At 43.1% G+C, this 1,153,433-nt stretch overlaps 2 protein-coding genes across 3 annotated transcripts in view; one reads left to right on the forward strand and one right to left on the reverse strand.

Moving 5' to 3' along the window:
• Positions 1-337,596: 337,596 nt before the first annotated feature.
• Positions 337,597-893,987, forward strand: LOC132807012 (KH domain-containing, RNA-binding, signal transduction-associated protein 2-like). 2 transcript variants are annotated; one of them, XM_060821296.1, is made up of 9 exons: positions 337,597-337,847; positions 545,476-545,600; positions 619,604-619,720; positions 684,572-684,718; positions 725,346-725,473; positions 728,744-728,930; positions 815,781-815,863; positions 865,838-865,896; positions 893,402-893,987. In XM_060821296.1, exons 1-9 carry the CDS (start codon positions 337,757-337,759, stop codon positions 893,494-893,496), a joined length of 1,032 nt encoding a protein of 343 aa, XP_060677279.1. In that variant the 5' UTR covers positions 337,597-337,756; the 3' UTR covers positions 893,497-893,987. The 2 variants fall into 2 exon arrangements, with proteins under 2 accessions (XP_060677279.1, XP_060677288.1); XM_060821305.1 differs by lacking the exon at positions 893,402-893,987 and adding an exon at positions 883,001-883,083.
• Positions 893,988-1,149,869: 255,882 nt separating this feature from the next.
• Positions 1,149,870-1,153,433, reverse strand: part of prim2 (DNA primase subunit 2) — a 198,450-nt gene continuing 194,886 nt past the window's right edge. Inside the window, exon 13 of the mRNA XM_060821319.1 lies at positions 1,149,870-1,153,019. Coding sequence (XP_060677302.1) covers positions 1,152,783-1,153,019 — 237 coding nt within the window. The 3' untranslated portion in view covers positions 1,149,870-1,152,782. The remainder of the gene's footprint in view (positions 1,153,020-1,153,433) is intronic.

Below are 1,153,433 nucleotides of genomic sequence, written 5' to 3' on the forward strand. Positions count from 1 at the left end.
GAAGTCACCCAATCTTGTATAGAGATAAAGAGAGCTCAGTTCTAGACCATGATGGGATCATGATGATCTCATTCCTGGCTTCTGATAATCTTAATAATTATGCTTAACTAACCAATTTAACTTGGGTAGCCATTGTTATAATGTAGTAAACTAAAGACTTATTGTTAAACCAAATGGCTGTTCTTGTTAAGATTCATTTGTGGCTCATCCTCTACCACTATTAACCGACCAGTAAAAGATCCTTTAGTCCAGTGTAGAAAGGAGGATTCAACACAGTGGAGTCATTTAGGGACCAGTGAGCAGAGGTTGGGGTACCTCTTCATAATCGGCAAAAGGGAGGACTGCAGATGCTGGAAACCAGAGTTTAGATCGGAGTTGTGCTGGAAAAGCACAGCAGGTCAGGCAAAGGCTCTTCATCAGGAATAGAGGCAGGAAGCCTCCAGGGTGGAGAGATAAATGGGGGTAGGGCTGGGGAGAAGGTAGCAAAAAGTACAATAGGTGAATGGGGTGGGGATGGAGGTGATAGGTCAGAGGGGAGGGTAAAGCCGATAGGTGGGACGGAAGACTGGCAGGTAGGGCAGGTCATGAGGACAGTGCTGAGCTGGAAGGTTGGATCTGGGGTAAGGTGGGGGGAGGGGAAATGAGGAAACTGGTGAAATCCACATTGATGCTCTGGGGTTGAAGTGTTCTGAGGCAGAAGATGAAGGGTTCTTCCTCCAGGCATCAAGTGGTGAGGGAGCGGCGGTGGAGGAGGCCCAGGACCAGCATATCCTCGGCAAAGTGGGAGGGGGAGTTGAAATGTTGGGCCACGGGATGGTGGAGTTGATTGGTGCGGGTGTCCCGGAGATTTTTCCTGAAGCGCTCTGCGAGGAGGCTTCCAGACTCCCCAATGTAGAGGAGACCGCATTGGGAGCAATGGATGCAATAAATGACATTGGTGGATGTGCAGGTGAAACTTTGATGGATTTGGAAGGCTCCTTTGAGGCCTTGGATGGTGGTGAGGGAGGAGGTGTGGGTGCAAGTTTTGCAATTCCTGCAGTGGCAGGGGAAGGTGTCAGGACCGAAGGGTGGTTTGTTGGGTGGCGTGAAGGTACCACTCTGATCTAAACTCTGCCTCTTTATAATGCCATTTTGATTTGAGTTTGATAAATTTCCATTTCAGTTTGATATGTTTCTTTTGACTGTTTGATTTGTTTTTGTTACTCGCCCACTAAGGACTGACTAAGCTGATTAACGTTTTGTTTAGAAGAGTAGAAAGGAGGATTAGTTGCAGCATTCCACTCCAATCACAAACTTACACAGGTTATTGCTGCAAACATATGAAATGGTGATCAGTGGTAAGGTTGTTGTTTAAATACCTCCGATTAACAATGGTGAAAACTAGTTTTAAGGAGTTAGTTTACCACTTTAAGAACATTACAACTTTAAGATCACTCAGCTGGTTAGCAAAAGCAAATGCTTAAACAGGGAAGCAATCTGCAGAATTTAACAAATGACAAGACATAAGCAAGACTCCAGGCTAAAACTTTCACCTCGGAGGTGGTAAAAGGTGCAGGAGAGAAACAGTGACCTAATTGGATACTTAAAAACTAGTCACACTTGGAGGTCATAGAATCTTAGAGGCAAAGGATCTGTAGATGCTGTTCAGGTTCAAGGTTTGCCTGGGTACCAACTGTTTCAGAGCTCTGGGAATATTACTAATGATCCCTTCAAATAAGGGGAAGATCTCTAAATTGATGGTGCAAAGGGCCAGGATTGGAAAGAAGGTGTTTTAGATCACAAAAGGTAAGAAAGCATCCTCAAGATGGAATACATAGACTTACAAAGCAAAAGAGCATTGCAGCACTAGAGAGCGACTATTTCGGAACATGGGAACATAGGAACATAGCAACATTGAAATATGATTTGGAGGTGCTGGTGTTGGACTGGGGTGTACAAAGTTAAAAATAACATAGCACCAACTTATAGTAAAACAGGTTTATTTGGAAGCACGAGCATTTGGAGCGCTGTTCCTTCATCAGGTGGTTGTGCCACAATTACCTGATGAAGGAGCAGTGCTTCAAAATCTCATGCTTCCAAATAAACCTGTTGGACTATAACCTGGTATTGTGTGATTTTTAACCTTGGAACAGGAATGGGCCATCAGTTTCATTCTATCATTCAATGAAATTCTCTCAGATCTGTAACCTAACTCCATATAGTTATCCTTAGCCCATATCTCTTAACACCTTTGCTTAACAAAAATAAAATGTCAGATTTAAAACTAACAATTGATCTAGCATCAATTGCTGTTTGAGGAAAAGAATTCCAATCATTTACCTTCCTTTGTGTGTAGAGGTGCTTCCTAATATCTATCTTGAATGGTCTGGCCCTAATTTTTAGGTTATGTTCTCTAGTTCTTGAATCCCCAACCAGTGGAAACAGTTTTTCTTTATCTACCCCATCTTTTCACATTAATGTCCTGAAGACAGCAATCAGATCATCCTTTAACATTGTAGAAAGAACAAGTCTAATTCGTAAAATCTCTCCTCAAAACTTAACCCCTGAGGTCTAGGTCTAGTTTAGATAATGATATCTAGAAGAGAATAGGAAGAGACAGAGTGAACAATCATTTTTTAAAAATCAGCAAATAGCAACAAGGGCAGGGACTGTAAAACCAAACTTAATGGCTCTTTGCTCACATGCTTGTAGTATACAGAACAAACTTCATGAATTAATGGCACAAATATAAATTAATGGGTATGATCCTGCAGCTATCTTTACCAAAGCTGAAGACTAAATACTTAGGGGTATGAAAGGACAGGCATGAAGAAAAAAGTGGTAGAGTAGTTACTTTAGTGTGAGATTGAATAAGTAGAAATAGAAAATTATCTTGGATTGGTAGAGGTACAATTTGGAGATAAGAAGTTACAAGGGTAAATAGACAATGGTGGGAATAGTCCACAGGGCCCCTAACAGTCACTGTTTGATAGGATAGTGATTAAGCCAATAGATAATGAGGACATACTAAAAATGCATGCATTGGTTTTGGGGGTGTGATGGCCTAATTGAACTATTGCTAGACTATTCATCCAGAGACCCTGCTAAAGTTTTGAGGAACTGGGTTCAAAACTTGCCATGGCAGATAGTAGAATTTGAATTCAATAAATGTTTGGAAACAGGAGTCTAATGATGACCATGCAACTAAGGTGGCCCAGTGGCTCAATGGTTAGCACTGCTCTTTCACAGTGTTTGATTTGTGTTTGATTTCAGCTGCAAGTGACTGAAGGAGTACTTCCAAATAAACCTATTGGACTATAACCTGGTGTTGTGTGATTTTTAACTTTGTCATCCCAATCCAACCCTGGCACCTCCACATCATGTCTGTGTGGAGCTTGCAACTTCTCCCCATGTCTACATGGGTTTCCTCCAGGTGCTCTTGTTTCCTCCCATAGTCCAAAGATATGCAGGTTAGGTGGATTAGCCCTGCTAAATTGCCCAAAGTGTCCAGGGATATGTAGGTTAGGTGGATTAGCCATGGGAAATGAAGGGTTACAGATTTCAGAGGTGGAGGGTGGTGGGTCGGGGTAGGATGCTCTTCAGTGGGTCGATGTGGATGCAATGGGTCAAATGGCTGTCTTCTACACTGTAGGAATTGTATGAACTATGAAATATCATCAATTACCAGGAAAAAAACATTTGGCTCACTAATCTTCTTTCGGGAAGGAAAATGCTATCCCTACCTGATCTGGTCTGTAGCAATGTAGTTAACACTTAACTGCCCTCTGGCAATTAACACTGTCCTGGCCAGTGACATTCACATTCTGTGAATGAATAAAAATAAAGTGACTTTAATCTTCATATAGATTGGGAAAATCAAGCTGGGAGATGTAATTATGAGGTCTATTTGGGCCAGTTTCCCAAAGACAATATGTTATAGGTCCAACAAGAGATCAAGATATTTTGGATTTTGTAATGATGCAGGTTTTACAAAAGTCTCAGACTAAAAGATCCCCTAGGAAACAGAGACTATATTGTTGTAGAATTTAGAATTCAGCTTGAGAGGGAAAAACTTAAGGTTGAACAACTGTGCTAACCTTAAATAAAGGTAAATATAAAGGAATGAGAGTAGAGTTGGCTTAAGTAGATTAAGAAAGGAGTTTAGCAGAAAAGACAATTGAGGAACAATGTTAAACGTTTAAAAGAATTGTTCATGGCTTATAACAAAGGCGTATCTCTGTGAGGAGGAAGGATTGTAAGAATGGAATAAATCAGGCATGGTTAATCAAGGAAGTTAATGATAATTGATGTGAGATTGACGATCATGGACCTGTCACAAAAAACTGAAGCAAACTCTACTATCAGGTAATCAGAGCATTGAATAAAGTGCTCATGTGGCAGACAACTGATGAAAAATAACCAACAAGGATAGAAATATATTGCATGTACATAACACCTTCAATGTTGTAAAATACCTGAAGGCATTTCACCAGAATGATGATTAAACTGTGCCAGGGAGTTATAGAGCAGGTTACCAACAGCGTGTTCAAGATTGTAATTGTTGAAGGAATGTCCTAGAGGAGAAAACTGAGGTAAAGGGGTGGACAAGTTTAGGGAAAGAGTATCCTGGCAACTAATGGCACAGCCACCAATATGGAAATGGAAAGGGGGCAGACTTAATTGCAGATATCTAGTTGGGTTGTGGGATTAAAGGTTTCAGGGCCAAGGAACAATTTGGAAATGAAGATGGCAGTTTTAAAATGGTCAATGTAAGTTAGCAAACACAGGAATGATCAGACAAGTAGGCATAGAATCAGAGAATCCCTACGGTGTGGAAACAGGTCCTTTGGCCCAACATGTCCACATCAGCCCTCCAAACAGTAAATCACCCAGACCCATTCTCCTACCCTATATTTACATCTAACTAATGCACGTAACCTACACATCCCTGAACACTATGGGCAAATAGCATGGCCAATTCACCCAACCTGCACAACTTTGGACTGTGGAGGAGAAACTAGAGCACCCAGAGGAAACCCATACGGTCATGGGGAGAACGTGCAAACTCCATGCAGACAGTTGACCCAGGCTGGAATCAAACCCGGGTTCTTGGTGCTGTGAGGAGCATGCCAACATTGAGCCACCATGCCGCTTAAAAGAAATGCAATGACAAACACATACCCTGCAACTGTGAACCCATGACATTGCAAATCCCAGCAAAGTGCAGTGTGGGGATTGTACCCATGATCTTGGTGTTAATAGCACCATACTCTAATCATCTGAGCTAACCAAACTACACACCCAACTTGTAAACTAATTTATTTTCAGTATTAAGCATTACAAAATCAGTAAAAGAATGACTTTTTCACTATAATACCCGAAGCATAAAGTATTGTCTTCCTTCTATATTTGATCATATGATTGGATTGACTCAAGTGTGGTGATAGTGTCCCTTTATCAATGTTATTCTGCCCTTGGTTTTTTTCAAGAGGGGTCATAAAGACAGAAGTTTTGATATGTCCGGCAGTATCTATTTGATAGACTTTAAAAACACTTCTACAATGACAGGGGAGTGGCTAGTTCTCCCAGTTGAGGCTTTGTTTCTGCTTTGATTTGGTTTTAGCAAGCAGTGTTTGAAGCTGCTGGTCAAAGAAAGCTGCTGGGGAAAAGGTTTCCCTGATTCAACAGAGATTTTCTGACTGACTCCATCTCACTGACATCTCTCCTTTCTAAGAACCTGTGTTTGAACTTGACATTTTAGCAAGAGGTGTGTTATAGGAAGTTGCAGGAAATCAAAACCGCTCTTTGTTAAGTTGCACTTTCATGTTGGTTGGGGTTTTAAATAGTTATATTATTCTGTTTTCTTTTGTTTATGTGTATCTAAACTGTGTTGTTTAAAATCAAATGGTTTGAACAGCTGTGACAGTCCTGGAATATTCACTTTACATCTGCTTAAAACAACTAGAAAAGTTAGGTTCTGGGCTACCTTCTTAAAATGTTTGAGGGGGTCCAGCCTGACCCATGACACAAGTTAATAACCAAACTGGGTTGCACTGATTAGCCACTGCTCACACCCATGCACCTCACCTTACAGCTGGCCAGTGAGCAATGATTTGATATCTGAGATACCTATTGTCTTTTTAATATCTACAATGCATTCGTTCCAAATGAGGAATATTGTCTGATATTTTCACCAGACACATATTTTCTTCTGTCACCTCAGTGTTCCCCAAAGGTTGTTCGCTTTGGGACACCCTGGTCCATTCCTCCTCCACTCCCAACACACAACACCTAACACACAGCACCTTTCCAGACAATTCCCATTTACTTCTTCCCTCACTCACTCTCCAAGGCCCCAGACACACCTTACAGGCGAAGCAGTGATTTTCCTGCACATCACTCAATCTATTCACTTGGTGCATTCATGATTCACAATATGGTCTCTCTACTGGGAGACAAAACGTAAACTGAGTAACTGCTTTGAAAGTACTTACATACTGTCTGCAAATATAACCCTGAACATCCTGTTGCCTGCCATTTGAACATACCACCCTGTTCCCTGGCCAACATCTCTATCTCAGTATTGCTGCAATGCTCCAGTGAAGCTTAGCACAAGCTGGAAGAACAACACTTCATTTTCCACTTGGGAACCTTGTAGCTTTCAGGACTCAATATCCAGTTCAATAATTTTAGGGTCTGAGCACTTTCCCCCATATCCTTTACCCAGCCCCACACCCCAGACCCTGTCACCACATGGGCTGCTTTAAGCACAGCTAACCCATTCTCACCTACTTATGGTTCCCATTATCAACCTTTTTTTCTCCCTCTCCTTGCCATCCTGTTGTCTGCCCTACTGCCCCTATCTCTTTTGGAGCCCTATGTCCACTTTACTCCTTCACCTCCCCCAACACCCTTCCAACCTCCACCTCTTATATTCAGCATAAATACCACCTCTTCCCAGCTACCATCAGCCCTGAAGCAAGGTCACTGGACCTGAAGCACCGACTCAGCTTTCTCTCCACAGATGCCACTAGACACTGTCAAGCTTCTCCAGCAATCTCTACTCCTGTTCAAGAAATAGCTGTGTGGTTTGTAAAATCAATGAAAGCAAAATTGAGGGTGGGTTTGGATTCTACCTCTGCCGTATAAAAAGACAAATGCACTAAGCATGTGGGACCACCACCGCCTGCAAGTTGCCCTCTGAGACACATGCCATGCTTTTGGAAATATATTGTCATTCCTTCACGGTCACTGGGGCAAACTCCTGGAGCCTAAGTGTGGCGGGAGTACTTAGGAATGCAGCACTTCCAGAAGGCAGTTCAGTGCAACTTTCTCTGGGAAAATTAGTACTGGACAATAAATGTTGGCCCAACCAGCAACACCTACATCCTATGAATGAAACCTAAAATGGTCATTAATGGCATTACAAGCTTCCATCTAGATTTGTCTTATTTACTTGATGACTTATTGTGCAACAGGCTGATAAGGAAAAGGAGCAGTCAAAAAAGGTTAAGAGATTGAGGAGGCTGCAGCTTCTTTCCCCCAAAGAGGAAAATCCAGTGGGTGACCTCGTTTAAAATGAGGAAGGTGTTCTACAGGATTTTGTTTGTTTGGTTTTGATGAGATTGAATCCTTGTAAATTGATTGACGAGAAAGCAAAGTTAAGAAATGTCTTTAAAGACTGTGATCGGGTTTAGACTTCTAAGAAGCGTGATTTATTATACATTGTAGATGTTTTCTAATCAACCTGTTCACAGATGTTATTGCACACCTCAGGAGCAAGTGGGTCTTGACCTTGGGGCTCCTGGCTCAGAGGTGGGGACACTACTGCTATACTACAGGACTACTCCTATCATTGATTATACATTCAACTGGACAAGGCATTAGTGAGACTGCACCTGGAGTATTGCGTACAGTTTTGGCCATGTGCTGTAAAAACTAATTTTTTTCTGACATCTAGTCCAATCTGAAAGTTTTTTTCTAGCTTGGCTCACTCTGTGCTATTTATGCATAGTGATGTGCAGCACCACAACTTCTTCAAGAAGAAAATAGAGAAAGAATTCCCCCTTTTGAGGAATTCCAGAACTAGAATATCAAAACCCACTTCCTCCACCCACAGTCTATCACTTTGAAATTCTCTGCATCAAATATCTTCTGTCATGTGTTTACCTATTCCACCAGTCTGTAAATCCACCTGAATTCTTTCACTAGCCTCCACACAGTTCATAACATTTTCAATTTTGGTGCTGCAGCTTTTGCAATCTTTCTGTACTTAAAGAATACTAACTTTTCTATTCTTCCTGTTTAAGTGCATTGCCTCACATTTCCCCACTTTCAATTCCATCCACAGTGTACCAAGTTATTATCAAATCATTTAACGCAACCACATCCCTCTGCAAACTCTCCATGTCATCCTCACCACTTGTCTTCCTTACTAGTTTTAAGTCATCTACAAACTTAGCAATTGTACATTTACTTCTGTCAAAGTCATTAATATATATTATAAGTAACTGTGGTTTTAGTACTGGTCATTGTAGCACTCTACTAGTTACAGGTTACCATCCTGAATATGCCTCCCTTGTCCCCACTATCTGTTTACTATTGTAGCCAGTCCTCAATGCATGAGCTCCTGTCATATTAATAGGGTTGGAAGAACATAAAGGATAGAGGCAGGGATAGATCATGTGGCCCCTTGAGCCTGCTCTAGTGAGATTATAGCCAATCTAATTGAGGTTTTAACTCCAGTTTCCTGAATGACCTATGATTCCATTAAAATCTATCTTACTCAGCCTTGATAACCCAGCCTCGATTGGCCTCTGGTGTGGTAAGATAAATTTTTATCACTGGTCATCATGGTATAAACTATCTGGGAAAAATCTAGAGGGCCTGAATGATCTAGTGTGGTTAAAAAAAATATTTACAAGGTGGCCCAGACATGATGAACACCTTGCATAACAGCACATTAATAAGTAACATGAATATGATAGATATCATTGTGTTGATGATTGGGAAGACCTGAATGGTAGGCCAAGCTCCTTTGAGATCTCTAAGCTGTTCTTCCACTCAGTCCATTTGGCATCACCATAGTGCATAATACTTTAGGCACATATCAACGTTAATTCTTCAGGATTTTTATCCCTCAATAACATTCCCTCAATATTTTCCACACTATAAGTGTTTATACATTTGTTTATATAATTATATTTATCACCTCCATGTCTCTGGCTTCACAAATTCAAACAGTATGGTGATTTTACTATCTTCCCAGAAAGCATTTTCTTCGGACTTGACCGATTGATAGCTCTCTATGTTAAAGGTGGTTGATGTTGATTCTGGTTGTGTGCATCTGGAAGTGCCTTTAAACTGTAAGACTTTTATGCCTTAGATTTCCTTCACTATCTTCCCCATGGAACAGGCAGTGGTACACATATAATATTGAGAGGATGTTTCGTCTCATGTTGATGACTGTCATCTCCCTAATAACAACCATGATTCCATTGCCAATTGACAGAAAAGCCCATCTGATTCACTAATGTCCTTTATGGAAGGAACCTGCCAACCTTAGTTGGTCTGGCCTACATGTGACTCCAGACCCACAGCAATGTGGTTGACTCTTAACTGCCCTCTGGGCAATTGGAGGTGGGTAATAAATACTACATTTCCAACCATCCCCTCATCCCGTGAATGAACAAAACAACATTCCGTCATGGAGGAAGACTTCTGCTGAAACAAGCAATTTATTTTATGAAGTATTCCGGATCTCTGGACAAGCTAATATCTTTTTGACCATTTCCTTTATATTTGAACATTGATCCTGTCCACCCCTCTTACCCACTCCAACCTCTCACCCTTGCAACGTACAGCCTTCCACCCCCTCCGCTCCAACCCCAACCTCACTATTAAGCCGGCAGACAAGGGAGGCGCGGTGTGTTGGGGTAGTTGTACTAGTGGGGTGGGCACACTAGATCTAGGGAGGGAAAAAACTATAACTGTAACAAGTGCTTCTAATACCGGGCCTGAAATGGTTAAACTATCATGATTACTGAACTGGAAACTGCTGGCCTGGCCTCCTAATCTGATCAGAGGCTAGCTGATAGACAGCCTGTTAATTGTACCTCTGGAATTTGTAACCGGTAGACATTGCTCATTGGATTAGTTGAGCTGTCGATTGAACCATCGAAACTACTCACTTAAATGGTAATGAACTATTGTTTCTGGTAAACCACTAATTAAATAAGCAGGACCAGTGGCCCCACAATGTCTACGGGACTGGTTGCTCCGAGGCAAACGGACAGACAGTTCAAACCATCCAACCAGAGAGCGGAACGCTTTGCCCGGGAACGAGTAGCCAACAGGAAGGTCAGACGTGGACACCTGACCTGTAGCACTGGCCAGTGAGGGGTATAACTGGGGCGAAGTTGAGCAGAGGGGCAGAATGCTTTCTCCAACGAATTGCATGCTGTAGAATTCGTTGTATAGTTTGCCAGTCGTGATTCTGTAAAATAAACGGTGCTCTGCTCCTAACTAAAGAAGCTGGTGCGGTCTCTCCTTCCAAAGAACTCATGAAGACCGGAATACCAAGATTCCGGCCTAACATCTGGTGAGCCTGACGCGGGAAGGGAAAGAGACCACGGCAAGTTGGCCACGTTGGCGGATCAGGGGGCAGACAACCTTCGGCCGAAACCTTCTAAGGTGAGGAAGCGCCTGTTAAACCTAAGGCTTCCAGTAGTTAAATTTCTTTAGTTAGTTTCTTGTCTGCTCTCTGACCCTCACCAACCCAAAAAACTGATCAGTTTGGCAGCAGCATCACAGAATCCTGACTGGTAAGCTACCACTAACCTTTTAACTAGTACCGGTTCGATTTCGCGTTGCTTTCGGAGCTGAGCACGCCCCTGTTGTTTAATTTGCGTGGCTTTCGGAGCTGAGCGTGCCCCTTGTTGCCAGTTTGATTCGCGTTGCTTTCGGAGCTGAGCACGCCCCTTGTTGCCAGTTTGATTCGCGTTGCTTTCGGAGCTGAGCGCGCCCCTTGTTGCCAGTTTGATTCGCGTGGCTTTCGGAGCTGAGCGCGCCCCTTGTTGCCTTTTAATCGCGTGACTTTCGGAGCCGAGCGCGTCCCTGAGATTAACTATTGCAGCGCTGACCGTACTTGACTGCTTGGATCCACGTTACAAAGCACTTAAGACCGACGAATCTTGCTATACACACTTGCTGCTAGCATCTACCAAACCCCGGGGTGACAGAGGTCGGATCTCATCTTCTGAACAGGGTTATCCGCACAGGCGTCTGCCTTAGACCGGTTGTTAAGAGCAGAGATCTGCCACGCGAAGGTCAGGCTTTGAAAGATGCTCTGTTTTTATCACGGTTCCCATCAGGGGAGATCTGACATGGGGGACCTGATCTCGGACCGCCGAGGCTGTAATGCCTCGGAGCATGTTACTAAGACAGAGGGCAGGGGACTGCGACAGGCTGAGACGGGGATGCAGAGACACCGACAGTATGCGTGGCTTGGCATGTATGCGGGTGACAACCAGTATGGGGCCGGCCCAGTGAGAGAGAAAGAGTGAGTGCTGTGACTTTGACGGAAGTGGCGAATGGAGTGTTGCAGGAACACTTACTCCCAGGTCTGGACCTGCTAGACCGCGTCGGCAGCGAGGCATCGGGGTGCAGCGGACCTGCACCGGCAGCCTCTGAGAGAGAGAGCATGGAAAGCTGTCCAGCGAACAGGCGCAGATCTGCAGCTCTGCGAGTATGTGAATTTTGTTCCCTGGATTTAACGGGCTGGGATTTATCTCTGTGGACCCACATTGATTTTTAGGGTTAATGACTTCTGTCCTCCCAACTTTGTGTACTGCCCCACTATCATTTTTAATTACTCTTTACTTGAAAAGGTAGAGATGCCTACAGAAAGGTGACAGAGTAAGGGATGGTGGAGCATTTAATTGTCGGACCATTACGGTTGTGCCGTCACAAGACGGTAAATCCCGGGGTGTCCCGGGGTCAGCTTGGTTCTGGCAGGTCAACTTACTTTAGGCGGGTTTGCTCAGTTTTGGCGCGAATGCTCAGTTAGGGCGGGGTCCGTTTAGTTTTGGCGCGAATGCTCACTCTTGGCGGGATTGCTCGCTCTGGGAGGGGCTACTCGTTTTCAGGGGTCTGCGACCCTAACATCGGAGAGACACTCAGGCGCGATTGTCCTGGTCCATGGGATAATCCGATGGGAAGGTCTTCTTAAATTATCATGATGATGACATGAATCATGCTTCTAACTACATCTTATTCGACAGGTTGTACCCTTTTTACTTTTAAATAGAAAATACCGACCAACAACATGCACAGTGCAGCATTACCATACGGTGGCACAGTGGCCACTACTACTCGCCCCCTTGAAAGTGGTTTTCATGCGATCGCTGTTTGCCCGGCATTACCGAAGCCGGCATTAGGCTCTGACATCCCCCAGCCCACTTGTTTTTGCCTATTCCTTCTTTTTTCCCGGTGGCCGCAGATCTCAGGTCTCCAACCGGGACCTGCGACTCAGCAGACAGTAAAGGGTTTGGCCTAGCTCATTCATCTTTTTCCTCGCGACCAGTCACTCATCTTTTGTCCGCCGACATGGGTGCTTAAGCCATTTTTTCCACTTTCATGCTCAGATTCTTTAATGACGAGATGGGGGCACTCATTCATCTTTCCGCCTATGTCCTCCAATTTTTACTGACCTATCTTACACACCCATTTCATCCTTTCTCTCAGATCCACAGATTTCCCTTACACTAAAGTGTTATGCGCGCTCATTCATCTTCTCATTACAATCACATGCGCGCTCTTTTCGTCTTTTTACGAGTATATGCGCACTTATTTCGTACTATTATTCGTCCTCCTCCTAAAGGCTGGGGCTAGGGAGGGTAGTGCCATTGCTGCAACAGACACTGCCAGTTCCAGTCCCCAAACGGTTATTCACAGCCATGCGGGGTGCAGCTAGCAACAGCAGGGCTGCCTGTCTGAAGCTACATTCTTTGATAATTAGATCCTGGAGCCTGTAACTGCCACCCAGTATCAAATTGTCCCATTGAAATCTCATTCCGACTTCTTTTGCCACATGTAGTGCCCCATCCTACACCCCCACTCACCCTTTATTTCCACGCAATACTCTCCGTCGGATCTGAGGTCGTTTCTATCGTCATTTTCTGTCTTTCACTCATCTTGTTGATCCGTTGAATTCAACTGGTGTCCGCAGACCTGAGATTCCGCTGGTCTCCGAGTCTCATCCCCTTTTTTGAGGTCTTATACTCCCTGAGGTTTTCTACCAGGTCACAGTAACTCATCTTCTGGCCTCCTCTCTCCATCCAAAGCATTTCACTCACTGTGCTCCTGCTGCTGTACTCTGCATCTCATCCCCTTTTTCCCAGTATTACGCTCCTTGAGGTTTGCTACCAGGATTCGTTACATGACCTCCGAAGAATAAACGGGGCCACAGTCACTTTAAATCTGAAGGTTCCGGACCCCGCTGTTGCACTGCAGGCGCTCACGCCTGCCTGTCATTTTTTCTCTGTCACAGACCAGGCCGGCGTTTTCTTTTGCCTTTCCGCTGCACCTACAGTGTCCGGAGCGTTTTTGCCTTCACCTGTGCTTGAAAGCGCCATACATACAATCGCCTCCCACAGGGGTAGAGAGCTTTGGCCTCATCCTTATCATTCCCCTACTGTCCGCGGCCCCTGTTGCTGCCCCGCAGAGTTCACAAGCCCCGACGGGGGTACACCCCCTCGCAGCATAAAACGACACTCTAATAGTCACGGGAGCCCACCTCCAGGGCGAACTTGTGCAGGGGGGTGTAAGCTCACCTCCCCGCCTGACACTACCTCCTCAGAGGACGAGGGTGAGATCCTGCAGGGTTTGTGCAGTTATTCTTTACACTTTCTTTCATGGGCCTACAATAGACCCTTTTTACCGGGCTTGGGATGTCACCCAGCCCGGACGGCTTACCCGGGGATACTCACGGGCAGCCAAACGGCAGCATTAACGGTGAGTCGCGCAGATTTGTGGTGAAATTGTGGGGGTCAGATTCGGTACAATTGGTTGCCCCTGAACTGGGAAGGGACTTGTGTTCTGCGCGCCCTCAGTATTCCACTCTTCGTCTCTGCACATAGGAGCTGACATCCTCTGCGGATGAGGACACTCTATTCATACCCTTCTTACGGGAGTATTCAATGGGATGTTACATGCATCTCAACTTACGTATTTTTTACTCTTATTCATTTGAATTACCCTTCATTCTCTGGCTTTTATCACGTTAAATAAGCTACAAGGATACCAGAAGCTTCCCTGAGAAGATCATGTTACACATCCATAAATATCACAGTCAAAAAAGGGGGACAAGTCCCCTCAGGCAAACAGTCCAATTTCGTCCCACCGCAAATCTCCTAATTGCCCAGAGTTTTACATTACTCACCAGGGTCCCCGTGACAAAGGCCCCCTCTCCATAATCATCATCATCCCTTATACTGAACGGGCTGAAAACACATGGGGCAACGCATGTGAGAGTTGCCCAAGGCAGTAAGTCCGTTCACAACCGCTGGTGGGCCCCTGACTGCGGTAACATATGGAAAACTTGGGTGCAGGGTCTGAAGGGAGGATGACAATAACTGGCACCATTTCCCCCATTGCCCCAGGTCAGGGAGGCCAAACGTTGCCCTGAATTCAATTCAGGAGACTGAGCCCGACAAGGACGTGGGAAATGAGGGGACTTAACAGAGCCCTGCTTTGCCCTAAGTCTCTGCGTAATGATAGGGTCGTGGTCCGTCAACACCGAATGGGGTCTGTTCTGTGATATCTTTGCTAGTATTTTGGGAATGCTTTTGGCTCTCTAACTTCTTCACTGACCCTTGTCCTGAGTGATCCACCTTGTTCACCATGGATTCCGCTGCGAGCAGGCGGGTAGTCGTAAAAGTAAGATTGTGCTCGTGGTTGATGTTTTACGTGCATTTTGTCTAAATTTGTCTTCAACCTTTGCCCTGGGGAACCCACCTAGGGCAATGAGTTCGAATCCCCTCTTGACATCACCTCCCAGCTGGACGAGGGGGAGATTATTGCGGGTCGTGAGGAAGGGTGTAGCCCGCTAAAGGGGGCCGTTGCTACTAGGCCAACCGTCCAAGCGCCTCTCCTCGCCACTAGTGTGGGGGAGGAGAATTAGGTCCCCTGGTCACATAGCGACTTTTGAGAGAGAAACCTGCCATGAGATAGTTTAGGACCACGGACAGACGAGACGGCCTCGTTTGACTTTTTCTGAACTCTTATACGGCGGTCCCCACCAGACAGCTTCCCCACCACCCTCTCTCTGGACGCATGGGGGACCCTCAGGCTAAAACACGGGCAGGACGTACATGAATATCTGGGAAGAGCAGGGAACAATTCGCCCTTTTTTGCTGATGTTACCCATGCTTTCGAAGTTGCCTTTGTGTTTTTAAATTACCTCTCAACAATAGTTACGAACAGCTCGGGGTTCTCCCCTACGTGCGAGTTATGCTGCGCGCCCTGGGAAATTGGGGGCCCCCTGCGCCATGTCTTTTCGTAACCACACAGTGGAAATCTAGCTGCTCTATTGTCCTGTTGATTTCATGTGCATGACGACGTTTTTGCGCCTGCAGCTGCTAGTGCAGATGCACGGCAAACTATAACCGAGATTCGTACTATCTTGCATTTTCATCATTGTCCCTGAATTTATCTGCCCTGTATAGTGCTATTTCCCAATTGGCCGCAGCCTTTCCCTACTGAATGTCTTCCACAGCCTGCGCACGTTTGCTTTTTACCTTTTTCTGATTAAGAAATGCTGCTACTTGGTATCTTTTTTGGCGTGACTGCTTTTCCGCAGTTACCTCTCCCAATACTGAATCAGTGGGGTGGTTGCATTTTTCCGCTTTTTTCTGACTCTTTAAAAATAAGACGAACAATTCCTCTACAGGATGGTCTATTTCCCCCTGTTTCAATTGCCTTTTGTGGCAGCCAGTGGTCAGGGACCTTTCTTCTCTCTGATTGGAGTTCACAAATTGCCCTGCACTCCTTTGTACAAGGTACTATTTCTTCCTTTTATACGGAACCACTCCTTTTACCTCACACTGGGATCACTCTATTCTTTAGGTGACAGCTTCGTATAGGTCCTTGGGCTGTGAGAAAGGTTAGGAGTTAGGCCTACCTTCACTTTTTTTCTCTCTCTCTCATTGTCTTGATTGATATCTGGTTTTTCCAGTTCTGTTGCACAACTGGGTGGGGGGCAATCTTAGTGAATGCATTGGACATTTCGCACTGGCCCCCTCTTTCTTTTACTAGATGACTAAAGACTTCACATCCAGGAGTACTGGCATGGTGATGTCCGTTGAGTCTAATAGCAAGGAGCTTTTCGAGATCAGCTCACCCAATGGCTCCGCCTTCACAGGAATGTGCTAATGGCGGTTGTTAAATACAATGCTTTCATTTCCCATACTAGTAGGATGTTTTCTGGCTGATTTCACCAAATGTCACCCTGGGGATGGCAGGACACCTTTCACCACATTTCTGCAGCTCCATCTCCCTGGTTTAAATGTAATGTGGTATCATTACTTTTCAACCGAACCCCCATACGCTGGGCTCTGCACTCCTCAACAGATGCCTGCGCCGCCACCAACTCTGAGTACACGACAGCCTGCGTGTGATCTCCTACAAACGGGGAGGGACATATGGAATACATGCTGTAAGGTGACTTCCACTCATGAACCGTGTAGCCGGTTTTCCGTGCGGCCGGTTGCACTATGTGACTCACGCCTCCCGATGGGAAGCCAGGCGAGTGGGGATCTGGCGGTTATTCTCTCCAATGATGCACTACCACCTCTGAATGGGCTACGGGTGCAGGCGTACTAAATACTATCTCTCCGGTGCATGTCAGCGGTCTCAATGTCTTTCTTTCGAGTTCATCCGATCGTGTCGCCCACGGTGGTGCGCTACGGTTCTGCTCTTGATGCTACTCAGTACTAGCTTTTCTCCTTTATAAACAATGAATGTGGTCTGGTTGTCCAAAGAGTCCCTACTTATTTTGCCCATTTGACCTGGGGATAGGTGAATTGATCCTTTCATACAGTGGGGGGTTGAGATGTACTGTGTGCCCGGGACTCGCAACACTGCTGTTCACACAAGCGATTTTTACATAATCTCCAGTACTCCCGGTTGGCTTCAGCTGGTCTCGAGGGCCACTGAACACACTATTGAGCCAGTTGCCACTGCCAGTGTCCGTTCTTGACGGCGGTGCAACGGATGTCGGTATCTACAATTCAATGCAGTACGACTGGTTAGCCAATGACGGGTACGATCCCTCGGGCGAGGGACAACCTAAGACAGGCACAGTCGCGCATTGACATCGGAACTGGTGGCCCACGTTCGTCATGAGTTAATAAGATCTCTGGCCTCTGTCTTCCGTGTCAGACGTCTGGACTGAGCTGCTGGCCTGTGGAGCATTCTGATCTGCGGGAACACCGGCGCACAGTACGCTTTCTCACTGGGTTTCCGCTCGCTAGCAGCTACCTAACTGCTGCTAGTGTTCTAATTCACAATTCACAGAACATGTTTACACTTGGGTGCTCTTTGGACTACAGACTTGCGCTCTGCAGACACCTTACTTATTTCAATTCCTCCACTCCAAATCGCTTGCGACTGTTATGTCCTCGCGTACAGTGCTCTGTTTGTCTTTTTGCCATGTTTTTTGCCATGCTTGATTAATTCTGTGCTTTTGTCCTGTCCGCAGAAGCCTGCTGGAGTTGTTTTATCTATTAACTTAGATTTGCATGTAGTTTTAATTATCTATTTGTAAATTGTGTTGCGGTGTGTTACGTAGGGCACCCTTCATCCCAAACATGACTGTCTCCCTAGAACCGGTGATTCTAGTCAAGACAACGTGCTCGGGTACGACAAAGGGACGTCTGTGGGGGCGTCTGCCGGCACACCAGATCCCGGTCGCCTCGTGGTGTTGCGTTTCTTACGGCATGGGGTGGTGTGGCCTCAGTAGAGGCCAAGGGAGGGAATGTTGGGGTAGTTGTACTAGTGGGGTGGGCACACTAGATCTAGGGAGGGAAAAAACTATAACTGTAACAAGTGCTTCTAATACCGGGCCTGAAATGGTTAAACTATCATGATTACTGAACTGGAAACTGCTGGCCTGGCCTCCTAATCTGATCAGAGGCTAGCTGATAGACAGCCTGTTAATTGTACCTCTGGAATTTGTAACCGGTAGACATTGCTCATTGGATTAGTTGAGCTGTCGATTGAACCATCGAGACTACTCACTTAAATGGTAATGAACTATTGTTTCTGGTAAACCACTAATTAAATAAGCAGGACCAGTGGCCTCACAATGTCTACGGGACTGGTCGCTCCGAGGCAAACGGACAGACAGTTCAAACCATCCAACCAGAGAGCGGAACGCTTTGCCCGGGAACGAGTAGCCAACAGGAAGGTCAGACGTGGACACCTGACCTGGAGCACTGGCCAGCGAGGGGTATAACTGGGGCGAAGTTGAGCAGAGGGGCAGAACGCCTTCTCCAACGAATTGCATGCTGTAGAATTCATTGTATAGTTTGCCAGTCGTGATTCTGTAAAATAAACGGTGCTCTGCTCCTAACTAAAGAAGCTGGTGCGGTCTCTCCTTCCAAAGAACTCGCGAAGACCGGAATCCCGAGATTCCGGCCTAACAGGTGGTAGTTTGGCTCACCAATCTTTACCTTGCTGAGGCTAAACGCCAGCTCGCGGACACCTCCTCCTACTGCCCCCTTGACCATGACCCCACCTCCCACCACTAAATCATCATCTCCCAGACCATCCATAACCTCATCAAATCAGGGGATCTCCCATCCACCGCCTCCAACCTCACAGTCCCACAACCCCGCACCGCACGTTTCTACCTCCTGCCCAAAATCCACAAACCTGACTGCCCTGGCTGACCCATTGTCTCAGCCTGCTCCTGCCCCACCGAACTCATCTCTGCACACGGTCCTGTCCCCCTTAGTCCAAGAACTCCCCACCTACTTTCAGGACACACCCACGCCCTCCACCTCCTCCATGAGTTTTGCTTCCCCGGCCCCCAATGCCTTATCTTCACCATGGATATCCAGTACCTATACACCTCCATCCTCCATCACGAAGGCCTCAAAGCCCTCTGCTTCTTCCTTTCCCACTGACCCAACCAGTACCCTTCCACTGACACCCTCCTTTGACTGACTGAACTGGTCCTCACTCTGATCAACTTCTCTTTCCAATCCTCCCACTTCCTCCAAACCAAAGGAGTAGCCATGGGCACCCGCATGGGCCCCAGCTATGCCTGCCTCTTCATCGGATATGTGGAACAGTCCATCTTCCGCAGCTATACTGGCACCACCCCCCACTTTTTCCTCCGCTACATCGATGACCGTATCGGCGCTATCTCGTGCTCCCATGAGGAGGTTGAACAGTTCATCCACTTTACTAACACCTTCCACCCCAACCTCAAATTTACCTGGACCGTCTCAGACTCCTCCCTCCCCTTCCTAGACCTCTCCATTTCCATCTCGGGCATCCGAATCAACACAGACATTCACTATAAACCGACCGACTCCCACAGCTACCTAGATTACACCTCCTCCCACCCTGCCCCCTGTAAAAACATCATCCCGTATTCCCACTTCTGCTCCCAGGAGGACCAATTCCAATACCGAACAATCCAGATGGCCTCCTTCTTCAAAGACTGCAATTTCCCCTCAGACGTTGTTGACGATGCTCTCCACCGCATCTCCCCCACTTCCCACTCCTCTGCCCTTGAGCCCCGCCCCTCCAATCGCCACCAGGACAGAACCTCACTCGTTCTCACCTACCACCCCACCAACCTCCAGATACATTGTATCATCCTTCGTCATTTCCGCCACCTCTAAACAGATCCCACCACCAAGAATATATTTACTTCCCCTCCCCTATCAGTGTTCCGGAAAGACCACTCCCTCTGCAACTCCCTCGTCAGGTCCACACCCCCCACCAACCCAACCTCCACTCCCGGCACCTTCCCCTGCAATCGCAAGAAATGCAAAACTTGCACCCATTCTCCCCCCTCACTTCCCTCCAAGGCCCCAAGGGATCCTTCCATATCCGTCACAAATTCACCTGCACCTCCCCACACATCATTTACTGCATCCGCTGCACCCGATGTGGCATCCTCTACATTGGGGAGACAGGCCACCTACTTGCGGAACGTTTCAGAGAACACCTCTGGGACACCTGCACCAACCAACCCAAGCACCCCGTGGCTGAACACTTTAGCTCCCCCTCCCACTCTGCCAAAGACATGCAGCTCCTTGGCCTCCTCCATCGCCAGACCATGGCAACACGATGGCTGGAGGAAGAGCGCCTCATCTTCTGCTTAGGAATCCTCCAACCACAACGGATGAATACAGATTTCTCCAGCTTCGTCATTACCCCTCATCCCACGTTTTCTTGGTCCCAACCCTCAGACTCAGCATCACCTTCTTGACCTGCAATCTTCTTCCCAACCTCTCCGCCCCCACCCCCTCTCCGGCCTATCACCCTCACCTTAACCTCCTTCCACCTATCGCATTCCCAACGCCCCTCCTCCAAGTCCCTCCTCCCTACCTTTCATCTTAGCCTGCTTGGCACACCCTCCTCATTCCTGAAGAAGGGCTTATGCCCGAAACATCGGTTCTCCTGCTCCTTGGATGCTGCCTGACCTGCTGCGCTTTTCCAGCAACACACTTTTCAGCTCTGATCTCCAGCATCTGCAGTCCTCACTTTCTCCTATCCCTTTTCAATGGTGGCTTCCATGGAATCGTATGCACACATCTTCAATCTGGATTTTTAATTAATCTACTGGGAAATCTGTTCTGAAATAGGTAGACTCTTGCCTACAATTTGTTCATCAGGATGGATTCTTTCATTCACTCTCAGTGGTCACATTACTGGTGAAACTAATATATTCACCTCCTCAGTTATGCAATTTGAGTATTTAATCTTATTAACATAACCCTTGTCACTGGAATGGAAGATTCTACCTGGCAGGATAAGATATTAATATTCTCTGTTTGAAGTTGCATCTTCTAAATCACTTCAGCACTTAAATCTGTCTTGCTATTTGTTCACCAAACTCTGTTGCACTCAGAGTTATATTGAAGATAGCTTTGGGAGAAAGTGAGGACTGCAGATCAGAGTCAAAAAGTGTGGCGCTGGAAAAGCACAGCAGGTCAGGCAGCACCCGAGGAGCAGGAGAATTGACATTTTGGACATAATGATAAGATAGACCAGCTCAGTAGACAGGAAATGTCCATCGTACATGACAGTTGAGGAAGATTCACTGATGCCAAAGAATGACGGAAGTTGGCGTGGACTGTGTGGTTCTCAGTAGGTTGTGAATTCAGCTTCCTGCGGTGCAGCTGGACTGATTGAGGACTCTGCCTAGGTCTCCCTCTACCTTGTCAGGGCCATTTGCCAGTAAAAGAAGACAATTTCATGACCAGCACTGCCACGTGAATTGAAAGCCTTGCCACCTTATGAGGACTCATGAATTGATTTTAATTCTAGCAGGTGGCAGTTTACACTATGCCAGTCACATCTGTCAACCTTTCTAACCAATAAATATTGGACAGACCCCAAGGAATCAGAATGGTCGCCTCCCTCCTTGCCCATGTCCCAGCTTGAGGTTAGTTTACAATCTGCCAAAAAGCATCCCAAGCTCTTTCCTAACAGTTAAGAAGACAAAGGAATGCACAAGGCATTATCCCAAACTATGGAACACCATTCTAAATGATACATATTATTCCAGGGATCATTTATGTGTAATCATATTAATACGATAGTCATTGCCACAGAGATTATGATGAAGATCGTTTAACTCCTAAATTATTCTCTCACCAAGTCTGTAGTATGTCATCAAAGTGAGTAGTCCTTAAAACATTCTTTAGCCATAGCCCTTTCAGACTCTGACACCATTACGTAAAATCTGGGATGGTAAATTCCAAATATTAATGATCAACTAAGAGAAGAAGCATCTTCTTGTCTCAGTCCTCAATAGGAGACCCCTTACTTTGGCCCTTCGTTCAAGAATCCTTCTCAAGCAGAAACATTCCCTCAGGATCGACCCTATCAAACGATCTTGGAAATTTTCTATGTTTCAATAAGATCACCTCATTCTTCTGATCTCAGATGATGACCTTTATACCTTTTGCTTTGTTATGTCTTATCTGATTATTGCACTTTTTGTGAGAGCATTAAGTCAAACTACCATCAAGGCGATATTTTCTAACTGCTCAGGACTATACAGGATGATCAGTTTGTTTTGTCTGAATGGATAAGAATCTTACAAGACAGACGAGGCCCTTCAGCCTGTCATGTCTGAACTGCCAAAAATACACTCCTGTCTAATCTAGTTCCACTTGCCAGCACTAGGCCCATGGCCTTGAATGTTATGATACTTCAGTTGCTCATCCAAGTACCTTGTAAAGATTGTGAGGTTTCCTGCCTCAGCTACCCTCCTTGGACATGTATTCCATTCCCCCACCACCCTCTACACAAAAATGTTCTTTCTCAAATCCTGCTCTAAACTTTCTGCTTTTCACTTTAAAATTATGCCCCCTTGTTATTGACCCCTTGATTAAGAGGAGCAGTTGCTTTCTATTCATTTTGTCGCTGCCCCTCAGACCTCTCTGCCCCAAAGAAAATAACCTGAGCTTATCTTCATAGCTGAAATGCTTCATCCCAGGCAACATTCTGGTGAATTTCCTTTGCACCCAGTCCAGTGTAACCACACTGAAAGAAAATAATGTTTGCTTTTTAAACAGCCTGACATATAAGGAGAAAAGAAGTGCATTTATATCGTGCCTTTCATGTTCTCAAGAAATTTCAAAGATCTTACAGTCATGAAATACTTTGGAACTGTCTTCACTGTAGTTTCGTGTATAATTTGTGGAAGTTGGTGAGATTGGAAGGCTGGTTTGCAATGCAGAGTGATGTGAACGATGCAGGTTCATTTCCTGAAAGTCTACCCTTCTCAACCCAGAGTTGTGGTGATTCTCAAGTTAAACTCACCACCAGTTGACTCTCTAGAATAAGAGAACAGCCTCTGGGCCTACTAATTTGTCCACAGCAAGATTCTGCAAAGAGCAGGGTGATAATGATCTGGTGCATCTGTTACCTTTAGTAAATGCTGAAGAGAAAACATTTTTATTTTGTGCATAAACCCAAATCATAAACCCAAATCATAGGACTCATAGGACATTATTAGCCTTGCCATGTTAGCCACTGCTCATTCCCAATTTCCACCTTCTTTATTGTAGGGTCTTACTTCTGTACCATTGTGCCAGCCAGTGGGCATGAGGTTGCTGGTGCTTCACCCAAGTAAGCATCTGTTATCGACATGGGATCTTTGGCAGTCTATGACAGCTGCGCTATTTTACCAGTCACTTAAATCTGCAGCAATCTCTGTGCCCCATGGGGCAGCTCCAATTCACAGTGACGGGAGATTAAAACAGCAGGAGATTGCTGAGTTGATGTTCAGAGCTGAGAGTGTGAGCTCTGTTTGTCAATAGAACAAGGCAGCTTCAGAGCTCAGGTGACAGCTGCAGCTCTTGTGTTTCTGAATTCGAAGGGGGTGAGTACAAGGTTCATATTAGAAGATGCAAAATCTACCATGACACTGCAGTACACTCCTGACAAACAGCTGCACAATCAGAGATTTGAACAGAGTGGGGGGAGTGGGAAGAGTATCATAATTCTACGGCACTATCTCAAAAACGAACAGGGAGTTCTCCCTGGTACCCTGCACAGTAGTTATCCCTCAAACAACATCACGAAACAATCTGGTCACCTTTAAATTTTTGGGAATTTGATATGTGTGAACATGTTCTCCTGTATTGCAAAGGTAAAAGGACTTCATTCATCATGTGCCAGTTGTAAAGTTGATGTCACTGTAGTCTCCGTATTAGAATGACACCGAGAAAGTGAAGGAAAAACATTTTCTGCATTCCTTTCTCAGGTTTGGAGGTGTCACAACAGTGTCATCATTTTGAGGTGGATGTGTATGCTCTCCCCCACCCCGAAAGCCAGGTGAATACAAATTGATTAGGTAGCGAAACATCCAGGGTGAAAACTGAGGATACTGAAATAGACAAATTAAAATTGGAGTAGCTAGGATTTGAATTAGAATTCCAAGAGAGAAAAAAGAAAAAGATTTCCAAGAATGATAATAAGAGAGGGACAGAGACAGGAACAGAAAAAGAGTGAATTCCAGGAGAGGGGAAACAGAAAGGAAAAAGGAGTTTAAGTTGAGACAACTCAAGTTGAGAAGGGCGAACTCTCTTTGAACAGGTGACAAAGTTGATTGATGGGGGAAGAGATGTAAATGTCATATACATGGACTTCAGTAAGGCATTGGAAAAGGTTCCCTATGATAGACTGATGGAGAAGGTGAAGTCGCATGGGGTCCAAGGTGTTCTAGTTAGATGGATAGAGAACTAGTTCAGCAACAGGAAACAGAGAGTAATAGTGGAAAGGAGTTTCTCAAAATGGAGACTGTGACCAGTGGTGTTCCACAGGGATCCATGCTGGGACCACTGTTGTTTGTGATATACCTAAATGATTTGGAGGAAGGTATAGGTGGTCTGATTAGCAAATTTGCAGATGACACTAAGATTGGTGGAGTAGCAGATAGTGAAGGGGGTTATAAGAAAATACAGCACAATATAGGTAGATTGGAGAGTTGGCAGAGAAATGGCAGATGGAGTTCAATCCAGGCAAATATGAGGTGATGCATTGGGAAGGTACAATTCAACTATACAGTAAATGGAAAAGCCCTGGGGAAAATTGATGTACAGAGAGATCTGGGTGTTCAAGTCCATTGTTCCCTGAAGGTGGCAACGCAGGTCAGTAGAGTGGTCAAGAAGGCATATGGCATGCTTTCCTCCATCGGAAGGGGTATTGAGTACAAGAGTTGCCAGGTCATGTTACAGTTGTATAGGGCTTTGATTCGGCCACATTTGGAAAACTGCATACAGTCCTGGTCACCACATTGCCAAAGGATGCGGATGCTTTGGAAAGAATGCAAAGGAGGTTCACCAGGATAGTGCCTGGTATGGGGGACACTAGCTATGAGGAGAGGTTGAGTAGATTAGGATTATTTTCATTGGAAAGAAGGAGATTGAGGGGGGACCTGATTGAGGCCTATATAATCATGGGAAGTGTAGACAGGGTGGATAGCAAGAAGCTTTTTCCCAGAGTGGAGGACTCAATTACTAGCGGTCACTTGTTCAAAGTGAGAGGCGAAAAGTTTAGGAGAGATATGCGTGGAAAGTTCTTTACACAGAGGGTGGTGGGTACCTGGAATATGTTGTCAACGAAGGTGGTAGGGGTGGGAATGATAACGTCATTTAAGATGTATTGAGACAGATACATGAAGGGGAAGGAGCAAAGGGATACAGATCCTTAGAAAATAGGTGGCAGGTTTAGAAAGAGGGTCTGGATTGCACAGGCTTGAAGGACCAACAGGCCTGTTCCTGTGCTGTAATGTTCTTTGCTGAAAATGCAATACATTGACAGCAAAAATGTTTCACACAGACCCCCAAAAGGTGAGAACTGTAGCAGTGATGTAGCAGCTGAAAATGTGTTGCTGGTTAAAGCACAGCAGGTCAGGCAGCATCCAAGGAACAGGAAATTCGACATTTCGGGCCAGAGCTCGAATTTCCTGTTCCTTGGATGCTGCCTGACCTGCTGCGTTTTAACCAGCAACACATTTTCAGCTCTGATCTCCAGCATCTGCAGATCTCACTTTTTACTGTAAAGTTCTTTGTTTGCTTTGTTCTAACCCCATCAAAGACAGCGCTGGTGAGAGAACTACACTAAATACTGAACTAAGAGCTGAAATATTCAAGTTTACCCATTTAATACATTTAGTTTGAGAAGGAGGTGGACAACTTTTTCATTTTTTTGAGCACTTAACAGAGCAGGTAAAGTCACCCATCCACCAATGGACATTCCTGTTGTAGAAAAGACTGATGGACAAGGCTCATAAAGTTTATTCCCTCTTGCCTGTGGAAACTGAAACTGACTATGAGACAGCAAACGGGGCTGTTTTAAATGTCAGCAGCATCTAATCAAAAATTTGATAGCCTCAGGAAAAATAGAGGGGGAAGTTATCAGGGGAAATAGATTTAAGGCAGGAGATTTATTGGGAATTCAAGGTGAAACATTTTCATCCAGAAGGTGGAATTCACTGCCTGAAAAGTCATAGGCCTTTAAGTAGCATTGAGATGATCACTTGAAATACTATATAACTTAAAAAGCTAACTTACAGGACTGCAACACACTTGTGACAAGCTAGAGAGAAAAAGGCAGCCAGCAGAGAAAGCAAAACTGTCCCTAATTGTTAAAAGATGAGATACAGGTCAGAAACCACCCAAAGTGCTTCACTGTGCAATGACGGGACATGTAAATGAAATTTCTTAGTTCTGGCATCCAGCAGAAACTCAGGCTGTTAGATTGGTGGCTGTAGCATTAAAGATTGTCACCTCAGGCCTGACTGTTGACCAAACTAGCTATCATGAGTTTGTGTTTAAAGGTATAGAACATAGAACATTACAGCGCAGTACAGACCCTTTGGCCCTCGATGTTTTACCAACCTGTGAAACCAATCTGAAACCCGTCTAACCTACACTATTCCATTAACCTCCATATGTTTATCCAATGACCATTTAAATGCCCTTAAAGTTGGCGAGTCTACTACTGTTGCAGGCAGGGCATTCCACACCCTACTCTGAGTAGCCTGGTTCATTACCCAGTACCAAATCCAACTGGCCTGGTCTCTTGTTGGCCTATTTACATACTGGGTCAGGAAACCCTCCTGCACACATTGGACAAAAACTGACTGATTTAAAGTATTCAAATTACAGTGTTTCCATTTAATATTTGGAAAATTGAAGTCCCCATAACAACAACCCTGTTAACTTTCATTCCTATCCAGAATCATCTTTGGTAGGGGTAGGGAATGGTGGTAGGGGTGGGAATGATAACGTCATTTAAGATGTATCAAGACAGATACATAAAGGGGAAAGAGCAAAGGGATCCAGATCCTTGGAAAATAGGTGGCAGCTTTAGAAAGAGGGTCTGGATTGCACAGGCTTGAAGGACCAACAGGCCTGTTCCTGTGCTGTAATGTTCTTTGTTCACTTTGTTCTAACCCCATCAAAGACAGCGCTGGTGAGAGAACTACATTAAATACTGAACTAAGAGCTGAAATATTCAAGTTTACCTATTTAATACATTTAGTTTGAGAAGGAGGTGGACAACTTTTTCATTTTTTCGAACACTCAACAGAGCAGGTAAAGACACCAGAATCTGGTGACTATTGATTGTTATAAACGATCCGAGAGAAGCATAAACATTCCCTGCGATATTCGTTGCTCACAGACCTTGCAAGTGTGGAAAATTATTATTTTTTCCCTAAGGTAAAGGTGAATTAAATATTCTAGCATGCAGATAAAAGAAATCAAGGGAAAGTGCATTGAGGTGCCACTGCTTTAAGTTTACTAACAGAGTGAACTAGCTATGGACCTCAATACCGATAACTAGACTTAACTAGAAAGAATGTGTTCATAACTATACCCCACTGTTCCACAAGTTGTCACAAAATGGATAAAAGAGATCGCCAAAATTACCAATTTGCCTGATTGACTGCTGTTCAGGTGAAAAACAATTCACCCCGGCTTCCAACAATAACAAAAAAATGACTCCATTCATTGTAACATACAACTTTAATTGAGAGCTGAAAATGTGTTGCTGGAAAAGCGCAGCAGGTCAGGCAGCATCCAAGGAACAGGAGACTTGACGTTTCGGGCATAAGCCCTTCTTCAGGCCTATGCCCGAAACGTCGAATCTCCTGTTCCTTGAATGCTGCCTGACCTGCTGCGCTTTTCCAGCAACACATTTTCAGCTCTGATCTCCAGCATCTGCAGACCTCACTTTCTTCTCGAAAACTTTAATTGAGAGCAGAGAAAGGAACGGATTACAGTTGTTCTGCTATAATACTTATGTCTTCAATGCGAATTGGCTGTAACACGATTGAAGAATTGAGACCATTATTTGTTGAACGCAAACTTTCCTCACCGGTATTGGCTATAACACAATTCCGATCCATTTGGTTTAAACAGTGCTGCTATTACACAATTTTCTTATAACACAGAAATGGAACTATCATGTTATATCGGGACAGATTACACTAAGTTTAAACCATACCTGTTCAAAACCTCAAATATGAACACACGCAATCATGATTAAGACAGACAAATGGTTTAACACATACGTCATGAGTGAAAAAAGAATTTAGTCAGGGTAAATCAAATTCTGAAGATCAAAAATTCAGACCACAAGGCAGAAAGCTATTTTCACAAAAGGGAAATGGAAGGGAATGTAATCCCCAGTAGCCACCATCAGGATATACTAGTAAGTTAAACATGTCTTGAATCATGTGTTCAATGATAAGAAATTTGGGAAAATCTGATGAGAAGTCAACCAAGGTCTATTCAACCTTGGGAGCAACAAGTCTCATTTTCCAACAGGGTTCTGGATATCTGAGTCAAGATTCTCAATCGTGAGAGGTAAGAAGCCTAATGTCAGGGATTGTCACTCATTATCATCCTCATTAATACTTATTTTATGCATTAATAAGTAGGTTTCAATTCTCCCAGCCACCAACTGAAACAGGACTGAAAATTCATGACATGAAAGTCTGAGCCAATATCAGATGAGAGGGATGCCATGGGATACGGTGCAGTGGTTAATGAGGTGAGTTTGGGATGATCACACAAGAACATCCACTAGGCATTACAGAAAGAAATCCTCCATTACAACAAAAATGACACTGCCAAAATCTATTACTCATATACGTTCACTCATTGGGAGATCAAAAGAACAGAACTAAATCTCAAAACTTAACCAGTCTAATCAGATTGATATAAAGTTAAATGAACTTGGGTTATTTCTTCATTTGACATTTATTTCAAATCTGCTATTATACTTTTTTCACCAAGCTGAATTGGTCCTGAATAACTTTTCCTTCTTGTCTGCATATTCTCGCAAGTAGACTCCTTGAGTACTTGAGTCTATATTCCTTTGCTGGTTGTGGGTTATCCTTGACTATTTGAAACATAATTGTTATCCCATCGTAGCTAATTTCAATAGATTTGCTTGCTTTTGCATAAGTCTAGGAGGTTGGGTAAAATCTTCTAATGGTTACTATCTGTGCTGGTTGTTCAGCACCTGTTTGTTTCTGGAACAGTCTTTCTATGACTGGCTTGTTTTTGGACAAAGTCACCAAGTCACTGCTGTGTGTGTATATCAGAGGTCCATGCAGGAAAAGTAATTATAGGGAATGTTACTGTTGACCTGTTCACTGTCCACTATAACTTCATCACCCAAGGCCAAGATGTGCACTCATGCTCATGAGTGAAGGCTCTTAATTATGAATGTGCACACTTTTTATATTAACATACATATATGTGACAGTCTTGTTTGTCACATATCTTCAACTTTGAGAGTTAGAACATAGAACATAGAACATAGAACAATACAGCACAGAACAGGCCCTTCGGCCCACGATGTTGTGCCGAACATCTATCCTAGATTAAGCACCCATCCATGTACCTATCCAATTGCCGCTTAAAGGTCATCATCTGGACCATGTAGTATAATCTCTTTTGGCTATAACTTCTATTTCTTCACCCATGGTAACAAGGTCTGATCATACAGAGACCCTCACCCTGTATCAAGATTAAAATTAATAAGATGGCCATCATATTAGCAGGTGCTGTCAAATGCAAGTTGGTTGATCATTAATTGTTCGTTGATAATCACCTATTCTTGAGAAACATTTTTGTATGTTATACTGTGAAGACAGATACTCAATAATATTTGAGAGATTCTGCTGTTTTTTGTTTCCGCTTATTATTTCCCTAATCTCATCCTCCAGGGAACAAATGTTCACTTTAGCTACGCTTTCCTTTCTATATATTAATAGAAGCTTCTACTATGTGTTTTTATATTACTTACTGGTTTTCTCTGCTACTGTAATTTCTCCCTATAATTTATCTTTGTGACAAACAGGCTGATAGCATTCTGCTTTTTTTTCTAATTTCTAGAACTGGGGAGTTACATTTACTATTATCGCATCAGATGAGACCTTTCCAGAATCTAAAGAAAACGAATGTATGCACTGTCTCAGCAGCCACTTCATTAATGACAGCAGATGAAGTCCATCAGGGTCTGGGGATTTGTCAACTTTCAGTTTGAATAATATCCTCAGTAACCTTTGCCTGGTGATTGTAATTATTGTAAGTCCCTTTCTTTCTCTATATTCTGATTCATAATTATTTATGTGATATTCTTTATAACCACTATATCAAGGACAGATGCAAAATTCCTGTTTGATTCATCGACCATTGTCCATTATCAATTTCCCCAGACTTTTGCTCAGGAGGACCAATACTCACTTTAGTTATTCTTTTCCTTTTTAAGTACATGTAGAAGTTCTTACGATGTGGTTTTTAAAATATTTTTAGCTAGATAGCATTTTCACTCTATTTTCTCCTTTTAATGTTAAACATCTTTTGGTAACGGTAGGTTAGCTTTCAGAGCAAGAGGATTTTAGTACAGAAGCAATTGTACAGGACTTTGCTGAGATTACACCTGGAATATTGTGTGTAGTTTTGATCTCCTTATCTGAAGAAGTTTTTTTTTTATTCATTCCTAGGATGTTGTGTTTTATTTCCCATCCCTAGTTGCCCTTGAGAAGGTGGTGTTGAGCTGCCTTCTTAAACTGCTGTAGTCCATGTGCTGTAGCTGAACCCAAAATGCCTTTAGGCATTCCAACATTTTACAACAGTGACAGCGAAAGAACAGCAATAAATTTCCCAGTCAGGATGGTAAGTGGTTTGGAGGGGAACTTGCAGTGGTGATGGTCCCATGTATCGTATGCCCTTATCCTTCTAGATTGGAAGTGAATGAGGATTTGGAAGGTGCTATCTAAAGATTTTGGTAAATTTCTGCAGTGCATCTTGCAAATAATACACACTGTTGCTACTGAGCATCAGTGGTGGAAGGAGTGGATGTGATGTTAGTAAAATGGGTTGCTTTCTCCTGGATGGTTAGAGACAAACAAACTGCAGGTGCTGGAATCCAAAGTGAACAGGCAGGAGGTGGGAAGAATACAGCAAGACAGGCAGCATCGGGAGATGGAGAAGCTGACATTTCAGGACTGGGGATGGGTTTGGGGGAGCTGCAGATAATGGGGGTGGCAGAGGCAAGATGGTGAAGTGGGGACAGGTGAAGACAGAGGATATGATCTGGTTGGTCAATGGGAGGAATGAATTCAGTAGGTGGTTGGGAGGAGTAGAAGGGATGGGGAGGGGCTGGGAAGGGAATCGGGGGATGGGAAGAGAGGTTATTTGAAATTGGAGGACTCAATGTTGAGTCCTCCGGGCTGTAGGCTGCCCAGGCTGAAGATGAGATGTTGTTCCTCCAGTTTGCGGTTGGGTTCATTGTGGCAATGCAGGAGACCAAGAATGGTCATGTCGGAAAGAGAGTGAAAAGGGGAATTAAAATGGGTGGTGACTGAGAGGTCGGCACCTGCAGGTGGTTGCTGAAATGCTTGGCAAACTGTTCCCTAAATTTACATTTGGTCTCTCGATGTAGAGAAGACCACATCAAGAGCACCTGATGCAGCAAACTAGGTTGGAAAAGAGGCAGGTGAACCTTTGCCTCACCTGGAAGGATTGTTTGGGGCCCTCGATAGAGGTGCGGGGTGTGGTGTACAGGCAGCTTTTGCATCTTTTCCAGTTGAAGGGGAATATACTGGTTGGGTGGCTGTTTGGGAGAGTGGTGCAAACCAAGGACTGTTGAAATGAATGGTCCTTGCAGAAGGCAGAGAGGGTTGGGGAGGGGAAGATGTTCTTGGTTGTGGGGTCTGGTTGGAGTTGGTGGAAGTGTTGGATGTGGAGACTGGTGGTGTGGTAGGTGAGGACAAGGGGGGAAAGCTAAAGGTACAGCTATATAATTCCTGATGGCTGGAATATTCATTCACTTATCAGCTGAAATATCGGATTCTTACTGTTAATCAGACTTTGAGAGAGATTGAGTCTAGAGGCAGGCTCTGTCTTTATTGCATTTGGAAGGGTGTGTGGTTTCGAGCAATGGAACAGGAAATGAAGGTGTTGCAAGGGAGGTCTGTATGGATGACAAATGAAGGAAAAGCACATTGTTCAAAATAGGTGGACATCTGGGATGCTTGGGAGTGGAATGTCTCCTCGACTGAGCAGATCAATCAGGTGGTCCTCTGACATGCCCAAATCACCCATCACCCTTCCTTACCGAACCATGCACCACACCTCATTGCACCCATTTACAGAACAAGGTGGTTAATGATCAGGAGCAGACGATTGAAGTGGAACTAGAAGATAAGAATGGAATCTCTATATAATTAATACCTTTACAGAGACTGTTCCCAGGCTGCTGACAGTTCAATTTTAATTGGCACAATATGTTATTTTTTTGATCAGGACAGCCAGTTAACAGCCAGATCTTGGCCTTTGCAGTTATCTGCTAAATCACACACTGGTTTTTTGATGATCAATATAAAAACCTCTAGTTCTAAAGAATAGTTACGTCTCAAAATATTAGGTCATTTTCTCTCTCCAAAGATACTGCCTTATCTGCTGTATTTTTCCAGCATTTTCTGCATTTATTACAGAATTCCAGGATCTGCAGTATTTTATTTTTATTATAAGAAGCATCTTTGCAGCTGACTATTTCATTTGGAAGCCCCAGTCATGTGACTGAAACTGCTAGTTTTTAGCAGTTTTAATAATGCAGCATTGTCTTCTTTCCTTTGCCTGTGTTTTTTTTTCACATCATAACAGAAAACAGCAAAAACAGTTTCAGGCTTAACCAAAAACCCTGCCTCTAGACTCAATTTCTCTCGAAGTCTGATTAACAGTAAGAATCCGATATTTCAGCTGATAAGTGAATGAATATTCCAGCCATCAGGAATTATATAGCTGTGCCTTTAGCTTTCCATGTGTCCAGGACAGTCACTAGCTGGACTTTAATTCATGTGCATTAATTCACTTTTTTTATTAAACATAACTCGTTGCTGTAACTTATTTTTCTACTTTTCTTTTTATTTGTCTTTATATACCTGTGTGTGTGCATCCATGCTTGCGTGCATGTGTTGTATTGTAAATTATCCCTGGGTTAACCACATGAATAACCTTTTGATTTTTGTTTTACCTCTGAAGACAGTTTGTCGAGGGCTATTTAACAATCAAGTCTCATAATCAGGTGTTTTTCACACTCCAGCCTATTATGACAGGGGAAAGGAAATGAATTAGAAAGTAAATTAGAAACTACCTTTGATACAGACAGAAAAGAAAAAAAAATATAAAAAATCATTCACATATCCCTCTTGTCCATGAAGAAGTGTCCGCCACAGTGGGTAGCTGAGTATTCTTCCATTTTTGAATGTGATCATGATAAATGATTTGGATTTTGGAATACTGAGTAAAGTATCAAAATCTGCCACTGATACCCAACTGAGAGGTGAGGCAAGCTGCAGCCATGATACCAATCAATTATGAGTGGATATAATTACATTAGCAGAATGGGCAGATAAGTGACAGATAGAACTTAAGATAGAGAGATGTGTGGTGATACATTTTGACAGAAAGGATAGGGAAAGACAAGTAGACTTAATGGCACCATTCTAAAGAGTGTACAGTGGCAGAGTGACCAAAAAGTTCATGTGTATTGATCTTTGAATGTGACAGGAATTAGTAAAGCACATGGAATCCTGGGTTGAATGTTGATATGCTGAATGGTGATAAAGCTCGGTTAGGTCACAGCTCAAACACAGTGTCCAGTTTGGTCACTAGGAGGATGTGAAAATTCTTAAAATGCAAAGGGGACTTACCAGAATGGCTCAAGGAATGGGGACTTCAGCTATAAGGTTAGGTTGAAGAAATAAAAAGAGAATGTGTTGAAGACAGTCAGCAGGTCTGGCAACATTTGTGGAGAGAGAAACAAACTTAACATTTTGAGTCTGATATGACTTTTCTTTGGAATTTAAGACCAGTTAAAAGAGAAATTGTTGAAAGTGAGATTCACCAGGCAGAGGAGGACAGTGGTGAATGGAGACTGTTCAGGCCTCTTTTCAAGGAAGAAGAGGAGAGCCTTTAGATCATCCTGATGGGGATAGATATCCAAAAGGGCTTTTGCCCAAAACGTCGATTTCGCTGTTCCTTGGATGCTGCCTGAACTGCTATGCTCTTCCAGCACCACTAATCCAGAATCTGGTTTCCAGTATCTGCAGTTATTGTTTTTACCATGTAGAAAGATTGCACATGCCTGGTGGAGAAGAGATGGTAGGACCAGAAAATTGGAAATTGTGGAATTAAATGAATCATCAGAAGAGTCCCAAATGTAAGTGGGAAGAGGCTGAACATTGGAGAAAAAAGTAGAATCAAGACAGGAAGAAATAAGATATAAAAGGGACCTAAGGGGCAATGTTTTCACTCAGAGGGTGATGCATGTTTGGAATGAACTGGCAGAGGAAATGGTGAAGGCTGGTACAATTGCAACATTTAAAAGGCATCTGAATAGGTACATGAATAGGAAGAGTTTAGAGGGATATCAACCAAGTGCTGGCAAATAGGATTAGATTAGTTCATGATAGCTGGTCGGCATGGATCGAAGGATCTGTTTCCATGCTGTACGTCTCTATGACTTTATGACTCTAAGTTCCGTGCAGCAGGAACAGGTTGAAACAATGGATCCATGGGCCATTCTGTTTGTGGATTTTGGGAAGGGATTAAAAGCACATAGTGTAAAGTTGAGAGACTATGAGGTGGGAAATTGTGGAGAGAAGATCTCCAGACGAGATGAGGTCCATGACCATCTTGGAAACAACAGCTTGATGTTCATTGGTAGGGTCATGGTCCAAGGAAGAAAGGAGAAAGTGTCTGAGAGTTGGCATTCAACCCCTGCCAGGTAAAAGTCTGCATGCCAGGCAACAAGTGCATCACCCTTATTAGAAGATTTGATAATAAGGCCAAGGTTAGATATGAGAGAATGGAATGCAGTAAATTCAGAGGGAGACAGATTAGAGTGGGTGAGGGGAGCAGGGAAATGAAGACAGCTGATATCTCATCAGCAGTTTTTGAGGAAGAGATCAAGTGCAACTAAAAGACCAGAGGGAGGCGTCCAGGTGGAGGCCAAGTATTGGAAACAGGTGAAGGTATCTGTCTACTGGGGAGATGACTACTGTCCAAAGAAATGGACATGGAGCCGAAGATGATGAAAAAAGAATTCAATGTCATGTCATGCCTGAAGTTCATTGAGGTGGAGGTGCACAGGGTAAAGGGAAACAACTAAGTCCATTACTGAGCAAAGATCATTCAGCATCAGAGAGGGAAGTTCAGAGATCATGGTGAATATGCGACAAGATTGGAAGTAGGCGAAGGAGTGGAGTCAGAGGGATGGGGATGGGATAAGGGATCCAGAGGGGCATTAGTACCCTTGAGTGTTTGGGACTTGCATTCCTTAACACCTAAAAGAAATTGAAATGAGATTAAGAATGAAATGGAGCTGCGGTCCAGGACAGCATCAAGATAGTGTGAGATGGTGCTGATGATAAAGAGGTTGAGAGAATGCATGTGGCAATGCATGGCATTGAATGTGGATCTCACATGTGGTGGGAGCTCTTGTTTGTGGAGATTTGTATGCCTCAGAAATCCCTAAGATCTTGGGTGGGTTCAAAACTTGAAGGATGTAACTTCATTTGGAGTCTGTGCGGAGTAAGGTAATTCTGAAGGCAGTCACAGAAGAAGGAGATGTGGCTTTGAAAGCATGTTTTAGCAAATACTCTATCAAACCCTAGGAGGGTGACAAAAAGCCATAAAGATGCCAAAAGATTGAAACTGAAATCCTGTTGGAGAGAAGAGCAAAATGTCTTCAAGGTGCTAAAACCTCAAAGGGAAGTGGCAGTGAATTAAGCTTTCAAACAAAAGCAAAATACTGTGCAAATAGGAAATCTGAAACAAAAAGCAGAAATAACTGGAAAAACTCAGCAGGTCTGGCTGCTTCTATAGAGAGAAAAACAGCGTTAACATTTTGAGTCTGGTATGACTCTGCTTTGGATTGAAGATTATAAGCTTTTTCTCATTTTGAAAGGGATGTGGTGAGGAGTTTAGATAGATGTATACAAAATTAATATGGGTTCCACATAAGATAGGTAAAGAGAAACCGCTCCTAACAGCTGATGGTAAGAAAGTTGAGGATATAAGTTTTGAGACAGGAGGTAGGAGAATAAACTTCTTTACATAGAATCTATGAGAGTAAGAGAAATAAAGACAATAAATGATTTCAGAAGGGATTTTTTTTAAACATTCAATCAAGGTAAACTAGGGGGCAGAACAAGGAAATAATACTGACTAAGTTGCTCTGAGGAGAGTATAGGCTTGATGGGCTGACTGGTCTCCAATGATGACTCTGTGAGAATGGCATAGCTCCGAATGAGATCATTCATCCCAATATTTATCTTTTAGTTCCTTGGTAGAGTTTTCGTGAACCCCATCTATTTCACCACAGTTTTGTAACTGCTGATATTCTCTTCGAGTAGAATTGAGAATACAGGTTGCATAAAATTTATATTCCCTTGAATTTAGAACATTGAGTCATAATCTAATCTTAGCAAACAAGAAAGCTAAGACTCAGTAAAGAAGTCAAGATGTGTTGGAATGAATTAAGTTTTTCAGTGCTTTGAGTTTCATACTTTAACTAATGTTCCTACTTTATTAGCTTTAGTTGTCAAATTTTAGTTTGGTTTTTAGTGTAATGTAAGTTTTATTTAAAATTGTATTTTAGGCTCCATTAGTGAAATTCTCATTTACCTTCTATTTTAGTTTCTAATTACATTTAAAAAGGAGCCAGAATGATACTGGATCTGATTTGTCATCCAGCCATGTTCATGCTTCGAGCATCTTTAAGTGGGGTATTAGGAGGACATGCTTTTTTTCTTGACACTGGTATTCATTTCAATTTTCAGGGAAAAAGAGAAACTACCTTCACAGAATTTATTCAAAGGCCTGACTGATGGAACAAATCATAGGATTGAGAGCCATCAGTGAAAGATTTAAATGGGTGCTATTGCCAATCTCAAAAGGATGAAGTTAGAGGTTTTATTTGGTGCCTCTTCTACAATTCCCTTCAAGTAAATACCTGACAAGTTCAGACTCAGATTCAATTCGTATAATGAATTTTGGGACAGGCCAATTTTTTTCATTTCTCTTTTGGAAGGATATGAATCTTTTATTTGGAGCCTTCCAAGATTATGAGGTGATTCAATATGAATCAATTATGATGAAAGGATTTAACAGGCTGGAAGAAGGAAACTTCTGGACAGAGAGTTCTCAATATGAGGCCATAACCTAAAAATTAGAGTTAAGTTATTCAGGGAGGCGTCAAGAAGTATTTCTTCAAGCAAAGAGGAGTATAAAAATCAAGTTTTCTCATCCAAAAAGTTGTTGAAATCAAGGGCTCCATCAAAAAACTTCAAGCCAAAATTGATACATCCTTAATGGACAAAGCCGTTAACATTTGCAAATCCAAGACTACTAGCTATCAGAAATGCATGTGTAGTGGTACCAACAATAGACTAGAAGCTTTGGTTAATGGTTTGGGTAGAGGGTTCAAATCCTATGAGGATAGCTGATGGGAATTGATTTCAATTAATATACCGAGAACAAACTAATCACAGTCGGATGACCTCATGAGACTGGCTCTGATTATTCTTTTTGTTAAAATCCAACATTTTACAGGGATATTTGCCATTCTTAATTGGACTGGCCTACACATTAGAGCAGCCACACAGCAATGTGGTTGACTGTTAACTATAATGGCCTAATTACCGACTCAGATTAGAAGCAATTTGTGACTGGTAACAAATGCCTTTGTCAGCAACACCCAGTTCATGAAATAAAGATATTTCAACAGTGATCACAATTCTAGAGTACTCAATTAGCTGGAACATGTTTTTGGCATCATGAAAGTTTCTCTGTAACTTTCTTCCTTTTGCGTTTTCTTTTGGTTAATTCCAATCAGTAGTACTGAGCATGCACTGGTTGATGAAAATGCCAATTTTCAGCATTACTATTAGAAAGTGACTATCCTCCTTAGTTAATCCACTAAGACTATACCACAAATTCCCTGTCGAGCTTCTGATTGACAGTTCATAACTAGCCTCCACTCAATCCTTGCCTCTGGTGCTAATACTCCTATGTCTGAGTTAGAAAACTGAATTTAAATCATGTTGCTAGTGCTGAACACAATCTTCAGTCTATCTCCTCAGCTTTCTCCTCCTTATCAAGGTCTCTGGTTGCTGTGATGCTTCAAGATGGTTGGTGATTTTCAGTGCACTTCTATGCATGGAAAATCCATTTTACCATTTATTCTCACTATTTGGGACACTTATGAGAAGGTTATTTCTAGAAGGCATGTGTGGGTTACTACTTCATGAAACCTCTTGGTCCCAAATACCTTGAGTATGCTTCCAGCAGCTTGATAAGTGGGATAAGTTTTCAAATTAATTAGATACACAAGGTGGAGGATTGTTAGAGGTCAGCAGGTCTATGGACAAATTGCTGATTTAATGGGAAGCTAACTTACGATACTTCACCACGTTACAATGACTAAAAGCCTTCAGGATTGATTCATTGCCTCGTTCTGTTGAGATTGTCAGCAGACTGCTTGATCGATCTGTCTGGCATAAGGTGTGGAAACTGTTAATGAGCAGCGATGTATACTCAATCCTTCCTATTTAGCTCAGAAGTTGGTTTTATTCTCAGTGCCTGTGATGTGAGGTTGATGAAGGGATCCAGGGATTGGAAGACATGTATTATATTCCTCTGATGATAACTCCTAATAATAGCACATCAAACATTTAACTCACTTCTAGTTTGCAACTAAACACTTCATACATTCAATTTCTTCTCTCAAATGTGAAATTATATATGTAAGATATAAAGTGGGTATTAATGACATCGCAGATTGTTTTACAAAGGTTTACTTACATTTATATAGTGTTTTGCACAACCACAAAATGTCGCAAAGCACATTACAGCCAATGAATCTCTTTCAAAGTGCAGTCACTGTTGCAATATGAGAACTATCTCAGGGCGGCATGATGGCTCAGTGGTTAGCACTGCTGCCTGACAGGACCAGGGACCCAGGTTCAATTCCAGCCTTGGGCGGCTGTCTGTGTGGAGTTTGCACATTCTCCTCGTGTCTACATGGGTTTCCTCTGAGTGCTCCAGTTTCCTCCCACAGTCACAAAGACGTGCCAGTCAGGTGAATTGGCCATTCTAAATTGCCCATAGTGTAGGGTGCATTAGTTAGAGGGAAATGGATCTGATTGGGTTACTCTTCGGAGGGTCAGTGTGGACTTGTTGGGCCGAAGGGCCTGTTTCCACACTATAGGGAATCTAATCAAATGTCAGCCAATCTCAGGCAGTAATCGTTATGATAAATGACCAAATTTTCTGTCTTTGTGATACTGATTGATGAATAAATATTTGTCAGAACACCACTGGGAGGTCACACTGTCTGCTTCAAAATTAGGCCAAGGCATTTTTTAATGGTCAGGCAGGATCTCAGATTAATGTCTGTCCACCTCAGGCCCCTTAAACAAAATAGAGTGGAGCATACATTAACATTTTCGTGAAAACAGTTATTGGGAAAAAGATGAAACTGTGCCAATCATACTATTGTAAAAGATGTATCTGTTCCATCAGTCTTGAATTGCACTAAGATCATTTTTACTTGTACCTTCACTGACAATGTGACCTAGATTGGATGTCAAAGTATTGGCAATTTAAAACATTGCATCAATCTGTGGAAAGTCTAATTCTAACTCAGCCTAGACAAACTGTCACTTCTGAGTGACTGCTAACAAGTTCATCAAATTTGTGGTTTCAGCGGATATTCTGACAATACATAGACCCGATCTCTCACAAAGCTCAACATAGGAAATCTTGAACTAAATTACACAACTGTGGTGGTCTTATCCCATCGCTTACAATTTGGTTATAAGCCAGGATGAGGCCATTTGTTTCCATTTACACACACCAGCTCTTTGAAGGAGCAATTCAGTGACTCCTATTCCCCTACATTTCCCCCTTTGTCCTTGAAATGCTATTTTCTTCAAATATTCATTCAACCCCCTGTTGAAAGTTCCTGTTGAATCTGCATTCACTCTCCTTTCTGGCAGCATTTTCCAGAAGAAAATAATCCTGTCTGTTCAAGTACCTTCTCCTCATTCCATCTCTATCTACCTGGCAGTGGGAAATCAAATAGGGGCCTCTTGCATGTTTGCTGGAAATCAGAAGTGGACCTGCACATTGTATTTGCAGCAGCTAAGTGTCTCAATATTAAGGTTTTCAATGAAGTGAAATTTCATCTGCTTTTCAATTCAGTATGAACACCTCCTATTGTGGTACATAATGCTGTTATAACAGCAGAGGTTGATATCTGTGTGGAGTAACATGGAATTGCCAGTCATATTGATCAGTTGTTATTACAATTTCTAGGTTTGAATGCTCCTTAAATTGTCAATGAGAAGACAGTGAAAAAATTAGTTCCATTTGCTCTCATTGAAAAGTGAGGAAATTAAAATACCACACCTCCCATATTGCAACTAGACAACATTGAATGGACTCCATTTGTGGTGTAAGACATCCCAAGATCATGAAAGTGTTTATAAATGCAAGTTTTCTTCCATATGGAAGCCAGTTTGACTTGCTGCAGTGATGATTTGCAATGGAAATACATTTGGAGCTATATCAATCTTATATACATAACTTGTCAGATCAGACTAAGTTCTGACCTCCATTAATAAAAAGGAAACTGAGACATGGGTCACCATGCTGACAGTACAACTGTGAAGATATATTTAGATTAGATTAGACTTACAGTGTGGAAACAGGCCCTTCGGCCCAACAAGTCCACACCGACCCGCCGAAGCGCAACCCACCCATACCCCCACATTTACCCCTTACCTAACACTACGGGCAATTTAGCATAGCCAATTCACCTGACCCGCACATCTTTGGACTGTGGAAGGAAACTGGAGCACCCGGAGGAAACCCACGCAGACACGGGGAGAACGTGCAAACTCCACACAGTCAGTCGCCTGAGTCGGGAATTGAACCCGGGTCTCAGGCGCTGTGAAGCAGCAGTGCTAACCACTGTGCCACCATGCCGCCCAAAGAAGGCACAAAATACTGGGGTTCTTTTATCTAGAATCGGGATGGATGAGTGGTGACCTGATTAAGATTTTTAAGACCATGTAAGAGGTTGATAGGGTAGTTAATTGCAGAATCATATAATCCTTTACAGTGTGTGGAAGCAGGTCATTTGGCCCATCAGGTCTACATCCAACTTCCAAAGAGCATCCCACCCAGACCCACACCACTACCCTACACTTCTCATGGCTAATCCACCTAGCCTGCACAGCCCTGGACACTATGGACAATTTAGCATGGCCAAGCCACCTAATCCGAATTTCTTTGGGTTATGAGAAGAAACAAGAGCACCTGGATGAAACCCATGCCTGAGAGTGCAACTCAACCTGGGTCCCTGGGGCTGTGAGGCAGCAGTGTTAACCACTGAGCCATAGTGCCACCCACAAAATAAAGATATAAAAATATGCTTCCTCAAGGGCTAGATTTTCATCTTCTGATAGAAATAGGAATAATTAAGAAGATAATCTAGACTCTAACTTTTTCTTATGGTAAGGCATCAAATATATGTGTAAGGCATTGTGTTCCAGGTGCAATTTGATTGGTCAAACTATTGACTTTAAGCAAAACTCACTTTATTTTTACACGAAGGTAAAATACAGACAAAATAAAAAGAAAGAATCGGCTTAACTGTAACTCTATAAAATTGCTTAACAAAATTATATATTCATTAACTATTTTTAATTAAATATTCCAATGTAGTAAAGTCCCAAAATGACATAAATTTGATAAAGTAAATTGTCTCATGTGTAATTTTAGCAGCAGGAAGCGACGCCCAGTTTTTATCTGTAACAGAGAGGAATAAGAATTCCACATCTAGCTATGAGACCCCAACAACTACTACTGTTAGCTGAAACTAAAATCAACTTCTGATTCTGTGCGAGCTTGACCCCACCCATTCAAGCTGCTTCTATTCTTCCAACCTCTAAAAGAAACAAAGCTTCACAAGCTGTTTACTGGCTTTGCAGCAGGCTGCTTGGTACCTCTGTCTCAGCCTTTCTTCATTAAAAAAAACAGACAAAATAGCCTCGTAAAGTCCTAGTATCATCACAATAACCTTAGGAAACTTGAAATCTTTGACACTTTTGATTGAAGCCATAAATTTTCTTTTCCCTTCCAGGACTTAATTCTATGTGATCTTCTTTGATTTTAGGAAGGCCAAGGGTTGTGACCTCACATGCATGTCTCTCTCCTGAAGTCATGCTTGCTGTGTGTGGTTGGGTTTCTTCAAGCATTGAGTGATCTCAAGTGCATTAAGGATAGCCACTGTTCTGGTCTAACTAGATGACTGTTGTTAATTTTTACAGAATGAAATTTATTGCTGGGACATTTGTGCATTGAGCAGTTGGAGATGTTCATGGTGGGAGTGAGTATGTATTGCTCATTGAAGATAGATTCACTATGACGCATGACTAACTCTGTGAAATTATTGATTTTATTGCAGCAATGTTCTTTGGTGCATGGGTTAACGCTTGGGGAATTGACATTCCCGGCTATTTGTAGCTATTGTACATGGGTTTGAAAGGATTCAATACTAAGGGATGCCATACGCACCACATTATGATGATGTCATAAAGATGTACAACACGGAAACAGACCCTTTGGTCCAAACTGTCCATGCAAAACATAATCTAAATTAACCTAATCTAATTTGACTGCATTTGGTCCATGTCCCTTTAAACCCTTCCTATTCATAAACCCATCCAGAAGCCTTTAAAGTTCTAAATGTGCCACATCCTCTTGCAGCTCATCCCATATACACACCACCTTCTGCATATAAAAGTTGGCCCTTACATCCCTTTTAAATCTTCCTGGCTGGAAGAACAAGAAGTTAAAAAATTACTTACAGCTCAGAGCGAGTGACCCTAGCAAAGTGAGCAGGCACCATGAGGCATGGTTACAGACTCAGAAATAAAGATCCATAAAAGGAATATTAATATAAAGCTACAGACCTAGGGACATTGTGAAGCCAATAATTAAAGCAATAATGTTGGGCAAATTAAAAGCTTAAAAATACCTGATCTAATAGGGAATAAAAGTTTAGGAGACTTGATTCAAGCCACAAAAAAGGTAAACGTTTCTTCAGGCCATGTTAAAACTGAGCATAATTTATTTATTTACAGGAATGTCTGTAAAAATGTGATTAACACAGAAATTGTTCATGAAGGATGTCAACAGTGATAATTATTCAGCAAAACCATTAGCAAGTGGGAATTATTTGTTAAGCAGTGAGATTGATAAAGTGAAATCAGTGAAAAGGAGAAAATCCTTCTTTTTTAGCCTTGGTGTGAATCCTCATTTTAGGCACACAAAATGGGAAAACATTTCAGTACAGTGACAAAGAGCAGCAGACGCACTACTACTATGAAATGTAATTATTTTAAAAAGGGACGATATACCACAATGACGCACGGTAAATAATATTACCAGGAAGACTTAATTTCAAAGATGGGTCAAGTCGAATACAGATCAGAAATCTTGGAGAAAACTGTTAGAAGGATTTGGACAAATTACATCTTCAGTCTATTGTCACAAGACTGCCTTTATTGAAGCTTGTACCAGTGTAGCATAGGAAAGGCCTCAGAGTTAAATTCCAAGACACTCTGCTGTTTATGACTCAAAAAGGCATATTTATACATTTTTGCTATAACACTGGTATAAAATAAATGATATGTCAGTAATTTACTGCAAAAACAAGATACAGTTTCTTTTTTTTAAAGGTGCTGAGACCTCTGCTTTCAGCAGGACTTCCTCTTCCGTGTTATCTTCAGGTTTACCAGTCCTCACCATCTGCTCCTAGCACCCAAGTTTTTCTTTATGATTAATGCGTGACTAACCAAATCGATTCCCATGACTTCTGAACCTTATGCAACTATTAACTGTTTCCTCTAATGGATATGCAGTAAAACTACATGAACTACACTATTTCCTTATGTGGAGCTGTTTGTCTAAAGTTCTTGCTGTCTCTCCCAAACAATGCTTGAGAACTTTCTGCATACCACATTATTCCAACTTTGTATCCATCTATTCTTCTTCAAAACAATTTCTGAGGTACTGCGTATCTTCAAAATTAAACATTACATCAGCAGCTCAATAAGTAAATACACAAATATAGTCATTGACGTTGAAGCTCTACATGTGCTAAGGGGAGATGAAACAACCATAGCTAGCAAGGGATATAAGGGATAACATAAAACCAAAAGAGAAAGCATACAATGTATTAAAGATTAGTGGGAGAATTGGTAAGCTTCTAAAAACCAGCAGAGATAGCTTTAGAAAAAGCAATAACAGTTTGAAAATGAAATATGAGTGTAAGCTAGCTCACAATATAAAAGAAAATTACAAGAGTTTTTTTTTAGATATGCAAAAGGTAGCAGAGAGGCAAGCGTAGACATTGGACCACTGAAGAATGAGGCTGGAGAAGTAGTACGGGGAAACAAAAAAACGACGGAGTAAGTGAGTACTTTTGAAAGGTATATTCAAAGAGTTAAGCATCTTGGAGAATTCATATATGATTTTATTAATAATCTATACAGATTTATGGTAAATATGATTAAGATGACTTCAAGTATTTATTGGTGTAACATTGGTGTAGGAATTGATGGTGTCTGTTTGTTAGTCATAGCATACTCCAAAGAAGACCTGACCCTTGAGAAAATCACTCAGATTGTGAGTGAAGCAGATATACAGAAGCAACACAAATCAATCTTACAGGGAGAAGACGACCAACTTTGGCACAGGAGAAAGGCAGATTCCATTCAATTCTTAAAGTACAAAACCGAAAATGACCTACAGTAAAAACAGGAGCAATTAATACACACTCCAGACTCAAAGAATCATTATCAATGCTGTGGAGGAAAGAACTCTCAGGGGCACAGTGATGAAAAGTGACCACTTTATCGGTCACACAAGAGGTTAGTTTCAGAAAATGTAGAAGAAAAAACTAAAAATCAAAAACAAACTATTCAATAATAATGTTAATGAAGTAGAACAATCTGCAATAGAAGAAAACTATTTGTAAAGAAAATAGGTGATCAAGAAAATCGATACTTATGTCAATAGTCATCTTACAAGTTTCAGTTAGACCCTGGGTGGAGTATCACTATATTAGCAGATAGTGAGTCACAGTTAAGAAAGCATTGTGTACAGCAAACAGTGCATCTACATAGTCCAGGAGGCTTAGCCCTTAACAAAGAAAAATATACCAAAGCAAAAACTTATTCATAATGAAGCATTCTAATTTTGACTAGGAAAGTATGTCTGGGCCTCAATCTTCCAATAATGGCAGAAGGAGCAAGGGTACATAAACTTAAGGAACAATTTGTGGTCAAGGAACAGCTGGTGGTTCAGTGATTAGTACTACTGCTTCACAGCGCCAGGGACCCAGGTTCAATTCCAGCCTTGGGCAACTGTCTGTGTGGAATTTGCACGTTCTTCAGGTGCTGCAGTTTCCTCCCACAGTTCAAAGATGTGCAGGTTAGGTGAACTTACCATGCTATAGGGATTAGGTGCATTACTCAGGGGAAATCTAGAGGAAGAAGTTAATGGGATTGAGTCTGGGTGGGTTACTCTTCAGGGGGGTTGGTTTGGGCTGAGTGGCCTGTTACTACATTTTAGGGATTCTATCGTTTCTTTGATTATAACTAATCAAAGGACAACCAATAGAAAATGTCATCAGGCTCCATAAAGTCATGGTGGAGCTTAAATAAAAATCAGCATACATTGAGAATAGTTATTTTGGAAAAGAAATTTGTTTCATTCTGTTAACAAAATGGGTATCTATGAGTCTACTAGAAGTAGCACTAAATGTTTTGTCCTGTTATCAAGACTCAGTAGTACCCAGACTGCAATAGGCAGGAAGGATTGCAAAGAAAAGCAACCAATGAGATTGCCAGTGAGCCTCAGTTGAACTATTTCCAAATCTATAATGTAATCCTGATATAATTCGGAGTGTAACACAGCTTGCTGAAGAAATGCTATGACAGATTAGCTTATGTTAGTGACTCGGAAGAGGCAAGTTCAAGCAGGATGTTAGACTTCCTTATCTTCATAGGAAAAATCCTCAGTAACAGACAGAATTCATCACAAACCAGAAGCAATCCTCAAATAACTGAATGAGAGAGTACAAACCAATCAAAAAGTTGAAGTAAAATGTTTATGTGCTTTAATACAAATCTACAATGGCATTGTGAATAAAGCTCTGCTGATACAGATTGAAGATGTGATACATGCAAATCTATGGAAACTACCACTGTGATGGGACTACCAATATCTAACCATTGATGAGGTTGCACGGAAGTAATTGTCTGTTTCAGGGATTCAGGATACTCTACAAAAAATTGCATGTTGCAGTAAGTAAGACATCTTCCTTTTAAAGGGACCTATAGTAATCGGACAGTCAAGAAGAGAATCAAAGAGAATTTTCTTCTACTCAGCAAGTTACTAGTCTTCCATGTCAAAAGAGAACACATTCTGAGAGATTATTGAAACTTGCAGGTTGCTGGTAAAGCCAGAGATGTAGGGGAAGGTGGAGTAGTGCTGAATATAATTATATACACAAAGGTGTAATGTTAATCATTAAAGGAAAGCATGAGGGTTGGGGTTGTACAAGGATATCAGAGTCTGAAAGAGTTCATACTGGGGCATGCCATAAGTATCATCCACAAGGATGAAGCCATGTAGAGTTATGGCAGAACAGCTTCAGATATTAAAAGAGTGAGAGTCAATGTGTGGTCTTCTCAAAGTGTCTGCAGCAATGTCTCTCATATCAATACAATCTATAAATAGTTGCAATAAACTATGTTATATGAACTACAACAGACTCTTCTAGTTGGACCACGAAATGGTTTTCGTTTACCACACCAGACCAAGCAGACCCTATCATTTCTTCACTTAAACAGGATAGTGGCAGTAACCCACATCGTAAGCAGAGGCTCAGACAGAGTACTGGGCTGGCACAACTATACAACAGCTTCCATTTTCTTTGAAAAGTGCTCTTTGAGAGCCATCTGACCCTCACAGGAATGCAGAATCTCTCCTCCTGCCCACTCTATCACACAGATCTTCAATGCTTTATTCATGAACCTAGGAGCCTTCTAATTCTTCTTTGGTATCCCATCTGTTCAGCTTCTACATGCAGCCATTGCAGTACAGGCATCCATATGCAGCTTCCTTGCAATGAATGTGGCTTCCCCTCAAGAGAGAAAAAGCTGCCTTTTACAGAGTTGCAAGCTCACTGGAACATGTCTTAGCCTCACATGGTGCTGAGATCAGCCAGAATGAACACTTCAATTACATAAATACAGAGGCAGAGGGAAGCCTCCTTGTGGCTACTTCAGTAGGAATGGATGTGGGCAGGTGGCAAATCACACATCACATTTCCGAAAATAGGAGAAATCAACTTAACATCCAATTATTCTATTAGTTGGACCACTTCACAAAGCAGTAATACAGCCTTTGGCTTGAGAAAATGAGACGATTACATCATAATGAACAAGAACCATGTTATAATCAAGTCACACAATCTCATTACGTCCAGTCGTAATTTTTATGAAACGAAAATGAGGAACCTTCTTGTTCAGATTTTCAGCAAATTTTAAAAATAGGAGAACAGAGTCACTTTCCAGTTCTCATTAATGTGAACTGCTTTTAGGCTACACTAATCCACTTTTCAAAGTGACTGCCAAAAACGTCCAACATAAAAATTTAACTTTCAAGGCAATTCCCCATTCTGCAGATGTTTTGTTATCTATTATTTAATAATTTTCTGTAAGGTATATACTGTAGCTCAGTGGGTCGCAGTCTCAATATGGAGTCTGGAAGCTGTGGTTTTAAATTTCACTCAGTGCAGCATGGAGAACCCGTCTGCTTTCTTGTATGGTTGTAGAAGGTCCCAGTACTTGCATTTTGAAGAAGATCAGGAGATTTCTCCCTGACATCCTAGTTATTATTAATGCTTCAACCAACATCACAAAATCATTTATTTCGTCATTTTTCACACTGTAATTTGTGACAGTTTAATGTAAACGGGGCTGGCACATTAGTAGTATATTGGTCAATATTTCATTGGTTGTGAAGGTTTTGGGAAGTCCTGAGACAAAGCAAGGTGTGTTCTCCTTACTCCTTCTCCCCTAATAGTGTGTGGTAGTGCAGAGGGGGAGGTCTGCCAAGTATATGTTCACTGGAGACTTGATGTCTATTGCTTTTTTTTGACATGCAATGTGATCCAGTTCTTTCTCTGCTGCCATAACATAAGGAAAATTACTTCACTAGAATACTGGATCTAATATTGGCGAATCTGCTTCGGAGGAGCTCGATGTGAAAATGATGAACCACAATGAAATGAAACAAAGTCACATTGTTTGCATGAAATATACACACCATTTTGTCAAAGGTTTTATTGCATAAGGGTTAATTCCCAGCACTTATACTTCAGTGGATCTTTGATTTGACAATACCTCTCCCCTCAAAGTATTCCTTGCCCCTCGCAAACAGCAAGTTCAGAAAGTACTGTTCAATTTATTGATGTCAGTCTGAGACAAATACCAGGAAAGTGAAAATCCTGAAATGATTGTGAGGTGTAATCTGTAAATAATAGCTGCAATATCAACACACTAAACAGTAGGGAGAAGATTGGGAACTCAGTAAGAGGAGTACTCCTCATGTTCTCTGTAATGTAACAGCAACACTCAAAATCAGCTCAAATGGATAAAGGCAGGAGAGTATTAGGATAGAAAATTGAACTGACAGCTTGGGCCATTATTGGTTCAGAGGGATTGAATGTGGTTGAAATATTTTAGGTCTAGTATATATATTAGTGGGAAAAAAATCATGAATTCGTTTTGTAGATTCCAATTACCTTCTTTTAACCAACGTGATTAATGTATTGTCATGCATCATCTGTACTTGCCATATGGAAGATAATTCTCTTTTGCTTACACAGTTCATTACATTTCCCTTTCTTCACAAACAGCTAAATTCCCGGCGCATATCCTTTGCTGCAATGGGTTAGTCACGCACATCACTTCCAGACATTAATACATTTGCTGCACTAAAGCAGCCATAAATGAATGAAAAGGTGCATTTACTTAAAGAGACAGTGTGCACTGAGATTGAAGCAGACTCAATGCTCAATTTTTACATTAACACAGAAAATGTGCAACAGCTGGCAATGAGCTTGCATTAGGAAATTCATGCATCCACCATTAGCCAAATACATATAAAGGAAAGGAAAAAAAAAGCACATTTGGAGTGAAATGCATTGACTTGCTTAAATTTTTAACTTCAGTAGAGAGAGAGTTCTATCGCAACAATTCCCAATTCCAATTATACTGCTATCAGTGCCTGAGCATTCGGTTTTCAAAGTGCTTTGGCTTCCTGAGCCAACTGGACCACTCTTCATTACTTAATTGGATTTTTTTTATTTGTCAGTCAGACTGTCTCTTACTGTCCCTGCTCTCTGCCTGCTATTATGTTATTACGAAAGAAATAAAACATTTTTTTTATCAGAATGAACATTGAGAGCACCACACTTTACCACACTTGTGTCATATGACAAATGATAATATATGAATACACCAGTCCATGAGTCACACGGAGATATACAGGAGTTGGAAAGGAAAAGTGCTAATAACTAATAAAATCCAAAACGACGGTGTAAATGTAGAGAATCACAATCAAGTCTTGGACAAGCCAGGAAAGCTGGGATCAAAGTAAATGCAGAAAAACATATTGCAAATGTGACAGAATGCCAGTTCTTCAGAATAGTTTACACACATGTCAGAGTCAAGTTGATAAAGGCCTTAACTATCTCTGAGATGAAATGCCTGACAGACAAGGACAAAATGAGAATTTTCCTTCGCTCGATCTGTGAGTTTATACTTGCATCCTACATCAGAGCACACAGAAAACCTATGAAAGAAAATGTTTTAACAGTAGTCAGAGCCTCAGCAAGGAGTCATAATACTCTCAAAGTATGAAAAGGAGACAAATCTGTTACACTACCGTAGAAAGAAATCTGTCAGTAGAAAAGGTGCCTGTGGAATCTCATCTGAAAGAACTTCTAGAATGGCCTTCTAGACTCTCTGCTTAGCCTGTAGGTTCTAAGGAAAACATAGAATTTGCCAACATGGAAGTGTCCATTAGGATTGTAAGCAACAATGAGGAAACAATTGAAGAAGGTGACCCTATGTTCTGAAGAAGGGTTACTGACTTGACAGCTTAGCTCTGATTTCTCTCTACAGATGCTGTCAGACCTGCTGAGTTTTTCCAATAATTTCTGTTTTTGTTTCTGATTTCCAGCGTCTGCAGTTCTTTCGGTTTTAACGAAGACATAACTCTTGTATTCCCAAGAACACTTGTTACTATTCTTTGCAAAATGCTTCCTAAGATATGCAGTCAGGAAAAGTGGGATTTTAATATATTCATAACATCCATTGAATTGTTTCATGGTGCTGTGTTAGGAGAAATTTTCTAGGCTGAGGCAAGCTCATGCTATTGTTGTGGATTGTACCACAGATATGACTGAAACATAGCAGATTGTGTTACAATATATAATGGGTTGAGTTGATCTGCCACTGTACTGTCAACTTTACTGATTAGTTTAAAAGTGCTTTGATGCCACATATTAAAGCTTCAATCCATCTATGTTCAAAGTAAGATTTAGCACCTTTATTGTACAGGTGTAACATATGGTTTTCTCAATACTTCTGTAAACTAATCTAAAATGCTGTATGGAAAAGTGAGATGTGATTGGTGAGAGGTTAAGGCATTGGACTAAGAGTCTACATGCATGGGTTTGAATCTCATTTTCATCACTGCTTCAGTAAATGCTTGCTGTGGGCAGGTTTATCCAATACATACCCAAATTTATCCCGAATAATTTATGAGGAAGCATGGTAGTTAACATGCAGTGCCAGGGACTTGGTTTTGACTCCAACCTTGGGTTGCATGTTCTCTCCATGTCAGTAAGGATTACCTTTGGGTGCTCCCGTTTCCTCCCACAATCCAGAGATGTTCAGGTTAGGTAGATTCACCATGCTAAATTGCCCCGTAGTGTTCAGGGATGTACAGGTTAAGTGAATTGGCATGGCAAATGCAGAGGATGTGTGGTTCTGGGATGGATGGTCTGCAGAGGGTCAGTATGGACTCGATGAGCTGAATGGCCTTTTTCTGCATTGTAGGGATTCTATGATTCTAACCTGACTGAGATATATTTGTGTTTGGATTGAATGCAATCTTGTACAAGTATCCTTGCTAGTCTGTTTTAGTAATGTGACTCCTTCTATGAAGCATAAATACAGACATCTTAAGGTCACTTTAATAAAACCCTAGTGCTGAACACTTCTGTGAAACTGAGGTGGCTGTTGCACAGCTATAAAAGAAAACTGCTGACAGAGAGATACAGTTGAGCTGTGAGCTGCCATTAAAAGGAAGTAAAATAGAATCAAAAGAATAAGCCACAATGAAAACATTGGTGAAGAGGAAATGGTTTGAGATTTTTCCCATCACCTCTTGTTGAAATGAAAGGGCAGCTAAAGCAAACGTTTTCTTTCCCCCCATGTTTAATGACTAAATTTTGAAATCGCAAAAGATTTATTGAGCAAACTGGAATAGTTACTATTAGCAATGTTTTTATCATTGTTGGGGAAAAGACTGTTTCAAAACATATTCTATCTTAAAACTCACGGAGATGCAAACAAAAATGATTTGGTAGAAATATTCAAAGCTTTGATGATATGCTGTGAACCTCCTGTAAATGTTACATACTAAACGTTAGCAACCACATTGAAAGAGATTTTTAATAAATATATAACAGTATAAAATCAGCTTACAGAAACCTGTGAATTTGTGCAGCTAAAAGACAATATAATTGAATTAGAATTGTATTAGTTATAAAAGATCCTGCAATGAGAGCCCATCTATTAAGAGGAGAAGCCTACCCTCAGTGGAATGATTGACTTGAGAATAGAAATGCTGAGGGTGTGAATCAGCAGCTAATACAGAATTATGGGAGTACAGACCAGGTTTTACATTATGCTGATATATATTCCAGTCACTAAGGTCAGAAAAAGGATGGGATGCATGTATCGCAAAGGACATCATGCAGAGGGGATGAAGACATGTCCAGCACAGGGAAGCAATGTTCTCACTGTAGGACCGAAACAATGTTTGCCAAAGAGGAAGCACAACAAACAGCTACAGAAAGCCACTGGAGAGACATTGGCTGAAGAGTAATACACATCACTCTATACCATAAAAACAGGTTGGTTCAGTCAGGTTGATAGGTGAAAAATGATTAACAATTTTTAGAATGAGGCCTGCAGAAGAAGAGTATCAGGTCAACATTATTTATCAGAAAAACACTTTTGCATCATGGAACCCTCATAAACCTGTCAAGTGACACAACATGACAATCCAAAATTGATGTTCTTGTAAGAAATGCTATATGATAGCACCATACTTTTACATTTTTAATTTGTTTTTCACAGGATGAGGGTATTTCTGGCTAGACTGGCATTTGTTGTCCAGCCCAAAGAACAGTTAAGAGTCAACCCTGTTGTTGTGGGTCTGGAGTCACATGTATGCCAGACCAGGTAAGAACAGGCTGGAAGAACACAGTAAGCCAGGCAGTATCAGGAGGTGGAGAAGTCGCCGTTTCAGGTGTAACCTCCTGATGCTGCCTGTTCCTCCAGCCTCTTACCTGTTTTCTTTGGATTCCAGCATCTGCAGAATTTTTTTTTGTCTCTCCAACCAGGTAAGGATGGTAGTTTCCTTCCTAAATGATATTATTGAAGCAGATTTTTTTTTCCAACAATCAATAATGGTTACATGGTCATTAGTAGACTCTTAGCTCCAAATATTTTTTATTGAATTTAAATTCCTTCATTTGCTATGGTGGGATTTGAACCCAGTTCCCAAGAACATTAACCGAGTGTCTGGATTAATAGTTCAGCAATAATACCATTAGGCCCTTGTCTCCCCTCCAGATAACAGGCTGATCTCTGAGCCATTGCTACATCATGAATCTGGAGTTCCAGATCACAGATGGAAAAATTAAATTCCACTCATCTCGACTGGAGCAGAGTCTAAAGCTTAAATGGTCACCCTTAACATGCCAAAATAGTTCTGTAACATATCACAACTTACATTGACTGTGGAACAGAGGAGTATGCCAATGTGTCTAGAGGTTAGAATGCCAACCAGACTCATATCATCTCAAAATAGATAAAAATGCAAGACCAATTCAGCATTTGCTGAGGAAAATTGCAGCTGACTTCAATGTCAGCGTAAAAGACAAGATAGCAGAGCTGGAGAAGAAAGTTGTAACCAAGAAAGTAACGATTCCTACAAGTTGTATTAGCAGCATGATAGCAGTAAAACAACCCAAGAGTATTCATCAACATAAAGGACCTAAATAATGTCCTGAAGAGATCTCACCACTCCATATTATAGAAGGATTTTTTTTCCCCACAACTTTCAAAACTATTTACCAGTCTATTATGAAGGATGAATACTGGGAAGTGAAGCAGGATAAAAGCAGCAGCTTTCTAAGCACATTCTGGATGCCTTTTGGGAGATACAGATAGTTATACATACCATTTAGCGTTTCCACTGCTCCAGAGAAGTATCAATCCAAACAACCTGAAACAGTAAGTGATCTTATGCAGCAGAGACTTTAATGGGTAATCTGCTATTTTATGGGCACATAACCACAATGGAAGAAGCCTTGCTGATCATGATCAAAATCTAGTGCAACTACTTGATAAAGTGAACCTTACACTGAACAAGAAAAAAATTACTGTTAAAGATACAATTAAAGTCAAAGACATATGCAATGCATTGACAGCAAAATGTTTCACACAGACCCCCAAAAGGTGAGAACTGTAGCAGTGATGTAGCAGCTGAAAATGTGTTGCTGGTTAAAGCACAGCAGGTCAGGCAGCATCCAAGGAACAGGATGGCCCGAAACATCGAAGTTCCTGTTCCTTGGATGCTGCCTGACCTGCTGTGCTTTAGCCAGCAACACATTTTCAGCTCTGATCTCCAGCATCTGCATACCTCACATTTTACTCAGTGATGTAGCAATCAACATTTAAAACAATGCAACAATTTGTTGCATTCATTGACTATTTGGCAAAATTCTTGTTCAGTTTGTCAGTGGAGTGTGAACTGTTATGCCAACTCATGGACAAAGACGCATTGGGGCATGGAACAAGAACCAACATTCACTGAAATCAAGCAATTAGTGACAGAAGTGCTTGTAGTAAAATAATACAGCATCAAGGATATAGTCACCTTGCAGTGCAATGCAAATGAGACAACACCTGAAGCAACCCTGATATAGAAAGGATACTGTTTGCAAGAACATCAAAAGCACTAACATAAACAGAAAGATGATATGCCCAGATCAAGAAACAATGCCTGGCCATTTTCTCTGCTTGTGAACATTTTAATCAATACCTACTTGGAAGAAACAAAGTGACAGTTGAGTCTGATCATAAGCCACTTCAAATCATTTTACTCAAGCTGCTACTATTTGCTCCAAAGCATCTGCAAAGAACATTGCTCCAGTTATGCAGACAGCATCTGAATGTGACATACCAGCAAGGGAGGCAGATTGATATTGCAGACATGCTGTCAAGAGCAGTACTCCCAATTAAGCAAGAGGAAGATGCTACATCAGAGTGTGAAATTTGCCAGATTCAACATGAAGCAGCAGCTTGCCATTGTCTGGAAGTCATCAACCAAGCAGACATTAAGTGTCTTGCTCACATCAAGCAAACTAACATGATGCAACTCTCTAACATTTGCAAAAACTGACAATGAATAGATGGCCTGAAAACGAATGAAGGAAAACCTGTTTGCTATAAAAGCAGATTAACATACAGAGATGAATGGACAGCTCAAGGTGATATATTGTGTAAAGGAAATGGAGTAATTATCCCTAAAGAGTTAGAGGAGAGATAGAATCATAGAATCCCTACAGCATGGAAGCAGGCCATTTGGTCCGTCAGGTAAACACTGACCCTCTGAAGAGCATCCCACCTAGATTCACCCCTTACTCCTTATTTTCCATGGCTAATTCACCTAGCCCTCACATCCCTGGTCACTATGGGCAATTTAGTATGATCATCCATCTTACCCGCATCTTTGGATTGTGGGAGGAAACGCATGCAGACACAGGGAGAATGTGCAAACTCTACACAGATAGTCGCCCAAGGCTGGAATTGAACCCAGATCCCTGGTGCTGTAAGGCATCAGTGCTAACCACTGAGCATGTATATTTTGAATTACAAAAATTACCCAATATGCATGATTGTTCTCATGCCTGAACAGTCAATCTCTGCATTTGCGTTGTCTTAAATTGTGCTGATCTGTTAATGTAGTACGTGTAAGTTGTTCTGGCTATTCATCTGGGTGTTCCTCAATGAGAGTTATCCCTCTACAATTTGTAATTGCCATTGTATCTGATATTGTTCCATTTCTATCTTGGGCTGCTGTTGCCTTCTGAGTCTGAGGACAATACAAGTGGTGGGTTCACCATTTGCAATTGCTTCTGCAATTGGGCAGATGTGCCTTGGTTACAATGGTGTATCTAGTCATTCACTTCCATCAGGTATAATCAAGGTGACAATGTCTTCACATAGATCCCAGGTTGCCACTCAGACTGGCTTTTGTGAGAGCATTGAAGACTTTTACTCTGACTGCCTCTCCAATATCATCTTTTGCAATGGTTTATTAGTCTTATCAAATCAAAATTTGGCTTTTTTCTGTTTCACCTTATCTTGTTACTTAAATCTGTGACTATATCTGGCTTCAGCCTTATTTTTTTGCCTTTGGAAGAGTGGTTTGGATCCAATGTGAAATTCAGTTTTGTACTGGACTACTTCTTACATCTGGATTATGTGTTTCTCCATTCGAGGATTGCCATATATGAATCTGAGTGGGATTTGACCTTTATTTTATTATTGCTTTGGTTATTTTCATTGCTCTTCCACCTTTCCTTTGGACTGGGGAGAGTGTGGAGTTGATTTGTGGTGTTTCCTTTCCCAATCCTTTATGAAGTGACAGAATTCTTCACTCATGAACTGAGGGCTATTGACACTCATCACAATGTTAGGAATGCTCTAACAAATAAAATATATTTTTAGGCATTCGACAATCTCAGTGTTAGTCAATGAAATCAACTGGCTCATCCTTCCAGTCATCAGAATAGTATCCTGAAGAGATAATCAGTTCTCAGATGTGTGAAGAGATCCTGTCTGTCCTGGATGTCATGTATCATCAGGGGATCTGTGGCTTAATAGCTTGGCAATCATTAGAAACACTGCACTGGCTGTTGTAGCCCTTGGCTGTGTTGCTCATCACATCTCTTGCCTTCCTCAGACTTAACACAATCGCTTGGTGGCTTGCACGGATGTGATTTAATGGATCGGTGGCACAGTGGCTCAGTGGTTAGCGCTGCTGCTGCACAGTGCTAGGGAGACTGTCCATTTGGAGTTAGTACGTTCTCCCAGTGTCTGCATGTTTCTTCTGGGTGCTCCAGTTTCCTCCCATAGTCCAAGGATGCACATGTTAGGCATATTGGTCATGCTAAATTGCCTGTATTGCAGGCTAGGTGGATTAGCTGTGGGAAGGGTATGGGGATGGGTCTGGATGGGATGCTGTTTGGTGTAGACCCATTGGGCCAAATGGCCTGTTTCCACACTACAGGGGTTCTATGATTATGAAAGGAATGGAATCTGTACAATAAATGCCTTTGATTCACAAGTGTTTAAAACAACTAAAAATGCATGAACAGGATCTGAATGGGACTCAGATATTAATGCACAAATGAAACTTAAGGGAATGAGGTATCCCCTCACTAGTGAATTGCCATAAGTTGGTGGAGAATTTGCGCTGTTCTGCTGTGAATATCACTCAAATGGTGTGACACAAGGTCCATCCTGTCATTGTTTTGGGCAAAGTCAGAAGTCACATGACACCAGGTTTTAGACCGACAGTTTTACTTAAAATCATAAGCTTTTGGAGCACTGTTCCTTTGTCAGGTGAAAGGATTCTAGGTAATCCAAGATGGAGGATGGGAAAAATATTATGGCTGGAAAAGCTACTCCTGCTTTGAGGTTTTATCAGTGTTGGAGCTGATTTCCTCAAAGTCTAGGGGCAGTAATTACTGTTTTACAAGCTTTTGCATTACTTTGGAACTTTAGGGAAAAAAAAATCAAAGCAAGGACACTTTAAAAAAGGAAGAGAGACAAAGGCAGTGACCAGGTGAGAAATGAAATTAACGAGCAGTAAACCAACATTGCTGAATGCCTTTGCTATTTAGAAACAAGCATCTCTGAATTTGGAGTTCATTCCAAGAAAAATAAACAGTGAAATTCACAGCTGACTTTGGAGAAACCTGTGTGGTGGATCTCAGTGTATGGGAACTGAGAGGCGACCTTAGTTTTATAAAATCATGCGAAGCAGGGTAGGGTGACTAGCTAAGGTCTTTTCCCCAGTGTGGGGAACTCTACAACTAGACAGCATAGATTTAAGACAAGAGGGGAAAAATTTAAAAGGAACCAAAGGGGCAATGTTTTCACACAAAGGGTGGTGCATGAATGGAATGAGCTGCCAGAGGAAGTGGTGGAGGCTGGTACAGTTACACCATTTAAAATACATCTGTATGGGTATATGTACAGGAAGGGTTTAGAGGGATATGGACCAAATGTTGGTAAATGGGACTAGATTAATTTAAAGCATCTGTTCGGCATGAACAAGCTGGACTGAAGGGTCTGTTTCCATGCTGTACATCTCAATGACTCTATGACTCTAAATGATCTCACCTGACGAAGGAGCAGCACTCTGAAAGCTTATGATTTCAAATAAACCTGCTGGACTATAACCTGGTGTTATGTGATTTTTCAATTTGGCCAACCCAGTCCAAATCTGGCACCTTTACATCTTGTTTTGTGCAGTCACAGGCATTAGAATCACTGCAATAAAAACTCAACCTCTACCTGACCTCATAATTATCAGTTTTTGCTCATTTTATGGCAAGTATCCTGTTTAATGGAAAGGTAAACACCACACTGATTTCATTGGTGAATTTAAGATTGATGTTTATTCCTTTTCTCTCACTTAACCCTTGTGTTCTCACAAAGGTCAAATGATATTATTCAATCAAGGTTAAATTGCTTTGATCACATCATACATTGTGTGCAATTTCTCAGCAGGTATAGCTGTAGTCAAAAATTAATCAGTAATGTCATTATTTCATCCATATTTCAACAGCAGCTCACCCTCACACCATCTCCGCATCATTAATTACCAACAGAAGTTGGAGCAGAAATTTTTAATCTTAAATATTGAAGGAGAAAAGAGGAATAATTTAAAACAGGATCAGAACGCTTATTCTGTCAATAGCCTAAACTTTCCTGGAGAAAGTTGTTGTATTAGGCAGTTTGTATTAGAAAGGGTTAACTGGCAATGTGAGATAAGTTCCGCTGAACAAGATGTTTGGACTTCCAAGGTGGAACTAACCAATGTTTTCAACCAATGTTTTCAACCAATGTTCAGCTCCAGTTATTCTGGTGATAATTCCATGTAATTACACAATAATGCACATTTAATTTTAAGTCCCAGGCTACAAGAGAAAAATTACAAACCATAAATCCAGAATGATGTGGTCCATATTGATTACCCAAATAATATTGTCTTCTATTGAACAGTAAAAATTATTATGTTTAAGAAAAATTTCAAGACTGAGATGCAAAAGAATTTAAATCATTATATTTAGTGAACATGCATCATTAAAATCTTTGGGAAAAAGGACACCAACTAAGAAGTTGTTAAATTAACAATATAACTTGACTAATCAGAATGAAAAAGTTGAAGGTAGAAGAAGCTTTTGTTAAAAATTACTGTTTTGTTAAAAAAAAAGCTAATTTTTGTTGTAACCAAAAATAGTCAAAAGCAGCAAATGCCATTCTTTTTTCATTTTGAAGACATAAACCTCACAGGGCAGAACGAGAAAAAGGTACAAACCACTCATGTTCTTTAAAAAGATGCAAATTGCCCTAAAGAGAAGTGGTCAATAATGTAAATAGCAAGTTTTGTTCCTTCCATATTTGAAAAGGTGAAGATACAGAATGTCTTTGCAGTGGTTCAAACAGGGTCAGCTGGGTGGACCTCATAAAATATGAGTTCCCTGTTTGAGGCTGTGAATCTGGTCCAATCAGGAAGTCCTGCCTGGCAGACATAAACAGGTGTGTCAGAGGTTCTGTTCACTCTGAGAGCTAGCCCTGAGGAAGCCAGACCAGTGTCAAGCATTGTGCACATGTAAGTAAAGGATGGCTTGGTGACAGGATGCTGGCCTCTGTGGAGCTATTTCGGACTTCATTTTAAAGCAGTTCAAAAATATTCAAATACTTGAAAATGTTTTTTAAGAAAATAGGACACTGGTTCTGAAATATTTGGATTTTTTTAAACTTTAATCCACAGAACCTATAGGGAAAATTCTGAAAAGTAAAATGATTGATATTAGAACACATTAACAAAACAACAAAACACCTTAGTTACACACTTTATTAGCAATTTAAATTGTGTCCAATTTTTTTTTAAATCACACTTAAAACTTGATGAAGAAGATTCAATATTTAATGCATGTTGAAACATTAAATGAAACAAGCAGCTACATCTACAAAAACATCTTAAAACCATTCAACAGTTTAAGGTCAATCATTTAAATGGGTGAAGTGGCAGCAGTTATGTATAATGTCAATGGAGAAAACTATTACACCTCCCTACAGCTATAAAATCACACACATTTCTGAAAAAGAAATAAACTGAACTATCTGAAAAAGACAATTCATAAGAATTAGAATTTCTCTAGGATTACCTAAGAAACCAAGACATGATCAAGTGAACACCTTTCTTTATTCTGTAGATCCCATAGCAAACCATATTTTAAGACAATAGAATGTAAGCAAAGTGATGGATAACTGACATTATTATATGAGCATTTGAGAATTATTTTACATAACAAACCAATTGTGTAATAGAAACAGGAAAAATTAATAGAAGACCACACCTCAGGGGAGGATCTGTTGACAAATTTATTGATGTCCTTAATTCATTGTCAGAATTTTGTGATTATGGTGATTTATAATTCAAACTAGCTTGAAACAGAATAGTCGTCTGCATGTTCGTTACACATCTTTCAGATGCCTTACAATCAAAGGGGAACCAATACGATAGAAGCTGGAATTTGAAAAGAGAACTATGGGAATAAAAAAACTAACCTAACACAAGAAGATCGTGAGACCTCGTCAAAATTCAAAGGTGCTGACACATCAAAGCAGTGTGTGTGTGCACGCGCACACACACATTGTCCTGCTTTATCATACTAATGCATTTTTTAAATAAAACTGGATCATTTCCAATGTATCAAAAACAATACAGAACATGTGCAATATTAATAATGTTTATTTCCACAAAGAAGTTAAAACCTTAAAACATGCATCTTTTGAAGTAAATGTAGAACACTTAAGATTTAGAAGTCAGTCCGATCAGTGTCAGCAGCAGCAACAGAGTGAAGGAGAGTGGACCTGGGGTCAACAGTGGCAGCAGGATAAAAAAATCTGAGCAGCAGGTTAGACTGAGGTCAGTGCACGCAGCTACAGAGCAATAGAGAATGAACACAGGGTGAATAGCGGCAATAGGTTAAATATCCGAGGAGCAGGGTCAGTCAGAGAGAATGTGGAACCGAATTTAGGAGCGGAACAACAAAGGTGATGAAGGATGAAGGAGCAGCGCTCTGAAAGCTAGTACTTCCAAATAAACCTGTTGAACTATAACCTGGTGTTGTGTGATTTTTAACTTTGTCCACCCCAGTCCAACACCGGCACCTCCTCCTCATTTGCCCACTCACTCCACTTTTCTACATCATGCCCATGTCATTACCTTGTTTCCACCTTCCTACCCAGCTCTGTGTCATCTGAAAACTTGAAGATTTGTGTTTAGTTAACTCATCTAAATTATTAATATATATTGTGAATAATGGGTCGACATACTGATACCTGCAATACGGCACTACTCACTGTCTGTCATTCAGAAAAATGCTGGTTTATTCCTACTGCTTGTTTTCTGTCTGCCAACCAGTTCTCTATCCATGTCAGTACACTACCCACCCCCCCACCCCCATCTCAAATCCTTTAATCTAACATGCCAATCTATGTGGAACCTTATCAAAAGTCTTCTGAAAGGCTAAATCACAGCCACTGACTCCCCCTTATGAATTCTACTAGTTATAGTCTCAAAATCTTCCAGTAGATTTGTCAAGCATAATTTTCCTTTCATAAATCCTTGTTCACTCTGCCCAATCCTGTCACTGTTTTCCAAGTGCAGACAATTAGCCACAGCCCACAAGGATCTGTTAGCATCTCCCTCTATTACAGAGCAACAAAGGGCTACATGGCCTGTTGTACATTTCCAACTGAAGAGATAAAAGTAATTGGCAAAAGGTTAAAACAAATCCTTCTTCTCAATAAATAGGTTTCTGAGGATCAAGGAGAAGTAATAAAAGTGAGAGTGCAAGAATGGGTCTGAATTTAATAGATGAGACTTGGTAACAACAGTAGCATGGATGAATTAATCACACAACTGAAACATGGAGGAATAAATCAAGCGGATGAGACAATCAGAGAGAAAGGTGGGCAGAGAAAGGAATAAATAATATGAATTAGAAGTACCCTTAAATGGAATTAATTAAACAGACTTTATAAGTGGAAGTTTGTAAACTTAAACTTTTGGAAACAAGAAGTTAATGAGGCCTATCTTAAAATGAAATGTATATGATTGTAGAAGTGTGAGCTAGCACTCCATGTGGGATGGGATTGCTCATCCAGTCTGATTTAATTAATAACCAGCTGGGATAAGTATTTGTAAGCAGCAGGAGCCACATTTCCAGTGCAGAGGGCAAGTTAAAATCCTCAAACAGAAGAAATTCTCACGCTCCCATTGGAAATGTCAGCTTTGATTCTTGCTTGCTTTAGAAAGGATTGAAAAACGCCATTTTCTCAAGCTACCTTTGAAGCAAGCTGTCTGTTAATTGCAAGTGTCTGATTCAATATCATGTCCCAACCCAAAAGAAAAGCTGCTGGTTTCAGACAGATGCAAAGCGTCAGCGCAAAAAGAACAATGACTATTGGAACACAGACAGATAGACAACAAATAATGAAAAAGCACATGCAGTTCCTCTTTCACCATTGCTGACAGTCACACATTGCAACAAGAATATGTTGGCAAATTGTAGTAATCAATCTCTATCAATGAGTCTACAGCAGACCCAGACAGGAAATGAGGAAAGTCCCCAGCGGTGGGGAGCTTTTTGACCCAAGAGTACAACATGTCTAACTTGGAAGGTACTCATCTGAACCATCAATTATCTTAAAACTCCAAGGTGTAATGCTACTGCCCATACCTTCCAGGAGACTATCTTACATGTTCAGGTGAATTTAGCTTGAAGGCAACTTTATATCAGCTGAAAGTAGATTTTGTTGTCCATTCTTCCTAGAAACCTATTTATCCCATCTTCCATTTTATCGTTAGTGCTAAGGTCTAGAATCTTGTAATTGACACTTGCTCTGAAAATACATTCAGCACACTCACAACCAGCACTCTCTTAAACATAAGGAACTTTTAGCTGGGGATGCACATCATTTCCTTTTTTTTCCCATTCGTCTGTCAGCTGGGATAGAAAAAAAAACTAAACAGATGTCAGCCCAAGTTCTGTACCATGACTATCAGCTTGATTTTAAACTAGACCATTCAGATTTCAAGATGATAATTTGACAGGATGTGAATGGGAGCAATGGAAGTCAGACATTAGGATGGTGTCTCCATTTACTACAATGCTACATGCATGTATAACCAATCTGTACACCAGTCCTTTAGTCTCCAGGAATTAATAATTAATCTTTGCGACACAGGAGGAAAATCATTAGAGTGTTTTTTCTTTCATTTTCTATGAGAGCTTTCATTGATTCATTTGAAAAATGATGGCTTTGTGTATCTTTGGGCTCCCATAAGTTAAATGTAATCTCACTTATGACTCAAAATGCTGGAGTTTCATAAAGTTACTCAGCACATGACTCCAGTAAAAAGTGAAACCCATGATATACTGTTGAATAATGATTCGTTTCTATTTCTTCATGAATATTAAAAAAGTCCCCCTTGATTTAAAAAAACTCTGCTGTATCAATGCAACTGTTTCAATTGCTACTTTCTTTTTCTATCCGAAAGAAGATTAACAATCAACTTTTACACATAAACTGAACAACCTGAAAAACTCACTTATTTTCTCTTGTTCTCTTTTTATGATAGTGTGTGGTCTCAAATATAAATGTATAGTATCAGCAGAATATGCATACCTTGAACTATTTGAAAATCGCTTCTCAATACAGAAGATGTTGGCAACAGAATCAAAAATGTTTCATATGCAAATTTACAATTTACATGAGCCAATTTGTGTGTAAATCATACTGGCCTTGAACACCAGTCAGAGAAAACTTGACATCGAGCCAATGGCCTTTCTCTCTCTTTCTCTGAAATTCCTCTCATCAGAGGAATTTAGGCAGCACGGTGGCTCAGTGGTTAGCACTGCTGCCTCACAGCGCCAGGTTCAATTCCTTCCTCAGGTGACTCTCTGTGTGGAGTTTGCACATTCTCCCCGTGTCTGCGTGGGTTTCTTCCGAGTGCTCCGGTTTCCTCCCACAATCCAAAAAAAAATGTGCAGGTTAGGTGAATTGGCCATGCTAAATTGCCCATAGTGTTAGGTGAAGGGGTAAATGTAGGAGTATAGGTCTGGGTGGTATACGCTTCGGCAGGTCGGTGTGGACTTGTTGGGCCGAAGGGCCTGTTTCCACACTGTAAGTAATCTAACCTAAACATGATGTCCCAACCCCTATACTCAAAGACTCTGTGGGTTGAGGTTTCTTAAGGAAAATTTTGAATCTATACCAACTTCCCCAGAGAAAGAGAATGCAACCAGTCATAACTGATCAAGGAGATAATGTGCAAACTCCACAAAGACAATTGTCCGTGGCAGGAGTCAAACCCAAGTCCCTGTGAGGCAGCAGTGCTAACCACTGAGCCACCATACCAACCGTGGGCAACTGTGTAGAGTTTGCACATTCTCCTCCTGTCTACATGGATTTCCTCCGAAAGCTACAGTTTCCTCCCACAGTACGAAGACGTGCAGTTTAGGTGAATCGGCCATACTGAATTGCCCATAGTGTCCAAGGATGTGGAGACTAAGTGGATTAGCCAAGAGAAATGCGAGGTTACAAGGATAGGGTAGGGGGGAGGGATGCTCTTCAGATGGTTGGTGTGGACTTGATGGGCCAAATGTCCTGCTTCTATGCTGAAGGGATTCAATTAAATTTACTTTTGGGACTGATTCTAAAAGTATTCGAAAGGGAAAAGGAGAGGTGGCACAGTGACTAGCTCTGCTGCTTCACAGCACCAGGGGCCTGGGTTCAATACACCTATTTGTACTCCTGACTACAGAGTCACCTTCATTACTACTCACCTACACTTCAACTTTCTTGCTGTACAATCGTGCCAGTTGTGGTAGCACTGACCTGTCTACTGCTTTCCCCAGAGAGGCCATCTCCCCAACAGTATCTAAAACAATATACCTGATCAAGGTAGAAACTGCAATGCCAAACGCTTGTATGAAAAATTACTATGGCTACAGACTAACATTTGGGACAATTTGTGAATAATGCTTTTTCTCAGAATTTAACTGTTACTTGGTCAAAGTATTTTTTTAAAATAACAACCTGTAGAGATTTGTTTATTCTCCAGGCTTGTAGCAGGTTGTGTGGGCGTTGCTTTTGTCAAAAAGGATAGCTAGATATAGTACACATTATATCCTGCTGTTAATAGTTTTTGCACTGTTGCTTGAATAAGACTTATTTTGCAATAAACCAGTTCTAAATTTCTTAATTTAAGGAACCTGGCAGACTTGTTTCTGATACTCAGCTATATATTGGCTAATATATGTTGCATAAATCTTATTGATAATATTTCCTTTTTAAAAATAGCCAGTGGAGGAGTGGGACAAGGAAGGGAATCTATCTTATCTCTGTCATAATACTTTTCTAACAATATTGCTGTGGTATGGCATAAGCAGTAGCATGTAGTTCCCCCATTTCATGGGTTTGGTGTTGCTCGCCATCAGTAGTGAGTCAATTCACTGCAGAGGTGATATTGTGCATGTTGAAAGAACTGTGCTTAATGTTGTTAATGTTGTGTCATGTGCTAGTATTGTCTCTTTGGTTTGTAATGTTGCTGGTTTTGTTGATGATCCAGTTTTGGTGTAGCTTGGACTCTGCTCCATCTCACTTGCTAACTGAATATGGTTTCAGTGATAAGTCTCAGCTTCACCAACAACTTCTGCTGTGATTCAGGTCTTTGTGTTTGAATTCTGTTCATGCAGGGTTCTCCCTTGCAAAGCTCAGGTCATGATATGGCTTGCACTTTGAGGTGCTGATCCTCTTCTACCTGTGCATCAGTGTGTTGTTCTCGTACTTTCTCCTGGTCACTTAAAGGGTGTATTTCTTTTTTTTAATTCAACAATCCTGCAGAGGATTGTATGTCAATTTTGAGAAGTGTGGATTAAACAAGAAGGCGAGGTTTGTTGCTTTCTTTGTTGCTTGGCATTTCATGTGGGTTCTCCTGACTTTCTGGACATGTCCTTCTATAAATCCATATCTCCGAGGTTAATGTGATGATGTGGTAATGATATTAAACCCACACTGTTATTAACCATTACAAACTAATTAACTAATTAATAAAGAAGACACTTATATCTCCATCATGCCTCGTGGATGGTGGACAGTGTTTGGGGAGTCAGAAAGTGAGCAACTTACCGGAGTATTCATAGCTTTTGATCTGCTCTTTTGGTCACTCTATTTATATGGCAAATCTAGTTGAGTTTCTGGTCAATGGTAACCCCAAGGATGTTGAAGTGGGGAATTTAGTGATGGTAACACCATTGAATGTAATGGGATGGTGGTTAGATTGTCTCTTATTAGATATAGTCATTGCCTGGCATTTGAGTGGCATGAATGTTATTTGCCACATGTCAACCCAAGCCTGGATATTGTCCAGATCTTGTTGCATTTGAACATGGACTGCTTCATTATCTGAGGAGACATGAGCTGCTGAACATTGTGCATTTATTGGCAAAAATCCCCACATCTGACCTTATGATAGAGGTCATATTATGATCATTGATGAAGAAGCTGAAGATGTTTGGGTCTAGGACACTACCTTGAGGAGCTCCTGCTGAGCTAAGATGACTGACCTCCAACAACTATGACCACCTTCTTATGTATCAGCTATGTCTCCAAACCAGATTGGCCTCTCCCAATTGCTATTGATTCCAGTTTTGCTAGGGCTCCTTGTTGCCACATTCGGTTGAATGTAGCCTTGATATCAAGGGCTGTCGCTCTCACCTCTGTCATTACAAAAAAACTTTCACCATAATATTATGGGAAAATTAAAACCCAACAGAAAAGAATGATCAGAGTGTATCTGGAATGAGGAACTGGAGTGACAAGGACAACCTGGGCTTGTTGCCATTATTCTCCTCAGAGGAGGCAAAATTGAGGGCTGATTTCATGTTGAGGTGATCATATTGCAAGGGGTCATTTGAATCAGAAGAAAGTGTTTGCATTGGTACGTGGGTTAGTAGCCAGAGGAAACACATGAAACTTAGCTAAAACAATAGAGATCAGAAGAGAAGATTTTTTAAAAAACTTAGTTGCTTCTTATGCTCTAGAATGGACTGGTATCATACAGTCAGTAGAGGGTTCAGAAAAGGTTTTGCCAGAATATTCATGGGACTGGAGGGTTTTAATTATAAGCATAGGCTGGATAGGCTAGAACTTCTACATTGGAGAGTAGGAGGTTGAGGGGTGACTTTATATGGTTTATAAATTCATGAGGGACCCTGAGAAGATGAATAGCAAAGGTCTTTTCTGTAGAGTGGGAGTAGTTCAAAAATTAGGAAGCATATTTTTAAGATGAAAGGAGAAAGATTTAAAAGGGACCTGACGGGCAACCTTTTTCACATAGAGGATGTTTCATATGTAGAATAAACTGCCCAATAAAGTGGTAGATGCAAGTACAGTTACAACATTTAAGAGACATTTGAATAGGAAAGTTTAAAGGGATGTGGGCCAAGTGCAGGTGAATGGGATGAAATTAGTTTGGGAAACTTGGGGATCAAGTTGCACGAAAGGGTCTGTTTCCTTAACTGTATAACTCTGTGACTCTACTGCCATGTACAGACCTTGGAGATTCATGCAACACTAGGAATAGCTAGAGGGGACATTGACCGTGTCACACAAGGCACTGTTATGTCTTTTAACTAACTGCTTGACAAAGGAGATCATAGAACATAGAACATAGAAAAATACAGCGCAGTACAGGCTCTTTGGCCCTCGATGTTGCGCCGACCCAAGCCCACCTAACCTACACTAGCCCACTATCCTCCATATGGCTATCCAATGCCCGTTTAAATGCCCATAAAGAGGGAGAGTCCACCACTGCTACTGGCAGGGCATTCCATGAACTCACGACTAGCTGAGTAAAGACTCTACCCCTAACATCTGTCCTATACCTACCTCCCCTTAATTTAAAGCTCTGCCCCCTCATAATAACTGACTCCAGTTATCAGTTTAAAGGAATGTCACAGAGTAGAGAAGTTTAGAGAATGAATTCCAGAACATTGAGCCTTGGTAGCTATAGGCACAGCCACCAGTGGTAGATGAAACTCAGGGATGTGTTGGTAAACCAGGAGCAAGTGTAGGTCAGGAAGAGAGATCATGAATGAATGAGATGCAGTTCAAATCAAGACTTAGGCAGCAGAATTTTGGACAACATCATGTTTTAACAAAGACATGAAGGAAGATTTCAACAGCTGAAGAGCTAAGGCAGAGTGGGGTGTTGTCACAGAGGTAGAGGGAGGTGATCTTCGTGATGTTAGGGACATGTGGTCAGAAGTTCATCTTGTGGTCAAACCAATGTTGCAAACAGTCTGGCTTAAACTTAGCAACCAGGGAAAAGACTAGTCTCCGAATCTCGGAACTGGAGTTCATGGTGGAGTGGTGGTACTTATCCACATAAAACCCAGGGATCTTTCAGTAGTAACACAGGAACAAGGTTTGGCCTTCCAGCCCCTCAAGTCTGTTCTGCCAATCCATAGGATCACAGTCCATCTATATTCTACTTCTATCAATCCCCTTTGATTCTTTGACTGATACCCTTGCTCAACAAATATCTATCCATCCAGTTGTGAAATTTCCAAATGACTCCCAGCATCAACAATTGTTTTAGGGTTGGACAGAGAATTCCAGACTTCTCCTACTGTCGAGATGATAGTGTGCTTCCTATCACCATCAGTGAAGGGCCCAGTTCTAATTTTCATGTTATTAAGTTTGTGTTGACTAGCTTAACATGGAGGAATAGTTCCTCACTATCTACCCTATTGAATCATCAAGCGTAAGCAACATCTTCTCAGAGTTTAGCCTCAGTACTACTCTAGTGAATCTGTATTTCACTTCCAAGATCATTTTACACAAACTGGTTATCACATGCAGGAGTCTGAATCTGAGCCGGTCTAACCCAACCAAATTATTCATGTAAGGAGAGCCGTACAGAGTAGTGATAAGTGGATAGGAATCACATGAAAGCGTGGGCAACTTTGTTTTACCCCCTACCTGACACTGAATTCAATGATGGCTAACATTAGGCATGACATATAAGTAGTGTTACATCCTATTCCTTCAGTATCACCAAAGTGAGAATTAGGTTGAAATTACAAAACCCCAACACACAACCCCTCCCCAATTACATTTCAATGAAGTTGAAGCAAATGAACTTCTAGCTAAAATATTAGAATGCTTCAATTTCTTTGGCTTTTGAATCACCTGCCTGAAGAAGAAGAGCAAGACTGGGGATAAGAAGTTGGAGAGGCTAAGGGTGATAATTTGCTAGTGATGTCCCAATGAGCACTGGGTATGGCTCATAAAGTCAAAGTTGGATGAGCATGTGCATCTCCAAAAATTTGGAGGAGAAGAGCTGATGAGAATTTTAAAATCTCAGTATTTGAGAGACTGGGATAAACAGTGTGTCAAAAGTTCAAAAGTTGAAATAGCTGCGCAGAATATTCCAACAATGTGCAAATGATACCAAAGAAAAAGGTGATGAGAATTTCAATTCAATATTGATTTCATCACCTTTGATTTTTTAACATTGCAGAGTGGAGGATGGAGCTGTAATTTTCCATGGGGACCATTAAGGCTTTGCCATTCCTCAAATTAGCTTTAAAATGTCACAAATTCTATAGGTGAGTCTGGGGCTTGCCACACATTTTGATTTATTGAAGTGAATTGTATAAACTTTTATGGAAATGTCACACAACCAACAGTAGCTAAATAGATTGCAACAATGGAGAGCTGGAACCTGGATATGAAATTCAAACTGTACATGCTTCAAAGGTCAAATGCTTCACTCACCAAGAACACACCACACCCCAATGGTGACATTTGAACCTTCACAGTAACAGACATATCTGTTGACAGATGAGGGAAGAAAAAAAAGCATTCAACAGAACATTAGGCTTTATGAGCTGTGAAGGAAAAGGAAAAGACCAGAATTTCTGTTGAAAATAACTGAGAAGATCTCTCGTACTTTTCTGCTGTAATGCAGTAGTCAATAAAATTTGTTTGTGCCCACTTTGGTTTTTATAAAAGTGGGTGAGCAAGGTCTTAAGAACAAAATCCAGAGTCTCCAGAGTCTTCCCTGTCTCCCATGTCCACTGTCCTCAGTAACTGTGATATTTGGAGCCCTAGATGTTGCTGACAGCCTGAAATATTGATTGAATTATTAAACTGGAAAGATAGATTTGAACTAACCTGGAATTGGAGGGGCATTGGGAGAGAATTCCACAAAACCAAAAGTCATGCAATCTTAAAATATTTTCCTACAGTTGGGCATAAACTATAAAAACTGTATCGAAAATATTAACAGCGGTTTTATTTTAATTCTGAAGTTTTCTACATGAATTGCTAGCTCAGGAAGGAGTGAAGCCTGTGATGTCACATAAGAGGCACTTCTTGGGCTGTCAAGTAGGGCTTGATTGATGGTGTTAGATAACACCAGGCAACAGTTGCAATAGCTGCCTTGAAGCCTTCTCAGGGTGTTCCAGGTCCAACAATGGAATTATGTAACAAGAGCTACTTGATTAGATTAGATTAGTGGAAGCAGGCCCTTCAGCCCAACAAGTCCACACCGATCCTCCGAAAAGCAACCCACCCAGACCCATTCCCCTACATTTACCCCTTCAACTAACACTACAGGCAATTTAGCATGGGCAACTAAAACTACAGGCAATTCATCTAACCTGCACATTTTTGGACTGTGGGAGGAAGCCAGAGCACCTGGAGGAAACCCATGCAGACATGGAGAGAATGTGCAAACTCCACACAGACAGTTGCCCGAGGTGGGAGTTGAACCCGGCTCTCAGGTGCTGTGAGGGAGCAGTGCTAACCACTGTGCCACCGTGCCGTTACTTCTTCATCTAAAAAAGTGATGAGAACATAGAACTTGTGAGCAGTTGAAGTGAATGACATGGATTTGTTTAAGGGAAAGTATACAGGAGAAAAGGGTACAGAGGGCCATGCAGATACTGTAAGATGAAGGGGATAGAAGTATGAGTGAGTCGTTCAGGCTGAATGGGTAGGTTTTACACTGCAACTAAATCAATGTAAAATTTCTCATGCTTGTGTTAGTGATGTAAGGTGATACCAGAGACCGAACTGTTTTTCTCTCTCTTGCTGTTAATCACAATTATATGATAATGGAAGTGACAGCCACTCATCTCTCATGTGAAACCAGTACTTTACCTGATGCTTCTCAATCATTCTGAAGATTAATGCTATTAATAAAAATGCAACCATCAGCTCATTGGATGTCACAATATTGGAATCATGTACTTCAAGCAGATAAGCCACTATTTGCTATTTTTGCTTGTTAATTCAGAATGAATGAAAACCAGATTATTCCACATGATACCTGTTTCCACACTGTAAGTAATCTAATCTAATTAATCTAATCTAATCATACATTTTCTCACTTGTCTTGGCTTTGTTCCTTTATTGTATTTACAACTCTGGCACTTTTGTACCAAGTCAAGCCTCATTTTGATTGAAGAGCTACAATGTTAAATATTGGAACTGGCTTTGGCAAATGCTGCACTTTTCCTACTGAACATTAATACTCAGGCAATACAGACAGCTGGAAAGCTGGCCATTCAACTTCTTTTGATGCCTGGGAAAGATTGCCAAACAAGTCATCCAGTCCAACCACTCCATGCTGGTATAGTCCATTCTATGATCTGACCACTGACACTGCAGGCTCTGCATGTCATGCTGAGTCTATTATATGATTCCTTATCCAAGGCCTTTTGACAATAATAATACATTTCATTGACCACAGTATTCTAAAGTATTTTCACAAAAATATTCAATAAAGGTAGATAACAATGTGAAATTTTGAAATTCTGATTTTCTAATAACTAAATATTCTCAGTTTTTTAAATTGTACTAGAGAGAGGTCATCTCCATTCTCTAAAATAGTCACTTTTCATCTCATTTTAAATGGTTTAAATGTCCCATTGTCCAGCAAATTCTATGAGCCACGTAAGGTTGAGTCCAGAAACTGTCAATACAACCTACAACAATATTCATTGCCCAGAATTTTGTTTGGTGAGTCTGAAAGCTAACGGATGTCTGCAGCATGTTATTTTCTTCAGAAAGCAAAAACAAATGGCACAGCGGTAAAGTGACAGTACTTTCATTAAGCTTTTTCCCTTTTCACATGGCAGCCTTTTTATGTACAAATGCATTCAGGGAAATGCACCATTATAGTGGCAAGGATCATCTCTGAAAGTGTTATGTCAATACAGGAGACCATGGGCTTATATGCTTTCACTCATTATTTGGAGTACTAACGGTTTGCTTTATCACAATTCCTATGACAACAGGATTCACATTATAACCATGCCATGGACATGTGTTCTGATGACGAACCAGAACTCTCTGTCAGCAATGAATCAGTAAAGTCTTTGGTTAGCTGTGGCTGATGAAAGTTCTGTCACTTTAGATATGAGGCTGATCTGATACCCATAAAAGAAATGTTTGTACTTTCAATGGTAGTTTGCATCTTGGGGAAGTCTGCCATCACAGCAAATCCTTAGGATCATTTCATCCATTGTCTCTGGCCAACGACAGTGTGTGCAGAAACCTAAATGACCAAATTTAAGCAGCAGTGCAACGCAAAATGAGAGATGCTGCTCGTATCTCCAGCATGAATCTGAAAGATATCAAACACGTAAATATTCAAAGTGCTCTCAACCTTCCCAGCCACTGTCACCCTGCTTTGAAGTTGCGGTTGCATAATGTCCCAACGTGATCGACGGCCTCCTTACTGAAGCATAGATATGTCAAATATGATGGCTTGATGATTTTCAGGTAAGGAAATTGATCCTTAAACATCTTCAGCCACTTTCTGTACTTTGTTCTTCTCCCTTTCCCAACAGCTTGTCCTTTTGTGGTTGCCCTCTGCTGTTTCTCCCAGCCATACTGTAATCCAAGGAGAGCACCGATTCTCCAAACTATGTGTGGGAAAAATTGGTTTTTGCACTCATCTTGAAGCCAGTGCAAACAGACTCAGCACAGGATCACAGAATGTTTACAATGCAAAAGGAGGTCTGAATTGATCATTTTAATTTAGAGCCAATCTCGTATCTTTTCCCTGTAACCCTGCACATTTTCTCAATTCAAATAAGCATCTAATACACTCTTGAGTCAGTTGAATCTGACTCAACCACACTTCCAAGCATTGCATTCCATACAATTATGATTTTGAAAACTTTTATCATTCTTTTAGTCTTGTCCTCTCCAAGGAAAACTATCCCAACTTCTGCAATCTTGCTTCATAACTGAAGTACCTCATCTCTAGAATCACCCTCATAAACTTCTTTATACTCTCTCTAATGTGTTCACATCCTCCCTACAATATGTCTCCCAGAACTGTACACTGTATTCCAGATGAAGTCTAACCAGTGCCTTATATATGTTCTTTATAACCTGTCTGTTTTTGTGCTCTCTGCTCATATTTATGAAGCCAAGAATGCTGTATGCTTTATTTTTAGCTCTAAGTACCTGTCCTGCCATGATTAATATTTTAATTACTCTTTCATGCAGGTTTCTCTGTTTTTGCTGTCACTTTAGAATAGTACCCTTTCTGTTATACTATCTTTCCATGTTCTCTGTGCCAAAATGCATCACCTGCCTGCATTGAACTTCATCTCCTACCTATCTGCTCAGTCCACCAACATGACAATGTCCTTTTGAAAATTGAAATAGTCCTCCTCACAGTTTGCAATTCCCCCAAGTTTTGTGTCATCCTCAACTTTGAAACTGTCACCTGCACATCATGATTTACATCTTTTTCATATATCAGGAAACAGAATTCTGACTCCTAAAGAACTCCTCTACAAACACTCCTGCTGCTCTGAAATGCCCATTAACCTTTACTGTCTATTTTCTATCACTCAGTCAAGTTTGGATTCATGATGCTACTGTTGCTTTAGCTGTAACTTTCCACAGAAGTCTATTGTGTGGCCTTGCATAAACACCTTTGGATGTTCATGAACATCGCATCAACAGACTTCCCCATATCAACCCTATCTGTTGTATTGTCAAATAACTCCAGAAAGTTAGTTAGACATGATTTTCCTTAATTAATCTATACTAACTCTTATGACTCAAACCACATTTTTTTCCATTTGACTATAATTTCTGTCCTGAATAATTGTTTCTAGAAGTTTTGCTACCACAGAAGCTAAATTGACTGGTTTATGATGGCTGGGATAATCCTTACAGTTTTTTTGAGGAAGGGCATACTGTTTGCATGACTCCTGAATTTAGGGGAGATTAAAAAAATGATAGCCTGCGTTTTACTATTTTTACTCTCAGTTCCTTCAATATATTTGGATGTACCTCATCTGGTCTCAGTGCCTGATTTATTTTAAATACTGACAATCTAATCAATACTTCCTTCTTATTCACCTTAAGCCATTCTAATGACTGGGTTTTCTCCTCTGTCACAAAGGCCTAGGTATATCTGCCTTGTAGGTAAAGACAGATACAAAGCATTCATTTAACACGTCAGCCATGTCCTGTCTCCATATGTAAATCCCTATTTAGGTTCCTAATCAGCACTACTATTCCTTTACCACTATTTTACTATGGATTAACTGATAGCAGAAAGCTAGACTATGTTGGCTGCCAACCCTTCTTCATAATCCCTCTTTGCTTCTTGCCTTTGCTTTTCTATCTCTTTCTGTACCTTCTCCACTCAGCTTATTTCTCAAGTGTCTTTATTACCTTCCACTTGTCATTGGCACACATTTTCTTCTTTAATTTAATTTTCATCTCTTTTGGTATCAGGAAACTCTAGATTTGTTTGTCTGACCTTTCCCTTTTGAGGGAATATATGCAGCTCTTTGAAGATAGCCCATTGCTACTACTTTTTCCACCAAATTTTGATTCCAGTGTCTGTCCTGCTCAGTTCCACTCTTGGTTGGAAAATGGGAAGCCTTCAGGAATGAGATAACGAGAATCCAGGAAAAGTATATTCCTGTTGGAGTGAAAGGAAAGGCTGGTAGGTATAGGGAATCCTGAGTGACTAAAGAAATTGAGGGTTTGGTTAAGAAAAAGAAGGAAGCATGTGTAAGGTATAGGCAGCATAGATTGAGTGAATCCTTAGAAGAGTATGAAGGCAGTAGGAGTATACTTAAGAGGGAAGTCAGGAGGGCAAAAAGGGGACATGATATAGCTTTGGCAAATATAATTAAAGAAAATACAAAGGGTTTTTATAAATGCATTAAGGACAAAAGGGTAACTAAGGAGAGAGTAGGGCCCCTCAAAGATCAGCAAGGCAGCTTTTGTGTGGAGCCACAGAAAATGGCAGAGATATTAAACGAGTATTTTGCATCAGTATTTACTGTGGAAAGGATATGGAAGACATAGAATGTAGGGAAATAGATAGTGACACTTTGCAAAATGTCCATATTACTGAGGAGGAAATGCTGGATGTCTTGAAACACATAAAAGTGGATAAATCCCCAAGACCTGATCAGGTGTAACCGAGAGCTCTGTGGGAAGCTAGCAAAGTGATTACTGGGCCCCTTGCTGAGATATTTGTATCATCAATAGTCACAGGTGAGGTGCCGGAAGACTGGAGTTTGGCAAATGTGGTGCCACTGTTTAAAAAGGGCGGTAAAGACAAGCCAGGGAACTACAGACCGGTGAGCCTGACCTCAGTGGTGGGCAAGTTGTTGGAGGGAATCCTAAGGGACAGGATGTACATGTATTTGGAAAGGCAAGGACTGATTATGGATAGTCAACATGGCTTTGTGCATGGGAAATCATGTCTCACAAAATTGATTGCGTTTTTTGAAGAAGTAACAAAGTGGATTGATGAGGGCAGAGCAGTAGATGAGATATATATGGACTTCAGTAAGGCTTTCAATAAAGATCCCCATTGCAGATTGGTTAGCCAGGTTAGATCTCACAGAATACAGGGATAACTAGCCATTTGGATACAGAATTGGCTCAAAGGTAGAAAATAGAAGGTGGTGGTGGTGGAGGGTTGTTTTTCAGACTGGAGGCCTGTGACAGGTGGAGTGCCACAAGGATCAGTGCTGGGTCCACTACTTTTTTTCATTTACAAAAATGAGTTGGATGCGAACATAAGAGGTATGGTTAGTAAGTTTACAGATGACACCAAAACTGGAGGTGTCATGGACAGCAAAGACGGTTATCTTAGATTACAACAGAATCTTGACTAGATGGACCAATAGGCTGAGAAGTGGCAGATGGAGTTTAATTCAGATAAATGCAAGCTGTTGCATTTTGGGAAAGAAACTCTTAGCAGGACTTATACACTTAATGGTAAGGTCCTAGGGAGTGTTGCTGAACAAAGAGACCTTGGAGTGCAGATTCAAAGCTCCTTGAAAGTGGAGTCGCAGGTAGATAAGATAATGAAGAAGGCGTTTGGTATGCTTTCCTTTATTGATCAGAGTATTGAGTACAGGAGTTGGGAGGTCACGTTGCGGCTGTACAGGACATTGGTTAGGCCACTGTTGGAATATTGCGTGCAATTCTGGTCTCCTTCCTATCAGAACGATGTTGTGAAACTTGAAAGGGTTCAGAAAAGATTTACAAGGATGTTGCCAGGGTTGGAGTATCTGAACTACAGGGAGAGGCTGAACAGACTGGGGCTGTTTACCCTGGAGCGTTGGAGGCTGAAGGGTGACCTTATACAGGTTTACAAAATTATGAGGGTCATGGACGGCACGGTGGCACAGTGGTTAGCACTGCTGCCTCACAGCGCCTGAGACCTGGGTTCAATTCCCGACTCAGGCAACTGACTGTGTGGAGTTTGCACGTTCTCCCCGTGTCTGCGTGGGTTTCCTCCGGGTGATCCGGTTTCCTCCCACAGTCCAAAGATGTGCGGGTCAGGTGAATTGGCCATGCTAAATTGCCCATAATGTTAGGTAAGGGGTAAATGTAGGGGTATGGGTGGGTTGCGCTTTGGCGGGTCGGTGTGGACTTGTTGGGCCGAAGGGCTTGTTTCCACACTGTAAGTAATCTAATCTAATGGATAGGATAAATAGGCAAAGTCTTTTCCCTGGGGTGTCCAGAACTAGAGGGCATAGGTTTAGGGTAAGAGGGGGAAAGATATAAAAGAGACCTACCGGGCAACTTTTTCACACAGAAAAAGTAGTAGATGTATAGTATGAGCTGCCAGATGAAGTGGTGGAGGCTGGTACAACTGCAACATTAAAAAGGCATTTGGATGGGTATATGAATATGAAAGGTTTGGAGGGATTTGGGCGGGTGCTGGTAGGTGGGACTAGATTGGGTTGGGATATCTGGTCAGCATGGACAGGTTGGACTCTGTTAAAACCAGTAATTTTCTGAAAGTCTATTCACCTTTATTTTAATTTGTACCCTAAAATGGCTTGCTCCTTGCTCTTTTTTAGATATGGAATCCCTACAGTGTGGAAATAGACCTTTCAGCCCAACACGTTCACACCAACCCTCTGAAGAGTAACCCACCCAGAGCCATTCCCCTACATTTACCCCAGACTAATACACCTAGCCTGCACATCCCTGAACAATATGGGCAATTTGGCATGGCCAATTCACCTCACCCACACATCTTTTGGATTGTGGGAGGAAACCCATGCAGACGTGGAGAGAATGTACAAACTCCACACAGTCACCCGAGGCAAGACTCGAACCCGGGTCCCTGTGACACTGTGAGCCACTGTGCCACCCAATCTAAAAGTTTAACTTCAAACTTCAATGCTTTTAACTTTCAGGTTTGTCGTCTACGTGAATAGTTCAATATAATTGATGGCATATCAACTTGATAACATCACGCTGACTTGACTTGGGCCGTTTGAAACTGCTGTTATTAAATAGGAAAGCCCTGCCTGGGGAATTGTAAAGTCTTTATGAGCATCTTTCTTCAAGTTCAATGGTGAGCTCTGTTGCTTTGATGCTGTTCTCAAGATCCCAATCTAATAGTTCATGTAATGGTAAAACAAAATCAACTCATGCAAGTTTCTAATTCATACATAAAGATTACTGAGAAATGGAAAATAATCTCTCTGCTGCTTGGACTCCCACAGGGAGAGTTCATTTGAGTAATGATTTAAGAAGATTTCATAGTGTGCCAAAAATGTGGTTTTTAAACAAAAATTAAACAAGGAAATGAGGAGAGAAGTCTATTTTCATAGCAGTCAGTTATCATAAGGGAGAAACTATGATGGAACTGATGAAATGTTTGATGATCCTTTGGTTATCTTCAGCTGCGTTCTGGCCTTCCACTTCAGAAGGTAATCAAGAAGGAGAAGAGGAAACAAAATGAAGCTGTTAAAATGAACACAGAATTTCAGCGCAGAAATAGGTCTATACTCATGTTTATGCTCTGCATCAACCTCCTCCCACTCCCCTCTATTAAGCCCTATCTATATAACCCGCTATTCTATGAGTCCCTCGTGCATTTATCTAGATGCATCAATGTTATTTGCATCAACAACACCTGAGGTAGCAAGTTTCACAATGGCATCTCTCTGGGCATTAAAGGTGTTCCTAAATGCCTGACTCGATTCATTAGTGACTATCTCACATTTATGAGTCCCAGTTTTCGTTCCTCCCACCAATAAATGGAAACATTGGATCATGCTATGCTAAGCAAAAGAAAATCTCAAATCCTCAGATACCTTAAAGCCTAACTGGGAAATTACTCCAGTCTTTTAGACCATTGTATCAACTAACAATTGAGCAAATCTCTGTCCTGAATGGTTTCTATCCTTAGCTAGCTTCAGAAATAAAATGGAAGACATGAGAGATATGACAAGTGGGAGATCTCAAGTTGTTCAAACTGAACATGTTTCTTCAAAATCCTGCAATAAATGAAAATCTTGACCATTCCTCACTGAGCTATCAAAACCTTCCCTCTAGTATCTTTTAGCTCATTAATAGGGTCTGGAATAATCAAAAGTTTTGCAAGAAAAACCTAGGTACTACAAATCATCAGATTAATCTTGATGGTGGGCAAGCTTTTAAAAACTGTTCATTTGAGGCAAAATAATTGACCGAGTGAGGTTTAGTTAAGTAAAAGACTAATGTAGTTATTTTAAAGACAATTATGTTTAACTAACTTGCTGGGGTTTTCTGTTGAGGTTGCTCTGCTGAACTGGTGTATATGAACTTTAAAAGGCATTTGAAAAAATTCTGCACAACAATCTTGGAGCTCATGGAATAAAAGGGACAATAGCAGTGTAGGTGACACGAGACAGAGAACACTGATGAACAGTTCCTGTTCCTTCTAATGTCAAATTAATTATCCAGAATTGAGTGCATGAGACATAATTTCAAAATTTGCAAATTGCACGAAATTCGGAGGCATTATGGGAGACATTCAAGATGGCAGCAGTCTGGAAAACTGCTGAGTTGGACTCTATACCATACCCCAGGGAAGATTGGGATTCTTCTCCTCCCCCTCCCCCCACCCCTCATTAGCCACCTCTGAGAAAAAAATTCAATATAAAGCAGGCAGGACACCTAGGACGTTTTAAATTTGGATTTGGAGGTTGAGGAGTTGAGATGAAGGTGACTAAAGGAAAAGAAGCTAGGGGAGTGCAGCAGGTAGGGCATTCCCCTACTGTGTTGGGCACACCCGCAACCGTTGCTTCAACTCCTGTGGTGGCACTTTTGAGCTCGGTAGAGCAGCAGCACCTACTCACGGAGTTTGCAAACTCTTGTGAAAAAATCGAAACAGCGCTGGATCCTATTACTGCTATGCTGACAAAGCATGAGGTGGAGATTCAGGCATTGTAGAAGCAGTCGAGCAAAGGACCGCAGTGTTGGAGACCGTGACGGAGAACTCCGAGGGGCGGATCCGAACTTTGGAAGACCAAGTTCAAGCCTTGCTGGAACAGGTTGATGACCTCGAAAATCGCAGGTTCAGGTCTGATTGCAACTTCAGCACTATAAAAAGAAGCAGTTAGTAATAGAAACCTCCAGAAGACTGGGAAGAGATCTACAGCCTCTGGTGTATAAAGATTCGAAAATAATGTTTTTCCAGGACTTTTCTGGGGCCATAATTAATAAGAGCAAGTCTTTTGATGACATTAAGAAAACAATTAAGAGACTCCAATATTCTCTGAGATACCTGACAATACTGCATTTTAATTATGGGGGATCTGTCCATAACTTTGACTTGCTGGAAAAAGCAAAATAATTTGTGAACTCTCTGAAATAATTGACCTGGGCGGAGGGGGAAAGAAGAAAAGATATTTGCAGACTTTGGCATAATTTTTTAAAACTTCTCTTTCTTTGTTCTAAATTTGGTTTATTGTAATATTGTATCCGATTGGTAATTATCTGTTATTTTACTGCTCTTTTCTTTCTGGGTAAGAGGTGCTTTGGTGTAAAGATGTATGGGATTGAGATGGAGGGGGCATGGTGGAGGGCATCCATTGTTAACTTTTATGAGTATAAATAACATGGGATTTTTTCCTTTGCCTGATTTTGGGGTGTGGCCTTAACTGGAAGGTGCCAGGATGACTGTAAGTTTGGGAGTGAATGTCCTCTACGGGCATGGGGAACTATCTCTAGTGATCAGTGGTTTATGTGTTTATTTGTTTAAGTTAGGAATAGTGATTGGTCGTTTAGTTTTAGTAGCATTTGTAGGAATAGTTTTTAGATTTTGTAAAGTCTGTGTTTTTTCCACTCGCTGCACATTGAATGGGCTTCTTCCACTTGGGCGTCCACGGACTATAGTGTGTTGTCATGACTAGCGATTTGTTCACAGATGGTGCACCTAGAACATAAAGGGGAGACATTCCTCCTTTAAAAGGAAAAAAAGTGCTCTCAATCTTAACAAGGAAAAGGTTGACATTGTTCCACTCTGCTGCAAGAGACACGTTTAACCGACAAGGACCATCTGAAGTTACAGCAGGGGGATCCAATAGGGTATTCTTCTCCTCCTTCAACTCTAAAAGCAGAGGAACCTTCCATTTCAAGTGACATATCAAATCCAGGATGGTTCATCATTCTCAAGGCTCTGGTACAACTAGAAAGAGACAGAGAAGGGAACAGCAGTGGTTGCTTGAGGCCCAACTGAAAGTAGCTGAGTTGGCATATTATAACAGGCCATCTGTGGTTAAGTTACAGCAGGTCACAGCTCCCCAGGCTGCTCTGGACTCAGTGCTCACACAGGCAGTGAAGAGAGGAGTCTCCTTTGCAAAGCAAAGGCTGTTTGAATATGGGGATAAGCCAGGTAGATAGGCAGAGCAGGCCTCCCTTTTCAATGCACCTCTGACAATACAAGAGGTGCAAGGGGCAGTACGGCAGCTCTAAAGTGGCAAGGCACCCGATCCAGATGGGTTCCTGAGTGAATTTTACAAGGAGTTTGTACATATGTGAGCTGAACCACTTCTGGACCTGTATAGTCATTCGTATAGCCAGGACTACCTTCTGCCCTCTCTTAGGGAGGCCAATATCTCCCTTATTTTAAAGAAAGGGAAAGACCCCGAGGACTGCACCTTGTACAGACTTATCTTGTTGTAAACTTTAAAATTTTATCAAAGGTGCTGGTTATTATTATGAAAGAGGACCAGACTGGTTTTATCAAGGGTCACAGCTCTTCCAACAATATCAGGAGGGTGTTGAATATAATGCAAGTATGTCAGCAAAGATTGTTTCCGGCCTTGGTGGTCTCCCTGGATGCAGAAAAGGCATTTGATCGGGTGGAGTGTCTATATGTCTTTGATGTTCTCAACTACTTAGGTCTTGGGGGTGGGGGGGGGGGGCTTTGCTAGGTGGGTGGCAGTGTTATAGAGAGACCCCAAGGCAGCAGTTATCATGAGTGGTGTCAAATTGAATAATTTTTAATGTGGGGAGAGGCAGCTGACAGGGATGTCCTCTCTCGCTGCTGCTGCTGGTAATTGAACCATTGGCAGAGGCCATCCAGAAGGACACTGAAATAGTGTTACCAAAGGTCAGAGTTGTGGAGCACAAAATTACTTTTTTTATGCAGATGATGTCCTTCTGTTTCTGGAAAAGTCTGTGTCCTGGCTAATACTAAAAAAAAAATAAATTTATTCGCAGTTGTTTTTTGATATTGGATAAATCTTACAAAGTCAGGAATTATGCCCGTGGAGGATTGGTAGAAATGCCAGAGCTGGAGGGTGCAACACAGTCTCCTTTTCAGTGGTCGCAGAAAGGTTTTCTCTACTTGGGAATTTTTATTACCCCTATCTTCCGTCAGCTGTACAGAGCTAACTTTGTACAATTGTTTGATAGAGTAAAGCAGGAATTGCAGCAGTGGGAGGGGCTAGGCTGTATAGCCCTGATCAAAATGAATGTTCTTCCTCAGCTATTATACCCTATGAGGATGCTCCCATTGTTACTGCTCAGACAGGTGCTGTGAAGGTTTACCGGCTGGCTTGGATCCTTTATCTGGTGCCACAAATTAAATTTACCAAGCTGCAACTTCTGCAGGATATGGGTGGGGTGGGGATCTCCCAGATCTGAAAGATACCAAATAGATGCCCTGTTGTCATATGTGGGTGACTGGGTGTGTAAGGACTCAAGGTTGATATGGCTTGATGTAGAGGCCTTGTAGGCAAGGTGTCCCCTCATTAATTTACTGTTTATGGACAAGATGAGATCCATGGCTGAGCATCGTGAGAGCCCAATTATCTTAAATACAAAAGCATGGAGAATAATACAGCAGGTTGAGGGCAATTTGCTTATGACCTTGCCATTCACCCCATTAATGGGAGTCCCAGGATTTAGGCCGGGATCAATGGACTCCGGCTTTAAAGCATGGGAGGGTAAGGAAATCTCTTGTTTGGAGAACTATTCAAGGGAGGGGATTTGATGTCTTTCAACCAACTTTGTCAGAAATACGGGATTCCTAATTAGGGACCTTTTCGATACTTTCAGGTTAGGGATTATATACAGAAGAAGACCACGCTCTTGGCTCAGCTCTGCAAGTCGGACATGGAGAGAAGAGTGCTCCGATGTGGTGGGGGGGTGGGCTCTCTCGGTCAGTACCATATACCATTTACAGCAAGGGCCTTGGGGAATATAGAGAGACTCCATGGGATCTGGAATCAGGAGCTAGAGGAAGAACTTTCATCAAAAATGTGGGAGAAGATATGGGAGAATGTGAAGAAAATTTCAATGTGCAATAAAGCACAAGCAATGCAATTGAAGCTCCTTTACAGGGCCCATATGGCACCAGAGAGGTTAGCAAAGTTTAAGAAAGGATCTTCTCCAGGATGTCCCAAATGTAAAATTAGCACAGGCCCCCTTACACATTGCTCTTGGGCCTGCTACTAGGTTCGTGGCTACTGGGGTGCCGTAGTGAATGAGCTGGAGAAGATCCTGGGAACTTAAGTTAAGATGGACCCGGAATCCCTTCTTTTGGGACTGCTGAATTTGTACTGTCTGGGTGAACATGGGAAGAAGTTGTTTAACATTCTTACACATTGTGCAAGGAAGAACATTCTAATGAACTGGATATCAAAAAAATTATTCACAGTTGTTTTGTGATATAGGATAAATTTTACAAAGTCAGGAGTCATGCCTGTGTAGGATTGGTAGAAGTGCCAGGTCTTGCGGGGTGATGCGAGACTTGTGATGGAGTACACCCACCAAAATTATCTGACAAGTGTGATGCATCATGGAACAGAACAATTTTATAAGATAAGGTGGATCTTTTTAAGTTACATAATCAGCAGTACTGATTAGGGTCATTATATAGCCATGAGGGTCGTCTATGGTGGTCCGGGGACCCTGGAGAGGGGGAGGAAACCTAGTAAAATACAAGTATAATAACTTGCTTGGTGCTTCGGTGGGGATGTGGCAAGTGGAGTAATGTAATGTAATTTAATTCTATTTTATTTAATTCAAGTTTATTTTAATTTGCGTTAAGTAAAGTAACTATGAGACAATTGTATCCCATAGGTTAGTAGGTTGTTTATTGTTAACATTACTGTAGCACGGTGGCACAGTGGTTAGCACTGCTGCCTCACAGCGCCAGGGACCTGGGTTCAATTCCCGCCTCAGGTGACTGACTGTGTGGAGTTTGCACATTCTCCCCGTGTCTGCGTGGGTTTCCTCCGGGTGCTCCGGTTTCCTCCCACAGTCCAAAGATGTGCGGATCAGGTGAATCGGCCATGCTAAATTGCCCGTAGTGTTAGGTAAGGGGTATATGTAGGGGTATGGGTGGGTTGCGCTTCGGCGGGTCGGTGTGGACTTGTTGGGCCGAAGGGCCTGTTTCCACACTGTAAGTAATCTAATAATAGTGTGACATCATTTCTATTTTTCTGTATTTTTGTTTTTTAATGTTTTTCTTTCATTTTGTAATAGGGTAAAAAATGTTTTCAATAAATATATTAATGTATATACATTTTAAAAAGGCATTATGAATTGTGGGGAAGGTAGTGCAAATCTTATAAAGGACATAGCGATGTTGGTGGAATGGGCAGACTGCTGGTAAACAAAATTAAAACAGAAAATGATTCAACACCCTACAAAGTCAGTCAACCTGGCTAACAAAGGAAATAAAGAATTGTATAAAATGCAAAGACTTTTAAAATACCAGAAAAGGAATCAAACCTGAGCATTGTCAAGATTTTAGAATATAGTCATGGAAAATTTTTAAAAACTTATAAAGGGAGAATGGAACATGTTTCTTAACTAACAAAAATATACAAATGCACTGTAAAAGCTTCTAGGAGTGCATTACAAAGAAAATGTTTGACTAAGACATATGTGGGCCTGCTGCAAGCAAATGAGGAGAATTCGTAATGGAAAATAGAGAAATGGCGGAGAAATTAAATAATTCCCTGTACCCATCTTCACTGAGGAATATATAGGAAATCTCCCAGAATTATATTTCTAACTTACAAGGGAGGTTGGGAGGAATTGAACGAACTTAATGGGACTGAAAGATGTTAAGTTCCTAGGACCTAATATTGTTCATTCTAGAGAAGTAGGTTGTGGATGCATCTGTGATCATCTTCTAATGTTCTTCAGATAATGGAATGATATCTGTGTATTGAAAAGTAATAGTTGTAACTCCACTATTAAAGAAGGGAGTGGGAGAGAAAACAAAGAGCTAGAGGCTTGTTACCGTTACATCAGTAATACAGAAATATTAGAATCCATTATAAAGGATGAGTTAAATAGATACCAAAATAGTAATGATTTGACTGGGGGCAGTCAACAGCGATCTGTGAATAAGAAATTGTGTTTGATTAACCTGTTTGAAGTTTTGAAAGGATGTTACAAGCAGAATTGATAAAGTAAAGTCAATGGGCATAGTATACTTGAACCTTCAGAAGACTTTCGATAAAGTTTGCTTTTTTAGCAAAATTAAGACAAGAGGTAATGTAGTGGCATTGACGAACAGAAAACGGTGAGCAGGAATAAATGGGGCATTCCTACATTGACAGGCTGTGACTAGTGGGACACTGCAAAGAGCAATACTTTGCCCCTAGCTGTTTCCAAGATCTCTTAATGGTTTGAAGGCAGTAACCAAATGTAATATTTACAAATTCATTGATGTCACAAGACTAGGTAGGAATGTGTGATGTAAGGATGATGTAAAGCAGGTTCAAATTGATTTGGGCAGACTTAATGAGTGAGCAAGAAATAGCAGATGGAATGTTATGTGGAAAATGTGAAGCCAGCTACTTTGGTGGAAGGAGCAGATGTGCAGAGTGTTTTGTAAATGGCAAGAAGCTAGAAAGTTAGATGTACAAAGGGACTTGTATATCCTCACCAATAAATCACTGAAGACTAACATACAGATACATATGTCAGCTTTTATTGCAAAAGAATTTGATATACAGGCATAGTGAAATTTTTCTTTGGTTAGACTGCACCTAGAGTATTGTCTGCAATTTTAGTCTTCTTAACTCAGAAAGGACATTATTGCCATAGAGGGAGAGCAAAAAAACATTCACCAGACTTGTTGTCAGGACCGCAGGACTGACATGTGAAGAGAAATTAAGCAAACTGGGTTTATGTTCTCTGGAGTTTCTCAAGGTGGAAGGTGATTTTATTGAAGTATACAAAATACAAATAAAAGGATAGAAAGGGTACATGCAGGTTAAATATTTCTCATGGTCCAGAAGTGTAGAATCAGGGGAGGATAATTTCAAATGTAGAGAAAATGCAGAAAAAAAGTATTTACGCTTGAGCAGATGAATTGTTTTACTCAGACATTTGTGAGTCTTTGGAATTCCTGACCTCAGAGGACTGTGAAAGCTCCATCTTTGTGTGTACTTTAATTTGTAGATTGATATATTTCCAAATACCAATAATGTAAAGGCAGATGGGACAAAAATTAAGTGGATGAACACCCATGATTATATTGAATGGTGCACTAAACTTGATGGATTGAATGGATTACTCTTGATTCTATGTACCTAAATGTTAGGTGATTCATTTTATGAGGAAAAGCATGGAGAGACAATACAGATTGCATCCAGGATTAAGGAACTTCAGTTACATGGATAGATTGGGAAAGCTAGGGTTGTGCTCGTTAGGGAAGAGATATCTGAGAATAGATTTGACCAAGGTGTTCAAAATCATGATGGGTCCAGACAGATTTGTTGGGAAAAACTCTTCCCACTTTTGGAGGCCAAAGAAATGAGGGCAGTGACTGAGGTGATGAACAGAAAAAGCAACGTTGGGCTGAAGAAGCATTATTTTCCATTTAGCAAGTGATTGGGATTTGGAACGTGCTACTTGAGAGTGTGATGCAGGCAGGGTCAATCAAGACTTCAAAAAGGAAATTGCATCATTCTTTGAAAAGAAACATTTGTCGGATTAAGGGAAAAAGGCAAGAGTGTAAATTGCGCTTGCAGAGAACCAGCATGGACACAATAGGTGTAATGGCCTCTTCTGTGCTGTAACCATTCTGCGATTTGAGCTGTTTAGAGAAATTCCAGGGGCCTTAATGACACAAAATCTAACAATGAATGATCAAATCATCATCAGTTTGGAGATAGTTATTTTGCTATCAACCCATGTAAGCTCCACACAGCCCCAAAATATAAATACACTAGAAATCACACAGGACTTTTTGCAGCAGGTTCTCCTGCCTGACTGCCAGCCAGCCTGTCAACTCATCTGGATATTGGGCAAAACAACAGAAAAAAAAGAAATATCTTTCAGGCCTGCTGTTAAATTTAGAAGGACCCATCTATATTCTTATCCCTGTTCATGCTGTCTCCCACACTTGCCAACACCTTTCCTGTAAATATTGAAGTCTATGAATAAGTACAAATGTAATGTATTGCATTTCTAACCTCCCCCAGTAACCTGAGCTGCCTGGATGATATGCAAGCACAAAGAGTGGGTCTGGCTGCCTCTGTCATTCAATGTAAAACCACAAGCTAAAGCCAAAACGAAAAGAAACTGCATACACCAGTTGACTTTCAGGAAAGTGAGAACGACATTCCCCCCAGCTCAAAAACTCTGCATTATTCTTGAGCTAACCAAAAGATATTTTCAACAATAAATTGCATTTGATGGAGTAATGCGAATGAAGGATGGTTGTGCCTCCAGCAATTGAAGCAATTTCAAAACTGCAGGAGGGAAAAAAAAACACGAGACACTAAGGACTGCACATAATCAGTTATATCCCTGCTTAATTCTGTCTGCGGTGCTGTGCAGAAGGTTCATATATCAGAAACAAAGCAGTGGAGATAGTCGAAGTGAACATGATAGAGTGAGGATAATAAAGATATATAGGAGTAAAATAATGGAAGACCACCACCACCTCCCCACCTCCCCTCCCCTCCCCCACCCCGACAAAGGTCACGATGGAGGATAGTGGGGATGGTATGTTTGGATGGAGATTAAATATTTCAGGAATGGGAAATCCAATATTAAGTCAGCAGATTTCACCAGGACAGGTTAGGGTCTGGGAAGAGGGGAGTGGAGGTTCACTGGTTGACGTTTTGATTCAAAAAGCCTTTTCTTCAGAGGCAAAACAGAAATTTTAAGGTGTTAATGAGGTAATTTTCCTGAGGATTTTGCAGTGATTGTAATTAAATCTCAGATTTTGGGACTCCCATCAGCCAAAGCAAGATGTGACATGTGGGCCACAAGAAGTAAGGGGATTTTCCAGCACTGCTTGTCGTTTAGGAGGAGCAGAAGGCATTCTCACCATCTTCTTTAGACTAGCCTTCCCAAGAAGTCCCTTCCTCACCACCCTGGGCTTGATGTATCTGTCACCTCCAGCCCCTATGTAGCCTATTTACATATGACCACTCAACAGAAAACTTCTCCCGCTCCCATGATTTTATTCCCCCATGGTGTTTTTCTGTTTGAGTTTTCTTCCACATGACATCTTTTCCACCAGGTTCCCCGTATCCGCCATTCCTCCATTCCAAAAGGCCATATGACCATAAAACCATAAGACATAGGATAAGAAGTAGGCCATCCAGCCCTTTGAGTCTGCTCTGCCAATCAACATGGCTGATCTGATAATCCTCAACTCCTCTTTCTTGCCTTTTCCCCACAACCCTTGATTCCCTCACTGATTATAAATTGATCTATCTCCACCTTAATTATATTTAATGTCCCAGCTTCAACAGCCCTCTACAGTAAAGAATTTCACGGATGCATTATCCTCTAAGAGACAACATTCCTCCTAATCTATCTCTCTTAAATATAAGACCTCTTACTCAGAAATTAAGTGTCCTAGATACTTCCCATTTGAAGAACAACCTTATCCCATCAAGGGGCCGAACAATGTTATATGTTTCAATAACATCACCTTTTATTCTTCTATATTGCAACAAGTACAAGCCCTACCTATTCAACCTCTCCCCATGGAGAGGTTGACAACCATAGTATCAGTGTTCCTTGGTAATCCCTCTGCCACATGATCTTTGTTCTGGATCAGTGGTACTGGAAGAGCACAGCAATTCAGGCAGCATCCAACGAGCAGCGAAATCAACGTTTCGGGCAAAAGCCTTTACCACATGATCTTTGTCCCTACGACATCTCCACCATCGATATCACTTTCTCCCTAAGTTTTCTCTCTCTTGCAGCCTCTCTCTACTCCCATCTTGGTAACTTCTCACACTCTGCAAATTGTTTCTCCTGCAATCATTCCTTTCCAACTTCTTCACTCACACTGCCATTCTCCTGCCCTATGATGTAGCAGATTCCCAAGATGCCAAGCTGTCCAATGAAAAGTGAAAAAAAAATGCATTACTGCCATACAAATTGGACTAGGAGAGGCATCACAGAAGGATCTCTATCAACCTTCATGCCAGTTTGAAGAGCTATCCATAGAGTCTAAATTCCCTGATCTTTTTCCCTTTTGCTGCATAAAACTCCCCTGCCATATTTATCCAGTTGGCTTTTAGGAGTTACAAAACAACTGCTTCCGTCACTTCAGTACGTTAGTGGAGATGATGGTGTTGTGGCAATGCTGTAGGTAATGCTGTAGAGACATAGGAACAAATTGATTCCACAGCAGGCAATGGGTATAAATTTAATCAACGTAGACTTGGAATTAGTGTCTGAAATGGGATCAAGGAACCATTGCTTTGAAAACCTATATGGTTCACTGATGTACCTTTCGGGAGGGAATTTGTGATTTTGTCTGGCTAACATGTGACTCCACATCCACAGAAAAATGGTTGACTTGTATTTGGCCTCTGAAATGCCACTCAGCTCAAGGACAATTGTGGGTAGGGAACAAATGATGGGCTTGTCACCAATGCAACAACCTGTTAAAGATTAAAGGGGGAAAAAATACATTCCAGATTCACGACAACTTCCTGCATTAATAAAAACCTCTCATTTTCCCCTTTGACTCTTTTGCCAATTATCTTAAGTCTGTGTGATCTAACTTTATTTGTGTTATCCTGGATACAATATTTTTAAGGTATGGTTTTAAAATTGTCCCAGCAGATTGTTTTAGCATCAATAATGTTGAAGGAATGCAGCATGCACTTATAATGTAAATGCACTGAAGTACACACATAAAAAAAGTCAGAGATTGTTGATTGCAGTGAGAACACTGATAAATTAATCTGAGATCAATCTCAAAACAGTTTATGTTTGAATGTCGGTGATGCATTTGTAAAATAACACCACCACAGATAGCCCTTTAAGATCTTTCCCTGAGACAAGCAGAGGCTGAGGATAAAATATGTGGTCTGCACCCAAAATTTAAATGTTCACAGCTTTATTAATACTATCATTCTAAGTCAGCCTAAGATAGCTCTAAATCAGCAGTAAAGAGCAAGGGTCAGTGAAGTCTGATAGTAACATTGATCAGGACCTGATGAATTTTTAATCGGAAAGAGTTAAGACATTCTGTCAGTCCAATGATGAACCAAGGTCTTTCCGGACAGGTTACCTTTAATAATCTGTTCCTATAGTAGAATTATTTCCTGCTCTGGGATTTCCCTGGCTCCTAAATTTTTAACTCTTTCTCGAATCACACAGCATGTTCTCACTATAATACAATTGGAAGAATAACCTGTGGTAAATATCTGTTTATAACATGTAGGGAGCAATCTGTGTGTAGATATTCCTAACCAACCTGTTTAAACTGTGACAGTACACCACTGGAGTAGGTGACACTTGAACCCAGGGACGAGAGTGTGGTGCTGGAAAAGCACAGCAGTTCAGGCAGCATCCGAGAAGCAGGAGAATCACGTTTTGGGCAAGAGCCCTCCCAGGTATTCTGGATCAGAGGTATGGGCATTACTATTGCATCACAAGACTACCTTTCTGAAATGCTGCAACCAGATATTAAATGGGTACTGTGCTAACATGACATGCCTGTTAAATAAGTCTTGTTTTGGCATGAAATTTTGGTCTTAAGTGTTGATTACATAATTTAAAATTTCCTGGAAATGTCAAAATGCAGATTATGATATAACTCACATGTCGCAGTATACTGGGGTTCAACACACTGGGGTTCAACACACTGCCTTCATGGTTGATGTGTATTGGATGACCAGCAGACAAGGCAAGTTGTCTGATATGTTTCAGAAACTGGGGTTGTCGGGGTGGGTTGGGTTGTGCACAAATTCTCATGATGTGGCAATGGAGGAAATCCTGTCCCTGCTATGGAAAAGCAATCCATCTCATCCACTGTCTCCTCATTCTCTCCTGCAGTAGATGTTGCTGCTCCACTCACTTCATGCCTTCTTCCCATTGCTCAGCCAGACAGACGGGGAGCTCCAGAAAGATGCTGATAATCAAACTCTACCTTTTCTCTGGGTAAATCCTAACAGATATCCAATGTAGTCACGGGACAGAACTCTCACTTTCATTAGATTGAAGTCCTCAGTCTTTGTGAAATGAGTGCTGCTCAAGTGTTGACAAAGTGATCGAGGAAGTCCCCTTAGAGCTGTGCTTCAGAAGATTCTCTATACTTCAACCAACATGACACAGAGGGTAGACCTTTATGTAATGTTTGAACATGGACACAACTTATTGCTTCTAGGAGAGGTGATTAGTTGACGTGCTAACCACCAGAATACTGAGAGCTTCCTTAATGAACAACAGCAGAATGTTAAATGGCAGTCAGCCTCTGGAGGCTGGCTCCTAGTGCAGGCTCCAACACCTTTATCAGGGAGCCTGTAGCATGATAGATATGGATAAGTTAATAAGATATCAACCAAGGAGTAGCAGTGGTATCAGGAGTAATGCGCCAGATATTGAAGAAAGGATGCAGCAGTCTGTACTAGTAAGAAATGTACACACAGGTAACAGCATTGTGTGCAACAGTGTCAGTGGAAGACACATAGCAGAGTCAGATAGCAGTCACTCATTGGTGAGGGAAAACCATCACAGGCCACAAACTCCCACAAGTGACAAAGTTTGCTATCTCTCATTTGGGGTAGAACCTCAAGCCACAAGCCTCATGGAGCAATGCAAACAAAACTTTGTGCTACATGGGGGCTTCAGTTTGGCCACCTTGGAGGACCTTGACCCCTTTAACATCCACACAAAATTATGACCTCATAATCAGACAGCCCTAAGAAAGGCCATCATACTTGTGCTAGATAATCAGTAGAGTGATCCAAACAAATCCTTTTGTCCTTTCCCCATAACCCTGCAAGGTTAACTTTTTTCAATATTCATCTATTTAACTTTTGCAAGTTCCCATTGGAAGTGTTCCCCTCAAACTTTTCAGATAGATTAATTACGAAAACTGGGAAGCATGGGCAGGTTGGGTCAAAGGGCCTATTTCCATGCTGTAAATCTCTGTGACTCTATGACAGTCCCTTACCAATCACAACAATGCACAGTCAACTGATTCCATTCTGCTCATATTTACCCCTGTTTGCTTACATCTGTGCTTTTTAGGCTCATTTTGGCCCTCCTGCCGGTAGAAAATCCTCTCCCATATCTTAGCTTCTAAAACTCCAAATAATGCCATTAAATCTGCTCAACTTTTGCTGCTCTAAAGAGAACAAACCCAGATTCTCTAGACACTGAAAAATGTAGAAAAAATATATATGGAGCAGATATATAAGCGGGAAGTTAAAATGTCAACATGTGAAGACGTTTACCATAAGCTTCTGAATATATTACATACTTCCTCCAAAAACGTATTTCAACACTTGGATGCATATTATATGTGGTGCCAAATCAAATCTGCAGCTGTGCAAAGACGCCATTTTGCGAAACAGTGTGGAAAAGGCCTGTTTTAATGCATGTATCCATGTCTGTTGGAGATCCTCTAAAGATGCCACTTTAAATTGCTCTGTTATTGAAACTAAACACACTCAAGCAATCTGATTGGTTGGAGAAGCCCAGCAGGTCTGGCAGCACCTTTTCAGTAAGGGTCACTATACTCAAAATATTACCTCTGTTTTCTCTCTACACATGCTACAAGACCTGCTGAATTTTTCCAACGTATTTTGTGATTGGTTTGATAGATGTTGAATGTTGAATGTTCATTCATCTAATCCTGCAAATAAACTGATGGGCTTCAAATCTAACAGTGCTCAGCCAAGAGGCCAAGAACAACCTTGCACATGTTAGCCTGTGCAAATGATTCCAATGACAAGTGCATATTATACTTGGTAACAAGGCAAATTTAAGTCTTCACTCATGAAAGTAAGAGATTGTAATATATTTGGATATATATTCTATACTTATTCACTTTATTGTTAACCACCCATATTATGTGAGTGGTTAAGTAAGAGGACTGAAGGGTCCATTTACTCCTTTAAAATTAATAAACTAAATGGAATAGGGCACAAGTGTATTTTGAACCACAGATGTATAAATCAGAAAGGAGAGCAATCCAAATTTACAAAGGGCATGAATTTTTGGATTTCGTCTCCAGAACGATAGCAAGAGATAAGCAGGTAGCCCCAGTTATCAAAACGTAGAGCGTTCCCAGGAAGCCTTTTGTAAGCCAAAAATGGTGTAAAGCGAAGGTGCATGATTTATATGGAAAAAAGTACCACTGTTTTTCATAAAAGCGTAAATCCTCTTCAGACTTGCAAATACAGGTACTAATGTAGGTCTTTTGTAAAAGTGAAATTGTGTAAAACGAACATTTAAAAAGCACAGGATACCTATAGATCAAAGCAGAGAAGTAATGTTGAATTGAAATATGACCCTGGTTACACCGCACTTTGGAATACGATATGAAATTCTGATCTCCATTTTAAAGAAGGGATGTATAAAGACAGGTGAATCGGAAGGATGTTGTGAAACTTGAAAGGGTTCAGAAAAGTTTTACAAGATTGTTATCAGGGTTGGAGGATTTGAGCTATAGGGAGAAATTGAATAGGCTAGAGCTGTTTTCCCTAGAGTGCCGGAGGCTGAGCAGTGACCTTACAGAGGTTCATAAAATCACGAGGGGCATGGATAGCATAAATAGACAAAGTCTTTTCCCTGGAGCGGGGGAGTCCAGAACTAGAGGGCATAGGTTTAGGGTGAGAGGGGAAAAGGGCAACTTTTTCGTGCGTGTATGGAATGAGCTGCCAGAGGAAGTGGTGGAGGCTAGTACAATTACAACATTTAAAAGGCATCTGGATGGGTATATGAATAGGAAGGGTTTGGAGGGATATGGGTCATAAACTGGCAAGTGGTACTAGATTAGGTTGGGATATCTGGTCAGCATGGACAAGTTGGGCTGAGGGGTCTGTTTCCATGCTGTACATCTGTATGACTCACTCTAATTGTAAGGATGCACCTACTGGGAAAGGTTAAGCGTGTTGCGGTTCTTTCTTCTGAATAAAAAGGTTGGCTAGCTTTCTCAGAAAGGTCTCTAAAATTGTGAAGCAATTCAATGGGTTGGATGTGCAGAAACAATTCATCAGTAAGACCAGCAAAAGATGATAAAAGTTTAAGACGGCCACTAACAAATAATTTGTCAAGATTGCTTTAACAGGGAGTGATAAGAATGAAGAACATTTTTAATTAACCCATTCATGTGATGTAGCATCAGTGGCTGGACCAGCATTTGATTCCCATCTCTAAATGCCCTGGTGAAGGTGGTGATGAGCTGCCTTTTTCAATCACTGCACTCTTGGGTCTGAGCACATTTACAGTGCTGTTAGGAAAGAAGTTCCAGTTCCAGTCACAGCAAACGACAATGTAGTTCTAAGTCAGAGTGGTGCATAACTTGGAAGGGAGCTTGTAAACAGTGGTGTTTGCAGGTCTGTGCTGCCCTTGTCTTTCTAGGGGGCAGGTGTCACAGGTTTGAAAGGTACTGTTTGAACGGGTTTACTATCATACATAGAGTGATATAAGTAAATAGTGCCAGTGAGTTTAAGAAGAAGCTTGACATGTAACTGAGGGAGGTGGACGATTTAAAAGCATTTAGGAGATGCTTTATTAATTGGCTTTGTTGGACTGATTTGAGGAGCAAGGCTGGGAGAAAGGTTACTGTATTGGAAGGGGACACGTTGAGCATAACCAACTTGTATCATTTGGGCCAAATGGCCTGTTAATGTGCTATTAATAATTCTATGTAATAATTTTACAGATGTTGCTCTCATGACAAAATAATTCTCCACAAAGGTATTAGGTATTAGGTTTTGTGAATGCTGTTCCTCCTAACTGTGAAGTACATAAGAAATTCCTGAGGTAAGGAAATAGGATGTCTTTGAATCTGATGGATGGGACCATGTGACCCAACTTACTCATTGCACCAATATTATGTTTTGCAGTTCTACTGTTTGTTTAATTGCAACACATTTCATTGCATAGCTCAGAAATGTGCATTAATATTGCCACACTTTAGCAATTGTACTATTTTTGCACTTCATCTCCTATAATGTGACCCTAATGAGTTTTCTGCTTTGGGAAATAGAGAAAGTAGTGTGTCCCATTAATGGGGAAGAAATGAAAAGCACTACACTCGCATTGCTGTTTTTAAAGATTACTGACTCATTTGATTGCATGTGGGCTGGGATCAGCACCAGAGGGAACATATAACAGCATCAGGTAAATGGGTGCATATGCTGCTCCAGCTCAGGAGATTGGTCTTCTGCACTGGTGCTCTGCTTTGCAAACTGCAAAATTAATAGCCCTCAAGCAAAATGGCATCCAGGAAATTCCTCTTCATTGTCACAGAGTAGTAGATGAGTGCAAAAGAGTACCAACAAAGCCAGTTAATAAAGTATCTCTTAATTGCTTTTAAATAGAGTTAGAAAGTTCCTGTTTGTAGCAACCGGACCTGAGGCCATTACAGATAGAAAATGATCAAACAATCGAAAGGGCATTCTGAGTTCATAGAAATGTTATCCATGGAAGGTAGCCCATCAAAGATGAATATAATAGGTTGTGAGATCACATCGGTATCCAGCAGTAACACTAATAACCTTAGGGAACAAGAAAAGAACTTGGAAGACCTTCTCTAATGTGACTAAACAGATTTGGGAAGAGTCCATGAATAGTTCAAAATGAGTGTCCTATTTCTTGTTCTGTGTTTGCTGCTAAGTCACTCAGCATACACTGAGGCCCCTGAACAGAAATGAAACAGAATGTCCTGCTTATTTAATTGTGCGCAATATTTCTTGTTCAGGAAGTTCCAAAATGGAAATGGACATCGATTACAATCAGCAGGAAATTAGCCATAGTCCAAAGGGACTGCAGGCATCTATCCCTATTAAAAAAGACAACTAGTTTTATATCTTGGGAAGTACCATTCCACACAGAGGCAATTTATATGACGACCACAGCCAGAGCAGGAAATGAACCCATACTGCTAGTTGTAATCTGCAATATAAGCTGGCTACCTAACCATTTGAACACTTAAATTAAGTGTTTCTGCTAGTGCTCCACTAAGTATTCTCCCTTGGGTTAAAAATGTGACCTTGATCCAAAAACTTTCATGGGTCCTGATGAGTTGAAACTGAAGATTATAGCCCAGTATTTGAGGATTTTGCTTCACTTGCACAAGTATAGCCAAACCTACCACCACATCCCCACATCCATGAGGCAGTAAAACTGTAATTCCTTTTCTGCCTTATTCTTCTCCATGAAACAAAATTACAAAAAAGGGCTTCTGATTGATTCATAGGATCAAGTTTTATTTCACATCTAAAACCAGTAGAAAAGGCAGTAGTATCAGACATAGCTAATAGGTTTTGTTCCAGAATAAGTTATGAAACAGATTTATTCCTGCTTTGAATTATTTACAGAAGTCAGCATTCAGTTGTAATGAGATCCTGAGTGGTTAAATTTGGAATCATTTACATTTACCTACCACCCTCAATGTAATAAAACATTCAGTGGGCACTCAGCCGAACTTTAACAAGCAAAACCTGACACCGAGCCATGAAAGATTATTTCAGACATGTGACCCAAAACATGGTCAAAATGGTAGCTTAGCTGAAGCATCTCTAAGGAGGGAAGGTATGTAGAGAAGATAGGACAGAACATGATGTGGCTTAGGAAATGGGCAGCAGGATGTTGGGTGAGCAGGAGATGATGCAGGTTATGGGCAGTGGGGGGATGGGTGAATGATGCATGGTACAAGTTACTATATGGAGAATCGGGTGATGGATTAGGTATGAGTTACTGTTTATGCAGTGAGGTGATGATTGAACAGGACATGAAATGGGTTACTTTATTGATAACAGTGGTTTGATGCACTGAAGTTTATACAAAAGATGTGAGATGGCGGCATATGAGTGATGGGCATTGATGTCAACCAGGAAAGCAATTTGGTAATTAAGTCAAGATATAACCCAAGGTATGGACAAGGGGTTCTGCAGCAGGCAAGCAGAGACAGGGCGCAGGTGAGCAATAAAATGGCGGTGGAAATAGATGGTTTTTAAAACTTCAGAAAATATTGGTTCGGAAACTTATCTTAAAGTGATATAAAATGCCAATGTTGCAAACAGTTTGATTCAAACTTACAAACAACTCACAAATTGTTAATAAAACCAGTGCATCAGAACAGACCATTTGAATTAATCCTGCAGATGATATAAACAAGCAATCCTGTTCGTCAGCAGAAAGAAAAACTAAATACAAACTAACAAGTTGTTGTGGTTCTGTTCGCTGAGTTGGGAATTTGTGTTGCAGACGTTTCGTCCCCTATCTAGGTGACATCCTCAGTGCTTGGGAGCCTCCTGTGAAGCGCTTCTGTGATGTTTCTTCCGGCATTTATAGTTTCTGGCATTCCTCCAGCACCACTATAAATGCCGGAGGAAACATCACAGAAGTGTTTCACAGGAGGCTCCCAAGCACTGAGGATGTCACCTAGACAGGGGACGAAACGTCTGCAACACAAATTCCCAGCTCAGCGAACAGAACCACAACAACGAGTACCCGAGCTACAAATCTTCTCACAAACTTTGAATCAACTAACAAGGTTTAATTCATTTCTACATTAGGTGGAAAGACAGGCATTTGTCTAACAATTATATTCAGGACTGTTTTAGTATCCAGTTTTTCTTTGGGTAATGTTTAACAACCATCCCAATAGAAAGCAAGACATTGTATTTCTGTAACTCTTGTTCTAACCTTCATACATCCAAAAGCTTTATAGTCAGGAAAACCCTTTGGAAGTTGTGTTACTGGTATAATGGTGAAAATGTTGTACATGGTAAGATCCCACAAACAGCAATGTGACAGTGAACAATTGATGCACTTTAGCAAACAAACTCTGCACCTGAATGGCGAGTAAAAAGTGAGGTCTGCAGATGCTGGAGATCAGAGCTGAAAATGTGTTGCTGGTTAAAGCACAGCAGGTCAGGCAGCATCCAAGGAACAGGAAATTCGACGTTTTGGGCCAGAGCCCTTCATCAGGAAAGGGCTACTACTACTCGAAGACCTGAATGGCGAGGCCTGACAGCGTCTGAGCTTTAGAATGAACTTTCACAGAACTGTGGACAATTGAAATCCAGAACCTCAGTGTCCCTAGGGTAAGTGAACAATGCCACTGAGAGGCTGGGAGAGAAGACAGCCAAGCCAAGGGGAGAGGAGTCTACAAGGCATTGAGTCATGATGATTCAGGAGGTAGCAGCAGCAGAGCAAACAAGGGGAGGCAAGGGGCAGAGCATTGCAAGACATTTTCTATTCATCCCTGATGTGAGCATCGCAGTTTTTATCCATCACTAAATGCCAATCAAACTGAATGACTTGCTTAGCCAATAAGAGTCAACCAGATTACTGTGGGTCTGGAGTCACACAAGTTCAGCTGGAGTAGGGTTTGCAGATTTCTTTTCCTATAGGCAGTTGTTTCAAAAGATTATATTCCAGAAATATTAATGAATATAAACTGTGCATGGTGGGATTTAAACGCACGTTCACTAAGCGCTATCCTGGACTACTAGATTACTAACTTAGTGTCACTACTACAACACCATCATCATCCACTGTACTAGAACTGACTATGGCACTTCAGATGATCCCACCCTACCCAACTAAGTTATATGTTCTGGTCATCTTAAGAACAAACTGCCCTGACATTACAGAATCTAATTCCAAAGCATTATGATTATTTTTAGTATTCTTCAGAACTTTATGTCGCTTCCTGTAGTTCTGTTTAAGCAGCAATTATTGGAGATAATGAATTTAAATTAATTAATTGCTCGGAACAGCAGAATTCGCTGTTTTAAGATTCTATTTGTGTCACCTTGAACTAAAACTGGCCACTGCATGAATTAATTCAGACTCATTAGCTCCTCCAAGTCTACCAAAAAGGTCTAGATAAAACCGTAATCTTGAAAGAAAGGACCCAGTCAAAAGCGCACAACATGTTGAATTTTAGGTGTGATCTGACGGTGAAAGAGCTCTCTTCTCTAGGTTAAACAAGTTGCCCTTGGAGTGCAGTTCCTCATTTCCTACATGAAATGTAAAGACTATTCAAGGGCATAAGTTTTGTTCTAGCTATACAAAAGTAGTTAGCCCATGTGGGGAGTGTTTTAAACAGTTCTAAACACTCTATCTTACAGATACATTGGCTTTGAAGGGAGTGCAGAGCAGATTCTTAAGAATCCCATCAGGTCTCCAAGGGTTAGGTTATAAGTAGACTTTGTATTAACCAGCATTGTGCTCCCTGGAACATAAACGGTAAAGAGTTATTTGTTCTAACTTCTGATTTTGAAAGTATTTCATAGAGTCAAGGGAAACTGTGTTGGAAGGTCCAGGACAAGGGGACATAAGGTGGAAATCAGAACTAGGTCCTTCAGGAGACACATTAGGACCAACTCTCAGTGCAACAGATGGCGGCAGTGTAGAAATCTCCCTCATAAAAACAACGGATGGCACATTCATTCTCAATGTAAATGATAGATGAACAAGTTTCAGCTACACATTGGCAATGGAGCCATGTTAGTTGAATGTCGTTAGGTCACAAGTCAGTTGTAATCTCATTGAATATCCCAAACAAATTTATTCCCACAAAGAAAGGGATTAGAATCCCTAAAACTGGGACCTCTTAGATGCCTAGGAGTGCAGAGACTTGGATGAGCAAAAGGTTAAGTCTATGGGAGATGTCAATATTCCAATACATCCTCATTCATTCATGGGATATAGGCTTCACTGCTTAGACCAACAGTTATTGCCCATTCCTAATTGCCCTTGAGAAGGTGTTGGTGGGCTACCTACTTGAATTGCTGCAGTCAATCTTTGGTTGATAGACCCACCATACAGTTAGGGAGAGAGTTCAAGATTTTGACCTGGGGACACGAAAGGAATGGTAATATATTTCCAACTCAGGACTGTGAATGGCTTGGAGATGCAAGTGGTGATGTTCCCATATATCTGCTGCCCTTGTCCCACGTAGTAGTGGACATGCATCTAAAAGTTGTTGTCTAAGAACCTTGGTAAATTTCTTCAGTGCATTTTGTAGATGGTACACACTGCTACCACTGAGCACCAGTGGTAAAGGGAGTGAATGTGGCTGTAGAGCCAATCAGGCAGGCTGCTTTGTCCTGGATAGTTATAGAGTCATAGAGCTATACAGCACAGAAACAGACCCTTCTGTCCAACGTGTCCATGCCGACCAGATATCTGAAATTAATCTAGTCTTATTTGCCAGCACTTGGCCCATATCCCTTCCTATTCATATACCCATCGAGGTGCCTTTTAAATGTTGTGTTATACCAGCCTCCATCACTTCCTCCGGCAGCTCATTCCATACACGCACCATCATCTACTGAAAAAGTTGCCCCTTAGGTCCCTTTTAAATTTTCCCCCTCTTGCCCTAATTATGGTGTGTTATTGGAGTTGCATCCATCCAGGCAAGTGGGGGGTATTCCATCACACCCTTGACTTTGTGTTGAAGATGGTAGACATTTCCAGAAAGCCTATAGCTGCAGAGAACGTGCATGGGTGAAATCAAGAAAGCGAACATAGGCATGAAGATATATTCAGACGTAAAATCAATGAATACCAATAAATGTCTAATAAACTCAGAAATTGTAAAAGAGCTGTGAGAGAAAAGAATGGACTCAATTGGAAATCAAACAGATAACTTGTATGCAACGATAGTAGACGTAATGGTGTTTAATTAGTAATTAGGTCAAGATTTTCCAGATTTTGCCTGTGCTGAGTCAGCAGGAGCATTGGTGGTTTCAGAAGCTGTAGACAGCTGGAATAGGTCCTCCGGCACCTGAGGGCTAGCAGCCCACCATTTGAGAGTGTGGGTCATTAACAAGCTATATCTCTACAAGGAACAATTTCTAATAAGTGTGCATTACAATGACTTGCCTGGATAAGGATTTGAAAGGTTACAACAACCAGAGGGACAGAGAGGAAAACTGAGTCACTGATCTCGCTCCATGTCAGGTAAGCTGCTCCTTTGCTGAAAGACCTTGTGCTGGGTGTCTTTCAGCTGGAGCTGATAAGTTAGATAAAACCTTAGGTTAGGCTACAGCCAGAAAAATGTGTGTGGGTCTGACTGAATTGTGATAAAACAAGAGATGATCCAGGGGAGATTTATGAGAATGTGAAACTGGAGAATATGATAAAAGATTAAACAGTTTCGAATTGTTTTCTCTGGAGTGCAGGAGGCTGAGTGGATACTGAGTTCAGATGCATAAAATGAAGACCCTCGGCAGAATGGAGAGGAAGAACATACATCCCTCAGCAGAGAGGTCAATAAGCAAGGATCATAAATTTAAAATAATTAAAATAATGGGAACTTCAGATAAATTTTTATTTCATTCAGAGTTGTCAGAACTGCACTCCCTGAAAGGATGGTAGAAGCAGAATCTTTCATGATATTTGAACAATGCCTGGAAATAACCTTGTGTTGCTGTAACCTGCAGGACTCAAGATCAAGAATCAGAATATGGGATTAGGCAGGCTAGATATTTTACACGCTGTTCAGATATGATGGGCTGAATGGTTTCCTTATGTGTCATACAATTCTATGACTTTATGGCCTATTCCTGTTCCAGTCAGGAGCCCATAGAACCTCTTTGCCACGAAAACTGAGATGATTCATTTAGCTTCCTCTGTCACATAACTCCCATTCCCATGCCAACTTGGCTAAGCTCAATCTGCAAGCCCTGTGTTCTCGCAAGGAACTTATATCTTTCTCTGGTTTTTCACTGACTTCACGGTCTCTCCAAACTCAAAACAGTGTTTGAAACACAGCTCTCCTCCTATTCTTCTATTCCCACTAAATTGCGAAACAATCATCTTCAATTCCTTTCCCCAGTGTTCACCAATGTTGACATGTTTCTTTCTTTGCAAGTCGTGCCCCATGCCTTTCAAATCTGCCAGCATCACACTGCTGTCCATCCTTCACATCTCTCCTATGGCCCATTTTCAACCATCACTTCCTCTTCAAAGTCCCTAACTGTGTTGCTGCCACTCAAATCTGTGTCACTTGTTGCTGCATCTCCATATTTGAATCCTCTTGAGTCTGATATCGGAGCCTGTGACAATGTCACAGGAATCTTTATGACTGTGGCCATGTTAAACTATCCTTCCTTGTTCTCCTGACCTGTATCCCTGACAATTACATGCAAACAACTTCCCTAGTTCACAACCCAGTAAATGTACCTTGCTCTTGGTGTTAATTCACTGAAGACTGTGCCGCAATGCAGCAGAGAGCAGGATCTTCCAGGAGCTAATTTACAAAAAAAAAATCAGAGGCCAAATCATTCCATGTGCTAAAATAGGCATGTGATACATTTACTTTTGTCTGTGATACGTTGACTGCTGTTGTCACATTTCGAGATGTGTGATACACTTATTGGTCCCAAAACATTTCTAGATGTGTGAGATCTTGCTGTCGAAGAAGTAACACTTTTGCTCCGTGAGATGCGGAACAGCCTCAGGATTTTCTCAACATGCCTTCATAATTAATTAAAATCGAACTGCTATCAGAATAATGACTGCCACTTCAACAGCAGTACACAAGCTTTTCATCAAACCCTTCATCCTAAGAGTTTGAAATTCTTGCCTCCACTGTGCCAGAACTTTATTTTTAAAAGGCACTCCTTTTATGATTTGTTGCACAGAAAAAAAATGAGTGTCTTTACGAGTTGCATTACCTGAGAAAAAGATGACATGGTTAGAAGTGGATTGACAAGTGAACGTATCAGCTGGGGAGGATTTCCAAATGAAATCCTTGTTTCCGCACAGAAAATGTTTCAAATGCCTTTTTTAACTTGTGAAATTAATTCTCAGTGTTTCACATAATAAGTCCAGCTGAACTCTCTAAAGGGCCCTGTTTAATTATTAAATTAGGTTGACAAAGGAAGTTTTTTGTTGCTCCCATCTTGATAGATGTTTCAAAGGATGCAAAGATGAAGATGCTGCCTCAGACTATCACAAGCAACACAGAAAATGCACCAAAACATGCCATCTTAAAATTCAGATTACTGTCCAGCTTCATTCTAAACAGTGCAAAAGTGGGAAAAGAAAATCTAACTGGAAATTGCAATTTCAGTTCTTTGAAGAGTTGAGTTCAAGCGAACTGATTGGAAATTTCAAGCTTATTTTCCAGCTCAGTTTACAGGAGGAAGAATTTGCAGCACATTGTCATTTTCCAAACAATTACAAGTCCCTAGGAGACTAACAGTGCTCACAACTTTATGAGTAATTGAGCATTCTTAATCATTTTATCGGTTCTCATTACTTCTGGCAGATATCGATAGAGAGTGCAGACAATTAGAATAGCAGCAAAATGTGGACGAGCTTAGAAACCAATTGTCAGAATCTACTTTCACAAAAACTATTTAGCAATGTCACACGTTCTGTGTGAGCCAAGAAAGGCTCAAGCTATGGAAGAAGTTGGAAAGTACTAATGAGTTTCTTGTGGTGCTGCTATAGTTGCTAACACTTTTAAAAAAAAAACTCAGGGAATTATTAATTGTGAAAAAAAAGATTCCAATGAAAAATAGGGTGGTTTGGTTGATGGCCAAGAATCATTCAGTCTGGCTGTGTATTTTCCAATTGGCATAGATAAAGCAGGGCACCTTGGAGATGGATGTGTCAAGTGGATAATGTCCAGATCTGGGGTCAAAGTAGGGGAGGGAGAAGAGTGGCTGTGCACTGAAATCTTTAGGGATATATCCAACCAGCGAATCCCTAATGTGGCTTAGTGGGTGGTACTTTTGCCTCTGAATTTGGAGGTTACAAGTTCCAATCTCACTCCAGATCTTTGTGAATAGCAGTTTAGCCTGATATCCTGCTGCTGTATTGAGGGAATGCTATCCTGACCGGGGTATTCATCTTTCAGATGAGATATTAAACTGAAGCATCTGCCTACTCTCTCAGGTAGGAAAAAAAAAGTGAATAAGAGCAATAAGTTCTTCCCAATGTTCTCACCAATATATCTCTCAATTAATGTGCTGGTTTATCCAGTTGTTAGCACATGACAGGTCTGGGAGTTAAGAGGAGGAGTGGGAGATGACGGTAAGGGCTTTAAGGTCTAACAGTCATGGTTACAATGAAGCTCCAGTAATGGAGATGGGCTTTGTATCATGCCAACGTTGCCAACTACTCACTTCCATTGTCCCCTTAAAGTCTGCTTCAAGAGATGAACACTCAACTTCACTTTGCTCTGGCCTCCCCAGGATTAAAGTGTGGCAAGCAGGGACCTCTTTGAGAGGTACAAATTCATGATTTAGGGAACTTTCCCGACTCACTTCCAGTCTCCTTCACAGAAATCCGTTGCAATATATTAACTGACAGAAGTGAAATATTCTTACAGCCATCAGAAATAGTGTAAATTATAAGGCTCATTTACTATTTGTGACACTGTCTGCCTAACACTTCGGTGAGTTACATTTTTCATTCCTATCCATTGCCAATGGAAAAGGTAGAACTTGCTAGTCGATTGTACTAGGAGAAAGTGAGGACTGCAGATCAGAGCCGAGAGTATAGTGCTGGAAAAGCACAGCAGGTCAGGCAGCATCCAAGGAACAGGAAAATCGACTTTTCATGCATAAACCCGTCAGCAGGAAAGGCAGAGGAGAGGACTTAGGGGATACAGTGAGAGTGGGGCTCACTGAGATCTTTGTAGAGAGAAGAGGAGAACTTCAAGGTAGGCATCCTTGGAAGAGGCTTCGCAGTAAGGTTGAAATCTTAAGGAGAAAGTGAGGACTGCAGATGTTGGAGATCAGAGTTGAGAGTGTAGTGCTGGAAAAGCACAGTCGGTCAGGCAGCATCCGAGGAGCAGGAGAATCAATGTTTCAGGCATTAGCCCTTCATCAGCATTTCTGATGAAGAGCTAATGCCCGAAACATTGATTCTCCTGCTCTTTGGATGTTGCCTGGCCTGCTGTGCTTTCCCAGCACTACACTGTCGACCAGGAGGTGATACTTAATACCTTGCCCTCTGCAATCTACATCCTTGCTCCCCATTTATGCTATAGTTGACTCTGTCAAAAATGTCTAGTAAGAAGTGACAGCAATGCAGGTAACAGTGAGGAAGGGCAGTAGCAAGGATAGACCATAGCCCATAGAAAGCAAGAGAGGCAGTAGGTTGTTTAGCACTTTAAAATTGCTCCACTATTCAATATGATTATGGTTGATCATCCAACTTCATACCCTGATTCTGCCTACTTCTCATACCCTTTGATCCTTTTAAACCTCAAAGCTTTATCTAAATCCTTCCCAAAGTATTCAGTGTCCTGGCCTCACCTGCTTTCTGTGGTCAAGAATTCCATAAACCCACCACACTCTGGGTGAAGGCATTTCTCCTCACCTCAATTCTAAATGGCTTGTCCTGTATCCTTAAACTGTGACTCTCATTCTGGACTCCCAGTCATTGAGATTATTCTTTCTGCATTTACCTTGTCTAGTCCTGTTAAAATTTTATATGTTCCTGTAAGATCCCCTGCATCCCTAGCCAAATTCTTCTAAACTCCAGTAAATATAGTTCTACCTGATTCAAATAAGAATCGCTTGAGAAGATACAACAGCCAGGGAAGCAAACCATCTGAAATAAGATCCAGGCATTGTGATGTGGGAAGATTTTTGTTGTCTTGTTTCTAATGCCCGATAACTCTGTGTTGATTGCTCACTGTTGTTCGCAGCAAGTCTTGCAAATGCCTTTCGTTGGCTGCAAGCCTGAACACGGGTTACAAACTAAAACAAACCAGATAATATCAACCTTCAGCTCCTCAAACATTTTGGCTGGACCACGTGCTGGAAGCCATTCTAAATTGGATCTGGAAAGACACTCAAAATGACAGAACATGGCAGAAATCCACGATTTTCCATCGCTGCCCTGGAGTCTTTGGTGTAGAGCGTAGAAAAAGCCTGAGGATGCGATCTGTCCACACTAGAGCAGGAGGTCCCAAAGGCAAACAGGAGTAGATTTTTCTGGCAGTCAATGGTTCCAGGTCCAAAAGACATGGACCCAGAAATTTAACAATCTCACAGAAAAAGTAAATAGACAATGTGTGCAGGAGTAGGCCATTCTGCCCTTTGAGCCTGCATCACCATTCAATATGATCGTGGCTGATCATCCTTAATCAGTATCCTGTTCCTGCCTTATCTCCATAACCCTTGATTCCACAATCCTTGAGAGCTCTACCAAACTCTTTCTTAAATGAAACTGGACCTCCACTGTCCTCTGGGGCAGAGCATTCCACACAGCCACCACTCTCTGGGTGAAGAAGTTTCTCCTCATCTCTGTCCTAAATGGTCTTCCCCATATTTGTAAGCTGTGTCCTCTGGTTCGGCACTCATCCATCAGCAGAAACATGTTTCCTGCCTCCAGAGTGTCCAATCCTTTAATAATCTTATATGTCTCAATCAGATCCCCTCTCTGTCTTCTAAACTCAAGGGTATACAAGCCCAGTCACTCCAGTCTTTCAGTGTAAGGTAATCCTGCCATTCCAGGAATTGACCTCGTGAACCTACGCTGCACTCCCTCAATAGTCAGAATGTCTTTCCTCAAATTTGGCGACCAGAACAGCACACAGTACTCCAGGTGTGGTCTCACCAGGGCCCTGTACAGCTGCAGAAGAACCTCTTTGCTTCTATACTCAATCCCTCTTGGTATGAAGCCAACATGCTATTAGCCTTCTTCACTACCTGCTGTACCTGCATGCTTGCCTTCATTGACTGGTGTACAAGAACACCCAGATCACTCTGTACTGCCCCTTTACCTAAATTGATTCCATTGAGGTAGTAATCTGCCTTCCTGTTCTTGCCACCAAAGTGGATAACCATACATTTATCCACATTAAACTGCATTTGCCATGCATCTGACCACTCACCTAACTTGTCCAGGTCACCCTGTAACCTCCTAACATCCTTATCACATTTCACCCTGCCACCCAGCTTAGTATCATCAGCAAATTTGCTAATATTATTACTAATACCATCTTCTATATAATTAACATATATTGTAAAAAGCTGCAGTCCCAGTACTGATCCCTGCGGTACCCCACTGGTCACTGCCTGCCATTCCGAAATGGAGCTGTTTATCACTACTCTTTGTTTCCTATCAGCCAACCAACTTTCAATCCAAGTTAGTACTTTGCCCCCAATACCATGCGCCCTAATTTTGCTCACTAACCTCCTATGTGGGACTTTATCAAAAGCTTTCTGAAAGTCCAGGTACACTACATCTACTGGATCTCCCTCGATCATCTTCAGAGTTACATCCTCAAAGAATTCCAGAAGATTAGTCAAGCATGATTTCCCCTTCATAAATCTGTGCTGACTCTGACCTATCCTGTTACTATTATCCAGATGTGTCGTAATTTCATCCTTTATAATAGACTCCAGCATCTTTCCCACCACTGAGGTCAGACTAACTGGTCTATAATTTCCTGCTTTCTCTCTCCCACCTTTCTTGAAAAGTGGTATAACATTAGCCACCCTCCAATCCGCAGGAACTGATCCTGAATCAATCGAACTCTGATATTATTAGAACTCTGAAATATTAGTGAATACACCTTAATATGCCATATCTCATTAAGGGACCCTATTTAACTGCACTATAAGCCTATCTGCAACATACACACTTCAGAATTTCAAGGAAGCAGCTCAACATCACAGGGTGGTTCAGGATGGCCAATAAATGATGGCCCAACCAACTATACCCAGTACCTGTGAAGGAATTAATTAAAAATCGTGTACCACAACCTCAAACACTGCTCAATACACCACACCCCTAATATTCACCTACCAACAATCTCTGCTAACATAACTCACCTCCCACCTAACATCTGCAAATAGGCCTCAGCCTCACACACTGATAGCTATTCAACAGGGACACTTACTCACAAAAGCACTTTCCTTTTTTCTGCAACACATAGGCAAAGGTACTGACATAGTAAAAATGTCACTGAGCCGGTAATCCAGAGGTCCAGACTGGTCACGGTGGTGGCTCAGTGGTTAGCACTACTGCCTCACAGTGGGTTCGATTCCAGCCTCAAGCAACTGTCGATGTGGAGTTTGCACATTCTCCCTGTGTCTGCATGGGTTTCCTTCGGGTGCTCTGGTTTCCTCCCACAGTCCAAAGATGTGCAGATTAGGTGAATTGGCCATGCTAAATTGCCCACAGTGTTCAGAGATGTGTAGGTCAGGTGCATTAGTCTGGGGCAAAGTGTAAAAAGTAATATGGTAGGGGAATGGGTCTGGATGAGATACTCTTCAAAGGATTGGTGTGGCTTTGTTGAACCAAATGGCCTGTTTCCTGTAGGAATGGCCTGTAGGGATTCTATGATGCTCTGGGGTCAGGGATTCAAATTCCAGCATGGTAACTGGTGGAATTTAAATTGAATTAATACATCTGAAATTTAAGATTAACTTGAGGAAGTTGTCACTTTCTTCTGTTCCATACCTGTCTGGCTCACTGTAATTATGGATGGGAAACAAATTTTGGTATTGCCAGCAAAATTCATATCAAAATAAAGGAAAGATAAATTAGTGTGACTGGACTAACATAAAACTACATATACTGATTGTCATATAGGAAACTGTACACACCATCAACAGGGCAGCCATGACCAAAACCATGGACAGTGCCAGGGTTGAATGATTGAAGAGAGCTGCATGAGAGTAGCAAGAGATTTCCGTTTGCTAGGGGATAAGGTCACACACACATCTTGCTGCAGAGGGCTCAGGTGCCCACTTTCCTGGGGCAGTCTACCGTAAAAGGTTCAATGGTCAACACACTGAAATACTTGGCTTATTAAAGAGCTGCCAAAACGTCTGTTGGCAGTGTTAGCGACAATGTAGATATCTGATATCTTTGCCCAAGGCTTTAAGCAGACTTTGTAGCATAGTAGTGTCAAATTATAAGAGATCAGGAGTCTCCTGTAAGCCAGAAGGGGTGATTAACAACCCATTGAATACCCTGGATGTTTCTGAGCTTTCAAAACAAAACCTGATCAGGTTAGACTGCACTGGGTGGGTTGATACTATAATAAGTATCAAAGGGTGCATGTAAACTTATAGAACTGCACAGAAATGTATTAGAATTTATCAAATTAAAATAAAAATCTCTAGGGTGATGACACACACCTGCCCCTGTGGTGCCCCACTAGTCCCAAATATCCTCTATTGTGCCAAAGGACACTACATGCTGCTAGTTGAAGGACACCTGAGTGTAGACATAACCACAGAAGAGGGACATACAGTCTGGCACTACAAACACCTTGATGCTTGGATCTGCTGACAGCCACTTTGGGTTGGTCTCCAATCTTCCCACCCAACCCTTTTGTTTAGCTGTTTCTATGTCATACATCTTCTGTAATCTTATCTCCTCCATCACCTCAATACTGTAATTAAAATAGATTCACTTGAAGGAGGCTCTTCAATAGTAGTATTGGGTGTAGTTCTAGGCCAGAAGATCTTAGGTTCAGGTCTTACCTGCCATGGAGGTCATACCTGAACAGTTTGATTAAAGATACATCAGTTCAGATTTACTTAAATTCAGGATTTGCTAGTAATAAAAGGTAGGTTTGTATATCAATAGGGCCTTTCTCAAAGGACCTTCCATCGCTCTGCACAGTTAATGACATGAGTTTGACAAGAAGTCAAGGTCGTAATGTTGTAACTGGAGAGACTGCCTATGCAGGAATGATTAATGACCCATTATTTAATGTCTGTGGAAAATTTAAACTTCTACACACTGTGGCGATGGGGATGGGATAACAAAGTAGCAATGAAAACTGGTCCATACCTGTCACGTACCTTGGTCTGTATATTTGTTTGTTTTTGCATACTATCAATATGAAGGATAGCCTTAAAATTAAAACCAGCCTGTTCAGGGATGATGTCAGGAAGCACTTCCTCATACAAAGGAGAGTGGAAATCTGAAACTCTACTCCTCTGACGAGCTATTTAAGCTGGAAAGTAATTAAAATATTAAAATGGAGATTAAAAGAAACAAAGAAAAGAGCAAAGAAAATTTACAGCCCAGGAACAGGCCATTCGGCCCTCTAAGCCTGAGCCAATCCAAATCTACTATCTAAACCTATCGCCCAATTCTTAAGCAGCTGCATCCCTCTGCTCCGCACCTAATCATACATCTGTCCAAACGCTTTTCAAATGAATCTACCATGCCTGCCTCTACTATCTCTGCTGGCAATGTGTTTGAGGCACCTACCACCCTCTGGTTAAAGTACTTGCCGTGTGTATCCCCCTTAACCTTTTCATCTCTCACCTTGAAAGCGTGACCTCTCATTAATCCTTCATGCTGGGAAAAAGCTTGTCTCTATCTACCCTGTCTATATCCTTCATGATTTTGTAGACATCAATCAGGTCCCCCCTCAATCTCCTTTTTTCTAATGAAAACAAACCTAGCCTACTCAACCTCTCTTCATAGCTAGCACCTTCCATATCAGGCAACATCCTCGTAAACCTTCTCTGCACCCTCTCCAAAGTGTCCGCATCCTTTTGGTAATATGGAAACCAGAACTGTACACAGTATTCTAAGTGCAGTCGAAACAATGTCTTGTACAATTTTAACATGACCTGCCAGCTCTTATACTCAATACCCCGTCTGTTGAAGACAAGCATGCCTTCTTGACCACTCTATCCACCTGTGCAGCAACATTCAGGGTACAATGGACCTGAACTCCCAGATCTCTCTGCTCATCAACTTTTCCCAAGGCTCTTCCATTTACTGTACAATTCACTCTCGAATTAGATTTCCCAAAATGCATCACCGCACATTTGCCTGGATTGAACTCCATCTGCCACTTCTCCACCCAACTCTCCAGTCTATCTATATTCTCCTGTATTCTTTGACAGTCCCTTATACTTTCTGCTACTCCACCAATCTTTGTGTCATCTACAAACTTGCTGATCAGACCAACAGTGCCCTCTTCCAGATTATTTATGTATATTACAAATAACAGTGGCCCCAACACTGATCCCTTTGGAACACCATTGGTCATCTTTCTCCATTTCGAGAAACTCCCTTCAACTACTACTCTCTGTCTCCTGTTTCGCAACCAGTTCTTTATCCACCTAGCTAGAACACCCTGCACACCATGTGACTTCACCTTCTCTATTAGTTTACACTGGGAAACCTTATCAAATGCCTTACTAAAGTCCATCTACAGTCCTTCCTTCAACTATCAACTTGGTCACTTCCTCAAAGAAGTCTATTGAGTTGGTAAGGCATGATCTCCCCCTCACAAAACCATGTTGCTTTTCACTGATAAGCTCATTCTTTTCCAAATATAAATAGATTTTATCCCTCAGTACCTTCTCCAACAACTTTCCCACCACTGATGTCAGGCTCACTGGTCTGTAGTTACCTGGAATATCCCTACTACTCTTCTTGTACAGGGGGACAACATGAGCAACCTTTCAGTCCTCCGGTACCTCACCTATATTTAAGGATGCCACAAAGATATCTGTCAGCGTCCCAGCTATTTCCTCTCTCGCCTCCCTCAGCAACCTAGGATAGATCCCATCTGGTCCTGGGTATTTGTTCACCTTAATAAACTCTAGCCTACTCAATTTATTCCCTCCTTATGTCAATGTGATCTAGAGTAATCAAACTTCTATCTCTAAGCTCAACATTCATCATGTTCCTCTCCTCAGTGAACACTGATGCAAAGTAATTTTTAGGTTTTCTTGATAGGCAAGGGCATTGAGGGTTATGGAACCAAGGCTGGTAAATTGAGTTAAGATATAACTGAATGATGGAACAAGTTAAAGGCCACCTCCTATTCCTATGTTCCACTGATGTTTGCTGACGTAACATATTAACATAAATACCAAACTTAGTTGCACAATATGAATGATGCAGTGACCATTCGTTAACATAGATTCACCTAAAGTGGATTCAGTACACTGAGAAATGATTGATGACTATCTTAAACAGAATACACGTATGTACTCTATTGCACAAATAAGCCAAATCTTCACTATTTACCAATGTAGTAGCTAATTGCTGCTCAATCAACCTTATAACCAGCTGTAGAGGTCTGTTAGATTCAATTAGAATTACAATCTTTCTAATAGATCACAGTACTGGATCAGAGACAGACTTTGAAAAGTGAGGACTGAAAATTGATGAGTTTCCTCAGAGACTTTGGAAATACAGGTTGAACCAGTTGTAACAGAAGGCATTGGGAATTCTGGGCCAGAGTGAATAAAGATCACCTCCGCTCAGTGCTCATCAAAGCAGCATTTCACATCAGGATGCAGTGTCCTTGCCAATGGGAGAAGCAACAATCTCAATGAGAGAACATTAAGGCAAGAGAGTCTAGCAGGAGGAAGGAGTCAGGCTTCAGATGTACAAGTAGGAATAAAAGATGCAGTAGCAATAAGAGGGGGTTGTGAGGAAACATTGGGAGAGGGTTTCGGGACAAAGAACAAAGAGCAAAGAAAATTACAGCACAGCAACAGGCCCTTTGGCCCTCCAAGTCTGCACCGATCCAGATCCTCGATCTAAACCTATCGCCTATTTTCTGAGGATCTGTATCCCTCCCTGCCCATTCATATACCTGTCTAGATACATATTAAATGATGCTATCATGCCCGCCTCTACCACCTCCGCTGGCAACATGTTCCAGGCACCCACCACCGTCTGTATTTATTTCCCTACAACTTTTCCCCTCTCACCTTGAATTTGTGACCCCTAGTAATTCAGCCCCCACTCTGGGAAAAAGCTTCTTACTATCCACCCTTTCTATACCTCTCATGATTTTATAGACCTCAATCAGGTCCCCCTCAACGTCCATCTTTCTAATGAAAATAATCCTAATCTACTCAACCTCTCTTAATAGCTAGTGCCGTCCATACCAAGCAACATCCTTGAAAAGAGGCCCGAACAATCTCCATCCACCACCATTCTCCTCCGCCTGGCTGAACTTGTTCTCTCTCTCAACAACTTCTCCTTCAACTCACCCCATTTTCTCAAAATCAAAGGTGTAGCAATGGGTACCCACATGGGTCCTAGCTATGCCTGCCTTTTCATGGGGTATGTGGAACATTTCTTGTTCCAGACCTACCCGGGTCCCCTCCCACAATTGCTTTATCTGTACATCGATGACTATTTCGGTGTGGCTCCAGTCTCTCATCCTAACCTGGAAAAATTTATAAACTTCGCTTCCAGTTTCCACCCCTCCATCACCTCCGCCTGGTCTATCTCCGACACTTGCCTTCCTTTCCTTGATGTTTCTGTCTCCATTTCCAGCAATAGTCTCTCCACTAATATCCATTACAAGCCCACTGACTCCCACAGCTACCTGGACTACAGCTCTTCCCACCCAATGTCCTGTAAGGACTCTATCCCTTTCTCTCAGCTCCTTCGCCTCCGCAGCATTTGTTCCGATGAGGCCACTTTCCAAAGTGGTGCTCTTAATTTGTGCTCCTTCTTCTCCAACTATGGCTTCCCAACTACAGTTGTTGACAGGGCTCTCGACAGCGTACAGTCCATCTCCTGCACCACAACCCGCACCCCCTCCCTCCCCTCCCAGAACAAAGATCGGGTCCCTCTTGTTCTCACCGTTCATCCCACCAGCCTTCACATGCAAAGAATAATCCTCCGCCATTTTCGCCAACTCCAACATGACGCCACCACTAAACACATCTTCCCTTCCCTCCCCCTGCCTGCATTCCGCAGAGATCGTTCCACTCCTCCATCACACCTAACACCTCTCCCATCGCACATGGCATCTTCCCATGCAATCGCAGAAGGTGCAATACCTTCCCCTTTATCTCTTCCATGCTCACCATCTAAGGCCCTGGACACTCATTTCAGATTAGGCTGCGTTTCATTTGTACTTCTTTCAATTTGGTCTATTGCATTCATTGCTCCCAATGTGGTCTCCTCTATATCAGAGAGACAAAGTGCTGATTGGGTGATCGCTTTGCTGAGCACCTTCGGTCTGTACGCAATCAGGTCCCAGACCTTCCTGTGGCTTGCTACTTCAACACACAATCCTGCTCCCATGCCCGCATGTCTGTCCTTGACCTGCTGCAATGTTCCAGTGAAGCTCAACGCAAACTGGAGGAACAGCATCTCATCTTCCGACGAGACACGTTACAGCCTGCCGGTCTCAACATTGAATTCAACAACTTCAGATAACTTTATTTCATTAATTTTATTTACCTTTTTTATATATTTTTTCACTGTTCTGAACCTCTTATTTCTTGATTATCTCTCTTTCTCTCGCTCCCCACACTCTCATCACCCTTTTCCTCTCCTCTTCCCCCTTTGCTACCTTTCTCCCCTGTTTTTCATTTTGCCTCTGCTTCACCCCTTCCCCCCATCCCCCACATATTTTGTCACATAGCACTGGCTTCAGCCTTGGTCATTCACAGCTCCTAATCTCCCTGTAATCTCTCTATGCACTGTCATTGTCACCTCTTTATTGCTACCTTTGCTTCTGGAGCCATGACTCACCTTCTCTCAGCCTAGTATAAATACCACCCTATTTCTCCCCTTTTATTAGCTTTGACAAAGAGTCAGTTAGACTCAAAATGTCAGCTCTTTTCTCTCCTTACAGATGCTGCCAGACCTGCTGAGATTTTCCAGCATTTTCTCTTTTGGTTTAACATCCTGGTGAGCCTCCTCTGTACCCTCTCCAAATCATCCACTTCCTTTCAGTAATGTGGTGACCAGAACTGTACACAGTATTCCAAATGTGGCTGAACCAAATTCCAAGAAAACTGTAACATGACCCACCAACTCTTGTACTCAAAACCCGTCCGATGAAGGAAAGCATACCATATGCCTTCTTGACCACTCTATTGATCTGCGTTGCCACTTTCAGGGTACCCTGGACCTGAACACCCAGATCTCTCTGTACCTCAATTTTTCACAGGGCTTTTCCATTTACCCTATAGTTCACTCTAGAATTGGATCTTCTAAAATGCATCACCTGACATTTGCCTGGACTGAACTCCATCTGTCATTTCTCCACCCAACTTGCCAATCTGTCTATATTCTGCTGCATTCTCTGACAGTCCCCTTCATTGCTACTCCACCAATCTTAGTTCATCTGCAAACTTGCTAATCAGACCATTTGTACCTTCCTCCAGACCATTTATGTACATCGCAAACAACGCTGGTCCCAATACTGATCCCTGTGGAACACTACTGGTCACAGTTCTCCATTTTGAGAAACTCCCTTCCACTACTACTCTCTGTCTCCTGTTGCCCAACCAGTTCTCTAACCATCTAGTTAGTACACCCTGGACCCCATGCATCTTCACTTTCTCCAACAGCCTATCATGGGGAACCTTATCAAATGCTTTCCTGAGCTCCATGTACATGACATCTACAGCCCTTCTCTCATCAATCAACTTTGTCACTTCCTCAAAGAATTCTATTAAGTAGACAAGACATGACGTTCCCTGCACAAAACCATGCTGCCTATCACTGAAAATCCCATTTTCTTCTAAATGTAAATAGATCCTCTCAGTATCTTCTCCAGCAGCTTCCCTACCACTGTTGTCAGGCTCACTGGTCTATAATTACTTGGATTATTCTTGCTACCATTCTTAAACAAGGGACAACATTAGCAATTCTCCAGTCCTTCGGCACTTCACCGTGTTCAAGGATGCTGCAAAAATATCTGCTAAGGCTCCAGCTATTTCCTGTCTTACTTCCTTCAGTAACCTGGGATAGATCCCATCTTGACCTGGGGACTTGCTCACCTTAATGCCTTTTAGAATACCCAATACTTCCTCCCTCCTTATGCCGACTTGACCTAGAGTAATCAAACAGCTATCCCTAACTTCAACATCTGTCATGTCCGTCTCCTTGGTGAATACCGACGCAAAGTTCTCATTAAGAATCTCACTTATTTTCTGTGACTCCATGCATAACTTCCCTCCTTTGTCCTTGAATGGATTAACCCTTTCTCTAGTTACCCTCTTGCTCCTTATATACGAATAAAAGGCTTTGGGGTTTTCATTAACTATGTTTGCTAAAGATATTTCATGACTCCTTCTGGTCCTCATTTCAGATTGGTCCTGCTTACCCGATATTCTTCCAAAGCTCTGTCAGTTTTCAGTCATCTAGAACTTATGTATGCTTCCTTCTTCCTCTTACCTAGTCTCACAATTTTACCAATCATCCATGGTACCCCAATGTTGCCATTTCTATCCCTTATTTTCACAAGGACATGTCTGTCCTGCACTCTAATCAACCCCTCTTTAAAAGCCTCCCACTTATTAAATGTGGATTGACCCTCGAACACCTGCTCCCAATCCACATTCCCTAGCTCCTGCCAAATTTTGCTATAGTTGGCCTTACCTCGATTTAGCATTCTTTCTTTAGAACCATTCTTGTCTTTGTCTGTGAGTATTCTAAAACTTATGGAATTGTGAACACTATTCCAAAAGTAATCCCCAACTGAAACTTCAACCACCTGGCTGAGCTCATTCCCCAATGCTAGGTCCAATATGGCCCCTTTCCCAAGTTGGACTATTTACATACTGTTCTATAAAACCCTCCTGGATGTCCCTGACAAATTCTGCTCCATATAATGTCTAACACTAAGTGAATCCCAGTCAATGTTCAGAAAATTAAAATCTTCCATTACCACCACCCTGTTGCTCCTACATCTTTCCATATTCTGTCTACATATTTGTACCTCTATCTCATGCTTGCTATTGGGAGGCCTGTGATATAGTCCCAACATTCTTACTCCGTCTTATCATTTCTGAGCTCTACCCATATTACCTCACTACTCATGTCCTCCATAGTGCTCTCCATCAGCACAGCTGTGATATCCTCTCTGACCTATAATGCAACTTCTCCACCCCTTTTACCTCCCTCTCCATCTTGCCTGAAGTATCTATTTCCTGGAATATTTAGTTGCCAATCTTACCCTTCCATCAATCAAGTCTCAGTAATAGCAATAATATCATACTTCAAGATACCAATCCAAGCCCTAAGTTCATCTGTCTTACCGACTACACTTTCCACATTAAAACAATGCACCTTCGACCACCTTTACATTCATCATCTGCTCCCTATGTACGCTTAACCTTAGTCACATTGACTTAATTATCTAGTTCCTTACAATCTTTAAGTACTAGCTCTTTAGATTAGATTTTAGATTACTTACAGTGTGGAAACAGGCCCTTCGGCCCAACAAGTCCACACCGACCCGCCGAAGCGCAACCCACCCATACCCCTACCCCTACATTTACCCCTTACCTAACACTACGGGAAATTTAGCATGGCCAATTCACCTGGCCCACACATCTTTGGACTGTGGGAGGAAACCGGAGCACCCGGAGGAAACCCAAGCAGACACGGGGAGAACGTGCAAACTCCACACAGTCAGTCGCCTGAGTCGGGAATTGAACCTGGGTCTCAGGCGCTGTGAGGCAGCAGTGCTAACCACTGTGCCACTGTGCCGCCCAGATTTACTATCTACTATGCTCCTCATTTGGTTCCAATCCCCATGACAAGCTCAACGTAGGGAGAGAGGTTGGGATGGGGGCAGGTAAAACTCTATCAAGTGGTAATGGAGCAAACAAGATGGAATTTTAACAGGAATCCACTGAACCAAGAGGCTCAGCTGACAGTCAGAAGAAACACAAAGTAAACAAGCATGCAAAAAGCCTTCTCCAAACCTTGAGAGATTCCACAACCAAAAGAAAATGTAAGATCAGGTTTGAAGGTTGGATGGATTCTGGCCCTTCTGTTCCATCAGAGTGCATGATGGACTTGCAATGTGCCACGTGCAGATGGATGAGAGCCAAAGCTGATGCCTGAAATCAAAAACAGCCCCTCATGGAAAGGCAGTTTTTTTTTACTGGTTTATGAGAATTGGGACTCACGAGCAAGGTCAGCTTTTGTTACCTATCCCTAATTTGCCCTTTAACTGAATGGCTGGCTTAGCCTTTTCAAGAGACAATTAAAGTTAATCACATTGCCTGGTCTGGAGTGATATTTAGGCCAGACCTGGTAAGGATGGAATATTTCCTTCCCTCAAGGGCATTAGTGAATCAGATCAGTTTTTAACAACAACCAATATTGGTTAGCATCACTGAGAATGAATTGCACTTCCAAATTTTATGAATTTAAATTCTACCAGCTGCTGTGTTATGACTTTAACCCATGATCCCAGAGCGAGAACTTCTAGATTACTAGCCCAGTGACATTATTGCTACGCCACCGTCTCCCTTAACATGGATGCTTCTTGTACAACAGTGGTCTAGATAGGATTAGCAAAGGGACTACGTCAGCAAACCAACTAGTTGTGGTGACTCAGTGCCACTGCAATAGTTTGGACAAACCAATGCCTACACAAGACTTTCAACTCTCCTTTTTTAAATCCATCACTTTCTGAAGAACAGAGTTTGTTTTATATCGGCATGAAAACAGTTATTACAGCTAAGCTAATGGATTCATACAGATTCTGAAGGTTGGGGGACAACAAGAATCCTGGTGAAGAAAGATGCGAAGGTGACATGGAAGGCCAGCTCCTAGGACTGACAAGCTGATTGACGAAAATAAGCTGATCAACTTATCGTTTTTAAGTCTTAACATTTTTTTAAGTTTGAATCACTGCCTTCATTTCTAATCTAACCAGAGGAAGCTGAAACCTGATTAAGTTCATCTCAATCTGATAAATTAACATAAAGGTATCCGTCCCCCCATTGTGATCCTTACAGGTGGCATATATAATAAAAATGTAATAGAGTAATGACTTTATCCCCCAAAACCCCAGACCAAAAAATTAACAGTTGCGACTATGAATACACACTAAAGGAAAAATCAGATGGATGTGGCAGGTTATTTGAATCCTCTGCACAAACTCTCAATTTTTGGTTCTCCATACTGTCCACCAGATTTGTTTATAAGGAATCTCCCAGAGAGGATTTGGATGATTTACTCAAGCGCTATAGTTTAGTTATCTTTCCTCCTCCCTCTTTCTCACATCAATCTTCACAACACTAAAAGGCATTTCTTCCCCTTCAAACATTGTGCAAAATAGAGTATCATGGTTGATTTTCAAAAAAGATTTTCTCTGTATTCATAAGTGCCATCAACTTTCTTATTAAATTTCAATCAATATACTGAACACTCACAGACTGTAAACAATATATTTATTCTTCAAATTGCTTTACATTTCTGCTACTTTCATTACCATGGTATCTGCTGAAGATTTGTGTTAATGGATGGTGACAATAGAATTATTAGGCCAATGACAATGTAAAATGGAGCAAACTTCATGATTTCTGCAATTATCTTGCTCTTTGCTCATTGCCATCTGTTACTTTATATGTATTCTATGCAATGTATTGATTTTAGTTCGTTTTGCTTGGAAGGCTAAAAGCATTTGCTTATGCGCCTTAACAAGGCTCCTGCTGTTTAACAATGTCAGAACTGACACTTTGACTACATCAATAAAGGTGATCAGTTATGCAACATCCTGCTGTGCCAATAAACCAAAGTAATTGATGACGACGGCCAAAGGAAATGAGAAAGCAACACTGGCTTTTCATAGAGAACTTGCAGTGTTACCCAATGCTCTGTGTGTTATTGTGGACTGGATATTTTTGAACTCTCTGCCTTGGTAATTACTCTCCAGTGAAGGTCATGACAGCCACTGCACACCTGCAAATTAAATGTTCTTAGCAAGTGAATAAATAGATGCAGAAATTAATATGTCTATGACTCTATGCAATTGCAGACCATGTCTGGGCAAGTAAAATGCTGAGCTGTTCAATGAGTGAATCTCTGCTGCACTGGGGTCCATGGGCAAACTCAACTACAGATACACCTCTGGCTAGCAGAACTCCCATCTTAGAGTCAGATGGTTGTGGGTTTGAGTCCCACATCAGGGCCTTTCACATTAGCTCACAGAATGTTAACATACAGAGGAGCATACCATTAATTTGGGCGGCATGGTGGCGCAGTGGTTAGCACTGCTACCTCACAGTGCCAGAGACCTGGGTTCAATTCCCAACTCAGGAGACTGACTGTGTGGAGTTTGCACATTCTCCCTGTGTCTGCGTGGGTTTCCTCCCACAGTTTAAAGATGTGCAGGTCAGGTGAATTGCCCGTAGTGTTAGGTATAGGGGAATGGGTGGGTTGCGCGTCAATGTGGGCTTGATGGGCTGAAGGGCCTGCTTCCACACTGTAAGTAATCTAATTTTATGGTGTAGCTGTCCTGAAGTATGAGAGGGACAAACTAGCTATATGCGGGTTTGCTCTTTGAGTGAATATTTCCAGGCCAAGAGGTTGAATTCTATTAACCCTCCAGGGCTGGGAGTTGGGGGTGGTGCTAGAAAAAAATAAGCCATTGAAAGATGGGTGTTTGTTGCTGCCATGGCAATCTGCCAATAATACAGAAGAGGGAAGGTGGATGATTGCTCTCTTGCTCAAAGGTCTCTTCCTGCCACTACTGGCATTGACCAGCAGGTCAGGAAGGTGCCTAGCAAAACCTAGTGGCCTTGGTGGGTGATGTCCACAGGGTAGCTCCAAATGGTAATGGCTGTGCTCATCCCAAAACCAAACATCTATCCTTCTTATTGAGGTTGCTTGACTGTTCCTGGCAACACTAGCTCACCCAGATAAGTGGGGTAGGTGGAGTAAGTTCTTGCAGCCTTACAAAAGACCCAAACATGGTTTTAATGTGTTCACCAAGACTGAACTGAGGAAAGGAACCATGATGTAATATGCCCTTATATTGAAGGGCAGGTAATCCAACATGCAGCTGTAAGTCCACAAGCATGTGGTGGCAGGAGCTATGTTGAGGTTCCACGTCTGAAACCTGCTGAAAGGAAAAGTGGTGCTTGAGCGAGGAGGAGGAGAGACGGATGCTCCTGTTTGTCAGCCCTTGGCACAAGCCGTGTTGTCAGCACCAGAGCCTGCAGGTCCAGATGCTGATTCTTGCTGCACCAGCCCAGTGACAGCTGCCAACTGCAGGTGTCCTCGAAGCAGATGGGATAGTGAGCTCTTTGCCAAAATATAAAGACAGCTCTCTGGCAAGAAGAAATGCCAATCCTCAATCCTCAATCCTCAATCCTCAATATATAGCTAATGGTATAGGATGAGTGCACCCAGTCAGGGTATGCAGCTGGTTTATCTTTATGGTATGCTTTTACGTCATTGCGTAGTGTGACAGACTGTGACAGATACAGTTCAAGAGCAATTTGATCATTTAGCTAGGCAGACATTCACTGCCAGTGTTTAGGCCACCCAGGAAAGATAGTGGCATAATGGTAATGGACTAGTAATCAAAAGACCCGTCTAATGGGTTCAAATCCCAACATGGCAGTTGGTGGAATTTAAAATTCAGTTAACAAATCTGGAATGCAATGGTGACTATGAAACTACCATAGAAAAATTGTCACAAAATCCCATCCAGTTCACTAATGGACAACCTGTCCTGGACTTCTCACATGGATGCAACAAGAAGGCACAACAATGCCTCTTCTTCCTCAGGTGGCTCAGGAAACTTGGCTTGACCATAAGGACCCTCACCACTTCTTCATATGCACCAATGAAAGTATACTGTCTGGATGCATAATGACTTGGTATAGCAACTGCTCTGCCCAGGACCATGAGAAACTACAGAATATGACTTCATCATGGAGGCCAACCTTCCATCCATGAACTCTATTTACATGGCTTGCCACTGCAGAAAGACTGCCAACATTATCAAAGACCCTTCACATCTGGTCATTACTGGTTTGATGATTGGACTCTGTACCCTCAAATAGTGCTGATCTTGCTAACGTTGACCTTGCATCCTATGCAACATAACCGGCATGTCTATGTCTAAATCATTTTACAATTTCTGATCTGTACGTCCTTGAATGCTATTATCTGAAAAACAAAGCTTTTCAGTACATGTGACAATAAATTAATCAATCAATCAATACCCTCCAGGGAAGAAAATCTGCCATCCCTATCTGGTCTAACTTACATTTGCCTCTGGTCCCACAGCCATGGTTGACTCTGAAATGGTCTAGCAAGCTGATCTTCCAGTTTCATCAATGAGCTTTCCTCATTCGTCATATGGTCAGAGGTTGGGATGCTGGTTGTACAATGTTCAACAATGACAGAAATCTTCCCATCAACATCAGCAAAACGAAGGAGCTGGTCATTGATCTCAGGAAGTGGAGTGGAGGGCATGCACCTTTCTGCATCAGTGGTGCTAAGGTGGAGATGTTTGGTCGGGTCAAGTTCTGAGATGAACAATGTGTCCTGATACAGCCACGTTGACACTGTGGTCAAGAAAGCACAGCAATGTCTCTATTTCCTCAGGAATTTAAGGATATTTGGCACGTCCATAAATACTCTTACAAATGTTTTAATAGGTGCACCATAGAAAGCATCCTTTCTGGATGCATCACAGCTTGGTATGGCAACTGCTCTTCTCAAGACTGAAAGAACTACAGAGAGTTGTGAACACAGCCCAGTTCATCATGCAAACATCCATTGATTTCATCTATATTTCCTGCTGCATTGGGAAAACAATCAACATAATCAAAGACCCCTCCAACTACAGATTTACTTTTCCCACCCTCGTCCATAGGGCAGAAGATATAAAAGTTTGTATACAGGTATGAACAGATCCAAGAACATTGTTTTTCCCTGCTGGTGTCAGACCTTTGAATTGACCTCTCTGACGTTAATGTTGATCTCTCGTTGCACTTCCGCCATAGCTGTAACATAAAGAACATAGGAACAGGAGTAGGCCATCTGGCCCTTCAAGCCCACTCTGCCATTCAATAAGTTCATGGTTGATCTTTTCATGGCCTCAGCTCCATTTAGCAGCCCTTTCACTATAACCCTCAATTCCTTTACTGTTCAAAAAATTATCTATCTTAGCTTTGAAAGCATTTACTGAGGAAAGCTCAACTGCTTCATTGGCGGGAATTTCATAGATTCACAATCTTCTGGGTGAAGAAGTTCCTTCTCAATTCAGTCCTAAAACTTCTCCCCTTAATTTTGAGGCTATGCCCTCTTGTCCTAGCTTTTCTTGCCAGTGGAAACATTCTCTCTACTTCTATCTTATCCACTCCCTTCATAATTTTATATGTTTCTAAAAGATCCCCCACATTATTCTAAATTCAAATGAATATAATCCCAGTCTACTCAGTCTCTCCTCAAAAGCCAACCCCCTCAAATCCAGAATCAATCTAGTGAACCTCCTCTGCACCCCTTCTAGTGTCAGTGCATCCTTTCTGAAGTAAGGAGACCAAATACTCCAGGTATGACCTCACCAGCACCTTGTACAGCTGCAAAATAACCCCCCTGCTTTTAAACGTAATCCCTTTAGCAATGAAGGACAAATTTCCATTTGCCTTCTTAATTACAATTGCACCGACAGACTTTGTAACACTATATTCTGCATTCTGTTATATAACCCTGATATACTTATTGTTGGGATCCATTATTAAGGTTAGGTAGTGTAAGAAACTTTATTGTTAGGTAGTGCTCACGTAAGGTAGTATTAGCAAGTCTGGAACTTGTTAGCTTCACTAGACAACAGTAAGCCATTATGTTACACTAAGAACACACTGAAAAGCTGATGGCATAGCCTGAAGAGGCCCCAGGGAGGGTGGGAGATAACAGGACATTGGAGCCGTGTCAAAATGCACGTAGCTTAAACTGAGGTAACAGAATGTTATCAGGTGAGAACCAATGACATACCAAAATACTGCATTTTACCAAATAAGGATGTAACTCTGGAATGTAAGAGAACAAAAGGATAGACAAATTAAAATATAGTCAGAACGCGCCTTCTCCAGTGAGCTAGACACCTCACTGTACTGTGTACGATTCTCTCTCATTAAACCTGTTTATACTTTTAATCAGACCCGGTGTCTCTCTCCTCCAAACGAACACGGGGACAGAAGATCTGTCCTAACAGAGATGGTGACACCGATGTGGGGAGGGAGTAGAGACACGCCTGTTGGCAGGGATTGAGAGCTCGCCGGACGGACGGCCACTCCTAATCGGGCTCGGAGACGCCCTTTATACAAAAGATCTCCAGTAGGGGTTTGAATACACTAAATTCTTATTTTGTTTGGTGTCTCACAACTCTTTGCCAACCAAAATTCTGGGCTTGTCAGCCTGAGAGGGAATCGAACCGTTTTGTTTCAATGTTAACGAAAGTCTCTGGGTGAAGGATCGAAAGTCCTAGAGATGAGTAAGTAGAGTGAACCGGTGATCAAGAGTGGTGAGTCATTTTTGGATGCAGCGCTGCGAAGTTTTGGTGAAGAGATAGTTTTGGGGTAAAGTGGATACTTCCCCTGCGTCCCAGACAGTGTTGGGGTAAAGCGGATACTTCCCCTGCGCTGCGGACGGGTTTGGGGTAAAGCGGAATCTTCCCCTGTGCTTTGGACGGGTTTGGGGTAAAGCAGATCCTTCCCCTGTGCTGACGAGTTTGGGTAAAGCGTATGCTTCCCCTTGCGCTGACGAATTTGGGTAAAGCGTATGCTTCCCCCCGCGCTGACGAATTTGGGTAAAGCGTGTGCTTCCCCCCGCGCTGACGAATTTGGGTAAAGCGTATGCTTCCCCCCGCGCTGACGAATTTGGGTAAAGCGTGTACTTCCCCCTGCGCTGACGAACTTGGGTAAAGCGTATGCTTCCCCCCGCGCTGACGAATTTGGGGTAAAGTGTATACTTCCCCTGACCAGAGGACAGTGTTGACTGGAACAGGCTTTGTCAGGAGTCGAATTACAAGGATTTGAGAACCCGATTTCTGGACTGTATTTCAGTAGCCAGCCCATCCCGCAATATAATGGAAGTATTTAATAGGGGCTCACGAACCCCGACGCACATAAGTTGAATTCCTAGAGTAGGGGGGCATTGGGCAAGGAGAGAGAGACAAAGACAGAGGACAGGGGACAGAGACAGACACAGAGTTACGGACAGAGCGACTGTGTGTATGTGTGTGAGAGGGAGTCTGTTTATGAGAAAGATAGAGTCTCTGGGTGTGTAAAAATCTGTGTGTGTATAAGTATTTCTGTGTTTGTAAAAGTCTGTGTGAGAAAAAGAGTTTCTATGTGTGGAAGTCTGTGAAAAAGTTTGTATTGTTGCCCAGAGAGAGAGAGAGAGAGACTTGCAAAAGGCTGCTCAACTAACAGACAGTTTAACACTTTGTGCTCTGGCTTGAATTCATCTGTTTGATAGTGATTGAATTTTTAAGTCTTGTCACCTAGGGCGTAAGTTCCGGGACTGTTTTGGATGTGATTGTTATGGTTATTTAACATGATTTAGATGCATCTGTTTGTTTGGTGATTGAATTCTTGTTTTTGTTTCTAGAGCTTGAGTTCCGGGACTGCTGTTTAAAGTGATTTCTTTTTATGTGAACTTAACATGATTTTTTAAGGCTAATAACTTCTGTTCTTTTATGAGTCATGACTCCATAACTACTTTTCTTACTAACCTCTTTTATTTTTACATAAAAGCAATATATGAAGGACAGTCGAAGTTTCGTTCGACAGTAGGTTGTCGAAAAAACGATAACTTCCATGGTTATTATCTAAGACCTTGGATTCAGCCATTAGAATTTTTAACTTGAATTGACAAATTATTGTAAGACAGCTCTGATTATTTTTACGACCTAAAGTATTGTAATTGAGAAATGATTGGTCAGGAGTACATAAGAAAACTAATTTTGCATCTAAATTAGGGTACTAAATCTGGACGATTACAGTGGATTTCAAAATTGGGAACTGTATGCATTCTACATTTTAAATATTAAACACTGAATAAATGGACGTAAATATATAAATATGTTTACAAGTTAGGAACAGGCCTTAAAGTTAGTCAAGCATGAATTGATAAATTGGTGTTTGAGCATATGGGAAGATAGGAACATTGGAAAATTTCTTAAAAGAAAGAAACAGGGAAGAACATAACGACTTGTCCCCTTCGGGAAGTGTTGATAGGGGACAAGGAGATTGGGTTTGTGTGTGACCCCCTCACCAGTGGGGAGGTCGGAACATTTATAAGGAAATGACGGTCCTGGTTGAGAATCCGATAGGATCGTCAGAACAAGTTAATTTATTTTTGAGGCCCATTCTGTATTTGTGGGCTGAGTTAATGTCTATTTTGAATATACTATTTACTGCGGGAGAAAGGAGACTTATATGGAGATGCTGGATAGGGAAAGATACGGAAGATAGAAGGGTGAAGTGGGATAAAACCATTAAATGAATTGTTAGGAGGGGCACAGAAAGTGTTTGTAAAGAGAGAAAGGACGAGTGACTGGAACAGTACGCGTAAATGATGGTAGCTGCGGTTGATGAGGTAATTAGGAGAAGAATGCAACCAAAAGTGAGCAACCGGAGCAGCGAGTGATAGCATGTAGGGCAGAGAAGAAAGGGGATAGGGAGAGACAAGGAGGAGCATTTGATAGAGAGTTTGAGCATCAGGGGCAGTGACGAAGGTTTCCACAGGCAGGATGCCATTATTATGGAAGGACATTTGATACTGAAACAAGATTGGTGGCTCAGGATTTTGAAGGGAGGCGCACACAGGGAGACAGTGTTAGAGGGGCCACGGAAGAAGGGATAACGGATGGACAGGGGACACCACATGGGAATGAACGCGATGTGGGCAACCCGGTCAACCGGGAGGATGCCATTATGCACCTTATTGAGTTACAGGACCGTGCAAGTGCGGCCGAGAAAGGTGAGTGGGAGAGCAAGGGGGCGGTGGCCCAGACGATTTGTGTGGGGACTTCGCAGCATCGACTATGGAGATCGGCAGGCGGAGAGGTAGTGGCGCCCCGGTCCCTGCTCCCTACACTATTTGCTGAACTCCATGGGCCGACACATGTGGCACTGACTAAGGTCCTCCTGGCAGTGCGGGTTCATTGGTGGGCTCCCAAGCTACGGGAACAATTGGAAAATCTGAGAGCAAAGTGTAAGATTTGCAATGAGCATAACGCTCGCAGAGCTCTTCCTCACCCACTACTTACTTTCCCAACGCCCCTCGGCCCGTGGCAGGAAATCTGCATGGACTTCACTGACATGGGGGCCAAGTGGCGCATGCCAGACCACTACAGGTTCCTCCTGGTGATTGTGGACCGTTTTTCCCGGTGGGTGGAGGCGACGCCAACAAAGAAGGAGGATGGGGAGGTAGTGGCCAACTGGCTGCGAAATGAGTTGATCCCCAGACATGGGGTGCCCAGACTCGTTTGTACCGATAAAGGCACCCACTTTAAGAACGAACACCTAGCCCGTGTGGAGGTGGCGTTGGGAATAAGCCATAGGTTTGGCAGTGTATACCATCCAGAAAGCCAGGGCTTAGTTGAGCGGGCGAATAGGACCCTGAAGGACAAGATAGCGAAGGTCCTGGCGGGGACCTCCATGACTTGGGTACAAGCACTGCCCCTGGCTCTTATGTCCATGCGCCAGGAGAAGTGCGGAGACACCTTCCTTTCCCCTCATGAGATTCTGACCGGTAGACCCATGCCCGGACCTCGCTTATCACCCCGGTGGGAGGACACCTGGGACTTCATGAACCAGGGCATGACCCAGTACATGCAGGTCTTACACGAGATGGTTAAGCTAGTCAGGCAACAGGTGATCGATGCTCGGGAAAAGGAGGCTGGTTCAACGGCACCGCTCTCGGTGGGGGAGGAAGTTTACCTCCGGGACCCAGGCAGGACATCCTGGAGTGAGCAGAGGTGGCAACGGCCATTCCGAGTCACCGAAGTGGCTAACAACACCCTGAGGGTGGACAGGGAGGGGGACAATAACTGGCACCACTTTTCACACTGTTCCAGACCTCCAAAAGGACAATCACTGGCGGAGGGCGCTCCCGGAGAGGAGACGGAGAGTGGTGGTGATGATGTCTGAACCAAGGCGGACTGGTCATCTTCTCATAGGGCTGGGTCTGTGCTTTGCGGTACGACTCTCCGTGCAGGTAACAAAGGATATGCTCTTAGCAGAGAAAGGAGGGGTCTGTGCGATGTTTGGTACAATGTGTTGTACTTCAATGGCAAACAATACGGGCCCAGATGGGAAACTCACTAGAACTTTAAGGAAACTACGTGCTCTGGCCACTGAACTGAAGCTGCAGTCTGGGGTCAGTAATCCTGTTATAGATTGGTTGAGTAAAACATTCGGGAAGTGGGGAAATATGTTGGGGCAGTTGGCCCTGGGCCTGAGCATTTCTGTTGCTATTTTTATTATTTGTGGCTGTTGTTGTATCCCCTGTCTCAGGACCCTTGTGACTCGAACTATCGACCGAGCCCTTACAGGCAAGGATGACCACCTTTCTTCGCCCCCACCTTATCAAGCTGTACAGCAGGAATGCGCAGGCACTTCCTGTGCGACAGTTGGCATGGCCGAATTTGAGATGGAGGGGGACCTCCCACCCCCATGTTACGACTTTTGAGTGCTTATGTCTGTTATGTATTATTTCACTGCTTCTCGTGCCTTAACGATTGTATGCGAACTGGAGAGGCGCATAGAGTAGGGATTTTTTGTGACGCGGAAAGCTTTGTGAAGTTGTATGCTGCTTAGGGACTCCTATCCCCTATAACTATGTCTCCCTAGAGTCAGACAAGCCGGGTTAAGCTAATTGGTCGGTCTTGCAAAGGAGCGACGGAGGGGCGCTCACCGACCATCCGGGTCCTGACTGCTGCGCGCGAACTGCTGTATTTTGTGTGGCCTCTTTTGAGGCCAAGGGAGGGAGTGTTGGGATCCATTATTAAGGTTAGGTAGTGTAAGAAACTTTATTGTTAGGTAGTGCTCACGTAAGGTAGTATTAGCAAGTCTGGAACTTGTTAGCTTCACTAGACAACAGTAAGCCATTATGTTACACTAAGAACACACTGAAAAGCTGATGGCATAGCCTGAAGAGGCCCCAGGGAGGGTGGGAGATAACAGGACATTGGAGCCGTGTCAAAATGCACGTAGCTCAAACTGAGGTAATAGAATGTTATCAGGTGAGAACCAATGACATACCAAAATACTGCATTTTACCAAATAAGGATGTAACTCTGGAATGTGAGAGAACAAAAGGATAGACAAATTAAAATATAGTCAGAACGCGCCTTCTCCAGTGAGCTAGACACCTCACTGTACTGTGTACGATTCTCTCTCATTAAACCTGTTTATACTTTTAATCAGACCCGGTGTCTCTCTCCTCCAAACGAACACGGGGACAGAAGATCTGTCCCAACATTATGTAAAGTATGATTTGTCTGGTTTGCACACAAAACAATATTTCTCACTGTATCTCAGTACATGTGACAATAACAAATCAAATCAGAGACTGTTTGAAGCATACTATCCTCACGTCTGTCTCCTTCATGATCCTTCTTTATTCTACCAATTTCTCGTGGCATCATCACAATTGGCATGCTGACTGCACTCAAACTAAACATTAACCCTTTCAGACACATGAACAGTATCGATCTCATTTTCAGGGAGAGTGCTCCCGATCTCAACAATGCATTGTGGAAAATTATCCACCTCACTCCTTAGCCAATAATTTTAAATTTCAAAATCGCGCCATCAATCCAGTCACCAGAATGAATCATTTTTGTTTTCTACTGTATCAAAAATTTCATTGTGGAAATCTCTAGTAGTTTGTATTTTTTTAATAGGTATTTTTTATTGAAAAACGAAAATTTTTAAAGATGTTTTTTCAAAATTACAAAATTAATACGAACAAGTATAAACACCAATATAAAATTAAATAAATAAGAAAAACGAAAATAAATAAATAATAAGCAAAACGACAAAAAAGAGAAAAACCCAACTAACTACTGATTTATCCTACAAACAACCAAAACATAAAATAGAATATCATACATTACTAGCGATAAGCAACGGAATAATTAAATAACTAAGTAAATGCTCAAAATAGATTTACATCAAATCATAATAAAGTCCGTGTTTATACAGGATTCCTCCTCCTGGGGGTCCCCGGACCAGACAGAACCACTACCACAGCCAGACAAAAGCCCTGGACAATATGACTGAAATATCTGTGTCGATATAGCTCAGAAAGGGCTGCCATATTTTATAGAATAATTCAGTTTTTTGGTACACCATATTTGTGAGGAAGTCAAGGGGGACATATTCCATGATTAACCTGTACCAGATCAAAAGTCTTGGAGGGCCTTCAGCTGCCCAATTCACTAAAATATTTTTCCTTGCTTAAAAGGAGAGAATGGAAAATAGTTTCCTCCCATGCACGTCCAGGAAGGAAAAATCTGAAAAGCCCAAGAGTGGAGACATTGGATCCAATCTAATCTCCGTACCAAGATCTCTGACAAGGCATTTGCTACTCTGTCCCAATACTTGTGGATCTTATGGCATGTCCATAGACAATGCGTGAGAGTACCAACTTCTATTTTGCATTTAGGACACATTGGGGATGCTCCTACCTTAAATTTTGTGACTCGTTCAGGTGCTATATGAGCCCTGTGGAGTATCTGTAATTAAATAGCTTGAGTTCTATTGCAAAGAGAGATCTTTCTGGCATTTTCCCAGATGTCCTCCCACATTTCTAACCCCAATTCTTGGTTCCATATTTTAAATAATCATTCCATGTCTTTCGATACCTCATTATGTAATGAGTGATAAAGAGTACTGACCAAGGGTGGACCCATCGGCCATAGCACTTTTCTCTCCCTATCCGATTTGTAGGGATTGCCTATCAGTGTAATGTTCTTCAGTATATAATCTCGTATTTGGAAATACCAAAAAAGGTTCCTGTTAGGCAGTCCAAACTTCTAGTGCAACTGCTCATAACCTCCCCATATAACAGGTCGCCCAAGTAAGAGATACCTCTGGACTTCCAAGTTGAACATATAGCTTCTGTCAGCCCTGGCTGATATCCCAATGCTCCCACTATAGGAGTAAAAGGGGATGTTTTTTGTAAGTCACCCTCACCTTGTCGCATTATCCTCCAGGCTTTAATTGTATTTAATACAATAGGGTTTTTGTAATAGTCCATAATAGCTCTCATCTTATCCATAAATAAAAGATTGCTGAGGGGACACTTTGCTTGGGAGGTCTCAAGATCTAACCAAATTGTTTGTGGGTCAAAAGAGATATAAGATAATAAAGAGCTCAACTGATATTTTATAAATGGCCTGGAGGAGGGGCTAGAAGGTTGGGTGAGCAAGTTTGTGGATGATACGAAAGTCGGTGGAGTTGTTGACAGTGAGGAAGGATGTGGCAAGTTACAGCGGGATATAGATAAGCTGCAGCGCTGGGCAGAAAGGTGGCAAATGGAGTTCAATGTAGCTAAGTGTGAAGTGATTCACTTTGGAAAGAGTAACAAGAAGATGGAGTACTGGGCTAGTGGTCAGATACTTGGTAGTGTGGATGAGCAGAGGGATCTTGGTGTCCATGTACACAGATCTCTGAAAGTTGCCACCCAGGTAAATAGTGCTGTGAAGAAGGCATATGGCGTACTGGCTTTTATTGGTAGAGGAATTGAGTTCCGGAGTCCTGAGGTAATGTTGCAGTTGTATAAGACTCTGGTGCGGCCGCATCTGGAGTATTGCGTGCAGTTTTGGTCGCCATCCTATAGGAAGGATGTGGAGGCACTGGAACGGGTACAGAGGAGGTTTACCAGGATGTTGCCTGGTATGGTAGGAAGATCGTATGAGGAAAGGCTGAGGCACTTGGGGCTGTTTTCATTGGAGAAAAGAAGGTTTAGGGGTGACTTGATAGAGGTGTACAAGATGATTAGGAGTTTAGATAGAGTTGACCATGAGGACCTTTTTCCACGTATGGAGTCAGCTATTACGAGGGATCATAACTTTAAATTAAGGGGTGGTGGGTATAGGACAGATATTAGGGGTAGATTCTTTACTCAGCGAGTCGTGAGTTCATGGAATACCCTGCCAGTAACAGTGGTGGACTCTCCCTCTTTATGGTCATTTAAGCGGGCATTGGATAGGCATATGGAGGAAAGTGGGCTAGTGTAGGTTAGGTGGGCTTGGATCGGTGCAACATCGAGGGCCGAAGGGCCTGTACTGTGCTGTATTTTTCTATGTTCTATGTTCTATACCTCCTAAGGTCTGAAAAATCCAGTCCTCTCCTTGCCTGTGAAAGCTGCAGTTTTTCTCATTTGATAAGGGGCCGTCTATGATTCCAGATAAAGGAACCAAGCCAGCCGCGGGGCTTACGCAATGCCATTCTTGGTAACATCAGAGGGAGCGTTCTCTTAGGATATAGGAGATGAGGTAGAATATTCATTTTAACTAGGGCTACTCTGCCTAACCAGAATATTGGGAGATCTCCCCAGCGTTGAAGGTCCTGCCTTATTTTCTCTAATAGGTGCACAAAATTGGCTTTATATCACTGACCAAATACTGGAGTGATTAAAAATACCTCAGTATAGAAAAACCCTCCAGTGATCACCGAAAGGAAAAGCAGATCCGTTCGATAAATTGGATATACTGGCGAGGCCACCCAATGGCATGGCCTACGATTTCCTAAAATTGATTTTATAGCCTGAGGACATGCTAAATAGATTGACCACTTAGATTAGACGGGGTATGGATATCAAAGGATCACTTAAGAAAAGGAGAGCATTATCTGCATAGAGAGTAATTTTATGTTTACCCGAACCAACCCTCGGAGCCACTATGTTAGGGTCAGTTCATATAGCTTCCGCTAGTGATTCGATTACTAGCGTGAATAATAATGGTGACAGAGGACATTCCTGATGACAATCCCTACCCACACTGAAGCTATCCAAACCTAAACCATTGGTAATCACAGCTGCTTTGGAGTTGTTGTATAATACTGAGACCCATTTGGAAAATACCTCTCTGACACCAAACCTTTCCAGCGTATAAAAACGATATGGTCATTCTACCCGATCAAATGCCTTCTCTGCATCCAAGGGACAACTAACCCTGGTATTCTTCTCTGTTGACAGGCTTGTATCATGTTTAAGACCCTTCTAATATTATTAGTTGATCTGTGGCACTTAATAAACCCTGTCTGGTCCTCTTTTATAATGTATGGTAAACCCTTTCCAATCTTAATGCTAATATTTTAGAAAGAATTTTAAAATCCACATTTAGCAAGGATATCGGTCTATATGATGAGCAATCTTCTGGGGCCTTTCCTTTTTTAAGAATGAGAGAGATATTTGCTTCTCTCAATAAAGGTAGGAGGCGGCCCTGACTATGTGAATAGTTATACATATTTATGAGTGGCCCAGGCAGTTCCCCTATAAATTCTTTATAAAATTTAACCTAGAATCCATCTGGTCCAGGCGCTTTGCCATCTGAAGCTGTCTAATTGTGTTGAGTACTTCCTGGGTTGTCAGCAGATCAACACCTGCTCTGAGGTTAAGCCCGGAAAGGCCAAGTTGTAAAAAAGGACTCCATCTTCTCCGTTCTATCCTCACAGTCCTGTGATTTATATAGTTCAAACCAGAACTTTCTAAAGGCTGTATTGATCTTTTTCCGATCACAAGTCAAAATATCAGCATTTTCTCTAATGAACGTAACAGTTTAAGGAGCCTTTTTTTCCGAGCAAGGTACGGGAAGTATCTGCCAGGCTTGTCACTATATACATATAATCTCTGCTTTGCAAATAATATTTCCCTCTTTGCTGTTTGGGTAAGTGCTGTATTCAAGGCTGTCCTAAGGGCTGTGATCATTTGTAGTTAGTAATAGAGGGCCTATCAACATACGCTGTCTCAGCTGCCTTCAAGCGAGCCTCATGCAGGCGCTGTTGTTCTCCCTTTTGTCTTTTCTGGGTTGCAGAATACGAGATGATCAAACCTCGTGCATAACCTTAATGGTCTCCCACATCGTCGATGGGGTACTGGCTGTACCTGAATTAATTTCCAAAAAGGTTTTGAATTCCTGAGAAAATTATTTTATAAATTTGCTTTCCTTCAAAAAGAAATATTCCTTACACCAATGTTGGGGGCCTATCCCATCGTCACTCGTCTTGACTTCTATATATACTGCGGCGTGATCAGAAATAGCGATATTATCTATCTTACAAGACAGTATCAAATTCAAAAGTGTCGAGGGAGCAAAGAACATATCAATACTGATTTGGCACTTGTGTAGGTTAGAGTAGAAAGTAAAATCTCCACCCTGGGCAGGTGAAGGCACCTCCACACATCTACAAGCCCTAGCTCCTTTTCAGATCCGCCAGTTGTCCAGATCTATGGGCATATCTCTTAGTGCTCTTAGGTATTCTATCTGTCTCTGGGTCCGTAATACAGTTAAAATCTCCTCCTATAACTATATGGTGGACCCCAAAGACCATCAGCTTACAGAACGCTTCTGTTACAAATTTAAAGGGGTGCACCAAGGGGCAATAAAGATTCAAAATTCCATATTCCTCTCCATATATTAGGGCTTTGATCAGTATATACCATCCAGACTCATCTTTTATCTGGCATAACATTTGGAAAGGAAAATTCTTCCGAATGAGAATGACAACTCCCCTACTTTTTGATCTGAAAGAAGAGAAAAAAGCCTGATCAAATCCATTCTGTTGTAGCTTTAAGTGCTTTTTGTCATGTAGATGTGTCTCCTGTAAGAGAGCTACATTGACCCTTTCTTTTTTGAGACTTGATAATATCTTTTTCCTTTTGATTGATGAATTACTCCCCATGACATTCCAGGTGCACCACCTAAGCGATGGCTATCCATGATCGTCCAGCCAAGTCCAAGACCTCCCCAGGAGGAAGAACCCCACCATAGAAAATGCACAAATGCAAAAATTCTTTAAAACATTTACACCAACACAATTAAAAACTATTCCTAAGTTAAAAAAAACGCAAAACATATTTGAAAGGGGACTTCCCCCTTGCTCCCAAGGAACATGACTACCTGTCAATAACCCCACCATAACCTCACCTAACTAGGGCCCTGCCCTCAGCCCAGGCATTATAGAATGGAGTAGACAAATTCAAGTATTCTGTAAAATCAAAGCTAAAAGTGAGTGACCGCACGCCACCCCCACCCTCCACCCCCAACCCCCTCATACCATCACTTAGGTGTGTTTAGTAAGCATAATACAAAATAAAAATATATAAAACTACAAAGTTACAATCCCAGCAAGTATTAGGTAACTAAGTAAAATGACAAAAGAAGAATACCTCGCTCTAAACAAAGGTTAAACAAAACAAATCCACCTCCCACACAAATTGAATAAGCCATACGACCAAAGAAACCAAAGAGAGTAAAGAACAAGCCCCCAGCCCCTCCCCCCCAACCCCCAGGGAAAGATGATTGAAAAGAGATGAAGAAGGAAAAAAGAGTAAACAAGGGGGGGTGGCAAAATAAAATCATTATCCATATGGTTTAAGTCCCACAGTCTATTTAAGGGAGTCCAATAATTCTTTAGCTTTTTTCGGTGATCCAAAGTTATATACGGATCCTTTGTGGCTGAAGTGCAGCGTTGCCGGATAGAGATTAGATTAGATCAGATTAGATTAGATTACTTACAGCGTGGAAACAGGCCCTTCGGCCCAACAAGTCCACACTGACCCGTTGAAGCACACCCACCCAGACCCATTCCCCTACTTTTACCCCTGTACCTAACACTATGGGCAATTCCCCTAACCTGCACATTTTTGGACTATTGAATGGAGTACTGAATATTTAGGTCTCTCAGACGCTTCTTCGCTTCATCAAATCTCTCCTCTTGCGAACCACGGCTGGAGAGAAGACCTGAAATAACATTATCCTGGAACCCTTATGCATCACGGCCTGGAGATCCTTCCCCAGGACTCTGGAGGCTTCCAGGAGCATTTGTTTTCCTCTATAACATTGGAGTCGGAATAGAACCAGGCGGGGGGGGCTGGTCCGGCCTGGGCCTGTGTATAGCAACCCAGTGGGCCTACTTGACATGCACGTGGCCTGGTCCCGACTCCAACTTTAATAATTGTGGGAGCCATCGCTCCAGAAAGTCTACAAACTGGTCTTTCTCTTCCCATTCGGGAAGGCCCAGCAACCAAATATTTTTTCGACGACCCCGATTATTGAGGTCATCGATGTGCTCCTCTAAGATTTGGATTCGCTGCTCAAGAGCCCAAACCTGACTCGGCAGCAGTCTCTGAGGCCGTGACCCATTGCTCCGCCCCTCTGACGCACTGTTCAAGTTTTTCGATTTCTCGGTCATGCTTCTGCAGCATGACCACGATTGACTCCCACCTGGAGCTGACTCCTCAATGCAGGATCAACAAACTTCAAGAGAAGTTTGTTGATCCTGGAGATCAGACTCGCCTCTGCAGGTAAGTACCCGAAGCAGCTGCGGACGTCTCTGCTGCTGTGGGAGAGGGTGGGGGAGGGGTCCATGCCTGTGCCAACAGTGGGAATTTTTGCCCTCAGTCATTTAAAAAACAACACCAAACTGTCCAGGTTTGATGGAAAATGACTAACTATGCTGGGCAAAAGCTACCTGAAACGACTTACAGGGTGAGGTGAAGGCGGGTGCCCCACTTTGCCCAAGTCTTAGGCAGAGCACTGTAGATTCACACTTGCTGGGTCACTGCCATCTTGAATCCCCCTCTAGCAGTTCATATCTTAACCTTTTCCGTTTCAAGAAAAACAGTTTGAACTTTTCCAAATACCGTTCATAACTAAACTCTGGTAATCCTAGGAGTAACAACCTGGTAAACCTTCTCTATTCCTTCTCCAATGTCATTACTGTATTCAATTCTGCTATAGGAAAGATGTTGTTAGACTTGATCGGGTGCAGAAAAGCTTTGCAAGGATGTTGCCAAGGTTGGAGGGTTTTATCTACAGGGAGAGGCTGAATAGGCTGGGGTTGCTTTCCTTGGAGCGTCGGAGGCTGAGGGGTGACTTCATCGAGGATTCTCAAATCATTTTCTCAGGATAGGGGAGTCCAAAACTCGGGGGCACAGGTTTAAGGTAAGAGTGGAAAGATTTAAAAGGGACCTAAGAGGTATTTTTTTTCATGCAGAGAGTGGTGCATATGTGGAATGAACTGCCACAGGAAGTGGTGGAAGCTGGTATAATTACAACATTTAGAAGGCATCTGGATAGGAAGGGTTTAGAGGGATATGGGCCAGATACTGGAAAATGGGACTAGATTACTTTAGGACATCGATGTGGACAAGTTGGACTAAAGGGTCTTTTTCCACACTGTACAACTCTGTGACTCTATAAAGTATAATGTCCAGAATTGTCCAGAATTCTTCAGCCAATTTGATTCAATCCACATGATACCAAGAATCAGTTGGAGGTACTGGATACTGCAAAAGCTATGACCACAATAAGGGAAGGATATGCACAATGAATTGTAGGTCTCTAAATAGTACTGAGAAACAGAGGGAACTTGATGTACAAGTCCATATACCCTGAAGATGTCAGCACAGATAGACAGGATGGTAAAGAAGAAAAATGGGATGCTTGCCTTCATTAGCTAGACTATAGAATATAGGAGCACGAAGTGTTGTTCCAACTTTATAAAACATTGCTTAGGCCACAGATTCTATGTGCAGTTCTGGTCACCACATTACTGGAAGGACATGATTACACTGGACAGGGTGCAGAGGAGATTTACCAGAATATTTCTGGGGATGAAATGTCTCAGTTATGAGGAGAGACTGGATAGGTTGGATTTGTTTTCCTTGGAGCAGATGAGATTGAAGAGGTGATCTGATTGAGATATACAAAATTATGAGACGCATAGAAGAGTATATTGTGAGAATATTTTCAGACATTTATAAGACCAGAGGGCATAGGTTTAAGGTGATTTGGAGGGGATGCAAGAAAAAAAACTACACAGAGGATGGTAGAAATATGGAACATGGTGCTTGAGAGGATGGTGGAACCAGGTACTCTCACAACATTTTAGAAGTATTCAAATGAGCACTTAAAATGCCAGGGCATAGTAGGCTATGGACCAAGTGCAGATAAATGGGATTAATTTGGTTTGGTGTTTGCTGTTTGGCATCAACATGGTGGGCTGAAGAGTTTGTTTCTATGCAGTATGGCTCTGTAATTCTCTAACAGTCTATCAATAATACAGATTTATGCTCCAGAATTACCCACATCCCTGGCCAAGTTGTGCTAGTACAACTACAATACTGGCATCAATCAAGCATTCTGAGTAGGACAAAGCCACCATAGTCAATTATTGCCATATCAGTGTTTTCTTGATCATCAGCAGAATAGTAGAAGGTATGGCTGACAGTGCTATAAAAAAATACTTGCTCAACAATAATCTGCACATTGTGCTCAGTTGGGGTAGTGCCAGGTCCACTCAAGTCCATGTTTGGCCCAATCATGGACAAATTAGTTGAACACAATTGAGTGAGGTGAGAGTGACTGCCCATGAGCTCAAGACAGCAAGTGTGGCAGCAAAGAGTTAGCAAAACTGGAGTCAATGGCAAGTAGGGGAAATACTTCACTGGTTGAAATTTTATATAGCACAAAGAAAGATGGGTGTGTTAGTTGGAGCTGAAAATTTTCCTCATTCCTGATGAAGGGCTTATGCCCGAAACGTCGAATTTCCTGTTCCTTGGATGCTGCCTAACCTGCTGCACTTTTCCAGCAACACATTTTCAGCTCTGATCTCCAGCATCTGCAGACCTCACTTTCTCCTGTGTTAGTTGGAGGTCAGAAATCTCAATTCCAGGAAGTCTCTGCAGGAGTTCCTCAGGGTAGTGTCCAAGGCCCAACCATCTTCAGTTGCTTCATCAAAGGCCTACCCTCCATCATAAGGTCAGAATTGGGGATGTTCATTGACGTCGCACAATGTTCAGCACAATTTGCAGTTCCCATATTGAATTAGCTAATGATATCCACATCCTGTGAATAAATAAAAATAAATAATTCCTAATTATTGATGCAATATATTGTAATATGATTACTATGTGTTTCCACTAAGTTGGAATAAATAACAGATCATCAACACTGCTGCTTAAGCTTTCCCCAACTCATTGTAAGTGTTGTTTGCCCGATTGTTTATTCAAGCAATGGTGAGGATTCAGTTCCAGATGAGCTGGAGCAATGGTTGTGTACAAATGGAGCTTTGGCTGGCAACTGATCAGTCTGTGATCTAGTGACCAGTATTCAATGTTAAAAGCCTCCTGCTTACCAGCAACAACATGATTGGCTCTCAAGGAGCTGAACAGTTTGGGTTGGTGTGAATGTTTGGGTCAGGTGCCATTAGATATCTGGAAAATCGGGAGTTATCTCTTCTGCCTGCAGTAATACATTTTGGCCGAAGAAAGAAAGTTATTTTTTTCTCTGTTAGCAGTTGTCGCTAACTATGGTTCTTAAATAATAAGTCAGAGTCTTTATAAGCATGAACCAGCCACCCTATATCTTTTTCAAATGAATGTATTTGGAGAAAGAACAGTGATAATGTTCTGACGTGTCAAACAGATCATCTCAATGAATCCTCTGAACATGGATTATTGAACTGCCTTTCTTCCCTCCATCCATGAAACTCAATTTTTCCCTTCCAGGGTCTGTCCATCCACATAGGAGGTGGGGAGATGCTTAGAAACAAGTTAAAATATTAAGTATTAGGGTTGTATAGTTTATAATTATTTATCTTTAGTTATAATCTATTTATTTATAATAAATAGTCATTCTTGTTAAATATAGAAATCTGATCCATGGTTAATATTAACCTGGTACTAAAAGACAGGTACATTGTGGAATTTTGCATACATTTATAACATTTTTCTTTGTGACAAATTTGGGAATAGTTGGGCATGATTTCCAGCATATCACCCCATGTTAGATGTGTAACACTCTCTATGCTCATGTGACACAGAGTCCCTACATCTGAGCTAGAAGGTCCAAACTGGGTCCTAACGTGTACAAACAGGTAGATTCTTTTCTTTTTGAGGATTGTAAATGGGGGTAGATTGTGTGAATTTGTTATTTATGGACACATGGTAGTGATAGTTTACACTGTCATTGCTTTGCAATCATTGTTAGCATAAAGTGACATCATTTCACACTGTACATTCTAATCAATTATGCTTTTCAATAACAGAAATTGGCAGCAGCCTATTAAGATGCAGAGACAAGAATTAATTGATTTAATCTAGGACACAGACACTGCAATCAGCACTAAAGTATGTGTGCAGATCAATATTGGTAACCACACAGTAAGAACTGGTGTTGTAATTGGAAGTATGTCCCTTGGCATGTTAATGTGATGCTTATTTTAGGATGATGCAGTTAATTACTTTTGTTTTGACCAAAGATAAAGTAGCATTGGCAACCACGGCCATTTTATCCCTGGGACATCTAAGAGCATCCAAAGTGGCATTGACCAGGAGAGGAGTCTGAAAGGACAGGTCTCCCCTCAAACAAGGAAGAAGGAAATAACTCCACGGACACCATTAGGCCACAATCTCTGTTCACAATCTCTGTGGAACATCTTAAAACTAGTAACAGCACAGGCTAAGCAAAGGGGAATTTGGGTAAAGCACAGATATCCTCATTTGAATACTGATTTCTGTCAAGCTATTCCTTGATGAACATGGAGTTATAGATTGGTTACAGCAAAAAAGGAAGCCATTTGGCCCATCATGATATGCTGGCTCTCTGGAAGGTCAGCTCACTTACATCCACTTTTCAACATTTTATTGTAGCCATGCATTTTTTCTCTCTTCAGATTGTTACCAAATTCTCCTTTGAAAGCCTTGACTAAACCTGCCTAGACTAAATTCTCAGGCAGTGCATTCTAGACCATAACCATTCACTGTTTGAAAGTATTTTTCCTCATATCACTTTTGCTTCTTTTGCTCATCACCTCATATCTATGTCACCTCTCACTAATAAAACAGTTTCTCCATATCCACTCTATCAGGCACCTTGTTATTTCATACCACCTCGATCAATATCTTCTTACCTTTTCTTCTCTTAGAATATCAGCCCAAGTCTCTTTAATCTATCTGTATAATTGAAATTCCTTTTCCCTGGAAAGAGTCTCATGAATCTTTTCTGCATTCTCTCTCATGCTTTCGGATCTTACCTAAAAAGTGCTACCCAGAGCCAGACACAATACTCCAGCTGAGACCTCATCAGTGTTTATAAAAATGCACCATAGCTATCTTAGTTATTACTCTGATACCCCTATTTATAAAGTCCAGGATTACATCAGCATTATTGACCATTTGCTCAACCTATCCTGTCATCTTCAGTGATTTATATACAAAGAACCCCAGTCCTCTGCTTTGCATTCCCCTTAGAATTGGAGCCTTTATTTTATGTCGACTCTCCTCGTTCTTACAACCAAAATGATCACTTCACACTTCCCTGCATTAAATTTTATGTGCATTGTGTCCATCAATCCTGCCAGTCTATCTATACTCTCATGAACTTCATCAATCTCCAAGTGTTAGGTCATTTGCAATGTTCTTTGAAATTGTGCCCTATGCACCCAAGTTCAGGTCACTAACATGCAAGAAGAAAATCAAGTGTCCTAACCTTTGGGAAACCCCATCTGTTTCTCCAGACTTATAATTTGCCATTTCCGTTTGGTTCCTGTGCCTAAGCCAATTTCCCATGCATCTAACTACTGTCCCTTTTACTCCCTGAGATACAAGTTGACCCATAAGCCTGTTATGCAGCACTATATAAAATGCTTTTTGTAAGTTTATGTACACCACATCATCAGCCTTACATCTGCCTTCTCTTGTTATGTCAATAAAACCCAAACAGGTTCATTAATCATAACTTACCCATAACAAAACCCATACCAGCTTTCCAATGTGAATCTACATTTTTCCAAGTGACTGTCAATTTTGTCCTGAGTTCTTATTTCTATTCTGGCTGAAAGATGGTGGGCAAATAGTGCAGGAAAACATCAATTTTGTCTGTAAAACCTTTGATGCTCTGAAGAGAGATCTGAGAATAGCAATATTATGTATTTAATTGAATGAAATGTCCCAAGGCTTTTCACAGACATGTTGTCAAATTAAGTTTGACACCAGGCAATATAAGGAAATAAGATAAAGAATAAAATGCTGTGGATGCCGACAATGTGACATAAAACAGAAAATCATGGAAATACTCAGTAGGATCAAAGTAATGGCTTCAGGTTAGTTCTGATGAAAGGTCATTGATCTGAAATATTAACTCTGCCTCTCCACAGATGCTGAGAGAAAGTGAGGACTGCAGATGCGGAAGAGTTGAAGTTGAGAAGTGTGGTGCTGGAAAAGCACAGCAGGTCAGGCAGCATCTGAGGAGCAGGAGAATCAACATTTCAGGCATAAGCCCTTCATTCCTGCCTGAAACATCGAAACTCCTGCTCTTCGGCTGCTGCCTGACTTGCTTTACTTTTCCAGCACCACACAATTCGAATCTCCATAAATACTACCAAACACGCAGAACATTTCCAGTTTTAATTAAACAGATCTTAACTTAAATGTGCAAGGCCAGCATTTTTGTCCAACCTTAATTGCCCTTGAACTGAGTGACTTGCTTAGCCATGTTAGAAGGCAGTTTGGAGAGAAGCATTTTGCTGGTGGCCTAAAGTCACACTCAGGCCAGCCAAGATAAAGGTGGCAGGTTTTTTAATGCAGTTCTAATTTCATTCTGCGTGGGATTTGAGCCCACATCTCTTAAACACAGTAGCCTAGGTTACTAATCCAACAGCATTACCATTATATCTAGCCTTACAGAATTGCAAGTCCTTTTATAAGCAGCTTTAGGTACAAGTACCAATCGTGAAATGAGTGGCATTGGAGAAGCAGAGGAGAAGCACAGGATTTAGAGATAAGGATAAGCATCGGTTAAACTAAATTTGTTTTCACTGAAGGAGGATGAGATCACTTATTTCATTACATCATTTCACAAGTCAGAAACAGCACGTGCAACACGTTTGGCTTGCATATTAAATTACGTTTCATTTTTGATTAGATTTTGAACATTGATGTTGTGGATGCAAGTTCAAGTTCAATACATCATAATTGTGGATTTGGTGCCATAGGCAACAATATCACGGGACAGTAATTTGATGTCTATGCTAATATTCCTGGGGTTTGGGTTTAAATCCCACCATGGCAGCTGCTGGAATTTCTATTCAATTAGTACATCTGGAATGTGAAGCTCATCTAAATAACGATGAACATAAAGCAATCATCAAATGTTGTAAAAGTCCTATCTAGTTCACTGATACCCTTTCAGAAAAGAAATCGGTCATCCTTACCCAGTCTGATGCGTGTCTTTGGGCCTGGACAATGTGATTGACTCTTGATAGGCTGAAATATTTTGTGGGTAATACTGGGTCCTGTTACAATAGTGGTGGACATGGACTATCAAATTTTAACTAATATCATCTGATTATCATACTTGAGATCTTTCACAGGGAAAAATAGTTTTTCAAAAGGAAGAAAAGGGACCTAAAATGGCTGAAGGGGTCACCTGACCACAGACTGAGGCAAGGTTTGGGAGAGCCATGTAGAATACATTAAACAGGTTCATTGAATTTACCATTTTTTCTAAAGACCTCAAAACCAGGCAATTAAGTCAGCATCAAGAAATTTGCATTTCCTGTTTAATTTACATCTGTATGATGATCTCACATATTGGGAGATGAAAGGCTCATCTGCCAGTAAACTAGTTTGGAAATTAACAGAGCTGGACTCCAGAGTGCACATGAGCTATATTTCAACAGCTGCATCAGAGCAGAGGGAAAGAAAATGAACTTTCGCTCTTCCTGCCCTACCTCTCTCATCATTTCAATGCCTATGTAAAAGAGAATCAGGAAAACCACTATTCTCTGGGAATTCAAAGGTATCTACAAATTGTGCTACTGCTGAAAATGCAAAATAATCAATAAACACAATTGTCTCATGTTAAGAATCCAACACTTCAATGACTCTAAGGGCTGTTTAACAGAATAATTGCTGTTCTTCCTTTCCAGTACCAGACACTTTCAATTTTAAACTTATTACTAATGTTTATGTGTGTTTGATGTTGCATTTTTATTTTTTTTCTTGACATTACGAACTACAGTAATAAAGTTCCCCTTACATTCTCTGAAGAAAGCCTCATTAATCAGTTCCTACATTTTTGAGTGAGCTTTGTCAATCAAAATATAATATGCAAGGCAAACACTTTGCAACTGCTATTTATGCCTTGTGAAATAAAGTTATGAAATAATTGGTCATATGATTGCAGCATACTAAAATGAAAGTACAAAATAATTGTTGCAACTGTTGAGTGGGGATGTGTGGTAAATAACATGGGTGTCTCTACTCTACCTTACTGGGTCAAAATAATTCGTAGTGCTGCGACAGAGAGGTAAGGATACGTAGAGGCAGAAAAATGGAGTTCCTGCAGAGGCTAGGCTGTCAATATAAAATTACTCACCATTACATTTTCTGATCTGGAAATAGACAATGAAGGCTGCAAGACACAGTTATATTCACAGTTTGAACTGACTTGGAAAGGAAAGATCAACAAGCCGAAAATTCCATGATATATTCCATGCTTTGGTAAGTCCAAGACTATGTTACCCATAAATGTGTACTGATTTTTTTTTAACCTATTAATAATGTACATTTATTTTGTGGTGGTTTATCATGTTATTTCTACTAAGAAATTATCAAATACAGAAATAAAGAGTAAAGGTTTACATAAATTAAATTGATGAGATTATGCTTTACCTGTTGCTTTGAGTGTGACTTACTTCAGGAAAGCAATTGACATTGCACATTGATCTTTGGATGAATTAACCTAACAATAGATAAATATATGTTTGCATTGTTTTATTCCTATTTCATTCAGTCCATATATAAATAAATGTGAATGCAAAGATGTAATTGCCAAATTGGGGAGGGACAGCCTCATGGTATTATTGGTGGACTGTTAATCCAGAGGCTCAGATAATGTTCTGAAGACTCATGTTTGGATCACACCACAGTAGATAGTGGCATTTCAAATCAATAAAAATCTGGAATTAAAAGTTTAATGAGGACCATGAATCAATTGTCGATTGTTAGGAACAAGACCATCTGTTCATTAATGTGCTTTTGGAAAGGAAACTTCCATCCTTCCCTGATCTGGCCTACACACGACTCCAGACCCACTGCAACATGGGTTGACTTCAACTGCCTTCTGGACAATTAGGGATGGGCAATGCTGACCTAACCAGTGATGGCCTCATCTTGTGAATGAATGAAAAAAAGTAAAATTAGTTTTATGTTGCTTGTGTCCTTTCTCATACCTAGTGCTTTTCATTTATCTCCTGTGTGTTCTCTGAGCTACACTAGAACCTGGTCCACAATAGCCAACTTTGAAATAGTCATTTGAAAACATAAAATGCTGGAAATCACAGTGAGTCAGGCAGCATCTATGGAGAGAGAGCAAGCTAACATTTGGAGTCTAGATGACTCTTCATCAGAAGTGCCGTAAAGTGTAGCGGGAGCAGCATTTATGCAATCATGGTGGGGGGGGGGAAGTGGGGGGTGAAGTGCTGGAGGAGAAAGGGTGTTGACAGTTCCACTTAAGTGATTGGAATGTGAGACTGGCAGAACAATGGCGCATCTAGCTGCCGGATTGGAAACGACAGGCAACCCCACTCTCGCTATGAAGGCCAACATATCATTTACCTTCTTCACTACCTGTTGCACCTGCATGTCTGCTTTGAGTGACTGGTGTACGGAGACATCAAGGTCTTGTTGCACCTCCCTATTGTCCAATTTGTTGCCATTCAGATAATAATCTGCCTCACATTGAATAACTTTACATTTATCCATATTATCTTCATCCACCATAAACATCATTTGCCCAAAGTTAAAAATCACACAACACCAGGTTATAGTCAAACAGGTTGATTTGGAAGTACGGAACAACCTCAGTTTTCTAACCATCAATTATACAAATTTTGGATTATCCAAATAAGATCTCAAGGTCCCCTAAAACATTACATCAAAGAGGTGTTACCAACACTGGTGATACTGCTACCTCCTCCAGTCCTCAATAACGAAGCTATCAACAGTTTACGACTTTTCATGAAGTGGTATGAAGCAGCTGGTAAGAGCAGTTTGGGGCTGAGAGGAGTGACAGATATATAATAATACTAATAATATTCACCTCAGTTGCTGTTGTGAGCAGTTGTTGGTGGGTAACAGTCGCCAGAACAATGGCGCTTTATTCACATGTTGCTATAACTGAAGCCGCTGTCACCCGCTCACGCATGCACATCCTCCCTCCCACACTCTGCCCGCGAGCCCTCCAACCGCCTGATAGCAGGAAGTGGGTCGTCAGTGTCATCACATATGGCACTGCGGCTGCCTGGCACTCTCTGATCATCTTTTGATCCTTGCACGATTTAAGGACGCCTTATGTATGAATCCTGCCTTGTGCCTGCTTTTTGTTTTGTTTCCTGACATTAACTATCCTGATGTGTGTGCAGCATGGACCTCTCTCTTCTCAATCTTTCTTTGTCTTCTATCTCTACTTTTGCAGCACAATCAGTTATCTGAACAATCAATTATCCGAACAACATTCTCCCTGCCCATCTCGTTTGGATAATCGAGGTTGTTCTGTACTAGCTATCAGAGCGCTGCTCCTTCGTCAGGTACTGCTGGGTCCAGACCATCAGACACAGAATTTATAGCACAAGATCATAGTGTCATGTAACTGATATGATATATTGAACAAACCTAGATTGTTTTAAGTCTTTCATCTTTTAGAATGGGTTGCAGGTTTCAATTCATTAATATGTAAATCCTAGAACTTCTTTCAAGTCACATTCCTGAGATAACTTAAGGTTTTATAAAAAGAGGTGACATCTCAGCTCAGACAATGCATTAGAGATGTAAGATTAGATTAGATTCCCTATAGTATGGAAACTGGCCCTTTGGCCTAACCAGTCTGCACCTCCGAAGAGTAACCCACCCAGACACATTTCCCTCTAACTAATGCACCTAACACCATGGGCAATTTAGCATGGCCAATTTACCTAACCTGCACATCTTTGGACTGTGGAAGGAAACCTGAGCACCCGGAGGAAACCCACGCCGACAAGGGGAGAATGTGCAAACTCCACACAGTCACCCGAGGCTGGAATCAAACCTGGGACTCTGGTGCTGTGAGGAAGCAGTGCTAATCACTGAGCTACCAAAGGTTAAAGGTTAGAGTCTTGCTGTATTCCAATCTTGAGTCAGACTGGTTCTATTTCCAAAGTAGGGATTTATAAAATGTCACATAGATTGACTACCTGCATTGACTGCAAACAAATTGTCTGCTTTTTGAGCAAAATAGAGTGCATCTGTACATACAATGCTGAGCTGAGATGTCACCTTCTTTCTTATAAAATCTTAAGTTACCGTCGGAAAAGAGGAAAGACTTAACAGCAGTCTAGGTTTGTTCAATATTATTGTATCAGTTGCATAACACTATGACCTTTTGCTATAAAGTCTGTGTCTTATCATCGGGCGCCACTAGCTACCTGATGAAGGAGCAGTGTTCTGAAAGCTAGTACTTCCAAATAAACCCATTGAACAATAACCTGGTGTTGTGTGATTTTTAACTTTGTCCACCCCAGCCCAAGGACCTCCTCATTTGTCCACTTTTCCAATTCACATGTATGTCAGTATCATCATTTTTCGACCTTCCTACCCAGCTCTGTGTCATTTAAAAACTTAAAGATATTATATTTAGTTTGCTCATTTAAATTATTAATACATATTGTGAATAATGGGTCCATATTCTGATACCTGCCATTTCCTCTGGACATCCATCAAAGCAGCTTCGTTATTTGTTATAGGGTGATTGGAGATAGGGGTTTGCCCTCACATGAGAATGCTAGCCTGCATGCAATCCTTACCTCACTTGTATTGTGAAGAGCCAGGATGCCAAGGAGTGATTGCTGTTTTCATTGAATTAGCAGCTACATAGAAACATCAATAAGAGCTTGGTGAGTGTGGAGGATCAACTGTGGTTATCCAACCAGTTATGAAATAGAATGCAGCTGACCACTGCAAACTGACCACCTCTGGCACACACCCAACGCCTCTAAGAGTACTCATGGTTGTAATATAAGGCACGGAGTGGTCAATCTTTGTGAAGGGTAGGTTGTGCCTCATGAACCTTATTGAGTTCTTTGAAATGGTGACCAAACAGGTGGATGAGGGTAAAACAGTTGATGTGGTGTATATGGATTTCAGTAAGGTGTTTGATAAGGTTTGCCACAGTAGGTTATTGCACAAAATACGGAGGCATGGGATTGAGGGTGCTTTAGCAGTTTGGATCAGAAATTGGCTAGCTGAAGGAAGACAGACGCTGGCGGTTGATAGGAGATGTTCATCCTGGAGTTCAATTACTAGTGGTATACCACAAGGATCTGTTTTGGGGCCACTGCAGTCTGTCATTTTTATGAATGACCTGGATGAGTGTGTAGAAAGATGGGTTAGTAAATTTGTGAATGACACTAAGGTCAGTAGAGTTGTAGGTAATACCAAAGGATTTTGCAGGTTACAGAGAGACATAGATAAGCTACTGAGAGGTGGCAAATGGAGTTTAATGCAGAAATGTGTGAGATGTTTGACTTTGGAAGGAGCATCAAGAATAAAGACGATTGGGCTAATGGTAAGATTCTTGGTAGTGTAGATGAGCAGAGAGATCTTGATGTCCATGTACATAGATCCCTGAAATTTACCAGCCAGGTTGATAGGGTTGTTAAGAAGGCCTATGGTGTATTAGCTTTATTGGTAGAGGGATTGAGTTTCGGAACTATGAAGTCGTGCTGCAGTTGTACAAAACTCTAGTGTGGCCGCACTTGGAGTATTGTGTACAGTTCCGGTCACCGTATTATAGGAAGGATGTGGAAGCTTTGGAAAGGGTTCAGAGGAGATTTACTAGGATGTTGCCTGCTATTAAAGGGAAGGTCTTATGAGGAAAGGCTGAGGGACCTGAAGGTGTTTTCATTTGAGAGAAGAAGGTTGAGAGAAAAGGTTGACATATAAGATACTCAGAGGGTTAGATATGGTGGACAGTGAGAGCCTTTTCCTTGAATGATGATGGCTAGCACAAAGGGACATAGCTTTATCTTGAAGGGTGACAGATATAGGACAGATGTCAGAGGTAGTTCCTTTACTCAGAGAGTAATAGGGGTGTGGAACACACTGCCTGCATCTGTAGTAGGCTCACTAAATGTAAAGGCATTTAAATGGTCATTGGATAAATGTTAATGAAATGGAATAGAGTAGAATAGATAGGCTTCAGATTGGTTCCACAGGTCAGCGCAAAGTTGCGGGGTGAAGGGCCTGTACTGAACTGTAATGTTCTATGTTCTATATGCCCAGTGCAGAGTCTGAATGTGACAAAGGGCAATGATGTCAGCTGAAAGATAAAAATTAGCCAGGACAGAAGATAGTCTCCCTGGTCTTTTGAAACAGTGTAGTGTGACCTTTTACATCCAGCTGAGAGAGCAGCTGGGGTCTTAGTTTAAAGTAATATCTCCAACCATGCAGATTCCTTAAGTAACACACTGAACTGTCAGCCTAGATTCAATCTTGTGGACTGCACTTTAGGCCAGTGACCTTCTAATGCAGTGGTGAGAATTTTACCAACTAAGCCAAGCTGACACCTAACATAGATGTTAGTCAGGAACATGAACTCAATTGTACCAAAGGGGACTTTTACAAAATTACATTCTTGCAGAAACTAGCACACTGACTGAAGCTTTTTCTGCAAGAAAGGAAGTCAGAAAGGCTGTACCCTATCCATGACTGAATCAGCAAGTGTCACTGGATTGAAAATATTCTCAACACTGGAGATTGCTCCAGAGGTATGTGTTTTACTGTCCATAATGATTGCATCAAGTTCAGCATCACTATTAGCATTCAGCGCAGCACCGTGACCTAGAGAAAAGCATTCAATTTGTTAAAAGGTCAAACTTACTTAGCCTCAAGCTTCGGGAATTGAAGCTGCGAAAACAATTCCTTCACGGTTTACAGGCTGTCCTGTAACAGCTCCTGTCCTATCGCCCTAAAGAGAGAAGTTTTCAGTTGACAATCTAAATCCTTTAAGTTAAATTATTGCTGACAGTCAGAGCATAAAGAAAATTATTTTTGCTTTTATTATTGTTTTAGGCTTTTCTTTTTGTTTAATGAATAACTTGTTGACATATTTCACCGAGCAGGCCAGTTATTACATAATTCAAATAATATTGACTAACCCTGACAGTGTAAACGCTAAGCTTACCAAGTGTTGGCGTTACATTTAACCATTCCGAGCACATGTTCTTGACTAAAGGTGACAAGACTTTGCTTCATAATTCAAAAAACATGAGAAATCGACTTTACCAGATTTGCTGACTACATTGAGAGATCCCACAAATCAACAGCACTATTGAGCTTTACAGTGCAATGTGGCATCAAATTAATCTATATCGCATCAATAGCTCATGCTGTCTTGATTCTATGTTTTTTTGTGAAGCATGTTCAATCAATTTGGCCCTCTGCTCTGCTTGAGACAACATCAAATGCTTTATTTCATGTCCCGTGATCCACAAAACATTGCAGAAACTTAACAGCAGCTTGTTAATCAATCTAAACTTTAAAATTCCCTCTTTTAGTTCTCCACTTTGGACAGACTTTCTGATCTCTATTTAAATAAATTGCCACTTACTCCCTGGACATTAGGTATAATTGTGATTGAAAAGCAAATTTCAATGGAGTAAAAGAAATGTGTTTATTTTGGGTTGTTTCACAAGGTGCCTCGATTACAAATGACTGCAGTAACAATTTTTATTTGATACAGTCCCGTATCAACAACTCATTGTCAACAATTTGTAAAACAGCTTCAAATAATTATTACTTGAAGACAGTTCACCCTTATCATAGCCAATACATCAAGGATTCTTGACCATCTGTGCTACAGAACAAGTTAAATCAATATGCATTTGTTATTCAGTCACAAACAGAATGGCACATATTTATCTTTGTATTGTTGCTTTGCAGGAGGAATAATCAAACCAAAATGGACATTGAGTCAAACAAGGTGATCAATCTTTTGCCTAAAGAGTTAGATTTGAAGTCTTAGGAAAGGAGGGCAAGGTATGGGGAAAGAGGTTTGGGGGAGAAATTCCAGAGCTTAAGGCCCAGGGAGCTAAAGACAAAGCGAGTAATTGTGAAGTGAAGGTACTTGGGGATATGCAAGATGTCAATACAGAAATCTTGGGAATTACAGAAATCTTGAAGGGTTGTAAGGGTTGTGAGGTTACAGAGGTAAAGGTAAAATCATCATAGTCCTATTGGGCCATAGAGCTTCTTCTTCATTAAAATGAGGCAACTTGTGATGGTTTTACCTGAAGGTCACTACACTGGAGGCAAGGGAAGAAGTTGAGAAAATGAATACAAAAAGCATTGGGCAGAATTGTATGAAGGGCTTGAGAGACGTGAGCAAATTATGCAGCAGAATTGTCAAGCCTACCTCAGCATCAGGAGCTTCTCACTTCATCCTTTATGCATTTGCCAAGTGATGTGGTGAGGTTTTCGTTAGGCAGTTAGCAAGTTGACAACTGAAAGGGCTTATAGGTTGTTAAACACGTTATTAATGCTGCAACTCACCTCATTAATGTTCAGTTTCTGAGCTCACCAAACACATCACAGTAACTTGAGCTGGTGAAGGAGTTGAAAACATGATGTTAGCATCACTTCGCACTGTAAACCAGACATCCAGCCAACTTAACTGATGGACCCCCATTAGTAGCAGTGTCAAAAGTGTGGTGTTGGAAAAGCACAGCAAGTCAGGCAGCATTCGAGGATCAGGAGGATCAACATTTTAGGCAAAAGCCCTTCATCAGCCCATCATTATACCTGAGGGCTTCTCAACCTCTTCCCTTGCCTGATGTGTAGTGACTCCTGATGGCGGGCTTATGCCCAAAACATTGATTCTCCTGCTCCTCAGATGCTGCCTGACCTGCTGCGCTTTTCTAGCACCACCCTCTCAACTTCAATTTCCAGCATCAGCAGTCCTCACTTTCCCCTGGTTAGTTGCAGTGTTGGAGCCATGGAGGAGATTGAATGTAAGGAAGAAGTTATATGCAAACAGAGACACATAAAATAAACATTATTATATTATATACAGTGCGTTGAAAAAAATTTAACAAATTGCTTACCATAAGCAGAAATACCAGGGGTAAATAATGGGCAATGGTGTTATGCTCAGCATTGGGAACAGGAGGCTCATTGCAGATGCAAGGGCCAAATGAAGTCAAGATTAAAGGATAGACTGTCAAGTTCTGTAACTTTTATTTCCCCCACCCCACCCCACACCCTTGTCAGCCAACAGAAGTGTCAATAGATAAGTTGTGGTAAGGATAGAGTTCCACTCTAATAAGAAGCAACTTCTGATGGAGAAGCACTCAAGGTAAAATGTTTCACAATAGCATACCAATTTTGCCAATTTTTGTAGGAGTTCTTCATGTAGATTATTGCTTTAGTTTATATATGCATTGTTAACAACTTGCATAGTTAAAAGTGTTAATTGTGTAAGTAATACATACAGTTAGGGGAACATATTGGATACATAATTGAGTGCACTCTTTTGAAGTGTTTTTTGTGACATTAACCTTGAAGTACCCTTTAAGAGGTTGCCACTTGTTTATTTAATTTTGGTTCTTTTCAAGAGAGCATGAAAAGGTACTTATAACACTGTTAACAGGTTGTAGAGTTAAGAGCAATGCAAGTTTCAGTTGGTGAACGAATCTTAAACTGAGTAACAATTGACTTTTCCTGTCCTCCTTCAATAATTTTCTGTCAGATTTCCTATTGATAAGATCAGAATCCAACTCTGGGCTCCAAAGAAATCAAGGAAGAGGAGAAGCTGCTTCATCTGTCCGCCAGTTCCATGATAATGTAATTGTTAAGGCTGAAAAACACAGGACAGAGTTGTATGATAGAGTTGAGAGACATAGGCAGGTTATGCAGCAGAATTAGAGGGTGGCACGGTGGCACAGTGGTTAGCACTGCTGCCTCACAGCGCCAGAGACCTGGGTTCAATTCCCGCCTCAGGCGACTGACTGTGTGGAGTTTGCACGTTCTCCCCGTGTCTGCGTGGGTTTCCTCCGGGTGCTCCGGTTTCCTCCCACAGTCCAAAGATGTGCGGGTCAGGTGAATTGGCCATGCTAAATTGCCCGTAGTGTTAGGTAAGGGGTAAATGTAGGGGTATGGGTGGGTTGCGCTTCGGCGGGTCGGTATGGACTTGTTGGGCCGAAGGGCCTGTTTCCACACTGTAAGTCATCTAATTGTCAAGGCCTATCTAGGCATCAGAGCATCTCACTCCATCCTTCATGCACTTGCCAAGTGATGGGGTGAGGTTTTCGTTAGGCAGTAGCAAGTTGACAACTAAAAGGACTTATAGCTTGTTAAAAACCTTATTAATGCTGCAACTCACCTCATTAATGTTCAACTTCTGAACCCACCAAACATTTCAAGCTAGCTAGATATCAAGAAATCTCAACCCGGAAGTTCGAACAGGCCATTTCAGCTCACCACTGGCTACAAACTACTTCCATGTGTGTCACTAGGCAACAGCATCTCAGGGCATGATTCACAGACAGGTACTCAGCTCCCAGATTAAACAAGGCTGCATCTGCTGCTCAGTTGCTCTCTTAGCACTTGCTCACTCAGTGCCTACCTGCATGCTGTTGACATTCATGCCTTTCCATGCTGTGCCACATCAGTTCGTATATTTACCACTGCAACCCAGGATAAATATAGTAAATATAACAGGTTAAAAAGGATTGAAATACTCAAAGTATCATTGGAAAAAAAGAGGTGAAAAAAGATTTTCATCTTCACTCACTAGGGCAGATACAAGAATATCAAATTTCAAAATGAAACAATTTACTCTACAGGAGAAAAGCATGTGGGTTGGTTGGCAAACCAATGCTAATTGGCTGAGATGTTATTATAAAACTTAGAGGAATTTGGGGATAATTCAGAATCAGCAAAACGTCTTAACATATTGTTTTTGTTCGCAGAGCATTGGTTTTCTGTGTGTAAATATGTGCCATTCTAAAAATATAAATGAGCCCCAGTACGATTTTGACATGTTATCTCCTACAGCCTTTTTACTTTTCATTGTACTGAACTGAAATTCATACATGGTGTTTCTGAATTGATTTCCCAACTTCTGACTGAGAAGCACAAGTACAACCCACTGAGCCATAGTTGAATCACAGAATACTACTATGAGGAGCTGATGCCTGTGTGGATGTGAATTTTGATCATAGATAAACCTATTTGAGCTTCTTGGGCAGCTGCACACTGTATTGTCAAACAAGGGTATCCACAAATGTGATATATTAGTAATTTCAAAGTCAGACGAGAAATAGGAAAAGTAATAGGAAAATATTATTCTGTTCCATCTGGCTGTTTCCAGAATTAGTGTAAACTATTTTGGCATTGGAAATAAAGGTGGTGGTGAGGTGCCTTCTTAAACGATTGTAGTCTACCTAGTGCAGGGACACTTACAGTATTATTAGGGAAGGACTTCCAGGATTTCGACTCAGTTAGAATGAATGAATGCTGACATAATTCCAATCAGTTATGGGGAAGTGATAGCCTAATGATATTATAACTAGACTATTAGTCTGGAGACATAAATAATATTCTGGAGAACTGCACATTGCACATTTGTTTTAATTGTCTGGGAGTTTGGAGGGCCTAAGGTTCCCCATTACTATATCATGACAATATCTCAGCCAAGTAGAGTTGACTTTCTAAACAACCAGCAACCTTTCTTTTCCAGTAGAATAAATTGTTGTCAGTTTGCAATGTGGTATTCTCATGTTTATCCTGAAAAATAAAGGATGAAAAGCCTTGTCAACATATCTTTCTTTCAGCAATATTTAATAATCCAAGTGCAACAGAAAGAAATCTAGCCAGTAAAATTCATAAATATTGGTGAGTTATGAGGAAATATGTTTTTAAATAAGGTAGGGACTTAGCAACAGCAGAACATTTTGTTTTATAGGGAACTATACAGTCATTTATTCTGGACTTCAATAAAAATTGATAAAATATCTTCACAAGTAAGAAAATAAAAATATCGGAAGCTTACAAGAGGTGACTTAACTTCTGCAACTTGTTTATTTGCCCCCATGTATCACCTTGCTACTGAATTCATTATGCAACATTTCCTTTGACTTCTTTGCCCTCTGGTACATGATACCCTTTAATATTTCACACTATCCTTTCACTTTTAGCTCCAAGGAAGCCTGTTGGAAACATATTATCTTCTCGATGCCTCATTAATTAGCCTGGGCTTCTCGTTTTACACCCTTTTCCTTGTCACTCACTGAATAATGGAATCTTCTTTTCAACCAATCTTTCACTAATGGCTATTTCCATTTTAGTGTGGAGTAAGAATACACACTCAGCTTTTAATACAATTCCCGTTGCTATAAAGATAGGAATGGTCCAAATTCACAGCTAATACTTAAACAATTCTTTTTCTCAGAAGACAGGAATTTAACATTCATGAATTTACTGGTTGAGAAAACAGGAGCAGGACTAGGCCAGTCAGTCTTTGAGCCTTCTCCATCATTCAATATGATCAGGTCAGATCATCCAACTCAGTAACCTATTTCTGCTTTTGCCCCATACCCTTGATCCCGTTAGCCCTAAGAATTAAAGCATAGAAACTGGCCATTATCAATGTATATGTCCAATACAAGCATCCTCTGATTGCTTTCCACTTAGCTCCATCCCTTCTCCTTCATGGATTCATCTACCTTCCCAGTAAAGACAGCTACGCTCATGTTCATAACTGCTCAGTGTGACAGCAGGTTCCAATTCTACACTTTCACATTTTCTGGATAAAGACATTTCCTTTGAATCTCCAATTGGATTGATCATTGTCAATATTTATAAATCCTAGTTTTGTTCCCAAAAGTGGGAAATGTTTTACTAGGTCAACCCTATTAAATGCCTTCATACTTTAAGATGTCTGTCAGATCATCCTACAATTTTCCCTTTTTTAGGACATAACAGGCTGAGCTGTGAGCTGAGCCTTTCCTGATACTCATAATGTTGGACCAGTGAGGGCCAGAATCTCATGACATTAATGGGTATTGAGAAGATCTGTAGCTCAGGTTGAGTTTCTGGATGTAGATTTGCTCGCTGAGCTGGAAGGTTCACTTTCAGATGTTTTGTCACCACAGTAGGCAACATCATCAGTGAGCCTCCGAATGAAGCACTGGTGGCATGGACTGCTTTCTATTTATGTGTTTAGATTTCCTTGGGTTGATGATATCATTTGTGGTGGTGATGTCATTTCCTGTTTTTTTTTGGCATGTGGTAAATTGGATCCTAGTCAATGTCTTTGTTGATCGGTTCCAGTTGGAATGCCTTCCTTCTAGGAATTCTCATGCATGTCTCTGTTTGGCTTGTCCTGGGATGGATGTGTTTTTCCAGCAGAAGTGGTGTCCTTCCTCATCTGTATGTAAGGATACTAATGAGAGAGGGCAATGTCTTTTTATGGCTAGCTAATGTTCATGTATTCTGGTGCCTAATGACATCCATCTCAAAGAATAGGAAATGACATCACCCCAGGAAATGATGTCACCACAGAATGGTGATGAATCATCTGAAAGTGAACCTTCCAGCTCAGTGTGCAAACCTACATCCATCTTATGACATGCTACATGGGCATGGAAGACATGCACTCCACCTCCATGCACATTTGAGTCAGCATGTACCAGCCTCCAAGAATCCTCATGGCACTCATCCTGATCCACTTACAGGAAGCTTCTGCATTTCAATGCTGTACCTTATGTTACACTGCCAACTATCATTGTCATATTGTTGCAAGGATACTATGTACTCAGGGACACACAGCGAGTTCATTGACTGGGCAAGGCTGTATCTCCAGGCACATCACTCACTGTCATAGCACTCACTCACTCTGAGTCTATATGGATGCTCACAGCATCCCTGCCTTGCTTTCCTTGCTTTTTGCTCATATTATTACTGTCTTCCTCCTCCAGGAACAAGAGAGTCATGTATACCTGGAGATGAAAGTAGATGGCACAGCAGAAACTATTAGTGCAGGTGGGGAGGAGTAGGAAGCACAGACAGCATGCAAGGCTAGTGGAATTAGAGTCGAGGTGAGTGAGAGCAAGTGGGAAAGATATTGCATGCAATAGTGAGAGCAGTAAAGTATGATCCTTGATAGCAGAAATATAGTAAGCATGAGGTACCGGAGAGATGGTGAAAGATGGTGACACAGTGATGATATTATGGCTTTAAGATATGTATTTTGTCCTTTTTTATGAAGAAAGGTTGAGGCAGAGGTACCAAGCCATCTGCTCAAAGCCAATTAAGTAAGCAGCTTGTTGCAGCCTTGGAGATTTTTTTTTAATAGTTGGAGCAATAGAAGCAGCCTGAATAGGTGGGGTCAAGCCCTCAAAGAACCCTGATTTTTAGTTTTACTTTCAGCAGTGATTTGGATGAGAACGTACAAGGTGCGATTAGTAAGTTTGCAGATGACACTAAAATAGGAGGTATCATGGACAGTGAGGAAGGTTATCAGAAATTGCAGCAGGACTTTGATCAGCTAGGGAAGTGGACCGAAAAATGTCAAATGGAGTTTAATATAGAAAAGCGTGAGGTCTTGCATTTTGGAAAGTCAAATCAAAGTAGAAGTTTCATGGTGAATGGTAGTGCCTTAAGGAGAGCAGTGGAACAGAGGGACCTTGGAGTTCAGGTGCACAGCTCTCTGTAAGTTGAGTCACAGATAGGGCAGTCAAGAAGGCTATCGGCACACTGGCCTTCATCAGTCAGGGCACTGATTATAGAAGTTGGGAAGTTATCTTGAAGTTATACAGGACATTGGTGAGGTCACACTTGGAGTATTGTATTCAGTTAAGTCACCTTGCTATAAGAAGGATGTTATTAAACTGGAAGAGTGCAGAAGAAATTTACAAGGATGTTGCCAGGACTCAACAGTCTGAGTTAAGCGGAGAGGTTGGACAAGCTAGGACTTTTTTCTTTAGAGTGTGGGAAACTGAGGGGGATTCTTATAGAAGTGTATAAAATCACAAGAGGCATTGATAGGGTGAATGCACTCAGTCTTTTCCCAGGGTTGGGGAATCAAGGACGAGATGGCATCAGTTTAAGGTTAGAGGGGAAAGAATAAAGGGGAACCTGAGGGGCATTTTTTTTACACACAGGGTGGTACACATATGGGATGAGCTGCCAGCAGAAATGATTGAGGTCGGTACAACATTTAAAGGCATTTGGATAAATACATGAATAGGAAAGGTTGAGAAGAATATGGTTCAAGTGCAGGGAAATGGGGTTAAACGTTGATGGACATTTTGGTCAGCATGGAGCAGCTTGGCTGCATACTGTTGGACTTTATGACTGTATGAGCAGTTGCTGGGGCCTTGACACTGAATGTGAAAGCTGTTATTCCTCTCTGTTACAGCTAGAAGCTATGTTCTCTTCCTGTGGCTAGAATTGCATGTGAGACAATCTATTTTACTGAATTAGCCTTTGAAAGGATGTGTTTATGGGATGTTACCATCTTGGAACAGCAATTTAATCATAAATATATGTACTATATTGTTCAGCATTTCGATAGAGTTCAGCTAAGCCAATTCTTTTTATTTTGTCTGTATTTTAATGGCAGTTCAAAAATAAAGTGTGTTTTCCTTAAAGTCAAGTAGTTTGACCAATTGAATTGCATCTGGAATGTAATGCCTTACACTTACCTTCACAATAATAAAAGGTTAGGGTCTAGACGATCTTCATAGCATATTTTATGGGGTTTTGTCTGGTCCATTAAACACACTTACATTTAATCTTCTTCCTATAGTGCTGGGCATTCCTGTAGATGCTGGGACTGGTTTAAATGGATGACAATCTCGAACTAGGCTTGCATGATCTGGTGCTGTAGCCTACATTGTTGATCATGTGTGAAGAGAAATTTCTATCTGTGCACCACCCCATCCAGCAGGGCTTCCAGAAATATGTCCATAAAGCAGATCACTGATTTTCATCCCACTGCTATATCTGGGACAAATGTCAAGAATCATGCTGTGCAGCTCTGGATCTACCTGCTAGCTTGGATGCACAACAGGCTTTTAAATATGGTGCAGTGACACGGATGTCAGTCAATTCTGGGATCTCCGGTGAATGATAAATTGCTCTGGGAATGGTGAATGGCAAGATCGGGTGGAAATAGGGTGAGGTTCTTGCTGCGAGGGTTAAAACAGCAATTAGAGTGATGTGTTTGGTAAATTATGGTATGAAAGCTAGCTTGGCCTCACATGAGAATCACTGCACCAAATCCATGAGACTCACCTTTGGCCAAGAATTGGGAAGATTCTACCCTTGATGTCTTTTTTATATTTCTTAGTTGTTCAGGTCATTTTGTTGTACTTTTATATGATTTTTCATTCAGTTATTTTGCCCCTTGGCTCTTTAGTTGTCCAAAGCTAGGTAAGTGAATATCTTATTCCTCAGGGATATGACTTGGTTCTGTATCACATTCAATTCAGTTTTGAACACCTGCCACTGTCCTCCCAATATTTTATCCATTAAGAGATTAGCTCTGTTCATTATATAACCTCTGGTTCATCAGATTGAGCACACCCTTAAATAAATCATGGAAAATCATGGAGATACCATACAAACTACCTTTCTTTGAATGGGCATGGGGTAATTGTATTTCACAATCACCATGTCCTTTTTCAGAAGCCACTGCACTCAACACCCCCCGTGAAGTCTGTTCTTCATTCCATAGCTGGTGCCCAGTGTTTCCACTGTCACCTGCTTTATTTCAGGTTTTTAGCGTCTGCTGTATTTTGCTGTGATGTTTCAAGAGGACAGACTTATATGCTACCCGAAAGAAATCTAATATTTTGTAATTTCAGTAGTGGTAACAATGAATTTATCATTAATTGTTGTAAAAGCCCATTAACGTCACAAATTCCCTTTGGAAAAAGATGGCACATCCATTGGTGCAGCGGTCCCTCAGTACCACATTAGGTATGTCTGCTTTAGAGCAGAACTTGAACCTATAACCTATTACTCAGCAGTGAGAGAGTTACAACTGACTCCAAGCTGACATCACTTATTATCATTAGCTAATCAACTTCAGTGAATCCAGACTGAGGAAATCAACAAAAAGAATTAGATTGGGTTAAATGGCTTTTCATACATTGTTAATGTAGCAGAAGCTGACAGTCAATCTCTTGGTGATTCAATGATTCATGTTACAGAGAGGAAAAAAAATTCTGATGTCAAAATGTTTCATCCTGTCATCTTGCTGCTGTTCCCTTTCACTACTCACAGCACTTTAATAGATTATTGTCTATTATGAGCTGAAAGCAGAGCTCCAAAAGGTTCCCAAAGTTCCTTTTTTCCACCATGAAACTCCAGCCTTGGATGTCTGCAATCGTGGAGTCTTATAACAGAGTTGTAAAGAACCTGTATAGGATAGCAAACAATAGATACTGCATTGTAGGTCAATCATTGCAGAGACATTAGGTTTCTGTGTAGAACTGACGCAGCCTTGCCCAGTTTGAAAGCGCTCTGCTTTTCTCTCATAAAAGGATTTTCATTATTCTTTTCATTGTGTTTATCTTCATTGTTTATTTGATCCCTGTTTTGTAGCTGACCGTTCCTTTGTTAGTTAATAATCACACAAGATATGGGTATAGTTGGCAAAGTCAATATTTTGATCCATCCTTGATTGCCTTTAAACCGAGGGCAGTTAAGAGTCAACCACATTACTGTGGGTCTGGCGTCACATGTAGGTCAGGCTGGGTAAGGATGCAGTATTCCTTCTGCAAAGGGGATTAATAGGCTTGATGGATTTTTGCAACAATCAGTGAAAGATTTGTTGCTACTATTACTGAGACTGTAGTATATGATTCTGGATTAAATAATTGAATTTGAAATAATGGATTGTGAGATTTGAACTAAGCTCTTTGGAGCATTCACCTGGGGTTTCAGATCATGAGTGGAGTGATATGGTCACAGTAGCATTTCCTCCTCACCCCTCCCACTCTTAGTTTCCAATACAATTTCAATACAAGTTTGCAAACTAGTACCTCAGATTTCAATTAGCACTTGGCAACCTTTTGGTCTCAAGACTCAATGTCACATTAGAACCATTACATTCTCCTCCCTCTCAAACTCCCATTTACTGAGACAGATGCACTGATAATGATTCTGTGAACATTACATCCATTTCTACAAAACCCATCTATTATTTCTTCAACTGTTCCATTGCCATTTCACATTGCTAGCCACCATCACCCCTTTCATTTTTACAGTCTCTCCTACCTTCCACCTAATGACAGACTTTCCCTTTCGTCCTTCCTCCTCTCCCCACATTCTCTGCCTTTCTATTTACTGAAAACCTGCCATGTCAGTTTTTCTTGTTCTGATGAAATGATAACTCTCTTTCTCTGTTTCTACTGATTCTTTCTAAAGGATTTTTTCTTCTCTCTTCATTTCACAATTTCAGCGTCCAAGATTTTTTTTTGTTCTTGGAGAAAGCAAATCCGGCTGCTTTAACCTGCAGGACTACTGGCCAGAAATGCAAAGGGCAACCAGTGTGGAAACTGAACTGGGGCAATCAATGAAATCCTGACGGTCCTCTCGATGGGGGGGTCAGGGGATTTGAAGTGAAACTGAGCTATGCACTGTCCATCACAAAACAACAAAAAGCTAAATTCCAGAAACAATACAGTCCCAGCCTATGGGTAATTGCAAACATTTTGCATTTGGCAGAGCATTATCAAATTTTCCAAGGACCAACCCATAATGTCAATCACATCTCTGGATTTAGGGCGGCACGGTGGTTAGCACTGCTGCCTCACAGCGCCAGAGACCCGGGTTCAATTCCTGACTCAGGCGACTGACTGTGTGGAGTTTGCACATTCTCACCGTATCTGCGTGGGTTTCCTCCGAGTGCTTCGGTTTCCTCCCACAGTGCAAAGATGTGCAGGTCAGGTGAATTGGCCATGCTAAATTGCCCGTAGTGTTAGGTAAATGTCGGGGAATGGGTGGGTTGCGCTTAGGCGGGTCGGTGTGGACTTGTTGGGCCGAAGGGCCTGTTTCCACACTGTAAGTAATCTAAACTCTAATCTGTTGTCAATTTCTGAAAGTTTTTCATTTTTCATTTCTGATTGGCAGATAGCAAGTATTCAGAACAATTTTATGAAGCAATCAATTTTGGAATAATAAATTATACTTATATACTAACTTTAATGCAGTCAAAATTCCAAAAAGGTCCAAATGAAATGGACACCCAGCTTTGTAAGGTGATATAATGACAGATTAGAGAAGTTTCATTTTAAAAAATCATTTCTGAGAAGTACGGTAATTGGGGAGAGAAAGGCAGAGAGGAAATTGCCAGGCTCAGGAAGAACTGAATTGCATACACAGATAGTAATCATGCAGTGTTGTAGATCTGTATTGTGAAAGAGGTCAGAATTGGACATTGTTAAAGAACTGGAGGGGGTTTCCGAGATAAGGAGGGGTGAGGCCATTGATGGATTTGAAAACAAGGTTGAATATTTTAAAATTTATATGTTGCCAGACCAGGAGGCAATGTTGGTGATTGAGCATAGGATGACAAAGTAACTAATGCTTATGCGGGTTAGGGCATAAACAGCTGAACTTTCCATGTGAAGGGACAAGACACAAAATTGATTATATGTTCATAATTCTTATGGCAGGTTTGAATTTGGATTATGTTGCTAAGATATTATTAACATCTTTGTAGGTGGTATTGACAGATATATAGAAGTGAATTGTTACCTTGTGTACTTTCTGAGGAAGCTAGCTTGAAATGGACATGAGGAATGGCTCAGTTTGAGGGTACACTTGATTCTGGAGTCAAAAGGAATTCAGTCCATTCCTGAGCCTGGATACATGGGCATGAACACAGCAGGAACGTGGGAGCAGTTAAGGTGAGTAAGGGTTATAAATACTTACTGCCAGGATGTAGGTCTGAGCTGAGTGGGAGCAGTTGAACTACATTCTGGGAAGGTGAGTAAACTGACATATTTTGACAGTGGTTAAGCCCAAGACACTACAGTTGGACTCAGTTAAACTTAAGACTAAAAATGGCAGGAGATCCCATGCCCTTGTTATGCTCCTCTTGCTCAATGTGGGAGCTCAGGAACATGGCTAATGTCACGACTCCTTCACATGCAGGAAGTGTGTCCAGCTGCAGCTCTTGTTAGACTGCATGACAGCACTGGAGTTATAGATGGACTCATTTTGGAGCATCCAATATGCTGATGATGTCGTGGATAGCACATTTAGTGAAGTGGTCATACCGCAGATTAGGATTGCTGAGAGAGAAAGACAATGGGTGACCAAAAGGCAGAGAAAGAGCAGGAAGTCAGTGCAAGTGTCTCCTGCGGTCATCTCCCTCCAATATAACATTTTGGACACTATTGGGGGATATGGCTCACTAGGGGAAGGCAACAGTAGTCAGGTTCATGACACTGTGGCTGGCTCTGCTATATAGAAGAATGGTAAAAAGAGTTGAAGAATTCTAGTCATTGGGGATTCAATTGTATGGAAAGGAGATAGGCAGTGCTATGGTCGAAAATGAGACTCCCGAATGGTATGTTGCCTCCCAAGTGCCTCGGTCAAGGATGTCGCAGATTGGCTACAGGACATTCTGAATGGGGCAGGGTGAACAGCCGGCTGTCGTGATGCAAATAGACACCAACGATATAGGTAAAAAAAAGGATGAGGTCCTACAAGCAGAATTTAGGGTGTTAGGAGCTAAGTTAAAATGAAGGACCTAAGAGGTAATAATCTCAGGGTTACTACCAGGGCTACGTGCTAGTCAGAGTAGTAATGAAAGAATAGGCAGGATGAGTGAGTGACTTGAGAGATGGTGCAAAAGGGAGGGGTTAAGATTTTTGGGACATGGGGACTCGGGGTGAGACTAATACAAATTGGACAGTCTACACCTAGGCCAGATTGGAACTAATGTTCAAGGGGTCTCTTTTGCTATTACTGTGGGGGAGGGGTTAAACTAATGCGGTGGGGGATGAGAACCAAATGAGGTGGTGAGTGGACAGTAAGAAGGTAGTAACTAAAGCCTGTAAGGAACTAGATAATGAAGTCAGCGTGACTAAGGAGAAGAGAGGGCAGGAAGCAGATGATGAACTCAAAGGGGCTGGTGGACTGAGGTGCATTTGTTTGAATGCGAGAAGCAGATGAACTTAGGGTTTGGATTAGCATCTGCAAGTATGATGTTATTGCTATTACTGAGACTTGGTTGAGGGAAGGGTAAGACTGGCAACTAAATATCAGAATATAGATGCTTCAGGTGGGATAGAGAGGGAGGGAAAAGGGGTAGAGGATTTGCATCACTGTTCAGAGAGGATATCACAGCTGTGCTGCAGGAGGGCACTATGAAGGACTCAAGTTGTGAGGCAATATGGGGCAGAGCTCAGAAATAGGAAGGTTGTGGGAACAATGTTGGGGATGCACTATGGGCCTCCCAACAGCAAGCATGAGATTGAGGTACAAATATGTAGACAGGTTATGGAAAGATGTAGGAACACCAGGGTGGATGTATTGGGGGATTTCAATTTTCCCAACAATGACTGGGATTCACTTAGTTTTAAAGGTTCAGATGGAGCAGAATTTGTAAGGTGCATCTAGGAGGGTTTTATAGAACAGTACGTAAATAGTCCAACTCGGGAAGTGGGCCATACTGGACCTGGTGTTGGGGAATGAGACCAGCCGGGTGGTTGAAGCTTCAATAGGGGATGAGTTTGGGAATAGCGATCACAATTGCGTAAGTTTTAAAATACTCGTGGACAAAGACGAGAGTGGTCCTAAAGAAAGTGTGCTAAATTGGGGGAAGGCTAACTAGAGCAAAATTCAGCAGGAGCTGGGTCGTATGGATTTGGAGGAGCTTTTTGAGGGTAAATCAACATTTGATATGTGGGAAGCTTTTAAAGAGAGGTTGATTAGAGTGCGGGACAGACCTGTCCCTGTGAAAATGAGAGACAGAAATGGCAAGATGAGGGAACAATAGATGACAGGTGAAATTGTGAGACTAGAGTCATAGAGATGTACAACATTGAAACAGACCCTTCAGTCCAACCTGTCCATGCCAACCAGATATCCCCATCCAATCTAGTCCCACCTGCCAGCACCTAGCCCATATCCCTTCCTATTCATATACCCATCCAAATGCTTTTTAAATGGTGCAATTGTACCAGCCTCCATCACTTCCTCTGGCAACTCATTCCATGCACATACCACCCTCTGTGTGAAAAAGTTGCCCGTTTGGTCTCTTTTTTATATCTTTCCCCTCTCACCCTAAACCTATGCCCTCTAGTTCTGGACTCCCCAACCTAGGGAATAACTTTGTCTATTTATCCTATCCATGCCCCTCATAATTTTGTAAACCTCTATAAGGTCACCCCACAACCTCTGATGCTCCAGGGAAAACAACCACTTCAGCCTCCCCCTATAGCTCAAATCCTCCAACCTTGGCAACATCCTTGTAAATCTTTTCTGAACCATTTCAAGTTTCACAACATCTTTCTGATAGGAAGGAGACCAGAATTGCACGCAATATTCCAACAATGGCCTAACCAATGTCCTATACAGCTGCAACATGACCTCGCAACTCCTGTACTCAATACTCTGACCAATAAAAAAAAGCATACCAAACGCCTTCTTCACTATCCTATTTACCCGTGACTCCACTTTCAAGGAGTTATGAACCCGCACTCTAAGCTCTCTTTGTTCAGCAATGCTCCCTAGGACCTTACCATTAAGTGTATAAGTCCTGCTAAGATTTGCTTTCCCAAAATTCAGCACCTCGCATTTATCTGAATTAAACTCCATCTGCCACTTCTCAGCCCATTGGCCCTTCTGGTCAAGATCCTGTTGTAATCTGAGGTAACTTTCTTTGCTGTCCACTACACCTCCAATTTTGGTGTCATCTGCAAACTGACTAACTGTACCTCTTATGCTCACATCCAAATCACTTATGTAAATGACAAAAAGCTGTGGACCCAACACTGATCCTTGTGGCACTCCACTGGTCATAGGCCTCCAGTCTGAAAGACATCCTCTGTCTTCTATCTTTGAACCATTTCTGTATCCAAGTGGCTAGTTCTCCCTGTATTCCGTGAGATCTAACCTTGCTAAATAGTTTCCCAAGGGGAACCTTGTCGAATGCCTTGCTGATGTCCATATAGATCACACCTACCACCCTGCCCTCATCAATCCTCTTCGTAACTTCTTCAAAAAACTCATTCACATTTGTGAGACATGATTTTCCATGCACAAAGTCATATTTACTATCCCCAATCCGTCCTTGCCTTTCCAAATACATGTACATCCTGTCCCTCAAGATTCCCTCCAACAACTTGCCCACCACCGACGTCAGGCTCACAGGCCTATAGTTCCCTATTGTTCTTATCAGCCTTCTTAAACAGTGGCATCACGTTAGCCAATCTCCTGTGACTGTCGATGATACAAATATCTCAGCTAGAGGCCCAGCAATCACTTCTCTCGCTTCCCACAGAGTTCTAGGGTACACCTGATCAGGTCCTGGGGATTTATCCCCCTTTATGCATTTTAAGACATCCAGCACTTCCTTAGAGAAAAAAAGAAGCATACATAAGGTCTAAGCAACTGAAAACAGATGAAGCTTTGGAAGAATATTGGGAAAGTTGGACTCATCTGAAATGAGGAATTGAAAGGACTAAAAAGGGTCATGAAATATCTTCAGCAAACAGGGTTGAGGAAAATCCCAAAACCTTTTATTCATATGTAAGGAGCAAGAGGATAACTAGAGAAAGGGTTGACCCACTCAAGGACAAAGGAGAAAGGTTGTGCATGGAGTCACAGAAAATGGGTGAGATTCTTAATGAGTACTTTGCATCCGTATTCACTGAGGAGAGGGGACATGACAGATGTTGAGGTTAGGGATAGATGTTTGATTACTGTAGGTAAAGTTGGCATAAGGAAGAAGGAAGTGTTGGGCTTTCTAAAAGGCATTAAGGTGGACAAGTCCATAGGTCCGGATGGGATCTATCCAGGTTACTGGGGGAAGCAAGAGAGGAAATAGCTAGAGTCTTAACAGATATTTTTGCAGCATCCTTGAACAAGGGTGAAGTCCCGAAAGACTGGAGAATTGCAAATGTTGTCCCCTTGTTTAAGAAGGGTAGCAGTGATAATCCAGGTAATTATAGACTGGTGAGCCTGACATCAGTGGTAGGGAAGCTGCTGGAGAAGATACTGAGGGATAGGATCTATTTGCATTTGTAAGAAAATGGGCTTATCAGCAGTTTGTTTGCAGTGAAGGTCATGTCTTACCAATTTAATAGATTGCTTTGAGGAAATGACAAAATTGTTTGATGGTGGTAGGGCTGTAGATGTCATATACATGGACTTCAGTAAGGCATTTGATAAGGTTCTCCATGGTGGGCTGATGGAAAAAGTGAAATCACATGGGGTCCAGGGTGTACTAGCTAGATGGTTAGAGAACTGGCTGGGCAACAGGAGACAGAAAGTAGTAATGGAAGGGAGTTTCTCAAAATGGAGAACTGTGACCAGTGGTGTACCACAGTGATCCATGCTGGGACTACTGTTGTTTATGATATACATAAATGATCTGGAGGAAGGTATAGATGGTGTGAATAGCAAGTTTGTAGATGACACTAAGATTGGTGAAGTAGCAGATAATGAAGGGGACTATCAGAAATGCAGTGGAATATAGATAGATTGGAGACTTGGGTGGAGAAATGGCAGATGGGGTTCAATCCCGGAAAATGCAACGTGTTGCAATTTGGAAGATCCAATTCAAGAGCGAACTATAGGGTAAAGGGAAATGCCTGGGGAAAATTAATGTTTCAAGAGATCTAGGTGTTCAGGTCTATTGTACCCTGAAGGTGGCAATGCAGATCAATAGAGTAGTCAAGAAGGCATACAGCGTGCCTTCCTTTATTGGACAGCATACTGAGTACAAGAGTTGGCAGGTCATGTTATCATTGTATAGGACTTTGGTTCAGCCACATTTGGAATACTCTGTACAGTTCTGGTTGCCACATTACCGGAAGGATGTGGATACTTTGGAGAGGGTGCAGAGGAGGTTCACCAGGATGTTGCCTGGTGTTGTAGGATGCTAGTTATGAAGAGAGATTGAGTGGATTAGGATTATTTTCATGAGAAAGACAGATATTGAGGGGGGACCTGATAAAGGTCTGAAAAATCATGAGAGGTATTATTATGCAGTTGGAGGTGTGTGCACTGAACCTTTAAGAGAGAGTGAATGTTGGTTTGCATTGAGACCTTAAAAGCACCTGTCATGTGACTCACTAGCAGTCTCAGAGTGTACTAGAAAATTGAAAATATGTGACATTTGGCTGTTTTGGTTGCTATTTTGACAACAATTTGAATTTAACCAATCAGTTAAATTATGCCACAAGATACTAAAACCCAATCAAATTTGAATTTATTGTTTTTGCCAATCTCGAACCAATGAGATGATCTGATATTTGGGGAATACAGAAGCAGACATTTTGAAATCTAGACAGAGAGTACTTGCCATCTAGAGAGAGATGACCATTCAAAACACTCTCTATCAAAGATATCTTTTTCATATGAAAAACCTTTGCAGTAAAAGACAGATGGTAAAAACAGTGACTGCAGATGCTGGAAGCCAGATTCTGGATTAGTGGTGCTGGAAGAGCACAGCAGTTCAGGCAGCATCCGAGGAGCAGTAAAATCTCTTCCAGCACCACTAATCCAGTAAAAGACAGAAGACAACGCAGGGAAGTCTTCGGCCAGAGGAAGACAGACACTGATGACGACAACCACTGTATGGTATTGAACATAAGTTGATGTAATTTTAATACAGATTTTTATGGAACAGTATATTATGATGAGTTGGAGGCAGGTAACAGGCATTTAAGAGAAAGGAGGTTTAGACTTACTAATAGTTGTTGTTTAATGTTCACTTTTAGAGTTAAAGAATAACTTGAATTTTATTTCTTTAAATAGTGGAATTTGGGAGTTCTCTGCACTCAGATTACGCGGCAAGGTGACCTTTTCTGGGTGTTTGGTTGGATTAACAGAAGAGTTGACCGCCGTGTCATAACAGCATAGACAGGATGGATAGCGAAAAGCTTTTTCACAGAGTAGGGTGTTCAATTACTAGGGGTCACGAGTTCAAGATGAGAGGGGAAAATTTTAAAGGAAATATACATGGAAAGTTCTTTACCCAGAAGGTGGTGGGTACCTGCAATGCATTGCCAGCGGAGATGGTAGAGGTGGGCACGATAGCGTCATTTATGATGTATCAAAACAGATTCATGAATGAACAGGGAGCAGAGGGATACAGATCTTTGGAAAATAGACTGACAGGTTTAGATAGAGGTTCTGGGTCAACAGAGGCTTGATGGGCCAAAGGGCCTGTTCCTGTGCTGTAATTTTCTTTGTTCTTTGTTGCCATTTCTCAGTAAAGTATCCAATGTTCAGAGGTGTTGTGTTTTGGTTAAGGCACTAAACCAAGGCAACACCCACTCTCACAAATGGACATACAAGTTACCAGCACAGTATGTCTGATCTTTGTGGCTATTTGTGGGACATCCCTATGCTCCAGTCAGCTATTGTGTTTCCCCCAAGTGACTGTACTTCAAGCATAGCCCTTTAGATGTAAGGGGCTTTGGAATGTCCCGGGTACTATATAAATGCACAATTTTTCTTCTAAATCAAGAAGGGTTATCAGAATCTGAATATAAATCTGATTAGTCTTTGTTCTTTGCATTCCCCTCCACCTCTGCAGCTTCCCTCCCCCATTCCACTTTACAGGCTGTCATCCAGCGAAAATAAAAGCAAGTTCTTTCATCATCTTATTTCTTTATTTGATCTACAGCTCTTTTATAGCCCACACAAGAGCTCTGGATGCCACATGGTGCTGCTTGGCCTGTTTGTTACATACTTGAGCTGACAGTTAGGATTAATCGTGCTGAAAAAGGACCGAGCAGCCTGCTGTCTTGAGACCACTTTCTCCCACTTTTATGAACCTGCTGTGAACACAATCACACCCACCTCGCTTCCTGACAGCAATGCATAATTCTTCAGGCTCCTTTCTTATTTCTTTGCTGCTCTCATTTGATTCTGAAGAGAAGTTTAGGTCTAAATTTGGATAGATCCTGAAAACTGGTGCTGGGCTCACATTTATGCGATTAACTTGCAGCCGAACGTTCTTTGTGTCCATCTATAGTTACCTTAATTGATCCGGGACTGGATAACACAAACCGTGGGTTAATGGGTTGTAGGGTGGATGTGAAGTGGCTATCGTATCCCATTAAGCAAACCTCAAATGTTTAAGGCTACCTTCCTTCTGATCCAACCTGGTCAATGAAAGTAGACAGGCAGTGTAGCAAGCAATTAGGAAGACAAATGGTATATTGGCTTTCATTGTGAGAGAAGTTGAGTATAGGAATAGGGATGCCTTACTGCATTTGCTGCATAAGGCCACACCTGTGTTGTGTGCAGTTATGGTCTCCTTACATCAGAAAACATCTACTCACCATAGAGGGAATGACGCAGATGTTCACTTGCCTGATATCGAGAATGGCAGGAGTCCCCTATAAGCAGAGATTGTTTTGACTGGGCCTGTATTCACTAGCGTTTAAAAGGATGAGAGGGGTCTGATTGAAACATATAAAATTCTAAAAGGGCTAGAAAGACTAGATATAGAAAGGATGTTTCTCCTGGTTGAGGAGCCGATCACTGGGGGAGGGGGAATTTCTCAGGATGCATGGTAAATCCCTTAGTACTGCAAGGAAGGGAAATCTCTTCATGAAGAAGGTGGTAAACCAATTCATTACTATAGAAGGCTGTGGAGAGCAAGTCACTGAATATATTCAAGAAAGAGATTGATATGTTTTTAGATATGAAAGGCAACAACAGAAATGGGAAAAAGTAGCGATATAGCTTTGAGATATAAGCTCAGCCATGATCATATTGAATGGTAGAGCGGGTCTGAATGGCATACCATTGCTCCTCTTTCCATGTCTACATCTATGAAAGGGTAATGATGGCATAGCAGGGGACAGGGGGCCTCCCAAAGATTATTGGGCAAAGCTTTGGAGGTCTGGATAGAAGACATGGAAAAAGGGAGAAAGAGAGGGGGACATCCTATAAGAGGAGGGCCTCCAGGCACACACTCTCAGTGACAGCAGATAATGGTGGAAGTCTGTATCATGGGTCAGCTCCCAAAGACCTGGATGCAGTTCATTCATACATTCAGAGCATCATCTCATGCTCAGACATTTAGCACCATTGCAAGCCTCCCACCCACTGGTCAGAGCTGACAAACTCTATCTGCTATCCAACTAAATAGATTGTGCCACATTCACCAACGCATAACCCATTCTCTTGTAGAACAAGGCAGCGCATGACCAGCGAGTGCAAGAGCTAATCAGACAGAGAGCTCTACATGTTCTAACCTGCTGTCTACCATACCCCCACCCAATGAAAGAGATAGCATAAGACATTATTGAAGCATCATTTTATTTACCTAGCAACATTGAAATAATTGAAATATCATCCTTCTCACATTCCGTCTGCTCATTCCACAGTGGTAATGGTCTAAGTCTGCACCTCACAGTTTTCCCTTCTTCCTGCTGTGTTGTTTTTCTTTCAAACAATCTGGAGATATGATCTGGCCAGGCCGTGTGGAAACAAACACAAACGAATGCATCATTTCTGAAGAAAAGTCAGAACAGACTCGAAATGTTAACTCTTTTTCTCCCTCCACAGATGCTGCTCACCAGATGAATTTCTCCAGCCTTTTCTGCATTTTATTTCAGATCTCCAGCACCCACAGTATTTTGCTTTATATAAATTCTTGCATTTGTTCCATCCCTCACCTTCAAAATTTGCTCCCTCTACAGTTGACGCCGCAGCACAATGTGTCATCTATAGGATGTTCTGCAGCAAGTCAACAATCCTCCTTTGGTGGCACCTTCCAAATACATGGCCTTTACCATCTAAAAGGACAAGGGCAGTAGTTACATAGGAATGCAACCACTTGCAAGTTTGCCTCCAAGAAATTCACCATCCTAACTTGGAAATATATCAATGTTTCTTCATTATCACTTGGTCAAAATCCTGAACTCCCTTCCTTATAGCACTGTGGGTGTACCTACATCAAATGGACTGCACCACCACTTTGTCCAAGGCAATTAGGGATGGCACAAGAAGTTAATCTTGTCAGCACTGCCTCCATCCAAGGAGAAATTGACAAACAACATGCTTGGTTTATTGCAAAGCCCACTAGAAAGTTTGTGATCATTGTCAAGAAGAAAGTTATGACACATATTCCCATACTTGCCTTTGTCAGCATTCTGCAGAGACTGTTCTCTCCAGGACACCTCATTCTGTAGGGGCGGCACGGTGGTACAGTGGTTAGCACTGCTGCCTCACAGCGCCAGGGACCTGGGTTCAATTCCCACCTCAGGCGACTGACTGTGTGGAGTTTGCACGTTCTCCCCGTGTCTGTGTGGGTTTCCTCCGGGTGCTCCGGTTTCCTCCCACAGTCACAAAGATGTGCGGGTCAGGTGAATTGGCCACGCTAAATTGCCCGTAGTGTTAGGTAGGGGGTAAATGTAGGGGTATGGGTGGGTTGCGCTTCGGCGGGTCGGTGTGGACTTGTTGGGCCGAAGGGCCTGTTTCCACACTGTAAGTAATCTAATCTAAAAAAAAACCTTGGTCTACCCCCATTGCTCCCACCTCCCACATTTCTATGGCAACCTTCCCATGCAATGGCCGAAGGTACAACACCTGACCATCTACGTCCTCTCTCCTCACAATCCAAGGCTCCGTCCGCACTTCCAGGTGAAGTATTGATTTGCCTGAACTTTGTTCAATCTAGTCTTCGCAAAAGCTCCAGTCACCTGAGGAAGATTTCACGCCACCTCCCCAACCCAAATTAAGAGCCATTAGAAACCAACCAACTAACTCAAGAGGAAATGATGACTACTTTAAGTTGTACAGATGGGGGAAATGTCCTGCTACTGAGCAGGTGTTCAGCTGTGTGAAGTTAAAACAGGCCATTAGCTGGAGCATTCAACAGCCAAAATATTCGTGTTGTTCAATCAGCATTGCATAGATTTTAACACCACAATCTACCTTCTCTACATATAAAGGCCATTCACTGTACATTCCACAAACAAATGCATCAATAAAGCATCTACTGCATTTGCCCTCCTGGACCCTGGGGAAACTTTTTTGGATCTCAAAGGACATTTGTGGCACCACTTCCCTCCCTAAATAAAACCAGCTGTTATGATGCCCAATCTTTTGTCCTTTATACTTGTAAGAGAAAGCAAACACTTCTCGGGTAGAGTTTTCTGCTTGGCAGTCTTTTATCTTCAATGTGATTTGCTCAAAATTGGTGGAATGAATGCAAATGATTGGAGAATTTCAATCGCAAATTACATTCAGCATCACTTGGATATCTGCGATCTTTTGTACCAGTCTAAAAAGAAGCATTAGAAGTAGGCCTCATCTGCAAAATTGCCCACATCCCAGGATAAATTAATCGCCATGACACATTTTCATTTATGACAGCCATTTGTGGGCCATTAAAGAGACTTTAAAATTCAGCGGATTCTTCTGAGCACAATGGCACTATTAGCATCATTTTAAAACATTTTGGTTTTTTTCAGGTTGCTAAGTGTTGAGTACTGTAGCTCAATATCAGAGGGAAATTGTTGCATAATTTTAAGCATAAAGTCATTTCCAGGTATTTAAAAGCAGGTTACTCTCACAAACATGATTTATAATGTTTTCCTTTCATGATGAACCCTTTTCAGCTGTATCAGCTTTACCAAGTTACCACTCATTTTTTAAAAAATAATGTTATCTCTTGTAAACAAATCACACTCCAAAATGTTGGCCTGGCTGCAGGAGTTCCTGAATGATTTGCATTTAATGAAATGCAAGTGAATTTGGGCAGAAACACTAGAAAACAAAATACATTTCCAAACAGGCACAATCTTAGGCATAATTTATGCCCAAATTACCCGCTGTGCAAAAAGAAACGCTATCTCCTGCTGTTCATGCACAGTAGACTCTTCTTTTATATTCCAAACATAAAGAATTCCATTGTGGGAAAAAAAATACAATTTTCCATCTCGAATGTTGCATTAAATAATAAATACTGAAGTAGAAGCATAGATACAGCTGAGTTCTGTCTGACTGCCTCTGTTCTGGAGTTATGTCCATTGCCGAGGTATCCTTGGAGATGGAGATTGTGATATCTACTGGTACCGTTCAGCTCCTCCATACCAGTGGCAGTGAAGGATCTGTGATGCATAATCTCTGGACAAATTATATGTTAATTTAGTTTAATCAACTTTGAATTTTTGATTTGTTCTGCATTGCCCCTTTAAGGGGCTGTTACTAGCTACTTTTGTTGATTTAGTTAACTTGACTCTCTTCGTCTCATTTTTTGCTTGGGAACCAACTATCCTGTTATTACATGGGTTGCATTTCACATAACCAACCCATTTTCACCCATTCTCAGGCTGATTGTCACGTTGTATGATTTGCTTTCAGCACAAACTACCTATTCTCTGTTATCCTCAAGGTTCATTGTCACTTATTCAGCTTCTCTTCTGTCCTGGCCTGACCTCCACAATTGCTTTGTTTACCTATCCCTTTTGTAACTTTGATTCTCTGGGCTCGATCTCCAGCTATCTGCTCACCTCTCTCTTCCTCACCATTGCTCAATCCCATTTTCAGCAAAAATACCAGGATTTTCTTGCTGCCAAATGTTCTGATGAACAGTCACTGGATTCAAAACGTTAACTCTGCTTTCTTCCCATTAATGCTGTCAGACCTGGTGAATTTCACCAGCAATTACTGTTGTTGTTTCATATCTTTAATGTCTGTAGTTTTATTTTACAGGAAGTCCCCAGGGTTACAAACATCCCGTACTTACAGACCGACCTCTGGCTTCTCATTTTAAAAAATTATTTCAAAAAATCCGAGTTACGTACAATGTTTTGTCCTAACGAATGGGCGGACTAATTAGCCCATATCTGTTCTAACTTGCACACAAATTCAGTTTACGAATAGCGGAAAAAACAGAACTTGTTCGTAACCTGTATTTATTTGACTATTTTTGTCATTTATTCATGTCAACACTGATTTTCCTTTCTGGGATTCTTATTACAATAAAACATGTGACTTTAGTGTGATTGCTCAGTATGCTACTTCAGTGCTGTCTTCTAGCCATGGGCTTTGTCAGCTAGTTCAGGAATAATTAGAGGAAAAGGAATATGAATAACATTTGGATGGATGGGCTGCTTTTTCCTGAAAAAAAATAAGTTCGTTAGAAACTTATTTTAGAAATGGTTTGTAAGTACAGGACGTTCGTAAGTTGGGCATTCGTAACCCGGGGACTTCCTGTAAAACAAAGAACGACAGGTATTGAAGATATGAAACAACAACAGCAACTATTGGTGAAATTCAGCAGGTCTGGCAGCATTAATGGGAAGAAAGCAGAGTTAATGTTTTGAATCCAGTGACTCTTCATCAGAACTTTTGGTAGCAAGGAACAGAAACACTATTATTGAAGTGCAAATCTGACAAGGGGTTCAGGGAATAAAGTAAAAAAAAATGGCAAAATGTAAATCAAGAGATCTTGTTCATCAATTCTGTCATTTGCTTTGCAAAAACAGAATCTCATCCTTGACCTCCTGTTACTGTTGAGAACATGGTGTTACATTATCTGTTCATTAAACATTTTACAGAAAGTTAGCACTGGAACCTACCAGTGTAAAGACCCCACTTATCAATGTGATTATTCTGAACTCAATACCCTAATGTAAATCTCTCTGACCCAGAAAAGGTACACTTATAACTGTTGAGTCTCAGTGCTGTGTGTAATAATTACACTGGGGTTTAAGGGTAAAGGAAGAAATTATCATCAAGTAATTACTCTGTTAAAATAAATAAATACATTATCCCTTAGCCAAAATTATTAAGCTGCCATTCAGAGTGCTTTTTTCAAAAGTTAGTAAATAACTTATTTGCTGTTCATAATGTTATTATTAAAACCACTAAGTTGAGTAGTAAAAGGAAACAGTTTTGACTATTTTGTTTAATCTGGGGTATCCAAGATTCACATGATATGATTAGATTACTTACAGTATGGAAACAGCCCTTCGGCCCAACAAGTCCTCACCGATCCGCCGAAGCACAATCCACCCATTCCCCTACATTTACCTAACACGACGGGCAATTTAGCATAGCCAATTCACCTGACTTGCACATCTTTGGACTGTAGGAGGAAACCGGAGCACCCGGAGGAAACCCACTCAGACACGGGGAGAATGTGCAAACTCCACACAGTCTGTCACCTGAGTCGGGAATTGAACCCGGAACTCTGGCACTGTGAGGCAGCAGTGCTAACCACTGTACCATCGTGCCGCCCACTTCACTGTAATAACATCGAATGTGAAGATTGTGGTGTTGTATGCAGTTCTGCTTGTATCTGACTGAGAGAAATGGAAATCAAAACAAGCATGATTGAAGAATTATGGCAATCAGATACTTCTGGGTTTCAGAATTTCGTTTGTGATGGTCACTTCATGTTGATTTACTACTTTCACAGCAAGCAATTGCAAACTGCAGAAAGCATATTTTTTATATCTCTGAAATCAATGAGATGTGCGAACACATGTCCTGCTTAGTTATAATGAGGATTGTACCAAGGGGAGAAAATCATTATTTGCAATTCGCTGTTGAGTTCATTATTTCTCATTACAAATGTAAGAGCCCATTTAAGACTTTCTATAGAGTTTTCATTAAGTATTTAATACCTTAGCCTCCCTAAAGATTTTGAGCAATTTTACAATCATTATGTGCAAACTCGAGGTGACATCTCAAATGTTTGATGCACTATAAGCTCCTTGGGTGATATTTCTATTTGCTCTGCAATCATATGTTGGAAAACTTTAATAAATTCAATCTTGGAGTCATTGACAGCTACTTACTCCCCAGGTAAACAGAGACATTATAAAGATGACTGATCTTTCATTCTAACATAACAGGCATCTGATTATTGGCACTTCAGGTGCCTTAAGACTTAAATCACGGTTCTCTACTTGCTAAATAATATAGGAGTACATATTTCTATATAAAAATGTATCACATAAGTGGAAATTATTTTTCCTCAGGATGTAACAGAAACTTCTAGTTTCTTCATTATTTATCCACAATATTCGCACAGCAAGTGCGACCTCATCTTCCTGAATGGCAATTGTAAGCTTTCAGTGTTGTAAGGGCAATGGGTTTGAATTTGATATTCTCCAGCCTTGCCCACTTCGCACCCCATTAAGTCCCTTACCATTTGTCTGAGTTTGGACATAAAATGAACTTTCATCAAGATAATAATGCATCACCATCCAACAAGGTTACAGCTAAATTTCTACATCCACTGCACCTTTCCATACCATCTGCAAATCTCTTACACCCTCAGTACTTGAAAATCTGTTGAGTTCTGCTTTGAAGTCTCTTAACAACTGAACATTTGTAGTTACCTGTGGAAATTTTCAAAGATCCATAATGTTTTGAATGAAGAAATCTCTTCTCATATAAATGCTCTTACTCTAATACTGTCACCATGCATTCTGGGCTCCCTACTCAGCCTTTTTCACTGTATCCTCCCTTGAGGTCCCCTTGAGAGTGTTATCTGTTTCAATTAGGTGACCTCTCATTATTTCCTAAACATTTATGAGTAAGGGGCTAATGCACTTAATCTTTCCTTATCAGACATTGTCCTCATCTCAGGGACCAGTCTAGTGAACTTCGGTGCAATATCTCTATGACAAACATACATACTTGTCATACTTAAATCTGGCAACCCCAGAACTAAAGCTGTGCCCAGTTCTAGATATATCCAGATTTCAGGCCATTCTAGCAGAGATCAGTTCAGGTCAAGCAGGAGCCACACCATATTGTCTCATGTAGGTTAATTTTTTTTTTGGAAAAATAATTCAAATAAAATTGCTGCATGGACGATTATCACCATATTCAGAATTTGAACATGCCAGGTTTGGCTAGCCAGATGTTGAGGTCCTTTCCTCAAGTCCGGAGACCAAAATTGCTTTGTGCTGCAATTATGGTCTCATATGTCATCACAGTATGAATTGCTTACTTTCATATTCCAATCCCTTTATAAGCGCTAGTTTACCGATTGTCTTGCTTGCTGTGACTTCAAATAACCTTGCTGTGATTCATGTACAACAACACTCAGGTTCTAATCTAACATTCACTGATGTGCAAGAAATCCCTGTTTGCAAAATTTGAATCCTTTTGTTCAGGTCTCTCCCTGGACTTGCACGTCCTGAATTCATTAACCTCCCTCAGATGTACAACCATCTCAGGTATTTGCAACTGTTTAAATCCAACCTTCTGCACATTCCAGATTAAGTTCACTTCATTCTCCCTTCTACGGTCAAGACCATAAGCTTCTGAATTCCCTTCTTAAACTTTTACACATCTTTACCTTGCTTTCCGTTACTAAGATGTTCTTTAAAATAACTGAATTGACAAACTTTGCTCCTCTGCCTTGGGCATCTTCTTGTATTAGTCAGAAACTTTGTTTAAATCATTCCAGTGAAAACAATTGGAATCTTATTTCTACTTTTAGTTGTTCACATGATGTAGACATCGTTAGCTCGATCAGCATTTATTGTCCACCAGTCATGACCCTTAGGAAAGGTGGCAATGAGCTCTGTGCGCTTGGAGAGGCCTTTGTTACTGTTCGAAAGCACTTAAAAAGTACAGACACTAAACACATTACGACATGTGAATCACATCATTAAAGAAGTCAGATGATGCAAAAGGAACTGTGATAGACCCAAGTGCTCAGCTTGTTCCAGATCATAAGTACCTCAATACATTATGTTCTCTTTATAGCACAACAAGTTCAATCTCTTCTTTCTTCTCAAATTTTTTTGTGTTGCCTCAGGCCAATCTTGCATTCTGAAAACTCTCATTGTGTTTCTAACAGTCACTTGTTTTTGAGGTGTTTTAAACAATCTGCTTTTAACCTCACAGTTGCTGAAGCCCATCGGCTGATCACTGGGCAGTGGACAGTAGGTAACCAACCATGAAGTGAATGAATTACCAACTCCTGCCCCCAAAGACATTGGGGAATATCTCTTGAGGAAAACAAAGTCCATTTGATGGGAAGCAAGCCAACAACAGGCAGAAGATATCAGCAACACCCATTATAGACAAACCAGGGACAGAAGTGGCAGACTAGTAATCTAGAGCCTAGGTTAAGGTTTGGGTCTTGTGTTCAAATCCCACCATGGCTGGAGTTTAATTTCAATTAATAAAACCTAAGAATAAATTAAATCTAGGATTGAAATTTGTCTTCATTAATAATGTCATGATACTGTTCGAGAAACCTAGCTGGTTCACTAATGTCCTTTACAGAGGGCAATCTGTCCCACATGTGATTCCTAACTGTAACACTTGAGCAATTAAGGAATTGGCAACAAAAGTTGACCCTGTCATTGATGCTTACATCCCAAGATGGAATTAAATAAATTGTCTTTCATGATTACTTTACAACCAATGAAGTATGTTTGTAGTCACCAATGTAATCTAGAAAACACACAGCCCACACAGAAAGCTCCCACAAACATCTTTGAGGCCATAGCATGATAAATACCTGTATTCATGATGGATCCTATTCCTTAACCTCATTCCCTTTATTCCTCTAGTACTGATGATCCATTATTCTTGGTCTTAAACATATTCAATTATTGAACATCAGCAGCTCTCTGGCAAAAAAAAATCAAAAGAATAACAACCCTCTGTCTGAGAAGAAAAGAAAGTTCTTCAGTAAATCCTGAGAATATGACGTCATGACTGTCGACTCTCCAAGCATGGGAAACAGCTACTCAATATTTATCCAGTCAAGCACTTGAAGAATTTTCAATGTGTCAACCACTTCGCATTTTTCTACAATTTAGTGCTTCGTTCAAAAGCTCGCACCTCCAACAGTGCAGTCCCTTGGTACTGCATAATCAAGGGAAGGCCCTTGTGATTTTGTTGACATATGGGAAGGCAACAAGTAGACATCCAGATGTGTTCATGTCATATGCAGCAGAAAATAGCATCCTTTCATGATGTGACCCCTGTTTAGATTAAGTCTCCTGAGAGACATTTTCCTTGGTAACTCTCTCCCGGGTTGCATGAATCTGTAATAGTTTCTATAGAATCCATCTACCAGGCCTGTTGTCAAGGAGAGTCCATCAGCATTCTCAGAGATCCATCCCACACTGGCAGTGCTTTTCTACCAACTCTACCATCGGGGAGAAGGTACAGAAGCCTATACACATGCACAGCCGGTATCGTAACAGTTTCTACCCTCCTGTTTTTAGACTACTGAATGGACTCACAAACTCTTAACATTCGCTTGTTCTTGTGTTTTTGTTTTTGCTGTGGTTTACCTATTATTTACTCAACTATGCTACTTAACTATGCGATCTGCCTGTATTGCTCGCAAGACAAAGCTTTTCACTATGTCTCGGTACATGAGCCAATAAATTCAATTCAATTCAATTCATAGTACAATGCATGACCTGGTTATAAATCTCTTGAGTCTGGTTACCTCATGGACTACCCCCCTACAGTTCTTGGACAGAGTGAGAGTGAGAGTGAGAGAGAGAGAGTAAGAGAGAGAGAGAGAGAGAGTGAGAGAGAGAGAGAATTTGTAAGGAGTGTGAATCTGGTCGATGTGGCGCAGTGTCCAGGGACAAGCTCCTTTCTCAGCGCTACAAAGAAAAACCACTGTAAGCACTGCCAAAGTGTCAGTTTAAAATGAATGATCTGAGCACGCCATGGGAGTTGGGGAATATCATTAAAGAAGCATTCAAACAGTAATTATCAGTGACTGAGAAAAGATCAACAAAGCCTTGTCTGCATTACGGCACTGACCAGACTTCACAAACACCTCAGGACATCCTGAAGTCATGAAATGTGTAAATTAAATGCATGTTGTTTCTTTCTAAGCACCGAATCTTTGCAATGCAGAATCTTAATTTCATCTGAGCTTAATCAAGGGGTCCAAAGGTTTGAAATAGCAGCAATTCAGATCTAACAACCAGACTAAATTGTGGGAAGTAAATCCCATTGAGCTCAGACTGCAGGAATTATGTGCGCCTCTCCAACGGAAATCCCCATTCAAACATTGCTCAAAGGACTCCTTTGGAGGTGTTGCCTCCCATCTTTGACCTTTGCTGAGGCACAGCAATCCACTGGTTAGTGTTTCTGCTTCTGAGTTAAAGGTCATTGGTCCAATATCACAGCAGAGATTTGAGCCTGTGCTATACTGGGAGTTTTGCACTACTAGAGGTCTTCATTTTCTGCAATAACATCCTCCAAAGTGGATGTAAATAAATCTGATAAAGTAGAATAAGGAGATTATACTGGCCAATACTGATTTCTCAACCAACATCACAAAACGGTTGATCTTGTCAATTCCCATTGTTGTTTGTGAGAACTCCGTGTGCACAGATTGGCTGCTGTGTCTGGAATTTACGACTGTGACCACAATTCAAGAAAGTCCTTTGATGGTTAAAAAAGTTGTGAAAAGCACTATGTAAATGCAACACTTTAAAGGTTAAGGACTGAATGGACCTATAATGAGAAAACATGTTTACAGAGCCGACTGAACAAGCAAAAAGTATATGCACCCCCATGGTTCCATTCAGATGCTGAACAATAACCAGAAAATAATCCAGTATAATCTTACTCTCAAACAAAACTCTGCTTCAAACTGCATGGCCAAACTGAACAATTTTTCTTTAACCTCCTCCACAACAGTGTCAGGGACAGTTTATATAATGGAAGATAAACAAGTGAAGTAAGTCTGTCATTACAAAATCAATAATTAGAATATGTAGGATAGTTAAAAAATAACTGTAAGACCTATTGAAGTGAAATTCAACAGAACAATCTACACATACAAGTGAGTCACTGAAAATGACAATGGCAAATCCAGTGCTGTTCACCCCGTGAAGGCCTTACTAACAACTGGGGACTTGTGGCAACAGCCTGATATGGGCATAATCACAAAATCGTACCTTACAGATTCAGACACCATCACCATCCCTGGGTATGTTCTGTTCCATAGGCCCAATAGACTGAGCAGTGGCACAGTGGCATTCACTCAGGGGAGATGGCCTGGGAGTCTTCAGCATTGACCTTGTTCCCCATGAGGTCTAATATGGCATCAGTTCATCTTACTGTTGACCCCTCTCTCCCTTGGCTGTGTGAGTCAGTATTTCTCTATGTTAAACATTAATTGGAAATAACACTGAGGGTGACAAGGGCACAGAATATACTCCGGATTGGGATGGGGGTGGGGGGGGCTGGTTAGTGAGGGAAGAAAATTGTTATGAAGTCAGTGGGAGAGGTGGGAACACATTGGGTCAGAGTCTGTGGAGAAGGTGCAGACAGCAAAGAGGCTTTATAGCTGAGGATTCTGGGTCACATGCCTGGGAGTCGAAGCCTGAGGGGCAGGTGCATGGTGTAGTGAGTAAACAAATTTTTACTCATTCTGAATTAGGGAAAAAGAAGGACAGACATCACAGGAAAGCAGCATGCTAACTGGCTGGCAGGAGGACTACATCTCCGAACCCTCCCTAAATCGCAGTTGTTTTAAAAAGTGTAAAATTATATTGTGTTAAAGTTAAAGTTAGCTAGAAAAAGTAAGGAGGTGTAAGGAAGACTTAGGAAGTTGAAACCAAGGCAGGTAAAGGTAGCTGAGTAGAATTTGTGATCCGTCACATGTGGGGATTTGCAGACCATACCAGCATCCTAGATGACCAACTGCACAAACCTGTGCTCTAGTCTTTGGAGCTCCAGCAGTGGCTGGATACACTGTGACATATCTGTGAGGCAGAGAGGTATGTAGATAGCATGTTTAGAGAGGTGCTTACAATGCAGCTGAAAGGACTTTAGGCGATAAGGGAATAAGTGACACCCAGACAGTCAAAGAGAATCAGGCAGGCAGTGCAGGAATCCCCTCGGGTGCTGCTTACAAATCCGTTTTCTGTTCTGGAGGCTGAGGAAGATAGTGGTTTCTCTAGAGAATGCGGGCAGAGCCAGGATGTTAGCATCATAAGTAGCACAATAGAAGTCGAAGAAGACGATAGCAATAGCAATAGGGAATTCGTTAGGTATACAGACAGGTATTTCTGCAGCCGCAGACAAGACTCCAGTGTGATGTTACATCCCTAGTGCTAGAGCCAGGGACGTCATTGAGTGGCTGCAAGGAATTCTGTAAGGGAGGGTGATAAGACAGAGGTGTGGTACACATTGCTATCAACAACATAGGTAGAATGACGGCTGACGTCTTGCATCAAGAGTTCAGGGAGCTAAGCTGTAAATTAAGGAGTAGGCCCTTGAAGGTTGCTCTCTCAGAATTAGTCCCACTGCCATGGACTAGTGAGGATAGAGCAACTGAATGTGAGACTCGTGTTGGTGTAGGAGGGAGGAGACTACTGAATCTCTGGCAGTGTTTCGGGGGAAGATGGGACCTGTACCATCAAGACACTCTGCATCTGAACCAGAATGAGACCAACATCCTTGTGGGAGGATTTGCTAGTGCTGTTTGGAGGAAAATAAACTAGATCAATGTGGGCCAGGGTCACACTGCATTAATTCAAAAAGGACACAACATACCTTAGAAAAGGAACAAACAGAGAGTGAATTCAGTCATGTGGTGTCTCAAGGGAGTAAGGTGAGGCTGGATGAACTCCACTTTAATGCCATGCGTTTTAGAAGTTAGACAGAGGAATTAAGGGCATGGAATTGTGATGTTGTTGCCATCACAGAGACATCATTGAGGGAGGGACAAGACTGACAAGATAACATTCCGGTGTTCAGGATCTTCAGACAAGACAGGGAGGATGTAAAAGAGGAGGTAGTGTTATATTATTAGTTATGGAGTCAGATATTGCAGTAAGGAAAGATATCTTGATAGGGTCGTCAAATGACAGTAGAACTGCAGGATAAAAGTGGTAGGGGAGGTGGCAGTCACACTGTTAGGAATTTATTACAGGTCTCCAAACAGTCAGCAGGCATATTCAGGAGCTGATATGTAGTCAATTCACTAAGGCGTGTAAAAATTATAATAGGGTAATTAAAATACGGAATTTCAACTACACCAATATTAATTGGGTAATCATAATATAAAAGGTTTAGGGTGCAGATTTCATGAAATACATGCAAGAGAGCTTTTTGTGTCAACATGTATATGGTCCTACAAGAGACAGTGTATTGGACCTAATTCTAAGGAATGAAGCCAGACTGGTGTTCGAGATTGAAGTGGTGAACATTTTGGTTATAGCAACCACAACACTGCACGCCTTAAATTCTTTTTGGAAAGGAGAAAGATGGTCTGCAAAAAAGGGTTTCAGTTCATTAATATGTAGATCCCAGAACTTCTTCAAAGTTACATTCTTGAGATAATTTAAAGATTGTAAAAAAACAAGTGATATCTCAGCTGAGACAATGCATTAAAGGTGTGAGGTTAGAATCTTGAACCAAAACCTACAACCCATTCTAAAAGATGAAAGACGTAACAGCAATCTAGGTTTGTTCAATATATCATTTTAGTTTCATGACACTGTGGTCTTTTGCTATTAGTTCTGTGTCTTATGATCTTGCTCCACAGCTACCCGATGAAGGAGCAGTGTTTCGAGAGTTAGTACTTCCAAATAAACCTATTGAACTATAACCTGGTGTTGTGTCATTTTTAACTTTGTTCATTCCAGTCCAACACCAGCACCTCCACATCATAAATAAAATTTGACAGAGTTGCCACAGTAGCTCAGAACAGCTACCTGAGGTGAAATCTACAGCAGAACTGTGGGAGGTGTTTAAAAGGTAGTTGGGGAGTACATGTTCTCTTTTAGGGTGAAATGTAGGAGCAACAAGCCCACTGAACCATGGATATTTGAGTTAAAAATCGCACAACACCAGGTTATAGTCCAACAGGTTTAATTGGAAGCACACTAACTTTCGGAGTGATGCTTCTTCATCACCTGATGAAGGAGCATCGCTCCAAAAGCTAGTGTGCTTCCAATTAAACCTGTTGGTCTATAACCTAGTGTTGTGTGATTTTTAACTTTGTACACCCCAGTCCAACACCAGCATCTCCAAATCATGGATATTTGAGAATATTTAAGACCAGAAACAAAGGCAGAGACATATTACAGGGAACAATATAATGGAGGCCCTAGATGAATATAGGAAATGTGAGGGAACTCAAGAAAGCAATTAGGACTGCAAAGAGGAGGCATGAGAAAATACTGGAGGACAAGATTAGAGAGAATCCCAAGATATTCTACAAGTATATCAAGGGGAGGAGAATAACCAAGGAAAGAATAGGGCCTTTTAGGGACCAAGGGGGAAATATGGGCATGACGCCAAATGATGTTGGTGGAATGTTTTACATCTGTCTTTACTTGAGAGACAGAGAACGCAAGTGTGAGTTGACGATGGACTATGAAGTGCTTGAGCAGTTTAATATAAGAAGAAAGGAGATTTTGGAGATTTTAACAGATTTAGAAGTGGACAAATCCCCAGTTCAGGTAAGTTATATGGCAGACTGTTGTGGAAGATGAGAGAGCCCTGACCCAAATTTTTAAATCATCTCTGGCCACAGGGGAGGACAGAGGACAGGTATTGTAGTTCAAAGTTACAACAAGAGTGGTAGAGATAAACCAGGGAACCATAGACCATTCAGTCTAACATCAATGGTCAGGAAACTATTGGAGAAAATAATGAAGGAGAAAATTAATCTCCATTTAAAGAGATAAGGTTTGATCAAGTTTGGTTAGAATGGTTTTGTGAGAGAGAGGTCATACTTACAAATTTGGAATTTTTTGAGGAGCTTTTGGATGAGGGCAGGGCTGTTGATGTGGTTAATATGGATTTCAGCAAAGCCTTTGACAAGATCCCAATTGGAAACTGATAAAGAAGATAAACGCTCATGGAATCCAGGGTACCATAGTGAATGGTTACAAAATTGGCTTTGTAACAAGAGACGGAGAGTGTTGATAGAAGGCTGTTTGTGAGATCGGATTGGTGTGTAGTGGTGTACTACAGAGATTAGTGCTGACTCCCTTATTGTTTGTAATATTCATCAAAGATGTAGATGCGAATGTGAGAGGGATGTAATAGGCTTAATGATCTATTTCAGCTCCTTTATCTTATGATCTTATGATAAGTAAGTTTGCAGTTGACACAAAGATTGACTGGGTGGTTAACCGCGAGGAGAAAGATATTAGATTAAAGGAAGATATAAACGGGATGGGTCAGTTGGGCCGTTCACTGGTAGATGAAATTTACCTATGATAAATGTGAGCTAATGAATTTTGGAAGAAGGAATAGGATAAGGGAGCACTCAATGAATGGCAACACAGAAGAATAGAGGGATCTTGCTGTGCTTGTCCACAGATCCTTGAAGGAGAAAGGAAATTTAAATAGGGTGGTGAAGAAGGCTTTTGGGATACTTGTCTTTATAAGTTATGGCACAGATTATAAGAGTAGGGAGGTCGTGCTGGAACTGTACAGAACTTTGGTTAGGCCATAGCTAGGTTACTGTGTGCTGCTCTGCTCAACAGACATAGGAGGTGTATGGAGGAGGAGATTAACCAGGCTGTGAAAGAAAGAACTGCCGATGCTTGGGATAGAGCATTTCAGCTGTGAAGAGAAAGGATCCTCCCGATGATGATACTTGCACCCAATGGTCTCAACTAATGAAGTTATTTTATTTCATCCTGCTGTTCTAAAACTGAGCTATATTTGTGAAGTATTTCTCAATTGGTCATGAGTTGAACCTGGAATTCCACTTTTCCAACAGGTTGCTTTAGAGCTGAGAGATTGAGCTTCCTGCTTTGAGTCTAGTGATGTCTTGTTGCAAGGTCACCAATTGAACAAGATGTTAAATACAGCATGCATCAGTTCCCCTGAATGGATCCTGTAATAGAGACATCATTTCCATCTTTGATCCCAACACAGGCGTAATTGAGGAGATGCTAATGCTTTGATCGGGAATGCCTCCATGTCCTTTTGTATTTTCCTTCCGGGGATAGAGGCTGTTTCTTATAATGTGTCAATGTTAAGTAGCCCACCGCTTGCATTGACTATTCCATACAATTTCTCCTAATGGTTCCTCTCCAGACAGTGGAGTTGTATGTTGCAGTACCAATCCCTGATGGCTTATGGCTAGCATAGAATGCTGCAACCTATCCAACTTTCTATATTGAATCTAAGGCTTACTGAATTAATAGAATTAGCTGATAATCCATTCTTAAAGCTAAATGAGAAGAGGCATTTTCTTGCACAAGTTGTAGATTATTGCATGATAGCAAGGGGTAAACATTACATTGTCTACTTAGGCATCATTACAAACACTGTCAGGAGCCAGGGATGACTCGTCTACCTCTACCAGGACATCAGGCAAGGCCACCTCCTTTTCATTCAAAGATTGTGTGACATCATCAGATTTGGTGAAGTTTAATGCAACTTCAGTAACTTTTTCAGAACCATTATTTAATGCAAGAGGAGTCACAGCCATTCCTCATATTAAATATTCTAGAAGGATAATTCATTCTTCTTGATCATAACAGATCATTCCTCCTTCACATCTTCATCAGAATCTAGGGCCAGAACATAAGGGCTGGTGACACTGGCTGAATTTCAAAATGTAAGTGAACTACCATTAGTCTTTCCTTGAGACAAACGGGGAGTTCTGGCAATGCAGACAAGATTCTAATCCAGACTGGGGGCAAATGTTCACAGGTAAAGGGACAGCTGGAAAATGGGAAGCATTCAGAAATGAGATAACGAGAATCCAGAGAAAGTATATTCCTGATAGGGTGAAAGGAAAGGCTGGTAGGTATAGGGAATGCTGGCTGACTGAAGAATTTGAGAGTCAGGTATAGACAGGGTAGATCAAGTGAATCCTTAGAAGAGTATAAAGGCAATAAGAGTATACTTAAGAGGGAAATCACGAGGGCAAAAAGGGGACATGAGTTGGCTTTGGCAAATATAATTACAGAAAATCCAAAGGGTTTTTACAAATACATTATGAACAAAAAGGTAAGTAGGGAGAGAACAGGTCCCTTCAAAGATCAGCAAGGCGGCCTTTGTGTGGAGCTGCAGAAAATGGGGGAGATACTAAACGAGTAATTTGCATCAGTACTTACTGTGGAAAAGGACATAGAAGATATAGAATGTGGGGAAATAGATGATGACATCTTGAAAAATGTCCATTTTACAGACTAGGCAATGCTGGATGTCTTGAAACGCATAAAGGTGGATAAATCCCCAGGACCTGATCAGGTGTACTCTAGAACTCTGTGGGGAGCTAGGGAAGTGATTGCTGGGCCTCTTGTTGAGATATTTGTATCATCAATAGTCACAGGTAAGGTGCTGGAAGACTGGAGGTTGATTAACGTGGTGCCACTGTTTAAGAAGGGTGGTAAGGACAAGTCAGGGAACTATAGACCAGTGAGCCTGATGTCGGTGGTGGGCAAGTTGTTGGAGGGAGTCCTCAGGGACAGGATGTACGTGTATTTGGAAAGACAGGAACTGATTAGACAAGGTCAACATGGCTTTGTGCATGGGAAATCATGTCTCACAAACTTGATTGAGTTTTTTGAAGAAGTAACAAAGAGGAATGATGAGGGCAGAGTGGTTGACGTGATCTAGATGGACTTCAGTAAGGCATTCGACAAAGTTCCCCTTGGAAGACTGGTTAGCAAGGTTAGATCTCATGGAATAAAGGGAGAACTAGCCATTTGGATACAGAACTGGCTCAAAGGTAGAAGACAGAGTGTGGAGGTGGAGGGTTGTTTTTCAGACTGGAGGCCTGCGACCAGTGGAGTGCCACAAGGATCGGTGCTGGGTCCACCACTTTTCATCATTTATATAAATGATTTGGATGTGAGCACCAAACTTGGAGGTGTAGTGGACAGCGAAGAAGGTTACCTCATTTTACAATGGGATCTTCATCAGATGGGCCAGTGGGCTGAGAAGTGGCAGATGGAGTTTAATTTAGATAAATATGAGGTGCTGCATTTTGGGAAAGCAAATCTTATCAGGACTTATACACTTAATGGTAAAGTCCTGGGGAGTGTTGCTGAACAAAGAGACCTTGGAATGCAGGTTCATAGCTTCTTGAAATTGGAGTTGCAGGTAGATAGAATAGTGAAAAAGGTGTTTTCTATACTTTCCATTATTGGTCAGAGTATTGAGTACAGGTGTTGGGAGGTCATGTTGCGGCTGTATAGGACATTGGTTAGGCCACTGTTGGAATATTGCGTGCAATTCTGGTCTCCTTCCTATCGGAAACATGTTATGAAATGTGAAAGGGTTCAGAAAAAACTTACAAGGCTGTTGCCAAGGTTGGCGGTGTTGAGCTATAGGAAGTTGAATAGGTTAGGGCTGATTTTCCTGGAGTGTCGGAGGCTGAGGGGTGACCTGATAGAGGTTTATAATATCATGAGGGGCATGGATAGGATAAATAGACAAAGCCTTTTCCCTGGTGTTGGGGAGTCTAGAACTAGAGGGCATAGATTAAATTAGATTAGATTACTTACAGTGTGGAAACAGCCCTTCAGCCCAACAAGTCCACACCGACCCGCCGAAGCGCAACCCACCCATACCCCTACATTTACCCCTTACCTAACACTACGGGCAATTTACATGGCCAATTCGCCTGACCCGCACATCTTTGGACTGTGGGAGGAAACCGGAGCACCTGGAGGAAACCCATGCAGACACGGGGAGAACGTGCAAACTCCACACAGTCAGTCGCCTGAGTCGGAAATTGAACCCGGGTCTCAGGTGCTGTGAGACAGCAGTGCTAACCACTGTGCCATCATGCCGCCCACCATGGGCGGCACGGGTGAGAGGGGAAAGATATAAGAGAGACCTAAGGGGCAACCTTTTCACACAGAGGGTGATATGTGTATGGAATGAGCTGCCAGAGGAAGTGGTAGAGGCTCATACAATTGCAACATTTAAAAGGCATCTAGATGGGTATATAAATAGGAGGGGTTTGGAGGGATATGGGCCGGGTGCTGGCAGGTGGGACTAGATTGGGTTAGGATATTTGGTCGGCATGGACGAGTTGGACCGAAGTGTCTGTTTACGTGCTGTACATCTCTATGACTCTGAATCTATGATAATTTGTTAATGGCATTCCTTCAATATTTTTTCAGGCACTGGTCCCTCCCCCCATTGCATCTGCCCCCTACTGTTGCCCCCTCACCCCAATCTCGACAGCATCATACTCAACTTCCCTGTTCTGTGTGTCCACTCCCTTCTCCAATTGGAGACAACCCGCTCTCCCCACAATGCGAGTCCTAGATTCTTGGGATCACTTGTAGTCCCTGTCCTGTCCGATGAAGCTGATCAGTTAAATGAGAGAGGGGTGAACAACTGTGGGAGTGGTTTCAGAGGCCAGAGGCCAATCTGGTCAGAGCATCAACTGAATGAGTTGAGTAAAACAACTAGGAAAATAGAAGGTATGTGCTGCTTGCATGTGCCAATCCAGAACACAACTGGAGTACAATGGACAATATAAAACTGGCGAAAATCTTAAGAAAAGCATGAACAGGAGAAAGTAGAAAAAAATATGAGAAGGGACTGACTAAGGAAAACAAAACAATATGACAAGCAATCATTGGGTGGAATCGGGCAGGATAAGTACCGAGTGAATTGCAGGTTATAAAAGTAGTGTGCCGTCACTGAGGAGCGCTGATCGGAATTGAACTTGGTTGGCCTGTGCATTCAACCTGCTCCTTGTCACAAAGACGGACTACTCCCTGAGGATGTAAAATTACAGCCTTGACACATGCTGCCTCTCTAACAGTGCAGAAAACTAGTTGGCCTTTGAATTACACCACTCAGGCAAGACTGCCTTCAGTAAGTTCAATTTAAAACAGGCAGGAACACAACATGCTCATCTCAGCCTCTGCAGCAGTCTCATTTCCATTGTATGTTGAATTGACTGCAGCTGCAAACTAAGTTAGTACAGCTTGGTAAATAAGACATAAACCTGCTTCCCTAGGATGCCAAGGAACTTGTTATAAATTAATGCTTTAATGGTCTATTCACATTTTGCTCAGTCCGTGTTACATCTTATGTCGCTTGTGCTCTGTCTTTATTAGAACAGCAGGCCTGCCCTCCACAAGTGCTTCTTGGCAGAGATCACAAACCAGGAAGTTCATCAGTAAAGTATTGCATTTCCATCCAATCGGTTGGGATAGATTACTCATTATTTCTTGTACATTGCTGCATAGTTACATATCAAGCAGTAAAGTGCAGTAGTTGTGTGGCATGTTTTACTAGGAGGGAAAGTTTGACAGTCACCTTCTTCTTATAGTCATAGACATAGTCATAGAGATGTACAGCATGGAAACAGACCCTTTGGTCCCACCCCATCCATACCGACCAGATATCCCAACCCAATCTAGTCCCACCTGCCAGCGCCCGGCCCACATCCCTCCAAATCCTTCCTATTCATATACCCATCCAAATGCCTTTTAAATGTTGCAATTGTACCAGCCTCCACCACTTCCTCTGGCAGCTCATTCCCTCTGCATGAAAAAGTTGCCCCTTAGGTTTCTTTTGTATCTTACTCCTCTCACCCTAAACTTATGCCCTCTATTCTGGACCTCCCCGCCACATGGGAAAAGAAAATCTTGCCTATTTATCCTATCCATGCCCCTCAGGCCTCCAGTCTGAAAAACAACCCTCCACCTCCACGCTCTGTCTTCTACCTTTGAGCCAGTTCTGTATCCAAATGGTTAGTTCTCCCTTTATTCCATGAGATCTAACCTTGCTAACCAGTCTCCCGTGGGGAACTTTGTCAAACACCTTACTGAAGTCCATCTAGATCACATCTACCACTCTGCCCTCAAAGATCCTCTTTGTTACTTCTTCAAAAAACTCAATCAAGTTTGTGAGACATGATTTCCCATGCACAAAGCCATGTTGACTATCTCTAATCAGTCCTTGCCTTTCCAAATACACGTACATCCTGTCCCTCAGGATTCCCTCCAACAACTTGCCTACCAGCAACATCAGGCTCACTGGTCTATAGTTCCCTGACTTTACCGCCCTTCTTAAACAGTGGCACCACGTTAATCAACCTTCAGTCTTCCAGCACGTTACCTATGACTATCGATGATACAAATATCTCAACAAGAGGCCCAGCAATTACTTCCCTAGCTCCCCACAGAGTTCTAAGGGTACACCTGATCAGGTCCTAGGAATTTATCCAGTTTTATGTGTTTGAAGACGTCCAGCACTTGCTCCTGTATAATATGGATATTTTTCAAGATGTCACCAACTATTTCCCTACATTCTATACCTTTTGTGTCCTTTTCCACCAATCTTTCTTCCTGCCCAAAACCTGAGGGCTCACCCCCGCCTTTGAACTCTCCCAACCCCTTGAAAATTGAGACCAGGGAGGAACACAGAGTCTGAATAGTCAATAACTGGCCACTTAGGGGCAGCCAAACATGGGAGAAGCAGAGTGGACCTCACCAATCCCACTATAAAATTGCAGAGAGCTGGCGAGGTGGGAGGTTGATGTGAAAACCAGTCCAGGAATTTTACAGACTCCAACCCACACCCTGCTATGTTTCAAATCTGCTGGTGGGGAACATAAAACACTCGACATGGATTCAAAGAAATGATTCAGGATTTGAATAAATTGCTAGGTCTTTCACAGAGCTGAAAATGTGTTGCTGGAAAAGGGCAGCAGGTCAGGCAGCATCCAAGGAGCAGGAGAGTCAATGTTTCGGGCATGAGCCCTTCTTCAGGAATGAAGAAGGGCTCATGCCCAAAACATTGTCTCTCCTGATCCTTGGATGCTGCTTGACCTGCTGCGCTTTTCCAGGAACAAATTTTCAGCTCTGATCTCCAGCATCTGCAGTCCTCACTTTCTCCTAGGTCTTTCACAGAACCAGTATTCCAGTAATGGCCCAAATGGTCTCTTCTTTGCATTAAGTTTCTAAAGACTAATCCAGTGCTGCAGAGTTTTCATCCTAACTTTTGTAGAATTGTTCTCGATCTTTCCTTATACCCGCACCTATCTGAATTACATTTGAGGTATCTTGTATTCTACTGCAAACCATCTCCATTCCGAGCAAAAGCTTCAACGCTGCTTTGAAAACCTCACCCAATGCTTCAGTAAGTGATCTCAAAAAAAAACTGGCTCAGTATTCAGATCTTTAGGCAAGAAAATTCAAGTTTCAAATGGTATGTTATGTGTCTTGTCAGTCGACTACTCCATGAATGGAGATCTTAATAATAAACTGACTGCTGTATTCTTGGTAAACTCAGACTAGCTCTCTTTCACATTTATGTTGACTTGAACTGGGTTTCCATCCTTTCCTTTGCCAACTATAGCCTATACTAATGGTTATAATGAATGAGATGGTAAAAGCTTGTAGAACGAAGAAAAGACAACAGTTCTGACGATTCTAGTGGGAGGAAAGAAGGAAGCACAAAAAAGGGTCAACAATAGGTATGTGTATCAAACTTTAAGTGCCAAGGAAATGTCTTGTCAGACGCTGTCATAAAGGAATCAGTCTAAAGAGTGATAGCAAAGACAACTTAAAGAATTGCTCAGCATAAGAATGAGTAACAACCTTCAGAAAACCATTCACAAGATTTGGATTACCTTGTTGTACAGCACTAAAATGAGGACTTCCAGAAAAAAGGGCATCCTTCGGCTATAAGGTTTTGAAATGTGTGTCTGGAAATGGACTAGGAGGGCAAGGTGAAGATAACACAAGAAACTTGAAAAAAATCCCTATCATTTAATCACAGCTGAAATGTTTCCCAACCCTGTTCTCCTGCCTTCTGCCTGTAACCTTTGACCTCTCATTAATCAAGAACCTATCTATCTATCTCTGTCTTAAATACACTCTGTGATTTGGCCTCTTTCTGTGGCAGAGCCTGCAGATGGAGGTGGAGAAGTCATTAGTGAATACAATCAAGAAAAGGCAACCGAATTGGAATGTTATGTTCTAACATATAAGAATCTGTTAAATAAGGTGACTCAAGTAATAGTGTAGTTAAACCAAGAGGGGAGGAAGAGAATGATGATGGTGAAAAAATTGAAATTGAAAATGGGAGATTCTTACAAGCAAATGAAGAGGAAAGAGCAGGACTGAGAAGCATGGAGAAATAAGCACAGAACATTCTGTGTTTACAGTTAAAAGTCTTGTCTTTTAAGTTAGTGGACTCAACTGCATTTATGGAAACGTGAGCACAAAATCTTTGCTTACACTCCCAGTGCAGTGCTAAAGAAGTGCTACACTGCTCAATAATATTGTCTTTTTGATGAGATTTGGAAATGAATAGTATTTTAGAGAAGACTAGGGTAAACTTTCCCTTCAGTCCTGGCTGAGATTTATCCCGCAGTCAATTAAAACAAATTATTGGGTCACCATACTCTTTTTGGTTTCCTGCATTAGCACTTTTCCTCCATTATAACAGCTCTCGGCACAATGTCAATCAAGCAATATTGGAAATCCTGGTCTGGAAATATTTTGGGACCATGTATAGTCAAGTAGTCTTTTCCTTGTTTATATTAATGGAGGCATTCTGGAAAATGAGATATCATTTTGCTATTTCACAGACCCACCTCTCAGAGGGTGAAGTGGTAATGTCAATGGACTAGTAATTTAGAACATTAAGCTGATGTTCTGGAAATGTTAGTTTGAATCCCATTATGGCAGTTGGTGTAATTTAAATTCAGTAAAAATCTGGGATAACAAGCTATTGTAATGCTAATCATTCTGGTCCAAGATGGTGGTGGAGTAGGGCTCCTGAGCCAGAACTCATCTGATCTAACTGCTTTTCTTTTCCTTTTTATCCTGCCTCTTTTCCCCCACTTACTTGCCTTGTCCCAAGCTTGGGATGGCATCAGCGGCAACGAGAGTGGGGCCCAATGTGGACCTCACGCATTCCCAAGGCAGTCTCGCAGGCTGGGTTTATCACACATTTCAAGTGGGCCCATGGTGCAGATCTGGACTGAGGCCATTGCACAGGAGAGTGAGCCCCTACTTACTTTTCCGGAGCAAGCAAACAACATTGGCAGAGGCAACATCGGCAATGGCAGGTCTAGCGGCAAAAGATGACGCCTGACAATCAATGGCTTTGTTGTTGGTTGGGTCTGCCGTTGATGAAGTGGTGGCAGAAAAGCATCACGGCAACAAAGACATGATTCTGACATTAGTCCAGTGCAGACAAAGTGACGACGAAGGAATGTCAGCCCATCGGCAAAGATGGCACCTGAGGATTGGCGACTTCAATGTTGGTTGGATCCAGTGTAGATAGCAGTGAAGCAGTGGGGGAGGGTTGGTGGTGTAGTATTGTTGATTGTTATGAGCTAGTTCAGGACTGATGGACCCTCTTCAAGCTATATCCTTTTGTTTTTTTTTCCCTTATTCTTAAATTATTCAAAATGGTGCCATTTCAAGGTGACAAATGAATGCTTTTCACTGTATTTTGTTGTATACTTACTGTAAAACACATGTGACAATACAATCAAAATTAAGTCATAAAACCACTGTTGATTGTTGTAAAAATCCATTGGGCTTTTATTACCCTTTTGGGAAGGATATCTGCCTATCCTGACTTGGCCAACACATGACTCCAAAACCAGAGTAATGAGGTTGACCTTTAATTGCCCTCGGGGCAGTAAATGCTGTATGCACCAGTGATACCTACATCCCACCAACAAATAAAAATAATTTGTCTATAGATCAATCAAGTAATCCACTTCCAGCTTTTGGATGGCCCCATTTGCCATCACCACACCGCTATTTAAAGTGAAGCTCTCCAGTGGTCAATATTTCCTCCCTCAATCAACAACACAATTACAGGATACCTGGCTATTCTGGGGGATTTTCCCGTGCTCAAAATGTAATTGCTGCAATTCCCTCTGTTAAACCAGTGAGCTGCTCTTTACAAAGTGGTTTATTGGCTATGAAGTGCCTCGGAATATTCTGAAGTCCTGAACGGAATATTTTACAACAATTTTTCCATTTCTCTCTTATATATTTCCAATGGCCATTTTACTTACGGGTTTATCTGTTAGTCTTAATAATTAGTGAGGCAAGAACAAGCTTATTATTAAGCTGTCACGATTCATTCCTTTCTGTATGCACCAAATACAATATTGTTTTATACAATAATTAACAAATTGGCGCAGCAATTTATTTCTTTTGGAATAATAAGTCTATAAGATATAGGAGCAGAAAAAGGACATTTGGCCGATCTAATTATGGCTGATAGGTTTCCCAACCCCATGACATTCATAGGATCATATAATTGCACAACACACCCTTCTATCCAACTCATTCATGCCAACCAGATATGCTAAATTAATCTAGTCCTATTTGCCAGCATTTGACTCATATCCCTCTAAACTCTTCATATTCATGTACCCATCCAAATGCCTTTTAAATGCTACAATTGAATTAGCCTTCACCAACTCCTTATTTCGCACAAGCATCACCCATCACATGAAAAAGCTGCGCCTTAGGTCCCTTTTATATCTTTCCTCTCTCACCTTAAACCTATCCTCTGTAGTGGGAAAATGACCATAGCTATTCACCCTATCCATGCCCTTCATGATTTTATAACCTCTATAAGGTTGCCCCTCAACCTCCAATGCACTAGGGAAAATAGCCCCAGTCTATTCAGCCTCTCCCTTTAGCTCAAACCCTCCAACCCTGGCAATATCCTTGTAAATCTTCTCTGCACCCTTTCAAATTTAACAACGTCTTTCCTGTGTAACAGGGAGACCAAAATTGAACACAGTAATCCAAAGGTGGCCTAATGAATGTTCTGTACGGCCGCAACATGACATCCCAACTCTTACTCAATGCATCGACCAATAAAAGAAAGTGCACCAAACGCCTTCTTCACTTGCCTATCTGTGACTGCATGTTCAAGGAATTATGAACCTGGACCACAAGGTCTCTTTGTTCAACACCAGTCCCCAGGACCTTACTATTAAGCGTATAAGTCTTGCCCTGATTTGCCTTTCCAAAATACAACACCTCACATTTAGCTAACTCAAATTCCATCTGCCATCCTTCAGTCCATTGGCCTATCTGATCAAGGTCCTGTTGTACTCTGAGATAACCTTCTTTAATGTCCATTACTTACTAACCATACCTCCTATATTTATATCCAAATCATTTATATAATAGAGGACTCAGCACCATTCTTGTGGCATATCACTGGTCATAGGCCTTTATCCTTCTCCCTGTAACCTTTGATCTCCTTAAGAATCATTAACCTAATTACCTCTATCTTAAATACACTCAGTGATGTTGCCTCCACAGTCTTCTGTATCCAGTATTGAGTTCCACAGATTCATCACCCTCAAACTGAAAACAATCCTCCTCATCTCAGCACTAAAGGGTCATTCCTATACTCCGAGGTTGTGCCTTTGGGTCCTAATCTCTCCTACTAGTGGAAATATATTCTCCACATCCTCTATCCAGATCTTTCAAAATTCTGTAAGTTTAAATGAGATTTCCCCTCACCCTCTTCCTTCTAAATTCTATTGAACACAAACACAGAGTTCTCAACCATTCCTCACATGACAAGCCTTGCATTCCTGAGATCACTATTGCCGTGATATCTTCTGGATCTTCTCTAAGATGAGCACATTCTTCCTTAGATATGGGGTGCAAAATCGCTCACAACATTCCAAATATGGTCTGGTAAGAGTCTTATACAATGTCAGCTGTATATCCCTGTTCATGTCTTCTTGCCCTCTTGAAATGAATATTAACATTGCATTTGCCTCCATAATTGCCAACTGAACCTACATATTAACAGTCTGGTCAGCGCAGCAGGTCAGGCAGCATCCAAGGAACAGGAGATTCGACGTTTTTCCTGATGAAGGGCTTATGCCCGAAATGTCGAATCTTCTATTCTTCCTACCAAACTGCCACTAAAACAGTCACCAGCTTTGCTGTATCCAGGCATCACTGATAGAAGTAAAATAAAAATTTAATATCCGTTTCACAACAGTAAAGGTGATAAAACAACATCAGTAAGTCATTAGGTTATGATGCAGTCTCTTGACTCATTAGCGATACTCTCCCATCTGAGAGAAAGGACATGATGGCCCTGATCAAAGGACTTGGGTGCATTCAACTGGCAGGTGCCTTCACTACTGAGCTGTGCCATTGGAGGTGGTGTCCTTCAAATGAGAATTAACATTCAGGCCCTAGCTTCCATCATTATAGATCTCGCAGGGATTCTATTTTGACAAGAAGCAGAAATTCCCAAGTGACCTGGCCAATATTTATCTTGCAACCAATACACAAAAGCAGATTAACTGATTATTTACCTCAGATTTATTTGTATGACTTCTTTTATTCATTTCCAGATGAAGGCATTGCTGGCTGTATTAACATTTATTGCCCATCCCTAGTTTTCCTTGAGAAGGGGGTAATGAGCTGCCTTCTTGCACTACTGCACTCAATATGGTTTAGGTAGATAAAATAATGCTGTAATGTAGGAAGTTCCAGGATTTTGACCCAGTGACAGTGAAGGAACAATGAACGTAATGGTGAGTGGTTTGAAGGGGAACTTGCAAGTGGTGATGTTTCTATGTACTTGTTACCCTTGCCCTTTTAGATAGAAATGATTGTGGACTCGAAAAGTGTTGCTTAAGGATCTTTGGTGAATTTCTGCTGTACACCTTGAGGATGGTATACACTGCTACTACTGAGTGTCAGCGGTGGATGGAGTGAATGTTTGTGAATGTGGTGCCAATCAAGTGGGCTGCTTGGCCCAGAATGGTGTCAAGCTTCTTGAGTGCTGGCTTGCATATTATCTTGTCATATATAGTTCTCACAAAACAACTGCCAGTGTGATGGAATACAGTTTGATTTACTTGGTCACAATAAAACAGAAAATCTCAAGTTATCTATGGTGTGGTATCACTAACCCATAGTTACAAAGTGCAAAATTCTTTGACCGCCATCAGCTGTACCATGGGATGCCAATTACTGCCTTAGTGTGAGTACAACGCAATGACACACTCTATTGCTGTAATGAGCCGACTTTAAAAAAATGAACATAAGTTAAGAAAGTAATTTGATGCAAATGGGATGTAATTAAATTCAAAGAAATGCCATTAAAATGATACATTTAAAATTTTATTAAAAGTACATGAATCAGCGTGGCTTCTAACTATGGGTGAATAGCATTAATACAAATAAAATGCCATCAATGTAATAAAGTTCCACTGATAGATGTCTTCATGAAAACGAAAATACTTAAACTACATCTAATTCAAATGTTAACAATTTTAAAGGTATGAAACAACATAAGTCATCATTACCATGCTTGAAATTCAATACAAATAACATACCTTCCTTACTATAGTTCAAAGATAGCAATGGGCTGACTCCAAATCATCTCATGCTAAAGACTTTAAAACTGATGGCTCCTTGTCTAAGTATGCAATCTATAAAATTATATGGCTCGTTCAAAATAATCAGAAAGCCTGGAGAGGCCCAACTCTCTTTCATTTTTTTTATCTTACTGGTTCTCGTGTGAAATTTTAAACCAGGGTTCCATCTGCCCGCTCAGGTGGTTGTAAAAGGCCAATGTTTTCATAGGCATTTCCTTGTGGGTTATTAGCTTTCACTCTCATTAATTTCCACGGAATTACAGGACCCCTTTGTTTCCCCAGCATCTCTGGGAAACTATTTCTGTCTTCTACTATGGAGTCAGAACAAAGTAGTTATGCATCTTTTTGCCACTTCCTATGGATCAATCTGGTGAACTCTATATAGTATATATATCTCCTTCCTTAGTTAAGGGGTCCAAAATTCAACACAATATTCCAGGCAGTTTCAAAAAGGCTCAACACAAAATAGGATGATTGACAGCAAATATCTTTACTCCCCTACTCAAATTTTCAATTGTAATTAAAATCCCATATACCACTTGCCTTCGTAATTGCTTGTTGCACTTTTATATTTGCTTCAGTGATTTCCAGCATCCGCTCTTCATTCTGTTTTTACTAGACTAATACCTGGAATGGGTGAGTTGGCTCATGAGAAATGATTGAAAAGGATAAGCTTGTATCCATTGAAGTTTAGAAGACTGAGAGATGCCTTGATTGAAACACATATCATCCTGAGAGGTCTTGGTAAGATGAACAGGGAAAGGCAAATCCTTTTCTCGGAGAATCTGGAACTAAGGTTCACTGCTTAACAATGAGGAGTCACCCAGTTAAGACAGGGATGATAATTTTTTTCAGACAGTGAGATGGGAACATTTGGAAATCTCTTCTTCGAAAGGTGTGTGTGCAGAATTCATGAATGTTTTTAAAAGCAATGGTGGATGGATTCTTGATAAGCAAGCTGATGAAATGTTAATGGGGTCGGCAGGAATGTGGAATACTTGAATGAGTTATCATCTTACTGAATGGCAGAGCAGTCTCGAGGACCTAAGTGGCCTGCTCTTGTGCTTGTTTGTGTGGGCATTTTTGCCCATCCCTTGTTGGTGCGCATTTATGACATGTCGAGGGCGTGGAAATGGACACATTCTCAGTTTAGATAATATGTTTTCTTGACATAAGTTGTAATAATGTTAGCTCAGCAGGAGGAAGAGGAGTCAAAAAGAACAAAAAACTTAAAGTCATTGTAAATCCAAACAACAATATATTAAGCAGTGTTAAATTTTCAGTTAAATTATGAGTTTCAAAATGAGAAAACTCTCAGAGTGATGGTCAGTCATGAGAAAAACTCCAAGGAGGCAGACATGTGAACAAAAACCATTAATTTATAATTACTTGTGCCAAATTAAATAAACATGAAGGCAGCTATAATGCTGGGAGGGAATCTGTTGGATGTCTGCAGTGCGTAACTTGTGGACAAATATTCAGTTAAGATTTTAGAAACCCATCCAGTTACAGAGATATTGAATTATTGACCCTAAAATACAAGGACAATATTTATTTTGTTTTAATTGTGCAGCATTTTTTTTTTACACAGAAAGAATATTTTCATGTTGGGAGAGTCAATAACCAGAGGACACTGATTTAGTCATTGGCATAAAGGAAATGCCTGACACATTGAACTGTTATGATCTAGAATGTTCTGCCTGAAAGGATGGTGAAAACTGATGCAATAATAACTTTCAGAAAGGAAGCTTTTCTCATTTTGACAGCTAAAATTGAGGGCTCCTGTCTTTTGTGGCTAAAATGAAGATTTTGCACATTTTTGTGAGCAAAATGGACAATTTCCCACTTTCCCGATTTTGCAGAAAAGATGCCCTCATCCTGCAGCCTTAAAGATGAATTCCAATCACTCAGCAGCTCTCCCTAGACAATTCACACTGTCCATGGCAATTCTATTAATGCCCATTGCCTTACAGTTTTAAAAGTTTCAGTGGCTTCCCCAAAAGAATCAATATTAGATGGCACTGTGTGTAATTAACGCATTTCGTTTTGCAGCAGTTGCACACTTTATTTCTCTTCAATAATAAAATTCAGCAGCTCAGGTGATGTTGAAGGTTATATATGCAATCCCCAACAGAGGAGATTCCTTACTGCATCTATCACATGGGAATTGGAAAGGAATCATTTTCAGGGCAATGGGAAAGGGGGAATTTCATGACAGAAGAGTTTGTATAGGCATGATGGGCCAAATAAACTTGTACTGTGCTAAAATTCTATGAATGCCTTCGAACACCAGCACCCATATTCACTCTAATCCTCACAGCCAAGAAAAACAAAGCCAATATTTTTTGGGGATCTGCATGGAAAATGCATAAGAAATGTGTGATAAGCCATTCTAAGTTCAATGGTGGGGAGATGAGCAGATGTTGTTGGGAAAGCACCCTCCATTAGGGTACATGCACAATCTGGAGAAAAGGGTTTTTCTCAAGGTGTCAGTTTCCTTTTCATTTGTACAATGGCGATGTTGACTGCCCTGTTGTTATGACCAGCCTTTTTATGTCTTTGTCTGACCATTTCTAAAGTAGCAAGGGATAGGAATAAAACAACAGCTGTAACTATGTGGGGTTGGGAAAAGGGTTGCCCACTCTGATTTTGAACATGGTCCTGGAGGAATTGTTACATAAGATCCTATGACCAACTACCTGACCCACGCAGCCATGCTAATGAATGTCCGAGATATCAATAATCTCACGTTACGCTGCCTTTCCTTAAAAAAAGAATGGTAAGCTGACTCCACATAAGTTCTGACGAAGGCTCGCTGGACCCAAAATATTAACTCTGGTTACTCTCTATAAATGCTGCCGAACCTGCTGAGGTTTTATTTCCACCAATTTCTATTTTTGTTTCTGACTCCACATTATCCAATTACATGAATATTCAAAGAAAATGGAAGGCGAACCTCTTAAACTTTAAATGCCAGACCGCTCCTGCTGCGTTGCTAATACTATTTCCCCGGACCCTTGCCACTGCTGCCATTCCAGCTTTGACAGATCAGTATGTTAAAGTGAATGAATGTGTAGAGTTTTAGACAGCTGGGAACTAAGTTACTATGGGAACCAGCACCAGCTGCACAAAAGCACAGCAGGCCCAAACACAATGTATGTTATTGGCAAGATATTACCAGTGAAATTGGACTAATAATTGGGTGGGCAACCAGAAATCAGCTTCACGAAAGCAAACCAATCTAATAACAAACTTAAAAATTAAAGGAAATTCTTACCTTCACACTCCTGTGCAGATTTCTTTCAGCCTTTGGACAGTAACACTGGAAGCTAATGAGCAGAAGATGTTCAGCAAATAGTTGGAAACAAGATACAAAGGGTAGGTAATTCAACACATACTTTGGATGTAATTGAATACATTTACTCACAATCTGTGGGAGTAACAAGATTGACGACTTAATCATTTGTTTCAGGTCTGAAAAATAAAATTGCATATCTTAAAGGATTATTGCAAAAAATCACATTGTTGAACAGACTCATTAACCATTAGTGTAGCCTGTGTCTCTTAATGCTCTGTGAATCTTGTTGCTCCATGAATCCTGGAATTCATTAGATGTTGTGTTTAAAAATAGCTTTAAAAAAAACAACCTGTCACTGGAGGGAGATAATTGTGGTTTATCTGTGTGTGAATGCACATAACCACTTTGGCTTCCAGTTGTCACCAGTTGGCAGATCCTGAATCCATATCTCAGATAGCTTCAGACTTTGCAATTCCAATGCTCATCAAGAGGCAGCCTTCCATTCTTTCATTCTACATGAACTTCAGGTCATCCAAAACTCGTGATTCTGAACTCAGTCCTACTCACCCAGTAGTCCTGTTCTTGTTCACCCATCATAGCTTTCTGTCCACCAATGTCTCTATTTTAAAATGATTGTTCTCATGTCCCAAATCTTCCATAGCCGTGCGCCCTCTTGATCTCTGTAACTTCTTCCAGCTGTACAGCCCTGCATTTGCTGTCCTCCAATTTGTGTCTGTCATGCATTCCTGATGTCTACTCGCCTCACACAGCTGGCCATGCCTTCAGCTGCCTGGTCTCTAAGCTCCTCCCTCATCGTTCTCCTTTTAAGAGACTCCTTAAAACCCAATACTTTGACCAAACCTCTGTCCCAATCACACCTTACAATGATTCATTTTGCTTGATCTTACCCCTGTAAAGTAGATTGTTTTACTATCTGAGAAATTCTATGCAAGAGCAAAATATTCCTGTTATCTTTCTGAGTGTATCTTCCTTTCTCTGAGTCTCTAAATTTACAGAAAAGTTAGCCCAGCTTCACAGGGAAGTAGTATTGAGACAGCAGATTACTCTGAGTGGAGGTCTTTCAGACATAGCCCCTGGCTTTTTTAAGTTGTTCTACATAATACCAGATTCCATTGGAACAGGGCAAGGAATTGACAGCAAGGTTGGGTCCTGCTAGCATCCAAGCAGGAAGTGCTACTGGAAGTGATGGCTAAATCCAGAATTTATCTACTAACCACTGTCCCAATTCTTGCTGATTCTCTTTAGCTATAGTGCAGACGAGTCTCTAAATGGAGAACCATGTGGGTTCCAATCACATTGCAGAATCTTTCATGTGCAATCACATTTGACACTCTGCTGTATTGAGACAGTGCTGCAACTTTCGGACAAAACTGAGACTTCATCTTCCCTCTCTGATGGATTTGTAAAGAATAAAGGCATGATCATGAAGCAGATTTATTCACAGTACCCAAGCCTGCATTTAACACCCAAAGAAAATCATTAGAAAAGACAATCTAATCATTCTCTGTTGTTTGTGAAAGCTTGCTGTGCAGAAATTAGCTGCTCCAACTGTAGCTATATTTCAAAAGCAGTTCTTTGGGCAGAGAGCATTTTGGAGTGTTCTGTTTAAGGTAACAACTGGCACACTTTAGTGGCCACTCAGCCCTTCTACCTGATGTACCATCAGTTTTCCAAATTTGCACCACTCAGGGCTATTCAGCAAAGAGCAATGTTCAGCTGCAAGTGGGTCCCCAATGCTTATGCTATTTAAAGGGGCAGGCACCCAGCTTGCATTTAAGCCCATGTTGTAATTTTTCGCCCATAATGAAATCTCCAGATGTCTTGTGGAGTGTTTTTGGAAATTTGGTGCTGAATTTGACCAAGTTTTATTGCTGCATCCTCACAGGGATGATGGAGGTGTAAGTGACTTATCCACACAAAGGTTCATTAAATACAGCGGGGTATTTGGTAATGCCTCAAAGGCAATACAAGATAGAACAGAGGACACAGAAATTGTTGTTTTACCCTCCAATTTGGACTTGACTGTTTCACTCTCTGAGAAGACAGGAAACTACCCCACAGATTTCCTAACTAGGCATGCTTCCACACTGTATGGATTCTATGATTCTATAACTAAATCAGTATGCATGCTCACCTATGACACCCTGTGTGCCATCCCATCAAGGCCATTTTCTCAGTGCACTGTGGTATTTTAAAATAATCTTTGGTAAATTTGTCCATCATTAACAAGGCCAACATTGATTGCCCTTTGACCTGACAGGCTTTCTCAGCGGGGTGAGAGCCAGTCATGTTGCTGTGGGCCTGGTGTCATACGTAGTCTAGATCAGGCAAGAATGGCACATTTTCTTCCTTGAGGGAGATTAGTGAACCAGATGGGTTTTTCAACAACGATGATGGTTTCACAGTCACCATTACTCAAAACCAAGAATCATTTGTGTTTGGGGAATGGGGATTTTTATATTTTGTCATGAGATTTGGGTACTGCTGACTAGGTCAGCACTTATTACCCATCCCTAATTGCTCTTGAGAAGATGACGGTGTGCTACTCTCTTGAACATATGGATTCATCTGGTGTGAGTCCATGCGCAGTGCTGTTATAAAAGTAGTTCCAGGAGCTTGACCCAGAAACATTGAAGGAACAGTGATATGGTTCCAAGTCAGGATTATGTGTTGCTTATAGCAGAATTACTGATGGGAGAATTTTCCTGCATCTGCTCCTGTTGCTCAACTAGATGGTAGAAGTCACAGATCTGGTGGTAACAAAGAAACACTAGTATGTTCCGTTATGCATCTTGTTAATGGTGCATACTGCTGCCACTGTGCACTGGTAGTGTTGCAAATGATATTTAAGATGGCTGATGTGGTGCTAATCGGGCTGCTTTGTCCTTGATGGTTTTGAGTTCCTTGGATATTGTTGGAACTGCACTCACCAATGCATCTAGGGACTATTGCATCACACCCTTGAACTGTGCTTTGCAGATGATGGATGGAATTTGGGGAGTCAGAAGATGAAATAAACACCACAAAATCCCTAGCCTTAGACCAGCTCTTGCAACCACTGTATTTATATGGCTAGTCCAGTACAGTTTTTAGTCAATGGCAAACCCAAGGAAGCCAATAGTTGAGGAATCAAAGGTGGTGATGTAATTGAATATCAACATGTGATAGTTAGATTGTTGTCGAATGTTATTCCATTTGGTTCTTTGATGCCACACTCCAGTTTGATGTCAAGGGCAGACACTTCTCCCTGATCTCTGAAATTTAGCTCTTCTATCCATAATGAAATTAAAAATGAAATTAGTCGGGAGCTAAGTGGCCCTAGTGGGACAATCTGAGCATCAGTGAGAAGGCTGTTCCTTTGCAAGTATCATTTGATAGCACTGTTGATGGCCCCGTTCAACACTGTGTTGTTTTTTAAGAGTAGACTGATATGGTGCTAATTGGCTGGATTGGATTTTTGTGGACATGACATTTCTAGGGCATGTTTCAATATTGTCCAAAAGATGTCAGTGTTATGGCTGTAATGAATAACTTTGTTAGGGATATGGCTTGATCTAGCGAACAAGCCTCTAGTACTATAATCAGATGATGTCAAGGACTATGGCTTTTGATATATCCAGTACCTTCTGCTATTCTGGATATTATATGGAGTGAATGAAATTGGCTAAAGATTAACCTCAGCTGGAATCCTCAGCTGAGATGCACCATCCACACAGTAATATTGACTGAAGATTGATGTAACTTCTTCAGCCTTGTTTTTGTATTGATGTGATGGGCTTTTGAGAGCCTTCTCCCACAGTTAGTTTGCTTAATTGTCCACCACTGTTCACAGTTGTACATAGGGGAATGAGCCTTTAGGTGCATGGATGACAGACATTTGAATGAGAAGCAGAAATAGAATGCTCAGCCCTTCAAGCCTGCTCGCTATTCAATAAGATCGTGGCTGATCTGATTACCTCAAGTTCTCACCTACCCCCATTAGTCTTTCACCTCTTTGCTAACCAAAAATCTCTCCACCCCTGTCTTAAAAATGTTTGCAAAACTCTGGGTCCACTGCTTTTTAGGACGAGAACAACAAAAACTCATGACAATCATTAGAACAATTTCTCCTCATCTCAGCTCTAAATGGGCAAACCATCATTTTTAAACAGTAACCCAATTCTAGATTACTCCAAAAGAGATAATTTCCTCTCATCGCCACCTTGGCAAGACACCTTAGGACCTCTTATGCTTCAATTAGGTCATTTCTTACTCTTCTAAAGTCAAGCAAATAGAAATCTAACCGATGCAACCTTTCATCTGCAATCTCTTACCAATTAGGTACCATGCTTAGTTTTTTTTTATTCTTCCTAGCAAAATGAGCAAATTCAAATTTCCCCACATTATACTCCATTTGTCAGAACTTTGTCCACTCATGTAAACTATCCCTATCCCTTTGTAGTTTCCTTATGACTTCATTACAACTCACTTTCCTACCTACTTTTGTGTCATCAGCAAATTTAACAAATACACCTTGGCCTTTTCATCAAAGCTATTTACATAAATTGTAAAACATTAAGGCTCTAGCACTTATCACAGTGTCACACCACATCGTGCCAACCAGAAGAATACCTATTCTCCATTTCCTGTTGGCTTGCCAATCTTCTATCCATGCTGTAATATTGCCTCTCCATCTTAGAACCGATGGCTCATTGTAATAATAACACAATGTCATGAAACTTCATCATAATTACAACTGGGAAAGCTATTTCTTCTTCACTCAATGAGATTTCAATATCATGCCAAGGGATGTCTATTGATTTTCAAGTGGCAGTGATCAGCAGCAGAGGAAGATACAAAGGTTGTAGGGATTTACTGTAAACCTATCCCACTGAGACTTCCATAATCAATGGTATTCTGCGTGACCACGACTTCATCCTTCTCAACCTGCCTGAGCTTTTGAACTGGTTGACCACATCTTCCTTCTCTAATGCCTCACCACTCTCAATCAACTGGTTCTATTCTTATTTATCTCAATGTAGCCAGGGAATCACATAGAGTGGCTTCTCTTCCAGATTGCACAGTACTAACTCTAGAGTTCCCAAGGATCAATCCCTAGCATCTTTCCATTTCTTGTGTAAATTATATGATTCAGTAACATTATCTGAAAGCATATTACTAGTTGTTCCAGGTACACTGACAGTATCCAGCTCCATCTCACTATTAACTCTCCCAATTCATCCTCCACTGTCTCTCAATAGCCAGTGCTTGTCTGATATCCCATATTGGGTGAATCAAAGTTTTCTTCAAATTAATTCCTGGGAAGGCTGAAACCATTAATTTCACTTCCAAATACAAACTCTGTTCCCTGTGGATTCCACCCCTTTTCCTGTCAATAGCTTAAAATTAAACTGGGCTGTTTGTAACTTTCATGTCGTATTTGATGTTGAGAGGAGCTGCTGAGTCTATATCTACAGCATAACTAAGATTGCTTTTTTCCAGATCCTTAACATCCTGATTTTGCCTTACCTAAGTTCATCTGCTGATGAAATCCTCATTAATTCCTTGTCACTGCTAGGCTCGATTATTCCAATAGAGATGAAGTCCCAAATTCAGACATTGAGAACCTACTTGAAGTCATCGAAAAGCTCTGCCATTCATCCTTCCCATTCCCAGTCAGCTGTCACCCTTATACTTGCTGACCTACATTGGCTCCTGGCTAAATAATGTCTCTGCTTTTAAATTCTCACACTTGTTCCTAATCACACTATGTCATCACCCTTCCAGTTTTATGTAGCCTCCAGTTCCAATCCAATAACCCTGCAATGTACTTTAGTCTCTCCAGCATTCTCAATTTTAATCATTATATCATTGGTAGACTGCGCTCGGTTCCCTGGATCCTAAGATTTGGAATCTATTCCCTTCACCTCCCCACCTCTCCATATCACTTTCCCCTTTAAATGCTAACTTCTTGGCCAAGATTTTGGACCTAGCTGACTTAGTGTCAGATTTTATGTGAATACACTCATGGCAAGAACCTCAAGATGTTATAAAGCCATAAGACATAAAAGCAGATGTAGGCCATTCAAGCTATTAGTCATTGAGATGTACAGCATGGAAACAGACCCTTCGGTCCAACACGTCCATGCCGACCAGATATCCCAACCCAATCTAGTCCCACCTGCCAGCACCCGGCCCATATCCTTCCAAACCCTTCCTATTCATATACCCATCCAAATGCCTCTTAAATGTTGCAAAAGAACCAGCCTCCACCACATCTCTAGCAGCTCATTCCATACACGTACCACCCTCTGCGTGATAAAGTTGCCCCTTAGGCTCTTTTATATCTTTCCCCTCTCACCCTAAACCTATGCCCTCTAGTTCTGGACTCCCCAACCCCAGGGAAAAGACTTTGCCTCTTTATCCTATCCAAGTCCCTCATAATTTTGTAAACCTCTATATGGTCACCCCTCAGCCTCCGACGTTCCAGGGAAAATAGCCCCAGCCTGTTCAGCCTCTCCTTGTAGCTCAGATCCCCCAACCCTGGCAAAATCCTTGTAAATCTTTCAAGTTTCACAACATCTTTCCGATAGGAAGGAGACCAGAATTGCATGCAATATTCCAACAGTGGCCTAACAATGTCCTGTAGAGCCGCAACATGACCTCCTAACTCCTGTACTCAGTATTGTGACCAATTAAGGAAAGCATACCAATTGCCTTCTTCACTGTCTTATCTACCTGCAACCCCACTTTCAAGGAGCTATGAACATGTAGTCCAAGGTCTCTTTGTTCAACAACACTCCCTAGGACCTTACCATTAAGTGTATAAGTCCTGCTAAGATTTGCTTTCCCAAAATGCAGCACCTCACATTTATTGTTCACCTGCCTCTCATCCAACCTTGTTTACTGCAACGTTGTTCTTGACGTGGTCTTCTCTACATCAGGAAGACCGAACTTAAACATAGGGAACGGTACACCGAGCATCGTAGCCAGGCCAGCATGGATCAGACTGGACCTCCCAGTCACCACCCATTTCAATTCTCCTAACCACTCCCTTTCTGACATGACCACCCTTGGCGTCCTCAATTGCCAAAATGAACTACAGCACAAATTGGAGGAACAACACCTCATCTTCCCCCCACCCCCCCCACCCCACCCCCATCGCTTCACTGCTCCCTGCCTCCAACCGTATTCATTTCTCCCATTGACCAACCAGGTTGTACCCTTTGCCTGTCTTCACCTGTCCCCACTTCACCACTCTGCCCCCACCACCCACTTTATCTTCAGCTCCCCTCACACCCACCCTCAGTCCTGAAGAAGTCTTACATCTGAAACGTTGACTTCGCCACCTTCTGTTTCTGCCTGACTTTCTGTGTTCTTCCAGCCTCCTGCCTGTCTATTTTGAGTTCTCTCTGACATTCATTGATATCATGGTTAATCTGTTAACCCACAACTTCACTTTCCTGCGACTTTCCTTGAATTCTTTCCTAATTAAAGAAATTACTCATTACCAGTCTTAAATGTGCAACTTCCTATTCTGTGATTATGCCCTCAGATCCATGGATTTGTCCATTAAGTGAAACAACCTTTCTGCATTTATTTGTCAAATACTCTCAGAATCTTGTATAGTTCGATGAGATCACCTCACATCCTTCTATTTTATGACTACAGGCCCAATGTGCTCAAGCTCTCCTCACTAGAAAGTCCCTCCGTACTTGGGAACAGCCCTGTGAACCTTCTTTGTCCTGCCTCCAAAGCCAGTACTGGATATCTTTCCTTAGAATAGAGACCCAAGATTGTTCACATTATTCCAGCTGTGGTCTGACTTGTACCTTGCAGCTTTAGTAAAACCTTCCCATTTTATATTTTATTTCCTTTGAAATAAAGAGCTGAAAATGTGTTGCTGGAAAAGCGCAGCATGTCAGGCAACATCCAAGGAGCAGGAGAATCGACATTTCGGGCAAGAGCCCTTCTTCAGGAATGAGGAAAGTGTGCCAAGCTGGCTAAGATAAAAGGTAAGGAGGAGGGACTTGGGGGAGGGGCGTTGGAAGTGCGATAGGTGGAAGGAGGTCAAGGTGAGGGTGATAAGGCGAGGGTGATGGGCCGGAGTGGGGTTGGGGCGGAGAGGTCAAGAAGAAGATTGCAGGTTCGGAAGGTGGTGCTGAGTTTGGGGGTTGGGACTGAGACAAGGTGGGGGGAGAGGAAATGAGGAAACTGGGGAAATCTGAGTTCATTCCTGATGGTTGGAGCATTCCTAGGCGGAAGATGAGGCGCTCTTTCTCCAGCCGTCATGTTGCTATGGTCTGGCGATGGAGGAGTTCAAGGACCTGCATGTCCTTGGTGGAGTGGGAGGGGGAGTTGAAGTGTTGAGCCATGGGGTGGTTGGGTTGGTTGGTCTGGGTGTCCCAGAGGTGTTCTCTGAAGCGTTCCGCAAGTAGGCGGCCTGTCTCCCCAATATAGAGGAGGCCACCTTGGATGCAGCGGATGCAGTAAATGATGTGTGTGGAGGTTAATGTGAATTTGTGGTGGATATGGAAGGATCCCTTGGGGCCTTGGAGGGAAGTAAGGGGGGAGGTGTGGGCACAAGTTTTGCGTTTCTTGCAGTTGCAGGGGAAGGTGCCGGGAGTGGAGGTTGGGTTGGTGGGGGGGTGTGGACCTGACGAGGGAATCACGGAGAGAGTGGTCTTTTCGGAACGCTGATAGGGGAGGGGAGGGAAATATATCCCTGGTGATGGGGTCCGTTTGGAGGTGGAGGAAATGACGATGGATGATACGATGTATATGGAGGTTGGTAGGGTGGTAGGTGAGGACCAGTGGGGTTCTGTCCTGGTGGCGATTGGAAGGGCGGGGCTCAAGGGCAGAGGAGCAGGAAGCAGAGGAGATGCAGTGAAGAGTATCGTCGATCACATCTGGGGAGAAATTGCGGTCCTTGAAGAAGGAGGCCATCTGGGTTGTTCGGTATTGGAACTGGTCCTCCTGGGAGCAGATGCAGCAGAGACGAAGGAATTGGGGATATGGGATGGCATTTTTACAGGGGGCTAGGCGGGAGGAGGTGTAGTCTAGGTAGCTGTGGGAGTCGGTCGGTTTATAGTAAATGTCTGTGTTGATTCGGTCGCACTAGATAGAAATGGAGAGCTCTAGGAAGGGGAGGGAGAAGTCTGAGATGGTACAGGTAAATTTGAGGTCGGGGTGGAAGGTGTTGTAAAGTGGATGAACTGTTCAACCTCCTTGTGGGAGCACAAGGCAGCGCCGATATAGTTATCAATGTAGCGGAGGAAAAGGTGGGATGTGGTGCCAGTGTAGCTGCGGAAGATGGACTGTTCCACATATCCTACGAAGAGGCAGGTATAACTGGGGCCCATGCGGGTACCCATGGATACTCCTTTGGTTTGGAGGAAGTGGGAGGATTGGAAAGAGAAGTTATTCAGAGTGAGGACCAGTTCAGTTGAAGGAGGGTGTCAGTGGAAGGGTACTGGTTGGTACGGCAGGAAAGGAAGAAGCAGAGGGCTTTGAGTCCTTTGTGATGGGGATGGAGGTGTACAGGGACTGGATGTCCATGGTGAAGATAAGGCGTTGGGGACCGGGGAAGTGAAAATTATGAAAGGCGTGGAGGGCATGGGTCGTGTCCCAAATGTAGGTGGGAGTTCTTAGACTAATGGGGACAGGACCGTGTCGAGATCTGTAAAGATGAGTTCGGTGGGGCAGGAGCAGACTGAGACAATGGGTCGGCCGGGGCAGTCAGGTTAGTGGATTTTGGGCAGGAGCTAGAAACAGGCGGTGTGGGGTTGTGGGACTATGAGGCTGGAGGCGGTTGATGGAGATCCCCTGAGGTGATGAGGTTATGGGTGGTCTGGGAGATGATGGTTTGGTGGTGCGAGGTGGGGTCATGGTCAAGGGGGCAGTAGGAGGAGGTGTCCGCGAGCTGGCGTCTAGCCTCAACGGTGTAAAGATCGGTGCACCAAACTACTACCGTGCCTCCCTTGTCTGCCAGTTTGGGGTTGAAACGGAGGGAGTGGAGGGCTGCATGTTCCGAGGTGAGAAGTTGGAGTGGGTGAGAGGGGTGGAGAGGTTGAGGCGGTTAATGTCGCGGCGGCAGTTAGCTATGAAGAGATCGAGGGCAGGTAAGAGGCCAGCACGGGGTGTTCAAGTGGATGGGGTGTGTTGGAGGCAGGAGAAGGGATCGTCAGATGGTGGGTGAGAATCCTGGTTGAAGAAGTAGGCACGGAGGCGAAGACGGTGGAAGAATTGTTCGATGTCTCGTCGTGTGTTGAACTCATTAATCCGAGAGCGTAGGGGAATGAAGGTGATGTCTCTGCCAAGGACTGATCTTTCATCCTCAGAGAGGGGTAGTTCTGGAGGGATGGTGAAAACACGGCAGGGCTGGGAGCTAGTACCTGGTGTGGGACTGGAGCTGGGAGTGGGGGCGGGGTTAGGCGTGGGGGCAGGAATCGGGGCGGGGGCGGAGATCGGGGCGGGGTAGGGTTAGGCATTTTCAGGAATGAGGAAAGTGTGCTAAGCAGGCTAAGATAAAAGGTAGGGAGGACGGACTTGGGGGAGGGGCATTGCATCTGCAATGGCAGCATCTGCAGTCCTCACTTTCTCCTTTGAAATAAAGGTCAACATTCCATTTGTATTCTCTATTCACCACTGAACAGCAATGCTCGTCTTTTGTGATTTGTGGTTGAGCATGAAAGCTTGTTCTTTGACTGTGAAATGCAGTGGAAGTTTATCATTTATAAAGTGGCTTATCCTTCAATTGTTTAAGAAACTGACTAACTTGCTTTGAGCAAAAGATGGTGCTGCGGTGGTCATCAAGGTTAATACTTACAAGAACTTCAATGTGACAAGATCATCCCAGGAACAGGCAGGCGATATATTGAACATACATTATCTTTCATTTCATCTAAGAGGCAGTAGAGTTTGTCAATTTTCTCTCTAAGAAAAGTTGGAATGTGGCTTTGCCAAGGTAATATATTTTTTCCAATAGGGCAGGGAGATATTGATTCTTAGCAGGTGTGCAAATCTGTCCAAATATTGTTTCAGTGTATGCCCATTCTCCTGGCAGGACTCACACTGTCTTCAGCCTGAGGAGGTTGGTTATTACACACTTCTGGAATGGATGGGACTTGAACCCAGGTCTCCTGGCTCAGAGGAAAGGACACTACCACTGCATTCCTGCCACCATGAAGAACCAGAGGCTAGTTGTTTGGAAACAACAAGCCAACTAGCCAACTGTGTGAGGAGAATGTATCAGCAGTCACAGTCAACATTCAAGAGTGTTGGCACTGTCCGGGTCAAAATAACCCATACGACTGGCAATGCAACTAACATTTTCAACATTCACTACTTCTACAGCTGGCAGTCAGTAGCAGCAGAATGCACCATCCAATAGGCATCAGAGATGGAGGAGGAATTAGGAACCCCTAGTTTCAGGTAGGCTTTCTCTAAATATCTGTTCAGGAAGAACCCATGTAATGTTTCAGAGCTGTAGGCAAAACTCAGCCAGCAATCTGAGCTCCAAGCCTGTGACCTTGCTAACTCAGTCAGCTGTCCTGACAGCTGTGGATTGTGTGCTCTCAGAGGTCCATAAACATCACACTGTGCAGCAGACAGATCTACATCCAAAAGTCAAAAGGCCTCAGGCATCTACTGATCATCAAGGAACTTCTAAAGAGTGTTGTGTTCTATTCCAGTCAGTGAACAACATTGTCATGTTATGTGTAATTTACTGGTGGATGCTTAACATTTTAAAGAGATAATTCTAGAAGGTAGTATTTCACTGGCTCTCTGATTGTATTGTTCAATCTGCACAAAATAGGTTGGTGAATATGCTTTAAATGTGGAATAGGAAGTTCCTCCACAATTGTTGCACAAAGTATCAAGCCTGGATTTAGTAATCTACAACTAATTATTTAGTTATTATTGCAAGATTGATGAGCTCACGACCCAGTATCAAGAAAAGCAGCCTGTGCATAGGCTTCTCTTCACTTTTTGACAGCAACAGCTTGCATTCAAATAACAACTTTTACATTGTAAAAATGCCCAACAACATTTGTCAAATCTTTGCCTACTCACAATGTGGCACTGAGCAACTCTTCCATTCACATTTCATTGAAGGGTTGACGTATGACCCAGGTGGCATTTTGGGGTCTTGAGGATATCCCAGTGCTGAATGTGTGGAAAGTCTGATCATGACAGAATGTTAATTAAATCGCTCGCTTCCCAGGAATTTCCACAGATGTTTCTAACTTACAGCTGGAGTGGGAGACTTGAGAAAATTCCAGTGTTCTTCACAGATAGTTAACTAGAAAGCATTGTATATAAGGGAACTAGTCTACTTCTTGGATTACAACTGACAACCTCCCCAAGCACTTATTCCAACCACCTCCAGTCCTCATCTCCCTCCCCAATTCCCTCACTGTTCCCCAAGCCAACAACCCAACAACTAACCTCTCCTGAAGCATTTAACTTATGGCTGTCAATGCCAGAGAAAGGGAATGCATCCCCTTTGCCCCCAGCTGCAACAGTGCTGCAGCTGAGTCCCCAGATGGACACAGTGCTCTTAGAAAAGTTCCACTCAAAGGACTCAGCAGGAATTATGGAGCAGTGTTCAAGTTGGATCAAAGTCTGAGTGAAGCAACAATTTAGCAATGAAGGCCACTCCTCAGAAGGTCTAGGCCGGTGTGACAGCTGAGCAAAACCTTGGCAAAATATGTAGGTTTCAATGAGTGTTTTAAAGAAGGCAGAGAAATAAAGAGGCCTAAGAGTTGAAATGGGAATACCAGAGTTTGCAGACCAGGAAGTTAAAGACATAACTACCAATGGTAGAGTGATAACATTTGCGAATTCTACAGATGACATTGAGTTCAATTTGTCAGTCACAATTTATTGGCTATCCTTTTATTTTAATTGCAGGCTGTGTTCAGTTTGTTTTATTGTTTATCTTCTTTATACTGTATTATATTGTTTTAGATTATGTTGCAATTTTCTAACACCTTTGTTGAATAGATCCAATTAGGATAAAGGTCATTTCATTACACAGAATGAAGCACTCTCTGTCAAATTCAGCCTGATGGAGCTGCTAATCATACTATGCTGTGATCCAATACATAAAAAGGTAAATTTTAGACGTCATTCTAATCTGTTTGGATGGATTAGTTCGCTGATAGAGAACCCACTCAAGCTTCATCCCATTGACTCCAATTTGGAAGAATGCGCAACTGCCAAATGACAATACAGTGGTTACCCCGGAATCCGAACGCCCTATTGTTGGAACAAGTTGGAATCCGAACAATTATTTTGAGAAAATTTTGCCCTAAAATCCGAACACATTTTCAGAATCTGAACACCACGTAGCGTTCAGGTTGCACATTGTTTGTTCAGTTTGTCCTGGGAAGTAGTCGTGAAAGCATCTCTCGTGTGTCCATCACTAGTTTACCTCATGTTTTCACCTTGATTTGTGCTGGTTTTTTTAAATTATCACCCTTGTGCATTCACCATGGCACCCAAGAAGAGCAGTGAAGCAAATAAGTGCATTCACCATTAGCACTCCTCATTAAGGTAAATGAAGTTATTTTCATGTTAGTACATTTATTTCTTGCTTTTATTATTATTACTTGACATTTAGGTCAATTACTCATCTTATTTTGCCTTAACCATGTGTATTTGCAGTTAAAAGTGTCTTGAAAATGCTTTGTTTTCTGGGTCCAGAAACAGATTAATTCACTTTCCATTATTTCTTATGGGGAAAATTGTTTCGGAATCCTAACTTTTCGCAATCTGAACAGCCTCCTGGAACGAATTAGTTGGATTCTGAGGCACCACTGTACATCATATACATCACTCTCCATGCTTCAGATCTTTGGACACCCAGCATGTGAGGTTGGCGTGGGATGGGGTTGGTGGAATTGGTTGCAGGACCTCCTCATGGGTCTGCTCCTGGGAAAGCTGACCATCAACAGCTCCAGGCAGCAGACCATAGAGAGAATTGTTAGTCTTGATTACCTTTCTTTCTTCTGTGGATACATCCCCATTTGAGTGTCCATGGAGCAGGAACACCTCTCTGCTTGTATGCTTCAGGCATTCTGTGATCAATGGGCACCTCAGGGGTTGGAGTGCACTATCTCCCCCAGATCACATTTTAATTTAAATACAGCTACCTTAGTCGAGAAAAAGTTTTTTTTAAAAAAAACAGAGCCTCATTAAGGGATTATCACTCAGTAATTTAGTAAGTTTGTTTTTCAAAAATGTCTGAAAATTTCTCGAAAATAAAAAAGCGTCAGTTTTGACGTTACCTTGTAACATATCTTCAATTGAACATCATCATTAACATGCTGGTCCTGATTCAGGTTTCAACCTTTGAATTCTTTGGATGGATGAAGAGCTTTCTTCATCAGAAGTTAAGTCTCAAATACTTGTGCCCAGATCAGTTGAATCAACTTTCATTTTGATGGGTTTTTCTTGACTTCTCTCTTGCTTTAATAAATTAAAGGGAAGATGTTTTAATAGATTTCACAATTACATAGAAACAAAAAGGGTGTCATAGTTGTAACAGGTAGTAATATGTGCAGAATCTTTTTCTGCAACTTGCAATTTTGGAAGAGTTAATTAAATCAAAAGCTAAGCAGTGGGAGCAGAGTTATTTTTTAATAATGTGATTGCTTTTATTTTAACTGAAAGTCCAAGTTGAAGGCTACAGAACTAAACCAGGGGAAATAGATTTTCTTCATCAAATGTGAATCTCTCACAACCAAAGTCAACAGAACAGAAAAAAAAAAATTGCTTGGTGACAATTCAATCTCTGAGGGGAAGAGTCTAAGGTCATATGGAGAGGAGGCTGTTGGAATGAAGTATCTATATTGTGAGCACAAATCCAGTTTATCCTGATAACAACTACAAGCTACTTAATTTGAGGTATCTACCTTTCTCCAATCCTGCATTCCTGTACATCACCTATATCCCATCTCCCATGGCCATGGTCTACCTCCTCCACTGCCATCATGATTGATGTGTTGCTGGAAAAGTGCAGCAGCTCAGGCAGCATCCAAGGAGCAGGAGAATCGACGTTTAGGGCATAAGCCTTTCAACATCAATTCTCCTGCTTCTTGGATGCTGCCTGACCTGCTGCGCTTTTCCAGCTTTTTCAGCTCTGATCTCCAGCATCTGCAGTCTTCACTTTCTCCTGCCATCATGATTGGACAGCTCTGGTCAAAACATGCCAACACCCCTGACTGGTACCTATACATCTCCCCAAATGTATCTCCCCCAACCCCTAGACTAGCCATTACTGAACCAATGGACTGATCATGACCCACTGCCTGGTTTGGAAACATATGGACCCACTTACCAAGTCCACCCTGACCCGACGTTTGAACATAGCTAATCCCTAGACTGGAATGTGGAGCTAGTATTGACTTACTGAGCTAGGACCTCTGTCTAATTGATAACTACTCCACTAAGATGTACATATACAGATGCCTGTGGTATGCTTGCTGCATTAGTTGCTGGTACGTGGGCACATGTGAGATTGATGTAGCACATTTTTGTACAGCAAAGTGTGCCTCTGAGACTGAGGACCGCTTAACAACAATGCAAGCTGGTTGTGTGACTGCACTAATTGGCATAGCAAAGCATGTATTATGTCAGCTTGCAAGTAGACACTGAATGCAAAAAAAGTAATTGAGCAGCCCTGCGATAGAACCTAATACAGTCTGTGAGCGGGATGCCTCCCTGTGTGCAAAGTGTCCTTCTGCAGTCTTTCAATGCCTGTTGCTGGTGTACCCTACAATGCAAGTCTGTACTTCCAGAGTGTATTGTCAATGCACAATAGAAGTGCCAAGATGGTTATGATGGGTTGGTTGATTCCAGATACCAATGTCTGTAGTGGAGCAATGCATTCAGCTGGTGCCCATGGAACATGTCCTGAGATGTTATTGGGTGATAACCAGTATGGAGATGTTTCGGAACAAGTGGCAATCTCAATCAGCAGGGTAAATAAACTAGCTTCATTGCTGAGTTATATTAATGTCAAGCTTATTTGGTAAGATTGTAAGATGGGAGACAATACAAATGAGGAAAGTTGTGCAGTTAACAAGATGTTTAACAAGTAATACCCCTTGTGAAAAGCATAAATAATGGAGTGAGATGATCTCCATGTGAAGATAGGCCTCACTACACCTGTTGTCCATTTATGCCATCTATCTCACCATAGCCCACTTTACTTAGACCCCTGTGAGATTCCATCCATTGAATCTACTCAGTTTCCACTGGGATATAGTAGGGCAATCCATTCAGGTACTGGCCAATGGCAGGAGGTTCAGGAAAGGACAGTTGAAGATAGGTGCTCACCTAATGTGTGCTCCAGAATTGCAGACAACCATAGACTAGCTGAACATAGTACATAGAACATAGAACAATATAGCGCAGAACAGGCCCTTCGGCGACCTGTGAACTATTCTCAGCTCATCTCCCTACACTATCCCCTCATCATCCATGTGCTTATCCAAGGCTTGTTTAAATCTCCCTAATGTAGCTGAGTTAACTACATTGGCAGGTAGGGCATTCCATGTCCTTCCACTCTCTGAGTAAAGAACCTGCCTCTGACATCTGTCTTAAATCTATCACCGCTCAGTTTGTAGTTCTCCCCCCTTGTAGAAGCTAATGTCATCATCCTAGGAAAAAGACTTTCACTGTCTACCCTATCAAATCCTCTGATCATCTTGTATGTCTCTATCAAATCCCCTCTTAGCCTTCTTCTTTCCAGTGAGAACAGACCCAAGTCTCTCAGCCTTTCCTCATAAGACCTTCCCTCCAGACCAGGCGACATCCTGGTAAATCTCCTCTGCACCTTTTCCAATGCTTCCACATCCTTCCCAAAATATGGTGCCCAGAACAGTATACAATATTCCAAAAGTGGCCGCACTAGTGTTTTATACAGTCGCAGCATGATATTGAGGCTCTGGAACTCAATCCCTCTACCAATGAAACCTAACACACCGTATGTTTTCTTAACAGCACTATCTACCTGGGTGGAAACTTTCAGGGATCTATGTACATGGACTCCAAGATCTCTCTGCACATCCACACTACCAAGAATCTTTCCATTGACCCAGTACTCTGCCTTCCTGTTATTTTTCCCAAAGTACATCACCTCACATTTAGCTGCATTGAACTCCATTTGCCACCGCTCAGCATAATTATGCCATCTATCTCACTGCAGTTTATCCAAGACCCCTGCAACCTGTAACATTCTTCCAAACTGTCCACTACTCTACCAACTTTAGTGTCATCTGCAAATTTAGTAATCCATCCACCTATGCCTGAGTCTAAGTCATTTCTAAAAATGACAAACAGCAGTGGTCCCAAAACAGATTCTTGTGGCAGACCACTAGTAACTGGACTCCAGCCCAAATATTTTCCATCAACCACCACTCACTGCCTTCTTTCAGAAAGCCAGTTTCTAATCCAAACTGCTAAATCACCCTCAATCCCATACCTCAGCATTTTCTCCAACAGCCTACCATGTGGAGCCTTATCAAAGGCTTTACTAAAGTCCATGTATAATACGTCAACTGTCTTACCCTCATCTACATGTTTGGTCACCTTCTTCTGCTTAACAAGAGATGCAATTTCTGTAGTAAACCACAGTTCTCTTACCTTATCACTTCCTCCTTGCCTGACAGGGACGTACCTATCAAGGACATGCAATATCTGTTCCTCAAACCAGTTCCACATTTCCATTGTCTGCATCCCCTGCATTTTGCTACCCCATTCTATGCATCCTGATTCTGGTCTAATTGCATTATAATTACCCTTGCCCCATTGATAACTTTTGACCTGTGCCATCCCTTTCCATATCAAAACTAAATGCAACTGAATTATGGTCACTCTCTCCAAAGTGCTCACCTACAACTAAATCAAACACCTGGCCTGGTTCATTACCAAATACCAAATCCAGTGTGACCTCGGTAAAAACAAGGACTGCAGATGCTGGAAGCCAGAGTCTAAATTATAGTGGTGCTGGAAAAGCATAGCACATCAGGCAGCATCCGAGGAGCAGAAAAATCGATGTTTCGGGCAAAAGTCCTTCATCAGGAATAGTGTGAACTCTCCTGTTGTTGGCCCTTTGACATACTGTGTCAGGTAACCCTCATGTACACATTGGGTAAAAACTGATCCATCTGACTTACTAGATTTATAGCATTTCCAGTCAATGCCGGGGAAGTTCCCCATCATGACCACCCTTTTCCTTTCACTCCTGCCTAGAATAATTTTTTCAATCATCTCTTCCATCTCCCTGGAGCTCAGCAGAGGCCTATAAAAAACTCCAAGCGGCGTGACCTCTCCTTTCCTGTTTCTAACCTCAGCCCACATTATCTTAGTAGATGAGTCCTCGTCCAAAGTTCTTTCAGTCACCATTATACTATCCTTGACTAACAAGGCCACACCTTCGCCCTCTTTTACCACCTTCTCCGTTTTTAATGAAAGATCTAAACCCTGGAACCTGCAACATCCATTCCTCACCCTGCTCTATCCATGTCTCTGAAATGGCCACAACATCAAAGTCCCAGGTACCTATCAGTGCTGCAAGCTCACCTACCTTATTTCGGATATTTCTGGCATTGAAGTAGACACAGTTCAAACCAGTTTGCTGTCTGCCAGCACATTCCTGTGAGCGTGAAATCCTGTCCCTGTCCTCCCTACTCTCATCCTCCTGAGGTCTGCATTACACCTCAGGTTCCCACCCCCTCCCCATCTCACCTCCCCCCACCCACCCCAACCATCAGACAGTCATGGACATGAAAGGAGAAGAATGTTTTTGACCTTGTCAGAATAGGCAGGTGTGCAGGTACAATTCCCACCAAAAAAAATGTGATTGTGGAGTGGAGGAATACATTACCATAAAATGTTTTATTCATTACCCTCACAAGATTAAAAAAAAACATAACTTACAAATAGTTCATGACGTCTCAGGAATTTGCTGGTTTGATAAATTGTCCAAAATCTTGTTCTGAGTTTGTTTCATTTGTTACAAAAAAGGAACAAAAAGTTTCCAATCAATTCTTGGAAATTAATTTCTTTCATGTTTCACATTAAGTGCGGTCACCTCCATTCTGGTTCTCCAGTGAAACTTTCAACATGAAATACAAAGCATGCAGATTAGTCCATTAATACTTATCTGACAATGAAATATAGCATTTTCAGTCAACAAATAGATTAGGCTAGATCAGTGTTCTGGGATACTGCAACGTGTATTGTATTATGAAGATACCAATGTGTTAAAAATCCTGCCCAACCTTCCATAGTTATGGCAATATATATACCGTATCTCTTTAATTAACGTATTTCTGGGTGATTTATTCTAGAAACCTTATTTATTCATAATCTATGTTTCGCCACAGTGGCAGTGAAACAATTAACACCATAAGCTGAATGCATGCTGACCGTCTCATGTCAGCGTTGATCACTTATAACGCAAATATGTCAATGAGCCTTAAGATGACATTTAGCAATATTTTTCAAAAAAAAACCTCTAGGAAATGCCACTCTACACTCAAACCTTGCTGATTAAAAGTACATAGTACTAGCAACAGGTGTAGGCCATTCAGCCCTTCAGGCCTGTTCTAAAATTCGACTTATTCGCTGCTGATTTGACTAAATCTAAGGTAAAAAGTTATGAAGCAATTCTTGTGAGATGAGCATGGGGCATCAAAAACTGCAAAGCCTGCAGTAATCAAAACATAATTGGCTTTGCTGTCTTTCATTAATTTCACACCATTGCTATTTTCAAAAACTGGAGATAGTGAAGAAAAGGGCAGTTCCATTCAAGGAAGATGCGCCCTCTGAAATATGATTCCTCGCAAACAATTTACAAATCCCACCAATTCCTAATGTTTGAGAAGACTGTGCAACATCAAAGAAAACTGTGCCTGAATCTTCAAAGTTCAGCTAGATAAAGTTACCAACTCTCTTAAGATTTTTAAAAACCACACAACACCAGGTTATTGTCCAACAGGTTTAATTGGAAGCACACTAGCTTTCAGAGCGTCGCTTCCAATTAAACCTGTTGGACTATAACCTGGTGTTGTCTGATTTTTAATTTTGTACACCCCAGTCCAACACCGGCATCTCCAAATCAGGTCTCTTAAGATTTGTATCAACCACCTGATGAATCAATGTCTGGTTGACATTATCAGATCAATGTTCAAACGAAACTGGGGTAAAATCTGAGTTTGGTTATCACTTCATCACTGTAGTTTGATGACATTTTCCTTTCACCCTTTACTTGCATAATCGTTTCACTGGCTCAGTACTCTTTTGTAAGCTTCTCGTCAACTTAATGTGTTTCAGCTCTGATAAAAATTTGTAGGAAATGTTGACATTGTTTTTCTCTCTCTCCACAAAAGCTGCCCAATTTTGTAAATGGTTCCAATGTTTCAAATGACCTCTACCTTTGTACTTTCAGATTTCAGCAAAAATATTGCCATTGAACATCAAGTGATGATGGTTAAATAATTATTGACTGGCACTTGCATGACATGAATTGCCACTTATTAAGCCAAACCTGAATATTGCTCAGGTTTTGCTGCAAACTACTTCAATATGAAGTGTAGAAGCTCAGGAAGTGAACAGATTGAAGTTTAAAATTCTAAAACAATATACTAGGGTAGATAAAGAGAAATTATGTCTTCTGGTAGATAATTCAAGAATAGGGGACATAAAATTGAAATTAAAATGAGATCCTTAAGAGAGGAATGAATAAACATTTCTTCACACCAAGAAATTGTGAATTTGTGAGTTCTCTGCTCCAACCTTAAGCAAATGCAACTGACAACTTAAACTTTCTAGATTTGAGATGAGTTGGTTTTTGCTGAGTTAGGGCATCAGAGGAAAGGTGAATAGAACTGAAGGTAGTGGTCAGCCACTATGTCCATTAAATGGGCAAAGGTGTAAGAGGCTGAACACTCGACTCCTGGTTCTTTGGTCATCAAAAGGAATAGCAGAGTACATAATATTGGTTGACAAGGAACAGTTTATTGTTGAATTGCTTTGTTAGATTGTTATTTAATATATGCAAGTCACCAACTAGTCGTAAGGTATAAATGTTACTTTGAAATTTCCATAACTTCAATGAGAATAATTGGTTATGTCAGGTAAATCAGTCATTCTTTTCTTTGCAACTTTCATGCAACTAATGAAATTGCAGGTGAGGTGGTGTTGGAGGAACTTGGCAAACAATTCCAAAGATGTCAATTCTGTCGGCAGCAGTGAAATTTAACCAGCAATGTCAACGCTTAATGTTTCACAGGCAGCTAACAAGCCACTCAATTAAAAGAAAACTCCATTAAGGAACCTGCTAGCTGAATATTTACAGGCAAATACACAGTTGCTAACTGTGATTGGATGTATTCCTGGAGGATTTATAACAGGACTTCCTGCCTTTGGTTCAACTGGTCCACTCCATTGGCCTCTCACTACCTGCACTATTTATTTCCCAACCAATGTCTGAAAATGATCAAAGAAATACACATAAAACATCAATATTTTTCATTCTGCTGTGTTTTGCCTCCTCTGTTGCTCACAGCAGAATCCAGATACTCCTTGGCAACTCCAGAAAATTGATAAATCTGTATGTATAAGATAACAAGTTGCGCCTGAAGGCAAGGTTAGCTCTAATAGTTCAGCAAGTCTTGGGCAGGGTGAAGAGTGAAGTGGGATGTGGTTTCAATGCCAGAAGGGATAGCCTTCGAATCATCAAGGCTGTGTGGAGTAAATGGTTTGATTTCTTTTTCTTGACAAGATGAGGCGGTGGGGGGGTGGGGAATGAATCTTACATTTACATAATGCCTTCTACAAACTCAAGTTTCAAAATGTCCCAGTGCTCTTTGAAGAAATTCAATTTATTTTGAAGTTCATTTATTAATGTGTGAAAAGCAGCAATGTTTAGTGTAATTTCCTTAAGTTTATACTCTATGATTTCTCCAAGTGAATTTTTAATTTTTAACAACGTTCACAAATTGCCCTGCAGCTTTCAAAGTTTTGTATATATGAATTCTCAGGTCTCTCAATTCCTGTGTCTCCTTCAAAATGATGCGATTTCAAAATTATACCCATTTACCCAAGCTCAGGTCATTCATTTATATCAAAATAAAACAATGGTCCCAGTACCAATGCCCAACAGACAACAAGACACTTCTGGACTATCTACCTGCTTCATTCTGAAAACAAAGAACAGTACTTCTACTTTCTGCCTATAAGACAGTGTTCCTATTATCCCACAGGCTACCTTCAAAGTTTGCCAATAAATCGATTACATGATACTTTGTGAATTTTCTCTTGGAAGTTCATATGTTACTGCATCAACTTTGGTCTCCTTACCTGCCCTTTGGTTATGGCATTAAAGAACCCGGTCAAGTTTATCAAGCATAGCTTTCCCTCAGCAATTCTCTACTGAATTTCATTTATTCCCCCAGCTTTTTCCAAACAACAAGGCATTATTTTCCTGAATTATTTTACCAAAGGTCTCCCACCATTAACATTAACTGAACTGCAGCTGCCATCTTTATCACGGTTGACTTTCTTTGAATATTTGCAATCCCCCTGTGCTCTGACTTCTTTCGCATATCTCAGATTGTTTGGAGCATGGTGATCAAAGTCTCTACAATTTCTACCTTACATCGGCAGTAATTTAAGATGCCTCCACTTGGTCAGGGGTGACCTTTCCATTCTGGGCACTGCCAAATGTTTAAGCTAATACTCTTTATCCACTTCTGTCTCATCCATTACAGCAGTGATACAATGTATTTATTCTGTATCTAAGCCATGCCCTCTGTTTATGAAAGATGGTTTGCTGTTTTTCCTTAACTGGATCCACCCTTGTATGACCTACGATACATTATTGTTAAATCCAGCAACTCATCAACTAGAATACTTCATCATTCAATTCAGAACACTGTTATTTTTTATTGAAATTTGAGCAACCCAACTCAGTCAGGTGTTCAAGGATGGGAAATGCATCAGAGTCATAAACTTGAGAAATTAACTTTAACGATGTTATTAGATCAATTGAGCAATTAGATAATTAATTTCCAAATCTGCATAAAGAAGAAGGTGGAGAGTTCGCAATGTAACTAAGCAATTAAAGCCCCATGTATCTCCATCTGCATCCATTCACTTTGCCACTGATGCACAGTAGCAGCAGTGTGTACCATCTACAAGTTGGACTGTAGAAACTTACTGAGCCTCATTTAGCAGCACTGTCCAAACCCATGACCTCTACCACCTAGATGGTAGTAGATAGTTTGTTTGCAACGTGCTGCCTTGGTGAATTTCTGCAGTGCATTTTGTAGATGGTATGCTTTGCTGTTACTGAGCATCAGTGGTAGAGGGAGAGAATGTTGAAGATGGTGGATGGGATGCCTATCAAATAATTTGATCTGCATGGTGTTAAGTTTCTTGAGTGTTGTTGGAACTGCACTCATCCAAGTAAGTGGGGAGTATTCCATCACATTCCTGTTGTGCACCGTGTAGATGGTGAACAGGCTTTGGGAAGTCAAGAATCTCTAGAATTCTTGAGTGCCAATACAAAAACATTCCTCCAAAAATAGCATTGTTCTGATTAACCACATCCACTTTCAGCATCAGTAAGAGTAATTTGAGGTAGTTGCAAAATGATTAATAATATAGGAAACTGTGGACGGGATTAATATGGTGCTCTTACTTTGTCATCTAGTTGCTGTTGGCAATTGTTTAGCTTTACATAGTGTGTTTTCAGAGATAAATTAGTTCTTGGAAACTGAATGGAAAGCAATGTCAGGATATGTGTGAGGACAGTACACATTACAATGCATCCATCAATTAGTTGTTCAGTGTTCTGGAGGAAATGAGCACCTTCAATAAATTAATGCTCGAATAAATGTTTTCATTGTTGCTGCAAGTAAAATCAGTACTTATCCTAACAATAAACAAATATGACAGCATGTTCTGGTTACAATTGGGAATATCACCTTAAACAATACCAGAAAATGCTGCAAAAACCTAACAGGTCCTCTGCAATGCTGCACTATTTAGAGGTATCACCTTGAGCACAAGAGGTTCAAAGAAGATCCTGCAAGCTTCTCGGAGGATGGAAAAGTTCCTGTGAGACTATTCCAAAGAGGTATTCACCCCACGTGTCCTGCACAAAAATCAACCTCAACCAACATATCTTAAAAATGATGAATTTACATGATCCACTATCCCTTCATGTTTGTACAAGGTTGCTGTGTGAAAATGGGAATTCCTGTTATGTAGATGCAGGGACATAGGCAGCATGGTAAACCTGGGAGTGATCGGTGGAAGAGAACCACTGTGAACCTGAGGATGAACGAGGGAGAGGGAGGGGAGTGAACCTGGGGGTGATCGGGGAGAGAGGGCGGGGAGTGGTGATGGGGGTGATCGGGGGGAGAGGGAGAAGAGTGATCGTGGGGGTGACTGGGGGGAGAGGGAGAGGAGTGAACCTGGGGACGATGGGTGGGAGAGGGAGTGGAGTGAACCTGGGGGTGATCGGGAGGGAGAGGGGTGAACTCGGGGGTGATCAATGGGAGAGGGAGTGGAGTGAACCTGAGGGTGATCACGAGGAGAGGGAGAGGGGTGAACCTGGGGGTGATCGGGGGGAGAGGGAGAGGAGTGAACCTGGGGGGATTGGTGGAGAGGGAGAGGAGTGAACCTGGGGGTGATCGCGGGGAGAGGGAGAGGAGTGAACATGGGGGTGATCGGGGGCAGAGGGAGAGGAGTGAACCTGGGGGGATTGGGGGAGAGGGAGAGGAGTTAACCTGGGGGTGATCAGCAGAGAGGGAGAGGAGTGAACCTGGGGGGATCAGGGGAGATGGAGAGGAGTTAACCTGGGAGTGATCGGGGGGAGAGGGAGAGGAGTGAACACGTGGTTGATCACGGGGTGGGGGAGAGGAGTGAACCTGGGGTTGACCCGGGGGGGGGGAGAGGGAGAGGAATGAACATGGGGGTGATCGGGGGGAGAGGGAGAGGAGTGAAACTGGGAGTGACTGGGGGGGGGGGGAGAGGGAGAGGAGAGAACCTTGGGGGTGATCGGGGGAGAGAGGGAGAGGGGTAAACATGGGGGTTGATCAGTGGGAGAGGGAGAGGGGTGAACCCGGTGGTTGATCAGTGGGAGAGGGAGAGGAGTGAACCTGGGAGTGATCGATGTGAGAGGGAGAGGAGTGAATCTGGGGGTGATCGGGAGGAGAGGGAGAGGAGTGAACCTGGGGGTGATTGGGTGGAGAGTGAGAGGAGTGAACCTGGGGGTGATCGGAGGGAGAGGGAGAAGAGTGAACCTGGGGGTGATCTGGGGGAGAGGGAGAGGAGCTGAATCCAGAGGTGTATATCCTTAGATTAGATTAGATTACTTACAGTGTGGAAACAGGCCCTTCGGCCCAACAAGTCCACACCGACCCGCCGAAGCGCAACCCACCCATACACCTTACCTAACACTACGGGCAATTTAGCATAGCCAATTCACCTGACCTGCACATCTTTGGACTGTGGGAGGAAACCGGAGCACCCGGAGGAAACCCACGCTGAGACGGGGAGAATGTGCAAACTCCACACAGTCAGTCGCCTGAGGTGGGAATTGAACCCAGGTCCCTGGCGCTGTGAGGCAGCAGTGCTAACCACTGTGCCACCGTGCTGCCCAATCCTGTGGTGACATCATGACTCACGAAGTGATGTCGGATTGGCAGTTTAGGAAGCAGAGATTGAGTCAGTTGCCACAAGATGGAATGTAACATCTTTGTTATTGTGGCTTGTAGTTATTTTAGGAATAAAAAGCGATAGTAAGAAATCTGTTTTGTTGACTAATCGGTAAGGTTGTGTAATTGATGTCTAGTTTATTGTTTGTAGTTGGTCAGGATTACAATGGCAGGAGACTTCATCCCTGTGGAATACTGAGAAATCAGGAACACTTCCCAGTCAGCTGCAGCTCCTGACCTGCTATATGGAGTGCATGGAGCTGCAGATGGACTCGCTATGGAGCATCTATGAGGCTGAGAATGTCATGCACCACCAGGTTATAGTCTAACAGGTTTATTTGGAAGCACTAGCTTTCGGAGCACTGCTCCTTTATCAGGTGGTTGTCTGACAGCCTGATAAAGGAGCAGTGCTCTGAAAGCTAGTGCTTCCAAATAAACCTGTTACACTATAACCTGATGGTGCATATTCTCAGCCTCATAATGCTCCACATTGAGTGAGGACTACAACCTGGTGTGTGTGATTTTTAACTTTGTACACCCCAGTTCAACACTAGCACCCCCAAATCAAGAATATCATGGATGGTCACACCACCAGTAAGGTTTTACACAGACAGGGAAGAGTTGGGTGACCAATAGGAAAACAAGTAAACGTGGGCAGGCAGTACAGGATTACTCTGTTGCCATTTCCCTCTCAAACAGGTATACCATTCTGGATACTGATAGAGGAATGACCTCACAGGGAAAGCAGCAGCCACAGCCAAATCAGTGGTACCATGACTACCATGGTTGTACAGCAGGGAGGGTCGAAGTGTAGGTGACCAATAATGATAAGAGACTCCATACCCGAGCTCAGATCACTGTCTCTGTGGCCTCAAGCGAGACTCCAGGATGGTGTGTTGCCTCCCTGGTGCCTATTCAAGGTTGTCTCTGAGTTGGCACAGGATATTCTGAATGGAGGGTGAGCAGCCAGACATTTCAATCATATTAGTACCAAAGGCATAGGCAGAAAGAAAAATGAAGTCCTACAAAGTGAATCTTATAAGTTAGGTAGGAAGTCGAAAAGCAGAACCTCTAGAGTTGGAATCTAAGGATTGGGAGCTGAATACCCAAGGATATACAACCTGCCAAAGAGAGAGGCAGATGGGCAGAGGGGGTGGGGTTGCCTTATTAGTAAGAAATGCAATTAAATCAACAATGAGAAATGAAATAGAATCTGTGTGGGTAGAATTAATGAACTGCAACAGCAAGCAGGAGCTGGGGCGCAAGATATACCAGGAAATAGAAAGAGTGTGTAAGAAAGGCAAAGTAATCATGGGGGACTTATATGCAGGTGGACTGGGAAAATCATGACTGGTATTGGATTGCAAGAAAAGGAATTTGTGGAATGTCTATAAGATGGCTTTTGTGGTGAAGCAGCTTGTGGTGAAGCCCACAGAGGAACAGGCAAAACTGGATTGAGTGATGTGCAATGAAGCAGACTTGATAAGGGAGCTTAAAGTGAAGGAACCCTGAGGAGGCAGTGATCATAATATGATTGAATTTGTGCTGCAATTTGAGAGGGCGAAGATAGAATCAGAGATAATGGTGACTACAGAGGCATGAGGGAAGTGGAACTGAATGGGAGAGGAGCCTAGCAGGAAAGACGATAGAACAGCAATGGCAGGTGTTACTGGGAGTAATTCAGGAGACACAACAGAGATTCATCCTGAGGGAAAATGAAGCATGGTACAGAGAGGATGAGGCAACCATGGCTGACTAGGGAAATCAAGGTTAGCATAAAAACAAAAGAGAAAGCAGAGAACGTGGTGAAGGGCAGTGGGAAACCAGAGTATTGGGAACCCTACAAAGACCAACAGAAGACAACATAAAAAGAAATAAGGAGGGGTAAGCTGGCCAATAATATAAAGGAAGATTGTAAGGGTTTCTTTAGATATATAAAGGGCAAAAGAGAGGCAAAAAATGGACATTGGGCCACTGGAAAATTATGCTGGACTGATAGTAGTGGGGAACAAGGAAATGGCTGAGGAACTGAACAATTACTTCATGCCAGTCTTCACAGTGGAAGACACAAGTAATATCCCCAAAATTAAGACAGTTGTTGGGGGGAGGAATGAAGTGGGGGGAGGGACTGCTGAATATGGTAGCCATCATCAAGGCAAAAATGGCCTGAATGTGGAAAAAAGATCTATAAGGCTCTGGTCAGACAACATTTAGAGTGTTCTGTGCAGTTTTGGACCTCATATCTCAGGAAAGATGTACTGACCCTTGAGCAGGTTCAGGGGAAGTTCAAGAGAATGGTCTCAGGAATGAAAAGCTTCACGTATGAGGCATGTTTGAGAACTCTAGGAATATACTCGATGGAGTTTAGAAATGGGAGGGATCCAATTGAATCTTACAGAATACTGAATGGCCTGGATAGATTGAATGTTTGGAAGATGTTTCAATTGATAGGAGAGATTAGGACCTGAGGACAGAGCCTTAGAGTAAATGAAAGACCTTTTAGAATGGTGGTAAGGACAAACTTCTTCAGCCAGAGAGTCACGAATCTATGGAATTCACTTTCACTAATGGTGTGGAGGCCAGATCATTGAGTATATTTAAGATGGAGATAGATCGGTTCTTGAGTATCAAGTGGATCAAGAGTTACAGGGAGAAAGCGGGAGAATAATGTTGAGAAACTTAACAGCTATGATTGAATGGTGGAGCAGACTCAAAGGGATTAATGGCCTAATTTCTGCTCTTATGTCTTATGGTCTAATTATCCCCTGTGCCATGCGCTGGTGAAGCCAGAAATGGGAAAGTAATACAGTTGGATGCATGGCTAAGGAGCTGGTGCAGGGGGGAATGCCCTCAGATATCTGTATCAATGGGACCTCTTCCAGGGCAGAAGTGACCTGGACAAAAAGGACAAGTTACACCTAAACAGGAGGGGCACTGATGTCCTTGCAGGGAAGTTTGCTAGTGCCACTCCAGAGGTTTTAAACTAGAGTGGCACGGGGCTGGGAAAGAGAACAGTAGGTCAGCATGTGGAGTGATCAAGGATAAGATAGCGGTTAAGTCAAATAAGTGTAATGGGAAGAACAGGCAGGATGAGGTTAATTAACACAGTGATGCTGGCTGTTAGTTATGTATATTTTTTAATAGTCAGGAAGATGACATTAGACCCTGGATTAGTATGTGAAATTACAATATTACAAGAACTTGGTTGAGAGAGGGGCAGGACTGGCAGCTCGATGTGATAGAGTGGGATATAAAAGGGCTGCATTACTGATTAAGGAGAAGATATCTTGAAGGACTAAACCAGTGAGATCATAGAGTAGAAGTCAGGAATAAGAAAGATGCAACCACTATGATGGCTTTATACTATAGGCCTCCCAATAGTAAGCAGAAGATAGATGAACAGATATGTAAGTGAATCATTGAAAGAAGCAAAAACAACAGAGTTGTTGTCAAGGGTAACTTTAACTTCTCCGGTATTAATTGGGACACCTTATGTGCTCGCGATTCAATTGGGTCTGAATCTGTTAGGTGTATCCTGGAGGGTTTCTTGAAATAAATATGTAAATAGTCCAACTAGGGAAGGGGCCCTACTCAACTTTGTAATTGGGGCATAAGTCTGGCCAAGTTATCAAAGTTTCAGTAGGGGACCAGCTTGGGAATGTGATCATACATTTGAAGATGGTTATGGATAAGGATAAGGCTGGTCCACTGGTCAACGTATTAAATTGGGGGAAGACTAATGACAATAGTATTAGGCATGAACTGGAGAAAATAAATAGGTTGGACAAACTTGGATTGTTTTCGTTCAAGCATTGGATGCTGAGGGGCAAACTGATAGAAGTATGCAATATTATGAGAGGCATGGATAGAATGTAGAGATGGAGTGTTTGTCCCAGTGTGGAAATGCCAAGCACGAGGCAGGGTAGGTTTAAGGTGAGAGGGAAAAAGGGGATGTGCGTGGAAAGTCTTTTACACAGAGGGTGGCAGGTGCCTTGAACACATTGCCAACTGATGTGGTGCAAGTAGATATGCCAGTAACATTTAAGAGAAGATAGACAGACACATGAACAGGCATGGAATAGAGATTATGGACCATGTGCAGGCAGATAAGAACAGTTCACTTCGGTTAGCATAGATATGGTGGGCCAAAAGGCCTGTTCCTGATGCTGTACTGCTCCATGTTAGATAGCACCGATAGAGAGAGAATAGAGATAATGTTTTAAGTCTAATAGGTCTCTTCTTCAGAACTGAAGGAGGCTGGAAAATGATGGATTGTATGCTGTTGATAAAGGAAGAGGAGGGTCAAAAAGTGTTGTGCTGGAAATGCACGGCAGGTCAGGCAGTATCTAAGGACCAGAAAAGTCAACATTTCAGGCATAAGCCCTTCATCAGGAATGTCAATCACTAGGCACATTCGCTAGCACTTCAGAATGTCCTGCTCCTTAGATGCTGCCTGATCTGCTGTGCTTTCCCAGGACCACACTTTTCTAATTACCAGCATCTTCAGTTATCACTTTCTCCTAAAGGAAGAGGAGGACCAAGTAGAACAGATGGTCATTGAGTCATAGAGATGTACAGCATGGAAACAGATCCTTCGGTCCAACCCGTCCATGCTGACCAGATATCCCAACCTAATCTAGTCCCACGTGCCAGCACCTGGCCCATATCCCTCCAAACCCTTCCTATTCATAACCCAGAGTTGAAATGAAGCGATCGAGGGCAGGTAAGAGGCCAGTACGGGGTGTCCAGGTGAATGGGGTATGTTGGAGGTGAGAGAAGGGGTCATCAGAGGGTGGGCGAGAGTCCTGGTTGAAGAAGTAAGCGCAGAGGCGAAGGCTCGATGTCTAGCCACGTGTCAAACTCATTGATCCGGGAGCGTAGGGGGATGAAGGTGAGGCCTCTGCTGAGGACTGATCATTCATGCTCAGAGAGGGGGAGGTCTGGAGGGATGGTGAAAATACAGTAGGGCTGGGAGCCAGGACCTGGTGTGGGGCTGGAGCTGGGAAAACTTGAAGTGCACTTTCTCCTATTCATATACCCATCCAAGTGCCTCTTAAATGTTGCAATTGTACCAGTTTCCACCACATCCTCTGGCAGCTCATTCCATACACATACCACTTGCTGCATGAAAAGGTTGCCCCTTAGGTCTCTTTCAAATCTTTCCCCTCTCACCCTAAACCCATGCCCTGTAGCTCTGGATCCCCCACCCCAGGGAAAAGACCTTATCTATTTGTCCTATCCATGTACCTCATGACTTTATGAACCTCTATAAGGTCACCCCTCAACCTCTGGCACTCCAGGAAAAACATCCCCAACCTATTTAATCTCTTTCTATAGCTCAAATCCTCTAATCCTGGCGACATCCTTGTAAATATTTTCTGAACTCCTGCAAGTTTCACAACATTTTTCCGATAGGAAGGAGACCAGAATTGCACGCAATATTCCAAAAGTGGCCTAACCAATGTACTGAACAGCCACAACATGACCTCCCAACTCCTATTCTCAATACTCTGACCAATAAAGGAAAGCTTACAAAATGCCTTCTTCACTATCCTCTCTACCTGCGACTCCACTTTCAAGGAGTTATGAACCTGCATTCCAAGGTCTCTTTGTTCAGCCACACTCCCTAAGACCTTAGCATTAAGTGTATAAGTTCTGCTAAGATTTGCTTTCCCAAAATGCAGCAGCTCACATTTATCTAAATTAAACTCTATATGCCACTCATCAGTCCATTGGCCCATTTAATAAATATCGCATTGTAATCTGAGATAACCTTCTTTCCTGTCCACTACACCTCCAATTTGGTGTCATCTGCAAACTTACTAACTGTACCTCTTATGCTCACATCCAAATCATTTATATTAATGACGAAAACAGTGGACCCAGCACCGATCGTTGTGGCACTCCACTGGTCATAGGCCTCCTGTATGAAAAACAGCCCTCCACCCTCCACCTTCTACCTTTGAGCCAGTTCTGTATCCAAATGGCTAGTTTTCTCTGTATTCCATGAGATCTAACCTTGCTAACCAGTCTCCTATGTGGAACTTTGTTGAGCGCCTTACTGAAGTTCATATAGATCATATACACCGCTCAGCCCACATCAATTTTCTTTGCTACTTCTTCAAATGTGAATGTTCCTAGAGCAAAAGACAAAGCGAGAGCTAATGGTCATTGAAAAGTGGCATGGATAAAGAAAAGATGAGAATGGTAGGTGTCATTGGCAGCATATAGATGACAGCCAACTTATGGAAACAATGTATTGGTTGGGGAAGAAAGGGATGGGAAGTGATTGTAAACAAAATGAGAGTTCATGCCCTAAAGTTGTTGAACTCAATATTGACTCCTGAAGGCTGTGAGGTGTCTAAATAGAAATGAGGTGCTGTTCCCCCCCAGCTTGCATCAGGCTTCACTAGAACACTGCAACAGGCCTAGGACAGAAATGTTAGTGTGAGATCAAAATAGCATATTCAAATAGCAAGTGACTGGAGAGTGGTGGTGATTATTATAGAGAAGGTGGAGATGAGAGCAATGAGATCATCTAATCTGCATTTGGTCTCGCATGGCTTGACATGGAACAATTCTACTGTCCTAGGAACCGGATTGATAAACTTTTGTAACCCTTTATGACAAACAGAGGGCATTTGTCTATAAATCAGAATATGTCATGTCCTGGCATTAACCCAATAGTGAAGTAACATTTTGAAAATTGGGTAATATTTTGGATGTCATCCTCTTACAAGATAACTTTGGTGCTTTAATGAAATGTTGCAAAACAGGAAATGATGAATTACTTGCCCATCCCACTGGCTTTTCATTCCTGTTGATTGTAACAGATGGCTACCCCCGATTTTACATCATCAGCAAAAGAAGTGACATTGACGTTCTTTGAGTTTTGGGAATTAAACATTGATTGTAAGGCTGAGATTTACAGGCATTGCATCTGAAATCAGCAGAATTGAAATAAAGCTATGGATGATATGAATTTCACCTTCCGGCACCTCACCCCACTGAGATGTGGATCTGCAGTTGTGAAGAAAGTGATTTTGAAATGAAATCCAATTTTACTTCACATTGGGTGGATCAAATCTCCAGGTAGGCCCTAATGAATAAACATGAAACAGCATGAGAGGCACATCTACTGCACTGGTAGCCAAGGGGACTATTAGCGCTTGTGCTTTAAGTTTGTGCGAGTAATACAAAACTTGTTCAAAGTATATCAATGCAAATATGTCTTTATTTTGATTGTTCCTTCTCTTTTTATTTTGCTATTGTTAAAAAATAAAAAGTTTCAACATCTATCTGTTGCAAGTGCCATACGTATATTCTCCAAACTTTTGTTAATTTGATTCCAATCTGATTTACATTTACACAGTAATTTTCAGAGCTCAGAGAATATAAACAGTGCTTTATAAACATCTGAAACATATCACTGCTGTGTTGTAGGGCAGCAAAGTGGCTCAGTGTTCACACTGATGCCCCGCAACTCCAGAGACACGGGTTCAATTCTCATCTCAGGTGACTGTCTGTGTTGAGTTTGCACATTCACCCTGTGTCTGAGTGGGTTTCTGCCAGGTACTCCGGTTTCCTCCCCAGTCCTAAGAAGTACAAGTTAGGTGGATAAAATTGCCCACATGCTAAATTGCCCATAATGCCCAGGGATGTGCAGGTGAGGATGATGAGCCATGAGAAATGCAGGGTAACAGGGATAGGGTAGGAAGGTGCGTCTGGGTTGGGTGCTCTTCAGCAGATTGGTGTGGACTCAAAGGGCCAAATGGCTTGTTTCCACACTGTAGGGATTCTATGATTGTGGGAAATGTGACAACTAAATTATGCACAGAAAGCTCCCAAGAACAACAATGTAATGATGGTCAGATAAGTTGTAGTTACATTTTGGTTAAAGTAACCACCTACTGGTTAGTAACCTCACATCCAGATGGCTGATTGTGCTATGTCTCTGTTCCTCTGTTCCAGTACCCATGCTGATCTGAATGCTTTTCCTTCATGTCCAGTTTTGGCAATGTTTAAGCTTCCCAAACCTGCTGAGAGACCTCCCTGGTAAGAGCAGCTATCCATGTGATGTCACTTCATCTTGCATCAGTGGCAAATGCTCGTACCAAAGAGTACAGGGTTCAAGCTACATTCCAGGACCTGAGTACAAAAATCAAGACTAATCCTCTGCTGGAGTGCTGAAGGAGAGCTGCACTACTGAAGACATTGTTTTCCCAATGAACTGAGACCTGTCTTCAACTTCTTTGCTGAATATAAAAACAAAACTCATGGTGTTATTTTGAAGAAGAGTAGAGGGACCTTCCCTTGTGTCCTGTTCAGTATTTACCCCTCAACCAACATGAGTAAATAAGCAGGTTATCTTGTCATGGTTGTATTGTTATTTATGGGACTTTGCACATATTTCATCTGTGTGTTTTCTATAACAGCAACTAGACATCAAAAGTACTTCATTTTCATAAAGTAATTTAAGATGACTGATAGTCCAGAAATGTAATTGCAAATATTTTCTTTCTTATGTTCCTCTCCCCCTCCCTTCCATTTCTCTATTGTGCCTTCCTTCACAATCATCTCCTAATTTCCTTCACCATTCTTTGTATTTCTCTATTCTACTTGACACCTCCTCCCTTCCCTTTGCTGCTATTTTTCCCCTTCTCTCTTTCCCTTACTCCCTCCTTCTGACTGACCATTTATCTGTTTGATTAAATCATATAAACTTGGTGGGTAGCAGTAACAAACACAGCTGTCCATAGAACCTGCACTACATAGATGATCTCAGGAGCATCCTATCCACATGCTTCCATTGTTAATCCATCCCTGACATTACCATCCTCCCAAACCTCCCACCTTCAAATCTCCCACAGCCATGTGGCTGCTGGGAAAGACAAAAGCACCGTGAAAAACCCAAGGCTAGTCAGGCTAAGATACACTGAAAAATGCTAAATGTCAATTGACAATCAAAATGAATCTAGGAGATGACATTTACTAATCTATAAAATTGAAGGGAATCTCTAAGTGTGTATCTTGGAATTGTTGGTATTCCATGGTAGAATAGGAAGTTGCGTGGGATTTTGTTTGATTTGAATAAATATTTCTTGACTTTACCAACCTACCTTCATCAGAATGAAAAGCCACGTAATCAATCATAGGCTAATTAAAGGTTAATTAATATTTTAAATAATTCTTGTATCAATGTGTTGACTTCATTTACTTAAACAATCTTGAATTTTTTTTTATTCCTCTCAGTCTCTTCGGGTCTTTGGAAAATGAATCAAAGCTTCACTGGCTATTACAATATAGGATGAAACTTGACCTTACAGATGGAACACACTCTACTGCTTCACCGTGCTACTATAATATTTAGTATTTTGCAAAGTGCACTAATCTGTTTGCTAAAATTGACATAGAAGCCTGGCTCCCAGAAGTCACATAACTGTCCTTGTTGATTCACTACAGCCAAATCAAGTAGAAGACTGATAATTTATCTCAATATCAGTTACAAATAATTTGATGAACCCAGAGGAAAAGAAACCATTAAAAAGAACAATAATAGTTGGAAGTGGTATATTGGTTGGGAGTTCCAATTTGAAGTGTACAAAATGAGTCAGATGAGTATATGTCACTTGCACATTTTACATTTTTTTTACTTCTGGGACAGAACTAATTCTTCTAAAAGATTGAGAGTTCAAGTAGTCTGAGAAAAGCAGGAGATGAGAAGAACACCACAGAGAATTCCAAAATAACTGACTTAGATTTGTAGAACAATTATTGATGGAAGTTAATGCAGCAGTCAGTTTTGCTGCTTGTGTAGTACCATTTTGTCAGAACTTTAAGAAAATATCTCAGAGACACTCTCAGAAAGAAGGAGTCTTTGACCAAGGGAGTACAAGGAGCAAGGCTGTTGGAAATCAATAATGGTTTTCTGTTGAAAGAGTCCCAGAAATTTGTAAATGCCATAACTACAGAACCAGTGAGGAATAAGCAACCACGTATTTCTTGCACAAAGTCTGTGATACCTACTGAATGTGTGTAAGGTAGTGATCTTCAATTGTTTGATTATAATCACCCTCCTGTCATAATCACATTATCACTAGCCAAACTCTTTCCAACCAGTGTTTCTTTTGCCTCAGAATGAGAAACCTTCAAGCAAGTAATTAGCCTAAATGATAACAAACTGAAATTACTTTAGGGCGGCACGGTGGCACAGTGTTAGCACTGCTGCCTCACAGTGCCAGAGACCCGGGTTCAATTCCCGACCCAGGCGACTGTGTGGAGTTTGCACATTCTCCCCGTGTCTGCGTGGGTTTCCTCCGGGTGCTCCGGTTTCCTCCCACAGTCCAAAGATGTGTGGGTCAGGTGAATTGGCCATGCTAAATTGCCCGTAGTGTTAGGTTAGGGATATGGGTGAGTTGCGCTTCGGCGGGTCAGTGTGGACTTGTTGGGCCGAAGGGCCTGTTTCCACACTGTAAGTAATCATCTAATCTACTTACATCTTTGTCTGCCTATTTCATTCATACCTATTTTCAATCTCTATATCTGTATTTTATTGAATAATGTAATCCCTTTTACTTATGTAACTTTCAGTAATTGTTGGTTCAATAAAATTAAGCTTTGATATTATTTAAGTCTAGGCTTACTGCTGGTTACTTGCAGATTGTAAGACTTGAAAAGCTAAAAGGGTTGGAGGGGAGAGTTATAGGAACTATATAAATTGGCAGTTCAAGGACCATTCTGAGAGTGCACCTGTTATGATTATGATGCTGTGGCTGGCTTTATTACTTTTGAATTTTAGCAAGAATATATTTCATAAATAAACAACTGGCTTGGGTAAAAAGAAGAAACATGGAGAAGGCTTTTTGAAGAGATCTTCTCAGTAGTCTGTTGTACATAATAAAAGAATCTCAATGGAATTATGATGAATTAAGTGCTTGTGTTACTTCCGAAAGAGTTTAGTCATTGATCTGAACAGCTTCTCAGCATTTTAAAAAATGCACAGGGGAGGCCAAACACTTACATCCCGGTTTCAAATTTTCCACGGTGCTTTCTTTGAGATATGTACATTCTAACTTTGATATCCATTACAAACCTCTGCTTTCCGGTTTTGGCCACATGTTATAGTTTAGAAACCTTGCGGCACTTTTCAAAACAGCTCAGCTTTTCAGAATAGGGCCAATTTTTATTATTTTTAATAAGACAGTACATTATTGTGTTGACAGTTATAGGGCAATAAATTGCTCACTTCTTCAGGCTCATTTGTAGTTGGAATAATTTGTTCCAAAAATCAATTGCATGGATTTTCAGGGCGATATCACATACATTTATATGGCTAGCCTCTGCAATTAATTATATTGGATTTCAGAGAAAGGTTGTAAGCTACATCACTGGATGTGGCTGGTTATTGATGTTCTAATGGCATTGATTACAACCATTTATCTTTGTTTCATGTACCATGTTCAATGTAAACAAAATCAGGGGAGCTGGATTCATAACTGTAATAATACATTATAGGTTAATACAATTGTAACTGTACTATTTTCTGCTACATTAATGTGGTGAATTTTTAAAAACTCACCCATTACTCTTGTTTTTGTACTTTTTCTCCTTGAGCTCCTACCATTCATGGGGACAGTTGTAACAACCCTCTCTGCAGAATATATGGCACAATGATGCAATACCACAGCAGAAAATATCCTATGCACCATTGGTCCTCAATGTCCAACACGGAGGGTCTGAACTGTTACATAACTGGAAAAATACCGAGAGGATCCTTCTTATACATCAGAATGCACCAACACAGATCTGATCATTGGAAAATTTCTCCCTGAATATTGAGAAATTGCTCTTATTCTGCCTGACCTTTTCCTTTGCAACTCAAATTCTCTCCTTCAATTTCTCATTCCTCTTTCAATCTAAATCCCATGTTTGACTTCACTGAAGCTCCTTGATTTTTTTTAACCTTCATATCCTCAGACTTTTCAAGAGTGACACCAGAACAATGAAGTTGTACATATCGTGAAAGGATGAATTAGCTCAGTTGCATTTAATTGTTCTGAGTTTGATTCTGTGAGTTTGTTTACTGTTGATGCTCAATGCATTTGATTAGTTAAGCCTGGGTATGGATTCAGGGAAAAGTAAATGAATTGGAACAGAAAAAAACAGAACCTGGAGTACACATACGAGATAAACATTTTAAACACTATCAGAAAAACTTGTTATATTTATTGGAATTATATCATCTCTGCATAGATCCAAGAAATAAAATATATAGTTACATGGCACAGAATTGACATTATCTTTGTTTGTAGAATCATAGAATCCCTACAGCATGGAAGCTGACCATTCGACCCATGGAATCTACACTGGCCCTCTGAAAGAGCATCCCATCCAGACCACCATCCAACCCTAAACTGCAACCTCACATTTCCCATGGCTAATCCACCTAGCCTACACTCCAAAATAGTACATGGCCAACTCAACTAATGGGCACATCTTTGGACTGTGGGAGGAAATCACAGCACCTGGAGGAGACGCAAGAAGACAGAGGGAGAACGTGCAAACTCCACACATACATCCACCCGAGGGTGGAACTGAACCCAGCTCCCTGGCCCTACGAGGCAGTAACACAAATCACTGAGCCATCTTGCCACCCCTAAAACATATTATACTCACAGTAACTATTATTGTCTGCTCCATTCTTCCAGCTCTGGCTTGGAATGCCTCTCTGTAGCCACAGGAGAAAGTGAGGTCTGCAGATGCTGGAGATCAGAGCTGAAAATGTGCTGCTGGAAAAGCACAGCAGGTCAGGCAGCATCCAAGGAACACGAAATTCGACGTTTTGGGCATAAGCCCTTCATCAGGACAACCAACTGAACTTGTTTGACTGTTAATCCATTTCAGTATAGGAGACACACAGCAGTCAACACCTGCCTGAGGCATTGCGATAAAGCTAAAAAGATCTTGTTTTGCTAACTCCCGATGGGACAGATCCCTCTCGCCAAGAGCAACCATGTCTTCATCTATGGATGTTTCAACTACAAGGTACAGTGGTAGATGTTAAAGTCCTGGGACTGGGCAATGTGCAAGAAGCTCACCCCTGACTAGAGTCACTTCGTTATGGGCCATTTCTACAAGGTCAAGGGTCAGTGATCTGCTTTGTCTGTTCTATCCTCGGTATAAATTATCTTTCATTTTTGGTAGAACAAGACCAGCAATCAGGTATAAGTCATCAATTTTGAGAAGGTACCGAAAATAGTTCTATAAACTGAATTGAGAATGGGAAGAGCATTCCCAGAATAGGCAGACATATTCAGTTGCTAAATAGCTCAGAATAATGGCAAGTTTTTAAGGGCAGAGTTCTGAAGATTGGTCACTGGACTCAAAAGGTTAACCCTGATTTCTCTCCACAGATGCTGCCAACCTATTGAGATTTTCCAGCAATTACTGGATTTTGTTGCAGATCTCTATTTTATCTCATTGCATCATGGGAAGTGGTTATCACTGGGAAGACCAGCATTTTTTGCCTATCCATTGTTACACTTGAACTGAGTAGCTTCTAGCTCATTGTAGAGTGCAATTAATGGTCTACAAGACCATAAAACATAGGAGCAGAAATCACCATTCAGTTCACAGCTGATCTAATAATCTTAAACACCACTTTCTTGCCTTATCATCATAGCCCTTGATTTTCTTTGTGATTACAAATCTTTTATCTCAGACTTGAATATAGATAATGACCCAATCTCAACATAGAATTCCATGGTTTCACTATCCACTGAGAGAAAAAAATTCTTCCTCATCTCTGTCTTAAATGGGCAACTTCTTCTTCTGAGATTATGCCCTGTGGTCCAACACACTCCCACAAAGGGAAACAACCTTTTCACATCTATTCTGTCCAGTTGCCTAAGAATCTTGTACATTTCAAAACAGTCACTTCTCATTCTCCAAAACTCCAATGAGTACAGGTTGAAACCTACTAAACCTCTCTTCATAACACAGTCACTACATACCTGCGATCAGCCTAATGAACCCTCCCTGGACTGCCTCCAATGCCAGTACATCTTCCCTTAGAAATAGAGGCCAAATTGTTCACAGTATTTTGGGTGTGATTTAATTAGTTCCTTATGTAGTTTTCATGGGAATCCCCAATTTTGTATTCCATTCTCTTTAAAATTAAGGCCAAACTTCCCCAGCCCTGATTCCTGTGGCACTCCACTAGTTAGAGATTGTCATCCTAGAAATGCTCCAAAATCCAATGCTTTGTTTTCTATTTGTTAACCAATCCTCTACTAATATTCTACATCTGATACCACAACCTCTAATCTTATTACATAGCATAATGTGTGGTACCTGATCAAACTTATGAATATCCAAATAAATTACCTCCACTTCTTCCCCTTTATCTACCCAACATGATACTTTCTTAAAGAATTTAAGTAAATTTATTAGGTATGATTTACCCTTTGTGAAGCCATGCTGGCTCTGATTGAACATATTATATATTTCTAAATGTTCATCTATTATATCCTTTATAATAAATTGCAACATTTTCCCAATTTTACAGTAAGCTGTTTTGCTCAGAGTTACATTTTGCTTGTCTGAACCACATTACTGTGGGCCTGGAGTTGCATCTAGGCTAGACCAGGTAAGGACAGCAGATTCCCTTCCCTAAATGTCACGAATGAAACAGATGGGTTTATTCAACAATCAACGGTCACTATTACTGAGATGGTCTTGTTAGTTCAGATTGATTAACTGAATTTAAATTCTACCAGCTGTTGTAGTATAGCACATATCCCCAGGGCATTAGCCTGGACCACTAGATCAGAGACATTACCACTATGCCCTCACATCTCTAATTTTGTATTGTTAACAGACAGAATGAATGATTGAAGGACTAACAAACACCCTTATAGGGCAGCCAGACATGTGCTAATGACAGATGAGTATACTGCAAGGTGGACACCTTCTATATTCACACACTATTTAACAACATTTTCTCCCTGTTTAATTATGAGATTTCTCTTTCTAACTTTAAGGGAAGAATGTGTAAACACTCTGCCAAACCTTTAGGGGAATCTGACTTCAATAATACTATCTTTATTTTTAAAATGAGTTCAAAGAATTGAGCAGAGATGGCAGTTTGAATTGCTCAGGTTCTGGCAATGTCCCGCATTCTGGAAGAATAGACGGACTGCAGTCCATTATGTGTATGCACCCTCTACATGTAACAACACCAACTATGCAACACTGAAACAGGCCGTTAAGCCCAACTGGTCCGTGCTGGTATTTATGCTGCTCAAAAATCTCACCCTATCCCTTATCATCTCACTCCATCAACATACACAGTTATTCCTTTCTCACATCTACTTGGAACTAAAAATGCTGACAAGATGATTCAGAGTGTGATAGTTCCCAATTTCTAATCTTAGGGACAATAAGGGTTGCAACAGCACAGCATAACAATCCAGAATCAATTTTGTATTTTGCCAAAATGCATATGTGATTTTGGGTAAAATTAATATAAAATTTTCTGACACTACCAAGTCACTTAATGCAAATAAAGTCATATTTTCCATTTTCCTCAAATAAAGCAATAATTGCCATATTGTACATATTATGCAATTATTTCCAGAAAAAAAACCAGGCCATTTGATTCTCACTGGTCCATAACTAGTGTTTAGGTCCCATCTGCACCTACTTCCACTATACTCCACATGCCTTTCTCACTCCTACATTCATCAGCTTCTCTTTCAAAAAGATGTTTTTTTTTAATTCAAGCAACAGCTTGTAGTACAAAGACTAATAGTTTACATTAACAATTTTGTGTGCGCAGTCAGTGATCATGTTTTACATGCAGCCATGTAAACATCATATATTGGTGAAAGTTAATAGACAAATCCAGCAGGTAGTAGGGGACAAGAGGTAGGATAAAAAAAGAACAGTTACATTGAGTTTAAATTATATTAAAATTACAAACTATTAAGCATTCCTGCATGACAGGCACTGAGTTACATCTAAATTCCAACAGTGAAGCATTTCATTGAGAACCCAAACTATTTATGCCATCATGAGCAAGAGATGACAAATGGTGATTTAATTTGAGAGTCACCACATTTCAGGCACAGGGAAGGGATTGAAAAAGCAGGACCTTCACAGTGGCTTCAGCTGGTACAGGAATCGAACTCACTTTTGGCATCTCTCTTTATCACAAACAAACCATCCATTCAAATGAATTAATTTCAGTACATTATCACCTTAAATAAATCTACATTAATCACCTCAGGTGTTCCTTAAGTAGCAAATTCAACATCCACTCCTGAGTTCCCTATGGAAACTGAGCAGAGCATAGAGTCATAGAGGTGTACAGCATGGAATCAGGCCCTTCGGTTCAACCCACCCATGCTGACCAGATATCGTATTGTGTTTGTTTCAGATTTCCAGCATCTGCAGTATTTTGCTTTTATTCCCCATGGGATTTATTAGTCACTGCCATGGTCTTGGGTGAAAACACAAGTCCAAAAATGGGAATCCAAACTTTGCAATCAAGATTTCTCAGACATCAGGATACGTTTGAATGATTGAAAGGTGTAGGGCAATGGTCGTGTACTTTTGAAAGATGGCTGCTTTCACACTTGGCAAAAGTGAGGACTGCAGACGCTGGAGCTAGAGTCAAGACTAGAGTGGTACTGGAAATGCACAGGAGGTCAGGCAGCTTCCGAGGAACAGGAAAATCGACGTTTCGGGCAGGAGCCCTTCATCATTCCTGAAACTTCGATTTTCCTGTTCCTCGGATGCATTCATGCTTGCCCAGCAGGACAAATTAACTGGGAAGTGTTGTGAACTGTGGTTATTTTGCCCTCTTAGCTTTGCAATTCAGAGAGCTTTTAGGAAAATAAAAGATGCCTCAGTCTAAATGGTATTCTTCGAAGCCACAGTGAATAGCAGCTCATCCTCAGTAATTCAATGGGCTTCAAACATAATGAGGGCAAACGACAACACCTCACAGAAATTCTGTGGTGTGAAGAGGAGAGACAAGTTTATCCTACACTGATTTGTTCAAGATAGGCATTCAGGCTGTTACATAATGTATCCTGTCCTCCCAGAGAGGAGAGCAGTTCTCCCAGGTGTCCTGGATGATATATGTCCCTCAACAAATATCATAAAATCAGAATACACTGCCATTATCTTGCTGTGGTTTTGGGATCTTGCTGTGCACAAATGGGCTGCTGCTGTGTTCCCTACATTATAACAGTTATTGAATGCTGTTCCTGTTGTTCTGTTGGTGTGTGTTCAGCAAGGTTCAGTGTTTATTGTCTGGGCTAGGGCCATCACACACATGGGGCTGAAGCTTACCAGAGATCAGCTAAACATCATTTTCGTTGTTTTGCTTAGAAGGTTTTGCTCCATGAGGCCCAATGAGTTTTCTAATCTTATCATCCTAATCTCACTTCATTAACTACCTACCATGCCTCTCTAGCACCCTGCTCATCCAAATTCAGTCTGATTCTCTCACATTCCATTGCCTGGATCTTCCAGGATTGGTGGTGCTGTCTCCATGTTTATAAAGCTGTTGTACACCAAGTCAATGCTGCCTAACACAGTTCCATTAACCAGCCCTGGACATTGAATGTAAGGTGAAACTGGCACCCTGCTTTGCAGACAGAGACCTGGAGGTCAGGCTGGGTGGAACGATGCAAAGATGCAGAGCAGGCCAAAACACTAGATGCTGGCAACCAGTTCCATGATTCCCTCATGGGTCACTGCAGTCCAGGGAAACATGGAATAATGCAGGAAGAAGGTCAATAATCTTTGCCATTCTGCTAGGAGAAATGCCAACTTCTTCTCTCAGCTACCTCAAACTCATTCCACCCATGTAACTACACCCACCTCCCACCCACTCCTCATGCTATATCGCTCTCATTGTTGCATGCAACAATTTCCCTCATCACTGTTCCCCACCCAAACCCTCTGTACTACTAACTCTGCATGCACTTTGCTCTGCCTACTCAATGTCTTAGGATACCTCACCACTTCTTCCCCAGCTGCACCAGCATTACCATCTGTGCCAACCATCTTCATCTCATTCAATCCCTTTGTTTCTGTCATGCCAGGTGAAAATGGCCCTGACGAGCATCAAAAGGGCCAGGGCAGATGGCAGGGTGCCTAGCTTTGAGCTCCTCACCACTGTGGAGAAAGAATGTTGGACCTGAGCAACAATTAACGAGACCTTTCCATGGAAATCCACAAACCTCCATGTCTCAACAACCAAGAAACATTGTCCATTGCTCTGCCACTGTTTCATTTCTTGCGCTCTAAATGCATTCTTAGCATCTCAGAGCATCTGCCCCTCTCTCTTTTGTCTCCTACAGGCACCAATGGCATTGTCACCACCTTTGAGGAAGCAAGTATGGATGCTTCTTGCACCCTCACCAGCTCAGTTACTGATATTTCACTGGGTACATTAGCTAGATAAGGGTCAGGAGCACTTGGGTGAGCAGATCATGACCACACCTCCATAGCTGAAAAAAGCAGAATGGTCTGTTGCACTTGAAGGCCTGGCAGAGAGCAGGAAATGATCATTTTGAATGTTTTATTCCTGCTCTTAATTTCTATCTTTTAATATTTCTACCTGTTCATGCTGTACCAGGAGATGAACCGATGTTGTCAGCAACTCATCACCTCATTGACATGCAGAAGCAGTCACAGGAGTAGTAGGCAGGTTTGTCAGGGTCACTGGGCAACTTGGCACAAAGCTTGCGGCACTGCAGCAACACCTCTGGGTCCCTTTAGCTGCCTCTATGGACAGGTTGGTGGCTGGTATGGAGACCCAAATCCAGCATTCTCGGAGACTCCTGGATATGCACATAGACATGCACACTTTCACTCCAGCTATTGCTCAGTGCCAATGCCTAGGGGATAAGGGACATGGGAGGTTGACTCCACTCCAAGTGTTCTTCCTGATGTGGAGACAGGTCCATGTAAGTATGTACACAGCCAGAGGCAGAACCATTGATAGGATCCTGCTAAATTCTCCTCTCAGGACATTGCTTTCAGGCCTTCTACCTGCCAGCAACTCTCAGCTTTTGGAATGTCAAGCCCATGACATTTCACCTGTTTTGGGGCAGAACATACTCAGCATGCCTAGCCCCAGGGTCACCTGAACAAAACTCCCAGAGCAATGGCTCCACTTTTGGGTAGGCTGTTTCCACACCAGCTAAGGACCCAGCATTGCATCAAAACATAGAGGAAGGGAAAGAAAGAAGAAAGACTCCTGAGGGTGCAAAGGTTGCACTGGTGAAAATTCATTGCAAATGTATAATCACATTTGTCAATATATGTTCACTTTTCTTCATCAAGTGTGTTGAGCACATGTTTGTCTATCCACAACTACAACATTGAAGATACAGAGACTAGTCACCCTCAGTGCTACATGGAGTTTTATTCTCCAGGGTGTGAAGTGAAAAGCTCCTGCACATTGTGGTAGCTATGGGAACATGGAAGGCGAATACTACTTTGGCAATCTTTCCAGACCCCAAAATATTGCTTATGCATTACAGTCATTAGTAGGATTAATTCTTGATGTTGCATAACATGGTCAAGAGTGTTTGGGTGAAGGAGTTCCACTGCACAAAAAAGGGATTGTTGGCTAAGAGTCATATAGCACATAGCACACAGACGTATTTCAGCTTTAGACTAAACTTGATGCTATTTGAATTGAAGCTTCTTTCCTCACAGGACAAGAACCCCACCCACACTTAATATGGTGGTTGCCATTTTCATATCCATTGAGCACTTCTTATTCACAACACGATGAAAAGAAACAGCAGTCTCTCCTCAACCAGTGAGTCTCAGGCTCAGCCTTCAACAATTGCTGAACTCCCAGATGCACAAATTGCCCTCTTGTAACTCTGCCAGTCAACCCCCCCAGCTTTGAACCTTGACCTTTAGTGGACAGGACCATCAGCAATGACTGTAGCCTTGAGCAGCTCAGAAAAACAACCCCGAACAATGAATGACTAAACCCCTGACTGATATCTGATCAGTTCCTTGACTCTGTTCCTGTGACTCCCAGACTGATTGCACTCTTCCCACAGTGCTGACCATAACCCATTCCTCGGACTGAAGAGTTACAGACCCCATGACAGTGACTGTCCCACTTTAAAGTGAAGCACTGTACTGTAAGAGATGTACTATGACAATATGGTGAGGGTGGTACAAGTTGGATTACAAGGTCCATGAACATGGGGTTTGTGCAACAGCTGTCCATGGTGTCTGACCTGAGACATTCCTGATGAAGGGCTTTTGCCCTAAACGTCGATTTCGCTGCTCGTTGGATGCTGCCTGAACTGCTGTGCTCTTCCAGCACCACTGATCCAGAATCTGGTTTCCAGCATCTGCAGTCATTGTTTTTACCTGAGATATTGGTGCCCAGTCTCCAAAACAATGACCCAGAGGAGGAAGCAGCAAGCTGGAATTGCCAAGTTCTCCGACATTCATGTCGAGAATTCTCAGCATCTACCTTCTAACTGTTGTGTAGTAGAATAGTAGCATTCACTTTAATGCAATGAGATTAGATAGTAATGCGGGTGATAATGAGCAATAATCCATGTGAATAGCCTATTGCTGCTCACTAGTAAGAATCTCATCTCAATATCCAAAACTCGATTGGAAAATGGAGCTTTCTGGTCTCAATGTTAGAAAGGATTTTCTCAAATTTCTTACCATGGCTCATGTCATTTTAGAGCTAGGAAGATTCCATCCGTTATTATAAGCTAAATCTTGATTTGCAGATCTGACTGAAAATGCTGTATATTAAGTCAATTTGGAACTGTGAGGGAAGGCATGTGCTCTCTTGTCCTTTAAGGACCTGACTCTCCTTCTCATATGTTGAGATTTAATGATGACAGAGACTCATCCATTTGGATCTGCATCCGAGTCCAATGTAAGACTCTGAGATTTGCTTTCTGAATTTTTTTATGTTAGTTTGGGGATGCCTGATAAGGTAGTATGGGGATTCCTGGCTGACTCAGGGAGGCTGGGCTTTTATGACTATGCTCTCTTTACCAGATGCACAGCACCTTCAAACAGCATTGGTGTTCAGGATTTTTACACGATGTTTGACATTGTAGATAGAGCTTCAACAGTGATTTTTGCCACTTCCTTAGAGAAGTGATGTGAGAACCACTGCCTGGTCAACTTGGAGTTCTGTTTCAAGGCAAACGTGAAACTGCAATTATTTCAATCCTAGAGGCCTGACTGAAAAAAAGCAGATGAACTCAGGGCATGGATAGGACTGTGGGAATGGGATATCATAGCTATTATAGAAACATGGCTGATGAAGTGACAGGACTATCAGCTCAACTTTGCAGATAATTGATGCTATAGCAAGGACAGAAAATGAGGCAAGAGAGAAGGAGGAGTGGCATTTTTGATTAGGCAAAACATCATGGCAGCACTTGGAGAGGATATTCCTGGGGAATCATCCAGTGAAGCTATATGAGTGGAACTGAGAAATAAGAGAGAGGTGATCACTTTAATGGGATTGCACTATAGACTCTCCCTAATAGTCAGTGGGAAATTGAGGAGCAAATATAGGGAGATTGCAGATAACTGTAAGAAAAAATATGGTTGTTATAGTAGAGGATTTTAACTTTCCAAATATAGTTTGGCACCACCATCAAGTTAAGGGCTTGGATGGGAAAGAATTTGTTACGTGTGTTCAAGAAAATGTTCTCAATCAGTATGCAGATATCCCCACAAGGGAAGGAGCAAACTCAATTTCCTCTTGGGAAATAAGGCAGGGCAAGTGACTGAGGTGGGAATGGGGAAGTACTTTAGAACCAGGGACCATAATTCTACTAGTTTTAAAAGAGTTATGGAAAAAGATAGGCCTGGTCCACAAGTTAAAGTTCTAATTTAGGGCAATATCAATTCTGATGGTATGAGATAGGAATTTTCAAAAGTTGATTGGGGGAGGCTGTTCATAGGGAAAGAAATGTCTGGCAAGTGGGAGACTTTCAAAACCAAGATAACAAGAGTTCAGGGTCAATATGTTCTTGTTAGTGCAAAGGGCAGGTCTGGCAGGAGTAGGGAATATTGGATGTCCAGGGATATTGAGGCTCCAGTCAGGAAAAAGAAGCATGCATATATCAGATACACACAGCTGGGATCAGGTGAATTCCTTGTGGAGTGTAGGGGGTATAACAGTACATTTAAGGAGGAAATCAAGAGGGCAAAGAGGGAACAGGAGATAGTTTTGGCAGATAAGGTTAAGTCAAATGAAAGAAATTCTACAAGTATATTAAGGGCAAAAGAGTAACTGGGGAGAGAATAGATCTCCCTAAAGGTCAACATGGCCATAGGAGCTGGGTGAAATCCTAAATGAATATTTTGCATCAGTATTTATCCATGGAATTAAGGGAACTCAAGAAATAAATTGTGATTTCTTAAAAAGAGTCAACATTCCACAAGAGGAAGTGCTGGAGGTCTTAAAACACATAAAGGTAGATAAAATCCCTGGGACTTGATCAAGTGTACCCCAGAACATGTGGGAAGCTAGGGAAGAAATTGTGAGGCCCTGCAAAGACACTTGTATCATTGACAGCCACATGCGAGATGCTGGAAGACTGGAGGATAGCTAATGTTGTGACATTATTTAAGAAAGGCTGCAATGGAAAACCACGGAATTACAGGCAGATAAGCCTAACATCAGTGGTGGGTAAATTGTTGGAGGGGATTCTGAGAAACAGCATCTGCATGCATTTGGAAACACAATAACTGATTAGGGATAGTCAGCATGGCTTTGTACGTGGGAAATCATGACTCACTAACTCCTTTGAGATTTTTGAAGAAGTGACGATGAAGATAGATGAAGGCAAAAGGTAGATGTTGTCTACGTGGATTTTAGAAAGTCCTTTGACAAGGTTCTGTGTGGTAGACTGATTAGTAAGGTTAGATCATATGGGATCCAGGGAGAGCTAGTCAATTGGATATAAAATTAGCTGGGCAGTGGGAGATAGAGGGTGGTGGTAGAGGATTGTTGTTCAACCTGGAGTCCTGTGACCAGTGATGTGTCACAATGATCAGTGCTGAGTCCATTATTGTTTGTTGTTTATGAAATGGTTTGGATGATAATATAGGAGGCAAGGTCAGTTTGCAGATGACACTAAAATTCGCGGGATCTTGAACAGTGAAGAAGGTGATCTAAGAGTACAATAGGACCTTGAACAAATGGGCCAATGGGCCAAGGAATGGCAAATGCATTTTAATTTAGATAAACACGGGGTTTTGTGTTTTGTAAGACAAAACCAAGGTAGGACTTGCATAGTTAATGGTAGGATTGTGGGGAGTGTTGTTGAATGGAAATAGGGGTGCAGGTACACAGTTCCTTGAAAGTGGCATCATAGGTTGACAGATTGGTGAATAAGGCATCTGGCATGCTTGCTTTCATTGGTCAGAGCATTGAATACAGGAGTTAGGTCTTCATGTTATTGCTACACAAGACATTGGTACGATCACATCTGGAGTTTTGCATACAATTTTGCTCACCCTGCTATAGGAAAAATGTTATTAAATGTAAAGGATTAAAAAAGATTTACAAGGATGTTATCAAGACTGGAGAGCTTGAGTTATAAGGTGAAGCTGGATAGGCTGGGACTTTTTTTCCCTGGAGTGCAGGAGGCTGAGTGGTGACCTTATAGAGGTTTATTAAATCATGAGGGGTGTAGATAAGGTGACTAGCCAAGGTCTTTTCCCCAGGGTCAGAGAGTCCAAAGTTAGAGGGCAAAGGTTCAAGTTGTAAGGGGAAAGATTTAAAAGGTACCTGAGGTGTAACATTTTCTCACAGAAAGTTGTGCCTATATGGAATGAGCTGTCAGAGGAATTGATAGAGGGAAGTACAGTTACAACATCTAAAAGACTTCTGGACAGATACGGGAAGGTTTAGAGGGATATGGGTCAAAGGCAAGCAAATGACAGTAGTTCAGTTCAGGAAAGCTGGTCAGCATGGACGAGTTGGGCTGAAGGATCTGTTTCCATAGAGCCTGTATAACTCAATGACTCTGCTACTTAATGGCAAACTTTGTGCTGTTTCCATCCAACATGTGATTGGAGAGAATACTCGAGGAATATTAAGATCTCTGAGCGGAGTTCGTGGTGGGGAGTGCTGGCAGTTGCTAATTTTTTTCAAGGAATCCGAGATTGTAGCCAGAGACAGAGACAATGTTATGTGCCTTTTTTTAAAGACTTTTGTAAACCTGAACTGTGTTCTGAAGGCTTGGTAAAAGTCAACACATCGCTGAATGTTCTCCAGAGTCTAACAGTAACTACACTTCAAAAGTACTTTGTTGGCTGTAAAACTCTTTGGGGTATCATAAGGTCATGAAAAGTGCTAGATTAATGTCTCAACAATGCCCAATTCTTTCTTTCTTTAATGACAGGTCCTGTCGTAAATCAGGAGATGAAAAATATATCATTAATAATGAAAGACCTATCTTCATACAACACCTTTTACAACCCTGGGATATCCCAAAGCGATGATGTGCTTTTGAATTGTAGGCACTGTTGCAATGTAGGCAACACTGATAATGATTTTATCGTTGAATCATTAAATGGTTTATACAAATCATGTTAATGAATGAATTCCTGGGTGATACATGGAAGTGAATTAATATGGAAATGAAGGATGTATCAGAAGTGAGGGGGATAATTACAGCTGCTCAGAAAGGTGTCCATTTTGTTTTACCAGAGGCTTGTCTCCATGATATGAATCAATTTCTGATACCTCTTCCAATTGGTATTGATTCATCTGCAAGTTTCAATAAAATGATGTTGGACATTTTGTTGCTGAAGGTTTTTAAAATGAGCCCAGTTTTGTTCACCTTCAAGATTTGTATATGTGCCTTTCCACAGCACAGGGTAAAAAAAATGACTGCAGATGCTGGAAACCAGATTTTGGATTAGGGTGCTGGTAGAGCACAGCAGTTCAGGCAGCATCCGCGGAGGAGCAAGATTGACGTTTCGGGCAAAAGCTCTTCATCAGGAATACAGGTAGAGAGCCTGAAGCGTGGAGAGATAAGTGAGAGGAGTGTGGGGGTGGGGAGAAAGTAGCATGGAGTGCAATAGGTGAGTGGGGGAGGAGATGAAGGTGATAGGTCAGGGAGGAGGGTGGAGTCGGTAGGCGGAAAAGAAGATAGGCAGGTAGGACAAGTCCAGGTAGGACTAGTCCAGGCACTGCCCTATCCCCCCTAATCCAGGAACTCCCCGCATACGTTCAAGACACAATCCATGCCCTCCACCTCCTCCAAGACTTCCGTTTCCCCAACCCCCAATGCCTCATCTTCACCATGGATATCCAATCCCTCTACATCTCCATGTGTCATGACCAGGGCCTCCAAGCCCTCCATTTTTTCCTCTCCTAATGTCCCCAACAGTACCCTTCCATCGACACTCTCATTCGTTTGGCCGAACTGGTCCTCACCCTTAACAATTTCTCCTTCGAATCCTCCCACTTCCTCCAGACCCAAGAGGTAGCCATGGGCACACGTATGGGCCCCAGCTATGCCTGTCTCTTTGTTGGCTACGTAGAAAAGTCGATCTTCCGTAATTACAATGGCACCACTCCCCACCTCTTCCTCCGCTACATTGATGACTGCATTGGCGCCACCTCGTGCTCCCGCGAGGAGGTTGAGCAATTCATCAACTTCACCAACACATTCCACCCTGACCTTAAATTTACCTGGACCATCTCTGACACCTCCCTCCCCTTCCTGGACCTCTCCATCTCCATTAATGACGACTGACTTGACACTGACATTTTTTACAAACCCACCGACTCCCACAGCTACCTGGATTACACCTCTCCCCACCCTACCTCTTGCAAAAATGTCATCCCGTATTCCCAATTCCTCCGCGTCCGCCGTATCTGCTCCCAGGAGGACCAGTTCCACCACAGAACACACCAGATGGCCTCCTCCTTTAGAGACCATAATTTTCCTTCTCACGTGGTTAAAGATGCCCTCCAACGCATCTTGTCCACATCCCGCACCTCCACCCTCAGACTCCATCCCTCCAACCTTAACAAGGACAGAACATCCCTGGTGCTCACCTTCCACCCTACCAACCTTCGCATAAACCAAATCATCCACCGACATTTCCGCCACCTCCAAACAGACCACACCACCAAGCATATATTTCCCTCCCCATCCCTTTCCACCTTCCACAAAGACCGTTCCCTCCGTGACTACATGGTCAGGTCCACAGCCCCCTACAACCCACCCTCCCATCCTGGCACCTTCCCCTGCCACCGCAGGAACTGTAAAACCTGCGCCCACACCTCCTCCCTCATCTCCATCCAAGGCCCTAAAGGAGCCTTCCACATCCTTCAAAGTTTTACCTGCATATCCACTAATATCATTTATTGTATCCGTTGCTCCCGATGCGGTCTCCTCTACACTGGGGAGACTGGACACCTCCTAGCAAAGCATTTTAGGGAACATCTCTGGGACACCCCCACCAATCAACCACGCTGCTCCGTGGCCCAACATTTCAACTTCCCCCTCCCACTCTCCCGAGGACATGGAGGTCCTGGGCCTCCTTCACCGCCGCTCCCTTACCACCAGACGCCTGGAGGAAGAACGCCTCATCTTCCGCCTCGGAACACTTCAACCCCAGGGCATCAATGTGGACTTCAACAGTTTCCTCATTTCCCCTTCCCCCACCTCACCCTAGTTCCAAACTTCCAGCTCAGCACCGTCCCTTTCCACAGCACAGGGAATGGATCACACTCAAAAGCAGGAGCTGTCCTGTTTAGATTAGATTACTTACAGTGTGGAAACAGCCCTTCGGCCCAACAAGTCCACACCGACCCGCCGAAGCGCAACCCACCCATACCCCACATTCACCCCTTACCTAACACTACGGGCAATTTAGCATGGCCAATTCACCTGACCCGCACATCTTTGGACTGTGGGAGGAAACCGGAGCACCCGGAGGAAACCCACGCAGACACGGGAAGAACGTGCAAATTCCACACAGTCAGTCGCCTGAGTCGGGAATTGAACCCGGGTCTCTGGCGCTGTGAGGCAGCAGTGCTAACCACTGTGCCACCGTGTTCTTGTCACATCCTCATGTATATACCCACTAATAAGACCGCATCACAAATGAGTAAGTTTATTGATACCTCAGAGGATACCAACTCATGTATTAAGAGGAGCTTCGTAAGTTTAAATGAGAAAGTACTCTTGGTTTATTTTGGGTATATAAATGGCACAGTGGTTAGCACTGCTGCCTCATAGCGCTCAGACCTGGGTTCAATTCCAGTCTCAGACGACTGTCTGTGTGGAGTTTGCACATTCTCCCTATGTCTGCATGGGTACTCTCCAGTTGTTCCGGTTTCCTCCCACAATCCAAAGATGTGCAGGTTAGGTGAATCGGTCATAGTATTCAGGGATGTGAGGGTTAGGTGCATTAGTCAGGGTAAATGTAATTTAATAGGTTAGTGGAATGGGTCTGGGTGGATTGCTTTTCGGAGGGTCATTGTGAACTTGCTGTGCCTAATGGCTTGTTGCCACACTGTAGGAATTCTACGAATTTCCCCATATCCACATGGATTTCCTCCAGGTGCTCCAGTTTCCTCCCACAGTCCAAAGTTGTGCAGGTTAAGTGGATTGTCCATGTTAAATTGCCCATAGTATCCAGTGATGTGCAGGCTAGGTGGGTTAGCCATAGTAAATTCTAGCTTATAGGGATAAAGTAGGAGGCTAAGTCTGGAAGGGATGCTCTTTGGAGGGTCAGTGCAGATTTAATGAACTAAATGGCCTCTTTACTATTGATATTCTACAGTTCTAATAATAATCACCAAAGACACAGATGAGATAATTATAAAGTAATATACTATCAGGTGCAACCCTATGGTTTTGGATTTGTATAATTGCATATACATAAAACAATAATGCAACAGTGTCAAATTAAAAGCAAAAGGAAATTATGCTCAACAAAGAAAAGTGTCACATACTTGCAGTGAAGCTGAATAAAAACCATAAGGTAGAAATTAACATGAGAAAATATTAATAACTGGGCAATATTAATACCTATTCTTCCTAGCGATGTCCCTGTGGATTCTGCCAGCAGAATGCCTGTCACCTTTTCACCAGCTCTCTCCACGATGTCTGTACACTTGCCAATGATTATGGATATATGTATTGACATCATGGCCCTAACAGAAGTCTGGCTGAGGGGTGATGACACCTCCGCCTTTAATGAATTCTCTCTGCCTGGCTATAATGTTTAGATCCCCCAATGCTCATATCACAGTGCAAGAAGGATGCTGCTCAGAAACAAATTTCCTTTTGGCACTTACTCCTCCATTGACGATTCACTCCCCTCACCTCTCATGTACAGCTTCTCTACGACCCCGTCAAACACCATGACAATTACCTCCATCGGATATTCGGTAAGATGTCAGTGGAATTGGACTTCTGAGCCCGGAGCTCGTCTGCTTTTTTTTCATTTCCTTTCTTTTTTTTCTCTCTTCTCTAATTTTTTTTCTCTTCTATTTTATTTTACTTACCTCTTGGTGAAGAGCTCAGTCATGGTGACAGCATCAACGGTGCGTGGGCCTAGCAACACAGACTCACGGCAGTGGCGTTGGGGAAAGAATGGGTTCTTGGCAGCTTGTGCATTGTTGAGACAGTCGTTGCGCTGACTCATGGGTGCTGCTGAGGCGATGAGTTTGGGTTCCCAGCAACACTTGATTCCAGCACAGACTCCATGGAGGTGATGACGGAGATGAGTTTGAGCCCAGTACAAAACCTGGATCCATCAACAGTGGCTGCATTGGCAAAGTCTGGTGAGGAGTCATAGTGGTGAGAGCATCAGTGGGGGCAAGTTGGCGCTGAAGTGTGGTGACTTTCATTCCAGCGGTGGTAACATGGTGAAGGGGCTTGTGCCAGGCCCATGGCCCATGACAGGGCACTTAACAAGAAGAACTGTAGAGTTGGACACTTCCTTCATTTATTCATTTTTCTGCCTTTATATTCTATGTTGTGGTTTATTTTTCTGTATTTTAAAATGGTGCCAAAGCTTGGTGACACCATACAACACTTGCACTTTTTTTTAACAAGATACATATGACAATAAATAAATCAAAATCCTTGCCAGATTCCTCCATTTGCCTCTGCCCTGAGCAATCTCTTATTCTTGATAACTTCAATTACTATCTCAGCTCTTTCAGTTCTTCATGCTCTGTGTTTGTTGTCCTTCTCAATCTCACCCTCCATATCAACTCCCCAACCCTTGACCTTGTTGTGGCCGTGATATCAATCACCTCTGACCACTTGCTTGCATGCATCACATTGCACCCACATCCTTCAACTCCCTCCCTAACCCAGTTTGTTGAGTGACCATCCTTGCAGAAAATTACACTTCCCAATCATAAAACATAACACTTCAAGTTCCTAACTCTCTAGGCTTTGGTCCTTAGATTCAGTAAGAGGTGGTAACCAAAAGGTAATGCTCCTGTCCTAATAATTCAGTTGCTCAGGTTAATGTTCTGGAAACCAGGTTCAAATCCCACCACAGCATCTATTTTATGAGAGAGAAATAACTGGTGGCTGTTTAATCGGAGGGCCCTCAGATGAGAGGAGAAGTTGAGAAGTAAAGTTGTTCATGGTAACCTCAACCAGTGCAGGAAATGAATCCGGGTTGCTGGCATCATTCCATATCATGGACTAGCCATCCAGCCAGCTGAGCTAACCAGCTCCTCCTATCATCTATTGAGATTTAAATTCAATTCCTCATTCTAAAATATAAAGCTAGTCTCAGCAATGGTGACCATGGCATCTGTCAAATGCTTGTTGTTGTGAAAAACCATCCGGTTCACTAATGTCCTCTCAGGAAAAAAATCTGTCATCCTTACCTAGTCTGGTCTACATGTCACTTCAGACCCACAGCATAATGGACTGCCCTCCAAAATGGCCGAGCAAGCGATACAGTTCACGTGAAATTAAGGATTTTGGGCACCAAGAGCTGGCCTTGCTAGTAATGCCCACATCCTGTGAAGAAATGTTGAAGAAAAACAATTCATTTCTGCCCCATTGCAGCCTTTGATATTTTGTCCCAATTAAAACAATTGCTATCTTCTACCCTGTCAGTTCTCCCGGTACAGTTCTCTGCTTTGCCCACTTGAATCAAAGGGACAAAGACCTGAATGTTTATGGCTGCCGACTGGTTTAGCCACTGACCAATAAATCCAACTGGACTACAGAAAGGCACTCGTCCTGTACTCTGCCAAAACTGTTGCAGGACACCTTGAGGAAAAAGATAATTCTGAACTCTGGTCTCCTCTGTGAAAACATATTGTTCAAGTCCTCTTCTCCTATCTACTCCACCTTCACCTCCAACAATAACGACTAAAACTCCTACAACACCAAGATTAAGACCATCCAATCAGCTATTTCTGCTACTCCCCTCCAATGCATGATCTCATCGCAATTATTCCCTCATCCTACTCTTTCTCTTTGACTGTAAGTGTTGGGTTTATAATGGCACTAAATGTTTACCATCTCTGCATTGTGCTTCGTAATATTGAGCTGCACATACCCCTTAGTCTTGATCTTCCAATGGCAGCAGTGGTTAATATTTCCAATAATGCATCAGGACCATGAAAAGGTCCTAGTATTCACCCAGGAAGTTTAAATTTCCAATAGGAAAATTATGCTTCTTTGTGATTAGGTAGAAATTTTCCCTGTTGTTAATCTCAGATTCAGGACATAGATTCACAGTGAGTAACGGCAGCAGTTTAAAAGGTGTAAATGATCTTTTAAAAATTAAACCTGAACAATTAACATTCAACAACCAATCCTGCACCATTCCCTGTTACTCAGTCCCTTGTCTATGTTGCTCACCAGCATCCTTGTACCCAAACTTGAACTGCACCGCCCTCCAAAGGTGTTCAATCTCCCATTCCCCCGAAAATGCTCACTCAATACCCTGCACTCTAAACCATGCCCACACATCCAGACAATGATCACCACCACCTTGATCCCATGACAATATCAACCCAGCCATCCCTCAATCTCGAAAAAGCTAACCACCCATCACTTCCCCAAAAATGATCACTTATTCCCTCTATCAGCCACCCCTGCACACTCTGAACCCTTTCAAGTTTCACAACATCCTTCCTCGAGGAGGGAGACCAGAATTGCACACAATATTCCAAAAGTGACCAACCAATTTTCAGACTGGAGGCCTGTGACCAGTAGTGTAGTAAAGGATCGGGGCTGGGTCCACTGCTTTTTGTCATTTATATAAATCATTTGGATGTGAACATAGGAGGTATGGTTAGCAAACAGTGGAGATGTAGTGATCAGCGAAGATAGTTGCCTTAGAATACAATGGGATCTTGATCAGATGGGCCAATGGGCCGAGGAGTAGCAGATAGAATTTAATTTAGATAAATGTGTGGTGCTGCATTTTGGAAAGGCAAATCAGGGCTGGATTTGTACTCTAAATGGTAAGGTCTGTGGGACTGTTGCTGAACAAGGAGACCTTGGAGTGCAGGTTCAGAGTTGAGGTACCCCTTGTCATCATTCCATGAGCCAATACCTCCATCCTTACAATACATTGTCTTTCTACAGCAGTTCATACAAAGACACATTACCCAGTTGAATGGCCAAGCAGTCTTTTTTTCTCCCTATTTAAAATTTTTACACCTGGTAAAGAGAAAAGTTCAAAGACAATGGCAAAAAAAAGCTTTTAAATGCTTATGTTTCTTTTTTCTCTCCAGGCTCAATCTTCAATTCCTGGAGACTCTGGGCCACCTTATAGGTTTGCGAACCCTACTCTAAAATGCCATTTAGATTTGAGCACAGTGTGTGATAAATGTGATGCAGGTAGCAGGGTCTTACATTGAAGGACAACTCAAGCACCTAGCTGCCCTCATAGGCAAACATAAAGCATTCTTCGCATTTCAGGGTTAGAACCAGGGGCCATTTCCAAGCTGTCCAGACACCGTCACTCAGACTATGTGGCTGTTTTCATCTTACTATTTGAGACACCTTGCCATGCACAATTTGTTTGCTGTGTTTCTCTGTACTAGAACACTTCCAAAGTACTCCAGTGAGTGTAAATTACTGTGGGATGTCCTAAGATAAAAGGTGCAATAGAGGTACAAGCTTTTCTTTCTCTTCAGAGAAATACACGAAAAGACATGGTCAGAATCCAGAAAGAAGTAAAATTACAAAGAACTATGTCTATTAAAGGGGAGAAAAGGCAGGAAATAAGGCTTTGTAAAAGAATCTGACCCAAAATTCTCATCAGGTTGTGCATGACCCCTGTCGTTTTCCAGCATTTTCTGTTCTTGTGATTGAGAAACAGTACTCACATTGTAATGATTATTTTCATATGGTTCATTTTACAGTGAGTAATGCTGCTTCCTGCCATCTGTGATGAACATTTAATCATGAAGGCACACTTTGAATAACAGATTACTTTATTATACTGATGAAGTTCTCACCAACTCTTCACATTTACATTTTTCAGTGGCCACACATCCACAGTGTATAACTTTGACAATTAATTATTCATATAAATATCAACAGCGCTAATTGTAAATTATAAATTCTGTGCAGGCGTTATTGGCATATTAGTAACTTCTCCATTGCTTACCTCCTGCAAAAGCAAACTTATGTTATTCTCACAGATTTAGTAATGATTCTAAATACAGTATTAGGCAAGAACTTCCACTGTGCAATGATGCAGTTTCATATGGCAGGTTTCAATCCCATTCCCAGCCTCAGAGACTGCCTTATGTTAAACAGTCTAAAGTACTTGAGTCAGAGGAGACCTACTGCTTCTGTTTTGCCTTTGGCTCCTTCTTTCTAATGTTACTATGATCTTTTGTCACTCTATCCAACATTCCATTTTTATACTTCTTCCCTCGTCCTAACTGAAAATGAGCGTTGAGATCTGGCAAACACCTTTCCACTCCCATACCACATTAGGAAGCACTTATGAAACTTTTCAGATGGCAAATTTCTTGAGCAGCCATCTGAGATGGCAGCTTGAGGCTCAGGTGATAGCCTCTGAATTGAGTTCAAATCCCATTGCAGGGACCAGAGTACATAGAGTCACATAGCATGGAAACAGACCCCATTAGTCCAAAGAGTCCATGCCAAGCATAATCCCAAATTAAATTAGTGTCACTTGCCTGCTCCTGGCCCATACCCCTCCAAACCTTTCCTATTCATGTACTTATCCAGACGTCTTTTAAACACTGCAATTGTACCCATATCCACCACATCCTCATCCACGCAAAGCACCCTCTGTGTAAAATATTGTCCCTTATGTCTTTTTTTAAATCATCCAGGCTGACTTTCCAGTGTGATATTGAATGAACGCATTCTTTCTATGCATTCTTCACATGAAGTATTAAACTTCCCATGTGCCTGGATGGATGCAGCTCCAACAACACTCAGGAAGCTTGACATAAAGCAGCCCACTTGAAAGGTACCACATCCACAAACATCCACCTCCACCACCAATGTTCATTGACAGCAGTGTATACCATCAACAAGACATATTGCAGAAATTTGCCAAAGATTCTCAGACAGTACCTGTGAAACCCATGACCGCTTCCATCTAGGACAAGAGTCGAAAATAAATCAGAACACTACCAACTACAAGTTCCCCTCCAAGCCACTCACTTCCTAACTTGGGATTACATTTTTTTATTCTTTCATGGGATGTGGGCCTCAGTGGCTGGGCAAACAGTTATTGGCAATCCCTATTTGTAGTGATGTGCTGCCTTCTTTAATGATTGTAATTCAGAAGTATCACTGTACTCGGTGCAATAATATGTGGCACTATATTTATATGAGGCAAAATCCTGAAAATCCCTCCTTATCAGCAATATCAATGTAAATAGACCACATAAACTGCAATGGTTCAAGAAAGCACCCTGTTATCACCATCTGAGGGTCAGTTAGGGGAGAACAACAAATGCTGACCTAGCTAGCAATGCCCACATCCTAATAAGATGGTTATGTCTGGCGACTCAGGAAGAATCACTGATTGAGCCGAGTCCTGGGTGGCCATCTCCAGTATGCGGAAGTGCAAACGTTTCACTGGTCACACTGTCAGTGTGCCAGACTTGACAACTTGCAGAATTCTGATACTGAGGGGAAGATGGTGGTGCTGAAATGCAGGTTGCCTGAATGATGCTGAGAACAGTGACTACCACATCTGCTGTCCATTGGTGAGTGATGGACAAGGTGGAAGGAACATGTGTCTTGCAGACTCAAGAGGCTCGACTTGGAACACAGGCAAATGCAACGATCGTACACTGGAGCCAGGACAAAGTTTCTCTCTAACATTGTCTCTCAAAATCCGGGCAGAGAGATCCAACTTATAGATGCTGTGCAGGAGCAGATTGAAGTTGAACAATGATATTAGATCCTCAAATGACTCCAATGTTGGTGGGTCTGGCATAGATGGTGGTGGAGGTGAATCGGTCTAGTAGCAAAAGATGGCGCCAAAGGATGGCAACTTCGATGTTAGTTGGTTTTGGTATAAAAGACAACAAGGCGATAATGGTACTGAGCGACTGAGAACTCAAACGTGGATGGACTTCTCTTTCAGCTATATCTTTTCATTTTTCTCTTTTTCTTAAACTAACAAAATACCATCATATTGTAGTGACATGTGAAAACTTTACATTGTTTAATTGTATTTCTCAATTTAAAATACGCGTGACAACAAAAATCATTCATTCATCATTCATTCATGAAGGGATTTTTTAAAAAAAAACAGATTTAAGTGTTATTAAAGCTGTGATGTTTTTTGGAACATCCTATGCAGATTGCCATCAGTTCATTGAAACTTCGTCATCAGAAAGTATAAGTGAAATATTAGATAGGATTCTTCATTGATTTGAATCTTTAAGTCCATCTCACCCACTGAAACAGTTGACTAGACCAGCATAGGTCGAAATTCACTTAATTTTAAATTCCCTTAATATGAATTCCCACAAAGAATATCATGTGATTTTTGTCAGGTTGATATCATTGGGAATCTTCTGTTTTTATCTCTCATTCTGGTGATGAATCTAATGTTTTGAATTTGTGGATTCCATTCAAAAGTTACGGAGCTGTATGCCTACATTGCAACTAACATGCCATCATGTGAAACACAGTTTCCACGACGTATATAGAACTGAAAATTTTAATCATATGTGAGATAACAACATGCTCATGTCTATTTTCACAGGGAATGGTGGGAATGAAAAAAGACTAAACCCTCAGCTCATTCAGTCCCACAAGTAGCAGGAACAATATGGAACCATGGCAACATATCATTAGGAGTGATGTCAAGGATTCTGGGGTAAAACCAGATTGAGTGAAGCCTGTCACGTTCCATAAAATTAACTCACGGAGAAACAAACTTATGATAGCTGGCAACCAACTTTCTCAGCAACAAACTACACAACTTGCATTCATCTAGTGCCATGAAGTATTTCACAGAAGTATAATGAGTCAAAAATGAACAGTGAATTAAGTGTGACTTGACATTTCCTCACACAGTTTTTAAGAAAAATATACAAGGAGGAGGAGGTAGATCACAGAGCAATTGAAAACAATTTCAGGGAGCTAATCATAGGATCAAGGGAGTAAGGGGTTCCCAAGAGGGTAGTGTCGAAGGAGCACAACATTATGGGATTGTTATAGGACTGCTGCTGGTTACAAACATGGTGAGGCACCAGGTTAACAAAAAGGTTAAAAGTGAAGATGATATTTTAACAATGCTCAGTCAGCAGTGCACAAGGCTAATGGGTGAGCCAAACCTGATGCAAGATCAGATACAGATAGCAGAAATTTTGACATACTGAAGTTTCTAGAGGAGCACTGGAACAGATGAGCCTGCTTGTGACAATGAGGGGTTTGGCAGCAGATGAGCTAAAACATAGATGGAGGCAGGTTAGTGAATGCTGTCTTTGTGAGAAATTGTGGTTAATTAGAAGCTGAGTTCGGAATCAAGTAGAACACCAAGTATGTTAGCAATCTGATTAGTCAGAGAGGATCACTGAGGAAAGGGAGGGAATCAATGGCCCAGGGACAGAGCGTATGGGGCAGTGAGCACAACTGAAGACAATGGTTTTGGTCTTTCCATCCAATAATGGAATTTAGCGATCATTGAAAATTAAGTGTCAGAAAAGCAGTCTGGCAATATCAAGGCAGTGAAGGGTTTGAGAATGATAGGGTGTCACAGAGCTGAGCATCATCTGGGTACAGGGGGAAAAACTAATCCCATGCCTGAAGACAATTATACCAAGAGACAATATGCTGCTGATGAAGAAGAGGAAGATGGGTTAAACTAGAACCATTGATGAGTTCTGGTAATAACAGTGAAAGACCACTGCAAAACGTGCTGTTGCTCTAATTTAACAGAGAAGCATAACAACGAAGTGGAACAGTTCTGGGCTAATCGTGCAAAAGAAGGTCAAACATTTAAAAGGATACAGAGGGATCAGACAAGATAGTGTACCCTGGTCACAAAAACCCCTTGCACACTCAACATATCCTCTTCAATAACTAGACTGACAGCAATTTGTGCATAATATGAAAGTTGTTGTTGCTGTTTGAGAATGCAGGTATGACATTGTATATAAACCCAGCATAAAAAAATGAGAAAATAATTTGAAAATCTCCCTAACTCCCTGATTCAATTGAAATTAGACAAAGAGGGCACACTGATATGTATTTCAATTACAGGATCCCTACCTTGTCTTCACTTTCTGTCAAATTACTTGGGCCATGTTAAGGTAGTGAAAGAATTTACAGGAACATAAGCCACCACTCTCCTGGAAAACTAGGGCTGGAGCATCCAATACTCAGTTAATCCCAAGATTTTTAAATTAATGGAGAGGGGGCAGGGGAAATGGATTGTGATGTTTGGTCCTTACCCTTAACTGTTTGGAAATCAATAGTTCTTTATCAACTTTGAAAATAATCTAGCTGGAGCTGATTCTTGGTTTCACATTGTAATTGTGACACTGTCTGGAAGCTTCCACTATGAAACAGGATTCTTATGATCAGTTGCTGTATTTATGGTGAACAGTTCAGATATCCGCATTCCTAACAATGTTTAACAGTAACCATCAAGGATATTCTCAAAATCGATGTTGCCATTCATTCCTCATTTATTGCATGTTTCTTAAACTGTTTTAGAACAGTGTCATGCACAAGAATTAATTTTTCCCTGTAGAGGTCACACAAACCATACAAAACAGAAGGCGATTAAATGTAGAGACTCAAAGACTTAGCACTCAAGGAGCTCAGTGTCATTCAGGACAAAGCAGCTCACTTGCTTAGCATCACATCCACAAACATCCACTCCTACCACCGCCGGTACGCAGTAGCAGCAGTATGTACCGTCTACAAGATATACTGCAGAATTTTACCACTGACCCTTAGACAACATCTTCCAACCTATCATCCCTTCTGACTAGTAGAAGGGTAACAGATACATGGGAACTCCATAATCTGCAAAATCCCCTCTAAACCACTCACCATCCTGGTTTGAAAATATATTGCTGTTCCTTCACTGACACAGAATCGAAATCCTGGAATTCCTTTCCAACAGCATTGTGGGTCTACCCACAGCACATGAACTGCAGTGTTTTAAGACTCATCACCACCTTCTCAAAGGAGCAATAAATGCTGGATCAGCCAGCAACAGCCAGATATCATGAATGAGTAATGTTTTAAAAATCTAAATAGGCAAAAATAAAATACTAGTTATTGGATGGAAATGAATTTTAACCTCAATCAGTGAGCAGATTTTTCTGCAAACATAGCTCATAAGAGCTCAGTTTACAGAAGTGAGCACTATTCATCAACATGGATTCTTCAACACTCAGGAAACTGATGTTTAAAGATATTAAATGCTCATTAATTGTGGTTTTAACCCAGGATACTAATTTAATACTGAGCATGGGTTTCCTGCAGTCCCTGAGTAAAACATCTAAAAGCAATTCCCAAGAAGTCACATTGGGCTCGAAAAGTTAATTGTATTTTTTTCTTACACAGATGCTGCCAGTTTCTCTAGTATTTTATATTTTCATTTATTATAAACTGAGAAGATGGTGAGAATGTGAATGATTATAATGAGGTCAGCCTCCTAGACCTTGTAGAAAATAAGTTCCCTGATTGGATCAATCAGGGAGCCTTGGCTGACAGGTAAAAGGGGGAGTGTCAGATATAGTGAGACTCTGAAAGCTGACTCTGAAGAGACAGTACAGGAGATAAGGACTGTTCATGTATAAATAAAGGGTGGCTTGGTGATGGGATACTGGCATCTGTGGAGTTTTTTCAGAATAGACTGGGATGGACAAATGCTGAGGTATGATGGTGCTTGCTTTCCTAACTGAAAGATATTTGCTCACTGGCCATTGTACTTAGAGTGTGTTGACACAGTGTTGCAGGGGTATCAATATTTTGGGAGCCATTTCTGCCAGTTTAGAGCTCCTTGTCACTGCTCTGTGCTTCTCAACTGTGTGGTTATCGCTGCAGCATTAAAGTGAACCACAACCCTCAGATGATGAACAAGGGGAGTATCAGTGATACATGGCAGGAGCAACAGCAGCCTTTTCCAAAACCTGTCATTTCTCTACAAATCTGAAAGAGGTGGATGTGGACCTCTAACATGCAGGAGGCGATGACCCCAACACAGAGTACACAGGCAAATGATCAGCATCCTGTACATGACCGAGTAGCAATGTTTCAGGCTGCCCCATCAGCTGCTCACTGACATCTGCAGTCTGCCAACACACAGTCTTCTTCCAAACAGAACAAATGGACAGGACTTGCCAGTGGCTATTGAGGACACCACCAGCCTTAATTAAATCACTTCCAACTCCATCAAGAGCTTTTTCATTATTATTTATCAAACTTTAGAATGGGCTAACATCCTATCAGGAAGGAAATCTGCCATCCTAACCAGGCCTGGTCTAAATGTAACTCCAGACTCACTACAATGTGTCTGACTCATAACTGCCTATGGATGCAAGAGTTTATCTCTCAGTTCAGGGCAGTTGGGGGTGGGTGACAAATATTGGCCGTGCTAATGATATCCACATCCTATGCATGAAAGAATATGATGGTGGATGGCATGTTATAAGAAACAGCACTTCCACAGGAAGTTAGCCTGGTCAGAAAGAGATGACACACATTTACTGGTTTGGTTAGGCCAAAGACACATGTCATTTGTCAAAGAGACAAGGGTAGATGAAACACGGGAGCATCACCAACTGGAGGTTCCTCTCCAAGCACCAAAACCATCCAGAATTGGAAATGAATCACTATTCCGTCAGTGTTGCTGGGTCAAAGTCCTGGAGCTTCCTCCTTTAACAGCATTGTGGGTTTACCTACAGCAGATGGATTACAAGTTTCAAAGGCAGCTTACCACCATCTGCTCAAGAGCAACTGGGAACTAATTCATAGATAGAGTCATAGAGATGTACAGCATGGAAACAGACCCTTCAGTCCAACATGTCCATGTCAACCATATATCCCAATCCAATCTAGTCCCACCTGCCAGCACCTGGCCCGTATCCTTCCAAACCCTTCCTATTCACATACCTATCCTAGTGCCTCTTAAATGTTGCAATTGTACCAGCCTCCACAACACCCTCTGGCAGCTCATTCCATACACATACCTGCGTGAAAATGTTGTGCCTTAGGTCTCTTTTATATCTTTCCCCTCTCACCCTAAACCTATGCCTTCTTGTTCCAGACTCCCCCACCCCATGGAAAAGACTTTGTCTATCCTATCCATGCCTCTCATGATTTTGTAAACCTTTATAAGGTCACCCTTCAGGCTCTGACGCTCCAGGGAAAACAGCCCCAGCCTGTTCAGCCTCTCCCTATAGCTCAAATCCTCTAACACTGGCAACGTCCTTGTAAATCTTTTCTGAACCCTTTCAAGTTTCACACCATCTTTCCGATAGGAAGGAGACCAGAATTGCACACAATATTCCAACAGTGGCCTAACCAATGTCCTGTACAGCCGCAACATGATGTCCCAACTCCTGTACTCAATACTCTGCCCAATAAAGGAAAGCAAACCAAACACCTTCTTCACTACCCTATCTACCTGCAACTCCACTTTCAAGGAGCTATGAAACTGTACTCCAAGTTCTTTTTGTTCAGCAACACTCCCTAGGACCTTACCATTAAGTGTATAAGTCCCGCTAAGATTTGTCTTCCCAAAATGCAGTACCTCGCATTTATCTGAATTAAACTCCAACTGCCACTCCTCAGCCCATTGGCCCATCTGATCAAGATCCCATTGTAATCTGAGGTAACCTTCTTCACTGTCCACTACGCCTCCAAGTTTGGTGTCATCTGCAAACTTACTAACTGTACCTCTTATGCTCGTATCCAAATCATTTATGTAAATAACAAAAAGTAGAGGACCCAGCATCGATCCTTGTGGCACTCCACTGGTCACAGGCCTCTAGTCTGAAAAGCAACCCTCCATCACCACCTTTGAGCCAGTTCTGTATACAAATGGCTAGTTCTCCCTGTATTCCATGAGATCTAACCTTGTTAATCAGTCTCCCATGGGGAATCTTGTTGAACGCCTTACTGAAGTCCATATAGATCACATCTACTGCTCTGCCCTCATCAATCTTCTTTATTATTTCTTAAAAAAACTCAATCAAGTTTGCGAGACATTATTTCCCATGCACAAAGCCATGTTGACTATCTCTAATCAGTCCTTGCCTTTCCAAATACATGTACATCCTATCCCTCAGGATTTCCCCCCAACAACTTGGCCACCACTGAGGTCAGGCTCACCAGTCTATAGTTCCCTGGCTTGTCTTTACCGCCCTTTTTAAACAGTGGCATCACGTTTGCCAACCTCCAGTCTTCCGGCACCTCACCTGTGACTATCGATGATACAAATATCTCAGCAAAAGGCCCAGTTATCACTTCTCTAGCTTCCCACAGAGGTCTCAGGTACGTCTGATCAGGTCCTGGGGCTTTATCCACCTTTAATAGTTTCAAGACATCCAGCACTTCCTCCTAAATAATCTGGACATTTTGCAAGATGTCACCATCTATTTCCCTACAGTCAATATCTTCCATATTGTTTTCCACAGTAAATACTGATGCAAAATATTCATTTAGTATCTCCCCCATTTTCTTGGCTCCACAAAGCCTGTCCTGTCTATACCTGACATATGCTTCCTTCTTTTTCTTAACCAAACCCTCAATTTATTTAGTTATCCAACATTCCCTATACCTACCAGCCTTCCCTTTCACCCTGACAGGAATATACTTTCTCCGGATTCTTGTTATCTCATTTCTGAAGGCTTCCCATTTTCCAGCCGTCCCTTTACCTGCAAACATCTACCTCCAATCAGCTTTCGAAAGTTCTTGCCTAATACCGTCAAAATTGGCCTTTCTCCAATTTAGAACTACAACTTTTAGATCTGGCCTATCCTTTTCCATCACTATTTTAAATCTAATAGAATTATGGTCACTGGCCCCAAAATGCTCCCCCATTGACACCTCAGTCACCTGCCCTGCTTTATTTCCCAAGAGTAGGTCAAGTTTTGCACCTTCTCTTGTGAGTACATCCACATACTGAATCAAAAAATTGTCTTGTATGTACTTAAGAAATTCCTCTCCATCTAAACCTTTAACACTATGGCAGTCCCAGAAAGTTAAAATCCCCTACCATAACTACCCTATTATTCTTACAGATAGCTGAGATCTCCTTACAAGTTTGTTTTTCAATTTCCTTCTGACTATTAGGGGGTCTATAATACAATCCCAATAAGGAGATTATCCCTTTCTTATTTCTCAGTTCCACCCAAATAACTTCCCTGGATGTATTTCCAGGAATATCTTCTCTTAGCACAGCTGTAATGCTATCCCTTATCAAAAATGCCACTCCCCCTCCTCTCTTGCCTCCCTTTCTATCCTTTCTGTAGCATTGTGTACAAGATGATTAGAGGTTTAAATAGGGTTGACCATGAGAACCTTTTTTCCACGTATGGAGTCAGCTTTTACGAGGGGCATAGATTTAAATTAAGGGGTGGTAGGTATAGGACAGATGTTAGGGGTAGATTCTTTACTCAGTGAGTCGTGAGTTCATGGAATACCCTGCCAGTAGCATTGGTGGACTCTCCCTCTTCATGGGCATTTAAACGGGCATTGGATAGATATATGGAGGATAGTGGGCTAGTGTAGGTTAGGTGGGCTTGGATTGGCACAACATCAAGGGCCAAAGGGCCTGTACTGCGCTGTATTTTTCTATGTTCTATGTTCTATTTGTATCCTGGAACATTAAGCTGCCAGTCTTGCCCATCCCTGAGCCATGTTTCTGTACTTGCTATGACATCCCAATCCCATGTTCCTAACCATGCCCTGAGTTCATCTGCCTTCCCTGTTAGGCTCCTTGCATTGAAATAAATACAGTTTAATTTATTAGTCCTACCTTGTCCCTCCTGTCCTGACTGTTTGACTCACTTGGCTGGATCAGGGACACGCACATCCTATGAATGAATTTTTTAAAAGTTGACATCACATAGATCACTTTGGACTGTTCATCAGAAAAAGAAACTGCTCCATCAATGTTCAGCTGATCTGCAACAAATACAAGTCTTATTATCAACTCATGGAGCTGACAGAATGCAATGATTCTATTTTGGTCAAGTCTTCTGCAGCTAGTCACACCTTGAAGTGGAGTTTGAGAATCTGTTAACACCATCCATGATTGTGATCTAGTTATATGTGTGACTCAGTCCGATTGAGATTGCAGGAGGTTGGGCTATAGATAAACATTACCATTTATTCAGATGAGGCTTTCCTGAGGCTTTGATAGTGAATGATCTCCCACAGTTCTGGTTGTCATGTGATCTGATATTGCTGATGGTTTATTTATATATTTATCACTATCCGTACCTCTACAGTGACTAGTTCCTTTAAGGATATTGCTGACCATCCCTGTGGGGAACTCTGCCACTGATGTCCAGGAAAAGCTTATTAGAAACAATGTGATTGCATTTTTTCAATAATTCTGGAGATATGATTTGGATATCTGGGTGCTCCTGTCAATGCATGCCAACAATGGTTTCTACAATGATAGTGTGTGCTATGCCTTGTCCAACATTAAACAGGAGTGAGGACTAACATATCCAGAGGAGACCCAGGTGAATCCTCTCGATCTCAAGATGAGGTGGAGGAGGTGGTGCCTGATGTGACAGTTGATCAGTTAATTAGCACGGGATGCTTGAGGTACACTGATATGTGCATGGTTTGAAGTTCATCTGAGGCATTGCAACTGCCTGGCAGCATCATTCTCTAACCATTGTGTCCACACAACTCCTGGTTCAAAGCTACCTCACAAATGACAATGGATACATCTCACAGATACCCACTGCTGATCTTTGACTCTCATCATTCTTTTTAGATAGACAATCGGCCAGGATCATATTGAATGGTGGAGCAGTCTTGAAGGACATATTAACCTATTCCATCTTCTAGTTTTATGTTCCTGTCCCACAAGGATAGCAGGACAATTGGGCTTTGGAATAGTTCATAAATATTAAGCAGAAGCCAGTCAATGTAACATTGTTTTAAGTGTTGTTACAACCAAGTGAGGAAGGGCAGCTCAGTTCTCCTCTTTTAAACTGTGCCCACCTCACTCAGTCATAGTGATTCTTTTTATTTCCTTTTATAAGCACCTTCTCATACTTGAATTAAAATGCAGCACTTGTCAAAATTAAGGAGCCAATTCCAAGACTTTTCTTGAGTGAATTTAGGAAAAAAATTATTAATCGTTTTCTTTATTGTGTTAACCTATTAATTCTATTACTTACTAGCTTTGTTTAGTTTTATCTTTTTCAGAGTTGTACAACTTCTGCTGAGTGAAGAAACAGGGTTGAAGAGTCAAATGGTTTACTTTTGTTCCTAAAATTGAAATTTCCACACTGTAGGGAATCTAATCTAATCTAATTTGCATGTTTAGCGTACAAGGAAAGAAAACATTTATAAGAAATTGCTGGAAAAACTCGGATGTCTGGTAACATCTGTGGAGATAAATCAGAGTTAAATTTTACAGCATCCACAGTTCTTTCAGTTTTTATAATATTTGTAAGCATGAGATTTTGGAGAAGATTTGTAGCTTAGATTGTAAGTTTGCTCACTGAGCTGATAGAATTGTTCTCAGATGTTTCATCACCATGCTCGGTAACATCATCAGTGAGCCTCGTTGAAGTGCTAGTGTTCTGTCCCACTTGCTAGTTATGCGTCTTGGCCTGTTGAGATGGATGATATCACTTCCAGTTCTTTTTCTTGAGTGGTTGGTAAACAGAGTCCAAATCGATGTGTTTGTTGATGGAGTTCCTGTTTGAATGCCAGCCCTCTAGGAATTCCCATGCGTGCCTTTATTTAGCCTGTCCCAGGATGGATGTGTTGTCCCAGTCGAACTGGTGTCCCTCTACGTCTGTGTGTATGGATACTAGTGATAGTTGGTCATGTCTTTTTGGTGGCTAGTTGGTGCTCATGTATCCCAGTGGTTAGTTTCCTGACCATCTATCTGATGTAATGTTTGTTGCAGTCCTTACAGGGTATTTTGTATATGACATTCTGCTGGTTGTTGGTCCTTTAAATTCATCAGCAGCTTTTTCGGTGTGGTGGTAGGTTTGTGGGCTACCAGGATGCCTCGGGACATCTCTGAATTTAATGTATGTCTTTAATGTATGGTAAGGTGGCTAGAATCTCTGGGTGTGTTGTGTCTTCTTGTTTAGGTTTGTTGTGTAGGAATCGGCGGACTGCACTATTGGGTACCCTTTGTTCCTGAATATGTAGTACAGGTGTTTTTTGTAGTTCCTGGTTGCGGTAGTGTGTTGTGGCTCATTTAAATAATGTCCTGATGCATCTCTGTTGGGATGTTTGCTCCTGTAGTTGATTGCTCCCAGGATCCAGTCCAACCTTTGGGTCTGCTATGTGAATGACACCTTTGTCATCGCGAAACACAACAAATTAGAAGAAACCCACAAACATATAAACAACATCCTTACCAGTATAAAGTTCACTAAAGAGGAAGAGAATAACAACAGACTCACCTTCCTAGATACCTATGGAGTGCTACAGACCATCTAAAACATCTCACAATTTTAAGTTGTTGGGAATGGGAATGTACAACCTGAGAGAGCAGTTCGATGGAAGCAGATAAAAGCGAATGAGATGGCTATCTAAAAAGTGGCAAGGGTTACTGAGAGAAAGTGGGAGGATAGCATGAGGTGAATCACTCATTTGGAGAACCAATAAAGATATGACGGGCCGAGTGGACTGCTTCTGTATGCTAATATTTCTGTTAATCTGAATTTTCAGTAATGTTTATTTAATTACAAATGAAAATGGGGTGTTGTGCAATGTGGAAATGAGTTGTTATTGCTTACCTAACACTATTATCCACAGTCAACAGGCTGATAACATTAAATACTAAATTCAAAGATTTAGTCAAAGCTAGTGAAAAGCTGATTTTTGTTCAGACAGATCGGAAAAAGATGCAACCACTAAAGTTTAGAATCCAACCAAATTTATGAAGTTTAAAAATATCTTTCAGTTCTTTGAAATGGATTCAGACCACAAATATCAAAAGCGTCAGACACTTGTTTGCAAAATTTAAATTGCTCATTTGTTCCTTAATAAGGTAGAAAGCAGATGGCTGTTTGGGAAACAGCTATTGTGATGATGTGAATTTACATATTTAATGATCTCCTTTCTCTAAAATTACTCTCTGCCCTCACCCTGAACTCGCAACATTTTCTAGTTTCTCTCGTTTCTCAGCTTATCTATGAAAATCATTACTTACCCCCCCCAGTCCTACACTGATCACTCAACTTTACCTCCGGGACTGAATTGTGCAAGAGGACAAAAATCAGTTATCCAATGACAGGATGAAATCTTGCAGTTCTTTTGCACACATTTGTATCTCATCCATCCATATTAAAAGGTCAATTTGCCAGAATAGAGTTCCCCTTTCCAATTAAAATCATTCTGTAGATAAGAGGCCCATAACTATTCAATGAGTTTTGAGAAGATTTGCAGCTCAGGTTGAGGTTCTGGATGTAGGTTTGTTTGCTGAGCTGGAAGATTCGTTTTCAGATGTTTTTGTCACCATACCAGGTAACATAATCAGTGAGCCTCCAGAAGAAGCACTGGTGGCATGGCCTGCTTTCTTTTTACGTGTTTAGGTTTCTGTGCGATGATGATGTCATTTCCTGTGGTGATGTCATTTCCTGTTCTTTTCTCAGGAGTGGTAAATAGGATCCAAATCAATGTGTTTGTTGATAGAGTTCTAGTTAGAATGTCATGCTTCTAGGAGTTCTCGTGCATGTCTCTGTTTGGCTTGTCCTAGGATGGATGTGTTGCCCCAGTCAAAGTGATTTTGAGGATATTAGTGAGAGTGGGTGATGTCTTTTTGTGGCCAGGTGATGTTCATGGTGGCTAGTTTTCTGCCTGTTTGTCCAATGTAGTGTTTGTTACAGTTCTTGAATGGTATTTTGTAAATGACTATTCAGTTTTCCAGATGAACTGACTAGTGCCTTGTGGAGTTTTAATAAAACATCCATATTTTTACACTTGATTCCCTTTGAATTAAAGGCCATCATTTCATTTACCTTTCTTATTGTCCATTGTATTTGGATGCCAGTATTTTGTGATTGAGACTCCCAAATCTCTCTATTCTGTCGCTTTCTTTAAATATATTCAGCTCCTCTATGGTTCATGTGAAAGTGCATAACCTCACATTTTCCTGCTAAGTTTTTGTCCACTTGTTTAACTGATTTATATCCCTCTGCAGACTCTACGGCATCGTCACCACTTGCCTTCCGACTTATTTTTCAGTCATCCACAAACTTGGTGATAGTACACTGACCTCCCCCATTCAAATCATTAATAAATATTTCAAATAACCTTCGGGGTATGAATACTTGTCTGGGTGCCTTTTAAATATGGAACCAGAAACTTTAACCCTGGAAGGGACTGACAGGGGGAAACACCTCCTGCTCACCTGGTCCACAAGATTTGTTGAGTTTTTCATGCATGCATATGCAATGAGCAGAGATCTATGTCATTGAATGAGACAGGCAGACCATCCTGAGATGGAAGTGACATTCACTTCAAGGCCTCATGCCAAACACAGCCTGCATAAGGGGTTAAATTCTGCCCTGCAAGAGTACACCCTGACACTGGCCCCAAGACCCAATGGGCTTCCAATTTAGCCCTTGCCCTGCTATCTATCCATTTTCCTCACTCTGATTTGAATCATTGTAACATGTGCATTTTTGCTGAGTTATTGAAGACAAATAGTTGGGTTCAAAATGAAATATTTTCCATTGAGTATCAGTAGTGGTGATCTTTTTCTCTGACTTTTTTGAATATATTGTCCCGAGCTGAACTAAAGCTTGGCTGGAATTATTGCATTTCAGTTTCTGGATTAGTGGTGCTGGAAGAGCACAGCAGTTCAGTGGCTGACTGGAACCCATTTGGGGATGAAGGATATTGGGGGGGTATTGTGGTGTGTGGGGTTGGGAAAACTGATTGCTGTGTTTGTAAAGGAGACGAGATGTTTGATTACAATGAGTGTGCGGGATGGGCTAAAATCCTCAGCAGAAAATTAATAGTTTATTTGATTCATCTGACATTGAAATCAACAATATCAGATTGGCTTTTAAACAACCTTAGTGTGACATTGCTACAGATCAGTAATTGTAAACTTAAATGTGAACCTCAATAGTCTCTGCTGCTTCTTATCCAAAGTTCATGAGTCGGAATGTCTCAAACTAAACAGTGAACTAGTGAGTGCATACAAAGTAATACATTTTTTGCTAAGTATTTTAAAAACAGTTTTTGATATTTATATAATGTGCCAAATGTTATTCTATGATATGTAAATTATAATAATACACAAAATGTCACTACACAGTTTATTTTTGCTTTCTTTACTTTGGTTGTGGGATTATGTTAATATTTTAGTGTTAAAATGGGGTCACATTGTAAATAGTCTGGGAAGCGCTAAACTGGGCTTTCTGCTTCAGAATCCCCTAGCCCCTGTATTCCTTTGACCTCTATTTGCTTCTTTAAAATGTTTCTGAAAACCAATCTCTTTGATCAAGCTTTGGTCACCTGTCCTAATATCACCTTACGTGAGATAATGTTGCAACTGTTTGATAATGTATGCATGATGTCCTAAGTTAAAGGAGCTATTTAAATGCACATCCTTGTTCTCAGTACATTGTCATGTGGAATGGGAACCTGTCTTTACAATCCCGACTGGAGTTATTGCTTAAAAGACATTTGTTGGAACGTGAATTACAAGAGATCGCTTGAGGATAGTCCTGTGGTCCAATGTACATCCTAGGCTTCTGAAGTAATCTTGTTGCAGTAATGAATTACAAGGCTCATCAACAACCTCAATTGCAAATATGAATGAGAACAGTCAAATTGCCTTATTAAGTAATTGGCAAGGGTTTAACCAGGTTAGACTTTGAAACCCATTTGCCAGTGAAACTGTTGATGTTCAGACATGTCATGGGGAGAAGGCTTTTCCTGAGATGTGGCAAAAGTTTCATTAGATTAGATTCCCTACAGTGTGGAAACAGGCCCTTTGACCCAACAAGTCCACACTGACCCTCTGAAGAGTAACCCACCCAGACCCATTCCCTTATCCCATATTTACCCCGGACTAATGAACCTAACACTGTGGGCAATTTAGCAAGGTTATCTCACCTGATCTGCACATCTTTGGATTGTGGGAAGAAATCGGAGCACCGGGAGGGAACCCACGCAGACACGGGGAGAATGTGCAAACTCCACACAGATAGCTGCCCAAGGTGGAAATCGGATCCAGGTCCCTGGAACTGTGAGGCAGTGCTAACTACTGATCCACCATTTGCAGGGTCACTAGTTTTGTGTTCCAGTGGTAGACACATATCCAGGCCTGAAGAAGCCCCCAGTGTCTGAGTGGCTTCTCTTTTCATAGAGTTAACCCTTGGATCCCAGGTATAATATTGGATCAGGAGAAGGCCATTCTGCCCTTCAAAGGGGTTACATTTGTTTAATTAGATTATGGCTGATCTGCATTCCAATTCTATTTCTCTTGGATCTACAACTTTTAACACCCTTGTTTAACAGAAAACTCAGTTTTGACATTTTATCCCAATCTCAACAGCTATAAAGGGGTGAGAGTTCCCAATTCCCTCCACCCTTTCTGTAAACAAGTGCTTCCTGACACCATCCCTGGACGGGTCAGCTGTAATTTTTGTTGGATACCGCCCTGTCTAAGAAAATTATTTTTCTCTGTCTATCTCATCAGCTTTTTTAATCATCTCAATTAGATCACCCCTAAATCATTTACATTCAAGAGAATATTTAACCGTTCTCTATTTTGAACCCAACAATCCCTGGTGTCATTTTGGCAAATGAGTATATCACCTCCTCCAAGATTAATGGGTCCTTCCTGAAGTGAATTGCCCACAACTGACTGAACAATTCTTAAGGGAGTCAACCAGAACTCTATTGGACAATCATAGGGTTGGTAGAGGATGATGAGACTGACTGTGTTAAAGGCTGCAGAGAGCTTGAGACTACAAGCAATAGTAGCTGTGTTTACAGATGTAATTTGTGACTTAAGACCATAAGGCGCAGGGGCAGAAGTAGGTAATTCAAGGCATTGAGTCTGCTCTGCCATTTAAAGAGGTGATAGCTCATATGATAATCTCCAACTTCACTTTCTTGTCAATATGTGATAACCCTCAATTCCTTACTGATTAGAAACCTGTCGATCTCAGAAGCAGCTAAGTTCAGTTTCAGAACATGAGAAATAGGAGCAGCAGTGGGCAATATGTTCTTTCAAGATCTCCACGATTCAATTACATCACAGTCGAATTCAAACCTCAATTCTATTTAGTTGCCATATTCCCAAAGCTTTCAGTTTCCCCAGAGTCTAAAAACTGATTGATCTTTGGCTTCAATATATTTAGTACTTCTGGTGTTGAGAATTCCAAAGATTCACAGCCCTCTGAGTGACAATGTTCCTTCTTAACAAATTTTAATTCTACCTGACAGTCCCTTTATCCTTAGTCTATGACCCATCATCTGAGGAATCAAGCTCTCAGCATCGACCTGTCAAGCCCTCTAACAGCTTCATCCATTTCAGTGAAAAGATCACTCATTCTTCCAACTAAGAATGTATAGGCATTCTTAGGTAATCTTTCCGTATAGGAATACTCTATCATCCCAGGAATCAACTGAGTGAACTTGTGTTACTGCTCCTTTAAGGTAAGGAGGCTAAAAAGAGTACATAGTCATTCAAGTATAGTCTTATGGTGTATATTCTAATGCATAATTTACCTGCCGTACTGTACCTGAATGTTAATGTATCCTGGTTTATGACCTATAAGGAGAGCATGAATCAGTTTCAATTGTATTCACTGGGGTTTAGAAGAATGAGGGGGCTGATGAAACAAGTTTGATGCAGGGAGGATGTCCAGACCAGGGGTATAATCTAAGAATATGGGGTAAACCATTTAAGATGAGATGAGGAGAAATTTCTTCACCCAGAGAGAAATTCTCAATGACAGAAAACAATTGAGGTGAAGATATTTTATGATTTCAAACAGGCCTCTGATCCAAAATTTGGGGCCAGAGGATCAAAGGAAAGGGGAGATGTAGGAACACACTATAAGACTGATAACTTGCTGGCTCAGTGTTTAACATTGCTGCCTCACAGCACCAAGGACCTGGGTTCAATTCCACCCTCGGGTGGCTGTCTGTCTGGAGTTTGCACATTCTGCCCGGAGTTTGCACATTCTGCCCATTTCTGCGTGGGGTTCCTTCAGGTCCTCTGGTTTCTTCCCACAGACTAAAGGAATGCAGATTATGTGGATTGCTCATTGTATCCAGGGATGTGCAGGCTAGGTGGAATAGTCATTGTAAATGTCGGTTACGGGTATTGGTTTAGGTGGACTGCTCTATGGAGGGGCTGACGTGGTTTCGAAATGCCAAATGGGCCTGTTTCTGCACAGTAGGAATTCTATGATTCAGACTATAGGGACAAAATTAAACCATTTGACCCTTTGCACCTGCTTCACCATTCGATAGGATCTTGGCTGATCAAATACTCTTCATGCCCACATTCCTGCCTTTTCCTTATAATTTTTTATTCCTCTACTGATCAAGAATCTAATTATATATTCAGATTAGATTAGATTACTTACAGTGTGGAAACAGGCCCTTCAGCCCAACAAGTCTACTCTGACCCTCCGAAGAGCAACCCACCCAGACCCATTCCCCTGCACCTAACACTACAGGCAATTTAGCATGGCAAATTCACCTAACCTACACATTTTTGGACTGTGGGAGGAAACCAGAGCACCCGGAGGAAACCCATGCATACACGGGGAGAATGTACAAACTTCACACTGACAGTTGCCCGAGGCAGGAATTGAACCTGGGTCCCTGGCACTGTGGGGCAGCAGTGTTAACTATTGTGCCACCATGCCACCCACTTGTATTCCCTCCATACCAAGAATCATCCAAGGACACCTGCTCTAAACTGCCTCCAATGAAATAATTTTTTTTTAAATAAGAGGATTGAACCTACTCTGAGTGCTCCAGATGTGGTTTCACCACCAGCTTGTACAGTTGTAGTAAGGCTTCCTTATCATACTAAAACCTTCTTAAAAAAAGGACCAACATTCCATTCACCTTCCTGATTACCTTTTGGTGTGTTAGCTTTTGTGTTTCATGTGCAAGTACCTCCAAATCCCTTTGTGTTGCAGCTTTCCGCATTTAAATGATGGTAAAAACAATGACTGCAGATGCTGGAAACCAGATTCTGAAGTAGAGTAGTGCTGGAAAAGCACATCAGTTCAGGCAGCATCTGAGGAGCAGGAAAATCGACGTTTTGGGCAAAAGCCCTTCATCAGGAAGAGAGGCAGAGTGCCTGAAGGATGGAGAGATAAATGAGAGGAGGGTTGGGGTGGGGAGAAAATAGCATAGAGTACAATTGGTGAGTAGGGGTTGGGATGAAGGTGATAGGTCAGAGAGGAGGGTGGAGTGGATAGGTGGAAAGGAAGATACGTAGGTAGGACAGGTCATGAGGGCAGTGCTGAACTGGAAGGCTGGAGCTGGGGTGAAATGGGGGAAGGGGAAATGAGGAAACTGGTGAAGTCCACATTGATGCCCTGAGGTGGAGGATGAGGTGTTCTTCCTCCAGGATTCAGATGGTGAGGGAGCGACAATGGAGGAGGCCCAGGCCCTCCATGTCCTCGGTTGAGTGGGAGGGGGAGGTGAAATGTTGGGCCACAGGGCGGTGTGGTTGATTGATGTGGGTGTTCCAGAGATGTTCCCTAAAGTGCTCTGCTAGGAGGTGTCCAGTCTCCCCAATGTAGAGGAGGCCTCATCGGGAGCAACAGATACAATAAATGATATTGGTGGATGTGCGGGTAAGACTTTGATGGATGTGGAAGGCTCCTTTAGGGCCTTGGATGGAGGTGAGGGAGGAGGTGTTGGCGCAGGTTTTATAATTCCTGTGGTGGCAGGGGAGGGTGAGTTGTAGGGGGGCATGGACCTGACCAGGTAGTCACAGAGGGAACGGTCTTTGCGGAAGGCAGAAAGGGGTGGGGAGGAAAATATATCCCCGGTGCTGGGGTCTGTTTGGAGGTGGTGGAAATGTTGGCAGATGATTTGGTTTTTGCGAAGGTTGGTAGGGTGGAAGGTGAGCACCAAGGGGGTTCTGTCCTTGTTATGGTTGGAGGGGTAGGGTCTTAGGGCGGAGTTGATTTTCCTGCTCCTCGGATGCTGCCTAAACTGCTGGACTTTTCCAGCACCACTCAACTCCAGAATGCATTTAAATGATACTCTGTTCTTTTGTTCTTCCTTCCAAAATGAACTTCACATTTTCCCACATTGTACTCCATTTGCCAACATGTTGCCCATTTAATTAACATATCAATATCTCTCTGTACACTGCTTATAACCCTCTCACAATCTCTTTTTTTGCATTGTTTGCAAATTTGGCAACAGTAAATTCACTTCCTTCCTCCAGGTTGTTAATTTGGAGTTGGATGATCAACCAATATCACAATGAAAATGCAGATTCAGAGATCAAATGGCATGTTTCTACTCCTATTTGTGATATTTCTATATCCCCCCTATGAGTGTGGTATAATGAGATTTTTATCAACTATGATGATGTCACTGATCACATAATTTTCACATCCGTAGGAGAGATCTTACTGGTCCAGAATGAGTATGTCTTAGAGTTTGCACTAGAGAACTGTTTTTGATAACTTAAATGTAAATAAAGTAGTTTGACAGTCCATAAACAGTAGAATCATCTTAAGAATAATATATGTTCAGACACCTGCAGCCCAGAGATACATCAAACTGGTATCTCAATGAAAAGAGAGCAGTATTGGCTTAAAGCACAAGATACAGCATCCTCTAAATATCAACATTTGCAAATGACTTATCTTTTTAAAGTTTAAATGCTAGATCTGGTTATCCAGCTCTTTGTTAATAGTTAATCGGTATAATATTCTCGAAGATGAATGGAGAACATTTTACATCTTTACGACACCGTGAGGAAAGAGAATCTTGAAAACTATTGTTTCTTGATGCTTGTTGGTTTTTATATTTATGTCCTCTGGTCTGACCATGTTTTCAATAACTCACTTTCATTCACATTAACCTTTCACCATATTAAAGACCCTCTCAATCTTTTCTGAATTGAAAACAATCAGAATTCTGTCAATCTGTCCTCATAACTCTTTGATTACTGGCTTAATACTCTATAAAACCTTTTTACTTGCTTGTAATCTCCTCCAGTTTTGCTGATATCTTGTTCTACTTATCCTTTCATCTCACCTAAAATGCACTCACCATAACATTAGTACTTAATTTTTATAATCCTCTTTTTTCACCATTTCCTGGCCTTAGTTACTTCACCAAATCCCCTCAAAGTCAGGTTCCAATTGCTCATGCATATTTTCTATCCCTGTTCAAAGAAGATACAGGTATTCTTTTAATAAACCTGTTCAGAGATGCTATGAGACACTTCTGGAACAGGTAGGGACTTGAAACTAGCTCATCTGATTCAGAAATAGAGACACCACCACTGAGTCACGTACCGCACCCACACACCGCCCCCCCCACACCCTCCCTCCCCACCACCCACCCCACCCCAGTTATGAATGCAAAGATGTGGCCAGTAAAATAAAGAAGGTGTTTGATAAGATGAATGTAGAGAAAATGTTTCCACTGCAGAACTAAGCTAAAACATGACAAGCAATAATAGATCCAATCAAGAATTCAGGAGAAACCTCTTTTCCCAGAGATCAATGAGAATGTGTAACTTGGAGTAGCTCAGGCAAACAGTACAGGTGCACTTAAGAGGAAGCTAGATAAACCACGAAAGGAGTAGGTATTAGAAGGTTATTCTGCTAGAATAAGTTGAAGAGTGACAACAGTAGGCTTCATAGAATCATAGAATCCCCACAGGGAGGAAACAGGCCATTAGACCCAACAAGTCCACAGTGACCCTCTAAAGAACAAACCACCCAGAACCATTCCCCTTCCCTATTATTCTACATTTACCCCTGACTAATGCACCTAACCTACACATCCCTGAATAGTATGGGGAATTTAGCATGGCCAATTCACCGTGATCTTCCCCTCTTTGCATTGTGGGAGGAAACAGGAGCAGCCAGAGGAAACCCACATAGAAACGGGAGAATGTGCAAACTCCACACCAACAGTCGGCCAAGGGTGGAATCAAACCCAAGTTCCCTGGCACTGCGAGGTAGCAGTGCTAACCACTGAGCCACTGTGCCACCCCTTGTGAACAACATTACCATCAATTTGGACCTGTTTTTTTTGCTGTGCCTGCTGTGTGGTTATATTAAGAGATTAAATTGCTTACTTTATGAAGAGGATATAGTTTCTACTTTACACTAATCCATGCTATTCCCAGCAAAAACTTCACATCCCCTGCTATAAGTATTTCTGTTTGGTAGAGTCCATACTGAAATGTTGTTGTAACGAGGCATGACATTGACGATTTCAATCTGCTTTAGTCAGGACTGGGACACCAGAAGTCAAACCTAAAAAAGGAACAACAACTAGAAATGAGTTCCGAGTATTTGGACTATGGTTGGCATGGAGATGCAACAGGAAATGCTAACTTTCAATCTTAATGAGTTGATTAAACTCAGACCAGACAGGTAGATTCTGGTTGGTCAGGGTGTTGTCATGGGGATGCAGCAGTGTTTATAACACTTACCTCACTCAAAATAGTGCAATGTGTGGACATATTCTTTCTGCCTACAAAGTTCAGGATCCTACAAATTGTATATGTAGCTTCTAACATGCACAAGTAAATCTTGCTGATGGCCAGGCACCAAACCAATTAGAAAATCTGAGCAGCTCATCTTCTGGAAACCATATGTTACCTGGTACCAGTCCACAGTGACAGAACCAGATCCTGGTGTAGATACTGACCTGCTCTCACATCACAAGTATGTTGCAGTACAGGCAGCAGAAAATGCAGACAGTTGAACTTGCTTGCCATTAGAATCAAGAGTTGAAAATTGTGACACTGGAAAAGCACAGCAGGTCAAGCGGCATCTGAGGAGCAGGAGAGTTAACCTTTTGGGCATAAGCCCTTCATCGGGATGTGGTGGGGGGAAGGGGGCTGAGGGACAAATAGGAGCATGGGGATAGAGGTGGAGGAAGGTAGCTGGGAAGGCAGTCGGTAGATGCAGTTGGGGGTGGGGGTGATCGGTTGGAGGGGAGGCTGGAGAAGATAGGTGGGAAGGAAGATGAACAGACAAGATGGTTAAAGAGGGCGGTGCTGAGTTGGAGGATTGGATTTGGGATGAGGTGGAGAGAAGGGGAGATAAGGAGACTGGTGAAGTCAACATAGTCCAAGGTGGACAATGAGACGTTCTTCCTCCAGTCATCGGGTGACTTAGATATGGCGGTGGAAGAGGCCCAGAACTTGCATGTCTTTGGTGGAGTTTAGCATGTGTCCTTGACCTACAAATTGAATGATATAAGCATAATTCACAGATTTTATGGTTGTATCCCTTACTGTTTCTTCAGATTTCTTCAAATGATGTTCCAAAACACTGCTCTGCTGCTAAATCTGCAGGAGCTATGGGTGTTGGACCAATGAATGTAACTCCAATTTATAAGCGGAATTCGCCTGCCTTTGCAGCTGCTCTGCTTGAAGATCATTTTCACTCATTCTTTTGAAAGTTTAAAAGGCTTCTGTGTTAGCAGGATTTTATACATTTGCACTGTGATTAATGATGCTGAAACGTACCATTAATCACACTGTGAAAATTGACTTGTTAGTGCCTCATAATTGAGTAAAAAAAAATAATTGTGGCACAAAGCGCACCAACAACTTTCATTTGCATTGACACCACACTAACAAAGTCCCAAAGTGTACATTATTAGCTCGAGAAATAAAATCAGGTGCTGTGCAAGTCTAATGGTCCAGATAGATTGGAAATGTTATAATGACTAATATTGTATTGCGAGGCATTCTTGCAAAGACATACTTTGGGGATTATAGGAAATGGTGCATTCCAAAATGGCTGAGAGTTATTCATAATATAACCTCTAGAAATAGATGTCAATTACACCATTAACCTCTGAAATTGTACATTCATTACACCAACCACCTATGTAAGAATGCTAGGTAATGAAGTGTGAATGTGGGCCATTAAGCATACAAAGCTTGCCGTCCACATTGAAGCAAAGAAGTCAATTAAAAATAGTTGCAGATGGTTCACGGATGTCAAGAAACTAAGGAGCTTTGGGTTTTGAGGTACTGCTGCCATGAAGAAATCATGACAATGGGACTGTCCTCATGCCTTAACTGTGAATTGCAGCATACCAGAAGCATATGCATAGTTAATGCATATATATATTATATATATTCCTCTACACACATATATATGTATGATGTTTAAGATACATTAGTCTTCACAGGGCTGGTAGTACTTCAAGTCCAGATGTGGGCTCCCCCAGTACCAACCCAAAGCTTCAAGCAAAAACATAAATTGCTGGAATAGGTCAGAAGATCAGTGGAGAGAAAACGGAGTTCATGTTTTGAGTCCAGTGACTTCTTCAGTGAGAAAGCACAACATTTACATTACCTGGCAAGTTCTGGCCAAGATTTATCCCTCAACCACAATCCAAGACAAGTTAAAAACAGAAAATGCTGGCAATATTCGGCAGGTCTGGTAGAGTCTAAGGCATGAGAAACATATTTAGTATTTCCAACTTCTGATTAATGGTCGCAATTCTCCATGTTCCTCTTCACAGACACTGCCAGACATGGTGTTTCCAGCGCTTTTTGTTTTAATCTCAGATTCTTGGCATTCTCTGGTTTTTGCTTCTGTGTCAATCGAGTTAACTGGTCATTTTCAGATTGTGGGCATCTCTAGTCACAAATGGACTATTCTGCTGATCTACGTTACAGCTTCAGAAATATATCTCTGGCTGCAGAGCCCCTTTGGGATGCCTTGAGGTCATAGAATGGGTTAAACAAATGCAAGTGTTCTCTTTGACGGCACAATTCTGAATTCAGCCTCCCGACTTTTTGCCCTTACCATATTTAGTAGCTCTCTGTTGAGTCCCGCATTCCCCATTCTTTCCACTTTTTTTTCATTTTCTTTCTTTTTCTCTCTGTCTGGAAATAATAGAAGAACGTTAACTATTATCAGATGTAATGAGATGTATCTCTTATGAGGAGTAAGTTGCCCGGTCTGACACAGAATGCAAATCATTTTTGTATTTTAGTTATTTGATTTAAGCACTCCCCTGCTGTGTGGAATCTGCTGAGAACAGAAATGTGTTCAGTCAAGTGTGAGTCTGCTCTAGTGCAGCATGTTGTAGTGAATGCTAAACTTGATCACTGTTGGTTAATAAACAGTCTCTGTTTTACTTATCCAAACTTGGGATTTCATTTCAACTTAGAAAGGGAGGGGATGCTAATTTACACTGGTCCTTTGGGAGTGCTCTATTATTAGAGGTAGCCTCTTTTAGATGACACTTTAAAACAAGGACCTCTCAGGTGGACACACAAAAATAATCCCATGCCACTATTTTAAAAGAGAACAGCAAATTTCTCCCCAGTGTCTGAGCTGTGCTGAGCTAACACCATGAAAGCATTTGATCATTTATCATCCTTCAGGGGTAGAAACTAGCTGTGTGCAAATTGGTCACCATTTCACTCATCGTACCACAGTGATGAATGAAGTACTTCATTGGTTCTGAAGCACTTTGGTTTTGATGTCATGTAGGCTGCTATGTAAATGCAAATTCTTGCTTCCCTGTGTGGAGCTGAGACTTCTGTTTCTTTCTGTGGAAATAACAGACTGTTGAGAAATAGGAAGTAGCCACATCATGAAGTCTTCCCAGTACCAGGCACATTTCCTGAATTGATGGGAGCAGGAAAGGGAGTCTGCTGGCCAGGGGTGGACTTCCTCACTCCAACTGATAAGGGGTCATTAACAGTGATTTGACAGATTGTTTTGAATATAGTAGAGGACATGAAGCTTCAGCTGTTTGCCATCTGCCAACCTGATGAAGGGTTTATGCCCAAATCTTTGATTCTTCTGCTTTTTGGATGCTGCCTGACCTGCTGTGCTTTTCCAGCACCACACATTTTGCCTCTAATCTCCAGCATCTGCTGTCCTCACTTTCTCCTCCATCTGCAATGAAATGCCAGGCAAGAGGACATAGAGCGTTGCAGAGAGAGAGAGATGGCTACCCTACATTCAGAGATCAGCTTCTCCATCAGTGAGGAGGGTGAGAAGAAGGAGCCAAACACCCCACATAAGAATGGGGCTGCAGTGGGCAAAGGAGCACAACAGCATGGCACTGTGGTGGCACACACACATAGAGGGTGCATCAGAGTAGGAACACAGACAAATGCTCAAAGGGAAGGTGTTATCAAGCAGTTTGGAGATGAAGAAAACAATTCAGCTTCAGAGACCTCTCGAGATCATCTGTCAAGACAGGCTGTCGTTGACCGGTCCCACACTTTGGAAGAGGAGTTTGGGTTCCTGGGAAGGAAGGGGACACCATTGGCTTTGGTCACTAAGGTGATCATGTTACTCTACCTTTATTGCACAGGGTCATCTTAGGAATTGAAAGGGGATATTTGAAGGACTTAGCAATCTACTTCCCGCCTCTGCATCAGATACGGGATGATGCCTCGAAGGCAAGTGCTGGGGAGTACACAATGTTCCAGGCTGATAATACACATTAGGCTGATAAGGGAAACCAGCATCAGAGCCAATGGCAGGAATCTCTCTGTCAAGGGGCTTGCAGACTGTGAGCATGTGGCTTGCTCAGTGCCAGCCAGGGTTCTTCTAAGAATCAGGAGCAAATCAGTTCAAATGAAAGGACAAAGAAGAACATAGAACAGGCCCTTCAGCTTTCCAAGCCTTTGTTGACACATTAAAACTGTCATTAACACATCTTCCACACTAAAACTGTCTTCACTTCCAGGATCCATATCCCTCTAATCCTTTCCTATTCATGTATTCCTCCAAGTGCTTCTTGAAAGCTGCTATTGTGTTTGCTTCCACCACTTCCTCTGCCAGCATGTATCAGGCGCTCATGACCTTTGTGTGAAAAACATGCCTTGCATATCTCTTTTATACTTCCCCCGCCTTGGACTTTGAAATCGTGTCCTCTCGTAATTGACCCCTCTAGCCTGGGAAAAATTGCCTCATACTTGCCACTCTGTCCATGCCATTCACAATCTTACAAATTTCTATCAGGTCACCCCTAAACCTCCTGCATTCCAACCTTTCTTCATAGGTCAATTCCCCCATACCAGGTAACATCCTGGTAAACCTTTTCTGTACTCTCTCTAAAGCACCACGTCCTTCTGGTAGTGTGGTGACCAGAACTATATGCAATATTCCACGTGTGGCCTAACTGAAGTTCTATAAAGCTGCAGCATAGCTTGCCTATCCTTATACTCAATGGCCCTTCTAATGAAGGCAAGCATGCCATAGTCCCTTTTTACTAGTTTACCTACCTTCAGTGATCTGAGGACCTGCAGACCCAGATCCCTCTGCATATCTATACTCCTAAGGGTCCTGCCATTCACTGTATAATTTCCACCTGTACGTGACGTTCCAAAATGCATCACCTCACATTTGTCTGGATTAAACTCCATCTTCTATTTTTCTGTCCATGTCTCCAACTGATCTATATGCTGCTGTCTCCTCTGACAATCCCCTCACAACCTGCAACTCCACCAATCTTTGTATCCTCCGCAAACTTATCAATTAGAGCAGCTACATTTTCCTCCAAATCATTTATGTAGACCACGAACAGCAGGCATCCCAACACTGATCCCTGTGGAACATCACTAGTCACAACGTCCTATTCTGCAAAGCATCCTTCCACCGCTACTGTCTATCTCCTATGATTAATCCCTCAACATGCAGATTATGCAAAATCATTGGAAAGGAATCCTGAAAATGTATGCTCTATTTCCAGGAAGCTCCCATAACTCTTTCATTCTGCTACAGTCGCAGATGCCGAGATCATTTAGTTCCACAATAAAAGCCTTAATGTTTAGATTCTGGATGGCAAGGCAACTACACTGAGGTGTTGGCTACTCAACAGAACCCTGACGCCAGAAGAAATATACAGCTGAGCAATGCAAATTATGCTTTAGATATCTGCACTGTTCTGTGGGAGAAAATGGGGAGGGTGAAGAGGGAGGAGTGTTATTCAGTTCTGAATCTTGAAGGTCTCCTGTGTGGGGGGCTTTGCTGCACAGCCTGGCAGAGCAGTGGAGGAGTAAGCTGCCATTACCTATCTCATATACACATTTCATGTTCACTCACTGTGCATGATTCGTTCGTGACCCTCAAACAGGTCACCTTCAACCAGTTCTTCTTCACAGAATTGTCTAGAAGGAGACCATTCAGCCCATTGTGTCATTCTGTCCTGACTGTGTCTTGAGCATTTACTTTTGTGACAATCCCCTGCCTTTTCCTAGTAACCCTTCATGTTGGTTCTACGTAAATAATCTTCTACTGACCTTTTGACCTCAACTGTACCTGCTCCCACTGTGCATCCTGGGAAGATATTCCAGACCCTAATTGCTCATGCAAAAGGACTTTTCTCACCTCTCATTTATACCTTTTGCAAAATATTTTAAAATTGTATCCTCTGATTCTCAATCCATTCATGAGTAGGATCAGTTTCTCCCTGTCCAGATCATTCATGATTTTGAAAACTTCAACCCAATCTCATTTATCCTTCTCCTCTCCAAGGATGACCATCCTAACCTCTCTTATCTATCCTTATGGTTGATCATCACTAGAACTATTCTAGTCTGCAGCAAAATGAAATGAAAGCCCCATGAGTCCCAAAAGGCTGGTCCCTCATTAGCTAAAAAGAAAGTGTCTCCATGGTGACCTCAGCTGGTAGGTGTCTCCATGGTGACCTCAATCCACATTGTTGACTTCATGAACCAGCTGTGCAGTCAACTGAGCTACTTGACTTCTTTCATGATCTTGGCTGTCCTCCTCCCTCCACCTTTTAGGGAATATAATCTTCCTTCCTCCCGGAACATCTCTCCCACTACCTGGAGACATTACAGAAAGATGGTGCCAACTTTCCTCCATCCCACTGCTTTGCCTTGCAACCTCTCTTCACCCTTCTCTGTGAACGTGCCTGTTTGATGACCCTTCAAAAGATGACAGCCTGTGCAAACTCCCAGGGGCCTCCTGTCATTGAATTGTCTGTACCACATCATGTCAGTTATCCATAGAACCAACCCCGTGTGATGGTGTGTGACCTAGAGTGATCTGGACAGAGGTACCTCAAGCCAATCCACAAAATCCAGTTAGTCCATGGACAATTTGTCTAATACAATAAAAGTCAGGCTTTTCTCAATAGACCATTTGTCACAGGTGATTAGCAATGGTATCTGGCATGAACAAATCATCACTTCCATTGCAATCATAACTCCCATTAGTCCCATGATAAAATATTATTGAGACACTCCAATGATTTCTCCGATCTGACAAAATTGGATTTGAAACCTTAACTGTTGTAGTGGTTCTGTTCACCGAACTGGAAGTTTTTGTTGCAAACGTTTCGTCCCCTGGCTAGGAGACATCCCCTAGCCAGGGGACGAAACGTTTGCAACAAAAACTTCCAGTTCGGCGAACAGAACCACTACAACAAGCACCCGAGCTACAAATCTTCGCACAAACTTTGAAACCTTAACTGTGTTTTGCTGGACACAGATGCTACCAGGCCTATTGAGATTCTCCAACATTTTCTGACATTATCACCAAAGGTATGACTAATTATGTCAGTTTCACCCAAGTTGAGAGTGATTAAGGCAATGGTAAATCCCTGAGCCAAAGACCAAGAGACACCCAATAACTGTTGAGAATTAGGGAGAGGATGATTTGTCACTCTGGATCACAATCCAGTTACACTCAGTTTGGCGATACACTTACATGGACGTTGGCTGAGAAATCTTATTGTGCTTCATTGTAAAATAACATGGCAGAGACCGGTATATCATCAACAAGTCACCCTTTATTTCCGCATGCATAGTACTTGACAATGGTCCAGTGTCCTCAGACCCAGCTCTCAGAGTGAACAGAACCTCTGACACTTCGATCTGTCAGCCAAGGTTCCCTGATTGGACCAAGTTAACAACCCCAATCAGGGAACTCTTTTTCTTGGAGGTCCACTGTGCTAAGCTTGTTGTAGTCATTACAATCTTCCCCCATCTAAGTCCAGGGAAGTAAGCCTTTTTCCTTTTTCTTATAGTCTCTTCTGGATCACTTCCACACTGGGTCCAGTTCTTCTGGCTCAGCATCGGATACAGGTAGTATGTATGGATGGTAGCTCACCTCTTACGCCCAGAGGATCTCAGAAGAAATTCATCCTCTGCATGAGCCAGTAAAGGAATCAAGGCTGTGACATCTGCTGTGTCCATCACAGACTCCGAGGTTTCTTCCACACTAGACAGAGGGAAGAATCCATGGGTTCCAATAGTCTTTCTGGCGCTTCTGAGGGGCTGGGTATGTTTTGCAGCTTTCATGCAGTGCCCATGTTTGTTCAAGGCCCTTTCATCTTCCCAAACTTTCTATGTCAGAGGACCTGACACCCCGTGCTGGCCTCTTACTGCCCTCGATCTCTTCATAGCCACTATGACATTAACCGCCTCAACCTCTCCATCCCTCTCACCCACTCCAACCTCTCACCCTCTGAACTTACAGCCCTCCACTCCCTCCGTTCCAACCCCAATCTCACTATCAAACCGGCAGACAAGGGAGGCATGGTAGTAGTTTGGCGCACCGATCTTTACACCGCTGAGGCTAAACGCCAACTCGCAGACACCTCCTCCTACTGCCCCCTTGACCATGACCCCACCTCCCACCACCAAACCATTATCTCCCAGACCATCCATAACCTCATCACCTCAGGGGATCTCCCATCCACCGCCTCCAACCTCATGGCCCCACAACCCCACACCGCCCGTTTCTACCTCCTCCCCAAAATCCACAAACCTGACTACCCCAGCCAACCCATTGTCTCAGCCTGCTCCGGCCCCACCGAACTCATCTCTGCATACCTTGACACAGTCCTGTCCCCCTCAGTCTAAGAACTCCCCACCTATGTTTGTGACACCACCCACGCCCTCCACCTCCTCCATGATTTTCACTTCCCCGGTCCCCAACGCCTTATCTTCACCATGGACATCCAGTCCCTGTACACCTCCATTCCCCATCACGAAGGACTCAAAGCCCTCCGCTTCTTCCTTTCCCGCCGTACCAACCAGTACCCTTACACTGACACCTTCCTTCGACTGCCTGAACTAGTCCTCACCCTGAACAACTTCTCTTTCCAATCCTCCCACTTCCTCCAAACCAAAGGAGTAGCCATGGGCACTCGCATGGGCCACAGTTATGCCTGCATCTTCGTAGGCTATGTAGAACAGTCCATCTTCCGCAGTTACACTGGTAAAACCCCCCACCTTTTCCTCTGCTACATCGATGACTGTATCGGCACTGCCTCGTGCTCCCACGAGGAGGTTGAACAATGCATCCACTTCACCAACACCCTCCACCCCAACCTCAAATTTACCTGGACCGTCTCAGACTCCTCCTCCCTCCCCTTTCTAGACCTTTCCATTTCTATCTCGAGCGACGGAATAAACACAGACATTTAATATAAACCGACCGACTCCCACAACTACCTAGACTACACCTCCTGCCACCCTGCCCCTTGTAAAAATGCCATCCCATATTCCCAATTCCTTTGTCTCCGTCGCATTTGCTCCCAGGAGGACCAGTTCCAATACCTTACAACCCAGATGGCCTCCTTCTTCAAAGACCACAATTTCCCCCCTACCGCATCTCCTCCACTTCCCGCTCGCTGCCCTTGAGCCTTGCCCCTCCAATTGCCACCAGGACAGAACCCCAATGGTCCTCACCTACCACGACACCAACCTCCATATTATCCTTCGTCATTTCCGTCACCTCCAAACGGACCCCATCACCAAGATATATTTCCCTCCCCACCCCTATCAGCGTTCCGAAAAGACCACTCCCTCCGTGACTCCCTCGTCAGGTCCACACCCACCCACCAACCCAACCTCCACTCCCGGCACCTTCCCCTGCAATGCAAGAAATGCAAAACTTGCGCCCACACCTCCCCCCTCACTTCCCTCCAATGCCCCAAGGGATCCTTCCATATCCACCACAAATTCACCTGCACCTCCACACACATCATTTACTGCATCTGCTGCACCCGATGTGGCCTCCTCTATATTGGGGAGACAGGCCGCCTACTTGCGGAATGTTTCAGAGAACACTTCTGGGACACGCGGACCGACCAACCCAACCACCTCGTGGCTCAACACTTTAACTCTCCCTTCCACTCCACCAAGGACATGCAGTTCCTTGACTCCTTCATCGCCAGACCATAGCAACACGACGGCTGGAGGAAGAGCGCCTCATCTTCCGCCTAGGAACCCTCCAACCACAAGGGATGAACTCAGATTTCTCCAGTTTCCTCATTTCCCCTCCCCCCACCTTGTCTCAGTCAAATCTCTCAAACTCAGCACCACCTTCCTCACCTGCAATCTTCTTCCTGACCTTTCCGCCCCCACCCCCACTCTGGCCTATCACCCTCACCTTGACCTCCTTCCACCTATCGCATTTCCAACGCCCCTCCCCCAAGTCCCTCCTCCCTACCTTTTATCTTAGACTGCTGGACACATTTTCCTCATCCTGAAGAAGGGCTCATGCCCAAAACGTCGATTCTCCTGCTCCTTGGATGCTGCCTGACCTGCTGCGCTTTTCCAGCAACACATTTTCAGAAAAAAATAATGCATTCTTTCCATATACAGGGCCCAGTGTTCAATGGCAGGATTGAATGAGTCAAGCTTCCTAAATAATAGCATGATGCCAGAAATGCTTACCCCAATCTGCAAGCGGATTTCTTCAGGAGCATTATTTTTCTCTCATCATTACTGAAATAACTCCATAGAGGCTGGAATCCCATCATCAGGTCAGGCTTTATTTACATATGCATCGTCCTTGATACTGGTCTAGCTTCCTCAGAGCAGCTCTCAGAATGACCAGAACCTCTTATGCTTCTGTTTATTTTTAAAATATATTTTATTAACCAGTACAAATTACAAAGAAAAAGTTAACATTAATAACTGCATACAATAAACAACAACTTACAGGGGAAAGGGGCAGCAGAGCCAGACCACAAAACCCCACCATACAATCAGTTCACAGGGAAGTGAGGATGAACCTCGAACCTCTGACACTCATTTTTTTTTACGTGTGCATCGCACTTGACATTGGTGTGGCTTCCTCAGAGCCAGCTGTGAGTGAACAGAACCTCTGATACATCAGTTTATAAATGTTTTTTGACACTGGGTCCAGCTTTCTCAGAGTGAGCAGAATCTCTGACACTCTTGTTTATTTTTTTTATTTATATTAACCCCCACACTACCGCCTAACTGCGGTAATGCTTATTTTTCTCCAGCACCCATGGTGTGTGTGTGTAGGTATGAGACACAGTGAAAGACACAAAGTGCATGAATCTTTATTCAATTTTCACCACCACGAAGATAGGAAACCACTCAAGTGGCTAGACCCTCCTGTTTAATTTTTTTTTCTTTTTCTTTCTTTTCTTATCAAAAGCAGTTTCTGCCCAGTTACGAACTGGGGACCTTTCGCACGTTAGGCGAACGTGATGACCACGACACTACAGAAACAAGTACACTTCTGTTTATATCTGTCAGTTAGGGCTCCCTGATTGGACTAGGTTAACAGCCCCAATCAGAGAACCCATACTCTATGCTGTCCACCTGTCTGACCTCGCTACAATCACCACAACTGTGACACTTGCCGCCATCACAGTTCATTGACACTCTCTGTCAAGACTGACAAAGTATTTATATGCCAGGAAAGCACCATTGATACTGCTGTAATAGCCCAACAAGGAGAAAGCTCCTCCTTGGACTACAAAGAGAGAAAATTAGCAGAAAGAAATTTTGAAAACAATAATCTAATCATTAGCAATATAATTTCTTCTGAGACAAATCAGTATTTATTTTACTTCTCTGCCTACACAATTACAAACCATTAGCTCTATCTCTGTCTCTAAACTCCAAATATCCAACAGTGGATCTGAAATGAATAAACAATTAATCTGCATTTATTCTTGGGAAAACTTGACAAGTGTGGACATATTTGAAGAGAAAGAAAACATTAACTTGGGAGGTCATGTTACGGCTGTACAAGACATTGGTGAGGCCACTGTTGGAATATTGCGTGCAATTATGGTCTTCTTCCTATCGGAAAGATGTTGTGAAACTTGAAAGGGTTTAGAAAAGATTTACAAGGATATTGCCAGGGTTGGAGGATCTGAGCTGCAGGGAGCGGCTGAACAGGCTGGGGCTGTTTTCCCTGGAGCGTCAGAGGCTGAGGGGTGTCCTTATAGAGGTTTACAAAATTGTGAGGGGCATGGATAGGATAAATAGACAAAGTCTTTTCCCTGGGGTTGGGGAGTCCAGAACTAGAGGGCATAGGTTTAGGGTGAGGGGGAAAGATATAAAAGAGACCTAAGGGCCACTTTTTCACACAGAGGGTGGTACGTATATGGAATGAGCTGCCAGAGGATGTGGTGGAGGCTGGTAGAATTGCAACATTTAAGAGGCATTTGGATGGGTATATGAATAGGAATAGTTTGGAGGGATATGGGCTGGATGCTGGCGGGTGGGACTAGATTGGGGTGGAGTATCTGGTCAGTATGGACGGGTTGGACTGAAGGGTCTGTTTCCATGCTGTACATCTCTATGACTATATGACTCTATTAATGTTTCAGCCCAAGTGACCTCTAATTAGAAGGTCTTTCCAGTATTTTACATTTATATTTCAGACTTCCAATGCTCGCACTACTTTTCTTTCATGATCTGTTTTTTTCTGTTGTTGAATGATACAGATTTTATTGGTTCTTTAATTTGAGTAAGGCATGGCCTAGTGGCATTATCACTAGACCATTAATTCAGCAACCCAGATTATGTTCTGGGACCTAAGTTCAAATCCTACCATGACACACGGTGGAATTTGAATTCAATAAAGAAACATCTGGAATTAATAATGACCGTGATTCAGTTTTGATTGTTCTAAGGACTCATCTGGTTAACTGATGCCATTTATGGCCAGGTCTGCCTACAAGTGACTCCAGCCCCACAGCAATGGGGTTGACTCTTAACTGCCCTCTGGCAATTATAAATGGGCAATAGATGTGGGCCTTGCCAGAGATTCATTCCTGTGAATGAATTAAAAAATAAATTAATTGCCAATTCCCAGCCCCAACTGTATCCAGGATAATTTTAAAACCTTTTGAGATACTTTGAAGTATTTTATATACTGCAACAAAATGATTTCCCCATAAAATCAAACATATGGTTGTGTCAAGCATAGAGCTTTTATCATAAAAGAGTTAGCTCATCATCCAATGTAGCCAATAATTCTCACAAGAAGCACTTGAATGGGAATCCAAGGTTGAGGATGGGGCAGAAACAGATGGGAGCAAGGGAACTAGCCAAGGTAGAGAGGAAGTACAAGTTCATTGTGTGAATTGGACTTTCCCACATTATGAAACAGCTAGAAAACTTGTGTGGCAACATATTTTGAAAATTATAATGATTGAAAATTCCTTTTAATTCAACATGTTTCTTCACAATATTTCCAGAATGTACAATAATTTCTCAGTATTTCTTCGCTGTTGATACCCAGAGTAACAGTAATGAGGTCAGCCAGGTGGACCTCATAGAACATGAGTTCCCTGGTTGGGGCTATTAACCTGGTTCAATCAGGGAGCCCTGGCAGCCAGAAAAACAAGAATGTCAGACATCCTGTCACTCTGAGAGCTGGCTGTGAGGGAGCTGGATCAGTGTCAAGGACTTTCCATGTGTAAATAAAGTTTGATTTATTGACAGGATACCCACCTCGATGGAGTTGTTTCACTTAAATCTGGCCAAAAGCTCTAGATACATGTCCCATTTCAGGACTTCATGATAGGGGAAGAAGTGTCATAATGTCACGAAACAGGTTATATATCAATCTGTAATTCTTGATATGCCTTTGAAAGGAGGTAAAGGAGCGAGGGTTTCCTTGACAACCAGAACTGTGTGATCACTGCTCCACAGTAGACTCCACGCACATGTTCTTGCCATCATCCTCATTCTCAGGAGTGATCTAACTATACTTGTGTATGGCAGGTATGTCATTATAATATCTTTGTAATATTTCTAATTATAATAGTAATATTTCTCCCTATGTCTGAGGAGACAAAACCATAAGGCCAGAAATATATGATACCACTACTTAAAACCATTTTGGAATTCAAGACAATAAGATTGTGGAACTTGCAACCCACATGTGTGCTTAAGGGGAATGGCAGAAATATTTTGGAAGGAAAGAAACATCGCATTTGAGAGAAAAAGGAATAGAGAGATATGTTGAGAGGATTAGAGGAAGTGGGTTGGTGACAGGATTCTATGAAGTGCAAACAATTGAAAGAGTTTGTTTCTGTCCCTCAAATCTGAAAATGTGTTGCTGGAAAAACGCAGAAGGTCAGGCAGAATCCAAGGAGCAGGAGAATCAACATTTCGGGCATGAGCCCTTCTTCAGGAATGAGGAAAGTATGCTAAGCAGGCTAACATAAAAGGTAGGGAGGAGTGACTTGGGGGAGGGGCGTTGGAAATGCAATAGGTGGAAGGAGGTTCCACCTATCGCATTTCCAACACCCCTCCCCCAACTCCCTCCGCCCTACCTTTTATCTTAGCCTGCTTGGCACACTTTCCTCATTCCTGAAGAAGGGCTCATACCCGAAATGTCGATTCTCCTGCTCCTTAGATGCTGCCTGACCTGCTGCGCTTTTCCTGCCACACATTTTCAGCTCTGATCTCCAGCCTCTGCAGTCCTCACTTTTTCCCTCTGTCCCTCCAATGTCCATTTTAACCTCCTGTTCACCTGTAAGAATCGTGATTGGAAAGGAAGAAGTGGTGGAAAGTAGTTGGCGAATATTTCCTTCTGTTTCTTTATAGCCTGAACATTGGTCTCATCTCTGAAATGTGTCGGAGGTGAACATTTCTGTACAAAATTTGCTGGACTATTTAATGGTGTTATGAGTGACGTTTTTGCAATTGACATAGCAAACGTTTAGATGTAAATGTAGCAACCGCTCATAAAAACTAGCGAAACAATAATGTTGGTTCTTTATTTAAAGAAAAGTCTATGTACAAATATTTCCTGGGAGCTGTGTAGAGCACAATTTTCTCCTATCACTGCTACTTCAAACTAACCTACAAGACATGGAATGAACAGACGATGCCCTGTTAAGGTGGGTAGTGATTGACAGTAATTTAAGTTGCGCCCTTCAAAGATAGATGCATATCATGTCACAACAGGAAATGTCTGATATAGGTGCCTGACTACAGTAAGTGTGAACAGTTTACAGAGTGAAGGGTGTATTATGTTGGTCTACTACCTATGGGACTGTTCAAGCAGTACTCTTCCAAGGACAGTGAATGTTGAATAGATTGAAAATATATTCCTAAGTGCCTTTTCAGCCACCCTCTACAATTTCATACTTCTTTGTCTAGCTTATTGTGGCCAAGTTTTTTTTGCAAGCTAGCGCAGTGGTGCAGTATTCCTGGTCCAACTTCTTTCTTGCTGTGGACAACTGCCAGTTCTGTGTGACGGAAATCCTGAACTTCTCCCTGCCACCTGCCACTCCATATGGCTGTATTACACATCAGCCAGTGATCAGGGTGGGCCATTTATCTTGATTCAGTGCTAATCAGTCCAGCTCACTCCTTTAGCTGGACAGCAGGGCTCCTGCAGGCAGTGACCACAAGTTGACCACATTTATTAGGACACAGAAAGGTATTCACCCTTTTTATTCAAACGTGCGCTACTTCATAGAACAGCCTGGGCAAGAAATACAGAAAGCAGAGACTAATCATTCAGTCAGTAAGATGATTACAAAGGGAGCTCCTCTGCTATTTAACTCCCTTTTCTGTCTGGTATGTTACAGAGCCAATGCAGTTTTAATGTCAAATAAAGTTTCCAGATGATAGCAGACCCTGAATTATGATATAACTTGGTGTCACTTTTCATTAAGGTTGAGAACCACAACTAGGAGAAAGTGAGATCTGCAGATGCTGGAGGTCAGAATCAAAGTGTAGTACTAGAAAAGCACAGCAGGTCGGGCAGCATTCGAGGAGCAGAAGAGTTGACTTTTCGAGCATAAGCTCTTCATGAGGAATGAACCAGAGCTGAGTGATTTTTTTTTCTCAAAAAATAAAAAAGGTTAATTTATTGTTACTGACAGGATATTCCATAGTGATAGTTGAATTCATCTTGCAACATTGCCACGTGCCGATTACATTGTAAGCTTAATAAGATCATTCAACAACTCACACACCCAATGGTAAGTGCTCTTACAATATATACTGACAAGAATATGGCAACAACATGCTCACGTGGTCCTCAATTGCTATTTCCAGAATTTTGTCAATGTATTCTTTTGGAAATCAGAAGAATAAGTAAAAGCCATTGGGGCCACTCTGAAACATCAACCAAGTCCACTTATGTCCCACATCATTTTAAAAAAGGATTATCTGGTCTTTTATCTCATTGTTGTTTGTGGGAGCTTGCTGTGCACAAATTGGCTACTTGCTGTAGTAGAGTTCACTCGGGGAGCTGTGACAACATGAACTTTTCCATGCCCTGTATGGAGCTCAGGAAAATGATAGCAGATATTCTTCCACTAAATGGCTATCCCAGATACCTCCCCAGTCCCTACTGTCTAACATTGACATGTTTCAGAAGGATTTGCAGGTTGGCAACGTCCTTGGTCACCATGTCATGTGGTGGGATGGTATAATTGCATCACATGACCTTTTTCCAAATTGAAGGTAGTCGCGGATGGAATTCAGGCAGGAACATTTTATTTAGTGGCGAGAATGTGCAGCTTAATACTATGAAGATTCATGGAGTAGTGAATAATATAGACACATTCAAGACAAAGCTGGATTAACACGGGGGAAGAAAGAATGGAAAGGCCTGACAGTGGGATTAGATCAAGAGGATTGAGGAGAGATACATTTGGTGCATTACTGAATCTATTGTTTTCAGTGATTTGTTTCTGTTCAATACAAACTTTATAGATTACATACAAGCAACTACAGTCAGTATCAAAATAGAGCTATATGTAATATTAAACTGTAAGGCCTGCCAGAAGAAGTGGTGCTTGCCACTTTCAAACCATGAAAAATTGTATATCTGCAGGGAAGTACTGGTGGGTTAACTTGGAAGCAGCTGGCAACAGCTTCTTCTGGTAACAGTTAAAATATAAATACAGATACAGCCTCAAGCTACATGTCCTGTGCCTTCCAGCATCAACAAACAGTTTTCAATTCAGATTTTTGTTTAAATAATTTAAGCACATTTGATCATCTGTTCCTTCAACAACAGCCTTTGAGAATTAGCAAAATGCTGCAATTTCTATGTTACCATTTGTTTTGCATTTGAGGCTAGACAAAGCTGAAACTTTTAAAGAGACCTGAACTGATGACTATAAATGAGCAGTGCAAGTTCATTTGGGTGTAGTGCAGTGCTGAGTCTCATGGTCAGTATATCAGTATACCTTTAAGAAACTTGCTCATGACATCATCACTGTATCACTGCATGTGACCTGAAGGGAGAAAGAACTCAAAGGCCATTTTGCCCCAGATCACTTGAAATATCACACTCTACTGGAAGGATACTCCATCATTGTAATCTAATAGTTTAATTTTCACCCAGCTGCTTGTTTGCCTTAGCAATGTAATGTTTGCACATAATACTTAGCTGTAGGAAATTTTTTTTGCATTCTTCAACACCCTGATATCCATGTCCAGTTTCTTATATTACAAGAAACAGCACAAGTATTGCTGTATCAGTAAAATGTGCAATTGGAGGCAAATCTACACAAAAGACTCACCTGGATATGGCACTAAGTAATAAGACATTCGACCATGCAGATCATCAGGTCTAGCAGTATTTATTAACCTTAGGCACATTTGCAGAAGGGGGTTTACGTAACACATGACCAGAGGGATGATGGAGTGTGGTCATAGAATTGTACAGCACAGAAACAGACCCTTCAGTCCAACTTGGAGGAGAAAGTGAGGACTGCAGATGCTGGCGATCAGAGCTGAAAATGTGTTGCTGGAAAAGCGCAGCAGGTCAAGCATCATCCAAGGAGCAGGAGAATCGATGTTTCGGGCATAAGCCCTTCTTCTGGAAGGGCTGAAGAAGGGCTTATGCCCGAAACGTTGATTCTCCTGCTCCTTGGATGCTGCCTGACCTGCTGAACTTTTCCAGCAACACATTTTCAGCTTCAGTCCAACTTGCCAACTTATCCATGCCGACTGTTTATCCTAAATTGATCTAGTCCTGTTTGCCATCATTGGCCCCATATTATTCTAAACCCTTCCTATCATGTACCCATCCAGGCACCTTTTAAATGCTGTAACTACACCAGCCTCCACCACTCTGGCAGTTCATTCCATACTCTCACCACTGTCTGTGAAAAAAGTTGTCACTTTAGTCTCTTCTAATTTTTTCCATACTCATTTTAAATCTATGTGCTGTACTTTCGGATTCCTCTATCCTGGGAAAAAGATCTTGGCTATTCACCCTATCCATGCCCCTAATGATTTTATCAACCTCTATAAAGGTCACCTCTCAGCCTCTGACACTCCAGGGTAAAAAGCCCCAGTCTATTCAGCCTCTCCCTAAAGCTTGCTATAATGGCGAGAAGGAAGATGGTACAAGCCTGAAGTCCATCCAGATATCCCTTCCAGTCACTGACATTTTTGTGGAGCTGGATCAGAAGGTAATCTGTGATGATTCTCACTATGGTTGAATTGCCTGGTGATAAATGCAAACATGAAGTGTTCACAAATGGGCACAATATATTAGAGGTAGATCAGTGCCAGCACAACAATTATACAACATCTCCAAGCATTGGTGAAAGGGAGAGGAGAAGAAAATCAAAGTTAAATGTACAATTACTGTTGACTTCAGGCCATTGATCAAAGTAATTGTACAAGATGGTATTAAGGATGAATAATGTCAAAGAAGGAAGGACATGCATCTATGCAGCATCTTTCACAACCACAACTCATCCTAAGTTACTTATATCTTTTTATGTGTAGTTACTGTTGCAAAGTAGGAATGCTGGTAGCTAATTTGAACACAGCAAACTCCCAGAAAGAAAAATACAATCATAGTCATATAAATGGTGCAAATGATTGTTTTTAAAAACTTATATTCTGAGGTGTGAGCATCTCTAATTGCTCTGGAGAAGGTAGTGCTGAGCTACCTTCTTGAATCACTGCAGTCCATGTGCTGTAGGTATACCCACAATGCCGTAGAGAGGGAATTCCAGCAGTTCAACCCAGTGACAGCGAAGAAATTGTGATATATTTCCAAGTCTGCTTGGTAAGTGGAGTAGAGGGGAACTTGCAGATGGTAATGTTCCTATGTATCTGCTGCCCTTGTCTTTCTAGATGGAAGTGGTTGTAGGTTTGGAAAATGCAATCTAAGGACCTTTGGTGAATTTCTGCAGTGCAGCTTGTAGATCTACACACTGCTGCTACTGAGAGTCAGTGATGGAGAGACTAAATGTTTGTGGACCCAAAAAACAAGATGCTGGAAAATCTCAGCAGGTCTGGCAGCATCTGTAAGGAGAAAAAAAAAAGCTGACATTTTAAGTCCAACTGACCCTTTGTCAAAGCTAAAAAAAAGGGAGAAATACTATGCTGAGAGAAGGTTCCAGAAGCAAAGGTAGCAATAAAGAGGTGATAATGACAGTGCATAGAGAGATTTTAAGGAGATTAGGATCTGTGAATGATCAAGGCTGAAGCCAGTGCTATGTGACAAAATATGTGGGGGATTGGGGGGAGGAAAGGAGGAATGGGTGAAGCAGAGGCAAAATGGAAAATAGGGGAGAAGGGTAGCAGAGGGGGAAGAGGAGAGGAAAAAAGGTTAGGAGAGAGTGGGGAGCAAGAGACAGACAGACAGACAGACAGACAGACAGACAGAACAGTGAAAAAATTTAAAAAAAATAAAATAAATGAAAAGAATTACAGAGCAGAATGAAAACAGATGGGGTCGAGATGGGATAATCAACTGAATTCAGTGTTGAGGCCAGCAGGCTGTAACTTGCCTAGTCGGAAGAGGAGATGCTGTTCCTCCAGTTTGCGTTGAGCTTCACTGGAACATTGCAGCAGGCCAAGGACAGGCATGTGGGCATGGGAGCAGGATTGTGTTGAAGTGGCAAGCCATGGGAAGGTCCGGGACCTGATTGCGTACAGACCGAAGGTTGCAAAGTGATCACCCAGTTGGCGTTTTGTCTCTCCAATATAGAGGAGACCACATTGGGAGCAACGAATACAATAGACCAAATTGAAAGAAGTACAAGTGAAATGCTGCTCAATCTGAAATGAGTGTTTGGGGCCTTGGATGGTGAGCATGGAAGAGGTAAACGGGCAGGTGGTACATCTTCTGTGATTGCATGGGAAGGTGCCGTGTGCGATGGGAGAGGTATTAGGTGTGATGGAGGAGTGGACTAGGTTGTCCTGGAGGGAACGATCAATGCAGAATGCAGACAGAGGGAGGGAAGGGAAGATATGTTTAGTGATGGCATCGTGTTGGAGTTGGTGAAAATGGTGGAGGATTATTCTTTGCATGTGAAGGCTGGTGGGGTGAAAGGTGAGAACAAGAGGGACCCAATCCTTGTTCTGGGACATTTGTGGACATTGTGCCAATCAAGTGGGTTGCTTTGTCCTGTCTGGTGTCCATCCAAAAGGTGACAGTCTAAAAAATAATTGGCAGAACACACAGTGAGGAGAAAATACTTTACTGTGATCTGGTTGGTATGTGCTGCCTCAAAAGGGTAGCAGAGGCTAGATTCAATAATAATTTTCAAAAGGAAATTCGATAAATATATTAAAAAGAGAAGAGAAAGGAAATAGCAGTGCTAAAGAGAGGAGGGGAATGGGACTAAGTGGATTGGATTGTCAAAAGTCATTGCTGTGCCATAAGATTCTCTACTTCTACAAATTGCCCTTGAGATGTATAAGATATTGACAAATAAATAGAATTTAGAAGTTATGCAACAGTCAACTTGACTAACTGTGGAATGACTGATGATTGAGACCAAATTTATTTTATATTTACTTGTGGGATTTGGGCACCATTGGTGAGGCCAACATGTATTATTCATTCTTAATTGCCCTTGAACTGAGTGGCATGTTGGGCCACTATAAAGGACAGTTAGGAGTAAAGCACTGTATCGGAAGTCACATGTAGGCCAGACCAGGATAAGGACCGCAGGTTAACTTCCCTTAGGTGCCATTAGTAATCCAGATTGGGTTTTTAAACCAACAATCATTGGCCTAGTTTCTTTTATTGACTTCAAATTTTGCCAGATGCCATCGTGGGATTTGAACCTCCACCCCACAAGGTGGTGGAATCTGGGACTCCAGGTTACTAGTCATTATGCTACCACCCCAATGACTGTTGCAGCTCAAGATTGTTTGAGAGTGATCACTTCATAAAGTATTGACAATAAAGTAAAGTAGTGGATTAAAAGAATACAAGATCACCACATTTTTTCTAAGGATGCAAAAGTACCCCAGTAACAATCACAGTAAAAATGCCTGGCAGTCAACAAGCTAGAAAACAGTGTAAGGGACACAGGCTAATTCAGAGGCACACAACATACGATGAATGGGAGGGATATCAAGAGTACAAATCTGATCAGAATTCAGTGTGCAGGTGATAGCAGCAAATCTGACAGATTTAATGGGGATAAATTTGATGCTAATCATTGCAATTCAAAAGAGAGGGATCAGCTGATCATTGAGCTAGGAGGGAAAGATTAGTGCAAGAAGGTCATTAAGAGAGTTGTCGAGTGCCCTATAGGAAGTGGGAGAAATTAAAATCAAATGCATTTCACAAAACATACAAAGACAGACTTGACAGAGAGTCACAGGGAGCTGCTGAGCGAGGAGCAGCAGGAAAATTCACACTGATTATGAAACACAATGACGTGATGGAGGGCATGATTGAGATGAGCATTTCACAAAAAAGATTCTTTATATACAGCAGAGTATCTGGGAACAAAGTAGCCCAGCAGCTAATGTGAACACCATAACTTGATAATGACCTGATAAGAAGCTGCTTTGTATTGATGCCTACTGAGGTGTGAATATTGGCTCTGGACATGGGGAGGAGCTCTGCTGTGCTTCTTTAATATGGTGTCATGGGATCTTTTACATTTTCCCTTGAAGGCAGAAGTGCCTTGAAATCCTGCCTCCTCCAAAATGTATGTCTCTCTCAGTGCTGTGTTGGAGAATCATCCAGGGATTGCAAGCCTTGAAATGGGGCTGGAATCAATGTCTTTTTGTTTGATGGAGCTCATCAGAGCCTGCAGCAGGGGAGAGAGTCCTGGTGAGAAATTATTCATGGAGTTTACAGGGGATTTGATTGATTTGGTATTTCCCCACTATGATACAAGTAACTTCATCCTTTTTAAATTCTGGCTTCTATAAATTAGTATCACTCTCTTTGGTATCCAACAGTAAACAATTTATCTTCCAAAGAGTCTGATCAGGTGAGTTAGCATGGCAGGAAAAGTAATAAAAGCAAAAAGTGCACAATCTAAATTTGAATATAAATAATCTATTGCCCTCTGCCAGTCTAGTGTTGTGTATGTCATGGTGCCAACCGCAGAGGGGCTTGCGGTTTGGGTAGGACATTCTACTAATCCTCCTTTCTACATATTTTATCAACATACTCAGACACGTTATCACACATTTCTGGAGCCGGTGAAACCTGAAAACAGGCCTATCGTTCAAAAGTAGCAATACTAACATTGCACAAAATACCATGAATTCTCCTTTGGATTATGTTTTTAAATCAATCTGTTCTGATTCATGTCCGGGGCAGATGAGACTTGAATCTGAGTTTCTGACCCAGAGATTGAAACACTTACTGCTGCATTATGAGAGTACAATCACCCTTTCTAGATTTTGTTTTAAAGAAACCCATTCAAACATACAATAACACATGTCTGAAGCAAGTGGGACTTGAACCTTGGCCTTCTGGTCCAGAGCTAAGCACATTACCACTGTCTATAGAATCTAAGTGTCTATCTAATTAGCAGTAACAGAGAATGAGTGACGATTGAACCTTAACAAAGTGAATCTTTTTTTCACACAGCAATATCTCATTATTGCACAATAGCAAAACGTACACGTTTCCATATTGACCGGTTAGGCATAATTCCAACAGAAGAAACATCTGTCTCCATTGAGTCCTCATGCCTGACTGCTTTTCCTCACTCAAAGACTGTGGGACTTCATCAGATTAGGTGGAGTTTAGGACAATCCCAAGATAACCTTTTCAGAACCATGACCTTATGGATTAGTGCAGACTATATATATGCTCCAGTAGTAGGGAATAGTGTATGGAGAACCAAAATCAACAGGAATGTGGATACATTTCAATTATGAAGAAATAATTATACTGATGTGTTTTTAAAACCAAATACACTTCCTATAAAATTCCTTCTGTTGAAAGGAGCATGCCCCATCATAGGTTACAATAAATCTATAAATGTATGACCCATTTATACATTTCAGCAGCTCCAATTGTACACAATACATGGGAAGACAACTATTTATAACATCTTCAGTTCTACACTGACAAATATCTTTAATAAAGCATTTCAAAACAAATGTGGTTGAGGTATCCTTTGGAAAACTGTGTCAATGGTTTGTATGTGAAATGTATCAAATTTAGAGGTTGGAAACAGGCTATTTAAAGCAGGTCATTAAGAGTTCATCACCTGTTAAGCTTCTTCATCCCACCTTTCTTCATCCATCAGTTCTTTCTGTATCTGTCCTGGGTTTGCCAAACTTCCCTTAAAATGCATCAATGTTACCACAATCATTTCACAATCGCGAGTTCCACCTTCTCACCACACACTGTGTTTAAGTGGTTCCTTCTGAATTCTTGCCTGAACAATTACTGTATCATCTATGAACATTCAGTTACTATGAAGATAGGATGTTTGTGACAGTCTGGGGAAGTTCTTGTCATTTGTTGAATTCTGTACGCTGTGCCATTGCTGTGTCACATAACTGGTGCAGAGGAACTGGAGACACTGCAATTAAAGTTAAGGAGGCATTAGATTCATCAGTCTGTTTTTCCAGCAGCATAGGCAGAATGAGCAGTGGCTGCTGAGAGAGCAACCACCTCCCAGTGCTCTTTGCCGAGTGGAAGCTGGCCTCCTTCATGCTGTGTGGTAACTTCAGAAGGCTGGCGGGTCAGATAAGCCTTCTAGGAGAAAGTGAGGACTGCAGATGCTGGAGATCAGAGCTGAAAAATGTGTTGCTGGAAGAGCGCAGCAGGTCAGGCAGCATCCAAAGAGCAGGAGAATCGATGTTTTGGGCATGAGCCCTTCTTCAGGGCTCCTTCAGGAAGGAGCTCTGAAGAAGGGCTCATGCCCGAAACCTTGATTCTCCTGCTCTTTGGATGCTGCCTGATCTGCTACGCTTTTCCAGCAAAAGATTTTTCAGGTCAGATAAGCCCACCTATACTCTTCTATATGTGTTGTGGAAAGATCACCCAATAATCTGAGAAAATTATCAGGAGATGCAGAAAACCCTTCACAAAGTTAAACTTGTATTTACAAATACAAGCTGTGGCAATCAGAAAATGTCTTTCCTGTCTGCCCACCCCCCTCTTGAGCTTCTTCAGTTTATACTTGTCTAGTTCCCGTGCTTATCTGGTAGCATTAGCATAACCAATCATATTAGCTTGCTTTCTAAACTAATCATCTTCTACCACACTAGTCTACTACTTACCCTTAACCTATCACATTATACAATCATCATCACCATTTGCTCGTCTATCACATGATTTAACTATCCTATCAAAGTGTGCTACCATTATTTGTTACCTGGGCCCTATAACATGATTCTATACATGCATTACACCACTAAGTTACCTACATAATTGCCAAATTAACTTCCATATATTCCATATTCCCCACTTTGAGACCTACTGTTCTCACATAGAGAAAGAATACAATGAGGCTGGACATACAAAGACCAAATCAATAGTTGCAGCCCTGAAAGCGGGAAAAAACAATTTCCAATTCTCAAAGGAGTTTCCTTCCATTCCTGGAATCACTAGGCCAAAAACCCATCTCACAATAGCTAGAACAAGAAAAAGGACCCAAAGACCTCGCATAATCTAAGGGCGCATGCAACACACACAATTCAGGCGTCTTCATCTGGACAAGACTTCAGCACTTCAACAGACATCAGATCATAGTAATAGAGTGTTGGAACCTTCACAGAAGAGGGAGTTGGTCCAGAATCCATCGGAACAACAGGGGACTGTCACGCAGCAAGACACACTAAAATAGACTTAATAAAAGACAAATGCAACAATAATCAGCATTTGATCATGAACAATCCCAATCTTGGTGAACCAAGCTCCACCTCCCCCCCCCCCCCATCCATCATTCTTTCCAACCAGTCAGAAAACCGATGGCCAGACCCAGCATTCTCCTTCAGCTTCTTCTATAAATCCCTTAGCTTGTCTCTTTACTAAGGCAATGATCCCTCTGGGCTAGTATTATTGGGTATGAAAGTACAGCAATGTTCCCAATGTTCTCCGCCAACAACCAGTCCAAGGTCTGCCTATTTTGCCATGCCATTTTACTGGTTGCATCTCACTGCTCATCTGCTCAGCCCTGCTGAGGGGGCATCATCAGTGTAACTAATAAATCCATGCTGGTTGTAATAGATATAATTAATCCATTCAGCAGTTTTGCTAACACCAATGGCAGGGATAAATGCTTCCCAGCCCATGGCAATCTAATTTCTGGTCTTGAACTCGTGAGGGGATGCCCCTTGGCTGACCTATACCATTAATTTGTATTGCTGGATCAGGGACACACTCCTGTTTAGGGCGGTGCAGTCAGTTGTGATAGGGTGTCAAAACGGGCCCGTGGTGACAACGATCTCTTGGAGAACTACATGGGTGCAGACACCATCCCGGTCTGAGGGAAGCGTCAGACACAGACTCCTTCCAGGCCACACAGCCATCAGGTATCTGCCAAGGGAATGTGCTGAGAATTCATGACAAACTCTTGTTGTATCGCACTGGCACCAAAAGGTATGGCAGTCATTACGTCAAGCGTATTCACACGAGGGCTGTCAGTGTGGCCTACCAGAACGGAGCCACTCCATCTGAAATGTCCAAAGCTCAAGCCTTTATGTACCACAAAATCAGCTATAGAGAATGTCTGGTTACTTTTACTGGTAGACCATAACTGCAACACTGTTGGAGTTGCTGCCTCCCCACTCATCCTGACTGTATAATGTGGAAGCCTGAAGGAGGAGGCACCAGAAAGGGCAATAGGGCCACATATGACAGTGAGTGATTTGGATCAAATGTCCCACAGGGTCATTGTCATTGCCATTGGGAGCAGGTGGAAGAATCATAGGGCACAGGAATAACAAAGTATGACGGTTACAACTTAGCACACAGGAAGCAGTCTTGTCTAGTCTGTATTGCTGCGGTGTCATTTGCCAATTGGTATCAATGATTACTACAGGCAGACAACCATGATAGGGGAGTGGGCTCCACACTCCTTACTCCTCTATTCTTTTGGCTAGGCTTTGCAGGGCATTGGCACTACCAAGCGCGATCCACCAGGTCTGCCAAATTAATGGTCCCCAAGACTGTAGACGGGTAGAAAGGTTCAGGACTGGGGAGGGGGACATTAGTGACAATCGGGAGAAAATTCACCTTTCACAGACCCATCTCTGATAGCCACGGAAGCACCAGTATCCCTGAAGACTTCAGTCACCGACTGCTCAAAGTCACGTGAAGGAGCATCGATTCCCAGCTCATCTGTTCGGTCACCGCTGCCCCTTCCTCACCTTCACTTACCTCAGTTCCGGAGTCCGTCTGCATCTGCAGGACAGCTCTGGTGTAATGATTGAAATGATATCATATGGATCATCCCTCCACTTGAACAGTAGTGGGCGATGTCTTGGTTACCATGAAGGGTCCCTCTCTTCTCGACTTGTTACACTTTCTCCGGAAAACCCATACATACACCTGATCTCCAGGTTTAATAGGTCCCTCTTCATTGCCAGACACCAGCACCCTCAGTTTTTCCTGTGTGTGGATAGACTCATGTATCATCATTAGCTGTTGCATGTTCTGCTTAAGTTCTAGCTCTAATTATTCCAAGCTAAGTCTTTCAATACGGACTCCCTCCACCTGGGCATTGGCATAGGTCTACCAGTAAGCATTTCATGTGGCAACAAATTAGTCATGTGGTTAGTCTGCACACGGTAGTTCATCAGTGCCAGTGACAGCACATCAACTCAGTTAAGATTGGTGCTTGTGCAAATTTTATTCAACTTAGCTTTTAAGATTCCATTAATCCGTTCCACCATACCTTGTGATTGGCGATGGTACACATATCCAAATCTCTGCTTGATCCTCAAAGTCTGCAGCACCAACTTGACCAGCATTTAGATAAAATTAGACCCATTGTCTGAACTGATTTATGATGGTATGCCAAACCTCAGAGTAACTTCATTTGTTAAGTATTCCCCTGCTGTACCTGCCCCGAGTCTTTCGATGGAGCTGCCTCAATCCATCTATTAAACCTGTCAATTACCACCAACATATATCTCTTCCTTCTCGCTGTCGTTATCATGTCCACATAGTCGATCAACAAATGCTTAAATGGTCCCTCAGATACTGGTATGTGTCCTACGGGGGGTACTATCCCTTACTGATATTATTTTGAGCACATACGTGGCATTGGGATGATATGTCATTCACTGAGGCCTGCAAGTAAGGTGACAAGAAGCCGTCCTTCTTTATCTTCCTCAGTACTTCCTCTCAAGCACAGTGATCCAACCCACGTGCCTCAGGAGATGAAAATGGTCAACAAAGGGGTAGGTGCCACCCACAAGCCTTCCTGTGTGCTCCACAGGCCTTTTTGGTTCTGCCTGGCTCCCCTCTGTCTCCACAGTATTTGTTCAGACAAGGTCACCTTACCTTGCATGTCAAGGGTGTCTGCTATTGACCTAAGCACACTGGAGCACAATGACAGCTGAAGTGCACCCAAGGGCCATTCTAGCCACGTTATCTGCTGCCTGATTAGCCTCAACCACCATCTCACTGCCTTTTTTGTGTGCCTGGCACTTTATAATAGTTAGCGCTTTTGGCTTCATTAATGCAGCCGTTAACTCTACAATCTGTTGGCAATGCTGTTTGGGATCTCCGTTGCTTTTTCTGAAGCCCCTTTGCTTCTAGACCATCCCAAATAAATGGCATTCCCCATGAGCATAGGCTGAATCAGTATAGAAATCCATCTTCTCACCTTTCATCAACTCACATGCTGCTGTTAGTGCCTTAAGCTCAGCTAGCTGGGCTCAACAAGGTTGACGACAGGCCTTCTATTTGAACGTCCGAAACTGAGACTGCTCTTGCTGCACTACTGCAAACCCGGCATGGTTCCCATCATGGTTCATGCGATAGAGACTTTTTAATCCTCACCAAGCAGTGGCTTAAGGTGTAAATCAGTCCTCAATTTAACGAATGTAATCACCTCCCTTATGCAATCGTGGGGCTCTCCCCCATGTCCTAGTGGAACATAATCCTCTTTATCTCTGCATAGTTATGTCTGGAAATGTCAATTATATCCGATATGCCATTATCCTGGCAGGTGTCAATGTAAATTGCCCTTTTTCTAACAATTCTGCTACCTTATGGTGAGTGTACAAGATCACTGGATAGCCCATCGTTATGGAGGATGCCTTCTCACAGGCAAAATGTGTTGCCGCCAGTTCCTGGTAACAAGGTGGATATCCCTGAGCCAATCATTCCAATCTGGTGCTATAATACACAATAGGCTTCTTAGCTTTCCCTACGCCCGTTTCTTGTGCAAGTACTGCGGCAGCATAACCTTCCCGTCTGTTTGACACCCAAAAGGTGGAAAGGTTTCTCAATTAGGCAGGGCTAATGCCAGAGCCAACTGCAATGCCTGCTCAAGGATGTTGAAAGCAGCTGCAGCATCCTCATTGCACTGCAGTCCACTAAATGTCCTACCTCCTTCATTATTTTGGCCTATTCCCCAATCCAGTCTGAAGTAAATCCTGCCATCCCTAACACACTATTTCTGACCCTCTTAGAGTCTGCCTTCTCACCATACCCCTAAGCCTCCCCACTGCTTTATCCTTGTCCTTGGAAACTCCAGTTCTGTCTGGGCTGTTGCGGAATTTTATTTTGTCCTTGGTTTGATATCTGTAGAAAAGATCCCCCAAAAATGTTTATAATCAGCATGAGGTTTTCCGACCCTTGCCAGGTAGTGAGAGAGAGTTCTTCCTGGATTGACATTTTGTTCATTTCAGGAGCGCCTATCAACTCAGTTGTCACTGGCAACATCTTTTTGCCTTTCTCTCTCTCTTTTTTTAAGTGCCTCTAGCTGCATGGGTGTTAACTTTCTTTGCACCTCCTCCTGTTGATCAGCTAGCTTCTCTTTGTCTTTCCGGTATCTTTTGACTGCATGAACTACATGATCTCTGAATTCCTGGCAGGCCCACTACCTCCTCTTGCTTAGATGTAACTTTAGGGGGCATTGTCTCGACAATAGCAATTTGGAACATTGTGGTCAACAGTTGGTCACCTTCCACGTCTTGTTCTGTTTCAAGCCTCCACCGTTTTAATTGGCTTTCTAGATAGGTTGCTGGGTTTTCACTGTGTCCCAGTAGATCCCCTCTCAAAGCTTTGAGATTGATCTTAGGTGGGTAACAATGTCCAAGGGCCTGCCATACCCTCAGATCTTACCCTCGGTCAAACCCAGCACCATCAATCATCGGATTGTCCACCACATTCTTCAGGCGAGCTCAGTCCATTACTTCAATTTCAGGAGCCCCACCACCTTTATTAACAGTGCCTTCAAATCCCCTACAGCCAGCAATCATCCTGTGGTTTCATCTTCAAGAGGCTCTACTTTCCAGCTCCATCATGTCAGCTAGGCCACACATTTTTCAGCCTTTCCAGATCCTGGGTTCCCCAAGAAATGTATTGCAGCTGTCTCCCCCCTTTATAAACAATGGCAGCATTTTCCCTCTTGGGAGCTTCTTTCCCTTATTAGAATTGCTACATTGTGATTCCTCATCAGATTCCAATTCTGACTCAACTTATATTTCCTCCCATTTTTAAAAAAGAACAAAGGCTGTTGGTTCTGCTCTCTGGCATCACTCTTCCCACCACACCACATCACACCTCCCCCCCCACCCATTCGCCCCAGTCGTAATTTGTGCCTGATAGACTTTCCTCAATTCCTCTCCTTCAATTCTAAAATGTTTTAAGATCTCCATCTCCTGTTCCCTTTTCTGTATTCTCTTTTCAGTTTTATCTTTAGATGTGTGGTTCTTAATTAACACTTCCATTTCATCACACATATTTCTATCAAAGGTACTTTCTTTTGGCCAGTTAGTTTGTAAGTCCTTAGTTCTTTATTCCCCATTCTTCAGAAATTTTTATGATATCATTTTTTGCTACTGGGAATTTCTTACTCAATACTTCAACTGCAATCCCTTTGTCCATAGCTAAAATTACATCAGTCTATTTATCATACAGTCCTTGTTTTTAAACTTCAACAGTCTAATAGAGCTTTGGAAAACTTGGCTATTCTCTGCTATTTTACTTTTAATCATCTGTTACCAATCTGCCCGCTTTCAATTTCACTCGGAATCAATAATACGAACAATAAAACAATATTTCCTTACCTGTTCTGCCCATACAGTCCCCTGCTTTCTTTCAGGACGGTATCTGCAGGAACTTTCTGTCCTGCCTGTACAGTCCACTAATTTCTTAGGGCGGTATCCGCAGGAACTCACCTACATCACATGAAATTTTTTCTCAATCTCTTTGTTCTCCACCTACTCATCCCGCTGCGCAGTTTTCCTGAACAATCCTCTGCACCTCACCAAACTTTAATTTACCATCCATTTTATCATTCTTTGGATTGGAGACACCCTTTGGCAGTTTCCCCTACACTTCTGCGTTCCCAAGGAACTCACTTGCTTGACAGAATATGGAGCAAATTAGCAGCAAAACACGTACATTTTTTGTGGGGGGGGGGGGGCAACCCTTTATTCTGTTAGTCTCCAGAGGGTCCTCAGGAAAACTGGGAAGTGCCCTGTAGCTGCCATCTCTTATCAGAGGGAGGTCTCTTTCTGACCCGGTTCGCAGTGCCAAATGTATTGTGGAAAGATCACTCAATAGTCTGGGAAAATTACCAGGAGACACAGAAAATCCCTCATGAAGTTAGACTTTTAATTATTTGCAAATACAAGCTGTGGCAATCAGAAATTGTCTTTCCTGTCTGCCCACCCCCCTCTTGAGCCTCTTCTGTTTATACTTTTCTAGTCCCCACACTTATCTGGTAGCATTAGCATAACTAACCATACTAGCTTTCTAAACTAATCATCTTCTGCCACTCTGGTCTGCTGCTTACACTTAACTTATCACATTACACCACCATAGTCTTTAGCATTAGCTCATCTATCACATGATTTAACTAGCCTATTATAGTGTGCTACCATTATCTGTTACCAGAGCCCTGTAACATGATCCAATATATGCATTACACCACTAAGTTAACTACATTACTGCCAAATTAACTTCTTTATATTCCATATATGCTGTCCCATTCAGATCTTCAGCCAAATCCACAATAGTTTCCACTGGAGGCTCATGCAGGGCCAAAGGAGCTGGTGGCTGCAAGCGCCAGATCAGGTGATGGAGCTTCTTCCTCAGAGTTGTGCCTTATCTTTCTCCATTACCCCTTGAGGCTGAAAATGAGGAGAGTGGGAACTCCAAGGTGGGGGGTGAATTGAGAAACAGGAGATCCACTATTGCACAATCAGTAGCCCCCTCAACATTCCACAGAACCAGAGAAGGAGATCTTAGACTTAAAAAGTGGCACAAACCAGGAGCATGCTGCCAACCTCAGTTATCTCCACAATATCAAATATGAGAAGCCCCATCACTGCTGACACCATGATATAGTCAACCATCTCCTCAGGAATTCTTTTTATTTGTTCATGGGATGGAAGCATCCACTTGCATGGCCATAATTTATTTGCTATCTATTATTGTCCTGAAGACATCTTTATCCTCTGCCATTTCTGAACTGACTCCTATGATTAAGAGCCTCTTAATCCTGCAAAAGAGACAGTGCTGTGTGAGTGGTTGTGCAGCACTGTGATTGGGGCAATATACCTGACGTAGCAATTTGAGGCAGTAGGAAGCATTATGAAGTTGGCATCCTACTAGGATTGTGGGATGGGGAGAGGAGGCGGTTGGGTTGGGGGGCGGGGGTGGCAGTGTCCTCATTAGCAGACTTTTGAAGTGAGGAGGATACTTGTCACCACGCCCATCACAGCAAACTGTGAGTAGAGCCTTTATTGTTTGCTGTGGGAATATCCAAAAGGACTCAAATATTGATCATCTTTTTGGCTAGCCACAAGTACACCTTCTGTGATGATCAAATCCTAGAGTAGGACACAAAGCAGGACCTCCTGTGTCAAAGATGTGACTGCTACCCACTACATCACAAGCTCACGAGCAGTGAAGTAGAGTATCTGGATAATAGGCACAAGCCCTTAGCCCCAAAGAGCGTTAGTGAGTATGTGAAGGGATTGATCAAGCAGTGGGAATAATTGGTGATTCATTGGGTACAAGATGACATGTGACTGACCCTCTTTGAGATGAGTCACACTCAAAACAATAACGGTTTCTCTTTTGGCGTATCCTGGCAGACCTAATGACAATTTCCAGTGATTTTAAACCTGAGGTTGTGTTACTGGTCTCAGAGAATTGTTCCACTGGGGGAGGGTGGTTGAGTAACTAAAGAATCAACAAAAGAATATTACCAATCAAAATCTGAGACCAAGACACAGAAACAGATATCAGGATAGATGTCCAAAAGCTTAAAAAAGTCAGTTTTAAAGGAGCAGCTTCAAGGAGGAAAGTTCATACAGTTGGGAGGAGATGATTTCAGACCTTATGGCCTAGGCAGCTGATGTTGGGAGAAATTCTATATAAAGTAGTGAAACCCACAGTTTAGGCTGTTAGGCACAATAGAATAAATTATGCACGGAGATTCAGCGAGCAAAGTGACTTTGAATTGTGATCTCCAGATAGTCTTCAGTCCTCGAATAGAGTTTCATACATCTGCCTTTTGAAGCCTGGTCAAATATGGCTACAATGCTCTTATTCAGTTTTATCATTCACTTGAGCCTCTTGCTGAATATATCCTGCTTTCGGCATTTTTTGGGGGGAGGGGAACGTGGGCATCCTAATAGTTTGATGTTCCAACAATATCTATCCTTCTAAAGGCCTAAAAATGGCTTTGCATCTTTCCTCTGTTTGTCTTGTAGCTTATTTAACATGCACACAGAGAAAGCCTTTGTCTATCGTAAAGAGCATTCAAAAATGGAATTCCACTTACACTGGTATCAATGCAAGATGCCAATCATTATTCAGCGATGTGCTTTTCCTTAAATCAGCTACCTTCTGCTTTATATTGTCTCAACTCCGTTTGGTAAGAAGTTGATTTATATTATTTACTTTGCCCTCCTCAGAAGTCCACCTACTGCTGAATGTTGGAAGTTGTCAAGGAAGTAAGTAACTCCCTGCATGTTCTCTAAGTAACACTTTCTGATTGATTTGGAGATGCTGGTGTTGGACTGGAGTGTACAAAGTTAAAAATCACACAACACCAGGTTATAGTCCAACAGGTTTAATTGGAAGCAGGGGCTTTCGGAGCACTGCTCCTTCATCAGGTCGTTTGAAGGAGCAGCACTCTGAAACCAATGTTTCCAATTAAACCTGTAGGACTATAACCTGGTGTTGTGTGATTTTTAACTTTAAATTTCTGATTGTGCAGTGCTCCCAAAGAGTTACATTTCAGGTTTGTTTGCATAAATGGAATTTGTATTCCTTTCAGCGTAGAAGAGTAAAGAATGATCAGTTTGACATGCCAGAAATGGTGAAGGGGTTGATTACGGTAATTCAAGAGAAACCACTGCTTCTAATGGAAAATAAATCCTTAAAATTAGAGCTGGATATTCAAGGCTGGTGTCAGGAGCCACATCTTCACACAGAGGGTAGCAGAAATCTAAAGGTCTGTACTCCAGAAACTGAAGGCTGGGGTTCAATTGAAAATTTCCAAACTGACTTTGTGGATTTTAGTCCATTAATGATTTTAAGGGTACAGCTGGGAATACAGACTTCGACTTCAGATGAGGTTAGCAGGAATATAGTCTTGTTTTGACATGTCAGGATCATCAGAGCAGCCATGATCTCATTGAATAGGAGAGGAGACTCAATGGGCTGAATAGCCTACTTCTGTTCCTACATCTTGTATCCTTATGGTATGGATAATTAAAATAAATCAGTCAAAGCACCAATGTCGTTGAAAGCAGTGCTCAATACCTTCCTTTTAGGATTTGCCAATTTAGCATTGCAATTGGACAACCAAATGATTATCTTCTTCCTTTAAATGACAGTTTCTAGGTGTCAGTCTAGGCTAGCTGTCAAGTTGGAGAAGCTGATAACACTGCATTGAGTGATTGATTTACCATAGTCAGACACAGATTCTAAGCATAAAGCTCAGGACTTGGCCTGTATGACTTGTTGATAAGGCTGGCTCAGTCTCAAATGCTGTGCCCATCATGATTTCTCTACATTTACAGCTAGCAGTGTTAAACAAAATGAAGGTAGGTCCAATAAACACTCGTCTAATGAGCAGAATTTTGTTCAAGTAACTACTGAGATGTCAAACATGAGCAAACAGCCTTTATAACAGAGCTTGACACATCAGCTCTGAAGAAGAGTCATCTTGACTCGAAACATTAACTTGCCCTCAATCCACAGATGCTGCCTGACCCATTGTGATTTCCAGCATTTTTCCTTTGTTGTCAGAGCTTAACATTCCTTTGGAGCAATAAAAAAAACTGCAGTGAAGATTATAACAGTAGAGCTTCCAATCTGGAAGATTGTTAAGGAGATGACATGGGAACAGTGGGTTTTGATGGTCTAACCAAACAAATCACTATGACCAAGAAATGATCTCAAATAATTTTTCAGTTGGTTAAGCTAATGCAAACTTTGATTTCATGGGTTTCAGTGGGGGCTCGTGCCAGTCACTGACAATATTTGCCCAATAGATGTGTCAGGACAGAGTGGGCAGGCAACATGCTGAACAAAGACTCACTTCTGGCAGAAATAGGTGGCTTGTATGTAGAAAGATATGACCAATACATTTAATGAGGAGCAGTGGATCCTGACAGCATCATCTAGCTACTCGTAGGGCAAACTTCACACTGAATCCTTGCTGGTTAGACATGAAATGGACTAGGAACCAATGCCAGGAACACCACTGACTGGCTTCTGTACCAAATAGGATTTTATCATCTGATTCCTGCTGTGTTCCAGTTTACTGTGTAGGCCACAAGTACATGTATCCAAAAGCTATTAAGAAATTTCAGATTCATGTTGCTTCTTTGGATTGAGACTTGTATATCCAGATAAACTGGAGATCTGTAGAGTCATCAGAGAAGCTGAGAAAGGGTTCAATATCTCTGGAGGAGAGGCACAGCACAGATTGTGGTTTCATTTCAAATCACAGAGTAATGAAAATGCAATTACAATTTCTGTAAAACTGAAAATACTAACTCATGCAGCTTTCACATTAATGCTGCTGCTATAGACGGTATATGCCGATTTCGTCAGCAATTTAGCCCACAATTTCATGACTGAAATAATGTAGAAGAGTTATATCGGATATAAAATTGTTCTCCCCACAGATTTTGCCAGATCTGCCGAGTTCCTCCAGTACCTCCTGCATTTGTTACTTGAACAAAAGATTAGGCTTGAAGACAAACCTTTTTTTGTTATCATTCTTTTAAATTCAAGAAAGTTAATGCAATGCTGGCCTTTTCATCAAGAGGACAGGAAGTTCAAGAAAATGGTGGATGGGAGAGGATTCTGGATTGAAAGTGCTGCTCCCTTTTTTTGAACCTTTTCTCTGCACTAGAGCAGGTTTCCTCCCATTCTTGGCAAGGAATTACAGTTTGTATAAGTTTTGCATTGTTTTTGGAACTTTAAAAAAAGATGAAAAGCAACAATACTTTGAACGGGAGGAAAGAGAGACTAGGAGATAAAGTTTCGTGGGAGTGACCATGTAGAGAAGTCGGAGGACGACTCCACAAATTAACAAGAATACAACAGAATCAAACAGTGCAGTTTCACAGCTGAGGATACCTGACTGACTGTGAAATCACAAACATCTCTGGAAATGGTCAAATGAAAAACAAACTATGGTATAGTTCCAGTCTGGCCTGGAGAGACCTCATTATCAGAGCTACACACAAGGAGTGATCAGTGATTTCACAGCCTAAATCAGCTAGATGGTCGATTTTAAGATTTCTAAAACTTATAAATATTGAACTTTTTTTGTAAATTTATAAATGAACAGGGTGAGGCATTTTTATTGTATGTTGCACCGAAATCTGTCTTGATTAAATTTTTAATATAAACATTGTCCAAGAGCAGTGTTTTTGAGCAGTAGGGGTGCGCTAACACAGTTTGTTGAGAAAGCCACAATCTGTGCTGTGCCTCTCCTACAGAAATACTGAACCCTTTCTCAGCCTTTCTGATGACTCTATACATCTTAAGTTTATCTGGATATACAACAGTCTCAATCCAAAGAAGCAACATGAGTCTGAAATTTCTTAACAGCTTTTGGATACATGTACTTGTGGGGTTTTTTGGGGGGTATATTCTAGCTCTGTAGATTGTTTAGGGTGCACAGATGGCTTTTAGTAGAGAGTGATGTATTCTTCCTGTCACATGTGGGAGATTAGGGAGACTTTCAATGTTTCTGGAGATTATGTCCCAGGAAGCATGTTTGGATGCAAATCCTTTTGGATCATATGGATTGGTTGGAGCAGCAGTTAGAGGCAATGAGGAATTTACATAAGCCAGGGGAGTGATGACAGTTTCAGTAATGTAGAAAAATCGCAGATACAGTCAGGTAGATGGGTTACTGCTAGGAAAGGTAGGAGAAGTAGGCAGTTATTGCAGGATTCACCTGTGGATATCCCCATCTCAAACAAATATGCTGTTATGGATAATGTGGGGAGTGATGACCTCTCAGGGAATGCAACATTGACAGCCAGGTTTCTGGCACACAGACTGGCTCTACTGTAATGAGGGGCATGTCCAATTCCAAGAATTTGATAGGGACTCTCTAGTCACGGGCACAGACACAGTCATTTCAGCTGCCAACAATGAGACATCAGAATGGTGTGTTGTCTTTCTGGGGCCTGGCTCAAGGAGGTCTCCGAGAGTGTGCAGAATATTCTCAAAGGAGAGAATTACCAGTGGAATGACATTGATATCAATGTGTACAATGACAAAGGAAGAGAAAGGGGTAATTAAGCAGGTAGTTAAAAAACAGGTCCTCTTGGGTAGTAATATTTAGGTTACTTTTGGTGCCATGTGTCAGTGAGAGTAGGAATAGGAAGACAGGGCAGATGAATGCATGGCTGAGGAACTGGTACAAGGATAGGGAATCACATTTTGGCCATTGGGATCTCTTCTGGGATAGAAGAAACCTGTATAGGTGGGATGGGTTTGATCGGAATTGAAGGGTGACAATATCCGGGTGGAGAGATTTGCTAGCGGTATGCAGGAGGCTTTAAATTTGTTGGGGTGGGGGGGGGGGGGGGGGGGGGGTGGGGAGGAACTTAGATAGTGAGCAAAGAGATAAATCTGAGGCTGCTGCACTAGAGAAGCGCAGCAACTTAAATACTCAAGGCAGGTAAGAGCAAGGCAGAGAATGAGACAAGACTGATAAATGACATTTAAAATGCAAGAGGCCTGACAGGTAAGACAGATCTGATTGGGAACATGGGACTAAGGTATCATTGCTTTTACAGAAACATGGCTCAGGGAGGGGCAGGACTGGCAGCTTAATGTTCCTCAGTATAGATGCTATTGGAAGGATAGAAAGGGGGAGGGGGAGGGGGAGTGGCCTTTTTGGTTAAGGATAACATTATGGTAGTACTTAGAGGATATTCCTGGGAGAACATCCAGTGAAGTTGTAATGTGTGAAACTGAAAAATAAGAGATGATTACCTTATTAGCGCTGTACTATGCCCCCAATAGTGAGTGGGAAATTGGGAAGCAAATATGAAGGGAGGGTTTGGTTAAGAAAAAAAAGGAAGCATATGTAAGGTATAGACAGGATAGATCGAGTGACTCCTTAGAAGAGTATAAAGGCAGTAGGAGTATACTTAAGAGGGAAAGCAGGAGGCAAAAAGGGGACATGAAATAGCTTTGGCAAATAGAATAAAAATACATTAAGTACAAGAGGGTAACTAGGGAGAAAATAGGGCCCCTCAAAGATCAGCAAGGCGGCCTTTGTGTGGAACCACAGAAAGTGGGGGCAAGGTACTAAACGAGTATTTAGCATCAATATTTACTGTGGAAAAGGTTATGGAAGATATACAAAGTAGCGAAATAGATGGTGACATCTTACAAAATGTCCATATTACAGAGAAGGAAGCGCTAGATGTCTTGAAACGCATAAAGGTATATTAATCCACAAGACTTGATCAGATCTACCTGAGAATTCTGTGGGAAGCTAGAGAAGTGATTGCTGGGCATCTTGCTGAGATATTTGTATCATCGACAGTCACAGATGAGGTGCCGGAAGACTGGAGGTTGGCTAATGTGGTGCCATTCTTTAAGAAGGCCAGTAAGGACAAACCAGGGAACTATAGACTAGTGAGCCTGACGTTGGTGGTGGGCAACTTGTTGGAGGGAACCCTGAGGGACAGGATGTACAAGTATTTGGCAAGGCAAGGACTGATTAGGGATGGTCAACATGGCTTTGTACGTGGGAAATCATGTTCCTCAAACTTGATCGAGTTTTTTGAAGAAGTAACAAAAGAGGTTTGATGAGGGCAGAACAACAGATATGATCTGTATGGACTTCAGTAAGGCGTTCAACAAGATTCCCCATAGGAGACTGATTAGCAAGGTTAGATCTCATGGAATAAAGGGAGAACTAGCCATTAGGATACAGAACTGGCTCAAAGTTTGAAGACAGAGGATGGTGGTGGAGGGTTGTTTTTCAGACTGGAGGCCTGTGATCAGTGGAGTGTCACAAGGATCAGTGCTGGGTCCTCTACTTTTTGTCATTTACATCAATGATTTGGATGTAAACATAAGAGGTACAGTTAGTAAGTTTGCAGATGACACCAAAATTGGAGGTGTAGTGGACATCAAAAGGAGGTTACCTTAGATTACAACAGGTTCTTGATCAGATGGGCCAATGAGTGGCAGATGGAGTTTAATTCAGATAAATGAGAGTTGCTGCATTTGGGAAAGCAAATCTTAGCAGGACTTATACACTTAATGGTATGGTCCTAGAGAGTGTTGCTGAACAAAGTGTTGCTGGAATGCAGGTTCACAGCTCCTTGAAAGTGGAGTTGCAGGTAGGTAGGATAGTGAAGAAGGTGTTTGGTATGTTTTCCTTTATTGGTCAGAGTATTGAGTACAGGAGTTGGGACGTCATGTTATGGCTGTACAGGACATTCGTTAGGACATTGTTGGAATATTGCGTGCAATTCTGGTCTCCCTCCTATCAGAAGGATGTTGTGAAACTTGAAAGAATTCAGAAAAGATTTACAAGGATGCTGCCAGGGTTGGGGGATTTAAGCTATAGGGAGAGGCTGAACAGGCTGGGGCTGTTTTCCCTGGAGTGTCGGAGGCTGAGGTATGACCTTATAGAGGTTTACAAAAGTATGAGGGGCATGGATAGGATAAATAGACAAAGTCTTTTCCTTGGGGTGGGGGAGTCTGGAACAAGAAGGCATAGGTTTAGGGTGAGAGGGGAAAAATATAAAAGAGACCTAAGGGGCAACTTTTTCACATAGGGTGGTATGTGTATGGAATGAGCTGCCAGAGGAATTGGTGGAGGCTCCTACAATTGCAACATTTAAGAGGTATTTGTTGCGGTTGTCCTTTTAGATGATATAATGATTGATGGTGTGGAAGATCGTATCAAAGGAGTCTTTGTGAATTTCTGCAGTGCATCATGCAGGTGGTACACACTGGTGGTACTGAGTGCTGGTGGTGATTTTGAAACACGATTATGTATGTAATTGCAGATATAAGATTGGGGCAAATATAGCATGGATGCAAGGAGCATGTGAATTTGGATCTTTCACCCCCAGAGCTCTCCAACCACTGTGGGTTTCCTGACCCCATATCTTGGTTTGTTTTAGCCACATTAAAGGAAATTATCACAAATTAGTCAGTAACTCCATTAATACTGAGTGATGCCAATATCAAGAGGTTACATCTTGCTTTTCCCATATTCATAGAATCCCTACAGTGTGGAAGCAGGCCAATCCACCCATCAAGTCCACACCAATCCTCTGAAGAGCATCCCATGCAAACTCACCCCCTACATTATCCCTGCATTTTCCATAGCTAATCCACCTAAACCATACTATGGGGCAATTTAGCATGGCCAATCCACATAACCTGCACATCTTTGAACTGTAGGAGGAAACCCATGCACAGAATCAGGGAGAATATCTGTATGGAGTTTGCACAGTCACCTAATGGTGGAATCGAATCCAGGTCCCTGTGACGTAACAGTATTAACCACTGAGCTACCGTGCTGCCCAATTCCTAATGCCGCAATATCAGATGTGTAGTTAAATAGTTCAATAGCATGCTTAAGGGGTACCTACATTATTGGGGGTGAGGCTTGGTAGAGGAGGCGTGCCAGATCGGATGAGCTCACATTTTTATTTTCCCGATAGGGTAAATGGAAATTCCTGCAAGTCTTACGAGGAAAGTTCAGGCTTTTCATGCTCCAGGCTCAGCTTCCTTGAAACACTCAACACTTCCCTTCTTGCTACAAACCCTTGCTTTGTGTTGGCCAGCAGCTTCCTGCCCCTTTTGAGCCACCTCACCTGTTTACTGTACCATTGTCACTGTAATGCAGGTGTCTGAGTAGCAACATGCATGGCTAACATTGGGCACACTTGTGCTCACACTACCAAACCATACTGTGTCATCTAAGAAGACATTAAAGGAAGCCCTGCTTGCTCCCTCTTAGAGTTCTATGAGGAAACTAACAGGGCAGGGCTCACTGTTGGCCTAACCAATATTTATCTTTTAACCAACATAACTAACAACAAATCTGGATATTATCAATAGTTGTTTGTGTCTGCTTGCTGTGTACAAATTTCCTCCTGAATTTCCCACATTGAAACAGCAACTTCCCTGAAAAATGATACTTCAATGTCTGAATTTCAGTGGAACATCCTGAGGTTGTCAAAGGCACTGGCATGATCAATACTGCAAAGCAGTTGCTTCTTGACCATTTGATATGCAAGGACCCAGGCTAAATACTGCAGTGCTGGTCCCAATACAATTTGGCATGCCCAAAACAGTCAACAATACCATTGATTTCTACTCATTCACAAATGTACCCAACAACCTTGTATCACCATGACAGAGGTGTTTCTATGAAGAATCTGTAAATATTCCCTTGCTTGCTAAAAGCAAAAGAAATCAATTCCCGTGTCCTTCATTAAAACACTGAGTTGTTGCAAAGTAATTAGTTTGAATCTTTCACACTAAGAAATACAAAAGGTGACAACCTTAGTGATTATTGGTTCGTCCCATTGATCTGACTTCTCAGCACGCCTCCATTCTTTTTGACGTTAGCACACTTCCAAGTCTGTGATCATGCATTGCTAACCCCCACCCTGTCAAGACACTGGCATGTGTTGCAAGGTTTTTAGCATTACAGTCTGCCAGTCTTGGCTTTTTGCAAAAAATGATTAATTGCCTGAGACCCATGATCAGACATTGTTGACTAATTGCAGAATTCTTCCAGAGGAGCCCATTAAAGGCTTAGAATTGGGAGGAGAAAGCAGAGCTAGGATGGCAGAACAAAAAGAAATTAGCTTGATTTTGCTGATAAACTATTTTAATAAGCAAATTGTCCCGTAGCCCTTTTGAATGGTTATAAGTTGCTGGATGAGTTTTAGCACCCCACCATGCATATTGTGCTAAAGGCACCTTGCTGTAAAACCCCTAGCACCATCCCCCTCCCCCACCCCCACTGACCATCCATTGAGTTTCACCGTATTTTGCAGCATTTATTCGCTAAATGCCATTGATTTGGTTTGATGAAGTGCCTGTGAAATATTGTGAGATGAAAATTAGATCAGGGGTGCTGTAATAAATACAAACTGTTGTTGTTGAACTCGCTGCGGAAAGTTGGTATTGGCACAACTGAATGAAGAAATCGTCTCTTGCACTGCCCAGAAATGGCTCAGGAAGGCAACTGCTTGGCCAAGGTTTAAAGACAGGCTGGGCTGGGATCTACATTGGCAGCAGACCAGCACACAATCTGGCACAGCAGCTTTTAAAGGGTTTGGCTCAGTTTTGAGTCAGTCGCACACCAGCAAGCAACTCAAAACCAATCGCCACTACTGAAATGAACAGACAAATGAATTAGGAGGAGGAGGTCACTGTTCCCCTTGAGCTTGCTGTGCTGTTCAATGATATTGAACCAATTACTCACATTTTCACCTATTCCCGATAACCTTTCACCCCATTGCTTAACAAAATCTATCTATCTCGGCCTTAAAAAGGATAAAGACTCTGCTTCTATTCACTTCAGAGTTCCAAAGGCACACAACAGATTGTGATATCAATGTTCTTTCTTATGATAAATGGGCAACCCCTGCTTTTTAAACAGTTAACTTCAGTTCTAATGTTTCCAAATGGAAACATCCTCTCCCCATGCACCCTATCAAGACCAGGATCTCATATGTTCCAATAAGGTCACCTCTTACTCTTCCAAACTCAAGTGGCTACAGCCCTATCCTGTCCAGTATTTCCTGATAAAACGACTTGCCCATTCCAAAGATTAGTCTAGCAAATTGTCTCTGAACTACTTCTGATGCATTTGTATGCTTCCTCAAATAAGGGCAGCAATAAGAACACGTTACATGTAGTCTCCTAATGCCCTGCAGAACCTTATAAATACATTTTAAAAAAGGTCCATTAAAGTTCCATTTCTACGTTGATTGGAAGCTCCCACTGGCAACACACAGCAGTCCACATGGGCCTGCTGCACACCCGGCTGACATGGTGGTCTCAAGGTAGGGAGGGAGAGGGCAAGGCACAGTGGATCATGTGCTAGACGCTCCAACGCCCCCACCTCATCCCCTGGAACCCATCTAGGATTGTGATCAGGTAGCGATAGCATTCTGAAGAACACAATGAGCTTGTCACCATTAATTGGTCACAATACAGTCCTCACATCAGTATATTCTATTGCAACCAATAGACTGTGGATCTCTGAATACTGGCTAGAATCCACCTGCTGACCCTGATTGGTTGGTGAGCCCACTCAGTGGCTTTTGATTGGCTGAATTTGAAACTTATATCCCTTCTCTTCTTGCCAGTTACTGACTATCAATTCATGCTCAAGTATGGAATTTCATTCTTACTAGTTGTAAGTTGTTCCTTGTGACTTTGTAAAAGTTTCTGTATAAACTTTTACCTTATTATTTTTGTCTTTATTCTCTTTCTCAATCCATTTTTTCTTTCTCTCTATTTTTCTTTCTGCACCTGACTTGAATCAAATTCATTGAGTTTCCTTTTCAATGCTTTCTCTTTATTGTTGTTTTCAAACTTTAGATCTCATTGATTAAGGACAGCTGAATCATTTATTCACTAATTGGGTTCTCTCAGTTGGTATCATCTGAAAAATGGTGAGGAAAGTGTCTACCTCACGGGAGTGCTGTGTCATCCAGTGCTCGAGAAAACATTGCACCAGTACTTGTTTGTCATTAATTTATATACTTCATCCAACGTGACCTGAATTTATCGAAATAACTGGAAAATGGTTTGTAAGATTCAAGTATTGTTCATACAAGATAGGACTAGGCCACTTGGCCTCTTTGAGATGTATCTAACATTGAATAAGGTTCAGGTTGATTTGACTGTGGCTGCAATCCTAACCTTCTGCTTCCACCCACACACAACCTTCAATTCCATCAAAAATCTGTGTCACTCAGTATTCAATGTAGTCAATGTCCCAGCTTCCACTGCTCGCTTGGAGAGAGAATTCCAAAAAAAAAAGTGAATGACCCTTTCTGAGAAGCAAAATCCCCCAGATTTAGTGAAGCTTCTGCCCTAAAGACATAGCAGAATGTTAGCCTTATCACTTAATACGTTCCCTACAAATTGATATCAACAGATGCCTAAGAGATAGACCACGGAACGAGGACATGCCACAACCAAAAGGACTAGCCACACTACCATACATCAGGAGCGTTTCAGAACTGACAGCCAGACTACTGCGACCCCTAGGACTCATAACGGCACACAAACCAACAGCCACGCTCAGACAACAACTTACTAGAACAAAGGAGCCAATACCCAACATGAGCAAAACTAATGTAGTTTATAAAATACCACGCAAGGACTGCACAAAACACTATATAGGACAAACAGGAAGACAGCTAACTATCCGCATACATGAACACCAACTAGCCACGAAACGACGCGACCAGCTATCCCTAGTAGCCATACACTCAGACAACAAGCAACATGAATTCGACTGGGAAAACACTACTATCATAGGGCAAGCCAGACAGAGAACAGCCAGGGAATTCCTAGAGGCATGGCATTCATCCACAAATTCCATCAACAGACACATCGACCTGGACCCAATATACCAATCACTACAGCGGACAGCTGAAACTGACACCCGGAAGCGGCAAGGACAGACCACTATAAATGCCGGAAGAAACATCAAAGAAGCGCTTTGCAGGAGGCTCCACAACACTGATGATGTCTCCTAGCCAGGGGACGAAACGTTTGCAACAAAAACTTCCAGCTCGGCGAACAGAACCACTACAACTCTGATCAATAAAAGAAAGCATATCAAACCTTCTTCACTATCCTATCTACCTACGAATCCACTTTCAAGGAGCTGTGAACCTGCACTCCAAGGTCTCTTTATTCAGCAACACTCCCTAGGACCTTACCATTAAGTGTATAAGTCCTGCTAAGATTTGCTTTCCCAAAGTGCAGTACTTCGCATTTATCTAAATAAAACTCCATTCTGCCACACCTCAGCCCATTCGCTCATCTGATCAAGATCCCATTGTAATTTGAGGTAACCTTCTTCACTGTCCACTACACCTCCAATTTTGGTGTCATCTGCAAACTTACTAACTAGACCTCCTATATTCACATTCAAATCATTTACATACACAATAAAAGGTAGTGGACCCAGCACCGATCCTTGTGGCACTCCACTGGTCACAGACCTCCAGTTTGAAAAACAACCCTCCACCACCACCCTCTGTCTTCTATCTTTGAGCCAGTTTTGTATCCAAATGGCTAGTTCTCCCTGTATTCCATGAGCTCTAACCTTGCTAACCAGTCTCCCATGGGGAACCTTGTCGAATGCCTTATTTAAGTCCATATAGATCATGTCCACCACTCTGTCCTCCTCAATCCACTTTGTTACTTCTTCAAAAAATTCAATTAAGTTTGTGAGACATGATTTCCCACGCACAAAGCCATGCTCTCTGGAGTGGGGCTTGTATTCTTAAACCTTTTAACTTGGACTGAGTCTACCAGTCCTTTGAAACAAAACATTGAATGATATTGATGAGCAACTCTAGTATGGTTGGTATGTACTTTTGTTTGGAGAGGAGTTGAAATTACCCAACAGGGATCACTGAAGCTATTGATGTGTAAACTGTTCAAATAATGCTGATCAATGGTTAATCATAAGCCTGCTGCTTATAACCTACAAAGCTCACCATTCACTTTGGGCTGAGACTGGTGATCAGTAAGTAGTTCACTATTTTTAAAAGTGCAATTACCTGTGGCTGACCACATGTTCTGCCCACAAATAAGGCAACAGGAATACCCCACAGTGTGCCAGTGAACATCGCTCCTTGATGCCTGGATTAATAAACAATTTGCCCTCTTCCTTATTTATTTCCTACATCTAGCCATCGCTAAGGTCCAAAGTAGCTGATGCATCCTTTCTGAACTTTGCACTGAGACTGCCAGAACTTCACGCAAAATCCACAACATCTGAATGGCTTCAGGTATTTGCATTTTTCATCATAATTTGGATTCCCTTTGCATTTTCAATGGTAAAGTCTGGGATGAACTATTCGGGGCATATAGCAGTTGCGTTGTTACAAATGCAGGTGTTAAGAGTAGTCAGGACAGTGCTTCAAAATCTTGCCACTAAATGCCAAGGCAGATTTGGGTGAATAAGAAACTGTTGACCATTTGAGTTATGTTTCTGCAGCTAACAAAAGCTCAACCTGTCTGCCACTGGAACTAGGTAAGACCATAAGACATAGAAGTGGAAGTAAGGCCATTCTGCCCCTCGAGTCCACTCCATCATTTAATCATGGCTGATGGGCATTTCAACTCCACTTACCCACATTCTCCCATAACCCTTAATTCTTTGTGACATCAACAATTTATCAATCTCTGCCTTGAAGACATTTAGCGTCCCGGCCTCCACTGCACTCTGCGGCAATGAATTCCACAGGCCCACCACTCTCTGGATGAAGAAATGTCTTCGCATTTCTGTTCTGAATTGACCCCCTCTAATTTTAAGGCTTTGCCCACGGGTCCTAGTCTCCCCACCTAACAAAAACAATTTCTTAGCGTCCACCCTTTCCAAGCCATGTATTATCTTGTAAGTTTCTATTAGATCTCCCCTTAACCGTCTAAACTCCAATGAGTACAATCCCAGGATCTTCAGCTATTCCTTGTATGTTCGACCTACCATTCCAGCGATCATCCGTGTGAATCTCCGCTGGACACGCTCCAGTGCCAGTATGTCCCACCTGAGGTGTCGGGACCAAAACTGGACACAGTACTTCAAATGGGACCTAACCAGAGCTTTATAAAGTCTCAGTAGCACATTGCTGCTTTTATATTCCAACCCTCTTGAGATAAGTGACATTGCATTCGCTTTCTTAATCACAGACTCAACCTGCATGTTTACCTTTAGAGAATCCTCGACTAGCACTCCCAGATCCCTTTGTACATTGGCTTTATGAATTTTCTCACCATTTAGAAAGTAGTCCATGCTTGTATTCTTTTTTCCAAAGTGCAAGACCTCACATTTGCTCACGTTGAATTTCATCAGCCATTTCCTGGATCACTCTCCCAAACTGTCTAGATCCTTCTGCAGCCTCCCCACTTCCTCAGTACTACCTGCCTGTCCACCTATCTTCGTATCATCGGCAAACTTCGCTAGAATGCCCGCAGTCCCTTCATCCAGATCATTAATAGATAACTTGAACAGCTGCGGCCCCAACACTGAACCCTGTGGGACACCGCTTGTCACCAGCTACCATTCTGAAAAAGAACCTCTTATCCCAACTCTCTGCCTTCTGTCAGATAGCCAATCCTCAATCCATGCCAGTAGCTCACCTCGAACACCATGGGCCCTCACCTTACTCAGCAGCCTCCTATGTGGCACCTTATCAAAGGCCTTTTGGAAGTCTAGATAGACCACATCCACTGGGTTTCCCTGGTCTAACCTACTTGTCACCTCTTCATAAAGTTCTAACAGGTTTGTCAGGCATGACCTCCCCTTACTAAATCCATGTTGACTTGTTCTAATCCAACCCTGCTGTTCCAATAATTTAGAAACCTCATCCTTAATGATGGATTCTAGGATTTTACCAACAACCGAGGTTAGGCTAATTGGCCTATAATTTTCCATCTTTTGTCTTGATCCTTTCTTGAACAAGGGAGTTACAGCAGCAGTCTTCCAATCATCCAGGACTTTTGAAAGATCTCAACCAATGCCTCTGCTATTTCCTCAGCCACCTCCCCGAGAACTCTAGGATGTAGCCCATCGGGGCCAGGAGATTGGTCAATTTTAAGACCTATTAGCTTTTCTACCACTATCTTTTTTGTAATGGCAACCATACTCAACTCAGCCCCCTGACTCCCTTTAATTGTTGGGATATTACTCATGTTTTCCACTGTGAAGACTGATGCAAAAGTAAAAACAATGACTACAGATGCTGGAAACCAGATTCTGGATTAGTGGTGCTAGAAGAGCACAGCAGTTCAGGCAGCATCCGAGGAACAGTAAAAAAAAAGAATCGACGTTTCGGGCAAAAGCTCTTCATCAGGAACAAAGGCAGAGAGCCTGAAGCAAGAAGAGATAAGTGCCACTGGAACCATCAACCCCGATATGCAGAATTCAGCTCAGTAGCACTTTTGACTAACTTTGCAACACCTTTCTTTTGACTCATACTGTGGTGAAAAAAAAACTTGCACAGAAATGTTTGCACATTCCTGTTTATTGTGAAAATTAAAAACCTAAATTTGACTCATTGTCACCATATGCATTCCAGTACTCTTCATATGAATGAATGACATCAGATGTACTTTTATATGTTTGATGAATGGCAAATTGTATTCTGTTATGAAATTCAAGCTATTCCTTTTAAAACCAAATGCTGGCTTGTAAAAGTTTCCATTTTTAAATGACATTCTTGGCACTCACAGTTTTCCATTTGGTTCCTGTCAGTATTGACTGCATTATTGACGGGTCTAAAGAGGTCTCCCGCTGGGGAGTTCAGATAATGTGCTCTCAAAACATCAACCAATGACAGATACATAGCCAGGGAAAGCATCTCCACTTTTATTGATGAAAAATATTTTCTTAGTTGTCACCAAGTGTCTTCCTGTATTCATAATTAATTCATTAGGTTTGTACTTCCCTCCCTCTTTAGTTCAACCTGAATTAGGCCTCACTGATATTTTCACCAGCTTTAGAAAGATTGGACTGTTGTGTGTTTTTGGATCCACCAGGCACCGCCATAAAAAAAGCATTTAGTGAACAAAACTGGTTGGAAAGTTAGTGTGAGTTACATAATCTCAAGCGTGCAATAGGGACTGGAAATTTCAAATGAGTTAGTCTTTTGGAGAGTTAGACTTTGGGGGAGGGGGATGGTAATGTCACTGGACTAATAAACATCAAGGGATCTGGGGACAAAAGTTCTAACCAGCACCAACACCGTAGCTGGTATAATTTACATTCCATTAATAAATATGTTGGAATGTAATGCTGGTCTCAGTGATATTGGTCAGAAGACTGCAGTGAAATTGCCATAAGTCAGATTTGTATTACCTGAAACACTGAATTTGTCAGCACTGGCAAAATAGGAAATCTAATAGAAAAGTGTCTTCAATAATCCCACTTTTAGACAAATAAATTCAGAGGAGCTGAATGTGTGCACGCTTGTATATCATCACACCAACTCATTGTGGAGGAGTGAGGCCATGCTAGAGTGCAAAATCACAGACAAATCTGCAGCAATGGCCACTAACTGATCTCGCCGATGTCCGAAACAAGGATGCACTACAAGACCTTTTTAACATGGCTGAAACTAGACTGTCTTATTGGCTTTCATCAGGTTGCACTTTACTGCTCAAAAGATGAAGCATTTACAAGAGGAAACTAAGCAAGGAATGTGTCATTGCTATGGTCTGCCCCAATGTGGATAGCACTGAAAACCTACAGCTTCCTGTGATTGCAAAGGTCCAAAAAGCCACATATTATTTTGCAAATATCAAGACCATAAATGCCTCACAGCGCCAGGGACCTGGGTTCAATTCCCACCTCAGGCGACTGACTGTGGAGTTTACACGTTCTCCCTGTGTCTGTGTGGGTTTCCTCCAGGTGCTCCGGTTTCCTCCCACAGTCCAAAGATGTGCGGGTCAGGTGAATTGGCCATGCTAAATTGCGCATAGTGTTAGATAAGGGGTATATGTAGGGGTATGGGTGGGTTGCGCTTCGGCGGGTCGGTGTGGACTTGTTGGGCCGAAGGGCCTGTTTCCACACTGTAAGTAATCTAATCTAATCTAAACCATAAAGACAGAGCATCAGAAATTAGACCATTCAGCCCATCGAGCCTGCTCTACCATTCAATCATGGCTGATAAGTTTCTCAACCCTTTTCTCCCACTTTCTCACTATAATCCTTGACTTCTTTGACTTCCTGTCTATTTCTGTCTTAAGAATACTCAATGAATTGGCCTCCACAGCCTTTTGTGGCAATGGATTCCACGGATTCACCACTCTGGCTGAAGAAGTCTCTGTTTAGCATGGAGATAAAGGGGTCTTCCCTTTACTCTAAGGCTGTACCCTTGGGTCCTAGTCTCTCCTACCAATGGAAACATCTTCCCAAAGTCCACTCTGTCCAGGCCTTTCAGTATTTTGTAAGTTTCAATTAGAACTCCCCTCATCTTGCTGAACTCCACTGAGTACTGACCCAGAGGTCTCAAATGTTCCTCATATGTTAAGGCTTTCATTCCTGGGATCATTCTTGTGAACCATCTCTGGATCTGTTTTAGGGTCAGCAAATCCTTTCTGAAGTATAACATCCAAAATTGCTCACAATACTCTAAATATGGTCTGACCAGAGCTTTATAGAGCCTCAGAAGTACATTCCTACTTTCATATTCTAGTCCTCTTGAAATAAATGCTAAGACACTACCCACACAGCATGAGGCTAATAGAACAGCCTGGATGACCTCCAGTATTTTACAGGATAGGAGACCACGAAATATAACAGAAAATAATGATCCTGCTGACCCATTCCCAAGCCGAGTCACAAAGATCTCTTAAAATTCCAGCTGATCTTATTATTGAACATATTAGCTGAAATCTGGCTTGATTTGATTTTAACAAGGCAGTCTATCATTTTGATTAAAGCATAAGGCTTCAGATTTTATTTTAACAGTAAAACAATTAAACAAAAGAAGTTAAGGTAAGATAGAACAAACCCTATAATTTACTTATCCACAAATAGGAGTTTTAAACACAAGTGTACTTCCAAATACTCCTTTAAAAATGTCCCTTGTACAATGCTCATATCAGAATGCTTTTCTCTAACACCTCACTGGATTTAAGATAACCATGACTAACTTTTAGACTGAAATGTCTGTTAGCCTATTCCTGGAGGTATCATGCAATTGAGTTAAACAAACTCAAGTTCAAAGTCCTCTGGGTTTTATTTCAACACTTCTAGACTGGGAGTATCACTAACTCCTTATTCTGAAGTAATTTCATTTACAGTATTCTCCTCTTCTCGAGAGCATTATGTGTGCATCACAATGCAAGGACTTCACAGAAATACCAGAACAAAGTAAAACTGAAACAAAAACCTCTCCCTCTGCTATAAGTACTTAAAAACAAATACCCAGTGTAGGAATTTCCAACAAAATCCTTGCAGTACAATTATTTACCTTGTGTAGGTCAGAAAAACCATAAATGCAGTTGTCTTCACAAACTGTTTTTAAAGATTTGGAGATGCTGGTATTGGACTGGGGTGTACAAAGCTAAAAATCACACAACACCAGGTTATAGTCCAACAGGTTTAATTGGAAGCACACTGCTTCCAATTAAACCTGTTGGACTATAACCTGGTATTGTGTGATTTTTAACTTTGTTTTTAAAGAAGTCACCATGTTTAAAAGAAATATTACAAGTTAATTATTTACTTCAGACATATGGAAAACTTGCATGTAACTCAAACCTAAGTAAATGAAGTTAAAAGTATGTACAAATAATTTTTTTTTATCACAGGTTATAGACATGCTCCAGGATTTTGCACTGCCTCGCAAAAACATAATGAAACATGTTTGACTTCATTGATCCTGTCTGAAGACAGCCTGCTAAGTAGAAAGATATTACTGAGATTTCCACAGCTAACTCCCCGCATTTTTCAATGTCTCGTACTGTACAAGGTCATTGTAAAGTATGAACAACTTGAAAAATAAAGACACTTTTCACTTTTTTCTTACATGTAGCATACTTGGAGTCAATTAGGGTTATATAGGGTCTTTTCCCACTAGCTTTCCCACTTAACACAAGTTTGTGGGCAGGCCCCCTGTGATTTGCAACTACTGTAACATTAATTGTTTTAAAAACTGATCTTGTTTAGTAATGTACTTCAGAGAAGGAAATCTGCAATGCTTGCTTGATCTGATTGACGTGACTCTAAATTCACAATGTGGTCAGCTCTTAATTATTAAGTGACTCAGTTCAAGTTTAACTGTCAACAAATGCAGGCCCTACCAGCAATGCCCACACATCATGAAAAAATAAAGAAAAGTACTTCCAGCACCCGAGTTCAGGACAAGATGGAACTGTAACTCCCATATATGTGCAACGTATTGATCCTTTGTGTATGGTCTGAGTTACTTTTAATCAAATGGTCATCACAACACAGATCATTCAGCCCATCATGGCTTTGCTGATTCTCTGAAAGAGTTATTCGATTACCTTTACATCCTGCTTTCTTCTCCCACCCTTTTAAAAGCACCACTCACTCAATTCTCGGTGGAAAGTTCCTGGTGAGTCGGCTTCTGCCACTAACTTGAGCAGCATGCTTCTGATCATAAACAACTCGTGTTTAAAATAAATCTCATCTCTCCCTATTTTTCGCCATTGTTTTGACACTGCAGGAACTGCTGTTCATGAATTTTCAACACCAAATGGAAATTCGACGGTCTAGACAAAGGAGGATGGAGAAATCTTTCTTTGACAATTCGATTTGGAGCAAGGCAGCTGCTGTTCCCTTAGTAGCTGTAACATTAACTTGTCGTTAGCACACACTAGAAACGAGACATTTATGTCCCCTTTGGAGCTCCTTTTGAAGTGGATGCATATTCCCCTACCCTCTCCCATAACAGGCCATATGTGCATCAATGAAGAGGAGAGCTTGCATGAAGACAGTATAATGTCTACGCTTTTCTTTTAAACTCCTCAAAAGGGGACGGTTTCCCACTCTCCTTTTCCCAATCAATTCGTGCGATTGGGCTTGGGGAGTTATAGTGACATTTTTTATTCAATTGTTGAGTGCGCTACAATGCATAAGGACAAACACTGAGCTCATTGGATCAAGCTTCACTGAAATGTTGTAATACAATATAGACAAACTTCTCAGAAGTATATATACCTGTGAACGTTTATGTTTTGGAAAGAGATTATTTTAAGCCAGTGTTGATGTTAGTCTCTGTGTAGATGCCAGTGTGTAGTGTGAGGGGTTCAGCCTTGTTAGATTCCTGATGAAGGGCTCTGGCCCGAAACGTCGAATTTCCTGTTCCTTGGATGCTGCCTAACCTGCTGTGCTTTAACCAGCAACACATTTTCAGCTCTGATCTCCAGCATCTGCAGACCTCACTTTTTACTCTACGTTAATCATCAATCAACATATGACATGCACCGATAGATATTACACTGCTTTCAGCTTAACGCGTTGATCAGCATTTTTCAGGCATATCAGTTACACACCAACTTTTGTCCCATCCCAGCATGACCCTTTCTCACATTTAAAGAAAAACAACTTTGCCAGATATTTTGAGGGCTGCTAAGCAGCAGATGATGAGGACTGAGCAGTGACAGTGCTTTCCATAAGGGTTGTGTTCGTTGTTATAAAAAGATCATAATTATATATTTCTTTGTGTATAAAAACAGGCGTGGGGAAAAAATAGGCAGAGGTTGTGGAGATGAGAACGGGACAAAAGGTAGGGCAAGCTGTCACTCATTTTGATCGACTGCCTATGTTGGCCAATCAACGTCTGATGCTGCTTCCGGGTGTCCGTTATTTGTCCAATGGATGGGTGGTGGGGCGGGCTCTGTGTAGGGACATTGCTGGAGTCAGTGAATGCTGTCAGTGCCGCCGAGTGAGTGCACTCTTTCGGGCAAGCTAACAGAGAAGCCCCACTAACTGCTATAGAAATAGCATTGGACTTTATATTTCAGCAAAGTAATAAATACTATTTGAGTTACATATTGTAATTCAGTTTATACATATATATATAAAGAGAGAGAGAGAGTTTAAAACGAGGGCAAAATGCAGAGAGAGAAATATTTGCCAGAGCTGATGGCAGAGAAAGATACTCTGGACCCATCTTTTGTTCATGCTGCACGTCTGCTGACTGAAGGTAAGTTGCGTTGCCGACAATTGAACGTGTTGTGTGCTTTACTTGTTCCGCTGACAGATGCTTTAGTGATCCACATCTTTGAATTTTCATCTGCAAAATTGCTACCCCCAAAAATAAACCAGAAGCCTCCTTCCGAGTGACCTAGAAACGTATGTATGTGTGTGGTGATGGAGTGTTACTCTGGTATATGTCTGGGGTGCTGCCTCATAAATCATCCTTTTATACAAATCCTTTTCAGTTGTTACATCTTCAGTTGTTGGTAACAGGTGTTGCTGCAGGTTAAAGTGAGCTGTGTCCTGGCTCCGGCGTTGGTAATAGCTGTCTCTGTGTGCTTGGATATATAGGTGAGAGTTAGCAATGACCAATACTTCATCTTCAAGTATGGGTATGTGTCTTGGAATGTGTGTCTATGTGTAAGGAGGTGTGCTTGCGTGTACCGGAGTATGTGTTTGTATGTCCGTGAGCATGCATGTGTATGCTTGAGTATATATCTTTGTTAGTTTGTGTCTGTGTGTCCCTGTGTCTGAAAACATATGTCTGTGCATCTGTGTTACCTGTGTCTGTGTGCCTGAGTGTACGCGTGCCTGTGTGTACCTGTGTCTGAGAACATAGCTTTTCTGTGTATCTGAGTGTATGCATGTCTTTAAGTTTGTATGTGTTTGAAAATATATTTTACTGTGTCTGTCAGAGTATACCTGTATCCCTCTGAATGTGTGTCAGTGAATACATATCTGTATGCTTTGTGAGTGTGTCTAGGTATGTAGATCAGTACAAGCATAGCTCAGTGCTAAGGATTCAACATTTATTCCATAAATGAACGAAGGTTATGAATTTTGTAACTTAAAGATTCAAAAGCTGGATAATATGTGAGAGAAGATTTTGAGTTTTACTTGGTGCAAATACATTGTGATTTTTTTTTCAATGAGCTCAATTATTCAATGTGTCTTAAAACATTGATGAAACCAGCCCAAGCCTATGTGCCGCGCTTGGTTGACAGTGTATAATATATGTGGGCTGGAAGCATCAAATTGAGTGCCAGCTCTGAGCTAGAGAGGGCAGCAGAGCGACGTGTAAACCAGGCGGAGAGTTCAGGTTCGGGGACCAAAGGCAGACTCCACCGGCACCGCCCCCAACGCGCAACCCCCAAATTCCCCCTGCCAAAATAATCCATCTTTTACCAATATTGTCCTTCAGTTGTGTGCTGGTTAAAGCTTATTTCACATTTTGAGATAGCTAGGGTTTCCTTTGCAAAAGAATTTGCAAGGAAGTGGCATCCCTCTCTAAGGAAGTGGCATCTCTCTCTCTCTCTCCCATCAATGTCTTGTGAATAATTCCTGGAAGCAGGTAGTGTTGGTCATTGTTACTGACCACTGCCAGTGATATGACTGACCTGTTACAATTAGGGCATGTGTTGGGGATGGGGACTACAGAATGGGGTTGAGAGCTGGGGCAGTCACTGTGATTAGCAAAACTGTAGCTTTGATTATCAACTAGGTGTTTTGGGCGGCACGGTGGCACAGTGGTTAGCACTGCTCTCTCACAGCGCCTGAGACCCGGGTTCAATTCCCGACTCAGGCGACTGACTGTGTGGAGTTTGCACATTCTCCCCGTGTCTGCGTGGGTTTCCTCCCACAGTCCAAAGATGTGCGGGTCAGGTGAATTGGCCATGCTAAATTGCCCGTAGAGTTAGGCAGGGGTAAATGTAGGGGTATGGGTGGGTTGCGCTTCGGCGGGTTGGTGTGGACTTGTTGGGCCGAAGGGCCTGTTTCCACACTGTAAGTCTAATCTAATCTAAAAAAAAGACTTAGAAAAATCCGGGAAGATGCTAAAAGGAAATTCCTGAGGATGATGTAAAAACTAAGAGGTCATATTTATTGGAGTTGGCTGAGAAAACTGGATTCTTTTCTCTAGAAAAACTATTAAGCTTATTTTGTATCATGCAGTCCTCTACTAGCCGCTTGTCTGTTTTCAACAATATTAAAGTGAACTATATTTGTCAAATATGTATCTTTGTTTTGTGAAGACCTCAAAGAGTACTGAATTTTACAAATCGGCAACTGGTTTTGCTTCCCAGTCAGCATCTTTTGCAAATTGCTAAAGTACAGTGCAGATTTATTTTCCAGCTTCAAGTGTATAAAAGCTGTTACAAAAGTAATGTCAGCGGTAGTTCAGAAAGATGAAGTAACACAATCACAACTTCACAAACTCAGGATGACTGTAGATAGAAACTTTTTTTCTCTCTGAGCTGAACTTGAGGATTCTGAGGGTCAAATCTCACCAGGAAGTGCAACTGAAACATTTAGTTGGTTTTAAAATCTTTACACCATTTTGTTTTGTTTGGTTCCATTGATTGAAGGGTTGAGAATGGGAGGGCATCAATTTAAAATGATTGGTGAAAGAAGCAGCAGTGCAGGGGGAGGATCCACCATGCAGAGAGTCATCTAGAGACACAGTCATAGTCATCTAGAACGAAGACAGACCTTTCAGTCCAACTTATTCACCCAGACCAGACATCCCAATCTGATCTAGTCCCATTTGCCAACATTTGACCATATCCCTCTAAATCCTTTCTATTCACATACCCATTCAGATGCCTTTTAAGTGTTGTAATTGTACCCGCCTCCACCACTTCTCTGGTGGTACATTCCATACATCGCCTTGCAGCACCTTCTGCATGAAAAATTTACCTCTCATGTTCTTTTTAAATCTTTCCCCTGTCACCTTAAACCTATGCCCTGTAGTTTTGGACTACACCATCCTCGGAAAAAGATCTCGGATATTCACCCTATCCATGTCCTATCCATGTCCTCATGATTTTATAAACCTCTATAAGGTCACCCCTTAGCCTCCGAGGCTCCACGGATAGAAGCCTCGGGCTATTTAGCCTCTCTCCAATAACTCAAACCTTCCAGTCCTGGCAAGATCCCTGTAAATCTTTGCTACATGCTCTGAAGTTTAACAACATCCATCCAGAAGGCTGTCTAGAATTGACTTGTTCTGATTTTGGAATCCGCTGCCTAAGATTGCCAGTGGAGGCAGATTCAATCACACTTTCAAAATGGAATTGCATAATCACCCATTGGCAGTGTGAATCAGATTGATGTCAATATTAGAGTGGTGCTGAAAAAGCACAGTAGGCCAGGCAGGAATTCCTGATGGAGGGCTTTTACCCAAAATGACAATTTTCCTACTCCTTGGATGCTGCCTGACCACCAATCTTGACTCTAATTTCCAGTATCTGCAGTACCTACTTTCACCACGGAATCAGATTGATACCAATCAACTGGGTTTAATACCTGTTCCGGCTGGGAGAGATTCGAGATCTGGCTCCTTGCCTTACTCAGAGTGGAAATCACAGTGCTGTGAGGTAGACAGAGGACTCAGGAAAATAAAACACATGTAACAAAGGTACTTCCACTTGTGGAGAAGCTTGAAACAAAGGTCTGTAAGATATAACCATTAAATCAGCTAGACAATTTAAGAGAAACCTTTTTACCCAAACAATGATGTGATTATGGAATATGCTTCAACAAGGAGCGAATGAGTGAATAAGAAATATGTTTAAGGGAAGGTCAAACTGAGAGATATTTGATTAGTGGTCATGTCACCGGATTAGTAACCCAAAGCAAATACTTCTGGGACACCATGGTGAAACTTAAATTCCATGAATAAAGCTAGAGTATAAAACTCATCTTAGTTTGCAGTTTTTGAGAAGATTTGGAGCTCAGCGTGTGGTTCAGGTTGTAGAAATATTGTAATCCTACAGGCGGACAAAGGGCGCATGGCCGTGATCCTGAACAGAACACAATACATTGACAAAGTAAACAAACTACTCGCAGATATCAATACTTACCAATAGGTGGCAATGGACTCAGCTCTACAGCTAGAAAACCATGCTACAGCATTACTAAAGAAATTCCACTAGACAGGTGAAATTAACAAAACAGACCTCCAAAGAATAAAACATGATGGATCCAACACACCCCATTTCTACAGATCACCAAAAGTACACCAACCAGTGCCTCCCCTCAGATCCATAGTCTTACTTTCCAGCACACCGACATAGAGACTAGCAAAGGAACTTCACCATAATCTGAAATACCGAGTGGAAGACTCGCACCTCTCCATCCAATCCACCCAGGAATTCATGAACGTCATCAAAGACACCAAGGTAGAGGACGATGAGGTCATGGTCCCCTTCGATGTATTCACATCAATAAACATCACCCTGGCCAAAGAAACACTGGCTGCACTACTAGAAGAACCAAGGAAAAGAACACTAGACAGAACCAACTCCATCAGCAAGGACAGCATCCTCAAACTAGTAGACCTGTGCTTCAGAAACCACTTCAGCTTCAATGACAAGACCTACAAACAAATCAACAGGAACACCCATGGGATCACCAATTCTTGGCAGAAGCAGTTATGTAGATTTTGGAATGAACAGCCCTCTCCATGATCCAGCCCAAGCTTTGAGTCTGCTATGTGATGATACCTTTGTCAGCATGAAACAGAACAAATTATAAGAAACCCACAAACACACAAGCAACGTCCTTACTGGTATGAGGTTCGCCAAAGAGGAAAAGAACAACAACACACTCTCCTTCTTAGATGTCACAGTAGAATGAAATGCCAATGGAGAGCTGCAGACCAGCATCTACAAGAAAGCGACACACACAGACTAGACACTGAATTACAGAGGCAACATCCCAAGGCCCACAAACAGAGATGCGTCAGGACATTATTTAAATGAACCACAACACACTGCAGTACCCAGGAACTATAAGAAGCTGATAAGCACAATCAGCTGATTCCTCCACAACAGACCTAAACAAGAAGACAGAACAAGTCCAGAGACTTAAGCCACCCTGCCATACATTAAAGACATCTTGGAGATGATGACCAGACTACTCCGGCCGCTAGGCATTATGGTAGCCCACAAACCTACCACCACACTGAAACAGATCCTGATGAATTTAAAGGACCCTGTACCAACGACCAGCAGAATGAACTTCATACTCAAAATACCCTGCAAGGACTGCAACAAACATTACATTGGACAGACAGGCAGGAAACTAGCCACAAGGATACATGAGCACCAGCTAGCCATCAAAAGACATGAACAATTATCATTAATATCCATACACACAGGTGATGAGGGGCACCAGTTCAACTGGAACAGTACATCCATCCTCGGACAGGCTCAACAAAGACATGCATGGGAATGTTTAGAGGCCTGGCATTCAAACCAGAACTCCATCAACAGGTATATCTATTTGGACTCTGTTTACCAACCTCTCAGAGCAAGAACCAGAAGTGATATCACCCACCACAACATACCAAGACACCTAAATAGAAAGCAGTGCAGAACTCCAACACTTCAACAAGCCTCACTGATGATGTGACCTAGCATGGTGATGAAACATTTGAGAACAAATCTAACAGCTTTGTGAGCAAATCTACAACTGAACTCATCTTAGTGATGGTAATCATGACAACTATTATCCGTTATCAAGTCAACTAGTTTATTCATGTCCTTTAGGGAAAGGCTCTTACCTGCTCTGACCTGCATCTAACTCCAGAGTGACAACAATGTGTTTGACTATTAATTGTCCACATAGGTCACTGAGAGATGTCCACATCCCATTAAAACAATAGTAAAAAGATAGAACACAATGTTAATTGGATTAGATGGTGTAGGGGAGAAGGAGGTTTATGGGGAGCATGATCGCAAACATGGGCAAGGTAAGCAGAATGGCTTATTTCTCTTCTGCAAACTCAATGTCATTCAGTGAAACCAATCATAACAATTATTTATTGATTGAAATGTAATGTTTCAAACTGGTGCTAAAGGATAAGCCCCGTCCTCAAGGACCTAATATGTGACTGTTCTAAGTTTGAGGAATGCTTTATTTAAATCAGTCCATCTTGTCCTAGTTCAGGTTCGAATTGAGAAAGAAATCTGATAATAAGTCATTTAATATTTCATGGCATATCATTCTTTTTACATTATTTTAATTGAAAGTTTTTCACTGTTGAAATAAAATTACCTTCATTCTAGGTGTAAGCCAATATATGAAGGATTGCTTTCAGGCAAAACTTTAATCCTTGTATAGATTTAAAAGAATTTTCTCCCACTGGTCAACACACCATATCTTGTGCCAGCAATGCCGCCAGAAGCAGATCAAACAATCAAAAGGGTGAAAGAAATTAGAATAATTCAGGGCACTTTACAGAGAGGGTGAATTACTCCTAATCCAGGATGAAATCTGCTAGGCTGGGCAATTGTAGTAAACAACACTCATTTGCTGTGCTTTAGTTATAGCTCTCTTGTCTTAAGTAGAAGATTGTTCATTTTAGAACTACCTGGGAGACATAAACAGCACATGTATGCTGAAACTCCAGTCCAGATCTGCAGGAATGCTGCACTGTTGAAGCTGTTAGCTTTCAGATGAGGTGTTAAACTAAGGTCTCACTTGCCCTCTATGAAGAAAAGAAATCCCATTGTACTCTATGGAAAAAGAGTGGTGAGCTATCCTCCGTGCCCTGAATCAAAAGTGCCCAAAATAGATGATCTAGTCATTATCACATTGCTTTTTGAGGGACTTTGCTATGCACAAATTGGCAGCTATGTTACCTACATTGATTGTAAGTGATCATACTTCACAAAGTAGTTCATTGGCTGTGAAGTACTTTGGAGCTTTTGGACGATGTGAGAGTCTCCACATAAATGTCTCCACATTATGATGAGAACAATATTAATGAGTTGGGTAACATAGCAAGTATGTATGGTAAATACCATTTTCCATGGAGTTTTGATGTTTTATATTTCAGTGTTTCCTTGTTCACTTCAAGGATAGGAGCAGTGTAGCTCTTGAAGAAGACAAATAATCATTTTGCATTAAATTTAAAATGCAGATCTGGACAGTAGATGCATATGCTGCTTCAGTAAGTAATATTCGTATTCTGTGTATATTTACAAGAATGGCAAATAGTTAAGAAGGCAAAAGGAATGTTGACCATGATCACAAGGGGAATGAAGTGCAGAAGTAGGGAAGTCTCACTACAACTGTCCAGGGTATGTTAAGACAGAAATGTGGACAGTTTCGGTTTCCATATTTTAAGGAAGGACATATTTGCATTGGAAGGAGTTCAGAGAAGTTTCACTTGGCTGATTTCTGGGATGAAGGAATCATATTATGAAGAAAGGTTGAACAGTTTAGGTCTGTACACACTAGAGTCTTGAAGAAAAAGAGGAAATTTATTGAAACATATCTAATTCTGAGGGGATTTGACCAGGTATGTGCTGAGAGGGTGTTTCCTCAGTAGAAGATGCATGATTGAATATATTAAAAGCTGAGTTAGATGTTTGATTGGCAGGCATGTCAAAGATTATATTGGAGATGAGGGTGGAAGGGTGATGAAATGGAGGCAGAGCCACAACCAAACTGGCCATGATCTTATTTAATGCCAGAATATTCTCAAAGACCAAATAGCTTACTCTCACTGATTTTCTAATGATCTGAATTCTCTTAAGTACTCTGACCTTTTTATTGTAGCTTCACTTCAGGAGCAGTCTATGTTTTCATAGTTGTCTGTGTACAGTGATAGGCCATTTTGAATAATGACCATTCAATTGACAGTTCATAGCCTCAGCTACATTTTTCCACCCATATCTCAGCTTTCAAAATCTGGATAAAGCACTGTATTGATATATTTCTAGATAAGAATTTCAAATTTTTACTTTGTGTGAAAATTGGTTTGAGAGTTCTGCTCAGGATAGCATGGCTTGTATTTCAGATTGGATCCTCCCTTGTTCTGGGTTAATTTACTCATAGGAATTTCTCCATGTTTACCTGTTGAATCCCTCAATCAATTTAAACACCTCAAATAAATCCACCAATGTCCACCACCCCCCCCCCTCCCCCCCCCCCCCCCCCCCCCCCCCCCCCCCCCCACACACACACACACACACACACTACATGACCTTGTAAAGCAAAATGAATACAAGTCAACAGATTTCACTATTTGAACTCTGACGTAAGTACCCTTCTCATTCGTTTGGCCGAACTGGTCCTCACCCTTAACAATTTCTCCTTTGAATCCTCCCACTTCCTCCAGACCAAAGGGGTAGCCATGGGCACACGAATGGTCCCCAGCTATGCCTGTCTCTTTGTTGGCTACGTAGAAAAGTCGATCCTCCGTAATTACACTGGCACCACTCCCCACCTCTTCCTCCGCTACATTGATGACTGCATTGGCACCACCTCATGCTCCCGCAAGGAGTTTGAGCAATTCATCAACTTCACCATCAAGTTCCACCCTGATCTTATATTTACCTGGACCATCTCTGACACGTCCCTCCCCTTCCTGGACCTCTCCATCTCCATTAATGACGACCGACTTGACACCGACATTTTTTACAAACCCACCGACTCCCACAGCTACCTGGATTACATCTCTTCCCACGCTACCTCTTGCAAAAATGCCATCCCATATTTCCAATTCCTCCGTTTCCACCGTATCTGCTCCCAGGAGGACCAGTTCCACCACAGAACACATCAGATGGCCTCCTTCTTTAGAGACCACAATTTTCCTTCCCACATGGTTAAAGATGCCCTCCAACGCATCTCGTCCACATCCCGCACCTCCACCTTCAGACCCCACCCCTCCAACCGTAACAAGGACATAACGCCCCTGGTGCTCACCTTCCACCCTACCAACCTTCACATAAACCATATCATCCGCCAACGTTTCCGCCATCTCCAAAAAGACCCCACCACCAGGCATATATTTCCCTCCCCAGCACTTTCCGCCTTCCGCAAAGACTGTTCCCTCCGTGACTACCTGGTCAGGTCCACGTCCCCCTACAAACCACCATCTCATCCTGGCACCTTCCCCTGCCACTGCAGGAACTGCAAAACCTGCGCCCACACCTCCTCCCTCACCTCCATCCAAGGCCCTAAAGGAGCCTTCCACATCCATCAAAATTTTACCTGCACATCCACTAATATCATTTATTGTATCCGTTGCTCCCGATGCGGTCTCCTCTACATTGGGGAGACTGGATGTCTCCTAGCAGAGCGCTTTAGGGAACATCTCCGGGACACCCGCACCAATCAACCACACCGCCCTGTGGCCCAACATTTCAACTCCCCTCCCACTCTGCCGACGACATGGAGGTCCTGGGCCTCCTTCACCGCCGCTCCCTCACCATCAGATGCCTGAGGAAGAACGCCTCATCTTCCGCCTCGGGGAACCCCAGGGCATCAATGTGGACTTCAACAGTTTCCTCATTTCCCCTTCCCCCACCTCACCCTAGTTCCAAACTTCCAGCTTAGCACTGTCCCTATGACCTGTCCTACCTGCCTATCTTCTTTTCTACCTATCAACTCCACCCTCTCCCCCCTCCTTCATCCCCTCCCCCACTCACCTATTGTACTCTATGCTACTTTCTCCCCATCGCCACCCTCCTCTAACTTGTCTCTCCACATTTCACGCTCTCTGCCTTTATTCCTGATGAAGGGCTTTTGCCAGAAACGTCGATTTTACTGCTCCTTGGATGCTGCCTGAACTGTTGTGCTCTTCCAGCACCACTAATCCAGAATCTGGTTTACAGCATCTGCAGTCATTGTTTTTACCTACGTAATTGTAAATTTATACTGTACACTTTCAGATCATAATGGATTTGATATTTCCAGATTTATACAAAATGATTACTGGTAATGAAATTGGCTCATCTTACCAATCAGGCAACCTTCAGGATCAATCAAATAAATTAAACTGGATTAACTAAGAAGTCGGCCAAATGATGTGCTTACTTTTAGTTTAGAATATAAAATCTTTTCTGCATGCCAAAATACCTTTTACTGATTACTAATATCAATCAATGGGAATTAGTGCTGTAATACCTATTCAGAATTACAGCTTGATATTTTTTGGCAGTAATTATTACATTGTTTATTTAATATTGTCAGCTTTTAATTGCTTTAGGCTCAGACAATGTTTATAAGCCATGTAATTTGTTGTGGCAATCCTAGGTTATTTTATCTTTTATTATTGTTGACACAAAGCTTCTTGGATGGCTGGGTGAGATGAATATATGGTTGTCTTCTTCTTTTGCAGGCAAGTATTAATCTAGTGCAGTGGTAACCCTCTCTCCCCGAGATAAAAGGTGATGGATATCAGTGCAAAACCCAGTGCAGTCACTACATTGCCAGAGGTGCTATCTCTGAATTGAGACTTTAAACTGGGAGCCTTTCTATCTCTTGCATGGACACCAATGTCCTATGACATAAGCTATTGGAGGACAAAATGGACATTCTCCAGGTCTTTTAATATCTATCCATTGCACATTGTTGGGATGAGTACGCATAAATTGGCTCCTGCTTTTGGCCAGGGCAAAAGGGAGGTATACTCAAAAGGATTGATGGGGGAAAGCTGTTCACCTTGACAGAAGGATCTAAAGCCAGAGGACACAGATTTAAAGTGAATACCAAAGAGTGAGAAACAGCAATATGTTTGCAGAGCAAGTGGTTATGATCAGGAATGCAGCATAACCACATGATTGTTGTGGAGGTAGATCCAATCCAGACTGTCAAAAGGGCATTGGATGATTATTTGAAGAGAAAAGATCTGAAGGCTACAAGGCCAAGTTGGGGAAATGAGGCAAGATGAGTTACCTTCACATAATGCCAGCACAAACATAGCATGTCCTTCTGTGCCATAATTGTTCTATAAACTTCTGAACAATGGCTGCACCTAAGGAGTATTTATTTGACTGTGAAACACTTTGTGATGTCTTGAGGTGCAAGTTGATTATTTATCTGAAAGATAGAAACATACAAATCATAAAGTTAGGTTGTAAAACTCTCAAGAGTAGAGAAAGAGAGAATGGTCCAACACCTGTGACATTTGTTTACGTTACTATATCCCAAGTGGGCGTTGTACCATTGGCTAAATCCTGTCATATATGGCTGCTACCCACTCCAAAAGAAACTGTTACTTTTGGTAAAAGTGGTGACAAAATAAAGAAACAAGTGAGTTCCAAGGGACTGAGAAGATGTACTGAGTGGAATGGCTGCCTGTTCAGACTGCAGCTCCGATATGTCTAAGCCACACAAATCGACAAATTGATTAAAATTGGTTCATGGTGGAGCACTTGATTTTGGTGAAACAGATCTGCAAATGCCAATGATACCGATTGGAGATAGGAGTTATCTGACATCACTGAGTCAAGATGTGTGGATTCAAGTTCATCTCCCAAGAGCTGAGGTATATAATTCTGAGCTTACACTTCAGTGTAGCAATGTGACAGAGTTGCACTATCAAGGCACTGTCTTTCAAATGAAAGATTAAATCAAGACCGCTGCCCTCATCAGTGAATATGAAAGTTCTATTGAATTAGTTTGAACAGGAATGGGGAAGTTTTTCTCGGTGTCTCAGCCAATGTTTATCCCTCAGCCAATTCCATGAAAATATCAGTTTATCTTGCTGTCTGTAGGAGGTTGCTGAGTGCAAATGATCTGCCACTCTTCCCACATTTCAACAGTGACTAAACTTCAAGGGTACCTAATTGGCTGTACTGTTCTTTGTGACATCCTGTGGTTGTGAAGTGTGATATAAATATGACTCCTTTTTTTTTGCCAAAGCTGAGTGTAAGTGTTACTGTTTAATAGAGAGTAAAAAAAAAGACGTGTCAAATTAGTTAGGAGAAAGCATTAGAAAGAGATCAGGGAGCGATGGACTCAACTGGAACCTTGCCCGGTTGGCATAGAACAGCAGGCAACAAATCAAACAAGATGTTGAACCCTTGTCAGATCCGTATAAAGAAATTCTATAAAGGTATCAAACCTACCAATCATGCAAATTTAGGAGCAAGAGTTGGCTCCTTGGCCCCTTTCGCCAGCTCTGCCTTTCAATAAAATAATGGCTGATCTGATTGCTCCACTTATCCCTGGTAACCTTTCACCCTTGTGCTTACCAAGAATCTAGATCCTTCCACAAGAGGAAGCATTCTTTCCACATCTAATCTGTCAAGACCACTTCAGAGTCTTCTTTGTTTCACATAAACATACTTGTATGGTTCCGCACAATTGAATTCCGGTCACAAACGCATAAAGAAAAAAATCCAGATTCTACACATTGAACATAATAAAATTTAGGCCACACAGCTGATCTCTCAATCTTAGGAGATAAGAAGTGTTCAAATGCAAACTCAGCACAAGCTTGTCTACCTAGAGAGAAGTAAAAATGTGGAACTAGATATGACCAATGCAGCATTGTTTATGCTATCTCCCGTTGACACAAGAAACTGGATGTGTACGTCATTGTATTGAAGAATCAAACCGACATCTATTACAAGAACTGTTATGTGTAACTGTTACAGTTCTGCAGTATATTAGTGTCTGGGCTAACGTTCAGCTCTGAGATACCAGCAGAGCAGCTTGCTTCAACTAGTGTGTTATGTTTCATGTGATCTCAGGGTAAGATGGAGTGTGAGGCACTTATACCCTCAGGTCACATACTATGATACTGTATGATATTGTAAGCATGTTTCTTAAAAGTACACTGACATTCTAACTGTGAGAATGAACACAACAAAACTTGTTAACACTATAAATTTCAATATTTACCTGTGTGTGCCTTTTTTTTCAACAGGTAATCCTTTTTTTGTGTGTGTGGCTGTAAACAGAAGGTAAACAGCCTCCACCACTTCCTCTGGTAACTCATTCCATACACACACCACCTTGTGTGTGACAAAAGGTTGCTCCTTAGGTCCCTTTTATATCTTTCCCATCTCACCGTAACCCTATGCCCTCTAGTTCTGGACTCTCCCACCCCAGGGAAGAAACTTTGTCTATATACCATATCCATGCTGCTTGTGATTTTATAAAGCTCTATAAGGTCATTCCTCAGTCTCTGACGCTCCAAGGGAAAACAGCCCCAACCTATTCAGCCTGTTCCCCCTATAGTTCAAACCCTCCAACCCTGTAATTCTTTTCTGAACCCTTTCAAGTTTCACAACATCCTTCTAATAGGATGGAGATCAGAATTGGATATAATATTCCAAAAGTGGCCTAACTATGTAATGTACAAGTGAAAAATGAGGTCTGCAGATGCTGGAGATCACAGCTGCAAATGTGTTGCTGGTCAAAGCACAGCAGGCCAGGCAGCATCTCAGGAATAGAGAATTCGACGTTTCGAGCATAAGCCCTTCATCAGGAATAAGAGAGAGAGAGCCAAGCAGGCTAAGATAAAAGGTAGGGAGGAGGGACTAGGAGGAGGGGCGATGGAGGTGGGATAGGTGGAAGGAGGTCAAGGTGAGGGTGATAGGCCGGAGTGGGGTGGGGGCGGAGAGGTCAGGAAGAGGATTGCAGGTTAGGAGGGCGGTGCTGAGTTGAGGGAACCGACTGAGACAAGGTGGGGGGAGGGGAAATGAGGAAGCTGGAGAAATCTGAATTCATACCTTGTGGTTGGAGGGTTCCCAGGCGGAAGATGAGGCGCTCCTCCTCCAGCCGTCGTGTAGTTGTGTTCTGCCGGTGGAGGAGTCCAAGGACCTGCATGTCCTCGGTGGAGTGGGAGGGGGAGTTAAAGTGTTGAGCCACGGGGTGATTGGGTTGGTTGGTTCGGGCGGCCCGGAGGTGTTCTCTGAAGCGTTCCGCAAGTAAGCGGCCTGTCTCACCAATATAGAGGAGGCCACATCGGGTGCAGCGGATGCAATAGATGATGTGTGTGGAGGTACAGGTGAACAGCCACAACATGACCTTCAGTCTCCAATACTCCAATACTCAGTGTTCTGTCCAATAAAGGAAAGCATACCAAAAGTCTTCTTCACTATCCTATCTACCTGCGACTCCAGTTTTAAGAAAGCATGAAGCTGCATTCCAAAGTCTCTTTGTTCAGCAACACTCCCCAGGCCTTACCATTAAGTGTATAAGACCTGCTTTGATATGCCTTTTCAAAATGCAGCACCTCACTTTTATTTAAGTTAAACTCCATCTGCCACTCCTCAGCCTATTGGCCAATCTAATCAAGATCCCATTGTACTCTGAAGTAACCTTCTTCACTGTCCATTACATCACAAATTTTGGTGTCATCTGCAAACTTACTACCTGTATCTCTTATGCTTACGTCCAAATCATTTATGTAAATGATGAAAAGTGGTGGACCCAGCACCAATTCTTTTTGCACACGCTGGTCACAGGCCTCCAGACTCCATTACCACTCTCTGTCTTCTATCTTCGAGCCAGTTCTGTATCCAAATGGTTAGTTCTCCTTGTATTCCATGTGGTCTAACCTTGCTAGCCAGTCTCCCATGAGGAACTTGTCAAATGTCTTACTGAAGTCCATATAGATCACATCCACCATTCTGCCCTCATCAATCCTCTTTGTTACTACTTCAGAAAACTCAAGCAATTTAGTGAGACATGATTTTCCATATACAAAGCCATGTTGACTATCCCTAATCATCTTTGCCTTTCCAAATACAAGTAAATCCTCTCCCTAGGGATTCCCTCCAACATTTTGCCTACCACCAATGTCAGGCTCACCAGTCTATAGTTCCCTGTCATTTCCTTACCACCTTTCTTAAATAGTGGCACCTTGTTAGCCAAGCTCCAGTCTTCCAATTCCTCGCCTGTGACTATCGATGATATAAATATCTCATCAAGTGATCCAGCAATCACTTGCATAGCTTCCCACCGAGTTCTAGGGTACACCTGATCAGGTCATAGAGTCATAGAGATGTACAACATGGAAACAGACCTTTCGGTCCAACCCATCCATGCCGACCAGATATCCCAAATCAATCTAGTCTTGCCTGCCAGCACCTGGCCCATATCCCTCCAAACACTTCCTATTCATATACCCATCCAAATGTTGCAATTGTATGAGCCTCTACCACATCTTCTGGCAGCTCATTACATACAAATACCACCATCTTTGTGAAAAAGTTGCCCCTTAGGTCTCTTTTATGTCTTTCCCCTCTCACCCTAAACCTATGCCCTCCAGTTCTGGACTCCCTGACCCAGGGAAAAGACTTTGCCTATTTACCCTATCTATGCCCCTCATAATTTTGTAAACCTCTATAACGTCACTCCGCAGCCTCTGACGCTCCAGGGAAATAGCCCCAGCCTATTCAACCTCTCCCTCTAGCTCAAATCCTCCAACCCTGGCAACATCCTGATAAATCTTTTCTGAACTCTTTCAAGTTTCACAACATCTTTCCGATAGGAAGGAGACCAGAATTGCTTGCAATATTCCAACAGTAGCCTAACCAATGTCCTGAACAGCCGCAACATGACCTCCCAACTCCTGTACTCAATACTCTTACCAATAAAAGAAAACATACCAAATGCCTTCTTCACTATCCTATCTACCTGCGACTCCACTTTCAAGGAGCTATGAACCTGCACTCCAAGGTCTCTTTGTTCAGCAACACTCCTTAGGACCTTACCATTAAGTGTATAAGTCCTGCTTAGATTTGCTTTCCCAAAATGCAGCACCTCGCATTTATCTGAATTAAACTCCATCTGCCACTTCTCAGCCCATTGGCCCATCTGGTCAAGATCCTGTTGTAACCTGAGGTAACCCTCTTCGCTGTCCACTACACCTCCAAATTATGTGTCATCTGCAAACTTACCAACTGTACCTCTTATGCTTGCATCCAAATCATTTATGTAAAATGACAAAAAGTAGAGGACCCTGCGGAGTTATTTACCCTTATGCATTTTAAGACATTGATCATCTCCTCTTCCTCTGTAAAATGGACATTATTCAAAATGTCATCATATATTTCCCCAAAATGTATATCTTTCATGTCCTTCTCCACAGTCAACACTAATGCAAAATACTCATTTAGTATGTCCCCATCTCCTGTGGTTCCACTCATAGGCTGCCTTGCTGACCTTTAAGAAGCCCTATTCTCTCCCTAGTTATCTTTATTTCCTTAAGCTATTTATAAAATCCCTTGGGATTCTCCTTAACCCTATTTGGCAAAGCTACCTCATGTCCTCTTTTTGCCCTCCTAATTTCCCTCTTAAGTATATTCCTACTGCCTTTACACTCTTGTAAGGATTCATTCGATCTCTGCTGTCTATACCTGACATATGAACCGTGCTGGGGCCAGAAACATATTGAATCACATAACAATGGCTGTAGACAAGTCTGTAAAGGAAATGGAGTATGGGGAGCGGCTCAGTTACGCAGGAAATTAGGAAACCTGAATTAGAGGAGGAGGTATGAGTGCAGAATGCAGGAGAGGTTATTAAAATCCCCAGCACAGGCACAAATAGGGCAAAGTCTATGAAAACGGTTAGCAATCAAACTCCAAGCACACGAATGACAATGAGAAGAGGCATTGTTAATACAGGACTAAAGGTGTTATATCTGAATTCACACAGTATAAGGAATAACATAAATGAGCTTGTGGCACAGATTGAAATTGACAGTTATGATGTGATGGGCATTGCAGAGAGGTGGCTGCAAGGGGATCAGGCTTGGGAGATGTGTATTTAAGGACATATATATCCTACCGAAAAGGTAGGGGTGTGAGCAGAAAGGATGGGGTTGCCTTATGAGTAAGAAATGAAATTAAGTCAACAGTAAGAAAAGAAATTGGGTCAGATGATGTAGAATCCATATGGGTAGAACTGACGAACCACAAAGGTGAAAAAACCATAACTGGAGTTATAATCACAAGCAGGAGCTAGGGCGCAAGATATACCGGGAGATAGAAAAGGCAAAGTTGCGTGATCAGGGGGGATTTCAATGTGCAGGGGGGGCTGGGAAAATCAGGTTGGTAGAGGATTGCAAGAAAAGGAATTGGTGGAATGACCTTTTTGGAGCAGTTTGTGGTGGAGCCCACTAGGGAACAGGCAATACAGGATTCAGTGTAATGAGGCAGACTTGATAAGGGAGTTTAAGGTGAAGGAGCCCTGAGGAGGCCGTGACCATAATATGATTAAATTTACTCTGCAATTTGAGGGGGAGAAGATAGAATCCATATTACAGCTGAATAAAGCCAACCACAGAGGCATGAGGGAGGAGCTGGGTAGAATTGACTGGGAGAGGACCCTAGCAGGAAAGAGAATGGAACAGCAATGGCAAGAGTTTCTGGGAGTAATTCAGGAGACACAGCAGAAATTCATTCCGAGGAAAAAGGAGCATGGTACAGGGAGGATGAGGCAACCACGGCTGACTAGGAAAGTCAGGGATAGCATAAAAGCAAAAGAGCAAGTATATAATGTGGTGAAGGGCAGTGGGAAACCAGAGGATTGGGAAGCCTACAAAGGCCAATGGAGGACAACAAAAAGAAATAAGGAGAAGATTAAGTATGAGGGTAAGCTAGCCAGTAATTTTAACAAAGACTGTAAGAGTTTCTTTAGATATATAAAGGGCAAAAGTGAACATAGGCCACTGGAAAATGACACTGGAGAGATTAGTGGGCAGCAAGGAAATGGTTGAGGAACTGCATCAGTCTTTGAGTCAGTCTTCACAATGGAAGACATGAGCAATATCCCAAAAGATTCAAGAGAGTGAGCGGGCAGAGCTGAGTATGGTGGCTATCCCCAAAGAAAAGGTGCTAGAAAAACTGAATGGCCTGAAGGTGGATAAATCATCTGGATCAGATGGACTACATAACAGTGTTCTAAAGGAGATAGCTGAAGTGAGAGTGAAGTCATTAGTGGTGATCTTTCAGGAATCACTAGAATCAGGGAAGGTCTGAGAGGACTTGGAAATTGCTAACATAATGCCCCTGTTTAAAAAGGAAGTAAAGCAAAAGACAGAAAATTACAGATTGATTAGCCTAACCTCGGTTGTGAGTAAGATCCTGGAATCCATTGTGAAGGATGAGATTTCTGAATACTTGGAAGTATATGGTAAAATAGGACAAAGTCAGCCTGGCTTCATCAAGGGGAGGTCATGCCTGACAATTCTACTAGAATTCTTTGAGGAAGTAACATGCATGGAGAGCCAATGGATGTTATCCACCTGGACTTCAAGAAGGTCTTTGACAATGTGCCACACAAGAGACTACTGAATAAGATAATGGCCCATGGTGTTCGAGGCAAGGTGCTAGCATGGATAAAAGCTTAGCTGTCTGGCAGAAAGCAGAGAGTGGGGATAAAAGGGTCCTTCTCAGGATGGCAGCTGGTCACAAGTGGTTTTCTGCAAGGCTCAGTGTTGGGACTGCAACATTTCATTGTATACATTAACGATCTAGATGAAGGAACTGAGGGCATTCTGGCTAAATTTGCAGATGATACAAAGATAGGTAGAGGGACTGGTAACATTGAGGAGGCGGGGAGGCTACATTTGGACAGATTAGGAGAGTGGGCAAAGAAGTGGCAGATAGAATAAAACGTGTGAAGTCATGCACTTTGGTAGAAAGTAGAAAGTGGACTATTTTCTAAATGGGGAGAAAATTCAGAAATCTGAAGTGCAGAGAAACTTGGGAGTTCTAGTCCAGGATTCTCTCAAGGTAAACCTGCAGGATGAGTCAGTAGTTAGGAAGGCAAATGCAATGATGGCATTTATTTTGAGGGCTTGAATATAAAAGCAGGGATGCACTTCTGAGGTTCTATAAGGTTCTGGTTAGACCACATTTGGAGTATTGTGCGCAAGTTTGGGCCCCATATCTCTGGGTTTATATTCAGTGGATGAGGGGGAAATCTAATCGGAACATATAGAATACTAAAAGACCTGGAAGAATCGATGTTGGGAAGATCTTTTCATTGGTAAGAGAGACTAAGACTTGAGGGCATAGCCATCAAGTAAAAGGAAGACATTTTAGAACAGAGATATGGAGAAACCTCTTCAGCCAGAGAGTGGTGAATCTATGGAATTCATTGCCACAGAAGACGGTGGAGGCCAGGTCATTGAGTATCTTTAAGACTGAGATAGATAGGTTCTTGAGCACCAAGGGAATCAAGAGTTATAGGGAGAATGGGGTTGAGAGAATTATGAGCCATGATTGAATAGTGGATCAGACTTGATGGGCTGAATAGCCTAATTTCTGCTCCCATGTCTCATGGTTTTATATGCTTCCTTCTTTTTCTTGACCAAAACCTCAATTCCTCTAGTCATCCAGCATTCCCTAAGTCTACCAGCCTTGCCTTTCACCTTCACAGGAACACACTATCTCCAGCTTCTTGTTCTCTCATTTCTGAAGGCTTCCCATTTTCCAGCCGTCATTGTACCTGCAAACATCTGCCCCCAATCAACTATTACAAGTTCTTGCCAAATACCATCAAAATTGGTTTTCCTCCAATTTACAGTTTTATCCTTTCCACACTATTTTAAATCTAATAGAATTATGGTTACTGGCCCCAAAGTGCTCCCCTACTGACACCTCAGACACCTGCCCTGCTTTATTTCCAAAAATTTGTTATATTTTGCACCTTCTCCAGTAGGTAAATCCACATAATGAATGAGAAAACTTTCTTGTACACACTTAACAAATTCCTGTCCATCTAAACCCTAACATTATGTCAGTCCCAATCTCTGTTTGGAAAGTTAAAATCCCTTACCATAACCACCCTATTATTCTTACTGATAACTAAGATCTACTTACAAATTAGTTTCTCAATTTCCTGCTGACTACTAGGGGATGGGAGGAGAGGGGGTGGGGCCAATGAAGTGATCGTCCCTTTCTTATTTCTTTCCGTGCAATAAACTTATGTTCTGTTATTAAATCTGCTGCTTCCTGTGAATATGTTTGAGTGACTAACAACCACAATAATCAACTGCAAAATTAAACATGTTGCTTATCAAGCCAGGTTTCATTCGGTGATCTGACTTGTCCAGTATTACCACCAGCTGGGATCATAACACTACAAACTGGGCATGTGTCTGCTCCCAATGCAGTCATGTATAGGGTTTTTCATTTCGTTTCCATTGCCATGTGTAATTCAGCCGTTTTCAAGGTATATACCTTGTGTTTTGGTGCCTATCCCCTGATTCAGTTTGTCTTTTCTCAATGTCAGAATGCATTTTATTAGTTAATATAAACCAGGAGGATTATTCATTTTAGAATTACAGCTTCATGTTTTTTTGCCAGTTACAATGTTTATTTAACATTGTCAGCTTTTAAATGGTTTTGCATCTGCTATTGTTTAAAAGCTAAGTAATTTGTTACTTCAATCCTCAATTATTTTAACTTTTATCACTGATACAAAGCATTTTGGGTGACTAGGTAAGATGAATGTCGGGTTATCTTTTTTTATTCCAAGGTATGTTCACTGCCATGTACTCATCTGGTTCGGTAGTAGCTTCTTGTTAGAAGATCGCACACTCCAACCCTTCATTAATGACCACATCTCCTCAGGTATTGAATATTCCATGGAATGCATGTTAATGATGAACTGGCAATGCAAGCAGCCTGGAAGCAGGCTCCAAGGAACAAGAGTACTCAATAGGAAAAGGACGAGAATGAGTAAAGGTATAAAAACAGACTGTGTACCAGACAGAAGTCTTGTGATAGGCAGATAAGAGTGTCATTGAGACAAATCATCAGTTAAATGATACTTCTTTTACACAGAGGATGGTACGTGTATGGAGTGAGTTGCTAAAGGAAGTGGTGGAGGCTGGTAGAATTGCAACATTCAAAAGGCATCTGGATGGGTATATGAATAGGAAGGGTTTGGAGGGATATGGGTGCTGCCAGGTGGGACTAGATTGGGTTAGGATATCTGGTCGGCATGGACGAGTTGGACCAAAGAGTCTGTTTCCATGCTGGACATCTCTATGACCTTATGGTAAATAGGTGCAGGACATTAGAGATTGTAGGTGAAAGTGAGGACTGCAGATGATGGAGATTAGAGTCCAGAGGATGGTGCTGGAAAAGCTTAGAAGGTCAGGCTGCATCTGAAGAGCAAGAAAATCCTTCATCAGGAATGATGCTCCCAGCCTCAGGGGGTGAGGGATAAAATGGAGGGACGTGGGGCTGGGATGAAGGTAGCTGAGAGTGCAATAGGTGGATGGAGGTGGGGGTAAAGGTGGTAGGTTGGAGGGAGGGTTGGAACTGGGATAAGGTTGGGGGAAAGGAAATGAGGAAACTGAAATCCACATTGATTCCATGGGGTTGGAGTGTCCCGATGCAGAAGATGAGGCGTTCTTCCTTCAGGAGTCAGGTGGGAAGGAAGTGGCGATGGAGGCGGCCCAGGACCCCTACATGCCCTCGGCGGAGTGGCAAGGGGCGTTGAAATGATCGGGGTGGTGCAGTCAGCTGGTGCGGGTGTCCCGGAGGTGTTCTCTGAAGCATTCTGCAAGTAGGCATCCGGTCTCCCCAATGTACAGGAAACTGCATCGGGATCAATGGATACAGTAAATGATGTGTGGAAATGCAGGTGAAACTTTGATGGATGTGAAAGGCTCCTTTGGGGTCTTGGACGAAGGTAAGGGGGGATGGCGTGGCAGCAGATTTGGCAATTCCTGTACACTGTGCTGAACCTGGCTCACCACAGCAGCCACCAAACTGTCCATGGAGGTAGCTAGATACTTCCATACCTGAGGCAGCAAGGTCCCAGTGGTGTTGCTGCTGGTTGCCTGGTGGTCCTGATAAACCTGCTTGCTCCTCCTCTGTCCATTTGTGTATGGCATGAGTTGCTGGGGTCATCTCCTGCTAGGGAGTGCCAGTGAACCTAGAGCAATTCTACCTTAACCAGCAGTGCAGATGTGACAGTGAGATGCTCACCACTGGGTGTTTCTGATTCTCATCTAATGAGCTCATGTACTTACTGAGGTTTTTATATCTGAGTTTGGTGGAAAGGTCAGGAGGGAGCCTCGCATATGGAGGAGGGAATGTCCTGCAGGGCCACTGTCTTGATTGCAGAGATTGTGGGTGCATCAGTCGTACCTGCAGGTACCAATAAAGAGAGCGTGTGTGTTGCAACCAAGGGTTCAAAGATACAACGTGAAGAGAAATACTTTCATAGAATGAGTAAAGGATAAGTAACAATGAATAAAGCTTCATATTCTGCTGCTGGCACATGCAGATTTCAGCACCTCCACAGGAACAGTCTAAGTTTTTGCCTTCCAGGTCCTCTCCTAAGAGGGGCCGAGAAGAAGAATATCTGCCCCCACCACCTACCTTTTCCCTCTCCTCCCTGCCTTGGACCATGTTTTTCCTAGAATGAAAGGAAGGGAAGGATTGAAAGAGATGACAGTGGGTGGCAAGACTGTTCAAGCTGGTGCAGGTGGGGGAATGATGGTGAGGAGTTGAACAGTCCTGAGTCAGTGAGTAGGCAGCACAGAGGGCACAGCAGGATTAGTATGCTGGGAGTTTGGGGGGAGGGTTGGTGGAAGTGAGTGTGGGAAGATGTTTCAGGCAGTAGTGAGAGTGACAGAACATGAGCCTTGGTGGGAAGCAGATGCAGAGTTATAGTGAGTGGGAGATAGCAAAGAGAAGGTAGCGGCATTTGCCTTGCTGGGCATTTCTCTGGAATCTGTGACTCATGTAGCACCCTTGGACTATCCTGCTGCCAGGACCTGGTGTCATAGCCTCCACTTCTGGTCCTCATCTCTGCTCAGCACCATCCCATCCACTAAGATCTCCAGGTCCCTGTCTGCAAAGTGAGGCACCAATTTCCCCTTATTTGCTGTGTCCAGGCTAAATGTCTCCCAACTGTGCAAGGCAGCTCCAGACTGCCAGCACCTGACCAGGTGCACAATGGTCTTTTACATGTGGCACCAGTGCTGGAGATCTTATGCTACTCTGGCAGTATTGAGTGTTTACAGCTACAGTGAGAGGAAGCTACAAATTAGAAATGGTCAAGAGGGGTGCTATAGCAGCCTGGGAACTGGTTAATGAGATGAATTTGGGTGTGGTCCCACAGAAACCCCTCCAAGATATTTTTGATAACATCTTTTGGATGAAGTGATGCAGTATTCAGCATTAACACTTAAATCATTATCTATATAACAGTGACCAAACACATGATCAAAGTTTTCTTTAAAGAACTATCTCAAAAGAGCAGAAATATCTAGAGAGATTTCAGGAGAGAATTCCAGAGATTTGGGCCTAAGCAGCTGAAGGCCAGATTGATTAAAATTGGGAATTCAGAAGTGGCTAGAATGAGAGTAGTGTTAGGTTTGTATCGTTGGATGAGATTATAGAATAAGGAAGGTTGAAGGCATGCATGGAGGATTAAAGATGCTGTCTGACTGTGAGCATATGTGAGTGGGGAGGAGATAATGGGCAAATGGAACTTGATATCCATTAGCATATGTGCAGTTTTGGATAGTCTCAGGTTTATGGCATTGGATACCATTGGAAGTCCATACTGGAGCTGAGAGCTATCTAGTGTGGTGCAGTGTAATCCAGTGTAAGGAAATAAAACCTTATTCAAGTTTCCTATTATATTTGTTGCAATGTCTGCCGAGTCTCAGGATATTGGTGCAGTTCTGGGTCTCTGATTTATTAACTAATCAGAGAAAGTGCAGCGTGACTACAGCAAGGTAAAATGGTGAAGAAAATACTCAAATCTATATTAGAAAAAGCGTAATATTTCTACTACCATCCAATTAGTCAACTGTTCATGTGGGCCACAGTGTAGCATCTTGAAAGGTTTGAACCAGCTTTGTGAGATGAAGAATACTGCATACAGGACCTGTTGTTTCCACTTATTAGCTGGAGAAAGCAGTGGTCCTGTTTTATTCTCAGCTGTAATGCAATGTAGAAGGGAATTTTTATCTGGTGAAACCTCAGTCTTTATTTCAAGTGTCACTGTGTGTCTGTATGGCCTTGAAGAACTACAGGCAGCACCGCACCACACTGTGTCTATGGAAGTGGATACTACCTGGTGAGATAATTGCTGAAGGATTTACTAAGTTGCACTGTTAAGTCCCAGAGAAAGAAGAACCAAACACCAGAAGCAGATTCATTCAAAAGGAAAGATCATACCACCAGGTGTGCTATTTAAAATCATCAAAGTAACCAGAAAAAAATTGTGTGTGTATTTACTCAAAGTTCAGTGGGAAAAGTCAGTGAGTTGGCCTATGTCTTTCTGTCTTGGTGGGATCAGGGGGTTGTTTGGCGGTGGTGGGGGCGTGGGGGGGGGTGGTGGGGTGGAGAGGTGGGCAACAGAGACAATCTGGAGAATGTGTGGAAATTCACTGAAAGGAAGTGCTTGTGATGCCATCAACTGAGTAAAATTTTAAAATGATTGATAAGCTTGATACTTAACAGACTGGCTGTAAAAGGACATTGCTGGAGAAAAGGGCTAGATCTTTCTTTTTGCTGATTTTGATTTTGTATATATGACAATTTAGTGTGATCTTTTGTTATTTTTCTTATTTGTAATAAATTTTGTCTTTTTTAAAGTACACTGGCAGCCTCTTATGAATATGTTCAGTGACCGACTACCACAGTAATAAATTGAAACATGACTTTTAATATTTCAACAAGCCAGGTTTCATTCTGGTATCTGACCTGTCTGGTATTATTGTCAGCTGGGAGGAATGCAGAAAGAGTGAGGTTGCTTTTCGTAAGATAAAAAGTGTATTCCATTTGCCTCCCATCAGATGCGGCTCATCTGGCACCATGACAAATAGCACAAGTTTGGACATTCAAAACTCATCCTAGCACTTGAGCAGGCAACCTCAGCTGATGGTTCAGTGGGTACTGAAGGCCTTTATATTGAGTAGATGTAATGGGTCCAGAGGTGTTTCCAGAAGAAACAGCTGGAGCTTTGCCAAGTGACTTTAGTCAACTTCCATCCTGCAGGTTCAGAAAATAAAGATAAGAAAATCTGGGGAGATACCTCTTTGCTCTCTTTAGGGAACTAAAAGGATGCTAGAACTAGAACTTTCAAACCCTCATTTATTTTTATGCATTAGTGGGATTTGAGTGTTGCTGGCTGGGTGAGCATTTATTGCCCAACCCTAGTGCTTCTTGAGAAGGTGGTGGGTGAGCTGCCTTAGAACAGAGAACATAGAACATAGAAAAATACAGTGCAGTACAAGCCCTTTGGCCCTCAATGTTGCGCCGATCCAAGCCCACCTAACCTATACTAGCCCACTATCCTCCATATGCCTATCCAATGCCCGTTCAAATGCCCATAAAGAGGGAGAGTCCACCACTGCTACTGGCAGGGCATTCCATGAACTCACGACTCGCTGAGTAAAGAATCTACCCCTAACATCTGTCCTATACCTACCACCCCTTAATTTAAAGCTATGCCCCCTCGTAATATCTGACTCCATACGTGGAAAAAGGTTCTCATTGTCAACCCTATATAAACCCCTAATCATCTTGTACACCTCTATCAAGTCACCCCTAAACCTTCTTTTCTCCAATGAAAACAGCCCCAAGTGCCTCAGCCTTTCCTCATACGATCTTCCTACCATACCAGGCAACATCCTGGTAAACCTCCTCTGCACCCGTTCCAGTGCCTCCACATCCTTCCTATAGCATGGTGACCAAAACTGCACACAATACTCCAGATGCTGCCGCACCAGAGTCTTATACAACTGCAACATGACCTCAGGACTCCAGAACTCAATTCCTCTACCAATAAAAGCCAGTACGGTATATGCCTTCTTCACAGCACTATTTACCTGGGTGGCAACTTTCAGAGATCTGTGTACATGGACACCAAATCCCTCTGCTCATCCACACTACCAAGTATCCGACCATTAGCCCGGTACCCCATCATCTTGTTACTCTGAACCCCTGTAGTCCATGGGCTGTAGTAGACCCACAATAGGGAGGGAGTTCCAGGATTTTGATGCAGTGACACTGAAAGAATGGTGATGTATTTCAGAATCAGCATAGTGAGTTGCTTGGAAAGTAAGCTGCAGGTGGTGGTGTTCTCATGTATTCAAGCCCTTTTCCTTCTGGATAGAAGTGGTTCTGGGTTTGGAAGGTGCAGTCTAAGGAGATTGGTCAATTTCTGCAGTGCATCTTGTAAGTCATAGAGACGACTGCTACAGAGAATTGGTGGTGGAGGGAATAGATGTATATGGCTGTGGTCCCTATCCAGAGGGCTAATTTGTCTTGGATGGTGTCAAGCTTCTTGAGTGTTGTTGGAGTTGCACTCATCCAGGCGCATAGGGAGTGTTCCATCACACTCCTGACTTGTGACTTGTATTTGTGGATTTGTCCACATTTGAACAGTGGAAATGTTCTGGAGAGTTATAAGGTGAGTTACTGTCTACACGATTCCTAACCTCTGACCTGCCTGTGTAGCTATTGTATTTATATTGTCCAGTTCAGGTTCTGGTCAATGATAACCCCCAGGATGTTGAAAGTAGTGCATTCAATAATACTCTAATGCTATTTAACGTCAAGGGTTGATGGTTAGATTCTCTCTTGTTGGAGGTGGTCATTGCCTGGCATTTGAGTGGTGTGAATGTTACTTGCCACCTTTGGCCCAAGCCTGGATATTGTCCAGGTCTAGCTACATTTGACATGGACTGCTTCAGAATCTGAGTAGCTGCGAATGGTGCTGAACATTATGCAATTATCAACAAATATTCCCACTCTGAGCTGAAGATGGAGTGAAGGTCAAGGCTGGAAGTAACTAGAGATGTCTGGGCCTAACACACTACTCTGCAGAGATGTCCTGGAGCTGAGACAATTGAACTCAACTAACCACCACTACCTTCCTCCCTGCCCAGTATGACTCCAAACAGCAGAGAGTTTTGCCCTGATTCCCATTAACTCAATTTTTGCTAGAGCTTTTCAAGCCACACTCAGTCAATTTGACTCAGATGATGTCAAGGGCAGTCACTCTCACCTCACCTCTGGAATTCAGCTGTTTCGTCCATTTTTGAACCATGGCTGTAATGAGGTCAGGAGCTGAGTGACCCTGGTGGAACCAAACTGGGCATCAGTAAGCAAGTTATTGCTCAGCAAGAACAGCTTGATAGCACTGTTGATGTCACCTTTCCATTAATTTACTTTTACTCATTGATGGAATACTGCAAAGACACAAAATTTGCATTTATCTAGCCTCCTTAAAGATCACAGGAACCTTATAGCCAGTGAATTACTTTGGAAGTGTCACCATCGTTCTAAATATCGAAAATGTGTCAGCCAAATTATGCACATTAAGATGCCATAAACCATAAATGAGATGCAAAACTATTTTCTGAAATGTTGATTCTGGGATAAGTATGTGCCATAAGGATTAATTCTTCCGCTGTTCTTTGAAATGTGCCATAAGATCTTTTGTTTTCACTTGAGATCTCAGGTGAGGGCTTGGTCTAAAGCCTCATCAGATATGTGTACCCCCAATAGCACTGAGTACTCTTTCAGTACTGGTCTGTAGTGTGAACCTAGATCCTATGCTCAAATTTCTGAGGTGTGATTTTGTGGTGAATTGTAATCCTCGCCCCTCTTCAGGACAATCCCAATTAGGCACAGCTCTCAAAGCTGATCAGAATTAATTAGGTTGCAAGATAGATCCTAAAGGTGCTAAATGGAATCCAAAATACAGATCTACTTCTCTTCAAAGAAAGGGAGTTTCGCGAAGACATTCCCATCCTCCAAATTGATCGTTTAACAAGTTTGAGCCCAATCTTAACCTGGATATGTTTAGGTCAGTGACTGTCACCTACCCACCCAAAAACTACCTCACTCTCAAACCCCAGTCAAAAACAATATGGAGTCAGTTTCACAAGTTAGCAATAGAAAATACTGTGTGAGACAATTAAATTTTTAAGATGTGTAGAAGTTTATTAAATAACCAAACATAGATGCTTAGTTGGTGAGACTGTTAAGTTCAATGTTATATTTAGCTCTGAAACGAGAGAAAATGGAAACTGGCTTCGAGCAGAGAATTCAGTTTCCGAATTCAATTATTGTTTCAGTAAAAAAAATTCTAAGCAGGATATCCATCAATTATTAAAGTGTCTTTTACCTCAGTTCCTGAGTGAAGATCACAGAGTTAGCAAGATGACTGTCTAAGGAGAAAATTACTGCATTATCATTGCCTTACCCTGCGAGCCATACCCTTAACTTGAGAGATGCTCAAGCGAATTTAGCAAATCTAAAATATCCAATTGTTGTTTTGGTTTTCAGTGTTTTTTTAAGGCTGTGTAGCTTTCTTACATTTAATAGTGATATCTTAATTGTAATTAGGTTCAGTCTTTTAAGTTCCAAATTTTGATCACTGTTAATTTTTCAAGTGAGGATGGCCTTAGTTACATAAAATTCAGTAGAATGAACAATTAATGTGAGTATAATGATCTGAGTTTAAGGGAGAAAATTGTGAGACCCCTTGCAGAAATATTTCCATCATTTATAACTATGGGTGAGATGCTTGATGACTGGAGGGAGGCTAATGTTGTACCTTTTGTTTAAGCAAGGTTATAAGCAGAAGCTAGGGAACTATTAGATTGGCATCAGTTGTTGGTAAATTGTTGGGTGATTGTAAAAGAAAGGATTTATGGACATTTTACAGAGGCAAAAATTGATTAGGATTAGTCAGTATGGTTTTTGTGAGGAAAATTGCGAGTCACAAACTTGATTGAGCTTTTTGAGGAAGTTACCAAAAAGGTTGATTGAGGACAGAGCAGTAGAGGTTGTTTACTTGGACTTCAGGAAAGCCTTCGATAAGGTTCCATATGGTTGACTATCTGCTCCACCCTCCACTCTAACCTATCATCATCACACCCCCCCCCCTCACCTTCATCTACCTATCGCATTCCCAGTTACCTTCACCCCAGCCCCACCCCCATCTCATTTAACTGTCAGCCGCCTTGGGCCCCTCGCACCAATATTCCTGATTAAGAACTTATGCTCGAAATGTCAACTGTCCTGCTCCTCAGATGCTGCCTGACTGGCTGTGCTTTTCCAGCACCACACTTTTTGACTCTGATCTCTAGTATCTGCAGTCCTCACTTTCTCCTAATTAATAAAGTTAGGTTACATGGGATTCAGGGTGAGCCTGCCAATTGGATACATAATGGCAGTAGACAGGGTGGTGGTGAAGGATTGCTTTCCAGACTGGAGGACTGTCACCAGTGGTATTCCCTAGGGATCAGTTCTGGGTCCTTTTTTGTTTGTCATCTATGTAAATGATTCAGATGAGAATTTTAAGTTTGTGAATGAACTCAAAATTGATGGTGAAGTTGGCAATGAAGAAGATTTTCTCAGATTACAAAGGGATCTTGATCAGATGGGCTGGAAAATGGCAGATGGAACTCACTCTGGGTGCAGCTACACAATTCTTTGAAATTTGCATTAAATATGGACAGTGTGGTTAAAAAGATGTTTGGGAGGATTCAAGGTGGCAGAGACCAATTACATCTACCATGCTGAGCTCTGCACCAGAACCCAGACAAAGCGGTACACTCATTCCCCCTTTATTACCCAATGTGGTAGAAATAGTTATTTTTTTGACTCCTAGAATTGTTCAGTGCTAGTTTAAAACAGTTAGGAAAATTACCAAAAGGAAGGGACCACAAGGTTCGCAGCAAGCAGGGCACACCCCCTGCAACAACGGACACGCCTGTGGCCACGGCATTGGCCTCTACGATCGCCCCAGGGAACCTGCCTGTGGAGCAGTTCTCAGAGTTTATGAAATTCTGTGAGAAGATTGACTCAGTGATGGAGGAGAACTGGGCCAGGCTTGAACCAATCTCGGTTATGCTGCAGAAGCATGACCAGGAGATCCAGCATCTCGGCAGCCTGTCAGGGAGGTGGAGCAATAGGCTGCGGCTTCTGAAACCGCAGCAGAATTTTCAGCGGGTCTGTTCCAGGCCCTGGAACAGCGGGTTTGGGCCTTGGAAGAGCAGGTCGAAGACCTTGAAAATCGATGCTGTTGGAAGAATATCCGTCTGGTGGAGCTTCTGAAACGGGAGGAGGAAGGCCTGCTCATCAGCTTTTTGGGGCAATGATTCCAACAGTTTTTGAAGCTGGAGGTTGAGGTAGGCCAGGTGCGGGTTGAGTGGGCCCACCGGGTCACAATGCATAGGCCCAGGTCAGACTAGCACTGCCGCCCGGTCCTAGAGCGACTCCAGCACTATAGAGGTAAGCAAATGTTGCTGAAAGCCTCTAGAGCACTGGAAAAGGATCCGCAGGCTCAGATGTACAACAGATCATGAATTAGGCTTTTCCAAGACTTTTTTGTGGTCATGATTCATAAGAAGAAGGCCTTTGAGGTAAAATGACGGCTGAGGGACTTGAATATCCAGTATTCCGTAAGATATCTGGCAATATTACGTTTTAGCCACGGAGGGTCCACTCACCAGAAAAAGCAGGACTTCTTGGATGCTTTAAAATAGACTGGCTGGCTTTAATAATATGGACAATAATGTTTATTTTGCTTTCCCTGTAATTTGCCTGGTTTACCTGGTTGTCAGGGGGAATTTTAAAAAATATATGTGGGGCTCATAATTTTTTTTTCTTTTTCTCTCTCTTCTCCCTTCTCTCTCCCCTCCCATCATCCTTTCTTCTTTTTTTCTTATAATTTCCTTTTGTTTCTTTCTTCAGATGGGGGGGTGCAGAGCTATTGGGTGAGGTTATATACTTTTGTACTACAGGAGTGCCGAGGGTTACACTATGGATAGGATGGGCTGAGTGCCCACTTTTAACTTTCTTGTTATAGGATGTGTGTATTTTTTTTTCTTTGTCTTGTCTGGGGCGGGGGCATGCCTTCAGCTAGAAGGAGCCATGGAGGGGTTAGTGGGTGGTATGAGTGCCCCCCATTGTGGGCAAGGGGGAAAGTCTCCTTTCATTTCTGTTATATGTTGGTATGTTGTAGAAATAGCTGTTAGAAGTTTTGATTTGGTAGTTTTGGAAGTTGTTTTTTAAATTTATACAAACTGTTTACTGTTTTCAGTCAGCACGCTATTAGTGGGGCTCTTCCTCCCTGGGTGGGGGTGGGTGGTGGTCACACTGTTTTGGACGGCTATGGCTCGCCATTCGTTTAAATGCTGCACCTGGAATGTTAAGGGGAGTCATTCACCAATTAAGAAAAAAACTATACTTTCAAACCTTATAAAAGAGGGGATCGATGTAGCTTTGCTGCAAGAAATACATTTAACCAATAAGGAGCACTTGAAGTTGCAGGAGGGAGGGTTTGGACAGGTGTTTTTCTCATCCTTTAATTCGAAAAGTAGGGGAGTTGCTTCACTCATCCAGAAGAATCTCCCATTTCAACTGTCAGACCAAATTAAGGAAGAATATGGGTGGTTTATGATTCTTAAAGCTTTAAAACATGGAGAGGAATACAGGATTTCGAATGTATATTACCCCCGGCACATTCCCACAAATTCTTAACGGATGCATTTTCCAGGTTGATGGCCTTTGGGTGGGGTCATACAATTATAGGGGGAGAGTTTAATCGTCTTATTGACCCTGAAGTGGACAGGATGCCTAGGGGCCTTGCGGATATGTCCCCCCAATCCATGCAGTTGGTGGACCTGAACAGGGAGCTGGGGTTGGTAGTTGTGTGGAAATGTCTTCACCCTGAAGGTAGAGACTTCACCTTTTTCTCTAATCCACATAAACGTTATACCAGAACTGACATTTTTTTTGTCCCATTGACCTTTTTGAATTCGTTGCTGTCTTGTAGAATAGGGAACATAGCCATTTCTGATCATGCGGCAGTGTACACGGAGGTTAAGGCCGGTGGTAACAGGATAGGCTCGCGGCACTGGCACATGGACCCTTTCCTCTTGAAAGATAGCAAGTTTATAGAATATTTTTCGCGGGAATTTAAAATCTTTTGGGACATTAATTCAGGGACGGCCAGTAATCCATTGGTGCTTGGGAGACTACCAAGGCCTCTGCACGGGGTTTGATTATTTCTTACTCAACAACCTGGAAGTGGCAGAGGGGAGAGCAGCAGCATTTGCTCGAGGCTCACCTGAAGGCAGCTGAGTTAGCAGACTTTGACAGACCATCTGTAACCAAGTTGCAGTGGATTACAACCCTCAGAGCTACTTTGAATGCTGCACTCACCCAGACAGCAAAGAGGGAAATCTCTTTTGCCACCAAAGGTTATTTGAGTATGGTGATAAACCAGGTAGGTATCTAGCATACCTGGCCAGAAAGAAGAATGCCCCCTAATCTATCACATCCTTCAGAGAGAGTGCGGGCCCTCTTACTTGCAGTGTTAAAAAGATTAATGCAGCATTTAGGAAGTTCTATTCTGAGCTGTACCAGTCGGAGGGCTGGAAGGACAGATTGATGAAGATGGAGTCCGTTTTTAAGACCCTGGACCTTTTGGGTGTAACTTCAGAGCAGACGTCCTTTCTGAATACCCCCCGACAATCAAGGAAATACAGGAAGCAGTGAGGCAGCTCCAGAGTGGTAAAGCACCCGGCTCCGACAGATTTCAAAGTGAGTTTTATAAGGAGTTTATAGATATGCTGGCCAGGCCACTGTTGGGTATGTACAATTACTCATACAGTCAGCACTGCCTCCCATCCTCTCTGAGAGAAGCAAATATTTTTCTTATTCTTAAGAAAGGGAAAGCCCCAGAGGATTGTTCTTCATAAAGGCCCATATCGTTACTGAATGTGGATTTTAAAATTCTGTTGAAAATGCTGGCTTTAAAGTTGGACAGGGTTTTGCCCTTCATTGTAAAGGAGGACCAGATAGGTTTTATTAAGGGTTGTTGGTCTACCGATAATATTAGAAGAGGACTGAATATGGTCAAGGTATGCCAGCAAGGGTCGATTCCGGGCTTTGTAGTCTCCCTGGATACCGAGAAAGTGTTTGACTGGTTGGAGTGGCCATACCTCTTTTATGTACTGGAGCGGTTTGGTCTTGGGGTCTCTTTGCTAAGTGGGTGGCAGTGTTATATGGTGAGCCAAAAGCGGCCATTCTCACTAATGATATAAGGTTGGATAATTTTAGTATCGTTAGAGACAGCTGACAAGGGTGCCCACTCTCACCACTATTATTTACATTGGTGATTGAGCCACTGGCAGAGGCCATCCGTAGGGACCCCAACATAATTGTCCCGGAGGTAGGGTCAGGCAGGTATAAGATCATCCTCTATGCGGATGACGTTCTTCTCTTTTTAACTGACCCAATGACATCTGTGCCCCGTTTAAACGAGTGATTAATCTACTTGGTTTGTTCTCAGGTTTGTTTATGAAGCTGGAGGCCATGCCTTTGGGAGACCTTACTGGAATATCCGAACTTGGGGATGGCACCCACTTCCCTTTCAGGTGGTCACAGGGTGTATTTAGGCATTTTTATCATCCTGGCCTTTGATCAATTATATAAAGCTACTTTTGTGCAGTTGCTAGAGAAGATAAGGCAGGACCTTTGGCGCTAGGAGGATTTTCCGATATCTTGGTCGGGTAGAGTAGCTCTGGTCAAAATGAATGTTCTTTCTCGCTTGTTATATCCCATGCAAATGCTCCCTTTGATGCTGCCTAGGCAATCATTACGGAGGCTTTACAGTTGGCTTGGATCTTTCAGTAAGCATCATAGGTGGCCTCTTATTACGCTGGACAAATTGCAGCTTCTGCTGGGATGGGAGGTTTGGATTTCTAGGATTTTAAGAAACATTGAGTTCTTTCCTATCCTATGTGGCTGACTGGGCTTGCCAGGACCCGTCGTTTATCTGGTTGGATATCGTGGCCTCTCAGGCAAATGGTCCCTCATCAATTTGTTTTTTATGGACCAGATGTGGATTGTTATGGACCATTGCAGAAACCTGATTGTCCTTAACATTGGTAAAGCATGGAGAATGATGCAACAAGGTGAGGGCAACTTACAAAAAACTTCCCCTTTCACTCCCATAGTGGGAATTCCAGCTGGGTCGTTGGATTCTGGCTTTAAACTTTGGGAATCTAGAGGACTCTTCTGGTTGCAAGATTTATTTGATGGAGAGGTTATAATGTATTTGGAGTAGCTGAGTCATAAATATGAGCTATCTAGGAGGGACCTCTTTCGTTTCTTGCAAGTCAGGGACTTTATACAGAAAAATACTACATTGATGGTTAGCCCCTATGAGTCGGATATGGAGAGGAGAGTGGTCCAGTCTACAGGCGGTCTCTCAGTTAGCACCCTCTATCACTTGTTAGGAAGTAATGTTTCGAAGGGCGCAGAGTGGCTATGCGGAATCTGGACTTGGTACAGGATGGGGGGGGGAAGAATCCTGAGCAAGTACGGGTTTGCCCACTGGTGGTCCCGGTGATGGGGAGCTTTGGTGGGATTGCGCTGAGTACAGTAACTTTACTGAATATAACTTAATTTACCTTGATTTAATTTATTTTTTTTCTTATTTATTGAAGTGTCATTTTTGTAGGTTTTCTTTCTTTTTCTCTCTCCTTAGTGGTGTGTGGAGGAGAGTAGTAGTTTGTTTTCTGTTATTTCTGTTAATATTGTCATTATAAGGTTGTTATACTATTTTGTAGTGATTCTGTAATTTTGTAAAAAGAATTAAAATCTTTTTTTCTCAATAAAAACTATTTACAAAAAACAGACATTTGCCATGTTTGCCTTCATTGTTAATCCTTTGAGTATAGGGGCTGGGAAGTCATGTTGAGGTTATAGAGGACTTTGCTGATGCCTCTTCTGGAGTACTGTGACTACTTCTGGTCACCCATTTATAGGAAGGATATATTACTAAAAGGGTTCAGAAGAGATTTACCAGGATGTTGCTGAGTATGAAAGGTTTAAGTTAGAAACAAAGGTTGAATAGGCTGGGGACATTTTTCACTGGAGCGGAGGGGGTTAAGAGGCAACCTTAAAGAAGTTAATCAAGTAATGAGGAGTATAGTTAGAGTTAATGGTAGTTGTCTTTTCTCTAGGATGGGGGATTTCAAGACTGGGGGCTCATTTTTAAAGTGAGACGAGGAAGGTTTCAAAAAAGACCAGGGCAGTTCTTTTACACTGAGAGTAGTTCGCTTGTGGAATGAATTTCCTGAGGAAGTGGTGGATGTGGGTACAATTACAACATTTAAAGACATTTGGATTAGTACATGAGTAGGAAAGGTTTAGAGGGATATGGACCAGGAGCAGGCAGGTGGGACTGGGTTAGTTTGGCATTATGTTTGGCCTGGACAGTTTGGACCAAATAGTCTGTTTCCATGCTGTATGATTCTATGACTCCATGGTAGCTATTGATTGTCGGGAAGCCAAGCTGTAAGGACTTATGCTGGTCAAATTTTCATTTGTCAGGAGGTTGCATTTTAAGTTTATAAAGTGGTACTCAGTTTGAACAGGATGTAAATTTTCCAGTTGAGTGTGATCGAAGATTATCAATAAAACTCATCTTGCCAAATGCTAAACCGCCTTGCTGACAATTTGCAAAAAGAAAAATTACTCTACAATTTTGGAGTGGACCTTTCTCATCAAGAATTCTCTTAATGGTGTCAGAAGAATAAAAGCTCCTTTGTGCAAAGTTGAGTAGAGTGGCTGAATTATGGCTGAATCTCTGTACATCAGATTCCTTCACAACTGACCATGATCTCATTAAAAGGTGGAACAGACTCAAGGGGCAATACGGCTTACTCCTGTTCCTATAGAACTCATGACCTTCATGTTCAGAGGCATTGGCAATACACTGAGTCATTGCTGACGGCTTCAAGGGAGTAATAGTCTCCTTGATGTTTGAGCCCAACAATTCAGTTGGAGTTTAGATGAACATGGAGTAACACCCACTGAGGAACTGGTAAGGACAATGAAAACATTTCACAATGTCTGACAAACGTTACGCTGTTTGGGATAGCCAGGCAATGCACTGAGCATATGGCATGGCAATCCATTCTGAGGTAAAATGGGCAGTTTCTCGAGGACTGCAGAAAAATGAACAAAATCAAAGTTATCCTTGTTCAAATATGAAACGGCTGATGTTGTATGTCATTGCACAGTGTGCATCCTGAACCATAGCAGTACACTGAATTAAGTGACAGCTTTAGACACCATATCAAGGGACTCGGTAAAACCTAAAGTACAGTCTCTCGGAAGGATCTTGATGGAATTGTGTATAAAAATGTAATGTGTTTGGGTGGGAAGGGTACATCAGTGTGGTGAAAGTCATATAATACTGCTTCACTGTGGTCCTGAGACTGAAATGGAAAGATCACTTGATTTGTGAAATTAGTCATATGACCCATGTGGGGCATCTTTTGAAAGTACTAGTTTGAGTATTTCTGAAAGATGATATAACTTATCCAATACCTTACATCTGTGGCTAGTCACAAAAAGTAAGGTATAGACTGTGCTCAAGCAGACTGCATTAACAAAACCCACAATGCAGTGTCTAATAATAGATGTAATTCTGCAATTGGTGAATATTTGTTGGAAATATCCTGAGTGTGCAAGGACTCACTGGCAACCAATTTCAGATTGTCAGGCAGGCTCATAGTATGTGCACTTATGAGAACTGGAAGCAGGGGAATGCAGCAGTTGATGATGATTGACAATTAACTGCCAGACTTTGTTTAAATTTCTGATTGATCTAGACATTGACCTGCAAAATGAGGCAGCAAACAGCAATCACTCATTTTGTTGAGTTGAAACAGACACAATGCATGTACATATTCTTTGTATTAATTGGTGCATTCCTCATGGCAATGCCTTTACTTTGAACAGAGTTCACTCGCCAAACAAACAGAACTCTCCTCTTGTAACATAAACATTAGTTTTCCCCTAGAATTGGTATTCTTGTAATTTGTTCTCGTGAGTGCAAGATGAAAACTAAAATGCAATTTCTGTAGTACTAGATTACTAAAATAAACAGTTCGTGGCCCAAATACAATGAGACATCAAAGATACATCTGAAATCTCAAATAAAAATATAAAGGGCTAGAGAATCGCACCAGCTTGGAGAGAGAGAGAGAGAGAGAGAGAGAGAGAGAGAAAATCAAACCTTTTTGAATCCAATCTGACTCTTCTTTGGAAAAGAAGATTATGTTATGAGCTGCAAATCCGGTAGATTGAAACAAGTACAAGTGAAATGCTGCACCTGGAAGGAATGTTTAGTGTCTTGGACAAAGGGGAGACTGACGTAAAAGGATAAGTGTTACTCCTCTGTAATTACATAGGAAGGAGGAATGGAAAGGTGATGAAGTGTTGGGGGGGGGTGATAGCGGAATGAGGCTCAGTGTCACTATGGGAACAAACTCTTTGGAATACTGCCAGGGGATGGGAATGGAAGTTATGTCCTGTGGTGGCAACATGTTGGAGATGTCAGAAATGGCCAAGGCAGATCCATTGTATTTGGGGTAGATGGGTGCTAAATGAAGACAGGGAGACCCTCTCATGGTACTGGGAGAGAGAAGAAGGGTTGACTGCAGGTGTGTGGAAAGTAGATCAGACTCAGTGGAGGGTCCTATCCATCAAAATGCAGCTGAATCTTTGTTAAGGAAGAGGGAAGCCATGTCAAAAGCAATGTAATGAAACAAACTGAACAGAAATCAAGAAACTGGGTGGAGAGAATGCATATGCTACATGAAGCGGGGGATTGAAGAAGTGTTATCGAGATAGCTGTGAAAGTCAGTGAGTTTGTCATGAGTTTTAATATACAGCCTATCCCTGGAAACAGAGTCAAAAGCACTGGTTAGTGGTAATGTCATCTGACTAGGAATCCAGGATCCCAGGCTAATATTGCGGGATGTAGGTTCGAATCCCACCTTGGCAGATGGTAAAATTTGAATTCTGTAAAATCCATAATTAAAAGCTAACCTAAATGTGACCAAGTAACCACTGTTATTGTAGTATCTGGCTAAATCCTGTAAGGAAAGGTGACATACTTCATGAGGGAGACAGAATCTTGAAGGACTTTGTGCCTGAGTATAATAACCTGTATGCTGAGTGGAATGCTGACCCTAATTATAAGATCTGTCTTAGCTGTATCTGTCATTGAATGAATTGTTTAAAATTGACTACAATTTGCTTCTAATTCATGTTTAACTTACAGTGATTCTCAGTTGCAGCGTATTGATTGTTAGCTAAAATAGTGTTTGGAGTTTGCTTTGTTTGACTCTGCTTCAATAAGAATTCTTCAGCTTTGCACCTTGGAATCTGATGACTTCATTCTTTTAGAAAATAAGTGGGATTTAAAAAAAAATCTTCCAAGGTTATAAGAATGGGAGACAGCTTTTCAGCATCAATCCTGTAAGAATGTGGAAGTTTTTGTAAGATTGTTATCTGAACCTGGAAGAGGATTGGTAAAGTATCAGAAATATCAGGCATTGGACTCAGCAAGCGTTTAATTAGTCAGGTAAGTCAATTCAACTCCCTTTATATATTAGGCCAGCCATGGAGTCAAACCGAAGTGAAACAACAACTTGTATTTTTATAATGCGTTTCAGAACTAAACTCCCCAGTGATAAATGTGATTTGATTTATTATTGTCATATGTACTGGAGTACAGTGAAAAGTACTGCTTTCGCAAGCTATACAGGCAAATCATTACCTCACATAAATACATCAGGGTAATAGAACAGAATACAGAATATAGTGTTAAGCTACTGAGAAGATGCAGAAAAAAGAACAACTTTAATATGAGAGTAGGAAGAACCTGGTTCTTGAATCTGTTGGCATGTGTTTTCAAACTTTTTTGCCTTCTGATCGAGAGGGTGCAAGAGAGTGTGATTGGGGTGGCAAGGGTCTTTGATAATGTTGATTGCTTTACCAAGCCAGAGGGATGTATAGATGAATGAGGAGAAAGTGAGGACTGCAGATGCTGGAGATCAGAGCTGAAAATGTGTTGCTGGAAAAGCACAGCATGTCAGGCAGCATCCAAGGAGCAGGAGAATCGACGTTTCGGGCATGAGCCCTTCTTCAGGAAGTCAATGGATAGAATGTTGGTTTGTGTGATAGACTGAGCTGTGTTCACAACTCTAATTTCTTGCAGTCTAGGGCAGAGCAGTTGTCAAACCAAGCTGTGATGCATCTGGATGCAGTCAGCAATAATCGATTGTAATTGGACACAAAGTAATTTAAGATGTTAGTACAGGTTATCAAAAGCTTGCTTTAAGAGTTAGATGTTGAGGAGTCCTTTAAAGTAGTGACAAAACTTACACATCAGCTGCGTGGACCATGAGATTGTCCACTGAATGTTCAGGTAATGGATGAGCTTAAACCATTCTTTGAAATTGAAGTATGGATCATATGGACAATGGGTGATGCTCAGGGGGAGGCACGTGTCTGTCATGACTGAAATGTCTTGTTGATTTAAGAAAGCAGACATTTTAAGAAATTCTGAACTAAGTCCCAATGTAGCAGAAGGATGGCCACCTAAGGTGGAGCATTGAAAATCAATGAAGATGGCTCAAGATTCAACAGGCAGGGTCAAGAATTGGACTGAAGGGTCTGTTTCTGTGCTGTACATCTCTATGACTCTATAACCCAAATCGGAACAATAAGAAAATAGAGTTTGAGAGCTAAAGCTTACAGATCATATAGTACAAAATATGCCCTTTGTCCCAATAAAGCTGTTCCACCAAAAATATACCATTACCTACACAGGTCACATTCTCACACTAGGCCCATAGCCTTGAATATTATGACACTTTAAGTGCAAACTCAGTTGGCCAAATGGCCTGTTCCTACACCATTGGGATTTCTATGAAGCGCTCATTCTGTTAAGGATACGAGCCAGCAACAAAAAGAAAGCTTAGAAAAGGGGAAATGATTACAGGTAGTGACAAATGCCTACACATCAGCTGCGTGGACCATGAGATTGTCCACTGAATGTTCAGGTAATGGATAAATTTAAACCATTCTTTGAAACTGAAATATGGATCATATGGACAATGGGTGATGCTCAGGGGGAGGCTAGTGTCTGTCATGACTGAAATGTTTAGTTGATTTAAGAAACTGCTGTTAATTCCTCATGCCATTGTTGATCATAAACTAAGTACTGACTATGTGATTTCATCGAAGGAACAGGATGCTGCCTGACCTGCTATGCTTTTCCAGCACCACTCTAATCTTGACTCTGATCTCCAGCATCTGCATTACTCACTTTCGCCTATGTGATTTCATGCTGACAGGAATCTAATTGCATTCTATCAACTAATTGTGTAACAAATCTTTGCTTTCAACAGAAAATCTAACTAGCATTGATGTTTTCTCTTGTGTGAATGCTAACACATTTGTATATGAGCATAGTTGTAATGTTTATGTCTGGCTTCATCTTTGCATAATTCTGGCATGAGGAATTAGCACATCTCAATGTGGCTTGTGCTGTGGTTCTCCGCTAATTGGCTAAGGGCAGAATGATTACATTACTTGGATTAGGTGTATAAAGCAGAGAGTTGGCATATTACAAAGTTTACTTTTCTAATAGAATTCTATTCTAGCAAAAGAAGATAGAAAAATTGTACTCTCGCACTTCTAATGTATTCTGACAAGAGGGTCAGCATTCTTGACTATATCTATCAATCCTTCACCCACCTATACTCCCAATTTATACAGAACTTAGAGCACAGAAATAGGTAGTTCAGCTCAACTGACATATGCTAGCATTTGTGTTCCAAGTGGGTTTCCTCTCACCCCTTTAAACCCAGCAGATTTTCTTTTGGAGTCAGAGTCATGTATAGCATGGAAACAGACCCTTCAGTCTATGTCGACCAGATGTCCTAACCTAATCTAGTCCCATTTGCCTGCACTTGGCCCATATCCCTATAAACCCTTCATATTTATGTCTTCATCCAGGTGCCTTTTTAATGTTGTAATTGTACCAGCCTCCACCACTTCCTCTGGCAGCTCGTTCCATACAGGCACCCCCACCTTTTGTGGGAAAATGTTACCCCTCAGATCCCTTTTGAAATCTTTCCCCTCTCACCATAAACCTATGCTCTCTAGTTCTGGACTCCCCCTACCACAGGGAAAAGACCGTGTTTATTTACATTATCCATGTCCCTCATGACTTTATAAATCTCTGAGGTCACCCCTCAGCCTCCAATGCTCCAAGGAAAACAGCCCCAGCCTATTCATCCTCCCTCTAGCTCAAATCCTTCAACCCTTACAAGATCCTTGTAGATCTTTTCTGAACCCGTTCAAGTTTCACAACATCAATCCTATAGGAAGGAGACCAGAATTGCACGCAATATTCCAAAAGAAGCCTAACCAATGTCCTATACAGCTACAACATGACCTCCCAACTCCTATATTCAATGCACTGACCAATAAAGGAAAGCATACCAAACGCCTTCTTCACTATGCTGTCTACTTGAGATTTCACTTTCAAGGAACTGTGAGCCTACACTCCAGCGTCTCTTTGTTCAGCAACATAATTCATATAAATGACGAAAAGCAGTGAACCCAGCATCGATCCTTATGGCACACCGCTGGTCACAGGCCTCCAGTCTGAAAACCAACCCTCCACCGCCATCCTCTGTCTTCTACCTTCGAGTCAGTTCAGCATCAAATGGCTAGTTCTCCCTGTATTGCATGTGATTTAACGTTGCTGGTCAGTCTACCATGAGAAATCGTGTCGAACACCTTACTGAAGTCCATATAGAACACGTCCACCGCTCCACCCTCATCAATTCTCTTCCTTACTTATTCAAAAAACTCAATCAAGTTCGTGAGACCTGATTTCCCAAGCACAAAGACATGTTGATTATCCCTAATCAATCTTCGCAAATCCAAATATTGTAAATCCTGACCCTCAGAATTCCTTCTAACAACTTGCTCACCACCAATATCAAGCTCACTGCTCTATAGTTCCCTGGCTTGTCCTTAACAACCTTTCGTAAACAGTGCCACCACATGAGGTAACTTTCATTCTTCAGGCACTTCACCTGTGTCTGTCAATGATACAAATATCTCAGCAAGAGGCCCAGCAATCACTTCCTTAGCTTACCACAGAGTTCTAGGGTACACCTGATCAGGTTCTGGGGATTTATCCACCTTTTTTGCATTCTAAGACATCCAGCACCACCTCCTCTGTAATAAGGACATTTTTCAACATGTCACCTTCTACTTCTCAAAATTATATATCCTCCCTGGCCTTTGCCACAGTAAACGGTGATGCAAAATACCTGTTTAGTACCTCCCCCATCTCCCGTGGTTCCACATATAGGCCGCCTTGCTGATCTTCGAGGGGTCCTATTCCCTCCCTAATTATCCTTTTGTCCTTAATGTATTTATAAAATCCTTTTGGATTCTCCTTAACCCTATTTGCCAAAGCTATCTCATGTCCCCCTTTTGCCTTCCTGACTTGCTCTTAAGTACACTCCTACTACCTTTATACTTTTCTAAGGATTCACTCGATCTCTGCTGTCTATATCTGTTTCCTTCTTTATCTTAACCAAACCCTCAATTTCTCTATTCATCCAGCATTCCCTATACTGACTAGCCCTTCCTTTCACCCTAACAGGAATATACTGTCTCTGAATTCTAGTTATCTCACTTTTGAAGGCTTCCCACTTTTTAGCCGTCCCTTTACTTCCGACCATCTGCTCCCAATAACTGTTGAAAGCTCTTGCCTAATACCATCAAAATTGGCCTTCCTCCAATTTAGAACTTTAGCTTTTAAATCTGGTCTATCCTTTTCCATCACTATTTTAAAACTAATAGAATTATGGTCACTGACCCCAAAATGCTCCCCTACTGACGCGTCAGTCACCTGCCCTGCCTTATTTCCCAAGAGTAGGTCAAGTTTTGCACCTTCTCTAATAGGTACATCCACATACTGACTCAGATTTTTTTCTTGTACACACTTGACAAATCCCTCTCCATCTAAACCCTTAACACCATGGCAGTCCCAATCTATGTTTGGAAAGTTAAAATCCCATACCATTACCACCCTATTATTATTTCAGATAACTGAGATCTCCTTAAAAATTTCTTTCTCAATTTCCCACTAACTATTAGGGGGTCTACAATACAACCCCAATAAAGTGATAATCCCTTTCTTATTTCTCAGTTCCACCCGAACTTCCCTGGATGTATTCCCGGGAATATTCTCCCTAAGTACATGCGATCCCTTATGAAAAACACTACTCCCCCTCCGCTCTTAACCCCGTTTCTATCTTTGCAATAGCATTTGTATCCTGGAACATTAAGCTGCCAGTCCTGTCCATCCCTGAGCCATGTCTCTGTAATTGCTATGATATCTCAGTCCCATGTTTAAACCATTCCCTGAGTTCATTGGCCTTCCCTGTTAAGCCTCATGCATTGAAATAAATGCAATTAAACTTATCAGTCCTACCTCGTTGTCTGCTTTGTTCCTGCCTGTCCTGACTGTTTGACTTGCTCCTTTTCCCAACTGTACCAGTCTCAGACTGATCTCTTTTCTCACTATTACCCTGGGTCCATGCCGCCACCACCAACTAATCAGTTTAAATCATCCCAAGCAGCTCTCGCAAATCTCCCTGCCAGTATATTAGTCTCTTTCCAATTCAGATGTAATCAGTCCTTCTTATATAGGTCACTTCTACCCCAAAAGAGATTTCAATAATCTAAAAATATGAACCCTTCTCCCCTGCACCAGCTCCTCAGCCAAACATTCATCTCCAGTATCTTCCTATTTCTACCCTCACTAGCTCAGGGCACTGGGAATAATACAGATATTATTACCCTCAAGGACCTCCTTTTAAAATTCCTGCCTAACTTTCTATATTCTCCTTTCAAAATCTCATCTTTTTCCTTCCTATGTCATTGGTTCCAATGTCTAAAATGACCCCTGTGAGAATATTCTGCACTCTCCCTGAGATATTGTTAATCCTGGCACCAGGGAAGCAATACACCATTCTGATTTCTCACTGTAAGCCACAGAAACGCCTGTCTGTCCCCCTGACTAACGAGTCCCCTATCACAACCACTTGCTTGAAACCTGTCACACCCCAAGTTATGTTAGAGCCAACTCAGTACCAGAAACTTGGCTGATAATGCAACATTCCCCTGAGAGCCCATCACTCCTTAACATTTCCTCAAACAGCCTTCTTGTTTGAGATGGGGATAGCCACAGGAGACTCCTGCATGACCTGCCACCTTCTCCTACCTTTTCTGGATGTAATCCATCTATTCATTACATCTGTGTTTTTTTTTGTCTGCCATCCACCACACCCCTAGCTCCTGTAAGTTCCTTATTGCCTGTAACTGTCACTCCAATCGATCCATGCGATATGATAGGACTCACAAAAAAAGATACCTCCTGCAGACAGAATCAGAGAGTCATAGAGATGTACAGCATGGAAACAGACCCTTCGGTCCAACCCATTCATGCCGACCACATATCCCAAACCATTCTAGTCCCACCTGCCCATATCCCTCCAAGCCCTTCCTATTCAAATACACATCTGAATGCCCTGTAAATGTTGCAATTGTACCAGCCTCCACCACTTCCTCTGGCAGCTCATTCAATACACGTACCACCCTCTGCATGAAAAGGTTGCCCATTAGGTCCCTTTGAAATCTTTCCCCTCTCACCCTTAATCTATGCCCTCTAGTTCTGGACGCCCCCACCCCAAGAAAAAGACTTTGTCTATTTATCCTATCCATGCCCCTCATGATTTTATAAGCCTCTATAAGGTCACCCCTCAACCTTCAATGTTTCAGGGAAAACAGCCCCAGCCTGTTCAGCCTCTCCCTGTAGCTCAAATCCTCCAACCCTGGCAACATCCTTGTAAATCTTTTCTGAACCCTTTCAAGTTTCACAACATCTTTCCAATAGGATGGAGACCAGAATGCACGCAATATTCCAAAAGTGGCCTACCTAATGTCCTGTACAGCTGCAACATGACCTCCCAACACCTGTACTCAATACTCTGACCAATAATGTATTTGTAAAAACCCTTTGGATACTCCTCAATTCTATTTGTCAAAGCTATCTCATGTCCCCTTTTTGCTCTCCTGATTTCCCTCTTAAGTATACTCCTACTGCCTTCATACTCTTCTAAGGATTCACTCGATCTATCCTGTCTATACCTAACATTTGCTTTCTTCTTTTTCTTAACCAAACCCTCAATTTCTTTAGTCATCCAGAATTCCCTATACCTACGAGCCTTCCCTTTTACCCTAATAGAAATATGCTATCTCTGGACTCTGGTTATCTCATTTCTGAAGGCTTCCAATATTCCAGCTGTACTTTGACCTACAAATATCTGCCCCCAATCAGCTTTTGAAGTTTTGCCTAATACCGACAAAATTGTCCTTTCTCCAACTTAGAACTTCAACTTTTAAATCTGGTCTGTCCCTTTCCATCACTATTTAAAATCTATTGGAATTATGGTTGCTGGCCCCAAAATGCTCCTCCACTGACACCTCAGTCACCTGCCCTGACTTATTTCCCAAGAAATAAGTCTCAAGGTTTGTATCTTCTCTTGTAGGTATATCCCCATAATGAGAACATTTTCTTGTACACACTTGACAAATTCCTCTCCATCTAAATCCTCAACACTATGGCAGTCCCAGTCGATGTTTGGAAAGTTAAAATCCCCTACCATAACTACCCTATTATTCTTACAGATAGCTGAGATCTCCTTACAAGTTTGTTTCTCAATTTCCCTCTGACTATTAGGGGGTCTATAATACAATCCCAATAAGGCGATCATCCCTTTCCTATTTCTCAGTTTCACCCAAATAACTTCCCTGGATGTATTTCCAGGAATATCCTCCCTCAGTACAGCTGTAATGCTATCCCTTATCAAAAACACCACTCCCCCTCCTCTCTTGCCTCCCTTTCTATCTTTTCTGTAGCATTAGTATCCTGGGACATTAAGCTCCCAGTCCTGTCCATCCCTGAGCCATATTTTTGTGATTGCTATGATATCCCAGTCCCATGTTCCTAACCATGCCCTGAGTTCATCAGCCTTCCCTGTTAAGCCTCTTGCATTAAAATAAATGCAGTTTAATTTATCAGTCCTACCTTGTTTTCTGCTTTGTCCCTGTCTGCCCTGACTTGCATCCATTCTCAACTGTACCAGTCTCAGATTGATCTCTTTCCTCACTATCTTGCTGGGTTTCCCCCACCCCACCTTACAAGTTTAAATCCTCCCGAGCAGCTCTAGCAAATCTCCCTGCCAGTATATTAGTCCCTTCCAATTCAGGTGCAATCGTCCTTCTTGTACAGGTCATCTCTACCCCAAAAGAGATTCCATTGATCCAAAAATGTGAATCCTCCCATACACCAGCTCCTCAGTAATGCATTCATCTGCTCTATCCTCCTATTCCTGCCCTCACTAGCTTGTACCACGGGGAGTAATCCAGATATTACTACTCTCAAGGATCTCCTTTTTAAATTTCTGCCTACCTCTCTCTAACCTCCCTTCAGAATCTCAACCTTTTCCCTTCCTATGTCGTTGGTTCCAGTGTGTACAATGACCTCCTGCTGGCCCCTCTCCCCCGTGAGAACATTCTGCACCCTCTCTGAGAATCCTTGATCCTGGCACCAGGGAAGCAACATACCATTCTGATTTTTCTCTGCTGGCCACGGAAGCACCTGTCTCTGCCTCGGACTAGAGGGTGCCTTAACACAATCGATCTCTTGGAAACTGACATACCCCTCATTGCATTAGAGCCAGTCTCAATACCAAAAACTTGGCTGGTCATGCTACATTTCCCTGAGAATCGATCACCCCCTATATTTTCCAAAACAGCATACCTGTTTGAAATGGGGATAGCCACAGAAGACTCCTGCGCTAACTGCCTACCTCTGTTACCTTTCCTGGAGTTAATCTATCTGTGTGACTGTATCTGTGACTTTCCCCCCTTCCTATAACTGCCATCCATTACATCCCCTTGCTCTTGCAAATTCCTCATTGCCTCTGTCTCTCCAACTGATCCATTCGATTTGATAGGATTCGTAACCAATGGCATTTATTGCAGATATAATCCGCATTAACCCGTAAACTCTCCCTAAACTCCCACATCCGACAAGAAAAGCATATCACTGTACAAAAGGCCATTTTTGCTCCTTAGAATCTACAGACCCAGAAAATAACACCTTCTTATTCCTCTACAAAACACTGCTCCAGGTTAAATTAATAGTTATGGCTTATATTTTAAGTTTAATCAAGAGAAATATCTCAAAAAACATAATCAAGAAAGAATCCATTCTATTCAATACTGCATACTTACTGTAAGACCATGCTTAAATATTCATTTATCTGTTTCTGTGCTGTGATCTATCACAAACAGATTCCCTCACGATTAGTTGTGAATTTCATTGTTTGTTAATTTTCCCAGACGCACTCTGATGTCCAGCGATACATGAATCATCAGTAGAAGGAAACTCTCCCTAATCTCCCAAATTCAACAGGAAGGGCACATCACTCTACTAAAGGCCATCTTTGCAACTTAATTATCTACAAACCCAGAAAATTGCACAATCTTACTGGTGTTAAAAAACACTGCTGCAGGCTAACTTAGCACTTACGTCTTATATTTTTAAATTTTAATCAAATGATAGGTCTCAATAAAATATCTAACCAAAAAGAACCCAGTCTACTCACTATTTAAAAAAGGATAGCAGGGTCACACTTAAAAACTATGCACTCATCCGCTCCCATGTTGTGAACCCTCCCATATAGGTTCCTCCAAGGTCAGCTGTGAATTTGGCTGTTTGCCAATTTTTCATGGACGCACTCCAATGTCCAGAAATACTTGAACTCAAACAGCAAAGGCAGTAGTGGTACAGATTGATTCACTGCTGTGACAGACAGCAATGTGGGTTTCTTTGTCTCCCTCTTCTCTCACTGACCATATGGTCTCTGCCTTTGTTTCTCTTCCCAAGTTTTAAAGTGCTGTTGTTTGATTTCTTCCCCAAAAGTTCAAAATCAATGTAATATCTAAAAATAGTAATTACTGCTCTTGGAATTTGATGAAAACAACTCCAACACCTAAAATACCTTCAAAAAGGAGCAGCTCTTACAATTGTTCTCCATCTTGAATTACCCAGAATCCTAATCCTTCCATTCCCTTCCTCCTCAAAAATTTAAACTAGTTCCCCTCTTCTCACCCAAATCATGTGTGTTCTTTGCCTCAACTACTGTTTTAGCTGGTGAGTTCTATTTTCTCAACACTGTCTGTGTAAAGTCCTGAATTCCTTTTTGAATATGTGAGCGAGCTGTTTTTGGTAATGATGCCTACTTTTGTGCTCACTCATAGGTGAAGATATCTTGGCTTTGTCTCTTGTGTCAAATCCCTTCAGAATTCTATGAACCTTCATTAAACCACTCCTTAATCTTTGTTTATCTAGAGGAAACTGCCCCACCTTACTTCCCAATAGTTATTAAATCAGCTAGATTTTCATGGAGGAGGTGGGGACCTTGAGTTGATTAAATCCTCTCCCTAATAGACCTGTCTCCTTTGTAAAGGCCCATTGTATTTTTATGCAGGTGAGGCAAGGGTTGGAAGGGAATTGGGCCCATGATCTCCAGAGGTATCACTAGAGGCAGGGAGATGACAAGGGCGGCAGACTTGAATACCCAGTTCAGTTTACTGGGATATCAGTCCACCTTTAATGATGGATGGCAAATCCTCAAACCTTTATTCCTCAAATCCTTCAATCCCCTCACCCTCACTAGTACTCTTCAAAGTATTTATAACCATTTGGAGCTGTTAATCAAACTATGATCTGACAGGCATCTGTCTGTGATAATGAAGGATTGTAAGATTAGTCATGCCACAACCCCTCGGACTTGTGGCAATTGTGATATGGATATGTAGTTTAAATATTTTTTTTAAGTTGGGTGTTTGAATTTTGAATTCATGATATTTGGATTTTTTTTGCATGCCTGAGTGATTAGCTTGTAAGAGTTTTTGGAACCAGGGTGATTCATTTTAAAAGAATATGATAGAGAGGCATCTTTCAGAACTGATGTGTTTTTGTGTTAGACAATAGACAATAGAGAATAGGTGCAGGAGTAGGCCATTCAGCCCTTCGAGCCTGCACCGCCATTCAATGTGATCATGGCTGATCATTCCTAATTAGTATCTGCTTCCTGCCTTATCTCCATAACCCTTGATTCCACTAGCTTTGAGAGCTCTATCCAACTCTTTCTTAAATGAATCCAGAGACTGGGGCAGAGCATTCCACACAGCCACCACTCTCTGGGTGAAGAAGTTTCTCCTCATCTCTGTCCTAAATGGTCTACCCCGTATTTTTAAGCTGTGTCCTCTGGTTCGGCACTCATCCATCAGCGGAAACATGTTTCCTGCTGCCAGAGTGTCCAATCCTTTCATAATCTTATATGTCTCAATCAGATCCCCTCTCAGTCTTCTAAACTCAAGAGTATACAAGCCCAGTCGCTTCAGTCTTTCAGTGTAAGGTAATCCTGCCATTCCAGGAATTGACCTCGTGAACCTACGCTGCACTCCCTCAATAGCCCGAATGTCTATCCTCAAATTTGGAGACCAGAACTGCACACAGTACTCCAGGTGTGGTCTCACCAGGGCCCTGTACAGCTGCAGAAGAACCTCTTTGCTTCTATATTCAATTCCTCTTGTTAAGAAGGCCAGCATTCTATTAGCCTTCTTCACTACCTGCTGTACCTACTTGCTTGCCTTCATTGACTGGTGTACAAGAACACCCAGATCTCTCTGTGCTGCCCCTTTGCCAAATTGATTCCATTGAGGTAGTAATCTGCCTTCCTGTTCTTGCCATCAAAGTGGATAACCATACATTTATCCACATTAAACTGCATCTGCCATGCACTCACCTAACTTGTCCATGTCACCCTGTAATCTCCTAACATCCTCATCACATTTCACCCTGCCACCCAGCTTTGTATCATCAGCAAATTTGCTAATGTTATTGCTGATACCATCTTCTATATCATTAACATATATTGTAAAAAGCTGCGGTCCCAGCACGGATCCCTGCGGTACCCCACTGGTCACTGCCTGCCATTCCGAAATGGAGCCGTTTATCACTACCCTTTGTTTCCTATCAGCCAACCAATTTTCAATCCAATCTAGTACTTTGCCCCCAATACCATGCACCCTAATTTTACTCACTAACCTCCTGTGTGAGACTTTATCAAAAGCTTTCTGAAAGTCCAGGTACACTACATCTACTGGATCTCCCTCGTCCATCTTCAGAGTTACATCCTCAAAAAATTCAAGAAGATTAGTCAAGCATGATTTCCCCTTCATAAATCCTGTCCTATCCTGTTACGACTATCCAGATGTGCCATAATTTCATCCTTTATAATAGACTCCAGCATCTTTCCCACCACTGAGGTCAGACTAACTGGTCTATAATTTCCTGCTTTCTCTCTCCCACCTTTCTTAAAAAGTGGTATAACATTAGCCACCCTCCAATCCTCGGGAACCGATCCCAAATCTATCGAACGCTGGAAAATAATCACCAATGCATCCACAATTTCCCGAGCCAACTCCTTCAGTATACTGGGATATAGACCATCAGGCCCCGGAGACTTATCAACCTTCAGACCTAACCGTCTCTCCAACACCAAATCCTGGCAAATATAGATTCCCTTAAGATCAGGTCCTTCAGCCACTATCACCTCAGGGAGATTGCTTGTGTCTTCCCCAGTGAACACAGATCTGAAGTACCCATTTAATTCTTCTGCCATTTCTTTGTTCCCCATAATATATTCCCCTGTTGCTGTCTTCAAGGGCCCAATTTTAGTCCTAACCATTTTTTTGCCTTGCACATATTTAAGAAAGCTTTTACTATCCTCCTTTATATTATTGACCAGTTTACCTTCGTACCTCATTTTTCCTCTGCCTATTTCCTTCTTAACAATCCTCTGTTGTTCTTTAAAAGCTTCCCAGTCCTCAATTTTCCCACTTATCTTTGCTACGTTATATTTTTTGTCTTTTAACTTTATATGTTTCTTAACTTCCCTCGTCAGCCACAACCATCCATGCCTCCTCCTGGGATCTTTCTTCCTTTTAGGAATGAACTGATCCTGCAACTTCTGCATTATACACAGAAATATCCGCCATTGTTCCTCCACGGTCATCCCTGCTAAGGTATTGCACCATTGAACTTTGGCCAGCTCCTCCCTCATAGCTCCATAGTTCCCTTTATTCAACTGAAGTACTGTCACTTCTGACTGTACCCTCTTCCTCTCAAATTGCAGATTGAAGATTAATGTATTATGGTCACTACTTCCCAATGACTCCCTCACTTCGAGGTCTCTGACCAATTCTGGTTTGTTACACAATACTAGATCCAGAATTGCCTTCTCCCTGGTCGGCTCCAGCACCAGTTGCTCTAAGAATCCATCTCTGAGGCACTCCACAAAGTCTCTTTCTTGAGGTCCAATACCATCCTGATTCTCCCAGTCTACCTGCATGTTAAAATCTCCCATAACAACTGTAGTAGCATCTTTGCGACAGGCCAATTTCAGCTCCTGATTCATCTTACATCCGACATCCAGACTACTGTTTGGGACCTGTAGATGACTCCCAAGAAGGTCTTTTTACCCTTAGTATTTCGCAGCTCTATCCACACTGACTCTACATCCCCTGACTCTAGGTCGACCCGCGCAAGGGACTGAATATCCTCCCTTACCAACAAGGCCACCCCACCCCCTCTGCCCGTCAGTCTGTCCTTACGATAGCACATGTAGCCTTGAATATTCATTTCCCAGGCCCTGTCCACTTGAAGCCACGTCTCAGTTAACCCCACAATATCGTATCTGCTAATTTCCAAAAGAGCCTCAAGCTCATCCATCTTATGTCTAATGCTTTGTGCATTCATATATAGTATTTTTAATTTGTTACCGCTCTCACCCTTCCCATCAACCCCTATTTCACTCAACCTTACAGCATGATCCCTTTCCGAGTTTTCTGCCTCATTGATACAGTTGTCTTTCTTGACTTCTCTTGTTCTAACTTTCCCTTCAATTTCCTTTTTAAACATCCAGTTTGTCCCCCCCCCCCCCACTACTTAGTTTAATGTAGCGGTGTTGTAGTAGAAAACCTGCCTACCAGAATGCTGGTCCCTAACCTATTAAGGTGCAAACCATCTCTCATGTAGAATTTAGGAGAGTTTTCAACAGAGTAAGGTAAGCAAGTGTCCCAGCACTATGCAAAAGTGTGCATTACTTCCTCACCTTTCTTCTCCAAAAATACCTGGCAGCATTAGACCTTCCCTACCAAGTCAACAGTGCAGGAAGTATGCTTTTGACATCCCACCGGTAAAAATGAGATAAGATTTTGTGTGGATGACACAAAATTACAAGGTACTTAGTGGGGATAACCAAATAGTCACAAAGACCTATTAACTGAGTGGGCAAAGACTTGGCAGATGGAATATACTGTGGGGGAATGTAAGTTTCTGCACTTTGGTAGGAACATTAGAGGAGCTGAATATTATTTAAATGGATCAAGACAGTAGAAAGTTGCAGCACAGAAATTTGGAAGTCGCCTGCATGAATCACAAAAACCTGCACACACATCCATTGGATTGTAGGGAAGGCAAATGGAGTGTTGACTTTTATTTCAAAGGGAATGGAATACAAACATGGAGAACTTGTGTAAATACTACAAAGTCATGAGTCTATTGGAAGCATTCCATAGATGATTCACAATTCTGATACCAGTTATGGAGGGATTATCTTATGAGGAGAAATTGAATAGGCTGGTCGTGTACTCATTCTTAAGGGATTTGACACAGTTGATGTGAAAAGGTTGTTTCCTCTTCTGGGATCAGACGGCATAAACTCAGAATAATGGCTCACAGATCAGGAAGAATTTCTTCTCTGAGGGAAGTGAATCTGTGGAATTCTTTACTGCAGGGGACTGTCAAGGCTGGATCATTAAGTATATTCAAGACTGAGACAGACGTTTTAATCAGCTAGGGAATCAAGGGTTTTAGAGAAAAGATAGGAAAGTAGAGTTGAAGATTATCTGATCAGTCATGCACTCATTGAATGGTGGAATAGACCTAATGGCCTCTTTCTCCTATATCTTATGGTCTTGTACATCAACTTAAGACAGCTGCACTTTGACATGGCAAGTTGCCCGAATGAATTACAGACGTGAAAATGAGGATCCAACCCATTCACCCCTTGTATGAAAAGGAAGGGTGCCATGGTTTGGGATATTGCTGCCACCATCGTCTTTAAATGTAGGAAAATATGGGGCCTGCTTGTCCAGTGTGAGACAGGTAAACCTCTTTGCGGTCTACTAGAAGAGGCTGTTATTCTGAATAATTAGTAATTCATTGTCTTTCATGAACTAGCTTCAGATTGCATTGATATGACTAATATGGTTGCAGGGATTTTGAGGAAAAATGCATGTTGGTCTCACTACTTCCAGATCTGAAGCTGTTCTGCCCATAAGTCCACATGACATCATCAAAGTGGGTGGTGCTTATGACAGTCTTCAGCACTAACCCTTTTAGACCATACACTCACCACAGACTTAGAAATATATTGTTTCTTCAGTGCCACTCAAAGTCCTGGGACACACAATCAAAAAGACTGCAATGGTTCAGATAGCTCAGTACCATCTTCTCAAGGGCGGTGAGGGTTGGACAATGAACACTGGCCCAGCCAGTGATGCCAACATCCCATGAATGAATGAGAAAAAAACCTATTAGATCCCTATATGGCATTGCGTACCATGAACTAGCGGGTAAATGGGATACAGTGAATGACAGTTAGGCCTCAGATGCACATGGCACTGATGTTGAGTTATCCCACCAGCAGAACTAGTGAATCTGCTGGTGAAATTGCTCATCAGTGTGTAATCAAGAAGTTAATTTGTGAGAAGGGCCCTGCTATCTTATTCTGACATCTGCGAATTGTCAGTTGTTTGACAGCACTGCTTCAGATTGGTGCGGGACATCTCAATATTAGCTACATCTGAGAGGGAATTGGATGCATAACATTAAAGGACTGTTCCCACACTGTTGGGAAAGTGAAATTCATTGGATGACCCATTAAACAAGCCTCTTCAAAGGTTATATGGTCTCCCTTCCGAGCTTTGAAAGTCAAGGAAGATTGGCAGCAGAACCCTTCGTGAGCAGCTCCTTGTGACTAGGTAGAGAACAGCAGTACCTGAGGCCTCAGAGTATCGAGTACCCATCAGCTTGTGTCAAGCAGAAGGATACTATCTTGGGAGGAATGGACAGTTTTGATCTGTTTCTGCCCTTTGTGATCCTGTTGAAGATTATCAGAACATTTCCACTGTTTGCAAAACTGGCGATCACACATACACAGAGCAACAGAAAAAACATTCGCCTGGGAATGTTCTGCCAGTTAATGAATTACAGGCGAAAGGAATGTATATGGTATTGCTATTGATTCAACCAATTACCTTGTTTGTTTTATTCCCAAATGAGTGCAGTGATCTGGAGATTTATTTGCCAAGGACTGCAGTGAAATTGAGTTGTGAACAGAATCTTTCTTAAATTTGATATTATTAAGTGTATCAGTCACAGTCGACAAACATTATTAAATTCAATTATTTATAATCAAATATTTAGTGTTGCCTGTGGAATGGTGCAGTCATTTTTTTTGCTTTTTGTTTTGTTCCTTGTTGGGTCTTTCTGGTTTATAGGGAGTGAAGAGGGAATTGGAACTATTTCGATGGCTCTTCAGACAGCAAGCATATTTGTGATGGGTTGAGTGGCCTCATTCTTTTCTTTTAAGAGTCTAATTTGTCCGTTCATTCAGGGAGATGTTGCGAGTAGTGAATGACACTTAGTGTGGCCTTACTTCTTCTCATTATTCAATGTGGGATTGTCATACACAGGAAATTCTTCAAATAGTTGAAAATCCTCACTTTTTTTATTCAGTGACAACCAAAGTGAAGAATAAACAAACAGTCAGAAACTGCATTTGCTTCCAGTAACAGACAGGGAGTGCTTGCCTTTCAAGCAACAAGAAGTTTATAATCAATGAGTCATTAACTTTTGGAACCGGGTGTCTGGCTTATAATGCACCTCTCTATCCAATTAAGGTTAATGGTCCGCTCAATGTCTTCATCTTCCTCTTCAGAGGACTGCTTCTACATCCCCACTATTTTAGAGTCCATTCCATCCTCTCATTGCTTGCTCCAGCTGTGCCAGGTATTATGTGGCACACTGTTCAGCCTGTACCTTCAGCAGACTATCATCTGCTCCATCATAGCAGTTACATGGTCAACACTAGGCTAGCTTTTTATGCTAGATTTTTATTGAGTTCAAGTTTCACTGTCTGCCATAGTGGGATTCAAACCCATATCCTCAGAATATTAACCTGAATTCTTAATCCAGTGACATTACCCATTCTCCACCACCAACAACTGTATTGTAAGTGTGTCAGTTATGAGCCATGAGAATACAGTGGGGTTGGTGCACATGAGATGACAATCTCCTTGGAGAGGATGTGTGGGTGATCACTGCCTGTGGTATGTTCTCTGAAATGTTGGGGCATACTGTTCAAGATGGAAGCTGAGTGGAGCAGGTGATGACTTTCATGTCAGGAACTGACATTATCTAGTTTCTATCCAGTGGGTGGTGGTATCAGAGACTGCATGTCAATGAGGCAAGATCAGGTCCTAATGGTATGTTAATACATGCCAATAGGCCTCTCTTCATTCAGTAGTACAATTCTAGTCTCAACATTAGAGAGCTTAGAGAGTCAGACTTGATGTCGAGATTTCATTTTCGCCAATGTCACCCTGGTTTGACAACTGATTTGTCAATGCCCACGGCATTCAGAGACTGGAAGATTCTGCCCGTAATGACTATATTGTAGAAGAATCTGCCTGATCTGACCTAAAAGCTGTCAGCTCTCAGAAAATGAGGAGTTTCCATTAAATGATTGCCTCTCCTTTGGAGATTGGGGATAATGTTTTCCATTCCATTCTCCCAATGCAGGATGGGACTGACTAAAAGCCCGTATCAGACAGGTAAGAGAAGCTGTGGGCCGTATATACTCAGAGATTACAATTGGTGCTTTCTGAGTGAGTGAGGTCCCCTGCTAGAAATGAAGATCAGTAAAAACATAAATCATCTGCCCACCTGCCTGCCTGCCAGTTTATGCACTCATATCAGTTGTCCCCCAACCTACCACTGTGAGCCTGGTTGAGCTCTCTTCAGCCCAGCTTGAGCCAGTAGGCCTGGGTTTAAATCTATCTGCTCCAGAGGTGTGACATAACACATTTGAACAGACTGATTGATTGAAAAATATCATATGGAATTTATGGATTACATCTACAATGTGGGAAGTGGCCATTCGACCCATTGAGTCGACCTACCAATCCTCTGCATCTAGATCTAGCCCCCGACCCTGTCCCAGTAACCCCACATTCACCATGGCCAATCCACCTAACCTGAACATTTTTGGACTGTGGGAAGAAACCAGAGCACCTAGAGGAAACCCACAGCAGGCATGGAGAGAAAGTGTAAGCTCCACACAGATTGTCACCCAAGGCTGGAATTGTGCCCAGGTCCCAGGCGCTGTGAGATAGCAGTGTTAATCACTAAGCTCCCTTGTCGAGTTAATGCTTAGGTTCAGTTCCATGTCCAAAAGCAACTCCAAGACCCTGTCCGATTCCAGATCAGTGATGTGGGAGTCCCGCTTTGGTAATTGGCCGGCAGACTCTTTAGTGAAGTTGAGGTCTGCAACGTCACCACTCTCAGTAGCCACATCAGAGACTCCACAAAGCTGAGAGGGGCATTGAGATGAAAAGGAAACCCCCCTGTGGGGACCAGACATGCCCACAACTGCATCCTTCTAAACATGTGGCCCTATTGCACAGGTGTGGGGCTTCCATGGTGCCCCACCATCCAATTAGCTTATATCCTCCGCACGTGTTGGGAAATTTCTGACAACAGAGTAAAATTGTCCCCACTGGCTTCTTAAACTGGCTGATTGAAGGATGCTTCTATATCATTGGCAACAGATATCATTGCCAGCTGTAACTTGGGAAAGGTCCCTGCAGTGGCATCTGGCAGCTATAACATTGCAGCTTGTTCTTATTATCCTCACTCCCCACCCCCCATCCCTGGAAGGTGTGTTGGACACTGCCTTGGACAGTGAGGAGGGAAGAGGTGAATGGACAAATGTCACACCTTCTGCGATCGCATGGAAAGGTGTCATGGGGCACTGAGAAAGTGTGGGAGTGATGGCGGAGTGGACCAAGGCATCCCTGTGAAATGCTGACACTGGAGGGAAGGGGATTTGTTTGGTGGTGGCATCCTGCTGGAGGTGATGGAAATGGCAAAGACAGGTGGTGGGGGAATGAAGACAAGGGGAGCCCTACCATTGTACTGGGAGGGTGGGGAAAGGCTGAGGGCAGAAGTGTGGAAAATGGATTGGATCTGTCTGAGGGCTCTGTCAACCACAATGGGGGGAATCTTTGATTGATGGAAGAGGAGGACATGTCTGATGCAACCCAATGAAAACATTGAAGGTAGGAGCAGGAGTAGTCCATTCGAACCCTGGAGCCTGCTCCACTATTCATTATGATCATGGCTAATCATTGAGCCTCTTTAGGTATGGGTTATACAATTAATGATAGGGCCCTGGGTAGTGTTGTAGAACAGAGGGAACTAAGATAGTTAAAAAGCTTTTGGCACGCTTGCCTTCATTTCTCAGTCCTTTAAGTATAGGAGTTGGGACATTGGTGAGGCCTTTTCTGTAATATTGTGTCTATTCTAGTCACCCAGTTACAGGAAGGATATATCAAGCTGGAGAAGGCTCAGAAGAGATTTACCAGGATATTGCCGGTATGGGAGGTTTGAGTTATAAAGAAAGTCTTGGAGTTTTCTCACTGGAACGGAAGAGGTTGAGAGGTGACCTGATAGAAGTTTATAAAATAATGAGAGGTAAAGTTAGAGTTGATGGTAGTTGTCTCAACATTTTTAAGTTGAGAGGAGAGAGATTTTATAAAGAAATGAAAGGCAAATTTTTCTACTCAGAGTGGTTGGTGTATGGAATGAACTTCCTGAGGAAATGATGGATGCGGGTACAATTACTGCAATTAAAAGACATATGGATGGATAGATGAACAGGAAAGGTTTGGAGGGATATGGACCAGGAGCAAGTAGGTGGGATAGTTTAGTTTGGGATTATGTTTTGCAGGGACTGGTTGTACCAGTGGGACTCTAAGTGGAGACCTGCATTAAACACCTCCTGGTGGTCAGTAAGAGAACCACGATATTTCAAGCTTTCAATCTGGGCATCATCTGTTCTTACAGGTGGATGTTGGAAGGAGATCACAGGGAGAGAAAAAGTGCAATTTTCTTTAAATAGAAAGTCACGTTTGACAGATCAGTTTGTTATAGTGAATTCCTGTAGATGGTTAAAATTTTATTGTACAGTATCTTAAGAACCTTTATTGTTGACATTTTATTTTAACAGACAATGCATTTCAAAGTGTACTAAAGAAGCATTATAAAATAAATAGCAGAGAACAATTGGCTTCCTTACTGTGGGAGGATAATTTCCTAGGCATCTTCCGAGATGAGTCAATACATGGATTTCCTGAGTTATACCTTAATGAAAAACAAATGCAAAACCAAACACAGTAGCTTCTTTCACACTGTGTCTGAGAGGTTACAATCCAGGATTTGATCGGGTTAGGGGCTACCTTAGACAGTACCAACCTTAGTCTTTCTCAATGTTGTCTAATTCAAGGAATCCAGTGAATTGCTTGCAAATGACTTTTGATCTCCCTTCTCTGTTCTGTCAACAGAGTCCTATTGCCAGGAATTAGTTTTGTCAGTAATGACAAACACAGTAATGTCTGAGAGGTTGACAGCTCCAGAGTCATTTTAACTGAAACTCATTGAGATGTGAAGCAAGGCTGGAATGGGCAGGAGATGTGGGGCGTGGTACAGAGGGTGGGGAGAGTGATTTCCATTCCAAGCTAACTAATTAGAATCTAAAGGCATGGAAGGGGCCACTTGGTCCATCATGCCTGAACCAAGACATTGAAAGAGTTATCTAATTTAAACCCACATCCTAGCATTTTCTAAAAATGATCTTCTTATGGATTTGGGTATCACTGGAAATGCAAGGCAAGGACTTGCTAACCATTCCTAATTGCCCTTAGCTTGCTCTCGGCCATTTCAGAGGGCAACCACAATGTTGTGGGTCTGGAGTCACATGTAGGCCAGGCCATGTAAGGTTTTCTTCCCTAAAGGACATTGGTGGTGATGACAGGAGCATTCCCTCACAAAAGAGGGATAGTGAATATTTGGAATATTGTTCCATTAGTAACGTTTGGGTCTTGGCATTAATTGGAAACAAAACTGAGATTAATCAACATTTGTTGGATAAATGTATTAAGGGTTATGAAGCTAATGCAGGTCAAGTTAAGACACAGAGCAACAGGATATTCTGAACTGGTGGGATAGGCTCTATGGGCTGAATAGCCACCTGTTGATCCTGCTTGAAATCAGTGGTTTTTATGTGGTTCTGGGATATACTGTGGAACCAAGGTATCTGAAAATTGTTCTGTTAATCTATGGAGGAGAGAAAAGGAGGAATACTTGGTCAGAGAAACAGGAGAACGAAGGATGATAGTCGAAATGTGTTATGAGAAGATGTTGTACAAACAGGGGCAGTGAGACAATGCAGAGAAGGGTGGATGCAGATGGTGATACAGATGTACTGCAGGTGGGCAGCCACAGCAGGATAGAAGTTTAGCTGAATGTGGGAAGGGGTGGAGTCTGTGCAAATGGAGGTGCCACATGGACATCCAGAAGAGCTGGGAATTATGTAGAGTTCAGTTTTGAAATCCAGTGCAATGGGTATCTCAAACACTGAGGTTATTTAAGACGTGAAGGAGGATCTTTGTGCTGTAGGTTGGGGGAATGCGGGTGGAGTGGGGACAATAGGTGATTAATAGCTGATTGTTGAGGTAAGTGATCTCCGCAGTGGACTGAAGTTAGGTGCACAATCAAAAAAGACTTGGAAGTGAAATCCATAATATTATCTGTATTTTATTCTCTATGCCCACATAACTGCCAATGATTCTTTGATATTGTGCTTTAGCACTGTCCTCCCTCTGATTTTGAGCTTGGAAAATCGATCTGTCTCTGAGTGATTGGGAAATACGGCACAGATCATTCTATTTCTGTGAGTGATTTACAGGTATGGTAGGTTGGTCTATTGGTTGAAATGTTTCCACTTGAAGTAACTCTGCCCCCCTCATGTAATTGATAGTTGTTGATCATACCATGCTAAGATTTCCACAGAGAGTCTGCAGTACTAGATAGATCATTTCAAATGCATTTTTTCTGATCCGCATTGCAGCACTAATGTTGACCCTGTCTTAAAAGCAGTCTCAAGGGTTCATTAATCTCTGCCAATTTAGTTGAAACTTGCCCACTTGATTGACCACCACAAACAGTTACTCCAAGCTACATCTCTAGCAGAAACTGAAGAAAGATAAAAATGTAATAGAGTTTGAGCAAGTGAAAGTGAGGTAGATAAAGGGGAGGAAGCAAGACAATGTACAAAAAGGAAGAGATTAAATGACAAAAAGGGTCTCATGGAACAACAGCCAGAGAATTCTGATGACGGGTTATCAGCCAGAGATATCAATTCTATTTCTGTCTTAAGTATTTTCAACATTCTGTTCTTTTTAATTTAATGAAATAATTTACCAAAGGCCTGCATAAGGAACTGTCAGGGCAGGTGACCAAAAGCTTGGTCAAAGATGTACATTTCTATGTGTACCTCAAGGAAAGAAAGGTGGGCACAGGCAGAGAGGTTTAGGGAGGAAATTGCCTATGTTAAGAGCCTTGGCAAAAGAAGGCATAACTGTCGATGGTTGAGCAATGAAAATCAGTGGCCTGCAAGAGGCCAGAGTTGTTTTTTTTTGCTGGGAGTGTTTACTAGCCAATCCTTTCCACAGGTCACCCTCAATTTCCTCTTCTCAACAAAAGCCTTAGTTCTGCCACTTTGAATATACCAAGCTTTAACTTATCATTTCCCCCAGGATTTGATCACAAGTCCATTATCCAATACTAGCTATCGGTCTGGTTTTCTGCTTTCTATTGCCTCCAGTCATAGACATCTTTATTGTGGTGCAGTCCCTAGGCTTATGTACATGCAGGTTGAACTACTGCTTTATACTGACTCACTGTTGGCCCTTATGAGGCCTCAGTTCTGTCTCAAATCACTAGAATTTCTTTCTCATTGTCTAAAAAGGAAGTTTAAGCAAATACAGCAGAACACTGAATTTGAAATAAAAACTTGTGAGATTCTGCCTTTGAGTTTTTGTTATACTTAGTGCTTTTATTTTATTGGTACATTTTATCAACACAAAGATGTTACTGAAAGGAAACGGTGCATTTTTTCACTTTTAGTATCCAGTATTAGAATTGACCCCTCCAGGGTCAGTGTTGAGAATAATTCACCATAGTACAGAATTCCCTTTCTGATTCACTAACAATACGTTTTATCTCTGTTAACTCTAGTTTCAACTAGTCCATTTCTCACTGCTTCGAGTGTACCACAAAACAGTGTTCAAGACAAGGATTTTATTGGTGTAAAAGTTTATCTTGCACTCCATGGTGACTTGGATACTGTCCTTCTGCAGTTCTCACTCCAAGAGTCACAAACCATGTCTCAACTATCAACTTGACGGAACTGACCTGTTGTACATTGGATTGTGATTAGTTAGAAATCTCTCCAGTATCCATCCGTCTTTGCTTGTTGTGCTTCTTTTTAGCTAAGCACTGTTTTGTGTGAGAAGACTGCTTTTCCCACGCTGTCTTCCATAGTGTTTTTATCCTGCTCTTTATGATGGTTCTGCCCTGTGTGTCTGGTGTTTCTGTCAGCATACTGCAAGCCTTGGTCTGCTCTATATACAATAACTGTTGACTCTGAACCTTGTCATATCTGCATAGGTCATTTGCTCTCCTGAGTGTAGTTTTGTCTACTCTCAGGGGTGTTTTCATTTGTTAGGTCCCTTATTCCCAAAACAAATCTGTCTCTATTTAGCTCATCCTCCAACTGAACAATTCCACAGGTTTCTGCAGTCTGTGTTAATATTGTTATGTACTGATCAATGTAATATTTTTCACATTATTCCCAAATATAAAATGCATATCATCCATATATAACATTTACTAGCCTTCATGTGTGTGTCTCGAAAGCTTTTAAAACTTTTGCTATGTGTTTTTTTTCTGCTCATCATGAGATGTTGAAACAGTCCCTTCCCAACAGTAACCTTTTGTTATGATTTTCTCAACGAGTTCATAGCTATCTCATGATTCTATCATTATTCACAGAAGCATTCCTGCGTTTTCCTCCTTTTACCCCATATTTTGAACTGGAGCTGGTCAGGGAAAAGCTGCAGCCAGTTTTCTTAAGCAGTAGTTTCACTGACATCATTTCTTTTGAAGTGGCAGGACACAGCTCAGCTGCTGTGCTTTTTATTTCAGCTCTGGACACCCACCACTTCTGACACCATATTTCCAGTGTACAATACAGTGGTGTGTTCAACATGAGGACTTCATTGAAATGGATTCAAGAGATGTTTACATTCAGGGTCTGTACTTGGTCGAGGTCATGTGACTATGGCCGACTTGGATTGACATTTGTACATGATTGCATTTCAATCCAAGCCCTCTCCTGGCTGATCTCCTGCCTTTCACACTCTGTAAACCTGAGAGCACCCGAGACTCTGCTACCTGGAGCTACATTTGCACCAACTCTGCTTGCTAACTTTCATTCATGCTTAGTAATACCTCTTGTAAACTTCTCGTTTCTGTGTTCAAATCACTCTATGGCCTCATCCCAACATATTTGTGTAATTCCCTTCTACCACCCTCTGCCTCCCACATGTGTATCCAGGTCCAGCACTTTGCAAATCATCAGCTTTCTTCCCTCCAACACTGGTGGCCATGCATTCAACAGCTGAGGCCCCAAACCCTTCAATTACAACTCTCAGCCTCTCATTTACCTCTTTTCTCCTTCAAGCCTTCCTGTTTGACCAAGCTTTTAGTATGCTTATGTGACTCTGTAACAAACTTTGATATGACTCTTGTGAAACATCATGGCATGGTATTTTACTGTGTGAAAGGTGCTATATAAACACAAGTTGTTCTTGGCCCCTTAAATCATTTTTTTTGACAGAGACTTCCAACTCAGTGCTTGAAATATGGTAATATTTGTCATGATAAATCTGGATATCTCTTGGATCTGAAATGATCATGCATTCTCATTTTACAGTTTCTCCTTGACAAAGGACACTTTAATCCCATCAGTGAAGTTGTATACAAGTATGAGTACCTTTGGTGAATACAGCAAGGCTACAATTTATTCACTACCATCCCTTCCTCTTTGGTATTGATTTTTAGTAACAGATAAATGGGAGAATAACAAAATGCATGGATTAATGTTTTCAGTAGTAGTGTCACAAAATGAGTTTGTTCTCTTTATTCTTCCATCACTGGCAAGGCCCCCTTTTGTTACCTATCACAACTAACATTTGGCTTTATTGTTGACTAGTCAAGAGTCAACAACATTGCTGTGGGTCTGGAGTCATGTTGACCAGAGTAGTAGGTTCCCTTCACTAAAGGACAGTCGTGAAGCAGACAGGTTTTTGCAACAATCAATGGTTATCACTAATGTCACTTTATACTGCAGATTTATTTATTGAACTTAAAATCCCACCCATGGTCCCAGAGTATTAACCATGATCTCAGGATTATGAGTTCAATGATGTAACTACCACACCACCATCATCCCGTAGATGTGAGCCGATATTATAAACTACGTAAAGTGTACCTGAATGGGTAAAATTTTAAAATCATAGAATGATACAAACACTAGGCTCATCTAGCTCTTTGAAAGAGTTATGCATCTAATCCTGATTCTTTCAAAAGTTTCCCTCATGAAGTATTTCATCCATTCCCACTCGAAAGTGACTACTGAATCTGTTCCCACTGTCCCTTTTTCTGTAAACAATGTTTCAGGTCATAATAACTGACTATATTTAAAACAAATTATCTGTATTTGCCTCTTTTTTTGCCAATTAATTTTAAAAAGTATTAAAATCAATCCTCTGTTCATTGCTGGTGGAAATAATTTTTTTCTCATCTAGTGTATGAAAATCCCTCACAATTTTAAACAGTTCTGTTAAATCTCCTCATAGCTTGGTTTGTTCTATGGACAACAAATGCAGCTTCTCCCTGTTCTCTTGGTACCAGAAATGAATGATTTCAGCTACATTTCATTTTGAGGTGTTTAATTTGTGTTATTTTTTTCTGCTCTGTAACAGTGTTGGAATTGTTGGTACTTGTGCAGCTAAATTTGCATTCAGGAAGTCAATCAGTGTTCTTTGTGTTAGTCTACTGTAGCTATTGGTTTAAGGAACCTGTGGACACTGTATAGCTCAAGTAGAACTGGCAGTGAGACAAATAACCTTTATTACATCGACTTATGGAACCACCACAGTGTGACTAGATACCGAGTCTGTAAACATGATACTGTATATCACTGTTAAAAGAGTTTAAATCTTTGATCTATCACTTTTTTCTGCACTATCAGTTGAAGCTGGAGTCATGTTCCCATTAGATCTTCCAAAATGCTCAGAACATTTATTTTAATTTCTCAAGGCAAAATATAAGCAAGCTGCAATTTTCATGTGCTCGATTTTTTTCTCTCTCTCTTCATTTATTTAACTTGGGGTCTGAGAAAGTCTTTCCTCAAAAGAATTTTAAAAAAAGCTCACAGGTCTCCAGAAATTATTCTACATAGAACCTCAATGATCAACCAAATAAATAAGCATTTTTTAATGTAGTAACAATAAAAATGCCTTTCATCTTCCACTTGCTAACAGTGATCTAGCCTTCAGATATCATACTGTAAGTTCTCACATGTCCTCCTTAAACCTACCCGCTTCTTCTGTTTGCTCTTAGACACTCCCTGAAACCAACTTCTTTGATCAAGGTTTCAGTGACCCATCCCCTTAGGTACCTCAGTGTCAAATTGTGTTTAGTAACACTTCTGGAAAGCATCAAGTAACATTACCAGGCTGCTATTGCTGTTACAGGGTCACAGGACCATACAGTATGGAAATCGACCCTTCAGTCTGTCTTGTCCGTAGGAAACCAGACATCAGAATTTGATCTCATCCCATTTACCATCATTCAGCCCATATCCCTCTGAAACTTTTCTATTCATATACCAAGCCTGACTTTTAAATGTTGTAATTGCATCAGCATCCACCACTCTTTCTGACAACTCATTCTGTATACACCCGTTACCTCTGAAAGAAAGTATTACCTGTCAGCTCCCCTTTAAATCTTTCCCCTCTCGTGTTAAACTTATTACCTGATAGTTTACACTTCGGGCACCCTCACCGTCTGTTCCCTTCCCTTTCACTCCCCCTCTGTTCCTTTCCCTCTCACTCCCCCATTTCCTTCCCTCTCACCCTCCCCACCCCCTTCTTTTTCCTTCCCTCACACCCCCCACCACCCCTCTCTTTTTCCTTCCCTCCCACTCCCCTCTGTCCACAGCATAAAAAAGTGTTTTCTTGTTTGGCTTTGGCAAGAAGGAGTACCATTAATTTCTGACGGTGGCAAATACTTAGCCACATGGATAGCTGTCAGTCAACTTGATTTACAGCACACAGTTACTTTTAGAAGAGCAAAATAACCTCAAGGATTCACAACAAAGTGAAGGTGTTTAAGCCAAATCTAAGGGTCAATTCAAAAACCATTTGTGCGAGAATTCAGGAGAAAGCTTGTTACCTCGAAAGTGATAGAATGCAGAGCTCTCTACCATATGGAGTGGTCAAGGTAAAAATAGATACACACAGGAGGGAGAAAGGAATACATGGGCATGTTGATAGGGTTAGATAGAGATGGATAGGGAGATTACAATTGAGAAAAATATAAACACTAGCCAAGAGATCTATGGTTCTGCAAACAAAGATAATCATGTAAAACTGTGTTAGTACTCAAGATTATATTGGAGTTATTATGTCACAAACCTGATCTTTCAGACCTTGCATTATGCAGACAATTTACTACGCTGGACACGTTGATAAAGATGACACCGCAATTTGTTCATTTCTTTAACAACTATTTCATCAGAACCTCTGGCACGACACAATGCAACTTCCATTTATAGCTGAAGAAGAAGAATTTTTGATGCGAAGCCTAGGGGAACAGCTGAGTGAACAGGTTGTTTGCTGGCCCTGTGAATACAACATTTCATATTAGCACATTTTCGAAACTGGAAAAATAAAAGAAAGATATGCATTTGGATAGCACTTTATACAACTTCAGGATGTCCCATTAACACCGGCAGTCACGATGATAGTATAGAGTACAAGGCAGCCAAAGTGCACAGAGCTAGTTCCCAGACCAGCACTAATAGCAACATAATCTTTTAAGCATTGTAGGTTGGGCGATAAACACTGGACACCAAGGAGAATAGGAAGGACCTCAGTTTGTCACCTTATTTCAAGAATGCCAGTTTGGCAGTGTGACACTCCACCATCACACACTGGAGTGCCAACCTTGATTTTGTGCTCCAGTCTCAAGTCGGACGTGAACCAACAACTTTCTGTTTAAGACTAGCAACAGCTGATTGCCATGGGCTGTTGGAGAGTGGTGCTACATGTTGCTAGCTCATGAGAATTCCTGGACATTAGTAGATAATCCTGCCAGGTAGTTCAGAATTTGGAGTTTCTGCAGTCTTCCATTCATATTTTCTTTGGCAGTTTTTCAGCTGATGACTGTGCTTTTAATTCAAGTACTTGCTAAAAGTCAGAGTTGTAATTTGTTGCTGACAGAAGTATGGCAACAGGAAGGAAGTGTAGTTTGTGGCAGTGCATGACAAATTGGAAAGATTATTTGATTGTTCCCAGTGATCCATTATCCTCTGTATTTTATACGAAGTGATGTCAACTGTCCTCTCTCTAACTTAACTATTTCTTTTAATAATTAACATTGGATTCTTGAATACTTGAATATATAAAACCCGGAGTATAATGATTACATTCATAATTCATTCCTGCTCCTTAGTTGTCACAGCACTAGTTAGCAAGTTTCACCTTCGATACTTATGATTAATAGTTCCTACTGTCATTTGACGTAAGCATAATTAAAAATTATTTGTACTTCTCCTGATTAAATTTTAAATCAATTGATAAATACAGAATTTTAAAACTAGTCTCAGACCATGACAATTATCATTGATTGCTGTAAGAACCCATCTGGTTCACTAATATCCTTTAGGGGAAGGAAATCTGCCATCCTTACCTGGTCTGGCCTACATGTGACAGCAATGTGGTACCTTCTGAAATGGCTTGTCAAACTATTTAGTTCAAGGGCATTTAGAAATGGACAACAAATGCTATTGACATCCACATCCCAAGGAATAATGAAAATGAAGCAATTTTACTTTAAATAGCGTCAGTTTGAAAATTACCATTTTCTCATTTGTGTTTTACTTAAAAGCATTTCTAGATCAAATTATAACGATGCACTTCAACTTTAGTTCCAGCAGTCAATTATAAGTGATGTAATAGTACTCTGAATAACCTTTCTCCCTTCATCTTTTTTTTATGCATCATGCTTCCTAGATTTAACTAGAGCACAAGAGAGTGCCTTAGCAGCATGGGCTGTGATGAGTGATGTCCATGAACTGCATTCAAGTATACATCTGCTCTCTTAAATTGAAACTCCTTCTCTACTCTATGAAACTAGGGAATGAAAACAATGCCTTTACACTTCTAGTTAGACTCATTGTAAATTTTAATTCAACTCATCTTCTCAGCAGGAATCTCATCACTTTTAAAAGAGGACTATGTTCAGTGGTTAGTTCCACCCACTTTTAAGTCCCTTGTCCAGTGTAAATTAAAGTGGCATCACAGTGTTAAGCAGGCTTGTCTCCAGACCTGAAGGCTGATGGTAGGCAGGTTCATTCAGTATTTTTCTATTGTGTTTTGATTCAAAACTGGCAGTGCCGAAAGATCTACAAGTTGTTCGCTGAGTGAAAAAACCTTCACCATCATCCATTCTCCATTGAATAGGAAGTGCCAAGCTTTGATGGAGATCAGACAGAATCATTTATCATTTATTGTCTTAGAGGGTATGAATTGCCCTTGTTGGCTGTCTGTCAAAACAGATATTAACACAAATATTAATGGCTTTAAATTTGCCACCAGCATTAAATAAGTGGGAATTGCTGAGCATTATATTGACATTGGCCCATAGGCTTTTTACTCGTTCTTGTACTGGAACATGTGCTGATTCCATAGCTTGCTTTGGCAGTGGGGATCGAGGAATTCTGTGAACAGGGAAAGCATTCATGTAACTCTTTCACCAATCAGTTTGAAAAATCTTTAATGGGTAGTGCTGATATTGTGCAGGAAATGCAGTAAAGAGAAATAGACAAAGGTGGGATTAGGCCAGCGCAGTTGGAGATAGAAAGAAAAGTAAATATAATGTAATATTGCCTAATATCAGAATGACTACGAGTCCACACTTGTAAAAAAGAATATTTCAGGACTGCAGAGATTATTTGGTAGCAATAAAGCTATTAGATTTTTAAAGATCCACTTGCATAGGAACATGGGAACATAGTGTTCCATTCAGCTCCTCAAGCCTTATCTGTCAGTCCAGATCATGGCTGATCATCTCCCATATTTTCTTGCTATCCCCATATCGATTGATGACATTGAAAACTAGAAATCTATCAATCTCAGTCTTGAATTTATTTAATGACTGAGCTTTCACAGACATCTTAGTAGAAAATTCCATACGAATGTGCAAACCAGGAATAAACCATTTGATGCAACCTCAAATCCACATTCCACCTACCCCTGATAACCACTCACTTGCTTGTTTAGCAAGAACCTCTTCACTTCTGCTTTAAAAATAGTCAAGGACTCTGCTCCCATTGTCTTGTCAGGAAGAAAGTTCCAAAGACTCTCAAACCTCCATTTAACGTGGGCGACCCTGAATTAAATGCTGTGACCCCCAGTTCTGGATTCTCCCACAAGAGAAAACTTTCTCTCCATGTCAACCCTGTCAAGATTTCTCAATCTTGCATGTTTCAATCAACCTACCTTTTCTAAACTCTCCTAATCTCTCCTCATCAGATAACCCTCTAATATTAGAATAGGAAAGCAATAGAATGGAGAATCTCTCATTTATTTCTGGAAGGCTCAGTCAGTTTTCATGCTGTTCCTGCTGATTACTAAAACAGCAACAAGCCTTTTACTTCCCCAGACAATTATTTGCTTGTTCGTATTTTATAGAGATTGAGTCACAGGTAAGGGCAGAGAGTGTAAAAATAAATACACTTTCACTTTCATGGGGTCAAGTTTGCCTACAATCTACATCAACCAGAATGCACTGAAATGAACGCTTTTGAGCTTTGTTACAAGGAAAATTATAATTCTCTTTAGTTGTCTTTCTTTCAGCCTTTGTTGATCCTGGAATATCTTTCCTTAATTGGCAAACACAGATTGCATGCTACTTTATTAGGTCTGAGAATTGTTGAGCAAAAATAGAGCAAAGAAGCTGAATTGACATTTTTATTAACATGGACCAGTGTGACATCAGTGTGCATATCAATTGATCTGTTAAGGTAGCAGGCCAGGTAGATAGTGATAAAGAAACCATATGGGATACTACCTTCATTAGCCAAGATATAGAGTTTTAAGAGTAGTGAGGGTGTATTGGAACTGTATAAACATTGGTAAACCACAGCTAGAATAATGTAAGAAGTTCTGGAATCCACATTATCTGAGGGATGTGATAATACTGGAAAGGTTGCAGAAGAGATTTACCTGGATGTTTCCTGGGCTAGAGAAGTTTAGTTATGATGAGAGATTGGATAGACTGGGATTGTTTTCCTTGGAGCAGAAGACTCTGAGGGAGGACGTGATTGAGCTGTATAAAATTATTTGAGTAAAAGATAGGGTAGATGGGAAGAAACATTTCCCCTTGGAGGAGGGGTCAATGACTGTGGGCATAGATTTAAGGAAAAGCGCAGAAGGTTTAGAGGAAGGATGAGGGAAAACTTTTTCACCAAGAAAGCGGAGAGAATCTGGAACTCATTGTCTGTACGGGTGGTAGAGGCTGAAATCCTTGGCCCTGATTTGGATGAGAATGTAGAAGGCATGGTTAGTAAGTTTGCGAACAACACCAAAATTGGTGGCATAGAAAGTGAAGAAGGTTTTTTAAAATTACAAAAGGATCTTGATCAAATGGGTCAATGGGCTGAAAAATGGCATTTGGAACTTAATCTGCATAAATGTGAGGTATTGCGTTTTGGCACAACACATAGGGGCAGGACTTATACAATTAGTGGTAGGGCCTTGGGTAGTGTTGTAGAACAGAGGCACTAGGAGTTCAGGGACATCAGTTTTTGAAGTTTGAATCACATATAGACAGGGTGATTAAAAGGTGTTTAGTACGCTTACCTTCATTGCTCAGGTCTTTGAGTACAGGAGTTGGGAATATATGTTGAGGTTGTACAGACATTGTGGAGGCCTCTTCTGGAATACTGTGTCCAGTTCTTGTCTCCAGTTAAAGGAAGAATATTATTAAGCTGGAGAGAGTTCAGAATAGATTCACCAGGATGTTGCTGAGTACGGAAAGTCTGAGTTATAAAGAAAGGATGGGTAGGCTGGGACTATTTTTTTTGGAGTGTAGGAGGTTGAGAGGTGACCTTATATAGAGGCTTATAAAGCCATGAGGGATATAGACAGGGTGAGTGGCAAGTATCTTTTCCCTAGAGTGGGTGATTTCAAGACTGGGGGCACATTTTTTAGGTGAGAGGAAAGATTTTAAAAAGACATGAGGGACAAATATTTACACAGAGGGTGGTTTGCGTGTGGACACAGTTACAACATTTGAAAGACACTCAGATAAGTATATGAATATGTAAGATATGGTTGGATATGGGCCAGGAGCAGGCAGGTGGGACCAGTTTTAGTTTGGGATCATGTTCAGCATGAACTGGTTGGACCAAAGGATCTGTATAACACGAAATGTGTTTCGGTGTACTTTTGTGATGCCAAGGCGTACCAGACTATGGGCCAAGGGTTGGAAAATGTGACTAAAATAATTAGGAGGTTGTTTTTGACTGGCATAGCCTTGATGAGCCAAAGGGCCTTTTTCTGTTATAGACCTCAATGGCTGTATAATTGTTTCAGCAGCAATTGCTTTAAGTTTATTGAGTTTCCGTGTGCTTTCAGACTAAGCAAATGGCCACGAAAGACTGGTTGTAATGATGTTATAAGAAATTAAAATGTTTTCATTAATACATGTTTTGGAAGAGTTGCTTTGAAAACATTGTGGTGAGAATAATGAAGAGCGTTCTGCTCCAGCTAAAACCCAATACTATTGGCTGAGAATTCACTGACTCCCTTGTCATTTAGTTTTGTTAACTAATTTAATGAAAGTATAAGTCAATGGCAGGCTGCACACAGGCATTTGGATCCTTGATGATTGCTGGAACTGAGGTTGAGGAGGTAGGTGATGTGATTTCCGGGAGATGTGAAATGTTAGCATAGTTCTGAAAGAACAGCCTTGGAGACTGGATGATGTAAGTGAATGTCATATGCCTCAGAAAGAAACATTTGAACAAAGCAGCCTTCTGACAATGGTACAGACTATTCTTTAAGTCATGAAGTCTGAAACCCAAGATAGCTGTTGCTTACAAGCAAAAAGTGAATATTTTGTAGCAATTCACAGCAAGCAAAACACCGCGATTGCCTTCTCTGCTGGTAAAGAAATGTAACTGGCTTTGCATGGTGTGATTGTTATATACAGCCAGAGGTGGTAGTGTAATGTTGTTATCACTGGAGTAGTAATACAGAGATCCAGGCTAATGCTCTGACGGGCTCAAATCACACAGTGGAAGCTGGTGGATTTTAAAGTAATAAATCTGGAATGATAAATGTAGCCTCAGTGATGATGTTGGTGAAACTATAATTGTTTTTGTAAAAATTGATCTGTTTCATTGATGTCCTTTAGGAGTGAAAATCTAATCTGGTCTGGCCTACATATGACGTCAGATCCATAGCAATGTGGTTGATTATGAAATTGCCTAGCAAATGTGCATAATGTTTCACAGTCAATATGACAGTGCACCTCAAAGTTTGGGAGAAGATTTGTAGCTTGGGTACTCGTTGTTGTGGTTCTGTTCGCTGAGCTGGGAATTTGTGTTGCAGACGTTTCGTCCCCTGTCTAGGTGACACCCTCAGTGCTTGGGAGCCTCCTGTGAAGCGCTTCTGTGATGTTTCCTCCAGCAAGGTATACAGGAAAGCCACACACACAGACCAAGTCCTAAACTACAAAAGCAACCACCCCAGCACACACAAAAGAAGTTGCATCAAGACTCTGTTCGAAAGGGCCACAACACACTGCAGTACACCTGAACTGCAAAAAGAGGAAGAAGGACACCTATACAATGTATTCGTCAAAAACAGATACCCCCGCAATTTCATCAACAGATGCCTAAGGGAAAGACAATGGAATGATGACGTGTTACAACCCAAAGAACTAGCCACACTGCCATACATCAAAAACATTTCTGAACTGACAGCCAGACTACTGCGACCACTAGGACTCATAACAGCACACAAACCAACAGCCACTCTCAGACAACAACTCACCAGGACGAAGGACACGATACCCAGCATGAGCAAAACCAATGTAGTGTACAAAATCCCATGCAAAAAACACTACATAGGACAAACAGGAAGACAGCTAACAATCTGCACCTATGAACACCAACTAGTCACGAAATGACACGACCAGCTATCCTTAGTAGCCACACACACAGATGACAAGCAACATAAATTCGACTGGGACAACATTACTATTATAGGACAAGCCAAACAGAGAACAGCCAGGGAATTCCTAGAGGCATGGCACTCATCCACAGATTCAATCAATAAGCACTTCGACCTAAACCCAATATACCAACCACTGCAGCGGACAGCTGGAACTGACAACCAGAAGCGGCAGAGACAAACCAATATAAATGCCGGAGGAAATATCACAGAAGCGCTTCACAGGAGGCTCCCAAGCACTGAGGATGTCCCCTAGACAGGGGACGAAACGTCTGCAACACAAATTCCCAGCTCATCGAACAGAACCACAACAGTGCACCTCTAAGAGACATGCTCATGACTTCATCAGTATTTCATAGCATGTGGGTGTATTGTACTCCATTTTACCACAGATCACTTCAAGCATGATATTCTACTGGAAACATTCTTCTCAGTTGTAATCTAATATTAACCCAGATACTTCAGTGCCTGAGATGTGATTGTTGTACATAATAGTCAAACGAACAAGCAAGCCATTCAGCTCTTTGATTCTGCTTCGTCATTCATTAAAATCATGTCTGATCTGATCGAAAGTGTGGATACTGCAAATGCTCCACATCATGCCCAGTTTCAAGTGTTAGGGGAGATAACATAGGCATTGCCACATCAGGAAAAGCATCACTGGCTCATAGCAGCAAGAAACTCCATTCAAAGACAGTGTGAACTGGTCTTTATATCCAATTTGAGGAAATTATGTGAGCTATGTACTCTCAATCTGCCTTCAGTCTGCCAATCTTTGCTCTCGTACTTCATTTAGATATTTAAATATTTAATAACATTCTCTAATCAATTTTGAATTCCCTCTGTGAAAGATTGCTTCTCTTTTATAATCTCTCCAAGTCAACCTGCAGCCTGGTTGCATGTCCTATGGAGTATGTGCAGAACAATGCTAACTTAGATTCAAAGGAAAAGGGCTTTTGGAATTGTTCACAGGGTCCATATGAAATTAAATTACTATGTCACTTTTCAGAGGTAAACATAGTTTGTTTCCACAGGACAGGTGTGGCAATATTTTGTGAGGCTAATAGTAGAGTGACACGGATTGTCCAACAGTGGATATTTCTTGTTTACCCTGAGTTGCTGGGCTATTTGTTGTTAATGACAGACTGTCCTATTAAATTGGTCATGATTTTCCTAGCAAATCAAGTCATTATTTCATGGGTAACCTGGAAAAAGTGACAAACATTTGGAGGAAGCTGGGGCACACAATACCACCGCCCCCCACCAACAAACTGATCACTGTAATGAAAGGTTTATGACTTAACATCTAACTTTTGTATTTATATATCAAAACAGATAGATGTTTGTTACTTCTTTGTTTTATTTAAAAGAAAATCCTTCAATGTCAGATAGTCCCATTGCAACAGTGACTAACTGCAGCATAGAAATGTGTCTATTTTGTTAGCTTCATGTCATTTAGGGCAAATATGTGAGCCAATTAGCTTAGTTTATAGTTCTGAAGAATCTAAGATGAGCAAGTGTTTTTTAAAAAAAGTCAGAAGACATTGGAGTTGAGTTCAGAACCAAGTTTCGTTTATCTCCTCAAAAATTCATAGAACATGTCACTTCGGCAGGAGAGTTTGATTTGTGAATCTTCCAAACCAGGAGAAACTGGTTAGAAAACTATAGGATTGAGAAAGTTTAGGCTCTCAAGTTTGAGAAAAGTTTACATCAAACTGGAAAAGGATTCATCAAATTGCCTCCTCAGTGCACGGCTGAGAAACCATAAGGAGTCAGTTAAGTAGAAACTTCAGAATTGCAATAGGGATTATTTCTCTTGATTTGAGTCCCTGTAATTGATTTCATCAGGAAACATGTTAAGACTTCGTTTTGCTGTGTGATTTCATTAACCTTGCTCACTGTTTTTGGTACTTAGCTTGTTTTTTTCATGTTTCCATTTATTGCATTATAAATTTCTGCTGTTAAAGAAAATCTGTGATTTGTGTGAATTTGCCTCAGCAACTAAGTACCACATTATGTAACTAAATAAAAACAATTGTGATTTATAAGGCCAGGTTTCATACTGATCTGACTTTTCCAGTAGTACAATCAGCTAGGATCACAACACCACTTCAAACTCTGAATACAAATCATTTAGCATACAAGGACAGAAATTGAGATCTCTGGTTTTGCCAGAGTGGAGTGTTGATGGAAATTAGCTGTTTTTAATGTTGACTCACTTTTTCTCGGGGAGTCTGTTATAATTAACAATATAGTTTATTGTATGTTCACAATTAGTTACAGGTTACAGATGATAGCCTCTCTTACACAGACTGAGAGGATGACTTAGAAGAGAAAAGATAGTCTCCATTTAGAGAGGCAAAGTTTGATTAGCGATCGTCAACATGGCTTTGTCAGGGGAAGGTCATGTCTAATAAATCTGGTAGAATTTTTCAAGAGGATGACGAAGCTTGTAGACATGAGTAGTGCGGTTGATGTGGTTTATATGGGTTTCAATAAGGCCTTTGACAAGATCCCACATGGGAAATTGATAAATAAAATTAAAGCTAACAGAATCCACATAGCTTGGCAAGTTAGATCCAAACTTGGTTTGTTGGCAAGAGACAGAGGGTGGTGGTAGATGACTGTTAGTGTGATTGGAGGCTGGTGTGCAGTACCACACCATAGGGTCCCCTACTGTTTGTGATATATATTAACGACACTGATGAAAATGTGGGGTGGGAGCATGATGGTAGGTGGAATAAGTAACTTTGCGGATGACACAAAGATTGGTCAGATGGTTGACAGTCAGGAGGAAGGCCTTAGGTAACAAGGAGGTTACAAACAGAGTTCATCAGATGGGCAGAAAAGAAGCTTAACCCTGGTAACTTTGAGGTGCTGCATTGCGGAAAAAGAAACAAGACAAGTGAATACTCAATGAATGGCAGGACAAGAGGAAGCTCAGAAGAATCTTGAGGTATGTGTCCAAAGTTCCCTGAAGGAAGTAGGATAGAATAATAGGGTAGTTAAGAAGGGATGCTTGCTTATATCAATCGAGGCATAAATTATAAGAGCAGAGGTGTTGTCCTGAAGCTGCACAAAACTGTAGACCACAGCTGGGATACTGGGCACATTCTGATCACCACACTATAGGAAGGATGTGACTGCCCCACAAGGGATGCAGAGGAGATTCACCAGGATATTGCCTGCAATAGAGCATTTCAGGTATGAAGAGAAGTTGGATTAAGGTTGGGCTCTTTTCCTTGGATCAGAGAAGATTAAGAGAGATGCCTGATACAGATATCTAAGATTATGAGGTGCAGAGACCAAGTGAATAGAAAGTAGCGATTTTCTTTAATCAAAGAATCAAAAGTAAGGGGGAGCACTTAAAGTGGTAGACAGGAGGACTAGAGTGGACTTGAGGATTTTCTTTTTGCCAAGAAGGCAGTAAGGGTCTGGAATGCACTGCCTGGGAGAGTAATTAAGGAGACAACTTCACAATCTTTAAAAAGTACATGGATGAGCATTTGAACTATCATAGTTCATTGAACCATTCAGTAAGGTGATACTAGTCTAAGTAGTAATGTATCTGTGGCAGTACAGACTCGATGGGCAAAAGGGCATCTTCTGTACTCCAGAAAAACCTTGATTATCCGAACGAGACGGGCGGGGAGTATATTGTTCGGATAACTGATCTGATTGTAAAAATAGGAAGCCATACTGAACATAATTACGCTAAAAAAGTATGTTTACAGAGATCTTATGTCATTCAATAGATATATTGTTTACAAAATCTGGATATTGCTTAAAAATTCATGATAATTTACAAATAAAATCATTTTTTGGCTTGAGTCTGACTGAAGTCTGTGAAACGTTTCGCTGACATTTTCCTCAGTTTTATCCCAGTCCTCGATAGTAGCTGGCATCTTTCTGTTTGGTGTCATCCCACTGTTCGGACTAATCAAGTGTTGTCCCTCCTTCCCCAGTGACTGCCAAGCCCTTAGAGAGAGAGAGGTGCAAAGTACAGGGGAAACACGAGAGAGAGGGAAGATCTTCTCACTGATTTCAGTTTCCATCCTCTCATCAATTTTTTTTTTAGGGAGGTAATGTTTTCCTCCTGTTTTCTCCTGTCAAGTCTTTCTCCTGTTTATTTTTACGTGTGCAAACTCACTACAATTTGCTCTCCTCCATCAAAAAATAATAACATTAATTTTTCTTGTCAGCTGAAAGATATTGAACTAAATTTTGTTTAGAAAATAAAAGAATCATCATGGAATAGGAGTAAAAAGGAATGGAAACGAAAAGTGCGGGTGCATATTTTGACTTAAGTCTCCAGAGAATGAACGGAAGGAAAACTTTATTGGATTTGCAAAATGGTGTGAGTCAATGCTGAGAGAGAACCATGCCTTTAGAGTGCACAGCTCCGCCTTGCATATATGTTGTTCTTGTGTGTTCACAGTCACAAATGTTTGCCTCGGGAAGAATAAGTATCAGAGAACCTTCTTATAAAAAGTGTAAGACTTAACTCTAATGCCACATCTTGAGTGTATATTTGAAGATAATTATTGATTAAAGCATACTTGCATCTATATTCCTGTTCAAATTTACAAAATGATGCATTAAATGGATGAGGAATAAAATTTTCATACTTCTGTTGAAATGCATATACAAGGATCTTGTTTGGATAATCCGAAATTCAGATAATTGATGTTCGGAAAACCGAGGTCGTTCTGTATATGGTTCTGTGAGTCTGTGATCAATGTGCTGGGGGCTACTACTTATTAGAAACTCAACTGGACTCACCACGTAATCATAGCGGTTACAAAGAGCAGATCAGAGGCTAGAAATACTGCGGTAAGTAACTCCATTCCTGAATCCCCAAAACCAGTCCAACATTTGCAAGGCAGGAGTGAATGAAATGCTCCTCATTTGCCTGGATGGGTACATCTCAAATGAAGCTCTAGAAATTTGACACCATCCAAGAAAACCTGCCTGTTTGTTTGGCATCACATTTATAAGCATCCACTACATCCACCACTGATGCTCAGTAGTAATAGTGTGTACATTCACAAAGATGCACTGCAGAAATTTGCCTAAGATACTCAAATGGTATCTTCCAGACCCATGGCCATGTCCATCAGAAGGAAAAAGTCAACAAATACATGGGAACACCACCATCTGCAAGTTCCCTTCCAAGCCACTCACCATCCTGATTTGGAAATATATCACCATTCCCTCAGTGTTGCTGGGTCAAAATGCTGGAATTCCCTCATTACTGGCATTGTGGGAAGGTTACGCGTGAACAACAACAGTTCACGAAGGCAGTTCCCCACCACCTTCTCAAGAGCAACGAGGATGGGCAATTAAGTAGTGATGCCCGCATCCATGAGTGAATAATTAAAATAAATTCTATGTTAGGTCTTACTATATTAAGAGCTTAAGCTAGGGGCTCCGATTTTCAATTTTTCTCTCACGAAAGTGAGCAAATTTCAGTCTGTCTTCTCCACCCTCACAGGTTTTCCATTGTTCCTGCTTGTCCATGCATAAGGTTAAATAATAAAGATAGGAAATTTCCAGAACAGCTTGCTGCCCTTTCAATCAGAGGCTATTTGTCTTCTATGATTAGCTGCTGAGAGACTCAGAGATCACACTTGGCTTATCTCCAAGTCCACAAGCTTCTGGCACTCCTCTGTATTAATCATTTCAGACCTTTTTAGATCCACATATAACATTCCCCCTACTTTTTTTTGCCATTACTAATATAACACATTTGTGCATACAACGACCTTTACACTTATCACCCGAGCTGATGACAATACTGGCCAAGTCACATCTAGCAAAAAAAACCTAATTTGACAGACCAGAGGTTTTATTTTTACACTTGTTTCCCATTGTGATCAGTCACTGAACCTATTCACAAGAGGCTGCCAATGTACATTTAACAAAAGAACATAAAAGTTTACTACACACAAAAGGAAAAGCACAAGTTACAATGTACAATGATTTGAACTGGTCATGTGATAAATCATACCACAAGAAGTTGCCAATGTATTCTTAACAAAAGAAAGAAAAAGCACAAAAAAAAACTCAGTGCACAAGAACTATTTGTGATATTCTGATATTTTACAGATATCAGAAAGCAAGATACAACCTCTTCACCTCTGTAACAACTTTACAAATATTGACGCCTCACTGAAGGCTGATCTTGTCCCCATGCTTTTTGTTCAGCTGGCTCAAATGTAAACACTTTCTTTCAAAAACCTTTTGTATTAATTCAATACTTTTTTTTAGATAATATCATGTCCTGAGATCCTTAAACAAACTTAACTCAGCTGTCAAACAATAATATTTTACAAAGTTTCATTACATCTCGACCTCAAGTATCTCCAAACATCTGATATTATGAATTCAACTGAAAGTTTTCACTATTATCCATTCTGTTTGGATTTGGAAGATGGCAAGTTGGCTCGGTAGTAAACATTTGACTTTGATTCTCTTCCTGAAAGTCCGAGGTCTGTAGGTCCCTGCTGTTACCAAAGTTCTCACTAGGATCACCACAATTAATCAGTAGTTAACCCATAATGGGATGAAGTTGTTGTGGTTTCTTTTTGTGATCTCATTGGCAGTTCAAAAAATATCTGATCTCTGCTAATCTGCAGCTCATTAAAAGATTATACTTTTTTGTTCAGTTTCTGATTGAATATCTAACTTAGAAACTATTCCCACCTCAGAAATCATTTTCTCCAAGTGTCCAATCTGTGTTTTTATTTTGTCCATACTTGAAATGAAGTCTTCCTGACAATATTATATCTGATGCCATGTCGTCCTAATGCGAGTTAGTATTTTGCTTGTGTCATGGACATGTGTATTTATGTATGTCGAACTGTCACCTTAAGAGTGTGATCACATGACATAATGATGATATCATCAGCTATTTTGAAAGGAAACAGCTCAGTTTCACTTACTGCTTTGTTAAACTCCTGAAATAAACATTTTGATTTCTTATCCTTCTTGAAATGTAACAAGACTAGAGGGAGGGTTGAATTAAATTACTTTCTTTGCCCTCCTCTCCTGTCCGTAACAGAGCTGATTTTCAAATTTTATTTAATTTTTTTCTCTTTTCTAAATAGTTGGCAATGTATCTTCCCAAACTTAGATTATGAAATCCAATTTAAGAAAGACTCTCAGCCAATTCCTTAGGGATCTATAGCACTAAAACAAATTCCTCAGTCCAACTCGTCCATGCCAAGCAGATATCCTAAATTAATCTAACATTCAGCCCATATCCCTCTAAACTCATCCTATTCATTAACCTATCTAGATGCCTTTTAAATGTTGTAATTGTACCAGCCACCTCTACTTGCTCTGGCAGCTCATTCCATATGCGCACTACCCTCTGTGTGAAAATGTTGCCCCTTTAGGTCCCTTTTAAATTTTTCCACTTTCACCCTAAACCTATGCCCTCTAGTTCTGGACTTACCCCAAACCAGGGAAAAAACCTTGTCTGTTTACCCTATCAGTGCCCCTCATGATTTTCTCAACCTCTTTCAGGTCATCGCTCACCCTCTGAAGCTCACGTAAGGTTTAGTGTTGCCACTGAAGTATGAGGGGAATGGTTCGTAGCAGACATTCACATACACATACATCCAAAGAAGAAAGAATGACCAGAAGATATAGCAGCAGAATGAGGCCATTCAGCCCATTGAGACAGCTCCATCATTCAATCATGGCTGATGTTTCTCAATCCCATTTTACTGCCTTTTCCTTGTAACCACTGATCCACTTATGAATCAAGAACTATCTCTTTCTTAAATACACGCAAAGATTTAGTCTCCAAAGCCTTCTGCGGCAAAGGGTTCCATGGTAAGAAAGAGAAAAGAGTTACAAATTAGTTAAAATCAAAGGTGTCAGATTTAGTCCCTTGAATTGGAGAGTCAAATATGTCAATGTGCAGCTGAGAGTCCTTTGGTTGGCTGTGCACATAAATCACTCTTTCACAGGAGATCAGATAAATTGAAATTACTGTCGGTGTAAGTGAGTGATTGGTTTGTATGCAAAACATGGGTTTCCTTCCAGAAATCAGATTTTGTGTAATATTCAGATCAGAGGCAGGCACTTAGCAAAGTATGGAGTTGCTCAATGTGATGTGCTCACCCCAGGTGTTAGAAGCAGACTGACAAAAGAAGTCAAGAATTGAATCATTATCAAACAAAGCAGCAGCTTCAGGCGTGTAACTTCAGGGGTTTAGCCATTCAGCTATTGAGATGGGTTTTGATGTTCTGGCCAAAAGCCTGTTGCAATATATCTGTGGAATCACTAGCAGCAAATCAAGTCATAATAGAGTCACAGAGATGTACAGCACAGAAACAGACCCTTCGGTCCAACTCGTCCATGCCGACCAGATATCCTAACCTAATCTAGTCCCATTTACCAGCACCTGGCCCCATATCCCTTTAAACCCTTCCTATTCATATACCCATCCAGATGCCTTTTAAATGTTGCAGTTGTACCAGCCTCCACTATTTCCTCTGGCAGCTCATCCCTTTCACACACTACCCTGAGTGAAATAATTGCCATTTAGGTGCCCTTTATATCTTTCCCCTCTCACCGAAACCTATGCCCTCTAGCTCTGGACTCCCCCACCCATAGGAAAAGACCTTGCCTATTTATCCTATCCATGCCCCTCATGATTTAATAAACCTCAATAAGATCACCCCTCAGCCTCCGACACTCCAGGGAAAACAGCCCCAGCCTGTTCAGCCTCTCCGTATAGCTCAAACCCTCCAACCATGGCAACATCCTTGTAAATCTTTTCTGCACCTTTCAAGTTTCACAACATGTTTCCAATAGGAAGGAGACTAGAATTGCACGCAATAATAGGTTTTAATGGTCTTCTTTATTCAAAACTTCCTGAAGTAGATATCTCGTCTAATAGTCCTTTGCATTGGCTTGGCTGGAGTGTTCGTAAAATGCAAGAAGTCTCACGTTCCAGGAGTATAATGTAACCTATTTGTCCTCTAGTAATTTCTCAAAGTTTCTCGAAACAGTTGTCTTGCACAATCTGTGTTTCGACAGCAGCTATTTTAAAATTTCAGCAGTAGTTCATTTTTTTAAAAACTCAAAGTGGAGAATCTTAATCTTAAAAACAATTTCAGACCTTTCTCTTCCTGCCCTCTTCCACTTGTTTAAAAAAAATTCATTTTGCAATAATGGCAGTTCTACTCATTGTTGTTTACTGGAGAGTTTTCCTACATTTTGTGGCTAAACTGGAAGATTTTGACTATTTCTGCCATTTCACTGTGTGAATCACTGCACTGGCCCACCAGGGATCTTTACTCTCAGAGCCTCCAATGACTGTTTGTTTGCTCTCTGCTCACTTAAAAATTGGGGCTGCTCACACAGACCACCACTTCATCATAGAATCCCCAGAGTGTGAAAGCACCCATTGGGTCCACACCAACCCTCTAAAGAACATCCCATTCTGATCTTGTAACCTTACATTTCCTGTAGCTAATACATGAATCTGCACATCTTTGGATTGTGGGAGTAACCCTGGGTCCCTGATGCTGTGAGGTATGTTGATGATTGATCTTCTCAATTCCCCAGGATGGGGAGTGTTGAATTAAACAAATTTTATTTCCCAACAAAGTTTTGCTATGTTAAGGATCTTCTACAAAGTCCATTTTTGAAATGATGACATTGATGATTCCACAGATCAAGTTTTGAAGCTAATATCATTGGGAAAGACATTAAACCTGGCAATTAATTCTGTGGGCTATTTCTGACCATCTGTAACTTTACAGTTCAAAAGAATTACTCAACTGACCTGTTTAAAAGTCTAAGAATTTAATCAAACAGCCTAGTGGCATTACCATTGAACTGTTAATCCAAAGACCCAAGTAATAGCACGTTTTGAGAAGATTTATAGTTCAGGGTCAGGCACTGGACGTAGGTTCTATTGCTGAGTTGGAAGATTTATTTTCAGATGCTTCGTCACCACACTAGGCGACATTTCCAGTGAGCCTCCGGACAAAGCACCGCAGGTGCATCCCACCCTCCATCTACATGTTCATGTTTTCCTGGGCTGACGATGTCACCTCCTGTTCCCTTGCTCAGGGGAGGCAAATGGGGTCCAAGTCAATGTATATGCTGACAGATCTCCAGCCGGAATGCCATGCCTCTAGGAATTCCCACCTGCATCTGCTTAGCTTGTCTCAGGATGGCTGTGGTGTCCTTCCATATCTGCATGCAATGTGTCCTTACACTAGTATCCTTTCGTTCAGATAAGGAAGGACACCACTTCAACTGGGACAACACATCCATCCTAGGACAAGCCAAACAGAGACATGCATGAGAATTCCCAGAAGCACTGCATTCCAACCAGAAACACACCGACCTGGACCCCATCCACCATCCCCAAGAAAAAAAAACAGGAAATGACATCACCATCCCAAGGAAACCCAAACATACAAATAGAAAGCAGAAAACACCAGCAGTGCCTCATCCAGAGGCCCACCGAAGATGCCACCCAGCACAATGACGAAACGTCTGAAAATGAATCTTCCAGCTCAGCGAGCAAACCCACATCCAGAACCCAAGTAATACTCAGAAGACCAGGATGCAAATCTTACCACAGCAGATATTGGAATTTGTATTCAATAAAAAACCTGAAATTAAGAGTTGAATGATGACCATGAATCCAGTATTGATTATCAGCCTTTACGGAATAAACTGCCATCTTTATTTGTTAATGGCTTGGATTTAACTTCATAATGCAGCCTTTATCTGCTTTTGTCTGACAAATTCTCCTTCCCTGGGAAGTTGGAAAGTCTTCAGTTGCAGCATATCTCTTACCAGGTCTGAAATGCATTTACCATCCAGGCCACGGGGATTTCTTCTGCAGGGTAATTAAACCTTCAACTCTTCCCTGCTGCCAGTACTACTCTGCAATATGAGTAGCCGATATAAAAGCAGAGTCCGAAAATACTACACTACTGCTTATCATGTGTTGTTGGAGCAGCCAATCATATCTGTACCTCTGCCATCATGTTGAATGGGCACACCAGCTCACAACCCTGTATGAGCTGCTGCTCATGATGCATGTTGTTACCACCATCCTCTTTATAGGAAATTACCCAGCTGCTTGGTCAGGTGTGGAAGAGGAAAGCCACTTCCTAGTCTAACTAGAAGAGTGTGTTGTAGTTAATTATCATCAATTATTGCCTGTTAGCAACTAGTTTTAAGTTATATTGATATGAGTCACAGGGTAACAGAGATTTTGAGGATATTGTGGGCCATTCTTTCATAATCTTAAGCCGTTCTGCTCACAAGTCCCCATGATATTGTCCAAGTGAGTGGTAGTTATTGCACTCCACAGTTTCAGCCTTTGCAGACCCATGGATAACACTAGCCACTGTTTCTGATGTTATAACTGCCTGACTCCTTTCCTACGGACACATTGCATCATTGGGAGGGTGCTGAATCTGTTCCTGCAGAATTATCCTTGGTTGGACATCAGCTGATGAAATCTTGTTCTTCTCTCAATTGAAGCCTCTTACTAGACTCTCACTCTGTGATGATAATATGCAGTTTATTTGCCGATCACAAGATGTAGATGGCTTCCTGTTGGTCCTATCCTGCATCCCATCACAGTCTACTGCCTGGAGCATCGGAGGCTGAGGAGTGACGCTATAGAGGTTTGTAAAATCATGAGGGGCATAGATAGGATAAATAGACAGTCTTTTCTCTGGGGTGGGGGAGTCCAGAACTAGTGGGCATAGATTTAGGCTCCGTAACGTTTTCACATAGAGTGTGTTACGTGTTGGAGTGAGCTGCCAGAGGAAGTGGTGGAGGCAGGTACAATTGCAACATTTAAAAGGCATCTGGATGGGTATATGAATAGGAAGGGTTTGGAGGGATATGGGCCAGGTACTGGCAGGTGGGACAGGATTGGGTTGGGATATCTGGTCAGCATGGACTGGTTGGACTGAAGAGTCTGTTTCCGTGCTGTACGTCTCTATGATTCTATGACTCTACTGGTTGGTAATGGGTTGGCTAGATTGAAGATCTGCTGATTGTAAGCTTGCTTCCTAGGGAATTAATATCTTTTTTTTAAAACAGGGCAACTGTCATTTACACCAATCCTTAAGAGCCTGGGGATATGTCACACCAAACACTAGTCTTGCCTTTGTTTAAATACTGATATTAAATGCTGATCAAATTCATCTGCCTTTCAAACGGTTTCTGCGCTTAAGGTACACAAGCCTACAATTATAGTTACTGAATAATTACTAATAAAGAAGTACCTTATATGATGTTCTGTTATTTTGCAAAGTGTTATCCCATTTGGAAGCTTAATTTGTTCATTCTTGGGATATGAACACTGTTGGCAACGCTGACAATTGTCTATCCATAGTGAACCCATGAGAAGATGACAGTGACTCCTTTTCTCAAGTCCATGTGCTATAGGCAATGGTTTGACCCAGTGACATAGTTTCTAGTCAGGATGGTGTTTGCCTTGGAGGGGAACCTGCAAGGAATAATGTTCTCCAGCATCTGCTACCCTTATCTTAGTCCATTGGTTTGATAGATATTCTCAAAGGAGCATTCACTGCATCAAATGTTCTAGATAGTACATGCTGATGTCAGTGATAGAAAAAGAGAATATTTAAGATGTTGGATGGTGTCCAGTCTCTTAAGTATTTTCGAGCAGAAAACATGCAGGCAAGTGAAGTCATGACCAAATTTTTTGCCATTCTAAGTTGGTGGCACAATAGGATTCCTCAGCTGGAGTTCATTCACTCTGTCTGTTTCTTTTCTTTTGTTTTTTTTTCTGTTTCCATGGTTTTTTTTCCTTCATTCTTCTTACCTCCTGTCTTGAAGCCTCGAGTGAAGTTAATACATACTCCCGGCATCAGCACAAACTACAGGCCTTGAGAGCTCCTGGCCTGCGAATCCACAGTGGACCCGTCATCCCAAAAGTCTTGAGATAAAGCCTGTAGCACTGGAGGGAAAGGGCTGGTGTGGACTGGAGGGAGAGGGCTGGTGCGGACTGGAGGAGAGGGCCGGTGTGGACTGGACGGAGAGGGCCGGAGTGGACTGGAAAAAAGAGCTGATGAGGACTCGAGGGAGTGGGCTGGTGTAGACTGGAGGGAGAGGTCTGGTGTGGACTGGAGGGAGAGGGCCAGTGTGGTGCTGGAGGGAGACGGCCAGTGTGAACTGGAGGGAGAGGGCTGGTGTGGACTGGAGGAGCGAGCCGGCGAGGACTGGAGGGAGAGGGTCGGTGTGAACTGGAGGAGGAGGCCAGTGTAGTGATGGAGGGATGGGGCCGGTGTGGTGCTGGGGGGAGAGGGCCGGTGTGGGGTTGGAGGAGAGGGCCAGTGTGGACTGGAGGGAGAGGGCCAGTGTGGACTAGAGGAGTGGGCAGGTGTGGTGCTGGAGGGAGAGGGCCGGTGTGGACTGGAGGGAGAGGGCCGTTGTGGTGCTGGAGGAGAGGGCCGCTGTGGTGCTGGAGGAGAGGGCCAGTGTGGTGCTGGAGGGAGAGGGCCGGTGTGGTGCTGCAGGAGAGGGCCGATATGGACTGGATGGAGAGGGCCGGTGTGGACTGGATGGAGAGGGCCGGTGTGGACTACAGGGAGACAGCTGGTGTGGAATGGAGGAGAGGGCTGGTGTGGACCCGAGGGAGAGGGTTGGTGTGGACTGGAGGGAGAGGGTCGATGTGGACTGGAGGAGAGTGCCGGTGTGGTGCTGGAGGGAGAGGGCCAGTGTGGACTGGAGGACAGGGCCGGTGTGGACTGGAGGAGAGGGCTGATGTGGACTCGAGGGAGAGGGTTGGTGTGGGCTTGAGGGAGAGGACCAGTGTGGATAGGAGGGAGAGGATGGTGTGGACTGGAGGGAGAGGGCTGATGTGGAGCTGAAGGAGAGGGCTGGTGTGGACTGGAGGGAGAGGGCCAGTGTGGACTGGAGGAGAGTGTCGTTGTGGTGCTAGAGGAAGACGGCCTGTGTGGACTGGAGGGAGTGGGGCGGTGTGGCCTGGAGGAGAAGGCCGGTGTGGACTGAAGAGAGAGCTGGCATGGTGTTGGAGGAGAGGGCCAGTGTGACTGGACGGAGAGGGCCAGTGTGACTGGACGGAGAGGGCCGGTGTGGTGCTGTATGGAGAGGGCCGGTGTGGATTGGAGGTGAGGGACGCTGTGGACTGGAGGAGAGGGCCCGTGTGGTGTTGGAGGAGAGAGTCGGTGTGAACTGGTGGAAGAGCCGGTGTGGACTGGAGGAGAGGGCAGGCATAAACTAGAGGGAGACAGCCGGTGTGGAATGGAGGGAGAGGGCTGGTGTGGACTGGAGGAGAGAGCCGGCGAGGACTGGAGGGAGAGATCCGGTGTGGACTGGAGGGAGAGGGCTGGTGTGAACTGGAGGAGGAGGCCAGTGTGGTGCTGGAGGAGAGGGCCAGTGTGGTGCTGGAGGAGCGGGCCGGTGTGAACTGGAGGGAGAGGTCCGATGTGGACTGGAGGGATGGGGCCGGTGTGGTGCTGGGGGGAGAGGGCTGGTGTGACATTGGAGGAAAGGGCCAGTGTGGACTGAAGGGAGAGGGCCAATATGGACTAGAGGAGAGGGCAGGTGTAGTGTTGGAGGAGAGGGCCAGTGTGGACTGGAGGGAGAGGGCCGGTGTGGTGCTGGAGGGAGAGGGCCGGTGTGGTGCTGGAGGGAGAGGGCCAGTGTGGTGCTGGAGGAGAGGGCCGGTGTGGTGCTGGAGGGAGAGGGCTGGTGTGGACTAGGAGACAGCCAGTGTGGACCGGAAGTAGAGGGCTAGTGTGGTGCTGGAGTGTGAGGGCCGGTGTGGTGCTGGAGGACAGGCCAGGTTGGACTGGAGGAGAGGGCCGGATGAACTGGAAGGGGAGGACCATTGTGGTGCTGGAGGAGAGGGCCGGTGTGGTGCTGGAGGCAGAGGGCCAGTGTGGTGCTGGAGGAGAGGGCCAGGGTGGTGCTGGAGGAGAGGGCCAGTGTGGTGCTGGAGGGAGAGGGCCGGTGTGGACTGGAAGGAGAGGGCCGATGTGGTGCAGGAGGAGAGGGCTGGTGTGGACTGGAGGGAGAGGGCCGGTGTGGTGCTGGAGGGAGAGGGCCAGTGTGGTGCTGGAGGCAGAGGGCCAGTGTGGTGCTGGAGGAGCGGGCCAGTGTGGTGCTGGAGGGAGAGGGCCGGTGTGGACTGGAAGGAGAGGGCCGGTGTGGACTGGAGGGAGAGGGCCGTTGTGGACTGGAGGGAGAGGGCCGGTGTGGACTACAGGGAGACAGCTGGTGTGGATTGGAGGGAGAGGACGGTGTGGACTGGAGGGAGAGGGCTGTGTGGTGCTGGAGGGGTAGGCCAGTGTGGAGCTGAAGGAGAGGGCTGGTGTGGACTGGAGGGAGAGGGCCGGTGTGGACTGGAGGAGAGTGCCGGTGTGGTGCTAGAGGAAGACGTCCGGTGTGGACGGAGGAGAGTGCCGGTGTGGTACTAGAGTAAGACAGCCTGTGTGCACTGGAGGCAGAGGGGCGATGTGGACTGGAGGAGAAGGCTGGCGTGGACTGAAGAAGAGTGGTGTGGTGTTGGAGGAGAGGGCCAGTGTGACTGGACGGAGAGGGCCGTTGTGGTGCTGGATGGAGAGGGCCAGTGTGGATTGGAGGTGAGGGACGCTGTGGACTGGAGGAGAGGGCCCGTGTGGTGTTGGAGGAGAGAGCCGGTGTGAACTGGTGGAGAGGGCCGGTGTGGACTGGAGGAGAGGGCCGGCATGGACTAGAGGGAGACAGCCGGTGTGGAATGGAGAGAGAGGGCTGGTGTGAACTGGAGGAGAGGGCCAGTGTGGACTCGAAGGAGAGGGTAGATGTGGTGTTGGATGGAGAGGTTCGGTGTAGACTGGAGGACAGGGCCGGTATCGTGCTGGAGGGAGAGTACCGGTGTGGACTCCAGGGAGAGGGCAGGTGTGGACAGAAGAGAGCCAGTGTGGTGCTGGAGGGAGAAGGCTGGTGTGGTGCTGGAGGGAGAGTGCCAGTGTGGACTGCAGGAAGAGAGCCAGTGTGGACTGGAGGAAAGGGCCGGTGTGGTGTTGAAGGAGAGGGCTGCTGTGGACTGGAGGGAGAAGGCCGGCGTGGACTGGAGGGATGGGGCCAGTGTGGTGCTGGGGGGAGAGGGCTGGTGTGACGTTGGAGGAGAGGGCCAGTGTGGACTAGAGGAGTGGGCAGGTGTGGTGTTGGAGGAGAGGGCCGTTGTGGACTGGAGGGAGATGGCCGGCGTGGACTGGATGGAGAGGGCCGGCATGGACTGGAGGCAGAGGGCCGATGTGGACTGGAGGGAGAGGGCCAGTGTTGTGCTGGAGGGAGAGGGCCGGTGTGATGAAAGAGCAGAGGGCCGGTGTGGACTGGAGGGAGAGGACTGATGTGGTGTTGGAGGAGAGGGCCGGTGTAATCTAGAGGAGAGGGTCACTGTGGACTGAGGGAGAGGGCCGGTGTGGACAGGAGGGAGAGGGCCAGTGTGGTGCTGGAATGTGAGGGCCAGTGAGGTGCTGGAGGACAGGATTGGTGTGGACTGGTGGAGAATGCCGGTGTGTACTGGAGGGATAGGGTTAGTGTGGTGCTGAAGAGAGGGCCAGTGTGGTTTGGAGGAGAGGGCCGGTGTGGTGCTGGAGGAGATGGCCAATGTGGACTGGAGGGAGAGGGCCAGTTTGGTGTTGGAGGAGTGGGCCGGTGTGGACTGGAGGAAGAGGGCCGGTGTGGCCTGGAGGAGAAGGCCGGCGTGGACTGAAGAGAGAGCTGGTGTGGTGTTGGAGGAGAGGGCCAGTGTGACTGGACGGAGAGGGCCGGTGTAGTGCTGGATGGAGAGGGCCGGTGTGGACTGGAGGAGAGGGACGCTGTGGACTGGAGGAGAGGGCCCGTGTGGTGTTGGAGGAGAGAGCCGGTGTGAACTGGTGGAGAGGGCCGGTGTGGACTGGAGGAGAGGGCCAGTGTGAACTCAAGGGAGAGGGTAGATGTGGTGCTGGATGGAGAGGTTCGGTGTGGACTGGAGGACAGGGTCGGTATCATGCTGGAGGGAGAGTAACGATGTGGACTACAGGGAGTGGGCCGGTATGGACAGAAGAGAGCCAGTGTGGTGCTGGAGGAAGAGGGCTGGTGTGGTGCTGGAGGGAGAGTGCCAGTGTGGACTGCAAGAAGAGAGCCAGTGTGGACTGGAGGAAAGGGCCAGTGTGGTGTTGAAGGAGAGGGCAGGTATGAACTGGCGGATTGGGCTGGTGTGGACTGGTGGGAGAGTGCCGGTGTGGTGTTGGAGGAGAGGGCTGCTGTGGACTGGAGGGAGAGGGCCGGCGTGGACTGGAGGGAGTGAGCCGGCGTGGACTGGAGGCAGAGGGCCGATGTGGACTGGAGGGAGAGGGCCAGTGTTGTGGTGGAGGGAGAGGGCCGGTGTGATGTAGGAGCAGAGGGCCAGTGTGGTCTGGAGGGAGAGGGCCGGCTTGGTGTTGGAGGAGCGGGCCGGTGTGGACTGGAGGAGAGCGCCGGTGTGGACTGGAGGCAGAGGGCCGATGTGGTGCTGGATGGAGAGGGCCGGTGTGGTGCTTAGGGAGAGGGCCAGTGTGGTGCTGGAGGAGAGGGCCAATGTGGACTGGAGGGAGAAGGCCGGCTTGGTGTTGGAGGAGCGGGCCGGTGTGGACTGGAGGAGTGGGCCGGTGTGGACTGGAGGCAGAGGGCCGGAGTGGACTGGAGGCAGAGGGCCGATGTGGGGCTGGGGGGAGAAGGCCGGTGCGGTCTGGAGAGAGAGGGCCAGTGTGGACTGGAAGCAGAGGGCCGATGTGATGTTGGAGGAGAGGGCCGGTGTGGTGCTGGAGGGAGAGTGCCGGCGTGGACTGGAGGGAGAGGGCCAGCGTGGACTGGAGGAGAGGGCCGGCGAATAGTGGAGGGTGAGAGCCGGTGTGGTCTGGATGGAGTGAGCCGGCGTGGACTGGAGGCAGAGGGCCGATGTGGACTGGAGGGAGAGGGCCAGTGTTGTGGTGGAGGGAGACGGCCGGTGTGATGCACGAGCAGAGTCCCGGTGTGGACTGGCGGGAGAGGACTGGTGTGGACTAGGTGGAGAGGGCCGGTGTGGAGTGAGGGAGCGGGTCGTTGTGGACTGGAGGGAGAGGGCCGATGTGGTGTTGGAGGAGAGGGCCGGTGTAATTTAGAGGAGAGGGTCACCGTGGACTGAAGGGTAAGGGCCGGTGTGAACTGGGGGCGAGGGCCGGTGTGGACAGGAGGGATAGGGCCAGTGTGGTGCTGGAGTGTGAGGGCCGGTGAGGTGCTGGAGGACAAGATCGGTGTGGACTGGAGGGATAGGGCTAGTGTGGTGCTGAAGAAAGGGCCAGTGTGGTTTGGAGGAGAGGGCCAGTGGGGTGCTGGATGGAGAGGGCCGGTGTGGTGCTTAGGGAGAGGGCCGGTGTGGTGGAGAGGCTGGAGCGGTGTTGGAGGAAGAGGGCTGGTGTGGTGCTGGAGGGAGAATGCCAGTGTGGACTGCAGGAAGAGAGCCAGTGTAGATTGGGGGAAAGGGCCGGTGTGGTGTTGAAGGAGAGGGCCGGTATGAACTGGTGGATTGGGCTGGTGAGGACTGGAGGTAGACAGCCGGTGAGGACTGGAGGGAGAGGGCTGTTGTGGACTGGAGGAGAGGGCCATTGTGGACTGGAGGGAGAGGGCCGGCGTGGACTGGAAGGAGAGGGCCGCGTGGAGTGGATGGAGTGGGCCGGCATGGACTGGAGGGAGAGGGCCGCGTGGAGTGGATGGAGTGGGCCGGCATGGACTGGAGGGAGAGGGCCGATGTGGACTGGTGGGAGAGTGCCAGTGTTGTGCTGGAGGGAGAGGGCCGGTGTGATGTAGGAGCAGAGGGCCAGTGTGGTCTGGAGGGAGAGGGCCGATGTGGTGTTGGAGGACAGGGCTGGTGTAATCTGGAGGAGAGGGTCACCGTGGACTGAAAGGAAACGGCCGGTGTGTACTGGAGGCAGAGGGCCGATGTGGTGCTGGATGGAGAGGGCCGGTGTGGTGCTTAGGGAGAGGGCCAGTGTGGTGCTGGAGGAGAGGGCCAATGTGGACTGGAGGGAGAGGGCCGGCTTGGTGTTGGTGGAGCGGGCCGGTGTGGACTGGAGGAGTGGGCCGGTGTGGACTGGAGGCAGAGGGCCGATGTGGTGCTGAGTGGAGAGGGCCGGTGTGGTCTGGAGAGAGAGGGCCGGAGTGGACTGGAGGCAGAGGGCCGATGTGGGGTTGGGGGGAGAGGGCCGGTGCGGTCTGGAGAGAGAGGGCCGGTGTGGACTGGAAGCAGAGGGCCGATGTGATGTTGGAGGAGAGGGCCGGTGTGGTGCTGGAGGGAGAGTGCCGGTATGGACTGGAGGGTGAGAGCCGGTGTGGTCTGGAGGGAGAGGGCCGACGTGGACTGTAGGAGGGGGCCGGTGTGGTGCTGGAGGAAGAGGCCGGTGTGGACTGGAGAGAGAGGGGCGGTGTGGACTGGAGGAGAAGGCCGGCGTGGACTGAAGAGAGAGCTGGCGTGGTGTTGGAGGAGAGGGCCGGTGTGGTGCTGGATGGAGACGGCCGGTGTGGACTGGAGGAGAGGGCCGGCATGGAGTAGAGGGAGACAGCTGGTGTGGAATGGAGGGAGAGGGCTGATGTGGACTGGAGGAGAGGGCCAGTATGGACTCGAGGGAGAGGGTAGATGTGGTGCTGGATGGAGAGGTTCAGTGTGGACTGGAGGACAGGGCCGGTATCGTGCTGGAGGGAGAGTACCGGTGTGGACAGGAGAGGGCCGGCGTGGACTGGAGGAGAGGGCCGGCGTGGACTGGAGGAGAGGGCCGGCGTGGACTGGAGGAGAGGGCCGGTGTGGACTAGAGGAGAGGGCCGGTGTGGATTGGAGGGAGAGGGCCGGGGTGTTGCTGGCGGGGGAGGGCTAGTGTGGACTTGATGGAGTGGCCCGGTATGGACTGGAGGTAGAGGGCCTGTGCGCACTTGGGGAAGGGCCGGTGTGGTGCTGGAGGGAGAGGGCCGGTGTGGTGCTGGAGGGAGATGGCCGGTGTCGACTGGAGGGAGAGGGACGGTGTGGACTGGAGGGAGGCGTGGGGTGGTGCTGGCAGGAGAGGGCCAGTGTGGACTGCATGGAGAGGCCCAGTATGGACTGGAGAGAGCTGTCCTGTGCGTACTTGGGGAAGGGCCAGTGTGGACTGTAGGGAGAGGGCCAATGTGGTGCTAGAGGGTGAGGGCCGGTGTGGTGCTGGAAGGAGAGGGCCGGTGTGGACTGGAGGGAGAGGGCCGGTGTGGTGCTAGAGATAGTGGGCCGGTGAGGACTGGAGGAGAATGCTGGTGTGGACTGTAGGGGAGAGCAGGTATGGACTTGAGGGAGAGGGCCGATGTGGACTGAAGAATGATGGTTGGTCTGGACTGGAGGGAGAGGGCCGGCGTGGTGCTGGAAGGAGATGACTGGTGTGGATTGGAGGGAGATGGCCGGGATGGTGCTAGCGGGTGAGGGCCGGTGTGAACTGGATGGACAGGCCCAGTATGGGCTGGAGGGACAGGGCCTGTGCGGACTTGGGGAGGGGCCGGTGTGGACCGGAGGGAGAGGGCCAGTGTGGACCGGAGGGAGAGGGCCAATGTAGATTGGAGGGAGAGGGCCGGTGTGGTGCTGGAGGGAGATGGCTGATGTGGACAGGAGGGAGATGGCCGATGTGGACAGGAGGGAGAGGGCCAGTGTGGACCGGAGGGAGAGGGCCGATGTGGACAGGAGGGAGAGGGCCGTTGTGGACTGGAGGAGAATACTGGCGTGGAATGGTGGAGAGGGCCGGAGTGGACTGGATGGATAGGGCTGTTGTGGTCTGGAGAAGAGGGTCAGTCTGGACTGGCGGAAGAGTGACAGTGTGGACTGGAAGGAGAGGGTTGGTGTAGACCGGAGTGAGAGGGCCGGTGTGGACTGGAGGGAGCGGGCCGTTGTGGTGCTGAAGGAGAGGGCCGTTGTGGTGCTGGAGGGAGAGGGCCGGTGTGGACTGGAGGGAGAGGGCCGTTGTGGTGCTGGAGGGAAAAGGCTGTTGTGCTGGAGGAGAGGGCCGGTGTAAACTGGAGGGAGAGGGTCGGTATGGACTGGAGGGAGAGGGCCGGTGTGGACTACAGGGAGATAGCTGGTGTGGATTGGAGGAGAGGGCTGATGTGGACTCGAGGGAGAGGGTTGGTGTGGACTAGAGGGAGAGGACCAGTGTGGGCTGGAGGGAGAGGGTCGATGTGGACTGGAGGAGAGTGCCGGTGTGGTGCTGGAGGGAGAGGGCCAGTGTGGACTGGAGGACAGGGCCGGTGTGGACTCGAGGGAGAGGGTTGGTGTGGACTAGAGGGAGAGGACCAGTGTGGGCTGGAGGGAGAGGGTCATGTGGTGCTGGAGGGGTAGGCCAGTGTGGAGCTGAAGGAGAGGGCTGATGTGGACTGGAGGGAGAGGGCCAGTGTGGACTGGAGGAGAGTGCCAGTGTGGTGCTAGAGGAAGACGACCGGTGTGGACGGAGTAGAGTGCCGGTGTAGTGCTAGAGGAAGGCGGCCTGTGTGGACTGGAGAGAGAGGGGCGGTGTGGACTGGAGGAGAAGGCCAGCGTGGACTGAATAGAGAGCTGGCGTGGTGTTGGAGGAGAGGGCCGGTGTGGTGCTGGATGGAGACAGCCGGTGTGGACTGGAGGAGAGGGCCGGTGTGGATTGGAGGTGAGGGACGCTGTGGACTGGAGGAGAGGGCCGGCATGGAGTAGAGGGAGACAGCCGGTGTGGAATGGAGGGAGAGGGCTGATGTGGACTGGAGGAGAGGGCCAGTATGGACTCGAGGGAGAGGGTAGATGTGGTGCTGGATGGAGAGGTTCGGTGTGGACTGGAGGACAGGGCCGTTATCGTGCTGGAGGGAGAGTACCGGTGTGGACAGGAGAGGGCCGGTGTGGTGCTGGAGGAGAGGGCCGGTGTGATGCTGGAGGAAAGGGCCGGTGTGGGGTTGGAGGAAAGGCCGGAGCGGTGTTGGAGGAAGAGGGCCAGTGTGGTGCTGGAGGGAGAGGGCCGGTGTGGACAGAAGGGAGAGGGCCAGTGTGATGCTGGAGTGCGAGGGCCGGAGTGGTGCTGGAGGACAGGGTCGGTGTGGACTAGAGGAGAGTGCCGGAGTGGACTGGAGGCCGAGGGCCGCTGTGGTGCTGGGGGGAGAGGGCCGGTGTGGTCTGGAGAGAGAGGGCCGGTGTGGATTAGAGGAGAGGGCCGGTGTGCACTGGAGGCAGAGGTCCGATGTGGTGCTGGAGGGAGAGGGCCGGTGTGGACTGGAGGGAGAGGGCCGGTGTGGACTGGAGAGAGAGGGCCGGTGTGGATTAGAGGAGAGGGCCGGTGTGCACTGGAGGCAGAGGTCCGATGTGGTGCTGGAGGGAGAGGGCCGGTGTGGACTGGAGGGAGAGGGCCGGTGTGGACTGGAGGGAGAGGTCCGGTGTGGACTGGAGGGATGGGGCCAGTGTGGTGCTGGGAGGAGAGGGCAGGTGTGACGTTGGAGGAGACGGCCGGTGTGGTCTAGAGGGAGTGGGCCGGTGTGGACTGGAGGGAGAGGGTCGGTGTGGTGCTGGAGGGAGAGTGACGGTGTGGACTGGAGGGAGAGTGACGGTGTGGTGCTGGGGGGAGAGGGCAGGTGTGACGTTGGAGGAGAGGGCCGGTGTGGACTGGAGGGAGAGGGCCGGTGTGGACTGGAGGGAGAGGCCAGTGTGGTGCTGGAGGGAGAGAGCCGTTGTGGACTGGAGAATGCAGGCGTGGAATGTTGGAGAGGGCTGGTGTGGATTGGAGAAAGAGGGTCAGTCTGGACTGGAGGGAGAGTGACGGTGTGGACTGGAGGAGAGGGCCGACGTGGACTGGAGGAGAGGGCCGGTGTAGTGCTAGAGGGTTAGGGATGGTGTGGTGCTGGAGTGCGAGGGCCGGTGTGGTGCTGGAGGACAGGGCCGATGTGGACTGGAGGAGAGGGCGGCGTGGACTAGGGAGAGGGCTGGTGTGGTGCTGGGGGAAGATGTCCGGTGTGGACTGGTGGGAGAGGGCCGGTGTGGGCTGGAGGAGAGGGCCGGCATGGAGTAGAGGGAGAGGGTAGATGCGGTGCTGGATGGAGAGGTTAGGTGTGGACTGGAGGACAGGGCCGGTATCGTGCTGGAGGGAGAGTACCGGTGTGGACAGGAGAGGGCCGGTGTGGTGCTGGAGGAGAGGGCCGGTGTGGACTGGAGGGAGAGGGCCGGTGTGATGCTGGAGGGAGAGGGACGGTATGGTGCTGGAGGACAGGGCCTGTGTGGACTGGAGGGTGAGGGCCGGTGTGGTGTTGGAGGAGATGGCTGCTGTGGACTGGAGGGAGAGGGCCGGCGTGGACTGGAGGGAGAGGGCCGGCGTGGACTGGATGGAGTGGGCTGGCGTGGACTGGATGGAGTGGGCTGGCGTGGACTGGAGGGAGAGGGCCGATGTGGACTGGAGGGAGAGGGCCGATGTGGACTGGAGAGAAAGGGCCAGTGTTGTGCTGGAGGGAGAGGGTCGCTGTAATGCAGGAGCAGAGGGCCGGTGTGGACTGGAGGGAGAGGACCGATGTGGACTAGGGGGAAAGGGCCGGTATGGACTGAGGGAGATGGCCGTTGTGGACTGGAGGAAGAGGGCAAGTGTGGACTGGAGGAGAGGGCCGATGTGGTGTTGGAGGAGAGGGCCGGTGTAATCTGGAGGAGAGGGTCACCGTGGACTGAAGGGAAAGGGCCAGTGTGGTGCTGGAGTGCGAGGGCCGCTGAGGTGCTCGAGGACAGGATCGGTGTGGACTGGTGGAGAATGCCGGTGTGGACTGGAGGGAGAGGGCCAGTGTGGTGTTGAAGAGAGGGCCAGTGTAGTTTGGAGGAGAGGGCCGGTGTGGTGCTGGAGGAGAGGGCCAATGTGGACTGGAGGAGTGGGCCGGTGTGGACTGGAGGAGACGGCCGGTGTGGACTGGAGGAGAGGGCCGGTGTGGACTGGAGGGAGAGGGCCGGTTTGGTGTTGGAGGAGAAGGCCGGTGTGGGCTGGAGTGCGAGGGCCACTGTGGTGCTAGTGGAAGACGACCGGTGTGGACGGAGGAGAGTGCCGGTGTGGTGCTAGAGGAAGGCAGCCTGTGTGGACTGGAGGGAGAGGGGCAGTGTGGACTGGAGGAGAAGGCCGGCGTGGACTGATGAGAGAGCTGGCGTGGTGTTGGAGGAGAGGGCCGGTGTGGTGCTGGATGGAGACGGCCGGTGTAGAGTGGAGGAGAGGGCCGGTGTGGATTGGAGGTGAGGGACGCTGTGGACTGGAGGAGAGGGCCGGCATGGAGTAGAGGGAGACAGCCGGTGTGGAATGGAGGGAGAGGGCTGATGTGGACTGGAGGAGAGGGCCAGTATGGACTCGAGGGAGAGGGTAGATGTGGTGCTGGATGGAGAGGGTCCGTGTGGACTGGAGGACAGGGCCGGTATCGTGCTGGAAGGAGAGTACCGGTATGAACAGGAGAGGACCGGTGTGGTGCTGGAGGAGAGGGCCAGTGTGGACTGGAGGGAGAGGGCCGGTGTGGTGCTGGAGGAGAGGGCCGGTGTGGTGCTGGAGGAGAGGGCCAGTGTGGACTGGAGGAGAGGACCTGCGTGAACTGGAAGAGAGGGCCGGTGTGAACTGGAGGGAGAGAGCCAGTGTGATGCTGGAGGAAAGGGCCGGTGTGGGGTTGGAGGAGAGGCCGGAGCGGGGTTGGAGGAAGAGGGCCAGTGTGGTGCTGGAGGGAGAGGGCCGGTGTGGTGTTGGAGTGCGAGGGCCGCTGAGGTGCTCGAGGACAGGATCGGTGTGGACTGGTGGAGAATGTGGTGCTGAAGAGAGGGCCAGTGTGGTTTGGAGGAGAGGGCCAGTGTGGTGCTGGATGGAGAGGGCCGATGTGGTGCTTAGGGAGAGGGCCAGTGTGGTGCTGGAGGAGTGGGCCGGTGTGGACTGGAGGAGTGGGCCGGTGTGGACTGGAGGAGAGGGCCGGTGTGGACTGGAAGGAGTGGGCCGGTTTGGTGTTGGAGGAGAGGGCCGGAGTGGGCCGGTGTGGACTGGAGGGAGAGGGCCGGTGTGGACTGGAGGGAGTGGGCCGGTGTGGACTGGAGGGAGTGGGCCGGTGTGGACTGGAGGAGTGGGCCGGTGTGGACTGGAGGGTGAGGGCCGGTGTGGACTGGAGGAAAGTGCTGGTGTGGTGCTAGTGGAAGACGACCGGTGTGGACGGAGGAGAGTGCCGGTGTGGTGCTAGAGGAAGGCAGCCTGTGTGGACTGGAGGGAGAGGGGCGGTGTGGACTGGAGGAGAAGGCCGGCATGGACTGAAGAGAGAGCTGGCGTGGTGTTGGAGAGAGGGCCAACGTGGTGCTGGATGGGGACGGCCGGTGTGGACTGGAGGAGAGGGCCTGTGTGGATTGGAGGTGAGGGACGCTGTGGACTGGAGGAGAGGGCGCGTGTGGTGTGGAGGAGAGAGCCGGTGTGAATTGGTGGAGAGGGCCGGTGTGGACTGGAGGAGAGGGCCGGTATCGTGCTGGAGGGAGAGTACCGGTGTGGACAGGAGAGGGCCAGTGTGGTGCTGGAGGAGAGGGCCGGTGTGGTGCTGGAGGAGAGGGCCAGTGTGGACTGGAGGGAGAGGGCCGGTGTGGACTAGAGGGAGAGGGCCAGTGTGGACTAGAGGAGAGGACCGGTGTGGACTAGAGGGAGAGGGCCAGTGTGGACTAGAGGAGAGGACCGGTGTGGATTGGAGGGAGAGGGCCGGTGTGGGCTGGAGGGAGAGGGCCAGTGTGGACTAGAGAGAGAGGGCCGGGGTGGGCTGGAGGGTGACGGCTGGTGTGGGCTGGAGGGAGAGGGCCGGTGTGGACTGGAGTGACAGGGCTGGTGTGGGCTGGAGGGAGCGGGCCAGTATGGACTGGAGGGTGATGGCCAGTGTGGACTGGAGGGAGAGGGCCAGTGTGGACTGGAGGACAGGGCTGGCGTGGACTGGAGGACTGGGCTGGCATGGACTGGAGGAGAGGGCCGGTGTGGACTGGAGGAGAGGGCCGGTGAGGACATGTAGGGCGAGAGCCGGTGTGGTCTGGAGCGAGAAGGCCGATGTGAACTGTAGGAGATGGCCGGTGTGGTGTTGGAGGGAGAGGGATGGTATGGTGCTGGATGACACGGCCGGTGTGGACTGGAGGTGAGGGCCGGTATGGACTGGAGGAGAGGGCCAGTGTGGACTGGAGGGAGAGGGCCAGTGTGATGCTGGAGGGAGAGGGACGGTATGGTGCTGGAGGACAGGGCCTGTGTGGACTGGAGGTGAGGGCCGGTATGGACTGGAGGAGAGGGCTGGCGAGGACTAGTGGAGAGGCCGGAGTGGACTGGGGGGAGAGGGCCAGTGTGATGCTGGAGGTGAGGGCCGGTGTGGATTGGAGGGAGAGGCCCGTTATGGACTGGAGGGAGAGGACCTGTGCGGATTTGGGGAAGCGCCAGTGTGGACTGGAGAGAGAGGGCCGGTGTCAACTGGAAGGGGAGGGACGGTGTGGTGCTGGAGGTAGAGGGCCGGTGAGGACTGGAGGAGAATGCTGGCATGGAATGGGAGCGAGTGCCGGTATGGACTTGAGGGAGAGGGCCAGTGTGGACTGGATGGATAGGGCCGTTGTGGAGTGAAGAAAGAGGGTCAGTCTGGACTGGAGGGAGAGGGTCGATGTGGACTGGAGGAGAGGGTCGGTGTGGACCGGAGGAGAGGGCCAACGAAGACTACAGGAGAGGGCCGATGTGGACTGGAGGGAGAGTGCCAGCGTGGACAGGAGGAGAGGGCCGGTGTGGACTGGAGGGAGAGGGCCGCTGTGGGCTGGAAGAAGAGGGCTGGTGTGGGCTGGAGGGAGAGGGCGAGTGTGGACTGGATGGATAGGGCCATTGTGGACTGGAGAAAGAGGGTCAGTCTGGACTGGAGGGAGAGGGTCGGTGTGGTCTGGAGGAGAGGGCCGGTGTGGACTGGAGGGAGAGGGCCGGTGTGGACTGGAGGAGAATATGGTGTGGACTAGATGAGACGGCCAGTGTGGACGGGAGGGAGAGGGCCGGTATGGACTGGAGGAGAGGGCCGGTGTGGACTGGAGGAGAGGGCCGGCGAGGACTAAAGAGCGAGAGCCAGTGTGGTCTGGAGCGAGAGGGCCGATGTGAACTGTAGGAGAAAGCCGGTGTGGTGCTGGAGGGAGAGGGATGGTATGGTGCTGGATGACACGGCCAGTCTGGACTGGAGGAGAGGGCCGGTATGGACTGGAGGAGAGGGCCGGTATGGACTGGAGGAGAGGGCCGGTGTGGACTGGAGGAGAGGGCTGGCGAGGACTAGTGGAGAGGGCCGGAGTGGACTGGGGGGAGAGGGCCAGTGTGATGCTGGAGGTGAGGACCGGTGTGGATTGGAGGGAGAGGCCCGTTATGGACTGGAGGGAGAGGACCTGTGCGGATTTGGGGAAGGGCCAGTGTGGGCTGGAGAGAGAGGGCCGGTGTCAACTGGAAGGAGAGGGACGGTGTGGTGCTGGAGGTAGAGGGCCGGTGAGGACTGGAGGAGAATGCTGGCATGGAATGGGAGCGAGTGCCGGTATGGACTTGAGGGAGAGGGCCGGTGTGGACTGGATGGATAGGGCCGTTGTGGACTGGAGGGAGAGGGTCAGTCTGGACTGGAGGGAGAGGGTCGATGTGGACTGGAGGGAGAGGGCCGGTGTTGACTGGAGGGATAGGGCTGGCGTGGACAGGAGGAAAGGGTCGGTGTGGACCGGAGGAGAGGGCCAACGAGGACTACAGGAGAGTGCCGGCGTGGACTGGAGGGAGAGTGCCGGCGTGGACTGGAGGAGAGTGCCTGCGTGGACTGGAGGAGAGTGCCGGCGTGGACTGGAGGAGAGTGCCGGCGTGGACTGGAGAAAGAGGGTCAATCTGGATTGGAGGGAGAGGGTCGGTGTGGACTGGAGGAGAATATGGTGTGGACAAGATGAGACGGCCAGTGTGGGCTGGAGGGAGAGGGCCAGTGTAGACGGGAGGGAGAGGACCAGTGTGGACTGGAGGAGAGGGCCTGCGTTGACTGGAGGAGAGGGCCGGCGTGGACTGAAGGCGAGCCGGTGTGGTCTGGAGCGAGAGGGCCGATGTGAACTGTAGGAGAAGGCCGGTGTGGTGCTGGAGGGAGAGGGATGGTATGGTGCTGGATGACACGGCCGGCGTGGACTGGAGGTGAGGGCCGGCGTGGACTGGAGGTGAGGGCCGGCGTGGACTGGAGGAGAGGGCCGGCGTGGACTGGAGGGAGAGGGCGAGTGTGGACTGGATGGATAGGGCCATTGTGGCCTGGAGAAAGAGGGTCAGTCTGGACTGGGTGGAGAGGGTCGGTGTGGACTGGAGGGAGAGAGCCAGTGTGGTGGTGGGGGGAGATGGCCGGTGTGGACTGGAGGAGAGGGCCGGCGAGGACTAGTGGAGAGGGCCAGAGTGGACTGGCTGGAGAGGGCCAGTGTGATGCTGGAGATGAGGGCCGGTGTGGATTGGAGGGAGAGGCCCATTATGGACTGGAGGGAGAGGGCATGTGCGGACTTGGGGAAGGGCCAGTGTGGACTGGAGGGAGAGGGCCGGTGTGGTGCTGGAGGTAGAGGGCCGGTGTGGACTGGAGGAGAGGACTGGTGTGAACTGGAGGGAGAGGTCCGATGTGGACCGGAGGGAGAGGTCCGGTGTGGACTGGAGGGATGGGGCCGGTGTGGTGCTGGGGGGAGAGGGCAGGTGTGACGTTGGAGGAGAGGGCTGGTGTGGACTGGAGGGAGAGGGCTGGTGTGGACTGGAGGGAGAGGCCAGTGTGGTGCTGGAGGGAGAGGGCCGTTGTGAAGTGGAGGAGAATGCTGGCGTGGTATGGTGGAGAGGGCCGGTGTGGACTGGAGGGAGAGGGCCAGTGTGGACTAGAGGAGAGGGCCGGTGTGGGCTGGAGGGAGAGGGCCGGTGTGGGCTGGAGGGAGAGGGCCAGTGTGGACTGGAGGAGAGGGCCGGCGTTGACTGGAGGAGAGGGCTGGCGTGGACTGAAGGCGAGCCGGTGTGGTCTGGAGCGAGAGGGCCGATGTGAACTGTAGGAGAAGGCCGGTGTGGTGCTGGAGGGAGAGGGATGGTGTGGTGCTGGATGACACGGCCGGTGTGGACTGGAGGAGAGGGCCGGTGTGATGCTAGAGGGAGAGGGCCGGTATGGTGCTGGAGGACAGTGCCTGTGTGGACTGGAGATGAGGGCCGGTGTGGACTGGAGGAGAGGGCCGGTGTGGACTGGAGGGAGAGGGCCGGCGAGGACTAAAGAGCGAGAGCCAGTGTGGTCTGGAGCGAGAGGGCCGATGTGAACTGTAGGAGAAAGCCGGTGTGGTGCTGGAGGGAGAGGGATGGTATGGTGCTGGATGACACGGCCAGTCTGGACTGGAGGAGAGGGCCGGTATGGACTGGAGGAGAGGGCCGGTATGGACTGGAGGAGAGGGCCGGTGTGGACTGGAGGAGAGGGCTGGCGAGGACTAGTGGAGAGGGCCGGAGTGGACTGGGGGGAGAGGGCCAGTGTGATGCTGGAGGTGAGGACCGGTGTGGATTGGAGGGAGAGGCCCGTTATGGACTGGAGGGAGAGGACCTGTGCGGATTTGGGGAAGGGCCAGTGTGGGCTGGAGAGAGAGGGCCGGTGTCAACTGGAAGGAGAGGGACGGTGTGGTGCTGGAGGTAGAGGGCCGGTGAGGACTGGAGGAGAATGCTGGCATGGAATGGGAGCGAGTGCCGGTATGGACTTGAGGGAGAGGGCCGGTGTGGACTGGATGGATAGGGCCGTTGTGGACTGGAGGGAGAGGGTCAGTCTGGACTGGAGGGAGAGGGTCGATGTGGACTGGAGGGAGAGGGCCGGTGTTGACTGGAGGGATAGGGCTGGCGTGGACAGGAGGAAAGGGTCGGTGTGGACCGGAGGAGAGGGCCAACGAGGACTACAGGAGAGTGCCGGCGTGGACTGGAGGGAGAGTGCCGGCGTGGACTGGAGGAGAGTGCCTGCGTGGACTGGAGGAGAGTGCCGGCGTGGACTGGAGGAGAGTGCCGGCGTGGACTGGAGAAAGAGGGTCAATCTGGATTGGAGGGAGAGGGTCGGTGTGGACTGGAGGAGAATATGGTGTGGACAAGATGAGACGGCCAGTGTGGGCTGGAGGGAGAGGGCCAGTGTAGACGGGAGGGAGAGGACCAGTGTGGACTGGAGGAGAGGGCCTGCGTTGACTGGAGGAGAGGGCCGGCGTGGACTGAAGGCGAGCCGGTGTGGTCTGGAGCGAGAGGGCCGATGTGAACTGTAGGAGAAGGCCGGTGTGGTGCTGGAGGGAGAGGGATGGTATGGTGCTGGATGACACGGCCGGCGTGGACTGGAGGTGAGGGCCGGCGTGGACTGGAGGTGAGGGCCGGCGTGGACTGGAGGAGAGGGCCGGCGTGGACTGGAGGGAGAGGGCGAGTGTGGACTGGATGGATAGGGCCATTGTGGCCTGGAGAAAGAGGGTCAGTCTGGACTGGGTGGAGAGGGTCGGTGTGGACTGGAGGGAGAGGGCCAGTGTGGTGGTGGGGGGAGATGGCCGGTGTGGACTGGAGGAGAGGGCCGGCGAGGACTAGTGGAGAGGGCCAGAGTGGACTGGCTGGAGAGGGCCAGTGTGATGCTGGAGATGAGGGCCGGTGTGGATTGGAGGGAGAGGCCCATTATGGACTGGAGGGAGAGGGCATGTGCGGACTTGGGGAAGGGCCAGTGTGGACTGGAGGGAGAGGGCCGGTGTGGTGCTGGAGGTAGAGGGCCGGTGTGGACTGGAGGAGAGGACTGGTGTGAACTGGAGGGAGAGGTCCGATGTGGACCGGAGGGAGAGGTCCGGTGTGGACTGGAGGGATGGGGCCGGTGTGGTGCTGGGGGGAGAGGGCAGGTGTGACGTTGGAGGAGAGGGCTGGTGTGGACTGGAGGGAGAGGGCTGGTGTGGACTGGAGGGAGAGGCCAGTGTGGTGCTGGAGGGAGAGGGCCGTTGTGAAGTGGAGGAGAATGCTGGCGTGGTATGGTGGAGAGGGCCGGTGTGGACTGGAGGGAGAGGGCCAGTGTGGACTAGAGGAGAGGGCCGGTGTGGGCTGGAGGGAGAGGGCCGGTGTGGGCTGGAGGGAGAGGGCCAGTGTGGACTGGAGGAGAGGGCCGGCGTTGACTGGAGGAGAGGGCTGGCGTGGACTGAAGGCGAGCCGGTGTGGTCTGGAGCGAGAGGGCCGATGTGAACTGTAGGAGAAGGCCGGTGTGGTGCTGAAGGGAGAGGGATGGTGTGGTGCTGGATGACACGGCCGGTGTGGACTGGAGGAGAGGGCCGGTGTGATGCTAGAGGGAGAGGGCCGGTATGGTGCTGGAGGACAGTGCCTGTGTGGACTGGAGATGAGGGCTGGTGTGGACTGGAGGAGAGGGCCGGTGTGGACTGGAGGGAGAGGGCCGGCGTGGACTGGAGGGAGAGGGATGGTATGGTGCTGGATGACACGGCCGGTGTGGACTGGAGGAGAGGGCCGGTGTGGACTGGAGGAGAGGGCCGGCGAGGACTAGTGGGGAGGGCCGGTGTGGACTGGAGGGAGAGGGCCGGTGTGATGCTGGAGGGAGAGGGCCGGTATGGTGCTGGAGGACAGGGCCTGTGTGGACTGGTGGTGAGGGCCGGTGTGGACTGGAGGAGAGGGCCAGCGAGGACTAGTGTGGAGGGCCGGTGTGGACTGGAGGGAGAGGGCCGGTGTGATGCTGGAGGGAGAGGGACGGTATGGTGCTGGAGGACAGGGCCTGTGTGGATTGGAGGTGAGGGCCGGTGTGGACTGGAGGGATAGGGCTGGCGTGGACTGGAGGAGAGGGCCGGCGTGGACTGGAGGGAGAGGGCCGGTGTGGGCTGGAAGGAGAGGGCTGGTGTGGACTGGAGGAGAGGGCCGGCGAGGACTAGTGGAGAGGGCCGGAGTGGTCTGGGGGGAGAGGGCCAGTGTGATGCTGGAGACGAGGGCCAGTGTGGATTGGAGGGAGAGGCCCGTTATGGACTGGAGGGAGAGGGCATGTGCAGATTTGGGGAAGGGCCAGTGTGGACTGGAGTGAGAGGGCCGGTGTGATGCTGGAGGGAGAGGGCCGATGTGGACTGGAGGAGAGGGCCGGAGTGGACTGGAGGGAGAGGGCCGGTGTGATGCTGGAGGGAGAGGGACGGTATGGTGCTGTAGGACAGGGTCTCTGTGGACTGGAGGGAGTGGGCCGGTGTGGACTGGAGGAGATGGCCGGTGTGGACTGGAGGGATAGGGCTGGCGTGGACAGGAGGAGAGGGTCGGTGTGGACCGGAGGAGAGGGCCAACGAGGACTACAGGAGAGTGCCAGCGTGGACTGGAGGGAGAGTGCCGGCGTGGACTGGAGGAGAGTGCCGGCGTGGACTGGAGGAGTGTGCCGGCGTGGACTGGAGAAAGAGGGTCAATCTGGATTGGAGGGAGAGGGCCGGTGTGGACTGGAGGAGAGGGCCAGTGTGGACAGGAGGGAGAGGGCCAGTGTGGACAGGAGGGAGAGGGCCGGTGTGGGCTGGAGGGAGAGGGCCATTGTGGACTGGAGAAAGAGGGTCAATCTGGACTGGAGGGAGAGGGTCGGTGTGGACTGGAGGAGAGGGCCAGTGTGGACAGGAGGGAGAGGGCCGGTGTGGGCTGGAGGGAGAGGGCCAGTGTGGACTGCAGGAAAATATGGTGTGGACTAGATGAGACGGCCAGTGTGGGCTGGAGGGAGAGGGCCAGTGTGGACGGGAGGGAGAGGGCCGGTCTGGACTGGAGGGAGAGGGCCAGTGTGGACTGGAGGAGAGGGCCGGCGTTGACTGGAGGAGAGGGCTGGCGTGGACTGAAGGCGAGCCGGTGTGGTCTGGAGCGAGAGGGCCGATGTGAACTGTAGGAGAAGGCCGGTGTGGTGCTGGAGGGAGAGGGATGGTGTGGTGCTGGATGACACGGCCGGTGTGGACTGGAGGAGAGGGCTGGTGTGATGCTAGAGGGAGAGGGCCGGTATGGTGCTGGAGGACAGTGCCTGTGTGGACTGGAGATGAGGGCCGGTGTGGACTGGAGGAGAGGGCCAGCGAGGACTAGTGGGGAGGGCCGGTGTGGGCTGGAGGGAGAGGGCCGGTGTGTACCGGGGAGAGGGCCAACGAGGACTACAGGAGAGGGCCGATGTGGACTGGAGGGAGAGAGCCGGCGTGGACTGGAGGGAGAGGGCCGGTGTGGGCTGGAAGGAGAGGGCTGGTGTGGGCTGGAGGGAGAGTGCTGGTGTGGTGCTGGAGGGAGAGGGCCGGTGTGGTGCTGGAGGGAGAGGGCCGGTGTGGACTGGAGGAGCGGGCCGGCGAGGACTAGTGGAGAGGGCCGGTGTGGACTGGAGGCAGAGGGCCGGTGTGATGCTGGAGGGAGAGGGACGGTATGGTGCTGGAGGTCAGGGCCTGTGTGGACTGGAGGTGAGGGCCGGTATGGACTAGAGGAGAGGGCCAGTGTGGACTGGAGGAAAGGGCCAGTGTGGACTGGAGGGAGAGGGCCGGTGTGATGCTGGAGGGAGAGGGCCGGTATGGTGCTGGAGGACAGGGCCTGTGTGGACTGGAGGTGAGGGCTGGTGTGATGCTGGAGGGAGAGGGCCGATGTGGACTGGTGGGAGAGGGCCGGTGTGGTGCTGGAGGGAGAGGGCCAGTGTGGACTGGAGGAGAGGGCCGGTGTGGACCGGAGGAGAGGGCCAACGAGGACTACAGGAGAGGGCCGATGTGGACTGGAGGGAGAGGGCCGGTGTGATGCTGGAGGGAGAGGGCCGGTATGGTGCTGGAGGACAGGGCCTGTGTGGACTGGAGGTGAGGGCCGGTGTGGACTGGAGGAGAGGGCCGGTGTGGACTGGAGGGATAGGGCTGGCGTGGACTGGAGGAGAGGGTCGGTGTGGACCGGAGGAGAGGGCCAACGAGGACTACAGGAGAGGGCCGGCGTGGACTGGAGGGAGAGGGATGGTATGGTGCTGGATGACACGGCCGGTGTGGACTGGAGGAGAGGGCCGGTGTGGACTGGAGGAGAGGGCCGGCGAGGACTAGTGGGGAGGGCCGGTGTGGACTGGAGGGAGAGGGCCGGTGTGATGCTGGAGGGAGAGGGCCGGTATGGTGCTGGAGGACAGGGCCTGTGTGGATTGGAGTTGAGGGCCGGTGTGGACTGGAGGGATAGGGCTGGCGTGGACTGGAGGGAGAGGGCCGGCTTGGACTGGAGGGAGAGGGCCGGTGTGGGCTGGAAGGAGAGGGCTGGTGTGGACTGGAGGAGAGGGCCGGCGAGGACTAGTGGAGAGGGCCGGAGTGGTCTGGGGGGAGAGGGCCAGTGTGATGCTGGAGACGAGGGCCAGTGTGGATTGGAGGGAGAGGCCCGTTATGGACTGGAGGGAGAGGGCCTGTGCAGATTTGGGGAAGGGCCAGTGTGGACTGGAGTGAGAGGGCCGGTGTGATGCTGGAGGGAGAGGGCCGATGTGGACTGGTGGGAGAGGGCCGGTGTGTTGCTGGAGGGAGAGGGCCGGTGTGGACTGGAGGAGAGGGCCGGAGTGGACTGGAGGGAGAGGGCCGGTGTGATGCTGGAGGGAGAGGGACGGTATGGTGCTGTAGGACAGGGTCTCTGTGGACTGGAGGGACTGGGCCGGTGTGGACTGGAGGAGATGGCCGGTGTGGACTGGAGGGATAGGGCTGGCGTGGACAGGAGGAGAGGGTCGGTGTGGACCGGAGGAGAGGGCCAACGAGGACTACAGGAGAGTGCCAGCGTGGACTGGAGGGAGAGTGCCGGCGTGGACTGGAGGAGAGTGCCGGCGTGGACTGGAGGAGTGTGCCGGCGTGGACTGGAGGAGAGTGCCGGCGTGGACTGGAGGAGAGTGCCGGCGTGGACTGGAGAAAGAGGGTCAATCTGGATTGGAGGGAGAGGGTCGGTGTGGACTGGAGGAGAGGGCCAGTGTGGACAGGAGGGAGAGGGCCAGTGTGGACAGGAGGGAGAGGGCCGGTGTGGGCTGGAGGGAGAGGGCCATTGTGGACTGGAGAAAGAGGGTCAATCTGGACTGGAGGGAGAGGGTCGGTGTGGGCTGGAGGGAGAGGGCCAGTGTGGGCTGCAGGAAAATATGGTGTGGACTAGATGAGACGGCCAGTGTGGGCTGGAGGGAGAGGGCCAGTGTGGACGGGAGGGAGAGGGCCGGTCTGGACTGGAGGGAGAGGGCCAGTGTGAACTGGAGGAGAGGGCCGGCGTTGACTGGAGGAGAGGGCTGGCGTGGACTGAAGGCGAGCCGGTGTGGTCTGGAGCGAGAGGGCCGATGTGAACTGTAGGAGAAGGCCGGTGTGGTGCTGGAGGGAGAGGGATGGTATGGTGCTGGATGACACGGCCGGTGTGGACTGGAGGAGAGGGCCGGTGTGATGCTAGAGGGAGAGGGCCGGTATGGTGCTGGAGGACAGTGCCTGTGTGGACTGGAGATGAGGGCCGGTGTGGACTGGAGGAGAGGGCCAGCGAGGACTAGTGGGGAGGGCCGGTGTGGACTGGAGGGAGAGGGCCGGTGTGTACCGGGGGAGAGGGCCAACGAGGACTACAGGAGAGGGCCGATGTGGACTGGAGGGAGAGAGCCGGCGTGGACTGGAGGGAGAGGGCCGGTGTGGACTGGAGGAATAGGGCTGGCGTGGACTGGAGGAGAGGGCCGGCGTGGACTGGAGGGAGAAGGCCGGTGTGGACCGGCGGAGAGGGCCAACGATGACTACAGGAGAGGGCCGATGCGGACTGGAGGGAGAGGGCCGGTGTGTACTGGAGGGAGAGGGCCGGTGTGGGCTGGAAGGAGAGGGCTGGTGTGGGCTGGAGGGAGAGGGCGAGTGTGGACTGGATGGATAGGGCCATTGTTGACTGGAGAAAGAGGGTCAGTCTGGACTGGATGGAAAGGCCCGTTATGGACTGGAGGGAGAGGGCCTGTGCGGATTTGGGGAAGGGCCAGTGTGGACTGGAGGGAGAGGGCCGGTGTGGTGCTGGAGGTAGACGGACGGTGAGGACTGGAGGAGAATGCTGGCATGGAATGGGAGCGAGTGCCGATATGGACTTGAGGGAGAGGGCCGGTGTGGACTGGAGGAGAGGGCCGGCGTTGACTGGAGGAGAGGGCTGGCGTGGACTGGAGGAGTGGGCCAGTGTGGACTGGAGGAGAGGGCCGGCGAGGACTGAAGGGCGAGAGCCGGTGTGGTCTGGAACGAGAGGGCCGATGTGAACTGTAGGAGAAGGCCGGTGTGGTGCTGGAGGGAGAGGGATGGTATGGTGCTGGATGACACGGCCGGTGTGGACTGGTGGTGAGGGCCGGTGTGGACTGGAGGGATAGGGCTGGCGTGGACTGGAGGAGAGGGCCGGCGTGGACTGGAGGGAGAGGGCTGGTGTGGACTGGAGGAGAGGGCCGGCGTGGACTGGAGGGAGAGGGCCGGTGTGGGCTGGAAGGAGAGGGCTGGTGTGGGCTGGAGGGAGAGGGCGAGTGTGGACTGGATGGATAGGGCCATTGTGGCCTGGAGAAAGAGGGTCAGTTTGGACTGGGTGGAGAGGGTCGGTGTGGACTGGAGGCAGAGGGCCGGTGTGATGCTGGAGGGAGAGGGACGGTATGGTGCTGGAGGTCAGGGCCTGTGTGGACTGGAGGTGAGAGCCGGTATGGACTAGAGGAGAGGGCCAGTGTGGACTGGAGGAAAGGGCCAGTGTGGATTGGAGGAGATGGCCGGTGTGGACCGGAGGAGAGGGCCAGCGAGGACTACAGGAGAGGGCCGACGTGGACTGGAGGGAGAGTGCCGGTGCGGACTGGAGGGAGAGTGCCGGTGCGGACTGGAGGGAGAGTGCCGGTGTGGTGCTGGAGGGAGAGGGCCGGTGTGGTGCTGGAGGGAGAGGGCCGGTGTGGACTGGAGGAGCGGGCCGGCGAGGACTAGTGGAGAGGGCCGGTGTGGACTGGAGGTGAGGGCCGGTATGGACTAGAAGAGAGGGCCAGTGTAGACTGGAGGAAAGGGCCAGTGTGTACTGGAGGAGAGGGCCGGTGTGGACTGGAGGAGCGGGCCGGCGAGGACTAGTGGAGAGGGCCGGTGTGGACTGGAGGCAGAGGGCCGGTGTGATGCTGGAGGGAGAGGGACGGTATGGTGCTGGAGGTCAGGGCCTGTGTGGACTGGAGGTGAGGGCCGGTATGGACTAGAGGAGAGGGCCAGTGTGGACTGGAGGAAAGGGCCAGTGTGGACTGGAGGGAGAGGGCCGGTGTGATGCTGGAGGGAGAGGGCCGGTATGGTGCTGGAGGACAGGGCCTGTGTGGACTGGAGGTGAGGGCTGGTGTGATGCTGGAGGGAGAGGGCCGATGTGGACTGGTGGGAGAGGGCCGGTGTGGTGCTGGAGGGAGAGGGCCGGTGTGGGCTCGAGTGAGAGGGCCATTGTGGACTGGAGAAAGAGGGTCAATCTGGATTGGAGGGAGAGGGTCGGTGTGGACTGGAGGAGAGGGCCAGTGTGGACTTGAGGAGAGGGCCGGCGTTGACTGGAGGAGAGGGCTGGCGTGGACTGGAGGAGTGGGCCAGTGTGGACTGGAGGAGAGGGCCGGCGAGGACTGAAGGGCGAGAGCCGGTGTGGTCTGGAACGATAGGGCCGATGTGAACTGTAGGAGAAGGCCGGTGTGGTGCTGGAGGGAGAGGGATGGTATGGTGCTGGATGACACGGCCGGTGTGGACTGGAGGTGAGGGCCGGTGTGGACTGGAGGGATAGGGCTGGCGTGGACTGGAGGGAGAGGGCTGGCGTGGACTGGAGGGAGAGGGCCGGTGTGGACTGGAGGGAGAGGGCCGGTGTGGGCTGGTAGGAGAGGGCTGGTGTGGGCTGGAGGGAGAGGGCGAGTGTGGACTGGATGGATAGGGCCATTGTGGCCTGGAGAAAGAGGGTCAGTCTGGACTGGGTGGAGAGGGTCGGTGTGGACTGGAGGGAGAGGGCGAGTGTGGTGGTGGGGGGAGATGGCCGATGTGGTGCTGGAGGGAGAGTGCCGGTGTGGTGCTGGAGGGAGAGTGCCGGTGTGGTGCTGGAGGGAGAGGGCCGGTGTGGGCTGGAGGCAGAGGGCCGGTGTGATGCTGGAGGGAGAGGGACGGTATGGTGCTGGAGGTCAGGTCCTGTGTGGACTGGAGGTGAGGGCCGGTATGGACTAGAGGAGAGGGCCAGTGTGGACTGGAGGAAAGGACCAGTGTGGATTGAAGGAGATGGCCGGTGTGGACCGGAGGAGAGGGCCAGCGAGGACTACAGGAGAGGGCCGACGTGGACTGGAGGGAGAGTGCCGGTGCGGACTGGAGGGAGAGTGCCGGTGCGGACTGGAGGGAGAGTGCCGGTGCGGAGCTGGAGGGAGAGGGCCGGTTTGGTGCTGGATGGAGAGGGCCGGTGTGGACTGGAGGAGAGGGCCGGTGTGGACTGGAGGAGCGGGCCGGTGTGGACTGGAGGAGCGGGCCGGCGAGGACTAGTGGAGAGGGCCGGTGTGGACTGGAGGCAGAGGGCCGGTGTGATGCTGGAGGGAGAGGGACGGTATGGTGCTGGAGGTCAGGGCCTGTGTGGGCTGGAGGTGAGGGCCGGTATGGACTAGAGGGAGGGCCAGTGTGGACTGGAGGAAAGGGCCAGTGTGGACTGGAGGAGAGGGCCGGTGTGGACTGGAGGAGCGGGCCGGCGAGGACTAGTGGAGAGGGCCGGAGTGGACTGGAGGCAGAGGGCCGGTGTGATGCTGGAGGAAGAGGGCCGGTATGGTGCTGGAGGACAGGGCCTGTGTGGACTGGAGGTGAGGGCTGGTGTGATGCTGGAGGGAGAGGGCCGATGTGGACTGGTGGGAGAGGGCCGGTGTGGTGCTGGAGGGAGAGGGCCGGTGTGGACTGGAGGTGAGGGCCGGCGAGGACTAGTGGAGAGGGCCGGCGTGGACTGGAGGAGAGGGCCGGAGTGGACTGGAGGGAGAGGGCCGGTGTGATGCTGGAGGGAGAGGGACGGTATGGTGCTGTAGGACAGGGTCTCTGTGGACTGGAGGGAGTGGGCCGGTGTGGTGCTGCAGGGAGATGGCCGGTGTGGACTGGAGGGAGGGGGCCGTTGTGGTGCTGGAGGAGAGTGCCAGTGTGGACTGGAGGAAAGGGCCAGTGTGGACTGGAGGAGAGGGCCGGTGTGGACTGGAGGAGAGGGCCGGTGTGGACTGGATGAGAGGGCTGGTGTGGTGCTGGAGGGAGAGGGCCGGTGTGATGCTGGAGGGAGAGGGCCGGTGTGATGCTGGTGGGAGAGGGCCGGTGTGGTGCTGGAGGGAGCCGGCCGGCGTGGACTGGAGGAGACGGCCGGTGTGGACTGGAGGAGAGGGTCAGTCTGGACTGGAGGGAGAGGGCCGGTGTAGGCTGGAAGGAGAGGGCCAGTGTGGTGGTGGGGGGAGATGGCCGGTGTGGACTGGAGGAGAGGGCAGGTGTGGACTGGAGGAGAGGGCCGGCGAGGACTAGTGGAGAGGGCCGGAGTGTACTGGGGGGAGAGGGCGAATGCGATGCTGGAGACGAGGGCCAGTGTGGATTGGAGGGAGTGGCCCGTTATGGACTGGAGGGAGAGGGCCTGTGCGGATTTGGGGAAGGGCCAGTGTGGTGCTGGAGGTAGAGGGACGGTGTGGATTGGAGGAGATGGCCGGTGTGGACCGGAGGAGAGGGCAAGCGAGGACTACAGGAGAGGGCCGACGTGGACTGGAGGGAGAGTGCCGGTGCGGACTGGAGGGAGAGTGCCGGTGCGGACTGGAGGGAGAATGCCGGTGTGGTGCTGGAGGGAGAGGGCCGGTGTGGTGCTGGAGGGAGAGGGCCGGTGTGGACTGGAGGAGCGGGCCGGCGAGGACTAGTGGAGAGGGCCGGTGTGGACTGGAGGCAGAGGGCCGGTGTGATGCTGGAGGGAGAGGGACGGTATGGTGCTGGAGGTCAGGGCCTGTGTGGACTGGAGGTGAGGGCCGGTATGGACTAGCGGAGAGGGCCAGTGTGGACTGGAGGAAAGGGCCAGTGTGGACTGGAGGAGAGGGCCGGTGTGGACTGGAGGGAGAGGGCCGGTGTGGTGCTGGCGAAGAGTGCCGGTGTGGATTGGAGGAGATGGCCGGTGTGGACTGGAGGGATAGGGCTGTCGTGGATCGGAGGAGAGGGTCGGTGTGGACCGGAGGAGAGGGCCAGCGAGGACTACAGGAGAGGGCCGGAGTGGACTGGAGGGAGAGGGCCGGCGTGATGCTGGAGGGAGAGGGACGGTATGGTGCTTGAGGACAGGGTCTCTGTGGACTGGAGGGAGTGGGCCGGTGTGGTGCTGCAGGGAGATGGCCGGTGTGGACTGGAGGGAGAGGGCCGGTGTGGACTGGAGGAGAGGGCCGGTGTGGACTGGATGAGAGGGCCAGTGTGGGCTGGATGAGAGGGCCGGTGTGGACTGGATGAGAGGGCCGGCGAGGACTAATGGAGAGAGCCGGAGTGGACTGGAGGGAGAGGGACAGTATGGATTGGAGGGAAAGGGCTGGTGTTGTGCTGGTGGAAGAGGGCCTGTGTGGATTGCATGGAGAGGCCCGTTATGGACTGGAGGGAGAGGGCGTGTGCGGACTTAGGGAAAAGGCAAGTGTGGACTGGAGAGAGAGGGTCGGTGTCAACTGGAAGGAAAAGGACGGTGTGGACTGGAGGGAGAGAAACGGTGTGGTGCTGGAGGGAGCGGGCCGGTGTGGACTGGAGGGAGAGGGCCGGTGTGGACTGGAGGAGAGGGCCGGCGAGGACTAGTGGGGAGGGCCGGTGTGGACTGGAGGGAGAGGGCCGGTGTGATGCTGCAGGGAGAGGGACGGTATGGTACTGGAGGACAGAGCCTGTGTGGACTGGAGGTGAGGGCCAGCGAGGACTAAAGGTGAGGCCAGTGTGGACTGGAGGGAGAGGGCTAGTGTGGACTGGAGGGAGAAGGCCGGTATGGACTGGAGGGAGTGGGCCGGTGTGGTGCTGGAGGGAGATGGCCGGTGTGGTGCTGGAGGGAGATGGCCGGTGTGGACTGGAGGGAGAGGGCCGGTGTGGACTGGAGGAGAGGGCCGGCGAGGACTAGTGGGGAGGGCCAGTGTGAACTGGAGGGAGAGGGCCAGTGTGATGCTGGAGGGAGAGGGACGGTATGGTGCTGGAGGTCAGGGTCTCTGTGGACTGGAGGGAGTGGGCCGGTGTGGTGCTGCAGGGAGATGGCCGGTGTGGACTGGAGGGAGAGGGCTGGTGTGGACTGGAGGGCGAGAGCCAGTGTGGTCTAGAGGAGATGGCCGGTGTGGACTGGGGTGATAGGGCCAGTGTGGACTGGAGGAGAGGGTCGGTGTGGACCGGAGGAGAGGGCCAGCGAGGACAACAGGAGAGGGCCCTTGTGGACTGGAGGGAGAGGGCCGGTGCGGACTGGAGGGAGATGGCCGATGTGGACTGGAGGGAGAGAGCCAGTGTGGTGCTGGAGGGAGAGGAACGGTGTGGTGCTGGAGGGAGAGGGCCGGTGTGGACTGGAGGAGAGGGCCGGTGTGGACTGGAGGAGAGGGTCGGCGAGGACTAGTGGGGAGGGCCGGTGTGGTCTGGAGGGAGAGGGCCAGTGTGATGCTGGAGGGAGAGGGACGGTATGGTGCTGCAGGACAGGGCCTGTGTGGACTGGAGGTGAGGGCCAGTGTGGACTGGAGGAGAGGGCCGGCGAGGACTAGTGGAGAGGGCCGGAGTGGACTGGGGGGAGAGGGCCAGTGTGATGCTGGAGACGAGGGCCGGTGTGGATTGGAGGGAGAGGCCCGTTATGGACTGGAGGGAGAGGGCCTATGCAGATTTGGGGAAGGGCCAGTGTGGACTGGAGTGAGAGGGCCAGTGTGGGCTGGAGAGAGAGCGCCAGGGTCAACTGGAAGGAGCGGGACGGTGTGGTGCTGGAGGTAGAGGGCCGGCGAGGCCTAGTGGGGAGGGCCAGTGTGAACTGGAGGGAGAGGGCCAGTGTGATGCTGGAGGGAGAGGGACGGTATGGTGCTAGAGGACAGGGTCTCTGTGGACTGGAGGGAGTGGGCCGGTGTGGTGCTGCAGGGAGATGGCCGGTGTGGACTGGAGGGAGAGGGCCGTTTTGGTGCTGGAGGAGAGTGCCAGTGTGGACTGGAAGAGAGGACCGATGTGGATTGGAGGGAGAGGGCCGACATGGACTGGAGGAGAGGGCTGGTGTGGACTGGAGGGAGAGGGCCGGAGTGGACTGGAGGGAAATGGCCGGTGTGGACTGGAAGGAGAGGCCGGTGTGGACTGGAGGACTGGGCCGGTGTGGACTGGAGGAGAGGGCCAGCAAGGACTGGAGGGAGAAAGCCGGTGGTGAACTGGAAGAGAGGGCGGTGTGTGTTGGAGGAGAGGGTCGGCGAGGACTGGAGGAGAGGGCCGGCGAGGACTAGTGGGGAGGGCCGGTGTGGACTGGAGGGAGAGGGCCGGTGTGATGCTGCAGGGAGAGGGACGGTATGGTACTGGAGGACAGAGCCTGTGTGGACTGGAGGTGAGGGCCAGCGAGGACTAAAGGTGAGGCCAGTGTGGACTGGAGGGAGAGGGCTAGTGTGGACTGGAGGGAGAAGGCCGGTATGGACTGGAGGGAGTGGGCCGGTGTGGTGCTGGAGGGAGATGGCCGGTGTGGTGCTGGAGGGAGATGGCCGGTGTGGACTGGAGGGAGAGGGCCGGTGTGGACTGGAGGAGAGGGCCGGCGAGGACTAGTGGGGAGGGCCAGTGTGATGCTGGAGGGAGAGGGACGGTATGGTGCTGGAGGTCAGGGTCTCTGTGGACTGGAGGGAGTGGGCCGGTGTGGTGCTGCAGGGAGATGGCCGGTGTGGACTGGAGGGAGAGGGCTGGTGTGGACTGGAGGGCGAGAGCCAGTGTGGTCTAGAGGAGATGGCCGGTGTGGACTGGGGTGATAGGGCCAGTGTGGACTGGAGGAGAGGGTCAGTGTGGACCGGAGGAGAGGGCCAGCGAGGACAACAGGAGAGGGCCTTTGTGGACTGGAGGGAGAGGGCTGGTGCGGACTGGAGGGAGATGGCCGATGTGGACTGGAGGGAGAGAGCCGGTGTGGTGCTGGAGGGAGAGGGCCGGTGTGGACTGGAGGAGAGGGCCGGTGTGGACTGGAGGAGAGGGTCGGCGAGGACTAGTGGGGAGGGCCGGTGTGGTCTGGAGGGAGAGGGCCAGTGTGATGCTGGAGGGAGAGGGACGGTGTGGACTGAAGAAAGAGGGTCGGTCTGGACTGGAGGGAGAGGGCCTATGCGGACTTGGGGAAGGGCCGGTGTAGATGGAGGGAGTGAGCCGATGTGGGCTGGAGGAGATGGCCGGTGTGGACTTGAGGGAGAGGAACAGTGTGGATTGGATGGATAGGGCCGTTGTAGACTGAAGAAAGAGGGTCGGTCTAGACTGGAGGGAGAGGGCTGGCGTGGACTGGAGGAGACAGCCGGTATGGACTGGAGGGAGAGGGACTTTGTGGACTGGAGGGGGAGGACCGGCGTGGGGCTGGACGGAGAGGACCATTATGGACTGGAGGGAGAGGGCCGGTGTGGACTGGAGGGAAAGGGCCGGGGTGGTGCAGGCAGGAGAGGGCTGCTGTGGACTGGATGTAGAGCCTCAGTATGAACTGGAGGGAGAGGGCCTGTGCGGACTTGGGGAAGGGCTGAAGTGGACTGGAGGGAGAGGGCCGGTGTGGGCTGGCGGGAGAGGGCCAGTCTGGACTGGAGGGAGTGGGCCGGTGTGGACTGGAGAGAGAGGGCTGGTGTGGACTGTAGAAGAGGGCCGGTGTGGTGCTGGAGGTAAAGGCTGACGTGGACTGGAGTGATAGGGCCGGTGTGGACTTGAGGGAGAGGGCTGGTGTGGATTGGATGGATAGGGCCATTGTGGACGGAAAAAAGAGGGTCGGTCTAGACTGGAGGGAGAGGGCTGGTGTGGATTGGAGGAGAATGCTGGCGTGGAATGGAGGAGAGGGCCCATGTGGACTGGACGGAGAGGACCAGTATGGACTGGAGGGAGATTGCCGGGGTGGTGCTGGCAGGAGAGGGCCGGTGTGGACTGGATGGAGAGCCCCAGTATGGACTGGAGGGAGAGGGCCTGTGCGGACTTGGGGAAGGGCCAGTGTGGACTGGAGGGAGAGGGCCAGTGTGGACTGGAGGGAGAGGGCCGGTGTGGACTGGAGGAGAGGGCTGGTGTGGATTGGATGCATAGGGCCGTTGTGGACGGAAGAAAGAGGGTCGGTCTAGACTGGAGGGAGAGGGCTGGCGTGGAATGGAGGAGAGGGCCCATGTGGACTGGACGGAGAGGACCAGTATGGACTGGAGAGAGATGGCCGGGGTGGTGCGGGCAGGAGAGGGCCGGTGTGGACTGGATGGAGAGCCCCAGTATGGACTGGAGGGAGAGGGCCTGTGCGGACTTGGGGAAGGGCCAGTGTGGACTGGAGGGAGAGGGCTGGTGTGGACCGGATGGATAGAACATAGAACATAGAACATAGAAAAATACAGCGCAGTACAGGCCCTTCGGCCCTCGATGTTGCGCCGACCGAAGCCTACCTAACCTACACTAGCCTAATAACCTCCATATGCTTATCCAATGCCCGCTTAAATGACCATAAAGAGGGAGGGTCCACCACTGCTACTGACAGGGCATTCCATGAACTCACAACCCGCTGAGTAAAGAATCTACCCCTAACATCTGTCCTATACCTACCACCCCTTAATTTAAAGCTGTGTCCCCTAGTAACAGCTGACTCCATTAGCGGAAAAAGGTTCTCACTGTCAACCCTATCCAAACCCCTAATCATCTTGTACACCTCTATCAAATCTCCCCTAAACCTTCTTTTCTCCAATAAGAACAGCCCCAAGTGCCTCAGCCTTTCCTCATACGATCTTCCTACCATACCAGGCAAATCCTGGTAAATCTCCTCTGCACTCGTTCCAATGCCTCCACATCCTTCCTATAGTATGGTGACCAAAACTGCACACAATACTCCAGATGAGGCCGCACCAGAGTCTTATACAACTGCAACATGACCTCAGGACTCCGGAACTCAATTCCTCTACCAATAAAGCCCAGTACACCATATGCCTTCTTCACAGCATTGTTTACCTGGGTGGCAACTTTCAGAGATCTGTGTATATGGACACCAAGATCCCTCTGCTCATCCACACTACCAAGTAGCCTACCATTAGCCCAGTAATCCATCTTCTTGTTACTCCTACCAAAGTGAATGACTTCACACTTAGCTACATTGAACTCCATTTGCCACCTTTCTGCCCAGCTCTGCAACTTTTCTATATCCCGCTGTAACCTGCCACATCCTTCTTCGCTGTCCACAACTCCACCGACTTTTGTGTCATCCGCAAACTTGCTCACCCAGCTTTCAAGCCCCTCATCTAGGTCATTTATAAAAATGACAAACAGCAATGGTCCCAAAACAGATCCTTGTGGAACACCGCTAGTAACTGCACTCCAAGATGAACCTATACCATCAACTACTACCCTCTGTCTCCTTCCAGCCAGCCAATTTCTAATCCAAACCTCTAATGCACCCTCAATGCCATACCTCCGTAGTTTTTGCATTAGCCTGCCATGGGGTACCTTATCGAACGCCTTGCTAAAATCCATATGGATAGGGCCATTGTGGACTGAAGAAAGAGGTTTGGTCTGGACTGGAGGGAGAAGGCCGGCGTGGTGCTGGAGGGAGAGGACCTGTGTGGACTGGAGGGAGAGGGTTGGTGTGGACTGGAGAAGAGGGCCGGTGTGGTGCTGGAGATAAAGGCTGACGTGGACTGGAGTGATAGGGCCGTTGTGCACTGGAGGGAGAGGACTGGTGTGGATTGGAGGAGAGGGCGGGTGTGGACTTGAGGGAGAGGGCTGGTGTGGATTGGTTGGATAGGGCCGTTGTGGACGGAAGAAAGAGGGTCGGTCTAGACTGGAGGGAGAGGGCCGGTGTGGATTGGAGGAGAGGGCCCATGTGGACTGGCGGGAAAGGGCCGTATTGACTGGAGGAGAATGCTGGCGTGGGCTGGAGGAAGAGGGCCGGTGTGGACTGGAGGAAAATGCTGGTGTGGCCTGGAGGGAGAGGGTCGGTGTGGACTGGAGGGTGAGGGCCGGTATGTACTTGAGGGAGAAGGACGGTGTGGACTGGAGGGAGAGGGCCGGTGTTGTGCTGGACAGAGAGGACCAGTATGGACTGGAAGGAGGGAGCCGATGTGGACTGGAGGGAGAGGACCGGTGTGGACTGGAGGGAGAGGGCCGGCGAGGTGCTGGCAGGAGAGGGCCGGTGGGGACTAGATGGAGAGGTCCAATATGGACTGGATGGAGAGGGCCTGTGCGGACTTGGGGAAGGGCCGGTGTGGACTGGAGGGAGAGAGCCGATGTGGACTGGAGGAGATTACCAATGTGGAATGGAGGGAGACGACCGATGTGGACTGGAGAAGAGGGCCGGTGTGGTGCTGGAGGAAAAGGTTTTTCATGGACTGGAGTGAGAAGGTTGGTGTGGACTGGAGGGAGAGGGCCAGTGTGCACTGGATGGATAGGGCCATTGTGCACTGGAGGGAGAGGGCCGTTGTAGACTGGAGGGAGAGGGCCGTTGTAGACTGAATAAAGAGGGTCCGTCTGGACTGGAGAGAGAGGGACGGTGTGGACTGGAGGGATAGGGCCGGCGTGGTGCTGGAGGGAGAGGGCCGGGGTGGTGCTGGAGGGAGAGGGCCGGGGTGGTGCTGGCGAGAGAGGGCCAGTGCGGACTGGATGGAGAGGTCCAATGTGGACTTGAGGGAGAGGGCCTGCGAGGACTTGGGGAAGGTCCGGTGTGGACTGGAGGGAGAGGGCCGGTGTAGGCTGGAGGGAGAGGGCCGGTGTAGGCTGGAGGGAGAGGGCCGGTGTGGACTGGAGGAGATGGCCGATGTGGACTGGCCGAGAAGGCCCATGTGGACTGTAAGGAGAGGGCCGGTGTGTGCTGGAGGGAGAGAGCTGGTGTGGACTGGAGGGAGAGGGTCGGTGTGGTGCTGGAGGGAGATGGCCGGTGTGGACTGGAGCGGAAGGGCCGGTATGGACTGGAGGTCGTGGACCGGTGGGGTGCTGGAGGGAGAGGGCCAGTGTGGTGCTGGAGGGAGACTGGACGGAGAGGGACAGTATGGACTGGAGGGAGATGGCCTGTGCGGGCTTGGGGAAGGGCTGATGTGGGCTGGAGGGAGAGGGAAGGTGTGGACTGGAGGAACAGAGCTGGTACGGACTGGAGGGAGTGGGACGGTGTGGACTGGAGGGAGAGGGACGGTGTTGACAGGATGAGAGTGCCGGTGTGGTGCAGGAGGAAAAACTCAGCATGGACTGGAGGGACAGGGCCTTTGTTGTGCTGGAGGGAGAGGACCGATGTGGACTGGAGGGAGAGGACCGATGTGGACTGGAGGAAAATGCTGGTGTGGCCTGGAGGGAGAGGGTCGGTGTGGACTGGAGGGTGAGGGCCGGTATGTACTTGAGGGAGAAGGACGGTGTGGACTGGAGGGAGAGGGCCGGTGTTGTGCTGGACAGAGAGGACCAGTATGGACTGGAAGGAGGGAGCCGATGTGGACTGGAGGGAGAGGACCGGTGTGGACTGGAGGGAGAGGGCCGGCGAGGTGCTGGCAGGAGAGGGCCGGTGGGGACTAGATGGAGAGGTCCAATATGGACTGGATGGAGAGGGCCTGTGCGGACTTGGGGAAGGGCCGGTGTGGACTGGAGGGAGAGAGCCGATGTGGACTGGAGGAGATTACCAATGTGGAATGGAGGGAGACGACCGATGTGGACTGGAGAAGAGGGCCGGTGTGGTGCTGGAGGAAAAGGTTTTTCATGGACTGGAGTGAGAAGGTTGGTGTGGACTGGAGGGAGAGGGCCAGTGTGCACTGGATGGATAGGGCCATTGTGCACTGGAGGGAGAGGGCCGTTGTAGACTGGAGGGAGAGGGCCGTTGTAGACTGAATAAAGAGGGTCCGTCTGGACTGGAGAGAGAGGGACGGTGTGGACTGGAGGGATAGGGCCGGCGTGGTGCTGGAGGGAGAGGGCCGGGGTGGTGCTGGAGGGAGAGGGCCGGGGTGGTGCTGGCGAGAGAGGGCCAGTGCGGACTGGATGGAGAGGTCCAATGTGGACTTGAGGGAGAGGGCCTGCGAGGACTTGGGGAAGGTCCGGTGTGGACTGGAGGGAGAGGGCCGGTGTAGGCTGGAGGGAGAGGGCCGGTGTAGGCTGGAGGGAGAGGGCCGGTGTGGACTGGAGGAGATGGCCGATGTGGACTGGCCGAGAAGGCCCATGTGGACTGTAAGGAGAGGGCCGGTGTGTGCTGGAGGGAGAGAGCTGGTGTGGACTGGAGGGAGAGGGTCGGTGTGGTGCTGGAGGGAGATGGCCGGTGTGGACTGGAGCGGAAGGGCCGGTATGGACTGGAGGTCGTGGACCGGTGGGGTGCTGGAGGGAGAGGGCCAGTGTGGTGCTGGAGGGAGACTGGACGGAGAGGGACAGTATGGACTGGAGGGAGATGGCCTGTGCGGGCTTGGGGAAGGGCTGATGTGGGCTGGAGGGAGAGGGAAGGTGTGGACTGGAGGAACAGAGCTGGTACGGACTGGAGGGAGTGGGACGGTGTGGACTGGAGGGAGAGGGACGGTGTTGACAGGATGAGAGTGCCGGTGTGGTGCAGGAGGAAAAACTCAGCATGGACTGGAGGGACAGGGCCTTTGTTGTGCTGGAGGGAGAGGACCGATGTGGACTGGAGGGAGAGGACCGATGTGGACTGGAGGGAGAGGACCGATGTTGACTGGAGGGAGAGAGTCTTTGTGGTGCTGGAGGGAGAGTGCTGGTGTGTACTGGAGGAAGAGGGCTGGTGTGGACCAGGGGTAGAGGGCCGGTGTGGACTGAAGGGAGATGGCCTTTGTGGTGCTGCAGGAGAGGGCCGGTGTGGACCAGAGGGAGAGGGCCGGTGTGGACTGGAGGGAGAGGGCCGGTGTGGTGCTGGAGGCAGAGGGCCAGTGTGGACTGGAGGGAGAGGACTTTGTGGTGCTGGAAGGAGAGGGCCGGTGTGGACTGAAGGGAGATGGCCTTTGTGGTGCTGGAGGAGAGTGCCGGTGTGGACCAGAGGGAGAGGGCCGGTGTGGACTGCAGGGAGAGGGCCGGTGTGGTGCTGGAGGAAGAGGATCTTTGTGGTGCTGGAGGAGAGGGCAGGTGGTGGACCTGAGGGAGAGGGGCGGTGTGGTGGTGGAAGGAAAGGGCCGGTGTGATGCTGGAGGGAGATTGCCGGTTTGGTGCTGGCCGCGAGGGCCGGTATGGTGCTGGAGGGAGAGGGCCGGTGTGGACTGGAGGGAGAGGGCCGGTGTGGACTGGAGAGAGAGGGTCGGTGTGGACTGTAGAAGAGGGCCGGTGTGGTGCTGGAGGTAAAGGCTGACGTGGACTGGAGTGATAGGGCCGGTGTGGACTGGAGGGAGAGGGCTGGTGTGGATTGGATGCATAGGGCCGTTGTGGACGGAAGAAAGAGGGTCGGTCTAGACTGGAGGGAGAGGGCTGGCGTGGAATGGAGGAGAGGGCCCATGTGGACTGGACGGAGAGGACCAGTATGGACTGGAGAGAGATGGCCGGGGTGGTGCGGGCAGGAGAGGGCCGGTGTGGACTGGATGGAGAGCCCCAGTATGGACTGGAGGGAGAGGGCCTGTGCGGACTTGGGGAAGGGCCAGTGTGGACTGGAGGGAGAGGGCTGGTGTGGACCGGATGGATAGAACATAGAACATAGAACATAGAAAAATACAGCGCAGTACAGGCCCTTCGGCCCTCGATGTTGCGCCGACCGAAGCCTACCTAACCTACACTAGCCTAATAACCTCCATATGCTTATCCAATGCCCGCTTAAATGACCATAAAGAGGGAGGGTCCACCACTGCTACTGACAGGGCATTCCATGAACTCACAACCCGCTGAGTAAAGAATCTACCCCTAACATCTGTCCTATACCTACCACCCCTTAATTTAAAGCTGTGTCCCCTAGTAACAGCTGACTCCATTAGCGGAAAAAGGTTCTCACTGTCAACCCTATCTAAACCCCTAATCATCTTGTACACCTCTATCAAATCTCCCCTAAACCTTCTTTTCTCCAATAAGAACAGCCCCAAGTGCCTCAGCCTTTCCTCATACGATCTTCCTACCATACCAGGCAACATCCTGGTAAACCTCCTCTGCACCCGTTCCAATGCCTCCACATCCTTCCTATGGTATGGTGACCAAAACTGCACACAATACTCCAGATGAGGCCGCACCAGAGTCTTATACAACTGCAACATGACCTCAGGACTCCGGAACTCAATTCCTCTACCAATAAAGCCCAGTACACCATATGCCTTCTTCACAGCATTGTTTACCTGGGTGGCAACTTTCAGAGATCTGTGTACATGGACACCAAGATCCCTCTGCTCATCCACACTACCAAGTAGCCTACCATTAGCCCAGTAATCCATCTTCTTGTTACTCCTACCAAAGTGAATGACTTCACACTTAGCTACATTGAACTCCATTTGCCACTTTTCTGCCCAGCTCTGCAACTTTTCTATATCCCGCTGTAACCTGCCACATCCTTCTTCGCTGTCCACAACTCCACCGACTTTCGTGTCATCCGCAAACTTGCTCACCCAGCCTTCAAGCCCCTCCTCTAGGTCATTTATAAAAATGACAAACAGCAATGGTCCCAAAACAGATCCTTGTGGAACACCGCTAGTAACTGCACTCCAAGATGAACCTATACCATCAACTACTACCCTCTGTCTCCTTCCAGCCAGCCAATTTCTAATCCAAACCTCTAATGCACCCTCAATGCCATACCTCCGTAGTTTTTGCATTAGCCTGCCATGGGGTACCTTATTGAACGCCTTGCTAAAATCCATATGGATAGGGCCATTGTGGGCTGAAGAAAGAGGTTTGGTCTGGACTGGAGGGAGAAGGCCGGCGTGGTGCTGGAGGGAGAGGACCTGTGTGGACTGGAGGGAGAGGGTTGGTGTGGACTGGAGAAGAGGGCCGGTGTGGTGCTGGAGATAAAGGCTGACGTGGACTGGAGTGATAGGGCCGTTGTGCACCGGAGGGAGAGGACTGGTGTGGATTGGAGGAGAGGGCCGGTGTGGACTTGAGGGAGAGGGATGGTGTGGATTGGTTGGATAGGGCCGTTGTGGACGGAAGAAAGAGGGTCGGTCTAGACTGGAGGGAGAGGGCCGGTGTGGATTGGAGGAGAGGGCCCATGTGGACTGGCGGGAAAGGGCCGGTATGGACTGGAGGAGAATGCTGGCGTGGACTGGAGGAAGAGGGCCGGTGTGGACTGGAGGAAAATGCTGGTGTGGACTGGAGGGAGAGGGTTGGTGTGGACTGGAGGTGAGGGCCGGTATGTACTTGAGGGAGAAGGACGGTGTGGACTGGAGGGAGAGGGCCGGTGTTGTGCTGGACAGAGAGGACCAGTATGGACTGGAAGGAGGGAGCCGATGTGGACTGGAGGGAGAGGGCCGGCGAGGTGCTGGCAGGAGAGGGCCGGTGGGGACTGGATGGAGAGGTCCAACATGGACTGGATGGAGAGGGCCTGTGCGGACTTGGGGAAGGGCCGGTGTGGACTGGAGGGAGAGAGCCGATGTGGACTGGAGGAGATTACCAATGTGGAATGGAGGGAGACGACCGATGTGGACTGGAGAAGAGGGCCGGTGTGGTGCTGGAGGAAAAGGATTTTCATGGACTGGAGTGAGAAGGTTGGTGTGGACTGGAGGGAGAGGGCCAGTGTGCACTGGATGGATAGGGCCATTGTGCACTGGAGGGAGAGGGCCGTTGTGGACTGAAGAAAGAGGGTCAGTCTGGACTGGAGAGAGAGGGATGGTGTGGACTGGAGGGATAGTGCCGGCGTGGTGCTGGAGGGAGAGGGCCGGGGTGGTGCTGGCGGGAGAGGGCCAGTGCGGACTGGATGGAGAGGTCCAATGTGGACTTGAGGGAGAGGGCCTGCGAGGACTTGGGGAAGGTCCGGTGTGGACTGGAGGGAGAGGGCCGGTGTAGGCTGGAGGAAGAGGGCCGGTGTGGACTGGAGGAGATGGCCGATGTGGACTGGCCGAGAAGGCCCATGTGGACTGTAAGGAGAGGGCCGGTGTGTGCTGGAGGGAGAGAGCTGGTGTGGACTGGAGGGAGAGGGTCGGTGTGGTGCTGGAGGGAGATGGCCGGTGTGGAATGGAGCGGAAGGGCCGGTATGGACTGGAGGTCGTGGACCGGTGGGGTGCTGGAGGGAGAGGGCCAGTGTGGTGCTGGAGGGAGACTGGACGGAGAGGGACAGTATGGACTGGAGGGAGATGGCCTGTGCGGGCTTGGGGAAGGGCTGATGTGGGCTGGAGGGAGAGGGAAGGTGTGGACTGGAGGAACAGAGCTGGTATGGACTGGAGGGAGTGGGACGGTGTGGACTGGAGGGAGAGGGACGGTGTTGACAGGATGAGAGTGCCGGTGTGGTGCTGGAGGAAAAACTCAGCGTGGACTGGAGGGACAGGGCCTTTGTTGTGCTGGAGGGAGAGGACCGATGTTGACTGGAGGGAGAGGACCAATGTTGACTGGAGGGAGAGAGTCTTTGTGGTGCTGGAGGGAGAGTGCTGGTGTGGACCAGGGGTAGAGGGCCGGTGTGGACTGAAGGGAGATGGCCTTTGTGGTGCTGGATGCAGAGGGCCAGTGTGGACTGGAGGGAGAGGATCTTTGTGGCGCTGGAGGAGAGGGCCGGTGGTGGACTGGAGGGAGAGGGCCTGTGTGCACTGGAAGGAGAGGGCCGGTGAGGACTGGAGGGAGAGGGCCGGTGTGGTGGTGGAAGGAAAGGGCCGGTGTGATGCTGGAGGGAGATTGCCGGTTTGGTGCTGGAGGGAGAGGGCCGGTATGGACTTGAGGGAGAGGGCCTGTGCGGACTTGGGGAAGGGCCGGTGTGGACTGGAAGGAGAGGGCCAGTGTGGGCTGTAGAGAGAGGGCCAGTGTGGACTGGAGGGAGAGAGCCAATGTAGACTGGAAGGAGTGGGCCGGTGTGGACTGGAGTGAGAGGGCCGGTGTGGATTGAAGGGAGAGGGCCGGTGGTGCGCTAGAGAGAGACGGCCGGTGTGGACTGGAGGGAGAGGGCCGGTGTGGACTGGAGGGAGAGTGCCATTATGGACTGGAGGGAGATGGACGGTGTGGTCGGGAGGGAGAGGACCGGTGTGGACTATTGGGAGAGGGCTGGTGGTGTACTGGAGGCAGAGGGATGTTGTGGACTGGAGGAGAGTGCCAGTGTGGTGCTGGAGGGAGAAGGCCTTTGTGGTGCTGGAGGGAGAGAGGCCGGTATCGACTGGAGGACAGGGCCGGTGTGGATTGGAGGGAGAGGGCCGGCATGGTGCTGGAGGGAGAGGACCGCTGTGGACTGGATGGAGAGGTCCAGTATGGACTGGAGGGAGAGGACCTGTGCAGACTTGGGGAAGGGCCGGTGTGGACTGGAGGGAGAGGGCCGGTGTGGTGCTAGAGGGAGTGGGCCGATGTAGACTGACGGGAGAGGGCCGGTGTGCACTGGATGGATAGGGCTGTTGTGGACTAAAGAAAGAGGGCCGGTCTGGACTGGAGGGAGAGGATCGGTGTGGACTGGAGGGAGAGGGCCGGTATGGACTTGAGGGAGAGGGTCGGTGTGGACTGGAGGGAGAGGGCCGGTGTGGTGCTGGAGGAAAAGGTTTTTCATGGACTGGAGTGAGAAGGTTGGTGTGGACTTGAGGGAGAGGGCCATTGTGCACTGGAGGGAGAGGGCCGTTGTGGACTGGAGGGAGAGGGCCGTTGTGGACTGAAGAAAGAGGGTCCATCTGGACTGGAGGGAGAGGGACGGTGTGGACTGAAGAAAGAGGGTCCGTCTGGACTGGAGGGATAGGGCCGGCGTGGTGCTGGAGGGAGAGGGTCAGTGCAGACTGGATGAAGAGGTCCAATATGGACTTGAGGGAGAGGGCCTGCGAGGACTTGGGGAAGGTCCGGTATGGACTGGAGGGAGAGGGCCGGTGTGGACTAGAGGAGATGGCCGGTGTGGACTGGAGGAGAAGGCCCATATGGACTGTAAGGAGAGGGCCGGTGTGTGCTGGAGGGAGAGAGCTGGTGTGGACTGGAGGGAGAGGGCCGGTGTGGTGCTGGAGGGAGAGAGCTGGTGTGGACTGGAGGGAGAGGGCCGGTGTGGTGCTGGAGGGAAATGGCCGGTGTGGACTGGAGGGAGAGGGCCGGTGTGATGCTGGAGGGAGAGAGCTGGTGTGGACTGGATGGAGAGGGAAGGTGTGGAATGGAGGAACAGAGCTGGTATGGACTGGAGGGAGAGGGACGATGTTGACTGGACGAGAGTGCCGGTGTGGTGCTGGAGGAAAAACTCAGCGTAGACTGGAGGGACAGGGCCTTTGTTGTGCTGGACGAGAGGACCGATGTGGACTGGAGGGAGAGGTCGTTTGTGGTGCTGATGGCAGTGGGCCGGTGTGGTGCAGAAGGGAGAGGGCTGGTGTGGACTGGAGGAGAGGGTCGATGTGGTGCTGGAGGGAGAGGGCCAGTGTGGACTGGAGGGAGAGGACCGATGTTGACTGGAGGGAGAGAGTCTTTGTGGTGCTGGAGGGAGAGTGCTGGTGTGGACTGGAGGAAGAGGGCTGGTGTGGACCAGGGGTAGAGGGCCGGTGTGGACTGAAGGGAGATGGCCTTTGTGGTGCTGGAGGAGAGGGCTGGTGGTGGACTGGAGTGAGAGGGCCGGTGTGGTAGTGGAGGGAAAGGGCCGATGTGATGCTGGAGGGAGATTGCCGGTTTGGTGCTGGCGGAAAGGGCTGGTATTTATGCTGGAGGGAGAGGGCCGGTGTGGACTGGAGGGAGAAGGCCAGTGTGGTGCTGGAGGAAGAGGGCCGGTGTGGACTGCAGGGAGAGGGCCGGTGTGGTGCTGGAGGGAGAGTGCCGGTGTGGTGCTGGAGGGAGAGTGCCGGTTGGTGCTGGCGGGATAGGGCCGGTGTGGACTGGAGGGTGAGGGCCGGTGTGGACTGCAGGGAGAGGGCAGGTGTGGTGCTGAAGGGAGAGGGCCGGTGTGGTGCTGGAGGGAGAGTGCCGGTTGGTGCTGGCGTGAGAGGGCCGGTGTGGACTGGAGGGAGAGGGCCGGTGTGGTGCTGGAGGGAGAGGGCCGGTGTGGTGCTGGAGGAGATGACCGGTTGGTGCTGGACGGAGAGTGCTGATGTGGTCTGGAGGGAGACAGCCGGTGCGGTGCTGGAGGTAGAGGGCCGGTGTGGACTGGAGGGAGAGGGCCGGTGTGGTGGTGGAGGGAAAGGACCGTTGTGGTGCTGGAGGGAGATTACCGGTTTGGTGCTGGAGGAGAGGGCCGGTGTGGTGCTGGAGGGAGAGTGCCGGTTGGTGCTGGAGCAGAGGGCCGGTGTAGACTAGAGGGAGAGGGCCATTGTGGACTGGAGGGATAGGGCTGGTGTGGTGCTGGAGGGAGAGGGCCGGTGTGGTCTGGAGGGAGACGGCCGGTGTGGTGCTGGTGGGATAGGGCCGGTGTGGACTGGAGGGAGAGGGCCGGTGTGGACTGGAGGGCGAGAGGCGGTGTGTACTAGAGGGAGAGGGCCGATGTGGACTATAGGAGGGGGCCAGTGTGGTGCTGGAGGGAGAGGGCCCGCATGGACTGTAGGAGAGGGCCGGTGTTGTGCTGGAGGAATATGGCCAGTGTGGTGCTGTTGTGGACCGGATTGAAAGTATTGTCAGTCTGCACTTCTTTATTTCTTTATTTTCTATTTTTTTCCTATGATTTTATACATTTTTATCTAAGATGGTGTGAACGTCTGTCATGCTGGACTTTTTCCTTCTTTATTTTTCTAATTTTTCCCTAAGAAGTTTTACGTAAGAATCTGTAGCTTGGTACCTTTCCACCATAAATGGCGACTTGTAAACTTTTCACTGTAGTCTGCTGATTACATGTGACAATAAAGTTAATTCTAATTCTAATTCTGAATTAAGCATGAACTCATGATTGGCAACAGCAATTTCTAGGTTCTATTGTTCTTGCACCCTGTCTTCTGTCTTATGTTGGAAGTGACACAATGCAGTCATTAAAACAAAAACATAAACTATCTTTTTTCTGCAAGAACAGCTGGAGGGAACTGAGTGAGTCACTCCGGGAGCCCAGCAAACTGCCACTAGTCTGGTCCTTGCAACCTATTCTGCTCCTAATTGTTCATTAATGCCATTCCTCACATTTCCCTGTGAATGATAACTGGTAATCATACGGTTCATGCAGGCAGCTCGCACGCTGTCAGTTAGTAGCAAAGGACATTTTATGTCTACAGCAGCAATTTAAATGAGCTTGAGAAGGTACAGAGTGATACACTGTCAAGCTGAGGAGCTATGTAATGTCTGAGATATTATTACTCTGTATTCCAAATTCCACCTTCCAAACTCCCTATCAAAAGCCTGTTCATTGTACAGGATCCAAGCAGCACCTAGAATAACCTCAAATGTAGCTGCATCAGATTCTACCTTCATACAAACAAATAAGTGGGCATGTTCCTTTCATCAGAACTAGGAAAAGTTACAGACCTACAAGGTTTTAAATGAAGTACAAAAGCACAAGAAATGGTAGGAAGGGGTTAGAGAAGTGACAGGATGAAAGGTATAATAAAGGAGTTAAGTCTCACTCTGTGATAGGCTGTGGAGACAGTGTCGCAAACTTTTTTAAACACAAGATCACTTCCGAATGTAATTGCAGCCAAGAGTGGGCCCTTAAGAAAATGTAGAGTAAACAGTTTATTTCAGTGCTAAATGTTTCGAGAACCAAGCATTTATAATTAATCATTTTGTTCTCTCCTCGCCACGTCTCATCGTGACACCTGTGAATGCATATTCTGTGCCAGTGGGTTTGAAGTCTGGGCTGTTGTTTGATTGTGCTAGCCATATGCAGTTCATCAAATGGGTATCTGTGAGGTGTTCCATAATTCAGCTTCTTTTGGGGGAATGCTGTGTCACAAAGGATGTGGAGTCAAATTAAGCTTTCACTTTAAAAGCACAGGATGATGGCAGCAGTTATTTTTCGCTGTTTATGAGCCCCAGAAATCACTATCCGTTGATCTTGCATTCGGCTCAAGATTACTTTGCGCAGTAATTACCTTCATAGCAATTCCACTACTTTGTAAATTGAACAGCTGACGGAATTTGGTTGCCAATCTGCCCATCTCTACTTGAAGGAATACTTTGAGATAAACATGACAATTTGTTCCATCACATCCAATTCCTGAAATCACTTGCTGGATTCCTTTGCTAACTTTCTCAGGTGTGTACAGAAGATTCCTGTGTGAAATTATTTTCCTTTAACTTTGAATTTTTTGAAGCATTTTATCCAGACTCCGAAAGTGTTGCGGGTGTTTCATTTTTCAATTGGGGAGCCACAGACCCAATTTCACTTTGAATGCATTCACAGCGCTGATTATATGTGCTAAGTTTTTTTTCCTGTCCTTTCAGAACTCTACTTGCTCAGTTTTGATGTTTTGTTTGTAACGAATCTGAAGTCAAGCAACCAGCTTGTCTGACAGCTCACTATACACTGCCACACGTGACAATTTCAGGCATCAGATCTAAAAATCTTTGCAGGACCTTCCCTCAACTTAACCATATCACATTAGAATGGAGGATAAGTTCACATAGACAATTTGATGTTTGTCAAGTAAAGGTTTAAATAAGTAGTATGGAAGGATTCTTGCAAAAATTGAGTTTACAATCTTAATAAATTTCATTATATGACAAAGGTTCATACCTTTTATCACTGTTTGCTGGTGGATTATACAGAGTAGATTGACAAAAGAAGGGAAATTAGGATCACTTCACAAAATGCAACAAGCATGGCTCCATTAGTTATGATGGAGATCAGTTTCTTGTCCGGAAGATTTTTCACGTGTACCTGATAAATTTATTCTAGATAATCTCACCCCTTGTTGTGTCATTTTAAGGATGAAAAAGCTAAGTAGATCTGTTTCGAATTGCTCCAATTCTAATCCTTCAAAGACCCTAGAGCGTCCAAGGCTGAGGGGTGACATAGAGGTTTATAAAATCATGAGGGGCATGGATAGGGTAAATAGACAAAGTCTCTTCCCTGGGCTGGGGGATTCAGAACTAGAGGGCATAGGTATAGGGTGAGAGGAGAAAGATATAAAAGAGTGTATATAAACTTGTATGGAATGAGCTGCCAGAAGATGTGGTGGAGGCTGGTACAATTGCAACACATAAAAGGCATCTGAATGGGTATATGAATAGGGAAAGGTTTGGATGGATATGGGCTGGCTGCTGGCAGGTGGGTCTAGATTGGATTGGGATATCTGGTCAGCATGGACTGAAGGGTCTGTTTCCATGCTGTACATCTCTATGACATTTTGTTTTTGTGCATGTCATAGAGTCAATCAGCTGGCTATACTGGTCATGTTGATGGATTCATCAAACTGCAGAGAGAAGTGCTTCCAGTCCTTTGGGTCCTCTGTGGTAGTTGTTGAAAGACATCTTGCTACTGTGGAAGCATGCGCTGGATTGCTATGATTATCTCTTCATTGTCTTTGAGTAAAGAATTAGCAGCTACATCTTTGCTTGCTGATATAAGGAAAACATTAACTTAATTTAAGAAACATCTTACTGTGGCTTCATTTTGCCACAAGAGAGAACAATATCATGTGTGCTTCCAGTGAAAATAGTTATCCCATGGTTTCCAACACACAAATCACAATTGTCCAGTCTGAGATTTGATCTTAGCGCCCACCCACATTACTTCAATACACACACATTGATTGTCACTTTACTACATAATTTATGCTTCTGGAACTGTATGAGTACAGAAACTCTTAACCCAGGCTTTGTCAGTCTTGTTACATTCTGTTTCAGTTTGTTCATGGTGGGCTATCATTGCAGGATAAGATCCATTTTGTAGTGGCATTGCAATCACATGAATAAGAAACATACAAGGAACGTTGTACGACATCAGTACATTACAGTACTAGAAACACAGGAGGCTATTTAGCCCATCATTTCCATGAGGACTGTGTATAGGAGCTGCTCAGCTAATCTTGTTCCTCTATCCTGTCTATAGATCTACAGTTGTTGTTTTTTTCAGCTGTTTTAGCCTCTGATTGTACAGCAGCTCTGTGTAAGTGTGATTTTCCACCTCTTGGAAACTGCCACCCTGATGTGGGATTTGCCTCCAGCTGCGCATTTGTACCTGAAACGGTAATACTTATATTAACTCCTGTAACATTAGAATAATATGTGGGTAATATAGTAATAAAAGACTCAACAGAAGTTTATTATAGTTTCTATAATATACATCTATTATATTATACATATTATACATATTCATATACATACAAATGTATATACATTTCAATCACATGCACTTCAGTGTTGGGACAAACGAGCTATTTGGTTACAAACAGGAGCACACTTTCACCAATGCGCCATGATTCACATGGCCCCAGTTGATGGAGACCTATATGCCCTCAGGCTAAATGCTATGATACAGTGATGATATCATAAGGAGATACATTGTTAGAAACACACGGTGTACTGACAGTGAGACTTCACACAACAAGATCCCAATGAATCCCTTACAGATTTAATTTAACTGGGGTACATTCAGTTCTTAGCCTTGAGATCTTAATATCTTTCTTTCCTTGATTAGTCACATAATTGAGCTTAAAATTTCTCAGAGTCAAGTAATTCCTTCAGAGTTTTAACCAAACACTTATGGTACGGAATTTTCAAATTGAAATGCTTATGCTGAGGTAGCCTATTTGAAAACCATTCTAACCTCCTCCTTTTCTCCAGAAGAAACTGTTCTTACATTTACTCTCAACCAAATCTTCTCTGAACTGCCCCAAAATGCTTACCATTACATATGTTTTGCCTGTAAGCAAAAAAAAATTCTTAATTATTCTCACATGATGGCAAGCTAACAAATCACGTAATCGTTTCATGTGCATTCTCCTAGTTTAAAATCTAAACATTAAAATACATCATATTTATAGATACATAAATTAAAACATTTCCATTTATTTGGAAATATCATGCCTTCTTTGTGCTAGAACCCATGTCTGTACAGAGTGACATTGAGTGTATTTCTCCATTGGAAAGGGTAGGCTATCTCAGCCAGTTTGTTCTTGCCCACTTTCAAACCTCAAACCTCCAGACATAAACTGTTATTCACGTGGGATGTTGCCTCATACAGGTTGCCTTTTGGTTCTGACAACTCATCCAGTGCAATGTCCTGATAGTGCTTTCAACCAACAAGTAGATGCCATTTATCAAACTCATAAGCATTTGTGACTATCATCTCCAATTGTTTGGCAAAGGCAATAATTATTGATTGTGGCTGCTTCATATTCATTATTCTCAATATAAATGGAGAAGTAATTAAGACTTGTAACATTAAATATTCCAATGTATGTGTTGGAAAAGAAAGTCCATTCCTCAAATAAACCTTTTTTTTTAAGGACTACTTTATAGAGAGTTTTACAGCTTACTTTCTTCTTGTAGAATCCCTTTGTTTTGGATGTGGAATATGGCCTGATAAGGAGATAAAACATTCAAGGGAGTAATGTGAATTTCTATCCTTTTCAGACCCTGATGCTTCTCTGGACATCATTCAAGTTGGGAAGTTTGAGTCCTAGCCAAGTAGGAAAGCACTTTTTTTTTGTATGAGCCCCAGAATTAGCTGGCCATCAATCAGTGACATGGCACGATGCCTTTCTGCTGACATTTGGCCAACCATGACCTTCTTTGTAGCAAAACTCTCTATCGATCCATAACTGAGATCACAAATCCTCCAATTACAGGAGCTCCACCTCCATCAATAAGCTTCTGATGATGTACTTACATTTTATTGACTCCTTTTGCAACCAAGTTCCAAATGTGTACGTAGCCGTGTTACAAGAAGGAGAAATCATTGATAAGATGCTGTTGCTCATTGTTTACATTAACAATAATTTTTAATAGCTCCTCTTCAGTGCATTGACTCAGATTGGCTGTTAGCAATGGAAGAACGTTACTAGCCTTACATTACACTTCAAAGCTTAAACCTAACTTCCCTGCTTTTTGAATAGTATTGAGCAGCATTAGGGGATAGTCTCCAATACAGCAATACAGTTCCCTTTATAGGGGTTCTGTGTGAGCAGAGCAACAGTGTACCTCGTCAACCAATCAGGTTAAAGAATCTTCACTGACCCAAACAGAGTCAAAACCAGGAAATGCAAATTAGAATAGTCAATCCAGTATAAATCATGAACAAAAAAGTGAAATAAAGGGAGGTGAAGGCAGAGAGAAGCAAAAATAGGACTTAGAAAGATAGAAAAGATGGAGAGAAAGAATGTATAAAACAATGGCTAGACAGTTATTACTCCAGTTTAGGATGGAACTCTGAAGAATTCCCATTGTAGCACACTCTAAAGGAATTACCAGGGGAATTGAAGATTCCACTGACAAATTTCTTTATCATTGACATTGGAAAGTGTCCATTTAAATCAGAAAATTCAGAGGATTCCAGCTAAATTATGTAAATAACTAATCAGGAAAAGTTAGACTATTACATAAAAGGGACTATTACAGAACTCACTTTTACAAAAGGCTGCTACAAAAGGGATCAAGTTTAAAAACAGGGAGGTTATGTTTCAGCTGCATAGGGTGCTGGTGAGGCCACACCTGGATTACTGTGTGCAGTTTTGGTCTCCTTACTTGAGAAAGGATGTACTGGCACTAGAGGGGGTGCAGAGGAGGTTCACTAAGTTGATTCCAGAGTTGAGAGGGTAGGCTTACTGGGAGAGACTGAGTAGACCGGGATTATATTCTGTGGAATTTAGAAGGATGAGGGGAGAAGTTACAGAAACACATAAAGTTATGAAGGGAAGAGATATGATAGAGATAGAGAGGATGTTTCCACTGGTGGGTGAAATTAAGACAAGAGGGCACAGTCTCAAAATTAGGGGGAGCAGATTTAGGACTGAATTGAGAAGGAACTTCTTCACCCAAAGGGTTGTGAATCTCTGGAATTCCCTGCCCAATGAAGTACTTGAGACTTCCTCTGTAAAGGTTTTTAAAGCTAAGATAGGTACCTTTTCGAACAGTAAAGGAACTAAGAGTTATGGAGAGAGAGTGGGTAAGTGGAGTTGAGACCACGGAAAGATCAGCCATGATCTTATTGAATGGCTGAGCAGGCTCGAAGGGCCAGATGGTCCATAGCTCACCCCCTGCCCTCATTCTTGTGTTCTTACAAATAGTCTAACTCCTGAGTAACTATTAACCTGATTCCATACCTACCTCACACAATCCCACTTATACCTCCCCCAGGCATGTTCCATGCCCCCAGACCCTGAGCCGACACTCCATCTTTGTCTTGCAGAACTGCATGTGCTTCTCAATCTGCCAATAGGCAGATCCAATCTGCTTATTCCCCTGCCTCCTCCAGAAGCTAAAGCAAAACTTTCAGGAAAACTCAGCAGACCTGGCAGCATCTGTGGAGAGAAAACACAGTTAATGTTTTGGATCCAAGGGCCTTTCTTCAGAACTGACCAAAAGCATTAATTCTGCTTTCTCTCCACAGATGCTGTCAGACCTGCTGAGTTTTTCCAGCAGTTTCTGGTTTGTGTTTCTGATTTCAAACATCCGCAGTTCTTTGTTGTTTTTTCCACCAGAAGGTAACTCCTGCTCTGGGCCTGACTCTTCCTTTCCCCACTCTCAACCCAGTGAACCTTTCCCTGTACTCCAGACTGATCCAGCTGTGACCCCAATCTCCAGCATCCCCTAGATTCCACTGTTCTGACCTGATCAGCCAAGATCCGAGACCTGCCACCTCCCCAGTTCCACACCCAATCTGCCAATGCCCTATACCACATTGCCTGGGACCTGATCACCCTTTTCTATTGCTGGACCCAATCCCTGTTTCTGCACTAGGATCTGGTACCTACCTCAACCTATTTTCCACCAACCTAACATGCCCTTAACACTGCAACCGTATGTCTTGTCCACTTCCCATGTAACCCTATCCTCTTGCTCACTTCACAGTCGACTCACCCAGCACCCTATCCCTGACATTACTGTCCACGACATGACATCCTGGCACCTTATTACCGATCCGTTTGGCACTTTATCCCAGCTGACACCCTACCATTCCAGTGCCCTAACATCACACTTACCTTATCTTCTTACTTCCCTACACCAGCTGTTAAAGTGAATTCAAAACATTAGTTCTGTTTCTCTCTGCAGATGCTGCTAAACCTGCTGACTGTCTCTGATATTGTTTTATTGTCTTCTTATCACCAATTGGTTTAATCAACGTTGGTGACTTGAACTGAGTGTCTCAAGTCCCGCTTGATAAAGTGCGGGGATTTTTGTCTTACTGACAATGCCTTTTCCAAGGTCATTGTTTGGATTGCTTACATGCCATTTAACATGGCAGTCAGGGATTCCTCGGTATGTCAGTGTTTTCTGACAAGGATATTGTGCTGAGGTCAGTCAGAATGCCATAGTTCTCTTCCTCACATATTCAGTACTCTGTGCACATATTCAATCAATAATTCCTTGTGCTGGCTCCTAAGACCTTAAGACGTAAGAGTTGAAGTAGGCCATTCAGCCCTTCGAACCTGCTGTGCCAGTCAATGAGATCATGGCTGATCTGATTAATCAACTCCACACTCCTGCCTTTTTCCTATAACTCCCAATTTCCTTGCTGATTAAAAATTTATCTCAGCCATTTGTATACTTAATGACCCAATCCTGACAGTCCTCTGTGGTAAAGAATTTCACAAACTCACAACCCTCTGAGAGAAGAAATTCCTCATAATTTCTGGCTTAAAGGTACTACCCTGTATTCTGAGAATATGCCCTCTTGTCTGACAGCATCCCATGACCTTTCCACATCTACCCTGTCAAGACATCTGAGAACCTTAAAAAGTGCTGGAAATACATCGAGTCAAGCAGCATCCATGGAAAGATAGCAAGCTAATGTTTTGAGACTAGATGACTCTCATCTGATTTTTTTTGTGTTTTCAATACAGATTCCTGTATCCGCAATAATTTGCTCCTACCTTAGAATCTTATGTGATTTAATGAGGCTACTTCTCGTCTGCTAACTTCCAATGAGTACAGGCCCAACTTCAGATAACAGTCTCTCCACATCTGGTATCACTCTAGTGAATCCAATGCCAGTATATTTTTCTTTAGAGAAGGAACTGAAAGTGTTCACAGTATTCCAATGTGGTCTGGCTAGTACCTTGTATTGTTTTAGCAAAACCTTGCTACTTTTATCATTTACTCCCTTTGAGATGACTAGCCCAGGATTGACATCCACTGTTACTAAATAGAATTTACAGCATCAGAACAAACCAATGCCCAGAAATGGGCAATGGTGGTCAAGAATGAATGTTCACTGGATTTCAATCCTGAGTTCTAGACTAGTACTCTGAGGACATAGCTGTGAGTCTCACCACTGCTACAGTTGGAGTTTGAATTCAATGAATATATCTGAAACTTGAGACTAGTTGGTTTGATGTTTTGCAAACATTTCATCCCATTGACATTTTCAGTGCTGCATAGCCTCCAGATGAAGCACTGTTGTGATCTGCCCAGATTTGTACGATTCTTTCTGCCATGGCGGGTGGTTCTATTTCCGGTTTTGTACTATAGTGGTCTGTCGGGGTCTATTTCAACATGTTTGTTTATGGCACGAGTGGATGAACACCAGACCTGCAGGAATGCCAGAGCTTGTCTTTGCTTTGTCTGTCTCAGTGTCGTAATGTCATCCCAGTTGAATTGGTGTTCTTCATTCTCAGTGTGTATTGACATGAGGGAGAACTGGTTGTGTGTTTTTGTTGCAGGCTGATGCTCATGTTATCTCCTGGCAAGTTTCCTGTCCGTTTGTCCACTGTAATGTTTCCTGCAGTTGCTGCATCCTATTTTGTGTATCACATTCGTCCTGCATGTTGTGACTATGAGGTCTTTTATGTTGGATATTAGCTGGCAAAGTGTGACTGCTGGTTTTGGTGCTAGCATTGTTCCCAGAGGACATAGTAGTCTGTAGTCAGTTCTGAGGCATTTCTAATATAGGTTAGGGAGTCAGTGTGTTAGGTGCACAGTGGTGTTGCTTGTATGCTAGGCATCAGCAGATGAAGTTGTTAGGATACCCATTATGAGCAAAGCCTTTGAATAGGTATTTCTCTTTTTTGTAGAGCTCTGGGGTGTCGCAATGTGTTACAGCTCATTTAAACAGAGTTTTGACACAGCTCTCTTTGTGGACTTTGGGGTGGTTATTGTTGTAATTAAGAATCTGGTGTGTATGTGTAGCCTTCTGTACACTCTGGTAATGAATTCAGCGTTCTTTGTTCGTTCCACCAGAATGTCTAAGAACAGGAATTGATTGTCGTTCTCTTCTTCGCTGGTTAACTTGATCCCATAACTTTTACATGCTAATAATAAGGTGGTGTGTGCTTTCTAACTCAGACTATTTAATGATTACGAAGCTATTGCCCACGTATCTGATCCATAGTTTGGGCTGGACCTGGGGGAGAGCTGTGATTTCTAGTTTTTGCATTACTGCTTCAGCAATGTGCCCAGATATGGGTGAACCTCTGGGTGTCCCATTAATTTGGTCATACACCCGGTCATTAAAGACAAAGTGCGTGGTCAGGCATAGGTCCAGTCGATTCAGAATATTATCTTTGCTGATAGCTCATTGGTGGTCTACGTTATTGGTTTGTCTAGAAATATTGCCAGTGTTATGCGAACAGAAATAAACAGCACTGTAATGTTGAAATAGACCATCATTTCATCCTCATCGATTTTTATATCTCTGAATATTGTTGAGGAATTCCTGTGCTGACTGGGTGGAGTGTATTGAACCTGCAATGAAGCGTTTCAGCCTGCGGTGTAGCTCCTTGGCTAGCCAGTGTGTCGGTGTGCCTATCAGAGAGAGGGAGTTGCCTGGCTTGTGCACTTTGGGGAGTCCATTGAAGCAGAGGGTGTTTTAACCTACAGGGTTCATTTTTGTTTGACATCCATTCTTGTCATCCATCCTGCTTTTTCTAGTTTCTTTAGCATGTAGGTAATCTTATTCTCTAATAATGGTGTGGGGGTCAACTCAGACAGGCAAAACTAAGACAAGCTTGGGCATTCTTGGAGGCCTGGTATTCATCTGCTGGTGCCATAAACAAACATGTTGAAATAGACCCAATCTACCGACCGCTACCATATAAAACCAGAAGTGGGAATACCTGCCATAACACACAGATCCAGATAAATTCTGGGCAGATCATAACAGCTCTTCATCCAGAGGCTACACAGCACTGAAGATGTCACCGAGTAGCAGGATAAAATGTTTGCAAAAGAAAATTAACCTACAACTCCAACCATAACCCGAGCAACAGATCTTCACGAAAACATTGAAGCTAGACTCAGTAACCATCAATCTTCATAAAGAACATGTCTGGTTTACTAATGTTCTTTAGGGAAGGAAATCTGCCATCTTTACCTGGTCTGGCCTATACGTGACTCCAAACCCACAGCAATGTGGTCGCCACTTAATGCCCTCTGAAATGAGCTAGAAGGCCGCTCAGTTCAAGGGCAATTAGGGGTGGGCGGCAAATGCTTGGGTTGCCAGTGATGATTACACCCCGAAAAATAATTTTGAAAAACCTGGTCTTGGTGACTGATTTTGCAATTCCCCAACCCACCTCTTGATAGCTGTACTCTCCCAGTTCCAGCATCATCCCTCTAAATTGAATAGGTAAGAAATTAGAAACAGCAATCTTTACAACTTCTTTGCCGTTCATAGAAGTCAGCCATCAGTATTCCATGTAAAAGAGGTTGCATCATAATGTTAGTGATTTCATAGAATAGGGGTAAGGGTAAAGTCGTCTTTAACTCTGACTGTCCCAGGGTGGAAATTTCTGACCCTGTTAGATACCCATACAATAAGATATAGAACTAGAATTAGGCCATCCAGCCCATCAAGTCTGCTGCACTATTTGATTAAGACTGTTATGTGTCTCAATCCCATTCTCCTGCCATCTCCCTTTGACCCTTCATCCCTTGCCAATGAAGGAACCTGTCTGTCTCTGTCTGAGAAACACTCAATGACTTGGTCTCCACAGCCTTCTACGACAATGGGTTCAACACATTCACCACTTTCTGGCTGAAGAAATTCCTCCTCATCTCAGTTCTAAAGAGTTGGCTGTTCACTCTGAGACTGTATCCTCAGGTCCTAGGCTCCTACTAGTGGAAACTAGTGGAAACCTTCTGTAAGTTTCAATCAGATCTAAACGCCATCCCAGAGTCTCAACTATTCTGCATATAACAAGTCCTTCATCCCTGGCATCATTATTTTAAACCTCATCTGGACCCTCTCCAAAGCCAGCACATCCTCCCTTGGATATGGGTTCAAAATTGCTTCTAAATGCAGTCTGACTGTAATCTAATATAGTCTCAACAATGCATCTCTGTTCTTGTATTTTCACCCGCTTGAAATTATTGCTAACATTACATTTGACTTCCTAAACACCAACTGAAGATGCACGTTAACCTTAAGAGACTCCTGAACTAAGTCCCGCCAGCTATATTCCACAACACAATTGTGGTTTCCAATTGTAGTCAGGGGGATTAGTTTGAATTCAACAATCGGCTGCCGTCTCTGCCTGGGTTCACTGCTTCTACACCGGAGTTATCCAGGTTGGTACGACATGCATTCCAGATGCGTTCAAGGCTTGCAGTCCGATCAGGAAGGAACAGAAGGTATTTTTGCTCTCATCAGCAATCTATAGGGCACTTAGCAGCTTCATATGCCATTGCAAAATGTCATAAAGCTCAGGGGAAATTCTTTCATTGCTTTCATCGATTTATACCTCTGCACTGCAGGAGAGAGGATCTTCAAGAAGCTAAAAGGGGCACCTGCCCTGATTACTGATTCAGTGTCCTGCCATGTTGATGAATGTCAGCATGAGCTTGTACCCAGCCTGGGAACGGGCCAAGAACATTTGGGTGTCTCCTCAGTGACAGCAAAATCTTAAAGCAGGTTAAACAACTGTGGATCCAATGTGTTTAAACTCTTCTCTTATTTGTCAGTAATTTGCATAAAGGTATAATTACGATTGTGTGATTTTATGATTCTCTACAATGCATATTAAATTAAGGCATCATCATGTACAAGAGCAATGTAATAACAGTGCAGTGTGGTTTGCTCCTGATGCCCTTGTGTGACTGAAATATTTCTCTTACTTGCGTGTCGACTATTATTTTGCAGTGTCGCATCATTGCAGGTGGCACATGTATAGAGCTTGCTCTGTTATACACACTGGTACTTTGTGGTGTCACAAAACGCTGATGTTAGCCCCAACTAAAATATTGTGTCCTCAGAGTGTGTCTGGCTGTATGGCTGTAGTACAGTGTTTAAAATCTGGAGATAGGCAGTTAAACGGGGTTGGGTGGGAACATGAAGAAAATCAGAGCTGATAGGGTCATCAGGGAGTATTCCAGAGGCAATGTGAAGATTTGGAAGGTCACCCAGACTGAGAGGCATATTGTGCAACTCACTGTAGGCAGCACTACCTCTATTTCCTTCATGATGATGCACATGGGAAGAGTGCACCACAGATGCAAATTGCTGCCACCACACCCAGAGTGAGCAGATTAAGTGTTTCACTCTGTGAGGGTAAGGGCTTCACTTTCATGTCAATGTGAAGCCTTTCAAACAGCAATAGCATCAAAACAGACACTGAAAGAAAGATACCAGCAAGCACCAAATACTCTATGCAGCATGGTGGCTCATTGGTTAGCACTGCTGCCTCACAGCCCCAGGGACCTGGGTTTGATTCCAACCTTGGGCATCTGCCTGTGTGGAGTTTGCACATTCTCCCTGTGTCTGTGTGGGTTTCATCCAGGTGCTCTGGTTTCCTCCCAAAGTCCAAAGATGTGCGGGTTAGGTGACTTGGCCCTGCTAAATTGCCCATAGTGTTCAGGGACATAGTGTTCAGGGATATGTAGGCTAGGTGCATTAGTCTGGGGTAATTGTAGAGCAATGGAGGAATTGGTCTGCGTGGGTTACTCTTCAGAGGGTCAGTATGGACTTGTTGAGCCAAATGGCCTGTTTCCACACTGTAGTGATTCGTTGATATAATTCTCAAAATAGCATCAAACTACTGTGTGCAATCTTTGCCCCAAGTACCCTTAAGCATATCATGTAGCATCAAGCAGATGGGCAGGGTAGAGGTTGAGGTCTGGGGTTGCCTTTGGAGTACCATGAGTGGAGGCTTCAGGAAGGAAGGCCTGGATGTGTTTCCTCCTCTGGCTGCATGCCTACTGGCTTGGCCCCGTTTCCTTGTGAGGACGGAATTCCTGGAGTGAGCTCAATGTCCTTGCCACTTGTTGCATTGCTGTTGGTGCTGAGCAATGTCTAGCAACGATGTGTAGGTCTGTGCCTATATCCAGTAAACTCTGAGAGTGCTAGGCTGGGCTGTCCAGTCACCAGCCTGTCCATGGAGCTAGACAGACATTCATACACCAGAGGCAGAACAATTTGTTGGAATGTAACTGCTGCTTCTGTGTCTGCTTTTGGTGAAGCTAGTTTCTAACATCATAGCTTCCTCTTCTCCCAGGAGCTGAATAGGTCCCTGATCAATGGCAATCCCGACTGCCAGAAATCTCTTTTTTTTTTCCTCAATCGGCTGCAAAAATGTATCAGAGATGTGTTTACTAGTAGTACCTCCCAACTTTAATTGAGCTAAAGTATCCACTGACGTGTCAGTGTTGGAACTGGTAGGGTGGGACTGCAGGAGACAGACTTGTGGTGGATCCTCTTGATGGAGGAGATGATATCTTGAGAAGCCCCTTCTTGACAGCAGATGGCAGAGATTATGCAGATTCTAGTGATACCTGCAGGGACCAAGTGAGAATACATCCCAAAACAGGGGTAGAGAATTAGGTATTTAAGCGTATATTCACAATAGCTGTGAAATGGGAGAGCAGCACAGCATAGACATTGGTTAAGAACCAATGTTGCATAAAATTAAACTCCATATTTCACCAACTTATTGGAGTTCTTCAAATAAGTAACATTTGCTGTGAATAATGGAGAGCTGTAGATGTACTGTACTTAGATTTGCAGAAAATATCTGATAAGGTGCCACATCAAAGTTTGCTGCAGAGAAGAAGAACTGATGATTAGGGAATAACCTGTTGACATGGCCAGAAAATCAGACAGCTAGCAGGAAACAGAGAAGAGCTATAAACATGTCATTTTCCAGTCAGCACGATGTAATGGTTGTTTTGTCATGGGACTACTGCTGAAGCCTCAACTGTTTACATTTATGATGTTATGAATGACTTAGAAGAATGGATCAAGGCTATGGTCATTAAATTTGCTATCGTCAAAGATGGAAAGGATAGTAAGTTGTGAAGAGGTCATGAGAAAGCTGCAAAGATATAAATAGGTTAAGTGAGTGGATAAAGATCTAGCATATAATGTGAGAAAATGTGAAATTGTTCATTTTGGCAGAAAAAAATAAAAAGTAAGCATATTATCTAAATGGTGGGAGATTACAGAGTTCAGAGATGCAGAAATTAAGGTGTTTCAGTGAATGATTTGTAAAAAAATTAGCGTGCAGGTATAGCAAATAAGTATGAGGAGAAAGTGAGGTCTGCAGATGCTGGAGATCAGAGATGAAAATGTGTTGCTGGAAAAGCGCAGCAGGTCAGGCAGCATCCAAGGAACAGGAGATTCGACGTTTCGGGCATAAGCCCTTCCTGAAGAAGGGCTTATGCCCGAAACATCGAATCTCCTGTTCCTTGGATGCTGCCTGACCTGCTGCACTTTTCCAGCAACACATTTTCAGCTTAGCAAATAAGTATGCAAACTAATAGAATGTTATTGTTCATTACAAGGGAATTATATGTCAATTATACACTACATTGGTAAGACCATATTAAAAAAAGTGCACAATATTGGTCTCTTCGTTTGTAAATGTTAAATGCAATGGAAGGAATTCAGTGAAGGTTTGTTAGACCAATACCAGGAATGGATGAGTTGTCTAATGAGGAAAGATTAGACAGGCTCAGCACCTTTTGGAGTTTACAAGAATGAAAGGTGACTTAATTGAAACATACAAGATCTAGAGGTGTCTCAACAGGCTAGATGTGGAAAGGATAATTCCTCTTGTGGGGGAATCTAGAACTAGAAGTCACTGTCTAAAAATAAGGGTCATCACTTAAGAGAGATTAGCAGAATTTTTTTGTCTTGAAGAAGTTTGAATGCTTTTGGAACTCTCCTTCAAAAGGCAATCATAAGTGAAATCTTCAATTATTTTTAAGAGAGAGAGATAGATTTTTGATAAATAAGTGGATGAAAGATTATCAGAGTAATCAGATTGGCCAGGGTTTAACTGAATAGTGGAGCAGGCTTGAGTGACGGAGTGAGCTACTGCTCATAATTTCTGTGCATGTAAAGCTGGAAATGGACAAGTTCAAGATGGTTGGTTTATATGAACAATTTTTAAAATTTTAAATCCTCCCCAAAGAGCTCCTGAAAAATGGAACCCCAGTATGCCATTTCCAAGTTTTCCAAAGCAAAAACAAAAATTACTGGAAAAGGTAAGCAGGTCTTGCAGCATCTGTGGAGAGAAATCAGAGTTAATGTTTCGGGTCCAATGATCCTTCCTCAGAACAAGGGGAGAGAGGGTCACTGGACCTGAAACATTATCTCTGATTTCTCTCCACAGATCTGCCAGACCTGCTCAGTTTTTTCCAGCATTTTTTTGTTTTAGTTTCTGAGTTACAGCATCCGTAATTCTTTCAGTTTCCGAGTTTTCCAACATTTTTTTATTGGAGTTCCCTCCGGAGTACGCAACATAAACCAACCTGCTTTTGATGGTTGGTATTGCCTCCATGAATGAGGAAATATTTGATTCCATGTGAACTGAGGCATTGAAAGATAAATTAAATAAAAGCAAGTTAAAAGAGAGTCAAATGGAGTCAGACTTCCTTATCTGAAGGGCATTATTTAAGAAAATCTAATAGTTTTGTGATCATTGCTGCCAATACTAGTTTTTTGTTGCTCCAAATATAATTAAACTAATTAAAATTAAATTCATCATTGAACTCCTTTCTCCAGATGGATAGCTCAGGACTTAAATTACTGGTTCAGTTGTATATCACTTCAATGTGTACTGAGCAAATGCAACCAATCGGTCCACTCTCCTCATACAATATGGAAATGTTGTTCTCTTTTCTTGGTAATTCTTGAAAAACATCCTAATGAGTGCAAGACAAAAAGGTTTGACAAAACGTGTCTCTTTTCAGTGATATCAAGCCTTGTACCACCAAATTACTTTTTTAAAAACATTCGTTCTTGGGACAAGGGTCTCACTGGCTGGGTAAATAACCAATCCCTAATTCTCCCAGAGGACATTTAAGAGTTAGCCCCATTGCTGTGGGTTCTAAAATCACATGAAGACCAGACCAGGTAAGGTCATCAGATTTTCTTCCCTAAAAGACATCAGTGAATCAGGTGGGTTTTCACAGTAAGTCAATTTTCACATAGGCACCATCAGACTGTTTTTTTTAATTCCAATACCTCAATTTCATTCGTTTTCATGGCAGGATTTGAACATGAACCTAGAAGTTTGTGTTACTAGCCCAAAAACTTGAACATTATGCCACTGCCTTTACATAAACATTGAGGGTGCATATATTCAGGGTTGGTTCTTCAGGAAGGTGAGGCTCCAGGGCTGAAGTTTCCAGCTCCTGGAGGAGTGAGCTTGGAGGTGGGCAAAGCACTTAATTAGATAGAGTAATGGCACACCCAAACACCACCACCTTATCTGGAATAGACAGGTTTAGGATTGAATTCCTGCCCTGCCACACTTAAGGCCCTAAATGGACAATTACAAATCAACTGAGGGTCTCAGCCTGCCACTCCTACCGACGGTCTTATGGCTACATGACCAACAAGTCAAACTGTTATCTAAGGAAAGGACTGTGGGAGGGTGATTGTTACTATGCCAGAGCTGGGGAAGTCAGATTGTTACTGTGACTGATCGAGGGAAGGGGAATTTTGACTGAGACTGGTCTGGGGGAGGGGATTTGTTCCTGTGATTGGTCTGGGGAGGGGGATTGGGATTGTTACTGTGACTGAGCGGTGAGGGAGATTGTTTCTGTGATTGGGCTGAGTGAGGGGTTATTACTGTAACTCAGCTGGGGAACGGGGACTGTTCCTAAAACTGGGCTGAGGGAGGGGAATTGATACTGAGACTGGGCAGAGGAGGGGAATTGTCACTGTGACTGAGCTGGGAGGGAGATTTTTACTGTGATTGGGCTAGATAAGAGGAATTATTAATCAGACAGGAATGGGGAAAGGGAACTGTTACTGAGACTGGGTGGAGTAAGGGGGATCTTGCTGAGATTGTGCTGGGGAAGGATTTTTGCAGATAATCCTGAAGGTGGGATGTCTCGTTGAAACATTGCTATCACATTAAAGATGTATCCTCAGTGATTTTTTTCCTATCCAGCTTCTGGGAGATGCCAGGACTCTGTTTTATATTGTTGTACCTTGTAACTTCAATCACATGTTAAGTTGTATTTACAGACTATACTGGGTGACTATATTAACTTTGTCAAAAGACACTGAGTTTCCTATTCCCCAATCATTGCCCTGCTATCTGACTTTGTTTCCCCTTGAAGCATCAATCGTTCACCCCCCCAGGAATTACACCAGATGAAGCTGGAAAACAAGAGGTTCATCCCCACTCTTACCACTCCCCATTCTTTATTCTGGACACACACACACACACACACACACACACACACACACACCCTTCAGTCTTGACTTAGGAAGGATAGTAACAACCTGCATTTTTGTAGCATCATTAAAGTTGTAAAATGTGCCAACTAGCTTCACCAAAATGGAACCAATTTATATTTGACATCTCCACGCTGCCACAACACCACGAACAAATCAGCTATCATTGGAAGCAAAGGAGAAAATGGGGCAAATAATTGAATGGAGATTATTCACATGGTGTTGGGGAAGGAGCGAGGTAATGGATAATTGGAAATGTGGAAGAAGAGAACAAGAAGGTGGGATCACCTGACCCCCTCGAAGTATTCGGGAGGATCAGCTCATTATTCAGCAAGCCTCATGAAATCTGATATTGATGGACAGCAGAGAATGGATACTCCAAACTGTTCTGAAGCTGCACCATGCACCAGCCAACTCAGCGGACTGGATAAAGGTGACAAGTGCCACTTGGTCCATTGTGCCAGCATTATTTTTGAAAGAGCGACTAATTTGTCCAATTCTCACTGCACTTTGCCCTGAACCCTGCAAAATTCTCGTTATTTGAGAATAACTTCAGTTGATGTTTGAAAGTTAATGTTGCTTCTGCCATCATTTATCTGTGTGTTCCAGATGATAGCATGACAGTGTAAAACAAAATCTATCCAGTTGTTCCCTAGATTATTTTTTTGCCAATTACTTGAAATCTATGGTCCTCATGCCAGCAGAATGTTCTTCCCTATCTTCTCATCCATAATATCCTTCAATTGTATTCTCAGCTGAATGGCCAGTCCAAATGTTTTCCTGGAACAGTATTCCAAGTTGAATAATTCAGAGGAGCTAGCTCAATGAAGCTGCTTGAAACCTTTTGTTTGCCATGTTGGTGCACTCCAGATGTTTGTGGTCAGTGACTCTTGAGTGCTCAAACTTGTGAGGAGCCCATCTACAGAATTGTCCCCAGGCACTGGGGCATGGCAAGCACAGACACCCCAGAGGGTATTGATTACAAGGGTGATTGTTTACAACTTGGGAGAAGCCAACACCTCAAATTATCAATGCAACACTGCCCCTCCTATGATGGAATCTCAAGTAATATATGAGGACAGGAGGATAAAGCAGATATATATTGAATTTAGGAGAATTTCTTGTCCCATAAGTGGGACTCATAATGTGGGACTGTCACAATGATGCATTTAACTGGGATCTGTTTTCTCACTTTTTTTTCCCCTTCAAACTTCCTTTCCACCCCAAACTCATTCCTAACTCTCCCAGAAATCCATGATTGACTGCCTCTACTCAGGTCGCTATCAAAACATCTCTGATCGAAGTCATAAAAGGATATGTATGGGATGGTGATAAAGATAAACTTTCACTCTTTTTTTTCCCTTCTCATCTCTGAGTAGTCTTTGACAATGTTGACCAGGCCATTCCTCTTCACTGCCTCTCTACTGCCATCGAGCTGGTTGGGAGTGCTTGTGCCTGCTTCCATTCTTCTCTTAGTGAAGCCCAGTATCAATTGCAGGGATCTCTTTTCCTCTTCCTGTACTGTGGTGCCCATTGGCTCTCTCATATTTCTCATCTGCATGTTGCACTTAAGCAACATCATGTGAAAGCATAGTCTTTTTTACACATAAGTTGACAGCACCCAGCTCTAACTCTCTTGACCCCCTACATATATCAGGCTGCCTATTTGATATCCTGTATTGGATGGACAGAAAATCTCTCCAGTTTAGAAAGACAAACTGTCGTCTTTATTCCCACTACTCAATCTGCTCCCTTGTTATCCATAGTATCCTCCTCCCTGGCAACGTCTGAGAGTGGACCAGACTGATGTTAACTCTGTGTGTCACACTTGACCACAATATGATCCACATTTTAATTGGAAATAAATGCTGTCATGAAGACAATCTAGATTTAGCTCTATAACTTCACCCACTTCTTCATTTGCCTCAATACTCTCACTGCTGAATCTCCTTATCCAGGCATTTGTTACATCTGGACCTTAACTATTCCAATAGCTTCTTGGCTGGTTCTCAACATCCCACCCTCCATAAACCTGAGGCCATTCCAAACTCTGGTCCTTGTGTCCTAACCTGCAGCAGAGACCTTTTGCTAATATGCTTCTGCTTGCTTATTGACAGTGGCTCCTAGCTAAACAAAGCCTCTGTTTTAAAATTTCCATTGTTGTTTTAAAATCCCTCTCTGGTTTGGTTCTTCCCAATCTGTGGAATCTTCTCTGGCCTCTACCACACTTAAAAATATCTGCACCCTAGAATTAATTATGTCTCCATTGGCAACTGTTCCTTGACCTACGAAGGCACTAAATTCTGAAATTCCCTCCCTAAAGGTCTCCATTCACTTTCCCTTTTTCTGCTTTCCCTTCTTAAGCCAGTTGTTAAAAACCTACCTTTTTCTGATCAAGCATTTGGCCACGTACCTGAAGAAATCGTTGTGAGGCTTGGTGTCAAGTTTTGTTTAATGATGTCCAGGTTGGACCAAAGGGTCTGTTTCAATGCTGCACATCTCTATGACTCTATGTCCCTGGGAAGAACTTTGAAATTACTTTGTTACAGTAAAGAGCTATATAAATAAAAGTTGTTGTGATTTAATGCACATATGAGAGAGAACAAAATAGAATGCTGTGTGGGTAAGTTGAGAAGTGATCATTAGAGTGGGAGAGGGTTCTAGGGAGCAAACACCAACACAGACAAGTAATCCTCAGTTGACTATTTCTGTTCATAAATCCTATGTCATGTGCTTTATAATGACTGAGATTGTTAGTACTCTGTCAAAAGCTGATTATTAGCATCTTAACTGCTCATCATTTTAAAACCACTTTCCTTTCTAAGTGCAGATGTATATTTGGCAGGCGAACAATCGGTTCAGTTCAAAACGCATTGGTACACTAATTGGAGCCTGTGCTAGGCTAATTATTTTTATCCCGTCATTGACGTTAGCTGTGTCGTCTGTTTATCTGACAGCTGCCAGTGTTTCTACAGCCACAAGAAATGTTACAGTTCTCTACTATGTCTGCAGTTACCCGGTCTCAAATCAAGAAATCATTCCAGGCTGTTCCATGATGCTAAATAAATAATGTTGCTGCAAGCTTATATCTGGATCAAACTGCACTCACAGGGGAGTAAAATGAAGAATGCATATTGTATGTGAAAAGGTGTTTCCTGAGCAGTAGATGACAACAATTGGGAGACAATTAGTTTAATACAGTACTGTCAGCTCTAAACTGGCATCAGCAGATTGCAGGGAAAGCTTATTTAGCAGCTATAGAGAGGCCAATACTCTGAAAATGAACTACAGATAAAATCCCGCTTTGTTAGTCTGACATTTATGATTTAAACTTCTGAGGTCAGAGAGGTTCTTTTTCCCCAGTGATCCGAAGCGGAAATTGTGCATTTAGCAAAATCTTCAGGCTCCCAATGTGAGTCTGTTCTCAGCCTTAATGTTTTGTGACTTCAGTAATGATGATGGTGGCAATGTTGATGTGATTGTTTTCAGTTTGAAGTACTTTTCATTCCCTAAAGGCAATGCTTAAACTTCATTGAAATCTTTCACAGTTTGTATGTAATTTCTGAATTTTTTTTTGAATATAAATACTTCATTCTGGAGTTGGCATTTCCATAATTGCATTGTTTATAGGAGATCATTTTTCATTTAAAAGCTGTATCAAAATACAGTGACAGTGGAATTATTGTTATGTGGCATTTCAAAGACATAACAATTATGAATTTGTTTTAACTTTCTTGATTTCTATTTACTACCATATTGTAATTCAGGCACCAACCATAAAGTAACCCAGGTGTCTGTCGCATTGTAGTTCAGGCACCTTGCCATTTCACAATCTACTGGATCATAACCTGAATTTCCTCTAATTTGTTTGCAATGCATTGCATGGCTTCTTGTACCACATGATGTCTTTAATATTAATGTTTGGCTGTGGTGCTCATATTTTAAAAGGAGAATTACTTGTACACAGCCTCTTTATTCACCATGCAGCACATTCCCCACTTGTACGCTGATAGGAATCTGCACAGCTTTGAGGCGAACCAACCACCTACTGCATCTTAACCCAGGCACCTATCATGTAACCCAGGCTCAGAGCAATGCAAAACCTGTCCTGCTACTGTTATCAGTCCTCCAGTTGTAATCTGTGCTAGATCTGTCAGTTGATGATGGCTGCATCTTTGAGAGAGAAAGGCTTAGTGTTCAGGATGTGAAGCTGCCCCCAAAACATCATCATGATATTTGAAAATTAATGGCAAAGAGAAGTTGGGGTGCAGGTTGATAGTTCCTTGAAGATGGAGTCATAGTTAGATAGGGTATTGAAGAAGGTATTTGATACGCTTGCCTTGAATTGATCAGTGCATTTAAATATAGGTAATGGGACATCATGTGGCTGTTACACAACATTGGTTAGGCCACCTTTGGAATACTACATTCAGTTCTGGTCTCCCTGCTGTAGAAAAGGTGTTATTAAACTTGAAACGAGTGTAGAAAAGATTTACAAGGATGTTGTCAGTGTTGGAGCATTTGAGCTATAGGGAGAGGCTGAATAGGCTGGGGCTGTATTCCTTTGAGCTTTGGAGGATGAGGGATGACATTATAGAGGTTCATAAAATCATAAAAGGTATGGATAGGGTGAATAACCAAGATCCTTTCCGTAGGATAGGGGAGTCCAAAACTAGAGGACATAGGTTAGAGAGGAAAGATATGAAAAGGACCTAAGGGGCAACTTTTTCATGTAGATGGTGGTACATATATGGAATGAGCTGCCAGAGAAAGTGATGGAGACTGATATGATTGCAACATTTAAAAGACATCTGGATGGGTAGATGAATAGGATGGATTTAGATGGATATGGGTCAAACATTAGCAAATAGGACTTGATCAATTCAGGATATCTGGTCAGCGTTGTTGAGTTGGGCTGAAGGCTCCGTTTCACTGCGTTATAAATCTGACTTTAATCAAGGTAGAAAGAAACATTGGCATGTGTTGACTGAAAGATGGGTAAATAAAATGTGGCTGCTGCTTCTGAAGGCAAATCGTGTGATTCTTGATAAAAGTAAAGTGTGTAAGGTTGAAGAGAATGGGGACGTAATGTCCTAAACATACCCAGGTGTTGACCCAAGTTGATAGAATGCCCTGGAGAAGTCAAGTCTGTTTTGTGGCATCATTGCCTGTTGGATAATGTTCCATGGAGCATAGAGATGGAGCTGAGAAAAGTGCAGAAATAGTTTCAGTAAGAAACCACTTGTTCTGATCTTAATGGACATTTCAACTTTTCTCCTTTTGAGTTGGTTGAGTAAAGCATATTTTCTATTTTAAGGTGTGACAGTGTCAGAAACTTGAACAACTGTTTACTTCAGAGATATTGGCATATGAACAGATATTTAATGGTAGCACAAAATGGATGATAGAAATTGTGTAATATCTGCAATATCACTTGGCTTTCACCTTCAGAGCTGAAAATGTGTTGCTGGAAAAGTGCAGCAGGTCAGGCAACATCCAAGGAACAGGAGAATCGACGTTTTGGGCATGAGCCATTCCTGAAGAAGGGCTCATGCCCGAAACGTCGATTCTCCTGCTCCTTGGATGCTGCCTGACCTGCTGCACTTTTCCAGCAACACATTTTCAGCTCTGATCTCCAGCATCTGCAGTCCTCACTTTCTCCTCGAAGATTTCGCCCTCATAATCTTGTGTAAGATGCCAGCAGCACAGTCTGTCCATAAAGCTCCTGAGTCACATTTCTCAACAAGCTCAGTAAATTTTCAAACAATGCCAAGAGTGTTATATGAGTGAAAGAATAATTAGGAAAAGTCATTATCTTCTCTAAAAGCTTCAGTAAACTCACAGGCTTCAACCAAGCAGAAGCATGGTTGAATTTATACCAGATTTGTTGACAGGAGCAGGCAGTTCAGTCCCTCTCGTCTGCTTTGCCATTCAATAGGATCACATCCACTTTGCCCTAACCCCATAACCCTTAATTTCCCTACTGATGAAAAATCTATCTCAGTCTTAAAAGTACACAAGATCTCTGACTGTGCAGCTCTCCACGGATTTCTGAAGATTCTTAAACTGTCTGAGAGAAGTAACTCTCCTCAGTTCAGTCTTAATTTGATGCTTCTTAATTCTGAGACTATGTCCTCTGGTCCTAGAGTCTCCCATGAGAGGAAACATGCTTTCAGCATTTATCCTGTCAAGCCTCTTCAGAACCCTGTATGTTTCAATGAGATCAACTCTCATTCTTCTGAATTTCAGTGAATAGAGTTTGGAACCTGTTTAAGATTTGCTCATAAGACAATCCTGAAGAAGGACTTATGCCCGAAACATTGATTCTCCTGCTCCTTTGATGCAGCCTGACCTGCTGCGCTTTTCCAGCAACACATTTTTAAGCTCATAAGACAATCCCTCCAAAGTAGGGATCATCGTAGGCGAACCTTCTCTGAACTGCCTTCAGTGAAATGACATCCTTTCTTAAATAAGGGGACCAAAACTCACAGTACTTCAGATATTCATATTAGATTGCATTGTGAAGAGGTGGTCTGCTGTGATGCACAGTGGATGGCATGAAGGTGATACCCTCATCGGGCAGGGTGTCAAAGAAGCCAAAGCCAGGAACAATGAAGCAATCGGAGCACTTGATACCCACTTCAATCTGAGAAAGAAAACCACTGTTGAGCAGTCTAAATTCAAGAAACACATCCAACAAGTTTATACTCACTACATTTATAAACAACTTGTATAGACTTGTCAAGAATTGTAACTTTACAGAGGAGTTAATTGAAGATAGAATTGGTTTCACAGTGATGGACATTCTTTCACTGATCACTCGTTGTCATTTGACAAGGGGTTGATTAGCTCAGTTTGCTGCGTGACTGATTTGTAGTGTAGAGCTATGCTAACAGTGTCGGATCAATTCCCATTCCAGCTAAGATCACCATGATGGACTCTGCTTCTCAATCTCTCCCCTTGCCTGAGGTGGGGTGACCTTCAGGTTGTTTTCCTTTAATGAGGAGTAGTCCTATGATTTGGTAGGACTGTGACAACTTTACCTTTTGCTGCCATTTGGTGACCTAACATTTAAAAAAAAGCCTTCCAACTGAGCAGCCTAGCTGAGATCAGGAAGGGAAATCAATCTGTGATTTGAGGTGATATAGGAAACTCTATTTCAGAAGCAGTTGAGTTAATACAGCATATTAAACATTACTTGACTGTTTGTGGTGAGAGTCAAAATATGTGGTGCTGGAAAAGCACAGCAGGTCAGGCAGCATCCGAGGAACAGGAGAGTCAGTGTTTCAGGCAGAAGCCCTTCATCAGGAATGTGGAGGGGGAAGGTGGCTGAGAGATAAATAGGGGGGTGGGGGTGGGGGCAAGGTAGCTGGAAAGGGGATACGTGGATGCAGATGGGGGTGATAGGTTGGTGGGGAGGGTGGAGCGGATAGCTAGGAAGGTAGATGCTCAGGTAGGACAGGTCAAGAGGGGGATGGCGAGTTGGAGAGTTGGATCTGGGATGAGGTGGGGAGGAGGAGGGAAAATTTGGAAACCGATGAAGTCGATGTTGATGCTGTGTGTTTGAAGGGTCCCAAAGCGGAAGATGAGGCATCAGTTGGCTTGAATTTAGCTGTGAGGTGACCCAGGACTTATATGGGAGAGGGGGAGTTGAAGTGGTCGGCCACAGAGCGGTGGGGTTGTTTAGTGTATGTCCCCCAGAGAGGTTCTCTGAAATGCTCTGCGAGTTAGCATCCTATCTCCCCGATGTAGAGAAGACCAAATCAAGAGCAACAGATACAGTAGATGAAATGGTTGCATATGCAGTAGAATCTCTACCAGATATGAAAAGATCCTTTGGGACCTTGGACGGAGGTGATGGGGGAGGTGTGGGTGCAGGTATTACACCACCTGAGGTGCCAAGGGAAGGTATTGGGTGGGGAGGGTGATTTGGTGGGGTTCATGGACCCAGTGAGGGAGTCAAAAAGGGAATGGTCTTTGCGGAATGCAGGTAGGGGTGGGAGGGAAATATATCTTTGGTGATAGAGTCTGACAGTAGGTGGCAGAAATGGCAAAGGATAATGTGAAGTATCCAGAGATAGTGGGGTGGATGGTGAGGACCAGGGGATTCTATTCGTGTTGCAGATGGAGGGGTGGGTTCAAGGGCAGAGGTACGGGAAGTGGAGGAGATACACTGGAGGCTGTGGTTGATCACATGGGATGGGAAATTACAGTCTTGAAATAGGATGTCATCTGGGAGTGGAATTGCTCCTCCTGGGAGCAGATATGGTGGAGGTGGAGGAATTGGGAGTAAGGTATCACATCACATGGAGGGGGGAATGGGAAGAGATGTCATCAAGATATCTGTGGGAGTTGGTGGGTTTGAAATAGATGGCCGTAATGAATCAGTAAGTGGTGAGGTCCGGAAATGCAGTGACACCATTGACAGAATACTTGCTGCTGATATCCTGGTGACCAAATCATTTTCTTGATGTAACTGCCCCCAACACAATCAACACCCTGACCTAAGCCAATTACTCTCAATACTCATCCAGCCCTTGACCTATCTGACTAAACCTCTGATCTGCCTACCTGCTTGATCAGACCCAACTATCACCCAAAAATACCCATCTACCCCCTACGCCAACCCCAACAGCCCCAACATGTCTCTTCCCCTCCCCACTGACCAGACTCAATTGGACCTTGACTACTCAACTACCTCCTGAACTGACGAACCACCACACACCTTACCCATCTACACAACTACCCACTATGCCCATTTCACTTGACCTTTAAACTTACCACATGCCAGCTGGTGTTGTAAAAGAGTAGCTGGGTCCTGTCATTACCTCACTTTGTTTTCATTCAGGGGATGAGGGCATCACTGGCTAGGCCAGCATTTATTGCCCATCCCTAATTTTCCAAGAGGGCAGTTAAGAATCAACCACATTGCTATGGGTCTGGTGTCATGTGTAGGCCAGACCAGGTATGGCTGGCAGTTTCCTTCCCTCAAGGACATGAGTGAACCAGATGGGTTTTTCCGACAATCAGCAATGGATTCATTGGTTATGATAGATTCCCTACAGTGTGGAAATAAGCCCTTTGGCCCAACAAGTCCATACCTACCCTCCAAAGAGCAACCCAATCCCCTACATTTACCCCTGACTCATGCACCTAACGCTACGGGCAATTTAGCGCGACCAATTCACTTAACCTGCACATCTTTGGACCGTGGGAGGAAATTGGAGCACCGGGGGGAAACCCACGCAGACATGGGGAGAACGTGCAGACTCCACACAAAGAGTTATCCGAAGCGGAAATTGAACGTGGGTCCCTGGCACTGTGAGGCCGCAGTGCTAACCACTGAGCCATGATGCCACACCCTGTAGGATTGAGCAAAAATCCCCAATATTTAAAACACTGGACAAAACCCTGAACTTTTCCAATATCTAAAATACTAGACAAAACTCTGGACTTTTTAAAACTTTTAAAGATAGGGGACTGCTGGACTGAGTTCTGTGGTAGTACACAAACTCAACTCACAGAATGGAGGTGGATATCTAGAACCATTACTCAGCCTGGAATTCCAATTTACACCTCCTCTCTAAAAGGACAATCAACTGAGACTCTAGCTTACCTGGAGCTATGTCACCCAGACAATATGGGGCCGACAGAGATACCAGACATTCAACCTCAATCAAAATCCATTCACCAAGGTGCCGGATATTCAAACTTAATCAAAATCAATTCACATACGCTCCAATGTCAGAAAACCAATTAACTTCAGAAGGAAGCAACACACACAATGAAAAGTACAGATTTGGCACGAAGTTATGGGGCTCACAATCAAATTAATTGTAGGCCACAGTCTCTCCTGGGAGGGAAATCCAAGCGCTTCCCAAACAAAAGCCACTGGAAGCAGGCCTGTTCCGAATCAAGAGAACCGACCATGACCAGCAGAACTAAAGATAGTCAACTCTGCAAACTAACCAGCTCAACCAAGACCAGAAGTCCTCAGACACATCCTGAATTGATAACCAGGCCCACAAAACCAGCAGAAAGTAAAGAAAATCAAGTACTTAGCCAATAGATCCATTATGTACTTTACCACATTGGCAGACTCAATCCAAACCGAAAAACCAAGCAGTCCGAAGGCTTCATTCAGGCTCTGGGTGGAGCAAGCAGGAGCGGCCAGATGCATTTCAAAACCACGTCTCCGTGGTGAGCTTAAATTCTCGGGACCCCAAAGTTCCAACCTATCTAGCAGAGAGGGGAAGGCAGGTGGTGACAGTGTATTGGAACGTCAAGGGTGAGAATGCTGATTAAAGACTCAGTAATTAAAACTGTTGATTTCTCTGTGTGTCAGGATAAGGTTCTAATAGTGTTAATCTAGCTAATAGTATTTAATAGTACTACAGTTTTCTGATTATTATTTGTGTCAATTTCCTTGTTTATTGCATTCACCTATTTTTCTTGCATTATATTTGCTTTTGTGTTTTAAATAAACACAGATATTCTTTAGCCCTGAAACATCTGTCTACTGCCTTCTTCATTTCACATTCCCTAAATAAATCCGGTGTCCAAAACTAGAGATCTGGGAGTAATTCAAACCACTTGAAAATCAGAAAATAACCGATTGCAAACCGGAACTCTGACTTCCACATTTACATTGAATTCAAATTCCACAATCTGCTGTGGTCGGATTCAAACCTGGGTCTGAGTCTTGGATTAGTAGTCCAGTGATAGTAGACCTCGGCCATCACCTCCCCTAGGCTTGCTCTGATAGAGTGTGCATCTCTCTAACAGCTAGCATTAGAAGATCCCAAAATAAATGTGTGCAGGACTGGTGGATCAGATGGATCTTTGTATGCACCAGAAACCTTGAATGGGATGGAACATTCCAAAAGCAGCAATCACTCTGGAAATAGAAGAGAGGGAAGAATTCAGGAAAATTACGATCACCGGGAGCGTGGTACTGAGTAAATTGATGAAGCTACAGGCTGACAGATGATCTGAGTCCTGATGGACTTTATTCTAAAGTCTGAAAAGAAGAACCAAGTGAAAGAGTTGATGCAGTTTTCCAAAATTCCCTTAATCCTAATAAATGGCATTCCTTTATTCAACAAGAGAGGGAGAGTGAAAGCAAAAAAACTACAGGTCAGTTAGTTTAACATCTGTTGAAGATGTAGAAGCTACTATTAAAGAGGTTCTAATAGGGCACTTTGGTCAGTTCAGGATAAGCAGTCAGCATCAAGATGGTTTTGTGAAAGGTTGATACGTTTGACCAATCTGTTAAAGTTTTTTGAGGATAACACATGCTGTGTAGAATGGAGAAATCGTGGATGCACTGTATATGGGCGGGATGGTGGCTCAGTGATTGGCACTGCTGTCTTACACTGGCAAGGACCTGGGTTCAATTTCAGCCACTGCCTGCGTGGGTGCCCCAGTTTCTTCCCACAGTCCACAGATGTGCAGGTTAGGTAGAGAGACCATGCTAAATTGCTGCATACTGTCCAGGGATGCGCAGGCTAGGTGGATTAGCCAGGATTACAGCAATGGACTGTAATTCAATCAGTCAAGGTTCAAGGGCTATATCTGGGTAGGATGCTCTTTAGAGGGCCACAGCAGACTCAATGGACCAAATGGGCCTCCTTCTGCACTGTAGGAAATCTATGATTCTACTTAGACTTCCAGAAGAGTCAAGATTAGAGTGGTGCTGGAAATGCACAGCAGGTCAGGCAGCATCCGAGGGGCAGGGAAATCGACATTTCGGGCAGGACCCCTTCATTAGGAATGAGGCTGGAAGCCTCGGCGTGGAGAGATAAATGGGAGGGGGTGGGGCTGAGGAGAAGGTAGCTGCGAGTGCAATAGGTGGACGGAGAAAGGGGTAAAGGTGAGGAAGGTAGAGCAGATAGGTAGGAAGTAAGATTGACAGGTGGAACAGGTAATGAGGACGGTGCTGAGTTGGAAGGTTGGAACTGAGGCAATATGGGGGGAGGGCAAATGAGGAAACTGGTGAAGTCCACATTGATGTCCTGGGGTTGAAGGGTGGAAGATGAGGCGTTCTTCCTCCAGACGTCGGGTGGTGAGCGAGTGATGGTGGAGGAGGCCCAGGACCTGCATGTCCTAGGCAGAGTGGGAGGGGGAGTTGAAATGTTTGGCCACAGGGCAATGGGGTTGATTGATGCAGGTGTCCCCAGATATGTTCCCTGAAACACTCTGCAAGAAGGCATCCAGTCTCCCCAATGTAAAGGAGACTGCATCGGGAGCAACAGATACAAGAAGTGACATTTGTGGAAGTGCAGGTGAAACTTTGAGGGATGCAGAAGGCTGTTTTGGGACCTTGGATGGAGGTGAGTGAGGAGGTGTAGGCTCAAGTTTTGCAATTCCTGTGGTGGTAGGGGAAGGTGCCAGGACGGGAGGATGGGTTATTGGGGGGCGTGGACCTGACCAGGTAGTCACGGAGGGAATGATCTTTGCAGAAAATGGATAGGGGTGAGGAGGGAAATATATCCCTGTTTGTAGGTGGCAGAAATGTCGGTGGATGGTGCAGTTTATGCGGAAGTTGGTAGGGTGGAAGCTGAGGACACGGGGGTTCTGTCCTTGTTGAAGGGGTGGGGTTTGAAGGTGGACAAGTGGGACGTGGATGAGATGCGTTGGAGGGCATCTTCAACCACACGGGAGGGGAAATTACGGTCTTTAAAGAAGGAGGCAATCTGGTGTGTTCTGTGGTGGAACTGGTCCTCCTGGGAGCAGATACTGCAGAGGCAGAGGAATTGGTGAAGATTAGAGTGGTGCCGGAAATGCACAGCAAGTCAGGCAGCATCCAAGGAGCAGGAAAATCGATGTTTCGGCCTCATTCCTGATGAAGGGCTCCTGCCCGTAACGTCGATTTCCCTGCTCCTCAGATGCTGCCTAACCTGCTGTGCTTTTCCAGCACCACTCTAATCTTGACTCTAATCTCCAGCATCTGCAGTCCTCACTTTTGCCTTAGTTTTCCATAAGGCATCTGCTAAGTTGCCACATCAAATGCTATTGAGAAGGTTCAAAGCTGGTGGTGTAGGGAATAGCCTACATGCATGGATTGAAGGTGGGCTGATGAGAGAAGAATGAATGTAAATGGTCTTTGTTTAAGGTGGCAAGATGTGATGTGTGTAGGAGTCTCAACTGATTATAATTTATATAAATGATTTGGGTGAAGGTACTGAGATTTGGTCGCTAAATTTGCTGAGAACACAAAGATAGTTAGGAAAGTGAATTGTGAAAAGAATACAAAGGGTTGCAGGAAATATAGATAGGTTAAGCAAGTGAACAAAGATGTGGAAAGCAAAGTATAATGTGGAAATATGTAAATTGTCTGTTTTGGCAGGAGGAATAAAAAGTAGCATATTATTTAAATGGGGAGAGGATGCAGTGGGATCTTGGTGTCCTAGCATGAATCCTTAAAGGTTACTATACATGTACAGAAAAGAATCAGGAAAGCTAATAGAATGTCCTAATTTATCATGAGAGAAATTTAATACAAAATTAGATAAGTTATGCTTCAGTTATACAGGTGGGACTGCAGCTGACAGCCGTGCTGCCAGACGTCTCTCTCTTTCTCTCTCTCTCCGGAGTTCCTTTGTATGATAAACTCTGTCATTGAGTCCTGATTCTGACTCTGAGACTGGTGATTTTCCCCTTAACACCTATTTAAAAATACGGGGTCACCATTTAAAACAGATTGGGCAAACTGCTTTTTCACAGGGTCCTGCGAATTAAGAATGGATGTAAATGCTTTGGAGGTAATTCAAAGAAGACCTCCTCGACTAATAGGATGGGGTTATCTTGTGAGGAAAGGCTGGAGTTGTATCCACTGGAGTTTAGATGAGTAGGATGTGACTTGATTAAAGCATATAAAATCCTGAGGAGCCTTGAGATGATCAATATGGAGAGGATGTCTCTTCTTATAGGAGAACTTCCAACTAGGGATCCCTGTGAAGTGGGAGTTGACATGGGACATGCTGATATGGGGCACACAGACACAAGATGGCTGCTGAGGTGTTACACGGAAAAGTACACCGAAGCATACGTAGTTACTGAGGCCAACAGGATATCAGCACGATAGACACAGAACATAAATAATTGGTTCAAGGCGGGTGGGGGAGAGAATACACATCAGTAACGTCTATTGCCCACCGAAGTGTCTGAGTCCAGCCACCACCTTCTATAGAAATGTTAACTACCTGAGACTGCTTGTTTACAAATGTTAATACCTTAGATTTGCAGTAATGGAAAATGATCTTCCTTCTCAGGAAGAATGATCACGACCAATTACTGCAGCAAGGGACTTCTGCGTAGCTGCTGAAACTGCCAATGACTCTGTAACCTTCCTCTGAACCTGACAATGACTCTGTAATGTTTTCTGTAAACAAACCATGCTGCACAAAGACTCGATATTTGAACCATTATATCATGAAATGTATAAAATATCGTGGCATTTGCTCCGAGAGTGAGAGAAGGCTCGCAGCTGCCAGCCATGCTGCCAGACGTCTCACTCTGTCTCTCCCCCCAAGGACTCCGGTTCCTTTGTATGATAAACTCTGTCATTAAGTCTTGATTCTGACTCCGAGACTGGTGATTTTCCCCACAATACCTGTTTAAAGATAAGGCATCACCATTTAGAACAGATTGAGCAAACTGCTTTTTCACAGGGTCCTGCAACTTTACAACAGAAAAGTTGTTGGAAGCAGAGTCCTTGACCATTTTTAAGGCAGAAGTAGTTAGGTTCATTTGAAGCCAGAGGGTGAAAGTTTATCACGTTAGGTGGGAATACAGATTTGAGTCTACAATCAGATTAGCCATGATATTATTTAATGGTGGAGTAAGCTGGAGGGACTGAATGACCTATTCTTGCTTCTCATGCATATGTAATTCAGTGCTTTGCTATTTGGAGGATGTGGCATAATCTGTCTATATTTGAGAACAGGTGAAATTTAAAAAAATTAAAGCTTATTCTTTGAAGCTAACCTCTGAAGTATTATTTTCCGACTCTGGTAATTTAGTATTTATTGTCGAGCAATTGCATTCTCAACAGTAAACAGAACATCAGTTAATGGCACAATAGCACTTACATTTCATACCACATGACTCAGACCTCAGCGTGTGGGTGCTCAGTTCAATTTTAATTGAGCTAATAACTAATTTGGATGAGACTAGCAAATGTTACATACGATTCCAAACATTGTGTAGTGCAGGAACAGGCTATTCAGCCCAACTGATTAATCTATGCTCTACATTAACAATAGGAGAAAGTGAGGACTGCAGATGCTGGAGATCGGAGCTGAAAATGGGTTGCTGGAAAAGCACAGCAGGTCAGGCAGCATCCAAGGAACAGGAGATTCGATGTTTTGGGTATAAGCCCTTCTTCAGGAATCAGGATTCCTGAAGAAGGGCTTATGCCCAAAACGTCGAATCTCCTGTTCCTTGGATGCTGCCTGACCTGCTACGCTTTTCCAGCAACACATTTTCAGCTCTACATTAACAATACCCCATCTGTCTTCCACCAAGTTTTTTTTATTATTAATTTTGTGGGATGTAGGTATCACTGGCTGGCCAGCATTTATTGCCCATCTCTAGTTGTCCTTGAGAAGGTGGTAGTGAGCTGTCTTCTTGAAGCACTGCAGTCCACCTGCTGTGGGTTCACCCACAATGCTACTAGGGAGGGAATTCCAGGATTTTGACCCAGCGACAGTAAAGAAACAGTGATATATTTCCAAGTCAGTATGGTGATTGACTTGGAGGGTAACCTGAAGGTCATGCTGTATCCATATATATGCTGCCCTTGACTTCTAGGTAGAAATGGTCATGGGTTTGGAAGGTGCTGTCTGAGGATCTTTGGTGAATTTCTGCAGTCCATCTTGTTGATAGTACACATTGCTGCAACTGAACATTAGTGGTAGAGGGAGTGAATGTTTGTGAATGTGGTGCCAATTAAGGGGCTGGTTCGTCCTGGGTGTTGTGAAGCTTCTTGAGTGTTGTTGGGGCTGCACTCATCCAGACAAGTGGGGAATATTCCATCACATTACTGACTTGTAGATGGTGGACAGGCTTTAAGGAATAAAGAGGTGAGTGACGCACCTTGGTATTCCTAGTCTCTGACCTGCTCGTGTTGCCACTGTGTTAAGGTAGCAAGTTCAGTTGAGTTTGTGGTCAATAATAACCCCCAGGATGTTGATAGTAGGGGATTCAGTGAAGGTAACACCATTGAATGCCAAGGGTTGGTAGTGAGATTGTCTCTGACTTGTGATGGTCATAGCCTGGTATTAGATTCCCTACAGTGTGGCAACAGGCCCTTCAGCCCAACCAGTCCACACCGACCCTCCGAAGAGTAACCCATCCAGACCCTTTTCTCTCTGACTCATACACCTAACACAATAGGCAATTTAGCATGGCCAATTCACTTGACCTGCACATTTTTGGACTGTGGGAGGAAACCGGAGCATCCGGAGGAAACCCATGCAGACACAGGGAGAACGTGCAAACTCCACACAGATAGTCACCCGAGGCTGGAATCGAACCTGGGATCCTGGTACTGTGAGGCTGCAGTGCTAACCACTGAGCCACTGTGCCACCCATATTTGTGGTGCAAATGTTGCCACTTGTCATCCCAAGCCTAGTTATTGTCCAAATCTTGTTGCATTTGAATATGGACTGCTTTGGCATCTAGGGAGATGCAAATGGTGCTGAACATCATGTAGTCATTGGCAAACACCCCCACTTCTGAACTAATGATGGAAGGAAGATCATTGATGAAGTAGCTGAAGATAGTGGGGCCTAGGACGATACCCTGAGGAACTCCTGCAGAGATGTTCTGGAGCTGAATTGACTGACCTCCAACAACCACTACCTATTTATGATCTGTCAGGTATGTCTCCAACCATCAGAGAGTTTGCCCCACCATCCATTGATTTCAGTTTTGCTAGGGTTCATTGATGCCATATTGGATGGAATGCAGCCTTGATGTCAAGGGCTGTCACTCTCACCTCACCTCTGGAATTCAGCTGTTTGGAATATGCTTGGACCAGGGCTGTGATGAGGTCAGGAGCTGAGTTGCCCTGGCGGAACCCAAACTGGGCATCACTGAGCAGGTTATTGCTGAGCAGGTGCTGCTTGATAGTGCAGTTGATGACACCTTCCATCACTTTACTGATGATTGAGAGTAGACTGAAGAGGTGGTAATTGGTCAGGTTTTTAATGTACAGGACATATTTGGGCAACTTTCCACATCGTCAGATAGATACCAGTGTTTTAACTGTACTGGAAAGCTTGGCCGGGGAGCAGCAAATTCTGGAGTTTCAGGATTGTTGCTGGAATGTTGTCAGGGTCTGTAGCCTTTGCAGTATCTCCAACTTTCTTGATATCGCATAGAGTGAGTCTGAAGATATCAGCTCATCGCTAAATGTAACATGAGATAAAAGTGTGAGCTTAAGAATTTGATCAACGAGGGAATTTTAAGGCTTAATCTCATATTAACACTGAAATTTTCAGGATATGAGTGTGAGACCTTGGGTTCATGTCACACTACAGGTGACCCCACTGCACTATACACACACACAGACACACTTACATACTCTCTCATTCATGCAAACCATCTCTCATAACACATTCTCTCTCATACTCAGATACATACACTTCCCATACTCATACCCACGCATGCACCCTCTCACAGGCTTATGCCCTGACACACTCATAACACCCACTTTACCAAGCTTGCACACATGCAAACACACACTCTCTCACATGTACTCTCACACTCACACACACCCACACACTCACTGTATCTCTCTCTCTCTCTCTCTCTCTCTCTCAACCCCTCTCTCCTGCACATGCATGCATATAAGTTTATGGGGTGAATTTGTATTTACAGAAATGGTCTATTTTGCTAAAATAAATGCAGAACATGCAAGCAGTCAATACAGACAGTCAATCCATATAATATTTTGGAAATTCCACTTTGGAAATAGAACCAGTCTCACTCACACCCTTAAGGCATTGTCTGAGCTGAGATGTCATAAAACCTTTGAATTTATCTTGAGATTGTGACTTAAAAGAAGTTCTGGGATTTATATTCAAAGAACTGAAACCAGCAAATCCATTCTAAAAGATGACTTCACAATCTAGGTTTGTTCAATGTATCGTTGTAACACTAATCTTTTGCTATAAATTCTGTGTCTTATGGTCCTGCTTCACAACCACCTGATGAAGGAGCAGCGCTTCAAAAGCTAGTGCTTCCAAATAAACCCGTTGGATATAACCTGTTGTTGTGTGATTTTTAACTGTAATAACAGAAAGAGACTAAAACTGATTTGGCACAGACGACAGGGCATGCAGTCTTTTTGTCAAGACTTAGACTGTATAGAAGGTGATTAATACTATAATTCTTTGGCAGTTCAAGTTTATTGAAAGCTCTGATCTTTTGTCATTGATGTTGATTTGTTTTTGATGGATCTGCTACCAAGCAGTACTAAGTACATTTCTTTCATTGCCTGACTTGTTCTTGTCTATCTAACTTCCGTTCATGTTGTTTTGTTGCTTTCGATGTTCTTAGCAATATCTCTTCCACCACTGCCCAACCACTGTGATTGATTAGGGTACCACAATGGGGCGGCCTGGTTAGCACTGCTACCTCACAATGCCATAGGCCCAGGTTCAATTCCCACCCCAGGCTACTATATGTGTGGAGTTTGCACATTCTCCCCGTGTCTCCGTGGGTTTCCTCTGGTTTCCTCCTACAGTCCAAAAATGTGCAGGTTAGGTGAATTGGCCATGTTAAATTGCCCATAGTGTTAACTGTAGGGGAATGGGTCTTGGTGGGTTGCTCTTTGGAGGGTTGGTGTGGACTAGTTGGGCCGAAGGGCCTGTTTCCACGGTGTAAGTAATCTAAAAAAGAGATCGTATTGTATGGAATGAATGCATTGCTCGAAGCTAATTGTTTGCTGACCTGAAGAAATTGGAGCAGCGGTAGAGCATTCAGCCCCTCGAGTCTGCTTTACTGTTTGATGAGGTCACAGATGATCTGATTGTGATCTAATTTTCTGTCCATTCCCTCCTCCCCCCACACCTCCACTCAGTTTAGAATATACTCAATAATCCTACCTTCACTGTTCACTGTGGTGAAGAACATCAAGACTAATAATCTTCTGACAAACACAATTCCCCCTTGTCTCAATTTTAAATGGAAATTTTGAAACTGTTTGAAACTGTAACCCTGGTTCTAGATTCTCACTCAAAACCGAAACATCTTCTCTGCAGCCACCCTGCCACACTCCTATATATTTCAGTAAGACCTTCTTTCATTCTTCTCAGCTCCAATGTGGATAGGCCTGACATGTTCAATCTTTCCACATTAGATGACCCCTTCATTCTATTTGTTTCTCTGACCTACTTCTATTCCAAGTATTTCTTTCCTTAAGTAAGAAGGCCAAAAGTGTACACAGTACTCCAAGTACAATCTCACCTATTGCCTGTAGAGCTGTAGTAAGAATTCACCATTTTTATACTTCATTGCTCTTTACAATTAAAGCCAACTTTCCATTTGCCATCCTAATTATTGCTGTACTTGTATGCAAATATTTTGTGGTTCAAGTGTAAAAACACTCAGATCCCTCACTATTGTACCATTCTGCAGTCTCTCAATTCAAATAGTACTCTACCTTTCTAGAGTTAATAGATGTGAAGCTGGAACAGCAGGTTAGACAGCATGCAAGGAGCAGGAAAGTCACTGTTTCGGTCCGAAAACCCTTCATCAGGACTGGGGAAGGGGAGGCATCCCAAAACTATATAGAAGGAAGAGGCTGAGGCAGAGGAAAGGATAGATTCCCTCAGGATGGTGGTGATAGGTGGATGCACGTAGGTGATTATTTCGAAGTCAGTGGGAAGGATGGAGCGGGTAGGTGAGTAGGAGGACGGACAGATTCGGTCAGGTCAGGGGGGTGAGGAGGGGTGGGGCCAGATATGGGATATGTCTGGGGGAGGAGGGATTTTGAAGCTGGTGGAGGTGGTGCTGGGGCCATTGGACTATAAGCTTCCCAAGTGAAAAACGGGGTCTTGTTCCTCCAGTTTTTGTTTGGCCTCACTCTGACTGTGGAGGAGGCCAAGGATGGACAAGTTGGCGGGAGAGTGGCAGGGGGAATTAAAATGGATAGCAACTGGAAGGTCAGGTTAATGCAAGCAGAGCGCAAATGCTCAGTAAAATAGTCCCTGAGTCTGCATTTGGTATCCCTGATATAGAGGAGACCACATGGGGAGCAACAGATACAATAGGTCAAGTTGGATGAAGTGTAGTTGAATCTCAGGATCTGAAAGGATCCTCAAGGCCTTGGTCAGAGCTGAGAGGAGAGGAGTGGGGCAGGTGTTGTACCTCTTGAGGTTACAAGGAATGGTACTGGGTGTGGTGGAGAAGTTGGTGGGGAGTGTAGAGTTGACAAGGGAATCGTGGAGTAAACAGTCCTGGCAGAAATCAGACTGGGTTGGGAAAGGGACTATCTTTTTGCTGGTAGGGTTTGATTGTAGATGGCAGAAATGTCAGAGGATGATGCTTTGAGTTCAGAGATTGGTGGGGTGGTATGTGAGGACAAGGTGGACTCTGTCCTTGTAGTTGGGGAGAGGGGGTTTGAGGACATAAGTGCAGGAGATGGAGGAGATGTGGTTGAGGGTATCCTTAATTACTAAGGAGGAGAAACCACAGTCTCTAAAGTAGAGGATATGTGAGAAGTCCTGGAGTGAAACGCCTCATCCTGAGAGCAGATGCTGTAGAGGTGGCGGAATTGGGAGTATGGGATAGGATTTTTGCAGGCGGGTGGGTGAGTGGAGTGGTAGTCGAGATAGTTGTAGGAATCAATAGATTTCAGTGGTAAACAGGTTTCCAGAGATGGAGATGGAGGAGTCCAGGAAGGGGAACGAGCTGTCAGAAATGGTCCAGGTGAATTTGAGGGCAATATGGAAGGTGTTGGCGAAATTGATGAACTTGTCGAGCTCCTCATGGGAGCATGAGGCAGCACCGACACAGTCATCAATGTAGCAGGAGAAGAGGTGAGGGAGGGTGCTGGTATAGTTGTGGATAACTACAACTAGTTGGGTCTAGAGGCTTGGATTTGAACCTGGTGCAAGATGAAGTCCAATGACTTGGTTGGAAACTTTCTCTCTTATACAGTGAAACAACAGCAAAGCATAGAAAATAGTCACAGAAGACAAAACTGCTGGCTAGTACAGAAAACACAGATACAGAAAAACAAGTTGGAGCTGCTGTCTTCAGCCCGCAGAGGAATGTTTCCAGGATTCACTCAAGGTCATGCAGCTTGTCAAGTATCATCAATAATTTTAGCCCTTCGGCCCATCCTGTACAATCTATTTTCTCATGCAGCTGTTGAATATCATCATTAACCTTTAGCTTTTCAGCCCTTCCTGTACAATTTGAGAGACCGAACGCAGACTCAGGAACTGGTTCACAGAGCATCTGCGTGCATCAACCGACCCGATCTTTCAGTTGTCATCTATTTTAATTTCCCCTGCCACTCCCAGCGACATGTCCATCATTGGTCTCCTCCACTGTCAGAGTGAGGCCAAACAGATCCTGGAGGAACAACACCTTGTATTTCACCTGGGAAGCTTACAGCCCAATGGCCTCAACATTGCCTTCACCAGGTTCAAAATCCCTCCTCCCCCAGGAGGATCTATTCTTGATGAATAGATCATCAAGAGACAAAGGGGGAGGTGATGGCTCAGTGGTATCAAGGGCACCTCCCAATGCAACGAGACAGAACCCCGTGTCCTCACCTTCCACCCCACCAACCTCCATATATATCGCATCATCCTCTGCCACTTCCACCACCTACAAACAGACTCCACCACTAGGGATATATTTCTCTCCCTGCTCCTATCAGTGTTTTGGAGATGCCATTCTCTTTGCGACTCCCTTGTCAGATCCATGCCCCCCACCAGCCCACACTCAGCACCATCCCCTGTCACCACAAGAAGTGCAAAACTTGCACCCACACCTTTCCCCTCACCTCCGCCCAAGGCCTCAAAGGATCCTTCCACATCCAACAGAAATTTACCTGTACTTCCACAAATATCATCTACTGTATCCGTTGCTCCCGATGTGGTCTCCTTTTTGGGGGGACAAGACGGCAACTTGCAGATACTTTCTCTGGGACACCCACACCAACCTACCCCACCACCCTGTGATTGAACACTTTAACTCCCCCTCCCACTCTACCAAGGACATGCAGATCCTGGGCCTCCTCCGTCACCAAACCCTCACCACCTGACACCTGGAGAAAGAATGCCTCATCTTTTGCCGTGGGACACTGCAACTACACAGGATTAATACTGATATCACCAGTTTCCCATTTCCCCTCCCCCCACCTTATCTCAATCCCAACCTTCCAACTTGGCATCATTCTCTTGACCTGTTCATCATTTTTCTCATCTGTCTACTCCACCCACTTCTCTGACCTATCACCTTTTCCCCTAACTTTAACTAACCATCGCATTCTCAGCCACCTTCCCTCCAACCCCGTACCCCTCCCATTTATATCTCAGCTCCACCACACCCCCAGCTCATAAGCCTCATTCCTGGTGAACGGCTAATGCCGGAAACGTCAATTCTCCTGCTGCTCAGTTGCTGCCTGACCTGCTATGCTTTTCCAGCCCTACACTCTCGATTCTGATCTCCAGCACCTGCAGTCCTCACTTTCCCCTCAGTGGTATTATCAACTGATTATTGATCCAGAGACCAAATAATAGCTCCTGTCATTCAGTGAAGGTGAGTAGCAAATTTGTACATTGCAAGAACCCACAGTAGAAAATGAGATGGGTCATCACATGTGATGTGCACCTAAACTTCTGGCTCATTTCCCAAAACATTGAAGCCACCTTTCATGACGTTGCATGCCATACATGTGTGTGATGCCCTTGGACTAGGATCTAAGGCCTCAAGCTCCCACTGACATTGATTCAGCTGCCCAATATGTACAAGCATTACATTCACAGGCTCATAGGTGTCTGGGTATGTATTTCTTCAAGGTGTACTAACATGTTGATCCAGACACAACGAACCACCCATGCACTGACTCTCGATGATTGATTGATTCCTCATTCATTCATTCTGATAAATGGTCATCAAACACTAAACAGATTTAAACATAGCTTAGGAAAGATCTGGCTGCCACTATCACTAACCAATCTGGGGAAGGAGAGGCAGAGAGGTCTTGCCTTCTCCAATAACAGCGGCAGTCTCACATCAGCCCTGCCCTGCATGGGTAAAATAAATGAAACTCCTCCTTCATTTGAGAAGGAAGAATAAAACTAGGCAATGTGAGCTCTCATTCTTAATAATAAATAGAGTACTGTGGACATCAATACTGAGCAGTCTCACTTTTTTTATTGACCTTGAATGAGATTCTGAAAATGTTTTCATTGCTGAATGATGCTGATTTGGTAAAGCCTTTGCCTCCTGATGTAGAATACAGAGAACTGCTGGAATACAATAGGTTTAAAAATAAAGAATAGTACTCTTTCAATAAAATGCAGTGGCTGATTAATTTGACAACTGATGTCATTCCCTGAGGGGAAAAGAAACAAAGAAAATCTAACATCTGAATCTGTCTTTGTTCGCACACCCGTGGAAAATCTCATGTTGTGCGCAAAATCAATCAGACACTAGGAAGATAATACATTGTATTATTGAGATGGATTTTTCTTGCTTCAAGCAATAAAAGTGGTAGAAATGATCACTGTTGTTTCTCGAGCTATAGATTGTTGCTTGAGCTATAGATTGCTCAAGACATTGGTAACACAACGGTTGATATAATACACCATGCGACATGTGTTGTAAAATAGAGAGACAATCAATAAGAGCAATGAGTTGTTTAAGCTGTGTTTTTGTACATTGTTGGTGGACACATCGGTATGTTTTGGGATGGAAGCTGAATTGACTTCTGAAATACAGTAACAGTTGCTTTCTGTTTTTTTGTGCTTTCTGATATTAATGTTAAGCAGCCCATACCTAATGGATCCCAATCGAATAAATCAAAGACAGATCATGCATTTGTAAATCTAATTTACACGCTTACAGAGTATGTGTTGAAAAGCTGATTTTATCCTGCTATCTCATAACTATTTACTATTTTCTTCATTTTTCACCTGTAAACTATGAAGTTATAAACCTTCCCTGAAATAGTTCATTAATTGGCCCCTCAACAGTGCCATGCTTGTCTTGCTCCTAATATTTATGAGTGAACAAAAAAAAAAATCATGCGTAGCAAAAGGCCACTTAGTTCACAAAATTTGCATCCATCGTACCTGTCATACAGTTTTGGAACCAAAATGGAATTTGTATCTCATGAGCCATAATTAGACCATTTGATTTCTCTGCAAGGTTTTTATTCCAAATCACATAATTGTGTTTTTTAAGGTCATGTCTATTGCTTATCTACCAGACATCTTTTAATATAGTTTGCCTAATCTTGGCAAAGTCATCTATATATTTCTATATAACTGTTTTTTTTTAACATTTAAGACCCTGACTTCAGATTGACAAATCATTTTCAGACTCAGCATAATGTTCCTGCATATTATGGTCACTCTTTCCTAAATGAAAGGTCCTGCTCAAAACATCGACGCTCCCTGCTCTTCTGATGCTGCTTGACCTGCTGTGCTTTTCTAGCTCTCAACGCTCACTCTTTCCTAAAGGCCCCTTTACTGTAAGATTATTAATCAAATCTTTCTCATTGCACAAAGTAGGTCCAAATCAACTTGTTTCAAGTTGATTCCTCAAAACATTGACTTAGAAGACTACCTTGGATACACTTCAGGAACTTGCCTTCTGTGCTATTATTGAAAATTTTGTTTGTATGGCCTGTACGGAGATTAAGGTCCCAACAATTACTTTATTACCTTCATCATGTACACCCTTAAATTCTTGATTGATATTTTGTCCTGCACTATAATTCCTGCTAGGAGGCAGAAAAGCAGCTGCCACCAATGTTCTCTGCTGCTTACTCTTTCATGTAGTCCTACCCATATTGAATCTACTTCTAGGTTTTCTGCATTAAGATTCTTAGAACATAGAACAGTATAGCAAAGTACAGGCCCTTCAGTGCTCCGACTTTTTTATCCTACTCTAAGATCATAGAACATAGAAAGGTACGACACAGAACAGGCCCTTTGGCCCACGATGTTGTGTCGAGGTTTAATCCTAATGTAAAATATAGTAACTTAACCTATGCACCCCTCAACTCACTACTATCCATGTGCATGTCCAGCAGTTGCTTAAATGTTCCCAGTGACTCTGCTTCCATCACCACAGCTGGCAATGCATTCCATGCATTCACAACTCTCTGCGTAGAGAACCTACCTCTGACATCTCCTTTATATCTTCCTCCTAATATCGTCAAACTATGACCCCTTGTACCAGTCAATCCTGCCCTGGGGAAAAGTCTCTGGCTAATGACTCTATCTATCTCTCTTATTATTTTGTCCACCTTGATCAGGTCTCCTCTCTTCCTCCTTCTCTCCAGAGAGAAAAGTCCAAGCTTATTCAACCTTTCTTCATTTGGCAAGCCCTCCAGTCCAGGCAGCATCCTGGTAAACTTTCTTTGCACCCTCTCTAAAGCCTCTAAATCTTTCCTATAGTAGGGCGACCAGAACTGGACACAATATTCCAAGAGTGGTCTCACAAGGGGCTTGTAGAGCTGTAGCAAAACCTCGTGGCTCTTAAACCTGATTCCCCCTGTTAATGAAAGCCAGAACACCATCTGCTTTCTTAACAACCCTATCCACTTGGGAGGGATCCATGTACTTGCACACCCAGATCCCTCTGTTCCTCCAAGAATCCTGTCTTTAATCCTATATTCAGCATTCGAGTTCAATCTTCCAAAATGCATCACTTCGCATTTATCCAAGTTGAACTCCATCTGCCATTTCTCAACCTAGCTCTGCATCCTGTCTATGTCGTGCTGCAGCCTACAGGAGCCCTCGATACTATCGACGACACCTCCAACCTTTGTGTCGTCTGCAAATTTACCAACCCCCCCCACAACCTCCTCATCCAAGTCATTTATAAAAACTACAAAGAGCAGAGGCCCAAAAACAGAGCCCTGCAGGACCCCACTCAACTCTGTCCTCCAGGCAGAATACTTTCCATCTACAACCACTCTCTGCCTTCTGTCAGCCAGCTAATTCTGAATCCAAATTGCCAAATCTCCCTGTATCCCATACTTCTTGACTTTATGAATGAGCCTACATGGGGAACCCTATCAGACTAACCTATCTTCCATATCCCTTGCCAAGAGTCACTTAAATGCCCCTAAGGTATCTGATTCTACTACCACTGCTGGCAGTGCATTCCAAACACTCACCATTCTCTGTATAAAGAACCTACCCCTGACATTTCCACGAAACCTTCCACCAATTACTTTAAAATTATGCCCCCTCATGATAGCCATTTCCACCCAAGGAAAATGTCTCTGGCCATCCACTCTATCTGTGCCTCTCAATATCTTGTACAGCGCTATCTAGTCACCTCTCATCCTTCTTTGCTCCAATGAGAAAAGCTCTAGCTTCCTCAGCCTTTCTTCATAAGACATGCCCTCCAGTCAGGCAGCATCCTGGTAAATCTCCTCTACACCCTCTCTAAAGCTTCCACATCCTTCCTATAATGAGGCAAGCAGAACTGAACACAATATTCCAAGTGTAGTCTAACCAGAACTTCATAGAGCTGCAGCATAACCTCACAGCTGTTAAACTCAAGCCCCCTGCTAATGAATGTCAATGGTGGAAACTTTGAGGGATCTATGGACATGGACTCCAAGATCCCGCTGTTCCTCCACACTGCCAAAAAACCTGCCTTTAATCCTGTATCCTGCATTCAAATTTGATCTTCCAAAGTGAATCACTTCACACTTTTCCAGGTTGAATTCCAACTGCCACTTAGCTCTGCATCCTGAATATGTCCCATTGCAATCTACAATGGCCCTCTACACTATCCACCACTCCATCAACCTTCATGTCATCGACAAGTTTACTAACCCACCCTTCCACTTCCTCATCCAAGTCATTTTATAAATGGCTGAAAACCTTCCATCTACTGCCACCCTCTGTCTTCTATGAGCAAGCCAATTCTGTATCCAGACAGCCAGATTTCCCTGGATACTATGTCTCCTTACTTTCTGAATGTGTCTACCATTGGGAACCTTAGCAAATGCCTTGCTAAAATCCAGGTACACCACATCCACTGCTCTACCTTCATCAATGTGTTTTGTCAAAACCTCAAAGAATTCTTCTTTTTTAAAAAATCCCATCTTTTATTATCTGGGTTACTCTTCCACCAGCACCTTTTATGCTTTGCTTGTCTCCTCTGGTTTTAAGTAACCTGGAATAGTTAGTTCCCAACCCTGGTCAGTTTGTGACCATATCTTCAATAAGGGCTCTGAGAACAATTTGTTAATTACTATTAACTGATTGAATTTGTTGCATAGGTTTTGTACCATCTGCGTGTTATATAAATCTGAACATCCTTATCCACCAAAGCTCTATTTAACATGGTCACCAAAACTTCAAATTAGCCAATGGAAGTTCGCCACTCACTCCACTCCTACTTTCTAGTTCAGAAATGTATTTTGGACGGTTATATTACTTTGTCTGCCTTTTCCAGTTTGGTACGATCGGAACTGGAATAAAGTTGTACTTCCAGCAATTTAGAAATGTCTTAAAATTTATGTTCCTAGTTTGATTTTTCTGGCTTACTTTCTGAACACCTTCCAGCATGAGTTGATGATTGACACATAACATTTGTGCCAGACAATAACCATCTCTAGCAAAGAGAATCTAACTACCTGGAAATTAAAGGGCATTACCATCATTGAATGCCATTATCGACAATTGGGAGGTTTTCATTGACCAGAAACTGAACTTGACTAGCCACATAAACGTGGCTACAAATGCTGGTCAGAGGTCGGGAGTTCTGCAACAAGTAACTAAACTGCTGACCTATCAAAGCCAGTTCACCATCTTCAAGGTACAAGTCAGGAGTGTGATGAAATATTCCCCACTTATCAGGATGAGTGCAGCTCCAAGGACACTCAAGAAACCTAACTCTATCCAGGACAAAGCCGTCTCCTTAAGCGACACCACACCCACCTTTTCCCTTCACCACTGACACACAGTGGCAGAAGTGTATGCCATCGATAAGATGCACTGCAATAACTCACCAAACTTCCTTCAACAGCATCTTGCAAAACCATGACCTCTATTACTATCTGGAAGGAAAGCAGCAGCAAATACATGTGAACACCACTACTTACAAATTTCCCTCCAAGCCGCTAACCATCCTACCTTGGAAATATATTACTGTTCCTTCAGTGTTGTGTGTCAAAATCCCAGAATTCCCTCTCTAATAGCATTGTGAGTCTGCCTACAGCATATGGACAGCAGCAGTTTCAAGAAGGCAGCTCACCACCACATTCTCAAAGGTAATAACTGCTGGTCTAGTCAATGATGCTCATATCCCATGAGCAAATCTTTTTTAAAAGGAACCACCTCTTCATTAAATGCTTGGTTTCTTCTCTTAATATCTTCTTCTCTGACTTAGTATCTGATAAAAGTCCTGAAGCAATTTGACATATTTTCTGTCTCAAGTGTTTCATTAATACACATTGTTCTTGTCGTGTTAAAAAGCTCTAGTAATGAATGCATTGTGACTTTTTATTCAAGTTATCCATGTTCCAGCAGTATCTTGTTAGTTTGAAGTTCGTTTTTTTTATATGAAGGCAAGGAAGATTGTGTGGAACTGGCCTTGGACAATAATATTGAGTAGGTCCAGTAAATTGACAGCCCATTTTACATTCCCACTCAATTCTCCTTTCTCCAGACTTCAGTGCAAAAGGGCATCACTGGTGCAGAACAGCTGTCCATGAGCTACCCTGCTTTGTTTTCTGTTCATGTGGTAGTGTTATGTTTAAAATCTTCGTCATGATTTACCTCCTTAAACCGCTCACTGTATAAATTTTCTCCAGACTTTCCTATTGAAGTTAATCACGAATACCTTATGTTGCTGTATCCTAATTTTAACATTAGGATACAGCATTATTTTTCTTTTATTATCATTTTTCTTTTCATTTATTTATTTTTATATTTATTCCCTCTGCCATTTTGTCCTATTCATCCTAAAACTACTTGCTTAGACTGAAGTCTGCATTCTTGCATTTGTAATCATTAAATATTGCAGTGATTAGAAGCAGCTATTTTTCGTCCATGGCTGCAATTTTTGAAAATAATGCTTTTTCTTTGCAGTTGTTTGTAATTTCCTTTGACATTTACCTTTTATAAAATTGCTTTGCTCCTTCCTGATAGTCATTTGCCAGATTGTCTTTTGGGCGTCACTCGATGATTCATAACCACTATTTCTGTACACAGAATGTTGCAAATGGAGCCATGGGTTCAAATCTTCCTTAGCCAGTCGAGGGGTGGTAGCTAATTCGACGTATTTCACATTTAGTTCAGTTTGTTCCTAACGTTTGCAAAATCACATTGTGTTTTTTCATTTTAAGATGGTCAGAACTGATAATACATAGAGTCATAGACTTGTGCAGCACAGAAACAGACCCAGTGGTCCAATTTGTCCATGCTGACCAGATATCCTAAGTTAATCTAGGCCCATTTGCCAGCATTTGGCCCAGATCCCTCTTAACCTTTCCTATTCATATACCCATTCAGATGTCTTTTAAGTGTTGTTATAGTACCAGCTTCCACCAATTCATCCTTCAGCCTCCATCACTCCTGGTAAAATTGTGCCAGCCTATTCAGCCTCCTATAGTTCAAACCATCCAACCCTGGCAATATCTTTGCAAATCTTTTCTGCATCCTTTCAAGTTTAACAACACCTTTCCTATAGCAGGGAGATCAGAATTAAATGCAGCTTTCCAAAAGTAGTCTAAGCAATATCCTGTACAGCCTCAACTTGATATCCTAACTCCTGTAGTCAATGCACTGAACAATAAAGGCATGCGTGCGAAACACCACATTCACTATCCTGTCCATCTGCAACTCCATCTTCAAGGAACTATGAACCTGCTGCCCAATGCCTCTGCTCAGTAACTGCACCTCAGAGCCACACCATTAAGTGTAGAAGTCCTGCCCTGATTTGCCTTACCAAAATGCAACACCTCACACTAACCTAAAGTAAACTCATCTGCCACTCCTCAGCCCATCTGATCAAAGCCCCATTGCACTCTGGGGTAACCTTCTTCACTGTCCACTACACCACCAATTTTGGTGTCATCTGCAAACTTATTAACCATTCCTCCTATATTAACATCAAAATCATTTATATAAATGATAAAAAGGAGTGAATGCCGCACCAATCCTTGCGGCAGACTGCTGGTCACAGATCTCCAGTCGGAAAAGCAACCCTCCACCACCACTCTCTGTTTCCTATCTTCAAGCCAATTTTGTATCCAAATGGCTAGCTCTCACTGGACTCTATGTAATCTAACCTTACTTATCAGCCTATCATTCGAAACCTTGTTGAACACCTTGCTGAAGTCCATATAGACAATGTCCACATTCATGTCTTTTTAGAGCATCTAGTTGTTTGACTGTTGAATTCGTTCCCACCATTTGGTCATCCAGAAGTTGCGAGTGAATTTAGAATTTCTTTTACAGTTTCCTTGGGCTGTGTATGCTGCTAATTGCAAATACTTTCAACGTTCAGGTTGTGGGAGTGGAATGACCAAATGAGTCACTTGACACCTGGAGTTCACTTCCATTATCAAAGAATTGATTGATGTAACACTGGTGGGACGAAATCTCTGGGGGAGTGCAGAAGCGTCTTCAATGAACAAAGGAAAGATATAAACTTTTATACCTTTGTTTTCAGTCTGCCTTTGACTATTTCAAACTAATCGTATTATTAATTGAATAAATACACATCTAGTCAGGATATTCATGTAACTGCATGATCGATGACAGATAACTCCAGGTCTTCTCATGATCTCGTGGATGTTTACTTAGCATTCTTATACCCTATCCTTGGGCTTTCACAATGTATCTTATTCAACCACATTCCAATACTGCTGAAGTATGCATCCGACATGACTACATGGGTTTCCAGTGGGTGCCCTGGTTTCTTCCAACGGCCCAAAGTATGCCGATTAGGTGGATTGGCTATGCTAAATTGGCCCTTAGTGTCCAGAGTTACATAAGCTAGGTGGATGCCCATCTAAATGCGGGGTTATGGGGATAGGGTTTCGTGGTGTTGGTTTGGGCGTGATGATCTTCAGAGGGTTGGTGCAGGCTCAATAGACCAAATGGCCTTGATCTGTACTTTGGTGATTCTATGATTCTATGAATTCAGTTAAATCCCTTAATGGTAGTTTGATTGTAAGTACAACTTCACTATACTTATATAGGTGTATATAATATGTAGTGACAATTACCTAAAGACCATTATTCTAACTGTGTAACTTACCATTTCAGTTAACAATCTTCATCAGCCATTTTTATGCCAACTGAAAACCACAGCAGCCGTAATGATTATAAAGGATGGGGAAGGATAAGAGTGTCAACAATGAAGAAAATGTTTATGCTTGGGGAGAAATGTAAAGTGGCTGTTATAAACTTTCCGACTGACTGTAGCTTCCTTATTTAAATTTGTTCCTCACAGTTCTTGTTTTGTTTTGCTTTTAACAATCTAAGTACTTTGAGTGTAATCTGATGTTTGACAAATGTGGGTCTGATTGAGGTATGTCCTTGCATTCAGTCAGTGGCATTGGTAGCCTTGTTAAATGAGAATATTTGTCCAGAAGCTGACTTGTACTGCTCTGCATTTGCACATGCAGCACAACAGACCAGAGGTCAAACTTCAGCCTCATTGAATTGTACAATAATACAACACAGGAAAAGGCCATTCAGCTTTTCAGGTCTGCACTGGCTATTTGAAGAGTAAGCCACTTACTAATGCTACCCTGTTCCTTCCGCACAACACTGCAATTTTTTCTCCTACAGGTATTTATCCGACTGCTTTGTGAAAATTAATATTGAATCTGTACTGTCCACCTTACCAAGCAGTGCATTCTAATTCTGCAGTACTTGCCATCTCAAAAAGCTCTTCCTCATGGCTCTGTTGCAAATTTTTGTAAATCTCTAGCTAGAGAGCCTTTATCATTGCATATTGTTCCTCGTCATTTACTCTCCCGAAATCCTTATTGATTTTGAATATTCCCAAACAGTCTTCATTTAGTCTTCTCCCCAACTCCATTGCCTCCCCCTTGTAATCCTTTGGACAACACAGTAAGCAGAGGCTACGTCAGCTTTTTCAAGTGAACGTAAAGGATCCCAGGGGCACAGTTGTGAAGAGGAGCAGGGGAGCTATATACAGTACCAGGACAATATTTATCAGTATTATACAAGTACAACAGATTAACTGAGTATGGAAATTGTTTGCCACATCTGTAAGACCCTAAAGCCATAAGACATAGGAGCAAAAATTAGGCCATTCAGCCCTTTGCATCTGCTCTGCCATTCAATCATGGCTAGTATGTTTTTCCCTAACCCCATTCTCCCACTTTCTCCCCATAACCTTGATCTCCTTGATACTCAAGAACCTATCTATCTCTGTTTTAAATATATTCAGTGACCTGGCCTTCACAGCCTTCTGTGGCAATGAATTCTACAGATTCACCACTCTCTGGCTGAAGATGTGTCTTCTTATCTGCATTCTGAAGGGTCTTCCCTTTAATCTAAGGCTGTGTCCTCAGACCCTAGTCTCTCCTACCAATGGAAACATCTTCCCAACATTTACTCTCTCCAAGCTATTCAGTGCTCAGTATGTTTTAATTAGATCCTCCCTCATCCTTCTAAACTCCATCGGGTATAAACCGAAACTCCTCAAATGGTCATCATATGTATTGCTTTTCATTCCTGGGACCATCTCATGAACCTCCTCTGAACACGCTCCTGAGCCAGTACATCTTTCCTGAGATATGGGGCCCAAAATTGCACACAATACTCCAAATGTGGTCTGACCAGAACCTTATAGAGCCTCAGAAATGCATCCCAGCTTTTATATTCAAGCCCTCAAAATAAATGCCATCATTGCATTTGCCTTCCTAACTACTGACTCAACCTGCAGGCTTACATTGACAGAATCCTGGACTAGAACTCCCAAGTCTCTTTGCACTTCAGAATTCTGAATTTTATACTCATTTATAAATAGTCAATGCCTCTATTCTTCTTACCAAAATGCCATGACCTCACACTTTCCCACATTGTACTCCACCTGCCACTTCTTTGCCCACTCTCCTAACCTGTCCAAATCCTTCTGTAGCCTCTCTGCTCTTCAATGCTACCTGTCCCTCTGCCTATCTTTGTATCATCTCCAAACTTAGCTAGAATACCCTCAGTTCCTTCATCTAGGTCATACATGTATAAAATGAAAATTTGTGGTCCCAACACTGAGCCTTGCAGAACACTACTTGTCACTGGCTGCCATCCTGAGTAGGATCCTCTTATCCCCATTCTTGCTTTTTGCCAGACAGCCAATGATCCATTCATGCTAGCACCTTGTTTCTGACACCATGGGCCCTTATCTTATGCAGCAGCCTCCTGTACGGTACCTCATCAAAGGCCTTCCTGACGTCCAGTTGATAACATCCTTTGGCTCGCCTTCGTCTAATCTGCTCGTTACCTCCTCAAAGAATTCTAGTAGATTTGTTAGGCATGACCTTCCCTTGATGAAACCATGTTGACTTTGCCCTATTTTACCAAACACTTCCAAATATTCAGAAATCTCATCCTTCATAATGGATTCCAGAATCTTAGCCACAAACAAGGTTAGGCTAATTGATCTGTAATTTTCTGTCTTTTGCCTTACTCCCTTTTTAAACAGGGGTGTCATGTTAGTGATTTTCCAGTCCTCTGGGACTGTCCCTGATTCTAGCGATTCCTGAAAGATCACCACTAACACTTCCACTTTCTCTTCAGCTATTTCCTTGAGAACTCTGTGGTGTAGTCCATCTGGCCCAGGTGAGTTATCCACCTTCAGGCCATTTCATTTTTCTAGCACCTTCTCCTTGGTGATGGCCACCATACTCAGCTCTGCCCCTTGCTCTGTTGAATTTTTGGGATATTACTCATGTCTTCCAACGTGAAGACTGACGCAAAGTAATTATTCAGTTCCTCAGCCGTTTCCTTGTTCCCCACTACTATCTCTCCAGCATAATTTTCCAACAAGCCAAAGTCCACTTTTGCCCTTTATATATCTAAAGAAATTCTGAATATGCAGGCATGGTGATGCCTCAGAAATGGGTCATTTACTATAAAGGGCTTCGAGCCATCATGAAAGACATGATATAATATAAAATTTTAAATTTATAATTTTTGTGAAAATAATCTGTGAAAAATGGAAGTTCTTCTTGTCTGAGGTAAACCGAAGGCCTTCTAACTATCCTCCATTATTCAAACCCTCTCTCGCAATACAATATGTTAACACTTTACTTTAACAAAAGGTTTACTGCCCCTGGAAGCATCTTCTAAACGATCATTCAGCAGAAAGCTGGCCTGATTCATCAAGAAAAATTTATATTTATATATTGACATTAATGTAATAAAATACTCCAAGGTTCTTCACAGGAGCATTTTCAACAAAAAAAAATCAACCCCAAGGGAGATATTGAACGGGTCATCTGTGGTCAAAGATGTAAGTTTTCAAGGATTCTTAAAGGAGAAGGGAGAGACAGAAAAGTTTACAGTGGGGTTTCCAGGGATTAGGGCCTAGGCTAGTGCTTGAGTACCTGCACTTTAAATCATCCCAACATAGCAACAGTGAAGGGTGTTGGCATGACCCTATTGGATGCCTTGAACCCTGCTCATGACTCTATTGGCCAAAGACCACAGAGCATTCAGAAAGGTGCGAGGCAAGGGGAATAAAGACACACCTGATGGTCACCCTCGCCCAGTGAAGTGCTGTGCAGCTACCCAGAAAGGTCTACGTGAAGATAACCCAGCTCAAACATTGCAGGGATCGATGCTGGCAGTACCTTTTCTTAGATGGATGGACAGTAAATATTGGGAGAATTTAGGGAATATTTTGTTAAAACAGTCATGTTGAGCCGCAAACAAGATTGTGTCTCTTTGTCCGCCTCACCGACAAGAGTGAGTGAATTTTTAATACACAAACTGGTCAAAATGTCCAAAACATGGATGACAGTGGGATGGGTGAGGGTACAACAGAAGGTGCTGAATGAGATTACAGAGATAGGAAAGACAGGAGGTTTGGGGAAATCCAAACACAAGGGTGGGAATTTTGATTTCGAACCCAGTTTTGCCGAGTACAGTTTACAATGAGCTGCCTAGATTCCAGCAGCTACCTTGCAAAGCTGAAGAAAAGGTCGAGGTATTTGAATCCCTAAAGAATGAACATTTGCTGGAAGTGTTTTAATGAGCATGAGACCGTCAAACCTGATGCTCTGTCTGCCTCCTGATGCGTATGTTAAGCGGAGCTGTCACCACAAGCTGACCCCCTTCGAGGAACATTTACCTTCAAAGAAATTCTTTTTTAGATGCTAACTCATCTATATAGACCCTTTGCAGATCACTTTTGTTTGTTCATTTTATCTGGATCGTGGAATAATTTAAGAAGAAAAAGAAGCTGTAATAGGGAGAGTGCAAACTCTGTGAAGACAGATGAATGAAACTGACTTTGTGTGTTTGTCTTTACCTTATGATTTACTTTCTACTTGCCCATGACCTTCCCGTCATTATATTTTGTTCTGTCTGCAGCTAGAGATGGAATCAGCAATAGCTTACATTATTTTCTCAATGTTAACCTCATTTGCTGTAGTCCAATGTAACTTGTTCGTGTTAAGATTAGAAATGTGATGCATTTCTCTCACAAGTGTATATGTATGTTGTGCAATATTTGCATGTCACTTGCAGCTGTTCCAATTCTTTGGTATTGTTTTCTCAGCCAGACTCATAACAGGGTGCCTGCCATGGTCCCAAATGATTGCTGTCATGCAAACCTCCACTCCCATCACGTTAATTCTATGGAATCGACCCTCTCAGAACTGTCCAGCAAGGGGAGATGGAATTGCTCACCGCTGCAGGACCTAGTGACACTCAAGCTGCTAACACCAGCTCCATAGTGCGTCAGGCTCTACAAACCTAGCCCTTATCCTGTGCACCTACACCATTAGATCACGGCATAAGGCTCTATGAAAACCAAACCCAGATCATTTCACTGGGATTATTCTCCGTGGGTTCTGTTCAGCCTGTAGTGCTCAACAGTGCGTACCTCTATCATGGTCTCTTGCACTTCTTTCTAAGTCAGTCTCCTGATCGTTTTCCTCAAAGGATTAAATCTCAATCCTTCCTTTCCAGGCCATCTCCCCTTTCTCAGCTCAAGTTATGAAGGGCATAGTCTGAGACAATGGTGTGACACATCCTGTCTGAAAGGCCACGTTAGAGCAATCCAGACATTGAAACCTTACGTTAATGAGACCTATAGGCTCTTCCACTATGGACCTTTCTGAAAACATGGGCAGTGTTCCATTTCCAATCTGCGTCAATCTGAGAGTCACTAAAAAGCTGTCATCGGCCATGTTTAGATGGGTTAACCCTTGTCTCCCGACAGTCAATCCAGGACTGGTCAAGGAACTCAGGAGGAGGCAGGAACTTGTAAATTCTCCAGTATGTACCCGTCTGGGCAGCTCCCAGGATCTCTGATGTGCATGTCCAGAACCTGAATATTGATGGAGTAGAAGCCTTTTCTGTTGATGAACTCTGCAGGTTGGTCATAAAGTGATCTCAAAGCACTGGGATGCAGCCTATAGTACCCTGTACCTGGGGAAAGCTGCTGATACTGGAGATTCCCACTTCCTGAGCTGACTCTCCTCATCAAAGGGAAAGGGTAGAAATGGATAAAACCTGAATGTTTATGGACTGAGAATTAGGAATTACCACACATTTGCTCCTTGGTTTGACCCACTGGCATAAAGATTCAATTTGGCAATGACCTTGATGAACATTGGGATGGTATGGCCATCCGTTCCTTCCATGTGCCAGACCTGCTATAATAGCCCAATAAGGACATCCTTACTCTGCATCTACAGTGTTTTTCTGAATGCTTTAGATCATAAAGACGTATGTTTGGGATCTGGTCAATCTCTCCTCAGCCTCTTGAGGGATCTTCAGTGACTGGTTCTCCCTCTCGAGGTTAAAGCAGCTGCTGAAGCTTCCTAATATTGCTGCACTTGTAAGTTGTGAAATCTCTTCCCTTTGCAGCTGTTCATGCCCTCCCTGCTCTATGAAATGTCACCCTGTATCTCAAAGAGCCCCATCACAAGTCCCTCACTTACCCAACTTAATCAACCACAACCCCAGAAACTGAGCATCCCAGCTCCCCCAGCACTGTACAAGCTTCCTCTGCTGAGCCCCATACATTAATACCTGATTGCCCCAGACTGACTTAAGAGCACAACTGTATTGAGACATGGCCCAGTTACTGGATGGGTGTTTCTACAGCTCCCCAGCTGACGTACCTGTGACCCCAGACTGGTCTCCTGACTGACTGTAATGGCACCCTATACTGACGATCAAACTCTTCAGTCCATTTAGGACTCCTCATCCTTGACTTTCACACATGACCATTATCTTATAGAACATGCAGTGTGTTTTTCACATAAAGTGTTGGTGCATGTTTTAGGTGTAAGCTTGTCATAGCACACTGCCATACAACAACATATTCATCCCTTGTCTGTTCTGTGCTCCTAACCGTGACGTGCTGCCTGCCTTACCACTGCCACTACTTGGGAGAAATTTCGGACTAGGCAGCATCATTGAAAACTAAAAGCTAGACCATCAAAGGTTCTAGACATTTTGTATTCTCTTCTGTAAACAGCAGTTGATGTCAAATAATTTGTTAACTTTAAAAACAATATTCCAAGATCTTTGTTAATATACCAGAAATACTAAGGGAGATCTGGTAAAGAAGGGTAAAATATGTGGTTAGGTGACATTCCTGTTGTATCTCAATGATTAGTTTGACAGACCTGAGGGATCAAATGATCCTCTCCTGTTACTGATGCCTACAGCATCTTACTATACTTCAGTTGGCAATTGTGATTCCTACATTGCAAAAGCAGTCTACCTTCCAAAAGTACTTGGATTATTGGAAAGTGGTTTGGGATGCTGTGTGATCAGCGAAAGCTGATATATTATGAGACACAACATGTTTTTTTCACAACATGTTTTCTTGATTTAAAAAAACATATTGGAAGTAATAATGCCAAGAGAGCATATGATCTGCTGTCATAATGAATGTCTTATGAGGCAGCATGTGATCAATGAAGGTAAAAACATGGTAATATATGAGAGGCAAAGCATGTCATTAATATGCACCTCATTGTCATATGACCACCCTTGTAGTGGGGCAAGGCACCGGGAAATGGGGAAGAACAGAGACATAATCTCAAATACGCCTATGCCCTAACTCAACCAAAAATAGGCAGTTAGGGTAAGTCTTTGATTTTTAAAAAATACTTTCAAAGGATAAGGGTGTCACAGCCAGCATTTCTTACCCATCCCTAATTGCACTTGAGGGTGATTGTGAGTCATCTTGATGAGGTGCTAAGGTCTCTGTGGCAAGGTTATGTCCACAATGCTGTTAAGGAGAGAGTTTGAGGAGTTTAACCCAGTGACACTGAAGGAACCATGATATATTTTCACGTCAGGATGGAGACTGGCTTGGAGGTGATCTTGCAGCTGGTGGTGTTCCAATTTATCTGCTGTCCTTTGCTTTCCAGATGGGAGTAGTCACAGTCTTGGAATACAGCTTGAAGACTTGGTGGGTAGAAGATCATTTAGTTTACAAATTCATGAGCTAGATAATGATCCTAATTTTGCAAAGTGCTACTCTTTAAAAGCATCCACCATTAGCTAGACTTGTTTTTCCATATCATTTCTGCGTGACAAATTGCTTAAAATGTGTCAGCTGAGACTGTCGCAGCCAGAGAAACTAAGCATCTGAAATATGAGTGGACATGACAAAAACTGTGCATCTCCTGAATCAACCAGTTTGGGGGATTGTGAAATAACTAGTACTAGCACTGAGTTGAAAGTTGGTCAATTCAATGTCAAACTAAGTACAGAAAGACTGCATTAAAGGTAAAAACATTTTTAATTTTTAACTTCGATGGAAAGAGATTCTATACGTGTAGCAATTACTTTTCAGTGCCAGAGGAGTTGATTGGAACTCATCAACACTTACAATGCCATTAAAAGTGTACTTATGTAATTACCAGCCCAAAATGGCTTTAACAATTTTAGTTAGTATCTACTGCACAAATTTAGAGATTTCATGACATTCAACGCATTTCATTGTTGAGACTATACTATACTTCAATCTAGGAGAGATGTTGATATATACTATAGGAGGATTAAACATTTTTTTTATTTAAAGCAGTAAACACCAGCTATAAACAAGCCAAGCCTTCACCTTTGCCATGAGACTGCGAAAGGGAACAGTCTCTTAAAGGCCATGTGATCTTACATCACTTTCCATTGATGGTCTAGGCGATTGTATTTACAAATTCACATTAATCCTTTACACTGCACCTCTCCTCATGTCTTTAACTTGACCTGTTACATTTTCTATTTGCAACTCTTTATTGGAAAGGGTCCAACCTTTGTACGATTCTAGATGGGACACACCCAAATTGCCATACTCTGTAAAGGTGAGGTGATGGTGTAATGGCATAATGATAATGTCACTAGACTGGCAATCTAGAGCTTATGGTGGGGGGGATTCTGGGTTCAAATCCCGTTATAGAGTATGGTGAAAGTTAAATTCAGTGAAAATCTGGAATTCAAACTTGAGTCCCTGGCACCGTAGCCTAGTTTTGCTCCTATATCATATGGTCCGATAAAATAGTTAGACACTGACCAGAAATCTGGTAGAGGCAGGTTCAATTTAGGCATCTAAGCAAGGGTTGGATGATTATTTGGATAGAAATGGTTTGCAGGGATACAGGGGCAAGGTAGGAAATAGGCACTAGTTAACAGCTGGAGCAGACACATTGGCCCTGTGCATTGTTACAATTCTGTAACTCTGTGCTTCCTCTGGAATTGAAGTGCCTAACACTAGGAAAAAGTGAGGACTGCAGATGCTGGAGATCAGAGCTGAAAATGTGTTGCTGGAAAAGCGCAGCAGGCCAGGCAGCATCTAAGGAACAGGAAATTTGACATTTCGGGCATAAGCCCTTCATCAGGAATGAGGAAAGTGTGTCCAGCAGGCTAAGATAAAAGGTAGGGAGGAGGGACTTGGGGGAGGGGTGATGGAGAGTTGTTATGTTCTGGCGATGGAGGAGTCCTAGGACCTGCAAGTCCTTGGTGGAGTGCGAGGGGGAGTTAAAGTGTTGAGCCAAGGGGTGGTTGGGTTGGTTGGTCCAGGCGTCCCAGAGGTGTTCCCTGGTTGTTATGTTCTGGCGATGGAGGAGTCCAAGGACCTGCATGTCCTTGGTGGAGTGGGAGGGGGAGTTAAAGTATTAAGCCACCGGGTGGTTGTTGTTATGTTCTGGTGATGGAGGAGTCCAAGGACCTGCATGTCCTTGGTGGAGTTGTCATGTTCTGGTGATGGCAGAATCCAAGGACCTGCATGTCCTTGGTGGAGTTGTTATGTTCTGGCGATGGAGGAGTCCAAGGACCTGCATGTCCTTGGTGGAGTTGTTATGTTCTGGCGATGGAGGAATCCAAGGACCTGCATGTCCTTGGTGGAGTTGTTATGTTCTGGCGATGGAGGAGTCCAAGGACCTGCATGTCCTTGGTGGAGTTGTTATTTTCTGGCGATGGAGGAGTCCAAGGACCTGCATGTCCTTGGTGGAGTTGTTATGTTCTGGCGATGGAGGAGTCCAAGGACCTGCATGTCCTTGGTGGAGTTGTTATGTTCTGGCGATGGAGGAGTCCAAGGACCTGCATGTCCTTGGTGGAGTTGTTATGTTCTGGCGATGGAGGAGTCCAAGGACCTGCATGTCCTTGGTGGAGTTGTTATGTTCTGGCGATGGAGGAGTCCAAGGACCTGCATGTCCTTGGTGGAGTTGTTATGTTCTGGCGATGGAGGAGTCCAAGGACCTGCATGTCCTTGGTGGAACAACGGTTGGAGGAAGAGCGCCTCATCTTCCGCCTGGAAACCCTCCAACCACAAGGGATTAACTCAGATTTCTCCAGTTTCATTTCCCCTCCCCCCACCTTGTCTCAGTCGATTCCCTCGAACTCAGCACCGCCCTCCTAACCTGCAATCTTCTTCCTGACCTCTCCGCCCCCACCCCACTCCGGCCTGTTACCCTCACCTTGACCTCCTTCCACCTATCACATCTCCATCGCCCCTCCCCCAAGTCCCTCCTCCCTACCTTTTATCTTAGCCTGCTGGACACACTTTCCTCATTCCTGATGAAGGCCTTATGCCCAAAACGTCGAATTTCCTGTTCCTTAGATGCTGCCTGACCTGCTGCGCTTTTCCAGCAACACATTTTCAGCTCGTGCCTAACACTAGCCCAGGCACATGTTATTTACTTCAGGGATGTAGTTGCATTGGGACCAGTTCGGAGGAGGTTAACTAAATTGATTCAGAGATGACGGCTTTCCTTTATGAAGAGAGATTGAGCAGCTTAGGTCTATACCCAAGTTTAAAAGAATGAGAGGAGATCTAATGGAGATGCTAAAGGGAATTGACAAAGTAGAGGTAGACAGCATGTTTCCTCATGTGGGCTAGTGTAAATTTAGGATAAGGGGTGGCAGATTTAACACTGATAAGGAGAAATTATTTCTGTTAAAGGGTTGTGAAACTGTGGCATTAACTACCTCAGTGTGGGGTTTGACAGGAAATTAAATTTAAAAAGAAGATAGACACATTTTAATTAATAATGGGTTGAAGGGTTATGAAGAGCAGGAAGGGAAATAGAAATGAGATGGGACAAGCCATGATTGAACTGAATAGCGGAGTAGGCTCAAGGGACGTGCACACCCCTGCTTCTAGTTCTTATGTGTTTGCGAATGTAATAATTTTGCATTTCAGCCTACTGGCATGTGGATCTGTTGGCTCTTTTAATACCATGCTATTCGCACTGGGTTTCCTATGTTGCAACGGAGACCATAAGCATTGCCACAAGTAAAGTAATGTACTGGGGGCAAAGCCCACATCATCCCCTGCTCTGTGTAACCATGATAACTCTGGCCAAATCACTGGAGAGTAACCACTTTGGTTCGGCTGCAATAGATTTTCAGGATGGACGGTATTAGATGTGCTATAACTGAGACTGGGCAATGGAGGAGAAATCAAGATTTCCCTAACTGATCGAAGTTCAGCAAATCCTGTACATTTCCAAAGTATTTATTGGATTTGAGATAAAACTGGAAACTGCTGGAAATATTCAGCAGATCTGGCAGCATGTGTCTAAAGAGAAACAGCATAAACCTTGCATGTTCTCATGAAAGGATCATTGATCTTAAGATGAACTAAATATTTCCCTCTCCACGGATGCAGCTAGCCCATTGACTATTTAGAACATTCTTTGTTTATATCTCAGATTTTCAGCCTCCTGCTTTTGAGAATAGGATTGGATATAGCCACTGCTTACATCTGGGACTCAGTGGGGTTTTGCTTCAGTGCTCACCTGCTTGTCTGATTCCTTCACTGGGGTCAGATTCCAGGATTTCTGGGGGTGTGTGGTTGCAGAACAGAAGTGAGAAACATCACCCTATGTGATCAGCCTCACCATATTAACACAAGTCCCAGTGAACAGAGCAGTTGTTTTCACCTTACTAGGCAACGAGAGCTGGACTGTGGATTAGCAACACATACTTCACTAGAGAAATTGCCCCAGTAATCCTTCACCACAGTCTTCAAGTTCAATGGAAGGTCCTTCACACAGATGCTAGTGTGCCTCTTTGAAGTCAACACCACAAGCATTCAGGCAAAATCAACAATGCTGCAAGTGGGCACTATGTCTGGGTGCCTAAAAGGCATCTTGCCTGCCAGGTCCTGTTCTCTCAACTCTCAAATGGCCAGGTTTGACAAGTGACAAAAAAATGTTTCAAGGACATATTGTTTAGCTTTCCTTGAAGCACACCAGTATGGTTATGAATGACTTGAACAACTTAGAACTGTGACAATGTCTTCATTGAGCTGTCTTGCTTTGAGTCCAAATAATTTAACACTGAGGTAGAGCAAACAGCAAAGAAGGGAAAAAAATGTTTCCAGTTACTTCATAAGATGCCCCACGCCATGTGCTAAAGGAACTGTGAGCTGAGAATCAGTCTATTCAGTCACATAAAGACCCATTGGCAGAAATACTCATCCTGAGTGGACGTCATCCTTAAATTGAGGGAAAGCTATTCACCTTTATGGAGGATTGTTACTTAAATCAGATGTTGGAGGTTGCCTATGGAGGTACGGGCTGAACAGAGGTTAATGTCTTCAGGGGAGGAGGAGGGAACTTAGCTCGTGATTTCCAACCTTAAAGATAAATGTGGATTTGTTCTTAGAACATGATTTTGGCCCTACCTTCTTTCAAGCCACAATTAAAACCATAAGATTATCAACATTCCTAGATTCCACTAAAATCTGAAATAATTGAAGATTAATCTCAAGGACACTACTATAAATAATTCAGAGGAAAAATTGTTGAGTCATGAAAACAAAATTCCAGATTTCCTTGTCGTTTTTATTTATCTATTATCTATTAATATGGAGTTATCGTAAACACACCTGCCTGTACCATTACTCACAATCACATTTATTCAATGGCCCTCTCATCACTGACCTACATCAGCTCCCCCTCTACATCTCTTTCACTTAAGACACTCCTGAAAACACTGCTGCCTTACGGTGCCAGGGACCCAAGTTTGATGCAAACCTCTGGTGACTGTCTGTGTGGAGTTTGCACATTCTCTGTGTCTGTGTGGGTTTCTTCTGGGTGCTTCGGTTTCCTCCCACAGTCCAAAGATGTGCAGATTAGGTGAATTGGTCGTGCTAAATTGCCCACAGTGTTCAGGGATGTGTAGGTTAGGTGTGTTAGTCAGTGGTAAATGTGAGGGAACGGGTCTGGGTGGGTTACTCTTTGGAGGGTCTGTGTGAACTTGTTGGGCTGAATAACCTGTTTCCACACTGTAGGGATTCTGATTATACTTTGACTAAACCTTTGGCCACCTGTCTGAATATCTATCCCGTTATGTCTAATTTTTTATTATGACAGACCCAAGAAGAACTTTGAAATCTGATATTAAATTAAGGATCATGTCTACACATATAGGATACACAAAATACATACATTGACAATTGTGAATTGGTACAGCACAGGAGGCCATTAGGCCCATTGTGTTTGCAGCAGCCCCCTCAACATGCATTAACTATATGATTTTCTGCCTAACTCCACCCCCACCCCCACCCCACTTTGCTGATCTCTAGTCAATTAGATGCACTCCACGTGATTTAAAGAAACAGCTGAAGAAGAAACTGAATTCTGTTAAGGGCCCGACAACATTGTGGCAATAATCCTGGATAATTTATACTTCAGTAGTAGCTACATCCCATTTGAGCTGTTCCTGTAAAACACCAGCATCTGAGAGGGGAGTGGGGTGCGGGGGAGGTGGGGGGGTGATAAAACAGTGATACTGGCACCAGTGAAAAACCATATACTGTTATTTGAGCACAGTATACCACATGTGCTATTCGACATGGCACCAGCACTGCTGGCCATTGAGCTAGTAACATTGATATGAGGCCAGTAATATTGGTCATTGCACCAGTAATACTGATTATAGGGCTTGTAATCTTGGTAATGGCATCAGTAGTACTGGTCATGGTGCCAGCCGTACTGACTTTGCCAGTACTATTGGTTATGGTAGCAATAATTTCTGATGAAGGGCTCCTGCCCGAAACATCGATTTTCCTGGTCCTCGAATGCTGCCTGACCTGCTGTGCTTTTCCAGCACCACTCTAATCTTGACTCTGATCTGCAGCATCTGCAATCCTTACTTTTGCCTAGTCATGGCACAAATGCTGATTACGGGCCTGTAATACGTTTGCAGCGCCTGTAGAGTACTGGTTATGGAATCAGTAATACGGTCATAGTGATTAAAATTCTAGTTATAGTGCCAGTAACACTGGTCATGGGCCAAGTGATACTGGTTATAGCACCTGTACAACTGGTTGTATGGCCAGTAATATTGCTCACAGCACCTATAGGGATTATGGTAGCAGTGTGCATGCAGTGCCAGTGTGACTAGTTGTGGTACTGTATGCAGCTACTGCCCAAATAGATTTTCCAGTTTCTCAGGTCAAATGAAAGAAATATAATGGTGTGGGTGTATGCTTCTGGTGTTTGTGTGGCTGATACAAATGAGGGTTCATTTTCTGGCAACATCATCTGTTCCACTCATTTAAGGTTTTGAAAGCTATTTCATTGAAAATCTAAATCTTAAAAGTACACAGCGATATATCTACACAGCAGTGTGGAGAGTGGCCCAAACAGGTCCTATCCAAAAAGGCAGGATACATCCAATCTAGCCAAATACCCCGATTGGTCTACCATCAGTTATTAGGAAAGTGATAGAAGGGGCCAGTGACAATAGGATCCACTGGCTGGTAATCGCTCTGCAGTAACCTGCTCACTGATTCTCAGTTTGGGTTCCATCAAGGCCCCTCAGCTCGTGATCTCATTCCAGTCTCCATTCAAACATGGGCAAAAATACCTGAATTCCAGAGGTAAGATGAGAGTGATTGTGGTCTTAAGGAGCAGAACTGAAATCAATGGGAACTGAAAACAACAAATGTTGGAGATCACAGTGGGTCAGGCAGCATCCATGGGGAGACTGTAAGCCAATGTTTCAAGTTCTAGATGACTTCTTCAGAGCTTAAATGAAATGTGGAAGGGGAAGCATTTGTGCATTATTTGGGGAGGGATGGGGTTTGGAGTGCTGGGGGAGACACACTGCCAAAAAATGCAGATTGTGTGATTGGAATGTGAGACTGGCAGATCAGTGCAGTGTCTGACTGCCAAACTAGAAAGAACAGACAATCCCACAAGAATGGTTGGAGGGGATAGACGACACGATAACAGAATATAACAAGCTAAAAGAAAGGGCAGGAATGGGAAATGGTTCATAATTTGAAGCTGTTGAACTCCATATCAAGTCACAAAGGTTGTAAAGTACCTGGTCTCAAGATGAGATGTTGTTCATCCAGTCTGTGCTGTGATTTGCTGGAATAGATATGTGGGCACATGAACAGGATGTTGTGTTAAAATGACTGGCTGTGGGAAGGTTGGAATCGTGTTCACACAAGACTGGAGGCATTCTGCAAAACAGTCAGCTAGTTTGCATTTGTTTTCTCCAATGTAGAGTAGGCCACATTGGGTGCAGTGAATACAATACACAAGATTGGAAGAGGTATGGGTAAAATGCTGCTGCACCTGGAAAGACTGTTTAGGGCCTTGGAATGTGAGCAGGGAGGAGGTGAAGAGGCAGATGTAGCACCATATGCAGTTACATGGGAAGGTGCCATGAGAAGGGGGGTGGTGTTAGATGAATAGACTAGGATGTCCCAGAGGGAATGATCACTGTAAAATGCAATGGGGGAATAAGAGGAAGATGTGTTTGGGGATGGTGTTCTTCTGGAGTTGTCTGAAATGGTGGAGAATGAGCCTTTGACTGTGGAGGCTGGTGGGGTGAAAAGTGAGGAAAGGAGGACCCAATCACACTGCTGTCAGTGATGGGCAGGGGTAAGAGTGGAAGCACAGGTGACTGGTGAGATGTGATTGAGGGCCTTGCCAACCACAGTGGGTGGGCAACCACAGTTATGGAAGAAGCAAGCCATGTCAGCAGCATTGTTTTGAATGGGGGCATCATCTGAACAGATACGAAGAAGGCAAAGGAACAGGGAAAATTGGATGAAATCCTTGAAATACATGGATTATGGAGACCTTATTGAAGGTAGCTATGGGAGTCAGTGCTTTTGTAGTGGATGGCAGTGGGCAGTTTATTCCCTGAAAAGGAGACAGGTCAAGGAAAGGAAGGGACCTGCCAGAAATGGATGATGTGAAAGTCATAAAGGGGTGGAAATTGGAGGCAAAATGAATACATTTTTCAAGGTGGATGGGACAGTCATTGATGAAGTGGATAGGAAGAGAAACAATTTACCAAGCTACTACCTAGGAAAGGTGGAGGGATGGGGTAGATAAATTGCTCTTGCAGAAAGGCAGCATGGACATGGTGGACTGACTGGCCTCCTTTTGACATGTAGCTATCTTTTGATTATATAATCACAGGTTTTCCATTATCTATACATTGAAAGCACTGGGCACATCATCTGAACAAGCTCTCAATCTTTCTTCAACACAACAAGTTTGATGATATGATTTGTACGTTTCAGCAACTCATGTTGTTTGACCTTTCCCTCCGAAACACTCTGGTCCACTCCTCCTTCACTTCCAATATGCGGCCACCTCCCCCCCAACACCCATGGCATCTTCCTCTGCAAACACAGAAGGTGTAACACCTGCCTATCTGTGTCCTCCAGTATCCAAGGGCCCAAACAGATCTTCCATGTGATGCAGTGCTTTACCTGTATATAACTCAATGTGTCTCCACCATATTGGGGAAATGAAGCACAGACTGGGTGACTGCTTCACAGACTGTTCTGTTCACAAAAAACACTAGACCTTCCAGTTGACTGCTATTTCAACACATCACCCTGATCCCTGTCCAGCACCTGCGTCTCAAGTTTGCTTGAAGCTTGGTGCAAGCTGCAAGAACAGCACCTCAGTTTCTGCTTGGGAACTTGATGGGCTCCGGATTCAATATTGTTTTCAACAATTTTAGAGCTTCAGGCACCTTCTCCCATACCCCAATCCTCACACAGTAGGCCTTGTTATTACATGCTTTGCTTTTACACACTGCCCATTGTTATTCATTCTTGTCGGCTGACTATTATCCACTCCTTTGTCTGTCCCACTGTCTGTTTCTCCCTTTTGGGCTCTATTTCCACGTATCATTTACTCCTTGTCCCCCACCCTATCTTCTGCATAAAAAACATTTTTTTTCCCAGCTACCATTGGTTTTGAAGAAGGGTCACTGAACCTGAAATGCTATCTCTGATTTTTCTCCTCAAGTGGTTCCAGACTTGTTGACTCTTTCCAGCAATTCCTGCTTTTGTTTTTGATTTCCAGCATCCGCAGTTCTTTTGTTTTTTTTCATGTTTGATGCAGTATTTTATGGAACCTTCTGATTATGACTTAGAGGTGTTCATGGAAAGTGCAAGCAATGAGCTAGTTAAAGACATCCCCATTGCCTCCAAACACCGGAACAATATCAGCTTGGATTGCTTCACTTAGTTATAGAATCATAGAGATGTACAGCATAGAAACAAACCCTTCAGTCCAACCTGTCCATGCCAACCAGATATCCCAACCCAATCTAGTCCCAACTGCCAGCACCCGGACCATATCCCTCCAAACCCTTCCTATTCATATACCCATCCAAATGCCTCTTAAATGTTGCAATTGTACCAGCCTCCAACACATCCTCTGGCAGCTCATTCCATACACGTACCACCCTCTGCGTGAAAATGTTGCCCCTTAGGTCTCTTTTATATCTTTCCCCTCTAACCCTAAATCAATGCCCTCTAGTTATGGACTCCCCGAACCCAGGGTAAAGATTTTGCTTCTTTATCCTATCTATGCCCCTCATAATTATGTAAACCTCTATAAGATCACTCCTCAGCCTCCAATGCTCCAGGGAAAACAGCCCCAGCCTGTTCAGCCTCTCCCTATACTCAAATCCTCTAACCCTGGCAACATCCTTGGAAATCTTTTCTGAACCCTTTCAAGTTTCACAACATTTTTCCGATAGGAAGGAGACAAGAATTGCACACAATATTCCAACAGTTGCCTAACCAATGTCCTGTATAGCCGCAACATGACCTCCCAACTCCTGTACTCAATACTCTGACCAATAAAGGAAAGCATACCAAACGCCTTCTTCACTATCCTATCTACCTGTGACTCCACTTTCAATGAGCTATGAACCTGTACTCCAAGGTCTCTTTGTTCAGCAATACTCCCTAGGACTTTACCATTAAGTGTATAAGTCCTACTAAGATTTACTTTCCCAAAATGCAGCACCTTGCATTTATTTGAATTAAACTCCATCTGCCACTTCTCAGCCCATTGGCCCCTCTGGTCCAGATCCTGTTGTAATCTGAGGTAACCCTTTCGCTATCCATTACACCTCCAAGTTTGATGTCATCTGCAAACTTACTAACTGTACCTCTTATGCTCGCATCCAAATCATTTATGTAAATGACAAAAAGTAGAGGACCCAGCACCGATCCTTGTGGCACTCCACTCATCAAAAGCCTCCAGTCTGAAAAACAACCCTCCACCACCACCCTCTGTCGTCTACCTTTGAGCCAGTTCTGTATCCAAATGGCTAGTTCTCCCTTTATTCCATGAGATCTCACCTTGCTAATCAGTCTCTCATGGGGAACCTTGTCGAACGCCTTACTGAAGTCCACGTAGATCACATCTACTGCTCTGCCCTCATCAATCATCTTTGTTACTTCTTCAAAAAATTCAATCAAGTTTGTGAGACATGATTTCCCACGCACAAAGTCATATTTACTATCCCCGATCAGTCCTTGCCTTTCCAAATACATGTACATCCTGTCCCTTAGGATTCCCTCCAACAACTTGCCCATCACTGAGGTCAGGCTCACCGGTCCATAGTTCCATGGCTTGTCTTTACCGGCCTTCTTAAACAGTGGCACCATGTTTGCCAATCCCCTACCATAATTACCCTAATATTCTTACAAATAGCTGAGATCTCCTTACAAGTTTGTTTCTCAATTTCCCTCTGACTATTAGGGGGTCTATAATACAATCCCAATAAGGTGATCATCCCTTTCTTATTTCTCAGTTCCACCCAAATAACTTCCCTGGATGTATTTCCGGGAGTATCCTCCCTCAAAACAGATGTAATGCTATCCCTTACCAAAAATGCCACTCCCCCTCCTCTCTTGCCTCCCTTTCTATCCAATAGCATTTGTATCCTGGAACATTAAGCTGCCAGTTTTACCCATCCCTGAGCCAACCTCCAGTCTTTCGGCACCTCACCTGTGACTATCAATGATACAAATATCTCAGCAAGAGGCCCAGCAATAACTTCTCTAGCTTCCCACAGAGTTCTTGGGTACACCTGATCAGGTTCTGGGTATTTATCCACCTTTAACCATTTCAAGACATCCAGCACTTCGTCCTCTGTAATCTGGACATTTTGCAAGATGTCACCATCTATTTCCCTATAGTCTATATCTTCCATATCCTTTTCCACAGTAAATACTGATGCAAAATATTCATTTAGTATCTCCCCCATTTTCTGTGGCTCCACACAAAGTCTGCCTTGCTGATTTTTGAGGGGCCCTATTCTCTCCCTAGTTACCCTTTTGTCCTGAATGTATTTGTAAACACCCTTTGGATTATCCTTAATTCTATTTGCTAAAGCTATCTCATGTCCCATTTTTGTCCTCCTGATTTCCCTTTTAAGTATACTCCTACTTCCTATATACTCTTATAAGAATTCACTTGATCTATCCTGTCTATACCTGACATATGCTTCCTTCTTTTTCTTAAACAAACCCTCACTTTTTTTAGTCATCCAGCATTCCCTATACCTACCAGCCTTCCCTTTCACCCTGGCAGGAACATACTTTTTCTGGATTCTTGTTATCGCATTTCTGAAGGCTTTCCATTTTCCAGCCGTCCCTTCACCTGTGAACATCTGCCTCCAATCAGCTTTTGAAAGTTCTTGCCTAATACCGTCAAAATTGGCCTTTCTCCAATTTAGAACTTCAACTTTTAGATCTGGCCTATCCTTTTCCATCACTATTTTAAAATCCAATAGAATTATGGTCGCTGGCCCCAAAGTGCTCCCCCACTGACACCTCAGTCACCTGCCCAGCCTTATTTCCCAAGAGTAGGTCAAGTTTTGCACCTTCTCTAGTAGATACATCCACATACTGAATCAGAAAATTGTCTTGTATGCACTTAAGAAATTCCTCTCCATCTAAGCCTTTAGCACTATGGCAGTCCCAGTCGATGCTTGGAAAGTTAAAATCCCCTACCATAATTACCCTAATATTCTTATAAATAGCTGAGATCTCCTTACAAGTTTGTTTCTCAATTTCCCTCTGACTATTAGGGGGTCTATAATACAATCCCAATAAAGTGATCATCTCTTTCTTATTTCTCAGTTCCACCCAAATAACTTCCCTGAATGTATTTCCGGGAGTATCCTCCCTCAAAACAGCTGTAATGCTATCCCTTATCAAAAATGCCACTCCCCCTCCTCTCTTGCCTCCCTTTCTATCCAATAGCATTTGTATCCTGGAACATTAAGCTGCCAGTCCTGCCTGTCCCTGAGCCATGTTTCTGTAATTGCTACGATATTCCAGTCCCATGTTCCTAACCATGCCCTGAATATCTGCCTTCCCTGTTAGGCCCCTTGCATTGAAATAGATGCAGTTTAATTTATTAGTCCTACCTTGTCCCTCCCTGCCCTGACTGGTTGACTCACTTCTGATCTCAACTGCACCAATCTCAGATTTATCTTTTTCCTCACTATGTCCCTGGGTTTCCCCCCCCACCCCCACTACCTTACTAGTTTAAATCCTCCCAAGCAGTTCTAGCAAATCTCCCTGCCAGTATATTAGTCCCCTTCCAATTTTGGTGCAAGCCGTCCTTCTTGTACAGGTCACTTCTACCCCAAAAGAGATTCCAATGATCCAAAAATGTAAATCCTTCTCCCATACACCAGCTCCTCAGCCATGCATTCATCTGCTCTATCCTTCTATTCCTGCCCTCACTAGCTCATAGCACTGGGAGTAATCCAGATATTACTACCCTTGAGGACCTCCTTTTTAAATTTTTGCTTAACTCTCTGTAATCTCCCTTCAGAATCTCAAACTTTTCCCTTCCTATGTCATTGGTTCCAATGTGGACAATGACCTCCTGCTGGCCCCTCTCCCCCGTGAGAACATTCTGCACCCTCTCTGAGACATCCTTGATCCTGGCACCAGGGAAACAACACACCATTCTGCTTTTTCTCTGCTGGCCACAGAAATGTCTGTCTGTACCTTGGAGTACAGAATCCCCTAACACAATTGATGTCTTGGAAGCCGACATATCTCTTGTTGCATTAGAACCAGTCTCAATACCAGAAACTTGGCTGTTCATGCTACATTCCCCTAGAATCCATCACCCCCTACATTTTCCAAAACAGCATACCTGTTTGAAATGGGTATATCCACAAAAGACTCCTGCTCTAGGTGCCTACCTCTCTTACCCTTCCTGGAGTTAACCCATCTCTGTGACTGTATCTGAGATTTTCCCCCCTTCCTATAACTGCTAACATGGCAAATTCCTCATCGCTTCTATTTGTCCCTCCAACCGATCACTTGATCTGATAAGATTCGCATCCAACAGCATTTATGGCAGATATAATCAGCAGTAACCCTTAAACTCTCTTTAAATTCCCACATCTGACAAGAAGTACATCTCACTGCAAAGGCCATTTTTGCTCCTTCACAATCTACAGACCCAGAAAATAACACCGTCTTATTCCTCTACAAAACACTGCCCCAGGTTAAATTAATAGTTATGGCTTATATTTTAAGTTTAATCAAGAGACTTATCTCCAAAAACATATAATCAAGAAAGAACCTAATACCACCTTTCTCTTGGACAGACCTTAAAACAACAATTAACTTATACGATTCTGTGTTGTGAACTTTGCCCAAACTGGTTCCTCCAAGATTAGTTGTGAAATTCACTGTTTGTTAATTTTTTCTTTTTTTCTGTATCTCTCTCTCTCTCTCTCTCTCCTGCACTGTCCCTTTGTCTGTTCTTCTCCCTTTTAAAATGGCTGTTGTTTTGACTTTGTTTTCAAAATTCCAAAACAATGCAACAGCATATAAAACAGTAATTGCTGCTCCTGGAATTCAAGGAAATCACCTCCAAAACTTAAAATACCTCAAAAAAAAAGGAGCAGCTCTTACAGCCACCCTCCATCTTGGATTACCCAGAATCCTTCTCAAAAGCTAAATCACAAGAAGCTGTTCTTCCTTTTACCATGAAAGATTGCTTTTGATTTGTGTGAATATCAATCTTATCTTTATGCTCCTTGCACCTTCTCGCCTCAAGAGCATAGTTTTGCAGTTCAAATCTGTAATGCTGTGGTAAAATGTGTCCTGACCCCTAGTGAAAAATGATTGACTTTTTGTTCCAGTCTGGAACTTAGTTTTTGTCTATCTTAAAATGATCCCACTTGATGTAAACATTGTAGAAAAGAATTTAGAGCGTGCACGAAGGAGGTGCTGTTGCTTGTTGGCATGTTCCCCTCTGCCCAGTGCAGCAACAATGCCAAAAAGGATGTGATACTAGGTTTCCCTTTATAAAGGATGGGCAAGATGTGGGGAGGACAAATTAGCTTGTCACCTGAACTGAGAGGCAAATTACTGGAATGGTTATTAATACAGTTGATCTTACACACAAACCTAGTTTAGCAGAGAGGATTGGCCCCCACATGGGTTCCTAGCTTTACTTGACTATTCCTGGAGCTCTTCCCATGATGTGTCCCTTGCTCAATCCCACATGCCCTTCATTGGGGTCATGTCTGCCTTCACAATGTCTCATGATCAGGCCAAGACCATGTCAGCTCTTCAGTGCATGACTGAATCAACCGTGAGAAAAAAACACCAGCTGTATCCTATCAGTATTCAGAAATCTCTCATAATTTTTTTTAATACTCTCCATTTTTCTCTTGGTTTCCTTCATAATATTGCTTTGGAAATTTGCCTTTTGCTTCTCAGAGTCCTCAAGACAATCTGAGAGGGTTGACAATACGATATCCAAATGGTATTCTCAGTTCCCAAAAACAGTTTAGGTTCAGGCCTTGTCACAGAGAATCAAGTTACATGTATTTATGTTGTGGTGTAGTGGTAATATGGCATTAGTAAGCCTGAGGTCAAGGCTTATGTGCTAAGGGCACAGGTTCAAACCTCACCACAACAGCTGTTAGGCTTAAATAAAGTTCATTAATCTGTGATTGAAAGCTAATTTAGGTGATGATAATCCATAATGACTGTTGTGAAAACCCACCTGCTTCACTAATGTCCTTTGGGGCAGGATGTCTTGTCTTTATATGTGATTCTTGATCTGTGGCTACGTGATTGACTCTGCTAGTCTTAAGGGCTTTTAGGGATGTGTACCAAATGCTGGCCTCATCAGCAATTCCCAAATCCTATAAAAGAATGAAACATTTTTTTCTTGTTCTGAAAGTCAGTATTCATTTTTTATTGATGACAAAAGCAAAGTAGCAATATTTCATTTGGAGTAAGAATTCCTTACACTGCATCCCTCTCCATATGGGGAACTCTTACACAACAAGTACAACAGCTTATAAAATAGCACAATGTAGTGAAAGTTGCCAAGACATCTCACAGTACACCTGGACTACACCTCCTCCCACCTTGCCCCCTGCAAAAACGCCATCCCATATTCCCAATTCCTTCGTCTCCGCCGCATCTGCTCCCAGGAGGACCAGTTCCAACACCGCACAGCCCAGATGGCCTCCTTCTTCAAGGACCGCAGATTCCCCCCAGACGTGATCGACGATGCCCTCCACCGCATCTCCTCCACTTCCCGCTCCTCCGCCCTTGAGCCCCGCTCCTCCAACCGCCACCAAGACAGAACCCCACTGGTTCTCACCTACCACCCCACCAACCTCCGCATACAACGTATCATCCGCCGTCATTTCCGCCACCTCCAAACGGACCCCACCACCAAGGATATATTTCCCTCCCCTCCCCTATCAGCGTTCCGCAAGGACCACTCCCTTCGTGACTCCCTCGTCAGATCCACACCCCCCACCAACCCAACCTCCACCCCCGGCACCTTCCCCTGCAACCACAGGAAATGTAAAACTTGCACCCACACCTCCACACTCACTTCCCTCCAAGGCCCCAAGGGATCCTTCCATATCCGCCACAAGTTCACCTGTACCTCCACACACATCATCTATTGCATCCGTTGCACCCGATGTGGCCTCCTCTATATTGGTGAGACAGGCCGCTTACTTGCGGAACGCTTCAGAGAACACCTCAGGGACGCCCGGACCAACCAACCCAACCACCCCGTGGCTCAACACTTTAACTCTCCCTCCCACTCCACCGAGGACATGCAGGTCCTTGGACTCCTCCACCGGCAGAACATAACAACACGACGGCTGGAGGAGGAGCGCCTCATCTTCCGCCTGGGAACCCTCCAACCACAAGGTATGAATTCAGATTTCTCCAGTTTCCTCATTTCCCCTCCCCCCACCTTGTCTCAGTCGGTTCCCTCAACTCAGCACTGCCCTCCTAACCTGCAATCTTCTTCCTGACCTCTCCGCCCCCACCCCACTCCGGCCTATCACCCTCACCTTGACCTTCTTCCACCTATCCCACCTCCATCGCCCCTCCCTACCTTTTATCTTAGCCTGCTTGGCTACTCTCTCTCATTCCTGATGAAGGGCTTATGCTCGAAACGTCGAATTCTCTATTCCTGAGATGCTGCCTGGCCTGCTGTGCTTTGACCAGCAACACATTTTCAGCAGAAGACATCTCACAGGACTATTATAAAATAAACTTTGCCACCAAACCGCATAGGCAGATATCATGTCAGTTGAGCCTAAGGCCATGACTGACAGAGCATTTAACTAAAGAGAAACGTCAGATGGGTGGAGAAGGAAATTCCAAAGTTTGGGCCCAGGCAGCTAATGGTATGGTTAAAATTGGAATACGAAATAGGTAAAAGCAGCCATCCTCAAGAGTTTGGTGTTGGAAGAGCACCCACATTGCAGAAGGCTAAAAGTTCAGAGAAAATTAAAGTTCGGAAGGAACCAGACAATGGAGAGATGTGAAACCAAGGATGCAACTTTTAACATTCAGGTGTTGTTTAACTTGGTGTCTGTGTTGGTCAGCGAGCATAGAGATGCTGATATGAACAAAGACTCAGGCAGCAGAGTTTGCATGATCTCAGGTTTATGCAGAGCACAACATGGGAGCCTGGTCTAGTGATAACAATGGCTTGAATGAGGATTTCAGGAGCTGATGCGCTGAGACAGACATTTAGTTAGGGCCTGTTATAACAGTCAAGATAAGCAATATTAGAGATGGCACTGATATGCGATTGAAAATTCATCAGAGCTTCAGATACAACATCAATGTTGGGAACAGTCTGTATAGGCACAGAGAGTTGGGGGAGGGATGGAACTGGTCACAAGTGAATCGAATTTATGACAAGATCCAGCACTTAATTCAAGAGAATTCCTGCTCATCCAGGACCACATCAATTAAGCAGCCAGCTAATTTAGCAAGAGGAGTTCAGGGCATAAAGGGTTAAGTCTGCACAGGGTGTTATGCAAATGAGAGTCTAGATCAATTTTTTTTAGATTAGATTAGATTACTTACAATAGTGGAAACAGGCCCTTCGACCCAACAAGTCCACACCGACCCGCCGAAGCGCAACCCACCCATTTACCCCTTACCTAACACTACGGGCAATTTAGCATGGCCAATTCACCTGACCCACACATCTTTGGACTGTGGGAGGAAACCGGAGCAACCGGAGGAAACCCACGCAGACACGGGGAGAACGTGCAAACTCCACACAGTCAGTCGCCTGAGTCAGGAACTGAACCCAGGTCTCAGGTGCTGTGAGACAGCAGTGCTAACCACTGTGCCACCGTGCCATCCACTAATGTAGGAGTTGATGCAATGTCACAAGATTGTGCTCTCTTTTTCAACCTAGTATCGATTTATTGTCACACTATGATGTTTTCTAAACAAAGTTAGTATTTTCCTCAGAAGGCTCTGGAAATATTCTTTAGTATGATGACCAAGATATTATATAGAGAGAGATGATGCTGAGGGAGAACTGGGTGTTGCCACCTTTCATATGCAAAGTCATGCATTTTCAGATGATATTGCTTGTAGATGTGGAATGGTATAGTACTTACAGGACACCAGAGGTAACAGTTCGAGGGCAAGAAAAGAGGCCATTGCTTACGATACCCTGGCTGTGATGAGATAGATAAGAATGGTGATGGTTATCAGTTGTCAGTCCCACCTAATTGAGCAACAGTGAAGAGATGGTAGAGAAGGATGGTGACAAAAACTGCAGACAGCTCCAAAAGGACATGGTGAAGTGGAATACCGATGTACGTTTGTGCCTGAAAGTCAGGTTGGTTGTGGTTTTGTGTGCGAAGGGTATTTGTGTAGCTTTTATGCAATTTGCTTGCTATGTCTGAACCCTTTTACTTAACAATATTTAATATGCAATGCTTGGTGTTTCTCACCTTTTGTTTCTCAGGGTTTTTTTTACATGAACTCCATAGCATTTGAAAGAAACTATTGGCACTGCTGTAACCTTCACTAGATGGTTATGTAGAAATGTAGAAAGAGTGGCATGTCTTGGGACATTATCAGACACATTTAGCAGATCGGGTTTAGAGCTGGGAACTGTGGAGCAATGCATTTTGCAAGTAGGAACATGCATTTCCATTAAATGGCTCCACTTTTAAGAGGGGATGGTGATACTGAAATCTGAGCTTAGTGGATACAGAACTTCATGGGTGACAAGGCAAGTGAACTTCACGGATTTCAAGCAAGTACAGAGGCAGAAAAAAATGAAAAGGAACAACTATGGTATGGTAGAAGGCAGGAGTGGATGAAATTTGCTCAAGCTGATGGTGTAAGGCAAAAGGAGATGGTAATAGGAAAAATAAAGAAACATAAGATGTATTTTTGTGTCCCAGAGGTGATTCTAAATAACAGCAGCAGATTGATTAACAAGTAACTTCTGTCTGGAAAAACTGAGCAGTGGTTAGAATTCCTTTGTCTTAATACTGCTATATCCATACACAACGTTACTTGGATTCAAACTTACGTAGTTATCCCTTGTGGACTCAGCTACTATAAGGTCTCTGAATCAGAATTATTACAGTGTAGGAGATGGCTATTTGGCCCATCATGGCTGCTTTAGCTCTAGTATCAGTCTGCCTATCCTAACTAGTGCCAATCTCCTGCCTTCCCCCACCACTGCATACATCTGCACACCATTAAATAACCATTGAGTGCCCTTTTGAATGCCCCAACTGAACTTGTATCCACCACATTTCCAGACAATGTATTTCATATCCCAACAATTTACTGTGTGAAAAGATTTTTTTTCTCAACTCACTCTTCCTTCTTTTGCACATCACTTTAAATCTAAACCCTCGTGTTCTTTTTTTTCTTTTACAAGTGGAAACAGCTTCACCATATTTAGTGTCCAGCCCACTCCTGATTTTGAATTTCCCCCATGAAACCACCTCAGCCACTTGTTCACCAAGGAGAACATATTCTCATCATACAAACCAACTTTCCATCCACTGACTATATCTACCTCAGGAAAGGGTCCAACATCATCAAAGACCCCCTCCCACCCCAGTTATGCTCACTTCCATCCTCATTCATCAGTTAGAGGAGAGAAATATTTGATTACGTGTACAGATTCAAGAACAGCAGGGTCTCCACTGTTATCAGACTTTTGAAACAGACCTCTCGTGTTAATTCTGACCTCTCTCTCTACACTCTCTGCAGCTGTAGCACTGTATTCTGCACTTTGTTCTGATGCACTTTATATGATACATTCTGCCTGTACAGCACACAAAATAACACTTTTCATTGTATCTCAGTACATGTGACAACAATAAATCAAACTTAGGCTCATACCTAGAACCATTCTAGTAAATTGCTTCTGTACTCCCTCCACTGCATTTATACCTTTCCAACACACTGATAGCTGCTCTGTCCAGCAAGATGATTCCTGCTCTGAGTCTCCTGCATGCCTATCTTCATCTGCTGCCTCAGAAAGAGAGGTACTCAAGCTAAGTGTTAGAGTTAAATGGAGTAGATGGTTGATTTCTCTGGATAAAATCTTCAAGCTGTTTTTACTACAGTGCAATTGTACACATTGCCTGAAATTGAGTAGACTTCCATGACACTCATGCCCATGCAAACAAGCAGCCAGCCTAACTTACCTGCGATACCTCATGCAGCTTCAACTCTCCATCCACCACTTGCACTTACTAAACCACTTACAATTTCATTATTTCAAATGTTATGTCATTCATTGGTGACTTAAATTGCAGTGAGTAATTCTGTTCCAGATCAAAGTCTTAATTATTACGTACACGCTTTACCGTTGATTTGCAAATTAGTAATGTTGATTTCCATTTTGGTCTGTTTATTTATGCACATTGTTTGTGTTCTTTATTAAGATTGGAAAACCTCTGGCTCTAAAGGGTCAACTTTGAAGAAAATGATAAATTGCTTTCTGGTTATCAGCATTTCTTTGCTTAATTTTGTAATTTATTCTCTTAATAGCATGTCAATAGTTACAGTATAATTACACCCACTTTCATTATCAAATTAGTACCCACTCAGAATGGAATAAAGTAGAATCCAATCACTGCTCTTACAGATGATAAAATAGTAATTAGCTTTTTCTCAATTTAGATTTAGTCAAATTTTATCCATTGCAGTTAATTGTTTAAAAGCACATGAATATTTCAAGGTTTGCATAAAGATTTTAGAATCCCTACAGTGTGGAAACAGACCATTTGGCCCAACAGGTCCACACCGGCCCTCCAACCCAGACCCATTCCTCTACCTTATTACTTTACATTTCCCTTGACTAATGCACCTAGTCTACACATCCCTGAACACTTATGGCCAATTCATCTAACCTGCACATCTTTGGACTGTGGGAGGAAACTGAAGCACCCAGAGGAAACCCACGCAAACACGGGGGAATGTGCAAACTCTACATAGACAGTCACCCAAGCCTGGAATCCAACCTGGATCCTTGGTATTGTGAGGCAGCAGTGCTAACCATTGAGCCACCATTCTGCCCCTGTGGTTCAGGTGCTGGTTGCCATAGTTGTGGGTATGTTTGCCACTCTGGGAAGTTGATTTGCAGATATTTTGTCCCCTCCCACATCCTCAGTGCTTTGGAGCCTCCTGTAAAGCGCTGGTGTACCATGTTTTCTGAAGTTTTTGGTTGCCCATTCCAGTTGTTCATCGCAGTGGTTGATATACTGGGTCTAGGTCAATGTGTTTATTGATTGAGTCCATGAATGAGTGCCATGCCTTTAGAAATTCTCTAGCTATCCTCTGTTTAGCTTTTCCTATTATTGTTGTGTTGTCCAAGTCACATTTGTGGTCCTTGTCATCTGTGTGTATGGCTACCAGGGATAGCTGGTTGTGGGGTTTAGTGGGTAGTTAGTGTTCATGGATACAGATTGCTAGTTATCTGCCTGTTTGTCCTATATAGTGTTTGCATGGAATATTGTAAACTATGTTTGTCTTGCACATAATTGGGTCTTTTGTTCTGGTGAGTTGTTATCTGAACATGGCTGTCGCAATGAGTACCTAACATACTAGCCACACTACCTTAGATAAAAAATTACTTGGAACTAACAGCCAGACTTCTCTGACCACTGGGATTCATGACAGTCCATAAACCGACAGCCACATTTGATTTGACCAAAACCTAACTTTGTATCTGAGACTTACTGATCCAATGTGACCAGTATGCATCACATTAGAGGTCCAGTACATTCATTTACAAGTGTTGAGAGTATTTTTTACAGTTCATTTCTTTCTGTGAACGGATGTACCTGGACTGGATTGTGACTGAGGAGAATTGTGATAGTTATCGAAAAGGGAGAGTTTGCAGGGCTATAAGGAATCGACCAACACGGGGTGCTTTATTCGAGAGAGCCAGCACAGATACAAAGGGCTAAATGACCTCCTTCTGTGCTTTTTCTCATGATTTGATCACCCAGATCCTAGGTGCAGTTACTACACCAATGGGAAATCCACTGTCCAGTATATGCACCAAGCTGAAAGGATTGGGTTTTTATAGAGCACTGTGCTGTGACATTTGATGAAAATGACCAACTCCCCCCATAGCCCTTGATCCATTTACTGTAAATGTTTGAAGGAAAATAAATAGGAAATGCACTTCTGAAATTGTGAACTGCAGGAACAAGTGGAATTGGTCAAGCTCTGAAGGATTCCAAGTTGTTTATGGAACTGACATTTTAATTACTTTACAGATTGCTTCATTAAATTTGATATATTTTGATCTCTTTACAGAAATTGAACAGTTCCAGAACAACAGCTCAAAAAAAGAAGAGGAGAAGCAATACCTTGATGTTATCAGCAACAAAAACATTAAACTAGCTGAAAGAGTGTTGATTCCAGTCAAACAATATCCAAAGGTATATGAAGCCTGCTTGATTTGTTCGTATGTCAGATATAATGAGTAATCAGCTATCTTGTATACAGTTGCTTTCTTGGAGTTACATAGCATTACGTTAGCAATGAAACAGGTTCTTTTAGCCCAACTTGTCCGTGCTGGTGTTTACGCTCGACGTGAGCATTTTGCCACTCAAATTTTATTAACTATATCATTCTGGCCATCCATTCCTTGCTGCCATTTGGAGGGTAAACCTGGTCAGTCCATGACCAAGAAAGGAATGGAAAGGTATACCGATAGGATGAGATAAAATAGGGTAGAAGGGAATTCATGTGAAGTTGGGGCCAATGTACAAATTCTGTACTGTCACTGCTATTCAATTCCTTCCTGCCCCATGTGCTATTTAGCATTTCTTTTCTTGTATTTATGCTGGGTGCCTCAACCATTATTTGTCCTAATGAGTTCCACATTCTCACTACTGTGAACAATGATATTTCTCTGGTGCTGATTATTACATTTCTTAGTGATTGTCTTGTACCTTTACAAATGAAAAGTGCTTCTCCATATTGAACTTTCCAACTTTCTCATACCCATAATGAATTTCATCATTACAGAATAAGTATCACTAGTCTGTAGTTGGAGATCTCCCCGCCTTGCTCCCCCACCTTGCTCCCCTTCCCCCTGCACCACCTCACTTAATGCAAACATCTTTATTTCCTTCTGCCTGTTAAGTGGTTCCATGTCAAAGCTTGGGATGTTTTACTTTGTTAGACCTCGCGGTTGTTGTGGGAATGTTCGCCAAACTGGGAATTTGGATTGCAAACGTTTTGTCCCCTTTCTAGGTGACATCCTCAGTGCTGTGGAGTCTCCTGTGAAGTGCTGTAACCTGTTGGTTGGAATTTGCGTGATTTTGTGCCCTTTGCTTCCGGCTGCCGGTTCCAGTTGTTCATTAGAGTGGTTGGTATATTGGGTCTAGGTCAATGTGTTTATTGGTGGAGTCCATGGATGAGTGCCATGCCTAGGAATCCTCTGGCTGTCCCTGTTATTGTTATGTTGTCCCCGTCAAATTTGTGATCCTTGTCTGTGTGTGTATAGATACTAAGGATAGCTGGTCATGGCATTTTGTAGCTAGTTGTTGTATATGAATGTGGATTGCTAGTTGTCTTCCTGTTTGTCCGATTTAGTGTTTTTGTGCAGTCTCTGCATGGAATCTTGTACACCACATTTGACCTGTACATGATGAGTATTGGGTCTTTTGTTCTTGTGAGTTCTTGTCTGAACACGGCTGTCAGTTTGTGTTGTCAGTTCTGAGATGGTTTTTAATATAAGGTAGAATGGTTTGTGTATTAGGTCTTGGCATGTCCTCATCACCTTCTTTGTCTGCCAGGCATCAGTGAATGAAGTTGTGGGGATATCCTTGGCAAAGACCTTGTAGGGTGTTCTTCTCTTCATAGATCCGGAGTGCTGTAGTGTGTTGTAGCCGTTATGAATAGGGTCCTAATGCAGCTTCTCTAATGTATGTTTGGGTGGTTGCTGTTATAATTCAGGAAATGGTCCATGTGTGTTACTTTTCTCTACACTTTGTGGTGGATTCCCTGTTCTGTTTTCTTTCTACTATCACATTGAAGATTGGAAGTTGGTTGTTAATTTCCTCCTCTCTCGTAAATTTGATTCCTGTGAGCAGAGTGTTGATAATCCGGTGTGTGCTCTCAATCTCTGTTCTTTTAATTATTACAAAAGTGTTGTCAACACATGTGATCCAAAGTTTGGGTAGGATTTGAGGGAGGGCAGTTTGTTCCAGTTTTGCCATCAATGCTTCTGCTATGTGCACGGAGATGGGTGAGCACATAGGTGTCTCATTGATTTATTTATATATCTGGGTGTTGAATATGAAGTGTGTTGTCAAGCACAGGCCCAGTAGTTTGAGAATGCCATCCTTGATTGGTTTCTCATTGATGTGCTCATCCAGCATCACTAATCCTGAATCTGATTTCTAGCATCTGCAGTCATTGTTTTTATCTCGTTGATTTTAACCCTACTGCGAATCCTCTTGCAAGGATGCCTGCCTTGAAGAAGTTTTCCTCCTCTCTCTACAAGATTCCTGATGAAGGGCTTTTGCCCAAATTCTGGACTATTCTGGACCTAGTGCTTTGCAATGAACCAGACTCTATAAAAGATCTTAAAGTAAGGGAACCCTTAGGAAGTAGCGATCATAATATGGTAGAGTTCAGTCTGGAGTTTGAAAGAGAGAAGGCAAAATCGGATGTAATGGTGTTACAGTTAAATAAAGGTAATTATGAGGGCATGAGAGAGAAACTGACAAAAATAGACTGGAAGCAGAGGCTAACTGGGAAGACAGTAGAGCAAAAATGGCAGGAGTTTGTTGGTATAATTGAGGACACTGTACAGAGGTTCATCCCCAAGAAAAGAAAGATTATCCGGGGAGGGATTAGACAACCATGGCTGACAAAGGAAGTCAGGAAATGTATTAAAGAAAAAGAGAGATCCTATAAAGTGGCCAAGAACAGTGGGAAATCAGAAGATTGGGAAGGATACAAAAACAAACAGAGGGTAACAAAGAGAGAAATATGAAATGAGAAGATCAAATATGAAGGTAGGCTAGCCAGTAATATTAGCAATGATAGTAAAAGTTTCTTTCAGTACATAAGAAACAAACGACAGGCAAAAGTAGACATTGGGCCACTTCAAACTGATGCAGGAAGCCTAGTGATGGGAGATAAGGAAATAGCAGGAGAACTTAACAAGTACTTTGAGTCAGTTTTCACAGTGGAAGACATGAGTAATATCCCAAAAATTAAAGGGACTCACGGGGCTGAGTTGAGTATGGTTGCCGTTACAAAAGAGATAGTGCTAGAAAAGTTAAAAAGTCTTAAAATTGATAAATCTCCTGGCCCCGATGGGATACACCCTAGAGTTCTGAGAGAGGTGGCTGAGGAAATAGGGGAGGCATTGGTTGAGATCTTTCAAGAGTCACTGGAGTCAGGAAAGGTCCCGGATGATTGGAAGATGGCTGTTGTAACCCCCTTGTTCAAGAAAGGATCAAGACAAAAGATGGAAAATTATAGGCCAATCAGCTTAACCTCAGTTGTTGGTAAAATTCTAGAATCCATCATTAAGGATGAGGTTTCTAAATTCGTGGAAGAGCAGAGTCTGATTAGAACAAGTCAAAATGGTTTTAGTAAGGGGAGGTCATGCCTGACAAACCTGTTGGAATTTTTTGAAGAGGTAACAAGTAGGTTAGACCAGGGAAACCCAGTGGATGTGGTCTATCTAGACTTTCAAAAGGCCTTTGATAATGTGCCACACGGGAGGCTGCTGAGCAAGGTGAGGGCCCATGGTGTTCGAGGTGAGCTGCTGGGATGGATTGAGGATTGGCTGTTTAACAGAAGGCAGAGAGTTGGGATAAAAGGTTCTTTTTCAGAATGGCAGCCGGTGACGAGCGGTGTCCCACAGGGTTCAGTGTTGGGGCCACAGCTATTCGCATTATATATTAATGATTTGGATGAGGGGACTGGGGCATTCTAGCGAAGTTTGCCGATGATACGAAGTTAGGTGGACAGGCAGGTAGTACTGAGGAAGTGGGGAGGCTACAGAAGGATCTGGACAGGTTGGGAGAGTGGTCCAGGAAATGGCTGATGGAATTTAACGTGAGCAAATGCGAGGTCTTGCACTTTGGCAAAAAGAATAAAAGCATAGACTACTTTCTAAATGGTGAGAAAATTAGTAAAGCCAAAGTACAAAGGGATCTAGGAGTGCTAGTCGAGAATTCTCTAAAGGTAAACATGCAGGTTGAGTCCGTGACTAAGAAAGCGAATGCAATGTTGTCTCTTATCTCAAGAGGGTTGGAATATAAAAACAGAGATGTGCTATTGAGACTTTATAAAGCTCTGGTTAGGCCCCATTTGGAGTACTGTGTCCAGTTTTGGTCCCCACACCTCAGGAAGGACATACTGGCACTGGAACGTGTCCAGCGGAGATTCACACAGATGATCCCTGGAATGGCAGGTCTAACAAATGAGGAACGGCTGAGGATCCTGGGATTGTATTCGTTGGAGTTTAGAAGATTGAGGGGAGACTTAATAGAGACGTACAAGATAATACATGGCTTGGAAAGGGTGGACGCTAGGAAATTGTTTCTGTTAGGCGAGGAGACTAGGACCCGTGGACACAGCCTTAGAATTAGAGGGGGTCAATTCAGAACAGAAATGCGGAGACATTTCTTCAGCCAGAGAGTGGTGGGCCTGTGGAATTCATTGCCACAGAGTGCAGTGGAGGCCGGGACACTAAATGTCTTCAAGGCCGAGATTGATAGATTCTTGTTGTCTCGAGGAATTAAGGGCTACGGGGAGAATGCTGGTAAGTGGAGTTGAAATGCCCATCAGCCATGATTGAATGACGGAGTGGACTCGATGGGCCGAATGGCCTTACTTCCACTCCTATGTCTTATGGTCTTATGGAATCGTCGATTTCGCTGCACCTTGGATGCTGCCTGAGCTGCTGTGCCCTTCCAGCACCACTGATCCAGAATCTCATTGCATCATCTGTTTTGTTTGTCCAGCAGGTTATCTATGAACTCTTTGCTAAGGTTCTGTCAATTAAGGTAAACAGTGCTGTTACAACAAATGAGACTCACTTCATTTTTGTCTGTGTTTACGTTCCTGATATTGTCTAGAAATTCCTGTGATGGTTGTATGGATCTGCTGATAGATGTTTGAGTCTTTGTTGACGTTCTTCTGCCAATTTATGAGATGGAGTTCCTGGAAGTGCCACTGTGGGTCTGAGTGGTATGTCTGGTTTGTGTACCTTAGGTAGTCCATAAAATTGTGGGGAGTTGGTGCCTTCTGGTTTCATTTTTTGTAGGTCTGTCTTGGTTATCAGAGCTGAAAATGTGTTGCTGGAAAAGCGCAGCAGGTCAGGCAGCATCCAAGGAACAGGAGATTTGACGTTTCGGGCATAAACCCTTCTTCAGATTCCTAAAGAAGGGCTTATGCCCGAAACGTCGAATCTCCTGCATTCCTGAAGAAGGGCTTATGCCCGAAACGTCGAATCTCCTGTTCCTTGGATGCTGCCTGACCTGCTGCGCTTTTCCAGCAACACATTTTCAGCTCTGATCTCCAGCATCTGCAGACCTCACTTTCTCCTGTCTTGGTTATCAGTCCGTTTTTGTGCCGGTTCCATAGTGTGTTGTTTATTCTATTGAGTAACTGTGGTGTGGGGTCACACGTCCTCTAAGACTGGAACAAACAGCCCTCTCTCAAATCCAACTCAAACTTTTGGATCGGATACGTAGATGACACTTTTGTAATAATTAAAAGAACAGAGATCAAGAGCACACACCGGATTATCAACACTATGCTCTCAGGGATCAAAGTTACAAGAGAGAGGAGGAAATTAACAACCAACTCCCAATCCTCAATGTGATAGTAGAAAGAACCCAGAATGGGGAATGCACCACAAAAGTATAGAGAAAAGTCACACTTGTGGACCAGATCCTGCATTATACAAGCAACTATCCAAACACACAGAAGGGAAGCTGCATTAGGACCCTGATCATAAGGGTTACAACACACTGCAGCACTCCTGGATCTGTGAAGAAGTACCCCTCAACAAAGTCTTCACCAAGCATAGGTATCCATAGATACCTGGCAGACAAACACCACGATGAGGACATGCCGTGACTCAACACACTAACCATTTTACTTGATGTAAACATGTCTCAGAACTGACAGCCAGACTCCTTTGACCATTCGAATGTATGACAATGCATAAACTGACAGCCATGTTCAGACAACAATTCACCAGAACAAAAGACCCCATACTCATTATATGTAGGTCAAGCGTGGTGAACAAGCTTCCATGCAGAGACTGCATGAAACACTATATAGGACAAACAGGCAGACAACTAGCCAGCCGGATTCATGAACATCAACTAGCCACTAAACGTCATGACCAGCAATCTCTAGTATCTATACATACAGACAACAAGGACCATCAATTCAACTGGGACAATGCAATAATAGGATAAGCTGAACAGAGGACCGCCAGAGAATACCTAGAAGTGTGGCACTCATCCATCGACTCCATCAATAAACGCATTGACCTAGACCTAATATCCTGACCACTGCAATGAGCAACAGGAATGTAACTACATACATTCCAACCAACCTAGTATAGTAGTACTTCACAGGAGGCTCCATGACACTGAGGATGTCATCTAGAAAGTGGACGAAACATCAGCAAACCAAATTCCCAGCTTGGCGAACATTCCCACAACTGCAACCAGCACCTGAGCTACAAATCTTTACACAAACCTTGTTAAAGGTCACTGTATACATTTGTTATAAAAGCATTTATTCACAGAATAATTAAACTAATCAAACTGAGAAAACTATTGAGACCAGTCTTCATTCCCTGAAGGTTTTGCTTCAGTTGAAGCCTATCCCAAGGTTTTGGTAATTTTACTTCTTGTTACTGAGACCACTGAGAGAGATTTTGAAACACCTTCAATATTTTGGTTTATGCTAACATTTTAACAGTCTTAGCCTGTATTCTGTCATCAAAGAGAATATGTCAAGAGCATCTGAACACTGACACTGACACTGGTTCCTCATTACAAGTTGATACTCTCTGATCCTTGTCCAGTCTCTGAACCCTCTGGGATCTGTTCAATTAGCACAAAGATTTTGTCATAGATTGTGTCATGGGCCAAATAAGGATTTTGCACAGACATTGTTTACTACCCCTCAGTGGTCACAAATAACGTACTATGGCTTGATCAGTTTTATCTACCCATACCCTTGAAATACACTTGCAGAAAGCAACGTGAACACCTTTTGTATGCCAGTAACATACACATTTGGACCTTAATGCTATCCTTTATGGCACAGCCAACTGCAAGTTCTGGAACGTCCTCTCTACCTTGCTTTATGTTGCTGATTGATTTGTTTTTCTCCTCTAACCCAAGTCTCCAGGGAAGTGTTGTAAAGAACCTCATCATTTGCTGGCCAATAACATTTCATTAACTTTTTTTTAAACTGAATCCTGTTGTTTTAAACTCATACATTGAATTGACCTTTTCCATTCTTGAAAAGACAATATGTTGTCTTGACCAACTGTCTACAATGCAAGAGACAAGCATCCTTACTAAGTTAACATTTTCATGACAATGCTGTTTGTTAAAATGTTTCCTGATTACTGTATAAATGTTTGACACCGGCTGTTAGCTGAGCATGGTTTGTACTGCTTGAATACATTTGCCCCGTAGATTTCATGGTGATAGACAGCTGAGAAAGTCCCTAAAACAGAGTACAATCAAATGTAAATGCTATTATTTTGGTGAATTTGGGTTTGGTCTGGTGCTTAGACAAAGAGGTAAATCATCACTCTCTGTATGCAACTGTAAAGGTTTTAGTAGATTCACTCAAGAGCTAAAATGTTGGCTTTCTATATTTTACCCATCATTTTCCAAGTGGATTCTCAGAAGACAAAACCTGGCTGGTTTTATGAATTGGCTCAAGTGGTTTTGCATTGACTTGTGTTTCATTATTTTTATTTAGTTGTTATCATTGAATTCTCTGTACAATTCTGCCCATGATCTCATTTGTATAGTGTTGCAATGATATGAGCCATCTCCTAGAAATGATGTAAATCATTGAAGAGATCCTTGTTTCTATTGGATTGACACCCTGGATTATCTCATAGGCATATTTTTAGGATGATTTTCTCCATGCATTGATACTACTACTCCTGATCAGAATGGAGGTGATTGAATATGACGCTTCTCTTGCCAATCAAACCTACTGTAAGCTTTGGTTTTTACCCACGTGACTTGTGTTTCTTCAACTGTTGTCCACTGAAGGCCTTTTCTTGCAAAAATAGTCTTGCTTTTATCAGAAGATGTTGTTCTCTGTTCATGCTATCACTTGTGGAGAACTGTTTTTAACGAGGTTCTGTTTATCATGTAAGTCATCTGTTGTGTGAAAAGTGGACTGTTTCCTGTGAGTTGTGCCGCAAGGCCTTCCCTGGATGGTGTAGACTTGACTCTTTGGGCTATCGTAAAGTCAGGTGTCTACTAAGATGAAAGCAATAGCAGTGGGGAGGTGAGGAGGAATGTTTCACCCCCCTACTCCTCAGGACTGGTCATGTGAGAGAGGAGGAAGTCATTTCCCCACATTGTTCTCCTATAGACCGTCACATGGAATTAGGCCTTGAAGAATTATCATCTTTATAGTTTGGTGAGGTCTGAGAAAGAAAAGTTTGGAGTAGACAACAAGCCTTGATATCAAAGTTATAGTTACTATGTAGATTAAAGGAAAGGACTAATATTTAACAGTGTTCCTTGTACCGAAAGTTGTGGCATGACAAATTGTTTAGATTTTGAAATCCTTTTTTCAGCATTATTTGAAAATTTGAACGCACTAAAATTCCTTAAGATTGCAGTTCATATTTTGCTCAATGTGGAAGTGTCTATGGTGTCTTCAATGGTGATACATTAAATGTGATATTAAGCATCTGTCAACACTTCCCTGATTCAATCAAACAGCAAAGGATGTTGTTATTCCTGTATCAGCCTGTATACAGAATAATGACCGCATTTCACAAAGTATTGAGATATACTCACACTCAAATTGGGAATGGCTCTTTACGAATAAAATTGTGTTTGTTCTTAATATCCAAGCTTGAATAGTAGCCTCATCCAGAGACCGTGTTCCAGAGGAACCATTTGGAGTGGAGGGGGAAATAAACTGAGCAATACAATCAATAATTTAAAATATTAGTGTGAATTAATTGTACATGAATTGAAAATGGAGAGGCAGAAAGCCTTTTTTTAAAGATTAAAGAAAGCCATTATTTTAAGATTGATATGCTTGTCATTTGCTTGAATGTTAACGAAATATAGTCAAAACGTTCATTCTTGCATACCAGCTTTTGAAAATGAACATGGATTACCTGCAGGCTGGCTGCTGGTTGAGTTGTCTGTATATTTGAAGTTTCTTACTATTCATACAACATTTCAATACTTTGTAGTGAATGATTTGGCTGGTGCCAAAGTAATACCTCTATTCGTTTAAGTGCTTCTGTTGGAAGAAGTTGCATCCAGACAAAAGGGGTCTTGCAGGCATTTCTCTAGGAACTGGAATAATGACCAGTGATCAGCCAGAGAAAGCAAAGCCTTTAGAAGAGGGATGGGGAGGAAGGGAAAAGCATTTGACGTGAAATCATGTACATCTCAGGTGTTACATTTTCAGTTACAAAGATGTCTCAACAATTTTCCTGGCTGAAGTTCGGGGAACGGGTGGCATGGTGGCTCAGTGGTTAGCACTGTGCCTCACAATACCAGGAACCTGGATTCAATTTCAGCCATGGTCAGTGTGGAGTTTCTCCCTGTATCTGCATGGGTTTCCACTAGGGGTGTTGTGGTTTCATAGAGTATTAGGGTCATACAGCATGGAAACAGAGCCTTCTGTCAACTCATGCATACCGAGCAGGCTTCCTAAACTGAGCTGTTCCCATTTGCCTGCATTTGGTTGATATCCCTCTAAAATTTTCCAATTCATGTACCTGTCCAAATGTCTTTTAAATATTGTAATTGTATCCACCTCTATTGCTTCCTCTGGCAGCTCATTCCATACCACTCTATGTGGAAGAAGTTGTCCTTCAGGATCCTTTTATATTTTCCCCTCTCATCTTAAACATATACCATCTAGTTTCGGTCTCCCCTACTCTTGGAAAAAGACCCTGGCTATTCACCTTATCTATGCCCTTCATGATGTTATAAATCTCTATCTCCCACAGTTCAAAAATGTGCAGGTTAGATGAATTGGCCATGCTAAATTTCCCAATAGTGTCCAAGGATAGACAGGCTAGGTGGATTAGCCATGGGAAATGAGGGGTATGGCAGTAAGGTGGAGGGAATCACATATTTCTGCACTGTAGGGATTCTGTGATTCTAAGAATTGTTCCCTGAAGACAGCCAATTGTTGCAACTACAATTATAGCCTCAACAATCACATCAACTGCAGCTGCCTGTGCTTCGGGCTTGTAGCTGCTGCTAAACATATATGGAATGGAGATGCCAGTGTTAGATATATAAACAACCTTCCATATTCTGGCACTGTTCTTTGCCATCTGCATCTCTCAAACATCATTCACTTACATTTGTTGTTTTACACATATGCCCATCCCTTGTGTATTTTAGACTCTTTGGGTAAGCTTGTGTCTGTGAGTGATAGTGGCTCTTCAACTTTACCATCATCTCCTCTTCATCCTTATGACTGGGAAAGTCCAGGTATCAGTCAGGGAGTGAAGAGACTGTGATATATGTGCCCAAGCACCATCTGGAGCTGATGCATCAAACGTGACTGCAAGGTGGGCAAGAAGTGCCACTGAGAGATGAAAGATTATATACGTAGGTATCCGCCATCATCGATTCGTTCAGTCCCACCAGGGGTCACGACCTCAGTAACACACTTTTCCACAATGGCTTGCATTGTTTCATTCATGCCAGTTGCTGTCATGTGCCATCTTCTGCTGTGAGCAAGAAAAGATTGTGTCAGCAAGTAGCCTGGGATATAAATGGGCGAGGTGGCTCATGGTTAAATAGCTGCCAAAGTGTGCGATATGTTTAATGGTCTTCCTTCTATCTCCTCTGCTATACCAGAGTTTTCTTTGTAGCTGCCACCCACTCAGTGCCAGAGTGTCTTTAAACGGTGGCTATGACCAACTTCCCAAGCTTATGCCCTCTGTCTGCCGGATATCTCACTGTTAAGACTTGATTGGCTACTGACAGCAAGCTTACCTTAGCACCACCTTCCCATCAGGCAGACGCTAATTGAGCGAGAAGCATTGTGTTTGCGGTGAGTAAATGAAACAAGGAAATGGGGTGGTAAAATCCTGCCCATGATTTTTGGTCACTTGCTGATGGAAACAGTGTTACAACCCATTGAAAGCTCTATGCTCATTTAATTTTGGCCCCTTGTTCATATCTGATTTTATTGTTCCACCACTGGAGGCTAAACCTTCAACATCACCTTAAACCTTTGTGGGCGGCACGGTGGCACAGTGGTTAGCACTGCTGCCTCACAGCGCCTGTAGACCCGGGTTCAATTCCCGACTCAGGCGACTGACTGTGTGGAGTTTGCACGTTCTCCCCGTGTCTGCGTGGGTTTCCTCCGGGTGCTCCGGTTTCCTCCCACAGTCACAAAGATGTGTGGGTCAGGTGAATTGGCCAAGCTAAATTGCCCGTAGTGTTAGGTAAGGGGTAAATGTAGGGGTATGGGTGGGTTGCGCTTCGGCGGGTCGGTGTGGACTTGTTGGGCCGAACGGCCTGTTTCCACACTGTAAGTCTAATCTAATCTAATCAGGCCCTGAGTTTTGGGACTCCCTCCCATTCTAACTTGCTTTCGTCATTTTAAACATGCTTTAACACCTACTTTGTGAACAAGCTCTTCACCATCTAGTATGGTGATATGGCTGAGTTCAATATTTTGTTGTATAATGGTCTTGTGAAGTGCCTTATGGCATTTTATTATGTAAAACGATGCTACAACATGAGGAAAGGTGACTGTGTATGTCAGTCATTACAAAGACCAGATAACATCAACGGAGCCCACAATGCAATGAATGAGTTAATTTCACAACCTGATCCTCCTATATACTTTCCCAGGTTACCAATTTCTCCTTTGTCCTGTTTGTTCTCTTCACAGCAGGATCATAAAAAAAGGCTAGAGAATGTATTTAAAAGCCAAATATTTTGTTTCATGATTTTTAAGCCTCTATTTAAACCACTGACCTTGAGTCACTGCTACAACTGTTGAGCTTTGTTCGAAATGGTGATACATTTTACATCCATTAATAGTTAGCAAATCAAATTAAATATGCAAAAAGATACATGATGTTCAACTCAGCATATTCTTATATACACTCTCTAAGACTCATTCCCTCATGAGGCCTGTGATTTCTGACCTTCACTGACACCCAGTCTGATTTAATATCATCTTCCTTCTTTTCAAATCATTCCACAATTCCGCCTGCCCCCTCTCCTTGCGCTAAATCTCTGTAGCTCCACCATTTCTTGCCTTTTTGTATTTTTATCAGTCCACCATGTGCTTTCAGCTGCCTGGGTTTTAAGTTCTATTATAAGCATTGAAAAACCTCTTGTCATGAAAGTCTTTCAATATGTTTAAAATACATCAAATATTAATCCCCTTTAATAAAAACAAATATTTGTATTCGTAACAAAAGCAAAAACTGCTGGAGGAACTCAGCAGGTCTTCTGGCAGCAGTTGTGTACAGAAAGCAGAGTTAAAGGTCCCTGCTGTGTTTCTCCAGCACTCTGGTTCTGTTTCAGCTTTCAAGCATCAAAGCAATTCTTTGTGTTTATTTGTATTCATAACCCCATATCAAAGATTCTAATATTTTAATAGCTCTTTGAGCTGACAACAACATTGAACTTAAGGCCACACCTCTGTGATAATGATGAACTATGGAATCAGTCAAGTAGTAAGAATGCTATAATGATAGCACTAGGGGCTATGTCAACAAACATCTTTTGAAGCTAGTAGATTTCTTTTAATGACACTCAGTCAAAGACAGACTCTCTTCTAGAATTCTAATGAGCAGACGTTTAAAATGACTTGACAGCTTGACAGTTCTCCATATCTTATTCATCACTTTACACCATTTATGCTCTTCACCATAAAGTTGTGGAGCTTGCATTCAATGCATGTCGAAACCATTTCTGAAGGTGTGTTTGCCCTGTGCAATGAATGTTAATGACCCAGCTGACTTGTAGGTTGTGTTCATAGGCTTCCTGCTCATCCCTTTCCTGAATCACCGAAAATTAGGAAATGAGGATGGTTTGTCAGGTTCCTTCTGTCATTCATACAGATCTGTAAAGTCTCCATGGCACTGTGAAAATCTGGCCCATTGTCTTCAATTCTGGACACAGCACTTTAGGAAGACTGGGAAGGCTTTAGAAAAGGTTCAGAAAAGATTTATGAGAATGGTTCCAAGGATGAATGACTCTGTTACGTGGACAGATTGGAAAAACTGGGGCTTTTTTCATTTGAGAAGAGAAAATGAATTGGAAATTTGATCAATGTGTTCATGATCATAATGCAGTGTAGTTCAAATGCAGAATAAAAACCAGAGAATGCTGAAATAGGTTGATTTGTAAATGATCCTGGAGATAGATTCAATCAAGGCATTCAAATGGGAATTGGATAGGTATTTGATCAGGGATAGTGGAGGAACTGGCTCAATGGTAGAAGACAGAGGGTATAGTGGAGGGTTGCTTTTCAGATTGGAGGCCTGTGATGAGTGGTGTACCACAAGGATCAGTGCTGGGTTCACTATTACTTGTCATTTATATAAATGATTTGGATGTGAACATAGGAGGTATACTTAGTAAGTTTGCAGATGATACCAAAATTGGAGGTCTAGTGAACAGCAAAGAAAGTTGCCTCATATTACAATAGGATCTTGATCAGATGGACCAATGGGCTGAGGAGTGGCCAATGGAGTTTAACTAGGATAAATGTGAGGTGCTGCATTTTGGAAAAGCAAATCCGAGCAGGACTTATATACTTAATGATAAGGTCCTGGGGAGTGTTGCTGAACAAGAGACCTTGGAGTGCAGGTTCACAGTTCCTTGAAAGTAGAGTCGCAGGTAGATAGGATAGTGAAGAACGCGTTTGGTAGAGGAGTTGGGAGGTCATGTTTTTTTAGATTAGATTAGATTACTTACAGTGTGGAAACAGGCCCTTCGGCCCAACAAGTCCACACCGACCCGCCGAAGCGCAACCTACCCATACCCCTACATTTACCCCTTACCTAACACTACGGGCAATTTAGCATGGCCAATTCACCTGACCCGCACATCTTTGGAAACCGGAGGAAACCGGAGCACCCAGAGGAAACCCACGCAGACACGGGGAAAACGTGCAAACTCCACACAGTCAGTCGCCTGAGTCGGGAATTGAACCAGGGTCTCAGGCGCTGTGAGACAGCAGTGCTAACCACTGTGCCACTGTGCTGTGGCTGTACAGGAATTGGTTAGGCCACGTTTGGAATATTGCATGCAGTTCTTGATTTTGTAAACTTAATAAAACTCCAGTTTAGGAGCAAATCGATCAAAAGCTTTTGGGAGGGGCAGCGTGATTCTGACCCTAACTGCAGGTCTTGATCACACCATCTGTCTCGCAACAACAGGTACAGCAGTTTTTATAGTCTGGATTATGTGTACAAAAAAAGCCCACGAAAGGCAGTTTGTTGTGTTCTGCGCATGCGTACGCAGAGAAAGTTGTTTCCGGGAGTGTTCTGCGCATGTCTTTAGTTAGTTTCTGTTTTCAGTCCCCCCTTGTGGTCTGAGGCATGCACATGACGAACAGACCACCTACCTCCATAATCATCAGTGGTCCAGAAAGTGGGTGACTCCCAGGCGATTCAACGTGGAGGCTAACTCCCGGCATAATTCTTGTTGTCAAAACTTTACAATATAAGTTAAGGATAGCCATAACAATGAACATGATGAAGGCATGCAATAGGTATGAGCCCCAAGATCTGCCGAGGAGCCAGATCATGAAACTGTTTCCCTTCCTGCTGGATTTTATCAGCCTCCAGGCAGATGTGATCCGCTAGGCTAGTTATATTGTCCAAGGCATCCAGAATGTATGTGCATCATTCTGGGCCAATAACATCACAAGTGCCACCTTGTGCCCCTAGCAAATAGTCAAAGGCCAAATGGTTCTGCAACACAACAGTACGGGTGGCAATAACCTCAGCCAACACCTCGGAGATGGCTGTGCAAAGCTATCTGTGGTCTCATTACCCAGCCTTTCCAAGGTTGAGGCCATATTGGTCAGTTCCCGAGCAGCCTTAGCAGTCCCATAGGCAGGGAAGGTGATCATGAAGAATCGTTCAGTCTCAGTGATGGACCATTTGGAGCGAAGTAGGTGTATGTTGGGATGAAAGCGGAGCGAACTGGAATGGTAGACAAAAGGGACAACATAGACAAGGTAGCAAGATCCGGACCAACCTGGTGGGAGCCAAGGGTAGATCTTGAGACCACAGACAAAGTAAGTACCATTGTAAGTCTTCAGGTAATCAGTCTGAATTGCGGTCCAAATGGATTTGAAAATTTTACCTGTAGTCATATTGACAACCTCAAGGCTCAGAATACTTCCAGACAGAAATGATTGGCGGTTGGTGTGCTTTCCTTTATTGGTCAGAGCATTGAGTATAGGAGTTTGGAGGTCCTGTTGCAGACGTGAAGGTCATTGGTTAGGTCACTTTTGAATATTGCATGCAGTTCTGGTCTCCTTCCGATCGGAAGGATGTTGTGAAAATTGAAAGGGCTCAATAAGATTTACAAGGATGTTGCCAGGGTTGGAAGATTTGAGCTACAGGGAGAGGCTGTTTTCCCTGGAACATCGCAGGCTGAGGAGTGACCTCATAGAATTTTATAAAATCATGAGGGGCATGGATTGGATCAACAGACAAGGTCTTTTCCGTAGGGTGGGGTTGTCCAGAAATAGAGGGCATAGGTTCAGGATGAGAAAGGAAAGACAAAAAAGGGATCTTTGGGGAAACTTTTTCATGCAAAGAGTGGTGCTTATATGGGATGAGCTGCCTGAGCAATTGGTGGAGGCTGTTCCAATTACATCATTAAGCAAGCATCAGGATGGGTATTTGAATAGGAAACGTCTAGAAGGATATAGGCAAAGTGCTGGCAAATGGGACTAGATTAATTTAGGATAAGTGGTTGTCATGGAGTTGGACTGAAGGATCTGTTTCTGTGCTGTACATTTCTATGACCCTATGAAACATGCACCTGGAGTCAGAGGAAGTGGAGAGGTCCTTAATGAATACTTTGCTTCAGTATTCACTTCTGAGAGGGACTTTGATATTTCTGAGGACAGCATGAAACAGATTGGTATGCTCAAACAGGTTGATATTAGGAATGAGGATGTGCTGAAAATTTTGAAAAGCATCAGGATAGATAAATCCCCTGGGTCAGATGGGCTATACCCTAGGCTGCAGGAAGTGGGGGGAGAGATTGCTGCAACTTTGGTGATGATATTTGTGTCCTCACTGTCCACTGGAGTAGTACCAAATGGTTGGAGGTTGGCAAATGTTATTCCCTTGTTCAAGAAAGAGATTAGGGATAATCCTGGGAATTAGAGACTAGTCAGTCTTAAGTCAGTGATGGGCAAAGTCTTGGAAAAGATTCTGAGAGACAAGATTTATGATTACATGGAAAACTATAGTTTGATTAGAGATAGTCTGCATGGCTTTGTGAGGGGAAGGTCTTGCTTCATAAACCTTACTGAATTCTTTGAGGATGTGACAAAACACATTGAAGCTGGAGCAGTGAATGTGGTATGCATGAATTTAGCAAGGTGTTTGATAAGGTTCCCCATTGAGGCTCATTCAGACAGTAAGGAGATGTGGGATACAGGGAAACTTGTCTGTCTGGATACAGAATTGGCTGACCCACAGAAGACAGAAGGTGTTGGTAGATGGAAAGTATGTAACCTTGGAGCTTGGTAATGAGTGGTGTCCCAGAGATCAGTTCTGGGACCTCTTCTTTGTGATTTTTATGAATGGGTGGCGCAGTAGCTCAGTGGTTAGCACTGCTGCCTCACAGTGCCAGGGGCCCAGGTTCAATTCAAGCCTTGGGCAACTGTGCAAACTCCACACAGACATTCTCCCACTGTCTGTGTGGGTTTCCTCCGGGTACTCCATTTCCTCCCACAGTCCAAAGACTGTGCAGGTCAGGTGAATTGGCCTTGTTAAATTGCCTATAGTGTTAGGTGCATTGGTCAGAGGGAAATGGGTCTGAGTGGACTTGCTGGGCTGAAGGGCCTGCTTCCACACTGTTGGGAATCATCTAATTTAACCTAATGACTTGAAGTAGAAGGGTGGATTCATAAGTTTGCCAAAGACACAAAGACTGTCAATGGTGTGGAAGGCTGTTGTAGGTTGCAATGGGACATTGACAAGATGCAGAACTGGGCTAATAAGTGGCAGATGGAGTTCAACCTGGAAAAGTGTGAAGTGATTCACTTTGGAAGGTCATATTTGAATGCAGATTACAGGGTTAAAGGCTGGATTCTTGGCAGTGTGGAGGAATAGAGAGATCATGTGGTCCATGTCCATAGATCCCTCAAAGTTGCCACCCAGGTTATAGGGTTGTTAAGAAGGCATATGGTGTGTTGGCTTTCATTAGCGGGGGGTTGAGTTTAAGAACTGCAAGGTTATGCTACAGCTGTATAGAGTCCTGGTTAGACCACACTTGGAAGAGATTTGCCAGGATGCTGCCTGGACTGGAGGGCATGTCTTATGAAGAAAGGTTGAAGGAGCTAGGGCTTTTCTCATTGGAGTGAAGAAGGTTGAGAGATGACTTGATAGAGGTGTACAAGATGTTGAGAGGGATAGATAGAGTGGATGACCAGAGACATTTCCCAGGGCAGAAATGTCTATTATGAGGGGATAGAATTTTAAGGTAATTGGAGGAATTTTTAGGGGAGATTTCAGAGGTAGGTTCTTTACTCAGAGAGTGGTTGGTGTGCGGAATGCACTGCCAGCAGTGGTAGTAGAGTCAGATACATTAGGGACATTTGAGTGAGTCTTGGATAGGTACATGAAAGTTAATACAATGAAGGGTCTGTAGGTTAGTTTGATCTTGGAGTAGAATAAAAGACCAGCACAACATCAAGGGCCAAAAGGACTGGACTGTGCTGTACTGTTCTGTGTTCTATTTGAAGAGAAAATATGTTCAGGGCTATGGGGGAAAAGACAAGGGAGTGGGATTGGCTGAATTGTCTGCAAAGCTGGGAGATACGATGGCCTAAATGGTCTATTATGCTTGAACCACCCTCTTGTTTCATAAAACCCACTTCTTTCGACAAGCAATAGTGACATATTGCTCCATAAAGGTGATTTGTAAATGCAAGTTGTTGCTCATAACACCTTTCTCTGGTGCAGCCTTCTCCATGTGAAGATGATTTTGAGCTTTATCTTTGAACTTCATCACAGATGCACCTTAAGTTGAAACCCAAGATAAGCCCTGATCATATTGAATAGGGAAACAGCCTCAGTGGAGGTATATTATCTTCTCCTTCTCCAGCTTCTTGTTTTTAACTGAGCAAGTCTTTCAGCAATCTGTTTAAGTTCCTCACCATAGACATTTTGCTCCAAAGTCTATTTTTCTTCTTGTCAAATAGAGAGTGATATTTAATTGTTAAGATTGATTGATTTTTTTTTCCTCAATTTACTTTCAAATCAAAGACCATTGTGCGGGCTACTTTACAATAACTTTAGACTCAGATCTGCACCCTTTACTTAGCAGCTTAAGAGACATTCATGGTATACCACTGTCCTTTCAAAGGCCCAAGAGCCCAAAGCTGCCTGGTTTGGTAGCTGTCATTTGTGAAAGGCTAAAAGAACTTCTTTTATCTCTGATCAAATGCTGTTGGAATGCATTGTAGCACATGAAAAGTACTCAGTCAATGAGGGTCAGTCATGAATGATTAACAGGCACCCTAAATCATCTCCTTTTACTAACGTTAATAATGGGCATTGATTCTGTAAACTATTTCATAGATCCTGTTGCAATGTGCTTTGCCAAGCATCTTTCTACATTGAGATTAATTTGCAATTATTTAGTCAGTCCCACCAAACAAAATATTTGCATTGAGTAGTTTCCCTTGTACTCATCATTTCATTGCCTGTGCAGCATTTTTTAATATTGAAAGAAATGTCCTTTGACTCTCATTTAAGTGAGAGTGAATAGCAAAGAACCTTGGAGTGACCAAGTGGAATTTCAATAGCTCGTGACAAGTGAACAAATATTTAAAACGTTTCCACACCTTATAGTTCAATGAGTCCATAAAGCGAACATCAAAGATTATACTTTGTCGATCATCTCTGCACACTGCGCTGTCAGGGTCAGTTATGGAGGATATTATTGGATTGATAAGTGACATCGTGTCAATGGTTTGTGTCAGCTGTGGCCCAGTTGGGAGACCCCTCTGTGTCAGAAGGTCGTGGGTTCAAATTTTATCCAGAGAATTAATTTAATACAAAATCTACTCTGACGCCTTAAGGGTAAACCTGCCATTCTTCAAGTGAAACGTTAATTTGAGGCCTTTTTGTCCTCCCTGGTGGATGTAAGAGATACCATGGCCACTACACCAATTCTTCTCTGTTTTCTGGACAACATTTCTCCTTCCGCGAACATCACTAAAACACATTATTCTGACAAAGCTAGGAGAAGTGAACTGATTTGTCTCCTGCATTGGTTACAACAGAGTTTGAGCTTTAAAAGGGAGGTCAGTTCAATAAACCGATATCAGATTGTACAATTTTGTATGAGAAATTAGCCAGCCAGGTTCCTCCAGTTCACAAATAGAGTTAATTTTATTTCTAAAGCTTATTCAGGCAAAGATGCAGAAATTATGAATTAAAAATTAAATGCAAAATATTCATGTATATTTAACTACCATGTCTGCAAAAATAACACATGCAACCCTACCCTCCCAAAGCGTAATAAAAAGACAATAAAACTCTGCAGAGTATCAGATCTTAAAACTTTGAAATGTAAAAAATAAAATCAGAGACTTTTGCAGATGTTTGTTCACAGCAAAAGAGCCACTTGCCTTAACAGGTGCTGCTGTTGAAGTACCTCACTCCAGCTGACACTGAGAGGTTGTGGTTGGGGCTGATTTCCTTGGTCTGTTTGAGACAGTGAAATTGGTTCAGAATTCTCCCTCAAAAAAGCACTTGGTTTGCAGTGGCAGTGATGACTTCTGATGGGCCTTCAAATCACAAACAGCTCAGCTTTGATGAGAGATTTCAAAGGAAGAAATCAGTGGGGAAAGATGATAGTGCATCCCCTTTTGTCCTGTGCTTGTCTTTCTGACTATTGGTTCAAAAAACTGTTGTATTTTTACAACCACGAACAGGTCACCTGACCTCCCCCTCAGAAGTGGACCTCTCAGTTTGTGTCCTTCACAAATCCAACATTTATCTGTTTCAAAAAGTCCAAGATATATAAATCAGCTGAGGACAAATGAATACTTTCAGTAACACATCTTCACATTAAGATGGTAGTATAGATTTTCGTGAGTGTCATAAGGCAACTGTTATCCATCCCCTAATTGCCCAGAGGTCAGTTAAGAGTCAACCATCTTGTTGAGTCCCATGTGGGCCAGACCCAGTAGGGATAGCGGAAGTCCTTCCATAAAAGACGTTAAAGAACCAGGTGGATTTTTAGGAAAATTGTAATGGTTAGATGGTCGCCAATAGACCTTTGAATTCAAGTTTTATTTGTTTCGATAGAATGTCAGCAAATGGCTTCTGCAGTTGAAAAAAATCAAAATGATAATTATGCAGGAAACATGAATGATATGAAAACAGAAGGATTCAGCAATTCAGATTCACAAATCATTAAAAGCAACACTCAGTTTGAGGAAGCTGCTTTTAATTAAAAGAGTGAATTGCGGTCTGCGGGGAAAGTGAGGTCAGCATAACAGGAAAGGTGTTATGATGGAGCTCAGCAAGGACATTGTTGGATTATTGTGCCCAACGTGAGCTTTGCACCATAAGAGTGTTAAGTTAATAGAATACATCACACTGTCAATAAGGCTGTCCCTGAACACTGAAAATAAATATGCCACAAAAGCCCTATCGTGCGGGTGAGGTGAATTAGCCATTATAAGAATAAAATGGATGGGGTTACAGGGAAATTGGGATTGGGGCAAGTGTATTAAGATGGAGAGGAACCTGGTCGGCAGAGAGGAAACAAAGTTGGAATTAATGGGTTCTATTAAAGTTGGCAGGCAGCAACTAGTGGGGTGCCACAGGGATGGGTGCTAGGACCCCCAGCCATTCGCAATATATTTTAATGATTTGGATGAGCGAACAAAATGTAATATTTCAAAATTTGCACATGATATAAAGTTGGATGGGAGGATGAACTGTGATGAGGCTACAGAGATCCTTCAGCATGATCTGGACAGGTTGGATGAGTGCGCAAATCAATGGCAAGTGCAGTATAACTTGGTTAAATGTGAGGTTAGACACTTCAAAAGCAAAATTAAGAAGGAAGATTACTAGCTGAATGGCTGTACCTTGGGAGAGGCGAGTGTGCAGCGGGAACTGGGTGTCCTTGTGCACCAGTCACTGAAGGTGCAGCAGGTGGTAAAGAAGGCAAATGATGTGGTTGGCCTTCATTGTGAGAGGTTTCGGTTTCAAACACAGAGCAGGGCTGTGTTGTTGCAGTTATACAGGGCCTTGGTGAGGCCACACCTAGAATACTGTGTGCAGTTTTGGTCACCTTTTCTGAGGAAGGACGCTCTTGTTCTTGAGGGAACACAGCAAAGGTTGATTCCAGGCATGACAGGACTGGCGTATGAGGAGAGATTGACTAGGTTTGGATTGTTTTCGCGGGAGTTCAGACAAATGACGGGGCTGTCATAGCGACTCACAAAATTCTAACCGGACTAGACAGGGAACTTACAGAGAGAATGTTCCCAATGCAGTGGGGGGAGGGGAGTGGGAGTCGTCCAGAACTAGGGTCACAGTCTGAGGATTTGGGGTGGACCATTTAGGACGGAAATGAGACATTTCTTTGCCCAAAGTGTGGTGAGCCTGTGGAATTCATTACAACAGGAAGTAGTTGCTGCCAAAACATTGAAAGTATAGCACTTGGGGCAAATGGGATCAAAGGTTATAGAGAGAAAGCAGGATTAGACGATTGAGTTGGATGATCAGCCATGATTGTGATGAATGGTGGAGCAGGCTCGAATGGTCAAATGACCTCCTCCTGCTCCTATCTTTTATGTTTCTATGAATGAGTTGGTGTTTTCATCAGGGTGGGTTGCTCTTCAAAGGATCGGTGCAGAGTTGATGGAGTAAATAGCCCCCTTCTGCATTGTAGGAATTCTATAATTGAAACTATTTTAATTTGAGTTGGGCAAGTAATGGGGGATTATTATAGTATATGAAAACTTTGGCACCCATTTGTCTGAATGTGTCAAATGTGAAGATTTATGTAACAGTTAATAAAGGCTCCATTCACTCCATGTATTCTGCATTTCAGGAGCAATTCTTTTTTAAGGTAAGGATATTAAGGCAGAATAATGGTGAGTAGATGGTGTTGAGATAGATCAACCATGATCTGACTGAATGGTGAATTAGACCCAAAGGGCTGAATAGCCTCCTCTTCCAATGAGCAGGCCTTGCTGATATTCAAAAATAAATATTAATCAGCTTCATTTCTATCAATGTTGCCTTCAAATTTTGAGGACCGGACCAGACAGGCAAAACGAGAAGCAGTCATCCATTTTATTTGATCGCTATTTAAAATGAGCCACAAAGATTCATTAACTGTTTTTGAGCAATGTATCCATTAATCTTACTTTTACACAGCCACTCACTTAGTGTTTATGTGGGGACAGGACTGGTTAATTAAGCCCATCTTCCAGCATTAGATTTAAATTTGATGTAATTCAGATCATGTTGAATTTTTCTTTTTATATATGCAATGTGACATTAGATTTCTACCATAGAAAATTGCAGCATTTTCAACCACGCATCAGTGAGACTACATCAGTGAAGCTCAAGGTCCATTCAATCATCCGCACTGGTCTTGTATCGTCTTTCAGGGAAATTTCAATTAAATCCTGTTTGTCACTGCCTTCCTCCTAACTATATGATTCCAGAAGTCTCCTTCATTCCTGTTATTGCTTCTTAGCAAAATGTAGTAATTGTTGCTTTTTGCCATCTCCAGCCTATTATCCACTTATAACTCTCTTCAATTAATTTGCCAATTGTGAGAACTGGCCAAGCTTTTGTTCAGTGGAGTTTCAAAGCAAAGGACGTTTGTTTGGTGTTGATTATATTTTACTAGGTGAGACCATTCAGCCCCTGGTGCTCATGCCATCTTTGGGTAATATGCAGATTGCTCTGATTGACAATATCCATGGGTTTATCCCTCTGGTCAGTTTGTGAAAGACCCTACCAATGGTGGAAGTGGTTAGTTATGTTGATGGAAATATTCAAGAACCCATTCAGGGCTGTTAAATGAAAGGGTGACAATTGTAAAACGTTAAAAACAAACTGGTGACATGTTATCTGTGGTTTTTCCCAATAAAAGGCATGTTAATCATGGGATTTTCTATAAATGATAGAATTTGCCTCTCTGGTCCAGTCTTTAAAACTTGAAGGTAGAGAAAATGTTCGAACTAAAGAGATGCATTTCTGCCTAAGGACTCACTAGGTAGATGGGTGGTGCTGAGTGAGATTTTTCTGTGAAGTCACTTCGGGATTAGCCAGCAGGAAAGATGGCATGATGTCACCCATAGCTTATAGTTCTGTGGATGTTCAGAGAGCTTTTGGAAGTAGACATACATCTGAAGTCAAAGAAATTCCAAGTCTATCAGTCATGATGCAGCCTCTGTTTGGGAGCTGGGATTCAGTCAAAGACCAAATGGAAATGGGAGCGAAAGCCGATTGTAAGCTTGTTCAGCTGGAAACTAAATGAAGAAATTGACAGTAATCCTCTCAGTAAGCAGCAATTCATCCTGATACAGCTGGAGTTTAGTTAATCTCATTTTGTTGATCTAAACAGTGTCTAGTACAGCCAGATTTCTGGTCACTGCCATAACAAGCAGGTCTAATAAATTATCCTGAAAACATTAAGTGAATTTCTCCCCAAGACTAGTCTTACACATTTGATTTTTACAGTCCATGAGTAGGTTAAAATTCCCCACAGTGGTTGCTGTACCTTTTTGACAGGCTCCCATTCCAACTTCTTTCATACTCTGTCCAACTTTCTAGTTTCTGTTAGGCAACCTTGTACACAACTTCCAAAAGTGACCTCTTTCCTTTGTCATTCCTCATGTCTACCCAGACTGCTTGTATTCCCTCACTTTGTGAATTAAGGTCATCCCTCTTTCTGTTGTGCGAATATAATCTTTTAGTTAACAGAGCCAATCCTCTCCCTCTCCTAGCTTCCTGACATTCCTAAATGTATCATATGGTTTGTGTTGGCTTCTGACCAATTATTGCTGAAGGCAAATGTAAAATTAACTGTTCAACTGTTTTACCAACCACTGTACCTGTCTGCACCTTTAATATTGTCTCCTCAGGGAGCTATAGGGTGAAACCAAGTCTGATACCCATTGTAGAACTTGAGCACAAGGTGACACAGCTGGAAGCAGGTACATGGGTGAGGGGTGGAGTGTTCTTTCTGAAATGCTGACCACCCCCCTCCCCCAACTCCTTCCCCTTCAGGCCCTAACCCCATAGCCTACAAGCGAACTGAAGAATTCATGTCAGCCTCTGATCAATTAATTAATATTTTAATTCTATCAATTAGTGGCCCAGTGATTGTGGGTAGGCACCCATTCCAATACTAGTCTTCTACTGCATTCCCCCAACCCCTTGCAAACTCGCCTGCAGGAGAATGGACCCTGAGATAACACTGGCAAGCCAGCTGTCAGCCAGTGGAATGAAATTACGCCCCCCCCCCCCCCGTACCTAGCTCTGTTTCTCACCCTCCCCACCTTCCCCAAATCAGGGTAAAACCCTTGTCCTTGTTGGAAAATCATATTTGAGTGCCTGGGGAAAGAAAATTCCCAGGGAACCCTGCCTTTGCAATTTTATCCCTAGTGCCAATCCTTGCCAGCAGGTTAGAGGTAGTAAATGCCCGAGTTGTCAAATCTAGACATGGAGTCATTTCATGCTGGTGTAGGTTGTGACCCTCCACAAGGCCCCAGATCAACTTTCCCAGTCTTGAGCTCCGAGTTGGCACTGGCAGCTGCATTCTACCAAAGTGTAAATGGCAATCCTTGTGTTCAGTTTAAATGGTGGAAGTGGCCTAATTGACAACTGACCTCTAGGCTGAAAAATGTGTTGCTGGAAAAGCACAGCAAGTCAGGCAGCATCCAAGGAGCAGGAGAACTGATGTTTTGGGCATAAGCCCTTCTTCAGGCTTATGCCCTAAACGTTAATTTGCCTGCTCCTTGGATGCTGCCTGACCTGCTGCGCTTTTCCAGCAACACATTTTTCAGCTCTGATCTCCAGCATCTGCAGTCCTCACTTTCTCCTAACTGATCACTAGAGCCAGGTTTCAGCTCTAGAAAAGCCACTAAAGTGAAAAGTTGTGTTTCTGAAAAGCTCACTCCTCCCTACTCTCCCATTCCATAGTTCTGGTTCCACACCTCCCTCCATGTATCACGGGTGCTCTGACTATGGGCTTATGGACATTTTCAAGTTTGAAAAGCCTCACAATGAGAAGAGATGTGTGAAACTGGAATCCGGTAAGAGATTTGCGAAGCTTTGCTCTAACAGTTTGTGATTGGTTCTGAATGGTGAGATCAGAAGGTACATGTTAGAGTTGAGGCTCATATCCTGTGAGCAATCCCCACCCCACACCCCTGCTACCTCCCCTCCCCCTGCCAAATCCTTGACCGGCTGCATTACATCATTCACTCTCACCTTTCATATTCGCACTTTTGATTTGATCTTGCTCTCTCTCCTACAACATGCAAACTTCACAGTGTCATGCAGTGTGGCCTCAGTTTCCTGAGTAATAAAAGATGATGCTTGTTTAATGTACAATGTCAAGTGGAGAATGGAATTGATGCTGCTTTTAGGAATGCCAATCCCCTGACAGTACTCTCCCAGATAGTGAATGGCATTGTGGTAAGAGTGTGAGAGTGACACAATAAATACAACATAAAATACCTACTCAATAGAAGGCGACACCTCCTGTGAGTCGCTGAAGTAATACATTTGAAAAACGTCAATACCAGACGAATGTTTATGTAACATAAACTATTAGCAGCCTGAAGTACTGATTGATTTGATACGCAAAGTGTAAAATACAGTGACTTTTAATGTTCTACGGGTGTGTTTCAAACCTTGGGTGTTTAGAATTGGATCTTGTCACAGCCATTTTACAGTTGACACCACATGAGCCAATCTTGAGGATCAGTGCTGTGACTCCCAGGATGCTATCAAAAAGGTTGGGCTATTTTTCCAGAAATGGTGAAGGGGAAGCGAGTCCAAGACCACAGCAGGTGCTAGGATACTGTGTGTCCTATAGCTTGCCTGAGTGTCTCTCTCAACTCCTCCACCCTAATCTACGCTAAACACTGCACCACTCATCTGGCCCACTTGTCTTCTTTCATTCTGGCAACTTATTCCTTTCCCACTTGACATTCTCCTCCCTGGCACCCTATTTGTACATAGCCGGCATTGTACACAGCTGGCACTCTATTCACCTCACACCCGGATACATGACCCACTACCCATCTGGCCTCTGACTCCTGGTGCCCTATCCCCTACACAGCTGGCCCCCTACCCCTATGTTGAACCATGGTTAGCATTGCTATCTCAAAGTGCCAGGGATCCAGGTTCCATTACAGCCTTGGGTGACTGTCTGTGGTGGGGTTTGCATGTTCTCCCTATGTGCTTTGGTTTCCTCCCACAGTCCAAAGATGTGCAGAGTAGGTGGATTGGCCATGCTAAATTGACCACAGTGTCCAGGTGGATTAGCCACGGAAACTAAGGGTTGCCGAGATGGGGGTGGTTCTGGTTGGGATGCTCTTTGGAGGGTGGGTGGTGACTCTATCTGCGCTGTAGGAATTCCATGATTCTACCCTCCCAGCTCATTGTTTGATAATAGCTGTCAAAGTGGTTGTCAGGACTTTAACATTTCAGAATACAGCAGCTGACTGCTGTGAAAAAGGGCCTGGTTTACCTCTCCCTGACAGTTCTGCACTGAGTGGACATCAGCGGAAAGTGGAGAGTCCAATCAGGGCTGTGTCAGCAAAGCAGAGCCCCCTTCTTTCCTGAACAAAAGGGGGCATGTATTAATCTGTGTAAGATTGTAGTTCCCCAGAAAATGTGACTATCTTTCTTTATTTCTTCTTTTGAATGTGTTGACTTTGATTCACCTCAACTGCCTCCCTGGAATGCCTTTGTTTCTCTCTCAGCCCTTAAATCTCATTGGTTAAGGAGACAGACAGTTGGTCTTATGGCTCATAGAGAGACATAGTATCCGATAGCCCTCATCATGCTGTTACCAGCTCACACATCCACAAGCTAACCAGGTAGTGCATCAAGTCACCAGAGGAGAGTTGAGGGGGTCATGTCAAGGACAATGAGCGGGGTAGAGGGAGAACATGGGAGAGGTGAATGTGTCACTGGGTAGTTAGGAGGTGGTAGGTCATTCGTCTCGTTTCTTAAGAATTAATACATTGTTTTTATTTGTCTGATATTCCCTGGGCAACTATCCAGTTAGTTAGGATTAGAAAGATTTTCAAAGGAGTCCAGATGCAGGATAATTGCCTGGGAAGTCTATACTTGTGAGGGAGAACTACTGTGTAGTCTGTGCATGTTGGGAAATCTGGTGGTTTCCATAACACAACTCTAAGGATATACACTATATTAAGAGTCCAATCAGCCAGAGACTGGAAGATCAGAGCTATTGGATTTCTGAGCTGAAGCTGCTGGAACAACTTGAAGAAACACACCTTAAGATTGGCCGCTCCAGCAAATTCGGTGTGATTGTATGTCAGAGCTGCCAACAAAATCAATGTTGTTAATTGTTTAATTTTCATAACAAAAGCATCTTCCTTGCCTCTGCGCAATCCTGCAGTGATTGTGCTATGAACTTGACAGGTCAGGACTGTTATTAAGATTCTAGAATTCAGAAGTGATGTATGAATAAGATTAGAGTAAATTCCCCATTGTTAAACCATCCTTCATTCTGTCAATTCACTGCTACCCACTGCTCACCCCTTTCTAAATTGATTAATAGAATTGCTGAAATTGTTTCATGTCTTAATAAGTTTTCTACATTTAGGTTTAAGCATTGTAAAATGAAGCCAATGAACTTGCACAGTAAAAAATACTCAAAGATTTATTACTCAAAGATCTCTAATGAAGCATCATTACTTAATTTGAGCAATTATTTGAGAGTGTTTAATTGGCTGTCAAAACACAGGAATCTGAGGTCACTGCTTATCTTAATGTGTATATTTTTCAATTTTAATTTTATAATGCATTAAGTGAATGATTGGCCTTGTTGAAATATAGAGATGCAGGGAAGATTTACAAGATTTTTTTTAAAATTGAGAGCTAATATCTATCAGGAAAAGTTTAACTGACTTGGGGCCGTTTTTCCCAAAGTGACCTAGGAGAGGTGATTCATATTATGAAGCAGTTTGGCAGGGTCAATATCGAGGAAAAAAATTCCACTGATGGTGTGTTTCTTATTGGGTCTTATAAATACAAAAGCAGTAGAGAGTTCAGGAGAGACCTGTTGACACACAATGGTTAGAATGTGGAACTTACATCCTCCAGAAGGAGCTGAGACAAATGGAATGGTTCACCTTTTAAGCAAGATGGATAATACATGAGGGAGACAGAAACAGGGGGATATCGTAAAGGGGAGGACATGCCTGGCAAAACTGGCTGTTTTTCTTTTGAGCTGGAGACTAATTGTAATTATAGGTGATGGCTCTGAATGGGTTAACGTTGGATAAAGTCGAAAGTACTGCAGAAGCTGGAAATCAGGATTAATATTCGAGACTGCACTAAGCTCCCTAAATCTTTCCATGTCAGACAGGCTGCATGGGGATAAAGCAGGAGGAGATCTTTGGGTTTCAACACTTAATACGATCCTAGATTGTAGTTCTCCCAAAATGCTTAGTATCAATGTCTGTCTTAACAATGAGGTACATATTGTATTTGTATAAACTTGGGATCATAACTTAGGCTAATGTCCTGAAACTCTCTTCCTAACAACATAATGTCAGGTGGAACTGCAGCAGTTCATGAAGGCAGCTCACCACCACCTTCTTGAGGGCAATGGGGATGGGGCAATAAACACTAGTTTAGTCAGTAATGTCCACATCCAGTAAACAAATGAAAAAAATAAAGTCACAATTCAGCTACTCCAATTCCTATTTCAGCCACAATGAGACCACAGAGGAAGTCTGGTTACAACACGTTAAGTGAGGCTTTATATCCTTGGAAAGGTTTCAAGATGCAAAAGGAAAAAAAAACTATGAGGAAGTATTTCTGATGGTTGGAAATTTAGGAAGCTTCAAACTTCAGAAGTGAAGTTAGGGACATAATTTAACACCACCTGAAATGGGCAGGGAGGTGAGGGATACTATCTTGACTCACCCAGCACTGAACAGCGGACACGACATATGGGCAAGCCAGCAATGGGTCTGCCTGCAGCCTTATGGGCAGGGGTTTTGGCTGCCCAGGAGGGGAGACACCAGCTGGAGACAAAGGCTGCCCTGTGTATAAAGAGCCCCAGCATGATCAGGGTCTGGCTGACCAGCTCAGAACTTGCCTTAGTTAATTTTCATTCAGTGCCCCGGCAACCGCCTGGGCCATCTGCAATGTGGGTACCTCCAAATTCTGTAATCTCTTTTTCTATTTTAATAATATATTGCTTTTTTCAAGTTCAAGTTTCCACATTTTACTTCATCTACCAAATCTTTCGCTCACTCACCCAACCTACTTTTAACTATTTACAGACTGTCTTCTCTTAAAAGTGTATTTTGCTGCCTATGCTCGTGTCATCAGGCAATTTAGCTTTGGAATTAGCTGCATCCTTGTAATTGATATAGATCAGTCTCTCTTTCTCTCCTTTTAAGATGCTCCTTAAAGCTTATACCTCTCTAACCAATATTTTACTCACTTCGCCTTCCTAATTTCTGGTTTCCTCCCACAGTCCAAAGATGTGCAGGCCAGATGAATTGGCCATGCTAAATTGCCTGTAGTGTGAGGTGCATTAGTCAGAGGGAAAAGGGACTGGGTGGGTTACTCTTCCGAGGGTCAGTGTGGACTTGTTGGGCCAAAGGGCCTGTTTCCACACAGTAGGGAATCTAATCTGTAGGGAATCTAATCTAATCTAATTTCCTATGTGTTTGACAGTGTGCTGCTGAAGCACTTTTGAATGTTTGACCACACTAACGGTGCTAAGTAGATGCAATTTGTAGCCAACAGTACAGAAAACAATGTCTGACATGATTACAATTGATGTAGATATGGCAATAAGTAATAGGACCGGTGCAGGCCCAACGAGCCAATTGGCTGCTTCTGAATTGTAACAATTCTGTGAAATGCCACTTTGGTTTGAAGTGCTGTATTCTATTGAAGAATAATGTGACTAGGATTATTCTTGAATCACATTTTTCGATTCATTCATGACTATCTGATATTTATGTTTGATATTAGCCTGTTTGATATGCTAGTGTGCCTGTTTTATTGCAAGATGATTGAACCACTCACAGAAGTCCCTTTGTGATTTGTTCTGCCAAATTTGAAGCTGCAATGTTACTAAGCTGCTGCTTACGTTACAAGAATTTTACTAAATGCTATATCCAGAATTAGCATAGGGTGGATACCTACTAATTGGCATGCCTGTGAAGACAATACAGTTAATTGAAATAGTTCAATTAATAATTGAAGAGAGATATTAAATGGTGTGTGCGTGTGTTATTCAGCTGTACACCTGTTCCTTACGTAGATTTGAATCTCAGCAGAAACAATATGTTGCTTTAGTTTTGTGTATGCACAGGTTTCCTTTCTACATGGGAATCATACCTATCAGTCTGTCATTTTTGATAGACCCTAGACCCTTATCTTTCATAAGCAGCCTGTTGACAATAGGGCCTTTTGCATGTTACCCATTTGCAACACAGCTCAAGCATGAGAAATTCCACAAAGGTTCTGTACATGAAGCCAGTGGAACAGATAAAGACTGAGATGGGATTTTATTCAATCAATACAGACAAGCTGACATTAAGCTATTTTTTGAAAATTGAGTGAGCACGACTATTCCCAGTTATGCATTTGTGTTCTGAAAATGCACATGCAGTCGACTTTATGCTCACAAATATTAGAATTATAAAACCAAACAACTCAGGAAACCATTCAGTGTTCATCAGGCCTAGCTGCTTCCAATGCCCCTGCTCTGTCCCCTGCAACTTTCCCATTCAAGAATTTACCCAGATCCTTTTGGCAGTTATTGTTTGAATCTGTTTGCACTACCCTTTCAGACAACATATTCCGGTTGTTCTCAACACTGAATGGTTTCCTGAGTTGTTTGGTTTTATAATTCTAATATTTGTGAGCATAAAGTCGACTGCATGTGCATTTTCAGAACACAAATGCATAACTGGGAATAGTCGTGCTCACTCATTTTTTTCTTTAAAAAAAATGTCTATTTTCTGCCTGATATTGTTGCCAATTATCTTACATCTCACCAGCATCTTCTGAATGGTAATTAAAGGTAGGCAATAAATATTAGTCTAGCCAATGATGCCCAAATCCCATGAACAATTAAAAATACGTCTGGTAGGCTAGCTGCAGAGCTCCTGCCTTCAGTTATAGTTTGCTTGATTGTCTCTATTAAAGTCCCTCATCATGTTAAACACTGTCATTTACCATCCCTTACTTTGAGCTTGCTTGCCACTCAATTTGATAATGGCTGATCATCCAACTCCGTCCCCTGTTCCCCTTCATTCCCCATATCCTTTGATCTCCTGAGCACCAAGAACAATATCAAGCTCCTCCCTGAAAACATTCAATGTTTTGGCCTCAACTGTTTTCTAGTCACGAGATGAAGCAAATTTCTTGGAGAGTAAATCATAAAAAGCAAACAGATTTCCTAAAATGCATTCCCAACAGGGTTTACTGGTCCTGAAAAACACAGGGGGGTCCACCTATAATGGCAGGAAAGGAAATCTGCCATCCTTGTCAGGTCTGGCCTACATCTGACTTCAAATCCACAGCAATGTGGTTGACACTTAACTGCCTTGCAAGCCAGTTAGTTCAAGGAATGACAAATGTTGGACTTGCCATTGGCACCCATGTCCCATGTAAGAATAAAAAAAGCAAAGTTTACCCCCATCAATTTTAAATGAAATAAACTCTTCTTTATCCAGTTAGATAATCCTGGATGTTGGATAAACAGCCAGTTAGCTGACTCCCAGTATTTTTATAAATTGCCAGGATTGCTGGAAGTGACCTCTAGAAAATAAATATTTAATTCCAGGAGAGTCCTGGACTATTGAGGAAGGTTAGAATTCAAACATGTGGATGCATTTAAAGAAATGAAGATTGCAAAGATCTTACAACTTAGAAGGCATACTTTATGATAGCATGCTAGAGAGATGATCTTATTGAATTCCAACTCAGTGGGTGTTGAGGCTTTGAAATTCTCTACACCAGGGGAGTGTTGAAGCTCAGCCAGAGGAATATATTCCAAACACCGATCAATAAATATTAAAAATATCAAGGGATCTGGGCTGTGTGTAGAAAAATGGTTTTTCTGTCGAAGGTCAGCTATTATTCAGTTGAATGCGGAGCAGGCTCAACAGGACTAATGGTCTACCCCTGCCCCTCAATCTAGTTTTAAAAGGATTTGATTGGTGCAGAATAATTCCCTTCCTCAACATGACTGCGGGTGCTGTGGGCTAATAGAACTACCAACACTGTTCAAGCAACACCTTGATTTAAAAGTTCTCAGGCTTGTTTTTGAAACCCTGTGTGACCTCATCCCTCCCTATTCCTGTAGCCTTCTGCAGCCTAACAACTCTCCTGAATAATTGTCCTCAATCTTGGTCTGTTTGAATCACTCCAGCCTCAGCAGTTGTGCCTCCAGCTGCCAATAGGCCTTAAGTCCCTCCCGAAATCTCAGACTCATTACCTTGCTTTCCAATTTTAAGACACATGTAAAAATCCTCATCTTTGACAAAGCTTTTTGTCAATTGACAATTCATTTCTCTGTGGTCCTGTGATACTTTATTTTATAATGCTTCTTGTTTTGCTATATTAACAGTATTATAAATATGTGGGTGTCCTGTGCTGGATTTTAGGACACACCTTAGAAACAATGCTTATTGGACCAAGTTTTTCTCCTCTATCCTGATGCCTTCATCTGTGGCTTGGGTTTGAGAATCTTTCTGTGAAGTACCTTGAGACATTTTATTGTGTTGCAAGTACTATATTGAAACAGGTTGTTGTTACAGTGGCTGTCAAGTGAACCCAAGATGGACAAAGGTTGCTTAAACCTAGATCAGTGCAGAAGTTAACATCCGCAGAAAAGATTAAGCTCCAGATGGCTCTGTTCTAGTATTAAATTGATTTTCACGATTAATGTCTCTGAAAACGTTTTCAGCTTGAAGATTTAATTAATAATGCTGAGATCATCAGGAAACGGTTGAACGCTTTCCTGACTGTGAGCACAGTTAATTGTTTCGAGGTGCATGTGAGAGGATGGACTGTGTTTAATGTTGAAAAGACCTACAAGATGATAAAGGCCTTTCAAGTTAAGATAGGGTCGGAAGTGGTTTTGGCAATGGTAGCATGCAAACTTTGTTCAAGTACCAAATTCATCCCTTAATTCACTAATTAGGGCATATAAAACAGAAAATAGGAGCAGGAGTACATCTTTGACAGTGTTCCACCATTCAATAACATTATGCATAGTGGTTTTAAGCATCATCAATGCACAAACCTTTTGAGTTCCAAAGAGTCCAAAGAATTGCATTAATTGAGGTCCTATCTTTCAGATCCCAGCACTTGTTCACCATCCTTAATTGCTCTGAGATCATTATATTGCTGTGGATTAGGAGTCACATGTAGATCAGGTAAGGATGGCAGCTTTCCTTCACTAAAGGGCATTAGTGAAGCAATAGGTTTTAAGCAGCTTTTAACAGTGATTGTATAGTCACCATTGGGTTAACTTTCCTCCCTTGATTCCTCTTCTAGATTTTTATTGAAATCAAATTTCACCTATCCACTGCAATGGGAATTGAATGCATGTTCCCAGAACATTAATGTGGTGTTCTGGATAATTAGACCAATCAGTTTGCTAATATGCCACCACCACCTATCCAACCTGACCTTGATAATATTCAATGATCCAGCTGGAGAGGACCAGGGAAATTCTGCCTTGGCATCTGGTCAATGTTCTTCTCTCAATATCAATCACGAAAATTGCATTTGTGAAACCTTGCTCTGTGCAAATTTGCTGCCATTTGTCTTCGACTACAGCAATGATGATGATAGCTATGTATTTAATTGGCTATAAAGTGCTTTGGGGTATTGTGAGATCATTCATTATCAAGACTTGGAATACTGAGGGAAATAATGTGAAAATAAAATTGATCCACATATGATGCAAGAGGACTGAAGAATTGCAAAAGTTGCATCTTTGTTCAAAAAGATTTGTAAGAATAAACTCAACAACCACAGGCTAGCCGCCTCTGATGGGAAGGCAAAATTAAAGTTGCCATAGACTTACCAGGCCATAGGACTGCTCTGTCATTAGAGTGAGATGACCAGTGGTGGTTTAACGTGAGGGTCACCACATCTCAGGTGAGGGAGTTGTGGAGGAGGAAAGTCCTTCATAGAAGTAATCTCAGCTGGTGAATTAAACTCAGTGTTTGCATCACAAACCAGTTGTCCAGCCAACTGAGCTAACCAATCCCTAAAGAGTATCATGTTATTAACATGGTGCATATGGGTTTCCAAAAGACTGCCAAATGTAGTAATATTTTTCCCTAGTAAATATAATGCAAACGAGCTACATGGATTCTTTTTACTCTATGACCTCTAGTAGGAGTATTTATAGCTAAATGAAATTACCATTGATAGGGAGGAGATATTGGTGTTTCTGGCAGGTTTGAAATTGGATAAATCTTGGGGTTGAGGTGAGAGGTTTCTGAGGTTGCTGTGGGAGTCAAGGGACAAGATTGCAAGGGCTCTGACATGAATTTTGAAAACCTCTTTGGTCATGGGGAAAATGCCAGAGGACTGAAAAGACAGTTAATTTCGTACCATCATATGAGACAGGTGGTTGGGATAAACCAAGGTTAAAATTACTTTCAATGTTCAGTCCTTTGAGTACAGAAGTTGGGATGTTATGTTGAGGTTGTACAGGACATTGGTGAGGCCTCTTCTGGTGTACTGTGTCCAGTTTTGGTCACCCAGTTATAGGAAGGATGTTTTCAAGCTGGAGAGGGTTCTGAAGAGATTTACCAGCATGTTGCTGGGTATGGAAGATTTGAGTTATAAAGAAGGCTGGATAGGCTGCATCTTTCACTAGAGCATAGGAGGTTGAGAGATGAACTGATGAAAGTTTGTAAAATAATGAGAGATATAGACAGTTGATGGTAGTTATCTTTTGCTAATGTGAAATGGGCATTCATTTTCTGTAATGTTGGAATATTGTGTAGGTATCTCTTCAGAGAGATTTATATATCTGGGAATAAGACATAACCTGATTGCTTCAGTTTGCACTTAGTTGAACGATGCCAGTCTGTGTGATGATCCTCACAGTGGATAACACCATTGCATTCTGTATCACCCAGCTCACACTTTAGCTTTGCTTGGCTGTGAAGGCTGCACTTTAAAATAATCAACTGAAAAATTGAATCTACTCTGAGGTGCAATGCAGCAATGCTTTTGAAAATTTCTGTGATTTTGAACCTGTCTGCGTAGAGTTGTCAATCCTGGACTGACTCAATGTGAGCATGTTTGGACTCTTATGCTGACATAGGTCACTTGCTGATCTGATTAATACACACAATGTTGAGAGACACACAACCTGCGTGTGCCTTCAACCTAAACTATTTGAGGTTCCCATTACATTTTTAGTGTACCAATGCAAAAGATTGACAAGCCATTGTATGAAGTTAATTTAGTGATTGTCCATTATGCTGTTGAGATCTTGGTACTCATCCTTCAGAATTTGGTCTGGTAGGGTATCTGCAATGGCTGCTGTGTCAGTATTGTTTTTTTTGTGTGTGTGTATTTGGGTAAATGATGCTGATTATGGCCAAAGGTTCTAATTGATTATCATTGCCTATACAATGTGTTGCCGTCAAATTGTGGAAAACCTGCTGTTGCTCTGATTGGAAGCTGTTCCTTTGGGCCTTGACTTGAGTCTGTCTTGCTGTAATCTTTGTGGATCAGCTTACATTTGTGCAAGTCTCTAGAACATTCCTTGTTGCTATTGTCATTCAGCTTTTGCGGCCTTCTGTTCAATTCTACTCTGTTGTGGATTTTGGGTGCATCTCCAAAGCCACATTTTTTTTATATAGGTCACCCCAGTGTCATTGCACGGATCTTGGACTGCAGGACAGCTTCACAGTGGGTTTGGTAGTCTATACGTACCACACTATTTGTTGCTTCTTGTATCCTAGCTGTAGCGCCCATACAGATTACTGCACCAAATGCTTGCAGGCAGCAATGACTTGGTATTTTTGGTCACTTGCTGGTAGTGAATCAAGGTTGTGACTTTTATTTTTGCAACATTTCTATAGTTGTTTAAAGAATCACCAACTCCATTATTTGTTTGAACAATTTTGTTTCTGAGACTCGTTATAATTTCTATTAACAAATTTGGATATAGAACTGGCTCAAAGGTAGAAGACAGAGGGTGGTGGTGGAGGGTTGTTTTTCAGACTGGAGACCTATGACCAGTGGAGTGCCACAAGGATCGGTGCGGGGCCCTCTACTCTTTGTCATTTACATGAATGATTTGGATTCGAGCGTAAGAGGTACAGTTAGTAAGTTTGCAGTTGACACCAAAATTGGAGGTGTAGTGGACAGTGAAGAGCATTACCTCAGATTACAACAGGATCTGGACGAGATGGGTCAATGAGCTGAGAAGTGGCAGATGGAGTTTAATTCAGATAAATGCGATGTGCTGCACTTTGGGAAAGCAAATCTTAGCAGGACTTATACACTTAATGGTAAGGTCCTAGGGAGTATTGCTAAACAAAGAGACCTTGGAGTACAGGTTCATAGCTCCTTGAAAATGGAGTCACAGGTAGATAGGATAGTGAAGAAGGCGTTTGGTATGCTTTCTTTTATTGGTCACAGTATTGAGTACAAGAGTTGGGAGGTCATGTTGCGGCTGTCCAGGACATTGGTTAGGCCACTGTTGGAACATTGCGTGCAATTCTGGTCTCCTTCCGATCGGAAAGATGTTGTGCAACTTGAAAGGGCTCAGACAAGATTTACAAGGATGTTGCCAGGGTGGAAGGATCTGAGCTATAGGGAGAGGCTGAACAGGCTGTGGCTGTTTTCCCTGGAGCGTAGGAGACTGAGGGGTAACCTTTATAGAGGTTTACAAAATTATGAGGGGCATGGATAGGATAAATAGACAAAGTAATTTCCTTGGGGTCCGGGAGTCCAGAACTAGAGAGCATAGGTTTAGGGTGAGAGGGGAAAGATACAAAAGAGACCTAAGGGGTAACTTTTTCACGCAGAGTGTGGTACATGTATGGAATGGGCTGCCAGAGGATGTGGTGGAGGCTGGTACAATTGCAACATTTTAAGAGGCGTAGTGGTTCTGTTCGTCGAGCTGGAAGTTTTTGTTGCAAACGTTTCGTCCCCAAGCTAGGAGACATCATCAGTGCTCTGGAGCCTCCTGCAAAGCGCTTCTTTGATGTTTCTTCCGGCATTTATAGTGCTCTGTCCTTGCCGCTTCCGGGTGTCAGTTTCAGCTGTCCGCTGTAGTGATTGGTATATTGGGTCCAGGTCGATGTGTTTGTTGATGGAGTTTGTGGATGAATGCCATGCCTCTCGGAATTCCCTGGCTGTTCTCTGTCTGGCTTGCCCTATGATAGTAGTGTTTTCCCAGTCGAAATCATGTTGCTCGTTGTCTGAGTGTGTGGCTACTAGGGATAGCTGGTCGTGTCGTTTCGTGGCTAGTTGGTGTTCATGTATGCGGATTGTTAGCTGTCTTCCTGTTTGTCCTATATAGTGTTTTGTGCAGTCCTTGCATGGTATTTTATAAACTACATTAGTTTTGCTCATGTTGGGTATTGGCTCCTTTGTTCTAGTAAGTTGTTGTCTGAGCGTGGCTGTTGGTTTGTGTGCCGTTATGAGTCCTAGGGGTCGCAGTAGTCTGGCTGTCAGTTCTGAAACGCTCCTGATGTATGGTAGTGTGGCTAGTCCTTTTGGTTGTGGCATGTCCTCGCTCCGTGGTCTATCTCTTATGCATCTGTTGATAAAGTTGCGCGGGTATCCGTTTTTGGCGAATACCTTGTATAGGTGTTCCCCTTCCTCTTTTCGCAGTTCTGGTGTACTGCAGTGTGTTGAGCTCTTTTGAATAGTGTCCTGATGCAGCTTCGTTTGTGTGTGTTGGGGTGGTTACTTTCATAGTTTAGGACTTGGTCTGTGTGTGTTGTTTTCTCCGTTCGGTGTTCTCTGTACTATCACGTCTAGGAATGGGAGTTGGCTATCCTTTTCTACTTCTCTCGTGAATCAGATTCCTGTGAGTGTGGCGTTGATGATCACAAACACGGAAATAGAAAAAACACACCGGATCATCAACGCCACACTCACAGGAATCTGATTCACAAGAGAAGTAGAAAAGGATAGCCAACTCCCATTCCTAGACGTGATAGTACAGAGAACACCGAACGGAGAAAACAACACACACAGACCAAGTCCTAAACTATGAAAGTAACCACCCCAACACACACAAACGAAGCTGCATCAGGACACTATTCAAAAGAGCTACAACACACTGCAGAACATCAGAACTGCGAAAAGAGGAAGGGGAATACCTATACAAGGTATTCGCCAAAAACGGATACCCGCGCAACTTTATCAACAGATGCCTAAGAGATAGACCACGGAATGAGGACATGCCACAACCAAAAGGACTAGCCACACTACCATACATCAGGAGCGTTTCAGAACTGACAGCCAGACTACTGCAACCCCTAGGACTCATAACGGCACACAAACCAACAGCCACGCTCAGACAACAACTTACTAGAACAAAGGAGCCAATACCCAACATGAGCAAAACTAATGTAGTTTATAAAATACCATGCAAGGACTGCACAAAACACTATATAGGACAAACAGGAAGACAGCTAACAATCCGCATACATGAACACCAACTAGCCATGAAACGACACGACCAGCTATCCCTAGTAGCCACACACTCAGACAACAAGCAACATGAATTTGACTGGGAAAACACTACTATCATAGGGCAAGCCAGACAGAGAACAGCCAGGGAATTCCTAGAGGCATGGCATTCATCCACAAACTCCATCAACAAACACATCGACCTGGACCCAATATACCAATCACTACAGCGGACAGCTGAAACTGACACCCGGAAGCGGCAAGGACAGAGCACTATAAATGCCGGAAGAAACATCAAAGAAGCGCTTTGCAGGAGGCTCCAGAGCACTGATGATGTCTCCTAGCCAGGGGACGAAACGTTTGCAACAAAAACTTCCAGCTCGGCGAACAGAACCACTACAACAAGCACCCGAGCTACAAATCTTCGCACAAACTTTGAATTTTAAGAGGCATTTGGATGGGTTTATGAATAGGAAGGGTTTGGAGGGATATGGGCCGGGTGCTGGCAGGTGGGACTAGGTTGGGTTGGGATATCTGGTCAGCATGGACGGGTTGGACCAAAGGGTCTGTTTCCATGTTATACATTTCTATGACTCTATAAATTGATTTTTGTTCCTGTGTCTTTTGACATTAGAATTCATAGCTCAGAATTAAAGTTGACTCTTTTACACAGCTGATATTTTTGCACTTTCTGTAACTTTGCAGAATTTTTCTAATCCTCTTAAGGTAACACGAAACATTCATTCTTCATAACTCCTCATTACTAAATGTTATAGGTAATTTGACAGGCTTGCCTGCAAGTGATTGTGTATGAAGCATAGCTACACCCTGTGAGTAAAAGCTTTGAACTTGGATAGGAGATCCGTGGATTTTCAGTACATGGTGGGGAATTTGGTATGCATCTTTTTAACTGTTCCACTCTTATTTTCTTTTGGCTTGTCGCTTGTTTTAGGGCTTATTCTGTTGGCTCTGCATTGTTCCTGAATTTCACTCACTGGTTCTTTCATTGTTTTGAGTTCAGCAACATTTCCTCTCAATTTAGCACAGGTCTGACTCCCAACAACCAATCCAATTTGAAATAGCCTTTAGAAAGGACAGGTTTATTTTGGCTGGCTGCATGCATGAAGCTGGGCAACTTGAGATATTCTATTTACAAATAAATCTTCTTTTTATCGTGAGAGCCTCTGGAGGTTTGTAATATTTTGTTTACTGCTGCTCCCCTTGGCCTTCACACATAAAGGTGGTTTCGTCTTTTTTTTTAATAAAATCCTCGCTGCATACCTTGTAACAAATTCTTATGTTTCCTCAACATGAACCAAGATGGAAATCAGGTGGATGGATTCTTTTGACTTGAACATATCTTGTGAGTTTATTTACAGCTGAACTAGTGTACACAATGCAAAGTAATACCCAGTCACAGCTTATGTCTTATGTATTACAGAACAGAGGTAATCAGATAATTCAACCCAGGTACTTGCTCATTCACATGTCAAGCTCTTAAGGTGATCAAATGTATTACACAAGCCACATGACAAATCGCTTCGAAAATCTGAAGCTCATGAACAAAAGAGGCGGTGGCATGGACATGAAGTGGACTGAGTGGTCGAAAACAGGGAACAATTGTGAATGGTATAACTGAAGGATGGTATAGACTGGGGTTTCCCAGGAGTCATTCATGTTGTGTAAATACGCCAGGGTTCTGGAGTAACCTAGCTACAATGTCACAGAGTTATTGCACAGTGTAAGATGGAGCTACTCTACACCAGACTAAACTGCACTATACTTCACTTGATTACAAGACTCTAGAATGAGGGTTAGTCTTGAGAATATATGAAAAATGTAGATTAGTCCTTACCTATTGCAACTATAAGGCAGAGCTTGTTATATCAATGAATACTATGTATAGTGGTATTTAGCATGAAATTTATAGTAAATAGTATCACTTTGAAGTCTAAGCCTAAAGACCATTTTGACTTTGCAATCTCCTTGAAAGCTTGTAAGTTAACCAAACTCAAAACATCAAACCACACAATTAAAGATGGCAGCACTGATAGGATACACTGCCTAGGAAATTGTGGTGGCAGTAAAGATCAAGAAATAGATCAGAGAAGAGAAGAATTGAAATCATCCATTTTTCAAGAAATCGTCAGTATTGCTTTAAAACTGGCTCTTAGCCATAAAAAGCCACAAAGCTGAAGAACTGCTCGTAAACAAACATCTCAGAGCTGAAATCTCCTCCAGAGAAACCATCAGAACACTTAGTTTTAATAAAGCCTGTGACAGCCAGTAATAGGGGAAGCACACTATTAAAAAGGCAGTGATTGCAGTAAAAGTTCACTAGCAGTTAGTAAGATAAGTCTGAATTAAGTGCCCATGAAAAGATATCAATTACGTGACACTCAAAGTAAATGTGACAGGACAAAAACATTTTGTTTTTAACCCAAAAATTAGACTGAGGAATACCAGTTAAGGCTTATAAAAATGAATTAACAAATGTTTAACTATTTACTCTATGACAAAGTTTATCCCTGAAAGTTGCCACCCAGGTAAATAGTGCTGTGAAGAAGGCATATAGCGTACTGGCTTTTATTGGTAGAGGAATTGAGTTCCGGAGTCCTGAGGTCATGTTGCAGTTGTATAGGACTCTGGTGTGGCCACATTTGGAGTATTGTGTGCAGTTTTGGTCACCATACTATAGGAAGGATGTGGAGGCACTGGAACAGGTGCAGAGGAGGTTGTTGCTTGGTATGGTAGGAAGATCGTATGAGGAAAGGCTGAGGCACTTGGGGCTGTTTTCATTGGAGAAAAGAAGGTTTATGGGTGACTTGATAGAGGTGTACAAGATGATTAGGGGTTTAGATAGGGTTGACAATGAGAACCTTTTTCCACGTATGGAGTCAGCTATTACGAGGGGGCATAGCTTTAAATTAATGGGAGGTAGGTATAGGACAGATGTTAGGTGTAGATTCTTTACTCAGCGAGTCGTGAGTTCATGGAATGCCCTGCCAGTAGCAGTGGTGGACTCTCCCTCTTTATGGGCACTTAAATGAGCATTGGATAGTCATATGGAGGATAGTGGGCTAGTGTAGGTTAGGTGGGCTTGGGTCGGCGCAACATTGAGGGCCAAAGGGCCTGTACTGCGCTGTATTTTTCTATGTTCTAAAGTAAACTACAGCAAGTTAAGATAATTCTTCAGGTACAGACTTAAAGAAAATCAATTGATACCGCGGAAACAATCGTGAATAAAAATCATTATTGTAAATTTAAATAAATGAGCCCTAGCAGTAAAGTTAGAAAAATATTTATTATTTGGAAAGTTTGAACAACAAATTGAAAATCTTGTTTGCCAGCTTACAGTATTATTGATTTTATATAGTTAAGTAGGAATGATTACATAAAGCAAAAAAAATGCAAAGATTTGATGCCTTTTGAATTTAACACAAAAATACCTTGGACATGGAAAAATGAGCACAAATTATGTCACCGTTGGTATCTTCAATGCAATGAAAGAATCATTGACTCTCTGTGACTGAAGATATTGTAAGGAAGTTCAACCCATTGATCTTTTGACAATCCTTCAGTCAACTTGGAAGGGAATGTCTTCACTCCTCTCTGCCAAGATGCCCTATTTGTAAAGGAAAGCTGAACATTACATTGAGAGCACCAGAAACTTTAACAGCTTTCAGTTTTAAAACAAGCCTTACAATAATTAAAATTCAAAAAGTATGGTGCTGGAAAAGCACAGCAGGTCAGGCAGCATCCAAGGTGCAGGAGAGGCAATGTTTTAGGCATTATTCACTTTTCGACTCCAGCATCTGCAGTCCTCACTTTCTCATCATTAAAATTCAACTGTAATCAAGTAGGAATACCACATTACAATGAAATAAATGTGTAAAATAAAACCAAAACCCTAATCTTTCAAGTCAAGAAAATAGTCAAGTGCCTGGCAACAATCAAATAAAACAATAAAATTCACTGAAAATAAATTTAACTTTCACACTTATTTGATGGATTAGCAAATTGACAGATGTGGAAAGCACAATTCTAGGATTTGAAGCAGCTTCCAATTAGATACTAAATTGAAACAGAACAGGTTAGCACCCTCCTCTTCTATCTGGGAAGAACATGAGAACATTTGCTACACAGACAGCAGAGCAATGAGAAAGAAATTATGTTTGACAACCTCATAACAGCTTTTGATCAATATTTCACTTTAAGAACAAATAGAGCACTGGCCCAATAACCCTTCAGTAACAGATATCAACTCCCAGGATAGTCTATAGATAGTTTCATTAATGACCTTATGTGCTAGTGGTACCATGTAACTATGGAAACTTACAACAAGAATTCAGTTGTTGCAGATTGGTCTATTTCATATATCACTGAACGTTTCAAATAAGGAGAATCTAACTTTAGAATAAGCAGCCCAAATCGCAGTGAATACAGTTTAGAAAACTGTTCAAGAAGCAATACTTTAAAAATTCCAATTAATGCAGAATATTCTACACTGTACTTTAAAATATTCAATGTACTATCAACTATCTGACCAGACAAGACATACCTCTCATCTGAACAAAACACCACATACGACAACATCAATATGAAATCCTAAAGTCTGTAACACTAAAATATCTTGTCACATGTCGCTCCTAAACTCCACATCTAGCTTGCACTGATGACGTAGTTATTGTAGTAAAAGAGGTCACTCCTTATAAAGTCATGACAGTATGAAAAACATGCCAAGCAAATCAAATTGATTCCAACCAGCATATATAGTCATGGCTTAGAGAGCCTTGAAGAGCAGGTCAATATTGCAAGGAATCAGCTTCACAGGAAGAACAACATGTGGATCTTCTGAAGGGAACTAGCTACAGTATCTGCTAATGAACTTGAAGACATATAACCACTATATAATTCTGATACGCTTCAGTTACATCACTGCAAGATCCTTCAGGCAGGTCAATTAAATTGTGGATTAGAAACCAACAAGGAACAAGTAAAATCCCCAACATAACCTCAAATGTTGTTCAACTTAGTGATAGAGATTCCTGATCTACCTATTTATAAAGATAAATGAAGTCAAAGATTGGGGAAGGTTGGGAAGGTTTAGGAAAATATACAGTAAACATTGTATAAATAAGTAACCTAAGTAATTCATGAGAATGTACACAAGTATTAATTAATTTTTATGACTGGGACTAAAACTTGGCAAATTGGAGCAGCCTTGTGATTATGTCACAGAGCTGAATATCATCAAGTATAAATAGCACAGTGTGAACAAAGTAACACTACACCAGACTACATTACATTATAATCCAGAATGCGAGAGTTTTAAGAACACGTGGACATGAATACATAAGAGGTTACCTATTGTATTAATGTACAATATAACAATGTTGTTTTCAAGTCTAGGTCTGAGGACAGTTCTTGACTTGGCCTTCTCCTTGACCAGTCTGTCTTGAACCAAACTCATAACAACATAGAAACTAGGAGCAGGAGTTGGCCATTTGGCCCTTTGAGCCTGCTGTGCCATTCAATGTGATTATGGATAATCCTCTACCTCAAAGCCATTTTTCAGCACTCTCTCCATACCTCTTGATGACTTTAGATTTAAAAATAAATCAATTTCTTTCTAGAATATAGCCAATGACCCAGTCTCTACAGCCTTCTGTGGTAATGAATTTCACAGGTCGATCACCCTCTGAGTGAAGAAATGTTTCTTCATCTTTATCCCAAATGGTCTACGCTGTGTTCTGAGACTGTCCCCTGTTAGAGAATCTCGAACCAGGGATAACTTTCTTCCTGCAGCTATGCTGTCTATCCGTGTTAGTAATTTTTGTATTTCAATCAGGTCCCCTTTCGTTCAGCTAAATTCTATTGAATACAGACCCACTCAAGCAATTTTCTCCTCGTATCACAGACTTGCCGCCCTCAGTGCTAGGAGAAAGTGAGAACTGCAGGTACTGGTGATCACTGTTGAGAAGTGTGGATCCGGAAAAACCCAGCAGGTCAGGCAGCTAATGCCTGGAACATCAACTCTCCTGCTCCTCAGATGTTGCCTGATCTGCTGTGCTTTTCCAGCACCACACTATTCAACCCTCATTATCAGCCTAATGAACCTTCACTACACTCCCTCTAAAACAAGTATATCCTCTTTTAGGGAAAGTGAATAAAACTGTGCACAATACTCCAGGTGCCGTTATGCCAATAGTTATACCAACTACAGCAAGTCATCCTTATTTTAGAACTCTAATCCTACTGCAGTGGAGGTCAACATATTATTTGTCTTCCTAATGGCTTGCTGCATCTGTTGGTCTACTTTGATTGACAGGTATGTAAGGACAACCAGATCTCCCTGTACATCTGCATTTCTCAATGTATCATCATTTAAATAATATTATTTTCTGTTTTTCGCACTGAAGAGTATAACTTCACATCTATCAATGTTATACTGCTTCTGCCATGTACACACTCAACTTGTTCAAATTACATCCTCCTCATAGCTCACAATCCCATCTACTTTGTGTTATTGGCAAATTTGGCAGTGTTTGGTTCCTTCATCCAAGTTAGAGTGAATGGCTGGGGTCCAAGCATTAATCCCTGTTGTTCACCCGTTTCTAACTGCCACCTGGAAAAAGACCAACTTGTGACCATTCTGTGTTTCTGGTCCGTTGACTAATTCACAATCAAGCCAGTATATTACCCACAATCCTGTGTGCATGACTTTTGGTCACTTAACCTAATATGTGAAACATTATATAAAGCCACCTTGAAATCCAAATGCAACACAAACACTGGTTCTCCCTCTTCTATTCCCTAGATACATCCTCAAAAGCACCAGCAAGATTTCCCTTTCATAAGTCCCACGCTTTATCTAATCCTGTTATGCTTCCCTATTGTTGTGTTATTACATGATATATGGTAGACTACAGCTTTTTCCCAACACTAGGTTAATGGTCTGTAATTTCTTATTTTTTCTCTCCCTTTATTAAAAAATAGTGGGGTTACATTTGATACCTTGTGATTTGTAGGAACAGCTCCAGAATATATACATTTTGGAAGATGACAATGCATCCAATATTTCTAGGTGCAGTTCCTATAGTGCTCTGGGATATAGATTATCATGCCCTGGGGATTTGTTAGCCTTTAACCCCATTTGTTTCTCTTTCACCGTCACTTGATGTGGCATCAAACCGCATGGTAAGTGTTACTAGGATTACTGCATTTTTAAATTATACATTAATGATCTAGACTTGGATGTGGAAGACACAGCTTCTACATCAGCATGCGCAAAAAAAACTTTGAATTTTTGTAAACGATGATAGAGAGAGTTATGAACTTCAAACGCCAGGCTGGTGGAATGAGCAGACCCATGTGAAATAAAGGAATAAAGAGAGAAGGGAACGGGTCAGTTGAAAAAGGGGTGAAAAATCTGGAATGTGAACTTGTTGAACACAGACAGGGAGTACAATAGCAAAGAGATTATAATAAACCTTTATGCAATGCTTGTTGAACCTGAACTGGAGTATTGACCTAGATTTTCTGATGGCTAGGTGGTCACTTTTACAGGGCAGATGGGAATTGCATTGAGTCAGGGTTTTTACAGCATAGATCAGGCCCTTTAGCCCATTGTGTTTGTACCAGCCATGAAACATGAATCTATATTCATCCCAGTTTTCAGCACATGGCTCATAGTCCTCTATGTTACAGCATATCAAATGTTGATTTAAATGGTTCTTTAAGGGTTCCAGCCTCTATCAGTCATTTTGGCAGTGAGTTCCAGAACCCACCACCCTCTGCATGAAAAATGTTTCTGCAAATCCCCACTACCCCAGCTGCTCCTTGCTTTTAAACAGTATCCTGTGGTTATTAACCTCTCCATTAATGGTAAAGATTTCTCCCTCTCTACACTGTCAATGCACTTCAGAACATGCACACTTCAAACCAGGTTCCCCACCCCCCAACTTTCTTTGATCTGAGGAAAACAGCCACAGCCTATCTGGTCCGTCTTCATAGCTGAATCTGTCCACGCAACATCTGAGTGAATCTCCTTTGCACTCTCTCCAGTGCAATCACACCCTTCCTATAGACCAAAATTGCACACAGCACTCCAGCTGTTGCCTAACATTATGTATGATTCCATCATAACCTCCTTGCTCTTGAATTCAATGCCTTAACTCATGAAGGCAGATATTCCACATCTTTCTTAACCATCTTATCTACCTACTCTGCTATTTTCAAGTACCTATGACCAATTTTCATCAAACTTACCTGGCATCCTATTCCCTGCTTATCTGGCATTTTACCCCTAGCACTCTACTCTGTACCCATCTGGCATCTTTTCCCCCTCAACACCCTATTATCACACTTACCTTTATGTTCTTAACTGACAGCAGCTGTGAAAGTGGATGTCAGGAACTTTTTATTACAGACTGCAGTGAAAAGGGGTGAGATTTGCCTTCATCTTATAGTTCTGATATATGAGGGAATAGAAGTACAGATCCACAATTCTGAGGGATCCCTGAAAGTAATCTCATCTCAGAAATGCAGAGCAGCCTTCTTTTATAAAAAATAAAGACCAGAATGATCGCCATAAGAGTGTCACATCCCAGAAAGCCCAACCAATTACTTTTACTGAAAATGAATGTTTTCTTGCCTTTGCTAGTTTCAGTTCCGAAGGTAGCACTCTCACTTCCAGGTCAACAGGTTGTGAGTTCAAGTCCCACTCCTGAGATTTAAGCACTGATGGAGTGATGCAGTCATCTGCCACCCTAACCTCCCAACACCTTATTATCCCATTTAGCTTATGCCCTTATAAGAAGTGTCATCTTTTGGAATGGGGCAATAAACCAATTTTACCTCTCTCTCCTCTAAGATGTGTGTAAAAGATTTGATGACATTACTTCAGAGAGGAGAGGAATGTTTATTTCTGTCTATGATCTTTCTCTTCAATCAACATCATTTTTTTTAAAAAATGATCTGGCAATTTTTTCAGTGTTGTTTCTCAAATCTTCCCAAGTGCATACTGGCTGCTTGTTGCATGCTCACCATAACGATGCTTCAAAAAGTAATTAATTGTCTGTAAAGCACTATGGGATATCCTGGGGTTGTCAAAGGTATGCTACAAAACCAAGTTCTTTCTGTTTTATATGTTTTACTGACTGCTAGTTAATTTACTCATATTGATCAGCTCTTAAAGTTATATGCTCCAAGTACATTATTTTATTACTCATATAATGCATCAACTTGAACTCCTTAGATGTGAAATAAACCTTTGGAAGAAATAGAAAAGACAAATTATTTTTACTGCTTCTTGCAGACTTGGACACCACGTCTTTACCCTACCCCTCAAATAGCAGCAAACATTTTCAATTGAGAATTGCCAATTCAATGACATGAGGTGAATGGTCATCTTAATTTCAATTAAGGAAGTTCAATGAGCAGCCAGAGTTTACAGTGTAGGAAAGCAAGAGGTTAGCAGCCAGAGAGAATCGAGGAACTTTTTATGGGGCTAGATATATTGCTTTGGTATTAAAAAGCTTTCCATTATTGGTAGGGATTGCAGGATGCAACCAACAAGTTGCCCTTGATTTCCAAATTATGAGAAATAGTGAGATAACAGGCAAAGACCTAACTAAACACTAATGTCTTTTCTAGTTTTGACAGAAATACCAGTCGACAATATAGTATGCCTATTATTCGCTAATAAGTAACAAGAAGTTATGCATACAATCACCCAATGAATGGTCACTTCCCAGCAATCTTGTTCAGCATTTCACCGAGTTACCTGGAGGGCTATTGGGATTGGGTCATTAAGTATATTCAAGGCTGCGAACACAAAGATAAATCTGCACAGCAACTGCACATTTAATTTGTTTTGGAATTGACAAATGTTCTAATAGCCATTAGTGACAAAAGAAAAGTATACGTAATTCTGCTGATAGAATGTGTTACACCTGCTAAGCACTAAGCTGTTCATTGTTAAAGCAAGAAATAAAATGGCAGGAAGTTCTTATGAGAAGCGTGGAATCCCTACAGTGTGGAAGCAGGCCACTTGATGCATTGAATCCACACCAACCCTCTGAAATTCCATGACTTTGCATTTCCTATGGCTATTCCACCTGGTCTGGACATTCCTGGACACTATGGGAAACTCATGTGGACATGGGAAGAATGTACAAACTTCACATAGCCAGTCGGCCAAGGTTAGAATCAAACGCAGGTCCCTGGTGCTGAGAGGCAACAGTGCTAACCACTGAGCCACCTGTGCAACCCCATGCTTGTATAATTGGCTCCTAACTCCATGCAAGAGTAGGTAATCAACTGCAGTTAGTGTTAAAATAGTCTTATCAAAAATCAGGAAGAGTTTTGTAATAGGCCCTAGAAGTCAATTAACAATCCATTTTGTAACCCCAATTAAATTTACATATTAATTAGATGAAGTCCAATGAATTAACATCCATTCTTGGAATAGTGGAATGATTTAACCATGCATATTGGTGGCAAACTGTGGGGTGGTTTTACTTGGCCTAGAGATCAAATTGCACACTGAGCAGTGCACACTGTACATTTCTGTCCAGGCCGATGCTGTGAAAGTAGGAAATGGGTCCACTGGCTTTATTTGGTTATTGTATTGAGCTGTGCCATTATGCTCAGCCCATGGACCAAGTCCAAGATATATTGAACCAGAGACAGACTCCAGGGGTCCTGTTCAGATTTGACTCTCTGGCTGCTAAGAATACTGGCAATGCAAATGAACGATTTGCATCTGGGGGCTTCAAGGAGAGTTTTGCCCTTTGGCTACACACAAGATCAAAACCTTGTTTGTGGGCAAGGGCTTTTCATTGCCAACACTCTTCACTGGCACTGAATGTGAATATAGGCAGTGAGCCCACACATCAGTCCCAAGTTGTTGGCTCCATTATGGAGTAGAAAATCCCACAATGTTCATGAGTTCAGGACTCCTATGGAAATCAACATGGGTCATGCCAGCTCAGAGTCAAGTGTGGTGCTGGAAAAGCATAGCAGATCAGGCAGCATCTAAGGAGCGGGTGAATCGACATTTCGTGCAGAAGCAGGAATGAAGGCATGATCTCTAGCATCTGCAGTCCTCCCTTTCTCCTCATGCCAGCTCAGAGACATCCTTAACTTTCATGCATGGCCTGCAGCCCAGGTGCCTTTGACAATCAACTTCAAAAGATGTCAACTTCATATATTGTAATCAAATGCCATTTCATAAATGAAATACACTTTAATGCAATGATTGATCAGATTGAAAAGATCAGTGACCAGCAACTTGACCAGCTTCATCCAAGTTCTCCATTCTCCACTGGCAGTACCAAAATGCCTACTTGTTTGTGTGAACCAACTTCGGAGTTTTTCTGTTTTCATTTTTTGGCTGCTTTTTGACAGCAATTAGAAAGTTAAACATGTGGCTGAACCCTCTGACTGATGGTTCAGACTTTGGTTTCACTGCATCACCACTTGAACAGATGACTGAGCTCTTTGGAGTATCTTCAAAGGTTGCAATGTGTTTCTCTCTGAAGGTTCTGCTGATACAGTTCTGCAATCTCAATGGTTGTCTGAGCTCCAAACAGACTAATGTGATCAACACAGCAGGAGTTGTTGATGTAGCTGTCAGGGAACCTGTGAACTTATTTATACCGATAACTCCAAAGGAGATAATGACTTGTTTTTCCAAGTGAATTTTGAGTGACTGTTCATTTGATATGTCTTTGAGATGCTCAAATACAAACTGCTGATGTCATTATAAGGCTAATGAGTTCTGTACGTAATGCTTATTGGGTGTATAGTTATGGGTGTTAAGGGTTCTCTTATTTATTCATAGGATAAGGTATTGCTGGCTTGGTCAACAGTTATTGTCCACTCAAACTGCTATTGCAACTGCAGTTCTTGGGATGTAGGGACACTTGTAATGTTGCTGGAGTCATAGAGCATGTCACCATGGAAACTGATCCTTCGGTTCAACTCGTCCATGCCAACCAGACACCTCAACCTGACGTCATCCCATTTGCCAGCATTTGGTCCATATCCCTCCAAAACCTCCTTGTTCATATACCCACTCAGATGAGTTTGACTTCATAATTATACGCACTTCCTCTGGCGCCTCATTCCATACATGCTTGCAAGAACAAGTTACTCCTCAGGTCCTTTTTAAACTTCCCCTCTCACCTTAAACCTCTACCCTATCCAAGCCCTTCATGATTTTATAAACCTCTGTAAGGACACCTGTCAGCCTCTGACGTTGCAGGGGAAAAAAGCCCCAGCTTATTCGGCCTCTCCCTTTTTTTAAAATAATATATTTTTATTAAGAAAAAATATATTTTTAAACATTACAACAAATACAAAACCGTGCAATTCAAAACCGTACAAAACTAAACCCAAATAATAACCCCAACCCACCCTCCTATACGAATGTATAAACATATATAGAGCAGTATAAAATTAAAAATAAACCTAAACTAGCTATTTAACTAAATAAATAAATACCTAACAACAAACAAATAAATAATAATAACTTAGCCCAGCCAAACAAAACACTCATACATTCACAGTTCCTCCTCCTTGGATATTGGACTCATGAAACACAATCGTTATGGCTATATAAAAGTTAGTGTGGCAGATAAATCTGTGTCCAGGTATTTCAAAAAGGATTACCATATCTTGTAAAAATTCTCAGTTTTGTGGTGTACCATATTTGTGAGAAAATCCAGGGGAATATGCTCCATAACCATCTTCCGCCAACCCGACAGGCCTGGGGGGGTTTCGGATATCCAACCTAGCAAGATATTCTTCCTTGCACAGCTCGTAAGAATATTGAAAATTTTTTTCTTATGCGCATCTGCAGGAAATACAGTGGGTAGGCCCAAAAGGAGAGAAATAGGGTTCTTCTCCACCCCTACACCTAAAATCCTCTCCATTGTACCCACCACAGCGCTCCAATATGTTTGAAGCCTGTCACAAGGGCAATGGGTAAGAGTGCACGTACAGGCCTTGCACTTGGGACATGCTGAACGTACCCCTGGTTTAAATTTTGATACACGGTCTGGGGCTAAGTAGACCCTGTGGAGAATCTTCAACTGTGAACATGGGTCCTATTGCAAATTGATATCTTCCTTGCATTCTCCCAAATATCCTCCAATGCCTCTGAAGAAATTTCAACACCCAGCTCTCTTTTCCACATCTCTCAGAGTCGATCAGACTCATCTAAGGTGGCACTCCCCAGTTGGTGATATAAAGTACTGACAGAGAGTGTACTCTTAGCCCTTAATACCCCTCTTTCTATGTCAGATTTGTAGGAGTCACAATCCCTGACTTGAAAAAAATGAAAGAGGTCTCTATTAGGTAACATATACTTCTGTAGTAACTGATCGAAGGACATCATTACATTTCCCTCAACTAAATCACCCATGCAAGATATATCCCTAGCTGTCCAACGTTTAAATCCTGAATCTATCATACCAGGTTGAAAACCCGGCATATCCACTAAAGGTGTAAACGAAAATGTTTTGCCAATATTACCTTTCCTCTGCTGAATTGCCCTCCATGCTTTAACATATTGGATTATGGCAATATTCCCTAACTGTCCTCACCTTGTCCAAAAACAGCAAACTGGTAAGGGGGCACCTTGCCTGGGAGACTTCGATATCTAGCCATATTGAAAGAAGGTCCCCACAAACCCAATCACTTACGTAGGCCAAAAACGAGCTCAATTGGTAATTTTTAATGTCTGGAAGGTCTACTCCCCCCCCAATCTGTGAGGCAATTGCAGTTTGACTAATTTAATGAGGTTCCAGATAAAAGAGCTGAACCAACTGTTCAGTTTCCTGAATGTTTGCTTATTGAAAATCAGGGGGAGCATCTCTATAGGGTATAGCAAACGAGGGAGAATATTCATCTTAATGAGCGCTATCTGACCCAACCATGAGACTGGAAGTGCCTCCCATCTTTGGAGATCTTGTTTAATTTTTTCAAATAATTGAGTAAAATTGGCTTTGAACAGCCAATCCAGAACTGGAGTAATGAATATGCCCAAATACACAAACCCCCCTGTGACCATCTAAATGGGAATCTATAGTCACTCTCAAGAGTGCACTCTTTCATAAGACCACCCATAGGCATAGCCTCTGATTTAGCAAGATTAATCTTATACCCTGAAAAAGCGCCAAATGCGTGAATGCATTGTATCAGGCAAGGCACTGAGACTGCTGGATTTGTCAAGAAAATTAGAACATCGTCTGCACACAGCGAGATCTTATGTAATTTTGACCCCACTTCTGGAGCTGATATATTGAGATCCCCACAAATGGCCTCTGCCAATGGTTCAATCACCAACGTAAAAAGTAATGGTGAAAGGGAACAGCCCTGCTGGCTGCCCTGAGAAATATCAAAATTGCTTGATCGTTGGTAATGACCACCGCGAGAGGTACACTGTGGAGAAGCTTTACCCATCTTATGAAAACTTTGCCCAGATCAAACCAGTCTAGAGTTTAGAAAAGATACTCAACTCGGGTCAAATGCCTTCTCTGCATCTAAAGAAATCACCAATCCCTGTATTGACTGCTGTTGGCATGCTTGAATTACATTGAGCAACGTCCTAACATTATTGGAGGATCTGCGACCCTTTATGAAGCCCGTCTGATCCTCTTTAATAATAGTGGGTAACACAGTCTCCAGCCTTAACGCAAGAGCCTTAGAGACGATCTTAAAGTCCACATTTAAGAGCGAGATGGGCCTGTATGAAGCACAGTCTTCCAGATCCTTCCCTTTTTTAAGGATAAGTGAAATATTGGCCTCTTTCAGAGATGGTGGGAGACAAACATGACTGTATGAATCATTAAACATATTCAGCATCAGGCCTGACTGTATACTTATAAATTCCTTATAGAATTCACTGGGAAGTCCATCAGGACCGGGTGCCTTTCCACTCTGAAGCTGCCTCACAGCTTTCTGCACTTCTTGAGGTGATAATGAGGCATTGAGAAAGGACTATTGTTCAGGAGTCGCACTTGGGAGCTTCAGATCGCTAAAAAAGATTCCACTTTGGCCTGCCCCTCCTCACAATTCTCAGATTGATATAACTTAGAGTAGAATCTCTGGAACGCCACATTAATCTTTTTAGAATCACATGTTAGGTTCCCAGACCCTTCCCTAATCACTGTGTTGGTTTGTGGGGCACTTCTCTTTCTGGCAAAGTATGCTAAGTATTTGCCTGGCTTGTCACCATGCCTTTATGACCTTTGCTTTGCAAAAGCCAGCTCCTTCTTTGCCATCTGCGTGAGCACGGAATTTAGTGCAGACCGCAGTGCCGTAATCTTCTGTAGTTTGACCAATGAGGACCTGTCAGAATAGGCCTTCTTGGCTGCCTTCAAATGTGCTTCAAGGAGATGTTGCTGCTCACCCTTCTGCCACTTCCTACTGGTGGAATATGAAATAACTAACCCCCTGGCATAAGCTTTGGCAGTTTCCCAGAGAACAGATGAGCTATCAACCGAGCCTATGTTGATGTCTAGGAATGCCTGAAATTCCCTCGAGAAATACTCCACAAACTTGCTGTCCATGAGAATAAAGGGGTCCATTCGCCAGCACCTTGAATCCACTGTAACATCCTTAATCTTAACCATGAGGTACACTGGAGCATGATCAGAGATGGCAATATTACCAATCGTACAGGATGCCACCAGATCCAGGGTTACCGCAGGAGTCAGAAAAAAAAATCAATCCTCGTGTGACATCTATGCGGATTGGAGAAAAACATGAAATCCCTACCTGTAGGGTGGAGACACCTCCAGACATCCACCAACCCTAATTCCCTACACAAACCCAAATAACTGTTTAGTTTGTCCAGAGGGTATCGAGGGACCTTTAGGCAACCTGTCTACTGTGGGGTCCATGAGGCAGTTAAAATCTTCCCCTATAATGATGTGCCGAGACTTGAGACTTATCAGTTTAGAAAAAGTATCTAACAAGAATTTAAGAGGATGAGCTGGGGGACAATAAATATTTAAAATATCATATTCTTCCCCATTTATCAAGGCTTTAAGAATATATCTTTAACACATTCCAACAATTTTAATGAGAGATTTTTCCTAACCAATACAGCCACTCCTCTACTTCTGGTATTAAATGATGAAAAATAAACTCGGTCAAGGCCATTCTGCTGTAATTTCAGATGCTCCTTGTTATCCAAATGTGTATCCTGTAACAAAGCAATATACACCTTCTCCTTTCTAAAACTCAAGAGTACATTCTTCCTCTTAATTGGTGAGTGACTTCCCTTGATATTCCAGGTACATCATTTAATCAAATCATTAGCCATAATCATCTGCAATTACATTTAAATTCCAGAGAGGAGGAACCCAAACCCAAACCACAGCTTTAGTGTCACAAGGTCCACCAAATATAAAAACTACATAAACTAAAACCACTACATTTAACAAACATACAAAATTATTAAAAATAAAAACAAAAACCAGAAAACAAACCAACATATAAAGCTCCAATAGCGCTGAGTAGGGGAACCCACCCCCTGCCCAGAGGCGGCAACTACCCATCCCAAATTGCCCATAAATAGGCATCTAACCATCTCAGCTGAAAACGTGTTGCTGGAAAAGGGCTCATGCCTGGAATGTCGATTCTCCTGCTCATTGGATGCTGCCTGACCTGATGCACTTTTCCAGCAACACATTTTCAGCTCTGATCTCCAGCATCTGCAGTCCTCACTTTCTCCTATCTAACCATCTCATCCACCTTCACTTCTCTCAGCTAGAGCTGCATTGGAAGCACAGGCTAAAAAGAATAAACACCCCAAGGAATATCAATATGAATAAAAAACATTCTTTGAATAAAAAAAGGGGAATAAATAGCCCACCCATCCTTTGGTATGACCCAACTTAGAAATTGAAAATGTACATCTTAACCACTGCCAGACATAGTTTGAAACAAATTATTATCAATAGAGGGAAAAAAAGGGGAAAAACAAAGCTCCAACTGGATTTCCTCCGTTTCTTTTACAGAATGATAAACACATACCCAAGCAACAATATGTATACATACTACAATTGTTTAAATTAGGTTAGTTTGTCCACAAAGTCTCTTGCCTTCTCCGATGTGTCAAAGAGATGCACGGATCCATCTAAGGTGATCCGAAGCACTGCCGGATATCTCAGGGAGTACTGAATCCCAAGCTCCTTCAGTCTTCTCTCGACACCATCATAGGATTTTCGTTTCTGGATCACCACTGCTGAAAAGTCCTGAAAAAACATGATCTTAGACCCCTCGTAAATTAGAGCCTTTGGATCCTACCCCTGGAGTCTGGAGGCCTCCATGACACTCTCCTTATCCCGGTAATGATGGAACCGCACCAGGAAAGGACGAGGACGTTGACACAGACTCGACCTCCGTGTTGCAACCCGGTGAGTCCTCTGTATTTTCAATCCTCTCATGCCAGTCTCCAAGTCAAGGAATTTCGGAAGCCAATCTTCAACAAATTCTGCAGGCCGCTCACCTTCCTTACCTTCAGGCAGACCGATGATCCAAATGTTTTTTCTCCTGCCCCTCTTTTCAAGATCATCCACTTGGTCACGCAAATTACGAACCTGCGTCTTCAGGGCTTGGATCTCATCCTTGAATGAACTGGCATCAGCTTCCACCACTGTGACATTGTGCTCCACCTCATCCATCCTCTTTTCCAGGTCTCCCAGTTGCTGCTCATGCTTCTGCAGCATGAGAGAGACTGGAGCCAGCTTCTCTTCAATCTGTTTCCCCAACATCTCGCGAGATTTCAAGAGCTGGTTCTCCAGGTTCTGGAGAGTAATCGGCTCCGAGGCTGCTACAGGCTGAGCTGCAGGCCCAGCCTCAGATGCTCCTCCTCCCTTTTTTAGGCATTTCTGGACACTTAAATACAGGTAAGTCAATTTTTAAATGTTTCCTGGGGCTCCACAATCTTTCCAACGCCCCAAGAAATCCTGATGACCCGGGTTGGGTGGGTTAAAGAACCGTCCTGCTCCTGCTGCGATGCGAAGCTCGGCAGTGTGATCTTCTCAGATCGCCGCCATCTTAGATCCCTCAGCCTCTCCCTTTAATTCAAACCTTCCAATCCTGGCAACATCCTTGTAAGTCTTCTCTGTACCCTCTCAAGTTTAACAATATCTCTCCTTTAGAAGGGCAACCAGAGGAAGTTCCAAGATTCTGACTTGGTAATAGTTCCAAATTAGAATGTGTGTAACTTGGAGAGGAACCCCCAGGTGATGGTGTTCCAATGGATGTGATTGTGTCTGCAGGGATCACTGAGTATCTTATAGGCATAGAGACAGTATGACCAATTGGTGGAGTTGAAGGGTGAGAGTTAACAAACTGGATCAATGTTAAAGAGCACACTTGAGTCGTTTGGCTCCATTTCCAGCTCAGAGCTGCTTAACGAATCCACAAACTCAATTCCATCTCATCCCCGTCAACCCACCACAAAGAATGTCAAAAAATAATATAACTGACTATTCCCATCTCAAAGTGGAACACCCTAATCCTCGGCATTCAATGTGCCCTTTCACTACACAGCCCAATCTACATATTTGCATTTTGTGTCACACTATTAACTCATCAGAAACAAATTCATTCAAATGAAAATAGAATGGAGTGAAGATTCAGTGACTGAAGAGTTCAAAGGGATCACTACATTTGACTGCTCCAAAACATTAGTCATTTTTAATACTACCAAGTAACAAGGATGACGTTTTCAATGGGTTACTCGGAACAGTTCAATATCATTGCAGTACAGGTCAAAATTAGTTGGAGTCAAAGGCAATAACACAACTAGAAGACAGAAGCAGACTTTATGCAGGATAAGTACTGTTACTGTTGAGAAAGCCACTAATTTTGTGGAGTTGTCACACAGAAAGGAATCTCAGGAGCTATTTGATCATTCTGTACAGTTACAACACAGCCAAAGCAGTTAGGACTCAGAACAAGTCCTTGAGGCCAGTTGGTGCGGCTGAGCAAGATTATTTCTCAAGAAAAGAAATCTTAAAGGCAGTACTGGCTTGGTGAAACAAACTGTCTTTGAAACTTGGTGTTATAACTGAGAATTGGTACTGAAACCCAGCTTCAATGGAACTTAGTCCCTGGAAGGAGAGTAACCCATCAGAAAGTGAGTGGTCATTGAGGCAATTAATGATGTCCAGCTTTTGATGGGATTTTCAAAAGAGAAGAATTGGAATCCCTCGTACAGTTTTAACTAGATTTGATGACATGCAGTGTTGATAATGTCTGAGCTATTGCTGAAATTTGTTGAAACTATCTTGGTCATATTTGTGATTTGATATGCTGTGTTGAATTTTTAATCATAGGCAATAGACAATGTTTGCCTCATGTTAGTTCTTGATACTGGAATGACAGCTCTTGGGACAATGTCAACCAACAGTTATTGTAATTGTGAGAATAGATTTTTCAACTCAGTGACATAGGCAGCCTTTTTTAGATTTGTTAATGAATTAATTTGTTTTCAATTTGACATTTCTATGGACCTTATGCATGCTTGAAGAACCCCTACACATAATACGTAAATTTGTATCTCACACTCGTTTAAGGCCCTTGCTACAGTGAAAATAGGCACTGTTAGAATTCAACGCTGAATTAATTTGGCTCTGTTAAGTTTAGATTTCTCCCTTTGGGTGCAATGTCCAACCCTTTCCTCCGCCAATGAAAATAGATTTTTGAAATGGATTGGACCATTGGGATCCATGTTCGATCCATTATTTTAACAGATTCTTTAATTCTCTTCAAATTTGAAAAAAAAAATTCACTCCATAATGTTTTGAAATGATTTGGTTTGGTATCCATTTCTTTGAAATTAAATGCACTTCAGATCAATTTGGAAGGGTATCCTCACTATAGTTACTGAAGCCTGTACTCTTGGTGACCCCTTTAAGGGGAATGAATTTTTCAACAAACCTGTCAGTCTTTACAACCCCTCCCAGGCCACATCTCAGTTCCATGATCCAGTTGATAATGCTGTAACTGCTGAATCAGAAGCTTTTGGAATTCAAGTCCCACTTGAATACAAAAATCAAGACTGCCACTCCAGTGCAGTGCTGCATGGGCTGTTGGCAGTGCTGTTTCTTAGATGAGATGTCAAAGTAATGCCCTACCTACTTGTTCAAACGGATATGAGTTATTGTGTTGCACTATTTTCAGGAAGATCAGGGGAATATTCTGTGGAGTCCTGATCAACATTTATTCTTTAATCAACATCACTAAAAAACATGTCTACCCAATATCCCATTGCTGTTTGTGGGAGCTTGCTGCATGCAAACTGGGTGTTGTGTTTCTTGCAGTGTTACAGTGACTATGCTTCAAAAAGCACTTCACTGGTTATAAAGCACTTTGAAACATCTGGTGGATCTGAAAAGTGTTACATCAGTGCAAGTCTTTTCTTTACAATGAATGTCAAAAATTGGAGCTTGGAAACAAGGGGGTCTGTTCAGTAGTCTGTCAAACACATCCATTTTGTTCCAGCAAATTTAGGAAACGGTATTGCAAGCATTTACAAACTACCTCTGTGCATTGTTAGCAGCAGATTAACCATAAATTCCAGGGATTAACCGTTAAGAGAGTGGCCATCTTAAACCTCAAAGATAAAATTGTGAGAACTTGAATATTTGGCCCACTAAAATAACATTTGATTGATAAAATTGTGCATATAGCCTTAATTTTCTATTCCTGTATTTATCCAAATGTTAGGAAGTTCATTTCACATGCAAACCACCCTTTGTCTTAAATCAAAATTGGTTGTCATGTCCTTTTTAAATTTCACTCCTCTCAACTTAAAAATATGCCCACTGATCTTGAAATCCCCATCCTAGGGAAAAGAGAACAACCTCACATTATTTTATAAACTTCTATCAGGTCCCTCAACCTCCCATGTTCCAGTGAAAAAAATGTCACAGCCTGTCCAGGTTTTCCTTATAACTCAAACCTTCCATACCATGCAACATCCTGGTAAATCTCTTCTGATCTCTCTCCGGCTTCATAATATCCTTCCCATAACTGGGCAACCAGAACCGGACATGGTATTGCAGAAGAGTCTTCACCAATGTCCTGTACAACCTCAACATGACTTCCCAACTCCTTTACACAAAGGACTGAGCAATGAAGGCAAGCACACTAAATGCCTTTTTAACCACCATGTCTATACGTGGTACAAAAGTAAAAAAGAGTTATATACCTGCACCTCTGTTCTACAACACTATCCAAGCCCCTACTATTAATTGTACGTTTGCTTGCTGAGCTGGAAGGATTAATTTTTAGACGTTTCGTCACCACACTGGGTAACATCTTTAGTGAGCCTCCAGTCAACACACTGCTGATGTTTCCTGCTTTCTATTTATATGTTTGGGTTTCCTTAGGGTGGTGATGTCATCTCCTGTGGTGATGTCATTTCCTATGGTGATGTAATTTCTTGTTAGTTTTCTCAGGGGATGGTAAATGGGGTCCAAGTCAATGTGTTTGTTGCTCGAGGTCCGGTTGGAATGCCATGCTTCTAGGAATTCTCGTGCATGTCTCTGTTTGGTTTGTCCTACGATGCATGTGTTGTCCCAGTCGAGGTGGTGTCCTTCCTTATCTCTATGTAAGGATACTAGTGAGAGAGGGTCATGTCGTTTTGTGGCTAGTTGATGTTCATGTATCTTGGTGGCTAGTTTTCTGCCTGTTTGTCCAATGTTTGTTCCAGTCCTTGCACGGTCTTTTGTAAATGACATTAGTTTGGTCTGTATAGGGTCTTTCAAGTTCATTAGCTGCTGTTTTAGTGTGTTGGTGGGTTCATGAGCTGCCATGATGCCAAGGGGTTTGAGTAGTCATTTCCGAGATGTCTTTGATATAGGGGAGAATGGCTAAGGTTTCTGGATGCATTTTGTCTGCTTGTTTGGGCTTGTTACTGTGAAATCAGCAGACTGTGTTCATTTAGTACCATTCTTTTTTAATACACTCTGGTCTACATAGTTCCTCTGTACTGCAGTGTGTGATGGATAATTGGACTAATGTTTTGATGCAGTTTTGTTTGTGGTTGTTGGGATAATTGCTTCTGTAGTTCAATATTTGGTCTGTGTGTGTTGTTTTCCTGTAGCCGCTGGTTTGAAGCTCCCCATTGGCTGTTCGCTCTACTATGACATCTAGGAATGGCAGTTTGTTGTTGTTTTCTTCCTCTTTTAGTGATTTTATGCCAGTAAGGGTATTATTGATGGTGTTGAATGTTTTCTCTAATTTGTTTCGTTTAGTGATGGCAAAGGTGTCATCCATGTAGCGGACCCAGAGTGTAGGTTGGAAGGTTGGCTTGTTTGTTTTGAGTCTCTGCATTACTGTCTCTGCTAAGAATCCTGATATCGAGATCCCATGGGTGTTCGAATGGTTTGTCTGTAGGCTTTTAGTGTTGAAGGTGAAGTCAGTGGTAAGGCATAGGTCCACTAGCTTGATGATACTGTCCTTGATGATAAAGTTGGTGGTGTTTGGTATATGTGTCTTTGGGTTGTTTAATATTGAAGTCAGTGTTTCCATGGCCAGGTTGATGTTGATTGATGTGAACAGGGGTTTTACATCAAAGGAAACCATCATTTCATCCTTTTCTATATTAGTGTCTTTGCTCTTCAGGAATTCTTGGGTGGAGTGGATAGAGTGGCGTGAGCCTTCTACTAAGTATCATAGTCTCATTACCTGGAACACAAACTTACAGACTGGTCAAGGAGCTACACCAAAGACTATGGGTCTGAGGGGAGACTCCTGGTTTGTAGATTTTGGGTAATCTGCAGAAATGTGGTGTGCTGGATCCATCTAGTTTCATTTTTGGATGTTGGTCTTATTTAGTTCTCCAGATTTCTGAAGTGTTTTGAGTAGGGCTCTGATTCGGTTCTCTAGATGTGGGGTTAGGTCTATCACCACTTGTTGGTAAGTGTTGGTATCTGGCAGTAGTACGTTCACCTTTTCAATGTAGTCTTTCATTTAAAATGACTGTCAAGCTTCGTTTGTCTGCAGGTTGGATAACAATGTTTTCTTTAGTCTTTTAGTGCTTTCTTTTCTTGTATGTTGAGTGTGTTCCTACTTTTATCCTGCTTAATGTTGGTGCGACTACCTGTCTGATACCATGCAAAAACTGTAACAAACACTACATTGGACAAACAGGGAGATAACTAGTCACCAAGATACATTAACATCAACTAGCCACAAAACGACATGACCCTCTCTCACCAGTGTCCTTACATACAGTGAAGGAAGGACACCATTCCGATTGGGACAAAACGTCCATCCTAGGACAAGCCAAACAGAGACGTGCACGAGAATTCCTAGAAGCATGGCATTCTAACCAGAACTCTTGCAACAAACACATTTACTTGGACCCCATTTACCACCTTTGAGAAAAAGAACAGGAAATGACATCACCACAGGGGATGACATCACCACTCTAAGGAAACCCAAATAGAAAGCAGGAAACATCTGCAGTGCATTGTCTGGAGGCTCACTGAAGATGTTACCTAGTATGGTGTTGAAACATCTGAAACTGAACCTTCCACTTCAACGAGCAAACCTACATCCACTTCAACCTGAGCTACAAATCTTCTCAAAATTAGTTAGCGCCTACTCTTGTTTGCTGTACCAAAATGAAATACCTCGCATTTATCCAGATTGAATTCAATCTGCCATTTTTCAGCCCACTGACCCATTTGACACTCCTTCACTGTCTATTATGCCATCAATTTTGGTGCCTGCAAACTTACTAACCATGCCTTCCATATTCTCATACAAATCATTTATATAAATGACTAACAAAAGAGTACCCAGAACTGATCCCTGTGGAACACTTCTGGTCACAGGTCTCCAGTTCAAAAAACAGCCCTCCACTATTACTCTGTCTCTTACCATAAAGAGAACTATGTATCCAATTGGTAAGCTCACCCTGAATCCCATGTGACCTAACCTTACCAGTTAGTCTACCATGTGGAAAGTTGTTAAAGGCTTTACTAAAATCCAATTAAACAACATGTACTGTACTGCCATCATCTATCTTTTTGGTAGCTTCCTCAAAAAGCTCAATCAAGTTTGTATGATGACTTTTCTCCTGTAGGCTGGTTGACTCAATAGACTACATGGCTTGGTCATGGTGCTTAACCAATCAGCTGAGCTAGTTGTTGGGGTCAATCTCATCTTTCTGCCCCATAGTGATTTAAGCCAAGCTTAAACAATGCTGATAGTGAGAATGCAACATAGAAAGCCAAGTCACCAAGCTTCATTATGCAAAGCACAGAATTTGAAAAAATGTTATGGTACAGAAGAGGCCATTCTGTCCATAATGCAGCATTAGTTCAATACGACTTGAAAATTAAAGCAAGGCTGGGCCATTGTGACATCAGGAGACGTTTCTTCACAAAACGTAGAAATTTGGAATGTTGTCACCAAACAACCTTCAAAGTCAAGCCTTGTACAAGTCACCTTTTTAATGAAAAAGTGGACTAGTGTTGTTAATGCAAATTGAAATAGCATAAGGTTTACAGTTAATGATAGAAAAAGAATAGGTGAATAAAACATTCTATATATGACTTTAAGAAGAAAAGCTACTTTAAGTTCGGTGCTATCTGTGGAATTTGCAAAAAAAACATTCAGTTTACTGCTTGTGACATTTCCTCAAAAAGCTGAAAAACGTTTTGTACGTAATACACAGTTAATGACAAGTTGCAAAAATGAATAATTTCACACTGATTCAGAAGTGATCAGTGTTCTCCCGGACAAGTGATGTATACTCTACGTAAAATTGATAAAAAAACTTCTTTTAAAAAATGGACTGTTGTGTAGAATTCTAGCTATCATAATATTAACTAATATGACAAATGTTGTGATAATTCTCCATGAAATTGCCCATCATTTCGAGTCCAATTTTACATATTCCTGTTTCTACTTGCTGAATTGCCATTCATCTCACTTCGCTGTGCTTGTGTCAATCAATATCGTTATGAAATGAATATCTGGTCAGGAATGTGAATAGCTGTTATAAGAATAGTTAGGAAATGGTTGCTGTTTGAAAAGTGATAGTTTTGAATTTTGGGGAATTAAAAACGTAGTTAACAAACTAAGAAAGAGTGATTATAGATTGTTGTGGATGAAGTACACTATTGGACCATTTCTTTTCATCCATCTAATATAGCCCTAAAGTACACTAATTCTGTCCAATTGCATTTATTTTTAAATTATTCTTATTTTCTTCTTTCTGTCCCCATTTGTCTATCTGGGTTGGAAATTGCAAAAAAGATGAAGGCTGAATTCATTTAGTTTGCCTGCCTTCTCCCATTCTGTTAGCCCATGATGCAGTCATAATGGAGTTGTTAACAAATCTTGTTAATCAAACAGTCATCATTATCAGTGTAAAACAATCCCAAGCAGGAGGCAAGAACTAAGGGAAGACAATACCTCCGACAGAACAGCACTCTGGCTGTGCTGCACTAGCATACCAGCAAAGCTCCTGTGCTTAGGGGTCGCAGTGATCATTATCAATGTGGTGTTTATGGATAATAACAGAATTCCAGATAACTTAATTGGCCCTCATTCGGATGGCATGAAAGGCGCTATAGAAATGCAAATCATGTTTCTGAACAACTATTTTATTAAATTCAGCTCATCGTTTTTGCATTATTTTCAAAATATGAGAACTAGAAGATTTTTTTTCATGTGACATAGTCTTGATAATAGCACCTGTCTAAACTTGGGCAGGCTTTTTATGATATCCTGGAACTCAGACAAACACCTCCTTCATTTCCTATCATTTTAGAACCTCATTGTTAGATTCAAAAGACCATCATAGTGTTCCTGGTCTCCAGTAAGGTGAATAAAATGTTAAATGCTGCCATCCCAACAGCCATTGGTGATTTGAGAAAATGTTTTGATTAGAATCTGGCCAAAGTTTTCCATGAAAATTTAAACCATTTGAGGTGGATTAACAAGCCTATCTAATACTGAGCAAAGTGTCTCAATAATCCCAACCCACCTCCCAAACTACCATCACCAATTTCCAAGATCCCAAGTACCCCATGATCTTACCTACCATCTGGAGCTCATACTGCAGAAATTCACCAAAGTACCTTCAACAGCACCTTCCAAACCCATGACACATGCCATGTAGAAGGGCCAAAAATAGCAGACACATGAGAACTTTACCAGCTGCAAGTTTCTCTCCAAAGCCACTTACCATCCTGACTTGGAAATATAGCGCTGTTCATTCTTGTCGCTGGGTTGAAATCCTAGAATAAGGACATTGTGGGAGTACTCAGAGGGACTACAGCAGTTCAAGAGGATTGCTCACCATCAACTTCTTAAGAACAATTACAGATGGGCAATTCTTCCCATAAACAATTAGTTAAGTAAAACCTAACATGATGGCATCAGTAAAATGCTGAAATAACTCCACAAAGGCCAAAATCCCACCACCAAGACACTGAACCAGCTCATTCAGTGCCAGCGCCTGGAGTGAACAGAACCCCTGACTCTCCTGTATATTTTTTTTTCGAGTGGCCTGTGACAAGCAGTGCCCTTCACATCAAAGGGCAATGCTGTGTGATCAAAACAGTGAAGGGGAAATCTCCTGGTTATTTTCTTTTCCACGGCCCGCTGCCTGGACCTGTTTATGGCCAGTTTGGCCAGGCCCAGGAGCAGAGACACTTCTTTTTAATTATTTATTTATTTTCTTTGCTGACATGCCTCTGTTTTTTTTTTCTTTTTCTTTTTTTTTATATTAACCCCCCACTACCGCCTAACTGCGTTAGTGCTTATTTTTTCCCCAGCACCCATGGTGTGTGTGTGTGCAGTTGTGAGACACAGTGAGAGACACAAGGTGCACAAATCTTTATTTAATTTCCACCACCAGGAAGAAAGGAAACACCCGAGTGGCTCTCCTGTGTATATCTTTCGGCCAAGGCTCCCTGATTGGCCCATGTTAACAGCCCCAATCAGGTAACTCATGTTCTGGGCTCCATATGGCTGGCCTCTTTCCTCTTTCACTATAATTACCTATGTAATGGATGGATTACATGATCCTTGGTGCAGTGAGATCTGGCCTGATGTTGTGTTAAACAAATGCTTAAACAAACAGGTACAACTGAAATAGTGTATTAGTCATGATACTGACTAAAAAGACCAATTCATGTTTCGATTCAGTAGGTCAGACTGGTTGAAGGCCTTGCTGTGACATGCAGCATTGATTTAATTGAGTAGGTTGTTGTGATCTTATGATGTGTGTATGAACCCTATTAGGAGTTGTTTGCACTGAATATTTCCTGCCTCCAATATGATTGGGAACATTTCTGGTCTGTTGTTAATATTCTTTAGTTCTCAGGCCTCGCTGTTCCTGTCAACAGATGAATTAAATGCAGAGTCAAGATTGGGATGAGAACAGGGTACATGGGAATATCAATCTGCTCCACTCAGATACAAGTTTGATGCCCCTACTGCACTGGGTTACACATCAGGGCCACACCACTTGTCTGATTATAGTTCCAGTTCCAGTTCTGGCTCCCCATTTGGTCCTAGGGTGCTAGGTAGGTAGGGTATGAGGATGCCAAGTTGCTGGGTGCTAAGATGCCAGGTAAAGATGTGTAGGCTGATGCCAAGAATGGGTGATAGGGCTGGCAGATGCAGAGACGTTTCAGGTATTGGGGTCAGTGACAGATGTGGAGACTTCAGGCTGTGATGAGGCAAGGTGGTAGTGATGGTAGGCTCCAGAGATTCAGGCCAGTGCTAGCAAGGCCTGTCAGATCCAGCAGAGAGGGAAGGAGGTTTGGGTCAATTGCAGGTTGGTGATATCACTAGCAGGAGTTTAGGCTGGTGGTGTGGGTGTCTGATCCTGGGAGGGGAAGGGGGAAGCGGAATCATGTTGGGTTGGAGAAATATGATTAAGGTGACATTGCTTGTGGTGTTAGTGGGGAATGGGTGTGGAGTGTTATCATTGGGTATCAAAGATCAAGCAGCACTCAGGGGTTTGGGGAGCTGTAGATGAGGGGATTGAGTGGTGAGTTTGAATGTTAGTTTTGTAGTTAACCAGGGGTTAGACAAAGTTTTTAATATTCTAACTTTTCCTGGGTAAGTATTGACTAAACTGCAGCAAGCCTTCTAAATTTTCTACCATTGGTAGGTTCAGTCAGAGTATCACACGTGTCAGGTTTGTCCACTGGAACCTTCACCTTCCCAGGTATTTCCCAGGAATCTCCTGTGCTTGGGATTCTATAGGGTTAACTGCACAGCTCCAGTCTGTGCTGCTCTGCCAGTAATTTGTCTGTTGAAATATCTGGGCCCATATTTCACAAGGTTGTAGATTTAGGAAAGCTGTAAGCAATTGGTCTCTGCTATGGCAGTCAGAAAGGAATAGCTGTACTGGGAGTGAACTAAGACATTAACTGCTCCCTGCAGTTATACCAATATTTTGTCTGGAAGGGCAAAATTGTAGTGCATAAATGTGTAATTTTTACAATGTTAGAATTTTTTAAAGGGGGAAAGTGACTTTTCATGATAAATGTACATAGGATCATAAATAGGAGCTTTCAGCTCTTCAAGCCTGATCCATTGTTGAACAAGAAAATGGCTGATATGCTTCAACTTGACTTTGCTGCATTATCCCCATTATCTCTTCATTCCCTTAGTAGCAAAATTCTATGTTAAATATACTCTACAGCTCAGTTTACATTTCTTCATCTCAGTCCTAACTGGTCAACTCATACTCTAAGACTGTGGACCCATCTTCAGGATTTCCCAGCCTTGCTAATTTTGCAACATCAACCCACTTGAGCCCCCTAAGAATGCCTGGGCAAGGGAGGCAGATTTCCTTTGACAGTTTGACATTTGGGAGGCACATTTTCCAGCATTTTTAAAGAAAGTCACCATAGTCGTACTGGGCCACAGTGCCGCTGCTTATTAGAGAAAGACAACTGGCGGTGGTTTGACTTGAAGGTCACCACACCTCAGGCAAGGGGTGAGGAGAATCCTTTCTGATAACCTCAATCGGTGCAGGAATTGAACGCATGTCTTGGCCTGAATTGCAAACCAGCCATCCAGATAACTCAGCTAATTGGGACACAATGAAAGACGGGTGAGAATTGGTCAGACTCTGAAACAGCATGACCCAGAGCGTGCTCAGCAATACTGACCTGTGAGCTTTTAACTACAGACTGGCAACTGGCACTGAGGAAGTTTGGTCCACTATTAAGTTTGGGCAGGTCTTTGTTGAGAGTGGAGAGGAGGAATGAAAATGGAGATATACTGACAGAGAGGTTTTGATCTTTCCCTCCTTCCCAGTCATCTGCCTTTAATTAATTCATGGGATATGAGGGTTACTGGCTAGATGGCATTTATCATTGATTCCTAATTATCTTTGAATTGAATGACTCGTTAGGATCATTTCAGAGGGCAGTTAACAGCCAACAAGATTGTTCTGAATCTGGAATCACATGTAGACTAGGTAAGAGTAGATGATTTCCTTTCCTGAAGGGCATTAGTGAAGCAAATGGATTTTTATCACCACTGATAGTTTGATGATCACTATTGCTGAGATTGGTTGTGGTGTCCAGATCTTGACATGATGTAGGCACCTGGCTAGCCAGTAATAATTGCCCATTCCTATTTACAGTTTGTGTGTTTTAGAGGGAGGAAATTCTGGATTTTGACCCAGTGACACGGCAGGAATGGTGCTGTATTTCCAAGTCAGGATGGTGAGGAACTTGCAGGTAATGATGTACCCATGTATCTGCTGCCCTGGTCCTTCTAGATAGGAGCTGTCTAAGGAATTCTACAGTGCATCTATGTACACACAGCTGCTAATGAGCATTAGTGGTGGAGGGAGTGAATGTTTTATGGATGTGGTATTAACCAAGCAAGCTGCTTTTTATTGAATGTGTCAAGCTTCTTTAGTCTTGTTTGAGCTGCACCCATTCAGGCAAGTGGGGAGCATTCTATCACATCTTACTCTGACAGTCCATTTCCAAATCTCCGTCTTCCTGTTCAGATTTCTGGAGTTTGGCCACTGTTCCAACTCCAGTCTTCCCTGTTTTTTGGGGGTTATCTCTGGGGATTTGCAGCCTGTGACCTTGTCCAGCTGTGTCTCCTTCCTGTCAGCTGGCCAGCCTAACTGTGCTTGAATACCAGTTGGGAAGGGACATTTAATAATAATGAAGTCCTGCCATTCCCAGGATTTCTGTTTTTCGCCCTACTCTGCAGCATGCTTCTCCCCCATCTTCGAGTCAGTATCAGGGCCAGAGGATTTATTGAAAGGTAGAGAAAAAACAAGTTATAGTGTGGGTGGGGAGTGTGTGATAGTTGTAGTTTGAGCGATGTGAAATGATGGAAGAGCTCTGTCAGAATCGTTAATTGTGGAAGCGTGAAAGGAAGGTAGTGCCATGCGAACTGTAGTCAGCATTCTCAACCTGAGCTGTTAATGTGTGTTTTTAATTTAAGCCAAAGAATGTGGAGGAAGATGAAAGGTAATTATTGGAATGTTGAGGATGGGAATGAGAGGAGTGGTGTGAGTTGGTTTTCAGAGAGAGAGAGAGATGAAGAATTGACGAGGTATACTTATCCTTGCTGACCTGGTGAGGTTACTGAAGCTATGTCCCCAGGTAGAAAGCAAGATGGTGTTAACACCAAATGCTTCAGCGAGCAGGGAAGTATGAGGAGACTGTGGGCAAGTGGCATAGTCCTTTAATTGGTCTCAGAGTTGAGAAAGTCCTCTTCAAATGTAAATTCAGGTTGAGGATGCATGAGAAAGAACCCCTAATGATCTGATCATTAATGATGGGCATCATGTGAATGAGCTGCCTGATTGATGCTGTCCTTGGTTGGGTGGTTGATCAATTGGTTTCAAAGGGAACCATTACAAGGTGTGCAGAAATTGTGTAGTCTGTCACTTTCCACACCCCTGCCTCTACACACTCTCTGCCCCTTGCCCACCTCAATCCAATTCCTACCTTGAGTTAACGTCTGGCTTTCTGCATGTTGTTCTCTGCAAATAGTTTGGAACTGCACCAATGAAACTCCAATTAATGGATGTATGGGTTTGCAGTACATCAGAACAGGTTTTAATAAAATGTCATTTGAAGTCAACAGGTTTATCTTCATAATGGAAGTGGTGCCATGTGTTATAAGGCATTCTAATTCTGAGTCAGTGCCTATCACCTTTAACCTCTCCTCTTAAGTCTCCTATCATCGATGTGTCGATAGATATGTTAGTCCCATCATTTTTCTTTAAGGAAGAATACTTGTTCTGAACCTTTACTGTTTCCTCCTTGATGGCCTCGCACTGACCTGGCACTGATTTATTTTGAAGCAGTTTTTTCCACTTTAGCAAAATTACATCTCAGCTGACACCTTTCATTCCTGAACTACCTTTGTTCCTTTTCACAAATGCCTTAAATCTCATAGGATTATGATCACTTCCACCTACATGGTCCCCAACTAATACCTTTCCTACCTGCCGAGCTCAATTCCCTGAAGTCCAGAATTAGCCCCTCTCTTATCTGATGGCCTGTGTGCTGGCTCAAAAGAAATTCTCCTAAAAGCATTTTAAATGTTCAGTTCCCTGTGTCTCATTCATGCACATTGTTTGCTAGTTAGTATTGAGATAGCTGAAACCCCTATCGATCTGTACATCTCAGAGATTTGCCAGTACGTTTACTCCTCTATCTACCTCCTACTGTCAACACTCCAGCAGTTTGATTATTCTATTCTGTATCTCAATTCAATGATCAGTCCTGCTTCTAGTTTCCCCACCCCAAAGTGAACATTGCACCTGTTATGTCTGATCTTCCCCATGAGCTCTCCAATCATATTGTTTTGGATTAAACAGTATACTAAGGCAATGTCTGCCTTCATCAATGGGACATAGATGATCTCAGGACACTATTTGAAAAAAGCAAAGAATTCTCCAAGATGATCTGACTAAGACTTCTGTCTTCTCAACAAACCTTTCTAAAATAAATAATATGATTGCTGCCCCTTTCCTGTTTGTAGGCATCTTGTTTTGCTCACAATATTGCTGCACTTCTACCTTTGCAGTAATTAAGCTTATGTAATTAATAATACAGCGCTTGTAGAATCCCTACAGTGTGGAAACAGGCAATTTTGTCCCAACAAGTCCACACCAACCCTCCAAGGAGTATTCCACCCATACCCATGCCCCGACCCTATTACTCTACAATTTCCCTGATTAATGCACCTAACCTACATACTCCTGAACACTATGGGCAATTTTGCGTGGGCCAGTTCACCTAACCTGCACATCTTTGAACTGTGGGAGGAAACTGGAGCACCTGGAGGAAACCCACACAGACACTGTGAGAATGTGCAAACTCTATACAAACAGTCGCCCGAGGCAGGAATCGAACCCAGGTCTTTGGTGTTGTGAGGCAGCAGTGCTAACCACTGACCCACCATGCCACCCTAAAAATAGCTGGGTGTTGTTTTGAAGGACCACTGATATTTTAAATTTGAGAGGGCTCAGCTAACATTTATTAGTTTAAGATTGGAAAATTTGAGTTTTAAGGAGGCTGGGATTTTTTTCATTGGAGTGTAGGCAGTTGGGGAATGATCTTTGAGGTTTATAAAATCATGAAGGCACAGATAATATGAATAATAAAGACTTTTACCCGAGGGTGGGAGAGTTCAAACTTGGGGGCATATTTTTAAGGTGAGAGGAGAAAGATTTAAAAAGGACTTGAGGGACAACTTCTTCACACACATGGTGGTTTATATGTGGAATGAACTGCCATTTGGACAGCTACAGAAATAGGAAAAGTTTCAAGTCTTATGGGCCAAACGCAGGCAAGTGGAAGTAGATTCATTTGGGAAAATTAATAGGCGTGGATAAGTTGGACCGAAGGGTCTGTTTCCATCTGTATGACTCTATGATTCTCTATGAAACTTATTTTTGTTCACTCATCAGAAAAACGGTCTGGTCATTTCTGAGCCAGAACTATAAACTCAAACTTGTTTGCTTTACACTTCCCACCTCAAAGATCATTCCCCAACCACCTACACTCCAATGAAAAAAATCCCAACCGCCTTAAAACTCAAATTTTCCAATCATAAACTAATAAATCTTAGCTGAGCCCTCTCAAATTTAAAATATCAGTGGTCCTTCAAAACAATACCCAGCTATTTTTAGGGCGGCATGGTGGCTCAGTGGTCTCACACAACAGTCCTGCATATTTGGGTGGGTTGCCTTTTGAGGAAAAGTTAGACAGTCTAGATTTGTACCTGCTAAAATTTGAAAGTGGTGAGAAGTGATTTGATTGAAACCTAGAAGATCCTGAGGGTCTTGACAGGGTGAGTATGAAGCAGATGTCTCTACTTGTGGGAAAATCTAGAACTAGGGAGCACTGTTTGTTTTAAATTGGTAGCCCCTTATTTTCAGAGATGAGGTGAAACTTATTCTCTCAGAGATTCACATGTCTTGGTTACTCTCATCCTCCATTTTCAGACAAAGGTGGATAGATCTTTGATAAGAAAAGTGGATGGATTTGGGTGGGTGAGTGTCATATGCTGAGGTAGGCAGAAATGTGGAGTAATCAGATTGGCCAACATCTTATTGAATAGTGGGGCAAGCTCAATAGACTGAGGAGCAGAAATAAGTTACTAATTTGTGTGCTTGTATGTTAAAAGTAAGAGGAATATTTCACTATAACGTCCATACCAGCAGCCTTTTACAGCATTATTGATCCATCCTACCCCTTATACATTCTACTCAAGACACCTTAGACAGAGAGGACTTTCATTTTCCTTTTCAGTAGGAGAATAGAATCAGCAGGAATATCCTCACTAACCCTAACAAGTTACTGAGTGCTCAGTTACTAATTCAACTGAGGGATGTAACTGCTTTCTAACATTAGAAGATCTATGGTGGCCTATTTTGGGTTACCTGGTCTCTGACCATACATATTATACAGTAAGGCGCAGGAGAGTCGACATTTCAGGCATAAACCCTTCAACGAGAATGCGGTTTGTGGGTGGTGTTGGGGGGAGATGCTGAGAGATAAAGGGAAGGGGGCTGGGGCTGGGAGAAAGATAGATGGGAATGCGATAGGTAGATGATGGTGGGGGTGAAAGTGATAGGTCAGAGAGGAGGATTGAGCTGATAGGTGGGAAGGAAGGTGAGCAGGTTGGACCGTTCAAGAAGGCAGGTTTCTACCTGTCCATCTTCCTTCCCACCTATCTGCTCCACCCTCCTCTCTGACCTATCACTTGCACCCCACCTTCATCTACTTATTCCGTTCCCAGTTACCTTTAACCCACAGCCACCCCCCCCCCCCAACTCCCCAGCCCCCCACCCCCTTCCACTTATCTCTCAGTCTCCGTCCCCCAGCACACAATCCTCAGTCCTGTGGAAGGGCTTATGCCAAAATGTTGATTCTCCTGCTCCTTGGATGCTACCTGACCAGCTGTGCTTTTCCAACACCACACTCTTCAACTCTGATCTCCAGCATCTGCAGTCCTCACTTTCTCCGTATTATACAGTAAACCTTAGCATCCCTGGGATAAAGAATTGAGTTGGAGGAAGTATTTCATCAAGGTTCCACCAGCTCATTTCTTCCAAATTTTTCAGTAGGTAGAGGTTGCAATTGTGATACTACCTTTGGTTGGCCAAAGTCTGCCAACAATTACAGGGGCCTTCCTATGAAGACTAAGTACAACCAACAGAGATGCCAAAGCATGTAACCTTGCCTGGGAGTCAAACGATGGGGATTGGAGGGAAGCAATGAAAGCTGAGGGATGAGCAGTCAGAAGGTGATAGAAGGTAAAGTGGAACTCCTGTCCTCTCAGCACTGCAGGTGTGCTGTCATTAAATGGATCACCACACCAGAAAGACAACATCAGGAAAACTGACGCAACCGCAGGCTTTGCAAGAAAAACGCCAGTGAATGTAACGGGTTTTGTAGATGTTGTGAGCTGATGTTTAAAATGCTTTTGAGTTTTGCAGTGAAGACCTGGCTGTATGTGAAAATAGACCCTTTAACTGGATTGTTTCTCTTTCCATAGTTCAATTTTGTGGGGAAGTTGCTCGGACCACGAGGTAATTCGCTAAAGAGGCTACAGGAAGAAACAGGCGCAAAAATGTCCATCTTGGGCAAAGGATCTATGAGGGACAAAGCCAAGGTAAGAACATCTGTATAAAAGCTCAGTACCACAAATACTGGAGAAAGTACTGGGCAAATTCAGCAAAACTGACAGCATCTATGAAGAGCAAAAGAGAGTTAACACGTTCAGTTGAGTGAAACTTCCGCAGAACTGAAGTAGAGCTAGAAATGTGAAATTTTTCATGCTGATGAGAAGCAGGGAGCAAGGAAGAGCAAGTGGCATAGATGGTAATGGTGCCCAGAGCAAATGGCAAAGGGAGTACTAATAGTAGTGGACAAAAGATAGAGAAACAAAACTAATGTGAAGGGCAAAACTAAGTCTGTTAAGGTGAGAGCCAGCCCATGAAATCAAGAAATAGGGAGAGGACGATGCTGATCAAAATAGGAGACAGAGTCCTGTGATAATGCTGCCCCTTTGATATTTTTTTGAGAGGGGTCATAAAGGCAGCAATGCCGATATGTCTGAATTGGCTACTTTAATAATGGCTAACAAATACTGCCTAAGTCAATCATCAGAGCAGGCCTTAGGGGTATTTTAAGAACAGTTGCACAATGAAAAGAAAGTGGCCAGTTCTCCCAGCACAGGTGTTTTATTAGTTTGGTTTAGTTTGAAGCCTCCAGTCAATGAAAGCTCGCTGACTCAAGAGGTTTCTGGCTGACTCTCTCTCTGACATCTCACCTGTAAGAACCTGAGTTTGATTTTACCTTTTCTGCTAAAGGGATGTTTCTGAGGATGTTGCAGGAAATTGGAACAGTGTCATTAAGTTGCAACAGAATCAGTTGGGTTTACAAATAGGTTGTTATTCTATATTCTGTTCTCTTTTGTTCGTGTTTTGTTTGGTAGCGTGTAAATAAATCCTGTTTTCAAAACTGAGTGGTTTGACCAACTGTATCACTCCTGAAATATCCACCTGACATCTGCTTAAAATAATTAGAAATGTTAGAGTCTGGATACCTAGTTGAAATGTTTTTGAGGGGTTCTGGCCTGGTCCATAACAGTCTATAGTCAGCATTGAGTTCTCAAGGCTGTAAATTGTCTAAGTGAAAAAATAATGTGCTGTTCGTTTAAAGTTGTGCTGGGCTTCACTGGAACACTATAGCAGATCTAGCACAGAAACATTAGGTAAGAAGGTATTTTTAACTGGAAAGTCAAGGTTATTCTTACAGAGAGAGAGAACGAGGTGTTTCACAAAGTGGTCACCCAAGCTGCTGAGGGTCTTTTCAGCCGCATTGGGGCAGAGGGAACAGTCCTTGGTTGGGGAGAATGGACAACATATTGGAAGAACACATGGAAGGAGACATCATTTGAACAGATGTGACCGAGGTGCAGAAACTGGAAGAATGGTGTGGAATCTTTAAAGGAAGTGGAATTTGAGGAGGCTTCGTCTAGGTAACTGTGGGATTTGATGAGTGTGTACTAAATATTGGTGGGCAGCCTATCCCACGTCATGGAAACAGTGAAGTCAAGGAAGACAAAGAAGAATCAGTGTCTTGTTGGCTTGAATATGCTCTGAATAGAGTGGACCTATTTTCTGCTATTAATGCCTATCATTAATTTCTACATTTCACCAATATACCTCTCCTCGATCACTCCCTTTGCTTTGAGCCAACTTTACCATCTGTTCCATTTGCTCCTCCTTCTTCATCTTTGAGTAACATAACAAACTTACACTTTTCCTGCCCCTTTCAGTTCTGAAAAAGTGTCAAACTGAACTTGAAACATTGACTCTATCTCTTCACAGCTGTTATGAGAGGTGCTGATTTTCTCCAGTACTTTGTTTTTATGTAAGAACATTAGGATGCTACCTCACAGTGCTGGGTGTTTGTGAATGTGATCCTCATTTTCCAAACTTCTTACTAAGTTTGGATTTTCTGAGGTTCAATTAGAAGCATGTAGGAAATTGATTGCCTCATCCAGGAGAAAAGCTTCCAAGTTGTTTTAGTTTTATTGTAGTGCTCTGACAATTCTATAGCTGAGGAATTGCAAATGTCAGAGACTTGGATACAAAAAGGTGTTTTCACACATTTCTTTGTTCTCAATGGGCATTGCAGTGTTCTCAGTGGGAATTGCCATAAGCTCATAGTCCATTCAGCAAATAGCATGCTGCAAAACTCTGATCACCTGAGCTAAATTCATTACAAATGCTGCTTCCTGCTGGGAACTTCAAATCACACAGACATTTTCCTAATCCTTTTCCTAGGATCCTGTCTCTCACTGTGTTAATATATTGCATGAAATTCTGAGAAACTGAAAAAACATCCCAACTTGATGACATTTGTGTAAATTAGAATTTAGCACAGAACAATGTCAGCCAGGCGTTAAGCAGAAGGTTGTAGGACCTGAGCACTGCAGAGAATATGAGTTCCTTCCAGTGAGTCCTGAGGGAAGATGAGGTTTGGAATGAAATTGATGCTCTTTGAAAGAGCCAGCGAAAACTTAATGGGCAGAATGGTGTCCTCCTATGCTGTTCTATTCGATGACTCGACTTTAAAACACCTGACCGCATCAGTGAGGCTGGATGACGAGTTCCCCCACACATTGTGAAAACAGAGGAGCCAGCAAAATTAGTATGTCAGCATCCTGTAGTGTGGTGAGGGTATGGGGTGTCGGAGGCATTGGGGAGTGGGGGTAGGGGGGAAGAAATTGGAGGCTGTTGCATGCTGCCAACTGAATCTAAGTGTGTAGGTTTTTAGGGGCTTGCAGGTTATCTTGTCGAGTACATGCTATCTAGTCTATTGCATCTTTACTTAGAATAGGTTCCAAATTACTATACACTTGGGGGCATCTAGCATTTGGTCTGTCTCCTCTGGGATCCTATTTTGAACTTCTACTGAACGCTCATGAGATAACTATAATGGATGATGCTTACTACATTTAACCCTTTCAGACCCCTCCAGGCACAGATACAACAGAGGCCCAAGGAGGGAGAGATTGGAAGTTCTAGGGCAAGGTCAAAGGCATTGGGCTGGGGAGAGCGGGAAAAGATCAGAGAGGCCTGTGGAGTTGTCAGGGTTGGGGAGGGAGGAAGAGACGTGGGTGGAGGGTGTGGTAATATTATGAAAAGGGACAACGTCCAGAATGCCATATTGGATCTCTTAATGTACAGAGGGAAAACCAGTAGAACTGGAAAATGAGGCAAATGCATCTTTTATACTTGAAAATGGAACTGCCTTGTGACCTATATTTTCATTCTCAGTTTTACTGGTCTTCCTTCAATAGAGTTAGATGCCATCATCTGCCAGGCGCACAGTTAAATTCAATTCGCACACTATAAATAAAACATTAGTCATACAGTCTTGTTCTGACATTTGAAGTGCCAAGCCTATTCCTTGGATTGGATTGGATTGGATTGGTGACATCCTACCATCCCTGCCTACCACTGTTAAAGCTGGAAGGAGATTTGAGCAGGGTACAAATTCATACTTTTTAACACACAAAGCCAACCCCACCTCCCCCCTCCGTTTCCCCTACCCCCCGCCACCCACTGCCAAAATCACCCACCAAGACAAGCCTCACCTGGTTTTTGGAGGGATTAAAATTCTCCCGCATTATTTTAAAGAGACGACAAATTCATGTTTGAAGACTATCTGCTGAAGTTTGAAAAAAAGATAAGCTTCACAGTTAAACCAGCTTATTATTAAGCATTGATCTTGCAAGTTACAGAACCAAAGTAATCAGGACGGACATCTGTGCATACATCACAACTCCAGTGGCCCCATGAACTCCTCATATCTGTTTTTATGTAGATTGTATTTAATTCCTTTCACATTGAGTTTGTCACTAACAGTAGTGCTGATGTCTGTGATATGAAACATGTTGGATGGAGAGCTATTAAAGAACATTTGATTTTGTGATATTATGTAAACTCCAAAATAAGAAACCATTAGACATTCCATCCAGTTTTTAATATCCAGTGAAGTTAATTGGGAGAAATATCAATGAAACTGGAAGTTTGCTATTAGTTACTTTTACACTATCACACGATGTCAGAGTTCCTCCCAATAACTATAAGCATCATCAGTAATAGTTGGCCCTGGTTCTTTCTTCAATGGCATTGCCACTGTTGCTTGTAAAGTCAATACAAATGCTCTTGCATTGTCAAGCTATTTTGGCAGAATGGGCTTGAGGAATTGAATGGTCAATTCTTGTTCCTCTGTTACTCCAGCCTGCAGAGTGTCCATTCCCTCTCCTTTGAATCAGAGCTTCTGACCGTGAGGCTGTCATTCTCACATCCAGTTGGGAATTGAGGAGAAACACCTTCAGTCAGGGAGTGGGGTGATACTGCAATGCATTATTGTAAGGAATTGTTAAAGTGAATGAGTTGGATACACTTTAGAGGAAGCTAGGGATATGCTGTAGGGTTAGATGAAAAAGGAGTGGATGAAGACCTGTATATGGAACCTCAACACCAACATAAGCTATTTGTGTTGATTGGCCTGTTACTATGCTGGAAAGTTATTGTAATTCCTGTGCTATTTAAACATATTGCAGGAGCCTTAAAACAGTTCCTGGAAACCATTTCAAAACTATACCTGTGCAAGACTCTTCAAAGCAAAGTTTTTCTTTTACCAGACACTCTCCTGGTGTCCACTTTACATAATGAACCAAATGTAGGTTTATTGGCATCCGGCTATGTACAAATTCTAGAATTTTCTTCCTCACTGCAAGTTTTTTAATTTCAGAATTGACTTTACTCCTAAAATATATATATGTGTATTGTCACAAATGCAGTTTGGGTCTGTATAGTAGCATATCAAGGAGACAAACAAACATTGGAGTTTGACTCTGTCCAAACATAGCAGAGACATCTCTTTCTTGAACCAGACCAGATGAAATAAAGTAAATGAGCTTTTGACACAGATCGAAATTGGCAGTCATAATGTGGTGGGCATCACAAAGATGTGATTGCAAGGGGACCAGGACTGGGAGCTAAATATCCAAAGATATACATCCTATCGAAAAGATAGGCAGGTGGGCAGAAGGGGTGGGGTTGTCTTGTTAGTAAAAAATAAAACTAAATCAATAGCAATAAATGATGTAGGGTAAGATAATGTAGAATCTGTGTGGGCAGAAATGAGGACGCGCAAAGGTTAAAAAAAATTGTTGGGAATTATCAACAAGCCTCCAAACAGTAGTCAGAATTTGGGGCATAAGGTACACCAAGAGATAGAAAAGGGGTGTAAGAAAGGCAAGGTTACAGTGATCGTGGGGGAATTTCAATATTGAGGTGGACTGGGAAAATCAGGTTAGTAGTAGATTGCAATAAAAGGAATTTGTGCAATATCTACAAGATGGCTTTTTGGAGCAGCTTGTGGTGGAAGTCCACTAGGGAACAGGCAATTCTGGATTTATTGTTATACAATGAGGCAAACTTGATAAGGGAGCTTAAGGTGAAGGAGTCCTGAGGAGGTAGTGACCATTAAATGACAGAATGTACTCTGCAATTTGAGAGGAAGAAGGTGGAATTTGATGACATTTCAACTCCCCCTCCCACTCTGCCGAGGACATGGAGGTCCTGGGCCTCCTTCACCGCCGCTCCCTCACCACCAGACGCATGGAGGAAGAACGCCTCATCTTCCGCCTCGGAACACTTCAACCACAGGGCATCAATGTGGACTTCAACAGCTTCCTCATTTCCCTTTTCTCCACCTCATCCTAGTTTCAAACTTCCAGTTCAGCACTGTCCCCATGACTTGTCCGGACTTGTCCGACCTGCCTATCTTCTTTTCCACCGATCCACTCCACACTCTCCTCCCTGACCTATCACCTTCATCTCCTCCCCAACTCACCCATTGTACTCTATGCTACTCTCTCCCCACCCCACCCTCCTCTAACTTATCTCTCCATGCTTCCAGCTCACTGCCTTTATTCCTGATGAAGGGCTTTTGCCCGAAACGTCAATTTCGCTGCTCGTTGGATGCTGCCTGAACTGCTATGCTCTTCCAGCACCACTGATCCAGAATCTGGTTTCCAGCATCTGCAGTCATTGTTTTTACCTACCGTAATGGTATTACTGTTGAGTAAAGCTGAAAATGTGTTGCTGGAAAAGTGCAGCAGGTCAGGCAGCATCCAAGGAACAGGATATTCGACGTTTCCGGCATAAGCCCTTCTTCAGGAATGAGGAAAGTGTGTCCAGCAGGCTAAGATAAAAGGTAGGGAGGAGGGAGTTGGGGGAGGGGCGATGGAGATGTGATTGGTGGAAGGAGGTCAAGGTGAGGGTGATAGGCCAGAGTGGGGTGGGGGCGGAGAGGTCAGGAAGAAGATTGCAGGTTAGGAAGACAGTGCTGAGTTCGAGGGATTTGACTGAGACAAGGTGGGGGGATGGGAAATGAGGAAACTGGAGAAATCTGAGTTCATCCATTGTGGTTGGAGGGTTCCTAGGCGGAAGATGAGGTGCTCTTCCTCCAACGGTCGTGTTGTTATGGTCTGGCGATGGAGGAGTCCAAGGACCTGCATGTCCTTGGTGGAGTAGGAGGGGGAGTTAAAATGTTAAGCCACGGGGTGGTTGGGTTGGTTGGTCTGGGTGTCATTAATGTAACCACCCTGTTTAACAAGGGAGTAAAGCAAAAGACTGGAAATTATAGGCCGATTAGCCTGACCTCAGTGTTGAGCCACGGGGTGGTTGGGTTGGTTGTTCTGGGACACCCAGACCAACCAACCCAACCACCCCATGGCTTAACACTTTAACTCCCCCTCCTACTCCACCAAGGACATGCAGGTCCTTGGACTCCTCCATCGCCAGACCATAACAACACGACCGTTGGAGGAAGAGCACCTCATCTTCCGCCTAGGAACCCTCCAACCACAATGGATGAACTCAGATTTCTCCAGTTTCCTCATTTCCCATCCCCCCACCTTGTCTCAGTCAAATCCCTCGAACTCAGCACTGTCTTCCTAACCTGCAATCTTCTTCCTGACCTCTCCGCCCCCACCCCACTCTGGCCTATCACCCTCACCTTGACCTCCTTCCACCAATCACATCTCCATCGCCCCTCCCCCAAGTCCCTCCTCCCTACCTTTTATCTTAGCCTGCTGGACACACTTTCCTCATTCCTGAAGAAGGGCTTATGCCGGAAACGTCGAATATCCTGTTCCTTGGATGCTGCCTGCCCTGCTGCGCTTTTCCAGCAACACATTTTCAGCTCTGATCTCCAGCATCTGCAGACCTCACTTTCTCCTTACTGTTGAGTAAAGGCAACTATAGAGGCATGAGGGAGGAGCTGACCAAAATTGACTAGGAGAGGATCCTAGCAGGAAAAATAGTGGAACAGCAATGGCAGGACTTTCTGGGAGTAATTAAAGAGAAGCAGTGAAAATTCATACTAAAGGAAGGATCAGGCAACCATGGCTGACCAGGGAAGTGAGGGACAGCATCAAAGCAAAAGAGAAAGCATATAATGTGATGAAGGGCAGTGGGAATCCAGAGGATTGGGAGGCCTACAAAGACCAGCAGAGGACAACAGAAAGAAATAAAGAAGGAGAAGATTAATTGAGGTTCAGCTCGTCAGTAATATTAGGGAAGATTGCAAGAGTTTCTTTAGATGTATTAAGGGCAAAGTGGAGAAGTAGTATTGAGGAACAAAGAAATGGCTGAGGAACTCAATAAGTACTTTGTGTCAATCTTCATGGTAGAAGGCATATATGATATCCCAAAAATTCAAGAGAGTCGGGGAAGCAGAGATGCCATCACCAAGGAGAAGGTGCTAGAAAAACTGAAAGATTTGAAAGTGAATAAATCACCTTTCAGGACTACTCCCCAGAGTTCTGAAGGACATAGCTGAAGTGATACTGGATAGTACTGATCTCTCAGATATCACTGGAGTCGAGGAGGGTCCCAGAGGACTGGTAAATCATTAATGTAACCACCCTGTTTAACAAGGGAGTAAAGCAAAAGACTGGAAATTATAGGCCGATTAGCCTGACCTCAGTGGTTGGCAAGATTTTGGAGTCCGTTGTGAAGGATGAGGTATCTGAATACTTGGAAATACATGGTAAAATAGCGCAAAGTTTGCATGGTTTTATCAAAGGGAAATCATGTCTGACAAATCTGTTAGAATTATTTGAGGAGGTAACAAGCAGGTTAGACCAAGGAGAGCCAATGAAAATTATCCAAATGAACTCCCAGAAGGCCTATGATAAGGTGCAGCACAGGAAGCTGCTGAGTAAGATGAGGGCACATGGTGTCAGAGATAAGGTACTAGTATAGGTAGAAGACTGGCTGTCTGGCAGACGGCAAAGAGTGGGGATAAACAAATCATTCTCGGGATGGAATCCAGTAACTAATGGTGTCCAACAAGGGTCAGTGTTGAAACCACAACTTTTCACTTTAGACATTAATGAACTGGATGAAGGTACTGAGGGCATTCTGGCTAAGTTTGAAGATGATACAAAGATATGTGGAGGTACACGTAGAGTTGAGGAGGCTGGGAGGCTGCAGAAAGGTTTAGGCAGGTTAGGAGAGCGGGCAAAGAAGTGGCAGATGAAATATACTGTGCGTAAAAAATGAGGTCTGCAGATGCTGGAGATCACAGCTGAAAATGTGTTGCTGGTCAAAGCACAGCAGGCCAGGCAGCATCTCAGGAATAGGGAATTCGACGTTTCGAGCATAAGCCCTTCATCAGAAATATACTGTGCAAAAGTGTGAGGTCATGCACTTTGATAGGAAGAATAGAGACATGGGCTCTTTTCTAAATGGGGAGAAAATTCAGAAATCAGAAGTGCAGGTTTCGGTAAATGTAAACTTGTAGGTTGAGTTGGTAGTTGGGAAAGCAAATATAATGTTGTCATTCATCTTGAGAGGACTGGAATATAAAAGCAGGGATCTACTTCTGAGGCTTTATATGGCTCTTGTCGGACCACGTTTAGAGTATTGTGAGCAATTTTGTGCCAATTTTGTACCTCAGGAAGGATGTACTAGCCCTGGAATAGGTCCAAAGGAGGTTCACGAGAATGATCCCAGGAATGAAGAGCTTTTAACATATGAGGAACATCTGAGGACTCTGGGACAATACTTGTTGGAGTTTAGAAGGATGAAGGGGGATCTGATTGAAACTTACAGACTACTGAATGGCCTGGACAGAGTGGATGTTGCAAAGATGTTTCTACTGGCAGGAGAAGTGAGGACCCGAGGGCAAGTAAAGGAAAGACCCTTTAGAACAGAGATAAGGAAAACTTCTTTAGCCAGAGAATGTGGAATTCATTGTCATTGAAGGCCAGATCATTGAGTATATTTAAAGCAGATAGATAAATTCTTGGATTGCCAAGAGGATCAAAGGTTATGAGGAGAAAGTGGGAAAATGGGGTTAAAAAACTTATCAGCCATGATCGAATGGCGGAGCAGACAGGATGTGCCAAATGGTCTAATTCCTGTTCTTAAGTGTTATGGTCTTATATGTGTTGGAGGCACCAGGAGGGTCCAATAAATGAGCAGATCCCATTTAACTTCAACAGGAAGACGTCATTGCTATTTCCCCACTGCATCTTGGAGGCAGCTTCCCCAAACTTTAGTGCATACCTTGGAGGACAACTCCTTGTTCTGAAAGACCAACAAGTTTCAGGCAGACCAAATTTATACATTGGTAATGAGAAGGGTCAATAAGCCATTACGGCATTTCTAGTGCCATGGTAATGCTCTGATCTCTGGGTACGGTGTCTGCATCAGGTCCCATCTGAAAAGGAAGTGTCATCTCATGTCCAAACAAATTGATTTTAATAATTCTTTAAATATGTCTTTATTTTACCAAGACATTCTGGACCAGAATATTCATAAAACTTCATGAAGCGTTTGCCATCTCAGCCTAGTTATCTTTGACAGAAACATCCTGGCCCATTCTTTCGAAGCTTAATAGCTGTACTGTCACCAAAAGGCTTTGGAGAGGGTGCTGGAGAGCTTTTCTGGGGGCAGAATGGTGGCTCAGTGGTTAGCACTGCTGCCACTCAGCACCAAGGACTGGGTTCGAATTCAGCCTCGGGCAACTGTCTGTGTGGAGTTTGTACATTCTCCCTGTGTCTGCATGGGCTTCTCTGCGTGCTCCGGTTTCCTCCCACAGTGCAAAGGTGTGCAGCTTAGATAGACTGGCCAAGCTAAATTGGCCATAACATCTAAGGATGTGCAGACTAGGTGGATTAGCCATGGGAAATGTAGGATTGTGGGGATATGGGTGTGGGTGGGATGTTCTTTGGAGGGTCCATGTGGACCTGGTGGGCCAAATTGCCTACTTTCACACTGCAGGGATTCTATGATTCTGATCTATGAACCCAAGCCATGAGGAGTTGCATTTTTTTGTGCAGAGACTAGAGAAAGTCCTGAGAATGTTTGCCTTGCAGCAGAAATTCTGCAGTAATTGGGATGGGGAGAAACCATTCCCACTGACAGGCGAACTGATAATAGGACACAGAGATGTAAAATAGTTAGTAAAAGAACCTGCGAGGAGTTGACGATCAATGCTTTTACACAGTGACCTCTTATGATGTGTGATGCAGAGTCTGAGTGGCTAGTGGAAACGGATTTAAGAATAACTTCCATAAGGGATTTGGAATAAATATTTGAAATAGAAAAACTAGCATGGTTATGAAGGAAGAGCACAGGAGTGGGACTAATTGCCTGGCTCTTTCAAATGTCTAGCCACAGGTACGATGGGCTAAATGGCCTACTTATGTACTGTATCATTCTATATTATCCACCAAGAGCAATAAATTCAACACTGCATTTTATAAGTTCTCGTCTAACATGTCCTTGGGTAACCATATCATCTGAGGAGTCTGCCTGCTGGATTTTGGGTAAGGCATTAATCCCGGCCACCATCCTTTGTTTATGTTGCAGAGCAGCCTGCAAAGGAATGAAGGTAAAGTGTAATGGGGAGCTTCTGTCAACTCCTGTCAGTGGGGAGGCAACAGTCTAGTGTATTATTTTTGGATTGTTACTCCAGGGATCCAGGTTTGAGTCCCACCAAGGCAGATGTTGGAATTTGACTGGAATTAAGAGTCTGATGATGACTATGAATCCATTGTTGATTGCTGGAAAACCCATCTTTAAGGGAAGGAAAATGCCATCCTTACCTGGCCTGACCTGTATGTGACTCCAGATCCACAGCAATGTGGTTGATTCTTAACTACCCTCTGGGCAATAAGGAATGGGCGATAAATGCTGGCACAGCCAGTGTCCTGAGAATTAATTTTTAAAAAGCTTGTTTGTCTTTCTCTTTTGCATTTCTCCCCCACATTTTCTTTTTCCTTTTCCCTTTTATCTTTGCCTTATTCCCGACCTTAGATCATAATACCATAGGATATAAGAACAGAATTAGGCCATTCAGCCCATCAAGTCCACTGCACCATTCAATCATAGCTGACATGTTTCTCAACCTCATTCTCTTGCCTTCTCCTCATAACCACATAATCAAGGATGTATCTATCTCTGCCTTAAATACACTTAATGACTTGGTCTCCACAACATTCTGTGGCAATGAATTCCATGGTTTAACCACCTTCTGGCTGAAGCAATTCCTCTTCATCTCAGTTCTAAAGGGTCATCCCTTCACTCTGAGGCTGAGGTAGGTCTACAGATATAGTGCCAGAAGACTGGAGGATAGCAAATGTTGTCTCTTTGTTCAAGAAGGGGAGTGTAGACAACCCTGGTAATTATAGACCATTGAGCCTTCCTTCAGTTGTGGGTAAAGTGTTGGAAAAGGTTATAAGAGAGAAGATTTATAATCATCTAGAGAAGAATAAGTTGATTAGGGATAATCAACACAATTTTGTGAAGGGTAGGTCATGCCTCACAAACCTTATTGAGTTCTTTGAGATGGTGGCCAAACAGGTGGATGAGGTTAAAGTGGTTGATGTGCTGTATATGGATTTCAGTAAGGTTCCCCATTGCAGAAAATACGGAAGCATGGGATTGAGGGTGATTTAGTGGTTTGGATCAGAAATTGGCTAGCTGAAAGCAGACAGAGGGTGGTGGTTGATGGGAAATGTTCATCCCAGAGTTCAGTTACTAGTGGTGCACCATAAGGATCTGTTTTGAGTCCACTGCTGTTTGTCATTTTTATAAATGACCGAGATGAGTGTGTAGAAGGATGGGTTAGTTAATTTGCGGATGACACTAAGGTCGGTGGAGTTGTGGATAGTGCTGAAAGATATTGCAAGTCACAGAGGGACAAAGATATGCTGGAGAGCTGGGCTGCAAGATGGCAAATGGAATTTAATGCACAAAAGTGTGAGGTAATTCACTTTAGAAGGAGTGACCGGAATGAAGAGTACTGGGCTAATGGTAAGATTATTGGTAGTGTAGATGAGCAGAGAGATCTTGGTGTCCATGAAAGTTGCCACCCAGGTTGATAGGGTTGTTAAGAAGGCATGCGGCGTGTTAGCTTTTATTGGTAGAGGGATTGGGTTTCGGAGCCACAAGGTCACGCTGCAGCTGTACAAAACTCTGGTGCGACCTCTCTTGGAGCATTGTGTACAGTTCTGGTCACCGCATTATAGGAAGAATATGGAAGCTTTCAAAAGGGTGCAGAAGAGATTTACTAGGATGTTGCCTGGTATGGAGGGAAGCTCTTATGAGAAAGGCTGAGGGAGTTGAGGCTGTTTTTGATAGAGAGAAGAAGGTTGAGAGGTGACTTGAGACATAAGATAATCAGAGTGTTAGATAGGATGGACAGAGAGAACCTTTTTCCTTGAATGGTGATGGCTAGCATGAGGAGGCATAACTTTAAATTGAAGGGGTGATAGATATAGGGCAGACGTCAGAGGTAGTTTCTTTACTTGGAGAGTAGTAGGGGTTTAAAACGCCCTGCCTGCAACTATAGTAGACTCGCCAATGTTAACGGCATTTAAATGGTCACTGGATAAACATATGGGTGAAAATGGAATAGTTTAGGATAGATAGACTTCGGATTGGTTACACATAGAGGACAGAAGGGCCTGTACTGCACTGTTGCATTCTATGTTCTAAACTTCGCTGGGTCATCTACAAGTCCAGCATATGCTGCTTATATATGGTACCCAAAACTGCTCACAATATTCCAAATGCAGTCTGACCAAAGCTTTATACAGCCTCAGCAATACTTTTGTATTCATGCCCTCTTGAAATGAGTGCTCACGTGACTTTTTCCCTTCAACTGTCAACTGAACCTGCATATTATCCTTAAGAAAAGCTAAACTAGCACTCCTAAGTTCCTTTGTGCTTCAGATTTCCAAAGCATTTCCCCGTTTAGAAACCAGTCTACATCTCTGTTCTTCCTACAAGGTGCACAACCTCACATATTCCCACATTGTATTCAATCTGCCACTTTTTTATCTACTTTCCTAGCATGTCTGAATTCCTCTGCAGCCTCCTAGCTTCCTGAACACTATTTGTCTATCCAACAATGCCGCAGTTCCTTCATCCAGATCGTTAATAAATAACATGAATAATTGACGTCCCAACACAGACCCCGTGGAACTCCACTAGTCACTGGCTGCCATCCTGAAAAAATCCCCTTATTCTCACTTCTCACTATCTGCGAATCTTCTGTCCATGCCAGTACCTTGCTCCTAACATCATGGGCTGTTACCTTATTTAGCAGCCTCCTGTGTGACATCTTGTCAAAGGCCTTCTGGAAATCCAAATGGATAATGTCCACTAGCTCTCCTTTGTCAAACTTTCTCGTTACCTCTTCAAATATTCAAACATATTTCTCAGTTATGACTTCCCTTTAATGAAGCCATGCTGACTCAGCCCTATTTTACCATGTACTTCTAAATTCTCCTTAATAATGGACTCTCAAATCTTACCAACAACCAAGGCTATCCAGCCTAATGTCTTCTGCCTTCTGCCTCCCTCCTCATGTAAAACTTCAATTCTAAATTGTATCCTTTCAGATGAAGACAGTTACCAGCGAGAGGAACTTGATCAAGTACAGGGACTAATTATTGGTTACTAGCTTCCTCTTATCTTCTCTATATCGATTTCCTGAACCTGAAGGGTTACCATGGAAATAGTATCTGCTCTTTTCATTCATTCTTTAAACATGATGATTATGTCATTGAGTTTCCAGGTTTGTGAATGCCCCTTTTCTCTGGCAGTCAGCTGGAGGTTAAATCTAGATTAAAGACAAGTAGCTGGGTTAAATTAACCCTTGGTGCTGGATTTTGAGAATGCACTTCCACCTACATGGAGCCCATAGATAACAGAAGGCCATGAGGAGCATTGCAACATTGACCAGAAGATGAGCAGGTGGCCTGACCAACAGACTCATTTCGGCATGTGTCGCCTGGGCCTGATGGTGCTGGCTGTGGTCAAGCCGAGCAGTGATCAATCCTACAAAGTAGGCCTTCTGCTTTGTTAATGCCCTTCGCTTTGCAGGAACGTGTCAAATATCAAGAGTGTTAGCCTGAAGGGTTGTCAGAAATTGAAGAAAGCCCCTTTGGAAACAAGTATTTTCCAAAAGCCCTATCCTTTCCTGACAACCACTTACCAATTACATCTGCAGTGATGGTAAACAGTTTAAACAGTATTTGTTTTAAGAATCAGTTTGCTGAAGCTTTACAATCTCCCAGAAGAAGCAGAAAGATTTGACTTTTCAAATTACAGGTTTAATCATCTTCACACCCTTTGTAAGAGTCCTAATATAATTCTCATTAAGGAGATTGCCCGGACAGAATTAATGATTAGGTTAAGCAGGCAGTAAATCTAACGGTCGGATGGTTTGTTTGATTTGTCGGCATGAGTTTCCATTATGTAGAAACTGTTAGCTGCTGCGTGCCAAATCCCTTAATGACGCCAGATCAATATGTGAAAACTCGAGAGAGACAGAACTGGCAGCTGAGCCAGGGAGAAAGAGAAATAGAAAAATGTTACTTGTCAGGCTCACTCACAACCCACTGCTGCAAAGAAAATTTGTGGCATGTTTTTCAACAATACTTAACAACAGATAGGATTGCAATCTGAGTTTATATGACAAGCTGCTTCAACAGTTCGCAGCCCCCAGATAGTGACTCCTGATGGCTCAATGATTTTCAGTCTAACCTTTTGGGCCAACAGATAATGGGCTCTTCCAACTCAAAAACAGAACTGCCAAATCCCTACTCTCAGACTTCCAATGTAGTATTAAGGGAGTGCTGCACTGTCAGAGGTGCAACTTTCTAAATTGGTAAAACAAGGCTCCAATTGCCCTCTGATGTGGATCACATAACTATTACAAGAAGATTTTACCCTTCAGTCAATGTTGCAATATGTTATCTGGTCATCTATTACATTGTTGTTTACAGAAAAATATTGTCTACTATTGGCTGCCAGTTTTCCAATACTGCAACAATGACTGCACGTCAGGAGTATTTCAGTTATGACTGGAGTACTGACTAGGATTTCCTGAGGTTTACAAAGGGCTTTAGAATCTGATTACTTTCATCAGCACAAATAAATGAACTCAAAGCATTGCTATGGTGTGTATCTGTTTAGTAAGAACATTGTGTGCGAATCCCTTTTTAGAATAGTGAAGTTTGAAATATGTTCAGCCACAGACTGCTTTGGAAGACCATCTTCAGTTATAGAGTCATAGAGGTGTACAGCATGGAAACAGACCCTTCCATTCAACCCGTCCATGCCGACCGGATATCCCAACCCAATCTAGTCCCACCTGCCAGCACCCGGCCCATGTCCCTCCAAACCCTTCCTATTCATATACCCATCCAAATGCCTCTTAATGTTGCAATTGTACCAGCCTCCAGTACATCCTCTGGCAGCTCATTCCCGACATGTTCCACCCTCTGCATGAAAAAGTTGCCCCGTAGGTCTCTTTTATATCTTTTCCCTCTCACCCTAAACCCGTGCCCTCTAGTTCTGGACTCCCTGACCCCAGGGAAAAGACATTGTCTATTTATCCTATCCATGCCCGTCATAATTTTGTAAATCTCTATATGGTCACCCCTCAGCCTCCGCTCCAGGGAAAATAGCGGCAGCCTGTTCAGCCTCTCCGTATAGCTCAGATCCTCCAACCCTAGCAACATCCTTGTAAATCTTTTCTGATCCCTTTCACGTTTCACAACATCTTTCTGATAGGAAGGAGACCAGAATTGCATGCAATATTCCAACTGTGGCTGAGCCAATGTCCTGTACAGCCACAACATGACCTCCCAATTCCTGTACTCAATTCTCTGACCAATAAAGGAAAGCATACCAAACGCTGCCTTCACTATCCTATCTACCTGCGACTCCACTTTCAAGGAGCTATGAATCTGCACTCCAACGTCTCTTTGTTCAGCAACAATCCCTAGGACCTTACCATTAAGTGTAAAAGTCCTGCTAAGATTTGCTTTCCCAAAATGCAACACCTCTCATTTATCTGAATTAAACTCCATCTGCCACTTCTCAGCCCATTGGCCCATCTGGTCCAGATCCTGTTTTAATCTGAGGTAACCCTCTTCGATATCCACTACACCTCCAATTTTGGTGTCATCTGCAAACTTGCTAACTGTACCTCTTCTTATCGCATCCAAATCATTTATGTAAATGACAAAAAGTAGAGGACCCATCACCAATCCTTGTGGCACTCCACTGGTCACAGGCCTTCAATCTGAAAAACAACCCTCCACCACCACCAGCACCCTTTGTCTTCCATCTTTGAGCTAGTTCTGTATCCAATTGGCTAGTTCTGCCTGTATTCCATGAGCTCTAACCATGCTAATCAGTCTCCCATGGGGAATCTTGTTGAATGCCTTATTGAAGTCCACGTAGATCACATCTACTGCTCTGCCCACATTAATCTTCTTGGTTACATCTTCAAAAAACTCAATCAAGTTTGTGAGACATGATTTCCCATGCACAAAGCCATGTTGACTATCCCTAATCAGTCCTTGCCTTTCCAAATACAGGTATATCCTGTCCCTCAGGATTCTCTCCAACAACTTGCCCATCATTGAGGTCAGGCTCACCGGTCTATAGTTCCCTGGCTTGTCTTTACAGCCCTTCTTAAACAGTGGTACACATTTGCAAGGTGTCTTGCGGCACCTCACCTGTGACTATCAATGATACAAATATCTCAGCAAAAGGCCCAGCAATCACTTCTCTAGCTTCCTACAGAGTTCTCGGGTACACCTGATCAGGTCCTGGGGATTTATTCACCTTTAACCATTTCAAGACATCCAGCACTTCCTCTTCTGTAATCTGGACATTTTGCAAGATGTCACCATCTATTTCCCTACAGTCTATATCTTCCATATCCTTTTCCACAGTAAATACTGATGCAAAATATTCATTTAGTATCTCACCCATTTTCTGTGGCTCCACACAAAGGCCGCCTTGCTGATCTTTGAGGGGCCCTATTCTTTCCCTACTTCCCCTTTTGTCCTTAATATATTTGTAAAAACCCTTTGATTTTCCTTAATTCCATTTGCCAAAGCAATCTCATGTCCCCTTTTTGCCCTCCTTATTTCCCTCTTAAGTATACTCCTACTTCCTTTATACTCTTCTAAGGATTCACTCGATCTATCCTGTCTATACCTGATATATACTTCCTCCTTTTTCTTAACCAAAGCCTCAATTTCTTTAGTCTTCCAGCATTCCCTATACCTACCAGCCTTCCCTTTCACCCTGACAGGAATATACTTGCTCTGAATTCTTGTTATCAAATTTCTGAAGGCTTCCCATTTTCCAGCCATCCCTTTACCTGCGAACATCTGTCCCCAATCGGCTTTCAAAGGTTCTTGCCTAATACCATCAAAATTGGCCTTTCTCCAATTTAGAACTTTTAGATCTGATCTATCCTTTTCCATCAAAGTAATCTCCCACTAACAACTCAGTTACCTGTCATGCCTTATTTCCTAAGAGTAGGTCAAGTTTTGCGCCATCTCTAGTAAGTACGTCCACATACTGAATCAGAAAATTGTCTTAAGAAATTCCTCTCCATCTAAACCTTTAACACTATGGCAGTCCCAGTCGATGTTTGGAAAGTTAAAATCCCCTACCATAGCTACCTTATTATTCTTACAGATAGCTGAGATCTCCTTAAAGGTTTGTTTCTCAATTTCCCACTGCCTATTAGGGGGTCTATAATACAATCCCAATAAGGTGATCATCCCTTTCTTATTTCTCAGTTCCACCCAAATAACTTCTCTGGATGTATTTCTGGGAATATCCTCCCTCAGCACAGCTGTAATTCTATCCCTTATCAAAATTGCCATTCCCCCTCCTCTCTTGCCTCCCTTTCTATCCTTCCTGTAGCATTTGTATCCTGGAACATGAAGCTGCCAGTCCTGTCCATCCCTGAGCCACGTTTCTGTAATTGCTGTGATATCCCAGTCCCATGTTCCTAACCATGCCCTGAGTTCATCTGCCTTCCCTGTTAGGCTCCTTGCATTGAAATAAATGCAGTTTAATTTATTAGTCCTACCTTGTCCCTGCCTGCCCTGACTGTTTGACTCACTTCTGTTCTGAACTGCATCAGTCTCAAATTGATCTCTTTCTCTGGGTATTTAACTCTGGTTTATTTAACTCACTTTTTTTTTATTCCTTCATGGGATGTGGACATCACTGGCTAAGCTAGCATTTATTGGCAGAGGGGAGCACTTAAGTGTCAACAATATTACTGTGGGTCTGGAGGCACATGTATCTTGACCAGGTAAGGACAGCAGTTTACTACCCTGAAGGATATTACTGACCAGGTGGGTTTTTCTGACAATCAACAATGGATTTATGGTCATCATTAAAGTCTTGAAACCAATTATTTTTCTGTTGAATTGAAATTCCTCCTTCAGGATTCAAACTCGAATCCCCAGAACATAATCTGGTTCTCTGGATTAAAGGTTTAGCGATTAATATAACTTGGCCATTGCCGCCTCCATATTTTGGAAAGCATTTCAGTATTATATGCATTCAGGAATTGAGGGGTATTCTCTAAACTTAATTTGACAGATCCATAGAACCCAAAAATGAGGTGGTTACTTCTGTTCAAAGATGATTATTTCGCCAAGCTGCTACTACCACCCTGATTCACAGATTGGAAATGTTCTTAAAAACACAGGCAGTCCCTGCATCACGAATGGTTCAATTCTTGAGTCTGTTTACAAATTGATTTTTATACACAGTGCAGGACAATAGAAACGAGTTCTTTGTGAATGTATGAAATGGTTGTATGTCAGATCTGGAAAATTTATAATCCTTAATGAGGTTGCATTCGTAAATATGAGCATTTGTAAATTGGGTGTTCTTAAATCCAAGATCCCTGAACCAAAACTAACAGCAGTCTTCTCTCCTGTATTCACCACTTCGGTTGACTGAATGTGAAGGACACTCACATTTTTATAGCAACTTGCATGGTCTAAGGATATCCCAAGGCACTCCCAAGTCACAGTTTCAGTGTAGGAAACGGGGCAGCCAATTTTCATTCAGCAAGCTCCTGCAGACACCAGTGTGACAATCAGAAATGTTACCATCAATCTTTCCTTACTAAACTGCCTGATTACCTTGCAGTATAAGGCTTTACCCCTGCCACTGTGGGGAAGTAGATTTTTTTCCAAGCCTTAACTTGAAGGGTGTAGAAAATAAAATAATGTGATCTATTGTAGATGGAACGTCAAGACTTTAGACTATAGCCACTGATTGCAGTCAACAGTCTTTCACAGTAACAAGTAGACAGCATCATTTTAAAAGCATTAAGTCATGTCTCATAGATTTATTAGAGTGCTTTGAAGAAGTAACTGAATTAGTGAGTGAATGATATCCAATGAAGAGAAGATGCTTGTCGTTTTCAAAGGGCATTGATAAGGTACTGTAACTGAGGCTTTTAAAGAAGATAAAGGCTGGGGACTAATGGCAAAGCAGCCAGCTGGATTAAAATTAGGTTGCTAATAGAAGACAAAGGTAGTGATGAATGCCTAAAGCTCTTTCTGATTAGTATGGGCTCTTCAGCCATCTCCAATAAGGCATCTTTGCTGTTTACATGATTAAGAATGATATGGATAAAGCAAAGTATAGTAATGCTAGATTTACTGAATTCACCAGACTGAGATCAGTTGTGTAACGCAGGGCAGATTAATAATGTTCAGAGGAATCAGAATAATTTCAGAAAAAAAAACTGAAGAACAGCAAAATGAATTGAAAATGTTTGGTAAAGTAAAAAGATTCAAATGTATAGATAACAAAAGAGTGGCTTGTGATCAGGGCTAAAAAGAAACATGTTTGACTGTGATTGACAATAAGTGTCTTGATGTAACAAATTTCACTCTGCAATGAATTTCAGTAGCTGTCACAAGCATTTTGACTTTCTGCACCAGCTCAAAGAAATAAAGGAAGAACATACATTTATATAGTACCCAGAAACATCCAAATTGAGCAGCCAAACAAAGAACTTATATTTATTAAGTGCAGGGATGTAGGAGATGCAGCAATCAATCTTTGCTGTATTTTGGGAGCTTGTTGTGCAATGAGATAACCTGTTTTGGTGATGTTGATTGGGAGAAAAACATTAGGCAGAACACTGGAGAGGGAGGCTCCCCTATGATTCATCCAAATAATGCCTTCAAGATCCTTACATTGTACAGGGCTTAAAGGACACGTCTATTGCTCGATCGGGAAACTCTCCTTACTACACTGAATTACTTGGACTCCTCCACCGGCAGAACATAACAACACGACGGCTGGAGGAGGAGCGCCTCATCTTCCGCCTGGGAACCCTCCAACCACAAGGAATGAACTCAGATTTCTCCAGTTTCCTCATTTCCCCTCCCCCCACCTTGTCTCAGTCGGTTCCCTCAACTCAGCACCGCCCTCCTAACCTGCAATCTTCTTCCTGACCTCTCCACCCCCACCCCACTCCGGCCTATCACCCTCACCTTGACCTCCTTCCACCTATCACAACTCCATCGCCCCTCCCCCAAGTCCCTCCTCCCTACCTTTTATCTTAGCCTGCTTGGCACACTCTCCTCATTCCTGATGAAGGGCTTATGCCCGAAACGTCGAATTTCCTATTCCTTGGATGCTGCCTAACCTGCTGTGCTTTAACCAGCAATACATTTTCTACACTGAATTACTAGCCTGGATCGCTAGTAATTTCTTGTGTAGGACAATCTACTGGCACAGAAGTAAGCGCTACCACTGAGCCACAGTTTAACGTTAATAGTAAGATCAGCTCTTCTGAGTGGCAACATGCTGGTAGGAAGGACACAAATTGTTTTGAGGACCAATTTATTTTTAAGTCTTTTGAAATTCTGGAGAGCTGTGTGCAGAGTTTTTGAACCAAATGTCAATGCTCGCACACTGTAGTCTGTGATTTCAATCAAACACTCTTTTTCTGTCTTCAAATATTTGAAACAAATGATTGCAGGTCTTGTATTCCTTTGAAGTGTAATATTATTTTAGATTGTTACAGATTCAATAAACCATCTGTTACCATCTCATTGCTAATTGGAGAACATGTACCATTGTTTGCCTTCGTCTGCATAAGGAATTATTTGACATGTCCCAGAATAGAGGCTGTAAATGCGATGGGCTTTAAAACAGAAGATTTCCTGAGCTCCACATTTCAATCTGCATGAAGAGAGTGGCTCAGCTATGGCTGCACAAGGTGCTTTGTGCGTGGCCCTTGATCATTAATCTGGAATTTGTATTGCACTTTTTAAAGTCTCAATATGCCTCACAAGAGATTTATCAAATATTATTTAACACAGAGTGATATCAGGATAACTTGGTCAAAACAGGTAGATTGTAAAGAATGTTCTAAAGAGGGCAACTCAGGAAGGTGTAGAGAGGGAGTTCCACCCGGCTTTACAATAGCCATCAGTAGTGGAGCAATGAAATCAGCCATAGGTAAGTGGGAAGAATTAGAGGAGCACAGAGGGTTCCAAAAGCTGGACAGCTAGAGGAGATTATTATAGAGATACATGGATGTGGATGGGGAGGAATGAGTAGCAGGAGGGGCATGGCAACACCACAAGACATTTTTAAAATAAGGATGAGGATTTTAACATTTCTTTCTGATGTGGCGTTAGGCTGAGTGGGACTTGCTGAGATTTAGGACATGGACAATAGAGTTTTGGATAAGTCCACATTTACAGAAGATGGAAGATTAGTTGGAAAAGTACTGGGAAAGCTGAGCCCAGCCATATTGTTAAAAGTTCTACATAAATGCAAGTATATATTGATAGAGGATTGAGGAACATCACAATTTGTATGACCCAGAGGGTATGTGATCTAATTTTATAATATAAATTTTCAATAAAATGACTCCGGGTTATTTTCAAATTATTTTCAGCCTGAAGTTTAATCCATCTTACAAAGGAAGAATTGCTGGCTCTGCAAGCCCAGCTTTTAAAATGGCTGTCTGGGCAGGGGAAACTGTATTCGAACTTGAGGCAAGTGACCTCAGAGGTGATAAGGTGGTTGTGGGCTGGACTGGGCTGAGAAAAGAATAAAAATTAAAATATCCCTCTAAGCCTCACGCATTTTGCCCCTTCACACACTCGCCAGGATCTGTTCACCCCCATCTCATCCTGCGCTGTCATAACCCCTCATATGCTCCATGTCAATTGGCATCCAGCCAATTCTCCTTTATAAACCCAATGACAACTTAGTGCCAATTCATGCTAACCCACGTCAAGACATGCCCACCACTTTTTGCCCTTACACCTGTTGTGCCAAGTTATTCACTATCCAACATGGGCAGATCTGTACAACGATGAGATAAATATAAGTTCAAAGTGTATATTGCAGTTTTCATTATATTAACAAAGAAACACTTGGTTTCATAAAGAGCCAATTACTACATTTGTATTCCTCCAGCTACATAAAGTTTTGTAACAACAAGGATTGCATTCAAGTTCTCAGTGCCTTAAAGTAATAAGTATTGGAATTTATAATCCTATTTCAAAATATCTACAATCACTTGTAATGTTTATCAAACTGACATAGCAGGTACGGTGCTATGATAATGACTGGTTTCAAAGTCCTTCATAGAACAGTAACCACTTATGAAAGCCCTTATGCCCATGGCAGCAGAGAGAGTGAAAAGGCAGTAATTTTTTTTAACATTCTTGACAGCTTCTTTAAATATTAGAAGGGCAGCACCTTTAAATGTCTTGACAGTTTGACATCTCCATTTGGCAGTTTCTCTTGATAGTTTTAGCAGTTGATTTAGCAAATCTGTTGACAATGGCAATAACCGTTCTACACACATCCTTGCTTATTTCTAACAAACATCTGAGTATATCTCAGAACTAGAGCCATATGGGTATCTTACCTCTCCAGCCCATATCCGATCTAAACACCTCCAGTTTCATATGCCTGCACTATCAAAATTACACAGAAGTGGAGGCAGTTTGTGACTTATATGGTCAGCTACCTCTGTGAACCATTTAAAGACTATGCAAAATCTGCTTGCAGAGAAATGAGAAGAGCTATGTACAGTGGAGGCTGGCAGATGAAGGGGCAGGGAAAAAGAGAGTGAAGGAGGAGGGGGCGGAGGAGAAGGAGGAGAATAGGGCGGACTGTGATTTTCGGCTTATCCACCATTTTTGCAAGGATAGCGGGACTCTGTATAATGGCGAAAACTGAGGCCTTAGTCTCACCTTGCTGTCAGGTAGTTGTCATTGTGACACGTAACTATGTTAAATACACCATTGACCATGCTGAAATGTCAGCTATGAAACAAAAACAAAATACATTCAAGCTGCTGGGCTCAACAACACCTCACCAAACCTAACCTGCTGGTTTTTGACAGAGTAAATCAAGAATTAAGTGTATTGGACTGGAGCTCAGTAACCAGCATACATGGATTTAAGATAAGTAGGAAAAGAACGAGCAGTGAAATTGGGAAAATTCTGTATATCATGAGTAGTTGTGATCTGATGTGTAACATCTAAAATGGTGATTGAAACGGTTTCAAAAATAATATTTAGAAGGGAACTAGACAACGACTTGAAGTGGAGAAAATTTGCAGACCAATGATAAAGATCAGAGGAGTGGGATTAATTGGACAGCATTTTCTAAGAGCAGCAGAGGATTGAGGGACTGAATGGCCTCCCCCCCTCAGCTGTCAAACCAGTCACATCTGGTTAATGTACATCCAGGTAAACTGATGCCCTCTCCTAGCCCAAGATATGACCTTGAGAACAGGTGAGCCCTAAGCTATTGAACCAGAAATGCTGTAGACATATAATGTACTTGAAAATAAACTCACTGGTGTCCAAAAACATGAAACCCATTACTAATGACACCCTGGAGGCAATAAATTCTGTCCTCCTAACAACAGCCAGAAGTGTGTATTAAAATTTGCAAACAAGAAACATGAACCAGATGGCTATTTAATGCAATTCAATATGTACCGATTAAGATAATGCAAACAACTTCATTTCAAAGAGATGAGGTTTAATGAACTTCCTAAACTGTTTATCGGGGCAAATTCATTCAAAAGCCTGTGGTGATGCATTACAAGGGACATCCATTATACAGTAATACACTGAACGTGAGACGACTTAAAATTCAAAGTAGGCGCTTTGAGGCACAGTGTGTTAATTGGAAGAAATAAGAATAAAAGACTTTGCAGCCTTACTGAATGAATTCTTATGTGGGTGCGAATATGTTAGATGATCCAGAGATTACCAGTATTGGGTGTAAACAAGGGAGCAGCAGAGAATTATCTACAATACCTAGCTCCCTAATTAGTGTCTGTTCTTGAAACAGTGACGGGGATATTGGAATTTGTGTCCAAATATGGGCAGATGTGCAACAATACACTGTTTAACAGAGGGAATGCATTCGCTGACCACATTTCCCATGGTCATATTTCCAGCAACCCCAAGCCAATCATCTCATAAAATAATCACTCAGAGGTGGTTGATGTTTCTTAATGAATCTTCAGGGTTCTATTCTAAAAATAGCATTCTAATTGCCCTAGGGAAGGTGGTGGTGAGCTGCTTTCTTAAACCACTACAGTCCTTAGAGTGTAAGGGCACCCATAGTGCTGTTTGGGAGGGAGTTCAAGGATTTTCACCTGGTGACAGTGAGGAAGGATGACATATTTCCGAGTCAATGGTGTGTGCCTTGGAGGAGACCTTGCCAATGGCAGTGGTGTTCCCATTGCATTCACTGCCCTTGGTCGTTCAGATAGGAGAGGAGGCAGAACCCAGAATTTGAATGCCAGGTTTCCTACAGTGTCGCAATGAGAACACTTCCAGGAAAGTTTAATTGGTTATAAAGGGCTTGAGGATGTCCTAATGCCATAAAAAGTGTTATATAAATCTCAGTCTGCCTGTTGTTCCTCTGTAAAATCCATGTTCTGAATGTAATGGGTAAAATGCTGATCCAGGTTACACTCCTTTACTGTGATTTTACCAATCCTGAGACAATGGACTACATCAAAGATTGTTTTGTTTGATGTACATTCTGTATAATTTGTTCCCCCGTATTTCTCCTTTGCTTTATTGCTGCATCATTTTGGGTCGTAAGTTTTATCCTGGGAGACAAATGGTTGAAACTGCGGGGATGTGAAAAGAGGGGTGATTAAATAGTGGGCTGTTGTCTGTTTCCAGCTGTTTGAAATATTTCTTGGGTTGGGTGCAGAGGGAGCTTACTGCATGGCACCCATCCTGAGCAGGTGAAGGGCTGTTCAAACATACCATTATCATCTACGTATGTTTGTGGCACAGATTCCACTCTTTCTGCCACTCACCATGTAAAAGTGGTCTTTACACCCCGAATTATGAACTTGAGTGATCTGCAGACAGCTTCACTCCCACAAGCCCACCCTCTGATTTGTTGCAATGGTTCAACTATAGCTGTTCTGTTGCAGAAAGGAAACATTGTGACTTCGGCCAGGGCACCAAGCATTGTCCTGCTCAATTCAGTGGTGAAAGTAAGCCACAGCTGAACACTGAGGGCAGTCGGGTACGTAAAGTTGATATTCAGTGCCTGCAAAGCAATCTATGTGGAGACAATATCACCTGGCATCCTGCTGCCTGCTCCACCTGCTTCGCTCTGGCAAAAGAGAATAAATTGTCTTCAGCTCTCTTGATATGCAGAACTCTAGTTTTCTCCTTCATATAACTGTAGATGATATACTTGAAGATGTCTCAAATCTCCAGCTGCAGCCTGGAATGAACATGGTCAATGCAAGTTCATCACGAAGGTCAACTTCCCACTTGCTAGCAATGCCATCCTCCCCCTGCTCTGGGATTGTGTTTGTGGCTGCAGGAGGTGGTAGATGTGACATTATGCACTAATTGACATTACCATCTAACAACTCCAGTGAAATATTACCAGGATGCCCTCATCAACATTACAACAGGTTGTGAGTTCATGGAATGCCCTGCCAGTAGCAGTGGTGAACTCTCCCTCTTTATGGTCATTTAAGCGGGCATTGGATAAGCATATGGAGGTTATTGGGCTAGTGTAGGTTAGGTAGACCTTGGTCGGCGCAACATCGAGGGCCGAAGGGCCTGTACTGCGCTGTATTTTTCTATGTTCTATGTAGTACAGCTCACACCAGAGGTTCCCATGGGCATCACCTGAGGCCAAAATCACAAAGGGATTGTTGAAAAGTTAGACTGTAGAGAGCAATAGAAACTTACAACACCAAGGGACCCCATTTTTCCCAATACTCCTGTGCTAGCCCTTTGGTAAATCTATCTAATTAGTTCAGTTCTCCTGCCTTTTCCCTGTGGTCTTATAACAATAATATTTATCCCATCCCTTTCTGAAAGCTACTATGCAATCTACTTCTGCCACCCTTTCAGTCAACATATTTGTAAAAATCCGCATGGGGCTCTCTAAACCAAAATAACCAAATCTAAAATCCTCCCACAAATTAACACATTACCTGAGGAGATTCTTTTTTCGCTAAGTTTTATTTCAATTAGAAATCAGGGTCAACATTAAAAAGCAGAAATTAACAGATAAATCAGTTGATGAAAGCCTGAATTTCCATGTGGAATAGCAGAGATAACCAAGACTATCTCATGGAGTGAACAGCCATATTACTCCACTTGTATGGTCCAAGTTTAATCCATTCAGTTCTTGCAAGCAGGATTTCAATCCCTTTCCTTTAAGGAATTAGCCAATTCTCTACAGGATGTTTTTGCATGTTAACAATATTCTATCCATGGAATGTTTCTTTTCGTGTACACTTAATTTGTCCAAAGTCCAAAGATGTGCAGCTTCAGGCAGATAGGCCTTGCTCTATTGCCCTGTAGTGTCTGGGGATGTGCAACTTATTTGTATTAGCCATGGGAAACGTGGTGTTACAGGGGGTAGGATGGGGGGTTTTGGGGTCTGGCTGGGATGCTCTTCGAAGGGGTGGCGCAGACCTGATGGTCTGAATGGCCTCTATTTGTACTGTAGGGATTCTGTGATTTGCAGAACATTCTCATCTGTTGTCTCTCATGTGTTGTGGTAGCATGAGTCTGCTGGTACTGTTTGTACCTTTGAGTAGTATGGCCAATTCTGGGCATTCAGTCCCTGAGCAGTGAGGACACAATGGTACCAGTCTTTCATGTGCTTTCAGACAATTCATGAATCCCACTGTCCACCTCACCTTGCTGACCACCTGTCCCCTTTCCAGTTCTTATGTTTTGTCTTTGTGTCCCGCTGCTCCATATTTTAATCCTCTTCCAGTCAAGACTGCTTCCAGGTCAAAGGTTAACAAATCAATGGGCCCAGTATTTATTTTTATCAAGAAATTATACGTAATTACAGGATTCAAGCTCTTAAAATATTGCAAATATCTTCAAAAGCAGAGTCTACATGCATTTTGAATTAATATACTTGTAATAATCTCAGTAAGACTGTTTATTAGGTCATTGGTTGTCATGCTGTGCAGATCATCATAATTAACTATGTAAAAACACATCTCACTGCTTCTGATTCTTTTGCCAATCACATTAAATCTGTATTTTTTTTGTTACCAGTATGTGGATGTTACTACCTGATATTCATTTATGACCATCCCTAGGTGTTCTTGAGAAGATGAGCTATCTTCTTGGGCTACTGCAGTCCTTGGGGTATCCTTTAGTTACTGACCCTCCTCTATAGAAAGCAGTTTTTCCTTCACAAAATCCCTTCTGATTTTGAACACGTCAGTCAAGCCTTTGCTGCTTAAAGGAGAACAACAACAGCTTCTGTAGTCAGTCTGCATAAGTGATTAACTAGTTATTTATTTATTTCATTAGCTATTTATGAGATGTTGCTGATACAGAATGCCTTCACTTCAAAAGTAATTTATTCTATAAAGTCACTTGAGAGATCACCATGTGATAAGGTACTAAATTATTACAATCCCTTATTCCCTTTCTCTCCAGAAATTAATCTAAATTTCTCTTGAACTCACTTTAACTACCCATTTCAATGGCTTTCCTAGTTCTGTATTATTGTACATGTTAATTACCTTTGAATGTGAAAAGGCCAGCCAAATTTATTTTTTTTAATCTTCTTGCTAATTTTTTATCTTGTGCCCTTTTGGTTCTGGAATCTTTTCAACAACTATAAACTATCTGCTGGGTTCAATTTTACAAATTTCCTGCATAATCTGTGGTAGCTTTGATTAGAAAATGTCCACAACTCCCCTTTTGTCCAAAAGAGAAAGAAACATCATCTGTCTTAACCACTCCTCGATTCTTCAGTAGCCTACCTTTACTTGTCTCTATCCCTTCTCGAAGACAGTAATATTCTTTCCATAAAAACCTTACCATAAATTCAGGATAGATCATGTCAATGCCTTATAGATTTAAAACCTCCCTCAAATTGTATTCTGCACATTTGTTAGTGGAGTTAACTACAATTCTGCTCTCCAGAGTGCAGTGAAGATTGGGTCATTGAATATTTTGAAGGCTGGATTAGACAGCTTCATGATTGCCAAGAGAGTCAAAGGTTGTAAAGGGTAAACAGAGATGAGATTACAGTTGGTCGTGATCTCATCAAATGGCAGAGGAGACTGGAAGGACCAAACGGCCTTGCCTGCTCCAAATTCATGTGTTTGAGTCTTTGTATTAACAGACAAAGATATGAATATTAGAATAGAGCAGACCATTCAGCCCTTTTTTTGTTCTACAAGTATAAGAATGGATTCTTTAATCGAAGAGGGTTGAGGTAGTTGACCACAGAAAGTTGGGACCATTTAGCTGACAAATACTCGCAGACGGGTGGGCTAACAGAGAAACACATTATGAGAACATATGAGTTAGGAGCAGAAATAGGTCATTCAGCTCCTTGATCTCATTCTGTCATTCAGTAAGATTATGACTGATCTTAATGCGCAGCTTCTTTCGTTCTCTTGCCTGCCCAACTGTCCCCTCTTTTGTCATAACTCTTGAAACTTTTATCGATGAAAGCTGTCTTCAACTCAAATATACTTATTTGCTTGCTTCATCATGACTGAAGAGAATTTCTAACAATAATGACCTTTCGAAAGGTCATAACCAGAAGAAATACAAACCAATTGGCCCCTCAAACCTGCTCCACATTCAATAGGATCGCGGCTGATCCGACATTCATAGCATTCGCTTTCCTGCATTTTCCCTGAAACCCTTGATTCCTACTGATCAAAAGTCAATCTTTCTCGGCCTTAAATATATACAATGACCCTGCCCCAACAGGTGTCTGCGGCATGAAGTTCTAGAGAGAGTAAATTCCTCCTTATCTCTGTCTTTAATGAAAAGAACTCTAATTTTGAAAATGTGACCCTTAATCTCTCCATGACTGGGAACATACTCTCGACATCCACCCTGTTAAGCTCCCTCAGAATCTTTACATGTTGCAATACAATCATCTTTCATCCTTCCAATCTCCAATGGATACAAGCCCAGCCAGCTTCACTTTTAAATCAATCTTTTTATCCCGGGAACCAGACCAGTTAATCTTAGCTAATCTGTCTCCCGTGCAAGCATGTCCCTCCTTAAGTAAGAAGACCCAACTGGCACAGCTGTCCAAATGTGGTCTCACCAATGCGCTGTGCAGATCTGGCAAGACTTCCACACTCCATCCGCATGAGATCGCAGATGTGCATGTCGCACTGACTGAGGCAATGGTGCCCGGACCAATGAGCACTTCTGTCCTAAGTGGAGTGGTAATGTTCAGGCATTCACATGTCAGGTTTGTCTTGGCCTGAATAAATTGAAAACACTCTCACCAATAAGGGTGACAGCACTTTGAATTGGAGGGCTGTCTCTGAATTCAACAATATCAACTGGTCCGACTGCATCTCTGTTCAGCACCTCCCCCTGTGGAGGAAACATGACCCTGCATCTTTTAAAAAGCACTCTGGCACTTAAGAAAGGCTGCTCATGAGATGGGCCAGGTTTCACACTTGGTGACATGAAAAGAATGTATTTCCATTGATCCGTGAAATTTGAAACTGTCTTTTGAGATGGAAAACAATGAAACAGAACATAAATTGGTCGATGTGGTTAGGTTGATAGCTGCATGAAACACTAGATAGGACTGAGTCACAGACTACAATACAATTATGATGTGCAGATGATACCCTCATACACAATAATAATGAAGATGTTCCTCAGATTGTGTTACTTCCTAAAAAGCGCATTTCGAAGTCTGGAACCACTTCAAAAGAAAGTGCATATATATTCACATTTTTACTTTTGCTTTGTTCCAATTACTCTTTTATCACACAGGATGGTTTTAGTGCCTCAAATGGCAAAAGAAATGGCAAAGTACCCATGCATGTGGTATGTGACTGACAACAGCTCATACTTTATGGGGCTCCATGAGGATAAAATTCATTGGGTCTGCATTCTGAATTAATTTACACTGCTGTGAGCCAGTCTCTCATCTGTGCTCTTCATGGTTCCTGTTTGAGAGCGCTGAAGTTTCCCAATATCACTTTCACTGTGATAGATCTCTCCCAGGCCCTATTTCCCATAGCAATGAGGGACATTGTTCAGATTTTTAAAAAATATCAAACTGACTTTGATGGATTTTATGGGCGGCACGGTGGCACAGTGGTTAGCACTGCTGCCTCACAGCGCCTGTAGACCCGGGTTCAATTCCCGACTCAGGCGACTGACTGTGTGGAGTTTGCACGTTCTCCCCATGTCTGCGTGGGTTTCCTCCGGGTGCTCCGGTTTCCTCCCACAGTCCAAAGATGTGCGGGTCAGGTGAATTGGCCAAGCTAAATTGCCCGTAGTGTTAGGTAAGGGGTAAATGTAGGGGTATGGGTGGGTTGCGCTTCGGCGGGTCGGTGTGGACTTGTTGGGCCGAAGGGCCTGTTTCCACACTGTAAGTCTAATCTAATCTAATCTAATCTGCACAAGCATTAGCCAGTGCAGCTGCAAAGATTCAGTACAGAATTACAATAAAGATGTGCAGAGTACTGACTTCCACTGTTGTGGACAGCACTGGCCTGTACCAGTGTGCAAGGCACTGGGCCCTACAGATGCACTGAACCCCTGTCCCTGCAGGTGAGCAGAGCACTGCTGTATGCACAATATTGTTAATGAGCAAACAAGTGACGATGTAGGTAATTGATCAATAACCTTTTTATTCATGCAGCAATGACCCTTGTAGTTGTGTACAGCATGACCAGACAGGGTATAAAACAATGACCATATAATGTGTACAGTAATAAGCCCTAGAGATGTGTATGGTAATCACAGTTGAGCTGTGATCATCCAGTTGTGTTGAGCAATAAACCTTTAGAGGGTGTGGACGAGTGAACAATCGTGCATATACAGACATGCTCAGCATTGACACCTGCAGGTGTGACCTTACAGATGTGAACACTATAGAAGCTTACACGTATGTAGAGCAAACTCTGGTGCAGCTGAACGTAATGGTAGCCTGAGAAATGTATATACTTTACGGTGAAGAAGCAGCAGCTGCAGGTGAGCATTGACGTGAGAAGTATACTTGAGTTGAGAGATTGTGCTTGGTGCTAGTTAGGTATTTCCATGAGAAGTTGTTGGTAGTGTTTACAAACAGTAAGCACTAAGCTTTGTTCAGGTCCTGCTGAAACTATCAGGGTGAAAGATGGAATGGCCTTAACTCACTATCTTTCTCAATTTCATATCATTGTATATTTCTGTAATTGTACACAGTCATTTGTAGTATATACATGTGAATGATACACCAGGTGTACTTTTCCTTTCTGTAATCTTACCACTTGTCATAACTATTGTTTTTACTTTTTGTCAATATTTGCCATGGCAAGTTCCTAATGTCACTATTTCCTATTAATTTTTACTCGTTCCTGTTTCTTAAGTTGGTGTCTTCTGGCCACTGTTGCCTGGAAACCCAGTTCTGTGGAACATGTTTTAATAATCTTTCAACCCTGTCACTGTCAAAGCATGTAACTTTATGAAGTGATCAGCTTGAACGATTTTATTTTCATTTATGAATGCAGAGCATAGAGTCATAGAGATGTACGGCATGGAAACAGACTCTTCAGTCCAACCCTCCCATGCTGGCCAGATATCCCAACCCAATCTAGTCCCACCTGCCAGCACCCGGCCCATATCCCTCCAAACCCTTCCTATTCATATACCCATCCAAATGCCTCTTAAATGTTGCAATTGTACCAGCCTCCACCACATCCACTGGCAGCTCATTCCATACACGTACCACCCTCTGCATGAAAACATTGCCCAGTAGGTCTCTTTTATATTTTTTCCCTCTCGCTCTAAACCTATGCTCTCTAGTTCCGGACTCCCCGACCCCAGGGAAAAGACTTTGCCTATTTATCCTATCAATGCCCCTCATAATTTTGTAAACCTCCATAAGGTCACCCCCCAGCCTCCAACACTCCAGGGAAAACAGCCCCAGCCTGTTCAGCCTCTCCCTGTAGCTCAGATCCTCCAACCCTGGCAACATCTTTGTAAATCTTTTCTGAACCCTTTCAAGTTTCACAACATCTTTCCGATAGGAAGGAGACCAGAATTGCACACAATATTCCAACAGTGGCCTAACCAATGCCCTGTATAGCGCAACATGACCTCCCAACTCCTGTACTCAATACTCTGACCAATAAAGGAAAGCATACCAAACGCCGCCTTCACTATCCATATCAGTGGCTGAGTCAGCATTTTATGTTCCTTCCCTAGCTTCCCTTGAGAAGGTAGTGGTAAGTTGCCTTCTTGACCCATTGCAGTCCATTTAGTGTAGGAACACCACCAATGCTGTGAAGGAGGGAGTTCCAGAATTCTGAACCAGTGACAGTGACAGTGAAAGAATGGCAGTATATTTCCAAGTCAGGATGTGAGTGGCTTGGAGGAGAACTTTGCCTTGGTGGTGTTCTCATATAACTGTTGCCCTTGTCCTCATGGGTGGTGGCAATCATGTGTTGGAAAGTGCTGCCAAAGGAACCTTGGTAAATTGTTGCATTGCATGGGCGGCACAGTGGCTCAGTGGTCAGAACTGCTGCCTCACAGCACCAGGGCCCAGGTTCAATTTCAGCCTCAGGTGACTGTCTGTGTGGAGTTCGCACATTCTCCCCATGTCTGCGTTGGTTTCCTCCCACAATCCAAAGATGTGCAGGGTAAGTGAATTGGCCATGCTAAATTGTCCATAGTGTTAGGTGCATTAGTCAGAGGAGAAAATGGGTCTGGGTGGGTTGCTCTTCAGAGGGTCGGTGTGGACTTGTTGGGCCAAAGGGCCTGTTTTCACACTGCAGGGAATTTAATCTAATCTAAAAAAAATCTTGTAGATGGGACAGACTGCTGCCACGATGCATCATTGGTGAAAGGGGTGAGTGTTAAGGTTTGTGGATGTAACGTCAATCAAGCAGGATGCTTTATCTTGAACTCTTGTCTTGACGTTCTTGAAGCTGCACTCATTCAGGAAAGTGGGGAGTATTCCATCACACCTTGTGTCTCATGGACAGAATTTGGGGAGTCAGAAGATAAGTTAAACCACTGTAGGATTCCTAGTTGCTGACCTGCTCTTGTTGCCACTGTACCTAATATAATAAGCATTCATCTGATCCAATCAAATTAAACTGTGCAATATGAATAAGACAATTCTGGGGTGGAGCAGGGAAGCAAAAAGAGCTACACTGCTAAAATCATTGGATTAGTCATGTCTATATGGAGGAACTTTCATTACCTTCATTATTTCAGGGCTTCCCAAAATGCGTTCCAGCTGATGAAGTGTGCTTGTTGAAATGTGGCCTCTGTTGGAGTGTAGGAACACAGCAATCAATTTGCATCCAGCAAACTCCCTTAGACAACAGAAGGACTAATGACTTGATGACCTTTAGTGTGAATGAATTGATTGAGGGATACATTTTAGTCATGATGTAATAGAGTACTCCATTGTTGGTCTTCAAAATAGTGGCCGTAAAATTTTATCAGGCCATCTGAGAAGTCAGACAGCTTACTCAAAGGTTTGCCCATCTGACACTGCAGTGTTTCCTCAGGACATAAGTACACATAAAATGAGAGTGGAACCATGCTATTTGGCTCCTTCAATTTGTTATACCAGTCAATCAGATCATGGTTTATCTTTTTATGTTCCAAATTTCATATTTCATTTATCCCCAATAACCATCAATTTTTGTTAGGTGGGGAATCAATCTAAAAATATTAAATGATCCCACCTCAACCATCTTCTAAGGCAGAGTAATCCAAAGTCACACAACCCTGTGAGAGAAATAAATTCCCCTAATCCATGTCTTAAAAAAGTGATCTGTAATTTGAAAACACTGTCCCTTAGTGCTGGACTCACACAGGAGGTAGCATCTGTTCCATGTCTACCTTGTCAGGAAATTTCAGGATCTTCCACACATGTAATCAAGTCATCATTTATTTTTCCAAACCCCAGTGTTAGTCCGGATATGTGTTCAAAACATTATATTTTCTTTGTGCCCATGGGTTGGGGGGAGCTTGTAGTCAATTACTACCTTCCACTGTAATCAATGGGTAGTAAACTATGAGCTAATGGATTGATAACAATGCAATGTGTGCTGATTGTTTACAAGGGCCCACAGTCTCACCACAATGCCTCCTATATGTATTTACTTAGACTCATTTTGTTTTCCTGTCAATTGGACTGCGATATCTCATTGAATGAATGAGTGAGTGTCCCATTCCAGTCAGTTCAATTCCCAGTTGCTACATGTTGATGCTGAGAAATCCTGTCCTTTTTCTGGTGAATTTTTGTGGTATAAAATATGTGTCAAACCTCAGAATGCAGCTCCAATCATTGAGAATCAGAGCACATGCATGTTTGTGACCCAGAAAACATCCAGAACATATTTTGAATCAACTTATTAAGATTTTCATAGCAGCTATAGAAGATATCTACCTCTTTCTTATCTCTTCATATCTTTTCATCTGAGTTCCTGGATACTAGGTGCCAGGTGAGTAATTCTCAATGTAAGAAGTATATGTCATCAGTAACTTTGTGTGAAACAACAATTAGTGCCATTAGAAAACTGTAAGCTTCATATTTCTGCAGAAAATTGTACACACTAATGCTCATGTGGCACAACTTCAAATGGTTCCTAATTTAAAGTTGAAATACATTATGCTGGTGGTCTTGATCTTACAAAAATAAAATCCTTTCTTGTGATAATAAGAAATAGGGCCAGGTGTAGGCCATTCAGCCGACTATCCTGTTCTACAATTCAGTAAAACATAGCTGATTTGATTGTGCCTCAAATTCATCTTCATGCATGTGTTTTTTTTTCCTTTCTCCCCACACAGTTATTCCATGCATTGCTGATCACATTTCAAAATTCTACAGATTCCGGAATGATTCCTGTAGATTGGAAAGTAGCACATATCACCCTATTGTTTAAGAAGGGAAGGAGAGAAAAAACAGGAAACCACAGACGTGTTCGTCAATAGGTCAGCTATAGGAAAAATTCTAGAATCTATCATAGAATTTGAGACATAAAGACACCTAGTGGATAATGACTTAATTGGCTATAGTCAGCATGGATTTGTGAATAGGAAATAGTACTTGATGAACTTGTTGGTGTTGTTAAAGAAGTTGCTAAAAAGATTGATTAAGGAGAGCCAATGGACATAGATTATCAGAAATGTCTTGATAAGGTCCCCTACAAGAAACCGGCTAGAATGATTAGAGTGCATGAGATAGGAGGTAATGTGTTGACATAGATTAATGATTGACCAACAGAAAGGAAACAGAAATAGGAATAAATGTGGCATTCTTGTACTGGCAGGCTGTGACTAGTGGGTGCTGCAAGGGTTGGTACTTGGACGCTAAATGTTCACAATGTCTATCAACAATTTGGAGATGGGAATCAAATGTAATCTTTCCAGATTTGTCAATGATGCAAATCTAAATGGGAATATATTTTGTGGAGAAGATGTAAAATGGCTTCAGGAGGATTTGGGCAGGCTTAGTGAATGGATCGGAACGTAGCAGATGGAAAGTAAGTGAAAGCATTATGTTATCATTTAGTAGGAGGAACAGATGTGCAGCATATCCCTTAAATGGTGAGATGTTCATACCCAGATTTCCTTGCCAGTAAGTCACTAAAGGCCAATTTGCAAGTACAGCAAGCTATTGGGAAAGTTAATCAGATATTCACCTTTATTGCAAGGGGATTTGAGTCCAGGAATAGTGAAGTCTTCTTCAATTGTATAGAAGGGCGGCATGGTGGCTCAGTGATTAGCACTGCTGCCTCACAGCACCAAGGTCCCAGGTTCGATTCCAGCCTTGGGTGACTGTCTGTGTGGAGTTCGTACTTTCTCCCCGTGTCTGCGTGGGTTTCCTCCGGGTGCTCCGGTTTCCTCCCACAATCCAAAGATGTGCAGGTCAGGTGAATTGGCCATGGTAAATTGCCCACTAGTGTTAGTGTTAGGAGGGAAATGGTTCTGAGTGGGCTTCTCTTTGGAGGGTCTGTGTGGACTGGTTGGGCCGAATGGCCTGTTTCCACACAGTAAGGAATCTAATCTAAGCTTAGTTAGACCTGGAATACTGTATGCAGGTTTAGCCTCCTTATCACAGGAAAGGTATTATTGCCATGAAGGGAATGCAATTAAGGTTCACCAGACTTGTTCCAGGAGTGTAGGACTGTCCTACAAGAGAGTGTGAGCAAACGGGACTTGTCTTTTCTAGAGTTCAAAGGGCTGAGAGGTGAGCTCTTACAAATATTTAAAGGAATAGACAGGGTAATGCAGGTAAGATGTTTCTCAGGTTATGCATTTTAAAATAACGTGGGGGGAAGAGGTGGGATTTAATTTTGCTTAGAGGGTTGTGAACTTTTGGAATTCTTTATCACAGAGGATTATGGAAGTTATTTCTTTAAGTATTTTTAAGGTATAGATAGATTTCTGATTACTAGTGGCACACAGGGTTATGGGAATAGGGTAATTAAAAGGCAATGAAGTGCTCCATCAGCAGTGATCATATTGAATGGTGGGGCAGGGCTGAATGGCCTACTCTATTTCCTATCAAAAGCCTGTCTGGTTCAGCCATGAATGTATTTATTACCCGGTCTTCATTGATCTCTGGGAAAGAGAGTTGCACAGATTAATAACCTGCTGAGAGAAGAAATTCATCCTCAGCTGTGTCTGAAATGGGAGTCCCCATATTTTTAAACTATGCCCCCAAGATACCCACACAAGTAGAAATATCCTCTCAGCATTCACCCTGTCAAGCCCTCTCAGTATCTTGGATGTTTCAGTTATATTATCTCTCATTATGCTATATTCCAAGGAGCATATACCTCATCTTTCCTCATCAGCCAAATCCTATCATCACAGGAATCAGCCAAGTGAACATTCTCTAAACTGCTTCCAAAGCAAATATATCTTTCCTTCAATAAGGAGACCAAAACTGTGCATATTACTTTTGGTGCAATGTCACCAATGTACTTTACAGCTGAAGCAAAACTTTTCTACTTGGTTTCCTTTGCAATAAAAGCCATGCACAGGTGCATCTGTGACAGGCAGGTTGGTGAGGATTTTGTTTTTTATATTCATTCACAGGATGTGGGTGTTGCTGGCTAGCCTACCATTTATTGTTGATCCCTAATTGCCCAGAGGGTATAAGAGTCAATCACATTGTTATGGATCTGAAGTCACATGTAAGCCAGACCAGGTAAGGATGGCAGTTTCCTTCCCTGAAGAACACTTGTGCACAAGATGGGATTTCCTCCAACAATTGACAATGGTCAATTTCCTGGTTTTGTAATCCCAGATTTTTATTGAATTCAGATTCCAACATCCCCTGTGATGGGATTTGAACCTGGGTCATCAATACATTACCTTTGTCTCTGGATTAATAGTCTAACTATAATGCTTTATGCCATTGCCTCCTTATTGAAGCTTGTATGGTTTTCTTGGTGATTCCTTACCATCTGCCTAGATCCAGTCCAATAGCTGTATCCTTGGAAGCTCAACCAGCTCGATCAGTTGTGGTGCCACTCTTGATGATGGACTGTGAAGTCCTTCATCTAGAGTATATTCTGTGCCCTTGCCACTTTGAATGCTTTCTTCAAGTGTTGTTCAACTTGGGATTGGATCTGAGCCAGACAAGGAAAGAATGGCAGATTTACTACATTAATGAACCAGAGAAGCTTTTATTTCAATTAACACTTAGACTTCTAATTTCAGATTGCATGATAGTGGAATTGAACCTGTGTCCCTGGATTCACAGTCCAGTAAAAATATACCACAAAGCCATCACTTACTCCTAAATGTGGAATGACAACAACATTGATTGTTGTAAAATTCCATCTGGTTCACTAATGTCCTTTAGGGAAGGAAACTATAACCCTTACCTAGTCTGGTCTACATGCAACACCAGACCCACAGCATTACCCTCTGAGCAATTAGGGATGGGCAATAAATGTTGGTGTCATGTACATCAATAGCACACCACATGAAGAAGTAAAAACTTGAATGAATAAATGTTTCTACCATTTACTGTTCCATTACTTCAGTAAGAAATTTTAAGTGGTTTAGTTAAGTATTGTATTCCAGCAGTAATTGTGAAGGTAAATACTGAGCAATCATTTTCTTGTATTAGTCTGGTTTTCAGGTGAGTGAAATCAGGGAGCGCTTTCCCACCTATGCAGTCATGGAAATCTGGGCCTATCTTTGCCAAAAAGCTGTTGATCAATTGAAGCTTTTAAGACATTGCTGGATTAATTTGGATTAAAGCTGTTCAGGGACGTAGTGGGATGCAAGGTAAAATTAAAGCCATGATCACATTGAATGGTGGCAAAACAGTTTAGTGTATAGAAAAGCAAAGTCATGGCTGTGCAATCAGACATGGCATGTGAATTCCTCTTAATTGAAGTATTCTCAGCAGGCTCTCATTAACTGAAGGCGGAGGAGGAGGTAAGAATAGGAAGTGGCTACCGTCGTGTGTTTTGGAATTCTTCAACAGCAAGCAGCCTTGAAGAATGGAGATGTTTGTTTCGGTTTTGGGAGGAAAAAGCATCCACTGTCATTCCATGGAGTAAACTGGTTTCTGAAAGATTGTCATGTGTTATTTGTTTCAATTCTAGTACTGCTCATGCAATAATGCTGGAAATGTGATATACCTTATCATGTTGAATGTACTTCGTGAATCCTCATGCTACTTTATTTTGGAATACCTGTATAACCTTAGCTAAGGCTGTTTTTTTGTGATGAATCTCATTGTCTTTTTGCATATAATGGATTATTGTAATTCGCTGAGCAGATTCACACTCTTATCATCAGTTTGAAACCCCACCATAGCTTCAGTTCTCCCTATCTCTGTAATCTCCTTCAGCTCTCTAAAATCTCTTTGTTCCTCAAATTATGGCCTGTTGCATTTTCCCAATTTTAACTGCTGTATATTGGTGTCTGTCTCCAACAGTGTCAGTAAGTTCTCAAATTACCTACTGAAACTTTGCTGCTTTCCTTAATGTTTCTCTTGCATCAAGAAGCTCCTTAAAACTGAACTTGCTGACCAAGCTTTTATTCAGCTATTCTGCTGCCTCTCCTTCTTTGGTTTGGCAGTGGATTCTGATTGATAAGGTTCCCGTGAAACCTCTTTTTCACATTTTACAGTGTTAAAGGCCCTATATAAATGCAAATTATTGTTCACATCTGGACTTTGGTTCTGTATAACAGATGTAAGTCCATAGTCATTAATGGACCTGAACCCAGTGGACCCATTTTCAGGCACATTACTCTAAATGTGACTTTGGTATACGAATGCAGAGAAAGCGTCTTATTTTAATTGGCATTGTTGAAGGATGCACACAGCCCAATAAATAATCCATAATGGTAATTTCAGTACAGTGTCTAACACACTAAATCTGAGGTGTAGTGCCAGTCACGGCTGATTTATGATTATCAATACTTGTCTAAGCAATCTCTATTAGTTAACCAGTGTGCATTTGCAGACTTTCTGCCATAGAACATTTGAACTGGCACATCCTAAGGTATAAATAATCACCATAGACTTTGAGGCAATGCCTACCATGTCATGCAATGTGCAGACCTTTACAGGTAGCAGGAGAAGTTGGCATGTATGGTAAACATTTTAAAAATATATGCAGGATCCTTGAAGACATGAATGAAGACATAACATGTCAAAACAAGGAAGTTATGTTAATTCTTCATGAATCATTGGTTAGAGCTGGAGTGTTGTGTTCAGTTGTTGATACCACATTATTAGAAGGATGTAATGATGTGCAAAGGGTTTGTGGTAGTCGAGGGGAGGGACTTCAGAAATGTCGAAAGACTGAAGAATCTGAGGTCGTTCTCTACAGAGCAGAGATGTTCAAGAGTACATTCAGTAAAGATTTTCAACACTTTAGGATCTTTTGATAGGGAAAAACTGTTTCCATCATTTGGAGATTCAGTAACCGAACAGGACAGGTGTAAGCTGATTGACAAAAGAATTGGAGAGTGATAAAAAGTTATTTTTATGTACAAGCTATTATGATCTGAAAAATGATAACTTCCAAAAGGAATCAGATGTGTACTTAATCATAACAACTTCATAGAGTCATGGTTTGGAGGTGGCGGTGTTGGACTGGGGTGTAAAAAGTTAAAAATCACACAACACCAGCTTACAGTCCAACAGGTTTATTTGTCAACCACCTGATGAAGGAGCAATGCTCCGAAAGCTAGTGCTTCCAAATAAACCTGTTGGACTATAACCTGGTTTTGTGATTTTTAACTTCATAGAATCATAGAATCCCTACAGTGTGAAAGCAGACCATTCAGCCCATTGAGTCCACACCAACCCTTTGAAGAGCATCCCACCCAGATCTAGCTTATCCCAGTAACCCTGCACTTCCCATGGCTAATCTACCCAATCTATACATCCCTCGTCACTATGGACAATTTAGCATGGCCAAACCACCTAACCTGCACATCTTTGGACTGTCAAAGGAAACCGGAGTACCCAGAGGAAACCCATTCAAACACGGGGGACAGTCACCCAAGGATGGAATTGAACCCAGGTCCTGGCGCTTGCGCGCTAACCGCTGAGTCATCATGTCACCCCATTGCAGGGCTATAGAAAGACAGCAAGAATTGTGATATGGATTGTTCTTTGGAAGAGCTGGAGCATGTTGGACAGAATGGTGTCTTTCTGTGATGTATGAGTCTATGCCATCACTAATTCAGCAAGAGATAAAGCTAAAGATAGATTCAGTGAATAATAAAAATATCACTGGAATGTAATGTTTGTAATGTCCTTTCCACTGCCAAGAAAGGAGATGGAGTTTCAGATGCTTTCATTAGCAGGATGGGATTATTAGCATCCTGTCAGGGTCGATGTTCAGGTTCTTACCTATTCACTGTATTCATGACTTCGATGATGGGACACAAGGATAGGAGCAATTGTAAACAGTGTAGATGGAAGTATGAAAATATAAACATGAATTAATAAATTAATGTAATGACCAAAACTGTCACAAATTGATTCCCATTTGGTCAGTTTAGGTGAACCTAAAAAGATAGAACAGGGCACTTACTAAATAGTGTAAGTTAGAACTGTATAGCTCCAAAGAGACTTAGAGCTCCAGGTACACAGGTCATTCAAGTATGATAAACAGAGGCAGAAATTATACCACGGAGAAGAGATCTGTCCTCTGAAGCCTTGACTTAACAAGTCATTCTGCTGTAGGATTGTGCCATCTGCTGCACGGTGACCTTCCCATAACATCTGGAGTAAAGTCACCCCTTGCTGAAGGAAGACAGGTTTTCACGGCGTGAGCCTGTCTTGCCATCATGACCAACTAAGCTGCGCGATATGAAGGCAATAACACATGCTGTTCTTGCAAGCAGACACACTTGTATTATTATTTCAATAAAAGTGGCTTTCAATGGCTGATTGGAGCCAGCTCATGTCTGGTCAGTAGCCTCTGAGTTAGAAGTTTAGGGGTTCAAGCCTTGAGCACAACATACAGACTGACAATCCAGTGCTGCAGAACTGAAGGAGGCTGCATCAGCAAGAAGAGTTGGCAAGTGATGCCTGGTATTCTAATCAGCATTCATGCCCTAAGCCAACAATAATAAAATCCTCAATTTGATCATTTGCTTCATTACCTTTTTGTGGGATCTTGCTGTGTGCCATCTCAGAAATGTTTCATTCAACCGCGAAGCACTTGACAACACCCTGAGGTGATAACAGTGGTACCAAACAAGTCTTTCCTTATAGATTACTTGGTAGTTTTCCCTCACGTTAGGTCACACATAGTGCTCATGTGGAACCAGAGGCGCTCCCACAAACTATTAAATGTCAAAAAGTGAGATAAAGTGTACTCAGTTAATTTTCTGGTGGGATTAAACAGGGGAAATATCATCATGCAACCAGGAAGCCATGACATTGAGCATCAGTCTGTTGTGTTCACAGTACTTAAGCAGAAAGAAATGCTGTGGTATTGATTGTTCAGGCTGCTTTTGTTCCCCTGCTGCTGACTGCACTTAGAAAGACCAACCATGAAGAATGATCTTCACCAAGTAATCTTGGGTATTGGCCAGCTATCTTCAGCAGCCATTTTCAACTTCTTACAGCTTGGCCAAGTGTAAAGAGTTTACCTAGCTGGGCTTTGGTTGTGCACAGCATTTGAAATAGTATTTGAAGGGCTGAATGGTCTCCTTTCATTCCTGTCTGCTTCCAGACAGGATGGAAGTTCCCACTGAAAGTCTCTACCATGATTGATGGGCCCCACAAGTACATTATACAATGCAGGAGTACATTAATAATTAAAACAAGAAATGCAGAAGGTACTCAAAGTCATGATGCATCTGTAAAGAGAGAAAAATACTAAAGTTTCAGGTCATAGAGTCACAGTCATAAAGCTGTATAGCACGGAAACAGACCCTTCAGTCCAACTCGGCCATGCTGACCAGATATCCGAACCTGATCTAGTCGTATTTGCCAACACTTGGCCTGTATTCCTCTCAACCCTTCCTATTCATATACCCGTCCAGATGCTTTTTAAATGTTGTAATTGTACTAGCCTCCACCACTTTCTCTGGCAGCTCATTCCATACACGTGTGATACTGTGTGAAAATGTAGCCCCTTAGCTCCCTTTTATAATTTTCCCCCCTCACCCTAAACCTATGCCATCTTATTCTAGACTCTCCCACCCCAGGTAAAAGACCTTGTCTATATATCCTATCCATGCCCCTCATGATTGTATAAGGTCACCACTCAGCTTCTGTCGCTCCAGGGAAACAGCCCCAGCTTGTTCAGCCTCTCTCTATAGCTCAAATCCTCCAACCCAGGCAACATCCTTGTAAATCTTTTCTGAACCCCTTCAAGTTTCACAACATCCTTCATATAGGAAGGAGAACAGAATTGCATGTAGTATTCCAAAACTGGCCTGACCAATATCTTGTACAGCCACATCATGACCTCCCAACTCCGATACTCAATGCTCTGACCAATAAAGGAAAGCATACCAAATGCCTTCTTCACTATCTTATTTACCTGCAACTCCACTTTCAAGGAACTATGAACCTGCACTCCAAAGTCTCTTTGTTCAGCCAGGACCTTCCCATTAAATGTATAAGTCCTGCTGTGATTTGCTTTTTCAAATAAAGCACCTCAAATTTATCTAAACTAGACTCCGGCTGCCACTCCTCAGCCCAATGGCCCATCTTCACTATCCACTACAGGTCCAATTTTGGTGCATTGACACTTTTCTCATAACTAAAAATTTACATTGATTTTGCTTCAGTTATCATTATATTTTCTTCCACAATTTAAATGAAGATTTGAAGGCACTGCATTGCACGAGCTGGTGCCTGCACTTTTCCTGAAGTGAAACTCAGACTGGTTTCCATTGGGGTCATTGTTTGCAGCAGGATCTCCAACATTAGCAGGTTGTGTGCATATCTCTGTGCTGTTGTGAGCAATGATGAGCCTTACCTTCAGCACCACAAAGTTCTTCTTTTTGTGTGAGGGGGAAGGTGCCAACAATCCCCTTGAGAGCTGCCCCATTGTTGTATTTGGTGATATCTTCAGGTAGGAGCATTACAGACAAGGTCATTGTTGAAGCTTTTCCTCTGCCTATAGATAAGGGCCAAATGCAGGGACAACCCTGTGTATCGCCACTTTAAATGTGGCCACCCTTCCAGCTAATAAACACAACATTTACCAGTATTAAAATCTTCGAGGAGAAAGTGAGGTCTGCAGATGCTGGAGATCAGAGCTGAAAATGTGTTGCTGGAAAAGCGCAGCAGGTCAGGCAACATCCAAGGAACAGAAGATTCGATGTTTCGGGCATAAGCCCTTCTTCCTGAAGAAGGGCTTATGCCCGAAACGTCGAATCTCCTGTTCCTTGGATGCTGCCTGACCTGCTGCGCTTTTCCAGCAACACATTTTCAGCATTTACCAGTATTAGAAAATATTGGTTTATAGATTTTCCTTATTTTACCTCACAATTGTCAGCATATGACACTAAATAATACCAGAAGGTGAGTCATTAAGATAAGTGAGAATGAGTAATATACACTCACAGCTACCCTAAATACATACTGTTCTTATTGAGAAGCTCCATTAATCAAAGTTTGTTACTTGATGCTGGTAACATTTTATATGTAAATGGAGAACCTCTTTAAGGTGTTGGATAGGAATACTAATAAAATGAATATTGAAACTTAAGAATTTGACTTTGCATTTCAGTGGCTGCAATGTATGGATATTGAAAGGGGATTGAATATGTACAGCAACTTGCATTCTGGTAAAAGTGGAACATTATCAATTTAAATTTGATACATGGTCACATAAGGATATGTTAGGACAGGTGACTGAAAACTTAGTCAAATGTGTAGGCTTGAAGCAGCATCTTACAGGGATGCACAGAGGCTTAGAGAGAGAATTCTACAGCTTAGAGCTCAATCAGCTAAAATGTGATGCTCAAGAGACCAGAGCTGAAGGAATGAGATGTTTCCATGTTGAAGTGGTGGTGCTCTATGTGCAATGTTGTGGTTCTGCTCGCCGAGCTGGAAGTTTTTGCTGCAAACGTTTCGTTCCCTGGCTAGGGAACATCATCAGTGCTGTTGGACCCTCGTGTGAAGCGCTGCTTTGATGTTTCTTCCGGTATTTATAGTGGTTTGTTCTTGCCGCTTCCGGGTGTCAGTTTCAGCTGTAGTGGTTTGTATATGGTGTCCAGGTCAATGTGTCTGTTGAGGGAGTTTGGGGATGAATGCCATGCTTCTAGGAATTCTCTGGCTGTTCTCTGTCTGGCTTGTCCTATGATAGTGGTGTTTTCCCAGTCAAATTCATGTTGCTGGTTGTCTGAATGTATGGCTACTAGAGATAGCTGGTCGTGTCGTTTTGTGGCTAGCTGATGTTCATGGATGCGGATTGTTAGCTGTCTTCCTGTTTGTCCTATATAGTGTTTTGTGCAGTCCTTGCATGGTATTTTGTAAACTACGTTAGTTTGGCTCATGCTGGGTATTGGGTATTGGGAGCCAAACTAACGTAGTTTACAAAATACCATGCAAGGACTGCACAAAACACTATATAGGACAAACAGGAAGACAGCTAACAATCCGCATCCATGAACATCAGCTAGCCACAAAACGACACGACCAGCTATCTCTAGTAGCCATACACTCAGACAACCAGCAACATGAATTTGACTGGGAAAACACCACTATCATAGGACAAGCCAGACAGAGAACAGCCAGAGAATTCCTAGAAGCATGGCATTCATCCCCAAACTCCCTCAACAGACACATTGACCTGGACACCATATACAAACCACTACAGCTGAAACTGACACCCGGAAACGGCAAGAACATCCATCAACAGACACATCGACCTGGACCCCACATACAAATCACTGCAGCTGAAACTGACACCCGGAAGCGGCAAGAACAAACCACTATAAATACCGGAAGAAACATCAAAGCAGCGCTTCACACGAGGCTCCAACAGCACTGATGATGTTCCCTAGCTAGGGAACGAAACGTTTGCAGCAAAAACTTCCAGCTCGGCGAGCAGAACCACAACAACGGATACCCGAGCTACAAATCTTCAATCAGATTTTAAACATCTATGTGCAATGCTCACCACTGCTCACCATGTTACCTGAGCTATCTGGTATCTTGGTTACCAAGCAGTAGATCTGCTGCCACCATCCTCCTTTTAGGTTGTGATTTACAGGACCTGCCTCATCTAGAATGGTTGAGTAAAAACAGTAGGTAGTCTAATGACAAAAGGTCCTTGCTTCAAGTAAAATGTAGTGTATTGCATGATAACAATCAGGTGCAAGTTATATTTAAATGATAAACATCTGATAAGAATGAGAGAGAGGTTGGGTTGGTAATTCTGTATCTTTTAAGAGCTAGAGCTATTCTCCTCTGCATCTCTCACTGCCCAACTTCTCCCACTCCCTCCAAGTCTGTATGACACAATTACACTGAGTGAAGGTTGGAATCCTAGTGAAATATCTTGTACAATAGAGAAAACTACAGAGAGCAGATTGGGCAAAACTCTGGACAAATCTGAACAAGAGAACAGGAAGGTTATAATCAAGCCCTTTCTCAGTTGAGAGGGAACATTGGCCAACAAACAAAGGCTGATCGAAGCATGGTGTGAGTTAGGCAGTGGAGTTTTATTGAGATCATTTCTGTAAGGTCTCACTGGAATATGGAAATCAGAGCAATAGGTGAATGGGACTTATTGGATAGTTCCTTCAAGGAATCAGCACAATTGGCTGCATGGCCTTTTTCTCCATAGTATGATTCCATGATCCCACTCAAGTTGGTCTTCGGGTATAGTATCAATTTGCAAATCTCTCAAGTTTCTCTCGGTTGTATTTCTGACTACAGATACAAATTCCTATACACGAGTTAAAAGTGAGGTCTGCAGACGCTGGAGATCAGAGCTGAAAATGTGTTGCTGGTTAAAACGCAGCAGGTCAGGCAGCATCCAAGGAACAGGAAATTCGACATTTCGGGCAAAAGCCCTTCATCAGGAAGGGCTTCATCCCGAAACGTCGAATTTCCTGTTCCTTGGATGCTGCCTGACCTGCTGCGCTTTAACCAGCAACACATTTTCAGCAAATTCCTATACACCTCAACAGCAACTGGTGATAGGCTCTCAATGCTTTCTATTGAAATGGAGGGAACCAGAACAATGCTTTTTTCCCTCCTCTCCCCTCTCTCCTGTCAACATGGATCTTGAAAAATTAATTTTAACTTATTTTAAACAATGAGAATGTCAAGTTTTTTTATACATAACACAACAACCTAGTTTAACTACATTTGCTGAAGTAATTTTCATTTCCTGTTGCTATAATCCGCTCTGTGGGAGGGTGATAGCCATTTTATGCTGAATTGTGGCAGTTTTATGATTGAAATGGTGTTGACTAGCAATTGGGTGGAAGCCAAATGACCAATAAATCTGGAGGCACTTGCATCAACTTTGAAAATTCTTCACTTGGAGTTTGAACAATTGACACTAAGGTTGTAAATAATGCTGAGTGCCCAAAGAGCTGCCATTTTAAATTGTAACTTTGAGCCAAATTGTTAACTGATAATCCTGGGCTTGCCTCTGAATTAGAAAATGAAGTGTTGAAATCCCAAACCAGACAGAAGGATGTACTGACTGACAGTCCAGTAAGTACTGGAAGAGTGCTGCACTATCAGAGATTGTGGCTTTTGGAAGGGTTGTTAAATAAGGTTCGGGTGAATGTAGTAGATTCCAAAGAAGAGCAATGGAGTCTCCCTTAGTGGTCAACATTTATTTCCTTGTCAGTAAAACATGATCAGGTCATTCATATTGCTTTGTGGGAGGTTGCCGTGGGCAAATAAGCTGCTGCATGTTTAAGATTATAACAGATACTACACTTCAGAATTACCTCATAGACTGGAAAGCATTCTTGGTCATCCTCAGGTTATGAAAAGTCATACACATGCAATATTTTATTTTATTTTCTTCTGTAGTTCTAGATTGTAATTCATACACCAATAAATCCCTATAACTTATTTATAGTCATGATGTTTCCATTGAAATGATATAGCATTGTTTCAATAAGAGTGAAGATGAAAAGAATTTGTTTATGAAGGGTTCAAATTAAATTGAATTCATTTTCAAAATAAATATATTTGCTAATTTTGCAAAAGGTGCTAAGGTAACAAAATGTAATTTGTTATATTTCTAATTCGTTTATAAAACCCTGTACTCTGACAGTAATTATAACGGAATGGTATCATAGCATTTTGTTTAAATTGATTTTTAAAGTCTAGTCCTTCTGGGCATTGTTAGACTACTGTTTATTAAGTCAGTGAGAATCTGAATCACATTAGAAAGCTTTGTGATATTATTGGTATTTATACAACTGTGCTTTTATTCAACAGAAGCCTACTGGTGCATTAAAGTCAGCATGAAGCGTATGTTAGAAACTGACCTTATTAACTCCCACCCTAACTGATTACTGTACATATAATCTAGTTGTTCATGAACTAATCCTTTGAGAAGTGAGGTTCCATTGGTGAGCTATAATTATGCAAGTCTTTTCATCCTGTTATTAGTTGCAGACAAATGTAATCAAGTCAAGACCACATAGAATTGCATCACATTTCCATATCACAAGTGGGTCATTTGGGACAAATCAGGGACATTCCTGATGAAGGGCTTGTGCTTGAAGTATCAACTCTCCTCCTACTTGGATGCTGCCTGACCAGTTGTGCTTTTCCAGCACCACACTTTGTGACATTTGGGACAACTAGTCCATGCTGGTGTTTCTCCCTCAATGAGCTGTTTCACATCATCATCATCATCTCACTTCTTCATCATATCCCTCAATTCTTTTCAGTTTCATTGATCTTTTTAGCTTCTTTCTCTCTGGGTGAAGACACATTTCTCTTGAAAATCTCTGTTGGATTTATCGGGGACTACCTTCTGCCTATGGATTCCTCTACAATGCAAACATTTGTTTATTCATGCATGGAATGTGGGCATCGTGGCTGACTAACATGTATTTCTTATTCTTAGTTAGCCTTGAGAAATTGGTGTTGAGCTAGGAGCAGCTTTATGCCTCCCCATCGAGCTCCTTTGTGATTCAGGCATCTATTAGATTTACACTTTGGCCTTCTCTTCTCTTGGGAAAAGTGCTCCAGACTGCTCAGCCTTCTCTGATCATTATAATCTGAGCTTTGATATCATCCTTGCACATCATTTTTACATCTCAGAACATTTCTCTTTTGATAATACAAAGACCAGAACTGTGCACAGCACTCCCAATGTGATCTCCCAGGCAAGGTGAACATTACTGGCTGAAATTGTAGCTGTATCTGTCTCTGGGTCAGTGAGAAATTGGGGTAAGCCCTTAATTGGTTATAGGATATGTGTCCTATCCAATCAGAAATGTTGAGGGTGACTGGAGCTGGGTCAGATAAAGTAGTGAACAGTGGCCATCACAGAGGTTGCCACTTGTCTTGGGGCAATAGAGGTTGTCCCAAAGCCTTCCACTGCACCATAGGAAAGTGGGATATTTCAGGACCATCCAGAGGGAGATCCTGTTCCCAGAAGGTAGCAGGAAGAGGCTACATCAACATGTAGCAGGGGCTACTTTCTGGACAATAACATCTCCTTTTACCTCCAATCCCTCCCCCTCTCTGACCTCCCATTCTTCCCCTTCCCCCTGCACCAATCCATGGTGAGCTGCCCCTCCCAGCATCTCACTATCCTGAAAGTGTACATTTTCTGAAGGGCTACACAGAGAACACAGCAGCCTGTCATAACCATTGAGTGTGGGTGGCTTGCAGAAAGGTGTTGCAGGATGGGTCCTATCAATGGTGATTTTGATGTGTTGACCAGCCTATGTTAAGAGGGCACCTAATACCTGGGTGAGGTGCCCACCTATGAAGTACTACAGAGACCCACACTGACCAAGGCACAGATGTCTGTGACTGTCTGTCTTGAGATTGCAGTCTCCTTTGCCACTGGTTTGCGGTCATGCTCATGGCATTTTCACCTCTGTCTGCAGATCCTGGGCTCAGGGGTGTGCCTTCTTTATCCTCCTCATCCCTCTCCTCTGACCATCATTCCTGATGAAGGGCTTATGCCCAAAATGTCAATTATCCTGCTCTTCAGAAACTGCCTGACCTGTTGTGCTTTTCCAGTGCCACACTTATTGACTCTGATCTCTAGCATCTGCAATCCTCACTTTCTCCTCTGACCATCTGATACATCACCCTGTGCGTGCTGAAGCTCCCTATCCTCAACGACACCGGTTTCTGAGGGTGTGACATTCAGTTCCTACTGCAGCCTTCCTGGTGGTCAGATAGGGTCCAAACCAGTGGTGTCCATAGGCTCTGGTGCCCTCACAATACCAGGAGGGTGCTGTTGAGCCCCTGAACTGGCCGGATTCTCCATGCCCAAATCTTCCCATGGCCTGCTATAACTTCAAAAGGAGTAAGCCCTACTTCCCTAAGAAAGAACGCAAATGTTGACTACTTAAAGCATGCATGGCCTCACTGATCCTCCCACAGCATGATGCTCATGAGTCCTTAGCTGCTCTGAGGTAGACATCCCCAAGGAAAATCAAAAACCTTTCTTGAAGACTTTTAGCAAGCCCTTTAGCAGGTTAGTGAGACTGGTTAGGAACCCAGGCAAACACACACTTCATTCTTCCTACTCACCACTCTCCAAAACATGGGAATGTCTGGAAGCACAGGGTTGCTTCCATTTCTGCCTACCACCATTCCAGCTGGAATCCATTTGGAAAACTCAGCCCAACATGTCTAGTTTTCCATCCTACCTCTCTGAAAATGAAGTCAGATATCTGGGTTGCTTTTCTTTTGGTCTCATTGTCTGCCATGCCTTTTTTTTTCTCAATTTTTTTTCTCTCATGTTACTCTACCTCATTCAGATCCGATTCTTATTCTCACCACCAAAGCACATTGGCTCACATTGATCAAGATTAAAATCCATTTACCAATTAAACCATCCCGTGCTGCAAGCTGTCTTTAATTAAAATGGTTTAATGAATTCCTTTGTTGACATCTTCACATCTGTCTGCGTAAAAGTAGACCAGATCGATCTGGTAATGGGTAAATGGTCAAAGGGGAATGTGATTATTGTCCGTAGCTTACAGAGGACCCCTGGGAGTCAAACTGATCACAGAGCCTATTCTTCTAAGCTCTCCAAATTGCCAAGAGCGAGGATGGTAGGGAGTCAACATGCATGTATTGCGTGTTGAATTGCTTCTGTGTTAAACTCCCAATTTAATGACGGGTTTCGCCTACAGAAGAATCCTTTAATCGACTATTTATTGGTCACACTTCTGTTGGCTTTTCTCTGACTGGCTATTTCATTCTCATTCATTTGTTTAACTTCTCATCATTTTCGGCGGAAACCAGCTCACTAAAAGCTAATCTGCTATCTATGTCTCTTTTGTCTGGCTGTATGGTATTCTGTACAGAGGACCTACAAGCAACTTCATGGTGATGGCATGATTTCTGGCAATTTGAAACAAAAACAAGAAGCGTAAGAGTAACTCAGGAGGTCTGAAATTACCTGTGAAGAGAGAAACTGAGTTCATGTTTTGAGTCTGGTATGACTTTTCTTTGGAACTTGATTATCTTGGTCATACCAGGGAACAATTAAGAGTCAACCAGATTGTTTTGGGCCTGAAGTCATACATCGGCTTGTCTGGGTAAGGACAGCAGATTCCCTTCGCTTTAAGGGCATTCATCTCAGCCTAATCTCTTCTGATGTAAGGTGGAGAACCCCAGATTGTCCAGACTCTTCACATTCACTGAAGCATCTCCGCACTGCTCCTGTTTCTAGTCAGTCTCCTCTGCAGTCTCCATAATGCTTTGACATCCTTCTTAATTAAAATTCTTCTTACTCAAAATTAAACACAATGGCCTAGATTTCTCTGGCGTCTTTTGAGCAGTGAAAATGACATGTATGTCCCCATTTTGTGATTACTGATTCTCCTCCCAGATTTCTAGGAATGCCTTTGAATGATATGGGCTGGTTTGTGTTGTGTGCCAGCATGCTGTCACCCGTATGTTGGCTGACTCCACTGTGGATATGGATGTGGAAATGGCAGGTGATCCACAACCCATGAAGAGTATCAGGCACTATAATCTATGTGACTGAACCATTGAAACGTGAATTCACAATGTTAACCTGAAGCAGTGCTGCAAATTAAGCATTCATGGTCCATATGCCTAATTTCATGGTCTATCTCTCCACCTATTCTCATGAGCCCTGATATCCTCCATGCCAAGCTATTCCACATCTATGACCTTTCACCTACGATACACTGTTTTGAGGAGGAGGCAATGGCTAATACCCTGGAGAACACTCATTTATATACCACCATGGTAGCTGGTGGGATTTTTTAAGTTAAATGAATAAATCTGGAACATAGAGTAATTCTCAGTAATGGTGACTATCAAATTGTTGATTGTCAGACAAACTGATCTGGTTCACTAATGTCTTGTAGAGAAAGAGGTGTGACTTCCATAACTAGTCTGGTCTACATGTGAGTCGCGAGAAGACATAATGTGGTTGATTCTCGAATGCATTCTGAAATGGCCTTGCAGGCCAACCAGTTCAAGGCCATTGACAATGTATGCTTGCTTTGATTGCCCGTACCCCATGAAAAAGAATGAACCCTACACTGACAATAGGATGTGTAAAGAAAGTATGTTAGTAAAAGGTGAACCATTTATTAGTAACTTCCTACTTCTGTTTAAAAGAAAGCTCCCCTCTACTACAGAGGATTAAAAGTATCCACATCCAGATTATTTAGTATCGAAAACTACAAGCTGTTAAAGTCTATTAGTATAAGTAAGCATTACAAAATTGACAGAAGGGAGCAGGGATCCAGAGCTGTCAGTCAAGCAATGTCTTTCCTGAGGGTCATCTTTTTGGACAGCCCAAATGTTTAGTCAGACAATGGCTGGAGACCTACAAGATTGCTGGAAGCAGGGCTCTGCAGCCTACCTGCCTTTGGGCATACCTCCAAAGTTAAGTACAAATTCAACCTTATTTTATTCTCTCTCCAGAAATGCTGCCTCAACTGCCCTATCTGATTTTATGTCAGACTTACAGCATCCACAGTATTTTACTTTATTTATTCTTTCCATATAGTTGTGTTGAATAACAGACAGATGACAGGAGAGAGATGAGGTAGTGTTTAAAGATAAAGATGCTATGCTTTGAGATTTTGGATAATTTGACATACATTAAATTTGGGATTGTCATTCATATAAATTCAGCACAGTAAGTGACTTAATATTACTGCCTATCAACAGCTTTAATAGTTTAGTTGCAGTTTGTCATTGAACTGAGAAAGGGAGTGCACTCAGACCACCAAAAAGCTACAGGTCTTTCTCATTGAGTCATAGAGATGTACAGCATGGAAACAGACCCTTCGGTCCATGTCAACCAGATATCCCAACCTGCCAGCACCCAGCCCATATACCTCCAAACCCTTCCTATTCATATACCCATCCAAATGCTTCTAAAATGTTACAATTGGAACAGCCTCCACTATTTCTCTGGCAGCTCATTCCATACGCGTACTACCCACTTGTGAAAAAGTTGCCCCTTAGGTCTCTTTTATATCTTTCCCCTCTCAGCCTAAACCTATGCCCTCTAGTTATGGACTTTCCCATTCCAGGGAAAACACTTTGTCTATTTATCCTATCCATGTCCCTCATAATTTTGTAAACCTCTATAAGATCACCCCTCAGCCTCCGACGCTCCAGGGATAAAAGCCCCAGAATATTCAGCCTCTCCCCATAACTCAAATCCTCCAAACTTGCCAACATCCTTATAAATCTTTTCTGAACCCTTTCAAGTTTCACAACATCTTTCCAATAGGAAGGAGACCAGAATTGCATGCAATATTCCAACAGTGGCCTAACCAATGTCCTGTATAGCCACAACATGACCTCCCAACTCCTGTACTCAATATTCTGACCAATAAAGGAAAGCATAACAAATGCCTTCTTCACTATCCTATCTACCTGCGACTCCACTTTCAAGGAGCTATGAACCTGCACTCCAAGGTCAGAACAGAGGAGTGCTGCAATTAACAACAATGTCATATTGTATTTCAAAAATCCAAAAGAACTGTGAGGAAGTTCCTCATTTCAACCTCGTGGTTGGTACTTTTGATCCACAGAATTTATTCCTTTTTACCTATGATTTTCACCCATGGTATTTGTACAGAACGGTCTGCCTTGTCTGTCCTAAGTGTGAATGAATGCAGTTTATTAGTTTAAAAAGGGATATTATTTAAGACTGCGTATTAATAATCCATTTTTGCCACTTGTCTGTATGAGAGAGATTATGTAGTTTGTGTTGTGCATATCAGTGTGTGACTATACGTATTTTGTGTTGTGTGTGATCAGAAATATTTTGTATTGTGTGTATGTGAGGATTCTGTGTATTTTAAGCATATCTGATCATTGGCGCGATTTCTTGTGTTAGAAGACACAGCATTTCAAGCCCTTAAGCATTCAGCTGAAGCATCAGTCTTGAGCTTCTTCAATTACTAAAGACTAAACAATTTGTAAATGTTAAATGTGCTGAATTTTGATTTCCCAGGATTAACTCGAGCAGAGCTGTAAGGAAAATAACATTACCGATCTGGCTAGATGTTGAGCTGAAGCAAAGTCAACATCAAAAGCCAGGGATTTGATTTGTTTTTTTTAATGCCTTTCGTAAGTTGTTATTTTGTACACTGTGTGCTGTCAAGTGTGATTTGCTGTTATTTGTCTTCCATTGATTCACCTACATCCCTGTTGAATAGGTCACTGTGTTTGTGTTTCTGAGTGCATGGTCAGAGGAATGCTTTAATTTGAAGCTAATTTTGAATGTGGTTATGCTGCCAACTGGTAATGGGTTGTTTTGTATGAGACATTCTGTGTGTTCGATCAGTTTAGTATTGGCAAGCATCTTGGTGAGAATATTCCTAACACGATTTAATTGAATGACAGTGCAAAAGAGTAATCAGTCCTGTTTCAATGAATGGCTGTGATGAGAATACATTTAAATAACTGCCATTTACTCCAGTTCTTTGCTCTGCCTTCCCAAACCAGGTCTCCTCTACCCCCTCTTTCTTTCCTCACCTCTAACACTTTTGGTGGTGTACACTAGCTATGGCTACAGCACATTTGATATTACTCTTGCCTGTTGAATCACAAAGTTTCTTGCTTCATTTGCAATGCAAGTTTAAGAACAAAAGTCAAGGCTAACGCTCCAATGTGATAGTGGGAGTACTATATTATCAGAAGCTATCTTTCAAACATCTTCCTCCCTGCTTGGGTGAGTGTAAAAGTTCCCATGGCATTGCCTGGAGAACAGTATTGGAGTTATGCTGAACCAACATATAATCCCATAGTGAACATCTAAAAATGAATCTGTTCATTATCATGTATCTGTTTGTGGGAGTTTGTGTGTGCCAGTTGGATGCCATGCTTCCTGTATTACAAGGACTTCATTTCAAAAGTACATCATTGGATATAAACACTGCAAAGTGAGATATCAAAGCAAATCTCTTCTTTTTAACAACAATTTTCTGACACCAATGCCAAGTATGTGTTGTGCATATCAGTGTGTGACTATACATATTTTGTGTTGTGTGTGATCAGAAATATTTTGTATTGTGTGTATGTGAGGATTCTGTGTATTTTAAGCATATTTGATCATTGGTGCGAATCTCTCACCTCAAGTATCCAACCTTCAATAGAGCTTCTGGATTGTAAGGCTACTGTGCAATCAGGGCACTTTTACCTAGTCAAAAAAAAAATCAATCTCTGTCTATAAAATGTGCTTTCGGAGTTTCATTTGAATAATGACCAGGGTAGAATTATCCCTTCCATTCCAATCCAGGGTCATTGATGCCAATTGTGGTGCCCCTCCTCCCGAAAATCTCCCCAAAGTCATAGATCTGAACAAGGATTTTGTCAGAACTGAGCTATTGTGACTATCAAGAAAGATGGGAGAGGCTAGGGCTATTTCCACTGGGAAAGAGGAGGCTAAGGGGTGATGGGATAAAGGCCTTTCAAATATGAAGAGGTTTTGACAGGGTAAACATACAGAAACTGATCCCAAGGCCATCAGCCACAAGAGGAAATGTAGGAACAATAGGAGATCATTCAGCCCTTTGAGCCTTATTCCTCTAATCAGTTGGATCATGGCTGATTTGTGTCTTAATTCCCTTTACTCACTTCCCTTTTATAACCTTTAACATCCTTTCCCAACAAAAATCCATCAACCTCTTAGCTTGAACAATTTCAGTGGGTGCTCAGAAACATCAGGTTTTCATTTCTCTTTTGTGGAAGAGTTTCCAATTTCCACTTCCCTCTGTGTGAAGAAGTGCTGCCTGACATTGACTGCAGATGCTGGAAACCAGATTCTGGATCAGTGGTGCTGGAAGAGCACAGCAGTTCAGGCAGCATCCAACGAGCAGTGAAATCGACGTTTCGGGCAAAAGCCCTTCATCAGGAATGAAGATGAAGGGCTTTTGCCCGAAATGTCGATTTCGCTGCTCGTTGGATGCTGCCTGAACTGCTGTGCTCTTCCAGCACCACTGATCCAGATTACTCCTGAATGGGCTAGCTCCAATTTTAAGGTCATTCTCCCTTTTCTGGACTTCACCAATACAGTCGATTAGATTGACAGAAGTAAAAGTAAAATACTGCTTTTTCTGGAAAGTGTGTTTTGGCTTTGGACAGTGAGGACAAGGAGGTGAATAGACAAGTGTTAAATCTTCCACAGTTGCATGGGAAGATGTCATGGGGAGTGAGAAGTTAGAGTAGTGGATCAAGGTGTCACAGAGGAAGTAGTCCTGAAGAATGCTGACAGTGGAGGAGAGGGGAAGATGTGTTTGGTGGTGGTATCTTGCTGGACTTCTTTCTATCAACACTACCAAATTGTTTACTCATGTCAAACAGCTCTATTATATCTTCTCTAAGCTGTCCACCAATACCCAGTACAAAACCATCAACTACATCTTTTCACACCTTGCTACCTGTAACATTTCCATTCCACTCTCCTAGTTTCTTCATCTACATCACTTTGGAAGATGCCATCTTCCAAGCTGCCTTGTCTTCCTTTTATGTCCACCAAGGATTTTCCCACTCCCACTGTGATTGACAGAGCCCTCAACTAAATCTAACTCATCTCCTACACTTCTGTCTTCACCACGTCCTCTCGTGCCCAGAAAAAGATGTACCCTTATCCCTTACTTTCGTCCCCACTAATTTCCACACCACAGGATCACCCTTCACCATTTCCACCAACTCCAGCAAGATACCACCACCGAACACAACTTCCCTTCTCCTCCACTGTCAGCATTCTTCAGGGACCACTTCCTCTGTGACACCTTGATCCACTCCTCTAACTTCTCACTCCCCATGGCATCTTCCCATGCAACTGTGGAAGATGTAACACTTGTCTATTTACCTCCTTGTCCTCACTGTCCAAAGCCAAAACACACTTTCGAGAAAAAGCAGCATTTTACTTTTACTTCTGTCAATCTAATCGACTGTATTTGTTGCTCACAATATATATTGGTGAGACCAAATGCAGACTGGGTGACTATATTGTGGAACATCTCCATTGTCTCTGTAGGAATGACCCTGACCTTCCAGCTGATTGTCATTTCAACATATCATCTTGCTCCCTTTCTGACATTTCCACCCTAGGTCTACTGCAGGTTTATCTGGTGAAGCTCAACATAAGCTGGATGAATAGCTCCTCATTTTTCACATATGTATTTTACAGCCTTCAGGACTTTGAATTCAAAAACTTCAGTACATGAACTCTGTCATAATTTTTATTACACTCCCTTTCTTACTCGGCCCAGCCACCCACGTACTACCCACACCATGTCCTGTTTATCGGGGTTTATTCTCATGAAAGTTAACCTATTTTCTGCTTTTCAGACGTACAGTTAATACCCTTTTTTTTCCCATTCTCTTTCTCCTTCACTACCATTAGCAATCTCTGTCCTTTTTTTGGATACCTTCACTATCTCTTCCATTCACTATTTCTCAACCTCTGTCAAAAGCATAAAAATCATAATTTTCCAATTCCTTGCAATTCTGAAAGTCATATTGGGTTTGAAATATTGACTCTATTTTCTGTCCACTGATGCTGCTACTACTGCTGAGTTTCTCCAGCCCCTCCTGGTTTTGATATTACTATTTGTAAATCACCCCACAGCCTTCGCTAACCAGTAGAATAGAAATCTGTTCACCGCAGCTGTCCTTGTACTTAAGCCTGTTCATCCTGGCACCAATCTAGTGCATCTATTGCATACTGTCTCAAAGATTAATACCGTGTATACTTATGAGAAAAGCAAGTTTTTATGACTAAAGTCTGAGGAAAAAGTAAGAGGGTTGACATTTAGATGAATGGTATTATGGAGGGGTTGATTTCCATGCTGGGCTTTTGGAACAGCTGATGATGACCTGAAACTGGTTGCTGTCCGTGGTGCTGAATCCAGCAGCGAACAGCTGTCAAGGAATATCTGCCAGTATTCCTAACGTTTAAATGAGAAAAGAGGAATTATGAAGAAAATTCACCAAATTCCCACAAACTAGGTCCCCACCAAACACTCGCCTGAAATTTGCTCAAGCTATCGAACAATTGAAGGATTTTGGAACGAAAGGTCGTAAGTTTACAAATATACTACATCAATATTTCTTGAGTATGGACTGCATATCTTTCCTGTAGTGTGGTGTCCCAGAGAGAATCTCAAGAAACCTCGGCCAACTGTAACACACTTAGTAATCCAACCATTTTGAGCTAAAACAAATTCCATTAGCTTTTTAAATTTTTGTACTATTAACTAGCTTTTCATTATTTCTGTACTCACACATCTTTCTACTCACCCATAACTGTTAGGTTCACATCATTTAAAGAACACTCAATTTTTTTAAGGTCTTAACTGTATGATCTTACACTTGCCCACTCTGAACTCCATCTGCCAGTTTGCCCCTCTCATTCAATCTCCCCTTTCCAAGTTGCATTATCCCCAGGATAGCTGGATAGACATTGGAGGGAGAAAGGAAGAGGGGATATGTTGACTGGAGGAGACACATGTGGGGCATAAACCCTGGACAGTAAAGTTGAATTGAATGACTTCTCTCTATGCTGTTAATTCCACGTAAAACACAGGACTTCTCTGACTTGTGATTGCATTCCATGCCAGGTAATGCAGTTACCAACTGAGCCATCAGCAGAGATTTGGAAAGGTGTTTTCTCCAAACAGTCTGTTTGTTCTCTTTACAGTTACTTGTTTTCAGCAGTGTGACAGCCTATAAAATATTATTGATAGGACAAGCAATTCGGCAGATTTCTCACTCTGCTGCTCATCTATTTTTCTATTACTGTATTTAAGCTGCGCTGGGCTCAAAGTGACAGTAATAAAGTATAAAAACATCCGGCTCTGACAGCAAATCAGTCAAGCACACAAATGCCTAACTTGTAAAATATATGATCAGTTCAAGAAAATTCAGATGAAAAGAATATAAGGCAGTTGACACGCCGGATGTAAATAGGTTGGCTACAGTGCATAGAGCTACGCTGTACATCTGTGTGTATCACTGCTCAATATTTGGTCCATACCAGTCTTTATTGTTGATCCTCATGAATTTGCAATCACCCCTTTTAATCTCACAGCATTAACCTATCCATCTGTGTATTTACCCATCCTGTGCTTATTTCCTTTTTATACACCTCTACCATTCACCTCCTTGTGGTAGCAAGCTTCACATTCTAATCAATCTCCAGGGTAAAGACGTTTGCTTCTTGAATCCAAAGTTGTTACTTACCTGCATTTCCTCCTTCTCCGAATCCTCATTCCACATCCATTCAAGTAAGTAAAACGTTTAGCAAGTATCTTGCATCTCCGTATTGCATTATTAGATAGCAGTACTTCTAGATTTGGAATTGACTAGTTTTTTGGCACCGGATTTGTTTTACTGAACATCTGAGGAAACTAGACCCCAGCCTGATCTATCAATGTTCCAATTTATTTGTTCTTTTGCTTTCAATAAAGAAGAGGTTTAGTGCATTTTCTGAATCCCTAATTGGAAGACCAGAAAGAGCATTCTCAGCCCACGATACCAACGTAAGCTAGACATCAGAGCAAGTGAATATTCTCCTGAGGTTTGGAATGTTGGGCTCTGCTTCTCCAGCTTAACTATTCTTCAAGATCTTTGTATTGTTCAATCTTTTACTCTAAGGTTCCTGCCCTAACACTGCATGGCAGCCATTGCCTTCAGCCGTCTGTTCCTTGAGCCCTGTAATTCTTTCTCCAAACCTTTCCAAATCTTATCTTTATACTGCTCATTTGATTAACCTGACCAAACACTTCCCCATGTCACTTTAGGGACCAATTTGGTTTGATAATGTTCCTGTGAAACCCCTCAATGTCCATTGTTTTGAAGATACTATATAAATGCATATTGCTGTTGTCACTCACCTGCTTAACTAGGAGAAACAATTTAACATTCTGTAACCTGTCACATTCTTGAACTATTGAGGACATTTACCAGGTCACCCTTCCATTCCTTAATCTTCATAAAGCAAAAAAAAACATTTCCTTACACTGAACATAACCCCCTGGAATTAGTATCTATTAAGTTAGTCTTATCTGCATTTTACTATTACATTCTTCTGTGATGAAGCACCCAAACCTTCATGAGATTTGAACCATACATCATACATAGTGTATGTCACTTCCAAACCCAAAAATTACTTTGTTGAGATTTTAGTGATGTTTTGCTGTCTTCCATTTCTGGTTAATCTCTGTGTACCATAGTCCATTGTGCTGCTCCAGCCTGTTTCAAATCCTGACATCAATTTATAATTTGAAAATGTATCACTTCACTTTTCTCTGCACTGAGCTCTGTCTGTTCATCTGTTGTTCAGTAGTGCTCCATGACCACATTGCTCCTACAATTCTCATTACAATTCACCTTGTCCCCTAAACTGATAACGTCAAAACATTTTGGCAAAATAGAGTTGATAACCACCTTAATTAATGATCCGGGAGACTGGATTCCCTGCACGGATTGAAGCCTTCTGTTCCTGCACCCATTATCATTCTATTGATTCAAATGGATTGAAACTTGATCCACCAGATCACCCTTCCTGGAGCCCACACACTTCACAATATACACACCCAGGCAATGCGGATTAAAAACTCCAATCCATCCTATCAGAGTGCATTGCTTTCATATCTAAATTGTTTATAAATATTTTCAAATCAACCTGTTCAGAGATTTTATTCCACACCATTGGAGCAGGTGGAACCTGAACCCAGATCTCCTGGCTCAGAGAGGCACTACACCGCAAGAGCCCTCACTGTTTATATGAGTGGAAAATTAAAGATAAAATGCAGATGCCATATATGAATTAGATGATTGCTAACATTCGGTCAATCTAAGAAACATCCTTTGACCTCTAATCTCTGCAAGTCATCATTCAATCTACGAAACCACCAAAATAACCTCCACAATCATTTTTTTGTCATTCTGAGATTTTGTTTCACCCATGAAGTAAAATTTGCCAATTTTATTTATGATTTCTCATTTCAAATTGAAGTACTACACTGACAATGTTATTTTCTGATGGGTCTTTTCATAAACGGCTTGAAATTTCCAAATAATCTGAAATAATTACAGATTTTTGAAGGGTGTATAGTCATTGAGTGGAGACTGTCAGAATGTCCATGTAAAAACTCAAAGTTAGACCTGATCTGTGTAGACACAGAGGGAAGTTTTAATAACACTCTTGATGCAGGAGAGAACAACATGCTTGTAAATTGTTACCTTGTGCATTTCAGTTTCTGTCTGCTCCATTTATGTGAAAGACAGTCACAAAGAAGGAAGTACCTAAACAAAAGGGGAACAAAATCAATTTGGATGGACTCATTCACCTTCAGTAATTTAAGAAGCTAGATTTTGTTACATCATGGCTAGGTACATGTAGGTTTTACAAGGTGGCTATGTTGGCAGGATTGTCAAAGAGAATAAAATAAAAACAGAAACTGCTGGAATCTCCCTTCCCCTATCAGGTTGGCTTGTGGAGAGAAAGAAAGAGAGAAAGAGAAAGTTAACATTTCAGAACTCGGAGCAAAACTAGCCCATTTCGACCCTTGATGTTGCTCTGTCAATCATTACAATCATGGCTGATCTGTTTGAGTTTGAATTCCATATTCTCATGTACCCCCAATAACCTGCTTACTTTAGACATCACTGCTCACTCTTCTAAACTCTAGTGGATATAAAGCCCAGTCTGTCAAACCTATGCTCATAAGACAACCCATTTATTCCAGTTATCAGTCCAGTAAACTTCCTCTGAACTCCTTCTAACACATTTACATCATCCTTTAAATGCAACCAAAGGTGTGTACAGTTTTTGAGACGTTGCAACTGAAACATAGCATCGTACTTTAATGTTTAGTTTTTCTCAGAATGAAGGAGGACCTTCCACAAACTTTCAAAATTATTTGGTGTACCTGCATACTAACTCAGACTAGAACATCTAGTTCCCTCTGTCCTTCAGAATTCCACACTTATTCTCCATTTAAATAATACTCTGCTTTTTTTTAAAATTCTTCCTGCCAAAGTGAACACCTTTACGTTTTCCAACATTATACTTCATCTGCCAGATTTTTCTCCAGATTGATGAATTTTCATCGGAATCCGAAGTTAAGAGGTTAACAGTTCTTTATTTTTCTCTATTCTTTAATACGATGTGGGTACCACCAGCAAGGTCAGTGTTTGTTCTCCTTTTTGAACTAAGTGGCTTGACAGGTAGTCAAGAGGGCAGTTGAAAGGCAGCCTTGTTCCTGTAAGTCCCATATAGGCCAGACTGGAAAAGGGTGGCAGATTTCCTTCCCAAAAGAACATCAGTGACCTGATGGTTTTTTTTTGACAATTGATAGTAGATTCATAGTCACCATGAGAGGTAACTTGATTGTCAAGGTCATTCAGGAACTTATACATCTCATTGAAAGAACCTTTACATTTATGGGTGAATCCAGAACTAGGAGAGACTGTTTTAATCCTAGAACTGATCCTTTTAGGGCTAAGCTGAAAATGTGTTGCTGGAAAAATGCAGCAGGTCAGGCAGCATCCAAGGAACAGGAGATTCGACGTTTCGGGCATATGAAGGGCTTATGCCCGAAACGTCGAATCTCCTGTTCCTTGGATGCTGCCTGACCTGCTGCGCTTTTCCAGCAACACATTTTCAGCTCTGATCTCCAGCATCTGCAGACCTCACTTTCTTCTTTTAGGGCTAAACCAAAGGGGAAGTATTTTCTATCCGATGGATGTATGACTTCGGAACTCTCTGCCTTGAAGATAGTAATACAGTGTCATTGAATATTTTTAAGGCAGAGGTAGATAGGTTCTTATTATGGGGGGAATCAGCGGTTATCTGGGAAGGGGGTGGATGGGGATGTGGAATTCAAAAAAGAAGCAAATCAACCATAATCTCATTAAATGGCAGATCAGGCTCAAAGGATTGAATGACCTACTCCTGCTCCTATTTTGTTTGTTTATAATTAACATTTAATTCCAGATTTATTAATTGGATTTAAGTTCCATCAGCTGTCATGGTGGAATTTGATCCCATGTCCCCAGAGCATTGGCCTAGACCAGTGACATGCCCACTACTCCACCACCTCTTGCAGCAAGGAAAAGAAAAAGAGGGGAGGAGAGCACAACGGGACGGTCAAAGTCAGGCAGGAATGATTAAATAATGGAAAGAATGATGATGCAAAGCAAGAGATGCTAGTAATGGACCAAGTGAAGAAACAGGAAAATGAATCTAGTTGAGTTGTCAGTGGTTACAGTGACATTGCAGAAAGGATCTCCACAATATCTTCACTGCCAATGACTTTGATCCAATCATCCCTCACAATCGAAGAGCTTCCTCAGATTTATGCATGTCAAATTACCTAGCTATTGTCTTTTTCAATTAGCGACTGTCTATAGATGATAACAAACCAATTTAAATGTACCTTTTACTTAATAAGTTGCTGAAATGTTACCACATGTGTTAGCCTGGGCTCAGTGGGTAGTATTCTACCTTCTTAGTCATGATTGTGGGTTCAAATGCCACTGCAGAACCCTGAGTGCATAATCCAGTCTGTTGCTCCAGCACTGTACTGAAGGAGTGCTACACTGTTGGAAGTGCTATCTTGCAGATGATCATTGAACCTAGGTTCCACATCACCTCACAGGCAGATGTCAAAGATTCCACGTCACCACCTTGAAGAAGAGCAGAGTTTTTTTTTCATAGCTAAACTAACTTACTGAAACAAATGATCTGGTCACACTCACATTGTGGTTAAAGGGAGCTTGCTGTGCCCAAATTTGCTGCCACTGTACCTGCATTACAAAGACTTGCGAAGGACTTTGAATCATCTTTGGTTGAGGGAAAGGGGGCTGGGAGGGGCAAGAGGGCATCTGAATGAGATGTTATCGCTATCTGTTCCGGGAACTGTCCTAAATGTTGGTACCTCTTCTTTATGCAGGAAGAAGAATTGCGGAAAAGTGGAGAGGCCAAATATGCACATTTAGGTGATGACCTTCATGTGCTCATTGAAGTTTTTGTCCCAGCAGGAGAGGCCTATTCCCGCATGAGCCACGCACTAGAGGAGGTGAAAAAATTCCTGGTCCCAGTAAGTTATTTTTCTTTTTCCAAAATGATGCCCTGGTTATTTATTTTCTGATTTAGAGACATTTTTCTGAGTTGCTTTTATGTGATGCAACTTTTTCTCATGATACCAACAATCACTTTGGGATTTTCTTTAATATTGACCCATGATCACTAGCCAATTTAACCAAGTGAAGCCTGTGAAAGCCCTGATATGAACCTGCTGCTGTTGCTTAACTGGTCACACTGGCTTCCCTCAGGGAACTCAGTGCCTGGAAGCGTAGTATTTGTCAATGATCAGCTTTGATCATTCAATGTGACTAAACCATTATAAATCAGCAGAGACTCCTGCAGATGTTTTTCTCAGGAGGTTTAATAAAGAAGTAGCATCTTATCATGTGATCTGTAAGCTGGCAATTTGATCAACAGAATGGCATTCACTCATTCATCCCTTGCAGTCTTCCAATGGATTCCCTTACTACAGCCTGGTAGGAAAAGGTGACTGCATTAAACTGGGAATTGGCAGATCACAGTTTGTGACCTAATGCTGTCTGGGAACACTAGCCCTTCTTTCTAATCCAATGAGAGCTCTACCTCAACTATATCATTTTGCTGGCAATCATTTGCAGATTTGCAAATCCATCACTTGTCTCTTGTAGGAATACATACAGATCTTACCTCAGCTTTCGCTTATTTCAGAATGTTTTTTTCAACTGGATTCTGATATTAATGATTGCCTGTGAAAGAAAGGGAAGCTCCACTTAAGGAGGATACATCACAGAAAGACATCATTCAAGTATTGTGTGTGGACGACCATTTTAAGAGTGCTATTGGATTAACTCCATTGGTTCAGAGAACATATATAGAACATAAAACAGTACAGCACAGAACAGGCCCTTCAGCCCTCAATGTTGTGCTGACCTTTTATCCTACTCTAAGATCAAACTAACCTACATATTCTTCATTTTACTATATTCATTTCACTTTTTTCCCCATAGCCATGCAAACTTTCCCCCTTCAATTATGGATTCAATACCTTTTTTAATGTTATTATCCAATTTGCTTTCACTATCCTTTCAGGCCCAGTGTCGTGGATCTTAGAAACTCATTATGGAAGAATAATTGTCTTCCTCAGTGCTCTATTTCTGGACATCTGTCACCTCCGATTAGTGACTGACTTTCCCCTCTTCCTCCATGTTTACTTGATTGAAATCTTTCATAATATTGAGCACTTCGATTAACTCTCTCCTTCAGCTTTTTTTTGCTCTAACGAGAAAATCTCACCTTGTCAGATCCCCCTACTCATTGATGCCCCTCATCTTTGTGACCATTCTAGAAAACCTCCACTATACACTTTCTAAGGACCATCACATTTTTCTAAAGCGTGATAATACTTAGAATTGAAGACAACTTTTCAGCTGAGGCTGAGCCAAAGAATTAATAATAGCTTCTTAGCTTTTGGACTCAATTCCACTACTTATAAAATCAGGAATTCACTATGTTTTAAACATTGTTTGAAGGCTTTGAATATGAAATATCGAATAGAGTGTATTTAACAATTATTCCACTATGCAAAATCTACTCAGAAAAGAACAATTGTCATCTTTAGAAAATCTGGTAACCCTCAATGGTTTTAGGTGGAATCGCTTCTCTGTGTTCTGGGGGAGTGACTGGAATACATGAATGAGGGAGTGTGTTGGCACTTGAGTTGTATCAGGGAGGCAATTTAAACCTCCCGATACCAGACTTCCCCACAAGATTGTACTTCTCCGGTAGATTAAGTGGTTAAGAAAGCATACTTGTCTTTATTGGCTGAGACATAGAGTTTAAGAGCAGGAAAGTGATGCTGAAACGGTATAAAATGTTGGTTGGGACACAGCTAGAGTTTTGGAATCCACGTTATAGGACAAATGTGATAGCGCTGGAGAGCATGCTGAGGAGATTTACCAGGATGTTGCCTGGACTGGAGAGTTTCAATTATGAAGAGTGATTGATTTGGGGTTGTTTCCCTTCGACCAGAGGAAACTGAGGGTGAACATGATTAAGATGTATGAAATTATGAAGGCTATAGATAGGGCAGATAGGAATGAACTTCTCCATTTGGTGGAGAGATCAAAGACCAGGAGGCATAGATTTAAGGGAAGGGACATTATGTTCAGAGTGAATGTGGAAAAAAAAACCTTCTCACCCAGAAAGTGAATGGAATCTGGAATTCACTGGCTGTAAGGGTGTTAGAGACAGAAATCCTTATGACATTGAAGAACTATTTAGATGTGCGCCTACTTTGCCAAGGTACACAAGGCTATGGGTCAAGTGCTGGAAAATGGAATTAAAATACTCAGATGGTTATTTTTGACTGACACTAACCTGATGTGCCAAAAGGGTGTTTGTGCTCTTGACTTCTATAACTCATCAAGGACATCTAACTACAGTTACTCTGGAAACACATTACTTGTGTGATTCTGTACTGTTGACCAATCAGCAACAAGAATATTAACACATATCGACCTATTACATATTCTACAGTCTGACCAATCAGCAGTGAGATCCCACCGTCCTCCACTGTAAACAACTGCATCTCTCACCTCTATTTGGTTACTCCTGTGTTAAGCTGCTTAAAATGTTGAGGTCTACAAATTTTTCCAAGGAATATTTTTTAAGGGTAATGACTTTTATCAGAGAAAACTTTACCTTGTATGTGCATCGATTAATCCAATGTGATAGATCTAGTGTGTAAGTGCAGGAACTTAATGTGATTTCTGCCTTTTTGCTGTTCATTTTCAGTTTTACCATTTGCTAAGAACAATAGCAGAAAAAGAGAGGCAAATTTAAGTCCATCCCTGTATTAGTGAGTTCTCAGCTATGTCTCCTTGTGGTGATACACTGAAACTGACTCCACCATAACTGCAGGCTAAAGCTTCAGAGGAACCTGGAGAACTTTTGACCCCTAGACTTGTATTGGCCCATTGGTGTGGCCAAATCTTGAATCACATGAACCTAGGGAGAGTTCTAGGGACTAAACTCTGCTAATAAGTCTGGAGTGGAGCCCAAAAGCAGACTGATATGGTCATAAGGCATCTTTACAGCATCTCTTACAACCAAACCAGTGTTATCCAATTCTTTGGATTCCCATGGGGAGATCAAGGGAGCACCCTTGCCTTTGGACAGTCCATGTTTTCCATCATTTTTGCTAGTTTTGTGCCCTGAGGAGAATACTTCATTTCCAACACCATCACCTGCAAGGTCTCCTCCAAGCTCAACATACCATCCTGACTTGGAAATATATTGCCATTCCTTCAGTGTCACTGGGTTAACATTCTGGAGCTCCCCCTCTAATGGTTTTGTAGGTCTGCCCGCAGCATGTGAACTGCAGCAGTCCAGGAACGTAACTCAGCATCAAGGGCAATTAAAGATGGGAAACAGATACTTGTAAAGCGAGGGGCACCTGCATCCCATGAATGCAGTTAATCCTCTTCTAAAATTCAGAGCATTAATACAATGCAATATTCAGCACTTGGCAGAGAGGTGACCAGCATAATGCATCCATTGCCTTAAGAGATGTTTACATGGTATAATCGTAATGCCATTTTAATCAATCTGACCCATTTTGAACAAACTTCTTAGCATGTCCTGACACCTTCAAAGGTGTGTGTACAATTTGTGTCCTATTACAAATCTTTTAAGATTATGCTATTCCATTCATATTGCTTCTGTCCATTTCTCCAGTGAAAATTCTTCACTTCATATTTAAACAATCAGCTTCACACTGAGAACAATAACATTCTAGTAAAATGCAATCAAGTCCTGTGTTTTCTAATTTGGAAAGGTCCTTACTCCACAACACAACACATTTTTTGTTTCAGAAACAAACAAGTTATATTGAACATACAAAGAATTTTGAGAAGTCTATACTTGGAGAATATTATCCTCAGTTTTGGTCTCCATATTACAATAAAGAGTAAATGCCAGAGAAGGTATAAGCTTCCCTTATCAGAAGATCAGAAGTGGGAATGTTTGATGACTACACAATGTGCAGCTTCCATTTCCAGCTCAGCTACTGAAGCAAACTGTGTCCAAGTGCAACAAGATCTGGACGACATTCAAGTTTGGGCTGGCAAAAATCAAAATTCATTTGTGCCACACATATGTCAGGTAATGATCATCTCTGACAAGAGAAAATCTAACCATCAGCCCTTAACAATTGGGCGGCAAAATGGCTCAGTGGTTAGCACTTCTGCCTCACAGCGCCAGGGACCTGGGTTCAATTCCCACATCGGGCAACTGTCTGTGTGGAGTTTGCACATTGTGTCTGCTCCAGTTTCCTCCAGTCAGGTGAATTGGCCATGCTAAATTGTCCATAGTGTTAGATGAATGGGTCTGGGTGTGTTGCTCTTCGGAGGGTTGGGTTGGTGTGGACTTGTTGAACCGAAGGGTCTGTTTCCACACTGTAGGGAATCTAATCTAATCTAATGTAATCCCTGAATTTTACACTGTTATCCTTGACCAAAACCTGAATTGAATTAGCTACATAAATACTGTGGCTACAAGGCAGTTCAGAAGTTAGAAATCCTGCAGCAAGTAACTCATCTCCTAACTCCCCACAAGCCTATCCACCACCTACAAGGCTCAATTCAAGAGTGTAATGGAACATTGCCTGGATGGATGCAGCTCCAACAATGCTCAATAAGCATGACACCATCCAAAACAAAACAGTCCAATTGAGTGGCACCATATTGACAAATATTGATTCCCTCCATATTGATGCTCAGACGTAGCAATATGTACCATCTACAAGATGCAGTGCAGAAATTTACAAAGATTTCTGAGGCAACATATTCCAAAACAGGGGTCACTTATATCAAGAAGGACAAGGGCAACAGGTAAATGTGTGATGCATCACCAACTGCAAGTTCCCCTCTAACCCACTTACCATTCTGACTTGAAAATATATTGCCATTGCTTCTGTATCATTGGATCAAAATCCTGGAACTCCTTCCCTGTCAGCATTGCGGGTCGACCTACAGCTAATGGACTGCAGAGGTTCGAGAAAGCAGCTGACCACTGCCTTATGAAAGACAACTGGGGACAGGCAATAAATACTGGCCAGACAGCGGCATTCACATCCCATAAATGACCGAAGAGAAAGATTTTTCCAAATGATATCAGAATAATCGAGGAGGATTTCAGAGGTCAAAGTTCTTTACAAAAAAAGTAGGCTGGTAAGTGACCTTTTAAATTATGAAGGAGTCCCAAAAAGGATATACACTGGAAAATATTTTGGGAGGTTCAAGAGACAAGGACATAAATTTGAGACGCTGACCAGGAGGTTAGGAGAAATTATTTGCCCAGACCACAGTTAGAATCTGGATTTCACTACTACAGAGGTAGTAGGTGAATACTGTGGGCACATTTTGAGGAAAGCCAGATTAGCACAACAGGAGAAAATGACAGAAGAATATGCTGAAAAGGCAAAATGAAGTCAAGTGAGAGGATGCTTGTCTAGATCGTAAAAACTGATGTGGATCAGTAGCATTTGCATGGCCTGCCACCATGGTATAACTATTACATAAATCTAAACAAACGAGCATTTCACTGCATTTGATAATGAAGGGCTGTAATCAGAGAAATTAGCATTTGTGCTTAAACAAGTAAATGAGTTAATACTTAAAGTCTGGTATGTATTACTCATGCTCATTTTCCTTATTCAAAATCTCAGTGCTGAGCAATTGGTTGAAAACTGTGTGTTGAACAGATATAGCTCCTTTCATAGCACATCTGCCCCACCCAGAGTTATTAACATACACGGCAGGCTGACACTCCAGTGAGGGAGTGCTGTAATTAGATTGCTTACTTACAGTGTGGAAACAGGCCCTTCGGCCCAACAAGTCCACACCGACCCACCGATGCGCAACCCACCCATTCCCCTACATATACCCCTTACCTAACACTACGGGCAACTTATCATGGCCAATTCACCTGACCCGCACATCTTTGGACTGTGGGAGGAAACCGGAGCACCCGGAGGAAACCCACGCAGACACGGGGAGAACGTGCAAACTCCACACAGTCAGTCGCCTGAGGCGGGAATTGAACCCAGGTCCCTGGCGCTGTGAGGCAGCAGTGCTAACCACTGTGCCACCGTGCCACCGTGTGTTGTCAGAGATACTGGCTTTTAGATTACAAGGTCCTTTTTGCCTTCTCAAGTGGATGTAAAATAGCCCATGTAATTTCTCGAAGTTTACTGTGCAATATTTATCCCTAAATCATCATCACATCAAAAAAAATATTTAGCAGGTCATTATCACATAGCTGCTTGGGGAGTTTTGCTGTGAACATATTATCACTGTGTTTCCTATGCTACAGCTGGGACCACACTTCAAAAGTGTTTAATTATCTGTAAAAATGCTTTGAGATGTCCAGAGATTGTACAAGGTGTAATTTAAATGCAAGCTGGAATGTCAGTTTGGATATGGTGCTCGAGACTCAATATTGAGACTTATCCACAACCTTATGTCTTAGAGTCATTATTGAGACCCATTATAGCACATATAACACCCACACAAATCCAGCAAGAACTCTTCAGTTCAGTTGCATGATGAGAATGAAAAATATCGACCTATATTGTCCAGTCTCTGGATAGTTAGAGAACAGACATACACAGTCAGCGATGCACATCAGAAGTCCCAATATAGGAATTAGGCCACTGTCGGAATTATCCTGGAAGTTTGAACTTCCAACAGGTAATACCCCTGCTACACAAAACCCTCCATACTCTCATATTTAAAAATGCTTTGGTTAGCAATGGCACAATATAAACAGGTTTAATGTTTGATTCTAACAATAGATGTGTCTGAGATTAATTTGAATTTCGAGAGTGTGGTGCTAGAAAAGCACAGCAAATCAGGCAGCATCCGAGGAACAGGAAAATTGGCCTTTTGGGCAGAAGCCCTTCATCAGGAATGAGGCTTGTGGACCAATGGAGGGTGAGAGATAAATGAGAGGAGGTGGGGCTGGGGGAAAGGTAGCTGAGAATGCAATAGGCAGATGAAGGTGCAGGTGGAAGTGCTAGATAGGAGAGGAGGATGGAACGGATGGGTGGGAAGGAAAGAAGGAAGATGGACAGGTAGGACCAGTCAAGGTGGTAATGCCAAGTTAGAGGCTTAAGACAGGGATAAGGTGGGGGAGGGGAAGTGAGGAAAATGGTGAAATCCACATTGATCCTGTGTGGTTGCAGGGTCTCAAGGCGGAAGATGAGGCATTCTTCCTCACGACGTTGTGTGATCAGGGTTTTGCAATGGAGGAGGCATATGACAGCCAACTTGCAGATCATTTCACGGAATATCTCTGGAACACCCAACCAACCCCACCACCCCGTGGCAGAACATTTTAACTCCCACTCCAAGAATAACATGAAGGTCCTGGGCCGTCTCCTTTGCCAAACCCCTACCATCCGACACCTGGAGGAAGTAGTCCTCATCTTCCACCTTGGGACCCTGCAACCACACTATATTAATGTGGGTTTCACCAGTTTTCTCATTTCCCCTCCCCCTGCCTAACCACCCCACCCCCCACCCTCCACCCTCATCTTTTCCCAGTCCCAAAGCTCCAACTCAGCACTGCCTCCTTTCCTGGTCTACCTGCCTATCTTCCTTCCCATCCATTCACTCCACCCTTCCCTCTGACTTACCACTTCCATCCCCACTTTCATCTACAGTCCCAGCTTCTTCCCCCCCCCCCCCAACTCCCAGCCCCACCCCCACCCCACCTCCCATTTATGTCTGTGCCCCAGCCCACAAGCCTCATTCTTGATGAAGGGCTTATGCCCAAAATGTCGATTCTCCTCCTTGGATGCTGCCTGACCTGCTGTGCTTTTCCAGCACTACATTGTCGACTCTGATTTCCAGCATCTGCAGTCCTCATTTTCTCCTATTTAATTTGAATTTCCCTTTTCAGTTTTATTTTAACAACCACATCCTTTGTAACCCAGGGAGAGTCCTGTTTTGGTGTCCCATCCTTTGGGTATTAAACAAGCTTATATCTTGCAGAGTTGCCATTGCTCAATTTCTGTTTTCCAAACAGTCTGCCTGTATGAAATCCCTTCTCGGATCACGGAAAAATGTCTGTCTTTCAGTGGTGCACTTCCGGAGTTCATTTTCATCACCATTACTTTAGACTACATTGAATTCTTTGTTGTCTTGCTATTAATCTTGCAGAGTGTAAGTTTTGGAAATTCATGGTGAGCTTGCCTCATTGCGTTGTAGTTGGGTGCAGAAAGGGTGTATGGTCTTCAACTTGACCTTGCCTTGCTTTTAATCCATCCCTTCTGAATTGGAATGCCCTAGTTTCAAATAACAGAACGGTGACATGGTGGCTCAGTGGAAAGCACTGTTACCTCACAACGCAAGGGACAAGAGTTCGATTCCAGCCTTGGGCGACTCTGTGTGAAGTTTGCACATTCTCCCGTGTCTGCGTGGGTTTCCGCCAGGTGCTGTGGTTTCCTCCCACAATCACAAAGATGTGCAGGTCAGGTGAATTGGCTATGCTAAATTGTCCATAGTGCAAAGGTGTATTAGAGGGAACTAGGTCTGGTGGGTTACTCTTTGGAGGGTCGGTGTGGTCTTGTTGGGCTGAAGGGCCTGTTTTCACACTGTAGGGAATCTAATCTAACCTAATTGAGTAGAAGCAGCACCATTTCAGAAGTCACAAGGGCTGGCAAAATACAAAATCCACTGATTCTGTAGAAATCCGCAGCTCTTCTTCCGAAGTCAGCGAACCACATTTACCCTTTCACACTCCGTGCACAAACTGGCTGCTCTCTTTCCCCCATTACAACATTGACCACAGTCCAAGAGCACTTCAGTGGTTGTAAAGTGCTTTGGGAAGGTCATGGTAATGCACAAATGGCCTTTTTCCTTTTCTTTTCTGTAGCTAATACTTGTCTTCTGCGTACATTTTCTCTCCATGTTAACACCATGAATAATAGATTGCCAACAGACTCAGTTCCAATTAGCTCAGACTACTTGTTTTGCTAATAATTAGCCTGTTTGTGCTTGATAGGTGGTCTATGGAAGAAGAGTAGACATTGCCCTCATTAGCTCTTTAATAATGCAGATAGAAGTCAATATGTAGCAGGACAGCTAAACGTGGAGATCATCTTAGTTAATTTACATTGGAATTTCTATTATTGCTCATTTGGTTGAGACCCAAGAGAGGTAAATACCACCAGCTGAAGAGTAATTGGTCTAAAAAGCAAACCTGCTGCTTGCTTTCCCCAATTGTAGCATTTCTGTCACCTGAACAAAGTATAAAGGATTTCAGGGATAGCCTCACTTCAAATTTCTCCCCAGCTAGATAATAACAATGTGTATGTATACAGCAATTTTTAAGGTGATTAAAAAGTCGAGAGATGCTTTGCAGGAGCGTTTTAGAACAGGCCACATAAATAGATATTGATGAGGAGAGCAAAAGCATAGTCAATAAGCTAGGATTTTAGGCAGTCTTAGATGAAGAGAGAGAGGTGTAGGGAGCGAATTTGAGAGTTTAGGTAGGGTAGGGTAGGGCGACCAGTGCTGAAATATTCATAAAAAAGAACATTCATGGTGCCAGAACTGGAAGAAGAATATATCTCTGGGAGCTGGAGCTGATTACAAAGACAGGCAATTGGCAAGAAATTTGTAAACCAGGGTGAGAACTTTAAATTAGGATGTGGCTTGACCAGAAGTTATTGTAGGTCATTGAACACAGGGATGCTAGGTACACAGGATTTGGTGTAGTTTAAGAGGCAGATGTAATCGTTGCAGTACATGGAGAATCACCCTGAACAACACCTGTTTATTCTGGTACGTACAAATACACAAATGACCGAAAGAGGGTGCTGTTCCACTCCTCCCTCCTAAAGACTAACACATTGTTCAGAATTCAGAGTACACATCTCTAGTTTCCATTTACATCTAACTTAACTATTGGTTTGCTATTCCTTTCTTGACTTCAACATCCAGAATTTGGGGAAGAACGTTGACTTGTCTTGGCTTCAGACAGAGGAGACGTTTCATATATAACAAGACTGATTTTGCCCTTGACTTCGTTGAATTTTTTTTCCTTTCATCAAACATGTCTGGCTAACTGCTCAACTGAAGATTCTCCTTCTGATGTGATTGGTTTTCTCAACTGACTGTGTTCAGTATGGTTTTAGCAATGAAAATCTCCCTCTAGACTGTCTTCTCAGCAATAATTCAGCTGGTAGTAATCAGGAATAATATGATATGAGTAATAATGATAAAGAAACAATTCCACAATTTGCAGTTCAATGATGTCTGACATTTCCTCCAGTTTGTATCCAACATTTATTTAACTTGAGCATGGTTAACAATCTGTTCTGTGCACTCCAAGCAGGATAATACTATGAAACACAAGTTTGTTTTACCCCACTCTTCTAAACAAAATGGAGCTCTGTTATCACACACCATTTCCATTGGGGACTCATAAGCAGCAATCAAACTATACTGATTCTTTAAGGTTTTGTTAGTTGCTGTTCGATATATCAGAAATATGTTGACCCACTTTAAATGGCTCTTAATCTCAATCCCCTTCAAAATCTAGGTGCAATGTCTGCCCTACCCTTCTTGGCCATTTCCATGGTTGCAAAGGTGAAGACAGCTTTTCTCCAGTTTGTCATACACTACATTGTTTCACTGGGTCTTCTATGTCTTTGTCTAATCCCAGCCAACAAGGACTGCTTCTTCCGAGACTCTGTCAACCTCATCCCTAAATGTTGATCATGACAACCACAATGCAACCGTGATCTGTACCTTTCCATAATTACAACTCTGCTTCCCACATCATAAAAATCTTATCAACTAACAACTTATTTTTACCAATACAAGAAACCGGCCTAACTTCTAAATCCAGCATCTGTATTAGCCATCCATTTGCAATATAATAAGGCACCCTTGACAAAATGGGATCTCTAAGTTGTTCTGCCAATGTCCTCATCCGTGATGGATAACTCAGCCACATGTACAAAGAAAATACATCTTCCCACCCCGCCCCACCCCAATTGGGTCTTACATTGCCTTAGAGTAATGATTTAGTTATCACACTGGCCATATAATGATGTTCTAATCTTCATGGTTATAGCTCAGTTGATTGGACAGCTGTTTTGTGAGGCAAAAACAGAGATTGCTGGAAAAGCTTAGCTGATCTGACAGTATCTGTGGAGGGAAATCAGAGTTAACATTTTGGGTCCAGTGACTCTGACTACTTGTGACATAACTTTCAGAGAACTGTGTACCTGGGGCCCTAGGCCCCTCTGTTTGACAACACTCCCCAGGGCCCTACTATTAACTGTGTAAGTCCTGCCTTCATTTATCTTATGCAATACCTCACATTTATCCAAATTAAACTGCATCTGCTACTCCTTGCCTGTTGGTCCAATTGGCCAAGATCCCGATGTAATCTTAGGTAATGTTTTTCATTGCACACTGTGTTATGTGCAAACTTCCTAACTATGTTTTCTTAATCCTGACCGAAATCATTTATATGAATGAAAAACAGCAAAGACCCAGCACTAATTCCTGCGGAACACCATTGATTACAGGCCTCCAGTCTGGCCAACAACCCTTCACCACCACCCTCTGTCTCCTACTGTCAAGCCAAGTTTGTATCCAATTGGCAAGCTCTCCCTGAATCCCACGTTTACTAACCAATCCACCATGCATACACGATGGAATGTGAATCAAGGGTTAACAACAGCCAGGCATCTGATCAAATAAATTGTGAAGGCCATTACTGGATTGTTGAAACAATTTTCTATTAAAGAAACTGCAAAATTCCTCGACTAGCTTTCTGAAACATAAATTTGTTTGCCAAGGAAATTATTTTTTTTTACACACAATTCCCCCATCATCACCAAATGCAGAACTGAGTAAAACAATGTACTGCTCATGGAGAATCAACCCAAATTAGGCGGGTTTATCCTGATATTTACATATATCGAAGTGGGCACAGAGGGTGTAATTACAGCAAGCAGCAAAGCTTTGGCTGACTCACAGTTTATAAAAAGTTAGAATGTGAAAAACTAGCCTGGACTGAGCTGTAATAATTCAGTAAGGATAACAGAAAGCATGAATGAAGGTTTCAGCAGTAGATGAAGCGGGTCAATGAAAGTAAGAAATGAAAGGAAAGCAGTTCCAGTGACAGCATACAGTTGTGGCCAGAAGCTCATCGGTGTATCAAATGTTACATCCAAATTGCAAACAGATTAGTTTAGTCTCAGACTGGTCCCTGGGAAAGGTGTAGACTTGTTAGCTATGGATAAAAGAAAATAGGAGCAGGGTATTTTTGTTTTAGATGTGAGGGGAATTCAGGCTGTGTATGAGATAGTCAGCACCTCTGTTGCGCTGGTAGAAATCTCAGCTCAGCTCAACCAAGTAAATTGATGTCCCTGCTCAAATAGTGAAAAAACTCTTTTCATTATCAAAACATTTAACACTCATTCACCAGTCTAGAACAATATGACTTCACATGTCCGAGGCATACATGTTTCGCGCTGACATTTAGAGGCGCTGCTGTTGTTTGGGTGACAGCACTGATGGGAATGGTCTAGGGAAAGCTTAGAGTGGCTTTCAGGTTGCCAGCTGTGTCTGAATGCATTCCTGGAGGTTTGTCCCAAAGATAATCCATGTCTAATAGTCCTATATGATCAAGCAGTGTTTCTTTCTTACAGTTTCTGAGCTAACAAGCGAAAGTGTTCAAACAAAATAAAAATAACTAACATTTTTCATCATTCCTCTATATATTTCTTAAAGCTGTGTCAGGAAGTTTATCTAAAATTCCTTAAGAGTCCAAGGCAACTCTGAAGGATTGAAAAATCCTCAAGAGTTTCTGACAGGCAATAGTTAATCAGATCATCCTGACGTCAGCTGTTACACAGCTATTGATTTTTCTTTATACTGGAGTGAAAGTAGCCTTGAGCCTTTCTCTGATAAGTAAAGAAGAAGTCAATTTAGATCCAGTGACCACTGAGCTGTTGAATTTAGATTGACCTTAAAAACCAGTGGCTATTTTTGACAATGAAACTAATTAAAAAGCATTTCAGTGCATTGAACTTCGGTTTGTTAATAACAAGTTCTGCAGGACAAAATGCATGCTTCTTGGAGAGTAGGGGTTTGGTAAGGAATAATGTAGATTTATAACTAGGTAGAATAGTAGCAAGAGTGAAGTCCTCTGTGAGATAACAAATATTGAGCAGCTATGTTGTTGGAAAAAAATAAGTCTGGAAAACCAAAATTATTGCTTAAAAATGCAAGGGCAGAAGCTTGTTAAAATGACCTGTTTTGTGGAGTTATATTAGGATACCTGGAAGGCCATGAATTGTTTAGTAGAAGCTACAAGGAGAAGCTATTTCTTTTACATTTCTAATTTCCATTGCCACAACATAGGAGGCTGTGGCTTCACCTGCCACGGGTCTGAGCTTTAGAACTCATTCCATTAACTATATTATTGTGAAGTGCTACAGTAGAGATAGACATTTTTCCGTTACCAGCTTTTATTTTGCTGTGTTACAAGTATTTTCAATAATTCTCAAATTCTGCCAAACACTCTAACTTTATGATAACATATTTACAGTTTGCTCCCTTAAATTAGCTTCTTGAAAAGTTAACTCTCTTAGAGCCTGAGATCACAGGAGTGTATCTCTAGTGCAGGCAAAATGGGCCAGGTGTCCTTCTCCTGTGCCATAACAGTTCTGTGATTCCGTAGACTTCCTGACATGACAGCTCAGACTATTACAATTCACCTTTAATGAGACTTAGTTTAATATTCTTCATTATACTGCAAAACCTCTCTGTCTGTCTCCTCAGAACTTATCTCAATGACCCAGCTCTCAATCAACTGTCCTTAATACCTCCTTATTTTGTGTAAAAATCCTTCCTATCACACACTTTGGGATATTGTCCTACATTATAGCCTGTTGGGATAGATGTTTAAGTGGTTCCTAGGAAGTTTGATAGTCTGTGTATTAAACTCAGAAATATTACACATTTATCCTCTGACCAAATGTTTTAGTGTCATTATTGTTGCTGAATGTAGGTTCAATTATTGTATACTTGATACATCTGTGAAATCTGTCTAACAATTGAGTTGATTTGAAGATTAAGTGGTATGTCCATTTTAACACTCTCCTCTTGACAGTTCTGTGTCAGACTGTGAGATGCACATCTTCAAAAAGGATCAGAATGCTACTCCAAAGTTGCCAATATGCAGGATTGATTTTGCACCTTGCACCATGATTTAGTTAGGATTAATTGGCAACTCGAGTGTTTTCTCTGATTGGATTTGAAATGTCTGTCTTACTGTTTACTTTGGATCCCTTCTGGCTACACCTCCTTTAGGGCTTCATCAGAACAGCTAAGAGATGTACTTTAGGCAGGGATTTCTGAAGAAATTAGATTGCTTTACCACAATGTCACGTTGTAAGACCATAAGAAATAGGAACAAGAGTAGGCCATTTGGCCCTTCAAGTCAGCTCTGCCATTCAGTCGGATCAAGGTTGACCTCCTATCCACTTTCCTGCTCTTTTACCCAGAGCATGTTTCTGCTCGTACACATTCTCTTAAAAAGGTGTACCTTAAAAAAACGCTTCTGGCTGGACGATACTTACCTTTCAGGTTTCGTACATTACAGAGTAAAGTTTTGTATTTATCTACTAACTTCACAAACTCAGAGTATCACCATGTTGGGCTTTATTTATTTGTCATTGGGTGGAATTTCACTGCCAAGGCAAATTGTTCATTCCAATTTTCCCTGGAGAAGTTGATGTTGAGTTCTTTTTGAACCACTGAGTTCAAATGGTGTAGAGATAGTCACACTGATGTTAGAGCGGAATATCACAATTTTTGACCCAGTGACACTGAAAAAACAGTGGCATATTTCCAAGTCAGAATGGTGAGCGGCTGAGAGGGGAATGTGCAGCTGGTGCTGTACCCATGTATCTGTTGTCCTTGTCCTACAAAATGGAAGAGATTATGGGTTTAGAAGGTGCACTCAAAGGAGCCTTGAGTAGTTACTACAATACAGCTTATGAATTGTATCCAATTTCATTGAAACAAATGCAGTCCTTTGAAAAAATCATCACTGTTGTATGTAGGAGACCGAACAGCCCATTAATGCACAGGAAGATCCAAAAAGAGCACTCTGAGAAATATCACACAATTTATGTAAGTTGGTTGAGGGATAGATATTGGCCAATGGGGGAAAAACACCTTTAGCCTTCTTTGAATAGTTGCCATGGGAACTTTAACAAGCATCTGAGAGGACAGACAGCCCCAGTTTAACAAGCCATCCAAAAAAGTGATGCATCAACAGCACAGCGGTCCTTCGCTCTGTGTGGGAATATCAACCTGGATCGTGCTCAAACTGTTTAAGTGAGGCTTGAATCCATAATCTTCTGAAACAAGATGACACAAGTTGGAGGAATGCATTAAAAACAGGCTCAATATACACACAGGCTCTGAATATTGCCTTTCCTGCTTATAAATATCTCCTGTACATCAGTTTCAACCACATCATATTGGAACATGGCATTTGCTTCTGAAGCAATGGATATAAAGTAATTGCTTATCTAATATTGCTAGGCTACTAATTTACATATGGTGGTGACCTGCGTATGCAAAGCATTTCAAATCACCTCAAAAAATAATTAAGGTGTCCTTCAAAAGCCAATCACACTCTCGGGATTGAGGAGCAAATGATTTATTAAAGTACGAGTGTTTAGGAGTGAGCAATAAAAGTTTAATTTACTCTTTTGAGTTCAGCTAACATCATGGGCCACGAGAGAGAAACATTACATTTTCTGCCATCTATAATTTCTTTCTGCTGTAATAGATGCTCCAGCCTCAATAAAAATGCTGCTAATTAAAAGTTAGGCAGAATTCACATTGTGCATGGAATGAGAAAGGTTATTGTAAAGCAGTCACTGCTTCTTACCATTTAAATCTAGGTGGTGTCTGCTGAATGCATGGGTAACTATTTCTTTGTCTCACCTTCAAAATGATCTACTTGTGTATCCATGTTCAGTTTTCCTCGGCTTATAGAAGACTTCCCATAGACATGATATTAGCACATAATAAATAGTAAAACATGCTCATGAGGAGATGCTGGCACAGTTGTAACGTCACTAGAGTAAGTAATCCAGAGGTCCAGGACAATGCTGTGGTAATATGAGTTCAAATTACGGGGAAAGAAATGTGTTAACCCAGACTGGGCAACATGTGCCTCCAGACATTAAGTAATGAATAATTAAATAACACACCCATGTCCCATGGAAAAAAGGTTTAAAACGATATCTGGTTGGTCTAGAACCAAAGGATTTGCATATTTGCCTGTCAAATGGAATCCTCACTCCAAATGATTAGTTTTGATATGTAATAGTAATAAACCACATGCTTTATATGTACAGTGTCAGCAATTTGTGCACAGCTAAAGGCAAACAGATGCAAGTTACTTTTACTTGTGTAATTGCATTACCTTTCTCTCCCCTCCTCTCATCTCCTGGAAGTACTGCCCAAATTTTCCAATTAGATCTAGTCAATTTGTGACCATAAACCAATTGAGAGTAATGTCAGACAAAGTAATAGATTTTTGTTTTAATTGGGTGCCAGCATTGAAGAAGATGGACCAAAGATGTCAATTGGTTCATAGAGCCCACAACAACTAAATTTTTTCATAGTTTCACCAGCTCTTCTTTGTTCTCTTGTGTTGCTATGGGGAGGAGCAGCAGCTAGGTTTATTTCTGCATGACAAGCACTATGTATCTGTCTTTTCTGGAAACTAGAGCATGTCTTTTCTCTCTCTCTCTCTCAAGGTGAACATAAAAATTCCTGTGTCCACTCTCTTAAAGAAGAGTTCTGGTGTATTTGCCGGTTAAACAACAACATTACAATCACAATGGGTTACTGGTTGTTAACACATTGCTGTTTGTGCACCCATTGGTTTTAAGCACATTGGCTATTGTGTTTCCAACACAGTCTTAATAATTTTGTCGACCTGCAGCATAAAAGTTGGTGGATTCCAGACATTAATTATAATTGCTTTTTATTTTTACTTCTGAACTGCAACCAGGAAGAAATTATTTGAAAGTGCAAAACTAATTCACGGTGGCTCAATGGTTTTGCACTGCTGCTTCACAATGCCAGGGACCCAGGTTCGATTCCAGCCTTGGGCGACTGTCCATGTGGAGTTTTTACATTCTCCTCGTGTCTGCATAGGTTTCCTCCGGGTACTCCAGTTTCCTCCCACAATCCAAAGGTGTGCAGGTTAGATGAATTGACCATGCTAAATTGCCCCTACTATGAGGTGCATTAGTCAGAGGGAAATGGGTCTGGGTGGGTTACTCTTTGGAGGGTCAGTGTGGACTTGTTTGACCAAAAGGCCTGTTTCTACACTGCAAGGAATCTAACCTAATCTAATTTAATGCAGGAGAACCTTCAAGATCAGCAGTGGAGAAAGAAATGATGAGGATCATTTAAAAGACAAGAGGTCTCACAATTATATTGTGTCCACGATGACCTCTGAGCTTTACAAGCAATGGGGTACTTCTCAAAATGCGGTCACTGTCCTACTGTAGGGAGCCAATTTTCACATAGGAAATTCTCTCAGACAGCTTACAGATAATGGCCCGATAATTGTAATGTTAGCTGAGGAATCAATACCGAATAATAAACTGAGATACACTTTGCTTCAAAATAGCTGTGTAGGAGTTGCCACCTGAGCGGGCAGGCAGGACCTCAGTTTACTATCTTGCCCACAAAACAGCGCTTTTGACAATGCAGCACCTAGTCGGTATCGTACAGTGAACATAAATCTGGAATATCTCCTCTAATCCATTTGCGAATGTCACTTATGAGCTGGTATGTTCTCTTAACCCTGAATGAAGCTGGAATTGAGCGACTGGCAAGGCTTGCTTGTCTCATCAGTCCTGGAGTGCATTGCTATCTCCAACTGACAGTCATTAATTAGAACAGGCCAGGCGATGTATGCGGGGGTTAAAAACAATGACTGCAGATGCTGGAGATGAGAGCGGTGCAGCACCACTCTAATCTAGACTCAGGGATTGTATGCATTTCTCATCAATTTAACTGCAAGCATAACTAGTAAGGTGGCAGCGATGTGTTTCAGATCGCTGACCTGCCCTGAACAAGAAAAGACAATGATCTAAACATGACTCCCTTTCATATTACATAAATGTGCGGTCATTTTGTGCATCGCTGCCTTACTGGATCAGGTGTCTGCCTCTGAGTCGGAATGTCAAGAATTCAAATCTCACTTCAGAAACCGGAGTATAAAATCAAGGTTATTCCCTTCTTCTCTGAGCTTCTGCCTTTGGATGTGATGTTAAACTTTAGCTCTCGAGATAATGGGTGCACTGGTTCTACTCTTCCAAAATTACCCGGTTTTTGGAAAGGTAAATTAAACAGCTTTGTTCAAGTAAAAAAAGAGGCAGCAAGCAGCAATTGTAGCCCCGTTATTCAAGCATCTGTGATTGTGAAAATATGAGGAAGGTGCAAAGAGGCAAAGTCAACATGATTTTGTGGAAGGGAAGTAATGTTTGAGAAATTTGAGGGTTCACCTAGCCGGATGGATGATAGTGCCATCAATGGTTGTAGTGATTTGGATTTCCAAATAGCATCAGTAAGGTGCTGCATAAAAAAGTGACTTACAGAAGATAAGAATTCTAGGTCTTGATGCACTAGCATTAATGAAGATTTGGCTAACTGGCAGTTGAGATAAATGGCTCATTTTCAGGTTGGCAAACTGTAAATGGTGGATTGCCACTGGGGTTAGTGCTTGGGGCTGAACTATTTACAATATATATTAGTGAGCTGGTGGAAGAGGCTGACAGTATTTGCCAAATTTGCTAATGCGAAAAGAGAGACTAGGACCAGGAAACAGCTCCTCAGCCATTCAAGCCTGCTCCACCATTTGATAAGATCATGGCTGATCAATTTTACTCAGCCTTAAATATATTCAATTACCCCATGACAGTAGCTGCCTAAGAAGAGAGTTCCACAGGTTTTTTATTGCAAAAGGAGCTCCCTTCTTCAGAGAAAGAACACTGACAAAGAATCACAGTGGACTTAAAACATTAACTTCATTTCTGTCTACATAAGTACTGTCATACCAGCTGAATTTCTCCAGTATTTTCTGTTTGTTTCAGATTTCCAGATTCCACAGTATTTTGCTTTAATTTCCCTCATCTTAAATGGATAACCTGTTATCTTGATGCTGTATCTCTGGCTCTTGACTTTCCCATGAGAGGAAACACCCCATCAGCATTCAGTCTATCAAGTCCTCGTAGGCTCTTAAAACCATAAGACAGAGAAGCAGAAGTATGCCATTCAGCCCATTCAGTAGGGTAACACAGTTGCTCAGTGGTAAGCACTGCTACCTCACAGCATCGAGGACTGGGCTCAACTGGCCTTGGTGACTGTCTGTGTGGAGTTTGCACATTCTCCCTGTGTTTGCATGGGTTTCCTCTGGCTTCTCCAGGTTTCCTCCCACAGTCCAAAGATGTGCAGGTTAGTTGGATTGCCCATAATGTCCAGGAATGTTCTGGCCAGGTGGATTAGCCATGGGAGACGCGGAGTTGCAGGAATAGGATAGTGGGGTGGGACAGGATAAGATGCTTTTCAAAGAGTTGGTGTGGACTCGATGGGCTGAATGGCCTGCTCCACCCTGTAGGGATTCTATGAGTTGCCTCTACCATCGATGAGATCATGGCTGATCATCACCATGTTCCTACTTTTTCCCATAACCCTTGATTCCCTTACGGGTTAAAAATCTGTCTTTCCCAGTCTTGAATATGTTTACTTATCCAGTGTCTGTAGTAAAGAATTCCACAGATTCACAATCCTCCGAGAGAAGATGCCTCCGCTTGCTTAAATGAGCAATCCCTGACTCTTGTATGTTTCATGATCGTGACCTTGTTAAGATAACACAGAGCAATAAGACTTAGGACAAAGAGTAGACCATTCGGCCCTTCAAGCCTGCTCCATCACCTGGAAAGAGCCTTGTTAAATGTGAAATTGACGCAAGGGACAAAATAGACTACTGTTTCTTATGATCTCATGACATACATATTTGCAAATGGAGGATTCAGTCTCCCGTCCTCCTTGAACTACTTGCATGAAGAGGAATTTGGAACCCAGAGATATCTAGTTCAAGTTGACAAGCTTGACAAGAGTTCGTCCCTTTCCTATCCCAACAACAACCTGCATACACTCCACACCCCTGGTCTAAGTGCTTGATGCAAATTAATACCATAATGCAATTTGAAGGAATATTTAGGCCAAAATTTAAAAGCCTACTTAATTAAAAATTGGTGACCTATTTTTGAGGAGCTTATTAGCAATCTCTATTTGATGTACACTTTGCATATTCAGCAGTCTGATTAAAAAAAACTGAAATGTTTCTGCTGATTTGCTAAGCTCTGTCTCTAATTATGTGAATCATTAGTGTGAGCATAGGAATGGGTCACTCAGAATTGATCTCATTGCACGATGGAAGTCTGCTTTAATCATTAAGTTGTCCTGAAACAGCACACTGCACATTCCCTGCTCATTGTAGACTCCAAGTGAATTTTTAGCATCTTTTGGATTTTATTTGGTACTAAGCTGAACCACCCTTTGCCCTGAATCAAAACTGATCACACATAAAAAATAGATGTATGGTTCAGGTGAATTGGCCATGCTAAATTGCCGTAGTGTTAGGTAAGGGGTAAATGTAGGGGTATGGGTGGGTTGCGCTTCGGCGGCTCGGTGTGGACTTGTTGGGCCGAAGGGCCTGTTTCCACACTGTAAGTAATCTAATCTAATCTAATCTAAACTCTCTGGAATCTCACATAGATCCACCTGGTCAATCAGAAAACAGGTTGGTTGAAGTTTTTCTACAAAAATAACTGCACACCGATCATGTTACACTTTCAGTTGACAATTATGCATTAGGGACATGTAAAACTGCAGACCAGGTAATAAAATATGCTTTCTTTCAGCTTGGGCACAGTGATAGGAGGAAATGAAAACCTGTGAAGAACACTGGCCTGATTTCCAGTGCAATTGTTAACCTACAAGCACACATTGGCTTCAGCTCTGGACTCCTTGATGTATGCATAGGTATATCTGCAATTTGAAATTCGCAGGCAGTATATTTTCAGCCAGGGATTTACATTTATGGGAGAGAGGGGGAATGGGAGTAGTGGTGGTGGTGGGAGATATTCATATAGTGTCATAAATCATTTTTGAGCTGCTAAGAAAACTCTCCTAATCTGAGCAGAAAGATAGCATTACAAAATTAGGGACCGGTGCATTGACATGGTCCCACACAGATGTAGGGCAAGTGTGAAACTCATGCAAAGTTGAGGAGTTGTAATTAAAGTGTAATTAAAATGTCCAGAGCTGAAGACAATGTGGGAATCACTTGATTAAAGAGGGGGGGGGGGAGAAATATTCTGAAAACAGTGGAAAGCCTAAGCGATTACTAATAGAATTCCAAGATGAATAAAGTTGTGACAGAATAGCAGTGAATTCCACAACACAGGAATGGGTGGATGCAAGAAAGAGAGATCATTTCAGACTGGCCTTCTTTGTCAATCCACAACATCTCCATCTCGCCTTCATGAGTTCAGGATAACCCAGAAGTGTTTTACTGTGGAAGAATGACTTTTCAAATAGCATTGATATATAGGAGATGTGGCAACCAATTTAAACCCAACAAGTTCCCCCAAATAGCAGAGAAATAAACTGAACATCTGTTTTTGCTGATTGAGAGATAACTTTGAGTGAGGATGCCAGGAAGGGAGAATTCCTGTGCTCATCTTTGCAAACATTCCTCAACCTTTATTTGAATTAATGAGCTGACAGCAGGAGTAGACCACTCAAGCAACTGTGCCTGCTCCTTCATTCAGTACAATCACAGCTGATCTGTTCATGTTTCACCTTCCATGTTTCCATCTGTCCCAATAACCTCTATTTCCCCTGCCTAACAGGCACCTATCTGGCTGTGTTTAAAGTATTCAGTGACCCCTCCTCCACCACCTTTTGGCCCAGGTGAGATTTGAACTTGGACTTCAAGGCTCAGTGGTAAGGACACTATACTGCTGTGCCACAAGACCATAGCCTACTTAATAATTGATTCTAACACCTTCCCATGTCAGACATCAAGTTAACTAAAAGCAGAGAGAAGAAATAAATGGGTCTTCTTAGGCTGCCAGCATTTCACAAGTGGTGTGCCACGGGGGTTGATGCTAGGGACACAGCTCTTTACAATTTATATAAATGATTTAGATAAAGAGATCAAAGATGTGGTAGCTAAATTTGTTGATGACACAAGGATAGGTAGGAAACTGATTTGTGAAGAGGACATGAGGAGCCAACAAAGGGATATAGACAAGTGAGATCTGACAAATGGAGTAGAATATCGGAAAGAGATAAATTATATATTTTGGTAGAAAAGATAAAAAAAAACATATTATCTGAATGGTGAGAGAATGCAGTAAGATCTGGGTGTCCAAGTATCCCTATCACCAGTTTTTTGACAAGAATATTAATCAACCATCTAGAGGGTAGGCTATGCTGATGTATGTTTTATGCAATGAGAAGGGATTAACCAGTAATCTTGTTGTGAGAGATCCTTCCAGTAAAAGTGACTATAACATTACAGAAATTTTGTTGGGCTAAAAAGTGAAGTAATCAAATCCAAAATTAGCTTTCTAAATCTAAACAAAGCAAACTACAAATGTATGAGGAGTGAGTTGGTTGTGATAGACCTGATAACTTCATTAAAAGACATGACAATAAGCAACAATTAATATAAAAGATACAAATGCATGACTGCAACAGTTATAAATTCTTTGAGTGAAACAGCACAAAAGTGGCTCACACACATTTAACAAAAGAAACTAAAGTTATTCAAAATTGATTAATATAAGGTTGCTAGAAAGAGTTGTGAACTCAGCAATCAGGAACCGTTTAGAATTCATAAAAAAAGAGCACCAAGAGGTTAATTAACTGGGAAAAATAGAGTATATAAGTCAACTTGTAAAGAAAATAAAAGTGAACTGTAAGAGCTTCTCTAAGCATGTAATAAAAAGATTAGTGAAGACAAATGTCAGCTCCCTGTAGCCTGAAATGGGGTAATTGTTAAGAATGACGAACAAAGAAATGGCAGAGTAATTAAGCAACTACTTTTGTTCTGACTTTGCAAAAACACAATATTTCATAGAAGTTCTGAGGAAGCAAGGTGAGGTGGAATTGAAGGAAATTAGTATTAGTTTGAAAAAAAACCTCTGGACAAATTAATAACACTGAAAGCAGATAAGTGCCTAGGGCTTGATAATCTACATCCCACGCTATTGGAGGAGGTGGCCAGTAAATAGTGTATCCATTCAGTATCATCATGCAAGTGTCTGTTGATTCTAGTTCAGATCTGGCCAACTGGAGAGTGGCCAATATAACCCCATTATCTTTTAAAAAGGGAAGGTTAAAAATGGGACTGGTTAACTTAACATCAGTGGTAGGAAAAATGCTGCTGTCAATTATAAAAGGTTATGACAATAAGACACAAAGTCAGCATGGATTTACAAAAGGGATCTGGATTTGACAAACAAGATGGAATTTTTTGGAGATGTATTGTACAGAATAGATGAAACAAACCAGTGGGCATGGTGTATTTGAATTTGCGGGAAACATTTGGTAAAGCCCCACTTAGAGGTTATTGTCCAAAATCGAACCGTAGGGGCTCAGTCGTAATATACTGACATGGATTGTGAAGTGGTTAGTTGACAGAAAGAGAGGGTAGGAATAAATGGGTTATTTTCAGAGTAGAAGATGACAACAGGTGGAGTACCACAAAGTTCAGTACTTGGGCCATAGAAATTCACCCTGTAGATTAACGACTTAGATGCAGAAATCAATGTAATATCTCCAAGTTTGCTGAGAGTGATCAGGTAAATGTAAAGAGGCTTCAGGACAATTTGGACAAGTTGAACAAGTGGGCAATACATGGTAAATGCAGTACAACTTAACCAAATGTGATGTTGTTCACTTTGATAGGAAAAACATAATGACAGAGCATTTTTAAAATGGCAATAGTTTGGGGAAGGTTGATCTGCAAAGGGACCTGGGTGGCTTTGCACACCAGTCATTGAAAGCAAGCGTGCAAGTACTGCAAGCCGTTAGGAATGCAAATGATATGTTGGCATTCATTGTAGTTAGTTTGAGTACAGAAGCAAGAAAATCTTACTACAGCTGTGTAAGACTTCAGTGAGACCATATCTGGAGTATTGTGTGCAGTTTGCATCTCCTTACCTACAAGAAAATATACTTGCCATAGAGCAAGTGTAGCAACGGTTCACCAGCCTGATTGGTGGGATGGCAGGTTTATGAGGAGTAGTGTGAAGAGATATTGAACTTGGGTTTTACAGATAACTTATGGTCCAAGGTGCAGAGATCCTGTGTTAGGTGATGTCAAGAGCAGTATGATGCTTTAGAACAGTAGAAGAGTCTGACTACAGCAGAATAATATTTTTGCCATGAGGGTATGAAAGAAGCAAGCTTGATGGAGTGAATGCCACCCACAATATTCAGAACCTGTCTTCCCTCCCTTACATTGCCTGAAGTGGAATTGACTGTAAACATGTGGGGGATTGTCAAAGTAATTGAATTTTGAACAATATTGTCAACTAATAGTTGATTGCCAGTTCTCCTCTCCTCCCAGCTCCCCCTTCACCTCCAATCCACTGCACACATCAATATTTAACCTTGAAATGTTGATTCTCCCAACATCTGCTCCTTATTGTAATATCTGCTACTCATTTTTTCCCTGCCTCTCTGTTGCTTTCGGTGAATGCTGCTTCAGGAAATCTATTTACATTTTAAAACACAAAGACACATATCTGATATCCTATCAAGGACCAGGACCTTGGATTTCAGTGCGACACTTTGCCTCCTCCTGGATGCAATAATCAGTTCCATATTTCAGAAAATCACCTATTGTCAACTTTGTTTCCTTTCTCACTTGTTTGGTTTTGATTTTTCTTTTGCCTTGTTTTTGCTTTTATTTTGCTTTCAGGTGGCAGATGTTCTGATTCTTTCATTCACACCTATCTCTTTCTGGCTCATTTTTTTCCTTTCCTTGTCCCATTACCATTCACACCATTAAACCCTTTTGTCATTTGCCAGGTAACAGGAGAGAATCTGACCATTTTCCATGCAATTATGTTACAATGAATTCCCCCGCCATCAAAACTCCTGGGAGATTGACCAGAAACTGATTACATAAATACCATGGCTTCAAGTGCAGGTCAGAGGCAGAGAATTCTGTGGTAAACAACTCACCCTCTGACTCCCTGAAACCTGTCCATCATCTACAAGAGACAAATAAGAAGTCTGTTGGTATACCTTCGACTTGCCTGACCTGGATGGTTGTAGCTTCAAAAGCAAACTAGAAGCTTGATGTGATCTGAGACAAACAGTCCACTTGACTAGGTCTTTCATCCACAACTTTCAAAGTTCAGTCTCTCCTCTGCCACCAATTGTATACATAATTTAGAAAATGCATTGCAGTCGCTTGCCAAATGCTCTTTGACAGCACCTAAAACCCTGACCTCCACCAGTAACAGGTGAGTGGAAAGACCACCTGCAAGTTCTCCTCCAAGTCAGACACCATTCTCAGTTGGAATTGCATTGCCAATCCTTCAATGTTTCTGAATCAAAATCTTCAAAACCCTCCTTAATAGCATTGTCTATGCCCCTACATCATATGGACTGCAGCAGTTCAAGAAGGTAGCTCACTATCACCTCCTTAAGGGCAGTTAGAGATATGCAACAAATGCTAGCCTAGCCAGCTATACTCATACCTCATGGATGATTTTTTTTTGAGTACTTTTAAAATGAAACTTTCCCAAAAAACAGTTGGAAATGTATTGTCATTGTGCAAGTCTTTTCCTGAATACAGCTAATGATATTTAACTATACTTCCATTGCACTGGCTTTATTTTAAAATGAAGTTAAAGCTAACTTCACCCCCAGTTGGATGAGACATGCTTTAATGAGTGCAGCAGATGCAAATGAGGTTTTCCTTCGTCCTTTCACATGGGTGTTTGTATTTATAGAAAGGATCATGCAGGGCTTTCCATAATACCTCTAAGCTCTGAAGTAGCTGTATAAATGTCTTCAATTAATTACGCCACAGTTCACTTTTGACTGACTTGCCTGCAGAAGTCTAAACGTTCCATTTGCTCTGAGCTGGTAGATTTAGGAAGTGGAGTGGAACAAGATTGAACAGGCATCTCATTTTAGAGGTGAGCTGTCTTGTACATATATAACCTTAATAACTTCTGTGCACAGAGCCTGTTTGTTACAGAGATATTCTTCAACCATCATATCTGCACCAGAAAGTGTCAATCTAACTCATCATTCATTTACATTCACAACCTGGAAATAGATTTACAATCATTGCTTAAAACATGTGTAACCCACAACACAAGTAACATTTGCCAAACGAAATTAGTGCAGGATAGAGAGCTTTAGATCATTGCACATTGGGGAAAGGTAGCAAGTTTATAAATCTAGATTTAAGACCGACTGATTGATGTGAAGACAAGTTCAAGGCTTGGGATTCATTATAACAGTGTTTATTCAGATAAAAATTAGCTACCATAATAGGTCATTGAAGATATACCAGGCTATAGCCTTGCTAAGTTATTGAATAACCTACATTATTGAAAGACTATTCCATTACTCTACTGCATTTTACAAGTTGGTCAACTCCACTTCCATCTCTGCACTGGGTTATCTTATTTTCACGGGAAGATTTCAGGCTCCTGCATCACTCACCATATGTTTCTCACTTTCTTCAATGAACTCTGCCCAAGCTATGCTATTTATGCTCAATGAAGAGCCACTGTTCATGGTAAGGAGGCTCAAGGATCCTAAAGACAACAGGTTATCCCTTAACAGAGGTAGGGTCAGTGTTTCTGCCAGCCAGTTTGATGACGCTGTTGCAGAATGTTCAACTTAATTTGGTGAAGGGACAGAAAGCAGGAGGTGGCCACAGACTGTGTAAATAAAGTGCACAAAACATTTGGGGGAGACGGATAGAAAAATGTTACAAAATTCAGTGAAGAAAGAGGGAACACAATAAGATTGGAACTAGTTTTACAACATATATGTGTAACACATGAAATACGGTAAATGACGTTGCTGAACTGCAGACAGGGTATGGGATTGGCTGAATTGTTCTTGCACAGAGCCAATGAGAGATGAAGATCTGAATTGCCTCCTTTTGTTCTATAACTATTCTATGATTCTTTGAATTGGTTATCCCCATGTTTAAGTTATTTTAAATAATAACTGTGAGTAATACAGTCTCCTCCTAGGAATCTATATTGCTTTTTGCATAAACATTTTCAAATTTTCCAATGGATTAATTAAGTAGTGTACATAACATAACAAATTAAGTGGAAATTTAGTTTTGAAGGAAAATTGTATATCAATGTATAATTTAAATGTAATTACTTCGACTTAAAAATAGTGGGTTGAATATTTTGAAATGCTGTCCACCGTTTTCATAATGGATGCCAGAATTAACTCAAACTGAGCTTCACGTTCACATCCTCCTCTGTGTTAATCTGAATAGGGATTGAATGATGGTTAACAAGCCATTTACCCCTTCTCCTCTCATCTGTTTTCACCCACCTCTCAACAGAAACAGGAGCAGTCTAACAGATGAAAAGACTGCTTCCAACCAATCACGCATGTTACTCCCCTATTTTGTTGACATAAACACCAAGGAAGATGTATTTTATTAGATTAGATTACTTACAGTGTGGAAACAGGCCCTTCGGCCCAACAAGTCCACACTGACCTGCCGAAGCACAATCCACCCATACTGCTACATTTACCCTTTGCCTAACACTATGGGCAATTTAGCATGGTAAATTCACCTGACCTGCACATCTTTGGACTGTGGGAAGATACCGGAGCACCCGGAGGAAACCCACGCAGACACGGGGAGAATGTGCAAACTCCACACAGTCAGTCGCCTGAGTCGGGAATTGAACCCGGGCACTGTGCCACCGTGCCGCCCATTTTATGAACCTCCAAGTTATTTGATGGTATATATTATAGTTTGTACCAAGAGGCAGTTACTGATCACTTCTATGAAATGTCTTGTACTTCAATTCCATACTTGCTCTGTTTTGCCCATGAATTGAAGTGGTGAAATCCCCAAGATCATCACATCCCCTTTCTCTTCAGGTTCTTCTGCTTGCTTTGTGCCAGTAATCAGTAGCAGATGTCAATTGTTGCTTAGTGGGATTTATTATTGCCAATTTATGCCCCGATCACTTCCATTGCTTTTCATACTGTCGTATCCATTACTTCAATAAAAGAAAAGAACCCATATTAATATCCTGCCTTTCACAGTCTCAAGACATTCCAAAGTGCTTCACAGGCGATGAAGTACTTACTGAGGTGCAGTAAACTGTTGTAACATGGTAAATGTAGCAGGTAATTTGGACACAGCAAGCTCCCGCAAACAGCATAGCAATGTCCAAATAATCTGTTTTTACTGATGTCAAACAAGATGTAAATGTTTGCCTGCAGATGACAAGAGTACACCTTTTGTTTAAAATAATGACAAAGTTTGCAGTCACTTGAGAGGGCAGCCTTATTTATTGTTTCATCTAAAAGATACTTCCTCAGACACAGTGGACTCCCTCAGTGCTGTACCATGTGTTTTTAAAAAAGGTGTGGACAAATAAATTTTGTTTTTCAGTATTGTGTTGGTGTTTTCATTGGAAAAGGTGTCTTAAATTAATTTATCCAATGAAGAAAAGACCAATTTCCAATAAATATGTTTGCAAGAAATTTTCAATAGACAGATTTCTAAGAAATCATGCAAAATTGGCCAAGTGACTCAACAGTCTGTCTGGTGAGATCATTGCTGTTTATTGTTGATTTGAGTGGTTACAACCTACAGGCAAGAGAGATTGCCAGGGACCACAAGCAGCTTGACTTTGGCAGGCTTCAGGCCATCAGAACTGGAAAGAGATCTTAAGCTGATTTAACAGCCTTTATCTTTTCTTAAGACTTGGCGAGGAAAAATCAGTAACTGAACCAGTTTGAGACTCTCAGGAAGAGACAAAGAGAATCACATCTGGTGAATGTGAAGGCAGTCACTAAAAGGAAATACTTACAACCTTTTCAGTTGAGTAAATAATTTTGAAATGAAATTAGGAGAATTATTTCACTGGGCTTGAGTGACTATGTAGAATATAGGGCAAATGGGTTGTTTTTTTTCCTTTTGCTTCATCATAAGATTTTTCATAATTGTGTGTGTGTCTTTATCTCACACACTTTTTAAAGGTATTGTGTGATAAACTTATGTTCTTTTTGTTAAATGTAAACTGGCAGCCTTGTGTGAATATGTTCAGTCTTCCATCAAGCCTATCCATTCACTCTGGAATCTGACTTATCTATCATCGCCATCAGCTGGGATCATAGCGGCTAGAATATCGGTCGATGTTTTATACTCCTGTCTGTAATGGGACGTTCTGATAACTTCCTCATTCAGAAACAAGACTGCTATCAAAAGCTAAAAGGTTGAGAATGTAACATTAGGAAGTTTCTTCATTAAATTCTTGTTCTTGCTATTTTTACACAGCCATTTTACCATTGTGTGTATAATCAAGGTCACTACATCAATGCAGTGCTGTGAGAGTGCTGGACTGTCAGAGTTGCAGTTCTATAGTGCAGACATTAAACCATTGGATGCACTTATAAAGAAAAGTAGAGGAGTTCTCCCAATACCCTAGCCAACATTTCCCAACTTGAGAATAATGAGTGTGTGCACCAGCTTCAGAAAATGAGCTGTTGAACCAAGGCTATATGTGTTAGTTGAGGTGAATGTAAAAGATTGCATGTCAATGTTTGAATAAAAGAATTATATTTCCTTCATCTGGTATCATCGACAATAGTTTCTATGTCAACCAATATTACCAGTTCTTAAGGCTACTTATAAATAGGACAATATCATTTTGAAAGAAAATATGTACAATGCTATAAAAATTAATAGTAGCCTAACTTTTCAGGAAAATATTAGAACACAAAGAAGGATGACTTTTTTTGCAAAAATGGGTGATATTGGAGTGTGGAGAAAAAGCTAGCAAGAAATACAAACAGAGGCAGTAAAAACTGTGATTAAAATGAAATGAATATATAAGTGAATGTTGATCCTTTAGGGGATGAGAAAACAAGGGGCTAGTAAAACCTGGAACAATATTTTTTTTTTGTCCATCTTCACAGTAAAAGATGCAGAGTATATTTCAAGAACAGTAAAACAAAAACTGAATGTCGCAGGGGAAAGGGAGTAAGGAACAAAACAATCCTATCCACCAGGATAAAGTACTCGGCAAACTATGGAGATTTAATAGACTGATAAATGTTCTCGACTTGATGGCTTACACAACAAGGTCTTAAAATAAGTGGTTGCAAAAAAAGTGGATGTGCTGATTTTAGGCTTCCAAAATTCTCTCGATTATGAAAATGCCCTGGCAGATTGGAAAATTGCAGATGTAATACCACTATTGAAGAAAAGAGGGAGACTGAAAGCAGGAAATTACAGTCTACACCAGTTAGTCTAACATCTGTCACTGGGAAAATTAATATCCACTCTGAAGAAGGTACAAGCAGAATGATTAGAAAGCTGGAATATAATCAGACAGCGTCAACATTATTTTGTGAAAATGAAATTGTTTTTGATAAGTTTATTATAATTTTTTGATGTAACAAGCAGGAAATAAATAAAGGAGTAAGAGTAGATGTAGTGTATTTGAATTTTGAAAAGACATTCTGTAAGGCATTTAAAATATTAGAGTATGATTATAAGAGCACAGAATTCAATGCAGACCGCAGCACTGTAATCCTCTGTAGTTTGACCAATGAGAGCCTGTCAAAGTAAGCCTTCTCAGCTGCCTTCGACTGTGCTTCGGGGAGATGTTGCTGCTCGCCCTTCTGCCACTTCCTACTGGCAGAGTAGGAGATAACTAACCTCCAGCATAGGCTTTGGCAATTTCCCAAAGGACGGATGGGCTACTAACCGAGCCTGAACTAATGTCTCTGAATGCCCTAAATTCCTTAGAGAAGTACTCCACAAACTTTTTATCCCATTCACCAGTGCCTCAGGTCCACTATAGCGTCCTTAATCTTAACCAACAGGAAGCGTGATTGGAGATGGTAGTATTAACAATCATACAAGATGCCACCAAGTCCAGGGTTCCCCGGGTGGTCAGAAAAAAAATCAATCCTGGTGTGACATCTGTGTGGATTGGGAAAAAAACATGAAATCCCTGCCTGTACGGTGGAGACACCTCTAGACATCCACCAACCCTAACTCCACACGTAGATCCGCTAATTGTTTAGTTTGTACAGAGGGTATCATCTCCCCTATAATGATATGCCGGAACTCGAGACTGATCAATTTAGAGAATACATCTACCAGAAATGTGAGGAGATGGGCCAGAGGGCAATAAACATTATATACACCATACTCTTCCCCATTTATCAGGGTTCTGAGGATTACAAACCTCCCGTGTGTGGCTTTAACACACTCTACTAACTTAATGGGAGATTCTTCCTAGCCAATATAGCCACTCCCCTACTTCTGGTATTAAAAGCTGAAACGTAAACCCAATCAAGGCCATTCTGTTGTAGTTTCAAATTCTCCCTGTCATTCAAGTGTATCTCCTGTGATCAAACAATATCCACCTTTTCCTTTTTAAGACTCGAGAGTGCCTTTTTCCTCTAAATCGATAGAAGATCAAAGGGAGTTACTCAAGTACACCATTTAATCAAGTCATTTGGCATAACCTTCTGCATTAACATTTAGATTCCAGAGAGGAGGAACTCGAATTGCAAATCGCCGAGCCTTAATGTTGCAAGATCCATCAGAAATAAAAGTTACATAAACTAAAACCACTACGTTAAACAAACCTACAAAACTATCAATGATTATATACAACAAAGACCAAAAAAACAAACCAACATATAGAGCGCTAATGGCGCTGAATAGGGGAACTCACCCCTACCAAAGGGAGCATCTACACATGCCAAAACCCAACTTCCCATCCTGTTGCCAATCCAGCAGCCAGGGCATTTAAATACCTGAACCGGGCATAAACTGCCCGGAAGTAGGCATCTAGCCATCCCAGCCATTTTTCCTCCTTGCTAGAGTTGTATGAACACAAGCAGCAAAGAAAGAATATACATTATGGATTAACGATGTGAACAAAGAAATTTTGAAATAAAGATGTAAGCACCCCACTTATCTTTTGGTATAACTTAACATAGAAACTGAACATGCACATCCCAGTCACCCCGGAGTATAGTTTAGACCAGGTTGTTACCAAAAAAAAATCTGTTCAGATCAAGTTAATTTGTCCACAAAGTCTCTTGTCTTCTCCGACGTGTCAAAGAGATGTACAGATCCACCTAAGGTAACCGAAGCACCGCCGGATACTTCAGAGAGTACTAGATCCCGAGTGCCCTCAGTCTTCTCTTGATGTTTTCTGATCACTGCTGCTGAGAAGCCCTGGAAGAACATGATCTTAAAGTCCTTGTAAACTAAGGCCTTTGGATCCTTCCCCTGGATTCTTGAAGCTTCCACAATTCTCTACTTATCTCTATAGTGATGAAACCGAACCAAGATAAGGACGACAACATTGGTCCACACCTGACCTCCGCGCCGTGACCTGGTGAGCCCTCAATCTTCAAGCTTCTCATTCTAGTCTCCAAGTTATGGATATTTGGCAACCAGTCCTCAATAAATTCCACCAGCCACTCACTTTCCTTATCCTCCGGGAAATTGACGATCTAAATATATTTTCTTCTGCCACTATTCTCGAGATCATCAACCTGGTCAAGCAAATTAAGGACCTGCGTCTCCAGGGCTTGGATCCTATCCTTGGAGGGACCAGTGTCAGCTTCCACCACTGTGACTCTGTGTTCTACCTTATGCATTGTGTCTCGAGGTTTCCCAGCTGCTGTTCATGCTTCTGAAGAATGATAGAAATTGGAGCCAACTTCTCCACTGTTTCCCCAACATCTCCTTCACCAGGACCTGGTAGGAAATAGAGATTGAGGAACCTGCAGGCTGGGCTTCAGGCCTGGCCTCAGACATACCTCCTCCCTTCTTTAGCATCATTGGATGGCAAAAACCAAAGTATGTTGCTCTTTGATAGTTTCCTGGGACTCCACAACCTTTCCAGAGTTTCAGGATATCGCGGTGGTGTGGGTTGGGCAAGTTAGGACTTTGTCCCACTGGCGATGCAGTGCGGAGCTCTTCAACGTGATCTTCCTAGATCGTCACCATCTTGGATCCCCAAATAATCATTTCTTTACAAAGTAAGAATAGACTTGCATTGGAAATGATTCAGAGAAGCTTCCCTACACTGATTCCTGGCATGAATGGTTGTCTTATGAAGGAAAAGTTGAGTTGCTTGGGTGTATGTTCAGTTGAATCTAGAAGAATAAGAATGATATTATTGAAATATATCCAGATTCAGATGGAGCTTAACAGGGTAGATGCTGAGAGGATAGGTACACTTGTGGAAGGGTCAGAGTCTCATATGCAAGGTGGTCAGCCAGTAATACACCCATGTTGCCTCCCTAGTTAAAGGCCTGTCAATCCGCCAGATGGTCATGTAGTTAAGGGGACACCATTCTGGGTAACCAGGCCATCAGGAGCAGATATCCTGCCTATTGAATTATGCCAGCCATCCAGAGGCCAGAGCTGTCTTTCTCATGGGTCTGCCAGAATGGTAAACAACAGAGGCTAGTTTTGCGGAGTGACCCAGGGCAGAGGTAAGTTGTGTCAGGAAGGGATTTGAGTTTGGGGTTGAGGGTTTGAAAGGAGGTTAGAAGCAAGCATAGGGCTTTGGCCCCAGAGAAGCTGTCCTTTCTGATGCTGGGTTCCTCACTCAGGACAGTGTGCCTTTGCAGAAGGTTACCCCTCCCATTTCTGCCAAATCTCTTGGTGGATGACAACCAGGAGAGTTGTCATTGTCATGCTTTCTGCTTGGTGACAGGCCCATCTACAACAGAGAAGCCCCTTCAGTGATAACTAATTGTGCACTTGGGCGGCTGACTAGAAAATTGGGCAGCAATATCAACCACCATCCCTTGATCTAGTCTGATTGGAGGCAGAAAGATGCCACAAAGCTCACCTGCCACTCTCCTACCTGATTCAGTGCCCGTCCTGTCATCAAACTCACCACCAGAGAGGGCAGAAGGAGTTTGAAGGGTAATCTTGAACATTATTTCACAACTAGGGGTCTTCTGTTTATAATGGAGAGTAGTATGTCTGAGAATTCTTTCTTCCAAAGTGTCTGGATCATTGAACAGATTCATGACTGAGTTAGATAATTCTTTGACCCACAAGGAATCAAAGGTTGTGAGAAACAGAAAAGTAGAGTTGAAGCCATAATCGGATCAGCGGTGATTTTGTTGAATTGTGGAGCAATTTTGAAGGACATAGTGAGCTACTCCACCTCCTATCTTGATGACCTGGTTATTTCACTTGATGTGGAGATGCTGATGGGGTGGACAAAGTTTGATGTCACATGACACCAGGTTGCAGTCCAACAGGTTTATTTGAAATGACGAGCTTTTGCAGTGCACCTGATAAAAGGAACTGTGTTGTGAAAGCTTGTGATTTCAAATAAATCTGCTGGACTATAAACTGGTGATGTGTGACTACAGATTTCATTTAGTGTCCTTGCAAACTGTTCAGTTGTAAATGTATAGCACTGACTGTGCTGTAAAAAGAAATGACCTGGCAGTGAAATACATTAACAGTCAAAAATGATGAGAAAGATGATACATAAATAATGATTTTTTTTTCCTAAAATTCAGGTTTTCATCTGTTGCTTCCTAATTTTTTATCTCTTAAGAATTTGAGGGTAAAGATGCATTGCTTTCAGAATAATTGGTTAATGGTTTGAACAAGATGGTTTATCTATTGATTGGTTCTCTAGGCCTGAATCTCTACTGAGGGAATGTTGCACCAGCAAACTCTGTGATTTTGGACAATACAACAAAACAAAGCCACATTATAAATCCCATGGGGATGTAAAAAAGATCCCTGGAGAACTGTTTTGAAGGGAAAGAGGCAAGTTATTAATGGTGTACTGACCAACATTCTTGAGTTAGCATCACTAAAAAAAATAAATTTTGGTCATTTTCACTTTATTGTTCATGGATGCTAGCTATACTTATTTCAACTGTTATATTTCCTTTCTGAGACTAAAGATCACACTTCAAAAGTACTTCATTGACTGTGAAGACTCTTTCTTGTCATGACAACATTATAGGAATATAAGACAGCAGTAGACCATTCAGCCCCTCTAGATGAGACTGCTATCTCCAGGGCATCATCTCTGCAGGAGTTTAGATTAGATTAGATTACTTACAGTGTGGAAACAGGCCCTTCGGCCCAACAAGTCCACACCGACCCGCCAAAGCGCAACCCACCCATATCCCTACCCCTACATTTACCTAACACTATGGGCAATTTAGCATGGCCAATTCACCTGACCCGCACATCTTTGGACTGTGGAGGAAACCGGAGCACCCGGAGGAAACCCACGCAGACACGGGGAGAACGTGCAAACTCCACACAGTCAGTCGCCTGAGGTGGGCATTGAACCCAGGTCTCTGGCGCTGTGAGGCAGCAGTGCTAACCACTGTGCCATCGTGCTGCCCCAGGGTAGTGTCCTAGCCCAACCATCTTCAACTACTTCATCAATGAACTCCCCTTCTTCAATAAGGTCAGAACTGAAGATGTTCACTGATGATTATGCAACAATTGACATCACTTGGGATTCCTCAAATAATGAAACACTCCATATTCACACAGGAGTGATAAGTGGTATGTAAAATTCCTGTCACACAAGTACCAAGCAATGAACAGCTCCAATAAGAAACAATCCAACTATCAGTTCATGACATTCAGTGGTGTTACTATTCATTGGATCTTCACTATCAACACCCTGGGGGTTACCGTGGGCCAAATGCGAAACTGGACTAGCCATATAAATACAGTGACTACAAGAGCAAGTCAGAGACTAGGAATCCTATAGTGAGTAACTCACCTCCTGATTCCCAAAGCCAGTCCACCATCTACAGGGCAAAAGTCGGAAGGTGACTTGCCTGGACAGAGTTAAAAATCTCACAACACCAGGTATTAGTCCAACAGATTTATTCGGAAGCACTAGCTTTCAAAGTGTTGCTTCTTCATCAGGTTGTTGTGGAGCAGAATCATAAGAAACAGAAATTATAGCAACAGGGTTGCAGTGTCTTAGAATGTAATAGTAAACAAATTTAGCTGAAGTCTTTCATCTTTTAAAATGATCATGTTAATTTTGGTTCCTTCATACATAAATCCCAGAAATTTTTAAAAATTACATTCTCAAAATAGCTTTAACAATAGATGCCATCTCAGCTCAGACAATGCATGGGAGGTGTGAGGTTAAAGTCTATCTGTGTCCAAATGTTGGGTCAGACTGATTCTATTTCTGAAATGGGGTTTACAGATTCTTATATGGATTTCTACAGTTTTTGAGCAAAATAAAATGTAATTCTGCAAGGACAAATTCACCGCACAAACTTAAATGTGTGGGAAGACCGAGTGAGTGTGTATGTGTGTGGGGGTGTAAGTGTCTGTGAGAGTGTGTGTATAATGTGTATATGTGAGAGTGTAATGAGAAATAAGTCTGAGAGGATGCATGAGAGTGTGTGGGGGGAGTATGTGTGAGTGTATGAGAGATAGTGTGAGTGTGTGTGTGTGTGTGTGTGTGTGAGAGAGAATGAGTGTATTGTGCAGTGGGGTCACCTGTAGTATGACATGAACCCAAGGTCCTGGTTGAGGCCATCCCCATGGGTACTGAAATTGACTATCAGCCTCTACTCAGCCACTTTGTATTGTTGCCTGTTCAGAAGTCCACCTAGGAGGATAGTCACCTGAAGGTCCGAAGCCGAATGTCCTAGACCACTAAAGTGTTCCCTGACTGGGAGGGAACGCTCCTGGCTGGTGATTGTTATGGGGTGTGCATTCATTCATTGTTGTAGCCTCTACTCGGTCTTGCCAATGTACCATTCCTCAGGACATCCTTGCTTGTAGCGTATGAGATAGATAATGTTGGCTGAGTCACTTGAGGACCTGCCGCATATATGGTAAAGAAGCATTTCGAAAACTGGTCCTTCAAATAATCCTGTTGGACTATAACCTGGCGTTCTGTGATTTTTAACTTTGTCCACTCCAGTCCAACACTGGCACCTCCAAATCATTGCCTGGATACCTGCAGCTCCAACAATACTCTGGAAGCTTGACATCTCCTAGGACAAAGTAGCCGCTTGTTTGGCATCGCATCCATGAACATTCAATCCCTTCACCACTGAAGCTCAGTAGCAGCAGTTTGAAGCCTCTACAAGATGTAAGGCAGAAATTTACCAAGACTCTTTACGTGGCACCTTCCAGACCCAAAACTACTGCTATCTAGAAGAAGTGCAGCAGATACATAGGAATATCACCAACTCTAAGTTCTTCTTCAAGGCACTCACCATGCTGAGTTGGAAATATATTGCCTTTTACTCAGTGTTGCTAGATCAAAATCCTGAAATTCTGTGGTTAAAGAAAGCAGCCTCACCACCACCTTCTCAAGGGCAACTAAGGATGGACAATAAATAAACCCAGCACTGATTCCCACATCCCATGAATTGATTTTTTGTTCAAAAGCCTTCTTCACCACTATTGATTAAAGATGATCATTTCCAACAATGTCATTTCTATTAGAATTAATAGTATCTAATAACAATATAAATTATAAATTTGTACAGAAAGCCGCAATTATGGAAATGCAGAGTGATTGAGTAAGTGTTTGTAAAGACTAATCACAATTTCATGTTTTGATTCATAATCAAGTGAATAATGGTGTTAAGGAGATTCTGAGAAACCCTGTGACTGAGATTGGTGCACACTGGCAAGTTGGAGTGTTTGTCAAATTAATTGCACTTAAAAGTTTCTGATTAAACACCAATAAGCTCTATTTTAATGACACATACTCCTTCTGCATCTGATATGTCCAAGTCCTGTTTGAAATGCTTTCTGTGTACAGACCATCTTATTTTGATTTCACCTTTTTGTCTGTCTTCGCACTCTGTCCACGTCATGTTTGAAGCTGATTTACTGCTGATCTGTCAGTCTGTTGGCCAGTTTTTCCACCCGGTCATTTTTTGATGGTTCCTATTTTATCTGTCTGTACTTTGCTTTCTTCTTTCCTGTCTATTACACTTAACTGACATGATCCTTTCCTGTTTTGCATTAAGTCTGATTTTAGACTGGCCAATATCTCCCAATTGGTCTCTTATTTTTGCCTCAGTTGCCTACTTAATGTCCTGGAATTGACGTGTTTCAGCTGATGAAAGGAGTTGACAGGGCAAAAGATGGGAAACTATTACCTCCAGTGGAGAAGACAAAAAAGGGAGGCACAACCTTAAAATTAGATCAAGTCCACCTGGAGTGATGACAGGAAGTAAATCTTCATACAGAGGCGAGTGGAGATCTGGAATGCTTTTCCTCAAAAGAGCTATTGAAATGGGGCGTTGATTTGTATGTTTAGAACTGAGATTTTGTGGATAACAGTACTGGAAGATATAGATATAAGGTAAGTAAAAAGGTTTGATGTATAGATCAACCATGTATAACTGAGAAGGCTCAAGAGGCTGCAGGACCCATTCCTGTTCATAAGTGCCTAAATCAAATAATGCTTTTAACATTATTCGACTGGAGACATACAGTTCTCAGAAACAGTCCTTGGTGATTCCTAAAGGAAATCCCCAATTCGACGGCACATGGAAATCAAATTCCGGGCTACATTGGGAAGGTTAAAATCAACCAATGTTATTGTCAGTGTATAACATATCTTTTCTAACTGTTTACAGATCTTCCCTACTATCTCATCTGTTGGATGGTTTGTAATGTACATCGATAATTTTATCATTAATGTTTCTCTCACTTAATTCTATCAGTATTGATTCTGTCTTAAAGCAACATCTTCTGGGACATCTTCACATTTAGCATTGAAATAAAATTTTCCACTAAAATTATGTTTCCTCCCTTCTTCTCCTGATCATGGTATAACCAGCAATATTAAATTCCTGGTTTAATCCAAGTCTATGCCACATCGCTACTATAGATGCTGCTTCATAACCATCGATACTTCAAACTTTCCAGTTGTGTTTTGAAAGCTTAGCAAGAGGAGGCATGGTCATGACAGATGTGTAGCAGTGATGGCATAGCCAGACTATATGACCAAGACAGAATTGTATTTGCATTATACCTTTCTTAACCTCAGAACTTCACAGCTTTACAGCCACTACAATACTTTTGAAAATGTGAGCACTGTTGTAGAAAAACACAGTAGCCAATTTGCACACAGAATAGTCCCATAAAATTCATGAAGTAACATCTAATAAACTGCTTTAAATGATGCTGGGAAGGATGAAACATTGGCAACAGGGACAGTGCCCCTCCTCCTCTTTAGATTGGTGCAAGGGCAATATTTCACTTTCACTTTAACCCATTTTGAAGACAGCACCTCTGACAGGGCAAGAGCCCCTCAGCACTGTACTGAAGAGTTATTCTACATCACAAGCTCAAATGTCTGAAGTGAGCTCATGATTATATGAGCTCCTGGGATAGTTTAATGTACTGAGAATGATTCTTTTTGTGTGGTAGTGCCATCTGCCTGGAATGAGGATGTAGCAACAATGGTTATTAGTTCCATTGACCCAACCCTGTGTTCTTATGGTGCTTGGGTTAAGAATGTTAAGAATTCAGCTACTTTTGTTTACTATCTTCCTTCTAAGAAGGGCTGCTATCTAATGGTAAATTTTATCCCCTGCTAAATGTTACTGAGAGACAGGAATGCACTTATATGTCTTAGTCCTTGATGTAAAATGTTTTCTGTGTCAGAGCAAAAGGATAATTGAATGAGTTGCATTTCATGCCTGTTTTTTTTCCCCTGGAAGTGGGAGAAGTCCAGATCTCATTGTCTTTGTTGAAATTCATTTAAAGCCTTTCATCTATTATAGGAAGAGCTATATGTGCAGTTTATATATTGCTCTGAGATAGGCATTTGAATTTGTACTTTGAGAGAACCTTGCTAAGTATGTGGAGGAAAGGGACAAGAAGGGTGTGCTGATGGGGTGAGATGGGTTGTGTTCATAGAGACGTGGTACAAACTAGATGGGCTAAATGGCCTATGTCTGTACAAGTACTTCAATGAAAAATAATGTTCATTAATAAGGTAATGTTTATCAATTGTGCATTTGCTTTGAGCCTGTAAACACATCAACATGAGCTTTGTTATTTTATGTTTGTATGGATTAGTAACAAAAGTATCATGTAAAGGAGCTCAATGGGAAAACAATTCAGTTATACCCTCAGAGAGATATGAAGTAAAATGCTATTCTTTGCTAAAGCTGCTGAGAAAATGCTAAATTGGATTGTGATAGTACTGAAAGTGTCTTTCCTCTGTGCAGGACTACAATGATGAGATTCGTCAGGAACAGTTGAGAGAACTGTCATACCTGAATGGTTCCGAGGATTCTAATCGAGGGAGGGGAACACGTGGAAGGGTGATCCGATCTGCCCTCACACCAGCAGCGAGGTAAATCTGCCAGAGGGAAGGTTACATGGGGACAAGAGCAGGTAGGAAAAGACCATGCAGGAAGGAGGGCCATGACTCAACATCCCCCTCCCCCCCCCCAAAAAAACATTAGGGCCAGCAGCAGGATTAGATCACACTGGTGTCAAAGGAAAGATCATGGTGGAATTCTAAAGCCTGCATTGGACTGGTTCCATGTTCTGTAAAGTTTGCTCACTGAGACTGTGCTGATGCGATCTGTGCTGATGCGATGTTTCAATTATTTACTACAGAGCGCTGTTGACATAGCACTGTCCCAGTGAAGACAATCAGACATTCCCAAATGATTGATAATAAGGGGCAAGTCAGTTCGTCAAACCCCATATTCACAATGGCTGGAAATCCATGCTAAACACCACCTGATGTCCCTCTCCACCACCTCCTCCCAAACCCTCAGCACCTTACCCCGTCTCCCAAAACCCATTCTCAAACCTCTCCCAACTCCCCATCTTCCAATCCCCTGCATACTTACTTCCTCCCAAACCCCTTTTCTCTCTACTTCTCCAAAACCCCTCTCCATTCCTCTCTTCTCATTTCCCTCCCAACTCCCCTCCTCCAAAACTCCTCCCATCTTCCCGACCCCATCCCACTCCCTTCCTGATTCTGGATTATAGAGAGACTTTTCTTCTGTTTAATGGAACTCTGACCCTTAGGAGTTGGTCCCTCTCCCAATAGAATGTATAGAAAGAGACAATACCCAACCCACCTTTAATACATTCCAGAGCTCCCTACTCTCTGGGAGCAAAGAAACTAGGCATTATCCCATCTATTCCTATTTTTACATTGTTTTAATTCAGCTTTCCTGGTCTTCTCCAATCTGTGAATGGAGACAAGGAGAAACTTCTTTAGCCACAGAGTGGTGAATCTGTGGAATTGATTGCCACAGAGGGTTGTGAATGCAAGGTTATTGAGTATATTTAAAACAGAGATAGATAAGTTCTTGTTTGCTGAGGGGATCAAAGGTTATGGGGAAAAAGCAGGAAAATGGGGTTGAAAAACCTATCGGCCATAACTGAATGGCAGAGCACACTCAATGGGCTGAATGGCCTAATTTCTGCTCCTATGGTCTTACGTCAAGTTGCCATTGGTATGAGCAAAATTAATTCTCATGTTTTTAAGATGGCAGGATAAGAAAGGATATTATTTGTTATGTCAACATTGTATCATTTGTTTGACATTAATCATCCAACATTGTGCAGCCAATGAAACAACAAATACTTCCTGACAAGCCCGCCACACATAATATGTACATACGTGTGTGTATGTGTATGTAGCTGTATATATGTGTGGTTATTTGTGTATACATAGTGACTGCATGTGCATGTGTAGGTGGCTCTATGTCTGTGTTTACAAATTGGCTGTATGAGTGCAGATGCACATGTGCACATTTGTATGTACATATATCTATGCTTGTGTGTGTCTGTCTATATATGTGTCAATACTATTGGAACAAGAAGGAAGGAGATAATAGTTTCACTTTTCAACATTAGTTTAGAGAATGATGAAGTCACATGAGGTTTATGGTGCATTGGTATGTTGGATACAAAATTGGCTTGGTCATTGAATACAGAGGGTAGTTGTGGAAGGTTGTTTTTTCTGACTGGAGGTCTGTTACAGTGCTGGGTCTTCAGCTGTTTGTAATGTGTATATACAAATGATTTGGATGAAAATGTGGTGGGCTGATTAGTAAGTTGGCAGATGGCATGAAAATGTTAGGGAAGATTGTCAAACAATGCAGCACGATATAGATCAGTTGGAAAGTTGTACGGAGAAATGGCAGATGGAGTTCATTCTGGACAATTGTGAGGTGATGCATTTTGGAAGACAAAATGCAAGAGTAAAGTATACTGAAAGTGGCAGGACTTTTCAGAGCATGGATATACAAAGGGTACATAGTTCCCTGAAAGTGGCAACACAAGTGCCTAAGGTGGTAAAGAAGATGTGCAGCATGTTTGCATTCATCAATCCAGGGCATTAAATATCAAAGTTAGGCCACATTTGGAGTTGCCACACTATAGGAAAGATGCGGAGGCTTTGCAAAAGAGGTTTGCTGAGATGCTGCCTGAATTGGAGAATATTAGCTGTGAGGAGAGATAGGACAAATATGGATTGTTTTGGCTGGAGTGGCAGAGGTTGATGGTTGACTTGATAGTAATGAAAGGCATGGATAAAGTGGATAGTCAGTGTCTTTTTTTCCAGTGTGGAAATATTAAATACTAGAGGGCATAGGCTTAAGGTGAGAGGGGAAGAAAAGTTTTAAAGGAGATGTACATGGAAAATATTTTTACACAGGTAGCTTTGGTGCTTGGAACACGCTGCCAACGTAGAAGCAAAAATGATACAATGTTTGAGACTTTTAGACAGATACATGGACAGGTAGCGAATACAGGAATACAGACCATGTACAGGTAGATAAGATTAGTTTAGAATCACATCATTGTTGGCTTGGGCATTTTGGGCAGAAGGGCCTGTTCCTGTCTGTACTATACTTCTATGTTCTAACGTGTCACGAGTACAATACTTCACACAGTGCCAAATTAGCCCCTTTGCATTCTCTAGCAGCTGCAACATTGAGTAGTTTAATATTTAAAACATAATTTAATACTCACTTTAATGTTTGTGTCATACAATAATCATTTTACCAGACCAAGTTAACCAGTTAGGTCTGGACTGGTAATTGAGCAAGTTCACAAGTTCAAATCCCACAAAAACAGATCAAAATTAGAATTTGGTTGACTGAATTAAAAACCTGAAAATAGCAACTGACACTAGTAAAGGTGATCACAAATGCTCAGCTTATAATTAAAATCCAATGGGTTCACGTTTCCACCTTCAGGGAAGGCAGTCTTTCTTACTCGATCCATCTGACTTCAGTCCTACCCTATCACATAAATGGAGTGAGCTAGCAAGCTTCTCAACCATATCAACTCACTGGCAGTGGTTCAAGAAGGGCTACCACCACCTCAGAGCAAATAAATACCAACCTTGCCAACGATGCCCATACTTCAAGATTTTTTTTAAAGCAAACTTTTTAAAGTTTGGTCGATGTTCAAACAAAAACTGTTCTGCATTCTGAAGAAGGATCACTGGGCTTGAAACATTAACTCTGTTTCCTCTTCACACATGCTGCCAGATCTGCTGAGTTTCTCTAGCATTTTCTGTTTTTGTTTGTATCAGATCTACAGCATCCAGAGTTGTTTTATTGTTTTATTTAACTGTTCTGTGTTGTTTTAGGGGACGTGCCAGCACTCTCCTTCCTGGACGAGGAGTTCCAGTACCAAGAGGAACGCCAGTGGCACGGGGGGCACCCTCTCTATCCCATGCAGTGAGGGGTACTCCAGCACCACGTAGTAGAGGGGGACCAGGAGCATCTGGCTATCGACCACCACCTCCACCAGAAGAGGATACTTATGATGAATATGTGAGTACCTAGAGATGTCCCCTTGGCATTTCAATACAATAGTAACAGTGTATCAGAAACCCATATGGTTCCATGGTTAATAATATTGACTGGCAATTAGGGAATTTATCCCAAGGAACTGTAGGTTACATTCCTGATATATCCTGAATTAGTTGCCTTCTGGAATGATTGAGGAAGCTGGTGTTGTTGGGTTCAGTGTCCCTGAGCTGGGACATTGGCCTGTGTTCCTGTCTTAAATTATTTCCAAACACCACTGTTGGAACATGATAAGGTGTGAATGACAGAAACTTGTATATGTGTGATCAGCATGTGTGAGCACCAAGAACTTCGGACATGTGTGAAGCCAGAACCTGATCCTGAGGTGTGGGCTAGAAATATTTACATGAAAAGAATTTGTGTGCAAAACCAGCTGAGGACAGGAGTACATTCAACTGGGATGCCCTTGAATCACTGTCCATTCTTTGTGACGCCAAAAATTTCTCAATACCATAACAAAAAGCCAGCTGGCACTTGTGGTTGTATATAACAAGGAAACAGGTTGTAATAGTCGTCTATCAATTCCTCATTGTGCCATAGATAGTATGCCAGTTTTAAGTGGCACAATACATTTTAACAAATGGTTCTGCCTGTTTATGTTCAGGAATGCACTCATATTCCCCCCAGTGTCCTTCACCTGGAATGAAGACCCTAAGAGGCAGAGGTACCACTCAGCGAGAGGTGCCAACCATTAGATTCTGACAGTCTTTGAGCCTCAGAGTTCTACAGCTCCACAGTGGAGGTCATGGTTTTGGCACAACACCCCACACACCACTGCTCTCCATCTCTTAAACCTCAGGATCACAGAGCAACCAAGAACACTGATAATTGCTGCGGATGATGGAGGGACTGGAAAGTCACAGGGAGAGAATGTGCCAGGGGATTCAGAGATGAGGCCGAGGTGTGGGGTGGTGGGGTCGGGGGTTGGTGCAATGGCTCCCAGCTTGATGTCCAGTCAAAGGAAAAAGTTGTGTCCATTGCAGGCAAAGGAAAGAAAATTTACGATGGGGAACAGAAAAATAGCAGATAAGCTGAATGATTTTTTTTGTCTGTTTTCACTGTGGAAGATACAAGGAATCGCCCTAAATTAAGGATCCAATTGACTAAGGAGAATGGGGTGGGTGGGTTGGCGTGGTGAGGTGAGGTTGAAGGAAGTTGTAATGAATAAAAAAGATGTTGTGAATAACTCAATGGGGCTGAAAGCTGGTAAGTCCCAGGGAGGTGGCTACAGAAATAGTGGGTGCGCAAATGATAATGTTGTAAATGTCTATACATTCTGGTATACTTCCCACTGGTTGGAAACAAGCGAATGTCACACTTCTACTTAAGAATGAAGCAAGCGATAAGACAGGGAGCTATTTACCTTTTAGCCTTATTTGTAGGGAAATACTAAAATGTGTTATAAAGGATGTAATAAATGGACATTTAGAGTCATAGAGTGTACAGCACGGAAACAGACCCTTCAGTCCAACCCGTCCATGCTGACCAGATATCCCAACACAAGCTAGTCCCACCTGCCAGCATCCGGCCCATATCCCTCCAAGCCCTTCCTATTCAAATACCCATTCAGATGTCTTTTTAAATGTTGCAATTGTACTAGTCTCCATCACTTCCTCTGGCAGTTCATTCTGTACACTGCATGAACAAGTTGCCCCTTAGGTCTCTTTTACATCTTTCCCCTCTCACCCTAAACCTATGCTCTCTGATTCTTCCCCCACCTCAAGGAAAAGACCTTTTTTATTTATCCTATCTCTGCCCCTCAAGATTTTATAAACCTCTATAAGCTCACCCCTCAGCTTCCAACACTCCAAGGAAAGCAGCCCTAGCCTGTTCAACCTCTCCCTATAGCACAAATCTTTCAACCCTGGCAACATCCATGTAAATCTTTTCTGAACCTTTCAAGTTTCACAACATCTTTTCAATAGGAAGGAGACCAGAATTGCACGCAATATTCCAACAATGTCCTGTGTAGTGGCAACCTGACGTCCCAACTCCTGCACTCAATATAGTGATTTGATTGGGAATAATCAACATGGATTGGTGACTGAGAAATTGTATTTCATGAATTTGTTCAGAGTTTTTTCAGGATGTTACAATCCAAAGTGATATATATTAATGTTTTAAAGGTGTGGACCAGAACTAATTTTTTCCACATGGTAGAAAGTTAAGTGGGAATTTATGTCGTAAGGAAGATGTAAATAATTTTCAGGATGGTTTGAATAAACTTGATAAATGTGCAAGAACATGGTCGATTATAATTTGGAAAATGTGAGGTTATCCACTCTGTTAGAAGGAACAGATGATGTGTAGAACATTCCTTAAATATAAAAGATTGAAAAGTACAGATGTAAATCGTCTATCATCAGGCAAAACTGCCCTGTACCTACACCCACAAAGCTGAGATGTCTACCAAGCTCCTCCACTGCTTGAATAAAGAAACATTGTAGGTACTGCTCACAATGAGTTTTGAAAACAGAAACATCATCTTCCTCAGCCCTTGCTTTAATCCACTGTTTTAAAAAAAGTGATTGTCACATCTTGCAGTTACACAGCAATTGATGAACAATCACAAATGTGCTACGAATTACACTAACAACTAATGTGAGGGGATCAGTAGAGGTCTCAGTGTAACTCACATATCCTTCTTGATGTAGGCATAGGACCTGCAGGGAAAATAAATGAATATGTACTGGTCTTGTTCTTTTTTGTTAAAACTTAAACAAAAACCTGAGGTCAGTAGATCCCTAGGGCATTCTTCATGGCAATGCTGTGACCAGTGCCAGCCAACTTACCAAGCAGTTTTCTTTTCTAATACAACATAAATGATTGTTTTCTTTGAAAGGTGGTATTCCTGTGTCTATCCTGATGAGTGCATGGTGATAAGCTTCAACAGCACATTTCTATTAACAGACAATATCTTCCTTTTGCTCCTGACATATTCCCAGCATCAGTAGACATATGAATGGCCAATGTATTGTTTTTGAATAATGTCAGCTCAGTTGACCAGATATTGATCTCCACACAAGATTTCAGATTTTACAGTGATGCAATTAGTTCCATCTAAAGCATTGAAAGAAATAAAAAGACAGAAGTCCTGGCTATTGAGTATAAATCTGACAATATTAATCTCTCACCTTCATTGAAGTGCCAATTCAGAAGGTAAATTCTCATTCTAAAGTCTAGAGCTAAAGAATCTACAGTTGGCGGCAGTTCCTGTACATGTAGTCATCCAAGGCACTGACAGGATCCGTGACTTCCAACATGTCACAGACCTCACACTCAACTAAGCAGTGCTAAGATGTCCTGACTTCACATCTCTTACATTAACTTAATTCTGCTTTGAATTACTTATACTGCTTTTATATATTGGCCCTGACATTCTCCTATTTTTATTGTTTTCCAGTTAAATCAAAGTATAACTACTTTTTTACAAAACAAGCTTTTCAAATTTACAGCAATTTAAAGATAGTCTCCAATAGCAGTTCTTACCAGAGAATTTACTAAAAAAGAATTTTAAAAAACCTCCTTCAAAATCCCCACTTAGCTTCTTAGAATAAGCTTTACTAAAAGCACCATTCTTCTCTTCTGTGTTAAATTTGTTTTATATTCACTCAGCTTTGGTTTTTGTCTTACTCAGATAAAGTCTCTCTCTCACTGACTGTGCCCCCTTACTGAACTGCACTTTAAAAATCTGTAATGAGTCACTCTCTAACTTATCAGACAAGGGATTCCAATGAATGAAAGACAACTGTCCCTTTCAGACATCTGCCTGTTTAACTAGGCTATTTACCTTAGGTTAAAAAATGAGGTCTGCAGATGCTGGAGATCACAGCTGAAAATGTGTTGCTGGTTAAAGCACAACAGGTCAGGCAGCATCCAAGGAACAGGAAATTCGACGTTTCGGGCATAAGCCCTTCATCAGGAATTTGTTAGTTCGAGGTCAGAATCTGAATGTTACTCTAAATTTGAATTGGAAAATATTTAATAGTTGAATTTCCACTTTGAGGCAAATTCTCAAATATACTCACTCAGCCTTTGTCTTACTCAGGCGAGGTTTCCCTTATACTTACCATGTGCCCTCATTGACTGGACCACCATTTCTTATTATCCAACAATTAGAGTTGATTCCTTTATGAGTTATATAAACTCTTAGGAAAATCCTTTTCACATATTAAAAAAATTCCAGATTCCATAAACATTTAAAAGTCAATAAAAATGTTCTTCATTTTTACTATTTTTAGATTAAAGGCAATATATAGATATAGATATAAATATTTCAGATCATGTGAGGAGTTATGAAGGGAGAGAGGGGATGCTATTCCATGCTGTGCTTCCTATAATATCACCAGACAATGAAGCATGAACTGGATGAAATGGAGCATAGTTGAAGTTTTTAGCTATCCCTACCTGACTTGTATCCACTGGTGATCCAGTGAATTGACAGCAGAATAATCACCCGACTGAAACCTTTAGCTCCTGCTTAAATTACTGGTGAGTTGTTGATTGCGATTTTCTGCTTCTGTACTCAACAGCTGAGAAATCACAGGCTGGTGAGCTCAATATAAAAGCACTAAGCCAGAGGCTAATGCTACTAGGTTATCATGAATTTTATTCAATGTCAGGCTGCTGGGGCCAGTCTCTTTTCTTGTTAAAATCCTCCCTCTGGATGATAACATTTACTAATCTCACTGGGAACTGAAATTCAGACTTTAACACTTGGTGAGGAAAGGAATTCATGCTTCTTGAGTAAAAATTAAGCACAAAGTTTTCTTTTGTTTTCTTCTTTCACAGCATCATTACTGAATAATTTTTTAAAAAATTCTCACTATCTAATTATAACTTTGCATGCAATATATTGCTGTGATGTGAAATGCACTTCCTGAAGGTCAGTGGAAACAGATTAACTAGAAGCATTCAAAAGGCAACTGGTTAAATGCTAAAGGTAAAAGACCATCAGAGTTTTAGGCAGAGACTAGGGCAATTGGTAGAACTGGGACGATCTTCCATGATGCTAGTACAGGCAAGTTAAGCTAAATTTTTCAATGCTGAAAATGTGTTGCTGGAAAAGCGCAGCAGATCAGGCAGCATCCAAGGAACAGGAAATTCGACGTTTCGGGCATAAGCCCTTCATCAGCATCTGCAGACCTCACTTTCTCCTTGTAAATTTTTCAATGAGTAACTCCACTCCTGATGCCCTAAAGCCTGTCCACTGTCTATAAGGCACAATTCAGGAGTGTGATGGAATACCACCCTCTTAGGGCCATAGAGATATGCAGCACAGAAACAGACCCTTCGGTCCAACTCATCCATACCAACCAGGTACCTTAAATAAATCTAGTCCCATTTACCAGCATTTGGCTCATATCCCCCTAAACCCTTCCTATTCATATACACATCCAACTGCTGTTTAAATGCTGCAATTATACCAGCCTCCACCGCTTCCTCTGGCAGCTCATTCCATACACACACCACCTGAGTGAAAATATTACCCCTTAGGTCAATTTTAAATCTTTCTCCTCTCACCGTAAACCTCTCCTGTTGTGGACTGTCACAGCCTGGGGAAAAGATCTTGTCTATTTCCACTATCCATACCCCTCATGATTTTGTAAACCACCAAAAGGTTACCCCTCAGCCTATGATACTCCAGGAAAAATAGCTCCAGTCTAGTTAGCCTCACCCTATAGCTAAAACCCTCTAACCTTGGCAACATCTCTCTAAATCTTTTCTGGACCCTCTCAGGTTTCACAGTATCCTTCCTACAGCAGGGAGACTAGAATTGCACATGGTGTCTGGATGATTGCAGCTCCAATAACGCAAGTTTGACACCATCCAGGACAAAGCAGCCTGCTTGATTGGTACCACATCGATAAGTTTTCACTCCTTTCACCATTAAGACACAGCAGTAGCAGTTTGTATCATTAAGATGCACTACAAGGCTCTTTGGACAGCACCCTCAAATCCTACCTGGAAGGATAAGGACAGCAGATACATGGAAACTCCACCACCTGCAAGTTCCATCACCTCCTTGAAGGTAACTAGGGATTAGCAATAAATGTTGACCCAGCCAGCAACATTCAAATCTCATGAATGAACAAAAACAAAAAAATGACTTCCTTCTGTATGATTCTCTGATTCCTGTTTGAACATATCTAGTACTTACCTTTGTTTGGACCTCTCTAATAAGATTTATAGGATATACTGCAAGTAATTTTTTTGAGTTCAATAGTTTGGACCATTTTTAAAGTGAGCCCTCATTCCTATGGCCATCTCAAACTATAGTCCTATATCTACCTGCAACAGGCCTAGAATTGAACACAAACTCCTCCTTGTTGTATTTTTATTTACTGGGGGTTAAATAATTTGCCATCATGTGATTGTTCTCAATTTCAGGACATGACATAATAATCATCTTATTAATTAATAATTTGGCAAGAGTAATGGATGGGTAAACAATAATAATAATGCTTTGAAAATTTCCATTCATTGAAGGACAAAAATAATAGGTAAAGCTAAAGCCACCATAGACCCACTGGACCCTACGGCTGCTCTCCCGTTAGAGATGCTGGTGGTAGTTTAATCTGAGGGTCACTATGCCTCAGGCAAGGGGACAGGTTGAGAAGGTGGGACCTTTAAGGTAACCTCAGCCAGTGTGGGAATTGAACCCATGCCGTGACATCACTCTGTATTGCAAACCCACCAATCAACGACTGACATAACCGACCACCTCAAAAACTATTTCTGCATTTGAGTAGAACCTATCACAACCTTGGGACACTTCAAAGCTCTTTTACAGTGCACTAAGAACTTCTGAAGCGTAATCACTGTTGCAACTTTCCTTTCCTTCATGGGATGGCTAGCTCAATTCGGAATTAATCTTGAGATGTTGATGGTGATCTGCTGAAGTACTTTACACACCCCTTTTAGGTTGTATGCATAACAAAATAAAGACTTGTATTTATATACCGCCTTCACAACCTCACAATATCACTATTTTTTTCATGTTTATTATTGGATATGAGTTTCACTGACAAGACCAATAATATTGTTCGTTCCAATTTATCCTTGGTGGGGAAAAACATGAGACATTTTCTCTCATGCCCCGGTGTTGGTGTTGAGCTGCCTTCTTAAACTGCTGCAGTGCATATGGTTAGATAGACCCACAAAGCTGTTGGGCGGGAATTCCAGGATTTTGACTCTGCAGCACTGAAGGAACGACGATATATTTCCAAATTAGGATGGTGAGTCACTTGGAGGGGAACTTGGTGTTCCCTTACATCTGCTGACCTTGTATTTATAGGTTGCAGGTTTGGAAGGTACTGTTGAAGAAGACTTGGTGAGTTCCTACAAGGCAGTTTATAAATGGTTCACACTGCTTCCACTCAGCATGCACGAAACACTGTAACCAATTTACAAGCTCCTCAACAGCCATGTGGTAATGACTAAGTAATGTGACGTTGGTTGAAGGAAAATTCAAAGTTTGTGAGAAGAGTTGTAATTGTGAGAAGGGTGTTCGTAGTTGTGGTTCTGTTCGCCGAGCTGGGAATTTGTGTTGCAGAAGTTTCGTCCCCTGTCTAGGTGACATCCTCAGTGCTTGGGAGCCTCCTGTGAAGCACTTCTGTGATCTTTCCTCCGGTATTTGCAGGAACTGGAGTTGTTCATATATGGCGCTTAGACGGTTGGCACAGGATTCCCATTTCCTGGCTTGTCTTAGCGTCTCTCACCCATAGGTGTTCAAAGTTTGTGAGAAGATTTGTAGCTCGGGTGTTTGTTGTTGGGGTTCTGTTCGCCGAGCTGGGAGTTTGTGTTGTAGACGTTTCGTCCCTGTCTAGGTGACATCCTCAGTGCTTGGGAGCCTCCTGTGAAGCGCTTCCTCTGGCAAAGATTACAGAAGCGCTTCACAGGAGGCTCCCAAGCACTGAGGATGTCACCTAGACAGGGGACAAAATGTCTGCAACACAAATTCCCAGCTCAGTGAACAGAAGGAAAATTATCAGCTAGGGCATGAGAGAAAATGTCTCATGTTGTTCTTCAAAATAATGCTGTGGAATAATTTGCGTTCAAAAGAGATTTGATAGGGTCCTGATTATATGTTTCATCCAAAGCAATGGCACTTCCAGCAATGCAGAATTCCCTCAATCCTGCCCTGGATTGTTCTCCTGGTTTATGTGTTCAAGTCAGTGGAACGGGAATTGAAGTGTTACTTTAGGTGTGTTAGATGTCTGAAGGTAGTATTACATTCCTGAGATGACCTTTACCCTATCTTGCCCACTGAGTGGATAGAGCTGCCAATTTCTGATGTGGGCTTTTCAAATTGCCAAACAAAATGAGACAGAGGGTCTCAACCATTGCTGCCTCGCTCATTTAAGTGAATGTATTCCAAACTGTACCTTTTGCAAGTATAACTCCTATTTACCCATCTCTGAAAAATCTTAAGCTGTACAAGCCCTGTACAGACCAGAGTAGCCAGGCTGGGTTTCATACCTTGGCCTTTATGTTTTGACTCCAGGAAAATAGCTGATGCCTGTGTATCTAATCCACATCCTATTAGCACAGCAAGCATGGAAGTTTATTAATCTTAACTTAGTGAGGAGAGTCAGCTGAGCCACCTACCAACAGTTTAGGACCTGAAGATGCTTGTTAGTAAATGAACTGATTGTGCAGTATTTCCTGACTGTTGGTACTCACTACATGGCCATTTACTTAAAGCAATGTGTTTGCCCTGTAAACTGTTGGCACATGTTGTAGGTATGATGTTGACATAATAAGATGCTATACAATAACATGTTCACCCCTGGACTGTTCAGTGCTTCCCACTGTGACAAGCTGCCTGCCTCTCCCTCTGCGTTAAAAAGCTATGCATACCTCAGAGGTTGGCAACTTGTAACTAAGTACTGAAGACCCCGTGCAGTTCAGAAAAATGGTGTGAAATAGACAGAGGCTGGCAGCCTCGAAGTAAACGCAAAATGAGTGAATGTCAAGAAAGCAAGCTAAGAGTGATAGGGTGCACACTGTGTAGATACATGTCTTTCCTTGCACACAAAACAGCCTGGCAGATGCATCAGGTCATGGGTGCTACTTCGATCTAAAGTGAAGTATTTGAAGGATTGACATTGTCTATGGATTGGTCCAAGAGCCACTACATGGTGGTGTGATGAGGCTGATGGTTTGGTGATGGTAAGTTACATAGATGAATGTTAAAGAGAATATTTGCTTGTGGAGCATTAAGGGGCAAGGTGTTGAAGAATCAGTTGCATAATGGCTGAGACAAGTGTTTCTTAAGGTTGCCAGGAACTTACACTAGTTTTATTGGTGGAAGAAAAAAGATTTATATGTGCCATATCAATAAGCTAAGCTTGGTCATGAATGTGCGGAAACAAGGCAGTTGCCACTCAAGGGCATGATTCTGAAGTTGCAATTTAAGGTCAAGGGAAAAAAAAATCAGAAAAATATTTCTTGATTTCAAGTACCCGATGTTTCATTCACTGTATATTTTCCTACCGTTCTCTCCATTCCTCACACCATACCACCAAGAATAACATTATATCCTTATGTATGCCAATGTCTGGAGTGGGACTTGAACCCACAACTTTCTGACTTGGAGGTGAGAGTTCTACCCCTCACAAGCTCATGGATAGTCACAAGGATCAGAAGTTCCCTCAAACCATCCACAGAATACCCTTGCCAGGCAGGCTTTGCAGTTGAAGGAGCCAACTTGCAGTTTTATGAAGTAAAGTCTCAGACTCAATTTTGGGTGGATTTTGAGACTGTTTTGCATCAATTTGCTGCCCTGGCCCCACTTCAATCCCCAAATCTCCAAGTTACCATATTGCCAGAGGTTAGGACAATTTGCATTGAGCCTGACTCCCACTCCAAATAAGACAAACAAATTGAGAGCATGAGTCGGTCCTTTGAGCCTGCTGTCCTGCTCAGACTGAAATGACCAGCTGGTTAGGTAGTTATGCAGGTCTGCTGAGTTGTTTCATGATAGAAGGGTTTTGTAGAGTCAAATATACCAGGGTGCACCCCCCAGTATCCTCGGTTGAAACTGAGGCATCCTTGACCATTGCCCTTTTCCAACATTTTCCAGAGTTCTTACTGCCCTGGGTAGAAGAGAATAAAGTGAGAATAAATATACTCACCTTCCCTAATACATTTTCACACCCTTGTTCACCAAGAATCTAAATTTATCCAGCGCTGCACTTTCACCCAGGGCTACCCTGTCACAGTAAACAAGAACCAGCATCTTCAGACATTTGCAGTTCAGGCTGAATCCGTTTTTATTGATATAGCGATTGGACAAAGAAGCCAGAATGCAGAAGGGCTTTTAAACAATTATCGATTGACTATCTTCTGATCATCATCTTTAAATAACCTGAACGCAATAAATCCTCAATTGCTAATTTCTCAAGGTGCACTACTGACCTCTTGGTGTCAGGATAAGAGGAAAGGATTGGCATGCTAAATAATTGACCGTCCTGTCCTGCGTATCATGCATTATTTATACCCTGAAGTGAATTCAAAGGTGACAGTGTCTCTTCAGTTTCAGGCTGCAATTGTAGAGCCACTCGAGCCACACAGTTTCTGCTTGTGATGTCACCAAGGGCTCCTGATGATATTGCTGCTCAGTAACCACTTACAGATTTCCATTCCAGCAGTGAGATAGGAGACATCACAGAAATAACATGCGCCTTCTTCCTCTTTTTCAATGTCCTTGAAATCAGTTTGAAGAAGCAGATTTTTCTGCTTGCATTCGTGCACTGGACTTGCTTTCTTTATTTGCCTTCAGTGGATGTGAAAGATGGAAGGGGAGCAGGGGCTTTCTCCCCTGTCCTGATGAATATCTGTCCCAAACAGAGTCTCTGCTCACAATCACATTGCAGTTTGTGGGAGTTTGCTGGGCATCAATGAATAACTGTGTTTCCTTTGTGACAGCTGTGACTGTATTTCAAGGGTTTCAGTGGCTGAAAGGCACTATGAGACATGAAAAGGGCATGAAAGACATGTCGTCCTTTCTGCCTGAAACTGTTTGCCTCTGAATGGACTTTCTGCAGTCAGTTCATTCTTATTGAAGCCCACAACTCAATGGAAAGCAGAAAAAGTTTAGTATTGAGTTCAAAGACACATAGATCTTGATATACAATGCTTCCTCAGCTTGCCAATTTGGTGTATTTTCTCCTCCCACCGCATCTTTGGTGAAGTTGTTTATTCCTGATCATAAAATTTCTTTTACACTCCACATGCCCAAATGCAATTTTTTGACAGTGCATGGGCTGGAACTTGTACTGTAGTCATACAATCTCCAACTGTAGCACTGTGTTTGATTCTGCGCAGTTAACCTCAGAGGGTGTTTAATGTGGGAGAGAGGGAACGGGTACCTGGACTCCTTTGATGGCAGTCACACCAGCTGGTTAGGTAGTTATGCATGTCTGGTGAGTTGTTTCATGATAAAAGGGTTTTATGGAGTCAAATATACCAGGGTGCACCCCCCCCCCCCCCTCCCCCAGTACCCTCAGTTGAAACTGAGGCATCCTTGACCATTGCCCTTTACCAACATTTTCCAGAGTTCTTACTGCCCTGGGTAGAAGAGAATAAAGTGAGCCAGGTGAATTACCAGAGTGACCATGACACTGTAGTGCCAATGGCCATTCAAGTGAGTGGGAGAGAAGAGGAGTGAGGTAGTTAGAGATGACAGTATAGCCAAGAGGTTAGAGAAGAGTCCTCATGGCTAGAGAAGAGTATAGACTGTAAGGGAAACAATTTGGTCATTGTGTTTCATGTAGGAGTGATAAGCATGGGTAAAATTAGAATTGAGGTTCTGTTGAAGAAGTTTGAGAAATGAGTATTGAAATTAAAAACCGAGTCCCTCGCTGTGCCTTTTTCCTGAACCTGTGTAAATTGCCATTGAGATTATCAGGATAGAGTGTAAAATGCTTGACTGAGAGATTAACAGGTAAACCAAAGATATCAATTCAACAGGCACTGGCACTTTACTTAAACCAAGCAGGGGCCAGTGACCTGGCATAGAGTCAACTCAATAGAAAATAGGATTTTAAATTAATAATTTGGGGATGATGTTCTGAACAGCGTAAATCTAAATATGGCAAGGAAAATGTCAAGGCTGAAGAATAGAATATCAATTCAGTTGAGATTGAACAGAGTTGGTTGAAAAGGGACAGAGAATGCTACAAAGTAATAGTGTGTTTATTACCAAAGTGACATCAGGGATAAATAGAAAACAAAGCTGCAGGTAATATATATGTAAGCATTCATAATAAAAGCTTATTAACTCTTATCTATGCCATCCATTCATGCTGTTATGGAGAGGTGGTCACAGAGCGGGCAAGATTGGATTTTAAACTTCCAGGATCTTTGGCTTTAGAAGAGATGGATAGAATGGAAATGGAAAATTGGAGAAGCTCTGATATTAAAGGGTAAGGATGAGAAAGGATCTTAACTCAGATGTAGAATCAGTTGGGGTGGAATGAAGAGAAAAGAAAAACATAATGAGAGCAGTCCACAGGCTACTTAACAGTAATTATAGTGTCAAGCAGAATAAAATCTAGGAAATTAGAGGTGGCTGTAACAAGCATAATACAGTGATTATAGGGGACATGAATCTTAAAATGGACTGGGCAAACCAAATTTGCTATAACAAATTTAAGGGTGAATTCATGAAATGTATAGCAGATAGTTTTCTTGATCAGTGTGCCTCATCACCTAATGGGAACAGTCTATTATAGATACAGTGTTGTGTAATGACCCAGGGTCAATTAATAACCTTGTAAAAGAGCCCCTGGAGAAGAATGGTATGATAGAATTCTAATGCAATTACTCTCAAAAGTAATTTATGTCTGAAACCAGGATGTGAAATCTAAACAATGTAAAATTATAAAATTGAGGCAAAGACCTTCAGAAGTGAAATCAAGAAAGTCTTTTTTTAACATAAATGGCCCTGGTAATCTGGGCTGCTTTCCTCAAGAGATTGTGGATCCTGGGGGAAAAAATGAAGCATTTGGAACTGAGACTGCTAGATATTCATTAAGGAATAGCATTGAGAGAGGTAGACCAAGGATGAGTAAATTTAGTTGAGATACAGATCAGCCGTGGTCTTGAGTGACTTGAGAGCCTGAATGTCTGTCTCGGCACTTCCAGTTATTCAGCTGTGTAAACGTAGAGGGCATTATCAATTACTCCAATCACAGTTCCATTAAAGGTCCGTACAGGTACAATTCCATCTTGGCACAATTGATTCCAATAGATTTCTCATCCTTGAATTTATGCCATATAAATAAATACTTCAGCTCATCTGTTGTCTGTCAGTGTGTATGTTTTTTTATTCACTCATAGAATGTGGGCCTTGCCAACTAGACAATTTATTACCCATTTATCTGGGCATTTATTACCTATCCCTAGTTGTCCTTGAGAAGGTATTGGTGAGCCGCTGCAGTCCATGAGGTGTAGATAACACCCACAGTGCTTTTAGAGGAGGGTGTTTCAAGAATTGGATCCAGTGACAGTAAAGAAACAGTACCACAACAGCCTCCTCATACTTTACATTATCTCACACTAATAACATTCACACATGTATTTATCAAGCCTGGCCATGAGCAGGTCAAAACGGTACACTGAAGCATTCCATATAGAAGCAAATTCTATCTTATCACCATTCTCTGGGTGAAACAATTACTCCTGAATTCACTTTTGGATTTGTTGTGATCATCTTATAATTGTGGCCTCTAGTTTTGGCCCCTCCCCACCAATGTAGGAATCTGGTGACACCTATGTTATCAAATTCCTTCATAATTTTACAGATTTTTCATATAGAAACAAGTAAAAATCAAAATCCTGGATAAATGTTCTTTCCTTGGTTTGCACAGTAATGTGAATTACAGCATGCACCGTCACCCAGCTCATAAACTGCATCAATTTCATCTCCCTGAGAATTCAATGTGGTATGAAAAGTATGGATTGTGAAGATCTTAACTTATTTTTGTTCAAGACCATTTCAAAGATGAAATAGGTGTCTTTTGAGATTCCCTGCTTCCTTCAGCAGCCCCCATTCATCCTCTGTTAGATGGGTTTCCCTCAGATATAATTTAGTCGCTGAACCAACAAGAGGACAGTGTTGCCAGATCTCCCTGCCTCTTCTAGTTTTCCTTGCCTCTCACTTATCAGTTTTTTTCCCCACTTCCATGGGAGCAGAAACAAAAATCCAGGTAGCTCATTTTGGAGGGTAATTTTGGCTCATGTTTCATTGTGTGATAGTTTCTCATGCCTACAATTTCAGCATGAACCTTAATTTTATTTTTTTTTCAAACTATGATTGAAATTCACAACAAAACTTTACTGTGCATGGAAAAGATGTTCAATAAGGGGTATTGACCACAAATCTTGACTCAGGCAATTTCTTATCCTTAAGAACTCCTTTGTTGGATAATGCAGTCAAACAGTCTGTGCAAGTGAACTTCAGGAAAAATATTCAAGAATTAAGATCACCAACTTCAACCCACATTTAGAACTCACCCAATTAATTCCAAATGGAGAGCAATACAGTATTTCAACAGCTATTGAGGAGGAGGAATGTACGTGTAATGGAGGCAGTTCATAGGAGGTTCCCTAGATTGATTCCAGAGGTGAGTAGAATAGAATACAGAATATCTTTTTTTGTCACATGTACCCCAATGTAAAAGCACAGTGAAAAGCATTTCCAATGTCGGCCTCTTATGGCACCATCTTAGGTACAAGTACTAGGTACAAATCCTGGGATTTGTGTTATGAAGAGAACTTAAACCAATACTCTGTGAAGGTAAAAGCAATGACTGCAGATGCTGGAAACCAGATTCTGGATTAGTGGTGCTGGAAGAGCACAGCAGTTCAGGCAGCATCCAATGCTGCCTGAACTGCTGTGCTCTTCCAGCACCACTATTCCAATACTCTGTGGAGTTTAGAAGAATGAGAGGCGATCTAATTGAGATATATAAGATGACAAAGGTAGACCAAGTAGGCATAAATCATATGATTCCTAATGTGAGGCAATCTCAAATGAGAAATCTCAGCTTTAGGATGAGGGGCAGCAGATTTAAAATAGCGATGCGGAATGATTTCTTCTTTTAAAGGATCATGAATCTGTGAAATTCACTACCCCAATATGGTAGATGCTGGGACATTAAATACATTTAAAGAGAAGATAGGCAGAATTTTATAATCGGTGATAGGTTGAAGGATTATGGAGATCAGGCAGGAAGGTGGAATTGAGACAGGGATGAGATCAGCTATAATCACAACAAATGGCAGAACAGGCTCGAGGGACTGACTTACCTATTCCTCCTCGTTCTTAGGTTCCTGTTGTTCTTATATCTGAGCTTCCAGTTGCCTACCATTTCAACACATACCATGTTCACTGGTGAACATCTCTGTCTCAGGCTTGATACAGTGCTCCAGCGAAGCTCAGGCAAACTGGAAGAACAATACCTCATTTTCTGCATGGGCACTCTGCAGCCTTCTGGACTCAATTTGGGTTCAACAATTTTAGGGTTTGAGGACTTTTTCCCACATGGTCTGCCACTGCGTACCAGCCATTGTTAGACTCCCATAGTTGCCATAGCAGCTATTCATTCTCCTAGACTAACTGTTATCCACCCCCTTGTCTGTCCAACTGTTTTTCTCTCTCCTCAGCCTCTACCTGCACCTATTATTTATTCCCCTGCTCCCCCAGTTCATCTTCTGCATAAAAATTAACCTTTTCCTGGCTACCATCAGTTCTGACAGAGGGTCATGGACACAAAATGTTAACTCTGATTTCTCTCCACAGGTACTGCCAGGTTTACTGAGTTTTCCAGCAATTTGTGTTTTTGTGACTTACGTTCCTATTATTTAAACAACATTGGCACGAAACTATACCAACACAGCAAATTCCATGTTCTCACCACTTTCTGGATGCTGGGAAATCTGTAATACAATTTCCCACTGTAATTAAGTGAGGGTTGAGTAGTAATCTGATCAGTTTATTTTGAAATTATAAAGGATTTTCATAAGTTAGATGAAGCAAAATGTACCTATTTCTGTGGGGAAAAAGAAGTGGAAGGACTTAGTGATTGTGTTATGTACACGAATTTCTTGAAAAAAAATGTTATCTCACACTTTTCGTTTCGATCGACAATCCAAAAGTACAGTATACAACAGCAAATGACAAATCTCTGCAAAGAGCACATGGTAGCAAACAGTCTGTTTAAACAGTGCACAACAACAAACAGAGCCTCTTTAAAGTCTGCACAGCAGAAAGCAGAATTTATGTAAAAAGCACTCTGCAGAATAAAGATCCTTTGTAAGTAATGCACAGCAGCAAACAGAAACTGTTCAAAGAGCACACTGCAGCAAACAGAGTGGACTTAAAATCTCCGATTTTATTTGGAGCGCTGCAGGACTGTTAAGATCCTGCATGGCACTGTTTGTGTGTTCCGATGGAGGTTGCGTTCAATGCTTTAAGTGTAATGGGTCTAGCACTTGTGGGACTAATGCTGCTGAGCAGCGGTCAGAACAGCCTTTTTATCACGGCAGCCATTTGATTTAATGTCAGTCCTGCCATTTTGGAGCTAATTGCTGTGGCCTACACACTCTCATAACCTTGGACAGTGGAATACACTTCAGCAGAATGAAGGATGAGCTCCCCCCCCCACCTTCAAGACCATTTCAGAGGATTGCCAGTCACAGATAGATTAATCGCTGATTAGTTTATTCAGGTTGTTGCTGTCATTCTGCAAAGCTTTGATCATTTCTGTAGCTGGTTGCTATGGTAAGTGAGTTGGCAGGTGCTGAAGGATTATTTTTCTTTGACAGCAATGATTCTGCGACAAGCATTTTGTTCTTAGGCTTAGGCGGAGCAATTTGCCTCCCTTTGAGACAGCTGTATGAAAGCAGAGGTAACAGAATGGGACAAATTGCTGGAAAAGGGAGGGGAGCAACAGGAACCCAGCAGAACATCATCTCTCCAGAAGTTATTTAAGGTGCAGTCCTCCTGTCTGAACTTCAGCAAGACTTGGCTTAATACAAATCACGAAACCTTAGTGTGTAGATGCAGCTTCTGATGAGCAAAACAGATCGACTGTTATTATTAATATCAAAGAAATGAAATATTAAAGTAAGCAAGTTTTATTACACTTGCACATTAAGAACAGACCAGCTGGTTAGTACCATATTTTGCTCTCCCACACTCGTGAGGGTGGGGAGAGAGAGAGAGAGACTCAGGATGATGCAAGTTATATGGGAGAGTGGGTAAGGAGGGCAGTTGGGGATATAAAAGATGGCAGAGTTGAGTTAGGCAAGAGAGAGGTGACTAGGTGAGAGGAGGAAGTGGACAGAGAGTGGGTTAGGAGAGATTCCGGTAAGGAGAGTTCAGACAGATGTGAATAAGGAGAGTTAGGAGGGATGTCAGTCAGGAAGGTTAGGAGAGATGCAGATAAGGAGGGTTAGGAAAAACCTTGCACCCCCGGGCATGCTCATTCCTGGCAAGGAAAAGGAAAACGCCAGTTTCAAACCTCGACTGCCTTTCAGTCAGACACACTCGTGGAACAGGCTTCAGGAGGAAATCTCGAGGAAAAATCCAGAGCTGGCTCCAAAGGAAGTTTGTCGTTGCCTACAATGTCATCTGGCAGCTCCTACGATGGCACTGTAAGGTGCTATCCCGGCACAATCTGCCATCCCCATTGGGAGCATGGGGATGCGGAATTATCCGAACAGCAGATCGCAATCACCGTACCAAGTAACAAAAGAGACCAGCTCTAAGATTGGGGAGTTGGAACATCCGGACAATGATGACTGGCCTCTCAGAAACCCTCCAGGACAGCAGCGACTCTAGGAAATCAGCTGTCATAAATAATGAGCTCAAGAGACTCCACGTGGACATAGCCACCCTCCAGGAAACAAGACTGGTGGAGGTTGGCTCACTGAAAGAGAAGGACTACATCTCAGCCTGCTCTTGCCCCACTGAATTCATCTCCACATACTTCGATAGTCTTATTCCGCCTGGTCCAGGATCTCCCCACATACATTCAGGACATGGCCCACACCCTCCACTTCCTGCACGACATTTGTTTCCCTGGCTCCCAATGCCTCATCTTCACCGTGGGCATCCAGACCCTATATACTTCCAACCGCCATGACCAGGGCCTGCAAGCCCTCCATTTCTTCCTCTCACTATGTCCCCACCAGTACCCTTCCACTGACACTCTCATTCGTTTGGCTGAACTGGTCCTCACCCTCAATAATTTCTCCATTGAATCCTCCCACTTCCTCAAGATGAAAGAGGTAGCCATGGGCACCCACATGGGCCCCAGCTATGCTTGTCTCTTTGTCGGTCACGTGGAACAGTCCATCTTCCGCAGTTACACTGGCACCGCTCCCCACCTCTTCCTCCGCTATATTGATGACTGTATTGGTGCCACCTTGTGTTCCCATGAAGAGGTTGAACAGTTCATCCACTTCACCAACACATCCCTGACCTTAAATTCACCTGGACCATCTCAGACACCTCCATCCCCTTCCTCGACCCCTCCATCTCCATCAATGATGACCAACTCAACACTGACATTTTCTACAAACCCACCGACTCCCAGAGCTGCCTGGATTACACCTCCTCCCATCCTGCCTCCTGAAAAAATGCTATCCCTTCTTCCCAATTCCTCCACCTCTGCCTCATTTGCTCCTAAGAGAACCAGTCCAATACAGAACACACTAGATGGCCTCCATCTTTAAAGATTCCAATTTCCCCTCCCATGTGGTTGATGATGCCCTCCAGTGCATCTCATCCACTTCCCCACCTCCACCCTCGAAACCCACCGCTCCAACCGCAACAAGGACAGAACCTCCCTGTTCCTCACCTTCCACCTCACCAACCTCCACATACATTGCATCATCCTCTGCCATTTCCGCCAGCTGTAAACAGACCTCATCACCAGGGATACATTTCCCTCCCCACCCTATTCACTTTCCATGAAGACTGTTCCATCTGCACCGCCCCCCCCCCCCCAACAACCCACCCTCCCCTCCAGGCACCTTCCCCTGTCACCGCAGGAATTGCAAAATCTGCACCCACACCTTCCCTATCACCTCCGTCCAAGGCCTTAAAGTAGCCTTCCACATCCATCAAAGTTTCACCTGCCCTTCCACACACATGTCATTTATTGTATCCATTGCTCCCGATGTGGTCTCCTCTACACTGGGGAGACGGGACGCCTACTCGCAGAGTGCTTCAGAGAACATCTCCGGGACACTTGCACTCGTCAGAGACATTCTGTTTGTCGATGATGCTGCAGTTGCAACACACACCCAGCAGGGACTCCAGTTACTGATAGACCGCTTCTCTTACACTTGCAAGATTTCGGGCTGACTATTAGTCTGGAGAAGATGAGTGGCCTGGTTCAGGACACAGAGGCACTGCCGGTCATCACCATCAACAACTATGAACTCAATGTCGTCCATCAGTTTACTTACCTTGGCTCTACCATCACTGATAACCGCTCCTTGGACACAGATTGACAAGAGGTTTGGGAAAGCAGCCTCAAAACTTGCTCACCTCACAACTCGAGTGTGGACAAATCCCAAGCTGACAGTGAAGACAAAAATGTCAGTCTACAATGCCTGTGTCATAAGCACACTGCTATATGGCAGTGAAACGTGGACTACGTATGCCAGACAGGAGAGAAGCCCAAACACCTTCCACTTGAGGAGTATCTGCCATATCCTGGGCATATCCTAGTAAGACAGTGTGTCCAACGCAGCGATCCTATCTCACACATGTACACTCCGCTCAGGCAGCAGAGACTGAACTGACTGGGCCACATCCACTGCATGGAGGACGGCCGCATCCCAAAGGATATCCTCGATGGAGAGCTTGCGTCCGGGAAGAGAGCCACTGGGCATGAAGACGCTTGATATTGTTAAGGAGTCCTGGGAAAGGCTTGCAGCAGACCGCACAACATAGAGAAGCACCCTGAACCAACACCTCAAAACACGGGAAAAGAAGCAGATGAGCGCTGCAGCTGACAACTGGGCAAGCAGGAAGGAGTGCAGCAGCTCAAGCAGATCAACTACCACATACAGATGGAACCTCCGTGACCTGGACTGTCGATCCAGCATTGGTCTCTTCAGTCACCAGCGACATTGCTTCAGGGAAGCAGAAAGCCAGAATGATGATGCAACCCATGGTCAGTCATGACTGAAAGGGGTTTCACAGGCACAGGACGACCATAGTTAGAGTATTGTGTGTAGTTAGGTTTCCTTTATAAGAAAGGATAGAATATCTTAGAAGCAGTGAAGAAAAGGTTTACTTGTCTCACTCCAGGGGTGAAAGGGTTATTTATGAGAAAAAGCTGAACAGGTTATGCCTGCAACCATTGAAGGCTAGAAGAATGAGGAATGATCTAATTGAAATGTACAAGATCCTGAGGGAACTTGACAGAGTGGTTGCTCTCACGATGTTGGCCTGGTTCCCTCAATATTGTTTTATCTTCCAATAGTACAAGCACTGTGGAAATAGGCACATCTAAGGTACATAGCTACATCATGGTTGGACATGTTGATTTTAAGGTGAACTTAAATTGGATATAAGGCCTATTTTGTCTGTCACATGGGCCACAGTGTTGATATGAGGAGCCTTGATATTCATTCATCATCTTTGATGCTCAAGGGAATTTTGAGTCTTGATGAAAAATCTACTCTTTGCCCAATTGCTCCTTTTGTTCTGCAAGAAGATTGATCCACATTCTGGTTGTTCTTACATGTTACTTCCAGAACTGCACGCTACATGAGCTGGAGACTTTCTGCTGGTATGGATTAGAATGAGCAAGCAGTGGGGAACTTCACTTTAGTCGCCTTCATTGTAAGTGAAGAGACATCTATGTTCCAAACTTAATCATTGAACCACTCTATAATATCCCATCTTGTAACACAGAGAGAGAGAGCCATAGCCTTCCACTAACGTGAAAAGAGAAAAGAAAAGCTTGCATTCATGTAACACTGTCCGAGATGACTGGACATCTCAAAGCCCATTGCACACAACGTAGAAGTGGAATCACCTGCAATGTTAGAAACATGGCAGCCCATAACCAAGGAGGGTATATCCATAACATGGTCAAACATGTTGGTTATCAACTAGAAAATCCTTCCGACACAGTGGGAGAGATTCTTGGTCATCTGTGTGATGGAGAGAAAGTGGGGCCTCTGCTTTCTAGAATGGAAAATTAGTTAAATTGGTGAATGGCAGACATTAGTCGAAATCAAATACTTCAAAATAAAAGAGTAGTATGAACAGTGCCTTTGTTTTCAAGGATCAATGGTTTTATTTTGCTGGGTTTCTTTTTCCCTCTGAGATTGTTATTCAAAGCTCCAAGACTACAACATGCATGTTGCCATAGCAACTGGGACTTACTGAGTGAATGGAAGCACACCAACACCTTGATCTAAATTCCCCCACCAGGGAAAAAGAGTTTCTTGCTATCTACCATAACAAATTCTTTGATCATGTTCATCATTTTAATGAGACCTTCCCATATTCCTCCATAGACAAAGAACTATAAACTTATTCTCTGCAACTTGGTCTAGCCCTTTTACCTCTGTAAGCCCAGTCCATACAAACATTCAAGTGCTATAATAATGCTTGCAAAAGGATATGGCCCTTTATTCCCCTTCGCATGATGCCAAACTGTGGGAATTAGCTCTGGAGCAAACTCCAGACTTAGATTAGCACAGAATATTAGGAATTCAAAAGTGTGGCCTCATTTTGTCATGTTGCTACTCGAACAAACCATCTTTGTGGTCCCGGGAGAAGAAAGCCAGCTAAATATTGCTGGAGCTGAAATCCAGTGAGAACGCCCTGTAGCAGCACTTGCAGATGGCAGAGGAGCAGAGCAAACACAGGACGGGGTAAATGATGTTTACTTTATGCGCTAAGTAGGGGAAGGACGTCCCAGCCTGTGCAACCGTGCACAATCACACACACAATTTCAAATTATATTTCGTGCTATCTGGCATGTTTAAAGCACCTTAGAGGCAGCCAGAAAGGGACAAGCTCAATGTTGTTTGCCCAGGAGTAATGAGATGTGACATAAAGTACATTTGAGGCCATTAAATCAGTTGTCAAAGTGAAAATGCAAATTTTGGTTTTCAGTAAGACAATGGGATGGATTGTTGCAGTGTGCAATGAGTTGTAAACAGAGAAAATTTCAGTCTACTTATCTGGCTTACAGTGAACTGTCCAAGTGTCACATAATTTTCTACCAGTCAAGCTGTCCAATTTATAGAAGGCTTGCAGAATGATGTCTTACAAATGGTGACAGGCTGGCTTTACTTTTCTGGCATAGTGCCTTATCAGCCAATTACAAGGTCATTCTTGCCATTAAAATAACCCTAGTTGTGCCCTGCCATTTGGGTCTTCCTCTGCATTGCAGCCTGTTATGTGTAGTGCAAAGATATTGTGCAGAGTATTTGCCCACAGAGTGGGGAAAGCTTAGAACTTGGTCCCATAAGGGCTAGTTGAGGTGAAATGCGTCAATGTGTTTGTGGAGAAATGCATGAGGGAGAAAGGTGTAGAAAGACGTGCTGATGGCATGAGATGAAGGGAAGAAGCTCATGTGGAGCGTAAGTACCATGATGGACCAGTTGAGCTGAAAGGCCTGTTTGAGATTCTGTATAATCTGTGTAATGAAGACTGAATTAGCTGTCTTGTTTTACTTGACTCTAAATTAAAGAACAAACCAGTAACTAACCGAACCCTAACCCATCTAATCATAACCATAACCCTCACCCTGACTGTAACTCAAAGCCGAACTCTAACTGAATGTGCCACACTCAAGGAGCAAACCAATATTAGTTTCTGCTAAAAGCAGGAAGGGACGTAGGAAAATGTTGGTGAAAGGGATTAATAAGCACCCATAATTTTGTGTAATGCGCCTTACAATGCCCCAGTGCTGAGTAAGTTATTAGAAATTCATCCTTTAATTGCATCAGGCCATATGGCAGCTTAAAGTACTTATGAGCTAGAGTCTATTGTACAAGGCAATTTGTTTCTTGCACTTACAGAGAAAGTCTCATTTGACAAGAGACAGCACTTAAGAACAAACTGTGGCGCGGACACCAGAAATTCTTTTATCCTATTTTTAGAAGGTGAGAGAAAAACTTATAAGAAGGAGGACAAGGGGTGGGGCATGGTCACACATATTGTAGGAAATAAGCATGGTGCTGTTAGGTCATATAACTATTCCTTGATCACTATGCAATAAACCAGGGGTCCATCAAATATCAATTCTTCAGTATCACAGGATGCAAATACAGTCTGAGCAATCAGAATTTGCCTGGCCTATGTACCTGGTCACCCGCATTCCCTGCAAATAACGGCAGGAAACTAGTCAAGACATTGACATTGACACCATCAAATACAATTGTAGCAGATACCAGCTCAGGTAGAAATACTGCAAATGGTCAGAGTGATTTGGACGAAGGAACAGAGGGCAATGGAAGGAGGAGTTGAACTGTTCATAATGGATTTGCAAAAGACAAATGTTTCCCTAACCAAAGACGAATATCCAGCAGCTGTTAACCTGGAGGCTGTGTGTGTCCACTTGCTCTGCAAAGACCCTTTCTGAATAGTAAGCTGATCAAGCTCAGCAGGAGGCCGGTTGACCCATGACAACTTTGTTGGTAACTTGCTGAAGACGTTCAATTAGAAAATAATCTGATTTTTTTAAATTCATGGGTTGTAGCCAGCATTTATTGACCATCCCAAGCTACCCTGAAGGTTGTGATGAGCTGCCTTCTTGAACCACTAGTGTCCATGTTTTTGTGATGTTGACTGGGAGATTGATATTTGCCAGCCACATGGGGATTGCTCCTGCCCTCTTCAGGGTAATGCCCTGGATTATTTTAGTTGCACCCAAGCAGGCAGATGATGCCTTGGTGTGAAGTCCACAATACAACCTTCCTCTGTAATACCTCAGGAACGCCAACCTTGGAGTGGACTTTGAACCTGAAACGTTGTAATTTAGCATGATTTAGATCAAGAACATTTAGCAATTAGGAAAACGGTGTAGCCAAAACTGCTCCCCCAGAGTTATAAAAATGGACCACTTACCTTTAGCTTCTTCAGTTTCAGTTGACACTAGAGGATGTTAAAGGAATGTCCATGCTTCTTACTGATATCATTATTATGTTTCATGGTACAGAAGTCAATTGGAAAAGCTCCATCCTCTTTAAGATATCATTCTGCCGCTGTACTGCTCTCCCTCAGCCTGCTTGTATTGTAACCACTCTTGTGAGGAATAGATTAGATTAGATTAGATTACAGTGTGAAAACAGGCCCTTCGGCCCAACAAGTCCACACCGACCCGCCGAAGCACAACCCACCCATACCCCTACATTTACCCCTTACCTAACACTACGGGCAATTTAGCATGGCCAATTCACCTGACCCGCACATCTTTGTGACTGTGGGAGGAAACCGGAGCACCCGGAGGAAACCCACGCAGACACGGGGAGAACATGCAAACTCCACACAGTCTGTCGCCTGAGTCGGGAATTGAACCCCGGTCTCAGGCGCTGTGAGGCAGCAGTGCTAACCACTGTGCCACCATGCCGCTCACTAATAGTTGCATCCCATTTTATAAAACAAATTCCATTACTCTTTATCTATCTGCTATTGGACTATTCATGCATGTAGCCTGTGAATGCCAGTTATGCGTTCTTACATACCTTAGTTGCAACTCTTTATTCATTCATTCTCCTAACCATGTATAAGTTGTCTTCATAGAACCCACAATCAATCAGAATACGAACATCTATATCCAAAATGTTTCACTTGCTAATTGTGGAATACTTCCTTGACATCCAGTTCTCAGTTTGATCTTCTCAGAAGTCCATCTGAATTGTTGTCTGAATAATTCTATCCATTGTGTGTCAGCTGACAGTGGTGAAAAGTGTGACGGTGCTGTCAGGTTTAATTTATATTTCATGCAGTTCACCACCCTGAGCACTGTGTTCCATTCTAATCCTGTCCCTGCAATCCTGCAACCAGGAGAGCCTTGGTGTGAAGGCTTTTCACCTTGCACTGATCAAGCCTAATAGATGCATGCCAAATCTTTGACCATCACAACAATTTAAACGACAGGTGCTGATTAGTTGGCACGTCAACTCTAATTAGCTAAGGTTTTGTCAAGGAGAATGTGAGAGCAGCCTTTGGCTCCCAAACTCTTGGGTGTTTGGGTTTGATTGTATTCCCGGTGTTTGCACAGACTAGGTCACTGTGTATGATGGGAATGGATGAATGAATGAATGAATGAATGAGACATGTTGCACGCTCAACTGCTTGTCTTAAATTAGTTGTTAATGTAGCTATTGGCACATGCAGGTTTGTTCAGCATGATGACAGGAAGGTGGACCAGAGGGGCAACTTCTGTGAGATGCCCTCTGTCGACTTGAAGCCCTCTGTCTTCTTTCTCGTTGGCACTTTGACAAGCCAACCCAACTCGTGGAGTATATATGTGTCAATATTCTCCTGTGCACTCCTTCATCAGATTCTTCATCTGGGTCCTCTGCAACAGAGCCTGCCCACAGCAACACTCCTTACGTTGGTACTGAAATATGTGCTTCTTGTCTGGCCTGCCTGATACCCACTAATGCTTGGCTGCTCACCACTTGCAGGTGTCACCTTCAAACCGTGCTTTAAGTTGTGTGTGACCTCATCTTGCAGGCTCTGTACATGATTGTGTTCAGGTACTGTACCTGTCCTGGCTCACCACTTGGAAATGAGTGGAAGCAACAGGAGGTAGGCGTGAGGTAGCCATCTTTAGTAGGTGAGCTGGAGCCCCTGGCTATCAAGTGTGAGTACTGAGTGCCCAGCGAGGGTGATGGGGGATGTAGTGCATTGAGCAGTGTGAGAGGTTGGTGATGAATAGGAGATGCCAGGTGATGATTCATTCTCCAACTCCGACCACTTGCATGAGTTCATTGAGCATATTCCAACACTGCAGCCCAACCCTCAGGGGCAGTCTCCAGAAAGTGGCTTCACTGACACCTGCTCCCATTCTCTTAAGGTCTCCTGTCCTCCAGCACTAAAGCCCACAGCGCTGTGTTGACAGTAGCAACCGTCTGTTTTCTCTGTCGATACATTTCACCTGCTCTCACATGTAGCTCGTATCAACATTAGGCTGTAAGGAGCAGCTCCCTTCCACCAAGTGCAGCTCCTCTTGAATAGGAGATGGCATTTAAGAGGAGCCAGCCAGTTGCACCACATGCTCTTGTAGACACTGTTCAGTTTCCTGGCTGAGCATTCAGGCAGCCAGAGGTTGTCAGGCCTATTTAGACCAATGCTGCGGTCACGTAAATGAGGTGAGGGGCCAAGGTTTGTGTGCTTATTACCTCCACAACAACAAATGTGGTCACATTACGAATCATGTCCCTTGTGCCCAGAAGACACACAGACCAGTTATTAGCCCATATTCCTTACAAGTGCTACTCAGTCACTGGGCATCTGAAACCTCTGCATGACCCTTCATAAACTGCTGTTTTGTTTTAGTGACTATACTTGTTTGTGCTTTGAGACAGACACAGTGAGAATCGTTACCAGTCTGGGAGTCTCACAGTTTGATGGTCTGTGATATTATCCCTCAGGTTCACTCATGCAGCCACACTGGATTTCATTTTACCAGCTGATGTATTTATTATATTGGGAATACATGCACATCACAGAGTGATTATGTTAATTATTCAATTGGCCAGTGAGACTAAATAGCTTAGAGAAAACACAATTTAATCAAAATATGCTAATTGTATTGGCTATCAGTGCTGTATATTTGCTGCAAGCTTCTGGCATGCTTATGTATTGCATGATTTCCCTGACATGAAAGACTCATATATATTCAGAACACCCTGTTCTCTAATTGACCTGTTGGGGAAACAATTTACATAGGCACTGACAGTGCCTCATTCCCATCAGCAGTGACTCAATGGGTGCCTCATCTCTGAGCCAAATGATAGTGGGATCACGTTCCACTCAAGCCCAGAATCTTGACTGATGTTCCAATGGAGTACGAGGGAATATGGCTGTCCTGGTGGAGAGTCGGTCACGGGAAGGGCCTGGAGTCAGTCACGGGAAAGGGGAGGAGTCGGTCATGGGAAGGGTGAGGGGTCGGTCACGGGAAGGGCGAGGGGTCGGTCACGGGAAGGGCGAGGAGTCGGTCACAGGAAGGGGAGGAGTCGGGTCACGGGAAGGGAGTCGGTCACGGGAAGGGCGTGGAGTCGGTCATGGGAAGGGGAGGAGTCAGTCACGGGTAGGGAGTCGGTCACGGGAAGGGGAGGAGTTGGTCACGGTGAGGGCGTGGAGTCGGTCACGGGAAGGGGAGGAGTTGGTCACGGTGAGGGCGTGGAGTCGGTCATGGGAAGGGAGTTGGTCACGGGAAGGGTGAGGGGTCGGTCACGGGAAAGGCACGGAGTCGGTAACGGGAAGGGCACGGAGTCGGTCACGGGAAGGGCGAGGAGTCAGTCATGGTAAGGGCGAGGAGTCGGTCACGGGAAGGGGAGGAGTCGGTCACGGGAAGGGGAGGAGTCAGTCACGGGAAGGGCGTGGAGTCGGTCACAGGTAGGGAGTCGGTCACGGGAAGAGCGAGGAGTCGGTCACGAGAAGGGAGTCGGTCATGGGAAGGGCGTGGAGTCGGTCACGGGAAGGGCGTCGGTCACGGGAAGGGCGTGGAGTCGGTCACGGGAAGGGCACGGAGTCGGGCACTGGAAGGGCGACGGTCACGGGAAGGGTGAGGAGTCAGTCACGGGAAGGGGGTCAGTCACAGGAAGGGCACGGAGTCGGTCAAGGGAAGGGAGTCGGTCACAGGAAGGGCACGGAGTCAGTCACGGGAAGGGCACAGAGTCGGTCAATGGAAGGGAGTCGGTCACGGGAAGGGTGAGGAGTCGGTCACGGGAAGGCGTGGAGTTGGTCACGGGGAGGGCGAGAAGTCGATCACGGGCATGGAGTCAGTCACGGGAAGAGAGTCGGTCACGGGAAAGTGTGGAGTCGGTCACGGGAAGGCGTGGAGTCGGTCACGGGAAGGGGAGGAGTCAGTCACGGGAAGGGCGTGGGGTCGGTCACGGGTAGGGAGTCGGTCACGGGAAGAGCGAGGAGTCGGTCACGAGAAGTGAGTCGGTCATGGGAAGGGCGAGGAGTCGGTCATGGGAAGGGCGAGGAGTCGGTCACGGGAAGGGCGTGGAGTCGGTCACGGGAAGGGCGTCGGTCACGGGAAGGGCGTGGAGTCGGTCACGGGAAGGGCACGGAGTCAGTCACGGGAAGGGCACAGAGTCGGTCACTGGAAGGGCGTCGGTCACGGGAAGGGCACGGAGTCAGTCACGGGAAGGGCGCGGAGTCGGTCACGGGAAGGGCGAGGAGTCAGTCACGGGAAGAGAGTCAGCCACGGGAAGTTGTGAAGTTGGTCACGGGAAGGCGTGGAGTCAGTTACGGGAAGGGAGTTGGTCACGGGAAGGGCACGAAGTCGGTCACGGGAAGGGTGAGGAGTCGGTCACGGGAAGGCGTGGAGTTGGTCACGGGGAGGGCGAGGAGTCGATCACGGGCATGGAGTCAGTCACGGGAAGAGAGTCGGTCACGGGAAGGTGTGGAGTCGGTCACGGGAAGGGGAGGAGTCAGTCACGGGAAGGGCGTGGAGTCAGTCACGGGAAGGGCGTGGAGTCGGTCACGGGTAGGGAGTTGGTCACGGGAAGAGCGAGGAGTCGGTCACGAGAAGGGAGTCAGTCATGGGAAGGGCGAGGAGTCGGTCACGGGAAGGGCGTGGAGTCGGTCACGGGAAGGGCGTCGGTCAAGGGAAGGGCGTGGAGTCGGTCACGGGAAGGGCACGGAGTCGGGCACTGGAAGGGCGACGGTCACGGGAAGGGTGAGGAGTCAGTCACGGGAAGGGGGTCAGTCACAGGAAGGGCACGGAGTTGGTCAAGGGAAGGGAGTCGGTCACGGGAAGGGCGTGGAGTCAGTCACGGGAAGGGCACGGAGTCGGTCACGGGAAGGGCACAGAGTCGGTCACTGGAAGGGAGTCGGTCACGGGAAGGGTGAGGAGTCGGTCACGGGAAGGCGTGGAGTTGGTCACGGGGAGGGCGAGGAGTCGATCACGGGCATGGAGTCAGTCACGGGAAGGCGTGGAGTCGGTCACGGGAAGGGCGTGGAGTCGGTCACGGGAAGGGCACAGAGTCAGTCACGGGAAGGGCACAGAGTCGGTCACTGGAAGGGAGTCGGTCACGGGAAGGGCACGGAGTCGGTCACGGGGAAGGACGCAGAGTCTGTCACGGGAAGGGCACGGAGTCGGTCACGGGGAGGGCGCGGAGTCGGCCACGGGAAGTTGTGGAGTTGGTCACGGGAAGGGAGTTGGTCACGGGAAGGGCGCAGAGTCGGTCATGGGAAGGGCGAGGAGTCAGTCACGGGCGCGGAGTCGGTCATGGGAAGGGAGCCGGTCACGGGAAGGCGTGGAGTCGGTCACGAGAAGGCGTGGAGCTAGTCACGGGAAGGGAGTCAGTCACGGGAAGGGCGTGGAGTCGGTCACGGGAAGGGCGCGGAGTCAGTCATGGGAAGGGCACAGAGTCAGTCACTGGAAGGGAGTCGGTCACGGGAAGGGTGAGGAGTCGGTCACGGGGAAGGACGTGGAGTCTGTCACGGGAAGGGTGAGGAGTCGGTCACGGGAAGGGTGAGGAGTCGGTCACGGGAAGGGGGTCAGTCACAGGAAGGCGTGGAGTCGGTCACGAGAAGGCGTGAAGCTAATCACGGGAAGGGAGTCAGTCACGGGAAGGGCACGGAGTCGGTCACGGGGAGGGCGCGGAGTCGGTCACGGGAAGGGCGAAGAGTCAGTCACGGGAAGAGAGTCGGCCACGGGAAGTTGTGGAGTTGGTCACGGGAAGGCGTGGAGTCAGTTACGGGAAGGGGGTTGGTCACGGGAAGGGCACGAAGTCGGTCACGGGGAGGGCGCAGAGTCGGTCACGGGAAGGGCGAGGAGTCAGTCACGGGCGCGGAGTCGGTCACGGGAAGGGAGCCGGTCACAGGAAGGCGTGGAGTCGGTCACGAGAAGGCGTGGAGCTAGTCACGGGAAGGGAGTCAGTCACGGGAAGGGCATGGTGTCGGTCACGGGAAGGGAGTCAGTCATGGGAAGGGCGTGGAGTCGGTCACGGGAAGGGCACGGAGTCAGTCATGGGAAGGGCACAGAGTCAGTCACTGGAAGGGAGTCGGTCACGGGAAGGGTGCGGAGTCGGTCACAGGGAAGGACGCGGAGTCTGTCACGGGAAGGGCACGGAGTCGGTCACGGGAAGGGTGAGGAGTCGGTCACGGGAAGGGCATGGAGTCGGTCACGGGAAGGCGCGAAGTCGGTCACGGGAAGGGCATGGAGTCGGTCACGGGAAGGGAGTCGGTCACGGGAAGGGCACGGAGTCGGTCACGGGAAGGGCGCGGAGTCGGTCACGGGGAGGGCGCGGAGTCGGTCACGGGAAGGGCGAGGAGTCGGTCACGGGCGTGGAGTCAGTCACGGGAAGAGAGTCGGCCACGGGAAGGTGTGGAGTTGGTCACGGGAAGGCGTGGAGTCAGTCACGGGAACGGAGTTGGTCACGGGGAGGGCGCGAAGTCGGTCACGGGGAGGGCGCAGAGTCGGTCACGGGAAGGGCGAGGAGTCAGTCACGGGCGCGGAGTCGGTCACGGGAAGGGAGCCGGTCACGGGAAGGCGTGGAGTCGGTCACGAGAAGGCGTGGAGCCAGTCACGGGAAGGGCATGATGTCGGTCACGGGAAGGACGTGGAGTCGGTTACGAGAAGGCGTGGAGTCGGTCACGGGAAGGGCGTGGTGTTGGTCACGGGAAGGGAGCAGAGCCGGTCACGGTAAGGGAGTGGAGTCGTTCACGGGAAGGGCGTGGAGTCGGTCACGGGAAGGGAGTCGGTCACGGGAAGGGCGTGGAGTCAGTCATGGGAAGGGCGTGGAGTCAGTCATGGGAAGGGAGTCGGTCACAGGAAGGGCGTGGAGTCGGTCACGGGAAGGGCATGGAGTCGGTCACGGGAAGGGAGTCGGTCATGGGAAGGCGTGTAGTTAGTCACGGGAAGGGAGTCAGTCACGGGAAGGCATGGAGTCGGTCACGGGAAGGGTGTGAAATCGGTCACGGGTAGGGTGTGGAGTCGGTCACGGGTAGGGTGTGGAGTCGGTCACGGGAAGGGCGCGGAGTCGGTCACAGGAAGGGCGTGGAGTCGGTCACGGGAAGGGAGTCGGTCACGGGAAGGGCGTGGAGTCGGTCACAGGAAGGGAGTCTGTCACGGGAAGGGAGCCGGTCACGGAAAGGGCATGGAGTTGGTCACAGGAAGGGCGTGGAGTCGGTCACGGGCAAGGTGAGGATTCGGTCATGGGAAGGGCGAGGAGTCGGTCACGGGGAGGGCGTGGAGTCGGTCACGGGGAGGGCGAGGAGTCGGTCACGGGGAGGGAGCCGGTCACGGGAAGGGCACGGAGTCGGTCACGGGAAGGGAGTCGGTCACGGGAAGGGCGTGGAGTCAGTCATGGGAAGGGCGTGGAGTCAGTCATGGGAAGGGAGTCGGTCACAGGAAGGGCGTGGAGTCGGTCACGGGAAGGGCGTGGAGTCGGTCACGGGAAGGGAGTCGGTCATGGGAAGGCGTGTAGTTAGTCACGGGAAGGGAGTCAGTCACGGGAAGGCATGGAGTCGGTCATGGGAAGGCATGGAGTCGGTCACGGGAAGGGTGTGAAATCGGTCACGGGTAGGGTGTGGAGTCGGTCACGGGTAGGGTGTGGAGTCGGTCACGGGAAGGGCGCGGAGTCGGTCACAGGAAGGGCGTGGAGTCGGTCACGGGAAGGGAGTCGGTCACGGGAAGGGCGTGGGGTCGGTCACAGGAAGGGAGTCTGTCACGGGAAGGGAGCCGGTCACGGAAGGGGCATGGAGTTGGTCACGGGAAGGGCGTGGAGTCGGTCACGGGCAAGGTGAGGATTCGGTCATGGGAAGGGCGAGGAGTCGGTCATGGGGAGGGCGTGGAGTCGGTCACGGGGAGGGCGAGGAGTCGGTCACGGGGAGGGAGCCGGTCACGGGGAGGGCGTGGAGTCGGTCACGGGCAAGGTGAGAATTCGATCACAGGTAGGGCGAGGAGTCAGTCTCGGGCACGGAGTCGGTCACGGGAAGGGAGTCGGTCATGGGAAGGCATGGAGTCGGTCACGGGAAGGCATGGAATCGGTCACGGGAAGGGTGTGAAATCGGTCACGGGTAGGGCGTGGAGTCGGTCACGGGTAGGGACTCGGTCACGGGAAGGGCGTGGAGTCGGTCACAGGCATGGCGTGGAGTCGGTCACGGGAAGGGCATGGAGTCAGTCACGGGAAGGGAGCCGGTCACAGGAAGGGCACGGAGTCGGTCACGGGAAGGGAGCTGGTCATGGGAAGGGCGGGGAGTCGGTCACAGGAAGGGAGTCAGTCACGGGAAGGGAGCCGGTCACGGAAAGGGCGTGGAGTTGGTCACAGGAAGGGCGTGGAGTCGGTCACGGGCAAGGTGAGGATTCGGTCATGGGAAGGGCGAGGAGTCGGTCACGGGGAGGGCGTGGAGTCGGTCACGGGGAGGGCGAGGAGTCGGTCACGGGGAGGGAGCCGGTCACGGGAAGGGCACGGAGTCGGTCACGGGAAGGGAGCTGGTCACGGGAAGGGCGTGGAGTCGGTCACAGGAAGGGAGTCGGTCACAGGAAGGGAGCCGGTCACGGGAAGGGAGACGGTCACGGGAAGGGCGTGGAGTCGGTCACGGGAAGGGCGACGAATCGGTCATGGGGAAGGCGAGGAGTCGGTCACGAGAAGGGCACGGAGTCGGTCACGGCGAGGGCGAGGAGTCGGTCACGGGGAGGGCATGGAGTCGGTCACGGGAAAGGGGAGGAGTCGGTCACTGGGAGGGCGAGGAGTCGGTCACGGGGAGGGCGAGGAGTCGGTCACGGGGAGGGCGAGGAGTCGGTCACGGGAAGGATGTGGAGTCGGTCACGAGAAGGGGAGGAGTCGGTCATGGGAAGAGCGAGGAGTCGGTCAAGGGGAGGGCTTGGAGTCAGTCACGGGAAGGGCGAGGAGTCGGTCACGGGAAGGTGTGGAGTCGGTCACGGGGAGGGCGAGGAGTCGGTCACGGGCGTGGAGTCGGCCACGGGAAGGTGTGGAGTCAGTCACGGGAAGTGAATTGGTCACGGGAAGGGCGCGAAGTCGGTCATGGGGAGGGCGCAGAGTCAGTCACGGGCAGGGCACGGAGTCGGTCACGGGAAGGGAGCCGGTCACGGGAAGGCGTGGAGCCAGTCACGGGAAGGGAGTTAGTCACGGGAAGGGAGTTAGTCACGGGAAGGGAGTCAGTCACGGGAAGGGCATGGTGTCGGTCACGGGAAGGCCGTGGAGTCGGTCACAAGGAGGCGTGGAGCCAGTCACGGGAAGGGAATGGAGTCGGTCACGGGAAGGGAGCAGAGTCGGTCACAGCAAGGGCGTGTAGTCGGTCACGGGAAGGGAGTCGGTCACGGGAAGGGCGTGGAGTCGGTCACGGGAAGGGCGTGGAGTCGGTCACGGGCAAGGTGAGGATTCGGTCACGGGCGTGGAGTCAGTCACGAGAAGGCGTGGAGTCAGTCACGGGAAGATGGTCAGTCACGGGAAGGGCGCAGAGCCGGCCACGGGAAGGGCGCGGAGTCGGTCACTGGGAGGGCGCGGAGTCGGTCACGGGGAGGGCGCGGAGTCGGTCACGGGGAGGGCGCGGAGTCGGTCACGGGGAGGGCGTGGAGTCGGTCACGGGGAGGGCGTGGAGTCGGTCACGGGGAGGGCATGGAGTCGGTCACGGGGAGGGCGTGGAGTTGGTCATGGGCACGGAGTCGGTCACGGGCACGGAGTCGGTCACGGGGAGGGAGCCGGTCACGGGGAGGGCGTGGAGTCGGTCATGGGGAGGGCGTGGAGTCGGTCACGGGCAAGGTGAGAATTCGATCACAGGTAGGGCGAGGAGTCAGTCTTGGGCACGGAGTCGGTCTCGGGCACGGAGTCGGTCACGGGAAGGCATGGAATCGGTCACGGGAAGGGTGTGAAATCGGTCACGGGTAGGGCGTGGAGTCGGTCACGGGAAGGGTGAGGAGTCGGTCACGGGTAGGGACTCAGTCACGGGAAGGGCGTGGAGTCGGTCAAAGGAAGGGCGTGGAGTCGGTCACAGGAAGGGAGTCGGTCACGGGAAGGGCGTGGAGTCGGTCACAGGAAGGGAGTCGGTCACGGGAAGGGCATGGAGTCAGTCACGGGAAGGGAGCCGGTCACAGGAAGGGCACGGAGTCGGTCACGGGAAGGGAGCTGGTCATGGGAAGGGCGGGGAGTCGGTCACAGGAAGGGAGTCGGTCACGGGAAAGGAGCCAGTCATGGAAAGGGCGTGGAGTCGGTTACGGGAAGGGCGTGGAGTCGGTCACGGGGAGGGCGTGGAGTCGGTCACGGGGAGGGCGTGGAGTCGGTCACGGGGAAGGCGAGGAGTCGGTCACAGCAAGGGCATGTAGTCGGTCACGGGAAGGGAATGGGTCACGGGAAGGGCGTGGAGTCGGTCACGGGCAAGGTGAGGATTCGGTCACGGGCGTGGAGTCAGTCACGAGAAGGCGTGGAGTCAGTCACGGGAAGATGGTCAGTCACGGGAAGGGCGCGGAGCCGGCCACGGGAAGGGCGAGGAGTCGGTCACTGGGAGGGCGCGGAGTCGGTCACGGGGAGGGCGCGGAGTCGGTCACGGGGAGGGCATGGAGTCGGTCACGGGGAGGGCGTGGAGTCGGTCACGGGAAGGGAGCCGGTCACGGGAAGGGCACGGAGTCGGTCACGGGAAGGGAGCTGGTCACGGGAAGGGCGTGGAGTCGGTCACAGGAAGGGAGTCGGTCACGGGAAGGGAGCCGGTCACGGAAAGAGTGTGGAGTCGGTCACGGGCAAGGTGAGGATTCGGTCACGGGAAGGGCGAGGAGTCGGTCATGGGAAAGGCGAGGAGTCGGTCACGGGAAGGGCACGGAGTCGGTCACGGGGAGGGCGTGGAGTCGGTCACGGGGAGGTCGTGGAGTCAGTCACGGGGAGGGTGAGGAGTCGGTCATGGGGAGGGAGCCGGTCACGGGAAGGGCATGGAGTCGGTCACGGGAAGGGCGAGGAGTCGGTCACGGGGAGGTCGTGGAGTCAGTCACGGGGAGGGTGAGGAGTCGGTCATGGGGAGGGCGAGGAGTCGGTCACGGGGAGGGAGCCGGTCACGGGAAGGGCATGGAGTCGGTCACGGGAAGGGCGAGGAGTCGGTCACGGGGAGGGCATGGAGTCGGTCACGGGGAGGGCGAGGAGTTGGTCACGGGAAGGGAGCCGGTCACGGGAAGGGCACGGAGTCGGTCACGGGAAGGGAGCTGGTCACGGGAAGGGCGTGGAGTCGGTCACAGGAAGGGAGTCGGTCACGGGAAGGGAGCCGGTCACGGGAAGAGCGTGGAGTCGGTCACGGGCAAGGTGAGGATTCGGTCACGGGAAGGGCGAAGAGTCGGTCATGGGGAAGGCGAGGAGTCGGTCACAGGGAGGGCGAGGAGTCGGTCACGGGAAAGGCGTGGAGTCAGTCACGGGAAAGGGGAGGAGTCGGTCACGGGAAAGGGGAGGAGTCGGTCACGGGGAGGGCAAGGAGTCGGTCACGGGAAGGATGTGGAGTCGTTCACGAGAAGGGGAGGAGTCGGTCATGGGAAGGGCGAGGAGTCGGTCACGGGGAGGGCTTGGAGTCAGTCACGGGAAGGGCGAGGAGTCGGTCACGGGAAGGCGTGGAGTCGGTCACGGGGAGGGCGAGGAGTCGGTCACGGGCGTGGAGTCAGTCACGGAAAGAGAGTCGGCCACGGGAAGGTGTGGAGTCAGTCACGGGAAGGGAGTTGGTCACGGGAAGGGCGCGAAGTCGGTCATGGGGAGGGCACAGAGTCAGTCACGGGAATGGCACGGAGTCGGTCACGGGAAGGGAGCCGGTCACGGGAAGGCGTGGAGCCAGTCACGGGAAGGGAGTTAGTCACGGGAAGGGAGTCAGTCACGGGAAGGGCATGGTGTCAGTCACGGGAAGGCCGTGGAGTCGGTCACAAGGAGGCGTGGAGCCAGTCACGGGAAGGGAATGGAGTCGGTCACGGGAAGGGAGCAGAGTCGGTCACGGGAAGGGCGAGGAGTCGGTCACAGCAAGGGCGTGTAGTCGGTCACGGGAAGGGAGTCGGTCACGGGAAGGGCGTGGAGTCGGTCACGGAAAGGGCGTGGAGTCGGTCACGGGCAAGGTGAGGATTCGGTCACGGGCGTGGAGTCAGTCACGAGAAGGCGTGGAGTCAGTCACGGGAAGATGGTCAGTCACGGGAAGGGCGCGGAGCTGGCCACGGGAAGGGCGAGGAGTCGGTCACTGGGAGGGCAAGGAGTCGGTCATGGGGAGGGCATGGAGTCGGTCACGGGGAGGGCATGGAGTCGGTCACGGGGAGGGCGTGGAGTCGGTCACAGGCACGGAGTCGGTCATGGGGAGGGCGTGGAGTCGGTCACGGGCAAGGTGAGAATTCGATCACAGGTAGGGCGAGGAGTCAGTCTCGGGCACGGAGTCGGTCACGGGAAGGGAGTCGGTCACGGGAAGGGCACGGAGTCGGTCACGGGAAGGGAGCTGGTCATGGGAAGGGTGGGGAGTCGATCACAGGAAGGGAGTCTGTCACGGGAAGGGAGCCGGTCACGGACAGGGCGTGGAGTTGGTCACGGGAAGGGCGTGGAGTCGGTCACGGGCAAGGTGAGGATTCGGTCATGGGAAGGGCGAGGAGTCGGTCATGGGGAGGGCGTGGAGTCGGTCACGGGGAGGGCGAGGAGTCGGTCACGGGGAGGGAGCCGGTCACGGGGAGGGCGTGGAGTCGGTCACGGGCAAGGTGAGAATTCGATCACAGGTAGGGCGAGGAGTCAGTCTCGGGCACGGAGTCGGTCACGGGAAGGGAGTCGGTCATGGGAAGGCATGGAGTCGGTCACGGGAAGGCATGGAATCGGTCACGGGAAGGGTGTGAAATCGGTCACGGGTAGGGCGTGGAGTCGGTCACGGGTAGGGACTCGGTCACGGGAAGGGCGTGGAGTCGGTCACAGGCATGGCGTGGAGTCAGTCACGGGAAGGGCATGGAGTCAGTCACGGGAAGGGAGCCGGTCACAGGAAGGGCACGGAGTCGGTCACGGGAAGGGAGCTGGTCATGGGAAGGGCGGGGAGTCGGTCACAGGAAGGGAGTCAGTCACGGGAAGGGAGCCGGTCACGGGAAGGGCGTGGAGTTGGTCACGGGAAGGGCGTGGAGTTGGTCACGGGCAAGGTGAGGATTCGGTCATGGGAAGGGCGAGGAGTCGGTCACGGGCAAGGTGAGGATTCGGTCATGGGAAGGGCGAGGAGTCGGTCATGGGGAGGGCGTGGAGTCGGTCACGGGGAGGGCGAGGAGTCGGTCACGGGGAGGGAGCCGGTCACGGGGAGGGCGTGGAGTCGGTCACGGGCAAGGTGAGAATTCGATCACAGGTAGGGCGAGGAGTCAGTCTCGGGCACGGAGTCGGTCACGGGAAGGGAGTCGGTCATGGGAAGGCATGGAGTCGGTCACGGGAAGGCATGGAATCGGTCACGGGAAGGGTGTGAAATCGGTCACGGGGAGGGCGTGGAGTCGGTCACGGGTAGGGCGAGGAGTCGGTCACGGGCAAGGTGAGAATTCGATCACAGGTAGGGCGAGGAGTCAGTCTCGGGCACGGAGTCGGTCACGGGAAGGGAGTCGGTCATGGGAAGGCATGGAGTCGGTCACGGGAAGGCATGGAATCGGTCACGGGAAGGGTGTGAAATCGGTCACGGGTAGGGCGTGGAGTCGGTCACGGGTAGGGACTCGGTCACGGGAAGGGCGTGGAGTCGGTCACAGGCATGGCGTGGAGTCGGTCACGGGAAGGGCATGGAGTCAGTCACGGGAAAGGGGAGGAGTCGGTCACGGGAAAGGGGAGGAGTCGGTCACGGGGAGGGCAAGGAGTCGGTCACGGGAAGGATGTGGAGTCGGTCACGAGAAGGGGAGGAGTCGGTCATGGGAAGGGCGAGGAGTCGGTCACGGGGAGGGCTTGGAGTCAGTCACGGGAAGGGCGAGGAGTCGGTCACGGGAAGGCGTGGAGTCGGTCACGGGGAGGGCGAGGAGTCGGTCACGGGCGTGGAGTCAGTCACGGGAAGAGAGTCGGCCACGGGAAGGTGTGGAGTCAGTCACGGGAAGGGAGTTGGTCACGGGAAGGGCGCGAAGTCGGTCATGGGGAGGGCACAGAGTCAGTCACGGGAAGGGCACGGAGTCGGTCACGGGAAGGGAGCCGGTCACGGGAAGGCGTGGAGCCAGTCACGGGAAGGGAGTTAGTCACGGGAAGGGAGTCAGTCACGGGAAGGGCATGGTGTCAGTCACGGGAAGGCCGTGGAGTCGGTCACAAGGAGGCGTGGAGCCAGTCACGGGAAGGGAATGGAGTCGGTCACGGGAAGGGCGAGGAGTCGGTCACAGCAAGGGCGTGTAGTCGGTCACGGGAAGGGAGTCGGTCACGGGAAGGGCGTGGAGTCGGTCACGGAAAGGGCGTGGAGTCGGTCACGGGCAAGGTGAGGATTCGGTCACGGGCGTGGAGTCAGTCACGAGAAGGCGTGGAGTCAGTCACGGGAAGATGGTCAGTCACGGGAAGGGCGCGGAGCTGGCCACGGGAAGGGCGAGGAGTCGGTCACTGGGAGGGCAAGAAGTCGGTCATGGGGAGGGCACAGAGTCAGTCACGGGAAGGGCACGGAGTCGGTCACGGGAAGGGAGCCGGTCACGGGAAGGCGTGGAGCCAGTCACGGGAAGGGAGTTAGTCACGGGAAGGGAGTCAGTCACGGGAAGGGCATGGTGTCAGTCACGGGAAGGCCGTGGAGTCGGTCACAAGGAGGCGTGGAGCCAGTCACGGGAAGGGAATGGAGTCGGTCACGGGAAGGGCGAGGAGTCGGTCACAGCAAGGGCGTGTAGTCGGTCACGGGAAGGGAGTCGGTCACGGGAAGGGCGTGGAGTCGGTCACGGAAAGGGCGTGGAGTCGGTCACGGGCAAGGTGAGGATTCGGTCACGGGCGTGGAGTCAGTCACGAGAAGGCGTGGAGTCAGTCACGGGAAGATGGTCAGTCACGGGAAGGGCGCGGAGCTGGCCACGGGAAGGGCGAGGAGTCGGTCACTGGGAGGGCAAGGAGTCGGTCATGGGGAGGGCATGGAGTCGGTCACGGGGAGGGCATGGAGTCGGTCACGGGGAGGGCGTGGAGTCGGTCACAGGCACGGAGTCGGTCATGGGGAGGGCGTGGAGTCGGTCACGGGCAAGGTGAGAATTCGATCACAGGTAGGGCGAGGAGTCAGTCTCGGGCACGGAGTCGGTCACGGGAAGGGAGTCGGTCACGGGAAGGGCACGGAGTCGGTCACGGGAAGGGAGCTGGTCATGGGAAGGGTGGGGAGTCGATCACAGGAAGGGAGTCTGTCACGGGAAGGGAGCCGGTCACGGACAGGGCGTGGAGTTGGTCACGGGAAGGGCGTGGAGTCGGTCACGGGCAAGGTGAGGATTCGGTCATGGGAAGGGCGAGGAGTCGGTCATGGGGAGGGCGTGGAGTCGGTCACGGGGAGGGCGAGGAGTCGGTCACGGGGAGGGAGCCGGTCACGGGGAGGGCGTGGAGTCGGTCACGGGCAAGGTGAGAATTCGATCACAGGTAGGGCGAGGAGTCAGTCTCGGGCACGGAGTCGGTCACGGGAAGGGAGTCGGTCATGGGAAGGCATGGAGTCGGTCACGGGAAGGCATGGAATCGGTCACGGGAAGGGTGTGAAATCGGTCACGGGTAGGGACTCGGTCACGGGAAGGGCGTGGAGTCGGTCACAAGCATGGCGTGGAGTCAGTCACGGGAAGGGCATGGAGTCAGTCACGGGAAGGGAGCCGGTCACAGGAAGGGCACGGAGTCGGTCACGGGAAGGGAGCTGGTCATGGGAAGGGCGGGGAGTCGGTCACAGGAAGGGAGTCAGTCACGGGAAGGGAGCCGGTCACGGGAAGGGCGTGGAGTTGGTCACGGGAAGGGCGTGGAGTTGGTCACGGGCAAGGTGAGGATTCGGTCATGGGAAGGGCGAGGAGTCGGTAACGGGGAGGGCGTGGAGTCGGTCACGGGGAGGGCGAGGAGTCGGTCACGGGGAGGGAGCCGGTCACGGGAAGGGCACGGAGTCGGTCACGGGAAGGGAGCTGGTCACGGGAAGGGCGTGGAGTCGGTCACAGGAAGGGAGTCGGTCACAGGAAGGGAGCCGGTCACGGGAAGGGAGACGGTCACGGGAAGGGCGTGGAGTCGGTCACGGGAAGGGCGACGAATCGGTCATGGGGAAGGCGAGGAGTCGGTCACGAGAAGGGCACGGAGTCGGTCACGGGGAGGGCGAGGAGTCGGTCACGGGGAGGGCATGGAGTCGGTCACGGGAAAGGGGAGGAGTCGGTCACGGGGAGGGCGAGGAGTCGGTCACGGGAAGGATGTGGAGTCGTTCACGAGAAGGGGAGGAGTCGGTCATGGGAAGGGCGAGGAGTCGGTCAAGGGGAGGGCTTGGAGTCAGTCACGGGAAGGGCGAGGAGTCGGTCACGGGAAGGTGTGGAGTCGGTCACGGGGAGGGCGAGGAGTCGGTCACGGGCGTGGAGTCGGCCACGGGAAGAGAGTCGGCCACGGGAAGGTGTGGAGTCAGTCACGGGAAGTGAATTGGTCACGGGAAGGGCGCGAAGTCGGTCATGGGGAGGGCGCAGAGTCAGTCACGGGCAGGGCACGGAGTCGGTCACGGGAAGGGAGCCGGTCACGGGAAGGCGTGGAGCCAGTCACGGGAAGGGAGTTAGTCACGGGAAGGGAGTCAGTCACGGGAAGGGAGTCAGTCACGGGAAGGGCATGGTGTCGGACACGGGAAGGCCGTGGAGTCGGTCACAAGGAGGCGTGGAGCCAGTCACGGGAAGGGAATGGAGTCGGTCACGGGAAGGGAGCAGAGTCGGTCACAGCAAGGGCGTGTAGTCGGTCACGGGAAGGGAGTCGGTCACGGGAAGGGCGTGGAGTCGGTCACGGGAAGGGCGTGGAGTCGGTCACGGGCAAGGTGAGGATTCGGTCACGGGCGTGGAGTCAGTCACGAGAAGGCGTGGAGTCAGTCACGGGAAGATGGTCAGTCACGGGAAGGGCGCGGAGCCGGCCACGGGAAGGGCGAGGAGTCGGTCACTGGGAGGGCGCGGAGTCGGTCACGGGGAGGGCGTGGAGTCGGTCACGGGGAGGGCGTGGAGTCGGTCACGGGGAGGGCATGGAGTCGGTCACGGGGAGGGCGTGGAGTCGGTCATGGGCACGGAGTCGGTCACGGGCACGGAGTCGGTCACGGGGAGGGAGCCGGTCACGGGAAGGGTGAGGAGTCGGTCACGGGTAGGGACTCGGTCACGGGAAGGGCGTGGAGTCGGTCACAGGAAGGGCGTGGAGTCGGTCACAGGAAGGGAGTCGGTCACGGGAAGGGCATGGAGTCAGTCACGGGAAGGGAGCCGGTCACAGGAAGGGCACGGAGTCGGTCACGGGAAGGGAGCTGGTCATGGGAAGGGCGGGGAGTCGGTCACAGGAAGGGAGTCGGTCACGGGAAGGGAGCCGGTCATGGAATGGGCGTGGAGTCGGTCACGGGAAGGGCGTGGAGTCGGTCACGGGCAAGGTGAGGATTCGGTCACGGGAAGGGCGTGGAGTCGGTCACGGGGAGGGCATGGAGTCGGTCACAGGGAGGGCGTGGAGTCGGTCACAGGGAGGGCGTGGAGTCGGTCACGGGGAGGGCGTGGAGTCGGTCACAGGGAGGGCGTGGAGTCGGTCACGGGGAGGGCGAGGAGTCGGTCACGGGAAGGGCCTGGCGTCGATCAGGGGAAGGGTGAGGAGTCGGTCACGGGCAAGGTGAGGATTCGGTCACAGGGAGGGCGTGGAGTCGGTCACGGGGAGGGCGAGGAGTCGGTCACGGGAAGGGCCTGGCGTCGATCGGGGAAGGGTGTGGAGTCGGTCACGGGCAAGGTGAGGATTCGGTCACGGGAAGGGCGTGGAGTCGGTCACGGGGAGGGCGTGGAGTCAGTCACAGGGAGGGCGTGGAGTCGGTCACGGGAAGGGCGAGGAGTCGGTCACGGGAAGGGCCTGGCGTCGATCAGGGGAAGGGCGAGGAGTCGGTCACGGGAAAGGGGAGGAGTCGGTCACGGGAAAGGGGAGGAGTCGGTCACGCGGAGGGTTCAGTTATGGAAGTGATTCCCAGGTAACTGCTGGGAAGTGTATTTTCACCATTTTTTTCTGTGAAAATCATTTCTTGTATATTTTAATGGAGAGGTGGATGTTTATATATTGAATCCAAATGTTATTTTCTTTTGACATTTTTGTGAACCTCTATAGTCTCAGTAGTTCCATCCTGCATTTCCTGAGGTTCCAGGCACCTCACTGCAACCCTCTTGGGCACATCACAGCAATCTGTTTAATTTACTGCTCCCCCTGAAACGGTTATTGTACCAAACAGTGAGACACCAGCCTCCGATGCGGAGCAGCATGAATATTTATGAAAAGTCTCCAAATGATCACTGTTCCTTTCTCTGCACAGGCAAGTGCTCTACCCAGAATCCTGTCCTTTTGTCGTGATTTGTAAAGGTCATGTTAATGCAGTGTTCATTACAAATATAAGAGTTTTATCCAGACAGGAATTGCAATCTCTTATTCATGCAGCAGTATAAATGTCTGGACTCTATATCTGACGGGTTTATCGCAAGTGCCTGGTGGTAATTTTCATTTTGCTTTCCCCAAGACTTGCATGTCTGTCTCACTGTTTGCCCTTGTAGCAGCTCTTTGTGTCAAACCCGACTGTCTCTCCCAGGTGCCTCTGAATGATTAATGATTTCAGAGTAAAAGTGTCGTTCCTATTTAATTTGTACTGTGATGCTTGCTGTACCTAGATGCAGCCTTGTCTTGCAAATTAGCAGCTGTATGACTGATGGGAGAGATCATTAAGCAGAAGCAGTGTGGGTAGAAAATGTTATAGTACCACAGTGTAGTGAAAGCCTTGGAAAGCTTCGTGACAAATGTTCACTCAAAAGATTATTAAGGCTGTTATGAGGAGTTGGTGAGTAAAGCCCCACAGTTATTTAGTTTTCCTGCTGACACGTTCATCTCTGCCTTTGTTCACCAGATACTTGACAATTCCAAAACGTTACTGCGTTGGGTATCACCTGGCACACTCAGTAAACTCCAGCTCATTCCAATCTCAGCTCCTAAATCCCATTCCCACATCACTTTCTGTTAGAACATAGAACATTACAGTGCAGTACAGGCCCTTCAGCCCTTGATGTTGCGCCGATCTGTGAAACCAATCTGAAGTCTATCAATCCCGGACTATTCCATTTTCATCTATATGTCATCCACTGACCATTTAAAGTTGGCGAGTCCGCTGCTGTTGCAGGCAGGGATTCCACACCCTACTGTCCTCTTAGTAAAGAAACTACCTCTGACATCTGTCCTATTTATTATCATCCCTCAATATAAAACTATGTCCCTTCGTGCTAGCTATCACCATCCAAGGAAAAAGGCTCTCACTGTCCACCCTATCTAGCTCTCTGACTATCTTATATGTCTCAAGTTACCTCTCAACCTTCTTCTCTCTAACAAAAACAGCCTCAACTCCCTCAGCCTTTCCTCATAAGACCTTCCCTCCATACCAGGCAACATCTTAGTAAACCTTCTTTTCAAAGCTTCCACATCCTTCCTATAATGTGGTGACCAGAACTGTACGCAATACAATGCGAAGTGCGGCCGCATTAGAGTTTTGTACAGGTGTGACATGACCTCATGGCTCTGAAACTCAATCCCTCTACAATAGAAGCTAACACACCATATGCTTCCTTAACAACCCGATCAACCTGGGTGGCAACTTTTAGGGATCTATGTACATGGACACTGAGATCCCTCTGCTTATTTCATGACGAAGAATCTTACCATTAGCCCAGTGCTTTTTATTCCTATTGCACTTTCCAAAGTGAATCATGTCACACATTTCCACATCAAATTCGATTTGCCACCTCTCAGCCCAGTTCTGCAGCTCATCTATGTCTCTCTGTAATTTGCAACATCCTTCGGCACTATCCCCAACTCTACTGATTATTTGTGTCCTCCACAAATATACTAACCCATCCTTCTACACCCTCATCCAGCTTGTTCATAAAAATGACAAACATCAGTGACCCCAAAACAGCTCCTTGCAGTACATCACTAGTAACTGAACTCCAGGATGAACATTTCCCATCAACCACCACCCTCTATCTTCTTTCAGCTAGCCAATTTCTGATCCAAACTATTATATCACTGTCAATCCCATGCCTTTGTATTTCATACAATAGCGAAGCATATCAAATGCCTTACTGATATCCATGTACACCACATCAACCACTTTACCCTCATCTACATGTTTAGTCACCTTCTCAAAGAACTCCGTAAGATTTGTGAGGCATGATCTACCCTTCACAAAACCATGTTGACTATCTCTAATCAGTTTATTCCTTTCTAGATGAATATAAATGCTATCTCTTGTAATCTTTTCCAACACTTTATCCACAACTGAAGTAAGGCTCACAGTTTTCTACTCCCTTTCTTGAAAAGGAAAACAACATTTGCTATCCTCCAGTCTTCTGGCACTATTCCTGTAGACAATGGTGATATAAAGATCAAAGCCAAAGGCTCTGCAATCTCCTCCCTGGCTTCCCAGAGAATCCTAGGATAAATCCCATCTAGCCCAGGGGACTTACCTATTTTTGTACCTTCCAGAATTGCTAACACCCCCTCCTTGTGAACCTCAATCCCATCTAGTCTCGTAGCCTGTATCCTAGTATTCTCCTTGACAACATTGTCTTTTCCTACTGTGAATACTGATGAAAAATGTTCATTTAGCACTTCCCTATCTTCTCTGACTCCATGCACAACTTCCCACTACTAACCTTGATCGACCCTAATCTTACTGTAGTCATTCTTTTATTCCTGATTCTACTTATAGAAAGCCTTAAGGTTTCTCTTGATCCTATCTGCCAATGACTTCTCAAGTTCCCCATCTGGCTCTTATTAACTCTGTCTTTAGGTCTTTCCTGGCTAACCTGTAATTCTCGAGTGCCTTAACTGAGCCTTCACGTCTCATCCTAACATAAACATCATTCTTCCTCTAGACAAGAGAACTCAACTTTCTTAGTAAATCACAGCTCCCGCGCTCAACAATGTCCTCCCTGCCTGACTGGTACATACTTATCAAGGACCCACAGTAGCTGTTCCTTGAGTAAGCTCCACATTTCAACTGTGCCCATCCCCTGCGGTTTCCTTCCCCATCTTAGTCAGCTTAAATCTTGCCTAATCATGTCATAATTGCCTTTCCTCCAGTTATAACTCTTGCCTTGCAGTATATACCTATCCCTTTCTATCGGTAAAGTTAACATAACTGAATTGTGGTCACTATCACCAAAGTGGTCAGCTACATACAAATCTAACACCTGGCCAGGTTCATTACCCAGTACCAAATCCAATCTGGCCTTGCCTCTTGTTGGCCTGTCTACATACTGTGTCAGGAAACCCTCCTGCACACATTGGACAAAAACTGACCCATCTGAAGTAGTTGAACTATAGTATTCCCAGTCAATATTTGGAAAGTTAAAGTCCCCCATAACAACTACCCTGTCACTCTCGCTCTTATCAATAATCATCTTTGCTATCCTTTCCTCTACATCTCTGGAACTATTTGGAGGCCTATAGAAAATTCCCAACACTGTGACCTTTCCTTTCCTGTTTTTAACCTCAGACCATACTACCTTAGTAGATGAGTCCTCAAATGTCCTTTCTGCAACTGTAATACTGTCCTTGACTAACGATGCCACCCCCAAAATTTTACCACCTTCCCTGTTCTTACTGAAACATGTACATCAAGGAACCTGCAACAACTATTCCTGTCCTTGCTCTACCCATGTCTCCAAAATAGCCACGACATCCAAATCCAAGTACCAACCCGTGCTGCAAGTTCATCCGCCTTATTCTGGACGTTCCTGGCATTGAAGTAGACACACTTCCACCCAACTTCTTGCTTGCCGGTGCCCTCTTGCAACCTTGAAACCTTATTTCTGATCTTTCTACTCCCAACTTCTTGTATTCTCAGACTACAATTTGGGTATTCATCCCCCCGCTGAATTAGTTTAAACCCACCCAGAGAGCATTAGCAAATTTTGCCCCAGGGTATTGGGACCCCTCTGGTTCAGGTGAAGACCATCCTGTTTGTAGAGGTGTCACCTACTCTAGAAAGAGCCCCAAATATCCGGGAATCCAAGACCCTCCTTCCTGCACCATTCCTGTAGTCACGTGTTCAACTCCTCTCTCTCCCTATTCCTCACCTCACTAGCGCGTGGCACGGGCGACAAACCAGAGATGATAACTCTGTTTGTCCTAGCTCTAAGCTTCCACCCTAGCTCCCTGAATTTCTGCCTTCAATCCCCATCTCTCTTCCTATCTATGTCAGTGGTGCCTATGTGAACCATGACTTGGGGCTGCTCTCCCTCCCCTTCAAGGATCCCAAAAACACGGTCAGAGACATCACAAACCCTGGCACCTGGAAGGCGACACACCAACTGTGAGTCTCTCTCTTAGATTAGATTAGATTAGACTTACAGTGTGGAAACAGGCCCTTCGGCCCAACAAGTCCACACCGACCCGCCGAAGCGCAACCCACCCATACCCCTACATTTACCCCTTACCTAACACTATGGGCAATTTAGCTTGGCCAATTCACCTGACCCACACATCTTTGTGACTGTGGGAGGAAACCAGAGCACCCGGAGGAAACCCACGCAGACACGGGGAGAACGTGCAAACTCCACACAGTCAGTCGCCTGAGTCGGGAATTGAACCCGGGTCTACAGGCGCTGTGAGGCAGCAGTGCTAACCACTGTGCCACCGTGCCGCCCACTCTCGTTCCCACAAAATCTCCTATCTGTCCCCCTAACTATGGAGTCCCCAGTGACTGATGCTCTACTCCTCTTATGAGCAACAGCAATTCTGTGCTAGAGACCTGTACTCCATGGCTTATCCCTGGTAAGTCGTCCCGCCCAACATTATCCGAAATAGTATACCTGTTGCTGAGGGGAACGACCACAGCAGATCACTGTGCTGCCTGCCGGTTCCCTTTCCGTCCCCTGATGGGAACCCATCTACCTTCTTTCTTGTACCTGAGATGCGACTACCTCCCTGTAACTCCTCTCATTAACTCCCTTCACCTCCCAAATGATCTGAAGTTCATCCACCTCCAGCTCCAGTTCCCTAATGTGATTTTCAAGGAGCTGGAGATGGCTCCATTTCCCGCACATTAAGTCAGCAAGGACATTAGTGGTGACCCTTATCTCCCATATTCTGCAGGAGGAACATTCAACTGTCCTAATCTCCATTCCCACTGTTCTAAATTCCCAACGAAACTACTGAAAACTTTTTAAAAAATAGTCCACGTAACAATCCAGCACACAGCACCTTTCTTCTTTGCTTAGAGGAGGTTACAGGTGGGAGAGACTACCCAAGTAGTGTTTCAGGTAATGCAATCGCCCAACTATAAAGCCTCATTTACCCAGCAGTCTCATGTCCGCTCCTGCTCAGCATGCGCTCGGCCTATACACAAGGCAAGGTTATATACTTTAAATTTACCTTCCATTTGGACCTCTGGGCCTTGCTGTCGCTCCTCTCACTTCAACTGCCACCAATTTTTAAAAAGTCAATGCGAGTCTGCATTGACTTCTGGTCTGACAACAGCTCCATTTAAAAATTCTTATCTTAGTGGACAAATCTTATTATTACTTCCTCCAGCACTATAGTGCTCTGTTACCCAACCTTTCCAGTTCCAGTCCCTTGAGCGTTATAGATTTTAATCACTACACCATTAGCAACTGTGTCTCCCTCAGCCTGGACCCAAAGCTCTGGAAATCCCTGCCTGAACCTCCCCAACGCTCCTACTTTCTCTCCTGCTTTTAGATGCTTCCTGAATAGTCCATCCTTCACAGAGTGTTTGATCACCTTTCTTATTGTCTCCTCCTCGGCTTGGTATCAATGTTCCTCTGTGAATCACCTTCTGAACAGACAATTTAAAAGCAGGAGCAGGCCATTTGGCTCCTTAAGTCTGCTCTACCATTCAGTAAGATTATAGCTGATCTCTCTCTTTATGTCCTGAATTCTCCATTATATCCTGAATTCTCCATTACCATCTCCCTCAAATGTCCTGCAGCAAAATGAAAGGTTAAGAATCTTTTTATCTTTACCTTGTAATTATTCAGTGACCCCACACGTGCACCATCTTCTGAGGCAGAGAGTACTAAAGTTCCACAGTGCTATTGAAAGGGAAGTTTTCTTTCCTATATTAAACCAATGATATAAATGTAATTTGTTTTTAATGTGCTTTTTCTCTTTCTCCACATCCAATGCATCATCCTTAAACACTTTTTGCCAACCCAAACTAGACCCCACCATGAAGAACATCTTCCTCTCCCCACCCCTCTCTGCCTTCCACAAGGCCCGTTTCCTTCGCCAATCCTTGGTTTGCACCCTTTCCCCACCAACCCCCAGGTATCTTTCCTTGCAACTGGAAAAGATACAAAACGTGCCAGCACACCAGCCCCCTCACCTCCATCCAGGGCCCCAAACAGTCCTTCCAGGTGAGATAGAGGTTCACCTGCCTCTCCTCCAACCTAGTTTACTGCATCAGGTGTTCCCAATGTGGTCTTCTCTACATCAGGGAAACCAAACATAAACTAAGGGAACGTTTCACTGAGTATCTCAGCTGGGCCCGTAGGGGCCAACCTGCCCTCCCAGTCACTGCCCATTTTAAATCCCATGCCCACTACCTTTCTGACATGACCATTCCAGGCTTCCTCCTTTGCCGCAACGAATTAAACTGCAAACTGGGGAAACAACACCTCATCTTCTGCCTGGGCAGCTTATAGCCTGGAGGATTCAAGATGGAATTCTCCAACTTCAAATAACCTCCCTTCCCATCCCTGACTCCCTTCCCAGCAGTTCCCCAACCCCCCCCCCCCCCCCGCCCCCCTGCCATTCTATTACTCTCATCAACACTTCCTTCTAACCACCAACCGGATTCATTCCTCCCATCAACCCACCAGGTCGTACCCTCTACCTGTTTGCATTTGTCCCCATCTCCTTTATCTGGAGCTTCCCTTAAACCCACTCTCAGTCTTAAAGAAGGGTTTCACCCCAAACGTTGACTTCTCCACCTCTTGCTGTGTTCTACCAGCCTCCTGCTTGTCTATCTTTCCTCTTTCTCTGTCTTACTCCCTCTTTTGCTCCCTTTTTGTTATCACCTGCAAAGAACATATCTCATGGTAAAGACCCATGTTTGGGTCAAAACATCTTGTTGGGTTTTCTCCTGCTGTCCATGCCTTGGACACTTTGACCAGTGTATGTATTAAAAACACTTTTCCCAAGCACCTTTGTCAGTGAAGCAGATAAACTAGATTTTATTAACAGATTATTCCTTATTAAAATGCAATGTGAGCATTGCCCAGATTTCCACAATATTTACTGTGTCTAGCTCAATCTGCCTAAGAAAGAATACGACCCACAATGATCCACGTGTTTGAACTGGGACATTGGAATCTTTTTCTTCTCTGACATAGGGCTGGATCTCTTCCATGAGGGTGGGTTTAGCACATCAGGCGATTGTTTCTCCTGGGTCTCTTAGGTTACTGCACCATCTCCGACCATGAGTCTCGCTGTGAGTCTTAGCTGCATGTTTTTACTGACTCTTCACTGGGTCTTCACCAACAGGTATGTGTTATTACCCCTACTTACCCTTAACATTCCAGAATGTTCTATGGCATTTGGTCAATAGGGTAATGAGCAGGATTCAAATCACCCAATGGGGTCATACCAATAGGCTTTCCTGATGCTATGCTGGAGAGGTGTAAAATGCACGTTCTCAGACACTGGCTGGAATTCAAGGTGCCAGAAAGTCTGACCACTACCTCTCCAATACATAATCCTTGGGCTGGTTGTAACTGGTTCCCCTTGAACCTTCGTAATGTCTTTGACTCGTGTTTCTACTGTTCTCTGTAGCCCATAGTTGCTGGCTGCTGATTAATTTAGTTTGGCTAATTTTCTGTCAGGCCTGACTTCTCCAGCTGTGAGTTAATTTAGAATGTCCAAGTTTGGGTCAACAGTTGCTTGACCATGGTCCAATTGAAGCATGTAGTGAGAATGGGATCACAGGCTCAGACCACACTCTCACAAAGGCATGTGTCATGTCTCAGACAGGGAGCCTGCACATCTTTGAATTGTGGGAGAAAACCAGAGCACCCAGAGGAAACCCTCGCAGACACGGGGAGAATGTGCAAACTCCGCACAGGCAGTCTCCTGAGGCTGGAATCGAACCCTGGTCCCTGGCACTGTGAGGCAGCAGTGCTAACCACTGAGTCACCATGCTGCCCCAGGTCCTATTCTCTCTCTCTAATTATTCATTTTCCTTTAATATATTGAAAGAATCTTTTTGAATTCACCATCATCTTTTTAACCAAGGCTATTTCATACCCCCTTTTTGCCTTCCTGACTTCCTTCCTCAGTAAACTCATGTATCCCCTTTATATCTTCATGATTCCCTTGATCCCAGCTGCGTGTACCTGAGCCATACCTCCTCCTTTCACTTGGGGTAATTTTCCAAAATTTGCTGGACTCTGGAGCAGTTCCAGCAGATTGGAAAGCAGCAAATATGATGCCACTTTTCAAAAAAAAAAGAGGTAGATACAATCCCTTCCCACATAAAGAGCGGGTGAATGGTCTTTCCCCAGTGTGACTGTACCGAAGGATTTCCAGCTGCAATAGATAATAGAATCCTTCCTCACAATCCTTACGTTCTACTAAAATGCATATTTCTTCAGCATGAATTGGCTTTAACATGATTGAAGAATTTTTCTTGTTTGTAGGACGCAAACTTTTCTTACCAGTATTGGCTACAACGTGATTCCAGCCCCATTAGTTTAAATGGTGTGGCTATCATGCAATTTTTCAGATAATGAAAGATTTCACCAGAATAGAACTATCATGTTATATCAGAATCGACTGTACTCCCTCTCAGATAATGCCCATACATTTCACCTCAAAGACATGTAACTCATTTTGATTTCCCCTGACAATCTTCATTAAACAAAACCTTGGTCAGTTGCCATAATTGACAATTTTAAATATTGGGGTGTCTCTTCCCATGGAACAATTGCTGTACCTGCTCAACACTGGTCCAAGACAGGATGTTTCCATGCTCAGCCTGCTTGAGGTTCTCCCTCAACTGTTCAATCATCCACTGGCCACAGATGCTGCACAAGGTCCTGTTCTGTTACCTACTGTCATCATCTATATTTCCCTGGTCCTAGTGTGCAACTCTAGCACCTTTACCGAGTGTTGGGCTGTCTGATTTTCTTTTCGTGCCCCCTTGGCATCTTCCCAGTTGTCCAGATTTATTTCTTCTGTTTAACTTGCTGGGTTGAAAGTTTGAGACGAATATCCAAATTGGCCAAATCAAGGGTTTTGACTGTGGACATTCCTGTTTCATAAGCTATTGCCAAATCATTCAACATATCTCTGTTAATATGCTGCACAGCCCTGAGTGTGGCCTCCTGCATGTCAATCCCTGTTTTCTGTTGGTTTAAATACACATGTGGTATTTGAAGTTGGGAACAGCACCATTCTGGCATTCTGGCACCATTCTAACACCACTAGAACCAATTTGTGATGGATGTTGTCATATAGGATTTTTCTATGTGTTTTAAAACCACCCCTTTTTTTGGTCCAGGGAGTAGTCATTTGACAAACTTGTAGAGGTACACTTCTGGGTGGTTTTAGCCCATTTCTAATTTCATGCAGGATATACCTCACCCCAAACCCCTGGCCTCCCAAAGACCTTCAGGGGGCATTAGTGCCTAATTTCCAGCCCTTCATTCTAGGCCAGTAGCCAAACATCCCAATTCTGTCCATCTATTTGAGGAGAAACCCTGCCAGTCACCCTTATGTGTCTGTATTGAGGTACCAATGATCTGAGTTCCCATTTATCTTTCTTACACAATCCATTGGCTTTTACACCAAGACATCACTAATTTGTTGGAATGAATCTACAAAACATGATTCTCATAATTGCCTGTGATAGGTGTCTTCTTACCCAGTTACCACTTCTGTCAATTGCATCCTGCAATGATATAAGACTATAAGATATAGCAGCAGAATTCAAGCCATTCAGCCCATCACGTCTGTTCCGCCATTCAATCTTGGCTGATAAGTTTCTCATCTGCAAATGTGTTGCTGGTCAAAGCACAGCAGGCCAGGCAGCATCTCACGAATAGAGAATTCGACGTTTCGAGCATAATAAGTTTCTCATACCCATTCTCCCGCTTTCTCCCTGTAACTCTTGAACCCGTTGACAATCAAGAACCTAGCTATCTTCATCTTAAGTATACTCAATGACCTGGCCATCACAGCCTTCTGTGGCAGTGAATGAGAATTCTCCGCACCTTACCTTGCTGGGAATGTAAGCTAATAACAGCTCAGTAAAGGACAGTCAGGCATCTGGAACCAACAAATACTTGCTCAGACATGTGAGTTTAAACAAGGGAAATTTTAGAAGCATTAGAAGGGAATTTCTAGAGGGAATGGATTAAAACATATAATTTGACAACCAACAATTCTTCCAGGAGGCAAAATCAGTTCTTAAAGATGTGTAAAATAATGGATTTGAAAGGGTTAACGTGAGCTGTGTTGAAGCTCCATCCTTTCTGATATACAGAGCAGGCACCAACTGGAATGTCCAATCAAATCAAACAGTCTTTGGCAATTCCTGCAGTAGGGAGGAGTCTGAATCAGTCTACTCTTGGTGATGTACATCATTTGTTAGTAAGATTTAATGTACATCAGAGTCACTGGAACTAATTACTGAGATATAATAAAGAATCTTCTGTTAACTAAGCAAGAACCTCTCCTGCCGAGTCTCATTGAAGGTCTATCTCCCCACTGTATACTAATGAACTGCCTCTTGGACGAGCAAAGGCAGGTGCATCGGTGACAGCACTCTACCCCCTACACCAAGTGCTTGATACCTAGACCATCTCATCAATGTTATACCACAAACCTGTTCAAAACAGTGAAAAACTGGTATGATTGGTATCTGAATAGTACCACTGGAGTTTCATTTTCAGGGAAACAGGACCAATTCAGATAGGTTTTACTGCCAGCAGTTTTATTAAGTTTTACTTCTTGAGTAAAGTTTCACTGGAATTTCCTATTGGATTTACTGGCCATTATATTCTATTTGTGACTCCTAGATTTGCATTCCTGCAGGATTTTGTCAATGCCAACCTTATCACCCCTTTTGGAACATTCAGGACCTCTCTCAAGCCAGCCACAGCCTTTCCTTTGATATAATTGGAACGTAGCCAGGCTAGGGAAGTTTCTTTGACCACAATCAGACCTGGAACTTAGCAAATCTGGTCGGTCTGCATGAGTTGGACCAAAGATTCTGTTTCTGTGCTACACAACTGTATGACTTTGCAAGTGGTAGGAAAGTGAGAGTCTGGCCAGATCAAGCCCACAAGGCACATATGCAGAACTTATATTCTAGTCCATTCACCTCTGCATTTGAGGAGAGGTTTGACTCCTACAGGGAAAGGATTGACTGCCAGTAGATAGCACCAGAGATCTGCATTATAGCTTTTAACAAGCTTCAAGACTAACTGAGGCTGAAACCTGCTTTGCTGGGCAGTGGGTATCTTTGATGAATGAAAGGGGTAAGTTTTTTTTAAATTACAGCTTCCTAATTTGGGTTGTTCAAATGACAGGCATGATCACATCAAACATCATAGAGGTGTGACCCGTATATCTGCATGATCATTACCCACCGATACACACTAGGAGGAGAACTGAAGACAGGCAATGAGAAAACAAACTGGTGTAATTTTAAGTACGGTGCAGGGACAAACAGTCAAGAGTTCACATTAAACTTTGAAGGTGACGAGGCAAATCAATGTGGCAATATTAAAAAAAACAGATTCCATGGTTTCACAAGTAAGCTGCAAAAGAAGGAATGACCTGTGAAGCCTTTATAACTCAGGCTCAGTTGGACCATTATGTCTGATTCTGGGCACTGCACTGCAGAAAGAATGTCAAGACCTTGGAAATAGTCGAATTGGATGAGGGACCTGTGAACCCTGAGTTGGTATTCTTGGAGCAGAGATTTAGTGGGGAGTTAATGAAAGAGTTCAAACCAATGGTGGTTTTCGATGGGATAAATCATTAGAAACGTACCCTTGGCAGAAAGGTCTCTATCTAAAGAAGGCAGATTTAAGATTATTAGGCAAAGCATCACAGAGGGGGAGCAAAGGGATTTTGATTTAACTGCAGGTGGTTACACTGTCAGAAGGTAACTGGATAAGTACTTGACGGGGAAAAGCTTGCAGAGCCACAGGAAAAGAATAGGAGGCTGGCATGATTTGGACAATTCAGCAAATGAGCCAGCATAGTCACAATGGGTTATAAGGCTTCCTGCTCTTTATTCTTCTGTGGAGAATTTCATCATCTAAGAATCATTGTGATGCCTTCAGTGGTTTTATAGATTCCGGGGTTGGGGGTAGCTTTATGCTTAAAGATACGTGTCATTTCTTCATGTTCATTCACTCTTGAAGGATTTTACCTTCTATAGTGATTTCAATTCTCTCCTTATTGTGCGTTTCAGTGAAGATACATATTGTCTAATTCCACTACTTTATTCCAATTATTCTTTCCATTTAATATTATTTAATCTTATCTATTAACAACCATAATTCTGAATGTGGAACTAATACTTCTCTGTATACTTCGAGGAATAATATTCCCTTGTGTTTCTTGGTTCTTATATTTACTCTCAAATGTATACACTTGAGATAATTCTTTTGAACAGAAATTAATCAAGTTATCTGTAACTGTTCTTAATAGGTCATTGTTTTCTACAGTCTTTAGCAATTGACATGTTATACCATTACCAGGTGAATGTAATTTTACTTATAGACCTTCACATTTTTCCTTTTTAACTATATATCCAACTGCTGTTTAGAAAGTTGCTCATGGATCTGCTTCTAACAATGCATTTAGATCAGAAGAGCAGTAAAATATATTATTAGTCTGACTTGTTTTCAATAGAAAATGCTGTACAATGAATTCAGAGTCTGGAGAGAGCTATAAAGTATGAGCCTGGAAGAGATCACACTAGGGCACAAGAGAGGTCAATGAAACCGAGGAGGAGGAATGGGCCCGGGAAGAGACCATAAGGATTGGAGGGAGTTTAGCAAGACCAGAAAGAGACATATGAAGGAAGGGGTTGTGAGAGAGACTGCTGGACTGAGACATTTAAAGGAGAGGATTGGGGGAGAGAGAGACTTAGTGTATCTTGACAGGAAGTACTTGCTGGTGCTCCAATTCAAGATCAGGATTTCCAAGCTTGAGGGACAGCTGGCGTCATTGTGTTGCTTCTGCAAAATAAGTGTTTGCTGGATTAAATGTTCTTGGAGGTGCTCACCTCACTGCATTGGTAGGTCAGAATAGTAGTAAGCAGTGGCCGTCCAAATGCGTAAGAAGTGGTAGATTGTGCAGAAGTCATCAGCATGTATGCCATTCCCAAACAGGTACTTAGATATGGAGCTTGATAACATCTTGAAAGAGTGCAGTCAGGTCACGGAAATGGTGGGCAAGGATGGAATTTTAAAAATGCGCCCTTGACAAGTGACATTTTCTCTATGTCTATGCCATCAAACCATTTGTAGTTATGAAGACCTCCATCAGGCCTCCTTTTGGCCTTTTCTCTTCCAGAGAGAAAAGCCCTCAACCCATTCACTCTTCCTTGACAACATTTCCTATCTGTGACAGTAGAAGAAAGGATGTGAGCTGTGATTAGTGTCGATTAGGTTTGATGACCTTTTAAACTCTGACCCATTCACTGAGCTGGATTTAGAAGGTGAGAGAGTCAACACTAATATCAAAAGATAACAAGCTAGGAACCAGGCTCCTCAATTCTCCTGCCCTCTGAGCATTACCCAGCCCTCCATTGCCTGAAAGAACGCAGGAACAAAAGCTTTGCATTTGCATCATGTCTTTCATGACCTCAGGATGTACTCAAAGCACTCTATGGCCGATGAAATACTTTTTGAAGAGTATTGGCTCTTGCAGTGAAAGAGACACAGTAGTCAATTTACTCGCTGCAAATTCCGACAAGGATCACAAAGTAGGATTAATCCAACCTTGCCAATTTCCGCTTCATCAATCTTCTCTCGATCATCAGTAAAATGATGGAAGGTGTCATTAGTAGTGTTGTCAATCAGCAATAATCTGCTCAGTGATGCTTGGTTTGGTTTCTGCCAGGGCCACACCGCTCCTGACCTCATTACAGCCTTGATCCAAAGATTGATAAAAGTACTGAATTCCAAAGGTGAAGTGAGAGTGGCAACATTTGACATTAAGGCTTCGTTTGACTGAGTTTGGATCAAGGAGCCCTAGCAAAACTGGAATCAGAGAGAAAACTCTTCAATGGTTGGAGTCATGGTAGGCAAATGGGAAGATGATTGCAATTGTTAGTGGTCACTCATTCTCAGCTCCAGGACATTTCTGCAGGGATTCCTCAGGATAGTGTTCTCGGCCCAAGCATCTTTAGCTGCTTCACCAATGACCTTCTGTCCACCATGAGGTTAGAAATTGGGATGTGCGCCAATGTTCAGCATCATGCACGACTCCTCAGATATTAAAACACTCTATCTGCAAATGCGACAAGGACTGGGCAATTTCCAGGCTTAGGCTGAAAAGTGTTGAAAGGTGTGGTGCTGGAAAAACACAATAGGCCAGGCAGCATCCGAGGAGCAGGAGAATCGACGTTTCAGGCATAAGCCTTTCTTCAGGAATGAGGCTGGTGTGCCAAGCGGGCTGAGATAAAAGGTAGGGGGGAGGGAATTTGGGGGAGTGGCACTGGGAATACAATAGGTGGAAGGAGGTGAGGGTGAGGGTGAGGGTGATAGGCCGGAGAGGGGATGGGGGCAGAGGCGGAGAGGTTGGGAAGAAGATTGCAGGCCAGGAGGCGGTGCTGAATCCGGGGGTTGGGACTGAGATAAGGTGGGGGGGGAGGGGAAATGAGGAAGCTGGAGAAATCTAGGTTCATCCCTTGTGCTTGGAGGGTTCCTAGGCGGAAGATGAGGCGCTCTTCCTCCGGGCGTCGTGTGGCCAGGATCTGGTGATGGAGGAGGCCAAGGACCTGCATGTCCTTGGCAGAGTGGGAGGGGGAGTTAAAGTGTTCAGCCACAGGGCGGTTGGGTTGGTTGGTGCAGGTGTCCCAGAGGTGTTCCCTGAAACGTTCCGCAAGTAGGCGGCCTGTCTCCCCAATGTAGAGGAGGCCACATCGGGTGCAGCGGATACTCACTGCATTATTCCTAACCTGTTCTTGTAACCAATGGATTTATATGGTAAGTCCTATTCAGTTTCTAGTAAATTTTATCCCATGATATTTTTAGTGGGAGATTCAGTAATGGTAATATCATTGAATATCAAGAGTGGTGGTTAGATTCTCTCTTTTTTATCCATTGCATGGAGAGAATTTTAATAATAAAATTTACTAGAAACTGAACAGGACTTACCATATAAATCCATTGGTTACAAGAACAGGTTCGGAATAATGCAGTGAGTACCTCCACTCCCAACTTATCTCCATTTGCCTGGACAAGTGCAGCTCCAACAATACTCCACAAACTTGACACCATCCAGTACAAAGCACATTGCTTGATTGGCGTTGCATCCACAAACATTCAGTCATTCCTCCACGTAACAGTACTGTCTACAAGATAGACTTCAGAAATTCACCAAAGCTCCTGAGACACCATCTTGTAAACCCACAACTTATGCCATCTAGAAGAACAAGAGCACTAGATACATGGAAACACCACCACTTGCAAGTTCTCCTCCTCAGTGTTGCTGGGTCAAACCTGGAGCTCAGTCTCTAACAGAAGTGTGAGGGGACCCACAAAATCTGGACTGCAGTGGGTTAGAAGGCAGCTCCGCCATCACCACCACCTCAAGTGTGGCTAGGGATGGGCAGTAAATGTTGGTTCAGCTGATGATGTAAAAAGTGAGGTCTGCAGATGCTGGAGATCAGAGCTGAAAATGTGTTGCTGGTTAAAGCACAGCAGGTCAGGCCTAACCTGCTGTGCTTTAACCAGCAACACATTTTCAGCTCAGCTGATGATGTCCACGTTCCACAAGCAAATAAATAAAAAAGCTTAAGCTGTCAAGATATAGTCAAAGGCGAGGTTACAGGGAGAACTTATAATGACCATGGCAATTCAATTGTGTTTGATTATCTAATTATTGTACAGTGCTTGATTGCTTAAAGCTGGAAGTGGAGCTGAGGAGTCAAGTGGATGATTTCATTGTTTTCTAGAAAACCTGGAGATTTTGCAAAGGCATATGTCTTGAAATTTCTATAAAACTCTAAGATCTTTAAAGTTCTTAAATAAACTGTTTGGGTTTAGAACTAGTTATCTCCACATTGCTCTAAGGTAACTCAGATTGTTCAGATATACAGACTTGAATCAAATGTTAACAGAACTCCCCACTGTTCTTCAGACAGTGTTTTGGATCTTTATATCCCTATGAGAGGACAGCCGGAACCACAGTTTGAGACCTTGGACTTGTGCCTTGAGAGCTGGATTTGAACCCATGACCATATGACTTAATGAAGAGAGTATCATTGAGTTGCTGCTAATTCCTGTGTGTACACACACTCAATGACTGCTGAGTCACTGGATTCCTTCCATGGCCTGATACCAATCTTATTTTCATGAACTTGTTTTGTGTCCTAATTAAATTATTGCTTCCAACAGCAGAATAGTTGGGTCAGTACTGGGTTTTAATTCAATATCTTGAAGATAAGCCTGAGTGATATGTTCCTTGCAGAGAGAATGCCCCAGTGAATATAATATCTGTGCAGCTGGGATTATCCATATTGGAGTGTGATTTATTACTGTAGGATCAGGCTTTAGAAAATCTCTTTTATTCAGTCTACACATGTTTAAGGTCTCCTGTTCTACTGTAGAAAACTCCATACCACATGCTAAGGATACTAATGTTGATCAAATGCCGACTTGGCTGACCACATATCTCTCGCCCTCCTTACACACACCTGCAAAAGCTCAAAATCACACAACACCAGGTTATAGTCCAACAGGTTTAATTGGAAGCACACTAGCTTTCGGAGTGACGCTTCTTCATCAGGTGGTAGTGACTACCTGATGAAGGAGCATCGCTCCGAAAGCTAGTGTGCTTCCAATTAAACCTGTTGGACTATAACCTGGTGTTGTGTGATTTTTAACTTTGTACATCTGAGTCCAACACCGGCATCTCCAAATCAATGACTGCAAAAGCTCACAATCAAAAACCCAGTGACCCAGGTCCTAACTCGCACTACATCCCTTTCAACCATCACTGCCTAAAGCGTGTTGGCTTGAGGTCTGGCAACATTTCAAATTTAAAGTTTCCACCTTGTTTTCAAATCTATGCATTCCCTTCAAAGTCCTGCTCTATGAGCTATTTGACAAAGAGGCTTCTCCAAAAGCTTGTATTTCCAAATAAACCTGTTGGACTATAACCTAATGTTGTGTGATTTTTTAACTTTGTCCACCCCGGTCCAACACCCGCTCCTCCACATCACTCCAAAATCTTAACAGAATACCCAAACTCTGACCTATCGTGCGTCTCCTCAGCTCTGTCATTAGTGACATGCTTTCAGCTGCTTGGGAACGTTAATTCTGGAATTCCCACATTAAACCTTTCCCCATCTCTATCTCTCTCTCTCTCTCTTCTCTCCTCCTTTAACACTTTCCTTAGAATTTACCTCACTGACCAACCTTGCAGCCTGGCGAAAGTGAGGACTGCAGATGCTGGAGATCAGAGCTAGAAGGGCTCATGCCCGAAACGTTGATTCTCCTGCTCTTTGGATGCTGCCTGACCTGCTGCGCTTTTCCAGCAACACATTTTCAACCTTTCAGTCTCCCATTCTAACATCGTCTTCTGTGCCTCTGATATGGTTGTCTCTTGTAAACGGCTGTGTGTTGTTTTACTATGTTAATGGCATTTAGCAACTAAAATTGTTTTTGTATTCCTTACCTACTTGTCCAGCTTGTTTCATTTTGTGCACTCTCTTAAAATGCAGGACTAGCAACCCAGAGGATATGAGTTCAAGTCCTGTCGTAGGAAGTTATAAAACTGAAATTCTATAAATATTGCAACTTGCAGAATGACGTTGGAGAAAGTTCTAAGCTGATTATATAAATCTAATTTGGCAACTGCTTAACCCCGAATCAATCACTATGAAAGAAGGTGCAGCATTACCTTCTCAAGGCAATGAGAAATCCGAAGCTATGGCATCTTGGCAGCACCATGCACAAATATAAATAGACCAGATTCCTTTGAATGTGTTCAAATAAGTGAATAATAGGCTACAGAAGCAATTAGAATTCTGGGAATCCTGCAGTGAGTAACTCACCTCCTGACACCCAAAACCTGTCTGCTGTCTGCAAGGCACAAGTCAGGAGTGTGATGGAGCATTGTCCATTTCTCTGGACAACGTGCAACTCCAACAACACACAAGATGCTTGACACCATTCAAAACAAATTGTCTGACTTGAACAGCACCCCATCCATCACCTTCAACATTCACGCCCACCACCACTGACACTCAGTAGCAACAGTGTGAACCAGGGATAAGATGCCCCGCAGCGAAGCAATGAAACTCTTTACATAGCAGAGTCTGTGAGTTTGGATTGTGCTATCTAGAAGGGCAAGGGTGGCAGATCCATGGAAATACCATCTTATGCAAGTTGCCCTCCAAATATCTCAATATCCTGACCTGGAAATATATCATCATTACTTCAGTATGGCTGGGTCAAAATCACTACGAAAAGAGGCCCACTCAGCCCATTGAGATTGCATCCAACCCTTCGGAGAACTTCCTATCCCTGTAACCCCACATATCCCATGGCTAATCCACCTAAACTGCACATCTTTGGACTATGGAATCCTGGAACTCCCTCCCTAACTGCATTATGGGTATCCTATATCACATGGACAGCAGAAGGTCAGAAGGCAGTTCATCAGTTCCTTCTCAAGGACGATTAGTGATGAACAATAAACACTCATCCCACACCCACACTCCATGAATGATTAAAAACTGTCTCTTACTTGATAATAAAATCTCATTTTTCATGACGCTTCATAAAGGTTCTCGCATCACCTGTCTCCATATTGCTGAGAAAGTGATTGAAGAGCAGGGACCCAGAACATAACCCTACAGAATTCTGTCAGTGACTTACATCCAGAGGGACTTTGTCAGTCAAATTAATTTGCCATTAATTCTACGCACTTTAAATCTTCTTAATCAACCTTATAAAATGAAATGTCATCAAATGGTTTCTAAAATTCCAAGTGCATTATTGAATATCTTTCATCCTTCAATTTAATTACCACCTCAAAGAATTTCACTGATTCTTAAAATGCCACAGCATACAAAGGAAAGGCAGGAAAGATTGCACTGATTTCATTTTTCATAAATTTTTATGTAGCCAAGACCCAGTTTTGAGAAATGACAGTGAACATTTACTTTCTAATTGTACTGAATACATAAAAAACTTACAGGCTGTAGAATGTAAACAGTCAAGATTCGAATGGTCTGTCATAATGCAGGGATTCATCTGTCAGTAAGTGCAGAGAGTTGGTTTCTATTTCCATAGGAGTAAATGTGGAGAAGCTGCTTCCACTTCTAGTTGAGATGAGAATTGGTGGTCACCAATATAAGATAATCACTAACAAATCCAATAAGGAATTCAAGAGGGATATCTTCACCCAAAGCGCAGTGAGAATGTGGCTCTTACTGTGAAGGGGTGTAGTTGAGATGATTGTTATAGATAAATTTAGAGGGAAACTGGATTATCAGGAAAGAAGGAAAAGAAAAGGGGATTATTTGGGTGTGGTTTGATGAATAAGGGAAGAAAGAATGTCCCATAGAGCAAAAATACCAGTATGAGCCAATGGGCCAAATCGTCATTTCCTGTGCTGTAAAGTGCTCTGTACTATTTTGTGGTGTTGAAATAAATATATCAGAAGAAGAAATTTGTGTGACAGCATCTCTCAAAAGGCAGTGCATGTTGTGACATATAATCAGAACAGTGAGTATTGGGAATACACAGGATGAAGAGTGTTCCATTTATTTAAATGTGTAAAAACCTGCAAAGCCAGTACAATAATCACAAGTCTACTCCTTCCAATAGAAACTCATTGTCAATGTGTGATTTTTACAGGTCTTGGGAAATTTCAAGGTTTACATCCATTCCTTCAAATGAACACATCCCATTACAATCACCAACGAAGAACAGGAAAATTTTCCTCAGTATTCTGTCAATACTTATCCTCATTAAACATCACTGAGATTAACTTTGCAGAGACAAATAAACCTTTTTTAAAATTAATTTCTCAGCAACCAACAGAAATAACCAATAGGCAATATTTCATGTTTTCAGACATTTTCTGAAATAAACAAGCTAAATGTTCCTTAACAAGCAGCTAATACTCCAAACTGTAGAAAAGGTACTTCTGCAATAATTAACTAACATGATGAAAATGCCTCCAACAATTTCTTCATTCCTGTACAGTGCACTTCTGGCAGATGTGCAGCATTACTTAAAAAATCCCAAATTACTTCAGTTATGTAGCAAATTCACTTCTCCCAGTCACCCAAGGTCAAAAAGGGCTCCTCTATCCATGAGTTATTGTATCAAAATGGGAAAACTACCAATTAATTATGATTGTTTCTGTTCAAATTTCTTCTCCATGATAACCAAATCATATGGGTGTGTCTCATGGTGAAGGTTTCATGGTATGACCTCACTATCCTCCAATCCAAAACATTACCTTTCACTTTAAGTGAAAAGAAGGATTTTAAAACATACCTGTCCTCTCACCCAACATTCATAATTCTAGTCAATGTTATTTGTGGGAGTTTTTTGTGCAAAAAATGTTTTCTACATTGCAGCAGTGACTACAGTTTGAAAATTAGCTTGTTGTTCATTAAGTGATTTGGAGCATCCCAAGGTTATGAAAGATGCTATCTAAATCCAAGACTATCTTTAGCTCCTTCTCACTATGTTCCTTGCCAATGCCCTGATAATATCAGCACTCCTTTATGAAAACAAACACATCACAGATTCTGAATCTAAAGGGGGAAAGGAAAACTCATTGAAGTTGCATTTGTCCCTGTAAAAAATAAGACAAACTAAGGACTATTTATGTAATATGACTTTAAAGCTTAGTTTCTATGACTTTGAATCTTAATCTTGAGTGAGTTGATTCTTTGACGGCTGTAGGAAATGTTACTTCTTTAAGAGCTCTTTAACTGTTTATCCAGCATTTAGGATTTTCTTAAGATTCAATTTATAGTTTTTTTTATTATTATTACGTAACCTATTTTATTATTTAATTTTACTATTCCTGGTTCTTAAGTAGAGAAGGAAAATAAAAATAACTATCAATTCTAAAGTATACCTAATTATAATTATATTAATGACCAAATTGTAGAGGCAAATATGGTTCATTAGGGTGTAGGTTTGATTTCCAGACGTTTCATTATTTGGCTAGGTAACATCATCAGTGGCGACCTCCAAGTTAAGTGAAGCTGTTGTCTCCTGCTTTCTATTTATAACTTTCTCCTGGATGGAGTACCTGGGGTTTGTGGTGATGTCATTTCCTGTTCACTTTCTGAGGGGTTGATAGATGGCATCTAGATCTATGTATTTGTTTATGGCTTTGTGGTTGGAGTGCCAGGCCTCTAGGAATTCTCTGGCATGTCTTTACTTAGCCTGTCCGAGGATAGATGTGTTGTCCCAGTCGAATTGGTGGTTTTTTTCATCCGTGTGTAGGGCTATGAGGGAAAGAGGGTCACGTCTTTTTGCAACTAGCTGGTGTTCATGTATCCTGGTGGCTAACTTTCTTCCTGTTTGTCCTATGTAATGTTTGTGGCAGTCCTTGCATGGAATTTTGTAGATGACATTGGTTTTGTCCATGAGTTGTAGTGGGTCTTTTAAGTTTTAGTTTTTGTTTGAGAGTGTTGGTGGGTTTGTGTGCTACTAGGATTCCAAGGGGTCTTAGTAGTCTGGCCGTCATTTCTGAAACTTCTTTGATGTATGGTAAGGTGGTTAGGGTTTCTGGATGTGTTTGGTCTGCTTGTCGTGGTTTGTTCTTGAGGAATCTGCGCACTATAATTTTTAAGTATCCGTTCTTCTTGAATACGTTGTATAAGTGGTTCTCCTCTGTTTTCCGAAGTTCATCTGTGTTGCAGTGTGTGGTGGCTTGTTGGAATAGTGTTCTGATAAGCTTCGTTTGTGTGTGTTGGGATGGTCTCTGGTGTAGTTAAGTATTTGGTCAGTGTTTGTCAGTTTTCTGTATACGCAGGTTTATAGTTCTCCGTTGTCCGTTCTTTCAACTGTGACGTCCAGGAATGCGAGTTTGTTATCGGTTTCTTCCTCCTTGGTGAACTTTATGCCTGTGAGGACGTTATTGATGATGTTAAATGTCTCTTGTATCTTGTTTTGTGTTGTGATGACAAAAGGTGTCATCTACATAGCGGACCCAAATTTTTGGTTTGATGGTTCTAGTCTTTCCATTACTGCTTCTGCTATGAATCCTGATAGCGAAGATCCCATGGGTGTGCCGCTGGTTTGTTTGTAGACTATGTTGTTGAAGGTGAAGTGGGTGGTGAGGCACAGGTCCACTAGCTTCATGATGTTTTCGTTGGTAATGTGATTGATGGTGGTTGGGGTGTGTGTGATGGTCTCTTCTAAAAGTGTGGTAAGTGTTTCCTTTGCCAAGTCAATGTTAGATTAGATTAGATTACTTACAGTGTGGAAACAGGCCCTTCAGCCCAACAAGTCCACACTGACCCGCCAAAGCGCAACCCACCCATACCCCTACATTTACCCCTTTTACCAAACACTATGGGCAATTTATCCAGGCCCATTCCCCTAACCTGCACATCTTTGGACTGTGGGAGGAAACCGGAGCACCCGGAGGAAACCCACGCAGACACGGGGAGAATGTGCAAACTCCACACAGTCAGTCGCCTGAGTCGGGAAATGAACCCGGGTCTCCAGGCGCTGTGAAGCAGCAGTGCTAACCACTGTGCCACCGTGCCGCCCACCGAGGTGAACAGTGCTGTTTTGCCGAATGAGGTCATTGCTTCGTCTTCCTCTAATTTGGTGTTTTTTGATGATTTTTAGAAATTCCTGGGTGGAGTGGATGGAGTGTTGTGACTCTTGTACTAGGTATTTCAGCCTTGCGTGTAGTCCTTTGGCCAGTCTGTAAGTTAGTGTTCTGGGTAGTGAGACTATGGGTCTGAGGGGGGCTCCTGGTTTATGGATTTTTGGTAGTCCGTAGAATCGTGGGGCGTTGGTCCCGTCGGGTTTCATTTTCTGGAATTCCGTCTTGTTTAATTGTCCGGAATTATGTAATTTTCCTAGGAGATATGTAATTTTGTTTCCTAGTTATGGGGGTCAAGTCTAGCGTCACCTGTTGGTAGGTGCTGGTGTCTGCGAGTAGTGCATTGGCTTTCTCTGTGTAGTCCCTTCTATTCAGGATGACTGTGAGCCGACCTTTGTCTGCAGGTAATATAACAATGTTTTTTGTCTTTTTTTGAGGTTTTCCAGGGCTTTCTTTTCTTGTGTGTTCAGTTTGTTTCCTTCCCTCTTTCAGTTCAGAGTAGGTGCAACTGTCTGTTTGATCGTTTGTTGTGTTTCCTCCGTGGTTCATTACGATTTCAATAGAAAGAATGCTACTTAATCCATCTGTGTTCAGTTATCTTGTTAAACCTTGCACTGCCATCATGAAATCACACAGCACAGATTGTCATTCAGTCCATCATGCTTGTACCAGCCCTTTGAAAGAGCTGACCAAGGCCCTTGAGTCCTTCGAAAAGAATAAAACTCCTGGAAGCGACGGCTTACCGGTTGAGCTCTATCCTGCTCTGTGGGACTTGATTGGCCAGGACCTGCTGGAGGTATATGTCAGTTTGCTTCGGGCAGGTACCACGAGTGAATCCATGAGGAAAGGCATCATCACCCTCATCTACAAGCGGAAGGGGGAGAGGGAGGGACTCAAAAATTGGAGACCAATCTCACTGTTGAATGTGGATTACAAAATTCTGTCAAAGGTAATCGCCAACCGTGTCAGATCTGCTCTGGGGTCTGTGATTCACCCTGACCAAACCTGTGCTGTACCCGGCAGGAAGATCGCTGAGAGAGTCACACTCCTCAGGGATACGATCGCCTACATGCAGGACAGAGGGTTGGACACCTGCCTGATCAGCCTGGACCAGGAGAAAGCCTTTGACAGGATATCACACAGGTATTTGAGAGATGTTCTCTCCAAAATGAGCTTTGGGGAGGGAATCTGCAATTGGATCAGACTGCTCTACACCAACATCGTCAGTGCAGTCTCAATCAATGAGTGGGAATCAGATAGCTTCCCAGTCAGAGCTGGAGTCAGGCAGGGCTGCCCTCTCTCTCCTGCCTTGTTTGTGTGCTGCATAGAGCCATTTGCCGAGTCCATCAGGAAGGATGCGAGCCTGAGAGAGGTGACTATTCCTGGCAGTGGGGGCCTGCAGGTTAAGGCCTCCCTGTACATGGATGACGTCGTCGTTTTCTGCTTGGATCCGCTGTCCATGCATAGACTCATGCGCAAATGTGACCAGTTTGAACGGGCCTCGGGGGCCATGGTAAACCGAGGCAAAAGCGAGGCCATGCTCTTCGGGAACTGGGCCGACCAATCCTCGATCCTCTTCACCGTCAGGACCGACCACCTGAAGGTGCTTGGTATTTAGTTTGGGGGGTCTGGGGCGTGCGCCAAGTCTTGGGAGGAGCGTATCAGCAAAGTGAGGCAGAAACTGGGCAGATGGAAGCTATGGTCGCTCTCCATCGTGGGAAAAAACCTGGTCATTGCTATTATACATGGCACAGGTCTGGCCTATTCCCAGAACCTGTGCCACTGCTGTCACTCGGGCCATCTTCCAACTTATATGGAGGTCAAAGATGGAGCGGGTCCGAAGGGACTCGCTGTACAAAGATCTGGGCAACGGGGGAAAAAATACACCCAATGCCACCCTCACCCTGATGGCCACCTTTGTGTGTGGCTGCATCAAGCTGTGCATGGATCCCCGGTACGCAAATACCAAGTGTCACTATGTACTGAGGTTCTACCTGTCCCCGGTGTTGCGAAGGGTGGGCCTGGCCTCGCTGCCGCGGAACGCTCCGAGTAGTTGGACTGTTCCATATCACCTGTCCTTCATGGAAAAGTTTACGAAGAAAAATACCTTGACCACAAGTCCATCAGGAAGTGGTCAGCACGTAATGTCCTTGAGACCCTTCAGGAAAAGGAGAGGGCGGATCCTATCAAGCGGTTCCCTGAACAGACTGTCAAAGCCATTTGGCAGAATGCCTCATCACTAGAACTTTCCAACAAGCACCAAGACATGGCTTGGCTGGTGGTGAGAAGGGCTCTACCTGTGAGATCCTTTATGCACGCCCGGACTCTCAGCCGCACTGCACGCTGCTCTCGAAGTGGCTGCGGGGGGAACGAGACTGTCACACACCTCCTTCTGGAATGTGCCTACGCAGAAGTCTGGAGAGGAATGCAGTGGTGTTTGTCGAGGTTCGTCCAGAGCAGCGCCGTGACGCGAGACTCTGTGCTCTACGGCCTGTTCCCCGGGACACACACCGAGACTAACATCAACTGTGTCTGGGGGATCATCAACTCAGTGAAGGACACTCTCTGGGCAGTCAAAAACCTGTTGATCTTCCAGCTGAAGGAGTTGACCCCGACTAAGTGTTGCAGACTGGCACATTCCAAGGTCCAGGACTACGTGTTGAGGGACGCGCTGAAGCTTGGGGCAGCTGCCGCCAAGGTGCGGTGAGGAAAGACCACCGTGTAACATCTTCCTGCCTAAAGAAGAACAGGGGGCCCATGCAGTCGTTTGGGCTCTTCTTACACCTCAGCTAAAAGTGTAATCATACAGACCTGTAAATAGGAATGATTACTCTGTTTCGGTATGCAAAGAAATGGAATGTTTATATATGTATGGCATGTCCAACTTTACAGACCATCAAATTATTTTATGAATAAAGTATATTTTTGAAATTTAGAAAAAGTGCACACACTCTATCAAGCACATGCACACATACACACACACACACACACTCTCTCTCTCTCTCTCTCTCTCTCCCTCACATGTGCAAACACACACATATAAGTCTACCTGATGAATTGCAGATACATTCTATTTTGTTCCAAAAACACACAATCTGTGGGCAGTCAGTCCATCTGACATCTTATAAAATCTTTCTTTGGAAATGGAACAGGTCTGACTCAAAGTTAGAATACAGGCAGATTCACACCTTTAATGCATTGTCTGAGCTAAGATGCCACCTTCTTTTACAACACCTTGAGTTGTCTTGGGAACATGACTTGAAAGAAGTTCTGGGATTTACATATTAATGAATTGAAATCTGCAACCCATTCTAAGTGATTAAGGCTTAACAGCTATCTAGGTTTGTTCAATACATCACATCAGTTATTTGACATTTTGATCTTTTACAATAAATTCTGTGTCCTATGATCCTGCCCCACCAGCTACCTGATAATGAAGCAGAACTCCAAAGGCTTGTACTTCCAAATAAACCTGTTGGACCTGGAGTTATGTAGTTTTTAATTAATAACCTGTGGTTTTTTAAATTAATAAGTGGGAGCTTTCACTATCCAGGCTGCTTGGTGGAGAAGATTTTTCCCTGTATTTCTTTTCCCCCCAGCACCCTCTGCATTGTCCACCCTTGCCATCCACCCTTCCCCACTTCACTGAGGCCTGCCAACCAAGTCTTGGAAATACCCTTCCAGATATTTTCTAATAAACCTGACCAGAGATGTGATTGTGCACCCTTGGATCAGGTGAGATTTAAACCCAGATATCTGGCTTAGATGTAAGGACATTACCATTGCACCACAAGAGCCCCTTACACAATACCCTTCTGCCCAAAACCACCTTCTCAGCCTCCATCAACAATTGCCTTTGGGTGCTGGATGCAGTCCCAGCAGTGCCCACAGGTTCCATTGGTGTCACTGAGACCAGAAAGAGGTGCTGGCCATTTCACATCTCAAGCCAGTCAAAAACCCAACAGCTCCTAAGTGGCTGTGGAGTGAGCAGCAAAATGGAGCTAGGCTAGTCCCTGACCTTTACACCGTTTTAGTTCTTGTGTTGATATCACCACAACTTCTTGCATGGTATAGTTTAGTCAGTGTTGCCTTTAGCAGGAGTAACTGGCAATCCATGAAACACAGGCCCTCAGTCACAGGAACAATGACAGTGATGTGGTTTCCCATTCTAGTGCAGTGCACTATCCCTCCACGTGCTTGACCACTCACTTGCACATCCCACTCTTTACCTAGCTTTGAGAAAAGTGTCAACACTGCCCAGGTGGAATAATCTTGAAAAAATTCTTCAGTTGTACTGAGCCTTTCTCAGTCTTCTTCTGGAGTAACCTGTGTAGTTCTGAGCATTACAAAAAGTGAAGAACTGTTGTTCATTAGCTGTGGAGAAGGCACAGTACAGAATTAGAACTGGGTTAAAGGGCGAAACAATAAGGACAGATTTCATAAACACTGCTTCCATTCCCTTTAATGTAGCTCTATACCAGCTTGATGGGCTGTATGATCTCCTCCTGCTCCTATATTTTGACAAGTCCATGACCAGTTTATGAACAGTTCTAACAGTCGATTCCATGATTTTCAGCATCAATAGAGTGTGTAGTTATGAAAAATATTGCAACTGTGTCCATGCTGCAACAATAAACATTTGAAAGTACTGGAAAGAAAAGCACCCTGTGACTCAAATCAGTGCTTTAATGTTAAAATTTTCATCTTGGTGTCCAAATCCTTCTACATCTTTTCATCTTCTTGACTCTTTTACCTCTTCGAGCTCTACTTTTATCGAAATTTGTGTGCTCCTTCGATTCTGGCCACTTGCAGCCTGAATCCTAAGCATTTAAATTCCCAAATCAAAAACATTCCATCTCCCTCCCATCATTTCCTCTTTTGGTCTCCTGACTGAATATCTCCTGAATTTCACCCTATTGTTCCTTGCAATGTTGCTACAAAAGCAGCTTAGGATGTTTTACTGTATTGAGGCACTGCATAAATGCAAATTGTTGTTCTCAGCAACAAATAAGTGTCAACATGAAAGCCAAAGATTAGTAAGGGTAACCCAAAGTCATTGGTTTAGAGAAGGGTCGTAAAGGAGACGAGGTGATTTAAGAGAAAGTTTTGAGGCATTGGGTAGTGGCTGCTCAAGGCCTCGCAATTTAATGAGAGACAACCTGACTAAGAGGCTGCAAGCAGAGAAGGAGAGCATTTGGATTTGAAAGTGCATTAAGCTCTTATACAGCTGGAGTATTTCATTAATTGCCCCTTGCTTTGCAATCCTTCAAGCCCCTATAAAATAAAAGAAACTTGGTCAGTCACAGTGTTGAAATGTTCCATCAAACCCTAGGCTCTGCAGGGTTCTGGAGGAAGAGAGTCCTGTATTTCCACTACCCTCTGTGAGAAGGAGTCCTTCCTGACAGTCCCTGAAGTAAATGTAAGGTCATCCATCCAATTTCTGAACTTGCACACCAACACCACATCCCACCCCACCCTGTCAGAGGAAATAGCCCATGTTTATCTCATTAAGTATTTTAGTCATCATAGCTGACTCCTTAATCTTTTGTACTCAAAAGAACATGAGTGCCCTGTCCTCACAATTTAGCCTCTTAATTCCAAATCTCATTTGAATGAATATGTCTAGCATTTTCTCCAAGTCCAATATATCCTTTGTCAAATCCTTTTATCACCTTGAAAACTCAGGTTACAGCACAAAGTCAAGATCACTGTGTTATTTAGAATAGCAGATGCAAAGGAAATCACTGGCAAATGGAAAGACAAAATTATAGGGTCTAAGCAATTTTGTACTCCACCAAGTGCTCTTCTCTCAGGTTAATATGCTCGGAACTCCTACTCAGTCTCTATTTGCTTACTCATCCAATCCCAGGGACAAAGGTAGCTGGCAAATGTCACCACAGCTGATAGCCCTCATTTGTATCGACTGAATTTTCAAAATGCCGTGGAAAAAAATTGCTGCAGTGTTACATGTAAAATAAAAATGTTTTAATAATATAGCCAAATACCAAGGGAGTGGAACAAACTTTCGTACATATTCAGCAAGTACACTTACAAGAATCAAGCGGATGATGTATTTTAGCTCTTTCATGGGCTGTGAGCATTGCTTGGTCAGCCAGCATTTGTTGCCTGTCCCCTGAACTGAGTGATTATGAGCACCATTTCAGAAGGCACTTAACAATCATATGGGTCTGTGGGTCTGGAGTCACATGTAGGCACACCCAGATAAGGATGTCAGATTAGTTTCTCTCAAGGACATGACTGATCCAGATTGGTTTAGACAAAAATCAGGAGCAAGAGGTCAAGTGAATTATTTTGTTTTCTTTTCTATCCTAAGCAGAGAGTTTTGATTATTTCTTATCCCTTCTGAAATAGATTATGGTCTGCTCTCACCCCATGCTCTGTTTGTGAAGTCCTGTTGTAAAAGTAACCCGCAGCAAACACGCTTAATGGTTAACACAAAAGTTGATACTTGTATTCAAAACCGAGGACAGATTGTTGCAAAACATATGCACACACACAAGGAAGAACACATTCTCAAGTATACGCACACACAAGAAAGAAAGGAAAAAGCAAGCAGGAAATGAAAGCAATGAGAACAACCTCCCCTCTCAACATCAGCAAAACTAAAGAATTGATCATTGACTTCAGAAACAAAGTAGGAGAACAAGCCCCCATTTATGTCAACGGAACTGGGGTTGAGAGGGTGGAAAGCGTCAAGTTCCTTAGAGTGACGATGACTGACAACTTGTCATAGACTTCTCACGTAGATGTGATGGTCAAGCATGCACAGCAATGCCTCCTCTTCCTCAGGCAACTCAGAAAATTTGACATCCATAAGGATCATCATCAACTTCTACAGATGCACCATTGAAAGCGCACTGACCCAAGTGCATAATGGCCTGGTATGGCAATTGCTCTGCCCAGGGCTGTAAGAAACTACAGAAGGTGGTGTGCACAGCCCAGGCCGTCTCCTCTCTGCAACCAACATTCATCCATGGACTCCATTTACATGGCTTGCTGCTGCAGAAAGGCTGCCATCATCATCAAAGACTCATCACACCCCAGTAATGATCTCCTACAACCACTTTCATCAGGCAGAAGATACAAAAGCCTGAACATGTACCAGCAGGCTAAGGAACAGCTTTTTCCCAGCCATTATTAATCTGATGAATGGACTCTCCAGCTTCAAATAATGCTGATCTTTCTAAAGTTGATCTTGCCTAGCACATGCCCTGTGCAATGTAACCTGTATGCCTCTGTCTAAATCTTTTTGATCTGTACGTCCTTACTTTCTATGATCTGCCTGTACCACTTGCAAACAAAGCTTTTCACTGGACTTTGCGACACAAGGCAATAAGTCAATCAAATCAAATCCAATCAAAAGAAATAAGAATAATTTCAAACTCAAATCTGGAGGATGGAAATATTTCTGGTTGTAACAGGCTGCTCCATTTTGAGATATTTTCAGTGTTGGAGGTGATTTCCTCGAATTCTAGGAGCAGCAATTACTGTTTTATATGCTGTTGGATTGTTTTGGAACCTTGGAGAAAATAAAAGTCAAAACAACAGCACTTTTAAAATGGAGAGGAACAGACAAAGGAAGCAGATGGTGAGGTCAGTGCAGGAGAGAGAGAAAAAAAACCCCACACTGCTAACTGACACAGCAGTGAACCTGCACAGTTACTGCCTTTGCTGTTTGCATTCATGTATTTCTGGATATTGGAGCGCTTCCGGGAAAATTAACAAACAGTGAAATTCACAAGTAATTTTGGAGGAACCTGTTTGGGAGAGGTCATGGCACAGAAACAGAAGTGCATATTTTAAGCGTGGTCTTACAGTAAATCTGCAGTTGTGAGTAGAGTGGGTTCTTTCTTGACATAATGAGATATGTCTCTTGATTAAACTTAAAAATATAAGCCGTAAGTATTAAGTTAGCCTGGAGCAGTGCTTTGTAGAGGAAAAAGACAGTGCCATTTCCTGGGTCTGTAGATTGAAAGTAAAAATGGCCTTTAATAGAGTGATATACTCTTCTTGACAGATGTGGGAATTTAGGGAGAGTTTACATGTTCCTGAGGATTATACCTGCAATAAATGCCGTTGATTGCGAATCCTATCAGATCGAATGGATCGGTTAGAGAGACAGTTAGAGGCAATGAGGAATTTACAAGAACAAGAAGATGCGATGGACAGCAGTTATAGGAATGAAGAGAAGTTGCAGATACAGTCACATAGGTAGGTTAACTCCAGGAAAGGTAAGACAAGTAAGCAGGTAGTGCAGAAGTCTTCTGTGGTTAAGCCCATTTCAAGCAAGTATGCTGTTTTGGATAATGTAGGAGGTGATGGATTCTCAAGAATGTAGCACGAACAGCCAAGTTTCTGGCATCGAGACTGGCTCTAATGCAATGAGGGGTATGTCGAGTTCCAAGACGAGGGGACTCTCTAGTCCGAGGCACAGACAGACATTTCTGTGACCAGCAGCGAAAGATCAGAATGGTGTGTTGCTTCCCTGGTGCCAGGATCAAGGATGTCTCGGAGAGGGTGCAGAATGTTGTCAAGGAGGAGAGGGACCAGTAGGAGGTCATTGTATACATTGGAACCAATGACATAGGAAGGAAAAAGGATGAGGTTCTGAAGGGAGAATAGAGAGAGTTAGGCCAGAATTTAAAAAGGAAGTCTTTGAGAACAGTAATATCTGGATTACTCCCAGTGCTGAGAACTACTGAAGGTAGAAATAGGAGGATAGAGCAGATGAATGCGTAGCTGAAGAGCTGGTGAATAGGAGAAACATTTTTAGATGATTGGAATTTCTTCTGGGGTAGAAGAGACCTATACAAGAAGGACAGATTGCACCTGATTTGGAAGGGACTGATATACTGGCAAGGAGATTTGCTGAAGCTGCTCAGGAGGATTAAAACTAGTAAGGTTGGAGAGGGTGGGATCCAAGGAGATAGTGAGGAAAGAGATCAGTCTGAGACTGGTACAGTTGAGAGCAGAAGCAAGTTAAACAATCAAGGCAGGCAGGGACAAAACAGAGAACAAGGTAGGATTAATGAATTAAACTGCATTTATTTCAGTGCAAGAGGCCTAACAGGGAAGGCAGATGAACTCAGGGCATGGTTAGGAACATGGGACTGGGATATTGTAGCAATTACAGAAATGTGGCTCAGGGATGGACAGGACTGGCAGCTTAATCTGCCAGAATACAAATGCTACAGGAAGGACAGAAAAGGATGCAAGAGAGGAGGGGGAGTGGCATTTTTGATAAGGGATAGCATTACAGCTGTACTGAGGGAGGATATTCCCAGAAATACATCCAGGGAAGTTATTTGGGTTGAACTGAGAAATAAGAAAGGGATGATCACCTTATTGGGATACTATTATAGACTGAAAATGTGTTGCTGGAAAAGCGCAGCAGGTCAGGCAGCATCCAAGGAACAGGAAATTCGACGTTTCGGGCATAAGCCCTTCATCAGGAATGAGGAAAGTGTGTCCAGCAGGCTAAGATAAAAGGTAGGGAGGAGGGACTTGGGAGAGGGGCGATGGAGATGTGATAGGTGGAAGGAGGTCAAGGTGAGGATGATAGGCCAGAGTGGGGTGGGGGCGGAGAGGTCAGGAAGAAGATTGCAGGTTAGGAGGGTGGTGCTGAGTTCAAGGGATTCGACTGAGACAAGGTGGGGGGAGGGGAAATGAGGAAACTGGAGAAATCTGAGTTCATCCCTTGTGGTTGGAGGGTTCCCAGGTGGAAGATGAGGTGCTCTTCCTCCAACCGTCGTGTTGTTATGGTCTGGCGATAGAGGAGTCCAAGGACCTGCATGTCCTTGGTGGAGTGGGAGGGGGAGTTAAAGTGTTGAGCCACGGGGTGGTTGGGTTGGTTGGTCCAGTATAGACCCCCTAATAGTCAGAGGGAAATTGAGAAACAAACTTATAAGATGATCTCAGTTATCTGTAAGAATAATAGGGTGGTTATGGTAGGTGATTTTAACTTTCCAAATATAGACCGGGATTGCAATAGTGTTGATGGTTTAGATGGAGAGGAATTTGTTAAGTGTTTACAAGAAAATTTTCTGATTCAATATGTGGATGTACCTCCTGGAGAAGGAACAAAACTTGACCTACTCGTGGGAAATAAGGCAGGGCAGGTGACTGAGGTGTCAGTGGGGGAGCACTTTGAGGCCAGTGATCATAATTCTATTAATTTTAAAATAGTGATGTGCAAGGATAGACCAGATCTAAAAGTTGAAGTTCTAAATTGGAGAAAGTATTAAGCAAGAACTTTCAATAGCTGATTGGGGGCAGATGTTTGCAGATAAAAGGACGGCTGGAAAATGGGAAGCCTTTAGAAATGATATAACAAGAGTCTAGAGACAGTATATTCCTATTAGGGTGAAAGGAAAGGCTAGGGAATGCTGGATGATTAAAGAAATTGAGGGTTTGATTAAGAAAAAGAAGGGAGCATATGTCAGACAAGATACATTGAATGAATCCTTAGAAGAGTATAAAGGCAGTAGGAGTATACTTAAAAGGGAAATCAGGAGGGCAAAAAGGGGACATGATGGAGCTTTGGCAAATAGAATTAAGGAGAATCCAAAGGGTTTTTACAAATACATTAAGGTCAAAAGGGTAACTAGGGAGCAAATAGGGCCCCTCAAAGATCAGCAAGACGGCCTTTATGGTGAGCTGCAGGAAATGGGGCAGATACTAAACGAGTATTTTGTCTCAGTATTTACTGTGGAAAAGGACATGGAAGATATAGACTGTAGGGAAATAGATAGTGACATCTTGAAAAATGTCCATATTACAGAGGAGGAAGTGCTAGATGTCTTGAAATACCTAAAAAGTGGATAAATCCCCACGACCTGATCAGATGTACCCAAGAATTCTGTGGTAAGCTAGAGAAGTGATTGCTGGGCCCCTACAGAGATATTTGTATCATCGATAGTCACAGGTGAGGTGCCGGAAGACCGGAGGTTGGTTAACGTGGTGCCACTCTTTAAGAACGGTGATAAGGATAAGCCAGGGAACTATAGACCAGTGAGCCTGATTTCGGTGGTGGGCAAGTTGTTGGAGGGAATCCAACAACTTGGAAAAGCAAGGACTGATTAGGGATAGTCAACATGGCTTTGTGCATGGAAAATCATGTCTCACAAACTTGGTTGAGTTTTTTTTAGAAGTAATGAAGAGGATTGATGAGGGCAGAGCTGTATATGTGATCTATATGGACTTCAGTAAGGCGTTCGACAAGGTTCCCCATGGGAGACTGGTTAGCAAGATTAGATCTCATGGAATACAAGGAGAATTAGCCATTTGGATACAGAATTGGCTCAACTGTAGAAGAAAGAGAGTAGTGGTGGAGGGTTGTTGTTCAGACTGGAGGCCTGTGATCAGTGGAGTGCCACAGGCATCAGTGTTGGGTACACTACTTTTCATCATTTATACAAATGATTTGGATGTGAGCATAAGAGGTATCATTAGTAAGTTTGCAGATGACACCAAAATTGGAGGTGCAGTGGACAGCAAAGAAGGTTACCTCAGAGTACAGTGGGATCTTGATCAGATGGGCCAATGGGCCGAGGAGTGGCAGATGGATTTTAATTTAGATAAATGTGACTATCTCCTGGAAGGTTCATTTCCAAATGTTTTGTCACTCTACTAGGTAACATCTTTAGTGGGCCTCAGGCGAAGCACTGTACATGATTCCTGCTTTCTATTTATATGATTAGGTTTCTTTGGGTTGGTGATGTCCTTTCCTGTGGTGATGTCATTTCATGTTCTTTTTCTCAGGGGGTGGTAGATGAGGCCTAACTCGATGTGTTTGTTGTTTGAGTTCCGGTTGGAATGCCATGCTTCTAGGAATTCTTGTGCATGTCTCTGTCAGCTTGTCTTAGGATGGATGTGTTGTTCTAGTTGAAGTCGTGTCCTTGCTTATCTGTATGTAAGGATACCAGTGAAAGAGGGTCATGTCGTTTTGTGGCTAGTTGGTGTTCATGTATCCTGGTGGCTAGTTTTCTGCCTATTTGTCCAATGTAGTGTTTGTTGCACAGTATTTTGTAAATTTAGTTTTGCTTGTTGTCTGTAGAAAGACCCTACACAGTCTGCTCCCCATTCAAGAGACTGCAGCAGCACACAGTGCACAAGGCCACATTCCCAACACGGCCCCCCCAACACCGTCCCTGCCCCTGACCAACACTCCTGCCCACCTGCCCCTCATCCCCGTCCAGCACTGTCCCCGCTCCCTCATCCCCGTCCAGCACACCCCCATCCCCATCCCCATTCAACACTGCCCCACCCCATCCTCATCCCCATCCCCATCCAACACTGCCCCCCCGTCCCCATCCAACACTGCTCCTGCCCCTATCCCCATCCCCATCTCCATCCCCATCCCCATCCAACACTGCCCCCACCCATTGCCCCACCCCCATCCAACACTGCCCCCATCCCCATTCCCATCCAGCACTGCCCCCTCCCCTTCTCCGGGGCAGCCGGACTGGACATCAACAACAAGACTGCTGCAGCTGCCTTTGTGGGGTATGTCTCCAAATAGCACACACACGTACACACACACACGTACACACACACACACACACACACACTTTTTTTGCAACATTTTGACAGGTTTCACCTCTGCCCTGTTCAGGGCAGTGTTGGTCAGATTATCTGGGGAAGTGGGTAGGTGAGGTGGGTTTAGGGTACACTCCTCTGTAGAATTCCAGGGAACGTGGGGAGGGAGAGAGGGCAGGAGGTCAGTCATTTGGAGATGGTACCTGTTTAGTCACTGTAAACGAAAGACGCGATCATTGTTGGAAACACATCTTTGATGTAATGTTTCTATGGGGATCTCCTTCGGATAATCCAATTTTTGGATAATTGTTATTTGGATAATCGAGGTTCCACTGTAACAAGAAAGAAGGAATCGTGTACAGTGTTTCGCCTGAGGCCCACTGAAGATGTTATCACTTATGGTGACAAAACGTCTGGAAATGAACCTTCCAGCTCAGCGAGCAAGCCTACATCCAGATTCCAGGAGGATAGTATATACGGTTTGTCCTGGTAACTGATAATCGGAGGCCTTCCCGAAATTGTGGATAGCTTGTAACGTAATTGATAGCAGCTGTGTTTTGATCCAGGAAAGTTCATTTTAAAGTTTAAACACAAAGCAGGCTTTTAAAATAATTTACAATCTCTGTTTATCTTGTGGACATGATGTTCATTTGGCATTCAGAAAAGCAAAACAGGAATTCTAATCTTTTTGTAAAAACAGATTTACTTAAAAGTCAAGCTGTCATGTGGATTGTTAGTTACCTGTTGTATTCTGAGTATTTACACATGGGATGAGGTGACGCTAGTGATGCTGTTCTTCCCTACAATGCCAGTTTAAAAGGTTAGAGGGAATTTTAAAGGGTGCCTAGCAGATGGCTTTCGATTGTGCTTGTAAAGTATTCCTGGCATTTCTCTGCCTACATGACCTGAGGTTTTCTTTCTAATGCTGTATGTCCAGGTACGCTGTGCAACTGTTGAGTTCAGTTATTACCAGGTTTAGCAGCCTCGGAAAGGTTGCTGCAGCATTGTTAATGCCAGTGGGTTTATTCTAATATGCACTATCAAGGGGGACAAAGGGAAAAAGATTACTCACGCTCGGGATGATGGGGACTTACCAGTACCTTTTCAAAAGATTAGTTCAGCTGGAGTGGCCACATTGTCTGCCCCACTCTGTAATGCATGCCTGGGCTGTCCTGTTCCCTGGGCTTAATTTCTAGTATTAAACATGGAGAGACCAGTGCAGGTGAGCTGTAGCTGCTCTGGGTAGGCTCAATGGGCCAGGTCGTGTTCTTCCCCATTTCCTTTGGGCCATCCTGGCTCATATAAGTCTGGTTTCTACTGCACTGCCAATTGTCTCTTTAGTTGTTGGGGGCCTCTCTCTCTCTCTCACTATCAGTTCACTTACACGGGAACTGCTCAGGTCCCCATTTCATTCAGCAAGAGAGGTTTTTGCCGGTTTGATTTCTAACTCCCTCCCTCCATCCCTTTGGAAACCTAGACTTTTTTTTCTTGACCTACTTTAGTCCTCTCGGTCTGATTATGCCGAGATAGCTTTTTCTGAGCCATTTTATTCCTAATGAGTTTTTTCATTCTTGGTGGGATGTTGGAAATTATTTCAGCCCTCTGCAACTTTCTGTTTGTGCAGAAACAATTTAATTTGCCGTACTTCTGCTCAGTCTCAGAGGATTCATCCTGCCCCCTGTAGGTACTATAAATTCTTTCCTCACCTTTTCAGTTTTGCTGGGTTCCATCCTGACCCTTTTTAATCTCCCAGGCTCCAACTTAGTCTCCTTCAGCTCCTGTGACATTCCATCCATTTTCCCATAATTTATGGATTTTACTCATTCCCTTATGGGCGTGTGGGACCTCCTCACCCTTTCTTTTCTGGTTTCTTTCTGCTTTTGCAGTCTCATTGCGCTGCTCTGAATTCCCTCAAGTAATGTGAGGGTAAAACAAATTATTTTATTTCCCTCATTCCTCTGTCTGTGAGCAAAGGCTTTTAAAGAAATATTCTTACTTCTTTCTCCATTTGAAATGGGCTGTAGTGTTGTCCTCCAAAATCTATTTGCAAAATTTAATTTTAAAAAAAAAATGACCCACATCAAACTCTTAGGGTTAAAAAGAGAATGGTGGTCTATTCTTGCGATCAACCGAACAGATTATTATTACAAAACCCATACACATACAAATATACACAGAAGGAAAATGGGAAGAAAGATAGAAAAGAGTTTACAATTAAGAATAATTTAGAAATTAAAGATATGGACATTAATTCACACAAAGTCTCTGTCCAAAAAGGGTTCCTTTCCAAAGGTTTTGCATTCAAGAGAATGCAGTTGGCTGAAATTGGAAAATTCCTTTTAATGTTGAGGGAGAAAAGGTTAATGTCCACCTTCCAAACTTACAAAGTTTCTTCCGATATTACATGTCAAAGGAGGTTTAGACTTTGAACAATCTGAGCTAAGTCTGTAATCTGGCGGTGGTGTCATCAGTTAGGTACTTAGATTGACGTGATGTTAACAGCAAACTGCTTCTTATCAGATTGAAGCAAGACAGCCCAAAAATTGCAATTAATTCTTCAGAGGCATGAGTGTGATCATGTGATGCAATTCCTGACTGAAATAATGAGCTTTCAACTTAACATGGTAGTTTCTGACTAACAATTGGTTATTAACAATCTAAATTCTCTCACCAGGATCAGTGCTGATTTGTTTTGAGATTGATGGTGAGCTGTTAAAGCCACTTCAGACTCAGTGATTCAGATAGCAGCCTTTTGTTCAGAACTGGCTGGGAGAAACATCTCGCCTGCTAGTCCTTTTTATTGTTTGGCACTGCAAGATCCACGCAATGCAAGGATGTGATTTTCCAAGAGGATCATAGCTTTGTTCTGCCCACGTAATTGTTGGTTGGAGTCCATCCGGGAATTGTGGTCAGTTTGTATAAGGTGATCAGTAGTGGCCATGTTTTAGTCCAGGGAAGTTCATTTGAAAATTTAAGCAGGCAACAGGCTTTTAAAGCAATTTCCTTTTTTATCTTTCTTGCATACAAAATAGAAGGTGGAGTAAGCTATTTGGCCCTCCAAGCCTGCTTCTCTATTCAATCTGATCATGGCTGAGCATCCAACTTAGTACCCTGTTTCTGCTTTCTCCCTATTCCATTTGGTCCCTTTAGCCTCAAAAGCTAAATCTAACTCCACCTTAAAAATGATGGCCTCACCTACTTTCTGTAGCAGAAAATTTCATAGTTTCACCACTTCCTGAGTGAGGAAATATCTAATAGACATCATTACTGAAACTAGCTTTCAATTTTAGATTTTACTTATTATTTAAATTTAAATTTGAACCAGAGCTTTAGAATGGGCCTCTAGTTTATGACGCCATCTAAATGTTTAGAGATGGCAAAGCTGTGCAAAAGATCTGGGTGTCCTAGTACGTGAATCAAATAATGTTAGTATGTAGATATGGCAACTGAGAATGAGGGCTTACACCTGAAACATCGACTCTCCTGCTCCTCAAATGCTGCCTGACTTGCTGTGCTTTTCCAGTGCCACACTTTTCGACTCTGACTCTACGGCATCTGCAGTCCTGACTTTCTTCGAGTGAGAAGGAAATCTAATTTAGAAAGTTGCAAGAGGTATTGGATTCCAATTTAGGACGGCTTTGCTCCAGTTACTAAGGTCGTGGTGAGACTATGTATGGAAGACTGCATGCAGTTTTGATATAATTCTTTGATGATTGATGTAAATGCATTGGAAGTAGTTTGAAAGAGGTTTACTAGACTAATACCTGGAATTGATAGGTTGTTTTATGAAGAAAGGCTTGTATCACTGGGCTTGTCTGCATTGGAGTTTAGAGTAGGACACAACTGTCTTGACAGGATTCATGTGGAGGGGATGTTTCTATCTGTGGGAAAATCACTAAAGAGGGATCGCTGTTCGAAACTGAGGTGTGACCCATTTAAGGTAAAGATAAGGAGACATTTGTCCAGTTGGAGAATTGAGAGACTTTGGAACATCCTTTGACAAAAGTTGGTGGAAACAAAATCTTTGAATATCTTGAAAGCATTGGTCAATTTGTTTTCTATCAGTTCATGGGATGTGAGCATTATGTGGCCATTTTATTATGCATCTCTAATTGCCCAATTGAGTCAACCATATTGCTTTGGATTTGGAGTCACATGGCAGCTAGACCAGGTAAGAATGACAGATTTCCATTTCTATAGAACATGAGCTTCTACAACAGTTGACATTGCTTTCATGGCTGCCATTAGGCCAGCTTTTACTTTTACTCCAGTATATGTTTGTTGAAGTCAAAGTTGCCACCTTCCATGTTGGGTTTCGAACCCATATTCCCAGAACATTAGCCTGAGATTCTGGATTATTAGTCCAGAGACATTGCTAAAATGCCAATACCACCTAAGTTGCCTTCACTTTCATGGGCTTCAGCTTTAGCTAACCAACTCTAATGAGGAACTTCATGAAACCCTTTTTGAAATCTATATAAAAGCCACCCAGTGATTTTCCCTTGTAAATTTCTTTAGTCAGCTCTTCAGAAAATTCAGTCCGATTCTTGTCGGGGTAATCCACTCTTTACAAATTTGCACTTGGTGTCCTGATCATTTGAAACTATTTAAAGGGTAAAATCACTCTACTCTTAATTATGGACTCCAGTACTTTCATGACATCCAATGCTCAGCTTACTGAGCTATAGATCACTGCTATCTCTCTCTCTCTCTCTCTCTCGCTTTTGTTACATGGTAGAGTGACATGCGTAATTTTCCAATTGGAAGGAACAGTGATTTGCAGAGGAGCTTAAATACCAGCATATATCTGTTGGGCTGAATGGTCTGTTCTTGTGCTAGACCTCTGAAATGATAGAAACATCACCACAAAGGCATTGTCTATCTAGGTAAATAGATCAGAAGGCTAAAACAATAGAGAATGCAATATCTCTGAATGTCTCATTTCTTTTGTAAAGTACAAGTCACATGAGGTGTAGTTGTAGTAGCAAATTAATCCCAATGTGCTTTTTTTCAGTGACATCACCAGATCATAATCTTTGGTTATGTTCCACTGCAGCAGAACAGTGCAGAGCTTACTTTGTCATGAACACAGTGAGGGATCTTCAACACTTCGATGCTTCCAGCAATCAAAAATCGTTGTGTTTTCTTAAGAGGATAAAGATTTAAAATTGAAAATGCATTGTTCTAAAATCTTTGCATCAACTCACTGTGGTTTCAGAGAGTTTGCGATAAATGAAAAATGAATCATAAATATGTGTCTTTTAACTTTAATTCAGAGCAAATTCCCAAATATCATTCAGCTTTAAAGAAAACTGTAGAAGGAACATCCATTTTAATTTGAAGCTATTACTGCCTGGAAAACAATTGGAAGATGAGGTCTTCTGTTTTGATTTAGGGTTGTCATCTGCTTTGATAGTACGTGCTGTAGTCAATTCAGGACTGAGAATTAATGTGGTAAAATTAATAAACAGAAAAGAAGAAAAAAACTGCAGATGCTGGGAATCAGAAACAAAAGCAGAACCTGCTGGGGAAAAACAGCAGGTCTGGCAGCATCTGTGGACAGAAAGCAGAGTTAAGGTTTCAAGTCCAGGTTCAGAACTATAGAACTGGACCTGAAACATTAACTCTGCTTTCTGTCCACAGATGCTGCCAGACCTGGTGAGGTTTCCCAGCATTTTCTATTTTTGTTATAGAATTATTGTTTGTTACAACAGCAGTAGCTTAATTATGCTTAAGCTTGGTTCCCTTGGTTACTCCATACTGTATCCATCTGCTGCCAGTGTTAGAACAGTAATGGCTGTGTCCTCAACTTTTGCTGCTTGTCATTCATCCTGGGAAGACCAGGGACAAAGAGGTACATTGAGTTGACAACAAATGTTAAGTGCCACCAATCAAATCCAAGCATGTTCTTCTCTAAAATTTATTTTCATGTCCAATCAACAAACAGTTGTGAAATTTAACATGTAAATTTGACAACGTGCTTTATATGTAGTGTCCTTCACAGGGACATTACCAGGCAAAGTAGACCCTTAACTGTGTACAAAGTATGAAAATTGAGCCAGACAGATGAAAAAAGCTTGGTCAAAGAAATGAGTTTCAAAGAACTTCTTAAAGGATTGGAGAGAGAAAAGGTTCACATTCTAAGCTCAAAACTTGGAAATGATGAAAAAATGACCTTCCCTGTTAGAGCATGTTCTCTGGCTGACTGATATCAACAATCTGATTTACGATGCATGTTCCTGATAGGTAAAACTCCACATTCAAGGTCTGGCTTGGTAAAATACATTCTTATCAACAGCAACTCGAATCTACAAAGTTTTCAGTGTTATTGTGAAAGGTTTCAACTAGAAATAAGTGAGCTAAGCTTTAAAATATTACAGTGACTGTCAAACATGATGCTTACGTAAGGAATGTCAACTGACCAGGAAGGAAAATATGAGTACAAGAGCAGGAGGGAAACCTGGCACACACAAAGCCTTACACAGAGAGAGATGTTTGATTTACAATGAGTTTAGATGATCACTAAGAAGTATCATTTTAGGCATCTGCAAGTCACCATATATCAATGATTAAACATCAGTTGAAGTGAGAATCATTCTCTTTGTTATCAACAACTCAAATTTCTAATTCATACTTTTTCCCCAGATGGTTATTTTTCATCTCAGCTTGTTCATCAAAAGGGCAACATAAGAAGGACTATTATGATCAACCTGAGCTATTGAAGAGAGGACAATAAGATTACCCAGGAAGGGAATTTAAATGATGTTTATGTGACCCGATGACCACAGCTCAGATTGTTCTGGCTCCCCCTACGGCAGGTTTTCATTCCAATCCCAGCTGGGATGGCTCAGTGGTTAGCACTGCTGCCTCACAGCATCAGGGACCGAGGGTTCAATTCCATCCTCAGGTGTCTGTGTGTGGAGTTTGCACATTCTCCCTGTGTCTGTGTGGGCTTCCTTCAGGTGCTCTGGTTTCCTCCCAAAGACCAAAGATGTGCAGGTTATACATGAATTAGCCATGCTAAATTGCCCATTGCATCCAGGAATGTGTAGGTTAGATGGATTGGCCATGGAGAATGCAGAGTTATAGGGATGAGGTGGGTCTGTGGAATGCTGTTTGGAGGGTTGGTGTGGGCTTGATGGGTCAAATGGCCTTCTTCCATACTGTAGGTATTCTATGACATGATGCTGTTATACTGCCAGAGTGTTGCAGTATCAGGGGTGCAATCTTTTATTAAGCTAAGATGAAATATGACTTCTCAAGTGAACAGAAAAGATCCTACGCCAATATGCAAAAGGAGAGTAGGGGAGCTCTGGCTAGATTATCCCTTAGAAGAAATGCTAAAGCAGATTATTTGGTCAGTATAGAAATGTTGTTATGAGGACTTACCTTTCTGTTTTGTATTCCGTGGAGATGGCATGGTAGTTATAATGTTACTAAACATGAATATAGAGGCCCCAGACTATTTGAGAGACGGGTTCAAATCCCACCATGGCAGCTGGAGGAATTAAAATTCAATTCAGTCAGAATTTGAAAGCTACACTCAGTGAAATTATGCATGAGTGTTATAAAGGCCCATCTGGTCCTTCTGGGAAGGAACTATGCTATCATTACCCAGTCTGTCCCTCTCATTCCATACTCTCACTTAATACTTCAAGTTGTATTCTGAAAAATCCCCAGCAAGTAATTCAATTCTATGGCAATTAGGGATGGGCAAAAAAAATCTTGTCTTGCCAGTGACATCCATATCCCATAAAAGATATCTACTTTTTGAACTGTGTACACCGATGTGAATGTGAATAGGAGGTATACTTAGTAGGTTTGCAGATGACACCAAAATTGGAGGTGTAGTGGACAGCGAAGAAGGTTACCGTAGAGTACAACAGGATCTTGATCAAATGGGCCAATGGGCTGAGGAGTGGCAGATAAGCTTTTCCAAAATGCAGCACCTCACAATCTAGATAAATGCAAGGTGCTGTATTTTGGAAAAGCTTATCTTAGCAGGACTTATACATTTAATAGTAAGGTCCTAGGGATTGTTGCAGAACAAAGAGCCCTTGGAGTGCTGGTTCATAGTTCCTTGAAAGTAGAGTCACAGGTAGATAGAATAGTTACAAAGACTTTTGCTATGCTTTTCTTTATTGGTCAGAGTATTGAGTACTGAGTTGGGAGGTCATGTTGCGGCTGTACAGGACATTGGTTAGGCCATTTTGGAATATTGCATGCAATTTTGGTCATCTTCTCATTGGAAGGATGTTGTGAAACCTGAAAGGGTTCAGAAAAGATTTACAAGGATGTTGCCAGAGTTGGAGGATTAGAGTTTTCAGAAGAGGCTGATTAGGCCAGGACTATTTTCCCTGGAGTGTCGGAGGCTGAGGGGTGACCTTGTAGAGGTTTATAAAATCATGAGGGGCATGGATAGGATAAATAGACAAAATCTTTCCTTTGAGATGGGGGACTCCAGAATTAGAGGGCATAGATTTAGGGTGAGAGGGGAAAGATATAAAAGAGACCTGGGGGGGCAATATTTTCAAGCAGAGGATGGTGCGCGTATGGAGTGAGCTGCCTGAAGAAGCAGTGGACGCTGGTGCAATTGCAGCATTTAAAAGGGATCTAGATGGCTATATGAATGGGAAGGGTTTAGAGGGATATGGGCCAATTGCTGGCAAATGGGACTAGATTAGGTTAGGATATCTGGTCGGCATTGACGAGTTGGACCAAAGGGTCTGTTTCTGCGCTGTACATCTCTGACTCTATGACTCTTTAAGATTGTTAAGTCTTGCTATGTCCATAATTCCTTCACTGCATCTTTCTCATTTACAGACAGATGTGATCAAGCATCTAATTAGTTTATTGAAGGGTATTGTTTGATCAGTTTTATTATTTCTTCAGGGCTATGATGATGGCTATGGAGGAGAATATGACGAACAAAGCTATGACACCTATGATAATAGCTACGCTAGTCAGGTGGAGAGGTAAGTAAAATGGAAGAGAGTGCTGCATTTTCATATTTGTCTTAATGGTCCTATGTTTAAGAAATAAACCAAGCTATTAAAGACATAAGGAAATAAGTCAAGAAGTATTTTATACTGAATTATCTCTTCACTTGAATTGTGAAGGAATATGGGTGGTTCCGATCTGTATCACCATCGACCAGGGTAGGACACAATTACACGAACAACATGAGGCTATTCTGCCCTTCAACCCTATTCTGCCATTCGACCTGATTATGGCTGAAATGCACCTCAACTCCAGATAACCCACCTCTACTATTTTCTAGCTGGAAAGGTCAAATGGTGAAATGAAGGAAGTAATGAAGGTGTAAAATGAGCATGTACAATGGCTACAATAACAATATGTACCTATTTAGCACATTTTATCTTTTTACAGAAGCATTAACCAACAACATTTAACTTTGTGCAACATTAGATAGTATTAGGGCAGATGACCAAAATCCAAAGAGGGAAGTTTTAAGGAATGTGTCCAAGTAGGAGACAGAGTTAGAGAGACTGGTCTATGAAGGAAACTTTGGAGTCTTGTTGGCTGAAATGGAGGTGCCAGTGTTGCACTGGGGTGAACAAAGTTAAACATCATCCAACACCAGGTTATAATCCAACAGGTCTTGACGAAGGAGCAGCGCTCCAAAACCTTGTACTTCCAAATAAACTTGCTGGACTATAATCTGGTGTTGTGTGATTTTTAACTTTGTTAGCTGAAAACACAGTCACCAGTGTCAGTTATACCAATCTGGACTCCAGGCATGATTAACAGGGGCAATTATTCCAACATTGCCATTCTTTTTTTTTGTAGATATTTTTATTGAAAGCAAAGATTTTTTATAAAATTGCAGCAACAATAAACCAACAAAAAACATTATAAAAATAAAACAAAAAAAAAGCAACTACAGTACACTCGTGCAAAATAAACAAATCAGTAAAAGCAATAAATAAATACAACAGCTCAGCACAACAAAACATTCGCTTCCAGATTTGAGAGCATTGAGTAATACACACGAGTTTATTTGAAATTCCTCCTTCGAGGACATCAAGTTCACTAAATCAGATTGTCATGGCCACACAAAAGCCCTAGTTAAGATGGCAAATAAATCTATATCCAGGTAGTCCAAAAAGGGCTGCCATATCATAAAAAAATCTCCTGTTTTCTGGTGTACCACATTCATAAAAAAGTCCAAAGGAATGCGTTCTGTGATTAACCTATGCCAACCCAACAGACCTGGGGGACTTTCAGAGATCCAACACATTAGAATATCTTTCCTTACACAAAACATGAGAAAATTAAAAAGATTCTTCCCATGAGTGACGAGAGAAGATATATTGAGTAGGCCCAGGAGAAAAAAGATAGGGTCCATCTTAACCTCGGTCCCCAAGACCGTCTCTATAACACCTGCCACAGCACTCCAACATGTACGGAGCCTGCAGCAAGACCACAGACAATGAGTGAGAGTACTGATACTTATTTTGAACTTAGGATCTCATGAAGATACTCCCATCTTAAATTTTGAGAAACAGTTTGGGGCCAAATGGACCCTGTACAGAATTTTAAGGTGCATGGCATGGGTCTTATTATAGATCAAAATCTTCCTCGCATTTTCGCAAATGTCCTCACATGTCTCCATAGAGATTTCAACCCCTAGTTCTCTGTCACAGACCCCACAAAACCACTCAACGTCTTCTGAAAGATCACCCTCTAACATATGATAAAGAGTACTAATAGAAAGAGTACTTTTTGCGTAAAGCACCCTGTTCCCCATAACAGATCTATAGAGGTCGGTCAAAAGCGTGGTCCCTTTTTGAATAAAATCCCTGACCTGAAAAAGATGAAAAAGGTCTCTGCTAGCTATACCCTACTTATGGGTTATTTGGACAAAGGACATCATTATTTCACCTTCAAATAAATCACCTAAACAGAAGATTCCCCGAGCTGCCCAAAGCCTAAATCTGGGCTCCATTATCCCCAGCTGAAAACCCAGCACAGTAGCTATAGGGGTAAGAAAGAACATTTTGGATATATTATCCTCACTCTGACACATTACCCTCCATGCCTTAATAGTATTAATAACTTATCAGATTATGGCAATATTCCATAACTATCTTCATTTTATCTAAGAACAACAGACTCATGAAGGAATATTTTGCTTGGGTGGCCTCAATATCCAGCCATATTGATGCCAGGTCCTCACAAGCCCAGTCACTAACAAAGGATAGAAGGGAACTGAATTGATGTCTTTTAATATCTGGAAGGTCCACTCTCCCCAACCCATGAGGCAACTGCAATTTAGCCAGCTTGATAAGAGGTCACCTATGGCACCAAATAAAGGAGCTAAACCATTCATTAAGTCTCCGGAAGCATTGCCTAGGAAAAAATTAAGGGAAGCATTCATATAGGGTAAATGGGGAAGGATGTTCATTTTGATAAGAGCTATTTGGCCTAGTCAGGATATTGGAAGCTCCTCCCATCGCTGGAGATCTTGTTTAATCCAGTCAAGTAAATGAGCAAAATTGGCCTGAAACAATTGACCAAAGACAGGAGTAACAAAGATGCCGAAACTAAGAAAATCCACCTGAGACCATTTAAAGGTGAACCATGATCACCCTCCACATCAGGTATTGTCCTAAGAAACCCCCTCCACTCCCCACCATAGGCATAGCCTCCGATTTTGAGAAATTAATCTTATAACCTGAAAAAGAGCCAAATGAATTAATACATTGTATCAATGGGGTATTGAGACCACTGGATTCGACAAAAAAACATGAACATCATCTGCGTATAATATGATCTTATGTAATTTTGACCTACGGATAGCCTCTGCCAGCGACGCGATCACCAGTGTAAAAAGTAATGGTGAGGGGGGACAGCCTTGCCGAGTGCCCCTACAAATATGAAAATTACTAGATCTAACACAATTGGTGAGAACTGCTGCCAGAGGATCACTGTAGAGGACCCTCACCCACTTAATAAAAACCTTCCCCAATCTAAATCGTTCAAAGGTATAAAAGAGATTTGGCAACTCGACCCGATCAAATGCCTTTTCTGCATTCAAGGAGACCACTAATCCCTCAACCCACTGCTGCTGACTTGCTTGAATCATATTCAGCAACCTCCTGACATTATTAGAGGATCTATAGCCCTTTATAAAACTATTGTGGTTGTCTTTAACAATTGAAGGAAGCACAGTTTCCAATCTTAACACAATCTTATCAAAATACACCTTTGCTGCTGTCTTCAGCTGATTCTCAAGTAGATGTTGCTGCTCCCACTTCTGTCATTTCTGACTGGCAGATTAAGATTAAGAAATAATTATCCCTCTGGCATAAGCCTTAGAAGTCTCCCAAAAAATAGACGGGTTACTGGCCAATTCCGAATTGGTGTCTGAAAACACCTCAAATTAATTGAAGAAATATTCAATGAACTTACTATCCTTAAGAATAAAGGGATCCATTCGCCAGTGCCAAGAGCCTGCAACACTGCCTTGAGCCTGTCTCTAAATATACTGCAGCGTGGTCAGAAATGGTGATATTTCCAATTGTACAGGATGTTACCAAATCCAAGGATAATGCAGAGGTTAGGAAAAGATCAATCCTAGTATGTCATTTGTACGGATTAGAAAAGAATATAAAATCCCCTACCCATGGGGTGGAGACACCTCCAGACATCCACCAATCCCAGTTCAGCACATAAGTCTCACATTTAAAGAAAGTGTTGGGGGGCCTCTAGGCATTCAGTCCACCATGGGATCGATGAGGCAATTAAAGTCTCCTCCTATAATTATCTGCTGCGGCACAAGAACCAACAGTTTGGAGATTGCATCTACCAAAAATTTAAGGTGGTACGCTGGGGGCAATAAACACTGAAAATACCATACTCTTCTTCATGTATTGAGGCTTTAAGAATGATAAACCGTCAATACTCATCTTTAATCTGATCTAATAACTTAAATGAAATATTCTTCCTAATAAGTATTGCCAATCCCCTGCTCCTAGTATTAAAGGAGGAGACGTAAACCCGATCAAACCCATTCTGCTGCAGTTTCAAATGTTCCTTATCATCGCGATGAATCCCCTGCAAAAGGGTAATATCCACTCGCTCCTTTCTAAGGCTAGAAAGCACCTTTTTCCTCTTAACTGGTGAATATTCCAGGTACACCATTTGAGGACACAATTAGCCATGACTCTCTACACATCATTTGTTGTAGAGGCTCCACAAAGGTAGAATTTGACTTACAAATTGCTGAGCATAAACAAAAAAAACTCATAAAACCTAAAAAAAACTAAAACTAATACAACTAATATTCTAATAACTATGTATTTAAAAAAGCAACAAACATGAGGCACTTAATGAGGGACTCTACCCCTTGCCCACAGGAGGCACTTACATCTCTCAAAAGCACCTTCATAATTCCTTCCAGCCTGAGCCGCAACACAGGCCTGGGCCAAAACAGGAAAAAGAAAAAATTTTAACAAGGAAATTGAAATAGACACTCTACCCATCCCCAAATATACATTAATACCCATGAATATCAGAAAAAAACTCAGCATTTATTTTCTTTAAGAAACGGAGAGAGAGAAAAGGTAAAAAGGAACACTATTGTCACATCCTTTAAGTTATCTGATCTATTTTAAAGCATCCAAAAAAATTTTCACTTTTTCTGAAGAGTCACATGAGCACATAGATCCATCATAAGTGAATCGAAGCACCGCCGGCTACCTCAGGGAGTACTGGTTACTAGGGTCTCTCAGTCTTCTCTTGGCTTCATCAAAGGACTTCCTTTTATGAATAACAGCTACAGAGGAGTCCTGAAAAAACAATATCTTGGAGCCTTCATAAGTTAAGGCCTGTGGATTCATTCCCTTTATTCTAAGGTCTTTATAACTTTAACTTTCTCCCTGTAACTGTGGAGTCGCATTAGGATCGCGTGAGGGCACTGGTCTGAGCCAGGCCTGTGCACCACAATCCAATGGGCCCACTCAACTTTCCCCTGGTCCAACGCAGTCTCCAGGCCCAGAAATTGTGGCAGCCAGCTTTCAAAGAAGCTCACTAGCTGGTCACCTTGTAGTCCCTCCAGCAGCCCTACAGTGCAAAAACATCCTTCTGCCCACCTCTGTTCTCGAGGTTGTCCACTTGTTCCAGCCAGGTAAGGACCTGCTTCTCAAGAATCAAATTTGTTCCTTTGAAGAGTCGATCACAGTCTCTGAAGCTGTGGTCCTTCTTTCAATCTCTTCTGTTTGGCATCCAAGGCCTTCCAGCTGCTCCTCGTGCTTGTAGAGCTTGGCCGCAATCAGGTCCAGCCTACTTCAGAACTCCTCTTCAATTGACAACACGATCATGTCTCTCAGTTTCGCAAACTTCATAGCTAGGGCCTGGTGGGAGAGTGACTCCAATGGATAGCAGAGGGGGCTGCAGCTGTGGTCGTAGAAGTGCCCATTGTCGCTGGTGAGTGTTCCATGTGTTGGGACTTGTTGGAACCTTTACCATTTGTCATATTTCTTGGATAGAACAGACTTTAAGACATTTGTATAAGTTCTATAACTCTTTAAATGCTGAATTTTCACAGAAATAACTTAAATGGAGAGTTGAGAGTGCTACTTTGCCTGAACTGTGATGCAGAGCTCAGCAGAGCAGACCTCTCAGATCACTGCCATCTTGGATCCCACAAACATTGCCATTCTGTATGGGAATTGGGATGTCACTATGTGGAGTCAACAATATAGACAGGCTGAAACTACCTGCATGTCTTATGTCAAGAAAAAAATATAAAAGAAAAAGGAAATAAACTAAAATTGTGATTGATCCTGAAAGTTCCAGAACAAATGGAAATGAATGACATTTAAGTAATGTATAAACAAAATTTTTTTAAAATCTCCAATCAGACGAATGACAGCATTGTTAGAAAGCCTGAATTGTATTTTAGAACAAAAATAAGAAATCAAAAAATGTGTGGAGCAGGACTGGAATGTGTTTTTGATTCTAAATTAGTTTATAATTTAAACAAAGCTTGGCAGTTGGCCATAATTGATTGGCACATCATGAATGATAACCCATCTATCAATTAGTCCATTTGTCAACCAATCAGCAGTCTCATCTCATCTGGTATAAATATTGTTTTGCTTTTACTTTAGTTGTTATGAGTTGTCCTGACACGTGCAAGGTGAGAAACTTCAACAAAATATTTCTGGTTTTCAGCAATACAAATGATTCTAGTGATTCAAGTAATTGTCATCACTCTAGGAAGTGTAGACATAGCAAAACTTAACAAGTTTATAGTAATGCTGGTAAGTTCAGTGAAACTAATGTTTCTAGAAATGCGGGTAAGTCTAGTGGTAGTGTAAATTTTGTGTTTCTGATCTTTCTAGCAATTATTGTGATATTGATAACTCCTCAGGTAAAATGTAACACTTGTCTGGAGTGCCTTGTATTGATTAGAAGAAAGGATAATGCTGGCAGAAATCCCATTGTTGTAAGTGATGTGTCCCTTACCTTACTGAATACAAAGCCCTTCTGATGAGACAGATGGAGGGTCGGCAAAATGCAGTTCAGACTACAGAGTGTGCCCTGGTGAAGGAGGAGTTATGTTTATCAAAAAAAGTCTCCAAAATATTTTCAATATCTTTTCCATTCCTATCAAATGAACAAACGCTGAATCCTGTTAATTGTGTTTTCCTAAATAGCTAGAACTTTGTGGTTCTGACTTTTTTTAACCAGCTTTATTTATGCACAGCTTAATCCATTGTAACCGTAAGCAATGACAGTCTATTGAACAATATTTTCTGCAATGACAAGTGCTGGTGAAATAGTAGTAGAGATCGGCCGAAATGCTGGTCCTCCATGTCTATTGATCCTTGTCTTTCCTCTCCAGGGACCTCCCATTTTTGTTTCAAGTTGTCTAAAATCATCATCATTTTTCTCCCTCTTCTGCTTTTCTCTCTCTCTCTCTTTCTATCTCTGTACCTCTCTTGATAGTTTACTCTACAATCCTAGAATTAACCTGATGGTAAATCTATCACTCTGATTCTGGCTCCACTACATGACTTGAGCACAAAATCAGAATTACACTGCAATGAAGGTCTGAAGTGTTGATATTGGCCACGTGACTAGATGATTGTGAAAAGTTGTTTGCCACATCCTATAACAATGTACAATACACCCCCATGATATTCAATCTCAGCATCAACAGTTTAACAAAGAATTACTGTTACTTAGATTCTGCTCCCTGGAGATCCATTTCTTGAGTTAATCACTCTTAAGGATAAAATCTGCTGTTGGTGACAATGGCGAATGAATGCTTGCTGGTAATTGATAATTATCTATAGCCTACAAAGCGCCACAGGCATCTCTCTGCAGTAGAAGGAGCAATTAGTTATGTGGATTGAGGGACACCACTCCACATTATTGAACTACCACAGTCAGTGTGGGGAATGTAGGATCAGGAGTAAACCATTCAGCCCCTTGAGCCTGTTCCACCATTTAATGAGTTTGTGACTGATTGCGGCCTAACCCAATATTATACCTGCCCTCAGCCCATATCCCTTAATACCTTTGCTTCACAAAAATTTATCTATCTCAGATTTAAAACTAACTAATAAATTCACACTGAAAGCATCATTCTGCACTATATGTTAGCCATCCAACCAGCTGATTTAACTAAATTTATAATATTATGTGATCTAAGGTGGCATTTATCCAGAGATATTTCTAGCCTCCTGTGCAAAGATATTTGACTGAAGATTGCCTGTGCCACATTTGAACCTTGGTTCGTTTGCTTTCATGTTAACCTTTGATTCCACATCAAATGCTATATCTAACTTCTCTTCATACTTTGGCTTGATTGTTAAGGCATGTCATTAAATCCCCAAGACCCCAAGTGACTTTCAAGTGGTGGTGTTCAATTGTAAAGTTAAGCAGAGCTTTCCTGTCCTTCGCTTGATTCGGTTCTATGACATTAACTGAAGTGAAACAGGAGATTTTCTACCTTTGTAAAATTCTACTCTGTCGTAATACCACCAAACAAACGGACACATTCTTTATGCATCTTTTTATTGAGGCAACACATTGCCCATATTTGTCAACCCAATAATCACTGAAAGGCCTTGCTGTGTTATCCAAGAGAAAGTGAGGACTGCAGGTGCTGGAGATCAGAGTCAAAAAGTGTAGTGCTGGAAAGGCACAGCAGGTCAGGCAGCATCCGAGGAGCTGGCGAATCGATATTCCGGGCATAAGCCCTTCATCAGGAATTTTGATGTATTATCAAAAGAGCTGAGGTTGATATTAGAATTCAGGATTATATGACATTCGGAATTCACTGGGACTGGCAGAGGGACAGCCTACTAGTACGTGGAAGTTCTAAAAGTCAGTAAAGTATGTTAGACTGAAAACAAAAAAAATACTGGAAATCACAGCAGATCAGGCAGCACTTATGGAGAGAGGTTAAGCTAATGTTTCAACTCTAGATGATTCTGCATCAAAGCTGGTGTGAAGTGTGGAGCAGGCAGCATTTATGCGATAGGTGGAGGGAGGGGTGCAGGGTTGGGGGGATGAATGTGGAGTGCTGGGGGAGAATGCAGATAAAGTGATTGGAATGTGAGAATGGTAGAACAAAGATGTGTCTAACTACCAAACAAGAAAGAACAGACAGTCCCACTGGAGTGGGAGATAGGGGGAGAGGACTCGGTGACAGGGAGTGTAACATGTAAAGCTAAAAGGGGAAGGAATGAAAATGGGTTCACAATCTGAAGGTGTTGAACTCAATATTAAGTCCAGAGGTTGAGAAGTGCCTTGTCTGAAGATGAGATGTTATTCATCCAATTTGTGCTGTGATTCGCTGGATCATTGCAGCATGTCAAGGACAGACAAGTGGGCATGTGAGCAGGATGCTGTGTTAAAATGACCAGCTAAACAGTGGTTTCTGTGCACATCCACTTCATTACCAGATCGTGTTAGCTTTGCTGGTAAGTTTTTGAGAATGTGGTAGTGACCCACATGAGGCAATTACTTTTTACAAGGTGTGCTGTTTGAAGGAGTTTGGAGTCAGAAGTTGGATTGGCTCATTACAATGCTGGCAGCTGTGAGGGCCTACAGGCATATACTATTCATCACTGAGACATTTAAGCAGTCCTTCCTGTATAAGCCAAGATGGCACAGCCAGAGCTTATCCATTTGACTAACAGCAGGATCATGATGTCACATTCATGAACTCAATGCTGAAAGTAGTTTAATGACCTTGGCAGAGCAGAAAAGGAGAGGCTGGTGAAACATTTGATCACATGCTGATGTGTGGATCATCCCAAACCCCTCACGTTACCTGCTCGAGTGCATCACTCTCTACATCTTGTGCGCACATCCATCCCTATGTCTCTGTGGACTTCCTCATACCCACCTCGGACTGTATACCCTGACAAACCCCTCCTCCTTACGCTTTCTCTCTCTCAGTCACACTCAACAAATGCTCTCTGTCCATTAAGCACACGCCATTGCATTCAATTGTAGATTCACTTATAGATGCCAAGTATCATGGGAGAGGGAAAAAAAATCTGAGGTGCTTCTCTAGCCAAATCTGTGACAATAACAATGGAGGAGAAAATTCTGGAAATAATGCTGAGAGTACCTGACCAGGGGAGAGGGAGGGGGATCATCAAACTACCTAGTGACAGAATTAAATATGACACAGTCATGTGGCATACAATGCTCACACAATTTGGCTTAATGTCAACGACAACTGAACAATAATTATGCATACAACGATCACTTAAAACATTTTGACAGTTTCTGGGCCAATTTTTAAAATAAATTTCTCATAGAGGAGTGAATGTGTGTCGCTCTGATCCTTGGGAAGTTGGAGGAGACTGCCTGGATTCTCTTGGGTTTCAAAGAATGAGAGGTGATTTCATTGACACTTGTTAAATTCCTATAGATTTGTCAGGACAGATGCAGAAAGGTGTTCTCGCTGGTTTGCAGAGGTGGGAGGGGTTGTAGAACCAGCAGCCACAATCTCACAATAAGAGGAGGTAATTTCAGATTGAAGTAAGAATAAATGTATTCTCTCAGCAGCTGTTGAATCTTTGGAATTAGCTACTCTAGAGGCCTGTGCTGGCTTGGTCATTGATTACATTCAAGATCGCTAGAAAGATTAAACCAGGGCCATGAAATATCCTTGACAAGTTTGATTGAAGGGAATCTCAAGACGTTTTATATGTATGTTAGGAACAAGATATTAAGTAGGGAAAGAGAATGTCCACTCAAGGACAAAGAGGGAATTTATGCATAGAGTCATAGAGATGTACAGCATGGAAACAGATCCTTCGGTCCAATTTGTCCATGCCGACCAGACATCACAACCCAATCTAGTCCCACCCGCCAGCATCCAGCCCATATCCCTCCAAACCCTTCCTATTCATTTACCATCTAAATGCCCCTTAAATGTACAATTGTACCAGCCTCCACCACATCCTCTGGCAGCTCATTCCATACACATACCATCTGCATGAAAAGGTTGCCCCTTAGGTCTCTTTTATATCTTTCCCCTCTCACCCTAAACCTATGCCCTCTAGTTCTGGATTCCCTGACCCCAGGGAAAAGACTTTGTCTATTTATCCTATCTATGCCCCTCATAATTTTATAAACCTCTATAAGGTCACCCCCTCAGCCTTCAATGCTCCAGGGAAAACAGCCCCTGTTCAGCCTCTCCCTATACTCAAATCCTCCAACCTTGGCAACATTCTTGGAAATCTTTTCTGAACCCTTTCAAGTCTCACAACATCTTTCCAATAGGAAGGAGACCAAAATTGTATATACTATTCCTACAGTAGCCTAACCAATGTCCTGTACAGCCGCAACATGACCTCCCAACTCCTGTACTCAATACTCTGACCAATAAAGGAAAGCATACCAAACACCTTCTTTACTACCCAATCTACCTGCAACTCCACTTTCAAGGAGCTATGAACCTGTACTCCAAGGTCTCTTTGTGCAGCAAAGTGCAGCATGTGCAGCACCTCGCATTTATCTGAATTAAACTCCATCTGCCACTTCTCAGCCCATTGGCCCACCTGGTCCAGATCCTGTTGTAATCTGAGGTAATCCACTTCCGTGTCCACTACAGCCCCAATTTTGGTGTCATCCACAAACTTACTAACTGTACCTCCTATGCTTGCATCCAAATTGTTTATGTAAATGACAAAAAGTAGAGGACCCAGCACCGATCCTTGTGGCACTCCACTGATCACAGGCCTCCAGTCTGAAAAACAACCATCCACCACCACTCTCTGTCTTCTACCTTTGAACAAGTTCTGTATCCAAATGGCTAGTTCTCCCTGTATTCCATGAGGTCTAACCTTGCTAATCAGTCTCCCATGGGGAACCTTGTTGAACGCCTTACTGAAGTCCATATAGATCACATATACCGCTCTGCCCTCATCAATCCTCTTCATTACTTCTTCAAGAAACTCAATCAAGCTTGTGAGACATGATTTCTCACGCACAAAGCCATGTTGACTATCCCTAATCAGTCCTTGTCTTTCCAAATACATATACATCCTGTTCCTCAGGATTCCCTCCAACAACTTGCTCACCACTGAGGTCAGGCTATAGTTCCTTGACTTGTCTTTACCACCCTTCTTAAACAATGGCACCACATTTGCCAACCTCCAGTCTTCCAGCACCACACCTGTGACTATCGATGATACAAATATCTCAGCAAGCGACCCAGCAATCACTTCTCTAGCTTCCCACAGAGTTCTCGGGTACACCTGATCAGGTCCTGGAGATTTATCCACCTTTAACCATTTCAAGACATCCAACACCTCCTCCTCTGTAATCTGGACATTTTGCAAGATGTCACCATCTATTTCCCTATAGTCTATATCTTCCATATCCTTTTCCATAGTAAATACTGATGCAAAATATTCATTTAGGATCTCCCCCATTTTCTGTGGCTCCACACAAAGGCCGCCTTGCTGATCTTTGAGGGGCCTTATTCTCTCCCTAGGATTCTCCTTAATTCTATTTGCCAAAGTTATCTCATGTCCTCGTTTTGCCCTCCTGATTTCCCTCTTAAGTATACTCCTACTTCCTTTATACTCTTCTAAGGATTCACTCAATCTATCCTGTCTATACCTGACATACGCTTCCTTCTTTTTCTTAACTAAACCCTCAATTTCTTTAGTCATCCAGCATTCCCTATGTGTACCAGCCTTCCCTTTCACCATGGCAGGAATGTACTTTCTCTGGATTCTTCTAATCTCATTTTTGAAGGCTTTCCATTTTCCAGCCATCCCTTCACCTGCGAGCATCTGCCTCCAATCAGCTTTCCAAAGTTCTTGGTTAATACCATCAAAATTAGCCTTTCTCAAATTTAGAACTTTTAGATCTGGTCTATCCTTTTCCATCACTATTTTAAATCTAATAGAATTATGGCCGCTGGCCCCAAAGTGCTCCCTCACTGACACCTCAGTCACCTGCCCTGCCTTATTTCCCAAGAGTAGGTCGATTTTTGCACCTTTGCTATTAGGTACATCCACATACTGAATCAGAAAATTGTCTTGTACACACTTAGGAAATTCCTCTCCATCTTAACCTTTAACACTATGGCAGTCCCAGTCGATGTTTGGAAAGTTAAAATCCCCTACCATAACTACCCTATTATTCTTCCAGATAGCTGAGATCTCCTTACAAGTTTGTTTCACAATTTTCCTCTGACTATTGGGGTGACTATAATACAATCCCAATAAGGAGATCATCCCTTTCTTATTTTTCAGTTCCACCCAAATAACTTCCCTGGATGTATTTCCAGGAATATCCTTCCTCAGCACAGCTGTAATGCTATCCCTTATCAAAAATGCCACTCCCCCTCCTCTCTTGCCTCCCTTTCTATCCTTCCTGTAGCATTTGTATCCTGGAACATTAAGCTGCCAGTCCTGCCCATCCCTGAGCCTTGTTTCTGTAATTGCTATGATATCCCAGTCCCATGTTCCAAACCATGCCCTGAGTTCATCTGCATTCCCTGTTAGGTTCCCTTGCATTGAAATAAATGCAGTTTAATTTATTAGTCCTACCTTGCCCCTGCCTGCCCTGACTGTTTGACTTGCTTCTGTTCTCAGCTGTACCCATCTCAGATTGATCTCTTTCTTCACTAACTCCCTAGGTCACCGCCTCCACCCCCACCCCCACCTTATTAGTTTAAATCCTCCCAAGCAGTTCTAGCAAATTTCCCTGCCAGTATATTAGTCCCCTTCCAATTTCGGTGCAATCCGTCCTTCTTGTACAGGTCACTTCTACCCCAAAAGAGATTTCAATGATCCAAAAATGTGAATCCTTCTCCCATACACCAGCTCCTCAGCCATGCATTCATCTGCTCTATTCTCCCATTCCTGGGAGTAATCCAGATATTACTGCCCTTGAGAACCTCCTTTTTAAATTTCTGCCTAACTCTCTGTAATCTCCCTTCAGAATCTCAACTTTTTCCCTTCCTATGTCGTTGGTTCCAATGTGGACAATGACCTCATGCTGGCCCCTCTCCCCCGTGAGAACATTCTGCACCCTCTCTGAGACATCCTTGATCCTGGCACCAGGGAAACAACACACCATTCTGCTTTTTCTCTGCTGGCCACAGAAACATCTGTCTGTACCTCGGACTACACAATTGATCTCTTGGGAGCCGACGTTCCCCTTGTTGCATTAGAGCCAGTCTCAATACCAGAAACTTGGCTGTTTGTGCTACGTTCCCCTGAGAATCCATCACTTCCTACATTTTCCAAAACAGCATACCTGTTTGAAATGGGTATATCCACAAAAGACTCCTGCGCTAGCTGCCTACCTCTCATACCCTTCCTGTAGTTAACCCATCTATGTGACTGTATCTGAGACTTTCCCCCCTTCCTATAACTGCCATTCATCACATATTGTAGCTGTTGAAAATTCCTCATCATTTTTCTGTTTCTCCAACCAATCCCCTTGATCTGATAAGATTTGCATCCAACAGCATTTATGGCAGATATAATCCGCAGTAACCCTTAAACTCTCTTTAAATTCCCACATCTGACAAGAAGTACATATCACTGCAAAGGCCATCCTTCACAATCTACCGACCCAGAAAATAACACCGTCTTATTCCTCTACAAACACTGCTAGAAGAGATGGGTGAGATCCTTATGATTACTTTGTATCAGTATTCACCAAGGAGGAGGACGTGGTAAGATTAGGGAGGGGTATATTGATATTCTGAGGCATGTTGATACTAAGAAGGAGGAGGTGTTAGATGTCTTGAAAAACATTAAGTTGGATAAGTTCCCAGAGCCTGATGGGAACTATCCTAGGATACTGAGGAAAGCAAGGGAGAAAACTGCTGGGGCCTTAACAGAGATCTTTGTACCTTCTTTAGCCTAAGAGGAGGTCCCAAAAGTCTGGAGAATTGCCAATGTTGTTCCTTTGTTAAAGAAAGGCAACAGTGCACTGAGGGAGCTGGATTAATGTCAGGGACTTACCACGTGTAAATAGCGGGTGACTTGGTGACAGGATACTAGCCTGCATAGAGTTATTTCACTACCCAGTAATAACATCAAACATTAATCCTCCTGCTAATGCTCAGTATTAAGTGTTTATCCATTTTGTTGACTTTTGGAAGTTTTATAATCCACTTCAGAAACTTGCTGCTGGCTGTTACAGGGGATTTACAATGGGGAATGTATTAGATATTAGTTATAATGTTGTATTTGCTACTACAGATTCACAATGATACACAGTATTGTAAAAGGAAGCCATTCATCCCATTAATGCCTGTGCTAGCTTCTTGAAAGCGCTCTCCAATTAGTCCCACTCACCACACTGCATCAAGCTGGACATTCCAATGTAGTACTGAACAAATACTTCAGGAGGTGCTCATTCTTTGATGCGATGTTGAACCAAGGCCCTAGCTATCTGAAACAAAGTATTCCTTTTGCATTCTTTCAAAAATTACCTGAGGGATTTCTCTCTGGTCTCCTAGAAGATACTTATCCTTGAATCAAGACCACAAAAGCAGGTTAGCTTGTCACTATCACATCATATTTCAGGGTGCCTTCCTGTCTATAACTTAGCTGATGTGTTTCCTAGATTACAACAGTGACTATTTTGAAAGTATTTGATTGTAAGGCCCTCTGAGATGCTGTATGGTCATGTAAATTGTTTTCTCAATGCAAGGTTTTCTTTGGGGGAGGCTGTGTTCTAGTGGTAAAGTTAACAGACTAGTAATTCAGAGACCCAAGCTACTGCACAGCAGCTGTCAGGGAATTCAAATTCAATTAATAAAATTTAGAATTGGAAGGTAGTAGCAGTGACCATGAAAATATCATCAATTGCCATAAAAATCACATCTGGTTTTCTAACACCCAGATCCAAGTAATTTTCTTTGACACTTGCTGCCCTCTAAAATAGTCTGGCAATGCTCCCAATTCAAGGACAGTTTAGAATGAGTACCAAATGCCTACCATTGGTGTCATATCCTGTGGAAATAATATCTAAGTTTCTTATCTCCGCTCGGACACTCAAAATGAATTCATACGATCACTTATTGCACAAAAGAAGTTTTCTGGGTGTTGCGGCAATTACTGCAAATTTGTGTCATTTAGATGCCACAACTTAGAACTTTGCATACGTCTCCTTATTCCCTACAAAATAATTACATTGATTTGAATCTCTTCAACTCATATCAGAGAGTGGGTGTGGACTTGTTGGGCCGAAGGGCCTGTTTCCACACTGTAGGGAATCTAATAAAAAAAAGTAAACACAAAGAAAACAAAGAACCGCAGACACTGGAAGCTTGAACAAAAACAGAAATTGCTGGGGAAACTCAGCAGGTCTGGCAGCATCTATGGAGAGAAAGCAGAGTTAACATTTCAGGTCGAGTGACCTTTAGTTCTGAACAGAGTTCTGAAGAAGGGTCACAGGAGAACCCTACTCTTCCAACCGCAGCAAGGACAGAACGCCCCTGGACCTCACCTTCAACTCCATCAACCTCTACATACATTGCATCATCCTCCGCCATTTCTGCCACCTACAAACAGACCCCACCACCAGAGATATATTTGCCTCCCCACCCCTAACCACTTTCTGTAAAGACCGTTCCCTCTGCGACTACCTGATCAGGTCCACGCCCTCCAACAACCCACCCTCCCGTCGTGGCACCTTCCCCTGCTACTGCAGGAATTGCAAAACCTATACCCACACCTCCCCCTCACCTCAGTCCAAGGCCCCAAACAAACCTTCCACTTCCATACATGTCATTAACTGTACCTGTTCCTCCCGATGCGGTCTCCTCTACATCGGGCAGACAGGTTGCCTACATGCAGAGCACATCAGATAACATCTCCGGGGCACCCACAACAACCAATCCCACCGTCCCGTGACCAAACAGTTCAATTCACCCCCCCCCCCCCCCCCACACTCTGCCAAGGACATGCAAGTCCTGAGCCACCTCCATCGTCATTCCTTCACCACCTGACACCTGAAGGAAGAATGCCTCATCTTCTGCCTCGGGACCCTCCAACCCCATGGCATCAATGTGGATTTCACCAGATTCCTCATTTCCCCTGTCCCCACCTTATCCCAGATCCAACCTTCCAACTTAGCACTGCCCTCAAGATCTGTCCTACATGTCCATCTTCCTTCCCACCTATCCACTCCACCTTCCTCTCTGAACTATCACCATTACCCCCACCTCTGTCTACCTATCACACTCTCAGCTACCTTCCGCACAGCCCAACCACCTCCCCCCCACCCCACCCCCATTTATCTCTCCACCGTCTCAGTTCACAAGCTTCATTCCTGTTGAAGGGCTTTTGCCTGAAACATCTATTCTCCTGCTCCTCAGATGCTGGCTGACCGGCTGTGCTTTTCCAGCACCCCACTCTCAATTCTGATCTCCAGCATCTGCAGTCCTCACTTTCTTCTGAAATGTGTGGGGCTTGGTAAGGGACATGAAAAGAAGTGTTCAGGTTCTAAGATTATTGAACTCAATATTGAGTTCTCATACTAATAATAAATGATTCTTAATAAATGCATTCGCATGCCTGTTGAATATAAATTTTGGTTAGCTCCATGACAACTTTCCATTGTTAAAAGTGAGAGCAGAAATGTCACAAATATCACAAATATCACACTCTTAGTAGCTCTTGCCACTTACCTATATATCTAGTTTGCAGACATTGTCTTTAGAATGATGTTGAAGTATTGAAGTATACAGGTCAACAAAGGGTAACAGTGCCCACAAACAGCCATTTGTTTGTATTTAAGCACAATTCACATAGAATGTGTTGTTTTCAGACTTGGACGACTATTGATTTGATGGTTGGAAGATTGCTGCCTTTGCTTCTCTTCTTGACAGTGACAGATATGCAGATTACCCTTAGATTTCCTTCCTGAAGAATGTCTTCCCTGCAGAAACAGGCAATTTATTATTTCTTACCTGATAATATAGTCATTCTTTTCTCAGTGACTAACGTGTAATTCATAGGATGACAATTGACATAAATGTCAATCAGGATCATTTTTTCATAAACACCTCAGGTTTTCCATTCATTGTAGACTGTAGGACCTCACTAACCACATTATGTGATTAACTGTTTGATTTATTGCATTTCTGACACTATGCCTCTGATTTGCACAATTTCTGAAAGCAAATTATTGTTTTGTGGATAAAGCGTTCACTTTTAATAACTGGGTACTGTCTGTACCTGTGAGGATTTGTTGCTCTACAGTGATAACAAGGACCTCACTGGTGCTGTGCTCGCTGTGATATTTCCCATGTATCATTTGCTGCTTTATACTTTAAGAATTGAATGGTGTGTCCTGATCTCCGATATTATACCAAGCTTAATCTCCTTCACTTCGGATTAATATGTTATTTCAGGCTTCTGTTTCACTTACCATCTGAATGGTTTTGTTTAGAGTTAGGTCATCTTTAGACTGTAATTATACTGGTAAATATTCCTCAATACTACTTATAATAATCCTGTTTCTTATGAATTCTGATTTTAATTCATCATGGTCACATTTCTTTACTAATATGTGGATGTCAACACTTCAATCATCTGCATTGTGAATTAATCAGGATTTACCTGTCTGCTGAACTTTACTATTATATCTTGCTCTGACAGCAATTTTATTAGTTCTAAAGTTGAAGTAGTTGAGAAAGGCTTTCCTTACCTCTTCAAAAATATTTATTGCTTCATCTGTCATTTACTAGCTATAATGCCATCATTTGTACACCCAGTTGTGTACAGAGTGTATTTGCTTATTCAACTTCTGATTTAGTATGTAATTTGGAATCTATTCTCTATCTGAGAAGTTATTTTCTTCAGGATATCCAATTCAATATTATATTTGACCAATGTCTGAAGGTGGACCTTCTTGGCAATATTAATTCCAATGCCATGTTGAGGATTGCAATAAGAGTTTCTTCAGTAGGATTCTTGAATCTTCAGTAGTTTCCTGCTGCTAAATGTACTATATGAGCAGATGACTTAAAATAGAATCTGAAGATAACACACCACTGCTCACCATGCAGTCTATTCAAACCCAATCTATTCTCATACCTATCACCTTGTATGGGGATACATTTTCACATCGCTGCATGTACTACTGTTCATAATGATGATTGCTATTACCATCCTCTTTGAATGAGGAAATTATAATCCCTGCTTAGACTCATGTGGTAGAGGAAAATATTGTTACAGGAAAATTTGGGGACAACCAGATGTTAGGCCTTACGCCTTTGAAATCCTAAGCTGTTCTGCCCACAAATCCACATAACATCAGTACAGGAGGTGGGGAGGAGATGCTTATGGCACTCCTCAATATTAATCCTTTTAGGCCCACAGACAACAACAACAGGCACCACTCTTCAAAAGCATTAAATTGGCTGTTCAAGGTCTTTGGGATATCCAGAGCATACAAAAGGTGCTATGAAAATTCAATTCTTTTTCTCTCTGATTGCAATTAAAATCTATAAACAGTCAGCCCCTCTCTACAGAATGAGTAAATATATTGCTTGGTATTCATTCCTACTGTACCACACTCTAAGAGTTAGCAAGCAAGATGACATCAGTATAGAAGAGCATTGGTATAGATTTGCAATGACTTGAGATGTTATACATTGTGAATGGAGAAAAATATAGAATCATAGAATTTTACGGCATGAAAAGGGGGCCATTTGGCTTCCCACTAAATCTTTGGAAGAGATATCCATTTCTTCTGAGACCCTTTGCTGCCTTCTCCTAGCCTTTGCCTCTCTTGGTGGAGCAATCTGTTTCTTTATTGTTAGCCTCAGTAATTGCAGGGTTAACATCTACCTCTGTTTACCTATTGCTAAAGTTACAGGAAGACATATTCTGCTTGAGCAAGCCTAAATTAATTAAAATGCGTCAGAGATTTGATATCTGACAAACAAACGGAAGATTAATTTGCCGATGTCAATTGAAAGCGGACTCATCAGTCTTAATCTGCTGACAATAGGATTATTACAGCAGCAATTCAGTCTCACCAAGCATCCTGCATTTGTCTCAATGTGAGATTTGAATGGCTATGAGAGATATGGGATGTAATACTACATTTTCATTCTGAAATGTCTTTAAAAGATCTTGCAATGCATGTTATATCAGACTTGTCAAAAATTCTACTGAAGCTAACACCTTGCTTGAAACTTGCAGGTCTTCTTGGACGTGTGAGAAGTGTCCAAGATAATAATTGCTGGTATGACAGGCAACTCTTATAGAGTCATACAGCATAGAAATAGGACCTTAGAGCCAATACAGCAAACATCAAACTACACTAAACCATTTACTTGCAATTGGTCCATAACCTATGATGCCCTGTCATTTTAAGTGCTCATTCAGATGCTTCCTAAATGTTGTGAGAGTAGCTGCATCCTCTCAGGCAGTGTGTCCCATATTTCTACTACCTTCTGGATGATAAAGATATCCTCAGCTCTCCCCTAAAGCACGTACTGCTCACCTTAAACTTGTGCCCTGTGGTCATAGACTCATCTGCAATGGGGAAAGCATTCTCACAATTTACCCTGTCGATGCCTCTCATAATTTTGTATACCTGAATAAGATCTCCCCTCAGCCTTCGCTACTTCAAGGAAAGCAAACCCTGCATGTCTTTGGATTGTGGGAGAAAACCAGAGCATCTAGAGGAAACCCACGCAGATATAGGGAGAATGTGCAAACTCCACACAGACAGTCACCTGAGGCTGGAATCGAACCATGATCCCTGATGCTGTAAGGCTGCAGTGCTAACCACTGAGCCACAAGGCCACCTGTGTGGGACCTTGTCAAAGGTTTTACTGAACTCCATGTAAACTACATCAACTACATTACCCTCATCAACATTTAGTCACTTTTCAAAAATCTCACTTAAATTAATCAGGTAGGATCTCACTCAAACAAATCTGTGCTATCTCTGATCAATCCCTGCCTTTCCAAGTATTAATCCAGTTCCTTAAATATTTTCCAATAATTTTCCAAACACTGATGTAATCTGTAATTACCTGGCCAATCCTTGCTGTCCTTCTGAGGAAAGGAACCATATTAGCTATCTTCTAGTCATCTGGCACTTTGCCTGTGGCCAGCAATGTCTAAAATATCTCCACCATGGGCCCAATAATCTTCTCCCTTGCCTCCCATGTCAGCCTGGGATGCATCTCATCATGTACCTTTGTGCCCACTCCAACATCTAATACCACCTCCTTGTTAATGTTAATGTGTTCTAGAACCTCAACATCCCAACTTAAATCTCTGGTACAATGTCTTTTTCCTCTGTGAATGCAGATGAGAAATATTAATTCAAGACCTCACACATATTCTTTGGTTCCACGTACAGGTTTCCCCTTTAGTCTCTCATAGGCCACATTCTTTCCTTGTGATCCCCTTACTCTTAACATACTTATAAAATGCCTTGGGGTTTCCCATAATCTTATTTGCTAAAGATACTTATTGGTCAATAAAATTTGGAGCTGGAAAAAGCATAGCAGGTCAAGCAGCATCAGAGGAGCAGGAGGGTCAATGTTTCAGGAAGGACCCTTCATCAGGACACATGGCCTGATGAAAGAGCCTGCCCAAAAGGTCGACTCTGACTTTCCAGCATCTGTGGTCCTCAATATCTCCAAAGATATTTCATGATCCCTCTTTGCCCTCCTAATTTCTTTTCTAATGTATCCACTGCACACTCTACACTTTTGAAGTGCCTCCCCTGTTTTTAATGTGCTGCATCTTAGGTATGCTTCCTTCTTTTTCTTTATAAAATGCTCAATATACCTTGACAACACCCATCACTTTTAGATGAACACACTAGCTCTGAAATCTCACTATACTGCTTTTAAAAAAAACTCCCACTTTCCAAACGTAGACTTAGCTGTGAGTAACTGCTCCATGTCTATGTTTACCAGACCCTGTGTAGATATTAAAACTGTCACTCTATTCCTCTCACATCTGTCAGTGACTTGCCGACATATTTGCTTCTCTGCCTGCCTCTAACTTTGGGAGTAAAAAATGAGGTCTGCAGATGCTGGAGATCACAGCTGCAAATGTGTTGCTGGTCAAAGCACAGCAGGTCAGGCAGCATCTCAGGAATAGAGAATTCGACGTTTCGAGCATAAGCCCTTCATCAGGAATAAGAGAGAGAGCCAAGCAGGCTAAGATAAAAGGTAGGGAGGAGGGACTAGGGGGAGGGGTGATGGAGGTGGGATAGGTGGAAGGAGGTCAAGGTGAGGGTGATAGGCCGGAGTGGGGTGGGGGCGGAGAGGTCAGGAAGAGGATTGCAGGTTAGGAGGGCGGTGCTGAGTTGAGGGAACCGACTGAGACAAGGTGGGGGGAGGGGAAATGAGGAAACTGTAGTATAATCCTACAAAGTAATGACACTTTTTTTTATCTTGAAACATCACCCAGTTGGCCTTATTAGAAGAGCCTTCTAGGCATCCTCCCTCAGTACTGCAGTGATGCGTTCCTTTATCAATAATGCTTTCTCTTCCATTCCCACCCCCATCACTCCTGAAACTCCTGTACTCTGGAATGTTGAGCTACCAGCCCTGACCTTTCTTCAAACATGTCTCAGTGATTACAACAATATGATCTTCCCAAGTGCTGATTATTGCTCTAAGCTTATCTGCCTTGCCATCCACAAGACAAGTTCCTTGCATTACAATATGTACACTTTAGCTTTCTAGACTGTACATTTGCCTTATCATGGCCATGTCTACTTCACCTTCTGGACTGTCCTAGTATTCGTATTGACCTTGCTTTCGACTTTACCTCCACTCTGTGCCACACCCCCCCAGCCAAATTAAAACCTCCCCTGGTTTTATAGTTAGATGTTCCTAATGTGGGTTGATCTGTGGCACTGGAGTCCTGATCTTGGCTTGTTCCACAGATAGGAGACCCAAACAAGATTAATTCCAAATAATAAGTTCATTCCTAGGACTGCATTTTGTTATCCTGATTTGGGACCACATAGAGTCAGGTGGGAGAGAAAATAGAGGCCATTAGTTGGATTCAGATGTCCTGACCCTCTTTAGGTGTCTAGTTATTTTCAAAGGTGCAAGAGAAAGTACAGGTCAAGAATCCTACATGCTGGTGATCAGACATCAAATCCTATGTCAATTAAATATACCTACATGACTTTAAGGCAAAACTTCTTGCAGGTTTGTTGATGTACCACCATCAGCTTCGTTTGGAGGCTCACTGAAGATGATCCAAAACCTCATCCTAAGCTACAAATCTTCTCAAAACTCACTAACCACCACCTTTTCATTGGCTGTGCAAACCATCTGTCTCCACCTCACCAGTAATCTTCTGACCCTAATGTTGTTTATTTGACAGATTTATGAGCTACAATGAGGATAATATTTTCTCAGGCATTTATTCAGATAGGCATGTTTAGTTTGACATAATTACTAGCTTTTCAAAGGTTTTCGAATATTATAAGGATTAGGAGTGAAGTTGTTAAATCAGTTATGGGGTTATTAGATGAGTATTGTAAAAAGTTCAGTGGAATAAGGATGTGAGGCAGTTTAACACTGATCTGTGGAGCTGGGGCAGTGTCCTAGTGAATGGAGGTAGATCTTTTAACCTGGCTGCTTTAGCCCAGATCCACCTCCATCATCAGACCTGACTCCAGATCATCCTACCTTCCTTAAGTAAAACCCCTACCATCTGACATTGCAATATCAAGCAAAGTAAGGATTTCCACCTCTAAACCTGATCTCTTATGCATGGTTATATGATCAGCTTAACAACCCACCACTAATGGTAAATAAGTCAATTTGAGATATTCATGATCATCCAATTAGGTAATAGTCATTTTATCTTCCAAAGGTAATTGTGTTAATTTGGTAAAGTATGAGATTAGACGTTTCTGTGGTGGAACTGTGAGTGTGTTTCAAATTGACAGCATGAAGTCACATCACGGAAAGCTCTGGCAACCCATTCCCCAATTTCTTCCACTACACCAATGGCTACCTTAACTTCCACTGTGTAGGTCTTAGCTCATAAATCTCTCACTGCGCTTTTCTCCCTCACCAGCCCTCATTCTCCCCACCCCTCCACCCCTTATCTCTCCATCCTTTCATGTCTTTAGCCCTTCCCATCTCTATTCCTCCGGTTCTCCAAGTCACTCCTTAAAACCTACATCTTAGACCAAGCCTGACCTCACCTACATGATGTCTCGCAGGTGCCTCAATGTCACTGTCTGTTTGATCATGGCCCTGTGAAGCACTTTGACAGAACAGGAATAAACAAATTCTGAGTTAATAAGTATTGTGTTTCTACATTATGATATTTCTTATTAGAAATTTGTGGTAAAGGTTCAAATCTGCAAGTTTTACTGAAAGAAAAAGACATCTACAAATTGAAAGGATTTTAGAATACTCAAACACTTTGAAATAGAATGCATAATTAAAATATTGTAATCATGCAGCATTCAGAAAGCCACATCATTATATCAGATTTTGAAATATAGGGAAAGGAGGAGGCCATTCAGTCCTGCAAACATGTTCCACCAGTGTGATAGATCATGGCTGATCTGCACCGCAGTGCCATTCGTCTGCTTTTTCTCCTTTTTTTATTATTGTCCAATTAAAATAAATCTTGATGAGTCTTGAAAGTTCCTGTTGTCCCTTGTGTTCATGTCCCTTTGAGACAGGAAAATCAGATTTTTGCCACCCTTTATGTGAAGCAGTGGTTCTTGATTTCCCTTCCCTAATAACCTAACTCTAAGATGAGATCCCTTCATTTGTCAGTCTCTCATCAAAGGAAGTAGTTGCTCCCAATCTATCTCCCCTGGAGAATATTTTAAACAGTTCTCATTCTGGAATATACAATAGGGTTTGATAATGTTTGTTCTGTTGATATAGATGATGGTTTATGTTCCTGATTTGTGAAATGCCTGAAACTATGAACAAGTAATTTGAGCCTAGCAATTAATACAGACACATTACTTGAAGTTCTAGTGCTACTTTATATTACATCTGACACGCTGAAAGATTGCTAGTACATTAGAAAAACATTGGAAAGTTTGTCATTATTCAAATACCGAGGCATTTGCTTCCCTCTGGGTAAGCATTGGGAATTGTGACATGAATTTCTAAGTGAAGGTATTTGTGATTTTTTTTGCAGCAATGCACAATCTACAGCAATTGCCTCACCATTGTTTGGTGACTCTTAAAGAAACGGGTTGGTATCTCAATCAATTCCTTTATCCAATCACATGTGGATGTTGTCCGACCACAAAATTATTCATAGATTCTTTCCTAGGGAATGCTGGAAGCCGAAACTCTGCAGTGGAATTAAATATCGGAGACGTTTAAAACTGCCCACCAGTCAGAAATCATTCAGTTTTGCCCACTATCCAAGACAAATTTCAGCCCTTTTGATTCCACCGTGTTAATAGAACTGATAAAACTTTGCATTTATAGTTGTTGTGTTCTGCCTCTTAATTAGAATGTCAGAATACCTTTAAGACACATGCTCATGATATTATCACTGTATCATAGCATCTAACCTGAGGGCATAAAGGTCTCAGACTCCATCTGACTCTGGCTACCTAAAGCATGACATGCTTCATGAGAGCTTACTACTATATGTAACTGAATAACTTAATGTTAGCCCGGTCACAAATGCTTATGACTGTAAGATTTTTACATATTAGTTAGCTGTAGCAATTGCCTATTGAATCTTCCAATTCTATTTGACCCACATTTCATTCTTATGTTATGGCAACCAACATAAGCAATGTCACATCAGGTAAATATATGCTGCTAGAAACAAAACTCAAATCAAGTAGTCCTGTGAGCTTAATTATAAATTAATAGATGGCTTATTGGAAGAGAAGTAGGTAAATCAGACAGTTCTGTTGCCTTTAAACAGGCCCACGGCTGATCTGCATATCAACAACATCTGATTGCCTTTACTTCATATCTTCTGTCCAAATTGTATGCATGCAGCCCAGAAAGTTTCAATTGACCTCCCAACATCCATAGCATTTTCAGGGAGATAATCCCATCCTTCCTCGGTACACCTATGTGAAGAACTGTTCTCACTGTGAGTTCATTCTTTACTCTAATTTTAATATTTATACCCCATTGTTTTGGATTTCCCCATCAAAAAATTTAGTTTTCTTTTTAATGTCTTCTGAGTTGTCCTAAGGATTTCTCAGCCACTCTGTATTTCAATATTGTATAACTTGCCTTTCATATAAGTAAAACGGTTCATCTGTGGTTTTAAAAACAAGAAACTTGAACTATAAATGAGACTCCGGTGCTACCTCGAGTTGAACTTAAGTAGAATCAAAGTGCCTAGTGTTTTTAACTTAATTATGAAGAGAGCTTGATTTCCATTTGCTATGTTCATTCATTAACAGTCAATGTATTTTTATGAATTCTGATTGTTTTTCTGGCTTGCATTATATTACAATTTTGTCTTAAAAGCATAATTTTAAAAAAAACATTCAAAGTAGGCCACAAGGAGCTGAATGGCCTTCTTCTTACCCTAATTTATTTGTTGGTTTGTATTTTCACATAATATCATGGGACTTTAAGTTCTGCCTCAACGCTTGTCCGATTGCCCAGCCACTTGCCAAACGATCTGCTGCCAGAACTCAAACAAAATTTCTGAACTTCCCCAGAGAAAGTATGCAACTTGAGTGGCCTGCTGTATTAGTTGTTAGCCATATCTAGCCTCTGAAACAGGGGTGGTTGAGTCCTATCGAACAATTTTGAGTGTGCAATCCATACTGACACTCCTGTTCATAAAAGGAGCGACACCCTTGCATGAGACATTACACAAAAGTCCCTCTAAAATTGTTTCATATCAATACTTTAGAGAAAGGCAGGGGAGTTCTTCCTGAGCTGGCCTCAAACACCGTCACTAATGAAATCACAGCATTATTTGATATTTATCAGATTGCTATTTGTGTAACTGTTTTGCCCATGCTGACTTTGTATCTCTGACATTGCAACAGTGACTCGGCTCAAAAATACTTTATTTTTTATGAAGCACTTTGAGAAGTGTAATATGTAAATGGAAGTCTGCTTTTGTGTCACTTTACTCTTCATGGAGGTGCACCTTCCAACAGTCATGCCAATGTGTTCCCACTGGTGGGTAGTCTAACAATGTTTAACACTAAGTCACAGGTCCAAAGAAGGGTGCCGATAACTAATGTCTGAGGCTGTTACTTGTCAAGTGTCTTGAAAGCTGTCCAAAGTTTGGAACAGATCTCCAGATGTCAGATCGGAGGAGTTTTTAGGATGAGCCAAATAGGGCTTATTTGTTTCTGGTGCCTAAGATGATGAAGGATATCCCATTTGGTTTTATCATTTTCAACGTTTAGAATGATACAGCACAGGCCAGGGTCCATCATGATTGTGATGGTTCTGTGAAATATTGTTCAGTCCGTTTCACTCCCTTGATTCTTTCCTAAAGCACTGTAACATTTTCCTACTTAAGAATTTGTCCAGTTTCATCTTGAAAGTTACTACTGATTCTACTTCCCTTTCCAGCAGTGCATTCTAGATCATCGTAACTTGATGAGCAAAATAAATGATAATACCAGCTTCCCCAGACTCTCTAAAAGTTAAAGTCCAGCATCATATATTCTTCTATTGAATCTCCTGTATACTGTCTCCCAAGACCTTTGGGCAAATTACAGAGGAACATCAGTTTATTCATTGCTGGTTCTTCATAAACTAAGCAGGTATGTATTAGCCAGCATTGTCATTTATTTTTCCTGGAGAAATACCTGATGTAAATACTCAGGGTAGCAGCAATGTCATTCCTATAGTAAAAGAGGGGACTGAACAAGACTGAAATCATCTTGTGTGTCTATAAAGTCATTAACAAAGGAACAGGAGTAGCCCATGCGGTCCATTGACCTTGTTCTCCCTGATGATGTGGCTCATTTGATTGTGACCTTATCTCCACTTTTCCACCTGCCTTGTCAAATCCTTGACTCTTTTGTCAAATAGAAATTTCTGTTGTTCATCTTTGAATGTATTCAAAGACCCAACCTCTTCTGCTCTCCATGGAAGAGCATTCCAAAGGCAAATAATTCTTTGAGAAATGGAATTCCACACTTCCATCTTCACTGGGACATAATTTATTTTTAAGCTATGCACCCAAGTTTTAGTCTTTGTCTCAAGGGAAAATCTGCTCAGCATCTACCCTGTCAAATTCTTTCAGAACGTTTTACGTTTTAGTAAGATTACCTCTCATTCTTCTAAATCCCAATGAGTAAAGGCCCAATCTGCTTCATGTTTTCTCATAAGAGAACTCTTCCATTCCAGGAATCATAGTGAACATTCTATAAATTGTTTCCAATGTTATCCCTGCTTAAATACTAAGTCCATAACTGTACACAATACAGTCAGTGCAGTCTCAACAATATCCTGTATGAGTGTTGCAAGACTTCCTTACTTTTATACAAAACAAAAACTGCTAGAGAACCTCAGCAGGTCTGGCAGCATCTGTGAAGAGAGAAATTGAGGTGATGTTTAGAATCCAATGACCCTTTGTTTCAGATTTAACAAATTTTTGAATAGGGACATAACATTTATAATTCTCCTGTCCTCCAGCACCTCTCTTGAATCCAGGGACGATTGAAAGATAATTCCAGTGTCTCTGCTTTTTTTGCTCTCAGTTTCTTCAATGGATGCATTCAAAGATCAAATAATGTTTTAGTTTTGTTACTGATGTTGGTTGAGAGATAAATAGTGGCCAGGACACCCCTTCTTTAAAGTATTGACTTGGAATAATTGGATGCATCTCATCCAGTCCCAGTGCCTTGTCAACATGATTCAGGTAAGCTCCACCAAAAGTACAGTTTCCCCTTTCCCCGGTATTGTCTAATGCCCAGTGAATCAAACCATTTCTTCACACCACTCTCTGGGCCATGCCTTTGTCTCTTTGATTGTGTTGATCCAATTTACTCATGGCTCAGGTAGAAATCCACAGGTTATTGTATTTGTGATTGTGCATTTTTAATTTATCCCGAGCTAACTTAGCAGAACCTCTTTCTTAGTCCTGCATATAGCATTGGTACCCACATTCTCTATGTTCCATATCTTCTTCCTCTACTACTCCAAGACTGAGGAAATTTTAAAAATTGTGGTATTGGATAGGCACCACAGTTCTCAGGACGTAGCTCTCAACTGCACAGAACAATAAATATCCTGATAAGAATATTGCCCCCAACTACATTTACGTTCCCTTTAATCCTAGGCGGAATATGGCCCTCACTCATGAGGGCCATATTGTCAGCCAGCTCACCCTCCATGCAGTCCTTGCTGTTGTCCAGTCAAGCTATAAGAATCTCAAACCTGTTGGATAATTGCAGGTCAGAAGTCACACGACACGAGGTTATGGTCCAATAGGTTTATTTGAAATTACAAGATCCGAAAGCTTATGATTTCAAATAAACCAGCTGGACTATAATCTGGTGTGGTGGACATCTGACCTTGTCCACCCCAGTCCAACACCAGTACCTCCAATTCATGGATAATTGCAAGGGCTGAGGTTTCTCCTGTTAGACTTGCTGGACCTTATCACTCACAGTTAAACAGATCTGTCCCCCACCTCAGACTAAATCTGAAATATCCAATCTAAGGAGCTTGACTGCCTCCTGGGACAAAGTGTCAATGTTGCATTTCACCCTCCCTGAGGCATCACCATTTCCACAGCGTTTCCACACCAGCTTATTAATTCTGAGTCAGCGTTCCTCAAACTGCAGATGTTTACTGACGCAACTGAGTGGCTTGCTCAGCTATTTCAGAGGACACTTGGGAGTCAACTGCATCGTGTGTCTGAAGTCACATGTAAACCAGACCAGGACAGCTAGTTTCCTACCCTTATTGAAAAATTATATTGTGCAATTATTTATTGCAGGTTGAAAGCATTGTTCAGATGAAAGCCCAAGTGTAGACTATAGAATTTTGAGGTTATTACTTGCCTGTAGAAAGTGACTGATGCAGCATGTTTGTGGCTCTGACATTTTCAAAATGAACAGAGGGTGAGCTCCAGAGGCCTTCAAGCTCAGAGAGATGTTGATTTGTTCAATTTTCTACAAGCTTATCTCTGACTAAATACTTCAGCCACTGGAGTATTGGAGAAATGAGAATTCCTGCTGCACTCCTTTATTGAGAAGGATCTAAACTGAACGGGAGCTTTTTTCGTGGAATATCGGTCCTTTAATAGTTGGGTGGTCAATTAAATACTCCCATGCTCCATTCAATATATGTGCCCAGATGCAGCATAGGTCTTCAACTGCCTGGGCCTAAAGTTGAGTAATTCCCACCATAAACTCCTCCTTGCCCACAATGCCTTGATTTTAAGGTACTCGGAATGGCCAATTCTAGAGGTTGACTCTCCACCAAAATCCAGCGCAGTTATTCTTCTGGATGGTCTTGTGATCAGCCATCTGTCCTTGAACCTATATTGGTCTTATATCCAATGTGGTGGTTTCCCACTCACCCAATTACCCACACCCTAACTACATGGCAATGCTAGCTGATGGTACATCAGTTAATGTTTACTCTAGCTTTGCATATAGGGCCAATGCCTTACAAGTGTCTAACTTTTAACCTTTGGTACAGTCTGCTGAATAACACCCTTTGGATCAGATCAGACTTCCCAGAATGCTATTGAACAGTAAGTTTGACAGTCCTGCTGTTACAGTCCTTACTTACAGCCAAACTCACTTCCTTTGGCATGGAATTAATCCTTAAAATTGCTATTGAAATATCAAATATCCTTCCAAACGTGACTATAAAATATCAAGCTGGGTTGCTTCTCAGCCAAGCATAATAGGTATTGTAACAGGCATACACCCTCCTCCTTCAGTTAAATATCAATCAATCTTAAACAACAGGACTTCATCTTGAGTTCACTTGAATAATCTGACTACTGTTTGCCTTCTTCATATAAGTGTCTTATTTCTTATCCTTAACCAAGCCACACAATAAATTCCACTAATATAAGTCAGTTTATTTTCAATTTTCAGTGGCTTTCATTGATTTCAACCTCTGACTTAAACACAACCTCCATTTATAGAGTGCCATTTCTGAAGTAGAACCTCCTAAGGTGCTTCAAAGGATTGTTATTAAACAAGGTTTGCTTCCAAGCCATGGGACAGATTTTAAGACAAGTGACCAAAGGCTTTGTAAGGAGCTTCTGAAAGGAGTAAGGAGAATTTGAGAGACAGAGAGGTTTAGGGAGGGAATTCCAGATTTAGGGCCTTATCTACTGGCAGCACACCCTCCAATGGTATGCAAACATAAACTCTGGTATGCTGGAGCCCAAAACTGAAAGAATACAAATATTCCAGAAGGTTGTGGGACCAAAAATGGTGACTGAGGTGGGGAATGGTGAGCCACATGGGGATTTTAAAACAGGAATGAGAACTTAAAAGTTGGCATGTTATTTAATCGGCAATGAATATAGATTAGCAAGCACCTAATGGGTAACCAGGACTCAGGGCAAGTTAGGACACCGTGGACAGAAAAGTGATGAGATCAAGTAGAATATGGGAGATCAGCCAGGGCAGTTTTGGGATAGTCAAGTCTGAAATCTAGAGGTAACTAAGACACAAATGAGGGTTTCAGCAGCAAATTGAGATGGGTGATATGATACCAGCTGACTGTAATACTGGATGGGTTAGATTCCAGAATAAAGTCTGGCTGATTTTGACAGTTGTTTGTCAAAAGGTGTGGCGCTGGAAAAGCACAGCAGGTCAGGCAGCATCCGAGGATCAGGAGACTCGCCATTTCAGGCATAAGCCCTTCATCAGGAATGTGGGGTGGGGGGGAGCCAGGCCAAGGGAGCTGAGAGATAAATGGGAGGGAGGTGGGGCTGGGATGAAGGTAGCTAGGAATGCTATAGGTAGGTAAAAGTAGGGGATGATGGTGATTAGTTGGAGCAGAGGGTCGAGCAGACAGGTGGGACAGTTCAAGAGAGTGGTGCTGAGTTGGAGGGTTTGATCTGGGATAAGGTGGGGAAAGGGGCGATGAGGAAACTGATGAAATTGACATTGATACCATGTGATTGGAGGGTCCCAAGGTGGAAGTTGTGGTGTTCCTCCTCCAGGTATTAGGTGGCTAGGATTTGGTGGTGCTGAAGGCCAAGGACTTGCATATCCTTGGTGGAGTGGGAGGAGGAGTTGAAGTGGTCGGCCACAGGGCGGTGGGGTTGTTGGGTGCATGTGTACCAGAGATATTCCCTGAACTGTTCTGCAAGTTGGTGTCCTGTCTCCCCACTTGAGAGAAGACCACATTGGGAGAAACACACACAGTAGATAAGGTGTTTGAATGTGCAGGAAAATCTCTGACGGATGTGGAAGGACCCTTTGGGGCCTTGGATGGAGGTTTGGGCACAGGTTTTATACCTTTTGTGGTGGCAGGGAAAGGTGCAGAGAGTGGAGGGTGGATTGGTGGAGGGCACAGACCTAACGAGGGACTCGCAGAAGGAATAGTCTGTGCAGAATGCTGATAGGGATGGGGAGGGGAATATATCTCTTGTGGTGGGGTCTGACTGTAGATGGCAGAAAGAGTGGAGGATGATGTGCTGTATCTGGAGATTGTTGGTGTGGAAGGTAAGGACCAGGGAGCAGGGGGGGGGTGGGGGAGAGGGGGGTGTGGGGAGGGGGTTCTATCCTTGTTGCAGTTGGAGGTGTGGAGTTCATGGGTGGAGGTGCGGGAAATGGAGGAGGTGTGCTGGAGGGTATTGTTGACCATGTGGGAGGGGAAATTGTGGCCCTTGAAGTAGGATGCCATCTGGGATGTTCTGGAATGGAATTGCTTCTACTGGGAACAGATGGGACAGAGAAATTAGGAGAAAGGGATAGTGTTTTACAGGAGGTCAGGTGAGAGGAAGTGTAGTCCAGCCAGCTGTGAGAATCGGTGGGTTTGAAGTAGATGTCTGTGTTGATTTCATCACCAGAAATGGATATGGAGAGGTCCAAGAGGGGGAGGGAGATGTCCAAGATGGTCCAGGTGAACTTGAGGTCAGAGTGGAAGGTGTTTGCGAAGTTGATGAACTATTCAACCTCTTCGCAGGATCACTAGGTGGTGCCAATACAGTCATCGATGTAGCGAAGGAAAAGGTGGGGAAGTGATGCTGTTGTAATTGCGGAAGATGGACTGTTCCACATATCTGATGAAGAGGCAGGCATAGCTGGGCTCATGTGGGCGCTTATGGCTACCCCTTTGGATTGTAGGAAGTGGGAGGATTCAAAGGAGTTGTTGAAAGTGAGGACCAGTTCAGCCAATCAAATGTGTGTGTCGGTCCAGGAGCACTCGTTGGGTCAATGAGAGAGGAAGAAACAGAGGACTTGGAAGTCTTCACCATGATGGATGGATGTGTAACAGTTAGTTACTGCAGTGATTAGTCACTGAAATATAGCTACAGGAGTCTGCCGATGTTCTTTAACAACAGAACATAAGTTTATTGCAGAAAAGAAAGAAAGGTGAATTAAAGTTATATATAGAAGCCAGAAAAATCTTGACAGAAAATAGCAAATCAAAGTTTCAAACTGTTCCTCAACATTATCCTTTTACAAATATTCAACTCCAGAGAAATTTCACTCCTGTCTCAGCTCTTTACATGTTTACTGAAATGACTCCTCTCAATTTCTTTCCTGGCCTCAATTTTTCCAGTTGTGGCTATTTCAAGATTTCTACTTCAACTCTCCCAGCCTGGGAGTTCCACAAAATAAACCACTTTGTCTTTGGTGACCAGATGTAAAGCTTAATTCTCCTTCTTGGAGAAACTGTTGTTCCTTCTGAACTGAACGCAAAAACTCAACTAATTGCTTTCTGGTCTGTTGGAAACTCAAAACTATAGGCATCCCATTCATTAGCACTGCAAAGGCCTTGCCAAGCATTTGAGTGCAGTCTTATGCTTTCTTGAAATCAATCCATTAGGTCACTGTTCCAAATGACTTTCTGACCTATTTCACCTCATAGTACTGACCTGTATTATCGGCCTCTATTTAAAATCTAAACCTCAAAATATAACGTGTGTGAATGCATGTACGTATACACAGACCATTCATCATGGAGTAGTGTCATGGTGAAAGCTGGTGATCTTAATGGTTTGAAGTTCAGGGTAAAAAATGAGACCTAGGTTGCAAACAGTCTTCTTCAAACTCAGCTAATTGCTTGGGAGGGAATGGATTTGACAGCCTAGTAATATTGTTTTGTTTTCTGTGTATTTAATTGAAATGAGTTTCTGGACATCCAGTACTGATTGTTGGATAAGCAACCTTAAAGTTTACCAACAGTGGACCTATTTGAGAGTGGTGGTGCAATCGACGGTATAAATATGGAGCCAGACATGGTGTTTGCAGATGATATTACTTAAGGGCAGCGTGTAGATGAGAATTAGGCAGAGAGTCAAAACAGGTTCCTGGGGCACTTCAGAGCTAATGCTGCTGGATCAGGAAGAGAAGCCACGGTAAGTGATATTCCAGCTTGAATATTGTAGATAACCATGTGAGAGCAGTCCCACCCAGCTAGATTACAATGCAGAGGCAATGGAGGAGAATCGTGTAGTCAATTATGTCACAGACTTCTGTGAGGTTGAGAAGGATCAAAAGGTATAGTTTATCTTTATTGCAGCAATGCAGACTTTTCATTACTGTGTTACAGTGGGGTGGTAGACAAAAATCCAATTGGAAGAGTTCTAACCTGGAAGTGTGAGTAATGTGGGAATGGATTTAAGACCGTGTTGAGGGACTTTGGAGGTGAAAGAGAGCTTGGAGTTGGAGACCTGCAGGAACAGAAAGGTTAAAGGTGTCATTCTTTTGAAAGATTTGAAGGGAATGGAGATAATTGCCTGATGAGGGAGAGTCATTTCTGATACTGGCTAAAATGCAGGCCAGGAGGGGATACTGGGTGGTCAGCAGTTTAGTGGCAATTAGGTAAAGAGATCCTGAGGCAGCTCTTATGGGCAAGATCAGAGAATCATACAGCAAGGAAGGAGGCCATTCAGTCATCGTGCCTGTACTAACTCTTATAAAGTGGATTACAATTAATCCAAATCTTTGCCTGCCTCCCTCCCAGTTTAATTCCCAAAGCTTTGAAGCTAACATGTCTTTTCAAATAAACACTTCTTGCAAAAATTACAGCACGGTGGCTCAGTGGTTACACTGCAGTCTCACAGCACCAGGGAGCCAGATTCAATTCCAGCCTCAGACAACTGTCTGTGTGGAGTTGTGCAAACTCTCCCCGTGCCTGCGTGGGTTTCCTCTGCATGCTCCGGTTTCCTCCCACAATCCAAAGGTGTGCAAGTTAGGTGAATTGGCCATGCTAAATTGCCCATATTGTTCAGGAGTGTGTACGTTAGGTGCATTAGTCAGGGGAAATGTGCAGTAACAGGATATGGGAATAGGTATGGATAGATTACTCATCGGAGGGTTGGTGGGGATTTATTGGGCCAAATGGCCTGTTCCACACTTTAGGGATTTTATGATCTATGATTCAAACTCTGCTTCCAGAGATTGCATTTCACATCAGCTTGATTTGAGAAGAATATTTCTGTTTGATTTGCCAATGTAAATCTGTACCCTCTGCTTACTGGCCTTCCTTCCATTCCCAGCGTTATTGCCTTCTTTTGTACCTCACATACTCCACCATTTCACTTCCTTCGAAGTCTGAAAATAGTTCAGGACCTTTAAAACCTGACTCTTAAAGCATCCTTTTTTTTTGCTTTAACACTGCTCATTATCTCACAACACTTGGCCACTGCAAAAACTTTGCTGCTTCCAAATTCTTCCTTCAGAAGGACTTAGGTTTTCCATGCTGTCTGAGTGGAAACATCACCGCAGAAATATTGAACCACAAAGAAAGCAAAATTTGCATTTCTACAGGGTCTTACAAGACTTTAAGACATGCCAAAGCACTTCACAGCTACTGAAGTACTTATGAGTTGTAGTGCACTCTGCCATATAGGGAAATCAGCAGCAAATTTACTCATGACAAGGCTCCACAAATAGCAATGAGAAAATAATAGTGCATTGATCGAGGGGTAAATACTTATGAGGACACCAGGGAGAAGTGTCATATTCTTTTTCAAATAATGCTGTGCAATCTTGTATATCCACAGGAAAGAGCTCGATGTAACACCTCACTCTGAACTGAACTGGGAGTATTGGCCTAGATGAAGTCAGTCTTGAAGCCATAGCCCTCTACCTGAGGAGTGCTCCTGCTGAGTCATGGCTCACACTGAGATCATAGAATCCTACAGTGTGGAAAGAGGCCATTCAGCCCATTGAGTCTGCACCAAACCTCCAAACAGCCCCAACCAGACATAGCCCCTGACCCTATCCTCGTAACTTTATATTTCCCATGGCTAATTCACCGAGCCTCCACATTCCTGGACACTATGGGGAAATTTGGTATGGCCGTACGTCTTTGGCCTGTGGGAGGAAACCAGAGCATGAAAAGTCCCACAAACATAAGGAGAAACTCCACACAGACAGTCGTGCAGGGGTGGAATCCAACCCAGGTGCCTGATGCTGTGAGACAGCAGTGCTAACTGCAGAGCCAGCTTGCACAACCTTCCTGTGGTTGTTAATTGTCTCTCACTGAAATCAGCAGCGTGCACCTTGAGTTCAATGGGAAACAAAAATAGAAGTTGCTGGAAAAGCTTAGCAGTTCTGGCAGCGTTTGTGGAAAGAAATCAGATTCACTTGACACAAAATGGTAACTCTGATCTCTCTCCACTGATGCTGCCAGATCTGTAGAGCTTTTCTAGCAATTTATATTTTTGTTTCTGATTTTCAGCATCTGCAGTTCTTCAGGCATGAACTCAATGAGAAATGTTTGAACCCATTCACACCAGAGGTGAAAATTGGATGGGGTGGAAATCAGGTAACTAGACTCACCCAGTCCCACCAGGAGAGAGAGGTTTATGGGAACTGATCGCATTCCTTTGGCCATTCCAATAAATTAGATTGAAACAAATCTGTCAATTGCAATTCTACAGGTTCAATTCAATACAGAAATTAATATGCGAAATGAAAGTGCTGTCCTTCTCTTTGTGTGAACTGGTTCCAAATCACTGGTCTTTCAAATAGTACTACAGTGTTAGTGCTCCCATTTGATTGTGTTTCTCTCCTGCAGAGCTTATCTACACCTTCCCTAATCTAATTTGCAAACTACCAATTCACTGTGCCAGTTGTATTCAACAGAACTGCCCAGGGGATGTGACAGTTGTAGTGGACTGTGGCTCCACGTGGATAAAGCACAGATCCAGCAAGGCAAAGGAATTGACACTTAGATAAAAGCAAAGTAATGAGGATGCTAGAATTCTGAAGTAAAAACAGAAAAGTGCTAGACAAACTCAGTAGGTCTGGCAACATCCATGGCAAAAGAAACAGAGTAATTTTGAATTCAAAATGTTAACTCTATGTGTGTGTGTCTTTCTTTCTCTCTCTCCAATGATGTTGCCAGACCTCCTGAGTTTCTCCAGCACTTTGTTTTTTACTTAATAAAATGATACTTGTTGGTTGTGTGATCACATTGTTCATATTCAAATGGCAAATTTCTGTTAACTTTGACTTCTTTTGTGCTTTTCTGAATCAACTTCTGAGGTGAAGTAGACAGTCATTGTAAAGGTTTAGTGATTAGTCTGAACAGTTTAATTTCTTGGTTACTAAATGGCAGTTGATTGCCACAGCTGTCTCTCCCTATCTCTATAATCACCACCAGCGCTTCAAACCTCTGAAATCTCTGTACTTCCCCAATTCTGACTTCTTGTACATCTCTATCATTGGGTGGTACAGTGGTTGGCACTGCTGCCTCACAGCACCAGGTTCAATTCTGCCCTCGGGCAACTGTTGGTTTGAAGTTTGTACATTATTCCCTGTATTTATGTGGGTTTCCTCCAGGTGTTACAGTTTCCTCGCACAGTCCAAAGATGTGCAGCTTAGGTGGATTGGCCATGTTAAATTGCCCATAGTGTCCAGAATTGTACAGGTGAAGTGGGTTGACCATGGTAAATGCAGGGTTACAGCAATAGGCAGGGGAGTATGTCTATATGGGATGCTCTCCAGGGGGTTGGCCTGAATTCTGTGGGCCAAATGGCCTGCTTCCACATTGTAGGAGATTCTAAACTGTGTTTGGGGACCTAAGATCTAGTGGTCCACCTTCAACCTCTCTTCCCTTTCTGAACCAGCTTTTGCTCACCTGTCCTGATAGTTCTCCATATGGCTTGGTGTCAGATTTTGTTTGGTAAGATTCCCATGAAGCACCTTGGGACATTTCACTGTGTTAAATGCACTATATAAATGCAAGTAGATTGTTAAGTAAATGATGTTTTTGAAGCCATTTACCTGCACTGTGTGCAATGTATTTTCTATTAAGATTAACTATGGCGATCCACTCTCTGGGACATCACTGGTATAGAGCTCATTAAGCTATTGTAAGTACGTCAAGAATAGGTTTTGAATATTTTATTTGTGACATTGAATTATGGCATTAAACTAGATGTAAGTAGTTGCTGCCTTTTTTGCTTTCTCAGAGCCTGAGCTATTTTGCACCCGCCCAGTACACACACGCACGCACACAGACGCAGACACACAGGCAGTGATGTACATACACTGACACAAACAGGCAGTGGTGCATATACACTGACAAACACACACCCAAACTGGCAGACACTGATACACATTACTTCACACTTAGAGACACATGCACACATACATACCAAGATGCTAGACACTGACAGACACTGGCGCTCACCTTATTTCATACACCTCGATACAGACACAGCGAGATATGTACATATATGCACACTGAGGAATGCACCTTTACACATGCCCAAATACACACACTGAAACACACATTTGTACATACTCATGCTGATGCACACCATTGTTCAAAATCGATGGGGATCATGGGACAAAAACTTCCTAAAACTATAAAGTGAGACTACAGCTGGGATTCAAGTAAAAAATGAGGTCTGCAGATGCTGGAGATCACAGCTGCAAATGTGTTGCTGGTCAAAGCACAGCAGGCCAGGCAGCATCTCAGGAATAGAGAATTCGACGTTTTGAGCATAAGCCCTTCATCAGGAATAAGAGAGAGAGAGAGCCAAGCAGGCTAAGATAAAGGGTAGGGAGGAGGGACTAGGGGGAGGGGCGATGGAGGTGGGATAGGTGGAAGGAGGTCAAGGTGAGGGTGATAGGCCGGAGTGGGGTGGGGGCGGAGAGGTCAGGAAGAGGATTGCAGGTTAGGAGGGCGGTGCTGAGTTGAGGGAACCGACTGAGACAAGGTGGGGGGAGGGGAAATGAGGAAACTGGAGAAATCTGAATTCATACCTTGTGGTTGGAGGGTTCCCAGGCGGAAGATGAGGCGCTCCTCCTCCAGCCGTCGTGTTGTTGTGTTCTGCCAGTGGAGGAGTCCAAGGACCTGCATGTCCTCGGTGGAGTGGGAGGGAGAGTTAAAGTGTTGAGCCACGGGGTGATTGGGTTGGTTGGTTCGGGCGGCCCGGAGGTGTTCTCTGAAGCGTTCCGCAAGTAAGCGGCCTGTCTCCCCAATATAGAGGAGGCCACATCGGGTGCAGCGGATGCAATAGATGATGTGTGTGGAGGTACAGGTGAACTTGTGGCAAGGACCACTCCCTTCGTGCATACAACGTATCATCCGCTGCCATTTCCGCCACCTCCAAACGGACCCCACCACCAAGGATATATTTCCCTCCCCTCCCCTATCAGCGTTCCGCAAGGACCACTCCCTTCGTGTGGTTCTCACCTACCACCCCACCAACCTCTGCATACAACGTATCATCCGCCGCCATTTCCGCCACCTCCAAACGGACCCCACCACCAAGGATATATTTCCCTCCCCTCCCCTATCAGCGTTCCGCAAGGACCACTCCCTTCGTGACTCCCTCGTCAGATCCACACCCCCCACCAACCCAACCTCCACCCCCGGCACCTTCCCCTGCAACCGCAGGAAATGTAAAACTTGCGCCCACACCTCCACACTCACTTCCCTCCAAGGCCCCAAGGGATCCTTCCATATCCGCCACAAGTTCACCTGTACCTCCACACACATCATCTATTGCATCCGCTGCACCCGATGTGGCCTCCTCTATATTGGGGAGACAGGCCGCTTACTTGCGGAACGCTTCAGAGAACACCTCCGGGCCGCCCGAACCAACCAACCCAATCACCCCGTGGCTCAACACTTTAACTCTCCCTCCCACTCCACCGAGGACATGCAGGTCCTTGGACTCCTCCACCGGCAGAACACAACAACACGACGGCTGGAGGAGGAGCGCCTCATCTTCCGCCTGGGAACCCTCCAACCACAAGGTATGAATTCAGATTTCTCCAGTTTCCTCATTTCCCCTCCCCCCACCTTGTCTCAGTCGGTTCCCTCAACTCAGCACCGCCCTCCTAACCTGCAATCCTCTTCCTGACCTCTCCGCCCCCACCCCACTCCGGCCTATCACCCTCACCTTGACCTCCTTCCACCTATCCCACCTCCATCGCCCCTCCCCCTAGTCCCTCCTCCCTACCCTTTATCTTAGCCTGCTTGGCTCTCTCTCTCTCTTATTCCTGATGAAGGGCTTATGCACGAAACGTCGAATTCTCTATTCCTGAGATGCTGCCTGGCCTGCTGTGCTTTGACCAGCAACACATTTGCAGCTACAGCTGGGATTCAGCTGAGCCTTATCTATGGAAAGATTTACTGGGATTCGAGGCAGTTTAGAGACTGCTCACTAGGCTGATACCAGCAATGGAGGGTCTGTCTTATTAGGAGAGGTTAAGTAAGTTGGGCCTGGATTCATTGGAATTTAGGAGAATACAAGGCAACCTTATTGAAATATGGAAGATTCTTCAGGGACTTAGCAGAGTAGATGTGGAAAGGTTATTTCCCCTTGTGGGAGAGTCTAGGACTAGAAGCAATAATCTCAAAATAAGGAGTCATACATTTAAATCAGACATTATGAAGAATTTCTTCTCTCAAAGGAATTCTTTACCACAGATAACTTTTAGGTCTGGGTCATTAAGTATCCTGAAGGCTGAAATTGAGAGATTTTTAGTCAGTAAGGAAATCATGGGCCTCATCATCAGTGGTCCCTCGCAGATGAGGATGATTCTCTTATTCTCCTAGGGTGAGTCCATGGGTGGCCATACAGACTGATATGGCTACCACAGACTGTTACCCTGGGACATGCGGTGATCATGGGAAGGGGTGGGTGAGGCAATGGTGGGGCAGCGCACTCTGTCCACTTTTCTCGGCTGGCTTCCAGTTCTTCCCAATGACCAGACTCGAGGTACTCGACAACTTCCAAAATGCTGCTCCTCTACTTTGGATAGTCTTGGGCTATTGATTCCCCAGGATCTGTGGGAATGCCACACACTGCCAGTGAAGCCTTGAGGGTATCACTGAAATGCTTCCTCTGTCAACCATGGGCTCACCTGCTGATTCGAAGCTGGTAGTACGGCATTTGCTTGGGGAGTCTTGTGTCGGTCATGCAGATGATGTGCGTAACCTATCAAGGGTGGTCAGAGCCTCTATGCTGGGGGTGATGGCCTAGTCAAGGATACTGGTGTCAATGGGTCTTTTTTTCCCAGCAGATTCACAGGATCTTGCACAGGTAGCAATTGTGGTACTGCACCAGTGCCTTGAGATGTCTGCTAAAGACAGTCCACATCTTAGAGCCACAGAGAAGAGCGGGAACTACCACACCTCTGTACAATATAAACTCAGATCTGATGTTGTTATTCTCGAACACCCTTTTTCCCAGGTGGCTGAAGGCTGCACTGTCACACTGAAGACAGTGCTGGATGTCTTCATTTATAGCTGCTTTGGCTGAAGTATTGGAAGTGGTCAACATCCTCTAAGGCTTCCTCATGGACCTTAATGATTGGGGGTTTGATTTAGAGCCTTCATCTTGCGGATGCACAGGGTGAGACCCATGGTTTCATATACATCTGTAAAGGCACTGACAATAGTCTGGAGTGCGTCCTTGGATATTGCACATACACAAGCATCATTTGTGTACAGACGCTCAATGACACTGGTTGGTTTTGGCTCGAAGACGAAGGAGACTGAAAAATTTCCCTCAGGCTCTGTAAGGTAGCACCACTCCAGCAGGGAGATTGTTGGCAGTGAGGTGAAGCATTGCACTAAGAAAGTTGGAGAACAGTGTTGGGATAGTGATGCAACCCTGTCTGACACAGGTCCAAACAGGGAATATGTCAGTGGTGGAGCCATTTGTCATTACCACAACTTCCATGTCATCGTGGAGCAGGTAAAGGCTGGTGACAAACCATTACAGGTAATGTGCAAAAGGCAGGAAGGTGGAATCGAGGATTATTAGATCAGACATCTTCTCATTGAAAGGCGGAGGAGACTTGCAGAGTCAGAGTCATCGAGAAAGGAAATAGATCCTTTGACCCAACTCGTCTGCACTGACCAGGTTTCCTAAACTGAACTATTCCCATTTATTTGCATTCGGCCTAAATCCCTCTAAACCTTTCCGAAAGGCTTCCTAAACAGGCAGTCAGAATAGAACCAAGTGGAGATGGGGAGTTGCAATGGGGCCAAGGGGAGATAGGATGTCTCCAGTGAGGCTGAGGGGAAACACGGAATCTGCAGTGGGGTGAAGGGGAGACTGAGAGTCTGCAATGGGGCCGAGAGGAGACTGAGAGTCTGCAATGGGGCCGAGAGGAGACTGAGAGTCTGCAGTGGGGCCGAGGGGAGACTGAGAGACTGCAGTGGGGCCGAGGGGAGACTGAGAGACGGCAATAGAGCCGAGGGGAGACTGAGAGACTGCAGTGGGGCAGAGGGGAGACTGAGAGTCTGCAGTGGGGCCGAGGGGAGACTGAGAGACTGCAATGGGGCCAAGGGGAGACTGAGATACTGCAATGGGGCCAAGGGGAGACTGAGAGAATGCAGTGGGGCTGAGGGGAGACTGAGAGTCTGCAGTGGGGCTGAGGGGAGACTGAGAGACTGCAATGGGGCCGAGGGGAGACTGAGACTCTGCAGTGAGGCCGAGGGGAGACTGAGAGACTGCAGTGGGGCCGAGGGGAGACTGAGAGTCTCCAATGGGCCGAGGGGAGACTGAGAGACTGTAGTGGGGCCGAGGGGAGACAGAGAGTCTCCAATGGGCCGAGGGGAGACTGAGAGACTGTAGTGGGGCCGAGGGGAGACTGAGAGACTGCACTGGGGCTGAGGGGAGATTGAGAGACTGCATGGGGGCCAAGGGGAGACTGAGATACTGCAATGGTGCCTAGGGAAGACTGAGAGACTGCAGTGGGGCCAGGGGAGACTGAGTGTCTGCAATGGGGCCAATGGGAGACTGAGAGACTGCAGTGAGGCCGAGGGGTGACTGAGAGACTGCAGTGGGGCCGAGGGGTGACTGAGAGACTGTAGTGGGGCCAAGGGGAGACTAAGAGACTGAGAGTCTCCAATGGGGCCAATGGGAGACTGAGAGACTGCAGTGGGGATGAGGGGAGACTGAGAGACTGCAGTGGGGCCGAGGGAGACTGAAAGACTGCACTGGGGCTGAGGGGAGACTGAGAGACTGCAGTGAGGCTGAGGGGAGACTGAGAGACTGCATGGGGGCCAAGGGGAGACTATGAGTCTGCAGTGAGGCCAAAGGGAGACTGAGAGACTGCCATGGGGCCGAGGGGAGACTGAGAGACTGAGAGTCTGCAATGGGGCCGAGGGGAGACTGAGAGTCTGCAGTGGGGCCGAGGAGAGACTGAGAGACTGCGGTGAGGCCGAGGGGAGACTGAGAGAATGCAGTGGTGCCAAGGGGAGACAGAGAGACTGCAGTGAGGCCGAGGGGAGACTGACAGTCTGCAGTGGGGCCAAGGGGAGACTGAGAGTCTGCAGTGGGGCCGAGGGGAAACTGAGAGATTGCAGTGGGGCCGAGGGGAGACTGAGAGACTGCATGGGGGCCAAGGGGAGACTATGAGTCTGCAGTGAGGCCAAAGGGAGACTGAGAGACTGCCGTGGGGCCGAGGGGAGACTGAGAGACTGAGAGTCTGCAATGGGGCCGAGGGGAGACTGAGAGTCTGCAGTGGGGCCGAGGAGAGACTGAGAAACTGCAGTGGGGCCAAGGGGAGACTGAGAGACTGCAGCGGGGCCGAGGGGAGACTGAGAGTCTGCAGTGGGTTGAGGGGAGACTGAGAGACTGCAGTGGGGCTGAGGGGAGACTGAGAGTCTGCAATGGGGCCAAGGGGAAACAGAGAGACTGCAGTGGGGCCGGGGGGAAACTGAGAGACTGCAGTGGGGTCGAGGGGAGACTGAGAGACTGCAGTGGAGCCGTGGGGAGACTGAGAGACAGCAATGTGTCCGAGAGGAGACTGAGAGACTGCAGTGGGGCTAAGGGGAGAGTGAGATACCGCAGTGGGGCCGAGGGGAGACTGAGAGTCTGCACTGAGGCCGAGGGGAGGCTGAGAGACTGCAGTGGGACCGAGGGGAGACTGAGAGACTGCAATGCGGCCAAGGGGAGACTGAGAGTCTGCAAGTGAGATGGGAGGAACTGTAGCTAAAAAGAAACTTGTAGCTACAAAGACAGAGGCTGCAAAGAGGAGAGAATGGTTTCACCCCATTACCAAAGCGACAGTCAGCTAACCAATAGCTAAGAAAGTTTGAAATCATGATGTATTTAAATACTTAAAATGAATGTGACATCTCTAGCTTAAAGCTACAAATATTCACGAGTGTCTGAAGATTCTGGAGGGTGTTATTGTGATGAATACATTAGTTATTCAAATTAAATCCATAATTTGCACTAAGATGCAGTCAAGAGGCAGTAACTGCCGGGTTAAAATATTCCAGCCTTGTGAATATGTCATAAAAATGCATTAGCTGTGACTTCACCAGTCTATTCAAGATAGATGGAGGTGTTTAGGGTGATGGCTTTTTCTGTGTAGAATTACGTTATCTGTTATTTTGGTGAAAAAAATATTTTTGCTTTCTTAAACCTGTTGTCTTGTGCCAAATTAGTTTGTGATAATGCTTTCTTTGTGTTTTGAGCCAACTAAATTAATTACGGATATTGGTGAATTCTTCTAATGGTGTTTCTGTGAGAGTCCAAATGCCTTATATATTTATATAAATGAAGCATCACCTAATTAGTGAGAATGATTAAGTAGCCCAGAAAAAAATAGAACAGTTACCCTCAAAGGTTCCCTGAAAGCAATTATTTTATGCCCTGACATGAACTCTCATGAAAAAGAATGAAAACAATGAGTGAACAGGTTCTGACTGGGGTTTTCGGAGATAAGGCAGTTCAGCTTTCGAAGCTGCTGAGCTAGAAAACCATTTTTGCTTTTGCTATCTTGAGTTATTTTCCAAAAATTGATTTGTTGAAAGTTCTGGGAAAAGACAGGGAACCCTAGTCTGGAAAAACAAGTAGAAGTCTCCAGAGTTCTGTGGAAACTATTTGCAGTAACAGGTGACCCCCCGTGCCTGTACTACAATCCATCATCCAAAGGTTTCATAAAGGCCTGGTATTCATCGTTGAAGTGGTTATTGAACTGGCAAATTACTATTTTTTATTTATCACTGAACTATGTCAGTGTGTGAATGCAAGTTACTGATCAAAGAAGATTGGGTTTACATAATAGATATTAATTAGATTGCTTTGTTGTTCATCTGTCAAAAGTCACATGAGACCAGGTTATAGTCCTCCAGGTTTATTTGAATTCCTAAGCTTTCGGAGTGCTGCTTCTTCATCACTTGATCTGACGAAGGAGCAGCATTCCAAAAGTTTGTGATTTCAAGTAAACCTGTGGGACTACAACCTGGTGCTGTGTGATTTCTGACCTTATCCAACTCAGTCCAACACTGGGATCTCCACATCTTGGTCACTATTTTTATAACTTTAAAAAATTGCAAGTTATTATTATGAATGTAACTTTACCAGAACACAGATGAACAAGATTTGTTATTTGTAAAGTCTAGTTAAGAATACTTGAGCAAATTTGAGTGTCATTAAATATTTTAATATCATTGTGTTGCAAATCCAGTGATAGTGAGGCTGATTTGGTTTCACTTGCTATTCCTGTATTGTAACAAATTGCATTAATAAAGACGCTCACACATGCATACTCAGACATACCAGATGGACAAAGGCACACAGACTTGTTCACATACACACACTATTGCAAATCTACAGATATACACATGTACCCACATAATGCACCACACACATACACTAATATATACATACATAGGGCTGGACTTAAAGCTCTCTGCCAGTAGTTCTGAAGGCAAACAAACATAAAGTGCAGTCCTGCCACCTACCTTCCCACCTCGACCAATTAATAGCTACTTGAGAGCCTCACAGCAGAAGTAGCTACACAACATACAGGAAGCACAGAGTTTTAGTTGCATGACCTGATGGCTGGATGATTGCAAAGGGGTAGGTGGAGAGAACCCCTCATCTGTGGGCATCCCAACTCCAAGATCATGTCCCCTCTTTAAACCCTGCCATTCAGCCTCCCGAAACCAGCACCTATTCCCCCTCAGGCTACCTGGCCTCCTCAGCATGGTGGTGTTGAGATTTATGCTGGATGATAAAGCCCAGAGGTATATGTGTACATTCTTGTTGAAGAATAAACTTGTTGGCAAAAAGGACAATCATTAATTTGGAATGCAAATGAGTAAGTTTTATTGAACAATAAAGACTGACATAAAACATTCCATTAGTCAAGACAAGGCACAGTACACTGGTTCAGTGTATGTCACACTGCCTTTCCCATGGATCCCATAACTATTGGAAATTTTTTTGTTTGTTCCTTGAATCTGCTATCATGATCCTTGACATCCTTCAAGACTTTCACTCAATCGTGTATCCTGTTGCAGTTTTAAGACTTCAATTCAAGTTGAATCTTTTTCTCTCCCTTTCTAAAAATATGTTCACTTTTGTTTTGAGTCATAAACTTCAGCCTGAATACTGGATTTGAATACTGATTCCTATCCCTGATACTTACAGCTAGCCTCACTCTGTGACAATTAACTTAGTCACAACTGGATTCTTACAGCAACCCCTCAACCTTGCAACAAATGTCCATTGAATAGCAATTTTGTGCAAGTGGTATTTAGTTCCATACAAATGCTCTACTGTTAACACCTAACTCTCCATCATGTTAACTCACAGGAGTACATGGACGGACGTATACACACACACACATACACAGACATAGATGCACATACTTACACAGACACATACACATTCTCTTACATGCATACATAGGCATACAAATGCATGTTCACATGTTTACACAGGCATTTACTGAAAAACATAAATACAAACTCATACACACAAAGGGACATACAGAAACAGAGGAGAAAGTGAGGACTGCAGATACCAGAGCTCAGAGTCAAGGATGTAGTGCAGATCAAGCAGCATCTGAGGAGCAGGAGAATCAATGTTTCAGGCATAAGCCCATCATCAGGAACAGAAACAGACTCACGCACATATACTTGCCTACGTGCATACATGAATATATGCACATACGCAAAAGATCATATACAGAGATATTCAAATGTACATCTTGCAATCATATGCATATACAAATACACTTCCAAAGAGGCATCTGCTCAGAGATAGATACATACACAGATGTACACAAAAACACATGCACACACAAACAACACTTTTGTAATACAAACTACCATGGGTACTGCCATTCCATTAGTGCCATAACCCCTCAGTAATAACCACCTGACAGTGCAACACTCATTCAGTACTGCTGCTCGAATTGTTCAGTGCACTTTCAGTTCTGCACCCCAGGCAGCAAATACTTCCCTCAGTAATACCCATTTGACAGTGCAGTATTTACTCAGTGCTGGCATTCCAGTGTAGGTCAGTGCGGTATCATCAGTGGTTAGCGTTACTGCCTCACAGCGCCAGGGACCCAGGTTCGTTTGCAGCCTCGGGCAACTGACTATGTGAAATTCACACATTCTCCTATTGTCTGCATGGGTTTCCTTCAGATGTAGCCGTTCCTAACACAATCCAAAGATGAGTGGGTTAGGTGGATTGGCCATCCTAAATTGCCAGGGATGTGTAGGTTAGATGGATTAGGTATTGGAAATGCAGGGTTACAGGGATAGAATGGGGGATGGGTCTGGGTGACTTGGTCTTCAGAGGGTCAAAGTGACTCAATGGGGTGAATGGCCTGCTTCTACACTGTAACAATCGTATGATTCTACCCTTTCTCTGGCAAAGCAACACTCCATGAGTATTGTTGCTGTGACAGTACAGTTGTCCCTTCGTACTGTTCCTGTGACAATGCAGACTTCCCTAATTCTTGTTCCTCTGACAAGGCAGCACTTTCCAATTAGATAAGTGCAGCACCTCCTGAGTATTGCTCTTGATGATTACTCCTTTGACTTAGAGCAGTGCAAAAATCTCTGAGAGGCATTGGGCTGCAGAGATGCAGCTGAGTGAGACATAATGATTTGAATACAAGGAGGGCAGTTTTAAAGTTGGAGCATTGCCTGGTCGGGAGCTGGTCAGAGGATGAGTTGGATGGAGGCAACATAACCTAATGAAAGTTTAGGACGTGGAGGAATAGAATTTTAAATAAGCTCTGGATTCCAAAATTACCTTCCTGCCAGTCTAAGGAAGATTATCCTAGCTGCTCTCTTTCTGAGTTTGTATTCCTGAAGGATACCCTCTGGTATGAATTATTGAGAAAGCTGGGAGCACATCTGACAGAACAGAAGCTGAAGGGATCAGCAATGATGCCTGGGAGATCTTTTCATTCCTTAAAAAAAACTTGATCAATTCATCTCTTGGGATTACAGTTGGAACAACCTAACTGTTTAATCACTTGCTGAAAGAACTCACTTGGGAATTTACCTTCTAAGTGACGTCTTTCGAAGGTTTCTGATAATGCAGCAATTCAGTTCATTTCATCACAGCATAGTAATGACCTAGCACTATCTCTTCATAAAGTTATCACAGTTGATCACTGTGCTGTTAGCATTGGAGTGGACTGGCAATCCAAGCTTATAATGAGTGGTTGACACACTAGGTCCCAGAGTGCTTTCATCAGACTGTTAGATCCATTAAACTAAACCGACACTAACCTTGCAGAGAAAACGCTACATGTTGATCATAAAGGAAAGTAAATCCAGGGCAAAAGGGGAGGTAAGAAGAATTTATGATGACACTGAGTTATGATTTGGAATTTGCTTGAAAGGAAGAGGCTGGAGACAGATTCAATATTAATTTTTTTAAAAAGGAACTAGATGCTTCTTGAAAAGATAAATCAGAATTGCAGGGGTAAGTATGACTTCAGAAGTGAAAGGTGTTGGAAAATCTTTTTATATACTTTTGAAAGTGGTGGTGGAGGAGCAAAAGGACAGATGGCAGAGAATCTCAGTGCTAACGATATCCACGGCACTCTGGAGTAGTGAATTCAACAAAGTCATGACCCTTTGAGAGCCTTTTGTCCAATGTAGTGGCCCACAAACTCACCAACATACTAAAACAACAGCTAATGAACTTGAAAGACCCTATACAGACAACACGCGAAACTAATGTCATTTACAAAATACTATGCAAGAACTGTAACAAACACTACATTTGACAAACAGGAAGAAAACCACCAGGATACATGAACACCAACTAGCCACAAAACGACTTGACCCTCTCTCACTAGTATCCTTAAATATAGAGAAGGAAGGACACCACTTCGTCTGGGACAACATCCATTCTAGGACAAGCCAGAGACACGCATGAGAATTCCTAGAAACATGGCATTCCAACTGGAACTCTATCAACAAACACATCGAGTTAGACCCCCATCTACCACTCACTGAGAAAAATAACAGGAAATGACATAATCACTGGAAATGACATCACCAACCCAAAGAAACCAAAACATATAAATTATCAGCAATGCTTCGCCAGGTGGCCCACTGAAAATGTTACCTAATAGGGTGACAAAACATCTGGAAATGAACTCTCCAGCTCAGACAGCCAACCTACATCCAGAATCTCAACCTGAGCTACAAATCTTCTCAAAACTTGCTATAATAATTATTATTACTCAGCATTACACACAATGATAGCAATTGCTAATAATAATTACACACAATATTATCATCATGAATTACCCATAATAACTTAATAATCAACAAAAACAATACAAACTAATAATTATTATTCATAAGAATTATGCAAAAAGATAACAATTGCTATTAATAATTAGGCATACAACTATAACTATTACTAATAATAATTACACCAAAAACTATAACCAACAATTACACTCAATGATCACTGATAGCTGTAGAACAATACTAATTAAACACGTTTACCATGATCAATAATCAATGAAGTGCCATGGTAACTGTTACTAATATCAATTACAAATGCCATGTTAATTTTTTCTTGCTGTATGAGCTGTCATTCTGTGTTTGTTTTCTATTACAGTGGTCCTGAATATTACGATTATGGACATGGAACAAGTGAAGACATCTATGAAAGTTATGGTAAACCTGGCTCCATTTTCTTTCTGTTGAATGCTGAGTGTCACACTGAATTCCATTCAGAAATCAAATCATTCTGAAGAATTGCCATTGATTAAATTTTTCTTTCTTCCTTTGCAAAAAAATGTAATTTACCACAAATTGTTTGGACAACTGAAACAGAGACATGATTGTTGATCTTATCAGCTGAGTAACACTGCTGCCTCACAGCGCCAGAGACCCGGGTTCAATTCCTGCCTCAGGTGACTGACTGTGTGGAGTTTGCACGTTCTCCCCGTGTCTGCGTGGGTTTCCTCCGGGTGCTCCGGTTTCCTCCCACAGTCCAAAGATGTGCAGGTTAGGTGAATTGGCCATGCTAAATTGCCCATAGTGTTAGGCAATAGGTAAAATGTAAGGGTATGAGTGGGTTGCGCTTCGGCGAGTCGGTATGGACTTGTTGGGCCGAAGGGCCTGTTTCCACACGGTAAGTAATCTAATCCTGCCTCTGACTGACCACTAACAAAAAGTATCAGACAGTTCATTCGGATGCTGGAAAAGGTCTGGTGCTGGAAAAGCACAGCAGGTCAGACAGCATCCGAGGATCAGGAGAGTCAAAACTTCAGGCATAAGCCCTTCATCAGTTCATTCTAGTGAAGACCAGTATAGACTTAGACTAAAGGGATTCCAATATAAGATTGAGATGACGAGGAATTTCTATTTTCAGATGGTTGTGAGTTTTTGCAACTCCTTACCACAGAGAACTGACAGAACAGAATCCTTGTGTATACTTAAGGCTGAGTTAGATAGATTGTTGATCAGTCGTGGAATCGTGGGTTATGGGGAAAGGGCAGGACCTTGGACATGAGGAATCAGCCATGATTCTCTTGAGTGGCACAGTTGTCTCAAGGGACCAAATGGCATACTCCTGTTCCTATTTCTTATAGTCTTAGCAAAGACTGACTCTGGAATCTTAGGCTTCATTATTAAGAGCAGTTAGAACAAGAGTGGAGTTGTTATGTAGATCCCCTATAACGCACTGTCTCAGCTACAGCTACTGTCCCTACTTCTGACCACCACACGTTCAGGATGTGAGAGTCTTGAAAATATGAGAATGGTTCTATGGTGAAGAGATTTAGCAACAAGGTGACATTAGAGAAACAGAAGTTATTCTACTGAGAGTAAAAGAGATTGAGGGGAGATCTGATTGAAGTCAAGAAAATGATTGCAAATTTAGATAATGTAAACCTTGGATGAAGGTAAATAGACTGTGCATCAAAGGTTTAATGTTTAATGTATGGGGAATGTGTAGAAGAATAGGAAGTGGTAATGAGAGGGAGTTCACTGCCTGTGAGGGTGTTACAAGTGTGTAAGCAATCACTGACTCCAGAAAGAAATTGGATGGTAATTTGAAGGAAATAAACTTGCAGGGCTACAGGGGTTGAGGGAAAGTGGGACTGAATGAATTGCTGCCCCGAACAGCCAGCCTGGAATCGATGGGCTGAGTAACCTCATACAGGTAAAAACAAGGACTGCAGATGCTGGAAATCAGAGTCTAGATTAGAGTGGTGCTGGGAAAGCACAGCAGGTCAGGCAGCATCCGAGGAGCAGGAAAATCAATGTTTCAGACAAAAGCCCTTCATCAGGAATAGAGGCAGGGTGCTTGCAGTGGAAAAATAAATCAGAGGGGGGGTGGGGGTGGGGAGAAAGTAACATAGGGTACAATAGGTGAATGGGGGTGGGGATGGAGGTGATAGGTCAGAGAGGAGGATGGAGTGGATAGGTGAAAAGGAAGATAGGACAGGTTATGAGGGCAGTGCTGAGCTGGAAGGCTAGAGCTGGGGTGAGGAGGGGGAAGGGGAAATGAGGAAATTGGTGAAATCCACATGATGCTCTGGGGTTGAAGTGTTCTGAGGTGGAAGTTGAGGTGTTCTTCCTCCAGGCGTCGAGTGATGAGGGAGCGGCGGTGAAGGAGGCCCAGGACCTGCATGTCCTCAGCAGAGTGGGAGGGGAAGTTGAAATGTTGGGCCACAGGGTGATGGGGTTGATTGGTGCAGGTATCCCAGAGATGTTCCTTAAAGTGCTTTGCTAGGAGGCGTCCAGTCTCCCCAATGTAGAGGAGACCACATCGGGAGCAACAGATGCAATAAATGATATTGGGGGATGTACAGGTGAAACTTTGGATATGGAAAGCTCCTTTGGGGCCTTGTATGGAGGTGAGGGAGGAGATGTGGGCGCAGGATTAGTAATTCCTGCAGTGGCGGGAGAGGGTTCCAGAAAGGGATGATGGGTTGTTGGGGGGTGGACCTGACCAGGTAGTCACGGAGGTAACAGTCTTTGCGGAAAGTGGAAATGGGTGGGGAGGGAAGTATATCCCTGGTGGTGGGGTTCGTTCGGAGGTAACGGAAATGTCGTTGGATGATGTGGTTTATGCGAAGGTTGGTAGGATGGAAGGTGAGTACCGTTTGTTACGGTTGGAGGGGTGGGGTTTGAGGGCGGAGATGTGGGATGTGGACGAGATGCGTTGGAGGCATATTTTTTGGGAATTGCAAAACCTGCGCCCACACCTCCTCCCTCACCTCCATCCAAGGCACCAAAGGAGCTTTCCACATCCATCAAAGTTTCACCTCTACATCCACCAATATCATTTATTGCATCCGTTGCTCCTAATGCGGTCTCTAAAGAAGGAGGCCATCTGGTGTGTTCTGTGGTGGAACTGATCCTCCTGGGAGCAGATACGGCAGAGGCGGAGGAATTGGGAATATGGGATGGCATTTTTGCAGGAGGTAGGATGGGAAGAGGTGTAATCCAGGTAGCTGTGGGAGTCGGTGGGTTTGTAAAAAATGTCGGTGTCAAGTCGGTCGTCATTAATGGAGATGGAGAGGTCCAGGAAGGGGAGGGAGGTGTCAGAGATGGTCCAGGTGAATTTAAGGTCAGGGTGGAATGTGTTGAGGAAGTTGATGAATTGCTCAACCTCCTCATTGGAGCACAAGGTGGCGCCAATGCAATCATTAATGTCACAGAGAAAGAGGTGGGGAGTGGTGCCGGTATAATTACGGAAGATGGACTGTTCTACGTAGCCAACAAAGAGACAGGCATGGCTGGGGCCCATACGTGTACCCTTTGGTCTGGAGGAAGTGGGAGGATTCGAAGGAAAAATTATTAAGGGTGAGGACAAGTTCAGCCAAACGAATGAGAATGTCGGTGGAAGGGTACTGTTGGGGACATCGGGAGAGGAAGAAATGGAGGGCTTGGAGGCTTTGGTCATCGCGAATGGAGGTGTAGGGGGATTGGATATCCATGGTGAAGATGAGGCATTGGAGGCCTGGGAAACGGAAGTCTTGGAGGAGGTGGAGGGCAGGGGTGGTGTCACGCATGTATTTGGGGAGTCCCTGGACTGGGGGGATAGGACAGTGTCAAGGTAGGTGAAGATGGGTTTGGTGGGGCAGGAGCATGCTGAGACAATGGGTCGGCCAGGGTAGTTAGGCTTGTAGATCTTGGGCAGGAAGTAGAATCGGGCAGTGCGGGGTTCCCGGACTATGAGTTTGGAAGCTGTGGGTGGGAGATCTCCTGAGGTGATGAGGTTCTGTATGGTCTGGGAGATGATGGTTTGGTGATGGGGGGGTGGGATCATGGTCAAGGGGGCAGTAGGAGGAGATGTCTTCGAGTTGGTGTCTGGCTTCAGGTCGGTGCACCAAATTACCAAAACACCCCCTTTATCTGCTGGTTTGATGGTGAGGTCGGGATTGGAGCAGAGGGAGTGGAGGGCTACGCGTTATACGGGTGAGAGTTTGGAGTGGGGGAGGCGGGTAGACAGGTTAAGGCGGTTAATGTCTTGGTGGCAATTGGAAATGAAGAGATCGAGGGCAGGTAATAGGCCAGCGCGGGGTGTCCAGGTGGATGGAATGTTTGGAGGCGGGCAAAGGGGTCCTCGGAAGGTGGACGGGAGTCTTGATTGTAAAAGTAAGCTCGGAGGCGGAGGCAGCGGAAGAAGTGTTCAACATCAAGGCATGTATTAAATTCATTGATGTGTGAATGGAGGGGGATAAAGGTGAGGCCTTTGCCGAGGACTGATCGTTCATCCTCAGCGAGGGGGAGGTCTGGAGGGATGGTGAAAACTCGGCAGGGCTGGGAACTAGGGCCTGGTGTGGGTGTGGAGCTGGGATTGGGGGCAGAGCCTGTAATTGGAGTTGGTGTGGAGTTGGAGGGAATTGGGGTGGAGTCATGAGCGGGTTGATGTTCCCCTCAGGATTTTGGGGGGCGGGGATGGTGACAGTGTGATCTGTGGGGGGTGCGTGTCAGCAGAATGCAGGTGAGTGGCATTGGTGGGGGCGGAAGTGATAGCAAACACGGCAGTGGGAGGGGCACAGAAGTCACTGAGCATGTGACATCAGCGATGATGTGAGGGGCGGAAGTTATGTCACGTGTGGTGCATGAGGAATTGTGAGGGGCGGAAGTAGCTGTGGAAGCGGCCATGATGGGGGCAGAAATGATGTCATCCATCACCGTGGGGATGGTGGCTGCAGCAGCGGCATGGCTAATGGCGTCCGAGCAGTTCCAGAGGCCGGGGGAATCTTCTGGAATGTTTGAGAAGCGCTGGTTATGGAGGTGGGTAGATAAAAGTTTGTTGTACTTTTGGTTTTTGATGTTTGAGATGGTGTTGAAATACTGTTTGTTGAGAGTATAAATTCTCCTGAGAATATAGTACAGAGTGGGTCCTTTGCAATTCTGAGAGAGTGTGGCCCTCAGCTGAGGCAGGGCTGACTGTAGAGAGGTTAGGTGCCGGTGCATTGCTGCGAGTGTGGAGCAAAGGATCTTGAAGGAGAACCGTTGCTGGTGTTTTTGAATCTGTACTGTTTGTCCTGTTTGGTTCTGAAATCTGCTGATTTAAAGGTGTTCTGGAGTCCATGTGTGATGAGTTGGTTACGGAGGTAGGCGCTGAGAAAGCAACTGTGGCTTTGGTAGTGAGTTTTTCAGGACATGGTTGAAGAGCTTCAGGGCAGAGGAGATGACCTGGGAGTTGCAGTGAGAGAGAGACTCACTGAGATTCTTGTAGAGAGAGGAGGAAAACTTCAAGGCAGGCATCCTTGCAAGAGGATTCGCAGTAGGGTTAAAATCAACTAGGTAAAAACAAGGACTGCAGATGCTGGAAACCAGAGTCTAGATTAGAGTGGTGCTGGGAAAGCACAGCAGGTCAGGCAGCATCCGAGGAGCAGGAAAATTGATGTTTCAGGCAAAAGCCCTTCATCAGGAATAGAGGCAGAGTGCCTGCAATGGAGAGATAAATGAGAGGGGGGTGAGGGTGGGGCAAAAGTAGCATAGAGTACAATAGGTGAATGGGGGTGGGGATGGAGGTGATAGTTCAGAGAGGAGGGTGCAGGAAGGTAGCAAAGAGTACACTGGGTGGATAGGGATGGCGATGAAGGTGCTAGGTCAAAGAGGAGGGTGGAGTGGATAGGTGGGACAGGTTATGACGGCGGTGCTGAGCTGAAAGGCTAGAGCTGGGGTGAGTGGGGGAAGGGGAAATCAGGAAACTGGTGAAATCCACATTGATGCCCTGGGGTTGACGTATTCCGAGGCAGAAGATGAGGCGTTCTTCCTCCAGACATCGGGTGGTGAGGGAGCGGCGGTGAAGGAAGCCCAGGACCTGCATGTCCTCGGCAGAGTGGGAGGGGGAGTTGAAATGTTGGGCCACATGGTGTGGGGTTGATTGGTGCGGGTGTCCCAGAAATGTTCTCTAAAGCGCTCTGCTAGGAGGCCCCAGTCTCCCCAGTGTAGAGGAGACCGCATTGGGAGCAACAGATGCAATATGATATTGGTGGATGTGCAGGTGAAATTTTGCTGGACGTGGAAAAGCTCCTTTGGGGCCTTGGATGGAGGTGAGGGAGGAGGTGTGGGCGCAGGTTTTGCAATTTCTGCAGTGGGAGGGGAGGGTGCCAGGACGGGAGGGTGGGTTGTTGGGGGGCATGGACCTGACCAGGTAGTCACGGAGGGAACAGTCTTTGCAGAAAGTGGAAATGGGTGGGGAGGGAAATATATCTCTGATGATGGGGTCCGTTTGGAGGTGGTGGAAATGTCGGCAGATGATGTAGTTTATGCTAAGGTTGGTAGGGTGAAAGGTGAGTACCAGGAGGTTTTTGTCCTTGTTAGGGTTGGAGGGGTTGAGATTGAGGGTGGAGAGGTGGGATCTAGATGAGATGCGTTGGAGGACATCTTTAACTATGTGGGAAGGGAAATTGCGGTCTCTAAAGAAAGAGGCCATCTGGTGTGTTCTGTGGTGGAACTGGTCCTCCTGGGAGCAGATACGGAGTAACCTCATATGCCATAAGTTACCTTATGAGCCAAGCATGTTCCCATGTTTCATGATCTCATTCTAATCAACGTAACCTCCTCTCTTTACTCCCTCTTATGTTTATCCAGCTCCCCTTAACTGTATCAACATTATTCACCTCAACTTCTCCATGTGGCAATGAGTTCCACCTTCCAATCTCTGAGAAACAACATTTCTCAGAGTCCTTTGTTACTTTATGCATCACATCCAGAAGCTCCCTCCACCCTGAGATGCCATGTCTTCAAAGTGAGGCAAGAAAGCTGGAAAGATCCAGGATTAAATCTCCACTATCTCTCCACCCATTCCCATTGATGTGATGCATAACTGAAGGAGCTATCACTATCCACTTGTCAGAAATAAGCCCAATTGGGAATTCAGAAGAAACATTCTCACCCAGAGAGCAGAGAGAATGTGGACCTGGTTCCCACAGGAATGTTTCAGGTAAATAGAATAGTACACTTAAGAGACAACTTGATAACCAAATGAGGGAGAATGGAGTAGAAGGACAGGTTGATTGGTGAAAGAGGAGGCTCATGTGGGTTTTAAATTGCAATTGTTGAAAGGTTTCACACACAGAGAGGCTACTTGGCCCATCATATCTGTGCTAGCCAAAGAATGAGCTACCCAGTCTAATCCCCCTTTTCTGGCATTTAGTCTGTACCCCTGCATGGACATTAAGCAGAATACCATTTCCAAAGGTTATAGTGTCTAGTGAACGGACATGTTCGAAACAAGAGCAGAAGATAAAGGATGCCTGGTGTGCTTATCCAAACATCTTTTGAAAGGTCGAAAGGTCTGCTTGTGCTCTGTATCTTCAATATAGTAGAACTGGGTCTGAATTCGCTCACTCCCAGTGGTCCAAAACTAGTAGACGGAATAAGCTAATGCAGCTTCCCAGTACAGAGATTGTCCCTCAGGACTATGTCTGATTCCTTGGGATATTCAGTACGGGTTCAGACTTGGTGAAAAGAGCACATACTGAGGCATACTGTGAGTAAGGTGAACAGGGTGAACACTCTGTCTGTCTGACACAATTACTAAGTGGTCCAATTCATTCAGGAGGTGAATACAGCTTGTCACTGCCGATCTCAACAAACCTCCCGTAACCATTCACTGCAGCTCTTCAAAAGTGAGGGGTTACAAACTTCAGAGTTTAAATAGATCACCTATTCCAAAGGCTGCGGAATCTAATGAACCTGTGTGCCTGGAACAAGAGTAAAGGTTTTATGGTTTGAAGCATTCAAGTGAGACATATATTCTTATTACCATATAACTTGCCTGACTGCTGATCACAATCACTGTGAAAAGCAAAGAGAATGGGACAGTATTTTGTCTTTCTCTGGAAGTTTCCATTGGTTTGTAGGAAATAGCAAGTGACTGATTAATTTGGAAAAAAAGTCACAACACCTCCTGCATGGAAACTAACAGGTTTTCTTCAACTTTAAATAGCTTTTTTTAATTGAGAAAAAATTAACCTTTGCTGTGTCAAGAAACAGTGCACACATCTCTCTGTCTCTCTCTGTCTCTACCCCCCCTCTCTCTCCCTGTCTGTACCTTGTAATTTGTTCCCAGTTCCAATCTGCTCAGTTAATTAAGAACCAATCAGCTTCACTTGTAAACAATTCTTCGGCTGGTGATCATCTGTACAAGCAGGAACTCGTAGCCACAAAAAAACAGAGTTCACATAGGTATTGAATTCCTTGCTTTGAAATTATGTAGCCAACCTGGTAAATCCACGTTCTTTTTTTAAAAAGTAGTTCTTTCTCCTTGTCTGCCACAGCTTTTACCTTCAATACTGTCGGTTTGAATAATGACAGATGATGACTTTGTGAAGTGGAGAAGAGGGCAATGATCTAGATGGATTATAGAGGAAGTTGGATAAACAGACAAAGGGGAAATGATGGTCGAGTTAACTGAAGGTGGATAGGAAGAGGAAATAAATGCCAACATGCATGAATAGGAGTGGACAGCCTATTTCTATGCTGTAATCATTATAACCAGATGATAGCAAATCAGACGGAAGAGGAGTAGCTTCAGCACTTGAACATAAGATCAATTTTGAGTCATCGTAATGTTCTAAGTATGTATTAATTCAGCTTTACTTGATTAATTCCTTCAATCCAGATCCTATGACAATGCTATCAACACTACCAAAATTAACCAATGTCAGCACAAATAACTTGATCTTCTAATTTTGGAAATGTTTGATTCTTATTTTTAATTTCATTGGTTTTTTGGAGTGGTGGTCAGTTCTGCCTTTTTTTTAATCATCCAATATTTTTATAATTTCAGTTTGGTTTTCCATTCTGGTTGTGAATGAATTATTACACAGAAGTGAGTTGAAGTCTTCCAAAAATAAACACTTAACATCAAGGCAGCACTTGACCATGTAGGACACCAAGGAGACATATCACTCCATCCACCATGAGCAGTAGGGTACACCATTTACAAGATGCACTGAACATCTCGCCAAAGCTCCTTAATCAGTACCTTTCTAACCTACAAATACCACCACCTATACGCACAAGGGCAGCAGATGTATGGGAACTGCACGAGCTGCAAGCTGCCTTTCAAGTCACTCACCAGCCTGACTTGGAAATTATCACAATCTACCAGGTAGCAGTGTAAATTGAGCTCCACTATTCCAGTAGTTATACTTATGTTAAAAGGTTTTTTAGGTAAACACAGAACCTCAATATGCCTCACAGCCAGACCGAGGAAGATAGAAATTACAAGCAAGTTTTCATTATTGAACAAGAACTATTATTATTTATTATAGTTATTTAGACTATAGCTACAAGTATTAGGGTGGCACGGTGGCTCAGTGGTTAGCACTGCTGCCTCACAGCTTCAGGGACCCAGGTTCAATCCCTGCCTTGGGTAACTGTGTGGCGTTTGCACACTCTCCCCATGCCTGCGTGGATTTTCTCCAGGTGCTCAGGTTTCCTCCCACAATCAAAAGATGTGCAGGTCAGGTGAATTGGTCATGCTAAATTGCCCATAGTCAGGGGTGAATATGGGGAATGGGTCTGGGTGGGCTACTCTTCAGAGGGTCGGTATGGACTTGTTGGGCCAAAGGGCCTGTTTCCTTACTGTAGGGAATCTAATCTAATCTAAACAGATATATATCGCTGACATATAACATGACTAAGGATATACGCGCGCACACACAATTATTGATGGAGGTAGAGAAAAACTCTAAAGTGAGTTGAGGGGCCTTTGTTTCCCAATTCCAATGTTGAGGTGATCCTACTTCGGTTCAGATTAGATTACTTACAGTGTGGAAACAAACCCTTTGGCCCAACAAATCCACACCGACCTACAACCCACTCATACATTTACCCCTTACCTAACACTACGGACAATGTAGCATGGCCAATTCACCTGACCCGCACATCTTTGTGACAATGGGAGGAAACCGGAGCACCCGGAGGAAATCCACACAGACACGGGGAGAACGTGCAAACTTCCCTGAGGCAGGAATTGAACCCGGGTCTCTGGCGCTGTGAGGCAGCAGTGCTAACCATTGTGCCACCATGCCGCCCATAAACAGGCCCTTGTTCAGTTGTCTTTCTCCAGATGCTTCCATTGGCTTGTAAGAAATAGAGAGTGACTGATTAAGTTGGAAAATTTGCAGGAAAGGTAACAGGTTTTCTTCAAGTTTAATTTTTTTTATTGAGAAAAAATAAGCAACCTCTGCTGCATAGAGCAGCACACACTTTCCTCTCTCTCTCTCTCTCTCTCTCTCTCTCTCTGTACCTTATAACTTGTTCCCAGTTCCAACCTGCTCAGTTAGTTAAGAACCAATCAGCTTCACTTGTAAACAATTCTTTGGCTGGTGATCATCTGTACATAGCAAGAACTCGTAGCCACATAAAAAAAGAGTTCACAATAGGTTTTGAATTCCTCGCTTTGAAATTATGTAGCCAATCTGGTAAATCCTCGTTCTTTTTTTCTCTTTCTCCTTTTATGCCACAGTTTATAGAGACACAAGCATAAAAAGACATGGTCCTTACATGCCTACATCCTGAAGGAAAATTAAACACCATTTCAAAAATGCTAAACCTTCAATACACAATAAAACAAGTCACATTCTTCTTCCCAATTTATGCAAAGTTATGTGGTGTTGGAAGTTTCTAGCATTTAACCTAATCTAACATTTAATTTGGGATAATGTAATTATGTTTCTATTATCTTTTCCAGTAATATGAATAATTTTACATTAAACAATTGCAACAAAAGGCTTACTCTAAACAGTCTCGCAATCCAACTTTTAAACTTTCAAAAAGGTTAAGGCTGGATTATGATCAGTATAAGTTAGTGTTTTCTTATTTCAATATCAGACATTGACTTCTAGTGCTGAAGAGGCAACAGTAATTCTAAAGTCTCTTTTCCTACAGTGGAATACTTCTTCTGATACTGATTTAGTTTCATGGAGAGCCACTTGGACGGTCAATGTGGATTTGTTGGGCCAAATGACCTGTTTCCACACTGAAGGGATTCTATGGCCTCTCCGTTTCTAATTTATCATTCTGTAACAAGACATTACCTACCTCCAGATTGCTAGCATCATTCATCAATTTTAAAGGTTTAGAAAAATCAGGACCAGCCAACACTAGTTCATTTGTTAGGATAGACTACAGCTTCTCAAATGCTGTTTGGTATTCTGCTGACCATAACATATTTGCTTGTTTCTTGAATAAATTTATTAAATATTCAGTTAGTGTACTGAAATTAGACACACATTTCTGGTAAAATCCACACATTCCTAAAAATCCTGTCCCAAGTGAATCACTCTTGCTGTCATGAATTCCATAATTTAACACTAAGTTGCCAACTATAATTACACAGGTCTTCACCTTGTCATTCATGCTCTTCCCAAATGTTACTGTATACTGCAACATTATCTAAATACAATGAAGTTGCAAACCAGCTACTTACCCATAGTCAGAGAATGTGTGTGTGTGTCAATGACAATAAGGACTTGGCCACCATACTGAGTACTTACTCTACATCAGTATTTACAGGAGAGGAAGACCTTAGCATGTCAGATATTTCAAGGATACATATGGAAGTAAAACAGATGCTCAGCCATATTAATGTAAGCAAACTAACTGCACTGAAGAAAATTATCAGACTTAAAAGTGACAGTTTCCCAGGAGTAAGTGGATTCATTCCAGGATTTGAAAGAAAGTAGCCAAGTTCTCATGATTCAGGAACTGTTCCTTTGCTTTGCAAAATTACGCATGTCACACCACTATTTAACAAAGGTGAGAATTGGAGACCAGGAAATTATGGAGCAGATCACCTAATATCTATTGTCGAAAATTACTCGGGTCTATAATTAAAGGAAGGTTATCTGAAGAACTTGAAGTTTTATCTGTTGATCAGTGAGAACTGGTATGGATTTGCAAAGAGTAGGTTGTGCCTGACAGGAATGATTTATTTTTGAAGACCTGCTTAAAGAAGCGGATGGGAATATCTACAAATGGTCTTTTTCTATGGGCCTCCAGTTGGATTTGATTTGATCTTGTGGGGAACTGTTAGCTCAAGTTGAGCCTGTGAAATTAAGAGCAAATGATTAATCTGATAAGGATTTTTCTGAAGGAACAGTGAGTGGGATAATGGGCAGAGACTGCTGAGGTGTCCTGCAGGGTCTGGGTAGAGATCTCACTGAGATTATGGGATGAAAAGCCATATATCCAAATTTATTGATAAAATAAAACATATGGGTCACTGTAGAGGGAACAAAACAATGTAAAGAGATTTTAATCAGTTATTTGAATGCGAAAAATAGTAATAAATAAATTTCAATATTGGCGAATGCGAGGTTATCCACTTTGTACTGAGAAAAAATCAAACAGGGCACTTTCTAATTGGTGAAAACTAGAAACTGTCCATAGACACCCAGGGGTCCAGTTACACAGACCATGACAATGTTATAAATGGATACAGAAAATAATTAGAAAGGCTAATGGCCTTTGTACATAGGAGACTAGAAGTGGTAGATGTCACTGTTCACTTATACAATCCTTAGTCGTTCTTCATATGAAATACTTTGTACAGTTTGAGGCACCATCTCTTAAGCACATATTGACCTTGATTTGTAGATTTGTCAGAATGATACTTACATTCCAAGAGTTAAATCATGACGGAGATTGCATTCCCATAGTATTTCCTTCTGGGTGGACGAGGGTTCATTTCCACTTTATTGAGAAATTTAAGGGGTAATTTGATCAAAGGAGAATAAATATAGTTGAGGGAAAGAAGTTTCCATTGCCTGGGAAGTCTAGCACTACAGAACTTAATCAACAGATTTGAGGTTGACCTTTTAGAAGTGAAATCAGGAAACACTTCTTCATACAAAGGGCAGGAGAAATCTTGATCTTTCTTCAACAAAAGCTAGATTAATCATTCCATTTAAAACTGAGATTAATGACTTTTTGGTAACCAGAGGGATTTGGGGCAAAGATGGGAGTTGGATCTGGGACATAAAACAATGATGACTTCATTGAATAATAGCACAGGCTCAAAGGATTGAATGGCCTACTGCTGTTCCTATGTTCATATGATTCTTTATTTATGAGGGAGATACAGTGGAAAAAAAAGAGGGCTGGGAGAAGACTGCAGTGAAGCATCAATGCCACTACAGACCAGGTGAGTCAATGGACTGTTTGTGTTCTATCATATCTGTATGACTCAATGTACAATCTAGATAAAAAACAATGACTGCAGATGCCGGAAACCAGAGTTTAGATTAGAGTGGTGCTGGAAAAGCACAGCAGTTCAGGCAGCATCCAAGGAACAGTAAAATCGACATTTCGGGCAAAAGCCCTTAATGTATTATATGCAGTAAGACAAAATTACCTCCTCGAGCCTCTCTTCAGCAATTCTTTTTAATCATGACACTCTATTCTGCTAAATAATCAAACTCCAGGACTCTAAATACTTGACATTTTGAAGACTGCCAGCACACCAAGGCCTTGATTATCTATCCAGTGAGTTCAGTTGATGAAGAATTTAGCAAGTAATAGGCCCACAGTTCGCTGACCAGTCCTCCCTGTGATTAGAGACCCTCACCTGGAGCGCTGGATGATGCAATTGCTTTTCCTATCCTGTTGAACATACAAATTGGGAGTCTACCCACTATTCAATAAGATTATAATTGATCTCTTTATGTTTCAAAGTCCACATTCCCATCTACCCAATAAGCCTTGCTTGTCCCTGCCTAACCAGAATCTATCTATCTCCAGCTTAACGTATTCACTGATCCCACCTGCTGAGGCAAATAATTCAAAGGTTGGGAAAAATTCTGAGAGAAAACAAATTTCCCTCATCTCTGATGTAAAAGGGCAATCCCTAATTTTTAAATAATATCTCCTCGTTCTGAATTGAGCCTTTTCCATGTTTACCTAGTCCAAACCATTCAGAATCTTATAAACCAGTTATTTCACCCACACTCAACTAAACTTCAGAGGAAACAAACCCAGTGTGCTGAAGCCTTCCAAATATAACAATTCATGCATCAAATCAACCTTCTCCAAACCACTTCCAATGCATTTACATCTACCCTTAAATCGGGAGACCAAAACTTTCCAGAATATTCAAGATGTGGTCTCTCATTAGTGTCCTGTATAATTGAAGCATAGCATCCTTACCTTTATGTTCAATTCTCTTGTAACAAAGAGTAGCATTCCATTAGTCTTTGTGATTACTTTCTGTAGCTGCATACTAATGTCTTATTCACTAGAACTTGTCTGCAGTTTGGAATTCATCAGTTGTTCTTCATTTAAGTAATACTCTGCTTTTTTGTTCTTCTTGCCCAAGTGAACAACTTCACAGCTCAGACTCCAATGAGACCTCACTTGTCGCATCCTGCCATACTCTTTTCTACTAACCAGTCAAACCACCTATGTCGTGAGCTCCCACTTTGCTTTCCAAATGTCTTTTGGAAATCCAAGTACATCTGAAGGTTTTATTTATCCATAGTGTATTTTACTCTTTCAATGAATAGATTGTTTAAACATAATTCCCCTTTCCCAAAACCATACTGCTTCTTCCCAGTTATCTTGAGTTTTTCCAAGTGCCCAGCTATAACCTCCTGAATGATTAATTCCAACTTTGCCACAACAAATGTCAAAATAATTGACCTTTCTTGAAAACAGGATATATATTTGCTATTTTCCACTCTGATAGAACCTTTCCTATATCTCGTATTTTTTGCAACATTAATACTAACACATCTACTATCTCTTTAGCAACCACTTTAAAGACCCTAGGATGAAATCCATCAGGATTCTGTCAGTCTGCAGCTCCATTAGTTTGCTTAGTACTGCCTCCCTATTGATTATAACTTCCCCAAGTTCTCTGTCTCTTCCACCTGCCGATTTTCAGCTCTTACTGGAAATGCTTTTTATGTCCTCTTGGTAAATATGGAAGCAAAATATTTGTTAATTTCATCTGCCATTGTCATATTATCCGTTGTTAATTCCTCATTCCTCTATCTCTTGAGAACCAACACTCCTTTTTTCTTTGCCTTTTTAAATGTGTGAAAACTCTACTGTTTTTACATATCTAGATAGCTTCCTCTCTAAACCATGTTTTTCTGTATAATATTTTAGTCATTTTCTGCTGTTTATATGCTGTCCAAACACTGACCTGATGTTTGTTTAATTATACATTTTTTCCTTAAGGTTTATGTGATTTTTAACTAATTTAGTTAACAATGGATGATGTGTCATCCTCTTAGAAATGTTCTTTATAGTTGAATACACTTGTTCTGAGTATTCTTACATATCCCTTTCAATACTGCCACTGTGTCTCTATTGATCTATTCCTTAGTCTAGTGTCCCAGTTCATTTCAGCTAGGTTGGCTTTCAAGCCCACATAGTTAGCCTTATTTAAGTTTAAAATGCTAGACCTGTATCTAACCTTCGCCCTTTTAAATTAGATGCAAAATCCTATCAGATTATAGTCATTGCTACTGAGGGATCCTTCACTCTGAGGTCATTAACTATTCCTGTCATATGACACAATACCAAATCCAATATAATCTGGTCTCTGGTTATTTTCAGAATATGTTGCTCTAAGAAACAATCTTAAAAGCATTTTTTAACTCCTCATCGAAGCAACTACTGCTAATCTGATTTTTCCAGTTTCTGTGTAAATTAAAATCACCTATAATTATTGTTCTCCCGTTATCACAAACACCTAATATTTTTCTTTGTAGACTTTGTCCTACATTCTAGTTACTGTTACAGGAGCCTGTACATTACTCCAACTAGTGTATTCTTGACCATATTATTCTTCACCTCCACCCAAAGCAATTCTATGTCCTAATGTCCTGAACTAAAGTCAGCTCTAAAAGCCATCAGTGCTTCATTAACCAAAAGCCATCCTTTACAAAAAATGCTATCCCTCCACCTTTACCTGCTTTTGTATTTTGTTGAATGTCATATAGCCCTTAATATTCGAGACCTAATCCACGTTATCCTGTCCGCCATGTCTTTGTAATAGTTATCAGATTGTATTTACTTCAAGATGCACTGTCAATTTGTTGGCTGTGTTATGAATGCTACACACATTCAGACATAGAGTATTTTAGTTATGTCTTTTTGATATCTTTGTAACATCTAATCTTAACTGTTGGAGGTTTCTTAAGTTTATTTTCTCCTTCTCTTGCTGTCATTCTCTGACCTTCATTTCTCTTTTTACTATTTTGCTCTACTAACATGACTCTAACCCTTGATTTACACCATCCGCACAAAGTTTAATCCCTCATCCCCTCTTGTTTAATTTAAAACCTACTCAGCCTTCCCAGTTATACGGTTTGCACAGTCACTGGTCTCAGTCCAATTCGGATATAAATAATCCCAACATCACAGCCACCATTTTCCCCAGTACTTTCCCACAAACTGGAATCGCATTAGCCTTTGAGCCATGTATTCACTTCACAGATCTGCTCTCCCCTCTGCCAATTGGCAAGTGGCTCTGATAATGATCCTTGAGGCCCTGTTCTTCAGCTTTGTGCCTAGCTCCTCATGCTGTCTAAGCAGAACCTCTTTCCTAACCCTCTCCATGTCATTGTATCTGCATGGATTACAAGCACTGGATCCTCCCCATCCACTCCAATTCCTGTGGCCACCAGGAAGGTGACATAGCTTCTGGACTCGAGCCTATGGCTGCACAGAACACAGCCCATCTCGCCTGCTATACTATACTACACTCCAATTACTTACACATGCACACCACGCATATGCACACACACATTCCTGTTCCAGTGTGCCATAGTTACCTTATCCTCCCTGTAGCATTCCAAACAAGCAGGACAAACCTCAAACCTGACCTGTTGGACAATTACAAAGGTTGGTATTGCTGCACTCCTACTTTCTGTAAATATATCTTCCTTTTGTTGACCACTGAAAGAATAGGAGGTCCCTGCCTATCCTAAAGGATGAGATTGTCTCCTGGCACAAAATGTTCAGACTACATGGAAAATTGTAACTGCTTTAACTTATGCTTTGATTGACATTGAGATCTTTCTTTACCCCACTGATAATTACAGTTCCCAAATGCAAATCTGTACATCTTTCCTTTCTTAAAACACTCCAAGAATACCCTATGCAACCAAGGAATAGTTAATCTCATGTAAAAGTCAATCTAACATTGATAAGAATGTTTATAGTTTTTCATATATCTTATGTAAGTTGTTCTTCAGCTTTTGATAGTTTGGAGAGAGGGTTAATGGAAACAGTTTAATGAATCTATTTCACAATTGCTCTTTGTCATTTAAATAATCAGAAATGAGATTGTCTGGGCTGAATTCAGGACCCTGACCAGCAACCACAGAGACTCAGTTACTCCTGGAGTTCCCAACAACTGTCATGGTTTTCAACTATTTCAACATAATACTTTAAAGTTTCATCATTCACCTTGCTTCCAATTAAACCTGTTGGATTATAACCTGGTGTTGTGTGATTTTTAACTTTGTACACTCCAGTCCAACACTGGCATCTCCAAATCATCATTCACCTGTTCACAATCTCACTTGGTACTTCCTGCTGACTGGAAATCTAATCTGCACTTATCGATGATTCAATAAAAATAAGAAAAGAATTACTTCTCTGTGTAAAAGTATGCACTGTGCATGTGCTGTATACTGTGACTGCACAATCTGCTATGATTGCAGTTTGTAAAAATCATCAATTGTGTATTGTCTAGGGACACATCCCCAGTGAATGGCTGGACTTTATGCATTCATGTATACATTGACCCTCAACTTTTTGTCTGAAATATTGGTCCCAAAAGCTCTACTTTTACAAGTAATAATATAGTAATAGGCAACAGTTTAAGGAGACTGATTGAGTCTAAAGACCTTTTGCCTATTGTAAACCTTAAGTTCTTAGTTCTGGCAAAGATGATTAAAACTGAAATTCGTGGCAAACCCAAAGGTAGAACAGTCCATGTTCAAACAGAACTCATCAGGAAATTTAAATGTAATCCAAATTTATTCACCTATGGAACTGTAACTAATCAGGCTGAGCTATTTCATGTCAATTTATTTTATAGCACTGAATCATCAAAGTCTTGCAGGACAGGAGGAGGCCATTCAGTGCTTCATTTCCATGCTAGCAAAGTAACAAAATGGCCTCACTTCCTGTTTTCTCTCCCTACAATGTTTTTTAATCTTTTAATTATTATCAATTCCCTCTTGTAAACCTTAAGTCTCCCTCTCCCACACATCTTGAGCAGTGCATTCCAACTTCTGACTACTCACAGCCTGAAGAAAGATTTCCCTCCTGTCGTCTTTGCCAATTCATAATAAATCTGTGTGCTCTGATCATTAATCCCTCCATTAGTGCAGACAGATTCTTTGTTGACTGTGTCCTGACCCTTCATGATTTTAAAAACATTGCTATCAAATCTCCTCTCCTCCTCCTCCTCAGTGTTAGAAATGTGGTCATGTGGCTTCCACTGCAAGTCCAGTGTGGAGCAGAATTGTTTCTGATTGTGCAAAGAACTTGTTTCAACTTAGTCTTGAAGATTATGGGATATTGGATAAATAGACAGGGAATTGTTTGTGTTTAAAATAAAATTTTGTTGTCAACAAAACCTGTAAATTAAAAGGTGGAAAATTAATTATACAACTAGTGAAGCATGTGGATTTAACACACAAAGGTGTCTTGAAAAGCATATTATCAGGAACCTTAAGGATACTCAAGGCTATGACTGTATACATTGCAAAATGTGATACATTCATTTTGAGCAGGAATAGTTGACAGATTACCTTGGTGGTGTGAAGACTAGTGTTACTTTGATTAATATCTGACACCAACAAAACAGGTGCAGCTGAATAGGAACTGCCAGTCATGTAGACTGTATATTGCAAGTTGTACTTTTTTTTAAACAGAGATATTGCTACTGCTTAAACATGACATAGAATACAGATTTGATTTGGAGGCAGGCAGTGCCACTTGATTTCTTTTAATAGCTCTTCTGTTGGGATGTTTTGGCACATAGACAAGACAATTTTTTTTTCTTACAGAAATACTGAGATTTCAATTATTGCAGCCGTCTGCTTTTCTCCAGACAAAAGTGAAGTTGGAGGTAACTGTAAATCAGTAAAAAAAAAGACAGTTTTTTATGCAGAGTCCTGCATATCAAAAAATAAAGGCAGTCCTCTCACGTTTTGCACCTTCACTTTCCCATTGGCGATTTTCTTTTCCCAACTCAGGTTTGAATGTAAGAGGATGGGTGCTGTTTATAGATTATGTAAAAAGAGGCACTTATCTTATTAAAGCTCCTTACACCATCTCCAATGTCCCTAAGAGCATTCCAGTAAAATATACCTTTGAAGGGACAGACGGTACTGCAGCCAATCTATGTGCAGAAAGCTCCCACACATATTAATGAGATCATCAAACTGATCATCCACATGATGTACTGATGGTACATGATGCAGCAGTCTGTCTGCCTTGCAGTGGTCCACCATCCTAGATTATGTGCTTGATCTCTAGAAGGGGACTGAACCGTGGATCTTGCAACTCAGGGATCAGCATGCCAGCATTAACACCATTAAATAAAATATATTCACTGGGCAACATCACCTAATTTATCATAGCATACTTTCCCATCTTCAGTATTAAGTGAAAGTCTTAGATGTTGCTGGATAAACTATCTTATGGAGACCCTGAAAACTGATTTATGCACTATTTCATGTAGACATCAAACTCAACAAACAAACTTGCTTAGACCTTGTTGCTATCAGAAAGTTCCACTGTGTACATCATTGAACAAGACAACCAAGCTCAAATATATGTATTAATGTGCAATAATTACAAATTGAATTACGAACAAAAAATCCATTTGTGTTCAAATTTTTTGATGTCTTTCTCCCTTCTCCATCTTCGTAACATAAGACAATAGGACTATAAAATATAGGAGCAGAGTTAGGCTGTACCATTCAATCCTGCCTGATATATTTCTCAACCCTGCTCTCCTGCCTCCTCCTCATAATCTGGGGCTCCATGTCCACAGCTAGGCCTGAGCGCCTTAAGGAGAGGAAGCATTGGCAAAGGGGATTGGTGACAGACTGGCAGCAGCCTCTGGTGGAGTGTTAGATGGGGAACAGGAGGTATGCAACTTGCGCATCCCAAGGCCCATCGTTCCATCTCAGACACGGCAGTCACCGGAGTGATGGTGGTGAAGACCCATAAATGAAATCTATAAGCTAATTTCAGAGCCTACAACCAATGTACAGTAACGACAGGCGAAGCAGCAGAGGGGGATGCTTACTATACATGAAGAACCAGTTTTCACTGTATTTTTATAAACATGTGACAATAAATCTAAATCTAAACTCTCGATGTCCTTCCCAATCAAGACCTATCTATATCTGGCTTAAACACACTCAATGACTTGTCCCCTGCAGAAATCTGTAGTAGTGAGTTGCACAGGTTAACCATCCTCTGGCTGAAGAAATTCATCTTTATTTTAGTTCTAAAGAGTTGCTCTTTCACTCTGAAGCTGTACTCTCAAATCTCTCTTACTAATGGGAACATTTTCTCCGCAACCACTCTATCCAGGCCTCTCAGAATTCTGTAACTTTCTGTCAGATCCCCTTCATCCTTTGAAACTCCATTAAGTATAGACCTAGGTTAAATCAAGATCTTTTAATGATAGCCACAGTTCAGCTTTTCAGGGCTTAGAAGGTTATTAAAATATTGAAATGTGGAAATGTTATCAATCCTCATATGAAAAGCCCTTCATCTCCAGGATCATTCTTGTAAACCTCCTCTGGACTCCCTGTAATGTCAGCACATCCTTCGATGGATACAGTGCCCAAAACCGCTCATTATATTCTAAATGTGGTCTAACCAGAACCTTATAATAGCCTAAGCAGTATATCACTGCTGTTGTATTGTCACCCTCTCAAACTGTATGTGCCTTCCTAATTACCAATGAACCTGCATGCTAGCCTTAAGAGAATTCTGAATGAGGACACCTAAGTCCCTTTGCTCTTCAGATTTCAAAAGCTTTCCACATTTAGAAAACTGTCTACTCCCCTATTTTTCTAACCAAAGCGTATAGCCCCACACTCTTCCACATTGTATTCCAACTATCACTTCTGTGCCTAGTTTCCTAGTATGTCCAAGTTCTTTTACAGCTACCTCACTTCCTCAAAATTACCTGCAAACCTAGTTACATGCCCTGAGTTCCTTTGTCCAGATCATTAATATATAGCGTGAGTAGTTGTGGCCTCAACACTGACGCCCATTGGAACTTCACTAGTCACTGGCTGTCATCTGAAAAGGCCAGTACCTTGCCCCTAACACATCAGCTCTTAATAGCAGCATCCTGCATGGCACTTTGTCAAAGGCCTTTTGGGGAAATCCAAATTGATCATATCCATAGTTCTCCTTTTTCTAATTTACTTGTTACCCGCTCAAAGAATTCCATCAGATTTGTCGGGTGTGACCTCTCCTTGATTAAGCCATGCTGATTCATCCTTATTTTACCATGCACTTACTAAGTACTGTGCAATCTCATCTTTAATAATGGATTCTAAAATCTTACCAACTAACTGACCTATGTAACACTGTCTTCTGTTTTCCTGTTTTCTTTGACAGGGGTGTTACATTGACCATTTTTCAGTCCTCTGCAACTCTCCCTGATTCCAGGGATTCTTGAAAGATCACCACAAATGCCTCCTCAATCTCTGCTGTGCCTTCCAAATTACCCCCAGAAACATTTGCCATTGCTGTTCCACTATGTTGTCTGCTGGGTTCTCCTCCCAATCAACTCTGGACAAGTCTTCCCCCTTGTCTTTGTAGTTTACTCAATTTTAGTAACATTACATCTGATTCAATCTTCTCCCTTTCTAACTGCAGGGTGAATTCTATCATATTATGGTCACTGCCTCCTTACGGTTCCTTCACCTAATGACTATGACTATGACCCTTATCAAGTCTGCCTTGATAATCCAGAATTGTCTGTTCCTTGTTGGCTGTACCACAAGCTGCTCCAAAATTCCAACCCATAGACATTCCACAAATTTCTTTTCTTGAGGTCTGCTACCAACATCCTCTGGTTCCACAAATTTTACAATTTATGCTCTCCTCCAATTCTAATTTCTTCTCCATCTGCAATTTTCACCACTCCGATATCAATGGCTCACTTGCTCTCCTTGACTCCAGCTGCCTCATTCCTCAATGAATTCCCTTCATAAACTCCTCTGTCACCTATTCCTCAAAATTTATCTCTTTGACCAAACCCTTGATCTTTAGGTGCCACCTTTTACGGAGTCAAATTTTGTCTGATAATGCCTTCGTAAACTGCCTTTGGACATTTTTGGTGGCACCAGTACTGAGGAGAATGGGACTATAAAGTTAAGACTGTTGTTGTGATAGGAAGAATGCATGTGTAAACAAGTCCCGTATCTCTGACTTGCACTGTTAGTGTAAGTGTTTAGATTTTATCACCAACATGACCAATTGTTTTTCTTTTGTACTGTGATCCAGTGGGATTCTTCAATGAATTCAAAAATCATCTATTTATTATAAAATAAACCTCAATCTTTAAAACAAGTGATAAAACCGGTTGGCGTCTGAGATATAATCCAAATTTAGAAATCTACCCCTTTTTCATTCCAAAACACACACACAATACAAAAACCACAAAGATTCTCCAACCATGATATTTTGAAAAGTGCAAAAACAAGACATCCTGATTAGTCAATGGTTTAAAAACAAAAACTAAAATTTGATGAATTCTCACAATAATAACAGGTTCATTGTTGTTGGAATTGGGCTTCTGAAAGATCTTCCAAACAAGGATTCAGTTTGGTTGGAAATTAAGTCAAGCTCTTTCAATGATAGCCACGGTTCAGCTTTCAAGCTTTACAAGGTTATTAGAATATTGAAGTGTGGAAATGTTATCAGGTTCTCAAGTATTCCAATGAGGAGAAGGGAAGACAGATTTTCAGCCTTGCTCTCAGCTTTGCAAGTTTTACTTAAATAATATTTGACTCCCTAGGTTTATGAAACAAAAACCCAAGCACAGAAGGAGGTGCTAGATAACCATCAGCACAGGGACCCCATAGACTATCCAAAAGTCAGGTTTTTGAACAATTAAGACAATAGACCCCATCTCCTACCTCTCTAAAATCTTTACTTGGCTATTTTCCCAAAGTAATTGACTTTCTGTAAGCAACAGGTGGATCATACTCACCTTAAATGTGTCATCTCTTTTTCAACAATCTATATTTTCCATTCAAAACCTTGAGAAAAGCCACTATTTTAAATTAGAAAAGTGACCAAACAGTTCAGTATCTTACAATGCTCTACATTGTCTATATAATCCATGCGTCTTCCCAACATGGTCCATATCTGAGCCATTTTAGAACCAGCATCCTTGAACACTGCAAAACTAGAAAATTGGCAATGATTTTAAACTACGAAGTGGGGCGTGGATCAAATGTGAAAAGCTGTAGTGTATCCAAGAGTAGAGACTGGGAGAGCAAGCTAAGTAATAATGTAGGAAATGAGGTTCTGACAGTGGAAGGGAGGGACAGTGAGAAATAGAAACTTAGGAATGTCCTGACAGTTAAGACTAGATGTCACAAGGATAATGAAAAGACATAAATACAAGTTCAGTGTCTGAATATGTATAGCAGTCATAACAAAGTAAGGGAATTGGTGGCGTACAGTGAAGTAAATAATATGATCTGACAGCCAATAAGATAAAATGACTATAAGATAATAAGAATTGGGTCCTGAATATTCTGAATGTATTATTCAACAAAAATAGAAAGCTAGTTAACGGTGAAGGAATAGCATTGTTAATCAGGGAAGACATTAGTCCAGTAGTTAGAGATGACATTGATTCAGGAAATCAGGATGTAGAAACAATTTGGTTGGAGATGAGGGATAGTAGGGGAAATATGTCACTAGTGGGAGACATTTGTACACTGGTCTACACTGTTAGAAGAAATATTGTTCGCTTATGATTTAGGGATTACAATAATCATTGGTGGCTTTAATCTGCATATAAACTAAATCACAAAGGACAAATAAGCCACAATCTTGTGAAATACCAGAGCAGGCCAGAGGGGCCAAATGACTGACTTCTGCTCATATTTGAGTTTTTATTGTAATAAAATTGGTGGCACAGTGGTTAGCACTGCTGCCTCACAACGCTAGAGACCCGGGTTCAATACCCGCCTCAGGCAACTGACTGTGTGGAGTTTGAACGTTCTCCCTATGTCTGTGTGGGTTTCCTCTGGGTGTTCCAGTTTCCTCCCACAGTCCAAAAATGTGCAGTTTAGGTGAATTGCCCGTAGTGTTAGGTGAAGGGGTAAATGTAGGGCAATGGGTCTGGGTGGGTTGCGCTTCAGCAGGTCGGTGTGGACTTGTTGGGCCGAAGGGCCTGTTTCCACACTATAAGTAATCTAATCTAAAAAAAAGCATAAAAGTCTTAATATAACGGTGAAACTATTGCCAATTGTCGGAAAACTCATCTGATTCACTAATGTCCTTTAGAGAAGGAAATCTGCCATCCTTACTTGGTCTGCCCTACAAGTGACTCCAGATCCACAGCAATGTGGTTGACTCTTAACTGCCCTCTTGGCAATCAGGAATGGACAATAAATGCTGGCCTAGCTTGTGACATCCACCTCCCACGAATTACATTTAAAAAAACACGATCTAAGTTTAGGATTTATATATCAGGTTGAATATAATAGCAAAATTAAGTAATTATTTTTTTCTCTCACAAATGTTTTAAAAGTGCTTACAGCTAAGACAACATCTCATATTGAACACTGGGTTAGACGGCAAGGTTTTAATACCTAAATAACTTTTCTAGTGATCCTTAATGTTGCCATTTCAAGACACTCCTGCATTAATTCTTAAATGTATCTAAATGATAGTATGAGACAAGATGTTCAGCAATGGGTGAATGTGCTCACTAAGACCAACAAGCCCATAAATCTTCATAATTAACAAAACAACACATTTCTTAAATAGCTTAAACAATAGCAATTAGTTCAGGAGGCATGTTAATTAGAACTTTTGCTCAGACTGCCATTTATGGAAGAAGCGGGCTCAGATTTTCTACACTTAGTAATGGCTGGTGAATTAAGAGTGAAGGAGAGACTGAGAGGGACCATACTGTATGGACAGTCCTGAGTTTTCAAACACGAAATGAGGATTTTGTTTTCAATTGAGGACACAGCTGTGAAAGTTAATAGCCGTTCGTTCTGTCCAGGCAGTTCCAATGAGAATAATTCCTAATGTTTAATACACCAACCATGTACAGCAGTGAGTTGAACAGCCCCAGGCTCTGATTTCTCAATGTCACCACCAGTCAGGGATAGTGTTTGCACCTTGGATGCAATCACTCCAGGACTAATATTACTATAAGAATTTATGGAATTTTTTTTTTGTTTTCAGACCATTCACCAATAAGGATATTTTCCTTTTGCCCTTTTCAAAATATCATGCAGCAGACAGCAATCATACAGTACTCCAGGTGAAAATCATGCCTAAAGATAAAGGTTTACTGAAGTGGCTTTCCACTCCTACGTATTTCCATATCACCATCTTCTTCCATGACTCAATGTGTTGAATAGCATGTTAAACAGTATTTTTTCTTTTAACTTAAAATTTCTCTTTGATGTAGTCCAATGGTGTAGTTTCATCACCACAACTGAAAGTGGATATGTATTTCAAAAAATTAAGTGCGCTTGTTAATCAAATTATCCAGTCCATAATGTGGGAGGAATCCAGTTTTAAGCATCAAAATGACTTGTAAAAATCTATTCCATTTGAAGTTATTTTGCTGCGCAGTAGTTAGTTTATAAACATACAGACTAACATGGGAACATACTAATTAAAAGCAAGAGTAGGCCACTCAATCCCTCAAACCTATTCAGCCGTTAAGGAAAATTACTTCTGATTTGATTACTCCACATTCCTGCCTATCCAAAACAGCCTTTCACTTCCTTTCTTTCAAGTATCTATCTACCTCTGCCATAAAATACTCAGCGACTCTCTGCTTCCCGTGTTTTGAAGAAATGTTGCAAAGACATGTGACCTCTATGCAAAAAAAACTCATCTCTGTTTTAAATGGGTAACCCCTAATTTTCAGACAGTGAGCCCTAGTTCTAGATTCTCCCATAAGAGAAAATATATTTTTCAAATCTACCCTTTAGATCTTCTAACTTTCAATCAAGTCAAATCTGTTCTTCTAAACTCCAGTGGATATAAGCCTGGCCTGTCTTAAGATTTTCTCATTCTTAGTCATTCAGTTTTCTCTTTAAATTGTGTTCAAAATCTGTTAGAATGTGTCAATTAGGCCTGAATTCTCTTCTTTACAAAGTGCCCACCATCTTCCAAATGACACTGGGCTCAAACCTTTCAACTCTCCAGGCTGTTCTGAGATTTCTGGTCAGGTCTTCCAAGCCTGGCGTCTACAGAACAGGAAGAGTCCCACCAGCAGCCTCATCCCAGTGAAGTCACACTGGGATGAAGACTGAACATCCCCCTTTCTTTTACAGCTCTGGTTGAGTGAATGAATGGACAGAGTGGTGGGTAAGTGGGTAACTGGATTGAATCGGTGAGTTGAGACATGGGTAGAGTGGTAGGTGGGTGACTTGACGAAGTGGCGAGTTGCTTGGATGAAAGGTGAATGATATGAAGGTGGATAAGATGGGTGAGATGGATGAGGTCACATCGAGAGAGGTGGTCAGCTTTGGGACTGTCAGGTTAGGTTTCAGGGGTAGCTAGGTGCTGGGAGTTAGTTAAGTCTGTTTGGGCAGTTAGCACTGGTTGGAGGAATAGCATGGTCAGGAGGGGTTGTCAGTTCAGGTTGGGAGTGTTAGTCAGGTGATGAGGGGATTCTCAGGGAATGGCTGGGGGAGATCAAGAGGGTGAGTGGGAGTCAGGAAGGGTAGTCTGGTCAGATCAAGGCAATGTCAGGGAGAAATCAGTTTACGGGGAGTTGGTGATTCATGAGGGTATGTAACAAACAAAGAGACTGCTGCAGAAACTCTGCAGGTCCGGCAGCAACCTTGCCAAAGGAACAGAGTTAATGTTTCAAGTCCAGTATACTACCACTACAGTGACAATGCTATGTAAGTTTTGTGAATGTTTAATCTTTAGAGCCTCTACAAAGATTCAGAAGCAGGCATAACTAGCTTAGACTCCCTGTGGTAAGTAATTCTTCCTCGATCATTGAAAATTTTATGGGAAAAATTGGCTTCTATTGTGGAATTTATCTTTGAATTAAAGTTACGGAAACTCAAGCGTCATTTGCTCTTAGAATCCCACAATGCGTCCACTGATTTCAGACAAATTATGCAGAAAAAGAATGACAGCCTAATAGAAGGCCCTGGCCTAGATTGCTAAATGGCTCCCCTGTTAATATTGTAAACTCCTTTGCCAAATCTCCTCCATCACCAATTTATTGACACCTTGACCTCTGAAGGTTAACTCTCTGTGAGTTAACAGCACTAATTGTGCCTGCTGAAAAAAACAATAAACCTTTTTAAACAGAATAATTCTCAACCATAACCTTTCCCCCTGAAGTCAGGCAGCATGTGGATGTAATTGATTAACTTATGCATTGCATCAACAGATGGAATGATCATGTTTCACTGGGTTTCCTTCTTAATCAAGGTTTACTTTTTTCTCTGTCGGCAAGGTCAAGAAGAATGGGTTACAAGTCGGCCAAGCTTAAAGGCACCAATCCCGAGGTCAAGAGGGACCTACAGAGAACATCCCTATGGTAGATATTGAAGGCAGCCCTTGTTGCACAATGACTACATGAGTGTCCTATGGTCAGCTTATAAACAACTACAAGACAAGTAATAGTTCATTTATTTTCTTGCCTAAGGATAGCTTCTCTCGGGTACCTTTCTGCACCCTCCTTCTATTTCCTGAAACTTTGATGAAATGTTGGCTTTTCTTTATGACGGTAACTTTGTAGAATGGATAAGTTAGTCCCCAGAACATGCAACAGGGAAGCTGATCCTTTTAATTGTTTTCTTTTATTGCTCTGTGTGTAGAAATATGTTCAACTAGCATGAACTGGTGATAAGTTTAACATTTCCAAACCCACTTGGTAAAGGTTGATGCATATTTAGGGACAATGGAAGACTGTAATAAGACATTTTTTGAAATAGGTGATAAACAAGTTGTAGATAAGTTGTTTTAAATTGATTTCTTTTAATATTTGTCAGTTTAAGATGTTCAATATTTAATTTGTAAAACTTAGTTTAAAAAAATGATGTTTGATGGAATTGAAAACAATCAGCTATGTATGTAGCTAACTTTATTAAAGTGATCTGTTCAGTGTTTAAACTGTATGTGGTGATAAAATTGCATAAAGTTCCATGTGTAAGCTTAACTAAATAGGTGACTTTAATTTGTCAAATACATTTGCCATAATTTGTCAATAAAGCTGAACTCTTTTGTAAAGAACTAAAATTTGGAATTATTTTATTCTAGTTCTTAAATGTCTGCCTGTTTTGTTCTGCAGGAAATGCCTAAACTGTTTGGTACAATATAAACCAAAATGAACCCTTAGTTGTATTTTTAAGAACTTGACACTGTGTAAGAATATTAAAGTTGTATTAACACCCAGTGGATGTAAATAACCTTAAAAAGAAGTTAACATGCTAACCTGTTTACTTGACTCATCTTTCGTAAACTTTAATGCAGAAAATGTTAAAGCAATAAATGGACTTTAAACTATCCTATAAGCTTGATCTTACTAAACGCAAAACTCATAACTGACTTGTTTGTGTTAGCATGTCTCTCATGACAATGTAATGGAGATAAATGAGGTAAGATCTCTTCCCACTATAGACTGTCTAAATGCCTTGGACCATTGAATTCTCCTGCACATTAAATATCCCATCAACATGTGCGTATTACATGGAAACCCATTCTTGTCTTCACGCAAAAAAAGAGGGCATTTAATGCATTATTGAGATGATAATAATTGTCTTTGCCAGCAAATCATCAGTGTCACTGCCCAATTGTTTGACATTCACCTTTAAAAGAACTTTATTTGTAATTTCCAGTGCTAATGTATCTGAATTTCACCGCTCGTGAAAGCAATTTAGAGTGGCTGATATTTCTTGTTGAGGCAATCAGACATGATGGCTGATTATTAAGAGAATATATCGCAGGACTGAAAGGATGACTAAACGTTAAACACCCTGCAAATACAAGGTAAAACTAATAGTAACTCTATAATTTTGCTGCATATACAACAGTTATTTTAAATATTTACAAATGACGCAGTTACTGTCAGTTAAAAAAGTAAACCTTCCAAAATGTGATAAACGTAGAGAATCTAGGTGATTAAAATGGCTAATTAGCAATAAATAATGACCACATCTTTGTTTCTTTTCAATATATAACCCTGCTTCCGATAAACAAGACTAAAATGACCAATAATTGTAATACAGCGCTCGCTAAAACCTCATTGTAAAAGGGAAAGTGGACAGCACTTAAGAGAGCAATCATTTTTAGGCTAATCGAAAATACTATTGATTCTGATATATTTTAGTTCTTGTTAAATATTGAAACAATGGCATTTTTGTCCTTGCGAGTGGTTTACTTTTTTCATAGTAACGAGAATGCAAGCAGATTATACAGCTTGTGCAAACAAGTGTCTTGCAGCTGGAGTTGCATGCTAAGATTTACTTAGTAGCATATTTAATTTATTTGCATTAAGGGGTGACAGTTCTATTTTACAAGTCTATAACCTTTGAAGTGTAACCATTGTTTTTTTTTCCCCCACTGCTGAAGCTTGTTTCTCTGTTTGTTCCTTTCCAGGTGTCTGGTAGTAGGTTAACCAGGGAAAAAAAAAGCAGGACAAGCATTCAGGCTCAGGTAGGCAATGCAATGCTAAGTGCAGGGTTAAAAATATTTCCAGTCTCATCAGTCAGATCACATTTTTATCTTGTATCATTTAGAATTGTAAGCTTCTCTGACTTAATCAATTCAAGAATTGCAAGTGTTAACTTATCCAAATTAACAGAAGTTTTGATCAGTTGTATTTTTGTTTTTTCTTAAAATCTTACAAAATGCATTGTCAAAAAGAACAAAGCAACTATTTTATCCCATGGTGATTTTCCTTCATGTTTGTGAACTACTTAACAAATTTAATGCTACTGTCACAGAGCTAAAATCCAATTGTGTTTTTTTTAATGTTAAAAGGTAGTATTCCAGCCCCAGGTTAACCATAGCAAGGAAATATGGTGTTAGGAGGTGGTAGGATTACTTTGGGAAACGGGTCAGAAACAGACTATTCAGTCCCTCCAGATAAGACCAAAGGTTTTTTCTTTTGATATAAATCACACCAGAAATAAACATGAGGTTAGGTTTCATGTTTGTGCACAAATTAACTTGCATCATCACAAACATGAAATTTTCATGGACTAACACGAACAGGAAGCTGGATAAAGCAGAATTGCTTCTCTTTTTCCCTTCCACTGAACAATATCACTTGACATATTTAAGAGTGGGCAATTTGATTCAGATGGCTGGAAGTCAGTTTATCAGCAAAAAAAATCATTGTTAATAATGTTCAGTCCTCCTCTTGTGAGCATTCTGATTTTTAAATCAGTGAAAATCACTCTTTAAAAAAAACTGAATTGCCTATGATAACATACTATTGTCAGAAAAATGAAGTATCTTGTGATAAGCAAATGTCTTTTAAACTTACTTTGAATGCGTAGGAAACCAACTGAGTATGAAAGATCTTTTCTGAATCAGTACAACTGGCATAATGTCACAACTGTGATCTGGGAACATGACCAGTTTGGTAGGTGACTTAGATACCAGTGAACTGAACTTTGAGCCAGTGAAATAGATGGAAGAAAACCCTAAAAATAAGCAATTTGGGGCATTACTCTCACTGCTGATTAATGCTTTGCACACAGATTATATTGAAACAACTCTGTTAGATGGTGTGGTACCTTAATCTGTGTTCCTCAGTGGCCATGTTTCATCTTCCACAACTTGAAGATTTTCACAAATTCCCATGCAATTCACCTCATGAAGATTCCACAGTATTCCATTCAATTGTAGCCAATTTGTGAAAACCAGTTCTGTTTCACCACATCACACATATTTCACGGTTTATATTTTCTCTTCATTATGGCTTTTGTACAGTCTTGATCTTCTTTGAAATCATTCTCATTGTGTGTGGTAAAAGAGCAAAAGTATGATTATCTATTGGATTTCCTTCAAAGCACAGACATTATTACCTCAGTTAACTAAAACTTACTTGTGTGTCACTGGTGTGTGCTGCTTTGTTGTTTATCTAGGAGAAAGTGAGGACTGCAGATGATTGTTGTTTATCTGCCTTGCAGGATGACTGAAGAACATGATTCCCAACTCCTATACTCAATGGACTGACCAGTAAACATAAACATAATAAACACCTTCTTCACTATCTTATCAACCCGGGCTCCACTTTTAAGGAACTATGAATCTGTACCTCAAGGTCTCTTTGTTCAGCAACACTCCCCAGGACCTTACGATTAAGTGTATAAGTCCTGCAATGATTTGCCTTTCCAAAATTCAACACCTCACATTTATTTGAATTAAACTCCTCAGCTCAATGATGAGTATGAGGGGTAATCATTGCTAATTGTCCAAAAATTCCATCTAGTTCGGTAATGCCCTTTAGGGAAGGAAATTGCTATCTTTACCTGGTCTGGCCTGCATGTGACTCCAGACCCATAGCAATGTGGTTGACTCCAAACCAATTTTATTCCAATCAGATTACTATTTGCTCCCACATAAACCCTTCCCTAACCCATAGCAACTGCTAATGAGTATGGCTGGATTTCAACTGTCTGATTACAAAGTGATGAAATAGTCAAATGAGTCAAAACCAAACCAGCAAACAAACTAGACAAAAAGGTTATGATTGGGGGGGGGGGGAACCAAATTCAGATTTCTTTGCAGAACCTAACGTTCAGTCCATAGACATGGCCCTGTGATTTATTTCAATTCTCCCCCTTGTTGGCATTCTGACCTTTCTGTCCCTAACTTGCTCCAGTGAAACTTGAGGAAGATCGCTTCATTCTCCAACTTGGCTCGCTAAAGCTTTTGGGATTAAACACTGAGTTCGAATTTCAGATCATGACCACTGCTTCTGTTTTGTTTCTTTCATCACTCATTCACGTTTCTTTTAAATCTCATTTTCTTCTTTTCTCATTCAGTCTGCATTTGGATGGCTATTGCTAAAGCCATTCACACCTCGTCTTGACACCTCTTTGTTTCTTTACTATGTTCATTACATGATGAAAATTTTAAAGTAATCTCTTCTGCCTTCCTCCTCACCTCCCATCCCTGATTTCCCTTCTGCCTTCTCCTTCATCTCCCAACTCTTCCCTTCAGATAAAATCTATATATCCTGACTTTCTTCAATTCTGATGAAATATTTACCCTGTTTTTTTCCTCACTGAGTATTTCCAGTACTTTTATTTCCGAGCTCCCTTGTCTGCTGTTCTTAGGTTTTGCTTCGCTAGGATACTGCCTGGTGATGAGGAAACCAATAACATAAAAGCATTTCGGGAAAAGTGTGGGTAAGAGTGACGTTGGTGCTAGTGCTCTTTCGGGGGGTTTAAACTAACTCTGCAGGGGCATGGGAACCTAGACTGTAGCTTTAGGGTACAGGACCTTGAGTGCAGGGAGGTTAGGAACATGGCATCAATCTCGAAGGAGGGTGCCTGTAAACAGGAAGGTGGCTTGAAGTATGTATACTTCAATGCGAGAAGTATATGAAATAAGGTAGGTGAACTTGCAGCGTGGGTTGGCACTTGGGAGTTCAATGTTGTGGCTATTACAGAGACATGGGTAGAACAGGGACAAGACTGGTTGTTGCAGGTTCCAGGGTTTAAATGTTTTAGTAGGGTCAGAGGTGGGGGTAAAAGAGGGGGAGGTGTGGCATTGCTTGTCAAAGATAGTATTACAGCAGTGGAAAGGACGATGGATGAAGACTTGCCATCTGAGGTAGTTTGGGCTGAGGTTAGAAATAGGAAAGGTGAGGTCACTCTGTTAGGAATTTTCTACAGGCCTCCTAATAGTCCTAGAGATGTAGAAGAAAGGATTGCGAGGATGATTCAGGAGAAGAGTGCAAGTAATAGGGTGGTTGTTATGGGGGACTTTAACTTTCCAGATATTGACTGGGAAAGCTATAACTCGAGTACATTAGATGGGTTGGTGTTTGTCCAATGTGTGCAGGAGGGTTTCCTGACACAATATGTTGACAGGCCAACAAGAGGTGAGGCCATACTGGATTTGGTTCTGGGTAATGAACCAGGCCAGGTGTTAGAATTGGAGGTAGGTGAGCACTTTGGGGACAGTGACCACAATTCGGTGACTTTTACTCTAGTGATGGAGAGGGATAAGTGTGCACTACAGGGCAAGAGTTATAGCTGGGGGCAGGGAAATTGTGATGCGGTGAGGTATGACTTAGGATGTGTGGCTTGGAAAAGTAGGCTTCAAGGGAAGGGTGCAATCGATATGTGGAGCTTGTTCAAGGAGCAACTACTGAGTGTCCTTGATAAGTATGTACCTGTCAGGCAGGGAGGAAAGGGTAGTGTAAGGGAGCCATGGTTTAATAAGGAATTGGAATCTCTTGTTAAAGGGAAGAGGGTTGCCTATGTAAAGATGAGGCATGAAGGTTCAATTGGGGCGATTGAGAGTTATAAGGTAGCCAGGAAGGATCTAAAGAGAGAGCTAAGAGCAGCAAGGAGGGGACATGAAAAGTCCTTGGTTGGTAGGATGAGGGAAAACCCAAAGGCTTTCTATAGGTATGTCAGGAATAAAAGGATGACCAGGGTAGGAATAGGTCCAGTCAAGGATAGTACTGGGACGTTGCGTGTGGAGGCTGAAGAATTTGGGGAGACACTGAATGAATGCTTTTCGTCAGTACTCACTCAGGAACAGGACATTGTTGCCGATGTAAATATTGAGTCACAATTAATTAGAATGGATGGCTTTGAGGTATGTAGGGAAGAGGTGTTGGAAATTCTGGAAAGGGTGAATGTAGATAAGTCCCCTGGGCCTGATGGCATTTATCCTAGGATTCTCTGGGAAGCAAGGGAGGAGGTTGCAGAGCCATTGGCCTTGATTTTTATGTCCTCGTTGTCTACAGGAATAGTGCCAGAAGACTGGAGGATAGCAAATGTGGTTCCCTTGTTCAAGAAGGGGAGTAGGGATAACCCTAGTAACTATAGGCCGGTGAGTCTTAACTCTGTTGTGGGCAAAGTCTTAGAGAGAGTTGTAAGGGATAGGATTTATGAACATCTGGATAGGAATAATGTTTTCAAGGATAGCATGGTTTAGTGAAGGGCAGGTTGTGCCTCACAAACCTTATTGAATTCTTTGAGAAGGTGACTAAGGAGATGGACGAGGGTAAAGCGGTAGATGTGGTGTATATGGATTTTAGTAAGGCGTTCGATAAGGTTCCCCATGGTAGGCTACTGCAAAAAATACGGAGGCATGGCATTGAGGGTGAGTTGGAGGTTTGGATTAGGAATTGGCTGGCTGGAAGAAGACAGAGGGTAGTAGTTGTTAGTAAAGGTTCATCTTGGAGTGCAGTTACCAGTGGTGTTCCACAAGGATCTGTTTTGGGACCATTGCTGTTTGTCATTTTTATAAATGACCTGGAGGGGGGGCTAGAAGGTTGGGTGAGCAAGTTTGCGGATGATACAAAAGTCGGTGGTGTTGTTGACAGTGAGGAAGGATGTGGCAGGTTACAGCGGGATATAGATAACCTGCAGAGCTGGGCAGAAAGGTGGCAAATGGAGTTCAATGTAGGTAAGTGTGAAGTGATTCACTTTGGTAAGAGTAACAGGAAGATGGAGTACTGGGCTAATGGTCGGATTCTTGGTAGTGTGGATGAGCAGAGGGATCTTGGTGTCCATGTACACAGATCTCTGAAAGTTGCCACCCAGGTAAATAGTGCTGTGAAGATGGCATATGGCGTACTGGCTTTTATTGGTAGAGGAATTGAGTTCCGGAGTCCTGATGTCATGTTGCAGTAGTATAAGACTCTGGTGCAGCCGCATCTGGAGTATTGTGTGCAGTTTTGGTCGCCATACTATAGGAAGGATATGGAGGCACTGGAATGGGTGCAAAGGAGGTTTACCAGGATGTTGCCTGGTATGGTAGGCAGATCGTATGAGGAAAGACTGAGGCACTTGGGGCTGTTCTCATTGGAGAAAAGAAGGTTTAGGGGTGACTTGATAGAAGTGTAGATGATTAGGGGTTTAGATAGGGTTGACCATGAGAACCTTTTTCCACATATGGAGTCAGATATTACGAGGGGGCATAGCTTTAAATTAAGGGGTGGTTGGTATAGGACTGATGTTAGGGGTAGATTCTTTACTCAGCGAGTCGTGAGTTCATGGAATGCCCTGCCAGTAACAGTGGTGAACTCTCCCTCTTTATGGGCATTTAAACGGGCATTGGATAGGCATATGGAGGAAAGTGGGCTAGTGTAGGTTGGGTGGGCTTGGATCGGCGCAACATCGAGGGCCGAAGGGCCTGTACTGCGCTGTATTTTTCTATGTTCTATGTTCTATGTTCTATGTTCTATGTAAATGTTTCATCAGTCATGATTGCATTAAATGGCAGAGCCGGCTGAATGGGCTTTCCTGTTCCTTCACACATACACAAAGAGGAGTCAGTCGTGTAGTAGTAATGTCACTGAACAAGTATTTAGAGGCCCAAGCTAATGCCCTGGATACATGGCAGTCAGAAAAAAATTAAATTCACTTTACTAAATCGGGAATCAGTAACAGTGAGTATCAAACTATCATTGATTTTCATAAAAGTCCACTCAGTTCACAAAAATTTGCAATTCTGAAGTAAAGACAGAAAATTTTCTTTCTTTCATTTGACCAAGTTTTTATCCAGCTGTCGTTAAACTTCCACCCCTTTACACTCGAGTCTTCCAAGTATATTCCAGATCTGAAGAACTTACATTCCATTGACCTTTTTGGCTTTGAGTGTTATATTTTGGTGGTCAGTGCAATTAAGCCTCCAAAATTCCTCTTCCTCACTTCTCACTAATTAAATGATATTTGGATCACTATTTTCATTGGTCTATATTGAATAAAGTCACACTGAACTGCAGTGAAATTCATCTGTTATTGTTTTGCCCACTTATTTAAACTATCACTATCCCTTTATAATGTGAAGCTCCTGCAGCATTGATTATACTGCCAATCTTTGTGTCATGAGTGAACGAGGATTGAAGGCTCTCTGCTGCGTTATTTGTCTAATTCATTAGTGAATAGAATAAGTAGTTGAATGCTCTCCCCTCCTCCAAAACAATTCCCCATGTGACACCTGGTTAGCTTCATCCAGTTTCAGTGCATCACCATTATTCCAGCTCTGAGGATCCTGCTTCATTCCCCATCCCCCTTCAAGTCATTAAATTCCCTGCAATTTCATGAGCTTTAATTTGAGTTAATAGCCTCTTACGTGGAAATTTATTGAGCGCCTCCTGAAAGTTCATATAAATTACATCCATAAATACTACTCCATCCACAACTTTAGCCACCTTTTCAAAATTAATTCAGCAAAATTTGATAGGCATGACCTGCCCTTTAGAAATCAATTTTTTGGTGTTCTGTTATCAGCTCAAATTTCTCTAAGTGCTCAGCCACTTTGTCTTTTTATTAAAGATTCTAATAACCTCTCCCTCATAGCCCTACACACGGATGAAAAAAACTACCATTTCGACTGGGACAACACATCTATCCTGGGACAGGCTAAGCAAAGACATGCCAGAGAATTCCTAGAGGCCTGGCACTCCAACCACAACGCCATAAACAAATACATAGATCTAGATACCATCTATCAACCCCTCAGAAAACGAACAGGAAATGACATCACCACAAACCCCAGGAACCCCAACAAGGAGAAAGTTATAAATAGAAAGCAGGAGACAACAACTTCGCTTCACTTGGAGGTCGCCACTGATGGTGTTACCTAGCCAGGTAATGAAACGTTTGGATATCAAAGCTACAGCTCAGCGAACAAACCTACACCCTATTCTAATAACCTCCTCGCAGTGAACGTTGGATTAATAGGTCCACAATTTCTTGCTTTCTCTCACCTTTAGAGAACCTGAGTCATCAAACGATGAAGCAGTCAATCAACTTAACAATTTTTTTGTTCTGGTATCATCTTTTGATAATGTACATATTAGAACATTATGAACCGCACTTTTCTTTATGTGTTTATTAGCCTCATAGAGTCATAGAGATGTGCAGCATGTAAACAGACCCTTTGGTTTAACTTATCCATGCCAATCACATATCCCAACCTAATCTAGTCCCACTTACCAGCACCCAGCCCATATCCTTCCAAACCCTTCCTATTCATATACCCATCCAGATACCTTTTAAATGCTGCAATTGTACCAGCCTCCACCACTTCCTCTGGTAGTTCATTCCATATACACACCACCCCCTGCGTGAAAAAGTCGTCCTTATGTCTCTTTTATATCTATCCCCTCTCACCCCAAACCTATGGTCTCTAGTTCTGGACCACCACCACCAACCCCCCTCCTCCCCCCCCCCCCCCCCCCCCCCCCCCCCACCCCCCAGCCACCCCAGGAAAAGATCTTGTCTATTTATCCTATCCATGCCCCTCATGATTTTATAAACCTCTATAAGGTCACCCCTGAGCCTCTAATGCTCCAGCGAAAACAGCTCCAGCCTGTACAGCCTCTCCCTGTAATTCAAATTCTCCAACACTGGCAACATTTTTGTAAATCTTTTTTGAATCCTTTCAAGTTTCACAACATCCTTCCAATAGGAAACAGACCAGATTTGCAGGTAATATTCCAAAACTGGCCCAACCAATGACCTGTACAGCCAAAACATGACCTCCCAACTCCTGTACTCAATACTCTGATCAATAAAGGAAAGCATACCAAACACCATCACTATCCTATCTACCTGCGACTCTATGTTCAAGGATCTATGACCTGCTCTCCAAGGTCTCTTTGTTCAGCAACATTCCTTAGGACCTTACCATTAAGTGTATGAGTCCTGCTAAGATTTGCTTTCCCAAAATACAGTATCTTATATTTATCTAAATTAAACTCCATTTGCCACTCCTTAGCCCATTGGCCTATCTGATCAAGTTCACATTGTAATCTGAGGTAACTTCCTTCACTGTCCACTACATCTCCAACTCTGATGCCTTCTGCAAACTTACTAACTGTACCTCCTGTGTTCACATCCAAATCATTTATATAAATGATGAAAAGTAGTGGACCTAGCACCGATTCTTGTAGCACTCCACTGGTCAATGACAAGATTAGCATTTGTCGTCCATTGCGAATTGAACTGAGTAACATGCTGATGCCACTTCGGACAGCAATTAACATCAACTACATTGCTGTTATTTATCTTTTCCTTTGATTTTATGGCTATTTGTAAAAACAGAGTGTTGAGAAAATTGACTTTGTGAACAATTGGGGTAGTTGAGGCAAGTAATATTTATTCGTTCTCAGCATATGCCTGGCACTGGCAAGGCCAGTATTTGTTGCCCATTCCTAATTGCTCTTCAGCAATGATAGGTCATTTCACCGATTCTGGATCAGTGGTGCTGGAAGAGCACAGCAGTTCAGGCAGCATCCAACGAGCAGCGAAATCGATGTTTCGGGCCAAAGCCCTTCATCAGGAATAAATAAATGGTCATTTCACAGGACAGTTAACCAAAGTAAGAATTAACCAAACGGTTGAGAGTCTAGAGTCACATGTACACCACATAGCCACAGATTTTCTTCCCTAAAGGGCAATCAAGTGGGTTTTTCTCAATAGTAATTTAATGCTTATTATGAGTGACAGTAGTCTTCAATTTGAGATTTTATCAATCAAATTAAAATTCCACCCACATCACTGGTAGAATTTGACCACATGTCTCCACAGCATGAGACTGTGACATTGCCAGTAAGACACTTTCTGTCTGCCAGCACTTACTATGATTAGTTTCAATAAAATAAATGATCGCAAGAATGAACTTGTGTTTATAAAAACCTTTCACTACCAGAACATCTCAAAGTGCATTGAATATTGTTACTGTTGTGCTGGATTAAGAGATTAAATCTCAATGCTTTTAGCTTAGAGTTGTAATTACTACTCATAAGAGTTACAGTTGACAAAACCACAAGTGTCCTTAACCTACAGGTTGTCGAGTTTGACAGTATAACCTTTAATTCTTGCGCCTGCTCTTTGAAAATGTTGTATAATCATCTCATTCCCCAAGCGCCTTAACTTTCAAGTATAAAATTTTAAAGCCCAGGTTCAAGTTCCACCTACTCCAGAGCTCTGTAATGACATATCTGAATAAGTTGATTAAAAAAAATTTATAATTTTAAAATCATCTCCAACATCTTTTCAGATATTGCATTCCAATCATAAAACCTGCTGCATAAGAAGTATTTATACTATTTCCATTCCCACAGTTTTATTTTTTGGCAATTACATTCTACAGAGAATTAGAGGAATTTCTGAGGGCAAACAATTGAGGCAAGAACGCAGCAAGTACATTGAAGGCACAGAGCAACTTGCAGAATCAGAAGATGCCCTAAAAATATTGTAGAACAGGTAAACTGATTGAGCACAGACTCCAAAAAGACAGAAATAATGGTAGCTAGAAGGAATACAGTAAAATAAACTATGGCAAAGATTGAGATGGATGGTGTCACTTTGAGCGAAAGAGATAGGTTTGTCTATTTGGGACAAATGGGAACAGGAGATGGCAAATCTAATTCAGAGTTTAGAAAGATAAACCTAGTTAGAGAAATGTTGTGATTGTGAAGCATATGTTAATCACATGAAAACTCAAACTTGAAACAAGAAAAAACCTCATGAGCTGCAAAATCTATCCATTTTTCCTGTATATCTCAGGAACCTGGACAATAAATAACAATCAATGAAAGATTATCAAGACCATTGAAATGTGGATGTTAAGACTTGTGCTACAGATTTCCTATCAAATCATAAGAAAAATAAAGAAAGCCCTTGAATATGCAAGAACAACAAAAACTCTAAAAAATGACGTTCAGAAGAACAGTGTCAGTGTTTCAGCTGATTGATCAAAGCAACTGAAATCTCTTCTAGAGGGCAAATGGAGGGCAGCAGTTGGAGGGGCCAACCTGGGTGTAGTTGGAGCTAGATATCACAATGTGATTACAGACAGGCTGTAGATGAAAGACAAGCAGGGCATAACATGGCAATAGATCTCCTGGGTAGGAGTAGTGACAAGTAGTAGTTTAAATGTATCCTACAGTATCAACACAACTGGAAGCAACTCTTGCTATCTATGTTATCAAAACCCTCAAAATTCTGAACACTTCTATTAAATCTCTCCTTAACCATCACTGACCTAAGGAGGGCAACCCCAATTTCTCTAATCCCTGCACATAACTGAAGTCTCTCAATCATTCTAGTAAATCATCTCTGCATTTTCCCCGGATCTTTAATTAAATTCCTTCTAAAGAATAGTGCTCAGAATTGGATGTAGAACACAAGCCTAATTAGTGATGTACAAAGGTTTTGATTCATAATCATACAGCTGAATGGATCCACTTCTTCTGAGCTGAGATTAGCATGGCTGACAGCTCCTATTTTGCCTCTGAGACAATAAAATTAGGCCCCACACATGCAAACACAGAGATACCTAATTGAGGGGAGGGTATTGAGTGACTGGAGATGTGGTATTTACTTGAAATTTGAGATACATGGAAGCTGAAAGGTGATTATCATGTAGAGATCTTGTTTTTTTTGTCTGAATACTGAGATCGAAGAAAAATGGAATTTGATGCTTTTGAATAATTTTCTCTTGATCATGAATGTTACGTCACAGGAAATTTCCTTCAGAGTATAAGAATGTAGTTTTTTCTCGCTATAAATTGGTGTTCCAAGATAGTAAAATTTAGGCAATAAATAGGAACTTTATAATTCTTAAATGGCAGCAAACTTTATCTCATTTTATGTAAGATGGAAGATAGTTTTGATGAAGTGTCTCCAAAGGATGCAAGCCTACACTCAGTGCTAGGTATATCCACTAAAGATATACATTTCACTTAGTTCTACAGTCAGGTATGGAATTTCATGGAAGATTCACCACAGGAGATTTTATTTTAATTACTTCTAGACTCCTCACTATGAGTGCTTTGCAGTATGTTTGCTCATCAGAGCTTTCAAGGTCTTCAAACCTTTATGCAGTTCTTTAATACAGTATACGTGTGGTCATGTTGCATATGAGTTGAAGTGTCGGAATGGTGAGTAGAACATTGTGAGTCACTAGAAACCCATCAAAAGAAGACAGTTCTTCATTGTCAGATAGACATGCAGTTAATGCTATTGTACATAGTGAATGATAATTTTCTGCTGATTCAGATTATGGGTTGTGCATCTCTAATAAATAAGCTCATTTAGATCCAAAAATGTGCAGGTTAGGTGAATTGGCCATGCTAAATTGCCCGTAATGTTAGGTGTAGGGGAATGGGTCTGAGTGGGCTGCTCTTCAGAGGGTCGATGTGGACTTGTTAGGCCGAAGGGCCTGTTTCCTCACTGTAAGTAATCTAATCTAACCCAAATTGCCATACAGATTTTCTGGTTGTTTCACTGCTCTACTTAATTTTATAGAAAGCCTTTACTGACACTGACTACTAAAATTAAAAATCACACAACACCAGGTTATAGTCCAATATAACCTGGTGTGTGATTTTTAACTTTGTACACCCCAGTCCAACACCGGCATCTCCAAATCAGAACTACTGAAGGTTCACATAGAGTGCAAACACTGGCATAGACGATTTGAAACAGCTGACCTACTTCTGTGATGTAAACTCCTAACTACACAACTCAATGCAGTAAAATTGCTCACACCATTGAGAGAATCCCTTTACTTTGTGCCAGTGGTAGATCAGTGCCTAAGATCAGTGTGTTCAGTTTCTTAAATGAGTTAAATTAAAAACATTTTGTGCATAGTCATCATGTTTAATCTTCAGTTATGTTGTTCCAAAAATGGTGAAAATTGTTCCAAAAATGCTAAAAGTCTGACTTATATCCAACTTGAAGATATCAGAGCAGTACTGAGCTGGTATATGGTGTGAACTGAGCATTCAGGTTTTGTTACAACTGAGGCTGGAGGACTGAGCTAATTCTTCTCCTAATCTTACTCTTCCACTGGTCTAAAAAATATTTTATTTTAACCAGGGTGGTGACATGTCCTGTTTTGGAGATGCTGGTGTTGGACTGGGGTGTACAAAGTTAAAAATCACACAACACCAAGTTATCGTCCAACAGGTTTATTTGGCAGCACTAGCTTTCGGAGCGCCGTGACTTCATCAGGTGGTTGTGGAGGACATAATTGTTAGGCACAGAATTTAGAGCAAAAGTTTACAGTGTGATGTAACTGAAATTATACATTGAAAAATAACTTGATTTTTTTGTTGAGTCTTTCTTCTGTTATAATGACCATGGTCGTTTCACTTCTTTCATATGTAAATCACAAAACTTTTTTAAAAAGTTACAATTGGCATCAGCCAGATAATATGTTGAAGGTGTTAGCCCCCTGTGTTCCCTGTCTATGCCATAATGTTTAGACTGATTCTAGTCTAGAAAGTGAGTTAACAGAGTCTTACATGGATTCATGCAGTTTTTGAGCAAAGTACAACATAACTCTGCAAGTACAAATTCACCCCACAAACGTATATGTATATAAGTGTTTATCTGTCTGCCTGCGTTGGGGGATTGTGTGTGTATGTGAGTGTATAAGTGTCTAAGTCTGTGAGAGGATGCATGTGTGAGTGTGGGAGTGTGTGTGTCTGTAGGAGTGTGTGTCAGTGTATATGTATGTCTCTGTGTGTGTGTGTGTGTGTGTGTGTGTGTGTGTACTATCAATACCACTAACTGCTGGCTTAAAGTGGAGAGGATCTCCAATTAGATCACACATATCGACATACACACACACACACACACACACACACACACACACACACACACACACACACACACACACACACACACACTCCTATACACACACCCACACATGCATCCTCTCACAGACTTAGACCACTTTAAACTCACACACATGCACATATACACTCTCTCTCTCAGACACTCACAACCCCCCCCCCCACCCAGGACACACACACACTCCTGCAGACACACACACTCCCACACTCAGACATGCACTCTCTCACAGAATTAGACGCTTTGCATTCACACACATATACACTCTCTCTCTCACACACACACAAACCCACATACACAAGCACACATACATATATGTTTGTGTGGTGAGTTTGTACTTGCAGAGTTACTTTGCACTTTGCTCAAAAACTGCATGAATCCATCTAAGCCTCTGTTTACTCACTTTTTAGATTAGAATCAGTCTAAATATTATGGCACAGACAGGGAACAAAGGGGGCTAACACCTTCAACATGTTATCTGGCTGACATCAATTGTTACAGTTAACCTGATAATGTAACTTTTTAAAAAAGTTTTGTGATTTACATATGAAATAAGTGAAACTATCATGGTCATTCTAACAGATGAAAGACTCAACAGACAATCGAGGTATGATCTCAATGTATAATTTCAGTGACATCACACTGTAAACTTTTGCTGTAAATTCTGTGTCTTACAATTGTGTCCTCCATAACCACCTGATGAAGGAGCGGTGCTCCGAAAGCTAGTGCTTCCAACTAAACCTGTTGGACTATAACCTGGTGTTGTGTGATTTTTAAATATGTCCTGTTGTAATTGAACTCAACACAGTATTAGGTTTAGTATTAATAATAAATGGCACAAAAGGGTGGTAAATCTTCTGTCGCTTTCACCTTTGTGTCCACTTCTTCTGACAGGAGTCCATACTTAGCCTCAGTCCTTGTGTATATTTAAGGCTGAAATAGAGATTCTTAATTGGTAGGGCGATCAAGGGTTACAGGTAAAAAATAGGAAGGTAGAGAGAGGAATGTTAGATCAGCCATGATCCTACTGAATGGTGAACAAGATTAGAGATTAGATTACTTACAGTGTGGAAACAGGCCCTTTGGCCCAACAAGTCCACACTGACCCTCCAAAGAGCAACCCTACATTTATCCCTTTACCTAACACTTTGGGCAATTTAGCATAGCCAATTCACCCAATCTGCATACCTTTAGACTGTGGGAGGAAACCCACGCAGACACGGGGAGAATGTGCAAACCCCACACAGACAGTTGCCTGAGGCTATATTGAACCCAAGTCCCTGGCGCTGTAAGGCAGCAGTGCTAACCACTGTGCCACCGTGCCACCCTCTCCTGTTCCTATTTTTTTATGCTCTTAAAGACATATCAACACCAATTTACTGCACAGACCTAGTTGCCTTTTCAGCAGGTTCTAGTAAACAATCCTTTTCTCCATGGAGTTTGTTCCTGTCTCTAATTCCAATTAACTGTGATTCAGAAATTGCTTTCCAGTGATGGTTGAATTGTTTTTGAATGACATACTGAAAACCTCACAACAAGCTTGCCCCAGTTCCCCGGCATGACTGAATGTATCTAATATTTTGGAGCCATTAAACATTGTAGCAGTTGAATGCAGCAAATGCTTTTAACTGTCTATCCTCTGAATTTATAACGCTTGCCAAATACTGGCTCTGACAGCACAAAAATGCATTAGAAAGGAATTGATCTCAATTTCCTAAACAGAAACTCATCATTGATGCAAGCAGCACAGTACAGAAATATTTGACCTGCTGTACCTGTGTTAGCTCTTTTAAAAAAATAAATCCTATAAGAGTCATGCCTCTGTTTTCTCCCCAAGGCCCTGCAAATCTTTTATTTTCAATTATTTATCTAATTCCCTTTTACAAGTTATTTTGGAATCTGCTTCCATCTCCTTTTTTAAGCTATGCTTTCCAGATTATAACAAATTACTGTTTTGATGGCTAAAAAAAAAAATTTGCCTCATCTACTTCATAGTTATTTTTCCTAATTTCTTTCCCAAACTGAGCAGATCAAAGACTTCTGGAGTTTGTGGCAGATGAACTGGTGGCCTACTGAAAGTATGGAAGAAGATACTTTCCCTAACTTTGTTTCTTCGATGATGTAAGTGCATCAATGTGTGTTCCCAGTATTGCAAACTTTGTTTTACCTGGCACCACATGAACCAGCACTCTCAATGTGGCAGCAAACATTACGTCCCTCAAATACCATGAAGTTTAATGCATCATTCTATCCAATTATTGTTAAACATCCATACCTGTTGTCTAATTGAATGGCCACATGAGATACCAACAGTTGATTCAAATACCACAACTTATGGGGTGTCCGAATACGTCAGTTGAGGGTGCGAGTGAGAAGGCTCGGTAAGTTTTATTCAAGGCAAAGTTGAAGTGATTTATGCAGCAAGTAAAATATACAGTGATGTGTATGCCCCCTGCATTAGATTTCTATTACTTAATGTGTGTTTTTACATTAATTATCCAGAAGATTTGATCAACTGGCACACTCCTGGTCCCATAGGTGCCAATTGATAAACCGTTTTCTCTGCTACTTTTCGCTGCTGATTTCAGTTAAGAATTGTGCTGAAATTTTCACATTATTTAGTAACAATGTACCTTTTGGGTAAGATGTTAAATGCAGATCCTGTCTGCCGTTTGCGTTAGACATAAAAGCTCCCCACAGGGCAGCATAGTGGCTCAGTGGTCCGCACTACTACCTCACAGCACCAGGCACCTGAGATCGATTCCACCCTTGGGCGACTGTCTATATGGAGTTTGCACATTCTCCCTGTGTCTGTGTAGATTTCCTCCCCATAATCCAAAGATATGCAGGTTGGGTGGATTGGCCATGCTAAACTACCAATAAAGTCCTTGGATGTGCAGACTGGGTGGTTTAGCCATGGGAAATGCAGGGTCACAGGAATATGATTGTGGGGTGGGTCAAAGTAGGATTGTCTTCAGAGGGTCGTGTGGACTCATTGGGCCAAATGGCCTACTTCTACACTGTAGGGACTCTGTGATTTCCAGGAACAGCATTGGAGTTATTGCCAGTAATTAGCCAATATATTTATCCCTCAATTGACATCACAAAAACAGATTACTGTATCTGGCTATGACCATTTTGCTATTTCTGGGTTTTTATTTGTTACAAATTGGTTGTTGGGTTTCTTACATTACCATTGTGACTAGAATACAGAATTACTAAATTGGTTGTAAATTATTTTGCCATAGCCCAGGGTCCTGAAAAATTCTGTATACACATATGTGCATTCTTTCAAATCAGTTTCAGTCAGAATGTATTTGAAATCAGATTCAAGCCTTCAAATGTTCTGCATGTTATGTCACAACCGAAGATTTGGAAAATAATTGTAAAGTTCTGCAGAGACTTATTGAACATGTAATTTCATTTTTACTGCTTCATGGCACCCAACAGCTGCTTTAAACAACAGCTTTTCAGAGTCTTGTTTAGGGTACAAAACATTGGATATCTTTTGCAATGAATACTGCTCTCTTCTGGTCACAGCTAGACAGTATTATGCAACATTAAGTTATATTTTAAACATGCATTTCAATTTACTTTAAAAATGTATAAATAAAAAATGGCTGGTCCAATTAGAATCACTATTTATTTAAGTAAAATCATCTTGGTAATATATTCATAATTGCACTGTCCACTTATGTCTACTTGTTGCAAATGCAGTACATTTCAATGAATACCCCAGTATGTGTTCTGTTCATTAATCTATAAACAATAATCATGCTTGGCTTCAGTTGGATATTACATTTATGACTGGCATTATTACATAATTATGTGATTGTATTTCTTGACCATTATCCAATCATCTTCATTAACTTGATCCTGTGTATATATATTTCTTCTGAATTTGTATTTTTATGATCCTAGCTGATGTTTTGTTTGGACAAGTCAGATCCCAGATTAAAATCAGAAAGGATAGATAATTATTTATTTTCAAATTAACAAGGTGGTCTTTCAACTAAACACAAGTATACAATGCTACAGATCTGGCTTGGCAGTAAAGAAGTTTCTTACACAAAAGAAAAGATACAATGGAATGAACCCAGCTACAAATATATAACAGATTTTAAAATACAGTAGAAATACAACAGCACCTCTTTACAATACTCAAACTCCAGTAAGAATTCCCTTTTGTATTTCACTAATAGATTTGACTTAACTTTTGCTTAAATCGCTGCTCTTCAAACATTGATAGCCTTTTAAGTATTCACACAACTGAGCTTAGACTTTTTTTTAAGCTTCTAATAACCCCTTCGGGGTTCTCACTAACACTTCTCATCTTGAATTTTCAAACTAAAACCCTTATACAGAGGTAAGCTAATATCTAACTTTTAGGAACTCTTTTTTTCTCAGAGAAACTGCTTCATATATCTGACTTCAATAAGGACATCTACAAACTCAAGCCAAAGGCTTTCCAAGCTATGGGTGCTTTGCCTAAGCAAAAAGTAAATCAATCCCTGATCCTTATAAGTGAAAACCAGAAAAAATGTTCTTCAATATTTGCTCTGTTCACTTGTACAAGTCTCCCAATGCAAACAAATTCAATTAAATAGTCCAAGGATTCTGTCTTTCTTATACCACATTTTTTAAAATATCTCCAGTAATATTTTCAAGTTGATTGTTTCACCCACTGAAAGACACTCCAAAACCCTGTTAGGACGGTTCTACCGTCCCCGTGTTCGTTTCGGAGGAATGAGACACCGGGTCAGATTCTAAGAAACAGACTGCTTTATTCGAGAGAGAATCGAGTTACAGCAAGGTATCAGGCTTGCTGGAGAAGGCGTTCTGACTATTTTTTAAATTTGTCTATCCTTTTGTTCTCTCACATTCCAGAGTTACATCCTTATTTGGTAAAAAGCAGAATTTTCGTATGTGATTGGGTCTCGCCTGATAACGTTCTATTACGTCAGTTTGAGCTACGTGTATCTAGACACGGCTCTAATGTCCTGTTATCTCTCACCCTCCCTGGGGCCTCTTCAGGCTATGCCATCAGCTTTTCAGTCTGTTCTTAGTGTAACATAATGGCTTACTGTTGTCTAGTGAAGCTAACAAGTTCCAGACTTGCTAATACTACCTTACGTGAGCACTACCTAACAATAAAGTTTCTTACACTACCTAACCTTAATAATGGATCCCAACAACCCACATGCCACTTGTTAAAAATCCAAACTCCAAAACAAATTATATTAAGAGATACATAAATCACACTTCACTTCCAAAATAAAAATGTATCTGTAAAAGAAATATTTGTTACCTATCAAAATTTATTTTAATATTACTTATCTGTCATATTAACACTACTTATATGTCACATTAATAGTGGTAACCTGCTGACATTAGGCATGCTATGAGTTACACAGCAACCATATTTCATATAAGTCTTGATATATTTTATATGTGCTTTTGATAAGCCATTTACTACAACACTTTATTTTCCAGGCATTTAAATACTTTTCAAATGATGCAGGCTGAGAATTAACCTTCACTGGAATGATTGTAGGTTTTCAGCCCAACTTTTTTTCCAAGGAAATCAAGTTGCATAAAAATAACAAAATCTTCCACAGGTTTGGTGATGTATATACCAAAAGGATGTGGAGCTAACACAAGACTCAATATTTCCATCTCAATTGTTGGCTGTTTTTGCTGACATACAGTCAGTTTCTTTGAAAAATAACTGACAAGCTAATCGATCCCTATCTTATCATCTTACAGGAATCAGCTCCCACATTGTTATTGCAGGCATCAACATTCAGTTTGAATAGTTTCTCATAACTCGACACGTGTGGTTGTCAGCACAGCTTTCACATTTTCAAATGCACTCTGACAGTCCTGTATCCATTCAAACTTTCTACCTTTCTTCACCAAATACAACAACAGTGAAGATCAGGGCAAAATCCATTTGTGCCAAGAATAGCAAAATTTCCCATTTTGTCCTGGGCATTGGAATATCCAAAATAGTTCTTACTTTCACTTCTCTAGGTGTGACTGATCTTGTCCCATACTGTGCTCCAAATCAGCCACCTTTGCCTCAGCAATTTCGTTTTTAGCCTGATAATTTCACCAAATTGCCTTTCTGCAGCTGATTAAACAGTTCAGTCAAGTGGTGTAATAGTTCATCCCAGGTTTGACTAGAAACAACTAAATCTTTGTAGTGCACAATATAATTAGAGTCCTTCAACCAATTTATGGTTAATCATGGAAATTTGTTCGTTCATTTTTCATTCCAAGCAGCATGACTTCGCGATTATAAAATCATTCTGGAATTCAAAAAGCTGATATTACTCAGAATCCATCCATTAAATCATGTGAATCCAATTCACTTAATGCAGTTCTTGAATTTTGGAATAGGATATAAGTTTAATTTTTTTACCACGTTACTTTAGCAGTAATCAGTACGGAATATTTCTGGCCACTTTACCTCTTTCCTCTGTGGAGAGGACACAGTGTTAATGTTTTGGGTCCTGTGACTGTTGTTCAGAACTCTGTTCAGAACTGTTATCTGAAGAAGGGTCACTGGACCTGAAACGCTAATTCTGCTTTCCCTCCATAGATGCTTCCAGACCCGTAGAGTTTTTCCAGTAATTTCTGATTTTGTTTCTGATTTCCAGCATCCACAGTTTTATGTCTTTTTTTAATCTCTTTTCTCACTGAACTCCTCTCTCTGACTTGAGTATATAAGATTGTTGTTCTGTGGGTAATGTATCCCCCATTTTGGGATCATGAACAACCAAAATTGTTTTTCCTCTTGTTCCCAATTGATATAATTCTATGCCGGTGTTTGCAAGTGGCTTTGAGAGTTTCCCGAAAGATAAAACACGATGTAATGTGAAGTTTTAAGAGTCTATTGGTAACCATAAAACCATTGTTGATTGTCAGAAAAACCCAACTAGTTCACTGCCATCCTTACCTGGTCTGAAGTAGACAGGCAGTAGGCTGGAAGAACACAGCAAATCAAGCAGCATCAAGAGGTGCAAATGTCGACCTAGTTACACCCGAAATGTTCTCTGCACCTCCTGATGCTGCCTGGGTTGCTGTGTTTTTCCAGCCTCTTGTCTGTCTACTTTTGTTTTGGTCTTTACCTGGTTTGCCGTACATGTGACTTCAGACCCACAACAATGTGGTTGACTCTCAACTGCCCCATGGCCAATTAGGAATGGGCAATAAATGCTGTGCCAACCAGTGATGCTCATGTCCTGTGAATGAATTTTTAATAAGCACCTCTATATTATCCAACCTGACAGTTGAAGGTTCAAGCTTTGAATATGCAATTTCTGATTCATTCTCCAATATATTCAAGTTTTCAATTATATTTCAATTTCAGTTTCTATTTCTTTTGCTACCATAAATATACTTATCTCCTGACTTATTCATTGCTCCTGACATAATATCTTTTTAACCTGTTAATATGATTCACTCACTGAATGGAGTACTCAACATGTAATCCTTGAGTTTTTTTTATGATTGATAAGGTACAGTGAACCTGGCTTTTAATGGTTCCCCAGAGATATATAACATCTTGAGTCCAGTAACAATATTTCAATGTCTGAGGAGTGGTGAATGGTGCTGAACATTGAAGATTGCACAATGAACATCACCACTTCCAAGGTTATGATGAATGGAAGGCCCAGGACACAACCTTGCGGAACTCTTGCAGAGATGTCCTGGAGCTGAGAGGACTGACCTCCAGCAACCACAACCACCTTCTTATTATGCCATCTTCAGCCTTTTGTTCTCCTCCAAATTTCAGTAATTGTTGAGCACCTCTCAAACACTATTTAACATTGGGAGAGCTATCTCACAGAATAGTTGAACAACAGCCTGACACAGTCATATTCACAGAATCATACATTGCAGACAACGTCCCGGACACCGCCATCACCAACACTGGATATGTCCTGTCTCATATGGGCAGGACAGACCCAGCACAAATAGCAGCACAGTGGTAATCAGGAGGGAGTTGCCCTGAGAGTCCTCAACATTGACTCCTCACCTCATGAAGTCTCATGACTTCAGAATAAACATGAGCAAGGAAAACTTCCAGTTAGTTACTGTGTATTGTCCACACTAGGCAGGTGAATCAATACTCCTCCATTTTGGACATCACTTAAACTGAGGGTGGCAATGGTGCAAAATGTACTGTGTGTCAGGGATTTCGATGTCCACTACCAAGAGTGGCTCAGCAACAGCATTACTGATGAAATTGGTTGGCTCATAAAGGACATAGCTGCTGGGCTGGGGCGGCAGCAGGTGGTGAGGGAACCAGCAGGAGGGAAAAACATACTTGGCCTCATCCTTACCAATCTACCAGCTACAGATACATCTGTCCATGACACTGTCAGTAAAAGTGACCATAGCACATGCCTTGTGGAGAATTGAGAATAACTTCTATCATGTAGTGTGGTGCTATCGCTGTGCTAAATGGGACAGACTTTGAACAAATCAGCAACCCAAGACTGATCATCCATGAGGTGGACTGTGGGCTAACAAAAGCAGCAGCATTATACTTCAGTACAGCATCTAATCTCATAATCTGGCATATCCCCCACTCGATCATTACCATCAAGCCAAGGGATCAAGTTGGTTCAATGGAGAATGCAAGAGGGCATATTAGGACCAGCACCAGGATACCTAAAATAAGGTTTCAACCTGGTGAAGCTACTAAACTGGACTACCTGTGTGATAAACAGCAGAAGCAGCAAGTGATAAACAGAGCCAAGCAATCCCACAATCAATGGATCAGATCCAAACTCTGCAGTCCTGCCATATCCAGTCGGAAATAGTGGTAGACAATTAATCCATTCACTGGAGGAGGACGCTCCATGCATGTCTCCAATCATAATGATGGAAGACCCCAAGACGTCGGTGCAACATTTGGACTGAAGCACTCTCAGCTGTATTCAGCTAGAAGTGCCAAGTGAATGATTCATCTCGGTCTCCTCCAGTGATCCCCAGCGTGACAGATACCAGTCTTCAGCCAATTCAATTCACTTTGTGTGATATCAAGAAACAGAGAAAGGCAGTAAATACTGCAAAAGCTATAGGCCCTGACAACATTCCAGCAGCAGTACTGATGACTTATGCTCCTGAATTTGCTGAACCCCTATCCAAGCTTTCCAGTACAGTTACAACACTGGCATCTACCCAACAATGTGGAAAATTGCCCGGGTACGGCCTCTACACAAAAAGCAGGACAAATCCAACCTGGCCAATTATCGCCCCATAGGTCTACTCTCGATCATCAATGAAGTGAAGCAAGGTGTCGCCAACAGTGCTATCAAGCAGCACTTGCTCAGCAATAAACTGCTCAGTGATGCCCAGTTTGGGTTCATCCAAGATCAGCTCCTGACCTTATTATAGCCTTGGTTCAAATATGTATAAAAGAGCTGAACTCCAGAGGTGAGGTGAGAGTGACAGCCCTTGATATCAATTCTGCATTTGACCAAGTGTGGCATCAAGGACCCCTAGCAAAACTGGAATAATAGGTATCAGAGGAAAACCCTCTGGTGGTTGGAGTCATATCTAGCACAATAAGATGATGGCTGTGGTTAATGGAGATCAATCATCTCAGCTTCAGGACATCTCTGCAGAAGTTCCTTAGGGTAGTGTCCTGGACCCAACCATCTTCAGCTGCTTCATCAATGACCTTCCTTTCATCATAAGGGCAGAAATGGGGATGTTCATTGTGCAATGTTAAACGTTCTGCACCATTCACCACTCCACAGATACTGAAACAGTCATGTTAGAATACAGCAAAGCCTGGCCAATATCCACGCTAGGGTCAAGAAGTGTCAAGTTATAAACTTGCTACGCAAACCTCAATCAATGATTATCTCCAGTATGAGACAATTTAACCACTGCCCCTTGAAATTCAATGATATTACCATCACTGAATCACCCAACTCTACAATCTGGGGCTTGCCATTAACCAGAAATTCAACTGAACTCACCATATAAACACTTGGCTGCAAGAGCAGGACAGAGCGTAGAAATACTGGAGCAAGTAACTTATCTCCTGACTCCCCAAAGCTTGTCCACCACCTACAAGTCACAAGTCAGGAGTGTGATGGAATATTTCGCATTTACCTGGATGAGTGCAGCTCTAACAAAATTCAAGAAGCTGGACACCATCCAGGATTCAATACCATATTTGATTGATGCCGCAAACACAAGCATCCATTCCCTCCAGTAGCAGCAGTGTGCATTATCTACAAGATGTGCTTCAGAAATTGACAAAAGATAGTTAGAAAGGACTTCACATTTATTCAGGTTCAACTCCATCTGCCACTTCTCAGCCTAAGTCTGCATTCTGTCAATGTCTTGTTATAGTTGCAACAGCCATCAACACTATCTACAACACCACCGACCTTTGTGTCATCAGCAAACTTATTAACCCACCCTTCCATTTCTTCATCCAAGTCATCTACAAAGACTACAAAGAACAGAGGCCCAAGAACAGATCCCCACAGGACACCCCGGTCACTCACCTCCAAGCGGAATGCTTTCCATCCACTAGCACTCATGGTTCTCTTTCGACCAGTCAATTCTGTGTGCAGACATCCAAATTTCTCTGTATCCCATACCTCCTAACTTTCTGAATGAGCCTATCGCGGGTAACCTTATCAACCGCCTTACCTTGGTCTGTCAGAGGAAATCCACACAGGCACAGGGAGATTGTACAAACTCTACACAGAAAATCATCCAAGGGTTGAATCAAACCTGGGTCACTGGTGCAGTGAGGCAGCAGTGCTAACCACTGAGCCATCTGTACAACCTCACTTGCTGTAGCATCCCAGCCTCTAACCTGCTCTTGTGGTCACAGTATTTATATGAAGTCCCGTTGAGTTTCTGGTGACTCACAAGATGTGGATCGTGGAGATTTGGTGATGCTAATGCTATTGAATATCAAGAAAAAGTGGTCTTTTGTAGGCGATGGTCAATGCCTTCCAGTTATGTGGCACAAATGTCCCCTAACACTTACCAACCCAATCCAGAGTGTGGCACAGGTCTTGCTAGATGTAGATAGAGACTGTTTCAGCATCTGAGGAGATGATGCTGAATATTTTGAAATTGTCAGTTATCAAGAAATGAAGAACTAAATGAAAAGTGTGTTTACATAACAGATTAGATGAAGGAATCTTAAGATACTCATTGCTTTTTTAATCAATAAGTATTCCTTTTAAAATAGTGACTCATGAGACTAAAGTTTCTTTAATGTCTGCACAACCCATGGTTGGTACAAGGCAAGTTGGTAATGTAGCAGTCAGGGCAAAGGATGGGTGTGTGAAAGTCATGACTTGGCAATAGTTGGTACTAAGTCAGCCTAGGGAATATAAAGGGCTGTGGAGATATTAGGCATCATGAGTTTGGCACAGGGCATATAAGTAGCCACGGGTGTGGGTATAGGAGCATGGGGTGGCACAGAGTATAGGTGTGGTAGGTGGGGGAGTGGGCATGAGAATGAGGTAGTGTAGGGATGAGGGCTAGATTGTTGTTTTCTTCCTCAGTTTTTTTTAAAATAATGTCATCAAATCTATGGCATTGTGGCAGCTTTCTAAGAAGGTTACCCCAAACCTGGCAGGTTCGCTTTCATTCTGGCATTACCTGGCCTATGTTTCAGGGAACTCCACTATCCCAGAATAATCATCCTAACTTTCTGGCCACTTTCTCCTAGGGCAGATCTGTGGACCCATGAAATGTCCTGACTCTGCACTCCTCACCCCCAGTGTAAATATCCAGGTCACCAATTTATTTTATGGCAGCTTGGCTCTTGAGGTCTGTCCAAGATGTTGATGATGGCGCACACCCAACATTGATGGAGCCACTGAACAACTGCCAGAAATGGTGGAGTCTTCTCTTGTCTGATTTGACCAACACCTAATACATAATGCAAATATTAGCTGATTCCTATCTGCTAAGCTCTGAATGTTATTCTTGATCCATTGATGGTGATTTTGGACTTTTCATTGTTGAATGGAGTTACATATCATGGAGTGTCAGGAACAGATACAGCTTTGACCTCATGACAAACTTAAAACAGCCAAGAGCAGTTGGAATGAGGATGTTTTCCCTGAGGAATTCCTTGACCGATCCTTATAAAAACGACTCAAGTTTGTGCAGCTCCTTTTGTGGATGTTCTGAATCATTTAACAGCCAGTGAAGTGCCCCTGAACACATGGAAAACAGGGTCACCAATTTGCAGGCAGCAAACTACCTCAAACAATAAGGTGATAATGATTGCATATGTATTTTTGGTAATGTGGATTGAGGAATAAGTATTGGTCAGGTCAAAAGCAATAACTTGTAATATTATCATCAAAATCAGGCCAAAGGATTCTTTGCATTCACCTGAGAGGATCTTAGTATAATATCCTACCTGAAAGACGGCTCTCATGTCCTGCATTAGTAATGTCAATTCACATATTCCCTGGAATGGGAGTTGATAGCAACTTTCCAATTCAGAGATGAGAGTGCCAATGACTGAGTGCCACAGCTAACACTGAGCCAACAATAAATGCCATCTAACAATCCCAACCATCTTCAATTCTTGTGGGGTGTGACTCCAGACTCTGGAAGAATTTCATTTTTGACCCTCCCAACTCCTCACCTCCCCTAATCAGTTTTGTCCCTTGAATATGCAGCATCCACAGTCCCTGTACCTTGCTCTGCCACCATATCTCCTTGCCTGGCTATCACCTTTTAAGTATCACACAGAAGCCATTACCTTGCCCACCCTATTCCCAGATGGCAAATTGCATCTACGCACTCCTTCAGTATTGACCAATTTTATTTTGACAAGACTCTGTGGCTCCAGGATATAGCAAGGGTGGGGAGTGTTTGAGAGTAGGATGTTAGGGCTGAAGGTGGACCCATTGGGAGAGATCTTGCTTCATAAGACTGAAGGGGCTCACATGAAAAGTAACCACACCCTATCTTATTGCAGCTTAAAGAAATGCCTGTCAAAATGGTAAATTCAGCATCTCCATTCTGCTTAAGATTTGTTTTTCTCATTTGTTCTCTGAAGGTGGAAGTATGCTTATGGTCAGATCATGGTTGATCCACATGTCAACTGCATCTGGTTACATAATCATTGCCTTATGAAAATCTGTCCATTTCAGTTTCAGTTCACAGATAACATAGAATAAATGATGCAATTCTAAGGAGTTTACTGGAGCAGGCAGACCTGGGGTTTGCATGTACGGAAGTAATTCAAGGGAGCAGGGCAAGTTAAGAAAGCAGTCTCTGAAGCTGGTGTTTTATAAGTATGGGCATAGAAGATAAAATTAGGGAAGGAGTTTTAAACTTGTATAAAACATTTGTTCAACCTCAGGCTGGAAGATTGTGAAACACCTCCAGATATTGTGGCTATATACAACAGGGTCCCTCTGAGCTTCAGTCCTTTGTAGGGTCCTACCATTCACAGGGTCCTTGTTAGCCCTCCCAAAGACCACTACCTATCACTTTTTTGTGAATCCCATTTGTCACAGGGCTACAAGGTTTAGGGGAAGTGCTCTGTCAGTGAACCATCAGAGAATGCAGTGCGCTGCATGGCCTCTCTCTGTTACAACCATTGTGTACTGGTATGTATTCTTAGGATCTTACCACTCAGAAATAAAAGGCCATCCAGGCCAGTGTGTTTCTGCCTTCTGGAAGGAAACAGGTTCATGTGAAGACTATCACTTCCAACAGTTACAGCATCTCAACTCAGGCAGATATTGTCAATCTTTATTCACCAACTGGTCAACATCCAAGTCAAATTCCCTACGCACCAACAGTGAGGGAGTACATTCCACACAGGGAGTAGGTGAAGAAGATAGCGAACTCCATTTTTAAAGGTCTTAGAGAATGAAAATTAAAATGTCAGTGTTGCCAAAGTACTCTTGTCCCAAAAAGTCCTATTCTAAGATGGCAGCACCAAAGCCAATGCTGACATTTCAATGTTAAACTGTTGGAAATGTTATCTTTTGCTTGAGACTTTAGACCCTGTCTTTCCTTTCAGTTGGGCCTAAAAAGTCCCACTGGCACCGTTTTAAAGTAGAATAGCAGACTTTTCCCTGTCGTTCTGGTCAATATTGATCTCTCAATCGTATAATCATTATCACATTTCAGTTTGTGGGAGCTTGCTATGCAGAAAGCTAGCTGGAATGAAGGATTATCAGGGATATTTAGAAATGTAGAGTTGAGTTAAAATCAGGGCAGCTATGATCTTATTGAATGGCGGAACAGGCTCAAAGGGCCAAATGGCCTATTTTTTTGTTCTGTGTTCATATGTTGGCTTTTTTGTTTCCAACATCACAGCAGTGACTCCACTTCAAAAGTATTTTACTGAATGTAAAATAATTTGAAACGTTTGGAGTTTGTGAAAAGTGCTATATTTGCAATCGTAACAAGTCCACAGCAGATGCCATATCCCTAGCCCTGCACTCACCCATGGAATATTTGGGCAACAAGGACACGCTATGTCAGACTACTGCTCATCAACTACAGTTCCGCCTTCTGCACCATTATCCCCTCCAGGCTGTTCTCATAGCTCTGAGACCAAGCTTTCAACTCCGCCCTCTGCAAATGGATCCTCAGCTTCGTGACCCACAGTCTGCAAACAGTGAAGATAGGTAAGTGCACCTCCTCCAGAATAACTCTCAACACTGGAGCACCCCCCAAAGGATGTGTTCTCAGCCCCTACTGTTTTCCCTGTACACTCATGACTGCATTGCCTAATTCCGAACAAACACCAACTACAAGTTTGCTGATGATACCACTGTGGTAGAATGGAAATCAAACAACGATGTGTCAGAATACAGAAAAGAGATAGCGGGCTAGGTGACATGGTGCAACAATAACAACCTATCTCTCAATGTCAGCAAAACTAAAGGATTGATCATTGTTTTCAGAAAGAAGGGAGGAGAACCCCCATCTGCAACAACAGAGCTGGGGTTGAGAGGATGGAGAGCATCATGTTCCTAGGAGTGATAATAACCAACAAAATGCCCTGGACCTCCCACATAGATGCACTGGTCAAGAAGGCATAACAATGCCTCTTCCGCAGGTGGTTCAAACAACTTGGCATGTCCGTAAGGAGCCTCACCAACTTCTACAGACACACCATTGGAAGCATACTGTCCAGCTGCATAATGGCCTGGTATGGCAACTGCTCTGCCCTGGACCTTAGTAACTACAGAAGGTGGCATGCACAGCCCAGACCATCAGGGAAGTCAACCTTCCATCCATGGACTCTATTTACGTGGTGCGCTGTCACAAAAAGGTTGCCAACCTTATCAAAAACCCATTGCATCCTGGCAATGCTCTCCTACAACCATTTCCATCAAGCTGAAGATGCAGAAACTTCACACACATCAACAGCTTCTTCCTGGCTGTTATTAGCCTGATGAATGGACTCTCTAACTTCAAATAATGTTGATCTCGCCTAGTGTACACCCCATGCAATGTAACCTGTATGACTCTGTCCAAACACTTTTTTCAGCTTATCATCTGTCTATCCTTATTTACTGTGATTAGATTAGATTCCTTACAGTATGGATACAGGCCAATTGGCCCAACAAGTCCACACTGACCATCTGAAGAGCAACCCACCCAGACCCAGTTCCTTCTGACTAATGCACCAAACACTATGGGCAATTTTGCAAGGCCGATTCACCTAACCTGCACATCTTGGGACTATAGGAGGAAACCAGAGCACCTGGAGGAAACCTACGCTGATATGAGGAGAACGTGCAAACTCCACACAGACAGTCACCCAAGGCTGGAATCGCACCCGGGTCCCTGGCGCTGTGAGGCAACAGTGCTAACCACTGAGCCACCATGCCGTCCCACAGTGATCTGCCTGTACTGCTCACAAACAAAACTTTTCACTGTACTTAAGTGCACGTGACAGTAAATAAATCAATCAAGTCTGTTTTATTGTTTTCTAGACACTAATGACAAAATGTAGAGCTCTGACATTGATCATTCCGGGTAACAAATCAGCAAACAAGTTCCCACAATCAGCAAACAGTATGACTGTGACCAGATAGTCTGATTTGTGGATACATATTGACGAGATTTTCCCACCCTTTCCCTAAGTAGTGCCATGAGATCTTTTCTAACAGCTCATCTGAAAACAGTACCTCTGACAAAGCAGTATTGGCAGTTAATTATTATCTGGATATGCAAGCTACTTCCATAACTTTCAAAAGTAAATTGAATGGATACCTGAAGAGAAGATATTTGTAGTGCAGGGAATTCAGCCAAATGCTGGCACAGGTATGAATAGGCTAAACGACCTCCTCCTATGATGTAATGATTCCACACTATGAGGCTCTGTTGAGTTCAGTTATATGGATCAAGTTCTAGAGTAAGTCATGAACCGATTGCCTTGAAGCTAAGACTAGCACACATTAATTGTTGCACTGAAATATATTTCTAGCTTTCTATTTTATTTGCTTATGATTCAAATTGTTGGTCCTTCTGTCCATTTCAACCATTTGAAGTTTGTTCCAGCTGAACAAAACTCTTACAAGATACACCATGATGTATATGTCAGTTGAAAGGATTTTCACAGACAAATCTAATCTCATGAGTTACAAGCCATGGGATGGCAAACACCTACAGCTCCAGTGTCATACTGATTGTTATGACCCATCACCCATTTTTGTGACACTGAATGTGACTCCACATAAAAGCACTCTAAGCAGCAAAAATGGCAACCAGCAGCAAACTCACTCGACAGATTCAATCAGTCATTACACCTGGATGTTCTGATATTCAACAACAGTAACTTGAAATTAAAGAGTAGCTTTAATGTAGTAAAACGCTCCAAGACACTCAGCCACATCGGAGATACTGGGCTAGTGATGGAGTTGGGAACTTTACAATCGGACATACAACCTGGCCTCATCTGAGGAGAATTGCATTCAATATGAATGCAACAGAACCTCATAGTGTGGAATCTTTACATCACAGGAGGAGGTCATGCCTGTGCCAAGTCTCTGAAACAGCATTTGGATGAATTCCCTGCACGACAAATATCTCCCCTTCAGGTATATATTCAATTTACTTTTGAAAGTTATGGAGATAGCTTGCATATTCAGATAATAATTAACTTTCATGAGACTTTTTGTCTTGTATCCATCTGGGCTCTTGGCAAGAAATGCCTGTGTAAAGGAAAACAAGATTTATACTGTGCGAGAACAGACTGCTGATTGGTTGGCAAGTGGCCCAAACCAAAACTGAATGTTAGCTCTTATTTCAAGGCAGTATAAGATTAGGGCAGTGTTTCTGCAACCGTACAAGGTGCTGGTGAATTATTGTTTTATTATCACATGTGCTCTAATAGGAAAATACAGGAGTTGAGTGAAAAGTGCACACTGTCACCACACATGATGCCATCTTAGGTACCAAAATAGATTAGGTACAAAAAGAGAGAAATAAATAAAAAAGCTAAAGTTCTATATCAGGGTTCTTCATAACATAAATGAAGAAAATCAATAAATAAAGTTAAAAGATAGCCGTTATAGTCATATAGCCTACATTCACTCCAGACTGGGTCCCATTCAATTCCCCCCTCCCGTCCCCTTGTAAAACGAAAGATATCATTTCATTGGAGGCAGTTCAGAGAAACTTCATTAGGATGATCCCTGCCATGGAGAGATTGTCTTAAGAGCAAAGGTTAAACAGGTTGAGATTCGACTCATTGGATTTTAGAAGCATGAGAGCTGATTTCATTGAAACATATCGGATTTTTAAGGGGCTTAACAGGGTAAATGCTGAGAGGATATTTCCCCGCATGGGAGAATCTAGGATCAAAGTAAGACTGAGATGAGGAGGAATTTTAGAGGGTTGAGAATCTTTGGAACTCCTTGTCACAGAGAGCTGTGGCAGCAGAGTGCTCACATGTACTTAAGGCTGAGATGGATAAATTCTTGCTGAAAATGTGTTGCTGGTCAAAGCACAGCAGGCCAGGCAGCATCTCAGGAATAGGGAATTCGACGTTTCGAGCATAAGCCCTTCATCAAATTCTTGATCAATCAGGGAATCAAGGGTTATGGGGAAAAAGCAGGTAAATGGTTGTGAAGAATGTCAGATCAGCCATGATTCTACTGAATTGTAACCTACTCCTGTTCCAAGTTCTTTTGTTCTTATGATCTAACAGAATTAGGTTTTCCAATGAGAGAACAAGGCCAAATGCTACATTTTCCAAAAAGATCAAGAGATGTTGGTGAGGAATTACACCACTGACGAGAAGTGTGTACCAGCCATCATTGTAGCATAGATTGGACCACTTCCCTGCTGTTTTTTGATTGTGATGAATGCGCTGGACTGAAGAGCTTTTTTCTGTGTTGTAGATCTCTATGACTCATGCAACGTACAGATAAGAAATGATGTAACATGGAGAAGACACATAGATCAACATTTGGCAACCAGAACAAATGTGCCAGGAACTACATTAATAAAAGATCCAAAAATAACTCTGCTAAATTGAGACCTAAATATACCTGAGGACAGAACAGTAACTGAAGGAAAACAGCATCTTAATGGAGATTCCCACAATATTGTGCAAAAACACCAGAGTTAAATTTACTTTATTAAATGAATCTAAATCAAAATATTTTGTCACATGTACAATATTAAATAAATCTAAAATGGATAATGTAGCCACACTCCGGCACCATCTTGGATTGTGGAATAAGTTATTGAATAAACTGTATAAATGGTAAAAAGGTTAAATACATTAATATTAAATTGACATTACTAAAACTGAATCAGCTTCAGAAGTTCATCTTTCCCTCTCCATTGTCTTCTCTTTTCCTGCTCCCCCAGTCACTGCCATCTGACATCATCCCCAGGTTCTGGCAATGTGGTCATTTCCTGCTGCCACTGGCACTGTTACTTCCGTGTTCGCCACCTCTGAGCTGAAGATGGTCATACTGCGCAGGTCCTACATCTCCTCCGACATTGGACATTGACTGACAGGTCCTGGCTTTGACTCGACCAACAAGCTCCTGGCTCGTCTTCTGATGCTGTCGCCCATGATGGAGCGGAAATGTGGATACATAGGCCCCCTAGCATCCTGCAGGAAGACATCAAGAGGAGGCCCCAGGGCAACCAAAACAAAACAGACATCACCTAGCTGGAAGGACAACAATGAAACCATGTAGATGCAGCAGAGCCCAACATATGAACTCAGGAGCTGAATGCTGCCAACCCCACCGCTGCTGAGAGTAATGCCAACAAGAAAAATAAATAGATAAATGTGGTACACCAACAGCCACACAGGAGTTCAACATTCTTTAGAATTGAGATGAGGAGGAATTTCTTCAATCAAAGGATGGGGTGCATCTTTGGAACTCGTTGTCCCAGAAAGCTGTGGAGGCTCAAATCATTGAATGTACTTAAGACCGACATAGGTAGGTTCTTGATTAGTAAGGAGATCAAGGGTTACGGGCTAAAGGTTTGAGAATGTGCTTGAGAAACCCATCAGCCATAATTGAATGGTGGAGCAGACTCAATGGGCCAAATGGCCTAATTCTGTTCCGGTATGTTATCGTCATAGAGTATTAAGGATGTACAGCACGGAAACAGACCCTTTGGTCCAATGTATCCATGCCGACCAGATATCCTTGATAAATCTAGTCCCATTTGCCAGCATTTGGCTCATATGGTCTTATCTTCTGGAATGTCTTATTTACTGACTGTTGTATATATGATTGAAAATATTGTGAATGTTTTCATTGTAGGAACCCCTGATGTAAAAAAGAAATGTTTTGTATTTTTGTAAGTATGCTGGATTGTCACTTTGAGTCTGATCACATGACCTAATAATGACATCATTGGCCATGTTGGACCAGAAACCACTCAGTCTAACTTTGCTACTTGTAAATGTCACCTTGATAAAGCTATCAAACACTCTGACCTCTTGATCCTTCCTGGAACATAACAATAGTTTGTTTCTGAAATCTAAATTTTTTACTTTTAAAGTCAACTTTACTGAACTAAAGTGGCTGCTGCAAATCATGAAATTGACAAGTTGGCCATAGTCTAGAAACTTCCAACAGTAATTGTAAAGACAAAGCAAAGCAGATTACGCTGGTGGAATTTCTCACCTAATAACTGCATAAACACTGCAAGCACAGCAATTAGACAATGAGTGCACTGACCTCTGTGGCAGAGAGTAAAATAAACAAACACCTGTGGATATTGGAAATCCAAAATGAAAACAGAAATTCTGGAGAGACTCAGCAGGTCTGGTAGCATCTGTGGAGAGAAAACGGAGTTAACATTTCAGGTCAGTGTTGAAGAAAGATCATTGGACTCTATTTTCTCTCCACAGACATTGCCAGTCCTGTTGAGTCTCCAGCAACTTCTGTTTTCTCTTCGATGTCCAAGATTGTACTGATAAGAAAAGGAGACCTAATCAATGCTCATTATGACTGCAGAAGTGCTAATAGCCCCCATATAATTCATAAACGAACAATGGATTTTAACCAGAAGTATAGAAACTTGCCTTGTTAACCCAACTGACCCGTCCGTGGAAAATGTCACATTTCCAAAACTCCCTTGCTTTTAGAATAGTTTTAATTGCGTAATTATCTAACAAATTGGACTTATTTTTTTGAGAATGACTAGATGTATGGATGAGGGTAGTTCAGTTGATGTAGTCTGCACAATCTTTAGTAAGGCTTTTAACAAAATATCAAAAGAGCCCATGGAATTCAAGTCAAATTCGCAAATTGGATTCATAATTGGCTTAGGAGGCAGAGAATGCTGGTTGAAAGGTAAGCCTGTGTCAAGTGACGTACCGCAGCAATTGGTGCTGTGTCTCTTACTGTTTGTTGTGTACATTAATGATCTAGAAATGGAGTAGATATGGTTAGTAAGTTTCAGAATACAAGAAAATTCGTGATGTGGTGAATAGTGAGGAGGAAGGATGGTGTAGATGGGCTGAACAATGGCAAAAGGAACTTAATCCTGAAAAATGTGGGGTTAGAAGTATCAGAGGAATAACAATGCAAGGGAGTCTATGTTGAAAGGTAGGATTCTGGTACAGAATATCAGAAGGACCTTGCTATGTATGTTCATAGACTCTTGATGGCAGCAGGACAGATAGATAAGGTGATTAAGAATGCAAATGGGATTCTTTATTAGTCAAGGCCTTGAATACCAAGAGAAAGGAGTTTATAATGGAACTGTATAATATAAGTCAGGCCACAGCTGGAGTGCTATGTGCAGTTCCGGTCACCATACTATGGAATGGATGTGATTACATTAGAGAGTGTGCAGAAGAGATTCACCAGGATGTTACCAGGACTAGAGCACATTAAGCTAGGAGAAAGATGCAATAAACTGGAATTGTTTTTCTCAGAGCAGAGAAAGCTGAGGGGGAATAGACAGGGTAGTTATGAAGAAACTTTCTTCTTTAGTAGAGAGGTCAATGCCAGAGCCATATTTTTGAGGTAAGGAGAAGGATGTTTAGTTGAGATTTGAGGAAACATTTCTTTCACCCAGAGGGTGGAACCCACTGTCAAAATGGATGGTAAAGGTGGGAGCCCTCAAGACATTGAAGAATTATTTAGATGAACATTTGAAATGCCATTGCATATAACACTATGGGACTAGTGCTGGAAAATGGGGTCAGAATCAATGGATGTTTGATGACCCATGTAGACACAAAGAGTCGAAGCTGCAAATGTGTTGCTGGTCAAAGCACAGCAGGCCAGGCAGCATCTCAGGAATAGAGAATTCGACATTTCGAGCATAAGCCCTTCATCAGGAATAAGAGAGAGAGCGCCAAGCAGGCTAAGATAAAAGGTAGGGAGGAGGGACTAGGGGGAGGGGCGATGGAGGTGGGATAGGTGGAAGGAGGTCAAGGTGAGGGTGATAGGCCGGAGTGGGGTGGGGGCGGAGAGGTCAGGAAGAGGATTGCAGGTTAGGAGGGCGGTGCTGAGTTGAGGGAACCGACTGAGACAAGGTGGGGGGAGGGGAAATGAGGAAACTGGAGAAATCTGAATTCATACCTTGTGGTTGGAGGGTTCCCAGGCGGAAGATGAGGTGCTCCTCCTCCAGCCGTCGTGTAGTTGTGTTCTGCCGGTGGAGGAGTCCAAGGACCTGCATGTCCTCGGTGGAGTGGGAGGGAGAGTTAAAGTGTTGAGCCACGGGGTGATTGGGTTGGTTGGTTCGGGCGGCCCGGAGGTGTTCTCTGAAGCGTTCCGCAAGTAAGCGGCCTATCTCACCAATATAGAGGAGGCCACATCGGGTGCAGCGGATGCAATAGATGATGTGTGTGGAGGTACAGGTGAACTTGTGGCGGATATGGAAGGATCCCTTGGGGCCTTGGAGGGAAGTGAGTGTGGAGGTGTGGGCGCAAGTTTTACATTTCCTGCGGTTGCAGGGGAAGGTGCCGGGGGTGGAGGTTGGGTTGGTGGGGGGTGTGGATCTGACGAGGGAGTCACGAAGGGAGTGGTCCTTGCGGAACGCTGATAGGGGAGGGGAGGGAAATATATCCTTGGTGGTGGGGTCCGTTTGGAGGTGACGGAAATGGCGGCGGATGATACGTTGTATGCGGAGGTTGGTGGGGTGGTAGGTGAGAACCAGTGGGGTTCTGTCTTGGTGGCGGTTGGAGGAGCGGGGCTCAAGGGCGGAGGAGCGGGAAGTGGAGGAGATGCGGTGGAGAAAACCGGAGCACCCGGAGGAAACCCACGCAGACACGGGGAGAACGTGCAAACTCCACACAGTCAGTCGCCTGAGACGGGAATTGAACCCAGGTCCCTGGCACTGTGAGGCAGCAGTGCTAACCACTGTGCCACCATATTAGTCTGAGTCGAAGGTCTACTTTCCATACTGTAAAGACTCTGTGACTCTCTAAAACCATCAACAAAATGCAGGGCTTCTGGCTTTCCATAAAGCCTGCCTTGAGTCCACATTTCCTTGAAGTCCATTTCCAGGTGCCCCTGGTATTTGCTGGTAACATAGACTGATTCCTTGACTACAAACATCATTTTGCTATGCCACCACCAAGGAATTCTGCAACTTCTACCTCCAGTCATCTGGACACACCTACATTTTTAATTCCACTGCGGGAACTCCCATTGGACTCTGACTGTCACATCAATTAATGTCAACACTTTTGGTTTTAATAATCAGAACCGCAAAATTCTTTTCTCAAAGCAAAATATTATAGATGCTAAGAATTGAAAGAAAAAGGGAAAGTGCTGGATAAACCCAGCAGGTGTGGCAGTACGTCTGGAGTGAGAAAGAAGAGTTAATTTTTCAAGCACAATTTGACTCTTCTTCTGAGTTGAAGAGGGCTAGAAATTATGTTTTAATGGTGTTGGCAAAAGTGGAGGAGGAGTGGGCAGAACAGATGATGAGGGCACCAAAGGAAAAGACAAATGGAGTACTAATGCTCATAGATGAATGATATAGAAGCAAAACATAAATGTTAATGATTGCTGTGGTTAATAGAACATAGATCAGCTTATCCGAAAGCAAATCAATGCAAACAAGATACATTACAGGGTGAGGTGGGAGAGACAATTAGCTCTAACCCTAATATTTCTGTCCTAGGCCTGCTGCACTTCGATTTTCACTTTGGCATTTTATAGTTTTCAGGACACAACATTGATTTCACCCTTTGAAGGGCATCCCACCCAGACCCACCCATCCCCAAAATTAACAGAGCTACTGAATTTTAGCCTGCCCATCCTGGACATTGAGGGCAATTTAGCATTGAGGCCAATCTGCACATTTTAGGACTGAGAGGAAACTGGAGCACCCAGAGGAAGCCTACACAGACATGTGTGAACTCCACACAGACAGTCATCTAATGCTAGCATCAAACCTGGGCCCCTGGCACTGTAAGGTAGCAGTGCTAACCACTGAACCACCATGTCACCCAGGGATGAATGATATTTGCCATGAATGAAAATGTGAGCAGCAGAGTGTTTAACCAGGGGGAATGTTAGAAGGCTAAAGAGGAGCGCATTGGAATAATCGGATGGAGAGCCAGTGAGGACATGAATGAAGGTTTCACCAGGAGTTCAGCTGAGTCAAAGGCAGAGTTAGATAACATAACTGAAGTGAGATTGGTGGTCAAAGTGATAGTGTGGGTATCTAGTGAGAGATGTCACCGAATTTGAGAATAGGTTCAGTCTCCAAGTGTTTCTAGGAAGAGAGTGAGGGAATGGAGTTTTAACTCACTGTACTTCCAGGTATCCTAAAAATCAATATAACTTCGGAACTCTGTCTTGGAGTGGCTTGTCACAATCACTTTTGTAAGATAGTTCTTAATATCCTATAATGTCGAAATGTGATGTCCAGTTCTGGAACCATAATTTTGAATTTCAAGGTCTATGAGTCAGAGCAGAAGAGATTAATTTAGTTATATTAATGGACAAAATGTTAATGTCAGTTACCATTGACCAAAAGCTGAACTGGAATAGACATTGAAATACAGTGGCTAGACTAGTATGTCAGATGTTGGGAATCCTGCAGCGAATAACTCACTTCCTGACTCCCCAAAGCTCTCCAAGGCATTAGGAGTGTGATGGAATACTCTCTACTTGCCTGAATGAATGCAGTTCCAACAACACTCAAAAGGCTTGAGACTATCCAGGACCAAGTAGCTGCTTGATTAGCACTGTAAAGTCTATCTTCAACATTCACTCCCAACACCACAGCGGCAGTGGTGTACTATCTACAAGATGCACTGCAGCAGCCCACAAAGGTTCTCTTACAACATCTTCAAAACACATGACCTCCTCATTAAGACGGACAATGGCAGCAGATACAAGGGAACACTACCACTTCCAAGCCCCATAGCATCCTGACTTGGAAATATATCACTGTTCCTTCAGTATCACTGGGTCAAAATACTGGAACTCCTTCCCCAATGGCATTGTGGGTGTACATGCAAGACATAGTGTGCAGCTATTCAAAAAGGCAGCCCAACAGCCGCTTCTTTAAGGCAGTTAGCAATGAGCAATAAATGCTTGCCCAGCCAGCAACACACACATCTCATGAACAAATAATAAAAAGAGACTAGAGAAGCAGGGATTGTTCCCTAAGGTTAAACTAAGATTTAATAAAGCTGTTCAAAATTATAAAGGGTATTGATACAGCAAATAAGGAGAAACTGTTTCCGTTGGCAGTAAGGTCAGTTACTAAAGGGCACAGATTTAAGGTAATTGACAAAAGAGCAAGATATGAAATGAGAAAGGTTTATACAGTGAGTTATTATTTTCTGGAATTTACTGCCAGAAAATGTAGTGGAAGCAGATTTGATAATTTCTAAAGGGAACTAGACATCTATATAAAAGGGAAATAACTGAAGGGCTATGAGAGTATTGCGGGGGACTGCGACTAATTGATAGCTTTTTCAAAGAATCACACTGGGCCTAATTGCCTCCTTCTGTGGTGTTAATAATTCTGTGACTAGAACTTCACTTGATGTTCTTACCTACATTCTATCTAATCACCACCTTGAGACAGCAATAATTACGCTAGACTTACACATACATATCGATAAGAGTGATACAGAAAGCTACATTACACAATGAAAATGTTCAATCACCTGTTTCTGTCCGAGTTGTTGTGCTCTGTCCTACACTCTCCTGTTTTTGTGTCTACAAATCCGTCAGTTCCTCATCCTCAAGCAGCTCCCCACCACTTTTTCAAATTGTTTATTAAAATCTGCTTCCACCACTTTTCCAGAAAAGTCTTGAAAATTCTTTAACTGAGAAAATAATATTCATCTCCCCTCTCTATCTTTTGTCAATGAGTTTAAATCTAAAACATTTGGTACTGACTCACTCGCCAGGGAGCAGTTATTTTTTTTCTCCTCCACCTTGTCAAAGTCTTCATTTTGTCACCTCTTAATCTTATCTCTTCCAAAGATCATAGTCTTAATGTTTCTGATGACAGTCTGTCAACTCTGGTGATATCCCAGTAAATCTTCTCCATCTCATTTCTCCCAAGTTTTGGGCCATGAATTGTTCACAAATGCTCCAGCTGAACTTGTGAGCTGTAGCATGATCTCTGTGCTTTTATGTTCCATGCTCTGTTAATAAACCCAAGTAACCTGAATGTCTTTGCACCCGAAAGGTCATTTTACCACCAGTAACAAATTCATAGCTTCATATAGTGCAGAAAAGATCCTTTGGCCCGGCAATTCTGCACCAACATAACTACCCCTAAAAGTGCACTGATCACAGTTTCCTGCACTTGTCCCATTTCCTTGAAAGTTATGATATATGAAGTACTCATGCAAATATTTTTAACTGTGGTAAGGTTTCTAGCCTCCAGTACCTTCCTAGTGCATTCCAGATTCCCATCAACCGCTGAGTAAGAAAGTTTTTTCCCAAATCTCATCTGAATCTGAGTCCCCCTTACCCTAAAACTCTGCCCTTTCGTGATTGACCCTTCAGCCAAGGACTGCTCTCTAATCACCCGGTCTATACCTCTCATAGTCTTATATATCTCAATCATGTCACCCCTTCTCTAAAGAAAACAATCCAAGTCTATCTAGTCTCTCCTGAAAGCTCAATTTCTCCATCCCAGGCAATATCCTAGTAAACCTCCTCTGTACCCCCTCTAGCACTCTCATTTTTTTCCAGTGGTGAGGGGGTGACCAGAACTGCACACAGTATTCCAGTTGTGGCCTGACCAATGCTCTGTATAACTCCAACATTACTTTCTTGCTCTTAGACTCTATGTCACAATTAATGAAAGCAAGTATCCCATATGCCTTCTTAACTACCCTCTTCATGTGCTATGCTGACTTTAGAGATCTGTAAATAATTGCCCAAAGATCCCTCTGTTCCTCTAAACTACCCAGTGTCCTGCCATTCATTAAGTACTCCCTCATCTTGTTTCTTCTTCCAAAGCACATCACTTCGCACTTATCAGAGATAAATACCATCAGCATCTGGTCTGCCTATGTGACCAACCCATCTACATCTTCCTGTAACCTACAACCATTTTCTTCATTATTAACCACAATACCAATCTTATTGTCATCAGCAAGTTTGGTTAACATTCCCTCTGCATTTTTATCCATATAATGTGTATATTTAACAAACAATAAGGGTCCCAGTACACCAGTGGACACTGGCTTCCAGTCACTCAAATAGCCTACCATTACCCTTTGTGTCATTTTACCAAGACAGTTTCCTATCCATCTCACCAAGATTCCCTCAATTCCATGTGCTTTAACCGTTTCATATAAACCGCATCGACTGAACTTTCCTCATCCACACACTTGATTGTCCTCCGTCTCTTTCATATCTAAGCTACATGATGTCATCTGATGTCACTCATGCTGCAGTCTAACAATTAGCATGGTAACTATTAACCTCTTATACTACACCACCTCCCAAACCAATAATGACAGGCCAATCAACCTCACACAAGATGTGGAGAAACCTATTGGATAGGCCTGGTTATTTCAGGATAGTCAGCATGGCTTTATCAGAGGGAGGTCATGCCTAACAAATTTATTAGAATTCTTTTGAAAATGTGATCAAGTGTGTGGATGAGGAAAGCTCAATCAATGCAGTTTATATGGATTTTAGCAAAGCTTTTGACAAGGTTTCACATAGGAAACTGATTGAGAAGGTTAAAGCACATGGAATTGATGGAAACTTGGTGAGATGGATAGGAAACTGGCTTGGTAATATGACACTTAGAATAATGGTAGGCTATATGAGTGACTGGAAGCCAGTGTCCAGCGGTGTACCACAAGGATCAGTACTGGGACCTTTATTGTTTATCCTGCTATAGGCTTGTCATTGGTGTAAAGAAAGAGTAAATATGTATTGGCTGATAACAGCATAATTCCCAGCTCGTATTTTAAATGGCCCAGTCGTGGTACTGATGCAGACAGGAGGAGGTGACGAATTCATAGTTTTGACACATTCAGAATAATTTCATCAGATCACTTGCAAGTTTTGGGGTTGGGTGGTAGTGGTAGCATTTTCTAGACTGCCATTTGTACTTTGCTCCAGGGCTCAGATAGTGTGGCTTGCCTACCTTTAGTCTGTATGAAACATGTGATGATGGTGGAAGTACATTACTGTTGATTCAGGTAGTCCAAAGTTGCTGTGGCAAGGTGCCCTTTTATCGATTTGTTTTAATCAAGAACTAGAATAGTGATGATAGAGGCTCCAATTTCTTTCCATGACAAGACCAACCAGGATTCTCTCCTGCTCTTACCACCTGCCATCGCTGTGTGTTGGAAGGATTTGCAGGTTGATGCGCAACTTCCTTGAATGGACACAGCTTTCATAGTGATCAAGTCCTGGAGTGCAACTGTATGCACCCAAGCTGAGGAAAGGTTGGGCAGGTTGGGCCTAGTACCCATTGGAGTTTAGAGGAATTGAAGGTGTGTCTTATTGAAGTGTAAAAGAACCTAAGAGAACCTAGCAGGCTGGTTACTGAAAGGATGTTTCTCTTTGTGCGAGAGACTGGAAATGGGAGGGCGCAATTTAAAATTAAGAGGTCTCCCATTTAAGACAGAGGTGAGGAGAGCTGTTTTCTCTCAGAGGATTGTTACTCTGTGAAATTCTCTTTCCTAGAAAGCAATGGAGGCAAGGTCACCGAATATTTAGATTTTTGTCTGAAGAAAGTATAAAAGAGTACAGGGGATAGACAGGAAGTCTCAATCAGGTCAGCCATGATCTGATCAAATGACGGAGTAAATTCAAGGGGCTACATGGACAATTCTTGCTCCGAGTTCATACCTTGTCATGTACCCATTGTACCACAAGACTTCATGATACTGGAGACTGAGACCAAATCAAATCAAATATTTCCGTGTTTGGGATTAATATTCCAAGTGTTTTAACATCAGAAAAGAAAAGAAATAGCAAATTCAATAAGCAAATTGTTTAAATACCTTGATATTACAGAGTTTGTAGAAGATAAATGATCGTCAAATAACTGCAGAGTACATAAACCACTATTAAAGTACAAATGATGGGATTTGCTAAAAAGTTACTGTTTTAATGTAAAAAGACTCTATCTCAGTGTTTTTACAGTCTTAAAATTAAAGATTAATAGAAATTGAGTAGGTAATTGGGGTGAAAAATGTTGATTAAAAAGCAAAATTTTAGTTCAAATGTTGGAAACAAAATCATAAATTCTAATAATATTCAGCAAATCTTCTGGTGATTGCTGCTACTTTTAGTATAAAAGGTAAATAAATCCAAATAAAATAATATTTCAATGTAGTGGTCACAAACTGTTTATTTTTATTACAAGTTATTGTCATTCATTTACTGAAAAGCCACTGTGATCTTTCACAATTCCTGCTATTGAACAGCAGCAGTTAATTAAGAGCAGGGATCTTTTCAGGAGCCTTCCACAAGTAAATGTAAGTTTAGCTGATGAAAAACTGCTGTCGCCTGAATGCGAGGTGGACGCAGAGTTGTTAAGATGAAAAATGAATGCAGTGCGCCTGGGAATAAAAAAATACTGGGCAACAAAGGCTGTTGTATGCTTGAGGGAACTACTGAATAATGTGCTGTCACTGTGCCTTAATATCAGGCAGAAAATATTTGAATTTGAAATTCCGCTGGAGCACTCCAAGTTGTTGGGTGAGATGCACCGTCCATACGCAATTATATAATTACATTTGAAGATGACACTCACCTTTAAAACTCTTTTTCTCATGGTTAATCTTGTGTTCCAACATATAAGGAACATTACTTAACGGATGTTAAGTTTCAGGATGCTACATGCTCAATTATGCATTACTGAAGTCTTTCTTAAGCTCTTTGTATGGGCTCATCTAGTTCCCTGTTTAATATTTTAAAAGCAAGCTGTTTTTGTCTGAAGGCACTTTTCATATAAATCACTACAGAACTTAAAAACAAATTTTGACACTTGGATGAGTGGCATTTTGTAGCATTCTAATTTAAAGCAGAAAGCAGAATGATAATGTTTTAAACAAAGTGGAGGCGAATCACCTAAAGCATGATGCTTAAAATCAGTTGAAAAACTTATAAGAAGAAGTTATTTGATTCAGTGATGTCTTGTGACAATCCCATTATTTGTTGTGCTTAAATAGTGTTGCATTGACCGATGGGTTCTCCTATACTACAGTTGATATCACTTCAGCACCTTGACCTCTGTGGTTGTATAGAGAGATATATAAACCAAGATGGGAATCAATATCATGTTTAAATACCATCACCCAAAGTGCAAATTATCCTCAGTATACAAAATGCAGCTTTAAGCATGAACATTATTGTTTTGGCTAATCACTGTTACTACAGTAGATAGCGTGGACCTATTGGTTAGCTCAGTTGGCTGGGTGGGTAGCTTTCAATGCAAGAACGACACCAACAGTGTAACTCCCACACTGCCTGAGGTTACCATGAAAGTCCTGCCTTTTTAACCTCTTCCCTTTCCTAATATGTGGTGACCCTCCAGCTAAACCACCACCAGTTGTCTGTCTCAGTCGAGTGAGCAGCTCTGTAGTCTGGTAACTCTACGGTGATTTCACTTAGGCAAAGTTACTCCGAGTAACCATGAGAGGAAAGGAAAGGTAATGCATTTTGTCCTTACCTGTGCAGGGTAGATGGAATGCATTTTTGAAAATCAGAAAAGCAGAGTGTGTGGACATTAGGGAAAGCCACTGAGTTTCAAATGGAAGGGAAATTAGGTGGACTAGTTATGTGTTATCCCTGCCTAATGCTTCACTTTCTTCAGGTAATTCATCAATCTTCTAGCAGTGAAGATAAAACATTACCTCCTGAGAAAGCAGTAGAGATGGTAGTGTCGTAGTAATGTCACTGGACTAGTAATCCAGGGACCATGAGTTCAAGTTCCACCACAGCAGTGAATGTTGTTTGCAGTAAACTTAGAATTGAAAACTGACCTCTTTAGTGATGCTGTAATGTTATCATCTGAGTCTCTGACTCCAGATTCACATTGACTCTTAACTGCCTTGTGAGATAAGCTAACAATCAACCCAGTTCAAGATGGGCAATCAAAGCCTACATCATATGAAATGCTAACACTGTGTTGTGACCATTTTCATGAGTTTAGATTACTTACAGTGTGGAAACAGGCCCTTCGGCCCAACAAGTCCACACCAACCCGCTGAAGCGCAACCCACCCATTCCCCTACATTTACCCCTTACCTAACACTACGGGCAATTTAGCATGGCCAATTCACCTGACCCGCACATCTTTGGACTGTGGGAGGAAACCGGAGCACCCGGAGGAAACCCATGCAGACACGGGGAGAACGTGCAAACTCCACACAGTCAATCGCCTGAGGCAGGAACTGAACCCGGGTCTCTGGCGCTGTGAGGCAGCAGTGCTAACCACTGTGCCACCATGCTGCCCATAAAGTAACACAGTTACTTTGTAAAGTAACACAGTTGTAAAGTAACACAGAGGATCAATCTGAAATCTAAACGACACAGATTTACTTGCTTGGATGCGGGACTATTTGTTGGAATTGATCATGTCTCTTACCATGTAGCAAAATTAATTCCTTCTTTTATCATTGAGTGTACAATTGAAGGAATGGATTGGTTTCACAAAGCACAAGAACAAGAAGCAATTTCTCACCAAAGACTATGTGCCAGTTTTAAATAACAAGATTGCCATTGTAACTGTGGCTCAGTTGGTAACACTCTTACCTCTGAGGTAGAGATCATAGGTTCATATCACTATCTAAACATTTCAACATTGTTTCTAGACTGAGGGAGTGCTGACCTCCCGAAACTAGTAAAAAATCCAGCCTCTGATCTTGAAGGAGAGCAAGGCAGTTTTCTCTCGCCTCCTGATTGTTACTGGTCCCTCAATCACCATCACGCACTCAGGTGGGATCTTGCTGTTCGCAAATTCAATGCTGCGTTTCCCATATTCCAACAGTGGCTGCATTTCCATACATACTTCATTGGCTTCAGACTGATGGAGTAAGGTGATGTCAGTGGCTGGGCCACACTGTTCAGTTACTCCACCATTCCCAGGTATGGGGGTTGAGACAGGGGTGCTATGGTAATGTCACTGAGTTAGCAACCCTGAAGGCTCAGGCTAATGGCCTGGGAGTAGAGGTTCAAATCTCACCTTGGCAGCTGATAGATTTTTAATTACATTAGTAATTCTGGAATTGTAAACGAATCAATTGGTTGAATTTAAATTTGAGTAAAACATCATAAATGGCAATGTCTCAGTCACCACCGTCACAATCCCTGGATGTGTCCCAGTAGAGATGGTGGCACAGTGGTATACAGTTAGGAGCAAGTTGCCTTTGAAATCCTTAATATTGACTCCAGACTTCAGGCTTCAGGTTAAACACAGGCAAGGAAATCTCCTGCTGATTATCATGTACTGTCCTCCCTCAGCTGATGGAGGAATCAGTATTCCTTCATTTTGAACAACACTTGGAGGAAGCACTTAGGGTGGAAAAGATGCAAAATGAACTCTGGGTGGAGTATTTTGGTTTCCACCAGCAAGAATGGCTCGGCAGCAGTGCTACTGATTGAACTTGCTGGGTCCAAAAGCTCATTGCTGCTGGACAGATTCTGTGGCAAGTGGTGAGAGAATTAACAAGAGAGGAAAAACATTCTTGACCCCACCTTGCCAATCTGCCAGCTACAGATGCATCTGTCCATGACAGTATTGATAAGAGTGCCACACAGTCCTTGTGGAGACAAAGTCCCGCCTTCACATTGAGAATACCCTCTGTTGTGTTGTGCGGCCGTGATCTGATCAAATGACAGAGAAAATTCAAGGGGCTGCATGGACTATTCTTGCTCCTAATTCATACATTGTCATGTACCCATTGTGCCACATGACTTCATGCTACTGAAAACTGAGACCAAATCAAATCAAATATTTCCGTGTTTGGGATTAACATTCCAAGTGTTTTAAAATAAGAAAAAAAAATACCAAATTCATCGTGCTAAATGGAACAGACTTCAATCAGATATAGCAACTCAAGCGTGTGCATCCATGAGGTGCTGGAGTACAATACTGTGGCTGCCACAGCCACAGAATTGTACTCCAGCACAATATGCAACTTCAAGGCTCAGTATATTCCCCACTCAACCATTATCATCGAGCCAGGGAATCAACCCTGGTTCAGTGGAGAGTGCAGCAGGTCATGCCAGCAGAAGCATCAAATATACCTAAAAATGAGATCCTAGTGAAACTACCAAATAGAACTACCCACATACCAAACAGCATAAGCAACAAGTTATAGGCAGAGCTAAGTCATTCCTGCTGAAGGGCTTTTGCCCGAAACGTCAGTTTTCCTGCTCCTCGGATGCTGCCTGCCCTGCTGTGCTTTTCCAGCACCATTCTAATCTTGACTCTGATCTCCAGCATCTGCAGTCCTCACTTACGCCTAGAGCGAAGTCATCCCACAATGAATAGGAGGAGACTCCACAAACATCCACAGCGTCAATGATGGAAGAACCCAACATGCAAAATATTAGGCTGAAACATTTGCAGCAGTCTTCAACCAGAAGTGCCAAATGAGTGATCCATCTTGGCCTCCCCCACTGATCCCCAGCATCACAGATATCAGTCTTCAGCCAATTCAATTCACTCCATGTAATATCAAAAAATGGTTGAAGGAACTGGAGGCATATGCTCCCATGCTGACGAAGAGCTGAATAATTCCACTGGTAACGTTGTAAATGAACAAATTAGTCTTTCTCTTGAATAGAATAGATTTCTACTACACTGCTCTCCATCAAGGATTCTGTGTAAAAAGTGTGTAAGAAGTGTAAAAATATTTAAATGCACATATTAAAAATCTGTGCATGATGCTGGCAATTGCAAGTGCAGACATTTGTACTGCTACATTGAGTCAGCTGTTTAATGCCAATTACTTCTCCTGTTCCCAGAAAGTAAATGGTTTCCATTTGGATATCCTTGATTGCAAATTCATATTTGAACCATGTTCCCTCAGCTACTTGAAGTCCAAAAGTGGAATGTATTTCAGGGGCTTGTTTGCTGTTGGAATTTTGCATTTAATGACTTGTGAATTTAGTATCCATTGAGGATTTTTTTTTTTGATAGTCATGTGCTATGTTCGAAAGCTGAGACTGGGTAAGGATTCGTCGTCAGAGACAATATTTGAGCATCAACTTAGATTACAATAAGAGGCGTTCATTGTGTTCCATGTCTTTGTGAGTCAAACCACAATAGGTTTCAGTTCCTCAAGGGTTTATGGGAAAAAATAAGCAAACGTCTTGGCATAACTGTTTGTGGGAATTTGTGCACAAATTAGCTGCTGCACTGCCTACACTGCATCAATGATCTTACTTCAGCAGTGCTTTGAAGTACTTTGGGAATCCTGCAATTGTGGAATCTGCTAAATATATGCAAATCTTGCTTTCTTTCTGTGCATCTTAGCAGATAGAGCTTCATACTTCCCTCACAGCAAAGAATAAAATGAAGCTCCTTGGCCTCTCTCACTGCTCCAAGTGTCCCATGTTAAACCCTGGCACCTCCAGAGAGAGTGAGGAAAAGATCATTGTGGAGCTATGTCTCTTCCCAGGGTACGGGTATCAAGGATTGGCTCACTGAGCTGCCATGAGTCTGACGTATCTTCAACACTTGATGGAGAGGGAGAACCCACAGGTTCCAGAACAGTCTGGAAGGATGCCAAGGAGCCGGGCATGTTTTGCTCCCACACCGTTTGAGAGTTTGCAGCTTTCAGACTGTCCACGTGCTCATTCAGGGCCGTCGCACCTACCCGAACTTTATACACCACTGACTTCATGTCAACCACAGCCTCTTACTCATGCAAGGCTGTTCGTGTGGTTCTTACACCAAACCTTGTCCCTAAAGTAAACTGTCTCTCTCGCTTAGTGGAGTCTTGTATCCAGCACTGGTGTTCCTGGTGCTGTTTCACTCTCCCCTCCCCAGGTCCAGAAAGATCCGATTTAACCTGATCCGGAGTCTTATCCCAGTTAGCAACTCTGCTGGATCTATCCCTGTAGATTGGGAAGGGCATAAATGCTGTCCCCCCCACACTTCAGTTCAGCTCTGATAAAGAGTCATCTAGACTTGAAATGTTAGCAAACTCTGTCCATGGATGCTGTCTGACATGCTGTGATCTTCAGCATTTGTTGTTTTCAGTACAGATTCCAGCATCTGCAGTAATTTGTTCCTTCTCTATTCTTTGTTCCAAATCTGAACTTAAATTATGATTCTCTATGCATGTTTGTAACAAACATTTAAGTACCCTGTACCAAAGTGGAAGCATGACAAATGTTGTACTGCACTCTTTCGAATGCATGTGATAATAAAGACTATTCTATTCTATTCTAGCAGCAGAAACTTCAATGGCATGCTAGCCATTGTTAACAGTTTGGCTGAGGCAGGGCTTTGTTTCGGTTTTTTTTGTGAGGTGACCTAAAGTCTCTCTGTTCAGGGCATGTCATGAGTGAGGCTGTGCAGTTGTCTTCGGTCAAGTGATATTCCCTAAGCTCAGTTGGACTGGTGAGGGTGTCCATTCCATAGCAATATGCTGCAACTCATGCGCTCCACATGCTGCATTTTCCAACGTTAAAGCTAGTCTCTCTTTGAAGTCCGGTTGTGCTTCAGTTAGTAGGCGCTTTTACATGTTTACATGATTAATCTTTATGCCAAATGTTCTCTCAGCATCTTATTAGGGGTTAAACCAAAGTTACATTCCTCTGCCAATAACCTTAACCCAGTCAAAAATCCCAATATGGATTCCCCTAGTTCTCAAATTGCCAAGGAAAAACAATAGCAACTCAAATCTGTCCATTCTTAAAAGATTTTAGTATCTGCTATGTCAGGATATGTCAGGCTCCTAATAACCAAAAAATCTGCAGCTCCACAAGCTGTCAGGGAATTACTCATTGCTTTTCATCTGCCCTAATATAATTTGCCTGGAAAGAAAAACTCATTCTTTCCATATACTGGGCTCAATCTTCAATAGGATTGAATGAGTCACATTCCCAAATAACAGCATGATGCCAGAAATGCTTACCCCCAATTTAAAGACAAATGGGGTGAGATAATTTCTTTAGAGTGTCCTTTGGCCTTGTCGCCACTGAAATAACTCGACAGAGGCTGCCGTCCTGGCATCAAGTCATGAGAATCGACGTTTCAATCATGAGCCCTCTTCAGGAATGAGGAGAGTTTGCCAAGCAGGCTAAGATAAAAGGTAGGGAGGAGGGACTTGGGGGAGGGGAGTTGGAAATATGATAGATGGAAGGAGGTTAAGGTGAGGGTGATAGGCCGGAGTGGGGGTGGGGGCGGAGAGGTCAGGAACAAGATTGCAGGTTAGGAAGGTGGTGCTGAGTTCGAGGGTTGGGACTGAGACAAGGTAGGGGGAGGGGAAATGAGGAAACTGGAGAAATCTGAGCTCATCCCTTGTGGTTGGAAGGTTCCTAGGCAGAAGATGAGGTGCTCTTCCTCCAGCCGTCATGTTGCTATGGTCTGGCAATGGAGGAGTCCAAGGACCTGCATGTCCTTGGTGGAGTGGGAGGGGGAGTTGAAGTGTTGAGCCACGGGGTGGTTGGGTTGGTTGGTCCGGGTGTCCCAGAGGTGTTCTCTGAAATGTTCCACAAGTAGGCGGCCTGTCTCCCCAATATAGAGGAGGCCACACCAGGTGCAGCGGATGCAGTAAGTGATGTGTGTGGAGGTGCAGGTGAATTTGTGGCAGATATGGAAGGATCCCTTGGGGTCTTGGAGGGAAGAAAGGGGGGAGGTGTGGGCGCAATTTTTGCATTTCTTGCAGTTGCAGAGGAAGGTGCCGGGAGTGGAGGTTGGGTTGGTCGGGGGTTTGGACCTGACAAGGGAGTCACGGAGGGAGTGATCTTTTCGGAACGCTGATAGGGGAGGGGAGGGGAGGGAAATATATCCTCTATATTGGGGAGACAGGCCACCTACTTGCGAAACATTTCAGAGAACACCTCTGGGACACCCGGATCAACCAACCCAACCACCCCATGGCTCAACACTTCAACTCCCCCTCCCACTCCACCAAGGACATGCAGGTCCTTGGACTCCTCCATCGCCAGACCATAGCAACACGCCGGCTGGAGGAAGAGCACCTCATCATGCGCCTAAGAACCCTCCAACCACAAGGGATGAACTCAGGTTTCTCTAGTTTCCTCATTTCCCCTCCCCCCACCTTGTCTCAGTCCCAACCCTCGAACTCAACACCACCTTCCTAACTTGCAATCTTCTTCCTGACCTCTCCGCCCCCACTCCCACTCCGGCCTATCACCCTCACCTTAACCTCCTTCCACCTACCGCATTTCCAACGGCCCTCCCCCAAGTCCCTCCTCCCTACCTTTTATCTTAGCCAGCTTGGCACACTCTCCTCATTCCTAAAGAAGGGCTCATGCCCGAAACATCGATTCTTCTGCTCCTTGGATGCTGCCTGACCTGCTGCGCTTTTCCAGCAACACATTTTCAGCTCTGATCTCCAGCATCTGCAGTCCTCACGTTCTCCTGACATCAAATCACCCTTTGTTTAGGCATGGAAAGTGCTTAACACTGATCCAGTTCCCTCAGAGCTCACTGTCAGAGTGAACAGGATGTCTGACATTCCTGTTTTTAATCTATCAGCCAGGGGTCCCTAATTGGACCAGATATATAACCCCAGTCAGGGATCTCACATTCTATGAAGTCCACCTGGCTGACCTTATCACAGTCATTGCAGTTTTTTACTCCCTTACCCTAGGGAAAAGACCTTTACAGTTTACCTTATCTATACCTCTCATGATTTTATGAACCTCTATAAGGTTACCTGTCAACTTCATATGCTCCCGGGAAAAACGTGCCAACCTGTCCCACCTTTCCTTATAACTCAGACCCTCCAGTACTGGTAACATCTTTATACATCTTTTCTGAACCCTCTCCTATTTAATAATATCCTTCCTATAGCAGGGTGACCAGAGCTGTATACAGTACTTCAAAAGTGGTCTGAGCAATGAAGGCAAGCTTGCGAAATGCTTTCTTTACCACCTGTCTAACCTGTGGTGCAACTTTCAGAGAACTATGTACCTGGATCCCTAGGTCTCTCTCCCCAGGGCCCTACCATTAACTGTAAGCATATAACACAACTCATTACAACTCCCCTTTTATACACACACTCACACAGATAAGGGAAAATTACAGTATTATGGATGGAGAGAAAACTGGGAAACTAGTTCAATTGTTTCTGTTAACAGGATCTGCTGAGATGATTCTTGACAGAATTCTGAGTTGGTCAGTGAGCTGATTCTAGGCCTTCTTTCTCCGGATGTTTCCGCTGGTTTGCAGGAGGCACAGGGTGGCTGGTTCACTTATAAAGGTCTCAGATTTTTTTTAAAATTTATGGCATACACTATCTGCTGAAGGAAATATTAATTGGTTTTCTTCAGGCTTAGAGTGGCTTTTACTACAGAGAACAGTGATCAAGGTCTGAAAGCTTCTCCCTTTCTTATTCACATCCTCAAATTGTTCAACTACCTGAGAACCAATCAAATAATAATTGGCAGACAGAAGACCTATATTCTTCATAACTGGTCGCTAGTCTACTAACCAATCAAGCCACTTGTTACCAACCAAAGTTCCATTTACACACAACCCTTCAGCTCCAGGTCACCTGCAAATTACACTTGAACCTGTGTTAGAACAAACTGCTGTGTAAACTCTGTTTACAATGAGTGTCAGCTTACTTGTCTCAAAACATGCAGATATTTTCACAGTTTTCCTCTTTCAGTCCACAATTAAAAATATGAAATAAAAAGACACATTATTAATATAATTGACTCCTTTGAGAACTCAAGTATTCCTGAGCACAAGTATTTCTGAGAATTAGCTATTTATGAAGTGAATTTGATGACATAGCAGCATTACAAATAATTGAAGCCACAGTCAGTGCTCGCGAAATGGATAAAAAGTTCAAAGTCACCTTGCCCTATAATAATCAGGATGAATGGTTGGGTTTACAGCTATCCTAGGTCTGAAATGAAGTGTGATCCATTTTGACAAGGACTGGTCTCACTGCTAAGGGCATCAGTTATCTCCATATTACCTTGACGCCTGTTCTCCCACAGAGAGCGGAATGCTGAAGCAAAGCCAATCACAGGGATGGGCCGAAAAAAGAGTGGATGCCAAGTGTTGTCCCTTAAGATGGTCACAGCCTTGTAGCCTCATTCTCCTTTCCAGTGCCTGCTACTGATGACAGAAATCAACTGGAAACCATCAGCCACTGCACAATAACCACCACCAATTTCAACTTGTCCTCAGTTTCCACTTCAGTAATCTCCAAACTCTCCACCATTCATCATCCACTGTCATTTTCTGCCATCCAGCAGGATACCACAACACATCTTCCCATCCCTCCACAGTCAGCATTCCACAGGGGCTGTTCCCTCTGCGACATCTTGCTCCACTTCACCATCACACCTCACATTTCCTCACTCCCCCATAGCACCATCCCATACAATCACAGAAGGGGTAACACTTAACCACTCACTTCCTCCCTCCTCACTGTCCAAAGTCCCAAACACACCTTCCAAGTGAAGCAGCACTGTACTTAATTCCATCTGGTCTACTGTATTCGCTGCTCACAGTCTCCTTTATATTGATGAGACCAAATGCAGACTGATTGACCTCGGGCTTATGCCTGAAACGTCGACTCTCCTGTTCCTTGGATGCTGCCTGAGCTGCTGCGCTTTTCCAGCAACACATTTTCAGCTCTGACCTCTTTGTATAACACATCCGTTTTGTCTGTATGAGCATAACCTTCCAGTTTCTTGCCATTTAAATAAACCATATTGTTACAGGCTAACATTTCTATCCTGGGCCTGGTGCTGTTTTCCAACAAAGCATGACACAAACTGAAGGAACAACCTTCATTTACTGCTGAAGCACTTCACAGCCTCCAGGACCCAACAATAGGCATGAACATAGTCCCCCATTTTTGATTCCATAAGTCACCACCAAAGACCAGTTGAAGCAGCAAAACTACATCTTGAACAGCTCTATCATCTGCTCCACCACAGCCCTAGTCAAAGCATGAGCAGTATTCTATGTGCACTCAAAATCAGTTAGGGGCTTATACAGTGATGTCATGAGTCATGAATAGCCCTGGTCCCCAGTAATCAGCCTTGTAAAGCCCCGAATCCTCAAATGCAGTAGGTACATGAGTGCTTCAGGATTTTGGAGCCATGACAGCTGTCAGGGTTGTGGGCACACATTTCCAGGAAGTGGCAACAATGATCACAGATCACCTGATTTCACAGATTCCTAGAATCAATAGCGTGAGGAAAGAGGCCATTCGGCCCATTGAGTCTGCACCGGCCCTTCAAAGAGCATCCCACCCAGAACTGGGTCCCCCTCCCTATCCCCATAACCCCACATTTCCCATGGCTAATCCACCTCATATGCACATCCTGGGAAACTACAGGCATTTTAGCATGACCAATCCACCTAACCTGCTTATTTTTGGTCTGTGAGGGGACATCAGAGGAAAACTATTCTGATACAGGGAGAAGGTGCAAACTCCAGATAGACAGTCAGCCAAGATTGGAATCAAACCCAGGTCCCTGTGAGGCAGTAATGCTAAGTAATGTGTCATCTTAAACATTAATCCATAAACGTTACATCTGAACATTAATGGATTGGATTCCCTTCCTGTTGACGTATTCTACAGTGTTGTGATATGGTCCTTGCAGTGCCACATATATATAGTCAATGGTATGTGGGGATTCCCAGTTATATTTCCAAATCCTACTGCCTGAGCTGCAGCTCTGACTCATCATGTGGCAACAAATAGAACCAATGGTCACAGTCTACATTTGTGGGAGCATGACTGAGAGGTTCCCACACAGCTCACCCATCATTCCCTGGAAGGAGCTAGTAACAAAGACATCAGAGCAGCAGTGACCTTCACAGCCGTTGGAAGGGGATGGCCTCCCACTTCAACAGCCCTCAGGTCCTACTTTAGCATCTGGAATGGATCTATCACTCTGTTCTGGAAAATAGTGAGTTTGCATCAGTACTGCACCCTGTACATCCCCAGGAAATGGTGTTGGGAGGAGAATTCTAGGCTTTTGTGCATTCCACTCACATTGAGGGACCTTGTGGCAGCAACATCTCCCTGAGTTGGGAATGCCTTATCCATGGCACCACCTTACTGTAGTTCCTAAGCTTGCCATCTGTAATGGTACTACTGTATCTGTGTTTGCCTTCTTAGGAAGGCAGCTGCCATGGCCAATGTGCCACCAATGTCAGGGCCCAGGACACTTTGTGAAAATGACCTGTGTTGGGAACAGTGGGAGTGAATGAGTTTCTTAGGTCTCATTGGTGACATACCCTATGGATGAGGGATGACCACACTTCACCAGACAGTGAAACATACTGGACCCTGGTCATGAGGGACATATTCCCATCATCCATCCACATTCAGGCTCAGCTAGTGCAGCAACTTGGTCAAACTGCTACTCCTGCTGAGTGACTGCCAGTGTCATCAAGAAGCCAAATAACTGTTCCCTTTCAGCCAGCCATGACTTTTTGTAAAATGATATGGAGAAGCCAGTGTTGGACTGGGGTGGACAAAGTTAAAAAGCACATAACACCAGGTTATAGTCTAACAAGTTTATTCGGAAGCAGTAGCTTTCAGAGCGCTGCTCCATCATCAGGTAGCTGTCTGATAAAGGGGCAGTGCTCCAAAAGCTAGTGCTTCCAAATAAACCTGTTGGACTATAACCTGGCGTTATGTGATTTTTTTTACTTTTTGTCACATCACTGCAGTTGCCTTCCATATTATTGTGATATCCAAGTCAAATTTGCAAGCTCTAATGGCATGTTGCAAATGGTTGCTCACGCTGCTCCTCCACACTCTCCCTGCAGAGGTCATGATGGTAGCCTTTACCAATAAACTCCGTGTCCTCTAGGCTACCTTCTGATGTTGCTTCCCATACTCCCCATTTACCTTGAGGTTCCTTCACTGTCCATAACCCTTACCTCCATAATTGCCTCTGCACTCCAGCATTGATTCCTGCATTCATTCTAGCAGTAATCCCCGCTCTGTCCCTACAAGCCATCCTTGAACTCTCCTAAAATAATACAGACAGATCCCCAAGACTTTATTCGACCATGACCTATGACCATCTTCAAACAGTAGGCCCTTAACACGACTAACCAGGCCCTTGACCAATCTGTTTGCAGCTCTCGATTGATGATACGTGATTCTGCTGACAGTTTGTGATGGACCAACAGGACTGACCACTGGAAAACTCTGGACAATCCTAACCGAGCATACAAAGCAAGTAACTGACTGTGCCAAAGCCCCTGGACTGTGTGGACTTTGCCTATGACTGAAAGTGCCAGGACCCCTAACCACTAGCCAGCAGTAGCTCCCCTCCCATGCCATGACTGGACTGAGGACCAGCCCCATCCAGTTTCTTACATGACCTTTCAGTTGAATAATATGCAGTGTATTTGCCATGCAGGCAGCAGGCACATGTTGTCAACATTAGATTGATGCGCCAGTGTGCCTTATATCAAGATTTCCATCCCCTTTGCCCCATCCAGCCAGATCCCTAATGACAAGCAGCCTGTCTAAAAGAGTGACATCTCTGGTGGAAGCGTAAAAACACTGAGTTGTACAGCAAGACAAAACAAAGCACAGCGAAGCAGGGAAGGTGTGAGTTTGTAATTAGGCTCTAAATGCGCAAGTAGTAAGAGAGCATATAATTACCCATGAGATACAGCCGGCCCAGTTTGTGAGCTAGCTGCCTGTCCCTGCATGTAAACTGAGCCTGCTGTACCCTTTCAGTGCTAAAAGCCGGTATGCCCTACAATGCAAGTGTGTGCTCACTCAGTGGCCTTCCAGTGGGTCAGAGAGGTGCCAAGATGTCATAGAGTCACAGAGTTGTGTAGCGTGGAAACAGACCCTTCGGTCCAATTCATCCATGCCAAACAATATCCTAAACTGATCTAGTCCCACTTGCCAGCATTTGGCCCATATGCCTCTAAACCCTCCCTTTTCATATACCCATCTAGATGCCTTTTAAATTTTGTAATTATATCAGCTTCCACCACTTCTTCTAGCAGCTCATTCTGTACATGCACCATCTCCTGTGAAACAGTTGTCTCTTAGGTCCCTTTTAAATCTTTCCCCTCTCGCCCTAAACCTACATCCCCAAGTTTTGGACTCTACAACTCCAAGGAAAATACCTTGGCTATTCACCCCATCATGCCCCTCATGATTTTATGAACCTCCATCACGTCATCCCTCAGCCTGTGACGCTCCAGGGAAAGCAGCCCCAGCCCATTCAGCCTCTCCCTATAACTCAAGCCCTCCAAACTTTTCTGAGCCCTTTCAAATTTCACAAAATCCTTCCCAAAACAGAGAGACATGAATTGAAACGCAGTATTCCAAAAGTGCCTAACCAATGTCCTGTACAGCCGCAACATGACCTCCCAAACCCTATACTTAATGCACCGACCAACAAAGGCAAGCATACCAAATGTATTCTTCACTATGCTGTCTACCTGCGACTCCACTTTCAAGGAACTATGAACCTACACTCCAAGGTCTCTTTGTTCGACAACACTCCCCAGGACCTTACCATTAAGTGTATAAGTCTTTGCCTTTCCAAAATGCAGCAGCACACATTTATCTAAATTGAACTCCATCTGCCATTCCTCAGCCCATTGGCCCAGCTGATCAAGGTCCCATTGAAATCCAGGGTAACCTTCTTCGCTATCCACTACACCTCCAATTTTGGTGTCATCTGCTAAAATACTAACTATACCTCTCATGTTCACATCCAAGTTACTTATATAAATGACAAAAAGCTGTGGACCCAGCACCAATCCTTGTGGCACTCCACTGGTCACAGGCCTCCAGTCTGAAAGGCAACCCTGCACCACCACCTACCTTCTACCTTCAAGCCAGTTCTATCTGCAAATATCTAGTTCTTCCATTGTTCCATGTCATCTAAACTTGTTAACCAGTTTACCACGAGGAACTTTGTCGAACACTTTACTGAATACCATATAAATCATGTCCACCACTCTGCTCTCATTATCCTCATCATTACCTCTTCAAAAAAACTTAATCAAGTTAGTGAGACGCAATTTCCCATGCAAAAAGCCATGTTGACTATCCCTAATCAGTGCTTACTTTTCCAAATGCACGTAAATCCTGTCCCTCCAATAACTTGCCCACTACTGATGTCAGGTTGACTGCTCTGTAGTTCCCTGGCTATTTCTTACCATCTTTCTTAAGTAATAGCATCACGTTAGCCAAACTCCAGTCTTCTGGCACTTCATCTGTGGCTATCGATGGTTCAGATATCTCAACATGGGGTCATGTAATCACTGAGGAGAAAGTGAGGTCTGCAGATGCTGGAGATCAGAGCTGAAAATGTGTTGCTGGAAAAGCACAGCAGGTCAGGCAGCATCCAAGGAACAGGAAATTCGATGTTTCGGGTCCTGATGAAAGGCTTATGCCCGAAACATCGAATTTCCTGTTCCTCGGGTGCTGCCTGACCTGCTGTGCTTTTCCAGCAACACATTTTCAGTCATGTAATCACTGCCTTAGCTTCCCAAAGTGTTCTAGAGTGCACCTTATCAGGGACTGAGCACTTATCCACCTTTATGCATTTTAAGACATCCAGCACCTCCTCCTCTGTAATATGGACACTTTGCAAGATGTCGCAATTTATTTCCGCAAGTTGTCTATTTTCCGTATCCTTCTCCACAATAAAGACTTTTGAAAAATACTCATTTAGTTTCTCCCTGTCTCCTGTGGTTCCACACATAGGCAGCCTTGCTGACCTTTAATTGGCCCTAATATCTCCCTTGTTACTCTTTTGTCCTTAATATATTTATAGGATCCCTTTGGATTCTCCTTGGCCCTTTTTGACAAAGCTATTCCATGTCCCCTTTTTGCTCTCACGAATTCTCTCATAAGTATATCCCTACTGTCTTTAAATTCTTCGAGGGATTAATTTGATCCCTGCTGTCTATACCTGACATCTGCCCCCAATTCAACTTCTGAAAATTCTTGCCTAATACAGTCAAAATTGACCTTCCTGTAGTTTAGAACTTTGTCTTTTAGATCTGGTCTATCCTTTTCCATCACTATTTTAAAACTAATAGAATTATGGACACTCGCCCCAAAGTGCTCCCCTCCCCTCCACTGGCAACTCAGTCACCTGCCCTGTTTGTGAAGGGTTGACAGATTCCAGACATCAATATCCTTGGCTGAGGGGTGCATGTGTCTGATGCCTGTGGATTGTGTCCTAAAATGTATTTTGGATGTGAGCAACATGGAGGTGATTTGGACTAAGAGCTGAGCTGAATCCAACCCAGGTACTTGATATAATAAAAACACAGATCAACAATGCTGGAAACCTGAAACAAAAACAGAAATTGCTGGAGAAATTCAGCACATCTGGCAGCATCTGTGGAGAGAAAGCAGAGTTCTGAAGAAGGGTCACTGGACTCAATACTCTGCTTTCTCTCCATAGATGCTGCCAGACTGCTGAGTTTCTCCACTTCTTGCACATTCTGTTTTCATTTTGGTACATGTTCTGGTTTCCTTCTCAAGGTTTCCTGACGTCAGGCTTGTTTGGTGAGGATGGTAAGATAAAAGTATTAATGAGGCAAGGTGTGACATTAACAAAGTGGTTAACAAATAATAATTCCCATGAATTTAGCAGCTTACTCGTGCCGAGTGAGAATCTCATTACCCCGCTTATGAAAAGCATAAAAGCTGGAGTGAGATAATCTTGATTTTGAGATGGGCCTGGCTGTACTTGTCACTCAATTCTACCACACACTCCTCACTATAGCCAATATCACTCAGCCACCTCTAAGATTTAGCCCATTAACTCAGTTTCTCTCTCCACAGATGATGAGCATCACCTGCACTTTCTGTTTTATTGGTGTAGACTTGATGGGCCAGATGGCCACCTTTGTGCTGTATTATATGATGTTTAAAGAAGGACCCGGCCAATTGTGCTGAAAAGCACAGGTTAAAATTCCAAACATCCAAATGGTGGGATGAGGTTCAGCTCCTGGTGACTGTCATGACACAGGTGCCACTTCCTGTGAGCTGAGCAGAACTCAAATGGCCTCGTACAGTACAAACAACAAGGGTGGGAAGTGACACCGAGCAGGAACATGGGAAATACAATGAATTGGCAATCTCTTTGCATTGTGTCCCCCAAGGTTTATGTGTAATGGTGCTGTAGATTGGAATCTGAAGTGAGATGAATGGACTGCCTGGCAGTTGTGGAAACAGATGTTGCTTTTTGTGGAGGCATTGCATATTTACAGAGATTGCTATAATGGTTGGCAGGGCTCTTAGCGCAAGAGTGGACCAGGGAGTTATTATGTGAAGGGCTGATTAATCAGATCTGGCTGGTCATGTCTGGCAACTGTTAATCCCCATCAGCCTATTCAGCATGCTCAATGCTGTGTGTATTTTTTTCCTGTTCACCCCTTTCCTGGAGGCTGTCAGAAATCCTTGCTCTCTTGCAGCTTCGTTTGTAATTTTTGTTGTATAGCAGTGCTGTATAGTAAACTGTAGTGTTGTGACACAATTGGCAGGGCTGCCCTGGAGTCAACCTGGGAGCTGTCAAATTATTGGAGTTACTATGTCAACATTCAATTTTGCATGTGAATCCAACTCTCCTGGAAGAATGTGCTTCATTGCATTTCTGTTTAAGCAGTACATTTGAAGGCTGCAGTTCTTAAATGCAGGGGCAGTGGCAACATATTGCTCTAGTAAACTTGAGTTTCCTTGTTTTTTATTGTTACTGTTATTTAACCAGGCTAAGTGGAAAATGAACTCTCAGAAATGCACAAGCCACCTAGAATGTTGGTTCAGAGGCTAAAGTTTGCACAGAAAGTGGGACTGCAGCCAATTATCTCCAACTATCCACACTGTTAGACTTTTATAAAAACCATCCATTCAAGCTGAAATGGAATGGAGGACAAAGCTATCAAGGATTGTAAACAGCACCAATTCACATCAACCGCCATTTTAAATCGCTTTCTGAAGTTCCAATTTGCTCCAAGTAGGCTTTCGCCTTCCCTGCCTCATTCCAGAACTGACCATGTTGTTAAGGCTGATTTTCTAACTACAGCTGAATTCAAGGCAAAGAAAAATCCAGGATCTTCTATGGTTTGGCGAAAAATCATTGCCAACCTGCACCTTTATATAATCATTCCCACCTTCTCATCAATTGCAATTGTGATTTTTTTTATGAGTTATGTTTATTTTATTGAGATTCACCCACCCTGAGATTGGTGGATACTCAATCATGCAGTATGTTCAAGACACAGATTGACAGATTTCTCACACTAAGGGAGTTAGGAGATGTGGTAATTGTGGAATTGAGATCAATCACTAAGTCTCTAATTAAAGGGCCAAATGGACTACTCCAATATCTTCCATTGTATGCTTGCAAGTTCATGGAATTATCCACTGTACATCTTGTTGGTTTATGGGGATGGGGTGGGTAAAAGGCACAGAAGGTTCAATCAGCTATCTTTGTATTGAATGGCAGGCTCGACTAGCTGAATGGCCTAGTACTGATCCTATATCCTTATCAACTATATCGAGGCAGTAAATCCTAAAGAATGGATGTTCTTACATAGAAGCTTGTCAGTTATTCTACAAGGTAGGAGAATTAAAATCAATTTATGACTTTCATAAGAATTAAGTGTACAATGATAACTATTGTTATCAATTATTGTACATGCATAATCAACACTATTGCTGATAATAACTACATATATACTTAAGGCACTTAGCATAAAAGCCAATTACCAGGTTAGCCTCATAAATGTCAAACAGTTGAGAAATAGTTATCCAAACCTTGATAATTTTCAAGTATCTGTGTCTAACTCCCCTCTTTTTATAACTTGCTGTTACTCTGGCTGTGTGAAGCTCTATATCAATGAGATTCCCTACAGTATGGAAACAGGCCCTTTGGCCCACCAAGTCCACGCTGACCCTCCAAGGAGTAACCCACCCACACCCATTCCCCATATTTACCCCTGACTAATGCACCTAACAATATGGGCAATTTACTATGGTCAATTCACCTGACCTGCACATTTTTGGACTGTGGGAGGAAACCAGAGCACCCAGAGGAAACCCATGCAGACACAGGGAGAATGTGCAAACTCCACACAGATAGTCACCTGAGGCAGGAATTGAACCCAGGTCCCTGGTGCTGTGAGGTAGCAGTACTAACCGCTGAGCCACCGTGCCGCCCCACCTTACCTCATCTGTTTCCACCTTACCTCATGTGTTTACTGGACCATAGTTTTAACAACAAATGCACCTCCAGAACTGTCAATTCTGAAATCTTAACTCATGGGACATCCTGTCTCATGGGTCCAAAGATGTGAAAGTCAAGAATCAGCTTCCTCAGCTACAGACATCCTCAAATTGAGGGACAGCCAATAATGAGCACAATTAATTCTGAGGGGAAGTAGTGGTGTTATGGTAATGCCAATGAATACAAAATCCAGAGTGCCATGTTCAAGGGAGTTGAATTAAAATCCCACCATGGCAGCTGGTGAATGGTGAATTGAATAAAAGCTAGCCTAATTGTAACCATTGTTGCAAAATCTATTTGAAATCCACTTCAGACAGAAGGGAAATATGCTGTCTTTACTGAGTCGACTGACATGTCATTCAAGACCCACAGCAATATGGTTGACTCTGAACTTCCCTCTGAAATAGCTGAACAAGCCATTCAGTCCAGTTAAGGATGAGTGACAAGTGCTGGCCTTGCCAGTAATGCCCATATTCTCATATAAAGATGTTTTTAAATGCCAAACAATTGGAGACAATTGCAGGGATCCAAGTCTCCCATTTAAGCATGTTACCCCCTTGTCTAGCACAGATGTGTGCTCGGAGGCCTTAATCTCCAGGAGGACAGTGGCTATGTCTATGAGATTCCAACAGAGAAACCCTGAAGCACTGAATGGCTAGGGCTGGTAGCTTTTAATTTCACTGGAAACAATTCTGATATTACTAACCTTAGTGGGTAAAAGTTCAAAGTTAATACTAAGAATTGAACCAGTTCCCTCCAGTAATATTATTTTAAAATAAATAAACACTTGAAGAGGAAGAATCTAAAAAGGTACATGGAAAATAGACTGCTCAGTTGAGCAAAGGACACTGGCATTGGGGACGGTGAAGTAAATGGTGCTTTACTGTGCTCTGGCACACAATGACATTTTTCCTCCCTTCTGGTATCATGTATGTTACAGAACTTAATTAAATTGGGGGGCGGCACGGTGGCTCAGTGGATAGCACTGCTGCCTCACAGCACAGGGCCCCAGGTTCGATTCCGCCTCGGGTGACTGTGTGGAGTTTGCACCTTCTCCCCGTGTCTGCGTGGGTTTCCTCCAGGTGCTCCGGTTTCCTCCCACAGTCCAAAGATGCGCAGGTCAGGTGAATTTGGTGCATTAGTCAGGGGTAAATGTAGGGGAATGGGTCTGGGTGGGTTGCTCTTCAGAGGGTCAGTGTGGACTTATTGGGCCAAAAGGACCTGTTTCCACACTGTAGGGAATCTAATCTAAATTTCCCTTCGATGGAATTTTCATAAGGGTGAACAAAATTCCTCTATACTCCCAAAAATGTGTCATCTTAAATCAAGTGTAGTGGATTCTGAAAGGGCTTCACATCAATGAAATTGAGAGGCTGTTACCTATCATGGAATTATCTAGAAATAAGGGGCAGAGTTTCAAAAGAAGGGCTCTCCCATTGAAGATGCAGGTGAAGAGTAACTGCTTCTCTCAGAGAATCATTAAACTTAAGAGCTTTACTCCCAAAAGAGGCTTGGAGGCTAAGCCACTGCATGAATTCAAGACTGATCTAAACTCTAACCCACAAAGGAATCAAACATTACGCTGGACAAGCATGAAAGAGGAGTAAGGCCACAATCTGATCAGCCACGATCTTATAGAACAGCAGAATAGGGTTGAATGGCCTCTTCCTCCTCCTCTTCTGTTTCTTATGATCTTTTGAACCCTTCCCCACAGTGAAACATTTATCCTATTCACTTCAATCACCAACTTAGTTCCTCTCAGAAGCTTCATCAGTACACACAGTCAATAATATAATGATTCAATGATCAGCATCAGATTTACAATGCTGTTTGAGGTCTGATTACCGGTTGGGTAGAAACTTTAGGGGTGAAAAACAGGGAGGTAGATCTTTGCAAATTAGCACACCAGTTTCAGAGAGAATTTTGTCTGGAATTTGAGCAAAGATGCTATCAAATGATATTTCAACATAGTTTTTGTTGGAGACAATAATTCATTGAATTTATGCATGAAGTTTGCACCACTAGTAAGCTATCAACTGGACCATTCTGCTCTGTATTGAGAAACTGCTTATACCTTTCAGATAAGGAAAAAAAATTGTAATTTCAAAACCAACAAAGAAAAATGCCATTTTGGAAAAAGCGTAACAAGACACTTAGATCTGTATAAATCTATGTTGTTGGTGAGTAGTGCAGTCAGCATCACTTGGAATGTACAAAATCAGATTATCCATCTCAGCATGTAGTATCCTATATGTAATCTGCCCTTCAGGGAAGGAGAGTTGTCTATAGTCAGAAGTGATTTCCAAACACATCTGTCCTATTTTCAGCTGTTCCTCAGAGCTGTCAAATTAGAAAGACATTAATTATCAGAAAGTGAGATGAAAAGGTAGACATCTGTATCCACATGTATGCATGTATAAAACACACAGATAGATCTACTATCTATTTGAATGGCATGTCCATGTTAGATGTTTAATGTATGTGAATATACATGATGCAGAAATGTAAGGTAGATACGTAATAGCTTAATATATAACTATATTAATATATACTGATAGATAAATGATTAGTGACAGGAAATAAATGCAGCACACATCTCATGAATGGTGAAGAAAAAGATACATTTGTTTCATATATACGATAGAGTTTTTCACTTTGGACACAATTGATAACACAGATACAAACTGCGGCCAAGATTGCCATTGTTTTCTATCATGAAGATGTAGCTCAAGTTTCCACAGAAACCTAGTTTCATATTCACAAGATCCCTCCTGACCAGCACAGGCAGTCGGCTTCATTTAATTTTGCAACAAAGCAAAAGTACTGTCAAAAATTATTCCTTGATCTGTTTAGGGGTGGGGATCTGGTGATCTGTATATGATAGACTCACATGGACACATGTATAAATGATGACTTAGATAGATAGGTATGAGAAGTGAGTAGCACTAATGTATTTGAAGGGAAGCTCAATAGGCACATGGGGAAGAAAGGAAGAAAGAATGCGCTGAAATGTTTATAGGAAGGAGGCTTATGTGGAATATAAACATTGACATTGAGCTGTTGGATTGGGTGGCCTGTTTCTGTGCTGGAAATTCCATGTAAATAAAACAACAGGAGATGGTGAGCCCCAGCCCATTGTGCATCTCCACAGCCTTTTATATAATTGATTTGAAAAATGGGTAGAGATATAAAACAAGCTGCCGTCTAGCTATAGTCCATTTCACACCTTCAGGCAGAGTAAAAATCTACATTCAAACCTGTAATATTTATCTCATTGGTTAAAAAAGAAAAAAATGACTATATTTCATTAATGACAAGGAAAGTGTTGTCAGGAAAGAGCATTGGGATATATGTAAATGATTATATATAAGTTCTTGCAGATTGTGCTGTCTGTTAGACAGAGACCACCATTAGGTAGTGGTTTAACCTGAAGGTCACTGACACCTCAGGTGAAGGCAGAGGTTGAGAAAGAGAATCCTTCATGGTAACAGCACTGCGCATTGCAAACCAACTAGCCAACCGTCTGAGCTAACCAACATACAAGTAGGCAAAGGGTCTCCCCCATTGTTAAGATTCTATGATCCTGTTATTCCATGCCAATTATAGAAGAGAGTTTAAAATTGTGTAAGCTGATTGATGAATTCAGTGGATAACCTTTAATCTTGTCCTGTATTTCATGACCTGGGCTCTGTAGCTAGATTGCAGCTCGACAACTCCTGCCAGACATCATTATGGTAGTGGAGTGGGTTCTTGGAATATATCATGTGCTTGAATGAAATTATAAACTGTCCCTAATGAGAGAGGTTTTGATTAAAATTTCTTTTAAAGCACTTCAACACACATTGTATTTCAAATGACTGGTGTGTACTTCATTCTTATTGCTCGCAAATTGAGTTCTGTGATATGTGCAGTGCTGTTCCAGCTCCTCATAATCTTGATTAAGAATATCGAATGCTAACTGGGGAATTCTGCAGGGGGAAAAGAGACATTTGCTTTGCTTGGCACATTTAGCACAACACGCCTGTGTTGCTGAGTAGCAGATGTTGGTGAGATTCCAACATAACTTCAAAGCTGTTTAATATAGAAATCCGAGGCTGTGTTGCACTGAGTGCATAGATCAAGACAGGCCCAATCCATCAAGTGATGCTGTATAAGGTAACACAGCAGCATTACGGGAATATCTTTGCAGCACAGCCACTTTTTTTTTTAACTTCAGAGTAGTAATGCAGCTCACTATATCGGCAGGATAGCAATTAAATTTGACGATACAGAGTCCTTTGAGCATTTCATTAATTATTGATTGACAACCAACTGACTGCAGGAGCTGCACTGAAACTAAAACAGCAGAACCTATACATGTGATTTACTCCCATGCACGCCTGTGTTACAAACAGTATGCTTTGTGTGTTAAACTGTGATCCTGCATATAAACCAAGGACACAGCCTCTAATGGGACGTAAGTCTTAGTTCAGGTAACAAACACAGGGGGCTGATACACTTGCCTGGATTCCCCAGGCAATTTAATGGTAAAAGATCACAGATTCACTTGTTAAATTGCAATGGCTGCTTCCTTAACTCCTTCCAGTCATGTTGTCACTTTTAACAGTCAAATGCGATAAAGCAAATTAATAGGAGCTTGTTACAAGATTGACCATACATCTGATTGCACATGGTTTTGGAAGCCACAAGAATGGAGCTCAGCAATTTCTGAAAACCCGCTGAGCCCTTATAGAATGAGCATTCTCTGGAAGCATGAAGTCATGATTCATTTTGACCTCTGAGTCAGAAGGCTGCGGGTTCAATTCTCATTCTGAAAACTTCAGCACATACTCTATGCTGACACGAGCAGTGTAGTACTGATGAAATGCTGCACTGTCAAATAAGCTCTTTCAAATGAACCCTTAAAATGTAATTTCCCCCTTCCTCTGCCTTTTTGTTTCAAAGAGGATTAGGGAAGTTCTTCCAATTTTTATGAGCCAATGTTAGTCATTCCCTAAAAAAAATGATTTAACCATTATCTGATTACTGTTTGTGGGAGCTTGCTGTATTTACTCCAGTGACAATACTTCAAAAGGCATCCCATTAGGTGTAAGGTTCTGAGATTGTGAAAGATTCTATGTAAATACAAGTCTGTTCCTCCTCACTTCAGTTCTGACAGCAAATCTAAGCCTCTTCTGTAATACTCCTCAGCTCATTACAGACCCCTGTTATGCTCCATGATCTTCACCACTCTGCCCCCTATGTGCTATTACCCCATCTCCCTATCTCACAATGCTGCTTAACTGGAATTAAATCAAAAGCTGAAAGTGTGAACTCTCAGCAGCTCTGATTCGCATTGTTACTTCCTCTCTGTGCCTAAAATAAACAGGAGTGGGTCATTTGGCAGCTCCACCTTCCTCAACCATTAAACTAGAATATACCAGCTCTTCAACCCGACAGCATTTTTGCAGACTGACTCCATATCCCTTGATATCTTTAATACTTAGGAATCTATTGATCTCTGTCTTTATTACTGAGCCTCCACAGACATCCCACATAGATATTTTCAAAAATAAAACACCACTTTCTGAGTGAAAATTCCCCCTCATTTCAGTCCCATGTATATAAAGTTGTTCTTCAGATACAGCCTTTTACTCAAATGCAAAGTATCTGGGGATCTGAAGTAAAAACAGGATGTGCAGGTGAAAGTGTTTTTTGGCAGCACCATTAGGGAGAGAGACAGAGAGACAGAGAGAGAGAGAGAGAGAGAGAGTTAACATTTCAAACCCAGTACCTGTCGTTCAAAACTTGATAATATCAATGAATGTCAGTTTTTCAAACAGAAATCATTTCCAGCTTAGCTCAGAACAATGCCTTAGCTCTGTTCAGCAAACCTTTTGATAGCTTTTTTGCATTCTTCTATCTGAGGGGCCATGATTTCTCCTTCTCTTCTATGGTTCATTTACATTTTCTCTCTTCTTTTATAGAATAGAATCCCAACAGTGCAGAAACAGGCCCTTTGGCCCAACAAGTCCACACTGACCCTCCAAAGAGTAACCCACCCAGACCCATTCTCTCTAACCCATATTTACCCCTGACATAACCTATACATCTCTGAACACTATGGGCAATTTAGCATGGCCAATCCATCTAACCTGCACATCCCTGAACACTATGGGCAATTTAGCATGGCTAATCCACCTAACCTGCACATCCCTGAACACTATGGGCAATTTAGCATGGCTAATCCACCTAACCTGCACATCCTTTGGATCTCTTCTCTCCTTCTTAATTTCAGTATTCCCTTTCATTGTCCTTCATTTGTCCGTCCTTTGCTTCCAATCTTGTTGAGGCTCCCTCTTCTCTTCTGTTTCTCTTTCTCTGATTGCTTAAGCCTTTTCTTTGTTTCATGTAATTTTTCAGCAGCATATGAAAGACCTTGTTTATCTATCTGACTTTTACAGGATGATGAAATATCCCAAAGCACATCACAACCAATGAAGCACATTTGGAGTGTCATCAGCATTGTGAAGTAGCAAATGGAGCAGTCAACTTCCACACAGCCATGTGAGGAAACAATCTGACTTTTATTCAGTGCTACTGGCTAAGAGGTAATTATTGATCTAGGTCACTGGAGAAATCTCCAGCCACCTCCTATGAAATAGTATACATGGGATCCTTTACATCCATTGCAGATCGAGCCAGACAGGTGAGTGTGTCCAGAATTCCACTCCTGGGTTGGGTCTGAAGAATCTATTAAACTCCCAGCGTTTCAAAACCAACCTTTCAAAACGTCTGCTTACACTGGAGATTTTTGGTCTGGGAGAGCATGGTGGTACAAGCTAGGTTTGAAGTCACACCAAAAAACCGGTAAGGACTGTGCAAACGGAGGCAGGCTCAATGTGAATTGCATATCTTGGGTCCATACTGAAAGCTGGAATAGCACAGCAGGTCAGGCAGCATCCAAGGAGCAGAAGAATCAATGTTTTGGGCATGAGCCCTTCATTCCCGATGAAGAGCTTATGCCCGAAACGTCTATTTTCCTGCTCCTTGGATGCTGTCTGACCTGCTGTGCTATTCCAACATCACACTCTCGATTCTAATCTCCAGCATCTGCTGTCCTCACTTTCTACTCCATACTAAAAGCACCCATTTGAGAAGTCACATGGTCACATTTTATCAGCCTTCGCAGAGACATCTTTGGAATAACAGTTTGAGTTAAGGCTATAAATGTGGTTTTCATGTTGTTTGACTCTGGAAGCAGATGACCCGTCATGGCTTTCCCTACAGGAGAAATTATCATTGCTCCTGCCTAATTAAAATGCACCGCTGTGATCCATTGAGTGGACTCTCAGGACCAGGCCTGGAGAAGCTATCATTTTGCCATTGCTACCTGGTGTAGAATTTATGTAGCAATATAGTTAGTTGGTAAGTTTCAGTGGATAAGCGATATGCTTATTATCTTGCCCACTTACGACCAGTCAAGAGTGCCCAAGATATGAGCTCAAACCCATGCGTCTTACTTCTAAATGCTACCATGTGATATCAGTATGAGTAGAAGAGAGCAAACTATTGTTTGGGAGCAAGCTGTCAGTGATCACCAAGTATAGCAGACTACCCTGGAGTCACAGTCACAACATCCATGGCACCAAGCATCTGTGCAGAGCCACACTGTTAGCTGTATTCATTAATGAATTGTTAAAGATGGTCACTGTATTGTTATGACCCCAGATGATGTTTCTACTGAACAAAATAGACCTAAAACTGAAACCTAGCTTAATAGATAGTATTTTATTTTGATTTGTTTAATGAGATGGTCTTCCAGTGACACATTAAGAGCTTGATAATCTTCCTTGATTATTCACACAACTGAGCTTCAACTTTCATATTTTCAAATAACCCAAGAGTTCAAACCAAAAACTGGAATTTTCAAGCTGAAATGCTGGCAGTGAGGTAACTTATTTCCTAACAGTTCTGAACAAACTCCTAGATCCCAGAGAAACCATTCTTACATCCAATCCCAGCCAATGCTTCTACAAACTGCCTCCTAAAGCTTTCTAATCAATTGAATTTTCTCATATATAAAAAAATTAATTTTAGGTTCTTCTAAAACAAAAGCAAGCAGATGCCTTTTCATATTTGCATACACTAATTGTGAAACTCTCAGAATATAAATTATCAATCCAGGAGGGCCCCAGTCACCTCCTTTCTGTCAGATACTAGCTTAAAATCAGTCCAAAAAGACTGACAAGTTAATTATTAAACTCTCTCATACACAGAGTAAAACCCTCATGCCACTGGTTCAAATTTCAAACTCTAAAATAAATGATATTAATATACTGCATATGAATCACACATCTTACAACACATGAAATAACACAAAAACAAATGTTAGCAATGCAACTTTTTATCTTACATATTGATTCACAGATGTCACACGAACAGGCCACAGCAGGGAGGGATGGAGTGGGTATCTCCATGATTCTCAGCTGAGGATCTACATGCCTTAGTTGAAGAGGTGCAGGAGGGTACAAAACAGTCCAATATCCTACTGGCCATCAAATCCCCCTTCCACAACTATAAAAGGCCTGTGTAAAAATTGTGGCTGCAATGAACACTAGAGTAGCCCAGCCTAGATCATGGGCTCAGTGATCTCCTGTCTTCCAGCAAGGGGAGTCACTTATCTCATAGACATAGCAGTTCAAGGGAAGGGTCACATTGGTTTTGTGCAGGTAATGCTTGAGGCACACACATAGCTGCCTCACTTTGGAGATTTGTATGTGTTAGTACATGTAGCTACACACAAAGCAGATATGAAGAGCCTCTGTGAAGGTAATATCTATGCAGGTTAATTCTTTGCTTCCATTACAGAGCCAAAGGGCGGATGAACATTTTTGTTTATCATTTATCTCAATGATTTGGATGAGAATAAAGGACACACGGTTAGTACGTTTGCAGAAGATACCAAAATTGGTGGAATAGTGAACAGTGAAGATGATTTTTTAAGATGACAAAGAGATCTTGATCAATTGGGTCAATGATTGGGGACTGGTAGATAGAGTTCAATTTGGATAAATATGTGATATTGCATTTTGGTAATACAAACGAGAACACTTATACAATTAATGGTACTGCCCTGGGTAGTGTTATAGAACAGATAGATCGAGAGGTTCAGAAACATAATTCTTTGAAATTTGTGTCACAGGTGTACAGGGTGGTTAAGGCATTTAACATGCTTGCCTGCATTGCTCAGACCTTTGAAGAGAGAAGTTGGGGTGTCATGTTGAGCATATGCAGAATGTTGGTGAGGCCTGTTCTGGAGTATTGTCTGTCGTTCTGGTCGCTCTGTTATGGGAAGGCTATTATTAAACTGGAGAGGGTTCAGAAAAGATTTACCAGGATGTTGCCAGGACTGGAGAACAGGATTCAATGAGTAGTTTGCTTTAGTTTCTTTTCAATCATTTGATATCAACAAAAGGCTGTTGCCACCTTTCTTTCGAGATCGTCCTTTCTGTGTTCTCAAGAAGTTTTAGTTCTCCTTCAAGAGAGACTTTACAGAGAAGGATATTAACTGGTAACTGTCTGATGCCTCCACACAAGAGAGAGACACACAGAGATTTTTGTGATAGTTTCTCTCTGCAGACAAAATGTTTCTACTGCATTGGTTCCACATAAGCAATGGTCACCTGATCCAGAGCCAATCAAAAAGTCATCAAGCAATTGTCCCCCAAGTTCAACATTCATTTGCTCAATTTTATCTGCTTTCACTCTCATTGCTCCAGGGAAAGTAACAATGTAAAAAAAAATCAGAAATTACAGGAAAAACTCAGCAGGTCTGGCAGCATCTGTGGAGAGAAAGCAGAGTTAATGTTTTGAGGTCCAGTGGCCCATCTTCAGAACAGATATTCTTCAGACCCTTCTGAAGAATTGGCTCTGGGCCTGAAACATCAACTCTTCTTTCTCTTGACAGATTCTACCAGAGAGATTCCTGAGATTTTCCAACAATTTCTGATTTTATTATCTGATTTCCAGTATCCATAGTTCTTTCAGTTTTTCTGTTTGGTAGAAAGTTATATTATAGATAACCCTCAATATTCTCCAGTAACTATGATTTTAACGCTACACTCATCTCTTTGGTTTGAAGCAATATCTTTCTTTTTTAGTCCACAGTCCAAAAGTGAAGGAGATGAAACAATGTGATCTTCCCATGTTGATGTTTCCTCACTCACTTGTAAAAAATGAGCACTCCCCTAGCATGATTATGGTATCAATGTCCAAAGTTCTTTACGGGGAGGTACATTACCAGGGACTGACTGACAGATGGCAAGTGTTTTCCAGCAGGGACCTCTGGGAAAACTGTTTAGCCTAAGGACCCTCTGCCAATGGACCCCTGCTGCCCAGTGGCAGCCAACAGCATGGTCCAGCCTCGCAGTTATATTACAGCTATTACAGTACCAGTCACAGGAACAGAGGCCAGTGACAAATGCACAGTGGTAGCTGAGTCTCCCTTGGCACTGCTTTCATGAGGTACAATATCCTGAGTCTGCACACACACACACCCTCCACCCCCCCCCAACAAGGGCCTATACCTGACCCCGTGGAGTCATATGTAAGCCAGACCAGGAAACAATGGCGGATTTCAGTTGGCAATAGTCACTATTAGACTAGGAGTACCTTTATTGCTAAAGGAGTACCCTGGCTATCCAAGGAAATGCACAAAGAATAGACTTGCTCTGATTCATCTATGCTGCACACGTAAAATTCCACGTGACTGCTCTGTCAAAATCCATAGACAGGCAATGCCCCCATGAGCCATGAAGCCCAGCAACTCCACCCCCATTTCCACCCCTGCAAGGATGAGATCTGTCATAGAGTCATAGGGTCATAGAGATGTACAGCACGGAAACGGACTCTTCGGTCCAACTCATCATGGCAGTAATTCAGTGGTCTCAGTTAACATCTCATCTGAAAAGCCATGGTTCTGATGGGGCAGTATTCCTTGTACACTGCTTTGGAGTGCCAGTGTATAATGTCTATGAAGGTTGGTCTTGAACCACAACATTCTGAACCAGAGGGCAAAATGCTAGCCAGTTGATGTTCAGGAAAAAGTTGGTCTTGGCAGTTCTTCCCAAAGAAGGCTCTGAAGAGAATACTGGGGTGGTGCTATATTTTTCGGAATCCTTTTCTCTCTGGTCCTCTTGTTCTGATGCAGTACTGATGGGAGCACTGCCTTGTCAGAGATGCATTCTTTCAGATGAGATGTTGAGTTCAGTCTCAGTCCACGCTCTCAGGTCAACATCAAACTGTGCCACTGTTTTAAAGCACAGCAAAGTTGTTGTGGCAAATATTTATTCCTCAACCATCATCAGTAAAAGTAGATTCTCTGATCTTTACCTCTTGCTGTTTGTGAGAACCTGCTGCTTACAAATTGACTGCTCCATTTCCTACATCTCTGCAGTGACTACAATTAGTCTCTTGGCTATTCAGAGCTTCACTAAGTGCTGAGAAAAGAGAGATGCTGGGGGACAAAAAGAGTGTGCCTCTACCAATCAGAGTCCACTTTCCAACCAATCAGCAGCCACTTCCAGCAAGGGACTTTGAGGTTTAGTATTCTTGAGGTTCAGTCCTCATGAGTACAAGATGAAAAACTTCCTCAGTAATACACAGTGATTATACTTTTTAAAAAGTACTTGGAGTCATTGAGATATACAGTATGGAAATAGACCCTTAGGTTCAACTCGTCCATGCCAACCAGGTATCCTAAATAAATTTAGTCCCATTTGCCAGCGTTTGGCCCATAATCCTCTAAACCTTTCCTATTCATGTACCCATCCAAATGCCTTTTAAATGTTGTACCAACTTGCAACACTTTCTTTGGCAGCTCATTCCATATATGCACCACCTTTGCATGAAAAGGTTGTCCTTTAGATTATTTCTAAATCTTTCCCCTCTCACCTTAAACCTATGCCCTTCCCCACCCTGGAAAACTTCCTTGTCTATCCAACCTATCGATACCCCCATGACTTTATAAACCACTATAAAGGTCACCCCTTAGCCTCTGACATACAGGGAAAATAGCCCGTCTATTCAGCCCCTCCCTGCAGCTCTAACCCTCCAACCCTGGAAACATCCTTATGAATCTTTGCTGAACCTTTTCAAGTTTCACAACAGGGTAAATAGACAAGGTCTTTTCCTTGGTGTGGGGGAATCCAGAACTAGAGGGAATAGGGTTAGGGTAAGAGGGAAAAAACATTAAAAGGGACCTAAGGGGCAACGTTTTCACGCAGACGATGGTGCATGTATGGAACGAGCTGCAGGAGGAAGTGGTAGAGACTGGTACAATTACAATATTTAAAAGACATCTGGATGGGTATATGAATAGGAAGGGTTTAGAGGGATATGGGCCAAGTGCTAGCAAATGGGACTAGATTAGGTTAGAATATCTGGTCGGCATGGACAAGTTGGACCAAAGGGTTACATCTCTTTGACTATGACTGTAATAGCAGAGAGTCCAGAATTGAATGCAACATTCCAATAGTGGCCTAACCAATGTCCTGTACAGCAAAATATGACTTCCCAACTCTGATACTCAATGCACTGACCAATAAAGGCAAGTATACCAAACGTCTTCTTCCTTATCCTATCTATCTACAATTCAACTTTCAAAGAACTATAAACCTGCATTCCATGGTCTTTTTGTTTAGCAACAGTCCCCAGGACCTTACCTTTAAATGCATTAGTCCTGCTCTGATTTGCCTTTCCAAAATGCACAACCTCACATTTAGCTAAATTAAACTCAATTTACCACTCCACAGGCCATTGACCCATCTAATCAATGTACTATGAAGCAACTTTCTTTGCTGTCCATTATACGTCCAATACTTGGTGTCATCTGCAAACATATTAACCATACTTTCTATATTCGCATCCAATTCATTTATATAAACGATGAAGAGCAGTGGACCCAGCACTAATCTTTGTGGCACTCCACTGGTCACAGGTCTCCAGTCTGAAAAGCAACCCTCCACTACCACTCTCTGTCCATCTTCGAGCCAATTCTATATCCAAATGGCTAGTTCTCCCTCTATTCCATGTGATCCAACCTTGCTAACCAGTCTACCATGAGGCACCTTGTCGAACACCTTACCGGACTCCATGCAGTTCACGTCCACCTCTCTGCCTTCATCAGTCATTTTCATTACGTATTCAAAAAACTCAATCAAGTTAGTGGGACACCATTTCCTACACAAAAAGCCATGTTCACTATCCCTAATCAGTCCTGACCTTTCCAAGTACATGTAAACCTTGTCCCTCAGGATTCCCTCCAATAACTTGCCCCATCACTGATGTCAGGCTCACTGGTCAATGGTTCCCTGTCTTTTCCTTACCACCTATCTTAAATAGTGGCACCACATTAGCCAACCTCCAATCTTCTGGGACTTCACCTGTCGCTATCCATGGTACAAATATCTCAGCAAGGGCTCCAGCAATCACTTCCCTAGCTTCCCACAGAGATCTCGGGTACACCTGATCAGGTTCCGGGTATTTCATTGGCTGTAGATAGCTTTGGGATGACCTGAGGTTATGAAAGAATTTTGCACAAAATGTCCCAAGTCTTTAAATGTCTTTGAAGGCAATGCATTTATTTCATTGTCATTTTGTCTCCCTGTAGGTTCTTCACAGGGTGCTGACCTGGCACAGAGCAGCACAACAGAACAACATTACAACCAGATCAAACTTGGTCACTTGTGACTAAATAGGTGAGGAATGGTCTATAGGTAAAGCAAGGCATAGAAAAGTGACAGCTATGTGTTCTCCACGTGCCCCCTGTCGCCTGGGTGAGGAACTAGACCTGCCTCTAGAGACAGGTTAATTGAAGAGGGATAGTGTGAGCATTTACCTTACAGTCTTCATCAGTAGGAGAAAGTGAACACTGCAGACGCTGGAGATCATTTTAAAACGAGTGGTGCTGGAAAAGCACAGCAGGTCAGGCAGCATTGCTGTGGAAGGATTTCCTCTAATGTAGAACTACTTACAGTGACAGGCAGGCTTGAAACAGAAAAGTACAACAGTAACCTGCATTTGTATATCCCCTTTCACATGATTAAATGTCCCATATGCTTCTAAGAAGACTTAAGGAAAATTGACCATATGAGGACAGGGGACCAAAAGGTTGATGAAAGAGGTGGATTTTAAGGTGTGTTTAAAGGAAAAGAGAAAGTTTAGAGAGTGACTGATGGAGCTTAAGAGTCCAGGGAGCTGAAGGAAAAACACCAAAGGTAAAATAATGAAAGTCAATGAAATGCAAAATGCCAGAATTGAAGGAAGCAACAGACTGAGTATAAAACTGTGTTCACTTGCAAGGATTGTGACTCCTGCTCTTCCAAAGAAAAGCCAAAAGCAAATATTGTAATTTATGTCTCCCAAACTATTCAAGGAATGCCAAAGCTTCATAAGTAATGAAGTGTCTTTTGGAGCTGTAGGCGCTGTTGCAAAGTAGGAAACATGACAACTGTCTTGCACACAGCAAGATCCCGCAGTCAGCAGGTGAAATGTTTCAGTGACATTGGTTTTAGCAGCAAACACTGGCCAAAGCATTGGGAAATCTCCCATGATCACCTTTGAAATAGTACATGGGGACACCACCACATGCAAGTTACCCTCACCATCCTGACTTGGAAATATATTTCCATTCCTTCAGTGTTACTGGGTTAAAATTGTGGAATACCCTCCCTAAGGGTATCGACTGCAGCACTTCAAAAGGACAGCTCACCACCATCACCATCTCAAGGGCAACTATGTACAGGCAATAAATGCTGGTCCAGCCTTACACGCCCACATTTCACAAGTGAATAATAAAAAAAAACTGCTCAATCGATATGCGAGGTCAGGTAGCACCTCTGATAATGCAACAATTCCTCAGTAGTACACTGGGAGTATTGATCTAAATCATTTACATCAAGTCCCAATCCCCTGTCATCCCTGTGTTCACTGACCTACATTGATTCCTGAGGTAACATCTCAGTTCCGGATGTAAATTTGCTTGCTGAGTTGATAGGTTTGTTTTCAGATGTTTTGTCATCATATTAGGTAAAATCATCAGTGAGCTGTTTGGGAAGGAAAGGTGATTCTGGGGTTGATAAGAGCTATGCTGATAAGGAAAGCTATAAACTATGGAAATGAAGGCAATAGGCAGGGTAAGCAAGATGACAGTGACTATGGAAGCTCCACTACTGGGTATGAAAGTTAGATCGAATGTGGATGGTAGAAGTAGTCACTTCTCACTTGGAAAACATCCTGCATTATTGTGTCTCGGAGTATGCCCTTCTGCCTCCTGCACTTCATTGCCTCTTACTGTCTCATTTGGTGCTGTGTTGGTGGCATTACAGTGGAGGATAGTGATTCTGCCAATGGCAACATCCATTGAGAGCACCTCAATGAATGGGAACAATTGCTTCACAATCCTTCTCATGGAGCTTACAATGACTTGGTCAGTCACACTGGTCACAGTCCCATCTGTATTCTGCATGCAGGAGACTTCCCAAGTTAGCATCAGAAAGTGCCAAAGGAAGCCCTCGATTGCTCTGCTGCCACCTTCTAACATTGTGGACTACTGGACAATCAAAGCATTACCCAAAAATCTCTGCAAATATCTCCTGCCCACACCTCAATGAATTGGAAACTTTTCCTGCCCAAGACCACACCAAGCTCACGAGCAGTTTGGATCAATGCAAGTTCCCTCAGTGACACTCAGGACACCTTGGGAAGGACTGTTGAGTGGTAAACATTCTGTTCTCGTTTCATTTGGTTTCCCTATTGCCTTGGAAAGACCTTGGTGTGATCTTGGACAGGAAGAGGTTCTAATCCATCAAGGACAGTAGACAGGAGAGCTCTAGGCAATGCAGTCCAAAGTGTTAGAAAGTGGTTAGGAGGTGTCTTGGAAACACATGTGGCATTAGTTACTCACTTGACACAAGAATGAGCAGCAGCCCTGGATCATTTCAAGGTCACGCCCAGAAATCCAATACAGATTGTTATGACCTTCAGAGCAGCAGAATAATGTGTTCCATTCCATTCCCAGGATGCAGTCACTGCCTGTTTATTGCAGCAAAGACTCTAGACATAGCAAAAATAGATGATAGCCCCCAGTAAATGAAGAAAGACCTTCAGAACCTCATGCTCAAAAACATTTTATTTTAATAATATTTATTGAAGACTTGGTCAGGACACCTCTATCTTTCTTCAAAATGGTTGATGTAAATGTGGATCCTTTTCATCACTCAAAGGGCAGTGAAGGCATGGTTTGGTATTTGATATGGTAGATGACGCATGCAACAGTGCAGCCTCCCCCAGTTGTTGCACTGGACTTTCAGCCTGGATTCTCAATCCTTTGTTCAGAGATCTGAGTGGGACTAACTGACTGAGGGTCCTGGATAACAGCGAACTGTGTCTGGACAGGATCACTTTCTCCAATAGACCCAGAGTCCAAAAGATGGCTATTTGGGCCATTGTGCATGCACTGTCTTTTTGACAGAGCCAAGGAATCTGTCTGATTAGAGTCATAGAGATGTACAGCACAGAAACAGACCTTTCGGTCAAACTCATCCATGCCGACCAGATATCCCAACCCAATCTAGTCCCACCTGCCAGCACCTGGCCCATATCCCTCCAAACCCTTCCTATTCATACACCCATCCAGATGCCTTTTCAATGTTGCAATTATACTAGCCTCCACCACTTCCGCTGGCAACTCATTACATACACATACCACCCTCTGAGTGAAAAAGTTGCCTCTTAGCTCTCTTTTATATCTTTTCCCCTCCACCCTAAATCAATGCTCTCTAGTTCTGGACTCACCCACCCCAGGGAAAAGACTTTGTCTATTTATCCTATCCATGCCCCTCCTGATTTTATAAACCTCTACAAGGTCACCCCTCAGCCTCTGAACTTTAATCAAGAAACATAAATCAATAAAACATCTAATCAAGAAAGAACCCACTCTACTCACGACTGCACACTTATTTTAAGACCGCACTTAAAATCCACTTATCCGCTTCTGTGCTGTGACCTTTCCCAAACAGGTATCTCCAAGATCAGTTGTGAATTTCACTGTTTTTGAATTTTCCCAGATGTCCATCGATATATGAATTCAAACAGCAGAGGCAGTAACTGTGCAGGTTCACTGCTGTGTCAGTTTCTTTCTTCCTCTCTGTCTCCTGCACTGTCCTCACCACGTGCTTCCTTTGCCTGTTCCTCCCCCTTTTAAAACTGCTGTTGTTTTGACTTTTTGTTCTCTAAAGTTCCAAAACAATGCAACAGCATATAAAACAGTAATTGCTGCTCCTGGAATTCGAGGAAATCACCTCCAACACCTAAAATACCTCAAAAGAAAGGAACAGCTGTTGCAGCCAGAAATTTTTTTCCATCCTCCATCTTGGATTACCCATAGACCTTCAGGTTTTATGCCCAACTTCCTTTAAGAGTTATTATTGAATCTGACACTTCAGCCACTTCATTCCAAATCACAACATCCTCCTTATCTTGCCCTAGTTTATTTTCCCAATTACCACAAATCTGTGGCCTCTGCCACTGGAAAGAGTTGTTCCAGATTTACTCATTATCAGAATCAGGCATGATTTGGAGCACCTCCTTCAAAAGTTCCCTTTAACCATAGCTGCCCTGAGGTGAATAATCCCAGCTTCTCCAGTCTTTCAGCTGATCTGAAGCAAGGAAAAGCGTTTTCACCCAGAGGGTGGTGGGAATCTGGAACTCATTATCTGTGAAAATGGTAGAAGCAGAAACCCTCAGAATATTGTAGTATTTAGATGTGCACTTGCAATACAACTCTGCAACTTGGTTGGAGACTGTAAAGACCAACTCTGAGACTGAGGCTGCAGTTGGTGCCATAAATAATGCAAAATAGCATATCAACTAGCAGCCTGCTGTGTGTAATTACAAAATTAGGTCATTCAGCTCAAAACCTCCAGCCAAGCCTCCTCCTAGTCCTTTTCATCTTGTAATATAAAGGGTGATTGCCAAATATGAAAATAGGTAACCTACAATTAGTAATGTAAGAGATCACATGATCATAGATGCCAGCAAGTGATATAGTTCTGTGTTAAGTGTTTATCTGTAAAGAGATAGGACAATGTTTAATAAAAGGTAAAGTTACCACTAACTGAGTGTCCAGCGGTCTTATTCTTCCTGACCACGGATACAGCCTGCTCTAATATCCACTACCATGAGAACAGACATTGCACCAAGTACTTACCCACAATCCAGCCACTCTCTTCAGCTTCAGTGACTTTGGCCTGTTTTCTAATTTCAATCCCTCTCTCATTCATGCTGTCTTACTCAATGTCTCTCTCTCTCTCTCTCACTCCATCACTCTCTGTCAATCATGTTTGTGGCTCAGTCTTCTGCTCACTCTCACTTATTCTCTCACTCATTGTCACTAACGTTCTCATTCACTCTAAATCATTTTCTCACTAGCTTGTGCTCTCATTAATTCTCTCACTGGCTGTCATGGCTCACTGTCTCACTTGACCTCTCACTTACCCTCGTGTTCGCGCTTTCATTCAATCTCTAGGAGCAAAATACTGCAGATGCTGGAATCTGTACTGAAAACAACAAATGCTGGTGATCACAGACGGTCAGACAGCATCCATGGAGAGCAAGCTGCCGTTCTGAGTCTAGGTGACTTCATCTCTCTCTCACTCTAATGCTTGCTCTCTTGTTCAGTCTCTTCCTCATTTGCTCTCTCACTCAATGTCTCACTTACTCTCATGCTTGCACTCTCGTTCACTCTCTCAATTGCTCTTGTGCTCATTCTTGTTTTGTCTCTCTCTCTCATTCTTCTGCTTGCTCATTTGCATGCTCTATCTTTCTCACTCACTCTTACTGTCTACCTCACTCTCTAGGTCACCCTCAGGATTTTCTGTACTACATAGGAAGAGACAGCTCATCATTATTGATAATATCCAATCTGTTTAGAATCCTAAAATCAAGAATTATTATTACTGATGCTAACACACAATCTACTTCCCAGACCCTATCCCAGCATTATTGGTGGGGGGGGGAAGGGGGGGGGACAAGTGCTACCTGTGTTTGAAGTTTTGCATTGCTTGTTCATTTTGTCAGTGTCTTCTCATCAAATAGGACCAACAGAGAAAGAATATCTTATTGTAGAGTTGTGTATTTTGCTGGAAAGTTATGATCTTCCAAAGGATTGCTCCCAATCAGGATGATAGGATCTGAGGCCCAATATCCAGGTCCCTTTAGACCACCCAAGTTGTATGCAAAGGCAAACCTGAGAACATGTTATCTAATGAAAGTGAACACGTCTCTACATTTCTTTTCTGCCCCTCTAGAAGTGTTGACACTGTTACAGGCCTTGTTGTTGCTATGTCACTACTATTAATAACTTGTGATTCAGTAAGTCAAAAATACCCAAAGTAAAGACCACTCAGCCAGCCCAAGCTTTGGGAAGGATGACTGAGAAGAATCCTTACAGCACTATAACTGACGCTGTCTCAGAACAGGTTGTCTTATTATAAGCTTAATGAAAAGAATAGGGGTTGGGAAGTCAGACTGTGGCTGTAGAGGGCATTGGTTAGGCTACTTTTGGAATATTGTGCAATTCTCATCTCCCTCCTATCGGAAGGATGTTTTGAAACTTGAAAGGGTTCAGAAAAGATTTACAAGGATGTTGCCAGGGTTGGAGGATTTAACGTATAGGAAGAAGTTGAATAGGCTGAGGCTGTTTTACCTGGAGTGTCGGAGACTGAGGGGCGACCTTATAGCAGTTTATAAAATCACGAGGGGCATGAATAGTGTAAATAGACAATGCACTCCCTGGGTGAGAGCCTAGGTTTAAGGTGAGAGGTGAAAAATTTAAAAGGGAACTAAGATAGCTAATTTTTCACATGAGGGTGGTACATGTATGGAATGAGCTGCCAGGAGAAGTGGTGGAGGCTGGTACAATTACAATTTTTAAAAGACATCTGGATGGGTACATGAATAGGAAGGATTTGGAGGGATATGAGCCAACTACTGGCAAATGGGAGTAGATTAATTTTAGATATCTGGTCATCATGGACGAGTTGGACTGAAGGGTCTGTTTCCATGCTGTACATCTCTATGACTCCATGAAGGCTGTGTTGGTTCAGTGTTTTACAAAGAATGTACAGCACAGGAACAGGGCACTCAGTCTTACTCATCTATATTGGCGTTATATTTCATTTAACCCTATTATCCATCCTCATGCACTTACCAAGCCTCTCCACAAATGCAGCTATGTTATTCACCTCAATCATTCTGTGTTGTAGTGAGTTCCCCTTTCCAACTCTCTGGCTCAGCATGTTATTTCCTGAATTTCTACTGTTATTGACTGTCTTATACACATGGTCCCTAGCTCTACACTCCCCTAAAAAGAGGAAATGTTTTGTTTATGTCCATTGAAGTGTTTTCTGATTTTATCATCTCTCTGGTGGCTCACTGTTCAGACCCCTATGGAAATCCATCTTTTAACACATCTACTGAATGTCAGTAAGGCATTAATTATTCTCTCTCTGCAAAGTCTTACAACTTCAATTCGTGATTTGGAGATGCCGGTGTTGAACCAGGGTGTACAAAGTTAAAAAATCACACAACGTCAGATTATAGTCCGACAGATTTAATTGGAAGCACACTAGCTTTCGGAGCGGCGCTCCTTCATCAGGTGATTGTGGAGGGCTCGATCCTAACACAGAATTTATAGCAAAAATTCGCTATTCTTTCCATTAAGCTTATAATAAGACAATCTGTTCTGAGACAGCATCAGTTATAGTGTTGTAAGGATTCTTCTCAGTCATCCTTCCCAAAGCCTGGGCTGGCTGAGTGATCAGTACTTTGGGTATTTTTGATTTACTGAATCACAAGTTATTAATAGTCGTGACATAGCAACAACAAGGCCTGTAACAGTGTAAACAAGGCTAAACTTCACTGCAAAATTTTGCTATAAATTCTGTGTTACGATTGAGCCCTCCACAATCACCTGATGAAGGAGCGTCGCTCCGAAAGCTAGTGTGCTTCCAATTAAACCTGTTGGACTATAACCTGCTGTTGTGTGATTTTTAACTTGGATTCATTTTGTTCAGAATGTGGTATCTCTGCCCTGGACAGAATTGTAAGATTATTCATTATCTGTGACCACTGGTGGTCTGAAGATCCTGGCTATTCAGTAATTAGAGTCATAGAGTCATAGAGATGTACAAAACAGAAACAGACCCTCAGAAACAGATCCTTCAGACCAACCCATCCATACCAACTAGATATCCAAAATAAACCTTGTCCTATTTGCTAGCACATGGTCCATCTCCCTCTAAACCCTTCTTATTCAAAGACACTCCACCCCCCCACCCCCCAAGATGGTCTTTTAAATGTTGCAATTGTACCAGCCTCTATCACTTCCTCTGGCAGCTTATTCCATACACACATCACCCTCTACACGAAAGGTTTGCCCCTTAGCTCCCTTTTAAATCTTTCCTCCCTCACCTTAAACCTTTGCCCTTGAGTTTGGACTCATAACTCTGGGGAAAAGACCTTATCTATTTATCCTATTCATGCTCATGATTTTATAAACTTTTATAAGGTCACCCCCCTCAGCCTCCAATGCTCCAGGGAAAATAGCCGCAAACTGTTTAGCCTCTCCCTAGAACTCAAACCTTTCAACTCTGGCCACATCCTTGTAAAGCAATTTTAACAACAACATCTTTCCTATAGCAGGGAGACCAGAATTGCCTTTAACCTTCCAAAGGTGGCCTAACCAATGTATTGTACAGCCACAATTTGACCTCGCAACCCCTATACTCAATGCTTATGACCAATAAGGGGAAGTGTACCAAACACCTTCTTCACTATCCTATCTACCTGTGACTCCACTTTCAAGGAACAATGGACCTGCACTCCAAGGTCTCTAGTTCCCAGGATCATAAAAGTTCTGCCCTGATTTGCCTTTCCAAAATGTGGCACTTCACATTTATCTAAATTAAACTCTATCTGCCACTGTTTGGCCCATTGGCCCATCTGATCAAAATCCCACAGTGCTCTGAGGTAAGCTTCTTTGCTGTCCACTACACCTCCAATTTTGGTGTCATCTGCAAACTTATTAAGCATACCTCCTATGTTCACATCCAAATCATTTAAATAAAAATGAAAAATAGTAGATCCAGCACCAATCCTTGTGGCATACTGCTGATCACAGGCCTCCAGTGTGAAAAGCAACACTCTACCACCACCCTCTGTCTTCTATCTTCGAGCCAGTTCTGTATCCAAATGGCTAGTTCTCCATGTATTCCATGTGGTCTAATCTTGCTAGCCAGTCTACCGTGAGGAATCTTGTTGAACTTCATACTGAAGTCCATATAGATCACATCTACTGCTCTGCCCTCATCAATCCTCATAATTTCTTCTTCAAAAAGCTCCATCAAGTTAGTGAGACATAATTTCCAAGTCACAAAGCAATGTTTACTAACCCTCATCAGTCCTTGCCTTTCCAAATACACATAAATCCTGTTCCTCAGGAATCCCTCAAACAACTTGTCCACCACTGACAGGCTCACCAGTCTGGCTTTTCCTTACCATCATTCTCAAATAGTGGCACCCTGTTAGCCAACTTCCAGTCTTCTGCCACCTTACCCGAGCCTAGCAATTATACAAACATCTCAGCAAGGGGCCCAGCAACCACCTCCCTAGTTGTAGGGTGTACCTGATCACATCCCGGGGATTTATCCACTTTTATGCGTTTTAAGCCATCGAGCACTCCCTCTTCTGTAATATGGACATTTTTCAAATATCAATATTCATTTCCCCACATTGCATTTCTTTCATATCACTCTCCACTGCAAACATGGATGCAAAACACTCGTTTAGTATCTCCCCCATCTTCTGCGGTTCCAGACATGGTGGCCTTGCTGATATTCAAGGGCCCTATTAACACCCGAGTTACTCTTTTGTCCTTAATGTATTTATAAAATCCCTTTTGATTCTCCTTAACCCTATTTGCCAAATCTATCTCTTGTCCCCTTTTCACCCTCCTGACATCCCTTTTAAGTACACTCCTGCCCTTATACGCTAAGGATTCACTCGATCCCTGCTGACTATATCTGACAGACGCTTCATTGTTTTTCTTAACCAAAACAACAATTTCTCCAGTCATCCAGCATTCCCCACACCTACCAGCCTTTCCTTTCACCCTAACAGCAACATACTGTCTCTGGACTCTCATTATCTCATTTTTGAAGGCTTCCCATTTTCCAGCCATTCTTTGACCTGCAAACATCTGCCCCCAATAAACTTTGTCTAATACCGTCAAAATTTGCCTTCCCCAAATTTAGAATTTTAACTTTTAGATTCAGTTTTTTCTTTTCCATCTCTATTTTAAAACTCATAGAATTATGGTCACTGGTCCCAAAGTGCTGCGTTACATGCCCTACCTTATTTCCCAAGAGTACGTCAAGTTTTGCACCTTTCCCCTTCCCCCACCTCACCCCAGTTCCAAACTTCCAGCTCAGCACTGTCACCATGACCTGTCCTACCTGCCTATCTTCTTTTCCACCTATCAACTCCACCCTCCTCTCTGACCTATCACCTTCATCCCCACCCCCATTCACCTATTGTACTTTATGCTACTTTCTCCCCACCCCCACCCTCCTCTCATTTATCTCTCCACCCTTCAGGCACTCTGCCTGTATTCTTGATGAAGGGCTTTTGCCCGAAACGTCAATTTTGCTGCTCCTCGGATGCTGCCTGAACTGCTGTGCTTTTCCAACACCACTAATCCAGAATCTGGTTTCCAGCATCTGCAGTCCTTGTTTTTACCTACCTTCTCTGTTCAGTATATCCACATACTGAATCAGAAGATTTTCTTGTAGACACTTAAATTCCTCTTCATCCAAGCTCTTAACACTATGGCAGTCCCAGTCTATGTTTGGAAATTTAAAATCCCCTCTTCTAACCACCCTATTATTCTTACAAATAACAGATCTCCTTACAAATTTGTTTCTTGATTTTCCACCATCTATTGGGAGGGGTCAATAATCCAATACCAATAATGTGATCGTACCTTTCTTATTTCTCAATTCAACCCAAAACACTTTCCTGAACGTATTCCCAGGAACATCTCCCCCCGCCCCTAGGTACAGCCATAATTGTATTGTGGTTGATGCAATAATGTTATTCTGTCAACAAATTAAAGCTGTCTTTCACCCAGCTCCATTGATTCTGTTTTTAATTGAAGGAGAGAATGGAACAGAACGCAATGAAGGTAGAGGAACACAGAATGCACAGTATCCATAAGAACTGTTCAGATTCACGTTGTAAACATCGAAGCAGTTGTGGAAGACCCAACCACAATAATCCTTGATGGTAGTGCAATTAACACACAGTACAGAAGGGAACACAGGTCACTGATCAGTGAAAGAAAGGTTTTCACAAGCATGCAATGTCCAAGAGTACTAAAGTAATGTTGTAATGTCATTCAATGTCCATTCACTGGCTCTATCCTGACCTGTTCTGCTCAGGAGTATTTTTTTGTCTATTTTTTTGTGGATAAGATGTAGCAGCAGATCTTAAGTCTGTTCCAGCCAGATCGAGAATTGAATCCCTAATGTCATCATTATTCTGAACTGTGTGCTAGCCATCTCACCAACTGAGCTAACTGGCCTCTTTGTGGTAACAGAGTAAACACACATTGTGTCCAGCAATGACCCAATAATTTGGTCGTTTCATACTTGCTGTTAAACATTGACCAGAACATGAGGGAGGACTCCCGTCCTCTTCTTCACAAACTGTCATGGTTTACACCCACATGAAGGGCAGTCAGGGCCCTCTGTTCAATGTTTTATCTGAAAGAAGACACAGCCTGCAGCTCAAAATTGAAGCATCAGTGCTGAGGTCTCTGGAGTGGAGCTAAGAAGCCACAAACCTCACATTTGGAAATGAGTGTGGTTCCAACTTAGCCAAGGTAGGCCTCATCCTTTCAGGTAGACCCCAGGACTGCCCAGAGGTGAGCCCAAAATTTCTTGAATTGGGTATTGAATTGCATGAAGGAACAAACTTTATCTTCTTCCTGTTAGTTACAAAATAGGTAAGGATCAGTCAGTACAATTGAAATAAAGTTTTATGGCCGAGTTCAGAGACTAGAGTGGTAGCTCACTTTTCAGACATTTGTACAATCTGCTGTGTCTAACTAAAAGTTCAAAAAATAAAAGTTGGTATTGGTGATTATAGCAGTTGAACACTTTTTTTTAATAAATATTTTTATTAAAGACCTTTTTAAATCTTTTACAAAGCATCTATATACAAACAAAATGAATAACACCAAAAAACAGAAAAGTAGAGGCAGTACAACAAATTCATATTGTGATACTATTAGTCATAAATGACCAACTATTCTACCAGAACACACTTATCTACTTAAAATAAACTAAAACAAATTAAATATTAAACTAAACTAAATTCAAGTAACTTAAATTATATCTCACTATTCTATTTCACTCATCACACCTCCACTGAGGCTCTGATCCCTGGGAGCTTCAGATATAGTTCCTGTATTCTTTTTCCTCCAGCCTCCCCCTCGCAGGGCCCCATGAGCACCCATACTGATTCCCACAGTTATACCATAACCTAGATTAATATTGCTGATAAGTCTGCATCAATATAATTTAGAAAGGGCTGTCTGTTTTGTGGTGCACCATATTTGTAAGATAGTCTTGCGGTAGATGCTCCATCATCAGCCTACGCCATCCCATAAGACCTGGTGGTTTTTCCGATGTCCAATTCACTAGAATGTTCTTCCTCACACAGTGGGTAAGAATGTTACACAATCTCTTCTCGTGTTCCCCCAGAGAGGGCAAATTTGGCAACCGGAAATGAAGAATTACCGGATCCACATTAATTTCAATCCCCAGGATGTCCTTTAGCTGCCTTACTATAGCACGCAAGTATCTCTGGATCTTACAACATGACCAGTAGCAGTGTGTAAGAGCGCCTATACTAATGCTACATTTGGGATACCCTAATGACACTCCTCTCTTGAACTTAGTTAGCCTCTCTGGTGCCATATGAGCCCTGTGTAAGGTCTTCAATTGCATGGCTTGCACTCTGTTATATACTGAGATTTTCCTGGCACTCCCTCAGATGTCTTCCCATACCTCCGATTGAATATCCTCTCCTAGCTCTTGATTCCACATCCGATGGAGTCCTTCCACATCCCCCAAGAATGACTTTTCTGTAAATGATACAAAGTACTGACTGAGAGAGCGCCCATACACCGGAGTACTCTTTTCTCCACATCTGACTTGTAAAACTGAACCAACAGTGTGGTCTTCCTCTGTATATAATCCCTTATCTGAAAGTACTGGTAAAGGTCCCTGTTAGACACTATATTTCTGACTTGACTGGCTAACTGATATCAAGACCTTCCCCTCGAATAAACCTCCCAGATATGAGATTCCCTTATTCTCCCATTGCCCCAGGTTTAAATCCTTGGGCTCCCACCAACAGGTAAATGGCGAAGTCTTAGATCAATTACCCTTGTCTTGTCTCATTATCCTCCAGGCTTTCACCACACTTAAAATGATTGGATTCTTACACTGTTCGGTCATGGATTTCATCTTATCCATAAATAATAGATTTACTAGCGGACATCTTGACTGTGAGACTTCAACATTAAGCCAATTTGACTCCGAATTCCCTTGTACCCAGTCACCAACATATGCTAACAGGGTGCTTATTTGATATTTCTTCAAATCTGGAAGATTCACCCTGTGAAAGCTGCAATTTAGTAAATTTAATTAGAGAGCGCCTGTAACACCAAATAAAAAGACCCTAGCCAACCACTGAGCCTCTGTAACACTCATTTAGATAGCAACAAAGGGAGCATTCTCATGGGGTACAACAGTTGAGAAAGAACATTCATCTTAATCAGGGCTATTCGGCCCAACCATGAAAACGGTAACCCCTCCCACTGCTGCAAATCCTGTTTTATCCTCTCCAATAGTTGTGCATAGTTAGCTTTATACAGCTGGTGGAAGGAAAGAATAATAAAAATTCCCAAATACAAAAAACCTTTTGATGACCATCTAAACAGGAACTGCATTCCATCCTTCAGATTAGGCACCTCCACTAATCCCCCCCGGTTGATCTTGTAGCCTGAGAAACCGTCAAATAAATTAATTGCTTGAATCAATCAAGGAACAGACTCCTCTGGATTGGCCAAGAACAAGAGGACGTCATCAGCATATAGGGTGATCTTATGCTCCCCCATTCCCAGCCCTGGCGCCACTATTTCAGGATCCCTCCTGATAGCCTCAGTTAATGGTTCAATTGCCAAGGTGAATAACAGCGGTGAGAGAGGACACCCCTGTTAACTACCTCTTCCAATATTAAAGTTATCTGACTTAGCACTATTTGTAATAACTACCGCCTTAGGAACATTATACAATACCGCCACCCATCTGGCAAAGGATTCCCCCCAGAACAAAGTGCCCCAAACAGATATGGCCATTCTATCCAGTCAAACACCTTTTCTGCGTCCAGGGAGACCACCAAACCCGGGATCAATCTTTGCTGGCATACCTGGACTACTCTCTTGATATTGTTGGAGGAGCTATGGCCCTTGACAAAACCCATTTGATCTTTTATAACATGGGGCAGGCCCTTCTCCAACCTCAGAGCCAGCATCTTGGATAGAATTTTAAAATCTACATTCAACAGTGAAATTGGTCTGAATGAAGCACATTCTTCAGGGTCTTTCCCCTTCTTTAAGATGAGGGAGATATTAACCTCTCTAAGAGGGGACAGCAGACAATCCAGTGTATAAGAATAGTTGTACATCCCCAGAAGAGGCTCCACCAACACATTTATGAATTCTTTACAGAATTCACTTGGGAATCCCTCTGGCCCTAGTGCTTTGCCACCCTGAAGATGCCTTATTGCTTCCAGCACTTCCTGATTCATTATAGACGCATTCAGCAGGGACGCCTGTTCCATGTTTATACTGGGGAGGTCCAGGTTCTCAAAAAAGGACTGCATTCTTGCTACACCTTGTTCGCCTCCCTCTAACCGATATAGCTCTGTGAAATAGTTCCTAAATCTAACATTGATCTTCTTCAACTCACCAGTAATCGTACCAGCCTTCTCTCTAACAGACATAATAGAGTGGAAAGCTTTTTTTCCTCCGTGTCAAATATACCAGATATCTACCCAGGCTTATCTCCAAATTCATACAAAGGAGACCTCTTTTTTAGCCATTTGTGTGTGCAATGAGTCGAGAGCCACCCGGAGGGGTGTGACCTGCTGCAGCTTGACCAAAGAGGACCTGTTATAATATACTTCCTCAGCTATCTGCAGCCGGGCCTCCAGCACCTATTGTTGCCTCTCTCTCTGCCTCTTTCTAGTCACAGAATACAAAATGATCAGGCCTCATAAATATGCCTAAGAGGCCTCCTAAAGTATTGCTGGATTACTGGCCATACCCGAGTTAATATCCTAGAAGGCCCTGAACCCTCTTCTGATGTAGTCAACAAATATGCTATCCCCCAACAGAAATGGGGTCCATGTGCCTGTGCTGTGTATCCATTCCACTACCCTTGATTTTACCATTGATATACACTGGCACGTGATCAGAGACCGCTGTATTCCCAAATCTGCTCACCAATGTTCTGTCCAAATAGTCAGTTGGCACAAAAACATGTCAATTCATGTATGGCACTTGAGTGGGTTGGAGTAGAAAGTAAAGTCTCTTCCATGAGGGTGGAGATGCCTCCACACATCCACTAGTCCCAACTCCTCACACATGTCCACCAACTGCTTAGATTACACGGGTAAACCTGCCAGGCTCCATGGCACCCTGTCAACTTTGGCATCTATTAGGTGACTAAAATCCCCTCCTATGATCGTGCGGCAAAATTCATTAATTTAGCCACTGCATCAATTAGAAATTTAAGAGTGCACGCCGGGGGACAATATACATTCAAGACACCATGCTCGTCTCCATGTATTCGAGCTTTAAGAATGATAAACCGTCCATGTTCGTCCTTAATTTGCTCCGTTGCCTGGAAAGGGAGATTCCTTCTTACCAGTATAGCCACTCATCTATTCTTAGAGCTGAAGGAGGAGAAGAATACCCTGTCATAAGCCCCCTGCTGCAGTTTCAGATGTTCCATATCAGTTAGATGCATCTCTTGCAGCAGGGTGATGTCCACCCTTTCCTTCCTAAGAGTTAACACCTTCTTTCTTTTAATTAGGGGAGTGGCTCCCTTTTATATTCCAGATGCACCACCTGAACAAATCACTAGCCATGGTCATCCAGGGCAGCCCATGGTTTCCCAAGAGGAGGAAGCTTATCTGAGGTGTGATGAGCGAAAAAGATATTAACTCTGTGAAGTCTAAAACTACTCCTATAAAAACTATTACACAAACTACTTTAAGTTAAAAATCACACAACATCAGGTTATAGTTCAACAGGTTTAACTGGAAGCACTAGCTTTTGGTGGCTGTGGAGCGCACTGTTGGACTATAACCTGGTGTTGTGTGATTTTTAACTTTGTGCACCCTGTCCAACATCGGCATCTCCAAATCATAAAAAACTACTGACTACATTTAACTGAAAAACACACCTAAATAACCCCCAAATCCCTAGAGATCTTCCTCCTTGCTACCATCTTAAGTCCCTCTAGCTGAGGCTGTTTCCCAGCCCCAGACAATTCACCAGTGAGGAAATTCTGTTATTTGCATTGCAAGTTAAAAATGGATGTCCATCCCCCCCACCATACATCTTAACCACAGATATAGCTACCCCCAGTACAAAATCAAAAGGACAGCAATAAAAAAAAGGCCCTAGATAATACTCAACTGACTGATTTATGAAATAATTCCAGTTTTACATCAAGGCAGTATCTATAAAGCCAATAACCATAAAAAAAAGGGCGAGAGAGAAAAGAAAAGAAGGAGCAATTAAAAAACCCATTCCATTATCTACAACAATGCCTCGTCCTCACCCACCCTGACTCAAGTCAGTTAATTCAAAGCATTCACAAAGCCCTTCACCTTTTCTGCGGAGTCAAAGTTATATACCGTCCCCCCATGGGCGACACGCAACACGACCAGGTACCTCAAGACATATTGAATGTTCAGGTCCCTTAATTCTTCCTTAACTTCATCAAATACCCTTTCCTTCTTAATTAGGGCTCCTGAGAAGTCTTGAAAAAACATTATCCTTGAGCTTTTGCACATTAAAGCCTGTGAATTTCTTCCCAGTCTTCTTGTTGTTTCAATCACTAACTTGTCCTTCTTTATAATACAGGGGCTGCACTAGGACTGCGCGGGGACGTAGGTCCAGCCCAGATCTGCACATCCTGATCCAGTGGGCCAACTCCTCGCTTGCCAGGCCCGACTCCAACTCCAGCCTCACGAACTTCAGGAGCTATTTCTCCAGGAAGCCAACGAGGTCCTTGCCTTCCTTGCATTCCAGAAGACCCACGAGCCGTAAGTCTCCTCACCTATTTTTATTCTCCAGGTCGTCGACTTGTTCCTGAAGGACCTGCACCTGGTCTTCCAGCATTGGGATCTTTCCTCCCGAGACCTCCACCACGGTCTCTGATGCCGTGGTCCTCTCCTCCAGTCTTCAGGCCAGTAGCTAGATTTCCTGCTCATACTTTTTCAGCATGGCAGATAGTGGTTCTACTGCTGCTTCAATCTTCTCCCAGAGTTTGCCAAACTCAAAGACTAAATGCTGCTGTCCCATTAGATCCAAAGGGGCTGCCCTGGGAGTTTGAGCACTGGCTGCAGACACCCTTGATGTGGTTGGGGAGTGCCCAGTCTGCTGTACCCCTTTAGGCCCCTTTCCTTTATTCATTTTCATTCTGGCTTAAACCTATCACACTACAATTTCAGCAGCTCCAGATGATCAGCAAGTTTGATTTAGCAATTTTTTTCTCCTGGTGGTGGTTAGTGAGGGGGTTAAAGGTCCACCTTGCCCAGAGGTATGGCACAGAGCCCAGTAGAGCAGACCACTCAGACCGCCGCCATCTTGGATCTCCAGCTGTTGAACACTTAACATTTGATATTTTTCTGTATTTTTCCAACAGATACCTTAATCCAGTTAAACATATTGGCATCTTTATTAGAAGAGGAATATCCTATGACTGCATCAAGCCATCAACCAGCATTAACTCAATTTCCAGCCTATGTTGTTGTTTTGACTATGTTCAAAAGGTTATTGAAAATTAATTGGTTACACCAGGCAATTACTACAAAAAAACTGAAGTGCATTAAAGCCATTATTTTTCAGCAACATACCCTAATTAGTGTTAGTAAGCAGACGTAGCTCACTGTATTAGAAAAATGATTTAATACGTGTATAGACAACCACAAATCCAGCAACTTTGAGACCAGACCTTGCCACTTTTCAGAACTTTGAAACAAAATTGAAATTCCTCAACACAATAAATGCCCAAATCTGATACTCCCTGAACTTTGCTGACTGAGTCAGATGGTGGTGGGGGACAGGGGATAAGGTTCACTAAGGCATACACACACAACAGAAGCTGTTAGGCAGATAAAGCAGCCAAATACTTGACAAATGACTATACCAATGCAGCAATATGCTGTACATGGCAATAAGGGTGTACAGTGTAATCCACTCAAAAAGCGCTTAGTTTTTAGACACCATCAAATTTTGTGTATCCCTCCCCATATCATGAAATCGTTCAGTGCAGAGAGAGGCCATTCATCCCGGCTCTACAAACTTTATAAATATTTCTCAATTATTTATCCAATTTCCTTTTTAGCTTTATTATTGAATCTGCTTCTGCTACCCTTTCAGGCTGTACTTTCCACACCATTATTCTTATTTTTACTGGAACTCCTCATCCTCTTGTTCCTGACCCTCTTGCCAGTAGAATCAGTCTCTCCTTTTCTACTGTTGCGAAATGACCAATCATTTGGTCCCACCGACCTGGTGTGTCGCTAAAAATACGTTTATTGAAACTTTTCATCTTGCACTCATCAGGACTAATCACAAGAATACCAGAGTAATGAGGAACAACATTTTTATACTGTACAAAAAGAGTGTTGATTGATTGGCAACCATTGTACTGGCATTTCCTGTAAATATCTTGATGAGTGTAAGAACAATTCTTCAATAAAGCGTGACTCCTTTTCAGTAAGACTTTATTGCAACCCTTTGTCATTTTGAACACTTCTATTAAATCTCTTTGCAACTTTCCCTTCTCCAAGGAGAACAATTCCAGTTTCTCCAGTCTCTCTGCTCTTGAAATTCCTTCATTGCTGGTCCAATGCTGATAAATCTCCTTTATACCTTGTCCAAGGCTCCCTCCAGCTCAGTGAGCAAAGTCACCAGACCATCCACTCATATCCTGAAAAATTGTAAACTTGAATTGCATAAATTAGCATCATTTTAGGTGCATTTGGAAGTCCAGACAGTGGTTGACCAAAGCACTGTATGGGTGTCAGGAAACCAAGCTGAAAAACCATTTAACAGAATGTGCAGCATTTTCTAGCAATTTTTAACTATTGGTAGTCACTCATTCTCTGATATTTATAACAGTGTGAATCCCTAATCTGACGTCCTTAAGGTACTTTGACATAATGGAATTAAAGAAAGACGGACAGCAACCTAGAGAAGGGAGCGGTTCAGAGACCTAGACAAACATGTGGGCAGAGCAGAGTCCAAGAGGAGCAGAGAGAACTGGGAAAGGAATTACTCAGTGACTGAAGGCAGGAGCACTCTTGATCACATAATGGGACGGAATAATGCAGCAGAGGACTGAGCTGGAAGAAGAGAGTTCCGCAGTGGAAGGATGTGTTAGGAGGGAAGGGGAGGCACAGTGGGGGCTGGCGGCTCCTTATCCAGCTGGAAGAGGTTACTAAATTAGGGAGGGGCAAGGCTGGTTAGGGATCAGAAGTTTACTCGGAGTTCTAAGGGTAGAAGAAATCAATAGTAGTTAACAGGCCAGTAATGAGACCGGTGAGTGGCAGCTGAAATCTGGTGGAACTGATCTCAGGGATGTACTAGGGCAAAGCAGAGATGGCCAACGTTCAAGAAGCAAAAATGTATACTTTCAGTCACAATGGGGAGACAAGGGTCAGATAGAATGCCAAGTCAGCAGATATTCGGGTCCAACCTGAGATGGTAAAAGAAGCAAATGGAACCTGTGGTGAGGGATCAAAATCCTAGGTGGGATGAAGAACTGCACTTGTTGGATGCCATTTAAACAGTAAGGCAACATCAAGCAATGAAGCGTGGAAAGAATTCTTTGAAAAAAAGTGGGTTTGCATTTATATAACACCTTTTACAACCACAGGACACATGCAGGTACTTTAGAGCCAATTAAGAACTTTTAAAGTGAAGTCACTGTTGCAATGCAGCAGATGAAACAGCCAATTAGTGCACAGCACCATCCCCCAAGTATTTTTCAGTGGGGGTGGAGGAGTGAGGCAGGATCTAACTGGCTAACAGCAATCTCCCACATGTGATAATGATCACGGTGAAGGATCAAGAAGGAGAATCTGTTTCAGTTGACCTAAGAAACAGAAAAGGACAGCAAATATTGGTGGAAGTTGTTTATAGAGCATTAAACAGTAGTGATAATGTTGAATATTGTGGAAATCATGAACTTAATAATACATTTAACATGAGTAATTTCAATCCACATCCAGACTAGGTGATTGTAATCAGCACTAATGCTGTGCAGGATGAATATCCCAGAGCAAGTAGGAGAATGATGTCTGGAGCAGTACATGATGGAACCAACTAGGGATTGGGCTATTTTAGATTTAGGTTATATAATGAGAAAGACCATGTAATGAGAATTTCTTGGAGTTTTAAAGTATTACAGTTCATTCTCAAACTAGAATCTTAAATCTGAACAAAGGAAACTGAGGGGAGATAAGGCCTATGTTGACTATGGTGGATTGAAGAGGTACATTAAAAGGGTTTGACAATAGACAGACAGTGATTAGTATTTAAAGAAAGACTGTAAGATCTACAAAAGATATACATTCCTCAAAAACACCAAAAGGAAAACTTGAATCAAATGTGGCCCTTAAAAGAAATTTTAAAAATTGTTAAATGGAAGGAAGTGTCTTCTTACGATGCCAGTAGAAGTGGTAAGCCTGAGGATTGGGAGCAATTTAGAAACTGGCAAAGGAGAACTGACAAACTGATAAAGAAAGCAAAAAGACACTTGGCTTAATTGCAAGTTGAATTTTGCAGAGTTTTTCTACACACGTTGTAGCAAGTTTCCTCATCATAATTTACCAAGCATACCTCATTGAAGTACCAACCCCACCTCAATAATATCGGTCACACCTGTTTCCAGCCCCACTTTATCAAGTGACCTTCCTAGAGCAACTCACCACTCAACAGATGTCTGCCAACATCAAAAAAGCAAGCCAAATGCTGGCATCTTGACGTAGAAGTCCATGATGATTTGCTGTGCCCAGAACTCATCATGGAACTGAGTGTCAATCAGATCCTGTCTGCCTTGTAGGGCTCAATGCAGCTGAGATCTACCCACAAAGAGATCTACCTCTGGTTCAATGTCCGCATCCTCCTCCTTGGATGACTGAATCTGTTCCCATGGTTCCTCAGCATCTTGCTGCCCTCCAACCCACTTCCCATCTGAGGCCTATATCAACCATTTCACTGTCCATAGCATTGATTCAATTCCATGGTCATACTTACATGACACGTATGAGCAACAGTGTCCATCTTCCACAGCACACTTGGAAGTTTCACAAATGAAGGGGCACTTTTGGCATTCACCTTTTAAGTCATCGCTGAGATGACAATGTTAGTTTCGCAAGTACTAATGACATGAGAAGTACTTTTTCTTTAGAGCTTCAAACAATGAGAGGTGATCTAATTGAAACTTACAAAATTGTAGCAGAGTTTGACAGGGTGGATGTCGAGAGAATGTTCCCCTGGCTGATGAGTCTAAAACGAGAGAGCATAATCTCAAGAAAAAAGGCAGGCAATTTAGAATTAAGTTGAGGACGAAGTTATTCGGACTGTGGTGAATCTTTGGATTTGTCCTCTAGCTGGTTAAGGAGACTCAGGCATTAAATCTGTTCAAGACAGAAATCAATAGACCTCTGGAGAATAGTGACCATTGAGGGGATGGAGATAGTGTAGGAATGTGATATTGAGGTAAATGATCAGCTGTCTCATATTGAAGGGTGAAGCAGCTTTGATAGGCTGAATAGCCTTTTCTTGAACCTATATTACTGTATTGCCATGGCCAGACACTCTGCATCGGTGGTGTTAGTTGAGGGATACCATTGGCCAGAATGCTAGGTAGCATGCCCCTGCTCTAAATTGCAGTGGGATTCAGCCAAGACTCCCCATCAAACATAAATACTCAAACATTTGGCTGAGAGAGGAGAACACCATCCACAGGGCCACAGCAGACATCAAGAGGATCAGGCTGTTTCCAGCACACACTCTGAGCTGTATTAATCATGTCCAGACCGTTTGGTAGCAGCCAATAGGAGGCCCAACCAGCCAGGATTAACCTGGGAGCCCAACCAAGATGGCAGGAAGTGGCTGCTCCAGTCCATCGAATTGGAGGGAACAATCAGGGCATTCCAAACAATGGAAATTACTTGGAACTTAAGTAAGCATACGTGGCTTCTAACATATTGCGAATTATCTGAGGGACAGCAAGCAGAGGATGAGAGATCTTTTACAAGAATAGTAATTCTCCTGACATTTTCCTTCATGCTCATGGCTTAAATCCTTGGTAGCCATCTTCCCTATGTCTGTATTACTATTCAAATGAGTCCATCTTGGATAAAGAAATGACAGTGAATCCTCTAGCCCATGATCACCTTCGGTGGTGGAATCTTGTCTTGGACTAAACATTTTGCAGATTTGGAGCAGATAGGGAGACCTTAAAAGGAATCAATTCACCATTGCAGCTATAAACTTGGCAAAGGGGGTGAGAGTGCCACCAAGGTTGCCAATGCAACTTTGAGGAGAAATGCTGGCAGAGAGTTTATGAGGTTGCCAACAGACTAGAAATGGTCCAATTGGCCATTCAACTGGGACTTCTTCACAACAGCAGTTAATTCCTGCATTTCCCACTCAGTGTTAACCAGCCACATAATACGGTTATATTTGGGGAATATTAATTAAACCAAAGGCAGATAGTGGACCAGGACCACTTGATAGTCATTACTATTTATGCAGCATTACACAGAATGTATAGCAATGAAGCTGGCCATTCTTCCTGGCTATTCCGGGTGTGTATTTATGCTTCATACAAACATTCTCCCATCCTAATCCATCAATATAACCCATTCATTTCACTATTTTCAATTTCCTGATAGCCTTTCTCCATCATTTCTCTTTAATGTAACCTTCCTAATCACTTCAACTACTCTGAGGAAGCAACTTCCACAATCTCACCACTCTCAGGATGAAGAGGTTTCTCCAAAAATCCCTATTGGATCTATCAGTGACTGGTATATGGGCCTTCAAATTACTCTATGAACTCCTGCTCAGGATGAAGAATGCTATTACCATCCTCTTTAAATGAAGAAACCACAGGGCCTGCTGGGTCTGGTGTGGTCACTTCCTGGATAACTAGAAAAGGATCTTGTCATTGGCAAGATATAGTTTATAAATATTTAAAGTTACTGACTGATAGCAACTAGTTATAGGTTACATTGATATATGACATATGATATGATGAACACAGTAACAAAGAATTTGAAGAGGACTAGATGCTGCGTCTCACTGCTTTGTGATCTGAAGGTGTTCTGTCCACAAGTTAACGTGACCTCATCATGCTGGGTGATATTTAAGCACTCATCAGTATTAACCCTTCCAGGTCCATATGTTTTAGACAATCCCCACGTGTCCACACTCTCAAACCTTTCAAAGTCCTCTGTGAGTCTTAGGGAGAAATGTAACCCCCTGTTTTCCCTTCCTGATAGATATAACCTCTTAACTCTCCAGTAATTCTGAATCCCTGTTGAACTTTTTCCTCTTTGTTCTCCATGGTATGGAGACCAAAATGAACATTTTGAGGTTTCAGCAAAATCTGAAACAAGTTGCATATAATTTCTCAGCTTTTCAATTCCATTTTTCTTGTAATCAGCCATTGGCCTAGTGGCTGATTTTGTTTCTGAAAACAAAACTGTGGCTTCAAGTCCTACCCCAGAACCCAATGTAAAAAGGAAGAGATGTTTGTAATGTGTGCAAATATTTATTGGGTTTTCAAACTCAAGCAAGTTGAGTGCCAAAGACAGATGGTAAAAGAGTGAGAGATTCCTATTCAGAACCTGGAGTCTCTATTACCACTGTCCAGGCTACAATGGACATGTAATAAGTGCATGTCACCATAGCATCTTGGACTCTGAGTGAACACAACATACATTTTTTTTAAGAAATGTGTTCATGGGATGAAGGTATTGGCTATTACTAATTGCCTCAGTGGCAGGTTAACCACAGCGCTGTGGGCCTGGAGTCACAGTTAGGCCAGTCCAAGTAAGGATGGAAAACTTCCTTCCCTAATGGAGTAGCTATATTAGGTCAGTTTTTTTAAAATCAAAACTAAAATTTGAGTGTATGTAGTGGTGGGATTGAAACTCAGAACGTTAGCCTGCGGTTCTGGATGACCAGACAGGAGCATCACCCCTACACCACTGCTTCTCTTAATTTCATGAATCCCAATGCTCAGTTGGCTTTTTATAAACAGTTTATTCACCTGAATTGATATTGCTCATGATTTGTGTAACTGAATTCCATCTCCCCTCCCTCAATCCCCCCCCCCACCCCACACACACACACACACACACACTCACACACACAACCTTGTCCAACCAGTATTTTCCTCCCATTCCCAACCGTACTTTCCTCTCACTCCCCCCTCCCTTCGGTAATTCCATCACCCTCCCTCTACTTTCCTCTCACTCCCTTCCCTACCCCTGTCCCTCATTTATTTTCCTCCCCATCCCCATCCCTCCAGCCCACAATGGGACCACATTCGATGAATCTTGACGATGTTATTTTTTTCCATGACAATGATAGGGGCATTGAGACTGCACATACCACACTGAAGGTTTGAAGAGGAAAATGGTGACATTTTTGTACCTTCCCGCTGCACCATCCATTAACAGGACTTGCTGCAACCTTCCCTCCCTCCCCAGCCCCTGAGTTATGTATGTTACTCCTAATGATGATAATATCACTGGCCAGGTGGCAAGGAATTTGTTGTGAGTCACTGTTCACTGACTCATACTAACTCATCAAATCCACCCCATTAATTCCTTTAATCATCTTAAACACTTCAATTGGATCACTTCTTCATTATCTATTCTCAAGGAAATACAAGGCCATTCTGCCCTGTTCTCACCTTTTAAACCCTGGGATCATTGATGAATAGTCACAAACTCTCACAAGATATCTTTTTCTGAGAGAAAATTCAACCATAAAAGGATCAAGAAAGTGAAATGTATTCACTGCTAATCAAAGCCTATATAACCAGAAATGAGAGATCTGGACAAATCTAACATTTATTTTACCTTCCTAACACAGAAGCAAAAAATTAACAATTAATAGATCTTTATCCACACTATTAGACTGATTCACAACACTTGTTTATCTCATGATTTAATTTGTTATACACAGTGATACATCAATACATGCACACACTCATGTGAACACACAAATACACACTGACATAGATATCTAAACACACTTTTACACAAACACATTGACTCTGACATATACACACAAACACATGCTAATTCATTCACACAGTGAATTAAAAGCTTCATTCTGACTCTGTAATGAATCATCCTCCTCTGCTCTTTCTCCACAATGCTGCAAAATGCCCTTTTTAATTAAATATCCAATTTCCTTTTCAAAGTTATTCTGCTTCCGGCACTTTTTTCAGTCAGAGCTGCCCAGACATAACACTGTGCTGTGTCGGAACATTTCTCCTCATTTCCTGAACAGTTTATTTTTGCCAGTTATCATAAATGCATGCCCTCTGGTTACTGGGCAATCAGTTCCTTCTTGATCAAAAATCTTTCTGAATTTTGAATATCTCTAATAAATCTCTTTGCTATAAGAACAATAATCCTGGTTTCTCTAATTCTTCGCATAACTCCTTCGAGACCCACAACCACTTCAATCTCGAAGGACCAGGGTGGCAGATATTTCAAAACTCCACCACCTGCACATTCCCCTCCAAGCCATTTGCCATCCTGGCTTTTTGTTTTCAAATTCATTTGTGGGATGAGGGCATCATTGGCTCAGCCAACATTTATTGGCCATCCCTAATTGTTAAGAGTCACTCACATTGCTATGGTTCTGGATTCAGGTAAGGATGTCAGTTTTCTTCCTTGAGGACATTAATGAGCCAGATGGGTTTTTTTTCCTGACAATCAACAATGGATTCATGGCTATCGTTAAATTCTTAATTCCACCATCTGCCATGGCAGGATTCGCACCCAGGTCCCCAGAACATTGCCTGGGGCTCTGGATTAACAGTCCAACAATAATACCATTAGACAGATATATCACTGTTCCTTCATTTTCACCAGTTTAAAATCTTAGTGTTCCCTATTTACATGTGAGTGCCCCTACACCCATAGGACTGTAGTGGTTCAGGAAGGCAGTACAGCATCACCTCCTGAAACGCAATAGGGGATGAGCAATGTCCAAATCCTATAAAAGATTAATTTTAAAATCCTGAAGACCCTCGCCTCTCACACAATATTGTAAATATTCTTTCTACCTTATCCAAAACCAACATTTTCTCTTTATCATGGTTTCCAAAATTGGCCAGAAAACTTCAGGAGAGGCTTAATCAACAACAGAAAATTGTATTTATATTGCACCTTTAACCAAATGATATATCATCAGGCCCTTCACAGGAACATGATAAGGCAAAGTATGATGCCAAACCACAGGATATAAAAAGGTTAGTTGACTCAAAATTTAGTCAAAGTGGTTTTAAAATGTGTTTTGAAGGAGGAAAATGGGTTAGCAAGTTGGAGGGGTAGTGGGAGTGAATTGTAGGAAAGAAGGGCCAAGAGAACAGAGGGAACAGCTAACAATGGTGGAACAATTAAAATAAGGGCTCTACAAGATTCCAGGACTTGAAGAGCACAGACACCTGATAGTCTGGGGCAAATGAGAGAGATACGGAAATCCCCTTTCAAGAGAAACCACAAGGAGAGAAGGAAACCAACATCAATACTTGACCAAAATGTTACTACCGAATGGCAGTACAATGGATCACAGCCACTGATGTGTAGATAGCAAATAAACTAATGTACAAATGTTGTTTGATTTGTTTTCATTATTGATCTCCTCCATTCCCAGTAATCGATTCATGATTATGGGCATGTTTGCATTGCGAAGCATCTTTTTACCATTCTGTGCAAGTTCTGAAATCCAGTGATGTAGAAATAACTATGTGCTGCTCCTCACAAATTCAGGGCGACCTGAAGCACTTGACAACCAATTAATAAGCTTGAAGTGTCGTTTCTGGAAGTATAACAGCCAACTGTGCACAGCAAGCTCCCACAAATAGCAGTGTCATAGCACCAATCTGCCCCTCCCTTCCACAAATCCAATCTTCTCCCCCTGACTGTGCTGCATAGCCTGACCCTCTATCTGCCCTCTTTACTCCAAGACCCATCCCCATTCCCATTCCCATACTGCTCTCTGCTTAACTGTGGCCTCTGTCACTGGCCAAGGGATCAAAGTCAATTTTTAACTGCAGGATGTCCTGGAAAACATGTCCTTTCAGTTTTCCAGCCCATGACTCCTTTACCCCTATGCCAAATAATTTTCAATGATTGGGGCCAGAGAGATAACCAAGCTAAGGCACAGTGAGTAGAATCTTGTTACTTTTAAAAAAGATCTTGGGCCTTAGCAGCAATCCCACTGTCTGTCCCTTCCAAGTTTCAGAACATCCCTTCTATAGAAGGGAGACCAGAATTGCACTTTGTTTTAACTCCACCACCTTCATTTTCTACCCAATCTAATTTATGGGCCTTTTGTCAGCTAATTAATAGAGAATGATTGCAGTGATTAGTCAAAACCTCCATTATCATTGGGTGATGCCATTCTCTGGATGGTAAGGGAGGAACTAGCTAGACTCTGGTTTTTCTTTGTCTAGCTACTCATATTTTGAGAATTTGAGGCCTGATCAAAGAGTAACTTTAATGTGAAAATCAGGCAGTAAGCCTTTTTCAAATTAAGTTTACATCTCACTGAAATTCCAGTTTTTTATGGTTCAAATGTTGTTGGAATGGATTGGTTTTGCTTCACTTTATAAACAACATATCATGCAAAAAAGTATTACTCACTATAAGCATTTAAATTTGGCAGCTGGCATGCCAACAAGAGATTCACGTTGTGCCCTAACTTGGACTGTGGATTGCACCATATAGTTCTCTCCTGGGACTTCAAGGAGTTGCTTTAAATCATTACCAATTGACCTCTATGCCACATTGAAAGAACATGTCTGTGAGAATACAGTACAACACATTTCAGCACAAGAGCTGTTATTAAGTACACTTTGACATGTTAATGATGCATTTGCCATGTTTACAGCAATTTATGGATAATGCAATGTCTACTGTAGGATTAGGATACTTTTAATGGAACATTGACTTTTCAAAACCTAGCACTTAAGGCTGATGGAGACCTGATGCTGATTACCAGAACAAGATCATGACCACTTATCTCCAAAATGCCTTGAATTCAGACACTCCTTTGTTCACAGATATATCGACTGGACATCACAGCATGCTTTCAACTGATTTCAATATTAATTGCAGAGGGAAATGATTTTTAAAAAGGTTCCATTTATTATTTATGTACCATTTGAGAGGTTTTTTGACTACTATTGCAGAAAAACGACTTTAGACACATTACTATTAGTGGTCATTCAATGATAAATAAATATCCTTAGGTGACTGGGAACCAGAGGTTTAACATGATGCTTCATAAGGATGAGTTTCTTGTCTTCACTGACCTGTCAGTTTTGTACAGGAAACAAAGCAGCCAACTTGCCCTCGGCAAAGCCCCGGAAATAGAAACTGATCTTTTTGTGATGTTGGTTGAGAGATAAATATTGGTAGAATTCTCCTGCCTTCCTCAAAATATTGCTTTGTGATTTTCATGTCAATCTGAGAAGGCAGACATAGCCTCAGATACATGCCTCATCTGAAATACGGTATGTCTGGCAAGGCAACATTCCCTCATTAGTGCAATAGAGAGAGAGAAAGAGAGAGACAGAGAGCACGCTACCCACTGGACTGCATTTGGCATACTAGCTGGAGGTGATTCAACACAGGTTTATTGCCCAAAGTAGCAAGGATTTCAACCAGGTCCTTAAGTAACTGGACTCGTGTCTCTTGTGCTCTGCGTTTTCCAGTGCAGGTCAGCCACTGGAAGATGCACTGTTCCTGTAGTTACTGAGCTTTCCCCATTAGCTTAGGCTGGTGGTCCAGCCAGCAATGCCCACATTCCATGAATGAATAAAAAGATACAAACCTGGCAACACCTGGCAATTCTGACTAGCTATTTCAACCCTGACTTCCTGCCTCAAGATCCAACCCCCAAACTCCAACCATTGGTTAATCAACATGTCCAACAACACACCATTCAGAATAATTCAGCTGCTTGATTGGCACCCCATCCATAAACTTAACCATTCACTTCACTGGTGCCCAGTGATGACAGTATGTACCGTCTATAGGCTGCACTGCAACAGTCAACAAGGCTTCTTTGGTGTCATCAACAACCACAAGCAATCCACCTAGAAGGACAAAGGCAGTAGATACATGAGAAAACCACTATGTGCAAGTTACCCTCCACCCACTCACCGTCCTGGTTTGGAAATTTATCGCTGTACCTTCACTCTCTCACTGAGTTAAACATCCTGGAAATCCCTCTCCATAAGCAATGTAGGAGTACCTACTGAACATGGACTGCAGTGATTCAAGAAGTCAGGTTGCTACCTACTTTTCAAGGACATCTTGAGATGAGCAATAAATGATGGTCCAGGCAGCAATGCTCATTTCCCATGAATGAATGAAAAATAACCTGGGAGCACCATCTCTTCCCAATCAACTGAAAATTAATAAATTTTTCTCTAGCTGATTGAGTAGTTCTTAACTTCTTTGATGAGAAAGTTCCAGAAGGCAAGGATCAGGAAAATTAGTCACATAATTTTCATGTTTTGACTGAGGGGAATGAGAGCTATTGTGAAGGGAATGAACCATCATTTCCTGGTAAGACTGTGGGCGAAATGCTAAAAACATTTTCAAATCACAATCTCTCCCTTTTCAGTGACATTCATTTCTTCACACTAAACTTCACAACTTTAGAAAAATATGAACTAAGGAACCAATTTGATTGAAGTAGATTGGAAAATATATGAAAAATAAAGTGTAAAGCAGTAAAAGAAAAAAAGATAATTGGGGAAGAAATGAGAAAATAGGGAAAGCAAATTGAGAAAAGCATCAGGGAATCAAAAGACGTGTTTCGGATTGGTTCGGAGTTAGCAATTTATTGAAGAACAAATCAAGGTCCTTAGGTGAGAAAGGCAAAACAGCAGGCCTAGGAAGAGTGCAGTTGGCATTTAATTACTTTTTCCCTCCACAACAGTTTTCACAGTAGCAAATGTCTGTGGAAGGGATAAAAGAACATATCTAAGTTTGTGGAGAAAATTGAAATTGGTAATGAAAAAATAACAATTTCTGTGTTATAGAGTCATAGAGATGAACAGCACGGAAACAGACCCTTCAGTCCAACTCATCCATGCCAACCAGATATCCTAAATTAATCTAGTCCCATTTGCCAGCACTTGGACCATATCGTGCTAAACCCTTCCTATTCATATACCCATGCAGATGCTTTTTAAATGTTGTAATTTTACCAGACTCCACCACTTCCTCTGGCAGCTCATTCCATAAGATATAGTAGTAGATATTAGGCCATTCAGCCCATTGGGTCTGCTCCACTGTTCAATCATGACTGATAAGTTTCTCAACCCCATTCTCCCACTTTCTCCCCTTAACCCTTCATACTCAAGAACCTCTCTCAGTCTTAGATATACTCAATGACCTAATCTCCACAGCCTGCAGCAATGAAATCCATTGATTCACCACTCTCTGGCTGAATAAGTTTCCCCTCATCTCTGTTCTAAAGGGTCTACCCTTTACTCTAAGGCTATGCCCTCTGGTCCTAGTCTCTTCAACCAATGGAAACATCTTCCCAACATCCACTCTGTCCAGGTCATTGAATATAAACTCAGAGTCCTCAAACATTCCATATACATTAAGCTTTTCATTCCTGGTACATTCTCGTGAACCTACTCTGAACATGCTCCAGGACCAATACATCCTTTCTGAAATATGGGGCCCAAAAATGCACTTAATACTGCAAATGTGGTCCTACCAGAGCTTTAAAATAGCCTTAGAAGTATATCCTTTGATATTACATCCTTTGCACCAACCTCTACATGAAAAGTTTGCCCCTTAGGTTCCTTTTAAATCTTTCCCCTCTCACTCTAAACCTATGCCCTCCGGTTCTGGACTCCCCCATCCCAGGGAAAAGACATTAATATTTATTCCATCCATGCCCCTCATGATTTTATGAATGTCTATAAAGGTAACCTCTTAGCCTCTGACACTCCAGGGAAAACAGCACCAGCCTACATGACTCTTCCTATAGTTCAAATCCACCAATTCTGGCAACATCTTTGCAAATCTTTTCTGAACCTTTTCAAGTTTCACAACATCCTTCCTATAAGAGGGAGACCAGAATTGCACACAATATTCCAAAACTGGCCAACCATTGTCCTGTACAGACACAACATGACCTCCCAACTCTTACACTCAATACTTTGAAATGACTTCTTTTTGATACCAAAGACATCAAACTTTCTCCCAGCCACTTTGGATCTTTGACAGCCTTGCCACAAGCCACGTGTGGTCTTGCCGCAGAAATAAGCCCTGAGATTGACCCAAAGGATTTAAAAAGTCCCTGTTGAGAAGGTAGGCTACTGCAGTCAAAGCAGAAACAGAACCTTTGAAATATTTAAATATGCCATATGACACCAAATCAGACCCTGGGATTCTGTTGCAAGCAGGTTGTCTCCTGACTTCTCAAAGCCTGTCAACCATCTACAAGGCACAACTCTGTGAAGGATTATCCTGGCTTGCCTGGTGTTGCAGCTCCAACAATATTCAAAAAGCTTAACACTATATAGGACTTAAAGCAATCAACTGGTAGCGAATCCACTACCTTAAACATTTACTCCCTTCACTGATATACAGTGCTACAAATTGATGTGTCCAATTATTCCAATACCATGAGTTCTCTCATCTAGAAGAACAAGGGCTATAGATACATGGGGACATAATCACCTGCACGTTCCCCTTGAAGTCACTCACCATGCTGACTTGGAAATAAGTCACCATTCCTTAAGTGTTACTGGGTCAGAATCCTTGAAATTGCCATGGTCCTTGCTCTCCCATTGGAGAGAGGCAGCTGGCAGCAAGTTGTTTCCTCCTGACTTGAGGGTCACCGAACCTTAGGCAGGGGTTGAGGTGAGAAGGCCAGACCTTCAGGGGTGTCTTCAGCCAGTACAGGAATTTAACCCCAATTGTCAATGCCACTCTGTTTCCACAAGCCAGTCTTCCAGTAGGCTGAGCTTTCCAACCCTAATGTGCTATGGGATATCTCATCTTTTGAATGAAATGTTAAACCAAGGCCTCTACCCTCTCAAGTTGATGCAAGACTTCGCAAGGAGACTATTTTGAAGCGCAGTAGAGATCACTCTGGTATCCTGGGCCAACACATATCGCTCAAATAGCCACTAGCAAAATAGCAAATTATCTGGTTATTACCTCATTTTCACTTTTTGGATCTTGCTCTGTGCAAATTGTCTGCTGTGCTTTCTTCATTACAATAGTAACTACATTTCAACAATACTTCATTGACTGTAGAGCACATCGACATCTTCTGAAGTTAAAAGATGTTTTAAAAATACCAGTCTTTCTACTGCTTGACAACTTAACTTGGAAGTAGATCAGATAATTTATGAAAGCTGCCAATCTCTGAATTGAGGAATGGGCCAATTATCCCAATGCTCAAGGGCAACTGTCAGATAGTAGCCCACTGATCAAGAATGGTGGCTTTAACCCCACCCAGAAACTGGTATCCTGTGCCAAAACTGCTCCACTGGATTTATCATTTCATTAACAGTCAAATGTTTGATTCTGACAACCTAGAACCTACTTGGGGGCTGTTAAACAGCCCAACATTGATGTATATGTTTACTGCAGTAAATATCATCCAGCTTTTTCTTATTTATGGGTGACAGCAATGGAAACGGTGTGCTTTACTTAGCAGCAGAAAGTCAAGATCAGATAGATTTATAAAATTATGGATTGAGTGGAAGCCTGAGAGAGAAATTTCAACAATCTGTATAAAGCTTGGTAACTGGTTAGATGGTATTAGATGGCAAAGAACATTATCAAACTTGCACTGGTGTGAGGAATAGTTAAAAACATTATTCATCTGGAAAAATTGAGACAAAGGATGGATAAGGATGTGTGAATAAAGTTTAGGAGTATGGTTATGGTGTATCAGGGGAATTATTGAATTGCAAATAGACTGCAAAAAGAACATACATTTATGTCGTGCCTTTCAAGAATTAATGATCTATCTGATCTTTCATGACTTCAACATGTCACAAAGGGAATTACAGCCAATGACATTTTTCTTAAGGTGTAACTACTGGCATATGTCAGAAATATGCCAACCAACAGACAAACAGCAAGCACCCACAAACAGTGATGGGAAACTGGTGAGCTAAACTTTTTATTGCAATGTGAGTTGAGAGATAAATATTGGCCAAAACAATAGGGAAAACTCCTCTCTGCCTCTTCATAATAGTGACTGTGGAATCTTTTCTGTGGTCTCAGTTTAACTTCCCATCTGAAAGACAGTTGCAATCAATCACAATGTTGTTGTTGTTCTAATACATGGAAACACAGCAGCCAAATTGCACAATGCAAGTTCCCACAAATAGCAAAAAGATCAAAGGGCAGTTAATTACTGGTGATGCTGGTTGACAAATAAATAAGCTTCTGAAGGTGATATCAGTGTGAGTCACTTTGAACAAAGCATCCTGCTTGACTGGCACACTATCCACCAATTTAAACATTCGCTGTGTGTGGGCATGGTAAATTATCTGCTTTGTTCTGGATGATGTCCAACTGCCTGATTGTTGTTGGAGGTGCACTCATCCTGGCAAGTGGAAAATATTCAATCACACTCCACACTTCTTACAGATGGTGGACACACCCTGGGGAGTTAGGAGGTCAGTCATTCACTGCAGGGTTCCTAGCCTCTGATTTGCTCTTTTAGCTGTGTTTATAACAGCTGTATTCCTCCCAGGATATTGATAGTGGGGGAAAATCAGCAGTGGCAATGCCATTGAACTTCAAGGGTGATTGTTACACTGTCTCTTTTTGGAGATGGTCATTAGTTGCACTTGTGACATCAGATGTTACTTGCTGGTTACGAACTAATGTCTGAATATGGTCCAGGTCTTGCTGCACTGGACATGAACTGCTTCAGTGAGAAGTCACAAATGATGCTGAACATTGTGTAATCATGGGTAAACATTTCCACTTTTGACTTTATGATAGAGGGAAGGTCATTGGTGAAACAGCCAAGGAAGACTGAAAAGGTGCCTGACTGGTTTAATTGAACAATGGAAGTTAATGAATTCACACCACAGAATCTGGAATTTGCTCCAATAGTTTATGATTCGTATGTCCCACTCTATTTGCTTTACTGCACCGTCTCTATATCAAGGCACATTTGACTTGTTTTCTCAAAATTCAAACTGACTTCACGGCCCTTCTTAGGCTATTTTGCACAAGTTAAAGCCAATTGACAACTGCCATGTCCAATTCCCTGACATCGCCACTCTGATCAACGCTATTGTTGTGTTGACAACAACATGTTGGATGTTCTGGTGGTCAGGGGTTGAGGTCAACTTAGCCCCCACTTTTCTCATTCTTTACATGGGGCTGAATTTACTCATTCTCTCTTTGCCAATGAGCAGGCAAACCCAGGTGTCTTATACTAGAAAGGTGAAGCCAGGCAGTCTATGTATAGTCTGCCAGAAAATGGAACTTATGTAAACCAATTTACCTCTTTGCTTTTGTCATGGTCTGAGGAGGGCAGAAACTTGAGCGAACACACAAGGGAAGCTGATACCAGTTCGTTTATATATTTGTTAAATAAGGTTGTTCAGGCTCAAGAAAATGGTTTTCAGTTCATCTTCAGAACAAGAACACAATCCACTGGGAAAATTAAAAGACCCATGTCCTGCAAGAATGATTTATTCTTAAATTCCTTGATTAACCTATTGTTTAACTAAAAGGTGCACTCCAGTTGACAGTACAGAAGGTAGATTGAATCAAGAGGATATAAGCCTTGAAATTTGTGCTGGCCAGTTTCCAGGAGCACAGTGAATTATCCCTTGGGCACCAGAGAGTCACCAGAATCTACACTGCTGGGGTCTCATTCCTCTCCTGTTACATTGCCTGACTAAAGGGTATGTTTTAAGTAAGACTCAGGTAAGTCCCAGGCTTACATCAATTTAAAAACACACTTAACTAGACCAAAAGAGAAAATGCTAGAAATTCTCAGCGGGGCTGGCAGCATCTGTAAGGAAAGAAAAGAGCTGGCGTTTCGAGTCTAACTGACCCTTTGTCAAAACTAAAAAAAAGGGAGAAATAGGGTAGTATTTATACTTGGCTGAGAGAAGGTGAGTCCTGGCTCCAGAAGCAAAGCTGGCAATAAAGAGATAATAATGACTGTGCATAGAGAGTTATGGGGAGATTGGGAGCTGTGAATGACCAAGGCTGAAGGCAGTGCTTCATGACAAATTATGTGGGGGATGGGGGGGGGGGGGGGGGGGTGGGGGGGGGTGGGTGTGGGGATGGGTGAAGCAGGGGCAAAATGGAAAACAAGGGAGAAGGGTAGCAAAGGGGGAAGAGGAGAGGAAAATGGTGATAAGAGTGTGGGGAACGAGAGAAAGAGAGACAATCAAGAAATAAGAGGTACAGACAGTGAAAAAACTATTTAAAAAGATAAATAAAATAAATGAAATAAAATTACGGAGCAGAATGAACAGAGGGGTCGAGATAGGATAATCATCTGAAGTTGTTGAGCACTGGCACATAGCACTGGCTTCAGCCTTGGTCATTCACAGATCCTAATCTCCCTATAATCTCTCTATGCACCGTCATTATCACCTCTTTAAAGCTACCTTTGCTTCTGGAGCCAGGACTCACTTTCTCTCACCCCAGTATAAATACCTCCATATTTCTCCCTTTTTTTAGCTTTGACAAAGGGTCAGTTAGACTCAAAACATCAGCTCTTTTCTCTCCTTACAGATGCTGCCAGACCTGCTGAGATTTTCCAGCATTTTCTCTTTTGGTTTCAGATTCCAGCATCCGCAGTAATTTGCTTTTATCCATACTTAGCTAGACTTTTGGCGGTGGTCACTAGCTGTGCCCATCACACCTGCACAGGATCTGAATGAAGCAGGTCTAACAGCTGCACCGTTGAGGACAATCCATTTGCCAAGAAGGTGCTATATGCCTCAACAGCATATAGAACGGTGGCACGGTGGCACAGTGGTTAGCACTGCTGCCTCACAGCGCCAGGGACCTGGGTTCAATTCCCGACTCAGGCGACTGTCTGTGTGGAGTTTGCACGTTCTCCCCGTGTCTGCGTGGGTTTCCTCCGGGTCCTCCGGTTTCCTCCCACAGTCCAAAGATGTGCGGGTCAGGTGAATTGGCCATGCTAAATTGCCCGTAGTGTTAGGTAAGGGGTAAATGTAGGGGTATGGGTGGGTTGCGGGTCGGTGTGGAGTTGTTGGGCCGAAGCGCCTGTTTCCACACTGTAAGTAATCTAATCTAATCAGAAGAGACCTGACACTTCTATTGATGCCAATCCATGAAATAAGGCCTAATTTACAGTGCTGTTCCTGAGCCCCTAATCCCATATGTAATCCCAGATTCCTACCCAATCCTGTTATGAAGTTGCAGATTCTTGATGTTTTATCCAACTGACAGTCAAGTCTTACATCACACCCATCACTAGGTTTGCCCTCTACCACCTCCTAAATATTTTTATATAGCTTTAAAATGCACCTGCCTGACCCCTTGCTGCTAAGCATTTGCTCCCTCTTTGTCAGCATCATTTAAGTCTCTTCATGAGCAAACCCCTCTTCACCATTTTAGTTTTTATGCCCTTGTCCACATCTCTCACTGTTATCTCTAAGTTACTACAATTTCCTCTTCCCGCCCCAGTGGTGACAAAAATCATCAATCTTGAACCACATACTGGGCCTCATGCTGAGCTCTCCCCACACCCCAGTGGTGTTTCATCTAGCTACACCACTCCTCACTTTGAAAACATTCATTAAATGTGTCCTTGACTATCTCTTAGAACATAGAACATTACAGTGCAGTACAGGCCCTTCAGCCCTCGATGTTGTACCACCCTGTGAAACCAACCTGAAGCCCATCTAACCTACGCTATTCCATTCGCATCCATATGCCTGTCCAATGACCATTTAAATGCCCATAAAGCTGGCGAGTCTACATCTATTGCAGGCAGTGCGTTCCACGCCACTACTACTCCGAGTAAAGAAACTACCTCTGACATCTGTCCTATATCTATCACCCCTCAGTTTAAAGCTATGTCCTCTCGTGTTTGCCATCACCATCCAAGGATAAAGGTTTTCACTGTTCACCCTATCTAATCCTCTGATTATCTTATATGTCTCAATTAACTCGCCTCTCAATCTCTTTTCTCTAATGAAAACAGCCTCAAGTCCCTCAGCCTTTTCTCATAAGACCTTCCCTTCATACCAGGCAATATCCTAATAAATCTCCTCTGCACCCTTTCCAAAGCTTCCACATCCTTCCTATAAGACAGTGACCAGAACTGTCCACAATACTCCAAGTGCAGCAGCACCAGAGTTTTGTACAGTTGCAGGCATGATCTCATGGTTCTGAAACTCAGTCCCTCTACTAATAAAAGCTAACACACCATATGCTTTCTTAACAGACTTATCAACCAAGATGACAACTTTGAGGAATCTATGTACATGGACACAGAGCTCTCTCTGCTCACCTACCCTACCAAGAATCTTACTATTAGCCCAGTACTCTGCATTTCTGTTGCTCCTTCCAAAGTGAATCACCTCACACTTTTCTGCATTAAACTCCTTTTGCCACCTCTCAGCCCAGCTCTGCAGCATTTCCATGTCCCTCTGTAACCTACAATATCCTTCGGCACTATCCACAACTGTACCCACCTTAGTGTCGTCCACAAATTTGCTAACCCATCCTTCTATGCCCTGATCCATGTCGTTTATAAAAATTGTAAACAGCAGTGGACCCAAATCAGATCCTTGCAGCACACCATGAGTAACTGAACTCCAGGATCCCCTCTTTCTCAGCTCTGTTAATTCCTCTTATGGCTGACCCCTAGCCTCCAGATAAAGTTTGCCACATAAGTATCACTTGACCCTAAGTCAATACAATTAAACCTGTAAATAAAACCTTTTCACAAGTGGCTAAACGGACATCTGAGCAAGGATATAGGAGGTTAGATTGGAAGGTATTAGTAAAGATGACCCAATGCTATTTAATCTTTACTTGTGCTGATAGAACCAAAACATGTCAGTATCTACTTAAGAGTTAAAAAAAATCCTGACTGACTATCCTTAGGGATAAAATAAAGTATAATTGAAGCTGCATTGTCTTAAGTGTTTATCCAATTGTTTTTGTCTGCTGTGGCCCCCCACCCCCGATTCTCAGATTAAGCAAGCTGAATAGAAAGCACATTGAACAAATTGTACGTGATCTGTGAAAGAAATGAACAGAATGGGCTGATGTCCCTTTCTCGTTATACGCTCTGATTACTGAAACATAATCATGCCGCAGAAATGTAATTACTTTTTTGTTCAAGCAGAGACCAGTGTAGAATCCTATAACGTGTTCAGAAATCCTATGGTTCAAGAAGGCATGTGTTTGGCTCCCTGACTCAAAGAAATTCTTTTGGAAATGATTTCTTATGTCTGGAGCTTTATTATCAAATCCGGAACATCATGGCAGGATTCAATCATCAATGACTTTTTCAATCAGCCCTGATGGGAAATGAAGGTATAGTGGTAATGGCACTGAACTAGTAATTCCAGAAACCCAGGTAAAGTAGTAGGGATATGGATTTAAATCTCACTATGGCAGATAGTGAAATGAGAATTCAACTAAAAATAATTTTAAAAGTCATTTAATGATGGCCATCAAGCCACTTCTGATTGTCGCAAAAATCCATCTTGTTCACTGGCGACTTAGGCACTAAAAAAATCTTGCAGCCTGTGATAAACCGATAGCACAAAGACAGGCTAGCTGGGACATCCCCCATATTTCTGGTCCACCCCAGAGCCTCCTCCCATCTAAATCTACTGTCATGACCTATTCTCTTCTCCCTCGTGTGCTTGTCTAGTTTCCCCTCAGATGCATCTATATTTATTCTCTACACCACTGCCTATGAACATTCTGACCATTCTTTGAGAAAAGAACTTCCTCCTGAATTCCTGATTGGATTTCTTGCTGGCTATCTTGTATTAATGTCCACCAATTATACTCTTCCCCAAATGAGGATCCACCCTTATCAAAACCCTTCATAATATTAAGAATCTCTATTAAGTCACCCCTCAGCTTTCATTTCTCATTGTGCAGATGGGAGAAATGTCTTCACCCAGAGAGCAGTGAGACTGGGAAATTTTCTGCACAGAAAATGGGTGAAGCCAAAATGTTGAATTTTTCAAGAAGTCGGATATATTTATTAGGGACAAAGGGATTTTAGTCTCTGTTGCAGTCAATGCAGATCAATATTGGACAGTTTGTAAAAGCAAGGTTGTTCCATCTGTACATTAGGTTTAAATTACCCTCTTGGCAAGAAGCAAATATCCTGAGTACCAGTAAGTTCCAAGGATTACCAATAAGTATGAATGGGTACTTCTGAGTTCCAATGAGTATCAGTGAGTACCAGTTATTACCACTGATTAATATTCATTGGATTTCAGTGGTAATGAGTGTAATTGTATACCACTGAACTCCAGTGAGTATTAATGAGTACCAGTGAGTACCGAGTTCCAAAGAGAACCATTTAGGACAATCAGTTCTACTGAATTCCACTGAGCGTGAATTTGTACCATTGAGTTCCAAAGAGTACCAATGAGTACTAATGAGCATCACTGGAGTATCCTGGAATTCCAGTGAATATCAATGAGTAGCAGCGAGGACCACTGAGTACCTACACGTTCCTATGAGCACCAAAGCATCTCAATGAATACCATTGATTTCCTAATCATACTAATGGACACCAACATGTTCCAATGAGTACCAATGGTTTCTCCGTGAATGCCAATGAGTTACAAGTTACAAAATCCAGTCTAATACAGTAGCTCCAGTATTAATAACAGTAAGTTGGGGGTGGTTGGTAAAAACCATTGATTGTAGTAGCTGGGGCTGTACTTAATTCCTAAAAAGATTTCATAATGAGCAAATCGAAAGGAAGTGTTGTTACATGATTGGATTGATAAAACGTAATACTTTATTCTAGGCACAAAGCTCAAGCTGGACCTGATATTAGCTAAGAGTAGTTCAGATTTGTGACTGTATAAATGGATATCCTTTGTAGAAGCTTATCCTGATCCCTCCTGCATTGTTCATTTGTGCAAATATTTGTACCCATTTCAATTATACTCTCCCTCGTGATAATGCTTAAGAGGAGATTAATTTTAAATAAATATTTAAGAATTCTGAATATATTTTTAAAGATATAGCAATGCAACAGCTTAAATATCTTTCTTTCAAAAATTCCCAATCTGCAATGACAGATTCATACAGCAGGGAAACAGCCTACAGTCCAACCAGTCCATGCCAAATATAATCCTAAACTGGTCGCACCTGCTTGTTCCTGATCCATATCCTCCAAACGTTTCCTATTCATAAACTTACCCAAATGTCTTTTAAAAATTTAATTGTACTCATATCCACCACTTCCTCAGGAAGATCATTTCACCCACAAACCACCCTCCATGTAAAATATTTGCCAGTGTCTTTAAATCTTTCTCCTTTCACCTTAAAATTGTGCCCCCAGTCATGAAATCCCACATCCTAGGGAAAAGACAACTATCATTAACATTATTTTATAGACTTCTTTAATGTCGCCTCTCCACCTCTTGCATTCTAGTGAAAAAGTCTCAGCCTATGCAAAGAGTCAGAGTCATAGATATGCACAGCATGGAAATAGTCCCTTTCGTCCAACTTGTCACACAACCAAATATTTTACATTAATCTAGTCTCATTTGCCAGCATTTAGCCCTATCCCTCTAAACCCTTCCCATTCATATGCCCATCCAGACGTCTTTTAAATGTTGCAATTCTACCAGTCTCCACCACTTCCTCTGGCAGCTCATTCCAGATATGCACTACCATCCTCATGAAAATGGTGCCCCTCAGGTCCCTTTTAAATCTTTCCCATCCCACTTTAAACCTATGCCATCTAGTTTTGAACTCCCCTACCCTGGGGAAAAGACTTGTGCCCCGTATGATTTGATAAACTTCGAGAAGGAAACCCCTCATCCTCCGAAGTTGCAGGGAGGATAGTCCCAGCCTATTCAGCCTCTCCCTATAGCTCAAACCCTCCAACCCTGGCAACATCCTTGTAAATCTTTTTCTGAACTGTTTCAAATTTCACAAATCCTTTCCATACAAGGGGGACCAGAATTGCATGCAGTATTCCAAAAGTACCCTAACCAATGACCTCCAGAGCCGCAACATGACCTTCCAACTCCAATACCCTGTGCTCTGGCCAATAAAGGAAAGTGTACAAAAAGCCTTCTCACTAACTTGTGAACCTGCAACTTCACTTTCAAGGAACAATGAACCTGCACTACAAGGTCTCTTTGTTCAGCAACACTCCTCAAGACTTTACCATTAAGTGTAGAAGTCCTGCCATGATTTGCTTTTCCAAAGTGCAGCACCTCACATTTATGTAAATTAAACTCCATTGCCACTCCTCAGCCCACCTGCCCATCTGATCAAGGTCCTGTTGTAATCAGAGTAAGTTTCTTTATAACTGAAACCTTCCATACCCAGCAACATCCTGGTAAATCTATTCTGAACTCTCTCCAGCTTAATGATATCCTTCCTATAAACTGGGCAATCAGAACTGGACACAGTATTCCAGATAAGGCCTCAGCAATGTCCTGTACAACCTCACCATGACTTCCCAACTTCTATACTCAAAGGACTGAGCAATGAAAGAAAGTGTGCCAAATGCCTTTTTAACCACCATCTATATGTGACGCAAACTTCAAAGAATTATGTACCTACACTCCAGGTCCCTCTGCTCTACAACACTATCCAAGGTCTTACCATTAATTGTAAAAGCCCTACTGTTGTTTGTCGTCCCAAAATACAATACCTCCCATTTATCCAGATTGAACTCCATCTGTTAGCAACTCAGCCAGTGCCCCTCTGCACACATATTTCAAAAGGAGCAGATGTGGGCAATTCAGCTGCTTAAACCTACTCCGCCATTCAATACCATCACGGTATTTCATGATCTCATTCCTGATGAAGGGCCTGTGCCCAAAAATGTCAACTGCCCTGCTCCTCGGACGCTGCCTGAGCGGTCGTGCTTTTCCCACACCACACACGTTGACACTAAACTCTAGAGAGTACAGACCCAAGTTGTTCAATAACTTTTAGAGTCATAGAGTTGTCCAACACAGAAACAGACCCTGAAGTCCAACTCATCCATGCTGACCAGATATTATAAATTAATCCAGTCCCATTTGCCAGCATTTGGCTTATATCCTTCTAAACCTTTCTTATTCATGTATCCATCCAGATGCCCTTTAATATTATAATTGTACCAGCCTGCACCACATCCTCTGGCATCTTGTTCCATTCATGAATCACCCTCTGCATTGAAAAATTGCTCCTTAAGGTCCCTTTAAATCTTTCCCACTCACTTTAAAACTACCCTCCCTAGTTTTAGACACCCCTACCCTGGAAAAAAAAAGACCTTGGCTATTCATCCTATCCATGCCCCTCATGATTTTATAAATCTCTATAAAAGTCACCCCTCAGCCTTCAGCATTTCAGGGGAAAACAGCCACAGCCTGCTCAGCAATAACCTGCTCAGTGACATCGAGTTTGGGTTCTACCAGGGCCACTCAGCTCTAACCTCATTACAGCTTTGGGTCAAAAAAGCTGAAGTCCACAGGTGAGAGGGTGACTGCCCTTTTCCTCAAGGATGCATTTGACTGAGCGTTACATCAAGGAGCCTGAACAAAACTGGAATCAATGGGTATCAGACAGAAAATGCTTGATGGTTAGAGTCATACCTGACACATCAGAAGATGGTGGTGGTTGTTGATGGTCAGTCATCTCAGGTCCAGGACATCTCTGCAGGCGTTCCGCAGGGTAGTGTCCTAGACCTGACCATCTTTAGTTGCTTTGTCAATGAATTTCCCTCCATCAAAAGGTCAGAAGTGGGGATGTTCACCAACGATTGCACAATGCTCAGTGCCATTTGTGACTCCTCAGACACTGAAGCAGTCCATGTCCAAACGCAACAAGATCTGGACAGTATCCAGGCTTGGGCTGACGACTGGTAAGTAACATTCGCACTACCACCATCAATCTAACCACTGCCCCTTTACACTCAATGGTGTTACCATCACTGAATACCCAACTATCAACATCCTGGGAGTTATCATTGATCAGCAACTCAACTGGACTCACCACATAAATGCAATGGCTGCAAGAGCAGGTCGGAGGTTAGGAGTACTGCATTGGGTAATTCACCTCCTGACTCCCCAAAGCTTGTTCCCCCTCTACAAGACACAAGTCAGGAGCATGATGGAATACTTCTCACTGTCTGGATGAGTGCAACTCCAACAACGTTCAAGAAGCTTAACACCATCTGGGACAAAGTAGTCTGCTTGATACTACATCCAAAGTATCTACTCCCTTCACCACTGACACTCAGTAGCAGCAGCGTTTACTACCTTCCAGATGGACTGCAGAGATTCAAAGATCCTCAGACAACACCTTCCAAACCCACAACCACTTCCATCTAAAAGGACAAGAGCAGCAGATATATGGGAACACACCATCCTGACTTGGAAGTACATTGCCATTCCTCCACTGTCGCTGGGCCAAAATCCTGGAATTCCCTCCCTAAAAGCGTTGTGAGTCAAGCCATGGCAGGTGGACTGCAGTGGTTCAAGGATGCAGCTCACCACCACTTTCTCAAAAGGCAACTAGCAATGGGCACTAAATCTGGCAACACCCCATATCCCACAAAATGAACTTTTAAAAATAGGTGCATAAGTCAAGAAAGATGGTGGGACAGGTTGAGCTGTGCAGAATTAATGCATACAGTCAGGAGGGAGTTCAAATCTGACCATGGTAGCCATTGGAATTTTAATAATCTTTTATGGAAGGAAATCTTCCGTCTTTACCTAGTCACATCTACATGTGACTGCAGATTCATTCCATGTTGATTCCTAAGTGTCTGGTGTGACCTAGCATCCTTTAAGTTCAAAGGCCATTGCAACAAATCTGGCCTAACTGATGGTGCCAATTTCTCATTAAATTGCAAGTTTAAGAAAAGCATATCCTAAGCTTTATTAGTGAGGGCATAGAGCACATGAAAAGGACATCTATGTTAAATTTGTATAAGACATTTAAATTTCAGCATTGGCTGGAGGATTGAGTCTATGTTTTGCAATGCACTTTGCAAAAGTTGTAAAAGGGTTGGACAGAATGCAGAAGTATTTTACAAAAAGGTTGAGGGATGAAGAACCTCATATGAAGATAGCTTGAAGAATTTGGAGAAGACTTTTCTTGGAGCAAAGAGAAGATCTGATCAAGATATTCAAAAGCAAAAGGGAGCACGAGTGGAATACGAGAAATTGTTCTGACTTGTGGAAGGAAGAGGGCATAAATATAAAGTGAAAACAAAAAATGCTGGAAATCACAATGGTCAAGCAACATCTGTGGAGAGAAAACAAGCTAATGTTGAGTCTAAATGACTCTTTAGAGCACTTAGACCGGAAATGTTAGCTTGCTGTCTCCCCACAGATGTTGCCTGACCTGCTGTGATTTCCAGCATTTTTTTTAGTTTTCAGCACAGATTCTAGCATCTGCAATAATTTACTTGGATTTGAAGTAGTTGGCAAAATTAATGAGAATGATGTTGCCATGCAGTAAAAAGGTGGATAAATCCCCAGGACCTAATCAGGTGTACCCTAGAACTCTATGGGACGCTAAGGAAGCAATTGCTGAGCCCCGTTGTTGAGATATTTGGATCATTGATAGTCACAGGTGAGATTAAAACTGGAAGTTGGCTAACATAGTGCCACTATTTAAGAAAAATGGTAAGGACAAGCCAGGGAACTATGGACCATCGAGCTGGACAATGATGGTGGGGAAGTTGTTGGAGGGAATCCTGAGGGACAAAATTTGCACGTATATGGATAGGCAAGGACTGATTATGGATAGTCAACATGGCTTTGTACGTGGGAAATCATGTCTCACTAACTTGAATGAGTTTTTTGACGTAGTAACGAAGAGAATTGATGAAGGTAGAGTTGGACATGATCTATGTGGACTTCAGTAAGGCATTCAACAAGGTTTTTCATGGTGGACTGAATAGCAAGTTAGGTCACATGGAATACAGGGAGAAATAACTATTTGTAAGAGAACTGGCTCAAAGGTAGAAGACAGATGGTGGAGATGGAGGGTTGCTTTTCAGACTGGAGACCTGTGACCAGTGATGTGCCATAAGGATCGGTGCTGGGTCCACTGCTTTTTGTCATTTATATAAATGATTTGGATGTGAACTTAAGAAGTAAGGTTAATGATTTTGCAGATGACACCAAAATTGGAGGTGTAGTGGACAACAAAGAAGGTTACCTCAGAGTACAACAGGATCTTGGTCAGATGGGCCAATGGGCTGAGGAGTAGCAGATGGAGCTTGATTTAGATAAATGTGAGGTGCTGCATTTTGATAAGGCAAATCAGGACCAGACTTATGCGCTTAATGGTAAGGTCCTGGGGCATGTTGCTGAACAAAGAGACCTTGGAATGCAGGTTCATAGTTCCATGAAAGTGGAGTCTCAGGTAGATAGGTTAGTGAAGAAGGTGTTTAGTACACTTTCTTTTACTGGTCAGAGCACCAAGCATAGGAGTTGAGACGTCATGTCGCAGCTGTATAGGACATTGGTTAGGCTGTTTTTGGAATATTGTGTGCAATTCTGGCCTCTCTACTATAGGGAACAATATTGTGAAACTTGAAAGGGCTCAGAAAAGACTTACAAGGATGTTGTGAAGGGTTGGAGGGTTTGAGCTATAGGGAGAGGCTGAATAGGCTGAAGCAAAGGCTGAGGGATGACTTTATAAAGGTTTATAAAATCGTGAGGGATATGGATAGAGTAAATAGACAAGTCTTTGCCCTGGTTTGGAGGGTGGGGGAGTGGGGAAGAATCTCATAGGTTTAAGGTGAGAGGGGAAAGATGTAAAATAGAATGAAGGGGCAATTTCTTCCATACAAATAGTGGTGCGTGTATGGAATGAGCTACCAGAGGAAGTGGTGGAGGCTGACACAATTACAACATTTAAAAGACATCTGGATGGGAACATGAATAAGAAAGGTTTAGAATGATATGGGCCAAGTACTGGCAATGAGCCAATATTTATTTAGGATATCTAGTCTGCATGGATGAGTTGGACCGAAGGGTCTGATTCCATGCTGTACATCTCTAGGATGCTAAGTCTAAGGAGTTAGGATCTGGAATGCACTACTTGAGAGCATGGTCAGGGAAAATTCAATCAAGGGCTTCAAAGGGAATTAGGTACATCCGAAAAGGAATAAATTCAGGATTTTTGGAGAAGGAAGGAGAATGGCACGGAGTGAGACGTTTGTTCAGAAAACTGGCACAGACACAATGGACTGAATGGTCTCCTGTTGCACAACAATTCTGCATTTAGACCACCCTTCAATAACTTAAACTCACCCAGCCTTGTAATCTAACTCAGAGCACTTGTATTTTTCTGGTGATTTTACTCTAGCATCTTCTCCAAGAGTAATTTATCCTATTATGCAGCATTCAGATTTGACCACAAATTGGCTCTGATCAAGGCTCTGCACAGCTGAAGCATCATTTTTGAATTCCGATGCATTTGAAAGAGATATTATTAACCCTTCCATTGCTGTTTGCACCTGTGCACCAGCTTGAGATTTGTACATATGGACAGTGAGCTCCCTTTGCTCCTCAACTCTCACTATGAAGAAAGTACTCCTCTTTGTCAAATTCAGATCCAAGTGAACGTCCATTTCAATTGCATTCCAGTCCAATCCAATCACTGATCCCTGCGAAAGTGAGAGTAAAATGGGTCATAGTTCAGACAGAGATGAGGAGCAATTTCTTCTGTCAGAGTAGTGCATCAGTGGAATAATTTACTGCAGAGGGCTGTTGAGGTTGGATTATTAAGTATTTTTAGACTTGGAATAGAGAGATGATTAATTGGTAAGAAAGGACAAGGTTATGGGGAACAGGCAGGAAAGTGGAGTTTAGATTATCAGCAAGTATCCCTGCTGTGTTTTAATGAAGTTCAGCTTTAGAATTTATATCTTTCAGACATTGGCTTTTGATATATATTAAAATCATACCATATGGTAAGAGATAATTCAGTGATAACTCTTTGTAACCATCCACTGCCACAAAGTCTTGACAGACACCTTCTGCTGCTCATTATTCTCAATCTCTGTAACTTTGGACTTGGCCAATCATATCACCCTTTTCTCCACAGATGCTGCCAGACCTGCTGAGACTTCCCAGCAATCTCTACTTTTATATGACCCTGATCATTCACCATGGACTGCTTTCTATTTCTACAGATTGCCCTTGTATGGTTCCAGACCCTTGTCAGACTGCATCCAGCTCCCCGTCAGCTAGGTGTCCCTAAATAATGTTCTCTCTGAAGTGCTTCTAAACCGTATCACCTCAACCGCCACCCCATCCACCCGTTCCCACCCCCCCACCAACTCTCCAAAACATGGTCCTATGCTTTACCCCATTCCACAATCTCTATGCCTGAGATAGCACAATGAACTGTAATAGTTCTAGAGGCCATACACAGCCATGTTCTCAAGAGCAATTGGGGATAGGCAATAACTGCCAACCCAGCCCACAAATCTCATGAATAAAGGATATCCCAATTAAAATCAGAGTATTCAGTTGGAGTGTCTCCTTAATTTCCATCCCCATTCCTGCTCTTAAATCCATGACTAAATCCCTGCTCTAGATTAAAAATTGAGTATTTTTGAATAATTTGTCCTACAAAGCAGAAGTCAAACCCCTCTGCTAATTAAAACTAACACCCCAGAAAAGCTCAAATCATCTACTGGAAATATGAGTGAGCTAAAGAGAACCTGATTTCCACTGTTTAAAGAAATAATAAGTTTAACTCTAACAGTGAACACTTAACAAAAGCTACAAAAAAACATTATTCAACCCTAACTCTATTAATATGCTGCCCCAACAATTATTAAGCATTACATCAACTTAATCCCTCAAAGTCCACACAGTCTCTTATACAATCTTCCTTCCACTCTTTCAAATCTGCTATCTTCCCCCAATTCTCCTATTTTTTTCAGTGAGTGTCTTTGTCTTCAATTTCTCAATACCTTTAATAGATGAAAAAGTTAAAAATCACACAACATCAGGTTATAGTCCAACAGGTTTAATTGGAAGCACACTAGCTTTCGGAGCAACGCTCCTTCATCAGATGATAATCCTGTTGGACTATAACCTGGTGTTGTGTGATTTTTAACTTTGTACACCCCAGTCCAACACCGGCATCTCCAAATCATTTAATAGAGGATGCCTTCTGAGAGGTTTCTTTTGAGAACCCCTTTCAGATGACATGTGTTCTTCAGTTAAATGGCAGTTAGCACTGATTAATTTTCTGAATGCCCTTCCTTTTTACAGCCCCAAGACTCGTACCCTCTCATTGGTTCATTGTTGTCAATACAATAAAATTCAAATTCAATTGGTATTTAGTATCCTGGGCATAATTTAAATTAATTGGTTAAATTCAAATCCAGTTGCCTTAACAACAAAGCACAACCCCAAGCTGATTATTAAATATTATCGATTCTCAGCACTCTCTGCACGTCAGCTAATCACAGTCACATGTGCTGTCACAATCTCTCAGCTCAGGAAAGGCACTTCTCTTTTAAAGTGACCACGCAGTCTTTCAACATCATAACATTGTGCTTTTCAAACTGGAGCCATTGGCACAGCAGGAATTCTCCGAATATTTATCCTCTTTCAAAGAGGGAGGAGAGCAGAAACAGTTACATCCCGTTGCTGAAGGTTTTGCATCTAAAACAACCATTTGGGCTTTGTTTGCTGATGTACATGCAATCATATTTTGGATTACTTATTTCGATATCCAGCGAGACATGTCTAAAAAAGGAACTGATTCTAAAATTGTTTGATCTTCATTATGTAAGTGCAATAATGGCATGCTGTAAGATAGACTATATTGTCTCATGGAGCAAAGAAAGCCTGAAAATTTAAAATTTGTATCTATGCATTCAAATCCCTTCATGATCTTTCCCCCTCCTATCTCTACAATCTCACTAATTCTCTGAGACTTACTGCTGTTTCAGCATCGTCTATATCTGTTATTTCTATCACCCTATGCCTTCAGTTGCTACCTGTCTGCTTTCTCTCTCTCCCTTCGATTGTCACTGTTCCTATCGGCATTTCACAATGCTATTTAAATGGTTGTGTTATTGCTGACATTTTGGGGGAAAAAAATTCCCACTTAGTGTGTTATCAAAATAATCTCTACCCCAATAATCAGCTAAAATACATTGCCTTCTTCAAAGCTAACCTACAGCTTCACAACAATGATGGCCAGGTTAGCATCCACATTCAACACACAGTTTCTGAATTGAATCCTAGCCATCACTCACTCGCTTGTGAGAAGGTACACATCCAAAATGTAATTCTGTGACCTTAGTAAATGTAGCATGAAATGGCTGTTTTCTTTCCTTTATTTTACTCCTTCATTCCTTGTAAAAAAAAGTTTTATTTCTGAGAGTAAGGGGAAAAAACAACTCTTCTGAGTGTTTCATTTGGGAAGAAAGACCTTTGTAAAGAACGAATTTAAAGGATTTTTTAAAAAATGTAGCATCATAAAATCCCTACAGAGTGGAAGCAGGCCATGCAACCTATCAAATCCACACTGACCCTCTGAAGAGCAATCCGCCCAGACCAGCCACCTACTCTGTCCCTGTAACCCTGCATTTCTGATGGCCAATCCACCTAACTTGCACATCTTTGGACTGTAAGAGGAAATCAGAGCACCTGAAAGAAACCCAAGTAGACACAAGGAGAACATACAAATGCTCTCCCTAATGCTGAGGTGACTTTGGGAGAAGTGGGGGGATTTATTAGGGTGGGAAGTTTGCAAGTGGAGAACCCTACCATCATCTTGCTTCTGCTTGATTGAGTCGGGGGAGGGAACACTTGAAGGCAGACTGTCTCTGAACCCCATTTTCACTTATTGTGATAAAAGGCAACACTTTCTGGGTTGCTAATAGTTTCCAACAGGCAGGAACGAGGCAGATATCTCACTCAATATCAGACACTCAATAATTGATCAAGGGACACAGCATTGGGAAATTGAGAGGGTGGGAAGGATTGCTCAGAGTCTTTGATGCTAACATCCTCCTGCCCTGACCATCCTCACCATCAGTGGCCTGGATCCATCAGTCCCTTGGCAATCTTGGACCCCTGCATTACCACCAGCTACCACTAGTGTTCCAAGGTGCTATCCACAATGGACAACTCTGATTTGCTGGCAGATCCCAGTGTGTGTAAAGGGTCCTAGAACTCAGAGAAGGTACACTGCTGGCCACTTAAGTGCCTGACTGGTCAGTGGGACCTCCCTAAAGCAGGTGATACATGTCCCTTGCCAGTTGTCTAGACATTGAGCATGACACTCATGCCCCATGTGGACAAAAGCAATTAGTTTAGACAAGAGAAAATTCTGTTGTTCTTGTTAATTTTGCATTGAATGTTAAACAGTTTGACTCAGATAAGCTTTCATGAATGATCACCTGTACATTTTTTATCTTTAAGATCAGGGATTAATATATTGAACTGCACAAGAGAAATTTTATATTTATATTTATTACTAAACATGGAGTTACAGCACAAAAAAGCCTACGTTTATATAACCAGCCTGAAAACATCCCAGAGGGTGTTTTTGAAGTGTAGTTACTGCAGAAATTAACTGCAGTAAGTTCCTACAACCAACAATCTGTCAATAACCAGATTATCTTGATTCTAGTGAAATTTGTTAACCAATAGGTATTGTCCAACACACCTGGAAGAATGCCCATACTCCACTTTGAATGGAAGTCCACATGGAAGTTTTATATCCACCTGAGAGATGGACAAGGTTTCAGATTAACATTTCATCCTAAGTATGACAGCTCTGGTTTTGCAGCATTCCTTCAATCTTACATTGAGAGTACCAGTAATCAACTCACATCTATGAAACGCAGCTCAAACTCACAACATTTCAATATGAAGAATAAGAAAGTCAGAGCTAAGCACTTATTATCAACTTCTGTAGGTATTTTTCTTGCAAACCTCAAATGACAGCACCTCTTATTTCCTTCGGTGCAAGTGCAATTCTTTTCTCAACATCTTGCAAGACACATTTTTAAAATGGCTTTCAATTGATCTTGCCTTTGGTGAAGTGGGAGCAGCTCAGTTTAATTTAAATATTGTTCCTCTGATTCAGAGCAGTGTTTCATCCTTTCCAAGTGGGCTTGTCACAAAATGTTGTGGAGTATAAAATTTATCAGAAATACATATCAAAATGATACTAAGTAAATACATTAAAAAAGACATAAAAACTGACATAAATGAAGTTAGCTTTTTATCCCAGTATAACTGAAGGACACATGGCTCTTTTTAAGTACAGATGAAAGAAATCCAAAGTGTTATAAAGTTTGGATGAATCTTGAGTATTTAATATAAAGCTGAAAATGTGTTGCTGAAAAAGTGCAGCAGGTCAGGCAGCATCCAAGGAACAGGAGATTTGACGTTTCGGGCATAAGCCCTTCTTCAGGAATCCTATTTAATATGAAGTACCACTTAATATGGTGCTAGGCAGGATGACAGGTCAGGATGGCGATTTGAATACACAGGTTTTAAAAGGCCACCACAACCTTCACAGTGACTTCAGAGAGATTTTTCCTGTTATACTCGGAGTCTAGGAGGAGTTATTTCTGAAGAAACTTGGAAGATGAGTTGGGGAAGGTCTGTAACCTTACTGGATTGTGAAAGTCCCTGGAGAAATGACCAGCAGTTTCCTTACGGCTATGAATGAGACCAACTCCCCCCCCCCCCCCCCCCCCCCCCCTTAAAATATATCAAGGAGATAACTGACTCAAAACCTTTTATTTTAGATTAGATTTAACATTAGATTACTTACAGTGTGGAAACAGGCCCTTCGGCCCAACAAGTCCACACCAACCCGCCGAAGCGCAACCCACCCATACCCCTACATTTACCCCTTACCTAACACTATGGGCAATTTAGCATGGCCAATTCACCTGACCCGCACATCTTTGTACTGTGGGAGGAAACCGGAGCACCCGGAGGAAACCCACGCAGACACGGGGAGAACGTGCAAACTCCACACAGTCAGTCGCCTGAGTCGGGAATTGAACCTGGGTCTCAGGCGCTGTGAGGCAGCAGTGCTAACCACTGTGCCACCGTGCTGCCCACGGTGTTAACCATAGTTAAGCATATACAGATGTGATTCAATTCGTCCACCACAAAGCTTTAAGCAAAACACAAGTTTATTCATATGAAACAATTAATATACAAACAAAGAAAAAAATCAGCATAACTTTAACTCAGTTGAAACACTTAATAAAATAATATATTATTTATCTCCTAATCATCAACTGTTCCAGTATGCAGCATCACTTTGGCAAAGGCAAATTCAGCCAGATAGATTTTCCTCACTTGTTAAACCCTTCCCATTCAGGAAAAAGGAACACTGAAAGGATCAATCTAGCAAGAGAGAGAACTGAATGTTTTTGCTGCAGCAAAGAAAAAGAGCTACATCTAACAGCTTCAACACCCAACTGAAAGCAATACCAGAACCCCGGGTCTGTTGAAGCCTGACTCTACCCACTCATGCTTTTTTTGTCTAAATTAGAAAAACCACACAGGGAGCTCAAAGCTTTTTTCTGATTGCTTTCTGAAGCAGACATTCCTACACCACTGTGGCAACATCTCTCTGCAAGAGAAACAGCACAGAACAAATCTCTCTCAAAGGCACAGTGCCATTACACTTATCTCGAACAGCTATCAAGAGTACCAAACCTGATGACCTGCTCCTGTCATTGGCAAAAGTGAGGCCTGCAGATGCTGGAAATCAGAGTCTAGATTAGACTGGTGCTGGAAAAGCACAGCAGGTCAGGCAGCATCTGAGGAGCAGGAAAATCGGCGTTTCGGGCAATCGCCCTTCATCAGGAATGTCATTGTAAGAATCTGTGCATGCCTGACCTTAAGCTTGCTATATTCCACCCCCAACCCCTTAAATTATTCTGAACTGACTAATCTCATTGTCCAACTTCTGAATTGATGACAATCTTGTCAATTCCATAAATTAATACTTCATTGTACAGTTTGGTGTAAGAAATAAGCCAACCTGGTTCCTTCAGTTCACAATTACAGTTAGTTTTATTTCCAAAGCTTACTCAGGCAAAAATGCAGAAGTGATTAATGAAAGTTTTAAAATGTACAACTACATCCAACTACCTTTACACAATAAAATACATACAACCTCACCCCCCTCAAAGAATATAAAATAGGACAATAAAACTCTGCAGAGTATCAGATCTTAGAACTTAGCCAAAAAAACAAGTAAAATCAAATAAAGAAACATTTTCATAGATTGTCCAGAGGTTTGTACACTGAATGTAGGTCATTTCCCTCAGTAGCTGCTGGTATTGGATTACCTCACTCTGGCAGTCACTGAACAGTCGTGATTGGGTGTGATTCTCTCGTTCTATTCTAGACAGAGGTGTTGGTTCAGAAATTTCCCTTATAAAACACTCAGCTGCAGCAATGGCAATTTCTGGTGGGTCTTCAATTCACAAGCAGGTGTTAATACTGTTATCCCTCTATCCTGAGGAGATTCTCTGACTGTTCGTTTAAAACACCCAGCATCTTTTTTACACACAAATACTGGTCATGGAACACTGCACCCCAAGAAATCCATTGGCTTTGTGTCTCCCAAAAAGGTACTTGAACTCCTCAAATTTAATGTTTTAGCTGCTTTAGGCCACGGTCCTTGCTTTGCTTTGAAGAGCATTACTTTCAAACAAGTCCAAGGGCAGAATCTTACAGGTGTTTCACCAATGTTGACCAAGGAGAGCATGGGCCATGGAGAGGCATAAGCCATGGTGAGATGTGGGCTATGGTGAGGGGTGGACCTTGGTGAGCTGGAGGCAGGCAGAGCAGTTGGAGGAAAAGTTCGAAAGTCTGTACATTTGGGATGGATAGAAATGGGCTTTTGGGGTAATATGAGATCAAAGCAGAGATGGAACTCTGGGTTGAGGGTGCTTGGTGATCAGCCTGGTGTCCACTGTGTGCTATGTTCCCCACTATAAATTGCCTTCTCTAGATGTGAAATGTAACTGGAAAATGATGAACTGTAATGCGGATAAAATTGAGGTTTTTTACTTCGCTAGCAAGAAAAGAAAGGCAGATTGTTATCTGAAAGATAATAGATTAGGAAGTGTGGAGGTGCAATAGACCTAGATATTCTTGTACACTACAGCATGGACATAAACATGCAGATAAGAGCCTCAAAACTGTTCATGTATTCCATCTGATTAATACCTTGTATAGTTTCAGCAAAATCTCCCTCTTTTTATACTCCAACCCTTTGAAGTAAATGTTAATGTTCCATTTGCCTTCCCTATTATCACTAAGTTTAAATGCTAGATTTTATTGATTCATGGGCAAGGCCACTCAAATCCCTCTGTTCTGTAGCTTTCTCCATTTAAATAATATTCACCTCTTCTGTTCTTCCTGCCAAAGTGTTTTACCTCATTTTCCCCAATTTATATTTCATGTGCCAAGTTCTTGTCCAGTCACTAAACCTGTCTATATTCTTTTACAGTCTCTTTAGCCATCCTCACCACTTGCCTTCCACTTATTTTTGTGTTGTCTGCAAACATATCTATAGTATTTTCACTTCCCTCATCCAAATCATTAGTACATATTATCAGTAATTGTGGCCCTACCACTCCATGTGGCATTTCACTAGTTACAGGTCGCCATCCTGAAAATGTCACCCTAATCTCACTGTCTGTCTTCTAGTAGTTAACCATTCCTCTATCCATGCCAACATATTATGGCTAACACCATGGACTCTTGCCTTATTAAGTAGTCTAACGTGTGACACCTTATCAAACACCTTGTGAAAATTCAAATGTATTCCACCCTCTGTGTCCTCTTCATTTATCCTGTTTGTTACCTCTGTAAAGAATTCTAGTAAATTTATCAGGCATGATTTTTCCTTCATGAATTCATGCTGACTCTACTCGATCACATTATTAATTTCTAAATGTTCTGTTATTACATAACAGATTAATAACAGAGTCTGAACAGTCTGTCTCTGTCCAAACTATCAACTGCTTTTATCCACCTTGAACACTTCAGTTAAATCATTTGTTAATCCCCTATAACCAAACAAAGGACAAGCTTGGTACTTACAACAAATCTTCATAACTTCACACTTAGAACAGGGATTCTGTATATGGGTTTATACTAAATAGTGGACAGATGGGTTCAGTTACATGGAAAATTATGGAAAAAGTTAAAGGAGTGGAAGGCTTAGCAGAGGTTATGTAGGTTTCCAGAGCAAGTATTAAGACAGAGAGTATGAAAAGGGTCAGACACTCAACTTCAGGCACACCAGATAATGGAGCAATAATGAGAAGGGAGGCAATCAATGCAGGACTGAGGATCTTGTACTTAAATGCATGAATACACGAAACAAGGTAAATGAGCTTGTAACAAAGATGGAAATTGCCGATGCAATATTGTGGATATCACAGAGAAATGGTTGCAGGACGACCAGAGCTGGGAAATTGAATATCCAATGATATACGCTCTATCAAAAGGAAAGACAGATGGGCAGAGGGGATGGGGTCACCTTCTTAGTAAGAAATGACATTAAAATCAATAGTGAGAAGTGATTATAGAGTCAGAAGGTATTGAATGTGTGTGGATAGAGTTGAGAAACCGCAAAGGCGAAAAGACTCTGATCAGAATTGTGTACAGGCCTCCGAGCAGTAGTCAGGAGGTGGAATAAAAATAAATCAGAAGATAGAAAAGGCATGTAAGAAAGGCACTATTACATTAATAATGGGGAACTACAATATGCTGGTGGACTAGGAAAGTCAGGTTGGTCGCAGATCTCAAGAAAAGGAATTTGTGGAATATCTACAAGATGATGTTTTGAAGCAGTTTGTGATAGAGACCACTGGGAAACAGGCATTTCTAGATTTAGTGATGTATAATAAGACAAACTTGATTAGAGAGCTGAGACGAAGGAACTCCTAGGGGGCAGTGGCTATAACATGATAGAATTCAACATACAGTTTGATATGGAGAAGCTGGAATCAGATGTAACGGTATTACAATTAAGTAAAAGTAACTACAAAAACATGAGGAAGGAGCTGGTCAGAGTTGATTGTAAGGGGAGCCTAGCAAGGAAAACAGTGGAGCAGCAACAGCAGCAGCTTCTGGGGGTAATTAGGAGGCACAGCAGAAATTCATCCTGAAGAAAAAGATTCATAACCGGGGGAGGATGAGGCAACCATATCTGACAAGTGAAGGTTGGGACAGCATAAAAGAAAAAGCGTGCAATTTTGTGAAGATTGGTGGGAAGCCAGAGAATTAGAAAGACTTCAAAAATCAGCAGAAGATAACGAGAATGGCTTCCGCAAGGGAAGGTCATGGCTGAAATATCTGTTAGAATTCTTTGAGGTAATAACAAGCAAGTCAGATAAAGGAGGGCCAGTGGACATGAACTATTTGGATTCCCAAAAGGTCTTTGACATGGTGCTTCATAGAAGGCTGCTAAGTAAGTTAAGAGCCCATGGCTTTAGAGGCAAGGTACTGGCAAAATAGAGGATTGGCTGACTGGTACAGAGTAGGGATGAAGGGGTCGTTTTTAGGATGACAGCCGGATGACAGCTGGAGTCTGTGTTGGGACCACAAATATTCACATTATACATTAATGATCTGGATGAAGGGACTAGGAGCATTGTTGCTGAGTTTGCAGACCACATAAATATAAATGGAGGGATAGGTAGTGTTCAGGAAGTGGGGAGGCTACTGAAGAACTTGGAGAGGGTAGGAGAGTAGGCAAAGAAGTAGCAGGTGGAATACAATGTGGCAAAGTGTGAGGTTATGCACGTTGATAGAAAGAATAGCAGCATTGACTATTTTCTAAATGGGGAAAGGCTTCAGAAATCTGAAGCCTAAAGAGACTAGGAAGTCCTAGTTCAGGATTCTCTTAAGGTTAGCATGCAGGTTCAGTTAGGAAAGCAAATGCAATATTAGCATTCATTTCAAGAGGGGTTAAATACAAGAGCAGAGATGTACTGCTGACGCTGTGTAAGGCTCTGGTCTGACCACATTTGGAATATTGTGAGCAGTTTTGACCCCATATTTAAGGCTATCTGCTGGCTTTGATGGTTGAAATGTGGCTGAAGGTTATTTATACTGAAAAAATTATTATAGCTAAAGGAAACTTCCCTTATTAAAATGGATGTTTATCGTTCATAAAAGACATATGATGGGATTTTCACATAGTGTGGAAGATCAGGTTCACAGTTCAATAGATCCTGCTAATCATTCCATCTCTTAAATCAGGAATAGCCTTTGTGCCTTAGATGGAAAATCATGTGGCATTTAATGGCGTTGTGATGCTCAAATTCTTGATGTACATTCTTTCATTGTTGAGAGAGACTGTTTGGCCTATCCCCCCGAGCCCCAGCTACACCCCTTCTTGCACGGTGCAAACATATTTGTACAGAGCAGAGAGATGGGCAAGCAGAAAAGAACGAAAACTCTCACACACAGGTTAATATCAAGAAGGATTTATTTAGGACCAAGAAGGGATTTGGTATAGTAGTTATAGAGAAATTGCTTTCTTTAATAACCCTACAGAGGCCAGTATACCACCCCAAGTCACCTTTTATTTACACATGGAAAGTCCTCGACACTGATCCAGCTCCCTCAGAGCCGGCTCTCAAAGTGACAGGATATCTGATACATCTGTTTATACTTTTTTCATGTAACCCCCACACTACTGCCTAACAGCAGTAGTGCTTATTTTACCCCGGCACCCATGTTGTATGTGTGCAGATGGAGGAAACACTGAATAATAACAAGTGCAGAAATCTTTATATTCCACCACCAGGAAGAAAGGAAACACCAGAGTGCCCAGTGACAAGCAATGCCCTTCTCAACAAGGAGCAATGCTGAGTGATCAAAAACGTGAAGGGGAGGGCAGGGATTTAAATCAAAATAAAATCTGAGGGAAAAACTCATGTTTATGTTTCTTTTTCCTTTTTTCACCTGAATACACACAGTAAAAGAAAAAGAGAAACCAAAAACACAAAATCAAAAGAGAAGACCGAAGGCAAATGTCTCCTAGCTCAGAGAACTAACTGTTCCCCACTGTAACACTTGCTGTGACCAATCAGCTTGGAGAACATTCTAATGCCCTGGTTATATGTTTTTTAAAATATATAACCCCGGCACTGCCACTTAACAGCATTTGCTTTTTTTTTCCCCTAGCATCCATGTTGTGACTCTTGGTTTTTTTTCTTTGCCCACACTGCCGCCTAACTGCGGTAATGCTTATATTTTTCCCAGCACCCATGTTGTGTGTGTGTGTGTGTGTGCAGGTGTGAAACACAGTGAAAGACAGCAAGTGTGCAAATCTTTATTCAATTTCCACCACCAGGAAGAAAGGAAACACCAGGGTGGCCAGTGACAAGCAGTGCCCTTCGCATCAAAGGGTAATGCTATGTGATCAAAATAAGGTGTATTACAGGGCAGGGATTAAATCAAAATAGAGTTGCGGGGGGAGACTCCTGGTGTATCTGTCAGCCAGGGGTCTTCTGATTGGACCAGATTAACCACCCCAAATCAGGGAATTCATATTCTATGAGGTCCATCTGGCTGACTTTACTACAATCACTACATTTTCCTTATGGAGATTTCAAAATTAGCGGCCATGTATATAAAATCGTGACTCTCACACCGAAAAAAATTTGAAATAAATAGGAGTGTCAGGCATCCTGTTCATTCTGAGAGCTGTCTCTGAGGGAGCTGGATCAGTGTTAAGTACTCTCCACATGTAAATAAAAGGTGTCTTGGTGACAGGGTACCAACCTCTGTGGACTTATTTCAATCATGGTTATGTGTTTGGAATGTAATATCCCGACTCAGGCGACTGACTGTCTGGAGTTTGCACAATCTCCCTATGTCTGCGTGGGTTTCCTCCGGGTGCTCCGGTTTCCTCCCATCATCCAAAGATGTGCAGGTCAGGTGAATTGGCCATGCTAAATTGCCCGTAGTGTTAGATAAAGGGGTAAATGTAGAGGAATGGGTGGGTTGTGCTTCGGCGGGTTGGTGTGGACTTGTTGGGCAAAGGGCCTGTTTCCACACTGTAAGTAATCTAATCTACCAATATAAAACAGAGACAATAAAACCATCAGTAAATTCAAGAGAAACTTCTTGGTGAAAATGTGCAATTCACTGCTGTAAGACTTTGGGCCTTAATTAAGTGATAATTATTATAATAGAGTGATTCAGCATGGAAACAGACCCCTCAGTCCAACTCATCCATTTCAACCATTTTTCCGAAACTGAATTAGTTCCATTTGCCTGCATTTGGCCCATATCCTCCAAACCTTTCCTATTCATGTACCTGTCCAAATGTCTTTTAAGTGTTGACCGCTTAATACCTCCTCTGCGATTTGTTCTCTGACCATTTCTTATCACTTAGTCTTTTGGCCTCTCTCATTGAGATTACCCAGTTATCAGCACTGATCTGGAAAATGATCCATAGCCAGCCCTATTTAAAGAAATGAATTAACTGCAGACGCTGTAAATCAGAAACAAAAACAGAAATGGCTGGAAAAACTCAGCAGGTCTGGCAGCATCTGCGAAGAGAAATCAGAGTCAATGTTTCAGGTCCAGTGACCCTTCCTCAGAACTGAAGTTTTCCAGCAATTTCTTTTTTTGTGTCCATAGCAAGCCCAGTTGCCCTCACCAACTTGAATGAAGTCAATCAACTGCTTCTCAGAAATACTCATTAAAAGTCAAATTATGTACTTTCTCTCCCTAGAAATACACAAAAAGAGTCCTGGAAACACCAAATCCTCTTAGTTCAGGTTTCCATGTTGTCATTATAGACTTGGAAGAAAAGTGTCTTGGGTACCTGTTTGACTCTGCAATCGTTTAGAAAGAGATGTTTTCGGCAGAATGTAAACTAACCCCAAGCTGGGACACGGGCAAAGAGGGAGACAATAATCATGATATTTTGGGGTCTGTCTTGTATTTATTGGTTAGAAAAGTTGGCAGAGATGACTAGCATTGTGTAAAATGCCACCCCTTAGAATTAAAGTTGATTCATGAGTCCTCATAATGGATCAGGGCTTTCTATTCAGGTGGTAGTACTGGTCAGGAAGATTTCTCCTTCGACTGGCTGGTGGCCCAGGGAAGGTGTTGGGGGACTCAGGTAGATTCCCCAATCAGTCCAGCTGCACTGCAGGAAGCTGACTTTACAAGCTTTTGAGATCCGCACAGTCTATCAATACTAACTGTCCCTTCATCCATTGGCATAATTGAACCATCCTCAACTGTCACTGGTTGTATACTTTTCCTGTATGTTTGGCTAATCTACAATATCCAAGCTGCTGCTTCCTATGAAATTATTATAAAAAATTATTTGCCAATTGTCAACTGTTCATTTTAAGATAATTGTGGATCCTGAATTCCAAATCTTACATCATTGAGGCCTTTCAAGTGAAGATGGATTAACAAAAAGGAGGGATAAAGGAATAGAATTGCAAATGGGGTTAAGTGAACAGAGTGGTTCTGGGCCCAAGTGGAACCAAAGTACAAAAATAGAACAGTTGAGTCAAATGAACTGTTTCTATTCCATTAATTCTGCATCATTCCAGGTGAAACACAATATTGCTACTCTTAATATAGGGCTTCCTAAACTGTGAGTCATAGCCCCAAAGTGAGATTTTCAGATCACAAGCTGCCATGGAATTAGGAGTGAAACCCCTTTAAATCCCTGTGTTTTGTCTAATGGTGATTCCTGCTTCTAAAAAATTGGGCTGTGAAAGGGCAGGCATTTCTCTGCAGTTTATAAACTTCCTGAAATACTCTGGCTTACTCTCCATTCCGCACTCCCCACCCCAATCTGAAAACCTCTGCCCAGCTCATCAACTCTCATGCATAGCCCCCAGATATCCACTACCGAGTCTCAGTAGGTCTAGGATATTAAAATTGGGTCACACTGAGAGGTTTGTCAGCCAGTAATTCATAGAATCACAGAATTGGTTAGGAGCAGAGCAAGACCATTCGATCCCTCATGGTCTGTACTGGCTCCCTATACATTTTGCTTTAGTGCCACTCCTGTCTTTTTCCTGTATTCATTGTTATAAAACCTTCTGTTCTTTCTAACTTTCCCTTCTATAACTAACTTCTAATATTGATATTTTGAAAATTTTATTAGAAAAGATTGGGATTCTGTGTAAGTTTCATGATTAAGTCAGCACCCTCCACTCCACCGGGCAATTGATTTTGGGGACAGTAGCCCAGCTCAGATTGGGATTGTCCACCTTTTCTCCCATTGTGCAGAAACCCAACCAAAGCTAAGAAGGAGTTTGACCCTGTGATCTCATAATAGGTGGAAAATTGACCCATAAATAAAGTTACAATCTGAAGGGTGGGGGAGATGGAAAGCCAAACCCTGTAGCCCTGTGGGGAAAGTCAACGGCTACAGCTTGAGCATTGCGTTCCCAGAAAGGATTGCTCCTGGCGAGGAGGCACACTGTGACACTGCTTGAAACAAAGAACAGGAAACTTGATTGGAGCAATAAAGATCAAACTGGAAGACCTGGAGCTGTAGTGAGAATCTCTGTTTGGTGGGATATCGCAAGGAGACTGTCCAGAAGAAGGAACCAACCCAGCTCAGTAACTCATTCAAAGGCTTAAGCTCTTTCATTACCAAACTGTCACAGAGCTGCTCAGAGAGTTATAGCACATTCTGAGGTTGGAACTGTGAGCCTGATTTTCAAATAGTCTGAGTCCAGCCATATGGGTTACCACCTTTGTTTCTTTCTCTATCTTTAACCCAATATCCAACCTCCACTACCAACCTTTTGCCTTGTCTGTCAGTCTGTTAAGTACCAACACTGGAGAGGAGAAAAGGTGGAATTTGGCAAAATAGCCGAAGTAGTATTTAAGAGTTTGTATCATTGCCATTTCTCAAATTTTGTAAGGTACTTCTGTTAATAATAAATAGTTACTTTGATTTTACATAAAATTGTGTCAGAAGTCCTTGTGATAAGTATAACTCAGGCAGTAAATTGAACGACAAGTCAATTGGGAAGAGCCATTGCAATAACCACATAAACATTTCATCACATGTGATGGACCCATGGTTCTCTATTCTATGTTTGTCCATGTGGTTAATTCAGCATCTGTAATATCCTGTAATTGTTCCTATTTAAATCATCATCCAATGTACCCTTTAATGTATTAACGTATCTCCACCACACTTCCAGGCAGATCACTTCATACTGTAACTCTTCAATTAACATATGCTTACTGCTAAAATGAATACATGGAAGAATGTTACACTCTTAGTATTTTGCCTCTTCATTTTTGATGGAGTTATGCACCATGAGAATAACGCACGTTTTTCATTTTACTAAATGGGTCTCTGAAGAGAATAGAAATCTTCAACTCTGCCCGTGTACATTTAACATGTGTGCCCTCAGGATCTCAGTTTTGATTCTGCTCTGAAAGGGAACATTAAGTGGCCATTTAACAGTAATTGTTTTTTGTGAGGTAATGGAAGACTAATGGAGATTACTTGTAGAAATGGTTGTCGAGCTTTCAATTCAGACTGATGACAGAATTTGAGAGCTAATCTCATTAGGGTTTTCTAAAGGATGTCTCAAGATATTTTAAATCAAAGGGAACAGCAGAGCCATAGAAATTTGTGCCAGAGTGACATCTACTGATACATTACTGGAGCTGGCCTTAGCCAGCCAGGTTTTAGAAGCAAGTCGGATTTTAGAAACAGCTCAACAATGTATTTTGGCGGGAGTTGTCAATTATTTATTTATGACAGACTTTTTTTCCCCCTCACTGTCTTACTGCTACACCACTGATGTCACAACCAGGGCATGGGGCTATGGGCGTTTAACATTCTGACAGACAGAATATAGACAGGCCAGGTGGTGTACAGGAAATCCAGAAACCTGGGCTTCACTACATGCTGTACTGATTTATCCCTGTAGCAGGCCACCTCTGTCACTGACTGCCTCCCCATCCAGAAGGCAGTCACACTGACAGGCCTGGCTCCCCGTCAGACAAAAAAGCGATAGGTCTTACACAGTAAGTGACATCCAAGACCAGAACCTGTTTCTACAGGAGGTAAGATGTTATCTAATGGTTGGTGAGTTCAGTGGAGTTCAGGGGGAAGCACTCCAGCTTTGCCATAATTAACAGAACCAAAGCTGAAATTCCATTTTAATTTAATCTTAGAACTAAGTCCCAAATGACAATAACATATTATAAACTTCCATCACACTGCAGAGGCTATCAGAGCAATCGAATGTTCCCAACATTTTACGCTTCTATTTCCCAAAATTATTTGTCTGGTCATTACCACATGATTGCTGTGTGAGAAATTGCTATGTACAACTTGGTGGCTGAGCTTTGTATATTGGCACAGTAGCAACACTTTAAATTTGCTTCATTGGCTGTAAAACATTTGGGGACAACTTGAGGGGGGGGTTTGAAATATGTTTTACAAACAACAGCATCTCGTTATCTGTAAGACCTACAGAAATGAAAGGTGACTTGTGCATATACATTATCATTTCTGGCCATCCGCTCATCCCTAAAACCCAGGGTAGAAAAGGAATTTCCTTGTTTTCTCTGTTGGTAAAAGTTCATTGCATGTCTGGAGAGTGTCAATAACTGATCTATCCATCCCATAATCATTCTCCTCTGCAACCCCTCAGATACAATACAGTCAGTGCCTGAAGTCATTTGAAGCCTTCTCCATAGGAACTCAGAGTGGGAGCTGATGTACAGATGATGATATGTCCTCAGGACAGGCTCCCTGACTGATCATTCTAATTACACTAGATTTGCTTCCTGCATGTTTTTATTGGTGATGTTTGTGATAAAGTTCCATGGTCTTTCTCTTTTGTTATTATTTAATTTGGATTATTTTTTAACGAACAAGCAGGTACCCAAAATGAGTTTCTGTATGTGTTGACAGGAAAGTGAAAGTGAAGGCAAGGCAAGAGGGGGCAATGCAGTTTTAGTTTTACAAAAATCAAGGCTATATAATCTGAAATTCCTCTGGAAGAGAAGTGTAGGATCAGGCACCTTTACAAACAGTCCTCAGAGTCACTCATCTTATTCAGGATGGCGATAGGATATGCCAGTTTTGATATATTCTGGATCAGTGGTGCTGGAAGAGCACAGCAGTTCAGGCAGCATCCAACGAGCAGCGAAATCGACGTTTCGGGAAAAGCCCTTCATCAGGAATAAATCAGCCTGTTCTTGGAGGCTTCATCACCTGACCTCTCCATTCCATGCTCCTACCATTGCTCAATCCAACACTCCAGCCCCTTAACATCCCACCAATGGGAAGGCAAACAGTGCTGTTTATGAACCAATAAAGTTGAGGCTTCAGCTCAGATCCTCATCGTGCTCTAATAATGACAACCTGCCAATCATTCAAGATGCATTTGTGTATATCCTCTGTTATCTATCAAGCCAACCATGCTTCCTTCCATGCTGACATTCCTCACATGAGTTTTCATTTTTCGCAATATTGATATAGCACCATATCAAATGCCTTTTGGATACTCAAGCATACTATGCCAATACCCCACTCACTCCCTTCAATGAGGGGTAACACTTTTTACTATCATATTCTGTTCAACTGAGCCCGGCCTATATATTAAATTCCTTTGAACACAATTTCCCTTTCCCCTGAGGCCGTAGTCATAGGCTGAATCAGGTGGGGGCTGTTCCCAGTGGTGTAGCTCCTTTCTGCCTCAGTACTGGTGCTGGTGTTCCATAAAATGGAAATGTCCCTTCACATTACCACTCCTTTAGCTACACGTTGATTTTCACGATCAGGTTGAGTCTTTATATGCCAATTAACACCCAATTTAAGTAATAATTCATGAATTTACCACATCTGAGGTTTCTTTTTAAGTTAGCTCATAATTAATTAACTTATCAATTAACTCCTAATGATCTTGTATAAACATTTAATAAACATACAAAATCCCGAGGGCACCTAACATGCTAGAAGCATGTGTTCCCTCATGGGAGAGAGTGGAGCTAGGGCACTCAATTTAAAAATAGGAAGTGTCCCATTTAAAACAGAGGTGAAGAAGATTATTTTTTCTCTTAAAGGATAGTAAATCTTTGCAACTCTGTTCCTTAGAGACCAGTGAAGATGAGGTCATTGAATACTTTTACAACAGAAATACGTAGATTCTTGACTAACAAGGGAGCCAGAGGTTATGGGTTAGGCAAGAAGATGAAGTTGGAGGCTACAGTCAGATCAACCATTAAATTCTTGAATGGCAGAGTAGGCATGGTGTCTCAAAGGTTTACTCCTGCTCCTATTTTCATCTTCTTATGACCTTACTTGTAAAGAAACTTAAAAATGGTGGCATTGTCTCTGGAATGAAAGCAATTGCTCTTAGAAACCTGTCTTGGGAAGTTATATGCCCTACTCCAGATTCTTAACAATGCGAAAACTCAGGGAGGTACAAACCTTTCTGTGCACAGGGATACTTTACGACAAATACTTATGGGATAGCTTCATCATTTGAACGCTGTCATAAAACATTGGCCTAGATAACAGTAACTTTATACCTCCAAGGCCTTGGAATTGTAGTGCATTGATGCCTGGTTTACATTTCATAAAACATCCCACAGAAACAAAAAGGCAACTTTAGAGATGCTGTTAAATTATCCAAAGGGAAGATCAATTTCACATTCAGTTGAAACCGAGCAGATTTTTCTGCTCTCAATTAAATCAAAGGCCATGTCATGAATTTTGTAATATGGATGTTACATCATGTACAGCACATATGCAGCATGTAATAACCAGCCTAGATTTCGCTGGTAAAGCAACAGTAACTTTAATGGTCTTCACCGTTATTAATGTGAAAATTCATCAAGCAGCTTGTAGTGAGGAATAGATAACCTGTGAACAGTGAATTACCACATGCTGCTGTCTGATTTGCAATATTTTGGTGTTATCCTAATAAAACTGTCATTTCATTAATTGCCTGCTGAATTCACTGCAGAAAGTTAGTTGGTATTTAGCAGCATATAATCATTGTAATTATGTGTTTTACATTCCTGAGATGTCATTCAATCTCACTGGCCCAAGTGACATTGCAAAGTCTCATTCCTGCAGGGAGTAAATTGTTGTTAGAGATTTCTAAAATTTTAAACTAAAAATGTTTAACCACTTTTCTTACAATTCTTTTTTTGGTCCTTTCTCGCTTTTCCCAATCATTCATTTCTTTTTTTCTATACATGACCGGACCTTAATTCACTTTCTTTCCTTCTCCATCATTCTTAGTTATTCCACCCTTCGTCTTTAAGAGTCAAGTTTGACTATTGTCCTGTCCTTCACATGTGTCCTACTGTCCTTGCCACATTGTCACTGGCTCACTCATTGAACAAGTTCCAGTGTAAAAGACTTGTAAGCCGAAAAGTGATGGGAAAAATTAAACTTATGGAACATGCAGCAAGACGCTGCTCTCAAGCAAAGTCTCAGTCGATTCAGTAGCCACACAGAAAGCAGGAGAACAATAGAGAAATCGTACTTACAGCTTGGCACCTTGCCAACTGTCTGATTGATAATTTTGTTAAATTGATATTTCTTAAAGAGTCGTGCTGTGTAAAAAAAAAATACAATGTTTCAACACAACGGTGTTAGTTCATGGATCCAAACTGACGATCAATTTGTTTTTTTAATTATTAAAATGTTGACATTGATCTCTGAGAGATTTAATTCCTCTGCTCAGTGAAAAATCCAAAACCAGACTATGTTGAAAAGAGAAAAGTAAGCTGGAAACATTGAGACTTGGTGTGCAATCTGGTTAATGAATATTGGCTCGCATGTTCTGGGTGTAGAAAATAGAGGCTGGCAGCAATTCAGCTCCCATTGAATTTCAAGGCATTCAAATGAATAGGTGGCAAACCCTGCAGGCTCTGTAAAGAGGCAGCACTATTCCCAAAACAATCCTCCTGTACATGCTGAACCTGTGAGGGAATCCAAGTGGAAATGTGGAAAATATGTCCACATTCTTTTGTAAGGATTTTCTTGTGAATGTTATATTGGCAACTGGGAATTTGATAACTAGTTTTGTCATAACAAAAACTTCTTTTTAATTCCATTCATAAGCTGGCTGCTTTATTGGCCATCCTCAAATACCTTTTGTAAATATCCTTCAAAGCCAGATTCCCAGAACATTACTTGTGCTTTTGGATTACTGGTCCAATGATAATGCTGCTATGCCATGGATTTTGAATTCAGCAAGGTCATTCTGTCAGAATGATAAAGAGGACAGCAAAAGAGGTGTGCATTTATATTACTCCTACCTTCTGGCTTCCAGAAGTACTCTACAGCTGATGAAGTGCTGTTCAAACTCTAGTCACTTTTACAATGTGGAAAATGAGGCACCCAGTTCATACATAGCAAGATTCCATGTGATAAATGACTAGATAATCTGGTGCCAATGGTGAAAGATCATTCCGGGATGATTGTGTGAGAAAGGAAGCTCACTGTTCAATAATTTCAGTCCAGGTCAAATTCTGAATGAGTCTTTATTCATACATTCATGCAAGCCCAGGTGACCACAAAGTAGACACATCGATCAGGAGGTTACATTACAATTTATACAGTACTCCCCTTTTACTTCATATCTGATAGTTGTATTGCTCTGTGCAGCTGCTAATCTAATCAGCTTACCATTTCTGTCTGTGGCCTGTTGTTAGCGTGCAATCCCCTCCCCTCCCCCCTCCTTGATAGCTGGGTCTTATTACTTTTGCTGACTCAACACTGTGTTGTATTTGGTTATCTTGTTCATACTAACTCCCTATGTGCGTGACAATTGCAACTGTCATGTCAATACATTTGTTTCTACCAGTCGACCACCTCCCTTTACGGTTAAATATTTCTTGGTATACACCCACGTGATTCCGCCTCGCGATGTTTGCAGAAACAACATTTGCAAGGCCATGTGAGTATCCCTCCAAACTGTGGTCATTCAGCTACAGCACCAAGATTTTCATTTCATTAAAAATTTAAAGCATTACACTTAATCAGGTGCCTTCATTCTAAAGCACCTTCTCCTTTGCTTCCCCTCCACTGAGGGGACCAAAACTGCTCACAAGGGCCAACATTTCGTTAGCCTTCCTGCTTGCTTGCTTCACCCCTGTGCTAGCTTTCTGTGTTGCTTCTTCAGCCAGAGGGTGGTGAATCTATGGAATTCATTGCCACAGAAGGTTATGGAGGCCAGGTCATTGAGTATATTTAAGATTGAGATAGATAGGTTCTTGAGGATCAAGGGTTACAGAGAGAAGGTGGGAGAATGGGGTTGAGAAACTTATGATTAGATTAGATTCCCTACAGTGTGAAAACAGGCCCTTCGACCCAACAAATCCACACCAACCCTCCAAAGAGCAACCCACCCAGACCCATTCCCCTACATTTACCCCGCACCTAACACTACCGGCAATTTAGCATGGCCAATTCACCTAACCTGCACATCTTTGGACTGTGGGAGGAAACCAGAGCGCCCGGAGGAAACCCACGCAGACACAGGGAGAATGTGCAAACTCCACACAGACAGTTACTTGAGGCAAGAATTGAACCCGGGTCCCTGGTGCTGTGAGGCAGCAGTGCTAACCACTGAGCCACCATGCCGCCCAATGGCAGAGCAGACTTGACGGGCTGAATGGCCTAATTTCTGATCATTTGTCTCATGGTCTTACGGTCTTGCATTTCCCGGTTCCCTTTGTCATATAGCTTTCTGTAGGTTTTCTCCATGTAAGTAATTCTCATTTGGATGGCAGACCTTCCTCCAGAGTAAGGAAGTGGGTCCTCTGTGAAAATCACCGTGATTAACTACTTCCTGATCACCCAGGGCAGACTGAAAGCCTAGGAAGAGCTCCAACCTCTCTTGCCTGAGACAGCAACTGTCTGAAAAGATTAACTGACATCATAAGTATGCAAAGCACCGATATACTAAATATACCAGAATATAACTGAACAGGTTTCAGGCTCTTGTCTAAGGAAAGATGTATTGACATTGGTTCACTAGGATGCTGCCAGGTATGGAGGGACAATCTTACGGGGAGAGGTTGAGTATGCTGGACTTGTACTGACTGGAACAGAAAAGGTTGAGAGTTAACCTTATTGAAATATAGAAGATTCATAAGGGACTTGACAGGGTAGATGCAAAGAAATTGTTGCCCCTTGTGGAAGAGTCTAGGGCTAGAAGGCATAATCTCAGAATAAGGGGTCACCCAGTGAGGACAGAGATGAGGAATTTCCTCTCTCCTAGGGTAGTGAATCTGTGGAATTCTTTACCACAGAGGGCTGTCAAGGCTAGGTCATGAAGCATATTCAAGACTGGGATAGACTGATTTTTAATCAGTAAAGGAACTAAGGGTTAGGGGGGAAAGGCAGGAAAGTGGAGTTGAGGATTATTCACCATGATTCCATTGTTTGGCAGACCAGACTCAATGGGCTGAATGGTCAATTTCTGTTCCGATGTCTTACATTCTTTATAGTCTCAAGATATGCTGTGTCCATCTGGATATAAAGCATTGTTCCTGGGGCAAGCAGACTAGAGTGTGTATTCCGAAGGTTAGTTCCTAAGGTTTTATGTCATAATGTTTCAGCAACTGTGATGCTTCTTTACTCTAAGTACAGGCTGAGATCTTATTAAAGTCTCTCATGCATCCTAGAGGTGATGCAACTGGCATTTAAGTGCTATGTAATAAATCTATTCCGACGATCAAAATTGAGCCAATCTTGTGCTTTGTTTGGGCACCCTTCCCCAATTGGTATCAGGAATGTAGAACAATGCCAAAAACAAAAGCTGGATGGCAGCGAATTATCTAAACTATTTCAGTGGGTCCAGTGAATACGATATGCTGATATTTGAAAGCTACTCCAGGAGGCAGATTTGAAATGGAAATCTTCTGAATCACAGTCAAGTTTTCGACCAATTAAACCACAGCAGACTCTTTGTTTATGTTGTATCCTTAGACGATGATTCATATTTTGATTGGCTGTGCGTTATAGCACTATCACACCAAAGTCTTAACATGAAGATTGAAACTTGATTTTAAAAATGTGGTAATCATAAGAACAGTGCAAATATGATTTGGTTAACCATCTGCCCTTGGTTGTAAGCACTATTCGAGGCCAATCTAATTATTGTTTTGGTTTACAGTCTTTCTCAAACCTTACACTCGTGTAACTTTTCCACCTTTCATTTTACGTATATAAATTGCTCAACAAATATCCAACATAATTTTTAAAAAGTCCTGTCAATTGTATAATTAATCTCTGGGTACCTCCAGGACAGAATCTTGTAGTGGTTGAGCAATGTGAGCTGTGGCAGAATCAGATGAGAAGTCAGAGAGGTCCATCTCGATATTGGGAACAACTCACTGCATCTTTTATGCTTTCAATGAAGAAGATGTTGGCAAGTTTCTCATTAAGCATGGTAATGTGCCAACTAAGGGGGATTACTGTTCTTTAAACATCTGATTAGCAGCACAGCTTATCTCATTAATACTCAGCTTTCCATTTTACAAAACAAACTAGATTTTAAGAAACTCAACATGTAAGCCATTCAGGTTACCTCAAAATCTATTTGAATATTGGACATTGACACCAACTTCTCAGGGCATGCTCCATGAGCACTGATTACATGCACCCCACATCTGCAGACATTGTCATCTGATGTGTACCAGCCTCTAAGAACCCTCTTGCCTCATCTATGATCCATTTCCAGGAAGCTTTTCTATGTCATAGCTGTACCTCAGGCTAAACCAGCTGCAGCAAGGACACTCCATAGTCAGAGACAAATAGGGTGGTATCCCGAACAAGTGAATAGGCAGTAATAGGGCATGCAGGGTTAACATTGTCAGGGGTTGTGATGGGTAAAAGCGAGTGTGGGAAGATGTTGCAGGAGATAGTGAGAGTGGTAGAGCATGAACCTTGGTGGGAGGTGGTGCAGTAGCACAGATAGAGTGATTGTGAGGTATTGAAGAAAAGATGGTGGCACTTACTCTGGCATGGTGGAGGAGGTCATTGATCTTCAACCTACAGTACCAGCCATTCCTCCTGAAAGCTGAGACTGCAGTGACCTGGGTGGCAAACATAGAGCAAGTTGGCATGGTCTGGAGTCATGGGTTCCTCTGCTGGTTGTGGGCACAGAGGACAGCCCCATGTCTGCACCACCCTGTCCAGCAGGACCTCCAGGTTCCAGCTTGCAAAGCAATGTGCCAATTTCTCCCAGTATGCCATGTCCAAGGCAAATGTCAGGAGCTGTGCAAGACAGTCGCAGACTAACAATGCTTTTGCAGATACCTTTTAAAGATGCTAGGATAGCATACCTTTTAAGGATGCTAGGAGAGAACAAATTGTAATAAGGTGGGGCTGGAATCATATCTGACATATGCTATAGGAGAGTGGTAGGTAGTTAATGGGGCAAGACTCAGCAAGAAAGCCCACTCAACCTTGCTATGAGAACCCCTCCAAAAACTCAATGTGACTTGCACTTAGCAAGAAAATATAAGGTGCATGCCCGATCTTAGTTTTGAGTTCTAATTAGCCCGATTTTTAAATCCAATCTAGAAGTCTGGTCGATTTCACCTCACTTTGTTCAATAATGCATTGCTTTAATCAATAAGAGTTAAGATTATCAAACTGTATTGTACTCCACCTGTTTAAATGTCAGTGGTGTACTGTTAACAAGTGGGGAGAAGGGATGGCGTTGATTAGTTCAAGTCAAGTGATCCAAGCTTTCAAATTGTTGTGGAATAGCAGGAGCACCTTTCCCATTAGTCAAGAATGGTAAATGCTGACTGGTTCTGTTAAAACTGATACGTGGTCTTGGTTTAAATATTGCAAAGATTCCTTCATGGGGTTTATAAACATAAGCGTTCAATATCAAAATTGCTGCCAAGGAATAACATTATTACAGAGGACATTTCAACACTAAGGCTATAAGATGGAGGAGCAGAAGGAGGCTATTCATCCCATTGAGTCAGCTCCTCCATTCAGTCAGGTGATGGCGAATGAAATAATGCTCAACTCCATTTTCTTGCTTTTTCCCCATCGCCCTTACTGAAGAAAAATCTGTTTGTCTCAGCCTTGAATATCGTTAATGATCCAGCTATCTCTGGCATAGAATTTCACAGACTCCAATCGTTGGGACAGTCAAGGCTAGGAGTAATACACTTGCTACAGAGTTAGTATTTGCATGGGAAAGACATTACCAGTTGAATAATATGTCTCAGTTTAAGATTTGCTATAAAAACCCAGAGGTTTCTAAAGAAATTGTTGGAGGTTGGGATTTGTTATAAGAAATCCAGAGACAGATTTGGAGTTGGCTTAAGAAATCCAAACCAGTAATAAATCAGATTGCAATATAAGACCAATCTACACATTAAACATATGTACGATATCATGCCTCACAAGTGAAATGTTGAGTATTAATCTTTCTTGTCTAATAAACCTTGTAGTTTGCCTTCTAAATTAGTGATTGTCCTTTTTACTAGTATGGTTTTCCCTGACAAGGAGTTTCTGACTGGTAGAGTAATATGTCCAAATCTGGATATATCTATTCAGCTCATCTTGCCTGTCATATCTCTTTGAAAGAGCTGTGCAATTATTCCCAATGTTCGGATCTTTCCCTAAAACTTGGCATCTGGTTACCTATTTCCAAAGGATGAGCAGAGCCGAAACAGCAAGTTGAAATTCAACATCAGAGGAAACTGTTATTAAATTTTCATCGCCCTTTTAATGTGCCTTGTGTTAAAATCAACCTGTTTGGAGATATTATTGCACACCCTGGAGCATGTGGGACATGAACCCAGGTCACCTATCTCAGTGGTAGGGACGCAACCATTGCACCAGAAGAGCCATAGATGATTTGAGATCATCTGTGGGACAAACAACAGCAGCTGTCTTTCCTGGTCACAGATTCCAGGAGCTTCAATATCATTAAAGTCCCACAAAGTAATTACCACTTGGAATTGTTGCAGAGACAAAGGTTATCTGATATGAAAAAGCTCACAAAAGGCACATTGCTAAATTTCTTTGCATATGAAAGGAAATCAAGCCTGATGTCATCAATCAGTGTCAACTTGTGTCAACTTCTTGCAGCTTTCACGAAAACTACACACCAGTTAAATAGGCTGAGTTGATGTTCTGTTTGTGGTTGAGCCATAAACTCCCCGAAACAGATTTTTGACTTGGATTTATAAACTAACTTACCAGGCTTTGTTGCAGTTATGTTAGCTTGTTATCATTAATCTCAGTTCAGAATACATTGGTCAGTTTAATTTCGTCAAGCAAACTGAAACTTAATGGCCCAGATATTATCGCTCCAATAACAACAAAAGCTGTGAACCAAGAGTCAGGGCATGGACTGACAGGGTGGCTTTAACTGCAAGTGACACTCACCAGTTTCACTTCCAGCACTGATTCACTGGACAGCTGCCTACAATATTGCACAGAGGCTGTCATGTTGCTAACTGAATGAAATAAAAGAGAAGACTTGTATTTCCATAATGCTTGCCGCAACCTCAGGACACATTCCAGTCAACAAAGTACTTCTGAAGTATAAACATGGTTGCATTGAATAACAATTTTCTTTTAGTCAGGGACAACAGGGCAGCATGGTAGCACTGTGTTCAGGACTGCTGCCTCACAGCGCCAAGGACCCAGGTTTGATTCCACCCTCGAGTGACTGTCGCTATGGAGTTTGTACATTCTCCCTGTGTCTGTGTGGGTATCCTTTGGGTTGTCCACTTTCCTCCCACAGTCCAAAGATGTGTAAGTTAGGTAGATTAGCCATTCTAAATTGTCCATAGTGTTCAGGAATGTGCAGAATACATGGATTAGACATGGAAATACAGGGTTACAGAGATTGGTAAGGGTGGGGGGAAGTGATAGGTCTGGGTGGGATGTTTTTTGGAGGATTGATTTGAATTTGATGGGCTGAATAGCTTGCTTCTACGCTGTTGTGATTCTATGATTCTATAAAGAGTGGTCAGGAGATTTATCGTGCTCTTTGCTAAAAGTGTACCATGGGATCTGTTATAACCACTTAATGCTGAGAGACAGTATCTCTGACACTGCAGCATTCCCTCACTAATGTGCTGAGCAGTCACTCTGGATTCTGTGTTCAATTCTCTGGCCCACAACCTTCTGACTCTGAGGTCAGCCGTCTATCTACTGCTACTAGTCTTGGCATGGCATGAAGGACAAGCTACACAAAGCTGATATATTGGACTTCCATGAAAGAAAGGATGAACAAAGCCATGAGTGCATTTTGAAAAATCAATGTAAAATCAGGCGTGTGCCACAGTTCAATTAATTATTTCTTAAATTGTGTATTTGAGGAAAACAAAATGGAAAATGCAAGAGGATAGAATTCCGAGCACAAGAAGTTTTTAAATTCAGTGTTCATTCAGCCATAACTACAATCTGCTCTGAGCATTAATTACTTCCTCAGAGATCAGGAATTGTGAACTTAAATAGCTTCTGAGGGAACAGGTTTCGCAGATTGCAATAAGGAGGTACATAGCAGGATAATAGAGAATTCACAGGAACAGCCAAATGGTCTGTGTCAGTGTTCATGTTTCACGTGAGCCTTCTCCCACCTCTCTTTATCACCCCCTATCTCCTTGCATCCCTTTCTCCATCATATGCTTTTCTCAATTTCCCTGAAATATATTTAAGTGATTCTCTTCAATGTCTCCATGCAGCAGAGAATCCCATTCTAATAAGGAGGCTTCTTCTGAATTCCCTGTTGGATTTATTGGTGATGGTCTTTATATGTAGCACCTCCCAATTCCAGACTTCTGCAAAAGTGGAAACATATTCCCTGTGACTGCTTTACCAAATCCTTTCAAAACGTCTGTGCTCACCCTCCATTTCCCAGGGTCTATTTTTTTCTGCAAGGTGATCTGATTAGGTTAAACGCACCCACTGCCAATGCAATGGGCATCATTCACCAGCAGTGAGGAGATTTCAAACACTTGGATTGTTGAGCAACATCGGGGAAGGGCAAGTGGCTGCAAACACATTCAATGAATTGGCAAAATGAATGCTGTCATCTTGTAGACATGCAAATTAACATCTGCGACTTTAACTCTTATTGCCTGGATACTATCCTATTTTTGCAACCGGGCAGACTGTGTTGTTATTGCTTTCATTGTTCAGCAATCTGTTTGGCACTGAGGCAATGATTTAATCTAATAAACACATAAGAAAAACTTGTGTCTTCACATTGACTGCTGTCTCATCATACACAAACAGAAAGGAGCCTCTGGCAATCAAAACTTAAATCGGTTTATTGTTAGCTATTATTGATGTTGCATTGCTTTATTAGTTCGAAGAATTGAGTCATATGATTTTCAACATCACCCAACCGCCAAGGGCTTTCAATACAATGTTGAATACTTTAACACTTGTATAATGTCATCAGAATTAATAATATAGTGTAATACTCAGGAACTTAATTCCAATAATGTGCTCAGAAGTGCAACAGAAAGGCATGAGAAATATTGCATATTGTGGGGGAGTTTCATGATCCACAAGAAATCGCCTGGGATCAAGGCTTTGAGAATCCCAGCCAGGGAGAGTTGCCATCTTGGAGGATCTTGTACTGACCAGGATTGTGGGTGCTGGCAGAGGTGCATTCCCAGAGTTCCAGCATCACAGAGCAACCCAGGACAAAGATAGGTGATGAGGGATGCAGGGGGTTTGGGTGTATGGGTGGAGAAGCATTGACGTGGATTGGGATCATGGGCGGACGGGAAAGGGATGTTGCAAGCACGAGCAAAGTGCTGCCAGGCATGCAGTCCAACAATCACTGATAAGTTACTGAATGCCTTTGATCAAGAGTGATCCCTGCACTCCCCTCCCCCAAGATGACAGAGGTGGGTGAGTGGATGGAATTATTGGAAGAACTGCAAGGCAAAAGGCTCACTGACAGCTGGATTAATGCCAGCAGCAGTACGCTGAGCCCACAAATATTCATTAATTGGTCACTTAAATCCTCCAGTTGCAGTGGTCAAGCAGCATCCAAAGTGCAGCGAAATCGACGTATCGGGCAAAAGACCTTTCCTGATGAAGAGCTTTTGCCCGAAACGTCGATTACACTGCACTTCGGATGCTGCCTGAACTGCTGTGCTCTTCCAGCACCACTAATCCAGAATCTGGTTTCCAGCATCTGCAGTCATTGTTTTTATCTCTGTGGGGGTGGTCAAGTCAAGCCTGGTGCTGAAACCTCTTCATGGAGGCTGGAAACCATGAGCTTTGAGTAGCCATCACTCCATCTGATTACTACCCTTCCTGCCTCTCAGACACACCTCCCCCTTTACCATCTAATTATTACACGTCCTGCTGCTCAGACCCACTCCACCACACTCCATCTGATTATTATCCTTCCTGCCTCTCAGACACATCTCCCCCTTCCCCATCTGATTACTAACCTTCCTGCCTCTCGGACACACCTCCCCCTTCCCCATCTGATTACTCCCCTTCCTGCCTCTCAGACACACCTACCCCAACCCTCCTATTCCACCAGTGAATTAAACTGAACCAGGAATTTCCTAATGTGTGAGGAATTGGTTAGTTAAATTTATGTATTTTATTTCTATACTTTAAAATAAATTAAGGCAGTCAACGTACCTTTATATAACACCTTTAATATCACAAAATGACTCAAGGTGCTTCAGAACAGCACTATAAAACAAAATAGGTAAAAACAATGACTGCAGATGCTGGAATATATCCAGCCACATGAGAAGATTTTGGACCAAATGCTTAGTTAAAGAAGGGGGGTTTTAAGAAGAATCTTAAAAGAGAAAGTGAAGTAAAGAGTTGGATGGGATTCCAGAGTTTGGGATAAGAAAAACTGAGGGCATTGTTGCCAGTAGTGAAGCATTTAAAATTGGGACGCACAAGAGCCTTGAACTAAAGAAACACAGATACCTCAGGAAGTTGTGGGGACCAGTTTACTGAGATATAATAATGCAGAATAGTTAGCTAATGATTTCAAACAGGAAGAGAAATTTGGAACTGGTGTGGAACATTCTTTCAATTTACTATTTGAACAATGAAGGTTAAAAACTCTCTAGTCCATTCAGATTAATGAAATTCTGATCACCTGGCAGAGAATCTCTGCTCTAACCAAAACCATGGATGAAGGAAAATGGACAAAAATACAAACAAATTTGGGAAGTTCTTCTCCAGTGTTTATAGACAATTGAATTTAGTCCAGGAAATCACTTCATCCCTGAATTCATTGCCTTGTGGATTAGGTGATGATAAAATGTTTTGATTGGGTGAAAAAGAAGATAGAAAATGGAAAATAGTAGATGTAATATATTGCAATTATCAGAAGACATTTGATAAGATAAAACACGTTATGCTTTTTAGTTCTAATGGTTACTTAAATTGAACATTCTATATTAGCATGGATAGAGAGTAGTGTTATGTATCTATTTGGGGGTGTTGCCCTGTCAGAGAGCTGGTCAGGTGACCCTGAGGGGCTGAGCTTGGGTCCAGTCTAGAATCGGCTTTGGAGATATGATCATCGCTAATAAAGTGTTCAGATTTACCATTTGTCTACATGGTATACAATTCTTGGTTCCAAAGGAAGCCCCAACATGACAATTGATGACAAGAGTGGGATCTGACTCACAAACTGTATGCAAACGCTGTTTGGTTTCGGCAAGAGGAGACACCACCTGAGCTCCAGAAACTGTGTGAGATTAAGAAGATAACATGAAGGGAAGCAGTCACAAGGAGACTGGAGCCATGGTCAACATCAGGAAAAAAGGTATCACCAGAGAGTGGGCCAAGACCAAAGGCTCTTTGAGGGGACTCGGACTGAAGGCTGAAGAAGAAAGTACACATCCGGGATCTACTGAAGTTCTCTCAGAGAGAGGTTACAAGGAGATGCAAGCTGCAGATAACACCAAGAAGGAAAGAGGCACTAGTACAGCCAGTGTGGGAGGAGCCAACATACAGAGCTTTTAGACTCCAGTGGGGGGAGAAATTCCTATCTGCAGAAAAACAAAATAGTGAACCAATTAGGAGCAATGGGATCATTTATATACAGAACACTCCAATTTGTTCTTAAAAGCAAACAAAATCTACGAGGATTTCATGGTACCAGTTTTCTTAAGAACCATTAGAAAGACCTTCGGGATTCTAAGGAGTCTTGTGTAACCAGAGAGACCAGCCAAGAAGACATTCCAAGAACTGTGCGAAATGATAGGATATTATTTTCATACCCGAGCTGCTGACGATCAGAGAACCTTTCCATTTTTGCAACCAGGTGCAACACAAAGGAGAGTCCATCGCCCAATTTGTGGCCGTCTTCAAGAGGTTAGTGGAACACTGTGAATTCAAAGGGTTCCTCCACTTCCCATGCAATCCCTCCACGAAACATGTGTCTCAGCTTTGCAGAGAAAAGGGCGGCACGGTGGCTCAGTGGTTAGCACTGCGGCCTCACAGCGCCAGGGACCCAAGTTCTGTGTGGAGTTTGCACATTCTCCTCATGTCTGTTCGGGTTTCCTCCAGATACTCAGGTTCCCTCCCACAGACCAAAGATGTGCAGGTTAGGTGAATTGGCCATGCTAAATTGCCCGTAGTGTTAGATGAAGAGGTAAATGTAGGGGAATGGGTCTGGGTGGGTGCGCTTCGACAGGTCGGTGTGGACTTGTTGGGCCGAAGGGCCTGTTTCCACGCTGTAAGTAATCTAATCTTAAAAAAAATCAAACTGATATTTTTTGCACACCAAAGAGTTTTAGTGGAATTTTTGTGTAAAATTGATTCGATAAACAGGCCAAAAGTTCAGCATGAAGCTGGTGTGACATCTGTGCAGATATGTAGAGCTGGAACTTTGGATTGCAAAGAAAATAGGTGAGACTAAATTAAATACACAAAGGAGAAGGCTTCAGATATACAGTTGAAAACAGGAAGAAACATTGCATTTCAAATAACGCAGTGTGGATTTGACTTAAATAGCTTCAAAGGGTTCCTCCAAGGAGGCTTGCAGGGTCAGCTGATTCATGGCCTCTGCCATCCGACAGAAGCTGCTAACAAGGAGAGACCTGGATTTTAAAGCACCTTTCAAAATTGCTACCTCAATGGTGTTGGCCTCCAAAGAAGCTTCTCAGTTGACCTATGATGCCCAGGTGCATCAAGTAGTGGAAACTGGGCAGAGTGTGGTACCAATCGTGGAATACCACTGATGTGGCAAGACTGACCACAAAGAGTTAAAGTGTTGGACTCGAGAAGCCCAGTGCCACAAGTGTAAGCGACTGGGTCATATTGCCCGAAATGGCCAGGTAGAACCCAAACCAGAGAAAGGGGAGTCAGACAAAAGCAATGCTGACACAAGCCATAAGGTCCATGCTGCCAGCCAGCCAGCCAGGGAGTCAACTGGGCGTGAGGAAGGAGCAGAAGGCCCAAAGTCAGCAAAGGTTTGGTTAAACATACTGTCAGTTCAAGGTGAAACTGATCATCTCTTGATTCTTCCAAAAGCAGAGGGGAACACAGTAAAAATGGAAGTGTAAACAGGCACGGCAGTGTACCTGATTTCTAAATCTATCGGTAAAAGTTCACAGCACTACCACTGAAGTCTGCCAAGATTATACTATGGACATACACAGAACAATAAGTGCCACTGAAGGGCTATGTACTGGTGCAAGTACAGTTAAGGGACCAGTGTGCAAAATTTCCACCCTGCGTAGCACAAGGTGAATACTCTGCGTCATTGAAATGCTCCTCTTTACAAAATTAAGGTTGTACTAGGGTGTGATCTCTAGGCTGGCAAACTCAAACATGCGTTTGGAAGAGACCTGAGACAAGTATAAAGATTTCACAACATCTTTCCGATAGGAAGGAGACCAGAGTTGCACGCAATATTCCAACAGTGGCTGAACACTGTTGGAATATTGCATGCAATTCTGGTCTCCTTACTATTGGAAAGATGATGTGAAACTTGAAAAGGTTCAGAAAAAATTTACAAGGATGTTGCCAGGGTTGGAGGATCTGAGCTACAGGGAGAGGCTGAACAGACTGGGACTGTTTTCCCTGGAGTGTCAGAGGCTGAGGGGTGACCTTATAGAGGTTTACAAAATTATGAGGGGCATGGATAGAATAAATAGACAAAGTCTTTTCCCTGGGGTCGGGAGTTCAGAACTAGAGGATATAGGGGAAAGATATAAAAGAGACCAAAGGGGCAACATTTTCATGCAGAGGGTGCTACGTGTATGGAATGAGCTGCCAGAGGATGTGGGGGAGATTGGTACAATTGCAACATTTAAGAGGCATTTGGATGGGTATATGAATAGGAAGGGTTTGGAGGGATATGGGCCGGGTGCTGGCAGGTGGGACTAGATTGAGTTGGGATATCTGGTCAGCATGGACGGGTTGGACCGAAGGGTCTGTTTCCAAGCTGTACATCTCTATGACTCTATGACTCTATGTCTTCAAATGAACCCTGGGGGAAAAAAATGGTATCAAAACTAAATTACAGCTGAAGCCAGAGGCTTATCCTCTGAATCTAAAGGCATGTTTAGTACCCTTCACCGTCCAACCTATAGTGGAGACAGAACTGGAACAGTTGGTGAATCTGGGATCAATGGAACCAGTAACCTCCAGTGAATGGACCATTTCCATTGTTCAGGTCTTAAAAATAGGTGGCATGGTGAGGATTTGTGGTGACTTTAAGGTCACAGTCAACCCAGCCCTGAGTGTGGATCAATACCCCCTGCCACTCACAGAAGAGCTATCCACTGGACTGGGCTGGGGGAAAGAAACTTTCCAAAATGGATCTGTTGCAGGCCCACCTACAGACAAGAGTTGTGAAGGAGTCCCAGCCACCACTGATGATAGTGGCACAGAGGGGACTGTTCCACTGCAAACAACTTCCTTTTAGTATTATGTCAACGCTGGCTCTTTTCCAAAGGGCCATGGGTCAAATGGTAAGTGGGCTGTCAGGAGTCCAGTGTTATCTGGATAATATTTTGATCCTCCAAAGGGGGGTATTTGAACAATTTAGAAGGAATCCTAACATAATTGCAGTATCATGGCCTACAAGTTAAAAAGGGTGAAAAGTGAGTATTTCAAAGACTCCATTGAATATCGGGGTAATCAATGGTGAGAACTACACAAGGCGCTCAAGAAGATGGAGGCTATCATGAAAGCCCCTAGATCAGAGAATGTGTCTGAACTGAGAGCATTCTAGAGACTTGTATATTACTATGAAAGTTCATTTCTGACCTGGAAACCATGCTAAACCCCTGCATCAGTTGCTGGGAAAGAGTTGCTGTGGAAATGGACCTCAGATTGTGAAGATGCTTCCTGAGAGGTGAAGCAAGCCTTAAAATTGTCAAAAGTGTTAACTCATTTTGACCCAAAGTTGCCCCTACAGCTGCCTTAGGAACCTTGTGGGGTTGGTGCTATCATGGCACTCATCTCACTGAATGGAGGAAAAACCCACTGCATTCTCATCGAAGTCAATCATGACTACAGATGAGAATTATGATCAAGCTCAAAAAAAAGGATTGGACATCATGTTGTGTGTTAAGAATTTCACCCATTTCCTTTAACTTCATTCTCTGACCAACCACAGACCTCCGACCTCTGACCTCCATATTTGGCCTGTATACAGGAATATCATCAATGGTAGCAGCTTGCCTATAGAGATGGGTACTGGCTCTGTCAACCTACTCAAATGAAATCAGATACTGACAAGTGAAGAAGTCATGACAATGCAGATGCTCCGTCAAGATTTCCAATCCCAGGAAATGAAGATGTTCCCTACTGGAACTTGAAAATTATACGCATTTCTCTGGATGACAAGATGCTAATGTCAGTGAATCAGGTGCAGAACATTACTCAGAACGAATCAATTTTGAGCCGAGTGGTGGACTCAATCCTGTGACACAGACTCAGGCATGGAAATCATCCAGAATTATGTTCTTTTTTTTTATCCCATCACCAACTCACCCTTCATTTCTATGTGGAGAGACCTTGACACTGATCCAGTTCCCTCAGAGCCACATCTCAGAGTGAACAGAACCCCGGACACTCCTGTTTGTTTTATTTTAGTGAAAGACACAAGGTGCACGAATCTTTATTCAGTTTCCCCACCAGGAAGCAAAGAAAGACCCGAGTGGCCAGTGACAAGCAGTGCCCTTCACATCAAAGGGCAACGCAGTGTGATCAAACAGTGAAGCGGAGGGGAGGGATTAAATCAAATAGAGTTGGAGGGGGAAATGATGCACTCCACTCCCTGCAGCGACCACTCTCCCTGAACAACTCCAGGGTTTTGGCGGACACCGCGTGCTCCTTTTCCAGAGACACCCGGGCACTAACATAACCGCGGAAGAGGGGCAGGCAGTTGGCCCTAATGACCCCCTCCACAGCCCACTGCCTGGACCTGTTTATGGCCAGTTTGGCCAGGCCCAGGAGCAGACCCATGAGGAGGTCTTCAGACCTGCCCTCCCTCCTCCGTACCAGGTGCCCGAAGATCAGGAGCGTGGGACTGAAGTGCAACCAAAAGCAGTGGAAGAGGTTTTTGAGAAAATCAAAAAGGAGTGCAAACGCCCCCACCCAATATACACGTGGTCCACAGATTCCACAGCACCACAGAACAAGCAGTTGGGCTGGGAGTCCGTGAACCACCGTAATCTGCGGTTGCAGGGGACTGCTGTGTGCACCACCCTCCACCCCAGATCCCCAAGAGAAAGGGGAAATACTCCCGCGTAGAGAGCCCTCCACTGGGGATCCCCACCGCCCAGTGGCAAATGGGCAAGCCAAGGTGTGTCCGGAAAGTGGATGAGAGAGAAGAGGTGGACGGTGTGAAGCAGCAATTGATACAGGGCCCGCCTTTTTACGTCCTTAAAAGGGACAAAACTAAAATTCTGGAGGCAGCTCAGGTTGTGGGCACAGGCTCCCGCGGGAAGTACGGGACCTAGGGGCCAATGTGCACCACGTCGGACAGGGGTGAGCGCAGATGGGATTCCACCGCACACCTGAGCATTCTTCAACTGGAGCACCACGTCGGGTCCGAGCACCGCCGTTTTAAGGTGTCGGATGGCAGAAGTACATTCTTATCTGTCCTGGAGGTGGGAACTGTCTGTATCAGATAGATGTTTAATGTGGGGAGTGAGAGTTGTTATTCCTATCTCATTAAGAGGAACGGTACTGGAAGAAATGCACCAAGGGCACCCCGATGTAGTGTGAATGAAGGAAGTAGCCAGGAGTTACATTTGGTGGTTGAAGGTAGACTCCCAGCTTGAGAGAAAGTGGGATCTCGCAAATTCTGCACATTAGTGATAAAGATGCCGCCATTATCGCTCCTTCCCCCATTGGAATGGCTTCAATCATCATGGCAGCAAATTCACCTTCATTTTGCATGACCAGAAGAGGGATGGATGTTATTACTGGTTGTGGCTACCCACTGCTAGTGGCCCCAAATGGCAGTCAAGAAGTCAATATCAACGGAAGCAACAATAGACCAACTGGATTAAATAGTTGCCAGGTCCAGGAATCCCAAAGTCATAAGTAACAGTGGCCCATAGTTTGTCACACAAGAGTTCAAGGAGTACCTGGAAAATTATGGAGTCAGTCATATGAGATCGGCTCTGTATCACCCAGCAACAAATGGCCAAGTGGAGAGATTTGTACAAACCATAAAGCAGGCCTTAAAGGCCTTAAAAGGGGAGGGGTAACCAGGACAGTGAATCAACAAGTTCCTCAATGTCTACAGGAACACACTACACCCAGTGCCATTTGTGTAGGTTAGATGCATTAGTCAGGAGAACTGTAGAATAATAGGGTAGGAGAGTGGGTCTGGGTGAGTTCCTCTTCAGGGGGTCAATGTGGACTTGTTGGGCTAAATGGCTTCTTTCCACACTGTAAAGAATCTATGATTCTATGATCATGTTCAGCCATCAGTTGAGAACCATGTTTGAATTACTGTAGCCAGAAGAGACCAAAGAGGTGGTACACCAAAATCAAGAACAGATGGTCAGAAGGATGGGAACCTCAATGCTGAGGGTATTATAAAGTGGTGAGACTGTGTTGACCCAGAAAAATGTTTTAGAGAAATGAATCCCATGGTGATGGGTGGGTTAAAAGGATCTGTTTGGTATATGGTACAAACTAGGGATAAACTGGTGTGGAGGAGACACGCAGTCCCTCAGACTATCGAACTTGTCCAAATGGGACCAGTGGTGTTGACCCAGTCAGTGTTGGCCATACCCAGGGAAAGACAATGGCAGCATGACGGAGCAACAACAGCCAATCAGAGAGGGGCATGTCTGCACAACAACAGGAGCTCCCGAAAGCCTGAGAGACTAGAAAAGGTTCCTGAGATGAGGAAATCGATTTTCTAGAAATTGCTGTCCCCCTGAGAGACTGATCATGTTAATGTAGTCTACGGATAGAGCATTTTGTATAAAGGGGAATGGTCATTCTTCCATGGTTGCCATACTTTTATAAATATTCCTGATCATGTAGAGATGTTAGCTGCAAAGCCTCCATCATTTTGATAATTGTTGTATATATGTTTATGAATGAGAATGTCAAAATAAAAGGGGGAGAGGTATTATATATGTAGCTTGGGGAGAGAGCTGATCAGGTGACCCAGAGCAGCGGAACTTGGGTCCAGTCTAGAACAAGCTGTGGAGGTGTAAGCATCAACAATAAAGTGGTCCTGGTCAAATTTACTATTCTGCTATCTTGTGTATTGAAATAACTCCACAGATGCTGGTATCCCCTCACCAAGTCACCCTTTATTTACACATGAACAGTCCTTGGGTTTAGTACTACCTCATTCAGAGACAGCTACCAAAGTCTCAGTACCTCTGACACCCCCTTTTTTTATTACCCCAAACTACCGCCTAACTGCGGTAGTGTTTATTCTTTTTTCCCCAGCACCCGTGTGGTGTGTGTGCAGGTGTGACACAGAGAAAGACACAAAGTGTCTTTATTCAATTTCCACCACCAGGAAGAAATGAAACACATGAGTGGCAAGTGACAAGCAGTGCCCTTCACATCAAAGGGCAATGCAGTGTGATCAAACAGTGAAGGAGAGGGCAGGGGTTAAATCAAAATAGAGTTGGAGGGGGAAATCATACACTCCACTCCCTGCTGAGCCCACCTCTCCCTGAATAACTCAAAGGTGTTGGTGGAGACCGCTTGCTCCTTTTCCAGAGACACCCGGGCTCTGACATAACCGCGGAAGAGGGGCAGGCAGTTGGCCCTAACGACCCCCTCCACGGCCCGCTGCCTGGACCTGTTTATAGCCAGTTTGACTCCCCATTTCTTTGCTCACAATCAGTCCCCTCCTCTGACACAAACAAGGAGAGTCCTTGACACTGATCCAGCTCCCTCAGAGTCAGCTCTCAGAGTGAACAGGACGTCTTATATCCCTGCACTTTTTTTTCCTTTTTATTTTATTAATTACCCCCACACTACTGCCTATCTGCAGTAGCATTTATTTTTCCCCCGTACCCATGGTGTGTGTGTGCAGGTGTGAGACACAGTGAGAGACACAAAGTGCACAAATCTTTATTCAATTTCCACCACCAGGAAGATAGGAAAACACCCGAGTGGCCAGTGACAAGAAGTGCCCTTCACATCAAAGGTAAATGCTGTGTGATCAAACAGTGAAAGGGAGGGCAGGGACTAAATCAAAATAGAGTTGGAGGGGGAAATAATACGCTCCACTCCCTGCGGCGCCCACCTCTCCCTGAACAACTCCAGAGTGTTGGTGGACACCGCGTGCTCCTTCTCCAAGGATACCCGGGCTCTAACGTAACCGCGGAAGAGGGGCAGGCAATCGGTCCTAACTACCCCCTCCACAGCCCCCTGCCTGGATCGGTTTATGGCCTATTTGACTCTCTTTTATTTTGTTTTTTACCCACACTACCGCCTAACTGCGGTAGTGCTTATTTTTTCCCCAGCACTCATGTTGTGTGTGTGCAGGTGTGAGACACAGTGAGAGATACAAGATGTACGAATCTTTATTCAATTTCCATCACCAAGAAGAAAGGAAACACCCGAGTGGCCAGTAACCGGCAGTGCCCTCGCTCCACCCTTTTTTAAAATTTTATTAAACAAATAACAAAACAGTTTACAAAAAACATTTACAGCTGTACACAAGAGACAATTTTACAAGGGAGAGGAGCAGCAAAGCTAGGCCCCAAAACCTACCGTTCAACCATTTTACAGGGAGATGAGGACAAACCTCAAATCCCAGTTCCACATATCCTCCTCCCTTTTTGTATGTCAGCCAGGGCTCCCTGATTGGACCAGATTAATAGCCCCAATCAAAGAACTCACACTCTATAAGGTTCAGCTGGCTGATCTCAAGACAATCACTACATGTGTAATTCCTGGTTCCAAAGGAAGCACCGACATAATGGATTGACAATCTAAGAGAAGACAGGGAGTTCAGGTAAGAGATGTTTTCAGGCTGGCAACCCACAACTAGTGAGCACCACAGGGATTGGTGCAGGGACCACAATTATTTACAATATATGTTAATACTTTGGATGAGGAAAGTGAACGTAGTACGAGCCAAGTTTGGGATTGATACAAAAATAGGTCATAAGGCAACTGGTGAAGTTGACACAAGGAGTTTATCGAGGAATGTAGACAGGTTAAGGAAATGAGCAATCAACTTAACATGTGGAATGTTGGGAAATGTGTGGTTATGCACTTTGGCAGGAAGAATAGAGGAGCTGAATAATTAAATGGAGAAAGACAACAGAAAGCTACCAAACAGTGAGATTTTGGAGTCCTCGTCCATGAATCACAAAATGCCAGTATTCAATTTCAGCAAGTATTAAGGAAAGCAAATGGAATGTTGACCTTTATTTCAAAGTGAATGAAGTGTAAAAATAGGGAAGATTTGCAAAAACTACAAAGGCATTAGTCAGACAGCTGGAATGCTGTGAAAAATTTGGGTCCGTTATCTAACAAAAGTTACCCTGGTTTTGGAGGCAATCCAGAGAAGCCTCCGTCAGCTGATCCCACAGGATCAGTTGAAGTTGTACTCATTGGAATTTAGAAGAATGACAGCTGACCTTATTGAAACATACAAGGTACTTAGGAGACTTGACAGGATAGATGCAAAAAAGATTGTTTCCCCTTGTGGGAGAGTCTATGACCAGATGGCAAAATCTCAGGATAACGGGTCACACATTTAAGACGAGATGAAGGAATTTCTTTTCTCAGAGAGTGAGATATATTGGATCTTTATCAGTAAGAGAATCAAGAGTTATGAGGGCAAGACCTGAAAGTGGAGATGTGAATTTTCAGATCGACCATGATTTATTTAATAATGCAGCAGCGCTGATAGGCTGAATGCCCTACTTCTGCTCCTACATCTTACCGTTTTATGGTGACCTCCATCGCAGCAAAGATGTTTGAAAGAATTCAGTGAAACATTTCCACAACAGGATGACAGCCTGTTCTGGGAATCCACCATTCTTCAGGAGAGGTACCAGCTCCTCACATTCAACTTAAATTTGACCTCAACAACAGAAGTTTATGACCCAATCAGCCCTTTTTGTGGTGAGACATTGAACAGACTGCACAGCAGTCATCTTGTGATTGCCTGTATTTTTAAGGATCGATAATTAGAATGGGTTTCGATGCGTATATTCATTTTTTCAATTATTGTTTTCCCTATTCTATTACAATTCTGGCACCCTCACCTCCTTCAACCCACCAATGGTGCAGGTGGCTTTATATAATTGCAAGTGGCTGTTCTTTCTCTCATTTGCCTACAGCTTCACATTAATGGATTTAGATCTCAACAATTATGATTCATACCCTGAGTCTCTCTTCACCAATACATGAGCCAGCATGTTTGTTATGTTCACTTCTATAAGCTCCATGATTTCAATGCACATTGGTTCACAAAGAATTAATTAAACAAACAGCCCTGACACTGGCTAACAAATAAAGAACAGCACTTCATAACTTGAGGCCTATCTGTGACACTTGGGAATATTTCAAACCGATTGAAGTAATTTTGATGATAAGTAATTAAAGCATTACTTGAAAAAATGAAAGCTGAAGGGGAAAATAAGGATCAAGTTTATTTCCATTTGCACTTAGAATGCAGGTGTCACAGAGAAGACTGTTATTTGTTGCTCATCCCTAATTGCCCTTCAGAAAGTAATGATGGGACACCTTCTTGAATCACTGCAGTCCTTAGGGTATGGAGACACCTACAGTAATGTTCCATTTTGTTTCTCTTCCTCCTGCATGGAATTCCAAGGCTCACTTAGAGCAGTAGGTTCCAGAAACAGGGATTCCCTGTGACTAGACTTTTCTTTAGAAGTTCATAGACATACTGCCCTCATCTATCATGTCTGTTACTTCGCCAAAAAAGTCAATATGATAGTTAAGCACAATTTGTCTTTTGGAAATCCACGCTGGCATCCCTCGGTTCAGCCACATTTGTCCAAGTAACTGGTAAGGGTGTCCCAGATTATTTCGCTTCCCCCACCATCCAGGCAAAGCTCACTCAGATGGAACAATTGGATTTCACCTCGTTCCCTGCCCTCATCAAAGATATCACATTTGCAATTCTCCTGTCTTCTGCTACCATTCCTGGTTCGGAGGTTTGGAAGATTATGACCAGTATATCTGCAATTCCCACTCTTACTTCCCTCAGTATCTTTAAATGCACATCCTCCTGGATTTACATCTGTGGCCGTAAAAAGACTGTTCGCTCTTAACTAAAGAATCCTTGATCTCTATTGAATTCCTCATCTTGCTCCATTCACTGCCTTACCCTGCCTCCCAATCAGCCAGGCCCAGCCTACAAACCATTGAGCGGTAGGATGGCTACATCATGAAACATACAGTCCATGAAGCTCACAGCCCACAGTGACAGCATTTGCTACTTAATCTTTAAAACCCGGAGCTCCAGCTCCTTCAGCTGATGATAATTGCTGCATATGTGATGGTCCAGGATAGGAAAAGAAGTTCATGAGCCACTCTATTTTAAACTACAATTTAGCTGATCAGAAATAAACTTAAGACTTAAAGAAATGAAGTTTCACCAGCTAATTGCCATTCAGTTGTTTCCATCACCCTCTATCCCACAAGGATGTTAACTTTAATGTTTAACCTAATGTTTATCATCTATATCCTTCAAATTTAAATTGAATGAAAAACTCAGAGCTCTGATATGTTGCTATCTCCTCTGTACTTGAGTTCAACTTTATCCTTAGATTTGATTAATTAATTGAACACTAGTTATAACCGACAAATTATTGAGTTGGCTTTAGTTTTATAGTAATTAATTGATCAAATTTTATCACTGTGAAACAAATTACAATAAAAATTAATTGCCTGCCAGTGCACTCACTCCTTGTCCTGTCTTGTCACTTCATAATATATGTCCACCACTTTGAACTGCTTTTTACTCTCATTGTGTGTTGTTTAGTTTTCAATCAAAAATAAAATCTGCAACACAGTTTCATCACTTTCATCTTTCATTTCCCCCACATTGCTCCATGGAGGTAATTGTCTCATTCCTGGAAAGTCCAAGTCAATACTAAAAGATTGACAACTGTGTCAAGTTCAGTCATAGACAACTGTGATAGATATTGACAGGAAGCTGGCTGGGAATTGGGAGGGTGGTGAGGGGTGCAGAAGGGAAGGAAAGCTCCAGCAAGGAATAACTTCCTTCAGAGGCATGCAGGGAGGTGGGGTGGGGGGATGGGGGCAAGGAGGATAGTAGTGGGGGAATGGTAGTGGTGGGTGGGGGGCAGTTGGGGTACGATGGAAACGCCTACAAAACTGGAGGGAAAAGGGAAATCAGGAAAATGCAGAGACCCCAGGGAGCAACAAGATAGCTGCAGGAACTCACCTTCTTCCCATCTTCCTCTAACTGGCCTGTCCCACCTGCACAGGTGAGTGAAAAAGTTTGTGTTTACCTGTTCAAGGGCCATCTCTAGCTGTCCCTTCAAGGACCTCTGCTTATGTGGCTAAGCAACTGACAGAACTGATTACAGTATGGCCAAATGTATTCAGACTTTGCAAAAGGGATTCCAGGCAGCACCAAGAGCCCCTACTCACATTCGCTGGAGATGTTTCAGGAGCACACACCCTCAGCACCTTAACCAAAGTAGCAGGCAGCTGTAACATGGAGTAAAAGCACCCACCAGAACGGACACCTCACATCATCCAATTTGAGAGCCAAGAAGGTATGTTAAGACCTATTTTACTTTTTGGACTTCGGGCATAAAAATGGGAGAAGACACTGCTTTAAACCAAGGACTAAGGAAAAAGAAGCTGCAGTGTTTTAAAAAGGTAAGTTACTGAAACACATTGTGTTGCTATCAGCATTGACTTATTCAAATCGAGAGGAGGAGGAGTCTAGAAACCTCAGCTTGGTGGATGTGCATTCCGAACAACTTTACCCAGTGACAGACATTTGATTGGTTTTTCAACTAGGACCAGTTTGTGTTCAAGCGTACTCAGTAAAGTAACAAATCTTGATTAGTTCAGCTTTGTGTTTGCACAATGCAGCAAAAACATCCAGCCTGTGAAGAGAATGCACCTCAGTCCCTCTTTCTCTCCCTCCTGTGCATGAAAAAAGAGAAGGAAATTCCAAGTAGCCAGCCCTGTCTTTGCAAATTCCCTTCTGGAAAGGAAAAGGGTTAAAACCACCATTAGAAACACTGAAGGGAAAATCCTGAACTGGTGAATGAAAGGCTAAGAGTTAGAGTGTTCACAACCTCATGTTCCCTTCAAATCATACAATCCCCACAGTGTGGTAGCAGGTCATTCAACTCATGGAGTCCACACTGACCCTCGAAAGACCATCCCACCCTTTCCCTATCCCTGTAATCCTGCATTTCCCATGGCTAATCCACCTAGTCCGCACACTACAGACAATTTACCATGGCCACTTCACCTAACCTACACATCTTTGATTGTGGGAGGAAACCAGAGCACCCAGAGGAAACCCATGCAGACACAGGGAAAAAGTGCAAACTCCACACAGACAATCTCCTGAGTTTGGAATTGAGCCCAGGTCCCTGGTGCTTTGAGGCAGCAGTGCTAACCAGTGAACCACCGTGCCACCCAAATAGTTGGAAGGCATCAAAAGGGAACTGAAGAAAAATATCTCATTGATGCCCGTCATGCAACTGGGCCAGAACTCTGCCCTCTAGAGAAAGATATACCAGCATCAAAGGCAGTCTACAGAAGGTACACTAGGTTGATCCAGGCTATGAAGGGATTGTCTTATGATGGAATGTTGCACCTGACCTCTTTGGAGTGTAGAACAATGAAAGGTAACTTTATTGAAACATTTAAGATTCTTAGGGGCTTGACAGACTAAATGCTGAGAGATTAATTCCTATATAGGAGAATTTAGGACCAGGTGGTATCATCTCAAAGTGGTCACCCATAACAGAACAGAGAAAATGAAGAATTTCTTCTGTCTGAGAGTAGTGAATCTGTAGAATTCTTTACTGCAGAGGACTGTTGAAGCTGGGTCATTAAGTATTAGTCAAGGGTAATGGAGAAAAAGGGAAGTGTAGTTGAGGAGTATGAGATCACCCATAATCTCATTGAATGGCAGACTGGACTGAATGGATTGAATAGCCTACTTCTGCTCCCACATCTTAGGTCATATGGTTGTAAGTTAGCAATTTATGTTTTTGTCTACCACTGTGAAGCACAATCTGTTTGCAATAAATAGCAGTTTTTGTGTTAAGTATAGAAACCTGATGAGTCTTTTCTTTTAACCCGGATTCATCAGTGAGGTAAACTGGGGACTTTGACTAAATCTTTCTTTGTGCCAACTCCAGACCGGGCTTGATTTCCAGCGCATTACCCCAGTAAGTCGGGACAGGTGAAAAGACTGGGAGAAAATGAAACAAACTGACTCCTATTATTGCTACAAAGCCAAGTGTGAGGGTTAAAAGTTTAAATTTAATAATTGTGATCTGTGAGAGCATTACAGGGATTGTGGTTGTGTGGCTTTCTTATCTAGAATCTGTGGTTAAAGTAGAAGAGACTGCTGGCTCTTGTTCAATAATCTCTCTATCATTGCTGCTAGTCCCTCAGGACTTAATGATCCAAGGACTGAAGTTTTGTCATTCTTTTTATCATGTACTGTTTTGTGTTGTGCTAAGAACTGCAGCTGAAGCTACACATGTTGGGATTAAAGTTAGGCCTATTGAGGCTTCAAGCTATCGAAAAGCCAAGAGCAGGAACAGGGCTCACATAAATTTAACAGCAACTGATTTTTTTTCCCTCTGTTGTCTGCAAGAAAGGCCTCTTCATAATCAGTTTTTGTTTTGAGTGCACTGCACTTACCCATTGTAGATATCCATCAGTGATGATGAATATTATCTCCCCCTGGTGTGTACAAGAGCTGTAATCTTCTGAATACTCTGGTGGGCGGATTGCATTGACCCGAAGCACAGTCTTTGAGTAAAGGTCAACTGCTGTATTCGGGGCTAATTCCTGTTTACAGAAACAAGCTCTGATCAAGGCTTTATACCATTTGAATTACCTATGCATTGAGATTCATTGGATCATTCTCAAATTACAAATTTTTGTTACTAGCTGATGGCAAGTCTGCAATTATTGAGCAATAATGAAATAATGCCCTGGAATATGCCAGTATTTTACATCATGCTTATGTTGGCCTGTATCAAAAACAATACACCCTTTCAGTAGCTGATTGTGAATTGCTAAATATTTTGGTTCTCAACAAATTCTATTGATTGGCCATGCCATAGGCTCCCTATAGTGCAGAAAGAGGCCATTCAGCCCATTGAGTCTGCACCGATCCTCTGAAGGATATCCTACCCAGACACCCACTCTATCCCCATATTTACTTTGACTAATCCACCCTAGCCCACACATCTCTGGACACTACAGGGCAATTTAACATGGCCAATCCACCCAACCTCAATATCTTTGAACTGTGGGACGAAATGGGAGCACTCAGTGGAAACCCACACAGATACTAGGAGAATACGCAATCTACACACAGACAATAACCCAATGCTGGAATCAAAACTGGTTCCTTGGCACTGTGAGGCAGCAGTGCTAACCACTGAGTCACTGTACCACCCCCAAATGAGAATCAACTTCAAATCCATCCAAACCACCCCCCATCTTCCCTTCTCCTCCAAGATTTCCTCCAATCCAATAGCACTACATTCCTCTTAAACAACAACGATGCCTTGTATTTATGCAACATTATAAAGTGTCCCAAAGTCCCTGGGAGGAGCACTCAGCCAAAATGTGTCACCAAGATGCTCGGTGACCAAGCATTTGGTCAAAATACAAATTTCAAGGAACATTTCAAAGGAAGGCAGAAAGACATGAAAGGTGAGAATGGTTAGGAAGGGGGTACCAGAGCCGGCCACCTTGATAGCTAAAGCCACAGTTATTGAAGGTAGACTGGTTAAAAATTGAAAATGTACAAGAGGCTAGCACAGAAGGAGCTCAGAGACCTCAGAAAGTGGTAGAGTTGTAAGTACAGTCGGTTCTGCTATAATGTAACAGTTCTGTTCTCAGGCAATCTCACATTATAAGAAAATCACACAATAACCACGCCATTTAAAAAATGGGCTGGAATTGCGTTATAGCCAATGCACGTTTTAAAAATTTGTGCTTTAGAAACACTGTCACCAATTCATCAATCACATTTACATCGAATTTGCATTAATGAAACATGTGTTATAGCAGAATGACCTGTAGTTAGAGACAGAGCAGGGGAAGCCATAGAGAAATTTAAAATGAAGGGTGAGAATCAATGTAGGTCAGCAAGTGTGGGGATGAACAAGGCTTGGATCTTGTGCAGCTGAGACTTGCACCGGTCTATTTCCCTTTGGTTGACAATATCATGCCAGTCTTTGATAATTAACCATGAAGCCATGTTGTACCAACATATGATTCCCTCACTTGAACCATCATCACCTTACCTATATAAACCACCAAAAACTCTCTTCACACTAGCCATATTGCACTTGAAATGCTAACTCTTGTTTCCCTCTTCACAGATGCTGACAGACTTGCTGAGTTTCTCCAGCACTTTTTGTTTAAATCACTGAAATGTCCCCCTCTCTAATTGTGTTTTCTCCCACTCTACCCATTCCCTGATCCTTTGGTCCTCCCAGCATCTCAGTTCACATCATTGCCCTCACCCACACCCCACTTTGAATCTCAGGTCTCATTCAACTGAATAGGTTTGATGCTTAAGGCCGTAATATCCTCAGGGCTAACAATAAGTGAAGACATTCCAATGGAAGACAACGTGGAGAACAACAACATACAAATTAGGAACAAAAGCAGACCACTCAACCCCTCAAGCCTGTTCCATCGTTCAATAAAATCATGAATGATCTGATTATTACAGATTCCTGCTGCTTCCATTAACCTTGCAGCCCTTTACTAATCAAGAATTTATCAGCCTCTGCCTTAAAATGTTCAAGGACTCAGCTTCCACCATTTTTTGAGGAAAAGAGTTCCATTTTGAGAAAAAAAGTTTCCTCATCTTTCTTTCAAGCCAGTGCCCAGTCACTCCTCATTCTAAATTCTCCCACAAAAGGAAACTTCCTCTCTACATCCACCCTGTCAAGACTCCCAAAGATTTTATGCTTCAGTCAAATCAAAATTTACTCTTGCAAACTCTAACGATACAAGCCTAGCCTGTGCAACCTTTTCTCATAAGACAACCCACCCATTTCATTTACATATGCTGAAGTTCTTCAAGCACATTTACTTCCTCACTTAAATAAGGTGAGCAACAGTGTACACAGTACGCCTGATGTGATCTCACAGTGCCCTGTGTACTGAAGCATACCCTCCTTACATTTGAATGCAGTTTGCCTTGCATTCCGTTCACTTTCCTAGCCAATAGCAATTGAGAGGAACCAGGTTCATGGGAATTGTTAAGGTGACAACCCCACAAGAGGGCAGATGGGGACATGGGTTTAATGTCTAAGCCAGAAAGTGGAGACTCAGATCCACTTGATCCAGGTGCAATGCTGTTTTGCTGGGCAAGCTAGTGTTAAAAGAATTGGCATGTGACCTTTGTGACCTTGGCACAGATGATTCTGTGGTTTGAAGCGAGTGATAATCACATTAACCTGACTTCCAATTGTTGCTCACTGGCGTGTAAATCATACCTTCCTAAAGCCGCAGTCTGTGCAAACTGCAATTATTATGCACCACATTTTACAGACAGCAGCTTTGCCAAGGTACAAATGAAGTTCATTACTCCCACAGCCAACTTGATGAATCAGGAAAGAAGAGCAGAGAATCCTTGTGATACACACAAAAAAATTAATGAGCCAACAACTAACTGCCAGCAAATAAATCATTTCAAGAGGTTGGCTTTTATTCTGCAATTCACAACTAAGTGAATGTATTTATATTTTGTCAGCAACCCTTGTTGGAATCAGAATGTAGGGGCGATCATAGAAAATAACAATGGAGTGAAATCATTGTGAACATTGAAAATGCTCAAGTCTTTTTTTGAAATTGTCCTCACACAGTTGGATGTTTCCATTCTTAATATGAATATTTCCAGGAGTGGTGTGCCTAATGACCACATGTGTGGGAAGTGCTGTCAGCTGCAGATGAAACTCTAGTTTCAGAGAGTAACTGGCATGGAGACACAGTGGCACATCCACAAGGCTGCCTCTGCATAGCACATTCAGAGGGATGCACACACAGCAGCAGAGAGACATGAAGTGGTAAGGGTATAGGTGGCCACCAGGCAGTCCAAGAGCATCAGGCAGGTAGTGCAGGAATCTTCTGGGGACCTTCTTACAAATCGGTTTCCCATTCTGGAGGCTGGTGAGGACACCAGTTCTTTAAGGGAGTGCAGTCAGAGCCGTGATTGTGACACCACAGGCGGCTCAGCTACGCAGGGGTGGAGCAAGAAAAGGAGCGATAGTGATTGAGAATTAATTAGGTCATGGAGCACACAGGAATTTCTGTTCCACAATCTTATAATGCCTCCCTGGTGCTCAGGGAAAGGATGTTACAGAGCAGCTGTAGGATTTTTTTCTTGAGGAGGGTGGACAGCCACATTGTGGTCCACATTGATACCATTGACTTGGGTAGGAATGGGGCTGTGGTCCTCGAATAAGAATTTAGGGAGCAGATTAGATTAGATTAGACTTACAGTGTGGAAACAGGCCCTTCGGCCCAACAAGTCCACACCGACCCGCCGAAGCGCAACCCACCCATACCCCTACATTTACCCCTTACCTAACACTATGGGCAATTTAGCTTGGCCAATTCACCTGACCAGCACATCTTTGTGACTGTGGGAGGAAACCGGAGCACCCGGAGGAAACCCACGCAGACACGGGGAGAACGTGCAAACTCCACACAGTCAGTCGCCTGAGTCGGGAATTGAACCCGGGTCTACAGGCGCTGTGAGGCAGCAGTGCTAACCACTGTGCCACCGTGCCGCCCAAAATAGAAAATTAGAAAGCAGGACTACAAATGTAGTAGAACATATAACATAGAAAAGTACAGCACAGAATAGGCCCTTCAGCCCACGATGTTGCACCGAGGATTAATCTAAAATAAAGTAACCTAACCTACGCAACCCACAATTCACTGCTGTTCAAGTGCATGTTGAGCTTAAATGTCCCTAATGACTCTGCTTCCACCACCACTGCTGACAACGCATTCCATGCATTCACAACTCTCTGCATAAAGAACCTACCTCTGACATCTCCTCTATACCTTCTTCCTAATATTTTAAAACCATGACCCCTCATGCCAATCAATCCTGCCCTGGGGAAAATTCTCTGGCTGTTGACTCTAATCATGTCTCTCATTATCTTGTATACCTCGATCAGGTCACCTCTCTGCTTCCTTCTCTCCAGAGAGAAAAGTCCCAACTTATTCAACATTCCTTCTTAAGGCAAGCCCTCCAGTCCAGGCAGCATCCTGGTAAACCTTCTTTGCACCCTCTCCAAAGCCTCTGTATCTTTCCTATAATAGCGGAACGACCAGGATTGGGCACAATATTCCAACTGTGGTCTCACCACGGTCTTGTAGAGCTGCAGCAAAACCTCACGGCTCTTAAACTTGATCCCCTTGTTAATGAAGTTCAAAACACCATATGCTTTCTTAACAACCCTATCCACTTGGGTGGCAACTTTGAGGGATCAATGCACTTGAACACCAAGATCCCTCTGTTTCTCCACACTGCCAAGAACCCTGTCTTTATTCCTCCATTCAGCATTTGAGTTCAACCTTCCAAAATGCATCACTTTGCATTTATCCAGGTTGAATTCCATCTGCCATTTCTCAGTCCAGCTCTGCATCCTGTCTATGTCACGCTGCAGCCTGCAACAGCCCTCGATACAATCAATGATATCTCCAACCATTGTGTCATTGGCAAATTTACTAACCCATCCCTCAACTTCCTCATCCAAGTCATTTATAAAAGCTACAAAGAGCAGAGGCCCAAGAACAGAGCCCTGTGGGACCCCTCTCAACACTGACCTCTAGGCAGAATACTTTCCATCTACAACCACTCTCTGCCTTCTGTCAGCCAACTAATTCTGAATCCAGATAGCCAAATCTCCCTGTATCCCATACTTCCTGACTTTATTTATGAATGAGCCTACCATGGGCTGACTTTATGAATGAGCTTACCATGGGGCTGACTTAATGAATGACACTACCATGGGGTAATAGCCAGATTTCTCCAAGTGTCACATTCAAATGAGTAAAGAAATAGGAGGGTGAGGCAGATGAGTGCTCTGAAAGATGATGCAGGTGGAAGCATTTTAGATTCCTGGGTCATTGGGGCTGACTCTGGGAAAGATAGCCCCTCTATAAGCCAGATGGGTTTCATCTGAACAGTATTGGGACTGATTTCTTTGTGGGACGTTTTGCTAGCATGGTTAAGGAGGGCTTTAAAATAACTCAATAGGGATGCTTAAACCAAGAGAGAATACTAGAGTGGTATACCACAGTGCACAAAATATTTGGAGAGAAAAGTGGCACCAGTGAAGAGACTAGTAAATTTTTAGGTGAAGTCAAAGTAAGGGGGAAAGTAATGACATCTATATCAGGATTATTGTGCCTGTATGTGAATGCATGGGTTTTACTAAATAAGATTGGGGTGTTACAGGCACAGATTGCCAAGTGGAAAAATTATGTAGAGACAACAAAAAAGACCTGGCTCAGGGAAAGACAGGACTAGGTGTTAAATGTTCCTAGGTACAAAATGTTCAGAAAGGATAAGACATTAGGAAGGGGGAGTGATATTGGTTAAGGAGAGCATTGCGGTGCTGGAAAAAGAGAATGTCCCAGAGGCCTCAAGGACAGATTTACCTTTGGCTAGAGCTTTGAAACAAAAAGGGTGCAATTACATTACTGGGTGGAGTCTATGGGCTGCCAACGTACTTATCTATTTATTCATTCATTTGTTTTTGTGGGATGTGGGCGCGGTTGGCTGACCAGCACTTACTACCTGTCCCTAATTGCCCTTGAGAAGGTTGTGATGACCTGCTTTCTTAGACTGCTACAGTCTATCTGCTGTGGGTTGACTCATAATGCCTTTAGGGAGGAAATTCCAGTATTTTGACCCAGCGACAGTAAAAGAACAGGGATATATTTCCAAGTCAGGATGGTGCATTGCTTGGAGGGAAACTTAAAGGTGGTGATGTTCCCATATACCTGCTGCCCTTGTCCTTCTATATGGAAGTGGTTGTGAGTTTGGAAGGTGCTGTTTGAGAATCTTTAGTGAATTTCTGCAGTGCATCATGTAGATAGTGCATACTGCTGCTATAGAGCAACAGTGATGGAGGGAGTGGATGCTTGTGAATGTAGTGCCAATTGTCCGGGATGGTGTCAAGCTTCTTCAGTGTTGTTAGGCTGCACTCATCCAGACAGATGGGAAGTATTCTATCACACTCCTGACTTGTGCCTTGTAGATGATGACAGGTTTTGGGGAGTCAGGAGGTGAGTTACCCATTGCAGTATTCCTAGCCATGTAGCCATTGCATTTATGTGGGATTTCACTTGAGTTTCTGTTCAATGATAACTACCAGGATGGTGACAGTGGGCAATTCAGTGATGGTAACACCATTGGATGTCAAGAGGTGGTGATCAGTTTGTGTCTTGATAGTGATGATCATAACCTGGCATTTCTGTGGCATGAATGTTACTTGCCAATGGTCAGCCCAAGCCTGGAGATTGTCCAGATCTTGTTACATTTGGACATGGACTGCTGAGGAGTCTGAGGAGTCGTAAATGATGCTGAATGGTGCACATTGTGCAGTCATTGGTGAACATCCCCACTTCTAACCTTATGATAGAGGGAAGGTCATTGATGAAGCAGTTGGTTGGACCTAGGACACTACCCTGAAGAACTCCTGCAGAGATGTCCTGAATTGACCTCCAACAAACACCTCCATCTCCCTATGTGTCACGTATGACTCTAACCACCAGAGAGTTTCCCCCTGATACTCATGATGACTACGGGGAAAGATGTTGAGATCAAAGCTACAAGGAAATTACAGAGATGGTGACATTATAGAGTAGTTAAAATGGAGGACTTTTACTACCCAAATTACCCAAGTAGTTGGTGGACTGGGCAGATAGTTCGGAGATGTGATTCAAACAGGAGAATTGTGAAGAGGATGGACAGACAAGAAAAATTAAGCTGTATAATTCTAAAGAGGGTGTAGTAGCAGAGGGCTCGTATGTGAATGAGCACAGATCACGGAAGGTAGCTAGATAGAGACAGAGCAGTTGACAAAACATATAGTATCTAGGGCTTTATTAATAGGAGTTTACAGTACAAGAGAATAGAGCTTTGCTGAAGTAATGTAGGACACCTGATAAACCTTATCTGGAGTACTGTGCGCCATCCTTGACTCTACAATATATCAAGGTTAAGAAAGTATTGGAGAGAGTGCAGAAGAGGTTTACATGAATGGTTCCAGGAATATGAAACTTCAGTTATAAGGATAAATTGAAAAGGTTGAAGGTGTTACATTAGAATAGAAAGAAGATTGGCTAATAATGGAAGACAGAGACTTGAGATAAGGGCTGCATGTTCAGGATGTCAGTCTGTAACTTGTGGAGTGCCTCACGGATCTGTGCAGGAGCCACAATTATTTACAATATATGTTAATAACTTACATGAGGAAAGTGAATATGCAATTGCCAATTTTGCACATGACACAAAAATAAATAGGAAGGCAAGTTGTGCAGATGACACAAAGAATCTGCAGAGGGATATAGATTGGTTAAGTGAGTCAACAAAACTTAACAGATATAATATAATGTGGAAAGTAGTTGTGCACATTGCTAGGAAGAATCAAGGAACTGAATTTCATTTAAATGGTGAAAGATTGCAGATACCTGTAGCACAGAAGGATTTGGGTTTCCTTGTCTATGAATCACAAACATTTAGCATCCAAGTTAGATCTCATGGAATACAGTGGAAATTAGTCCCATTTGGAAACAGAATTGGCTTAAAGATAGAAGACAGAGGGTAGTGATGGAGGGTTGTTTTTCAGATTGGAAGCCTGTGACCAGTGGAGTGCCACAAGGATCGGTGCTGGGTCCACTACTTTTTGTCATTTATTTAAATGATTTGGATGCGAGCATAGGAGGTTTAGTTAGTAAGTTTGCAGATGACATCAATATTGGAGGCGTAGTGGACAGCGAAGATGGTTATCTCAGGTTATAATGGGATCTTGATCAGATGAACCAATAGGCTGAGGAGTGCAGATGGAGTCTAATTCAGATTATTATAAGGTGCTGCATTTTGGGAAAGCAAATCTTAGCAGAATTTATCCACTTAATAAGACCATAAGACATAGGAGTGGAAGTAAGGCCATTCGGCCCATCGAGTCCACTCCGCCATTCAATCATGGCCGATGGGCATTTCAACTCCACTTACCAGCGTTCTCCCCGTAGCCCTTAATTCCTCGAGACATCTTGAGAATCTTGAGACAACAAGAATTAATGGTAAGGTCCTAGGGAGTGTTGCTGAACAAAGAGATGTTGGAGTGTAGGTTCATAGCTCCTTGAAAGTAGAGTCGCAGGTAGATAGGATAGTGAAGAAGGCATTTGGCACGCTTTCCTTTATTGGTCAGAGTATTGAGTACAGAAGTTGGGAGATCATGTTACGGCTGTACAGAGCATTGGTTAGGCCACTGTTGGAATACTGCGTGCATTCCTGGTCTCCTTTCTATCAGAAGGATGTTGTGAAACTTGAAAGGGTTCAGAAAAGATTTACAAGGATGTTATAAGTTAGCGAGAGTTAAGTTCCTGCTCAGAAAAGGGTGGAGATCAAAAGGGCATAAATTTAAAATGATTCCCAAACATAGCACACGTAAGAAGAATGCAATACTTCAACACACAATGAAAGGTTAGGGCATGGAATGTACTGCCTGGAAGTGCAGAGAGGCAGGTTCAGTTGAGGCATTCATGAGAGTGTTTGATGATTGAGTCAAAACAATAGGTGAGGATATAGGGAAAAAGAAGAATCTCACTCCATCACAGTGCTCATTTGGAGAGCCAGTGCAAGCACAATGGACCAAATGGCCTCCTTCTGCATTGCGGCACACCTGTGATTCTGTGAGCCTCTCACTTCAAAACATAAGTATGGGCAATAAAATGTTCAGTTCAACCTATGTAGCAGACAAATGGCTGCCACCTAGAATGATATTGCAGTACACATATATTGCAGTAGCTCATCACGGCTCCTTAGACAGTCTCTTCCTCCCGAACAGCATTGTGGGTGCACCATCAGCACATGAACTGCAGTGGTTGAAGAAGGCAATGATGTCTACATTCCAGGAATGATAAAAATGAATGCTTCTTCTAAACTGACTAATGTGTCTCTGATTTCTGCCCTGTAATAGCAAAACAATATTTCTTCAAAGGCATAGATGAAAATGTGGAAGAAAGATAATACAAAAACACTATTTTTTAAAATTAACATTATTATTGATTTTATTATAAACATAACACGAGAAGACCTAATCTATTAAATAAGGATGCGAACAAATTCAGAACAAACAGAACTAATTAACACAATCCATACTTTTACCTAGCTCACTTTCCAAACATTGGTGAATAAGAACTATCAATTATTGTTAAGGATTAAATTTCAAACTGTACTGAGTTTCCTGAGACGTTGGAACAAGTTGCTGAAATTTTAGCCAAGCTCTCTGATCATGAATGTTCTCCGATGAACCAAATTGGTAATGCTGCGATTTGAGCAGCAGGTGAAGTGAGAATTCGGATCTTTCTGTGACTTAGTGGCTGACATACACAATCTTCACCCGAGGCTTGGACACATAAAGGTAGCTGTCTTTCTGGCGTAACAGTACAATGTTGGAAGTGGTATTAAACTAAGGCCCCATAAGCTCTGTCAGGTAGCTTCAAAAGTCAGAGTCATGGGAGAGAGCAGGGGAGAGATAAACTGGCATTTATACACAAATGTATAATATTAGTCTTGAGAAGAAATGTGGAGCATTGGAAGAGGTGGGTCTTAGGGGTCTTTCTGATCCTCAACCTTTATTTAAGGATCGCCAACACTCAAAATGATCAGCCCTGAACAGCAGACTCTATTGCCCTCTGTTCTCCAGCAATTAACCTTTAGAATGATGTCCATGTAGGCAGCAGCTTATTTTTACAGACCTCGTGCCCTCATGTTGTGTATGCTACAGTGAACAGCTCATGGACCACAAATGTAATTTGCCAAGGTCAAACTTTTTGCCACAGAATGCATCATCACTCACGCATATAATAACTGACCGATTTCCTTTTTGCCCTAAACTGATGCAGAAGTGCTGTCAGATTCTATTGTTCTTCTTCCAGCCAGATAACAAACTAAACTGTAGTAATCTAATCTAATCTAATCTAAACATGTTTGAGTGCCTCACATTAGCAGTTGACAGAAGTAGATTAAACTTTGGTCTGTTAAAGTGTGTGGAAAAACTAAGCTTTTGTTTCCAAGTTAATCTGCCACAAATATCTAGAATTAAATTGATTCACAGGATCAAGGAAGATGTACAAATAATTGAATCAAGCTCATTCAGCAAGAATACAAGCTATGAAATTGTACCTGACATAATATAGCAGGACAGATTGTGCAGTTTGACCTCATTTGCTGAGTTGACTCAGTCCAAATAGGGTAGGAAACCAATTTGCACATGCTGTTTTAAGTGCAAAGTGATAGCTAACTGCCAAATAACCTTTCAACTCAAATAGTTCTAAGTAGCAATAACAAGAAGAGCAGCTGTATAGGTGATTCATCTGCCAATGAGTATTCATAGAAAAGTACAATGAACAATAAAAGGCCATTTGGCCCATTGCGAGAAATTGAGCTTGTACTAGCAATTTGCCAACATTCTGACATATCTTACAATTAATTTTTATTTCCGTGTAATAGTGCTTCCTTGTCTCCAAGTTCCTTTAATATAGGATCATATAATCTCTACAAAGTGAAAACAAGCCATTTGACCCACCCCATCCACAATGGCCCTACCAGCCTACCCATACCAAGCCCCCTACCCTATCCCTGTAACCCGACATTTCCCAAGGCTAACCCACCTAAACACTATGGGGCAATTTAGCATGGCCAGTCGGTCTAACCTACTCATCTTTGGGTTATGAGAGGAAACCGGAGCATCCAGAGGAAACCCATGCAGACGTGGGGAGAACATGCAAACACCACACAGACAGTCACCTGTGGGTGGAATCAGATCTGGGTCCCTGGTGCTATGAGGCAGCAGTGCTAACCACTGAGCCACTTAGTTTATTAATGGCCATCTTCAATGTTTTTTGCTGTATATTTTGGGATGTGTTCTTCCAATGTCACATTCACCTTGTTGTTTTCCTTTCTGAAAGGTAAGCCAAATTCGATACATTTACTTTTCTTTTCAATTTATTCACAGGATGGAGGGGTCGCTGGCTGAGCCAGAATTTATTAGCAATCCCTGAGAGCCACAACATTTACTGTGGTTCTGAAGTCACAGGTAGACCAGAGTCAGGTAAGGGCAGCAGTTTCCCTCCCTAAAGGCTATTTTGAACCAGATGTGCTGTTCCCCCACCAGTCACTTCACAGACATTATCAGAGTCTTTGTTCTCGATCAGCCAAAATGGGATTTGAAGTTGGGTTCCGGGTTTCAAGAATAATAGGTCTAGCAATAGCACCACCAGGCTACCACCTCTTCACATGCATTAGCTGTCATTGCTGTGCACCCCTTCGTGACACAATCCCTATCCCGGTTTACGCTTGTTTTTTTATGTAACTGCTGAATACATTTTAATTTAATTTGACTTACCCTGACACTGTAATACTGGACTGAAAAACAACAAATGCTAGAGGTCATGGTGAGTCAGGCAGCATCCTTGGAGAGACAGCAAGTTAACCTTCCGAGTCTAGATAACTTCATCAGATGCTCTGATGAAAAATATCCACAGGACCAAGGGAAAGCATGCGTCACCCAAAATGAATGCTCTGATGAAGAGTCACCTAGACTCGAAACGATAGCTTGTTCTCTCTTCATGGATGTTGCCTGACCTGCTGTGATCTCCAGCATTTGTTGTTTTCAGTACAGATTCCAGCACCTGCAGTAATTTGCTCCTATTTGTAATCTTAGAGATCAATTTTGCTTTCCTGAGAACTTATAATGCTCACTTGTACAAAGAGGTTAACATCCTACATTAAGCATCTTTGGGAGAAAAACTAGAATACCAAGTCAGGCCTCCATTAGAACACATATCCTAATGTGAGGATACAGCATACAGTCAACTTCTGAGAAAGTGATGCATTTGAACCAGAAAAAATGAGATCATTGCGGTTAGTGGCTATCCAATTCATTTCAAACTTGATACTGGGCAGGTATGATTGTGTTATTTGAAAAGAAAAAGGTCCTTGCTGAAAAGAATCATGGCAGAACACAGATCAAAATTAAAGGAAAGCTAAAAGCAGTCTTTCAAGTACAGGGAACAATGTGATGTGAAACCAGTGTATGTCACCAAAAACCTGCACTTCTCATTTTTACTTCACTCTTAAAATTCCATAATATGTTGAAGAACCTCACACAAGTCAGAAGGCAAACACCATTGATTAATATATCTTCACTCAACATGAAGGAGACTTCACAGGTCTCAGAAAATTATCCGCTGGCCCATGGGAAAGCATACATCACTCAAGATTAATTATATTGGTACCTGACAACTGTTCATTAATGAGAGAACAGCCGATGTCAGTGAAAGAATTATTCAATTGCCTTCCAACTGTAGACAAATCTTCACAATCAAGTCATTGGACTTTGTTGCTAATACAAACTCATGATAGTCAATTCAGCTGTTTAGAACAAGCTGTAACCAGATAGTACAATCAACTTTACCAGCTTTGACTAAACGTGATAAATATCCAAAAGTATTTGAGGGGAGGCAAGTTCCTTGTGGTGCTATCGCTAGACTGTTAATCCAGAGACCCAGATAATATCCTCGGCCCCAGGCTTGAATCCCACCATGGCTCCTGGTGGAATTTGCATCCAATAAACAGCTGGAATTAAGAATCTAATGCTGTTGATGAATCCATTGTTGATTGTCAGAAAAACCCGCCTGGTTCACTCATGTCCTTTAGGGAAGGGAACTGCAATCCTGACTTAGAGTCATAGAGATGTACAGCATGGAAACAGACCCTTCGGTCCAACCCGCCCATGCCGACCAGACATCCCAACCTAATCTAGTCCCACCTGCCAGCACCCGGCCCATATCCCTCCAAACCCTTCCTATTCATATATCCATCCAAATGCCTCTTAAATGTTGCAGTTGTACCAGCCTCCACCAATTCCTCTGGCAGCTCATTTCATCCACGTACCACCCTCTGCGTGAAAAAGTTGCCCCTTAGGTCTCTTTATATCTTTCCCCTCTCACGCTAAAGCTATGCCCTCTAGTTCTGGACTCCCCGACCCCAGGGAAAAGACTTTGCCTATTTATCCTATCCATACCCTTCATAATTTTGTAAACCTCTATAAGGTCATCCCTCAGCCTCCAACGCTCCAGGGAAAACAGCCCCACATGTTCAACCTCTCCCTGTAGCTTAAATCCTGCAAACCTGGCAACATCCTTGTAAATCTTTTCTGAACCTTTTCAAGTTTCACAACATCTTTCCGATAGGAAGGAGACCAGAATTGCATGCAATATTCCAACAGTGGTCTAACCAATGTCCTGTACAGCCGCAACATGACCTCCCAACTCCTGTACTCAATTCTCTGACCAATAAAGGAAAGCATACCAATTGCCTTCTTCACTATCCTATCTACCTGCAACTCCACTTTCAAGGAGCTATGGACCTGCAGTCCAAGGTCTCTTTGTTCAGCAACACTCCCTAGTACCTTACCATTAAGTGTATAAGTCCTGCTAAGATTTGCTTTCCCAAAATGCAGCACCTCGCATTTATCTGAATTAAACTCTATCTGCCACTTCTCAGCCCATTGGCCCATCTGGTCCAGATCCTGTTATAATCTGAGGTAACTCTCATTGCTGTCCACTACACCTCCAATTTTGGTGTCATCTGCAAACTCACTAACTGAACCTCTTATGCTCGCATCCAAATCATTTATGTAAATGACAAAAAGTAGGGGACCCAGCAGCGATCCTTGTGGCACTCCACTGGTCACAGGCCTCCAGTCTGAAAAACAACTCTACACCACCACCCTCTGTCTTCTACCTTTGAGCCAGTTCTGTATCCAAATGGTTAGTTCTCCCTGAATTCCATGAGATCTAACCTTGCTAATCAGCCTCCCATGGAGAACCTTGTCGAACGCCTTACTGAAGTCTATATAGATCACATCTACTGGTCTGCCCTCATCAATCTTCTTTGCTACTTCTTCAAAAAGCTCAATCAAGTTTGTGAGACATGATTTCCCACACACAAAGCCATGTTGACTATCCCTAATCAGTCCTTGCCATTCCAAATACATGTACATCCTGTCCCTCAGGATTCCCTCGAACAACTTGCCCACCACTGAGGTCAGGCTCACCGGTCTATAGTTCCCTGGCTTGTCTTTACTGCCCTTCTTCAACAGTGGCACCACGTTTGCCAAACTCCAGTCTTCCGGCACATCATCCGTGACTTGGTCTGGATTACATGTGACATCAGAGTAGTAGCAAAGTAGTTGACTCTTCACTGCCTTCTGAGCAATTAGGGATCGTCAATAAATACTGTTCTAACCAGCAATGCCCTCATCCTATGAATGAATAAACAAAAATACCGTGAGAATGGAAGAGTCACAGGCACGTTGCCTGGTTATTGTGTCATCAGTAGAACACTTCTTTTAGGAAACACAATTATCTTCTCTGACACAATTAGTGAAACTAAAGATTTTTGAAGGAAAATAAGTGTACAATGGTGACATTGATGCCACAGAATGTTCTCTGCAAAATGCATTCAGGAAATCAATGATCCAGTAACTTTCAGTACAACAGCAAAAAATTCACCTAAATGTTTTGTCCTAAGGTAACAGATTTGAAAGCTAAACAATTATCAGCCATTTCTAAAGTGAAATATTAGTTAGTGGTAAACCTAATTACTTATTTGAACTCATTTTATAAATAATAAATAGCCAGATAAAAACTTGGGGTGGAGAGGTGTTGCACCAGACAGCTAGAACAGGAAAGGGTTAACGGACATGAGATAAGGTCCATCCACCAGGCCATAAGGGACTGTTTGTGGGAGGAGCTAACCAAATTTGTTGGTGCCCACTGAGTCATGTCTGGTCTGTGTGTACCAGAATATTTCAGTGGCAATAATGTGTACCTAGTCTTCTCATTTGTTCAAGAGATCATCATGTATCTTAGCTGTAATGGACCACACTCATTAAGGACTCTGTAATTAACATCGTCTGTTTATCATGACTGAGTTTCTCTTCGGCCAGCCACTTTGTATGGGCATCATTTTCTACTTGATATCAGAAACTTAGAGTAGTACCAATGAGAAGAATTGACAGCAGTGACTCTACTCCAAGCATCTCAGATGGTCCCGTGGATGAGGAAGACCTGAGGTATTGCAATCCACACTATCTTTTGAACAAGACTTTAACCTTGCAGGCTATGGAAAAGATCTTTGGAAATTACCCTGAAAAAAAGCAAAGGACTTCTCTGAGTCTGTTGGTCAACATTTACCTCCCACAAAGACAAAAAAAGAGAACAGATTACTTTTATTTTGAGATCTTGGTCCACAGTAATTGGTTAACCCTTTACTGCATTATATTGTAACAAGGTTTCAAAAGTGTTTCATGGGTTATAAAGCACTTTGGGACATCCTGTGGTTGTGATAGGTGCTATATGATTTCAAAGTTTTCTTTTTAACTTAGCCGCCTCTATCAAGCTATATCTCCATTTCATGTCATTCACTGATGACTTTGCCATACATCCTCAGTTTACATTAAAATGAGCATGATTACCTCAGAGTTATTGAAAGACTGTCATGTAATGCTCCAGGATGCCATAACCCAACAGTTCCTCCACAGGATGGAATTCACTCAAATAAATTCAACCAAATGGAGATTCAATTTTTCATATCTTTAGGATGAGGCAATGTTGAGGGAGACTGAAAAGTGCAGGGAGATCTCTGATAGCACCACAGTTGTGTTCCAGCGAAACCTCACTTAGTAGAAAAATAGCATCATAGAAGCAAAGGGGTTCATGGGAAAAGTGGGGTTGGGGGCAGACCAGCAAAGAAAATCACTCATGATCGCTCAAAAATCACCCAAATGTCTAACGCAAAGTATAGTACAGCCTGAATGAAGGTCAAAATCATATTTATTGGTGAAAAAAGTAATTTTTAAATAGTACAATTGAAAAAAAGTAAGAAAATTGGTTTCTATACAGTACCTCTCACAGAGAGCTGCTCTGTCGGAGGCTGACATTGGCAGGTGCATGGAACCGCACAAAGGTTAGCGGTGACAATGCGGATAAACAGAATGGCAACATGATTGGCACTGACAACACACATGCACAGGATGGCAGGAAGACCAGCACTGACATCACAGATGCACATAATGGGACACAGACTGGTGCTGACATCACACATGCACAGAACGGCAGGGAGTCTAAAGCTGACGTCGCATACGCATAGAATGGCAGGAAGACTGAGGCTGACATCGCACATATACAGAACGGCAGGAAGACTGGCACTGACAACCACAGATGAACACAACGGCAGGAGGACTGACGCTGACATCGCACATGAACAGAATGGCAGGAAGACAGGTGCTGACATCACATGCACAGAATGGCAGGAAGACAGGCGCTGACATCACACAAGCACACAACTGCAGGAAGACAGGGCTGACATCACACACGCGGAGAACGGCAGGAAGACAGGTGCTGACATCACACATGCACAAAATGGCAGGAAGACTGATGTTAAAATCACACATATACAGAACGACAGGAAAACCGGTGCTGACATTACAGATATACAGAACGGCAGGAAGACTGATGCTGACATCACACATGCACAGAACGGCAGGAAGACAGGCGCTGACATCACATATGCACAGAACGGCAGGAAGACTGATGCTGACATCACACATGCACAGAATGGCAGGAAGACTGGTGCTGACATCACACATGCACAGAACGACAGGAATATTAGTGCTGACGTCGCGCGTGCACAGAACGGGAGGAAGACTGATGCTGACATCACACATGCACAGAACGGAAGGAAGACCAAAACTGACATCGCACATGCACAGAACGGCAGGACGGCAGACGCTGACATCACACATGCACAGAACGGCAGGAAGACAGGTGCTGACATCGCACATGCACAGAACGACAGGAAGATTAGTGCTGACATCGCGCATGCGCAGAACGGCAGGAAGAGTGGAGCTGACATCACACATGCACAGAACGGCAGGAAAACAGACGCTGACATCATACATGCACAGAAGATCAGAAAGACAGGTGCTGACATCACTCATGCGCAGAACGGCAGGAAGCCTGATGCTGACATCACATATGCACAGAAGGTCAGGAAGACAGGGGCTGACATCACACATGCACAGAACGACAGGAAGACTGGCGCTGACATCACACGTTCAGAACGGCAGGGAGACAGGCACTGACATCACACAAGCACAGAACGGCAGGAAGACAGGCGCTGACATCACATATGCACAGAACAGCAGGAAGACAGGCGCTGACATTACACCTGCACAGAACAGCAGGAAGACTGGAGCTGACATTACACATGCACAAAACGGCAAGAAGACTGATGCTAACATCATACATATACAGAGCGGCAGGAAGACAGTTGCTGACATTACACATATACAGAACGGCAGGAAGACTGCTGCTCACATTACACATGCCATGTACAGAATGGCAGGAAGACTGGTGCTGTGATAACATATGCACAGGAACAGCAGGAAGACTGATGCTGACATCACACATGCACAGAACGGCAGGAGACTGACGCTGACATCACAAATGCACAGAACGGCAGGAAGACAGGCGCTGACATTACACAAGCACAGAACAGCAGGAAGACTGGAGCTGACATTACACATGCACAAAATGGCAAGAAGACTGATGCTAACATCATACATATACAGAACGGCAGGAAGACTGCTGCTCACATTACACATGCCATGTACAGAATGGCAGGAAGACTGGTGCTGTGACAACATATGCACAGGAACAGCAGGAAGACTGATGCTGACATCACACATGCACAGAACGGCAGGAGACTGACGCTGACATCACAAATGCACAGAACAGCAGATAGACAGGTGCTGACAACACAAATGCACAGAACGGCAGTAAGACTGACGCTGACATCACACATGCACAGAACAGCAGGAAGACAGGTGCGGACATCACATGCACAGAACGGCAGGAAGACAGGCGCAGACATCACACAAGCACTCAACTGCAGGAAGACAGGTGCTGACATCACACATGCACAAAATGGCAGGAAGACTGATGTTAAAATCACATATATACAGAACGGCAGAAAACTGAAGCTGACATCACATATGCACAGAACGGCAGGAAGACTGACGCTGACATCTCACATTCACAGAACGACAGGATGACTAATGCTGACATCACGCATGCACAGAATGGCAGGAAGACTGATGATAACATCACACATATACAGAACGGCAGGAAGACAGGTGGTGACATTACACATATACAGAACGGCAGGAAGATTGGTGCTGTGATAACATATGCACAGGAACGGCAGGAAGACTGACGCTGACATCACACATGCACAGAACGGCACGGAGACTGACGCTGACATCACACATGCACAAAATGGCAGGAAGACTGACGGTGACATCACACATATACAAAACAGCAGAGAGACTGGTGCTGACATTACACATATACAGAACGGCAGGAAGGCTGGTGCTGTCATCACAAATGCGCAGAACGGCAGGAAGACATGTGCTGACATCTCACGTGCACTGAAGTTCAGGAAGACAGGTTCGGACATCGCATAGGCACAGAACAGCAGGAAGACTGTTGCTGGCATTGCACATGTACAGAACGGCAGGAAGACCGACACTGACATAACACATGCATAGAACGGCAGCAAGACTGACGCTGACATCACACATACACAGATTGGCATAATGACATGTGCTGACATCACACATGCACAGAACAGCACAAAGATTGATGCTGGTATCACGCATGCACAGAACAGCAGGAAGACTGATGCTGGCATCATGCATGCATAGAATCGCAGGAAGACTGATGCTGGCATCGCACATGCACACAACGGCAGGAAGACTAATGCTGATATCACACATGCACAGAACAGCAGGAAGACTGACGCTGACATCTCATATTCACAGAATGACAGGAAGACTGGTGCTGACATCACACATGCACGGAATGGCAGGAAGACATGTGCCGACCTCACACATGTACAGAACGGTTGGGAGACTGACGCTGACATCGCACATACACAGAACGGCACAAAGACAGTGCTGACATCACACAATCACAGAACGGTAGGAAGATAGGTGCTGACATTGCACTTACACAGACGACAGGAAGACTGGTGCTGACAACGCACATGCATAGAACGGCAGGAAGACTGACGCTGACATCACACATACACAGAATGGCATAATGACATGTGCTGACATCACACATACACGGAACGGCAGGACGGCCAGCACTGATATCACGCATGCACAGAAAAGCACATAGACTGTTGCTGGTATCACGCATGCACAGAACAGCAGAAAGACTGGTGCTGACACCATGCATGCATAGAATCGCAGGAAGACTGATGCTGGCATCGCAAATGCACACAGCGGCAGGAAGACTAATGCTGATATCACGCATGCACAGAACAGCAGGAAGACTGACGCTGACACCTCACATTCACAGAATGACAGGAAGACTGGTGCTGACATCTCACATTGCACAGAACGGCAGGAAGACTGGAGCTGACATTACACATGCACAAAATGGCTGGAAGACTGATACTCACATCACACATATACAGAACGGCAGGAAGGCAGGTGCTGACATTACACATATACAGAACGGCAGGATGACTGACGCTGACATCACACATGCACGGAACGGCAGAACGACCAGTGCTGATATCACGCATGCACAGAAAAGCACAAAGACTGATGCTGGTATCACGCATGCACAGAAAAGCAGGAAGGCGGGTGCTGTCATCACAAATGCACAGAATGGCAGGAAGACTGGTGCTGACATCACAAATGCACAGAACGGCAGGACGACCGATGCAGACATCACACATGCACAGAACGGCAGGAAGGCATGTGCCGAACTCACACATGCACAAACGGTTGGGAGACTGACGCTGACATCGCACATACACAGAACAGCACAAAGACGAGTGGCTGACCATCACACATGCACAGAGCGGCAGGAAGACTGGTGCTGACATCACACATGCTCAGAACGGCACAAAGTCAGACGCTGACATCATACATATACAGAACAGCAGGAAGACTAATGCTGACATCACACATGCACAGAACCACAGGAAGACAGACACTGACATCACACATGCACAAATCGGCAGGAAGACGGACGCTGACATCATACATGTACAGAACAGCAGGAAGACAGGTGCTGACATCACACATGCACAGAACGACAGGATGACTAATGCTGACATCACACATGCACAGAACGACAGGAAGTCTGGTGCTGACATCACACATTCACAGAACGGCAGGAAGACAGGTGCTGACATCACACATGCACAGAATGGCAGGAAGACTGACGCTGACATCACACGCACAGAACGGTAGGAAGACTGACGCTGACATCACACATGCACAGAACAGCAGGAAGACTGGTGCTGACATCCCATTTACAGAACGGTAGGAAGACTGACGCTGACATCACACATACCCAGAACGGCACTAAGACGAGTGCTGACATCACATATGCAGAAAACGGCAGGAAGACTAACTGTGACATCACACATCGACAGAACAGCAGGACGACTGGTGCTGACATCGCACTTGCAAAGAACGGCAGGAAGACTGACGCTGACATCTCACATTCACAGAACGGCAGGAAGACTGACGCTGACATCACACATGCACAGAACGACAGGAAGACTGACGCTGACATCACACATGCACAGAACGGCAGGAAGACCATTGCTGACATCTCACATGCACAGGATGGCAAAATGACTGGTGCGGATATCACACTTGCGCAGAACAGCAGGAGGTCTGTTACTGACATCACACATGCACAGAACGGCAGGAAGACCGCGCTGACATCACATTTACAGAACTGCCGGAAGACTGCTGCTGACATTGCACCTGTACAGAACGGCAGGAAGACCGACGCTGACATAACACATACACAGAATGGCATAATGACATGTGCTGACATCACACATGCACGGAACGGCAGGAAGACCAGCGCCGATATCACACAAGCACAGAACAGCACAAAGATTGATGCTGGTTTCACGCATGCACAGAACAGCAGGAAGACTGATGCTGGTATCACGCATGCACAGAACATCAGAAAGACTGGTGCTGACATCATGCATGCATAGAATCGCAGGAAGACTGATGCTGGCATCGCAAATGCACACAGCGGCAGGAAGACTAATGCTGACATCACGCATACACAGAACAGCAGGAAGACTGGAGCTGACATCACACCTGCACAGAACAGCAGGAAGACTGGAGCTGACATTACACATGCACAAAATGGCAAGAAGACTGATGCTAACATCATACATATACAGAACGGCAGGAAGACAGGTGCTGACATCACACATACACAGAACGGCAGGAAGACTGGAGCTGACATTACACATGAACAAAATGGCAGGAAAACCGATGCTAACATCACATATGCACTGAACGGTAAGAAGACAGGCGCTGATATCACTAATGCACAGAACGGCAGGACAACAGACACTGACATCACTCATGCACAGAGCGGCAGGAAGACTGGTGCTGATATCACACATGCTCAGAACGGCACAAAGACAGACGCTGACATCATACATATACAGAACAGCAGGAAGACTAATGCTGACATCACACATGCACAGAACGGCAGGAAGACGGACGCTGACATCATACATGTACAGAACAGCAGGAAGACAGGTGCTGACATCACACATGCACAAAACAGCAGGAAGACTGACGCTGACATCTCACATTCACAGAACGACAGGATGACTAATGCTGACATCACACATGCACAGAACGGTAGGAAGACTGACGCTGACATCACACATGCACAGAACAGCAGGAAGACTGGTGCTGACATCCCATTTACAGAAAGATAGGAAGACTGACGCTGACATCACACATACCCAGAATGGCACTAAGACGAGTGCTGACATCACATATGCAGAAAACGGCAGGAAGACTAACTGTGACATCACACATCGACAGAACAGCAGGAAGACAGGCGCTGACATCACACTTGCAAAGAACAGCAGGAAGACAGGCGCTGACATTGAACTTGCATAGAACGGCAGGAAGACTGACGCTGACATCACACATTCACAGAACGGCAGGAAGGCAGGGGCCGACATCACACATGCACAAAACGGCAGTAAGACTGACGCTGACATCATACATGTACAGAACGGCAGGAAGACTAATGCTGACATCACACATGCACAGGATGGCAGAATGACTGGTGCGGATATCACACGTGCACAGAACAGCAGGAGGTCTGTTACTGACATCACACATGCACAGAATGACAGGAAGACTGCGCTGACATCACATTTACAGAACTGCCGGAAGACTGCTGCTGACATTGCACCTGTACAGAACGGCAGGAAGACAGACGCTGACATAACACATACACAGAATGGCATAATGACATGTGCTGACATCACACATGCACGGAACGGCAAGAAGACCAGCACCGATATCACACATGCACAGAACAGCACAAAGACTGACGTCGACATCACAAATGCATAGACCGGCAGGGAGACTGATACTGACATTACACATATTGTAAAAATATATATAGTATATAGCTTACCGGTAAAATAGATTGTAGATTCCGAGTGGGCGTGTCCTCAGCGTTCAGATGTTACGTGGTCCTCGGATACGTGCGCAGAAGATGACCACGTGATGCTCCGAGACGCGGGCACGGTCACGTGGTCTCCCTGTTTCACGCTCCGGAAGAGTGCCAGGAGGTCACGTGATCGGCCGTTTCGCACCCCAGAAGTGTGCGATTCTGCCGTTTCGCGTCCGAAAGGAGGCCGCGTGGTGCTCCTTTTCTGAGACAAAGGAGGGTCACGTGGGATCGGACATCCGGGAATGCGAGGAGGCGGGGAATGGAGTCAGAGCAACAGCCAATTAGAAGACAATCTCACTTGAGAGATGGTATGATGTTTTGTGTAGTATAAAAGACTGGGTCAGGGGCAGAAATACGTCTTTGTTCTTTGTGAACTGACTTACTTAGTAGTTTGTCAGGGACAGAAAGGTTTAGACCCAGAGCTCTGTATATTTTATCCACTTACTGATAGAATAAAACTAAAAGTGTAAGATTGAATATCTTCTCCAATTGCTTTATTTAAAGAGCACGCAGGACTGGGCTCACACATAGAAGAAAGTAAGTTGGTCGATTGAGCCACAGTTCAACAACTGGCGATCCCGACGTGATACAGACAAAGTGACGTAAAATAGAGAAAAATAGAAACAACGGACACTGATGTCTGATGATGACAACAAGCAGCGCCGCATAAAAAAAAGGTGAGCAGACACCTGTTTATATCGAAGTTCTACGATTGGAGATACTAAATTGATTGTTGTCATTAGACTGCAGGTGTCCTAGTAATAGTAAGTGGATAAAGTATTGATTTAATACGTACGGGTTTAAAGTCCCATGGGGTTAGAGTCCTCATAAAAGCACCAAGGTGCATAAGTGTGAGAAGGTTTAAAGTCCTTTGAGCAGGATCTCATAAAAGCACCGCTCACGAATTTTGGTTGATGATGGATGTGTTTTAAGTTTTAAAATTATATTGGTAATGTACAGAGGGTAGTAGAAAAGCCAGTGATGTCTCTGAGACAAAGGCGGTGGTGTCTCAGTGAGAAAGAGTAGGCAGTAGAAACTTAAAGGTGATAACGAAACTGCTGATAACTTTAACTGTAAGAGTCAGTTGTTCGGGTATATTTTATACAGATCGATTGGCAACCGGATTTGTTTTTGATTGGGTTGGTTGTTCGGCTATATTAAATATAAATTGATTGGTTATTGGGCAGGAGGATTAAAAAAAACAGAAATACATAAAATGGTAGGGGAATTTGATAACGAGTGTGAAGAAAACAGAGGATGTTCTCCTGATTTAATGTTGTCCGTAAAACAGCAGTGGGGTAAAGTTAGAAGTCAGTTAATTAGTGGGCTTGCAAAGAACAAACTAAAAACAATGATGGAGAAATATGGTAAGATTTAGGAAGATTTATAAAAGCAGGGCAAAGTCCCTAAAGATGAGGAGAGGAAGAAATTGTCACCGTTTTTGGGAAAAGCAGAAGAGCAGGTTAGATTAGAAGTAGAAGAGCATGTGAAGGGAAAGAAAGGGTCGATATTGGTTAGAAGAAAGTGGACAAAAGAAGGCGAAGAGAAAGAAGAGAGGAGGAGTCAAGGAGTAGCACAGATAGTGAAGACGATGAGTCCCGCCCAGGGGGCGGTCCAAACACGTACCCTGTCACTTTAAAAGGCTCACTTACCATGCATACTGAACAGGGCCCATTAGGGGTACAGCCTCTGTTTGAAAACAGTTATGATTTGCGACAGAGGGAGATATTGCGGCAGCCCATAAAATATCAGCACCAACTGCCTCTAGTTTATAAAGGCTCTTTTACGGGGGATGTGTATCAGCCCTTTACATATACAGATATGAATTGTATTTTGGATAAAATGCCCCCACCCATGGAGGGAGGTGGACCCTGGATGACTAAATTTTGCCAATACACACTAGGCTTCAAGTTGGCCATGGGTGATTGGAGAGCATTATTGGGCAGATAATTGAGTATGTGGGAGGTACAGCAGATTGAAGTGTCTGCGGGGACCACCTTAGTACCTGACTCGGACCCGTTTGTGCAGCATGTCACCTGTGTGGGAAGGGCAATGAGGGATAGATTCCCAATTCCACCGGGGGCGATGCACTTGCTCACCTTCACAATGAAGGAGGGCGAGGAGATGCTTGCCTTTTTGGCTAGATGTAAAGGCATGTGGACAGATACTGCGGGGAGCCATCCAGGGTCAGTTCAGCTACAGACCACGTTATTTAGGAATGCTGTTTTGGCAGGGATGCCTAAGGAAGTAAAAGAGGCAATGGAGAGTAATCCTGATATCCCAGGGTGTTCTACAGAACAGTGGGAAAAACATTTGATGCATCACATGAAGCGATATAGGACAAAACAGAATGAAGATAAACAGAGCAATGAGTCAGCTCAAGTGCAGTTGCTGAAGTTACAGCTTGATGAGGCTAGACGGAAGGTTAATGAAACAAAGAAGGCCTCCCAAAAGACGACTGGGCGGCACGGTGGCACAGTTGGGCGGCACAGTGGCACAGTGGTTAGCACTGCTGCCTCACAGCGCCTGAGACCCGGGTTCAATTCCTGACTCAGGCAACTGACTGTGTGGAGTTTGCACATTCTCCCCGTGTCTGCGTGGGTTTACTCCGGGTGCTCCGGTTTTCTCCCACAGTCCAAAGATGTGCGGGTCAGGTGAATTGGCCATGCTAAATTGCCCGTAGTGTTAGGTAAGGGGTAAATGTAGGGGTATGGGTGGGTTGCGCTTCGGCGGGTCGGTGTGGACTTGTTGGGCCGAAGGGCCTGTTTCCACACTGTAAGTAATCTAATCTAATCTAATCTAGACTAATCAGATGGTTCAGCAGCCGTCGCCACAAAACCACCGGCCGAGTCTAGACCCGGCACCTGATTCGATGTCATACTACCCCCTTTATGGGAGCAGGCCAATAGGTGTTCCAGGACGAATGCGAAGTAGAGGAAGGGGCCGTGGAGGAGTCAGAGGTTAGCCACTGAACACTTGTTTTGAATGTGGCCAACCTGGACATTGGAGAAGAAAATTGTCCCCTGCTGTGGGGGCCCCAGGGACACCAGGGATTGATCCGAGGACAGTATGTCCCCTTAAATCAGCCTCCTAATCTGCCTTTGACATCGCCACTGATCACATCAGTGGCCGGACAGACTTTTTATCATCAATATGTTTTATCACCTGCATGCCCTATGAATTTGATGGGACATGACTTGCTGGTGAGATGCAGGGTCTTGGTTCTGTGCGGACCAGACAAACTCGTAGTGATCTTTCCAAATGGATGCTTGTTAATTGTTCTATGTCGATGATTCACTCTGGACCCCAAATGATATTATCACCAGACACATCACCAAAGGCAGAAGGGTAGTGGGCAGATATACTGGGGACTCCTTGAATTTGAGGAAGGGCAGAATAACGGCATACAGTTTTTGTACAACCAATGGCGACCCTGGGCTCAGGTGCTGCATCCCTATGCTCCTCATGTAGATCCCCTTCATGTGACCCTAATTTATGACAGATGACAATAAAATCTATCAGCATGCATTCTATCAACACTTAGAAGGACCTTAATGGGACATTTCCTCAAGTGCATTCTGCAAGGGATAGAAGGTGTGGTGGGTGTTATGGAATTAACTCTGGAACAGTTGGAATGGTATGAGATGTCTGAAGAAGCTGTACTGCATGTCACATTAGCAGTGCATGCTGAATATCAGGCCAAAGATCTGGGACCTATGTCCAAACGCTTGTTGGCACTAACTGATTGGGTTTGGACTCAGTTACCCGGCTTGCAATATTCACCCTCAGTTGAACCTTATAGACTTATGCACAGAACAACTGACAAGGTGTTGCTGGAACATAGGCAGATTGAAAGGTTTCATGGCAGGGAAAAGACGGACCATCCACAGGCTGCAGCGATGCTTGATACACTACCGGATGCCTTGTGGTCAGCAGGTTCGAGGGACGTTGGTTACTGCAAACACATCACGCCAGTCACATTCGATTTAATAGACCACACTCCGATTTGGCAGAGACAATACCCACACAAACCAGAGGCTGAAGGATTGTTAGCAGCAGGGGTGCTAGAACCCTCTCAGTCAGCCTGGAACACTCCTATCTTACCTGTAGAGAAGCAGAATACAGGCAAATATAGGATGGCGCATGATCTTAGACGGATCAATAGTGTCGTTTCTACTCCAACAGTTCCAGTCCCAAACCCCTACACTGCGATGTCTGTGCTGACCCCTGACCATAAGTGGTTCTCGTGCATTGATCTGGCCAACACATTCTTCTGTTTGCCCCTAGCGGATCATTTAAGGGACATTTTTTCATTCACCTGTAAAGGCCAACAACTTCGTTATACAAGGGTCCCTCAAGGGTTCATTTTGTCACCTGGGGTGTTTAATCAGGTACTGAAACAGCAGCTGAAGGATCTGATGCTCCCAGATGGGGTGGTATTGATCCAATATGTGGACGACATTCTTTTGGCGGCACCCGACCATGTTTCTTGCTTGGCAGCTACAAACTCATTGCTGTTACTCTTGTATAACGTCGGTTTCAAAGTTTCACGGGCTAAATTACAATGCTGCAGACAAACGGTGTCTTTTTTGGGCAGTTATTTCCGGTAAGGGAACAGGTGTGTCTCCATCCCATAGATCCTCTATTCTGCATCATGTCAAACCAGTCACTGTAAGAGACATGCTCTCATTTCTTGGGTTGGCAGGATACAGTAAACAATTTGTTCCTCATATGGGGACCTTACTTTCCCTCTGAGGGCCATGGTAAATGAGCAAGGCATGAGAAATTTGTCAGCCCATTTGCAGTGGACCACGGAGGCAGACAAAGTTTCATATCTCTTAAACAGGCCCTAACGCAGGCTGCTGATTTAGCTGTCCCGGATTATAAAGAGCCATTTTTCCTTGATATTTCTGAAAAAGCACACACAATAAATGGTGTTCTTTTTCAGAAAAAAGGGGGAGGCAGGCAGGTGCTGATGTATGTAAGTGTTACCCTTGACCCAATAGAGGACAGACACCTGCCATGCACAAGACATGCAGCAGGGGTAGCAAAAATTCTCCAAAAGGTAGCACATATAGTCATGGGCCATTCACTAACAGTACTGATGACACATAGTATAGTGGCCTATGTGAACTCAACAGCCTTTACAATGACGCCACTGCGGCAGATCAGGTTAGAGAAAATCCTGAGTGCACCACATATAATTTTTACACATGAAGGAATTAACATGGCTGATAACATGGGAGAAGGAGAGCCACATATGTGTGAGGAAAGGGCACAGAGAGACGCCGAAGTTAGGCCAGATTTATAGGCAATTCCATTAGTAGACCCAGAAGAAGTGCTGTTCACAGATGGTTGCTATTACAGACATCCAACTGAAGGACTTAAAGCAGCCTACGCAGTGGTGCGACAGACAAGTGAGGGATTTGAAGAAGTGTTGATAGGAAAAGAATCAGCCCAATTGGCTGAACTACAGGCAATGAGTGAAAATTATATCAGAGAATGTAAAACGTGTTCAGAATATAATGTAAAAGCAACAGTGAAACCACAAGAGGGAAAATTTCGTCTCCCAAGAATGCCAGGTTAGGAAAGAGTGATTGACTACACTGACATGGTAGAGAGAGTAAACAGAAGCAGATACCTTTTGGTAGCAGTGGATGCATACACTGGTTGGCCAGAAGTGATACCTGTGAAAAAGGAAGATGCAAAGACAGTGATCAAATTTTTGATAAACCAATATATTCCAACGCATGGGTTTCCAAAGAAAGTCAGGTCAGATAATGGCACACATTTTAAGAATAAAGACCTGCAAAAAGTAGAAGCAGCTTTAGGACTGAAACATGCGTTTGGAACAGTCCACCATCCTCAGTCACAGGGAAAAGTGGAGAGAATGAACCAGTCCATAAAGGGAAAAATAGGAAAAGTTTGTGCACAAACGAAGGTAAGCTGGGTGGATGCCCTACCTTTAGCCTTAATGCCCATTGGAAGCTCAGTAAACTCTATTACAGGGTTTACCCCGTACGAGCTAACAACAGGGCAGCAGTTCCCGGGACCAGGAGCTGGAATACAGATGTTAGAGGGAGGAGCCTCTATAAGGTACAAACCTTATTATGACCAACTAACAGCTTTGGTCTCAGCTTTTTCTAAACAGGTTGGATCGGAAAAGGGGGACCTACAGAGCCAGGCACCATCCACCACAGAGTGGGTCCTGCTGAAGGTGATCAAACGGAAATGGTCGGAGCCACGGTAGACAGGACCTTACAAGGTGGTGGAAAGGACATCTCATGCTGTTCGACTACAAGGGAAAGGAGACACTTGGTACCATTGGAGCCAGTGTGCAGCCACGGAACCGCCTACGAGAACTCTAGAACAAATAAGAACAGAAAAAGAGTAGAAGGATCTTAAACTTTTAATTGTTGTGTAACGAATATTATGTTTATTTTAGTAACCAGACCACATTTTCCTAGGCCGTTAAGGTTGGGACTTTTTACTATTTTATGTATAAGTGTTATGATATTGTTAATAAAGGCATCAGCCGCGAGGGACAAACACACAGACGAGGTAGAGAGTCCCAGGAATAAGAGATCAATAGGACAAGAGATGGACAAATGTTTAAGGGAGGCAGGGAGCCGGGTACACATCAGACATGATAAAAAGCGCAATACAATATACCGGTTTGACTTATGCCAAGTAATTGACTGTGGCCAAGATACAGCGAGCTGGAGGGGGTATGATGTATATCTTTGCATCTACGCCATTGATTATCACCCATGCCCGTCGTGGGATGATGTATTAACATAGACTGGGGGACAATGGACACCTAAGAAGTTGTCACCCTCGGATAATAGATGGGAAGTTCAAGACCATGTGAGTTTGACAAAGGGGCAACTCGATCATTCCTCAGAGCTAAAAAATCCACTCTTGTTAACCCTGACAAGATTCGACACTAACCCTGGTCCCAAAGAGGTACAGTTTTACTGTGGAATTGATGACAAAAGCTTTTATTTTGTAATACGTGTAGATCAATCAGGAGTGGATTCCATGGGACTAGTGAAGGTAACCTTGGTGGACCCTCCTACGAACCAGCCACAAATTGAAAATACAACAAGCATGGTGGCCGAATCAAGTTCAGGAGTAGTGACAGTAGATTATAACAACCTCACGAGAAGGGACATTATTAAATTAGCCACCGGATATGGGTATAGGAATGTATGGCTGGATTGGATGACAGCGACCGCAATCTCAATGAATATGAGTGATTGCGTCGCGTGTTCCTCAGCCAGGCCAACTCTATTTACCACCCCAGCCCCATTGTTCCCTAATGTAGGCCCAGTAGGATTTCACTGCATGATGGCTCTCACCATGCAGGCGGACCCTCCAAATTGTACCGCCTTAAGTGCTATTTTTCCACCTGTCAAGAACTCCACGTTACCTCCAGTGTTTACCCCAAGGGCTAACAATTATACTTGTTTTGCTCGAAGATCTAATACAGTCATGGGACACATCCCCGCTGACTGGTGCTAGAACACAATCGATGTAACCAGCTGGCAGAATGCTAGCACAATGGTTTGGGCCAGAGCTGATCTTTTTTGGTACTGTGGAGATAGAACACTACAGATTAGTCTACCTCCGGATTGGTCTGGAACCTGTGCAATGGTCAGGCTAGGGGTACCCCTAACTCTCTAAGGAGAAAGATGACAGGAAATAGATCAGCATGCACGGGTACGCAGGGATCTGTTTGACATTACCTCTGGCTCAACCATGTGTATAGATGCAATAGGGGTTCCCCACGGCGTAACTGATGAATATAAGTTGGTAGGCCAGGTAGCAACAGGATTTGAGAATCTCCCAATTATTAGTGCTTTATTCCCAGTTACGCCGAATAAAAACGTTGATCGAATTAATTATGTACATTACAATGTACTCAGGCTAGCCAATAGAACTAGAGACACCGTGGCGGGACTCTCTGAACAACTGGCAGGGGCCTCATTGATGACAGTACAAAATAGAATGGCCTTAGATATGTTGTTGGCAGAAAAGGGGGGAGTGTGCTCCATGTTTGGAGATCAATATTGTACGTTCATCCCCAACAATACAGCACCTGATGGCTCGGTAACCAGAGCCCAGGAAGGATTAAGAACCTTGTCTGAAGAAATGCATGAACATTCAGGTATTGACAATCCTCTAGGAGGCATTTTCGATTCCTGAGTAGGGAAATGGAAAGGATTAATTGTATCTGTGTTTATGTCCCTCGTTGGTATGACCATTGTGTTCGTGTTGCGTGGATGTTGTTGTATTCCCTGTATTAGATCTTTGTTGAACAGGGTAATTATGACAGCAATTGAAGGGTTCCCTGCCTAACCAGATGTCACAGATGGAGGCGGAAACCATGGCACTGGCAAGGGGGGAGGACTATGCGTCGGAGAGTGAATGTGATGCATAAAACTGGCTTGTTAGTCTCATTTTCATGAGACCAAAAGGGGGAGTTGTAAAAATATATATAGCTTACCGGTAAAATAGATTGTAGATTCCGAGTGGGCGTGTCCTCAGCGCTCAGATGTTACGTGGTCCTCGGATACATGCGCAGAAGATGACCACGTGATGCTCCGAGACGCGGGCGCGGTCACGTGGTCTCCCTGTTTCACATTCCGGAAGAGTGCCGGGAGGTCACGTGATCGGCCGTTTCACACCCGGGAAGTGTGTGAGTCTGCCATTTCGCGTCCGAAAGGAGGCCGCGTGGTGCTCCTTTTCTGAGACAAAGGAGGGTCACGTGGGATCGGACATCCGGGAATGCGAGGAGGCGGGGAATGGAGTCAGAGCAACAGCCAATTAGAAGACAATCTCACTTGAGTGATGGTATGATGTTTTGTGTAGTATAAAAGACTGGGTCAGGGGCAGAAATACGTCTTTGTTCTTTGTGAACTGACTTACTTAGTAGTTTGTCAGGGACAGAAAGGTTTAAACCCAGAGGTCTGTATATTTTATCCACTTACTGATAGAATAAAACTAAAAGTGTAAGATGAAATATCTTCTCCTATTGCTTTATTTAAAGAGCACGCAGGACTGGGCTCACACATAGAAGAAAATAAGTTGGTAGATTGATCCACAGTTCAACAATATACTGAACGGCAGGAAGGCTGGTGCTGTCATCACACATGCACAGAACGGCACAAAGACAGACGCTGACATCATACATGCACAGAACGGCAGGAAGACTGGTGCTGACATCATGCATGTACAGAACGGCAGGAAGACAGGTGCTGACATCACACATGCACAAAACAGCAGGAAGATTGACGTGGACAGCACACATGCACAGAACGACAGGAAGACTGGTGCTGGCATCAGATATGTACAGAACGGCAGGAAAACTAATGCTGACATCACACATGCACAGAATGGTATAATGACATGTGCTGACATCACACATGCACAGAACGGTTGGAAGACTAACGCTGCCATCATACATGCACAGAACAGCAAGAAGACTGACACTGCCATCACACATGCACAGAACGACTGGAAGACTGACGCTGCCATCATACATGCACAGAACAGCAGGAAGACCGACACAGACATCACACAAGCACAGAACGGCAGGAAGACTGAAGCTGACATCGCACATACACAGAACGGCACAAAGACGAGTGCTGACATCACACATGCACAGAACAGCAGGAACACTGGTGCTGACATCGCACTTGCAAAGAATAGCTGGAAGACAGGCGCTGACATCGCGCTTGAAAAGAACAGCTGGAAGACAGGCGCTGACATCGCGCTTGCAAAGAACAGCAGGAAGACTGGTGCTGACAACGCACATGCACAAAACTGCAGGTAGACTGGTGCTGACATCACACATGCACGGAACAGCATAATGACATGTGCTGACAGCACACATACACGGAACGGCAGGAAGACCAGCGCTGATATCACGCATGCACAGAACAGCACAAAGACTGATGCTGGTATCACACATGCACAGAACAGCAGGAAGGCTGGTGCTGACATCACACCTGCACAGAATGGTATAATGACATGTGCTAATATCAAACATGCACGGAACAGCAGGAAGACCAGCGCTGATATCACGCATGCACAGAACGGCACAAAGGCTGATGCTAGTATCACGCATGCACCAAACAGCAGGAAGACAGGTGCTGACATCACACAGTCACAGAACGGCAGGAAGACTGACGCCAACATCTCACATTCACAGAACGGCAGGGAGACTGACGCTGACATCACACATACACAGAATGGCATAATGACATGTGCTGACATCACACATGCAGGAACGGCAAGACGACCAGCGCCGATATCACACATGCACAGAACAGCACGAAGACAGGTGCTGACATCACATTTACAGAACTGCCGGAAGACTGTTGCTGCCATCATACATGCACAGAACAGCAGGAAGACTAGTGCTGACATCAAACATGCACAGACGGCAGGAAGACCGACGCAGACATCACACAGGCACAGAACGGCAGGAAGACGGTACTGACATCACATTTACAGAACTGTCGGAAGACTGGTGCAGACATCACACATGCACGGAACGGCAGGAAGTCATGTGCCGACCTCACACATGTACAGAACGGTTGGGAGACTGCTGAAATCGCACTTGCAATGAACAGCAGGAAGACAGGCGCTGACATCGCACTTGCACAGACGGCAGGAAGACTGTTGCTGACATCGCCCATGTACAGAACTGCAGGAAGACTGGTGCTGACATCACACATGCACAGAACGGCAGGACGACTGACGCTGACATCACGCATACACAAAATGGCATAATGACATGTGCTGACATCACACATACACGCAACGGCAGGAAGACCAGCGCTGATATCACGCATGCACAGAACAGCACAGAGACTGACACTGACATCACGCATGCACAGTACGGCAGGAAGACTGGTGCTGACATCGCACTTGCAAAGAACAGCAGGAAGACAGGTGCTGACATCGCACTTGCACAGACGGCAGGAAGACTGGTGCTGACAACGCACATGCATAGAACGGCAGGAAGACAGGCGCTGATATCACTAATGCACAGAATGGCAGGAACATAGGCTCTGACATCACACATGCACAGAGCGGCAGGAAGACAGGCGCTGACATCACACATTCACAAAACGGCAGGAACACGGTGACATCACACATGCACAGAACAGCAGGAAGACTGCTGCTGACATCACACATGCACAGACAGCAGCTAGACCGACGCTGACATCACACATGCACAGAACGGCAGGACGACCGACGATGACATCACACATACACAGATAGGCATAATGACATTTGCTGACATCACACTTGCACGGAATAGCAGGAAGACCAGCGCTGATGTCATGCATGCACAGAACAGCACAAAGACTGATGCTGGTATCACGCATGCACAGAACAGCACAAAGACTGACGCTCACATCACACATGCACAGAGCATCAGGAAAACTGGTGCTGACATCGCCCATGCACAGAACAGCAGGAACACTGATGCTGACATCACACATGCACAGAACGGCAGGAAGACAGGCGCTGACATCACACATGCACAGAGCAACACAAACACTGGTTCTGACATCACACATGCACAGACGGCAGGAAGACTGGTGCTGACATCACACATGCACAGAACGGCAGGAAGACTGGTGCTGACATCACACATGCACAGAACGGCAGGAAGACTGACGCTGATATCATACATGTACAGAACATCAGGAAGATTAATGCTGACATCACGCATGCATAGAACAGCACAAAGACTGGTGCTGACATCGCACATGCACAGAACAGCAGGAACCCTAATGCTGACATCACACATGTACAGAACGGCAGAAAGACTCGCGCATACATCACACATACACAGAACGGCAGAAAGACTGACGCTGGCATCACACATGCACAGAATGGCAGGAAGACTGACGTTGACATCACACGTTCACAGAACGGCAGGAAGACTGTGACATCACACATGCACAGAACAGCAGGAAGACTGATGCTGACATCACACATGCACAGACAGCAGCTGACCGATGCTGACATCACACATGCACAGAACGGCAGGACGACTGACGCTGACATCACACATGCACAGAACGGCAGGAAGACGGTGCTGATATCACAAATACACAGAACTGCAGGAAGACTGACGCTGACATCACACATGCACAGAGCGGCAGGAAGACGAAGCTGACATCACACATGTACAGAACGACAGGAAGACTGGTGCTGACATCGCATGCACAGAACAGCAGGAAGACAGGTGCTGACATCACCCATGTACAGAACTGCAGGAAGACTGGTGCTGACATCACCCATGTACAGAACTGCAGGAAGACTGGTGCTGACATTGCACATGCACAGAACGGCAGGAAGACTAACTGTGACATCACACAAGCAAAGAACAGCAGGAAGACTGGCGGTAACATCGCACTTGCACAGACGGCAGGAAGACTGGTGCTGACAACGCACATGCATAGAACAGCAGGAAGACTGTTGCTGACATCACCCATGTACAGAACTGCAGGAAGACTGGTGCTGACATCACACATGCACAGAACGGCACAAAGACGAGTGCTGACATTGCACATGCACAGAACGGCAGGAAGACTAACTGTAACATCACACAAGCAAAGAACAGCAGGAAGACAGGCGGTAACATCGCACTTGCACAGACGGCAGGAAGACTGGTGCTGACAACGCACATGCATAGAACAGCAGGAAGACTGTTGCTGACATCACCCATGTACAGAATGTCAGGAAGATTGGTGCTGACATCGCACATGCACAGAACGGCAGGAAAACCGACACTGACATCACACATACACAGAATGGCATAATGACATGTGCTGACATCACACATGCACAGAACGGCAGGAAGACCAACGCTGACATCACAAATGCACAGAATGGCAGGAAGACGGTGCTGACATCACACATGCACAGAACGGCAGGAAAACTAACTATGACATCATACATGCACAGAACGGCAGGAAGACTGGTGCTGACATTGCACTTGCAAAGAACAGCAGGAAGACAGGCGCTGACATCGCACTTGCACAGCTGGCAGGAAGACTGGTGCTGACATTACACATATACAGAATGGAAGGAAGACTGGAGCTGACATTACACATGCACAAAATGGCAGGAAGACCGATGCTAGCATCACACATATACAGAACGGCAGGAAGACAGGTGCTGACATCACACACATACAGAATGGCAGGAAGACTGGTGCTGACATTACACATATACAGAACAGCAGGAAGACTGCTGCTCACATCACACATGTACAGAATGGCAGGAAGCCTGGTGCTGTGATAACATATGCACAGGAACGGCAGGAAGACTGACGCTGACATCACACATGTACAGAACGGCAGGAAGACGGGAGCTGACATCACACATATACAGAACAGCAGAGAGACTGGTGCTGACATGACACATATACAGAACGGCAGGAAGACTGGTGCTGACATTACACACATACAGAATGGCAGGAAGACTGGTGCTGATATTACACATGTACAGAACGGCAGGAAGGCTGCTGCTCACATCACACATGTACAGAATGGCAGGAAGCCTGGTGCTGTGATAACATATGCACAGGAACGGCTGGAAGACTGACACTGATATCACGCACGCACAGAACAGCACATAGACTGATGCTGGTATCACGCAAGCACAGAACAGCAGGAAGGCCGGTGCTGTCATCACAAATGCACAGAACGGCAGGAAGACTGGAGCTGACATTACACATGCACAAAATGGCTGGAAGACTGATGCTCACATCACACATATACAGAACAGCTGGAAGGCAGGTGCTGACATTACACATATACAGAACGGCAGGAAGACTGATGCTGGCATCACACATGCACTGAACGGCAAGAAGACAGGCACTGACATCACACATGCACAGAACGACGCAAACACTGGTTCTGACATCACACATGCACAGAGCGGCAGGAAGACGAAGCTGACATCACACATGCACAGAACGGCAGGAAGACGAAGCTGACATCACACATGCACAGAACGGCAGGAAGACTGGTGCTGACATCACACATGCTCAGAACGGCAGGAAGACTGGAGCTGACATTACACATGCACAAAATGGCTGGAAGACTGATGCTCACATCACACATATACAGAACAGCTGGAAGGCAGGTGCTGACATTACACATATACAGAACGGCAGGAAGACTGATGCTGGCATCACACATGCACTGAACGGCAAGAAGACAGGCACTGACATCACACATGCACAGAACGACGCAAACACTGGTTCTGACATCACACATGCACAGAGCGGCAGGAAGACGAAGCTGACATCACACATGCACAGAACGGCAGGAAGACGAAGCTGACATCACACATGCACAGAACGGCAGGAAGACTGGTGCTGACATCACACATGCTCAGAACGGCACAAAGACAGACGCTGACATCATACATATTCAGAACAGCAGGAAGACTAATGCTGACATCACACATGCACAGAACCACAGGAAGACGGACACTGACATCACACATGCACAAAACGGCAGGAAGACTGATGCTGACATCACACATGCACAGAACGACAGGAAGTCTGGTGCTGACATCTCACATTCACAGAACGACAGGAAGACTAATGCTGACATCACACATGCACAGAATGGCAGGAAGACTGACGCTGACATCACATATGCACAGAACGGCAGGAAGACTGACGCTGACATCACACATGCACAGAAAGGCAGGAAGACGGTGCTGACAACACACATACACAGAACAGCAGGAAGACTGGTGCTGACATCCCATTTACAGAACGGCAGGAATAATGACGCTGACATCGCTCATGCACAGAACGGCAGGAAGACATGTGCCTACGTCACACAGTCACAGAACGGTAGGCAGACTGACGCTGACATCACACAGTCACAGAACAGCAGGAAGACTGATGCTGACATCACACATACACAGAACTGCACAAAGACAAGTGCTGATATCACACATGCACAGAACGGCAGGAAGACTGACGCTGACATCACACATGCACAGAACGGCAGGAAGACTGACACTGACATCACATAGTCACAGAAAGGCAGGAAGACTAACTGCTACATCACACAGGCACAGAACGGCAGGAAGACTGGTGCTGACATCGCACTTGCAAAGAACAGCAGGAAGATAGGCGCTGACATCGCACTTGCAAAGAACAGCAGGAAGACAGGCGCTGACATCGCACTTGCACAGACGGCAGGAAGACTGGTGCTGACAACGCACATGAACAGAACAGCAGGAATACTGGTGCTGACATCACACCTGCACAGAACGGCAGGATGACTGACACTGACATCACACATACACAGAACAGCAGGAAGACAGGTGCTGACATCGCATATACACAGAACGGCAGGAAGACTGTTGCTGACATCACCTATGTACAGAACTGCAGGAAGACTGGTGCTGACATCGCACATGCACAGAATGGCAGGGAGACCGACACTGACATCACACATACACAGAATGGCATAATGACATGTGCTGACATCACACATGCACGGAACGGCAGGAAGACCAGCGCTGATATCACACATGCACAGAACAGCACAAAGACTGGTGCTGACATCACACATTCATAGAACGGCAGGAAGACTAATGCTGACATCACACATGTACTGAACAATAGGAAGACTGACGCTGACAACACACATTCAGAGAATGACAGGAACACTGACGCTGACATCACACAGTCACAGAACGGCAGGATGACTAACTGCGACATCACGCATGCACAGAACAGCAGGAAGACTGGTGCTGACATCGCACATGCACAGAACGGCAAAAAGACCGACGCTGACATCACAAATGCACAGAACGGCAGGAAGACTGATGCTGACATCACACAGTCACAGAACGGCAGGATGACTAACTGCGACATCACGCATGCACAGAACAGCAGGAAGACTGGTGCTGACATCGCACATGCACGGAACGGCAGGAAGACCAGCGCTGATATCACACATGCACAGAACAGCACAAAGACTGGTGCTGACATCACACATTCATAGAACGGCAGGAAGACTAATGCTGACATCACACATGTACTGAACAATAGGAAGACTGACGCTGACAACACACATTCAGAGAATGACAGGAACACTGACGCTGACATCACACAATCACAGAACGGCAGGATGACTAACTGCGACATCACGCATGCACAGAACAGCAGGAAGACTGGTGCTGACATCGCACATGCACAGAACGGCAAAAAGACCGACGCTGACATCACAAATGCACAGATCGGCAGGAAGACTGATGCTGACATCACACAGTCACAGAACGGCAGGAAGACTAACCGCGACATCACACATGCAAAGAACAGCAGGAAGATAGGCGCTGACCTCGCACTTGCACAGAATGGCAGGAAGACTGACGCTGACATCACACATACACAGAATGGCATAATGACATGTGCTGACATCACACATGCAGGAACGGCAGGACGACCAGCGCCGATATCACACATGCACAGAACAGCACAAAGACTGGTGCTGACATCACACATATACAGAACGGCAGGAAGACTGATGCTGACATCACACATGCACAGAACGGCAGGAAGCTGAAAATGTGTTGCTGGTTAAAGCACAGCAGGTCAGGCAGCATCCAAGGAACAGGAAATTCGATGTTTCAGGCCAGAGCCCTTCATCAGGATGAAGGGCTCTGGCCCAAAACGTCGAATTTCCTGTTCCTTGGATGTTGCCTGATCTGCTGTGCTTTAACCAGCAACACATTTTCAGCTCTGATCTCCAGCATCTGCAGACCTCCCTTTTTACACACTGAACGGCAGGAAGACAGGCGCTGATATCACTAATGCACAGAATGGCAGGAACATAGGCTCTGACATCACACATGCACAGAGCTGCAGGAAGACAGGCGCTGACATCACACATTCACAAAATGGCAGGAACACGGTGACATCACACATGCACAGAACAGCAGGAAGACTGCTGCTGACATCACACATGCACAGACAGCAGCTAGACCGACGCTGACATCACACATGCACAGAACGGCAGGACGACCGACGATGACATCACACATACACAGATAGGCATACTGACATGTGCTGACATCACACATTCACGGAATAGCAGGAAGACCAGCGCTGATATCATGCATGCACAGAACAGCACAAAGACTGACGCTGACATCACAAATGCACAGAACGGCAGGAAGACTGATACTGACATTGCACACGCACAGAACTGCAGGAAGACAGGCGCTGACATCACACATGCACAGAGCAGCACAAACACTGGTTCTGACATCACACATGCACAGACGGCAGGAAGACTGGTGCTGACATCACACATGCACAGAACGGCAGGAAGACTGACGCTGATATCATACATGTACAGAACATCAGGGAGACTAATGCTGACATCACGCATGCATAGAACAGCACAAAGACTGGTGCTGACATCGCACATGCACAGAACAGCAGGAACCCTAATGCTGACATCACACATGTACAGAACGGCAGAAAGACTCGCGCATACATCGCACATACACAGAACGGCAGAAAGACTGACGCTGGCATCACACATGCACAGAACGGCAGGAAGACTGACGCTGACATCACACGTTCACAGAACGGCAGGAAGACTGTGACATCACACATGCACAGAACAGCAGGAAGACTGGTGCTGACATCACACATGCACAGACAGCAGCTAGACCGATGCTGACATCACACATGCACAGAACAGCAGGATGACTGACGCTGACATCCCACATAGACAGAATAGTATAATGACATGTGCTGACATCACGCATGCACAGAACAGCAAAAAGACAGGTGCTGACATCACAAATGCACAGAACAGCAGGAAGACTAATGCTGACATCGCACTTGCAAAGAACAGCAGAAAGACAGGCGCTGACATAGCATGCACAGAACGGCAGGAAGACTAATGCTGACATCGCACTTGCAAAGAACAGCAGGAAGACAGGCGCTGACAACGCACTTGCACAGACGGCAGGAAGACTGGTGCTGACAACGCACATGAACAGAACGGCAGGAAGACTGGTGTTGACATCACACATGCACAGACTGCAGCTAGACCGATGCTGACATCACACATGCACAGAATGGCAGGATGACTGACGCTGACATCACACATAGACAGAATAGTATAATGACATGTGCTGACACCACACATGCACAGAACGGCAGGAAGACGGTGCTGATATCACAAATACACAGAACAGCAGGAAGACTGACGTTGACATCACACAGTCACAGAACGGCAGGAAGACTGGTGCTGACATCACACATGCACAGACAGCAGCTAGACCGATGCTGACATCACACATGCACAGAATAGTATAATGACATGTGCTGACATCACGTATGCACAGAACGGCAGGACGACTGACGCTGACATCACACATACACAGAATGGCATAAAGACTGACGCTGACATCACAAATGCACGGAATGGCAGGAAGACTCGCGCAGACATCGCACGTACACAAAACGGTCAAAGACGAGTGCTGACATCACACATGCACATAACGGCAGGAAGACTAACTGCGACATCACACAGGCACAGAACAGCAGGAAGACTGGTGCTGACATCACACATACACAGAACGGCACAACGACAATTGCTGATATCACGCATGCACAGAACAGCATAAAGACTGATGCTGGTATCACGCATACACAGAATGGCATAAAGACATGTGCTGACATCACACATGCACAGAACAGCAGGAAGACTGACGCTGACATCACACATGCACAGAACGACAGGAAGACTGATGCTGACATCACACAGTCACAGAACGACAGGAAGACTAACTGCGACATCACACATGCACAGAACGGCAGGAAGACTGGTGCTGACATCGCACTTGCAAAGAACAGCAGGAAGATAGGCTCTGACATCGCACTTGCACATACGGCAGGAAGACTGGTGCTGACAACGCACATGAACAGAACGGCAGGAAGACTGGTGCTGACATCACACTTGCACAGAACGTAGGATGACTGACTTTGACATCACACATACACAGAATGGTATAATGACATGTGCCGACATCACACATGCACAGAACGGCAGGACGACCAGCGCTGATATCACGCATGCACAGAACAGCATAAAGACTGATGCTGGTATCACGCATACACAGAATGGCATAAAGACATGTGCTGACATCACACATGCACAGAACAGCAGGAAGACCAGCGCTGATATCACGCATGCACAGAACAGCACAAAGACTGCTGTTGGTATCACGCATGCACAGAACAGCACAAAGACTGACGCTCACATCACACATGCACAGAGCATCAGGAAAACTGGTGCTGACATCGCTCATGCACAGAACAGCAGGAACACTGATGCTGACATCACACATGCACAGATTGGCAGGAAGACTGACATTGACATCACACATGCACGGAACGGCAGGTAGACTGACATTGATATCACACATGTACAGACCAACAGGAACACTGACGTTGACATCAAACTTGCACAGAACGGCAGGAAGACCGATGCTGACATCACACATGCACAGAACGGCAGGAAGACCGACACTGACATCACACATGCACAGAACGGCAGGATGACTGACACTGACATCACACATACACAGAATGGCATAATGACATGTGCTGACATCGCACTTGCAAAGAACAGCAGGAAGACAGGAGCTGACATCACACTGATGGCAGAAAGACTGATACTGACATTGCACACGCACAGAACGGCAGGAAGACTGATACTGACATCGCACATGCACAGAACAGCGGGAAGACTAAGGCTGTCGACACACATGTACAGAACGGCAGGAAGATTGACGCTGACATCGCACGTACACAGAACGGCACAACGACGAGTGCTGACATCACACATGCACAGAACGGCAGGAAGACTGACGCTGACATCACACATGCACAGAACGGCAGGAAGACTAACTGTGACATCACACAAGCAAAGAACAGCAGCAAGACAGGCGGTAACATCGCACTTGCACAGACGGCAGGAAGACTGGTGCTGACATCACACATGCACAGAACGGAAGGAAGACCGACACTGACATCAAACATGCACAGAACGGCAGGAAGACTGATGCTGGCATCACACATACACAGAATGGCACAAAGACATGTGCTGACATCACACATGCACAGAACAGCAGGAAGACCAGCGCTGATATCACAGAACAGCACAAAGACTGCTGTTGGTATCACGTATGCACAGAACAGCACAAAGACTGACGCTCACATCACACATGCACAGAGCATCAGGAAAACTGGTGCTGACATCACCCATGCACAGAACAGCAGGAACACTGATGCTGACATCACACATGCACAGATTGGCAGGAAGACTGATGCTGACATCACACATGCACGGAACGGCAGGTAGACTGACATTGATATCACACATACACAGAATGGCATAATGAAACGTGCTGACATCACACATTCACAGAACGGCAGGAAGACAACCGCTGACATCACACATGCACAGAATGGCACAAAGACTGTTGCTGACATCACACATGCACAGAATGGTGGGAAGACTGTTGCTGACGTCACACGTGCACAGAACAGCAGGAAGACTGGTTCTGACATCACACATGTAAAGAACGGCACGAAGATAGGTGATGGCATCACACATGCACAGAAGTTCAGGAAGACAGGTCCTGACATCACACATGTACAGACCAGCAGGAAGACTGACGCTGACATCAAATATGCACAGAACGGCAGGAAGACTGATGCTGACATCACACATACACAGAATGGCATAATGACATGTGCTGACATCGCACTTGCAAAGAACAGCAGGAAGACAGGCGCTGACATCGCACTTGCACAGACGGCAGGAAGACTGGTGCTGACAACACACATGAACAGAACGGCAGGAAGACTGGTGCTGACATCACACCTGCACAGAACGGCAGGATGACTGACGCTGACATCACACATATACAGAATGGCATAATGACATTTGCTGACATCACACATACACGGAACAGCAGGAAGACCAGCGCTGATATCATGCATGCACAGAACAACACAAAGACTGATGCTGGTATCACACATGCACAGAACAGCACAAAGACTGACGCTGACATCACAAATGCACAGTACGGCAGGAAGACTGATACTGACATCACACATGCACAGAACAGTGGGAAGACTAATGCTGTCGTCAAACGTACAGAACGGCAGGAAGACTGACGCTGACATCGCACATACACAGAACGGCACAAAAACAAGTGCTGACATCGCACATATACAGAACGGCACAAAGACAAGTGCTGACATCACACATGCACAGAACGGCAGGAAGACTGACGCTGACATCACACATACACAGAACAGCAGGAAGACTGGTGCTGACATCGCACATACACAGAACGGCACAAAGACGAGTGCTGACATTGCACATGCACAGGACGGCAGGAAGACTGACGCTGACATCACACATTCACAGAATGGCAGGAAGACTAACTGTGACATCACACAAGCAAAAAGCAGCAGCAAGACAGGCGGTAACATCGCACTTGCACAGACGGCAGGAAGACTGGTGCTGACAACGCACATGCATAGAATGGCAGGAAGACTGTTGCTGACATCGCCCATGCACACAACTGCAGGAAGACTGGTGCTGACATCACACATGCACAGAACGGCAGGAAGACTGATGCTGGCATCACACATACACAGAATGGCATAAAGACATGTGCTGACATCACACATGCACAGAACAGCAGGAAGACCAGCGCTGATATCACGCATGCACAGAACAGCACAAAGACTGCTGTTGGTATCACGCATGCACAGAACAGCACAAAGACTGACGCTGACATCACACATGCACAGTGCATCAGGAAAACTGGTTCTGTCGTCGCCCATGCACACAACTGCAGGAAGACTGGTGCTGACATCACACATGCACAGAACGGCAGGAAGACAGCCGCTGACATCACACATGCACAGAACGGCACAAAGACTGTTGCTGACATCACACATGCACAGAACGGCAGGAAGACTAATGCTGATATCACGCATGCACAGAACGGCACAAAGGCTAATGCTGACATCACACGTGCACAGAACGGCAGGAAATCTGACGCTGACATCACACATACACAGAACGGCAGGAAGACTGGTGCTGACTTCACACATACACAGAACGGCAGGAAGACTGGCGCTGACATCACACAAGCACAGAATGGCATAATGACACGTGTTGACATCACACATTCACAGAATGGCATAATGACATGTGCTGACATCACACATGCACGAAACGGCAGGAAGACCAGCGCCGATATCACGCATGCACAGAACAGCACAAAGACAGGTCCTGACATCACAAATGCACAGAACGGCAGGAAGACTGATACTGACATCACACATGCACAGAACTTCAGGAACACTAATGCTGACATCACACATTCACAGAATGGCAGGAAGTATGACGCTGACATCACAGATGCACAGAACAGCAGGAAGACTAACTGTGACATCATACATGCACAGAACAGCTGGAACCTGGTGCTGACATCACACATGCACAGAACGGCAGGAAGACTGGTGCTGACATCACACATGCACAGAACAGCAGAAAGACAGGCGCTGACATCGCCCATGCACTGACAGCAGGAAGACCGACGCTGACATCACACATACACGGAATGGCATAATGACATGTGCAGACATCACACATGCATAGAACAGCAAGAAGACCAGCGCTGATAACACAAATGCAATGAACAGCACAAAGAATGACGCTGACATCACGCATGCACAGAACAGCCCAAAACTGATGCTGGTATCACGCATGCACAGAACGGCACAAAGACTGGTGCTGACATCACGCATGCTCAGAACGACAGGAAGACTAACTGTGACATCACACATACATAGAACAGCTGGAAGACTGGTGCTGACATCACACATGCACAGAATGGCAAGAAGACTGGTTCTCACATCGCACACGCACAGAACGACAGGAAGACCGACACTGACATCACACAAGCACAGAACGACAGGAAGACTGGTGCTGACATCACACATGCACAGAACGGCAGGAAGACCAGCGCCGATATCATGCATGCACAGAACAGCACAAAGACTCGTGCTGACATCACACATACACAGAACGGCAGGAAGACTAATGCTGATATCACGCATGCACAGAACGGCACAAAGGCTGATGCTGACATCACACGTGCACAGAACGGCAGGAAGACTGACGCTGACATCACACGTACACAGAACGGCAGGACGACTGGCGCTGACTTCACACATATGCAGAATGGCAGGAAGACTGGCGCTGACATCACACATACACAGAATGGGAGGAAGACTGATGCTGACATCACACATACACAGAACGGCAGAAAGATTCAATGCTGACATCACACTTACACAGAACGGCAGGAAGACATGCGCTTACATCGCACTTGCACAGAACGGCAGGAAAACATGTGTCGACATCACACATGCACAGAACGGCAGTAAGACTGACGCTGACATCACACAGGCACAGAACAGTAGGAAGACATTTGCCGACCTCACACATGCACACAACGTCAGGAAGACTGATGCTGACATCACACGTGCACAGAACAGCAGGAAGACTGGTGATTACATCACACATGTACAGAACGGCAGTAAGTCTGGCGCTGACATCACACACGCACAGAACAGCAGGAAGACTGACGCTGACATCACACATGCACAGAACGGCAGGAAGACAGGTGCTGACATCACACATGCACAGAACGGCAGGAAGACAGGTGCTGACATCACACATGCACAGAACGGCAGGAAGACTGACGCTGACATCACACATACACAGAATGGCATAATGACGTGCTGACATCACACATGCACAGAACGGCAGGAAGACCAGCGCTGATATCACGCATGCACAGAACAGCACAAAGACTGATGCTGGTATCGCAATGGCGCAAAGATTGCTTCTGGCATCACACATGCACAGAACCGCAGGAAGACCAATGCTGACATCACACATGTACAGAACGAAACATGTGAACCAATCCCCCTGGAATTTCTCTACTGCCAATGGAGGTAAGTGTTGTCAAAAATAACATTCCTTAATTCTTCAACAAAGTTATAGCCAAATCACACTGCCAAAACCTATGTTATCCCAGACTACCTGTATAGCTTTGTTGTGGCAAGTGGAGAATTTGCTTAATGTTCATCCTGACAAGATTTTGAAGGGTTTTGAAGACATCAGACAGAATGGCAGGTTGTTTGGTAACAAGGTGTCACAAATTTAAAATAATAGGCCAGAAAACAGAGGGGAGTGAAGAGAAATGCTCCACACTGTCGCCTAACAGCACCCATGATGTGTGTGTGCAGGTGTGAGACACAGTGAAAGACACAATGTGTACAAATCTTTATTCAATTCCCACCACCAGGAAGAAAGGAAATAATGGAGTGGCCAGGAGAAATTCTCCCAAGTTTTGACTTGGGAGGCCTAATCTGAAAAGACAGTGGAATCACTGATTATTCTCAAAGTGGAATTGGAAAAATATTTGTAAAGAAGAAGCTTTCAAGGCATTGGGGATTGAGTAGATGAATAGGATTAGGAGCCAATGTGACGTGGTGAGCTGAATTATCTCATTCTGTATTATATAATTCTGTGAGGAAATTAAGTGTGTGTGACAGAGTAGGAAATCTGCTTTATATGCAGCATATGGAAAAATGCCCATGTCTTGTATACCTTCAGATTAACAGAGAAACAGGTTCACCCTCACGAAGGCTTGTACATCAAATGCATTTCTATCAGTAGCAGAGAAAGAGGAAGAAGGGCTTCACAAATATAGCAGCATTCACAAAAATATTGGAATGTCACAGAGGGGGCCTGTTAGAAGCATTCAAAATTATACTCCGTTTTAATAGTCAATGGGGAGAGGCTGTTTCCTCAGGCAAGTGGGTCAGTAACCAAAGGCCACAGATTTGAGATAATTGGTAAGGGAAGTAGAGGAGAGATGAGGAAATTACTTCACATGATGGATTGATGTGATCTGAAATGCCACCTGATTGGCAGAGTCAAATTGCCCAGGAACAACAAGCCCCTATTCTGTAGTAAGATTCTATTCTAAAAAAAACAGACACAATTATATCAGACATCATGAAAGCTCTGCCTTAATGCAGCAGGCTCTCCTTAACAAAGCAAAGCTTTTAAACGCTGCACAAAACACAACAAATGATCAGATGTACCAAGAGATTTTGCCCAACAAATAATCAGCTCTTAATAGGAAATCACATGGTGCGTGGAAGAAAAATAAATTATCCAAGAAATTCAGAGCTGTTCACTGGCAGCAGGCACTTCAGGATATTGATAGAATCTTCACAGCAGTGGTTGATGAAATGGGAACAGGAGGACGCCATTCAGCCCCTCCAGTATTTTCTTTCCCCCTGACAGCGGTAGTGCTTATTCTTTCCCCAGCACCCATGTTGTGTGTGTGTAGGTGTGAGACACAGTGAAAGACACAAGGTGCACGAATCTTTATTCAATTCCCACCACCAGGAGAAAGGAAACACTCGAGTGGCCAGTGACAAGCAGTGCCCTTCTTAGAGGGCAATGCTTAATGATCAAACAGTGAAAGGGAGGGCAGGGATTAAATCAAAATAGAGTTGGAGGGGGAAATAATGCATTCCTTCATCATCATCATTTGCATGGAAAAAGTAACACATTCTGCATTCTTTCCAAATACTGGACCCAGTCTTCAATGGCAGGAATGAACAAGTCAAGCTTCCCAAATGAAGGTGAAAAGGGAGATGGCACAGGGCAGGGTGACACTAGGCAGACAGACACACCGCCCTTCCTGATGAAGAGCTTTTGCCTGAAACATTGATTTTCCTGCTCCTCAGATGCTGCCTGGCTTGCTGTGCTTTTCCAGCACCACTCTAATCTGCAGTCCTCACTTTCACCACACAGACACACAAGATGGCCATCATTTGCCAACTTGACACACAAGGTGGCTGCCGGATCACAATATGAAGCAGATTCAGACACTGCCTGGGGCCACCAGAATGCCAGCACAATGCACTCACAACCCTGTTGGTTAGCTTAAGGCAGTTGGGGTAGAGAATACGCATGAGTGACAAACACTGCCTGCCAAAGTGTCTGGGTCCAGCCAACACCTGCTATAGAAATGCTAACAGCTTGATACAGACGCAATAGGCAATGCTAATAGCCAGGGTCGCAGTAATCATCCCTTTCAGGAAGAGCAATTAGCATCCATTACTACAGCAATGGATTTCTGTGCAAACATTGAAACTGACATTGTTTACACTGAAACTGACAATAACTATGCAGAAACTAACAAAAGCTGCGCTGGAACCGACAAAGAATGTATTGAAACTATCAATGATTCTGCATTGATTGCCGTAAACAAACCATGTTATAAAGACAATAATCTCATCACTGACCTATCGTATCACGAGATGTATAAACGTATCTTGACATGTGCTCCGGGTTGAGAGAAGACTCATAGCTGACCACTGGGTTGTTGATGTCTTTCTCTCCCCGGAGCTCCGGTATTTCCTTGTACAATAAACTCTTGTCATTGAACCCCAATTCTGACTCCAAGGCTGGTATTGCTCCCCACAATAATCGGTGCTGCGAGCAGGGTTGGTGTTCTTTGGAGGGTTGGTGTGCTCTTGATGGGCCAAATAGCCTGCTTCCACACTGTCGGGACTCTATGATTCTATGAGGAAGGATGTTCTTGCTATAGACGGCCTGCAGACTAATTCCTGGGATGGCAGAACTGATGTATGAGGAGAGTTGAATCAATAATGATTATATTTACTGGAGTTCAGAAGAATATGGGGGGAATCTCAGAAAAGTATAAAGTTCTAACAGGGCTAGACAGGGTCAATGCAGGATGGATGTTCCCAATGTCAGAGAAATTCATTACTAGGGGCTGCAGTCCAAAGATACAGGGCAAATATTTAGGACCGAGATGATGAGAAATTTCTTTGCCCAGAGAATGGTGAGCTTGTGGAATTCATTAGAAAGCTGTCGAGGCCAAAGCATTGTGTGATTTCAAGAAGAAGTTGAATGTAACACGTGAAACTAAAGGGATCAAAGATATTTGGGAAAGGCAGTAACAGGCTATTGAGTTAGATGATAAGGCATGACCATGATGAATGGTAGAACAGACTCATAGGGCCAAATACCCTATTCCTGCCTGCTCCAATTTTCCATACAACTACATATTGTGAGGACCAATGCAAAATCTTTGTTTAACACCCTTGACATTTCCTGGTTCTCCATTATTCTTTCCCCAGCTTCATTCTCTAGTGTATCATTTTTATAGCTCTCGTAATTTTTATATGTTGGACTAAGCCCTTACTATCTACTTTTATGCTACTTGATAGTTTACCCTCAATTTATTTCCTCCCTCATTTTTTAATCATCTTTTGTTGGCTATAAAAACTTTCCTAATCTTCTGATCTTTGCCATGTTGTATTTTTTTTTGCTTCAATTTGATAGTATCTTTAACTTGTCTAGTTTACCGTAGTCAGTTTATCCCTTTCCTAGAATTCGTCTTCCTCGTGGGGATATATATTTGCTGTCAGTAATGATATTTTTTTAAACATCAGCCAAATTTCATTAACCATCTTTTCTGTTAATTTCCTTTCCTAGTCCACTCCAGCTAACTCTATACACAAAATCCCAATTGTTTAGGTGATTGTTTGGATAAGAATTTTCCACATTTGCTACTGCTGAAATCTTCTTTCTAGTTTTGGTAGCAACTTCTTGTGACTAACTTACAGCAGCAGCTTACTGCTACTGAATTTTAATAGCTGCTTTCTGCTGCCAAGATGCAATGTGATTTTCTGTATGTTAGCCCAAGTAACATATTACACAGAGATTTCATTTGTAGTCAGAAAGATATCTTGAAGTTTATCTACAACACTAACTATGTACATTGACATAAAGTCATAGGTTTTGACATACAGTCTAATTACTATGCTTACATTGATTACTGTTACATTAAGTACTTGGCTGACTAACTGAATAAGCTAAAAAAATGATGTGGAGGTGCCAGTGTTGGACTGGAGTGGACAAAGTTAAAAATCACACCACACCAGGTTATAGTCCAATAGGTTTATTTGGAAGCATTAGCTTTCAAAGCGCTGATCATTCATCAGGTAACTGTGGGAGAGGATCATCAGGCTCAAAATTTATAGTAAATGATTACGATGTCATGCAACTGAATTGATATATTGAACAGACCTAGCTTGCTGTTTAGTCTTTCATCTTTTAGAATGGGTTGTAAGTTTTGGTTCATTTATATGTTAATCACAGAACTTCTTTTATGTCATATTCTCAAGATAACTGAAGGTTTTATATATAAATAAAGGTGACACCTCAGCTCAGACAACGTATTAAGGATGTGAGATCTGAGTCTATTTGCATACCAATCTTGAATCAGACTGGTTCTATTTCAGTAAGGCATTTTTTCCTAGGATGGTGATGGTTAGCACGAGAAGGCATATCTTCAAATTGAGGGGTGATAGATAAAGGACAGATGTCAGAGATAGTTTCTTTACTCAGAGAGAAGTAGGGGCGTGGAATGCACTGCCTGCAACAGTTGTAGACTTGTCAACTTTATGGGTGTTTAAATGATCATTGGATAGGCCTATGGACGGGAATGGAATAGTGTAGGTTAGCTGTGCTTAAGATTGGTTTCACAGGGCGGCACAACATCGAGGGCCAAAAGGCCTGTACTGCGTGGTAATGTTCTATGTTCTATTTCCAAAGGATTTATAAAATGTTACATGCCTGCCAATTGTGTGCTTTTTGAGCAAAATAGAATGTACCTGCAAATACAATTCTGCAAATGCAAATTCACCCCATAGATTTATATGTGTGTGTGTGTACGTGCATGAGAGAGTGTGAGTGTGCATGTGTGTGCACGTGAAAGAGTGTGTTTGCATGTGTGTGTACTTGATAGAGTGTGGGTGTGAATGTGATGGTGTATAAGCCTGTCCGAGGGTGTGTGCTGGGTGTGAATGTGGGGGATGCATGTGTATGAGAGAGCATGTGTAGGAGAGAAGGTCTGCATGCATGTGAGAGTATGTAAGACTGTGTGTGTATATATACACGCATGTGCATGTGTGCACAAAAATGTAGTGTAGCAGGGTCACCTGTAGTGTGACATGAACCCAAGATCCCGGTTGATGCCATCCTCTGGCTATCAGCCTCTGCTCGGATACTCTGCTTTATTGTGTACCTCAAAGTCCGCCTTGGAGGATGGTCACCTGAAGATCCGAGGCCAAATGTCCCTGACTGCTGAAGTATTCCCCAACTGGGAGGGAACATCCCTGTCTGACAATTGTTGTGCAATACCCATTCATCTGTTGTCATAGAGTCTGCTTGGTCTCGCCAATGTACCACGCCTCAGGGAATCCTTGCCTGCAGCGTATAAGATAGACAACATTGTGCAAGTCACATGAGTGAACTATGGATTCTGAAGCCAAAAGAGAAAATGCTGGAAAATCTCAGCATGTCTGGCAGCATCTGTAAGGAGAGAAAAGAGCTGATGGTGCGGGTCTAACTGACCCTTTGTCAAAGCTGGACACTGTGGATACTGAAGATTGAAACAAAAACAGAAAGTGCTGGAGACATTCAGCAGGTCTGAAAGCATCTGTGGAGAGAAAGCAGAGTTCATGTTTGGAATCTAGTGAACTCAATATCGAGATATTTTAGAACCTGAACACTTCCTTCTATGTCCTTTACTCACCCCTAACATGAGTCCAATAATTTTACAACCTGAACACCTCCCTTTGTCCTTTATGCAATTTGCATCCCTGGCCCTTTTGTGGCATGACTACATTCAGCACAGCTGACCCATTTTCACTTACTTATGGTCCCCATTATCAGTGGCATAACGGGCATATATTTCTCCCTGGCATATTAATATCAATTCCTTTGTCTGCCTTAGAATGTCGTTCTCCCTCTCTGGGCTCGATCCCCACCCATCCACCCCCACATCCTGTTTTCAGCATATTTGTTTTTCATTACTATCAGTTTTGAAGAGGGGTCACTAGATTCAAAACATTAACTTTGTTTTCTCTCCACAGATGCAGCCAGACCAACAGAACAAACTATTCAGATTGAGCCAGACTGTCTAATGAAAGTAAGATGGAGATCTTAGAGCATCACACGTCATGGTGTCATCGAGCTGTCTTAAAGGTATGATGCCTGATGTGATCTGTGCAATAATGCAGATAATACATCTGGGCTTATTTTTAACCCAAGAACAGTAACATCAGCCAAATTGATGTTTGCTTAAAGCACTGTTGTGAGCAGCATCCTTGTATACTTCAAATGGTCTTGGATCAATGCAGATTGAAGGAGAACTGTGAACGAAACTGATTTGTTATTCTCGATGACAGATTGCACTTTAAATGGAATTACATTTCTTGGTTCTGATAGGTACATTGTATAAAATGATAAACATTCAAAGTCTTTAAAGCCTCTTTTGGAGCCATGACATCTCCGCAATTGCTTCCATCTCCAGCAGCACCTATTGCTTGTCGGGTCACTTATAGAGGTGATTTTTTTTCCACAGAGGCCTGATTTAGTAACGTGACAGAGCTGATGGATGGTTCACCCTCTGGCTTCGCTCACACTGGCCACTCAACAATAGCAAGTCTTTAAAGAATAACTCCTCCTGTACAGAGGCAATGAAGATGGCATTAATAGTTGTCATCACTAACTGGAGAGATTTCATGAAGTTGTAGAATGATGCAGCACAGAAGGAGGGTGTTTAGTCAATCATGTCTGTGCTTGCTATTTAACAGAGTGATCCAATTAAACCCCCCCCCCCCCCGATCTTTCCCCTTAGTTCTGTATATTTGTTGCCTTCAAGTATTTATAAATTCTGTTTGGAAAGTTACCAATGTATCCACTTGCACTACCTTTTTCAGGCAGATCATTTCAGATCACAAGAACCTATAGTGCAACATATTCTTTGCTCAGGACACCTTTCTTTCTTTTGCCAATCCCCTACAAACTATGTCTGCTGGTTACAAATACTAATGTCACGGGGGACAGCATGTTGATTATTTATATTGTAAAACCATTCATAGTTTTAGATAGCTGTATTTAATCTATCTTTGAGCGTCTGCTGCAGGCATGACCACTTACAGCTAAACTACACAATGCTCTCCAAATTCTGAAGTTCTCAGTTCCTAGCAGCACTGGCATTTCCGACCTTTCTAAAGTGCAGTGCCCAGGAATGGGCACAGTACTCCTGTTCAAGCTTATAGTCAATGTTTTATTAGCTTAGAAAAGTAACACCCTCACTTTCTCAATTTCTATACTATAACCCTATATTTTAAAAAAAGACGGTTCCACATTTATCATTTTTGCTCCCCAATAGAGTAAGAAAAATTCAGTGTCTGACTAGAAGGTTTTGAGGAGCAAATTGTTGAGGGAAGACCCAAAGCAGAGAGCTGTTGCTCAGAGTGAAGGATTGGCGTGTCTGATGTGTCACACTCCATTTCCACAAAAAATTTCATACATTAGCCCCTTGGAAAATGGACATAAATTACTGTGCTTGACAATGATGGATTCAGGCATCAAGCAACACACAAACTCATTGAAGTCACCTTCCCCACAGTAGCTTACAACCTATACACCATATCAAATACATCTCCTGCATGTCCCGAAGACTATTTAAAGGTAACTGGCCCATCTTAAGAAAGGGAGGCACACTATGGGGTCAGTTAGCTCAGTTGGTTGGCTTGTGATGCAGAGTGATGCCTACAGTACAGATGCAATTCCTGAACTGGCTGAGGTCACTCTGAAAGTCCTGCCTCCTCAACAATGCCCCTTACCTGAGGCATGGTGATCCTCGGGTTAAACCCGCCTGCAGTCATCTCTCTCTAATGAGAGAGCAGCCCTCTGGAACTCTGGTGGTTTTATCTTTACCTTTACAATGTGGCTGCAAAGAAAAGGGAACAATTGTATACAGAAGTGATTCAAAGATTGCATGATCATGTTCCCTATTGCTGTGTTGAAGTTCTTGATCCAGGAGGTTGGAGAGATGATCCCGTGTCCACGCAGCCCTCCCAGCCCCCAACTGTGTTTGCGAGAAACAAACTCTTCAGGAAGAACTTGGACATGGCAGCATGCATTGCTGGAGGCCTCGCGGCATTTCCACACTCCTTTCTCATTTTTCCAGTGAAGATGAGATTCTCCGGGTCCTTGCCAGAGGCAACTAGCCACCAGGTATCCAGCAGCCAGTTTCTGAGGAGATGGCACAAATGCATCATCAGTAGCAGTGGGCAGGTCTAGGCTGATAGAATCAGGTGACAAGTACTAGAAAAATAGCCTGTATGGATTGATTATCCCATGAAGTGAGAACCTCAATGTGTGTTTGGCTTTCCACCTGTACTGTAATAGATCTCTCCATTTTCTGTCCATTAACCAGTTCTCAGTCCATGCCTGTATATTACCCCCATTCTTATCTGCTTTAATTTTGTTTACAATTTTTTTGTGATGGACCTTATCTCAAGCCTTCTGTAAATCTAAAGAGACTGTATCCATTCAAACCAGTATCATTAACAGCCAATGCTAACTTAGCTTGTTTAGGGAGTTTGCTGTTTTCTATTTGGCTGCTGTACCTGCTCCATTACAACAGTGGCAAATGTGTTGCTGGTCAAAGCACAGCAGGCCAGGCAGCATCTCAGGAATAGAGTGACTATGCTTTGAAACACTCAAAGCATTTGGGCATGTGGAAATCACAATATAAGCAGATGCTCCTCTCTCTCAATCTGAAAGGTACATTAACACCTCAGTGAAAAACTGTAGCTCCCAGTGAACACTGTGGAACTAACGGAGAAAAGTTGGTACTATCATTAGTCTGGAATGATTGGAATCTGTCCAAAAAACTCTGTTTGATTTTATATGTTACCTTGAAGTTACAGAATAGAAACAGGTCACTCAGCCTAAAGGGCCCATTGTGGCCATAGTGCTGCACACAAGCCTCCTCATACCTTTCTGCACCTCAGTTGATCAATTTATATTTTCTAAAAAAAAATCATGCATAGGATATAAGCATTGCTAACTGGGCCAGCAATTAATACCCATTACTACTTCCTCTTGAAGAAGTGGTTATGAACTACTTTCCTGAGCCACAACCTGTCTGGTGCAAGTACACCCACCTTACTTGTGAGAAAGGGAATTCCAGGATTTTGACCCAGTGACAGTGAAGGAATGGTGATATATTTCCTAATCAGGATGATGAGTGACTTGGAGGGGAGCTTGCAGGTGGTGGTGGTCGCCATGTATCTGCTGCTCCTGTCATCTCGAGAGTGTTGGTTGCAAGTTTCAAAGGTGCTGTATATGGAACTTTGGTGAGTTGCAGCAGAGATATGCACTACTGCAGTTGTGTGGAGGGATTGATGATGGGGTATCAATGGTTGCCTTTTCTTTGATGGAGTCAAGCTTTTTGAGTGTTGTTGGATCTGCACTCATCCAGGCAAGTGGGGAATATTCCATCATAATCCTGACTTGACCCTTGTAGATGGTGGACAAACATTGGATTGTTAGGAGGTCAGGTTATTGTCCCAGAATTATGATCCTCTGAACTGGAATAGTAGTCCTATTTATATGACTTTCACATTTAATTTCTGAAGAACGGCAAGCTGTGTGATGTTGATGGTGTGGGAGTTTTCCCTTTGATTCTTATTATATCCTATTAACTCCAATTTTACTACCGGTCCTTGAGGCTACACATGGTCAAATATTGCCTTCTATTCCTTTATAGTCAGGTTATGGTTACTTTCCACTGTGTTGCTTATCCTCAATTTGTAATGGTATGGCTAATAGCTTCCAATGATCACCATGTTGTATGAGCTAACTAGACTTTTAGTTACCACAAAGTAGATTTGCTGCCATAATCCCTCATTAGTTTGCAATCAACTTTGTCTAGTGTGATATAAAAAAATTAGTACATCATCTAATTAGGAAGGGCTCTTGTCTTAAACCAGATATAATCTATTATATGATAGCAACCAGATGCAAGTTACCTTCTTAATAAACATTGTTACTAAGATTATGAGGAGACGCAAATCATAATCCAATCTCCTTCGAGATTCAGAGCAGTTCTGCATTTTCCCCACTGCAGTCCTTCTAATAGCATCAGATTGGATGGAGCATAATGCAGTCTTCAGCAATAATCTTTTCAGCACTGTTCCCTTTTATAACACTCAGTAGACCGTTTATATCCATTAGTGCACAAGCATTCTTGCCTGTAAAGTTACCTTCAAGTGTTTTTTTCATATTAGCAGTAGAAACCAAGAAATTGTTTTTTTTTAACAATGAACTTGCAAATTTGTGATTAAATGTTGAACTGACCACAGGACTTAAAATTATCCAAAAGACGAACTCCTCAGCAATGAAGTGAGATAATTGCACAGTATAATTGCTGCTGGTTTTCTTCATTTGACAACATCACAAATGTACTCAGGAATTCAATGCATTTAACCATAAAGAGTTACAGTTGAGAGTATGGTGCTGGAAAAGCACAGCAGGTCAAGCAGCATCCGAGGAGCAGAAGAATCGATGTTTCGGGCATAAGGCCTTCATCAGTCTTCCTGATGAAGGGCTTTTGATCAAAATGTCTATTCTCCTGCTCCTTGGATGCTGCCTAACCTGCTGTGCTTTTCCAGTACCACATTCTCGACTCTAAGCATCTGCAGTCCTCACATTCGCCATACAAAACACTCAGCTAGCAAACACATGTATCTTGCCTTGTGCACATTATGGTTCCACCAGTGGAGAGATTTCTCCCCAGTTCCCATTCACCTTTGTTTTGAAAATGCTTCTTGATATCAGACTCTGTCAAACATTAGATCAGTGTTGAACCAATCATGTTCACTTCCCTTCTGGAGTTTAGCTCATTCTGCTGAATAAATGCTGTATGATAGCTCTGGTAATGACATAATCCATCACCGTAGAGATGATCAAGAGTAGATGCGGAGTTTGGGTCTGTCCTGGTTTTTATGGGTAAGTGGTATCTGGGCCATTTTACAGATTGCTGAAAATGTGTTGCTGGAAAAGCGCAGCAGGTCAGGCAGCATCCAAGGAACAGGAGAATCGACGTTTTGAGCATGAGCCATTCCTGAAGAAGGGCTCATGCCCGAAACGTCAATTCTCCTGTTCCTTGGATGCTGCCTGACCTGCTGCGCTTTTCCAGCAACACATTTTCAGCTCTGATCTCCAGCATCTGCAGTCCTCACTTTCTCCTCGAAGATTTTATCCTACTGCGAATCCTCTTGCAATGATGCCTTTCTTGAAGAAGCACTCTTCCTCCCATTCCTGAAGAAGGGCTCATGCCCGAAACGTCGATTCTCCTGCTCCTTGGATGCTGCCTGACCTGCTGCGCTTTTCCAGCAACACATTTTCAGCTCTGATCTCCAGCATCTGCAGTCCTCACTTTCTCCTCGAAGATTTTATCCTACTGCGAATCCTCTTGCAATGATGCCTTTCTTGAAGAAGCTCTCTTCCTCCCATTCCTGAAGAAGGGCTCATGCCCGAAACGTCGATTCTCCTGCTCCTTGGATGCTGCCTGACCTGCTGCGCTTTACCAGCAACACATTTTCAGCTCCAGCATCTGCAGTCCTCACTTTCTCCTCAGCCATTTTACATATTATCAGGCAGATGCCAGCATTGTCACTGTATCAAAACTGTATGGCTAGTTCTAGGGATCAGATCTTCAGTACTATTGCTGCAATGTTGTCAGGTCCCATAGCCCTTACAGCATCCAGTGCCTTCAATTGTATCTCGATGTGACAATGTGTGAATGAAATTGGCTAAGGAGTGATATCTGTGATGCTGGGGATGTCTGGGATGGCTCATCCACTGTTTAAAATTAGGAATATATCTATAACACAGAAATGATATTTAGTTTGGAATAAAGTAAAGGATTAAACTGACGCTGAAATTTTTGCTTGATAAAGAATGTTGCGTAAGCCTTTGATATTTGACAATTGCCCCATGATCACGGGATCCAGTCGTTCAGGAGGATGGATTTTAATGGTCGGTGATGCCTGTGGCAGAATGGAGTAGGAACTGAGTAGCTATTGAAATACTCAACGAATGTTACAGAAATGCAAAGTCCTACATGTGCTGAACATCTGAAATAATAACAGAAAAGGCTGAAACGACTGAGCAGGTCTGGCAACAGCTGTGGAGAGAGAAACAAATAGTCAGGTAGGTTCCACAATTTAGACTTATGCTCAGATTGACTTTTAACCTCACTTGAATGCATAATTTGACCGGAGCACAAGAAAACAGTACAAACATAATGAATCATTCTGTGATAGTTTGATAAAGGAGTAGACCTGTCAGACTGGAGAGCTGGCATTTAACAGCTCTAAGTTTAGTGATCTGATAGAGAACACATACGATCAAAAATTGGAGATGTTGACTAAATAAGTTGAAAACATGTTTCATGAGGCCTGCAGAGTTAGTCTTGAGGAAACAATCTTGAACATGCTCTAATTGCATGAAACATCATAAAGGTGGGCTTCTCTGCCCAGTTTGAACAATGCTACTGGGCACCTAGTATTAAAGGGAACCTCCCCAGGACAAGGAGATCTTGCCAACAATGAATGCCATGTCAACCCCCTGTAAATGGGTATAAAGCATAAGGTTTGGAAGGACTCAGAACAATAGACAGTGAGAAAGTTAATTGGTAGCTTGGGGAATCTTTGAGAAGAAGCAAACTACTGAGAAGAGAAGATGGATGACCTGAATTAGCACCCTCTTGTCACAGGATTTGCTGTAAAATTAATGTGTCATCTCATATCTTAAAATCTGATTCAACTCAACAAACCCAGTGGTATTGCTTGCAGCCAGTCCTGTATTTGAAAACCAGAACATCACTCAAGCAAATGCTTCATCCTGCTAGATCTGTTCAGAATTGACCCCATTTATAGCAGAGCTGTCATATCACACAACATGACAGAGTACAAGTCCTGTTTCAAGATGGGCAAGCATTGTGGACAGGATCCTGCTACCAGGCCCGTCATAGGCCGATCTATCTGTCAGTGATAGATTGGTGAGGACAGAGTCAAAGGTTTACTCCCTTGCTTGGGTTTTCTCACCACCTGCCTCAGACCCAGTCCAGCAGATATACGCTTGAGGACTTGGCCGTCAATGGTACAACCAAACTATTCTTGTTGTTGAATCTAACATCCCCAGCCAGAGTGCATTCTATGCCCTTGCTAACTTCTAGGTTCAACATGAAGAAGCGTTGGTTCATCATCTGAGTGAAGGGTGGTACAATATAATCAGCAAGAGGTTTCCTTATCTGTCTTTGTACTTATGCATTGAGTCTCAGGGGGTCACGATTGTTTAATATAGGCTTTCAACAATTTGTGGAAAGTTTCTGATTGTTTATTGTGTTTGTTAAGAAGCAGCAGTTTACATACGGTACATTAATTAATTGGACAATTAAAGTAAATGATGATGACAGATGAGAATGCTTTGCTGATCCTGAAGTTGTTCTGCAGAATGGAGGAGCAGAGGCAGTGATTTTGAAGTGGTGTAGTCTTCATCCTTGATGTTGGGTAGTCTTTGGTAGTAAAAACCTTTGTTCTTCCCTTGGGCTTACACCAGGGAACTTAGGCGATCTCCCAAGAAGACAGTAGCTTGTTCCTCTATTTCACCCCTCCATCTGTCTCCCTCACCTAACCTTGGTGATATCCTTATTTTATGTGTTGTCCATCTATGTGGCCAAACACTTATCTAAACCCTCTTAGCCAATTTCTAAAGACAGTTATTCATGATGTTAAGATGACCACTGGCCCCTTCACACCTCCATTTGAAGGTTAAATTCCATTCCTTTTAAGAATTAAGCTTGTTATTTTCACAGACACTGCATTCATAATAATGTTGTTGTGGTTCTGTTCGCCGAGCTGGGAATTTGTGTTGCAGACGTTTCGTCCCCTGTCTAGGTGACGTCCTCAGCGCTTGGGAGCCTCCTGTGAAGCGCTTCTGTGATCTTTCCTCCGGCATTTGTAGTGGTTTGAATCTGCCACTTCCGATTGTCAGTTCCAGCTGTCTGCTGCAGTGGTCGGTATATTGGGTCCAGGTCGATGTGCTTATTGATTGAATCTGTGGATGAGTGCCATGCCTCTAGAAATTTCCTGGCTGTTCTCTGTTTGGCTTGTCCTATAATAGTAGTGTTGTCCCAGTCGAACTCATGTTGCTTGTCATCTGCATGTGTGGCTACTAAGGATAGCACATTGACCTGGACCCAATATACCGATCACTGCAGCGGACATCTGGAACTAACAACCGGAAGTGGCAGATTCAAACCACTACAAATGCTGGAGGAAAGATCACAGAAGCGCTTCACAGGAGGCTCCCAAGCACTGAGGATGTCACCTAGACAGGGGACGAAACGTCTGCAACACAAATTCCCAACTCGGCGAACAGAACTACAACAACGAGCACCCGAGCTACAAATCTTCTCACAAACTTCATAATAATGTGTTGGGCATTCAATAAATCTTTTATTTATTTGATTTGATTTGATTTATTTGTCACATGCATTTTGTTACAAAATACAGTGAAAAGTGTATAGTGCCACCCTTCTCTGGTACCATCTTAAAACATAGGAAGATAAACCAAAGCATTGAATATAAAGGCAGAAAAATAAACAAATAAAGAAAAATGCAGAATGTTGATTATAACTATAACACAATGAAATGAGGTCTCATGCTACACAGGAAATCCTAAATATGGAAGACAGTTTTAAAAGGGACCTAGGTTCCCAACACAGAGTCAATGTTGAGGACTCAAGGTATACCACCAACCCCATTCTTCCACTGTCTGTATGGCATTGTGCCAACATCTCTGATTGGTTCACTGTGCCAGTGAGTCAAGACAATATCCAAAGAAGCTAATACAGGAGTTTGGATATGAGGTAAGATTCAGTACACATGTCAAATTATTGTGTGACAAATCTCCTAATTTTGACACAGGCCTCAAGAAGTTAATGAGGATGATTTTACAGGGTTGACATATGCCTTTGTCATATCCAGTATGTAGCTCAATGCCAGATGGTTTGTCCAATCTTATTAGATATTCCTGAAGTAATTTGACATATTGGAGTGGGCTTTTTTAGACCATTTCAAAGGGCAGCTAAAGGCTAACCGCACACCTCTGGGTCTGAGGTAATGAAAATGCAGACCAAGTAAGGTCAGCAGCTTTCTTTCTTGAAATGACGTAGATGAAGCAAATGCATTTTTACAATAATCCATCAGTTTCACGATCACCATTAATGAATCTGGCTTTTGTAAATCCAGATTTATCTGAATTTGAATCTCCCAGCTGTCAAGTTGAGATCTCAACTCATGTTCTAGGATCATTAGTCCCAGTCTATAACCAACATGCTACAGTACATCATACAACAATGAGGATCATTCAACCTTTTGGCCTAAGAGTTCTTCACTTCACTTTCCATGACTTAGTTTCTGAACATTCGCTTCACAATTCTCCTCATCTGTGTACATTTAAATAATCTAGAAAAGGTCATCCTTACCCGATGTCAATGAAATAAGGTACAAATGATTGATTATTAAACATCAATGAGGATTACACACAAACCTTTGAAATTGACATTTTTACTTGAGAATGTTATATGTGCATGACCTTGAATTGAGCCAGCTGATAATTTAACAATCCATGACAAAGTGATCTCATTAATACTAATTGAAGACAATGATACAACTTGCCACCTTTGTAACAGTCAGGGTTGTGCCATTTCACCTTTCTTATTTAGCTGTTTTATTCCTAACCTTTAACCACTGGCCAATAAGTTCTTTTTCAGCCGAGCTTCCCCAGACAGCCTGACCATTTCTAATTGCTCGCTCTGGCTGGCACTTCTGTGAATTGCTGGTATTTGAGAGTCGGGCTCATGCCCGAAACGTCGATTCTCCTACTCCTTGGATGCTGCCTGACCTGCTGCGCTTTTCCAGCAACACATTTTCAGTTCTGATCTCCAGCATCTGCAGTCCTCACTTTCTCCTTGTTGATTTTAACCTACTGCGAATCCTCTTCCAAGGATGCCATCCTTGAAGAAGCTCTCTTACTCCCTCTACAAGGATTTCAGTGAGTCCCTCTCTCACTACACACCCCAGGTCATCTCCTCTGCCCAGAAGCTCTTCAGCCACATTCTCAAACAGACCCGCTACCACAGCCACACCTCCTTCCTCAGCACCTGCCTATGGAACCGATTGACCCCACACAGACCAACGTTCAGACCAACAAAATCTGGTCAATATTTATTCTTTGGTCAGCATCAATAAAAAGAACATGATCTAACAGGTAAGGGAGAACATGATAAATTAATCTCATTGACACCAGACCTAAGAGCCACTGAGCTGCAAGAAAGAAGGAGATTGCATTTAAATATTGATGTATACATCTGTAGAATCCTTCACGTGCAATTAATGATTTTTGAAGGGCTGTCGCTATTGGGAGGCAGCAGAATAAATCCAGTAGCGAATTCAGGAGAAAGGTCTTTAATCAGAGTGTGGTGAGGATGAGGTGCTCTGAGGCAACTAGCATCAATGCATGGGAAGGGGAGCTGTGGAGGTACATAGTGGAGAAAGGATTCAACAGATATGTTATGAGAGTTAGGTGAAGTCATGTGGAAGTTGGTTCAGATGAACGGCACCACAGTGCAGTTGGACTAACTGGTCTGCTGCTGTATTGTAAAGTATTATGTAAAAGCAATTTCAATATAGCAAGTGCAGCAAAGTCTCAAACATGGCAATGTAATAAGATATAGTCTGTATTGCTGTTTTGGTGTTCTTGCTTGAGGACTAAGAGTGAACCAGGTCACCTGCAGCACTGTTGTGAATCATCAAGCAGTGCCTCAGAATTGTTCGCATATGTCGAATGGGCAAGTATTCCTCATATTAACGTCACACATGTCAGACTACACTCAGCAGCAGCACAATCCTCCTCCCAGTAATGCTGCATTGCCTCAGTATATCACCCCTGTCTAAAGTGCACACTGTCCTTTAATCACCAAATCACAGATTGTTACAGAAGAGAATGAGGCCAGCCAGCCCATTTGGCCCTCCGGTTCGATTCCCTAGAGTCAGTCTCCTCCCTTTTCCTCAGTTCTCTGAAAACCAATTCCAAACAAATAATCATCTGACACCCTCTTGAATGCCTCAATTGAACCTCCCTCTACCACATTTCCATAAAAATGAATTTCAGACCCTAACAATTCAACATGCAAAAATGTTGCTTTTTTGCATCACCCTTGATTCATTTGCATATCACATTAAATCTGTTCTCTTATTCTTTTTTTCTTTTACAAGTGGGAACAGCATCTCCCTACCTACTGTCATCAGACCGCTCATGATTTTGTAAAACTCTATCAAATCTCCCCTCACACATCTTCTCTCTAAGGAGAATAGTCTCAACCTCTTCAATCTATCTTCGTCACAGAAGTTTCTCAATCCTGGAACCATTCTCGCAACTTGCTGCTGCATTCTATCCAATGATTTCACACCTTTCTTATAACTCTATACAATACTCCAGCTGAGGCTTAGCAAGTGGCTTATTCACACTTAATATTATGTCCCTGCTCTTGTACCCTATATCCCTGAATGGCAGTAGTGGATCAGTGAGTAGCACTAACATCTGAGACAGGAGTTTGTGATTTTGATGCCTTGTCTAGCTAGTTGAGCACAAATTCGAAACTAATATTCCCACTCTGTACTGTTGGCAGAGTGATGTCAAAAGTTAAACAGAGGTAAGGTTGCCAACTGTGACTAAGTGTATTGCTGGAAGTTTCATCACATGATTTCAAGCTATCACTCAGCCTTCCCAGTCTAAATGAAAAGCAAGAAGACCCATTCCCAACTGAATAATGCCTGTCAGTCAAACTGTATTTTCTTGCCCTTTTTTTGGTAAAGTTATACTCAAAGCAATGTCAACATGATCGATTTCTTTATTATCTCTATGGACTTTCTTTTTCCAAAGTTGCACAAAGTGGTGACCAAAATTCAAATTCGGCAGTCCTGGAGTGTTGGAAACTCTAATTCCAAGACCCTAATGACATAAGTGGGGGCTCAGGGGCTGCAGTCAATGGGGTTTAGAAGATGAGGGGGGATCTGATTGAAACAGACAGTATTCAGAGAGGCCTGAATAGAGTGAGAGTGGAGGGGATGTTTGCACTAGTAGCAGAGACTAGGATGCTAATTGAAAATATGACTCTTTAGAACTGAGAGGATGAGGAATTTCTTCAACCAGAGGATGGTGAATCTATCGAATTTATTACCACTGAAAGCCTGCCAGGCCAAGTTGTTGCGTGTATTAAAGACAGAGATAGCTAGGTTCTTGATTAATAGGGATTAAAGGTTATGAGGAAAAGGCAGGAGAATGGAATTGAAAAACATATCAGCCATGATCAAATGGGACAGCAGACTCAAATAGCCTAATTCAGCTCCTATACATTATGATCTTATGGTCCATAGATATTTATCCTTCATTAACATCACCAAAATAAATTATCTAGTCTTTCCCATGTTGTGGTTTGTTGAAGCCTCTTGTCTACAAATTGTTGCTACAGCTCCTCAATTACAACAGAGACTGTGATTCAGAAAAAAAGTATTTCATTGGAAGTAAAGCACTTTAGGAAACAAAGTTAAAAATCACACAACACCAGATTATAGTCCAACAGGCTTATTTGGAAGCACTAGCTGTCGGAGCAACGCTCCTTCATCAGGTGGTTGTGGAGTAGAAGATCATAGGACACAGAATTTATACTAAAAGTCTACAGTGTGACGTAACTGAAATTATATATTTAAAAAGACCTGGATTGTTTGTTGAGTTGCTCATCTTTTAGAATGGGCATGTTGGTTTCAGTTCTTTCATATGTAAATTCCAGAACTTTCTTAAAGTTACATTCTAGAACTTACATATGAGAGTTAAATACAGTGGATGTCCAAAGAGGCTTGGGAGTTCAAGTGCATAGCTCTTGAAAGTGCCACAAACTGGTACAGAAAATACTCATGAAAGCTAATGGAATGCTGGCCTTTCTACCTAGAGGACTGAAGTATAAGGATGCAGGAGTTATGTCGAAGTTATATCCCACTTGGAATACAGTGAGCAGATTTGGGCCACCACACCTTAGGAAGAATATATTGGCCTTGGAGTGAGCTCAACATCAGTTTATAAGAATGATACCTGGCCTTCAGGGGTAAAGTTATGAGGAGAGATTATACAAACTAGACTTGTTTTCTCTAGAATTTACATGATTGAGGGGTGATCTGATCGAAGTCTCCAAGACGTTACCAGGAAAAGACAAGGTAGATAAAGATAAACTATTTCCACTGACTGGATTCTCGAAGTTGGACATAATCTGAAAACTATGGCCAGACCTTACAAAAGAGATATTAAGAAGCATTTCAACACATAAAGGTAGCAGATGTTTGGAGTTCTCTTCAACAAATGGCAGTAGATGCTAGCTAATTTTAAATGTGAGAACTGTTTGTTAAGCAAAGGTATTAAGGGAGATGGGCCAAAGGCAGGTATAAGAATTAGGCCACATATTAACGCTGATCTAATTGAATGGCAGAACAGACTCAAGGGGCTGAATGGCCTACACCTGTTTCTATGTAAAGAAACAATACCAACTAAGTATGTACCTAAGCAGCAATGTCAAAGTGATGTTGGATCATATGGAACTAGAGCCTGTGTCTGTGGGTTCCAGCAGATGCAACTGGTGATATGCTACAGGGATCAGTGCTGGGGCCTTAACTGTTTACAATATGTACAAATGATGGGAAATGTGAATTCCAATGGCCAATAGCCAATACTTTTTAGGTCAGTAAAGATATTCAAGGCTGAGATAGACAGATTTTTAATCATTAAAGAATCATGGGTTATGGGCAAAGTCAGGAAAGTGGAGTTGAGAGTTAACAGATCAGCACTGCTCTTATGAACTTGTGAGCAGACTCGATGGGCTGAAGGGCCTATTTCTATTCCTTCATCTTATGCTCTTAGTCCTCTTTTACACTCCCTTGCAGATAGTGTTGTGAATAAAGCCAGCTCATATTTGTTCCTGAGTGTAGACCTGATCTTGAACACTAAAGCTTGAACAAGGGAGACCAGTCTGAAGTGTTAATGGCTAAAGATTGCCATTGCTACTAAGCTTGTATTTATTTGGTTCAGAGCCTAGGGAGAAACTCTAGCTGAGACAAGAATCAACACACCTCTGTTTGTCAGCAGCATTAAAACTATCTGCTCAACTATCACCAACACCAAAGTACGTCTATAGACACCGACAGCATTAACTACTTTTGAATATTCAATCATACTGTGTGTTCATATCCATACTCTGCTTTTCACAAAGAATCTACAACTCATAAACAAAAGCATTCACCCGAATGATCTATGTCAATGTTCATGTATCTTTCCCCCTTCCCTTAAATGCCTACATTTTATTTCATCTCAACAGCTATATACGTTCATGAGTTTCATGTTCTGACCACTTCACATCCTTCATAAATTTCAGCCGATTCCAAATGCCACTGTCCAATTAATATCTGGTAGTAAAATGTGAATCATGCAGGTCTGGTATTAATTTTATATTTATTTAACTGTATTCAATTTAATTCGCTTCTTAGACCTAGACAGATCCAGACACAGAGTGGCTTGTGGATAGAGATAAGTTTACATAGATGAAGTACCATGCTTTAAATGATTAATCTTTCAACTTCACTGTGACAAAGGGACCGACAATTTCATGATGGCAGTGTGCCTGCAATGTTGAAGGAGGTTTATGTGTTGATCTGCGCAAAGGCCAATGTGGAAGGCAACATTTGTCGAATGGAATGCAGTTAAGGTTGCATTTGAGGTATTTGATAGCCCATGAAATTTAATGACTGTCTGCATTCTTAGGATTTGATTGACAGACGGCCTGGATATGAAAACAAAGGATGTTGACATGGGACAAGAAAGGAATATTAGGAAACACATTAAAGCAGATGTTTTGGACAAAGTGTCAATATCAAAGAGCAGTTGGTGGGAGTGAAATCTCAGCATTTGATGAGCAAGCCAAAACTCTCTGGAGGGTCGATTCAGACTCACAGGGCCTTTTTCTACACTGTAGGGGTTCTATAATTCTATGAAAACATTGTTGTCAATGTGTTGATTCTTCAATAAAAACCCACAAGGTTATTCTAGTCAAGTTGCTATTAACTGTATGTTTAATTATTGTCAATGACAACTTGTATTTATATAGCACCTCAAGGTGCTTTTCACTTTATCAGGCAAAATTGACAATGAAACACAGAAAGCTACCTTAACTACAACAACAGCAGCTACTCAACAATGTGGAAAATTGCCCAGTAATGTCCTGTCTATAAAAAGCAAGATAAATCCAACTTCGCCAATTACCACCCCATCAGTCTACTCTCAATCATCAGCAGAGTGATGGAGGTGCTGTCAACAGGGCTATCAAGCAGCACTCACAAAGCAATAACCTGCTCACTGATGCTCACATTGGGTTTCACCAGAGTCATTGAGCTCCTGACCTCATTATAACATAGGTCTAAAAAAAAACGGAAGAGCTGAACTCCAGATGTGAGGTGAGAGGGACTGTGTTTGACATCAAGGCAGGATTTGGCAGAGTGTGAGATCAAGGAACTCTAGCAAAACTGAAGTCAATGGGAAACGCCACATCATAAGGGTCAGAAGTGGAGATGATTGCACAATGTTCAGCACCATTCATGACTATGTCCAAAAGCAGCAAAGCCCAAATGAAATCGGGCTGAAGCTGATAAATGACGAAGAACATGCATACCACACAAGTGCCAGGCAACAAACATAATAATAAAAGAGAATTTCAACATCACCCATTGACATTAAATGAATTTTCTGTTAACAACATTCAAAGGGTTACCATTGACCAGAAATTAACTGGACTAGATATATAAATACAGTGGCTACAAAAGCAGCTAGAAGCTACAGTAGCTCATGTGCTCACTGCCCAGAGCCTGTCTGCCATCTTCAAGGCAAACGTAAGGACTGTGATGGGATACTTCCCACTTGCCTCCATAAATGCAGCTCTAACATCACTTCAAATGCTTGAAACTATCCAACACTAAGCATCCTATATGCTTGGCACCGCACCTATCACCACAAGTTTCATTCTCTGCACCACCAATACTCAGTAGCAGCACTGTACCATCAATAAAATGCGCTGCAGCAACTCACCAAGACCACTTCAGAAAAACCTTCCAAACCTGTGATTTCAACCAACTAGAAGGACAAGGACAGCAGTTACATGGAAACACCATCACCTGCAAGTTCCCTTCCAAGCCACTAACCATCCTGACTTGGCTACATATTGCCATTCATTTACTGTCACTGGGTGAAAACCATGGCATTCCCTCCCTAATGGCATTTTGGGTCTACTGTAAGCGCACAGACTGCAATAATTCAAGGAGGCAACTCTCCACCATCTGCAATGTGAGAGGGAGAAGATAGAATCAGAGGTAATGGTATTACAGCTGAATATAGGCGACCACAGAGGTCTGAAGGAGGAGCTGGGTAGAATTGACTGGGAGAGGAGCCTAGATGAAAGACGGTGGAACAGCAGTGACAGGAGTTACTGGGAGTAATTCAGGAGACATAGCAGAGATCCATCCTGAGGAAAAAGAAGCTTAGTACTGGGAGGTTGAGGGAACCATGGCTGATTAGGGAAGTCAGAGATAGCATAAAACCAAAAGAGAAAGCATATAATGTGGCAAAGGACAGTGGGAAACCAGAGGATTGGGAAGCTAACAAAAACCAACAGAGGGCAACAAACAAAGAAATAAGAGGGGAGAAGATTAAATATGAGGGTAAACTAGACTGTAATACAAAGAAAGACTATAAGGTTTCTTTAGATATATAATGGGCAAAAGAGAGGCAAATGTGGACATTGGGCCACTGGAAAATGACACTGGAGTGATTAGAGGTTAGGTTAAATTCCCTACAGAGTGGAAACAGGCCCTTCGGCCCAACAAGTCCACCCTCTGAAGAGTAACTCACCCAGGCCCATTTCCCTCTGATTAATGCACCTAACATTATGGGCAATTTAGCATGGCCAGTTCACCTAACCAGCATATCTTTGGTCTGTGTGAGGAAACCAGAGCACCCGGAGGAAACCCACGCAGACACAGGGAGAATGTGCAAACTCCACATAGGTAGTAGTGGGGAACAAGGAACTGAGGAACTAAACAATTACTTCGTGTCAGACTTCATGACATGAGTAATATCCTAAAAATTCAAGAGAGTGAGGGGACAGAGCTGAGTATGATGGCCATCACCAAGGAGAAGGTGCTAGAAAAACTGAATGGCCTGAAGGTGGATAAATCACCTGGACCAGAGTTCTCAAGGAGATAACTGAAGAGATAGTGAAGTCATTAGTGGTGATCTTTTAGGAATCACTAGAATCAGGGAGGGTTCCAGAGGACTGGAAAATCTCTGACATGACACTCCTGTTTAAAAAGGAGGTAAGGAAAAAGACAGAAAATTACAGACTGATTAGCCTCACCTCAGTCGTGGGTAAGATCTTGGGATCAATTGTGAAGGATGAGATTTCTGAATATTTGGTAAAATAGGGCAAAGTCAGCCTGGCTTTATCAAGGGGAGGTCACGCCTGACAAATCTGATAGAATTCTTTCAGAAAGTAACAAGCAGGTTAGACCAAGGAGAGCCAATGGATGTTATCTACATGGACTTCAAGTAGGCCTTTGACAAGGAGCCGCTCAGGAGTCTACTGAGTAAGATATGGGCCCATGGTATTAGAGGCAATGTGCTAGCATGGATAGAGACTTGGCTGTCTGGCAGGAAGCAGAGAGTGGAGATAAAAGGATCTTTCTCAGGATGGCAGCCGGTGACAAGTGGTCAGTGTCGAAACACAACTTTTCACATTATACATTAACAGTCTAGATGAAGGAACAGTCTGGCTAAGTTTGAAGACAATACAAAGATATGATGTGGAGGAGCCGGTATTAGACTGGGGTGGACAAAATTAAAAATCACAAAACGCTATTTTATAGTTCAACAGGTTTATTTGGAAGTACTAGCTTTCAGAACATCGCTCCTTCCTCAGGTAACTAGTGGGGCAGGATCATAAGACACAGAATTTATACCAAAAGATCACAGTGTCATGCAATTAAAATGATATACTGAACAAACCCTAAGTCTTTCATCTTTTAGAATGGGTTGCAGGTTTCGGTTCATTCATATTTAAATACCATATCTCTCCAACTCTCTCCAGCAAAGACCAGCCAAACCAGCAAACCTGATCCTCTTCATGACTGAACACCACATCTATTCCCTGGTATTCCCTTCCACAATCCTATGATTCCCATGGAGAGGCAAGGAACAAAACTGGAAAAAAATGAACCCAGGACCAAAACAGGAAAAATTACTCCTGGAAACATTTTTAAAAAATACTTCAGGCCAATACAAGAGATTGCATTCACTGTATATTTGCCTTCTATAACTTGAGATTGTTGTCCCAAACAGGAACTGCTGAAAGTGAAAAGTAAATCAAACACTCATCAGATCAGACACCACTACACTCTGGGAACAGAAAAGCTGGCTATCAACTAGTCAATAGCTTGCAACAAGAGATGGTTTTGAACATACATCTCACAGAAGGATAGAAAGAGATGAAGAAGTGAAGAGGTTTATGCAGCACATTCCTGAGATTGGGATGTAGGCAGCATGTCGATTGAAGAGCTGACACCTGCACTCCTGTAAAGCTATATCTTTGATCATCACAAGGTTTCATTGCCCGAGTTTGACCCGACGTCACAAGACTTTATGAGCTCCAGAGTCAATGTTGCGGACTCACAGGGGGATTCTGTCTTGATGGTGATGGGACTGTAAGGTATGATTCCATGAAAATGACTATGTCAGGAGGCTACTTGATGAGTTTGTGAGACAGCTCTCCCAATTTTGACACTAGCTCCAGATATTAGGAAGGTACACTTGCAGGCTCGACTGAGCTATTGTTCTATTGCCTGGATAATGCCAGTTGGTCTATCAGGATTCATTCCTTTCTAGCAGCTGATACACCTGAATGGCTCAATAGGCCATTTCAGAGAGCAGTTAAATGTCAACCAGACATTGTTGTGATTCTGGAGTCATATGTCAGCCAGAGCAGATAATGCTGGCACTTTCTTTCCCTAGAGGGAATTCATGAGCCAGGTAGGTTTTACAATAGATTCATGGTCATCATTTGACTTTAATTCCAGATTTCTATTAGATTTAAATTACATCATCTGTCATGGTCGGATTTGAACGAGGCCTGCAGAACATTACCTGGCTCTTTGAATTACTAGCAACAATATCCCGAGGCCATTGTTTCCTCTCATGCACTAGAACACCCTTCTACAGCACAAAGTTCTGCAATTTTCTCCATTTAAATAGTATACTCAATTTTGGTTCTTCCTACCAAATGTAAAAGTCCTCTTTTTCCCACATCGTATTCCATCTGACAACTTTTTGTCCATTCACTTAACCCTATCTGTATCCTTTTAACAATTCTTTACCTCCTCTTGACATTACTTAGGTAGGAAAGTCTCTGTTATCAGCAAATTTCAATCCAATTCATTTGATCTCTTCATCCAAGTCATTATTTGGGTTGTAAATAGTTGAGAACGCAGCACTGATCCCTGTGATGTTCCACCAGCTATATTTTGCCAAAATAAAGAAAGGGCCTCTTTGTTCCTGCACTCTGCTTCCTGTTGTAGAATCAATCCTTTAGCCAAACCAATACGTTATTCCCAAATGCTTCTGCTCTTATCTGATGCAATAGTCTTTGATATGGCACCTGCTCAAATGGCTTTTAGAAATCCAAATATAACCAGTTATCCATCTTGCTTGTTACTTTCTCAACAAATTGTTATCAACTAAATGTGAATTCCCTTTCATAATGCTATTTGGACGCTGCCTGATTAGTTTGTGATTTTCTATGTGTCCTACTATAATCTCCTAAATCAAGGATTCTAGCAATTTCTGTATGAGAGACATTCAGATATATGGTATATATTTACATGCTTTCAGTTTTCATCCCTTTTTGAATAAAAATGTTACAATAACTATTTTCCAATAGGCTGGGAGCCTTCTAGAACCTAAGAAATTTTGGAAAATTCTACCCAATCCATTTATTATCTCTGTATGCTCTTCCTTCTGGACCTCAGGGTGCAGGCCATTGGTCTGGACTTGTCAGCCAGTACACTCAGTACCTGGGGGACTTTATTCAACATGTACATTGGGCAAATCAAATTGGCAAAAATAATACAGAAATTGAGTTCTTAAAATACAGTCAGAACAATTTCTCAACGCATTGGGATATACAGCCAAACAGGGAGCATTTTATTCTAGATCTGCTAATGAGCAATGAGACTGAATTAACCAGTAACTTCATATTAAAGGAGGATTTAGGTGACGGTGATCATAACGTGATAGAATTTCACATTCAGTTTAAAGGGAGGAACAGTGGGTGTAAGAGAAATGTTTAAAATTTAAATAAAGTTAATGAAAGGGTATGGAGTCGGGGTTAACTAAATTCAACTTAATAAAAGGTAGGATAGTAGCAATGCAATGGCAGACTTCAGAGGCGATATTAATAACTACCAGCTCAGCATTCAAATGCTAGTGTGATAGATATGGGCTCTGGTTCATGGTACCCTAACACCAGTACCAGAGAAAGTGAGATCTGTACCACTGGAATGGTCAACACCTCGAACCACGCTGGGACCAGGATTCTAGCGAGTTGTGTAACCAGGGAAGTAGAGAGGGTTTTAAATTAACCAGTGAAAACAAGCGATTGAATTTGAGAAGATGCAGCAAAACAAAGAGTAGAGACAAGAAAGGTAATGACATGGAAAATGATAAATGGACCATTACAAGAGGTAGAGAGAACAAATCTAAGAGCTTATCAACAGATAAAGATTGAGACAACAGCAGTAACAAAAGTACAAAACTAAAGGTTCTGTATTGTAATCTGACTCAATCGATATGTAGTTTGAAGTCACCTATGATTATTGCATTGCATTTCAGACATGCCCCATTAGTTTCTGTCGGTATACGCTGCCCTATTTTGTAAGAATCTCTCTGCAACCTGTTTCTATATTCTGTCCATTTAAGCTAATGCCATTGTTTACGACTGTACTAATGCCATTCTTAATGAACAACTCATTGATTATGTTGGTATATATTTTATACCTAATAAGATTTCAGTGCTGTTTTTCACAGCTGTAGAGAACTGCATGGAAGAGTAGATGGAAATAAATTGCATTGTATAATTTATGTTTTAGACACTTCATCAATTTTTTTTTCTACATCTCAAGGCAAGGATTGCCTTAAGGTCTAATGGGGTTCTCTCACTCTATCTTACCAAACTCGCTATATTGACTACCTACTCTGTGCAGGTGGCACCCCTTCACTTAGAATTCATCCCCAATTTTGACATGTAGTTTACCAGGAACAACTCACTACTCAGCAGTTTTTTCCAGAATTCCCGAACATCCCTAACATTTATGTCATCTTTAAAAGCCAAGACAAGTTCTCAGCCCAGAGCTACCCTGAATGGTTGTTAACATTTGCCCTGGACATGGCAGTGAGGAGGAAATCACCACCCCTTTATGGGCAAGGATCTAGAGGTACTGCTGAACAGGCTGGTGAACAGGCAGGACCTCCCCCAGGATCAGCAGCAGTGGCAACAACTCCAGACCATGTCAGCATGGTCTGAGGCTGTCAACTAGATTGGAGCAGGCTCAACGTCTAGAGGAATGTAGGAATGCCCAACAGTGTGGGAAGAACATCAATGCTGTTCTCCCCCCTGCCATTATCTTGCCCCAAACGCACTCTATCTCTGCTACAGCACCTACCTCCCACCAATGCTCATGCTTTCCCACTTTTACTGTTGCCTTCAACATCTTGACCAACCTCTGACACCACCACCCTTGTATGTCCTCTGTGCTGCCTACAGATTCACTCAGGACACCTGCCCAACTACAGCAGCAGTAAAGCTGTGTCACCCACCTCCATTTCCAGTAATACCTGCCTCAATAGTTTGAGGGATAGACAATCTAGTTTGAGTCCTTTTTGATCTGTTGCCTGGGTGCAAGCTTTTGGGAAATAACAAAATGACCGGATACATTTCTGGAAAGTGAGGGAAAATGACCAGTGGTTGTGGTTCATGTGGGAACCAACAACATAGAGAGGGATAGTGTGGAGGACTTTCAGGATCTGTTCAGGAGTTAGGGAGTAGGTTGAAATACAGGACCCTGAGGTTAGTAATCTCAGAAATACTACCTGTGCTGTTGAGGCAAAGGCAGATTTGGGTAGTAAATGGATGCTTTTGAGGGATAGTATAATGGGAAGGGATTTAGATGTTTTGGGACATTGAGGTCATTTTTGGAAAAAAGGAGAAAACTGTTCAGAAGAGATGGGCTTCACCTGAGCCAAAATCAAAGTAATCTCTTGGCTGTAAGAGTAAAACGTGTGGGGGGAAGGGATAGATTTAAACTTGTAATGTGATGGGGGTGGGTTGACTAATGAGTCTAAACGTGGACAAACCAGGGAAGACAAATGGGGGAACAGAGAAAAGGAAGTTAGGGATGGCTTGAGTGTTGACAGTGAAATGGTTGCCTCCTAATGAGCAAGAAAGAGATAAGGGCATGTTATCTGTAAAGCCATATGAAAATAAGGAACAAAAAGTAAGCATTTGATGCCTACCAGATAGAAAATAGCAATAGAAATCAGGAAGAGTATCTCGAATGGAAGAGAGAGACAAAGGCTGGAATAAGGAAGGCTAAGAGAAACATGAGAAAAGGATGGCAAGCTGCAATAAAACAAATAATAACATGTTCTTCAAGCATATTAATATTAATGAAGGATAGAGTAGGACCATAAGGACCAAGCAAAGTAAACTGCTCACTGATGCAAAGATGTGGCAGAGGTACTAAATGAATGCTTTGCTTCTGTCTTTAGTGAATTAGAAGGTAATAGGCCAGATGAAAATGTGGATTTTGAGCAACTGGACAATATAGTGCTAGATCAGGAGGTGGTGCTGAAAAGGATGGCAGCACTCCAAGTAGAGAAGTTGTCAGGCCCAGACAGGATGCATTCTAGGCTGCAGAGAGAGATCAGGGTTGGATGGGATGTGTTCTAGGCTGCAGAGAGAGACAAAGGTTGGATGGGATGTGTTCTAGGCTGCAGAGAGAGATCAGGGTTGGATGGGATGCATTTGAGTTTGTAGAGCTGTTGACAGAAATCGTCCAGGCTTACTGAACACACTTTTAATGCTGGGGAGCTGGAGGATTGCAAATGTGACACCATTGTTTACAAAAGGGGCAAAGGATAACCCAGGACTTTCAGCTTGACATCACTTGTGGGAAAACTGATGGAGGCCATAATACAGCATAAGATAAATATTTACTTAGAGCAAAATAAGTTAATATAGATAGTCAACATGGCTTTATCAAGGACATGTCAGGTCTGATAAATTTGATTGAGTTCTTTAGTGAGCTGACACAGGCTATGGATAAGAGTAGTGCTTCGGGTGGTGTATATTTGGACTTACAGAAAGTATTTGATATGTCACTTGGCAGGTTGGTTAGGAAATTAGAAATATTTGGGATTGATGAATCCTTGTCGGCATAGATTAGAATTTGGTTGAAAGATAGAAAGCAGACTGTAGGTATAGGTGGGCATTTCTCAGATTGGAGATCAGTCGAAAGTGGTGTTCCCAAAGGATCAGTGTTCATAGAATCATAGAATCCCTACAGTGTGAAAACATTTGGCCCAACAGGTCCACACCGTCCCTCCGAAGAGTAACTCATCCAGACCCAGTCCCCTACCCCATTACTCCACATTTCCCCTGACTAATGCACCCAGCTTACACATCCCTGAACACTATGGGCAATTTAGCATAGCCAATTCAATTAACTTGCACGTCTTTGAACTGTGGGAGGAAACTTGAAGAGAACAATATCAAGTAAATGCACAAAGTTTTGCTGGAAAGAAAACTGATTACAGCTGTGTCAGCTGAATAAGGAGTTTTGGCAGGCAAGGAGAGGTACTCTTTTGCATGATTTAAGAGGAGAGTGGAGAAATGCGACCCTGAGTGAAGTGGGATGTGAGTGAAGTGGGAGTGGGATCCTGACTGAAGTGCAGTGTGAGTGAAATGGGGAGTGGGACCCTGAGTGACGTGGGGTGTGAATGAAGTGGGGAGTGGGACCCTGAGTGAATTGGGGTGAGAAAGAAGTGGGGAGTGGGACCCTGAGTGAAGTGGGGAGTGGGACCCTGAGTGAAGCGGAGTGTGATTGAAGTGGGGAGTGGGACCCTGAGTGAAGTGGGGTGTGAGTGAAGTGGGGCGTGGGACCCTGAGTGAAATGGGAAATGAGTGAATTGGGGAATTGGATCCTGAGTATAATGGGGAATAGGACCCTGAGTGAAACGGGGTGTGAATGAAGTGGGGAGTGGGACCCTGAGTATAATGGGGAATGGGACCCTGAGTGAAGTGGGGTGTGAATGAAGTGGAGTGTGAATGAAGTGGGGAATAGGACCCTGAGTGAAGTGGGGTGTGAATGAAGTGGAGTGTGAGTGAAGTGGGGAATGGGACCCGGAGTGAAGCGGGGTGTGAGTGAAATGGGGAGTGGGACCCTGAGTGAAGTGGGATGTGAGTGAAGTGGGGAATAGGACCCTGAGTGAAGTGGGGTGTGAGTGAAATGGGGAGTGGGACCCTGAGTGAAGCGGGGTGCAAATGAAATGGGGAGTGGGATCCTGAGTGAAGTGCAGCATGAGTGAATGGGGAGTGGGACTGAGTGACGTGCAGCGTGAGTGAAGTGGGGAATGGGACCCTCAGTGAAGTGGGCTGTGAATGAAGTGGGGAATTTTCCCCGAATGAAGCGGAGGAGTGGAACCTTGAGTTATTGTGAGGTGTGGGTGAAGTGGTGAATGATGGAATGTGATGTTTAATGAAACAATGAGTGCAGTGTTGGCCATGATGTGGTCATTCTTTGGACATCAGTGGCACCACACCCACAGAATTGTCCTGGGTTTCAGGATCGAGCTTTACATTGAGGAAGTTAATAGCACTGACTTCCTGTCCAGTGCAGTGGCTGTCCAGTGCAGTGGCACAAAACACACTCAAATGATAATGGTCTAATAACCAATTGACTGTCAGGGATAATTAACTCTGTGGGTTAGTTTATTTAAAACAATAAAACACATTCTAATGCATTACAGAAAACTAAGTAATCACAAATATGTAGCAATGGCAGGCAGACTCACAACATTGTATACACAGCACATGGAGTCTTTAAAGGTGATCTCTCTTAAAGACAAGGTCTTTACACCACTCACTATAGGCAATATACAAGTTACTTCCATTCCATGGTACAATATAATTGTGTTATAGTGTGTGGGAGAGGAGTTTAAATGAAGGAAGCATCGAACTGATAAATAAGTGACAATATAAATGTTTGATTTGACATTTTGATTCAATTAGATTTGTAAATTTACATTAACCACTTAGTCTTTCTATTCAACATCACACAAAGATTAACAAAACTGAAAATTTAGAAGCTGAGATGCTTCGTGAGAGATATTACATCAAAGATACAGCGTTAAACTAAATAAGACAGCAGGATCAAAGAAATCAGGATAATCAAAAGATTGTGTCAAGTGTACCAGAAAGATGGACTGAATGGCCACCTACATCTCTTGAACATCATCATATGTTTATTAGAAAAAGACCATTTCTAGGAAACCCAAAAAGACCAAAGCAATTTTACCTTTTTGAGAGAAATCACCTTCAGACAAGGGGAGCATGAGAGCAGGGAATGTTGGGGAAACATGTTTGACTTCAGGGAAAGCTGCAAGGGGAGGCAGCACGGTGGCCAGTGGCTAGCACTGCTGCCTCAAAGCACCAGGAACCCAGGTTCAATTGCAGCCTTGGGCGACTGTCTGCATGGAGATTGCACTGTGTCCATATGGGCTTCCTCCAGGTGCTGCAGTTTCCTCCCACAGTACAAAGATGTGCAAGTTAGATGGATTGGCCAGGCTTAATTACCCATAGTGCCCAAGGTTTGGTGGATGAGCCATGGGAAATGCATGGTTACAGAGATAGGGTGACTCTGGGTAGGATGATCTTTAGAGAGTTGGTGTGGACTTGGGCTGAATGGCCCGTTTTCACACTGTGTGGAGTCTATGGAGGTGGATTAATATAGTCAACGTTACTGCACTATCACTTTTTACATTTCCTGATCTTAAGGGTTTTTCAAAAAGCAATCAAAGTGAGAACAACATCGTGACCATTATTTAATCCCACTGCTATGCATTGGGTCCCAACTGACTTATCTGAGCTCTGTAATTCATCTTCCCTCACCTTTGTCTGCTCTCTACTATTGTTCCAGTCCTCTGCCACTATCTGTCCCTCACTTGGACACCCCTCAATGGCATTGACAGAAGCATGCAGGCAGAGCATCTCAATACTGAATGAGGAACATTCATAACCTATAGATTTGTAATGTTATGAGAATTCACAAGCAAGATTCATTTTGTACCATCCAGTTCAGTAACATTAGCATCCCATTCAAAGTACCACATGAGGTTCAGCTCTGTGCAGTTCTATTTTTGCTAACAAAAATAAATTCTCATTGGAATTCACATCTCATCAGCGTAACTCAGAATTTATGCATCAATTCTCTAAAGATTTCCTCCCACCAAACAGCAAACTACAATTTTACAGCTTTTGAAATAAGCTAATAAGAGGTAACATTGAGTATTGTAATGGGGAATTCAGGACAGACAGTTCAATCTGACAGGCAAGCCTTTCAATTCTTCTGTTATCCTCAATTTCCCAATGTAATACAAGGCACAACTCAATATTACTCTTCACAATATCTAAGAGTTGAGTCACTACGTTGTTTTTCTCATCAATCACAGCTATCAGGCACCACTGACAGGGATAAAACAGGAGCACTGAATGCTGCTGCTACTGAGGAGTGATTAGTTGGTACCCTGTTGAGGACCAAGAACAGGCAGTGCCCTCAATCACCAGTGATGGCAATATTCAACCAATCAAAATATTGTGAAAAGCAAGTTTAAATGGCAGTCACTGAAACCAGGCAGATCCACATGATAGCAAACTCCTTTGTTGATGTATTTTCATACTCCAAAGCAGCAAATCCATTTCCACATAAATTGAAGTGCTGAGGCTGCCTGCAATCCCAAATAAAAACTGTAAATGTTGCACAGCATTCAGCAGAGTTAGTAGGGGGAGAGATAATGTTTCAGGTCATTGATCATCCAGAACAAGTAGATGTTAAGGGACTGAACCAATGTTTAATAATTATCCAAATGTTTAATAATTATCCCCTGCACATGGGGTATGAATAAAGAGTGGAACAGAAACAATGAAAAGAGATTCAATCATAAGGGAAGAGAAATTTTCTGTGGCTGCAGATGAGCCACCAGAATGGTACATTGTTTCCCTGGTGCTAGGGTTAAGGATGTCACTTAGAGGGATATTCTGAAGGGGAGGGAGAACGTGTGGGCAGCACAGTGGCACAGTGGTTAGCACTGCTGCCTCACAGCGCCAGAGACCCGGGTTCAATTCTGTGTGGAGTTTTCACGTCTGCGTGGGTTTCCTCCCACAGTCCAAAGATGTGCAGGTCAGGTGAATTGGCCATGCTAAGTTGACTGCAATGTTAGGTAAGGGGTAAATGTAGGGGTATGGGAGGGTTGCGCTTACGGCGGGTCGGTGTGGACTTGTTGGGCCGAAGGGCCTGTTTCCACACCGTAAGTAATCTAATCTAATCTAAAACAGTTACATAAAAGAAGTGGCTACAGAACAGAGTGAGCAAAGAACTAAATTAGTGCAAAGGTGAAAAAAGATATTGTGCAGGAAACCTGGAATCTGTAGTGATTGGAACAAGACCAACCAGAAGATGAGTTCCCTAATTGGAGCTGTTAACTTGGTCCAGTTGGGGAGTTCTAACTGACAGATACAAACAGGGGTGTCCTACTTTTCCTGGTGGTGGAAATTGAATAAAGATTTGTACACCTTGTCTCTCACTGTGTCTCACACCTGCACACACACACCATGGGTGCTGGGGAAAAAGAAATAATACGCACTACCGCAGTTAGGCGGTAGTGTGGGGGAAAAAAAGAGGAAAAAAAATATATATAACCAGGAGATTTTCCCTCACCGATTCTGAAAAAAAAACAAACAGGGGTGTCAGAGGTTCTGCTCACACTAAGAGCCAGCTCTGAACTTGCAGGGTCAGTGTCATGTACTAAGCATGTGTAAATAAATGGTGACTTAGCGATGGGATATCAACCTTTGCCAAGTCTTTTCAGAACCACCAGGTGGAGGTATGGAGGAGTACGGGTTGGAAAACATACAATGGGAGCTGTGTATGAACAGGAATGGACAACTAAGGAATGGTACTATCCAGGAAATTGGAAATGCATTCATCCAGGGAGCTATCATAATGTTGTGTGATGTTCATCTATATATTAACTGGACAAATTACATTAGCAATATTCTTGCGGTGATTGAATTCCTAGTGTGTATACAGAATTATTATTTGTCACCAATATGTTGAGGAACCAACTAAGGGAACAGGTTATTCCAGATTTGGTTTTGCAAAATTAGGTGAGGTTATTTAATAATGTTGTGGTGAGACTAGGGCAGAGACAGGTAACATAGAAACCCAGGTTCGAAATTTGAAAGAACCATGTATAGCTTTACGTTTGAATTGTTTTCCTATGACATGTATTAAGAAGGCAAGGACTTAGTTTCAGTTTCATTTGAGTCCTGTGATTAGTCTATGTTGCCTGAAGTTTTGTTCACATCCATCCTAATTAGGTATTTAAAACCCTTGAGGGGTACAGTTCAGTGTATTAGAAACAAGGCTAGAAAAAAAAACACTTCTATGATGACACAATAGAAAGGTGAAACTATCCAAAGGGGTCAGGCAGTGCATTCCAGTTTCTTTTAGCAAATAATAGGTTATTCAGTGAGAAATTTAGTCCAATTTAGCAATCTCCGAAATGAACCTTGTTGTTTTGTTAAAACTGCATTGGCAGCTTGCTATGAACATATTTAGACTGATTACCATGGTAACCAAATTGCATAAATAATACTTACAGCTGATCAAGCTAGGTTTCACACTGGAATCTGACTTGTCCAATATCACAATACGTGGAATCATAACACATATCAGACATGTTGAATGAATACACAGAATTAGAATTGGATAATGTCACCAAGTATCACTTTTCACTTTTCCTCAGATCTGGTTATAGCTAATCCTCACCAAATTGTTGAATTGAAGCTTTGGATCTTGGATATAGATACACAGTGCTGTTGCCAAACAAAGACTTTTCGTTTTATTAATTCATACATGCAACTAATACTACACATTTGTGATTTGAAAGTTCAACTTAAAGCTAATACACTCATGGTGGAAGAGGAGTGTAATGCAGTAAAAGTCATCATAGCTGTTGCAAGCCAGCTGTTACAGTTTGATTTAGGTTCGATGAGAGAAATAGATCATAATAAATTTGATGATCTGATACAGGATCATAATAATCATAAGATATAAGAGTAGAGGTTAGGCCAGTCAGCCCGTCGAGTCTACTCCGCCATTCAATCATGGCTGATAGGTTTCTCATCCCCATTCTCCTACTTTCTCCCCATAGCCCTTGATCCCCATGGCAATCAATAATCTATCTATCTCAGTCTTAAATAGACTCAATGACCTGGCCTCCACAACCTACTGTGGCAGTGAATTCCATAGATTCACCATTCTCTGGCTGAAGAAGTTTCTCCTTATCTCTGTTCTAAAAGGTTTTCTCTTTACTCGAAGGCTGTGCCTTTGGGCCCTAGTCTCTCTTGTCAATGGAAACATCTTCCCAACATCCACTATGTCCAGACCATTCGGTCTTCTCTAAGTTTCAGTTAGATCCCCCTTCATCCTTCTGAATTCCATCCAGTGTAGACCCAGATCTTCAAATGTTCCTCATATTTTAAGCCTTTCATTCCTGGGACCATTCTCATGAAACTCCTCTGAACACACTCCAGGGCAGTACACCCTTCCTCAGAAATGGGGTCCAAAGCTGTGTACAATGCTCCAAATGTGGTCTGAGCAGAGCCTTATCAAGCCTCAGAAGTACATCCCTGCTTTTATATTCAAGTCCTCTCAAAATAAATGCCATAGTTACATTTGCCTTCCTAACTACTGACTCAACCTACAAGTGTACCTTGAGAGAATCCTGAACTAGAACTCCCAAGTTCTTTGCACTTCAGATTTCTGAATGTTATCCCCATTTAGAAAATAGGCTATGCCTCTATTCTTCCTACCAAGGTGCATGACCTCACACTTTCCCATGTTGTACTCCATCCGCCACTCCCCACCTCCTCAATGCTACCTGTCCCTCTACTTATCTTTGTATCTTCTGCAAACTTAGCCAGAATGCCCTCAGTTCCTTCATCTAGATTGTTAATGTATCAAGTGAAAAGTTGAGGTCCCAACACTGAGCCTTGTAGTACACCATTGTCACTGGCTGCCATCCTGAGAAATAACCTTTCCCAAAATCCACTCTGTCCAGACGATTCAGTATTCTGTAAGTTTCAGTTAGATCACCCTTCAAACTTTTGAATTCCATAGAGTGTAGACCCAGATCTTCAAATGTTCCTCATACTTTAAGCTTTTCATTCCTGGGACCATTCTCATGAAATTTCTCTGAACACACTCCAGGGCAGCACACCCTTCTCTTGAGGTCCCTACTCTTTCCTTCCTGCCAGAAAGCCAACCTTCTATCCATGCTATCAGTAGCCTCCTGTGTGACACTTTGTCAAAGGCCTTCTTGAAGTCCAGGTGGATAACATCCATTGGCTCTCCTTGATCTAACATGCACATTATTTCCTCAAAGAATTCTAGCAGATTTGTCAGGCATGACCTCCCCTTGACGAAACCATGACTTTGCCCTATTTTACCATACACTTCCAAGCACTCAGAAATCTCAACCTTCACAATCGTTTCCAGACTCTTTCCCAAGGTTAAGGTAATCGAAATGTAATTTTCTGTCTTTTGCCTTATTGCCTTTATAAACAGGGGTGTCACATTAATGATTTTTCAGTCCCTAATTCTAGTGATTCCTGAAAGATCACCACTAGCACCTACATTATCTCGTCAGCTATCTCCCTTAGAACCCTGGGGTGTACTCCATCTGGTCCAGGTGACTTATCCACCTTCAGGCCATTCAAATTTTCTAGCACCTTCTCCTTGGTGATGGCCACCATACTCAGCTCTGTGCTCTCATTCTGTTGAATTTTTGGGATATCACTTGTGTCTTCCACCATGAAGACTGACACAAAGTAAGTGTTCAGTTCCTCAGCCATTTCCTTGCTTCCCACTACTATCTCTCCAGCATCAGTTTCCAATGGCGCAATGTTCACTTTTGCCTCTCTTTTGCCCTTTATGTATCTAAAGATATTCTTACCGTCTTCCTTTATATTACTGGCTAGCTTACTATCATAGTTAATTTTCTCCTTCTTTTTGTTGCCCTCCGTTGGCCTTTGTAAGCTTCCCAATCCTCTGGTTTCCCACAGCCCTTGGCCACATTATATGCTTTCTCTTTTGCTTTGATGCTATCCCTGACTTCCCTAGTCAGCCAAGGTTCCCTCATCCTCCCCATACCATGCTTCGTTTTCCTTGAGATGAATCTCTACTATGTCTCCTGAATTACTCCCAGAAACTCCTGCGATTGCTGTTCCACTGCCTTTCCTGCTAGGCTCTTCTCCAAGTCAATTCTACCCAGCTCCTTCCTCATGCCCCTGTTGTTGCCTTTATTCAGATGTAATAACTCAAGCCTCTGATTTTATCTTCTCTCCCTTAAATTGCAGAATAAATTCAATCATATTATAATCACTGCTCCTAAGGGTTCCTTCACCTTAAGTTCCCTTATCAAGTCTGCCTCATTGCACAACACTAAATCCAAAATTGCCTGTTCTCTAAGTGGGCTTTGCCACAAACTGTTCCAAAAAGCCATCTCATAGACATTCCACAAATTTATTTTCTTGCAATCCTCAACCAACCTGATTTTCCCAGTCCACCTGCATATTGAAATTCCCCATGATCACTGTAACTTTGCTTTTTCTACACATTCTTTCTATGTCCCGGTATACCTTGTGCCCAACTATTGTTTGGAGGTCTAAACATAACTCCAACTATGTTTTTTTTTACCTTTGCAGTTCCTCAATTCTACCCACACTGATTCTACACCTGTCCTTATTCATGTCTTACTCTCAATTTAATTTCATTTCTTACTAATAAGGCAACCCACCTGCCCATCTTTTCAGCAGGATGGAAACCTTGATATTCAGCTCCGAATCCAATCAATTGTTAAAACATTTGTTCAAATCCAAGTGATTTTATTTGTAAACTCCACACTTGAATCATCTATATCATTTAATATATTTTTAAAATTCATTACGCAGAACCAAGTTTTTAAATTCCCATTTGAACAAGTTTTATTGTAACTTTACATATATCAAACTTACACAGGTACTGTAATTTAACGTAATATGGTGGCTATGATTAGCACTGGTCCCTCACAGTGCTAGGTTCCCAGATTCAATTCCAGCCTTGAGTGACTGTGTAATTTTTAACATTGTTCCCCTGTCCGCGTGGGTTTCCTCCGGGTGCTCTGATTTCCACCCACAGTCCAAAGATGTGCAGGTTAAGTAGATTGGCCATGCTAAATGTGGGGTTACAGGGATAGGGTGTACCTGGATCTGGATGGGGTGCTCTTCAGAGAGTTGGTGCAAGCTCGATGGGCCAAATGGCTTTATTCCACACTGTAGGTATTCTAAGTGGTACTCAAAACTGTTAATTTTCAATGAATAATTACAACAATTTTATAACTTATTTATTGTGCAGTATATTGAATCAAGGACATTACAATATCAATACATGAAAGCTGTAATTTCCATAATAAAAAACAAGGAAATATAACATTAATGGCAAAGTGACATTTAGTTGTTTCAAAATGGTACAACATAGTGGTTTCTGAACCACCCTCTCACAAAAGAAATGCCACTGAAAGAAGAACTGGAAAACAAGTTAAAGAAACATTTCAAAAGTGGTAAGAACGATTTGCAATAATACAATAGCCTTTACAACCCTGAATTCTAAATGCACTTTAAGCCTATGAAGTTATTCTTCTGATGTGTTACAATGTAGGACAATTGGCAGCCAATCAATGCACAGCAAGGTCCAATGATAACATGTGATAATGCCCAGGTAATTTATTTGCACAATGTTACTTGTGGTATAAATATTGGCCAAAACTCCAGTAAAGTTCTCTTGCTCTTCTTCCTAATAGCAATTTTGAGATCATTCACATCCACCTGCGACAGCTTAAAAAAAAGACTGGGACCGTTGATATTGAGCATACTCATTGCAAACAGGGAATGGAGTCTTCAAGGACTGTGCAATGGTTATTCTTACTGATACGGTCATGGATAGATGTAGCTATGGTAGACAGGTTGAGGATGATGTCAAGCATCTTTTTACCACTTGTCAGTTCCCTTACCAATTGCGACGGACAGTCGAGAAGCAATTTCCTAAAGGATTTGACCAGCACAATTAGCTGCAGTGCAGCCAAGCTACTCAGTGATGGATTTGACATTCCCATCCAACTATATTGTGTGACTTTGCTACCCTCAGTCATGCTCAACATGGATTACTGTTTCATCAGCTGAAGGGTAGGTGATCTGTGACAATCAATTCCTTGCCCATATTTGATGCTGGGAGACTTTGTGCAGTCCAGAGGTCGTACAACTAGAGAATAATTTAGAATATATGCATGTTCAATAGCTTTATAAGAGAATGTACACCCATTTTAAAATCTGTACATTCATGTAGATACTGGTTTATATTTATCCCAAGGTATTCAGTAATGTAATCTGAAACTGTAAAATACACCGAGATATATGTTAACTTCAAACAACATGAACCTTCCATCTTAACTCTTACAAATTTAGAAAAAAACTTGTATATTTTTGAAAAAAATCTTTGTAATGCTTTTACATCAGTAACTGTTGAGCATAATTTTACAAAACCCTTAAAAATAAATGAAACCAAGAGATTTGTCGCATATATAAAAATAATTTTAACTCCATGTTTTTGAGGCTTCAATATTTTAGAATTCTATTGCTGGCATGGCATCATGCTAAAACAGCAGGGACGAAACTGAGACAAAAAAAGACATTACAGTGCTGTACACATACAGTTGCAAGTAGTGTTGCTACAGACATATTGGGTACAGGGAGGAGAAGGTAGCTTGTAGCAAAATATCATTTGTAGAAGAGAAAGTCATGAAGTTCTCCAAGAAGTGCAATTTTAAATCTGAGCAAAAGCGGAGTCTGAAAACAGGCTCATATTTGTTGTCCTTCATGATTTCCACAGTACATGAGTTTTCCCAAGGGTCCAAAATAAATTGTATGTATGCTTATTGCAAGTCAATTTAAAACAAACTGGAGTATTTACAATTTTTATTAATTTTACTAAGGTTCACAGCACTTGATTCTTGAAGCTATCGTACAGAGTTCTCTGGAATTTTCCCTTTACTGCTGATCTGAGAATGCATTGATGGCTCCCACCTACAAAAGTGGGAAAGCTGCAACAGTTTAAGACAGCACCAATACTCAACTCTCTATTACAACATTTAACTCACTTTTCAGCAACAGATCCAAATGCATTCCAAGTTAATACAATTTGTCCATTTCTGATATTCATGATTACCACAGGATCTTCTTCAGAGGTGGCACAAGGAATGCTGTCAAAACTCAAAGTCAAGGTCATTGCAGTACTTTTACACAAGACCAATACTGTGCTTCACTTAGCCAACAGGAAACATATCAGATAATTAGCAGACATCCTTCATTAGTAACATCCAATTACAATATCAATTTTAGGAGTCATTCTATGATCAACGGATCTTTAATGGTTAATAGACATCCTCCAAAAAGACCCCTTACTTCCACCACACATGCAACCATTCGACACAATACTGATTCTGCTCCTAGGGAGCATAATGAAGCAGAAGGCAACAAATCCTTAATTGTGTACTTTTGCATACCAAAGGATGGAGTGATTCCATTAGCTACATACTAAGAGTAGCTTAAAATACAACTCTTGCAGGTTGCTTTAGAAATTATGTTTCTGGTTTTAAAATACATTGGTTTAAGTTTGGAAGAAAATCAAGCCTTCTAGAAACTTGTTTTTCCACTAACTTATTTTCAGTATGCAAAGCTGAACACTCAAAGCGAATATTAAAATTGAAACAACTCATCTGCTGCTGATGTGCATGGATGATACACAATTTCATACAAAGTACATATGCTTCACCTGATGGGCAAAGAGGAAGAACAGATCACATTAGAATACAACAAAGCCTATATTATTGGCTAATGATGGTAAAGCCATTAACTGTACAACTCAATTGCATTGCAATGATGTAGATTAGTGGAGGAGGTAGGTCAAATACTATCAACACTAAAGTATTCACTACATTTCAGTAGGCTGGGCTTGAAAATTTCTTCTTTTACATTACATTTTATAAAAGTATCCTAAAGTGGCAAAGTATTAAGGCACTGCACTAACATATTTCACATCTTTTCATACATGAAAAACTAAGATGGAATCTATATGAAATACTATACCTTGCATTATGTTAATTATTCAGAGTTCATTCCCAGTCTGCTGGCACATATGTACTAGCCACAATAACTAGGTAACAACATACAGTCTTGAGGGTTTTTATTGGTGAAAATATTACAAACAAGTTCATATGTTTGTTTTCAAGCTGTTCTGGAAAGCACCCAAACTTTCTGAAGGGGTGAAATAAACAGAACAAGAATATGGAAGAGTCACTTTAGGAAATGCAAGAACCCACAATGCATATCCATTGGATACCAACATCATCGATAATGACTACACGTACCCTTCACTGAGAAGCTCTTCCAAACCATCCATGTCTGATGACGACACCTGACTCGTGGGTTTAGAGGCAGAAGTGCTCGCACCTCTTGTAGCCTGACTGCCTTGGTTCCACTGAGAATTATCTGGCTGGCTGGACTCTCTTTTGATATCTCGGCTGCTATTCAGGAGCTTCTGACTCTCATTGAAATACTGGTTTGGATGGGTTAGGGAAAATCCAACTTCGTCAATCTAAAAAGCAGAGAGAAACAAACTAAAAATTTGGCGACTTTAAATTGCACATCATCACACTGCATTAATTTCAAAATGACAACACTTATCCTACACGCCAAAACATGAAACAGATCAAGAACAGTATATGGTGAACATATCCAGCATGTACTTTATGAAAATCAAATTTTAAAATGTTACTTAAGAAGAATTCAATGAGGAAAACAAAATAAATTGAGTTTGATTAACCATTTTCAAAAGAAAACGGAAAACGACGGCACGCAGGTTCAAATTATATTGAAATGAAATAAACTTAGTTTTGTCAAATAATTATGGAAAATATTTTTAACAAACTAATAAATTCTTTCAGCCTCATTTACTCTGCATAAAATATGAAACACAACAATTTATTGGCACTGGACTTGTAGGGTGACA

This window comes from Hemiscyllium ocellatum, chromosome 3 (assembly GCF_020745735.1).
Source record: "Hemiscyllium ocellatum isolate sHemOce1 chromosome 3, sHemOce1.pat.X.cur, whole genome shotgun sequence".
NCBI classification, from domain to species: Eukaryota; Metazoa; Chordata; class Chondrichthyes; order Orectolobiformes; family Hemiscylliidae; genus Hemiscyllium; species Hemiscyllium ocellatum.

Excerpts from the sequence above, each read along its gene's own strand:
- LOC132807012 (XM_060821296.1), top strand. The coding sequence starts at position 337,757 with ATGCAGAGAGAGAAATATTTGCCAGAGCTGATGGCAGAGAAAGATACT. Across the intron at positions 337,848-545,475 it reads TGCACGTCTGCTGACTGAAG|AAATTGAACAGTTCCAGAAC; the intron begins GTAAGTTGCGTT and ends ATCTCTTTACAG. Across the intron at positions 728,931-815,780 it reads AGGATACTTATGATGAATAT|GGCTATGATGATGGCTATGG; the intron begins GTGAGTACCTAG and ends TTATTTCTTCAG.